This window comes from Erythrolamprus reginae, chromosome 2, assembly GCF_031021105.1.
Source record: "Erythrolamprus reginae isolate rEryReg1 chromosome 2, rEryReg1.hap1, whole genome shotgun sequence".
In the NCBI taxonomy this organism is placed as follows: Eukaryota; Metazoa; Chordata; class Lepidosauria; order Squamata; family Dipsadidae; genus Erythrolamprus; species Erythrolamprus reginae.
In genome coordinates this window covers 162,533,144-163,686,576 of record NC_091951.1, presented here as the reverse complement: position 1 = coordinate 163,686,576, position 1,153,433 = coordinate 162,533,144, and the positions used below count along the sequence as shown (strand labels likewise).

General features: G+C 40.4%; 7 protein-coding genes and 1 non-coding gene across 21 annotated transcripts in view; 3 read left to right on the top strand and 5 right to left on the bottom strand.

Annotated features, from left to right (window-relative positions):
* The window catches only part of SLC39A11 (solute carrier family 39 member 11), a 366,224-nt gene extending 34,129 nt beyond the window's left edge, over positions 1-332,095 (bottom strand). Inside the window, exons 1-7 of one of the 2 annotated variants that reach the window (XM_070740259.1) lie at positions 331,967-332,095; positions 329,555-329,687; positions 328,553-328,591; positions 298,821-298,979; positions 215,953-216,097; positions 113,684-113,854; positions 29,256-29,325 (exon numbers count right to left, since the gene is read on the bottom strand). In XM_070740259.1, coding sequence (XP_070596360.1) covers positions 29,256-29,325; positions 113,684-113,854; positions 215,953-216,097; positions 298,821-298,979; positions 328,553-328,591; positions 329,555-329,662 — 692 coding nt within the window. In that variant the 5' untranslated portion in view covers positions 329,663-329,687; positions 331,967-332,095. The remainder of the gene's footprint in view (positions 1-29,255; positions 29,326-113,683; positions 113,855-215,952; positions 216,098-298,820; positions 298,980-328,552; positions 328,592-329,554; positions 329,688-331,966) is intronic. The other variant, XM_070740260.1, reaches the window with a different exon arrangement.
* A 35,644-nt stretch (positions 332,096-367,739) lies between these two features.
* SSTR2 (somatostatin receptor 2) lies at positions 367,740-377,934 on the top strand. Of its 4 annotated transcripts, XM_070740255.1 has the most exons (3): positions 367,768-368,240; positions 375,359-375,421; positions 376,252-377,934. In XM_070740255.1, the coding sequence occupies exon 3, from the start codon at positions 376,351-376,353 to the stop codon at positions 377,467-377,469; it is 1,119 nt and encodes a 372-aa protein (XP_070596356.1). In that variant the 5' UTR covers positions 367,768-368,240; positions 375,359-375,421; positions 376,252-376,350; the 3' UTR covers positions 377,470-377,934. The 4 variants fall into 4 exon arrangements, with proteins under 4 accessions (XP_070596355.1, XP_070596356.1, XP_070596358.1 ...); XM_070740254.1 differs by lacking the exon at positions 375,359-375,421 and having other exon boundaries at positions 367,740-368,240; XM_070740257.1 differs by lacking the exon at positions 375,359-375,421 and having other exon boundaries at positions 367,768-367,986.
* A 42,516-nt stretch (positions 377,935-420,450) lies between these two features.
* On the top strand, positions 420,451-435,834 carry COG1 (component of oligomeric golgi complex 1). The gene is made up of 14 exons (XM_070740246.1): positions 420,451-420,847; positions 422,233-422,477; positions 423,187-423,368; positions 424,671-424,841; positions 424,946-425,096; positions 425,714-425,924; positions 426,398-427,186; positions 428,909-429,055; positions 429,781-429,942; positions 430,791-430,918; positions 431,621-431,729; positions 433,436-433,545; positions 433,646-433,724; positions 435,645-435,834. The coding sequence occupies exons 1-14, from the start codon at positions 420,530-420,532 to the stop codon at positions 435,783-435,785; spliced, it is 2,943 nt and encodes a 980-aa protein (XP_070596347.1). The 5' UTR covers positions 420,451-420,529; the 3' UTR covers positions 435,786-435,834.
* A 299-nt stretch (positions 435,835-436,133) lies between these two features.
* On the bottom strand, positions 436,134-443,501 carry VCF1 (VCP nuclear cofactor family member 1). Its single transcript, XM_070740253.1, has 3 exons — positions 443,229-443,501; positions 439,575-439,671; positions 436,134-436,806 (listed from the first exon to the last, which is right to left on the bottom strand). Exons 1-3 carry the CDS (start codon positions 443,273-443,275, stop codon positions 436,555-436,557), a joined length of 396 nt encoding a protein of 131 aa, XP_070596354.1. The 5' UTR covers positions 443,276-443,501; the 3' UTR covers positions 436,134-436,554.
* Positions 443,502-443,602: 101 nt separating this feature from the next.
* On the top strand, positions 443,603-495,386 carry MTNAP1 (mitochondrial nucleoid associated protein 1). Of its 3 annotated transcripts, none has more exons than XM_070740249.1 (5): positions 443,603-443,781; positions 444,729-445,745; positions 448,553-448,630; positions 448,785-448,901; positions 449,447-449,666. In XM_070740249.1, exons 2-5 carry the CDS (start codon positions 444,737-444,739, stop codon positions 449,488-449,490), a joined length of 1,248 nt encoding a protein of 415 aa, XP_070596350.1. In that variant the 5' UTR covers positions 443,603-443,781; positions 444,729-444,736; the 3' UTR covers positions 449,491-449,666. The 3 variants fall into 3 exon arrangements, with proteins under 3 accessions (XP_070596350.1, XP_070596348.1, XP_070596349.1); XM_070740247.1 differs by lacking the exon at positions 449,447-449,666 and adding an exon at positions 494,994-495,386 and having other exon boundaries at positions 443,667-443,781; XM_070740248.1 differs by lacking the exons at positions 443,603-443,781; positions 449,447-449,666 and adding exons at positions 443,922-443,992; positions 494,994-495,386.
* On the bottom strand, positions 472,025-497,481 carry CDC42EP4 (CDC42 effector protein 4). 3 transcript variants are annotated; one of them, XM_070740250.1, is made up of 2 exons: positions 497,337-497,481; positions 472,025-474,849 (listed from the first exon to the last, which is right to left on the bottom strand). In XM_070740250.1, the coding sequence occupies exon 2, from the start codon at positions 474,738-474,740 to the stop codon at positions 473,715-473,717; it is 1,026 nt and encodes a 341-aa protein (XP_070596351.1). In that variant the 5' UTR covers positions 474,741-474,849; positions 497,337-497,481; the 3' UTR covers positions 472,025-473,714. The 3 variants fall into 3 exon arrangements, with proteins under 3 accessions (XP_070596351.1, XP_070596352.1, XP_070596353.1); XM_070740251.1 differs by having other exon boundaries at positions 496,455-497,466; XM_070740252.1 differs by lacking the exon at positions 497,337-497,481 and adding an exon at positions 488,338-488,423.
* A 26,933-nt stretch (positions 497,482-524,414) lies between these two features.
* On the bottom strand, positions 524,415-1,067,994 carry SDK2 (sidekick cell adhesion molecule 2). Of its 6 annotated transcripts, none has more exons than XM_070740240.1 (45): positions 1,067,155-1,067,994; positions 739,016-739,175; positions 651,962-652,068; positions 643,765-643,912; positions 628,426-628,559; positions 622,452-622,563; positions 621,796-621,986; positions 617,677-617,760; positions 611,924-612,118; positions 609,523-609,639; positions 607,128-607,295; positions 604,871-604,973; positions 603,492-603,668; positions 600,998-601,134; positions 600,158-600,305; positions 598,389-598,529; positions 598,023-598,204; positions 597,573-597,688; positions 592,147-592,342; positions 591,716-591,814; positions 589,793-589,984; positions 586,378-586,499; positions 585,402-585,511; positions 584,058-584,208; positions 581,634-581,871; positions 581,391-581,506; positions 580,785-580,974; positions 580,127-580,225; positions 579,521-579,715; positions 576,663-576,864; positions 575,132-575,235; positions 574,156-574,226; positions 572,865-573,000; positions 571,385-571,441; positions 570,406-570,507; positions 568,668-568,783; positions 559,642-559,828; positions 548,683-548,820; positions 547,463-547,624; positions 545,438-545,563; positions 541,118-541,282; positions 540,696-540,836; positions 538,113-538,251; positions 537,849-537,975; positions 524,415-526,813 (listed from the first exon to the last, which is right to left on the bottom strand). In XM_070740240.1, exons 1-45 carry the CDS (start codon positions 1,067,234-1,067,236, stop codon positions 526,460-526,462), a joined length of 6,537 nt encoding a protein of 2,178 aa, XP_070596341.1. In that variant the 5' UTR covers positions 1,067,237-1,067,994; the 3' UTR covers positions 524,415-526,459. The 6 variants fall into 6 exon arrangements, with proteins under 6 accessions (XP_070596341.1, XP_070596343.1, XP_070596340.1 ...); XM_070740239.1 differs by having other exon boundaries at positions 526,433-526,813; positions 537,849-537,996; XM_070740242.1 differs by lacking the exon at positions 571,385-571,441.
* Positions 1,016,596-1,016,706, bottom strand: LOC139163314 (U5 spliceosomal RNA). The gene has a single exon (XR_011558466.1). It is a non-coding gene; the product is annotated as a U5 spliceosomal RNA (small nuclear RNA).
* Positions 1,067,995-1,153,433: the final 85,439 nt, after the last annotated feature.

Sequence of the window (1,153,433 nt, the reverse complement as noted above, 5' to 3'; positions counted from 1 at the left end):
TTTCTCTAGATTCAACCACAAAGCTTGCTTCTGCACCTGCAATTTCCAACTCTGAGTTGTTTCTCAACATGTGCTCCTAGTACTTCTCAGGTTTTAACTGCCAATCTACATATACACATATATATATTTGTGTTTGCTTTATGTATGGGGCTTCCTACCAAAAAACCAGTCTCTCCACTTCCTCAGTGCGGGCAGCTCCACAATTCAGAAATTCAAGCTGAGGTTGATGTAAAACATTCCACCATCATATGGTTCATTTTAATCAGTCCCGTGAGGCAGAGGCATTTTGAGAGGGGTAAATCAGCTCATTTACACACATGGGTTGCCCCTCTCTTGACCTTCCTTTTTGGAAATCTTCCAGAGACCGACTCATACCTCTGCTCACATCTGGAGAAAGCCTTGCCTGAATTCCGTAAGTTGCTATGCTCAACAGGAACCTTTGGGGCACCCACTTTGGGAATGCACTTTAATTTCTTCTCTTCCGAATTGCACAATTTGCAGAATGGTATAACCCCAATGGTACCAAGCAACAAGGGCTAGATATTTTGATTAATTAATGATTACACAGGGCTCAGAGAGGCAGCGGGGGGGGGGGGGAAGAGGGGGGGACGACGACAAGCAGCAGCGACTGTGTCAGCTGCTCATTTGCCATGCTAACTTTCCCTGCTCTAGTTTGTTCTGTTTGTCAAGGTTTATCATTGGCAGAGCTAATTAAATATTAATTAAATTTTTGCTTGCAAATTGATTACTCAGATCAACAGGACAGAAAAGGTAAAACTGCCCAAGCTGAAAGAAATAAACAGACCAGGTATCAGTTATATTTGGTCCAGTAGGCTGAGATGAGAGGTCATGAATTTTGCAGGGTAGTGATAGATGAGAGAAGGAACATGGTGACTCTGGACAGCCGCAACACAGTAGGTAGAGTATTCTCCAGGGATGTTATCTAAATTAGACAACGATAATCAATTCCAGCAAAAATGGGCTATGGCAGCCTTTTAAAATAAGAAATGTCAAAGTAGTGAATAATCAGAGTGTACCAATACTTCTTTATAAAGTTAGATTATAGAAGAGAGAGAGAGAATCCCAATGAATAACACCATCATCTATAAGGCAGAGATTTCTGCACTTTGCGATGCCACAAACCACTAATATTTCAAACAGAATAGACTTTTCTTTTCATCGTAATATAGGTAGTCCTCAACCTACGACCACAATAGATTCCAACATTTCTGTTGCTAAGCGAGGACATTTGTCAAGTGAATTTTGGCCCATTTTATGACCTTTCTTGCCACAATTGTTAAGTGAATCACTTCAGTTGTTAAGTCAGTAACACGGTTATTAAGTGAATCTGGTTTCTCCATTAACTTTGCTTGTCAGAAGGTCACAAAAAATGATTGCATGATTTTGGGACACTACAAATATCATAAATACGAACAGGTTGCCTAGCAGCTGAATTCTGATGACATGACCAAATGCTACAACAGTTGTTAAGTGTGAAAAAGTTGTAATTTACTTTTTTCCCCAGTGGTGCTGTAACTTTGAACGGTCATTAAGTATAACTGTAATAAGTCAAGGACTATCTGTACCAGTTCGGGAATCTGCTCTCAATAGTCAATTGAACTAAACTGAATCCCAGGAAATGCAATGGGTTGAGAACACAAGACTGATAGATAAAGTCTTGCTTAGTTTTTTTTTTTAAATCCCTTTGATTGGATAGCACTTCTTGATAATGAATGGATAGAAAATTCCATCCCAACTTATTTACCATCCTTTTTTAATATTCCTGATAAAGTGGTCAGTTCAAGAAGACTAAGTTGCAATCCCAAACTCATTGGACAAACTTCAAATTACAACTGATCTTTTTTTTAACTACAGTTTTGTGCCCAGAGTTCTAATGAACTAAAGGACATGCATATCTAAACATTCAGGGAGGAACTGTAACCCACAGAACACAATCAGGCACATCAATCGGGGCTGTTTGAAAAGAATCAGTAAATTAATGTTGATGCTTAAGTTTCAGAATTTTCAGTGCAACTAAGATTGAGACTCACATGATTCCTTGAGCTGCCTAGATAAACTGGTTGCCCAGAGCATAATCCTATCAGGTTTGAGGATTTTGCTTGTGCAGGCAAGCATGAGTATGTATCCTAGACTACTGCTCATCTGTCTGGAACCCATACCACATGTCAGACATCAACACCCTTGAAAATGTCGAAAGATATTTCACCAGAAGAGCCCTTCACTCCTCCACTCGAAACAGAATATCCTACGAAAATAGACTAACAAACCTGGGCCTAGAAATGCTAGAACTACGGTGCCTAAAACACGATTTGAGTATTGCCCACAAGATCATATGCTGCAACGTCCTACCGGTCAATGACTACTTCAGCTTCAACCGCAATAACACAAGAGCATGCAACAGATGAACCGTTGTACCTACCTGAACGGTCTTCTCGATGCTCTGGAAGGAGAGTCCAGGATGGGTTAACCCTCAATCCTATTGGTAGAGACTGAGTTATAAATTAATAAATTAACATGTTAATTAGGCACCGCCCCTTGCCTGCCCCCAAGGGCTCAGTTTCAAAAAACGAAGTCATTATAATTCAACACAATTTTATTGAACCCTTAACAAACACAACCAGCTAAAAACCGTAAACCCAATCCCTTGAATCAAACGATTACTTGGGCGGGTCTGGACTCTCCTTCCAGAGCATCGAGAAGACCGTTCAGGTAGGTACAACGGTTCTTCTCCACTGCTTCTGGAAGGAGAGTCCAGGATGGGATATACCCCAGTTCTAGTCCAAGGGTGGGAGAGTGCAGATTCAGGGATCAACAGTAGAAGAACAAACCCTCTGCAAAACCCTTCTCCCAAACGAAGCCTCAGCTGAGGCGTACATGTCCAGTTTATAATGCCGGATAAATGTAGAAGGAGCAGTCCACGTTGCTGCCCGGCATATGTCCTCAGCCGAAGCCTGCGTCCTCCAGGCTGCTGATGTGGCCGCGCTGCGAGTGGAATGAGCAGTAATCCCTTGAGGGAGAGTGTGAGGGGTAGTTCCGTAAGCCTCAGCAATACACTCTCGGATCCAACGACTGATTGACCTGGGAGAAACCCCAAGCCCCGATTTAGTCTGTGAGAAAGAGATGAACAACCTTTCAGACCGTCTAAATGACTCTGTCCTTCTAATATATATCTTGACCGCTCTCCTGACATCCAGTTTGTGCCACCGGAGTTCTAACGGATGGTTCCCATGCGTACAAAAGTCAGGTAACACTATCTCTTGTTTCCTGTGAAACAGGGAATTGATTTTAGGTATAAATGTTGGATCTAGCCTTAAAACCAGTCTGTCAGGGTAAAATATACAAAGATCTGGACGTATAGAGAGGGCTGATATGTCCGAAACCCTTCTAGCCGATGTAATCGCGACCAAGAAGGCCGTTTTAATAGTAAGGAGCCTAAGTGCTATGGACCTTAATGGTTCAAATGGTGGACCGGTCAATGCCTTTAGCACTAACGAAAGGTCCCATGATGGGAAGCGATGAATTGTTGGGGGATTAGTATTCGCAGCACCTTTAAGAAAGTCCTTTATCCAAGGATGGAAAGATAAGGACCTAAACTCTCCCGTTCTAATAACAGTTGACAGAGCTGCGACCTGCCTCCTGAGGGTATTCGGAGCTAAACCCCGCTTCAAACCTGCCTGGAGGAACCCCAATACCTGTAACACTGAAGCTGACTCCAAGTCCATGCTGTTCTCCTGACAGAATTTACAGAAGGCCGACCAGGTAGCCTGGTATATTCTTGAGGTAGATGGCCTCCTAGCTGCCTGCATTGTTGAAATAATGTCATCAGGCAAGTTATGTTCTCTCAATCTGCCCCGCTCAATCTCCAGACGGTCAACTGGAACCACTGGGGTTCCGGATGTTGAACTGATCCTTGGCTGAGGGATATTCTCGTGTCCGGAATCCTCCATGGCGGGGAGACTGAGAGGGACACTAGGTCCGAAAACCACGGTCTGCGCGGCCAGTACGGGGCCACCAGAATCACTTCTGCCTTCTCCTGCAAAATCTTGTTGACGACTCTTTGCAGAATCTTTGTCGGCGGGTAGGCATAGAGGAGACCCTGTGGCCAACTGGAAATTAAGGCATCGACCCCCTCCGCATTGTGCGAGGGGTAGCGGGTATAGTATCTGGGGAGTTGCGCATTGTTGTTCGTTGCGAACATGTCCACCAGAGGCGTGCCGAAGCGCTCCGTGATCATCTGGAACAGTTGCGAGTCCAGCTTCCATTCCGTTGGGTCGAGCGTGGTTCTGCTCAGCCAATCGGCCTGAGTGTTGTCCACTCCTGCGATATGCTCTGCTGATAACGATTGCAGATTCCTCTCGGCCCAGGTGAAGAGGGCTGAAGCCTCCTGCATGAGGCGTCGTGACCTGGTACCCCCCTGATGGTTGAGGTAGGCTTTGGTCGCGACATTGTCCGTCAAGACTAATACATGTTTGTTCTGTACTAGAAGGGTGAAGTGTTGGAGTGCCAGAAAGACTGCCCTTAGTTCTAAAAGATTGATGTTCACCGGGTTGAGGTCCTCCGTGGACCATAGTCCTTGTGCGCATTGTTGACCGATATGCGCTCCCCAACCCGATAAGCTGGCATCCGTCGTCAGTGTGAGTAAGTCGTGAGTGCGAAACGACAGCCCTCGGTACAAGGCTGGGGAGGCCCACCATGCCAGGGAATCTTTGACATCCCTTGGCAGGCGGACTCGCACATTGGAATGGCTTGTCCTGACCTTCTGTGCCGGTAGTAGAAACCATTGAAGGCTTCGGATGTGGTGTCTGGCCCATGGAATGATCCCTATGCAGGAGACCAGAGTTCCTAGAACCTTGGACAAGAAGGCCATGGACGACTTCCTGTCCCTCTGAAGGGAGGAAATGAGCGAAATGATGTTCTTCCGCCTGTCTCGGGAAAGGTACACCGTACATGAGGTCGTGTCGATGATGGAGCCCAGGTGTAGGAGCGTGGTAGATGGAATCAACTGGCTCTTGGGCACATTGATGGTGAAGCCGTGCTCCGTCAAGGTCCTCATCGTTAGGGCGAGATCCTGCTGGGCCTGGGCCTGAGATTTGGACAGGATCACAATATCGTCCAAATAGGCCATCAGGCGCACTGATTGTGCACGTAGGCTCGCCGTGATGACATCCAACAGTTTGGTGAAGGTTCTTGGCGCCGATGAGAGGCCGAATGGCATGGCCTTGTACTGATAATGTACTTCTTCGACGCAGAAACGCAGAAACCTTCGGTGAGGTGGGTAAATTGGCACATGCAGGTACACCTCCTTCAGGTCCAGTGATGTTAAAAGGTCCTGGGGGCGGACTGCCGCTAGGATGGTTTGCAACGAATGCATCCTGAATTTCCTGTACAGAATGTACAGATTTAACTGCTTCAAATTCAGGATCAAACGGCAACCTCCCGACGACTTTGGAACTGTGAAGATCATGGAATAGAAACCGGTCCCCCTGGCGTGCTGTGGAACCGGCTCTATAGCGTGAATATGCAACAGATGTTGTATTTCTTGAAACAGTTCCCTCTTTTTGGTTGTATTCCTTGGTGTCGGGCACTGGAGGAAACGGTTGGGTGGGGGCTGAAGGAACTCCAACCTTAGGCCTCCAGACACCGTGGCTATTGCCCACCTGTCCGAGGAAGTGGCACGCCAGTAGGCACTGTAGAGGCGAAGCTTCCCCCCTAGCGGTTGATTGCTGGCGAAGTCATTTGGGGCGCTTGAAGCCTCTCTGGCTTGTACCTCTAAAAGGGCGTCGAGCCTGCTGATAGCCTCTGGTTCTATCCTGGAAGCCGGCCCGGTCATTCCGAAAGGAAGAGGCTTGGGTGAAACGTCCCTGAGAATATGGCCTCTGGGTCTGACCTGTTCCGGAAGAATTGTCCCAGCGAAAGGACTGCCTCCTGTTGTAAGGCGTAGACCTCCTGTCCTGCCGTCTGTTGGACCTGGGCAAGACCTTCCGTTTGTCCTTATCCTCGACAAGGACCTTATCGAGAACTTCTCCAAACAGATCAGCTCCGCGGAAGGGAGGGGAAGCCAGGCGCCACTTCGACTTAGTGTCAGCTGGCCAGCTCCTAAGCCACAATAAACGTCTTGAGGACAAGTTGGTGGACATCCCCCTTGCTGAAAATTTGGCAGAGTGGAGAGTGGCATCCGCCGAGAACTCCGCTGCGGCCAACAGCTTACTTAAGTCCTGCCGCATCCTGCCATCCTCCGGTCCAAGGCGGGACATCATTTCCTCAATCCAAACGATGGACGCTCGATTGAAAAAAGAAGCAGCGGCCGCTGCCCGAAATGCCCAGCCGGACATGGAATGTGACTTCCTTATGAGGATCTCTGCCTTCCTGTCCTCCGGCTTCAAATTGTCCCCCGATTCCGCTGGAACCATGGCATTTGACACCAGATTTACCACTGGATGATCAATTGGGGGAAACTGAAGAAGATTCTCCACCTCTTCATCAAATGAATACAGCTTGCGTTCCAGCATTGATGGGCCTTGAGCAGCCGCTGGATGTTGCCATGGCCTTTTTGCGTTTTGAATAAAAATATCTGATGCCGGAATGTGGTCTGTTTCAGGCTGAGGTTCTTTGAGCAATGTAGTTGATCTGGGTGTCTCTGCGGGCTTTGCGATCCCCGGCAGGTCCACCGCTTGTTTGGCCTTGTGTAACAGTGTGCGAAACAAGGCGGGTTTAAAGAGTCCTGGAATAGTTGGTTGCTCAGGTAAAGTCTCATCGTCAGAGAAGTCGTAGTCCTTTTCACTACCCTCCTGCCAGGATGGTTCCTCTGATAACCCCATACCTGAAAGGGGCGGTGCAGACCACAAATTCCGTTTTTGAGATTGATCTGGCTGTTGATGACATTGCTGCACCCCTGTTGCTATGCCTTGTGAATAGGCATTATTAACCAATTCTTGGACAGCTGGTGACAGGTCCTGCCAAGTACTAGGCTGAGATCTGAGCCCAGCAGCAGTAGGGGTGAATGTAGCTGAAGGCCCTGCCTTGGCTTGGGGTGAAAAACCCCACAGAGGCCTAGATAAAGTTGCAGAACTTGGCCCACTCAGGGGATGATGAGCCTGCTGGATGGCCTGGCGATCTGGGGACCAATCCCTTCCCGGTAGGAAACCCTCTGGAGCCACAGAATTGGGAGTCAAGTGCCCTGGTAATGGTGCAGGGCTTGGAGACCTTCCAGAGGCTAGAGAAGGAGCGTGGAGAGCTGACTCCAAACGTTGTTCCAACGCCAGGATACGTTTTTCAGCCTCCCTGAATGCTGAAGTGGATGGGCCCTGAGAAGACTTGGGCTTAGATTTCCCCTTGTCCTTAGCCTTGGGGAGGGGGGCTGACGTGACTGCTTGCTCCCCACCAACTGGTAATTGATCCATGGTACTCACGAAACCGATCAATGAATATAAAGAGGCAGCCAAGTGCTGGTGTCTATGATAAACACGAAGCTCTTCCACGAAATGTGTAGCAAAAAATGGCTGCCTACTGCTGACGAGACCTTGCTCATCGCTCCACCCCCTCAGGCGATATTACGCGCCGCTGTCAGTCCTTGTAGGCCCCAAAGGACGTAGGGGGGGGTTTTCCCGCCTAAAACGGGCGCAGCCGTTAGGTGCCAGGCTCAAAATGGCGGCCGCGAGTAAATAGGGTGGTAATACACATCGCCCCTGCCTTTACAAGGCGAACTGGCTGTCAGGAAGAACCTGAGGTCCCCGAGCCACAGTGAGGCCTGCCGCCGCGTTTTTTCTCCCCCTTATGCACGGGGGTTTTAAGCTCGCCGCCGATCCTACGGGAGCCTGTCCCGAGTGCGCGCGCGAGAGAGATTCAATTTAGCCGGCAATACGCTTGGCGGTGGCGGCTTCGGTGGCGGCGGCTTCGGCGGCGGCTTTTTTCCTTGCCGCCGAACATATGGCCGTCGGCTGTCATCTCACTGAGCCGCCCGGCTTCCTCGCCGCTTATTTTCTCTCGTGGGGAGGAGGATCTCTCTGGGCGACTCCCCTTCAGCCTCCCAGTGAGGGGGACGGACCCCCTCACCTTCGGCTGCAGCCGGGTCTGGCCGCGGAGGCCAGTGACCCATGGCTGAAAACCCCCTTGATAAAACTGTACCCGCTGAGGGAAGAGGTTTCCCGGGGGAAATGATGGGGGTGCTGCCCACGGAGGGCAAAGACCCCGTCCTGTCATGGTGTTTCCTGAAAAACAAGAAAGACAAAATAAAACAGGTTAGTCAAGGAAAGAATTTTAACATTATTTAATCCATTTATTTCTAAAAAACTTTCTCTACAATAAACTCATGTGTCTCTCCAAAGACTGAGTTTTTGAAACTGAGCCCTTGGGGGCAGGCAAGGGGCGGTGCCTAATTAACATGTTAATTTATTAATTTATAACTCAGTCTCTACCAATAGGATTGAGGGTTAACCCATCCTGGACTCTCCTTCCAGAAGCAGTGGAGAATCAAACTTAATACGAACCGCTCCAAACTTGACTGTAAAAAATATTCTTTCAACAATCGAGTTATCGAAGCATGGAACTCATTACCGGACTCAATTGTGTCAACCCCTAACCCCCAACATTTCTCCCTTAGACTCTCCACGATTGACCTCTCCAGGTTCCTAAGAGGCCAGTAAGGGGCGTACATGAGTGCACCGGTGTGCCTTTCGTCCCCGTCCAATTGTCTTTCCTTTCTTTCACCTATCATATATATTCTCTTCCTTTCATATATCCTCTCCTCTAAGTTCACTTTCATCCTCTTTTATATTATCACATGTCTATTTTTCTTCCTATGTATTTGTGTATTGGATAAATAAATAAATAAATAAATAAATAAATAAATAAATAAATAAATAAATAAATAAATAAATAAATAAATAAATGTGATGCACTCTGGATTTTTCTTCTCATCTAGGCTTGGATAAGGAGGAAAAATGTCATTTTAGCTGCAGTATAGGTACAAGAGGCTTTCATGAACCAGACAGAGCCAGCTAGATAATACTCTGGTAATATCATCTCTACTTTACCGCAGCCTCCTGGAAGGTACCCAAAGTCACAGTTGTCAAGTATAGAACTGGGGAGAAAGAATTAGAAATGATAAAGTTCAAAGGAAGATCAAAAAGTCAGCTGGGAGCCAAACACTTATACATCCATTTTCAATCAGTACTTTTGATACTTTCCAAATGATTCTTTTTTGATATTTTAAAAATATTATTCCTTATAGATTAACTCTTTGAGTGATGTAAATATAATTTACCCAGGAGGAAATTATTGGAAAAGTAACAGCCCAGCAAATATTCTACTAGAGTACATTCACCTCTTGTAGCTCCTCCAAACCTGAGATTTCAAGGCTCACCATGAGCCCAAATATCTCATATAATTGCAAACACTGTACTTGTTTCTTAATCCATTGGAGTAAAGGTTGTGGTAGCTTACAATCCTTTGATTCTGTATAGAAAAATAGAGGGACTTTTTAATCTTATGCATTAAATTTTTAACCGATCTACTTCTTGCACAATTCTATTCTTTTATTGAAAATTATGATATTTATTCATAATTAAAGCTGCAAACGATTCCAGCTTTAACTGTATGGACGTAATCCTAAATATGCCTTTATATTTAGCAAATGTGGGACTTTAGAGGATGAGATAAAAATTATAGTCTGGATTAAAGTAATCTAATAATGGTGTCCCTTAAGTATCAATTCAGAAGTATTTCACGAGAAAAGCCTTGCACTCTTCTATATACAATAGAAGTTCAGTACTCATTCTGCTACTAGGCCCAAAATTTTCAGTTTGAATAACTTAGAACTGTGTCACTTGCAGTCAGACCTAGGCATTGCATACAAAATTATATGTGGTAATTTTTTATCTATAAATGACTTTTTCTGTTTTAATCGCAATATTATGTACGCTAACAGCCACTTCAAACTCAATGTAAATTATAAAGTTGACTGTAAAAAATAAGAATTCTGTAATAGAATTGTCGAAGTCTGTAATGTTCTACCTGATTCAGTTGTCTCAACTACAAATTATTTCAGTTTCAGTCACAGATTGACTTCTGTGGACCTTACTTCATACTTAAATGGTCAGTCTCCACCCAGAGACCAGAAGGAGTTGGGCGGCTTATAAATCAAATAAATAAATAAATAAATAGAGAGGGCGTGCATAAGTCTGCGGAGAGGGGCGGCATACAAATCTAAATAATAATAATAATAATAATAATAATAATAATAATAATAATAATAATAATAATGCACTAATGTGCCTATCATCCCTGTCATTGTATTTTTTTCTTTTATTCTTGCTCTCGTTTTTGTTTGATAAATTCTAATAAATAAATAACTCCATCATGTTCTTTCTAATTGTACTTCATACTATACCAGTAATGGCGAACCTTTTTTACCTGAGGTGCTGAAAGTGCAAGTGCATGCACAATCGTACATGTATGAGTGCCCACACCCATAATTCAATGCCACCTACCTCCCATGCATACGCTCATGACCCCCACCTCCCCCCATTTCCGGACTTCCAATAGGCCTGGTAGGGCTGTTTTTCGCCCTCCTCAGGCTCCAGAGGCTTTCTTGGATCCTGGGGGGACCAAAAATGGCTTATCCCGCCCCCACCTGGACGCCCTCCAGAGGCCAGAAATTACCCATTTCCCAACTTCCAGTGGGCCCGGTAGGCCTAATTTCATCCTCCCCAAGCTTCAAAGGCTTCGCTGGAGCCTGGGGAGGCTGAAAATGTTCTCCCACTCCCCTGGTGGCTGAAAATGTTCTCCTAGAGTCTCTGCATGAGCTGAAAATCAGCTGGCCAGCACACACATATATGCTGGAGCTGAGCTAGGTCAACAGTTTGCGTGACAGCAGATATGGCTCTGCATGCCATCTGTGGCACACGTGCCAGATTTTCGCCATCACTGTACTATACAATTGTCATGTACTACAGGGATATCTGGGGCAAATGGCAGTTTTGGAAGTGGATTGAGGTTGAAAACAAAGGAAGGAAAGAAGAGAAGTGAAGAATGTAGTACAAAAGAAACTGTCACTTCTATAGTATAAGAAAGAAGTGGTGTCACATTGGTATCTGCAGGCGATGTAATAGTTTTCCAGGAGTTCCATAAATATCCTGAATTTTAAACCATCAAAACAGTTTTTTGATTCCTGAGTGTGAGCTACCTGAATAACTGCCACACCTTCAGGAGATGGAGGAAGGGGTAGATGCCAGCACGTATTTTCTCAGACAATGAACTCTTCACAATATGAATTATTTCATTGCTAGGCAGTAGCACAGAGGGCTTCAAACCATTTTCTGATGTATGGAATATCATCCTTATATAGGAAATGCTACCTATATTGCAAATATTAAGTGGGGGAAAATATAATATTACATTCATAATAAAAAATATAATATTACATTCATGATAGTATATCTGAATAAAGAATTGTAATTAAATGGCAAATACGTCATGTTCACTATTGTACTGGATAAACTATATAATGTATGAACAGTTTCAACATTGGAACTGAGGCAGTGAAAGCACAGAAGCACTTGGGGGCAGCAAAGAATCACAAAAGCGCCATATACTGAACCCTTCAAAGTGAAATAGAGGAAGAACTCCCCATTCTGAATACTGAAGAAAATGTCCACAAAAACTCTCTATATTAGGAAAAACAGCTTTTAAAATTCACATTAGCAAGGGGGGAAAAGCTTGACAGAAATAAGTCATTTTTGCTACAAAGAGACCTACCCAAGCTGGGATATTAAAATCTAAACAAATGCCAGATTACAGCAGAAATATGCAGAAAATGTACTAGATTTTTGCAGGCATGATTGGTAGTGCATTTCCTTCAGCTTTCTACAAACAATTGCCTTTGAATATGCTCGTATATGCTAGAATAAGTCAATATGTTGACTTATTCAAGAGCAAAGACTTTGAAAATGTGTGAGCCAATGGGGTTTTTATTTTAGTTCCTTTTTTTATTAGCTCAAAAGTCCCATATGCTCAATTTTACATGACATGTAATTTTTTTTTAAAAAAAATCACAAATCCAATATTGTACTAGTGATGATTGTGAAGCATTTAGGGGTCAAAGCATAATATATAGTATTTTCCTCTGCAATTTACTCAAATTAAAACAACATACAATAAACCTTTAATCTTCAGCATCTGCATTTCATTTTTGTTCACTTTCAAAAACACTGGCTTGATTCCCCCAGTCTTGGGAATGTCAATTTAGAATGTTAATTTAGAATGTTAATAAATTAACATTCATTATTAAATTAATGTTAAATAAATGTTAAATTAATTAATGTTAATAAATAAATGCTAATTTAGAATGTTCATAAGGACTAAACTGGTAGTCATTCTTCTGTAATCGCTTAGAAAGAAATATGTCACCTTCTATACTTAACAAAATATTGTATTTGGATTTACACCTGGTATTTTATGAAGGGTGTCTAATGACAATTTCAAAATGGCCTGTGAGGCTAAACTTCCAGCAAATGAACTTGTCATTCCTTAACTTAAGATAGGAGATATGACTTATGGCATAAATATATATCTTCAAAATTAAATCCCTTCTGACAGTTGAAGCCTTCCAAGTGAAAAATGAGAAGAATTTGTCAAAGATATCAGCAAACCAGTATATTAAATTCTAAACATATGTTTCAAAAATATAGAGAATAATTTCATGTGGGATATAAAATGTACAAAAAATTTGTATGTTTTAATTAACTTGGACACCAATTCTCGCTTCAGGTTTGCATTTTTTTCTCTCTTTTCGTTCTTAAATTTATTTGCTTCAAAAGTCTCTAAAATATAAAATTGACTATGCAACAAGATTCACAAGAATAAAATTTATATAACTGCTCACCTCATGAAACAGTGACTGGGCGGTGTACAAGGAGTGTATTGGATGTGTTATATATTATATTGGATATACAGTGGTACCTCTACTTAAGAACTTAATTCGTTCCGTGACCAGGTTCTTAAGTAGAAGCAATTTTTCCCATAGGAATCAATGTAAAAGCAAATAATGTGTGCAAGCCCATTAGGAAAGAAATAATTAGCTCGGAATTTGGGTGGGAGGAGGAGGAAGAAGAGGAGGAGGACAGTCGCGGCCGAAGGAAGAAGGTGAGATGAGTGCCCCCTTTTGCCTTTCCACGTCCAGATGCTCTGCGAGGCAACCTTGCACCAGGTGTATGGGAGGCAGTGCATGGGAATCACCACAGCTAAGTGGTTTATTCCCTCTCCAATCGCCCAGAGAAAGGAAAATGCTCCGTTTGCTCAGGGCTGCCAAAGCCTCCTTAAGCACCACCGAAAGGTTCCTCTGGCAACCCAGAAAAGCCTGAGGTGGCCGGGATTAAAGGGGGAATGGCAGGAAACTTGCCGGGCCTTCGTGCCGCTCTCAAATTTCCTGGGAAATTTTTCCGGGTTCGGATTCTTAAGTAGAAAATGGCTCTTAAGTAGAGGCAAAAAAATCTTGAGCACCCAGTTCTTATCTAGAAAAGTTCTTAAGTACAGGTGTTCTTAAGTAGAGGTACCACTGTACTCTATTATAACATATAGATTCTTGCATTTAAAATGATAGATATACTCTTAAGATAGTTTTCTACTGGTGTCACTGAAATGGTTTGGATATGTAATTTGTTGTTGTCTAAAAAGATCTCAGAGTTCTTTCTTCGTATCAGAAAATTTGCATATTTGTTGACGACAAATATTCAAATACTACGCTTACCCCTTGACCTCAACAAGAATCCAATCAACCCAAAAAGGAATCTTTATGTGCATGCAACAAGCATGACCCTTGATTGTGTAAGCTTCTAGTTCTGGAACATTATCTTATAGAGGAATGCTCCCCAGTCTCCACCATAGGCAACTATGCTCAATTGGAGGATGAGTAATATCACTGTACCACTCTATAGATGAGACAAAGCATTCCAAAGGCTTTGTATTCAAACATATACATTAGTGCATGTTTCATTAGTCGCACCATCTTCAACACCAGGCAGCAATAGAAAGTTATTGAAAAATATTGTTTTGAAGCAGGTTAAATTATACACAATTAACGCAAAATGCAAAAGCAAATTCAGAAAGAATATTTGTTTAATATTTCTGAGCAACGGGAAAAGTAGCTGGGCATATTTAGTCCTTTGATTCTCTGCAGCCATCCATAGGAGTATCTTCCAAATAACAAAACTCCAACATCCAGAATACCCGACAAAAATAGCCAAAGCTATAAAACTTCCTAGAACACATTAATGAACTTCTAAGTCTGCTTTATTTATCTTGTTAAAAAGCACTTTAATAAGCAAGCACAGAATCTATCTGAGGAGAAATCCGACTTTATCTACAGGTAGCCCTCACTTAGCCATCCCGTAATAATTGGGACCAGGAACTCCACTGCTAAGCAACATGGTTGTAAAGCATGACATCACGTTGCCATGCAAACTTACAACAGCAGTTCCAATTGCTGTTGTTAGGCAAATCCTATGTAGTTGCAGCATCCAACAGTCACGTAAGTGCCATTAGTGTGACCACCCAAAAGCTTCCCCAATTGCTTGTCAAAAGTTGTGACTGGGGGATGCTATAACCATAATAATTGCAGCAATAATAATTGCAAATGCCCAACTTGAAATTGTGTCATTTCATTTCATTTATTAGATTTCTAAGCCTTCTGGACTCTGGGCAGGTATGTGGCAGAAGGCAGTGTCACGGTGGATGCTGCAATGGCCGCAACTATGAAGATCAGTTATACCAGGTATGGGTTCTAACTTAACTCGCTGCCGGTTTGCTTCTTTCTACACCTTGTGGATGTGCATGTGCAAAGTGCACGTGCACGTGTGCAGTGCTGAAAAATATAATAATAATAATAATAATAATAATAGTAATAGTATAATAATAATAATAATAATAATGCTGAAAACAAGATGGCAACACATGTACAGTGCCAGAAACAAGGCTTCTGAACATGCTCCCAATAAAAAATAAATAAAAAATTTCCCTCTCTCCCAAAAAATGCAAAAAAAAAAAAGCAAAAAAAAGATGGCAACACCCAAAGACCAGCACTGACCGAACCGGTTCCATTATGTTATCGTGACATTACCAGCGAGTCGCTATTGGTTCAGGCAAACCGGTCCAAACCGGGAGGAACTCACCTCTGAATCATACTATTCCCTTATTCAGTGGCATTATTTAAAATGGTTGTTGAATGAGTGGTCAATAAACAAGAATTATTTGTATTGAGGTTATATGCTGTACCAATCTATAGTCTGCAACTTCTCCTCTGAATCACTGGATGAACCAAAAGTACAATAGAACCTTAGAAAATGAATGAATTCTGCAAGAAAACTAAAGCAAGCTCCTGTGAGAAAGAGAGTTTTGACTAAATAACTAAGGAAGCCTGCAGTCTGAACCATAGTTCCCTCTAAGCTGAGCAGTGAGCAATTGCTCACTTAAAAATCATCATCAACTCAGAGTTTTCCAAACCTGCCCAGAAGCCGAGAGGGAAAGAGTGAGAGGGAAGGAGAGAGAGAGGAAGAGAGAGAAACAGATAGAAAAAAGAGGAAGGAAAAGAAAAAGAAAAAGAATGGGAGTAAGGAAGAGAGAAAGAAAATCAAAATCTAGTTTGAAACTAGCTCAACTATTTAAGTGGCATTTTGATATTGATAGAGTTGCCCTATTATGAGCTCACTGTTATAGACACATAGTGCAGTATTTTATTTTGAAATTCTCTGAGGCAAAACAGGGTGGGTTTTTTATTTATTTGTTTGTTTGTTTATTTATTTATTTATTTATTCATTCATTCATTTATTATTTCTGTGCCGCCCAGTCCCGAAGGGACTGCCGCTCAGACACTATACTTTTCCGCCCACCCCCCCAAAAAATTAGAGGGAACACTGGTCTGAACACAGTGAATGTTGATATATATTCTGAATCCTGCTAGGATACCCCTGAGATCCAACCTTTGGGACCCTGGGCAAACACTCAGCTCATACCCATGCCCACTCTGAACTTCAATCCCACATGTACAAGTGTATGTAAAAAATAATATTATTAATAAGTAAAGAAACAAGGTCTACTATAAATTATTTATTTTCCATTTCTTATTGTTATGGAACTGATGAGCAAAAGTAGTTAGAAAGACAAGGAAATAGCAGAAACATGAGATCTAATAAAGGAATGAAAGATTGTTACAACAATGATACCTCCAAGACAGAAACAGTAGTTAGTATCTGGAGGCGGGTCAATATGGATTTAGTGGGAATGATGAAATGGCATCACTAAAGGGACTATGGAAAGCAGCTCACTGCTTCATTAGGGGAACTGAACTTTGTTAAAGACATGAAGCCTATCCAGGTTATCTTGTTTCCTAATTAAAATCTAACAAATAGTATATCACATTTGGTTTGTGGATTACTGCACAATATCAGTGGCACAAGTGTTTAGAGTGCTACCTAGTCCTGTTCTAAATAAATATTAAGTCCGTACAGCAGTAACAGATCAAGGAAACAATCCCATTTTAGTAGTCTGGGTATGATTTATTTTATTTCACCCCAAGAAAGCTGTGCTTGAAGCAACAAATCTCCTTGTCTCTTAACTGTTATGTTAAATTTCCTGGTAACGAATTGGAAAGAAACCAAAAATTGATAAAAGAAATTTTCAAAAAGCATTGAGCCATGAAGTTATGAAACCTATCCTTCTCACAACTTTGAGATAATTCTGTGTGGTATTACTCCTGGGAGACATTTTTTTCTAATTCTCAAATCAAAGCACTAAATGCATCATAAAGGTTGTTCTTTTATCAAATGTTTCCAGAAGCATAACTCTAAGCAGTATTAAAGTTCAGATCAGGTTTCCAGACCATTTATGTATTAATGACACTCTCTTTAGCCTATTTTGCTCAGGGCAGAATTCTTGTCTTCCATGTATCTCAGCTCATTTCAGAATCAATGAATGCTTAATTAAGATGAAGTATTGCCCTGTCTCCTGCCCCTCCTATAAAAGAATTAAATTTGTTCACGGAAAAGAATAATCTCCTCCAATATTTGAATCCAGATGCAGTTGCTGAAAGAATAGATGTACCTACTGCTAGTAATTAAAAACTACAATTCCTATAGAGATTATACTGTAACTTGCCTGTATAGCTGCCATCATTTGGGCTGCCTGCCAGTCAAGAAATATTGATCTATAAATTTATTATAAAATTACAGATTTTACATAAAAGCTCTGCTCACACAATCTTATTCTCAGTTTGAAAGCTGTTTTCTCCCCAACCTGTTTACATCAAGTTTTACATATATACATATACGTATAACTTATATGTATACGTGTACATGTATGTATGTATGTATGTATGTCTCTTACCTGGAGTAATTGATACAAGATCAACTACCATCTCTAAGCAGAATTAAACTTGAGAGAGAAAACAACACAATAAGTTATCCCATGTAACCAGAAAGGGAGTCAGAAAACAGCTAAGATTCATAGTCTGATGGACTGAGCAAAAGGCTATGATGACAAACGGAACATGGCATTTTCCTATTGCTTTGAGCCTTCTCTCAAAGAAGGCTAACTAACTAAGAAGTATATCTTTTTGTCTTCACCTTTTCTTTCCAGTAAGTTTATTTGTTTGTTTGTTTGTTTGTTTGATTGATTGATTTGTATGCCACCCCTCTCAGAGGACTCGGAGTGGCTTACAAATCCAATTTGTCTTTGAAAATCACTAATTTTTGTATAAGTTGCTCATATTCTTAAAAGATACCAAATATTTGGGCTTTATTTATTGGTCTTATATGCTGCCCCTCTCTGGACTCGGGGCGGCTTACAACATTTCAATTTTTAAAAATACAATATATAAAACACTTCTAAATCCAATTAATAGATTTTTTTTTAAAAAAAGCTAAACATTTAAAAATAAAACACTTGCATACATGCTACCACATCCTACACATTCACTGGGCAGAGGCTGAGGTCTAGTGACCCCAAGCCTGATGGCCTAGATACATTTTCAAATTCTTATGAAAGGCAAGGAGGGTGGGAGCAGTGTGAATCTCTGGGGGGAGTGGATTCCAGAGGGCTTGGGCCCCCACAGAGAAGATTCTTCCCCTAGGACCCGCCAAATGACATTGTCTAGTCAGGGCCGCCGATAGACGGGTACTACAGGGAGCGCGCTACCGGGCCCCGGGCAAATTGGGGCCCGCAGTCAGCGGCTCCTTGCACTGAGCTCCCGCTCGCAGCTGTCCCCTGGCTCCTGCTCGATGCCACGGTTTTCGGCGCTGTCCTGCTGGGCCCCAAAGACGGAAGGCAGGAAGAAGGAGAGCTCCATTCTTCTCGCCTTTTTCCCGCCTTCCGTCTTTGGGGCACAGCAGGACAGCGCCGAAAACCGCGGCATCGAGCAGAAGCCGGGGGACAGCTGCGAGCGGGAGCCCCAGGAGGGAAGTACCGGCAGCACCCCGCCCAGCTGAAGCTTCACTGGCGTCGGCGGCAAATGTCCTTTGTGGCCCGGTGGGAGGGGGGGGCTGCAGCGGCCGCAGGCAGTCGCAGGGAGATGGCGGCGGCGAGAGGGAGCTCCAGCTGGGCTGGGGGTTCGGGGGGGCCATGAACGCCGCCCGGAGCCAATGGCTTCTTTTGGGCTTACTTGAATTCCTGCTGCTGGTAAGCGCACGCGGGTGGCCGGGTGGGAAGGGCGAGGCGCGAGGGGGAGGCAAGTGGAGAAGCGGAGAGAGAGAGAAGTGGACCAAAAGAAAGAAAAGGGAAAGAGAGGGAGGGAAAGAGAAATGGAGAGGAAGGAAGGAGGGAGGGAGGGGAGGGAGGGAGAGAAGGAAGGAAGAGAAAGGAGGGTAGAAAGAGAGGGAGAGAGAGAGGAGAGAGAAAGGAAGAGGAGAGATAGAAAGGAAGAGAGAGAAAGAGGGATAGAAAGAGAGAGAGAGTGAGAGATGCTCAGTGAGCCTTTCTTTGAAGTTGCCTTTCTTTCTTTCTTTCTTTCTTTCTTTCTCTCTTTCTCTTTCTCTCTTGCTCTCTTGCTCTTTCATTCTTTTTTCTTTCTCTTGCTTTCTTTCTTTCTCTTGCTTTCTCTCCTTCCTTCCCTCCTTCCATTTCTTTCATTCCCCCTCTCTATTTTTATTTCTCTTTCATTCTTTCTTTCTCTCTTTCTTGCTTTCTTTCTTGCTCTTTTTCTTTCTCTCTTTTACCTTCCCTTCCTCTATTTCTTCTTTTCTTTCTCCTTCCTACCTTCTTCCCTCCCTCCCTTCCTTCAGTCCTTCCTCTCTTACTCTCCCCTTTCATAAGTTTCCTTGCTTCCTTCCTCTGTTCCTGTCCCTTTCCCCTTTCTTTCTTTCTTTCTTTCTTTCCTTCCTTCCTTCCTTCCTTCCCTCCCTCCATTTCTTGCTTTCCTTCTCCTTCCTCCCTTGTTTCCTCCCTCATTCCCTTCTTTCACTCCTTCTTCTCTTACTCTCCCCTTTCACACCTTTCCTTGCTTTCTTTGCACCCTTCCTCTGTTCCTGTCCCTTCCCTCTTTCCTTCCTTCCTTCCCACCCTCCGTCCATTCATTCACCCATTCCTCTCTTGATCGCCCCTTTTACCATTCCTTCCTTCCTTCCGATGTGGGCCTGGGCCAGCAGAGTAGTTTGCTTTTGCACCCCGTCTCGAGCTCCCTTGGTGCCAACCCGGCCCTCCCCACTTCAGAGAGAATGGGGAGAAAGAGAGAGAGAGAAAGAAAGAGAAAGAGAGAGATAAAAAGAGAAAGATAGAGGGAGGGAGAGAAAGAGATAGAAAGAGACAAAGAGAGGGGGAGAGAAAGAGAGAGAGAAAGAGAGAAAGGGAGATAAAAGAGAAAAAAGAGAGAAAGAGAGATAAAAAGAGGAAGAGAAAGAGAGAGGGGGAGGGAGAGGGAGAGAAAGAGAAAGAGAAAGAAAGAGAGAAGGGGAGAGAGGGAGAGAAAGAGGTAGAGAAAGTGAAAGAGAGAGGGAGGGAGAGAAAGAGATAGAAAGAGAAAGAGAGAGGTTGGGAGAGAGAAAAAAGAGAGAAAGATATAAAGAGAAAGAGAGAGAAAGGGAGAGAAAAAGAGAAAAAGAGAGAGAAAGGGAGAGAAAAAGAGAAAAAGAAAGAAAAGTAGAGAGAGAAAGAGAGACAAAAAGAGAGGGAGAGAAAGAGAGAAAGAGAGAGAGAGAGATAGAAAAGCAGGTGGGGGGGGGCACACCTATTTTGCCAGCCCTCGGATGGGCCATAGGAATCCAGTGTATGTGGAGGGAGAGGTCCCCAGCTTCTGTTCTGCAGAGGGGAAGCCAAAGCCCCCGCATGGGTTATACAGAGTGCCAGTGTTTGGGGCAAGGTGGGGGGTGGGGTCTTCCTTAACCCCCATTTCTTTGGTGGGGCTAAGAGGCCTGCCCAGCAGGGCTGATGTGTTGCGGAAGGTCTTGTCGAGGGAGACCAGTGGAGCCCCCCCCCCCGCTCCCATCCCCAGGGAAGGGGGTTCTGGCATCACTGCCACTGGCCTCTTCAGGGAGTGGAGGGAGGGGTCCATAGCACAGGGCTGGACAATGGCTGAAGACAGTTGACTGCAGCTTTCAGAATTCCTCAGCCAGGAATATGAAGAAGACAGTTTGAAAATTTAAAAGGGAAGGAAGGAAGGAAGGAAGGAAGGAAGGAAGGAAGGAAGGAGGGAGGGAGGAGGGAAAAGAAAAAGAAGAGAAAAAAGGAAAGAAATAAAAAGAAGAAAGAAAGAAAGAAAGAAAGAAAGAAAGAAAGAGGAAGGAAGGAAGGAAGGAAGGGAAAAAAAACCAAAAGAGAAAAAAGAAAGAAAAAGGGAAGGAAGGAAGGAAGGAAGAAGGGAGGGGGCCCCCAGACACTTAGGCTGTATGGGGCCCCAAAATTCCTGATGGCGGCCCTGTGTCTAGTTGACGGGACCTAACCAGACACTGGGATAAAAACCAAGAAATGACTTTCAAGACAATGATGTTGTTTTATTCATTTTTTTCCTAATCAACTTCAATCCAGACCTCATGATGCTTATATGGTAAGTATAGTTGAAAATTAGCTAAAGGAGGCTGCAATTCTTGCTGGTTACATAAAACACTCATTGGGGATGAAATGAATATTTTACTTCCTTCTGAAGCACTCACTCTGAAAATGGTCATGTTTAGGAGACTAAGGATGTGGGTTACATTTCCTTTTTTTGGTCACCAAATTAAATGAACCAACATTAAAATGTAATTTTAATCGATCATTGCTGTTTCTTTGATAGCTACTCTTCAAATAAGTGCAGCTTCATTTGAATATTTTATTTCAAAGGCCATTGGCCAACAGGACCATGTGCTTCCCTTCTCCAGGGGTTACTTCATTTTAAGTACAATCCCAGTGTGTTTTTAATTATCCTTGATCTTGCTGGCAGCTGCAAGAACAAATTTGGCACAACCTTGCAAGAAGATAGTGATATGCCAGTGATATCAGATTGGGAAATTGAAATAGGTAAATATGCAGCAATTGCAAAACTGACAATATATATAATAGAGCACTAACGAAAGTTAAGCAAGAATGACTTCAATATAAATTACACAGCAGGGCAAATGTAGACATCTGGACTATATCTTTTAGGAAGAAAGTTATGAGACCAATCAAAATAATATATTAATGGGTTTATTTATTTATATCACATTTTGATAAGCTTCATCTCATTATCTGAATCACTCTGGGCAAATATTAAAAATAAATACTAGCAATAGAATGTGCTAGTAAAAATACAAATATGTAGGCTGTGATAAGCAGCTGGAGAAATAAACAGAAGGAAAGGGGGGGAATGTATTACTAGGCTGTGTTTGTATTTCTGCCTTATTTAAGCGCAGTAGTTTTTGATGTGTGTTTTTTGTTTTTTGCATTATTCAGTTGTTACTATGAGTGCAGACATTTTTCGCTTTTTATTTCTTTATTCTAAAAATAAAAATGTCTTACATTTTTTAAAAAGTATGCTTGATCTTTTGGGAGAAATTAAAAAAAACAGTGTTGCTGTTGGTAGCTAGTGCATTGGTTTGATGTTATCAATAGAAGCTTGGTAAAAGGTTGCATCAACCATCTGAATTCTGCACATTGGAAACATTATAGTCTAACACATCAATAGAGAGAATCAGGTATGTGACTCACAAATCTACAACATAAACTCCTGCTGATTCTAAGGAGGATTGGGAGGAGAAAACCATCTGTTCCAAAGGTTTTTGATAATTTTTTTGATCTAAGCTGCTCAAAGGGTTTAATGAAAGGAGTAAGCCCCAGATGTAGCCATCAAACAAATATAGAGTAATAAGTAGGAGGTGAGGAAGGGAAAAACCACAAGTCCTGGCTTGTTGAAAGCCCCAATTATTTTCCCCTCCTTTCTCACTGTATGGTGACTTTTCTGAACTAAGGAAAAAATTGCAAAGTGTTCTATGCTGGTACCAAAAGGCTTAGTGGAGAAGGAAGACAGATGAAAATAGGAGAAAGAAAAGTCCTCACAAATTTAAAAAAGTCACATTGCCACGGAAAGAGTAATCCTCTTCATTATAATGCATAATGATTTAACACTCTACCATGGAAATGATTAAGTGCTTTAGTAATAGTAAATAGAAATAGAAATAATAAACTTTTAAAGCCTGGAACAGTTCTAGAGCAACTTCATTTCTTCTTATCATGAAACTGGGGTACACTAACCATATTTATTTTTAACAACATTAAAGGATGGCAAGCTCTTCCATGCTTGAATGTCTCCCATGATTACAGCTCATTAAGTGTGCCAACGGTGCTATAGTGCCATTCAGTACTCTTTGGAGCTCTTTATCTTCTATAATTTTCATGCTACAATAGCTCACAGGAGAATTTTAAAGGAAAAGGGCAGTTGGCTTCGCACAGCCTGCTGATTATTTTGTGTTTTTTTGAGATCCTATTACAGCACCAAATATCTCTCCATATCGTGCTTTTTAAAAAATTAATAATAAAATGTATCTAAAAGAATTACCTTAGCATCCTGAAATGCTAGGACGCTTAAAGCTCAAAACTGCAGGTGTGCAAATAGTTGCGGATGAACCATTTTGAATTTGAAACAGACTGTTCTGCCCTCGTGTGTTATCTCAATCAACCTGAATGACTCCTCATCTTGAAATTATCCTGTTTTGTTCATGCCTGAAGTAAAGTAATTTGAATTCTAGTCCCAATTGTAAGTCAGGACTACATGTATCTACTGATGATGACCATAGCATGGAAGATAGCAATTTGGAATATAGGAAATGTACTTATTAAATCATTGATTCATTCAATTTCTATAGCTGCCCATTTTAATCCAAATCAGCTTGGGCAGTGAACCATAGTTCCCTCTAAGCTGAGCAGTGAGCAATTGCTCACTTAAAAATCATCATCAACTCAGAGTTTTCCAAACCTGCCCAGAAGCCGAGAGGGAAAGAGTGAGAGGGAAGGAGAGAGAGAGGAAGAGAGAAACAGATAGAAAAAAGAGAGGAAGGAAAAGAGAAAGAAAAAGAATGGGAGTAAGGAAGAGAGAAAGAAAATCAAAATCTAGTTTGAAACTAGCTCAACTATTTAAGTGGCATTTTGATATTGATAGAGTTGCCCTATTATGAGCTCACTGTTATAGACACACAGTACAGTATTTTATTTTGAAATTCTCTGAGGCAAAACAGGGTGGGTTTTTTATTTATTTGTTTGTTTGTTTGTTCGTTTATTTATTTATTTATTTATTATTTCTGTGCCGCCCAGTCCCGAAGGGACTGCCACTCAGACACTATACTTTTCCGCCCACCCCCCCAAAAAATTAGAGGGAACACTGCAGTGAACAACAATACAACAAATTAAACCATAAAAACAATTGCAAACAATACATTTATGGAACTAAGAATTATAATAAAAATACATAGAAATTAGCAGTGCATCTAGGTAATGTGGCCCCATACACTTTCAGAATTTCAGGCTCATACAGACACCCAGGTATTTAGAGTGTTATGAAAGGCTAACAGTATTAGGGACATCCTGAGCTATTGAGCTATTATATTGCATAATAATAATAATATTGAATAACATTGAACTATTGAGAAGGTACTTCTCATGGTCCCTGCCAATTGACATTCCTTAGGCAATAGGACCTGCAGCACCCCCAATTTACTAGACCAAATTGCATGGAAAGAAACTATTATGAAGAGAAGGTCCTTTAGGTAACCTGATCCCAGGCCAGGCAATTAATCATAAGAGCAAGAATTAATAAATAAAATAAAAGGAAGAATAAAGGTATGTAATATGCCTGTGAAGCACAGAGACAGAGAGGTATGGCATAGAAATCTAATAGATAGATAGATAGATAGATAGATAGATAGATAGATAGATAGATAGATAGATAGATAGATAGATAGATAGATAGATAAAATCTAATTAAATAATAAATGTTATAGAAATTAAGATAACATTCTTATCTTTTGGAGTGGAGTAAATACAGGCAGGGAAGAGAAGGTATAGTTTTGATCATTATGAATGACAGGGCTGAGATGTATGTCATGAAATATGAAGTAGGATCATTCTAGCTGGTTGTATGAACGTAGGAACATGTAGGTTGATGAAAGTTGCATGTTATGCTCCTGTCAACAGAGTTAATTAGAGGTCAGGTTTGGAAAAACTAGTGCAGCATTCTAAATGAATGTGATCCCAGAAGGGAAAATAGTCTGTTAAGCAGTATAATGGACAGAGGGAAAAACAAAAGAGTATAGAAAATGTAATTGAGTTATTCATAAACGCAGTAAAGAGTTAGAATGGTGACTGATGAGTATTTTAGTCAAAAAAGGCCATAGTTTAAACCTAAGTCCATTTATATACACCCAGAGAAGAACAATTAATATAAATCAAAAAGCATGACTGTATTTACAATTTTAGATATATATATATATTTGAAAAACCTGCCGATCGAGTTCGGCGGGCTGTTTAAATCTGCCAATCGACTTCCTCAGAAACCCGCGATGAAGTGAAGCCGCAGTAGGTGAAGCGCGGTATAGCGAGGGACTACTGTACTTGTTTTCATCCCCCCATCCCATCAGAAAACTAAAATGGTGGAACCAGAATACACCTTTTCTGTTGCTATCCCAGTCCTGCGGAGAGTCGATCCACTGAGGTAAGATTGGCCTTTCCTTGTTACTTGCAGGAGGAATTTCAAACGATTTATCTTGTCAGGCCTTTTAGCCTACTGGAGGTTGTTGTCTACATTTATTACTTTTGTTCTTTTACGGAAGTTGTGTATTTTATACTCTTTTTTGTTTTTGTTTATTGTTAGAATAGAAATAGGATTAAACTACGGCATTAGAAGGCAGATTATTCATTCAACACAGCAACTGCAAAATGGATGAAATGAAAAAGGATGTAGAAGTTGCTCAGAGCAGAATGGAAAGGCTTATGTTACAAAAATGTTTGACATTTCACTAATGAGAAGTATGAAAAAAATGTTTGGTGGAATGATGAAATGAAAGAGGCTGTAAATGGGGAGTGATACATACAGGAGAATAAGTGCCCCCCCCAATAAGTATGAAACATACCATATTATACAATGTTATTATATTTTGCTGCTTGTTATTTTGTCTAGATGAAAGAGTGGATGTTGCTGAGAAACTATGAGACTTTTAGAACTGGAAAATCATGACCCAAGCATTAGATGGAATAGTTAAAATTAAAAATTAAAAAGTTAAAATGTGGATTTCAAAATTATCTGTGAGCCTTTGGAGGTTGGAAGATTTGTCTCCTGATAAGTCAGTTTAGAGCGATTGGATCATCTGAAGTTAGTTGGGGGAAAGATCAGAAGCAACATGAGAAAATATTATTTTACTGAAAGAGTAGTAGATCCTTGGAACAAACTTCCAGCAGACGTGGTTGGTAAATCCACAGTAACTGAATTTAAACATGCCTGGGATAAACATATATCCATCCTAAGATAAAATACAAAAAATAGTACAAGGGCAGACTAGATGGATCATGAGGTCTTTTTCTTCCGTCAGTCTTCTATGTTTCTATGTTTCTATCTGCCTACAATCAGTTCCCTTTTTAAAGAACTATTGGACTTCGTTGTCTTCTTGCAGGGATGGGGTCTTAACAGGACATTCTTGTGTGAAATGGTCAGATTCTGCAAAATGTACCTCAGTGCTAATTTGTTACATTTTTAGTGGAGTTTTGCTAACTCAATTATGGCATTTTGCTAGATCAGTTATGGAGGTCCTGTTTGTCACCATTCATGACTTAATCATTTCCAGGTTGGAATATTACCATCTTCTGCCTCATACATCCTGGCGGCCGGTCAGGTCCCACAGAGTCAGCCTTCTCCAGGTCCTGTCAGCCAGACAATGTTATCTGGTGGGGCCTAGGGGAACAGCCTTCTCTGTGGTGGCTCCAGCCCTATGGAACGAGCTACCCCTAGAGATTCGTACTTCCCCCACTCCTTTCCTGTGTTGGCACCCAGTTTTCGTGCTACACTGTTTGATTCTGATACCAAGAGGGACTTCAATGAGAAGGTCAGTCCACATAGGACATTTGAGACAATTTCTCCTCTTGTAGAATTGAAATGACAGAGAAAATGCTCTTGCTGTCAGAAAATCATCTCAGGACTTTTCTTTTTGGAATTATTTATTTATTTATTGGATTTATATGCCACCCCTCTCCGAGGACTCAATTACACTCAATCCAAGTAAGAAAAAACAGTATTTTTCCAAGGCTTTAACTTTCCTTCCCCATGTATGTATTTAATGGACTGGTTGAAATCTGCTTCTCAGACTATAGCCTACTGGAGTGGGGAGCCATAACTAATTTAAATAATAATAATGCCCAATTATTTGTTCCTGGACAGTTCCAATCCTCATAAAACCTTTCAATTCTGATTTAAAAGTAGAATATATTTTCTTGTTATTAAAAAAAAGATAAGGGCAGGGGTGGGCTGCTCTGGATTCTCCCGGGTTTGGGTGATCCTCTAGTGAAGATTCTATGCTGCTTGCTGAACCCCCAAATCCCACTTCTGACTGGCATGAGAACATGAGAAAATATATTTAATGATATAGTAAAGCAAAGACAGCTATTTCTCTGTGTAGACAATTTTTATTTTTAAATGTTCTTTTGCCACACTCAAGTAAACCCAACTTTGCTGTAATGCTACCTTTTCATCGATTATTTCAAGCTTGAATTGCTCTGCCTAGTATTGAGGAAAGGCAGCATTTCATGACAAATATTAGATAAAACCCTGAATGTCTAGAATGTGTAGATAGATGCAGGCCCTCAGCAGTAAACATTCTTAGCACAGCCTAGATTCACATAAAGGTGTTCTCCATTGATTTAATATAATTGAGGAGGAAAAAAGAACCCTGGTATACTTAACAATTGTACCATCCCCTCTTCTCCCATACTTACAGTGTCATTACTAGTAGCATCATCCATATTAACCTCAATAAAACATGTGCAGGCAGTAGTAAATGTATTGCCACAATCCTCCAGTCTTTCGAATATGGATTTCAGATATTCACATTACAAGGGTAGTTTAATAAGGTAGAATAGCTGGCTCCTGTTTCCTGCATCTATTGTCTTAAGAAATTAGACTAGATTAGATTAAATTGGGGTTTCCTTTTAAATTAACTTAAATATTAGATTTGTTTATATTGTTTTATTACTATTGTTAGCCGCCCCGAGTCTACAGAGAGGGGCGGCATACAAATTTGATTAATAAATGAATAAATGAATAAATAAATAAATAAATAAATAAATAAATAAATAAATAAAATAAATAAATAAATAAATAAAATGTAGCTTTCAGCCCAAAAGCAAGAATGACATGTAGTGATTCTTCTAAACTGAGTTATTTATTATTTCACACCTTGCTAGATTGAAGGCTCTACTATCTGCATCTACCATACATTCTGAGAACTATTGAGAAGGGTACCCTCTTTCTCTCACACATAGTATCTGGGCTGAATTGACTCTTATGTCTTTATGTACCACCTCCCTCCTGGGAATCCACCTCCACACTACATGCCATGAGAACCTGTTGAAAATAATATGCAGGAGTAAACTTCTATGTACAAAATGAAGTACAGGTTGATCTTATTTGTTGCATTCCAGCATATAACAGTCAGGCGGTAAGGAAAGCAAGTAGGATGCTTGGCTGCATAGCTAGAGGTATAACAAGCAGGAAGAGGGAGATTATGATCCCGCTATATAGAATGCTGGTGAGACCACATTTGGAATATTGTGTTCAGTTCTGGAGACCTCACCTACAAAAAGATATTGACAAAATTGAACGGGTCCAAAGACGGGCTACAAGAATGGTGGAAGGTCTTAAGCATAAAACGTATCAGGAAAGACTTAATGAACTCAATCTGTATAGTCTGGAGGACAGAAGGAAAAGGGGGGACATGATCGAAACATTTAAATATGTCAAAGGGTTAAATAAGGTCCAGGAGGGAAGTGTTTTTAATAGGAAAGTGAACACAAGAACAAGGGGACACAATCTGAAGTTAGTTGGGGGAAAGATCAAAAGCAATGTGAGAAAATATTATTTTACTGAAAGAGTAGTAGATCCTTGGAACAAACTTCCAGCAGACGTGGTAGATAAATCCAGTAACTGAATTTAAACATGCCTGGGATAAACATATATCCATCCTAAGATAAAATACAGAAAATAGTATAAGATGGACCAGGAGGTCTTTTTCTGCCGTCAGACTTCTATGTTTCTATGTTTCTATAACCATGGATAATGATGCCGCATGTAATGAAAAGTTGAGCCTAGGAGAACTGGGGAGCTAGATTCTAGAACTCTAGAAAATGACTAAAAAAAGAAAGAAACATGAAAGGAAAAAGCAGAAATAATTTGTTATTATTATAAATAATGATACTATTCTTTGGCCATTTCAGATATTATTTTTCCCTATTTTATTGCAAACAGAAAACTCAGAAAAAAAGATTATGTGTACTTATGTATTTCCCTGGGGAAGGTAAAATAAGAGGATGGTTAAAAGGGTCAGAATGCTCTAGATATTTGTAAACTGGGAAACTGATTGGAGTGAATGGCAGATGTTTACTTCACTATATATGTAAAACAGCAGGCAGACCAAAGCTACACTTGGGAATGTATGCATATCTTAAAGAATTTACTATTCTGATACAGAATTATCAATCATGGAAATGAGCAACTACAGCTAATAAAATCCCACCAGTGTATAAATTAAAATCACACCAATTACCTTGCACTTTCAAAGGTTGCAGAAGGTGACTTCCCAACAGCACCAAATCCAACACCAACAGCCAAACCCTCTGAAAAAGAGCAAGAAAGCTGGGGTTAATAATCCTGTAATTAGCTTGGCAGACAGATTGTTCTCTTCAAATATTTGGTTTATATTAAACTTGCAGAATAGCAACAGTTCTTACTAACGTAAAAGTCTACAATTTTCCTCTACCCTGGAAGTTATAAATGTTCTGGTATCTACAAAACACATTACTAGTTAAGATAGAAATTATTCAAAACAGAGACCAATAATGACATTAATGATGACTTCCAAAGAAGCCATTATTATACCCCCGTTGTGAGCATAAAACTCATATACATTTGATTATTCTGCTCTATAATTTTAAGCTTAAAATTTTACACAAGGCAAGGCACAACATTACATGCTGGAATTATTATTGTAGGTCAGCACCACAATTTGAGCCTAATACCAAAATATAAGCTATTATTAATCTTAAGGATCATGCAAGTTTCATCAAACAAAAAAAATCTAATACTGTACAGGATGACTCCTTATATGGAACCAATCTGTTTTAAAAGTTGGGAACAGTTATTCAAAGCAACACAATGATTGAACAATGATAATATAGAATGGACACAGATGAAGATGAAAATTACTCATCAGCACTCTAACTACTGCATGCGCGAAAGTAAAAAATCTCGCTGGAACATGGGTGGACCTGCGTCTCTGTGCACAATTTTACTATCTTCACAGGCGCAGCAGCATAACTCTGCTGAAACTCACGGGACCTGCAGAGCCGCGGAGGCGAGCCCGATTAGACATTCCGGCTAGTAGCCCACCACTGATACATTTGTGCATAAAATTGTATAAGAATATGTACATCTTTCATAACAAAATCCCAATTTCCATAACAAAATCACTGCCTTTATAATCCTTTATATGAAAAAATCCCATGATATAATTAAACTACCATATCTTATTATCGGCCATTATAACTAGGACTGATAATAACTTTATACTACATTCCAATGTAAAGCTACCTTGTCTACTGCGCAGATTTGCAGGACCAAATAGCCTAACCAAATTTGTAAGAGTTTTGCAGCGTGACTAGTATTATGAAATAATAATAATCCTGATCATTTGAACCAGCAGTTGGGATCGAGTCAAAATTGGGATACTAGCAGGAGGCGGATCCTGTCATAAAGAAATAGACTCAGTCCTCAGTGCTGACTGGATGAGGACAACCCATCATGACTGCTGGCTCCTCCCATGATGGAGAAAAAAACAGGAGCAAAATACAGCACACAACACAGAGTTTTTAGATAATTAACAGCGATTTATATACAACTAAATATATACATACATATATGTGGTAGATACCTTATCATTTTTTATATTTATGTTTGGGTATGTATATGTTGTTTGCTTTTTTAAAAAATATGATAGGGTTTTATGTGCTTTTTAATATTAGATTTGTTTTCGCTGGAATATTGTTTTTATTATTGTTGTGCGCCGCCCCGAGTCTTCGGAGAGGGGCGGCATACAAATCTAATAAATGGAATTGAATTGAATTGAATTATCATACAATTACGGACACTGGGAGAGCAATGAGATACATGATGAGAAAGAGAGAGAGACACAGAGAGAGAGAGAGACAGAGAGAGACAGAGAGAGACAGAGAGAGACAGAGAGAGAGAGACAGAGAGAGAGAGAGACAGAGAGAGAGAGAGAGAGAGAGAGAGAGAGAGAGAGAGACAGAGAGAGCCCTCCTCTAATGGCCACCTATGTATAGACACCCCTTAATATGGTAACAGTCTTGTGTAGACCCCATCAGTCTTAAACCAGCAATGCCAATGCTGAATCATTCCTATTGCATCAGCGTATAACCTTACAACAGCTATTAAATTCATGTTACCTGACAAAACTGTATTTAAGGTTGCTGTTCCACATCTGGAATGTCAAAGAGAAAAATACAAGGTATTTGTTTTTCAAGCAAACCCCAGATTTCCTTATTGGAAAAAAGCAGATCGACCTTTCCTAAAATGACTTTTGTCAGTAAAATCACTTTTGCTTTGTCAGCTTCGCTGATGTGAAAATTAGAATTCTTAGGACATGTTAACTCACAGTAGATGAAATTTGTTGTGAGCCAGGTTTTATATATTTTTTAAAGTTATTATAGTAAAAAAAACCTCAGCATGTCCTATTAAGACACCCTTCTGCCAGGTATATTTTCAGCTCTGCAGGGGATAAATCAGAACTGCTTTAATTACAATTGAATTATCTGTTAATAGGAAGAGAAAAGAAAAAAATTCGCCTTCAAACAGGTGCAGGAAATCAGACAATGTTTTGTGCTCACCAGAGATGAGTTTTGAAGTAATTCCTGCATAATTGGCTCGTTCTCCTTAACTCAATTATGGAAGCTTCTATTTTTTCCCCTTAGTTATATTCCCCCTCTCTCAATAGTGAATGTTCAAGGAATAATTCTTTGCCATGTAGAAAACATCGGTTTTTAAAAAAAATAATAATATGTTGACAGACTCTATTTACTAAGGAAAATAGGTGTGTCTATAATATGCAAATATACCAGATGGTTGAAAAGTGGGGGGGGGAGCATTGGAAGAATATTTGAAGGACAGTGAAGTAGATGCATTGCAGTTGGTATGTCTTGAAGCATTGCTGAGTACTCAAGAGATGAAAATGGCTTTCAAGAAAGACCAAATGAAGAAGAGGAAAAAGATATGGTAAAGAAAATATCACATAGCCAGTATGTAACAAAAATAGCAGGAAAAACAGATAATAGAATAGAATAGAATAGAATGTTATTGGCCAAGTGTGATTGGACACACAAGGAATTTGTCTTGGTGCATATGCCCTCAGCATACATAAAATAAAATATACATTTGTCAAGAATCATGTGGTACAACACTTAATGATTGTCATAAGGGTCAAGTAAGCAATGAAGAAACAATCAATATTAATAAAAATCTTAGGATACAAGCAACAAGTTACAGTCATACAATCCTAAGTGGGAGGAAAAGGATGATAGGAATGATGAGAAAAACTAGTAGAATAGAAGTGTAGATTTAGTAAAAAGTCTGACAGTGTTGAGGGAATTATTTGTTTAGTAGAGTGATGGCGTTCGGGAAAAAACTGTTCTTGTGTCTAGTTGTCTTGGTGTGCAGTGCTTTGTAGTGACGTTTTGAAGGTAGGAGTTGAAACAGTTTATGTCCAGGATGTGAGGGGTCAATAAATATTTTCCCCGCCCTCTTTTTGACTCGTGCAGTATACAGGTCCTCAATGGAAGGCAGGTTGGCAGCAATTGTTTTTTCTGCAGTTCTGATTATCCTCTGAAGTCTGTGTTGGTCCTGTTGGGTTGCAGCAGCAAACCAGACAGTTATAGAGGTGCAGATGACAGACTCAATGATTCCTCTGTAGAACTGTATCAGCAGCTCCTTGGGCAGTTTGAGCTGGCGCAGAAAGAACATTCTTTGTTGTGCTTTTTTGATGATGTTTTTGATGTTAGGTGACCATTTTAGGTCTTGAGATATGATAGAAACTAGAAATTTGAAGGTCTCTACTGTTGATACTGTGTTGTCTAGTATTGTGAGAGGTGGAAGGGTTTCTCCTAAAGTCTACCACCATTTCTACGGTTTTGAGCGTGTTCAGTTCTAGGTTGTTCTAGTCACACCAGAACTGGCAATGGCTAAAAGCAGAAAAAATTAAGACACTGGCTGCACAAGACTAAACCTTAAGAACAAATTCATACTAAATCAGAATTGAGAAGACATAAGCAGACAGCAAATGCCGCCTCTGCAAAGAAACTGAAGAAACACTGGATTCTGCTGTAACAAGATCATATAGACCAGATGTCGACTCGCAAAGCATTCCTGATCTGCTCCCAAGTTGCCATAGGCAGAGCGATGTGGAATCAATCCTCGCGGCTTCATTGAGGAACTTGCATTTTAGGTTTTTTTTAAAAAAAGCATATTCCAGCTGGCAAAGTCAAGGTCATCTCTAGGGTGACCCACGGTGGTCGGAGGTAGTGACTTCTACAACCCACAAAATTACTTTGTTGGGGAATGTGACTGATGGCATGACTTGGGGCAGAGGGGAAAACAGGATCAGAGCCAAGATGCAAATTAAGTGAGACTGGAGTTGGCTTCACTTGGTTCTTGCCAACATGATGCTCCTAAAAAATAACTGGATTTCTTTTGAAGCTTGGCTTGAGGCTCATAATTTGAGGAAGGCCATTTCGCCCTCCGGAGGCTTCAGAAAAGCTTTCTGAAAAGTGTGAAAAACAGCACAACAGGCAAACTGGAAGTCCCATTTTCCCAAACTTCTGGTATGCCTGTTGGGCCATTTTTTGTACTTTGAAGCTTCAGGGAAGTTTCCCTGAAGCCTCCAGAGGGCGAAATGGCCTTTCCCAAGGCTCAAAATCAGCTGGCCAGAGTGCCTATGCGTGCTGGAGCTAAACACAGGACAATGCTTCGTGTGCCCTCCTTATATGGCATGCATGCCATAGGTTCACCATCACTGGTCCAAAGGGAAAAGCTGTGGCTTTCCATATGTTACTGCATTATCATTATCTATGCACTCACAAAACAAAGGTCTGAAAAAATTGCACACCTCTATCTGCCTTTTGCTAATGATAAACAAGCCATGTACTTCATGCCATGTACTTATATTCAGTGTGACAAAGAAAAGACCCTAGATGCATTATTACTATAGAAATGCAGTTAGCATTTCTCCAGGCAGGAGATACATTCTGTGCCATTAGCCAGAAAAGCTATGCCATTTTAAAGAACAAAATATCAGCAAACTACTGATCAGAAAAAAGACAGATGCTTCAGTTGCCCAAAAACTGGCAAGAACAAAGGAAGGCAGTCTAAAAGCCATGGAAAAACCAGGCCAATTATCTGCTGGGAATTCCCAGGAGGAAACCTAGCAAGTAAAATACAAACTGCAGCTACCCACAATATAAAGAGGAGAAAACTGTGTTCAAGCAGAAGACACATGGTGAGAGGACAGCACGTTGGGCAAGAACTGCATAAAGAAAATGGAAACTCACATGTTACTAAGCGTGCTCCCAAAGTGTAAAATCAATTATGGATGGACTATAATGGCTTATTGTGCCACTCATGAATATATAAAATGAGGTGCTGGAAGAGGTTAAGCTAATTTATGCTGGAGAGAGTAATCGTCTCTTTTAATGACTCATGGAAAGGAAAAGTCAAAGAACAGAGGGAAAAATAATACATGGTGAGCCTGCCTGATGTTTCGCAATTAGCCTTTCTAAACCAATTATTTCTATGGGGCATGCGCTGAAGCAAAAATATTGGCAAAAATAGATGAAATCTCGCTCTCTCGCACATCATCACATGGGATTTGGCTGGCTACACATGCACAGAAGCCAAATCTCGGGCTGTCGGGCAAGCATGTGACCGATGGGCGCGCACACACAAAATGGCCTCCGAGGGAGCTCTGGTAGCAGGGAAGAAGAGCAGCCCTTCACTGATGGAAAGTATAAAATGATTAACAGTATCCTGCCAGAACAAATCTGGCCCCTCAGGTTGGACGACACTCAACATGATACTGAGGAGCAGTGAGGATCTTTCTGAGTAATAATGGTGTTTATGATGTGGCCAGATTAAAGCCTTCAAGACATCTTGTTGCTGATACTGCCATATGGGAACATAATAATAATAATAATAATAATAATAATAATAATAATAATAATAATAATAATAATAATAATATTTGTATGCCGCCCATCTCCGAAGACTCGGAGCGGCTCACAACAGAAAATAAAATTCTAAGCTGCAAAAATAGAATTGCAGTGCAAACATGGAATTTAAGAAGCGTGAATATGGAAGAGCTCAACACAACGAAAAATGAAGTGAAATAGCTACAATGCAAGATCTAAGCAATTGAGAATTGGTTACTTTGAGTCATAAGACAACATTGTTTACCCTCGAGGAATAGTTAGGATCCTTTAATGCAGATTGGAGCCCTACATGGAAAAGGAGATGCCAGATGTCAAGATGATTTAGGAAAATGCTGAGGAATGTGAAATAATATTGCTGATGCAGGTATGTGCTTCATTGATGGTAGAAAGGCTTTGAGTTATGTCAATCACGTTAAGGTGTGGGATGTGCTTAGAAAAATGGGAACCCCTGAACATCTCACCACCACTCTTTGGAGGAGGTTCTAACTTTGGGGAAAGTAGAAGGAAAGAGGACAATCAACAGCAAGATAGAGCGGTAATGGGTGCACTATTGGAAAACCTGAAGGACAGGTTAGGGGACAGGCTATCATGGACAAAACCTACCAAGGTGAATTCTACTGACAGTTGACATTGACTTGGTGGCACACAATTGATCAATCAAGAACTGTTGTCACACAATTAAAATATATCACTTAGGTTCACTATTTAAACCATTTAAATTGATCAGGGCAGCTCTTGGAAGTACTACTTAGATACCTGGGAAGATGACAGCAATCACTTTCCAAATTAGCTGCTAGAGTCATTAACCTCATTCATTTTTCCTCCTTTTTATTTGGGGGATGCATATAAATTGGGTTTAATTCTCCGGGGTTAAATTTTGAGAGGACTACTGTGAAAAAACTAACATCTTGCTGGGAATCAATTAAAGTGCCTCATTCACCTTCACCTGCTGGCTGGCAGATAATTTTGACAATTCCCAGTTAATGTCAAACAACTTCTGCTTTTTACAAAACAAATCTCTTTACTATATGAGTCATGAGTGGGAGCTCAATTCTAAAGCCTCTTGACTGATCATGGGAGAAAAAAACACACACAAAACAATTGAAATAAAATTTACGTTTAGATGTCGTGAAAGCAGACCTAGTAAGAGTTAACTTCTGCTTCATTTCAGTTTCAAAAATATTTTGAGGTTATAGACATTCAATAATACACTCACTTTTTTTCCTGAGCCTTACTCATCTATATTTTAATTCAGTGGGAAAGGCATTACAGAAAGAATGATTGCTCCAGCAGGAGGAAGATAGGGAAAATATATAATATTGTCCTCTATTTTTCCACTCATGCTGAAATTCCCATCAGTCTTCCACCCGCTGCAGTTTCAAAATCTGATGCATGTTGTTATTTCTTTTTAGAGAAGCACTTATTTGTAAAGTGACACTTCAGGGCCAAGTTGCCCATTATACAAATTTCCATGTAACACTTTCTCCTCAAGAAAAGGATTTTAAAAAATATATTACTGAATAGAAACCATCCAGACTGTCATCATTTTAAGTCTTAGAATTTCTCTCCAATCTAACTGTTCCCTCTCTCACCCCACCTTCCCAATAGAAATATATATGTTTCAAATTATCTTTTAGAAAGATAGGTAATGTTTCAAAATCTGGAATTTGGCTTGGGAGTAACAGCTCATGCAAAGGCATGGCTTTGTCAGGAATTATATGACATTTCAGTTTTCTAAATGCAAAATGAGAATAATCCTCATTTTAACATAACAAAGGAAGTTTCATGTTTACACAGAGAAATCAATAATCAAGTAGTGTGTCCAAATCAAGCAAAAGGAGAAGTATCCCCCCCCAAAAAAATATCTAAAGATAAACTACTGATTTAGAATGCTAGCAGACAATATACCTGACACAGCTGACCTTTAAAAAGTTATTGTACCTTATCAGCACTTGGAAGGGAGTTATATGTCAGGAATACAAATCAAACTGGGAGGTTTGGGGGTGAATATTAAAAGATTAGGACCAATTATTTCTCTACCATTTCCCAGAAAAAATGAGTCCTCAAGGAGTGGACAGCATATAAATTCAATTAATTAAATTAAATTAAAGAGCTCAACTTTAATAACCTTTACTTCCACCACTGCAAACTTTGTTTGCATAACTATTATTTTTCTTCCATTTAATAGCGCCTAATTCTCTGACGCCACCTGCAAAAGCAGTTGTCTTTGAAGTTTTTTTTCCAGAAGTGGTTTGCCATTGCCTCCTTCCTAGGGCTGAGAGAGAGAGAGAGACCAGCCCAAGGTCACTCTGATCTGCTTTCTAGAATGATGCCTTAAGCACTGCACCAAACTGGCTCTCACATAATTGAGAGAACCATTATATTGGTTGCAAACAAACACCCTGAACCTCTCTTCATTAGGCTGATTTCCATCACCTGCAGCACATCCTGCCCTATAATTCCCTGGGAAAAAGGCTTAATTAGAAGTATTCTTTAAGCAAATACTACCAAACCTACATACATCAAGAATATGTTTGTGTGTATAGATTGCTTAATTTTTAAAGGCACCATTTTAGATCCTTTCTGGTATAGTCACCTGTTGTGGTTAGCTCTGGCCCAGCTCCTGCCCCAAGGAATGTGCAGGTGGATGTGGGGGAAACATCCACATGCCACTGGCCTGTTTTGCTCCCGATGGAATCTGCCAACGAAGCCTCCTCTGACCAAGGAAGTGTGACTGACAGGGAAGAGGGGAGTGTGGCAGACAGCCCAGGAGGAGATAAATCATCTGTATCATCCCTGGATTCTGAACAAGAATTAATGACACATCCACGCATGCGTAGAGTGATGCATAGGAGACAACAACTGAAGGATTATTACAAGAGAAAATGAGGCCACTTGTGGTTGGGTGGGGCTGCTGTAATTAGTGCTACAGATAAAAGTGCAGCTTGGTGTTTTAGCCTCATGGCAGTTTATCTGATTCATTGTTTCATCAAGATCATGGTTTTTGTGCTGGTCAAGATTGCGTGTGGACTCTCTGGACTTTAGAATTGGACTCAATTTCCCAGTTATTGTGTGAGTAATTGGATTGCATTTAACCTGTGCCTTGTGTGTACCAGAAAATCCCTTTGACATTTAAAAAGGGAGCTGTTTCTGTTTTTCTGTTTATTAAACCTTTTGGGTTTTCCTTTTATCGTGTGGTGTGTGTCTTCCTGGACTAATTACCCTGTAATTACAGGCAGTTGAAACACACCGGCAGTTACCATAAAATCATGCAATCCAAACTGCATTTAAACACATAAGGGTAATTTAAATATGCTAATTAATATAGTACCAATAAGACCACTGGATATGGACTGCAAAGGTATGGCTGACTAGTAGATGGCAGCTAGGAAATATACTGTATAAAACCAGCTCTTTGTGCATTCAGTGCTAGTGTCTATAAAAATAAAGTTTATATTGGTATAAGATATATACTGTATTTTTCAGATTATAAGACGCACATTTTCCCCTCTAAAAGAGGCTAAAAATTTGGGTGCATTTTATACTCCGAATGTAGCTTTTAACTAAGCTGTTTTTTAAAGTCCTAACAAGGTGCTAACACAATCTTCTGTGCTTTGCTAACTAAGCGATTTTCCCTTTGCTTGCTTCTTTCATTGCTGCTCCCTCCGACAATCAGCTGACTTTTTTCAGCTGACTAACAGTGAAACAATCTTCCTGCTTTGCTAGCAAGCAATTTTCTGCCTTTTTTCAGCCCTAATGAGTTGCTAATGAGTGAAGCCATATTCTGTGCTTTGCTAGCCAAGCGATCTTACCTTTGCTTGCTTTTCTCACTGTTTTTCTCTGAAGAGAGAGAAAAGTGAAGTTTTAAGAAACATATTTTTATCCCCAACCAGGGGATAAAAAGCAAGCACATGAACTCAAAACCAACAAACTAATGTGCTGAAGCTGACCAGACTAAAGACAAGCCAGATTAATACCTGGTAGGCAGATTTATTTTTTTCCCTATTTTCCTCCCCCAAAACTAAGGTGCGTTTTATACTCCAAAAATACACTATTCTAAATTTCAAAAAAACCAGAAATCTGATAATGCACAATGGAATTTTAATTCACATACCATATGGCTTCTTTTCTGAAGATACCACTGGAAGATCATTAGTAGAAGGGTGAGCCTCTACCTATTCATGAGATCTTAAAGAAAACACAGACACACTTTGAATCTAATGTCCCTGGTCTCTCCAAGCCAAGCCAGGAGATCTGACAAGTTTTCTACTGTTTCTTTATGAGACCATGAATCCCCTTTTATTCCTTTCAGGTCGTCATAATTAGAGAGCATTATGAGGCTTGGGACTTTCAAACCCTTATTTCCACCAAACCTGTGTATCTAATTCAGCAGGCTTAATTCTTGCATAGGAAATGACTTTTTTTCATACTATTCAAACAACAGCAAATATCAAGGTGCATAAATAATGGTAATCCAGCTTCCCAGCCAGCTCTGCTCCACGACCATGGACTTTCATACCCAATAATATTGTGACTACCTGACTTCAGAGATTTAGCATGGTAAAGAAGATATACATTTTAATGCACTTCAGTTATCATATCAGCTAACAATAGTTCTGTGTTGAAATTGGAAAGAACTTCACCTGCTTTTCACGATCAACCTATAAAGCATTGAAGTATGCATAGTACGTGTAGCTTCAACATCCTGTTCGTCCATTCTAAATTACAGCTAGGTTTTGAGATAAGAAACTGCTTATCTAAAAAGCATATATTCTACCTGCCTATTATTGTCACCTTGGCAAGAGAACAAAGACATCTGAAGCTCACTAACTTACTGCAGCCTTATCAGCTCTGGCAACACAACAGACAAGGAATTGTAAATAAAAACATACTTGCCAAAATGTGCTTCTTTTGCCAGAGATTTTATGTCAGAGTAAGCATGCTGCAGAAACATAAAACCATTTTACATGCATTTCCCCCATTATGGAAAAGAAAGATCATCTTTCTTTTCCAAATATGTAGAACAGCCTCTGGCAGAGTAAAACTAATGTCTTTCACATTAATGATAATTATTTCTATTCATCAGAAAGAATCTAATATCTAATGCACTAAAAATTATAGATGTTTCCAGCTGCTGCTTGCAGGCACCTTGTGATAAATGGCATCTAACAAGCATCCCTTTATAGCGTTCGCTTATTCAGAGTAGCTGCACAAAGAATGTCTTTTTTTAATTAACATTTTTATTGATTTTTATAATATAAAACACACACACAACATATAACATATAACATGTGCTCAGTGATTGTGCCCACCACCAGACAATCAATCATACCCCACCACCAGTTGGGGGTATTTCTTGTACAAATCATTTAAACCCAAGAGTGAAATATTTCTGGCTAGTCATAGAAATAACTACAACAACAAGAAGAAGACTTATTTTCAAAATCCTTTAATTAAAAAGACTGGAAAGTATTCCAGAATGACCTCTTTAACTCTGGTATCATATTATATTAATATTCCTTTAAAAATCACACGTATTAGCAACAGCAATAGCTTTTAGATCAGTGGTTCCCAAACTTTTTCAGTCCACTGCCCCCTTGGTGCTACAAACTCATCCTCACCCCTCCCCATCCCCACCACCCTCAGTTGGTCAGGTGACCGGATGGGTGTGGCTAACTTGTAAAATGTGATGAAATTCACTTAACAACACTCTTGCTTAGCAACTAAAATGTTAGGCTCAATTGTGGTCATAAGTCTTTCTTTCTTTTTTTTTGCTTTCCTTTTTCTTCTTCCCTCTCTTCCCTCCCTCCTTTCCTTTTCTGTTTGTCTTCCTTCCTACCTATCATCTTCTTTCTTTCTTTCTGTCTTCCTTCCTTCCTACCATCTTTCTTTCTGTCTGAGTGTCTGTCTTCATTCCTAAGAAGTAACCACTGTTTTAGACATATACTTATATATGCGGGCAGGCAGGCAGGCAGGCAGGCAGACAGACAGACATGTTGCATGTAAAAGTTATTTTCTTCCTAACCTGAAAGGACATCATATTAATAAACTTCGCCAGCCATTTCATGTCTCCTTCCCACATTGTGGCATAGCAGGTGGCAGTATTTAGTTGACCTTGGCTGATGTCAAAAGAACTGACATGTTCATATTTGAAGGAAGACCACTAGGGCCATGGCGGCAAACCTATGGAATGTGTGCCTGAAGTGACACATAGAACCATCTGTCACTGGACGAGCAGTCTCACTGGCTCCTCTTCCGCATTCCTGTGCATACACATGTGCACTGGTCAGCTGGCCTTCTTGTGGGAGCACCGAAACCTGAAAAAGCTGCTTTCTAGTGCACATGTGTGCTCTAGCACCCAGACTTCCAGGCTTCGGTGCTCTTGCATGCATGAAGGGCAGTGAGGCTGCACGGTCTAGGCAAAATGGTTTTGAGTGCCATTTCCAGTATGCAGGTTGGCATGCGGTGATGTAAATGATTATCCATCACTGCGCTAGGGTATCTTGGACTATGGGCTAGACTTGGAAATTTAAAATCCAGGATGAAAGTAATGGCTAATTGCTTCTCAATTAAACTGAGGGGACTCATTACTTTTACCTTACTTTACATTATTTTTTCTACGTACATTTATTTAAACTAGCTAAATGCATCATCAGCATGATTAAATTATCAACTGGAGATTGGTGTTTTCTTCTCCCTAGCATTGCTTTCTAATTGGCTGTAATAATGTTCTAGAGTTAATACTCTGTAACATGCATGCTGAAGGCATAAGATACTTTAGTTATGTTACTTAAGAGGACCTCTGGGTTACGAATTCAAAATAACAGCTTCAGTGACTAGAACCAATATTAAAAAACTGGACTTAAAACAAAGATGTAATTGAGTTCAGGAATAAGATTGAGACAACGTTTTAAATGCAATGGAAATAACCTGAACACCTCATTTGTCACCCCACAGACACATGTGCAAGTACTTCCATTTTTGCTACTGCTATACTTTATCTGTTTGCTACCTCGGTGGAAAACAAGCCATCCATCATAAATAGTGTCTATAAAGACACTTCTCTGGCATTGAGGTATTCAAGTAGTGCTACCTCTACCTAAGAACGCCTCTACTTACAAACTTTTCTAGATAAGAACCGGGTGTTCAAGATTTTGTTTTGCCTCTTCTCAAGAACCATTTTCCCCTTACAAACCCAAGCCTCCGAAACTGTAACCGGAAAAGGCAGGGAGAAGCCCCTGTGGGGCCTCTCTAGGAATCTTCTGGGAGGAAACAGGGCCGGAAAAGGCGGGGAGAAGCCTCTGTGGGGCCTCTTTAGGAATCTCCTAGGAGGAAACAGGGCTGGAAAAGTTGGGGAAAAGTCTCTGTGGGGCCACTTTAGGAATCTTCTGGGAGGAAACAGGGCCGGAAAAAGCGGGTAGAAGCCTCTCTGGGGCCTCTCTAAGAATCTCCTGGGAGGAAACAGGGCTGGAAAAGGTGGGGAGAAGCCTCCCTGGGGCCTCTCTAAGAATCTCCTGGGAGGAAACAGGGCTGGAAAAGGTGGGAGAAGCCTCCATGGGGCCTCGCTAGGAATCTGCTGGGAGGAAACAGGGCACCAACCCTCGCTGTGGTTTCCCCAATCACATGCATTATTTGCTTTAACATTGATTCCTATGGGAAAAATCGCTTCTTCTTACAAACATTTCTACTTAAGAACCTGGTCACTGAACAAATTAAGTTCGTAAGTAGAGGCACCACTGTACTTACTGACAAAAAGATTACAGGAGCAAACTACACAAAAGTAAGAAAGAAGGCAAGAGAAATCAATAAAGATTCACCAATGAAATGATTCTCCTTCAGTCAGAGGATCAGTTAAAAGCAGAGGTGGGTTCCTACTAGTGTGCACCGGTGGGTAGTCCGGTAGTGGCCTGCCGATTGCGCAATTTGCTCCTAACAGCTCTGGTGTTGTCTTTGCCAGGCGGCCATTTTTTCCTCCAATTTTTGGGTTTTTTTTGCTTCTGCGCATGTGTGGAAGAAAAATCACACGAGGGATGAAATTGTGATGTGTGCGCAGCACACCGGCATGAAGATAAGAGGAATGTGCTGCTGGTTAAAACCAATGGTTGTAAAAAGTCACTTTACGAAACTAATATATTATCACATTCAAAAAAACAAATTGAGGTGACATAATATAATATAAGAACTTCTGGGCAATAGGAAGTAGTCCCTCTTACAAAATCATTAACAGAAATGTGTCCTTCATGTTGTCTCTTTACTAAATAAGAAAACAAAATACAGATAAGAATCTTTTCAGTTATCTCTTACTAATGCTAAGAAATAAAAATAATTCTGAGAAATAATTTTCCTTCATTTCTTTAAATACCAATAGTTTTCCAAGAATTTGAAAGCCAACACACTCTTTTAAACATACGGTGGAACCTCTGTTCATGAATGTTCAAGGACTTTGGTTGCAAACCGATTTAGTCGTGACTGGAAGCGACCAGTCAGCATGACTCCATAAAAATGGCACAGAAAACAAAATCACCGCAGCTGTGTTTAATCGCTACCCAAGGATGTGTTTGCGACCTGAGTGAAACATTTACTGGATATTTTGCTTGGCACCCAATTTGGTCGTGGCTGGAAACATTTGTGATCCAAGGTTACAGTGTAATGTGATGTGGAATAATGACTTTGCTCGACAAGCAATTAAAGATCGTCCTCGACCTGCGACCACAATTGAGTCCAAAGTTTATATTGCTAAGCGAAACATTTGTTATTTTGCCCCATTTTATGATCTTACTTGTTGCAGTTGTTAAGTGAATTGCTGCAGTTGGTAAGTTAGTAGCATGGTTGTTAAGTGAATTGACTTGGCTTTTACAAAATTGAGAAAGTCAATAGCTATTGACTTTGCTTATCAGAAGGTTACAAAATGGACCTCTAGCACATGACCTTGGGACACTGCAACCATCATAAATATGAGTCAGTTGCCCAGCATCTGAATTCTGTTCATGTGACCAAGGGGATACTGCAAGGGTTTTAAGTGTGAAAAAGGGTCATAAGTCATTTTTTCAGTGCTGTTGTAACTTTGAACGGTCACTAAATGAACTATTATAGGTCGAGGACTACCTATATATAGGGGCTGCTGGGAGTTGCAGTTCAGCAACATCTAAAGCAGTGATGGCACATCCTATTACACACATATCAAAGGGGAGATGCTACAATATTTTCAGCAACGTGTCAGCATTCACCAACACCCAACAACTATTCCTGAAAGCATGCCCCATTCTCATGTGATTTTCGAAGGCTGTGAAAGGCCATGGAAGAGCATTCTTCCAAACTGCTTCAAGAATAAAGGCCTCCTGAGATCAGAGGCAGGGTGAGGGGGCCTATCAACCTAAAGATTGCACTGCCTTAATGGATGCAGTGCATGGCAAGTGCTGGGAAGCACTGAGCCACAGAGTAATCATGCTGTTCCCCAAGGACTGCATGCCTTGGGGCATGGTGTGAGTCAGCCATATTGTGGGCAGTGATGATGCTAGGGCCAAAATTGAAGTTTGGATCTTAACTTTAGGCCAATTTTGGTGTAGATGCTGAGTGTCACTGTTTAGGTAGAACCAGATGAGGGTGAGATAGAGAATTGTTTCTCTTTTATATGGGGAGACATGACAGCAGAATCAAGTTTATTTTATTTTATTTATTTATTTGTTTTGTCAAGTACGTATGAGTGGTATACAAAGATATAACAATGTTTATATACATGATACTAGTAAGAGAGAAATGTTAGGACAGGGGATGGAAGGCACACTGGGGCACTTATGCACACCCCTTAAGTTAAGACGTTTCCTGAATTTTCAACACTCTAAGCCCAAAATGTTCACCATCACTCTTTTAGAGGTTCTTTGCTTTTGTTCTTGAATAATGTTACTCAACCTTGGCCAGTTTTAACATATAGAATCCCACAACAATTATATGAGAGTTGAAGTCTACATGTCTTAAAGTTGCTATGGATGAGAATGCTACTCTAGAACAGGGGTCTCCAACCTTAGCAACTTTAAGACTTGTGGACTTCCAACTCCCAGAGTTCCTCAGCCACTTTTCCAACCTTTGGTTTAAAAGATTTCAATATACTGGCTGGCTCATATGCAAGGAAGTGGGCTCACTGCCCAAGCCATTTTCTCCTCTGTAATAACAAATTAATTATCCTCCTATGTTTTCTTGTTTGCATGTCCATGTAGAGTAAGCTTGTTAATTTGCTTAGATTTTAAGATTTGTCTGAGCTAATTATTCCTTCAGGGTTTGCAAGTATAATATTCTCCAAATGGTAAAAAGCAATTGTCTGAGGGTGTGCTATATGAATGCTTCAAATTTTCTGGGTAATGCTAAGAAGATACCGTTCTCTGTTAATATGCCTAGTTTTACACCATCAGGGAACCTAAGTATCAGTCCAAAGCCGTTTTATTTGAGATCTTTGGCCTGCCACATTTTATTTTATTCTGCTATGCATTTACTGCTGTGGGAAAATGGGAGGGGTGGGATGGTGTGAGAATTGTATGTAGGCATAACAAATTATTTCTAGAAAGACAAGGTCAAAGACAAGGTTTCAACTGGGGTGTGTGTGTGCGTGTGTGTGTGTGAGAGAGAGAGGGGGGGGGGAGGGAGAGAGAGAGAGAGAGAAACCCGGAGGTCGTCAAATTTGGGTTTCACCCAGATTTACCAACATGGCTCTGTTAATAAATTAGAACTTTGAGAAATACTTTGCCTCGGACTCTGATTTAATTTGGATGCTATTTGGAACCCTGACATTAAGATAGTGAAATGTTATATTCGCAGAACAACTAATTTCTAGTTAGTCCAAACTATAAAACCTGATGATAATAACAAATATTAGGTATCTGAATAATGTACCTGCAAACAAGACTATTTTGTTTTAGTTCATTAAGATCTATATTAAGATTGTTGTTTAAGAAATGCTTAAAAATAAAACAGCAGATATAAGAGTGTATGATTTATGTGTGCATACGTTAAAAGACTTTATTGTCTACACACACAAACTGTGTATATGTTTTTCCCAGTCATGAACATATCACCATCTGCAGAATATATTCTCAACAATAAAAGGAAAAAATAGGAAAACGCATACTGATTATACTGCTGAAATCACTGTTCCCTCTTGTTCACAAATTTTCCCATTCAATTAATGGCATGTGGCTGCTGCTTGTATGTCAGGGAAACTGCTTGCATGAGAAGCTGCCACATCTGACAGTTACATAAATTAAGTAGAAAGAATAAAATGGAGGCAATTAAGGGGGAAAAATATTCTCACAAATACTGCTGCTATAGCAACCTGGGAAATGGACAGAAATTATAGAGAAAACAGTTTATCTTGAAGCGTGTTTTTTCCCTTCTTTCCATGTTCCATCTGTCCATAAAACAGAGTATATTACCACCTCTCTTTTACTTGTATTCAGGTAAGTAAAAAAACAACCCTGAGAAGTATAGCATCAACATGGGAGAGGTTGATTCTAGATCATCATAGCCACTAACACAAAACAATTTTTTAAAATATGTAAGATGCAATGGTTGTGTAACACACAAATAAATGGGCCTCCAGTGACCTATCATTTTATCAGATTACTCTGAGTATGACTCAATTTTTTTAAATTCTATCCTGAGTGACATACATATTTTTTTTTGCACCTTTCAGTGGAAAATCTAAGGTGTAAAATTGGATGGTATAGCAGCACTATCAAAAGGAGTGGGCTGTGCCTCGGAAAGCAACACACAAGTAAAAGTTGTAAGTCAATAATGCATATACTCTAATAGAAGGAGAAGTAGGCTGAAGTTACAATAGCTAAAAATGAAGCAGACACGTAAACAGAGAGGACAAAAAGCTAGGAATCTTATCTAAAAGTTCTCTTTGGAGAAGTAAGTAAGAAGAAAATTAGTTGTTAAGAAAACAAAAGGAAAAAATGACACCTGAACTAGACAAAGAAAGTTGGACCTGAGCACATAGAAAAAACACCTCAGGTAAACAAGCAAGAACTTTTGGGGATTAAAAGGGGCCCTGAAGTCAAGGTCATCCTTTGTTTCTTCACTCCTGCACCTGCACAGAAGAAGATGGGTGGATTCTGCCAGCCTCGCAGTTGAAGATTGATCAAAGTGATGGACTTGCGGGTGTGGGGCCAAGGGCTTGAACTTTCAACTTGGTGGTGAAACCTGAGGGACTTCAGATTCAGGATTCACTCAGGTGTGCCAATATGGCTCTGTTAATAAATTGGAACGTTGAGGAACTTTTAGGTTTGGATGTTATTTGGAACCCTGACACACCCATTCCTTGAATTGTCTTTGGATCCAGATTTAGTGGCTTCTGTCTCTCTACCCAAGAGCTTCTCAATTGAGGTCTCTAGGCTTCCACAAGAAGTCACTAGGGACTCCCTGGAAGACCAATATTTTTTTAAAAAAATCAGATTCAGGCAACTTACCTTTGCAATAATGAACAGAGAACAAACAAAAATCTGGTCACCACTATTTCTGAGTTCACTATATATAGGTCTATGTTTGTTTGAATCCATTTTTAATTTTTAACACATGATAGATCAGATGTTGATAACAGGTGAATGCTATATATTGCAGTGAGGAAGATACCAAAGGAGGGGAGGGGAAAGTGTATTTTTCAAGAAACTATTCAACTCCTCCAAACTTAAATCTGTAACAATCTCTCTGTCATATTTTCCCCTCAATTTCCTATAGTTATTTTATTCCATTATCTTAAATAAATTCCATGCATGCTTATTCAATCATGTTTGAAGGTGCAAAGTGGTAAATTTTTGAAGAGCAGGTGTGTGAGGACTCCAGAATGGACAGTACCAATAGGTTTAATGATGATAATGATAATGAATAATTTAAATCTTCTCAGTCATTTTCTTACATTTGTACTCAGATTTTTAAAAGGTCCATTATGAAAATTATTAATGAGATTTATAACTCACTGTAGACTGGTAATCTCAGTTGCCCTATATTCTATTGAGCCCCATCTGTATCAGTGCAGCAATGACTCTAGCAAAAGGACAAGACACTTAAATTACAAATTGTATGACAACTAAAAGTTGTGATTATTTTAAACGGTTATTCACAGAAGAAATTTCCTGGACAGATGTAAAAGTAAAACTTTTGTTAATAAAATGAGAGCTGGTTTAAAACAAAAAAACCACCCACACTAACAGCAATAAAATACTGAAAATACTTAAAATACTTAACTTATTACACAGGAAAGGGTCTGTTTTGGGTCCTATTCTTTTTAATATGTTTGTGAGTGACATAGGAGAAGGTTTGGTAGGGAAGGTTTGCGTATTTGCCGATGACTCTAAAGTGTGCAATAGGGTTGATATTCCTGGAGGGGTCTGTAATATGGTAAATGATTTAGCTTGACTAGATAAATGGTCAAAGCAATGGAAACTGCAGTTTAATGTTTCCAAATGTAAAATAATGCACTTGGGGAAAAGGAATCCTCAATCTGAGTATTGCATTGGCAGTTCTCTGATAGCAAAAATTTCAGAAGAGAAGGATTTAGGCAGAGGTCTTCAAACTTGGCAATTTTAAGACTTGTGGAGTTCAACTCCCAGAATTCTCCAGCCAGTATAGCTGGCTAGAGAATTCTGGGAGTTGAAGTCCACAAGTCTTAAATTTGCTAAGTTTGGGGACCCCTGGATTTAGGGGTAGTGATTTCTGACAGTCTCAAAAAGGGTGAGCAGTGTGATCGGGCAATATGAAAAGCAAGTAGGAGGCTTGGCTGCATAGCTAGAGGTATAACAAGCAGGAAGAGGGAGATTGTGATCCCCTTATATAGAGCGCTGGTGAGACCACATTTGGAATACTGTGTTCAGTTCTGGAGACCTCACCTACAAAAAGATATTGACAAAATTGAACAGGTCCAAAGACGGGCTACAAGAATGGTGGAAGGTCTTAAGCATAAAACGTATCAGGAAAGACTTAATGAACTCAATCTGTATAGTCTGGAGGACAGAAGCAAAAGGGGGGACATGATCGAAACATTTAAATATGTTAAAGGGTTAAATAAGGTTCAGGAGGGAAGTGTTTTTAATAGGAAAGTGAACACAAGAACAAGGGGACACAATCTGAAGTTAGTTGGGGGAAAGATCAAAAGCAACGTGAGGAAATATTATTTCACTGAAAGAGTAGTAGATCCTTGGAACAAACTTCCAGCAGACGTGGTTGGTAAATCCACAGTAACTGAATTTAAACATGCCTGGGATAAACATATATCCATCCTAAGATAAACACAGGAAATAGTATAAGGGCAGACTAGATGGACCATGAGGTCTTTTTCTGCCATCAGTCTTCTATGTTTCTATGTTTCTATGGAAACGAAAAATCATGCTTTGGGTGAGGATGTAATTATACCAGCATATAAAATAATAATAGAGGAACAGCTTAGGACTAGATATAGTACAAAAAGTTGAACAGTAGAGGAAGTTGGTGTATTGATGACATGTCACAATTATTGTCACATGATGATGAGGGAGTTCTGTGTGATAAACTGAAGAACAGCCTTTCTATAAAGTTGATTGATCAACTGTTTCATCAATAAGTGTTATATCACTTATATCGCTATATGAAACATAAAAGTCAAGATGTATTTCATGTTTTATCTTCATATCTGAAAACGAAAAGGCTGTCTCGGAGGAACCGTGTTGGCCTATGAACTCTATACAGTGTTCCATCAATGGATGCTCCATGAGAGGTTTCATTTGTAAGAAAAGGAAATTGGCATGATATCACAACACACTGCTTCCTTCACAGAGATGTGTAGATGTCAAAAAGTCTTGGAGATAAAATGAAAAAAAAATTGGGATGATGCTACAGAAATGCACCAGTTACAAAAACTAGTCAAGTAATAGAGCAGTTCACTCAAGAATGTAGTTAAAAAACTGTGTGACAAAGAGCACATAAGTCTCCTGTTATATACATAAATACAATGGCTCAGCAAAGGAGGAGTTCTCCACAGGGTGTTAACAACAGAACAAAATCGATCAGTACTTTCCTTCCTTTTCAAAACAAATTTATTACTGAGAGAGGGATCCTCTCTCTGAATCTTCTACTCAGCCTAAGATCTTCATCTTGAAGGAAGAAGAACTATGTGAGCTGCATTTCATTGACCACTCAAGACGAAATTCACTGATCTGCCCAGGGACAAGTTTCTCATTTTGTGAAAGGGTGTCCTGCCATTCACAGGAAGGCATTGGACATTTTGCTGAAGTTTTCAATTTCTAGGAAGGCACTAAACATTTTGCTGCAATTTTCAACTTGTGTGAGTAAGGTTTTTTTTTCTTTAACAAACATCAAATGCAAAGATAAAAATGGTCTTATTTCTGTTTGAAGATGAAATCCATGTCTGTTTATCTCAGGTTCAGCCCAGAATTCAGTATTTGTGCAGTAAAAAAAAAAAACAAGCACAGTTTTCACATTAAAGATGCAAGTTTCATTCTTTATTCTTAAGGACACTAATAATGTACGTAAATATGACACTAATATAATAATTTTGAAACTTCTGGGCTATGTTTGAGCCTGAATATGCAGAGGTTCTGAAAAATATTTCAGGTCTTGATGAGGTGGGCAGCTATATAAATTTGATTAATAATTTCTTCAGAGTCATATATATACACATAGAAAAGCAAATATACACCGTAACCAATAAAAGTTTTGTTGTTACTTTAAAATTGACTGGGCTTTCATGTATTTGAAAGAAGTGTTGTGTACCTCAGTGGTTTAAGGTGATTTGTGTGATTTGTAATTATTTTCCAGCTGTTGACTGGAGAGGGGAGTGTTATCTGCTCTAGTAATACCCATATAGATAACCCAAGTAGAAAGCAGGGGGCACACTGCATTATTTGAGAAGCACCAAGGAGCATAATCAAGAGAGAATGCTTAAAGCAGAATTTTTCCATATCAATTAATTACTTATACAATAATTCTAAAAATGGGATTACATAATTTAAGCAAGAAGAGAATCACTGAAATTCTGTCAGGCCCCTTTGTTTCATATTTGGACTGCTATGGAATCCAATGTGAGTTTTTATCTCCTGTCTAGAAACCGTGGTCAAATTATTGGTACATTCATCATACGCATAAACAGGGACTGAGGATTGCTCACCTTCATTTATCTACAGACCATCTAGCACTAACTTAGGTATACATGGAAGAGGATCACATGAAAAACTTCCATACAGTCAAGCACACAACAACTCTAGTCAATGGGGTATTTATTTAAGCTGATATTTAACCTTCCCCACTATGGCACACTGAGATTTCAGCTTGAATATTCCTATCATCCAAGGAAGAAAGCTACAAGGAAAAAACAACAAAGAATAACCACTTAGGTTAATGCTACATTGGCTAAAACACCTGCTTTTTCTCCTCAGCATTAATCTTTTACGCATGCCATACATTACAATCAAGATCACTTCAGGCTCCTTCATGAAATAACTTGAGTCTTAGTATCCACTAATTTATTTATCTACTTTTCAATACTTCCTTAGCAGGAGTGGGTTCAGGATTGTGATACTGCTGGTTCACTCAGGGATGTGTCGCATAGATGCAATACTACAAAAGGCTTTTGCACATGCGCAGAAGCAAAAAAAAAAAAAAGATGTTGCCACACCCCAGTGCCAGTTCCAGTGACCCAGGCCACCAAGTTACTACCTATTATATAGAACCATTCTGAACCAGTAGGAATCCATCTCTCTTCCTTAGATGTGCTGCATAGAATGTATTATCTGCAGGGAAATTATTGTAAATTGTGGTAAGCACAAGAAAAGCCTACTGTTTGTTGGTCAAGATGTAAAAAAAACAATAGAACAGATCTCAAAAAAAAGAAACCAAGAAGAAGGCAAGACCACTGGCCTTGATTCTCAGATGGACTTTTTATAATCAGTATCAAATAATTCATACAGTGGTACCTTGTGATACGAACCCCTCGCCATACGAACAATCCGAGATACGAACCCGGGGTTCGGAAATTTTTTGCCTCTTCTTCCGAACTATTTCCGTCTTACGAACCCACCGCCCGAACGCCAAACCCAGAAGTTCGGCAAAAGTTCAGGTTCGGGTGGCCGCCGAGAAGCCCCGCCGCCCAGCTGTCGCCTTTTGAAACAGCCGGGGGGCTTCTCGGCGTCCTCCCAAACCCGAACGCCAAACCCGAACTTTTGCCGAACTTCCGGGTTCGGCGTTCGGGAGGCTGCCGAGAAGCCCCGCCGCCCAGCTGTCGCCTTTTGAAACAGTCAGGGGGCTTCTCGGCGTTCTCCCAAATGCCGAACCCAGAAGTTCGTCAAAAGTTCTGGGTCGGCGTTCGGGTTCAGGAGGCCGCTGAGAAGCCCCGCCGCCGGGCTGTCAGCTTTTCAAAAGAGCTGTGGAGCTGTCGGGTCGGTCGGGAGGCTCAAACGGAGGTGGGGAATCCCAATAGGGAATTCCATGGGTGGAGCTTTGACATCACGAAGACGTCCTTCCTGGCCGGCCGAAACATGGACTCCAGGAAAGACGTCTTCGTGACATCAAAGCTCCGCCCATGGAATTCCCTATTGGGATTCCCCACCTACATTTGAGCCTCCCGGCCGGCCCGACAGCTCCGCGGCTCATTTGAAAAGCTGACAGCTGGGCGGCGGGGCTTCTCAGCAGCCTACTGAACCTGAACGCCGACCCCGAACTTTTGACGAACTTCTGGGTTCGTTGTTCGGGAGAACGCTGAGAAGCCCCCCGGCTGTTTCAAGAGGCAACAGCCGGGCGGTGGGGCTTCTCGGCGGCCTCCCGAACACCGAATCCGAACTTTTGCCGAACTGAGAACTGAGAAGCACCCGGCTGTTTCAAAAGGTGAAAGCCGGGCGGCGGCGGTTTTTTGCATTTTTTTTCTTGCACGCATTAATTCATTTTACATTGTTTCCTATGGGAAACAATGTTTCGTCTTACGAACTTTTCACCTTACGAACCTCCTCCGGGAACCAATTAAGTTTGTAAAACAAGGTATTACTGTACTTGCAGTACAGTTTCAACTTGGCCACAGGATATAATTTCAAGCTTCCAGATACTTAAATCAATCACACCAAAATATAATTGTTCGTAATGTTGGATATACTGCCCATGCTATTGCTGAATGCACAACCAGCAGTTCCTTGATAAATATACTTTTTGATAGCTGGTGATAGTAGCACAATTACTTCATGCACACTGACACCACTCAGTGAATTCTTATGATTCCTTCTCCCAATTCCATAACAAAACTTTAAGTACAAGGTGCCATATGTTAAATTTCTGTTCAACTTTCTTCCTTCAGAGTTCAGCTGTTGCAACTGTTATTTTTAGTCCTTTTGCTGGACATCCACAGTTAACTACTAATCAATTTCATGTATCCTGCAGGATGAGAAGAAACATTCCAGGACCTGCCATGAACCTAAGATAACACTTACAGCCAACACAAAAAAAGATTGTGCAAATAAATTAAATTAAATATGGTTAGAAATGAAAAAAGAAAAGAAATAAGCTCAAGATGCTCTGCTTTAATGATGAGATGCACAAGGACACCATTTCAAAGCCGAGTAACAACTTCATTTCCTCGGGGGGAAACAGTCAGGTCAGACCTCCAAAAGCTATCCTTAGCAGATATAATACTTTACATAAAACATAGATTTACACATTTTTGTGTAAGCTGGTAAGAACATACTGTAGATATGGTAGAATCTCCAGCCAAAGAGGAGGGAGGAGTGAAGAGACTGGCAAGCCTAGAGTCCTCGCAAGACAGGAAGCAAGACAGATTTGACTTCCCTGCAAAATGCTCAAACCCTTATTTGGCTGTTCCCAAGAAAATATAGTCAGCCTGGTGAGACTTGTGTGAATAGGTTAGCAGTAGCAAAGAACTTGATCATCTCACAGGGTCATTCTGGTCCCCTACACCTGAGAGTAGATTCAATAATTTGCTACATGTAGATTAGTATTAAGGCAACATATGGTATGTCTGCAACAACAGGCAATAATGATTATTATATTATCTTTGGAAGCTACCCAGAGATAATATCTTGTTGGTGGATGCTTGGGATAGATTATCTGCACTAGGCAGCCACTAGTAATAAAGTATGAAATATAGGATTAATTTCCCACTTTAACAGAAACAAAAACAATTTTTTCAGAACAATTTGGAAGGCAGAGGTGGAAAAATACATTTATTTAAACCAAATGGGGAGAATTCAATCCGTTATCGATTTGGAACACTGCGTATGATATGCAGTAAAAAGAACTGAAGAATATTACTGAAGGGAATTTATGTCAACATCAGAATCACTTGCTATCTTGGATAAAGATATCTGATTCCCTGACAGAATATAAACATATAAATTGTTTCACTTTTTCAGACGCCTGGTTAACTGCATCACTTGAATACTATTTTAGACTGGAACAGCACAGGTGAAATCAAACTATCTCCATGGGCCAGGCATTCCTGTAGAAGGTAATTCGATTTTTAGAGGCATAAACAGACAAGTATGTGAGATAACCATATGGGAAAAGTTGCAGAAATTGGTTATCTAGATGGTGATGTTTTGTAGATGATTCTAGGGAAGCAGTAAGTGTAGTGCATGTTGACATCAATTGCATGAAAAAAGTAACTACATCATACAGGATAAGAAATCTAGGTTGGTAGCTTGAATACTGAAATCCAGGATTGCTAGGATACAGTAGTTTTCCCCAAAATTCAACCTATAACATATATAGGATCAATTAAACGTGCAGAGCTGAACAGTACTAATGTATGGATGAGATCATGGTGCCAGTAGTTTAGGTCAGAGATGCACTGGGAATATTTTAAAACAAACTAGATTTTTACAAAAGGAAAGAGCATTTCCTGACTATGAAGACACAACACTTTCTGAATTGATTTCTGGGGAAAGGGTGTCATATCTAGAGGATGAAACTGAAAATTGTTCCAGGTGTTCAAAGGGGAATACAGTAGAACCCCGACTTACGAGACTAATTGGTTCCGGAAGGAGGCTCGTAAGTCGGAACGCTCGTATGACGAAACATTGTTTCCCATAGGAAACAATGTAAAGCCAATTAATCCGTGCAACAACAAAAAACCCCGCTGCCGCCGAACGCGGAAGTTAGCGTTCGGCTTCAGGAGACAGCTGCGAAGCGGCGTGCGTGTTTTAAAACGTGGCAGCCGGCCTGGAGGGCTCGGGGGCTTCCCCCCGAGCCCCCCAGGCCGTCTGTGACGTTTTAAAACACGCGCGCCGCTTCGCAGCTGTCTCCTGAAGCCGAACGCTAACTTCCGCGTTCGGCTTCAGGAGACAGCTGCGAAGCGGCGTGGGTGTTTTAAAACGTCGCAGCTGGCCTGGGGGGCTCGGGGGGAAGCCTCTGAGCCCCCCAGGCCGGCTGCCACGTTTTAAAACACGCGCGCCGCTTCGCAGCTGTCTCCTGAAGCCGAACGCGGAAGTTAGCGTTCGGCTTCAGGAGATAGCTCCTTGGCGCTCGTATCCCGAATGTGAGCTCGGGAGGCGAACAAAAATGTCGCTCCCCTCCCAGCTCTTATCTCGAGTAGCTCGTAAGTAGAGCTGCTCGTATGTCGAGGTTCCACTGTACTGAAAAACCAGGAACTGAATAAAATTGATTGATAAAGCTACAAGATCACAAGGGGGAAAGTGCATTACCAGAGGAAGTGAAAGGGGGAAAACAGTATGTAAGTGGCAGTAGGATAACTTCATTGACTAGTCAATTGGTTATATCAAAGCAATGGGAATCAAGCACAATAAGATAGTAAATTGTGATAAAGTAAAATCAAGTGAAATAAAATCAACAAGGTGAAGACAAGAGTGAAATAAAATAGTGTAAAATCAAATAGAATATAGCGACATAAGATTGCTAGAATTCAGAACATTTATTGCTTCTGTGTGCTATAAAACATGTTGTCAGAGGGACAATCCTAATTATACCCCATATGGTTTTTATGAATACATATATACAGCATTTGTGCCCTAAAATAAATAAGATTTAATATTTGGTTCTGTCGTGTACCACTTGTAAGTACTACTGAGCTCTTGATGGGATGTATGTTTGACAATTGAATAAGACATGCACAGATTCTTCTATTTCTCTCAAAATATGGCACTTAGTGCAACTGTCTGCATTTAACCAAAGAATCAACTTGCTAAATATGCCCATGTCACACCAACACTCTGCAGTCTGCATTGGTTGCCGATCAATTTCCGGTCACAATTCAAAGTGTTGGTTATGACCCATATTTCCGGGACCGCCTTCTGCCGCACGAATCCCAGCGACCGATTAGGTCCCACAGAGTTGGCCTTCTCCGGGTCCCGTCGACTAAACAATGTCGGTTGGGGGGTCCCAGGGTAAGAGCCTTCTCTGTGGCGGCCCTGACTCTCTGGAACCAGCTCCCCCCGGAGATTAGAACTGCCTCCACCCTCCTTGCCTTCCGTAAACTCCTTAAAACCCACCTTTGCCGCCAGGCATGGGGGAATTGAGATATCTCCCCTGGGCCTATACAATTTATGTATGGTATGTTTGTATGTATGTTTGTTTAATAATGGGGGTGTTAAAATGTTTTTTAAATTATTAGATTTGTTATGAATTGTTCTATTGCTGTTGTGAGCCGCCCCGAGTCTAATAAGTAAGTAAGTAAGTAAGTAAGTAAGTAAGTAAGTAAGTAAGTTAGTTAGTTAGTTAGTTAGTTAGTTAGTTTCTGGCAAGGGCTGTGCTATAGTATTGAGACAGGTCCATTGTCAGGTGTTTTCCCGTTCTTGTCCAGCCATTTCTATGACTTGATGTTGTAAGTGACATTGGTTTGAGTGTAAATATCCAAGACTCTTTGTTTGAATATTGCCTTGGTGTGATGTCCAGCAGAGACTAGATATTGTATTGAGAAGCGAAGCTGTGTGATGATTTGAAGAAGTTGATTCATCCATGCGGTGAACTGAATTGTAACCATCTGTTCTTCAAGGCACACTTTTGATAGCTTCAAGTTCCACTGGGAGAATAAAATCTACACTGATAGTTAAAGATTTTGGTTACTGTTAGACTGTAAATGGAATGGACAACTGTTTTAGCTCTGACTGCTGTTGCAGGTGTATTTATCTTGGGGACCAGAATAAGTCTTAAAAAGACTACTTTTTAAATAATAAATAAAAATAAATAAATACTTGATTTTGTATGAGTAAGGGGTCTCTGATAATGGGGTTTTTAATATAGTTTATATTGGATTTGTATTTTATTGTATCTATTGTTGTTGTGAGCCGCTCCGAGTCCTCGGAGAGGGGCGGCATACAAATCTAATACATTATTATTATTATTATTATTATTATTATTATTATTATTGATAGGCCTATATATCAGTGATTTTATGGAAATTTCAAAATCATCTGAAAGAAAAATGGGAACCGATAGAATGTTTGATGGTGTTTCAAAGGATACGTTTTAGCTTACTCCACTTCGTTGAATAGTGTGTTTTAAAAATCCATTTTTAAGGATGTCAAGCAGTAAACCTCTGACAAAATCATACATCAAAGACTCTTGAGGATAAGAAGACAGCTGAAAATCAGGAGACAGGATAAGAACAAGGACCAAGAATAGGCATACAAAGACAAGTTTTCATTGAAAATATATTCAGATTGATTGATCTGATTGATCCAATATTCTTAAATTTTAGATATGGCAAAATTTAAGGCTCATTTATTGTGAAGTACCGACTCACACTACGATTAAGCCTTAATTTACATTTTATTTTCTGTGTTAGAATTCATAAGCTAGAGATTCTTTTTCTTGTAATAACCATTAACAAACCACATGGCTTGGAAATTAAGCTGCCATTAACAGTACAGTTTGATAAAAACTGAATAGCCTAAAATTATTAATGGACTGTTTAGCATTCAGAAGCATAAAGTAATATGGAGAGAGCTGGAGATTACATCAATTACCTTTCAGGAGACTCCTGTCAGTATTCAGCCCAGAATTAGTAAATGAACATACAGTATATCCTTATGAAAATTCTTACAGAACCTAACCTTTTGTTAATTACTTATTTTCTCCCTTCCCAATTTTCTCTGGAAAAAAATATGTTTACAGGATTAATTAACCTCTTCACAATATATGAAGCCTTTGGCTCACTACTCCCACATCTCCTTCTTGCATTTTGTGATTGCAAAAAGATCAGGCAGCTTACAATATTTTGAGGCTGATGTATGTTTCTACAGAAGCCAATCGAGCTGGAAAGTATATTAATTATCTCATTTATTTCATTCCTCCACCCCTTTTGCTGGATGGAATGCAATGAGGACATGGATCCTTGGGAAGGAGGCTTGCATTCTTGAGAAATAAGAGGCAAGTCAGCCCAGATATTAGAAACATAGAAACATAGAAGACTGACAGCAGAAAAAGACCTCATGGTCCATCTAGTCTGCCCTTATACTATTTCCTATATTTTATCTTACAATGGATATATGTTTATCCCAGGCATGTTTAAATTCAGTTACTGTGGATTTAACAACCACGTCTGTCCTCCAGACTATACAGATTGAGTTCATTAAGTCTTTCCTGATACATTTTATGCTTAAGACCTTCCACCATTCTTGTAGCCCGTCTTTGGACCCGTTCAATTTTGTCAATATCTTTTTGTAGGTGAGGTCTCCAGAACTGAACACCATATTCCAAATGTGGTCTCACCAGTGCTATATATAAGGGGATCACAATCTCCCTCTTCCTGCTTGTTATACCTCTAGCTATGCAGCCAAGCATCCTACTTGCTTTTCCTACTGCCCGACCACACTGCTCACCCATTTTGAGACTGTCAGAAATCACTACCCCTAAATCCTTCTCTTCTGAAGTTTTTGCTAACACAGAACTGCCAATGCAATACTCAGATTGAGGATTCCTTTTCCCCAAGTGCATTATTTTACATTTGGAAACATTAAACTGCAGTTTCCATTGCTTTGACCATTTATCTAGTAAAGCTAAATCATTTACCATATTACAGACGCCTCCAGGAATATCAACCCTATTGCACACTTTAGAGTCATCGGCAAATAGGCAAACCCTCCCTACCAAACCTTCCCCTATGTCACTCACAAACATGTTAAAAAGAATAGGACCCAGAACAGACCCTTTGGGCACACCGCTTGTAACCTGTCTCTGCTCAGAATACTCGCCATTAACAATAACTCTCTGATGTCTACGCTTCAGCCAGCTTGAAATCCACTGAACTATCCAGGGATTAAGTCCAATCTTCACTAATTTATCTATCAGCTCTTTATGTGGAACCGTATCAAAGGCTTTGCTGAAGTCCAGATAGGCAATATCCACAGCACCACCTTGATCCAACACTTTTGTGACATAGTCAAAGAAATCAATGAGATTAGTCTGACATGATTTGCCTTCAGTAAAGCCATGTGATTTGGGCCCAATAAGTTATTGTTTTTTAGGTGCTGATTTATCCTCTTTTTGAGTAGAGTCTCCATCATTTTAACTACAACTGATGTCAAGCTAACTGGCCTGTAGTTACCAGCTTCTTCTCTACTGCCCTTCTTGTGGATAGGCATAACACTGACCATTCTCCAATCCTCAGGAACATCTCCTGTTAACAAGGATTGGTTAAACAAATCAGTCAGGGTTATATGCGAAAGATTGTTATGCCAATCCCTCCCTAATAGATCACAGAGCATATTGTGAAGGCCAATAAAGGAAAAATATTTCAATGAGCATAGATCCGTGATGGAGAGCCTATGGCACATTAAGCCATATCTCTGGGCAGGTGAGCCGGGGTGGCGCAGCAGGTAGAGTGCTGTACTTCAGGCCACTGAAGCTGACTGTAGATCTGTAGGTCAGCAGTTCAAATCTTATCACCAGCTCAAGGTTGACTCAGCCTTCCATTCTTCCGAAGTGGGCAAAATGAGGACCCGGATTGTGGGGGCAATATGCTAGCTCTATTAAAAAATGTTATTGCTAACATGTTAGATTAAAGATTAGATTAGATTAGATTAGATTTATTGGATTTATATGCCGCCCCGCTTCGCAAACTCGGGGCGGCTCACAACAATAATTAAAAAAACAGTACATAATAACAAATCCAATGCCCACCAATCTAATTACAATTTAAAATTAATAAATTCATAAAACAGTCCCAATATATATAAAAAACAGGCACACAGTCAATCAATCAAATGGCAAAACAACATGGGCAAGGGAGAGATGTTTTAGTTCCCCCATGCCTGACGGCAGAGGTGGGTCTTAAGGAGTTTACGAAAGGCAGGGAGGGTGGGGGCAATCCTAATCTCAGGGGGGAGCTGGTTCCAGAGGGTCAGGGCCCCCACAGAGAAGGCTCTTCCCCTGGGTCCCGCCAGACAGCATTGTTTAGTCGACGGGACCCGAAGAAGGCCGACTCTGTGGGACCTAACCGGTCGCTGGGATTCGTGCGGCAGGAGGCGGTCCCGAAGATATTCTGGTCCGGTGCCATGAAGGGCTTTATAGGTCATAACCAACATTGTGACCGGAAACTGATCGGCAACCAATGCAGACTGCAGAGTGTTGGAGTAATATGGGCATACTTAGAGAAGCCCATAATTGCTCTTGCAGCTGCATTCTGCACGATCTGAAGTTTCCGAATACTTTTCAAAGGTAGCTCCATGTAGAGAGTGTTACAGTAGTCGAGCCTTGAGGTGATGAGGGCATGAGTGACTGTTAGCAATGACTCCCGGTCCAGATAGGGCCGCAACTGGCACACCAGGCGAACCTGGACAAATGCCCCCCCTCGCCACAGCTGAAAGGTGTTTCTCTAATGTGAGCTGTGGATCGAGGAGGACGCCCAAGTTGCGGACCCTCTCTGAGGGGGTCAATAATTCCCCCCCCAGGGTAATGGACGGACAGATAGAATTGTCCTTGGGAGGCAAAACCCACAGCCACTCCGTCTTGTCTGGGTTGAGTTTGAGTTTGTTGACACCCATCCAGGGCCCCAACAGCCTCCAGGCACCGGCACATCACTTCCACTGCTTCGTTGACTGTTGTAAGCCGCCCTGAGTCTAAGGAGTCTAAGGAGAAGACTGACTGACTGACTGACTGACTGACTGACTGACTGACTGAATAACTCAGCTCCAGCACACATGTGTGTGCTAGCCAGATGATTTTTGGCTGGCCCCTCCCATTGCTCCCCTCCCCTCCCAGGAGTCATCACATAGCCCATTTTGAATGCCAGGTAAGTACAGGGCTTGTGCGGAGGCTCTGGAAGATCATTCTCAGCCTCCAGAGGGCCTCCAGGGGGCAGGGGAGGGAGTTTTCACCCTCCCCAGGCTCCAAGAAAGTCTCTGTAGATCAGATAGTAGAGTCTTCAGTCTTGCAAGATTTTGTCAATAAGTGTGAAACAGTGGAATTCTCCACAGATTGCAGCAAACCGACCTTCATGCTGAATTTGCTGAAACCAAAGGAAACCACATAGAAAATACTTTTCACTGAGAACAACAACCCAATGCTGAACAATTATCAAGATCTCATGCAAACATTTTGCAGTTCCTTTGATGATTCCATAAGATGCCTGACTGTTAGCTGTGAAATTCTCAAGTTCAGGCAAGGCCAGCCTGCAGGCATACATTTCAGATTTTAAATTTGGAAAGGCTTTTGTAATGATGTGTAATAAAAGATGGCTAACTTGTAGAATTGAAGCAGAGAGAAAAAAGCAAGTTTATAACCTCGCTTCTCTCATAGCCTCCCTTCTGATAGCCATCTTGGAACCTGTCACCAGAAGAGAAACAGAGAAGATGCGAGCTAGTTTTATGCCTTTACTGCAAAGCTCTTGGACATATAATCAGATTTCGAACAACTAAAATTCATGCCCTTGATTCAGCTATAAAATACTATAGCTGTAGATCTATAGGCAGCATAAATATGATCAATCCCCAGAGGCTGGATCCTCTAGAAAAACGGGTGGGAAAGTAAAGTGTTGATCTCTTAGATCAGATTAAAGCCTGGATACAACATGATGCATATGAAAGAACTTGGATGGATAACCTTTAGAGAGATCCCCAGACTATTTTTTACCTTCCATAGTTGAGGAGCAACAGCAGTTGTATAATGATTGTTTATATGTTTCCATTAAGAGAGAGGGGCAGCATACAAATTAATTAAATAAATAAATAAATTAAAATAAAATAAAAAATAAAAAAATATATAAGTAAAATAAAATAAATAAATAAATAAATAAATAAGAGAAGAACTGCAAGTCTTGACACAGGGGAATATTTAAGAATTTAAAGATCCTTAGGTGGGCAATTGTGAGGAGAGACATGAGGAACTATGCTTCATCTTGCATGTACATTGAACCTTTACCTTTATCTTCACTATAACCTCTAAACTCTTATTCTGGCCTACTTAGTAAGGCTGACAAAAGGTATGCCGAATATCTTTATTAACCAAAATATTGGTTAAGCCTAGAGAATACAGAGTTATTCAAAAAGAATGAACCGATTTTATAGACATACAAATCTAATAAATAATAATAATAATAATAATAATAATAATAATAATAATAATAATGGAAAAGTAATAGAAAACTCCAGCTAAGTCACAAGTATTCTTCTCATAACCAACTTTTATTTCCTGCCTTACAAGTGTTTGATGTGGCCATCACCTGTAGCATGGGAAACATCCTCCCAGGCGCATATCAGCATATCACAATCCAAAGAGTTGATCGCTGTTGTTATTCGATGTTTAAGATCATTGAGGTTAGTGGTGGAACATAAACACAATATTTTACTTATCCCCACAAGGAAAAAAAAATCACACATGATTAGGTCTGGGGATTTTGCAGGCCAAGCACAAGGTCTCGGGCAGAGTGCTTTTTCCTGAGGACTCACCATTCCGAGGGTAAACAAATAACTGAATGTTGCTGGAAGAACGGCGCGACTATATTGCCCCGTGGCAGCCTTTCAAAACTTAGATAACTCCTTTTTCAAATGGTCACTAACTCATTACACGATGGTGCTTGAGAACTGAAACAATGCATCATGAAATGATCATACACAGGGTTATTCTTGTTGAATAATCCTGTATATTATCTGAGCTACAAGCTGGATTTAGAAGTGTCTGAATCCAGCTTGTGTCTTTTCAATCTTGTTCCTATATATATATTAGAGAGACTTTGATTCAATTTCCTAATCTAACCTTTGGCCCCAATTCCAAAATTCCACCACAGACAGGAAGCTCCTTCTGCTTATCTATAAATTACATGATAGCTCAATGTAAATGTCAGATATAGCTTCTGGGACCATTAAATTAAGCGATCTCTGTTTGACAGGGGATGCAGTCCAGCAGTATCATTATTTAATTATTAAATCAATCCTTGTCAAGATGAATCACCTTTCACATCATTCCCTAAAACTGCATAGGATTTATATGCAGACAACATACTGTAGTTCTGTTCCCCCAGACCCATACTGGCTTGAAAACAGCACTGCTATCTCTGGCTGAATATTATAATGTAGAAGCTGTAGAAATTAGCTACATTAGAATGAAGATGCTAGTGTCTGCAACAGTAAATCAACATTGTCTTTTATGTAATAACTACACATGGGTTACATATAGCTACAACAGCCCCCCAAACTTTCTTTTCCGCTGGCCCTCAGCGCCTCACTAGCTGACAATTCCTGGGATTGATGCTGAAGATAGTGCCTGGTTAACATGGACTGCTTGTATATTATATTTTTGCTCCACTTCAAGTGCATTCAGTTCAGGTTTTTGTTTGTTTATTTATTTATTGTACAGTATTTATTTATTTATTGGATTTGTATGCCGCCCCTCTCTGTAGACTCCGTAGAGTATATTCCTCCTTTATTATTTTTACAAATAACTCAACATATCCAACACACCTTTCCTACTTCTATTATGCCCATAATAACCCTATAACATGAATTGGGCTAAGATTGACTGGCTGAAGGTTACCCAGCAGGCCTTCATGGCTAAGGCAAAATTTGAGCTCACGGTCTCCAACTTGCTAGCCTGGTGCCTTAAACGCTAAACCCAACTGGCACAATTCATATTTGGTTCCCAGATAGATCCATATATTTATTTTTCCTTTTCAACTAACTTGTTCCAGAAGATGACAGTCCCAGAGGAGACACAATTGTCAAAAAGGACCTGGAGAGTTAGACCCACCAGGGACTCAAGGGTTCGTGTGGACAAGAATGCCCAAAAGAGACAATGCTTCAATGACAGTGAGATTCAATTACATGAGATGAGAATTACCATTCATATCTCTTATAGACAAAACAAATTACTGTCACAAAATTAAGAAAGGCCTTAACCTTGGCACAATTTAATGAGTTTTCATTAGTGGTTTAGAGGCAAAATAAATGTAGTGAAGGGGCCATTGAAGCCACTAAACATGTTTTATTATACTGTTCATTTTATGTCAACTCTCATTGTGAGCTGCTAATCCCACACCTAATTAAAAATCTTGATCAGTCTCATCCACTCGTTTTGGTGGTTTTTTAAAACTTTCTGATTTAAATGAATCTATTTCGCTAACAGGGACCAAATCTTGTCATATAATATGTAAGGGATGCAGCCATTTATTGAATTGGCTAATCAATGTTAGCTACATACATGTGATGTGTTTTATGTACTATTCTTTGTCCTCAGGAAAGATTCTTGTCTTGTCTCATTTGTCTCTAGATGAGGAGAATAATAGGTATTGGTATTTTCTATATTGATGAACTTTTAAAACAATAACAGACAAGGCTATTTTCACTGGAACTGTAAGTGAAATCATGTAAAAGAACACAAAATAAAAATGTCTAGAATATCCATTACATTAAAATAAAGAAACTATTATATGTGTACATGTTCCTTCTTTTATTTCTCAAAGGGAATAAGGAATAGATGTTAATACAAACATTATCCCACATCTTCAATCGAGGCAATATGCAAATATTAATATTATTATTGGGCACATTGTATTAATATGCACGCAACAGTTCTCGCTCATCAACTTGAACCATATCAAAAAACAATATTTTTACCATTAGAAATTTCCACTAAAGTAGTTGATACTACTTTCTACTACAGATTACAAATTGGAGATTAAGAACCATGAAAAAAATAGAAGAATGGGAATACAGTATTTGTATTCTTATCACATTCTTATAGATGAATCTATATAGTCAAGTCAGGTAGAAGGAAAGTAGAAGTAAAATTTAGAAGCCTTAAGACACTTATTCATTTTTAAAACATGAGGATGAAATGTATTCATCCTCATGCTTAGAATCCACAAGACCTAGATAAGTAGAGCATATAAACAGTAATCGCCAGGACTGATGGAAAAGGATTTGCCATTTGATATGAGAAGGGAATTGGCTTCTGTCAGTCATGCTCAACTTCTCTGATGCAACGTTCCACTCCATTGGTCAGGCTGCTGCTGCTGATCTTCCTCAAAGCAAATGCTGGCTGCATCATTACTACATTACTATTTATCTCAATCGGCTTATTTTTCACCACTCAGAGTAATATAAATATATGTTGTATACTTTGGACACAAAAAGTGATTGGACGGAGAATCAGGTTGGGAGGGCAGTGTCATGGTCCTAATTTACTTCTCACTCCAGTCTTCTTGAAGCAGCTGCTTTATTCAATCAAACTGAAAGTCTAGTTTGATGATTTCCATAAACAGTTCATCAATTGTGATAGTTTAGCAGAACATATTATATTAGATATTAAGAAACATGAGAAGAAGGCTAAATGCATAGTGGAGCTTTTCGATGACAAATACAAACACTTCAAGAACTGGACATTTTAGTTTCTCCACTTTTACCATGAAAGGAAGTTTTCTGCTGCCGCTCTAAATATGATGTCAGTAGAGCTAAATAAGAGAAATTCTTTCAGGCCTGAGGTGATTCAAGGGCATCTGAATTCCATACGATTTTCTCACACCCCTTCCTACAAAGAAAATATATAGTAGTGATGGTGAACCTTTTTTGGTTCGTGTGCCAAAAGCGAACCAGGGGAAAAGCCTTCTCTGTGGCGGCCCCGACTCTCTGGAACCAGCTCCTCCCGGAGATTAGAACTGCCCCCAGCCTCCTTGGCTTTCGTAAACTCCTTAAAACCCACCTTTGTCGCCAGGCATGGGGGAATTGAGATATCTTCCCTGGGCCTATGTATGGTATGTTTGTGTGTATGTCTGCTTAATAACGGGGTTTTTTAAATGTTTTTAAATTATTAGATTTGTCATGAATTGTTTTATTGCTGTTGTGAGCCGCCCCGAGTCTACGGAGAGGGGCGGCATACAAATCTAATAAATAAATCCCCCCCCCATCCATGCGCATGCACACAAGCCTCACAGAAGTCTGGGATGGTAAAAAATGGATTACCAGTTTGCCCGTTGTGCTGGTTTTTTTTTCATTCCAGAACCCGGAGTGTAAAAAACAGCACAATAGGCAAACTGGATGTCGGTTTTTCTGAACTTCCATTTTGCCCGTTTGCCCATTTTTCGCACTCTGGAACTTTAGGGAAGCTTCCCCAAAGCCTCCAGAGGGCGAAATGGCCTTCCCCAAGAAAAATCAGCTGGCTAGTGTGTGCATACATGCTGGAGTTGACATAAGGCAACGCCTTGTGTGTCCTCTGATTTGGCTCCGTGTGGCACCGGTGACAGACATGCCATAAGTTCACCATTACTGATATATAGGCTTTTCTTCAGCAAAAGGGGGAAAATTGTATGTTTGTGTGTATGCTTTGTTTTAAAATGAGGGGGTTTTAGATATTTTTAAATATTAGATTTGTTATTGTACATTGTTTTATTATTGGTGTGAGCTGCCCTGAGTCTACGGAGAGGGGCGGCATACAAATCTAATAAATGAAATGAAATGAAATGAAAAATAAGATTTTGCAGATGACTTTTGCCATATTTCACATGCCTCATTTCATCTGCTGCAACTCATAGCAAAGCCCATTATACATTATTACAGTGTTCCCTTGCTTTTCGCGGAGGATGCATTCCGAGACCGCCAGCGAAAGTCAAATTTCCGTGAAGTAGTGATGCGGAAGTAAATACACTATTTTTGGCTATGAACATTATCACAAGCCTTTCCTTAACATTTTAAACCCCTAAATTGCAATTTTCCATTCCCTTAGCAACCATTCAGATTATTACTCACCATGTTTATTTATTAAAGTTTATTTAAAAAAAGTATTTATTAAAGGCAGATGAAAGTTTGGCAATGACATATGACATCATCGGGTGGGAAAAACCGTGGTATAGGGAAAAAACCCGCGAAGTATTTTTTAATTAATATTTTTGAAAAACTGTGGTATAGACTTTTCACGAAGTTCGAACCCAGGAAAATCGAGGGAACACTGTATTCTGCCTATAAAGATTACTTAGTTTGATAACAAACTACATGGACTCAGATGTATTATTTTTGGCTAGAGTCTAATTTTTAGCAAGGATAGACTACAAAGATCACAATTGGTCCAAAGATAGAGAATGGCAAGTACAGTATTGTGAGCAGAGCCTGGTTACAAGCGGTGTGCTACAAGGGTCTGTTCTGGGTCCTATTCTTTTTAATATGTTTGTGAGTGGCATAGGGGAAGGTTTGGTAGGGAAGGTTTGCCTATTTGCCGATGACTCTAAAGTGTGCAATAGGGTTGATATTCCTGGAGGCAGACTAGATAGACCATGAGGTCTTTTTCTGCCGTCAATCTTCTGTTTCTATATTTCTATCCACCTTTTATCAAGTCTTATCATAAGCAATATGAATATCATCACTATGGGTTTCAAGACCTATGCTTTCAAAACATCAGGATGCGTTCATTTTAGAGACTTTAATTTAAAAATGAATCCATTCAACATTACAATGACTTCCATAATACCAGTTTGTTAATAAAATCTCACAAACGTTCCAATATACAATGAATTTTGTATTGTTGGGGGAAATGAACAGTAAAATGATGGAATTGAATTACATGAAATGTGCTTTCTAAATGATAAAAAGATGTTGTATTGACTTATATTTCCATCTCTCATGCTGAGAAAGTTTAGAACAGCCTTTCAGAGGCATTTCCCATTGAACAATTGATAGCCTACAATGTTTTGCAAAAATCTATTTACAAGTTCACAGATTAAACAGATCATAGGATGATATAACAGTATACAACAAAGTCATGCTCTAATGAATTTACAACAACATCATCTGTAAAATTAAATATAATTTGAACTCAGAAACATTATATTTGAAGCCCTGCCAGCAGACTCTAAACATTAAATAGTAAATTCTAATTTTCTTGAATATTTATCCTACAAACCAGTTTTTCAAACTCTTCTACATCCACAAATAATATAAGAGAAGCATCCAAATGCACACATTGGGAAAAAGAGTTACTTTGGACAGAGAAAGGGGCAACACAGAAATTTGATAAATAAAATACAAAATATATTTTTTTCACATACCATGAATCTGTAGTATCTATAATGGTCAAAACTATTAAAAGATAATTGGAAGTACTGAATAGTCAAAACCTTAGTCTCAATGATGTTGCCAACCAAGTAAAGTCCCTAATACCATATTTTTTTGGAGTATAAGATGCATTGGGGTATAAGACACACCTTAGTTTTGGAGGAGAAAAATGGGGGGGGGGGAATCTACCTACCAGGTATTCATCTGGCCCCCATCCTTAGTCTAGTCAGCTTCAGCACATCATTTTATCTCCTGGTTGGGGCTGAAAAAATATTTTCCAGAGGGAATAGCAATGAAAACAAGCCTGAAAAGACTTAGGGCAGGGGGGGGGGGACTTTGGAGTAGCAATGAAAAAATCCTACAAGCCATGAAAATTGTTAGCACCTCATTCGGGCTGAAAAAACCTTTTTTGGAGGGAATAGCAATAGCCTGCAAAGGTTGGGGGAAAACTTTGGAGTAGCAATAAATACAAGCCTGCAAGCCAGGAAAATCGTTAGCATCTCATTAGTGCTTGGGGGGAAAGCTTAGAAAATCAACATTCGGAGTATAAGACGCACCCAAATTCTCAGCCTCTTTTGGGGGGGGGGGGGTGTCATATACTCCGAAAAATACACTACTTTGTTTTTTTTCACTAACGTATCATCCCAATACTTTCCAAGCAGAAGCATACTTTGATGATGCAGAATTCAAGGCTATCCAATTAGCAGTCACAGGAAAAGTGTGAAAACAAGGATGGAGAAGAAATAATATCCTCATAGCCAATAAATCTTCAACATTAAAAGCAGGTTTATAATTAATCACTAGGACAGATCAGACTGATTTAGCATTTCAAAATCAAATAAAGCAGGTCTTGTTAATTTTTGCTGACTTAAGGTACTCTGTTTAAAAGAAAAATATAGCCAAGATTTGAAAATGGGAATAGTGTTTCAAAATCTAGTGAGTACTATTTAGATTACATGTGAAATAGACTGTTATCATTTCCAGGGTCCAGCCTCTTGGCTAAGGATTGAAGAATCATGATAAGAGGTAAGAGATTTAAAAATACATTTGTCTTTATTAAGGATTTTTATGTACTAGGGCATGTCAAATTTTTCAGCTTTCAATTTCCAAACATTAGGGGTTGTTTGTGACATGCTTTGGGAATTGTAAAGGTATTTTGGTTACTTTAAATATAATTTATATATGCTTGGTAAGTAACTACATAAATATCATAACTTTCTAACATTTTGTTTGTTTCATGATCAATGCTTCATTTTCCATGTCCAAATTGTTATTTACCATTTAAATGCTGTAATGCATTCCCCTTTTCCAATGCCTCATAAATATGCTTGTTCTTTAAGATGAGAAGCAAGCCTTCAAATGAGAGATGGATCATTAGACAATAGCTAAAAGATGGGCATACAAACTGAGATGAAACTAAGCACAGAAGTTGATTGCATGTCATAGAATGTGAAATGTACACTTTGCATTACCCAAGATATTTCCCTGTCATTTTATATGGCATGCATGGCTAAGAAAATGTAATTAGTAACATTAGCTCTGACACTACTTCAATACTTTTTAAACAGATGTCTAACATCCCTCAATGCCATCCATTTGTTCCAATTTATGGAGCAATCTACATTGATTTGGTTTCAAGGTCAAGATTCATTTGGCTTTAAGGCAAACCACTTCCATATTAAATACTGAAATTCTTTTCCCTGAAAATTGAGGCAGCTTCAGCATCTACAATTGAAAACGCCATAAACACCAGAATTTGGCCACAGTTTCATACAAATTATTATTCCTATTTTGCTCAGGTTTAATCATCCATTTACATTTTAAAATGGTTGACTAGTTTTTACACATATTAAAGTTTAATAAGTTCCAATCAGTGGAACAAATCCATTAATTAAAATGTAGCATCTGCCAAGCTCACAAGAATAATGTGCAAAAGTATCTTTCCAGATGAAGGGAAGAATGCAAAGTCACTCGATTTGTTCTCTAAAGGCAAACTGCAGAGATAGGAATTTTAGAAATACACTTGCAAGTTTAGCAGCTGGGAGGTGGGATTATACCATTCATGTTCGCTTCTATGGTGTAGCCTTTAGGAACAATATAACCTGCCACTCCATTTCTTAGCCACATTTGAAATAAATACTTCATGGCATGAGGTTTTGGCATTTTTAAAATAGCAGATGATTCCTTTTGGTGAGCCGCATTCTCTCTGGATTATAAAACTAAAAGAAGATGTAAAGATTTATATTTTTCAAACCATGTGGCAAAGAGCTTAACACAGGTGAAATACATATATTTTAACAGAAAAGTGAGAGTTTTTTTTAAGAGACTAACTTGATTAACTGTAAAAACTGTAATTGAATTATGTAACTGATATATACCTGCCTTGTGTCTAAATCAAATAAACGCTAGAATGAATTGGTGGAATTTACATAATAGATAATAGTAGATTGCCTGCTTGTATGGAAACTTAGAAGTAGCATATGTCAATAGCTTCAAATTACTGCATCCAACCACAACTCAAGAGAATTTTTAAAAAAGAGAGGGGAGGGGGTTTACTTCTCCCTGTATGTGCTTTTTTATTACAAAATGACAACCAGAAACGCTCCCAAAAGAAGCGGCTCCCTGTAACAATAGATAGAAAAGAAAAGGCTGTCCCGTTGGATTTACTTCAGAGTATATTTGACCAATTGGATAGAATTCAATCACCCAATCTAAAGCCAGAATTTCGATTGATTGTTGAACTTGGTAGAATTGTTGAGGTTGAAATTGAATTATACTGGGTTAAGACTATGATATTGGAAATCTATGCCTCAAATGATGTTAAGGCAATATTTTGACTTATGGATAAATTAATATTTTTAAATGAAAATTGATGTTTGATGGGAAAGTGGAATGGGGTCATTTCCACATTGTTAGACAGAGTATCTGAGTTCAATATCAAAACCACTCAAGGGAAATTATCAAATGCCATTTTGGTATGACAGATAATTTAAGATTGATGGATACATGCAGACAGAAAAAAAAGAGATTCTAAGGATCATACCTATTTTTCAGAAGGACATAGACACTTTTCAAGAATAGATATGATCTGGATTTCAAAGAATTTAGCTACAAGAATTGCTCAAGTAGAAATTTTATCAGGCTTCTTGAGCTGGAAGCTACCAAAAACTACAGGCTGAAAAAGAACTGCTTGGAAGACAGCTGAAAACTACTGGCAGCTGGAGGCCTGCCACCCGAGCCTTACTGGAGACCCCCACCAAGGTGCAAATGAAGGTGAGCGAGGCAGAGGGCAAACAAGCAGCATGCGGGTAGAGGCAGAGCCAGGGAATGCTGTATTCCCCAACTGGGCCAAGGCAAATTGTGAGCAGGCAGGGAGTGCAGGGCAAGGCTGGAGCTGGGAAATGGTGCGTTCCTTGACCTAACCAAGGTGAACGGCAAGTGGGCAGAAGCTCCCAGGCAAGGCCAGAGCCAAGGTATGGCACGATCCCCAACCTGGCCAAGGTAAATGGTGAGTGGGTGGAGGCATCCCTGGACCCCGACCCGAGGTGAAGAGTGGCATGTTTACTTTTCGTGAGGAGAGCGGTCAAGGCATGGAGGCGAGGCGATTAGCTGGGCCAGATGGCAAAGGCAACGTATATAGGGTGGCCGGTCAGGGTGAGGCTGGCAGGGCAAGCATTGAGCAGGTGGGTATGGGTGAGCGGCAACTGGATGGGCAGGGCCAGGCCCAACCAGAGGTGGTAATTGCTGGTTCAGCGAACCAATCCACATTTCTGCTCTGGTTTGCCCAAACTGGTCCAAAATGGCTGAATATCACCTCTGCTGTGGCTCATAAATATCTGATAGGCAGGTGGTAAAATAGCACTCTTATTAATTGACAAGGCGGCAGTTTCCCAGGCTTCAAACATTTCTCTGGCTGGTTTTGTCCTTCGTCAGCCAATAATTGTAGTAGCTGTGAAATTGAATGCATGTACTTGTCGTCATTGCTCTTTTATATGTGCTGTTTTTGTGGCTTCTGTATTGATTTTTTGGTTTTTAAAAAATGTTTTAACAATTGTATAGTCCCCAGAGTTGCTGGAAGTGCAGATGACATACAAATTTAATAAAGGAGAAGGATATCCTGTCCTATGACTATCCAAATCATCAAAGGTTTTCAACAACCATTTGTCTGAAATTGGTATAGGATCTCCTGCCATGGACTAGATCTCCAAGTCCCTTCCAACCCTATTATTCTATGTTCAAATGTAAGCTAACATTGCCTAAGTTCCCAGGTCCTAGTTCAGGGACATGAAGAACTGGCTTCAGCTCTGGCAGTTCAAGCTCACCTTTAGATAAATATTCTTTTTGGAGAAAAGATTGATGAAACAATTATTAGACCAATCAAGCTGTGTGCAAATCTAGGGTATGGGAATGTTTACACAAAAATTTCCTTTAATCTTATTTGTCTATGAATTATATATGTATGTTTGGCACTGAGAAAAGGATTTATTCGCAAGGATAATTCAACTTGCATAGGGTAAATAAAATTTATTTGCTTATTTTGCATCATTAACTCTGCTTCTGTTAACCACAGGGGTGAGCACAAGGATATATAAAATGGTCAAGTCCCACTGTTTTCTTCCTGGAAAAAGTCAAACAACTTGAGATTTCAATGTAATTTCCAAAGGCCTTTCGTGTATATGAAACCCTCAAAATAATTATACTAATTTCTCCCATGTCTACTTATTATTCTGCATTCCTCTGCAGATTTTTTTTGCCTCTGGTTATTAAAACAGCTTTTATTATTGCTACCTGGCTTGTCTCCTATAGACATACAATAAATCAACCTATTTTTTAAAGTTTTAAGAAAGTTTGCAGTCAACACCAGAATTACTCTCTAAGCAAACACAAGAGAAATAGGCAGGCACTGAACTAAACCTCCAAAGGATGATTGAGAGCCATCTGAGCAAACTGTGCCACAGATCAATGCTGAGCCTCCATAGATTAGAAGAGGAAGAGGAAGCCATCCTGAGAAAGAAGTGGTGTGCCATGGCTTCGGTTGCTAGTTGTGTTGATCTCTTGTGAAGAGAATCGCAGGGTGCTGTGTATGGAGCGGATATATCATTGGAAATGTTAATTCTTTTAGATGCTCATTAACTGAAAGGGTCAGAGAGACTACCATAACTATTTAAACCCACTAACAACTATTCTTCCTTGCTGATCCATTGGGGGATAAATAATAGCCAAAAGAGTTCATGAAAAAGTCTCTGAAGATTACGAGGCCTTGGACAACAAGATGAATAAAATGGGAGAACAGGTAGATTTTTCATTAATACTTGCAGCTGGGAAGAGGGCAATTTGTTTATTTAAGTTTTAATAAGTATTCAAACCTAGAACTTAACATGCAGCAGTCAAATACCAAGCCCATGAAAGTAAGCAAGCAAGTAAGCAAACAACCAAACAAGCGAACAAACAAAGCTCCAAGAGAAAACTGAAAGACATTCTGGAGAGTGACACTTTTGAATGAACTTTTTTAAAAAAGAGGCCAGTAGGTGGCACTGCTCAAAACCTTAGATATTTTTAATATCCATATAAATAGTATGCGCAATAAATGGAAAGAACAAGAGATCTGTTGGGAAGACAAATATGTGATAATTATCTCTGAAATTTAGTAGGCTGATTCTCATTTTATTTCTTTATAGGTCACCCAGGTTGTTTCTAACAACCTTGGGTGGGTTGAAGTTAAAAAGCTAAAGCATCACTAAAAAATAAAAATAATTCATGATTGCCCCCAAAACAGCAGCTAGCAAAACACATCCCATCCAGCGAGAATTTCAACTTTCACAACGTTTCATAGCCAGGAAGAATAGCTTCTTGAACATCATCAGGACAGGACCATCTAGATTTATTTGATCAGGGAATATCATAACATAGTGAACCTGTTTTTCAGCAAAGCCTTAAATAGAGAGCCTCATTATATTATCCTTCATAAATGGTAAAATGTAAAGTAGATTATACTGTTGATGGAAGCACCATTGGTTGAATTCTGCCCAGGTTTCATTAATAGTCCTACATTGGCTTTGAGGGTGGTATGGAGTGCCAAGGATTCTCTCAGGAGCCTTGTAATCAATGAGTTGGATCAGCGAGTTGAGGGGTTAGTTAGAAAGTCTGGAGACAATACAAAGCAAGAAGGGGTTGCAAACGATTTTGTTGAAAGAGAGAAAATCAAAAAGGATTTAGGCAGGCTTGTTGATGCAAGGGCTGAACTGATAGAATGGAATTTATCGGTGCGGGGGAGGGGGAACAGTTCTTAGATTAGTGGAATTGATTAAATCAAGTTGATATATTTGATTTATTTATTTGATTTTTTTGATTTTTTTTATGCCATCCTTCTCTTTAGACTCAGGGCAACTTACAACATGTCAGCAATAGCACTTTTTAACAGAGTCAGCATATTACCCCCACAATCCGGCTCCAAATATTACCCACCTCGGAAGGATGGAAGGCTGAATCAACCTTGTGCTAGTGATGAGATTTGAACCGCTGACTTGCAGATCTATTCATTCATTTATTTATATTCCATTTTTATTATTTTCACAAATAATTCAATCTGGCAAACGTATCCAACACACCTTGTTCCTCCTATTTTCCCACAACAACATCACTATGAGTATATAGAGATATAAATTCAGAGTCTGTTATTTTATTAGAATAATCCCATAGATTTTCAATGGGAATTTGGTATTTGGCATTCCCCAACTGCCCCTCCTCTTGATTTATTGGAGGGGGCTGTATATTATGACTGTTGCACCACTCAATCTGATGACATGATGACTCACTTTATGAGCAATCCAATGTATAACAGAAATTCCTGTTTCAAATGTGATCATTAAGTCTTGTACATGTTAAAGTGGAGTCTATGGAGTCTATGGAGTGGGGCGGCATACAAATCTAATAAATAATAATAATAATAATAATAATAATAATAATAATAATGGAATCTAGGTATTTTTGTCATTAAGCTAAACAGGAGGCAACAGAGTTTTGACATAGAGCAGGTGAAAAGGAAATTTTCCATTAGAATACAATACACTGAATGTAGCTGCTCTCCATATTTCTGTGATCCTAATTTTTTCTCAAATAAAAACTCCAGAAAAAAATGTGAAGTGCTGCTAATTGTTAGGTTTGCAACTAAATGTGAAAGCAGCAAAGCCATGTTTGATGGCTGATTTTTCAAGATGAAATGGATTTCAAGCTGCAAAGTAGGCAACAATGCGAGGAGACCTAAATGTTCTAACTGCCCTCTACCCCCTATATTAGGGGTGTCAAACTGGCGGCTCATGGGCTGGATGTGTCACATGCAGGCCACACCCAATCCAGCTCAAGGAAGAACTGTCATGAAATGTCACATAACAGCAATGTGACTCCGCGAGTTTGACGCCCATACCCTACACCTCAAACAGTTCTTTCCTGACAATTCTCCTTTAGTCTCCAGGAATTGACATAAGAAGAAAAGATCTTAGGCTGAAGGAAGGAAATGAAAGATAATCCCTCCCACTGGACATTTCTCTACTTGAAGTCACCTTCCCTAATCTGACACTCTCCTACGTAGGAGTGACTATAACGTCCAGAATTCTAGCTCTAATCTTTTTGTCCATATTTAACAATTCATAATTTGACAGAAGTTAATATATTCAGGAATAACAACAAAGCCTTAACCAAACAACTATAAATATAATTGGCATAGAGAGGTGGAAGATTAAACAATCCTTTAATTTATTTCTAACAGTATTTTCAACATTTCCTGACAAATGTAGAAGAAAATCCATTTTCCCCTGAACATATTCCATTTATTCTGAGTCTTTTTATGGACTTTTATTTTTACTGTATACAAACCACAACTGCATTTTATTTTCTATTAATATACAATGATGCTGCTGAATAAAAGTAAAAGTTTGGGGCCAATTTCTTTTCTTTGATAACTACTCTGTTCTCAATAAACCATTGCAAAATATGCCCCATAATAGGTAATACACATGAGCTTCGTTGCTAATGCTAAATATAATATGAGCAAATAATTTTAATCAGGTTGCACTTTTTTCAACAGTGTGCATTTAAAAGACGGATTCATTTATTTGGATGAACAAATAAGGAAAGAGAGGTTTTTAATTCTCAATTGCGCCTTTAAAAAATGAAACAATAATTTACTATCTGTGACTTGGATACATAAATTGAAAAACGCAGTGAAGCAATGTAGCCTTTGTTTTGTTTTGCAGTCTGAATCTTCAGAGAAGAATAGGCTTTCACAAAGAAAGCAGTTTCAAATACAAAATCTGCAATACAAATAATAATTATTATCAGAGATATGTAATCATGATGAAGAATTCTATTACACTTGCATACACAAGCACCAAAGGGCAAAAAGAGGTCTTAATCTTAGCAAAAACAAGGAACAGGAAGAGCAAAGGATTAAAAAGATTCACTTGAAAGTGAGATGCACAAGTGACAGAGTTCTCTTTGGTCTTTTTGATATTAGTTTTCATGGGAAGACTGATGCCAACATTGCTAGACGTAGTTACGAATTTCTTAATCTCTACATTGCAGTTTTTATTTATTTATTTTATTTATTTATTTTGTCCAATACACAATGAGGGTTTTAGTGGGTATATATCTATATACACATAGTAAAAAACATGATGAAGGTTATAGAGGAGATACTCATAGTAAAATATATCTGAGAAATAATAGAAAAGAAGATATAGTAATAGAGCATATCAATGAAAGAATAGAAGAAAGGTATAGGAGATATAAGAGAGCAATAGGACAGGGGACGGAAGGCACTCTAGTGCACTTGTACTCGCCCCTTCCTCTTAGGAATCTGGATAGGTCAACCGTAGATAATCTAAGGGTAAAGTGTTGGGGGTTTGGGGATGACACTATGGAGTCCGGTAATGAGTTCCACGCTTCGACATCTCGGTTACTGAAGTCATATTTTTTACAGTCAAGTTTGGAGCGGTTAATATTAAGTTTAAATCTGTTGTGTGCTCTTGTGTTGTTGTGGTTGAAGCTGAAGTAGTCGCCGACAGGCAGGACGTTGCAGCATATGATCTTGTGGGCAATACTTAGATCTTGTTTAAGGCGTCTTAGTTCTAAACTTTCTAGGCCCAGGATTGAAAGTCTAGTCTCACAGGGTATTCTATTTCGAGTGGAGGAGTGAAGGGCTCTTCTGGTGAAGTATCTTTGGACATTTTCAAGGGTGTTAATGTCTGAGATGCGATATGGGTTCCAAACAGATGAGCTGTATTCGAGGATGGGTCTGGCAAAAATTTTGTAAACTCTGGTAAGTAGTGTGAGATTGCCAGAGCAGAAGCTACATAGGATTAGGTTTACAACTCTTGAAGCCTTCTTGGCTATATTGTTGCAGTGGGCTTTGGCACTTAAATCTTTTGTTATTAGTATACCAAGGTCTTTAACCGAGTGGGGATTATCTGTGATAATTTGATTATCTAACATCTGAATAGCAATCAAGCACTTAAGTTATTGTAACAGTGCTTCATTATCTTCAGTGTATAAAAATAACAACCTGGCTTAGCCTGAAAGAAAACAAAAAGGCAAGGAAAGTATCTCTTATTTTAAATTTAAATTATGATGACTTCTCTTTCATGCTAAAGGGGTTTAAAGTCCCCCATGCACATGTAAAAAGGTTATTTTCTCCTTCTTTCTGATGGGGCTCATACCTTTTGATAAATAACTTTTCTCACTGCAAAACTGACACCAGAAGATTATAGAAAACCCCATAACTGAAATCAGAAAACTATAGAAAATCAAATTTTTTTCTCTAAATTGGTTAACCAGTTACGCAAAGGATGAAGAAGTGGGATATCTTGGGATATCTTTTACATGCACACTTGCAATTTCTTTCATTTAAATGAAGTAATCCAAACAGCAGAATCTTTCATTAAAATATAGAATATTCAGTGTTAAGATGAAGAACAGTCAGCAGTTACTATAAGTAGTCCTCAACTTAACTCTTCACATATTACCTGTGACCAACATTATTTTTGCCAAATACTGGAAACAAAAAAAATGTTCCCCTGGAGGAAACGGTGATCAGTAAGATGTGCTGAAATGGATAAGATGACGATGGGATTTTTAAAAAGAGGAATAAGACTATTAGAGAATTTGGATTAGATTTTACAATCAGATAGAAATTAGGAATCAAAGTAAGAAACAGAAAAAACTAAAATCTGAATGATAAAATATCCATGCATATATGAAACTATAGGTTAAATTACCAATGGCAAAAAAACAAGTACCAACTTAAATGATGAAGTAGGAAAGTAGTGTATATATCTGACATGAAATATTGTAAAATATAGTACAGTGTATAGTGTTCTTAATGTTTATATTTGTACATATCCTGTATTTGTTTAATTTGATTTTTGACTCATTATTTTTTACTTTTATTTATTTTTCTTTGTCCTTTTTTGTATTTATATTTGTGTCTTTTAACATTAGAAAATTAATAAAGATGTGTGTGTGTGTGTGTGTGTGTGTGTGTAGTCCTCAATTTACAACCAATTCTTGTTCAGTTAGTTGTCATTCTTGTCCTCTAGCTGCCACATCTAGTAATTTATCCTCTCCCTCCCCCCTTTCTCTCTCTCTCTCCTCTCTTATTCCTTCTTCTATACATATGAAATTCTGTCTGTAAAATGTTTCTGTCTTATTCACTGTGTCCAATCTCAGTCTTTGTCCTTGCCAAACTAACATTATGCCTTCTGGAAACAAACATCAAAAAATCACTCCTCTTTCAATTAGCTTCTTGGTCAGAAAATGGTATTCTCTTCTTAAATCTCTCACTCTTCTTGGTACTTGCTTTAAGACAGGGGTCTCCTTCTCTTAAAAGGTAGTGTTTCTCAATTTTTGTAACAATTCCATTCTGCATGCCTTTTCAGTAAATCTCTCTTGGAAGATTGTGTCTCATCACATATCTGGTATATACTTGATAAACTTCATCAATATCATTTAACAATTTCTTTGATTTCTTCCAAAGTCTTTGCCAAAATTTCCACCATTATTTCCATTAGGTTTTCTCCTTTCTCTTCACAGATGTTTTGAAAACATAAATAAGATTCAGATCTGTCCATCTCTAGAATCATGATTGTTCTTTCCAATCTTTTATCAGATGTCATCAATTCATCCACTTTTCTTTCATGAGCTTCCACCTTTTCTTCCATTTTCTGTAAACGCAGTTCAGTTTTCTCTATAATTTCTCTCACTTCTTTCATTTCCACTGTCATTTGACTTATATTCTCATTGATTGCATCAAATCTGTTTTTAAGGTCTTCCTATAGAACTAGAAACATATTTTAAACTCATGATGTATCCATTTTTTTCTCCAGAGCCATGTAGTGATGCCCGGGTTGTAATTGATATAGTTGGAGAATGATGTGATGTCTTCTTCGTAGCCACTCAGTAAATTTGTAATCCAATCGCAATGGGTATGGAAACCAGATGTCAAAATCAACATCAACAAAATAAGTTTGTAATCCAATCAAAATGGGTATAGAAAGCCAATAAAAAGGAAAAAAAGGAAAATCTATAGAATCCCAATAATCCAAAATAGATCTTTTAAGGAAAAAGGAAAAAGAAAAAAATCCAATAATAATAAAGTATTTTATAAAAATTAAAATAGAATATAAAAAAGAAAAAAATATATAATTATTAAAAAATAAAGAGGAACAAAAGGAAAAAATCAGAGTACAGTTAAACAATTATAAAATATCTAGAAATCTCAATAATTCAATATTTCAAAAGTAAAAAGATCATCCAATAAGTATTTTTTTTAAAAAAAGGATAAAAAGTTAAAAAGGAGCTAATAAAAAAAACCTTCAGGCTACCTTCACCCTAATTCACAGAGCCAAAGCAAAAAAGTACAAATATATATTAAATAAAATAGTAAGAGTAAAATCAATAGAGTTTTGGAAAAGAACCTCTGTTAATAACAAAGCACTTACAGTACTTTAAATTAAAAAATGCTAATGTAAATATAGCAAGACAATCACTTGCTGATTCTAAATCAGGATATCTATGTTTTGAGAAGCATATCAGTTTTAAGGTTAACTCAATTTTCAAAGTTACAACAATGTTTCCACCCTTCCTTAGCACTAGATGGCAATATATTCCAAAAAAGAACCAGAAAGTCTGCTCTTAGTTTCAATTCTATTTGCTACTGTATAGGGAAAAAAACACTGAAAAAGAAAAGATAGCAAAAGAGCAAAAGTAAGAATAATCAAAAGTCTAAATAAAACAAACAGAAATCCTTAGGCTCAACCTGGTTGCAGCAGCCCCCAAATAAATCTTCTTAAATCACAGTCACAGTCACACTGATATCCGTTAAGGCAGTGGATCTCAACCTGGGGGTTGGGACCCCTTTGGGGGTCGAACAATCGTTTCACAGGGGTTGCCTAAGACCATGGGAAAAGACAAATTTCCCATGGCATTAGGAACTAAAGCTTCTATTCTGGTGCCTTGGGAGTGGGATATATTTTTACAATCCGACCAATCAGGCGTTTACAGTACGGGTGTCCCTCTGATCTTCCTGCCAATCAGCTTAAAGCTCTGTTGGGGGAATTGGTGCTACACTTATGGTGGGAGGGGGTCATCACATCATGAGGAACTGTATTAAGCGGTCGCAGCATTAGAAAGGTTGAGGACCACTGCGTTAAGGAAAGAGCTGTCTCTGCCTCCACCACCGCTAAATCAGAATCAGCTCCTTCCGCTGCTTACAATCCTCTTTCCTTAAGCAAAGGTTATAGACCTTTTAAAAATAATCAGCCTCTTTCTCTTCAATTCCCACTTAAGGGCTAATGTTGAACAAAAAGCAATCCTCCCACCCAGATGACTTTCATCGCTTCAATATCACTCTTGCCGCTTCACTACTGGAACTAATAGCGACTTGTCGCCTCCAAAATGGCTGCCGGTCAGGAAACATAAACTGGCTGTCTGCTGGGTTTTGCGCTCACCCACACGGCTCACCAGACTGTTTCCTTTCTTCCCCGACCCTACAGGTCAGTTTTGACCCAAAATTGGGTCCCCAGGCTGCCACTGTTCAGAGCAAAGAGGAAAGGGACTGTCTCGTTCCGGCTGCAGCTCTGCCCCCTCCCCCACAAACAGATCTCTCAATTGTTAAGTGGACCCAGTAAAAGACTTGCCTGCTATGTTCCACTCCTCCCAATGTGCAGAAAGAAACAGTTCTAGTGGGCTGCAAGAATGGAGCTTGACTGGTCAGGATCTGAGTTGTTGTTATTGTTGTTGTTATTATATTTATTTGTTTGTTTGTTTGTTTGTTTGTTTATATCCTGCCCCTCCCCGAGGTCTTGGGATTGGCTTGCTCAAAGAGTTCTGCTCCCGTTGGCAGCTGCTATTGCCCAAGGTGTGAGAGGGTTTTCTTGGCAGGAAGCAGTTGCTTGCAACCGTCAACTAGACAATGTGGTTTGGCAGGACCTAGGGGGAGAGCCTTCTCTGTGGTGGCCCCGGCCCTCTGGAATCAGCTGCCCCCGAGGATTCGTACTGCACCCACCCTCCTCGCCTTCCGTAAGAGTCTGAAGACTCACTTATATCGCCAGGCCTGGGGCCATTAGATTCTTGCCCCCTGGCCAATGAATGTGCTGAGAGAATGTTGAATATATGGAATGATTGTTTTTTTAATGCTTTTTGGGAGTTTTATATTTTTAATTAATTAATTAATTGGATTCCAGATATTGTATATTGTTTATTATATGTTGTAAGCCGCCCCAAGTCCTCAGAGAGGGGCGGCATAGAAATCAAATGAATGAATGAATGAATGAATGAATGAATGAATGAATGAATGAATGAATGAATGAATGAATGAATCTTCCTTGCTTACTTCCCCATTGAAATTCTGGGTAGGCTAGCAGAAAAGATTTCAAATGACAATCTCACAGTTGCAGGCATTTGGCAGCAACTTATAAATGTAAAGAGACTGTCAAGTGCCCAGGTTGTGATCACATGACCATATGAGGGCAACTTTATAAGCCATGAAGCACCCCTTCCGAGGCCATCCTAACCTTGAATGGTCATTAAACAGTCAACCATAAATTGAGGACTACCTGTATCACTACTAGCTCCTATTACTAATAAATATTACTTACTGGCCTCTGCAAAATCCTTTCCACAAGGACTTTGAATTAACATATAAATAACATTGATGAAAGAGACAGTAGAGGAAGAGATAAACAAGGATTGACTATACTGCAGTCTCAACAGCACAGACTTAGTTATAGATTAAATTTGAATGGTTCATGGAAACTGCAAGGGTGAAATTCCATGTTTGTTAATCAAAAGAGTTTGATAACGTGGTTATGATTACTTTTATTTTCACAGTATCCTGCATACCATCTCCTTGAAATTATAATAAACAAATGCAACTCCTCCTGTGAAATATTCAAATCCACATAAACTTTACACATTTAACTTTCATTGTGGAAAGACCAAAGCAGCTTGAAATTATGTTGCACAATATCTTCCTCAGCTCTAAAACAAGGTCAGGAAAAAGACTCTGCAGGTCTGACCAGAAGTATATTTTATTGATATATGCTATAGTAAAAGGATTTTGAAAGCCTGGTTATGTTTTACGTTCCCTCTCCAGTGAATTAGGAAGGGGGCAGTCTGGGCTTCTTTCTCGCCCTTTGTCTATTTCATAGACCTAAAAAGCATGCTTTCATTTTTGTAACCTTTTCTGCAAGGTCATCTTTGTAGCTTTCTATAATAATAATAATAATAATAATAATAATAATAATAATAATAATAATAATAACAACAACAACAACAACAACAACAACAACAGAGTTGGAAGGGATCTTGGAGGTCTTGTAGTCCAACCCCCTGCTTGGGCAGGAAACTCTACACTACTTCAGATAAATAGTTATCCAACATCTGCTTAAAAACGTTCAGTACTGGAGCATTCACAACTTCTGGAGGCAAGCTGTTGCACTGATTAATTGTTCTAACTGTCAGGAAATTTCTCCTTAGTTCCAAGTTGCTTCTCTCCACTCATTGCTTCTTCTTCTACGCTCAGATGCTCTAGAAACAGTTTCACTCCTTCTTCTTTGTGGCAACCCCTGAGATATTGGAACACCTCCCATAGTCCTTCTTTTCATTAAACCAGACATGCCCAGATCCTGCAACCATTCTTCATATGTTTTAGTCTCCAGTCCCATAATAATTTTTGTTGCTCTTCTCTGTATTCTTTCTAGAGTCTCAACATTGGGGCGACCAAAACTAAATGCAGTATTCAAAGTGTGGCCTTACCAAGGCATTATGAAGTAATATTAACACTTCAGGTGTCCTTGATTCTATCCCTCTGTTAATGTAGCCTAGAACTGTGTTGGCTTTTTTGGCTGCTGCTGCACACTGCTGGCTCATATTTAAAGGGTTGTCCACTAGAACTCCAAGATCCCTCTCACAGTTACTACTGTTGAGCAGGGTACCACATATAGTGTACCTGTGCATTTTGTTTTTGTTGCCTAAACGTAGAACCTTACTTCTTTCACCATTGAATTTCATTTTGTTTGATAGCACCCAATGTTCAAGTCTGCCAAGATCCTTCTGTATCTTGAGCCTATCTTCTGGAGTCGGCTATTCCTGCCAGTTTGGTGTCATCTGCAAATTTGATGAGTTCCTCATCTATCCCATCGTCCAAGTCACTGATGAAGATGTTGAAGAATAGTGGGCCTAAAACAGAGCCTTGGGGTACTCCACTGCATCATACTTCCCTCCATGAATTCTTCTCCTTCTAGAGTTTACTTAAATGTGCTTATGAATGTGTAAAACAGAGTACACAAAAATGGGGGGGAGGGGTTGGGGGAGCATAATATCTAGTCCATTTAAATACCACCCAAATTAAAATACTAAAACAGAGCCCAAACTGAGATTGGGCATTCAAGAATATTGAAGCAATTGGTTCAGGAGTATTGCATTAATTGCTTATGAGGATAATGAAAACTGGCCAAGTATGTCCATGTACCACACGAACCTACATCTACAGTGCTACATAAAATTTCTAATTCTCACAGAAGGATGCTGCCCCAGCTGCCTCAACTTCTAAAACTGATCCCCAATGAGTGTCTACAATTTTATAATTTGCAGCAGTGATAAATTCAGAGCTCACATGCAAGTGATTAAAAAAGAATATCACAGGAGCTTTGGCCAGATCTAGGGAAGTATCCTTAAACTGAGTCAGATTATTGCTCTATCAAGTCAGTACTTCCAACATTTAACGGCAATCACTTCTCTTTCAGTCCTATCTTGGAATGCCATGAGTTGCAGCTAGGTCAGTCTGAATGTGAAGCACATGGCCTATTACTCAGCTTTGACTTTGGGGGAAAATATAGAGATGGGTATCATTAAATATGTGACTCATGGATATTGAATGAGTTAACCTGACTAGATATAAGTTAGGTTAAAAGGATTAGGGACCCTGATTATTAGAACTGTGTTTGTGCTATACTTTGATTTAAAAGAGAAAGGATATTTCAGGAACTCCTTCAATCAATGGTGTCTTTTTCTGGACTCATGCTGTAACTTTTTATTTATTTATTTTATTTATTTATTCATTTGTCCAATACAGAAATACATAGGAAGAAAAATAGACATGTAGTAATATATATAAGGGTAAAGTGAACTTAGAGGAGAGGATATATGAAAGAAAGAAAATATATATGATATATGAGATAAAGGAAAGACAATTGGACAGGGGATGAAAGGCACACCAGTGCACTTATGTACGCCCCTTACTGGCCTCTTAGGAACCTGGAGAGGTCAATCGTGGAGAGTCTAAGGGAGAAATGTTGGGGGTTAGGGATTGACACAGTTGAGTCCGGCAATGAGTTTCACGCTTCGATAACTCGATTGTTGAAATCATATTTTTTACAGTCAAGTTTGGAGCGATTCATATTAAGTTTGAATCTGTTGCGTGCTCTTGTGTTGTTGCGGTTGAAGCTGAAGTAGTCATTGACCAGTAGGACGTTGCAGCATATGATCTTGTGGGAAATACTCAAATCGTGCTTCCAGACATAACAAAGATGTTATACAAATACCTATGGCATGCTGAACCTATTTTCAAGCATAGCTTCTTAAATCATTCTTTCTTCTTTTTGCCGATACCCAAAAAGTTTGTACACTTTTACTCTTAAGGATCTGACGGTAGGCTTTAACTGGAAATAATTCACACACAGGACAAGGACAGTGACCACTGGGGAATGGCAAAGGAGAAAGTCTTGAGCAACACCAAACAGAACCGTGAGAAACAAGAGCTGGGAAACAGTGGAGTTGGGCAAGGGAGTGATGGCTGGAAGCTAAAATGTCTTCACATGACTGATAAAGAGGAACTGTAGTTACCGTACTCTCCACATCTAAAAATAAGTTAATGACCTTAGAATGGATTAGGCAGTGCAGAATGAACTGATTACTTCATTAATAGTATAAAGCCTACAAAGCATTTGGAGGATCAAGACAAGTGCTGAAGAGGACAGGATGAGGGATCCATAATTGCATTGAAGTTGACAGAAGAAACAAGATCAAAGGGATTACTTATCAAAGAATTACCAGCTAGATCAAGTAAAGCTGCTAGTTCATCTGAGAAATATTGTGACTGATACTCTACAAGCCCTTTCTTAACTTAAAACTTAGTAAAAGGAAGCAAGAGTCCAATTAGAGTAGAACACCCACATCTCTCTCTCTCTCTCTCTCTCTCTCTCTCTCTCTCTCTCTCTCTCTCTCTCTCTATCTCTGTCTCTATCTATCTATCTATCTATCTATCTATCTTCTATCTTTTTTCAATCAATGGACAGCTTACAATTCTAAAAGTATAAAAAACAATAAAAAGCATTTTTAAAAAGTAAAAACAATAAAAAACACCCCATAAAATATACACAGCAGCTGAGGTACTTGGCCAGTTAACAGTAAAGCAACTTAACACATTTAGTGCCCCAGGCTTGGGTACAAAGCCAAGCTTTTAAAGCCTAATTGAAAGGGCTGAGATCATTCTCTGAGGAGAGGATAGTCCACAGGACAGGACTACTGCAGAAAAGGCCTGCATTCTAGTCCCTGCCAAGTGACACTTTGGCTGATGGGATCTGCAGCATCTGCTAGACTGAATTAGATGGGCAGAGACTCTTGGAAAAGAGTCGGTGAGATTGGAAGCTCGGACTGCGACTTCCACGGCTGGCTCTGAACACTTCAAGCCTGAGGGTCTGAATTTGGACCTAAGCCCCCCAGCCCCACCCCATAGAGGGGTTGTAGAGGTGAGCTGCATCTTCCCTCCCTGAACTGGCAAGCCCATTGATGAGAAGCTGTGGCAGCAAATATAGCTGTCACGAAGCCAAAGGAGGACCAGAATTAACAAGATTGGGCAGGAGGAAAAGTGAGTGATTTGTGATCTGGGACACACACACACACACACACACACACGCACACAAACCAAGGGGGAGAAATAAGTAAGCCAAGGATTAGCAGCGGGTCAAGCATGCTAAAATTGTGGGGGAAAACATTTGGGAACTAGGGGAAACAAAAGTTTTTCTTGGAAGATTTAAAAGCAGATGTGGTTTTGGAATAATACTCTAAAGGAAAAAAACATTGATATTTGAACTGGAAGCTGTTTTTGACTTAATGTAAATTGACGATTATATATACTGGATTTATAAATATAAAATAATGGATTGAGAGCACAGAACAAGGAAGAGGAATTTCTGTTTTGAAGCAGGAGCGCCATTTTGGGAGGGAAAGAAAGGTTGCAACTTTCTGATTTTTCCTTTTCGTTGGATTAAACTTTGTGGCAAAAATGATACCATGTGGAAATAAAGATGTGGAAAGCACACCTCAGGATAATAAGACTTTTCAAAATAAGCAGTGTATGGGAATGTAACAAATATTTCAAGTTATGGATCCTATAGAACTGAAACTGGAAAATATAATGCAAAAAATAACAAATGCAGTTCAGACAAATGAAGAAAAGATGGAGAACTTTGGAAGAGTGAAACAAACAGAAGAACCAAGCAATAAGCAATAAGAAAGAAGATACAGCAAAGAGACGATTGAAATACAGAGGGTGAAAAAGGCACCAAAGCAGAAGAGGAAGATTTCTGGTATGGGGAAGATAAGGAAGGAAATAAAAACTAGAAGGGGAAAGAAAGAAAAAACTAGAAAAAATGAAAGCAATATCAGACAATAAAAAGGGAGTAAGAGAGGAGAGAAAGATAGAGACCATAGCAAAAAAAAAAGGAGATAAAATAGAAAAGAGAGTGCTAAAAGAAATATAGGGGAGGCAATCAAAAAAGAAAAGAGGATTAAAACTTTGGAGCAGAGTAAAAGAGAATGGATAAAAGAAACATAAAATGGTGTAAATTAGTAGTAATGTTTTTGAATATAAGCCTGATAAAAGAAAATATGAAGACTGAAAATATGTAACTTTTAAATGTTTTCTATGAAAAAAAGAAAAGTAATATTTTTGAATATAAGTTTGATGATATAAGATGTTTAATTAAGTATGAAAAATGTGTTCATTGAAATAAGATATGAATAACATGTAGAAATGAAGTTATAAAATAATATAAGAAAAGATGAAAATTGAAAAAAAGAAAAATATAAAGATTGAAATATGCAATATATTTTTGAAAACGTTTGATAGTAGAAAAGATAAAGATTGAAAATATGTAACTTTTAAATAAGAAACATATAAATTGGATTTATATGCCGCTCCTCTCCGAGGACTCGGGGCGGCTTACAGCATGTAAAAATGTTTGTTGGAATTAAAATAGGGGACTGGAAATAAGAGGAGGGAAATATTAAAGACAGATATTAAGAGGAAAAGAAATGTGAGAGATGTATTGAAAATGAAATGATAAGGGATTGTTACTTTTGTTAAAAAAAGAAAAGAAATATTATTAAGAATACAGTGATCCCCCGCTCGTTGCGAGGGTTCCGTTCCAGGAGCCCCCGCAACGAGCGGGTTTTCGCGAAGTAGCGATGCGGAAGTAAAAACACCGTCTGCGCATGTGCAGACGGTGTTTTTACTCCCACAGCGCTAGCGAGGAGCCGAAGATTGGGGGCGGGGCGGCTGTTTGCCGCCGGCATGGAGGGCTTCCTAGCAGCCCCCCAAACCCGGGTTGGGGGTCCGGGGGGCGCTTGGTATCGCCGGTTTTGAGCTGAGTCCGGAAGCGAATTCGCTTCCGGACTCAGCTCAAAACCGGCGATACCAAGCGGCAAGGAACGGCTTGTCTCGGCGCTTTCGAGCTGACAGCTCGAAAGCGCCGAGACAAGCCGTTCCTTGCCGCTTGCTATCGGCGGTTTTGAGCTGAGTCCGGAAGCGAATTCGCTTCCGGACTCAGCTCAAAACCGGCGATACCAAGCGGCAAGGAACGGCTTGTCTCGGCGCTTTCGAGCTGACAGCTCGAAAGCGCCGAGACAAGCCGTTCCTTGCCGCTTGCTATCGGCGGTTTTGAGCTGAGTCCGGAAGCGAATTCGCTCCCGGACTCAGCTCAAAAGCGGCGAGAATGAACGGCGTGGGCGGGCGAAGGGCGGGCGGCAGCGAGGAGTTTGCGTGGGCGGTGGGGAAACTCCTCGCTGACGCCAGCAAGAGGGGGAAGACCCAGGGAAGCCGCTGCCATCTACGCATGCGTGCCCGGCACACATGCGTAGATGGTATTTTTGACTTCCGGGTTGAAAAATAGCGAAGTACCCTGTTCGCAATGGTTGGGGACGCAATAAACGGGGGATCACTGTATTGTATGGATGTATAAAACCCAGAAAGCAAATGTTCACAACATGAGATGTTGAAAGACCAAAAACAAATTAGCCGCCCCGAGTCTTTGGAGAAGGGTGGCATACAAGTCTAATAAATAATATTAATATTAATAAAATAATAATAGTAATAATGATAATAATAAATTTACTGGGGGGAAGGGGGAGGAAAAAGGCAGTGCCTCAAATACTGTATTTTTCGCTCCATAAGACGCAGGTTTTTTCCTCCCAAACTGGGAAGAAAAATCAGCCCCGTCTTATGGAGCGAAGATGAAGGCAGGGAGGGGGGGGGGAGGCTGCGAACTCGGAAGCGCCATCCCGCCGGCTGGCTGGCTAGCTGCTGCCTGGCCCCCTCCCTCCCGGAGGAGGGTCTCCCTCCGCACCACCAGCGGCGCTCCCCCCACCAGCCAGCCAGCCAAGCCCCGCGCCCGCCAGAACCGGCTCCTCGCTCTCCCCCCGCCGCCCGCCGCATTTGCAGGAGATGGGGAGGGTCGGGCGACCCGCCAAGGCCAGGAGGGACGCCGCTGCCCCCCTTTCCTCTCTCCGCCCGCCGCTGCGCCTCCTTGACGCCGAGAGGAAATGCCAGCAAAGGTTTTTCTCAGCGGAGGTCTTCAATGTCGGGGGCGCACGGGCGGTTGCGCGCGCTCCCTATCTCCCTGCTAGCCCACTCGGAGTATTCAAAATAAGAAAAGCCTTTGCCGGCAAAGGTTTTTCTTATTTTGAATATTCCGAGTGGGCTAGCAGGGAGATAGGGAGTGCGCGCAACCGCCCGAGCGCCCCCGACATTGAATATCACCTTCGCCGGCCCTGCCTCTCCTGCAACCCCCTTGCTGGGAGCCCGGGACGAAAGTGCTCTCGGCAAAGGTGAGGCGGGCAGGGCGTGCGCGCGTCACCGCTGAGAAGAACGGAGAGAGAACGAGAGTGAGTGAGAGCAACAGACAGCAAGATAGAGAGAAAGTGAGAAAGAGAGAGTGAGAGAAAGGGGGGGGAGAGAAAGAGATAGCAAGAGAGAGAAAACAAGAGAAAGAAAGAGCGTGAGAAAGAAAAAAGAGAGAAAGAGTGAGAGAGAGAGAAAGCAAAAGAGACAGAAAGAAAACAAGAGAGAGAAAGTGAGAAGAAGAGAGAGAAAGAGGGGGAGAGAGAGAGAAAGAGAGAGGGGGAGAGAGAGAAAGAGAGGGAGAGGGAGAAAGAGAGAGGGAAAGGGGGGAGAGGGGGGAGAGAAAGAGAGAGGGAGAGGGGGGAGAGATAGCAAGAGAGGGAAAGAGAGAAAGAGAGAGGGAAAGGGGGAGAGAGGGGGGAGAGAAGGAGAGAGGGAGGGAGAGAGAGGAGATAAAGGAAGAGGAGAGAGAGAAAGGAAGAGAAAGAAAGAAAGAGGGATAGAAAGAGAGAGAGAGAGAGAGTGAGAGATGCTCAGTGAGCCTTTCTTTGAAGTTGCCTTTCTTTCTTTCTTTCTTTCTTTCTCTCTTTCTTTCTTTTTCTCTCTTGCTCTCTTGCTCTTTCATTCTTTTTTCTTTCTCTTGCTTTCTTTCTTTCTCTTGCTTTCTCTCCTTCCTTCCCTCCTTCCATTTCTTTCATTCCCCCTCTCTATTTTTATTTCTCTTTCATTTTCTTTCTTTCTCTCTTTCTTGCTTTCTTTCTTGCTCTTTTTCTTTCTCTCTTTTACCTTCCCTTCCTCTATTTCTTCTTTTCTTTCTCCTTCCTACCTTCTTCCCTCCCTCCCTCCCTTCAGTCCTTCCTCTCTTACTCTCCCCTTTCATAAGTTTCCTTGCTTCCTTCCTCTGTTCCTGTCCCTTCCCCCTTTCTTTCCTTCCTTCCTTCCTTCCTTCCTTTCCTCCCTCCATTTCTTTCTTTCCTTTTCCTTCCTCCCTTCTTTCCTCCCTCACTCCCTTCTTTCACTCCTTCCTCTCTTCCTCTCCCCTTTTTGGCTCAAAATATTTTTTTTCTATTTTCCTCCTCTAAAATCTAGGTGCGTCTTATCAGCAGGTGCGTCTTATAGAGCGAAAAATACGGTAATCCTTTTATGATATGTCTGTAGGTATGATTGGTTTCTTAAATTAGGGTTTTTAAATTAACTTAAATATTAGATTTGTTTATATTGTCTTATTATTGTTGTTAGCCGCCCCGAGTCTACAGAGAGGGACAGCATACAAATCTGATAAATCAATCAATAAATCAATAAATCAATAAATCAATAAATCAATAAATCAATAAATCAATAAATCAATAAATCAATCAATAAATCAATAAATCAATAAATCAATAAATCAATCCAGTGCCAAATCAAGCTTTAAAAGTGATAACCTCAATTGGACCTGTAAATATGCCAAAAGCCAATGTAGTTCACACCAGAGTATTGTTACATGCTCCCTATATTTGGCATCGTTTACTACTTGAGCAGCCTTATTTTGCATTAGCTGAAGCTTCCAAATGCTCTTCAGGGACAGCCCCATGTAGAACACACTGGAGTGGTCTAAATGAAAGGTTACAAGGGAATTGGCAATAGTGAACAGGGCCTCCCAATCCAGAAATGGGTCAGCTGGTAGATCCCCTGAAGATGTGCAAAGACTCTCCTACCCATAGCTGCCATCTGCTTTGCGAGTGGGAGCTCTGAGTCTAGAAGAACCTCCAAGACCACAAACCAGGTCAGACTGGGGTAGTGCAACCCCACTCAGAACCAAAGACAGAAGTACTTTGGAGGGTCAAAAATACCTACAGCCACTTAGTTCCACTATAGTTGAGTTGGACAGGTTAAACGTGTATCATAATTGGTATTTATATCCATGCTTAATCTTTACTCAAGCAGAAAGCTGAAAATCAGAAATAATGCCCTTTGGAAGCATTGGTTTATCTGCAAAATAAAGGGAGAACCCAATCACGGTGCTATAATGCAATTATAGCTCAATTATAATTATAACTCAAACTTGCAAAAAGCAGGAAATGGAACTGCTTTTGCTTTATCAGTAATTTGATTTTTAAAAAGAGGGAAGACAGAATGTTTGGCATTGTCTCTTTTAATCAAATCCATTGAAGTCTTAAGCAGAATCTATGACAACACACCCTTTGAAAGCCCCTTTCACCTTTGTAATAATTTACGGCATACAAATACTGTATCACTCACTCTGATCAAGTAAAAAGCCTAGGGACTAGATCTAGCTGAACTATTTCAAATTGGAATAGCTGCCAAGATTATTATTTTATCTTTCCAGTCTTTGCCTCCATGGAAACTTTCTTCCTAATTGTCTGTGCTCTGCCATGCTGATCCAAGCTTGCTAGCTTCTGTGCTTTATTACTGCAATTTCATTTATGAGCAGCAACTACATATAACCACATAACAAAGTAATTTTCCACCTTGGTCTTAATGACCCTTGCATTTAAATGGCCGTGTATGCAAACTCAGAAGTAAAGCACACAATTAAACACTTCCTTTACCTCAATCTCCTGTCTCGCTAGTACCTCATTGCTTACATCTCTAAAAACAATATTCTTATGTTAGATTTTTTTAAAAAAAATTCAGTGTTTCATTTTCTTTTTCCTCTTAGGACCTGTTTCCATATTTAAAAAATATAGAGGAGCCAAAAGAGTTTTATACGAGCCATATTTATCAAATATTTACTGTATAAAAATGACAATTGACAAGAGAATATTAAATCTTTCCAAAATAACAATATTAAAGAACTGCAAGAGATTCAGGATGGCAATCCCCTGAAGCCAAGTTTCTACAAAAAATAGGTCATCCACTCATGGGATGGATCTTTTGATCAGCTGTAGCCAGCAATGGAATGGGTTCCTTTAAGAGTAAGTTAGGTGGCAGCAGGAACAGGGGGGAAAAGCAGTTTTTCCCCGAACACCATCACTCTGCTAAACAAATAATTTCCTCAACATTGTCAAACTATTTGTTAATCTTCTCATCATTCCCATCACCCAGCTCCTCTCACAAATGGCTGCATGCAGGGGTGGGCAGTAGCCAGGACAGGGTGGAACGCAGTTCCACTGGTGGAAATGAAGCTGCGTGCCCAACTCCAGCTAAATGGTGGAAGTCACTTCCGGGATTATCGGTCTTGCCTGGGCTCTCCTTCTTTCCCCCTGCTGTTGCTGCTGTATCTGGCCTCCTTGCTTTTTTCCTCTTTCCTCCTTCCTGGCCTCAAATGAGCTTCCCTCTCTCCTGCCCGGCTCCCCTCCAGCCTCACACGGCCACCTCCCAAGGCCAGGAAGGAGGAAAGAGGAAAAAAGTGAGGAGCGCCAAGCAGCAGCAAGGGGGAAAAGGAGGGGTGAGCTGAGCTGCACCGCACCAAAGCGGTCTGGGCTGCAGTATTTTTCACTTTGCTCCCCCTGCAGTTGAGATGAAAAGGCATTGTGCAGCAATAATAACCATGTAATTCTTCCTCGGACCTTCCGATATTTTTAAATCCCCCCCTCCTATCCTCCTCCTCCTACTCGGAAAGCGGCAGGGAGACCAACATGGGCAGGAGTTTCAGGAGGCCCTTTTCCTCCCCCCTCTTTTCTCAACAGCTGATCAGCACCCATTCACCTATCTACCCAGCCTGTAGCAGGGGGCAACCCAGGAAGGAGAGCAAGGGAAACGTGAAGCAAATTGTCACCCCAGCGAGCAACACTGGTGAGGTTGTAAGTCGAGGACTTAACAGTTCACTTCAACGATGATGATTGTTCAAGCCACTCCCACCTAGTCACATGGCTGGCAAGCCACTCCTACCCAGTCACATGACCATCAAGCTACACCCACAAAATAAGCCACACCTACAGTGTGGCAGTAAAATTTTTGGCAGACCATTACTGGCTGCATGACTATAACTTTGTTGCTTGTATCCTTACAATTTATATTGACTGGTTCCTAATGTGATCTCATTGCTTATTTGTACCCAGACTATCATTAAGTGTTGTACCTTATGATTCTTGACACTGAGAGCAGGTGCACCAAGACAAATTCCTTGTGTGTCCAATCATACTTGGCCAATTAAAAAATCCATTCCATTCCCTTGCATTCTACACATGGACGATACAACTGCTGAAGTTACAGTATGTCTTTAGATTCATTCAGCATCTTTTAATCTACTGACCACAAGGGACAGGGCTGCATAGTCAGAGAAACAGGAATTCTTGCATTCATTCTTTACCACTGCCTTTGGTTTGACTAGTTACAGAGTCTGCCTTCTGTCTTCTACAGAATGAAAACAAAAGCACTTCCCCTAACAGAAACTTCATTTTTTACTTCAAGGCTGTATGTAAAAACTGTTATTTTTTATGCAAATAAACTCATTATCTCTTAACGCCAGATCAGCAAGATATACTACATGCTACTTTGGGCAAATGGGAAAAGTAATAGCTCAGAATCTGACCTTCACAGAGGCCATTTTAAAGCTACTAACACAGGCTAAACCTTTCATAATGTTTGTTGTATTTTTGTTTGTTTGTTTGCCTGTAATTTTCAAGTTGTTTCTGGTCGAAGTCCTTTCTGGAGCTATTTAGTCTACTTACTAGCTTTTTCATTTGTTGCTGTATTTGCTACTTTTCCCATCTAAATTGCTTTTTGCAACCTCTAAAATGATTTTATTGTGCGTCCCAAGAAATACAAGTGGTGTCCCGCAGGCTGGAAGTGTCACAGGAAGGTCACACCACCTCAGCTCCGCAGAGACAAAAAAGGCTTTGATACATCACGTGATGTGGTATGTTTGACAACCCTAACCCTTTAAATCAGTGGTTCTCAACCTGGGGGTCAGGACCCCTTTGGGGGTCGAATGACCATTTCACAGGGGTCACCTAAGACCCAGGGAAAAGACAAATTCTCCATGGTGTTAGGAACTGAAGCTTCTATTCTGGTGCCTTGGTACATATTTTTACAATACGACCAATCAGCTTAAAGTTCTGTTGGGATAATTGGTGCTAGACTTATGGTTGGGGGTCACCACAACATTAGCAATTGTATTAAGGGTTCATAGCATTAGAAAGGTTGAGAACCACTGCTTTAAATGAAGCCCTATTTGGAGGGAGGGGGGTTGTTTGTTAAAATACACAGTTTGGGATCTCTCATGGCCTATACTACATATATGAAGTTGAAAGTACATGAGATATAATCTGACTCTTATATTCCACTATGCAAATAATGAGAATCCACGGATATAAACTTTCAAATATTCAAATCTATTATGGCACACAGCCGTTTGTACATTTGAGGCAACATAGAGCAGGGGTGTCAAACTCACACCAGGTATTGTAACTTTTTTTCTCTTCACTAAACCAGAGGTGGGCTGGCCAGCATGTGAAGCATCTGGGCCATAAGTTTGACACCCCTGATAAAGAAGCACCTATCTCTTCTAACACAAGTGGTAAAGAAAAGCAAATCAAAAGAGAAGGAATTCTTCTTCAGCAGTTGTGAGTAGAGATGAAAGAGACAGCTGGGGATTATTTGGCTAAAAACTATCAACCTATGGGCAGAAGCAAGATGATTAGATACTAGCAGAACTATCCATGATGGAGCAGAGAGGGAATAGGAAGGCTCCAGGCCATGAAATGGAGCTGACTATAAACAGATAGATTTTTTTTTAAAGAGTAAAAAACTCATTTGAAGTTAATTTAGCTCTTGATAAAAAGCATTTAAATGACACCCTTAATGAGTCCACAGACACAATCCAACAGCCTCTGATGGTACAATATTTGCATAAACTCATCAGGATTGCAAATGTCAGGCTTAAATGCAAGTGCATTTAAAAAATAGGAGTTCCTTTTGTTGATATTGCTTATAAACAAGGCATATTTTGCAAATGATTTCCATCTGAATCTGGGAGATCATTTTACACTCGACACATTATGAAGAAATACTGCACAAAAGCATATGCAAGTAGAAGATTGGGAAGGACCTTTGTTAAGAAGCAAGCTTCCATGTCCATGAATCCAAACAGAAGTTTCTGTCACCCGTATCAACATAGGACAGTCAAAGGATTTGTTTCTTTAATGATTTCTGTTTTTCCTGACTGCAAAAAGAGAAGACTGACAGATGTCTTCCCCTCACTGCAGTCTGCTATTTCTAAGACTGCAGTTTAAAAGTGAGCACCCAAGGAACCTTCAGACTGTATGTTGCTGGATGGTTTGCTTCCTACCCTTCAAAATGCAGGAAAGAAAACAGCACGGGGTTTTTCCCCTCCAGTTTTCCCAACAGGAAACTTCAGGACTTCCTGATAAATGCTGCCAGAAATCAGTACAGAGAAATAAAAGCACTAAAATTGGTGTGGACATTCGGTGGTGCTGTTAAAAGCAGCGGAAGAGCTATGCAAAACTGTATGAAAATCTATAAGGACTGGTTTGTGGCAAATGGGAGGTGACATACTGTATACTGTATAGGATGACGATCAGGAGTGTCTAATCTTAGTAACTTTATGATTTGTGAGCTTCAACTTCTAGAATTCCCTCGCCAGCCATGCTGGAGAAGTTCACAAGTCTTATAATTGCCAAGATTGGACACCCCTGATCTCGCTGGAGGGCAATTAAACAAAGAAAAATGTTGCTGCTTTTATACTTCTGTCCATTATAGTTGTATCTCTTGTATTTCAAGGCATGCAGGTGGGTCAGCCCTAATCCACTTATTCTAGCTTTCTAAGAAAAATGATGGCTTTAAGAGATGGATGGATGTGGAGCTTTATTTATCAGAACCCACCAGGTTATAAACTACCTTAATGGAAATGAAAGTGAGATAGAGAGGGAAGAAATAAAAGGGCTGAGACTTGCTTTCCAAGAAAGATTGCCCCCAATGAAAAATTCATTAAGATTAATGGTAATCATTCATCTTGCAGAATAAGAAGCTACACTGATTTCCTCAGCCTCCTAGATTAGTAATCATGAAATAATCAAAGCAATTACAATGCAAACAACAAAAATAGTAATATCCAATACAATCCATCTGAGTTGATTAGCAGTCTTAATTTCATATGCCCTTGCTTCTCCTTAAAATTTCAGGTCCCTTTAAATATACTTTTCCCAATATTTTTCATAAAGAACAAAATTAAGCCTTCTAGAAAGTCAAAGCAAACGAAATATGCTTTAAAGAAAATACTGAAAATTCCTATAAATAGAAAATTAAGCTTGTGTAGAAAGTCAGCACCCACCCTCGTAGAAGAATGAAATATTTGAGGGATGTTATAAAAAGGCAGAATATTTTATTTCCCTAAATGAGAAATGGAAAAAAACATGTTTTGTTTTGTTTTTAGAGCCAGGAAGCAGGCTCAGGCTTAATAGCCCCCAGCAGATATTTTGTGCACATTAAGAATGACTGGCCAGCCTATCTACGAAACAAAAGACCTTGAGTTCCAGGATGGTGGGACTATCCTTCAGGACAAAGCCATTAAGCCACAATAGGAATTTCCCAACACCATTTCAGAACACAAGCTACTTCATTGCATCATCTCAGTTGAAACTTCAACCAAATGTAGATCAGACAAACACCTAGAATTTGTACTTTGCCTATAGAATCAGCTATGACCCCTACACAACCCCTACGTGATGCCATAGGAATCTGACAACAGCCAAGAGAATACATGTTCCTGCACAGGAACAGGAAGCTCAAGTGCAAAGCCCAAGGGAAGGTATAAAAATCCCCCACTGTCAATTCCATTTTGTCAGCTGCCCAGAATCCATGTGGTTCTGCTTCATCACTAAACCATCTTTGCAATCAGCCTCCGTGTTTCCAGTGTCTTTCTCCCAGCTTGGAACTGAACCCAATGGATACTTCTTCCCACAATAGAATTTAAATCCCGGGAGAGAGGATGTGAATTGTATAAATTGGTTCATGCTTTCACAGTTGCAGATACCCCAGAATGCCCATTAAGTATAACAGGGGCAAATCTGTCCAATAATGAATAGCAATGGTAAAAATACATTCATAATCAAAATTAATGTACCCAATAACTTTCCTTAAAAATATCTGAATTCTAAAATTCTTTATTTACTTCATAGAGCCAGTATTAGAATTGTATAATTTTTGGATATCAAAACATATCTCTGAAAAAAAGAGTCTGCTTGTCGAATGAAATCAGTAAATGACTGTTTCCTGCAAAAAAAACCCAACAATAATGTAGTAGTAAGTATCACATTCTGGCTTCAGCCTTGATTGTCATAATAAATAATCAATCTAATAAATTTGCCAAGAGATCCCGTAGTAAGCAGTCATCTTTTAGAACAGTTAATAAACAAGGTTACATTCTTTAATAGAGGGTTCCTTATCATATCATACAGGATAAAAAATCTCTCTGAATTGAGCATGACAACAATATAGAAATGTTTTGTCTCTGCCACATTTTAAAAATTTTCATAATGGTTGTTCAACCAAGTATTAACCAGGGATGCACTTGTTTAGTTTTCATTAAAATGAACCAAGGTCAGTTAGATGATCACAGCTATTGCTGTGTTATATTAAAAGCTGCATTTGAAATTTACCTTTACTGAAGGAAAAAAAATACTCATGTAGATTTGGGAGCTTATGTTTGGACAAATGTGAAAACAAAGCTTTCAAGATGCATAGAGCCAAATGTAAGTTTAAATATCAGATTTTGCCATATTTAAGATCTCTCAATATCTCACAAAATATTATTTCATTTATATTTAAATAAAATTTAAGAACCTAAGAAGAGCCATGCTGAATCAGGCCAAAGCCCATCGAGTCCAGCATTCTGTGTCACACAGCGGCCCACCAATTGTACATGGGGATCTTGAACAGAAAGAGAAGGCAAAACCCTCCCTTTCCCTTGACCCCCAATAAATGATACCCAAGGGAATCCTGCCTGCCTCAACCAACATAGAGGCGGCACATGGACATCCGTTTCAATAAACACCGATACACTTGGCATCCATGAATCTGTCTAATCCTGCCTTGAAGCTATCAAGGCTGACAGAAATATAGAATTCAGACAGTAACTTCTGTAATTCTTTGCAGCTTCATACAAGTGTTTGTTATCTTTTACTATCATCCCCTGTATTCCCATTCCCCATTCTCCCAAAGTATTCATTTTCACTTTTTTACCCTTTTTGCTGCTTCAAAAGTCTTCAGTGTTATTATAATCTCAGCGCTGTACTTGAATATTGAAAGAGCCCTAATGAAAACATAATTATAAATACTAGACTAGTCATTGCACGTAGGGCTGATTAAACATCTGATCTTTGATCAGCCTGATATGGTATTCTTTTTCATTCCTCTTGATGAATAATCTTGAACTGACTGCTCTGACTCTCAACCACATCAATGCAACCTATCAACTCAATCAGCAAAATAGATTGCTGATCTATTGCATGGAACAATATGTAGAAACCTGCGAAACTAAAATTGATTTTCAGAGCAACAGTTAAGAGATCAGATGCCCTTCCCCCTTTCTGATTGCTACATCTGTCATCTGCACCTCTATAACTGTCTGGTTTGCTTCTGCAACCCAACAGGACCGAAACAGACTTCAGAGGATAATCAGAACTGCAGAAAAAACAATTGCTGCCAACCTGCCTTCCATTGAGGACCTGTATACTGCACGAGTCAAAAAGAGGGCAGGGAAAATGTTTACTGACCCCTCGCATCCTGGACATAAACTGTTTCAACTCCTACCCTCAAAACATTGCTACAGAGCACTGCACACCAAGACAACTAGACACAAGAACAGTTTTTCCCCGAACGCCATCACTCTATTAAACCAATAATTCCCTCAACACTGTCAAACTATTTACTAAGTCTGCACTTCTATTTCTACTAGTTTTTTCTCATAATTTCTATCACCCTTTTCCTCCCACTTTGGACTGTATGACTGTAACTTGTTGCTTGTATCCTAAGATTTTTATTAATATTGATTGTTTCTTCATTGCTTATTTGACCCCTATGACAATCATTAAGTGTTGTACCACATGATTCTTGACACATCTATATTTTCTTTTATGTACACAGAGAGCCTGTACACCAAGACAAATTCCTTGTGTGTCCAATCATACTTGGCCAATAAAGAATTCTATTCAATTCTATTCTATTCTATTCTATTCTACTCTATTTGCCACTAGAAATAACTTTTTTTTAAAAAAACTGATGGCTTCTAATCTGATAGGAAAACAGTTCTTTAGCCACTCACAGACAGACTTCACATCTACATATTTTGTAGTTTAACACCTGGAACATGCATGCATTTTCTCTCAGCTACTTAGCAGCTTTTATGCAAGTTTCTAAATCTACTGTGTTTTCACAGCGTTCAGGGGGGAAAAAAGATCTTTGCCCAGTGTTGAAACCACAAAGCAACAAATATAAGACAGAGAAGTTCAGGGCTTGGTTTCCCTGGCAACATTATCTTCCTTCAAAGTACCTCTGTATCTAAGCAACAGTGTCTTCTCCCAAGTCATTGGCAGAATGAATCCACCATTTTTTCCAGGAACAAAAAGGTACAGAACGAGACACGCAGGCTCGAACCCTTGCTGAAAATTAAAGGGAAAGATACATTTGAATGGCTGAGCCTTCCTAAAGAAAGACTTTGAACCAGTAACAAGCAGCTTAAAATGTCTTTGTGCATCCAACAGGTTGGATGAAGAATCTTTACTTTGGCAATACTTTGGTGTGGTATGGGCTGATGAAAATTGGAACAAATTAATACCCTTCAAATCCCAACCACTTGTTCATGGGAAAGTTTCATCAGGCTGCTAGCTTAACTGTGGTATTTAAACTTGATTTTTGCAGTAAGCCAATTCTAGGGATCATTGCTTCCAAGAATGATTCTCAGAATATCATTCCATTTTAGCTTAAGCCTTCAAACATTTGTCAAGAATTTAGCTTTGAAAGTACCATTTAACATTCTGTGACAGTCCTTTTTTTCAATAGTACAGTATATAATCTACACAGTACTGTAGTCAATACACAAAAACAAGGACATCATTCTACCTAATGAACTCTCCTCGCTAGTAGTGTGAGGACCTTTGAGAACAGAAATTTAAAATTAAACCTAACTTGTCTTTTCTGCAGAAGAATATTTCAATGCCTTTGGAATATATTCACAGGGGTTGAGCCTGAAAAAAAAATTAAATCTGCTTAGAAACTCTTTGAAAATGCAAATAGTTCTGAGCTGAGAATTTCAAAGTGGCCAAAAGTCTTTTATGGGTTTTATTTAAAAATATAAATATAATGCTGTTTCAGGAAGAGAGAGGAGGTTGAAAATTCTGGGGTGTTTCCAATGTGAGAGCTGAAATAGACTAAGCCTTCCTTAGAAATTCTAGGCAGCTGACATATGCCTTAATTATTTTTGGGTGTCACGTATCGTTTTTATGTATTTGGATTAGGAATGCTTAAAGAGTTAATTTTAGAATAGCCTTCACCATTTTATGGTAGCTGTATGAATTCTTGTGGAGGGAAGGCAGCAATCTAGAAAAAGATAAGGATGTTGTACATATCCCTTTTGCACAACTATCATCTATATATTTTATTTGTTTGTTTGTTTGTTTGTTTGTTTGTTTGTTTAGTTAGTTAGTTAGTTAGTTAGTTAGTTAGTTAGTTAGTTAGTTAGTTAGTCCAATACACAATGAGGGTTTTAGTGGGTATATATCTATATACACATAGTAAAATACATGATGAAGGTTATAGAGGAGATACTCATAGTAAAATATATCTAAGAAATAATAGAAAAGAAGATATAGTAATAGAACATATCAATGAAAGAATAGAAGAAGAGATATAGGAATAGAAGAAAGGTATAGGAGATAAAGGAGAGCAATAGGACAGGGGACGGAAGGCACTCTAGTGCACTTGTACTCTTCCAAAAGGTATTTATCTCCCGGAATCAATATAAGCATGGGTGCTTTACAGTCCACCCAGCTGTACACTGTTGGAATTGTTGTATATCTACAACTACTTCTATTGTAATGGGATGGGGATAGATGCTGTTTAGGGAACAATCGGAGGAGGGGACATAGGTCACAGATGCATAATGGTAGACAAAAATCTCAGAAAGAACCATCCTACCTTATCAGGTAGTAATACAAATGGTGGAAGATTTGTAATTAATAATTGATAGCTGCCCAGAGTCCACTGGAGTTAGGTGGAATTTAAATTTAAAAGATAGATAGATAGATAGATAGATAGATAGATAGATAGATAGATAGATAGATAGACAGACAGACAGACAGACAGACAGACAGACAGACAGACAGACAGACAGACAGACAGACAGACAGACAGACAGACAGACAGACAGACAGACAGATAGATTCAAAATGATTACAGGTACATATAAAAACAAACAAAATCCCAAAATTATTATTAAGCTGAAAATAAAGAATTGTCAGGAAATAAATGTGTATATGTTAATAAGTTCTTGATTAAATGTGATCTTCTAAAACTTCAGTGGAGAGCTCAGTTCACCCAAAACAGGTGATGTCACAATGATGTCAGTGATCCAGTTTGGTTGGTGCCATCTGTAGTAATACTAAAGGAAAAGTTTGGCATCTTGATTTAATAGTTTTGAATTCTTCAGAAGTCATAGCTTGATTGGTAGTCAGATAACTACAAAAAGTCCATGTAAACAAGGAATTTCTCCTTAGCTTTCCTAACAGGTAATTGGGTCATTATTTGTCAAGTGGACCAATTTTCAGAATCTTCCCAACTCGACCACCTTCAATTTAAGTGAAACTTTGCACATATATTCCTTATGGTATAAAACTGAGGTGTGCAAAATTCCTAAGGAATATATGTGCAAAGTTTCATTGAAATTGAAGGTGGTCATGTGGGGAAGATTCTGAAAATTGGTCCACTTGACAAAGAATGACCCTATTTTAATTACGACTATTACAATTATGTAAGCACTAGGATTAGGCCCAAAACACAGCTTTTCCTCTCTGGTTCAATAATTCTAAATACAACCAGCAGGAATGATTGGATGTAATGCAACTTTAATTATACATGGACATCATCATTTTTGGAACTAAAGTTGGCAAAGGAATACTTTCTCATACACTCCTGCTCAATTAGCAAGAATAGCCTCAGAAAACAGGTCATAATTCCCCTCCTGCCCTGAATTGAGGATGTATTATCAATCCTAATAAGTTCTGTATTGCTTGCATAAGTTGACAGCACTTTTCTCCTCTTAAGGAAAAGTATTGTTTTCAATAGTAACATTAAAGGTCTATTTCTTTCAACAAGAAATATTGATTCCCAAAGGATCAATAGCACCTCACTCTTCTCCTGAATGGACAGGCAGTGTGATGCCTATAGTCACCAATATGCCCCTGAAAAAATCCCTTGCTGTCCACCAACTCTCAGTCCCAAAGGTGCTTTTAAAAATAGCAAATGTTTATTCCTAGTAATGTAAATGATTACCATAAAAGTTCATTGAAAATAGCAGAGAGTATCATAAAGAGATCAACTCTTCTGCTGCACGAATCCCAGTGACCGGTTAGGTCCCACAGAGTTGGCCTTCTCCGGGTCCTGTCGACTAAACAATGTCGTCTGGCGGGACCCAGGGGAAGAGCCTTCTCTGTGGTGACCCCGACCCTCTGGAACCAGCTCCCCCGGAGATTAGAATTGCCCGCACCCTCCTTGTCTTTCGTAAACTCCTTAAAACCCACCTCTGCTGCCAGGCATGGGGGAATTGAGACATCTCCCCCGGGCCTATACAGTTTATGCACGGTATGTTTGTGTGTATGTTTTGCGTTTTAATAAGGGGTTTTAGTGACTTTTAATTATTAGATTTGTTATACATTGTTTTATTATTGTTGTGAGCTGCCCCGAGTCTACAGAGAGGGGCAGCGTAGAAATCTAATAAATAATAATAATAATAATAATAATAATAATAACAACAACAACAACAACAACAACAACTCACCTGCTGTGTAACAATCCTATAACTATCAACATTTTTAGCATGGGCCACGCTTATTGTCAGGCTTCAAGCCATAGATAAGAATATACCTTTTAGGCACAGTCACAAGAAATTCAAGAAGTTCCCATAACTTCCATTTACTGAAGGAAGTTAAAAGCCATGTTTCAAATACAGTGATCCCCCGTTTATTGCGTCCCCAACCATTGCGAACAGGGTACTTCGCTATTTTTCAACCCGGAAGTCAAAATACCATCTACGCATGCGTGCCCGTTTTTTCTATGGGCACGCATGCGTAGATGGCAACCGGGAGATCAGCTGCTGGGCGGCTTCCCTGAGTCTTCCCCCTCTTGCTGGCGTCAGCGAGGAGTTTCCCCACCGCCCACGCAAACTCCTCGCTGCCGCCCGCCCTTCGCCCGCCCACGCCGTTCATTCTCGGCGCTTTCGAGCTGAGTCCGGGAGCGAATTCGCTCCCGGACTCAGCTCGAAAGCGGCGAGAATGAACGGCGTGGACAAGCCGTTCCTTGCCGCTTGCTATCGGCGCTTTCGAGCTGAGTCCGGGAGCGAATTCGCTCCCGGACTCAGCTCAAAAGCGCCGATAGCAAGCGGCAAGGAACGGCTTGTCCACGCCGTTTGTTCTCGGCGCTTTTGAGCTGAGTCCGGGAGCGAATTCGCTCCCAGACTCAGCTCGAAAGCACCGAGAATGAACGGCGTGGACAAGCCGTTCCTTGCCGCTTGCTATCGGCGCTTTCGAGCTGAGTCCGGGAGCGAATTCGCTCCCGGACTCAGCTCGAAAGCGGCGAGAATGAACGGCGTGGACAAGCCGTTCCTTGCCGCTTGCTATCGGCGCTTTCGAGCTGAGTCCGGGAGCGAATTCGCTCCCGGACTCAGCTCAAAAGCGCCGATAGCAAGCGGCAAGGCACGGCTTGTCCACGCCGTTCGTTCTCGGCGCTTTCGAGCTGAGTCCGGGAGCGAATTCGCTCCCGGACTCAGCTCTAAAGCGGCGAGAATGAACGGCGTGGACAAGCCGTTCCTTGCCGCTTGCTATCGGCGCTTTCGAGCTGAGTCCGGGAGCGAATTCGCTCCCGGACTCAGCTCGAAAGCGGCGAGAATGAACGGCGTGGACAAGCCGTTCCTTGCCGCTTGCTATCGGTGCTTTCGAGCTGAGTCCGGGAGCGAATTCGCTCCCGGACTCAGCTCGAAAGCGGCGAGAATGAACGGCGTGGACAAGCCGTTCCTTGCCGCTTGCTATTGGCGCTTTTGAGCTGAGTCCGGGAGCGAATTCGCTCCCGGACTCAGCTCGAAAGCACCGAGAGCCAGCGCCCCCCGGACCCCCAACCCGGGTTTGGGGGGCTGCTAGGAAGCCCTCCATGCCGGCGGCAAACAGCCGCGCCGCCCCCAATCTTCGGCTCCTCGCTAGCGCTGTGGGAGTAAAAACACCATCTGCACATGCGCAGATGGTGTTTTTACTTCCGCAGCGCTACTTCGCGAAAACCCGCTCATTGCGGGGGGTCCTGGAACGGAACCCTCGCAACGAGCGGGGGATCACTGTAATATGAAAGCAAATCACACAGCAATTTTCAAGAATGCCCCGACATTCCATTCCATAAGTTTCTCCTTTCAGTGCAAAGTTAGGACTATGATCTCTCCTTTAGTGCCGAAGATAAATGACAATCTGAAAGTATCTGTATTGAAGTATACATGCTGCAACTCATTCTACACCAGTGGTCCCCAAACCTTTTCAGTCCACTGCCCCCTTGGTGCTACAAACTCATCCTCACTGCCCCCACCCCTTCAGATGGGCATGAAGTCAGGTGACTGGGTGGTGAAATTCAGTTAAATTTTAGGCTCAATTGTGGTCAAAAGCCTTCCTTCCTTCTTTCCTTCCTTTCTTCCTTCCTATCATCTTTCTTTCCTTTCTTTATGTCAGTCTTACTTCCTATTATCTTTCTTTCTGTCTGTCTGTCTTCCTTTCTTTCTACCATCTTCCTTCCTTCCTTCCTTCCTTTTCCTCCCACCCTCTTCCCTCCCTTTCTTTTTCTACCTGTATTCCTTCCTCCCATCTTTCTTTCCTTCCTTCCTTCCTTCCTCCCATCTTTCCTCCCTCCCTTCCTTCTTTTGAAACAGCATTCCCAAGCAGGGGGGGTATGTTGGGATGTATATAAAAAGCACAAATGGAGGGAGCCAGCAGCTGCAAATTAAGGGGAGTAGAGAGACTTCCTGCACATCATCAGCAGCATCTCCTCACAGGGCTTCCTCCTTACAGGGCTTCCGCCACCCCTCTGGCCCTTCTAAGTGCCCCCCTGCCACCCCTTTTGCCTCTTACCGCCTCCCTACGTCAGTGTTTCCCAACCTTGGCCACTTGAAGGTATCTGGACTTCAACTCCCAGAATTCCCTAGCCGGCATTCGCTGGCTGGGGAATTCTGGGAGTTGAAGTCCAGATACCTTCAAGTGGCCAAGGTTGGGAAACACTGCCCTACGTCATCCCACTGCCCCCAGGGGGCGGTACTGCCCACTTTGGGAACCACTGTTCTAGACAATAGAAAGATGGTGGTTTAACCAGCAGGTTGTTGAGGAAATACACATAATATATTTTAGAATAAAATTCACACCTAATCTTTTTACTGATACATCATGGCAAATAAAGACACAAACAAAACTATACAAAATGCACAAATCTACAGCATCCATACCTCCCTCTTCCTCCCTCCCTTTCCCCTTTCTCTCTCTTTCTCTCACATCAGAATTTTTTATAAACACAATTTAGATTTCTCATTTACACCTTGCTAATTTTTATTTGTGCTAGGCTTGTAACATTTTAATTCATTTCCATTTCTTGCCATAACAACCACTGGAAGCACAAAGATTAACCAGAATAAACAGCCCCTGATTAAATGCATAATTAATGATCCAGAGTAGTACATTAGCAACTACTACTCCACCACTTGGCATCTCCCATCTATATCAATTTATTCTCTTCATTTGCTTCAGCTTGGAGCAAATTAACAAGCCTTTACTTCAAATCTTAGAGCCGATAAAAAACAAAACAGGCAGGCAAGTTGAGCTGCTTCACTCCATTATCTTTTTTCATATTTCATCTAGCTCATTTTCTGAAATAAAAATGTGCATATGTATGTATTTATTTTAGGAATGGTAAACATTCTGTCTCAACTCCATAAAGGAAATGCCTATATCTCAAACATTAGTCAGGCAGGCCAAGTTGAAAACCACAAGTAAATTAATTTAATTAATAATAAATACTTGTATAAGTGGTGTATATATTTGATTAATGAATAATAAACACATTCTATTAAGCAAAACACTTACTGTGCCTTCAGTATTGCCACCATTGGATTGAACTCTTGTGTAAAAATATAAGTTTCCTTTACCCGTATGAGTTCCTCATTTCATAGAGAGAAAATATAATTATTTTACTTTTTTTTTAAATGGTTGTTCTTGTTTTACATCACTGTTTCCACATATACTTATAATTATATAATCATTGTGCTTATCTTCTTAATTATTTTGTACAGATATTCCATGTCATTTCAAAGCGAAAAAATTGTTATATCAACATTAAGATTAAATTCTAAACTTTCTATCTAAATACTTTGTACATTCTTGCCCTTCATTCACCCATACCCCCCCCCCCATTGAACTGTTTTGTAACAGTTCCAAATTTCTTTAATTGTTGGTGTGTGGCATATGGCGGCCGTGGTTTTTAAAGGTTTTATTCTGTCATACACTTTATCTAAGGTCAGTTTGGATTGAGTTTGATATCAAATCAATTGAAGATTTTCAGAATCTAGTGTTTGTTCACTATCGTTGTTATTTTCATGTATCATCTTGTTTTAATTTTAATTTTTTTTGTCTTTTTTCCTTGTTGTTACCCATTCATAAAATGTAATGGGAAAAAGAAATCAAAGCATTTGCTGAGTGTAGTTAAACTCTCAATGAGGTAATGAGTAATTTGTAAAAAATAATAATAATCCATGGTACATATTGTTTGACACCATGCTTTTCAAAAAAAAAAAGGAAAATTTCACAAAACTTGATACTTTAGCTCAGAAACTAATTTTCCACTTAGCAAACACTTTAAAGATGTTTTTCAACCTGGTTTACCTGTTCAAGAGATTGTGCTTGGTCTGTTTGGACATGCTTGGTCTGTGCATGTAGCCCTGTCATTTTAAGGAAGCCCAAGCATTTTAGCCATTGTATATGGAATTCAACAGCATTTTTAATTACACTGGACTTCAATTATTAAAAAGCCTTGACTCGTGAGAACAGAAACTTGCATTGTAGTAAACACTAAAAAGCAAAGAAGAACATTGCTGGGATGGGGTTTAAAGCACAGGATAAAGCACATTATTATTGCATTGAACTGAAATACACATGTTGAAGATGCTGTTCTCACATACTTCTAGCAACTTTATTTTGGGGGGGGGGGTGTTAGACATTAATGCCACGACCTTTAAATATAAGGAGATCATTCTGAGGCCTCTATGATTATCTGAAAGTAGCTTTGTCTTGAACAAGGAAGATTAAAAAGGTTAGGCAGCCCCTTTCAAGACCTCACTGTAGCAACAGTGAGATTATTGCAATTGACCTATTGCAAAGAGGCGATTTTCTTCTCTTTACAGAAGTTCCCTATTTTTTTCTTGAGTGACAATAAAAAAATAGCTCTGACAAAGTAGCAGGGTAGCATTCAGAAAGATATACCCATTCTCACTCCAGCCTTATTTGAAATGACGTTTGACAGTTTGAAAATTAGAGTTGCCAGATCTAACAAATTAACCTTTATAAAATAAAAACCAAAATGCCCCCTTAAATTAACTGCTTTTGGATTATATTCTGTGCCTGAGTTCTAAAAAGGAAAAACACACTTCCTCTTAAAGTTATTAACACCACCATGCCATTAGTAAGAATAATGTACAAGCAGCTACTTCACAGTCAAAATTCTACAGGTTTGTCTTTGCCATATTATCACAACTCCAAGCCAAAATAAGTACAATGTGAACAACTATCAGAAGCAGAACAAGGTGATGGTACAACAGTGGAACTGCATCCAACAAAGACGCTGAAAAATGGTAAGGAAGCCATGATAATATTATTTCACCCTTGATGGCTGGGGAATTCTGGGAGTTGAAATCCACAGGTTTTGAAGTTGCCAAGGTTAGCAATAGTGTTGGACGAACCCAACGAAGTTCGGGTTTGAGTTCGGCACCTGAATTTATAAAAAAGTTCGGTGCTCGGGAAAGCACCAGGAAGCGCCACCGTCCCGCTGTCACCTTCTGGAACAGTCGGGGCGCTTCCCAGCGCTCTCCTGAACCCGAACTTTTGCCAAACTTCCGGGTTTGGCATTCGGGAGACCACCAAGAAGCGCCCCAGCTGTTTCTGAAGGTGACAGCTGGGCGGCGGCGCTTCCCAGAACAGCCGGGGAATTGTCGGCCGGTCAGGAGGCTCAAAAGGAGGTGGGGAATCCCACGAGGGGATTCCAGGGGCAGAGCTTTGACATCACTGAGACGTCCTTCCTGGAGTCCCCGTTTCAGCTGGCCAGGAAGGAAGTCTCAGTGATGTCAGAGCTCCGCCCCTGGAATCTCCTCATGGGATTCCCATCTCCTTTGCTCCTCCCAATTGGCCGACAGTTCCCCAGCTGTTTCAGAAGGTGACAGCTGGTCAGCGGCACTTCCTGGCCCTCTCCCGAACCTGAACTTTTGCCGAACCTTTTGCAAAAATTCGGGTTCGTTATACCGAACCGCGCAAAGTTCAGTAGGAGCCCGAACTTTGCAGGTTTAGTTCGCCCAACACTAGTTAGCAACTCTTGTTATAGTCAGAAGAAAAAACATTAATATCCATATTAAAACATGTAAGCCATAGGATATTTTTTTATCCATTTAGGAAATGGATAAAGAGTATTACTTGATCTACATGCTTAACTCTGTGAACTGTCAAAGTGATAGGAGAATGATAATGGCCTTCTATTTTATGCTTTCTGGAATAGAAGAATTGACAATGTGTAAATACATTGATCATCTTATAGGTTAACAATTTATAGCATTTTTCTTATCTTTGTGTCTTATTGTGTCTAAAACAATGCCTTTGCCTTTTAGATTTGAACATCTACTAATTAGAACTTACCTTGGAATTTCTAACTAGTATTTTCCTTATAGTTTAGTTCTTATTTCCTCCGTTTTAAAGCAGATTTCCCGAGATATGTTTGAAGAACTAACCTTACCATGTTAGTTAGCCAGTTTCCTGCTTAAGCAGGGGGTTGGACTAGAAGACCTCCAAGGTCCCTTCCAACTCTGTTGCTGCTGTCGTTATTGTTATAAGAAACTTTTCTGATATTTTTGAAGAAATGAACAGATTTTTATTTTGCTAACTTACACATATAGTTTACACATGTCAGAAGATATTGTGCTTATTATTAAGTTGAATTACTGCTCCCATCTGTTGATGCTTGATTAGGATTTTAACAGCTAAAAATATGGATCACATTAAAGATTAGCTTCCAGGGAGAAACCTGGTTTCCTAGTTCCCCAAAATGAAACAAACAGAAATAGTATCCAGAGAAATAAGAAGTTCCTAAATTGTATATCACTTAATATAACAGATACATAGAGTTGTGGTGGCACAGTGGCTAGAATGCAGAATTTTAGGCTCCATGCAATACAGCCAGTAGTTCAATCCTCACTGGCTCAAGGTTGAATCAGCCTTTTATCCTTCCAAGGTTGGTAAAATGAGGAGCCAGATTGTTGGGGGCAATATGCTAACTCTGTAAACCACTTAGAGAGGGCTGTAAAGCATTACAGAGTGGTATATAAGTCTATTGCTATATTGCTACATGAATTTCCTTGAACTATAAATGGAGCTTAATATTAAAAACACTAATTCATTTACATCACGTGGGTGCTGCAAATCGTATATAGAAATCAAGAGCAAATTTGTTTAGTAGATAATGACAGATCATTTGTTCACCAAATTTGATATTTAACTTCAGGGTTTTTGAGGGAAATTTCAATTGCTGCAAACTCTTAAATAAAGGGTAGAACCAACAGCAAAAATGGAGAAGCTGTTGCGGTATAAATTTTCCTCCTTGCTATCTGTTTTTTATCCAATGTACCTTTTTTTCAACCTAGAACATAGAAAAAAATCCTATTTTATAAGGTAATCTTATCTATAAACAACAACACCCTAAATCAAAATCTTTTAAAACTTTTTTTTTCAGTCGAATGTGTCAAGATAGAAAACATATATAATTGCAAGCTCATTCCCTTCCTATGTTACACAGGGCAAGAAATCTTCCATGGACTTTCAATTATACATATGTAAAGGAATAAATGGCTAAAAGAACTTGATCAGTGGAATGCCTTCCAAAGGGAAGTAAGATAAAGATCTAATCACCTAGCAATCTACCCTTCAAGCTGAAACTACAGCTTTAACTTCACGCTACACCAGATTCTCATTTACCTTTTACACTAGAGATTGAGTAGGGTATATAAATATGTCATTCTACTTCTGTGGTTTCTTCAAGAAAGGGAAAGTTAACTGAGCCTATGACTCTTGCTATGCCATTCCAAAGCTCAGTCCTACTTGATTTGAGAGGTTTCTTGCGTGCTTATTAGCGTCAACTCAGAAAATACCCCTAAGACATTGGTTCATACAGTACATCTTGGTTGTGTGGTTTTAAAAAATTCATCAAGTTACTTTTTCCAATTTGTATATCGGAAGTTGTATTTTGTAATTTTTTCCATTTCTTATTTTAAAAGGGCATCCATCCATCCATCCATCCATCCATCCATCTATCTATCTACACCCACTCCAACAAACTCTGGGCAATTTACAACCTAATGCAGTGTTACAACAATTAAAAATATAAATAAAACAAGACAATCTAAACTAAAACAGCTGCTATAAAAAGCAATAAAACCTGTCTGTCAACACATTGCTAGAATCAAAATCAATGGCAAATTGATTTCTTTAAATTACAACGTATTTCAAAACAATGATATATGGCACCCCAGTGTGGCAGCATGTGGGTGACCTTGGTTGAACTTAAAAAATGCTAATGGGGTTCAGCTCCAATTAGTATTTTGATGGGAGAAATCTCAGAGTTCTATACTTGGCAGGGAAGTTGACAATGTATATGGGAAGATGTAATGGCAAAGTATGTCTCCTATAATTGTTAGTTCAAAGATTTAGGAGATCATTATAGAAATAAAGTGCTTTAAGATTCTCTAGTCAGGTTAAAGGCTGTTAAAAAGAATATCAAATGAAAATCAAAAAGTATAGGCGATGTATTTGTTCATTGGGGAAAATAGATCAATTGCTGTAATTTTTTTTAACTTCATACCATTTATAACCCAGGCTAGGTGAATCAAAAGCTGGAATTAAGAGTGCTGGGAGAAATATCAATAACCTCAGATATGCAGATGATGCCACTTTAATGGAAGAAAGTGAAGAGGAACAAAAGAGCTCTTGATGTGGGCGAAGGAGGAGAGTGCAAAAGTTGGCTTGAAATTCAATATTAAGAAAACTAAGATATGGCATCTGACCCTCTTAATTCCTGGCAAATAGATGGGGAGGAAACGGAGGTAGTGGCAGATTTTATTTTCCTGGGCTCCAAAGTCACCACAGATGAGGATTGCAGCCAAGAAATTAAAAGATGCTTGCTCCTGGTGAGGAAAGCTATGACAAATCTTTACTGTTGTAAGCCGCCCTGAGTTCTGCAGGATTGGGCAGCTTATAAGTCAAACAAACAAGCAAACCAATCTAGGTAGCATATTAAAAAGCAGAGACATCACCCTGCCAACAAAAGTGTGTTTAGTCAAGGTTGAGGTTTTCTCAGTTGCAACGAATGGCTATAAAAGTTGGACCATAAGAAAGGCTGAGCACCAAAGAATTGAGGCCTTTGAACTATGGTGCTGGAGAAGACTCCTGTGAGTTCCTTGGACTGCAAAGCAATCAAACCGGTCACTCCTAGAGAAAATCAACCCTAATTGCTCTTTAGAAGGTCAGATCTTGAAAAAGAAACTCAAATACTTTGGCCACCTAATGAGAAGGAAGGACTCACTGGAGAAGAGCCTAATGCTGGGAAAGATTGAGGGCAAAAGAAGAAAAGGACAACAGAAAATGAGATGGCTGGATGGAGTCACTGAAGCAGTCGGTGGGAGCTTAAATAGACTCCAGAGGATGGTAAAGGACAGGAAGGCCCTGAGAAATGTTGTCCATGGGGTCGCGATGAGTTGGAAATGACTTCGCAACTATCAACAACAAAATTATTTACATTGATAAAGTAAACTATGAGAATTGTACTTGTAAAGAACAAATTTGAAGCGGTTGACAAAGAGCCTGATATCTCTTCTTGCATCCACAATAAAGGGATTCATCATTCCTGCTTTACAGAGACATGCAGTAATTATAATGCCAACATCATTTACTGTACTGAGCCTATTAGCAGCCACTTGATTAACCTTATTTATCAAATCTGAAAAGGACCTACAGTATTACTTGGATGCTCCTTAAGACCAGAATGAAAACCTTGCCTGTGGTATTTTCAGGCCTGAAATTTAGTGATACCAAAAGAGCAAAACAGAGCTTACCAGGAATGTTGTGTATTGTTATTGCAAAAATCAACAGCATGATCCTCCTCCAACTGCTGCTTGCTGGAACAGGAATGTTGTCTTTGAGTGTGGGGGACACTGCAGGAAGATCTGGCTGACTATGCCCAGCACCTTTCCTCCTTTGATATGGTTCCCCATTTTCACCTTTGTCTAGAGTAAAAACAAAAAAGTTTACAAAACTTTAGGTTGCTGTTAGAAGTGCTTAAAATATAGAAATAAAGAAAAGTCACAAAGATATTGAGTTTAATATTAATATAAACCAGCTTTCCCTAATGCAGACACATCCACATGTGCTGGAAAATTTATCTAAAATTATAGAAACTATAATGCATCCCATGCAGAAGGCACTCATGGAGGGGAAGGACCTGAAATGAAATATTTAATTATATGTTGAAAACCTATACAATATTGTAGAAATGCAATAATATATAAATAAAATCATCTTATCCAACCAAACAAGAAAGACACAGTCTTCAATGGATAGTTAGAACTGCAGGAAAAACAATTGCTACCAACCTGCCTTCCATTGAGGACCCATATACTACAAGTCAAAAAGAGGGCTGTGAAAATATCTACAGATCCTTCACATCCTAGACATAAATTCTTTTCAACTTCTTCCATCAAGATGACACCATAGAGCAGTGATGACGAACTTATGGCACGGGTGCCACAGGTGGCACGTGGAGCCATATCTGCTGGCGCGTGAGCTGTTACCCTAGCTCAGCTCCAATGTGCATGCGTATGCCAGCCAGCTGATTTTTGGCTCACACAGAGGCTCTGGGAGGGGGTTTTTGGCTTCCAGGGAGCCTCCAGGGGGATGGGGGAGGGCGTTTTTAGCCTCTACCAGCTCCAGATAAACCTTTGGAGCCTGGGGAGGGCAAAACATGAGCTTACTGGGCCACAAGGCGTTGGGATACAATCCGTTTCTGGCCTCTAGAGGGCCTCCGAGAGGTGGGGGAAGCTGTTTTGTCCTCTCCAGGCATTGAATTATGGGTGTGGGCATTTGCACATGTTCAATAGCGCACATGCATGCTCTTTTGGCACTCGAGGGGAAAAAAAGGTTCGCCATCACTGCTATAGGGCATTGCATGCCAAAAGAACCAGATGCAAGAATAGTTTCCCCACCCCCACCTGACCATCACTTTACTAAATAACTAATTCCCACAACACTGTCAAACTACCTAATATGGCTGTATTACTGTTATCACCGATCATCACCGAGTACTGTATTTTATGATGAATGTATTTTGTCTATAATCATGATTTATCACTTGTTGCTTCTATGTACACAGAGAGACAAATTCCTTGTGTATCCATGAGTCTGAATGAACAAGTAACATCAACCCTATCTCAGGAATAACTTGAGATGACTGTTTATTGCTTTTTGCTACATTATTGTAAGGATCCATGGATGTTTTAGTGTCATGAATGGGCAAAAAAGGTCTAAAATCAAGTAAATTGTGCTACTAAGATTTTACAGCATGTTCTTAATAGAATATTAACATAAAGAACTTTGCAGCTTATGCACAAGAGATATGTCCTAATCGACTAGAATTACAATCTGAAAGCGGAAAATGAATAGAGAAGAGTCCAGGCTGAAAAGAATGAATATGCACGGGTAATAATACACTGCTCAAAAAAATAAAGGGAACGCTTAAACAACACAATATAACTCCAAGTAAATCAAACTTCTGTGAAATTAAACCGCCCACTTAGGAAGCAGCACTGATTGACAATCAATTTCACATGCTGTTTCGCACATTCAACTTTGTACATAAGAAAGTATTCAATGAGAATATTTCATTCATTCAGATCTAGGATGTATTATTGAATGTTCACTTTATTTTTTTTTAGCAGTATATAATCAACACTATACTAAAGGATAGTATTCATTGGTTAACACTTAAAAAAAACATTGTTACATTCTAACTATTCTTCTCATTTCTTTCTGACAGATCAGTCTTGAAAAGGTCTCTCTGATTTAAAAGCCAGTATGAGCAAAGCAAGTGTAAATTAAGGCCCTAGGAAAAGGGCAAAACATCCAACCTTTTGAAGCACAATATGGGATTCTTTCCACTGATTGGTAAAACTTAGAAAATTCTAAGATGTTAAAATAACAAAGGCAGATGTTCCTGAAATTTACATAGGCAACAGCTGTACTCTGATTACAATTATCTGACATTTGAAATGCATATTGACTCTCTTTACCAACCAGCTTAAAGTCTCCAGGCAAACTAATAAGTTTAAGAAATCACTTGAAGACACTTTTCAATTAATGTCAGTTGCTTCCCATGCCATTTCAAAGCATTTTAATGCTAATGTTCAAGCTGCACATAACTTGGCGGTCCCTGAAACTCTGTAGCACATTAAACACTGGCTTAGGAAATGAGAAGAGGAAGCCAACAGGTAAAAACAAAAATAATGTGCAATCTTGGATCCTGTCATTTGAAACTACAGCTTTGAAGGGAAGGGGAGAACTGGGATAGTATAAAACCATTCAGTGATACTGTAGAAAATCTGGTCTGACACCGTTGTTAGTACAGGTTGTTCAAACAAGTACTGTATTAAATAATAAAAAGAAAACAAAAAAACATTAAAATAACCAGGACCTCCAAACAGATGATTTTACCCTGTAAACAATACTAATATCTCATAATGGTTTGGAAAACACATAAGGAGCAGAACAAAACCAAGTTAACTAATTAGTGTTGTAAAAATACAAATTCAGATCCAGCCCTCGCCTACAGATTCATTGCATTTGGATATAGGGATAGTAAAAGCTATGATGAAAGCTGATTGCAGAATTCTTAGGAGGCTTTGAAGTCCATAAATCTTAAAGTTACCATATCCCTGGCATATGGCATTTTGTGTGTGTGTGTGAGAAAATAGGAATCATCCCAATATATTGGGGAACCTGCTATGTCCTTACCCATTCAGGGCACCACTGCCCTTAATAATAATAATAATAATAATAATAATAATAATAATAATAATAATAATAATAATATATTAGGTTTGTATGCCTCCCCTCTCCGAAGACTCAAAACTTTGTAACTTTTGGCCAACCAAATATTTAGTCCTAGAGGTAAACAGTACTGTAACTGACACAAAAATTACGCTTTATATCCAGACACTGACTCATAAAAACTATAAGAAAAAAATGAATAAAGGTAAGATTAAGAATAAAATCCTTTTGGCATTTTGATACATAAAAAATATGTGTCGGGCCTGGAAGGCAACATAAGAAGAGCCATGCTGAATCAGGCCAAAGCCAATTGACTCCAGCATTCTGTGTCACACAGTGGCCCACCAATTGTACATGGGGACCTTGAGCAGAAAGAGAAGGCAGAACCCTCCCTTTCCCTTGACCCCCAACAAATGGTACTCAAGGGAATTCCGCCTGCCTCAACCAACATAGAGGCAGCACATGGACATCCATTTCAATAACTACTGATAGACTTGGCATCCATGAATCTGTTTAATCCTGCCTTGAAGCTATTAAGGCTGACAGCTGTCAAGCCATCTTTTACCTTTTTGTAGTCAGGCCTGGCACATTTTCTACTGTGGGAAAATGGGAGGTGGGATTATATGGGTAGCTTCCAGTTCAAAGTTATGCCCTTTGGTCTCCAAGGATCACCCGCTTTATTTGTTCAGTTGATTAAGGAGGTGGTGCAGGAATACTTATATAAGGGGGTCCTTGTCTACTTGGATGACATTTTCATATTCAATGAGACATTACAGGAACATGTGAAACTAGTCTAACAAGTGCTAAAGAAACTCTTAGCAGCAAAGCTGGATGCAAAGCTGTCCAAATGTGAATTTCATAAGGCTTGTCTTGACTACCTGGGCTACTGAGTTTCAAACAAAATAGATCCCGGGAAAATGCAAGCTGTACTTGACTGGCAGCCCCCTCACACTCGGAAATAAACCCGGAAGCAGAGTTTCCAGGGATTCACTAAATTCTATCAGCAATTCCTCCCAGCCTTTGCAGAAGTGGTTCTGCTGCTCACGGAACTGCTAAAGACAGGGTCCTCCCCCACAAAGCATCGGCCAATGCAGCCCCTGGCCTGGACGTTAAACTGTCAAAAAGCATTTGAAAGCCTAAAACAGCTGTTTGCTGAAGAATCCATTCTTCAGCACCCGGACCCAGACAAGCAGTTCATAGTCCAGGCTGATGCCAGTGATGTGGCAGTGGCAGCCGTGCTCCTCCAGAAAGACCCCCAGGGACAGCTGTTGCCCTGTGCATACGTGTCCAAAACGTTCACAGAAACCGAACGTAGGTGGGTAGTATGGGAAAAGTTAGTTGGCCTCTTCTATCGACACTTTCTAGAAGGGACCAAGATCCCCTTCGAGGTCTGGTTTGACCATAAGAATCTCAAAGCCTACCTCTCTTCCTTTGGAGGGACTTGGAAAAGACTTAAGATTGAGAGGGCGCATGTGCAGGGGTAGGCTACTGCCCAGATGGGAGGGGAATGCAGTGGGGTAGCACAAATGGAGCTTCACCCTAGAGCACCCAATTTGCACTGAAAGATGTTGAAAGAAAATGAAGGGCGTCCTGCATAAGCCACGCCCACAGTGTGGTAGTAAAAATTTTGGTAGCCCTTCACTGGGCATATGTATGTGTTAGGCTTGCAAGGTAATCCAGAAAGGAGGCTCACCCAGTTGAACTAATTCCACTTTAGAATTACTAGACTTTACATTTACCTTGCTAGTCAGAATGTATATATTTCTCCTTGTTCGTCTTCCTTGCTCAAGGGTCCTTCCTGAGATATTTACCATATCTACATTCCTTCTGCAAGCTAAGCTGTCTGCAAAGGGATGCATGGATGATCTTGAGAGAGGAGGGGAAGAGATGCAGCTTAGGAAACAATCAAACAAGAAAGGCTGGAGCCCCCATTGGTTTAATAGTCGGAGAAATTTAGGAAGGGGTCCATACTAATAGATTAAGTAGTTGAATATAGCAGCAGGAAGTTTGTGCTTTCAATCTTTGTAAGCTTCTGTTAAAATAGCTTTATAGTAAAGTGGAATTAATTTATCTACTCTTGTTTCCTGTCTGGAAAGGGTGATTGGACCAACTGGGCATCACTCAGCTGATGTCAAGTCCAGGAACATTGTTGCTAACATACAAAAAGAATCTTGCCAGAATAAACCAATTATCTGCAATAACTGTAGATGCGCTCTGAGAACTGCTAGAGATAGTCCAACTTTGCTCTTTTCCTGTCTACCAGATATCCCAAGCTCCACTATCTGTTTGACCTCTAGGAAATAGGTCCTCCCTCCTGAAACTTACTACATTCTACTTAAATTGACAGATGTGTTACCCCAAAACAGGATCTGCATCTTGTGTGAATTGAGTCTTGGAGTATCAGCCTTCATCCATTAGGGCTTAAGCCCTAGTTCAGAATGCAGACCATCTCATAACTTTTAGATGAAAAGGAAAATGAGAGCTGTGTATCATCTGCATATTGATATGGGACTTCAATCTAGATCTCTGAATGACCTTTCCCAGCTGTTTCATGTAGATGTTAAAAAGCATAGGGGATAATATGGAGACTGAGGGATTCCATAATGCAATCCCCATGAGGCACCACCTGTTAGCAAAAGCCACCCAAGTAGCGATAGAACCGCCATAGTACAGTGCCCCCACACACCAACTTTGACAGCCAGTTCAGGAAGCTAGCATGCTCAACAGCATTTAAAGCAACTGAGAGGCCTAGGAGGACCAATGTTATCATGCTAGCTTGTCTTTTTACCAGCACAGGTCCCATGGGGGATTAAGGCAGTTTCTGCTCAACAGCCTAGTCTAGAAATTTGTTTCATCCTGTAAGGCCAGGAGTTGATCAGCATGCAACCTGGGGATCCTGGAGTTTTATCTTGCATGCAACCTGAAAAATCCTACTTATTTATACATTCTGGCTGTATCTGTTGTTTTTGAGGAATCCTCTCTTGTACAAGTAGCACTTGCTTGCTAGAGTTACATGTTATTCTACTGAGTAATTGTCCTTATAGACTGAAGTCATAGAAATTGCTGCGAGCCTTACTGGATCATACTGACATGCTCTGAGTGGGAAAGGAATTAATTATGTGCCTTCCACCCAAAGAAATTTATCACATCCTAGCCAAGAGATAGGCAATTAATCATCTGAAATATTTGTGTCAGCTCCATCAGCTGCCCTGTTTCTTACATTCACTTTTAAGAAAGGCGGGTGGGGGAACCTACGATGGCCTTTTCTATCGCCTCTGCACTGGCACAGTTATATTTCACTGTTGACATCAAGCTGTGCCATCATGATTTAAAAATTAATGCTATGTAGCATAGGAGCAACTCTAAAAAATCAAAACCGTCCCAAACAAAAAAAACACTATGTTGGGATACAGATACTACCCCAACCTTTCTCCAGATAAACGGAGAGGGGCGGCATACAAATCCAATAAGTAAATAAGTAAGTAAGTAAGTAAGTAAGTAAGTAAGTAAGTAAGTAAGTAAGTAAGTAAGTAAGTACGTACGTACGTACGTACATACATACATACATACATAAATAAATAAACAAACATTGTCTGCAAATCATTTTCTGAATTACGGAAACCAGAACAGCTAGGCAAACCTGTGACTGATGATTCAGAAAGCTATGCCTGCTCTCTGTGCTAACCACACAGCAAGGTACTGCTTCCCACAAGCACACTTCCTTCAGCATAACACAGCTGTCAATAGGGTTGCCCTCTGTTTGTCTTTTAAGAATTTCCAGCAGTGTGTTCCTTTATCTTCCATCAAAGTGGCTCTTCACCACACGGGCACACTGGATCTTTTTAATATGTTAATCTTGTTTCCTAGGCAGGAAGGCTGAGCATTATCCAATTGTGTACATAAATGCCAAGTAATAACTCAGAGCACCTTTGGAAATGAGGGAACTGAAGGGAGGGAAATGAGAGAACTCATTCTGGAAGGGGCATTTGGGTTACTCTATTACAGCAAATAGACTACACCTCAGCCAGCACTATAAAGGGCTATCTCATTTATTATCATGTAAGCTGTGACACACTATCACACCCCTTGACACATCGTGGAATATAATCCTGAGAAGAGTGTATATTTAAAGTAATTGATGGGTAGATTGTCATATAATGTGTGTGTGTGTCATATGTACGTGCCTAATTTTGTATCTATTTATTTATCTATTTATCTTGTCATGTTTAAGTCTATATTAGAGGTGGAGACCCTTTGAGAGCTGTATGCAACATAATTTTATTTTAATGAATGCCGATTAGTGTACGTTCAAAGCGACAATAAAGTTATTCTAAGTCTTCTAAGTATTACCCATCAATCAGATAAAGCGGAACTGTATAAGGCAATCATTATTCAATGACAGTGACTATTGTTGGATGTGACCTAGTTATTATTATTATTTATTTATTATTTGGATTTCTAGGCTGCCCTTCTCCGTAGACTCAGGGCGGCTTACAAAACAAGAATAAATACAAATAGAACATATAAGAAACCCAAATATTCAAACACATCTAAATCTAATCTATAAACCCCATTTATTAAAAAAAACAATCATCCAACATTAATTCCATCATAATTATATTCTTATATCAATTATGATTACTTGCTTTCCCCCCGCCCCATGATGGCCCTGTATTAGGTGATAATAAATAATACATGGAGTATGTCATAAAGCCAGATTTCTGTTTAATCCATGGCACAGGTTCATAAATTCTGCCCTCGGTGGAATGATTGTGCTCAAGGATAGCCCTATTGAGGTCAGCATCTTTAACCCAAAACCACAATTGATGGTTGTAATATCAAGACCATTAGCACTCTTCACTCCTGTAAAGACAGATCTATGGGCCCAGGAAGTTATCAAACATGAGCAATGAAACATAGATACTGTAAGTCAGAAAGGTACCAATTTTATTTCTTTGGAAACTGTGCATGCTCGCCAGATGACATGATAAGAAAAACGAGACTGTCTAAAAAGACATTTAGCTCTAAAAGGTTTGAGTGAAGACATGTTTTGACTTGGATTTACTGAAATAAAAAGCAGGCTTGCTTCATTTCCACAGGCTATATGGTCCATAAAATAGGGGAGATTGTGCAATAGCTATGATTCTTTGCCTTTGCACTGCAGGGAGCTTTGCACAGAATTTTAATAGTACACTAGAGGGATCTAAATTTGGCCTAGTATGTTGCTTTTTCACTAATAAACTAAGAGCATATCCACGTTCCAACTTTTAGCTGTTTGTCATCTGAATGTAAACTAACTGGAAATCAAGATGGTTTAATAAATCTGTTCATTATAACTCAGTGCTTTCCTCCACTTTGGACACAGTGATGGTGTCCTAACCCTAACCATATCTAAGACATGGTTAACAAAGCCCCAGTTGGTAGTTCCACCTCTTTCTTTTCCTCTCCCATCCATGGTGGGGCCTGCTTTCCTTTCTGTAGGCATCTTTTTTGAGGATGGAAAGGAAGAAAACAGATTTACATTTTTATTTTATATGAAGGTCTTGGCATATTCGGGTTTCTCTCTGTGTATGTTTCAGAGATTTCTGGCGATGTTTTGACAAGGTCCCACTCGTCATCTTCAGGCTGGTACTTTTGTCCTTGTGCTAGGGCGAACACAGGGAGACCTGAGCTGCCTTCCCTCTCTAAATACTGGTGGGTAGGTGTGGAGTGCTGGCTCATCAGCTGCAAGCTGTGTTGAAACTTCCTGGTGAGTCAGTGGGGTAACACCATCATTGATGTAATTGATGTTTGCTGATCAGTTGATGTTTTTTGATTGGGGGTGATATCCTGAGTAGTTGGAGCTTGCAGACTGCTTAGCTGTTTCGTAATGTGTGTCTGGGCTGTAACAATTTTTGGCAACTCTCTTCAAAATGCCCCTTGTTTGCTGCTACATTCTGTGCCCGAACTCTCTTCAAAATGCCCCTTGATTGCTGCTACGTTCTCTGCCTGGTCTCTCTTCAAAATGCCCCTTGCCTGCTGCTACATTCTCTGCCCAATCTCACTTCCGATATAACCTCTTGCCCGCCGCTTCCCCTGGTCGCCGCTTTAAAAAAAAAGCCTTAAAGTTTTGGATTTTCCTAATTGGTTTGGAGGAAAAAACTTATTTTTGATACAAATCTAGCATCCCAAATAGAAAATCCCTTTCTAATTCTCTAGGGCAGTGTTTTTCAACCAGTGTGCCACGGCACACTAGTGTGCCGTGAGACATGGTCAGGTGTGCCGCGAAGTTCAGAGAGAGAAAGAAAACAGAAAGAGAAAGAGAGAGAGAGAATAAGAGAGAAAGAGAGAGAAAGAAAGAGCAAGAGAGAGAGCAAGCAAGCAAGAGAGAGAAAGAAAACAAGAGAGAAAGAGAGAGAGAAAGAAAGCGAGAGAAAGAGAGAGAGAAAGAAAAAGAAAGAGAGAGAAAGAAGGAGGGAAGGTGGGAGAGAGAAAGATAGAGGGAGGTAGGGAGGGAGAAAGAGAGCAAAAAGAAGAAGGAAGGAAGAGAGAAAGAAAGAGGGATGGAGAGAGAAAAAAGAGAAAGGGAGAGAAAGAGGGAGGGAGAGGGAAATAGAGCGAAAGGGAGGAAGAGAGAGAGAGAGAATTTTTTTGTCCAAACTTTTTTTAGCCGCCCCGCCCCTCAAAACCTGCCCCATGGTTTTGTAAATGTAAAAAATGTGCCGCGGCTCAAAAAAGGTTGAAAATCACTGCTCTAGGGCAGTGATTCCCAAAGTGGGCAGTACCGCCCCCTGGGGATGCCTTTGGGGGGCGCTAAGAGGCAAGGGTGGTGACAGTGGGGCGCTAAGATGGGCCCTTTAAAAGAGAAGGAAGGAAGGAAGGAAGGAAGGTAAAGACAGAAAAAAGGAGGGAGATAAGGGAAGGGAAGAAGGAAGGAAGGAAGGAAGGAAGGAAGGAAAGAAAGAAAGAAAGAAAGAAAGAAAGAAAGAAAGAAAGAGTTGGTAAGTAGGAAGGAAGGAAGAAAATGGTAGGAAGGAATACAGACAGAAAAAGAAAGGAGGAATGGAGGGAAGAAGAAAAAGGAAAGAAAGAAAGAAAAAGAGAGGGAAGGAGGGAGGAAGACAGACAGACAGAAAGAAAAAGATGGTAGGATGGAAGGAAGACAGAAAGAAAGAAAGAAAGAAAGAAAGAAAGAAAGAAAGAAAGAAAAAGAAAGATGATAGGAAGGAAGACAGAAATAAAGAAAAAGAAATAAAGAAGGGTGAAGGGAGAGAGGAAAGGGAAAAAAAGCCAAAAGACTTATGACCACAATTGAACCTAACATTTTGGTTGCTAAGCAAGAGCATTGTTAAGTGAACATTTTACAAGTTGGTCACACCTACCCTATCATGTGATCATCAAGTCACCCCCACCTGAGGGGTGGGGGGGCAGTGAGGATGAGTTTGCAGCACCAAGGCGGCAGTGGACTGAAGAAGTTTGGGTACCACTGCTCCAGGGAATGTGTTGAGAAAGACATCATTTGTTCCTGTCTTCTTGAAACAGCAGGTGGCCTATCCTGATGCTGAGGTAAGTTAGTTTAGTCAGCTATGGGACTAAAAAGATTTCTATTCCTTTGGACACAGTAGTTTCATTTGCTCAATATACTCATATTCCTGATTTCATAAAATCAAGCTTCAGTTCTCAAATGGTAGCCTGCTTCCTAACCAAGCCTCAAACCCTTAAAGCAGTGCTTTCCAAACAGGACTAGCTCTAAGCGCCTTCCTTCAGCACCATTGTAACATCAAAGGATTGCTGAACAAATAGTCATAACTTGAGGACTACCTGTATTATGAAAACAACATCACTGAATAATATTGTCATTTTATGTCATTTCAACAAATTACCAATGGTAACTTTATCTATTTTCATCTTAACAGGAATACTTCAGGATATTTTCAAATATATTTTAGTAAATATGGCAATTTTTAAGTCAACTTAAATGTTCTGGTTGTAAGGGGTAAAGCGTTTGTGTGTCCTTATCCAAAGATAAACCACTTTAACCTATTTTTTACTAATCTATCCAGGTTTGGGAAGCAGGAACTAGCAATTCTCAGGCTTATGTAAAGATATTATTACCTCATGGTTTCAAGGCCACAACATGCTGAGTAAAACCCCAAATTAATTTATGGGAAGTGCAGGATAAATAACAACTTTAAACCACTGGGGTTCTAAAAGTTATTTGCATACTATTAGCAGCAATGGGCAATTAACAATTTTGCATGGTTTCATTAATTCATTCCTCTCTGCGATAAAGATTCTTCTTTAGTTGAGCCACGAGCGCCAAGCCTAGCTGAGAAAATGGCCTTTGGCTCACCTGTTCTGCAAGACTTTGACAGTAGGACAACAAAAACTAGAAGCCTATCAACTGTGATCAGGATGGCATGACATAAGTCATTTAAAATCTTCAGAAAAGAAATCTTATATGGAATTGGCAGAGGTAACAAATCTGTTTAAATTAAAGAGAACAACTTATCCAGGGTTTTTTTTTCCAGTAGAAAATAGCTTTTGGATTTTGTGCTTGAAACAGGAAAAAAAAAAGATCATTTAATTGTAGGTTTGATTATTAGAATAACTGGTTGTTAAAAGAATGAGTTGTATCTATTAGAAATGTAAAGCAAAGGTTGAGGCTATAATTGTACTTTGTATTCTATTGCATCAAAAAGAGTTGAAAGTCACTGCTCTTTTTCTTTTACCTTACAATTTTTCCCATCTTTCCTCTGAGCTTTATTTCCATTTACATATTTCCATTTGTATTTTATATTACAATAAACTCTTAATGATTTTTTAAAACGGATCTTTCAGGAAAGATCTTGATTTAATCCAATTACAGTTACAGTTTCAAATGCATTTATTTTGTAAACATGTGAAGGGTTACTACAAGACATATCTAATAATAATCAAATATTATAATTTTGATTAATATAATTGACATTTTAATTAATATAATTAAAAATAAAATTACAAATCGACTTTATCCCCAAGCTGCAGTATTAAAAAAAAAATCTGCTTTTGCAAATCATAATATGGTTAACACAAGAGCATCAAGAAAATTCTGAACTAATTTGCTAGCAATTTGCAAAATGACAAGTATACAATTTTATGTCCAATTGGCATACACACATAACATTTACTGTCAAAATCTTTCTTTGCTCCTTGTTTACTTTTATATGGAAAATCCCTTCAATATTTCAGTTATAACAGAGAATTTAGGTAGATTTTGATATATAGCAATGATGGTGAACCTATGGCATAGGTGCTACAGGTGGCACGCGGAGCCATATCTGCTGGCACACGAGCCATTGCCCTAGCTCAGCTCCAACTTGCTTGTGTATGCCAGCCAGCTGATTTTTGGCTTGCACAAAGGCTCTGGGAGGGCGTTTTTGGCTTCCAGAGAGTCTGGGGAGATGGAGGAGGTTATTTTTACCCTCCCCCAGCTCCAGTGAAGCCTTTATAGCCTGGGGAGGGCGAAGCATGAGCCTACTGAGCCCATCAGAAGTTGGGAAAAAGGGCATTTCCGGCATCCATAGGGCCTCCGGGGGGCAGGGGAAGCTATTTTCATCCTCCCCAGGGATTAATTTATGGGTGTGGGCACTCACACATATGCAATAGTGCGTGCCCACACTCTTTCGGCACTTGAGGGAAAAAAGGTTCGCCATTACTGATATATAGTATAAATACCTATGTTTAGGTACTATAGTAAGACCATCTAATACACAAGTGTCAAATTCATCATGTCATGTTGCCGTCACGTGACATTTCACAACATTTTTCCTATTTGTAGAGCTGGGGTAGACGTGGCCGCGTATGACACATCAAGCCTATGGCCTGCCAGTTTGACAACCCTGATCTAATAGAAAACTAGGCTGCAATCCTATATGCTTATAGTACATAGGGAGATAAGTGCACTGGTGTGCCTTTCGTCCCCTGTCCAATTGTCTTTCCTTTCTTTCACCTATCATATATATTCTCTTCCTTTCATATATCCTCTCCTCTAAGTTCACTTTTACCCTTATATATATTACCACATGTCTATTTTTCTTCCTATGTATTTGTGTATTGGACAAATGAATAAATAAATAAAAGAAATAAAAGAACTTAATGAGATTTAAACAAATGAGTTTCAACAAATGGCATGTAAATGCAATGTTGAGCCATAGTGATTTGAAATTAAGATAATGTCTGGAATTTTTAAAAAAATACATCAGTTACAACACAAATATATTTATTTGTAACTTTTCATGACAATTTACTTTATTTCTAGAGCCTCACCTGTAATGACATTAGAAAATCAGCTTGATAGACATTAGAAAAATGGATTATTTAAAAGAGTAAACAATATATTTATTATTGTCAAAAATGTTACCTACCTATTAAAAGTAAATATATATCTTCACACTAATGCTGAGATAAAAGTCCTTGAAAACCCTTGAGATATGACAAAATATTTTATGTAGACCTAGCTGGAAATTCCACATTACATTAATTGGGGGGTGGGATGGAGAAAACCCATGGGAAGGCTCTTAAAGTAAGACCTTCTGATAGTCATCATAGAAGGCAAAAAAAGATTTATGTTTAAAGAGAAATTATTATTTCAATTACATTTTCTGTTAATATCTGCAATAAATATTTCATGGTACATTGAAACTGATGCATAGCTAGGCATTCCAGATATCTGAAATTCATAGCAATAAATAATATGGCACCCCAGAGAAAATGCACTGAGTTTTTAGTGCTCTACCAGTTTAAAACCAAACCAAAGTGAAATGAGCCTTGAAAGCTACCCATTCTAAATTCTACTTCTGCTCAGAAGACATAGAGACAACTTTAAATAGTAAGTCTCAAAAATATTTCAAGAAGTCCTTGTAATATTATATTCTGTATTCTTCCTGCCCAAGTAGCATTTCATAAAAAGTATATTGTCACAACACATGTTAAACTACAACCCATGGTTACAATGTTTAGATCCATACAAGCCAAACTAAACTGAAACAAACATATTATAGCTGAGTATGAATTGTGAATCCAATCAGTTAGTTTATGCCAACTGATTCTGTATGTCCAAATTGAGACGTCTGTGTTTAAACTGAGATTCTTCATACATGCTGTAAGGAGAAAGATTGTGAAACAACACTTGAGTAATAAGCTAAGATGGCTTCACACATACTCACTCACTCACTCACAGACACACACACACACACCAAGTTTTCTTGAGAAACAATAAAGTTATTGACTGAGACACATATTAAGTTTTTTGATATATAGAAAAGTTGAACTGTAGGGCACTTTACTCTAGCGTAAATACAGAATTATTAAATATTTCTCTATTTCATTTAGACAGTTATCCAAGGCTTTATAGTCATTGCTTTACTTTGGAAGCCCATCGTATTTACATCTTTGTCCTGAGATTTGCTCGACATGTTCAATTTTTTAAAGTGAGCTCTACATCCTTCAATTATATTAGGTCTAAGAGGAAAATCCTGCTTCATTTTAAATGGAGAAAGGTGAAAATAATTTCTAATATATACCTGTACCTACATACATACACAGAGAGAGAGAGGAGGGGGAGAGAGAAAGAGAGATACTAGAATCCCACCTTGAATTACTGAAAAACAGTCTCTGAAGAAGAGACCAAATGTTTTAGATATTACACAATGGTCCAAACCCAACGCCGAAGCAGAGACTGTTAACAGTTTCCTTCTTTTAAATAAAACCCACTCAGTATATTTCAATTCATTATTACTGCCATTGTATAATCCTGAGATATGGAACAGTCTGTCTGCAGTTAAGAGTCTCTTATATCAGACTAACCCTTAAATAAGATCCATTCTTATTGTCAGTGCCTTCTGCCGACAATTACCTGTCACCAGAAGTGTCCTTTACATGTGGTTCGTTTCTTTACCTTGTGGAAGAGATCATGCACAATGGAAATAACTTTAAATAACACATTGTGTTTCTTCCTGGCTGGATTACTGAACTTGAATGTCCCACTTTTATAAATCAAACACAGGTTGTTTTGAAAACTGAAACTGGTTTCCTTTGTTATTATATGTGTCTCACATAACAGAAATTTATTCCCGTCGAGTAGAAATCTCAAAAGAAAGTTTAGCCAGAGCAGTCAAAGATACTCTAAAGATAGAAACATAGAAACATAGAAGACTGACGGCAGAAAAAGACCTCATGGTCCATCTAGTCTGCCCTTATACTATTTTCTGTATTTTATCTTAGGATGGATATATGTTTATCCCAGGCATGTTTAAATTCAGTTACTGTGGATATTGTGAGATGACCCAAAAAAGGATGAACAGAAAGAAAAGTCCAAAATCCCTGCATTGTAATTATGATTGCTAACTCTATCTAAAAGGAACTCCTGGTCCTGCTAAATTAAAAAAAAAACAAAACAAGAAGGGCATGACGGGGGGGGAGTCTAATATTAACTGAAGTAGTAGCTACTAATTAAAATCAATTGCCTTTAAAATAAGATCATTTAAAAACCAATTGATTTCCATCTATGTACACAAACCATTCTCTGTGTCGACATGCACCACTCATGCTAAAGTACACAGGAATACACACCTTGCTCTCCCTCCTTCCTGCAAAAACCAGCAAAAACAAGAGAGGGAGGAAGGGGAAGGAGGCAAAAAGCTTGGATATGAGTTAGAGGGAAGTGCATTAGAGAAGTGATTTTCAACCTTTTTTGTGCCGCGGCACATTTTTTACATTTACAAAGTCCTGGGGCACACCACCAACCAAAATGACACTCTAACACAGTACATATTATACATATAGTTAATAATATAGTTCAAATATCTATATACACCATCAGGATAGACATAAGCAGCTGAGGCTGAGGCTTCATCTAGTGGTAGCACCATTTACCTCCAGTCCTGACCAGGATTAGAAATCGGGACCATGGGGAGGAGTAGCAGCTTCAACTACTCACCGCAGCCACACAATGACAAGTGTGCCGCAGTCCGAGCGGGTACCTTCCTGGGTGTGGATGAGAGGTGGCCTGCTATTGGTTCATCGCTAGTGGTCAGGATGAATCCTAGAAGGTGATTGGTCAGTGAGCATTCCCTGTGCCTCCACTCTTCCTGTTGCTGATAGCTGAAGGGATTGTGAGGGGAATGTTTATGTTCGGATGGAGGTGGCTGGTGGCGGGCCGGATAAATGGCCTCCGCGGGCCGTAGTTTGGGGACCCATGTTTAATTTCCCCACGGCACACCTGACCATGTCTCACGGCACAGTAGTGTGCCGTGGCACACTGGTTGAAAAACACTGCATTAGAGAGACAATCCTGGACAGAAATGAGTTGAGGTGAAAATAGAAAAGGAAAGAAGGAGAAAGCCCTACTTAAAGGTTATGAAAAGGGTTGAATTCTTCAATCAAGCAGGGGTACATATTGGCAAAAAAAAAAATAGAACATCAAATACAAGCTGGGTGGATACAACCTCATAGACGACCCTCATTTTATCAAGGACCTTGAAGTACTCATCACTAATAATATACCGGTAAGTGCCAGAGCTCACTGTAACAGCATTGCCAAAAAGGCACGAAGAGATGTTAACCTTATCTTGAGAAGCTTCTTCTCCAGTAATATTGCACTACAAACTAGTCCAGAGGTAGGCAAAGTTGGCTCTTTTATGACTTGTGAACTTCAACTCCTAGAACTCCTGAGCCAATCATGCCAGCAAAGGAATTCTGGGGGTTGAAGCCCACATAGAAGAGCCAACTTTGCCTACCCTTGAACTAGGGCATACAAAACCTTTGGTAGATCAATTCTCGAATACTGCTTATCTGCCTGGCACCCCCACTATATTAACATTAATACAATTGAGTCCAGAGGTATTTCATGAGATGAGTACTCTGCTCCTCTGCTTACAACATAATACCTTATGCCGCCAAAAAATTTGGGAAGCTTCCTGAAGCCCCAGAGTGCAAACAAAATAGCCCAATGGACAAACTGGAAGTTCAGAAAATACACGACTGGTTTCCCCATTGTGCTGTTTTTTTCACTCCAGGGGATTTAGGGAAGCTTTCTGAAGCCCAGGAATGGGCTTCTGAAGCCATACCGGAAGTGTGTTTTCTGAACTTCAGATTTGTCTGTTGGATGGGGTTTTTTTAAACTCTGGCTTCAGCGAAGCATCCAGAGGGCGATACAGCTTTTCCCAAGGCCGAAAATCAGGTGGCCAGCATGCACATGTGTGCTGGAGCTGACATAGGGCAACGTCTTGCATGCCCTCCGATATGGCTTCCGGTTTGCCCATTGTGCTGTTTTTTGCACTCCGAGGCTTCAGGAAGCTTCCCTGAACCCTCTGGAATGTAAAAAACAATACAATGGGCAAACCGGAAGTCCATTTTTCCAAACTTCCAGTTTGCCCATTTCTTCATTTTTTCACGTTCCAGGCTTCACTGAGGCCTGTGTGCATGCACAGAGATGGGGGAGATTGTGTACATGCGTGGGGGCAGCAGGGGGATCTGCATGCGTGGGGGGGGAAGGAAGAGGTGTGGGCATGTGCACACATGTTAGCACACCTATACACTCCCTTTTGGCATGTGACCCAAAAAAGGTTCACTATCACTGGAATAGGGCAAAGAAGCTTACCTGCTGCAGAAAGTGGGTATCACTGTCACTTGTGAAAAATAAGTGACGACCATTTTAATTTAGAAATTAACTAAACTTAAGAACATCAGCTTTTTAAACTATAGTCTGCAACGGGGGGAAATGACAGAATTCCAAGATATTTGGGAATACTGTAAACATACAACAGTATTGTTATTTCACCAATTATTTTTAAGAATGTTCACACTACCAGCAATTGGATGGTACTCCTTGACCTATGCACAGTTGTTTAGCCACCATTCAAACTTACGATGGACTTCAAAAAATCTATTTACCCAGATTTGAAGTTCTAATAACCACGCCCCTCCTCACAGTCACGTGTTCACATTTTGAGTGCTCGGCAATCAGCTCAGCAATGGCCATTTGCAGTGTCCAGAAGTCATATGACTGATTTATGACATTTTCCTCAGAAACCACATTTACTTCTGGTTTTAAGCCAAAAAACCCTCCAACCCATAGCAAACAATGGGTACACTTAACAACTGTAGTGTCTGCTTTATGACTGCCACGTTTGCTTAATGAATGTCACAAAAATGTCATAAAAGTGGACATGATATGGTGACCCCTTAACAATCATCATGACTTACATCTGAAATTGAGGGCTCAATGGTCAAAAGTGAAAGATTCTATAAAATACTATGGCCCACCACCTGTAGCATGGAGAAGAAACTGCTAACTTTTAATTAGTAAAGCGAGTTTTAATATAATATTCTGCTTAATATTCCGTATATTATAGTAAACATATTGAAAAAAAAAACATTAGTCATACTTACATTATTTCAAAATGAACATTAAAAGAATATAAGCAATATTTCTTTCCCTCTTGTCTAACAATTCTGTGCAGGGTCATTCTTTATCAAGTGGACCAGGTGTCCACTTGAATGATTTTTGCAGCCTTATTTGAAAAGAAACATCACAAAAACAACATATATGATAGAAAAAATGTGCTCTTTCTAATGAAATAAAAATCAAGATAGCTGAAGCTGAAAAAAGAGAGAGTTTTGTTTCATTATCTTCAATCATCTTCATTAGAAAGAGCACTTTTTTCCTTTCATATATGTTGTTTTTGTGATGATTTCTTTTCAAATAAGTTTCAATTTCACCTTGTCCACTTGACAAAGAATGACCCTGCAATATTCAGTAAAAATAACTGAATTACATGCACCACAACATACATCATGCTTTTAAAGACTCATAAATTAAAGGAAAAACATGAAGGATTCAGCAGATGTATTTTTCTTAATTCAATATTCCAAGTTAGAGCTTGAAAAAATAAATTAAATTGTAATGGAGACAGATTGCAAAAACAAACACTAAAATGTAATTTAATAACGAATGGTCTTTTGAAGTTTACTTAAAAACTATTCATTTCTCCTTCTGACCAAAGATGTCCCATTTTCAATTTTACCAACTAATTATGGTAATTACAAAAATCACTCCTCATTTTAAAAATGCTTGTTAAGGATTTCTAATGTAATGTGAAACCAAATTATATTTGCAGTCATGCTAGAACTGAGCCATCCGTCATATTCAAGAGCCCCCAATGACTTTTAGACTTTTATGCTTCAACTGTTTTTAAGATTTAATCAGTAGGCACAACAGTTTTAATGTTCTGAAGAAGGAAACAGAGGCCCACAGAGCAGTGTTGTGAATGTCTTCTGCCAAAGCACTTCCCCAGAAGATTGCAGCTGTAGCTGCTCCCAGAACAGGCTGGGATATGACACCCAAAGGGGGCATTTCTGAAAGAGTTGGATAAGCACATTCGCACAATTGGTGACAATTAAGGAATGCCAACTGCTTATTCCCTAGGGATTCCTAATGGGAAAAACAAAACAAAGCAATATTTGTGTTCTTTTATGTGAAGATTTTCTGAATTCTGAATAGAATTAGAGATAGCTACGTTTCTGCCAAATGGGCCATAAAAATCATCTGAGGCTTATAAATAATACCAAAACAACTTTAGGGATAAAAGCAAAGATGCTTCCATGTGGTTCAAAATGCACAACCACCAGCTTCAGACTAATTCATTCATTTATCCATTCATTCATCCATTCATCCATTCATCCGTTCATCCGTTCATCCATCCATCCATCCATCCATTCATCCATCCATTCATCCATCCATTCATTCATTTTGGTTTCTATGCTGCCCTTCTCCTGAGACTCAAGGCGGCTTACAACATGTTAGCAATAGCACTTTTTAACAGAGCCAGCATATTGCCCCCACAATCCGGGTCCTCATTTTACCCACCTTGGAAGGATGGAAGGCTGAGTCAACCTTGAGCCGGTGATGAGATTACATGAGATGAAGCCTCCCACGGCTTAATAATCATTGAACGAAAATTTGGGAGGACCCACTCTAATGGATAAAGCAGTTAAAAGTGATAGTGGGAAGTTTGTACTTTCAGACTTGCAAGAGACTCCTAATGTAACCGTATAATGAAGTACAATTAATCCATCCAGTCTTATTTCCTGTCTGATAATTTACCTGGTGGGCTGATACAGACCTTAATTCACGTGACGATTAAGCAAGGGAGGGGGAAGCACATTCAGACTTACAGGAGCTTGTTATAATAGCTGTTATAATAAAAATAGTCCTGACCTATTTGGCCTTAGTTTCATGGTTTAGTGTTCCTTGTAGGGTGATAGATGAAAGAGGGCTACTGCGCAAGGATCAGCCAAAAAATGTTCCTTAAAACAAACTGACCACAATGGAAGAAATTATGAGGCAGGTTCAAAAGTTTTCCCAAGAAGGAAACTGCTCTTCTGTTCCAAAGAAAATATTATACAATATCTCTGTTACATTTGCTCTGGAGCAAAAGCTGATTTTATTAACATCACATGAAGCCCCACTGCATCATCCAGCTATGCAAGAAAGACCCTTGCAGAAGATAAAGTTACTTCCTACATGATGCTGTGATGATGTTATCTTTTCCCTTAGATTATCCACTGTTGACCTCTCCCGATTCCTAAGTGCTCAGTAAAGGGCATGCATAAGTGCACCAGCGTGACTTCCGTCCCCTGTCCTAATGTTTCTCTCTTACTAGTATTATGTATAAAAACATTGTTGTAGCTTTGTATATCACCAATATGTACACTGCAAAGACTTAGTGCTTGGAAAACATTCTTCGCAGAGAGTAACAATGAAAGAGCTTGGGTACATTAATAGCACTTGGTTAGGGCTGGAAAGAAACATCTGGAGCAAGTAAAGCAATGAAAAAAAATCCTATAAAGACAGGGTTTGGAATACATTCTTGGCAGAGAGTAACAATGGAAGAGCTTGCAAGCTGGTAAGAGCTGGGAACATCGTTAGCACCTGGTTAGGGCTGGAAAGAAACTTACTCAGAGCAAGTTAGAGTAATGAAAAATCCCTGGAAAGACGTAGGGCTTGGAAAACATTCTTCACAGAGAGAAACAATTAAAGAGCATGCAAGGTGGGAAGATGGTTAGCAGCTAGTTAGGGCTTGGGGGAAAGCTACATTCAGAGTATAAGATGCACCCAAATTATCAGTCTCTTTTAGGGAGGAAAAAGGTGCGTCTTATACACTGAAAAATATGATAAATGCTTTGTCCTGTGAATTCCTCTACATAACATGGCCAATTCCTCTACATGACATGCCATTTTGTGTTTTTTTTCCTTCCAGTGACATGTCTTTGTTATGTACTCCAGTACTTGTTTGTTGGTCACTTTTGCTATGCAAGAAATATGCAGCATCCTTCTCTAGCACCCCAGCTCAAGTGAGTCAATTTTCTTCTTGTCTTGTTTTTTTTTAAATCCAACTTTCACAACCTCACTTTACATATTGCAAGCAAATGCATGCTTTAGGAGTTTGACGTTCGAAGGAGAAAGTGGCTAACAACTGGAATGAGAAGTTCTATGTATTCAGCTCAGATTCTGTACTAGAAGCATTAGTTTTACAAGAAGTGTTAAGAAGATTTTTTTTTCTGATAATAAATCTGTGTAAATGAAAGGGCAAGATCTTGGCAAGATCTCCCTTGCTCTTATCTTTTAGAGGTAAGTTGAGAACTTAGAACTGCTTTCATCTGGAAAACCTGTGTAAAGGATGGTCACTTTTTGGGGGGGGGGAGGAGGCGCATTTGGAAGTCACAAGGAAGTGCATGCCCGGCTGCTTCTGCTGCTGATCCCGGCTAAATGATTGGCTGTCAACTCGGCTTCCTCGGGCAGCCTGCAAGAGTTTCTTCCCACTCTTGCTTTGCTCGAGAGCTGGAAGCAGGGCAGGGTCAGTGAACACAACACCGAAGAACATGACAGAACTACAAGTCCCAGGAAGGACCCATGTCTCACAGACCACCCTGCCCTGCCCCGCAATCCCCAAATTGCACTCCACCGCAAGATGCACGTCCTACCTGACACTTGTAGCTCCATCATGTTCCTCGGGTCCAGAGAAGCCCTTTGGAAAAAAAAAAAGACTTCTCGCAAGTTCAAGAAGTTTGATTGAACTCACGAGAAATTTTCTTTCACACTGGGCTTCTCCGGACACAATGCCAAGGAACGTGACAGAGCTACAAGTGACAAGTAGGACGTGCGTCTCGCAGCCCAACATGGCCCACCTGCCAGAGATGAGTCTCTGTGAGACACGTCACGCCACTGCCACTGCCACTGCCTTGTGGAGCAGGACTCTGTAAGGCTTATGCTACTGCATGAACGAACAATAGCAGGACACCAGCTGGACTATCCCAGCAACAGTCCTGCATGCAATGGCACTAGAAGCCTTGTAGAATCCTGTTCCATGAAGCGGTTGCGGCAGGCCAAGAACAGGGAGGGGAGGTGGTGGTGATGGGACATCCAGTCCTACACTTGCCATCTACTGCACCCCCCCAAAATAATAAGCTCCTCCCAATAGTAAGGCCAAGGCCATATTTCAGGGTTCAAAAAATATAAGGGCCTGTCTTATTTTGGGGAAAACACACTAGGAACTTTCAGATAAACCATTAAACTTCAGACCAAAATTCTTCTATATTATTTTTTCAAATACAAAAATAAAAAATAAGACTTCAATCTAAACCAGTCAAGGAAATAACATATATTTTGGCAATGAAAAAAAGAGATAGACAGCATGGTGAGGAAGGGATGAGAACCAGAAAAAAAAAGTAATACAATTAGACCAAAGTACTGAAAGGCAAGATAATCACATGGCACACAATGAAGTGTGTGGAGTGTATCTTTCCATATTTCCTTTTAATTTCCATTCACTTAAAAAGAAAAACCCTCAAACCTTCTAGAATCTCTCTCTCTTAATTGTGCATTATTAGATTTCTGAGAAAAGCTGAAAGCAAAATTTCTGCAAAAACTTAATTACAGCCGGCTGGTAAGGTACAGTATCAGCTTATTGATTAATTGATCAAGTTCACATACAAGAAAATATTTTCCACACATACAATAAAAATCAACACATAAAGATTAAAGATTCCCCTCAAGTCAAACCTGACTTAGAGTATTCAGATGATGTAATAGTTGTGGGAATGACATCAGGAGACAGCAGAAAGATAAGTAGCAATTGTGTCCACAGAAGGAATGGGGATATGGCATATATCTCAAACGGAACCAAGTTTTTTTGGACAAGACCTTTCAGACTGGCAAGATTCTGTTCATGCAATCTTACATTAAAGTTCAAGCTAGTACTCTGGTGTGCTTGTTTCTCTGTGTTGTGTTCTCTACTATTTAACTGATTTATATACAACCTGTTATTGAACAGGTACCATTAAACAAAACCATGTGTTGTGATCCAAGTCAGTCCACTTTTCTTGACTAACAACCCAACAGTTCTATGGAAGCTGGCCAGTAAGTGTCAAAAAAGTTTTCCATACTTGTCCAAAACTACAGGAAAATTATATAATTAATTAGGATGCCCATGTAAAGTATTCCTGACAGTCTTTGCAAAAAATTGAAATGGACATTTATCAAAAAATATATTTTCTTTAGGACAACCTGTTCCAATTTAGTGTTTAATTGGAGCAAGTTAGCACAGAACTAAAGAAGCTAGGAGATATGTCTTCCATTTCCTTCCTAATCTGTGCAGCTTCGTATGTTTTGCCCAAATCAGGCAGTTATTAAGAATATACTATATGAAAACCAATTTAGAGATTAAAGACGCCAGAGTAAATACTGGGGGAATATGCCTTAAGCACGAAGTCAGCTGAATGATTCTGGACCAGTTATTATCTCTCAAGTCTGTGAAAAGGGCAATGGAAAACCTCTTCTTGAAATGTTGCAAACCTTAATTCCTTTTCCAATGCTATCTTCACACCTCTTTATACTTTCCTCTATTACAAGACCTTTGTGCTTATTAGTATTGATGTACTTAAATGCTTCTATAGTTATATTTATATAACTATTTATATATTTATTCCCATATTTATATTTCAAACTTTGCTATCAATGCAAAAATCGAAATGTTTATTTCAGTAGAAATTTCAATCAAATGAAAATTTGAACATTTCAGCCTGATAGAACTCACGCCCATCCCTATTTGGATATATTTCTTCTGAGAAGGTTGACATAGCAACATAACAACTTCCTACACCTAATTAGGTTGAGTTGCAGATTCCCAGAATCCTACATGGAAAAATAGAAGAAATGGTAAAATGATCGGTATTGTATTGCTGTGCTTGCGTCTTCATCTTTCATTACTATTTATTATTCTTATTTTAGCGGATTATTTCACTATTTCACACTCCATTCTGACTATGTATAATAATAATAAATTGTTAGGAAAAAGGACAAAAAATCTGAAAGTGGCAGGAGACAGCAAAATAATAAAAAAAAAGAACTGGAGAAAATCACAAGAGTTAAAGTCCTGCAAATAGAATAAATAGAAATCAAAGGAGGCATCAATGGGTACCATGGGTACAAACCTAAAACATCTGAAGCACCACCTGAACATCACTGGCCTTGACACCGTTAGTCAATTGCAAATCACAGCTTTACTAAGGACAGCTTATATCTTACAATAATATATCTAACATCATCAAACAATGCCTCCGTATCCCAGATCCTCCCTATCCCAATCCTAAGCATCTGGCTGACTGTGCGATGAACCATTATAATAATAATGGCTAGTCACATAGACAGCCAGATGTTTAGCATTGTTGTCTATCTATCAAGTCCTTTCCAAAGAAATTGAAGTTGTCTGATAGCATAAAATGTATCATTTCAAATAAGGAATTTTTATATGTTCTGATTGTAAGTATCAAGAAGGTTCATAGTGGCCTGTTTGCGGGACTATCACAGAAAGTGTAACCAGCATATTCCGACTACTTGGCACAATGAGGTAGGAAAGTAAATAACAGTACTGCAGTTCCTCCATATATTTTGATCATTCTATACGTCAGCAAGCTCTTGTTCTTTTTAATTAGCTTTCCAATAATTAGCTGGGTGGAATGGACAAGTCTTTAAACTTGATTGTGCAATCATTCAGAAACTTGAGAGCTTCTTTTTTCCTAGCTACATTTGGTAATTGTGAACAAGCCCCCCACATATATCTAATGATAAAATGAATGCCTCCTTTTGTCAGAAGATTTTGAAAAAACTCACTTATCAAAAATTATGTTTAATGAGCTGTTATAGCTCTTCATAAATATTATTCATCTGGTAAATACAGCAAGCAATAAAAGCGACAAATGTTAAAAGGACACATTTTAATTTAATAATAATAATAATGCATAATATGTTTTTCAATAAAGCATTGCAGCAATTGATTCAAGAGATAATTAAAACCCCGGAATGTGAAAGACAAGCAATAATGGCAATTTTTTAACACAATAACATTGCTTAAGCACAGGAACTTAATAGAACCAGCTAACTCTTAATGCCTAAAACAGCATCATCAATTCAATTACATGCCATCCGGTACCAAGCAAAATAGCCAATAAAGCAATTAAAATATCCATAAACAGTAAAACATATGAAAACCTATTTATTCCCTACCAAAAAAAGAATCAGAATTTATAATATTGCTCAGATCATGGTACACTGTTTCCATTATAAAAATACAGGTGAAATTCGAAAATCAACACAGACTGTGGAAACTTCACATTTGCTGTGTGTGCCTCTTCATTTTTCTTCCATACTCTGGGTCCTTGGTTTCCAAATGAGATGCAAAAGCTTCCATAGTTGTGTTGATTTGGAGAGCCATGTCATCTGCTGGTGTTGGTCCACTGTCCAGGGTCAACGCAGCTGTCTACCAGGAGATTTTGGAGCACTTCATGCTTCCTTTCACAGATGAGCTTTATGGGGATCTGACTTAAATTTTCTAGCAGGACTTGGCATCTGCCCACAATGCCAAAAGCACCAAAATCTGGTTCAATGACCATATCATTACTGTGCTTAACTGACCAGCAAACTCCACCTGACCTGAACCCCCCAGAGAAACTATAGGGCATTGCCAAGAGACAAATGAGAGACATGACACGGAACAATGCAGAAGAGCTGAAGGCTGCTATTGAAGCATCCTGGTCTTCCATAACACCTCAGCAGTGCCACAAGCTGATAGCTTTCATGCCATGCCGCATTAAGGCAGTAATTGCTGCAAAAGAGCACCAAACCAAGTACTGAGTACATATGCATGCTTATACTTTTCAGAAGTCCGATGTTGTTCTATGTACAACCTTGTTTTATTGATTGCATGTAATATTCTAATTTTCTGAGATGGTAGATTTGGGGTTTTCATGAGCTGTACCCCATAATTATCACTATTATGACAAATCATAGCTTGAACTTTCTTGCCTTGCATGTAATGAAAACTCCGGTTCCGGTGGGGGAAGGAGAAGGAGAGTGGAATTATAGCTCCACCGGACTACGGTTTAAAACACTGAAAAATATAGGAAACCCCCATTGAGTCAGCAAACCTGTTCCAGAGTTTTGAGGAGGCGAAGTGTTCCCGTTTTCGGAGACCTTTGATTCGGTGGTGTTCGTGGCGGTGGTGAGCTGTTTGGCCACGAACACGCCTGGAGTCAGATCGGCGGAGACGCAGTGGAATGGCGGCTGCCATTTACAACTGAGCTGTGCTGCTGGGAGTGAATCAGAGATACCAGACAGCTCGTCTGCAGCCCGGAAGGTGAGCGTTTGCAGTGTAAAATGATGCAAATGCCTCACTTTCCCATGGCTTTTCCTATCTCTTTCGTTGTGAAGACTATCGGATCGATCAGCTGGGAAGCGGTAATGGCGGCAGCTAATTAGAACACAGCTGCCTCCCATCCGCTGCATGTTGCCGTCCTCTGTAGCCGCGCTCGAAAGATGGGGAGATTTGGAGACCGGAAGAGAGCACCCCTCAATAAGATCATGATGCCCTGCTGCTCTGGAATGTCTTTCCGCTGGTTTTTATTGGGGAAATACTACCGGGAAGGCTGAGCACCAAGGCCGAACAAGACTGGACCTCCGGTACTAAATCTGTTCCTGTGGCGCCAAATGGTGGGGGCGCCCGTCGTTGGGGGGACCATTAAAACGGAGGCCATGGTGCAGGTCTGGAGCCGGAGAGACTATTGTGAGGGGAGAGACTATTGTGAGGGGAGATGTCACCCAGGAAGAACAGCGGACATTGGAGGGTGACTGAAGCAAACGACAGGAACAAGGGAGAACACAAGGTTAAGGAAGTCGGAGGACATAATAACTAAGCCATAAGGACTTGGACTGGGGATGCTGGTCAGGGGTCAGGGCCAGCACTTTGGTGATTTCTTTCCCAGGAACCCGGACAATTGCTAAGTGGACGATCATATCAAACCCTTAAGAAGCCATTTACTTAGACTTTGGCACCATCTTTATGCTGACTATTTAAGAGCTGCGGACTGACTCCTTTTTTCTATATTTTTTAATATATTTTTTAGTATATTTTTACACTTAGCTATTATAGTATTTTATCTGTTTTACCTGTTTTAATAATTAATTAATTAATTAATTAATTAATTAATTAATCGGGAATTGTATTTTATATATTTATTAGTGTTCTAAACTGTTATTAATTGAATCTATTTTTAGTATTGGGGGGTTTCTAAATTAATGGATGAGTGGGGTAGATATACCTGTGTGCATGAGTTGAATGGCTGGTATGATTGGGATGGCTGGGGTGGGTGGGGTCACGGTATGGATGAGAAGAATGGTAACAGTATGAATGACAGATTTGGCCCACCTGACGCTCGAGAGGCGGGAGGGGAAGGGGCACCGATCTCTGGGGTGGCAGAGGGCCGGAATATTCCAGTGTTGCTCGGGAGAGGCAGATATGGTGGGGGCCACTGAGTTAGCCGTTCCAGGGGAACGAGGGATCATTGCTTAATAACGATTCCTTGTTCGGGCTCCGTGAGCCCAATTTTGGGTACTGGTGATGAGTGTAACTCTGGCCCTGGGCTCAGGTTGCTGCTGCTTAATGCCAGGTCGGTGGTAAATAAAGCTCTCCTCATCCGAGATTTGATCCTGGATGAGGAGGCCGACCTGGCATGTATTACTGAAACCTGGCTGGGCCCAGAGGGAGGTGTTCCTCTCTCTGAAATTTGCCCAGCCGGGTTTCAGATATGGCATCAACCTCGACCCCAGGGAAGGGGGGGAGGAGTGGCTATTATAGCCAGGGAGAGCTTTTGCCTACGTAGACTCGTTGCTCCGGAAATTGCGGGTTGCGAGTCACTCTTGATGAAGTTGGACTTAGGGGTTCAGGTGGGCTTATTTCTCACGTACCTGCCTCCCAGCTGCGTGTCAAAAGCCCTGCCTGTGCTACTTGAGGAGGTAGCCGGGTTGGCGGTGGAGTTCCCCGGACTTATTGTCCTGGGGGACTTCAACCTGCCGTCACTCGGTGAAACCTCTGGCACAGGAGTTCATGGCCACCATGACAGCCATGGACCTGACTCAAGTAGTACAGGGTCCGACTCACAAGGGAGGGCACGCACCTGACATGGTATTCCTTTCCGAGCAATTGAGTAATGGTCTGAGACTAAGGGGCTTAGAAGCATTGCCTTTGTCATGGTCAGACCATTTTCTACTATGGCTTGACTTCCTGGCTCCAATCCTTCCCCGCAGGGAGGCGGAAGCAATTAAGATGTTCCGCCCCAGACGCCTGATGGACCCAAAGGGCTTTCAGATGGCGCTTGGGGTTATTCCAGAGGCACTCGTCCACAGTTCGGCGGAGTCTCTTGCGGAAGCCTGGAACAAGGCTGCAGTGGAGGCTCTTGACCGGATTGCGCCTTTGCGACCTCTCCGTGGCGCTAGACCCCGTAGAGGTCCATGGTTCAAAGAGGAGCTCCGGGAGTTGAAACGCCAGAAGAGACGTCTAGAGAAGCGATGGAGGAAGAGTAGGTCTGAATCTGATCGAACACTTGTAAGAGCTTTTATTAAGACTTACAAAGTGGCGCTCAAGGCGGCAAGATGCGCGTACCATGCCGCCTTGATTGCATCAGCGGAATCCCGCCCGGCTGCTCTGTTTGGGGTGACCCACTCCCTTCTTAATCAGGGGGGAGTTGGGGAACCCTTGCAGAGCAGTGCCGAGGATTTTAACACATTTTTCGCTATAAAATCGCTCAGATCCGGGCCGATCTCGACTCCAATTGGAAAACAGAGTCGACTGACAACGAGTCAGTCGAGGTGACTGGGGCACGTACTTGTCCACCTGTCTGGGAAGAGTTTGATCTGGTGACACCTGATGAAGTGGACAAGGCCATTGGATCTGTGAGTTCCGCCACCTGTTTACTGGATCCGTGTCCCTCCTGGTTGGTCTCAGCCAGCAGGGAGGTGACATGGAGCTGGGTCCAGGAGATTACCAACGCTTCCTTGGGGAGGGGAGTTTTTCCAACACTCTATAAAGAGGCGCTTGTGCGCCCCCTCCTCAAGAAGCCTTCCCTGGACCCAGCCGTACTTAATAACTATCGCCCAGTCTCCAACCTTCCCTTTATGGGGAAGGTTGTTGAGAAGGTGGTGGCGCTCCAGCTCCAACGGTCCTTGGAAGAAGCCGATTATCTAGGTCCCCAGCAGTCAAGTTTCAGGCCCGGTTACAGCACGGAAACTGCTTTGGTCGCGCTGATGGATGATCTCTGGCGGGCCCGGGACAGGGGTTTATCCTCTGTCCTGGTGCTCCTTGACCTCTCAGCGGCTTTCGATACCATCGACCATGGTATCCTTCTGCACCGGCTGGAGGGGTTGGGAGTGGGAGGCACTGTTCTTCAGTGGTTCTCCTCCTACCTCTCCGGTCGCAGTCGGTGTTAGTGGGGGGTCAGAGGTCGACTCCGAGGTCTCTCCCTTGTGGGGTGCCTCAGGGGTCAGTCCTCTCCCCACTGCTATTTAATATCTACATGAAACCGCTGGGTGAGATCATCCAAGGGCATGGGGTGAGGTATCATCAGTACGCTGATGATACCCAGCTTTACATCTCCACCCCATGTCCAGTCAACGAAGCAGCAGAAGTGATGTGCCGGTGTCTGGAGGCTGTTGGAGTCTGGATGGGTGTCAACAGACTCAAACTCAACCCAGATAAGACGGAGTGGCTGTGGGTTTTGCCTCCCAAGGACAATTCCATCTGTCCGTCCATTACCCTAGGGGGGGAATTATTGACCCCCTCAGAGAGGGTCCGCAACTTGGGCGTCCTCCTCGATCCACAGCTCACATTAGAGAACCATCTTTCAGCTGTGGCGAGGGGGGCGTTTGCCCAGGTTCGCCTGGTGCACCAGTTGCGGCCCTATCTGGACCGGGACTCATTGCTCACAGTCACTCATGCCCTCATCACCTCGAGGTTCGACTACTGTAATGCTCTCTACATGGGGCTACCTTTGAAAAGTGTTCGGAAACTTCAGATCGTGCAGAATGTAGCTGCAAGAGCAGTCATGGGCTTACCTAGGTATGCCCATGTTTTGCCATCACTCCGCAGTCTGCATTGGCTGCCGATCAATTTCAGGTCACAATTAAAAGTGTTGGTTATGACCTTTAAAGCCCTTCATGGCACTGGACCAGAATATCTCTGAGACCGCCTCCTGCCGCACGAATCCCAGCGACCGATTAGGTCCCACAGAGTGGGCCTTCTCCGGGTCCCGTCAACTAAACAATGTCGGTTGGCGGGCCCCAGGGGAAAAGCCTTCTCTGTGGCGGCCCAGACTCTCTGGAACCAACTCCCCCCAGAGATTAGAACTGCCCCTACTCTCCCTGCCTTCCGTAAACTCCTTAAAACCCACCTTTGCCATTAGGCGTGGGGGAACTAAAACACCTCCCCCGGGCATGTACAATTATGCATGGTATGTTTGTGTGTGTGTGTGTTAGTATATTGGAGTTCTTTTTAAACTTTTTAAATATTTAAATTTATTTGGATTTGTTACGATTTGTTGTGTCTTGTTGTGAGCCGCCCCGAGTCTGCGGAGAGGGGCGGCATACAAATCTAAATAATAAATAAATAATAAATAAATAAATAAATGAGTCTCTCTAATATATTATGTTTCATCTTTTAAATTGCATTACTGAAATAAGTGAACTTTTGCACAATATTCCAATTTTTCAAGTTTCACTTGTATTACAAAATGGGAAGAAAGTTTTAAACCTTTATTAAATTACATTAAAGAACATTGGGAAGCTGATTTCACAATATACCTCCAATGTTTATTTGATTCCTGCTGACTGCCTGGACCAGTATCAGAATACAAACCCTGATATAACTTTTAGTTAATTTCTGACAGACACAGAGAAGGGTTCAATACACAATGGTGTAAAACAATTGTGAATTGTACCTAGAATTTAAATAAATACAAATAGATAGCAAGTCATAGGTGAGGTTTGGGGATTTGGATATATGACAAAGCCCATGCAAATGGATGTTGCTAATACAGTGGTACCTCGACATCATAGTTCCCTCTAAGCTGAGCAGTGAGCAATGGCTCACTTAAAAATCATCATCAACTCAGAGTTTTTCAAACCTGCCCAGAAGCCGAGAGGGAAAGAGTGAGAGAGAAAGAGTGCCACCCAGTCCCGAAGGGACTGCCGCTCAGACACTATACTTTTCCGCCCACCCACCCCCAAAAAATTAGAGGGAACACTGCTTGACATACGAGTTTAATTCGTTCCAGACCCGAGCTCGTAAGTCGATCAACTCGCATCTCGAACAAATGCCTTTAGACTTTGTTTTTCGCACCGAGATAACCAGAAGCAAGGATTCTTGCGCCACCTAGCGGAAGCTCGGCTCGTATCCTGAATTTGAGCTCGGGTGTCGAATAGAAATTTTGCTTGCGTCGCGGCTCGTAACTTGGAATACTCGCATGTGGAGCAGCTTGTATCTAGAGGTACTACTGTATTCTGATTTTACTTTGGATGCTGATTATGAGTGTATGGTTTTTATTATTATTATAATACATTCAATAATTTTAAATTGTTGTTTTTCTGGAGTTTTTAACAGTTTATTATCTGAACTAATACTAGATGGTAGCATAGAGTTTTAGTTTTCTATGTCTCTTTCCTACCACTGGGTAGTAACTTTGCTTATAGACACCTATATGTTCACACTTACAGGTATACGTTCAAATGCATGACTGCCTTATGACCATATTCCAGTCAAAAAGCTCCTCCCTCTCTTTGACTGGTGTCTACCTTCTGCTAATCTTGTAAATGAACATGAAAAACCAGAGATGGTTTTTCACTTAACGATTTGTAACAATAGTGGGTAACCAGAAATTCAGAGGTGGGAGGAGTGATTACTTGCCCCTTTTTAGAAAAAAGGGGCAAGTAATCACTCCTCCCACCTCTGAATTTCTGGTTACCCACTATTGTTACAAATCGTTAAGTGAAAAACCATCTCTGGATTGCTTGGCTCCATGCAGTTAATGGCAGCAATAAACTGTTTTCTACCAGCTGGCCAGACAGACTAATAAGCAGGACCTCCTGAAGTTTTGCAGACTCCATGTTTTGTGGACAGAATATAAAATCCGTACAACACAGATTACTTTGTGTTTAGGATATGCTGCTGTTTAAAAGCCAAAGTAAGAATACATGTAATCAGAAATCCATAACCCAACTTGAGGTTTTATTAATTCATAAATACTTTTAAGTGGGAGAGACATAGAACAACAAGAAATGTCAAGAAAAACAGAAATAATTGTTAAATATCTATATTGATGCTTGTAACATTTATGGCATAAGAGAGACCTCTCTTTTTAAAAGAGCAATTCATCCTAGACCCTAACAGATTTATTTCAATGGTGCACTACTGCAGTGTTTTTCAACCAGTGTGTCATGGCACACTAGTGTGCCGCGAGACATGGTCAGGTGTGCCGCAAAGAAGGAAGCTCAGGTTCCGGTCTCGCAACTTTTTGCTGAGAGAGTGAGAGAGAGAGAGAAAGCAAGAGAGAGAGAAAGCAAGAGAGAGAGAGAAAGCAAGAGAGAGAGAAAGAAAGAAAGCAAGAGAGAGAGAGAGTGAGAGAGAGAAAGCAAGAGAGAGAAAGAAAAGAAAGCAAGAGAGAGCGAAAGAGAGAAAAGAAAGCAAGAGAGAAAGAAAGCAAGAGAGAGAGAGAGAGAGAGAAAAGGAGAGGAAGGGAGAGAGAGAGAGAAATGAGAGAAAAGGGAGGAAAAAAGAGAAATGAGAAAATTATTGAGACAGAGAATGAGAGGAAAGAGAGAGAAACAAAAGAGAGAGAGAAGTGACTCTTGATTTAAAGCATATGATAAAAAGCATCCAAAGAATAAGAGAGAGAAAAACCCCAGCCCTCACCTGTTTTTGGAAATGGTTCAAGAGTATGTATACATACACACACACACATAGAGGGGGGGAGGAGACAGGGATGGAAAAAGAGAGAAGAGTGTGTTAGGGTGTCATTTTGTGTCATTTTGATTGGTGATGTGCCCCAGGATTTTGTAAATGTAAAAAAATGTGCCGCGGCTAAAAAAAGGTTGAAAATCACTGCACTACTGAATACATTTTGTCATTCAAATTAATTCAAGTTGCATCTCATGAAAGGTGTTATATTAAATCCAGTCAACCATTAGGCTTTAACTGTGAAAAAATAAACACAATGCATTTACCAAAAAATCTTATTATTTTCTGATATGACAAAGATATCACAAACAAATTAACTGAGGGGGGAAATAAATTAATTTGAAAAAAACCCGGTCCATATAGGATACTGTTAGTGAGAAGAAAATAGGAGATCGGTATGTCTTAAAAATCAGTATTTTTTATTTTGGGATGCCATGTCCCATGAATGTGAACTCATATTTCACAAGGAAGAAAAGTCCACCACAGAAATTGCTCTACAACAAACTTTTAGCTGGTCATGTATAGGAGATAAATGCCAATGAAGTCAATCTGGAATAAATTCTAATGATTCATATACAATGCAAAATGTAATCTAACTGATTATGCAAGGAGGATTAGAAGAAACAGACCCACACATTCTTAAAGTCAAATGTCCGGTTAACTCCTTAATAATGAGAAAAGTACATCTTCTAGTAACTCTGAAAATAAACTGCTTAGCAATTGCAGTCAAATTTAAATAGGTAAAAACAGTGGATTTTAGATTACAGAAATAAAAAAGACCATCAGGGGAATATGGGATTAATCTTGCCTTTCAATCATGAAAGTACTTGAAAGAAACTCTTTAACTGAAAGTGTTTTGCTGAGTGGTACTTATATGAATAGTTAAAGACTACTTTTTCCGCTAGAATGAATGTATGGATGTAAAGTTGTCAGAGATTCCCTCCCCATATTTCCTTTTGAACAGGATTACCAAATTAATGCAAAATACGCTGAATGCAAAAAACTGCATTGCTTATCTGAAATAATCCTGGTAAAGCCCTCAATGAAGTCTTCATATACTTTATAAAACAAAAACATATTCCCTTTCTGAGAAATAGCAATCACATCCGAGGGGCATAATTCTTCTAAGCCAGTGTTTCCCAACCTTGGCAACTTGAAGATATTTGGACTTCAACTTCCAGAATTCCCCAGCCAGCATTTGCTGGCTGGGGGATTCTGGGCGTTGAAGTCCAAATATCTCCAAGTTGCCAAGGTTGAGAAACATTGTTCTAAGCAAAGTTCTAACTATTTATCCTGAAGCTCACTCTGCAGAGGGAATGATGACAGAGGGGAAGGGAGAAGGGCCAAGAGGACAGTGACAAGAAAAGTGTCAAGATGGCCGAGGATGGGAGTGGTAGGAAACCGAAACATGGATTTAACAACTGGAGGGAAAAGAGATGGGTTGTCATTATAAACTGCAAATGTTTCACATAACAAACATTCTGAACATTACAATATTAATAACAGGCTAATAAATTTCATCCCAGTTATTATTTTTAGAGAGGGAGGGAGAGATTTCACTGTCAAGAAATTCCTCCTTATTTCCAAGTTAAATCTCCCTCTGATGCTTATTGTCCTGCCTTCAGATACTTTGGAAAATAAATCTTTTCCCTCTGACAGCCCTTCAAGTAGTAGAACACTGCCATCATATCTGCCCTAAGCTTTCTCTTTGTTAGGCTGAACATACCTAATTCTCCTAGCCATTCTTCAAAAGACTTAATGTCCAGACCCTTCATAATCTTCGTTGCTCTGCTTTGAACTCCTTCTAGGGTTTCAGCATCTTTTTTGTAATGTAGAGAGTCTACATATTTTCATATCTTCTCCAGTATTTCCAAATATTTCTCTAATCCTAACTCCTGTATGTGAATATTGTATAGTTTTTCTTTCATCCGAACACATTTCCACACTGATAAATTATGAGTAAAGGATCCAAAAGATTTACAATGTTCACCAACCCTGCTACTTTAACTAGTCTTTGATCACCAAATATACCAAAGATCTATTTCATTCACCTTGCAGGGATCACTTATCACCAACTAGACCAGTGATGGTGAACTTATGGCACAGGTAGCACGCAGAGCCATATCTGCTGGCATGCGAGCTGTTGCCCTAGCTCAACTCCAACGTGCATGTGTGCGCTGGCCAGCTGATTTTTGGCTGTCACAGAGGCTCTGGGAGGGCTTGGCTTCCAGAGAGCCTCCAGGAGGGTGGGAGAGGGCGTTTTTACCCTCCCCTGGCTCCAGGGAAGCCTTTGGAGGGTGAAACATGAGCCTACCAGGCCCACCAGAAGTTGGAAAACAGGCTGTTTCCGGCCTCCAGAGGGTAGGGGAAGCTGTTTTCACCCTCCCCAGGCATTGAATTATGGGTGTGGGCACTCGTGTATGTACAATAGCGTGCATGCATGCTCTTTCAGCACCCGAGGAAAAAAAGGTTTGCCACCACTGAACTAGACTATCAATGGGGACAATGGTGATCTTATAAGGATTACTGAACTCCCATCAGCCCTATTAACTGCTAGGACCTGTAATTCAGCAACTCTGCAAAGTCTTATCCCTATTTATCAAAATGCATTTGGAGCAGATATGATTTCTTACAAGAATTTTTAGCAAAACTAACATTGCCTGTCATATCCATTTATCATGCTCCAAAGAAGTCCAGATTTTTTCAATCTTGTTTTTTCCCCCAAATCTAACTTTAAACAATATTGATTTTCCTTAGGATTACTACTAAGCACAAACAGCATGCTTTTCCCCAAGTCCACAAATATTTGCTCAAATTGTTTCTTCTCTTAGATTTGCTTCTTTAGACCTTTACTGGAAGTACTGAATAATAGTAACGGAATTATTTTTCTCTCAAAGATTATGATCAGAATTCAGCATTCCCCTGCATGCATTCCGAACAGCTTTGAAGAACTTGGTCGGAAATGTATAGATTTGGTTAATTTGTAGCCTTCTCCCATGGCAAGTGGGTAACCATGTTATTCCACTATAGATGGCTTTGGATATACACATTCACCTCAATTTACATCATTCAATTGTACCTACCTTTTAGAAGGATAAGGGCATTTTAAAGAGTTTAATTTCTGTTACTTTACGCACTAACCTTATCAAATTTCATGAACAGGTTCCCAAACTGTGCAGAAGAAAATGTCCTCTTATCATTTTATTACTTGGTTAAAAGCATGTAGGCACTATATTGAAGCAAATATAAGTGGAAATCAATAAATTCAACATGTTTCATTAGTTCCGCCACTTAACTCAACTCTTGAGTGAAATAATTAATTTTGGAAAAGGAGTACATTAGCTCCTTTACAGAAAGTACCATATCATGCATAATGCAAACCTCAAGTACTAGGTTAACGTTCTTAATTTCTGTTTCCCCGCCCCTACACTTGTCAAAATTATTATAAAAATTAGGACTGTTTGAAGCACTGGAAAGCACTGCAAAGCTGTTAAAACCTGGCTTTGTTGACAGGCCTGGCGGCCCTGAAGTTTAACATCAGATGTGCTGGAATTGTGTTTGTTTGGTATGTATATTGTTAGATTGGTTTTGGGCTTTATAATGGGTTGTTAAGGTCATGGGGTTTTATTTACTGTTGTTGTTTTACATCTTTTTTATTATTGTACTATTGTATTGTTTTTGTCATTGTAAGCCACCCCGAGTCCTACGGGATTGGGCAGCATAGAACTTGAATATATTAAATTAAAGGAGGAGGCAGCGACCTTTGTGCAGTGGCTTCCTAAATTTGAGGTATCAATGCAAAGGATGCTTGACTTGTTACTGACATACCCAGTGAAGGGCTACCAAAATTTTTACTACCACACGGTGGGCGTGGCTTATGCAGGACGCCCTGCATTTTCTTTCAACCTCTTTCAGTGCAGATTGGGTGCTCTGGGGTGGAGCTCCATTTTCACTACCCCACTACGTTCCACCCCATCCGGGCAGCAGCCCACCCCTCCCTCCTATATAGAATATGCACCAGGTATTGTTTCCAAAATTTGTTGAAAATTGTTGCAGTTTTGTTGCATTTTTTCCAACGTTAAAACAAAAATTATTGAATATGGCAGCTAGAAAAGTGAAAATGCTCGCAAATTCCTACAAAGGAACATTCTGAAAACCACAGGAAAACAAAAACAGAAGGTTAATGTTGCTCCGTTGGACAATTACAAGAAGAAATTATTACAGCAGGGCATCTGATGTAAGAAATACATTTACCACAATTTGGAGAATATCCTTCTACACAGTGTTTTTCACACAAGCTAGCTAATTACTAAAATGCTTGTTTTGAGAGGAACGCATTAGTCAGCATGTTGCAATTAGCCTGGCAACTACAGCCTTCAAATCTTCCATTAAAAGAGAAGAGGGGGAGAAGGAAATGGGGGGAGAACGAGAGGGAGGGTGGGAGATGGAGAGATGGAGGAAATATTCCTTACAAATTCACTGATGAAGAGGTTGGGGGAGGGAGAGAACAAGACGGAAATACTGTTTTGCCTGCCCATAAAGGAATTATAATCTCAAATTAATCTGAAGGGAACATACTGATGAAAGAAGATAATAAGATCAACCACAAATTTTATTACCCATTACTATATTGCTTATTTGGAACATGCATAGGACCCAAGGCCTTCTCAATTAAACCAAGATTCAGGAAACTGAGAATACCAAGGATTAGTTATTATATTACAGTAATATCTTTAGTACTTTGGAGAGAACAATCTCTATTTCCCCAGATTTCAGGGAGGTGGGTGGGCAGGGAAAGAGGAGAAAAAAGATACTGCACTCACTACCAGCATGTGTATTTCTCATAAGAGATTTCCTCAGTAGGAAATGGGGCTCTCAAGGGGAGGGGGATAAGACTCCTGCTGAATTCTAACGCTAACATTGCACTTGAAATGGCTCATGGAACTTCTATAGTGGTATGAAAAAATTACAAGAAGAAAACTGATATCAGGAGTTTTTAAGTCTTCCAATAGAAGAGAATATATTTCATTTATTCATTTATTGTATTTAGGAACTGCCCATTCCCTCATAGGACAATTATATACAGTACAGTGGTACCTCAAGATACGAACCCCTCGTCTTACGAACAACTCGTGATACGAACCTGGGGTTCAGAAACATTTTGCCTCTTCTTACGAACTTTTTTCGAGTTACGAACCGGCGTTCGGAGACTGCTGGGAAGCCGTGCGGCTGTTTTAAAAGGTGACAGCCGGGCGGCGGGGCTTCCCAGAAGCCTCCCGAACGCCGGTTCGTAACTCGAACAAAGTTCGTAAGAAGAGGCAAAATTTTTCTGAACCCCAGGTTCGGTTCGGGAGGTTGCTGGGAAGCCCCCCAGCCCGGCTGTCACCTTTTAAAACAGCCGCGCGGCTTCCCAGCTGTCTCCCGAAGCCGAACGCGGAAGTTCGGCTTTGGCATTCAGCTTCAGGAGACAGCTGGGAAGAGGCGCGGCTGTTTTAAAAGGTGACAGCCGGCCTGGGGGGCTTCCCAGCACCCCCCCGAACCCCGACCCCGGGTTCGGGGGGGTGCTGGGAAGCCCCGCAGGCCGGCTGTCACCTTTTAAAACAGCCACGCCGCTTCCCAGCAGTCGCCGAAAGCCGTTTTTTTGTGGGGGGGATTTGGTTGCACGGATTAATGGACTTTACATTGTTTCCTATGGGAAACAATGTTTCGTCTTACGAACCTTTCGTCATACGAACCTCCTCCTTGCACCAATTAAGTTCGTATCATGAGGTATTACTGTATTGGGTCCTTCGTGCTCTCTGAGTTTAATGGGTTGTGAGGTTTCGGTGCTGGTTTTTGGTTTTGGTAAATAATATTATCAGGAATAGAATGGAGTTGTATGGCTGTTTGTTTATAGTCCTTTGTCCTGCAGTCTTAGTGGGAGTTTGTCTTCCTCTTGTGTGTGTCTTTTTGAATTAGGGTACTGTTTTCTTCCTGATTGCTTATCTGCCGCTATTTCCAGCTAATCTAATTCTTGATATACACTATAAAAGTCATTCTTGGAATTGGCCAACCTCATTAATTACAATACAGTCTCTAACCGTGAATGCGAACCTATGCTATGTTTGCCACAAGTGGCACGCGGAGCCACATCGGTGAGCACACAAGCTCAGGTCCAGTGTGCATATGCGTGCTGGCCAGCTGATTTTCAGGCCTTCTGGACCCACTAGGAGTCAGGAAACAGAGGGAGTGGGATAGGTCTGTTTTTTTGCTCTTCTCAAGCCTCAGAGTCTTTCTAGGAGCTTGGGAAGGGTGAAAATGGCATCCATCTCCCAAGAGGTCTTCTGGAGGTGGGCAACGTTCCATTTGCCGACTTTTGATTGGACTGGAAGTTCTGTAGGTAGGTTTTTTCTCTTTTTTTCTTAAATTTTGTTCTCCCCAGGCTTCAGAGCTTTCTAGGAGCCTGGAGAGGGGGAAAACCGCATTCCTCATCTCCCCCCCCCCCGAGGTCCTCTGGAAGCAAGAAACAGCCCATTTCCCAGCTTGAAATAGGTCATTTCTGGCCTCTAGAGAGCCTGCAAGGGGGGGGAGGCCATTTTTGCCCTCCCCAGGCTCCTAGAAAAACTCTGGAGCTTAGGGAGAGCAAAAAAACCCAGGCCTTCTGGTCCAACCGTAAATTGGCAAATGGGCTGTTTTCTGCCTCCAGAGGACCTCCAAGGGGCTGGGGAAGGCAATTTTCACCCTCCCCAGGCTCCTACAAAGGCTCTGAAGCCTGAGGAGAGTGAAAATTGGGCATGCCATCACGTGCTGGGAGCAGTGGGGTGTCATGCATGTCTTCATGGGGGGATTGCAAGGAATTATGAGTATAGCCATGCGCATGATCCCCCCCCCTCTTTGTGGGATGTGAAACAAAGAAGGTTTGCCATCACTAGTCTATAACATCTTCCCAAATACATTTTATTTACTTATCTATTTATTTATTGTATTTATATGCCGCTCCTCTCTGAGGACTCAAATACATGGATTATTTGCACCCATTTTAATCAATCAGTATTCTGTCTTGACATTGGACATAATTGACATTCATCTCTGTTGTTGCCAATGTTTTTCAGAACCTGAATGGAATTAATATATTGCCATTGGTCCTTTTAAACTGCTCACTAGCCTTTGATGTCATTAAAAGTAGTACCCTTCTGGACTGTTGAAAGTTGAGGATTAGAGATACTGCTTTACCGAGTAGACAACTGCAGCCAGTGGTTGTGAAGGTAGACAGAGGCCAAGAGGTCAATCTCTATCAGTCCAATCTCTATCACTCCTGTCATTGCCACTACCTGGACACCAAACCTCTTAGAACCGGTAGCAACCCGCCAATTTGTACCTAAAATTGTGAGTTACCCCAGTGGTAGGTTCTCTTCCAATCTTTAACATCTACATGAAGCTGATGGAAAAGATTGTCCACCATTTTGTGGTATAGTCTCACTAATATGCAAATGAAACTTAATTTTAAAATGCTACCCCAAGTCAGGTGAGAAACATGGTCAATATTGTCCTAGTGCCTATACTTTGCAGTAGCCTTCTATTTGAATTCAGATTGGTATCTACTTTTGACTACATGGAAACTACTAAAAACAGAGCTTATTCCAAAGGCTTATGGTGATGTGTGATATCTAGGCTAAATGAAGATGCTACCATTTGGGGATTTTATAGTTTAATAATAAGGTAATTTGATTTTTTCACCCCTCTGTATGTTTTATTTCTTATGTTTTACTAGCATTCTGGCAGCCAACAAATCTAATTAGTAAATAAATAAAATTTTAGTACCCCTTGTCTCAAAATCCTGCTGTGATGCATTTATATGTGTAACTGAGATAATTGCCTTATACTCAATATACTGTATACTTATTTTAAAGCCGAGACTATCTGTTTCTGTATCTTTGTCCTGTGGATTAATGGCACATTCATCGCACATTTGCAAAATCTTCTCCTTATTTTTTTGCTCTCCTGAAGTATCTGGCTTTAGATGATGAGCCTGTTGGGATATGCCTTCTCGTTATTGATGAAGCATCATGAGTGCTGTGTATAAATTATTTTAGTGATTATATAAATTATTTCAATTAGATATATCTGCCAAGAAATAATGTACCTCGTAGATCTATGAGCCATCCATAGGCAATAAAGGATGCCAGATCAAGAAGTAAACTCATTAGGCTCATTTATTTTTTATAAATATACATAACTATGTTCACTGGGCTGTACAGTGAAAAGAAAATTTCCCCATTATCTGTTAATCAATGTTTATCAATTTAAAACCTCCAACTCTTCTAATAATTTAGATTTCTTTTCCCCTCTAACCATCTTTCTGTTTATTAACAAGCATTTATTCCCATCAAAATGTATCTTTTAAAGCAGTCTTGCTCTCCATGTAGATTGAACTACAAAATTCATGATTCCAGCTGTATACCATTATATGTGGAGGCTAAATACTTCTGGTTTATTTATGCAGATAGAGCCTTGTTGTGTTTGTTGTTACACAAAACTTTATTCAGCTGAAGTTTAAGAGCCTTGGTGGTGCAGTGGTTAAGTGCAATATTGCAGGCTACTTCTGCTGCCTGCCTGCAATTTGGCAGTTCAAGTGCCACCAGGCTCAAGGTTGACTTAGCCTCCCATCCTTCCGAGGTTGGTATACTGAGGACCCAGATTGTTAGGGCCAATAGGCTGACTCTGTAAACTACTTAGAAAGGGCTGTAAAGCACTGTGAAGGGGTCTATGACTGTTTGTCTACTCCACTTGGCCGCGCTTGTTTGGTCCCCAGGCTTCTCTCCCCAGCCATTTGGACGCTGCCTTTTCTCCTTGGCCCACTCTTCGTGTGTGTGTGTGTGTGTGTGTGTGTGTGTGTGTTTGAAAGCAACCTGTTTAGGAGAAGGAACAGGAGGAGGGAGCCTTCCTCCCTCTCCTTCTGTGAGTAGGGGGAAGAGGAGGATGGAGTCTCTCTTTTTCTCTCCACTGGTGTGTGGTGTGGGTGGGTGAGTGGCGGGATGGCATGAGGATGTGTGGATGCTGCACACATAGTGTGTGTGTGAATAGCCAGTGAGCCAGCCCAGCCAGTGAGAAAGCAAGCCTACATGCGCAACATCCACAGACACCCCTGTGCCATCCCGCCACTATCACATGCTCCGCACACACAGAGGGAAGAGAGAGACTCCCACCCTCCTCTTCCCATCCCACCACACCCACACACAAACTGCACACATGGGGGGAAAGAGAAACTCCATTCTCCTCTTCCCATACTGACACACAGATATACCGTGCACCACACACACAGCGGGGGGAGAGAGACTCCACCCTCTTCTTCCATCCCAACATACGCACACATTGCATATGGGGGGGGGAGAGAAAAGAGAGAGGGAGGGAGGGAGGCTACCCTTTCCCGTTCCTTCTCCTAAAAAGGCTGCTTCCAAACACACATGCACAGGCAGAGTGCAGGGGAATGGAAAAGAAGGAATAAAAAAGAGGGTGGGGTTCTTGCTCCTCTGATTGGCTAGCGGCAGTGTCCCCTGCATCCAAAAGGCCAGGGTGAAAGAGATTCTGAGCCCGTTCAGCAAATTGGTCCAAGGAGAAAAGGCAGCGCCTGAATGGTTGGGGGCTAAATCCTGGGGATCAAATAGGCGCGGGAAGAGGCAAACAGTCCCATTCAGCTGTGAAGCGATACATAAGTCTAAGCACTATTGCTAAGTGCTATTATACAATAGCTATAAAAAGTGATGATTTTTTCTGTATTTCATATAAATTCATTTGTTTCACCCCCTACTTTATTTTCTGATTTAGATAAAATTTGAAAAATTGTAGCCAAAACTAATTGTTGTAAGTTTTTTTTAAATATAACAATGTGATACCTCTATCAAATCTATCATATTTACCCTTGAAAGGAACTTCCTTTCTCTGCTGCTGTCTGCAAGTCTAATCCAATTGCCATCAGCAGAACAACTTAATGTGTTTGCATTAATCAGCACAACATCCGAAGGAAAACAGTCCTGGAATATAGTTTTACAGCAGTGCAATCACTGCCACCCTGGCAGGGCCATGCTCCCTAAAATTACTTTGGGGTTAACAACAACTTTAACCTTGTCGGGTTTTATTCTCTGCACACATAAAATGTAATAAACTTTGCTATGCAAATGGAGAAAACACTGAGTGTGCTTTAACAATGTCTGATAACTCACAAAGACAACACATACAGAGATAGCTATTAATGCAAATGTGGTTCCTGCATCTTTAATAGCGCATAAATATTGAATTTACTGTGAAGTAGGAATAAAAGAACAGAAAAAGACGCCCTGCAAAAGGCAGGCATCTAACTGCAGAAGATATTTGATATCTCATGAGGAATATTATAGTAAGTGCTGAATATATATTTAGTTAATTCTGATTCTCTGAAAAATGTCCTGGTTATCTGTCTCTAAACATGGTGCACACACGGGTGCAATTGTAACGAGAAATTCTCTTTTTTTTTCTTTTCAATTATATAAACTAACAGGGGAAGTTACATTTGTTCTTCAAGAAGTGGTCATTCAGCTTGGATCACCTCAGGTATGATTCATTTGGCCTTTGATCCATTCAGATAATTGATAGATTTTGCCTTATAAATCCAGTACTTTTTCCCCTCACATTGACTTTCATTCCAGACTGGGACTGGTGAAATTCAAATTCATGTTCCTGTCACTCAGGGCCTTAGGGCCACTCCTTCTTTCCCACACTGTTTTTGCGGTACAGTTAAAAGGGAGTGTTCTGAGAAATCTGCTCACTTAAATTGTGTTGGAGAAAGATCCAAGGAAGAATACTTTTATTGGAATGCACTATGGTTAACACCAGACTCCTGGACATTATAGAACACTGAGTGAAATACTTCTACTAATGATTAATCTTTGGTCAATTACACTGAAATAAGAAAGATAAAAGAAGAAATACATTGCAGTACACAACCATCCTTTCTGGTTGGTTGGAATATTTTGATAAGATACTAAAATTATTATTATTATTATTATTATTATTATTATTATTATTATTATCATCATCATCATCATCATCATCTTCATTATCATTATTATCATTATTATTATTATTATTATCATTATGTCAGTACAACACAGCAAACAAGATCACTATGCTGGATTTTGTATTTCATCACCAGTCGGGCGCTTCCCAAGCACTTAGGACTTCGTGATGTAGCGGTGAATTATGTTTGCCGATCCCAGTAAAGCAGCCTTTTGCAAGTGACAGATGGAGATTTTGTCAATTCCAATGATTTTCAAATGTCCGCTGAGATCCTTTGGCACTGTGGCCAGCGTGCCAAGTACCACTTTCACGGGCTTATGCCAGAGTCGTTGCAGCTCGATTTTTAGATCTTCATATTTCACTAATTTCTCTAGCTGCTTCTCCTCAATTAATTAATTTATTATTATTATTATTATTATTATTATTATTATTATTATTATTATTTAGATTTGTATACCGCCCCTCTCCGGAGACTAGGAGTGGCTCACAACAAGAAAAAGTACAAATCTAATACATTAAAACAATTTAAAACCCTTAATATAAAAAACAATCATACATCTCATACAGACCATACATAAAGTGGAAATGGCCCAGGGGAATCAATTTCCCCATGCCTGACGACAGAGGTGGGTTTTGAGGAGTTTGTGAAAGGCAAACTCCCCCCTCCCCCACCCTTTGGATAATACTTTTTTCAAAGTTCTGTTGAATTGGAAAGAATAAAAACAAAGCGATTGTGGTCTTGAGAGAGCGGTTCAATTCATCACTTACAGTATTATATTTTTAACAAACATTAAGCTTAATCAATGCCAGAGTCTTCAACATCCATGCTGCATCTCGGCATTCTAATTACAGAGGTTCTTCTTTCCTGAGCCACGATTTTCCAAATTCCAAATGAACAAAACAGATAGTGTATTGTTTCCAAATTCAGCAGATTTATTGCCCCAGCAATACCTCCAACAGATCCCATCTTATCCCCAGTGCCAGAAGTAGCCAAGCAAAAGTGAGAAAGATCAACATTGTGTCACAATAAACTGCACATTTTAAATATATTCCCTCATATCACCATACAGGAGATTAAAAACATTCTCTGTCCAAAGAACAAACTTCAGTACATTTTGACTGAAAACCTCACCAAGGAAAGCTTTGTTTCTGATGAAATTTGAAGCCCCAAATCTGAATTGTAATGGGGGAACAAGGATTGTTAAACCTCCACACCAGGGTTCCTCAACCTTCGCAGCTTTAAAATATGTGGACTTCAATTCCCAGAATTCCCCAGCTAGCATATGCCCTTTCTTATGATGGATCAGAATGCCCTGTGGCTATTCTTACTTTGCTTTAGAAATCATGCAACTGCTAAGCACATTAATTTTGTTCTACCAAAATAATATGCAGGATAAATTTTGGGAGGGAAATGTCAGCAAGTTCCTACTTAAAAAGAGAACACAAAAATATCCGAAATATGGCAAGGGAAATAAAGTTACTTGTAGAGCCAAAACTCTGATTCTTAAAAAACATATATTGCAAAGCAATCATGTGCTTTGTGTTTAGGAAGCTTTTTTAAAAAAAATCCCTTGCATCATTTGATACTGAGAACCTCTTTCTCCCCATAGAAACCTCAGCCTCATGGAACCAACTGTGCTGCTTTGATCCAAATCCCATTTTGTTTGAAAGAATGATGCCGAACTCTGGAACAAAATTGGTAGAAGCAGCCTTACTCCCAAACCTCAGCCTGATGAAATTCATAATCAGGTGGGCGTGTGAAGGTCTCAAGAGAAAGCACCACCATCTGCTCAGAGGCTTCTGCTCTGTGGAAGTTGCTACAACAGACAGCCGTCTGTTGTTAAGTGTTATTCTGTGCCACCGATAAAGATATTAAATGATTAATTATCTCCCTTTCCTCAAAACCTAATTATTGCAGAAAATCTGGCAGATGACAAGGATCATTAAGGGGTGGCGGGTGGGGGTGGGGGAATCAAACAGCATTAAAATAGTTTGTGGCCCACATTCCAGTTGCTAGGATCCTCCAGAATTTGCTAGATCTTCATTGATATCATTAGACTAGTAAGGACTATCTCAAGGAGTAACTCCTATTATGAAATGGGAGTTTTGAAATGAGATAAAGATGACATCCATAAGTATCCTTAATTGTTACAATTATTATTATTATTATTATTATTATTATTATTATTATTATTATTATTATTATTATTATTATTATTATTATTTAGACTTGTATGCCGCCCCTCTCCGTAGACTCGGGGCAGCTCACAGCAATAATAAAAACAATGTACAACAAATCTAACATTTAAAAATACTGTATCTAAAAAACCCTTATTTAAAAAGCCAGAAATACACACAAACATACCATGCATAAACTATATAGGCCTGGGGGAGATGTCTCAATTCCCCCAGGCCTGGCGGCAGAGGTGGCTTTTAAGGAGTTTACGAAAGGCAAGGAGGGTGGGGGCAATCCTAATCTCCGGGGGGAGCTGGTTCCAGAGGGTCGGGGCTGCCACAGAGAAGGCTCTTACCCTGGGTGCCGCCAGACGACATTGTTTAGTCGACAGGATCCGGAGATATTCTGGTCCGATGCCATGAAGGGCTTTATAGGTCATAACCAACACTTTGAATTGTGACCGGAAACTGATTGGCAACCAATGCAGACTGCGGAGTGCTGGTGTAACATGGGCATACCTAGGGAAGCCCATGATTGCTCTCGCAGCTGCAATCTGCACGATCTGAAGTTTCCAAACACTTTTCAAAGGTAGCCCCATGTAGAGAGCGTTACAGTAGTTGAACCTCGAGGTGATGAGGGAAACGCCCCCCTCGCCACAGCTGAAAGATGGTTCTCTAATGTAAGCTGTGGATCGAAGAGGACACCCAAGCTGCGGATCCTCTCTGAGGGGGTCAATAATTGCCCCCCAGGGTAATGGACGGACAAATGGAATTGTTCTTGGGAGGCAAAACCCACAGCCACTCCGTCTTATCAGGGTTGAGTTTGAGTCTGTTGACACCCATCCAGACCCTAACAGCCTCCAGGCACCGGCACATCACTTCCACTGTTTCGTTGACTGGACATGGGGTGGAGATGTACAACTGGGTATCATCAGCATACTGACGATACCTCACCCCATGCCCTTGGATGATCTCGCCCAGCGGTTTCATGTAGATATTCCCCAGGAAAATCAAAAATCAAGTGCCATCAAATATGACTATCTTTAAATCATTCTTTCTGGATGTTTTTCCTTTGTTAGGTAAGATTTTGCTCCTATTTTATAAAGTTTCAGATGAGTTGAAATATCAAGACACTTTCCACACATCCAACTAGTTGAGAACTGTGGGAGTTGAAATTCGACACATCAGAAAAGTTGGCCTTAGTATTTCCTCCCTCAAACGCTGATTGATAATTGGTGCATTTTGTAATAAGGCTATTACAGGCCGTCCTTGACTTACAAACAGGGGTGGGCTGCTGCCCAGATGGGGGGAATGCAGTGGGGTAGCGAAAATGGAGCTCTACCCCAGAGCACCCAATTTGCACTGAAAGATGTTGAAAGAAAATGCAGGGCATCCTGCATAAGCCATCGGCCACAGTGTGGTAGTAAAAATTTTGGTAGCCCTTCACTGCTTACAACTGCAGTATTGGTTTAGTGAGTGTTCAAAGTTACAACAGCACTGAAAAAAATGATATGGCCATTTTTCAAACCATTGCAGCATCTCCATGGCGATCAAAATTCAGACACTTGGCAATTGGCATGTACAGTATTTTTGATGGTTGCATAATCCCGCGGTCATGTGATGATCTTTTGTGACCTGGCAAATGCCAAATCCACTTAACCATATCACTAAACTTAAAAGATTGAAATGATTCACTTAACAACTGTGGCAAGAAAGGGGCAAAATGGGACAAAATTCGCTTAATTTAGTAATGGAAATCTTGGGCTTAATTGTAGATTGAGGACTATCTGAATGGAAGTATCGGTGCGCACATACCACATGCAGATATGTGCACATAGGCAGCTCAAAGAAATGTGTAATTAATTCACTATGCAAAAGCTACATTTGAGTTTTTCTCAACTCTGAATCCCTATATTGTTCTGTCGAGCTCTCTGGTAGAATCCTCCCGAAAATGCACAGATACAATTTCAGACACACACACGTTTGAAAATTCAAAACAATGTTCTTTATACTGAAAATGCAAATAAACGAAGCACTCTTTTTGTATAGCAAAGAGCACTCGTCTCCAAACAAACTGGTAATTTGTACAAGTCCCTTATCAATTCTGTGATACTTAGCTTGCAGCTGTGAGGCAATTCACAGTCCTTCTTCTTTCACAAAGTGAAGCACACTTTGCTCTGGTTTAGTTTCAAAGCGGGGAAAAATCAGCACACAAAGGTCAAAGTCAGCAAGGCAGGCACAAAACACAACGATCAGATAATCCTCCACAATGGCCAAACCCACAGGCTGCTATTTATAGCAGCCTCACTAATTACCACAGCCCCACCCAACCACAGGTGGCCTCATTTTCTTTGATAATAATCTCTCAGTTGTTGTTGCCTATGCATCGCTCTCCACATGCGTGGCTGTATCATTAACTCTTGTTCTGAATCCAAGGAGGAGCTAGATAATTGATCTCCTTCTAAGCTGTCTGCCACACTCTCCTCCTCCCTGTCACTCATGTCTTCTTGGTCAGAGGAACCTTCATCATCAGATTCCACCGGGAGCAAAACAGGCCTGCAGCATGTGGATGTCTCCCCCACATCCACAGTCCTTGGGGCAGGAGCTGGGCCAGAGCTAACCACAACATATATGAAACAGACAAATTATCTCAGAGTAGGGGGGGAGGGGATGGTTCCTGGTGAACGGATTTGTGCAAGCAGCAGGCATGCTCTCCCGCCACCAGTGCAAATGGAATTGTGCAGGCACACGCTCTCCCAACACTCACGCAGTCCAGTTCTGAATAGGCCATGGACTAGTAGTGGGCCATGACCTGGGGTTGGGAACCCCTGCATAAGAAGCCGTAGTATTATTTGGAATCCTTAGTTAGGCCAAAAATGTGTTGAAAAAATGCAGCTGACCAATTTTTCCTTTAAAAAAAGGAAAAGCCTGGTCTTGATATTCTATACGAATTACTCTCTTTAACTGCATTCGTAAATTATATAGTAACTACAGGTAATCCTGTTTTAACAACCACAACTTGGTTATTAAACTAAGTGGCTGCTAAGTGAAACTGCAAATGTACTTATGATCTTTCTTCAGCTTTCCTTGCTTTACAGGATATTTAAGATTGTGAAGGTTAGAACCGGTCACACAGTTACTTTTTCATCAGCATCCTAACTGCAAATGGTCGCTAAACAAGGAAGTCTAAATGAGCACTGAATGAAGACTACCTGCATACTGTCTGTGAAATAGTAGTACTGAAAGAGTAGTAGATGCTTGGAACAAACTTCTAGCAGACGTGGTTGGTAAATCCACAGTAACTGAATTTAAACATGCCTGGGATAAACATATATCCATCCTAGGATAAAATACAGGAAACAGGGCAGACTAGATGGACCAGGAGGTCTTTTTCTGCCGTCAATCTTCTATGTTTCTAAAGAGTCGCAGTTAAAAAATTTGTCACTGAACATCAAAATGTGGGGGTTTTTTCCCCCTGTGCAAAGGTCCTACAATAAGGTTTCTTATTGTCTTGGAGTATATGCACCAAGACAAATTCCTTGTGTGTCCAATCACACCTGGCCAATAAAATTCTATTCTATTCTACTCTACTCTATTCTATTCTATTCTTCTATTCTATTCTTCCGCTTTCAATGGCAGCTCAGAGAACAAGAGAGGGTTACGGTTTCACTTCTAAGAGATTCTTTTTACCAGTGTAGTACCTAATGAGTAGCTCTTCTGATCTGATAGGCAAACAGAAAATTAAGGTTTGAAACGTTGTCTGTCTGTCTGTCTGTCTGTCTGTCTGTCTGTCTGTCTCTCTCTCTCTCTCTCTCTCTCTCTCACTCACACACACACACACACACACAAAGAGAGCATCACTTAATCCAAATGATGGCAAAGAACAATTATCAGCTGAGAGCACAGCTTTCTCTTTCTTCACATTATGTACTTGAAGTGCAGATTTAATAGGCATGCTCTGGAGAGAGAGCTTCAACCATTTTAATTTTCAAATGACAAGACATGAGTAAAAGGGCAATAAAAAAAAAAGCACAGCCGGCTGGAGGTAGAAATCTGATTTAAAAAACACATTACCAAAACAGGCATGATATTTGTAGTTTAGAGACACTTCTTTTTAATCATTTATTTTCTACCCCTTTAGCCTGAGGAGGATGACTCAGCTTGGAAAATAGCATTAGTGCTCCCTCCCACGCAGACCTACATGAAATCAACTGAGAGGCGGCACAGAAATCACTACTTGATTTCTACAGCCCCATTACTTGATTCTTGTCTCTTTTTGAAAGCACCGCAAAGAATTGCTGGATGCACGGGATAGCATGGAAAATGTAGCCAACACCTTTCGAGCACAAAACATGCTGCAGTGGCCTCGCTCACAAAGGGAAGAAACAACAGAAAAATATCTGTCCCCTGTTGTTTTTGCTTAATAAGAAAAAAAAAAGTCGGATAAAAGGTTTGCAGGTTAAATCGCACTCTGTGCCCGACCTATTAATGTGTGCTCTGCATGAAGCTAGTAAAGTGGATTGCATTAGTCCAGAATTATACTCTTGACGAAAGCTGATGTTGGCCATAAAAGACATTTGCAAAAAGAAAAAAGGAAAGAAAAACCACACCATCTCAAGCCGTTAAAACTAGGATCTGCATATAAGGGAAACTATGGGAGCCTTAAATATTAGTAAGAGTAATCTTGCTGTAGAGCTAGAATAGCCTTTGCTTGCATGGATATGCTGATTTTAAGCGCATTTTCTGAAACATTTCATCTCTATGCAAAAGACGAAACGAGGAAAAAAACTCATGCTGCGGTTAGATTTATTATTAAATTCCTGAATGACAAAATTATGGAGAGGCAAAAGGAAATTACTATTCTCAGTTGCCATCAAGAGATAAAGTGGAGTCCCAAAACAATAGGGAGTAATTTAACACAGCTACTGGAATGACGGTCCAAGAACATGTCTCAAGACAATCAATTTTCAACGTAAAACGTGTGGGCAAAATTTTAGGGAACCAATTAAATGAATGAAAATTGTTAAAAATAAAAAAGATTGTCCTCCCTGCAACACCTGGACAAAAATAATAGTGATTTGTCTTCATTCACAAACTAATTCATTTAGCCTTACAAATTTTATTTCCATAAAATATAAAGAGAAGGGAGGGTAAGCAATATGATGTAATGGAATAGCTGGTAGCTGTTAATCTAGGGAGAAGAAATCAACTGGGATGCAGAAGTTAAGGCAGTGATGAAGATTCCCTGGACCACGACAATGTTCTGTCTGGTCCAAGGATCTATACTAGAGTCCCATTCTAAATTCCTTATTTTCCTGAAATTACGCCCCTTCTTTGCAAGAGTGCAATCATTTGAAGGCACTAGTCCTTCCGTCCATCACCCCAACTCTTCCAAAAGACAAAAATCAATGGAAAAGTAAAGTCAGTTCACAGAATTCATCACTTTAAAGTATCCCAAGCACCCTGTATGGTGCCTTCCAGAACTCTGTATGCTTACTGGGAATGACAAGGAGAGAATAAAGTCAAGTCATGAAGAGTTACAACTAACTTCAGACATTCCAAGCAGCTCTGAAATAAATGCTAACATTTCCAGAGCTCACTTGCCCATACTCCAGGTCCCGTCAGCTAAACAGTGTTGGCTGGTGGGCCTGAGGAGGAGGGCCTTCTTTGTGGCTGCCCCGGATCTCTGGAACCTGTTACTTCTGGAGGTAAGGACTGCCCCCATCCTATTGGCCTTCCGAAAAGCAGTTAAGTCCTGGCTTTTCCAGGAGGCCTGGGGCCATTGAGCTCGTGGTTATAATTGGCGAGATCCACCCATGAATCGGTTTAATTGTTTTAATGCTTAATATTTTATTCTGTTGTTAAGTCGCCCAGAGTCCTTTGGGAATTGGGCAACATATAAATTTAATAAATAAATTTAATAATAATATAAAAATAACACTATCTATTAAGAAGAGAAAGACAGAATAAACGCTATAATGAAATGCCAGGAGATTATCTGGAAGTATCTTGGATAATTTTAGTTGGCGAGACTTACCGTTCACCTATACATTTCATGTTGCTGTGGACAACTTTCTAATTCTTTATTTCTTTTTACACCAGCAAGAATTTGGAGTGGAGATCTCTCTTTGTGACATGTTAGTCCTCCTTTCTCAGCCCCATTAAAATTATTACTATAGGTCAGGCTTCCCCTACTTGAACAATATGAAGACTTCATTTCCAAGTATTCACACGGTGACCTGGTGAAATTCTAAGAGTTGAAGCTTACACATTTCAAAAAAACTGCTTTTAGAAGATTGCCAAACTTATTTCCACAGTTTTGAGGGCTCTTATGACTTCTTGTTGTGGAAGGAAAAAAACTGTTTAGAGGCACTTTTATGTTAGTTTTAAGAATCTTCTGCATTTGTAGGAATATAATATTTTTTTAAAAACACCAACAAACATCTCCCTATCCCAGATCATTGGGAAAGACTCAAATGGCTGAATAAATATGCCAAATCCAATCTAACCATCTGGCCAACTGTACAATGACCCATACTAACAATAATCAAATTGTCTATAGGATTCAGGAGTGTTGGCTAAGCAACCAGGGCCAGCAACTGCAGGACTGCTGAGGGAAAAGGTCTTTACCCGTTGCAGTAGACAAAGATTGAAATATCTTGCAATGTTACTTTTACTATTTTCAAACAATGTCTACCTATCTCAGGTCCTTGGAAAGGACTTAATAGGTGGATAAAATGCCAAATCTAGTCTGAACATCTTGCTGGCTGTGCAATGAACAAATGACAAAGAAGCAATGATGATACATTGAACTATCTGCAACAAATACCACTGGCCTACAAGCAAAACCCGGTGGAACTCAAATAGACAAAGCAAGTAAAAGTGCTCTAGGATTTTAGAAGTCAAACAGACAAAAATCTGCCACGTAACAGCCCAGATTTAACAGTAGCTGGCAATACCTTTGAATACTGGAGACAGAAGAACAGAAGAAAAAAAACTGGGGAAAATCACAAAATGTAAAGACTTGCAAATAAAGTAGAATCTCTGTGGCAATAGAAAGCAAAAACAGTACCAATTAATGTTAGGCACCTCGGTTGCAATCTTAAAACATCTGAAGCACCACCTGACTATCATCAGCACTAACAAAATCACCATCAGTTAACTGCAAAAGGCAGCTTTACATAGAAAAGCTCTAGATAGGACTTAATGGATGAATAAAAATGCCACCACTCAGTCAAAATGTCTGGTTGACTGTGCAGCCAAACATAATAACTTTTAAACATGAAAAAAAGCCTGTTTTCATCTCCGATGCCTCTCAAATCTTATTCATTCTCTTTCTATCTAGAACAGGGATGTCAAACTCGCGTCGTCACAGCACTATCACTTTTCCCCCTTCATTAAACCGGCCATGGGCAGCTTGCGAAGCATCCAGCCTGTGGGCCGGGATTTTGACAGCCCTGATCTAGACAAACAGATTTAAAGTGACTTTTGTATTGCGCCAAGTTTGGAAAACAATTGTTTCTGGGTCAGGCAGGTGTTGTCAACAGCCTATCTACCTATTAGAACAGAGCCAGGGTTTTCACAGAAAAAGTCTGGTTGTCCAACAAAATTAATCTAATTCCACCCCCACCCCACCCCCCCAAAAAACTATATTTGCTCTTGGAGAGTTCATTCTCTAATTAAATAGGCATTTATTTCCAGAGGTATATGGAGAAAAATGTTGTATGCAAGCACTGCATTGCCTTTTACCAAGTTTTATTACAGAGATTGGCTGCCAAAGAAACTTCTAAAAAGGTCATGAAATCCCTCTTCTACTCTGAATTAGAAGTAGGCACGGGCAATAAAATGTAACTTTTTGCAAGTGGTACGTTTGGGAGGGCGCTAGGTTGTAAAATTCCACTTTACAGAATGGAAGACCATCCTACTAATATACAGTGAAATGAAGCCCTTGGTAAGTTAAACACACACTTCAAACCTATGAATGGAAATGATCTACCTGATTTCATATTATTACTATTAATTTAAGACAGCTCTTTGAAGAGGTGGAGGCTACCTTTACTATGCTTCTTATAGTGCCGAGAAGGTCTTATGTTATCATACAGTAACACCTGTTTCTATGATTTTTTTCTTTTGATCTGATGGCGATGGGAGGGAATCACAGCTTCACCTATGATGCCAACGTCTCTTCAAAGAAAGGCAGATGGTGATGAATATATTTCAGCATTTATGCTTACTTGCTAATGAGCTCCCCTAAAAATCATACATTCAAAAATAGGCTTGGGCAGGAAATTGGAATTATGAAAAATTATCACGCTGCCTTTTCATTATCAAGGCAAAACACAACTTTCTTCTTCACAATTGTTGTCACCCACTAGCATTTCTACCAGCTGGACTTTAGCCATAATCTCATGCACAAATCTCATACATATGTGTTTCTCTCTGGAGTGAAACAGAAAAATTAAGACTTTAAAAGCATGGCTTAAAAATACTATTCCTCACCAAATGTGCCATTTGAAACTCCTCTTTTTGACTAGGGAGCACTTAGGGAAGGCTCTCTAATAAGTAAAATGCAGTTCCACATGACTAATGGCAACAAATGTTGCATCACGTATGGATTGGTTCATAGCATCTCAATGCATTTTCAGTGAGACATGCTGGAGCTCATCCAGCCAACATTCACACTGTTCATATTCAGAGAGCCATTAAGACATCCAGGCTAGAAAGCCGGGAGACTGAGTACTAGTCCTGCCTTAGGCATGAAAGCCAGCTGTGTAACTTTGGGCCAGTCCCTCTTTCTCTTATATGTAAATAGTTATTTACAATATCTATTTTACCCTCCCCCTCTGCGGAGAGGGGCGGCATACAAATCCAATTAATAATAATAATAATAATAATAATAATAATAATAATAATAATAATAATATACAATACAATCTGTTTCTTGGACCCATCTTCTTCAAGAACACCTGACCAGCAGCTGCAATTTTGTTGCATAAATCTGGAAAATTAGATGGTCACCAAGAGATACATCCCCCACCCCTCATCCTCTTTGCTGTTCCTTAACGAAAAGTCAGTCAATAGGTCAATTCATCAATGTTGGGGGGGGGAATCTCACATACCCAAGATCACCCCACAGCTTATTAGGTCCCTGACATATACCACAGCACAAAGAATATTTACACAGCATCTACATCATGGCATCACAAATCTGGACACCTCTATGTTGCAACCAACAGAGATTCTCTCTCTGCTGCCACAATGATTAGGTTGATGGGTTGACAAACTTTGGGGGGGGGGGCAGGAGAGGGGAAATAGGATGGAAAGTCAATTGAAGCATCTATACCAGTGATGGCGAACCTATGGCACCGGTACCATAGGTGGCATGCAGAGCCCTATCTACTGGCACATGAGCTGTTGATCTAGCTCAGCTTCAATGTGCATGCGTGTGGTGGCCAGCTGATTTTTGGCTCACATAGAGGCTTTGGGAGGGCATTTTTGGCTTCCAGAGAGCCTCTGGGGGGAAGGGGAGGGTGTTTTTACCCTGCCCCAGCTCCAGGGTAGCCTTTGGAGCCTGTGGAGGACAAAACATGAGCCTACTGGGCCCACCAGAAGCCTCCAGAGAGCTTCCGAGGCTGGGGGAAGCTGTTTTCGCCCTAGCCCCCCAGGCATTGAATTATGGGTGTGGGCACTCGCGCATGCGCAATAGTGTTGCGCTCACACTCTTTTGGCACCCAAGGAAAAAAAGGTTCACCATCACTGATCTATACCGTATAAGCAATTGGTGGCACTTATTCTATAAAGCAGTTGGCATATACATGCGTGGAGATGGCCGAACTCACTAACTCAATTAAGGGAAACAAAATCACGGAATCAAAACGAACATGGCAAAAATGGCATGAATGGGTTCAAAAGAGAATATAGAAACAATATAATAAGAAGCAACAGTACAATGGAAACAATCTACAGCTACCTTGTAAAAAGTTTTATTTACCAGTTATTGAATATAATAAATGTTAGAATATAAAAGTATGAAATATAATGCATATAATGGAATGTAACAGGTAAAAATTTATTATAAGAATTTTAAAAGAGATGGTTTATAATTTGTAAAACAGAATAATGTGTGATTTGAACTATATGTGAAAACTCAATAAAGAAATTTATAATAAATAAATAAATAAATAAAGCAGTTGGCGATGGTTTTTCTTGCACCTCGTAGTTTTTGAATTTCATCCTGGGAGATCATCAATAACTACTTCTACAGTGCCGAGGGTGGTGGTATACAAATTAGCAGTACAGCATTATCTAGATCTGACGCATGATAAAGCCATACTGTAGGAGCAGCAAGGTTTATGGTGACCAGAGTCTCTTGTGGCTCCAAGAATGAAGGCATGTATGAAAAATTCAGTTGTATGGATGAGCGGAACCTAACATATGTAACTGCACTTTTTGAAGAACAGAAAATAATGATTTCCAGAGCAAGGTATTGTAAAGCACTAGGAAAAACATAAGACTTTAACAGCAAATGGCTATGTGTGAAAGATAGAAAGAAAGAGACACAGATTGTGCAGAGTTCTTAATTTGGCCTCATTATAAGATACGGGAGATCTCTGCCTTTTAAGCTTTCTGTGAACTACTAGAAATAAAAGAATACTTGTCATTTCGATCACCACAGAAAATTGGCAGTGCTGAGCCTAGATTTAGTTAGTTGGCTAGTAACTGAAAAATGTCACTTTTCCTGTGAGTACATCTTCTAACACTTTCGTCCGCCAGACAGAATTCATTTTAGAATGCTGAAAATTGTTGTGTTGTAGCCCTGGCTTATGCAGTCTGGGCACAAACCACAGAAGAATACACTATAATTTTAAGAGGGGAGCGGGTATGGACTTTTGGTGGTTCAGGAGGAAGAGAAGTACTTCCAGAATGGTGATTCAACCCATCTAAGGGCTCAGCTGGCTTTTCCCCTTTTAAGCTAATATATTTGGGAAAGTAGTGTCAAACTATCTGATGGGCAGCTGGGCTCAGCAGCTGAAATACTGGACAAGCATCTAGGAAATCTGATTTATATTCAGAATGGGGTTCCTTCACATGTTCTCTGAATAGATACTTAGACAAAATTCTTAATATGATTTTTTCTATAGATTTAACAGCTGTTGGCATTGTGGTTCCATTCAGAGAGGTATTATTTCTGCTAAGAAACCGTTTTAAATAAGGTTGAGATGGGAAGTTCAGCAAACAAGAGAATGATTTGATTAATTTTTCTTCTTTTCTAGAAGAAATTTGCCTTCTTTATTTGCTTATAACTTAGAATGTAATAAATTCATTCTTGTGCTAATAATTCATATTCCTCCCAGTGCCAGTAAAGGCAGGAAGTTCATGGAGAAAGACGTAGAATCTACATCAAGGTAAGTAACTGGGGGAGGACATTTTGATGGAGCCCTTCCTGGTCTGCAGATCAACAGGTTTGTAATATTTTTAGCTACTATCCCATTAGTCTGCTAACCCTACTGCTTCAAAATTAATTACGACAATGAGGATTAAATGATTCTTTTTGTGCACTATAATCATTGGCAGTAGCGGGAAAAGCAACTTAACCTCCACTGTTTGTACCAAGCGTATTTAAATCACCATCAAAGGTATTTCAAAATTTGTACAAGCAGAAATGAGCAGGGTGTCCAACTCAATTTCATTGAGGGCCAATGCTACGTTTGACCTTGGTAGGCCAGGATGGGCGTGGCCAGCTTGACATCATTCGTGTTGGGGGCACCTGTGGTGGCCAAGTGCTAAGGCAGGTCTTCCCTAAGACCTTCCCTCCCTCTCATTATAATTTCCTTCCTTCCTTCCTTCTTTTCCCTTCCTTCTTTTTCTTCTTTTTCCTTCACTCTTCTTTCTCCTTTCTTCTTCCTTCCCCTCTTTCCTTATTTTTCCTGCCTTGCCTTTTCCCTTCTTTTTCTTTGTCTTTCCTCTTTCCCTTTCTCCTTTTCTGTCCCTTTGTGGGTGCTCAAATGCAAAAGGGGGAAAACATTTATTCTTTTCTTTTGTTTTGTTTTGCTTTTAGTTTATTTTGCTAGCCTCTGCTAACTTAAACGGAGCCCAAGAGAGGCCCCCAGGCCCCATTTTTGGCCACGACAGACTCCTGCAGTCCTCTTCCAGTGAAAACCGAGCTTGGGAAGGGGGAGGGGGTGACATACAAGCTCCATTTTCACTGGCAGAAGCACCACGGGCTGATTCTTTCCAGGGCAGCCCGGAAGGCCAGATCTAAGCAGATCTAAGCCTTGACACACCTGGACTGGAGCATCCACTCTTCAGCGAAAAGTGTGCTTTATCTGAACTTGGAAACAGTACGTAGAAGGCAGCTCTCTTGATTCCTCTTTCCATACACAATTGTGGGTGACCATTCTACTTATTTAGAACTGAACCAAATGTCCCCAGTGCAAAACATTCAGGAATTGATCCCTCCTCTGAGAATCAAAGAAAAGTTATGTCTTACTATTTGGTTTGGTATCTGTGGTTTGTCCCTAACTGCATGTACATTTTTTATTGAGGCCATTTTTCCTAAGGACACTTACTTTCAGGACTGCCATTTCAAGGGAGAAATTGCTTCTTTGCTCCCAGCTCGGATTCCACTGAAAATAAACTTCAGCAGTATGACTCATGTAAACGATAAAAGTTTTAAAGCGTTAAAAGAGCTTTGTGTAAGCGGAGGTCTAGCTCTCAAAATCATTCAATCAATCCAAATTGAATAGCTCCGCTTTCAGAATGTACGGTATCCTCACACACTTTTCCAAAGGACAACAATTCACTGAAAAAACAAGTGTCTGGGAACGAAGAATGGGAGGTGAATTGATGACAACGGTTTTGTCAAACTGCACTGTTGTTGGCAACACTGAGCATTGTTTTCCTCTGAAGTTGATCCGATAACAGAGAATGCACATTAAAACAAAATGTGGTGAGCCTGTGCTTTCCTATTAGGTTCATTTTAGTTATATTTCCACTGTATGAGAGGACTAATTTAGGAGCATGGTTTGTCATTTCAGAAGATAAATGATTTTTTAAAAATGCTGCATCTTAATTCCCAAAATGGAGATAACAACTATGTACAGAAAACACAAAAGCCTGCTTAAAAAAGATGAAATTTTCCTCCTTTCCCCAAAAGTAATTCCGCGTAATGGATTCTGGGAGGCTTTAAGCATCTTCTGCTTCCTCCAGTAAGGCTCAAAATGGCAGTTTGAGATTCCCTGGACCAGCTCAAGTCTGTTGATGACGCTAGTCATCTGTAACAGTACAATTGTAAAGCAGAGCTGCATCTGCTAGCATGCATATTAGGTATAAACACCTGCAAGAAAGGAGATAGGTTTGGAAGCGCCATCATTCCCATGGTAAGGACATACAATTGACTCCTTGTAGATGTACTAGGAAGGCAGAATCAAAATGAAAACAATTTCAATCATACAGAACTGCTTGATCATCTTTCATGGTTAATATGTCTGCACAATTATGTAAAGCCAAACCTGCCTATTGAGACACAGCAACTTACACAAGGAGGGATTAATTTTAAAGGGGGTGGGTGGGTATTACCTTATCTAAAATCAAATAAAAGAGTTAAATTAATCCATGTTTTTCTTTTCTTTCAATGATTTTGTGATGAAAAGAAATTATTATCAAGTTTTTCTACTTATCGATTGGTCTAACTCTCAGAAAAATTCTCCTTAGTTGCTTCTCTCCTTGATTAGTTTCCACCCATTGCTTCTTGTCCTACACTCAGGTGCTTTGGAGAATAGGTTGAGTCCTTCTTCTTTGTAGCAGCCCCTGAGATATTGTAACACTACTATCATGTCTCCCCTAGTCTTTCTTTTCAGTAAACTAGACATATCCAGTTCCTGCAAAAATTCTATTCTAAAGGTATGCCTGTAAAATTCCATCTTTTGTTTCGGTTCAATTCAGTCCTGAAATAATAATTTAATTTTTCTAAGTCATAGTCCTAGAGTCTCTTCCAGCAGGCAATATAATTATGAAAAGTAGCACTCTCAAAGATCAGAAAAATGAAGCTTAAAAATATATTTTAGCTTTTGTATTTATCTTATTGGGGTTTTTTTGTGGTTGTTTTTATCATTTTTCCAGTACAGTAATACCTCATCTTATGAATTTAATTGGTTCCGGGATGAAGTTCGTAAGGTGAAAAATTTGTAAGATGAAACAATGGAAAAGCAAATAATGTGTACAAGCCCAAAATTCACCCATTTTTCCCATTACTGCCGGCATTCAGATCCTTGTTCGGCGGCAGGGGGTGGCAGGGGGTGGTAGATGTGACATTCCCGGCACTGCTGCTGCTTCTCAAAGGGAAACTGCCGCAGCCGCCACTATCCTCTTCTCCTGGCGCGGCTGGAACAGAGGGGTGGCTGTGAAGGGGCTGACTCAGCGAAAGCGCTCCCAGCGAAGGGGCTGTGAGAAGATTTTCTCCAAGCGCTTCAGGAACGCCTGCTCCGCCACTCTCTCAGCCCCTTCACTGGGAGTGCTTTTGTCCAGGGCTGTCAGCGAAGGGGTTGTAGGAGAGGCAGGGCAGGCGTTTCTGAAGCACTCGGAGAAAGTGCTCTCGTAGCCACTTCGCTGGGAGTGCTTTCGCCGAGCGCTTCAGGAACGACTGCCCCGCCTCTCTTGCAGCCCCTTTGCTGGGAGCGTTGTCAATAAATGGGCTGCGAGAGGGATCCTCACTAGTGGTCGGAGGAGGAGAAGCCACAACCGCCACTGCTGCAGGAGGAGCCTGCCCCAAGGCGGGAGGCGGAGGAGAAAGCTGGAGAGAGGGGCGGATCAGGTGGGCGGGGGACAGCAGTGGGAGGCCAGGGGCACGAGGGGGCCAGAGGTGGGCGAGGGGGCCCAGACTCCCGCACCCGAACATGGCCTCCTTCCCCGCCAAGCCTCCCAGCCGCAGAGAAGGCACAGAAACTTTTGCAAACTTCGGAGCCCAGGGCAGCTCCTCCCGCAGTGGTAGCTGCAGCAGCAGTGGTGGCTGCAGCTTCTCCTCCTCCGAGCAGGCGGCGGGGGGCAGCTCCTAAGTGGGCTCCAGGTTCCGGTAGAGCTCTCCCCCGCGGAATCCCAGCAAGGGCTGTAATCAAATGGGAAATCCCAGCGGTGACAGTCACAAGGCAGGGGAATCCCTGCAGCAGTCATAGAGCGCACGTGCAGTACGAGAGCGCACACGCAGTAAGAGAGCCTATGCACCTGGGCTCGGGTTCGTAAAACAAAAATGGTTCTTAAGACAAGGCAAACAAATCGTAAACCCCGGGTTCGTATCATGAAAAGTTCATATGAAGGGGCGTTCGTAAGACGAGGTATCACTGCATTATGTTTTAATGCTGTATGGCACTCAGAGTTAGTCTTTGAGTTAGGTGACCTTATAATTCTTGAAATAAATAAATAAAATAAAATATAAAATTTTGGGAGAGGCAGTAGAAAAGAAGGAAATATAGATGATTTTAAAATGTGCTAAATTGAAGGACATTTTATCTATCATATACAGTATTTTAACATTGTTTCTGATATATGAGCCTTTTTTGTATTACTTTGCTTAATTGTTTGCAAAGGGCATGCACTGAAATAAAAAGGGGAAATGTTCTTTTTGCTAATGAATTGGGCTAAAATACTCTCATTTGAATACAATTATACATAATTAAATTGGGCCACAGCAGAAATGTACATTCGAATGCAGTGCAAACACTAAGGCAAAAAACAAAAATAAACAAAGAAACAAGCACAAACACACATGAAGGAGAACTACAATACACATGAAGAACAGAAACAAAAATCATTATAAGGAAAATATTTATTTGTTTTCCCACGGGGTGTTTCCATGATGGTGAATCATACAAACTGTAACATTTATATTCAGCAAGTATTCCATGGCCAGGTTTCAAGACCCTTTCTCAGACACAAAGAGGACAGGGAGAAGACATCCCAAGAAGTATAGTTTATGCTGTCAGACCCTGCCATAATGATGAGGAGATAGCAACTATCCCATCATTCCTGTCTTGGATGCAACACACTTAGATCCAAATAGGGAGTCTGCTCCAACCAGCCCCTTAAAACTTATTATTATTATTATTATTATTATTATTATTATTATTATTATTATTATTATTTCAGTACAACACAGCAAACGAGATCACTATGCTGGATTTCGTATTTCATCATCAGTCGGGCGCTTCCCAAGCACCTAGAACTGCGTGATGTAGCGGCGAATTATGTTTGCCGATCCCAGTAAAGCGGCCTTTTGCAATTGACAGATGGAGATTTTGTCAATTCCAATGGTTTTCAAATGTTCGCTGAGATCCTTTGGCACTGCTCCCAGCGTGCCAAGTATCACTGGGACCACTTTCACGGGCTTATGCCAGAGTCGTTGCAGCTCGATTTTTAGATCTTCGTATTTCACTATTTTCTCTAGCTGTTTCTCCTCAATTCTGCTGTCTCCTGGGATTGCGATGTCGATGATCCATACTTTCTTTTTCTCCACGATCACAATGTCTGGTGTGTTATGCTTCAGAATTCGGTCAGTCTGAAGTCGGAAGTCCCACAGTAGTTTTGCTTGCTCATTTTCGACCACTTTTTCAAGCTTATGATCTCACCAGTTTTTTGCCACTGGTAAATGGTAGTTCCGGCACAAGTTCCAGTGGATCATCTGTGCCACAGCATCATGTCTATGCTTGTAGTCAGTCTGTGCGATCTTTTTGCAGCAGCTGAGTATGTTGTTGTTGTTGTTGTTGTTGTTGTTGTTATTATTATTATTATTATTATTTTTATTTTTAAGGGGCTGGGTGGAACAAGCTCCCTATTTGGATCTGAGTGTGTTGGGTCCAGGGCAGGATGGGATAGTTAATAATAATAACTATTATTATTATTATTATTATTATTTATTATGCCACCCCTCTCCGAAGACTCTGAAGACAAAGCCTTCTTTGGATTCTTGTCCTACACTTCCTAGCTTTCAACACTTCTCTTTGAGAATTGACTCAGTTCATCTAGGAAAAATACCTACACTGTATGCAGTCAAGAACTCTCCAAACTCTCATTACAACTTTGAATATTGGAAATACGTATGGCTGCTGAACCAACAGCAAATATACAGGTCCTTGGTTGTTGTTGTTATTTTGCAACTCTGTAATTTCTTTTTTTTTTCTCCAGTGAAGAACCAATAAGTCACCAATAAGTCACCAATAAGTACATGACAAAAAAATAAAAAATAAAAATAAAATAAAATAAAAATAAATGTGCCATTACTATGTCCCACAAACTAGAGCACAGATTAAACAAAGTTGGAAATGCTATCACAACAACAGGAAAATGTCATGGTCATCCAAAATCCATGAAGAAAGATTTCGGGTTATCAGAAGCACAATTCCTCCCTCGCCAGGACAGTGTAAGAATTAGTTCCTAAACTGACAAAAATTCAAGCAGCTCAAATACAGTATGAACTGATACCTATAGACTCCCCTTTAACAGAATAATAGAATTAGAGTTGGAAGGAACGTTGGAGGTCTTCTAATTCAACTCCCTGCTCAAGCAGGGGACTGTTTACTATTTCAGGCAAGTGGCTTTCCAATCTCTTTTTAAAAGTCTCCAGTGATGCAACACCCACAACCTCTCACTGTTGTTCTCACTGTTAGGAAATTTAATTCTAGGTTGCTTCTTAATTAGTTTCCATCCATTGCTTCTTATCTTACTTGAGAATAGATTGCTTCCTCGCTAGATTGCGAGAAAAGACATATTAGATACTATTGATTATTGTCTGAAAATAGTTCATCTAATGGAATTTCCACATCACTATTTTTTTTACAGAGAACTTCATGATATATTTGGGGAGGGGGGAGCACTTTTAGGTCAGCCATCCACTAAACATCCTAACAGATGGAATGGTGGACTGACCAAAGACTTTGTCATATGTGATGCTTTGTTACCATCACCAAAGCCAAAAATATCAACTTGTCACCCAAAGAACTAGGGTTCTGCATCTTTGTCATGATTCTCCCATAGCAAGGCACTGTAGCCTTTTAAGAATCTCTGCAAGATCTTTACAGAATTGTGGTAGGCACATTTGAGGGCAGACAGTCTCATCTATCCCATCTGTTGAACAGCCCAAGTGAGACAACTGACATGGGTTCTTATTTATCAGGTCTTTGGAAAACCATTTCTCTGGACTTTATTATGAATCTAACAAGAGTTCCAGGCCACAACACTATTCTGATGATCATAGATGATGAAGAGCATGGCTCATGTAATTAATTAAGTAATTCACCATCTTAGTGAAATCACCAAGATGAATCACTTAGTTACGTGAACCATGTTCTAAAGAAGATTAACTGTCCTAACCCAAAACTTCAAATACAATTTGTTGGAATACTTGGGTCTTGCAGTGTGGTTCTGCTGAACGTTCTTCAAACTACGATATATTCGACTTCAATATATCATCTTCATTCAAATGAACAGACAAAACAAAACCCAAAACCCGGGGAGGGGCGGCATACAAATCCAATCACTCAATCAATCAATCAATCAATCAATCAATAAATAAATAAATAAATAAATAAATTACATAGAAAACAATACTTGAGATATTATGTGACTTACAAAAAGGACAATTGGGTTGGCTTCTTCTATCAGCTCAGTTGTATATCACATTAGGGGACTGCAATACTCAATTAACTAATCAGAAAATTAAACCAAACTATTTTACAAGTGTAGGATCTTCCTCAACTCCAAAAAATAATGCAGGGCATTTTGGAGCAATGAATGCAGTTCAAGAAGATCCATAAGTCCTTGCTGATTTAAATAGAAGGAACCCTCCCCCTCCAAACCTTATTGGAAAAGGTCTGCCTACCTGCCAAACATACAAGGTTATACCAGGAAACTAAGTCCCAGGTTCCATGGCCCATTTACTCCTGTAACTCAATATTCCACTGGTATTTTTTTAGTCCCTAATCTTTTTATATGTCCACAGTACGACACCTCCCTTGTTGGTAGAATCAAATAAATCTTTATTATGTTCTTAGAGCAGCATTAGGCACAGGGAAGGAAAATTTCCAGAAAAAGAAAGTATAGGAACATAACAGATATACAAAGGTGTATGGGGGGATATTAAAAATTGTATAAAAGACCCATAAAATGTATGCGGTAGAGTGTAAAGACTGTAAGCTGCTATCTGTTAAAATGCTGTGTGGTATGAGACTAGGGACATATCGAGGCTAAGCTATAAGACTCCCAGAGTCCGCAAGGAGTTGGGCGGTCTATAAATCCCAATAATAAACAAATAAATAAACTGGATACTAAGCATAAGCCAGAAGTTGTTGTCTGACAAATATTGAGTGTACTACTGTACAGAAGCTGCCAATGCTATCTATTGTGGTAGGACTGATGTCTGAAAGCAAGCAGAAAAGTAGAAATTTGCCCCATTGCCCTGAATAATAATGGTATAAAAAAAGATAGGTATGGTCTCTGTATTTTACATATAAGTACTATTCAATCAAAATGGAAGGGAACGTGGAGGTCTTCCAGTCCAACCTCCTCCTCAAGCAGGACATCCTATGCCATTTCATACAAATCTGTATGAAGCCTCCGTGGGGCCTCTCTAGGAATCTCCTGGGAGGAAATAGGGCTGGAAAAGGAGGGGAGAAGCCTCTGTGGGGCCTCTCTAGGAATCTCCTGGGAGGAAACAGGGCTGGAAAAGCCAGGGAGAAGCCTCCATGGGGCTTCTCTAGCAATCTCCTGGGAGGTAACAGGGCCTCCACCCTCACTGTGGTTTCCCTAATTGCACACATTATTTGTTTTTACATTGATTCGTATGGGAAAAATTGCTTCTTCTTACAAACTTTTCTACTTAAGAACCTGGTTACGGAATGAATTAAGTTTGTAAGTAGAGGTACCACTGTATATGGATGTTGCAGTCTTTATAAATACATGCTGATGGCTAAGCAGTCAAATTTTGATCACGTAACTGTGGGAATGTCACAACAGTCGTAAGTGTGAGAACCAGTCAGAAGTCATTTTTTTTAGTGCCAGTATAACTTTGAAGGGTCACTAAATGAATGATTGTAAATCAAAGGCTATCTATACAGGAAGAAAGCATGCTCCATTGTTCCTACATGACTGGAGTCATAAGAACACTCCTGATTCTGAAAGGGATCAGCTTTGGCCTGATCAAAACTCATATCAAACAGAAGACATAGAAAAATGTCAAGGATAAAGTTTAACTGGCTATTAACCTGTCTGTCTCCAACTGAATTAGAAATCATTGCTCATAATTACAGGTAAAGATCAAGGAGGAAAATACTTTAGGAAGAGGAGAAAGATAGTTTAAGCCTATATTCATGTCCCACCACAACTACACTCCACTTTTACAAGGCCTGTAGCCCTGGAGATAATGTTAGGGATCTGAAGGGTTGTTCTTTTAAAAAAATAATGATTTGTGCAAACTCCAGTGAGCCAAAATTGGAAAAAGGATCTAACTAAGCACCACAAAGAAACTGTGCTACTGACCCAGCTTCTAAAATTTAAAAGCTGCTGATAGCTGGATGGGAATGCATCTCAAAGCAAGTTTTGGTGATAAAACTCTTATCCACCATGGAGTTAATGTAACATTTTATTTAATTTATAGTGTATGTTAAATTTAAATTGAGTTAATGGATTGATTGGGTTTAGCTTCTTCAATCAAGGATTTAAGTAGCTAGTCCTTGGAATGGCTGGCAGGTTTATTGCACCTGGAGCACAACGTTTAAAAGATTTTATCTGCAAATCATTACCAGGACCATTTATCATTTTCCCAAATAACAAATCACACACTACCCCATCTCTGACCATTTTGATGCCACGAATGTCCCATAAGAACCTGCTCATTTGTATAAGTCTGGCAGGGAAGATGGGTCAATTAAAAGTTAGAAACATGTGCTTCATGCCTCTTAAACTGCATAAACAATGCAAGTCTTTTAGATCCATTAAGTTAGTCTGGCAGCTAGGAAATTAAATTGGAGTGAATGTGACTACCTATGTAGCTGGTCCATCAGGGGACAGTCCGTCTGATTTCTAAGAAAAAATGTTTTTCTATAGCACATAGCAATAGTTAGCTGGGCTCACTGCTTTCAGTTTCCCTAATGATATTATGGTGTGAGGTGATAGTGAGAGACAACAGGCGATGCTGGGGTACTGATACAATCACCTTCTGTTAGAATTTAATTTCTGATTTTGTTCGACACCATCCATGTTGGCTGCAACATGGATATAGTTTCCACAGAAAAGGATCCAACAACTGGTCCAGTACAAACTTACCATGCAGGCATGCATCTACACAGTAAGATAAGAAATCTCTTTCTTTATAAAATGCTATACCGTTGGCATCTTCCACCCAAAAGACTAGCTAAAATGCACAAAAATTACAGCCCAACGTGTTGGAAATGTAAAAACACTCAAGGCACCTTCTTTCACCTATGGTGGTTATGTCCAGAGACAAGAAAATACTGGAAACAAATAAATAATTGGTTGTGTCAAATAACAAATACAAAAATAGAATATATGTCAGAATTTTTTCTATTGGGTATTATGAGAGGTAACTATTCTAAAAATGTAAAATATTTAAGCTTGCATATTACAACAGCTGCAAGGATTGTATTTGCACAGAACTGGAAAAATCCACAAATACCTGAAGACAATGAGATTATCAAGAAAGTATACGACTGTGCAGAGATGGACAGATTGACAATGGAACTTAATCGAAAAGAATCGGACTATTATGAAACCTGGACAAAATGGTACCAATGGACAAAAAAAAAGAAACTTAAAAGAAGCATTGAAATAAAACATCAAGAAATCTAAAAGTAATTAGAAGACAATGTCGATAGGAATGTATATACGATGTAGATTCATCTGTAAATATGACTATGTACTTTTTTAAAAAAGGAAAAAATTAATAAATACATATTAAAAAATAAAAACGAAATCTCTCTTTCTTGAGAAAGTACGGGTAGGTTAATTCTTCATAGAAAAAAAATGCTTCCATAGAAGAGAGAGAGAGAAAAGGCTGATGAAGTGACAAAGACAGGTAAAGTCCCAAAAAAACCATCTCTGGACAAGCATGAGAACTCCAATGATGGTGATGTGATAGATAGCTACTTAAGACGGATCTATTGAAGATTTTTAGTTAAAAGCTACGTTAGTAGGTGATCCTGAAGTAGGCTAAGTAGTTTTGATCTATATCAGCATTGTTGGCTCCAAAGAAGACTAAAGACCTCTGAAGCAAATAGCTTGGTCACCTCAACTGGACTTACCTAATGGGCCTCCAAGTCCAAGTAAATTTATTCTCCAGATTCTGAGAGGATTCCTTCCAACCACTGTCTTCCAGTTCAGATTCCCCCATAGGGACAAGGAAACCTTAAAGAATATTGCAGGATAGACACTCAGGTTGAATGTCATGACAAATCCATTTTGCCACTTTTGTTGCCATGGTGTAGGCATGAATTTAAGCTCTTACCCATGTCTACTAATATTTGTTCCTTTTTTATGCCAACTTAAGTATGTCTTCTGCTCCTTCAGCTCCCAGAGCAATTCAGGAAACCAATCTGCTTACTTGGATCAACAGACAAGAAATGCTCAGAAGCAATTCTATCAAGCATGGACATCAAGTAGTTGGTCTGGGCACTGACCACCTTAACTGCTCACTAGACCTCTGGCTGACTCCCCAAGCATCTTTTGATTTTGGAAATCAACAAGATCAGTGAAGATTGGAAAAATTGTGTCTGTTTCATAAGGAAATTTGTGGCATGGTTATGTCTAGAGAAACGAGAGAACCATAAGAAAGGACTGATAGAAATATTGATATGAAATATGATAGAAATTAAAGGGCGTACATAAGTGCACTGGTGTGCCTTTCGTCCCCTGTCCAATTGTCTTTCCTTTCTCTCACTTATCATATATATTTTCTTTCTTTCTTTCTTTCCTTCTTTCTTTTTTTCATTCATTCATTCATTCATTCATTCATTTATTTATTTATTTATTGGATTTGTATATATCCTCTCCTCTAAGTTCACTTTACCCTTAAATATATTACTACATGTCTATTTTTCTTCCTATGTATTTGTGTATTGGATGAATGAATGAATGAATGAATAAATAAAATAAAATAAAATAAAATAAAATAAAATAAAATAAAAATCCCCCATGGACATACCATATCATCTCAGCCACTCAAAGACACATTATTTAATACAGAGCTTCCAAGGAAGATTTTTTAGTGGTGATCATCATAAATAAGTCCACTTGTAATGGTTGGGCAATAGGGATGATATCATATTTCTTCCACTTGGATTAAAGTTAATAGGAGGGGGACGTTTCCCTTAGCAACATCTCATAATTACATTTTCCAATCTTGCTATTATGCTGTCTCATCATTGTAACTAGCTAGCATCAAGGGATGTAGAAGAACTTTCAATTTGTTAAAAAATGGCATTCAAGAATAACCTTTGAACATCTGTGAAGCAAAGCACCAGAGTTAGAGATTTTTCAAACATTACTTTCCTGTAAAATGACAACGCTCTGATGACAAATTAATCCTGATGAACCTTTGAGACTATCATCAAAAATATAATAAATGAAATGGATGTAAGGTTAAAAAAAATAACACCAAATACATCTACACGGCATATTGCTAGAATTGGGCAATTTATGAAAAAGCAATTATTGTCCTTCCTTCCTAGATGCTTCTAGATCACAACTTGAATCAAGCACTTCAGCACAAGCTACTCAAATATGTCCTTAATGAGAAGAGAAAAGAGGACATGACCGATATAATTCTTATCTGCAAATTACACCTGTTTTTATAGTAGCTCTGTTTTTGAGAACAAATGCTTCCAAAAGCCATTCAAACAGAAATCTCTTTATTAAATTACTTTAAATGGGTATTTTAAAATAAACAAAAAATATCACTAACAACTGAGGAAAGGTAAACGTTCTATCTCAAAATGAAAAATGCTATTTTGATCTTACCTTTCCAAAGTTTCATCAGGAACAATTGCTCAGGCTCTGAACATTTTCTTTTCAAATTGTTTCTATTTCTTTTGGACTTTTAATGTTGGCATTTAGGATGCAAAATCCTCTGAATAGAAGCCAACAGAATTAAAAAAACGCAAAAACACACAAAGACAACATGTTCATAAATATACAAAAGAACTAGCTGATACCCGTGCTTTGCTGCGAAACTATGTGATGGGGCTTGATAAACTGACACTTAAAGCTTGAAAATTAATGAGTGGTTTAAAAAGGAACTATTTCATTAGAGATGGTAAGCTAGGTTTCTGTTACAGATGAAGACATTATTTGTATAACATAGACTTTCAATTTGTCCCTCCCATGAATTGCTGAGGGCCTCGCTATAGACAACACTACTGTTTTTCCTCTCTGGCTGGAGGATGACCAGGCAGTCATATGAACTGACTCTGGAACATGCCACATAGAACTGGCCATGGGAGAAACAGGCAGCTTCCCTTGCTTCCCTTTCCTAATCGCATCTGTAAATCTTTTCCTGTGTTTTTTGCCTCTTCTCCCTTTAACTGGTGTTCCAGTAGAAGGAACAGATTCATCTTGAACTGAGGAGGAAAATAAAGGGGGCAGGGAGCTGTCTCTGCCTACCAACATCCATTGATATTCATCTTGCTAGTGTCCTGTTAGTGTGTGATAGAGTTGAGGGGTGTTTGGAAACAGAAACTTGTACAGTAAGACCTCACCTATCGCTGGTGTTACGTTCCAGACCCGGCCGCGATAGGTGAAATCCGCGATGGGGAATTTATCGACTGATAGTACTTATTTAAGTATTTATATTGTAATTGTTTGGTAAGTTTTCATTGTTTTAAGTGTTTATAAACCCTTCCCACACAGTATTTATTTTAGATACAGTATTTAAATACAGTATTTACAATTTTAGATATATATTTTTTTTAAAAAAACCTGCCGATCGAGTTCTGCGGGCTGTTTAAATCTGCCGATCGACTTCCTCAGAAACCAGTGAACCAGCGAAGATCCGCGAATGATTTTTCTCATTAATATTTCTTGAAAACCCGCGATGAAGTGAAGCTGCAGTAGGTGAAGCGCGATATAGCGAGGGACTACTGTACTGTACTGGGAATTGTGTTGTATTGCTTGATACTGTACAATACTGAATTGTATTGTTTGGAAACTGAAACTTGTATTGTATTTTCTGTGTGAACAAGAAGGAGACAGGAAGGAGTCTGTGCGTGGCTTAGCTAAACTGTTCTGTAGTAAAGCTGCTTGCTGCTGTGAAAGCAAAAGCGAAACTGAAACTCCTCTGCTTGTGTTTTGCATTTTGATTAGATTTCTTTTCAGGTGGGGAAGGGGTAGTAGAACTCCTTAGAACCAGAGCTTGTTAATAATAATATAAGAAATAGTCATGCTCCGATAGTTATTTTGAAAAATCCTTTCTTAGCAAATAGAAGGCAAGAGGAACATACTGTATGTGGCAAATTTCAAGCTTGTAAGCTTTACGGTTCTGGAGATTCCGTGATTAATGTGTGAGTGGTTTTTGCTTATATATATTGGTATAAATTAAGCAACAACAACATCTGATTGACTTGCTACTTGTGTAAAGTGTCAAAGGTATTGTATGATGAAATCAAAGACCAGTTGCTGGTCCTATTTATTAGTGTTGGACCAGAAAATCCCCCATTATTTCTTCTTGCATACCAACCATTACTGAACTATTGGAGTCTACTGGAACAGGAACCCAGTAGTTTTCTTTTTACTAGGCTCACTGTCTATTGCTTGTAATAGCAAGTCACTGGGACAGTGTCTGTGTGAGCATTTGAGACACAACTATGTCTTGGGTGGATTCCAGATTCTTCTACTGCCGATTTGCTCAGGGACACACTGTGTGGGCACATACGCACAGTACTTTTAAAAAGCTTCTGCGCATACACATAAGCAAAAAAGAAGATGGCGCTGCCGGGAGAATTGACTTGCGGGCATGGCAGCCCTGGATCGCTGCCAGTTCCAGGCTGCCAAGTTACTACCTGTATTATAGAACCAGTCTGAACTGGCAGAAACCCATCTCTATACTGTCTGCACTATGAAGAGTGGACATCTACTCCACTTTCTCACAACTTCTCCAATTAAGCGTAATAAAATATTACAAAAACATCTCCTGAGTCTAAAATCCAAAATACATTCTACTTATTCTTTTTCCCCATCCTAGCAAGAAAAGTTGTAAAATGGGTAAAACTCATTTAACAACTGTCTTGCTTAGCAACAGAAATTTTGGGCTCACTTGCAGTGCATACATCAAGAACTATCTGTTATTACTGACCCTTTTCTGGACACAAGTATTGTTGCTTAACATTTTTTCACCTTTTTCCCTCAAGACCTTTGTTAAATGCCTATATCTCCTTAAGTACAGATAGTCCTTGACTTACAACCACTATTGAGCCCAAAAATTGTTAAGTAAGACATTTGTTAAATAAGCTTTGCTCCACTTTAGAAACTTTCTTGCCCCAGTTGTTAAGTAAATCACTATAGCTGATAAATTAGTAATCCGGTTGTTAAGTGAATCTGGCTTCCCCATTGATTTGGATTGTCAGAAGTTCATTAAAAAATGATCACATGACCTTGGGACACAGCAATGGTCATAAATATAAAGCAGTTGCCAAACATCTGAATTTTGATCATGTGATCATGGCGATGCTGTAAAGGTCATAATTGAAAAACGGTCGTAAGTCCCTGTTTTCGTTGCCATTGTAACTTTGAACTGTCACTAAACAAACTGTTGTAAGTCAAAGACTACCTGTACTGTCAATTTTTGTATCTAGCCCTTTTCCTGATTATTGTTACCTGTTCCAACCTCTTGCCCATTAAAACTCTGTCCTGTTGCTTAAAAATCTACCTATGTACAAAAAGATGTAAAAACCTGTATCAGAATGCTAAAGAGAAGGGGATATAGTCATGGAAAGGAGGGAGATATCTGTGCTACATTTCTCCCAATTTCTGGAATGTAAAATAAAGTACATTTGCATTTTGCCTTGTCTGCAAATGCTGCGAATTTCCTTAACATTAAAAACAATGGAACATTGTGTTAAAGCTTCATCAAGCAAAAAAGATGGAAAGGTCAGATTAATCCTCTTAAATCATGTATGCGAGTCAGCACTGGTCTCTACTGTATGTTTGGCATTTAGCATGGGCAAAATCAAGTGAAATATGGCCAGACTAAAAACTGTGCTGTCCAAGAAATTGGCAATGTTAAATTAAAATAGTTGAATGTTAAACTAAAGGGCCAGCTAGGTGATTCTCTCAGATCAACCTACTTCACAAGGTTGTTGTTATAAGGAAACTAGGAGGAAGTGGAATTATGTATGTTCGCCACCTTGAACTATTTGTAAAAATAATAAAGGCAAGATTTTAAAAAAATAACCTATAAATAAATAAAAATTAACAATTAAAACTCCTAAACTGTTACTCAATGTTTAAAAACTCATACAGTATTCCTACATAGAGCATGCAATATTTTTCATGCAACCCTAGACCAGTGCTTCTCAATTATTTTCTGTTATACACTCCCTAGGAAGAAGTAAACATTTTGCACCCTCCCAACTCTCTGATCTGGACCCCAATGGAATTTTAGTGTTAATATATATTATTTTATTTATTAGAAGCTGCAAGCAAACTATTGGCTGGGGAAGGCTGCTGTACCCACTTACCTGGGAGTAAGTCAAACTGAACTCAGTGGAACCTGTTTTTGGTTAAGCAGGCCTGGGTTACCATAGTTAAGTCCTCTGCCAGGCACTCACAGCGAATGGTGTGGAAGGAGGCTTTAGGGTGCCGTTAGAAGCTTTCGCCCAGCTGCAGATGTTGCTCCTCCTTATCCAGCAGCAGATTCGCCATGCAATTCATGGCTTCCATGGCACCCACCGAGAACAACAAGAACCTATGCAGCTGCCCTGCCCTGGTTGGTCGCCTTCACTTCTGGGCTTGGAGCAGCATGCAACAGGGAAAACACTCTCCATCCAGGGGAATCGATCAAGAGGTACCACGCATGTTCCTGGGGGTCACAAAAGCCCGCCAGCATTGCTCTGCGCCCCCTATGGGGGGTGTCCCACTATTTGAGAAGCACTGATCTCGACCAACTACCGTAGGAATCACATATCAGAATGCTGTATTAACTCATTGTATTTGAGGTGAATTATAGCCATCTTCCTGATAAAATTATTGACCTCATACAGAATCTGTTTGATTCTATTCTGGTAAAAAAAAAATTGATTCAATTCTGGTAAATGTAAGTCTTAAAATAATTATTCTTGAAGAAGTTTCATTGTGTGCAGACAAATAAATTAACTCATGCAACAATGGTACCGTTAGAATGGAAATAAAATATCACCTAATAATGTACAGACCTGCCTTCCTCATTTTGGTGACCTCCAGATGCATAAGCCTACAGCTCATATAATTCACAGACATAATTTGTTGTACTAGTTGGAGATTATTAACTCTGAGCATTTAGAAGATATCAATACAGGAAAGGATATATAGATGGCATATCTATCTATCTATCTATCTATCTATCTATCATTCATTCATTCATTCATTCATTCATTTATTTATTTAGTCCAATACACAATACATATTGAAGAGGATAGACATGAACTATTATATATAAAGAAAAGATATAAAAGTAGAGGAGAAGATATATGAAAGGAAGAAAAGATATATGATATATGGGATAAGGAGAGACAATTGGACAGGGACGAAAGGCAGGCTAGTGAACTTATGTACGCCCCTTACTGACCTCTTAGGAACCTGGAGAGGTCAATCGTGGATATTCTAAGGGAGAAACATTGGGGGTTAGGGATTGACACTACTGAGTCAGGTAATGAGTTCCACGCTTTGACAACTCGATTGCTAAAGTCATATTTTTTACAGTCAAGCTTGGCGCGATTAATATTAAGTTTGAATTTGTTGCGTGCTCTTGTGTTGTTGCGGTTGAAGCTGAAGTAGTCATTGACAGGCAGGACGTTGCAGCATATGATTTTGTGGGCAATACTTAAATCGTGTTTTAGGCAATTTACTGGAAGCCACACTTGATGGAATGTAAAACAGCAGGAAGACCTCTCTCCATATCTGATGGATAAATGGGATCCCAGATGCAGCTGTCTCTTGTGTTCTTGATAGATTATTTACCCTCAGTAATGCTTAGAGAACTTTAATGCATAGAGACACACCAGAATTTTGCAAGCAGAATATGGATTATTATACTTAGGCAACTAAATATAGGTTCAAAGGAAAATCCAAATATGTTAAATAACAAAGGAAGTTTTGAGGAGGTAGCCAGCTACCTTAAGAGTCATTTAAAAGAAATGAAAAGATCTGAATTTTTCAAAAAAAAAACCTGGCAGGTACCCATATTTGGGAGGTACACATATTACTTACCTGTAATCAAAGGCCCAAGATAAAGACTCAAAAGGCTCCCTACCCCCAGACCTTGGAATAAGGTCATTTATTCCCTAAAGCTATGGAAAAAAATTCAGAACGGTAGAATATGAAAATTATACACTTGGGCAAGCAGATAGGACACTGCCCATCAGTGGCATGCCCTTGAACTGCAATTAATCAACAAGATCAAGAAACATATTATTATGGCTGGTTGCACAGTCAGCCAGGTATTTAAACTGGGTGTGGCATTTTAACCACTTATCAAGTCCTTCCCAAGAGCCTATGATCAATGTGTTAAAAGTATCACCACATATATCATGCTTACACCAGGATGTAAGCTGTTCCAAGTCAAGCTGCCTTTTGCAATTGACTGGTAATGACTGTGTCAATGTTAACAGTGCTCAAATGGCATTCTCATTTACAATTCTAATCAAAACACTTTATAGGCTGTTTAATAGAAATTACAATAATGCTGATTTTAATTATAAAAAAGAACAATAGTTAGTCTGATAATTGAAAACATAAAAGACTTTTTATTCAAAAGGCCATCATCCTGTGCCATATACCACATGAAAGAAATGTTGATCTAAAATTGTCTTTTCTGGCAATCTATAAAGAACCATCCTGAAATGTAATAAACATGAAAAATCAACAAAAGCAAACTCCATTTGGTTCATTAGAACTATGAAGGAGGAGGCAAGGTTCAAGCAGATAGAAAAAAAAGGAATGCCAATTACCATGAGAAAGCAAGAAACAAAGAGCTCCAATTTACCACAATCAATTTTATGAAAATATGTAGAGCTTCTGAATGAAATAGATACAGCTGCTCAAAACATCAGAATACTGAGTTCCCTGATGTTTCTTTATTTGAAGCATGCCCGAAGAAAGAATATCTAATTTTCTACAATTGCTTTAGTTTTAATTCACAGAACATTTCTGCCTTCAGCTAAGGTTGAAAATAAATACAGCCATTAAGCAAGAGCTAGTGGCAGAGGCTAATAAATCATATAGTTTGGACCAGAATGTTATTGGGGGACAGAATTCATTTTTCTTAAACTCTATCCGTGTCATTAGCAGAACACAGAATTATTATTAGTCTCTTGTTGAAAGCTCAGTCTAGCATGAAAATGTTCTCATCTGTATTCTGAATGTAAGGCATTTAGCATATTTCCATTTTTTTAAAAAAAAATTACTACATTGCAACAGAATGTTCATCAGGTTTGAAGTATAGGACAAGTTGATACAATCCCATTATCAAACAGAAAAACCTCTCGCAAATGAAGGCGAGATCAAATTTGGGTCGGTCACCGGGACCAGAGATTAACTCTTCTGAGCTTTTGGACTCATGATGGAGCCCATCTTCAGGGGATTTCTCTCTCCTGGAATACATGCTTTTGGCTGTTCTGCAAGTTATGTTTATGTGATGCCTTTCTATTGATGCACTGGTGACTGTTGTTTGCTTGTGCTGCTAAGCTCTCGGCTCCTCGGCTGGGCTCCTAAGTACAGTATTGAATAAGCAAGTGGTAATTCAGCACTCCTGTTAACTGTCAAGGGGCCCGTTTCTCAAGCTTCAACATTTCACTGGCTATCTTTGTATCCACATGGCCAATGATCTTAGTTGTTGCAAAATTAAGTGTGTGTGCAATGTGAGACTACCAATGAGTTCAGGTTTTCTTGTCTGACCGCTTGCTTGTGTTCTTGCAATCTAGTGGTTACCTTCCTTAACCTTATCTAGTTTGTCCTACATCACAGGGGAAATGCATGCAGGGGATCCGGTAGATTACACTGGAAGTATCTCCCACCTCCAAATGACCTTTAGAATACAAAATATGTCCTCATATTTTAGCCTCTGGGCAATGTGCAATACCCACTTGAGGATCTCAGAAGCTGCTTTTTACTGCTTCTGAAATGTTTTTGATGTATGATAGGCTGTGCCCTATGCTTGGTCTTTTACCTTCTTTCTTCTCTCTCCTTTTCTTTTTGCGCAGGCATCTTGTAATAAGGGCTTGTGGCGGGTACTCATTATAGTTGAATTCTTCAATAGCTGCTCACATTACACATTCACTAATTTAAATGAACTCAAATCTAACCCCTCCAATGCAAGTATTCCTATGGATACAAAGTTAACATAACTTCCCTTTCTGCAAATAAATCTACCATCATTCATGCCCACTAAAGATATTTTGAACATTCCTTTTCAGCAGTGGTTCTCAACCTTTTCTTCACTGCACCCCCACCCCACCCCCCCAAAAAAAACATTTTGTGGCCACAACCATGGCTACGGACCTGCAAGACTTAACTCGAAATGTAAATCAAAATATTATTTCAAACCCTGTGATGACATCGCAGCCCCCCCCCCAGGGGTCCTTGGACCACAGATTAACAACCATTGCTCTTCCCTAAACACCATAGCCTACATATGCTGGTCCAGGGCAAACTGTTTTTTAACTTCCCAATGTACGGCTGAGACAGCATCTGGTTCAATATCACTCAGCTGGTTTCCTTATTTAAAGGAGGATTGGGTTGCAGTAAGTATTAAGATGCTGGACTAGGAACCGGAAGACCCAGGTTCTAGTCCTTCTTAGACAACCCTAACCCCTTGGAGCAGTCACTCCTAAATAGCACCGTCACAAATCAGCTGAAGAGCAAAACCATTGTCAGATCATGTAATGTTTTTTCTGCAGGAACCAGACAACAGCAGTACAAACAAGCAGACCCCAAACAAATGCTAAAAGAAAATATACACAGAGACATAAATACACAAAATGTCTGTGTGTTCGTGTGTGTGTGTGTGTGTGTGAGAGAGAGAGAGAGAGAGAGAGAGAGACAGACAGACAGAAAGACAGACAGACAGACAGATAGTGTGCATGTATCTTTTCTGCAAGAGGCATTTCTTCTGCTTGTGTATGACTTCTATCTTGTCTGCATTGCTATATTATTCTTGCAAATCTTTGCTATAAGCAGGATCCCGAATTAAGATTCAGAGAATCAGGATTTCTGGTTCTGGTGTGACCTCTGACAAATTTCAGTTCAGCAGTTCAAGTTCAAGACAACAGAACTTTTTTTGTTTATATACTTATAAAAGTCACCTCTCTGATGATCTGGCTATTTCATGCCACAAACATAGTTTCTGGTGTTATTCCTGATTGCTGGCATTGCTAACTAAAAACTGTAGATTGCTCCAAGCATTTTACTGAACCGGCGGGAGATCTGGGCCCCTATCATACAAAGTGAAAAGTTCCATAAATCTATAAATTATAAGAAACTAAAGACTTTGAAAGCTTATCTATCAACTCTGGAAATCAGCACAGTACCGTTTTCATTCAGTCTCCCACTGCTATTCAAGAATTCTCTTCCTCAGTATAAGTCACCTGTGGATTTCCCCTCTGAATTTAGTTGCAGGAAAAAAGTAATAATGTTATCAGATTGTGAGATACTGTGACACGGATCAGATCTGTTTCCAAGGGAGATACAATGCAAATCCCTTTTCTACTTTTGCTAAGATGGGAAAGCTTAGGAAAAAGCAAGTTTTGCCTTAGTTACTGATCTTCTTATTGATTCTTGCCTCTTTTCCTTGAGATTGCTATTTTTTGCTTGGGACTGATTATTTGTGAGTTTGGCGTTTTAATCATAATTGAATTCATATTTGGAAGCAAAAAGCCATTTAAAACAGTAGTTTAGAAACTAGAAATGTTGAACCTAGTCTAATCTCATATGTTCATTCGTTAATTTTATTGTAATTTCTTTCAATGCGGTGGGCTATGTAACATCGTTAAGAGTTGGGAAGCATACAAGTTTAATAAATTATTATGATGTTTAGACTGGATTATATTTTTGTCCACCTACTGAGGCCTTCCCAAGGACCTGAGAGGCAGATAATGTGGTTTCATGGTTTTTAGAGGTGTCATTCCAGGATGTAAGCTGTTCCAAGTAAATTTTGCACAATTGCAAAATTGCCTTTTGCAATTGAGCGATGATAACTTTGTCAATACCAATAATGTTCAAGTACTGCTCTATATATTTTAGGATTTCACCCAAGGCACTTTTAACTATTGATACCATCTTTTCCCATGCTAGCCCCAGAGCACTTTAGCTTCTTTATTTGCTATTATGTTGTCTGTTTTATGATCCCACCAATTACTGCTTGTTTGCAAGAGACATTTCTGGCAGATATTCCAATGCAGCATTGTTGCTACTTTTTCATGTCGTTCTGTATAGTCATTTGGTGCAAACTTATTCCAGCAGTTGATTAGGTGGCCTACTGTTTCTTCAGCCTCTTTGCAGGGTGACATTTGTACTTATGGCTGTTATAGGTCCCTGAAGTCACATGATCTCAATCTCATTCAGATATTGATAGGTGCATGTTATTTTCCAAGAGTAGTGATATAGAATAATGAGGAAATAACAGGAATTTATGCAATATTCTGAATGAAGGGAGGTAAAAGAAATTTATTATTGTTAAGTAACATGAATGGATGAGTCTGAATGAAATGAGCAAATAAGGAAAAATAACTGAGCTATCTGAAAGCTATCAGAAAAATAATTGAGCTATCTACCCCTTGTCTAGAATCTGCTTAAAAGTGTTTCTATTTAGTATAGGGTTTAAGCGGATATTTATTTGGGTTGAAAAGTGTGAATAGAAAGCACAGTTATTTTGATTGTTCCTTATGAAAGATTAAGAAAATTAGTCACAAATACAGGATTCATATAAAGATGCAGCAGATTAGTTTTTGATCCTTCCAAATCACCATTTACCGAAATGTAACATATAACTATCATCAACTTTGACCTATAAATAGCTACATCCATGTATATGTGAAATGACCTAGATGACATCAATTCATATTTTTACATACATTTTAATCCTGCCATCCACCAACTTCACTTCCTTGCATATATTCACCAATTCCACAGCGCAAGATCAAACCACCTATATTCAGTTCTAATATATCCCTTTCCCTTCCCTTTAGTTTCAGACATACAAAATATCTGTTTTTCTTCATTTCATTAGTTAAATTAGATTAAAATGCTCTTTACCATTAAGTTGTCTTACATTCAACATTACATTTTATGGCTAATTGGGATCATGACATATATAATCATCTTTACTATCTATTGTATTTTGGTCAGTTGAAATTTTCACATGTTGTTTTTCTTTTAAAAATAGATAAGATGTAAGATTGCAGATTTTAGATGCCCTTATGCCTAATACAGTATTCCTTGTTAATAATATACCAGTTATCTTAAATGTGTGACAAGTGGTGGAATGAGAGTAACACAAATGTTAGCTTGAAAGAAAGTCTCTCAATTAAAGCTTGGGTCACAGTGGGAGCATCCTTGGAATAAAATGTTGGTAATGACCACAATGTGCCAAAACTTTATCCCCTTTTTTCATTTTATCATAAACTAGGATGCCAAATAAAAAAATAAAAACGTATATATAGAGATTCAGGAGTATTCTCAGCAAAATAAAAACATTGCTTTGAATTGCATCATCCACTAACATTAAATGGTGCAGAAGTAGATGGGCTCAGCTACCGCATCTTACTTGATGAGCTGATGAGATGGCTGCAGGCAAATCTCAGAATTAATCGAAAAATATAGAGTACCCCAGGACAGATAAAGAATGGCTGGCAAGAGCTTTACAGAGTAAAAGGAAAGCTCATGGGAAAGAATTGCAGAATGACAGGGAAGATTGCAAAGCAATCTTTCTGAGTTATGGGACAGAGGAAGGAAGGAGGGAAGGAAGGAAGGAAGGAAGGCTGAGAAAGAAATATACAATAACATATTTCTGTGGGTATGGATGGAATATTTTAGATTCAAATTCATAGGAGAAAGATGAGAAGAGAAAGAATACAATGTTCCTTCTAATTTCATTTTGAAGAAATGCCTTTGGTGGAAGCAATTTTTGAAATATGTATCGGTGTGTGTTTCTCTGATATATATAATCTGATAGAAAGTGGTTTCAAAACAATTTGGAAGGGGGTGCCTGTTTTAGAACATCATTGAGCCCAAAATTTCTGTTGATTAGCAAGACAGTTATTTGGTGAGTTGTGCCCATTTTACAATTTTGTTTCTCTGATATATATATAATCTGATAGAAAGTGGTTTCAAAACAATTTGGAAGGGGGTGCCTGTTTTAGAACATCATGCCTCCCTTTATTTACAGGTAGTCCTTACAACCACAATTGAGCCCAAAATTTCTGTTGATTAGCAAGACAGTTATTTGGTGAGTTGTGCCCATTTTACAATTGTTTTGCCACAATTGTTAAGCACAGTTGTTAAGTAACTCATGTTAAGCTAACCTGGCTCCCCGCATTTTTCGAAGCCTGCTGGGAAAGTTACATATGGTGATCACATGACCCCAGGAAAGTGCAACTACTATAATTATCTGCCAGTGGCCAAGCACCCAAATTCTGGACATGTGACCACAGGGATGCTGCATCAGTCTTAAGTGTGAAAACTGGTCATATTTTTCAATGCCATTGCAATTTCAAAGGGTCACTAAATTAATGATCTTAAGTTAAGTCTACCTGGATTTATTTGCTCTCTCAACACAGATACCCTATAGGCGGGCGGGGGGATGCATACACAAACACACACACAGACAACAATGAGGCGTAAAGCTACAATAATAAGTAATGCAGTGTTACACTGATTTTGTAATTAGTGAGAGACCCTACACTCATGCCATGCTAGGAAACTGGCAGAAACCTGAGTAATTCTCCTAGAATCATGATCCAGCCCAAGAATATGAGAAAGAATACCCCATATTTGAGAGAGATGGACCTCCTTGTAATTCTGATGCTGAGGAGGAAGAACTAAGTGTCTCAACATGAAAATGAAAAGCAATAGCTGAAAGCAAGAAAACCTGGTGCCCTACTCAAGGAGGCTACTCTATACCATAAAAGAAGTGGGGACTCAGATTTTTCTTTTCTTTTTTAAAGATTTTTTTTCTCATCATATTTATATAAACATCCATACATATATCATAATATCAAAACATACATAATTATACATTTCTGTCTAAAATGCGATAAACAAATACCCTACATTTGCATCTTTGTACTTTTATCTTCCCTCTGTTTTCAAGAGCCTCTGTGATGCAGTGGTTAGAGTGCAGTACTGCAAGCTACTTCTGCTGCTCACTGGCTACCAGCAGTTTGGCAGATCGAATCTTACCAGGCTCAAGGTTGACTCAGCCTTCCATCCTTCCGAGGTCGGTAAAATGAGGACCCAGTGTTGGGGGCAATATGCTGACTCTCTGTAAACAGCTTAGAGAGGGCTGTAAAGCACTGTGAAGTGATATATAAGTATCAATGCTATTGCTATTCTATATTTCATACTACTCCCCTCCCCCTATCTCACTTTCTTCCCTCTGCCTTCTTTCTTCCCCTCTCCTTCTTTCCTACTTCCCTCCTCCTTCTCTCCCCTTCCTTTCTGCTTCCTCTTCCTCCCTCTTATCCTTCCCTGAGTACAGGCGTTATGTTCCCAATTTAACAAAACAGTTCTTTTACAAAAGTCGGCAAACTATTTTAAGTCCGCTTAGCATTTATTCTCTTTTTATTCTATGTGATTATTCTATTTTCTTCAAATTCTTTATTATTTTTAAGTCTCTTTAACTTCCACCAAATCCAATTATAAAGATATCCTCAAATTTGGGCTTTTAAACTTGTTCCTTTAATTCTCTCTATGGTATTTCCAATTGCAGGGTTTTCCATGGAGAATGGGAGACACCCATAGCGCTGTGATGTTGGCCACGCCCCCTCATTCTGTGCCAGGTGTAAATCAAACTGGAAATGCTCTCACTTCTTTAAACAAACTTAATTTTTCTCCAAGTAAAACACATCTTCAAGCAGCTCAGTATCTCTGTAGCATGGCATTCCAAAATGAAGCCTCTGAATAATTACTCCAGGAGCCACACCAAAGGCTAAATCATTGTGGTCCACTTTTAAATTAGTTCTCAATACATCAAATTAACACTGGCAGCTTACCAAACATCTGGGCCTCCCAATATCTCAGGCAAGGGGCCCTTTTCAAATCAGAAGGCTAGGATTTTCTTATCAGAGCACACAGAAATCAACCTCCATTATTGAAAAGTTGCACTCCACAAACATTTACCCAGAATTAATAATAATAATAATAATAATAAATATTGATAATTAATAATAATTAATAATTAATAACTAATAATAATTAACAACAATAATAATTAATAATATTATTATTATTAATAATAATAATAATAATAATTTACTAGATTTGTATGCCGCCCCTCTCCAAAGACTATAACACTCTTATATACTCCTTGTGGCGAATCAGCAACTCTAGAGTTACACAGTACAGATTACTTCCTTTTTCCATACAATTTCTGCTGTCTACTCTGAAGTCTTCTAAATCTAGGGTCTAACAGTGGGCCATTGTCTATAAGAGTGATGGTGAACATTTTTTCCCTTGGGTGCCAAAAAAGTGTGCATGCATTCTATTGCACATGCGCGAGTGCCCACACCCATAATTCAATGCCTGGGGAGGGTGAAAACAGCTTCCCCCACTTGCCGGAGGCCCTTTGGCCCTCTGTTTCCCAACTTCTGGTCGGCCCAGTAGGCTTGTTTCACCCTCCCCAGGCTCCAAAGGCTTCCCTGGAGCCATGGGAAGGTAAAAACCCCTTTCCCCATCCCCCAGCTTCTCTCTGGAAGCCAAAAACACCCTCCCAGAGCCTCTGTGCAAGCCAAAAATCAGCCGGCCAGCACATATAAGCATGCTGGAACTAAGCTAGGGCAATAGCTCATGTGCCAGCAAATGTGGCACCCATGTCCCAGGTTCACCATCACTAGTCTATAACGTCCCCTTCATCTTCAGATTTGGTTAATACCTCTTCGCTCTCATCTATCTCCCCTTCACTCTCTGCATCAGCTGGCCAGGCCATGTGCCCAGATGGGCCTGGTTCATCTTCCTCATCATCTGACATTATCAAAGTTGATCTAGGCTCACTCACAACACCCCTCAAGTTCACATTTTTTCTCTAGATGCTCCCCATCCCCTTCTCTTTCCAAAGGAGAGAAAGTTTGGAGACAGCCAGTATGGAAGCTGCTTAAGAACCCACTTGAAAACAGAAAGACTGCTTTAAACTGTGAATTATGAAGCGCAGTTTATGTTCCTTTCTCAATTAAAAACCACCCTTTGAAGAATAAATTTATCAGATTTGAAAGAACATACAAAGCTTGTAAATTGTAAAATCGGCCACACTCCTCCCCTGGCTGGGAAAGCTTTAGCTTTATGTGAACATTGCAAATTTTCAGCGAGAAATGAAGAACATTATGATACTGTAAAACAAGTACCATATCTCTGCAGCAATATGACATACTTCCATATATCTCTCAGCACAGATCAATAGGCTATGTCTATAATTTTGAGGAAGGCTTACGAGTCAGGCTGCTAGGCTCGTGTGTTAAATAGCTACAACCTGAGGTTCAAATTCATGAGCCAATGTTGGAGTAGATGATTCTTGAACAGTCCTTGTGAGTTCTTGCAGTTTCAAATAGATTTTGGGCATAAAAATGGTGTCATGATGACTCAAGACAGAGAAGAGTTCATAGGTTGGAACTTTGGAGGTTTATCATCCAACCCTTGGTAAGGGCAGAAATTCTCAGATCACAACCCCAAATAAAAGGCTATCCAACTTTTATTTGAAAACCAGGAGTAACATAGTAACAGTAGGACAAGGTTGTCCCACTGCTTAATAGTTCTTGTGGTCAGGAAATTACTCCTTATCTTGAGTTAGGGTATTTCTGTAAAGTTTCCAGAGTTTGGTTCTTGACCTTTCCTTACACAATATACAGAATAAATCTACACCCTCTTCTCTGTGACTGTTAGAAGACTGCTATTACTATATATCTCCCTTTATCCTCCTTCTTCTTAAAGCTAAACATACCTGACTAGAGAACTCAGAATCACATCAGAAAAGCCACTGTTAGTGCAGTGAAATATTGGTACTGATTTGCGAATCTATAATAACTGATTCTTGAAAATTTTATATTGTAAGACAATAGCTGCAGTAACTACAAAAGCTCAAGCAAAACTATTTTATAAGACTTTTTTTTAAAGTAAAGTTGATGTTTTGTGATGTTCTGTTTTGATCATAACAGTTATTCTGTGCCCAGCTTGATTGTTTGCTATTCCAGTCCAGTTCTTAGACAAGAGATTTTATTTATTTATTTATTATTTGGATTTGTATGCCGCCCCTCTCCGAAGACTCCGATACTGCAGGAGATATTCTACAGGTGGCACATGCCACAAAATTTTGGCTTTTTAATAGGAAATTTAGAAAATAAGAATGTTAAGATATCTCCGGGACCGCCTTCTGCCGCACGAATCCCAGCGACCGATTAGGTCCCACAGAGTTGGCCTTCTCCGGGTCCTGTCGAGTAAACAATGTCGTCTTGCAGGTCCCAGGGGAAGAGCCTTCTCTGTGGCGGCCCCGACTCTCTGGAACCAGCTCCCCCCCAGAGATTAGAACTGCCCCCACCCTCCTTACCTTTCGTAAACTCCTTAAAATCCACCTCTGCCATCAGGAATGGGGGAATTGAGACATCTCCCCTGGGCCTATACAATTCATGTATGGTATGTTTGTGTGTATGTCTGGTTTAATAATGGTTTTTTAAAAAAAAATTAATTTATTAGATTTGTTGTGAATTGTTTTGTTGTATGTTGTGAACCACCCCGAGTCTACGGAGAGGGGCGGCATACAAATCTAATAAATGAATGAATGAATGAATGAATGAATGAATGAATACATACATACATACATACATACATACATACATACATACATACATAATTGTGAACAATGTCCTCTTTGGGTGTTTAGTACTAGCAAGGACACAAAAACACAACTATAGAATTAAGAGGGACTAAAGATCTATGCCAACTTTAACCTGATTCTGTATACTCCTCTTAAGCATTTGGTTCACATTTCTGAAATAGGAAATCTTGTTCTGGACAATGAAGGTGGTATTTCTCTTTCATTCTTATACACACACACACACACACACACAAGAGAGATTAAAGGAATGATGCTTGCTACTGGCATCACCCACAAAAGTTATCACCCACAAAATACAATACAGAAATGATTGTTAAGATATCAACAATATAAAAAATATTAACATTAAACAAGGTAAATTGTGGAAGCTATCCATGTCCTAGAAGAACAAAGCTACATTTTCTTTTCTTTTATGTCTGTAACCTTTTCATTCCATAATAGAATGGAAAGAATTTAACAGCAGGATGCTAAATCTGTTACATATTTTAATGACATATTGGGAACACAATCTGCTATAGAACTTTTTTCAAAATATTGGAAAGTCCCAAAGGTTACAACTGTATTTACCAGGATGGGGGGGGGGGCATTTTTCTCCTAGATAACTTACTTCTGAAATGGACAAAACTGTCCAAAATTCACCAAAAATATGGCACTAGGACTTAAAGAATATTTTCTCAATGTTTTGGTAGTGGAGGATTATCAAATGTTTGGTAGTCTTCTTTTCCGATAAATACAATATATTGTAGCAAAAAACAACTTCACATTTTAATTATAAGAGGCCAGCTTCTTAGATGTAAGAAATGATATTCCAATTTGCAATGTATAATAATTTGGAGTTTTCAAACCACAAAGTGCTTTCTTGAACTCAGCACAATCTGAGAGCCTACAATTATTCAACTTGTCAGAAAAGCTCTATGCATGATATTATCATATTTCCTCTGATATAACACTGTGTATCTGCCATCTATGATTACCCAGATTTTTGCAGCCTAGATACATTAAATCTATCAAAAACCTCTGAAAATTCCTGAGACTATAGTCTACCTAACGTAGATTATAAATATTTCAGAGTGAAGCATTTTTATGCTTAAGGTTTTCTGGAAACAGAAACGAATTCAATGTCTTTATAATACAAAATTGTAACATCATGTATTATTCAGTAAAGGGGACGCAGTGGCTAAGATGCTGAGCTTAATCAATCAGAAAGATCGGTAGTTCGGCGGTTCAAATCTTTAGCACTGTATAGCGGAGTGAGCTGCCATTACTTGCCCCAGCTTCTGCCATCCTAGCAATTCGAAAGCATGTAAAAATGCAAGTAGAAAAATAGGGACCACCTTTGGTGGGAAGGTAGCAGCGTTCCATGCACCTTTGGTGTTTAGTCATGCCGGCCACATGATCATGGAATCATCATCAGACAACATTGACTCTTCAGCTTAGAAACGGAGATGACCACCGCCCCCTAGAGTCAGGAACGACTAGCACGTATGTTCAAGGGGAACCTTTACTTTTATCTTACTATTAAGTGGCAAATATCACTAACAGAAATGCCACCAATGCCACTGAACAATATCGGTTGGCGGGACCAAAGGGGAGGGCCTTTTCTGTTGCCGCCCCGGCTCTATGGAACCAACTTCGCCCCCCCCCCATGTTCACACTGCTCCCACTATACTGGCCTTTCGAAAACCTGCTAAGACCTGGCTTTGCCGACAGGCCTGGGGGCCGTAAATTTTAACATCTGATACGCCCAAAGTATGCTTGACTGGTAAGTATGTTGCTGTTAGATTAGATTCAGGGTTTTTTATGGGTTTTTAGTTGGGTTGATAATTTGGGTTTTATAATTATTGTTATATTTGACTTCTTTTTATTATTGTACTATTGTATTGTTTTTATTGTTGTAAGCCATCCTACAGGATTGGGCAGCATAGCAGTTGAATAAAATAAATTAATTTTTTTTAAAACCATTAATGTATTACAATTTATGGTTTAACACTTTTGCTAAAGTGAAAGATGTGAAATATTGAAGTAACCCTGGTTAGAAGCCTCTAATTCAGAGGTTCCCAACCTCCAGGCTGCAACTTGGTACTGGGCTGTGGCCTGTTTGGAACCAGGCCACACAAACAGCAGACAAGCATGCACAATTGTGCACGCAGGTCTATTTGCGTGAGTGGCAGGCATTCACACAAACATTCATGAAGCTCCCTTTGGGTGACTGCCACTCATGCAAATGGAGCTGCAAACACAAACATGTGTGCCCATCGCTCACATGGAACAATCTCCCCCCTCCCTTCTCAGAAATATCAGGGACCATTGGTCTAATTCATTCACAGCATTCTTTATTCAGCAGAACAGGAGTGCATGGATAGAACCAAGCCCAATAAGAATATCTAAAGGTTTTTGATGGACATGTCTCCCCAAAATTGCATATTCCATTTAAAAAATCTGCATTTTAGCTTTTCATCTTCATGGTGGGAGAAAAGACAAAGTAGTAAGCTGTTGTTCCTACAAGAAGCTGGTTGAAGGGAGAGATTAGGTTTTCCAATCAAGGGAAGAAGAAGAGAGAATTAAGAAAATAAGAAGGAAATATATAATTGTGGGGTTTTTTTAAAGCACTTCTGATTTGTTAGCAGTACTGATAATATCCTCATTGGGCAATACGGTAGAAGCAAAGAAGCAAATTTTCAACTAACAAAAGTGACACTGATTGAGGAAAAAATAATCTATCTCATTTTTAAACTAGATTAATTTGTAAGTTGCCACTGGGTCAGCTTTAAGCCTGCGCTGTTTGCTATCCAAGAAATATTAAATGTTCACAAACAGGTGATTATTCTACTTATTGTAGGCTTACAGAGAAAGAAAATACAGTAGAAATAGAACACACAGGAAAAATGAAACTTCATTTTGTTTTGAACTGGAGAAGAAATGATTCCACTTGCTTTCCAAGTGATCATTAGCTTGGCAGAAGTTAACACAACTGGACATGATGACAGGAAGAGGGGAAGTGAATTTGGCAAAGGACAGGAACTAAATGCTTATATTTAAAGCAAGTCATATCACTGGATAGAAGTCATGCCAGGCACATGGCCAGCGGTAATATGCCCATTTGGGGGTTGGCAGAAGAACTGGACTGGCAAAATTCAACAAGCATCAAAGCTGCAGAATGAGCCAGTTAGTATCATCACAAAGAAATAATCGTAGAGCAAAGCTGGAGAAGAAAAAAGGAACCAGAAAACTGATCCAAAAAATTCAAAATCAGAAGATTATAGGGCTGACCTTGAAAATGTATAGTTACAGCCTATACATGCCTATACAGTTGCCAATACACTTTGAATATACCCATACTGTACACATACAGACATACAGAGAACCTTGTAACATTAATACATTTTACCAATGTTATCATAACATTCGGAATGTGGAACTGAAGTCAGAAGAACCATTTCACTTCATATAGTTACACCAACACTCCGCAGTCTGCATTGGTTGCCGATCAATTTCCGGTCACAATTCAAAGTGTTGGTTATGACCTTTAAAGCCCTTCATGGCATCGGACCAGAATATCTCCGAGACCGCCTTCTGCCGCATGAATCCCAATGACTGATTAGGTCCCACAGAGTGGGCCTTCTCCGGGTCCCGTCAACTAAACAATGTCGGTTGGCGGGGGCCAGGGGAAGAGCCTTCTCTGTGGCAACCCCAACTCTCTGGAACCAGCTCCCCCCAGAGATTAGAACTGCCCCTACCCTCCTCGCCTTTCGCAAACTCCTTAAAACTCACCTTTGTCATCATGCATGGGGGATATCTCCCACGGGCCTATACAATTTATGTATGGTATGCTTGTGTGTATGTCTGTTTAATAATGGGTTTTTTTAATATTTTATATTGTAAATTATTAGATTTATTATAAACTATTTTTATTGTGTTGTGAGCCACCCCGAGTCTACGGAAAGGGGCGGCATACAAATCAAATAAATAAATAAATAAATAAATAAATAAATAAATAAATAAATAAATAAATAAATAAATAAATAAATAAATAAATAAATAAATAAATAAATAAATAGTAACAGTTTCTTACTATTATTATTATCAAATATGGTTGGAATTTCCTTCATAATACTGATAAGATGGACTCTTGGGAAAAAAAGTTCTGCCAATCAAACAAAAATTATGTTTAAAAAGCCCACTGAAATCTGGGCAATATCTTCTCCCCAAAACTTCTCAGAAGACACAAATATTAAAATAACTCAATAGACAATAAATAATAGGCAAACAAAAATGGCTAACTTACTGTGAGAGAGATGCTAGCATTTTGTCAAGGGGAACGCAAAATAAAATTAACAGAAGAACTGCTGGCATAAGGATATAGCTGTCAATGGTTCTCTTATTTACAATTATTAGAAAGATTTGAAAGGAGGCAAAAATAATGTATCATTTTGAACACTGTAATAATATTGAGTTTGAAATAGAATTATGTACAAATGATGAACATGTAATCACTGAAGTGTATAATCTTTTATTGAAATTTGAAACAAAAGTACAGGTAAAAGAAAATATAATGAAGTAGATAAAACAGGTGGAATGAGGAGGAATTGTGTGGCTTAAAGGATTGGAATTTACCCTATATTCTTACTTAAAGATATTTTTTATAAAATGATGTACTGTTGCCATATGTCACCAGAGCAATTGTCTAGAACAGTGATGATTAACCTTTTCCTCCTCAGGTGGTAAAAGAGCATGCATGAGTGCCCACACCCATAATTCTATGCCTGTGGAGGGCGAAAACAGCTCCCCCCCCCAGAGGCCCTCTGGAGGCTGGAAAAGGCCTGTTTCCCAACTTCTGGTGGGCCTAATAGGCTCATGTTTCACGCTCCCCAGGCTCCAAAGGCTTCCCTGGAGCTGGGAAGGGTAAAAAAGCCCTCCCATATCCCCCCCAGAGGCTGTCTGGAAGCCAAAAACACCCTCCCAGAGCTTCTGTGTGAGCCAAAAATCAGCTGGCCTGCACACACATGCACGTTGGAGCTGAGCTAGGGCAACGGCTTGCATGCCAGCAGATATGGCTCTGCATGCCACCTGTGGCACCCCGTGCCATAGGTTTGCCATCACTGGTCTAGAAAGTATAATCACACTTCAAATCTTTGCTGGAAATGAGAACAACATGAAGGGATATTTTATCATATTTGTGGATGTGTTAAAAAAAACTAGAAAATGTTAGTTTCAACTACAACTGGGACAAGAGACTTTTCTTTGGAGACTGATTAATTAACAATTGGAGGGGGGGTCATGGAATTTGGTTTTGGAAATGATAATTGCAGTGAGATTATTGCATGTACAAAGATGGAAAAAATGTTTGGTGAAGATAATAGAACTTGGAGAAATGGCTAACTTGACTTCTTTGGTCAGAAAAAAGACATTTATTGTTGACTGGAAAACACTTATAGATTTTTTTCCCGATGAAACAGAAAAAAAAATGAATATATGATTTATGGTTTTGATGATTAGACAGGCTCATTTATGGAGAGAAGAGAATATGTATGAGCATAGAATAAGAGATAAATTTATAATGGCACATAATAGCTATAAAAATTGGAAGCTACTTCTTTTTATCTTTTCTTTTTTCTAATTTTCTTTTGGTTTTTTCCTTGCTCATTATGTACCTCCTGTCTACGTTTTCTCATTGAGTTCCTTCCTTTTTTTCTTACTTTGTATTAATTTGCATTATCTTTTTTTAAAGGAATTATACAAAAAACAAAGTCTGGGCAATACCTTGAGTAATGTGAACAGCAAAGAAACCTGGTTGCTTCTGAAGGCTCCTATGCTACTCTGAGCACTGAAGACACTGATTTTGAAACCAAAGGATCTGAAGCTAAGCTGTGAAAAGGGCGTATGAATTCCACCCTAATATCAATCTGCATTTGCTCCATTCCAAGAAAACCATTTCTTTAGGTAGTTCAGTATCTCAGATGGAGAGGAAAGCAGCCAAACAATATTTGCACACAAGCGCCCCCTCCCCTCCAAAAAACCACTGGCAAATTCCAGCTATCCTCTCAAAAGACTGCCCTGGACTATGCTAACTAAGGCTGCTGGGAGCAAATGCCTGAAATGCCAAAGATTTCACAGCCCTTTTTCCTTTCAAGACAACAAGCAATGTTTTCAAGTCGACTATTTTAGTTACTAAAAGTATCTTTGAAGTTGTGTATTTTTTTCAAAACTTTTGTTCTTCTACAAATTACTATTAATTTTATTGTATAACAAATCTGCAGGACCACACTTACTCTTTCAAACATATACCCCGAACGATCATTCTAAACAAAAACTTTTTCTTCCAGTTTACTGATTAATGAAAATCACCACTACAATCACACTTTGTAATACTTCGGCTTCAAGAAAATGGAAAAAAATTATTAAATGCTGGAGGGAATCTTCTGATTCTATCTGATAATTTTAAATGAGACAGATTGGTATCTTCCACAATTTCTCTCTGATTATAGACAGTTATATGAGAAAGATACAATCATTACACAGTGTCTACAATTCTTCAATATCCCAGTCAAGGAGGACTTGATGATTTGGATCAGTCTTTTCCTACCTTGCCCTTCGAAAAATATAAATGATATGCATATACATTAGAAGACTACTAGATTCCAAAATCTGGGTATCAGTAATCAGTTTGCTCAAGTTGACAGGCAAGACTCATCAACTCACTTGTTCTGGAAATGATATATTATGTGAAGATGTATCCCAAATGTGGCTCAAAGTCCAATCTCAGTCTTATTAAGAAAGATCAAATAGATTAAGGATATGAAAAATCATATGAGTATAGTTGCTTCAGTCCAAGGAATCTGATTTTCGGGCAGCAGTACAGTATTCTCAATCCAATTCCATTGCACGGAAAAATATTATGACTACTTTTGACAGGGTTGTTTTTAGTTCCAAATAAAAGAAAGAAAAGGGCGCTTTAGAAAACTGTTAAGCTACACTGCTTCTGCTTTTAAATGCATGTATTTCATGCTGTTTTATTATAATTATTAATATTATGGTTCTTTGCACAGTGAGCCAGATATTCTGAACTGGGGTTGGCATTTTTATCCATCTATCAAGTCCTATCCAAGGACGTGAGACAGGAAAATGTTGTTGTTTGATAGTGTTAAAAGTATCATCATAAACTGTTCCAAGTCAAGCTGCCTTTTGCAATTGACTAGTGGTGATTTTGTCAATGGTGTTCAAGTGGTGCTCCAGAAGTTTTGGGACTGTACCCAATGGGCACATTACTATTGAGCCATCTTCGCTTTATTTTGTCACAGTTGCTTTATTTGCAGATCTTTGTATTTCATTATTTCTTCCAATTCTTTCTCTTATACTGTCTTCGGACACTACAACATCCACTATGCAAATGTTTTTGTCTTTCTTATTGACAATTTTCAAGTTTGGGGTGTTATGCGGTTGTTCGAATGCTAAAATTACAGAGCACTTTTAGCTTCTTCATTTTCTAAGTATTTATTTTGTGGTCCCACTAATTCTTGCTTGTAGGCAAATGGTAATTCTTGCAAATATTCCAACACAACATTTCTGCTACTTTGTGACAGTGTTGTTTGTAACCACTCTGTACAATTTTTTTGTAACAGCTAGTTAAGTGGCTCACTCTTTTTTCAGTTTCTTTGAGCAGGAGAACATTTGCTGTCTGTTGATGTTTTCTCAATTCCAGCTTGTTTGTTTTTAAGATTGGTCTTGTGCAACCAGAATAGACTTTTCTGCCTTGTTATTCAACCTTCCTCCTGTTATTGCCAGGTCTTGTTATTTGTTTGGCCTGCAATTTTTTTTTAGTCCAGTTCAGCATTCCAGCTGTTCGTCTGATGATATCTGGAATTACCCTGGAATTGCGTTGATGGTATTCCCTGCTCCAAGATCTTTGTTACTCTTATGAAGTATTCACTTCTAACCTTTTATTTGACTTCAGTATTGTTGTCGCACTGATAGATATCCAGGTATTTGTAGCGATAATCTTCATCCAGATTCTTGATGTTATTTCCATAGGGCATCTTGATTACTTCAGTTTTCTCTATTTTTCCCTTGTTAATGTTCAATTATTATTTTGTTTAGATATATTCAAATATCTAACAACAATAATACTGAAATGTACTTGCCCTTATCACCAGGGACTAAATCTTAAATACCATGATTTATTTATATGATTATATTGTATATAAGAACTATTTCTCATATAAAGTTATTTAAATATGGTAGAATTACCAAAACAATTTACTAGAATAAAGATCAAATCAATATCTTTATTAAAGGTCAGCGACTCCACTAAAATAAAGATGAAACATATCAATAATATAAGCCATTCCCCAATCTGATGACTTGTAGTTCATTTGGGATTTTCAGATTCACAACAAATATGAAAAGCTGGTATTTGCAATGCTATTTTATAAGTATACTAAAATCTTTCCTCTAATTATACATCAAAGGCTTAAAATATGGGGGGGGGAGACACTCAGTATAAATATAATTGTCACATTATACTAACAGTACTTCTTCTAATTTTAGTCCTGAGACTGTGAATACAACTGAGGAGCAAAGTCAAGGCTGAGCTCAACTAAAATTGAGAAAAATAATAATAAATATCCTGTTTCATCATCCTAGAATAATAGGTCCTATATAACACTATGGTCAGAACTCAAGTGACTGCAATAAATGTTAAAAGTTAAACAAACCAAACTTGAAAAAAATCTGCCTACAAAACCCCCAGCTTTATTGGACATGTCAACCAAACATCAGAAAAACTGAAAGGTCCAGATAATGATCTTGATGCCTGTGGATTACAAAGTCTCAATCATAGTTAAGAAATGGACCTAGAAGTAATAACAAACTCATGTGCAATTTGTTATCCACCAAGCCATCCTTCACCACATCACAGGTTATAAATCATCAGATTTAATCTTTCAGTGCTTGAGCAATTCCAAGGAACATATTTAATCCTTTAGCCTTTTTTGTCCTACAAAAGATGAAAGCTTCTAACTTAGTCCTGCCATTTATTTTATGTTAGTAGTCACCTTGCATTCTTAAATTGTAAAGATTTAAGTCCTAATAGATGGCATTATGAAGCCCTCAAGCCCTGTGTATCATTAAATAACCTTGATAATGAATTCTGTTTCTGAAATATTTCATGCATGCTAGTTTTGTCCCCACAATTATTTCCCCCATGTCTCTTTTTAACTGCTTGCCAATCCATAGCAGCCAAGAGCCTTAAACACAAGCAAATTAATTTACCATTATGAATCTTCAGGATATTCATTTATACCTCCCAGGGGTTTACACATAGTTGCATCACCATGAGTTAAAGAGATAGTGGTAACATAATGTAGAATAGACATGCCAGGAGTTCTGATTATTAATTTTATATTCACAGGGGATCCTGGAACCAATAGAGTGAAACTGTTACTATTTAGCACACCTAAGTCCAGTAAAAAAAAATGTAGCTCGGCTGTAATGAACTATTACTACAACTTCTATTGAAGAGGATGGCATCAGATCGGTACTGTAGACAACTTCATCTATTTAGCATAGACTATAGCCACAGGTAATATAAATATATTTTTCGATAAAGATATATCACAAATGTACATACAAGAGGTGGGTTCCTCCCGGTTTGGACCAGTTCGCCTGAGCCAGTAGCGACCCGCTGGCGACGTCACGTAACTCAACCCTGATATATACCCTGCAAGATGTGTCTAGACTGAATATTTAAATGCCTCATTAAACTAGTCATTCATGGATATACAGCACTCAAGGGCAGCATTTAATGCTTATAAGTAGCAGTCCGGGCACTTCTACTGTCCCAGAGTTTTCAGACTCGACACTGAAACCAGCTCTCTAAGTGATTTGTGACATTTCAGCACTTCTTCTCTTCCATCGCTTGCTCATGGCTACAATACTAATAGTTCTGAATACTTTCTGTCTTGTCAGCAAAACCAGTCCTCCCTTCATCATCTCTAGCACTTTTCTGACTGGAAGCCAATTTTTGTTTATTTAAGTAGTAATGGATATCACTCAGCTCATAAATGTAAGATGCTGGAGCGTTGGGGCTCAAAAGATTATCTCAACAATAGAGGTCTACATTGAGTTAAAATCTATTATCTGTTTGACCCACCTGATTGCACTGTTCTCATACAGGATACAATAGATGCAAATATGCAGGTGAATTATGTATTTGTGTTAGTGGGTATTTATCCAGTGGACCTATCATTAATTTATATATCTAATATAATAGAAGATTTACTCCATAAATCAGACAGAAAAGATTTCATGATCCACCTAGAAACAATGGGAAGGGTTTCCAATACAAACAAACAAAAAAATAAAAGAGTCTATTTCCTGGCTGGAGAGTTCTGGGAGTTGAAATCCACAAGTCTTAAAGTTGCTAAGTTTGGGGACCTCTAGGGTTTCATTTTGTGTGAGATCTTCACTGCATTTCAGTCCTCCTTGGTGACACACAGAATACTACTTAGACAACATTCTGAACTACCTTGAAACAAGGGATCATCCTTCATAAATACCTCATTTCATTTGGAAAATTTAACACAGATAAAATATCAATTCCCCTCCTGATGTGACAACTAGGTAGGCAACAACTGAAGTTTCCATTTGGCTTGCAGTTCAGGTGATCAGTTGCCATTTTGTTAAGTTTTTAGTTATTATAGTATATTATTTAATGTACAGTCTTAAATCAAGCATGCTATCCATCTAATCAGAGGGAAACGCTAGGCAGTGGTAGGCAAGTTTTTGTCCCTATTTTCCTCCCCAAAAACTAAGGTCGTCTTATACTCTGGTGCATCTTATACTCTGAAAAATACAGTAATTACATTTTGTTATACGCTCATCAATCTTGCAGAAGAAGCCATTCTCCCACTAAACCTGGGCTACAGATGTCCCTTTAAAGTTGGAAATATTGTTTGCACATGTGAATGCAACTACTTTTTGTCATACAGGCCTGATGTATTATGCATTTTTAAACAGAAGTCCGATTTTACATTCCTGGCTGTCAATTTAAAGACTGTAGAGAGGTTGCAGAAGGGAACTTGGCAAAGCAAATGTATACACTGTACTTCAATCATTTCTGTAATTAAAAGGAGAATGGATTCCAGAGGGATTTTTTCAAAATAAACATATTTTCCCTTTGCACTTCCTATCAGTTGAAACTTGCATTACTCTGCTTTCTATAGGGCTGAAGAATATTTTCAAACTCTGAAATATTCCTCCCAGTGGTTTTTTTATGCTCCGGCACCAAGCAAATTTACCTGCCAACCTTTCACAAGAACAAAATAGGAATATCTAATCTTGCATCAGTACTTCAACATGCTATACCAGAATTCATCATAAGGTGAAACCTTTTTTATTTATATTTTTATTGGGCTGTTTGGATGCTGCTTCACAAGCATCCTTGTGAAAAAATATCAGACTGTCTAAACCTAAGAATGTAATATGCTTATTCAATTCTTCCTTGCCTTTTCTCAGTTTGTTTTTCATTTTAGTCTATCGTGAGTGTCATATTTTAGATTTTAAGATGAGGCAGGGATCCATTCCATGATTTTCTCTTGTTTTTGGCTTTAGGGTATAATGCTTTTCCAAATTTTGTGATACATAATGATAGATTTCTGCATCACTATGGAGACACAATGTTAGATCCTACAGTTGGATTTCCTCGCATCTCCCACTGATGAAAGGAATGCATGAAAAAAACCCATAGCCAAAGATGGGGAAGGCATGGGGAATGGCCTTGAAGGACAGGAGAAAGAGCCAGTACCAAGGCAAAGGCAGTCAACCAAGAAACTGATTTGAGTAAATGTCTCAGACAAGCTCTTCCTTAGTTCACACAAAGATGAAGAGGTGTACAACCTTAGCGTGGTCAAGGACTGCAAAGTGGTTGAGCAGAATTTTGCGGGAGATTGGCTTATATGTTGATATTTTAGTTCTTTCATGTATTACTGATAAAGGAGAATTTTGTAACTCCAGGCTTGCTGATTGATTGATTGATTGATTGATTGATTGATTGATTGATTGGACTTATATGCCGCCCCTCTCTGTGGATATGATTGGCTGATATGACAGGTTGATATGAAGCTCCTTAATGCTCTCTGAGCTTGGCTGTTTTCTTGCGGATGTTTCATTACCACAAAGTAGGCAATATCATCCGTACTAGTAACTAATGGGATTTGCTCTCAATTTCTATTGTAGTGGCTTCCCTATCGGTATTAGAGGAAGTGGTCTTAAAAGTTCTTTGGTTTGGTGATTTACTATTAGCTTGACTAGTTAATAGTAAAACTATTACTGTTTATTTCTGATGTTAATCTTGGTGTCAATCTATGTTCAACTCATGTTAATTGTTGGTGAGAAAATGTTTTGGCCTTTTTGATCCTCTTTTGGCTTGCTGGCTGTCTCTTTTGCATAGTATGTCAATATTGTTTATATCTGTGTATCGACTGATGGATGATTTGTTGGATTGCCCTGAATAGTCTACAGTGTAAACACTGCAACAACTACTACGGAAGACAAACAGGTAGAATGCTAGCACAATTCATCCATGAACACCAACTAGCAGTCAGAAGACATGATGAAAACTTTTTAATTTCACAACAGTTGGACAGACTTAACAATAGTTTCAATTGGGAAACCATGATCATCCTAGACGTCAAGTCCCCAAAACACTAGAGAATTCCTGGAAGCCTAGTACTGTAACAAATTACCTTGAGAATAATTGCATGTTGTTTCATTCTGATGTGACATGCAAGTACATAAGGATTGGGATGTGTTTATTCATTTGCATCTCCATGTTGTGACAAATATTTGCAGACTGCTATGGGCTATTAGAATTCCAAAAGTGCTCAAAGAAAGTAGACATAAACGTTCTGCAACTTTTAGAAATACTAGAAACTTAGTAAATGTATGGTTAGTATTCTGCCTTTGCCCTCCTTGACAGTCATGATTCATTGCATTTATACACAGTGTTCATCCCTACAGGCCAGAACACAACATGTCTCTGAAGAAAGAAAACATACCAGTCCCAATTTGTGTCTTTTTCACATATTAAAATGTGAGACAAGAAAAAGGCAATCTTTTTTTCTCTGGCAGAGAGAAAAGTAAACAACCCATAGCAGCGGAGGAAAGTTCTCCCATAATTTTCATAGTAGTTACTGATTAAAAAATACTCTGATATGAATATCAACATGCTAAAGATGTTAGGGAAGAAGATAAGATTTTATTTTATTTGTCTCATTTTTTGAAAATAAATGCTCTTCAATTCCTGCAAAGCCAAGGAAACTGATTGAACTGCCTTCTGAATTCTCACAATTTGCAGTTCAATCAACTTTTAATTTATTTTCCTCATTCTTTGTGATGGGATAACCACTCTCTTAAATCAACTTAGATTGCCTTAAAAGAGATTCCTCATTTAAAAACAAAACAAAAACAAAAACCAAGGGTTCTTACATGCCTCATGAAATATTGAGTACTGAAGCAATTCTTTAAAAATATGATTTCTGGTTTTAGAGCTACCACTATTATATATAATTGGTTCTTGTAGTCAATGTTCACGTTAGCAAACAATCCAATACATTTGTATCTCTCTGACACCAGCAAATTGGGAAAGGTAAATATTGTGGAATATTAAAATTCTTTGTGAAAGTTTTACATAAAGTGGGAATATAGGACCATACAACAGAATCTAACTTGTACTAAAGACAATACATTTCTATGAACATTCCACAAACACTGGGTACTTATAAGTGTTTACTGGACAACTTTAGATTTATTTTTAAGCCTGTTTCTTTCTTTTTTTTCTTTTTTTTTTTGCACTTTCAAAAGTATATTCTTCAAATTTGTAAATCAAATTTTATCAATATTCCATAAACACTAAATATATGTAGGTTCTTTATAGGCATTTTAAAAACCATTTCAATTTATGTTTCTATGTTTACAGGAAGACTCCAAATAATTATTTCTATTTTTATTTTTTATCTTGTTTTTTTATCTAATGGAGTGGTCCTACTCAGGTTCCAAACCAGACCTATAAAATGATAATGTATCCCAGGTTTCAACAGCTTAAATTCCACACAAAAAAATCTCCAAGAATATCTATTCTCTCACACACACACACACCTTTATGCCAAATAATAATAATAATAATAATAATAATAATAATAATAATAATAACAACAACAACAACAACAATAATAATTTATTAGATTTGTATGCCGCCCCTCTCCGTAGACTTGGAGCGGCTCAAAACAAAATAATAACAGTGTAACAAATCTAATATTAAAAAATATCTAAAAACCAACATTAAAACCATACAACACTATCATACCATGCGTAAACTATATAAGCCTGGGGGATCTCAATTCCCCTATGCCTGGCGACATAGGTGGGTCTTTAGCAACTTATGAAAGGCAAGGAGGGGGGCAGTTCTAATCTCCGGAGGGAATGATTCCCAAGGTCCGGGGCCGCCACAGAGAAGGCTTTTCCCCTGGGGCCCGCCAGACAATGTTGTTTAGTCGACGGGACCTGGAGAAGACCAACTCTGTGGGACCTTATCGGTCACTGGGATTCATGCGGCAGAAGACGGTTCCAAAGGTATTCTGGTCCGATGCCATGTAGGGCTTTATAGATCATTACCAACATTAGGGCTACTATTCCCTTCCCAGCTTGTCAAAGAGCTGTTTAATGGGTGAAGAACAGCAATGGAGTGGGCATGAAACAGTGATGGGTTACTCCTAGTTTGGCCCAGTTCAGTGAACCAGTAGCAGCAGTGTCGGGAGGCTCCAGTCACCCGCCCAGGATGCTTCGGTACATGTGTAGAAGTGTTGTGCATGCAAGCACAAATGCCTGAACCAACAGCAATGGGTATTAGAAATCACTACCAGCACGAAAACACTTAGAGCCAGTGTACCTAAGCCTCTTTTTACTGATTAGGCTTGAAATTAGGATAATTCCCCCTAAATCTCTCAGCAGCAGAGAAACTATTATCTTAACAAGAAGTACTAAGGAAGAGGGCTTGGGTAGTTAGCATACTACTATTCCACCAGTTGGCAAGTAACCCCCAACCAGGCCAAGTAAAGGAAGTCATAGAGGAAATAGACAAGGAATTCATCAAATCCATAGAGAGCCCACATGAATTTCAAAGAATCAGAATTCGTCATTCCAAATAGGATAGCCATCTTCCAGACCAAAGAGCATTCTAAACAATAAATATGACATGCAAGTATTAAGATCTAAGGTAGAAATTTGGAGGATGAAGCAGAAAAAGAAAAAAGTTGCCCTTTCGCTATCCATTTTCTTTAAATTTTTTGATGACATACGCACATGTAGGATGTGTACATGCACATACATATACATATGCACACTACGATCATATTAACTTGATGGTATATGACAGGATGCTTGCCTGAATGTAAAGCTGTTCTACCTATCCGGATGGACAGTTCATTTTCATACTCCTGATGATCCGCGACCTGTTGTTCGTATTTTTCCTTAATCACTCTTGAATCGTAATTTAAACCCAGTGATGTTTGAGGAGACAAACTGATATTCTGAAAAACAGAAAACAAATCAAAATGCACATTTTATTTTTTTTTCCTTTTTTTAATGCAATTCAGCCCAATGTTGTGCTGTATTCTTCTGGAAGAATTAATCTGACATGTGTGTCTTTATCCAAGCACAGTGAGCGTTAATACATTTTTATATCTGATATTTCAACTAGCTTTGTTGTCAAAATTATATACTACTTTGTTTTTTATATAAATAATTTTATTGAGTTTGAAACAAACCAACATGCAAAATATAAATACAAAATATACATATATATAAGACCAACATATCAAAAGGAAAAAAAACACAACATAACCCAACATAACAAAAAAAAAAAAATCTAGCTTAACAAAACAAAAATAAATAAAAATTATTTATATATGTTTGCTGCAGCATTATGTATCACTATGTTAAGTCTATTATGTTCTTTACTTTTGGTTTTCTTCTTATCCTTATTGTCTTTCATCACCCATCATATCCTATGTATTATTATTCATTGTATCCATTTTATTTTGTATTCTAACCACTTATGCCAATTCTCCCAAGTTTTATAAAATTCTGTGTCCTCTTTGTCTTGTAGTTACATTGTCATTTTACACATCTCTGCACATCCCAATATTTTGGATATTATCATTGTGTTTGTAGGGATTATGTCGGTTTTCCAAAATTGTGCATAGAGAATTCTAGCAGCTGTTATAATGTGTAATATGAGATATTGGAGGTATGTGTCTATTTTTTTGTTATGAATATTCCTAATAAAAAGTTTTCCGGTATAAGTTCTACAGTCTGTTTTGTTACTTCTTCAATCCATTTTTGTATTGTTTTCTAATACTTCCTTATTTCTGAGCAAGTCCACCACATGTGATAATAAGTACCAATATCTTGTTTACATTTCCAACATTTGGGCAATGTAATGGGAAACATTTTTGCCGGTTTTGCCGGAGGTAAGTGCCATCTGTAGAATATTTTATAGATATTTTATCTGTATGATGAAGCTATTGTCATTTTATAATTTTGATTCCATAATTTGTCACATAATTTTTGAGACAAACTTTGTTTAAAGTACTATGGGCATACAGAGAATAGGTGCTGTCAGAGAAATGTGCTTTGTAATCTTAGCTGTAAGAGTTACGTGAATATAATATCTTATACAACAGACACTAGTCTGAATATAACATCTAACAGCTAAGGCTACATTGAATTCACAACATATAATATTGGTTAAATTAATTTATACTTCACTACCTAATTTTTAAAAGTTACTTGCCACTGTATATTCCTTAAACACCATAGTGAGATACAGGATTTGAGTGCCCTGGAGTGAAAAATATCAGTAGTGTTTTGGTAAGGCTACAATGTAAGATAATTCTTCAGAAGAGACAAATGGAACATCAGGGGGGGGGGGGATCTTAATAGATTGTCTTTGGAAGTGGGTCAAGTGAATATTTTAGTAGAGATGCTTAAACACAGATTGGATGACTACCTCCCACATGGACTGTCATAATGGATTCCTATACTGGGCCAGACTAGATAACCTCCAAGTCTCTTCCAATGGTTAATTCTATATAATTCTGGGACTTCTTTCTTCAGCCCAATTTTTGGAAGATAATAAGAAGAAGGGTGTTGCCCAAAGCTCAGTAAACAATAACGTAAGGGCCTTTTCCCACTTGCACATAACAACTATACCAACATGCCATATCAATATTGGGGGTCGGTGGGTTCTGCCATGATCCCAGCATGTTGCCTTGGTTTAGTTCCCATTTTATATGGGAAATTAAATTATCCATAGTTTAAGAGTCCTTTCCTCTTAGTTTGATATTGTCCAAGGAAAGTCCCATGGGATGTAAAATCTGTTAGGCTTTATCACCCATTTCCCTGCAGATAAATCAATTGATTCGCAATTCATGGAAACAGAAGAAAGAGAAGCACCATAGGAATCAGCAATGGAGTTACAGCCAAATTCGTGCAGACTCAAAGCATGCGTGGAGCATGCTGTAACACAACAATAGGGAAATATATTATTAATAGCTGTGCAATATCTTAAGGGAAAAAAAGTGGGCTTTGCAACAGCTTTATACTCAGAACTTAACTGTTGGGAAATATTTTAAGGAAACAGTTCTCTTTTAAAATAAAGCAGCTTAGTTATCTATCTACAAAAAAAGAGTGTATCCAAGAAATGTGATAATCTGGAAGGATGTGCATAGCATTTCAAATAAAATCAATGAGTCTAACTTACTTGCTGAGTAGCTCACTGGGTTTCAATCATATGAAAAGATATTTACAAAGAAAAGATTCTGAGGCATCTTGGTCTCTTGAGCAGAAAATGCCCCTGAAATATCCCAAGGGAGTTCAAAATCACAAATGCATGGGCGTCTGAGATTAGTGAAACTATCATCTTTGTAGAAACCTACTAATGGTATGACAGCCTCTATATTCTGATGTCATTGGTCTAGTCTGCTTAATGAACATGTACCTGAACGACAAAGGACCGCTTTTTATACATAAGAACTAAAGTTCTATAAACATTAAGGTTTTGCCTATTCATATTCCAGGGCTGAAGATCATCCGAATATCAGAGTGTATCAATCAGTCATTATGATATCTGTATCTTATTTATTCACTATCTTGCTCTAGGTTCCATTTTACCATTTGATTTTTGAACAGAAGTGGCTTAAATAATCACAATACTATAATGATAAACGGTAAGTGCTTCATGTCATAATTATAAATGATTAATAAAGGACAAGTAGATATGAAATATAATGTCCAATGAACCCTAACATCATATATGTGTAATTGGAGACATCAGTCTGCAGTTCTTTTATGGAATAATGGATGCCATCTGACCTGTAACATATCCATTTTATCATCCCCTTCTTAGCTAATTTCAGAGTTTGTGCAATACCTAAATCATGAAAAACCATTCACTGGAAAAGTTTTAAATACATTGTTAAGTGATGCTATTTTGGCCCCATAAAATAGATGTGCTGGGACAAAGCCCAGGAGAAAGATCAAAACATTATAAGGAAGATATAGGGGGAATTACTTTTTGGAATTGAACTTCTGTTGTTCTGTTTTTGTTTCGTTCATTTACTCACTCATTCATTGCTAGATAATGAATTAACTTGACTATCACAGATTTCTTCCTGTGTGCTGTACTTCTGCTCGTATTCCATGTATCCTAGGCATTCACGTGAATTCATGTGTTATTCTGAAATTTCTTTTAAAAGTATGTATTTCATATGCAAGCCTACAAGGCACATTCCCCTGTACTCTTGAGACGTTTGAAAGTGTACAGAATTTTTTTTTTTATGTTTGAATGAAATTTATTTCCAAAGCAATAAGGAACTTCTTATAAAGTGATGGAATAGAAAAGCATGTTCCTTATACCATTATTCAGTGGCTTGTCACCAGTTTACAATAATATGAACTTGAGAGAATTGAAGGGTCTGTGAAAAATGGGTGTGTGGCTGCAACTGCTATAGAGGGGCTGCTGAGTCCTTACATTTATTTATTTATTAGATTTGTATGCCGCCCCTCTTCGAAGACTCGGGGCGGCTAACAACAGTATAAAAAGACAATGTAAACAAATCTAATATTAAAAATAATCTAAAAAACCCCAATTTAAGAGACCAATCATACAAACAAGCATACCATGTATAAATTCTATAAGCCTAGGGGGAAGGGAAAAATTTCAATTCCCCCATGCCTGACGACAGAAGTGGGTTTTAAGGAGCTTGCGAAAGGCAAGGAGGGTGGGGGCAACTCTGATGTCTGGGGGGAGCTGGTTCCAGAGGGTTGGGGCCGCCACAGAGAAGGCTCTTCTCCTGGGTCCCGCAGAATGACATTGTTTAGTCGACGTACATATTTGAATAGAGGACTAAAATGACAAGGAAAAAACTTAACTTAATGCCCTCCCCTCAATAGTAAATGTGTATGTGTATATGGAAGGATATTTGGTGTTCTCCCATCACATTAAGTTCAGTTCTCCATAAGAATGAAATTGCAACTTGTATCGAACAGGAGAATCCAAGACTCCAGTTGCAAGGGACAATCACAAAAACCATTTAACCACAGCAGCTACTGTACTTCAGAAATATTTTTTTTCTACAAGAAACAGCTGAATTTCTGATTCTGTCAGGAACAAAACACCCTGAAATATATATTTTGCTCCATGTCTGAACAACCCCAAAGTGCCAGCTTTTCATTTGGTTGATCAGAATTATCAGAAACAGGCATGGGAAATTGGCCATTTTGGAAGCAGTGGTTTTGAAGAGCAAACCAGAAACCCAGTTTGGTTATAGTGGTTAAAATGTTAGTCTAGAAACTAGGAGACTTTGAGTTCAAGTCCTACCTTACACACAAAAGTCAGTTGGGTAATTCATGGCTAGTCACTCTCTTTCAACCCAACTCAACTCACAGGCAAACTAAGAGAAGGAAAGTATATTATGTATTCAGGATCCAATCGGGGTTGGTCACCAGGACCTGAGGTTTAACATTCTGAACTTTTAGATTCATACTGGAGCCTATTCTCAGGGAACTTCTCTCTAGCAGAGTGTATGCTTTGAGTTATTCTATGGGTGCTATTTACTATATATAGTGCCTGGATGTGTGTGTGGCTTTTTAGTTATGACTGGGGTGTTGATAGTCAGCTATTAAGTTGTTAGCTGTTGTTTCCTTGTGCTGCCAAGTTTATTGTGAATTATTGTGTGCATGCATGCCCTTTTGGCACCCGGGCAAAAATAGGTTCACCGTCACTGGTCTAGAATAATACACAGGCCATTTTGTCCTAAGATCACTAATTTCCAAATTGAAAATGCATTGCTAATATTGCTCTCTGTTGCATTTGTCTTTCGCAGCTGCAGCAGAAAGAGATTTATGAATGTTGAGCTTCAGATACTCATCTGGGAATCATTTACAACAAAAGCTCTGAATTACCAAACCTCTTTCAGAGGTGAGAGGAAAAGAACTAAAAAGAAAGAGGAAGAGAAGAGAGAAACCCACCTAGTGGGTTCAATTTGCAGAACAGAACTTTCAAATATACAACCACAGTTTGTTCTACAATATCCAAAATTCACCAGCATTATTTGATAAGTTTATTTTTTCAAGTGCATAAATATGTAGCATTAATGAAAGCAGAATTCTAATGTATTGACCAAATGTCTGAGAAATAATAGCTAGCCACAACTGAGCAAGTGAAGTGGCTCTCTATGTCTGTGAAATTAAGTATCTGGATTACGATAGTTACTCAAGAGATTTTCCATGCTATTTAAAATGTTGTCTCTTCCTGTCAGATTCCACTTTTTATTAATAATAAATGGCTTCAAAACAGACCCATAAAATGAATCTTCAGCTATTCAGCAACGAAGGAACAAAATTACAGGCATATTTTCTAACACAGATTTTTAAAATGCTAAATCTTTGGGGGTTCATTGTCCTCTGTTGCATATATGATGGAACTATTGGAGAAGAAAGTTCTTCACCAATAAAACTGGGCTGTAAAAATGATGAAGCTAAAATCTCAGAAGTTAATGAAGAACAAATAACTACAGCTGTATTTCCATCACCTTTGAGGCCTGGTCTGAAATAGATACAGCCCTAATCACCTTGGGAGGTTAAAAGCAACAAAATCTGACACTCCTGATTCTTCTGGTTCTTATAAGGATTTCCATTATCCATGGTATCCTCATAGAGAATTTTTCTGAGTTGGATATAAGTTGTGAGCCGCCCCGAGTCCACGGAGAGGGGCGGCATGCAAGTCCAATTAAATAAATAAATAAGGAGTATTGAAAGGCAGCATCTCTCTTATCCAGATGATTCATTCAAGGGTTTCAGGTATTGTTCCAATCCTTGGTAGTTATGCCTCAGAGTCTCAGTCAGCCCTTTAGGCAGAGGTGGGCTGCTGCCAGAATGCCAAATTGCACGCAGCTCTGCAGCTCTGGAATGCGAGTGCGGGATCAAGCACAATTTTGCTTCCCGCACCTGTGCAGGATGCAAAATCTCGCATGGGGACACCCATGCAGGCGAATTTCGGGAAGTTTTTTGCTTCCCCACATGCAGGGAAGCAAAAAACCTCACCGAAACACGTCCCTGAGCAACATTTTACTACCTTCACAGGTGCCGGAAGCATAATTGCATTCAATCATGCACTCAGGTTCCAGAGCCATGCAGCTGCGCGCAATTAGGTGTTCCAGCACCAGCCAACCTCTGCCTATAGGATAGACCAAGGATAGGCAAAGTTGGCTCTTCCATGACTTGTGGACTTCAACTCCCAGAATTCCCGAGCTAGTATGATTGGCTCAGGAATTCTGGGAGTTGAAGTCCGTAAGTCATAGAAGAGCCAACTTTGCCTACCCCTGGGATAGACCAAGAAACAGATGTCACGTAGGCTAAAACTAATTTTACTGAGAGAAATATGGACATTCATAGCTAGGCAGGCAATATAACAGAATCTTACTTGCTACCCTGTCTTGGCTTAAGCAGTATTTGTCTACTCATTGCCTTTGTAACAGATCTCCGTTCTCTTCATCAAAGTCATCTACAGTCTGACAAAGTTTCCTACCTACAGATCTAGACAAAGGTGTCATTTCTCCTTTAAAGCAAATTTCAAGGTTACTAAGTGGTTGGTGTCATCATCCAGTGCTGGACTAGAAAAACTAATTATCTAATAAACTGTGACTTAGTCCTAAAATGTCAAGGTGAACTTAACAGTGACGGAATAGAAAATGAAGAGAGACAACTCTTTTTTCTAAAATTTTGAAGCCATGGGGATAGACAGGTGAAGAGACATACAAGGAAAAAGTAAAAATCAAATACAGGGTGTGCCAAAAGTCAAGTCCGATAAGCTAACATGTGATGCAAAGGAGACCATCAAATCAGAATTTGCAAACATCAGAGAGAATGTTACTATAATGAAGAATGTCCAAAGGTCTTGCATTAAACAAATAAGGAAAAGTTTAGGAAAAATTGGCAACCAATTTAAACATGCAATGCAATTTATGTAATAAATTTCCTATGGGGCCTGATTTTTAAATCTAATTAATAAATTAATATAATTAATATTTTTTTATTACACCCTGCATGTACAATAAATCTAAGAAGCATACAATAAAATCACACTCTAACATTTTCATTGCCCCCCGCCCCAGCTATAGGGAGGAATCAATTTAGATTAGCTCAAGGATGGGATTAAAGGTTAAAAGCATCTAGGGGGAAGCTGAGTGGCATGGAAGCCCTGGGATCATGGGCTGTAGTACAACAGGTATAAACATATTATGTTTTTAACAAATACAATATTTCCCAGATTGGAGTGGGAAGGAAGCAGTACATTTTACTGTGTAATAGGGAGAGTTCCCCGACAGACATCGGATAATGTATTGGCATAAAGAGTAAAGATATTTTGTTTTGATTTTCCTTTGGGTGTGCCCAAATCAGGCTCAGTATGATACAGAAAGAGGAGCTTAGTACCAGTTGAAAACATCTGGATATAGACACATTTGCCTTTTAAGTGAAAATATATAAAATGATTGAAATGTTAAATAATACAACGGCCAGCTTCGAACGTGCAGACATCACTTGAAGAAGTTTGTCAAGTGGCAACGCGGGCACAACCGTCTCAGTTCATTCGACACTACAAGATAGAGTCTTAAGCATCAGCTGATGCTGCCTTCGGCAGAAGAGTTCTACAGCAAGTAGTGGATGTTCATTAGAGTACAAGGTCACTCTGCCCCTGGAGTTGTGTTTGTACAGCATAGACTTTAGATACCAACTCTATCAAGGGAGAGATGGAAGAGGAATCTGCAGCTGAAGTCTCACCAAGAGAAAGCATGATTCAAAGAAAAGTGTAGCTTTGGAGGTTGGCTGGTTTAAAAAGATGGCAGCTTTTGGAGGACAGATCAGGCTGACAAAAGTGCTGAAATATAAGACGCTTGGGAAAGAATAATTTTTTTCCCTTTTTCTATTTATATCCCTAGGATAAAAGCATGCTGAATGTGAAAATACTGAAAAAAGTTGCTTGGATCAGGTAGGGTATGAAAGATATAAGATGAATAAAATACATCCTGTTTCAAATTGTCTATGTGTACAGCATATGAAGAAATGCACTAAAGAAGCGATAGATAGCTGGATGGATGGATGGATGGATGGATGGATGGATGGATGGATGGATGGATGGATGGATGGATGGATGGATGGATGGATGGATGGATAGATAGATAGATAGATAGATAGATAGATAGATAGATAGATAGATAGATAGATAGATAAAACGATAGATAGCCAGACAGATGAGGGGGGGAGGGATATATATATAGCTGATGAGGCCAGAACAAGGCCGAAATAGATCTATCCTAATCTTCCTTAATTTTCAAATTCAGCAAAAACATGTGACATACACACACACACACACACACACACAGAGTCTTTATGTATGCAAAGTTCCTGCCCCTTTCCCACCTTACAATATACTACATGGGGACATTTATCAATATTCTGACTATTTGCTATGTAGGGAAAAAAACTAGCCACAGAAGCAATCACTATTGGATTCATAGTACAAGGCAGTAGACAAGCCCCCTTAAGATTGTTTCCCCATGTTTTCCACAAACAAGCAATATTCCTCCACAGGCTTCTAGAATGAAAAGTCTTACCTTGTCAGTTTAGGTGAAGATGAATGAAAAGTAATTTAGTCTCCATTCCTCTGAAATATTCAGGCTTTCTAAAATGCTCACCTCTCTCCCCACCTTCGCTTAATGTCAGTATCTCAAGTGCAATGGAACAATAAAACACAAGTTTTCCTCTCACTTTTGTCGGCTTTCCATTTCCAACTCACAAATATAAAAGTAATTCAAACGAGACAGGGACTGTCTTAATGCTTAGAGATAAGACGGATAATGGAGCATGTTATCTAATTATAAATCATCTACACTATGATCTATACCATTTTATGTCTTTTCAATAAAATGAAGAGGCACTCCATGGAATTTAGCTCAGCTGCTAAATTCAGACTTAGCTGCTGTCTACCCTCATACCAAAAAGGGGAAGTTAGAAAATTATATGCTTCAGAAATTGCTTACTGGAATTGAACAGTAAGTAATCAAGTGGGAAGAAAGAATAAGAGACTTCTCGATTTTCTACTATGAAGAGAGGCCTACACAGCTGTCCAAACCACTTAATTTTCATATGATATTAGCTCCAGCTTCCCTTCTTATAATGCGAGTTATTACAGCAAGATGAGAACAGCATGAAGTTGTACAAGTGATCACACATTACTCCATGAAGGCATACAACCCCACCTCACACACACATTTTTATTCCTTACATCTATTTTTTTTCCATTTACTTTCTGTCCTTTTCAATATATTTCAATATATTTATCTATCTTTGCTCATACCTATTAAATGAAGGAAGTGCAGCCAGACCTATTTGGCAAATCTACTTTTTCTTCCAAATGTCAGTAGTTCTCAATAAACCCCTGAAGAATGAGGTGACATGAAGGAAGAATTAAAAACAAAGGATGATCCTTTAAACTTGAAGAAACTAAGACTGCAATTTTAGAGAAAGTATCTTATTTTAGAAGAGCAAAAATTCTGCAATGGGTAGGACCACCAGCAACTTTCTCAACCTGTTTAGTAATCTCAAGAGTTATTGAGTATTAGGCGGAAATTAATCCATTTCCTTTTCTATGGTTCTCTCTATGATCATCCAATTTTTATGTAGGCGAGAAAGCCATACATTTTGATTTAGCTCAACAGTCCCCCCTAGAGTTTCTTTGAGATGGCGATTACAGTTGAACTGGTTAAATCTGATTATTTTACAATTCATATCCAAAAAGTTAGCTCTTTTGAATTATGGTTTGACCACTTGGAATTATTCCTTTTAAAATTTCCTAATTATGGCATGCTTAATAAGCAGGTTCACCATTAAGTAACTTTCTGATCTGCTACTATGATTCTACCATCAAAAATGGGGAAATTATATATTAATTTTATATTATACATACATATATATATATATATATATATATATATGTTAAAATGTTTTCAGCTGGAATTTTAAAATTAAGGGAGACTAGGATGGTCCCATTTCGGCCTTATTAGGCCTCATCAGCTAGCCACACCCCTTTCTTTTACTGGGATTCGATCTGGTGAACTCTGCATTGTAAATATATATATACAGTAATACCTCATGATACGAACTTAATTGGTGCAAGGAGGAGGTTCGTAAGACGAAAGGTTCGTAAGACGAAACATTGTTTCCCATAGGAAACAATGTAAAGTCAATTAATCCGTGCAACCAAAAAACCCCCCGCAAAAAAACGGCTTTCGGCGACTGCTGGGAAGCCCCGCGGCTGTTTTAAAAGGTGACAGCCAGCCTGGGGGGTTTGCTGCTGGCAAGCCCCCCAGGCCGGCTGCGACCTTTTAAAACACCCGCGCCGCTTCCCAGCTGTCTCCTGAAGCCGAACACTAAAGCCGAACTTCAGCGTTCGGCTTCGGGAGACAGCTGCGAAGCGGCGCGGGTGTTTTAAAAGGTCGCAGCCAGCCTGGGGGGCTTCCCAGCAACCTCCCAAACCGAACCCGGGGTTCAGCAAAATTTTGCCTCTTCTTACAAACTTTGTTCGAGTTACGAACCGGCGTTCGGGAGGCTTCTGGGAAGCCCCGCCGCCCGGCTGTCACCTTTTAAAACAGCCGCGCGGCTTCCCAGCAGTCTCCGAACGCCGGTTCGTAACTCGAAAAAAGTTCGTAAGAAGAGGCAAAAATACATTAATATAGTAATAAAATCATAATAAAATCACTCCCTACCCCGTCCTCCATCCCAGCGACAGCAGATCACACGAGCCATTTAATAGGCTCCATCCTGCTCTGGGCTCCCTAGGTTCACTGGCAGAACCAAGTCTTTAGCACCTTTCAGAAGAGTATTCTCATCTCTGGGATTAATATGTTCCAGAGAGAGGAAGCCACCATGGAGAAGGCCCTTTTTCTAGGTCCCACCAGGTGTATCTCCCTCAGGATGGAACCCACAGCATTCCCTGCCTCCCCACTCTGATGGGTCGGGTAGATGTGATTGGCAAGTCATGAAGGGCTTTAAAAACCAGCACCTTGAATTGCAGCCAGAAGCAAATCAGCAGCCAGCAGCCTGCAGGAGAGGTGATAAATGTGCATACCAGAGTCTGCACAAAACCATGCATTTTATACCAACTGGAGCTTCCGGATGTTCTTCAAGGGCAGCCCCATGTAGACCGTGTTGCTTGAATGACTTTGAGTAGGGATTGTTGGTACAAGAAAGGGTGTGAGTAGGGATTGCTTGTCTCACAGTTGTGCAAAGGCCCTTTGGGCCACAACTGCCATCTGCTCTTTGAGCTGGAGTCCTGACTCCAAGAGAACCTCCAGATTACCCCATCCAAGGCCAAAGGTGGCAATTCTCCCTGAGCTAATGAACCCCAAACCCAGAGCCACTCGGTCTTGCCAGGGTTTAGTTTCAACTCATTGCTCCCCATCCAGCCCTTAATAGCCTCTAGGCACTGCGAGAGGGAGGACACGACATCACATAACACCCCATGGGCCGAGATATACAGCTGAGTATCATCAGCATATTGGTGATACCTCAGTCCATGGTGACGGATGATCTCACCCAGTGGCTTCATATTCATAAATTTACCTATAAAGCTCTACATGGCTTAGGACCAGACTCTCTTTGGGACCATCTCCTGCCACATTCTTCCCAGAGACCAATACAATCCCACAGGGTTGGCTTCCTCCAGGTCCCAACAACTAAGCAATGCAGATTGGTGGGACCACAGAGGAGGGCCTTCTCTGTGGCTGCCCCAACTCTATGGAACCAACTCCCCCCCCTCGATGTTTGTACTGCGCTCACCCTACTCTCTTCCAAAGGCAGCGAAGACCTGGCCTGGGGGCCATGAATACTACCATCTGTCGTGGCCAAATAGTGTTGATTGGGTATCTATGTATGTTTGGTTGATTGGATTGTTGTGGGGGATTTTATTGTTTTTATTCTTTTAATGTTTTTAGTATTAATATTGACTTCTTTTATTATTGCATTTTATTGTGTTATATATATTGTTGTAAGCCGCCCTGAGTCCTATGGGATTGGGCAGCATAGAAGTCAAATAAATTAAATTAAATTAATTAAATTTTAAAGATGAACACGGAGAGCACCAAGCCCTGCGGAACCCTGTAAAACAGTGGGCAAGGGCTGGATCTCTCTCCTCTAATCAAAAACTGACGGAGAGTGGCCGCAGAGGAAGGAAAGGAACCAGGATAGCACAAGGCCTCCCACTCCCATCCCCTGGAGCTGCTCCAGGAGACCACCATGATCGATGGTAGCAAAAGCTGCCGAGAGATCAAGTAGAGCAAAGATGGATGCACTACCCCCACTGTGTTCCTGCCAGAGATCATTCAAAAGTGGAATCAATGTGTTTCAAATCCAGGCTTCAATGGGACTGCTAGGGGTCCAGATAATCTGTTTCATCCAGAAACTGCTGGAGCTGCCACACAACCACCTTCTCAGGGGAAGAGCTTTCTCTGTGGCGGCCCCGACCCTCTGGAACCAGCTCCCCCCTGAGATTAGAACTGCCCCCACCCTCCTGGCCTTTCGTAAGCTCCTTAAAACCCACCTCTGCCGTCAGGCATGGGGGAACTGAGATAACTTCCCCATGCCTATACTGTTTATGTATGGTATGTTGTGTGTATGTTTTCTTAAATTATGGGTTTTTAGTTTTAATTATTAGATTTGTATTGTACATTGTTTTTTTCTATTACTGTTGTGAGCCGCCCCGGGTCTACGGAGAGGGGCGGCATACAAATTTAATAAATAAATAAATAATAAATAAATAAATCCTACCCCAGAAAGGAAAGATTGGAGACAGGACAGAAATTATCCAACTGGGTGTAGTGCGGCAACGATTTCTTTAAAAGAGGGTGGACCACAGCCTCCTTAAAATCAGGGGTAAAATCCAGTAGATTCTGACAAGTTCTGGAGAACCAGTAGCAGAAATTTTGAGTACTTCGGAGAACTGGCAAATGCCACCTCCGGCTGTCCCCATAGAGGGGAGGGAATGGAGATTTTGCAATCTTTCCCCAAGGAGTGGGAATGGAATGGGGATTTTGCAGTCTTTCCCCTGCCATATCCACCAAGCTATGCCCACCAAGCCACGCCCACAGAACTGGTAGCGGGGGGGAGGGAATGTTGGAGACAAGTTGGAAATTGTGCAGTTACAATTGGATCCAGTGCTGAACACTCTTAATGGGAGGACCAATGTAGTAAACCACAGAAATATGAAACTAGATGAAAACAGTCAATAAAAATGATTTCATATATTTCACACACCTTGTTTCCTTTCTCATTAGCTGCAGGGCATAAGTTAAACTACTTCCATTGTCAAAAGGGATACTGTTTCCCAGGCTTTATGGATAATAAAAAGCCATTATTGATCTCTGCTGATTCATCTGGAGCAGAAATCCTGCAGATCTCTTAGTTATAGCCTTCTTTTTCCAGCCATGACAAATCTAAATGATACCCTAAAGAGAAAAGCCTCTGACAAAAAATAAGAGATAACTGGAATAATTTAGCCCAAATGCCTATAGCCTGTTAGTACAAAATCTGCTTTTAAGAAATATATCCCGGTATCAAACTGTGCTGCATTTTTAAACATGAAAAAGAGGTAATTTTATTCCTAGGTTTAGAACAAGTTGGTAACAGTGGATTCACCCAAGTGATTTGGAAACTCCATTTTATTCATATATGGAGCAGGAAAAGACAACAAAACATCGATTCTGTTAAGAGGAACAGAGGGATGCAGTTGTAATAAGCCAGAATGGGTGAAAAACTGAAGCATCACAAAATCATCAATTATGAAAGAACAGCATTAAGAAAGTGCAGTTCTCTCATTTATAATTTTGGTAAAATTTCCAGGATTATCTATTTTTTCATAGTTTTACTCTGTTTTAATTAAAGACCAAGCTTTATTAAAACAAGTTGTTTATGTACATATATCCCTTAAGGGATTAAGAACATATTCAGAGGATAAGTGTAATGTGCCCACAAAGAGTCGGGCTACAATGGAATTTACAAAGTTCTTACTTTGGTTTTCAGGCAAATAAAGGAAGACTTACATCAAAACATCTTCACTTTCTCCCACACTCTCATCTTTCTGATAAGCAGTAATGAAGCAACAGTAGAGCAATAAACCAAGCTTGGATAGGTTAGGTTGGGTTAGGTTGGGTTGGGTTAGGCTAGGCTAGGCTAGGCTAGGCTAGGCTAGGCTGCTATGCTATGCTATGCTATGCTATGCTATGCTAATACAGCGGTACCTCTACTTAAGAATGCATCCATTTATGAACTTTGCTAGATAAGAACCGGGTATTCAAGATTTTTTTGCCCCTTCTTAAGAACCATTTTCTACTTAAGAACCCAAGCCTGGAAAAATTTCCCAGGAAATTTGAGAGTGGCACGAAGGCCCAGCCAGTTTCCTGCCATTCCCCCCTTAATCCTGGCCATCTCGGGCTTTTCTGGGCTGCCAGAGGAGCCTTTCGGTGGCACTTAAAGAGGTTTTGGCAGTCCAGAGTGAACGAAGCATTTTCCTTTCTTTGGGCGCTTGGAGAGGGAATAAACCTCTGCCAGCGCCCAGAGAAAAGAAATGCTCCCTTTGCTCTGGGCCGCCGAGGAGTCACTTTGAAGGAAAGGCGCTGGCTACAAAGTGAATGAGCGAGAAGAGAGAGGAGCCCTTCAGCATGGGAAGGAAGAGGCAGCAGGTAGCAGCAGCGGCAGCAGCAGCCAGTGGATGGGAGGCAGCCTCGTGCCGGGTGTATTGAAGGCACGTGCTCCTCCTCGCCGCCTCAGAGTCCCTCTTTTTTTTTTTTAAGCCTTAAAGTTTTGGATTTTTTTGATTCCACCTCACCTTCTTCCTTCAGCAGCGACTGTCCTTCTTCTCTTCTTCCTCCTCCTCCTCCCACCCAAATTCCGAGCTTTTATTTCTTTCCTAATGTGTTTGCATGCATTATTTGCTTTTACATTAATTCCTATGGGAAAAAATGCTTCTGCTTAAGAACGTTTCTACTTAAGAACCTGGTCACGGAACAAATTAAGTTCTTAAGTAGAGGTACCACTGTATTATACTATACACTACATCTCCAATGCATTTAAAGCTAACTATCTACTGAATGTTCTTTCTACAACATTGACAATATATGTGCCTTAGTATAGATGCCTCTTCTACTTAGTTGAAAGAAAGAAAGGGGTGATTATGATAGCTGGCAAGCACCCACTAAGAGCCTCTCTCAGAGGGAGATGGATGATTAAGAAATATGAAATGTAAATAAACAAATTTATTCTTGGTATGTCAGGATGTGATCTTTCACCCGAGCTTTCCATAAAAGAAACCCATAGCAAGGATAAGTGTCCCTCATTGTCCCTGTTTCTTCTTTGGCAAGTCTTCTCCAGATCCCATATAGCTGCACTTCAGATATCTTGCCCTTGTCTCCTCTGGAATTAGCAATTTTCAACAGTTCAAAACTGTCTAATCTGTTTTAGGATTACCAGCAATCTCTTTTCCTCTCCTTCCTATTAGTTTCCCTTTTAACGTGTTAGCTATCTCCGCTCACTTTGCCAGCACAGCAAGCGACCTCCTTTCTTATGAGAAAGTTCTTGTGCTTAGGATAACACATGCTTTGTCTTCTACTCCTAACGTCTACTTAAAAAGAATATTATGCGTGCTTACAAGCTGACATGAGAGGATGAGACAACAGCCATAGGCTATAGTCTCTTTCTGTATGTTATTCAAGTACCCACAATTACAGATAAGATATTCAAACGATATCATCATCATCATCATATCTGTGCTCATCCATATGTATTATTAATGGAAGCCTATTCTAGTAAAGAGGCAGGATCCCAAACAGCCTAATTCCCTGCAGGAACTGGAGAAAGCACTCAATGCTGATGGCTGGCTTAGAAAAGAAATCTGTCGATATAATTGGCAGATTAACGTGAACTCTTTATCTTTTGAGAGAAATTAGTGCTGTCACTGCCAAATTTCTTCGACCAAGTTCAGAGCCTGTGAAAAGGGAATGGGAAGTAATATAATGGATGAACTGTAAAAAGGGACAATTGACCATTTACATCTTTATTCCAAATGCCTTCATTATGCAAAGCAATTGTTCAGCGGGTGACTGGCGTCCTCTAATGAGAAAGCTGATGAAATCCTAATTGGGTTGACAACAATGACTAACCTGATACTGTAGAAGTGAAATGCAGATGGAGATCTTAACAGATCCATTTTAACTAATGAAGAAAGCAGATGCAAACAGAACTTCGGTTCTGAAACTTCAAATAAATGCCAAACATTGTAAAAGGTTAGGCTGCAGATACTGCCAATGATACAACTGGTGAGGCAAGCTGCAGAATATGTGATTGGTCAGAAGAAACATTACTAAACAGTGGTTGTTGTTCACATCTACAAAATCTTCTAACAGCAAGATACAATACATTCTCAGAACCTTTGTGGCATTGCTTGTGGCAGTAAATAGGAGGAGGTGTGATCTTGCAACACTCATATGGACCTTATCAACATAAAGTAAGGAACATCTCAAACTCTCAAAGTCACAATAATCAGCCCATACGAATGAAAATACCATAATTAAAAGTGAGAACAATCTCAGCACTGGTACTCTCTATCAGATGAAAGATAGGAACAGGAATCAACAACTTATCAGTTAAAATATTAAACTAAACATTTCTAATCCGGCAAGATTTTTTTCAATATTCACCAAATACTTGTAATTTTGTACAGGTCACTTAAACACTGAGGAGGGATAATTAAAATTAAATGTCTTTCATTTGGTAGCACTTCAAGCAGGACATGGCTTTTTTAGCAAGATTGTTAAACTTGTCCTTTCTTCTCTCTACTAAGAATGAGATACAGTATTATGATCAATATGCTGATTTAGAGGAATAGGGGAAAACCACTGATAGCACTATTTTAAAAAGAAATATAGTCTAATATTCCTCAGTCTAACATATTGCCTATCCATTTCATCTACCATAGGTGCTTCAGCGCTGCTTTCAGTATGCTTTCGAGAAGTCGCTGGCAATTTCCAAACTTTAAATTACTGCTTGCAGAATAACTGTCAAGTAATATTAGTGCTAATGGGGAAGCATGGATATAAATCAGTGGCTGATATTTTTTTTAGCCTATAAATGCAGGTTTTAAGAAGATTTGGAGAGCTGGCATCCTGTTCAAACAGAGTTTCAATTGCTTCTGAAACATTGTGCTTTTTTATCAATGATCATAGCAGAACAGGCTTATGAAGTATTCCTGGCCATTTTTTCTTGGCTAAAAGAAAATTAGGAAAAATTACTTTCTAACATTGGTGGTTAGCTACTTCTATTTCTAAAGGCATTACAGTGGCATATCCACTCCAAAAAATAAGAATAAGCCTTCAATGTCAATGGTTTCAGGCATTACCCTAATAATCCTGTTTATCACGTTTCCTGTTGTGTTTTTTTGAAGTAAAAAAGAAGAGGAGGCTGGAGCAAATAAGAGATCTGTCTTGGCTTAAGTGGAGCAGGATCAAGGTTAAAAAAGAAGGCAGAGGATAATACTTCATCAGTTTTTTTAAATTTTATGGTTCTGGACATCCAAAGCGCTTTCCTTTTCTTTTTTGCCTTTTTAAAGCTAGGCTGGTAGAATAGATTTTTATTTATTTATGGTTCATTTTATTGGACTAACTATACTGCCAGCTACTTGGTTCACAACAAAAGCAAATTAAAATCAAACATTAAAGTAATTAAGACTGCAAGTAAAAGACATTCAAGATAAGTAAAGCTAATCGTGAATATTAATAATGGAAAGCCTTTATGCGTTTCAAAAAACTGGGTCAGCAAGAGAGAGCCTGCAAGCATTGTATGCAAACTCCTTCAATGTCTCAAAACATATAGAATGATCTTGAAAGAGTTGAAAGAGGCATAAAGCCTCAGAAATCCTAAGTGGACCAACAAAAGCACATGGCATTGACAATAAGGCATATCACAGCATCCCATTTCTCCATACCAGTCCAACAACCAGAACTTATGGTTGAAAGAGAGAAGAACAAAAGGACAATCTGCCATTAGTCATTGACACAGGACTCAAACCTCCCTCCTGAAAAGAATATGAGCAAAGCTATCAAAGTAGATAGAGCAATTATTTTCATGGCCCCTAGTAAGTTTGTGAAGCATTCTGAGAGCGCATCAGGACATGGCCCTTTATTTACATAAACATAAAGGACACTTGTCAATTCGATTTTTGATCTGCTTGCTCCTACTTACTTACTAACCATGTTTCCCTGGAAATAAGACCCTGTCTTATATTTTTTTGAATCCTGAAATAAGCACTTGGCCTTATTGCCATGCACTCAAAAGCTCTATTGGGCTTATTATCAGGGGATATCTTACTTACTTACATGTTTAAATTTCCATAGACGCCCATCTCAGTTAAAGACTCTGGGCGGATTTATTCATGAAGTCAAAAAAAATAAAATGTATAGAAAAGTTGGAGAAACAGTTGGAAAGACATTTTTGAACAACTTGATATCAAACTGGCTCCTGATCAGACTTCCTTCTCGATAACAAATTCTTTCTTCACAGCTCCAAAGTCTTGCCCCATGGTTGTTACTAAGGTAAAGAATAAAACTCTGTGTACATAGGGAAGAAAAGCCAAGGAGCTAACCCATCTCCAGAAAAAAAAAATGAACGAGTAGCATAAATAAGATTAGGACCTTAAGGCTACTAAATAAGACTGTACACCAGGCTATAAGTTTCAATAAAGCAAGGCTAAAATAAGTGTGTCTATCAACTACCTCCATGTATTAAAGAGTAACAGTGACACGCTTTCTTTGTAGGGGTTTTTTCCCTTTTCTTTGGTAATACATGTATTTTATCTTTGTCATTTTTTCTGTCATTTTAAAACCAATAAAAGAATAAATAAAACAAAAACAGTGAGTTGAAAAAGAGAGCAACTTGAGTGATTTTTTTTCCATTTGATGAAAAATGAGAATGAGAAGAAACAATTATCATAGAGCTCAAATCAAGCACACATATATAGACTCACCTTTCATCTGCCTCTCTATTTTTCGAATCTATTTTTCCATGTAGATTGAATTTTTCCTCATATATAGAGATGTGGAGGGCTCTATAGGAGGATTTATCATCATAAATCCTTGGTATGAAAAACTCACATGATAGATCTTGCTATTGTCATCTTGCTATTGTCATTAAACTATTCCCATTTACTCTATGTAATATCACAGCTGTCACTGTCATGACCTTTAACCGGGCTAAATAATGCATCAAAGGATAACAAATTTTTGAAGATACCTCAAATGGGCTCTGAGTCCAAAATCCAGGATCCACAATTCTCACAGGAAGTTGTCCTGCTTCATTGCTACTGGCTGGTGCTATGCTGCTCTCTGTAGTCATGTGAACTTCATTTATTTTATTTTATTTTATTTATTTATTTTTTATTATTATTATTATTATTATTATTTTTATTTTTATTTTTATTTTTATTTTTATTTTTATTTTTTTATTTTTTTATTTTTTATTTTTTATTTTTTTATTTTTTTAATTTATTTTTATTTTATTTTATTTTATTTTATTATTTGATTTGATTTGTATGCCGCCCCTCTCCGAAGATTTACAACGTTCCATGACAATTTCCCAGCCAGACTTGAAACTTCTTTCTCTCCCCCCACCACCCACCCAGAAACAAGGAATTGATTCATCGTGTGGCTCTTTAAAATGGAACAACTTTAAAGGGTATGAAGAAATGCCTGGATTTTTTTTCTTTTGCTGCTTCTGACTCTAAAATTGCATGTAAACTGGCACCTCCTTTAGCCACCAAATATCAGGTAGACCAGGGTTTCTAGCCCACAGAAAGCCATATGATCCTATATTTAAACTGCCTTTAGAGAGTTTCTTACAATTCAGTATATAAGACAGCAGAGTGTCAGCATTCCAATTAACATCCAAGAAATAAATCAAAGCCCAAATCTTAGCCTTCTTCCAAGTTCCAATTTTATTTATTTATTTATTAGATTTGTATGCTGCCCCTCTCCGAGAACTCGGAGCGGCTTCCAACAAACAATAGTTTACAAATCCAATATTAAAACAGAACATATTAAGAAACCCTTATTAAAAACAATCACACAACTCAACAAACTATGCATAAAACAGGACAGCCGGGGGAATCAATTTCCCCATTCCTGGTGACATAGGTGGGTTTTTAAGAGTTTGCGGAAGGCAAGGAGGGTGGGGGCAATCCTAATCTCTGGGGGGAGCTGATTCCAGAGGGCCGGGGCCACCACAGAGAAAGCTCTTCCCTTGGGTCACGCCAAACAACATTGTTTTGTCAATGAAACCCGGAGAAGGCTGACTTTGTGGGACCTAATCGGTCGCTGGGATTCATGCGACAGAAGGCGGTCTCGAAGGTATACTGGTCCGATGCCTTGTAGGGCTTTATAGGTCATAACCAACACTTTGAATTGTGACCAGAAACTGATCAGCAACCAGTGCAGACTTCAGAGTGTTGATGTAACATGGGCAGATCGAGGGAAGCCCATGACTGCTGTCGTAGCCACGTTCTGCACGATCTGGAGTTTCCAGATTTATTAATTTATTAACAGAGCCATGTTTGTTATGAACTGTACTAACTTTTCCTACAATTCTCCACCCAGGTTAAGGTTCATCCCTCATCCCCACATATTCATCACATGGATCACTCTGGTTTTCTCAACATCCACAACTCTCCCCTGTATCTTTGGCTGGTGCTGAACAAAGGATGATCTTGAATCTCTGGGAAAAAAATTGTTGTGGCTAGTATTTTTCCCTCTCATGCAACCACCCCTCCCCAGTTCCCACAGTACTATTCTACTTGTGGCAGGTCAAAGTCTCTAACTCAAAGTGATGGCTTCGGCCTGACACAGGAATTCTAAACTGTTCTGAGGTGAGAATATGCAAATAGTGGTACAACACAAAAGTTAGGTTAGGTTAGGTTAGGTTAGGTTAGGTTAAGTTAGGTTAAGTTGTCATCAGCATAATTATCCCATGTGGTAAGAGAGGGAGACAACATGGTCAAGAGATGATACCCAAGGTCTCAGGACGTGATAAGAAGAAAAGAGGAATTGGAGAAGGAAAGGTTTGCATGACTGCAGAATCACAAAAACAGAATGAGAAGACAAGAAAAGATAAAGGAAGAAAAGGAACAGCAACTAGAGAATATGTGGTAATCACTAATTTCTGCAGGAATTCCTCAACATGACAATATTCATCTTGAATAAGACCTCAGCAGAAAAAGACTGAGGCAAAATACATGATTTGAACAATGTATTTTTTTAAAATAGGTACCATGACATAGCTAAAGTTTGCCCTCACTCTCATATGTTTCTATTCTATAGAGAAACTGCCAATTTCTGCTATATGAAGACAAATATCAGGATAGGCAATCTGCAACTTCTATCTAATGATGCCAATTTAGGTAGCAATAAGGAGCCTATTACAAATGAGTTCAGGAAGAACATCAGACAAAACAATGGCATCTTTAAAACGACATCCTTTGATGCTTAAAAAAATGTTCTTCCAGCAAACAATAGATAGAATATGTCTGCAATTACTCAAGGGCAAATCCATAATTACAATAGACAATTAATGCCAGACCCGAAGCAGCAAGCCAAATTTATTCAAATTTACATCATGGATCCTCAAGTTAGCATAGAATTGAGAATGAGTATAGTTCACAATAATGGACTTCAATGTGAAATTGTTGAACAACTGAGAAACTACAAGAACAACCAAAACCTGGACATTGTGTCCCTTTGATTTGCAAAAGAATAAATTTAAAACATACCAAAGCTTTCTTGACACCAACATTTGAATATGAGATATGATTTAGTATACTAATGGACTACGAAGTTGCCGTCATTATACCGAACACCACTGAAACTGAACCAGCACTATGCCACATTATGTTAAAAGAACAAAGAGGTGGTTTGCAAATAAATTCAAAGTCCCATTGCTCCAAAGACCCCTTTCAATACATGTTTTTCTTTCCACTTGGAGACAATGGCTAGCATCAGCAGCTCCAAATGATGAACAAGAAACTAATGGCAGTGCTTGTTACTATGCATATCCAATAATGCACCATGAAAATCAGTTTAATAACCTTCTAAGAGGACGTCTATTCCAACAAAACATGTTTGACATAGCTGCTAAGATTGAGGACAAGGGGCTGAGTTATGTCCGAATGAATCATGCGACCTTGAGTTCAACAATATATAGAAACCTGATTGAGGTATTGAATGATGATAATGAATATTTTAGAAACATCAGAAGATGCATCATTCTCTCTTCAACATTTACTGATGGACAAAGATATATGATGGAGCAATGTCAAGATACTATGATATATATAAGGAAGTATGGCAATGCCTCATTTCGTATTACAATGACATGCAATCCAATCCAAACTGGACAGAAATATGACAGCATCTTTTTTTGAATCAGCAGCCAAATAATCAGCCAGATTTAATCACAAGAGTACTCAACTTGAAAATAAAGTTGTTCATGATGTACTTCATTGGAACATTTCATCTCTTTGTAGGTGTATTGCTTATGTGCTCAATACAGAATTTCAAAAGTGGATTCTGCCTTATTTGCACTTTCTGCTGTGACTTGATGAAGCAGACAAGCCAAGATCATAACATTATAATATATTTGTGCAAACCAAAATTCCAGACTTAAATGAACATCCAGATCTACATACATTGGTATTGAAGCACATCATCCATTGGTATTGCAGCAAAAACTCAGTATATCAGAAAAATTATATATGCAGTAGCCAAAACCAAAGTCAAAACCATTCACACAAGGTGTGGTGATTATTCATATTCTATTTATAGGAGGTCTTCAGAAATTAGAGGATTTGAACAACATCAAGCAAGATGACAGAGTAGAACTATAACTTCTTAATGGGTGATGCCCTTTAATGTACAACTATTGAAAGTGTTCAATTATCATCTCAACATAGAAATATGCTCATCTGTTAAATTAATCAGGTAGATATATTGGGCCCTCTGAAGCTATTGCATGGATCCTTGAACAATCTGCACAATCCTGGAGTTATGACAGCAACCAGGATTGCTGTAATTGTTGTTAAACAATCCAGTCACATGACATCAGAATTTACAACCTTTTCACTTGGTTATGGAATTGTATAAGTTACTTTGCTGTTGTAACTCAAGGTTTATCTGTTCTTCTTCTTGGTGTTCCATAGTGGATATATCATGGTCTCCTCACACTAATTTTTATCAAAGCAGAAAGCACAGAGTATACCCATACTCAAGAGTTTGATCCTGAAAGCTGTAGGTGACTCAACTTTCTGAGGTTGGTAAAATGAGGACTGGAGGAAATATGCTAACATCGTAAATTGATCCGAGAGTACAGTAACGTATAAGTGCTATTGCTATTGCAATCAGAGTTGATCAGTATTTGCTATGCTCACATATGGATCAGGACTCTGGCATAAAAGCTGCTGTCCCAAAAGAGCTGGAACAACAGTTATGAGCAATTGAATTTGACCCTACTTTGACTCCCACATAGCTGAAACCCTGTCATCTTTGAACCTTGCTATAGATTTTAGAATGGAATTACAGTATAGCATTTCCAGGACCTTGGAGAGCTCAGATGCGGCTATAGCAAGGTTCAATGTAAGAGCTGTTATTCCAATACCCTCCCATGTTCAATTAAAGGTGGAAAGGCAATTTCTCAATTCTAACACCGATCATATTTCTGTTGCTCACATTTCTTTAAAACACAATGATCTTTCTAAACCTATATAGGTGGGAAATATCAAATATTATGGAAGAAACATAAAGGAGGGGGGTGCTTGAGGAAGCCACATCCTCAGGCTGGAAAACCCTACATTTAACCCAAGATTCTAAACACTGTTAGTCTTCTTCCGATCACAGCTCAACTCTTGACCATGATAACATTTACTTTTTCAAATATTTATTTAAAGCCATCTTGTACCAACCCAAAAAGTAAAACAAGACCTAGTCACAATAAAACACATTAAAACTAAGCATAGCAAAACCAAAAGGTCTGGCATCATAAGTAACCTTTCCCTTATAGTCTACTAAAATTTCAACTCCACAATTTCATCCCATCCCAATATTTGTGAGAAAAACCATGTCTTGAGTGCCTTCCAGGATGGTAGAAGAGTGGGGGTCTGCCAAGCCTCAGTGGGAAGGTGCTCCAAAGGCAGGGCTGCCATGGAAATGGCATGCCAAACATTTGAACAAATTTTTACATTCATGAACAATTGTTAATCCCTTCTGTGATCAATACACTTCAATGAGAAGGTCAATTTATATCAAGGTAAAAATCCTGCTATGTTCAATTGATTTATTCTGACAATAAAGCACATAAGATTTTGGCTTTGTCTCTCTCCAAATTAAATGGCAAATATTTCTTCTTGGTCTCATTCTGACCGCTTCTGTTTGGACTACAGATTTGTTCTAATGTACCACTTTCCACATATGCTTCATAATGTAGACTCTACATTGTAGAGAATGGTAAAAGAGGGGATATTTGCCAGAGAACCTCTATTTGGAACCATGATTTCAGTGGATTATCTTTTTCCAAATAAATGTGCATTGTATTATTATTTTTACTTACCAACAGACTCATTCTTAAAAGATGCAGAAGAGCTCAAACGGATGCTGTGTTACTAATGAATCCCCTTGAAATCTAGCAAGTAAAGTCTTTACTTCAAATTAAATTAAGTAACAACACGAAATTGTATCCTTTGAGGCTTGTATCTTCCCTCAAGCCTTGACATTCTTCCCATTAATGTCATCGTAAAGAATGTTTGAGTTAGAAGAAACTTCCCTCTTGGTGTTTGCTCTCCAGTTTCTTACTATGCTCTCTGCCATTAGAGCAATACAAGAGGATCAATGCAAGTACTTGACTTACAACTGTAATTGGGACTAGAATGTCTGCCACTAAACAATGGGGTTATCAAGTGGTCCCAGTTGCTCTCATTAACCAAATCCCACATTCATTCATTCTTCTTGTTGTTAGTTGTGAAGTCAGGTCCGACCCATTGTGACCCCATGGACAACATTCCTCCAGGCCTTCCTGTCCTCTACCATCCTCTGGAGTCCATTTAAGCTTAGTTTTCTTAATGTTGAGTTTCAAGCCAACTTTTGTACTCTCCCGCTTCACTCGCATCAAGAAGCTCTTCCACTCACCCCATTTTGCACAGTTAGCAGGCAAGAAGTCAAGCTCCAAGCCTCTCGGGCAGTCAGGAGATCTTATGCAGAGTTCAGAGTATGGCCTGAATCAGGCATGGACTCCAGTGCTGCCTTGATGATGAAGAAATAGATGGTAGCGGCCGTGCTGGTTCATTGGGGAGACCAGTGCACTCGCCATGGTACGAGCAGACCAAGCAGCACACACGGTCGCTTAGAATGTTGAAATACCTTCAAAATGGTACCTGCAAAGAGAGAAAACTCTCCTGGTGGTGAGAATTTCAAAATGGTGCTTGCAAGGGAAAGTGAACTCTCCCAGTGCTGAAGGATGCAAAAATGGTGCCTGCAATTAAGGGCAGTGAACTTTCTCAATGCCGAAAATGATGATTCGCGGCCTTCGGAGTATGACCTAAGGATGGAGCAATGACTCTGGGCTGCCTAAACTGATTAGAAGAAGGTGATGGTTCTGGCCGGCAAACCGGGGAAACCAGCACACACACCAGCAGCAAGTGTAAATTAGCTACTTGGTGACGATGAAGGCTCTCTGTTATTGCACCTCCTTTTTCTTAAGAAATTCAAGCTGCTGTAGAGAATTTGAAGAAGGCAGAGTCCAAGCAAAATTCTGTTTTTGCAGTGAGTGAGCTAAGAAAGATAGAACATGTTCCTCTAGGCTCAACTCAGTTGAAAAACTGGACTCGATGGAACAGAGGAGGCATGGTCAGATCTTTCTTAACTCAATCCCTGGACAATCAGCTAGAAGTTAAGCCATGCTTGGCCTCAGTATCTGCATAAACTTTGAACCAACTTTTGTGTGGGGAACCATTAAAAATAATGAGAGGGAAGAAGACACATTTAAATAAAACTCCAGCTGGAGTAATTCAGATAAATGTTTGCCAAGCTATCTCTGCTTTTATTTTGTCCTATTTTTATTAAACATAAAGCTTTGAAATTTAAAAAAAAAATGTTCTCTCATCCACCCACCCAAAAACAAAAAGAAAATATGGAGGAATAATTTATTATATGAGTTATGTGTGAGCACTAGTGGGGAAAAACACAAGTGTAACTGCCCTATTGTGAATTCAGCAATGTTCAAAATAATTTTAGAAGAAAAAAGAACAGAAGGTAATAACTTATAAGTCATTCAGTCCCAGGGGCTAAATCATTTCATGCTTATTAAAAGGCAAAAAGGCAGTAATCATTTAGAGCCTGGAAAATAACAAGAATAACTCCTGAAGGAATTGAACTGAGGGGGTGAGAACAAGATCTGCACTTATAAGTTCTACTTTATGCCACCTTTAGGCAGAGATACATCACTTAAGTCGACAATAGGAAAAAATCAAGGATAAATTGGGAGCCATTACAAAGTGATGACTTTTAAACCAATGTTAGCAAGCCAATGCCAGTTAACATAAAACACAGCTCATCCAATAAATGGTGGAATGTAATGATATCTTACATTTATTACTATGTTTTCCCATCCATTTTATAGTACCACAAATATTATTTAGTTCCCTCAGTCAAGCATTTCTGTCAAATATATCAGAGCAATTAATCAAAACTTTCTTTCATCTTACATGTTAGAACTTTTGACCCATTTAATTTTACAGTGATTACATCAATATTTTATCTGATCCCCTTATATAGAGCGCTGGTGAGACCACATTTGGAGTACTGTGTTCAGTTCTGGAGACCTCACCTACAAAAAGATATTGACAAAATTGAACGGGTCCAAAGACGGGCTACAAGAATGGTGGAAGGTCTTAAGCATAAAACGTATCAGGAAAGACTTAATGAACTCAATCTGTATAGTCTGGAGGACAGAAGGAAAAGGGGGGACATGATCGAAACATTTAAATATGTTAAAGGGTTAAATAGGGTTCAGGAGGGAAGTGTTTTTAATAGGAAAGTGAACACAAGAACAAGGGGACACAATCTGAAGTTAGTTGGGGGAAAGATCAAAGGCAACATGAGAAAATATTATTTTACTGAAAGAGTAGTAGATCCTTGGAACAAACTTCCAGCAGACGTGGTTGGTAAATCCACAGTAACCAAATTTAAACATGCCTGGGATAAACATATATCCATTGTAAGATAAAATACAGGAAATAGTATAAGGGCAGACTAGATGGACCATGAGGTCTTTTTCTGCCGTCAGTCTTCTATGTTTCTATGTTTCTATGTAAAACTCCTTTTCTCTCAGTCCTTTGAATATATTTTCTCTCATACTTTTTTACCACTTGCTTAATTTTCTGCAGTTATTTATTCAACTTTTCATCTATTTTAATTGCTATTAATCTTTAATAGCAATTACCACTCAGCTTGTTAGTTTTAATTTGCATTTTTTTTCCCTTTTAAAAAAATCTATTTTTTTTATGCAAGTGGTTTGTCACATGCTTTCTGCATATATGGTTTGGATTCTGGCTTTTTAGCCTTCATCGTTTATCAATATAATACCCCAAAAATGATTAGTAGTGCTCAGCCAATTACTATTGATTATACTACTTTCAACCAATTATTTCCAGATTTAATTTAGTAATATAACACAAGTGAAAGTGCTTGGCAGGCAGCCCTTTTTGCTCTCAAAGGACCCCAGAGGTGTGGGGAATCACAATCGCACACAGAGATTCATTCTCAAAGGGCTACTTGCTGGGAGAGAATCTCAAGTTTGTGGCATGCAGCAGCAGCTAACAATTTCCCCTGCTGGATTCTCCATTAACTTTCTGGGGAAGCTGGCAGAGAAGACTGTAAATAGTGATCATATGATCATGGGGCAACTGATCATAAGCATTGAATCTAGCTTAGATTCAGATGACAGATGACAGAAGGCTGCAGATTTGGTGAAATTTATAGACAATACTCCATTTCTTTGGCTGTTTTCAACTGGACAGTCGATTGTCCCAAATCATCTTCATTCCAAGATAATTTTTTTGTCTGTGAAGTTTACAACTTTAAAAATGGTTTTGCAACATCTTTCTGACTGATAAGACACAATGAATTTTTTATATCTGAAATGCTTTTAGAATTTATTTGGTGAGAACTTTGTCATGATAAGGAAACCAAAGTCAGATTTTCATACAAGTGGCCCCTAATTGTCACTTTGATTGAATTGATTGAACTAGGGTGACCCTGTATGTTGGATGGCTATTTATGAAACGAAGACCTCATTGTGCTTTGGTCACTCAGATTCTGTTTCTGTTTTATGTTTTATAGTAGGACACACTTGAAACTCTCTTAACATTCATTGGCAAAAATATAGAAAATCATAAAATCCAAAGAGGCAAATGTTTATTCATAGAATTATATAAGACTTCATCAACATGTCATTAGAAATTCTGAAAAAAGGATCACCTCTATTCAAAACTAAAATGCCCTTTACATTTTTGTAATGTGTGCATAATTCAGTGGTGGGTTCCTATTGGTACAGTCCAGAGCACCACACTGGTAGGAATCCACTGATGCTGCAATTTTCAGCCCTTTTTTTCCCAGCATCTCCATGGCAGAAGAAGCCCTCCCACCCGCCATCGTCTTAGCCCCCAACACTTTACCCTTAGATTATCTACAGTTGACCTATCCAGATTCCTAAGAGGTCAGTAAGGGGCGAGTACAAGCGCACCAGAGTGCCTTCCATCCCCTGTCCTATTGCTCTCCTATATCTCCTATACCTTTCTTCTATTCCTATATCTCTTCTTCTATTCTTTCATTGATATGTTCTATTACTATATCTTCTTTTCTATTATTTCTTAGATATATTTTACTATGAGTATCTCCTCTCTAACCTTCATCATGTATTTTGCTATGTGTATATAGATATATACCCACTAAAACCCTCATTGTGTATTGGACAAAATAAATAAATAAATAAAAATAAAATAAAATAATGCCGACCTTTATTCTTCATTCAAAGCACAGCTGAGAAGCTCCTCAGCTGTGTTTCAGCTTGTAATGTGGTCCTGAGCATGCGGGGAAGTGAAATTGCATGGCGGGATGCATGCGCATGCACGGATACGCACCAGTAGCAAAATTCACCCACCCCTGCCATAACTATACTGGGCTTGGGGAATATAGCTTGCATTGTTGGTATCTTCAGTTTATCAAGTGGTTCTTTTTCACTTATTAATCCTATTTGCAGTATAAGAGTATAAATTATTTATGTTTCTTGGAACAGGGTTTCTTAATAGATCAACAAAAGCAAATAAATGCATATGTGAGTCATTAGAAATTTAGATCTTTAATTCAGATTCCTCCCACCTCTCCTCTGCTTTTGTTTAGAATTAATTTAGTTCAATTCTAGGAAGCTAAATTTAAATTAAATAAAAACAAGGGCATATTTTTGAAAAGATATTGCAAAATATTTTGAACTGCAATTGTTTCTTTAAATCTTAAAAACAGTTGCCTTTTTTGAAATTAACATTCCTGTTAATAGAATTTGCAAGCTCCTTAACTTTGACACTATTATAGAGGTACGGAAGAAGTCAAACAAGAAGACTGAATACACACAAGCTTTCCAAAGAAGAAAATAAGTGATATGATCACAGTACAAGTAACTAATTTACACAATTGTTTTTCCTGATCTGCTTGGCAAGGATTTCAGCCGTCTCAACCTGTAAATAGGCAGGCTAAGTTCAAAGGTTATATAGTAGCAGATGCAATTTGAAATTGAGGTGCAAGCGTTACAGAACTGTCACTAACTCTCAATTATTAGTAGAACATTTTGAGAAATAAGCTCCTGCCTTTCTTTGGTTCTACTTAGTCAATTCAGCCCATTGAACAAGAGAAGGGGGCAGATAAGCAGCAAGGGTGGCAGTAGTACTTTCCCTTAGCTTTCTTTAAAAAAAACCTTTTTGTAGGGCAATCATATTGCCTACTATGGCATAAAATTTCCTAAAACAATGAATCTTCATATTCAAAGATACTCTGAATAATGAGAAAAGCAGCTTGGAACTGCTTGGAGTTCTGCTTTACAAGACCATACAGATAGTCCTTGATTTACAACCATTTAGTGACCATTTGAAGTTACAGCAACTATTAATTCTCACACTTACAACTGTCACAGCATCCCCATGGTCATATGACCAATATTCAGGTGACTGACAACTGGCAAGAATTTAAGATGACTGGAGCATCCAGGGGACATGTATTTGCAATTTGTGATCATCCCAACTGCCTTGTGACAAGCGAAGTTGGAAGCCAGATTGGGTGATTCTCCACATGATTCACTTAATAACTGCAGTGCCTTGTTAACAACCATGTCAAAAATGTTGCAAAATTGGGTACAATTCATTTAATTTCCCTGCCTAGCAATAGAAATTATTGTCCCAATTGTAATCGTAAATTAACAACTATCTATATCAGTTCTGTCAAGATTTGAGAAAGAAAAAATGAGATGGGTGTGTCATTTGAGATTCTAAGGCTGTGAGTATTGTAGTTCCATACCAAATGGCCATACCCTAGTGAGACCATTCCAAGGAAGAAATTCAGATAGATCTATGTCAGATCAAACATCAGGAGGCAAAAGCTGCTCAGAAATGTAGAACGAGTCATAGACGAGGGCAAAATTCAATAAATACAAATTCAAATTAGACAGCATGAAGCCATGCAAAATAACAATGAGATCACAAATCGGAAAGATGGACTTCAATCTTCTTTTTAATCCAAAATGAAGGAAATCTATCCATTCTTGACTAATCAAGTCTTGGAATAAAGCATGACCATTTGAAGATTTGGAATACTGTGTTCAGTTCCTGAGACCTCACCTACAAAAAGATATTGATAAAATTGAACGGGTCCAAAGACCAGCTACAAAAATGGTAGAAGGTCTTAAGCATAAAACTTATGAGGAAAGACTTAATGAACTCAATCTGTATAGTCTGGAGGACAGAAGGAAAAGGGGGGACGTGATCGAAACATTTCAATATGTTAAAGGGTTAAATAAGGTTCAAGAGGGAAGTGTTTTTAATAGGAAAGTGAACACAAGAACAAAGGGGCACAATCTGAGATTAGTTGGGGGAAAGATCTGAAGCAACATGAGAAAATATTATTTAACTGAAAGAGTAGTAGATGCTTGGTAAATCCGCAGTAACTGAATTTAAACATGCCTGGGATAAACATATATCCATCCTAAGATAAAATACAGGAAATAGTATAAGGGCAGACTAGATGGACCATGAGGTCTTTTTCTGCCGTCAATCTTGACAAGCAATTCAATGAATTAATTAAGATTTGTGTGTCTAATGGAGAGATTATATCAAACCAGTTTTAAGCTCTAAGCAACAAACATTGCAAAATGATTAAAGTTCTATTAACCTTGGACATTAATCAAGTTGTCTGCAGCAGATAAACAGTAGAGTACTAATATCTAGTCTATATCAGGTTGCCTTTCCCCAAGGAAGTAAATTTCAAGCTAAATTATACTTTAAAATATACTTCCATTTTAGCATGTCTCCTACTACATTTTCTCCATTACAGTGAAATGAGATTTCCCATGAGCCATGGTCAAAAGCATCCATCCACCCCTACTTCACAGAATTTCTTATTTGTTTCATCAAATAATGAAGTTTTCCTTCATTAACTTACATGGTAGAGTTAAATAGCCTTGATCAAGAGAAGGAGTATTGGATGTGCAAAGAAAACAAAGAATGCAATCAGGCTTCCACTTCTTTCCTTCATTTGCAGATACCAAACAATATAAAAAATTCACAACCACTTCTGCTTGATGTGTTTGCCCTATCATGCATCATTAGCAAAACTGAGACAGTTTTGCCTTCATTATAGTTTTAAAAAAACATTATATTAAAAAACATGGAAGTTCCTTGACAGTACTTAATGAGAGAGGAGAAAGCATTCATTGTCACCATTCTTTCATCCTATTTTTCCAGAGGGATTGCCTTGATAATCTGTTCTGTATCACAAATTACATTGCTGGTTATCTGCAAGAGACAAATCTCCTCCTTAGAAGAAATGTAATAAGTTTTTGCCCAAAAAAAGTGTAACAAATTAAGATACTAGATCAGTGATGGTGAACATTTGGCACAGGTGCCACAGGTGGCACGCAGAGCCAAATCTGAGGGCCCAGGAGGCATTGTTCTATGTCAGGTCCAGAGCACATGTGCACACTGGTCAGCTGATTTGGGGGGGGGGCTTCTTTTTGGCCGTTTTCGCTCTCCCGAGGCTTCAGGAAAGTCTCCTGAACCCTGGGGAGGCCGAAAAACAGCCCAATGGGCCTACCCAGGAAGGGTCCAGAGGCTTCAGTGAGGCTTGTGTGCATGCGCAGGGGGAACAGTGCAGGGGGCTGTGCGTAGGCATGAGGGGCAGTGCGAGGGCTACGAGCTGGAACACTAAATTGCACTTGCCGCCGCAGCTCGTAAATTCATGTGGGACCAGTGCGATTTTGCTGCTGCACCTGTGAAGGTAGCAAAATTGCCACTGTGTTTCGGCAATTGCGCGATTTTGCTACCTCCACAGGTGCAGCAGCAAAATCGCACTGGTCCCGTAAGAACGTGCGAGCGCAAGCAATTGTGCAGCGGCGAGTGCAATTTAGCGTTCCGGCTCACAGTCCACCGCTGTCCTTTTGGCACCCGAGCCAAAAAAGCTTCGCCCTCACTATACTAGATACCAAGACATACAAATGCAAGTCAAGTTCTGAGGCCTGGGACACATTTGCAACTCGAAAAGCAGTGATAGATATATTCCCAAAATGACTGCCATGGAAGACATGGCCAATCCCAATATGCCCATTTATGAGAAATGGGACTAAATGAACTAGACCTCTCAGAATTCTTTCTACAATAGTGTCTGACTAGAAGTTTGTGAAGGCCTCAGCATAAATATGATGCTGAGGCTGGTGTGTTGCTGAATAGCACGTCAGCTTCCAATTTTTTAAAATAAAAAAACAACTTTTTTTTAAAAAAATGAAGTCAGATGGAGGAAGGAGCCTGGTGGCACCCGCACTTGCTTACTTGTGCAGTTTTTAAGTCTGATAATCTATATGATGACAAACTCAAAATTGCTTGCGATTGCTGTTTGTATAGCTCGCAGTTGCTTTGCCAAAGCTATATGCCCTTGAGACAACTCAAAAAAAGAAATTAAATTGCTGTTTACTAGAAAATCCTCATTCTTGGAGATGCCAAGAAGCAGATGAAATATCTTGGAAAGCATATACTACAAACAGGATCAGATGGTTAGGATGGCAGTGGAGAGGTGACCCAGCTCATAAGAATTACTATGCCTCATTAATCAGGTAATTAAAATGTCTCTTGACATCTGTTGTAATACATACTATTCAGACCATGTATCAGTTGATTCCATCCCTTAATAAACAGTCTGGAGTAGTTTGCTTTTAACTGCCAATTCCACAGGCACTGGTGCCCTCCATGCCAGGCTGCATGTTTCCTAGCTCTACAGCAACCACGCTTAAGAGAACAAAAGGAAATTCAGTTTCAACAAATCTTTTACATAGTCCAACATTTCATAAAGAGGTAATTCTTGAGCTGTACGATTGTTTTTTAATAAGGGTTTCTTAATGTGAGCCGCTCTGAGTCCTCGGAGAGGGGCAGCATACAAATCTAATAAATAAATAAAATAAACAAATTCTCAGGCTGATACAGATCCATGTGACAATTATGTACGCAACCAGCTACACATTTCCAGTAATCAGAGAAGGAAACAATCTCCCTTGATTTAACCAAAGACAATTCCAGAAGGCAAATCCTCCAACAGAGAAAAATCTCATTATTTATTTATTTATTTATTTATTTATTTATTTATTTATTTATTTATTTATTTATTTATTTATTACTTAGATTTGTATGCCGCCCCTCTCCCACCACATGGCATTATTTAATAGATGAGACCCATAGCACACCAAGTCTGTCCAATCTTACGGGATTGGCGGAAACCATGGAAGATAGATGGCTGCTCGAATAACCCCAAAAGTTTTTTCTGGAAAACCCTGAGCATCCCCTGAAAACCCATCAGGTTCATCAATCACCAGGAACAGGACAAACTAGCTAATTTTATCACTAATACTTATTCAGTAAGAAGAATTTTGATCAGACATTTGAAATGTAGTAGATAACTATATCAAACCCAATGCTGTGGTTTTGATGCATTCCTTTCAGAAAGAAAATGAGCGATAAAATATAATTTTTCCTAATCCTGTTCTGGGCACGACTAGTGACCCCACAAATCCTCCAAAGACTCAATCTTCAAACAGTTGTCGATCAGTTGTCAGAACACAGCCTTATTTTCCATTTTCTCCTGGAAGTGATGTATCCAATGCCCAGAGCTACTAAACTTCAGATTAAAACCTCTTACATTGAACTTCTTCTCTTCTTTTGATCTTTCTCCTATATTTTGGATATTTTGGATATTTTGGATATAACTACTTTGGATATAATGAGTTGTGTGATAACTCATCACTATCTGAAAGGGAATCATTTTCCATAGTAACGTCCCCTGAGGCCCTTCTAAATCACTGTCCACTTCACTCCCATCTACCCTACCATCTGATAACCTCCCTAACCCAGGCACTTGGCTGTCCACTTCACTCCAATCTACCCTACCATCTGATAACCTCCCTAACCTAAGGCACTTGGCTCTTCATCTTCAGAATCAGACATTTCCTGAGTCTGACAAGGATCACTCACAACAAATCCAATCAGAAGAAGGATGGTACAATTAAGTGAAGTTGTTGCCTGGATCAACGTAGAAATAAACAAGTTGTTACTTCCTGAAATTTGATTATCCAAAGTTAAACCACGCTAATTTCCAGAAGCAACTGCTGTTCCTCTGAGAATAACATGCTCCTAGGACCTAGACCCTAGCAATGCCTAACGAAATATCCTCTAGGACAGGGGTATCAAACTGGCAGCCTGCTGGCCGGATTTGTCATGCACAGTCCACACCCACCCCAGCTCCACAAAGGGGAAAAAACATCATGATACATCACATGACAGCAATGTGATGCCGGGTCTTTGACACCCGTGCTCTAGGAGTACCAATTATTTAGCTCTAGTACATAGTGGTGTCACTTCTGTGTGCATTCTCTGCTAACACATAGTAATATAATTCTTCACCAGCTGGAAAGACTAATGCAGTGAACTCTAGACAAAGTTAAGACCAAAGACTATTGAGAAACTGCAATTCATGCAAAATCCATCTAACTGCATGCTGGTAGGTACCAGCCATTTCAGCCATATTACTGTACACCAATATTGCAGACTACATATTGGTTACCAATAGTTTTTCTGAAATGTCCGCTCAAGAAAAGTTTGTTTTGATATTTTCAAATGCTGAATTGCTTAGCTCCTAGATACTTTCAGTATGATTTTCTCCAGATTGATCAATTTAATAAGGTGTTTATCCAGCGGGGACAGTTATTTATTAGTTATCAGTGTTAGTTATAGCACCCACTTTGTGGAAATATCTTCCCCCTATTGCCCAAGGCTAAACTGACGCAGACTTTAATATAATTCTGCAAGGCAATAAACACTGGACTACTTTTCACCTGTAGCGCAAAATCATATAAATATAACTGAAGTCATATTTTATTAATATGGTTTAAATTGTCATTCTGCACAAAGTTCATTATCTGGGCCACATATCAGCACCAGATCCTATTTCCACTGAGTAGAACATCTACAATTGTGCTTACACAGTACACAGTCAATTTTATTTCAGGGTCGCTTGTGTGTTATTTTGGATTTCTTATAAATGCTGGATCTTCTAGGGAAAGCTCTTATGAAAGTTTCCCCATTATTTCAGATTTTCTTTTATATGCAGCCTTTCTATTTCAGTGTCTTGTAAGCAGCATATCTTGTTCCAATGTTGTACTGACAAGCTATTTCCAGTCACGATAGAATTATTCAATTCCTGCTTCCCTTGCATTTGTAACTGAACCACAGATTTGTACCATAATAGTCTTAATTGCCCTGCCTAGGCCAGGAATTGAAATGATTTCATCTCTTCTTCTTCTTTTTTTGTAAATTGAATCTAAGCACTGACCTTGACATACTTTGTTAATAATATCAGCTACTCCATTTCTTCTATTTTTCATTCATAGTAAAATATGTTATTTTCTTTCTGTAGAAAGAAAGTCCATTGATTCCCAGAATGTTAACGTTCAATCTTGACTTTTTTACTCTGGTTCATGATTCTGACTTTCTGTATACTAAAATATGCAGCAGCATTTTTTTAAATTTTGCCTATCATCATACCAACAGCCGGCTACTGGGGAGGGAGACTTTAGAGGGCTCCAAATTTTTATTTATTTTATTAAATAGGAAATTAAGGGAAGGAAAAGGAGCAGAGGAAAAAGGGGTATGACAGGAAGGAAGGAAGGAAGGAAGGAAGGAAGGAAGGAAGGAAGGAAGGAAGGAAGGAAGGAAGGCAGGCAGGCAGGCAGGCAGGCAGGCAGGAAGGAAGGAAGGAAGGAAGGAAGGAAGGAAGGAAGGAAGGAAGGAAGGAAGGAAGGAAGGAAGGAAGGAAGGACGGACTCTTAGCACAGTACAAGATAAAAACATTCCATCTTCAACATTTTGCTTTTACACATTAATATGTAACTTGCCATTTCTATAACGATAAATCTTTCTGATCAACAAAATCAAAGTCTCATATCTATTTGTCATCCCATGAATTGCTTATCTTCATACAGACTTTGTCCTGGTGGCAAATGCCTGTTTATGCCATGGTAGAATCTTAGAGTGAATCGCCATTTCCTTTTCTGGTAGAATTTACTCTGATTTCTTATTTGCGATCTATTGTACCCTGGAGTGTACACAATGGGATAAGGTCTAGGGTTAACTGGATTTAGCATGCCACTTTATCATTATAACAGCAATTGTTCCTGAAAGGAACAAGACAGATACAGTAGCTTACATAAGCCCTTTAAGGTAGGTAAGATCAAGAAAAATATTTAACTGGGATTCCAGGAATGTTCTTTATCATTCTAGGGTCTTGAACACCTATTACAGTTACTCTCTATACCCGTGATGGCGAACCTATGGCACGTGTGCCACAAGTGGTACGCAGAGCCATATTGATGGGCATGCAAGCACCGGCTGGCTGATTTTCTAGCCTTTTTTGGGGAGTTGGGAAACAGCCTGTTTTAAGCCTCCGAGGGGGTGGGGGAGGCCATTTTCACCCTCCCCCGGCTCCTAGAAAGGCTCTGAAGCTTAGGGAGAATGAAAATGGCTGTGTCATCACACCCCTATACTCCATGAGCTGCACTGGCTTCCTATTAGTCTCCAGGCACAATTCAAGGTGTTGGTTATCACCTATAAAGCCATATATTGCTTAGGACCAGACTATCTATGGGATCAACTCCTGCCACATACCTCCCAGAGGCCAATTAGAGCATAGAGAGTCGGCCTCCTCCAGGTCCCATCAACTAAGCAATGCAGGTTGGCGGGACCACGGGGGAGGGCCTTCTCTGTTGCTGTCCTGGCTCTATGGAATCAACTTCACCCCAACATCCACACAGCCCCCACCCTGCTGGCTTTTCGTAAGGCCACAAAGACCTGGCTATGCCAGCAGGCCTGTGGGTCCTGATATTAACAACGTCCCTGGCCATATATACGAATGAGTTGGATTGGTTTGTATGCATGTTGTTATGTCCATTTTATATTAGTTTATTATGTTTTTAGAGATTTTGACATATTGTTTTTGTAATTCTTTTATTGTTGTAAGCCGCCCTGAGTCCTTCGGGATTGGGCAACAAAGAAATCAAATAATAAACAAATGTACAGGGGGCGCAGGGAATTATAGGTTTGGGCACACATCCCCTTTTGGTATGTGAACCAAAAAAGATTCACCATCACTGCTCTATGTCATCTTATACCAAACAAAATCAAAACAAGAATATTTTCAGTTTCTTTCTCATGCTTCCTTCTTTTTCAGAATTGAGTACATTTTTCTGAAACTCCTCCATTAGCGATTAGCGCATTTATTCCCCACTTTCCAAGCCCAGGATGACATTCTTTCAAACCCAGGTATTAACCTTTTAGTTATAATGGATAAAAGCACACATTAACTATACATACATTGACCACGTTGCTTCAAAGCATTGTTCAACTAAGCGTTGTGAGTACTCACTGCAAAGCCATGAATGATTTGTTATGGTTTCAGCTCCAATGCCTGGAGCTTTGAAAAAATAAAATCAGATAATGCAGCACAATTTCTGTTTTTTGTAAACTCTATTCTGGATATGGTAGTGATAATAAAGGTATTACCAAGCTATTAGATCTGAGATGCATGATGCCGCTAGCAGTTTTTCTCCATTATCATTCGTTACAGATATAGCCTCTATATTGAAATAAAGAAAAAAAAAATCCAACTGCTGGAAAATTTGCTACTTTCATTTTGTTTTTGACATTTTTCTTTGTTGAGCCTACTTACAATTTTGTCACTTGGTATCTTAGATGTGTACTCACACTTTTGGTGCTGTAAATAATATCAGCATAATGATTCTGACTGACACTGAGATCAATCCAAAATGTTTCCCTCTATATTTCTAAATGAAGAGTATTGTCGCCTGTCCTTAAGAGTCAGTCACATTCAGAAGTTCAAATTGAGTGTTTTCCCAAATTACAAAGCATTGAATTGAACTACCAAATGAAAAAGTCTTCAGTCTCCCTCAGAAGAACCTCCAGCACTCTCATACTACTCTCTGCAATAGATGCATAATACAACGCACTAGGTCAACATTAATATATTTCTAATGAATAGAATATAAGGGACGTGGTGGCTCAGTGGCTAAGACGCTGAGCTTGTTGATCAAAAGGTCGACAGTTCAGCGGTTCAAATCTCTAGTGCTGTGAGCTCCTGTTACTTGCCCCAGCTTCTGCCAACATAGCAGTTCAAAAGCATGGGGGGGGGGGGGAATGCAAGTAGAAAAATAGGAGCCACCTTTGGTGGGAAAGTAACAGCATTCTGTGCGCCTTTTGCTTTTAGTCATTCCAGCCACATACAGCGCTGGCTCTTCAGCTTTTAAATGGAGATGAGCACTGCCCCCTAGATTCAGGAATAATTAGCACATATTAGAGAGGAACCTTTACCGTTACTTTAAAGAATGGGATAGGGATAGGGATAGGGATAGGGGGATAGGGATAGGGACAGGGACAGGGATAGGGATAGGGACAGGGATAGGGACAGGGATAAGGATAGGGACAGGGATAGGGGGATAGGGATAGGGACAGGGATAGGGGGATAGGGATAGGGACAGGGACAGGGATAGGGACAGGGATAGGGACAGGGATAGGGGGATAGGGATAGGGATAGGGGGATAGGGATAGGGATAGGGACAGGGACAGGGATAGGGGGATAGGGATAGGGATAGGGACAGGGACAGGGATAGAGATAGGGACAGGGATAGGGGGATAGGGATAGGGACAGGGACAGGGATAGGGATAGGGACAGGGACAGGGATAGGGACAGGGACAGGGATAGGGGGATAGGGGGATAGGGATAGGGACAGGGACAGGGATAGGGACAGGGATAGGGACAGGGATAGGGGGATAGGGATAGGGATAGGGACAGGGACAGGGATAGGGACAGGGACAGGGATAGGGACAGGGACAGGGATAGGGACAGGGACAGGGATAGGGACAGGGATAGGGACAGGGATAGGGGGATAGGGATAGGGATAGGGACAGGGACAGGGATAGAGATAGGGACAGGGATAGGGGGATAGGGATAGGGATAGGGACAGGGACAGGGACAGGGATAGGGATAGAACAGAACAGAACGGTAGGAAGGCACCTTGGAGGTCCTAGTCCAAACCTATTCAGGCAGGAAACCTTATATCATTTCAGACAAATGATCATCCAATCTCTTCTTAAATACTTCCAGTGTTGGAGAATTCACAACTTCTGGAGACAGGTTGTTCCACACGAGTGGAAGATCAATCCCATAGCTTACCATTTTTTATGAACAAAAATACTCAGTTCAACGTTGCACAAATAAATAAATGTGTGAGCATTCAATCTTGAATTTAAAGGTAGCCTTCTAACTTAATTCCAGATCCTTTAATGTAGCAGTTCCCAATCTTTTGGGCTCCAGGGACTGGCTTCATGGAGAGGGGTTTTTTTCTGTGGACTGGAGGGGGCATGGTTTTGTGTGCTGCCTGCATCCCATAGATGGGATTTGTTGTTTGTGCAGCCCGTTTCTGGCATGCTACAGACCGGTAGAAGTCCACGGACCAGGGATTGGGGATCCCTCCTTTAATCAACACAGTGAAAATGATTCTCTTTGCATTTTTCTTGGATGGCCTTTAAGTTCATAACCTAACTTCAAATCTTGGTGTTTTCTTGTCATTCTCAAGCCAAATAGTAGCTACATCTGTCCTTCCTTAAGCTTTTTAAAATTTACCAAAATCAGGCAATCTGAAAATTACTAAGGCATAAGTACTTTGAATAATGAAAATAACTAATAATTATTTTAAAACAATGAAATAATTGTACTTAAATAACTGCATTAAAATGATTAAATGAATACAGGCTGCTGTTAAAAATAAAATGCTAATAAAGCTTTTATTTGCAAAACTTTAGAACAGGAATTCCACACTTAATGAGATTTAAAGGAAATTCTGTTTCCTTTAATAGTATTTGTATAAATGTCCCATACAGAATTCATTATTATCCCAACTGTGAAAAGAGTAAGTTGTTCATAAAATTATAATATCTGAATAAAAGAAATAGCATTATAGTATTTGCTATAGAAAAGATTCATAAAAGCAACACATATCAACAAATTTAGATTAAAGGAGGGATATAAAATAAGTAAATAAAACCAAACTATAATGTTCTGAACAAAAACTTCAGCTGTCATAAGGGACATATCACAGTAGATTTGTATGAATTATTTTTTAGTGGATTGAATATGTGTGCTGGTGCATGATGTCTTATTACACTAATTTGGCATATTTTATCAGTGGCATAAGCTAAATATACATAGAAACATAGAAACATAGAAGACAGACAGCAGAAAAAGACCTCATGGTCCATCTAGTCTGCCCTTATACTATTTCCTGTATTTTATCTTACAATGGATATATGTTTATCCCAGGCATGTTTAAATTCAGTTACTGTGGATTTACCAACCACGTCTGCTGGAAGTTTGTTCCAAGGATCTACTACTCTTTCAGTAAAATAATATTTTCTCATGTTGCTTTTGATCTTTTCCCCAACTAACTTCAGATTGTGTCCCCTTGTTCTTGTGTTCACTTTCCTATTAAAAACACTTCCCTCCTGAACCTTGTTTAATCCTTTAACATATTTAAATTTTTCGATCATGTCCCCCCTTTCCCTTCTGTCCTCCAGACTATACAGATTGAGTTCATGAAGTCTTTCCTGATACGTTTTATGCTTAAGACCTTCCACCATTCTTGTAGCCCGTCATCCAGAAGTGTCGTAGTATTTTTCCCAGGTACTGTTCTGTCTGGGTGCCCCCAGACTTCAACACCAACTGGAAAAAGCAGCCAGACACGCTGGTAAAAGCAAAAGCACTTTATAGTTTGAAAAATAAACACAGAGAAAAACCTGTTCTTCCCAACAGGCAGGCTATGAGACTTCACAGCAGAGTCCTGATGGCCAGACAATACAGCAGACTTCTTGCTGGCACACCCACCACTGTAGAGAATAAGACCCACACCTTTTTCCCCCAAGGTTTCAGTATTCAAAGTCACAAACCAGAATTCCAAGACGCCAAAGATCACAGCCAGGTCCCAGGACTCCCAAAGATAATACTCCACAAGCCAGGAAGGGTGGGTCTGCCTTTTCAGCCTTTCCAGAAAGCACCACACCCAAACCCAGCTGTTGCCTCTTTAGTGCTGAAAGTACCTGGCTAATTGTCCCCTTCGTTGTGTTGCTCTTCTCTGCCGGAGATCGATTATTGCTTGTGCATTTTCATCTAAGGAATCCAGGCTGCTTGCTGGGGAGAGCTCCCTCTCGGGGGACTCTGGCTGTCCTCCCTCTCCCTCAGCCTGAGATTCCTCCTCCCCGTCTGCCTGAACCTCCTGTTCCTCATCCTCCCCCTCTGAGCAGGAAGCCGGCAGAGGATCAGCCGTTCCCTGAGGGGCCTCAGACGGAATCACAACAGGTACCAGACGTCTGTTTATTTCGTGGCTACTGTTATCACTCCTACGAATATTAGTCTAGAAAAATCATCTGCATTCAATTGGCACTGTCCATTGATGTCAACTTAATTCTTTTTTTAAAAAACCACAATACTGAGCAGCAAACCAGCTTTTTCAATTTCTTCTTTAACCCATTAAGAGATTCCTAGAGGCTTCTTCACTTTCAGCCATCATAGAAACATAGAAACATAGAAGTCTGATGGCAGAAAAAGACCTCATGGTCCATCTAGTCTGCCCTTATACTATTTCCTGTATTTTATCTTACAATGGATATATGTTTATCCCAGGCATGTTTAAATTCAGTGACTGTGGATTTACCAACATCTGCTGGAAGTTTGTTCCAAGCATCTACTACTCTTTCAGTAAAATAATATTTTCTCACATTGCTTCTGATCTTTCCCCCAACTAACCTCAAATTGTGCCCCCTTGTTCTTGTGTTCACTTTCCTATTAAAAACACTTCCCTCCTGAAACCTATTTAACCCTTTAACACATTTAAATGTTTCGATCATGTCCCCCCTTTTCCTTCTGTCTTCCAGACTATACAGATTAAGTTCATTAAGTCTTTCCTGATACGTTTTATACTTAAGACCTTCCATCATTCTTGTAGCCCGTCTTTGGACCCGTTCAATTTTGTCAATATCTTTTTGTAGGTGAGGTCTCCAGAACTGAACACAGTACTCCAAATGTGGTCTCACCAGCGCTCTATATAAGGGGATCACAATCTCCCTCTTCCTGCTTGTTATACCTCTAGCTATGCAGCCAAGCATCCTACTTGCTTTTCCTACCGCCCGACCACACTGCTCACCCATTTTGAGACTGTCAGAAATCACTACCCCTAAATCCTTCTCTTCTGAAGTTTTTTTTTGCTAACACAGAACTGCCAATGCAATACTCAGATTGAGGATTCCTTTTCCCCAAGTGCATTATTTTACATTTGGAAACATTAAACTGCAGTTTCCATTGCTTTGACCATTTATCTAGTAAAGCTAAATCATTTACCATATTACAGACCCCTCCAGGAATATCAACCCTATTGCACACTTTAGAGTCATCGGCAAATAGGCAAACCTTCCCTACCAGACCTTCCCCTATGTCACTCACAAACATCAAATTCTGAAGTTGCCAATGGTCCTCCCTGCAATTCTTCTAGTAATAAAACATGAACGGCTGTTAATGCACCCTCATTATGAAGACCGATGTCAATATCTGCCAAGTAAGTGCAACCACCTGTGAGCTTTATATGACATTAAAGCCTTCAAGGAGTACTTGGGAAATACAGAAACCTTTCCATAGTTTGCTGTCATAACTATCTAAATAGGAACAGGTTATAGCAATAACACTTAACACTTAGACCTATATGGTTTACAGAGTCAGCATATTGATCCCAACAATATGGATCCCCATTTTATAGACCTCGGAAGGATGGAAGCCTGAGTCAACCTTGAGCCTGGTGAGAATCAAACTGCAGCCAGCGGTCAGCAGAATTAGCCTGCAATATTCATTCTAACTACTGCATCATCATGGCTCAGTCCATGTTGAGAAATGCACAATAAACCTAACTTCTATCTAACTTCTGTGAAATAATCCAACAGTGGCATCAGCCAATTTGGTTCATTCAATTCAAAATAATTCTTGTTTATCACAGCATGCAAAGTTTCCCTCCCTTCTTTCTTCATTGTTTATCAGATCTTACTCTAACTATGAAAGTGGATACTTTTAGACAGTGATTGTCTCCCAACAAAATGTTACCATAATAAGCCAATTAACAGACCCATTAACTTATTTAAATTAGAAGTCTGAGCTGTTTCATGATCTAATTAACTTAAAATATTCCAGAATTCTAATGTGTCTGAATAATTCCACTTGCTTTTTTGTAGACAGATAAGATCACCAAAACAACCATGCTCTTTGACATTCATCATTTTCCTCCCATCAGTCGCTATATGAACAAGAAATATCAGAGCCTCAGAGTAACAGCTGGGCCCCCAAGCAACAAAGCTAGCTATCAAACTTATTCCTGCCTTTCTTTTATTCTGCTCCATGCTTCCAGATGTTTGATATGTAACGTAAAACAATAACCTGAAAAGAAACAATGCCCAAGAGAAACACTAAGTTAAAGGCACTGCTTGCATAAAAAACGACACCAGTTCCAAAGGAGTACTTTTGCTGAATTTTGAAAAAGGTGCGTACAGGGAAGCCATACAAATTAGCCGTGCGTGTCAAACTTACATGCATTTATGAAACAAACAAAATGTTAAAAAGTTATGATATTTATATACTTACTTAACAAGCACATCTACATTATATTAAAGTCACCAAAACATCTTTAAAATCCCAAGGCATGTCACAACGTTTGAGCACCCCTAATGTTGGGAAATTGGAAATTGAAAAATTTGACACGCCTTAAATGTAATAAAGACATTAAAAGGTGTCATTTCTATTTTCATTTCCTTGAATTTCTTTTAAAAAACCTAGAAACTTAGAAACATAGAAGACTGACGGCAGAAAAAGACCTCATGGTCCATCTAGTCTGCCCTTATACTATTTCCTGTATTTTATCTTACAATGGATATATGTTTATTCCAGGCATGTTTAAATTCAGTTACTGTGGATTTACCAACCACATCTGCTGGAAGTTTGTTCCAAGGATCTACTACTCTTTCAGTCAAATATTTTCTCATGTTGCCTTTGATCTTTCCCCCAACTAACTTCAGATTGTGTCCCCTTGTTCTTATGTTCACTTTCCTATTAAAAACACTTCCCTCCTGAACCTTATTTAACCCTTTAACATATTTAAATGTTTTGATCATGTCCCCCCTTTTCCTTCTGTCCTCCAGACTATACAGATTGAGTTCATTAAGTCTTTCCTGATACGTTTTATGCTTAAGACCTTCCACCATTCTTGTAGCACGTCTTTGGACCCGTTCAATTTTGTCAATATCTTTTTGTAGGTGAGGTCTCCAGAACTGAACACAGTACTCCAAATGTGGTCTCACCAGCGCTCTATATAAGGGGATCAATAAAATTGATTTCTCCACAATAAAGCCACCTTGGCTATTTGGGTTATAACAGTTCCCTCTGCTCATTGTTCCTTCGTGGGAGAAAAATTACTAACTGTGAGAGGGAGGAAGGCAGAAAGGCAGGCCAAGGGGCAACTTCAAAGCCAGAGCATTTAGGATTATGGTTTCTTCTCAAAATGTATTATGCTAGATGTAAATAGGCTTATCTCCTTTAAGCCAGTGGCTTCCAAAGTGAACGGTACTGGGGGGCAGTGGGATGACTTGGGGAGGGGGGAATAAGAGGCAAGGGTGGCAGAGGAGTACTGGAGGCACAATTCTGCCTGGGCTCTGTCGACCGCCAATCAGCTCAGCACTTCCAGTTCCTGCCCAACTCATCCCATCACTTTCTGCGCCTGCACACGCTGGTAGCTACACTAAACCTCGGGCATGGTGCTCTGTTTTGCCTGGCTTGGCAAACTTTCCCTATTTTTTTTAAATTAAAAAAGCAGGTTTCTACTGCTCCCCAACCCCCAGCAACTGTTACTCTTTTCAAATCAGATGTGAACACACACATTTTGTAAGTATTCTGATTTTCAGAGCAGAAATGACAGAAGCAGAAAAGTCAAAGAAGAAATGTAGACAATATAGTGTGGAATATCTGAAGTATGGATTTCTACCAGCACCATCAAACCAGCAGCTGCCACAGCCCTTACTATGTGAAAAAGTATTGTCTAATGAGGCAATGAAGCCTTCCAGACTGAATGAACATTTGAAGGAGGCACATCCTGACAAGGCAGACAAGAACCTTTTTTCCAATCACTTTGTAACAAATTTCAAAAGCGGCCAACACTGTCACGCATGTTCTACAATGCTTCCCAACGAAACACTGATGGTTTGAGTGCATCATACAAAATTTCATTGCTGATTGCTAAGTTTGGAAAGCCACATACTATTTATTTATTTACTTACTTACTTACTTACTTACTTACTTACTTACTTACTTACTTACTTACTTACTTATTATTATTATTATTATTATTATTATTATTATTATTATTATTATTATTATTATTATTTGGATTTGTATGCCGCCCCTCTCCGAAGAACTCATCCTACCAGCTAGGTTCTGAGTACTATTTTCCGTAAGTCACCACATGGCATAATTAAGACAATTCCTTTCAGCAACAATTCAGTGCAAAGACACGTAGATGAAATGGCTGAGAATGTGGGAGATGTATTGTACAGCATGCTACAGACAACAGACTTTGCATTACAGCTGGATGAATCAACTTTACCAGGCAATGAATCTTTGCTTCTTGCTTATGTGCGCTTTATTAAAGATGAAAGTTTGACTCAAGAGTTGTTATTTGAGAGGCAGCATAAAGCAGATACTAAAGGGGAGTCAATATTTCATGTTGTTGAGCAGTTTTTCAAAGGCAAGGAAATTCCACTTACCAACATACTTGCTTGTTCAACTGATGGAGCACCATCTATGACTGGTCGCTACTGTAGGTGTGTTTACATGAAAAAAGCAGTGCCAAATGTCTTTACCATTCACGATGTCATTGATCACCAACATCTGGTTGCAAAAAACCTCAGTGATCGCTTATACAAGTCATTACACACTCATTACTGTACTGAAGAAAATCAAAGTACATGCTCTCAATAATCGACTATTCTGAGAGCTCTGTGTTGAGAATGATTAAGATTTTGATCGTTTGCTGCTTCATAAAAAAGTACATTGGCTATCAAAAGGCAACTGTGTCAGATGCTTTTACAATCTTTTTGGCACTGTTGTGGAGTTTTTTTGAAGACAAGAATGCTTTGTTCAGTGATGAACTCAAAGAGATCAGGCATGACATGGCTTATTTATCAGAACTGTTTGCAAAGTTCAGTGAAGTGAATTTGCAGTTGCAAGGAAATGAGGTCAATCTTATTAAGGCCAAATCTGTCATCTCTACATTTTTTTCAAAGTTAACTCTATTCAAGCGCAATATAAGCTGTCTGAGCATGTCTGAGCTAGAAGAGAAAGGTGAGATACAAGATGATGATTTGAAAGTATTTGGTGACCATTTGGGTATGGTGCATAGAGATATGTTTGAGCCACATGAGGATCTTCTTTTGATGAAAATTCCAGATTGGGTGATAAATCCATTTTCAGATAGTGAGGAAGATGGAGTAGTGGAGGAACAACTAACAGAGCTGCAAAATGACACGGAGCTGAAGCTAAAGTTTAAGAAATCGTATCAAGAGTTTTGGTTACAGAGGGAAATGTATGATCGCTACCCTGCACTATTGACAGTGGTGAAAAAGCTCCTTGTTGCATTTCTAACATCATATTTGGTGGGACGTGGTTTCAATGTGTTCATTCAATTTCTCTCCAAGCAAAGGAATCGACTCCAGATTACTGAACGTAATAGTACAAAAACCTCTAAAAACAATTTAAAAAGCTGTTTACAATACAAACAGTTAAATCCCTGTATACCATTCATGGATCTTGCTGATTACCACCATAAAATCAATGGCCCCAAGCAAAGCCAGGTCTTTACCACATTCCAGAAGACCAATAGTGAACGGCTAGTCCATTCTGAGGGGGACAATTTCTCCCCCACAAAACCAAGGATGGACAGTCAATATAGTCTTTCGGAGGTAATACCCACAGCCACTCGGTCTTCTCAGGGTTAAGTCTGAGCCTGTTAACTCCCATCCAGACCCTCACGGCCTGGCACATCATATCCACTGCTTCACTTAACTGAAGACGTGGGGTGGAGATATATAACTGGATGTCATCAGCATATTGCTGATATCTCACCTCGTGTCGTTGGATGATCTTACCCACTAGTTTCATGTAGATGTTAAATAGGAGAGGAGAGGATCGAACCCTGAGCACCCCACAAAAGAGGAGTTTAGGGGTTGATCTCTGTCCTCCTACCAACCCGGACTGCGACTGGCCCGAGAGATAGGTGGAGAACCATCATAACATGGTGCCTCCCATTCCCAACTCCCTTAGTTGTCGCAGAAGGATACCATGGTCAATGGTATCCAAAACGGCTGAGAGATCAAGTAGCCCCAAGATGGAGGAATGAACTCCGGATTCGCCAGACATTATTCATCAGAATGACCAAAGCAGTTTCTGTGCTGTAGCCAGGTCTGAAGCCCAACTGAAAAGGGTCTAGATAATCTATTTCATCTGTAGGAGCTGAAGCTTTCTCTACAATCTTTCCCACAAAGGTAGATTGGAGCCTGGACGAAAGTTCTTTAATTCTGTTTGATCCAGAGACGGCTTCTTGAGGAGGGCCCCCACAATCGCTTCCTTTAATGGTTGCAGAAAGGACCCCTCCCTCAAGGAGGCATTAACCAAAGCCTGGAGCCAGATTCGCATAACCTCCCTGCTGGCCCTGCTGGCCAAAACCAACCAGGAGGGCACGGGTCCAACAAACATTTGGAGGAACTCATCATTCCAACAGCCTTATCCACATCCTCAGGAGTCGCAGGATCAAATTCATCCCACACACTAGGACCTGCCCCTGTCATCTTGGTTGGAATTGCTCAATCTGAGTCCAGGTCCATCCATATCTGGTCGACTTTATCCAACAGAAACTGAACAAATTCCTCAGCTCTACCCCAAAAGGGCTCCTCTGTTCCCTCTACATTGAGAAGGCAGCTGGGCACGAATCAGTGGATGCAATAAGTGTGAGAAAATGCGAATATTTTGCCATCCATATCACCACTAAATAAGTCCTAATAAAGCCATAACTCCTAGTACAGGAGTTACTGATTCTCCAGCATCACTCTAGATGTCTCTTCTGATGCTTCATCTCCTGGACCTCCTCGGTAAACCATGGAGCTTTCTTGGATCCACTGCCAGGGAGAAGACATGAAGGCACAATTCAGTCCAGTCCAGTGCTCCAGATTCCGCCCTATTCCAGGCTGCCACCAGGAACTCAGCCGGATTTATTTATTTTTTATTCATTTGTCCAATACACAAATACATAGGAAGAAAAAAAGACATATATAAGGGTAAAAGTGAACTTAGAGGAGAGGATATCTGAAAGGAAGAGAATACGTATATATGATAGATGAAAGAAAGGAAAGGATTGTGAACAAGGGAGTCAGTTATTTCCCCAAGCTCCCTCTGGAACCCTTTTGGGTCCATTAGGCATCTGGGGCTAACCACTTAATAGGCTCTGCTTCCCAGCAATGGATGAGTGGTGCCTTAAAGTCTAACATCAGCCGGAAATGATCTGACTATGATGAGGGAGAAACATCTATACCCCTTAATTCTAGATCATATCTTCACTGCCCCTGAGAGGAACACTAGGTCAAGTGTGTGTGTCCCCCCCTCCAATGAGTTGGACCCTGAACTATCTGGGACAGGTCCATTGTTGTCATGGAAGCCATGAACTCCTGAGCCGCATCCGAGGATTCACCAAGTGATGGTAAGTTGAAGTCTCCCAGCACCATAAACCTGGGAAACTCCACTACCAACCCAGCTAGCAGCACAGGCAGGGTTGTTGTAACACAACTGGGAGGCAGGTACATCAACAACAAACCCAACTGAACCTCTGAGTCCAACCTCAAGAGGAGAGATTCATACCCAACAAACTCTGGGGCAGGGATCCTATGAGGACAAAGACTCTTCCAGACAATGATTGCCATTCCTCCAGCCCCTCCCTGGAGTTGCGGCGGATGCAATACTTGAAACCTATTAAGGCACATCTCCAGAGGAAACAGCCCTTTCAGGTCTGCCCCCTCCTCCAGGAGTAAATCCTGAACGAGAGGAGCTTTGTTAACAATAGACCAACAGGCATTAAACAGCAGCAGCCTGAGGCCAGGGCCCTGACATCCCATGTCACCAGATATACAAGACGAGCCCAATGAACCAGAATCAGAGGGCACAAACAAGTAATTGCTCTAAAACAGTGAGTCCTAGTTCCCCGAGAATGGCCTACCCCCTGGCTCCTGCCATATCTACCTCTCCCTTGACCATGACCTGGATGACTGAGAATCTCCATAGATACTGGTTCAACTATTTCCTGTACTCATCAAATATGCAGCTTGACTCCTAAGAGACAGAAAGTCTACCAACAATGAATTTCACGTGCTGGCTTTTTAATAATGGACCAACCATCATTCAGGTCATTGTCAGGGTGATCTACGTGGAAGCTAGTTGAAGATTCATTAATGCAATTTATATAGATTGACTATCACTAAATGATGCATTATAATGTGCAAAAACTCTGCCTGCTAAGCTGAGATTGCCTGTAATTTAACCTTGAAAATCCAACAGCCCTAATCAGTTCAAGTAGAATGAGCAGGACACCATTAAATTTTCTTTCTTTCTTTCTTTCTTTCTTTCTTTCTTTCTTTCTTTCTTTCTTTCTTTTTGGTAAAAAAATTGGAGTGCTCTTTAGACACATTTCAAATTAACAGGACTGAACAATTCCTGTTTCCTTTCCAAGGAAAAACAGACAAAGCCCTACCATTAACTGGAATTGCCGCTCCCTGTATTCAAAGTGCAGGAAGCTACAGTAATTGCAATATCTATAATGAAAAGGAAAGGAAAGCTACTTGGGATTCCCAAATGGAAAAGGTTCTGCGTGCAAATTTGATTCCACATTTTCGCATAGGGGAGGGAAAATGGATTCCCAACCCACTCCCTAATGAAAATGCATTCCCAACCCACTCCCTAAATTATTGGGTTTCCTTTGGCGGTATAATTAGATTTATTTCAAACAAAGCAACTCTATAAATGAGTTTGGGGTAAATTGCTAAATAAACAAAACCCTAATTCAGATTGCTTTCATCCTTGCCTTTAGTTTTCAGGAAATGCTGCAAATTAGCAGGAAATTATGTTAATTGTATGCCCAGGATTAGTAAATTTTCCCATCTTCTCCAGAAAAATGGAACCGTGTCTCCTAGGTAAGTCAATTTTCCATCCCACTACAGTTGAAATAATCCTCTGAATGGCATTCTTAATTCATTTGCAGAGCACAATACTAATAATCTATTTTTTGCAGGTTCATTACGTCCACCGCTGTAGACAAAACAAAGCTGTTTGGCGAATGGAGCTCCAAGGCAATTCAGATCAATAAAACAATCACATTTGAAATTCTGTAGGTCCAACTGAAACTGAGGTGAAACGTCATGTGCAGAGCAGCAGAAAGGGCAAGGCTGTTTTCTGGATTTATCACCCCACATGCATTTGCTTCCTCAAAGGGAAGGGGCTTAGAGGAAAAAAACTACTAGAAACTACTCTTCGTGGTCAGAGTGCTGTCTAAACTTCAATTGCAATAATGAAATACAACTGCGTATTGCAAGAGTGGGAGGCTTCATGCTGCCATTTTCAGGACGATGGCAGTCAAAATCAGGATACACTTACACCCAACCTTCTTCCCAATCATTCTGTCACTATATTAACTTCCAAACAGGATAACAAGAAAGGGTTGCACTTCTCTTAGACTAATTCTCAGAAACGTTTTAGCAAAGGGGACAAAGAGTGTAAATTACTTTTTTTTTTCAAGAGCTGGAGGTAGACTGATACAAATGATTATAGCACTGTGTGAATTAGTTGTTCCTTTTGTAACAGTAGCTACTTCTATCTTGTACTGAGTTCTCTTATAAATCTACAGAATTATCAGAGATCCCAAGCCTGCTGATCCATTTTTCACCTTGGTTCAGAGGTTATTATTGCATTGTTCCTCAGCTAACTGATTATCCTTTTACTTTCCTGTTTGTAATCCCATCTGTGTGTCAAGATTTTTTTCCTGTTCCATTTTACATGGCTATTTTTCTCCCTTAGTTTAGATGCTTGCATCATTTCACCTCTAGATGGATTACCTGAACTGAAAAATTCTATTAAAAATTTACATAGTACTGATTCATATGTTATCAAAAATGGTGCACCCAATTTTTATTTCACCTACAAATACTCACGTTTGGAAGCTATGGAAGATTCTTGGGATTTAAGATTTAAAGAAATCTCAAATTATCTACCACAGAAAAGAAAGAGTCATGTTTCGGTTTGGTTGAGACTATGTCTCCTAAAATTCAGGGACTTGATTCACACATCACACTACAAATCTCCATCCAGGGGTAAAATGTTCCCAGTTCGCTTGTGCCTATCACTTGTCGGAGAGCCGGTCGCGAAGGGAACACCTGGATGCCACTATTTTGGTTCTTTTATTTATTTGTCTGTTTGTTTGTTTGTTTGTTTGTTTGTTTGTTTAATTGGATTTGTATGCCGCCCCTCTCCGAGGACTTGGAGCAGCTCACAGCATATACAAAAACAAAACAATAATATGAATCCAATTAATTAATTAATTAATTAATTAATTAATTAATTCTACATTGAAACAACCATTAAATTTAATTAAAAAAGAAAACCAATCATGCAGCACTCATACTTAAAACAATAATTGGTCAGGGGAAGATTTAAAAGTCCCAAGCCTGGCAGCAAAGGTGAGTATTTAAGCTCTTTCGGAAGGCAAGGAGGGTGGGGGCAGTGCAAATCTCTGGGGGGAGCTGAATCCAGAGGGTGGGGACTCCCACAGTGAAGGCTCTTCCTCTAGGTCCTGCCAGCCGACATTTTTTGGTCTATGGGACCCTAAGGAGGCCAACTCTGTGGGACCTCATTGGTCACTGGGATTTGTGCAGAAGGTGGTCTCGGAGATAATCTGGTCCTAAGCCATTAAGGGCTTTATAGGTCATAACCAACACATTTACCCTCTGCGCATGCGCAAAATGTTCTGTGCCTCCATTAAAAAACCCATAGAAGCTTCCAATTACTAAGAATTCTCAAGCTAGTAAGGAGTAGATGTTAAAGCGAACATGTGGTTTCTGACTGTATTATCCTTAATACAGTAATTTTGCTTTATGAACCTTTCTTTGCTTTTCCAGTACATTGTAATCCACAAAGTTTTCATTTATCTCTTATATAGATATACACACTCTCACAAGCTTAACAAAGAACCTGACAATCAGAATAAGAACCACAAAATTATAATAGTGCAAATTACTAGGGATCTTACATGTGATGATCATGAACTCATCTGTTGGGAGTCTATGACACTACTGTACTTATTTTTATTACAGTGAAATACATGGTGGGAAGTACCAACTGAGAAGCATACATTCCTGTTAAAAGAGAGAAATTGAGACAGCTATTGATCAATCTTAACACAAGTCAATTTCTCTTTAAAAAGTTATAAATGTGGAATATTGACAACGCCATGAATACTCAATAGATGGAAAAATAATAAAATATGGCATTTCAAGGACAGTAACAGCAGATACATTATATGCACCACATATGATCATATATAGCTACTCGGGAATTGCTTTCTCCCACTACTGTCATTTTAAAATAATTTATAAAATGTATCATCATCGTCAGTATCGTTAACTATGCAACAGTACACTGAGGACCAAATGCAATAAGCCCGTCGAAGTAAAAAGGTGCGTTTTCTCACAGGGGAAGTGATTACGAAAAATAAAAATTACATTTTATGTGCATGCGTTTTCAATATGGGATACATTCAAAGCACAGAAACAAAGCAGCTTGCAAAAGTAATAACCTAACTATGGTAGCTACGTACATAGAGCATTGTTCACAACAATCAAAATTGGTGAAGGCTAGCAGCTCAGATGACTTGAAAAGAGACCTGGAAAAAAGAATGGAATACCTTGCTAAACCCGGCTACTAATCTTGATGGCAGGATTCTACTTATTGAATCATAGACAGCATATTTTAAATACCAACTACTAGAAAATAGCAGTGAAAAACAGTTCTCACTCCTTTGTCCATTTTGGATAAGCTCCTTGGGTTCATGTGATTTGCACATGGACTGGTCCAATTTCATGTTGGAAATTAGATTAGATTAGATTAGATTTATTGGATTTATATGCCGCCACTCTCCGCAGCTCACAACAATGGTAAAAAAACCAATACATAGTAACAAATCTAATATTTAGCAATCTAAATTACAGTTTTAGGTTAAAAAATCCAAAAGAAACCCCAATATATAAAAAACAAGCACACAAACGAATCATACACAAAAACTACATGGGCAAGGGGGAGATGTTTCAATTCCCCCATGCCTGATGGCAGAGGTGGGTTTTAAGGAGTTTCCGAAAGGCAAGGAGGGTGGGGGCAATCCTAATCTCTGGGGGGATTAATTTGGAGTTAAAGGGGTACAATCAGAGGTGGGTTCCTACCAATGCACCCTGGTGCGGTAATCCAGTAGTGGCCCACTGACTGCGCAATTTGCACACGACAGCTCTAGTGCTGTCTTTCCCGGTCCGTTCACGGCACCATATTTTTTTATTAATTTTGGCTGGGGTTTGCTTTTGCGCATGGGAAATTTCCCTGCAGGTGGTTTTTGGTTATTTTTTGCATCTGCACATGCATGGAAGCAAAATTGCATGAAATTTTGCTTCTGTGCATGCAGCGCAAAGGTATGGAAGTAGGAGGACCCCCCCCCCCCTTGGGTACAATCTAAAAACCAAAACCCCTAAGGTTCTGGACAAAAACACGAGGAAGGTAAAAGGAGCATATTTTCTTGATTTTCAAAAGTCTAAGGCACAATGAACTAGGAAAGAAATGTTTGAAGCAGAAATATAATTGTTATGGAAGTCCTTCCAGCAGAAATATAATTGTGATAAAAGTCCTTCCAATCAATCTATAGATCATAGAAAAAGTACTGTATCTCCAGTTTAGTTTACCTGTATTTGTAGAACAAATAAAGCCACATCTTGATTCTAGTTTGCAAGGAACAAAACACAAGCAGCTTCCTGATTCTGGATATAATAAATACAGTTGTTTAAAGGCAGGAGGTCCTTGCATCTCCTATTAACAAACCCAAAAGCAGAGAAATGAGTCCAAGGCTCACGCTGGTTCTTGTACCTCAGTGAAAGTCACGGTATCCTTTTAAACTGAACCAACCCACACTGTATGTCACTAAAACTCAACAAATATATCTGAATGCACAACCCAATGATATGCTTTGAAAATGTCACAATTAAAGAACATGAATTAATTCTGATGCCTTTTAAGACCATCACACTTGCTCTATGAAAGCACTGGGAGATGTCATGGGGGACTATAAGATTCAGGGAAAGGGGGGGAGGGAGGAAACTCTGGTTTAAAATCTTATCCTAAGCATATTCTAGCTAAGGTAGGCAAGAACAGTTGTTTAGATCAACTCTTCCATTTGCATGTCTGTATATAGAAGCTTAATTTAAGTACCCAACTTTTGTGGCCAAAGTGAAGGAGTGGAGGGAAGGAAGTGCATATGGGTTAAAAGACATTCCAGCTTAAAATCCATTAAAAGGAAGAAAGTCAGGCTCTTAGGTCTATTATCTCTCCTTTTCTCAGGGGAAGGCAGTGCCTGTCTTCCCCTGAGAAAAGGAGAGATGATAGAACTAAGAGCCTGACTTTCTTCCTTTTAATGGATTCTTGTAAACTGGTGGCCAACAATAAAGAAATCTATTCCACTCATTCTCAGAGCTGTTCTGGTTGCTTAAACTTGACACTTGAGACAAAACCTGGTGTTCTAATTAAAAGAAATATTAGAATCAGACATGTCCCAAACATGTATAACAGCATACACGGGGGCTCAAGACATGGCTATTCTTTTCCTCTGTAGGTTTCGTCACCTGCAAGGGACAAAACACAAGCAGTGGAAGTGGAAAGAACTCTTTGAATTGGACCCTGAAATTATACTGAAAGCTTTGGCAAACATTAACCATCCCAGAAGTAAGCATTTTTCTCCATGTGTTTCCATTCATCCAGCCAGCACCGCCAATGTTCACAGTATGGAATTATAACTATAATTCGAGGTCAACGAGCTGCCTCTCCTTGGTTTGAACCAAAATCGAGGATCAGACATTTTGATTTCCAATGGGTTTTCTACTGTTGTCACTGATGGATGCTTGAAATAAATCTGGCCTCACTAGCATTTTATTGGGAGTTTTTAAAGTCTAAACAAAAGCCGTGACAATGCCCTCATTTCCCACTCTAGGTAGACAATAAATATCAGCACTGTTGTCAAGCAAACCTAACAACTGAAAGAGAGAATAGAAGGAAGCAATTTTGTTTCATGTCTTACATGCCTCATCCGAAAGGAAATAAAACTTTCATCTTGACTGACAACCATTTAAAAAAGGAACATTCAAGATCACTTACAGGAATGTAACATGCATCCTGGAAGAAATAAATAGAGAATATTTCTTAAAGTGCTGTCTGAATGTCAATAAATCACATGTAATTTTATTTATCTGATAAAATAAAATAAAAACAGAAGAGAATCCTGCAGTTCTATGAACTTTCCAATGGCAAGATACAAGCAAATAGCATTTTTGAGAGTTTTGTTTGGCTTGGCTTGGTTTATGAAGAGTCAGAATTTTCTTTTAATATGGTTCAGATAATAAAGTCTTCATATAATTACAGAACTAGTCACTTATTTTTTTTCAAGTTTTGAGTCATTCGAAAGACAAAGCTCTTAGGGCAACATTTGCATGTTCAAAATTAAATATAAAAGTCTACTTAAATGCAATACAAAAAGCACACAATCTGAGGTTTCAAGCTTAGCAAGCCCTAAAATATCAGGATTCAGCTTTATACACCTTTTAAACATCTGTACAGAGATTAAAACCTGCTTTAAGATACAATTACAAGGTTAAGATACAAGTGGACATGATGTATGATATGATAAGCTTCAGACACAAGCTTGACCCCAAAAGTACATTCCACAATAGGGCAGTTTATGAGTGTCTTTTTATTACCCTCATCAAAACAAGAGCACGTTTGGCATTCTAACTGATGTAACAAGAAGATTCATACAAGATAGCATTTTTTACTCTAGTGAAGTAGTGATCTTATGGATCCATAAGAATCTTCAACTCCTAGCATTCTATTTGGAGACCATGCAATACCTTCTAGGACCAGATAATTACTATTTAACTAACACCCAATCCCCCACACTATGGGTAGGCAAAGTTGGCTCTTCTATGGCAGGTGGACTTCAACTCCCAGAATTCCTGAGCTAGCATGATTGTGTCAGGGATTCTGGGAGTTGAAGTCCACAAGTCATAGAAGAGCCAACTTTGCCTATCCTTGCCCTACACCAATCTTTTTCTAACTTGATGTCTTGCCTACAGATATGTGTTGACTTTAACCTCCATAACTTCTGACCTCGATAGCAACCATAGGAATTACAAAATGCATGCATGTGAAAAACATGTAAAAGCTGTAGGTATGCTGAAGGGCTTGTTTTCAAGGACATCATCTGTCATTAAGGCTCATTCAGTTATGGAATCCATAAAACAAAAAATAAAACCACTATCTTTGGAGATCTGGGCATAAATAATTTTAGCAAATGTTGGTAAATGATTAACTTTGAAAAAGTGCAACTCTTACACAGCAATACCAGAAAATTATAGAAGGCAGACATTATGAAGGACATTCAAAAATGGGTCTCTGTTCTAACCCAGTTATAAAGTGAATTACTGCACTTGTTAAGTGAATCATCTGGCTGCTAAGTGGATCCAACTTCCCGCCTTGACTTTGCTTCTCATAAGGGAGCTGGGAAGGTTGCAAATGGCAATAATGTGACCCTGGGATACTGCAATAATCATAAATGCATGACAGTTGCTATGTACCAGAATATTGATTATGTGACCACAGGGATGCTGTGATGGTCGTAAGTGCTGTGAGGGTCGTAAGAGGATTATAGTTATAGTTATAGTTTATTAGATTTGCATGCCACCCCTCTCCGAAGACTCGGGATTGATAGTAAGTTGTTTTCTTCAGTGCCATTTTAACTTTGGTTCCTAAAAATGGTTGTAGGTCAAGGACTACCTGTACTAGAATGCCATTTAAATATCAATAAAAATCAGAAAACAGCATAGATGTAGCATGAGGACCATTGTTCTGAAACAGAGTGCAAAATTAGATATTCAGTACTTGGTACTTTCTGTTAAAAAGAATCAGATAGCAAATTATATTAAAGCCTTCTGTTTAGTTTTTTTGCAAAAATGCCTCTGCAGATCACAATAGATAATACAGTGCTGGAAAAGGAAGTCGTCTGAACAAGTTCCTTGTAAACCAAAAGCCTCATGGAATCCCAACAGACAAGGACACTATTAAAAATGAATATGCTATAGGAACATAATTGCTGGTAATTTGGTGGAAGATGTAATAAAACCGCCTGCTTAGGATATCCAGAATTAAAACAACACTAACTGGTATCCTCCAATCCAATTACTCTCTGCTTTCATTGTCCAGCTGCTTTTAGTTTTCTGCTGTGTTTTTTTTTATACTTCCTAATATTCAACTGGAATTTGATTTCCTATAGAGTAATTTAAATATATTATCCCATGTCCGACAGTCTGGAATACAAAAGAACAAATCTTATTGTTCTAACCATCATTTCAGGTATTTGAAAAGCACTATACTATTTCATCCTTCTTAGTTTTTTTCTTCTAAATGCATAATAAATCATTCTTTTTAAGACTGATTTTTATTATAAGGAAAAGAAATGTTCCACTAACACTGAGCAAAAGGAACTCACTTCAGTTTGACTTCATTTGATTGGGTGCAAATTGATCTTTTAGGTACTCAATTTCCTCCCAAAATTTATAAGTTCCCCTGAAAAAACATGCTGCAATTTTAGAATTAAAAGCTATTTATTTATTAATTGCTTGTTAGGCCACCCAACTCCAACAATTTATTTCCCCCAAACTTCCAACAAGAAACGAATTAAAGAATTCAGAAAAAAACTAAAGAATTCAGCGACACTGATGTATTACTATTGGGTACGGAGGAAGATATGAGACTTGTCTGAGGTTTAACTCATAGCAAATAAAAATGTTACTGAGCTTTTTGTGTTACTGTTATTGTTTTACAAACACACACCATATATTTTATTCCCCCACAACCCACAAAGTTAACATTTGAAGAGAATACCGTACTTCAAATAAAATGTACATTCAGTTCCATATGAGAGATACTGACTGGAATTGGCTACAATTTTGCTCAGCAATCAAACAGGGAACAAAATGCTATCTTGCATGCTTAGTAATGATATTATGGAGGCATCTTCCACTACTGTATTTTGTTTTCTTCTCCAACCCATCCTTCCAATGGATTTTAGATAAACAAACACATCATGTTAGGAACTTAACAAATTTAAGTAGTCGCCAGATCCCTGGTGGAGTTTCCATGCATTGCTCAAGAATTCCATGCAAGTCTCATGAACTTCAAATACTTGTGCTTACAATATAGTTTAGGAACAACAGCTCACTCTGAGGAATTGAATGCTTAATATGGTAAAAGGAAGTGAATAATCTTCCCCATGGAGTATGAAATCAATGGTTAGCAGTTATATAATCCCACAGAAGTATTTTCCTGGTATTTCTACAACTAAAATGAAGAATTGGGGCCTACAATAAATGATATATGTACATGTACCTCATGCAGGAGGTTGTCCAGAACAAATAAGCAGGTGTTGCAGAAGCTAAGCAGCAGATCATCCAAAACTAATCACATAGCAAGTTCTTCATTACTGTTTCTCTGCCTGGACTTCACTATCCTGCATTCTATTAAAGAAAATAGGTTCATTGCATATCCTTCAACAAATGTAAGTTGGGATAGGGCTTTGGTCAACATGGCAGATATGGCATTCTGAACTGCAAAAAATAATACAGGTTCCTCATAAATCCTGGAATTTCTCAAATTCCAATCAGTCCTCAACAATGTGTCCATTGCACTAATTCAAGCATGAACCATTAGAAATCCAACTGTCAATCAACTGGCCATCTAACTCCAGAAAATAACATTTTACCCCAAGATAGGATATTTTTTTAGTGGCAAACGGGGGTGGGGGTGGGTAGGTCCATTTTGCTGTACCACTTTAGTAGCAGCGGTAATTATTACCATTACTATTTTGGGTTGCAAATTGGCACTGCCAATGCCATTGTTGAGGGAGTGACATCACTGAAATTGGCAACATTTTTGCTCTATGAAGCTGAAAAGACGGGAATAGCATTTAGCAATAGCAATAGCATTTAGATTTATATACCACTTTACAGTGCTTTACAGCCCTCTCTAAGCAGTTTATATAAAGTCAGCATATTGCCCCCAGCAATCTGGGTCCTCATTTTACCCACCTTGGAAAGATAGAGTTCACGGAGAGGGGCGGCATACAAATCTAAATAATAATAATAATAATAATAATAATAATAATAATAATAATAATAATAATAGAAGGCTGAGTCAACCTTGAGCCTACTGAGATTCGATCTGCCAAACTGCTGGCAGCCAGTGATCAGCAGAAGTAGCTTGAAGTACTCTAACCAATGTACCACCAAGGCTCATTTCCAACTTACTGACAAAACAAGTAGGGAACCTGACTTCTTCTTCTTAGAAATTCCCCATCAAATGTTAGCAACATATTTGGGATTCTAGGCTTCAGAAATCTGAGTATCTAAAAGTGAATTGCTCCCTCTTTACAATAATAATCCAATCTTCTCATTTTAATACAAGGTTGCTATTGTACTGATATCCAAACTGTTCCATTTGAAATATGGACAGCTATTCTTCAGCTATTCAGATTTTCATTAGATCATATGGTCAGGTAATCCTCATTTAGTAACTGCCTCATTTAATGACCATGTACAATTAATGTAATGATGAAAAAGTAACTTTATTTTACCTAATTTAATAAACTCATACGGTGCTCGTTTCATTAGAGGCAATGCTAGAGAACTTACAGACATTATTAAAATAAATAATAAATAAATATGATCAACTTTATAACCAATCCTCACATTTGCAATCTTTATAAGATTGCAAAGGAAAGGAAAGCTGAGGTAAAGTTTGTAGGTATAATTGCAGTTTCACTTAGTCACCATTTTACTTAATGACCAAAGTTCCAGGCCAAATTGTGGTTACTAATAGTCCAGAATGCAGCTGCACCAGCTGTCATGGGTGTACCTCGGTACATCCACATAATACCTTCGCTCCGTGAGCTTCACTGGCTTCCTATTAGTCTCTGGGCACAATTCAATGTGTTGGTTATTACCTATAAAGCCCTATATGGCTCAGGGTCAGACTATTTACGGGACCGTCTCTTGCCGCATACCTTCTAGAGACCAATAAGAGCTCACAGAGTTGGCCTCCTCCAGGTCCCGTCGACTACTAAGCAATGCAGGTTGGCGGGAGCGAGGGGGAGGACCTTCTCTGTGGCCGCCCTGGCTCTATAGAATCAACTCCCCTCCTCCTGATGTCTGTACTGCTCCCACCCTACTGGCCTTCCGTAAGGCCACAAAGACCAGGCTTTACCGGCAGGCCCAGGGTCCATGAATTAACAACTATCATGGCAAAATCATATGAATGGTAGGCATGTGTGTTGTCTTAATTGTTTAACTATGGGTTTTTAATCAGGGTTTTATAGTTTTAGATTGTATATTTATTGTTTTTGTTATTGTAGTTTTTGTTATTGTAAGCAGCCCTGAGTCTGTCGAGGTTGGGCAGCATAGAAGTCGAATTAATTAATTAATTAATTAATTAATTAATTAATTAAATAGATAAATAAATAAACAAATAAATACATAGACACACACACACACACACACACACACACACAAATAAATAAATAAAAAATACTAAATGAGGATTACTTGTACTGTATATTAAAAGAGGAAATGGCAGAAGGTTATTGATTTTGTCTTCTATTTACCAATTCTCTTTATCCTTGAACCTGGTAAGTATTCTGTCAACTGATACCCCTCAACTGGCACTGAAAGAATAAAACAGGAAGAATGTGTATTAGATGTTCACTCCAACTTTCACCATGGCAGAGTTCATAAGCCTTTACCAAACTGAGACCTACCAAAGCCCTGGAATTACATTCATTTATATGTAAGAAGTGACCAGCTGTTTATTTTCTCTAAGTAAAACTGAGCAAGGGCTTGTTAAGTCTAATAGAGATAACTGTTGCATAAAGGTAGACCAGCAATTTGGGTTATCTTTTCAGTGAGCTGAATCTATCAGGCTTTAGAAGTATACATAAAAAGGTTTCCACCTCCCATAAGAATATGCAATAACTAGATATCTTTCAAGAATGTAAATATATTCATTGAATTTCCAACATCAAGAAACACACTGTTCAGATTCAGAATTCTTAGGGGCATCTACTCCAGTACCGTTGTTTTTATCTGTCGTATGAGAGAAAAGGAGGTGAAATTATAGGAAGCAAAGTACATCACGTGTCTAGGCCCCATAAATTTAAACCAATAAAACAGGAGAGGTAATCTCTAAACCCAGAATTGTAGAGATAGAGTTTTATCCAAGTTAAGCTTACTCCACAAAAGAATTAAACACACGCCGAGTAACTGAGCTGCTATAGCAACAGAAGTACCACTTTGCATCTTTGAAGTACCTCAGGCATCTTTCTCAAAACCTTCCCTGGGTGCTTCAATACAATGAAGACAGCACCTCATCTTGCATTCTGCTGGAGGTATTCAAACGATTCAGAGAAGTCTGGATACTGTTATAAATGTAGGGTTTCTGACACAATGAAAGAAAGAACAGGCTTACACGCTGAAGAAAAAAAGTTCATTCACTGGTCACCCCACTCATGCATGGCATAGATTCCTTCTATAAAAACTGCATTTCCTTTTCGGTTCCTATATAATAGCTTGACAGTAAAAATTAAAAAAGGAGATCCAATACCATTTTAACTATAGCATAAGCAAACACAGACAGCTATTTATGGCACAAAAGCTAGACTCCTGGATCATGTTGCTGAGCAGAAAGAAGGATGTCAGCCTGCTTTCTCAGATATTCAGTATAAAGTGCTCCTTGCTCTTTGCAACAAAATGCGATAAAGAGCAGATTACCAAATGGTTGCCCACATGCTGCCTATTATTATAGCTCTGAAAAGCCCTGGAGATATCTGTAGCCTATCACTCAATAGTACAGCTTTATATTCTTGCGACAGCGTTAAGAACCAAAGGGACCCATTGGAAAAAGCTATCAGAGAGGAAAGAGTGCACATTATATGATGACCAGGCCTCCTCTGCCATTCAGGAGGTCAGTCCTTATTGTATTTCAGAATGAAAAAATAAGAATGTTACTAGTACAGCTCAAGAATAAGGTTGGACATAAAGTCATGCCATCTTAGCACATAACGTTCTACGATAATAAAGAAAGTGGATCCCAGAAGAAAACAGCATGGTTGCATAAATATAAAAGACAGGAAGGAAGGAAGGAAGGAAGGAAGGAAGGAAGGAAGGAAGGAAGGAAGGAAGGAAGGAAGGAAGGAAGGAAGGAAGGAAGGAAGATACATATATACATACATTCATTAAGGTAGAAAACCAGCATACAGCCCGAATTTGAGAAGATGAAGTCAGGCAAGTAAGATGTAGAATGAACTAAGACTTGCAACAAATGCCAGAAATAATAATTTAAAAAAAAACAATAATCTAGACATAAAAAGAAGCAAAGCTATTACTAGAAGCCAACATGAGTTTGTCAAAAACAAATTATGCCAGACAAACCTTACTGCATTCTCTGACAAAGTGATTAAAATAGTGGACCAGCAAAATGCTATGGACCTAGCATACCTGGATTTCAATAAGGCATTTGACAAAGTAGAACATAACTTTGCTTCTTTATAAGAGACAAAATTGTTGAATAGATAGCAACATCACGAGATGGAATCATAACTGAGAAGACAGAGAAAAGTCAAACTTTAAAATATTGATATTATAGTCAATTTTAATAAAAGTAATGTTAACTTTTGAGAGACTTAAACTTGACCCCCATCATCCTTTCTAACATTCAGGAATGCCTCTTTGATCAAGTTTGCATCTTTCCCCAGTGGCAAGAATATGCTGCTTATTGCAAATGTGCTCTGCCTTTGTCTTGGATAAATGGCTAATTAAATTATGCAATTGTGTTTCAATATCAAAAACAATGTTATTTTAAAGGTTTAAAATTTATTTTAAAAACAAATCTGACCCAGAATTCAGTTCTCACTGGAATTCATTATTGGATTATAATTAAGATTTAATTACAATAACTGTGGATTTATACCAAATTCTGTATATAGCTTAACTTTATAAAAAATTAGAATCCTGGATTTAATTTTTGAAAGTAATTTATCCTGTGTTTAAAGTTTAAGTAAGCATTTTAATTGAAAACTTAAACCTGCCTTTTAAATTCTCCTTTAATTAGTGATAAATGTCATAAATTCTAAACATATATTGAAAAATTATAACCTTTCTGATATTTTACACCATATTTACTCACTTGTATTCTACTAACATATGTTACTCTGTTAATATCATGTTTCATGGTTTATATTCTCTTTTAAAATAATTAAACTTCATAATAAATCGCAAAGATGAACAAAACACACACACACACACATATGGTTACATATTTTTACTGATAAGAGCCTGTTATAGATCTATTTTGACCTTGTTATGGTCTCATCAGACAGACATAAACTTACTGGGATTTGAACCTGTAGTGTGTGCTGCGTGCAAGGCAGGATATTAACCTCTATGCTACAGGCTCGCCTCCGAAATCAGCTTTTACCAGGAAAGAGCCATATGGTAGATTTTCTGTCAAAATCATCCTGGTATTCCCAAAGGGGAGGAAGCAACTTTGCTTTCCTTTTGCCTCTCGGCCCTATATATTAGATAGATAGATAGATAGATAGATAGATAGATAGATAGATAGATAGATAGATAGATAGATAGACAGACAGACAGACAGACAGACAGACAGACAGACAGACAGACAGACAGACAGACAGACAGACAGACAGACAGACGATAGATAGACAGATGATAGATAGACAGACAGACAGACAGACAGACAGATATACCGTGTTTCCCCGATAGTAAGACCCCCCCGATTGTAAGACATATGCGGGGTTTCAGGGGAGTCGGCTAATATAAACCATACCCCAAAAGTAAGACATATGTCTTACTTTCGGGGAAACACGGGGGGTATTGCCGCCGGGCCGATTGCCGAGCGGGGACGGGGCGCGGGAGGAGGCAGCGCTGCACCGGACCCCTCAGGCTGCTCCGCCCGGGATGGGGCTCCTCCCGAGCCCCCGTGCGCCCCTCCGGAGGAGCCCCATCCCGGGCGGAGCGGCCTGAGGGGTCTGGTGCAGCGCTGCCTCCTCCCGCGCCCCGTCCCCGCTCGGCAATCGGCCCGGCGGCATTGCTGGCGTTCCAGGCGGGCCGCCCGGCAGTCCAGGTTTCATCATTCATTTATCTCGGCTCGGAAATTATGCGGGTCTTTCAATCCTGCTGCTTCTTTTTAGCTCCTTTCCTCCTTTTTTTCGGTGCCTTTCATCAGCTGATGGACCCCAAACATTGCAGACCCTGTGCTTTTCTGACTTACCCTCGTTAAGAATGGAAGGCTGAGTCAACTTTAAGCCTTCGGGAACGCGACCCTTTCAATTTTTTTCCAATATAAGACATACCCCGAAAGAAAGACATAGGGGGGCTTTTGGGGGTAAAAAGAAAGTAAGACACTGCCTTACTATCGGGGAAACACGGTAGATGTATACACACACACACACACACATGTATATATAAAATAGATTGGTTGGTTGGTTGGCTGGCAGTCAGGCAAAAATGATAGATGACAGACAAGATAGACAGACAAAAAAGATAAATAATTTCAGAACATATTTTAAAAGTTTACATCTTTCCTTTATTTTTCTGAACACATGATCACACAAAGCACTCTTTTTTTAGCCATTCAGTTTCTAAAAAGGGCTATGGTGTTTAAGTGAGGCCCAGAGGCATTATTCTAAATAAAAATGGTGCCAAAACTAATGCCTTGCTTTGTTTGGCAGCCAGTACCCATTCCATATAAAAATATAATAAATGAAATATTCTATTAAAAGCTCAAGTAGAGGCAGGAGTAGAGCAATCAAAGCTCTATTGCTAGTTGCATGAAAGGAGCCCCCAACTGGGCATGCCTCAGGCAACAATGATGACACTGGCTAATCCTTTCAACCCGGAAGCACCTTCTGAGACAAGTGCATGCAATGACAGAAGAGGTGTCTTTTTTTCCCCTCTCATTTCACACAAATCACCTAGCTCAATTTGTTTGCAACAGGGATAAGGAAAAAGTTAATCCAGATTTAGAGTTATATTTCTGCATGATCTATATTCGCTTGCAAAGGGCTCTAACTCCCTTAAGATAAATTCTTATTCATCTTTTATTATAAGAATCGATGACATGTTATTTTATTTTTTGCTGCGATCTAATTCATATGAAATGCCTTTTTATTAACTGCTCCAGCTCTTTGTTGGAAGTAAGAACATTTTAATAGGTTCTTCTGAAGGCATCAAATCCTCTCTGAATTAGTTTGAAGAATAATAAGACAATTCAAGAATAATTCACTGTCCTTCAGTATCTAAGCTAATAGGTTTGGTATTAGAAAAGGAATTCAAAGTAATGTATGATGATACATTGTTGTTATGAGTTCTTAACAAAGAACTTTTCAGAAGGATGCTTAGATTATGGAAAATTTAGTTAGATGTATTTGACAGTTACCTTGAAATACATTGTTAATAAGACTTTGTAATAATTTCTACATTCACAAATTGAACAGCTTGTGCATCTCTTAGCTTACATGTTCTTGGTATTAGAAAGCAATAAAATTCATTGTTTCTTCATTTTTAGGCAGCCTGGAGAAAACTACCGTGGATTTTATACTAACTCCGTAAAGACAAATTATCTAATGGAAACAAACCATTCCAGACATTAGTTTTGTTAGGGACTTTAGAAAACCCTTCTTACTTATATGATTTTTCTACACCAACCAGTTAGGATTAAAATAAGACATCAAACACAATGTAAATACAGTAAGCAATGGAGGGATTAGAGATTAAGGCTTCTTGATGTTCAATTTTTTGTGTGTGCAACTTGTTCCTTCATAAATAGGGGGAAAAAACCTCCACTCCTCACAAAATTAAAGTTCCTTAAAAAGTCAAGATAATTTTATATTAACATTGTATCAATTCTTTTCCTGCCTTCAGCTACAGTACACTTTAATAATTATGTTTCTTTTTTTAAAAAAACCCTGCAGATAACAGGTTATTGTTATAATATTATAACAATATAATATTTTTCCCATCTACTAACTTTTTGGTTATCTTTCACAAATAAGTTTACAAAGCAAGATTCAAGCTTCTTTATAAAACCTAGGTCTATACCTACCACGGGATTTCTTTATTTTAGGTTCATGACAAGCCTCAGAGAAGCTCACTACTGCAAGGAAAGATGTTCTCCTTAGTTTGACAGATTCTGAAGATTCTACCACCTTCTTATTATCTAAAACATTTTGAAGCAAGAAAGGGTGCTGGCAACAGATGCTTTGGAACTGATCATATAGAATGCTTCTAAAGGTCTCAAATTTTATTCTGTAACTAATACCCACTTGGAGAAAGCAAGAAGATGTATAACATTTCCAACAATTTTTTATAATGGTCAGATAATTACTGTTTGTAGTTGCCCTTGATATTATGCAACCCACTTTTGGTTTTTCTGAGTTTTTGCATATCTTTCTTGATTTCAGATAAAACACCCTGAATTTCTATGTCTCTGTAATATTAAAAGTGAACCAAAAAGCTTTCAGTAACTAAAGATCAGTCTCTCACATTACTGTGGAATTTGGGTCTGTTCTTCAATAGTAAATGGTTTCAACACAGTAACATTTGAACTCTTCCAGAATGAACTGCTTGTTTCCAGTCCTGACACATTTCTGATTTTAAGTCCAGAGCTATCCTATGGCTACTGTAAAACCTTCATTCATTTTCTTGTACTCTTCTTTCTTTGGGATCGTATTTTTGCTCATAACCCATACGTGCTTCTACATCAGGTGACAGATGGCCTGATATTCTCCCACAGAGTTATTTGACACAAAACAGAATTCATGCTTTCTTCAAAAATGGTAAATCACCATGCAAAGCTACCCCGACCCATGTTATCATCCCTTCAATGCTTGACAGCCAATATGAAGTTTTTATTGTGGAATGCGATGTTTAGCTTCTGCCAAACATAGTGATACACATTTTTTAACTTACTGATATATTTTTTTAAAAAGGATGATCTAAGTACTCTTTGGAAAACTTGAGGCAGCCTATTCTCTACCAGTACTCTTATAAAATGTTTTTCTCTTGGTGGCTTCATGAACACTGATTTAAACAACCTGAGAGGTTGGCAGATCCCTAATATTGTTCTTTGTGATTTCTTGGACATTTTTAATATGCAAAATATATAACATATGAATAGGAAAAAATGTTCAATGTTTCAGGGTAAAAATTTACAATTTTAATGGGCCGGCTGTATCAGAACATAAAGTAAGCAATAACAGAAGTCTAAAAAACTGGAAGATATAAGGCATAGATAAAATTGCTTCAAATCTTTAAATCCCTAAGAGAAAAGGAATAGGAATTCTAACCAAAATCTGGAATCAAATAGTATGTGAAACAGGTCACCTGCCAAAAGAATTTAAGCACTTAACTTTTTTTCCATTGTTGAATACAGAAATTATAGAATAGTCTGAACACAGAATCATTAGTCTTATCAGTCAAGCAGCAAAGATTGGATTAAAAGTCTTTTCTTAAGAAATTCAAGAAAAACAGAACAATATGAGAAGCTTTAATGTGACTTTATTAAAGATAGTATTCCTAGGAGAAAATGCTCAGTGTGAAAAAATAATCAAAAGATACAGTATTTGGAAAAACAAAAAAGGCCTGTTTTCATGCTTTGTCAATTACTCAGAAGCCTCTGGTTCTATAAAACCTGAAATATTGATCACAATCTTGAAAGGAATTGGAATGAATGGCTAACAGTATTAGAATGATAGTGAATCTAATACTGAAAGCAAATTTCTTTTAAGACTGAAGGAACTTTTTCAAACATGTTTTCAATCAAAAAGAAAAATGCACTAGAATTACCGGTATGTCCTTTCACCTCCCCTTTTCTGTATCTCCATTGAATAAATATTTGATGAACAAAACAATACATCAGGACCTTCAATACTTTTGGAATTAAAGATAGGCAGTATGAACACAATTTAAGATATGTAGCTAATTCTGTGCTTCTAACAGAAGAAGAAAGCTGGATAAAAACCTAAACCTTCTAACTGAGAAAATAAAAAGAAGTAAAAAGTACAAGTTATATTGTAATACAAAAAAGAAACCAAGATGAATGTAGCTTCAAGAAAAAAGACTCTCAGAAATATAAACCATAGTCAGTAATGCCCTTTTGACTATGTACAACTTCAAATATATTTTGAAGTTTTGCTTGGAGCATGGAAAAATAAAAAGGAAAATAGAAATTATCAGGAAAGTTTTTTAGACATGAATTATATTCTGACCTCAAGGGATAGAGCCCTTTGGGATTGGGCAGCATGCAAATCTAATTAAATAAATAAAATAAATGAATAAATAATTGGATTTAAAATGTAAGAATAACCAAATACCATATCTGAAACATTGTGAGAAACAGGTTGTGATCAATACCATATTTGTGCATCTCTCCTTTAAACTACAAAACATAAACAGTACTAAAGCAGACTGAGAACAGACTGGCAACTTTTTAAAATATTGATTTGAGGAAAGTCTTGAAAATCTCTTGAAGTCACAAAAAATGATCCGGAAATCCTAGAGATGACACAATAAGAAAGATCATAAAGACCATCTAACCAACCAAATCTAAGATAAATGGATCATATACTTAGTTACGACTCTATACAAAGAATCCTGCTAGAAGCATCAGTAGATGAAAAAAAAAAGTTAAGAAACAACAAATAGATATGTGGAATAGCAATACGGATATAGGTAGTCCTCACTTACCAATTTCCAATTCAGTGACCACTCAAACTCATGACAGAACTAAAAAATGAGACTTACAACTGGTCCTTCAAGTTGCAGACATCACAGCAACCCTAGAAACATAGAAACATAGAAACATAGAAGACTGACGGCAGAAAAAGACCCCATGGTCCATCTAGTCTGCCCTTTTACTATTTCCTGTATTTTATCTTACAATGGATATATGTTTATCCCAGGCATGTTTAAATTCGGTTACTGTGGATTTATCTACCACGTCTGCTGGAAGTTTGTTCCAAGGATCTACTACTCTTTCAGTAAAATAATACTTTCTCATGTTGCCTTTGATCTTTCCCCCAACTAACTTCAGATTGTGTCCCCTTGTTCTTGTGTTCACTTTCCTGTTAAAAACATTTCCCTCCTGAACCCTATTTAACCCTTTAACATATTTAAATGTTTCGATCATGTCCCCCCTTTTCCTTCTGTCTTCCAGACTATACAGATTGAGTTCATTAAGTCTTTCCTGATACGTTTTATATTTCAGACCTTCCACCATTCTTGTAGCCCGTCTTTGGACCCGTTCAATTTTGTCAATATCTTTTTGTAGGTGAGGTCTCCAGAACTGAACACAGTACTCCAAATGTGGTCTCACCAGCGCTCTATATAAGTGGATCACAATCTCCCTCTTCCTGCTTGTTATACCTCTAGCTATGCAGCCAAGCATCCTACTTGCCTTTCCTACTGCCCGACCACACTGCTCACCCATTTTGAGACTGTCAGAAATCACTACCCCTAAATCCTTCTCTTCTGAAGTTTTTGCTAACACAGAACTGCCAATGCAATACTCAGATTTAGGATTCCTTTTCCCCAAGTGCATTATTTTACATTTGGAAACATTAAACTGCAGTTTCCATTGCTTTGACCATTTATCTAGTAACGCTAAATCATTTACCATATTACAGACCCCTCCAGGAATATCAACCCTATTGCACACTTTAGAGTCATCGGCAAATAGGCAAACCTTCCCTACCAAACCTTCCCCTATGTCACTCACAAACATATTAAAAAGAATAGGACCCAGAACAGACCCTTGTGGCACACCGCTTGTAACCTGTCTCTGCTCAGAATACTCGCCATTAACAATAACTCTCTGATGTCTATGCTTCAGCCAGCTTGAAATCCACTGAACTATCCAGGGATTAAGTCCAATCTTCACTAATTTATCTATCAGCTCTTTATGTGGAACCGTATCAAAGGCTTTGCTGAAGTCCAGATAGGCAATATCCACGGCACCACCTTGATCCAACACCTTTGTGACATAGTCAAAGAACTCAATGAGATTAGTCTGACACGATTTGCCTTCAGTAAAGCCATGCTGATTTGGGTCCAATAAGTTATTGTTTTTTAGATGCTGATTTATCCTCTTTTTGAGTAGAGTCTCCATCATTTTAACTACAACTGATGTCAAGCTAACTGGCCTGTAGTTTCCAGCTTCTTCTCTACTGCCCTTCTTGTGGATAGGCACAACACTGGCCATTCTCCAATCCTCAGGAACATCTCCTGTTAACAGGGATTGGTTAAACAAATCAGTCAGGGGGGTAGCAATGACAGATCTGAGTTCTTTAAGAACTCTGGGATGGATGCCATCTGGACCCATTGCCTTATTTATCTTTAATCTTTCAAGTTCTTCTAAGACATCGGCTTCTAAGATCACTGGAGCTGAATCCGTACAGCTGGAAGCAATGCTATATCCCTCTATAGTATTATTTTGTAAGGTGTCCTTTGAGAAAACTGAACAGAAGTAGCTATTGAAATGGTCAGCGATCTCCTTATTCCCATTAATGCATGTATTATTCCCGGTACTAAGCTTTGTGATGCTGCAGTTTTTCTTCTTCCTATCACTAATATATCTGAAGAAGGTTTTATCCCCCTTCTTTACAGATTTTGCTATTTCTTCCTCTTTTGAGGCTTTAGCAGCATATATTATCTGTTTCGCCTCCTTCTGTCTCATTTTATACACCTCTCTATCAGCTATACTTCCAGACTCTTTATACCTCCTATAGGCAGCCTTTTTTTCATTGACTATAGCCCTTACATCATTGCTAAACCATAGCGGTTTCTTATTCCTTTTACCTTTAGTTACTTGCTTTACATAAAGTCTTGTGGCTTTTAAGATGGCCTTTTTTAATACAGTCCACTGGGTGCTCGCTCCTGCCATTTTATCACTCCCCTTTAATTCATTATTTAAATATTCCCCCATTGCATTAAAATTTGTTTTTCTGAAATCCAATACTTTGGTTGCAGTATAGGATTGCTCACAATCAGTTTTTACATCAAACCACAAACATAGATGGTCGCTGCAACCTAAATTTTCTCCCACCTTGACCTCTGAAACCCGATTCCCATTTGTAAAAACTAAATCTAGAATATTCTCCCCTCTAGTTGGTGTCTTAACTAGCTGTGCCATAGCTGCTCCTGTAAAGGCCTCTACTATATTCTTACTTTTGCATGTAAGGGCACTGGGGATATTCCAGTCAACATCAGGCATGTTGAAATCACCCATAACCACAATATCTCCCTTTACTGCCATTAGGGTAATCTCATCCTCCATCTTGTTGTCATGTTCCTCAGATTGCCCTGGAGGCCTATAGATCACCCCAATTCTAATGACAGAACCGTCTTTATTTTGCATGCAAATCCAGAGGGTCTCCAGATCTTTACATGTATTTTGAATTAGTATTGTTTTTAGACTTTCTTTAACATAAATGGCTACTCCACCTCCCCTTCTCTCTATTCTATCCTTCCTATACAGTGTATATCCTGGTATGGATATTTCCCATTCATTGGAATCCTTAAACCATGTCTCAGTTATGGCAACCAGATCCAAATTATCTCTAGATATTATGGCCATTAACTCACAGAGCTTGTTGCTCAAGCTTCGAGCATTCGTGCACATTACCCGAAGAACATTATTTTCATTATTAGTTTGCCCCTTATCATCAACAACTACATCTATTTTATTTTCAGCTCCCTTTTCATAAGCTTCCAGAAACTGATGTATCCTCATTGGTCGGGGACAGAAATCCTCCACATCTGGTACATCTCTGTCCCCTTTGCCTAGTTTAAATGCCTGTCCAAAAAAGCTCTGAATTCCTCACCGAGCACCTGGGTACATCTGTATGATGGATGCAAACCATCCCTCTTAAACAACTCCCTATTAGACCATCTACTGACATCATGACTTACATAACCAAAACCTTCAGCTTTACACCACTGCCTTAACCACACATTAAACTCTCTGATACAACTTGTTTTACCCTCCTGGCCACAAACCGGTAACACCTCTGAGAAAGTCACTGAATCAGTTATTTTACCCAGCTCCACACTTAGACTTTGAAAATCTCTTTTTACTACATTAACATTTCTCTGGGACAGATCGTTTGTGCCAAGATGCACCACCACATCAACTTTATTACCTTTACTCACAGCCCTGACAATGTTTGTAATCCGCCTGCTGTCCCTGTGGGCAGTGGCTCCTGGAAGACACCTCATCACCTTCACCACATCCTTCCTCTGTCCCAAATCAACACCTCTGACAATCGAGTCACCCACAAGAACATGTGTCCTCTCTTTATTTCTACTAACTGGACTTGGTTTGGTGACACTATGTTCCTCATTTACAACAACTTCTCCTTTGAACATCCCCTCATTCTCCGCCTGAGGGGCCTTGCTAATATCTACAACATCCTTACTATTTAAATCCGCAAGAACATTATAGGAGTTGGATACAGAGAGACCAAAATTGTTATGTTTTTGTTCAACTGCACGTAATCTTCCTGAACCAACAGTTGTCCAAACAGCCCTCCTCCTCGGGGGGCGCTGTGGAAGTGGAGGCTGCACACATGGCTGCATTACAGCACGTGGCTGGGACAATCTTTCCACTTCTGCCTGCAAGCTACAAACTAAGGACTGCAATCTAGAGATCTCGCCATCTAACCTAGATGTCCTAATGCAAAGAGGGCAGTACCCCAAGTTCCACAAGGTACTACGGAACACAACAGCCAAACAAGTGTTACACTGTACCAAGCCAATCATCTTAAGAATGTATTGAAATACAGGTACTTAGCAAGAAAATGAACCCCTATTGCTACCAAACTTTGCTGATTTTGGTTTATAGTTATATAATTCGCGCACTATTTTCCTCTCCTCTTCCTCTGTGTTCTGAAAGTGCAGTTTAAAATGGCTTTTCTGACCCTTTTATACTTCCCAATCTAGTCCCCTCCTCCCTGAATTCAATAACGCAATCAGTCAATGAAATTTCCCCTTACAGCCAGCTATATCCCCTCCTCCTTGAATTCAATAACACTATCAGCCAAAGAAATTTCCCCTTACAGCCAGCTATATACCCTCCTCCTTGAATTCAAGAATACAAACTGTAAACAGCACTATTTTCCTCTCCTCTTCCTCTGTGTTCTGAAAGTGCAGTTTAAAATGGTTTTTCTGACCCTTTTATACTTCCCAATCTAGTCCCCTCCTCCCTGAATTCAATAACGCAATCAGTCAATGAAATTTCCCCTTACAGCCAGCTATATCCCCTCCTCCTTGAATTCAATAACACTATCAGCCAAAGAAATTTCCCCTTACAGCCAGCTATATACCCTCCTCCTTGAATTCAAGAATACAAACTGTAAACAGCACTATTTTCCTCTCCTCTTCCTCTGTGTTCTGAAAGTGCAGTTTAAAATGGCTTTTCTGACCCTTTTATACTTCCCAATCTAGTCCCCTCCTCCCTGAATTCAATAACGCAATCAGTCAATGAAATTGCCCCTTACAGCCAGCTATATCCCCTCCTCCTTGAATTCAATAACACTATCAGCCAAAGAAATTTCCCCTTACAGCCAGCTATATACCCTCCTCCTTGAATTCAAGAATACAAACTGTAAACAGCACTATTTTCCTCTCCTCTTCCTCTGTGTTCTGAAAGTGCCTACCTTCATCAGATAATGATTCTAGTGCTTGGCAACCACCACATATTTAATGAAGGTTGCAATCACATCATCATCATTTGTAACATTCTCCGTCAGCTTCTGACAAGCAAAATCAACTGGGAAACCCACAAGAAGTTGGAAGCCGCAATAACATGATATCATTCTTGGTGATCTATAGTAATTTGCTTAACTATTATAGCCAGAATTGACAACTTGTCACAGCATCGTAATGTCACACATAACAACCACACCACTTCGCAACACACTTGCCAGTCCTAATATAAAGTTAGAAAATGAGGACTATAAGTATGGTAGTCCTCAATTACCAACCACTTGTTCATTAAACAGACTTTGACAACATCATTCATTCATTTTCCAATAGCAAGAGCACTTAGACTTATATGCCACTTCACAGTGCTTTACAGCATTCTCTAAGCAGTTTACAGAGGCAGCCTATTGCCCCCAACAATCTGGGTCCTCATTTTACTGACCTTGGATGGATGGAAGGCTGAGTGAAACTTGAGCTAGTCAGGATCGAACTACTGGCAGTGGGCAGCCACCCAATCCCCATCAGCAATGCCCTTCCACGTGTTACATAAAACAAATCAGGCAGTGTCTGTACAAAGTAATACAGAAATGTATTTCTAAGATCAAGACTGGCAGCAATTAATAATCAAAGGGAGAAATTATTCCAAACCAACAGAACATTCTGTAACTAACTGTAACATAGCCATTCTAAAGGGAACAAAGAACTTCAAAACCAAAGTTGCCAGACCTCAATATATTACAATGTCTAATTTTGTGACTTATTTAGTCTACCAAAGCCAAGATGCCTCCTTTGCTATCAGCAATCTAGTAGTTAAGCTGAATAAAAGGTTGTTTACTGTATTACAATGTTAAAGGTAATTATACTTCTAAAAGGTTTTAACTGCATGAGAAGACACAGAAGAGATCTAAGATCAAAGTTAACTGTCTAAAGCAGTCTTTCCCAACCTTGGCAACTTGAAGATATTTGGACTTCAAGTCCCAGAATTCCCCAGCCAGCAAATGCTGGCTGGGGAATTCTAGGAGTTGAAGTCCAGATATCTTCAAGTGGCCAAGGTTGGGAAACACTGGTCTAAAGTTATGTTTGTTGAAATATGAAATACTTAGTAGCAGTTATGAAATCCTAGGTTGTGATTGTAAACCAACATAACCTTCCAAATATTTACTAGGATGTTTGGGAGCCAATGAAACAAAATACATAAAGTATCGCATTAAATATTAGGATAGAAGGAAATCTCAGAAGTTCAGCATTTTGAACCTACTCTTTGACTTCCAATACTTCAGACTTGGTTAGGTAATTTAGAAGACATTAGCAGTTCAGTCACGTTATAGAAACCTTAAAAGGGATTTCTTTCCCCCTTCAGTTTTAGCTAATGAAAAAACAGTATTAGCAAGATGCTATAGCAAGATCTTTATCAGGGAGAGGGAGATTGAAAGAGAGAAGGGGGGAGGGAAGGAGATAGTAAAGGAACTTAACTATATTCTCTATGGTAAATTTAGATAAGAGTTTTCTCATTATTAGCAAGAAATGCTAGATTTGGTTGATTAAATACTAAACAAAAATGTCCTCCTCTACCAAGACGTGCTACTACATACAGAATTATCCTTTTTTGCAAATCTGCCAAGAAATTTTGATATATTTTTTGAAACACTATTACTTTTTATTGAAAAATATATATAGGCCTTTAAATAGCTGTATGCATGTGGTATTCAGGGAGGGGTAGCACCTCTAGTGTAGGGGCATGTTATGTTCTTTTACAGCAACTCATTTTAGGCCAGCTTTTAGGGCAGCTCATTCACCTTTGGTCCCCACCTGTCACTCAGCTCTCACCTGTGGTTCCTAGTAGCTGTAGCATGTTCACCAGCCACACCCCAGACAACAGATTCAACAGGCTGGACAAACCAGGTTGAGAGTAGCCGATGGGTCATTGACCTTCGGATAGACAGGGACTTGTCTATCCCAAGCATGTGAAGACAGATCCGGCGGACTGAGTGGATGAAATCTACTAGAATAGGACAATGGTCATGAAGGCGGTCTCTGCAAGCGATATGGTTCGCTAAGAGCACGGCGAGACATGAAAGACTCCCTGGTCAACCACTAGGAGAAGGGAAACTCTGACTGCACACCTCCACTGCCTTTGGCTATATCCATCATTGGAAAAGGCTTCAAGAGTAAACCTTGAGGCAAAATCCAGAACCAGAGTCCCAGAAGCAGTTTGTAACTGTGTACAGCCACGTCCTGATAACTCCTGCAATGTAGCTGAAACCAATCATATTGGCTTTGCCATTCCATTGGATTATTTTAGAGACATGGAGAGGGGGGATCTTCTGCTTGGGTAACAATCTATCCTCCTTGCTAGCTTACCCAGGCTTTGTGCTCTGGAGAGTCCAGAGCATGATACCATAGTCACATACAAGTGCACTAGAGTGCCTTCCGTCCCCTGTCCTATTGCTCTCCTATATTTATTTGTTTATTGATTGATTGATTGATTGATTGATTGATTGTTAGAGTTGAAAGGGACCATGAAGGCCATTGAGTTAAACCCCCTGCCCAAGCAGGAACCCTATAGTACACCAGTCAAGTTGCAATTCAATCTTCTCTTTAAAATGTCCAGAGTGTTGGAGTTCACAATGTCCGCCTGTAGGTTGTTCCATTGGTTGATCGATCTGACGGTCAGGAAGTTCCTCCTTATCTCCTATTCCTTTCTTCTATTCCTATTTCTCTTCTTCTATTCTTTCATTGATATGTTCTACTACTATATCTTCTTTTCTATTCTTTCATAGATATATTTTACTATGAGTATATCCTCTATAACCTTCATCATGTATTTCACTATGTGTGTATATATATATACACACACACACACTAAAACTCTCATTGTGTATTGGACAAAACAAACAAACAAACAAACAATTATTATTTATCCTTATCCTTTTTGTTCCTTTACTTCTTTATTATGTTGATTATCATTATTCTGTTACTTTACATGTACATCTCCTGCACTGGAGACAAATTCCTTGTGTTACTAATCACACTTGACCAAATAAAGTATCCGGTTCAATTAAATTGAATTCAATCCCAGTCAGTCCCAGTTGTTATCATAACCTTAAGACATGTGGGTGGTTAAGCAGGAAGAGGCAGGAGACCCAGGTAGTGTGGAGTGCTGTGGACAGGCTGCATGTAAGTAAGGCTGGGGAGACCATCGGCAACTCTGGGAGAGATGGGGATGTACTGTGGATGAGACATAAAGTGGAAGTGACTTATTGGCATGGCTTATAACTTTCCCTGCAGCTTCCCCATTGAGTTTGCTTGTGGAGAAAGTCACAAATGGAATCACATCATGGTTTCCTGGAGCATCATAATTGCATGCCAGGCATCCAAGCACCTCGATCATATTCACATGGCCACAGGAATGCTGCAATGTCCAGAACTTTTGAGGATCAATGATACGTCCATTTTTTTTCAGATCTATCATAACTTTGAATTTATTTATTTATTTATTTATTTATTATTTGGATTTGTATGCCGCCCCTCTCCGAAGACTCGGGGCGGCTCACAACAAGTGAAAAACAATCCAATACATAATCCAATTAATTTAAATATTTTAAAAAAATTTAAAAAACCCTATACTAACATACACACACACAAGCATACCATGTATAAATTCAACGTGCCCAGGGGGAGATGTTTAGTTTCCCCATGCCTGACGGCAAAGGTGGGTTTTGAGGAGTTTACGGAAGGCAGGAAGAGTAGGGGCAGTTCTGATCTCCGGGGGGAGTTGGTTCCAGAGAGTCGGTGCCGCCACAGAAAAGGCTCTCCCCCTGGGGTCCGCCAACCGACATTGTTTAGTTGACGGGACCCGGAGGAGGCCCACTCTGTGGGACCTAATCGGTCGCTGGGATTCGTGCGGCAGAAGGCGGTCTCGGAGACATCCTGGTCCGATGCCATGAAGGGCTTTAAAGGTCATAACCAACACTTTGAATTGTGACCGGAAACTGATCGGCAGCCAGTGCAGACTGCGGAGTGATGGTGAAACATGGGCATACCTGGGTAAGCCCATGACTGCTCTCGCAGCCGCATTCTGCACGATCTGAAGTTTCCAAACACTTTTCAAAGGTAGCCCCATGTAGAGAGCATTACAGTAGTCGAACCTCGAGGTGATGAGGGCATGAGTGACTGTGAGCAATGAGTCCCGGTCCAGATAGGGCCGCAACTGGTGCACCAGGCGAACCTGGGCAAACGCCCCCCTCGCCACAGCTGAGAGATGGTTCTCTAATGTGAGCTGTGGATCGAGGAGGACGCCCAAGTTGCGGACCCTCTCTGAGGGGGTCAATAATTCCCCCCCCAGGGTAATGGACGGACAGATGGGATTGTCCTTGGGAGGCAAAACCCACAGCCACTCCGTCTTATCCGGGTTGAGCTTGAGTCTGTTGACACCCATCCAGGCCCCAACAGCCTCCAGGCACCGGCACATCACTTCTACCGCTTCATTGACTGGGCATGGGGTGAAGATGTAAAGCTGGGTATCATCGGCATATTGATGATACCTCACCCCATGTCCTTGGATGATCTCACCCATCGACTGCGACTGGCCAGAGAGATAGGAGGAGAACCACTGAAGCACAGTGCCTCCCACCCCCAACCCCTCCAACCGGTGCAGAAGGATACCGTGGTCGATGGTATCGAAAACCGCTGAGAGATCGAGGAGCACCAGGACAGAGGATAAACCCCTGTCCCGGGCCCGCCAGAGATCATCCATCAACGCGACCAAAGCGGTTTCCGTGCTGTAACCGGGCCTGAAGCCCGACTGCTGGGGACCTAGATAATCGGCTTCTTCCAAGGACCGCTGGAGCTGGAGTGCCACCACCTTCTCAACAACCTTCCCCATAAAGGGAAGGTTGGAGACTGGACGATAGTTGTTGAGTACGGCTGGGTCCAGGGAAGGCTTCTTGAGGAGGGGGCGCACAAGCGCTTCTTTATAGAGAGTTGGAAAAACTCCCCTCCCCAAGGAAGCATTGGTAATCTCCTGGGCCCAGCTCCATGTCACTTCCCTGCTGGCCGAGAACAACCAGGAGGGACACGGATCCAGTAGACAGGTGGCGGAACTCACAGCTCCAATGGCCTTGTCCACTTCATCAGGTGTCACCAGATCAAACTCTTCCCAGACAGGTGGACAAGTACGTGCCCCAGTCACCTCGACTGACTCATTGTCAGTTGACTCTGTTTTACAATTGGAGTCGAGGTCGGCCCGGATCTGAGCGACTTTATCAGCGAAAAATGTGTTAAACTCCTCGGCACTACTCTGCAAGGGCTCCTCAACTCCCCCCTGGTTAAGAAGGGAGCGGGTCACCCTAAACAGAGCGGCCGGGTGGGATTCCGCTGATGCAATCAAGGCGGCATGGTATGCGCATCTTGCCGCCTTGAGCGCCACTTTGTAAGTCTTAATAAAAGCTCTTACAAGTGTTCGATCAGATTCAGACCTACTCTTCCTCCATCACTTCTCTAGACGTCTCTTTTGGCGTTTCAACTCCCGGAGCTCCTCGTTGAACCATGGGGCTCTACGGGGTCTAGCGCCACGGAGAGGTCGCAAAGGCGCAATCCGGTCGAGAGCCTCCGCAGCAGCCGTATTCCAGGCCTCCGCAAGAGACTCCGCCGAACTGTGGATGAGTGCCTCTGGAATAACCCCAAGCGCCGTCTGAAAGCCCTCTGGGTCCATCAAGCGTCTGGGGCGGAACATCTTCATTGGTTCCGCCTCCCTGCGGGGAAGGATTGGAGCCAGGAAGTCAAGCCGTAGTAGAAAATGGTCTGACCATGACAAAGGCACTGCTTCTAAGCCCCTTAGTCTCAGACCATTACTCAATTACTCGGAAAGGAATACCATGTCAGGTGCGTGCCCCCCCTCATGAGTCGGACCCCATACTACTTGAGTCAGGTCCATGGCTGTCATGGTGGCCATGAACTCCTGTGCCAACCCAGAGGTTTCGCCGAGTGACGGCAGGTTGAAGTCCCCCAAGACAATAAGTCTGGGGAACTACACCGCCAACCTGCCTACCTCCTCGAGTAGCACAGGCAGGGCTTTTGACACGCAGCTGGGAGGCAGGTACGTGAGAAATAAGCCCACCTGAACCCCTAAGTCCAACTTCATCAAGAGTGACTCGCAACCCGCAATTTCCGGAGCAATGAGTCCACGTAGGCAAATGGTCACTGAATGAATGGATATAAGTTGAGGACTACCTGTGACTGTCAATTTGCACCTCTGTAAATAGATATTCATGAAAATAACTGTCTCTCTCTGACTAATTAAAGGCCCATCCTTCCAACAAGGAGCTGAGAAAACATTTCCAAGTTAAAGACCGCACTTGAGGGTTTCTTCTATGTTCTAGCTCTTTGCTAAAAATTAAACAGACCACTGCTCAAAAAAAACCAATTCAAAATATCCAAAGTAAGAATTTCCATAAACTGCTTTTAAAAAGTTTTGGATTTAGAAGAGAAAAGACATCTACCAGAAAGAAAAGGAGAAAAGAAAATGAGTTTCCTCATTTTCATAAGCAAACAGAACACAGAAATATAAACACTGAAATTGTCCAATATCCTAAGACTGGAATGGTCAAAAAGACATCTACAGTGCAATGCCATTTGTCAAGATGACCATCCTACATTTCCCTGTTTACTGTCCTCCCATTGTGAGACAAAGTACATGGCAGATGGGAAAGCAGAATGATTATGGCTTCTTGACATCTAGCAAGTACACAGAGACAAAAAATACAGAGAATATATTGATATGGTGCTGGTGAAGAAGAATAATGTCCAGATATTGTGAATTCCAAATGTTTAAGCTTAAAATGTTTTCAGTACTCTCAGAGCACTGCAAATAATTTTTTAAAGTATTGAAATAAGATTCTTGAAATTTTAAACATTTTTGCATGTCTTGGCATGATCCAGGAAAAAAGATCACACCTTTTCTAACCGTTCACACCTGATCGTCCTTCCTTCTGTGCCTTTTTCTCTTTCGTTGGTCTTCCTTCAACCTTCTCTGAATGTTTTTCCCCCAAAACCAAACAAACAAAAAGCGGCTAGTGGGAAGATTTCACAACAGGCAGGAAGAGAGGAAAGAGAAACAGGTTCAGACTCATGGTCATGATGGTACCACTCAAGTACTGGACTCTTCCTATAATAATTAGTGATTTAGAACACACAGGGAGGCATCCATGAAACACTGTTCCACCTCTTATCTTGTCCATACTCACCACAGGCTCCAAGAAGAAAGCTGGATAAAAAATGATACCCCTTACCTGGTACCAGCGTTTTATTCAGGGCACGTCAAAAGTAATTCCCAGCATACCAAAAATAAACTATTGGTCTTGGGTGACCAGATTTTGAGAGCTACTCACCAGCCATGGAATGAGAAGGTCAGTGAAGTACACAAATGCTGCACCCAGAGTAAAGCCAACAGCTACGGGGAGGAAGGCTAAGGCTCCAAACTTCCCAGAGTTCTCAGCTAACTCAATTGCAGGTTCAAGAAGGGACCAGTAAGAAGCAGCCAGCATAACCTAAACAACAAAAGACAGCAAGCTATTCAAGTCAGAATTAAAACTCATTTCCTAAGAACCCAATGAAAGAAAGTTGCTGTTAATATCCACTTCCATTTACCAAACAGAGAGAGGAACCAGTGTAGATTTATATACAACAAGTTGTTCCTTGTTTTTTTTTTTAAAGTTAAGCAGAATCTAAATATTTCAAATTAAAAGTCAGTAACTTGTCACCTGGGAATCATGGAACCAAAGGGCTGGAAGAGGCAATTTAGCCTAATCTCACATTTAATAATTTCATATTTGGTACAGTGGTACCTCTACTTACGAACGCCTCAACATACAAACTTTTAGAGATACGAACACGGTGTTTAAGATTTGTTTGCCTCTTCTTAAGAACCATTTTCACCTTACAAACCCGAGCCCGGGTGCACTCTCTTACTGCCACAGGGATTCCCCTGTCTTGTGACTGCCACAGCAGGGATTTCCCACCGCTTGCCGCCCCCGCCGGGATTCCCCACCTCCGGACTGCCAACATTGACTGTTGCCAGCCGAAGCGCCTGGGATTTTCCTTTTGATTTCCAGCGGCTGGGTGAGATGCCCCCCCTTCCCCCTCCTCCTCCTCCTCTGAAGCCCGCGGGGACAGCCACACGCTCCCCTTTGTCTCCCCGGCCAAAGAAGCAGCGGCCAGTTGAAGTTGCGGCCCGGAATCCTAATCCTGCCGCTGCTTCGCCTGCCTCTGCCTGATCCTCAGCAGCCCTGGCGAGCCTACGTGGCTTCTCCGTCCGAGAGAAACCACTCCGAGTCCTCCTCACCCCTCCTGCCCATTGGCCGGTCAAATTGCAACTGCTGCCCACCAGGGATAGAGAGATAGATGGATAGAGGGGTAGACGGATAGATAAATAGATGGGTAGATGGGTAGATTGGTAGAGGGATAGACGGATAGATGATTGATAGATGGATGGATGGATGGATAGATGGATGGATGGATGGATGATGGATGGATGGATGGATGGATAGATGGATAGATGATTGATAGATGGATGGATGGATGGATGGATAGATGGATGGATGGATGGATAGATGGATAGATGGATGGATGGATGGATAGATGGATAGATGGATAGATAGATAGATAGATAGATAGATGATAGATAGATAGATAGATAGATATCATCTATCTATTTCTATCTATCAATCATCTTTCTATCTTTCTATCTTTCTATCTTTCTATCTTTCTATCTTTCTATCTTTCTATCTTTCTATCTTTCTATCTTTCTATCTTTCTATCTTTCTATCTTTCTATCTTTCTATCTTTCTTTCTTTCTTTCTATCCCTCTATCCATCTACCTCTCTATCTATCTAGAGGCTTGCTAGGGATCGGAGCTTGCAAGAGAACGGAACAGCGATGAGAACCCAGGAGTAGCAGAGTAGACAGAATGGGAGACGCACATCTCCAGTCATCTGCAGGCAGGGGGGGAAGTTTGTGAGGAGTTTGTGAGGCGAAGTTACGGGCCGGGAATGGAGCTACGGTCGCGGCATCCCAGCTGAGGGGTTCTTAGGAGAGGTTCAGAGAAGTGGGGAGCCACCGACTCAGCTTGGGGGCGCCGAGGGGAGGGGACTCCGGACCCCGAGCCAGACATCCCCCACAAGTGCTTCGTTGCCCGCCGGGCAAGGGACGAAGGCAGGTGTGGCCAGGCCGGCTTTGGAGGGTCCTGGTGGGCAACAGTTGCAATTCAACCAGCCTTGTCTGAAGCCAAAGCACCAGGATTCTCCTTTGCCGCCATCGCTGAAAACTTTCATGGAGGGTGAAAGCCCCGCCATCTGACAAGTCACCAGGCAGCTTTCCATGTGTGTCAATCCACTCACGAGGCTCCCTCCGGGCAGCCTCTGCTGTCTTCCCTCCCCCACATCTGCCCCCAAACAAGGATCCAAATGCCGGCGGTAATAAGGCAAAAGGGGTGAGTTTTCTGATTGCACACATTATTCGCTTTTACATTGATTCCTATGGGAAAAATTGCTTCTTCTTACGAACTTTTCTACTTACGAACCTGGTCACGGAACGAATTAAGTTCGTAAGAAGAGGTACCACTGTAAATGTGGCTTCCAAAGAAAATCTAAAAGCTCTTTACCAAATGGTCATTTTATTATGGAATATAAGAGGCTTGTTTTAACTACTGCTTTCTCACTGTGACCAGTGAAATTTGAGCAGATTGGTGAAAGATTTTTCAGCTATCCCTTGAGAATGCACAGAAGCTTTGACAATTTTCAACCCTACCATTATTCCTGCTTAATTCCTATATTTTAGCACAAGCTGTTGTTGTTTTCACCAAATCAATTTTTCCTTAAAAGCAATGGAGCAGGTGTTTTCTAAAAGCACACCTGGGCTGAATCTTAATATACCATGATAATGATTGTTAGGACTTGAAGAACTATTACCTATAATTACTCCGGTCTTCAGAGAATGCCAGTTTATCAGCTTATTCAATTATCTTAAATTTTCTTGATCACTGTTTAGTTAAATGAAATAATTATCAATTTTTAAAAATCCATCCCAGATCCCCTCCACACAACCTCTGTAATACCTATTATTGAGGTATTTTTATTAATTGGACTTATTAATTGGACTTATATGCCGCCCCTCTCCGTGGACTCGGGGCAGCTCACAACATTTCAACAAACAAATACAGCATAAAACATTTCTAAGCCAATTGTTTAAAAATAGTCATATAAAAATAAACAATATTTTAATTGACTAGGTTTTTCCCCACTGGTATTATATGTGCTGCCTTTTGGTTTCAATGTAAGCATATGTTTAACATTTACATTGAACTGTGCATAATCATATTGCATATTATTGTGGAATTTATGTGAACAATCAAGTCCTTTTTAATTCTTAGTGACATCATAAATAGATTTTCTCCATGTCCACAATATTCTCAAGAGTCTTTTCTAACACAAAAATTCAAAAGTGTTAATTATCTTCCTATTCTACTTAAGTCCAACGCTCCCTTTCATACAGCATTACAGGGAATATTGTAGTTTCACCATTCTGATATTTGTAGGTATAGATTCATCCTGATATCTTAATATCTTTTCCAAAGCCTTGTGGCTAATCTGTCAAGTGCTAATTTATGACTGGGATGGGATGGGGTGGGGTGGGGTGGATATGACCGGACAGACCGGACCAGACCAGACCAGACCAGACCAGAACAGTCATAAATTAGCACTTGATAGATATGCTCCTCCTAAACCTCTCTCTCCCTCTTTCTTCTTCATCGTTCTCCACCTCACTCCTTCTCTCCCTTCCATTCTACTTCCTCTTCACCCCTCTAGTATCTTTCCTGGGTGTCCCAACCTGTTACTTATATTAGTAGACTGTTGCTGTAAAATTTGAAGGATTCTACAGTTGATATTGTGCATAGTAGAATATAGAGGGTTTCCTCCTAAAATCCACTCTCATCTCTACAGTTTTAAACATGTTCATCTCCAGATTGCTTCAGGTTTCTTAACTGGTTGTTCCTTTGTGCCTGATGATTGATCCTGAAAGACAGAAGCAGTCTACTACTTTGATATCTCCACTGCCTATTCTAAAACTGGTCGTCATACCTACTGCCACTGATTTAACTTAGTCCCATTTTTCACTGTGCTCCTTTCTCTTTTATTACTAGAACTTGCAGATGCTTTGCCTTTTGGCTAGCAGGGTAGTGCCATTAACATAAGCACAGATTATTGATGTTTCTTCCTCCAATTTTAAAACTGTGCATATTCTGTCGCTACTGTGGCTTCCTGGCCTGCATGTAAATTTTTTGTGAGGACAATGAGATGTGCTAGGATTCCCATTTTTCTGAGCACAATCCGCAGCTTGATGTGATTTTGCCTAGACATACCTATAATCAATGAAGCACAGTTTGACTTCTTTTTTTGGTATTTTTGGCTTTTGTAATTATCCAAGGTACATCAGCCTACCTCTGCCCTCCCACACTCCCCAGCTGATCCAGCTAAACAGTGTCAAAGTATAAAATAGCATATTTTTTTTTACACTTAAGATGCTATAATAGATTTTTTTCAGAGTTCTAAATATATTTATTTACTCAAATGACAGCTGCATAATATTCAGATGGAATGTTTATTCTGTATTTCTAGAACACTTTATGGATTCAGCTCAAATCTTAAGAAACTTTTTCTTCACTCAAAAATGCAGCAACTAGCATGAAAAATCAGGCAGAGATATTCCACTAAGCAGTAATAACATCAAAATCACTTTTACAGATCAGACACTGGGGACTACACCAATAGTCTAATTGTAACAAGAATAGTTTTAAATTGCCTATGCTGGTAAAGAGAAGTAGCCAACCGTGCTCTCCTTTAAAGAAATAATTTTAAATGAATTGGGTGCTTTAAGTCTTTTCTGCCCTTAGCCACTTAATTTCAAATTGCCCCAGGCTCTGTTTAAAGATCTACAATGTGCCTTTTACACATGTGCCTTTTTTTTTTTAACTCACTGTGTAGTAAACATTGGAAGGCCAATAATGAACATAAAGAAGTCTCTCTATTTGGCCATTTGCCTTAACTACTCATCTTCAGATCAAGATTTAAGATGCAGAACTAGGAACATCAGAAACCCAATTATATTTTCCCTACATCCATTTGTTCTTTAAAACATGGGGAACATTAATTGGAAGACAAAACAATAATATGCAAATAAAATAAAATGAGAATTCTAAATGAGCCCTGATATTAAGGACTTAAGAACACTGAAGATTAGTAATACAGCAGACCTGGGTCGATTTTAATGCTCTGATCAAAGATCAAAGGAAAGCAATGAAGCTTACTGAGGGCCAGAATCAAATTAATCAAACTTACTTCGCAAGGAAGCCATGAACAAGTGATCAAGTTCTACTGAAAAATACAATCCACCATAACCTGAATCAAGTGAAGCCCAAAGTAGCTCAGTTGGGGACTAGATAAACATTTAGAGACTTTTTCTTAGAGAATTAATATTGGGTTTCTCTCTATTCAACAGAAATATGCACAGCTAAGTAAGCAAGAGTTGCCACAAAAATCAAAGTAATGCAAGGGCTTGTGGACGATAAACCATACAGCTATCATGCATAGTAGAAATTACTCTAAATTGTGAAGGCATACAAATAAATGCACTTGAAGTTTCTCATAATTAAAATCAGCAACCAAACTCATGAAATTTATTTTTCTTTTATCTCCACCACCCCAATTTGAACATGAAAGAAAACATCTCATTTACATTTATAAAATGAACAGATAAAAATAATACTAAGATGGTTTTACATTGCAAATGTAATCTCATTATTTGCTGGGTTCTGTTGTGACATGAAACAATGTAAATAGCAAATCATGAATGCAAATTGCAGAACCTCATATAATGAGATCTTCAAAAGGCAAGAACTGAGGGGTGAGCTTATGGCTATCTTTTCTCTCCCAATGCATATGTATATGTTCTCCTTCTCTTTGTTCAACTGTAGCTGTTCTCACTGGTCAATCTGGTTGAAAGGTCTTTTCCTTTGGAACTTGCTCATCATTCTTTGGAACTTACTCATCTGGCGGTAGAGGAAGTTATCCTACTTCTACCACATGCACAAGTTTCTACTCCACATACCGGTAGTTCTTCATGATCTTGGTGAATGAGTCTCTCCATTGTAGCCACCAGATGCTAACATTGCCTACGAATCTTTCACAATGCCTTCTGATCACTATAGCCAATCTGTGAGTCCAATGGAGAGGCTCCTCCACTGAGATAATGAAAGGCATGAGTCACATGGCATGAGAATAGTACCCAGCCTAGAGCAGGGGTATCAAACCCATGGCCCATGGGCCAGATGCATCATTAGCGAAGGGAGGAAAAGTCATGATACATCATGACAATGTAACGCCACAAGTTTGATACCTCTGACCTAGAGACAAAGGAAAGCTGTCCCAGAACCTTCTTCTCATAAACACAGCTTCCACATTCTAAGCCCAAACATCAATATTATATTACTTTGCCTACTACTAATTCATGATATAGCCCCCACATATATACACCATAGCTGTAGTATATATGGATAATTCTCAACTTATGACCACAATTGAGCCCAAAATTTCTGTTGCTAAGCAAGATAGTTGTTGAGTGAGTTTTGTCTCATTTTATGGTCTTTATTGCCACCGTTGTTAAGTGAATCACTGCAGTTGTTAAATTAGTAACACAGTTGTAAAGTGAATCTGGCTTCCTCATTGATGGCAACTTTCAGAAAACGGATGCTAGATTAAGATGGCTATTCTTGGATTACTGTGGCACATTCTACAGCTAGCTGCCCTTGAAAACTGTGGAAGCTTCAGCTGGTATAAAATGCAATGGAGTTAAGGCAGTTATAAACTGCAGATGGTATGCCTGTGTTCCCTAAGCTGCACTATGGCCAGTTTGCTTCCAGATCCAATTCAAGGTGCTGGTTTTGATGTTGAAAGCCCTACATACCACAGGGCCAGGTTTTTGAGGAGCTGCCTCTTCCCAATTATATCTTCTCACCAGATTCATCAGGGGGGACATGTTGTGTGTCCTGCCAGCCAAGGAATTTTTAAAAATTCAATAAACAAATAAATAAAATTAACTTTTCCTTGAGCAACCATGAACTCATTAAGAGAGGGGGGAAAAGATGTTAGGGTTCAAACCTTTGAAAGATAGATAGGGAGAGGGGGAGAAAGGAAGAGAGAGTGAACATAGACATGTATATCACATATAAATATATATATATATATATATATATATATATATATATATATATATATATATATATTTTTTTTAAGGCCGAAATAGATCTATCCTGGTCTCCCTTAATTTTAAATTCCAGCTATAAACATTTAACATATATATATATATATATATATATATATATATATATATATATATACATACATACATATATATATATATATATATATATATACATGTACCTATATATATAGAACAAGGCCGAAATGGGACCATCCTACTCTCCCTTAATTTTAAAATTCCAGCTAAAAACATTTAACATATATATATATATATATATATATATATATGTGTGTGTGTCACACATATGTATGTCACATGCATTTGTATCACACATACACACACACATACACATATGTATGTGTGTGTGTGTGGCATATTTATAGCTGGTTTCCTATTCCAGGACTGTTTTTCTAATATTGGTAATCAACTAGCTTGTTAAAAAGTTCTGTGCTTGGTAGCCTTAAAATCTTAGTAACTGACAAAAGCCCAATGCTTCCCACCAAATTTATAAGAACAGATAGCCAAGCTGAAAAATTGTTATAGTGCAGTAAGATTTCCTTACAATATAAGATACACTGAAATGGCAAACCTATCTATATTGAAAGTCACATAAGTGCAGCATTTTTATTTATTTTATATTATTTGGGTAAACTTCACAACTTCTTCTGGCAGGGTACCCTGTGGAAAGAGACAGCTGCAGTGCAGAATCCCACCCTAGTTTGCTGGCATTCAATCCTGTGTGTGTGTTTTAATGGAGTATTTTTGCTGCCATAATTATCTTATCAGTGACTCACAGCACTGGCAAGCTTCAGGGTTCCTTAAAGAGAACAAAACTCACTGGCTGCTTTCCATCACCACCCAAAATATAGGAAATACAATCCCAAAGTGAACTGCCACAAACATTAAACTAAATTAAGAGCTAAAAGGAGAGCATTCAAATGCCACGTGACACAAGATGACAGTACTAACGAGGGACAGGGTTGATAAAAGAGGAGGTTTACAGTCACTCACCTTTGCTTTCAACAATTTGCTGGATTGATTTATTTTTAAAAAGGGATCGATTTAACATTTATATGCTTGGGGTGAGAATAAAAAGCATTTAAAAAGCTTCCTTTTAAAGATAGAAGAAGAGAAACACCTATTCCACTGACATTAATTTTACATTAACTATTTAACAATAGATAGTGCATCTGGAACTAGCCCATTCCAGATGTGAGAACTGGAGACAAAAACACAGGCAGGAGAAAATGCTCAGATGAAGGAAGGAAAAAAAACATTATAATCCTTTCCAGGCATTATTTCTTCGTGTGGGGGGAAAACTGCCATCTCTACCAATATATTCCAGCATTCCTATCAATGGGGAAAGAGAAAGTGACTACAGCAGGGGTCTCCAAAGACACGGCCATGGGCTATTTGCAACTAGGCTATGCAGCTCAACTCCCACAAGTATGCCTGCAACATGAAGCTGATGCACACAGACGCCTATCACTCACACAAAACCATCCCCTCTTTCCACCGACTCACCCCCCCATGCAAGGCCGCCAACCCTGAAAAATTGGGAAAAGCTGGATTACAGCACTAACTTTCCCAAATGAAAATAATAGATATTATGACATTTCAAAATGTAAAAATAAATCTAAGTATTTAAAGTTACAATACAAAGAATTACTCTCATTACTCTCATTACTCTCTTGTTGTCTTTAGCTGTTTTGTCGGTCAGTGCCCCCAAGTTGGTATTTTGCAACAATTTTTTTGAATCAAAATACCTAAAATCCATTGATTAAAAGAAGGCACAAATAATCCAGGGCATATTATTTCAATGGAATTGACATTTCCATGATGTTTATACTTTGCAATAGTTTATAGTTTTCTTTGCAAACGTGATTGTGGTTTCCAAAACTCGCTGCCAGCTTCCCACAAGCAAAGTCAATGTTTGTAACCATTCCCACTCCCATTGTTTTTCTTCCATGCCTGTGCTGTTTGTTTAGCTATTTGGGTATGTAAATATTCACTTCCTACTGAATTTTGTTTATCCTTAAGATTACATTTCTCGTTTTTAAAATACTTTTAATAGGAATTATAAATGAAAAGAATAAAAACAATGCAAGCTATAAAAAATAGAGAAATACAAAAGAAAAAAAGTGTGGAAAAAGTAGCTTCCCCCTTCTTCCAACCATTACAGACTATCTTAATAACTTATCACCCTAACTAAATACAAAATAGTGTCTCTTCCCCCACTCCCAAAAATAGTTTATCTAGTAAGTAAAAACAAAATCCAAATATTCACTATGGTTCATTATCAGCAAAAATCCAGTAAAGGCAATAAGATTAACTATTTTTACCTTTTATCCTGATCAAATAAGCCAACCTATCTCTCAGGCCAGTCAGTATTTTATCTAATTGTTGTGGCACCATCTGAAATGCATAATCATAGAATCATAGAGTTGGAAGGGACCTCCAGGGTCATTGGGTCCAACCCCCTGCTCAATGCAGGATTCACTAAACCATCCCAGAAATATGACTGTCCAGTCTCTGTTTGAAGACCTCCAGTGAAGGCGAGTTCACCACCTCCTGTGGCAAACTGTTCCATTGGTTTATCACCCTTACTGTTAGATATCTAATCTAAATCTACTCCCTTGCAGTTTCATTCCATTGTTTCTTGTCCTTCCATGTGCTAATCGTCTTTATCTTTTTTGTACTGCAATTGAAGTTGCAAACAAAGCCACCAATCTATAATTATGCCCTGTTCTTCTAATTCTTATCTGTTTTTAGGTTCCCTTGTCTATCTAAGAGTTCATCATATTTGACCATTTTACTTACGGTATATACAAACAAAGTATTCGGGTGGGTCATCGCTTCCATTGTGGATACCCACCTGGGGACTTTCATATAATGTGTTCTCTTGGTCCCTTGCCATATTTGCATAAAAGCTTCTCTTACTTTGTGTCTAACAAAATATGTATGAGATTAATTCTTCTTATCCCATAGGAAGGCATGCCAACTTTTTTGTAGATCATATCCTTCCAACATAAGTAATCTATTTCTCAAGTTGGTCCACTCCCTGACCCATACCAAAATTTCCACTTTATAATAAAGTCGCCAGTCAGGAAGCCCTAAGCCACCTCTACTTCTATTATCCTGGAGATCTATTAATTTTATTCCTGCTTTTTTACCTGCCCATATAAACTTTGTTGTGATTTTATTCAAATCCATGAAAAATTTCTTACCTAATTTTATAGGTATAGTTAGGGAAAGGTAGAGCAATTTCAGCAAGACATTCATTTTAATAGTTGCAATTCAACCTGGTATAGATAACTGTAATTTAACATTCCCCATCTTTCCAAATTTAATTTTATTTGTTGTATTAATTTCACAGTTATCTTCTTTGATTGAGGAGCATCTCGCTGGCAGCTATTTTATACATCTAATAAGTATTTAAATTGTTTTGTACACTGTAATCCCAATTCTTCCTCTAACTCTCTTTCTTACTATAATGTTACATTATTAATTATCATTTTTGTTTTTATTTTATTAATTTTAAGGCCCGCCACTTCTCCATATTTCTCTATTTCCCATTTTAAAATAGGTCCTGTCTCCCTTGATAGGTTGTCCGCAAACGACTGAATTTTATGCTCTTTCTTTCTGATTTAGTTCTTTTGATCTCTCTTTTTGCTCTGATCTTTATTAACAAGGACTCTAATGTCAGAATAAAGAGCAGAGGTGACAAAGGGCATCCCTGACAAACTCCTTTTGTTATTTCAAATGCTCATGTAATATTTTAACACCTTCAAAAATAGTGTTGGAGCTAGTTTTTTGTTCACATGTATGTTAAGTCAAAACCTTTGCAAAATTTTAACACATATTTTATACATCTAATAAGCAAAGTTTATTCTTTTGTTTGTCACTTCTAATAAAGGTAAATAAAGTGGGCCAAGACACCTACTCTTTCTTTCAGAAAATACAGTTCTTACCAGTTCTTGGCAAGAAATGATATAATTAATCAAAAGTCAAATTTGTTTTACTTGTACTGCACAGTAACTTAAAATGCCTTGTTTGTCTCTGAATATAACAGTTTATTAGATTTTCAAAAACTTCAAAATTGTCCCATTTCTCTGCTTCAAATCTTGTGTAGACATTTGGTTGGATATATGTAAAATCCAGAATTCAGGGTGGAAAATGAGGCTATGTACATGCAGAACTGACAAGTCTCTATCCTCTAAATCAGTGTTTCCCAACCTTGGCAACTTGAAGATATCTGGACTTCAACTCTCAGAATTCCCCAGCCAGCGTTCGCTGGCTGGGGAATTCTGGGAGTTGAAGTCCAAATATCTTCAAGTTACCAAGGTTGGGAAACACTGCTCTAAATATTTAGGCAAGAAGTCTGAGGGGAAATAGTATTCACATTGATTGTCTGGGATTCTGGATCATGGAGAAAGCCAATGCAAGCCCTTCTCATCTTCGGACTTCCCATATAAAATCATGGTGTTTGGATAAAATATATCTATTCGTTTTCCATTCTGTGCAATTCATGTATCTAAGGAGGGTTCTGTGAACAACTTTCCATCCAATAGCCTGCTGTCAAATTTGTATAAAAAAGGAAATGAATCTAAAGTACATAGTACATATTCCCATTCCCTTCAGTTTATTATTTCCAGTACAATGTAGAACAGTGGTGGGTTTCTACAGGTTCTCCCCAGTGCGAGCGAACTGGTAGCAGCAGCGTCAAGACGTTCTGCCCACCTGCCCAGACATCACCACGGACGTTCTATACATGCACGCAGTCCCGTTCCCAAACTGGTAGCAAAGGCAAGTGAAACCCACCACTGAAGTAGAGCATAAGGAAGTTCATCTGGATGGAGATATACAAGCATCATTACCACAATCGTAAGAGGTGAAACATGTTTTAAATCTACAACAGTCTAATAATATCTTGGTTTTACATATAGACACACCAACTCTCAACCTATTCAGAGTCTTCCAAAGTACCAGAGTATAAGGGAGGTCAGATACTTCAGCCATATCCTTTTTAATGTTATTATTATTTATTAGATTTGTATGCCGCCCCTCTCCGGGGACCCGGGGCAGCTCACAACATACAATGCAAACAATAAGTATACAAATCTAATAGTCAAAAATATAAACTAAAAATCCATTAATTTAAAAAACAGTCAATTTACTCAATCACACCCATTCATAACATTAATGGTCAGAATGAGGGGGGGGCATATATTAGTTGCCCCACGCCTGGCGACATAGATGGGTCTTAAGGCTTTTGCAGAAGGTGAGGAGGATGGGGGCAGTATGAATCTCTGGAGGGAGCTGATTCCAGAGGGCCGGGGCTGCCACATAGAAGGCTCTTCCCCTAGGCCCTGCCAAACAACATTGTCTGGTTGACGGGACCTGGAGAAGGCCAACTCTGTGGGACATGATCAGACGCTGGGATTTATGCGGCAGAAGGCGGTCCCATATGTAATCTGGTCCGATGCCATGTAGGGCTTTATAGGTCATCACCAACACTTTGAATTGTATCCAGAAACCAACTGGCAGTCAATGCAGGCCGCGGGGTGTTGGAGAAACATGGGTGTATCTGGGAAGAACCATGACTGCTCGCGGGGCCGCATTTTGCAAGATTTGTAGTTTCTGAACACTCTTCAGAGGTAGCCCCATGCAGAGAGCTGGATGGTCTGTTATTATATTAATGTTATCTTTTCTTGTCTTATATTTTGTTATTATAGTTGATTATTATAAATGTAGTTTTAGCCTTCCTCTGGAGATAATATCCTGGTCTGTACTAGGTAGTGGGGTTGACATTCAGCCAACTGTTCCTTCACCATTCATTTAACTCTGAGAATTTCATAGCTATTTGACATTTACTTAATGTCAAATAGCTATGATATAGCTATTTCCTGGCAAGAACAATAGGTTAACTTTTAATCTACCACAAAGCCACTAATGGTATCATGGCACTTGGCCTCTCCACATTGCTATATTTCATTACTAATTGTCTAAAAACTAACAAAAAATGTCTAATATTGCTAAAAACAAAAAAAAAGGTTTTCTGTGAATAATCTCAACTATTCATGCAAGGCAGTTTTACAATTCACCCTGGTGATGATAACGAGACAACCTTTTTTTTGGCCTGATTCTTTCTCTTAGAAATACAAGAAACATTTCAACAGCATAATGACACATGATAAATGTTCCCTTTCTCTTCCAAGAATAAGACACAGAGTTCTCCAAGTAATGCTAGAAAGTATGGCATTTGGTGTGCTATCATCCAAATTGCTCTTCAAAAACAATGATATCAGATTATGGATAAAATTCCTTGCATCTGAAACAGTCAATAGCTAATAAAAATTTTAAAAGCATATTCTTAGTTTAATTGTCTTTGTCATTTCTGCAAGAGGGACAGCAACTCAGATGTTTGGAATAGAATAGAATAGAATAGCATTTAATAGCCAAGTGTGATTGGACACACAAGGACTTTGTCTTGGTGCACATGCTGTGTGTCAGATCTGCTTCACTCAGTGTTTAGGAAAGTAAAACTCAGAGTCCATTTTGAACTTCAAAGGTCACTTTTACTAAATCAGAAGTGAATGCAAAGAAAAAAAAAGCAAAGTCTGAAGAAAAAGGAGTGCTTATTACAAAGTAACCCCAACACCCCCTTTTGCAGTCCACCCAATCCAAAATGTCCATAAGCATCAGATGGGTGCATCTTCGCTGGCGTGTCATACTTCTGGAATGCACAGCCGTTAACCTTGAATTGGCAATAAGCAGGTCTACTCTGTGTGTCTATGCAGGCTGTAATTCCCCCTTCCTTCCTCTTTCTCATACAAAATCAAAACTCCCATGGGCTCCTCCAGTATGCTTCCCCCCCCCCCGCAAATCCCGAATGCCTCCCCCCACCCCCGTTTCTTTATGATAGCTGATGCAATGAAGATATGAAGAAGAACAATGCAGAGAGCTGACATTGTGTACATAAAAGAAAATATACGTTTGTCAAGAATAATAAGGTACAACGCTTAATGATAGTCCAGGTACACATAAGCAAGCAAATCATATTGGGAACCAGTCAATAGAAATTGTAAGGATACAAACCACAAAGTTACAGTCATAGGGTCATTTGTGGGAAGAGATGGATGATGGGAACGGTGAGAAGATTAATAGTAGTGCAAACGTAGTAAATAGTTTGACAGTGTTGAGGGAATTATTTGTTTAGCAGTGATGACATTCGGGGGGGGGGAACTGTTTTTGTGTCTAGTTGTTCTGGCGTGCATTTCTCTATGATGTCATTTTGAGGGTAGTTGAAGCAGTTTGTGTCCAGGATGTGAGGTGTCTGTAAATATTTTCACAGCTCTTTTTTTGACTCGTGCAGTATACAGGTCTTCAAGGAAAGGCAGGTGAGCAGCAATTATTTTTTCTGCAGTTCTAATTATCCTCTGAAGTGTGTGTCTGTCTGGTTGGGTTGCAGAACCAAACCAGACAGTTATAAGTAGCCATCCTAAATCACCAAGACATAATAACTAAAAAGACATGCAATAAACCTGCTACCTGTGTGGATTCTGATATATTTAACCAACACAAGCAAAACAAATTGCAAAAGTGATCCTTCATCTTCATTTTTTTTAAAAATTACCTTTAGGGAACCATTCTTTTAGATAGTTTTTTTTAATTAACATTTTCCATTACAGCCTTAAAGTGATCACCAAATTATTCTTTGTATTCAGGTCAAAACTGCTTCCTGAGAATTAAAGCAGGGCAGGCATGTGATATTTTTCATCAGAGCCCTCTCTGGTAATGAACTGGAATAAAAGTTTTTGAGCTGCCGAACACTCGGCGGATAGGAGGAGTGGGGGTTGAATTTAATTAACAACCGAGCCAGGCTTCTGCAGTTCACTGCATCTTCTGATTCTACATTTCCCTTTGGCATGAAAAGGAAACTCTTGATCCTGGAAAAAAACTTTTATGGTTTTACTCTATGTGAAGAAGAAAAACTTATGATGTGCATGTCAAGAGTACCTAGCCTCCATCAAGCCTATCTTCCATCAGTTTCAAAGAAATTAGACAAGCCGTTTGGGTCTCTTAACGTGCCACTCCACCCACTCATCCCGCCTCCACTTGGCTTCAATACAAGCAATACCATCCTCCCTATGCAGGAGGAGAATTGATGTTGCCTTCCATTAAGCAATCATTAGCACAACATAATAAGCTGATCTGAACAGTACCCTAATTCTGGGGCACCTCGCTTCTGTGGAAGACACAAGATTGATGGAAAAATACTTGTATGGGTAGAAAAGAATTCCGTTCTTTGCAAAATCCAAATCATCATCTCCTACTATTACTTTTGTGTAGCTGATACCTCCATGCTTCCAGCTAAGCAGGCTGGATATGAAGGGGGGGGGGGGGGAATGAGCTGCTGAAGTTTTCTCGAAGCCATTGCTACTTTCTGGATTTACTTTCTGCTGGTTTATTTATTAACATTAAGAGTACTCTTCCATAAATCTCAAAAACAATTTAAACATAAAACACATTGTTTTTGAACGTTCCAGAAATGAGTCATTCTGGAGAGGAGACAATGTAAACTGAGGGGAAAAAAACAGGGAAATAATAAAAACTACAAGAATTAAGCAAAGATTCAGAGCAAATAAATATCAAGGAAAAAAATCAAGGGATAGAGAGAGGTTTTATATAACTTTTGTATTTCTTACTGAAAAACAACTGAGCTATATTATCAGTGTTCTGTAGTGCAGCAACTAATATTCCCAAGTACTATAGTAAAAATACCTAGTGCTAAGAGGAAATGCTTGGTAAAGGGCAAAACCCTTAAAAATTACCCAACATTTACAGTGATACTTGTCTAACACTATCCTGAATGCCATCAGAAGTTTAAGTGCCCCAAAAAGATGTAAATCCTGCTGCTCCTGCTGCTAATTAAATGTAGTCACTACCACTCTTTGTGATCATCAAACCCCGGGATGCATCTTTTCTTCTGTTTTGTTAAAAAAATTTCAAAATGTTATCCAAACATGGCATGATTGTAAAATGACTCTAGAATTTGGGTGTACTGTGTTGTGTTCTTGATCTTCTTTTTGTGACTCAGTCAAGAAATAAAGGTAGTCTGTATCAGGGGTCCCCAAACCTTTGGACCTTAGGAACCACCAAGGTCATAATTTAAATTCCCACTGATCCTAATTCATAATTTTAAGTCCCGCAGACCACTAATATGATTTTTTTTTTAAAGATACATTTGTAAAATAATGATCAGAGAACTTTCATTTTATTAAAATGAAATGTACCTATTTAACATAACAAAACTATAAATGCTTATTTAATTATAACAAAATTGTAAATGCTTATTTATTCATAACAAATCTTTAAAGGTTGTTTAATTGTAGGAAAAGTATTACAAAATAATTGAAGATTATTTGACGGTGGCTTGCTGATGTAAGAGCTGCAGCTGTAGTCTAGTGGTTCCCAACCTTTTTTTGCCCATGCCCCACCTAAGAACCTCTAAAATCCTCATGCCCCCCCCCGTGTCATATAACTCTTACTATGCAAAAATGAGCTCCTACTCATGTGAAGGAAGCCTAAAAATGCCATTAACATGGTTTAAACAAGGTTCCAATTGCCCCTATTAAAAATCAAATTGCCCCCCCTGTGGGGCATGGGCCCCATGTTGGGAACCAGAGCTGTAGTTCCTCCCTTCCCCTCTTTCCTTTTTTTAAAATTTATTTATTTATTTATTTATTGGATTTGTATGCCACCCCTCTCCGTAGACTCGGGGCGGCTAACAACAATGATAAAAAACAACATATAACAATCCAATTAATAAAACAACTAAAAACCCTTATTATAAACCAGACATACACACAAACATACCATGTATAACTTGTAATGGCCTAGGGGGAAGGAATATCTTAACTCCCCCATGCCTGGCGGCATAAGTGACTCTTGAGTAGTTTACGAAAGACAGGGAGGGTGGGGGCAGTTCTAATCTCCAGGGGGAGTTGGTTCCAGAGGGCCAGGGCCGCCACAGAGAAGGCTCTTCCCTTTCCTTTCGTCTTCTTCCTTTCTTCCTTCCCTTTCCTTTGTTTTCTTCTTCCTGGACTGGATTAATTGCTCTTGGCCATGTCTGGCCCAGGGGCCAAGATTTCTCCATGGCCCACCAAAATTTTATCCCAGACCACCAGTGGTCAAAGGACCACAGGTTGGTGACCTGTGCACTATATCACTGTCTTCAGTTGAGTTCCAACTCCACAGTCATTTCATCTTGCTAAGGTAGAGTATGTTCCTTCCCATCCAGATCCTTATACAAGCAGTATCCATATACCAGGACAGCGTCTAGAAGCATCTCTTGTTCAGCCCAAGACTTAAATATACAGTTGCAAATTATCTACTGATGATACCTGAACTCAGGCCACTGGGGTTACTCCCTCCATGTGGCTTCATGTAGATGCTTAAACAAGAGGGGTGGGTTCTTTAACACCCTACAATAGAGAGTTTTAGAAATCATCCTCTTCCCCTTCCTCTCTTCCAGCCTGGGAGAAGAGAACCACTCTCTTTTGAAAGTACAACTGAAATTAAATTGTATTAAATTAATGAGGGGTAAATTAATGGAAGTACACCACACAGTCCAAGGTGGATTACAATAATAGAACAAAATATAAAACCAATAGAATTAAAGTAAAAGAAATAACATTCAAATCTAAATAATTAAAGCCTGATTAACCTAAGAACTTGTGAAGGAAGTATATTTTTGCTATGTTTGTAAATACAGTGGTACCTCTACTTAAAAACTTATTTCGTTCCGTGACCAGGTTCTTAAGTAGAAACGTTCTTAAGTAGAAGCAATTTTTCCCATAGGAATCAATGTAAAAGCAAATAATGCTTTTATCGAAAAAGGCAGGAAGAAGCTTCCATGGGGCCTTTCTAGGAATCTCCTGGGAGGAAACAGGGCCTCCACCCTTCCTGTGGTTTCCCCAATCGCACACATTATTTGCTTTTACATTGATTCCTATGGGAAAAATTACTTCTTACAAACTTTTCTATTTAAGAACCTGGTCACGGAATGAATTAAGTTCATAAATAGAGGTACCACTGTACATGTATACACACACACACACACACACACACACACACACTTGTTTTAATCTAATTAATCTAGATTCTTGCTACAGTCAAAAGACTACATACAATGAATATATAGAATAAAGCAATATGTTGTCTGAAATGCTGTCGTGAAGACTAGCTTGCCCTTTAGAACTTGCTAAATAGCAGACAAAGAAGCAGCAAGTAATGGCAGAAGCTTTATTATGCTACTACAGATGCCCAAACATTGGTCTGAATAGGAAATAAGATATACATTGTCCCTAAGGTACTATTATAAAATAGATAGCCTTGAAGTACCTGGTTCCTCCAATGCATGAATCCCCCAGAAACTACTTATTTTGTATCTTTATGCTCACCCATCGTTAGCCCTGTGGGAAGAGCATTAAATCAAGCTACTATAAAAGTCCTACAACACAATGCAAGGCTGCATGCATACAAATGGTTGAAAATTGAATTCTTATCTTTTTGTCCCAAATAAATCAGCGAGCTTTTTCAAAACCCAGTACCAGTCTGAGAAACCTGAAAACCAGATTTTTTTTCCCTTCCTTTAAATTTCTCTAGAATTGAAAAGGCCAAATAGATCGATACAAAAACAAATTTTAGCCAAAGCCTAAAGAACTAGATTTAGACTTCTAAGGAATTAGTTCTGTCTTCAAATATATACTTCCTATTTATTTATTTATGATACTGGCAAAATGAACCAACCCCAACCATTTTTTGTTGCAAGAGTGAGTTGAGTGTGAGGTTTTTCAGCTCTGATTATTTTTCCCTCTGATGTAGAATTCTAGAGAATGTCAAAATCAATTTCCAATGTTGTAGCCCTGATATTGACTAATTGAAGCGTTTCTAAATTCATTGGTCTGCACAATCATATTTACAAATCATAGTTGGATTTGGAGAATATTGATAACAATATTAATTAGCAGAATCCAACATCAATTTATTTATTTAATTTGACTTGCATGCCGCCCAATCCCACAACAATAAAACTATAAAACAGTATTAAATTAGCTCTATTATGTTGAGAATATAGTCACTGCAATTACCATTGTTGATCATTTATTCTACTATCTATTCAAAACATCTTTGTTTCCTTCTCTCTCTCTCTGATTTCTTTCCAATTCTTATTTTTCTCTTTCAAACACGCAATTCATCAGCAGAGAATAAACCTTCAGGATGTCCCCAGTCTCTATCCTTTTGGTAATGTCTCTTTACTTTTTCTAAGCTCTCCTGAAGCTACTACATCCCAGAGTGCTTACAACTAGCTTCCTTATAGCAATTTTGAGTGAAAAGAACAAATGGCTCCCAGTCCTTACCTCTTACCCTAAATCAGTCTTTTTTGCTATGATTGTTGCTCTCATTTTGTTAATTGTGACCTACACAACTGTATTTGTATGATTTATTCTTTAAACTTACTTATTTTGAACCCCCCAAGAGAACTTGCAAAATAAATTTGTACTTTGGGGGTTCTGTCTCCCATGCTTCCCATGTAGATGAGTGAGTCCCATGTAAAATACTTGCTTTTGCCTTTAAGAAATCTGCATTTGCAATTGCTAAATAAAGATTCTCCTTTGCCAAATACAAACATTTCCTTAAAAACCAAACATCAGAATATGGTTTCAGCTCTAGTCCTCCTTCTGGAGCAGTTGTAGATACATTCATCATAATTATGTGACTTCAGTAGCCATTCAATCATCATTACGTTATGTGTCTGCTCTATAAAACAACATAACAGAGCTAAACAGCCCCAACATTATTAGTCTTTCAGAAAGCTTTGAAATCCTGGCCTTTTCCTCAGGCACTGGGGCCAAGTTCTTAATAGAATCCACCATGTATGCTTTGATTAGATTATCATTTTAAGGGCCTCAGCTTTGTTGCAATGATGTTTTCATTATTTCTTGTTTTTAATGTTTTGTATTGTAAGCCACCTGGAATCATAAGCTACTGTAGAATGCTGTATAAGCAGCTATATAAATTCCAGAAATAAATAAATAAGTTATCCTGGTCTTCTTTGATTTCTCTTAAAAGTTTTTAATTATTTTTAAATTTCTTGATACCTGTCTGTTTATATCTTTCTGAACACCATCTTGACTTTAAAAGCAACAATACTGATTTGTTTGTTTGTTCATTTATTTTATTTTATTCTATTCTATTTCTATGCCACCCAACTCCCTAAGGCAGTGATGACAAACCTTTTTTTCCTTGGATGCCGAAAGTCTGTGTGTGTGTGCTATCGCACATGCGCAAGTGCCCACACCCATAATTCAATGCCTTGGAGGGTGAAAATTGCTTCCCCTGTCCCCCCGGAAGCCCTCTGGAGGTCGGAAACAGCTGTTTCCCAACCAGTAGGCCTGGTAGGCCTGTTTTTCATCTTCCCCAACCTCCAGAGGCTTCCCTGGAGGCCCTTCGGAAGCTGAAAACACCCTCCCGGAGCCTCCGTGTGTACTGAAAATCAGCTGGCTGGTGTGCACATGCACATTGGAGCTGAGCTAAGGCAATGGCTCGCGTGCCAGCAAATATGGCTCTGCATGCCACCTGTGGCACCTGTGCCATAGGTTCACCACCACTGCCCTAGGGACTCAGGGCTGCTCACAGCATAATAAATATAGATCAATCTAAAAAACAGTGATGCCTGATATAATTAAAAATAGAGTATACTTTAAGAAAAAAAGGACCATTCTAAGTTAAATTATTAAATTCAGAGTTAATGTATGTCTCAATGATGGCAAGACATATATTTTAGCTTCGTGAAAAGGGTTAAACTCTGAATGCATAGTTCACAATTCACTTTTGCGATGGTTTTGATTCAATTATTTTCATGCATTTCTCAGCAATGGAATCACCATTGCTTCAATGATTATCACAGCTGCCAAAACAAACAAAACATGAACGTATTTTTAAAAGACTTGCCACTATGGCTGTTTGTCAAACCTGGCAGCATGTAATTTCCAATTCCTGCTTCTAAATGGTATTCTTTTGATATATGAAAAAAGCAAGCCAGTAAAATGAAAGTTCTTAAATTCGGTGAAAAACTGAGTGAAAAAAAATATATTAGGTGATATGGAATAGTTTAACTGTTGAAGTATGCTGGATTTCCTTTAAAATAATGAATGTTCGTAAAAAAAAAATAGCACTTGTATTAAATCATTTTTAATTTCCTTCGTCCTATTTCCCTCCTGGTCAGAAAGAAATTACATCACCAGTCATCCATTTTATATATGTTGTCAGGAAGATGTCATAAAAATGAAAAATACATGCCGTAATATATGCAGCAAGAGAAAAATATTTCAACTGAAGAACTTCAGAATTCTCTTAATAATTAAATTAAGAAATTTTCCAGAATTGGGTCTTGGGCTCCTATTCCCCAATGTGATGACAAACCATCATTCCATCATCGTAAGAAAATACCTGACAAACAGATTTTGAAGAAGCATCATAACCACAACCTGGAAATAAGGTGAGAACGATCAAGGTGAGAGCGATAAGGTGAGAGGGTGAGAGCGATCAACCAGTGGAACAGTTTGCCTGCAAAGGTTGTGAGAACTTCAACACTTGAGACTTTCAAGAGGAGATTGGAGGGCCATTTTTCAGAAATGGTGTAGGGAATCCTGCTTGAGGGTAGAGGGTGGGGTGTTGGACTAGATGATCTTCAAGGTCCCTTCCAACTTTAGTAATCTAATCTAGTCTAAAAATAAGGAGGTTTTTCATACTTTGCCAGAATGCTGCAGTGGCTAAACTCTCAGGTGTTAGATTAGTGCTTTAGTTCCAGAGATAAAACTCTAGCAGCCCATGTTGTTTGCTGCTTCATGATGTTTACTCTTAATTGATCTTATCTGATACCTAGCTAGTTTTCATGCCAAGAACGCAGAGTCCTTCAATCTTTAGCCTAGCACCTAACCACTACACTAAACTCGCTCTCAATAAAGCATGAGTACAGTACTATATTTTTTTGTAAAATATTATTCAAAATGTATCTCCTGCAAATGTTTAAAAAATGAGTAAACACAATAAAACAGTTTAACTTTTAAAATGTGTACCTGGTGCTAAACTATGTGTTTACAAAGCAAGGCGGCGAAAGAACAATACCTCTCATGCAGTGTTCCCTCTAATTTTTTGGGGGGGTGGGCGGAAAAGTATAGTGTCTGAGCGGCAGTTCCTTTGGGACTGGGCGGCACTCTTTCCCTCTCACTCTTTCCCTCTCGGCTTCTGGGCAGGTTTGAAAAAATCTGAGTTGATGATGATTTTTAAGTGAGCCATTGCTCACTGCTCAGCTTAGAGGGAACTATGCTCTCATGTACATGTCAGAGAACTGAGAAATACAAGTCATTAGTTGTTTTGGAACAGGAAGTGTTTTCTGCAATTCCATCCCCTGCTACTTTGATTAAAATCACATGGACCTACAGTATGTCACAGATAACCACCACTACACATATGGTTTCGCATCCCCCCTGGCTCCTCACCCTCATCTCCAAAAAGTAACACCTGTGTCAGAGATGCCAAGTTTATTTCATCTCATTCTTCCGCAGTAGCCTTTCACGCTATGCTGGGGCTGGAGGGGAGCAGGTTGCAGATGGATAACAGCAACCAACACAATTGGAAAATATATGGATACGGAAGTACAGTGAACCCTCGATCATCGCGAGGGTTCCGTTCCAGGACCCCAAGCGATGATCGATTTTTCGCGAAGTAGCGGTGCGGAAGTAAAAACACCATCTGCGCGTGCGCAGATGGTGTTTTTACTTCCACTGCCGCCCGCCCTTCGCCCGCCCACCCCGTTGCTCGCGCCTGGGGTGCGTGCGCGCTTGGGGAAACCCTAGCTCCGCTTCCCAGCTGGGAAGCGGAGCTAGGCTGCCCCAAGCTCGCGCGCGCCGCCCGCCCGCCCACGCTGTTGCCGGCTCCGTTTCCCAGCTGGGAAGCGGAGCTAGGCTGCCCCAAGCTCGCGCGCGCCGCCCGCCCGCCCACGCTGTTGCCGGCTCCGCTTCCCAGCTGGGAAGCAGAGCTAGGCTGCCCCAAGCTCGCGCGCGCCGCCCGCCCCGCCCGCCCACGCTGTTGCCGGCTCCGCTTCCCAGCTGGGAAGCGGAGCTAGGGTGCCCCAAGCTCGCGCTCCAGCCCACCGCCGCTGGGGTCTTACCGGGGCAAGAGGGGGAAGACCCAGGGAAGCCTCTGCCCGGCGGGGAAACTCCACCATCTACGCATGCGTGGAAGGGCACGCATGCGCAGATGGTGGAGTTTACTTCCAGGTTGAAAACTAGCGAAATAGCCCTTTCGCGATCCTTGAGGACGCGAAACTCGAGGGTTCACTGTATTCCTAGTTGAAGAGAAAACATTTTCTCACAATTCTATAATACCTGAAATTCAGAGTTCCCCACATGGGATATTCTGCCCTTAATGTCCTTATGGATCAACTTGGATTATTGTTTTACATTTGGTCATGACAACCATTTGGAGATGGAACAGCCCCTCCCTTTGCGGAAGCACTCAAAATTCAGAATGTGCTCATTGGGGGGGGGGGAGATTGAGGACACAAGGATATGTCTTGATCTGAAGTCTTTCATTTCGACACCATTTCTCCAATCAGGAATACTCGTTCATTCATTTAATGTGCATGGCTGCCTATTTTTGCAAGTGATTTGTTAATTGAATCAACTATTATCAAGACTTTTAAAAAAGTTGCTTCCTGCCACAATCATCTAGTTTTAAAGCTCCCAGCTGCAAACATCCCTGGCATTTCAGTGAATGTTCTTTAGAAGCAAACACACAGAGCACTGTCCAAAAGACTACACATTTGCAATATTTAAGGCAATAGTCCTTCACAACATTACACAGAATGACAAAAAAGATTAGTTAGGCATATCTGAGCAAGGAATACACAGAGATGCCCTTGCCTTAGAATCCATATTCTGGTCTGGTTCATCTGTTAGCAGCCTCCAAAGGTTCAAAAGGAACTTGAGAAGATGTTTTCCCAAAGCATCTACCATGAGAAGAAAAAGGAAAGATGCCATCCACTAATGCGATGGTGCCAAGAAACACAACCAAGGGAGAACTTTCTAATCATTACTCCTTTCCAAAGGCATTCAAGAATGTCATCACATTACCCAGGGCTTACTGATACACCAAAAGTACTATCTATTCAGAAAAGCAAATAAATGCAAGAATGGAGTAACGCAAGTAGGATTCAGAAAAGTACATATTTTTGCTGGCATTCATTCACTGAACTACTCAAAATTTCTGCTACCGGTTCTCCAGACCCTTTCAGAACTTGCTGGATTTCACCCTTGATCAAACATTCCCAACAGCCATTTGTAACACTAAATGAAGTTTCACAGAACTTTTTTTATTTTTTAATGAGTGAAACTGTAGATCAGTGTTTCCCAACCTTTTTTGAGCCACGGCACATTATTCATATTTTCAAAATCCTGGGGAACACTGAAAGGGGGGGGCGGGCTAAAGAAAAGTTTGGACAAAAAAACCTCTCTCTTCCTCCCTTTCGCTCTATTTCTCCCTCTTTCTCTCTTTTCCTTCCTTCCCTTCTTTCTCTCTTTCCATCCCTCTTTCTTTCCTTCTTCCTTTCTTTTTTGCTCTCTTTCTCTCTCCCTCCTTCCCTTCCTCTATGTCTTTCTCTCTCCCTTGCTCTCTCTCTCTCTGTCTCTCTTGCTATCTCTTTCTTGCTTTTTTCTCTCTCTCTTGCTCTCTCTCTCTCTTTCACTGTCTTGCTATATGTCTCTTTCTTTCTCTTTGCCTCTCTTGCTATCTCTCTTTCTTTCTCTCTCTTTCTCTCTCTCTGTCTCTCTTGCTATGTCTCTCTTTCTCTTTCTCTCTCTCTCTGTGCCTCTCTTGCTAAGTCTCTCTTTTTCTCTTGCTATGTCTCTCTTTCTTTTTCTCTCTCTCTGCCTCTCTTGCTATGTCTCTTTCTCTCTCTCTTTCTCTATCTCTCTTTCTCTGCCTCTCTTGCTGTCTCTCTTTCTTGCTCTGTCTCTCTTTCTCTGCCTCTCTTGCTATATCTCTCTCTCTCTCTGCCTCTCTTATATGTCTCTCTTTCTTTCTCTCTCTCTCTCAGCTGACTGCAAGCGGGAGCCCTGACGGCGGCAGCTGGACGTGGTGCTGGACACCGTATATGCCAGGCACGCAGCGCCAGCATGTACGACGTCCAGCAGCACGTCCAACCGCCACCGTCAGGGCTCCCGCTTGCAGTCAGCTGAGAGAGAGAGAGAGAGAGATCCCTCTCGCCGCCGCCATCTCCCCACGACTGCCTGCGGCCGCTGCGGCAAACCCCCCCCCCCCGCTCCCATCGGACACTTGCCGTCGACGCCAGAGAAGCTCCAGCTGGGCGGGGCGCTGCCGGTACTTCCGTCCTGGGGCTCCCGCTCGCAGCTGTCCCCCGCCTCCTGCTCGATGCCGCGGTTTTCGGCGCTCTCCTGCTGGGCCCCAAAGAAGGAAGGTGGGGAAAAGGTGCGAAGAATGGAGCTCTCCTTCTTCCTGCCTTCCTTCTTTGGGGCCCAGCAGGAGAGCGCCGAAAACCGCGGCATCGAGCAGGAGGCGGGGGACAGCTGCGAGCGGGAGCCCCAGGACAGAAGTACCGGCAGCGCCCCGCCCAGCTGAAGCTTGGCGGCACACCTGGCCATGTCTCGCGGCACACTAGTGTGCTGCGGCACACCGGTTGGGAAATGCTGCTGTAGATAACCAAGAGGATCTTCATTCTGTATATTGGTTTCTTCCATTAGCTGGTCAATTGGTTCATATGATGGGGCAGTTTCTTCAGTTTGTTCATCATTATTTGTTGTTTTCTTTTTAGCCAATATTTCTAGATGTTGCATTTCCACATCTATGAAAACGTTATTACAGATGATAAGGCATATTTGACCCATTAATCTTTGTTCAGTTAGTTGCATCACTTTCTGGATGTTTTTCTTTCCACAGTTGCATCATTATTTTTTGAAATCCCCTGGCTGTTGGTTCTGCCTGGTAGTAATCTTTGATGATTTCTCAATATTCTTTGGTTGTCCAAGTTTTGTGCTTTGGTTCCAGTCACTTTGCAGTTGCTTGTCCTGGTTCCCTGGCAGTAACAACTGAGCCCTGTAGCACCTTTTTCGACAGATGTCCAGGAGCCATAGCATCTGATGCAGTCCTTGTTGACCAGGGTGACAACTGACCCAATGTGAAATTTTGTTGATTTCTTCTCATCATTAGTGATGGTAGGTGCCTAGGTGTTCACGGTGGTTAAGTTACTACTGATCCAAAGATGGTAATCCCATAAACGATAGGAGCTGCACCAAATAGCTGTCCAGGCCCAGACACAGCAGCCTTATTATATTGCTACTGCTGCTACTATTACTACCACTACTACTACTACTATTATTGTTATTGTTGTGATTATTTCAACAATACAACACAGCAAACGAGATCACTATGCTGGATTTCGTATTTATAGGACTGCGTGACGCAATGGCGAATTGTGTGTGCCGATCACAGTAAAGCGGCCTTTTGCAATTGAAATATGAAGATTTTGTCAATTCCGATGATTTTCAAATGTCCGCTGAGATCCTTTGGCACTGTGCCCAGTGTACCAAGGACCACTGGGACCACTTTCACTGGATTATGCCAGAGTTCTTGCAGCTCGATTTTTAGATCTTCATATTTTGCTAATTTCTCTAGCTGCTTCTCCTCATTTCTGCTGTCTCGTGGGATTGTGATGTCGATGATCCATACTTTCTTTTTCTCCACAATCATGATGTCTGGTGTATTATGTTTCAAAATTCGGTCAGTCTGAAGTTGGAAGTCCCACAATAGTTTTGCTTGCTCATTTTCAACCACTTTTTCGGGTTTGTGATTCCACCAGTTCTTTGCCACTGGTAGGTGGTAGTTCCGGCACAAGTTCCAGTGGACCATCTGTGCCACAGCATCGTGTCTATACTTTTAGTCAGTCTGTGTGATCTTTTTGCAGCAGCCGAGTATGTGATTGATTGTTTCATCTGTTTCTTTACAGAGTCTGCATTTAGGATCGTCTGTTGATTTTTCAATTCTGGCTTTGATAGGATTTTGTTCTAATGGCCTGTTCTTATGCAGCCAGTATTAATCCTTCTGTCTCCTTTTTGAGTGTTCCACTTGTGAGCCATGATCAGGTCTTTTCTTTATCCACTTTGCCTTCAATCTTCTCCAAGAACCGGCCATGTTATTAATTGTTATTAATTGTTATTGACTGTTATTGATTGTTATTAATTGTTATTAATTGTTATTAATTTATAATCACTAATATAATAATAATTTATAATTACCAAGTAGCCCTAATATTGTCTTAGCACAGATTTCAAGCATTCTCTTGCCTCTAGCGCAGCCAATTTCAAATGGCCCAAAGAATAATAACCACAGTTTTTACTACCCAACTTGTCTGAATTAGGGAGAGGGTATTTTGCGGGGGAGGGGGTTAGTTTTAAGATATTTTGTGCTCGCCAAAGCCCTTTGGGACTAAAGTAGATTACAAATGCTGCTGGTAAATAATGAACAACTTGCAAATGCACCCATACAGTTAAGGAATTAACATGAAATATTTGCTCCCAAATCACGTGTTTATTTTTATAGCTCTAAAGATATATCAATGGAATAATAAATATTAAGTATAAGTATGAGATATAAATTTTAGATAAACAAAATAACTCATTAATCTAAAAAACCTGTAAATGTACTTGTCACCCACCAGCACACATCTAAATCTAAAAATGTAATTACAGTTGTTAACAACAATGTCATTCCCTTTCTTTCCCACATTACAAAATGAAATATCTCAAGACGGAGCACCCTGCATTTCCATTTCTGGAATTGGCTATATATATATATACAAATATCACTTAATGAAATATAGAACATTTAGTCGAGCATTTCATAAATCTAGAAAAAAGAAATGCAGCATTCTGTTTTGAATTGCAGATTTCCTGATCTTGCTACATTCTGCTTCAATTATACAGTATATTCTTGTTTTAAAACCAGAACATAAAATTTACATTTAATAAGAGAACTCCTTTCCATTTTTTTCCTGTAAATTTTATGTATTTTGGGGAGTGGTAGGGAAACTTCACCCCCGCCCCATTACATCTCAAAAAATGGCCCAAAATGTTACATCATAAGGAATATTAACTGGTGACTTTGAAATTGTATATAGAGATTAAAAATCAAACTCTATTTTTAAAAATGTCAGAGACACATAATAAAAATGCCAACAAAATGTTGTGGTTAGCTCTAGCCCTGCTCCTGCCCCAAGGACTTGGATGTGGGGGAGACATCCACATGCTGCAGGCCTGTTTTGCCCCTGGTGGAATCTGCTGATGAAGGCTCCTCTGACCAAGAAAACATGAGTGACAGGGAGGAGGAGAGTGTGGCAGACAGCTCAGAAGGAGATCAATTATCTAGCTCCTCCTTGGATTCAGAACAAGAGTTAATGATACAGCCACGCATGAGGAGAATGATGCATAGGCAATAACAACTGAGAGATTATTATCAAAGAAAATGAGGCCACCTGTGGTTGGGTGGAGTTGTGGTAATTAGTGAGGCTGCTATAAATAGCAGCCTGTGGGTTTGGCCATTGTGGAGGATTATCTGATCGTTGTGTTTCGTGACTGCTTTACTGACTTTGACTTTTTGTGTGCTGATTTTTCCCCACTTTGAAACTAAACCAGAGCAAAGTGTGTTTCACTTTGTGAAAGAAGAAGGACTGTGAATTGCCTCACAGCTGCAAGCTAAGTATCACAGAACGGATAAGGGACTTGTACAAATTACCAGTTTGTTTGGAGATGAGTGCTCTTTGCTATACCAAAAGAGGGCTTAGTTTAAGTGAATTTTCATTATAAAGAACATTGTTTTGAATTTTCAAACGTGTGTGTGTCTGAAATTTGTACCTGTGAATTTTTGGGAGGATTCTACCAGAGAGCCCGACAGAACACAAAATAACTTTTATCTCAGAAATAATTTCCATTTTACAAGTAGCATTTTCCTGGTATCCATAGCCATCTGTCTCCAGGACAAGGATTAATGTTGGATAATAGGCAATGCTGAGTTTTGGGTGGAAGGTATAATGGTCAGTGGGAATCATCTTAGGAGATAAGAGAGAGAGAGAGAGCCACAACAGGGGAACAGTTGGATAAAAGACACCTTAACCTGCAGAAGGTATATGGGAATGGCAAGCATCTCAGAATAAAGCCTCCTTAATTTCTTGGGCTGTAGGGCTGAGTGGGGTGGGGGATAACGTACTTTCAGACTTACAAAATTCTATTAAGAATATCATAAAGTAGAATTAGTTCATGTGGGTGTGCTTCATATCTGTATTACCTCACAGGTCTGACAGCATATCAAAGAATCTATAACAAGAGGAAGACCTTAGGAAGAAGGCAGCTTCAAGAGTTTGAAGGAATTAAATGTGTGTTATTTGTAAGATATAAACATTCATTTGCCCTTTAACCTTTGGACAACCCACAAATGCAAGCACGGCCTAACCTTTGGCTTTATTAAATTTTGGGTGCAGGGGAAAAGACCACAAAGGAGTTTTTATAAGCAGCATGACACCACCAACTCTAATCAGAACTTTTTCATGGAACTTCAGCTAGAAGTCTTAATGCCAACAGATAAAACACCATTGATAATGAGGAGGTCAGATAATTTAAAGCAAACTTAAGAAACTTTAATTTATAAATTAAATCAAGTTATTGCATACCCCTGCAGCAAAGCCTAGACTCCCATCCAGGATTCGTCTCTGCAAATGTAAGATTACAAGTGGTCAGAAGTGATACCGTACGAGTAGCTATATATTAATTTCACATTTGACATTGAATCATAGTTTATATGTTAATTTGCTGGCTTTGTGCAACATGCTAAGCTGTAAAACATAGCTTGCAGATAACAGCCGCACTGAAAAGCAAAAAATAATGCACTATGGCTTACCATAATATATAAAACAGACTGTGTATGTTAGTCTCATGTAAAACTAAGACAACACACAAAAAATTAGTCCTTATTTAAAAATAGGTTCTAGTTTCTATTTAAAAATCTAGTCCCTGGGAAGGCTGAGAGCTGTAATAGCAGCATACCTGAAGAGCATGAATTCTTCTGTCCACCAAATTCAAGCTAATAGAAGAAGCACAAAAAAAGGAATTTCTCCTTCAATTTTAGCATACCACTTTCATTGGTTAAGAACCTAGCCAACTACCTTTTGCAACAACTGCAAATTCCTGAAACCTGTCAAGAGTAGTCAGTACATGGGTTAAAAGTAGTTGCAATAGCCACACATGTACACCTTTAAAATAAAATTTAATTGCTAGAATTGATAAATGTGGTTTTGGATATCATACATATGATTTTTAGAAGGATCTTTTTTTAATATAATCCAAGTAATAATAAATCTTTCAAATTTATGATATCAAAAGACCCGTTTAGCTGCTGTAGCAATTTGGTTTACTCTTCTAAAAATGCAAAAGCATTTCTATCCAATCTCAGTTCAATGTTTGCAGAATATTAATTAAAGATATAAAATTTTATTACCAAGCTCATTTCTTTTTCTGGCTCTATCACATAACTCCCACATGCCATAATTAGTATTTATGGTTATTATCAGATCCATACTTACACACCGCACTCACAAGTTTATCACATCTAATGCTGAAAATGCATTTTTCATCCTGTAATTTTGAAATTGGCACCAAAAAAGTTCAGGCCTCACCTGCCCACTGGAAAATATAAATACAAGTGCTGAGCCAGCAGCTGTCAATCCCCAAGTCAGTAAGGTTCCTAGTAGTGCTTGCAACACTGGATTGTAACCAAGTATCATAATGAGGAATTCTGGGTTTGAAGATCTGGTAAACATGAAAGAAAAATCAAGTAGAAAACTTTAGACATTAGAGCAAACCACTATCACTCAGAATCATACTTATTTAAAATATGGCTCTGGACCCACTTTGGCTTTATAGACACTTTTAGAAACGTGTCTATAAAGGTCTTCTATTGGAAGCAGAATCATGTTTCCAACAGAAGTATGTCTGTGGGGTGTGGGGGGGACACCCCAAACTCCCAGGTAAACTGAAGTTGCGGGGGGGGGGGGAGGAGAACTAACATTATCTGTTTGCCTTCTGGTCGGTTACTACTTTCTGATTGGCCATACTCACCATTAGGAGCCATTTAGTGAAAAGATCAATAGCAATAGCACTTAGTTTAAGTTTAATTGGATTTGTATGCCGCCCCTCTCGGAGGAGTCGGGGCGGCTCACAGCATGTACAAAGAGACAGTAGTAAATCAATCCAATTAATATACATAAAACAATCCTTTAAAATTCTAATTTTATAAACTTCCATTAACATTCATTCAAAAATCATACTTAATAACATCACTTGGTCAGGGGGAAGATCTAGTAACCCCAGGCGTGGTGACAAAGATGAGTTTTAAACTCTTTCGGAAGGCAGGAGGGTGGGGGCAGTGCAAATCTCCAGGGGGAGCTGATTCCAGAGGGCCGCCCACCCCCCTCAGAGAAGGCTCTTCCCCAGGTCCCGCCAGCCGACATTGTTTGGTCAACGGGACCCTAAGGAGACCAACTCTGTGGGACCTCACCAGTCGCTGGGATTTGTACATCAGAAGGCAGTCTTGGAGATAGTCTGGTCCTATGCCATGTAGGGCTTTATAGGTCATAAACAATGCTTTGAATTGTGTCTGGAAACAGATCGGCAGCCAATGCAGTCCATGGATTGATGACGAGATATGGGCATGTCCTGGAAGGCCCAAAACTGCTCACACGGCTGCATTTTGGACGATCTGAAGTTTCCGAACACTCTTCAAAGGTAGCCCCATGTAGAGAGCATTGCAGTAACCGAACCTTGAGGTGATAAGGGCACAAGTGACCATGAACAAAGACTCCCTGTCCAAATAGGGCCGCAACTGATGCACCAGGCGGACCTGGGCAAACGCCCCTCTCGCCACAGCCAAAAGATGGTGTTCTAAAGTTAGACTTATAAACCACTACATAATGCTTGTACAGCCCTCTCTAAGTGATTTTCTGTCTCAGCATATTAGCCCCTGCAATCTGGGTCCTCATTTTACCAGATGGAAGGCTGAGTCAACCTTGAGCTGATCAGAATCCAACTGCCGGCAGTTAGCAATCAGCAGAATTTGCTTGCAATACTGCATTCTAACCATTGCAACACCACAGCTCTTTAAGAGACCTCTCATGGCAGCAATAGTCGCATGCCTTCAATTTCAAATATTCCCACCCCAAAAGATTACACATTCTTATAATGGAGGATAACAAGCAATATAGGAGATGTTATAAGGAGTAACACAGCTTAGCTATAAATTCATTTGAGGAGAGTCCTTAAAGAATTTCTCTCATCCTTCAATTCCTCATAAAATTGGAATGTGACTGTAATATTTTCTAAGCATGCTAATCCTTCATGAACCGAGATTTACTTCTAGCTGAATTTACACTTCTCATCAAGAAAGTTATTGCACAAGGAAATCGCTACAATAGAGAGGGAGAAGAAACAACCATAGAACTTTTTTCTACCTTCAATTTCTGCCGGGAAAAGTGTTAGATTTTTATCTAATAACTTGCAGCCCTGGGGAAGGGAGGCACAACTCCAGATTACTGTAATTTAAGTCTATATGAAGTTCCAAAATAATCTTATCATCGCCAATTTAACCTTTGCAAACAATTAAAATTTCCTCTACTTTAATCACACAGGATCACACTTTAATCACATCTGTATGGGCCATTTTCATTCAAATCAAAGCTTTGATAGCCTACCCAAAACGAGAAAGGCACCAAAATGAATGAAAAAAATTGGTTTGCCACACAGTAAAATATATTTTTTAAAATATATATATATATATTTGCGGTCTATTTTTAAATTAATCAATTCGTATAAATTCTAAGATATAAAATTGACAAGTAAAAATTGTTTAGATTGGTCTTTCTCATCCCAGTACTAATCCCGATTTGTTTGGGGTTTTTTAAAAAAATAAACCCTCCTTAAAACATGTCTCAAGAATTTTGCCTGCCTGGGTGTTTGTTTTCAATGTATTCACCTCAATAGTTTTTTTTAAATTAATAACCCGTTCTATGTAATAATAATAATTCATTACATACACTCAATAAGATCACCCAGACGTTGCAAAATACAGCGGCTACTCCAATTCCGGCAGTCACTTCCTGGTTCCTTTGTACACGTGTCTCTCAAACAGACGTAGCTCCACCTACTCTTCTGCTTCAGCCATTGGCAAAGCAGCCTGGAAGAAGCAGGTTAGATTCTGCGGTACACGCCTATTGGTTTCTGTAAAAAGTGAAGCGAGCGGCTCCAAAAGAGACTTTGTTTAGATGCGCGTGCTGTGTGATGGGATAATAATACGGTTCCTGACTCCCGTCGCCTATCCGAGTTTACGAATGTAAACAAACAAACATCACAGCTGATAGACCTTTTAAAAACTGTACTTGTTTTTAAATCCCACGAGCACGAACAACCAAGTATCCAAGTACTTCGATTATTTTCATTTAGGCTAAGCTAGAGCCTCTTTGGCACTTTTATCGCTCAGTAATATAATATAATATTGTAGGATTCTTTTGCTATCTTTGGGAAGGGAATCAAGACACTCCTATTCAGTCGTCCTATTTTTTCATGAGGGATAAATAATAATTTTTATTATATTATATTTTACCCAATTTATATTCGATTTTTATTATTTTGCGTGTATATGGATTAAAAATGGTTATAAATGATAAAAGCAGAATCCATATAAGCTTGTTTCATAATAAACTTGATGGCTTGAAAGTGCCATAAGTTAACACCTTTGCTGTGTAAACTCACCAAGAGTATCAAATAAAAGAGAACTACTCAATGAAATATTAAAATTTTAGTTTAGGGTAGATTGTTGCTTCTTGTTTGGTATTTTTGCTTCCATCTGCAGTACTTAACTGTTTTCTGTTTGCATTGCAAAGGCTTTACAATGCAGAAATTGGGGGATGAATTAGATTGCCATTGATTGAAAGAAGGACAAGATCTTTAATAATTACATAAAAGAGCACATTTCAGAATCCCAACATTTCTTATCTTTGGGGATATACTTAATATAAAATATAAATATATTAGTATAAATATGATATTGCTATTTTTTTAAATAAAGGACTTAATAAAAGATTACCCCGCGTGTATCTTGCTGAATATGAAAGTATTTAATATGTGGAAGCAGGGGGCCTGATGTATAATGATTCAAGGCAAAACATTTAAAACATAAAAATGAAGATACATGCAGAGGCTAGATTTAGATAAGATGTCATGCTATAATAGAGTTTTTTTATGTGAGGTTTAGCTTTTTGAACAGTTTCAGCTACTGTAGGCTGCATATCATTGTCTATGGCCTCACATGTAAAATCATGCACGGATAGAAAAGTTGGATAGAGAAAAATGTTTAGTATGTTAGCTATATTAATTGGATTTTTAGATGTATTGTTATGTTGTTCTGATATGTTGTGAGCCGCCCCGAGAAAAATTCTTTTCTCTATCTCACAATACTAGGACGAGGCAGCACTCCCTAAAGCTCATAGGTAAGAAAATGATGACAAATAAAGGGAAATATTTCTTCAATCAGAGGGTCGTTGGTTTATGGAATTCGCTTCCAGAAGAGGTCATGACAGCTGTCAGACTTGATAGCTTCAAGTCAGGATTAGACAGATTCATGGATGCCAAGTGTATCAGCGGTTATTGAAATGGATGTCCAAGTGCCACCTCTATGTTGGTTGAAGCAGGCAGGATTCCCTTGGGTCCCATTTCTTGGGGGTCAAGGGAAAGGGAGGGATTTGCCTTCTCTTTCTGCTCAAGATCCCCATGTACAATTGGTGGGCCACTGTGTGACACAGAATGCTGAACTTGATGGGCTTTGGCCTGATTGACCATGGCTCTTCTTATGTTCTTATGTGATCATACATCACGCCAATGGGTTTGCCTAGATATTGGTGTCATTTTTAAAAAATCTCATGAAAGACTATGGATAGATTCACAACTGTATTAGACAATAGGTGACTTAATAATAGGGGTTGTTTTTACAATATTTTGAAAAGTTTTTATTTTTTTTAGTCTCCATATACTGTATACATCCATACATATACCATAAATCATATCAACATATACATAGTTATACATTTCTATCCAATATATCATAAACCAATATCCTAATTTTGCCCCTTTTATACTTCTATTTCCAGTCTGCTTCCCCTCATGTCATAACACTACCCTCCCTCCAGGTGTCTTAATAATAGTTGACTGAAAAAAATCATGGCTTGTAGATTCACACATATGACTAAGAGTTCCTTTTCACAGTAATATTAATGTGCATTCCTTTAATCTCTGACTCAGCAGAAAAGTATATAATCATAAATTGCATCATCCCAATTACCAAGCCTTATTTTGCTTCAGTGACTAAGCCAGTGAGAGGTGCGGTTTCATAGTTTTGCTGTCAAACAAGTTAAAAAAGATCATTGACGAATTCTGCTACTTCATGTGGTGAGACAGGTCAAGTACAGACAAGTGGGTTTATCCACCTTTTAAATTGCCAGCTCAAAAATAGCTGATGACTGTAAAGTCAGGTATACACACACACATGCACACACACACACACACATATAAGTGCTCTTTTGAAAGAGTACTAAACTCATGATTAAAAATGACATGACTGACAAGTCACAGGTACAGGGGACAAGTCTAAAAGAGCAGAATTGACAAGTTCTGCAAGGGAATAACAGTGCTTTTGACAATGAGTGTCCTATGACCAGTACCTAGAAATACCATGTAAAACACTGAAAATGGTGTAGGAGAGAGCAGGTATAACATGCGTTTTCCCAGGTTCACCTGGTGCACCGGTTGTGGCCCTATTTGGACAGGGAGTCTTTTCTCACAGTCACTCATGCCCTTAGTACCTCGAGGTTCGACTACTGCAATGCTCTCTATATGGGGCTACCTTTGAAGAGTGTTCAGAAACTTCAAATAATCCAAAATCTAACCGTGTGAGCAGTTATGGGTCTTCCAAGGCATATCCATATTTCACCATCACTCCGCGGACTGCATTAGTTGCCAATTAGTCTCCGGACACAATTCAAAGTGTTGGTTATGACCTATAAAGCCCTACATGGCATTGGGCCAGATTACCTCTGAGACCGCTTTCTGCCGCATGAATCCCAGCACCTGGCCAGGTCCCACAGAGCTGGCCTTCTCAGGGTCCCGTCAACCAGACAATGTCATTTGGCAGAGCCTAGGGGAAGAGCCTTCTCTATGGGGGACCCGGCCCTCTGGAATCAGCTCCCCTCAGAGTTCACACTGCCCCCACCCTCCTCACCTTCCGTAAAAGTTTAAAGACCCATTTATGCCACCAGGCTTGGGGCCACTAGATCTTAGCCCCCTGATCAATGAATGTTTAGTATGTTAGCTATATTAATTGGATTTTTAGATGTATTGTCATGTTGTTCTGATATGTTGTGAGCCGCCCCGAGTCCTCAGAAATGGGCGGCAATAAAACAAATAAACAAACTAACTAACTAACTAACTAACTAACTAACTAACTAACTAACAAATAAATAAACAAATAAACAAATAAGCAAGCAAACAAATAAATAAGCTGTAAAGCCACATAATGCTTAAGGAATGCTTTTACCACTCAGGCATTATATGGCTGGGCTCCCAGTAGAGGTCAGGTGTGTAAGGACAGAACAGAATAACAGAGTTGGCAGGGAACAACTCTAGTCCAGCCCCCTGCTCAAGCAGAAGATTCTCTACCATTCCAGGCAAGTGGCTGTCTGGTCTTTGCTTAAAAGCCTCCAATGATGGAGCACCCACAACTTCTGAAGGCAAGCCGTTTCACTGGTTAATTGTTTTTACTCTCAGGGAATTTCTCCTTAGTGTCTCCTTTATCCTGCAACCTAGGCCAAAATAAACATTTGTTATAGAAGTGAAGAGGTGCTTCTGCAGCAAGCCACAGTTTGAAGAATGTGAGAATGTATTCTAAGCCACAAAGCTGATTCAGATAAATAAATTATTTAAACTATTTGTTTGCATTGTTGAGTATCTTTGTGCTAAACTGCTTTTGAAAGCTGAAAGAATATGAGAAGACAGCCTTTCCTAAATCTCTGTTGATTCCTTTGCTTCCACAAATACAAAGTTCTTGATGTCTAGAAAGCCTTTCATAAATTTTGTCACAGAGATTACAGTGGAAACTTAAATCATTTGTTTAAAATAGAGTAGTCCATCCAATAAACAGTGAGCTTTTGAAGCTAAGTTCTAAGAATGCTTATCTGGAAATAGGTCCAACTAAATTCAGTAGGATTTTCACTTATATATAAAGACTTAGTTTTGCCAACAAAAAAACAAAATTAAATGTGGGGACAGTGCACACAAGTGTAGGCTGCAGCAAAGACATAAGCAGAGACCTTCCTTCTTAGAGGTCTCATCTGCTGGAATAGTTATTTATTTGTTGTGCCTGTGTATGTTGACTCTTGGTGATGGGCTGGACAAATTTCTACAGTTTCCTTATTAAGGTTTTCCAGAAACGGTTTGCTCTTGTCTGTTCAAGGTCACAAAGGTTAGCTTGTGCTGTCAGGCGACACTAGAACTCACAATTTCCAGAATTTCTCACTTGATACTTTATTGCTATATGAAACTTTCTCTATAGATCATTCAAAACACCTTTTGCAACATGTAGCTATGAGATCACAACTGATATTGTGGGAATCCTGGAGGATTTTCCTATGGGTCTGGCCACATTTGCAAAATGGATGCATTTCACAGACACAGGACAAAGCAATCAAGGCTGAGACCCATCATTCCTAACCTGATATCCCTCAGAACTGAGTGTTCAGCTCTGGGACTTCTCAGTCAACATATTAATTAGGAGTCCTAGTAGTCTTTTCCCATTTGTAATTAGCCTGGATGTGTATGTTTGTGTATGTGTGTCTGTTCTACTTCAGGGAACATTAATGAGTTATCACATAGTAAAAACAGACACTATTGATTAACCATTTGCTGATAATTAAGGAGAAAACAAAATATCCAGATCTGGGTAGCCAATTGGTCCCCAAGGTTAACAGCACTGGTTGATAATTGGATGTTTGTTGCACTTACATCCTTCTTGCCTCTGGCTCACACGATCTGATTGTTAGCGCCAACCTAAACTAGCTTTGCCTGTGTCCTCAACCAACAGCCGTTCAGATTCAGATCTCCCGCACCCCTGTTGTTCCAGAGTGAGAATTAAAGAGAAAATTGAAGTGTCAATAGTACTGGGGGAAATGCATGCTGGTAATCTACACAGAGATCTTATATAGACAGTGCTATTCACAGCTGGCTGTTTCTTCTTGATGGATTAATTTGAAGAAGAAAGGGAGCAAGGATTTTAAAAGCAAATTCAAACGTGTTGGATATAAGGCAATGTCTTTGTTAAGTGGCTGCAACATTCATCTTCTGAAAGCTTGCCATTTTCTCCCTTAAGCATGGAATGGAGAAGAGCAGATGGCAGATAATTCCCCAGGCTTCCGCCATTTACTATTGAAAACATGTTCTCTCTTTTCCCATGCAGTTCCTTAGCCCCAGGTGCTTAGACCGTTGTCTTAAACTTAATTCAAAGCTGTTTGAAAAACGGTATGCTACAAATCCAAATTAAATTCTCTCCTTGATGAACAAGCGACAAGAAATTGAATCCTGCGACCTGATTTGCAATTTTATTGCACTCAAATTTGTACTAAGGGGAAGGGGGAGTTCTTGGCAGTAAAACAAATGAGGTTCCTACAAAAATGTAAATAACAAAAGCTGCTACTCATTGCTAATATTGATACTACTGTACATTGTAAAAAATTGACTAATACTCTTTGTTTTTTCCAGGAGGTTCAAGCTGTCTGATAGAGCTTTTGATCTCCACAGTTTCTTTAGGTAGGGCCAGAGGTTATCATCCTTCAGTCACATTCAAGGTCCACAGTCTGCTGCTGTTTGCTGTTTGTAGTTTCAGTTTTTCTGCCTTCTTTCAAACCACTAGTGGTGAAAGGGAAGCAGTCTTTATGCCTGTCCTTTCCTCCATAAAATTCCTGCAGACTGGGCCAAAATGGAACAGAGGCAGAGGTTGTGGCAAAGAGATAAGTCCACTCAAGGAAGGATGAAGATTTTGAGAAGATCTTGCTCAAGTTGTCCCCTGAACCTGGAAACAGTGCTAACCAAAAGAATTTTAAATATTAATTGTAGACTAGGGAGCAAAGGTAGCTTGTCACTCTCTGATAGGGTTCACCAAATGAATATGACAGGTAAAATAGTGAGTCCTGCTTAAGGTTTTGAGCTTGACATACTGGACAAGGAACCAACCATTGAAGCTTCGAGAACTAATTATTAAGATGAGGTGAAAATTGACTAAAACGGCACACAAGTCATTTGGTCTGAAAAGATAGCATTCTGGTCTGAGAAGATAGCATTATCTTCTGGTCTGAGAAGATAGCATTATCTTCTGGTCTGGTAAAATAGCATTATTGACTTTTAGCTTTGGGTTGCCCTTGATATTTGCCCTTGATATTTGAAGGGAAAAATTGCTTTGAAAAGCATAGGGCAGTCATAGCTCCTCTGTACAGCTCCTTAGGTCATGTTTTACTCCAACTAATACTTGAACTAAAAGTGTTTAGTTTAAGAAATCGAGGAGACCGGGTTGTTGCCTGATTCCTTTATTTAGAGATTGGCTGTAACCGGTAACAAGGTAGCAACAATATAACACGTGAAGTGAGGTAGAAAAAAGCAAAGCGGCACCGCAGCATAGTCCTGTTAAAAAGTTTTTCCTTTGGAGGCTGCTTGAATTTCCTGGTCACAACTTAGCCAATCCGTGGCTGGTATGTAGATCTGCCTTATTTATATACGCAACAAAAAGGCTGCCAGACAGTGATTCAAGGGCAATGCTCTGATAAAATATTTTGATTGCAGGTACAGTATTTGCTAATGAAGAAAGGCAGACCCTGCAAATTCTAGGGTTCAAGTCTTTATGTTGCAGTTCCCAAGATTCAAATATGACATCCCCCCCCCCTCTGCCTTTACTACACAGGCCAGATAGCTGTTCATTTCTCAGTGAGAAATAGTTGGTCTCTCTGCATTCTTATTGAAACAGCTCATCTTGTCAAGTCTTACCCATCCTGCTTTTAAACTAAATACTTTTCCTAGAAAGTGGCTGAATGACATTAAGAAGAGACACAACTGTTTTTATGAGTGCAGTCAGATCCTATTTGGCCTCCCCACACTTCACCTTTTTTGGTCTCGAATCCTAAGCCCTATTAATCTGACAAAAGTGCAGTATTTAATGAGTGACATCTAGTAACGCTCTCAATTTTAGCCCCAGCAAACTATCTCTATGAAAACAGCCTTCATGTTATTCTTGGACAATGATGACGTATATTAAAAAAAATTCAAAAGAAGCCTCTGAAAAACCTGTAAAGAGGAAGAGTGAGAGGCGAGCAGGACCTGCAAATATCCATCAACAATTTAACTTCCATAACTTTCTTTTTTCTTTTAATTAATGAAATGAAAATGTGGCATGTTACAAAGCAAAGCACCATCCTTTAGCACAGCCTTTATTTATAATAAGGCCTTGAGGCCATCCTTTGAAAATAACAACAATAGAGAGATTTGATATCTACTTGTTTCTCTGCTCCTTGCAAATATTAAATTTTAATGCTTAGAGGGATAGGTTGGAAGCAATCTTACCAGTTTAGTTCCTGTTAAAATTAGTGGTCGGCTGCTACCGGTTCGGACTGATTTGTGTGAGCAGGTGGCGGAATTTGTCCCGTTCACCGGACCAGTATTGATGCCACGCCCCCAAACTGGTTCCATGGTCGCCGCTGCTTTAAAGTGGCTGGCAATGAACCCTCTGTGCATGCACAAAGGCTTCTGTGTAAGCACAAAGGGTCAGAAGCTGAATGTAATACGTGCACGCACTTCCAAACTGGTAGGGAAGATAAGAGAACCCCACCCCTAGTTAAAATGATATTATCACCCATTTGAATAGGCAGGGCCGGTGGCAGCCATTTTGTAAAGGTACTCACTACATGCAGCCAAACAAGGTGCAGAATTCACATGGAGTCTTCAATTAAAATCAAACAAACTATACAATGATTTATATTGCAGGTGGCAAATGGAAATTTAAAGACAAGTGCCCTGCCTAAGAAAGGATGGGATAAACAGTTTCAATCCTTGGACATTTTATCACCTTTTAAGACTTTGAGTGAATATTTGTGAGGCAAAATAAATGTCCGTGCAAGATTTAATATTCCATTAATCTTCCCTCAAGCCTCCAGTAATAAAAGAAAAGAAAAAAGTCAGACCTCATATTTCAGCTTCCCTTCTCTGGTGTTTTGGGGGGCACAAGTTGCCTTTCTCTGAATTAACAGAAATAATATGCATGTTGTGGAGGGTTCCTTAGTCTGCTTTGCAATAGCTCATGTTTTTCAGGCTATATTTGAGGGAGGAAAATGCAATTGTACATCTCATGATATTATGAACAAACAAGCAAGCAAACAGGAAGATTTAAGGCAGTTGGCTGTTGTGCAAATAAACAGGATAGGATGATAAAAGCCAAACTAGACAAACTTCAAATCTGCTGTTTTTGGCTCAGAAAAGCCCATTGCTAAGCAAACACAGTTCACATGTTTTGGAAGCAATTCAAAAAGTGAGCTTTTAATTCAAAGGAGATGCAATTGGCCAACAATATGACATGGCAAAGGCTGAAACCTGTGGATAAAACATAAAGTTTATTCAGAAGCCGTCACACTATCATCGTGTTGTTCTTCATGTTAAGCCGCACCTTTTAAAACTTTGATTGCTTGAGTAAAACTTATGAATTTGTTATATATAGGATTTACACCTTAGAATAACTTTATTGTCACTTTGAATGTACACTAAGTGGCATACATTAAAATGAAATTTCATTGCATACAATTCTTAAAGGGTCACCACCTCTAATATACACTGTTCTGAATCCAGGCTCATACAGATAATACTTGGAATAAATGATTTCTCAATGGGTCTCATTGTAAAACTCATACTCTTTATTTCTCCTTTTAACACATCAACTTTGCACACAGTTTTCTTCTCTCCTCATCTCTATCTCAGCAATTAAGTAGATAAGCTTGGCAGTAACATAAAAATCATTCCACAAGTCATTCTAAAATTCATGGGCTAATCAGGGCTAGCCAGGAGTCATTAAAAAAACAAGTAATAAATCACACATGATAGCTTACGCTCCGGAACAAGTCCTGGACACGACCATCTTTAGATTGCAAGATTGAACGAATTCAGCTTTTCTTCTGTTTTACACCCGGATGTGAGGTAATTGATTAATTAATTACTCTCTAATATCTCCTCCCTCTTTCTTCGAAGCGTCTCCGAAAGCATCTGAAAAGAGCATCCCTCCATCTATTATCTCCCCCATTTTAGTCACCCGAACTCATGTCTATGTCATTAGCTCACTAACATTGCTAACTGTTGGTAGAACAGGGAAATTTATGATCTCTAAATCCCACTCATCCTCTGAATCTGAACATTCCTCAAGCTGCAAGGGAGTATACACAACATACATGACTACATAAACTTGACAAAATAAATAAATATGAAATTATGCATACATCCACAAGTATCTATATATTTAATAATATGTGCATATGATGTAGAGATACAATGAGCAACCTTAAAGGAAATGAACATTCAACTCCAAGGTTGTCTACATTGAATAGCATGAGTTCTGTCTAGGGTTTGATGCCATTCCTATGATCTGTTTATTAATTTCATTATTACAGATACAATTATTCCCTTGTCTATAAAAAGTATATGTGCCTACAGAAAGTACATGAATTAACCATGGTTCATTCTTGAATAACAAAATGTGGAGGTCTTGGTAAGCTATAATGTGAGGATAGGTGTGCTATTTTATACCAAGCAGTTTTCTTGCCTTCATCATTTCTATAGCAGCTATCCAAAATTCAGTGAAAGGACTATAAAAAGATCAGGAGTACAGTAATACTCTCATATTTTCAATAGGTTTTGAAAGCATTTTGCCTCTAATACTGAAAGTTATAGAAAGCCATTGTAATGCATAGACACACTTTAGCTTCTCTTCTATGAAAAGTCCACATCATTATGGCGATCATTAGAGAAAATGTCTATTTGTAAGGAATGACAAGCATCTGCTAATTTCTGTGTATGAAGCGATAATTAAATAAAATGAAGCAATAATGAAAAACATAAAGATGTCAAGCTAATGTTATTTTTGATCAATTGGCAATTCTAGTTCGTAAACAGCATTAAATATTCTCACATATTTTGCATTCTGTGGCAGGACCCAGAACAAATCCTTTACTATCTCTCTTGCCTGTATTTCATTGTCATTTTATAACCCATGAATGGCTTGAATTTTGGAGCATATATGAATAGAACAGAATTCTTTATTGGCCAAGTGTGATTGGACACACAAGGAATTTGTCTTTGGTGCATATGTTCTCAGTGTACATAAAAGAAAATATTCATTTGTCAAGAATCATGAGGTACAACACTTAACGATTGTCATAGAGGTCAAATAAGCAATGAGAGGGGCGGCATACAAATCTAATAAATTATTATTATTATTATTATTATTATTATTATTATTATTATTATTATTATTATCTTAAGGATACAAGCAACCAGTTACAGTCATACAGTCATAAGTGGGAGGAAATGGGTGATAGGAATGATGAGGGGGGAAAACTAGTTGTAATAGTAGTGCAGACTTATAAAACAGTTTGACAGGGTTGAAGGAATTATTTGTTTAGCAGAGTGATGGCATTCAGGGAAAACCTGTTCTTGTGTCTTCTTGTCTTGGTGTACAATGTTCTGTAGAGAGGTTTTGAGAACAGGAGTTGAAACAGTTTATGTCCAGGATGTGAGGGGTCAGTAAACATTTTCACGGCCCTCTTTTTGACTCGTGCAGTATACAGGTCCTCAATGGAAGGCAGGTTGGCAGCAATTGTTTTTCCTGCAGTTCTGATTATCCTCTGAAGTCTGTGTCTGCCTTGTCAGGTTGCAGAACCAAACCAGACAATTATAGAGGTGCAGATGACAGACTCAATGATTCCTCTGTAGAACTAAGACTTCACTCCCCTTAGACTCTCCACGATTGACCTCTCCAGGTTCCTAAGAGGCCAGTAAGGGGCGTACATAAGTGCACTGGTGTGCCTTCCGTCCCCTGTCCAATTGTCTTTCCTTTCTTTCACCTATCTTATATATTCTCTTCCTTTCATATATCCTCTCCTCTAAGTTCACTTTCACCCTCTTTTATATGATCACATGTCTATTTTCTTCCTATGTATTTATGTATTAGACAAATGAATAAATGAATAAATAAAATAAAATAAATAGAGTAGCTGGTGTAAGCCTTATATATTCATGCATAGCTCCTGTAATAGGAAATAATTTCTGAGTACTGTACTACTTGAATGCCCATGTAACTCTTGGCTTTCTAGAGATTTGTTTGTTTGTTTGTTTGTTTGTTTGTTTTGTCAAATACATATTGGTGGTATACAAAGATATTATATTTATATACATGACACTAGTAAAAGAGAAACATTATTTTTTAATTTAGTGTGGCGCTTTCACCACTGCGAGTTAGGCAGACCCTATTTATAGCAACACAAGCATATATTTGTTGTATCTTTTTAATATTTCCATGAGGAAGGTTTGTTATGGTGCAGCTATGGCTTTTCCCCAGTGCTGAAACCAGCACTCACACAATTACCAAAAATATTCATTTGTTCATTCATTTATTTTTTTCAGTACAGTACCAACCCAATTTTAGGTCTGGCAATTCAGAAATGACCTTATTCAGTTCAGTAAAGTTTGCTCCCCGATAGATTGGTGGAGGCTTGCAATCAGTCATACACTGGAAAATTTAAATTCCACAGACCATAGTAGAATTTGCTTTCAGAAGGCTGTGTGCCTAAAGGTATGGTACCTTGCTCAATATATTAAGTGAAACTCCACCTGCTGTCATAGTTATCTTCTTTTCCGACTGTGCATATTTCCCCATTTGTGCACACATACAAGCACACCGAAAAGAGAACAAAAAATTGAGCAAAGTGGGGGACAATAAAAGTAGGAAAAGAGGAGAAGATGAGGAGAAAGTAAGAACAGGTTCAGAGAAGGGGAAAAGAAAAGAATGAAAGGGAATGTGGAGGTTTTCAGCAAGGTTATTTTATGCTGCTATTTAAATGAATGAGAGGGGTTATCATTTGAATAAGGGGGGTTTGTCACTGTCAAAATACTTCAAAGCAGAATAAAATCTTCTTTGGGAACCTGAAATTAAACATACATACATCTGCTGATGAGGCTTTAATCTACATTCTGCACAGAGCAGGTAATTTGACTCAATGACCCAAATGGCCCTTTCCAGCCATAAATTGTCATAAATATTAATTCCTTGAATTAAATGCATTGCAGCTTGCGTAACATGTGTTTCTGGTCTCTATGGCAGTAAATGTGGCACATTATACTCTGGATTAACTCAGTTATCCTGTAAAAGAAAGCTGTGGGTCACTCTGATCATTGCATGATTCACCTTGTACCTGTTTACAGACAGGTAAGGTAAACAATCTTTGCTTGCAGACAAAGATTTAAAGCCACAAAACCAACAATTAAAGCAGTGAGGACTTGGACTGGGGAGGCAAAGTTAAAGCTACAGGCTTACTTTGACTACATGGACTGGAATATTTTTGAAGATACCTCTGCAGACTTGGATGAACTCACTATAACATCATATGTCAGCTTCTGTGAAGGCCTATGTGCAGTGGTGGGCTTCTGGCCAGAATGCTAAATTGGGCTCGCCGCCACTCTTGTGAGTGCTTGTGGGGCCAGCGTGATTTTGCTTCTGCATCTCTGGATATAGCAAAATCATGCATGGAGCCGCAGGTGCGCCCTTATTTCGGCAAGGACTTTTTGCTTCCGCGCATGCCGAAACACAGGTGTACCTGCGGCTCTGTGCGCAATTTTGCTATCTCCACAGGTGCAGAAGCAAAATTGCGCTGACCCCACAAGCACTCACGAGCCACTGTAGTGATCCCAATTTAACATTCCGGCTATGTGTATCCACCAGGAACTGTAGTGATCCCAATTTAACATTCCACCCCTGCCTATGTGTATCCACCAGGAACTTGCAAACATACAGTAACAATAAACCTTGCTTCGCAGCTAAACATAAGCAGCTATGTCATTCCAAAGAGGAAGTCTATAGAAAAGGTGATAGAATTCTCTACAATAGGCCAGAAATGTATTAACAAGGGAGATCAAAGCAGCAAAAAGAAAAGCTAAGATATCAGTTCTCATGAAATGAACCAGCAAACATATGGAAAACTCTTTAAAACATCACTGGTTACAGCAAACCTTCTTCCTAAGCAGAAGGAAATCAACAACTGGCAGATGGCCTGAATATTTTCTATTGCAGGTTTGAAAAGAAACTACAGCTACCTATCTTCACAACCTCCATCCCAGACACACCAACAACAGCCAAGCAGATATGCTGTTGGAATGGCTAATTGTGCACAGTTTGTGGCTCTAGAGCGTGAGCGTGGGATCGAGCACAATTTTGCTCCCACACCTGTGCAGGTAGCAAAATCTCGCACAGGGGCATTTTTTACTTCCCCGCACATGGGGAAGCAAAAAACTCACCAAAATGTGCCCGCGTATGCGTCCCTATGCAAGATTTTGCTACCTGCACAGGTTCAGGAAGCAAAATTGCACTCGATCCCGCAGTCGCACTCCAGAGCCGCGTAGCTGCGCACAATTAGCCGTTCCAGCAGCAGCACATATTTGCAGGCCCAGACCATGCTTAAAAGTTTGTGCTGACAAATTGATCCCATCTTCACTCAAATCTTCAACAAATCATTAGAGATATGCCATGTTCCTTCTTGCTTCAAATGTTCCACTATCATTCCAGTGCCGAAGAAGCCCTCCATCAAGGAACTGAATGACTACTGACCAGTTGCTCTAACAATTAAAGTTATGAAAACCTTTGAAAGGCTAGTGATATAACACTTGAAAACCATCATGGATCCATGGATCCACGGTTAGACCCCCTGAAATTTGCATACCGAGCAAAGAGACTGACAGATGTTGCTGTTAATATGGCTTTAGCCTACAACATCTTGAATCTCCAAAGACCTACACAAGAGTCTTCTTTGTAGACTTTAGATGTAAGCATTCTCATAGTGAAAATTTTAAGGCGAACTTTGGACAGTTGGTTCATTAACAAACTACATATTTTTTAGTGTAAAAAGGGGCTTGATGTGTAGCATGTTGCTTCTTTTTATGCTGTTTGAACACCATCTACATGGAATGTATTCTGTGTAAGATGTGACCAATGCAATTTGAAGATCTAGGCAGTAAACTATGCATAATCTTAAAATTCAGTTAAGCATTTGCATATACATGGAACAATTAACAGTGAACAAGCTGTAGAGCACCATTGTTCCTGTAAATAATTAACAAGGCTAAAGAGGAATAGGGGGACAAAATATATTATGCTGGACAAGAGAAATACCTGAGTATCAAAACAAATTGCTAGAGTTTGGAAAGTGATACAATCTTATTGTTGGAAGTAAATATGTTTCCTGGTAAGTAATTATTTGCTTAAATTGTTTTTTTTTAAAACTTTCCTCTGCTGCCCACTTTCCAGATAACGACAGCAGAGGACATAATTAAGAAAGCAGTTGATGCTAAAGTATTCTGAAAGTTGTCATAGTTAGTGGGGTTGGATGGTTGTTGTTGTTGGGGGATATGCTTTTAGGTTGCCTTGGGATCTTCTTCTGTCATCACAAAGTTAAGGATATTTTCATAGATTTATTTTTTGATGGATCTGTTTTCTTGAAACAGCTAAAAGTGTTATCTCTCCAGCAGAACCAACATCTACAAAATATTTGCAATGGTTCAGGCTTAACTTTATCATGTTTGTGGAGCAGGGCAAAATATACAATATCAGAAAATGACAAATAAAAAGACAAGCATTCAAGATGATAAAATACAAAGAAGAGTTTCTTAAAACAATGCACTGACAGAACTCAATATTAGCTATCCCTCAATTTCAAAACAGAAAGAAAACTCATGTGGAAATTCTGCTTCTAAGCCCATAAACTGTAATTCTCCCATAAGAAGAATTCTAACTAGGGCAGAATGGGTTGATGCCACACATTTAATTCAATTTAAGAAGCTATGGAAAAACTTCATTACTTCATTACTTCCTTTAGCATTCCTGCACTTGTTGGGAATTCTGGAAGTTGTAATATCAATAAATGAGGGGCACCAAGTTGGGGAAGACTTGGTTCACTACTTGTACACCATAATTCTGTACTTGATGGGGAGGTGTGGCTGCAAAGCTATGCACCAGTTATTGTTGCTTAGTCTCTTAGGCAATGTCTGGAATGGTTCATTTGTCCTGTTAAACCAAGCTTTATGAACTAATCCAGAGTCATTCGAGCTCTTGTAATACTCCAAACTGCAATCAAATTGCATGGGGCTGTGTGATGAATTTTGCATGGGGAGGAGGGTGATTGAATTTGCCTCAACCTCTGCCAATCTAGCAATTCGGAAGCATCCAAATGCAAGTAGATAAATAGGCACCACCTTGGTGGGAAAAATAATGGAGACGCACACACACGCACGCACACACAGCATCTCCAGGGCAATGACGATATCACTGGTTAATCCTTTCAACCTGGAAGCACCTTGGTAGTGCTTTCAACACAAATGCAGTAGTTTCAAACTGCATTATGGTTTTCTGCTTTACTGATGTTACTACTAAATAAAGCACCATTGATATATAGGATAGATGAAAATTAACGTCTTTGTGCTAATAACAAAAGAATGATGCCAATCATACTTTTAAAAAAAACCTAGAATCTTCCCTTCAAATATCAAAACAGTGTACAATAATGATTATAATTAATAAACTAAAAAGAGAGCAGAAATAGAAAAACAATGAAAGAATGATGGTAAAACATGCAATTATGAAATTTTAACAAAGCCTTGGGCAAATACAGGTTCAGTTTCTGACAAAAACAGTGCAATGGGCGACTGCCTATCGATGAGGGAACATGATTCCCAAGGGAATATTCTAAACACATGGCTGGAACTTGTTGATCTACAAAATGGAATAACACATTATCATGTTGGAAATTGTAGAAAAATTATACCACTATAGGCACACTAGAAAAGCAGGTTCTGACAGGGCACTAAATCACCTTTGCTTTCTGATGAAAAAGGCACATTAGGGTAACTGCTCTAATCTGTGAGTATTGAAGAGGATTTTGTCTTCTCTGTTGAATGCAGTGCCCTAAAGCTTTTCAGAAGGGTTTCGTGACAAACTGCAAGTGAAACTCTATGAAACATTGAGCTGTGTACTTTGCAAGTGTGGCAAGCTGACCCACTTTGTGCTTGTACAGACTAAACTTGTGCTGTGATCACAAATGAGGTGAAGTGGCTAAGCTGTGCAGATGGATGAGGAGTTGGCCGGGGATAGCTTTTGAAACAGCTGTATGAGTCTTGCAAAACACGCACTGCTTTAACGCTTGGAAGAAGTGTTTCGTTTACCCAAACACATTTTACAATACTCTTTGGAATAGTTTATGCAGATCTAATAGGCACTGTTTGGGTAAAGAAGCTGAGAGAGGATTAGGGTTACAGTTTAATCAGGATGAGGTCTCATTGTTGCAAGAAGCTCATACTCACTAAATCTATACACGTCAGGTGTACAATAACAGGAGGGCACAATTTGGCAGCTGTAAGTAGTCTATCCAAACCATTAATAGTGTTGATATAAAGAAATATTTTTGTTACCAACGACTGTGTGAATTGCTATTTGGTTTGTTTAGAGGGCAATGTTTGCTTTTGCTCTAGGCAAAGCTTGCCTATTTCATCTCTGACAGTCAGGGAAACTGAGTACAGTGATACCTCTACTTAAGAACTTAATTCGTTCCGTGACCAGGTTCCTAAGTAGAAAGGTTTGTAAGTAGAAGAAATTTTTCCCATAGGAATCAATGTAAAAGCAAATAATGTGTGCAAACCCATAAGGAAAGAAATAAAAGCTCGGAATTTGGGTGGGAGAAGAAGGAGAAAGAAGAGGAGGATGACAGTCGCTGCCGAAGGAAGAAGGTGAGGTGAGGGAAATCAAAATAATCCAAAACTTTAAGGCTTAAAAAAAAAAAGAGGGACTCTGAGGCGGCGAGGAGGAGTATGCATCTCCCGTACACCCGGCATGTGGCTGCCTCCATACACTGTACCAGAGAGAGAAACCTAGGGGGAATGGTAGGAAACTGGCCAGACCTTTGTGCTGCTCTCAAATTTCCTGGGAAATTTTTCCGAGCTTGGGTACTTAAGTAGAAAATGGTTCTTAAGAAGAGGCAAAAGAATCTTGAACACCCGGTTCTTATCTAGAAAAGTTCTTAAGTAGAGGCGTTCTTAAGTAGACGTACCACTGTATATATAAAATAAAATGTATTGAAGGTGTCCTTCTGAAAACATGTTGTCTAAAAAAATATAGATGATTACTGGGCCAGTCACATAAATATACAGTAGTTAACATTTGAACCTAACTTCAAATTCAGTTTGAAGTTAAATTTGAGAGGCAAATTTTAAGCCTGGAAGATAGTCATGTTTTACACATTTCAGATTGCCCTCAAATTTTTATTATTCTGTGTGCCTGTGCATGCATGTATTTGTGGCTGGCTGGCTGGCTGGCTGGTTGAATGGATACTTCACAAGATGCCAAATAGATAATTGTACCAATTTAAACAGACCACCTCTGTCAAAAATAAAAAGTGTTATTTCACATACCGTATATGAAGTGGGCAGCCTAATCAGAATCAGAAATTGTGAAAACAAGCCAGGAAAAACAATATATTCTCAAAATACATTTTAAAAATTCCTCACAAGTATTATTCATAAAAATGTCTATGTTATAATTAGTAATAGCAAATAATATTAAGTAGTATGGAGTACAAAGAATGTTTGTAAAAAGCTACACATGTGAAAAAGGTTTAATTTCCAAAATAATGCTTTAGCTTTACATCCACTAGGAATGGGAAAGAGTTCATTGAATTCAGTGGGATTTATTTTTGATATTATGGTCCATGACTGTTGCATTTGGTTTGTTTGTATCCATTCTTTTGATTTTAGCAGGTTCTAATTGAATACAAAAACTAGGGTTTTTTAAAAGGCCGTCAATAAGTATGCAATTTTTCCAAGTTGGCATGCATATTGGAAGAAATTGGAAAACAAGAAAAACAATGTTCTTAAAAGTTCATTTAAATAAATAAATAAAATGTTCAAGAGTTCTATCTCTTTCACTTTCTTGCCCTCAAAATAGAAAAACAAAACAATAAAACCAATGTGTTTTTACAAATCCAAAGATATAAAGAAGCAGGAGAATCCACCAATACAAGCCATGGTAAACATATCAGGCCATCGCTGTGCCTAAAGCAGAAGAGAATTGAAATCCAGAAAGGGATTTTAAAAAACCAAGTTAATTTGCAGCCTCTTTATAAACAAGACATACGCAGCTGAAAGCTGATTCTCACTAGTTTTTACAGCTCCTTTTATAAAGTTATTACATCATTAGCTTTTCTGGACATTCCCAGTTCACCAAGTGTGAAGTAATTATCCTGTATCAAAGAGATAATGAAAACTGTAAAAAAGTAGAGATGAGGCCAAGTAATGTAGAAACATTGGATATGATGCAACATACACTGTATTAAGTCCTGATCTTTGGTTTAACAAACAATTTTCTTGGGATTTTATACTTGTTTCTCATCTCTATTTCTGATGCTGAAAAAGATTGCTTGAAAAGCACACAATGAAAGTAATTTCTAAACAGATCTTGCAAATAAATGAGAGAGTAATTTAAGAAGGCTTATTCTTTCTCAGAAAACATATAAGTTTCTGATTTCTATCAACTTGGATTGGTTAAATTGTTTATATATTTGCAGGTTATTCTATAATCTTTTCCTTGTGGAATTTGAAATTTGTTCCTGGTAAAGCAGAAAGAGAGAAAAGAGTAGGGGGGGGCAATATATATAAGAGAGCGAGAGCGAGCACGTTTTCTGTCTGATTACATATATTTAGATCTTATTTTTGGCCACTTTTGTGTCTTAGAATATGTGTGTTGTTGTAGGGATAGTGTTGAATTGTGACAATTGAGACTCCGGTTCAAGATAATTTCTGCCATGGAAGCTTACTGGCTAACTTTTCTCCCTCTTCTAGTTCAAATGGTGGTTGTTATGAAGATCCCATGTAAGCTCCCTTGAGTACCAAGAAAAAGGACAGAATTTAAATCCAAATAATAATAATAATTCAGTATTTCTGCCAAGAAGCCATGGGGATCGTATCCAGGGACATCAACGGGGATGGTCAGTAATTTCAAAATGCTGGGTGCAACTGGGTGATCAAAACTACAACTCTTTTTAAAATGCTGGTCATTTTACATGTACATTTTTTTTAAAGGGATTGTGACACCCACCATTTGGATATCCTTGCCAATGGCTCAGATTGATCCAAAATATTTAGTTACATAATGGTCCTCAGCTTACCTTTCCAGAGAGAAAAATCTCCAGCTTCCTTAGTCTGCCGTAGCAAAATAACTTAATTTAGGTTATGCAGGGTAGATGTCTAAAACAAAGAGCCTCTATTGAAGCAGAATATTTGTAGCTCGGGGTTGAAATGATGCTCTCTGAGCTTGATTGCTTTCTTGCAAATGTTTCATTATCCAAACTAGGAAACACCATCAGTGCTTGATGATGTTACCTAGTTTGGGTAATAAAATGTCAGCAACTAAACTCAAAGAACACCAAGGACCCCTCACAAAAAATATCTGCCATTATCCTACATACTCCCACATATCATGTACTGCCTGGAACATAGACCTTTGCTTAATAGTAGGAATGAAGAGGAAAATTCCCTAAGGCTCCAATTTATGAGTGGAGACTACATGACCTTCTTGAGCCAAGTTTAACTGAACACTGCTGAAGACAGATTGTAAGGTTCCACCTGTTTAAGAATGAACATAAGAACATAAGAAGAACCATGTTGAATTGGGCCAAAGCCCATCGAGTCCAGTGTTCTGTGTCTCATAGTGGCCCACCAATTGTACATGGGGTTCTTGAGCAGAAAGAGAAGGCAAGACCCTCCCTTTCCCTTAACCCCCAACAAATGGTACCCAAGGGAATCCTGCCCGCCGCAAACAACATAGAGGCGGCACATGGACACCCATTTCAATAACAATACCAATAGCAAATAAATCTTATATAATCTGCTGACCAATAATGTTAAAAATGCCAAATGTCTTATTTTTGATAGCATACGTTAGATTTTATGCTTATAGCCACAGTTAGTGCAGTAAGGTTGGCACAAGTCTCATTTTGTGGTTAGTTATTTTCTAGTTCCATTTTTAAAATACGGATGTTGATTTAAGATAACATATGAGTTAACACCTGCAAACTCAAAGCAAGTTATTAAGAAGGCTTACTCAGCTCCAGGGTTTAGAGGATTTAGTTCCAGAATTGTTTTTACTCCCTCAGGAGTAAATGTGATAGCATGATCAATGGCCTGAATTCTAAATGCCTTTTTTTTTTTTTGCCTTTCTTTCCAATTCTGGAATAGGATGACCCCTTCAATCTTTGAAATTCTGCCATAAATTTGCTTTGGCAGTTGGGCTCTTTAACTGCCTAGTTACGGAGCACAATGGATACAAGATCAACTTTCCATGTCAAATCACAGTAAAGAGAGGCAGATGGACCACATTGAATATAGCAGGAATGCAATAGGAGGTTCTATGTCCTGTTCTTAAACTCTCAAATTAATCAGCTTGAAGGAAAACTGATTGAATTATTTGGTTCACTGCCATATCTTAGTGTTTCGAGTTTAGCAAACACAGTTGGTTCCAAACTGGAATGCGAGGAATGCGGGTAGTAGAAAAGAGGGGAAATTGATTTGTAGGGAGATTACTTGTGGGACTCTATCTGGCCCATAGTGCTCAAGGAAAGATTAAAATTTCAGAAAATATACATCTTATGCCACCCTTCGTGCATCCATATATTACACCTAAATAAAATTGAAAAGTCTGTCATTCTGCCCCAGATTAGTTTTGTGTTCAATTTAATCAGTGATATTATGTCATCCAAGTATGTTTGGCCCATACTTCTTGTTAAGTAGGATTGGGATCTGGTTATTATAAAAGTCTCTGTGTCTTTAGTATGCTCTCAAATTGCTCATACATTTTTGTGTTCATCACAAAAATCTCCTGACTGCTTATTTATCTTGTGTTTAAGATCATCACTTCCAAAATGAAATAATAGATAGCAGGGGAAATACTATATTCTTAGCAATCCAAGATGACCTCCTACCCCTAATTTTAAAGTAAGGCATTTGGAAAAGAATCCTACTTTTCCTCTGAGATATTCTCATCTACCTTTCTCCTCAAACTAGATACTCATTAGCTCCTCAGGATATATCCTTCCTGTCAACGACTATTTCAGCTTCAACCACGAGCTCACAACAGATACAAACTTAAAAGTAAACTGCTCTAAACTTGACTGCAGGAAATACGACTTTAATAACTGAGTAGTTGATACATGGAACTCACTACCAGACTCTGTAGTATAATCACCCAACCCCCAAAACTTTACCCTTAGACTATCCACTGTTGACCTCCTTCCTAAGAGGCCAGTAAGGGGTGTGCATAAGAGCTCCAACGTGCCTTCCATCCCGTCCTAATGGTTCTCTCTTACTAGTATCATGTATATAAACATTGTTGTATCTTTGTATACCACCAATACATACTTGACAAAACAAATAAATAAATAAAATAAATAAAATAAAATATTCTCTACCACCTAAACTTTATTTCTTTTTTGGGAAGAGGACCATATCCTCAAACTAAGTACAAAATCTTAGTCACCTACCATTTTTATTTAAAAAACCCCCTGAGGACTCAGATAAGTTCATGCTCATGTTGCATTTATTTTTTTTCTCTGCTTTCCAAAAAGATGCTACAACATGTTGGCCACCTAAACGCAAATGCACAAGGAACCCATCAGCTCTCATTATTTGTCGTAAACTGTAAAACTTCAACATTTCAAATCTTCAAACTGCATAATTTTTACAATCCATTTCAGAGAACTGCTGCCAGCTCCAGATGTACTGTAATGGAAATAAACAATAAAAATTTATTGGCTTACACTTGCCATATTCCTATTTATTAGCAGTTTCCAAAATAGAAAGAAAATCTGTTTATCGAATCTGCTTTAACATTCTATATATAAATTTATATATAAATTTAAGGCTTTGAGTTTGTTAATAAAAAGGTGAGGAGCCACAGGAAATCTTTAAAACTACTCCTTTATAGTAATGCTAAGACAGAAGTATTTTCCTAATAATGATATAGCCTTGGCACTAAAGTGACATGACTACCATCCTTGACACCAATCCTATTATTTTTTTACCTATGATTTCTGATTACTGTACGTCCTATACTTATGCTTGTCTTGTGAAATGGGGAACTGCTGTTTTAAGACAGCAAAATGTTGTCATATTGCTACCTTACCTTGTCATATTGCTACCTTAAAAAACACATTGCTATCTTATGCTCCAAGGGAAGATCCATATTCCCACTGGAGAGATTTTGCCTTGGCTTCTGAGCTTATATTATAAAATGTGGGCATAGTTGGGATAGGTCCTCAAATCAGGATTCCCACTATGCCAAAATTAAGTCCCAAAGAATATCAGCAAGTAAGTGGGACAAGATATATCAACTCCACAAGCCCTTCATTTACATGGCTGTGGAGCAAAGCTTGTGTAATGATGCTCAACATATCTTGTTCCTTGCTTGCTGGCAAAAACAACAACACATATCACATAGTACAGCTGGTTGTTTTCTGATAGTATTTCTCCTCTGAGGTTGAAACCAGACTAGCTGTAACCTGCTCCTGGGAGCATTTTAGTTGATTTAATTTCATTTTTTTGTCATCAAGGAATAATTAAAGCATATCAATTGCCTTCACTGGCTATAGTGCAGATGCCATTATCTTTTTAGTTTTTTTGCTATCAGTCGTTGTATTTATCCTGCCCGTGGTTAACGTTTAGCACACATTTTGGTGATTATCAACTGCTATTTGTACTAGTTACTGTAAGGATGTGTTTAATCTAGTTTTGTTTCATTTTTAAAGTTTTCTTAATAATTACAGATCTCTGTGCTGTATACTGTTGTTTTTGGCCCAAAGATTTGTTGTGGTCCCTAATTTGTGCATTCTTCAAAGCAAGAGACGTTTGCTGCCCTGCCAGTGAAAAATTTTGCAGGGTTTTCAATGTTTTTTTAAAAAAAGACCTCTCCTTACATAACTTTTCCACCAAAAGCCTCTGGGTTTTCTTGTTGTTGCTGCTGTTGTTGTTTTTGAGTAACAGTGGACAAATATTCACATCCAGGTACACAGGAATGTCCAAAACATACAACAGGTATCATAAACAAGTTATTTTATTGTTGTGAAAGAAGGAAGAGATGCTTAATTATGCACAGGTCTGTGCAGAGCTTACTTTTGTCTGGAGCAACCTGAGAAGAGCAAGATAAGGTTCCCAACTATTGGCCTGCTTGAAATGATGACCACTGACTGTTTGAGGGTTCCTGGATTTTGCCAAAAAAAGCAAGTAGTGTCTGATCGCCCTCAGCAAACTGTACATTCCCCAAGATGTCAGCTTAACCATACGCATAATCAGTGATGGGCTTCTACGGGTACTGTCAGGTATGCAGAACCGGTAGAAAATTTTTGGTCAGGTAAACAGAACTGCTAGAAAGATTTTGAATTTTTTTCTTTTTCCCCTTCTGGGCTCTGGGTATGTTTTTCCTATCACAGTAAATTAGGTTGAATGTGTATAATTTTAGAAGAGCGGTGCATGCGTGTGGATACATACACATACAGTTTATATAGTAGAAAATGTATATTTTCATGTGTCTGTGTGTAACGTGTGTACACATATAGCATATATACATAGAATTAAATAGTATATTTTGGATGTTGAGTAAATAGATGGGGAAATTGTATCTCTTTGAGGCAAGGAGAGGCCAGGCACCCTAACCCTACCCTTAATCCAAACCCTTGACGTGAGTGATGGCAAGTTGGACACCTTTAAGCCAGTCACATGACTTTTAAGCCACACCCAGTCACATGATCATCAATCCACTCCCACTTGATCACATGGCTGGCAAGCTACACCCACAAAATAAGCCACACCCACAGTGTGGTAGTAAAATATTTCCCAGTGCTCATCACTTCACTGCTCATAATGCCTTGATAATGTGAAGAGATTTGCAAATATTGGATCAGTCTTGGATACATTTTCCAACTGGGTGGAGAAGGAAGATTTTTTTTAAAAAACAAAACAAACCCAACACAGATGGAATCTAGAAGATCTCAAATGTATTTCCTGCTTTGTTTTTTCTCCTGTTCTGATTAGCTTCATGTCATATACCAACCAACCAAGCAAACAAACAAAAACCCAAGCAGCTAAGAGGAGTGTTTTTTTTAAAAGGGGGGGGAACCTGTCCATTTCTTCTTAGCTTATGGTAATTTATAAAGCTACATACATTAAAATAGTGTGGGTTAAAGGTATTTTAGGTGACATTTAGTTTTTAGCGATGAATTGTTTATGACACTTGGAAGGAATCACATATGTAAATGTGCGTTCTCTCTCTCTCCCTCCCTCCCACCCTCCCTTCGTGTGTGTGTGTGTGTTTTAATATGTATATATGTGGATGGTTTCTCTAACGCGATGTTGATTCAGCTGCTGTTTATTTTGGCCTTTTTCAATGACAGCTAGAATCCATTTAAAATAAAGTCCATGAATGATTCCAAGGTACTGTTTAAATAAATGCAAACCTTTCTCTTATTTTAACTGGAGGAAACCTCCCTTGGCCTTGGATCACCACAGAGACACTATCTACGGTTAAGGACAGTGTTTGGAGCACTGTGCCAGCTGCCTCTGTAAAGCCCTCTAAGTGTGCAGATCCCTTTGCAAGGACACTCATAGTAACACCATCTGCTCTCCTACGAGGCTGCTATATGGGTTTTTAAAAATAACACTTATTTGGATATTTATCTCTTATTTGCTTCTTTGGGAAAGGTCATATTCCTGCCTGATAAGTTATTTATTGTGGTAATGATTACTTGCTTGAGCTCCTGAGCTCCCACAGTCATGAAAGCTTCTTGGGTTTGTAGCCTACCTGTGCCTGATACTAATTATTACTGGCCATTGTCATCTTTATTCCAGCCTGCCCTTAATTTCCAGTCTTCTGTTGTTTCTGTGATAAGTGATAAAGGAGACAGAGATAAAAAGCGAATATTAATTCATTCCCAGAATCTCCCAGGGCATTGGAAAGGTTATCTCTCTAACCCAAACCTCTCCTCTTTACCTGGGGCTTTTCTGAGTGACGGTTACTTGATAACTAACTCTTGCTGACCGATAGGGTGTTGAATATAATACCTGTTGACATATCTTGTGCCAGAAAAATGTTGCACCCAATCCTTCCTTCTTCACCTTTTCATTGCTGGAATCAAGGACTGTTTTTAGAAGGTGGTGTTATAACCAGCAGCTTTTGTTTGAGATGTATTTCAGGCCTTAAGGATAGCTGGGAAGTTTTTCTACTCAACAACCTATCAGTGCCACTAAATATCATCAGAGAAGTTTCATTACACGGTACCACTTTGCTTCTGGGGTGAAGGCCAACCATGAACTGATGGATACAGTTATGACTTCTTTTAAAAAAAATATTTTTCCACATATACATCAACACATATACTGTAAATCATATCAAACTTTACATAGTTATACATTTATTTATCTATCTATCTATCTATCTATCTATCTATCTATCTATCTATCTATCTATCTATCTATTTATTGGATTTGTATGCCACCCCTCTCCACAGACTCGGGGCAGCTAACAACAATGACAAAAAACAACATGTAACAATCCAATTTAATAAAACAACTAAAAACCCTTATTATAAAAACCAAACATACACACAAACATACCATACATAACTTGTAATGGCCTAGGGGAAGGAATATCCTAACTCCCCCATGCCTGGCGACAAAGGTGGGTCATTTGTGAAAGACAAGGAGGGTGGGGGCCGTTCTAATCTCTGGGGGGAGTTGATTCCAGAGGGCCGGGGCCGCCATAGAGAAGGCTCTTCCCCTGGGGCCCGCCAAACGACATTGTTTGGTCGACGGGACCTGGAGAAGGCCAACTCTGTGGGACCTTATCGGCCGCTGGGATTTGTGCGGTAGAAGGCGGTTCCAGATGTATTCCGGATGTACATTACTATCCAGTAAGCAATTAACAATTAACAAACATCCTAATATTGCACCTTTTATATTCTTGTTGCCTGTCTGTTTTTCCTTAATACTTCATGTCACACCACTCCCTCTACCTCCTTCATTCCTCTACCTTCTTTCTCCTTCTTTCTCTCCTTTCTAATATCCTCTTCTCCTTTCTCCCCTTTCCTCCTTCTACCCTCCTCCTCTTCTCCAACCTATACTCTTCCTTCTCTCCTGCTCTTCTCTACTTCATCTTCCTCCCTCTTATTCCTTCTTTGAGTAAATCCATTTGTAATCCATCTTGTGGTTAATAGACACATAGCTCATCTCCCTAACTTCACTTAATTAATGGTGTAACTCTTAGCTTATATTTTCCTATATCCATAGTTGTATAATATTATTTCTTCTAGGTGTACAGTATTCTTATAACTATCTTCATGCTGCCTCCTTGGCTGCCTAATTTTGTCACCTGGTTCTAACACCTTTAACTTTCCATTTTCCTCCAATTTATTTGGTGTTAATTATCTTCTATACATATTCATTTTCCATCCAGTCATACAATTTCCCCAAAATGTTATAATATTCTGAATCTTCATTTTCTTTAATTATCATTGTCAATCTGTTCCTTGCTGCACTGTCCAATATTTTCTTAATTACCTCCTCTTCAGAAGGAGTCTTTTATTGATTTCCAATTTTGTGCAAATGCAATTCTATCTGATGTAATTATGTGAATAGTTAGATCTATATTTTCTTTATTATATTTTTCTGGTAGTATACCCAACAGGAATATCTCAATTCTATAGATTGTTTCAATATATTTTCTATCCATATTTGAATTAAGCTCCAATATGCTTTGCTTTCAGTACATGTCCACCTCATGATAAAAAAGAACCAGGTATTTGGTGACATTTCCAACATTTCATAGATTTGACTTAAACATTTTAGCTATCCTTTCTGGTGACATGTGCCATCTATACAACCTTTTATACATATTTTCTTTATATTTTTCTGCCATTGTCAATTTATAGTTTCTTTTCCAAAACTGCTGACATTTATCCAATTCTATCATATATCCAAATTTCCTTGTCCATTTTATCAATTGTTTCTTTCACTTGCTCTTGCCTATGATTTTTTGATTGAATGGTAGAGCACTATAAATAAGCACCCCGGATTAGACTTGCCAATTGAACAGATTCAATTACTCTGGCCTGCTCTTGTGCCTCAGGTATACTTACAAGCTACAGAAGACAATTACAAATTTTGAGATTATAATGGCAAGTCTATCAACTATAGATCTCTATAAAGCACACTGTTAAGCACTAAGGCTTATGTGCTATGCATTTATAAATGATGTTTAAACAAATCAGGATTAGCATAGCACTCTCTTAATACAAGAAGGGAACAAATCAATTAAAAAACAATATGTTATTTAAAAAAAAGGCAAGTCCCTTTTCTTTAAGCTTTCATGAAGATACATATGATTACTCCTGTATTACAGCTCCCTCCAAACTTATCTACAATACTATTGGATTTGGGTAACATGTCTCCAGACACTTTCTTACAAAGACTTCAACTGTCAAGCTTTTTACTTTCTGCTAATTATTTGCAAGATTTTTCAACTACAATCCCCAAATCACAGCTTTATAGGCTGAAGCAAGACATGGAAATGGCCCCAAATTTGTCAACCACATGCAGAAAAAGAATTGCACAGACACATACAATTATTCTAAATACAATACCTTTACGTGACTGTTTGAAATTCCATACATTGTAATAAAAGGTGAAATAATCGCTGTTACAAATGATAGTTATTAATTGTTCTTTTCTGTATACCACTGAGAAAGTTTTTGTTCATGTATGTGAACTTATGTATGCTACACTTATGATTTAGACCAGTTCGCCTGAACCGGTAGTGACCTGCTGGTGATGTCACAATGATATCATGGAACTGATTCAGTCGGTGCTGGTCAGTGGGTGCCACCATCTTTTTTGTGGGGGCAAATTGTTTTGAATTTTTTTTCTCCTGAGCATGCACAGAAACCGGGTTTCTGGCACTATGCATGCATTTGCCATCTTGTTTTCAGCTTTAATATATTTGTTTATTTGTTTACTTACTATTTGTTTACTTACTTACTTACTTACTTACTTACTTACTTACTTACTTACTTACTTACTTACTTATTGGCTGCTCACTCCAAAAAGACTCTGAGGTGCTAACAATCAGAATAAAATAAAAACTGTTAAAATCTATAATAAAAATCAATAACAATAATATAAAAAACATACATACTTACAATCAGCCTAATTCCAGGCCTCCTGGATAAACCAGGTCTTAACGGCTTTCCAGTAGACCGGTAGGGTAGAGATAATGCGGATCTCTGGAGGCAGTTGGTTCCAAAGAGCCAGAGCCACCACAGAGAAGCCTCTTCCCCAAGGTCTCGCCAGCCAACATTGTTTGGCGGATGGGACCTGGAGAAGGCCAATTTTGTGGACCCTTTCTGGCCGCAGCAAGGTATGAGGGAGGAGGCAGTGCTGGAGTTCTTAGAACCAGTAGCTCTGGTGCCAGGAAGCTCTGCCCACCCACCCAGAACACTTCTGTGCATGCGCAGAAGCATTGCGTGTGCAAATAAACTGGTAGTAAAGGGTTTTAGAACCCACTATTGGTCTGTAGAGATGAGGTGCTTTTTTTCCTAAAAGGCAACTGAACTTTCTTGGTTTTTTACTTTGAAAACCTTTCTTTTCAGATCTGAGAAGCTTTTTAGGTTCTGACTGAATTTTTAGAGGGAAAAAAAATCAGGAAAGACCAGTTGCCTTTTGGGAAAAGCACCTTTGGGGTTTCAATTCTAGAATTTTTTCCCCCCAAAATAAAGTGGCATTTTGACAAATGTTGCCACTTGTGCTGCATCTAACTAAAGTACTAGCCCAACACAGTCATAGTGTTTCCATTCCCTTCTTTCCTAGATTTTCTATTCACCCTCTGAAGATGCCATTCTCTGCTAGTGAACATTCTCAATCCTCTATTCTGGTTTTCAATCTTTAGCTTAACCCTGGAAAATTTGAGGGCTTATTTCTGTGCATCTTGATAATCCCTCTCTTATGAGAACAGGTAGAGGAGGCAATATTTGACCCAAGTAAGTTCTGGTTTAATATTTGAATGAGCAGTTGCCAGAGGACAGCACAGCTAGAAACTAGACGAGGTCCAAAAATAGCTCCCAAAAAAGGCAAACTGCTTCCACATTATCATCAACAAAATGAAATGACCATGTAGACAATAAAAAGCTCAGCCTGGCTCAAGGGAGACTTAATTTTTTAAAAAAATACTATTTTGGCTCCAAAGCACTCTGAGAATTAAATTGAATAACTTAATATTTAAGCTGTAATTTTCTGTTGTGTTAATATGTTTCTCCTGGCTTATAGATGCAGTGTTTCACATGGGATTTTTAAAATCTGTTTTCCCTTTTCCTAGGTCTCTCTTTTGTAAGTCACTTTTAAAGTGTGATTGATCAGTGAATGCAGCAATATCCAAGGAAGCATTTCTTTCCAGAGGTAAAATAACAACGATAAAAAAATAATACATAAAAGAGCCAGTTTGATCTGGTGGTTAAGGAATCAGGCTAGAAACTGGGAGGCTGTGAATTCTAGACCCACTTAAGGAAGGAAAGCTGACTGGGTGACTATGGGCCAGTCACTCTTTCTCAGCTCAGCTCACCGCAACACCTCACCTGTTGATGTAGGGGGAAAAGGAGAAGAAAGGTGCATTAGGGATGTTCAGCACATTAAGTTATTTATAGAAATAATAAAGGTGGGATATAAACAAACAAATAATTAAATATAAAGGAGGGGTTAGCAAAAGAAGAGAAATAGACTCTAATCAACCTAAAAAAGAATTCCTTGGAATAATTGATGAGTGAATCCAAATTCATTTTTCCAGCGTTCACAGATACTAAGTGGCAGAGGCAGTCCACCAGATTTCTGAAATAAAGGCAAGGCTTCTTCTAGATTTGAAGCTATTCCCCATATTCTTCCTCTACAACTATTTCCATAGTTCGCCATCAAAGAAAAGCTCCTCTATTTTCAGCCTGGATCGTTTCACATATTTTTGTAATCATGTTTATGAAAAATAACATACAAACATCTGGCAGACAGGCCCACATGAAACTGTAAATTATGAATAAACATCTGTGGAAGAATAGAATTTGGTACCCTGTAAATGAATACAGGCAATCCTTGACCTATGACCACAATTAAGCCAAAAACCTATGTTGCTAAGTGAAACATTTATTAAGTGAATTTTGCCTCATTTTACAACTTTTCTTGCCACAGTTGTTATGAGAATCACTGCAGTTATTACCGTATTTTTTGAAGACTTCCTTTAGGGAGGAAGAAGATACACCTTTTTCTTCTCTAAAAGAGGCTGAAAATGTTGGTGCGTCTTATACTGCAAATGTAGCTTTTTGAAGCACCAGGTGCTAACAATCTTCCCAGCTTCCTACTCCCTCCAAAGAAGGTTTTTTTCCAGTCTTAAGTCTTTGCAGGCTTGTTTTCATTCCTACTCCCTCTGAAAAAAAAAAATCAGCCCTAACAAGGGGATAAAATAATGTACTGAAGCTGAACAGACTAAGAATGCTAGCTAGATGAATATCTGGTAAGCAGATTCTTTTCCCTATTTTCCTCTCCCAAAACTAAGGCACGTCTTATAATCTGATGTGTTTTATACTCCGAAAAATACAGTCATTTAATAACACACTTGTTAAGTGAATCTGGCTTCTCCGTTGACCTCGCTTGTCAGAAGATTGTAAAAGGTGACCACACGACCCCCGGACATTGCAACCATTATAAATATGATTCAGTTCCCAAGCATCTGAATTTTGACCATGTGATCATGAGGATGATGCAATGGTTATAAGTGTGAAAAACAGTCATGTCACTTTTTTTCAGTACCATTGTAACTTTGAACAGTCACTAAATGAACTATCATAAGTTGAGGATTTCCTGTAGTCCTGTTTTGCCTATCATGCCTCTTGGGTCATGCCTATTTTCTGCTGGGCCATGTCCAAATGCTCAGGGACCTACTCATATAAATTCCCATAAAGTTTTAAGGCAAAACTCCTAAATTTTTAACAGCTGCATGACAGAATAGGAAACTCTTCCATTTTTCATCTTGGTCTTCATCTGCACATAAACTACTTATACTTCTGTAGTAGAGTAGAGTAGAGTAGAGTAGGGTAGGGTAGGGTAGAGTAGAGTAGAGTAGAGTAGAGTAGAATAACAGAGTTGGAAGGGACCTTGGAAACCCTACACTTCTTCAAACAAATGGTTGTCTAATTTCTCCTTAAAAACTTTCAGTCTTGGAGCATTCACAACTTTTGGAGGCAAATTGTTCCACTGATTAATTGTTCTAACTACTGTTCTTCATATGTTTTAGCCTCCAGTCCCCTACTCATCTTTGTTGCTCTTCTCTGCACTCTTTCTAGGGTCTCAACATCCTTTATACATCGCGGCGACCAAAACTGAATGCAGTATTCCAAATGCGGCCTTATCAAGGCCTTATAAAGTGGTATTAACTTTTTGTGTGATCTTGATTTTATCCCTCTGTTTAGGCAGCATAAACCTGTATTGGCTTTTATGGCAGCTGCTGCATATTGCTGGCTCATATTTAAATGGTTATACACTAGGACTCCAAGATCCCACTCACAGTTACTACTTTGAGCAAAGTACCATATATATACCTGTGCATTTTGTTTTTCTTGCCTAAATGTAGAATCTTACTTTTTTCACCATTGAATTTCATTTTGTTAGATAGTGTTCAGCCGGGCTCTATGGTATGAGCCTCCCAAAAATTCAAGGGTAAAAAATTCAGACACACACATACTTGAAAATTCAAAAACAATGTTTTTTATCACAAAATTCAAAAGAAACAAAGCACCCTTTTTGTATTGCAAAGAGCGCTTTTCCCAAAACAAACTTGTAGGCTGTAAAAACCCCTTAAACAGTCCTTACGTACTTAGCTAGCAGCTGTGAAGAAACGTCACAGCCCTCCTTCTTCCATGAGTTGAAACACACACGCTTTCCTCTGCTTTGGTTTCAAAGTCTTGAAAAATCAACAGAGTCCTCAAACAGCAAGTCAGTACAATCAGATAATCTCCACACTGCGAGGCCAGCACGCTGCCAATTTACTTGAACCCCACCCAACCACAGGTGGACTCAATTATCTCCTATAATACTTTTGAAGCTGTTCACTCCTATGCATAGCTCTATGCATGCATGGATCTATCATAATTTTCTCATCCGAATCTAAGGAAGATAAGAATGATTGACTTCTTCCTGGGCTGTCTTCCAAGCCCCCCTCCTCCATCTCACCATCACTTCCTTCTGCAGAGGACAATTCATCGTCTGACTTTGTCAGCAGCAAAACCAGCCTATGACTTGAAAATCCTAGAATTCTAACAATAGAAGGCCACGATATAAATGAAGGATGGCACGCACATTTGTGGGAAAAAGAACACTCAAAACATTCTCACTTTAAACAACACCAAATTCGGAATACACTATTGACACACTGGCGGAAAGTCAGGAAAAAATACTATAATGAAATTCCCAGATGGCTATCCACTCTAGAAGCTCAAATTCATCCAAACATAATAAGCCAAGAACAAAAAATAACCTACGAAGCCCTATTAAACACTAAAGGAAGTCTTAAAACTAGAGAAAGACTTAAAGAGGAAGGTATAGTAATAGATTGGCTTCCATATTACCAAATTCAAAGCAGATATAAAAGGGACTTGGTACAATTTGGAATATGTAATAAACAAAATGAAATAGACAAAATATTGACAGGATCTGACAAAAAATTTATAACTAAAATGTATATTTATCTATTAAACTATGAAAACATTGAAGAAATTGTTAAACCTAACATGATATCTTGGATGACCAACTTTGGATATGCAATTCAGCTAGAAGACTGGGAAAAACTATGGTCAGTTAATTATAAGATGACTTTGTCAACACCATATAAAGAAAATCTTTATAAAATGTTCTTCCGATGGCATTATGCGCCAGCACGCCTAGCCAAAATGAATGTAAACATTAGTAACAAATGTTGGAAGTGTAAAAAAGAAGTGGGAACATACTACCACATATGGTGGCAATGTAACGAAGCAAAAAAATTTTGGATTCAAATTAGGGCATGGATGGAAGAAATATTGGGCTATAAAATTGAAATAAAACCGGAAATGTATTTATTAGGCATGATTAGAGGCAAACATAGCAAAGAAAATTACTACTTAATAAATCACTTACTTACTGCTGCAAGATTAGCATATGCACAAGTCTGGAAACAAGACAAGATTCCAAACAAAGAAACGATAATTAAAAAAATATTAGACTGCGCCAAATTTAGCAAATTAACATACGAAATTCAAAACCAACAAAATAAGGACTATTACAAAGTGTGGGAAAAAATTTACAACTGGGTGGAAATCAAGAAAAAGGTATAGTAAATAGAATTGTTAAAAAATAAATCTTGTAAATATATTAAGTGTAAATGTTTAATGTTGTATTGTTTGATGTCTAAATGTTTGTAAGTCATATAAAATAAAATAAAAATATTATAAACAAAAAACAAAAAAAAACCAGCCTATGACATGTTGATGTTTCCCCCGCATCCACCTCCTCAGTCCTTGGGGCAGGAGCTGGGCCAGAACTAACCACAACAGATAGCGCCCAATGTTCAAGTCTGTCAAGATCCTTCTGTATCTTGAGCCTATCTTCTGGAGTGTTGGCTATTCCTGCTAGTTTGGTGTCATCTCCAAATTTGATGAGTTCCCCATGTATCCCCTCATTCAAGTCATTGATGAAGATATTGAAGAGTACTACTAGTTCTACTTTCTCCCTGTTGCTTGTCACCTTCTTTCTCCCAGAAATGGACCAATTGTTTCCTCAACTTTTTTCTTGTTTTTTGTTATTTTTAAACTTTTGTTGCAAGTCTTGGTGTAGAGTTTGTCTCCCAATTGATGTCAGGGTAGTTAAAATCCCCTATTACTATTGTGATGTGCTTCCTACATACCTTAGTTAGCTGACTAGCAAAAAGTTCATCTATTTCTTCTGTTTGGTTGGGTGGCCTATAGTATAGACCTATGGCAATATCATTCCCTCTCACCTTTAATATTGATCCAAATGCATTCAAGATCATTTTCATCATTTTTGTGCTATATTTCTGAGAGGTAGTTATTTCTTATATATAGTGCCATTCACTATATACAGTACTGTAGTTTTATTTTCTTATAACTTCTGATAATAAAGTACTGTCATATTTTTCTGCTTTTCCGAACACACCTTTGACTGTGGGTATGTGGATATTATATACCATGAGTGTCCAACCTTTTGGCTTGCCTAGACCACACTGAGTGAAGAGGAATTGCCTTAGGCTGCATATAAATACATATAAAATAATTTGATGCATATAAATCACATAATGTTAAAAGTTTACAATCTTATGGGGCTGCTTTACTGGCTGTCCAGAGCCAAATGTGGCCCATGTGCCATGCATTAGATAGGCCTGACGCAGACCATTTGGGTACCGAATGGACCTGCTGCTATTGGCCACAGAATCAGAATCAGGTATCTTGTTGCTCATGGGGATTTCCTTGCAGCACTTTCTGTCATTTAACCCGCAATAAATATGGAGAGCATGGAGAGAACAATATCTGGCCTTGTTATTATGACAGAATAGGGATCAGTGATGGGGGCAGCACAACTTAGGCCAATGTACTTTTCTGCCTTCTCAAGTGCTGACAGATTCGACTTTTAATCTGATTATCAGCATGAATCGAGAGAAAAATATTTTGGGAGTATAAATAAAACTGGATTGGAAGTCAGCATCACAGTACACATAACAGTCAAACTCAGTTCAGCATAACTTCTTGCAACGCGCTGAAGATTGTCGCCTCTTGATTAGCCTGCACAAGGTTAACCTTTAAGATCAGCATTTTGGGGAAGCATCCCCAAATAAATGGCTCTGTTGTAGCTGGCGGGTATCTCCCATCTTTCTTTCTCTGCTCCCAATGCTATGGGAAGAAAATAAGGGAAGCAGATTTCTAGGTTAAGTATTGTTTCCTCCCACCACATGCAACACTTCTCCATCTGCTGCAGAGTCATTGTCTTCCAAAGATGCCTCCTACTTTGCATCCAAGGGAGCAAATCCTGCTACTGTTGGGACCCTGTAGTATCCCTGTATTAGCGGCAAGGCCACCTTTAGTCCAGGGGCACTAGTTGCACATCCTCTTTGCCAGCCTGCCTGCTGGTCCGCTGGAGAGAGAGTGTGGGGGGGGGGAGTGAGTGAGTGTCGCAGGACCTCACATGCTGCTCTGGCCCAGTGCCTGGCTGGCAGACCAAGTGTCCTTCGGCCTGTTTGCTATTGCAAATAAATGCTGGACGTCCCCGCTGTGGCTGGACTTTTACCTTCTTGGCAATTGGCCTGCCTCTGCCCTCGCGCGTTCCCCGCCTAGGCAACCCTGCTCGCCCCCTTTCTTCCTTTCCCTCTTCCCGTCTCCTTGCAATGATTGATCACTTCTGGAAAGGCTGCCCCATCTGGGCAAGCACGATTTCTGTGCCAGGTGGACTTTAGCTTCCCCTTGATTTTTGCATCGCAACAAACCCTGGCGTGACATAGGCTGGGTGATGAGCAGCCGGGACGACGGTCGGCCCCGGGAGTGGCTGGAGCGAGCGAGCGGTGGGTGTCCCGGCGGGTGCGTGAGCGGAGCGCTTTTTCCAAGCGCCCCTGCGCCTGGAGCTCCATCTGCGTACGAGCCCGGGATCCGCCGCTTGCGCTCCCTCGCTCCGCCCCGCCGCCTGCCTTTCCTATCTAGGGGGGCTCCTCCGGCAGAAGGAGGGGAGTTGCGCCGAGCGCCGCTCTGCCTTCCTCCGCGCTTCCGAGGGAATCTGCCCATCGCCAACAGCTGCGCTTGGACCGGAGAGTAGGAAGAGGTGCGGGCAAGAAGGGAGAGAGAGAGAGAGAGAGAGTGTGTGTGTGTGTGTGTGTGAGAGAGAGAGAGAGAGAGAGAGAGAGAGAGAGTGTGAAGCACTGAGACCTCGTAAGTGATCTTGCGGGAGAGTTGGCGATCCACCAGGATCGGGTGCGGATGACGGGGAGAGGGCTCGAAGTGTTACGAAAGGAGTTACAGGTGGGGAAAAACTTCGTGATCGAAGGAAAGACAGAGGCGAGACTTGCCCCGAATGGGCAACCGAGCGGGGCTGGTTGTAAAAATGCTAGTTTGATCTCCTCGCGCGTTGCTTAGGCTCCTTTAATATTTTTTTTTAAAGGCTGCAGTCGTGGGCGCGCTCATTTGGAAATGATTCCCTTGCATTTGATGGACTTTTATTTCCCAAGCAAGCAGAGTGCACAGGAGCAAGATGTGTGATCTTGTTGCATGCTTTACTTAGATGGAACTCATCCACCGATGGGATGAATGCTCGAGTTGGGTTGCATGCCCTCCCTCTTCAGCTGGGTTTAGAGTCAAAGTGCGTTAAAGGAACCTTCTTCCGTAGCAACAAAACTGTAGTGAGTCTAATCCCCCGTTGCATCTATGGTGGGTCAGAGAGAAAAAAACAAACTCTAATCGTGTATGATAATGTTTACTATGGTGGGTGGTTTGCACGTAAAGAAAAGTGGATTGTTCTTGTTGTTGTTGTTATTGTTATTATTGTTAGTATTATTATTGTTGTTGTTGTTGTTGTTGCTATTGTTGTTGTTGCTGCTGCTGCTGCTGTTGTTGTTATTATTATTATTATTATTATTATTATTATTATTATTATTATTTAGATTTGTATGCCACCCCTCTCCAAAGACTCATTTCATGTTGGGCAATATTCTTCAGTACATGCCTTCAGTTGTGTATGGATTACAAATCTGAGAATGCCCATTGAACCTGTTGACTTAGCAATTGGGTTCCCAGTTCTTCTTCCGAACCGGTTGTGGATGTGTGAATTTTGTGAAGAGAGAGGCTCTATGCAGTGTAATATTAACTCCCTCCCACCTCTATTTTGCTCTTCCCCAGGCAGTTCCGTAACTGCTGAGAATGGGGGCTGCCCAGCCAGGATCCCCAGTTTTAGTTTCAACCTGGCATCTGTGAAATGCTGTCATCCACCTCTCTCCCCTGTAACATGATGAGCAATCATCAATATGATAGTGCTTAGATAATCTGTGCACCCAAATATTTATAACTATATGAATACTCCGCTCCCAATCTAGCGATCATTGCAATCTGATCTTTTTTCCCAAAAATAAAATAGGGGAGCAACTCTCCCCCACATTTAATTTAAAAGGAAGAGAAAGGCACCCACATTAATCAGGAATGTAATTTTTTATATTTTTGTTAGAATGACCCCAGCTATCCATGAGTTTTACCTTGGCATGTTAAACAAACCCAGCCATTTATGGGTTGTTTAGTCGATCGTGATTAAGCTGTGGTTGAGTTAAGTCAGTGTGACACTGAAAGACGACTCCTAGCTATTCCGGGTGTCCTTGATTGTCGCTTGCCTCTCTGATGTTTTAAGTGGCTCAGCCATAGCCAGGTACAACAGAAGACTGACATGACCTAGTTCAAGTTTTACTCCTGAAGAGAATAAAAGGATGGAGAGGGTAAGATAAAAGAAAGATGGAAATATATTGTGCAATAGCCTGAACTTTTTGATAAAAGACGGGAATGTAAATGTACTTAAAACTCAGATATTAATTTTAACCATCCAAGACATTGTATTTATGTTCTTCAAAACCTACCCCTGCTCCTTGGATCCAGTGTTGCCCGTTTATTCTGGGAAGGAAGGAAGCAGGAGTATCCTTCTACCAAAAGAACCATCCTAAGTGGCTTCCCTACACCAATGTGTTCTTTTCCTCTTTTCACGTCTAATTTGATTAGGAGCTGCGAGACAATATCCAAGGACCCATCTTTTGCCAGAGGGAGAATGGCTGCTGTCTTTTTTAAGACATCCAGTATAAATCAGCAGCTCCCCAGTCAAGAATGACATAGAGCCAATAGAGAGAATAAGGAAACACAGGGGTGGGAAATGAGATGCTGTCTTAGGAGGGCTTGTGTCAGCTCACGCCATGCCAAGAAAGTATTAAAGTTGGGCTAAGTCTTGTTTTGACAAAGAGGCTGCACATATATTTAGAGAAATTAAATCATTTTGAATCCCTCTTGGCACATTGATTCTGCACACCGACTCACACTGCGTACATTTTATCATTTGGAATAGATTTTTCTGAGACCAGGGGGAGATCACAATTCTATGTGATAATGGGCCACTGCAGGCTATAACTGAAAGGAGAGATAGTTCCAGATTCCTGTATTTTATGGCGTAAAAAGAACATCTTCAGTTAACACAATGATCCGCAAAGTTAATGGCATTTAAGATTACCATCTTTATAAAAGAACGAAAAGCTTAATGCCATGCTGAAGTATGTCTTAAAAACAAAAGATTGCTTTTTTTCTAAAAAAAAAAAAGTACTGAATAAAAGCAAATGATGGATGGAAATTCCTTGTATCCAAATGAACACTTAATTGGATTTATTTGTAAATCTATTATTAGAAAGTAATAGAGACATGGGGGAAATATTACTACCATCCAAAAGGACAAAATATGCAAACTTATTAGGTCAAAAGATTAAGTAGGTCCAACATGTATATCAGTATTTTGTAAATACAGATGAATGATTGGCCACTTCTTGAAGCATCAAGTTAGTATTCTGTAACGTATCAGGCGCACAAGTCTTCTTGTAGTGAGAGGTTTTTAAAAATTATCTTCTTGCAAAGAAAGGACCAATGTGAGTATATGGCAAGAAATGGGTTTGCTCTTCAGTTATAGGACTCAAAGGATTTCAATACAATCAGCCTTTGGCCACTCAAACTTTTGATATCATAATTGAAAGTAATCAGGACTTCAGAAATACTTAAGTTACTAGGATGCTGTGCCGACAGACCTATTTACATACGTCAGGACCTGCAGCGCTTGCAGAACACTGACAGCTAATCAGAACGTGCTTTTCTTGACAAAAAGATGAGCACAGAGATAACCTCAGTCTGCCAGTGACCAGTCCCTCAGTAAATGAATGAACAATTGTAAGCTCTATATTTACCTCCTGATTTGAAGCTTCTGCATTTTGTCTCCTTTAGCAGCTTCTCCAATGGCCAGAAATGTAGTCACCTCTGCAGAACCATTTTGAAGTTGTAGTTCATATAATCCCACACTCCGCCCCGGGCTTCCCATTGGCACAAAATGAGAGATTTCTGGTTCATAGCACTGATGACATTACCTAGTTTGGGTAATGAAACATCTGCAAGAAAACAAGCAAGCTCAGAAAGCACCAAGGACCCCTCATTGCAACCCTGAGCTACAAAGAATTCTTTATTTGCACAAAATGTGTAGACTGCAGCAGAATGAAGTGAGGAATTAATACAGGTAGTCCACATCTTACAATCACAACTGGACCAGGATTTCCATTGCTGCGCAAGGCGGTTGTTAGTTGAGTTGCACTGGAGTTTACTTTTCCTGCTACAATTAAGTGAATGGTTGCAGTTGTAAGGTGAAACAGGTGGTCATTAAGCAAATCACCTCGAGGTTCGACTACTGTAATGCTCTCTACATGGGGCTATCTTTGAAAAGTGTTCGGAAACTTCAGATCGTACAGAATGCAGCTGCGAGAGCAATCATGGGCCTCCCAAGGTATGCCCATTTTACACCAACACTCTGCAGTCGGCATTGGTTGCCGATCAATTTCCGGTCACAATTCAAAGTGTTGGTTATGACCTATAAAGCCCTTCGTGGCATCGGACCAGAATATCTCCGGGACCGCCTTCTGCCGCACGAATCCCAGCGACCGGTTAGGTCCCACAGAGTTGGTCTTTTCCGGGTCCCGTCGACTAAGCAATGTCGTTTGGCGGGACCCAGGAGAAGAGCCTTCTCTGTGGCGGCCCCGACCCTCTGGAACCAGCTTCCCCCAGATATCAGGGTTGCCCCCACCCTCCTTGCCTTTCGCAAGCTCCTTAAAACCCACCTCTATCGTCAGGCATGGGGGAATTGAAATTTCCCTTCCCCCTAGGCTTATAGAATTTATACATGGTATGCTGGTATGTATGAGTGGTTCTTTAAATTGGGTTTTTTTAGATTGTCTTTTAATATTAGATTTGTTTACATTGTCTTTTTATATTGTTGTTAGCCGCCCCGAGTCTGCAGAGAGGGGCGGCATACAAATCTAATTAATAATAATAATAATAATAATAATAATAATAATAATAATAATAATAAATGCTATTGCTTGTTGCAAACCAGCGGAGAAGGTTGCAAATGGTGATCACGACGTGACCCCAGGATATTGCAACTGTCATAAATGCATGCCTGTTGCCAAGTCCCCAGATTTTGTTGACCATAAGAATGTTGGGATGATCATATATGTGAGGATTAGTCATAAATCACTTTTTTTCCAGTGCTGCTGTAACTTAATCGACCACTAAATGAATGTTGTAAGTCAAGTCAATACACTACTTTTTATTGGGGAGAAATCAGAATTGGAGGTTCGATTTGCTTTGTGAGCCACAGGTCATAATGCCCAAAATCTGAGGTACCTGAAAGCAGCACTATCCTGTATAGGAAGGTTAGATCAGTTAGACAGTGGTGGTGCAGTGGTTAGAATGCAGTATTGCAGGCCAATTCTGCCAACTGCTAGTAGTTCAATCCTGAGCAGCTCAAGGTTGATTCAGTTTTTCATTCTTCCAAGGTTAGTAAAATGAGGACCCAGATAGTTAGGGGAACACACTAACTACACTCTAAACTGCTTAGAGAGGGCTGTAAAGCACCATGAAGTGGTATATATGTTTTAGTGCTATTTCTATTGCTTGTCTCCATACCATAATCTCAAAAGGATTTGGAAAATGGCCCTTCCATTTTTACAGATAAATTATTTTGAAAAGCAAAACACAGTAAAAAAAATCCCTTTCAAGTTAATACAGTAATGTTTTTCTTGCCATTCTCCCCAAAAAAGATTGGATTGATAACATTGACAATGAAATTGCATCATTATTTAACAACAGTAAATCTCATTGAATTGAGTGAAATATTTTCCAGTGGAAGTAAACATGGAATTGCATCTTTAGAGATATCTAATATTCACCTCTTATTATTTGTGTACACATCGTGGAGAGGAGATTTCTCATAAATAATAATCCCACGTTTCTGCAACACTCCGCGGCCTGCACTGGCTGTCAATCGGTTTCTGGTCACAATTCAGTGTTGGTAATGACCTTTAAAGCCCTACATGGCATTGGGCCAGAATACATCCAGAACCGCCTTCTACCGCACGAATCCCAGTGGCCGATAAGGTCCCACAGAGTTGGCCTTCTCTGGGTCCCATCGACCAAACAATGTCGTTTGGCGGGCCCCAGGGGAAGAGCCTTCTCTGTGGCAGCCCCGGCCCTCTGGAATCAACTCCACCCAGAGATTAGAACGGCCCCCACCCTCCTGGTCTTTTGCAAACTACTCAAGACCCACCTTTGTCGCCAGGCATGGGGGAGTTAAGATATTCCTTCCCCCTAGGCCATTACAAGTTATGCATGGTATGTTTGTGTGTATGTTTGGTTTTTATAATAAGGGTTTTTAGTTGTTTTATTAAATTGGATTGTTACATGTTGTTTTTTATCGTTGTTAGCTGCCCCGAGTCTGTGGAGAGGGGCGGCATACAAATCCAATAAATAAAATAAATAAATAAATATATATATATATATTTTTAAAGTAGAGTATTTGTTTTGAAAAAGTTAAGTAGAAAAGTGTTCTGATTTCCACACCTGAGCTTTTGAAAGTACAGGAGCAGAGGCAGATAGCTTTTTGATAGAGAGTCTGTCTGTTTCAGCAATTACAGGCTTCACAGGGTGAAGCAAAGATATTGCTGGAGGGACAGGGTAGAATTTCCTGCCTCTTGCTTATCACACCTGGCTGTTTGACTGTTTTCCTGCTGAAAAATCAGCAAGAAATCCGTGATTTTTGGCATGTTCTTGAAGAGGAAACTCTTAGGAAAACAAAATCATTGGGAGTTACCTGTACGAGTCTATCTTAGAGTGCTGATTTCTATCCTGGAAAGTAGGACATGAGAAAAAGAAAGATGAGAGATTGTTAATATTTTAGCTAAAAATATTTAGTTAATTTTTTTATTATAGTAAATCTAGCATTGCAACCTCAAACTTTAATTTGGTTTGTAGTCCAGAGCTAAATGTATCTTGGGGAGATACGGGTGAATTAGGCCCTTCCTAGAAGATACCTTTCTCCATATCTTCCACATCTGTGCAAAAGGATGCATTTAACTTCAGCATTGTTTCTCCATGAAAAAACCTCCCCAGAGGTTGGGTTGGGTTGGTGGATGAGAAGTAGCAGGGACTTTGGTTCCTATTTGCCAGAATGATATTGTTTTCACATTGTCAGGTAAACAGCTGTTACAGAGTCGGAGCTGGTTATGTCTCAAAAAACTATGCAATCAATCTCTTCCTTGCAATATTATATAATCAGAGGTGGTATTCTCTTACTTTCCTTATCAGTTTGTAATTATTATTATTATTATTATTATTATTATTATTATTATTATTATTATTATTATTATTATTATTAATTGGATTTGTATGCCGCCCCTCTCCGCAGACTCGGGGCGGCTAACAACAATGATAAAAAACAACATGTAACAATCCAATTTAATAAAACAACTATGGGTCTGCACACATGCGTGCACCTTCAAAATGTTCCTAAATATACCACTGGGGGGGGGGGGTATGTTGCCACTACCAGTTTGCTTGAACCAGCTGAATACCATCTCTGTATATAAAACACCCACTTGGAAACTGGATTATACAAACTGTAACTAACTTTGCATCTGGCATTTTTCCTTACCATCCAATCTATCATTTGGGAATAATCTGGTGCTTTGCTTAATGAAGGAGAAATGAGTTGAGGAATCTGTGTTAGAATGAATTTTATTGAACAACCTTTGGCTCTCAACCTAACCTATTTTATAGGGTTATCATATTAAAAAAACCCTCATATACAACACTTGAATCTCCTTTTTACAGGCAGTCCTCAATTTAACGACCACAATTGAACCCAAGATTCCTGTTGCTAAGCAAGAGAGTTAAGTGAGTTTGCCCCATTTTGTGACTTTCCTTGCTACAACCGTTAGGTGAATCATTGCAGATGTTAAGTTAGTAACACAATTGTTAGATGAATCTAGCTTCCTCATTGACTTTGTTTGTCAGAAAGTCCCCAAAAGTGATGACATGATCCTGGTACCCTGCAGTTACCATAAATATACGGCAGTTGCCAGGTGTCCAAATTTTGATAGGATGATCATGGGGATGCTGCAATGGTTATGTGGAAAATGTTCATAAGTTACTTTTTTCAGTGCTATTGTAATTTCAGTCACTAAATGAAGGGTTGTTAGCCGAGGACTACCCGTATGCATTTTAACAATGATTGTCATCAACAGTAACAACAATGGCAACCTGCTAGAATAATGTTTTGAGCATCCAAGCAGTTATGGGTTCAGTCTAATCTATTATTAGCAGCATTCTGCAGGGAATGGGAAGCAATCTTCTAAAAGCCAGGGGTTTAAAACTGGTGGCATCACGTGATGTAGCATGACTTTTCCCCCCTTTGCTAAACCGGGCATGGCTCTATGCCAACGTTTCTCAACCTCAGTAATTTTGATCTGTAGACTTCAACTCCCAGAATTCCTCAGCATGCCGCTTTTTACTCATGGAAGTTTTGGTTTCTCCCCAAGTTAATGTATATAGGAAGAGATAGGTTATTAGCACTCAATCCACTGTGACAGTTCTTTTCAAAGAAAAAACCAGAGCACCTTCAAAAAGATAATGAAAGTAAGAACTTTCCTTGATCTTTGGCTACAGGGAGTTGTTAAATAACCATTCTGAATCCAATCTTTATTTCTCATTTATTTTGTGCTTAGATTCCACCTTATCATAAAGTACCCTGAATCGATCAAGATGGCATTCTCTTCTGCTTGAAGGAGATTCCCTGCCAGGCAGACAGTGACAGCGGTTGCACCATGGAGCAGGATAATGAGTTACCCAACACCACCGTCTTCTGGTTCCCCTCAACTTCTCAGTTGGACAGTTTCTCCCCAGAGATTCCAGCTACTAATCTTTCCATCAACATCACAAGCCACCATTATGACTTGACTAGCAATGCCATCCTCACCTTTATCTACTTTGTGGTGTGCATTGTGGGCCTCTGTGGAAATACTCTAGTCATCTACGTCATCCTTCGCTATGCCAAGATGAAGACAATCACCAATATCTACATCCTCAATTTGGCTATAGCTGATGAACTGTTTATGTTGGGCTTGCCTTTCCTGGCTGTGCAGGTGGCTCTGGTTCATTGGCCCTTTGGGAAAGTAATCTGCCGGATCGTCATGACAGTAGACGGAATCAATCAATTCACTAGCATCTTTTGCCTAACAGTCATGAGTGTGGATAGGTATCTTGCTGTAGTACACCCCATAAAATCTGCTAAGTGGAGGCGCCCAAGAACAGCAAAGATGGTCAATGTAGCTGTCTGGGGCATCTCTCTTCTGGTCATATTACCCATCATGATCTATGCTGGAGTGAGCAATAATCATGGAAATAGTAGTTGTACCATAATCTGGCCAGATGAGTCTGGTGCTTGGTATACTGCCTTCATCATTTATGCCTTTATTCTTGGCTTCCTGGTACCCCTAACCATCATTTGCCTCTGTTACCTTTTCATCATCATCAAGGTGAAATCATCTGGCATTAGAGTAGGTTCCTCCAAGAGGAAAAAGTCAGAGAAAAAGGTCACCAGGATGGTCTCCATTGTTGTCGCTGTTTTCATCTTTTGCTGGCTGCCCTTCTACATCTTTAATGTCTCATCCGTCTCTGTGCGTATTGTGCCAACACCTGTCCTCAAGGGCATGTTTGATTTCGTGGTGGTCCTCACATATGCAAATAGCTGTGCCAATCCTATCCTTTATGCCTTTCTGTCTGACAACTTCAAGAAGAGCTTCCAGAATGTCCTCTGCTTGATGAAAGTTGGTGGCATAGATGAAACGGATAGGAGTGACAGCAAGCAGGATAAAGCCAGGCTCAACGAAGCTACAGAAACCCAGAGAACATTGCTCAATGGAGACCTTCAGACAAGCATCTGAGAGACCCCAGCATTGGCCAATACATCTCCATACTTCTTCATGGAAGGCAGCAGTCCACAATGAATGACAGCAAAAGCCATCAAACCTTCTCTTAAGGGAATGGCAAATGTATGTGACAAAAAGGGTACAGATGTACATCACAGCTCTAGGCTAGCTGGTTATGAAGATACTTATAAAAAGAAGAAGCATATTCTGTGGTTATAGACTAAACACACACATTGGTGTGTGCACAATCGTACATGCATGTATAAAGGCATGATGTGATCAAGCATAGTAAGAATGTTTATACTAGATCCATCAAAGAATGTCTATATTGGATCCATCATACCGCACTGTCTTTTTAAAAAAAAACCTTTACTGGTAAGATTTTTTTAAAATATTGAATTATTCCATTTTCAGGATTTGAATTTCAATTTTAAAATGATTGGACAAGTGTTAAATAAACAAATTCCAATTCTGAACAAATTGTATGAAGTTGGGATCATTGAAACCATCTTCCCGTTCTAAAAGTAGATGTCCTGAAAGCTTTGAGTTTCTGCCCTTTTTTTAGTTAACAAAACATTACATTTATGTGTTCAAATCAAAATGTATAATTATTTTCAGGTTGGAAGGAGATAATGGAAAAATTAAAGTTGCATAAATATATTATTAAAAGAGTAGCTAATAAAACATCATCTTTAAAACAGGAGGATTGTAAAGCTCGTTGGACATTAGAGGAATATGTGCAACCATAACAAGATCGTTTTCCTATGAATTCACAAAAATAATTTATTTTGCCATGTTGCTATCCCTTGGTTTCCTACATAATGGTTTTCTTTCAGAAAGAAGGGCAATTGGATCTCAATTTCAAATATCAGGATGACCTCTAGATGACAGGAGAGAAAAATTAAAATTTCTTACTTTTTACTGCCGTCTAGCCCTATTCATTACGTTTTTTCAGCACTATTTTTGCTGACACCACAAAAAATCCTTTTGTAAGTAGAGCTGATATTACCAAACCCAATCCAATCAAACCTTTATTGTCAATGCACAAAATGTGTACAATGAATTGAATGAGCCTCCCTGGGTGCATCTCCCCCCCACCCGAAACACAAAATACATCTCAATAACCCAATAAATGAGTTAGAATCCCTAAACCCAAATTAGTAATAAATAAAATTTGGCTAAATTATTTTTCAAAAGGAACCAAGCTGTAACACTGCCCCACATGGAAAAGGGGTCTACTGTATGTGCCCTTTCCTATATCAGTACGAAGAAACCTGTGACTCTCTAGATCAGAGTTTTTTCAACCTTGGCAACTTTAAGACATGTGGATGTCAACTTCCAGAATTCCCATGCTGGGTGAAGAATCTTGGGAGTTGAAGTCCACACATTTTAAAAATTGCCATGATTGACAAACATGGATCTACCGATTCCAGCCATCCCTTATTCTTGGCCATCTTGTCTGAGGTTCCTGGGAGTTGTAGCTTGGCAATATCGGACAACGGGCCTATTCTGTACCTACAAGTCCTGGATACTGAAGTTGCCTTAGGACAGTGATGACGAACCTTTTTTTCCTCGGGTGCCAAAAGAGCATGTGTGCATGTTATCGCGCATGCATGAGTGCCCACACCCATAATTCAATGCCTGGGGAGGGCAAAAACAGCTTCTCCTGCCCCCTGGAGGCCCCCCTTTCTGGTGGGCCCAGTAGCTTCATATTTTGCCTTCCCCAGGCTCCAAAATCTTCCCTGGAGCCAGGGGAGGGTAAAAACGCCCCCCCCAAAAGGCTCTCTGGAAGACAAAAATACCGTCACAGAGCCTCTGATTGAGCCAAAAATCAATTGGCCGGCACACACATGCATGTTGGAGTTGAGCTAGCGCAACAGCTCGCGTGCCAGCAGATATGGCTCCGCATGCCGCCTGTGGCACCCGTGCCATAGGTTCGCCATCACTGCCTTAGGAGTTCAGTATGGAAGTTGCCCTCCAATTCCAAGTTCCCAGTTCAGAATCAGCCAGCACACAAATTCTTGCTAAACCCATCTGTCTCTACACTTGCAAAAATGTGGAAGTTTAGAAACATAGAAACATAGAAGACTGACGGCAGAAAAAGACCTCCTGGTCCATCTAGTCTGCCCTTATACTATTTTCTGTATTTTATCTTAGGATGGATATATGTTTATCCCAGGCATGTTTAAATTCAGTTACTGTGGATTTACCAACCACGTCTGCTGGAAATTTGTTCCAAGGATCTACTACTCTTTCAGTAAAATAATATTTTCTCTGAAAGAATAGTAGATCCTTGGAACAAACTTCCAGCAGACGTGGTTGATAAATCCACAGTAATTGAATTTAAACATGTCTGGCATAAACATATATCCATCCTAAGATAAAATACAGAAAATAGTATAAGCTTTTTGTTCCTTTCTTTCTTTCACTCCCTCATGGCTCTTTTTGACTTCACCATCTTGACATATGAAGGGATCAGAATTCCCTCTAGCTTAGCTTTTGACAGGCTTTAAGGAAGTGCAAGAGAGAGTTGGACTGACTGTCCCTTCACATCTACAGTGCAGCATGTTTACGCTCAGCTCTTGCATGCGCACTCACAAAAACCCGGCAGTTCCATTGGCACTTCCCTTCTTTCCTCCACATGCCCAAATGCCATCAGGGGTTTGCTTTCGACTGAGAGAAATGGGCTAGTGCAATAAATGCTCTTTTTTGTAGTAAAATGTTTACTTGAGGAGTTTTGCATGCCAGAAATGAGAGACTTCACTTTATTGGTTACCTTCCTCATCTGGGAGCAGCTGTTTGGAGGGTGCAAAAGGCCAGTGTAAAAATAGGCCAGCTGAGTAGCTGAGTGGTAAAATGAGAGTGCTGGCTCTTAAAACCAGGTCTCCGGGGTGGCTTTGCTGCTGCGATAGCTGCTTGTTGGGCTGCCTGGAACCATTTATTACAGCAGAGGCCTCCAATTATATTATTATTATTATTATTATTATTATTATTATTATTATTATTATTATTATTATTAATTAGATTTGTATGCTGCCCCTCTCCGCAGACTTGGGGCGGCTCACAACAACAATAAAACAATGTACAACAAATCTAATAATTTAAAAATCACTAAAAAACCCTTATTAAAAGCAAGCATATGCACAAACATACCTTGCATAAACTGTATAAGCCCAGGGGAGATGTCTCAATTCCCCCATGCCTGATGGCAGAGGTGGGTTTTAAGGAGTTTACAAAAGGCAAGGAGGGTGGGGGCAGTTCTAATCTCCGGGGGGAGATGGTTCCAGAGGGTTGGGGCCGCCACAGAGAAGGCTCTTCCCCTGGGTCCCGCCAAACGACATTGTTTAGTCCATGGGACCCGGAGAAGGCCAACTCTGTGGACCTAACCGGTCACTGGGATTCATGCGGCAGAAGGCAGTCCTGGAGAAATTCTGGTCCGATGCCATGAAGGACTTTATAGGTCATAACCAACACTTTGAATTGTGACCGGAAACTGATCGGCAACCAATACAGACTGCCTCCTGCAATGGCCAATAAGTACCAGGTTGTTCTCATCTATCCCATATCCTCCAAATATATTGCCAATAGAATAGTTGGCCAAGCAATTAGCTTCTGGACACCTTGAAAGTACTATGGGTGGCCACTGGCTTGGAGGAAAAGCTACTTAAAATTGAAATGGCTGAAGACAATTCAATCCTGTCTCATTGAAAGATGAGATGAAGGTATCATTATGAGACAAATGGATATTTAGACCTTAGAGAGGATCAATCTAAATATAAACCAGACTGTATTTATGAACTATTTAGGACAGGAGAAGGAGGAGAATACAATATTGTACAACCTTTCTAGCAACCAGTTAGGAGCAGGACTTTAATCCACTAAGATTTATTTATTTATTTTATTTATTAATTGGACTTGTATGCCGCCCCTCTCCGTAGACTCGGTTCAGCTCACAACATATCAATGACCAAACAGTATACAATAATACAGCTAAATCCAATTAATATAAAGTTAATTTAAAACATTATAAAAAGGCTAAACATTAAAATCATGCATACAATTACAGCCGTAAGCATACTAAACATTCAATGGCCAGAGGCTGGGATCTGATGTCCCCAAGCCTGACGGCATAAATAAGTTTTCAGGTTCTTATGAAAGGCAAGGGGGGGGGGGGCAGTACGAATCTCCAGAGGGAGTTGGGCCCCATCAAACGACATTGTCTGGTCAACAGGACCTGGAGAAGGCCGACCCTGTGGGACCTAACTGGATTCTGGGATTCATGTGGCAGAAGGTGGTCCTGTAAGTAATCTGGTCCAATGCCATGTAGGGCTTCCTGTTCTTATGATTGCTATACACTTATCTTTAGACCATTTCTAAGCTGAAGAGCCAGCGCTGTCCGAAAACATCTCTGTGGTCACGTGGCCGGCATGAGTAAATGCCAAAGGTGCTCAGAACACTATTATATCCCCCCCAAGGTGGTCCCTATTTTTCTGCTTGCATTTTTTACATGCTTTTGAACTGCTAGGTTAGCAGGAACTGGGACAAGTAACGGGAGCTCACTCCGTTATGCGGCATTAGGGATTCGAACAGCTGACCTGCCGACCTTTCTGATTGACAAGCTCAGTGTCTTAGCCACTGAGCCATATGCTAAGTTGCAGCGCAGAAGATTTATTCAAGCCTATACAGAATCTAGTCAACTAACAGTCTGCACTAAATTGGTACTAGAAAAGGGTCAAAGGAATCCAAGGAGGGCTACATGGATCATTTGTGGCAATGTAGGGATTCTGAGCTTATGACATATTTAATTCCATTCCCAGCCTTGCCTGTTCCTCTCCTATATCATATCTTTTTCCCCCTCCACCAGTTAAGTTTTTGCCCCAAAATTCTGCATTTTTACATGATTGATAGATTTTGAGGACCAAATTAAGACTTGCAAGTCTACATTAAGCAAGATATTGTAGTTCACGACTTTGCATTTTTGAGTTTGTTTAATGAAGTTTTTTCATAAACAATAATATCACCTGTATCAAGGAAGCCATAGCTTGAGTAAGTTTATCTTTCATTTATTGTCCCCAGGAGAACAGTTTGTTGATAAAACAAGGTGCATGTTGATCATTAAAGTTGTGATATTCTTAAGGATAATTAAGTTTTATGATACTAGCTATTTTAACATGGCTATTACTTGCTGCAGTACATTATTACTTGGCCCTCAATCACAGCTGGCCCTCATGGCTCTTATTTTAATGACAGTTTTGAGCACAGGAAACTATTGGATGTGATCTCTTCACCACTTGAAAATTCACAGTCAGTGCTACAATTTCATTTATCCCAAATTGTGGGTTCAATTTGTATTTATCGTACAGGACATAGTAGACTATCAAATGCAGGTTGCAGAACTTAACCATTAGGTTATATCAAAAAATTCATCTCCTTCCCTCCCTTTCTCTCTTTGCTGGCTCCTATTGACTTTCTGGATTTTGTAGCCCACTGCCAAGCCTCAATTTGATTGGGATGTGGGATTGTATGATTGGGCCTTCTGACCTTCATTCAGCTTGACACAGTTTGGAGCCGAAGAGAGATGGAGCCTTCAGTCAAAACAGCATTCCTAACTGATGAGTGAATTACATTCCAATGTTTGGCTGACCAGAGGAGGAGGAGGATGAGGACAAGAAAGAGGAAGACGAAGAAGAGAGTTGTCACTGAGCAACCAGCTCCCATCCTGGTTGGACAATGTGATAGTTGTTTTGGAAACTTGAGAAACTGAAACTTATATTGGGGTCAAAAGTCCGGGGACTTTAATACTGGCTTTTCACCAGTAGCGCCAAGATGGTGTACCTCAATAAATTTGTTCTTTGAGGAAAAGCAATGCCTCAGAATTCAATCTGTAATGGGTACATTACTTAGAACCTGACAGCCACTGCTGCTAGCCCATTACCAAGTAATACATATAGCAAGGATTTAAACTTATTTATGAGCAGGAACAGTCTTTATAAGCCCTATAACAGTGATGGCTAACCTTTTTTTCCTCGGGTGCCAAAAGAGAGTGGGTGTGTGCTATTGTGCATGTGTGAGTGGCCACACCCATAAATCAATGCCTTGGGAGGGCAAAAACAGCTTCTCCTGTTCCCCAGAGGCCCTCTGGAGGCCGGAAATGTCCTGTTTTCCAACTTCTAGTGGGCCCAGTAGGCTCATGTTTTGCCCTCCTCAGGCTCCAAATGCTTCCCTGTAGTCGGGGGAGGGTAAAAACACCTCCTCCATCATCCTGGAGGCTTTCTGGAAATAAAAAATGCCCTCCCAGAGCCCCTGTATGAGTAAAAAATGAGTGGTCTGGCACACACATGCATATTGGAGCTGAGTTAGGGCAACGGCTCATGGCCAGCAGATATGGCTTCATGTGCCACCTTTGACATCCATGCCATAGGTTTGCCATCACTGCCCTATACGGATAGTCCTTGACTTATGACCAGAATTGAAAACAGAATTTCCACTGCTAAGCAAAGTTAAGTGAGTTGCTTCATTTAAACCTCTTTTGCCACATTGCTAAGAAAATCACAGCTGCAGTTGTTCAGTGAACTATGTGGTCATTAAGCAAATCCAGCTCCCCTCATTGACTTTGCTTGTGGGAAGCTGGTTGGGAAAGTCACAAATGGCAATGATTTGACCTTAGGATGTTGCAAACATAATAAATGCATCCCGGTTAATAAGTGCCCAAATTCTAATCAGGATTGGGAATGCTGCAATGATGATAAGTTGGAGGACTGTCATAGGTTACTTTTATCAGTGCCAACTTTGAACAGTTGCTAAACGAATGGTTGTAAGTTGAGGACTACCTGCAAAGGAGAGGTAGACAACTAATCGGATTGTGCTATTTTTTAAAAGACTCAGTGACAACAGCTATGATTGGATTGAGCAGAATTGCAACCCAATAACATACTTGCAAATAAGAGAGGATAAGATTTTAATGTTCTTTTGGATCTGTGGACTTGGGAAGTCCACTTCTTATATGAACTAAACATATCCAAAGGCTTATGCTAGAATTTCATTTCATGAATCGTGGTGGTGCACTGGTTAGAACAACAGTGTTGTAGGCAAAACTCATAGCCCATAGCCAGTTCTTCAATCCTGGCCTACTCAAGGTTGAATCAAACTTCCATCCTTCCAAGGTTGGTAAAATGAGGACTCATATTTTTGGACAATATGCTGATTATGAACCGCTTAGAGAGTGCTATAAAGCACTGTGAAGTGGTATATAAGTTTAAGTGCTATTGCTATTGGCTTTTATTTGGAAAATTGCATCATAACGGGGCATTTGGGAGGGGGGTTCAATAGATCAAGGGGGAGGAGTTTACAAAAGAACTAGGCGTTCTATATCTTTAGTGGGTTCTCCACTAACCTTTAAGACAAAAGAAAAATGACTCTGAACTTGCATTTTTCCCATGTGTGTTTAACAGCCCCCAGTCTCTCATATAATCAATGCATATACTTCTATAATTAAATGCAAGGAGAATAAGACCAAAGAAGAGAGAGACATTTAGATAAAATATGTATTGCAGCCAGTTGTATGGCAAACCCATAGAAGGAAAGACACATTTTACTTTCAATTTTGCCATCCGTAAAGTTCTGATTCTGCATGCATTCTTTTAAGATAACAAAAGAACAATAATATCTATCAAATTCCCTTTTGTGACTGTGGAACAAGGAAACTTGAAAAAAATCAAAGCTGTTGTACAACAATAAAAATATAAAGGCCCACTCATTGTTGAGGGGATTGATTTGCATTACAAATTCTTTTGCTTAGCTTTCTCTTCATTTTAACAATACTTGGATGCAGAGAGGCAGTTCAAGAAAAGTCCATGAAGATGGCATTGCATGTTGGAATGATCTATTGTTTACAATCCAGGTTTTAATAACATTTTAGGTGGAAGAGGTGATGTGATTTGTGCTTAAACACTTACAAAAATCAGTTTTTCTAACATAACTAAGGACATGGAGAGGGAGACATTAAATAAATGCAATTATTATTTATAATTATTAATATTATTTATAATTATTATTTATTATATCATTTATAGTTATTATTTATTATATTATTTATAATTATTATTTATGGGAACTACATGTAGTCCTCAACTTGCAATCATTCATATAGTGACCATTTAAAGTGTTAGAGCAGTACTGAAAAAATTGACTAATGACTATTTTTCGCAATGACCTTTGCAGCATCCTCAGGGCCATATGATCAAAATTTGGAAGCTTGGCAACCAGTTCATATTTATAACAGTTGCAAGGTCCTTTGGTCATGTAACTCCCATTGACCTTCTGACAAGCAAAATCAATGGGGAAGCCAGATTCTCCTAACAGCCATATTACTAACATAGCAAGTGCAGTGATTCACTTAGCAAGTGTGGCAAGAAAGCTCATAAAATTGGACAAAAGTCTCTCATCCACTGTCTTGCTTAGCAATGGGATTTGGGGGCTCAATTGCAGTCATAAGTCACGAAATGCCTACCTATGAAAGCTTCCATTTGAGTTAGAGGTAAAAAACAAAACAACAACCTAGAATGAGGAAAAGGGATGAGATAAAACAGCAGCTACCTCCAGAGTTACCTGCCAGATCTTTGCAGTAATGAAAGTGAAGACGGTAAACCAAAAATTTCTGACATCAAGAAAAAATAATAATATGGAGAGAGAAAGAGGAAAAATCACCTGCTTAGGATATGAAAAAGCTGCAATTGCAAGTGAGGTTCCCCAAATCGAATGAGAAATATTACCTGTACCATTTAGTTTTAAACCATCTTAAATTTGGTAAGAGTTCTCTCTAATATTGATTGTCTACCATGTCAGGACTAAATATTGTTGCATTGCATTTTACTTTCACTTATATTTGATCTGTTGAGATGTGATGTCAATATCATTTTCAAGCCAAACATGAATCCATCTCATAGATGTGCCAACCAACCCATTCTTAATTAACTGGCTAACCAATATGTTCATGGGGAACTTTGTCAAACATTTTGCTGAAGTCAACTGTATTACGTCCGCAGTGTTCCCATAATGTCCTAAGGAAGTTACCAAATAAAAATATAAAATATCATTAGTCTGGCAAAATGTGTTTTTAACAAATCTGTCCTGACTTCTATACTCTTTCTCCCCCCACAGAGATTGATTGATTCCGTGATTCCACCTATCAGTAGCAAAGTGATTGGTCAGATAGTACTGTAGTTTCCAGCATCTACTTGTTGCCCTGCTTAAACATTTGTCCTTCAATCATCTGGCATTTCAATAATTCTCCAGGTTTTCTCAAAAGCTAAAAAAATAAAATAAAATAAATCACAGTTTGTTCTTTGGCAATTTCTTTCAGTAACCGAGAATGTAATCCATCTGGTTCTGGAAATTTGAACTCACTCAAGTTCAAGATGTATTCCTTGTCTGTGTTTCTGTCTAGCATGAGCAGGAATCCTGTTGCCATAAGCTGTCCCTTAGCAAAGGCTGAATAAAAACAGTAGCCTTTAAGCAATGTAATAATCCTTAGTTAAGGTGTGAAACTTTTTTAATGCATGTCAAAATATTGTGTTAGTGTTTGAAATATGTAATAGATAGCAAATAGCAGCACAATACCAAATTTTGTCAGTCTCTGGATGGACCCAATTAATGTATGCATGGGAAAGCACAAGAAAAACCCCAAATCATGGGTTAGCCCAGAAAGCTGAAAACATATTTTTGTTGTTCAGTCACTAAGTCATGTCTGACTGTTTGTGACCCCATCAACCATAGCACATCCTTGGAATTTGTTTAAATTCATATTCATTGCATTGATAACACTATCTGACCAACTCATCCTCTACTGTCTCTTTCTCCTTTTGCTTTCAAATGGATGCCTAAAAGTGTTGTTGCCAGCAAAATATATGGGTTTGTCCTTAGGATCAACCATCTTACTTTTATAGCAAGCTGGAGACTGATTACCAAGCATATAAATCAAATATGACATGACATAAAGTTCGTGGATGTGAAAGCAACCAATGTCTAGCTTGGTTTATATTAAAATCGGCTTCTACTGACATAAATGAAAGTATGGCTTTACATTTTTGATATGAAATCTATAAGGTAGAAGTGAGCTTTCTCTGTAGCCCTGTGGAACAAGTATCCCATCCCCAGAAGATCTAAAAAAAACCTATTCTGCTTCTCTTTACCCAAACTTTTGCAGAGGGAGAGAGGGAGGGAGGGAGGGAGAAATATATCATCTCTTTGTTTCGTTTTTATGTTTTATTGTAATTTCTTTGATGTCAGCTGCCCATAGTTCTCAAGAGGCAGACAGCAAACAAGTTTTATAAATTACTATTACATCCCCTAAGAACTTTTTAGGTAGAGGCATAAGTTCAGCCTAACAAGTCACTATGTTGTTAATAAACTGTTACAAAATTGTAAACTTGCTTTAACTGAAGCAAATTCTCCTTCTAAGTATTTCTTAGAGGATATTAACATAATAGGGTATCTTGTTTGACAAACCAGGCAGCAGTACATCTAACATTTTTCTTTAATCATTGCAATCTACTAATGTTTCAAAAGATGACTGGCTTCAAAGAGTGTGGTTTAACAGTATCTCCAATTAGTGGAAATGAAACTCCATCACAATAAAGCATCAATTTTTCCAAAAAGAGTTCTGGAATGCTGGTTATTGAATGTGGAACCAAATAAAACAACTATTGTCTGAACATATGAAACTGATGAGTTAATGACAAATGCTTTGGATTGTTTTAGAAAATCAGCATCCCATCATCACTAATACAATAATGCACAAACTTTCACATCTGATGCCATGGACCCGCACAAGTCTGCAAATAAGATTTTACACTTACAGTGAAGAGTTGTCCCTCTCTTCAGAACCGGCTTTGCTTTTGTGGATGTTAAGTGGAATGTTAGTCCCGCATGAATACAGTATTGTTAATTTCAGAGTAAAATTTATTCGAGCTTCCAATTATTAAAGAACTGTGCTCAAAAATAGCTTTTAAAAATGAAATTTAAAAAAACAACTGAACTGAAACGTACAGCTAAGCAGTTTGAAGATTTGGGGAGGAGAATGAAAGAAGAGGCCAAATCGAGTCTCCATGATCGTATAAACTTAATTCTGTATATTGATGGGAAGTGTGTGCATGAGTAGGCAATTCCTAAAGCATTTCAATTATGTGTAGCTGCTGGGTAAGATCTTCCATCACCATAGGGTATGTTTTCATCAGTATGCTGTCTGTGCTCAGCTACATATCTCAGCCCATAGTGAGTTAAGTGATGGTTTGATCTCTCTTTCACAGTGCCTAGAGACAATTAAGGGCTATATCGCGAGCAACAGAGAGAAACTGAATCTTGGCAAGACTGAATTGCTGTGGCTTTAGGGCTCCTTGATTCATGGAGAATTGCCATCGGTGATTTGGACAGAGTTGTATTGCCCTGCATCAGTGATGGTGAACCTTTTCCCCCTTGGGTGCTGAAATAGCGTGCACACGTGCTACCCATAATTCAGTGCCTGGGGAGGGTGAAAACAGCTTCCCCTGCCCCTCCCACAGGCCCTCTGGAGGTTGGAAACTTCCCAACTTCTGGTGGGTCCAATAGGCTTGGTTTTCGCCCTCCCCAGGCTCCAAAGACTTCCCTAGAGCTGGGGGAGGGTAAAAACACCCTCCCCCATCCCGCTGGAGGCTCTCAAAGCCAAAAACACTCTCCCCAAAATCAGCTGGCCAGCACACACATGTGTGTAGGAGGTGAGCTATGGCAACAGCTCATGTGCCAGCAGATATCACTCTGTGTGCCACCTGTGGCACCCGTGCCATAGGTTCACCATCACTGCCCTAGATGAACCTAGATAAACTTGGGGGCTTTCTTGGATTTGCAACTGCTGCTCGAGGAGCAAGCTCGTGTGTGGAATCCAGCAGGTTCTTACAGGTTCTGGAAAACCGGTAGCAGAAATTTTGAGTTCAGAGAACCAGCAAATACCACCTCTGGCTGGCCCCAGAGTGGAATGGAGATTTTGCAACATCCTTCCCCTAGGAGTGGGGAGGGAATGGGGATTTTATCCTTCCAATGGAATGGAAATTTTGCAGTATCCTTCCCCCTGCCATGTCCACCAAGCCACACCATGCCCACCAAGCTATGCGCACAGAATCTGTAGTAAAAAAGAAATTGGATTTCACAATGGAGCAAGTGACAGTCATGGCCAGGAGGGCATTTGCACAACTGTGGTTATGCATCAGTTGCAACTTTTTCTGAATCAAGGCTCTGCTCACAGTCAGCCATGCCTCCTGTCTTGACCACTATAATATACTCTTCATGGGGCTGCCTTTAAAAAGTATCCAGAAGTTTCATTTGGTTCACAATGCAATAACTGACATAGTTTTGTGCAAGTCTTCACTTGCATGTACCACCGTTCTTGAAGGAGCAAATTGCCAATTTGCTTCCAGGTTCAATTCAATTATTGTCTTTGAAGCCATGCACAGCTTTGGTCAGGTTATTTGAAAGTCCATCTTTTCCCAATTACATTTAATTACAACCTACAAATCGGGGAGGCAAAGTGTGATATGGGTCCCCTTCATCAGGGAGGCCTATATAGTGGCACCAAAAAGAGCAGCCCTTTTTGTGGTGGCTCCCTCTGATGCAACATCATCCTTGGGAGATAAAACTGGTCTGTACCTTGATATTCTTCTGAAAAGACCCACAAGATACATTTGTGTCAACAGGCCTAGGGATACCAGGATGATATGGGAGTAAGTGGTTTATTTGAATGTTGTTGCCAGGAGGGATGGCAGAGTTTGGGGTTTTATATTTAGGGTTTATTCCTGTAATCCACCCAGAATCACTATGAATGGATTGGATGGTCATATATAAGTTTTTTAAAATATACAAATAGGAAATCAGGCTGACAAGTCTATATCTATGCACCGTCCCAGTGTGAGTCTCACATTTGTCTTAATGAACTCATAGAAATAAAAAGAAGAGCCAAAATTTCAACGCTTAATAAAACAAAATTTGATGCTTAATATGTGACATAATCTGAGCTTATTCTTCACTTAAAGACATATTTTGTGAGGGAAAGACAAAACTCTGGGTTTATTTTAGCAATTATATATGTCCTCTTTAGACCTGGGTCAAAATGCCAATGTATCTTGCTAACAACACTACTCTCTTGTTGACTTGAAGATGCAGGACTTAAAATACTCCTATTGGCAGACAGGCATCTGGATGAAAAGGTTAATGCCAGCTGTCACCTAAAAAAATGCTTTTACTATTTCCTAAAGAAACCAAAGAAATGGACAATACAATCTCCATCACATGCAGGCAAGAAGCTTGGACAAATACTAGCAGTTCCTCATTATTGTCACCAACCAGCAAGCTAACAAAATAAATAGTTTCCGTGTTAGGCAGAATAAAATACAGACATAAAATTATAACTAAAAAGAATAAAATCTATATTTCTTTATTTTAAAAAACCAAATTACATGCTTGAAATTAAAAAGGCATACTGTTTCAAATTAATAAAGTCTTAGCAAAGCACTCAGCCAGCAGGGCTTGTTTATATGCCTGGTTTAAAGGCTTGTGGGAATTGCTGAGGTAATCAAAATTGTTGAGGTGATTAAGGCACTTTGAGCTTTACAAACAGAATAAACATTTTCCATGGTCAAAAAAAAGAATCATACTGGCCTGAGATGAGTAGCAAGTAGATTTATTGCAGAGAATTAAGAATCCAACGGTATAAGAAATTCTCATCTAACAACAGGCCCAAATTCTGCCTTTTGTATGACATATTTTTCGGAGTATAAGATGCACCTTTTTCCTCCCTAAAAGAGGCTGATAATTGGGTGCATCTTATACTCTGAATGTAGCTTTTCCTAACTAGCTGCTAACAATCTTACCTTGCAGGCTCTTTAATTGTTCCTCTCTGCAAAGAATGTTTTCCAAGCCCTAAGTCTTTGCAGGACTTTTTCCATTGCTCTACTTGCTCCGAATATTTCTTTCCAGGTGCTAATGATGTTCCTAGCTCTTACTGGCTTGCAAGCACTTTCATTGTTACTCTCTCTGAATAAAGTTTTTTAAAGTCCTAACCAGGGGATAAAATGCTGGCTAAAGACGTTAGCCAGATGAATATCTGGTAAGCAGATTCTTTTCCCTATTTTCCTCCCCAAAACCTAAGGGGCGTCTTATACTCCGGTGCATCTTATACTTGGAAAAATTACGGTATGTTAGCCGGTGGTTGGGTTCAAATAATTTAACAACAGGTTCTGTGGGCGTGGCTATGCAGCTATGTGGTCATGTGACTGGTTGGGTGGGGCCAGGTCATCATGTGACTGGGTGGGTGTGGCCAATTTAGCAGTCCATTTTGCCAATTTAGCAATCTATTAAACAATACACAGCAGCTCCCTTTTCTATTTTTTAAAAATATTGCACGGATTTTTTGCTCTAGATTTCTTTTTTAACTGGGAGGAGGGGAGGAGAGGTTAGCAATGCCTACAAAAGGAAAGGCATTCTTTCCAAATGTATCATGGCTATATTTAAAGGGCCAGCTAATATCACTGGTGTTGGGAGATTTGTTGGTGAGATGATAGTGACTGGAGGTGCGAGTAACTGGAGTTGACAGATGTGACAGATGTAAACTGACAGATGTGGTGAGAGTTAATGGAGAACTCATTGGGCTAGAGATATTAACTGTGCTCATAACATTGGCTGGGCTTCTCATATTCATTGTAGCAGCCACAATGCAAAGAGATGCTTCTTTGGTACTCCCCCCCCCCCCCCATTATCAGCAGCTGTGTTGGTTTTTCTGGGGGAAGCAGCCGTGTCCTGAGCACGTTCTTTCACAGCCCCTTCACAGGTCCCCCACTTGTTTTGCCTCCCGATGCCTCATCCATCTCCAGGGTTTGCAGGGTGGGCAGTCCTCAGTGATGAGCTACCAAAATTTTTACTACCACACTGTGGCCGTGGCTTATGCATTTTGTTTCAACATCTTTTGGTGCAAATTGGGTGCTCTGAGATGGAGCTCCAATTTTTGCTACCGAAACTGCGTTTCTGACCGTTCCCATAGGAGCCCATCACTGGCAGTCCTGTTATGTTGGTGGTGCTGAAGATCTTGCAGGTTGCGGCAGCCAAGTCTCCGGTCATACAGTTTCCCTTCATGCCATCGCCGTTGCCTCCTTGCCACTCCAGCCTAGGGCCAGTGGTGGGCAGCCTAGGGCCAGTCAGCGTGGTCAGGTGTGCCATCCTGGCATGACATTTCGGGATGTGCATGCATCTACGTGTCCCCAATGCATGCATGCCCCTATATGAGATTTGGCATCTGCGCAGACGCAAGTGAAATCTCGTGTGAGGATGCTCGTGTGAGCAAGGTTTTGGCAATTTTCACTGATTTTTTTTGCTTATGTGCATGTGCATGTGCATGTGCATATGAATGATGATGATGATGATGATGATGATGATGATGATAATAATAATAATAATAATAATAATAATAATAATAATAATAATATGTCAATACAACACAGCAAACGAGATCACTATGCTGGATTTCGTATTTCATCACCAGTCAGGCGCTTCCCAAGCACCTACCCTGTTTCCCCGATAGTAAGACACCCCCGATTGTAAGACGTATTGGGGGTTTCAGGGGGGTCGGCTAATATAAGCCGTACCCCGAAAGTAAGACAAATGTCTTACTTTCGGGGAAACACAGGGGTATTGCCGGGGGGGAGCCCGATGACGTCGCTTCCAAGCTCCCCGCGCGCCCCTCGCCTTCGCCTCGCCGTGGCGCCACCGCCTCTTCCCCGGCTTGGCAAAGCGAAGGACGGCGCTGGTCTGAAGCGAGCTGAGCGGGCGGCGGCTTGCAGCGAAGGCGCTCGTCCCAGCAACCGAGTCCTGCCCAGGCTCGGCTGCAAGCAGCCAGCGAGGCCGACCAGCTCCGAGGCGAGCGGCCGGAGCTGCGCCCTCCTTCGCCCGCCTCCTTTCCGGCAGGCAGGTGGGGCTGCCCAACTGTGCAGAGCGGCTCCTCCCCTCCAGACACACGCTTCCCTGACACGCGTCTGTGGCTCCACGCGTGCACGCCGCTTGGAGCCCTGAGGTTGAACTTGGAAAAGGGCTCACGAGGCTCCTGTCCCGCGGCTGCCCTTCTGGACTCTGGGGAGATGCCTTCGGGAACGTGACTCTTTCAATTTTTTTCCAATGTAAGACATACCCCGAAAGTAAGACGTAGTGGGGCTTTTGGTGGTAAAAAGAAAGTAAGACACTGTCTTACTTTCGGGGAAACACGGGTAGGACTGAGTGATGATCCCAGTAAAGCGGCCTTTTGCAATTGACAGATGGAGATTTTGTCAATTCCAATGGTTTTCAAATGTCCGCTGAGATCCTTTAGCACTGCACCCAGCGTGCTAAGTACCACTGGGACCACTTTCACGGGCTTATGAAGGAGTCGTTGCAGCTCGATTTTTAGATCTTCGTATTTCACTAATTTCTCTAGCTGCTTCTCCTCAATTCTGCTGTCCCCTGGGATTGCGTTGTCGATGATCCATACTTTCTTTTTCTCCACAATCAGGATGTCCGGTGTGTTATGCTTCAGAATTCGGTCAGTCTGAAGTCGGAAGTTCCACAGTAGTTTTGCTTGCTCATTTTCGACCACTTTTTCGGGCTTATGATCCCACCAGTTCTTTGCCACTAGGAAATTATTTTTATTTTTATTTTTATTTTTATTTTTATTTTTATTTTTATTTTATTTTTATTTTTATTTTTATTTTTATTTTTATTTTTATTTTTATTTTTATTTTTATTTTTATTTTTATTTTTATTTTTATTTTTATTTTTATTTTTATTTTTATTTTTATTTTTTTAATTTTAATTTTAATTTTAATTTTAATTTTAATTTTAATTTTAATTTTAATTTTAATTTTAATTTTAATTTTAATTTTAATTTTAATTTTAATTTTAATTTTAATTTTAATTTTAATTTTAATTTTAATTTTAATTTTAATTTTAATTTTAATTTTAATTTTAATTTTAATTTTAATTTTAATTTTAATTTTAATTTTAATTTTAATTTTAATTTTAATTTTAATTTTAATTTTAATTTTAATTTTAATTTTAATTTTAATTTTAATTTTAATTTTTTAATGCCCTTATGATTATGATTATGATTATGATTATGATTACGATTACGATTACGATTACGATTACGATTATGATTACGTTTATGATTACGTGATTGATTATGATTATGATTATGGTTTATGATTAATTAGATTTGTATGCCGCCCCTCTCCACAGACTCGGAAGCAAAAAAAATCACCAGCCTCTCTCATGCGCGTTCATCCCCTCATGAGACTTTGCTTCCTGTGCATGCACAGAAGTAAAAACATGCTGGGACACATGCGCCTCATGCAGGAGAAATGAAGCTGCATGCACAGCTCACTGGTCGTGGCAGGAATGGGAATCTGCCCCTGATCATACCTGTTGTGAGTGATCCTTGTCCACCTCAGGTCATGCCTGATTCTGAAGAGGATGAACCAGGCCCCTCAGGGTACCCTGGGCCTGGGGAGCTGCCAGAGGAAGCTGAGAGCGGCAGTGAGGCAGAAATTGACTGGGGAGAACCTGTGGGGGTTGATGTGACAGTGGGAGGTTGGTCTCTGTCAGACAATGGGGAAGACATATTAGTGGAAAATAGTTGAATTAATCCGCGCTATAGAGAAATGGCTAGAAGGTGAGGGGAGATCCAGAGTAAAAGGTATTAATTCACAGCCTTAGCTCTTTGAGGTATGATGTCACTTCCAAGGAAGAAATGGGGCCCCTCCTCAAGAAGCCTTCCCTGGACCCAGCCGTACTTAATAACTATCGTCCAGTCTCCAACCTTCCCTTTATGGGGAAGGTTGTCGAGAAGGTGGTGGCACTCCAGCTCCAGCGGTCCTTGGAAGAAGCCGATTATCTAGGTCCCTGACAGTCGGGTTTCAGGCCCGGTTACAGCACGAAACCGCTTTGGTCGCGTTGATGGATGATCTCTGGCGGGCCCGGGACAGGGGTTTATCCTCTGTCCTGGTGCTCCTCGATCTCTCAGCGGCTTTCGATACCATCGACCATGGTATCCTTCTGCACCGGTTGGAGGGGTTGGGGGTGGGAGGCACTGTTCTCCAGTGGTTCTCCTCCTACCTCTCTGGCCGGTCACAGTCGATGTTAGTGGGGGGTCAGAGGTCGGCTCCGAGGTCTCTCCCTTGTGGGGTGCCTCAGGGATTGGTCCTCTCCCCCTTGCTATTTAACATCTACATGAAACCGCTGGGTGAGATCATCCAAGGACATGGGGTGAGGTATCATCAATATGCCGATGATACCCAGCTTTACATCTCCACCCCATGCCCAGTCAACGAAGCGGTGGAAGTGATGTGCCGGTGCCTGGAGGCTGTTGGGGCCTGGATGGGTGTCAACAGACTCAAACTCAACCCAGATAAGACGGAGTGGCTGTGGGTTCTGCCTCCCGAGGACAATCCCATCTGTCCGTCCATTACCCTGGGGGGGAATTATTGACCCCCTCAGAGAGGGTCCGCAACTTGGGCGTCCTCCTCGATCCACAGCTCACATTAGAAAACCATCTCTCAGTTGTGGCGAGGGGGGCGTTTGCCCAGGTTCGCCTGGTGCACCAGTTGCGGCCCTATCTGGACCGGGACTCATTGCTCACAGTCACTCATGCCCTCATCACCTCGAGGTTCGACTACTGTAATGCTCTCTACATGGGGCTACCTTTGAAAAGTGTTCGGAAACTTCAGATCATGCAGAATGCAGCTGCGAGAGCAGTCATGGGCTTACCTAGGTATGCCCATGTTTCACCATCACTCCGCAGTCTGCATTGGCTGCCGATCAATTTCCGGTCACAATTCAAAGTGTTGGTTATGACCTTTAAAGCCCTTCATGGCATCGGACCAGAATATCTCCGAGACCGCCTCCTGCCGCACGAATCCCAGAGACCGATTAGGTCCCACAGAGTGGGCCTTCTCCGGGTCCCGTCAACTAAACAATGTCGGCACCGGCTCTCTGGAACCAACTCCCCCCGGAGATTAGAACTGCCCCTACTCTTCCTGCCTTCCGTAAACTCCTTAAGACCCACCTTTGCCGTCAGGCATGGGGAAATTAAACATCTCCCCTGGGCACGTTTAATTTATACATGGTATGCTTGTGTGTGTGTCTGTTAGTATATGGGGTTTTTAAATATTTTAATATTTTAATTAATTGGATTATTATGATTTGTTTCACTTGTTGTGAGCCGCCCCGAGTCTTCGGAGAGGGGCGGCATACAAATCCAAATAATAAATAAATAAATAAATAAATAAATAAATAAATAAATAAATAAATAAATAAATAAATAAATAAATAAATAAATAAATAAATAAATAAATAAATAAATAAATAAATAAATAAATAAATAAATAAATAAATAAATAATAAATAAATAAATAAATAAATGTTCGCTCCATGGAAGAGCCCAGAAACTGCTTCTGTGCTACTTTTAAACTATGCATTGCATTCATGTATCCTGCTTGAGTGAAATGAAGAGTGAGTTTTATTACTAAGGAGTGATTCTCCAGGGATTTCAATTTATCGGAAGCCCACAAACAGAACAATACCTACTGTATTTTTGGAGTATAAGAGGCTGATAATTTGGGTGTGTCTTATACTCTGATTGTAGCTTTTTTTCTCCCCAGCCCTAACTAGCTGCTAACGATCTTCCCAGCTCTTACCTTGCAGGCTCTTTCATTGTTTCTCTCTGCAAGTAATGTTTTCCAAGCCCTAAGTCTTTGCAAGGTTTTTTTCACTGCTCTAACTTGCTCCGAGTAAGTTTCTTTCCAGTCCTAACCAGGCGCTAACAATGTTCCCAGCTCTTATTGGTTTGCAAGCTCTTTCATTGTTACCCTCTGCAAAGAATAATGTTTTCCAAGCCCTAAGTCTTTGCAAGGTTTTTTCCATTACTCTACTTGGTCCAAATATTTCTTTCCAGATGCTAATGACGTTCCTAGCTTTGACTGGCTTGCAAGCTCTTTCATTGTTACTTTCTCAGAATAAAATTTTTCTTAAGCCGTAACCAGGGGATAAAATAATGTGCTAAAGCTGACCAGATTAAGGATGCCAGATGAATACCTGGTAAGAAGATTCTTTTCCCTATTTTCCTCCCCCAAAACTAAGATGCATCTTATACTCTGGTGCATCTTAAACTCTGAAAAATACAGTATATATTTTCTGGTTTATGTTATTAAGTGAGGCATGCTGTTGGTGAAATATAACCCCATAAGACTTGACCAATCTTTTCCAGAAAAAAAAAAGAATAACATCCAATGGTTTTAACAAGTTCGCCAATATTGGAACTAATAAAACCACTTTTAAGTTATCAAAATCTTGTTACTCTTGGAATTGTTGAAAGTTTCTTTCAGTGGCAACATTAATTCTTGTCCTGTCCTTAATCTTTCCTTCCTTCTCTTTCACCTTCCTTATCGATCTTAATGCTTCTAACTGATAATCTTGTGAATCACTGCTCCCTTTTTAAAATTAAATCACATCCAGTTCTTTCCATCTGTTTTAGTTTGATGCATCATCGAAAATTTGTAAGGTTATACACAAAATAGAATATTTGTGTTTCTATGTTTTCTTTGCTAGATGTTTTATTGTCGGTTAAAAAAAAGTAGTTCCTTGGCTATGTGTGTAGTTTCTAAAGTCCTTCCTATAGTAATTATGTTTTCCCTGCAAACAGTTTAATTTTACTAAACCTCAATGAATCAGTCGCAAATAAGCACTTTAGAAAATATTGATTTCAATGCAAGTGCTAGACATGGGTTTAACTCTCTCACACTAAAATCAATAGGGCTTAAAGTGATTAACTTTGGTTGCATCATTCCCTGTTTGTTGCTTATAGAAAATGATATCAAACATCTGAAAATAATTGGCATGGAAAATTGAGATACTGTAAATTTCTTCCCAGAACTGTTGCCCTGGTTGCAAGACCTTCATGGTTCAAAATTCTCCTTTTGGCACCCACTGAAGGAATCCTGCTGTCTCTATCAATGCCTTCCCCTTGTATCAGAAAAATTAAAGGCACCCATCAAGTCTCCCTGACCTTGTCAAAAACCTGTTTGTTGTACTCACATTTATTTGTTTGTTCGTTTGATTGATTTTTATGCTGCTCTTCTCCTTAGACTCAGGGCAGCTTATAGCAATAGCACTTATTAACAGAGCCAGCATATTGCCCCCACAATCTGGGTCCTCATTTTATCCATCTTGGAAGGATGGAAGGCCAAGTCACATGGTTTTTTTGGGGGGTAGGGATTGTAGAAAGTTAGCACTTATCCCTCTCTTAGAGGAATGAAATAAAAGGCAAAATATTATATTTCCCTGGATGAAACATATTTTAGGCAGGAAAAAGACTCACTTCTGGTAGCCCCCATCTTTGCCAATGTGCCATTAAGGAATGGGCCCAGCTCATTCATTCCCCCCACCTTTGTTAATGGACAGCATATTCAACATAACAAGCATCTACACTACAGGAAGAACCATAATAGGAATCCCAAAGCCATCTCATCTGAGAAGGTTACATCAGCTAAGCCTGGTGGGACATAGACAAAAGCCTACAAAGTTAGTTAAGAGCCCCGCCCCCTGGGAGTCTCTCAGCCAATGGGATACATTTCTAACCCAGAAACAGGAAACTCTTAAGGTGGGGGCTAAGAGATGGTATAAAACTCAGGCACTCTCAACATCTCAGCCCTTCTCTTTTCTTCAACATCTTTGAGGCATGTGATCATTCTTTTTCTCCAGGATCTCAAACCATGTGGTCCTGCTGTCTACCATTAAAACCATTGTTTTCAAAGAAGCCTCCAGGCTTCCAGTGTCTTTTTCCTCACTTAGAACCAAACCCAGAAGCATATTTCTTAAAACAATCCCTCTTCAGTCCAGCCATCAGAGCAACATGTAGCATTTAAAGGTAGCATTTAAAAAGCAGTAAACATAGTTGGTTTGCAGATAAATCATTGACATTTCTGATGAGCAAAGAAGGCGAGTCCTGGCAGAGAAAAGTAGATCCGTTTTGCTTCTTTTCAGTAGCTCAGCTTTCTGTTGGCTTTAAAGTGTTGTTATTGACTAGCTCTCATCAGTTTCCACCTATACCTCTCCTTGTCCCACCATACTTCTAGCAATTAATTTTTCCATCTCCCAAGCTTTCTGAGCCCAGTCTGAAAATTAATGATCCAGGTTGTTTGGTATGTTGACAAATCTCTTTGGTTCCTTGAAATTGCCTGAACTTGTAGAGTAGCCCAAGCAAAGCAAGCAGTGATGAAACTGAGCAGAGTTGTGAGTGGTAAAGTAGCTGGAATTAATCATTCCCTTCCAACAGAGAGAAAGTGTTCCCTCTTTTTCTGGCTGAAAATGAGCGTATCCATGTGATGTCTGGATAACATAACCTGCCATTGAAACTAGACAACTGGGTTTACATTCTGACTTCACATTTTATATCTGTTGCCCTCGAGAGGCCTCTAAATTCTAGTTCCAATCATACAGTAAGTACCAAATATCATTTATGGAGTGGGGGAATTTTTTTGCAATGCTATTTTAAAAATCATTAAACATTCTCATGTGAACTATACTTCAGACAGTACTTTATTTAACCTCCAACTCCTCCCTGCGTAGCTTCTATTCATAATCAGCAGAAAGAGTGAAGACAACAGGAAAAATTATGTCAGGGGAGATGTCCCAAAAGTTGTTTTTTCTAGAGGCAACTGGACTTTCCAAAAAGTCCAGTTGCCTCTTGAAAAAGCACCTTTGGCGCAACCATGACCTGGATAAATGAGAATCTCCATAGACAATCAGGAGAGGAGATTTGAAGGACAAGTTGGCACCAGGATTCCTTCATTATTTAAATGATCCCAAGGGAGATTAAAATATAAAATGAGTAAATCATAGCTGGATTTTAGCACAATGAAGAGTTTGAAACTATGCTTTGCTGCTAGTTTGCTAATTGTAACTGTACCGTTGTGTAAAATATGAAGAGAGAGACAACTGTTTATGGTGTTCCAAAAAAAGTTGTTTCTAAGCTCTTGCTAAGCTTTTAATCAAGTAACTGAAGTTCAAGGCAAGAAGATCAGGGTTTTTTTAAAAAAAAAGCTCAATTGGCCTGGTACTTTATTCTATTTATCTGGCTGACTGATTCCCATGTCTTTCTGGCTCGTCTGAGAAGGCATGGAAAACAACAAAACATAATTATTATGTGATATATGAATGCTGTCCAGAATGTTCTCTTCTGAACATCAATGGTACTCCAGCCTTCAGAAGCAGGATCTTTAGACATTCTGCAGTTTAAAAAACATTGAGATGGCAGGATTTTTTAAAAAGACCTAACAAAATTGAACTTGCAATACCAAAGATGGGTTTAAAAACAACAACAACAAGACTTTCAATATTTGCCTTTATGCATGTTCTGTTCCTTGAATTCTGGTCCCATCTAAGAATGGAGTAATTCCAGGGGTGAAATCCTCTGAAGTCTCCTACCAGTTTGTTTGCATGGGCTTTGCACATGTAGGTAAGTTGTGCATGCGTGCGTGCCACAGGCACTACTATGCAGCAGTGAAAAGAAGCATTTTGAAGCCATCAAAGTTTGCAAAGGTAAGAAAAACAGCAAGGGGGGGCGGGAGATCAGCTGTGTCACGCGATTTAGATTAGCTAGAAAGGAGGAAATCCTGCTTTCTATTTAATCTAGATAGCAATAGCATTTAGACTTATATACCGCTTCCTAGTGCTTTTACAACCCTCTCTAAGCGGTTTACAGAATCGGCATAATGCCCCCAACAATTTGGGTCCTCATTTTACCCACCTCCGAAGGATGGGTCAACCTTGAGCCTGGTGAGATTTGTACTGCTGAACTACAGCTGGCAGTTAGCTGAAGCAGCCTGCAGTACTGCACTCTAACCACTGCGCCACCCCGACTACGTGGCACAGCTGATCACTGCACAGATGATCATCGAGTATACAGGTTCGCCCAAACTGGTAGCATTTTTTTACTACTAGTTGGGGCGAACTGGTATGAATTGAGATCCTCTTTCCCCCTAGGCCTTTACAATTCTATGCATGGTATGTATGTATGTATGTTTGGTTTTTATATTAATGGATTTTTAATCATTTCTAATATCAGATTACTATTGTACACTGTTTTCTTGTCGCTGTTAAATAAATAAATAAATAAATAAATAAATAAATAAATAAATAAATAAATAAATAAATAAATAAATAAATAAATAACTAACTAACTAACTAACTAACTAACTAACTAACTAACTAACTAACTAACAAACTGGTAGCATTTCACCTCTGGGTAGTTCTCTACATCAGTCTTTCCCAACCTTGGCAACTTGAAGATATTTGGACTTCAACTTGCTGGCTGGGGAATTCTGGGAGTTGAAGTCCAAATATCTTCAAGTTGCCATGGTTGGGAAACACTGATCTACATGGTGTGCACTGCGGATGTGAACCAAGGGTCTATTGTATGGCATAAACTTTTCTCTGAATGTATAGCGATCAGCAAAACACCAAGGCCTCAAAGTTAAAATTGTTCTTGGTTCACTTTTTTCTTCCTTTTTGGTGAGTGAGGTTGGGGGAGGGGAATGAAAACACCTGTTTTCCATCACAAGAAATCTTGGATAATATGGTTGAACACCTTTGGAAGGGCAAATAAGACAAGATGGCTCTTTATGCTAAAAGGTTAAAGAGAAAGAAAAGAAGAGAAAGAAGAAACAGAGAAGGAAACAAAAACTTGCGCCTGGAGACTCTGTTCAACTTGTATGCAGGAGCTGAGTCTGCTGCTGCAAATGTGGAGACTGAGCATTGTTTTTTTTTCTGAGAGAAATGTGATTAGTTGCCTTGTTCTTATATTGCTTTTTGCCACATGTCGCATATAAAGGGGTGTATAACTATATGGGCTGATCAGGGCCTATGAAATAGAGTGTGTATCCATGGCAACTCTGTGTTATTCACTAAAAATGCATACACATTTGATGGGGTGGGGGGGTGAAATCCGCTCCTTTGCTTTGCATCTGGCTCCCGGTATATTGCATAGCAATAGGCAAGCATGACATCATTTGATCGATCCTCTTCTGCAGGAATTTTCCATGTGCCTCTCTTTCCATTCCCACCTATCCCTTAGCCCTTCCATACCCAACCTCAAATGACTGGGGGAAATATGGATTGCCTATGCAGTGCCATGACTTCTGTTCCTTTTTGTACAGAAGAAGGCACTATTGTTAGCCAAAAGTTCAGGACAAGGCAGAAGACTAATTTTCTTGTGTTGTATTTTCTTCTCTTTTACACAATTGCAAGCACAACTAAAGCTTCTCAATGCAAAGAGTGAGCCAGATGTTCATCTGTGTCTAAAATTCAGCAAAGCAAGGAGACCGACAATTCAGGAAAAGGTCAAGTTTCAATTACAGCAATTACGGTACATTTTGACCCCTGGATTCTGCAGAGGCTATCTGGTGCTTTCAGATATACTTACTGTTCTGTCTGGGTTCCCCCAGACGTCAACACCAACTAAAAAGAGTAGCCAGACACGCTGGTAAAAAGCAAAGTCATTTTATATCTTTGAAAACAAACACAGATAACAAAAAATGTTCTTACAAACTGGAATGCTGTGAAGCTTCACAGAAGAGTCACGATGGCCAGACAATACAACAGGCTTCTTGCTGGCACACACACCACTGTAGATAATAAAACCCACGCCTCCCCCAAGTTTTCAGCCTTCGAGGCCACAAGCCAGAATCAGAGACGCCAAGGATCGAAGCAAGGTCACAGGACTCCCAAAAGATAACTCTCCACAATACAGGAAGGGCGGGCCTGCCCTTTCAACCTTTCTGAGGAGAACCACACCCAAACCCAGCTTTTGCCTATTAGGGATGGAAATACATGGCTAATTGTCCCCTTCTTTGTGCTGCCCTTCTCTGCCTCATATCTATGATGGCTTGTGCGTTCTCATCTAATGACTCCAGGCTACTCACTGGGGAGAGCTCCCCCCCGGGGGTATCAGGCTGTTCTCCCTCCTCCTCGTCCTGACATTCCTCTTCCCCGTCTGCCTGGTCCTCCTCCTCCTCCTGTTCCTCGTCCTCCCCCTCTGAGCATGGAGCCGGCAGAGTTCCAGCCGTTCCCTGAGGAGCCTCAGACTGAATCACAACACTTAGCAGGTCTTACATGGGCTTCTTATATATATATATACAGTGATACCTCATCTTACAAACCCCTCGTCATACAAACTTTTCGAGATACAAACCCGGGGTTTAAGATTTTTTTGCCTCTTCTTCCAAACTATTCTCACTTTACAAACCCAAGCTGCCGCCACTGGAATGCCCCGCCTCCGGACTTCTGTTGCCAGCAAAGCACCCATTTTTGTGCTGCTGGGATTCCCCTGAGGGAAACACCACCTCCAGACTTCCATGTTTTTGCGATGCTGCAGGGGAATCCCAGTAGGGCAAAAACAGGCGCTTTGCTGGCAACGGAAGTCCGGAGGTGGGGTTTCCCAGTGAGGGGAGCCTCAGCAAAATCACAGCATCACAAAAACACAGAAGTCCAGAGGTGGGGTTTCCCATGGAGGGGAGCCTCAGGGGAATCCCAGCAGCGCAAAAACGGGCACTTCGGCTGGCAAGAGAGGTGAGTTTTGGGCTTGCACGCATTAATTGCTTTTCCATTGATTCCTATGGGAAACATTGTTTCATCTTACGAACTTTTCACCTTACGAACCTCATCCCGGAACCAATTAAGTTCGTAAGACAAGGTATTACTGTACATATATGGGTCTAGGACTCCTCTTGATTACTTTGGGGAGGGGGGAAACATTATTTTGCAAACCTCTGAACAATTTTTCCTCCTCCAATCAAAGGGCGGTATTGATGGCTTCCTCCTGCTTTAATCTACATCCCTCTTCCATACATTCTATACCATATTTTGGGATTGGGTTTTAGCTCACAGGAGTTTAGTCAGTTTAGCCACAGCCATGTTTTCCCAAAAATAATGTCTTATATTTTTTTAGAACCCTGAAATAAGTGCTTGGCCTTATTGCCATGCATTAAAAAGCCCAATTGGGCTTATTATCAAGGGATGTCTTATTTTGGGGAAAACAGGGTAGCTAGGTCGCCGTTCCGTATGGCCATCCATGGTATCCTCCTTGCCATTCAGTGTAATGTTAGCAAGAGTTTTGGAAAGCCAATTGGATTCATTAGTTGAATCTGATTCAAACCAGCCTGAAGATTCCTACTGAGAGCCTTGGGTTACATGCTGGTTTTAAAGCATTGCACTGTTTGATCTGTTACGACAGTCGTTTTAAATTTCTGTGGTCCATATTGTGCCCTCAAAGTATACTGATTTGCTCCCTTGACGTCTGGGATGTTACAGTCCAACACATCAGGAGGCCATTAGTTTTGAAAAGACTGACTTTAGAGTTGTTAAAGGTAGATTGCTTGAATGCCAGGAAGTGTTCAGAAAACTTAAGCGAGACTTGTTCTGAGTACCATAAAAGAGATTACAGTGATCCCTCGATTTTCGCGAAACGCTATATCGCGATTTTTCCCACCCGAAAGATTTTTCCCATCTTTCTTTCTCTCTCTCTTTCTCTATCTTGCTTCTTCCTCTCTCACACTCTCTTCCTCCCTCTCTCATCTCTTTCTTTCCTTCTCTTTCTTTCCTTCTCTCTCTTTCTCTATCTCTCCCCCTCTTGCTCTCGAGCGGCGGGCGGCAGGTGGGCGGGCGAGCGGCGGGCAGGCAGCAGCGAGGAGCCGAAGATCGGGGTTTCCCTTTTGTGTGGGCGGCGGGGAAGACCCAGGGAAGGTTTCTTCGGCCGCCCAGCAGCTGATCTGCTCGGCGGCGCCGCAGCAGCGAGGAGCCGAAGATTGGGGGTTCCCCTTTGCGTGGGCGGCGGGGAAACCCCGATCTTCGGCTCCTCGCTGCTGCGGCGCTGCCGAGCAGATCAGCTGCTGGGCGGCCGAAGAAACCTTCCCTGGGTCTTCCCCGCCGCCCACGCAAACTCCACCATCTGCGCATGCGCGGCCATGGAAAAAGGGCGCGCATGCGCAGATGGTGTTTTTACTTCCGCACCACTATATCGCGAAAAATCGAGTATCGCGAGGGGTCTTGGAATGTAACCCTCGCGATACTCGAGGGATCACTGTACAAGCAAATCTCTTGCAATTGGAACATACTTGGCTGCTGGCAGCGCATTTGACTGGTTTCAGTTGGATGATCAACAGGCAACATAAAATGAAAAGTAAGGTTCCTTGCTAGCAGTAGGAGGAAAACTTTCCCACAGGATTCTTGCTAGCAGGCTATCATTTGAGTGCTTCACAAATGGGGAAAAAAATGAACAGGATTGCAATAAATTTTCTTATACGTTTTGTATGTGAGCCTGTTAAATTTGTACGTTCTGTAACCTCTAAAATAGTGAAACTAGAATTACAAGAGATTTTCCCACCAGGGACTTCATTTTGGGGGGTGTATTTTCATTTTTAAAAAACCATCTTAGATGTAAACACCACTTTCCGCGAAGGAAAAATTTCTTGCAAAGTTTTCTACAGATGGAAGAACATCAAACTGCTTTAAAAAAAGGTCTGAATAATCTATATTCATCATACAAACAGATTCCGATTTCATCTACCAGAATAAAACATTTCCTAAATAGCACATCCCCAAAGTAATGCTGTGCCTTTTCCTCAGCATGTGTGCATGCTTCAGTAAAACCATACTCAGGACTAAACTATTCCTAGTGAAAAAGATGACATTCTACAGATATAGACTTCCAGAAAATGCACTTTTTTTGCATTTCTTTGGTTTGCGCATTTGACAGAAGAGAACCCACAAGAAGAAATGTTTCAGAACAGCTCTATGTCGGCCATGCTCTGAAGATTGTTATATCTTACAGATAGTCCTTGACTTATGAACACAAAGGAGCCCCAAATTCCTGTTCCTGACACAGTTGTTAAGTGAGTTATGACCTTTCTTACCAAGTGAATCGCTGCAATTGTTAAATTAGTAACACTGGTTAAGGGAATCTGGCTTCTCCATTGACTTAATGCAGTGCTTCTCAAATAGTGGGGTGCCCCCTCCCGCCCCGGAGGAGCACAGAGCAATGCCAGGGGAATGGGGGTATTTTGCACTGAACAATAGTACACAGCACAGAGCAGTAGATATGAAATGCAGATAACAAACCCTTAAGAGACACCATGGAAAAATATTTAATAGGGATGAAAAGAAAGGAGGAGAAAGATGGACATAATGAGACAAATGTAAGTCCCCCGAAAACTAAGATGAGGAAATATGTCAAAGAAGCGTATGTAGTGCTTTGCTTCACTGTGACTATGATGGGAGATAAGGAAAGACTTGTATGTTTACAGTGTCTAAAAATGTTGACAGCAGACAACATGAAACTAAATAAATTAAGGCATCACTTAAACACATTATACAGTACTCCAATCATTCTGATAAGCCAATTGAGATTTTTCAGCGAAAACGTGCCAAATATTGCAAACAATTGTCCTAGCAGAGAACTGGGGGTGGGGGGGTGTTTAAAATGTTTACTCATTCTTAGGGGGGCGTAATGGAAAATAATTGAGAAGCACTGACTTAATGCTTGCCATAAAGTTGTATCTGACTCAGGGACGGTTCAAGCATCATGAGCCAGTTACCAGCTTGCAGATTTTGATTGCATGAGCTTTGGAATGCTGCAACAGTCATGTGTGAAAAATGGTCATAAGTCATTTTTCCCCAGTGCTGTTTGTAATATCAAACAGTCACCAAACAAACAGTTGTAAGTTGAGGACTACCCTTATAAATTAATAGACCAGTGTACCATGAAATATCACTAAGCAGCAATAGTCATAATGCCTATTTCACATTTCGTATGGAGTTGACAAGCCCATTTTGCTATGCAAGAACAAGAGCTTCTTCCACTAACTGAAAATGGTGGTTATTCAGGTTGAGATGCTACAGGCAGGGGTGGGCTACTGCCCGGATGGGATGGGATGCAGTAGGGTAGCAAAAATGGAGCTCCACCCCAGAGCACCCAATTTGCACTGAAAAATGTTGAAACAAAATGCATAAGCCACGCTCACAGTGTGGTAGTAAAAATTTTGGTAGTCCTTCACTGGATACAAGTGGTCTTTGACTTATACCAATTCATTTCATGATTGTTCAAAGGTGCAAGGGCACTGGGGGAAAAAGTGACTTGGGACCATTTTTCAAATTTACAACCACTGCAGCCAGTGTTCCCTCTAATTTTTTGGGGGGGTGGGCGGAAAAGTATAGTGTCTGAGCGGCAGTCCCTTTGGGACTGGGCGGCACAGAAATAATAAATAAAAAAATAAATAAATAAATAAATAAATAAATAAATAAATAAATACTGTGTGTCTATAACAGTGAGCTCATAATAGGGCAACTCTATCAATATCAAAATGCCACTTAAATAGTTGAGCTAGTTTCAAACTAGATTTTGATTTTCTTTCTCTCTTCCTTACTCCCATTCTTTTTCTTTCTCTTTTCCTTCTTCTCTTTTTTCTATCTGTTTCTCTCTCTTCCTCTCTTCCTCTCTCTCTCCTTCCTCTCACTCTTTCCCTCTCGGCTTCTGGGCAGGTTTGGAAAACTCTGAGTTGATGATGATTTTTAAGTGAGCGATTGCTCACTGCTCAGCTTAGAGGGAACTATGACTGCAGCATTCCTGTAGTCCCATGATTAAAATTTGGATGCTTAGCAACCGATTCATATTTAGGGTGCTTGCAGTATTTCAGGGTAATGTGATCCCCTTATATGACCTTCTGACAAGCAAGGTCAAATCTGGGGGAAGCCAGATTCAATTAACAACTGTGTTACTAACTCAACAACTGCAATGATTCACTTAACAACTGTGGCAAGAATGTTTGTAAAATAGGGCAAAGCTCACTTAACAATTGTCTCACTCTTAACAACAGAACGTTGGGCTCAATTGTGGCTGTTGTAAGTTGAGAAATATAAGCAACCATTGTGGTTAAAGAATCAAGTGTTACAACACAGATTGGAAGAGAAGGGTAAGGTCTCATTAACTGGCCTGATTGGCTTGGGTGCTGTGCTATTAAGATGTTACTATAACCTCTAGCTCTCTGGATGCCTCCTTCTCCTAAGGCAGTGATGGCAAATCTTTTGGACTCAGGATGCCAAAAATTTGGAAAATATAGTCCAATCACGTGTTTGGGATCCCAAGACCTGCCATATGCCGCTGACCTTTAGGTGTTGTTTTTCTTTCTGTTGATAGAGCTTTGTAGCTACTCACAGCTGCTCCAGGTTGCATGAGGCCTTCGTTCTTGAAGCGGTTTAGAAGAATGCTCTTCCATTGCCTTTGCGGTGTCTACAAACCATGCAAAAAACGCACTTCATTCTCATGGTAATTTTCGAAGGCTTTAGAAGACACATGAGATTGTGGCATTCGTTTGGGTGTGGCATTGAGTGTTGGTGAAACTGGCAAAATGTCATGGAATATCACCCTTGACACAAGTGTCATAGGTTTGCCATCATTGCCCAAAGGCTTTCCATGTAAAATTGGGAGTTCAGGTGATATTCAAGAAATACAAAAGACCGACAATAAGATGATAATCCACAGCTTGCCTTTGGCAATATTATCTGGAGCTCATAAAAATGAAGCACAAAACATCTGAAAGTCACGTAAGTATTGCAAGTCAGCTAGAAAACTCGTGGCTGTAATTTTGTCTAGTTTGTAAATGAAAAACACCTACTGGAAATCTAATGTGTAAAATAACATTTTTTGATGGGTGCTGTACAAGGGGAGACATATCGTTAAGAGACTATAAGTAGGGAGCTTTTACACAACTATAAAAGAAATTGGCCTATTATGAAAATACTGATAATACTATTTTTCTTGATGCAATAGCTATGAAAAGTGCTGGAGTGAACCAATCCAATTAAAAAGAAAACCGATTGTAATTGAAATATGCTTATACCAAGAATTTTGGAGAGGCAACTGTATCTTTCAGACAGTATCAGACTACCAAAATAGTTTCACAGATTGTTCTCCCTTGTTCTTCAAAGCATTTATGTGGTCTGAACCCTTGCATTTCTAAAGCCCTGTAGAGTGAGCCAGGGCTTTAGGCTAAAAGCTTTAGGCTAAAGAAAAGAGATGTGGGTTTCATTCTTTCTCTTAGATCCTTGTCTAAAGAGAGGATTTTTTCATGGAGCTCCAAGGCTGGAGAAATGATCTCCCCTGTATCTTCCACAGCTGGGAGAACATTGGTCTTTGAACTCAAAAGTCTGATTTAGAAAGTCCAGAAATGTCTGTTCTTTTTTCATTGCACTCTGATGTCAGAGAGATAAGGACAATACTGTATATACTTTTTAGGGATGAGAAGAGTTCCTGGTGCTGAATTTCTCCCTTTGATCCCAGAGATGTTCAAACAATCCTAGTTAAGGGACCTTAACAAGAGAAGTCTCTGACAAAAGTTTACTGTGTCCAGAAGTAAGGCTGAGACTCAGGTTCCAAGAATATATGTATATATGAACATACTATAAGTATGGAAGCGAGGGGGTACAGGAAGGTAAAGGAATCAGTAGACCTCCTTGTTTTGGTGCACATGTGATATTTGTGATCTCTGCATATGTGCTATTTGTCAACTTACACTTTGTATTTGGGCTTTCATTCAATTATTTGTCAATTGATTTTCTTACCAGAAAAACAAGGACAACAATAAAAGCAGATTTTCTCTTTTAGTTGCCAAGCTGCAATTTTTATTTCTCCATAATGCTTCAAATACACTCTTGTTCTAGGACAGTGGGAGAAAAAAGGCAGCTACCTTTTTTCCTGGGGGAATTTCCCTACCTCCTTGGACTTTCCTTTTCTACCACAATATGGTGCAATGATTCTGGGTCTGATGTGTTCCAAGAAAAGGGATAGTAAAGCTACTGAGGGATAGATTGAGACTGAAGGAATTTGCTGGTATCTCTATACTTAAGGATTGATCCTTGTCCAATCATACTGTAACATTTTCTATGCTTTGAAAGCAAACCAGTCAATGTCTCAGTTTTGATATGAGCAAGAAGACACATCTTGAGGGACTGTTAGTGTTCATTCTTTGTGTTCAATTTGCTTCTGAATAAATATATTTTGAACAGTGTTTTTTGGCCACAATCTTTATGCAGAACTGCATGAGAGAAAGCCTTACTGAACAAAGAGGACTTCTTGCACATAACTGAGAAGACTGCAAGATGATTCCTGATCTGACATTCTTAAACATTCCTGGTGAATTGCAGCAATTCTTGCCTAACTGTTTGAAATGACATTTTGACATATCTAAATACAGGTAGTCCTCAACTTATAAACATTTCTTTAGTGACTATTCAAAGTTATAAGAGCAGGACTGGAAAGATATGGCATTTACAACCCGTCACAGCATGAAGGAAGCTGGATTACTTATTGACTATGTAATTCACTTAACTACAGTGAAATTCCCTTAATAATTGTGGCCAAAGGTTCATAAAAACCAAGTGCAACTCACTTAGCAACAGAAATTCTGACACCAATTGTGGCTGTAACTGAAGGACTACCAGTAGTTTTTAATTCTCCTATTCAACCAGACCAGGAAGAAAATCAAATGCCATTATTCTTTTGCTAATGCAAGTTTTCCCTTTTTTGTATTTGGGCCATTTAAAGGCCATATATACTTTTATCAGTACAGTGTTCCCTCGATTTTCGCGGGTTCGAACTTCGTGAATAGCCTATACCACGGTTTTTCAAAAAATATTAATTAAAAAATACTTTGTGGTTTTTTTCCTATACCATGGTTTTTCCCATCCGATGACGTCATACGTCATCGCTAAACTAATAATTTTTGCTAATAAATAACAAAAAAAATAATTATTGTTAATAAATAATTATGTTTATAAATATCAGGATCACTAAGTGCCTTATTCAATGGTGAGTACCAGTAATAATGGTGAGTAAATGGTTATTAAGGGAATGGGAAATGGTAATTTAGGGGTTTAAAGTGTTAAGGGATGGTTTGTGATACTGTCCATAGCCAAAAATGGTGTATTTACTTCCGCATCTCTACTTCACGGAAATTCGACTTTCGCGGGCGGTCTCGGAACACATCCCCCGCGGAAATTGAGGGAACACTATATATTCTGATACATTTCTTAAGCAAACTGCTCTTGTTTGAGAGGAGCATTTGGATTAGCACCAGGGCTAATAAAACCATCTGTGTCTTAATTCAAGAGATGCTTTGCAGGACAGCTCATGAATATGAATGAAACCTGACAGGCCAGACCCTTGGCATAGCTGTTAATTTTTTAAAACCTACCACTTTTGCATAGATATTAAAGGCATTGGATGCTTGTCCTTTAGAAAGGAAGGAAATAGGCTGGCTCATTGTGATTTTATTTTATCGCTAACAGCTGGTAGAAAACATTTGCCTTAACAATGCTGTGAAGATCTGAGAACACTGACCTCTTAATCTGAGTATTGTATTGGCAGTTCTGTGTTAGCAAAAACTTTAGAAGAGAAGGATTTAGGGATAGTGAATTCTGACAATCTCAAAATGGGTGAGCAGTGTGGTTGGGAGGTAGGGAAAGCAAGTAGGATACTTGGCTGCATAGCTAGAGGTATAACAAGCAGGAAGAGGGAGATTGTGATCCCGCTATATAGAGCGCTGGTGAGACCACGTTTGGAATACTGTGTTCAGTTCTGGAGACCTCACCTACAAAAAGATATTGACAAAATTGAACGGGTCCAAAGACGGGCTACAAGAATGGTGGAAGGTCTTAGGTATAAAATTTATCAGGAAAGACTTAATGAACTCAATCTGTATAGTCTGGAGGACAGAAGGAAAAGGGGGGACATGATCGAAACATTTAAATATGTTAAAGGGTTAAATAAGGTTCAGGAGGGAAGTGTTTTTAATAGGAAAGTGAACACAAGAACAAGGGGACACAATCTGAAGTTAGTTGGAGGAAAGATCAAAAGCAACATGAAAAAATATTATTTTACTGAAAGAGTAGTAGATCCTTGGAATCAACTTCCAGCAGACGTGGTTGGTAAATCCACAGTAACTGAATTTAAACATGCCTGGGATAAACATATATCCATCCTAAGATAAAATACAAAAAATAGTATAAGTGCAGACTAGATGGATCATGAGGTCTTTTTCTGCCATCAGTCTTCTATGTTTCTATGTTTCGTACTCAGGAGCTGTACAAAAAATACCCCAGATGCCCTCATCACTTTAACCTGCTGATTTTAATCTACTTGTATGAACATGTACTGTACATTTGCATATTTATTAAGTCATACTAATTACCATATTTTTCGGAGTATAAGATGCACCGGATATAAGACGACCTTAGTTTTGGGGGAGGAAAATAGAGGAAAAAATCTACCTGCCAGGTATTCATGTGGCTAGCATCCTTAGTCTGGTCAGATTCAGCACATTATTTTATCCCTGGTTAAGGGCTGGGAAAAAAACTTATCTGGAGGGAAGACCAATGAAAACAAGCTTGCAAAGACTTAGGGCTAGGGGAAAAAAACTTCTTCAGAGTAACAATGGAAACATCCTGCAAGCCGGGAAGATCATTAGCACCTTGTTAGGGCTGAAAAACCCTTTTTTGGAGGGAGTAGCAATGAAAAGGAGCCTGCAAGCCAGGAAGAGCCAGGGGAAATCATTAGCGCCTTGTTATGGCTGGAGAAAAAAGCTTTGGGAAAGCTACATTCAGAGTATAAGGCACACCCAAATTTTCAGCCTCTTTTGGGTTTGTGTGCATTTTAATACATAAGGTAATACATAAAGTCCTCAACTTCCATTGCTAAGTAAGACGGTTGTTAAGTGAGTTTTTCTCCATTTTATGACCTTTCTTGCCACAGTTCTTACATACATCATTACAGTAGTTAAGTTAGTAACAAGGTTGTTAAGTGAATATGGCTTCCCCATTGATTTTGCTTGTTAGAAGGGGATCATGTGACACGGCAACCTATCATAAATGACTATTGCATTGTTTATTATTTGTAATAAAGAGCACAGTCCCTAAATGAATGGCTGTAAGTCGAGGATGATCTGTACTTGCTTCAACAGCTTCATATGCACATTTTTAAAAACCCATTTTATCATTTCATTTTCTCATCAGCCCAGCTTAGCTCCTAGAAACCTTCAGTAAGCCCCCCCCCCTTCTATCCAAGATGTTGGATCTTGTGAAGCTTTCAGCTACTCAGTGTATTTGGACATTTCAGGAACAGAAAGTACATTCTTTGTGAATTTGAACAGTGTGAGGGTGAAGAGAAATGAGACATTCCTCTCAACTTCTTGAACAATTTGAGAAGAGTGGATATTGTGACACAAGGATACCCTGAGTTCTAGTCCTGGTTTATGCACCAAACCAGCTGGGTGACCTTGGACCAGCCACATTCTCTAAATCCTAGGATTAGATTCATAAAACGTTATTGAAATTGAATTTGAAAAGTGAACTTATAAAAGCATTGCACGATTCAGTGCACAAGGAATTTTGGATATATTGTGATGCTTGAACAATATGAAAAATATATAGAGGAAGGGTTTTAAATTTACACTAAATTATAATTTAAAATAAAAAAATTATAAGATGAGGTATCGTTGGTATCTTAACACCAGATAAGTTATCTAAGATGTACAAAGCTATGCCATGTTGGAATGTTGGAAGTGTAAAAGTAAAGAAGGGACTTTTTATCATTTATGGTGGACATATGATAAAGCAAAGATATTTTGGAACACGATTCATATTTTAATACACAAAATTCTGAAAATGAAGATAAAGATGAAACCAGAAACTTTCCTTTGGGTCTAATGGGAAAAAAACTTGGAAGAAAAAAAATGAACTTTGACCCTATATATGTTGACAGCAGCAAAGATTATAGACAAATTCTTGAATATAGCTCCCATGTCTGGAACTCGCACTGCATATTGGATGTTCGTTGAAATTCCTAAAAAGAAATAATCAGACAAAGAAGGCTTCGGAGAAGAAACAGGGTTTATTTGGGCACAGTAATCTCTCTACTGTCCCAAGTGGTTTACAAAGCACGGTGCCCCCCCTTAGGGGTGCACATTTACAGAAACAAAATGCAGATTAGTTATACCCTTACACAGACCCCTCACAGGTATGTCAGCTAATCTGATATACTGGGTTACAAACTAAGTTCATCTCCCGATACGTGCATTTCTACTATCCCCTGTCCTTATCTAAAAAGCTACGTGCAGGTATCCTGTCTCTTAAGATGAAACACAAATAATAGTAGTGGTATTTGTGGTATATTTTTTTGTGTATTATATAGTAGCTTAATAGTTTAATCTATTTGTGGTATCTTTTCCAAGTTTCTACAATACTTTACTTTTCTGCTTTTTGTTACAAAGGTCACTTTTAATCAGTCTCAAAAGGAAAGTTCATACAATGGCTACATATTTTTATATACAAAACTTTAATTTTTAAAAACTTCAGCTCTCATCGGATAGCCGCTCTTAGTCTTCAGAGAGGGACGGCATATAAATCTAATAAATTATTATTATTATTATTATTATTATTATTATTATTATTATTATTATTAATAATACAATCGAGAGTCCAAAATATTGCACAAGAAGAGTTCTCCACTCCTCTGCTCCCAACAGAATACTTTATTCCAAAAACTTTTAACTTTAGACTATCTACAGTCAACCTCACCCCATTCCTAAGAAGTCTGTAAGGGGCCTGCATAAGTGCACCATTGTGCTTACCATCCCTGTCCTACTGTCATATTGCCTAATTTTGATTAAAGAAAAGAATACAAGTACCTTTGTTTCCACATGGAGATCCATTCTGTACTTTGCTCTTGAACTAGAAAAGAAAGAAACTTTGATTTTGGGTTTTACCAGTTAGATTGATAGATCCTTACAAAAAGGGCTAGTTTATGAAAAAAAACAATGGTTTGATGTTGATACTTTATTTTACTGCAACAGAGGGAGTCAGAAGTCAACACCTTTCTTTTTCCCAACCTTTCCTCACTTCTCTTTCCCCTTTTCCCTTCCCCACTGCTTTCTTATTTAACTTTCCCTTTATCTAACCAAGAAAACTGCAGGGATTGGTCCAATTGCTAGGAGTCAAGACTGTCAGTAAGTCACATTTTCCCAACTTTTTCCTTTCATGAGTTCCATTTTCAGACAGACTAGAATTCTATCACCAGAGCTCCATCTAGTGCTTTAATCTGGTGAAACATAGTTCCTGATGGAATGTTACTGATGAAAAAAGAATATGTGAACAATGATAGAAAAGTAGCAGGTATTCTGTTGAAAGTAATTAACTTTCATTGAAAGAAGTGAATGTGGATTTAACAATGATCAACTTGTGCAGGTTAAGGATTTTGGATATCTAATAATTTATAATACAGTCCTTCTATCTCTGCTGTTTTGAGATACCGAACAAGCAATTTGTGATTTGTCATAATTGTGAGGATTATCGGGTACAGCTCATGAAAACCACAAATCTACCATCTCAGAAAATTAGAATATACAGTAGTCCCTCGCTATACCGCGCTTCACCTACTGCAGCTTCACTTCATCGCAGGTTTTCAAGAAATATTAATGAGAAAAATCATTCGCGGATCTTCGTTGGTTTGCGGGTTTCTGAGGAAGTCGATCGGCAGATTTAAACAGCCCGCCGAACTCGATCGGCAGGTTTTAAAAAAAATATATATCTAAAATTGTAAATACTGTATTTAAATACTGTATCTAAAATAAATATTGTGTGGGAAGGGTTTATAAACACTTAAAACAATGAAAACTTACCAAACAATTACAATATAAATACTTAAATAAGTACTATCAGTCGATAAATTCCCCATCGCGGATTTCACCTATCGCGGCCGAGTCTGGAACGTAACACCAGCGATAGGTGAGGGACTACTGTACATGCAATCTATAAAACAAAGATTGTACATAGAACAATATCGGACCTCTAAAAAGTATAATCATGCATATGTACTCAGAACTTGGTTTGGGCCCTTTTTGCAGCAATTAGTGCCTCAAAGCAGTGTGGCATGGAAGCTATCAGCCTGTGGCACTGCTGAGGTATTATGGAAGACCAGGATGCTTCAATAGTAGCCTTCAGCTCTTCCGCATTGTTTGGTCTCATGTCTCTCATCTTTCTCTTGGAAATACCCTATAGATTTTCTATGGGGTTCAGATCAGGCGAGCTTGCTGGCCAATCAAGCACAGTAATCCCATGGTCATTGAACCAGATTTTGGTGCTTTTGACAGTTTGGGCAGGTGCCAAGTCCTGCTGGAAAATGAAGTCAGTATCCCCATAAAGCTTGTCTGTGGAAGGAATCATGAAGTGCTCCAAAATCTGCTGGTAGATGGCAGCGTTGACCCTGGACTTAATGAAGCATAGAGGACCAACATCAGCGGATGGCATGGCTCCCCAAATCAACAGAGACTGTGGAAACTTCACATTGGACTTCAAGCATCTTGCAGTGTGTGCCTCTCCATTCTTCCTCCATATTCTGAGTCCTTGGTTTCCAAATGAGACCCAAAAGTTGCTCTCATCAGAAAAGAGGACTTTGGACCACTGTGCAACAGACCAGGTCTGCTATTCTTTAGCCCAGATAAGATACTTCTGATGTTGTTTGTTGCTCAGGAGCGGTTTGACAAAAGTACATCTGAAGCCCATGTCTAGGATCTGCCTGTATGTGGTGGCTCCTGATGCACTGACTCCAGCCTCAGTCCATTCGTTGTGAAAGTCCCCAACCCTTTTGAATGGCCTTTTCCTGACAATCCTCTCCAGGCTGCGGTCATCCCTGCTGCTTGTGCAATTTTTTCTTCTACAGTTTCCCCTTCCAAATGTGCTTTGATACAGCACTTTGGGAACATCCAACTTCCTTGTGGAGTATGTCAATGACGATTTTCTGCACAACTGTCAGGTCAGCAGTTTTTCCCATGATTGTTATTCCTACTGAACCAGACTGACAGACCATTTAAAGGCTCAGGAATCCTTTGCAAGCCACCCTTAATATAGGTTACTTAACTGATTAGAGTGGGACACAATGAGCCTGGAATATTGCACAATATTCTAATTTTCTGAGATGGTGGATTTGGGGTTTTCATGAACTGTACCTGATAATCATAATAATTATGACAAATCATGGCTTGAACTATCTTACTTTGCATGTAATGAGTTTCTTTCATATTAGTTTCACCTTTTAAGAATAGAATAGAATAGAATTTTATTGGCCAAGTGTGATTGGACACACAAGGAATTTGTCTTGGTGCATATGTTCTCAGCGTACATAAAAGAAAAAGATACATTTGTCAAGAATCATGTGATACAACAGTTAATGATTGTCATAGGGGTCAAATAAGCAATGAAGAAACAATCAATATTAATAAAAATCTTAGGATACAAGCAGCAAGTTACAGTCATACAGTCCTAAGTGGGAGGAAAAGGATGATAGGAATGATGAGAAAAACTAGTAGAATAGAAGTGCAGATTTAGTAAAAAGTCTGACAGTGTTGAGGGAATTATTTGTTTTAAGCTACATTACAGAAATAAATGAACTTTTGCACGATATTCTAATTTTTTGAATTTCACCTATAGAAAGACATGGCGCCAGTCACTCTCTTTTAGTTCAACTGACCTCAGATTTATTGTGGGGAGAATAGGGAAAGGATATGAAACAGTACTTGAGTTCCTGAATGAAAAGCAGGATGTAAACTAAACAGATAAGCCATAAATCTCTTGGAAGAAGCAAATAGATTTGTATTGTAAGTCTTTCAACCCAGGTTTATTTATATTGGACTTAGGAAAAGGCAACCTTACACTCTAGTAGACAATGATTTAGAACTCTAAAACAATAGGTATAAATGTTAGCATCATTGCTAGAGACCTAAGAGGTCCTCATATCATTCTAAATATCTTCATCATGTTCTACATAGTTTATACCAGAAAGATTTAATCCTCTATTTATTATTTATTTATTTTATTTATTATTTAGATTTGTATGCCGCCCCTCTCCGCAGACTCGGGGCGGCTCACAACAAAGTGAAAACAATTTACAACAAATCTAAATTACTGCTTAAAAACATTTAAAAACCCCATTTTCTAAACACACATACATACAAACAAACAAACAAACATACCATTCATAAATTGTATATGCCCGGGGGAGATGTCTCAGTTCCCCCATGCCTGACGACACAGGTGGGTCTTAAGAAGCTTACGAAAGGCAAGGAGAGTAGGGGCAGTTCTAATCTCCGGGGGGAGTTGGTACCTTTAAGCAGAATGGAGAGAAGACTCAACAATATCCAACATTTAAATGTTTATTTAATAAAATAAATAAACATGAAATAGCACTTATATGTGTACTTGGATGCAGGTCTTGAGGAAAGAGGTGTATGGCTCGCTGACCTGTACTTGATATCAAGCCAAGCTAATTTCCCCTCTACCAGCAGATATCCAGGATAGTCCCAAAGTTTGTGTGCCTTTTTCTAATATTATAAGCAGGTTTCGACAAATTTCTATGAATGTTGTGACATTTTGTATCATTGTAATTGTCACTAGTGATATTGTGTCCCATTCATTTTTACTTTCCAGGTGAGATATTAAGTTTTTATTTCTTTCCCCCTCACCATAATTATCAAAACCTTCTTGGATAAATCCACTAATAAAATGAAACAAATCATATAACCAGCACATCCTAACATAATCAGCTTTTTGCAACTTTTTTGTGTACAATATGTACTTTGTTAAAATTTCTATCCCATTCATCTAGTGCATCACTCAGAACAATTTTATGGTATGAACTGAAGATCAAGCGAAAATAATGGAAAAACAAATAACAGTTAAGTTATTCATAATAGTAAATGTTTTATGTTAGAAATTTCAAAAGGAATCTAATGACTGGGGATTTAATTTAATGTATTTGATTTATATGCTTCCCAATCCCATGGGACTAAATTTTCCAATGTTAATAGTTAAGCAAATTATTTGTTTATCTGGTCCTCTTGGCTGTTCAAAAATCACAGGGACCTTTTATATCTATTATTTATCTTTTTTTTAAAAAAAACAACAACTGGAAATCCTACCATTTTCTCAGAGCTGAATAATTAGACCACACCTAGAGTACTGCATCCAATTCTGGTCACACTACAAAAAAGACATTGAGACTCTAGAGAAAGTGAAGAGGCGAGCAACCAGGATGATAAGGGGACTAGAGACTAAAACATACAATGAACAGATGCGGGAACTGGGCATGGCTAGTCTAGAGAAGAGAAGGACCAAGGGAGACGTGATAGCAGTATTCCAATATTTGAGATGCTGTCATAGAGAGGAGGTTGGGATGTTTTTCAAGGCACCAAAATGCCAGACAAAGAATAATAGATGGAAGCTGACCAAAGAGAGACTCAACCTGGAAATAAGGAGAAATTTTCTTACAGTGAAAGCGATCAACCAGTGGAACAGCTTGCCTGCGGAGACTTTCAAAGAGAGATTGGACTGCCATTTGTCCCATATGGTGTAGGGACTCCTGCTAGGGGTGAACTAGATAACCGACAAGGTCCCTTCCAACTGTAATATATAATCTGTATATTTTGTGTGTGTGTGTGTGTGTGTGTGTGTGTGTGTGTGTGTATGCATGTAGGTAATGTATGTATGTACTGTATATAATTAATTTAATATAAATTCAACTAATACACAAACGAACGAACAAATAATCGGGTTCCCCGTCCCAGCTGATGGGGAATTGTAGATGTTGTACTCCCAACACTTCGAAGATCGTCAGTTTGAGAAAGTCTCAAGAATAGAACATGACAGCATTACACAGAAGAGAAGCAGATCGCCCCCCCTGGATCCCAACTCCGCTCCGTGGGAAGACGCCAGGAAGCCGCCTATTTCCTCCGCCCGGAACAAAAATGGCGCCCACAAGGGGGAGGCGCTTCCTCCTCCCCCAAGCAGCCAGTTCAGCTGCCCTTCTCAAAGATGGCGGAGGTGTGACACGTCAAAGGGCCGACGAGGGGGCCGGTTCCGGGTGAGAGAGGCAGCCGCGATGGCGACCACGGCCGCTGAGGCGGCAGCGCTGGACGCCCTGAAGCGCGGCGGGTCAGCGGCAGTCGAGTCCCTCTTCGAGAAGCACACGACGGCCGAGCTGAGAGGGGTGGAGCGACAGCTCCGCGCGGGCATAGAGGGGAAGCGCGAGGAGCTGCGGCAGATGGTCGGGGAGAGGTACCGGGACCTCATCGAGGCGGCCGATACCATAGCCGAGATGCGCCTCAGCGCCGAGCACCTCCTCGAAGCCGTGCGGGGGCTTCAGCAGCGACGGGAGCGCGGACGGGCCGCCGGACCTGCAGCGAGCGGCCAGCGCGAGGTGGGCGCTTTGCTGAGGGGCGGAGCTGGGGGGAAACGCTGCAGCCCGGAGGGTCCCGAGCGGCGGTGCGTTTGCGTGGAGGGACCGCGCGACAAGTTTGCCTTGCGCCCTGCACACGGAGGAGGGATTGGGTGGGTGAGTGGGTGGAGGGAGAGAACTTCACCTGTTGAATTGCTTCCCCGCTCGCCGTTTTCTTTGTAAAATACGGGACGTTAAAGCTCGGGACCCCTAATGCTGGGACAGCGGGAGAGTAAAAGGTGGAGGGTGATAAAGGAGAGGGGATGTAAAAGGGAGAAAGAAAGGAGAGAGGATTTGGAAGCAAAGGGTCACCCTTTTGCAGTCCTAAGAAGTGCTTTATTCATGGGTTTTAAATTGCTTTTAAATTGTTTTTTTTAGTTATCGTTTCCTGATTGTAAGCCGCCCAGAGTACTCCAGGAGTTGGGTGGCATATAAAATCAATCAATCAACCAACCAATAAAATAAAATAAAATAAAGTGCCTTGGCTCATAGGGATAGAAAATATATATATTTTGCAGCTATCTACGGTATCTTCCTTTTTTTAGAACAAGGGTCTCCAACCTTGGTAATTTAAAGACTTGAGGACTTCAACTCCCATTATTCCTCAGACAGCAAAGTTGGGAGTTGAAGTCCACAAGTCTTTAAATTGCCAAGGCTGGAGACCCCTGCTTTAGAATATTATACTGAGAGTTAGGGTAAATGTTTTTATTGGTAAATGTTGGTGACATTTAGCAATAGCATTTTAGATTTATCTACCTCTTCACAATGCTTTACAACCCTCTCTAAGCGGTTTACAGAGAGTCAGAATACTGCCCCCAACAATCTGGGTCCTCATTTTACCGAACTTGGAAGGATGGAAGGCTGAGTCAACCTTGATCCTACCGAGATTCGATCTGCCAAACTACTGGCAGCTGGTGATCAGCAGAAGTAGCTTGCAGTGCTGCACTCTAACCACTACACCACCGAGATTCAGTTTTGAGAATGGGTGCAACTCAGGTGGACTATGAGATATCATAAAACTGCATGCATGTTTCAAAAGTTTGCTCGTAGCACATTTATTAAAGAAAAGCACAAATGCCATATTGGTCCTCCCAAATGAATTTCCAAACAGGAGAAAAAGGATGCTCATGTGTGTCCCAAAGGTGCTTCTCCCCCCCCCCCCCCACAAAGCAACTGGACTTTCTTTGAAAACCTTTCACTTCTCATTCAAGAAGTTTCTTCAGCTCCGAAGAAGCTTGTTGGGTGAGAAGCTAAATATCTTCAAAGAAAAACCAGAAATTGCCACTTGGAAAAAAAAGCACCTTTCGGACAACCAGGACCTGGATGACTGAGAATCTTCATAGATGCTCTTGTGTGTTTCTATCTAGACAATGTGCCAGTCCCAGGAGAAGTTCTACTGTTTGGCAGCGCAAATTCAGCTTTTCTTGCAGATTCCAGAGAAAATCTGGAGTGCTATGGAATCTTCTCAGTATTTATCTGCCACTCGGCTCTATCTGTTATGCTGCCACCTCCGTGGTCTTCTGCAGTTGGATTCTTCGGGTACTCACTACAGCCCAATTCTGGCATGCTTTCCTATTCTTGCGCGACAAGTAGCAGCAGTTAGCCATTTCCGGTAAGCAGCTCGAGATACTTTTTCCAAACCCAGATCTTTTAATGTGGTTTATTGCTAGGATGCTTTCTTTTGAAAAAGAAAATGTTTTTCTGTCTTAGGAATTCAGATACTGACATAGTGTCAGAAGCAATGAAAGATGCATCTTAATTATCAGTAAGAGTCCTAAATAATAAGTGTCAATAAACTGTCCTAGACAGCTACTTTTATATAAAAGCTTTTTTGTAGTACTGTACATACAACTATATATTAAAACTCCCCCTGGTGTTTGACCTCATAACAGCAAAATCAACCATAACTTCCTGGTCTATGCATTATTTTATTTCATGTATTTATTAAAATAGCTCTTGTTCGCTCTGGCTTTTGCTCCATTGCACTTTCTTGGAACTGTTTATGTCAAACTTAGTGTTTTCTATACATACAGACTTTCAGCTCTCAGAATTTTCCAGCTACAGTGGCTGTAATTCTGAGAACTGAAAATCCATCCATTTGGATAGCACTAAAGATTATCAGCCAGTGACCAAGCTGGCAGGTTTTTTTCCACTTAATTGTTACTTTTGCTTTCAAAATAAAAGATTTAATAAATCTGAGTTTTTAATGTAAATTTTGCGTGGTTTTAGATAACCATTTTTTGTTTATGACACATGCTTTTAACTGTTTAAACTTCTATTGAATATTATAAATCTCCTAATATTTTGTATGTCTCTTTTAGGTCAACTATCTTGCAGGAGAGCAAATCACTTTTAAAATGCCGGACTGTTTCAGATCACGCAGTAGCAGAAGCTTTGTGCTCAGCCATGCTTCTTGAAGATAGCTCACCACGCCAGGCTCTTGCAGATTTCCTGCTGGCCAGAAAATCTGCAATTCAGCAACTTCTGAATCAACCTCATCATGGTCGGTACACATGTAGTGCTAACATTAGCTATTTGACCTGCTTTGAACCTGCAGGTTCCATGTATCCATTAATCTGGTCTTTATGGATATTTGCAGGTTCCCTCCCATGCTGAATAAATTGCGAAGATGTTTATTGGTATTAAAGTAGTGGCAGCTACTTTTTCCTTGAAAAAGTCTCCAACTTTTTCAGGGACTACTGTGGGTTGATTATTTTTTGCTCCCATATTAAGGCATTATATATATTTAAAATAAGATTAGGGTTACTGTATAGTGCTGTGATGGTGAACCTATGGCACATGTGCCATAGGTGGCACACAGAACCACCTCTACAGGCATATGAGCCAATGCCCAGGTCAGTTCCACCACATACCTCTTGCCGGCCAGCTGATTTTCAGGTCTCTGCCGGGAGATGCGCATTCATGTGCGGGGATGGAGTCACATGCCTATACGCAGGGTGGTGCCACATGTGCATGGGTTTGTGGTGCCTCCCTCCACAGCCCATGTTTAGTTACAGGAGGCTTCAGGGAGGGCTGCTAGCACAAAAATGGGGTCACGTGTGCTTGTGCAGGAGTAGGTGGTTGTGCTAGGGTTGTGCACGCATGCATGGGAGTTGTGCAGGCATGTGTGGGGGTGGAGAGTCACGCAGGGGTGGAACCTGAGTCCTTCGGGATTGGGTGGCATAGAAGTCAAACAAACAAACAAACGAATAAACAAATAAATAAATCATGTATGCATGCATGGAAATGGGCCTGCGGGGGCATTGCATTATGGGTGTTGGCATGGGTGTGTGCGTCGCGCGCGTGCTTTCAGCACACAAGGAAATAAAGGTTTGCCATTACTGATGCAGTGGATGAAAATTATAATGGAATGAATTCAGTCTAGGCTGCTAGTTCCTCAAGATAACATTTTAGTTATCAATTTTTCTAGAAGATGTTGCTGATCACTTAGCATTGTTTTCCTTTCATCTTTTTAGAAGTGTGGAAATTAATAATCAAATGACTGTTTTCTAATTGGTTGATGGTGTGTGGGGAAAAAAGTTATTATCCAGGAATATACTTATTTCTTGTTATTATACACTTTTCCCTTGAAGCAGATGCTTTGGTTGGATATGTATGTACAACTATTGATTGATTGATTTGATTTGGTTGATATGCCGCCCAACTCCCAGAGGACTTTGGATGGCTTACAGCAAAAACATTTTAAAACAGTTTAAAAGAACAATTTAAAACCCCTAATAAAAAACTACTGTTATAACCTACTATTATATATGATTATTATATGTATTTGTTCATTTTAAATCAGATGCAGGCATCAAAGCACAAATTTGTTCCTTGGTGGAGCTTCTAGTCACCACTCTGTATCAAGCCCACGCCCTCTTTTATAACCTGCCAGAGGGGACACCCTCAGATCCATCTCTTCCTTGTGGCTTGCTTTTCTTGACTTTGGAGACCATCACCAGCCAGCATTCAGCAGGTGAGTAGAATCACATACCATTGAATATTGCCTTGTCTCTTAAGCATCCAGTTTAATCATTAGTGATCTGATCTCTCTTTTTGCTGCAATTTTCTTTGGGAAAGGAGTCAGCATGTTGAAGGAAGAAACCAAGTTGAGTCCCTCTTTCAAATACTTGCCACCATCTGTCACAGAATTCCAGCCAACACTCAGAACTTTGGCACACCCCATAAGCCAGGATTGCCTTAGAGATACCCTTCAGAAATGGATCAGCATGTGAGTCTGTAAGGAACATATCTTGTTGGAAGTATTTGATATTGTGGCCTTCTTGGCAAATACATTGAATAGCCTCTTTGTAGGAATGAAATTGTAGTTAATGAAGATTGTTGTGGTCGACAAAAACATGGGAGCCTTGAATCTTGAAAGATGGAGAATTAAGCTTATACAGCAAAATGTTCAGCATCACAAACATTAGCTTGATACTATGTATAAAAAATTTTAAGACTCCATCCTGCTTAGTATAATTCAACAACCTCAAGCGTTGTTAGTCTTTATATTTCTGAATTCCCTTTTCCCAATTATTCTTAGAAAACAGGTAAAAGGCTGTTTTGAGTCACTTAGGCTTTTTGTCAATCATTACTTGTTCTTTTAGAATTATAAGAGGACTTGTATATTTACAAAGTTCTTGTCCCTATTACCCTATTTTGCATTGGATGTTCTGATTATCAGCACTATTTTCTTTCACATTGATTCATAATTACATGTACTGTAATGGGTGTGTGCTGTAACCTATACAATAAAGATAACAGTTTGTACAAACCTGTAAGTAGCCCTTAATAGAACTGTAATGGGAGTAAGGAAACTGCTTACCTATTCTCTGGAATTCTTTTTAGGTGCAATGAAGACATTAAATCTGGGATCACGGACTTACTGGTGTATGTGAAGAGCCTTAAAGGCTTGGCCAGGATCCGTGATGCCGTATGGGAGCTGCTTACCAGTGAATCTATGAGTCAGAACTGGGAAATGGTATGTCATCGGCTGCTTAATAAGCCCATCTCTTTCTGGGAAGATTTGCTACACCAGCTTTTTTTGGACAGGTTACAGGTAAGAGCTTGACAAAATTTAGCCAAGAAACAGGCTAGCAGATGCTTATAAAATAACATAAAACATAATGAATCGGTCTTTATTGCTTTGTTCCTCTAGATATGCTGTTCTTTCCCCACTTCTCTAAATTTAATTTAATTTAATTTAATTGACCTATATGCCGTCCAATCCCATAGGACTCAGGCTCTGTTTCATCCATGTTATAGTATGTCTAAATACCTTGTTTCTGACAGCTTCCTGGCTGCCAGTTTTGAAGCAAAAAAAAAATATCTGTCTTTTCATCTTGATCCTTTGGTTCCTGTTTTGAATACAAGAATAAAAAGGACCTTAGTGGGATGAGAAAGGGGCAGCTTCCAAGATTCCCGTATGCCAAATATTGTCTTGGTCTTATATTTTCCGCAGCCTCCAAAAATCATCTGTGTGCTCATGATTGGTATTGATCATTTGTCTCCCTGCAATGTCTTATTTTCCAGACTCTGACAAAGGAAGGATTTGATGACATCTCCAACAGCTCTGGTGAGCTGCTTCTTCTGACTGTGCAGGAACTTGAAGCAAAATTTGACTCTTCTAACCACGGCAAGCATATCCTATTTGAATGCAACATGGCCTCTTTCCTATGGTCAGAGAATCCTAATGACTTGCCACCAGATGCTGCCTGGATCAGTGTGGCAAACCGCAGCCAGTTCACTAACAGTGGATTGTCTATGAAGGCGCAAGCCTACAGCCCTAGTGTCCAGAACTTCTGCAGTGCACTAGATTCCAAGCTGAAGGCCAGGCTGGAAGACTTGCTGTCTTACTTGCCTTCCAGCTCCTCATCATCTGAAGATCCATTGCACGGACACTCCAAGAACTCTGCTTTTGACAGATTTGCTGACGCGAGCATAGTTGAAGAGCTGTTGCGCAGCCACTGCATTCGTTGTTCGGATGATTTGCTGGGCTGTGTTAGGGAAAAGCTGCACCTAGCTCAGGAGGTGCTCCAAAGGTGCACAGAGGGCTTGCATAACCCACAAATCAACACAGTTTTGTTTATGGCACGGCTTTGCCGGTCCCTAGGGGAATTGTGTCCACACTTGAAACAATGCATTCTGGGGAAATCTGGGTGCCCAGAAAATATCACAAGGGAGCTCTGGTCTTTGAAGAAGATGGGGAAAGGTAGAATGGAAGAAGTGAATCCCGTACAGGCTAAGTGGCAAGGATTAAAAGAACAACTATTTCAGGATAGCCTGTCTGCTTATCGGATATGGAGCACTGCTGCTGCTAAAGTGAGTGATTTTTGGAAGGGAGGGGGCAAGGAGATGCCTGCTGCCCATTTTGGGTGATGGCTAAAACGAGCTATTTATAAATTAATTTGCTTAACACACAAGTGCAAGGGATTTGGAGGCTATTGTTTTTGGCTGAAATATAACCGGCCGCTATAAAATAAGGAAATGCTTGGGAATTACAGGTAGCCCTCAACTTAGCAACCACAGTTGAGCCCAAAATCTCTGTTGTGAAGCAAGACATTTTATTGAGTGAGTTTTCTCCCATTTTAAAAGCCTTCATATTTGATTGCCACAAAATGAAGCTGCTACTTTAAATGTGAGTCATTCATGAAGCATGAAAAAATATTTCAAGATCAATGTACGCAGCAAACGAAATCTCATGCAAGCGTCCTTGTTTGTGTGATATTTGGACGATTTTTGTCTTTTTTTGCTTCTGCACATGCGCGGAAGCAAAGAAGTAGCCAAAAATCACCCAATTCTCGCATGTGCGAGCGTCATTGCATGAGATTTTGGCAATTTTTGCCATTTTTTTGCTTCAGTGCATGCACGGAAGCACAAAAGGTGAAAATCGCCCAAATCTACGCTTATGCGCATGAGATTTGGGCATTTTTCGGCTATTACTTTCCATGTGTGGAAGCAAAAAAAGGAGAAAATCGCCAGTATATTGCTGGTTATACATGTGCACGGCTGGCAACCTACTTGAGTTGCGCACCTGAGTGCAGATGACCTATTGGAGCTGCGCACCGGGTGCTGCCCACCCCTACTTCAAAGTCCAAATCACCTGCACAGCCAACCAGAGACAGCACCGCTCTTCAATCAACCCATGCAACTCTGCCCCCACCAGCAATTCACCTCCCTATGACCCTGACCTGAGGTAACCTCCCCATCACTAGACCCATCATCACAAGACTCAGTAATGACTCACACCTGATTCATCACAAGACGTCACTTGGCAAACTTACATCTGAAGCCCTTATAAACAGAAGAATACCGACACTGACCTCCCCTAAACTCCACTAAAGATGTTATACCTAGCTTGGTAACCAAGTGTTTGGAAACCAACCCACAAGCTCGGAGAATGAACCTTCACCCTGATACTACATCCGAGCTACAGATATTTGCCACAATCTCAAACTACCTGTGTGGCACTTTCCATAGAGAGCAAATATGCTGAGATTGCAAAATAGGAGAAGCAAGCTGATTATGCTTCTACATCCCCGTTTAGTTGCCTCCCAACACACTAAAGCTCGACAAATTGAGCCACAGGATAATTAACTCAGCACAGCTATTTTTTTAATGGAAGAAATTAAAATAGAAGTGGACAGATTAATATCCCAGAGATGCTTACTACATCCAAAAACCTTCACCTCCAAAAGTTGTTACTTTTGTTTAAGAGGTTTAAATATGATTCTTAAATATTTGATTCATTTGAAAGAAATATACCCTGAAATTAAACCAAAATTAGTTTTGTCTCATCTCTACCCACTAGTTCCTAGAAATGTATTCCTTCCTATCTATCCCAGGAATGCTGGCTCTAAAGAAAATATTTTGAAATTAGTAAGGGTGGGGACTGATGATGGGTAGAAAATGTCTACTTTCAAGCATTTCAAACCTGAAATACTTTTGTTACAGTTATGCATTGAAATTTAATGGGTTTAGGAAACGGAATTTTCTCTGCAACTATCCTGCTATTTAGTTTGTTTGCTTATGAATAAATCCTAGGTCCTTGTCCGGAACTTCACTGAGTCCTTGCTGAAAGAGGAAGCTGAAGCCATTCTGGCAACAGCCACCAACTGGGAAGAGAGTGAAATTGAAGAAGAGACGGAAAGTGGAAGCAGTATAAAATCCAAGATACGGCTCCCTGTCCAGGTAAAAAATATTTATACATATTTATGTGAGTGCTTTGGATGATATTCCTCAATAAATAAATGAACAAATATAATGTTTTTGACTAATTGTTTTTCTCTTTATCTAGTTTTAGGATATGTGGAGAACAGATCATATTTTAGGTCATATTTATGAAAAATATTAAGAACTTTCAAACAAGTTCACAAATTTTTAAGTACTGTTGTCTTAACAGTCTATATATAACTATAGTGTCATGAATGAGTATCATTCTTTTCTAAGTTGTAAATTTACATATAAGAAGTGAACTGATATCCAGAATTAACCAGTGGCCCAATTGCAGAACTGAATTTGAGTCCAGCTTTGCTTCCAATCTTCCTTGAAACTGGAAATTTCATAAAGTGCAATAATGATTCACAGATTTTCTTAAATATCCTTATAAAAAGCTTTGGATGACAACACTTCTGAAAATTGAAAACTGAAGAACAATTAATTGGCCCAGTTGTTAGTCTGAACTTTGAGATGAGTGAAAGCCAAAAAATGTCAAATTGTAAATCATCCTGTTACCTGAATGTTGCCATCAAATACGATTTGGACCAGAAGTGTTCCAGTCTTTAAGACTTCTGGACTTCAGTTCTCAGAATTCCCCAGCCAGCATGGGTGGAATTCAAGTTTACACAATCCTAGTTTGGACAATTTATGTGCCGGTACAACAGCATTCCATTATCAAACTGCAACATTCTTTACAGCCATCCTGGTGTGTCCAGTCCTTCCTCTTCAGCTTGTGTCAAGAAGTAAATCGAGTCGGAGGCCACACTCTTCCCAAGGTTATCTTGCAAGAACTGCTCAAGACCTGCATGACTGAAATATTAGCTGGCTATGAAAAACTATTAGAAGGGAAACAGGAGAAGGTATGTTCTTGGAGCTTGTGGTTGGTGGGGCATGAAATTTAAAAATAAGGGATCCCCCTGTGATCTACAGTGTTCTGAGGCACAATGCACCATAAGTGGCTCAGCATTGTGGTATTTGAGATAAAAGTGAATATACAAAGTTTTTTTTTAAATCATAAAATTATCCTGATAAGATTGCTATGAAATACTGTGATTATTGAACTGTTCATTTAAATTGAGTAGATAACTCATTCTAAAAGTTAAAATAAATTATCTACAATGTAAAAAAGACTAGACACTAGACTGAATGCAACTCTGGTTACAATAGCAATCTAAATATTGTTCTGTGAAATTGTCTGTTGATTATTTTATAGCCAGTATTACTGGCACATGTATTTCCTTATTCTGCTATTAGAGATATTAATCAGTGTAGCATGAGAGATATACAGGACTAGCTGCTGAATCTATTCAGATTTGAATATTAGAGGAGGGGTCCCCAACCTGTGGGCAGTGTCCCACTAATGAGCTGTGGCCTATTTGCAATTCCACTTGCACAAGCATTGGTGCTCGCAGCCTCATTTGTGCAACTGGTGGTGCCTGCCCCACTTGGTCACCCACCTCCCACACAAATGAAGCTGTGTGCACATGTGTGCCTGTCCCTTGCACAAAACCACTCCCTTTTCTACCCCACCCCCCAAAAGGTTGGGGAAGGCTGCATTAGAGCAGCTGTAGAGGAGATGCAATCAGGAGATGCATTAGCTCTGTTAGATGATTGGTGTGAATGTAGATAGAATTCTCCCCCTTCAGACATGTGAAAAGACCTTTGTTCAATGAGTGTATAGACATTCATTTCTGATATCCATGTACAGAAAGAAGGAAAGCTACCAATTACTCAGAACAGAGCTTTGCAACTACTGTATGATCTTCGTTATCTGAATATCGTCCTGACAACTAAAAATGAAGATATGAAAAGCAGCAGAAACAAGCATGATGCAAGTTAAGTATACTATAAAGTATTACTTGAATAAATTTACTCTTATTTTTATGCATTTAAAAATGTTGCTACATCCACTTTACTTTGAGACATAATATTTTGCAATACGTTTGTACACACAGATTCCAAGCAGTGCTACAATAATCTAAAATCTGTTGGACTTGAAACAGAACCTTTTTAAAAAGAGCATTCATTGTTTTTATCAACATAGTATGTAATTTTGCAGGTAGCCAACATTCAGGAACTGATTATCATATCTTCCTGATTTGTGACAGCCTGAACCAAAATTTCGGGAAATTAATTTGGTTGAAAGCTGACCAAAAGTAAATATTTTTAAAATGTCACTTTGGTGTAGGGCTCTAGAAAAATGGAAGGGAAAATACATCAAGATGATTAATTGGAAGACTCAAACATTTTTAATATCTCTATCTTTGGCTAATAGGTGTTCAGTACAAAAGTTCTTTCTGACTGCATTAAGGGAAAGAGCAGTGTTGGATTATCTTAATTCAAGACACAATATTTAACATTCCATTTCATAGTTGGACATTGTTTAATTTCACTAGGTTTGTATACATTGACTTATGATGGGAGTTTCCCCCATCTGGTAAAATGGATTTCTTTGCATAGGACTGCAAAGAGCCTTTGCCTAACCAAGGGGAGCAGTCCTTCAATATTGTAAATGAGATGATTTTTCTTTTGTTTCAGGATTGAGAAACAGATCGATGTTCTTGAGAGCTATATAGATCCTTTCGACTTAGATGTTTTTACTCCTCACTTAAATAGTAACCTTAATCATCTGGTACAACGAACTTCTGTAAGTTCAATTGGAGAGAATGTAGATTTTTCCAAGTAATTTTTATTGTCTTAGATCATATACACCTATTTATGTTGGTTAGAAGACTAATTTTCCAAGTAGGAAATGATACTACTAATTAAACAACTATTATATCCATAAACTCTGCAATGCATTTTGCTTTTATATACATGTAGTCCTCAACATACAACCATTACAGTTGTATGTCCTAATGGTCATATAACCATCCATTATTTGCAGCATTATTTTGTGGCATTTGTTAAGCAGATGCTAGTTAAGCAATCCCATTGCCAAGTGACTGGTTGTAAGTCAAGGACTACCTATGAATTCATAACCAAATCATATATTAAAAATGAAGAATGATATAGTAGTACAGATAGTCCTTGAATTACAATAGCAATTGGGACCTGAATTGTCATCACTGAGCGACATCAGGTAACTACATCACTTAACCTGCAGTTCCCATTGCCATTGTTAGTGAGGACTGTGTATCATTAAGCAAACCCCTCATAACTTACTACTGGCTTCCAACAATCAAAGTTGGTGGGGAAACTGGCAGATGTTCCAAGTTTGCAAGTAAGCTAACAAAATAGATCAGTGGCTGCTCCTTGAGTTAGCGTGAATGTGTAAATGATGAGAGAAAGTGCACAAGTCACCAGCCACATACCTTCAGAAGGCATGGTGCAAGCGTAGCAAAGTTCAAGATGTGTGAGATCGTGTGTGTGGCCACCACAAAGGGCCTGGGGGAGAGACTTACCCTTGTGTTCTTCTTTGCTGGCTGCTCCATTGACTTGGCTTGTGTGAAGCTGTATTAAAGTTTGTTGCAAAAATCAAAACCAGAAGCACACACAGATGACTGATTCAGCTGGATTCAATAACTTCTTTATAAACATAACAGATGAATTTACAATACTATTAGCAAATATTTCTTCACGTAAACACAAGCAGGAGTTAGCTTCATTTCAGCAGAGTACAGAGAAGACAGAGTGGGCAGAGTGCAGAGTGGACTGAGCCATGCCCAGCCTTAAGCTTAAGTTTTGATTCTCTGCACAGACTCAGAAATGGTTAGCTCCCATTGGCTGACTTAGTTGCTATGCCTATTCATTGGCTGACCTTGTTGCCATTGGCTCTCGCAGTTCATGAATATTTTAACATGGTGCAACTGTTGTAAATGCAAGCTGGTTGCCAAGTGCTCAGATTGTGATTGTGTGATCGTGGGGATGTTGGCATGGCCACAACTTTGAGGACTGTTGCAACCATCACTTGTTTAGCACCGTTGTAACTTGGAGCAGTTATGGAACAAATGGTCATTAACCAAGAACTACCTATATAGTGAATGGCTTATCATGATCATCTTTTAATTAAACAGTACAATGACTTTCAATTAACTAATGTTCTCATTAGAAATACTACCTTCCCTGAATAGCCATAAACAAGGAAACCCCACAAGGCTGAATAGATGTAGTCTGGGAAGATCATAGGCCACAGTATGTTCATCTTTAGAAACTCGTTTGTGTCACACAGCTCAAACAGGTAACACAACTGGGCGGAGAGATACTGTCGCTTATTCAGGCATTGTAGGTAATAATTACAGCACATTCTTTAAGATACGTGTATTCATCACTCTTTTTAATTTAACATGACTCTATAGTTGAATGGAGCTGAATGTTCTATTGAGACCAGGCAGTTCTTTTTCTGTCCTCTAGGTCCTGTTTGGCTTATTGTCAGGAACAGAGAATCAGTACACGAGTAGAAGCACTGCTTTAACGTCTCAAAAACTACATAACATCCTACCTCTAACTTCTAGCCAGATCAGGTAAGTGACTCAGACCTGTAAACAATAAAAAAACACGTTCTGTAAAAACCAAGGATCTGAAAGGGGAAAGCAATTAAATATCCCGTTTCTTCTTTTTAAGATTTGGATTGTTGCCTCTCAGCACATCAAGTTCTCGCAAGGCTAAACCTGTTCTGAGAAATACTGAACACGAAACTCAGGTTGGTTCCTTTGTTTCAGGGATGGGCAACTTTTTGACGCTAGTGGGTTTTGGGGGGGTCATTGGGTGGAGAGTTGCAATACTTGGTACTTGGGCTTAGTAGTTTAATAATTTAGCTTTTGTTTCAAATTGCGCTGCATCTATTTTAAGCCCAATGTTAGTTTTCATCTCAATTCAAAAATACGCTGCCAGTTTTCAGGAGCTATAAAGAGGATTTTCTGGCTGCAAAAAGGTGGTTTTGACGGAGTTTCTGAAGTTTAGCATCCATGCTGTCTACGACACTATACTGTTCTTCCTATCTCTTCTTAATGTTTAGCAGTAATTAATTTGGATTTGTATCACATTGTTTCAAGGATAGACAGGATGAATTGTGTAGCAAAATAACTGGACAGTAGAATGTACAGATATTTTGCTAGCTATGTTTTGCAGTGGAATTTATGTTTAATTTCCATTGTCTGGTTAGGACAGCAGACAAGAGATGGTGGGTTCTAGTATCACCTTAAGCACAAAAGCCTGCTGGGCGACAGAGCCATTCACTCTCTTAGCCCAACTCACCTCATAGGTTTTTTGTTGTGGGGTTATTATTAAAACAAATGTGGGATATAACCTATGTAACAGCAGCAATGTCTGTTTAACTGCCTTATAACTTTTATTCCAGTGTGATGTTGACCACTAATTCCTGAAGAAACTTTATTGGGGTATTGAAATACCGTGTGAATTGAAAGGCTTCTCTCCCCCATGCATAGGTTTTTGTAAAAAACTAACAGTCATACAGCTTTTTTCTATAGCGCATTGAACTTGAGACCTTTTGTCAAATTACCAGACTCAGAAAATGAATTCCTACTAAAACAGCCAACTGCACATTTTTCTTCCTGTGATAATGGAACCGATGCTCTCTAAAAAGAGCAGGTTCTTGATGCATGTTAAAATTTACTTGCTTTTCTGTGTTGCATTTTAATGTATTTTTAGAAAATGATTATATCGTTTCGTTAATAAGAGCCTCATAGTTATTTTTAATTCCACATACCTTAATTTTTTTTTTTAAATTGTAGATTTCTGTTACTGTGGGTGCAATAGTATAAATACATACTTTATCACCTCTCTCTCTCACACACACACACAAACATGCATGCACGCACACACACCTATAAATTTAATTTTCGACAGTGCAACTTTTGATTGCTTTCTGCTTAACCCTGAGTCTATTTCTTTGGGCTACTTTAGCAAAACCAAGCCCATTAATAATTACTAACCAGCTGCTTGCCAGGTTTTGACTTGGACTATATAGTCAGAGAAAGCTTTTGAATGTCTGCTTAATTGTGCATGTTTAGGCAATCAGCTGCTCTACAATTATTACCAACCATACTTTTCTATCATGTCCATTTTTGCCAATAAATTAAGGAATACAGTATAATGATTCTGACCTTTTGGAGATTCTTGAAAGAAATATTTTAAAAAATACTGACACTGGATTTTCTATATTAAAAGGTAGACCACTTTGGTTGGCCAAAGGCTGCAATATAGCTGAGCAAAAATTTGAGGGAGATTGGTTTATAAACTGATGTTTTAGTTCTTTCATTTGTTTTGTACCTCAGAATGACAGAAAACTGCTGTCCATTTTTAGCATGATAGTGAGGTACTAAGTCCTGCAAAAAGGGGGAATTTTAACATAAGGCATCAAAGCTGCAATTGCAGACTGCTTAACGCCCACTGAATTTCTCCTGGCAAACTTCAACTTTAAAACAACAACAACAACTCTATAGCGCTTTCAGAGAAGGGAGATATAATTTCTGTGTTGACCCTGCTGGCTATTGTGAATCTGAGCTCAAGTCTGTCTTCACATAGCTATAACCTCTTGCAAATAACAAAAAATGGTAAACTTTCATGGGGATATTGACTTTTCTTTTGTTAAAATTAATAGGCTCCAACCGCTGCCCTGATGAGAACGGAAGAGACGCTGCATCCTGGGTCCTTGTTCAGGCAACTGGCAGCAGAGGAGGAGGAGGACACAGCGGCACCATCTTTGTTTAAACTTGGCTGGCTCTCAAGCATGACCAAATAATTGAATAAATGGGAACTATCATGTTCTTGGCTTTGTAATGATAAAAGAATGTGTATGGTGTATGATTCACACCCCATTTTAGATTGATGCTCATGGATAAAATGTTTTGTACAATTAATCAGAGCGCCTAAAAATGCAAGATATGCAGCTTAGGCAGCTCTAGTTGATTGTTTTCTTTAAACAGCCAGTGTAATTAAGTCCATGACCAATAGAAAAGTTCCTGTGTCTATGTAAGTAATAAGGAAGCAAATGTTTGCACTTCAGTAATATAATCTCCCATTCTATCTCGTGGGAGTATTTTTTTAAGTGGCCTTAACACATAAAGACTTAACTTTTTAAAAGAGTAAGTTGCCATAAAACATATTCACTATTTATTGAAATAAAAAAAAAGACTTAGAAAACTAAACACAAATGTTGGAAAGGATTTTACATAAAGCATCGGTTACTAATAAACAGATTTAGAAGTTGGACTGGACTAATTATGCACTCCTATAATACAGATGTGGACTCTTAAGCACATCCCGACACGTTAGCTCTCCACCCTTAACCAGTCTCCAGAACAATCCTATAAAAATGACTCCAAAGCTCCCTTTGCATTGCAATAGTGCAGCAAACCACAAGTAAACAACTACCTGCTGACCTGTTATTCCAAGTACAGATTGAAAAGGCAACAGGCATTTTGTGCAATTTTAACAATTTCTTTTTTAAAAGTTGAAATATCACAGAGTGCTGTCCCCCCTTCACAGAAGGCAGAGAGCTGCTAGGCTCATCATGTTGGAGGACGGTCCCTGTTCTGTAAGCTGTGGAAGTGCGCCTCCTTCAGGATCTGGTTGATGTGGAAGTAAGGACCTTGGCATAGTGCGGACTGCTCGTGGAAAGGCTGAGGAGGCGTCACAGGACTTGATCCTGGCATTATCTGGGGTAAGCTGGTGTCTGTCCCAATAGCTCTATCAGGACTGCTTATGTTGCTATTGCTGCTGCTGCTATAGCTGCTGGTACTGCCACTCTCACTGCTGGAAGACTGTGGAACAAGACACACAGGGAAGCTGGTCATCATAACTGGTTAAAAGCAGACATTTTTATATCTCAAGCAGACATTTTTCTGGAGGTCTCCAGAAACTTGATCATTCTGTTTCTATGGGGAAACATTGTACTAAGCAAGTTAAACATGCAGGTCCAACAATATAAACTAATTTTCTGTACTTTCAATTCCACTAACGGAAAAAAACCTTACCTTACTACAAATCCCAAATGTCATATTTATACTTTCAAGTAATAGAATATTTGATAATTCAGCAATCTTAAGCACCACACTATGTTAAATATAAAACTGAACTGTTTTGAGTCTGTCTCACTATCCATCTGTCACTGTTATCTGCCACTGTAAACATCATGAAGCAAAGTACAGTTGATTCCTCAGCTGATTGATTGTCCTTGATACCGAAAACTGAATTCAAATAGTTAATGTTACACCTTCACATAAATAGAAAATTTTAAGAGCTCCACTAATATAATGTTCCTTGATAGTGTAAATTATGTTTAATACTGGAAGCATTCATTCATGTACACACATAATGCCAGCTGCCAGGAAGATAACAGGCACCTCCCTTATAGGCAGAGAGAATGCCAGCTGCCTGCCTCATTCTATCATTTTTATAATTTTCCACAGCACTCCTACTTACTAAGCAATGGCCAAATGGTGACATCAGAGAAAACCAAAATGAAAGATACTGGCTGGATTAACACATCACAGTGAACCATAATGCTTTACCTGAACAAATTTAGGTAATGAAAAGTTAGTTGGGGGAAAGATCAAAAGCAACATGAGAAAATATTATTTTATCGAAAGAGTAGTAGATCCTTGGAACAAACTTCCAGCAGACGTGGTAGATAAATCCACAGTAACTGAATTTAAACATGCCTGGGATAAACATATATCCATCCTAAGATAAAATACAGAAAATAGTATAAGGGCAGACTAGATGGACCATGAGGTCTTTTTCTGCCGTCAGACTTCTATGTTTCTATGTTTCTAGATACCATGTTGCTGCTGTTTAAGATACTAGACCTGAATATGAATATACAATTGAGTTTCTGATGAAAATCACTTTGAAAGCTGCCTTTCATTATAGAACAAGAAAACACAAAACCATACATGTTCAAAATTCACATTTGAAAGAAAAGCTTATGAATCAACATCAAATGCAAAAGGACTATTTATTTTAATGTAAACAAAACTAACAAACTAAATTATATGCTTCGTCCCAAAAGGGTCAGTACACTGCAATTCACTCTTAGTTGTGGGGAATATTACTAATCATGCCTGAGCGTCTAAATTAATCTCTAGAGATCCTTGCTGGGAGAGAATAGTGCAAACACACAGTGTCAAACTGGCTTTCTTTTCACAGCAGACATGCCAAACAAATTATGATCAAAATGGCTGGTACTATCCTTAACATTTTCAAGAATGTTGCACAAGGCATGGTAAGCCAAGGCATTCATATTAAAATGTGGTATGTAAAAGTTCTGGTTCACAAAAGTCCTGAGAACTGGCAAAGCGACTGAAACAAAATTTAAGAGGAATAAATTATAAGTAGCCCAAATTAGCAAGCATAATGTAAGAAGGAAAACTGAATCAAATTTGTGAGACTAAGAGAAAGCGGAAGGATACAATAGATTTGAACAAATGAGATTTAATCTTCAGAGGTGGAATTGATGAACACAAAGATCACAATGATGGAAGCAAAGATGCAGGCCAGATTATGAGTGACTGGACTAAAATATATTTCAGAAAACAGAGTGCTGCATACAAAAGTAGCCACTGGTGACATTTGTATGTTATGTTTCTCTGAATTTTGGCAGTGTCACAACTAGTGATAAATTTGAAGAAAATTTGCAACATAATGAATGGGATCTTTTAGGTAATGTGAATAAGATGAGAACATACTAGAACTAATAACTGCCCATTTGGGGATACGAATAAATAAGAATGGATATTAGTGTGTATCCACTTAAAAAAGATATGTTGAAAAGTATGAGTGCTTTGTTTATGATGAATACAAGGAAAGTAGTGAAAGATAAAAGATAATAAGAGTTCTGAATGTGGGAGAGATCCTTTTTCGTAGAATCTGAATGGTGAACCTTGGGAAATAATGAAAATTTTAAAATATTCCAAAGCAGCAAATTTTATAGCAAAAAAAAAAAATACATGAAGAGAAAATGCAAATCCAATATTGAGAAGTATTAGAGACAGATTAATCTTCCAATTAACTGACAAAAGAAAGAAAGGACATAAGGAAAGATTTGGAAGCAGCTTGTAACAGATGGAGGAGAAATATGTTACAGGGCCCAAGAATAATATATTTATGCTAATGAGACCCACAAAAAAAAAACACTTATGAGGGAACAAAGTGAATTTTAGATATGCTATGTGATGCAACAAGGAATACAGAACTGAAAATTAATGTATTTAACAATCATGTATTTGTTATACAGTTGACAAAAAAAACAATGAAATTGTGTACCTGAGGAAATATTTACCAAGAAGGGATAATGATGAAAATTTAAAGCAAACAAATATTGGTAAAAAGGCAGTGGATAGTACACAATGAATTGCAAGAAATATTTGTGAAAAGAAACAAAAATGGTTTGTAGAAGAGCTTATCCTGAAAGGGAACATCATGACAAAATGAATATAAAAATACTTTAGCTACAAAAAAGTATTTACTCTCTCTGTTAATAGGATAATATATTAACTGCCAACGCAAAACTATATTGAAACAATCTTACCTCTGTATCCCAAGAATCCTGAAAGACAGCATTTCGGCTACCACGTTTAGTTTCTGGAACTGGCCCATCCTCCTCTATGCCATTTCGTCTCCTCTTCCTGCAGCAAAAATTGAAGAGCATAATATTAGCTCAGTATACTTTTAGAAGATACAATTACAGCTAACACACCTGTTTAAAATTATTCATTTTAATCTGCCCATCCTACAAAGATATCAGCAATTAAACCCAGAAGAAAGCTATATCAAAAGGTGAAATTCATCCTGTAAAGTAGTGGCTCCCAATCTTTCCAGATTGGTGGCTTGGGCCAATGTGGGGTGTGTGCATGTAACAGCCACATGCGCGTGAACAGCTCCATTTCTGCAAACTGCATGACTGCATGCCCTTCACTCATGGAGCTGTGCGCACAAGGAGTGTGCTTGCATCACGCACAAAGGTCCAATTGCATGAGTGGCAGACACTTGCGCTCGTGCGCAAAACTCCACTTACGCGAGTGGGGGGCGCTTGGCTCGCACATGAAGCTCCACTTGCGCAAGTGCCCTCCGCTCATGCGAGTGGATTCCTTGCCCGTTTCTCCTGCTGCCCGGTTTTAAAAAGACTGGAAGTGGCCTGCGGCCTGGTAGTTGGGGACCCCTGCTGTAAAGCATCTTTCATTATCCTATTCTAGTTTATACATCATCTACAGATTGATTATATTTTAAAGTTAAAGCTTAAACTTCATCTAGAGGCTTAGAAATCTCAATGCACTACTCAAAGAATCATCTCAGTAGTAACCATTTTTAAATGAAACGTATCCTGAACGTCTGGCAATGAAAAATAGTTACAGATAGTTCTCAACTTACAATTGTTCGTTTAGTGACTATTCAAAGTTACCACAGTGCTGAAAAAGTGACTTACAACCATTGCAGCATCCTGGTGGCCATAGAAACAAATTTTGGATGCTTGGCAACTGGCTCATATTATGGTTTCAGTATCCTGGGATCACGTGATCATGTTTTTCAATCTTCAAACAAGAAAGGTCAATGGGAAAGCCCGATCCACTTAACCATATTACTAAAAATTGCAATGATTCACTTAACAATTGTGGCAAGAAATGTCACTATTGTAGTCATAAGTTGAGAATTACCTATATATTTCTCATCCTAATGGTCTTCCATTAGATTACATCATGTCAGCAGTTCAAGATGGATATAATAAGAGTTATTTTAAGTCCAAAGCAAACACGTTTTGAGGAAACAATCTGTTTATAAATGAACATAACGTTCATATGGATATTCTTTAAGATGTCCTTTGTTAAAGACAATGCTCAAAAGCATCAATATTTTTCAAACAATATTTCATCAGAGTTCAAAAAATAAAGAGGATTATTCATAAGCAAACATTCTTTAGATTCTCTAAAAAGACTGAAGCAAGTTGAAAAGTTACACTGGAGCCTTAAAAGGTTTGATAGAAATATAAAAAACATGTTGACCTATTTATTCAATCCTTCAATTTGAGGGTATTTCTTTGTCTGGTTTATATACAGTTATTGTATGAGAATATTTTTTTTCTAAGTGAGATATTGTCATTTTGAAAATTATTTTCCAGTTATGAACATTGACCCATAACATATTGAATAGACCCAATGACTATTTTTTCCTGGGGTTTCTCCAAATATGCAACCATGATAAATTCTATCAAGCTGTACAAAATCTTACTATCAGACAATGAACCAATAAAGCAGTATATTGTGATTTGTAACAGGCTTCAGGTTTTGACAGAAATGTATTTACAAGTATTGTTTATTTGGGCTTAATGAGCTACAAACATATACATATTCTCATAAATAATATCAGAGAAGCACAGCTGCTAAATACTGGATATTTAGGATTCCTATGCAAGACTATAAACCCTATCTCAATTTTAAATCTCAACTCAGCCATAAATTCACTGGGTGGCTTTTAGAAAAAATTGCAAAGCCTTCTACATTCAAACGTTTACATCTGGTAAACTTTATAATAATTATTCAAGGCCGGTTTTACAAGGCCTTAAAGAATGGCTGAGAAAGCTATTAAGAGATAAGATTGGCTTCTGAGAAATTTCAGGGTCAAATTTCCACTCTGCCATCAGGCATCAGGTTGACAGAAGGATCTCTGCTCAATCATAATTTTGTGAAGTAATCTACCTGCTAGTGTTCCTGCAAAAAAAATAAAAAAAAATAAAGAGTATATCCCAGCCTAAACAGCAGTCCAAAGGACAACCAAAACACACAGTACCCTGGATTGTTACACACACACACACACACACACACACACACACACACACACAGAGTATATATATGTAAACTTGTTTGTTATATATATATTGTTATGACTGAAATAGATCTATAGTAGTCTCCCTTCCTTTTCATTATCAGCAAAAATATGTCACATACATACATATAATATATATGTGTAATATGTTTATATATATACACACATGTGTGTAACATTTTGTATGTTCAAGTCTTTCCCCATGTAAGATTAAGTGTGTCTTTGAGATGTTTTGACGAGATCACATTCGTCATCTTCAGGCTGGTGTTAGCTTTGTGCTGGTGTGAATAAATGTTAATAAATTAATATTCGCACCAGCATGAAACCAAAAACACCAGGCGAGTGTGATCTTGTCAAAACATCACAAAGACACTCTCAATCTTACATGTGAAAAGACCCCAACACACCAAAACTTACATACCTATACCTGTGAAAATCTACAAAAAGGTATGGTATGGCTAGCTGACAAGAGTATAATAAGCTCGAAATAGATCTAGTCTCCCTTTTCACTTATCAGCAAAAATGTGTCTCTCTTTCTCTCTCTGACACACACACATACATGTATGCATGTATATGTGAGTGTGTATATGTGTGTAATTTTTTCCTACTCTCCATTTTGAATTCAGCACACACATAATACAATATAATATCTATAATATTTTTGCTGATAATGAAAATGAAGGGAGACTAGTATAGATTTATTTCAAGCTATTTTGCTGTCATGAACTAGCCATACCCTTCCTGGGATTCAAATCTCGGCAGCCTGCGTATAAGGCAGTAAACTTTAACGTCTAAGCCACAGGCTCTCTTCCTATCAGCTTGAACCAAGGAAGAGTTATATATGTTTTTTTCCCCTGCCGATAATACACACACACACACACACACACACACACACGTTACGAAACGAAAGATGGGAAATAGAGAAAAATGTCTGTTGCCTATTTAACCCGCCGGCCCCAACCCGCGTCTCAACGAGATGGCCCCGTGTTAACCTTCCACCATTCCCATCGCGGAATACACGCGTTTGTACCCCACTTCCCAGATTCCCCAGCCAGCTAAATAAGGAGCGAGGCGCCTGTAGGTGGACGACTGGGGAAACCGGTCGCTCCGACAGCTGAGGAAGGCAGGCAACCCAGGTTTCCGGCCGCAAGTCGCAGCTGACGCGAAGGCTGGAGGCCCCATCCACGGCCATGACCACACAATCGCCTTTAGGAGCCCCTCCGCTGGCCGGGCCTCCCTCGGGCCCTTTTCCCTGCTTCGGGTCGCCTTCGCCCTCCTTCGGGTTTTCGGTCCGCGACTGCCTCAGGCTCCCCCCACCCGGCCCTCCCCTCCCCCGAGGCCGCCCCGTTTTTCCGCGGTCGCTCACCTCTGTTTTGCTCCTCGGTCGCCGGGCAGCGGCCCCCGGCAACTCATGGCCGGGCTGGGCCCCAGTCGGCTCGGAGTCCAATCGGCGAAGAACGACAAGCAGGCCGCCCGCGATCCGGCTCCTAAACAACCTTCTCCCTTACTCCCCCCACCTCTTCTTTCTCTCAAGCCCAGCAGAGTCCGCTTCCGGTGTGCACGCCTCCTGCGCAAGCGCACGAAGCAGCACGCCCGGGGACCGCCTCTCGCCCGGAGACGCTCTCGCCTTTGGCTTGCCCACCCTCCCGAAGCCGTGACTCTAGAGCGCATGTGCATATAAGGCAACGTATGACGCGTAAGGCGCATGCGCTTTCATCCAATTTGCCTCGATGTCCGCTCATGGGTGAAAAAGGTCAAAGGATTCCATTCCGCTAGAGGCGCGTGCTGGTCGTTTCCAAATGCTGGGTTCGCAAACTGCTGATTTCTCAACTGTAGTTGAGTTCAGCGCCGTTCCCTCCCGAGTAAAAACCTTTTTTCGCTTGCGGCTTCTTATTCCCAGGAAGAAACCCAATTTCTGGGTAAGCACATGTGGGATTGAACGAGTTTACCTCAGAAGGAAAGTGATGCCTCGGGCCTTATTTCGGAGTCAATGGCCATCGATTCCCTCAGCCTAAACTATTGGCTTCAAGGCAGACTGACCTTCTGACCAGGAAGGAATCCACCCCTCCCTTAAATTACTGGCTTTTGGGGTGGCGGTAAGCGACACTTTCACCGAGGGAAACTTTAAGGGTAGGAATGAATTGAATTTGAAAGGTTTGTCTAGCTGTGAAATAGTCCCGTTTGCCTGTCTGCAACTTTTTAGCGTCAATGTAGCATCGTGATGGGGATCTGTGACGCCGATTCTTGCCAGTAGAGGCTGGATCATAGAAGTTTTTATTGAGGAATTGCTGGTTTAAGCTGCTTCTGATTATTATTATTATTAATATTATTATTATTAATATTATTACTATCACTATTATTATTATCATCATAACTATCATTATTATTATTATTATTATTATTAATATTATTGCCACATGACTCTGTTGTTTAGGTTCTGCTAAATGATTGATCCCTGGGGTTCTAGGTAAAAATGACAATATGAATTCTAGCAGTAGTGTATACATTTCCCTATTTGTGGTAGGTTAATAGCACAGTAAACATAGATGATAGTAGGAATTGTGTTCTCTAAAATCTATTTTAATAGAAGATAGGTGAAATGTTTTATGCTTAGTAAAATATCAACACACACTTCATAGTATCTCTATAGTGTGTGCTTAGCATTGTTTTGCACAAAACCTGAATGAAAAATTAAAAGACCAAATGTGTTGTAAAAAAGTTAGGCAATGATTATTTCTGGCATTGAACCATTCTATATCCTTAGTAAAGTTCCAACTAGTATTAACCTCTTTTCAAATTTTCATCCAGGCAAACTTTTCTTAACTCTGCCTGTTATTCCAATGTCTGGTTCCATTTTCTTTTTCAGGCAGAAAAATGAGTGGCGACTCACCACAAATACAAATCTGTCCCTACTGCAAAAAGCAGTTTAAACGTCTCAAGTCTCATTTGCCTCACTGTAAAATGGCAGGTAGTAAAGATTCCAAGGAAGCTTTGCCTCTCCTCAGAAAAGCCTGTGGTTCTGTTACATCTGAGCAGCTAAGTATTGAGAAAAAGGCACGGCAGATCAGAAACTTAGAAACTTCCCCTGAAGAAGAAAGCAAAAATAGTAAAATTGGCTTTGTAACAAAAAAAGGACAAAGAAAAAATATTGGCATAACTGAAACACTTGTAAACAGCAATTTGCCTGAAGATAAAAATATAGAAAAGAAAATTAAAAGTGCCAATGAAAAGTCTCCCCAAACAAGGAAAAATAAACCAAAAGAGCATTCAGCACTTGTAGCTAAAGAGCTGTTTCCAAAAAGAAATTTTCCAGAAAAATTATCCACAGTCGAAATAAACAGTACAGCCTCTTTACCTAAAGAAGAGATTATACCTGGTCTTAGTTTAGAAACACTGACACAAAGTGGAAAAGCCATTTCAGAATCACTTCAGAAATCCTGTGTAAAACAGAAGCAGAACATAGTTTCACTTGGAGAGCAGCATGTGTCCCTTTCAACAAATAATTTCATTGAGAGTCTTCAACCAATTCATCAAGGTCTTGGTGGCAGGATTGAACAAATCACTGCCTCTCATCATGTCACAGCATTAGAAAACAGATGTGAACCCTCTGGTCATAATAGATTGTCAAATGAAAGTATCCTTGATAACAATAAGACAGAACAGTGGCCTCTGGAATCAGTGTCAGCAGGAGCAAACATTGCTTTGGCCAACCGGCAGAAAATTACAGGCAATGTGGACAAGACAAACATTTTAGAACATGAAAGAAATGTCAAAAATGGAAGCACAGAAAATGACAGGTCCACAATTAAAACATGCACATCACAAGACCATGTTGTAGACAGCTATGAGAAGATTACCAGAGGTCCAGTCCACTTGCTTAAAAGTAAGTTAAATGCAAATTCTTTATTTCTCAAAGCAGAGGATTATCCTAAAGAACACCTCATTGATCCAGATCCTAAGCCAAATATGTGATACATACATAACATAGTTGGTTGGCTATGAATAAATTAACTGCCTTGAAATGGCCCTGGGTTGGGCCTAGAGGCAAAAAGGAGCTGTGGCGTTCCTTCAATATACCAGGGTGATCCAACAGAAAAAAACATACATATATATGAGGAGAAAGGTGTGGGGGGAATGAGCAGAGTGCGGTGGGCAAAAACAGGAGGGAAAGACTCATGGAGCTCATATATATATATGTCACATGTTTTTTTGCTGAATTTGAAAATTAAGGGAGACTAGGATAGATCTATTTCGGCCTTATTTTGGCCTCATCAGCTAGCCATACCCACTGGGACTTGAACCTGCAACCTTTGCCTTGTAAGGCAGAGAATTATCCTCTAGGCTACAGTATCCAATCCCTTCAGCTCTGCACCAGGAAAGGGTTACATATTTTGTGTCGAATCACCCTGGTGTATTGAAGGAACATCACAGTTTACTTAAGAGGCTGAGAATGTTGAATGTCCCTCCTTGAGAGATGAAATGGCTGTTAAATAGATGCTTGTCTAACATAAGTGTATGATATCTGTTTTCATTTTTTGTCCCTATGTATAGCAGAATACTTGTATGCGCAGAAATATTGTTACTTACTTTGGGGATGCATAAAACTATTTGTAGAATCTGTATAAAAGTCCTTGAAAATGTTTTGAGCTCTTTTATGGTTAATATATAATGCTGTATTTCAGAGTACAGTGATACCTCGCCTTATGAACCCCTCTTCATACAAACTTTTCATGATACGAACCCAGTGTTTAAGATTTTTTTGCCTCTTCTTCCGAACTATTTTCACCTTAGGAACCCGAGCAGCCTAGCCACTGGGATGCCCCGAAGCGCTGGGATTTCTCTGAGGCTCCTCTCCCTGGGATTCCCTTCATTTTTGCCAGCGCTGCTTTGAACCCAAGTGACAAACTCCCCCCTTCCATACTGCATGGGGAAAATGAGCAGAGTGGGGTGGACAAAAACGGGAGGGAAAGACTCATGGAGCTCAAGAGAGGAGAAAGTTGTGGGGGAAATGAGCAGAGTGGGGGAGACAAAAACGGGAGGAAAAGACTCATGGAGCTCAAGAGAGGAGAAAGTTGTGGGGGAAATGAGCAGAATGGGGGGGGACAAAAACGGGAGAGAAAGACCCATGGAACACGAGAGGAGAAAGGTGTGGGGGAGATGAGCAGAGTGGGGGGGGACAAAAAACGGGAGGAAAAGACTCAGGGAGCTCAAGAGAGGCTCTTTTTGCCTTGCTTTGTAGGGACTGCCACCTCTCGCTGTCCCTCCCCCCACTCCGTTCGCCTCAGCTTCATCTGTCCACCGCATTTTTTTAAAAAAGCCTTAATGTTTTGGATTTTCCTAATGGGCTTGCACGCATTATTGACTTTTCCATTGATTCCTATTGGAAACGTTGTTTCATCTTACGAACGTTTCACTTTACGAACCTCCTCCTGGAACCAATTAAGTTCGTAAGACGAGGTATTACTGTATATCCTTTATCACCCAGCGCAAAATACCTGCTATTAATAGATAATAGATGAAAATTGAATCCTGGGAATCAAATATTCATTTCTGGAATATAAAGGCACACTGAAATAATACATACATAATAAAATAAATCCTAAAGCAACCTATAGATAGGATAACATTTTACATGTCTGGAATGTATTTATAAGCTATTGCAAAAACTGTTCTGTTTTATGCATTGTGCTAGGCCAAAGCATATTTATCCATGAATTGTTAAATAACCTACCATTGTCCGCGCTATCAGCATATGCCAAACCAAAACCACATAAGCTGAATTGTAGCTTGTCATAGTATAGTCACCTAGCCTCTCTTTTTCCTGCTACAGGCATAGCAGATTTCTAGAAGAAGCTGCTCTAAGTGGATTGTAATGCATAAAATTGAGGAACAGATAATGTTGGTTTAATTATAAGATTAAATATTTGTTTGTATTTAGTTTTGTTTAAACTAGTTATATTACAAGGAGACAAGAGAAAAACATTCTTTTTTCTGCCAAAATGTTCTGCTCTGTTGCTTACCTGCAAAGAACAGCATGAAAATGTTTTCTTTAGATGTTCTGCTTTCTATATGCACAGATCACTTTTATTCATAAAATATCCCTTGCTTAACTATTGTTCTGAGCACAAATTGGATGTATATTGGAAGCATTTTAATCTTAAACTAGAACTGTCCTATCAAAATATTTTTCTTAGTCTAAACAGCCAGATTTGCACTTTAGGTGGGACATTTCATGTTTACGACAAATTGGAATGAAATGGAACTTTTAATTGTACCTATTCAGAAGTGTAATTTAATTCCAGTTTTATACCAAGCTTGCTTTTGCTGTTCTATGCAAAGTAGGATATTGTAGTTCAAAACGTATCTTGTAAGACAACATATTGCTTTCTGCATCCCCACTGACTAGAATGCCTGTACAATGTACTGACACACATTCAGAATGAATGTTAGGATCCATAGACTTCACTGGCCATCTATTTTCTTATTAAACTGAACTAAAAATAAATTCACATATTCCTATGTACATTATAGCTTACATTGGAGGGAAGCACCAAATATTCTATCAGGAAACACTACAGTACCTTGGTGATCCTGAGAAGAAATGAAAATTGGTGTTATAGTCAGCCTTGGAAAATTGCAAAGAGAGCTTGCATAAAATGTAAACCAACATCAAGTTGTTCTCTCTCTCAGTTCCTCTGGCAGAAAAGAATCTAAAGGATATCAAGCCTCGTGATCTGCCACAGGGGATACTTGGAACGACATTCAGAGGTGAGAGCAAGTTGCACTCTGGTTTGAAATCGGTAAAAGCTTTATTATAACATCCAGAGACTAGCAGGGGAAGATGGCTGGAGCGTAGCTTTTGTTGTGAATGATAAAGGAAGGATTTTGCTTGTGTCTCATAAAACTACTTGTTCTCCAATAGCCTGGAATAGATATTTGAACAGGAACATCAATGTGAAAAAGTATGGATTGCCTGGGATTTCTCTGCTGCTGCTGGGCTTGTGTACCCTTGGCTATGCCTGGAGATATGATCATATTAGTAAGTGTTTCTTCCCTTGCATTTATGATTTTGTCTGAAAAATAGATTATGTGGGCATTGGTAGGTTTGGACTGGGAATGGGTATTTCAGTGGCTGGATTTGATTCTTAAGGTTACAGGCTGAATACCTTGCATTATTTTTAAAAGTCATGGCTTAGTTATAGATTGTTGAATATGCATAGATACAGTATATACATGTTTATACAAGAAACATAAGTCATAATTTTAAAACTGCAAGTATTGATTCCTAAGCCAACCCCCCAAAAAATCACAAGCTTTGTGTGGTTTATAAAAGTTTGAATTCTAACTTACTGAATAAATACATAGTTATTCTTATATGACACTGTCACTGTGCAGAATTACGCTATTGTTTTGAAAGTAAGTTCTAGTGGAATTTACTCTCAACTTTGAATGGTGCTTTAGGTATTCATATGTATTTGATTAGGGAAACTCAACAGGGAAGTTACATTGATGTAGATATATCTGTGCTTCAGTGCATATAATTATTATAGTAACAACTCTTGTTTTTTGCCCCTGCTGCTGAAGAATTTAAGCGGAGGAAATGCCCAGATGAAGATGCAACATTATAAATGTTAAGCATTTGTGTACTGCTCAGTCATGCACCTTACCTTGGATCTGGTCAGTAAAGTGGACATTGTGCTGGAGAAGTTACATGAATATATTTTGACTAGTAAGTTGGCATCTCTTTAGAATCTCCCATGGTATGGATATTTTTTGCTGATATAAAAAAGAACAATCTCTGTAATCCTGACTTTTCTTGGGCAGGATCTGATGTCCGTTTTGCACCATCTACAGTGTTATTTGAGATTTGGGATGATTGAAGAATGATAATACTTGGGCCCAACAGCTTCTTGTAGCTATCAAATAAGAAAATACTTCCATAGGATTCTGTCTTGTTTCCAACCAACTAAAATCTGAATTGCAATGGTTAGCCTAGCTGAAATTGGTTCATTTCATAGGTTCATTTCAGCCCAAATATCAGATTTGAGACAGGTGTATTTGAGGAAGTATGGAGTCCATCTCCAGATACAAAAAAGGCATCGTTTGTCATATTTGAAGGTAATACACAGGGTACAGGAGAAGCTGTCCTGCATGCACGATTGTGCATTCCATCACGTCCATTACTTGATTCCCGCTCACTTGTCAAAATGTATCAATGGTAGCACCAGTAAGCATTTTACAAACAAAACAGTGTGTTTTTGTCACAAAATGTGGCCTGTACAGCATAATATTTGGTTGCCTCTCTTGAATACTTGACCGGTCAGATGTTTTTTTCTAATGTCAGTGTATGATCCATTAGAAGAAAATGATTAAGCAAGATAGCTACCTTGTTAAGGCCTGCATCAAGCAAGCATCACTACCCTCAGGGTCCCAGCTCAGGTAGATGGGGATGGGAAGAGGAATCTCAGGAGACCCTCTGGGTAGTGCTTCCACTGCCATCTGTTAGCTCAAAAAGGTGGTTAATTCTGTCTCAGGGATATCTTTAAAAATTTGTTGCTTATATCAGGCCTCCCATGCAAGCAAGATGAGATAATATGTGCAAATCTGGCAGACTACATTGCAGAGTCGCCAGGCGACAAGTTGTGCAACAAATAATTTTATAATGTAAATACATTTGATAAAGATGCAGTTACTATCATCTACTTACAGATCTTATTTAGATATAAACATGGTATACGGAATAGATAGAGTCTGGCACTTTTCTTGGAAACAGGGCCACCTGTCCAGAAATAAGGCAGTTTCTTCTGGAACATCGCCCCAAGAAAGGAGGTGCAATCTCACTTCCTTGACTTCTAATAAAGTAGCTTCCTATGACTTGCCACACCCCTGTGAATGACAGTGAATGAAGAAGGGCACCTCTTGGCAACTTGTGGGAACATGGATGGCCTGCTTCAAGAATTCCAAATAAATTTGGTGGTCTCCAAATGTTGCCTCTTTTTGCTATAGACAAAATCCTACTGTAGTTAAACTTTACTTATTTATTCATTTATTTATTAAATTTGTATGCCACCCACTCCCGAAGGACTGATAGGTTTATCAAATTAATCATGACATAAGACAGATGTAGCAGGTAAACTTTTTTTCTTAGAACCTTGCTAACAGAAAGAAAGCAAAAATAGATTCAGTGAGTGTTGGAACGATACCATCAAACAATCAATAGTATCACAACAACAGTTTTAAAAATATATTACAGCAGAGAAGTAACATTAATAATACCATATAGTACTTCTGGAGAAAGAAATCCATGCCATTAAGGAGCTTAATTGTCCTGTGATCAGAACTTTGTCTGTAGAGGCAAAAAAGAGGCATTTTTTTAAACCAAAGCTGATTTTTTTGTGTGCACTCAAATAACTGGGTTTATTTTTCACTTTAGTATTAGCGGGGGTAACCTCATACCCTCAGTTAATTGTTTGGCCTTTATTGTAAGAAGTGGGGTTTTTCCCCCACTTGGCAATAGTTGGGAGGTTTCGTGCTCATCTCGACTGATTGTCCCAAAGTTGCTTTTCTGTATCATCAGAGTCATCTCAGTGGTGCAAATGGGTATGGAGCCTTTTTGGAACTGTGTTGCAGATTGGAGATAGATGATGTATCCCTCCCCCTCTTGAGATAGGGCTGTTCAATTTTGACATAAATGGCCCCTATGACCGGATGACACAGATAAACCTCCGTGTGAGCTTAATGATTTGCTAAAAGAATTGAAAGGCTGGGTGCCCCCAGCGCCGAGCCGACATTTGCGTCGGGGCCGGACAACGTGGCATCCAGCTTCCTGGAGCTGGGTGGTAGAACGCCCAGCAGCCCTTGCATGACTGTGAGAGGTTGTGGGAGGCCTGGGTAGAGCGAACTTCCTTTTTAAGGGCCTGCAAGCCGCTCAGATCTTCCCTTTTCTACCTGACTGCAACCAAGAGCAGACAGGTGAAGAGCAAGCGGATTTAGGAAGACTTGAGTGGACTTGGATTTTGGATTTTTGCCAGCTGGTGTGGGCACAGCAGTACATCTGCATGTGGCCAGACAATCGGGGAAGGCACCAATGAGTCCAAACTGGCAAATAGTGGGGTGGGGGGGAGGGGGGGGAGAGAGGGGGGGAGAGGAGTTGTTTAGTATAGGACGAGAAGGGGCTAAACAGTGCTGCTTGAGTGGATTGCTGCAATTTTTTCCTTTTCTGTTGTGATTATCTTTAGCAAGAGGTGCTGGGTGGAGAAAGAGTGATTGGAGGGTGGGCCAGTAGGATTCACCCCTGTAGTGACTAGTGCATTGCTTTTTGGGCTGCTCTGTGTACACAGCTATCTGCTTGTCCAGTTCAATACTTTACTGAAGAATCTGAGGGCAGGCTGCAGGCTATTACGCCTGGCTGTTTCCTGCATTCATTTGGAGCTGATATCTCCTCCTGCTCAAGGTTGACTCAATTCTGAATGTTAAATTTAGAGTTTTAATTGCCCTTTGTTTGAATTCACCCTTGCATTTCACTGATTTCATCCCCAATTACCACGTGGGAGTGGAATTTGGACCTGCTGAGCTATGTCTAGTATGAGGTGTCCCTTTTGGTTTAAACCCACACCCAGAGTAAAATATTTTGAATCAGTGATATTGGGATAGCGTGATCATGGCCCCAGAAATAATAAGCAAAAAAATGTTGAATCTGAGGCTACCTCTCGCCCCAAGCGGAGGCTATACCTTCTTAGAAACATAGAAACATAGAAGTCTGACGGCAGAAAAAGACCTCATGGTCCATCTAGTCTGCCCTTATACTATTTTCTGTATTTTATCTTAGGATGGATATATATTTATCCCAGGCATGTTTAAATTCAGTTACTGTGGATTTATCTACCACGTCTGCTGGAAGTTTGTTCCAAGGATCTACTACTCTTTCAGTAAAATAATATTTTCTCATGTTGCTTTTGATCTTACCCCCAACTAACTTCAGATTGTGTCCCCTTGTTCTTGTGTTCACTTTCCTATTAAAAACACTTCCCAACCTTCTCCTGTCTAACCTTCTTACAAGGTTAGACAGGAGGAAGGGGTTAGCAAGGACAATGGGAGGAAAGGTAGAAAGGAAAAGGATACGGGCCTGCCCTCCTATATTCTTTCTAAGCTTGTAGATCGCATGGACGCAATGGAAGCTTGGATGAGGTCGGGGGGCAACCGGACTCCTGAGGCAGCAGCAAGGATATCCACGGAAGCGCCAGCTGAAGCTTCAGTCAGAGCAAACCTGCACTGTGGTTTACTCTGATTGTGGACAGACAACAGGGCGCCCAGAGAACCAGCAGGAAGGAGAGAATGGAGACGTGCAACCTAGGAGTGAGTCCGACCAAAATCTAATCAACATGGTAGGCTCATGTGAAGGGGGAGGGCCTACAGGCATGATTGGTATTCAAGTATAGTCCAACACCTCTGCTTTGGGGGCCCAGACACCTGCTACCCCCACTGGTGAACAGAGCATGGGTAACAAACAAGGGGGTAATATGCTAGCCATAGCACAAATAGGATGGACTCAGATAGAAGCTTTGGGGGGAGGCAGCCTTGGGCCTTTTGCCAACGCACCTACCATGTCATAGGGATATTCTCCCACCATGCTCGGTGTCTATCTAAATCACACCGTGAACGAGAAGATTTTGAGCGATTACTATATAGATGTGTTTTCGCTACTAAACAGGGAGGTGCCCACGAAAGAGAACGATGATGAGGGTGGAACGGATAAACAAAAGAAAACCAAGGTAGATAGGAGCCTGAGCTCATGGCTTTATGGTTATATGACGTACTTTCATGTCAAGATGGAAAAAGACATGAGCCAGGCTAGGGCCATGATGAAGTACATGGATACAATAGTAAAAACTCATTACAAGTATGATGGCCCTGCTTGGATACAATACAATGAGATGTTCCGTATGCACAAAGGGGAGTGCACGGAAAGTGGGCATTTGATTCTTGCTAAAAACATTGGGGAACGCAGCTGTCGCTAAGGCGCTGGGCCAAAGTTGAATGGCTAGGGCACAGAGGTCTTCGTTGGGATGGGCTTCTCCCATTGTTGAAAGGTTGGAGCCCCGGAAGGGCAGGACCCAGATGGTTGGTATTGCACATCGGTGGCAACGACCTCGTTGTTTTGAAGGGCTTGGTACTGGTATGTCATACAAATCAAATCAAATCAAATAAATAAATAAATAAATAAATAAATAAATAAAATGTCAAGATTCACCTGTGGGTCTTGCGGAGTCTATGGCCCAACAATTTGTGTGGTGGCATTTCCTTCTACCGAAGGTATGGAGATATGCCAGCAAACCTAGGGCGGTTGACAGGACTAGAATACAGGTTAACAAAGCAGTGGGAAAGTTGTTTAAAGCAGATGGGGGTACAGTGATCAGACACCTAGGCATCCGTTTGCATGTACCTGACCTTTACAGGGACGATGGAGTTCACTTATCAGATGTCGGAAATGACATGTTTCTATCAGACCTGCAGAGGTGCCTGCAAGAGCTGGTGCAGGCTTAGGGGGGAGTCAGGGGGCCAAGATAGAGAACTGACTGACTGCCATTGCAGTAGCGGGGCAGAAAAGGGGTATCAGTAGCAACTGGGTGTTCTCCATTAGACATCTTTTGGAAGACGATGGGCTGCCCCTTTGCACAACTCAACCTACCTGGCCAGGGTGGTGGAAAGGGGTTGCCTCTGGGGCTCACTTACGTCATTTCTGGTTCCAGGTCATGGGAGTGAGCCCTCACACACACCTGAGGCGTGGCTTCCATGGCTGGGCCTAGGCTGAAGATAGCCTCGCATTGCCCAGGCAAGGAGTTACACCCATTTAGTGCCCGAGTATGTTGTATATAGGAACTTCCGCCCCATTTAGTGACCTCTGCCGGTCTCTATGTTTATATTTCAATAAGGTGACCCTTGTTACCCAGCTTTCATGTCTCTGTGTTATTCTGCATCCGACGCAATGCAAATGACCAGCTGTCCATTTCCCCCCATCCAGTCACAGCTGCAGAAGCTTTTTGGATGAAAAGCAAAATGTCTTCAAAGAAAGCCAGAAAGTTCAGTTGCCTCTTGAAAAAGCACCTTTGGGACAATCATGACCGGGATTGATTGAGAATCCCTCCATAGATATTTTAACTGGTTGTTTGTTTTTTAATAGTTTTTGGTTGAATTGCATTTAATCTGGCACAATTTATTTATTTTATTATTTAGGGTTTTTTTCATTTCAGGAGTGATATCTGTACGTTGATTTAATTAATTAATTAATGTGAATAGATTTAAAATATCTTGATTCTGCTTAGGACTTACTACTGCCAGAAGGTCAAACTGTGAAGCACAAGAGGTGGGCCAGGCAAAAGCCCAGGTCCACTTAACCCTATTGGCTGCCCATCTAAAGGTCCTCTAGGACAGCCTCCCCCAAGTATTAATATTTAGATTTATTAAATTTCAGATGCCATAATTTGTAGTCATAATGATCAGGTTCTCAGTGTAGCAAAGCAATAATAACAATAGTGACATTAAAACCAAACAACAATGTCTTAAAATCATGGAATTAAAATGAATGTGATGCATCTAAATGTTTTCATATGTAACTATCAATACATTTCCTGGATCAATCTTCAGGATGACAATCATGTAGAAAAGAATTGCAAACTATTATGTTATTTATGTTTTTGTAAAATAAAAATATTTTCTATTATTAACTTTAGTAGTAAAATTAATAAAATGCATTTTTCTAAATCTGTTTTTGTCACATCTTTCTTTCATTACTATTACTGTTATTTGTATGAGTTTTGTTTCCTTACTATTGTTTCCTTACTATTATTGCTATTTGTATGCGTTTATTTGCTTGTTAATTGCTTGTTGTCTCTAGCAGGACAGGACATAAATGCTGTTAAATAAATGACTAAAGTCACAATACAATAAAATTCAACACAGTAATACAATCACAGATAAACATGATCTAGCTTCATAAAATATAATGCAGATGAAATACTAAAATCACTATTTGTAACAAAAGTTATACCAAGGCACTGAAAGTGATAGAAACAACTAAAATGTTGGCATGCTGAAGAAAAAAACAGCAAGACGGACACCAGGCTGCCTTCCCTTGGAAAGCATTAGAGTGGGACTGTCATCAGAAAGCCATGGTTAAAAGATTGGCTTAAATGTCATATAGCTGCTACTGCTCTTTTCATTAAATGCAACCCATATACTTCTGTGCAATGCTGAACAGGTGTCTGGTGACAGGAAAGGGATGTCCCATTTCTGGGCATCATTAGTATGCCAAAATCAACTTAAAGCTGCAATTATCATAAGGTAACATACCTTATGGCATCTATTTATAATAATGGCATTTATTTTGTATCTATATAGAATTGCATGAGTAATATTGGAATGCCTCTTAAAATATACATTAATCTAAATACAATATTTATTCTGATAAGATCTTCTCTGAAGACTTAATGAGAACAATAACCATCTAATTTGGCATATTTAATTCAAATATTGTGATATAGTTGATAAAAAAATGTAAACCCAAGTATTTTAGTCAGTCCAAATTATACATACCAATCTAGGTGTAGGCAAAGTTGCTCTTCTATGACTTGTGGACTTCAACTCCCAAGATTCCTAAGCCAATCATGCTATCTCACAAATTCTGGGAGTTGAAGTCCAGATGTCATAGAAAAGACAACTTTGCCTATCCCTGTTCTAACCTCTTATGGTAAGCTATAGATATAGTTGATCTCAAAAACAAAATTAGATTTATTTCAATCAGTAATGTAACCTGAATATCAGCTTTTAATTTTACCAGCAAGGTTTGGTACAGGTAGTCCTCAACTTCCAACCATTCATTTAGTGATGGTTCAGTGATGACAACACTAAAAAAAGTGACATGAATGTTTTTCACATGGCTGCTGCAGCATCCCCATAGTCATATGATCAATACATGGACACTCAGCAACTGGCATGTATTTATGATGGTTGCCATGCCCTGGAGTCATCTGATCATGTTTTGCGACCTTCTAACACAGTGGGGAAGCCAGATTCACTTAATAATCATGTTATCAATATAATAACCTCCATAATATAATAACAACTGTGGCCAAAAGATGAGGCAAAACTCAAGTTAACAGTTGTCTTGCTTAACAACCGAAATTTTAAGCTCAGCTGTGGCTCTAAGTCAAGGACTACCTGTCAATGCCAGAGGATGTTTCTGAGTATGGTTGGTAGGAGTGCGTTTAACTTAAAGCAGAAGATTGTAGTTCATTTCTATTGCAAGAGAAAATCCCTCATCTGTGCACTTACATCAGGTGCCAACAACCAGAAACACCCCCCCCCCCCCCCCCACTTGTACAGTTCAAAAATGCTACTTTACTGTTCTATGCCTATTTCACTGGAATCTACCCAGGCTAGTAGCTTTCAATCTGGGAAAGATTAGATAAGGCTAAGAAGCACTGGAAGGAGCAGTCAGATTTATGTTTATGTAATGATTCCAGATTAATTTCCCACTTGAGCCTTCCTTTCGATTGGGATGCTTGCTTGCCAACAATTTAGGAGTATATTTGTTGTGGTTAGCTCTGGCCCTGCTCCTGCCCCAAGGACTGTGGATGTGGGGAAGACATCCACATGCTGCAGGTCTGTTTTGCCCCCCCCCCCCGGTAGAATCTGCTGATGAAGGCTCCTCTGACCAAGAAGACATGAGTGACAGGGAGGAGAAGAGTGGCAGACAGCTCAGAAGGAGATCAATTATCTAGCTCCTCCTTGGATTCAGAACAAGAGTTAATGATACTGCCACGCATGGGGAGAGCAATGCATAGGCAACAACAACAGAGATTATTATCAAAGAAAATGAGGCCACCTGTGGTTGGGTGGGGGTGTGGTAATTAGTGAGGCTGCTATAAATAGCAGCCTGTGGGTTTGGCCATTGTGGAGGATTATCTGATCCTTGTGTTTCGTGACTGCTTTACTGACTTTGACTTTTTGTGTGCTGATTTTCCCCCGCTTTGAAACTAAACCAGAGCAAAGTGTGTGTCACTTTGTGAAAGAAGAAGGACCGTGAATTGCCTCACAACTGCAAGATAAGTATCACAGAACTGATAAGGGACTTGTACAAATTACCAGTTTGTTTGGAGACGAGTGCTCTTTGCTATACCAAAAGAGGGCTTGGTTTAAGTGAATTTTCATTATAAAGAACATTGTTTTGAATTTTCAAACGTTTGTGTGTCTGAAATTTGTACTTGTGAATTTTTGGGAGGATTCTACCAGAGAGCCTGACAGAACAATATTGAACTTGAAATATTGCTTTCCTGAACAACTCACAGCTTTAGTTGTAGCAATCAAACATGAAGGCTCTTAATAGTGCAATTACATAATTGCATTCCTTGATATTGAATACATATTTCTCCACTGCATCTGGAAGGAGAGTCCAACATGGGTATTTAACCAATCCTATTGGTAGAGACTGAGTAAAAAATTAGCATAATAAATAGGTACCGCTCCCTTGCAGTCCCCCATGAGCTTAGTTTTAAAAACTCAGTCCCAGAGTAGAGACATACTGAGTTTTGCTAAAAGAATATTTGACTGTTTTTTACCAGTTTAATCTTGTTTCTTTTGTCTCCTTACAGGTTTGATCAGCGTTGGATGAAGGGGTCTCTGTCCTCCGCGGACAACACCCCCAACGATCTCCTTAGGGGCTGCTTCCCCCCGAGGGAACTGCCCCCAAGAGGAGCACCTCAGCCCGGAGTCACTGGCCCCAGCGGTCAAACGAGGGCTGCGAGCCGAAGGTGGGGGGGTCCGCCCCCCCCACTGGGAGGCTCGAGGATGGAAATGCCCCGGAGGGCTCCAGAAGCAGCGCCGGAGCCCTAATCAGCTGTTGGGCAGCGAGAAAAGAAAAGCCGCCGCCGCCGCCGCTGTCAAAACAACAGCCACCACTGCGGCGGGCCGGCGAGGAGTCCATCTTAGACCGGACGATCGAGGACGGGCTAGGTGAGCCCAGCTTGGCGGCAGGCTTGTGGGGAGGGCGCTGAAGCCCGCGAAAACGCTGGGCAGCGCCATTTTGGAGAGACTCCCCCACGGAGCGCGAAGGCGCCAAATGGAAGGGCTTCCAGCAGCCGAGAGGCGCAAATTGAGCTTTGGGCTCTACTGCGCAGCCGCAAGGGCGAGGTCACCAGCAGCCATTTTTCATTGCTAAGTGACAAGGCATGCTGAGAGGCTGTTTACCGGGCAATTCATCTAGACCACCAGAGCTGTGAGTACGATGGAGGACAAGCCCAGTGGTGAAAAATCCAGCTCCCCAGTGGTGAGCAAGGAGAAGACTAAGGGGAAGGATAAAGAGAGGTCCAAACCCTCCCAGTCCCCTGCCTCGGCAGCCTCTTTAAAGGAGGCAGAGAAGCGCATAAAAGCGCTGGAAAAGAAATTGGAGGCAGCGCTACACCCCTCCCCCTTGCCAGTACCATTGACTCAGAGGCAGGCAGCCACACCTGACCCTATGACCCCACAGTCAACCTTTGGGCACATGGGGACTTTGCCAGAGGGGGACTGGTCTCCAGAGGGGCAATTCATGACATTACCACAGGCCCCATCTCCAACGTTATCCTGGACCAGACCTGAGCCATCAGGGCTTACAAGGCGGAGTTCCCAGGCACCTTCAGCCACGTTTACCCCTACGGTGGCAGTGCTGAGATCTCAGACTGGTTCATGGCAACACATGCCTCCAGATCTACAGGAAATCATCGCGAATGTCTATGCTCAGGGAGTGAATGCTGGGGCAGGCCAGTACACAAACTGTGCACAGACTCAGGCAAGAAACCTTTGGCCGGTACCGCCCCCCTCGGGTTTGGGGTCTCTTTCTGAGGAACCGGAATTGGGCGAGGACAGTGACAAGGAGTATGAGTTTTCAGAGGATGAGAACACTCCAGAGCAGCAGCCAGTGGCTGGTCTGTTCAAGCCTGCACTGTTTAGGACCCTACTTTTCAAAGCAAAGCAAGTGATGGATCTACAGGGAGCTGCCAAAACACCTGAAGCAGAGACTGGCAAGACATCAGCTTCCCTGCTAAGGGAACCCCAACCCGAGTCTGACCACATCCCAGCCTCACACTTTTTTGTTGAGGGAGTTAAAAAGCCTTGGCAACAACCCGCAGCGGCCCAGGGGCCTTCGAACTTGGAACGAAAGTTTTACACATTTGATGAGGAGGTGGAAAAGCTTCTGGAGTTTCCCCCCATTGACCAGCCGGTAGTCACGCTGGTTTCTAGTGCCCTGGTGCCGTCAGAGACGGGGGAAAGCTTGAAACCAGAGGACAGGAAGGCGGAAACCCTATTGCGCAAGACTCACCAGATGGCTGGATGGGGTTTCAGAGCGGCTGCCGCGGCCTCCTTTTTCAATAGGGCCTCTATCATGTGGCTGCAAGAGTCACGCCTCGGCCCAGAGGAGAGCTGACTTCGCCAGGATCTAAGCAAGTTACTGGCGGCAGCTGAGTTTTCTGCCGACGCTACCCTCCACGCGGCTAAGTTCGCTAGTAGAGGCATGGCCACTACACTGTCCTCACGCCGACTGTTGTGGCTAAGGAATTGGCCAGCGGACTTGAAATCTAAATGGCGCCTAGCATCGGCCCCACTGCAGGGATCAATGCTTTTCGGAGAGATTTTGGATAAAGTCCTCATCGAGGACAAGGACAAGTGGAAAGTCCTACCCAAATCCAACAGGTGCCAGGACCACCGATTCACTCCTTACACGAGGCGCCAGAACCCACGTTGGGACTCCTCTACTGGACCAGGGCAGACGCAGAGAAGCTTTAACCAGAACCAGTATTCGCAGCAATCCTTCAGGAGTGATCGCGGATCCTATCAGGATCGACTGAGAGGCTATCAACAGTCCAGGCGGCCCTTTCGGGGAGGCAACCAGAGAGGATTCCGTCGTTCCAAATGACTCATCCGGTGCCCTACCAATAGGAGGAAAGCTGCAACACTTCAGCCCCTCCTGGCACCTCACTTCCTCAGACAAGTGGGTACTAGCCACCGTATCGAAGGGACTCCATCTGGAATTTATAGGGCATCCCCCTCACCGATTTGTACAATGCCCGAGGCTCCGGGATCTACAAAAGAGACAGCAGATCCGCAAGGAGATTGCTCACTTACTAGAGATACAAGCCATCGAACAGGTTCCTCCACAAGAAGTAGGCAGGGGGTTTTATTCCAGAATTTTCCTGGTCCCCAAGTCATCAGGAGGATACCGGATGATACTAAATTTGAAACAGCTCAATATCTTCATAAGGTACAGGAGATTCCACATGCACTCCTTACAGATTATCCTCCCCTCGATACGTTCCAGAGATCTGTTAACCTCGATAGATTTGAAGGAAGCATACCTCCATGTGCCGGTGCACCCTGCACTCGGGAATTCCTCAGGTTCTGTTCAGAAGGTACCCATTACCAGTACAGGGCCATGCCCTTCGGCCTTTCCTCAGCCCCACGCACTTTTACCAAGTTGCTGGACGCTCTGACGGCCAACCTTCGGTCTCATTCCATCAGACTGATGGCCTACCTGGACGACATAATTATCTTGTCCAGGTCTCCCGGTCAGGCCAGAGAGGACCTAGCCAGAACAGTACAGACGCTAGAAGCCCATGGCTTCACCATCAACATGGAGAAAAGCCAGCTGTCTCCCGCGACCAGACTGCAACATCTGGGGTCGATCATCGACACCTTATCAGGCAAGGTAACCCTTTCTCTCGAAAGACAGGAGAATATTCATCGCCTAGTTACCGACTTGGTCCGCCACAGATGGGCTTCACTGGCACTGTTGTCAAAAGTATTGGGGACGTTGGTGTTGGCCATAGGTATAGTTCCCTGGGCCAGACACCATATCAGAGGCCTCCAGTGGTTCCTCTTACCAGCTCAGAGGGCCAAGGTCAGCCACTCGCAAAGAACAATCAGATTACCAAAGAGAGTCAGAGAATCGCTGAAGTGGTGGACCACCGCAGCAATTCAGGAAGGTTCTCCCTTTCGCACCCAGGACCGTCTCATTCTTACCACAGACGCCAGTTTATAAGGATGGGGTGCCCATCTGGGGCGACATATGGCCCAGGGACAGTGGACTGTGGAAGAACTGGCTTCGGTCAATATAAATTTCTTAGAACTGAGGGCAGTGTTTCTAGCCCTATTAGCCTTTGCCCCCATAGTGGAGGGCAAACATGTACTTGTTTTAAACGACAATGTAGCGACCAGAGCCCACCTGAACCACCAAGGGGGCACAAGGTCACAGCGGCTTATGGAGGAGACTACGAGACTTTTCAACTGGGCCGAGATCCATCTGGCATCCTTGGCTGCGGAGCACATCGCAGGGATCAGCAATTCCACAGCGGATTGGCTCAGCAGGACAACTCTGGACCCGTCAGAGTGGAGACTCGATCCAAATCTGTTCTACCAGTTGACCCAGAGGTTTGGAGTTCCCATAGTGGATCTGTTTGCCAGCAGCCAGAACACTCAGCTTCCGAGGTTCTTCACACGGTTTCCAGACTCAAGGGCAGAGGGGACCAACGGCCTACTGTCACCTTGGCCTCCCTGTCTCCTCTATGCTTTTCCCCCCGTGAATCTCATCCCGAGGGTGGTGGAAAAGATTCTCCACGAGGCAGCGGAGGTGATCTTGATAGCACCACACTGGCCATGTCGTCCGTGGTTCGCAGACTTAGTGGAGCTTTCAGTGTCACCCCCGTGGAGAATTCCCGATCAAGTCATCTCGCTAAGCCAGGGGAACCTGCAACACCCGGATCCCCAATGGCTGCACTTGACAGGTTGGCACTTGAAAGGCATAAATTGAAGCAGTTGGACTTACCAGAGAAGGTCATAGATACAATGCAGGCTGCCAGATGCCCATCGACCTCTCGGATTTATCAGGCGACTTGGGCAGCATTTTGTAAGTTTTGCAACAAGGACTTACGGGATCCTAGAGATGCCTCGGTAATCACTGTTTTGGAGTTCTTACAAGCAGGGGTAGAGCGAGGCCTAGCCCCTAATACTTTAAAAAGACAGGTGGCAGCACTTTCCACCATGATTCAAACTTCAGAGTCTCGGTCATTAGCTCAGCACTCTTGGATTAGAGACTTTATTAAGGGAGCCACGAACAAACATTCCCCACCAATCAGGAGATTTCCATCCTGGGACCTTACTTGGGTGCTTAAGGCCTTAACTAAACCTCCTTTCGAACCATTGAGGACTATACCGATTAGGTTGCTTTCAATAAAGACAGCCTTCCTGGTGGCTATTACATCTGCGCGCAGAGTGTCGGAGCTGTCGGCCCTATCTGTGAGACCTGACCTCTGCGTCTTCTATCCAGATAGGGTGGTTCTTCGGTTGGATCCCGCCTTTGTACCAAAGGTAAACATGGCGTTCCATAGAAAGCAGGAATTAATCCTCCCTGATTTCTGTACTCACGGGAGCCATCCATCAGAATTGCTGTGGCATAAGGTGGATGTCAGAAGGGCTCTGAAAATTTACATTAGAAGGACGGAGGAGTTCCGAAAATCTGAATCTCTGTTTATATCGTTTTCTGAATATAGGAAGGGACTTGGACTATCGGCAAAATCCATTAGTCGTTGGATTAAGGACTGTATTTCGGAAGCCTATAAGGCCGGAGGACACACGGTTCCGGAAGGGCTGACGTCTCACTCGACCAGGAGTGCAGCGACGTCGGCGGCTTGGTCTACACAAGCATCGATAGAGGACATTTGTAGGGCTGCAACCTGGGCAGCCCCTATGACATTTATTAGGCATTACAAGTTGGACTCCTTTGCTTCAGCGGAAGCAGCTTTTGGCAGGAGGGTTCTTCAGAAAGTTTGTGTTTCTCCTGAGTCCCTAGTTAGACCTTCTCCCTCCCATGGGCTTTAAGATCTTTGGTATATCCCATGTTGGACTCTCCTTCCAGATGCAGTGGAGAAGACCCGTTGTACCTACCTGAACGGTCTTCTCGATGCACTGGAAGGAGAGTCCAAACCCACCTGGTAGTAGAAGTTCAGGGACACCGGAGGTTGGGTTGGCTTTTGAGTTATTGAATTGTTCAATAAAAGTTGGTTATCCTCTTAAGTGCCTTTCGTTTTTAAAACTGAGCTCATGGGGGACTGCAAGGGGGCGGTACCTATTTATTATGCTAATTTTTTACTCAGTCTCTACCAATAGGATTGGTTAAATACCCATGTTGGACTCTCCTTCCAGTGCATCGAGAAGACCGTTCAGGTAGGTACAACGGGTCTTCTGTACAGTATCAGATTTTCCTGTCATGTCCATAAATTGTACAAATAAAATAGCAATCTTTTAAAACACATCCCTTTCCCAAATGCTGGTTGGCTTGTATGGTACAGTATTACCTTCTTTAACAGCAGATGAACAACAGCTAAAATACTGAAGATTTTATAACCCTCCTACATTTCATTGGAAAGAAGGGCTTCTGAAAAACTATTAGGTGAAAAACCGGAGGTTGGTTGTATGGGAGATGTTTAATCTAGAACTCTAGATAGGGATAGCCAACCATGGAAATCTTAAGAATTGGTAGCTGGGGAATTCTGGGAGTTGAAGTCTACAAGTCTTAAAGTGGCCAAGGTTGGCCTGTTCTAAACAGTCAGTAGGTGATATTACTCTTCCATTTTCATAGCCACAGTAGCTAGAATACATAGGTCATTAGCTAATTATCTGTGGAAAGAAATTATTTCTAGATATTTAAGCAAGCAGTATGTAAATCCCAAGAACCAAAAATCTATGTCGTCATTTATACCTCTGCTTATTTCAGAATACAGTATCTTAGTTTTACATTCTAAGAAGTCAAATGTTCACAGGTGGTATTTCAGTGACTGCACTGAAACTATATCAGATGTAATTTATAAATGGAAACTCTTCATTAAAAATCAAAGCTCAGTTTTGAATTAATTGCAAAATATCTAAGTGTAATTAGCAATTTACTAGCCCAGAGGATGGATCTTGCTAAAAGATGAAATACAAATCTCTTGAAAATCCCCCAGCAAAAAATTAGTATTTTCTGCTTAATTTATGTAATATTCTTTGCTGTTCTAAAACCCGTTCTCAAATTAGAGCAAAACAAATTAGTGAAATTGATCTTTTATATCTTTATATCCCTTCTTCAATACTGTAAATAATAATAAATAAATGGTCTGATCACAGCTTATAAACCGTTCAACTGGAGAGATTAAAAACTACTGGTATTGAATATATTTTAAGCATTGAATTTATAATTTTTTGCATCTCAACTTATTTAACTTCTACAGGATGCGTTCCAAAAGGAATGCAATTTTTTAAAAGTAATTTATTGAACAGATTTGCCCAAACACTTAAAATTCTTCAAAGTACTGTCCTTGGGCCTCTACACATTTTTTTCCAGCGACTCTGCCATTACTGGTACGCGCCCTGAAAGGTGTCTTCGGGGACCTCTTGCAAGGTCTTTGTAATGGCTGATTGGATCTCTTCTATGGACAAAAAACGGGTTCCTTTCAGGGCTGGGAACAAAAAGAAGTCTGCCTGGGGCGATGTCAGGACTATGGGGGTGGGGGTGGGGGGTAGCGTTGGCACCTGGTTTTTGGCCAGGAACTTGTGGACTCGTAGTGCATTGTGGCAAGGCGCGTTTTTCATCCATAGAAGAGATCCAATCAGTCATGATGAAGACCTTGCAAGAAGTCCCCGAAGACGCTTTCCAGGGTGCATACCGGTCATGGCAGAGTCACTGGAAAAAATGTGTAGAGGCCCAAGGACAGTACTTTGAAGAATTTTAAGTGTTTGTGCAAATCTGTTCAATAAATTACTTTTAAAAAAAATTGCATTACTTTTGGAATGCACCCTGTATTATATAACTAATACTATTTATACTTAAAATGTTTACATAAAATAATTTCATCAGCACAACATACTTTGGTACTAGGTTGGATAGCAGTCTTAAAAATTGGTCAGATGCTTCTACTTTTGCAAAAAAAATTATCATCTTTTCATATACTCGATGCCACTTTTCCCTTTGGACTGTTTATCCCAGAGTGTGGTTCAAATAACTTATCTACCGCAGTTAGAAACTATATCGAATTGGTGATATCAAATGAAAATGGAAGATGACGTGAATGATTTTGGTGTTCTGACTTTTTCCTGACAATTCTTTCTCTTTACCATGGACCACATTTCCAGATATGAAAATACTGCAAGAATTCTTAAACATATCTGGTGTCGGAAACCCAAACCTTCAGATTTTGAAATCATTTAATTCAGTCTGTAAATATTGTCTGTTAAATATTGTGATTTAAATATTAAATATTGTGGGAACAATCAACCAATGGAACACTTGCCCTTGGAAGTTGTGGGATCTTCATTACTTGAGACTTTCAAGAAGAGATTGGACTGTCGTTTGTCAGAAATGGTGTAGGGTCTCCTGCTTGAGTGGGGGTTGGACTAGATGAACTCCATTAATCTGATAAAATATAACTGTTGTAGCTTAGTTGACATAGGATAATGAGTAAAGACAGTATTTGCGAAATGTAGGGGCCGAAATAACTGCTGAGCTAAAGCCAATGACACACATTTAATGGTTTATTGTAATGCATAAACCCACAATAATAAATATCTCTGTGGCTATTCATTCCTACAGTAGAGGGTTTTTTTGGTCTGTGTGTGACCTAACAAGGGCAAGGGAGTAACCGCCTTCAACAGTCTGAAATTGTCAGATTTCTCAGCTGGCATGGTCTTTCACAAGAACTAGGAAAATTATAATAGTATGCCATTTATTCTCCCCCACCACCCCAATTTCTTTAATGAATTCGGGTGTCCCCCAAAGTGCTAGTGAATGGTGAAAGTAGAACAGAAAATTAACATCAAATTTTATTATACTTTCTTATGGGTGACATAGGAAATGCTAGACTTCTGTTTTCCAGGTTTAAAAACTGGCTTTTTGATTAGTATAACCACGAGTATCAAACGTGGAGTTGGCAAGAATGAGATCGAAGATTGCAATATTTTATCAACCCCAACCAGTAGTGGATTGCTAACGGTAGGGTAGGCGATGGCGTACTGGTGGCAAACAGTGTGCTGCGCGCGCAGCTTTACTCCTCTTGTGTGTGAGTGTCCCAGCATATTTTTGCTTCAAGCGCATGTGCAGAAGCAAAATCTTGTAAGAGGATACGCGTGTGTGAGATTTCAGTGACTTTTTGCTTTTGGGTATGTGTGTCCTCTCACAAGATTTCAGCGTGTTTTTGCTTCCTGTGCATAAGCAAAAACATGCTGGGATGCATGCGCACACACGCAAGAGGACTGAAGCTACGTATGCAGCGCACTGGTAGCAACAGTAATGGGAATCCGCCCTGACCCCAACCCTTTAGATACCAAAATTGGTTAGGCTACTTTGAGCTGAAAGATCACTTGTCTCTCAGCCAAAGTAAGGTTTCTAAAATTGCATCGTTCTGTGCATTTTCCTTCAGAACCCCAAAATTTCATAAATGGCAATTAGATAACTAAGGGCCTGTTCTGAATTGTGCTAAACAAATTGTAATGGATGATGGAAACACATTTTGCTTAATTATTTGATTTACTTGAGGTGCCTCATCCCCCCGTGAAAGGCAAGAGGAATTTTGCTTTGGGAGAATTTGAGGCAAGACATAATTGTGTGTGTGTAGGATTCTTTCTTCACCAGTATAGTCCATAAACATTTGAAGCAGAAGTATGTAATCAAACGTGAGCACAATGTTGGGGTAAGGGCAAAAGTTGTTACTTGTTTCTGCCAATTTTTACTTCTCTAATAATTCTTTCCTAGTTTGTTTATATGTAGTATGAAGTTGAGAAAGACAAATTATGGAAATTACCTTCTCTATTACTTTATTTGTGGCAGGATTTTTACAAACATTTACAGTTGTTGGAGAGCAACCTTTCCAGTATGGAGGAGGGATGAAGCAGGAAATTAATCTGGAATTAGTCAGAGGGCAAGATCTGACATCCCTTTGAATGTCTTTTCAAGGTGAAAGCTGCCAGTCTAGGAAGATTCCTTTGAAATAGGCATAGAACAATAAAATAGTTTGAACTCTACAAGTGTGGGTCTGGTTCAGTAGTGTGTTTCATTTACCTTTGCTACCAATTTGGAACTGTGAATGTTCATGCGCTGCCCTTCTGCCCATGCATAATTGCCTGCAATGACATTCGGGCGGGTGGGCGGAGGCTCCTCCCACCGCGGTTTGCTAAACTAGGGCAAACTGGTAGCAACCCACCATTGGTCTGGTTATTTGCACCTGACAATAGTATTCAAAATACTTGTAAAATATTGCCTAGTCAAGGCCCTTCTTTTTGAAAGACTCTTGACTACCATCACAGCAGAAGCATTATTTGAAGAAATAGGATTTCAAGTTGCAAACCTGAGGACAAGTCTGTTGATCTCAGATTATCTGCTTGCAGAAATACAACAGAAAAGAGCACTTGCCATTCATGTAATGCCTTAAACAAGAGAATTACCATATTTTATAAGATGTACCCTCCCCCCTAAAAGGCTGAAAATTTGGGTGTGCCTTATACTCTGAATGTAGCTTTTACTAAGCTTTTTAAAGGAGCTAACATGATTTTACGGGCTTTGCTAGCTAAGTGATCTTCCCCTTGCCTGCTTCTTTCATTGCTGCTCCCTCTGACAATCAGCTGAGCCTTTCTTCAGCCCTAACGAGGTGCCAACAGTGAAGCGATCTTCCATGCTTTGCTAGTGAAGCGATCTTTCCTTTGCCTGATTTTCTCATTGTTTCTCTCTCTAAAGAGAGAAAGTAGTAGTTTTTTAAGAGACTGTTTATTATCCCCAACCAAGCATGTGGACTCAAAACCAGCAAACTAATCTGCTGAAGCTGACCAGACTAAAGAATACCTGGTAGGCAGATTACTTTTTCCCTATTTTCCTTTCCCAAAACTAAGGTATACAGTACTCCAAATAATATATACTTATACTCTGAAAAATATGGTATGTTTTGTATGCTAGCCAAAAATGATAATCTAAGCCACCAGTGTCAAACTTGCTGAGTCACGTTGCCGTCGTGTGATGTTTCGCAATGTTTTTCCCATTCACGGAGCTGGGATGGGCGTGGCCTATGCATGATGCAATCTATCCCACAGGCCTCTAGTTTGCCACCCCTGATCTAACCCAATACATATAGGAGCTTACAATAAGATTTCACAGGGGCATACAGTGTGCAATTTTGCTTTCTTCGGAGCTTCAAGATCACAGTAGACGACTTTCCCTTTATCTGAAGGTTCATACATACCCTGTTGCATTGGCTACTTAGGAAACCGCAGATCGAATCTCTCATTCAGTAGTTTATAAAGGCCCTCCCTAACCAGAGGCTGCTTTTATTTGTTCCATAACAATGGATCAGTGTCCCAGACTAACACTTCTGTTGTAATGAGGATTAAGCATCAGATAGATCCTTTATTGTCTGTTTATGTATTTGCTTACACAACAGGGAGCTGACTCTGGCACGCTGGAAGAGTGGAGATACAGTAGAGCCCTGATATCATTTGACATTTCTCTTTACAAACCAGTCCAGTATCATCTTAAGCTACATTTACACATACTAGATATAGGCCCTTCTCTTTCCTTGTCACTTGCATTGTACTCAGAAGAGATTCAAAACTTGTTTGCATAAAGATTTCATGCCATTGCATCACAAAGAAAGCCTAAGACAAGCCACATTTCTAGTGGCTCCAATCACTGAAACCCAGCTCTTATCAGCCTTGTCATGACAACATCATGTTGTCACTCAAGTGTCAAGAGGAACATAGAGATCAGGTTTGACTTTTCCTAGAGGATAAAAGGCAGGGTCAGTCAGGACCTCCCACATTCCCGTTGTGTTGCGCCTTGAGCAATGTGAAAGGCTTTGTAGATGTAGGTTGTACAAGAATTGGGAGGATTGCATCTCAGGCAATTAAAGGTGAAGGCTGGAGTAGAAACAGCTGCAGGTGGAAGAGATACGGATTTTATAAACCACTGCCATCTGCTGGTATACACAAAACACACGTTTTAATGTAAAGAATACGTATGTGTCGATACGTTTAGTGGAGAAGAGGAGCTGTCATTCTTTGTACGGCTCTGTGGTTAGGAGATTTTTTTGAGCAGCTTATAGAACAAAGGGAAGAGAGAATAACTTGCATGCAATAAAATGTTGGTGTCCCTGAAAAGAATGCTATTATCTAATGTTTCAGTTTACTGTGGTTTTAGATCATGGCAGGCAGGCAGAATTGTGGCTCCCCAAGCTGAATGCTGAAATTCTATTGGTCTCAATGCAAAAGTTCAAGGTTGAACTATGAAGGTCTTAGTGCTCTCTAAGCTTATTTGCAGATGTTTCATTACCCAACTAGGTAATCTTATCAGTTCAAATGTGTGGGTGTGGGGGAGGAGGGTTACTGCTTGTTTATACCTTGAAGTCTTGGAAGAAGTGTGGTTATGATCTACCAGTGAGTTACAGTAACTTGCTGTGATGTTCAAATGCTTTATAGATTGCAACTACTGAGAGATAACAGAAATTATATGTACAGTGATCCCCCGTTTATTGCGTCCCCAACCATTGCGAACAGGGTACTTCGCGATTTTTCAACCCGGAAGTCAAAATACCATCTACGCATGCGTGCGTTTTTTCTATGGGCACGCATGCGTAGATGGCAACCGGGAGATCAGCTGCTGGGTGGCTTTCCTGGGTCTTCCCCCTCTTGCTGGCGTCAGCGAGGAGTTTCCCCACCGCCCACGCAAACTCCTCGCTGCCGCCCGCCCTTCGCCCGCCCACGCCGTTCATTCTCGCCGCTTTCGAGCTGAGTCCTGAAGCGAATTCGCTCCCGGACTCAGCTCGAAAGCGCCGAGAGACAGCGCCAAGGAACGGCCTGTCCACGCTGTCTCTCGGCGCTTTCGAGCTGAGTCCGGGAGCGAATTCGCTCCCGGACTCAGCTCGAAAGCGCCGAGAGACAGCGCCAAGGAACGGCCTGTCCACGCTGTCTCTCGGCGCTTTCGAGCTGAGTCCGGGAGCGAATTCGCTCCCGGACTCAGCTCGAAAGCGCCGAGAGACAGCGCCAAGGAACGGCCTGTCCACGCTGTCTCTCGGCGCTTTCGAGCTGAGTCCGGGAGCGAATTCGCTCCCGGACTCAGCTCGAAAGCGCCGAGAGCCAGCGCCCCCCGGACCCCCAACCCGGGTTTGGGGGGCTGCTAGGAAGCCCCCCATGCCGGCGGCAAACAGCCGCGCCGCCCCCAATCTTCGGCTCCTCGCTAGCGCTGTGGGAGTAAAAACACCATCTGCACATGCGCAGATGGTGTTTTTACTTCTGCAGCGCTACTTCGCGAAAACCCGCTCGTTGCGGGGGCTCCTGGAACGGAACCCTCGCAACAAGCGGGGGATCACTGTAGATCTTGATTCAGTGTCATCAGCTTGTATTTGACTTGGCAGTTCTTCTTATAGGCTTCCATATATTCCTCCAAAAGAGGAGGAAGTAATGTTTTGTTAAATACTGGGATTCAGACCATCCAAAGTTCCAGACAGGGATATACCTTGCTCAGTGTAATGTTGCTAGAACCTTATATCCAGTCAATGTTTTGGCTTACAATTCCCATCCCAACTGCCAATGTTGCATGGGGTTTATGGGAAAACTACTTTGATGAACTATTGTTGAATGGAGGCAGGATATGAGTAGTAGGCCAAATTACATCTAAGTGACATAATGAAGCAAAACATTTGTTGCCCCGGGGTGTTATCCTCCACAGCAAACAGTCTGACTGAAATTAAGTAAACAAGATAAAGAGGATATGAAAAGAAAAAGAAAGATATCATGACAGAACAGGGGTGGCCTTCCAGATTTTGTTTAACCTCTAGTTCCTCTCAGTCCTAGTCCGCTTGGCCAATGATGAAAGTTCCATTTAAATTATCTGGTTAAAAAAATTATGAAAAGGATAAAGTTGTAGGGATTGTTCCTTTTACACAACAAAGATGCAAGATCAGAAAAATGTACCACCACACTGTAAATCTTATGCCATTCGTGTGTTTTTAACTGGCCAACTTTATATAATGAGAATATTGAAACATGTGGTTGCTGTCTCATTTCAATCCTTTACCCCTCCCAAGCAGACAAAAAAATATATATATCCACATTTAAAATGAATGTTTTTCTCATTATAGTTTAATTTCCTTGCATTTGAAAACAAACAACACTGTTGTTGGTTTGTTTGTTTTTTAAATCCTCCATCAGATGCATGGAACAAATACCATGTACATACACAAGAAAATCACAACCAAGGAATATTCCTTCTCCGAAAGGATTGGGCCAATCTATTAAAAAAAATCTTAAAAAAAATAAGAAAGCAATTTAGTGTTTAATGCCCAGCAAAATGTAAAGGCCAACAAATAACAATACTCCCACCCCCCAACTAGCCCTAAGTAAAATCCATCTTTGAGACAGGAATGTTAGGAGCATCTCCTAAAGATGCCGAGGAAGGTAGTTAACTGAAAACAGTTTCAAAAGGAAGGAACTCAGCACTGCCCTTCTCCATTGTTCCTGGAATGACAAATGCTAAGCTTTTTGTGCTTCGGTCAGCTCTGCTGATACATTCTAAAGAAATAAAAACTATGAAAAAATGAAGCCCTATCTGGTTAGGTTACTTGGGGGGACTTACATTTACATCTGAAGACATGCAGGTCAGTAGCATTCACCCAATTGTCTCTCTCCCGTCCCCTAATCCTGTGAGCTGACCCAATGAAATACAAAGTTCTTAGGACATCCCGTCTGCTTACCCAAAGGAAAATCCTGAAGAGGTAAATAAGTTAATAAGAAATGGGCAGCCAGGCTGACCAACCTTGTTGGATATTCTTCTCTAGGCAGCTTTTTGCATCTCCAAGACTGCTTTCCTAGAAAGAGCCTGCGTGGTCACTCTGAATGGTGACAATTTTTTTAAAAAATGGGGTAGTCTGTTTCAAGCTGGGTTATCATTTTTATTCTTTTCATCTCTGGGTTCCCTCATGAACTAAGAGAAGGTCCTGCTGTGGATGGCAAACATAAGAGGTGTAGTTCTTCTCAATCTGTTTTCCAAAGCCTTGTGCCATGTGTTTTTTTTAAAAAAAGATATACAATTAGATTTCCAAAGATGATAAATACTTCTGGATTCTGCTCACAAGCAGAAAATTATTTAGCATCCAAATATGTAGATTTGAAAGATCTGGTCATTTCAAACTCCTCCTCCCCCCCTTTCCCCTTTCTGCAAACAATATAACAACCTTCAGACTACTGCAAGGTCCAGAAAAGAATTCTCCTTGGAAATACAAAAGAAAAAAAAATCTTACAAGCACTAGTAGAAAGGTAAAGGAAAACAAAATATATATATTTACATATTAATAGAGAAACTAGTGCTTTTGAGCTTTGTCCTAATATTCAGCTCTGTATTGCTGTAAACAGGCAAGTAGATAAGTTAACCAAGAGCTACCTTTTCGAAAGAAGTTTGAATATGTCAGATTTATACCTGGAAACATTTTTTTTTTTCAAATATCCTCAAGCAACCTACTTTAGGCATCCCTATGAACATGGGGATCAATTATTTTAAATCTACAGAGTCTTTTGGCCTTCTAATATTCCAAGCCTAAAACTTTAAAAACGTGGTCTCCAGCTTGACCCTTGCGATAACCCCAAATGGGGAAGGAAAAAACCAACAACTTTCCAGCAGCCTGTTTAAGAAAATAATCACGATAAAATCTGCAGCCTAAGGCTGTCGAAAGCATTTAACACCCTTTTCTTCTTCTTTTTCATATCATGCTGTTTATTCATTTTCTCCTTCAACTCAAAGGGAGTATACGGCTTTTTTTTATACTCTTATTTCATCATCTTCCTCATCCATGAAAGAGAACTCTTTCTCTGGCTGTTTCACAAAGTTGTGCCTCCCGCTACCTGGAAGGCTGTGGCTGGGTCCTTTAGAGGCTACGTTTCGCTGTTCCTCCCCCATGGACACGCAGCTAGAGACCGAACTGCTGTCTATTGTCGTACGGCTGGTGATGCTGCGAGCCGATCCAGGACTGTAAGTGACTACTCGGTGGCCATCGCTTTGAATCACAGAATCCAGGACAAGTTTGCTTTCGTGGCTGAACCACCGGGTTGCCGAGGCCTCTGTGGAGCCAACTTCCCTGTGGGGATCCTCTGCTCCATGATAACCAGAGTCCTCTTGTTCCCACAAGTCCTTATCCATAATGCTCAAGACGTCCCCTAACATGGAAGGCCCCAGATCAATATGGAAAGAAAGGATGGACTCGGCGTGCTTCATGCCGTAGCTATCCTTGGGGATGACTAAAGGCAAATCAGTCACGTCCCCGAAATCACGCTCTTCCAAGCCAGGGCTGTGGGCCTTGGAGTTGAGGACTTCAGCGGCGCCATTTGTGTGTTTCTCTTCGAGGATGTTCTCCTCGGGGGCTTTCTTCACAGGGCTGGAGGAGAGGCTCTTGGGGAGTTGCTTCCTGCCACTCTTGTCTGCTTCCTTTTCTGTGAGTTGGGGTAGGGATACCGCATTCTTCACAAAAATCGCCGAATCCCTCAGGGAGCCCAGCATGTCCCGCCGGTCACCACGTGTGACAGAATGAGACCGCTTGCTGCTGCGAAACCTCCGTGAGAGCAGGCCAGGCTTCGAGAAGGAGCTGGTCTCCTCGGGGACTTCCTGTTCTCCCTCCCCACCCTTGGTGGTGAGGAAAGAGGTATCTCCAAAGGCGTCCCCAGCCCGACCCACGTGCATTGTGTGACGGAAATCACCAAGAGGAGCGCTGATCATCTCTGTGGTCAGATCAGCCCGAGACCGGCGTTTAGGATTAGCAGAGTTTGTAACCAGCTGCTTCAATATAGGCATTTTTGCGAGAAGGGTGAACTTGGGTTACACGTAGATTCAAAGAATATTTCTGTAGTTCCTCAGGAAGTCCTCAAATGTCTTTTGGCCTTCTAATATTCCAAGCCTAAAACTTTAAAAAGAGAAAAATGTTACAACGCAGCTGAAGAAAGGAAATGCCAACTTCATTTTTGTAACTGTACAAGAAGTATTTTCTTGCTTGTATAACATTTCACTTTTATCATTGGCAAGACTATTTTGGAAGGTTGAGAGCTAAACATTCTTACAAGGTCACTGTTCTCTCTCCTGAAGGCAGGTAGTCCTCAACCTTTACAACCACAATTGAGCCAAAAATTTAAGTGAATTCTGCCTCATCTTACCATTTTTCTTGCCATAGTTGCTACATGAACCACTGCAGTTGTAAAGTTTAATAACACAATTAGAATCACAATTCCCCATAAGAGTTTGCTTGTCAGAAGGGGAAAACGTGACCCCATGACACTACAAACATCATAAATACCGTATTTTTCGGAGTATAAGACGCACCTCTTTCCTCCCTAAAAGAGGCTGAATACTTGGGTACAGCTTATCCTCCAAATGTAGCTTTTTTGAAGCTTTCCACCTCAGCCCTAACGAGGTGATTATGATCTTCCTGGCTTGCAGGCTTGTTTTCATTGCTACTCAGAAGTTTTTTCCCAGCCCTAAATCTTTGCAGGCTTGTTTCCATTGTTTGTTTCCAAAAAAGTTTTTTTCCCCAGCCCTATCCAGGGGATAAAATAATGTGCTGAAGCTGACCAGACTAAGGACGCTAGACAGATGAATACCTGGTAGGCAGATTCCCACCACCACCACCTATTTTCCTCCCCCAAAACTAATGTGTGTCTTATACTTTGGTGCGTTTGAAAAATATGGTACATGCCAGTTGCAAGGTGTCTATATTTTGATCACGTGGGACATGGAAATGCTGCAGTAGTATTAAGTGTGGAAAAATAGGTAATAAATTACTTTTTTTCTAGTGCTGTTGTAACTTGAACAGTCAGTAAACTAATGGTTATAATTGAGGACACCTGTACTAGAGATAGAGAAATTGTTTTCAGAAATTCCTCCCTTTAAAAAAAGGAGGGAGAGTGATTAGGCTTTACAGTGTAAATAAGACTACAGGACTGTAGCTTAGGTTATCAGGGGTAGTGAAGACTCTGTATATAATCATTTATTTATTTATTCGATTTTTATGCCGCCCTTCTCCTTAGACTCAGGGAGGCTTACAACATGTTAGCAATAGCACTTTTTAACAGAGCTAGGCTATTGCCCCCACAATACGGGTCCTCATTTTACCCACCTTGGAAGGATGGAAGGCTGAGTCAACCTTGAGCCCGTGATGAGATTTCAACCACTGACCTTCAGATCTATAGTCAGTTTCAGTGGCCTGCAGTACAGCACTCTACCAGCTGCGCCACCCCGGCTCATGATTCAAATCATGATTCAACATGGGCATTAAACACTAACTCGGCACCACCATCTTTGCATAAATCTGTTCCTTTCTTACGCTATTTGCGTGGAAATAGGATTTTGCATGTTGCATAGCAATCTGAGAGCAAATACAGATTCAAATGCCTACTAAGGAGAGCTGAGATGTTAATGGTCACAAGAAAACTGAAGAATCCTTAATTAAGACATGTTCTTATTCTTTGCTCTCTAATGCACGCCTCTGCTCATTCATTTGTGAAACTCTCTCCATTTTTGGTACCTAATTTCCCCCGAAACAGTAAGTTTGTCTCACAGATTAGTATTTCTCCAATTTTTGTGTCTAAAAGGCAGTCTTACTCAAAAAGATTTGGCTGCTACTGAGATCAGCTATTTTGCCGCTACCTTTAGCCATGAATAGTTAAATTCAAAATACTGTTTTTCAGACATTTTGCTTCTGCCTTGCTCTGTGGGTAAACCGGTTTTACAGATATTGTAACAGGCCTGACTTTACAACAGAGATGTATCAGTTAGATAGCATGGATTCCTATTGGATAATGCCAGCATCATCATTTATGGTAATATTTCCACCACATACCATGCCTACTGTTGCTCATGGTCTTGTATTATGTAAACTCTTTTAGGATGGGTTAAGACTGCATGGAAAGCTTTGATTTATTCTACATACTAACTTCTTAAAACTGCTTCAATGTTTAAAATGTTGTCATTTTTTTTTTTAAAAAGATGTACTGTATTCTTTCCATTCAATCAGTCTGTATGTCAGTCTTTTAAAAAATATGGCTTTCCACTAGAACAACAATGTTCAGAAATGTTGCTGGCAGCAAATATAGACTTGCATCAAAGCATATAGAGAGAATTTATCCTAGCCCTCAGTCCAATTCCATTGGTTAGTAGTAAGCTATAAGTATGGATCAAACTGTCACTCCACTTGTAGCAAATATCTCCAGTTTCACTAAAGAAGTGAATTAATTATGGGCAAGAAACAATCCTATGGTTTTTTTTAATGGTAGCAACCTTAAACAATAATGGTCCAATGCATCTTAGCATTTGGAGATTAAATAAATTTGAAAAGAGAATCGTGACTTAAAGATAAGTGTGCAAATAAAAACAAAAGTCAATCCATAAGATAAGTGAATTCGTGAACATCATTATGCCACTCCTCTAGCTTACTCTTTTTAGAAGGCAGAGAGAATGAAATACAGTAAATAATTATACAAAGCACACTCCATAGAAAGTCAAATCGGTGTCCAGCAATAAAATAAGCTTATTAATAGCAGTGTTACCAGGTTCTTCAGAACTACGTCCCACAAGCCTTTCTTCCCAGATTAAATACAGTGTTCCCTCGTTTTTTGTGTGGGATGCGTTCTGAGACTGCCCGCGAAAGTCGAATTTCCGCGAAGTAGAGATGCGGAAGTAAATACACTATTTTTGGCTATGAACAGTATCCCAAGCCTTCCCTTAACACGTTAAACCCCTAAATTAAAATTTCCCATTCCCTTAGCAACCATTTAGATTATTACTCACCATGTTTATTTATTAAAGTTTATTTTAAAAAATGTTTTTTAAAGGCAGATGAAAGTTTGGCAATGACATATGATGTCACCGGGCGGGAAAAACCATGGTGGAGGGGGGAAAACCACGAAGTATTTTTTAATTAATATTTTTGAAAAACCGTGGTATAGACGTTCCGTGAAGTTCGAACCCGCGAAAATTGAGGGAACACTGTACTGCTATCTAGTGCGACCTAGGAAAATGCCTTTTCTGTAGCAGCCCTGCTCAGGATCTGGGTAGCACCACCACATACTGTACTTGTTCTTCTGTTAGGCCTTACAGGCCTGTCTCTTCCTGCAGCATTTGGAGTGAAATGGAAGCCTGTACATGGCTCATTGGGGGCATCCCAACAGGATAAATGTGGCACCTTTTTAAAAAAAAAAAACCCATTTTTTACTTGTTTTAAATATTTTAATGTTGTGAGCCACCCAGAGCTGTGCTTTAAGATGTACGGCCATCCAGATCATTCTTGTTTACTGTTTGTTCAATAACCATTTGCAAATATAATGGAACTGAACATTTATGACCTGCCTCAAACCTGCAGCCATCATAGCATCTTATAGTCACGATTTGTGACATTTGCAACTTTCACAGCCAGCTTCCAACAAGCAAAGTCAATGAAGCTGGCAGGAAGTACCAAAGTCACGTGACATTGTGCTTAACGAAAATAGGTGATCAGATTCAGAACCGCAAGTGGATCTGGAGCTGTAAGCTAGTTTGCTATGTTAGTCTTGTGGCGTTTTACTTTGCAACCACATTGCTTAGCGACAGAATTGCCAGTCCTGATTGCAGTTGATGCGGAAGGACACCTGGACAAATCTTGTAAATAAATAAAACCCACTTTACTGTAGCCAGAGCCAGACTTAAGTGAGATGAAATTTTCCATCTGAGCTCATCCAAATCACACCTATTTTCAGTCCTGAAAGAATGCCGGAAACAGGTTAGCCAAATTGTGTCAGAATACAAGATCACTAGTATTAGTCACTTCTAACCTCCCTGTTGGAAGTAAATCCTATTTAAGCCTTGTTTTGATCAGGTATACTATTCTGAAAGTGACACACACAATAGGTGAACATCTCACATCTGAGGCAGACATCCTGCCATTCCCTCCCAACTGATTTAGCCTGCTTGTGGTTGTCATTTCGTTGAGTTGGCCATGTGTGTACTACCTGAACATGCTCCACCTTAGTATTTTAGGAGCAGCCCCGAAGAGCACGCAATGGCATTCTGGAACCTGCTAATTATTCTGAACTGTTCAAAGGTTTCTGTCTCCTTAACAACGTTTGGCAGCAAAAAGATTGGCCATTGAAAGTCACTTGTTCAGTCACATTGTAATGGTCACTGTAATGTACCAGCTTCAGAATCTGAATGCACTGCTTTTATGATTGGAGACTAAATAAAAGGTATGTCGGGGGTGGGGGTGGGTGGGGGTGGAAATCAAAACACATTTTCATTTCCATTAAAAATCACAAAACTATTTAAAATATGTATTGCCTTGGGGTAAGAGCCAGTTTGGTACAGCGGCTAAGGCATTAGGCTAGAAACTAGGAGACCGTGAGTTCTGGTCCTGCTTTGGATATGAAACTAGCTGGGTGATTTGGGGCCAGTTACTTTTTCTTGGCCCCAGGAAAGATGCTAAGAAACTCTTGCTAAGAAAACTGCAGAGAATCAGACATAAATGGAAGAAGATAAAAGGGGGGAATAATAATAATAATAATAATAATTATTAATTGGATTTCTATGCCGCCTCTCTCCGTAGACTCGGGGGGCTAACAACAATGATAAAAACAGCATGTGACAATCCAATAATAAAACAACTAAAAACCCTTATTATAAAACCAAACATACACACAGACATACCATGCATAACTTGTAATGGCCTAGGGGGAAGGAATATCTCAACTCCCCCATGCCTGGCGGTATAAATGAGTCTTGAGTAGTTTACGAAAGACAGGGAAGGTGGGGGCAATTCTAATCTCCGGGGGGGAGTTGGTTCCAGAGGGCCGGGGCCGCCACAGAGAAGGCTCTTCCCCTGGGGCCCGCCAAATGATATTGTTTAGTCGACGGGACCTGGAGAAGGCCAACTCTGTGGGACCTTATCGGTTGCTGGGATTCGTGCGGTAGCAGGCAGTTCCAGAGGTTCTAAAGTTCGAAGTAAAGTAGAACTCAACATCTTCCAACATGCCGTCATCTTAACAATAGTAAGACGTGTAAATCAGTTCCATCATTGCTTTTGTTCAAGATTTTTTCCTCCAGTCTAGCCTTTCCTCTAAATACATCTACATCTAACCAATGGTATTTACTTTTTCCAAGATTACGTTTGCTTGATACCCGCTGTGACCATAGGAGAAAATAAATTCAAAACAAAATAGGCATGAAAGTAAATTTACAAGTTCAGAAAGGCTAGAATTCGGTTCTTGAAGTTTTATTCTCAGCTGAGGAAAGCAAGTCCTGTTAACAAGTTGCAGACTAGGATGGACACCCACTGCGGTCGTGTGTGACACGTACTTTCCCCAGGACAAATATGGCTCTATGTAACTGTTCACAAGATATCTACCGGCAGAACATATTTCGTGCTGTTGCTTCACTTAAAATCCAAGCTTCTACCTATTATAGGAGGAGGTCTAGGCTTATTCAATAAAAGTCTAATACTTGGCACAGCCTCAGAAATTAGGCCTGGCAATGGGACAGGTTTCCCCAGTCACTGGGGAACAGAGCTTGAGAAAGAACTATCCTTTTGTGCCAGTCAGAATAAATCATGCAAAGTAAGCAACATTTAGACATGGAACATCCTAGTGTGTGTTGTTTGCTTAGTGTTTGGAGCTTCCAGAATTTAACTTTACTGACGCAAATCCCTGACAGTCTCCACATATCAGAATATATATAGCTGAGGTCATAATACTCTTTATTAAGATCATACAGTGGAAGGACTCAAGTCCTGGAATTTAGTACGCTAAGGAAACAGATTTTTTGTTTTAGTCCCGTGCCCCCGCCTGGCTATGAAAAATGCGTTCTAATATTTAGAAGACAGTTTTAAACTTATTCTTGTTCCATCATGTCTTTAAAGTAGTTTGATTAGCCTCTGATCTATCGACCATGCTTGATCACACATCATTGGGCAGTATTAGATGACCCATTGAGAGGGGGAGGGGAGGATGGGAGAAAATGCTCCTTTGCTTGACCTAGCTGAACAATTTCCACTATTCATGCTTCAACAATGGCATTTTTGTTCCGGTTAACACAGCAGTGAAAGCACCAGGCAGGCTGGAATGCTACAAGGAAAAATATATTGAAAACCAAAGAGTTTTTTTACAATTTCAGTCCACTGTTGTCATGTTCAATGTCAGCTTAACTCATGGGAGGAGAAGCTATGCTGTGAAGTAAGGAATTCTAACCTCCAAGGAATTGTAATCCTAGTTGGTATCTATTACGTGGCTTTTTTCAATAAGCAGTGTTGGTGCAAGTTAACTAGGATAGAGACGTTGATTTATCTAGTCAGTGGTGCTTTTGCATACATTTCCTGGCTTTCTGTAATAGAAGTTCTGACCTCGCCCCAAAATACAGCTGGAACCCTGCTATTCCATATGAATTTTGGACCAAGTAGTCACCAAGCAGGAAGAGTCAAACAGAAAACAACAACCTTTTCTTCTTCCCCAGCAGCTGTCAATCTCTGGTCCTATTTTGGAAGAAGGATCAGATGTCATCGGTATAGGTCAGTGATGGCGAAACTTTTTCCCTTCAGGTGCCAAAAGAGCTTGCACGCACACTATCGTGCATGCGCGACTACCCACACCCATAATTCAATGCCTGGGGAGGGTGAAAACAGCTTCCATCACCCCCTGGAGGCCCTCTGGAGGCCGGAAACAGTCTGTTTCCCAACTTCTTGTGGGTCCAGTAGGCTCGTGTTTTCACCCTCCCCAGGCTCCAAAGGATTCCCTCCATCCCACCGGAGGCTCTCTGGAAGCCAAAAACGCCCTCCCAGAGTCTCTGTGTGAGCAAAAAATCAGCTGGCCGGCACACACATGCAAGTTGGAGCTGAGTTAGAGCAACAGCTCACATGCCAGTAGATATGGCTCTGCTTGCCATCTGTGGCACCCGTGCCATAGGCTTGCCATCACTGGTATAGGCAGTCTTCCACTTATGACCATTCTTTCAGTGATGGTTCGTAGTTACAGTGGTGCTGAAGTGACTTATGACCAGTCTCCAATGCTATGGCCATTGCAGTGCCCCACAAAGTCACATAATCAAAATTTGTGCTGGCAGCCTACCTGTACTTACAACTGTAGGGACACTTTAACTCCCCACCTGACCATTTCACCCTATCTATGCCCTCTTCGCCCTCTCCATTTGCTGCCTTTGCGTACCTAGCCAACCTCTGCCATCTTCTTTCTCCTGCTCCTGGCCAAGCATGCCTGGCCTGGCCTGACCTTTCTGGGAGGTAGCAGCTGTCTGAATGAGACTTTCTTCCCAAGGTTTCCCAATGAGACCAGGCAGATGGCCTCTTACGCTAGCAGCTGTCTTGCAAAGTGCTGTACCTTGTTAGCAATAGCAGCAAGAAGACAGAGGTCAGTTGGGGTGGCAAAGCATAGGGTAGCAGGGGCCTTGGAGTGCAGGGTCCCTCCTATGGCTGGGACTGGGGTGGGCTGGCTGAGGTTTCCTGGGATTGCTGGGGCTTTTGGCCATGCAGATGGGGTGGTTTGCAGAGCAGTTGCAGCTTCTTGCAGCCCCAGCGTGTCAAGAAGACTTGTGCTGCAGTGTGACAAGCAGCCCCAGAGACATGCAGTTCTGAGGCTACTTGCTGCCCCGCAAAGCAGCCAAAAGGGCAGAGATGGGAGATAGAGGGACATGGACATGGTGAGCTTAAGCAGAGGCAGTTCCTCACTTCACCTGAGCTGGGAAGGACCATGCCAGAATGACCCATGTTGGGGTGTGTGTCCTTCCTCTGATAAGCACATGGGCCTATGATACCCAGATGGACCTAGTTCATTCTCCTCAAAGCCCGTGACCAAAGGAGCTGGATGTGAGCCAACCATAACATTAACCACACACAATTTTTGTGTCAATGGGGAGTGCTGACATTTAGCAATGTGGTCATATGCTGAGCTTCGTGATCAATTGCTAAGTGATGGAAATTCTGGGCCCAGCTGTGATGATAAGCCAAAGACTATATGCATTTGCTTCTTTTTATTATCTATCCTGATTCTCATTAATTAGAAATAACTCCAGTCGACCGGCTCTCGTCATGAAAGCTGGCAAGCCATTGTTATTACTGCCATTTGGTTTGCACTGCAGATCTTTTGGCTGGCCAGCTAAAAACATGATGTAATTGAGATTGTCCAATGCAGAGAAGTAGGGAGTAATAGTGGGTGCAGCCTCTCGTATGCAAGGTTGAAAGACATTTCTCAGAATTGATTGCTTTCTTAGACACAAACTCAGGAGGCGCCAAATGGAGCTTTTTAATGGCCTGCAGTAGCTTCGCTCTTACCCATTAAAAGCCAATAAAGGCAAAGAATATGCATAAATATCAGGTTGGGATGGATCCAGCGCATTCACACCTACCAATATAATCTGCCCTTTAAGAGTGAGCTGGCAGCAGGAGAGAAAGCTATAGAAAGGACAGACTGTCTAGGGCCTTCTGCTGAGGCAGCATTTCCCAATTCAACTTCAGGTGATTCTTCAAAACAGCCCAGCAATTTTAGATACTGAGCAAGTCAAATCACTGGATCATGCAGCACATATGCATCAATTCAAAAGTAGCTGAGATACTTACTATATTAGCCTTCCTCAACCCAGTCCTTGCCAGATGTCTTGGACTATTAATGCCCAAATCCTCAGAGAGTCACTGATGATTCTGGGAGTTGTAAATGCAGAACATCTGGAAATGGGCAGATTGGGGAAAGCTAGACTATATAGGGAAGGGGAATGCTCAGGGTTGTTAGCCAAATTAAGAATATTTTTTCAAGACGATGAGCTCATGTTTTTCCAATAAGAATTTTATCACTAATCAATAAATATATTTTCATTGGTATAATTGAGACCAAAAATCCTTTCCAATTCATATTTAAGGTAAGTCATATTTAAGGTACATATTCATATTTAAGATAAGGTATACAGTGTTCCCTCTAATTTTTTGGGGGGGTTGGGCGGAAAAGTATAGTGTCTGAGCGGCAGTCCCTTCGGGACTGGGCGGCACAGAAACAATAAATAAACAAACAAACAAACAAACAAACAAACAACCCACCCTGTTTTGCCTCAGAGAATTTCAAAATAAAATACTGTACTGTGTGTCTGTAACAGTGAGCTCATAATAGGGCAACTCTATCAATATCAAAATGCCACTTAAATAGTTGAGCTAGTTTCAAACTAGATTTTGATTTTCTTTCTCTCTTCCTTACTCCCATTCTTTTTCTTTCTCTTTTCCTTCCTCTCTTTTTTCTATCTGTTTCTCTCTCTTCCTTTCTTCCTCTCTCTCCTTCCCTCTCACTCTTTCCCTCTCGGCTTCTGGGCAGGTTTGGAAAACTCTGAGTTGATGATGATTTTTAAGTGAGCGATTGCTCACTGCTCAGCTTAGAGGGAACTATGAAGGTATAGTGTGCGTTACCAGCTTCAATGCTTCACTGTACAAGTAATACCATTTTTAGGTGGCTGTAACTGATTAGCAAATGATTTAAAACATTCTGCTATTTTTGATAGTAAGATAGTAATTTACATATAATAACTTTTTGGAATCCATGTGACTTGTAGATTATAATGGGGAAAAAACAAGCAGGTTACATACATGCATAATACTTGCTTAATGCTTTTGATAAATGTGTTACAAAGATCACAACAATATTTTTAAGTTATTGTAATGGAAAGCAGGAGAGCCTGTTAGGTATAGTGCAGTAATGGCAAACCTTTCTTGGTTTACATGGCAAGGGGGGCGGGGAGACAGTGTGTGTGTGTGTGGGGGAGTGTGGGAGGGAAGGGTTGCATGCATGCCCACACCCATAATTCCATGCTCCGCCCCATGCATGTGACACCCCCTCCTCCGCACCTGCCACATAAAGGCATGCCTGTTTTTTGCTCTCCCCAGGTTTCAGAGCCTTTATAGAAGCATGGGGAGGGTGAAATGGCATTCCCCACTCACCCCCAGAGCCAGAAAATGGCTCATTTGCCAACTTCTGGTTGGATGTTGGCAACCAAAATCTAAAGCCCATGTTTTGCTACCCCCAAGCTCCAGAGCCTTTCTACGAGCCTGGGGAGGGCGAAAACTCCCAATGGCCAGAAATGGCCACAATTTCCCAACTTCCAAATGGGCCATTTCCAGCATCCAGAGGGCTTCAGGTATGGGGGTAGGCTGTTTTTACCCCCTACAGGGTCCTAGAAAGGCTCTGGAGCTGGGGAGAATTAAAAGTGGGACTTCCAGTCCAACCAGAAGTCAGCAAACGGGCCATTTCCAATCTCTGGAGGACCTCCTGGGGGAGGCATTTTAGCCCTCTCCAGGCTCCTAGAAAGGCTCTGAAACTTGGAAAGAGCAAAAAAACGGGCTTTCCCCACCCCTGCAGAAGCTGGAAAGAGCCTGCTCCCTCAGTGGGCCCAGAAGGCCAATAATCAACTGGCTGGCACAACGGACCTGCCTACTTGTGGCACGCGTGCCAATATGTTTGCCATCACTGGTATAGTGTTTGAGGCATACCTGGCTAGAAACTGGAAGATCATGAGTTCTACTCTCGCCTTAAGCACAAAGCCAGTGTTGTTAAGTGAATCACTGCAGTTCTTAAGTTAGTAACACAGTTGTTAAATGAATCCGGCTTCCCCATTACCTTTGCTTGTCAGAAGGTCACAAAAGATGATCACATTAACCTGGGACACCACAAGCATCTGAATTTTGATCACATGATTGTGGTGTGTGTGTGTGTGTGTGTGTGTGTGCTGCATTGGTCCTAAGTGTGAAAAATGGTCATGTCACTTTTTTCAGTACTGTTGTAACCTCAATCACTAAACAAACTCTTGTAAGTTGAGGATTACCTGCATAGCCTCCCTGCAACATGAAGATTGCTGCAGATTGTTTGAAATATGCTGTTTTATTTTATAGAAGCTTGGATTGAAAAATAGGGTCCATGTATGTGTGAAAACAGCTTAAAATATGGAGCTTTTATGCTACTGCATGAAAATTAACTTGGGAACTGAAGTACACCTCCACAGTTATCAGAGGCTCTCTGAGCTCAATATCCCATTTCCCACAGTGGCAACCAGATGCCCCTGGGAATCTCACAAGATGTGATCATGGGAATCCACTCTTCAGCTGATTTCCTCTGGCCATTGGCTTTGGGAGGCATCTGTTTTCTTTCTCTCTCACTCTCTCTCTTGCAATCCAAATGTGGTCCTGAAAGCGGTAGATTTGGTCCAGTCCTTTTTCAAAGTTGGTGACCCTCACTGTACGTTTGACAGTATATCCACAGCTTAAAGATGCAGCATAGGACATGTTTCCTGTTCTTTTTCCTAAATCAATTACCCACCAACTTCATGCATGGTCCTGGATTATAAAACTAATGAAAAACAAAGCAACTTTCTGTCTAGTTTCTCTACATCTGCATTTATTTATACCTAACAAAAACATCAAGCAATATTGCCGTATTTTTGGGAGTATAAAATGCACCCCCTTTCCCCCAAAAGAGGGTGGAATTGTTGGTGCATCTTATACACCAAATACAGACATTTTTGGCTTTCCAGAGCCCTTCCCCCAGGTCCCATTTTTGTGGAAAATGGGCTGTTTTTCGCAAAAATGGAATGGACAGATGGTCTGGGAAGCCTGCAGACAGCTCCTGGGGACTGGGGGAAGGCAAAACTGCCCCCATTTTTTTGAAAAACAGGCCAAAAAAGGCCTGGGGTTTTTGCAAAACAGGGGCATTTTTGCCTTCCCCCAGAAACTCTCTGCGGGGTTCCCAGACCCTTTGCCCACCATTTTTGCAAAAAACAGCCCATTCTTCACAAAAACGGGAGTGTTTTTGTCTACCTTTTATCAATGATCGTATCAGAATATTCTGTTGGACCCGAATACTTCACACCCTCACTTTTTCAATTACACTGAAACCGCATCTTCTTTATTCCTTCATCTTCAGTCTTAATATACTAAATTATTCTTTTAGTGTACTATCAAACCACTTTTGGAAGAGCCATGTTTAGACACTGAAGTGTTCATTAAGGGCCCATGTGTAGCCAAAATAAACATCTGAGCCATGGCAATGAACAAGCTGTCAGGGAATCCTGGCAACAGTCACATTTGGCCACAAAGCATTCCTACATTATAGACTCATGTTGAGGGCCTAAGGCTGGACGTACTCACCTTGCATACAAAATATGGCTCTATCTTTGGCAGACAGTCCTATTAACTGAGGAACTAGCACTGGAATAAAACCTTATCACCTACATTATGCTATATATTCACATTCATGAAAACTGAAGCATTATTCTCCCAATCATGACCAGCAAATTCATACTCAGTGCCCTAAGATGTGTCTTTGCAGAAAACCACATTTTCTACAGAATAAAGGGATCCTAGAAGAGAAGAGCAGCCCTCTATATAAATGAAGGGCATAAGAAGCCTAGGCACTGGATTTTCTTTAAACTTTCTCAGAATAAATATAATTCTTAGTTAGGATGATTATACTCAGTATTAGTTCTTCTGTTTCCCTGCACCAGGAGAAGAGCACAAAACTACATCTGTACCACAATGAGCACCATGTCATCAGAAAGCCACTAAACTCTGTATCTCAGTTGAGGGGCTCAGCAGGATTCCTGGATCTTCCTGACAGCTGTTTCCTACTGATAGAAACATAGAAACATAGAAGACTGACGGCAGAAAAAGACCTCATGGTCCATCTAGTCTGCCCTTATACTATTTCCTGTATTTTATCTTACAATGGATATATGTTTATCCCAGGCATGTTTAAATTCAGTTACTGTGGATTTACCAACCACGTCTGCTGGAAGTTTGTTCCAAGGATCTATTACTGTTTCAGTAAAATAATATTTTTTCATGTTGCCTTTGATCATTCCCCCAACTAACTTCAGATTGTGTCCCCTTGTTCTTGTGTTCACTTTCCTATTAAAAACACTTCCCTCCTGAACCTTATTTAACCCTTTAACATATTTAAATGTTTCGATCATGTCCCCCCTTTTCCTTCTGTCCTCCAGACTATACAGATTGAGTTCATTAAGTCTTTCCTGATACGTTTTATGCTTAAGACCTTCCACCATTCTTGTAGCCCATCTTTGGACCCGTTCAATTTTGTCAATATCTTTTTGTAGGTGAGGTCTCCAGAACTGAACACAGTACTCCAAATGTGGTCTCACCAGCGCTCTATATAAGGGGATCACAATCTCCCTCTTCCTGCTTGTTATACCTCTAGCTATGCAGCCAAGCATCCTACTTGCTTTGATCTGCAAGGAGGAATGTTAACCTGTACGCAGCTTCTCCTCTTTGACTTCTGGGAAACGATGCAGACTGGGTCCTCACACACACACACAAAGGCGAGCAGATGTGTAATGGCAAGTAAACAGCAATGGGACTATTCATCTCATCCCCTCCCATAGTGCTCACCTCTCCTTTTAGGCATGAAAGCCAGATGGCTGATCTTGGGCAAGTCACTCTCTTTCAGCCCAATCCGTTTCACAGGGTAATAGTTGCTGGGAAAATAGGTGGAAGGACTATTAGGTATGCTCATCGCTTTGAATTATTTATGAAAAAATATAAATAAACCTATCCATAGAAGTAGATTTTCAGTAATAGGTACATATGTCTTATCCTATTCACAAGAAAGCATGCCTGTCTAATCTTTGCTGCTTAAGTAAACAACCTTAGGGATGGGTTTACCTCCTCTTCGGCCAGACTTTTTCCATCAGAAATTAACTTTGCTACACATTTGCTGTAATTCAGCAACTAAATGCATGACTAGTACTGGAACTGGGCCCAGAAGGGCCCGGGAGGAAGACGTTGGATCACAAGGCAGCACTCTGTGGCATGAAAAGGTTATTAGAGCTGAGCTTTGATCAGTTAGCAGAACACAGATTAAACCTTATTTGGTCACAACGCTTCAAACAGTCCTCTAAAAACAGCAGACGGAGGGGATAACAGGATAACGATGTCCTTTCTCTCGTCTCTTTAAACATATGCTGCCAATTCCTGAATATTCTTATAATAGGCCTCCCTTTTCTCTTGGTACCCATAATTGAAGTAGGAGTAGCTTTTAGTTTCGTGGTAGGATTATTAATATCTAGCTTGGTTCTAAAGTGAGCCAATGAATCTTTTGCTATTGATAGAGATTTTCCTACTGTACTTTCTTCTCTTTTCAAAGTCCAATATTTCTTTAATTTGTAGGTTAAGGCCTGGATTATGAAACCTACCCTTTGATTAGAATTCTTGCTGGACTAGTTAAAAAAAACGTGGGCTAGTTACACCCATCTTCCAACGCTATATTTAAACTAGCTTGTCCCTCAGGATTCCTCTCCAGAAGACAGAAAAGACCAGAGGACCAGAATAGGTGTAAAATACCCTCTTCATGAGGAGCTGAAATGAAGATGGCCTGCAAGAGCTACACCAAGTACTACTAGAGGCTAGAATTTCAAAGAGACAAGCTCTGCAAACAAAACACTTGAGTTCCTTGAAGGAGGGAGGGAGGGGAGCTGCCAAGCAGTGAAAGTTAAAACTACAGTGATCCCCCGAGTTTCGCGATCTCGATCATTGCGAAACGCTATATCGTGATTTTTCCACCCGATGACGTCACTCCCTTCCTTTCTCATCTTTCTTTCTCTCTCTCTTTCTCTATCTTGCTTCTTCCTCTCTCACACTCTCTTCCTCCCTCTCTCATCTCTTTCTTTCCTTCTCTCTCTTTCTCTATCTCTCCCCCTCTTGCTCTCGAGCGGCGGGCGGCACCCAGGGAAGGTTCCTTCGGCCGCCCACCAGCTGATCTGCTCGGCAGCGCAGCAGCAGCGAGGAGCCGAAGATGGGGTTTCCCCGTTGCCTGGGCAACGGGGAAACCCCATCTTCGGCTCCTTGCTGCTGCCGCGCTGCAAGCGAGCGGCAAGCGAGCAGCCGGGCGGGCGGGGCGAACGGGCAAGCGATCTTGGGGTTTCCCCTTTGCCTGGGCGGCGGGAAGACCCCATCTTCGGCTCCTCGCTGCTGCCGCGCTGCGGAGCAGATCAGCTGTTGGGCGGCCGAAGGAACCTTCCCTGGGTCTTCCCCGGGTCTTCCCCGCCGCCCACACGCAAACTCCACCATCTGCGCATGTGCGGCCATTGAAAAAGGGGCGCGCATGCGCAGATGGTGTTTTTACTTCCGCGCCGCTACATCGCGATAATCGGGGGATCACTGTATTACTTTCTCTGCAGCAAAACTAGCCATCTCTTGTCACAGTTTAGCAGAACCATGATCCAATTCATTGGTTACAGATTTTTTAATCATATCGAAACTGTTTTAATTAAGTTCTATCTCTATTGAAATGAGGAAGACTAGCCCCGCTTTGAAGGTTCCTGAGAAAAGTGATTTTCTTTTATTGAGGGTCAAAATTCAATTAAAGCTCACCACAATGCAAGACATGATTGCATTTCTTACTGGCTTCTCCATCCAGGCAGTTTTAAAATATTCTGATTGTTATACACCAGGAATACAGTAAAATACCTTCAGGATGTACATTTCCATTTAAAAAGGAGGCCTTATAGATGCTATAGAGTTAAACATTCACCTAACACTTTTCATGTTGGCTGAGACTTATTAGGAGCTGTAATCCTAAAATGCCAGTTTTTCCATCCATGCTCTCCCAGTTGTTATCTTTCTATAAAATATTTTTTCTAATCATCTAATGTAGTGAAGAAGAATGATAAGTTACTCTTTTATAAAAGATATTTAATACACAAACAAGTTTTATATCAAAAAGCGATAATACTTTTTATAAATTAACCTAGAATGTATTCAGTATCACAAAGTAAAATGACTTACGATATAAACTTTTAAGGCTAGGCCACCGGAACACCTGTGGCCAGGCTAAAATGCAGAAAGATAAGAAAGATGGTCAGGGGTGAAATTACTGGAGGACAAGATAAGATAGTTATGACTATGGAGAGAATGGTCATGCTGACCTTTTAGAATAGATAGAAAATGACTTAACAGAATAACTTATCTCACAGCAGCAACCTTGAGTTTATTCAAACCAGAACAAAATTTTAGCCTTAAAAAATTAAAAGAGGGACTTTTTTCCCTCCATCATATTTCATTATAAAACCTTAACTGTCCTTAACCTAAAAACTACTACACAAATTGGCATAAGTGTGCTTGCAGTCAACACTATAATATCCAAGTACAGAATCCATGAACAATGTTAATCCTGTAAATTTATCAGGATACAAACCTTATCTATCTATACTAGAATTCAGTAACAGGTAGAATGAATGAATTTGGTGTTATCTATTCCAGGGATCTCCAACCTTGGCAACTTTAAGACTTATGGACTTCAACTCCCAGAATCCCTCAGCCAACTTTGCTCTTGGAGTTGAAGTCCACAAGTCTTAAAGCTGCCAACGTTGGAGACCCCTGATCTATTCCACCTAAACACAAACCTCTACATTGTGGTGCAGAAAAGGAAAGCTTATAATGTTTCACAGTTGATTTCAATTTCCTTATGGATATGTCCATGCAGGGTTTTATTTCTTGCAAAAATACAAAAGCAGTTTGCATATTTTTGTTCCACCATGATTGTATCTGCCCCGGAACAGAACAAAGTGGGTGGCAGCACCTTGGTGGCCTTGGGTGATCTCAAGATAACTCAGCAGGTTTGGCTGGGCGATCACTGGAAAATCCCTGGGCTATATGTTAGATTGAGAGCTGAAAAAGCGTTCAGAATACAGCTTCTCCCCAGTGCAAGATTTGGTCCCACGCATAAGAGTCATCATAACTTTCCTGCAGAGAATTTGTATATATTGACGCCAAAACTGGCTTAGGGCAGGTTTTTGCAGGAACTAAGACGCCTCAGTCAAAACGTCTCACGTCAATACTGGTAGGATGGCAATATTTGCTTGGACAAAGCAAGAAGCTAAGGGGGTTGTTGACTTTCATAACAATTCAAATGATTCTGATATTACACCAGTAATGAACGACAGAATGTGTTACTCAGCAAAGTGCTGCTGTCAGCAGAGCCATGTGAAGTGACCAACAACCCATAGCACAAAGCAGGACTCCCAGCGCTAGTTCAATTGAAAACAAATCAAGAGCAATCTAGGATTTACTGCCTCACCTGGAGAGCAATTGCCCATTGTTTATTATGCACATGTAATAAACCAACACCAGTATTTAATTCAGCCCTCTATCAAGTTTTCCTAGCGTAACTCAATAGTAGAAAAGGCCAACCAACCCTAGACAAAAGTCATCCATGAAGACATGTTTGGCTTTGGTGGAATTGTTTGAAAAGAGTCAAAGCTGAGGGTTTCCAAATCAAATCAGCTTCCTTCAGGATTAGATTTATTTTCATACCATGCCTAAAAGCAAAGTGTTGGCCTGATCAAAGACAGAATTTTTTAAAAATCAAATGAAGCACAAGTATGCACACAGAAGGGTTGGGAAAACAGAGTGAGAAGGGGAAAAAATCCACTTTCAAAAAGATGGGAATAAACCCTCTTCCCTTACTCCTACTTTAGAAAGTACCAGATAGAAGCCACATTCATAGGTCCTTGAGCCATAGCTTGGTTAATAATGGTGTCACAAACCATCACTGGCTCCACCCAAGACTCCACCATGCATCATGATTCATAAATAGAGCTGGCTGGATTTTATATACCACACTGAGCTAAAGACACACAAACTATTGTTTAGCATGGCATGCTCTATAAACCAGCCAGTAAGAAACCTATAAGCTACACTAATATCCAACTGTAGACACATTTTACCAGCAGTCTAAGTTTTGCAACACAAAAGGATTGTGTTCTTCCTAGGAATAAGAAGATATTGTGTTTATATGAAAGAGACACGAAAAGTGTATGTGTGTATTTGTACGATATATTAAGTCCACGATATATTAAGTCCACCTATCATACTACATCATAATGCAAGTTGATTCACCTTGGCATATGGTGTTACATGAATCTAATCACTATGGTGCCTAACTATGGCTATGACTTATGAATTCATATAATTATAATGGTTTAAGCAACCAGCTTTACAAATCACAAATGCATGAAATCAGTACCTGTAAGCTAGGGGTGTCAAGTGCAAAGCCCAGGGGCCAGATCCAGCCTTCTGGGTGCTTAGATCTGGTCCGTAGGGCTGCCCTGGAAACAGCCAAGGACTGGCCTGTGGTGCATCTGCCAGAGAAAACGAGACTCAGGAGGGCCACACGCAGCCTTCTCAAACTCCATTTTTGCTGGCAGAGGCTTGCAGGAGGCTGTCATAGCTGAAAACTGAGCTTGCAAGAGCCACGGGCAGCCCTCCTGAGCTCTGTTTTCACTGGCAGAGGGTTGCAGGAGGCTTTCACAGCCAAAAATGTAGCTTGGGAGTGTGTTTTCTCTGGCAGAGTGTCACGGGTGCTACCACAGGTGCCCTAGATATGAGTTACGTTGAGCTGGCAATGCCCACCTTGGCCACTCCCACATCACTTCTCTGAGATTAAACACAACCCTGATGGCCATGGCCCTCAATGAAATAGTGTTTGACACACCTGCTGTAAGCTAACACATTGCTGTTGTGTTGGTTCTATCATTGCCCATTTCTGCTTAATATACATTTTTTGAAGGGATGTACAAATCTATTGCTCCTGAGGACTCTGCACAGGGAGAAACTGGGTGTCCACATCAGTTCAAAGTCCTTATTCACCTACATAATTTGTGCACAGCTACCAGGTATTTTCAGTAACCTATGTAAAAACCACCACTTAGAACAGAAGCCACATAGGCAGTCTCCAAGATTGCTTTTCACCCTGAGGGTAGCTAAGCTTCTTTTAAACAATTTGTTTGAATTCGTATTACCTACTGGAAGGTCTCGCCACAAACATGTTGGGATTGAAACCCATTATCTAAATTGCTTTAAAGGCCTTACTTCTACCCAAGTTCAGGTTTCCAGCATAAATTGCTAGAGGAAAGAAAAAGCTTCACAAATATAAATGACTTAAGTGGAAAGACCAGTTTCCTCTGTTGGTGAAGAAGACCTTATTCTCAGCTACTTCATACAATTATTAGCGCAACAAATTCTAAATGAAGTGGACAGAATTAGTACAGGTGAATGTTCCAAATTTTTAGACTAGGATCTCTCGCTACCTTACTATAACTATTGTAATTAAGTCCTACTAAATATTAACTTCTTAAATGCTAGAAAACAATAGCATCAGTGTTGCCAAGCAGGAACAAAGCTATAATATTTACTTAAAGGAAATAATACTTCCCATCTCCCAAATAATTTATATAACAAAGGCAAGTAAGTTTTTCTTTTCAAGCTTCCATTTTTACAAAGGGAGCATTTTAAATTCTGTTCCTCTTGGGTAAATATGGTAAATTTCAGATGTGGCTTCATAATCAGTCATGGTTCTTCCTCCCATTATAAGCAATTTCCTTCATGAAGAGTTCTCAAAATTCACAAACTTTTTGTTCTTGTTTTTGTAAAATTTTAAACTGGACTGTTCCTTCCAAGAAACAACTAAGTTTCCAGATATTAAACTGAGGAAGTAATTCAGCCAAAGTGCCAACAAGCAGGACATATTCCATGGAATAATGCTACTAACCTCACTGGACTTTACTTCTGTGTAAGCATAACATGCACCCAGACTACATATCAATAAAACTTTGAGAAAACATAATGCAGTTATTTTAAGTTCTTACACATTTTAAAAGTTTTACCCATTCCATAACTCCCAACTATTTAGAGAGCAAGAATATAAAGTACATTGGAAAAGTGAGTTAACAACCCACTTAATATTTAAGCCATTCATTAGCATTCTCTCTGACCACAGAAAACTGTACATGCGTGGGTTGTACATGTGTGTGCATGCCTGAAGAAGCACAGATAAAATCATCATATCCAGGTATTACTGGCCTAAATATCTGCCAAATCCTGCCAGCACAGTGAAAAGAGAATTCCTTTTCCAGCATCCACTGCATATAGTGCCTTGCACACTAAGCATGCCACCTTACTTTCAAAATTGCTAGGAAAGATCCTCTTGAAACCGGCCTCAAAAACATTAAGCCCAGTTAACCAGACAAGTTTATCCTTGTTTCTTGCAGGATGGATCAGAAAAAAGCGGAATAACAGAGCTACTCACCGAGAACTTGGCAAAGCCCCTTGAAATTTAAAGCAAGGCAGAAGGAAGAAGAGTGAAACCCTAGCCTAGTTCCTCCTCTTTTGTCCGGTATTCCAATTCAGAGCCTCTTTGTGAGAAGCTGCCATTTCAAGAGAATTTCAATAGCGTGGACCAGAGAGAGGCAGAAATACTGGTTCGCTGGACACCTTGAAACAATCACAGAGGGCTGCAATTGGAGCATGTTAAATAAAAAGAAAAATAAACGAAGGGGGTTTTTTTTGGGGGGGAGAGAGAGCGGTTGTGGTGCAAGTTGCAAACAACAAGCAAACTGGAAAGAGAGAGAGAGAGACCTCTCCAATAAACATCAGTTGATTCCACTGCCTTTTTGTGTGTTGATTTTATAATAAGGGGTCTGATAGGACTAACCCACCTCCTTCTCCAATGTTTGGCTGCAGTTAATCCTTCACCCCTGCTGTACTGGAGAAGGGGGGGAGCTCAAGAAATGTCAGAGCCATACCACAGCTTCCCCCCCTTCTCTTTAATTTCCCCCCTCAAGGCTGTTTTCTCCCTTTAAAACCCGACCTCATTTCCCAAAGGCATTGGGGCTATTATCCAGAAGGAACAACCTCCTTGGAGCCAACAAAAGGCAGAAGGCCCCCTTCACGTCCACCTGTCAGTGAAGTGGCTCTTGATTTACCCCAGTGAAGGGTTAGAAATTTTTTTACTACCACACTGTGGGCGTGACTTATTTTGTGGGTGTGGCTTGCCGGCCATGTGACCCGGGTTGGCTTAAAGTTCATGTGACTGGCTTAAAGGCGATCAAGTTGACGTCACTCGTGCCAAGGGTTAAGGTGGCTGGTCTCTCCTCAAAGAGATACAATTTCCCTATTTATTTACTATTACTGAACATCCAAAATATACTCTTTAATTCTATGTGTATATACTACCTATATGTGTACATACATATTAAACACAGGAGCACAAAAATATACATTATCTATGATATAAACTGTATATACACACACACACAGGTACACACAGCTCTTCTAAAAGTATACACATTCAACCTCATTTACTGAGATAGGAAAAACATACCTAGAGCCCAGAAGAGGGGGAATTTTTTTTCCAATTTTTTTCTACCGGTTCTGTCTACCTGATCAAAATTTGTCTACTGGTTCTGCGTACTTGACCAAAATTTGTCTACCGGTTCTGCCTACCTGACCATACCCGCAGGAGCCCAACACTGATTTACCCCCACCCCCACCGGGGACCCACCCCTCTGGCCACGGGAGAGAGATCTTTCGCGGAGCTTTACAATGCGACCCTCTCTCCAAATGGAGTCCCCCTCCCCGCCGGGGCAAATCCAGGGATCGATTTCAAGGGCGTCAACTCTCCCCCCTCCCTCCCCCGTGGCTCGCACTTGGCTCTGGGCTTTATCCCTCACCCGGCGCGCAGCCGGCGAACCCCAATCGAGCCGCTCCATCCACAATTGGCGGGATCTGAAGAAAGAGAGACGATTGATTGCCTTTTTTTGTTGTTGTTGTCGTCGTCGGGGTCGTCCTTCCCCCCCCCCACCGTTTCGAGACAATAGAGCAGCTGCCGTTTCCCGAAACAAAAACGAGCCCAACGCTACCTGAAAGGGTTTTTGTATTTTTGAGTAAAAGCGACTTGAAGTCGGCCGCCGTCCCCCCCCCCCCTCCAGCGGTGTCCGAATCCAAAAACAAAGCGCCTCGAGTCCGAGTGCCCTTCCCGTCTGTTTCTCCACCACAACCATCCGTCTCTCTCGCCCCCCCTCCCTGGGACTGTGCGGGGGAAGCGGGGAAGGGCCATCCAGGAGGGCGCTCTGACAAGACACTCCCGAGTGCCGGGAGAGAGAAGCGGCCTCCGCTGCCCGTTTGGAAGGAGCGGCTTTTTTTACCACTCGCACGCCCCGTCTCTCGAGTTCCCCCACCGCGCTCTTTTTCCTCCGGCTTCAGCCCGGCTCAGATCTAAGCCCTCCGTGGAGGGAGGCCGGGTTCAAAGGGATGGAATGGGGAGAGTGTGAGGAGGCAAGAAACGGAGCTTCCCTTCCCGCGAGCAAGCTATAAGGAAGCAGCCCTCGAACCACCGCTCGTCCCTTCCCTCCTCCATGCATTGGGAGGTGAAGGGAGAAAAGTCCCATCGTCCCCAGCCGCCGAGGCGAGGCGGCTCCCCCTAGCCATGCTTCTCCAGCACACGCCCCCCTTGCCGCTTTGGCTATGCCGCCCGCCCGCCTGCCTATCTGTCAGTCTGTCAATCAGTCAGTCTGTCTGATCCCGTCCCGTGTCTCTCCCGCCAGGCGCTGTACCTGCAGAGGAGGACCGAGGCGGCGCTGCTCTGGTCGCAACAGCTGAGGGGCCCCTCGGTTCGCGCAGCTCCATGCCCTGCCCTGCCCGCGCACCCGCCCGCCTTCCCCTCCGGCTTCCAACTGCTCAAACAAATCAAATCGGTCCGACCTGGCCTCCCCTCCCCGGCCGCTTTCTCCAGCGGTGATGTCATAGCGCCGGCGGACCAATGGGCGGAGACGACGTCAGCAGCCTAGACGAGGCCTCTTCCATTCAAAAGCGGAATGGGCGGCTCTGGCCTTTCCCGGGGTCTCAGAGCCCGAAGGAGGCAGGCGGGCAAGTCATCCCCCCTTCACCGCGGCGCCTCCCGCTTCCCCGCTCCCTTCTGGGTCTTCCCTGAAAAGGGGGGGGGGAAAGGGGGGGGACATTGGGGGCCCTGTTATACCAAGCCCCTTGCAGCGACGCCGCCTCTGTGCCGTCATAATTTATGGACCACGGATTTGAAGGAGGGGGGAAAAGGGAATTGTACACTGCTCTGAAGTAAAAAAGGCGTCCATATACAGTATTCCTTTTGTATGATCCCCGTTAGAAATCTGGGTGGGGGTGGGGGGTGGGGGTGTCTTTCCAGCCAAATATAAAGTCCACCACTTTTCCTTCCAACTAATTGATGTGAATGGCAGCGGGTTTGCAGAAGCCCCCCCCCCCCCAAATTTGCTCTTAAAATGCCATTTGATGTTTTCGTCAAAAAGACAGGAAAAAGTGCCCTTTGGGAGTTGGGCGGCATAAAAATTGGACTAAAAAATAAAAGACTGGGAATCCTACTTTGTAACTTATAAAGTCTGCCAGTCATATGTGAGCCAATTCTATAAATGTATTGCAAATTGGGTGAAAAAGACGGTGAGGGTAGACTTTTAATTTAGCATATGTTCGCATACTTACTACACTGGAGATAATTCTGTTGAAACTAGCAATAGTTCTAACTAGAACTCAAAACCAAATAAGAATTGAACGAAGAAAACCATGCTGGTAGCCATAAATGGAAACAATTAGGTAGTACTGGTCCTTAGAGTAGACTTTTGGTCAAGATTCTCAGGCTGGATCTTAGATTAATTATATCTTCATTCAAATGTAGAAGCACTATTTATCTGATGAGCTCACAATCAAGTATAAGTTTAATATTCTCTTGGGTTTTCCTATGGAAAAAAATACCACCAAAACTTTCATAATGGACTGAGTCGAGCTTACCTGCTTTTTGATCCTTATTTTATTCATGAAAACGCTAGCATTAAACAGTATGCATACTTCTACAACTAAATAGAATATTAAACGAAACTTTAAATTTAAGGACCATCCAGTCCAACCCCATGGCCATTGCTGGGTGCAGTTCTTCTGGTTTACCATGCAATGCACCATTCCCACTTCTCTGGAGAGAGAAAGATTTGATACACAACTCCAATCAATTCCTACCTGGAAGAGCCACCATAGAAACAATGCAAACCTTCAGGAATTGCAAAACAACAGGTTAGACTGAATCTTCTGAGCTAGAGTGGTGGAGAAATGGTGTTAAGATAAACTTTCAGGGCTTTTTGCACTTGGAAGAATAAATTTGCCATAAAATTGAAAAAGTGCCTCCCGGATAGGAATCCATCTTAACCCTCTGATACTTGGCCATGGCAGGGAAATTAGGCACAGGCCTGTGGAGAACAGGGCCTATTTAAAGATCCTTCAGATCCTTTTGCAGGCAAAGGAGAGCTCTGAAAAATACTTCAGATACCTCAGTTCCCATTATTCTTCTCAAGGCCCAGTGGAAAAACACTGGGGTAGAAAATCATTAACTTTGTCTTGAAGAAGGATAAAGATCAGACCTTTGGCTTTCTCAGAATAGGGCATGTGGAACTTGTTCAGTGCCCAATGAACTTGTCCCTTTGTAGGCAATCAGATGCTTTGCCACAGACACACTCCTTACTTTGTCAACTCATAAATGCTTTCAAGGGGAAACAAACAGCATTTTGTTTTATCTGTCTTATATGGGCATTAAGACACCGAGAGTAGCCTCATGGTAAAATAAATTTAACAATAAATAGCATCACTGAATTTTAAGGTGGAACAGTTTAAAATAATGATTTACATTTTTTTAAAAATCAGTGAGCTGGGAGATGATTTGAAATCAGTTGAGTTATGACAAAAATATTTACATGGAAGCTGTATATCAGGGATTTAAATGAATTCAAATAATTTGGAACAAATGAACACAAGGTTCTTCAGAAGTGATTTGTCATTGTCTCCTTCCTAGGGATGAGAAAAGGTGACTGGCACAAGGTCACCTATCTGGCTTTGGGCCTAAGGGAGGACTAGAAATCCTATTCTACCAGTTTCCAGCCTGGTGCCTTAATGACTATATGAAACTGGCTATCACACCCCACAGATGTTCCTAGGTAAAACCCTGCAAAAATGACCTTGGATAAAGCATGCAGCAGCCTTTAACAAAGACATGAATTAAGCCTAGAAAGAGAAAAATACATTAGAAAGGAATTTAAAGTGACCTCTGATATGAGAAAGGGAAACTAGGAGAGGGGCGGCATACAAATCCAATTAAATAATAAATAAACAAACAAATAAATAAACTGTCAGGCTTACAACATTCTGTTCCTACAGCCAAGATCAATGAAGTGGATGTCTAGTACTTTTGTCTGGCCCTGAAGAGCTAAGCCCTGCTAGAGAGCATGACCAGTCTTCTAGTCCAAACATAAGAAATTTGGGTTGCTTAACAACTAGAAAATATTAGGAAAAATATTTCACCAAACTCAGGAAAATGGTTGTCATGTGGTATTGCATCCATTTTCATTAGTTTGGACCAAAGGGGATTTTAAATTAGGTTCTTGGATCTCAAGTTATACGGCAGATTCTTTAATCATTCACTTTGCTTTTCTGGATGGCTATTTTGCCCTTAAACTTTGGATGGTTCAAGACACTGCGTTCAAATGCCCTAGATAAAACTCTAGATATTTCCCACCTCCACGTCTTTCTTTAGAACTTGCTAATGCCTTGCCAAGCGCAGCCACCACCTGGGGTGTTGCAGCCATTCCGAGGACACATTAAATTATCTTCCAGTTTGAGGATGGTATTTTCTTTTGGCAAAGAAGAAGATGATGATGTTGCATTGTGATGGGAAGGACCCTAGTGCACATAAAGGGAGCTTTCCGGCTGGTCAGATCGAATTCAGTCTGGGTGAATGTGATGTGAAAGTCACTACTTGCCACAGGAAAAGTTTAACCGTAGCATCAGAGGACTGACTGACAATTACATTTTTATCTCTTCCCTCCCACAAATGAGACCCATTAGAGAAATGTATTCTTCCCATCTCATTAACAGATTTCTGAAATCGAATGGCTTCCAACAGACAAACAAGAATGTTCTTGTTATCTTCCTTGCTGATCAGACAATGTGCTCTTCAGAACATGTTGAATAAACTCAATTTCCCTACAATGTAATTTCACATGCTGTTTGGGACAGCACCAGAGTCTAAAAGGGCTGTTAATAGGGAAGTCATTTCCACCTAGTTTTCAATGCTGAATCCTCAAATGAACTTGGTGGAATGCTTGGGTTTATTCTGGTAATTATCCTAAGAAAGAAATCAGCTCAAGGATGCTGACTTGGTTCACGTACCTAAGATGTTAGGGGGTTGAGAAAAAGGCAGTGGGGAAGAAGGTTGCCTGAAGTCAACCATTGTAGTTTGCAAATGAAGCTTTTGGCTGACTGTGTTGAGCAAATCTATTGGGGAATACGTGCAATTGGTTAAATTGTGATTTGTTCAAATTAGCCAGTGCTTACTCATAATTTTAAACAAATCAAGTTATTGATTAACTTATAATTGGCAGTATTTATACATTCAACCACAAATCGTGGCTTTATATGTCCTGCTAAACTACTGAAACCAATAGTGGGCTTTAAAAATCAAAGCAACAGCAAAGGGATACAGAAAACTTTGTTTTTATCTAGCACTTGTTTGATTCTTTACAGAACAGACTTTGTAACCCTGTGCTAAACTGAAACAAACTTAACAAAACACAGCTATGTGTTCAAGTGGGACATCATGCACAATGTGGAAACATTGTTTTTTATTATTTATCTTAATTAGATAATTCATTGGATGGCTGAATACAGCAGATGTAATTATTTTTTCTTACTGATTGACCTTATTTTTAAAATCTTCCCCAGATGTTTACGTGATCAAAAGGGGAAGGGGAGAGAGAGGGAGAGACAGAGAGAGGGAATATGAAACTAGTATAGTATATGTTGGGTCATTCAAGTTTAATATATAGTATATCAGTGATGGCAAACCTTTTTTGGTTCGCATGTCAAACGGGTGTGTGTACACGTGCTAGCATATGTGCACATACCCACACCCAATCCCTTTCCCCCATGCATACACCCCTCCGTTCTGCCCTCTGCGCATACGCACAACCCCTGCACATGCGCACAGGCTTCACTGAAGCCTGAAATGGTGAAAAAATGGAGGGCAAACTGGAAGCTTCCGGAGTGTAAAAAACAACACAACGGGCAAACCAGAAGTCCGTTTTTCCGAACTTCCGGTTTGGCTGTTTTTTGCACTCCAGGGCTTCAGGGAAGCTTTCCTGAAGCCTCTGGAGGGTGAAACAGCCTTCCACAAGGCCGAAAATCAGCTGACCAACATGTCCATGCGCATTGGAGCTGACATAGGGCAACGCCTCTCGTGGCCTCTGATATGGCTCCACGTGTCACCTGTGGCACGCGTACCGTAGGCTCACCATCACTTTAGTATGTTATATGCAAACAGGTAGTATGTTTATGGTATAAGATTGCAAAGTTGGTTGCTATTCTAGCCAGTTGAATCATTAGCATTCTGAAGTGATGGGTAACCGATCTATTGTTTTATAGACTTAGCTTAATTGGCTATAGTCCAACAACTTCCGAATCCAACATTATAGCTACCACAATAACATCACACTGCACTTGAGAATTCTGCCACAGCAGAACCCAATTCCAGGCCTGTATTATTTATTTGTATCTCATCTGTTGTTATTTTTACAAATAATTCAGGGCAATTGTTGTGGTTGGTTCTGGGCCAGCTCCTGCCCCAAGCAATAAACCTATCCAAGAGACTTTTCTCCTGTTGTTTTCCCCACAACAACAACCCTATGAGGTGGGCGAGAGAGACAGGAGAGAGAGAGACTGACTGACTGACTGCCTCATTACAGGAGTGCTTCTGCTCCTCGGGATTCTCTAGGTCCCCAGCAGTCGGGTTTCAGGCCCGGTTACAGCACGGAAACTGCTTTGGTCGCATTGATGGATGATCTCTGGCGGGCCCGGGACAGGGGTTTATCCTCTGTCCTGGTGCTTCTTGACCTCTCAGCGGCTTTCGATACCATCGACCATGGTATCCTTCTGCACCGGCTGGAGGGGTTGGGGGTGGGAGGCACTGTTCTTCAGTGGTTCTCCTCCTACCTCTCCGGTCGGTCGCAGTCGGTGTTAGTGGGGGGTCAGAGGTCGACTCCGAGGTCTCTCCCTTGTGGGATGCCTCAGGGGTCGGTCCTCTCCCCCCTACTATTTAATATCTACATGAAACCGCTGGGTGAGATCATCCAAGGGCACGGGGTGAGATATCATCAGTACGCTGATGATACCCAGCTTTACATCTCCACCCCATGTCCAGTCAATGAAGCGGTGGAAGTGATGTGCCGGTGTCTGGAGGCTGTTGGGGCCTGGATGGGTGTCAACAGACTCAAACTCAACCCGGATAAGACGGAGTGGCTGTGGGTTTTGCCTCCCAAGGACAATTCCATCTGTCCTTCCATTACCCTGAGGGGGGAATTATTGACCCCCTCGGAGAGGGTCCGCAACTTGGGCGTCCTCCTCGATCCACAGCTCACATTAGAGAACCATCTTTCAGCTGTGGCGAGGGGGGCGTTTACCCAGGTCCGCCTGGTGCACCAGTTGCGGCCCTATCTGGACCGGGACTCACTGCTCACAGTCACTCATGCCCTCATCACCTCGAGGTTCGACTACTGTAATGCTCTCTACATGGGGCTACCTTTGAAAAGTGTTCGGAAACTTCAGATCGTGCAGAATGCAGCTGCGAGAGCAGTCATGGGCCTACCTAGGTATGCCCATGTTTCACCAACACTCCGCAGTCTGCATTGGTTGCCGATCAACTTCCGGTCACAATTCAAAGTGTTGGTTATGACCTTTAAAGCCCTCCATGGCACTGGACCAGAATATCTCCGAGACTGCCTTCTGCCGCACGAATCCCAGCGACCAATTAGGTCCCACAGAGTGGGCCTTCTCCGGGTCCTGTCAACTAAACAATGTCGGTTGGTGGGCCCCAGGGGAAGAGCCTTCTCTGTGGCGGCCCCGGCCCTCTGGAACCAACTCCCCCCGGAGATTAGAACTGCCCCTACCATCCTTGCCTTTCGTAAGCTCCTTAAGACCCACCTGTGTCGTCAGGCATGGGGGAACTGAGGCATCTCCCCTGGGCGTACAATTTATGAATGGTATGTGTGTATGTATGTGTGTTAGAAAATGGGGTTTTTAAAATGTTTTTTAGTAGGAATTAGATTTGTCGCAAACTGTCTTTTTCACTTGTTGTGAGCCGCCCCGAGTCTGCGGAGAGGGGCGGCATACAAATCTAAATAAATAAATAAATAAATAAATAAATAAATAAATAAATAAATAAATAAATAAATAAATAAATAAATAAATAAATAAATAAATAAATAAATAAATAAATAAATAAATAAATAAATAAATAAATAAATAAATAAATAAATAAATAAATAAATAAATAAATAAATAAATAAATAAATAAATAAATAAATAAATAAATAAATAAATAAATAAATAAATAAATAAATAAATAAATAAATAAATAAATAAATAAATTCTTGAACAGCTCCTAGACTATTGCCTCAACATTTTTTTTAGGAAAGTTAGAAATAAATGCAATGGGTAAAAATCCTTGGGGGCACTTTTACTTTTCTCCTTTTTGTTCAAACTACTGGGTTTGTCACTTTGTTCCAACAGACAGCTTTTTGTGTTGTAATAGAGAAGTTTCTATTTAAATAGTTGTTTTGTTTTAGAATAAAGAAACCTCAGTTGCTTTTTATGAGGTTTTGTCCCATTCCAATGACTGTGGGGGAATTTTAGACTGTTGTAACTGAAAGAACTAGTTTGGTCTAGAGGTGAACGCACCAGGCTAGAAAGTAGGAGACTGTAAATTCAATTCCCCTCAGCTCAAGCCAGTTCCCAGGCAGGGAAAATAGGAAGAGGAAGATATTTGGATATGTTTGCCACCTTGACCCAAAGGTGCTTTTTCGAAAGGCAACTGGACTTTCTGGCTATTCTTTGAAGACATTTCACTCCTCATTCAAGGAGCTTCTTTAACTCTGATGGGATGGTGGAGAATGGAAGGATTTATACTCCCTGAGTGGTGCAAATCAGCTGATACTGGTGACACAGATAAATCACCAGCTGACCTTAATGGCTCACTAAAAAATGCAAACGACCAGCTGTCTGCAAGGAATATAAATCCTTCCATTCCCCACCATTCTGTCAGAGGTGAAGAAGCTTCTTGGATGAGAAATGAAATGTCTTCAAAGAAAAATCAGAAAGTCCAGTTGCCTCTTGTAAAAGCACCTTTGGGATAACCATGACTTGGATGACTGAGAATCTCCATAGACGTTTGCCACCTTGAGATATTTGTGAAAATAATAAAGATGGGATATCAATAAATGCATAAAAGAAACAAACCAATTGGTCGGTTAGGATAGGAGATAATCTTAAAGGATTATCATTTTTCTAAAATGTTAATTGATTATTTTTTAGCATTTTTGTACTGTATTTTTTTCCTTTGTCTGAATCTTGTATTACACATTTATGGTAAGGAACCAAGAACTTTTGCAGTTGGCTGTTTCCTCGTAACCTGTATTGAGCCACCTGCTTGTAAACTATGGTTCCTGGCATTGGTGGATGATCTTTCTGTAACCAGAGGAATCAATATTATTATTGCCAGTGTTATTGCCATTATTTTTGCTATCATTATTACTATTCTTGCGGCATCTACTGAGGACCACCCAGGGAAGAAGTGTGCTGTTGGGTGTGTGAGTGTGTCAGGAGATGGCCTTTCCTCCTCATTTTAGTTTTTGTGAGATGAAGATTAAATGTTTTGAAAAGGTAAGAATATACAAAATGTAAATAATAGACTTTCATTCAGCCATTGCAAATCAGTAGAAAAGTTTGCCACCTTCGTTTGGAGATTTTCTATTGATTTCACTAACAGGATCTTGGGGAGGCAGAAAATGCACACCATACAAAATTAAATAAATAAACAAATAAACAAATAAACAAATAAACAAATAAACAAATAAATAAATAAATAAATAAATAAATAAATAAATACATACATACATAAATGGGGAGAGCATGTAAGGCCAGCGGGTTGCTCAGGCCTCTTGTATGATCAGCACAATATTTGAACTGTGGTTTTAGAATACAACATAGTTAAAATGAAAGATGATGTGCCATCATATGCAAGCCCAGAAATTTTTTTATACTCATTTGTGGACCAAAAAAAAAAATCATTTGGAGTTTTTTTGGAACAAGAACAAGATTAATACTGTATATTCTACCTGACTTAAACAGCAATTTCCCCCCATAATTGTCTCACTATGGTTTTAAAGTATCTACTGTTTTTATTTGTTAAATGTTGCTTATCCTTGGGAGCTCAAGGCATCGCTTTTCATTTTATCAGCGTAAATTGGATTGAGAGTGAGTACCCCAAAGTGACCCCAGGACTTCTGTTGGGGAGATGTACCCAAACTTGGATCTTCCTGATCCTTAACCTTATAGTACTTATGCTGAACTGCCTCTCAGTGTAACAAGACACAGGGGAGAGTATAGAAAAAGTCGCAAAGATTGCTCCAGATCTAGTTCCTTAAAAATAGCTAGCAAACTTCTTGTACAAAGGTTTATTCTTTTAGACTATTGTTAGTACTATATTATATATATATTATATTTATTAGATTTGTATGCCACCCCTCTCCGAAGACTCGGGGCGGCTCACAACAACAACAACACAATATACAGAATACAAATCCAATATTAGATAAAAAGCTAAATCTAAAACCCATAAATATTAAAAACAATTGTTACTGCACAATCACACCATTCTCATGTATTACAGTCAGAAAAAAGATGGTGGTGGGGGAAGAGATAGTTAGTCCCCCCATGCCTGGCAACATAGATAGCTCTTCAACGTCTTGCGGAAGGTGGGAAGAGTCGGGGAAATTCGAATCTCTGGGGGGAGTTGATTCCAGAGGGCCGGGGCTGCCACAAAGAAGGCTCTTCCCCTGGGTCCCTCCAATGGCATTGTTTAGTTGATGGGACCAGGAGAAGGCCAACTCTGTGGGACCTGATTGACCGCTGGCATTCGTGCTGCAGAAGGCAGTCCCACAGGCATTCTGGTCCGATGTCATGTAGGGCTTGATAGGTTATTACCAACAAACACCCCTATATACAAAACAGTTGGGTTTGCAATATATAAACAAGCTAACCATGAATGTTTGTTTGTATTGAAGTACTACAGTATATCTTTAAGAGGTAGTGTTGCAAATTGCCATAAGAGGGAGCCAGAAAGCATGATTCTCTCTCTCTGCTCTCTGTCCTTTCTGCTGATTCACTGAGACTGATGTAGTAAGCTCTGTGTTATTCGCTGATAGTCTAATGTATTTATAAGCTGTAATGTATGTTTGATATGTAAGACAAAGACAGGCTTGTAATATTATTATTGTATTGAGAAATATTGACTGATTTGAATGTGAATGACCGGACTGTTTAACTTGACTGTGCTTTTTCTAAAGTAAACACTATTTTATGCATTTGAATGTATCTGTTTTGTATGACTGAATAATTAGTCTTATCTCCTGGATATCTGCTAGAATCCCACATTTTCCTCTGTACACACTTCTTAACAATCACTCTTTCATTTGTCTGATCTACAGGGATTTGTGTGGTCCCCAGTGTTTGGTTTCAATCCAGATGCACTGAAACTGCATACAGGCATCTGCAGACATCTTAAGGATTGCAGTTGAATGTTCCACATTTACATATAAAGTGTTAAAAGCTTTATTGATTGAAAGAGTGCTAATTTCCCCCTGCTGTACTGCAGTAAGTTTCAGAAGAGCTCACTAGATTTTGTGGCTTGGTTCAGTCATTGTTCATCCTGGAGAAAACCTATCTATGGAGTCACTGGGGGTTGACATTGACTTGATAGCACATTGTCACTCGCCACTCTCTTGTACAAGCCACAAGAGCTGAATATACAGATAGCCTGCAGATGAAAGCAAACAATTACATGTTGGCCTCCTGCACTGATGCAAAACATAGGAGAAGCTATTTGGTACCTCCTTCCAATGCCTGACAAAAGTGGCATTGTTGGTTAGTGTCTGTCTTTGACCTTGGGAAATATGCAAATCACAAAGCCAAACCCAGCAGGCCTGTCAAGGTTGATTAACCCCCAGCAGGCTGATCCTCAAAGACAAGTGACTCATCCAGCTTCTCTCTGCAAGCCTCTGCAGCTGATCACCTCCCAAAAGCATTGATCACATACTGTAGCTGTGGGAGGTAGAGATGCAAACACAGATAACTCCCCTCACCCCTTATTTTCCCCATCATAGAACCCACCACCACTACCGCTCAATAGACATGTCAACCATCTTTCAAACGGCCTAATTGATCTTCTTTGGACTAATGCCCAGTAATCTTGATTTCCTTTTAAATTCACAAACTTTGCAGCCATGCACATACCATATTATGAACACATTGCATATACATTTATTCAAAATGTCATAAACAAATATCCTAAATGTGCACCTTTTATACTTTTATATCCCGTCTGTTTTCCTTCCTTCTGGGTAGTAGATCCAGGCGACAAAAATAGGAGGTAAGTGGGCAGCATTAAATATACCTAGAAGAGTAGCATTTCCCCCATAGATTCAAACACCCCCATGCACCTCCCAAAACCAGCTTTGAAGAGCTGCCTTTCACCCCAGACTCTGGAATAGGTTGGCGTATGTCCATTGAGATAGAAACATAGAAGTCTGATGGCAGAAAAAGACCTCATGTCTGCCCTTATACTATTTTCTGTATTTTATCTTAGGATGGATATATGTTTATCCCAGGCATGTTTAAATTCAGTTACTGTGGATTTATCTACCACGTCTGCTGGAAGTTTGTTCCAAGGATCTACTACTCTTTCGGTAAAATAATATTTTTTCATGTTGCTTTTGATCTTTCCCCCAACTAACTTCAGATTGTGTCCCCTTGTTCTTGTGTTCACTTTCCTATTAAAAACACTTCCCTCCTGGACCTTATTTAACCCTTTAATATATTTAAATGTTTCGATCATGTCCCCCCTTTTCCTTCTGTCCTCCAGACTATACAGATTGAGTTCATTAAGTCTTTCCTGATACGTTTTATGCTTAAGACCTTCCACCATTCTTGTAGCTCGTCTTTGGACCCGTTCAATTTAGTCCCAGTTGCAACTGGCTCCTCTTCCCTTAAACTCATCCATGTATAGACCGATATATGAGAAATGTCTGACTACTCTGGATCTTTGAAGAAAATGTATCATTTCTGTCTGTGCTAGAAAATGCAAAGTAAACATTCAGATTCACTTTCTTTTTTTCCTCGTTTCTTCAATCTTCTTGATGCTTCCCTTCCCCTCTTTCTCCCCTAGTGCAATTCTGTCTCTTTTGTGAATTTATCATTCCAGACAGGTTGACCTCAATGTCAGGGTGTGTTTTTTTTAAACCCCCCTCATCCACCATGATGCCCAACCAGCTTTTTCTCAAATTCTTGTGAGCATAATTTTCACTGAAACATACCCAGCTGAAGCATAGGATTGATCCTAATTGTATCATGTCTATTAACCATCAGATATTTTTGATTGCTCCAAGTGGAGAAGATGGAAGTCTGTTTTCCTCACCTTCCATTTTCAAAATTGAACTATACCTCGGGGGTGAATATGCTTTCCATATGTTATATGTGCAAAAAAACACTGCAAATAACAAGGGACTTTATTCCCCCATGGAAGGAAAGAGAGAATGGGGGGACAACCAACTTAGTTGCTAAACACTAGCACAAAATATGCAACTACAAGAAAATGAAGCTGGGAGAAATCCATAGCAGAATTGTCTCATGAGGCAGTACTTTGTATTGTGTTTTCCATGACTAGGACAATGTTGTGAGAGGACAGAGAGGACCATATTTGGGTCTGTCTTGAGGTGAATTCTCTGTGGAAACCATGATAGCAAGTAACAAAATCCAGCATGGGGACAGTGGTGGGCCCCAGCTTCAACAGTGGGGAACGCCGTTCCAGTGGCGGCCATGTAGTGTGTAGGCTAGCACTGGTGGTGATGCTGGGCGTGCATGCGCCACCGGTGCTTCCCCGGACCTACGCCTGCCCTGCCCTGCTGCAAGCATTGCCTTCCCCCGCCGTTTGCTCCTTGCGCTCCTCTCGCGCCGGCTCCCCCTACTGCCCGTGCTGCCGCCATTCGCCCCAAAAGCAAGAGGCGAGCGTGGCAAGCGGGCGGTGGTAGGGGCAAACAGTGGCCGGCATCGGTGAGTGGGCACTTACTTGATTGCCCATTTTCAGGATTTTTCGCTTCTGCACATGTCCAGAAGCAAAAAAACCCAGAAATTGCACTCCCGGCCAGTTCTGGTAGAGCCAGGAATAGTAGCCCACTCCTGCATCTGTGTAGAAGTTGAGGAAAGACTTTGTTCTGCTTCATTGTAGGATCCATTGAAAAGTCCTACAATGGTTATTGTAGGCAAAAACAGACAAGCAAAAAACAAACAATACAACAGCATTTATTGACTCAAACTGGAACTGAGGAACAACAAGCAAATCCCTATAATTTATACTCTGGGCCCACAGGGCCTTAACCAATCATAATACTAGAAATATTGCCTGCTCAAATATGAATGTTCTAAGTTTCCCTCCAAAATAGTTGGAGTTAACAATTAGGGTCATCTAAAGGTTAGTTTCACTTTAGCTGGGCTTAACACAACTATATATTCAATACATAACAATGGTAGTTGATACTAATCTTCCAAATGCAATAGTATCTTAACCTTCGGTATTAGTGACACCATCCAGCACACTCATCTTGTGAATTTTAATAGGAAATAGCTCTTTGATGGCCAACTTTTACGACCTAAAATAGTTTCTCCTCCAATTTCTGGTCTTTAAAAAGATATCCTTTCAAATAAAAATCCATTGTGTTGGGAAGTAATTGTGGGGCAGGAATGGGCTAAGTTTCCAGACATGGGAAACATAGATGGGATCTGTTTGAATGCTTATCTACAGATAGAATGGGGGGGAATTCATTTACAAGTAGTTGTCAATCTATGACCACAATTGAACCCAAAATTTATATTACTAATTGAGTCAGTTAAGTGATTTTGGCCCATTTTACAACTTTCCTTGCCAAAATTGTTAAATGAATCATCACAATTGTTAACTTAGTAATAGGGTTGTTAAGTAACACACACGCGCACACCCATACACTATCATAAAAGAGAAAAAAATAGTTTAGCTGAATAAAAGCTTTCAGGTTGTATCCTTAACATTGGGTCATTGAGAGTGTCATTTCCCAGCACTCCAATTTCCACCACTGAAATTCAGTGGTAAATGGTTGAATTTCAAGTGTGTTTGGAGAGCTGATTTTAGAAATTTCCAAGGATTATAAGGATAGAGATGGAAACAGCTTGCTTCCAATTCACATAGACACACTGACCAATCTCCCACTGCATAATTTATGCCCTTCTCTTCTTACAATGTTTTTGCATCAACAGATGGCTATCTGTAGTCCTCCAGGAGATAGATCGGGAAGTTGGATTTTGGTTCTTGTCTCATCAGAGATTCTCCTCTTGTTATAAAGAGGAAAAAAATCTGGAGTTTGGCCATCTATGGATCATTTTTTGCTAATATACTTTAGGATAGCATAATATTTATTTATTATTATATATATGTATATATATAGTATATACATATATATGTATATGTGTGTGTGTATGTGTGTGTGTGTATGCAGTAATGGGCAGCCAAAGTTTTTACTGCCACACTGTGGGTGTGGCTTATTTTGTGGGTGTGGCTTAATGGTCATGTGACTGGGTAGGAGTGGTTTGCCGGCCATGTGACCAGGTGGGAGTGGCTTGAACGATCATCATAGTTCAAGTGAACTGTTAAGTCCTTGACTTACAACCTTACCAGTGTTGCTCTCTGGGGTGACAATTTGCTTTGTGTTTCCTGCGCTCTCCTTCCTGGGTCTTCCCCCTACCTCAAGCTGGGTAGCTAGGCGAACGGGTGCTTCCAGAAGCATAAATGCTGCCAGCACCGCTTCCATTCAAGCCTTCTGCTTGCACCGTAGGTGGGAGGTGGCCTTGTGAGGCTGGAGGGGATCTGAGCAGGAGAGAGGGAAACTCGTCTGAGGCCAGGAAGGAGGAAAGGGGAAAAAAGCAAGGAGAGCAGCCACAGCAGCCGCAGCAGGGAATAAAAGGATATGCATCCATTTAGCGTGCAAAGTACTGTTCTGTCCCAATGATGAGCCCCCTAGGAAATAGCTCCCCCCACTGATTTTACAAGATTTAAGCTTTTACTTCTAATATTTTATGAGCAGTGAGATTTTGTTTTAAAAGTTCAGAAAATCAGGGAATAAATCTGTTCAGTGTAAGCTGCTAATTAGCGTTCCCACAAAGGGTCAAAGTCCAAGCAGAAACAAAAACAAACAGATCCTTTCTTTGATCACAGAGATCTCATTCACGGACTTACTCTGATTTAGCAAGAAGCCTGATATAATTAGTCCAAATTACCAGTTTGTAAATTATCATTGAAACAATAATATCTCAGAGAGAAGTCCAAGCGAACAGCTGGAACAACACAAAAGTTGAATTCTGCACTGAATCGTGATGTGACTAAGCCTTAAATAGTCTAAAGGCATGGCCAATTGTTCTACAGATCTATTCATGCAGAGACCTCCTCTTGCTTAACCATTCCTGCCTTCTAGCAGCTGTGCGTGCTCTAGCATCAATAAGAGGCTCCTCCTCTTATCCCGAGTCACTCATGAACACCTCAGGAGGTGCAGAAGGCCCTGGTTGGCTCTCAGCCTCTGGCACCACATCCATTCTGACCTCCTTGCTATCAGACTTTGGTGCCAGGTGCACATGCCTAGGGTACCTTGCTATAACTGTCTCTCAATCCTCAGAATCCATGAATCCATGGGATGCGGACGGACCACAAGTACCTTTGTATATTTAGAGAAGAATGCTGTTGAGTCTAAGGAGGTCACCCAAAACATTATTCTGTTAACATTCAAGGAATTCTTCAGTATTTGAAACAACCATCTTGTAACCTTTGGAAGAGGAATGCCCAAGCTCAGTTGTCTTGAGAGTTGCTCCAGGCTTTGAGTAATAAGCCACGCACTGGATGCCCCCCCCCCCTGATGGGACTATGTATCCAGTTTGGATTTTAGTGGGGAAGATTAGACATGAAATGAATCTGTTTTGCTTCTTTAGCCCCATTCCGAAAAGAGAGAAGGCAACATCCATTCTGGGAGGTCTGTTTAAGATGCAAAAAAAGGGTGCTGCCCCTCCCGCACTCTCAACTCCTGCTAGGCTGCGTCACAAATTTTCTATTGGTTTTTCTGGCAAGAAAACTAGTGGCATAGTTTTCACAGAGCTAGTTTGTAGTTTTGGCTAACTGCAGCATATGAAATCGGGCTTAATTTTTAAAAAGTAAAATTTAAAATAACGGCTTACCATGGAGCATGAATATAATTGTTGCAATTGCTTGCATCTGTTTGTAGCTGTATATAAATGACTGCGAGAAGCCTGGCTTTCCAACTCCAGCAACCGGTACATTTTGGCACTCGTTGTTTTTCCTAATGTTGCTTCAGGGTATCAGGTCAGCTGCTCTTATGCAAAAGCCTCCTTGAAACAGCTGTGTTTTTGTTTTTGTCCTTTTCATTCACATTTTAAAAATGTTCTTGTCTAGTTTTGTTTTGTATTTTTTATTTTTTTTTCCTTTGGAATTTTGTATCCTCCTCATCTTTTAAATAAAATTAAAAATTAAGAGAAAAACAGCTCAAGCTGCCAGCCTTAACTATTTCTGGAGGATTATCCAGCTGGGCTCTAAATACTTCTATACTTTGGCCATGGCTGGAATACAGAACACCGCTTTATATTTAAACACCCCACACTTTTATTTTTTAAGGCTTTTCTGGTTATCTGCCTCTGCTTTAAGGGAATCCACTTTTTAAAATTAACAGGAGTTAAAAATGGCCACAAAAACTTTTACAGGCTAGTCTGGAAGCCTGGAAAGTGCTCACCAGCTTTACAGAATAACAGAGAAGGGTAGAGGGGTTGGAGATGACTTGAAGCAAAGTGCATCCCATCACTTGGCTGTTTTGAAGAATTGTTTGTTTTTAGCCATTTAGTCGTGTCCAACTCTTGGTGACTTTATAGGCAAGTGCTCTCCATGCTATTCTTTCAAGCACAGCTCCTTTCAATTACTGTATTGTGTGTTCAACTTTGTGTTAGATTTGATGTAATCAAGGCAGTGAGTTCTTTGCTTACCTCTTCTTTTTAGTTCCGTTAACCATTCCTGGCATCATTGCCTTCTCCAATGAATTTGTACACATAACTCGGCAACATAAATCAGACATAATCTCATGATTTTAGGTTGTAGTGATGTGTCTGGTTTTATAAAATTTAACACTTCTCTGTTAGTTACTCTGGCTGTCCATGGTGTGCCAGTAATTTGTGCCACCACCATAGTTCAAAGCAGGGGTGAAATGCTCCCGATTTGGACCACTTTGGACATACTGGTAGGGGCTGGTGCTGGTGGTTTGCTGTATCACTAGTGTTGGCTGGCTGGATATGCCTCCAAACCAGTCCGGCACCTAAGCCCTTGCCGCCATGTCCGCTCACTCACCTACTCACCTGGTCACCGCTTTTCTTTTTTCTTTTCTTTTTAAATGGCTGCTTTTCCCACCACTTGGCTTGGCTCTTCCTTTTGTCTTGCTCCCCTTTCCCAATACTTGGCATTTCCAGCCCCCCCCCAGCCTATATAAGTTGCTCCCCTTTGCTACACAGACATAGGCACTTGCATCACTGATGGCTGCTCACTCAAAAAGGAAACATTGCCAGGTGCACCCTAGCATGGCCGCCCCCATCCCTGGGCTTGCATAGTTCGTGCAGCCCCTGGGGATCATCTGCAGGTCTTGTGCCGCTCCCTAGGTCCCCCTGGTCTGCTGGTCTCACCCAGTCTCTGCTCTGCAGCTTGCCTGCCTGAAGCGCTGTTCCCCCTGGTCTGCCTGCCAGGTAAACCTGTGAAGTTGCGGCCTATCTGGCTGCCCCCGCCTCCCCCACCCATCCCAGCCTGCCTTCCCTACTCCATTCCCCTTGGCCTGCAGTCCCAACATGCTTTCTTGCCTTCCAGGGGGCCTTCCCAGTGCCCCCATGGCCAGATTGTGAAGGCAGGCAAATGGAAGGCCACATGGAAGGCAGGAAAGCATGTCAGGGTGGTGGGTAGGAGAAGTAGCAGCCCACTCCCTAGCAGCCTCGCTGTGCTTGGCGGCCTTCCATGCAGCCTTTCCCGCAGTCCCCATGCCTACTTGCCTTCTGAGGTTGGTGTCTAGCCCGGCTTGGCCAGAGTATGGGCAGGCGGCCCTTGGTGTAAATGAAGATGTTGAGAGGGGCAGCACAAGGGGAAGCAGATGTCCCAGGGCTGCTTCACGTGTGCCTGCCCTGTTTCTGCAAAGGCGATCCAAAGTGTGGAGGGGGATGCTGCAGAAAAGGCTGCCTTCCACCCTTGCAGGCTCTATGGCGCGTGGGGCACCAAAGCAACCCACTGGATTCTCATCTGACCATCTGTCTGTTCTCTTTGCATATCGGCCTGGTCTAGCGCCAGTACCACTCTGGGAACTTGGCCTGCATTGCCTGGTTGGAAGCCAGTGGGCTGCTTCGGAGATCCAAGTCCTGTGGAGCGGCATAAGTGGAAGGTGGCCTTTTCTACAGCATCCAGCTGCCCTCTTTAGATCACCCTGCAGGGCGCTGCCTTTACAGAATTGGTGCAGGCGGCGGGGAGGGGATGCGGGGCCCTCCAGGATGAAGAGTGGGGCAAGAGAAGGCTTCTTCCAGCCCATCTGCCCTGTATACAAGACAATTGGCTGCCTCTCCTCACCCAGTCTTTCTCACTGGGTGTTTCTGCATTGGCAGCTCCACCCTGCCCAGCTCTGCCCACTGCCACTTCCCGTAAACTTCTTGGGAGATGGCCAGAGCAAGGGGCAGGCAGGAGCACATGGGCCCAGCCGGCACGCTACTTACCTTCCAGTTGAGGTTCAAAGACACCCTGCCACATCCATCCGGCAGCTCTCCAGGCAGCACCAGGCACACCAGCTACTGCCAGGCTGGAGTGTAGTTGCCACTGCCCCTCTTGCTTTCCTGGCTTTGGCTCTGAGAGCTTTGCGGGCCAGGAAGCAAGGGGCGTGCACCTCTGAAGTGCCACTGGCCTCCCGAGAGAAAGAGAATGCCTGGAGACCCAGTGGATGGGCGTGCCAGGCAGTCTCCTTGTCTCACCAGGAAAGTAAGCTGAGTGGTGGCCAGACCACTTTCTTCCTTCTCCCGAGAGAAAGAGAATGCCTGGCCATGCAGAGGTTTGGGGGGGGGTCTCATCTGGCACTAGGCTTGGCTATTTGTGATGGGAAGTAGGGGGGCATCAGGTGCTCCGTGCTGTGCTCACTGGTTGGGCATCCATCGCTGGTTTCACCCATGTAGGCAGTGAAGTCTCAGAAGCCACCCACAGCAGCTGGATGTCTCCTTCTCCCCTTTTTGGATGCCCACAATGGGTGAGCATGGCGGCAGCACCAGTGTGTTCAGGATAGATGGCAAGGACTCCCTGGTGCCCCTGAAGGTGCTAGGAGGGGCTGCTCTTTCCACAGGACTGGCCCTGATGAAGCTGCCTTCTGCATTGGGTCCCACCATCCAGCCTATGACAGGGGATGCACACACACTTGCCAGTCCAGACCACCCACCGTGCCGGAGCACTTTCTTTCTTCTCCTGCCACTGAGAGAAGGAAGGAAAGAAAGAGGAAGGGAGAGAGAGAGAAAGAGAGAAGAAAGAAGGAAGGAAGGAAGGAAGGAAGGAAGGAAACGAAACATGACCACAACTGAGCCCAAAATTTTGGTTGCTAAGCAAGAGTGTTGTTAAGTGAGTTTCACATTTTACGAGTTGACTACGTCTACCTGGTCACCAAACAACACATGCCTGAAGCCACACACACCTGACCTCAAGCCACACCCACAGAATTGGTAGGGAAAATTTTCACATTTCACCCCTGGTTCCAAGGTATCTATTCTTCGATCAGCCATTTTTAGTATTCAACTCTCATATCTATATACATAAGGAAGACTATTGCTCTAACTAGGCTGCTTTCCATATTTATATCAGTATCTCTCTTTTTCCAGATCTTATTCATGTGAATCACTGCTGTGTGGCCTACGATTATCCTGTATTATTATTTCAGGAGTAGAACTGCCATTGTGAACAATTTTGTATTCAAGGAAGATAAATTCTTAAACTAATTCAATTTCCTCCTTGTTGATTTTCAACATCTCATGTCCATCTGCAGCTATTGTCATTATCTTTGTTTTCCTGATTTTAATTTTCATCCTTGATTTTCCAGATCATTTTCCAGATGAAAGTCCTCAGATTGTCAGCCAATAGTATTGTATCATTGGCCTACCTCAAATCATTTATGGTTTTTCCTCTAATCTTCATACAACATCAGACAGTTCCATAACTAATTTCTGCATGATCATTCCATGTCTCCAGCATATAGATTGAACAAAAATGGTGATAAAATACATACCTGTCTAACTCCCTTACTGATCCTGAAGCAGTCTATGTCACCTAAAAACCTTCTCACTATTGCTTCTGCATCCGTATAGAGTGACTTAATGAGTCTGATCAGTTGGATTTGGACACCAAGATCATACAAAGCTGCCCTATCTTATAGGTAGTCCTTAATTTACAACCACAATTAAGCCCAAAATTTATGTTGCTTAATGAGAAATTCGTTATGTGAGCTTTGCTCTGTTTTTATGACTTTCCTTGCCATGTTTTTAAGTGAATCATCGTAGTTTTTAAATTAATAACAAAGTTGTTAAGCGACTCTGGTTTTCCCATTGACTTTGCTTGTCAGAAGATTGCAAAAGATGATCACATGATCCTGAGATGACGGGACATTATAACTGTCATAAATGTGAGTCAGTTGTCAAGCATCTGAATGTAATCATGTGACCATGGGGATGCTGCAATGATCATAAGTGTGAAAAATGGTGTCAAGTAATTTTTGTCAGTAGTGTTGTAACTTTGAATAGTCACTAAACGACTTGTTGTGAGTTGAGAACTACCTGTATCATGTTCTACACAGTCAAAAGCTTTTTCTGTAATTGATAAAACACAGATTCTTTTGATATTTAATGTTTGATAACCCATCTAATATCAAGTGCCACGCCCCTTTCTAAAGCCAATTTATACATTAGGTAACCTTTGATCACTTTGTAGCCCTGGTTTAATGATTTTTAACAGAATTTTGTTTGCACACAAAAAAAATATCAATGCAATTATACGATAGTTGGAGCAGTCTTTGGCATTGCCTTTCTGTATGAATGGGATAAAAACAGATCTTTTACAGTCCTGACTTCTGAGGCCATTGACATGTAGTCCATATCTCTTGACACAGGGCACTGATGATGTTAACTGGCACTAGTCTTAATAATTCTGCAGGTATTTCATCAATACCTGTGGATTTCCAGTTTGGCAATTTCTCCATGGCCCATTCTATTTCCCCTTTCTACATGTTTAGTTCTTTATTAATTGGGCTTTCAATGTTGTCATTTTGATGGTAAATCAAACTGCTATGGAGTCCTTCTGTATATTTTTTCCATCTGTTCTTGATCTTCTGCTGGTCACTTAATACATTCCTGCTAAGGTTTTTAACAGTTCCTTGCCATGCTGAAAAGCTGGATCTCATCATTTTCACTACAGCAAACATGACCTTAGCATGTCCCTTCCTATTAGCTTCTTCCAGATGTTGACACTGCTCCTCTCACTGCCTATTTTTGCCTTTCCTGGCTTCATGTTGGAAAATTGCATCCAGGTTTTTAACTTTATCCTTATTACCTTTGGCTTTGGCCACCCCTTTGCTGATCAGCTATTTTGATGGTGTCATCACATAGCCGCTTGTTTATTCTCTTTGGTTTTTATTTTTTATTTTTTGGCATGCCACATACTTTCCAGCAATTTCCGAGAGCTTATCTTGGACCTTTCACCACTGTTCATATGGACCTTTCCTTTCTAAATTCAGGAATGAATAAATATGAATCCTATTTGAAGAATTAGGGGGAGACGATTTGCGAGTCTAGGATTCAGTCCACTCTAATAAGCTCTTCACCAGCCTTCCTAAGCCAGAGATAAACCACCCTTGAGCATTTTCATGCCTTTCTTCAAGAGGCTTAAATTGGTGAGAAGTCAAATGGATACAATTACCATCTTGTGTCTCCATTGTGGCCTGTAATTAACTTTAGCTTGACATAACATAGCATTAGCCGCTTCACTTCTTGATGATTGACATGTGCAAGAGACAAGGCAGAACTAACATGCTAGTGACAGGCAGCAAGCTAGGGGGGATAATATAGATGTAGAAGAGAAAGAGAGGGATACAGTCATCAGATTTTACAAACACTATTATCTCTAACAAGGGCATGTGGTCTTTGGCCTCAATATAGACTATATTACCCTTCAGCTAAATGCAAAATTGCAGGCAACAGAATAGGAAATGTCCTACAGCAACATTTGGAAAGCCACGGTTTCTGCATCATATGGACAAGATGTGTCTAGCAACACTGCCAAGCTCTGCTGGTCTCCCTACAGATGGTTACAACTCATTCTCCTTACAATTAACTTCAGCATCGTTGCACTGGAAAAGAAAGCATACCGTAACCAACTTTGCATCGCCTTAGAAGGACAGAGAGAGTGAAGTTTTTAATAGGCTTCTCTTTAATAGGCTTCAGGCTTGCCAATTAATTACCAGTCAGCCAAGCAGCTGCTGAAGAACAGCCTTTATTACCTCTTCCCCAGCACTGGGTTAATCTCTTTCAAGTGAGCAGCTACATTATCCAAGCCAGTGGCTTCTTTCTCATTCTCGCATCAATGGGTAATTAAATCTCGGGCTGCAGGGAGCCACCTTGCCCTCTCAGTAACTCTTGGTAACCCTGCTGTTGGTGTTGTTGGGGGAAGAGTGCCCTTCAATCCATTGGATTGGAATTGCTGACATAGTTTTCTCAGGAAGTCGCAGCTAGTTCTAGAAAGAGGCTGAAGAGTTATGAAACCATAATAAAAACCATGTTCCACCGGCTATCATTTTTGTAAGCAAGCAGGCATGTGTTAGGTGCCCTTTTTCATATTTTATTTCATGTATCTCTCTCCCTCGGTAAATGATTGCCTGGCTAAGGCCCTGCAACTTTCTTGGTTTTCAGAAGTGATTTGCTCTTCCTTCCTTCCTAGGGCTAAGCAAGAGTGACTGGCCCAAGGATACTGAGCTGGCTTTGTGTCTAAGACAGGCCTGTCAAACTCCCAACTTGCAGACCAAATGCGACACGTGCTGGTCAAGCCCAGTTTAGTGAAGAGGGGAAAAGTCCTGATATGTCATGTGATTCTGAATTTGACACCCCTGGTCTAAGGCATGACTAGAACTCAATCTCTTGGTTACCAGTCTAGCCGTTTAACCATTACATCAAACTGGCTCTCATTTTGGCCGCTCTGCGAAAGGCACAGTCTAAAGATATTTTATCTTACAATATGTTTTGATATATAGGGCTAAGGAGCTTAATTAACTGTGGTTGGTTGGGTAAACCTCAATTGGGTGAATTTTGTACCATAGATTAAGCTATAAATCAGTTTCCAACCTACAGTAATTGGATTTGCCTAATGCACAGCTAAACCCAAACTAAATAATATAATGGCTTAAAGTGGTGATTACCCGATCAATATAAGAAGGGATTGTGAAAAGAAGCAATGCTGAGTATGAAAATTTCCACATAGTTCCCTAATTAGTATATAATGAGCTGCTAATACAGTTCTACAGAGGAATTATTGAGTTTGTCATCTGCACTCTATAACTGTCTGGCTTGGTTCTACAACCCAACAAGACTGACACAGACTTCAGAGGATAATCAGAACTGCAGCAAAAATAATTACAGCCAACCTGCTTTCCATTGAGGACCTATACACTGCATGAGTCAAAAAGAGGGCTGTGAAAATATTTACAGATCCCTCGCATCCTTGACATAAATTGTTTCAACTTCTACTCTCAAAACGATGGTTATAGAGCACAACAGAACAACTAGACACAAGAACAGTTTTCCTGAACTCCATCACACTGCTAAACAAATAATCCCCTCAACATTGTCAAACAATTTACCACTATTATTATTTTTCTAATCATTTCCATCATCCATCTCCTCCCACAAATGACAGTATGACTGTAATTTTGTTGCTTGTATCTTTACAATTTATATCAACTGGTTCCTAATATGATTTCATTGCTTATTTGTACCCAGACTATCATTAAGTGTGGTACCTTATGATTCTTGATGAACTTATCTTTTATGTACACTGAGAGCATGTGCACCAAGACAAATTCCTCATGTGTCCAATCACACTTGGCCAATAAAAGTCTATTCTATTCTATTCTATTCTATTCTATTGTGATGAATGACAGTTTAAATGACTTCCCCCAAAGACACTGTCTGGATTCATATACCATGTTAAATCTTACTATGATTGGTTTAGCTTAGCGTGACATATGAGCCTATTGCCATCGCAACATAGAGTTGTATGAACCAAATCAGAGCTTGAGTCCAAAAAAATATTTTTAAAAGGGGAAAAAGAACACCTAAGTGGTCATGCAATGCATGAACAAAGAATGAAATTTGGAAAAATCTCCTCCATCCAATCAAATTACTTACATATAGAAACATAGAAGACTGACGGCAGAAAAAGACATCATGGTCCATCTAGTCTGCCCTTATACTATTTCCTGTATTTTAACTTAGGATGGATAGATGTTTATCCCAGGCATGTTTAAATTCAGTTACTGTGGATTTACCAACCACGTCTACTGGAAGTTTGTTCCAAGGATCTACTACTCTTTCAGTAAAATAATATTTTCTCTTGTTGCTTTTGATCTTTCCCCCAACTAACTTCAGATTGTGTCCCCTTGTTCTTGTGTTCACTTTCCTATTAAAAACACTTCCCTCCTGAACCTTATTTAACCCTTTAACATATTTAAATGTTTCGATCATGTCCCCCCTTTTCCTTCTGTCCTCCAGACTATACAGATTGAGTTCATTAAGTCTTTCCTGATACGTTTTATGCTTAAGACCTTCCACCATTCTTGTAGCCCATCTTTGGACCCGTTCAATTTTGTCAATATCTTTTTGTAGGTGAGGTCTCCAGAACTGAACCCAGTATTCTAAATGTGGTCATCATCCAATTTATATAAACATCATCCAATTTAGTACCATAAGAAACAAATGAGAATATTGTCAATTTCCAAGAAATGTGAAAAAAAAAATCAGGTCTCTGCCTTTGCAAAGGTTAAGGAGAGATGAAGATTGCCTATACATTTTAGAATTATCTGTGCAAATTCATACAAAGGTATGTTAGTAAGCAATTTGCATGTGAATGCTCTACATTTATCTGACAATATAGAATAGAATAGAATTCTTTATTAGCCAAGTGTGATTGGACACACAAGGAATTTGTCTTGGTGCATATGCTCTCAGTTTACATAAAAGAAAAGATACATTTGTGAACAGGTACAACACTTAATGATTGTCATAGGGGTCAAATAAGCAATGAGGAAACAATCAATATTAATAAAAATCTTAAGGATATAAGGAACAAGTTATTATTATTATTATTATTATTATTATTATTATTATTATTATTATTATTATTTGGATTTGTATGCCGCCCCTCTCCGAAGACTCGGAGAAGTTACAGTCATACAGTGGGAGGAAATGGGTGATAAAAATGAAGAGAAAAAAACTAGTAGTAATAGTAGTGCAAACTTAGTAAATAGTTTGACAGTGTTGAGGGAATTATTTGTTTAGCAGAGTGATGGTGTTTGGGAAAAAAACCTGTTCTTGTGTTTAGATGTCTTGGTGTGCAGTGCTCTGTAGCAACGTTTTGAGGGTAGAAGTTGAAACAGTTTATGTCCAAGATGCGAGGGGTCAGTAAATATTTTCACAGCCCTCTTTTTGACTCATGCAATATACAGGGCCTCAATGGAAGGCAGGTTGGCAGGATAATCCTATTTGGATCATCTGAACATATGGGTCCTTACACCACCAATGAAGTTTCTTCTTTATATTTACAATGAGAAATAGTTTTGTTTTATTTTTTGCAAAAAGAACACCAGATCTTTATGTATATATGGAATCTGGGCATTTTCCAGGAAATAAATTCTGCTTTGAGGAAATATTTCTATGCCACATTCAAACCTGTTTATGTGTGGTAAAAATAAAGACACCCTTAAGCAAAACGCAACTTCAGGTCAGCAACAACATTAAAATAAATCATAACCTATGTGTGGATGGATGGTACCAATTTTTTCCCGGTATTGGCTAACACGTAGTTTGTAGCTGTCTTATTTTTTTAAAATGGCGACCAATCTTGGGAGAGCCTTAGCTATGTAAATGTTTGATTGCTGGGAAAAAACAGATTTGGGATGGTGCTTTCTGCATAGAAAATGACACTGAAAACAATGTACATTGCATCCTTTAGTGAACATCTTTATGCAGTTTCTTTTGGAAGCTCTGTCAGTTACTGCATCACATATGTAACTACAACCATGGTATCTTGGTTTGTATTAGAATCAAACCGTATTATTTTGTTCAAAACAAGGAAGCTGCTCTGATAACATCTTTAAAGGAAACGTGGAAGGGCTATGAATTAGGCCAGTGATTTTCAACCTTTTTTGAGCCGCGGCACATTTTTTAGATTTACAAAACCATGGGGCACATTGAGGGGGGGGGGGGTTGGTGGCTAAAAAAGGTTTGGGCAAAAAAATTCTCTCTCTCTCTTCCTCCCTTTCGCTCTATTTCTCTCTCCCTCCCTCTTTCTCTCCCTTCCTCTTTTTTTCTCTCTCTCTCCATCCCACTTTCTTTTTCTCTTCCTTCTTTCCTCTTTTTTGCTCTTTCTCTCTCCCTCCCTACCTCCCTCTATCTTTCTCTCTCCCACCTTCCCTCCCTCTCTTTCTCTCTTTTTCTTTCTTGCTCTCTCTCTCTTGCTCTCTCTCTTTCTTTCTTTCTTTCTCTCTCGTTCTCTTTCTTTTTCTCTCTTGCTTTCTCTCTCTCTCTTTCTCTCCCTCTTGCTCTTTCTCTCTCTCTCTCTTTCTTTCTCTCTCTCTTGTTTTCTTTCTCTCTCTGAGCTTCGCGGCACACCTGACCATGTCTCACGGCACACTACTGTGCCGCGGCAGACTGGTTGAAAAACACTGAATTAGGCTAACAAATCTGGACTTCAAATTTCTCGACAAGCTCCAGCTGCAGAGAATCCTTCCTCACCGCTATCATGAACAGAAAGATATAAATAGACCGGCTTTGGAATTCTGGGCTTTGAAGTCCATAGATCTTCAAGTTGCCAAATTTGAAAAACGTTGGTGTAATTAATAGTTGCTCTGCCTGTTTTAATATCTTCAATGGTACACATTAGGCTTAGGAGCTTGTTTAATCATCTTTTGGATTAAATCAGGTCACAAAGTTTCAAAGCAGCCATATGATGGTCTGAAGATCCTTTTCCATGATGATTTTGGTCCTTCAAATGGGCAGAAGTTTATGATCCTTCCTGGGATAATATATATATTTCACTTTATGATTGAACGGCTTGTTATGAGATGATTAGCTCAAGAGGTGAAAGAACCATAAACCATTCAAACTGCAGTTTGATTCTTTATTAAAAGGACCCGATGTGCCAGTTCAATGCTTTGTAAACCAGGCTTGGAAAACAATGTGCAAATAAAGGCATGGGGTGAGGTGGAGGGAATATAATGAAGACAGCTATAGCCAAGGAAAGAAGATAACCCAACAAAAGTGGAATGCTCACCCTTTTTCTCTTTCCCCCTTTCCCCAATTATTCCTGGACTTTTTGCTCTGGCCCAAAACTCTATTAGAAAAAAAAATATGGCCGCTGCAAGATCTTAGGACTCAATAGGCACTCTGTGTATTTGTGTGTGTGTGTTTGTGTGTGTGTGTTTGTGTGTATATATATATATTTATACTCTATTAGATGCTTAGAAACAAAAATAACTTTCATCTGACCCTTGCACTAAAATATTTTTTTTAAAAAAGCAAAAAAGGGGAGAACTGTAACTTTCAATGTATTTTGCCCCTCATTGCGTTCCTCTCCCTCTCCTCATCCTAATATTTGTGGGTTGTGAATAATTATTTTAAAACAACAATCCCTTAAATCAGTGTTTCCCAACCTTGGCAACTTGAAGATATCTGGACTTCAACTCCCAGAATTCCCCAGCCAGCATTTGCTGGCTGGGGAATTCTGGGAGTTGAAGTCCAAGTTGCCAAGGTTGGGAAACACTGCCTTAAATGAATGTGGGAGGGAAACTTTCCTCTTCCATGGACTTGTAAAAGAGGGGGTTACTTACGAAACCAGAGGGGCAAACACTGCAAGTGAAGCCAAAGAACAACTCCCTGAAGCGATCCAATACAAAAGGGAGCTGTGCAGGATTGAACTTTGCACATCTGTATCTCGTACCCGATGCAGCCCCTGTCTGTATTTTGCTCCTTCAAACTGCATTTGATTTGGACCAGGGTTTCTCCCTTTCCTTCCTTGCCCAGTGAAGTGAATTTGGGGAAAAGGATCTGAGAAGACATGAGGGGGTGGAGAACACCATCCAACCATGTGTGTGTGTGATGGGGATAGATGTCTTGAGGCTTGGTTGGATGCAGATGCACAGTACTTCTCCCACGATACGAGAGGAAGACCACTTTCAGGAGAGGAGATATACCAAGAGCACTGGTTGCCCAATGACAATATCACAGTTCCTCTGAACGCTGCACATTTTCCTCCAGCCGTTCCCAAATGCACTCTCTCCCGTCATCACACAAAATGCACAGAAAGAAAAAAAACCAATACAGTACAGAGTCAAGTCAGCACCGTTGAGCTCAGCTAAATTCTGCATAGCCTCTGGCTGTGAATGGAAGAAGGTGGCCCCAAGTGTGGACGCTGCTCCTCCCCCCACTTAACCCTCCTCTGGTTCATTCAAAGGTAGGCTTCAGTCTGGGAAGCCTTTCAAAGTTGTTCCGGCTCCCTGCAACTGCTGCCGTGGCGAGTCTCTGTAGTCTCCGTTGCTTATTGGCCCAAGTTGCTAGCCACGAGGAGCATCTTCACACTGACAAGTCCTTTGAGCCTCACCCTTGCATCTAGCATATAGAGCATTGACTGTAGCAATTCAACTGGCTCCTATTTACAGCTCGCAGAGCCCTAACCCGTTCCCCTCCGAGGAAAGCTTTGGTTGGAGGACAAAACAAACAAACAAATCAAACCCCGATAAACTATTCTGAGAAACATCAACTTACATTTGTTTTACTCTTCTCTTTCTAGAAAACTGATCTGCAGGGAGGTGTGACTATAATAGCAAATGTCCTCTTAGCTTCGAGGCTCCCAGTTTTACCCTGTTGCCTTCCACCCTTCTTTCAACAGTAGGCCTGAAAAACAAGCTTCTCTCCTATTTTTGCTCCAGATGTTCATCTGCGGACAGATGAATTCCATTGAGGAGCACTGTGCAATATTAGAAACAGGAGCCGTCAGTGAATTCAAACTTGGTTATGCCTGATTGTCTCTAACAACATCTCATTACTTCTGAAAAGTAACACTCCTGGTTTCTTATTAAATCCATCCTTTTTTGTTGTTACCCCCTTTTTTCCCCTCCTCTTCTTCTTTTTCTTCTTCTTTCTTTTAGAGACATCAAACAAAGGAAGAAAACCCAGCAATAGGAGCTCTGGACCCCGGGGCAAGGCTACTGGGTGGTCGGTAAAGAGTGCTCTGCTGACTAGGTGGATTGACTGGAGTTTGTGGGGTTGGAGTCCTACTGGGTTTGGGTCGGAAGAGGCTGCCTTGTTGGGTACTGGTGCTGTTGGACAAAGGACACTGGTCAGGATCCCCAGAGTCGCTTTCTGTATAACTGTAGGCCTGAGCCCGAGAGATGCCCTTCTGCTGGCGCCTCCATGAGTTGTAATAAGTTGGGTCGCTGATGTAATGGTTGACAAAAGAATGGGCTTTCTGATTGTTCTGATCCACTTCGTACTCACTGTCGCTTCCCTGTGGAGGGAGATTGAAAAAAAAAACCAGTTTTTTAAAAATGTATTCTTTGTCCAATATACAATACATATGAAAGAGAATAGACATTAAGTAATATATATAAAGATAGGAAGTAAAAAAGAAGAGAAGTAGATGGGAAGAGGAGAATATATATGATATAAGGAATAAGGAAAGACAATTGGACAGGGGACGATAGGCACATCAGTGCACTTATGTACGCCCCTTACTGGCCTCTTAGGAACCTGGAGAGGTCAATCGTGGAGAGTCTAAGGGAGAAATGTTGGGGGTTGGGGATTGACACTATTGAGTCCGGTAATGAGTTCTACGCTTCGACAACTCGATTGTTAAAGTCATATTTTTTACATATTATAACAAGGGTATCAAATCTGACTGCAAAGTGGGCTGTATCGTGACGTATTGGGATTGTTTTTGCCCTTGATGAGCTGGGGTGGGTGTGGCCTACAAGTTTAACATCCCTAGGTTAGAGGATAAAGAAGCTAATGACCTTCTGGGTAGCCACCGAAGAAAGGAAATAAATTACTGAGCTAGGGCCTGCCTCTGCTTCTTCAGGCAGAACCAATTCACACTTGGTATGATGTCAAATGACCCCCACCGCAGGCTAAAGGCAATACAAAACTGTTTCTCACACATCAATCAGTCTGTGAACCCAGACAAATTATGTGAAATTTCTCTAGATATCTTAAAAAAGCAAGCTGGAAAGTTAGAAGTAACCACACAGAGAAAACTATTCCACAGCATTATGCTGTCTATGGATTACACACTATACTATATCCCTGGAATTTTGTTTGGCCTTTTATACTTTTCTAACACCTTGTCTGTAATTGGCTTTTTATACTTTTCTATAATTGTATCCTTTGATTATTAGCCATCTTGGGAATATTTTATATCAAATACATACTATTAAATTTATTTTTGAAAGTATATTTACAGTTATAGATGGGGTGTTGGTTAGTTTGGAAGGAACAGTCTACTTTTCATTATTACAATGGAAATTCTTTCAGGAGCTTAAATCGCACTTACATCTTTCCTTTAGTGAACAACAACCCTGTGAGGCAGCTTAGACTGAGAGTGACTGGCCCAAAGACACCTAATAAGTTTCCATTACTGAGTAGAATCTGGATCTCCCTGCTCCTAATCTGACCCCCTTGCCTTACAATGCACTTTTAACATTGAACAGGGCAGAAAAATGTGCAATACTTTGGCTGTTAACATGGCCATTTGAAAGGCTGTGTTCTAGTAGTATGCTGCAGCTGCCAAAAAAAGAAGAAGAAGAAGAAGAAGACGAGGAAGAGGAAGAGGAAGAAGAAGAAGAAGAAGAAGAAGAAGAAGAAGAAGAAGAAGAAGAAGAAGAAGAAGAAGAAGAAGAAGAAGAAACCAACACAGTCCTAGGCTGCATCAAGAGAAGGTTAAGATCAAGGTCATGATCACTTTATGAGGCCTTGATAAAACCACATTTGGAATACTGCACCCAGTTTTGTTTACCACAATATAAAAAGGAAGTTGTGACTGCAGTGTAGAAAGAGTGCAGAGAAGAACAACAAAGATAATTAGGAGACTAAAGGCTAAAACAAATGAGGAATGTTTGAAGGAATTGACTATGTCTACTTTTTGTATGTATGTATTTATTTGTGACATTTATATGCCACCCAATTCCAATAGGACTCTGGGAGGCACACAAAGGTCACAACAATTAAAAACAATATAAAATGTAATAACAGTAAAATAGCAAGAACAATATAAAATACATGGCCCTTAAAAAAAACCTTGCATACTATCAATCATTTGTGTTCCCAGGCCTACTGGAAGAGCCAGGTCTTATCGGCTTTCCGGAAGACCGGTAGGGTGGGGATAATATGGATCTCTGGAAGCAGTTGATTCCAAAGGTTTGGAGCCACCACAGAGAAGGCCCCTCCCCACAGCCCCACCAGCCGACATTGCTTGGTGGATGGGACCTGGAGAAGGCTAATTCTGTGAGCCCTTATTGGCTGCTGAGAGATTTGAGGCAGAAGGCGGTCCTGTAAATAGTCTGGTCCTAAGCCATGTAGGGCTTTAAAGGTGATAACCAACACCTTGAATTACGCCTGGAGACCAACTGGTAGCCAATGCAGTTCGCAAAGAGTTGGAGTAATACGGATGTTCCTCAGTACACCCGCTATAGCTTGTACAGCTGCATTTAGAACCAGATGACATCTCCGAACATTTTTCAAGGGTAGTCCCATGTAGAGTGCATTGCTATTTAATGAAAAGTAGGACTTTCTCTCTCTCTCTCTCTGTATGTGTGTGTGACATGATAGCAATTTTCCATATTTCCCATATTTCCTATCACAAAGATGAAGAGGGGGGGGGGTCAATCTATTTTCCAAAGCGCCTGAAAGCAGGACAAGGAGTTAACATATGGAAACCTATCAAGGAGAGATCCAATCCAGAACTAAGAATAAATTTCCTGACAGTAAGAACTTTCTACTTTGAAATGTCATCTACTGGTAACTGAATATGAATTCTCTGAGAACATCTGTATTTTAAAGAATGTTATCGAGAGAAGAAAAGAAAAAAGAATTGGGCAGGGCAGGACAAACTTGGCACATTTCCCTCCTTTCAACTCTTCCTCTGTTCTTGTTAATTGAATTCAGCTTCTCTGCTTGCAGAAGCACAATGGAGATCTTTCATGAGAATCCACCCCCCCCACCGCCCCCTGCCCAGCGAGGGAGCAGATCAGACCGCAGGTTTCAGCTTGCTTAGCGCTCCAAAAAGTTTCTCAATGGTGGTACTCATATGCACTGATTTCATCGGGGAGAAGGAAGTAGGAGACAAGAAGGTCTTGATATCCAGGTGATTGAGAAAAGTGAAACCAAGGTCATCAGGAAAGAGAGAAAGAAAGACACTGTGTGCTCTCCCCCATGTCCAAAACAGAGAGATGGGAAGGGAAATGCGCAGGCCCCTTATTTAAGAGATACCTGAAGCTAAGCAGCAATGGCCACAGCGATGAAGTAATACAAAAGGAACTTCCAGATCATATGGTAAAGGACCCTTTGATCCACTGGCATTTTCGCATCGTAAATCAGACATTAAGCCACTTCAGTGTGGATTCTTAATGCTCCCGCTCTATCAGGAATATTATATATTCTTGTTTTAGAAAAAGAAGGTACATTTCCCAGTAAATGTACAGTGTCCAGTTACATAGCGTTATATGTTGATGGCCAGTTAGATATTATTAAAAGTGGGAGTGCATACAATTATTTTAAATACAGTTGAGGCATTAGAACTATCATTGTTCTAATATCATTGAAAATATTTACAAACTCCTCACATTCTGGATGTAAATTGTTTCAATTCCTGCCCTCAAAATGATGCTATAGAGTACTGCATACCAAGACAACTAGACACAAGAACAGTTTTTCCCTGAATGTCATCACTCTGCTAAACAAATAATTCCCTCACCACTGTCAAACTATTCACTAAGGCTGCATTACTATTACTATTAGTTTTCTCATCGTTCCTGTTCCCCATCTCCTCCCACTTATGACTCTATGACTATAGCTTGTTGCTTGTGTCCTTACGATTTATATTAATATTGTTTCCTGGTTGCTTATTTGACCCCTATGACAATCATTTAGTGCTGTACCTCATGATTCTTAACAAATGTATCTTTTCTTTTAAGTACACTGAGAGCATATGTACCAAAGACAAATTCCTTGTCTATCTATCTATCTATCTATCTATCTATCTATCTATCTATCTATCTATCTATCTATCTATCTATCTATCTATCTATCTATCTATCTATCTATCTATCTATCCAAGTATGTATTGGTAGCATACAAAAATATAACAATGTTTATATACATGATGCTAGTAAGACTAGTAAACATTGATACTAGTAATACTAGTAAATACTAATAAATACTAATAATATTAGTAAACATTAGGACAGGGGACGGAAGGCACACTGGTGCACTTATGCATGCCCCTTACTGACCTCTGAGAAATCGGGTGAGGTCAACAGTGGATAGCCTAACGGTAAAGTTTTGGGTGTTAGGTGATGATACTACAGAGTTCTATTCTATTCTATTCTTTTTAAACAGTGGTGCAATATATTCTTTTATAATAGAAAAGTCTGTGGTTGCGTGACTTGTGCACATGTTTTATATGTTAACTGTGCTTATAATTCTTGGATGTGACTCTTCAATAGAGGGCTGTCTGCTTCAAACACAGAACTGTCTGGCCACACTAATTTTAGAGGACTTGTCATGAAAGTCTGCAGCCCTCAATGTCAGGGGCTTTGTGATCCTCTCTCTCCTCCTTTAAAAGCAATGATATGTGCTTCACCACACATTTACTACACTACATCTTATAGATTACTTTGGGGCCGCATCAGGGAGTCCTCGACTTATGACCGATTGCTTAGAGATTGAAGTTACAATGGACCTCCCTGAGGGTACTTATAACCTGGATTCAAAGTGTCCTATGACTGCACTTTGAACCTTTGGCAACCGAACTGCATTTGCATACATTTTCAGTATCCTTCAGTCACATGACCATATCTCTATGATGGTTTTGCCAATAAAGGCAATTTATTTTCATGTTTCTGGCAAAATTAGCCATAGAGGGCTCTATGCAGGGGTGGGTTGCTTTTACCGTTGCTACTGGTGCATTGTGTGTGCAGCTTATGTTGTCTTGCATGCGCGCACATGCTGTGTGTGTGTGTCCCCAGTGTGTATTTGCTTCTGTGCATGTGCAGGAAGTAAAAACACATTGAAATCAGGTGGGGATGTGCGGATGAGATTTTGGTGTGTTTTGCTTCCGTGCATGCACAGAAGCAAGAAATCACTGCAATCTCATTTGTGTGTGCGTCCCATCGTAAAATTTTGCTTCTACACATGCGCAAAAAGCAAAAAATATGAAAGATTGAAGAAAAAAGATGGCAGCACCCATAGGACTGACATCGGAGCGATTGCATGCAAATTGCGCAATCTGGCGCCTGCTACCAGTATGCAGTTGCCTACCACACCTGTAGCAACACACTACTGGTTCTACGGGTTCACTTAATGACCATGGCATTGTGTTAAAGACCACAGCATTGTCTTAATGACTGCCGCAATAAAGGCTGTGAGATCAGGTTGGTTACATGACCAACATGATTTACATCCATCATAATTCATGACTGCAACTGTGCAGGCTCCATTACAGTTATAATTCTAGACTACTTATATGGTTTGTGTACAGTAAGGATAATCCTAAATTGGTACAACTGCACTTTTTGCAACCCACAGGAAACCCTGCAGCACTTTGAAGTGGCATTTTCAGGTTCTTCCACAGATACTCTCTGATATCATGGGGAGTTTGCTGAAGCCAAGCCTAATCTAAAGAACAGAAATAGAAGTGTGCACAGTTCACTGATCTGGATTTGAAAGGTGATTGAGAGCAAACAAGACACCAATATTAGCAAGTTCTTCAAGAAGCTGCATCGTCTCCTGGGCTCACATGCCAAATCCCAAAGATTAGGAATTGGTTTAAGAAGGGGCTGACAGGTACAACAGACTATGACTCCAAATCATCTTTTCCTCTTCAAATCCCTTTCACTGCATGCCCTAAAAGAAAATGCTACAAGTTCAGTAAGATTTGAATTTATTTCAGAGTGCAGCCTTGATATGTAGAAAGCTTGTTCCTATTGACATGGTTAAGTCTGACATTCATTTCTGTCTCTGAGAGATAAGCGTTTCTGTAGACGGTAACTGTCTAAACTTAATTCACTAATATATAAACGTTTGCCAGCATGGTCACTAGAATCTTTGTACAGGATTAAGGGATTATTTTTCATGCAGAAAGTCCTTGAGATCAAGCAACAATTCTGTAATCTTGCTGGAAGGGCATTCTTGTTGCCTGGGATGGTTCCCCACCCCCCAACAACACTAAAATTTTGTTAATCTGAGTAAATTTGGGATTTGATGCCTTTATAAAAAAGTCCTTTGAATATTCCAGGGCTTGCTTGCTTACTTTATTCATATTATATTATATTATATTATATTATATTATATTATATTATATTATATTATATTATATTATATTATATTAATTATATTATATTATATTATATTATATTATATTATATTAATTATATCATATCATATATCATGTCATATTTTATTTATTTATTTATTATTATTTATTTATTGGATTTGTATGCCGCCCCTCTCCGAGGACTTGGGGCGGCTCACAGCATGTACAGAAAAACAGAAAACAATAATAGCAATTCAATTAATACATTAAAAAAACAATCTTAAAATTCTAATTAAAAAAACTATCAATATCATTCATTCAACAGTCAAACTAAAGCATTCATTGGTCAGGGGGGAAGGTCTAAGGTTTTTAAACTCTTTCAGAAGACGAGGAGGGTGGGGACAGTACGAATCTCCAGGGGGAGTTGATTCCAGAGGGCTGGGCCCCCCACAGAGAAGGGTCTTCCCCTAGGTCCCGCCAGCCGACATTGTTTGGTTGATGGGACCCTAAGGAGACCAACTCTGTTGGACCTCACTGGTCGCTGGGATTTGTGCGGCAGAAGGTGGTCTCTGAGATAGTCTGATCCTATGCCATGTAGAGCTTTATAGGTCATAACCAACACTTTGAATTGTGTCCGGAAACAGATTGGTAGCCAATGCAGTCTGCGGAGTGATGGTAAGATGTGGGCATTTCTTGGAAGGCCCAAGACTGCTCGCATGGCTGCATTTTAGACAAGCTGAAGTTTCCAAAACTCTTCAAAGGTAGCCCCATATAGAGAGCATTGCAGTAGTCGAACCTCGAGGTGATGAGGGCATGAGTGACTGTGAGCAAAGACTCCCTGTCCAGATAGGGCTGCAACTGGTGCACCAGGCGGACCCGTGGAAACACCCCCCTCACCACAGCCGAAAGATGGTGTTCTAATGTCAGCTGTGGATGGAATCCTCTCTGAGGAGGTCAATGTGTCCTTGGGAGGCAGCACCCACAGCCACTCCGTCTTGTCTGGATTGAATCTGAGCCTGTTGGCACCCATCCAGACCCTGACAGCCTCCAGACATATTATATTATAATTTTTATGCCGCCCAACTCCCTAGGGCAGTGAGGCACCCTTTTTTCCCCTCGGGTGCCAAAAGAGCATGCTTGCATGCTATCGCACATGCACATGTGCTCATATCCATAATTCAATGCCTGGGAGGGCAAAAACACCTCCCCCCCCAGAGGATCACTGGAGGCCAGAAACAGCCTGTTTCCCAACTTCTGGTGGGCCCAGTAGGCTCGTGTTTCACCCTCCTCAGGCTCTAAAGGCATCCCTCTCCATTCCCCTGGAGGCTCTCTGGAAGCCAAAAATGTCCTCCCAGAGCTTTTGTGCGAGCCAGAAATCAGCTGTCTGGCACACACATGTACACTGAAGCTGAGCTAGGGCAATGGCTCGCGTGCCAGCAGATATGTCTCTGCATGCCACTTGTGGCACCTGTGCAATAGGTTTGCCATCACTGCCCTAGGGATTCAGTGTGGCTCACACCAAAAACAAACCTGGATCAATTAAAAAAAACATTTCAATTTAAAATAATTGCACCCATCCATTCATTCATGGGCCAACCTCGCTAGTAACCCCCCCCCCCTGAAGTCAATGGCCATAGGCCCAGGGGGCAGTGTGGATCTCAGGAGGTAGCTGATCTCAGATAGTTGGGGCAACCAGGCAGAAGCCTCTCCCCCGCAGACCCCCCAGCCGACACTGTTTAGCTGACAGGACTCAAAGAAGACCAACCCTGTGGGATCTAACCGGTTGCTGGAAGGTATGTGGTAGAAGGCAGTCTCAAAGATATTCTGACTCTGAGCCATGTAGGGCTTTAAAGGTAATAAGCAATACTTTGAATTGTGACTGGAGATTGATAGGAGCCAATGCAGCTTGAAAATAATTGGTGTAGTCTGGGTCTATCTGGCCGCACCCACCACAGCTCACACAGCTGCGTTCTGGATCAACTGTAGCCTCCGAACACTCTTCAGGAGTAGCCCCATGTAGAGCACATTGCAATAATCCAGCAGTGAGGTGATAATGGCATGAGTGACCGTGAGAACAGCTTCTTGATCCAAAATAGAGTCGCACTTGGTGCACTAGTTGAACCTGTGCAAAGATTTCCCTACCTATAGCTGTCAGGTGTTGATCTAATCTTATCTGTGAGTCTAGGAGGACATACAAATTGCGAACCTGTTCTGAGGGGGTTAATGTCTCTCCCCCCCAGAACCAAGGAAGGACAATTGACATAGTCCTTCGGAGACAGTATCCACAGCCACTCGGTCTTGTTAGGGTTAGGTTTGAGCCTGTTGACTCCCATCCAGACCCTCACCTCATTCAGGCACTGGCACATCCAGCGGTGGGCAGCAGGCAGGACGGGGTGGAACACAGTTCCACCAGTGGAAATTTATTTATTTATTTATTGGATTTGTATGCCGGCCCTCTCTGAGGACTTAGGGCAGCTCATAATATAAATGCAGCTGTGTGCCCAGCTCCAGCTGACCATCCCCCCTCCCATCCTCCTCCTCCTCCGAAAGCAGCAGGGAGACCAGCACCGGCAGGAGTTGCAGGGGCCCCATTTCCTCCCCCATCTTTTCTCAACAGCTGATTGGCACCCGTTCACCTAGCTACTCAGCCTGAGGCTGGGAGTGACCCAGGAAGGGGAGGGCGGGAAATGCGAAGTAAATTGTCACCCCAGAGAGCGACACTGGTGAGGTTGTAAGATGAAGACTTAATAGTTCACTTGAACAATGATGATTGTTCAAGCCACTCACAACTGGTCACATGGCTGGCAAACCACTCATACCCAGTCACATGACCATCAAGCCACACCCACAAAGTAAGCCACACCCACAGTGTGGCAGTAAAAATTTTGGCTGCCCATTACTGGGCACATCAGATCCTCTGCTTCACTAAACTTTGCTGATAGCTCCCAGGATATCTACTTGAGATATTTGGGAAGAATATGTGCGGAGAGATTTGCACCCAGTTATACTTCTGGCATGGGTATTTGGCTGTCATAGCAATTCTCTCTAATTGCCCTTGGGGGGTGACGAGGGCTAGTTGAGGGCCAGGCCATTTGGCAAAGATTCTGTTCTTACACAAAAAAAGGACAAAGGAACAGTTTTGCTACAGCCTGGCAGGGTTGCCAACTCCCATTAGCCTCTGCATTGCTATGCCTGTCGCCATTGGCAACAGTGCAAGGAAAAGAAAGGCCTGGCTGTAAGATAGCCTGTGTCCTAATCTTGAGTTTCTGAGACAGATGTCCCTGTACTCCTCCCTTGGTGGTACTCAGCTGCCTCCGCTGATCAGCATCCCTTTCCCCAGAAGGATGCACAGGACCATACATGAGCAACTCAAAGAACATTTTAATCCTGGGAGAGGTTATTTCTGTGTTTTAGTTTTTTAATGCTACATGCTTGCAGCAATGACACTGCATGCTTACTGTTTTAAACATCAGTCTGGACTCTTAAGAGGAAAGAGAGTACATATGATTAAAATATTATAAAGTTCATACTCAGGACTGAAACAGGAAGGTTGATGTACAATGATACCCTTGCCCAGGAACTAGGTATATGGGTGACTTGTTTGTGTGATTAGCCTTCTGTCTATAGAATTGAGCTTATGATTTTTAGAAGGCGTACTTAACTATAGCACCCTCAACTACTTTATATCCTTGACAAGGGAAGCAAGAGAACACACGTACCTGGTAGAGGACAAGTGGAAATAAGCACTTTTTCAAAACACCCATTTGTTTCCCAGGGTTCCATTCCTTGAAACGAATGTTTAAATCTAACGTCTGGCTTGTTTTGGATCTCATTATAAATCTGTATTAAATACCCAGCGTTTTGGCATGTGCTATGCTAAAAAACTATGCAGAGTAAACAGACATCTGTTTTACACTTGAGCATAAGCAACCCTCAGAGTAAATCTACATGAGAGCTGTGAAATCTTGAGATAAGAAAATCTAGTATTTAAGCTTTGGATGGAGATGAAGAGCGGGAGGGAGGGAGGAGAGAGAGAGGGGGTGGGATGGAGAAAAACACACACACACACACACACACACACACAGAGTGAGAGATCACGGAGTAGAAGCTAGCCTCAAAACTATATCACCTCAGTTATTAGTTTGGGGAAAACTGATCAAAAATAATAAACATAACCATCAGAGTTATTTTGTGTAAAAACCTGGTGGAAATCATTTTTTCTAGTGGGTAATTACCAGGTTTCTCTATTCAAACAATCCAATCATTTTTTCTAGTGGGTAATTACCAGGTTTCTCTATTCAAACAATCCAATCTATTGAAAACTGCACTGCTCAAAAAAAATAAAATAAAGGGAACACTTAAACAACACAATATAACTCCAAGTAAATCAAACTTCTGTGAAATCAAACTGTCCACTTAGGAAGCAACACTGATTGACAATCAATTTCACATGCTGTTGTGCACATTCAACTTTGTACAGAACAAAGTATTCAATGAGAGTACTGTATTTCATTCATTCAGATTTAGGGTGTGCTATTTGAGTGTTCCCTTTATTTTATTGAGCAGTATATTTTCTGGTTAGGGATGACCAGGCTTTTTCTAGCAATAAAATTAACTTACATTGTATTGTTATTGCTGTGAGCCGCCCCGAGTCTGCGGAGAGGGGCGGCATACAAATCTGATTAATAAATAAATAAAATAAATAAATAAAACTAGTAGAATCCTTCAGTTGGGACAAGCTAAGGGAAGTCAGTGAAGTGAAACACTTGTTGTGTCCAATATAATTGTACAATTTGTCACCTATGACAAAACTTTGTTTTTTTAAAATCACCTATGGCAAAAGTTTGTTTTGAGGGTGCCTTTATACCCCTCGAGATCCCTGTACGTTTGTTGTAGAGTGCACATACTCAAGTCCATTTCAAATGGGCTTTGTAACATTCCTAAGACTGTGGCATTGCAGCCCAAAACGTCCCCCCACCCTACCCCACTCCCCGCCTAGCCTTCTAGCGTGGCTTACTTGTGAATCGGAGATTTCTGAAGGTTTCTCGGTGAGGCTGCTGCTCTCGGCTGGAATGAGGTCATTGTATTTGGTGACATCTTCATCTGAGTAGTGCAATGAGCCTGGGCTGGGCCGTGGTGGGGACCTTGGGACGGACACAAAAACTCTGAGATATCATTCAGAAGGAAGTCTGTTTTGAATGGGAAAGCAAGGGGCTGCTCCCAAATTTGTTTACCCCCACCCGGACCCCCTTCTTCTCACAAGTCTAGAAGCCTCTGGTACCTTGTGTATATTCCATTCTTCCTGCAGAAGGAATTTTTTACTGACATGCGTCGATTGTTGAGTTCTAGAGCAGGAAAGCTGCTCTCATCCAGGCTGACCATTTCACCATGGTTAAGTGCATTTGACTTGGAGTTGCTCCCTAAAATGGGAAGAGGGAGAGAGGGAAAGAAGAACAGAAGCAATTAGTATTTTGAAGTATCTTTTATTTTGGTGCACAGAGACTTCTGCCAAGCTCCTTTCTCTTCCAAAGAACAAATTTCAGAAGTTTGTTCTAAACTTTCTCATTTTTTAAAAAATTATGAGTCACTAGCGGAAAAACAAAACCTAGCTCCTCTCTATAAGCTGGCATTTGATGCTTTATGCTGAGCAAGTGAGATAAATATCCCTGTTAACACAATATAAGGCACTGTAATCTCTTACATTGTTCATACATGCTTTGCACCTGGGCCAACATTTGTACTATAATTTTAATGTATTTCTCATGCTATTTCTTATCATTTCCCTCTTCCTGATCTTACACAGGAATGATATAGGGTGATTCAGGTAAATTGGAATTAGCTAAATGGAATTTATTTATTTATTTGTAAAATTTATATGCTGCCCAACTCCACACTGGACTCTGGGCGACTAACAATAGATGGTATTTACCAGAATTAAGAATTTACTTAGGAAATCAACATTAACTTCCTAATTCAGAACAAACCATTACTTGCCTCTCAATTTTCCTAATCCAGAAATATGGGTGCTGAGCCCCTTTGGGATTCCTAGCATTTACCTTCCCAATAAGGGGATTTGGGAAAGATCATTTCCCAGGAATAAAAGCCCATGGAAACTTCTGCCCCATGCCTCTTAAAGTACTATGACCAAAACTATTATTAGAGTACTAGAGCCAGCCAATAGAGATGATGTTATGAGGAACATAATGGATTTCATGTAAAGCAGCAGAGGAATGGTGAATTCACACAGAACAGGTTCTCTTTTAGGAAAGTTTGTGCAAGGAGAGAGGGGAAAAACTGACAGATGCGTGCAAACTGCATTGGCTATGTTAAGAATTGCTTGGGGATTTTAATAAAAAAGATACTGGTAGGTTCCAAAGCTGTCAGGTTACCTAGAGTGAACTTTTTTATATTTGACTTATCTTTACAAGTAAGTAATGCTTACCACTGAAGTGGTTCAGGGATTTAGCTAAATGGATATAGTTAATATGGTCACAAAATAAATGGCTTTGATTAGGATTGCTAATTCCCTGTTAGGGATGGGTTTAACAGGGAGAACTCCTGTGTAGTAACTGAGATTATATTCATTCATTCATTCATTCATTCATTCATTCATTCATTCATTCATTCATTCATTCATTCATTTGAGTTGGAAGGAACCTTGCAGGTCATCTAGTCCAACCCGTCAGAAAGTTTCTCCTCACTTCGAGGCTGAATCTCTCCTTGGTCAACTTCCATCCATTTTTCCTTGTTTGGCTTTCTGGTGCCTTGGAAAACAGCCTGATCCTCTCTTCTCTGTGGCATCCTCTCAAGTATTGGAACACTACTATCATATCAAGTATTGGAACACTACTATCAACACTACTATCAGTCCTTGCCATATACTGGCCAAATTCAGTTCCTGCAACCACTCTTTATATGTTTTATTTTCCAGACCCTTTATCACCCTGATTGCTCTCTTCTGCATTTTCTCTAGAATATCAATGTCTTTTTTGTACTGTGGTGACCAAAATTGGATGCAGTAATCTAGGTGTGGTCTGATCAAGGAATTATAGAGTGATACTAGTATCTCTCTGATCCTTGATTATATCTTTCTATTTATGTAGCTCAGGACTGCATTGGCCTTTTTGGCTGCTGCTGCACACTGCTGGCTCATATTTAATTGGCTGCCTACCAAGACTCCAAGATCCCTCTCGCAGTCGCATTTTGCTGATAGAAACACTAACATCTCGAATCTTGCATTTGAAGGCAACCCAGAAACTGCAACTGGTACAAAATACAATGGTTTGGTATCTGATGAATATTACTTATCCCAAAGAGACTATAATGATGCTTTGGGGTTTACATTAGTTACAAGTTGCTTTTGAATCAAAGTACTGGCTCTGATGTATAAAAGTTTATATGGCTTGGTATTTAGATAGATGCTGGACTATTTTCTCCTGTCCAAATTGCCCTGGCCAGTATTATTTCCTAGAAGAAACATTTGATCATACCACACTTTTGTGAAATAAGGGGAATGGAGACCAGGTGGTCCCACTTCTTAACTGCTTTGTCAGCCTTATGAAATACCATCTCCTTAGAATTAAGATTTACTCCACCCTTTGCTCTCAAAGATGACACTTTTCCAAAGAAAAGTTGGTGGAATAATTTGTTACCATCACCTTATAATTTTGATTGATTAAATTGTTTACTCTGGGCTTTTAAATTGTTTTGGATGTTTTTTCTAATTGTTGGCAAGCTGCTGTGAGTTTATACCAATTTGGTGGTACACAAGCTGGCTGGCTGGCTGACTATTTGATGTGTAGTGCCCTCAATGGAAAATACTTGCTTATTACAAGTGAAGTCTTGAGACCATGTTGGTACTCACCTGAATCAGATTTCTTGGCATATTTCTTACTCTGTCCACGAATGATAAGGACAAAGACTAGGAGGAGGATGAAGATGAGTCCCACCAAAGCAATGACCACCAGAAACCACCATTCTTCATAGAAGGGATTGGCTTTCTGAGCTGCAAAACAGGAAGAGGACACAAGTAATCTTTTTCTATAAGGATGCCTATGCCCCATGCACATGGTTTCTGATATCTTTTATTTAAAGGTTAGTTCAAAACATTCTGGTATTTATTTATTTTATTTATTTATTCATTTGTCCAATATACAAAAACATAGGAAGAAAAATAGACATGTGATAATATAAAAGAGGGTGAAAGTGAACTTAGAGGAGAGGATATATGAAAGGAAGAGAATATATAAGATAGGTATGACAGAAGCTGGATTCTATCCTAAATACCTGATACTGAAGGGGATGGACTGCTAGGCGTCCCATAGCCGTAGTCATTGACGGCAATAACTCGAAAATCATAGCTGACACCCTGCTTCAGAATATCCATGCTGAAAGTGTAAGAAGTCACTTCTTTGGGAATATCCTTTATGAGAATGTCCCACAGCCCCTCATCTGGAAGAGAAAGATATCAGTAAAGTTGCAGCATGATATTCAAAAACACAGGAATACATAAATACATGTCAAACGCAGGAGAATGATGTCCTGTGGGCTAGAAAATGACTTTAGGGTCCCAATTTTTTTAAAAATAATGACAGAAACATGCAAACAATTTGTTTACACCATTCATTGTGGCATTTGTTTGATTTGTACAACAGGAATCTTTACTTTTTTTAAAAAAGAGATACTTTATATTTTACATACAATTTATCCAAAATGATCTGGCATGCAGAATAGATAGGTATATAGGTATTTAAAATATTAAAAGGAATGCCAATTCCGAAGAGCAGTGAGCAGAATCCCACAATGGTCGTGAAAATGCCATTGCATAGCAGGTTCGTAGTTATCTAGGAAGATTTACTTTTCATTAATTGCAGTTGCAACCAGTTCAGAATATAGATCATGTTGTCTCCTCAAATTGTGGAATTCACAGAAGATGTGCAAGGATGTCTTAGATGGAAGATTTACCTTATAAACTCACTGGAACATTTTAGAATTTCTGCTAATTATAAGCATCAAGAGGAGTCACAAAGAGCATGTGCCAATGATTTTTGTTTAGCACAGGCCTGTATATTTGACCTATATGGCAGTAGGAAACATATTTATCTGCATTGTACAGCTGTCTGCTGAAGCATCGTGGTACTTATATTATGCATTCTTTATGGGAGGACTGCCTTATAGGTCTAGCAGCCAGATTGGTTGCTGCGCATGATTAACAGGGACCAACATTAAAAAATAATTTCTGAGGCTTCTATTTACCCATGGAATAAATGAAAGTTCTGCTCCAATCTTTAGAAATTCCGGTTAATTTCTTCAGATTAGCTTCCTTTTTTTGCAGAAAGCCTTGGTGTTTTCTATGGTCTTCTTAAGTTCCTGCTTTTACAGGCAGTCTCTATGAACCCACAATTGAGCCCAAAATTTCCATTGCTAAATGAGACAGTTGTTAGATGAGTTTTGCCTCACTCTATGACCTTCTCTGCCATAGTTGTTAAGTGAATCACTACAGTTGTTAAATTGGTAACATGATTATTAAGTGAATCTGCCCTCCTCCGTTGACTTTGCTTGACAGAAAGTGTCAAAAGGCATGACCTTAGGTCACTGCAGTCATCATAAATATTAGCTTAGCCTAGTGGTTCCTTCATGGCCTACTGATTGTTGTTCAACTACTATCTCTTAGCGCTTCGACACCCATGGGCGCTATCTGGCTTTCCAGTAGCCGCCCCGAGTCTTTGGAGAAGGGTGGCATACAAGTCTAATAAATAAAATAATAATAATAATAATAATAATAATAATAATAATAATAATAAGCCAGTTGATGATAAACATTCAAATTTTGATCACAGGAGAAGGGGGATGCTGCCATGGTGATGTGTGAAAAATGGTCACAAGCAGGGGTGGGCTACTGCCCAGACTGGGGGGGGGGGAATGCAGCGGGGGTAGCGAAAATGGAGCTCCACCCCAGAGCACCCAATTTGCACTGAAAGATGTTGAAAGAAAATGCAGGGCATCCTGCATAAGCCACGCCCACAGTGTGGTAGTAAAAAGTTTGGTAGCCCTTCACTGGTCACAAGTCATTTTTTTCAGGCATGTTGTAGCTTTGAACAGTCATCAAACGATTGGTTCAAGCACTATCTGTATTTCCTCCCATGTTAAGGACCTAATTTTCCTTTGCCATCCTTTGCATGATGTGTCGACATCTAAAACATTGAAAGCACTGGGTAGAGTAATATTAATCATTTAAATAAATAAAATAAAATAAACAAATTTAAAAAAGCAAAATGAAGCTGGTTAAAGTTTAGAGGCATGAGTAGTTCCTGGTCTCTATTGAATTGAATGATTCCTTGGCCTTTCTTGGTACAGTAATTCTTTCTGTTATATAAGCAAGATTTCAAAATCTTACTTGCACATTACATGGAAAGGAGGAGAAAGTATGATCTTTATTTCTTCTGAAAATCCAAAGTGGCATCCGAATTTAAATAGGTTGCATTCCAAGAAATGTACCGTCTAAAAATTGATGGGAGTGCTAAAGACAATAGGATGGAAGAGGAAGCATGAGGAACCCAAAGAAATGCTCAGTTGTAATTTGATTTATCTGGGAAGGGAAAGTCATCCATAATGACTTCATAAAAAAAAAAAAGAACTGCAAATAGAGATTTGTATAAAAAAGAGTACAAGTACAAGGAAAGTACAAGTTTGGGCCGGTAGAGAGATTCAGGACAAATAAAGGTGAGAATGGAATTAGAAATGAAAATTATGAAGCTGGAAATCCAAAGACAGGTGTATTCGGCAGTGGTGGGATTCAACTTTTTTTACTATTGGTTCTGTGGGCGTGGCTTGGTGGGCATGGCATGGCTTGGTGGGTGTGGCAGAGGAAGGATCCTGTAAAATCTTCATTCCCTCCCCACTCCAGGGAAAGGTTACTGCAAAATCCCCATTTCCTCCCAATCAACTGGAACTTGGGAGGCAGAGAATAGATGGGGGCGGGGCCAGTCAGAAGTGGTATTTACCCGTTCTAGGAACTACTCAAAATTTCCACTACCAGTTCTCCAGAACTGGTCAGAACCTGCTGAGTCCCACCTCTGGTATACAGGGTGCAATGATCAGAGGACCAATTATGACTCATTTCACATATGATGCTTTCAAGTCTGATGATGACCTGTTTCAATACAGGATGCTAAAATCATGTATAATGATATCTATCTACTAATATGGCTGCATCGTTGTTCAGTTTTGGTTCCTTTGACTGCAAAATATTAGCAAAATTCATATGTGAATATAAATAACCTAATACAGGTACTGCTAACTTTCTGTGTCAGGATAAGTACTGTCAGTCTTTCACACATTCTTTGATAAGCATACTAGACTTAATGATAATTAATAACCTCCATGCCCTGACATCTGCTCATTTTGAGATCTGTGAAAGACAGTTATTCACAGCAGCTTCATTAAAAAGGAAGCCCTAGTCTATTTCACAGCAGTTGGGTGATTTATGTCCTTGTATGTACCCAGCTCCTGGCCTCTGGGTTCATCAATCATTCCCTTTAGCTGAACATTTCATTTCCCAGACGTATTCTTTTATAAGAGGAAGAAAGGAGCAAGCTGAATATACCCAGAGTCGCTGTATCATTTTGGAGAGGAAGACTCCCCCAAAGTAAATCAATCCAATGAGATTTTTTTGGATGGAAAAAAGCAAATGCATCAATGGGGGGAAAAGTGCCTTTAATTTTTCATTCCACATTGTGGAGAGATTTGAAATATATTAGTTTCATGTATTCAGAGAGAAGTTCCCGAATCAGGATATTCAGTTTCAAGTTACAACTGCTATGACTTCAAGATTAGGTCCTACAGAGTGGGCCTTCTCCGGGTCCCGTCAACTAAACAATGTCGGTTGGCGGGCCCCAGGGGAAGAGCCTTCTCTGTGGCAGCCCCGACTCTCTGGAACCAGCTCCCCCCAGAGATTAGAACTGCCCCTACTCTCCTTGCCTTTCGTAAGCTCCTTAAAACCCACCTTTGTTGTCAGGCATGGGGGAACTGAGACACCTCCCCCGGGCATATACAATTTATGCATGGTACGTTTGTGTGTATGTTTGCTTAGTAAATGGTTTTTTAAAAATATTTTAAACTATAATTTAGATTTGTCATGAATTGTTGTATTCTGTGGTGAGCCGCCCGGAGTCTGCGGAGAGGGGTGGCATACAAATCTAAATAATAAAATAAATAAATAAATAATAAGAACCAGAACAGGTAATTTCCAAAATGTGCGTAGCTAGAATAACGATGCTGTGAAAGAACTACTAATGTGCTCTAATGAATATTAACACCTTATATGAATATGTATAATGTTACCCATGGAAGAAGCTGACCTTTGCTTAATTTATCATTTTTTGTCCAGTTTTTCCATAAGGAAAAATAATAATTCCATCTCATTTCTTCTTTGACTAGATTATCCAATCACTTCTGATCCAGGGGTAGCAGAAGGGCACACCCAAACAAATTACTAATAATTTAGAGATCTTCTGGAAGAAATGGGGCTCAAGATAAGAAAGTTCAGGAGCCCAGAGCCATGGGTGAAACAATCAAAGGAAGGTGAAATGAATCCAGTATTGGTACCTGAAGGACGTGCTTCAATGACGTATCTGGTGATAGGCCCTTTCCCTGGGTCACCACTCGACCAGTGGATTGTGATGGCCGAACCATATCTGGAGATGAAGGGCTCACCGGGAGGACCTGGAGCACCTGCATTTTTAAAAAACAGCAACAATGTATCATATCAGTGGACAAATTATGCTATGAGGCTACAAAAATACTTCAGATGATCCCTATAACTGTGATGATGATCCTGTGGCACACAGAACCATATCGGAGGGCATGCAGAATGTCCTATGTCAGTTCCAACAGGCGTGTGCGCATTAGCCAGCTGATTTTTGGGCTTGGAGAAGGCCATTTCGCCCTCTGGAGGCTTCAAGGAAGCTTCCCTGAAGTTCCTGAGTGCAAAAAAATGTTTTCCAAGCTTCCGGTTTGCCTGTTGTGCTGTTTTTCACATTCTGGGACTTCCGGAAGCTTCCCGGAATCCTCTGGAGTGTGAAAAACAGCACAATGGGCAAACTGAAAGTCAATTTTTCCAAATTTCCAGTTTCCTGTTTTTTCACTGTCCCAGGCTTCAGTGAGGCCTGTGCACATGCTTGGGGATGGGGGGATGGGACTGTGTGTGGGCAGATGCCTGTGTAGGTAGAAGGAGGGGAAATGGAAGGAGGAAGTGAATATTTCATTTGAACTCTTGAATGAAAGGCAAGATATAAAACTAAAATATATAAATACAATATTTTGGCACTATATTATAAATGAAAGAATTTTTTTTTTACCAAAAAAAATGCTTAATTTTGATTACAATTCTAGTGGGCTGCAAATACCACAAAAATAGCATTGAGATACAATCTATTTTATATTCACATACCTGCTATTTAAAAAGCAATTTTGTGGGCATTAAAATTGCATTGAAAACATAGATGGAACTGATTCATGAATTTATAATATAGACATTTTGGTTTAATGTGGATGCCATCGGGTTAATTAAACAATATAGGTGCTATTTATAGGCATTTATCAGCTAAGGAAAACATTCCATGTGCAAAGCTAAACTTGCTGCCAGAGATATATATTTTTTCTCAGACACTGGGTAATCCACATTTACTGAAATTAAAAGGGCTTGTTTACAATGCTGAATTCAACACTGGAACTTATGAAGGAACAACTGAGTATGCACAATTGAGCTTCGTTTTACAATTGAGATTCCTTATATCACTTATTATTATTATTATTAGTATTATTATTATTTATTTATTTATTTTATTTATTATTATTAATTTGATTTATAAGCCGCCCTTCTCCGAACACTCGAGCTGGCATACACAAAAGGCTCTTAGAGGTTAGTAGTTTCAGATTGTCCTATGATGTCTTTTGGGCCACATGAATTGTTGGCAACTTTTCCAATGAACTTTGCTAGGCCAGGGAATAAAGAAAGCACTAGAAAATTGGGGTCAGAACAATGGGGTCAGAACAATTCAGAACAATGATGCTGTACATAATCAGTCATTATATTTATTCATGCAGTTATCTCTTTGCTTTCTATGTTGTTATGACTGTACCAAACCAGTAAAAGACAACTGATTAAATTTTGATTGATTGAGGTGTACATGAGATATGGATCACTCAAAAAATGTTGAGAAGAATATTCCTGTTTTGAAGAATTCTAGAAACTTAAATATCCAAAGCAGCCACCTACAAACAAGATATTTTGCGCATTTTATTCCATTATGTCCAAAAATGAAGAAAGAAGAAATATGATTTTGCCACACTAATCAACAGACTTGAAAGACAAGGAGAAACTCTTTCTCAAACCTAAAACTGAATCCAGTACAGTAAGATACAGTAAGATACAGTACAATAGATACAGTAAGCATCTCAGATTAGGCAGGCTCATATTAAAAACTGGAGTCAGAGAGGAAGTATTTCTGGGCATGGTGGTGGTTTATTAGTGGGCATGATCCTAGTTTAAATTCTAATTGTTAAGGTCTGTTAAGAGTAGGTTGAGAACGATGGTGAAAGGAATCTCATCCCTCAGTTTCCTTGATGTACCTTCTCCAGGCCCTGTGGTGATGTTGGCTTCTACTTCTGGACCATAAATGAAGGTCTTGGCTCGAATTCGGAATCGATAGGTGACACCTTCAGACAGGTCCTTGACTTTCAACCACAAAGGGCTGTTTCCCTTCACGTCAACGGTCACAATTTTGCTGACCCCTGGAAGGCAGAAAGAGACATATTATGAGATGGGTCCGGGAGATTGGGTAGAGCGGGAAATAAAGCATGGTCAGGGAGCAACCAATAAAAGCACCCTAGTCTGGCACAGGAGATGAGGTTGTTATCTAGTCATTCCAGGAAAAACAGCAGTGCCTGATTTCAGTACCCCATTGCCCATGATATTCTACTGGGCCATTTGGCAGGATTGGGCCTTGGGAAGATTGTTTTACAGTAGTTCTAATTCTTCATGTGAGAACACAATAAAAAAGCGGGTGCTGGGAACTACAATTTGACATCTATGTTGTTGAATTATGTTGATTCACTGGGCTCGACTTTGCTTTTTGTCTTACATGGACTGACATTGGGGTACAATGTAAAGATAGATAAAGGATAGATAGATAGATAATTAGAGATAAATGATAGATGATAGAGAGAAAAGATAATTATAGATAAAAGATATAGATGATAGATAAATATAGAAGATAGATGATAGATAGAGATAGAAAATTATAGATAGATAAAAGATAGATAGATATAGATGATAGATAGATAGATAGATAGATAGATAGATAGAAAAAATAGATAGATAGATAGATAGATAGATAGAAAAAATAGATAGATAGATAGATAGATAGATAAGATAGATGGATAGATAGATAGATAGATAGATAGATAGATAGATAGATAGATAGATAGATAGATAGATACATATATGGATGGATGGATGGATGGATAAGATAGACAGACAGACAGACAAGCCAATTACCAGAGTTCAGGTTGTCTGAAGAATGCCTTTATGTTTTCATAACTGATTATGTTACGGCTATTAGGATCCCTTGCCTTTATTGCTGGGTGTTTACTGATGGCTTATACAGCTGAGACGTAGAAATACAATTTGAAGTGCAAAAGGTCCTGGTTAAGGACAGTGTAACTTTTAAAATCTGTAGTCCTAAAGTCATAAATTAGAACATTCTCTTAAGACAAGGTGTGTTCCCTTGCCATTTGTTGCTGCACTTGATTTAGTAAATCATGCCCACCCAGACTTGTAAGTTCCTTACCATCCACAGGCATGCAAGGTTCATAAATGAGCCGGTAGCCTTCTAGGATTCCATTTGGGAAGACCGGGGGCTCCCAAGACACATTCACAGAAGTTGTGGTGAGTTCACTGAATTTGACAGAGCCTGGAGAACTGGGGGCTTGGAGGAGAAAAAATAACATTAGAAGGAAGAGTAGTGCTATATAGTATATGATCTAAAACAAGTGCAACCAATCGTGGTAAATTCAAGACGTATGCACTTCAATTCCCAGAATTCCCCAGCCAGCCATGTTGGACGCAGTTGGACGCCCCTAATCTAAATGGAAGCTATAATAGCTATTGACCATTAGTGTCTGAAAAATTAATGATGATCCATTAAGGAAAATGCAGTTTCCCCTTGAATACAGCCACTCTGCAGCCTTTTCTGAATAGCCAGTGAAGTGACCGGGAAATCAAAATAAATGTGAAAGCCAAGTGAAATGTGCCAACAACCCAGAGTTGTTGGTAGTTAGGCAGCTGATATTGTACATTTAATACATTGTTTAATTATTAACATGGGGGAGACTGTAGGTTGGGAAGTCAGTGGAAGAGGAGACATTGAATTACATAACTGTGTTTCAAAGGGTGCCCGAATCTACTAAAGAGCATAGGACTCTCTTGGTCCTTGCCTCCACACCCAAATTTTGACAATAGTCTTCCAAGATTTTTCTTTCTATCTGTGGCCATTTTCAGCACAAACACTGTATACAGCCTGCAGGTCCCTTTGGCTGAACTGCTTGAGAAGGGGATGGAAAAATTGGAGCAGACAGAAATCGGGCTGGCGAGAACTTGATTGCTATCTGTGTTTATGCTAGGCTGACTTCAGGCTCTGTGGAGCTTCAGCGAATTATCAGGGCAAAATGTTTTCTTTTTCTTTTTCTTTTTACAACTGTAGAAGAAAGAAGTCAAATCCAAATACAGAAAAAGGAACTAATCTTGGATGTCTATTTTACTAGAATTGCCTAAAATGACTTCTCAGCTGCGCTAAACCTTTTTTAATCTGCTGGGATTGAGTAATTCCCTCTGGCTGGTTTTGAAAGAAAAAAAGAAATAGGATGACAATAAGGCGGTATTGTATTCCTCTTGTTTGGCAATAAATTTACACAGGTGGAGATTGTTTTTCCTTCCTTAACACCAGGCTTTTGGTTGCCTTGACAACCAAGACATTTTTACATGTCTGGGTTACCTGGGGAAATGTTTAGCTGCTTTTGGCAGGCTTGTGACACTGGTGAGAAAGAATGAATGAAATCACACACACACACACCAACCCTACTGAGACACCCATTTAGAAAGTAGGTCATGAGTCAGATCCCCAGAAATTTTTAAAAAAGAAGAAAAGAAAATGCAAAACGGACAATCACAACTGGGATGTGTTAGAAACATATTGTGTTAAACTATAAACTATTTATTTATTTTTATTTGTTTGTTTTGTCAATTACAGTACCTATTGGTGGTATACAAAGATATAATAATATTAATATACATGATACTAGTAAAAAAGGAACATTAGGACAGGGGACGGAAGGCACGCTGGTGCACTTCCACCTTACTCACTCCTGTGAAAAAGGGAACTACTACATACCTGGAACGTTGGCTTTATCAACACCTGAGAAGGTGTGATCATTTTTCATTCTCTATTTTCCCTTTCTTAGAAGTGAACACAATCAATCTGTTAGAATTGTTCTGAAGATGAATAAGGGCTGTGCGGTAAAGCAGTTCCCACAGTTGTTTAAACATCAGCAATGAAGCAGCTATATTAAAAGGCTCAACTGGCTTAAGTATTTATGAAGCATTCCCACAATCACAATTAAGGCTTCTCTTCCTGCAATAACATTGATCCAAATCCTTATCCCTGCACTATTTTTTGTAAAGAAACCTAAATCGCACTTCCACATTAGCAATTTTTTTTTTTTGCTCATAGAAAAATATTCAGATAGTGGTCTCTTTGTTTTCCACCAAGACTAAGCAAATAGCTCTTTTAGCAAGTCATGGCTTTTACCCCCCCTGTGCTCAGAAATTAAATTAGCTGGGAACTTACTAGCTGTGATCTGAAAAACAGATCCCAGTGCCAACCAATGCTCGTTTTATTTGAAATTAGGCCAAATTTAATTACGCTCATTGAAAAGAAGCAAGATGATCATCCAAAGGCACGGGGTGAGTTACCACCAGTATGCTGATGATACTCAGCTGTACATCTCCACCCTGTGTCCACTGAGTGAAGCAGTGGAAGTGATGTGCCAGTGTCTGGAGGCTGGCAGGGTCTGGATGGGTGCCAACAGGCTCAAGCTCAATCCAGACAAGACGAAGTGGCTGTGGGTACTGCCTCCCAAGGACACTTCCATCTGTCTGTCCATCACCCTGGGGGGCGGAATTACTACCCCCCTCAGAGAGGGTCCGCAACTTGGGCGTCCTCCTCAATCTACAGCTGACTTTAGAACACCATCTTTCGGCTGTGATGAGGAAGGTGTTTACCAAGGTTCGCCTTGTGCATCAGTTGCGGCCCTATTTGGACAGGGAGTCTTTGCTCATGGTCACTCATGCCCTTATCACCTTGAGGTTTGACTACTGCAATGCTCTCTACATGGGGCTACCTTTGAAGAGTGTTCGGAAACGTCAAATCGTCCAAAATGCAGCCGCGCGAGCAGTATTGGGCCTCCCGAGGCATGCCCATATCTCAACATCACACTGCGGACTACACTGGCTGCCGATTGGTTTCTGGACACAATTCAAAGTGTTGGTTATGACCTACACCATAAAGCCCTATACGGCATAGGACCAGATTATCTCCGAGACCGCCTTCTGCCGCACAAATCCCAGCGTCCAGTGAGGTCCCACAGAGTGGGTCTTCTCAGGGTCCTGTCAGCCAGACAATGCTGACTGGCGGGGCCTAGGGGAAGAGCCTTCTCTGTGGGGCCCCGGCCCTCTGGAACCAGCTCCCACCAGAGATTTGCACTGCCCCAACCATCCTTGCTTTCCAAAAAAGTTTGAAAACTCATCTTTGCTGCCAGGGGCCACTGGGGCCACTAGATCTCACCCCCGACCAACAAATGTGTTTAGAGTGACCTATTGAGTGAATGATAAATTGAATGTTTTAAGTTTTTAGGATCTTTTTAAGTCTTTTAATCGTAATTAATTTACTATGTATTCTATGTTTGTTGTAAGCCACCCTGAGTCCACGGAGAAGGGTGGCATACAAATCCAATTAATAAATAAAATAAATAAATGAACTCTGAATCTCTTAAAATATATGGGGGAGAGAGAGAAATCCTGTCCATTCCAAACAGTAGGCTGATGTTTCACAAAATTCTCTCTCTCTCCCTCCCTCCTTTCTTCCCTCCCTCCGTCCACCACAGTGACCTCTTACAACCCATTATTGCTTGTCAAGTTTTTCCAACACAAATACCAATATGAATGAAAAGAAACATATAAATATATTTTCTACCAAGGAGACGAAAACAAAATTAACATTCCTTTGGCATTTGTCTATGAAGAAAAATTAGTGTCTGAAATAAGACTTTACTTATAGCATACAGATGCCAATAAAGAACCTGGTTGGTGACCTGACTTAGCTTGGAAAGCAAGTTTATATATTAAAAAGTCCATTCTTCCTGATGAATTGCATCTTTCTTGATGGTTTGAATTAGCATGTTTCTGTAGCTAAAGGAACACAATTTCTTCCCTGACAGTATTAAGACTTTAAATAATAAAAAAATTGCAATATTTTATTTTTAAAAACAAACGTCTGGCACAAAAGCTGTGAGAGTTATTTTTCATATCAATAAAATAATTGGTTACTCTAACAATAGAAAATGGGAATCCCATAATACTTGTCCTCAAGCAAAACCTTTAATAAATAATAAAACAAATTAGCTCCAGTCTGGCAAAGAAGTGAAATAAAACTGTATGTTCAATTGTTATTTTACCTCCAGGCATAGTTGCTGGCAGCCAGGTGGTATGAATTTTTTTATAAATACTGTATTGAGATAGTATGAATTGGAAGAACATGAGTGTGATTTTAAAACTGGAGGGGAAAAAAATATAACCCACCCTATGCTATTCTTCTAGCTAAAATGCAAATGATCTGGAAGCTCCGGTGATGAAAATCGAGGAGCAGTGAAAAATGGAACTATGATTAAATTATAAAGAAGAACAAACAATAACAAGTCCCAAAAGAAGCCTTAGAACTGACAGTGAAAATATGAAATTGATGGATAGCTTCTGCCTTTTAGAATTGACTTTTAACAGTAAAAGAATCAGCAATCAAGAATGGGCCACAGACCGGTGCTTGGTGGGACAGCAAAGAAGACTTTTTTTAGAATTTCGAACCAAGACTTGATCATTAAAATTTGTCCTCCTGAAATTCTGTATAAATGTCTTTGAGATTTACCTGTCTTAGGTTCCCTAGTTGAGTTAATATAGATAAATGATGATAGCTAAAACAGAAAGAAAAATAAAAGCTGCATATAGCGTTAAAAACCATTTATCTATTCATACTTGCTAACAAGACAACATTAGGAGGCCAAGTTAAAGGATCATGTAAGAAAGAAAACGAATGACAAGCTGAAAGAGGAGCAGGGGAGGCTGAGTGGTGGCAGTGTTAAGAAAACATTCAGAACTATAGACAGAGAAACTACTGTATCGTAGCCTTAGGCAAAATGCCCTTCTCTTTTCTTCTAGTTCCATTGAAAAGAAATGGAAACAAATTGAAATGGAATCACTGGAAGGAGTTTTAGAGCTCAGCAGGGGGGGCTGAAAAAAGAAAAATAAAGGAAAATATCCCTATGGTCAAAATCTATTGCTATGGTTCTGCTCATATTCCGTTGTGTTTTGCAAAGAATAACCTTAAGGATTCCAGAAAAAGGAAGCCAGGAAAGTAGATCCTAGTTCAGGCTCTACTGATTCCCTCCAGGCAGAGATAACCACGATAGTAGCTTAGATCCTGGGTGATACCCTCATCACCAATTAGGCCCAGATACTACAGCTGAATATGGCTAACAAGCCCCTCCTAGTTTTCCTTAAAAAAAGAGTTATGATTGGCTTTGATTCAGACATGTAAGCTGAGATTTGAAATGCATTATCAAACCAGAAGTAGTGTGAGAGAAACAGGCGATTCCAACACGCACAAAAAAAATGACTTGAAAATGGAAACCAGCACAGGGGTGGGCTTCAAAAATTTCAGCAACAAGTTGCTGGGTGGGTGTGACCATGGTAGGTGTGGCCTAGTCAACCACCTGAACCACAGTGGGGAGGCCATTTTTGTCTTCCCCAGGCTCTGGAGTCTTTCCTAGAGCCTCTGGGAGGGTGAAAACTGCCTCCTTTGGCTCCAGAGGCCCTCCAGAGCTTTTGGCAGGCCTGTTTTTCCCCCTCTCAGAGTCTCTGCGAAGGCCCTGCACTTACCTCATATCCAAAATGGGCTAACGAGCCTCCTGGGAGGGTCAGGGTTGGGTGGGGTGCAAGGGGCCAGCCAGGAGTAGGATTTTGAGGTTCTCCGAACTGGCCATAACATTAGTTACAGATTCCCCCAAACCTTGGTAAACCTGAAACAGCCCATCCCTAAGATCAGGGCTTTAGACCATAGAATAACATATGGCTTGTCCCTCAGCATCAAGTGTAGCCTAAGTTATTTGAATATCTTGCTAAATTTCTTAGAACACAGATTATAAGAGCTGTGGTGGTACAGTGGTTAGAATGCAGTACTGCAGGCTAGGTCTGCTGGCAGTCGGCTGCTAGCAATTTGACAGTTCGAATGTCACCAAGTTTAGGTTGACTTAACCTTCTATCCTTCCAAGGTTGGTAAAACATTATTGGGGTCAATATGCTGACTCTGTAAACCACTTAGAGAGAGGGCTGTAAAGTACTGTGAAGATATATATATATAAGTGCTATTGCTATTCAGCAGCATAAGACAGGCAGGTTAACAAAAACGTCTAGCAGAAAAGGCACAGTTTCTTCAATAGTGAGAGGATGTTTCGAGCAGGAGGGTGGGGCAAGCCTATAAGATTTGGTCAGGAATAGAATAGAATAGAATTCTTTATTGGCCAAATGTGATTGGACACACAAGGGTGCATATGCTCTCAGTGTACATAAAAGAAAAAGATACATTTGCCAAGCATCATGAGATACTACACTTAATGATTGTCACAAGAGTCAAATAAGCAATGAGGAAACAATCAACATTAATAAAAATCTTAAGGATACAAGCAACAAGTTACAGTCATACAGTCATAAGTGGGAGGAGATGAAGGAGGGAACTACAGAACCATTGGCTGCCAGCCAATCTCAAATTAAGAGAGTATGGAGACGTACTCAGGTCTGCATTTTAGAGGAAGACCTATTAGGCAACTTTTAAGATTTGTGAATTTCAACTCCTTAACAACTTTTAAGACTTGTGATTTCAGCTCCCAGAATTAGCAACAGAATTAGCAATTTTTAAGACTTGTGACTTTAACGTAGTCACTTAATAACTTTTTAAGACTTGTGAATTTCAACTCCCATGAGCTAGCTGGGAAATGCTGGGAGTTGAAGTGCACAAGTCTGAAAGTTCTCAAGGTTGGAAATGCCAGATGTACAGAATGGGTCCGCGCAGAAAAATAAAATAGGATCATTTATGCGATTTTATTCTTTTATAACAGAGCGTTCTTGGCCCTATCATTCTTGAACCAATTACAAAACACCCTTATGTTTTGAGACTAGAATAGATTCCTTTCATCATAGTTCTTTGAAAAGGAACAGCAGAGGTGGGGAACATGCCCGTGTCATTGGACACTAGGCAATACTGCGTGCCTTTATATAACAAGAAATAAATTAGGCTGGGCGATTTCAAACTTGAAGCCCATTTGCGAGGGCTGAATAACAAAGCCACAATAATGTTAAGATGAATGAAGCCAGGGCCCAGAACATGTTAAAGGAAAATAACAATAACAACATAGCAACTTTTAACCTCTCTATCCCATGCATCCCACTCATTTTTAGCTTATCCTCCAACTGATGACAAATATGGGAGACATTTTATTAATCTGCCAGCAGAAGGCCCCATCTACTGGCTCATTTTTAAAGGCAAATCTTTTCCTATTACCATATTTCCTCTGAGTTCCTCTCATATTTTAAACCAAAGAGGCCATTGAAATGTGCATTACTGTTAAATTGTTTTACCTAGTAATCTCCACGATCTCATGAAAGCAATTCATGAGATAGATTTTTTTAACCACATCCTTTGCCTTTGGTTCCTGTTCTAAGCTTCAATATGTTATTTTTATCCAAAATAAAGAACAGATGTAATATTTGCAGTCAGTCTTCTTCCTTACTTCCATCTTTTCATGGAACTGCCAATTTTTCTATGCATTTTTATAGCTGATCTTTTACTGCCCAGCCAATTCCCTCTCGGAATGGCTTTTGAATGCCCATTTTACTAATATATTGGCATAGTTAAAGACACTTTGAACATAGACATATATTAATATCACTCTCGAGCTTCCTTACTCAATAGCAAATTGTTTTATTGCTTATAACTGCAGTAGCGCAGTGGTTAGAACGGAGTACTGCAGGCTACTTCTGCTGACTGCCAGCTGCCTGTAATTTGCCAGTTGGAATCTCACCAGGCTCAAGCAGTTCAAATCTCACAACCGGCTCAAGGTTGACTCGGCCTTTCATTCTTCTGAAGTAGGTAAGATGAGGAGCTAGATTGTTAGGGGGCAATATGCCGACTCTGTAAACCGCTTAGAGTGGGCTGTAAAGCACTATGAAGCGGTATGTAAGTCTAAAGGCTATTGCTATGCTATAGCTGATCTTTCCTTGTTATGACCTTTCTTTCAGGGAGGATTTTGTTTTCAAATCACCACATAAATACATCTACATAGATTGGGTAGAACAGGTATGCTAGCATATTATTTTCTTTCTACAGATGAAATATTTTTTCCCTAATTCATAACCAGAAACTATGACATTGGCAGACTCTATGAGCTGTTGAATAGTTTGGAGACAGCTGAGGATGAATTTTATATTCTCTGGAAGCTCTAGACTAGCAAAGTAAAGATACACACACACACACACACACACCTAATGGATGTCACTACTGGTCTGACAGGTATATCTAACTTAAAACTATTCCAGATGCACTTAAACATGTACTGAGAACGAAGTGGGCTGAAGCCTGGGAATCTTCAACAAACCCTCCCTCCCTGACTTTAAACAAGCCTTGAAAATCTGGCTCTTCCACTCTGCTTTGTGCTATGCAGTTGTTGGATGTCTTTCGGTTGGGTTTTGATTAGGGAAGAAGATTTTTTTAAAAAATTGTGTTCTGTGTTGTTGTTCCTTTCTATTCTTTCTTGGTATTTCTTGTCTTCTTTAAAAACATAGTATGCTGGCCAGGGTTAAAGTTAGACAACCGCAGAAATGTCTTATAAATGAACAAACAAGACCTACCAGTGTTGGGCATAGACCCACTAACTGAGGAATTAGTAAAGCAGTAATTGTAAAAAGATTGGCAGAACCTGAGAGTGGAGTTAAAAGAGGGATCGGCCAAGAATCTTTACATAGTCACAAGCGAACTATGTCCAACCATCCCTGATGGCTGTTGACCCTTCTTTAACTTCAAATAGGTTCTAATTGATAGTTGAGAAGAAGTTAGTTATGTAGCAACAATTGGCTTAATTGGATCTTCACATATGACCTTGGTTTTTTCTATCATTCATTTTTTTAATTGAATGGTGTGATGACCTAGAGGTGGAGCTCTCACCTCACAATCAGGAGGCTGTGAGTTCAATCCTAGGTAGTGGCAGATAGGGGCGTGCATAAGTGCACTTATGTGCCTAATGTCCTTGTCCTACTATCTTATTATCCTTTCTATTACTATGTTCTACTTACCGTATATACTCGAGTATAAGCCGAGTTTTTTAGCCCAAAAACTGGGCTGAAAAACACAGCCTCGGCTTATACTCGGGTCATTGACAAAGTCACCACACGAGGGCGCCATTGGTAGTTCCTCTCCCTGCCTCAAGCAAATGAGGCAGCCATTTGCTCCAACCGAGAGAGGGAAAAAGCAATGGTGAGTAACTATTCTTTGCTCTGTCTGCATTGTCCTTAGTCGGATTAAAAAGGCCCCCTGCTGTCAGATTCTCCTCCCCCTCCTTTGAAAGGATTTAAACTGTTTAAAAAATGGTATTTTGTGGTAGTTGCTGTCCTTGCTTGGATAGGATCTAATAATGTGTTATGAGGCAGAGCTAGACAGGAATTCTTTTTCTATCTGTCTATTTTTCTATCTATCTATTTTTCTATCTATCTATTTTTCTATCTATCTATCTATCTATCTATCTATCTGTATCTATTTCTATCTATCTATCTATCTATCTATCTATCTATCTATCTATCTATCTATCTATCTATCTATCTATTTTTCTATCTGTCTGTCTGTCTGTCTATCTATCTTTCTATCTATATCTATCTGTCTATCTATCTATCTATCTATCATCTATCTATCTATCTGTATCTATTTCTATCTATCTATTTTTCTATCTATCTATTTTTCTATCTATCTACTTTTCTTTCTATCTATCTATCTATCTATCTATCTATCTATCTATCTATCTATCTATCTATCTGTATCTATTTCTATCTATCTATCTATCTATCTATCTATCTATCTATCTATCTATCTATCTATCTATTTTTCTATCTGTCTGTGTGTCTGTCTATCTGTCTATCTATCTTTCTATCTATATCTATCTATCTATCTATCTATCTATCTATCTATCTATCTATCTGTATCTATTTCTATCTATCTATCTATCTATCTATCTATCTATCTATCTATCTATCTATCTATCTATCTATCTATCTATTTTTCTGTCTGTCTGTCTATCTATCTTTCTATCTATCTATATCTATATCTATCTATCTATCTATCTATCTATCTATCTATCTATCTATCTATCTATCTATCTATCTATCTATCTATCTGGTTTTCTATGCTGATAACCTCACAGCAGCTAATGCTGAAGCTCTTCTTTGGATACACTTATTTATTTATTTGTTTGTTTGTTTGTTTATTTATTTAATTGGATTTGTATGCAATCCCTCTCCAAGGACTCAGGGTGGCTCACAGCATATATAAAAACAGAACAATAATGTAAATCCAATTAATGATGAGAAGGAATCCAGTTTTGAAGGATTTTAACTGTTAGGTTTTAGCTTTGTTCCTGATCGAGCTACTTTTTTTACTTTTTAATTTATTGTTAATATTGTTAATTTGTTTACCCTCTTTTAAATTTACAGAGCTAGTTTACTGGTTTTCTTTAAAATAAATATTCTAAAACATGTCTCAATTAATGTAATTTTATTGTTTTCCATTTTTATAAGTTACCAGTAGCCACTGCATTTTCTAACCTCGGCTTATACTCGGGTCAATACGTTTTCCCAGTTTTTGTGGCAAAAATTGGTGCCTCGGCTTATACTCGGGTCGGCTTATACTCGAGTATATACGGTATGTTATGTTATGTTAATATGTACTATAATACTATACTTGTTTGACAAATAAAAAAATAAAAAAATTTCTTTCTCTGGGCACAATGAGTAAATATCTGCTGCATTGGTGACAGCAAGGGTGTCCAGCCAGTAAACACTCACTCCATTCAGTTACCCTTACTCCACACTGATGCAAAGGATTACGGGGTCATTAAAAAAAATCATCTTCTTAATTAATGGTTACCACTTGTTTGAATTTAGATAAGCAAAACGAAATTCAAGGGAGGTTGAACTTGTGGCTACCCAGGGATTCTAGGCTGCTCACTCTTTTGACTATGCCCCCAGCTTCTGTCACTCTTTTTCCTATAGTGATTGAACATTATCTGTAACTGGGCATCTGTCCACTTTATCAAAGCCTTTGCCATTGCCTGCAGAGTCTCTCCCCCACCTCTGAATGCCTACTGGCCAGTGCTATGTCACCTACCTGCTTGCTGGGTCCTTCCCTTGATAGGGATACTGCGGGGGCCATCACCTGCAGCGTTGAAGGCAAGGATGGAGATGAGGTAGGCAGTGTAGCCCGTCAGGTTCTTCAGCTTGACACCACTCTCTGGTAAGAAGAGTGTTTTCACCCTTTCAGTTTCATTCTGTCGCTGAGCTTCCCAGAAATAAATCTGTGGAATGGGGGAAATCGAATGCAATCAGAGGATATGGAAGGAAAAAATAAAGGAGAAAATAAAGAGGCAAGAGGATGAAATAAAGAATTTTCATTCTAGTGGTTATGCATCACATCTTTTCTTTCAGAGTTGCATTTAATCGACTCTTTAGAAAAAAGCTCTTCAGTGGTGTTGGTTGTACCATGGTAAACTATAATTACCCAATAACAAGGTAATACATTAAGAGATACTTAATGGAGTGATATTTCAAGAAAAAAAAATTAAGTTTCCCTTAAGTCAACCTTGATTCCTGGTGACTACATTGTCCTCTGGGGTCTGCTACAATTTTCCAGTCTTGTCTATACCTATGAGATTTCATAATAGTCTCCCATCAAAATACTAATCAGATTTGACCCTGACTAGCTTTTCTAAGATTGGCTACAGCTAGCTAGGTGCTGCCATCTAGCCACCACAGGACACTGCAAAATTGAAAAAGCAATGGCCCATTTAATAACTGCCGAGTTACTTGAAGAATTCAAAGGTGCTGATGTTTCTGCCTCATAAATACACAGGTAATAATTTATATAAGCATTACTTCTCTCTTGCACTGGCTGTGGATCAGTTTCCGGTCACAATTCATAGTGTTGGTTATGACCTATAAAGCCCTACATGGCATCGGGACCACCTGCAGCCGCACGAATCCCAGCGGCCGATTAGGTCCCACAGAGTTGGCCTTCTCCCGTCAACAAACCAATGTGGTCTGGCGGGACCCAGGGGAAAAGCCTTCTCTGTGGTGGCCCCGACCCTCTGGAATCAACTCCCCCACCGGAGATTAGGACTGCCCCCATCCTCCTTGCCTTTCATAAACTCTTGAAAACCACCTATGTTGCCAGGCATGGGGAAATTGATATACCCCTTAGCTGTCTCGGTTTATGTATGGTTTGTTTGGGTTGTATGATTGTTTTTTAATAAGGGTTTTTAAAACTGTTTTAATATTGGATTTGTATATGATGTATTGCCTGTTGTAGGCCGCTCCGAGTCCTCGGAGAAGGGCGGCATACAAATCTAATAAATTATTATTATTATTATTAATTATTATAGACATTTGTCTAAGGTTGGAACTTGATAAAGCATTTTCTTTCTCTTTTCCTTAATGCAAGGGGGGAGGAATGTCTTGATACATGAGCGGTGGAAGTGCTAATCAAAGCATGGCAACATTGTGTGCCTCCTCTCAGATTATTTTCTAGAGGGAGGGGGGAACTGAGGAGAGAAGGATTTGGGAGGCATGGATGTAAGAACAGGTCTCAGGGATGCTAAGAGTCCTATTGTGGGAAAATCTTCATCCATCAGAGGGATGGAATTAGGAATACATCTGGAATCAGGAAAGGCAAATAGATGTGGAGTACATCTGTACCTGTTTATAAACAATTTTAAGTTGTTTAGCAATGTGACTTGGTTTATTTTAATGTTAATACAATGGCTGCACTATCCTACATCTTCCCCACATTGGACATAATGATGGACAGTTGAGAAATAGAGGAGGGAAAAAAAATCTAAAACAGAGAAAGTTTTAGCGGTATCAGCAAGAAAAGAGATCCTGCATAAACCCAGAATTTATGGGCTTTTGTTTGAATTTTGAAGAGCAAACGATAGTAAGAAAAGGACACTTGCAAAAAGGAGATGTGTGACAGGGATGAATCTATGAACATTTTAAAAAAATTGTTAACTATCACACTGTTCAAAGAATTTTTAAGCAGGATGTGGTGGTCTAGTGGTTAAGATGCTGGACTTGTTGATAAAAAGATTGGCAGTTTAAGACCCGAGCACCATGCAATGGGGTGAGCTCCCGTTCTTGTTCCAGCTTCTGCCAACTTAGCAATTTGAAAACATGCATATGCGAATAGATAAATAGGTGCAACTTTGATGGGAAAGTAACAGCGTTCCATGAGTCTTTGACACATAGCTATGCCGGCCACATGACAATGTAAGCATCTTAGCACAATGCTGGCTCCCTCAGCTAGGAAATTGAGATTAGCACCATCCCCTAGATTCAGACAAGATTATACAGAGGAAATTTTTACCTTTTTTTTTTAAATGAAAGAAATGTCTTCAGGGAACTCGGACAAATGAAATTAAATCAAAATGTATTTTAAAGCAAAGGATCTCATTAATGGTAGGTGTACTGTATTCCTTTTATAGGAAATCCTTGTATCCACATGACAACCCCCACTCTAGCTGTGGGGTTGTCATGTGGAAAATATCAAAATTAAGATTTTTCATTCTTCCACTAGGCAAAACTGTGCAAGTAATTAAATCTTAGTCTTGATTTACAGGGTGAATAGAATGATACACAGTGCAATTCTGAAGTCATTTTTGGATGACATCCAGATTTCCACGGAGAAGCTGGACCTTCCATGAAGTCATGGTACCAAAGAGACGGCAACAAACAGGTTCCATGGCAACACAACTTGGCACCCTTGTAGTTTCTTAGGAAACAAGAAAGCAACTTTCCTCAAAGGTCACTTCTAAACTGTCCCCTTGTTCCTTGATTGGGCATATGAAGCCAGATGATATTTATCTAATATTGGCAAAAGAACACTTCTGGCTCACAACTGCCCAACTCGGAGACAATAGATCAAGGTGGCCTTTTAGCAGTTACGAACTGGAAGAATGCCAGACATTGCTTTGAATTAAGGCCATTTCTATCAGAGCTTTAATTGCATATAGTAAGGTTACAAAACCAATATATTTTCTGGAGTACATATCTGTCTAAAATTCCTTTCCTTAGCCAAATTCTTGCATTTGTGCAGGCCAGGGGGCCCTGACTCCCAGGCAGTGGCCCACTACTGGGCCTTGAGATGTGGGAAACCAGGCCACGGAAGTGGCATGCAGCAAGAACACAAATGTGTGCATCTCCACTTGTGTGAACTGCACACACACTTGCCAGTAACTTAAGATGAACCATCTCCTCTCCCCCTCCACCACTGGTCTGAAAAACTGGAAAGGATGGGGAACTCTAGTGTATGCATTTAATCCCTAAACTATACTATATTATATTATAATATTTTATATATAATATTTTATATAGGGGCTAAGTTTTGGCTCTTATAGCACAGGCAGATATGGCTAACCTTTTTTTCCTTAGGTGCTGAAAGTGTGTGTGCATGTGCTATTGCACATGCCTGAGTGCCTACACCCATAATTCAATGTCTGGGGAGGGCAAAAACTGCTTCCCCTGCCCCCCAGAGGCCCTCTGGAGGCCAGAAATGGCCCATTTCCTATCTTCTGGTGGGCCCTGTAGGTCCGTTTTTCACCCTCCCCCAGGCTCCAGAAGCTTCCCTAGAGCCTGGAGAGAGTGAAAATGCCCTCTCCCATCCCTGGAGGTCCTCCGGAAGCTGAAAATGCCCTCCCAGAGCCTCCGTGTGACCCAAAAATCAGCTGGCTGGTGCATATATGCACCCTGGTGCTAAACTAGGGCAACATCTCACATGCAGGCAGATATGGCACTGCGTGCCATCTGTGGCATGCATGGCATAGGTTCGCTATCACTTACATAGGGATTATTCCATTCCATTGCATTATTATGTTATATTACTAATTGCAAGGGTTAAACATATTGGTTTTAAAATAAAATAAAAAATAAAATACATTTCATCATGCCTTTGGTGAGGGAGAGTGACACTGGTCATTTCATTGCCCTTGCTATCTTTTATCTTTTTAAATCAACTTTTTTTTGGGTTAGATTATTGTGATCTACCCAGATTTGGGCAGAATGCAATTTAAGCAAACAAGTAAGCAAACAATATCCAGCCGACCTGCCCTGTTAGCGGTTGAATTATTTGAGCTAGTCCCAAATATTAGGAATGCATTAATATTGTACAGGAAGTTTATAAAATGACCATGACTATACTATGTGAGCTGGAAAGGCTGTCCTTTATACTTGTGGGATATAAACAGAAACAAGAACGACAATTTCTCCAAGTTGATGACAGGCCCAGTGTTCTATTGGTAACTCAACAGCATCACTTACAGGTAAAATGTGGAACTGCTTCCCCCCCACTTTTGTTTATTTGCACTCTAGCTGTGGGGCTGTCTCAGAATTGCTCACATTATGAAATAGAGGTAGGGCAAGTTGTGATATACATAAATATTTATTATTTATTTTCTGCCATTCTTTCAAGAGCATAGAGTGGTATATATATAGTGTTCTCCCCATTTATTTTTCTCCACAAAAGCCCTTTGGGTGTTGATCGGACCCAGCAAGAAGCATTGACCGAAAATCACCTAGTGAGTTTCTGTGGTTGAGGGTGAGCTAGAATTGTGTCTCCTACTCTAATATCTTAATTTTTGCGCTACATTAATTGTTAATACATAGGCTGCTTGTGGCTCCCAGTGCCCCATTTCATAGAATTTCAGGCAGTGATGGGATTCAGCTGGTTTGCACTGGTTCAGATGAACTGGTTGTTAAATTATTCAACCTCTGCTATCAAAGTGGATCCTGGGTGCTGCGCTGCAATGGAAAAACAGGCAATAGAGTGGCTGGTGTGAGGGGAAAAGGCTTTCCCCCTTCCTTCTCCCTGTTCCTCCTGCTTCCTGCATGCCAGCCACCCCATTGTCCATTTCTCCATTGCAGTTCAGTGTCCAGGATCCATTTTGATAGTGGTGGGTGAGTAATTTAACAACCAGTTCACCAAGGGTCAGGCTGGGCCACTCCTCCCATGACAGCTAGCCTGACTCTGGTTGAACTGGTTATTAAATTATTTAAATCCCACCACTGATCTCAGGGCAGAAAGAAACCATTATGTTGGGTACAGACTTCCATATGTATGTATGTTTGTGTGTATGTATCTATGTATGTATGTATGTATATATGTATGTATGTGTGTATTTGTTTGTTTGTTTATTTATTTATTTGACTTCTATGCAGCCCAATCTCAAAGGACTCAGGGCGGCTTACAACAATAATAAAAATACAATATAAATAGATACAACGCAACAAAAAAGAAGTCGAACATTATCTAAAACTAGAACATTATCTAAAACTAAAACCCCATTAAAAAGTTATTTTAAAAAGGCAGTCACAATCATACACATGCACACCATTCATAGATTTGGCCATCAAGAGTTGGAAGTAAATTTATTGCCCCCAGACCTGTCGACAGAGAATATTAAAGATTCCCTTTATATTCCTCTATAAACACATCCAGTGAAGGAAGACTGTTACCTCCCATAATAGTGGGTTTCATTATTGAACTGTTTCCTTCAGATTTTTTTTCCATAACACTCAGCTACATTAGATACTTTATTATTGTCATTTTATGTATATACACAGTATACCCATACAACGAAATTCACATAATGCCTAAAGACCAGGCCCATCACACATAATAATTCCCAAAACATGTCCCATCCACCACAAATTCCCCACCCTGAACCACCCAAATATGCACACAACAGACCAAATAATACTGTCCAACGGCTTACTGATGGCGACTATTTAGATCCCTGGTTCTCAATGTGGGGCCATGCCCCACAGGGGGGCAATTGGAACCTCGTTTAAACCTAGTTAATGGCCTTTTAGGCTTCCTCCACATGAGAAGTTCACTTTTTGAATAATAAGTATATATGTCATGGGCGTGTGTGTGTGTCAGGATTTTAGAGATGCTTAGGTGGGGCATGGCCAAAAAAAGGTTGGGAACCACTGTTTTAGATCATTGTTAAGTGCAATTATAGCACTGGGATAAAAACTATTCAAAAAACATGTGGTCTGAGTTTTTAATTGTTGTGTATGTTCTGCAGAAGGTTGTAAGCAGGATGAGAAGAGTCTCTGAGAATGTTGTGCACCTTCTTAAAACAGCAAGATGCAAAGATATAGTTCAAAGCTGGTAGCTGAAGCCCAATGATACTTCTGGGCAGTTTTAATGATTCTCTGTAAAATGTTTTTGTCTTCTGCAGAGCTGCTCCCTTGCCAAGCAAGAATGCCATATGTCTGGACACTCTCAATGGTGCTGTGATAATAGGACAGCAATATATGCTGAGATAGATTTATCTTCCTGAGTATTCTCAGGAAATGCAGCCTCTTCTATTCCTTCTTCACAAGAATGTTAACATTCATAGTCCATGAGAGGTCCTCTGAGGTATAAATATCCAGAAATGTAAAACTACCAACTCCCTCCACCTCCTCACCATTTATATGCAATGGTAAGTGTACATCTCTCTTCCTTCTGAAGTCAATTATCAGTTCTTTAGTTTTTTGGCGTTAAGTGTAAGATTATTTTCTTTATACCACAATGTCAGCTCTTCTACTTTCTTTCTATAAACAGACTCATTGTTCTTATTGTCACGCTGAGTATTGACAGCCCCAGAGACATTCAAAGTCATTCAGTAATTAAATAGTTAACTGTGTGTGTTTTTTATTAAGTCCTCCTACTATGATGTAAAATCCTGCCACGTCATTAAACATCACATCCGTCTTTATCCTATTCTCCATTTTAGAAAAGTTAGTTCTTTGTTAGCTGCCATAATGTGAAGATGTATTTTATTTGCCCCTCGTGGCATATTTAATTTTTTTGTACTTTTATAATAAAAAGAAACCTTGTTTTGAAAACAAATGTTCTCTCTCTCAATCCGTCGCCTTCAGGATTATTTATGGTCCACACGGACTGTAATTACGCTAATCCTGACACTTATTAATGAGCCCCACCACTGTTGTATCATCCGTAAATTTAATAATTGCGTTGGTGTTATACAATGGGGTGCAGTCATTTGCATACAGGGAATAAAGGAAAGGGCTTGGCACACAACCTTGGGGGGCTCCTGTGCTTAGTATCAGAATGGAAGAATGATGAGATCCATCCTTGCTGACTGGGGCCTATCTGTCAAAAATCCTTTATCCACAAGCAAATCCTCTGATTCATAACCAAAATGGACATTTTAAGAAACAACCTGTTGGGTAGAATGGTGTTAAAGGCAGAGCTATAATCAACAAATACCAACCTTACATAAGTTCCCTGTTGTTCCAAATGATTCAATACAGTATAGACAACAATAGACATAGCATCATCAATTGATCTATTACTCCTATATGCAAATTATATTGGTCCAAAGTAGATGGAAGACTAGCCTTAATATAGTTCAACACCAGTGTCTCAAAAAATTTCATGACAACAGATGTCAAAACTATGGAGAGAGCCAGTTGGGAGGTGTGGCATGCCTGGGTCACTGCCAGTTCTAGCTTCCCAGGCCACCAAGTTACTACCAGTTCCATCAGACCGCTCCGAACTGGGAGGAACTCACCTCTTGGTACTACACTGGGTTAGATCAGTCTTTCTCAAACTTGGCCACTTTAAGGTGTGTGGACTTCAGCTCCCAGAATTCTTTGGGTGGTGTTGGCAGGGGAATTCTAGGAGTTGAAGTCCACTCATCTGAAATGGCCAATGTTAAGGAACACTGTTCAAACCAGTTGTAGTTTCCCTGGCACCCAAAATATTGCAACTAATTTTCATAGTGTTATGGAGTGTTTTTCAAGGTTTGGATTAGGTTTAGACAATAGTTGAGACCAGCATGACGCTGGAAGACCTCCTGAGATTGGGTTATGTTGAAAAGATGCTCTTCTCTATTATTAAAACAAAACAAAAACAGGCATAATAATACCTGCCTTTAAAAGAGCAAGAGGGAACTGTAAGATGCTGAAACATAGAAACATAGAATACTGACGGCAGAAAAAGACCTCATGGTCCATCTAGTCTACCCTTATACTATTTCCTGTATTTTATCTTACAATGGATATATGTTTATCCCAGGCATGTTTAAATTCAGTTACTGTGGATTTACCAACCACGTCTGCTGGAAGTTTGTTCCAAGGATCTACTACTCTTTCAGTGAAATAATATTTCCTCACGTTGCTTTTGATCTTTCCCCCAACTAACTTCAGATTGTGTCCCCTTGTTCTTGTGTTCACTTTCCTATTAAAAACACTTCCCTCCTGAACTTTATTTAACCCTTTAACATATTTAAATGTTTCGATCATGTCCCCCCTTTTCCTTCTGTCCTCCAGACTATACAGAAGGAAAAGGGGGGACATGATTGAAAAATATTTGTTTCTAGAAGAGGACTTGTAGGTTAAATTTTATCAGCAAAAGCAAATGAGAGTACTGTGCTACCTTAAGGACGAAACAATTAACTTGTTGTCTCCATGATGTCTGTGTTATTACCAATTACTTTTTTCTAATGAATGACCATAGGTAATACTGTAATGATCATTATATTTTCCTATATTTTATTTCACACTGATTTCTATCCACCCAGCCATCAGTGTATACAACTATAACTCTGGGTAATTCTGTGCAATTCTAATATTCATCAGACATTAGTCTGTGGAATGGTATGGATTAATGATCATGCTAATTTCCAGCGTGCCATAAAACTTTCTGTGGTGCCATCTAGCCTGACGCTGGACATTAATCTTCATTAATGCAAGCTTTCCTAAAAGATTAGCAATATAGCAACAAAGAATAATATGCTGTGATGTATTTATGTAATAATGGCAGAAGAAACAGCCACAGCTGTAGGTCTGTTCCCAGTTTGTACCAGGCATAGGATTCTGGCTTCCGTTTTTAATTTTTTTTCAGGGTGAAAGAAGCACCAATCCATCTCCAGGAAAGATCTTTCCCTCCCACCATTGTGCGATTATCTTGCTGCCTTGAGAGGTCCCTGATGCTCTCTGAATTTGATTATTTTCTTTCATTGCAGTGCACTGATAAAGTTATCTAATTTGGGTAACGAAACATCTGCAAAAATCTCAACCAAGCTCAGAAAGCACCAACTCTGAGCTACAAATATTCTCCTTTATTGGTACCTTGTAGCCTTGGATGTCTCCATTCTGTGTCTCAGGAGGTGGAGGCTCCCAAGTAATGTCGAGTTGGGTCGCTGTGATGCTTTGGATGACGACATTCTGTGGTGCAGCTGTAGGGACTGAAGAAAGCAAAGGGAATGAAAGTCAGAAATGCACTTGGCCGAGAAACAAATACATGTCTCATACAGGCGGGGGCTGCTGTTCCCGCCGCTCCCGGTGCTCTGCGCATGCAACTTTGCATCTCCAGTATGCATGTGTGTGCATCTCCAGTATGCATGTGTGTGCATCTCCAGTGTGCATGTGTGTGCATCTGTGTGAGATTTTGCTTCTGAGCATGTGCAGGAAGCAAAATCTCACGAGGGGATGTGTGTCCGTGTGAGATTTGGGCTATTTTTTTTTTGCTTCTGTGCATACGCAGAAGCAAAAAAATCGCTGAAATCTCTCTTGTGTGCATCCCCTCGTGAGATTTTGATTCATGCACATGTGCAGAAGCAAAATCTTGCTCGGATGTGTGCATACGCACACCGGAAATGCTAAGCTGTGCACTCAGCTCCAATTGTACCACCAGTGCGGCATCCTCATCCATACCGGTAGGAACCTGATACTGGCCTCATACAACTAAATGCCATGCTTTGCCCATGAACTTGCTCTTCTCAGGATCCAGGACTACTGGTATCCTCTTGCCAGTTTTGTCTTTATTGATGGAAGAATGGATATTTTGCTTCTTACTGGTTGATTCTAATAGTTTCCTTAACAAGTGACCCAGATAGCAATAACAATAGCGCTGAAGCTTATATACCACTTCACATTGCTTTACAGCTCTCTCTAAGAGGTTTTACAGAGTCAGCATATTGCCCGCAACAATCCGGGTCCTCATTTTATCAACCTCAGAAGGGTGGAAGGCTGAGTCAACCTTGAGCCAGTCAGAATCCAACTCCTGGAGTGAGCAGTGAGTTAGCCCTGCTGTTGCAGTATGGCATAAATGTTAGAATAGCATTTATATCTGGACCTCTAGCATAAAAATACTCTGCTTGTCCTGATTCTATTGTAAGCCAGGATAGGACGGCACTGACTTGCCTAATCTGCATTCCTGGTAATTACAACAGGGAAACAAAAGGGCTCAATAAACATCTCACTGATAAACAAGTTTACATCACTCCGGACATCACTCCGTTATATGATCAAAGGGGGAGATTTACATTGCCTGAAGCAAACACAGGACGAGAGGGTGATTAAGGAGATTGGTTGTCATAAGGCAGAAGGCTTCAGAGAAATTAGGTGTGAGAAACATTTGCTCTGAGGAAGTGTTTCTAGGAAATTAGTTTGTGGGAAAGGAAGGACTCAAAATATGTCATGTTTGAAGTTATGTTATTGGATGTTTGTGTATCACTTGACATGTATGTGTAATTATCCCCATTTTGCTTTTGCTCCCAAATAAAAAGAGGCACATGGCTCCATACTGTGTCACTTCACCCAGAGAGAGAATGTGTCCAAGTCTTCTTTCTAGGATTCGCGTTCGCGAGTGATCCCACACGGCTGGGTTGCTCTTAGCCCTTTTGAAGACATTGTCTTCATCAGGGACTTTGACAGCATCCACACCCTGCAGTACTGCATTCTACTGTGCCATCAAAGCTAACCCTTTCCAAAGCTCTGTGATTTAACCCTGATCTAATCCTACATACCTCAAATGGGCAGGTAAAAACATGACACGGAATAGAAAACTCTTACAAAGCATGCTTACCAGCCTCACCGACAAAGACCTCTTGGGGGGAACTGGTAGGCCCTTCACCCACAGCATTGTAGACACTCATGCGGATCTCATAACGGCGGTGTTTGTTCAGATCTGCAAAGATGGAGAAAATCAGTGATCATTTAGGAGCAGGGAGGAGAGCTCACTTGGGCTGCCTCCATAGTAGCAGCACATACTTTCTGGTTAGCCTCCTTTCATTTTCGTCCCACTATTCCTTGCTTGAGAACCTGGCTACATGGTGTGTCCAATTTTCTGCCCAATTTCTTTAGATGGGAAAAATAGAAGCAACATATTGTTTTTGACTAAAAAAAAAAAGCAAGCAGACACCAAACAAAGCAAGAACAAGACCTCTGGTTTATTGCATGGTTTCTAATATGTGAACTTTAAATGGGGAAAATTAATTATAGCTGTGTGTAAAGTTGCTGTTTTAAACAATGAGAATAGAACTTATATTGTTCAAGGTCGCTTCCTATCACCTCCATTCAGCTCCATGATTCCCGGACCTCATTTCTTTTTTCAATACCCCAAAGAGGAGGTTGCTCTCCTTTCTATTATTTCTCCATTTCATCTTACTGCACTTACAATACAGTACGGATGTGAAATGTTCCAAGACATGCTACTATAAACTATTGATCAGTGTGAACTACATTAGTTCTGTTACTTAAATGGAATTCTCAAAATGGGTTCGGTTATTTCTTATAGTACACTCAAGAAAAACCTGCAGAAATTACCCTTACTAATGTTTGGATTTGGTAAAAGAGGGATAATAGAGTTAATTGTAAACCACATCTACTACCACTACTTTTACAGGAAGGTGACTCTAGTGTATGGCATCTTTTCTTCCAGACATGCTGACTGTATCATTCCCAGCAATCCTATTGTGAGGAAGAAGGGGTTGCTTCACACACACAAGCCCAGTGCGACACAAGCAGAGACAGGAGTACAGGCCAAAGAGGGAGCTCCCACTTACTGTCCAGCTCGTATTGTGTCAGGGAAGCCTCGCTCAGGTTCTGCATGGCGTATGTTGCTGTGGGATGGCAGATGGTCAGAAAGGGAATGCAGTGCAAGGTTAGCTACACGGAAAGAAACATCTGGACAACACAAGCTAAACAAAGCAACATCATTATTGTGCAAGAAGGAAAGAAGCTCAGGGAGAAATTCCCAGTCCAAACAAAGGGGGGGGGGTCTTATTAGCGGAGTGGGGAGGAAGGGAGGGAGGGAAAGGTGACAAATAGCTAGAAAGGGAAGGACAATAAAGCTTCAAAGGACAAACAAACTTTCCCAGCATCTATTACAGCCATTAGGATAGATTGGATATACGCATCCCATCATTCAGTATTCCTCTTCTGGCAACCAAAACCTTGAGCTGCTAAGGACTGACACACTGACACAAAGCTTGCAACCCCAAGAGGACCAAATACAACAATATTCTGATGCAACAAAAGGCCCTAAACAACTGCTCTAGATATTCTCTTTAGGGGAGGTTTTTATGCTGGATGTGCTTGTTTGTAAATTTATAATAGGGGGCCTGGGTATATTTATCTTAGTAAGTCACTGGAATGATTGATCTATAACATATTGCAGGGTTATTTTTTTACCCAGCTGTTTTATTAACCAGTATGATACATACTGTATTTTTCGTAGTATAAGACGCACACACACCCTTCAAAAGAGGTTGAAAATTTGAGTGTGTCTTATACTCTGAATGTAGATTTTTTGAAGCTTTTTCCCCCAGCCCAAACAAGTTGCTAATGATCTTCCTGTCTTGCAGGATTTTTTCATTGCTACTCCAAAGTTTTTTTCCAGCCCCAAGTCTTTGCAGGCTTGTTTTCATTGCTACTCCCTCTGAAGATTTTTTTTTAGCCTTAAAATAAAATAGGATAAAATGAAGTGATGAAGCTGACCAGACAAAGGGCACTAACCAGATGAATAGGTAGGTAGATTTCCCCCCTATTTTCCTCCCCCAAAACTAGGTGAGTCTTATACTCCAAAAATATAGTACAGTACATGATTACAAACTGCATGTGAACCCAGGGGAATAGGTTTCCCAATTTTCAAAGTATTGTTTTATGATGGATTTTAAGATTTCTTGAAAAAGAGATTGTTTTAGATGATGGATTAGAAAGAGGAATCTTTGATAGTGCCATTTTGCAATTTCGATGGCTTTTTGCTGGAGTTAGCATTTTCAGTACAAAGTTCAATCATGTATTGCTCTAGGATAGTTTCTGGATTTATTAGTATTGGAGGAGCTGTACTGTACTAAATAGAAGCCATATCATTGTAGGAAGCATTTTGTAAAATCTTCAGGACAAGGTCTTATGAACAGCTTGCTTGGGAATGATATTGCAGACTCATTTAAAAGCAAACAGTACAGCAGCAGAACAGAGATCTGGTGAGCAAAAAACATTGTGATTGTCCTTAATTCATACATTCTCCCTCTGCAGACTTACGGGTCAACTCTGTCCATCTGGCATTGGGACTGCCCACAGTACGGGCAATAAAGCCTCGTACCCCTTCGTATGGAAGCTCCCGATATCGGATGCGAAAGCCTAGCAAGATGCCATTGATTTTGTCCTCAGATGGGGCCTGTATAAGAAAACACAGTGAATACAAAAGTGACTCCTCAATATCTCCAAATGTGACAGTTCTGGGGGATGCTTTTGTACTCTCATGCATTCCCTGCTAGCAGGATGGAATGTAGCAATATAGGCAGAAGATGCCTCAAAACTGGATTGAAATAATTTCACTATCCATTTTGGATCCCTCAAGTCTACATTCCACAAGCTGTTTTTTATAATTCCACTGTCAATGTCTTTATGTTACTGGTTCTCTGCCCCCCTCCACTATATGCATGCCAACTAGAGTTCTCTATACACTGCAAAGAGGGTTGTCCTTTCCTGGGGCACAAGATCCATTGATGGTGTCCTATGATTCAATAGCAAAATCAACTACCCTATTATGAACACAAAACCTTTCTTTGTATTAGCTATTGGCTTAAATAATACAGTTAGGTGTGAGTAATAGAGGAACTATTATTCTGCTTATTCAAAATAAGTTGCAGTCCTGATATCTTTGTTCAGATTTACTTGCATAAAGTTGCATAATAGAAGTTCTGGAACACAAGCTTAGAGCACTGTACCAAACATCGTACAGTATAGATGGCGAACCTTTCTTGATTCGTGTGCCAAAAGGGTGTATGTGTGCACACTAGTACGTGTGAATGTGCCCACACCCATTCCCTCCCCACCACGCATGCCCAAAAAACCCCTGTCCCCATGCGTGTGCACAGACCTCACTAAAGTCTGGGACAGTAAAAAATAGCCCAATGGGCAAACCGGAAGTTTGGAAAAATGAATTTCTGATTTCCTCATTGTGGCATTTTTCACACTGGAGGCTTCAGGGAAACTTCCTGAAGCTCTGGAGTACAAAAAACAGCACAACAGGCAAATCCAAAGTCTGTTTTTCCAAACTTCCGGTTTGCCCATTAGGCCATTTTTTGCACTCAGGGGCTTCAGGAAGCTTCCCCTGAAGCCTCCGGAGGGCAAAACAGCCTTCCTCAAGGCCAAAAATAAGCTGGCCAACGTGCCCTCTGATATGGCTCCTCGTGCCACCTGCGACACATGTGCCATAGGTTGGCCATCACTGGTATAGTATAAGAAAGAAAAACATTTCTTTTAATTACGGGAATCCTTGAACATTCTGATTCTTTTATTCAACGAATGAAAGAATAGATGACTCTACCTGCCAGCGGATCAACACAGATGTGGTGGTATGTGGTGTCACTGACAAAATAGTGGGAGCTTCGTCTGGGGCTGAGGAAAAGAAGAATTACAAGTCAGATACGTAAGCTACTTTTTTATGATTTTTAAAAAAGTGCCAGGAAGTGCAAGCTATTATCTTTCACAGAAGTTCAAATGACAAGGGTTTTTTGGGGAGATGAGTGTGAGTACAATTTCCTTCCAGATTGGAGGATATAATAATCCTAAAACAGGATGACTTTCTGGTGGAATAATTCGCTAATCTGCAGTAATGAATCCACTTGTAACAGGTTTATCTTGCTTTTTAAAAAAAGAACAGCCTCATCTACATACATTCTTAATTTGTTAAGGAACCCTTGTTTCCTCTATTTATCATTCTTTTCATTAGTTTCTTTATAGATTTTACCCCATTATATTTTCTATTTTCAGTTTCTATTATAACTCTATTGCTTGTCTTCATTGTGCCTCTCACTATTGTCTCAACCGTCCCTGCTGTAACAAACTGCTCGGTTTGTCACAGCAGAAAGTTTGCTTCCCACAATAGCCAGCTTTATCTATGGCTCCTTCTTTTGTAATCTAACACAAACAAGGCCATTACCAATAAAACATAAGAGATAAATCTACAACAAGGGAAAGATATTGGTGGAGCTGAATAGGAGTTTGATGTGATATGGGTTATACAAGTGGGAAACCAGATAGTAGAGAAGGGGCAAACACTCTCCCCCTCCTTTCTTTATTCTTTCTTAGACCTGATTTTGTTTTGTCTACTGGTAGAGCTAGTACATTTTGAAGATGAGATCTTTTCAGACAGCCTAGGGGAAAGATAATCAGGGTTCCCAGGAATGCAACAATGCCCTCGCTGAATTCATATTACCGTTTACATCTCTTTTTTCAAGACTGGAGGAAAAAGGTTTTAAATTGGGTAGTAAAATAATTTGTGACCTTGCATGTTTGCATACCAGCCTGTAGTGTGGTGAGTGATTCAGACTCTACACTGTATTCACTGTCACCGATGTCATTGGTTGCCTTGACACGGAATTTGTAGGTGGTGAATGGCTTCAATCTGCAAATAGAATGCAGGGTTATCTGGTTTAGTTTTGGAAGAAAAAATTCCCACCCATGTTTACTGTCCTCTGCTTGCTAAGACCTATATTCTAACTTTTTTTTTTGGTTCCCAAACCAGCAAATTCTTCCTAAGGCCTTTCTTTCTTTCTTTCTTTCTTTCTTTCTTTCTTTCTTTCTTTCTTTCTTTCTTTCTTTCTTTCCTTCCTTCTTTCTTTCTTTATCCGATTTGTATGCCGCCCCTCTCCGAAGACTCGGGGCAGCTAACAACAATAAAAAAGACAATGTAACAAATCTAATATTAAAAAATAATCTAAAAACCCCAATTTAAGAGACCAATCATACAAACAAGCATACCATGTATAAATTCTATAAGCCTAGGCGGAAGGGAAAAAATTTCAGTTCCCCCATGCCTGATGACAGAGGTGGGTTTTAAGGAGCTTGCAAAAGGCAAGGAGGGTGGGGGCAACTCTGATATCTGGGGGGAGCTGGTTCCAGACAGTCGGGGCCACCACAGAGAAGGCTCTTCTCCTGGGTCCCGCCAAATGACATTGTTTAGTCGACGGGACCTGGAGAAGGCCAACTCTGTGGGACCTAACCGGTCGCTGGGATTTGTGCGGCAGAAGGCGGTCCCGGAGATAATCTGGTCTGGTGCCATGAAGGGCTTTATAGGTCATAACCAACACTTTGAATTGTGACCGGAAATTGATCGGCAACCAATGCAGACTGCGGAGTGTTGGTGTAACATGGGCATACGTAGGGAAGCCCATGATTGCTCTCGCAGCTGCATTCTGCACGATCTGAGAAAGCATTCTGGATTTAGCTGTGGGATTTGCCCTATCTTGTCCTGTTTCCACACTTAAGAGTAAGTTATGAAAATTGAGTTCAGACTGGGAGGCCACCCTTTAAATGGGGTCCTTGGCTTATGACCAATCAGGACTAGAATTTCTGTTATTAAGCAAAACAATTAGGTGAGGTCCCCCCCCCACTCAATTTTGCAACCATTTTGGCCACAGCTGTTAAGCAAATCACTGTCATTTTTAAGTGAATCTAATATGACCTTCTGGGCCACAGCTATAAGCAAATCTGTCTTTTTCAATTGACTTTGCTTGTCGGAAGCTGGCTGGTAAAGGTTACAAACGGCAACCCCATGACTCTGTGGCACTGCCATCATGCTGGTTGCCAAGTGCTTGAATTCTGAACACATGACCATGGGGATGCTGAGACAGCTGCAAGTGTGAGGACCAATCATATAAGTCACCATTTTCAGTGCCATTGTGAATTTGAATGGTTGCTGAACAAATGGTTGTCAGTCAAGAATTGCCTGTACACAGTCTTAGATGCCAACAGTCTGACAAATTGGAACACCCAACAACTGTTTCCCTTTCTACATAAATGTCTCTCGCGCCGCATTAGTTCCTGCCTCACCTGCTCACAATGAAGGAAGTGGTGTTGTGCTTCACCGATGCGGAGTGCAGCATCCATTTCCCATCAGGGAGTTCCCGTGTTTGCACAGTATAGTATCGGACAGGCGAGAGCCCATCGCTGCCTGGCTCCCAGGACAACAGCACATTCCTGGCCTTGACATCTTTCTGCAACACAATGGGCTTGCTGGGTGGTTGGGGACGGTCTGGGAGATAAGAGAGATAGATCACTGAAAGCTGGTTTTTCAGGGGATGAAAAAGAGACATGGCAATGATAGGGGTAGGCTGGAGATTATTTTCGGGTTGGAACAATGTGCACAGGAATCCTGACCAGTAATCTAAATGTGTATCTGCCCCCCCCCTTCTGTACTCCATCCCAAACATTATCTAATTGGTTTTGAGGTCTAGTATTTTCATTGGTTTCCTAGTTTTCCATTTTGAAATGTTGCTTCTGTGCGATCACAGATGGTTCGTCCATTCATACAGTTTATGGAGATGCTTCAAACATTCCCCCCTCCCTTTTTAAAAACACAGTATATTAACTCTATGAAACCAGTTGGGTTTGGATGACCATTCTGAAAGCAGAACATAGTTGAAAAGGTTTGAGGAATAATAAATGAAAGGCACGGAGTGATACTGGTAATCCTCAATTTACAATCACAATCCAGCCTGGAATTTCTATTGCTAAGCAAGGTAGCTATTAAATGGGTTTTGACCCATTTTATGACATTCATGCCACAATTGTTAAGTGAATCACTGCAATTGTTAAGTGAATCACTGCAGTTGTTAAATTAGTAACACAGTTGTTAAGTGAATCTGGCTTCCCCATTGACTTTGCTTGTCAGAAGGTTGCAAAAAGTGATCACATGATCCTAGGACAGTGCAACCATCATATAAATACATGCCCGTCGGCAAATGGAGAAATTTTGATCATGTGACCATGGGGATGCTGCAATGTGTGAAAACTGGTTTAAAGTCAGTTTTTTTCAGTGCCGTTCTAACTTCAAATGGTGACTAAATGAATTGCTGTAAGTTGAAGACTACCTGTAACAATTTGGGTGTTTTTGTTTTTTAGAAAAAATTCATAATGAGTTTCACAATTAATCCTTTTTTTATAAGGTACAGCAGAATTCATTCAACTGATTAAGTAAGAAGAATGAGAAAATATTAACACAATTAATGTGGAAAAATGGTGATCAGTTCAATCATCATTAACTATACTACAAGCCTGGTAAATGAATGTCTTTGATATATGGCCATTGATATTCTATAAAGCTTTTACTCCTACTACAATTCTTAAAAGATGAGCACCTGGGGCATGTTTTTCCTGAAGTCTGAAAGAAAATGAATTTTCCTTGAAACAGGCTCATTATTAGAAGAAAGACTGATGGGTTTTCAGCAATAATTGATAATTTATTGCACGATGCAGTTTTCTGCAAATGCCTTCATAAGAATCTGATTTGTAATAAACAAATTACCCATTCATATTTTTTATCATCTGCTTAATAGATTGTTATCAGTGCTGAACCCAGAGAATTTTGGTTTGCTCTCTTGTGGAATATTAACGTTTGCTTGCATCTGCTACATAAGAGACAGTTATTCATGCAGATTTCCCAAAGGCTAACCTTCTAATTTGTCAGGAAATCCTTAAAAGCAGAAACATTTTGCAGAATTAAATTCTGCAGATTGGATGTCTGACTCGACTTATTCTGAAGGCGTCGATCTTGACAAATTCTGAAGGCTTTGGACGTCAGTCTTAACTTATTGAGGATAACCTCCAAAGGCTGAAACTTTAAAGTGAGGGGGAAATGAAATGTTGCTTCTTTCTCTCTTTTCATCTTGAGCTATGCCTTGCTTCCTTCCTTGGGGTATTTATTCGTTCAATAGCACCTCCCTTTTCTCAAGGTGTCCTCCATGCACTGAAATGGAAGTTGCACATACTGGTAGCTCTTCCCTCTTTCAAGAAAATGAATACTGATTTATGGGGAGTGATATAAGTAAAGGGAATGTTGAGTACAAAAGTGGCTGAAAATGAAAGGATAAATTGCAATACCAGTTCACTACTCAGAAATACACTGCCTTAAGATAATTTTTATTATAATCCTTGTGAGAACTAGGCAGAAGGTACCACGCCAGAAGATTTTTTTAAAAATCATGCAAGCATGGCAGATAAAAGCTAGGAATCTTCTTTGAAAGATCCCTTCAAGAGATAGATAAGAAGGAACCAGGTTGTTAAGGAAACAAAGGGGGGAAAATGTTATCCAAACTAAACAGACAAAAGAAGTTGGGCCTGAGCGCATGTGAAAAACTTCCCCAAGCCCCTTCGACAGCTACCAAACTTATGCAATAAAGTAAGAATAGCTGCCAATCTTGTGAATCAACAAAGCAAGGATTTTTAGAGACAAAAGAGGTCCTGAAGCCTGCCCACTCTTTGAGTCTTCTTTGAATGCAGACTTGGCAGTCTTTGTCCCTTTGACTATAATTGACAGCCTAATTGAGAAAGATGCTGGTGTGTGTGGTGTGTGTAAGTGAGAGCAACAGCGAGCAAGAGAGAGAGGGAGAGAGAGAGAGAGAGAAAGAGCACAAATGTACATTGTGAGCAGTAAAGCATTGCTGTTACTTTAAATTCACTGGTTCTCCATGTATTCCAAAGAACTGGTTGTGCCTCGATGTTTCACTGAAAGTGATTTGAATGTGGCTGTTAACCAGGGCTGTGAATGTGTTGAGTGAATGATCATACGTCAAACCTGGGAGCGCACATGTAATATTTTTATGGCGTTAATATCCTTAGGAACAAAAGTAGAGTCACTGGGAAGATATGGCTAATTTTTCTCACAACACATTATGCCCCACCCCAATTACCTCTTTTTTCCGTAGTGACTACTAAGGCCTCTGCAGCTTCACCCCAGCCCTTTCGGGTCTGCGCTGTGATACGGAAGAGATAGGTGGACTCAGGTCTGAGGTTGGTGGCAGTAAACTGGCGGGCGCTGGGGCTGAGCACTTCCACGTTGGCTGAATTGGCAGTTGTAGTATTGAGGCGGTGAGTGATCTGGTATGCTGCGACAGAGTCAGAGTAGGACTGGGTAAGGAAACGAGGTCCAGGAAGAACACCATGGCTTCAAAATCTAAGGTGAAAGTGGTTTCGACAAAATTCAACAGCACTTTTTCATGTGGCTGTAGATAAAAATAGGATCGCCAACATGATCACCAACATCCAATGATGGATATGGCACAACAACAAGAAAAAGAGATACTGTCCCATGTAGCTGTCTTCAGGGCAGCTGAAGAAATAGTTCTCCCAATGGAAGTAGACCGAAATTGTGGAGCAATCACATAATAAGTGTCTGAGGTTTGATGTGGGTTTCTATTTTTACCCTGACACAATTTTTCTATGGCCCTGTTTGCTCTTCAGAAAGAGAAATGGGAGAAGCTCAAAAACTTGGCTCACTCTGGATTACTGTGTCTTACCTAAAATGATACCATTGGGAGCAGCAGGAGGCTTCCAGATTAGCCGTACAGAAGTTATTCTCACTTCAGGGAAGAGAATGCCCACCGGTGGCCCAGGCACTGGAATACATCAAGACAAAGGACAATGGAAGATTAGGCTGAGTGATTAAGGTATATGTTTATTTATTCATACAGACAATGACTGGAATGCACATACAAACACAGGTATAAACCATTAATGCTACCTGGCATTTAAACCAGTATTGTATTTTTAGAGGATCATGACACAAGATGTGGGGATGTGGAATTGCTTATAAGGCAGGATCAAGAGTTTATAATGATAGTGACAGTACACTAGAGAGAAGTCCAAGTTCTCTGCCAGAAAATATTAGATTCAAGAATCTCAACCATCTAGGTGGGATGGAACCCAGTTAATGTTACAAGGATGTGGAATGAAATTCATGGAGGACATGCAGATAGATGAAGGAAAATTCAGATCACTGAGAAATACACGAAGGATGCAAAAGGAAGTTTGTTGTACGTTTAATAATTTAGAGAAAGAGTATGATTAGGGCTTGAATTATTGAACATTCTAAATGAAGATGGTGTTGATTTTTGGTTGCTAATCCTTTTTTAAAAGTAAGCATAGCTGAGAGACAGAGAATTATGAGACACCTACCATCATCCAGTGTGCGCTCAAGTATAGGTGGATTGCTGGGCACACCATCACCAATGCGGGTGAAAGCAAGCACCCGGATCTCATAAAGGACATATTTTCCCAAACCTATGAGCTGGGCACTCCGAGAAGCATTGCCTTCCACTAACCAGAACTGGGCCCTGGAATCCGAATCCTTTTCCTTATACATGATCTAGAAGAGAAGATGCATCAGTGATAAAAATAAAGGCAAACATTCCCCTTTGCCCCCAGTGCTAATCAGGGTACCATTATTAACCTGCACCCATTCTTGTAAAGTTGATAGGATGAGAGCCCTGGATAAGGGTAAGGCATGATATAAAACAGGATTTGAAGGAGGGGAAATGAGGAAGAGGAAAGAAAACAAGGCCATTTCATGGTAATACAATAATTAAAAGACTGAACAAAATGTTCACTAAGGAGGCTTCTACAAGGATAGGGTCTGCAAGCAGAGATTAAGGATCAAGTTGGAAAAACAAGAATAAGATTAGATGTGGAGGAATATGATGCTTTAGGTCAAGTCTTGGCAGTATGGCGCAAGAGAAAGCAAGTAGGAATGGACTACCAAATCAAGATCTGTATTTTTAATACCTTGTAGCCTAGGATAAATCCATTTCGATCCGCTTCAGGGATGTCATTCCACCGCACTAGCATAGAGGTAGATGTGGTAGCTAGTGCTGAAATATTAGTGGGTCCAGACGAAGGCACTGCATACACAAAAAATTTAGACAAGAATACACATTGCTACATTGTCCAGAACTTCTGGTTAAATTCCAAGCAGGCAGTGATAAGCCTACCAGATTGTCTTAAACAGCTGGAGTGAAAAAGAAATACCTGACTCCCGGGTTCGCCCCACCACAGTCTGACTCCATGGCCCAGGTCCAACAGCATTGAAGGCCTGCACCTGTATACGGTACTCAGTCCATTCCTCCAGGTCCTCAATGGTGAACTCACGCTCCACACGGTCATGGATGGTGTTCGTCAGGGTGTGGCTGCGCCCGTCAAGACGTGAGTAGCGTAATCGGTAACCCACCGACTCAGGGCTGCCATTGTATTCGCTCTCTGGCAGTGGCTGAGAAAAGATGTGGCCTATTACTATTGGCCGGCATTCTACTCTTCTCTAAAATGGCTACATCAAACAGGGTCACATCTGCCGTACTCAACTGAAGAGCTCCTAGTCAGGTACAGAACCTAGCCAGGTACTGTTTCAAAGGCTACCTAAGAGGCTGTGACTTTTATGTAGAAATGGCCAAATTTCATTATTTAAAATTACCGTGTAAGTTTCTTCAATTGAAATGATACATGCAGAAAATGGACATTCAACCAATTTATTAAAAAAAGCGCCCTTCTTGCGTTGCTGGGTTTCCCCTGAGCCTTCTCTCGCTGGGAAACCCCAGCTCTGGACTTCCGTTGCCAGCCGAAGCACCCATTCTTGTGTTGCTGGGATTTCCCTGAGGCTCCCCTCGCTGGGATTCAAAGCAGCGCCAGCAAAAATGAAGGGAATCCCAGCGAGGGGAGCCTCATCGGAATCCCAGCAGCACAAGAACGGGCACTTCGGCTGGCAATGGAAGTCCGGAGGTGAGGTTTCCCAGCAAGGGGAGGCTCATGGGAATCCCAGCAATGCAAGAATGGGCGCTTCAGCTAGCAATGGAAGTCCAGAGACGGGGATTCCCAGCAGCACAAGGCAAAAGGGGTGACTTTTGGGATGGGCTTGCATGGATTATTTGCTTTTACATTGATTCCTCTGGGGAAAATTGCTTCTTCTTACGAACTTTTCTACTTACAAACCTGGACATGGAATGAATTAAGTTCGTAAGAAGAGGTACCACTGATTCACATGGTCCCATTTTTCTTCATCAAAATTATAATTTTCTCATGACATAAAATTCTTGCCACCCCTAACAGAAACGTTAAGACTACCCCTTGTCTAAAAATGAAATAAATTAAAATTATTAAAAATAAAATAAAAATTCCAAATTAAAATCGGTGAAATAATTAACATTTCAGTTATGTCAAAAATCTGATATTGTGACTTTAAGGATATATTCATGTAGTTTTCTGGATGGAAATGGCTGTATTAGAAATGGCTAGTAATTATTTTTGCCAAAATGTTTTCGAACTACCCGGTCAGTGGTACCTCTTCTTACAAACTTAATTCATTCCATGACCAGGTTCGTAAGTAGAAAAGTTCGTAAGAAGAAGCAATTTTCCCCAGAGGAATCAATGTAAAAGCAAATAATGCGTGCAACCCCATCCCAAAAGTCACCCCTTTTGCCTTGTGCTGCTGAGAATCCCCGTCTCTGGACTTCCATTGCCAGCTGAAGTGCCCGTTCTTGCGTTGCTGGGATTCCCCTGAGCCTCCCCTTACTGGGAAACCTTACCTCCAGACCTCTGTTGCCAGCCGAAGCGCCCATTCTTACACTGCTGGGATTCTGCTGAGGCTCCCCTCGCTGGGATTCCCTTCATTTTTGCTGGCGTTGCTTTGTTTCCCAGCAACACAAGAACGGGCGCTTCGGCTGGCAACGGAAGTCCAGAGGTGGGGTTTCCCAGCGAGGGGAGGCTCAGGGGAATCCCAGCAACGCAAGAACAGGCACTTCAGTTGGCAACGGAAGTCCGGAGGTGGGGCATTCCAGTGGCGGCGGCTCAGGTTCGTAAGATGAAAATAGTTTGGAAGAGGCAAAAAAATCTTAAACACCAGGTTTGTATCTTGAAAATTTCTTTAGTAGAGGCGTTCGTAAGAAGAGGTACCACTGTATATGTATTGATTCAAAATTAAGCCTTATTCAGCTGGTGTCCCAGCTGAAGTCTTCTATCTCCAAAATACCTAGCATGGGAAAGCTAAATGATTCCCCCTCAATTCTCTCCATTCTGATTTTGATCTATACTTCATTTCCCACCTATTAGTTCTTCCCTTACTTATTACTTTTTTCATATCCCATCCCTTTCCTTCTGTACTTCTAGACCCCTCCATTAAATGACAGAAAGAGTGAAACTGTATTCCAATTGCTCAATATTTCACTATAGCGATATTCCCAGTTTCTGATCCTTTCTCAACAAATATTCTTCCCTTCATAGGAGTCTCCCTACTAAACTTGAATTCAAATTTACTATTGAAACAAACTATTGTCTGGCTCACTAGATAAATAATGATAGGGTAGCCAGCCTGCTGTGATTTGCCCCTTTCTCCTGCTTTGTTAGTGTTTGCTTTCCTCCCTCTCCAGAAACAATTATGGGGCCTCCTGAGGCTTCAGTTCTCACCATCCATCGTAGCCAGAGGCTGGTTTCACTGGCTGTTCGCACTGTAATATTGGCAGGAGATACATCAGGGGGGGCCTGCAATGTCTGGATCCTGCGGGAAGACAGGCTGGGTGGACTTGTCCCCACAATGTTCACTTGACGCATCCGGAAACTGGTGTCAGAGAGGAAATTGATTAATGTTGGAAGGGAGAAGAGCACAGCAAATCCTCCAGGATTTTTAACTTCCACATTCACATGCATTTGATGGCTTTTAGAATAGAATAGAATAGAATAAAATAGAATAGAAAACAGAGTTGGAAGGGACCTTGGAAGTCCCCTAGTCCAACGCCCTGCTTTTGTAGGAAACCCTACACCGCTTCAGACAAGTGGTTATTCAACATCGTCTTAAAAACTTCCAGTGTTGGAGCATTCACAACTTCTGGAGGCAAGCTGTTCCACGGATTAATTGTTCTAACTGTCAGGAATTTTTTTCCCTTAGTTCTAAGTTGCTTCTCTCCTTGACTAGTTTCCACTTTTTGCTTTGTTTTCCCCCTGTTCATCTTTCCTCTTAATATCAGTGCCATACAACCATACAAATACATAGTGCCCTACAAGTGTGTTTTCATAAAGCCCATATATGAAGCAAAAAGGATATTATGTGGGGATTGGGCTACATGTTCTAAACTGTGTGTTGGGTTTTCCAAGAAAACTTTAATGAGGAATAGGCCTATCAATAGGATTTAGCCATTGGCTATCAATAGGTCTAAACAGGCTTTAGCTGTGATTTTTTAATGTAGTTTCTATGTTTGGTAGTATCAAGGTCTGAAGATGAATTTTGTCTTGAGCCCTACTTTGGGTTGTTTTTTGCTCAGCTCCAATTTATGATAAGATTGATTTTGATCTTCTTCTTCTTCTTCTTTATAATCTCATCATCATTGTCATCATCGCTATCATTGCTACTGCCTCCATTGCCATCACCACCCTTGCCTTTCTTTCCCTATGCAACTACAGTAATACAACAATATGTAGCTTAATTGAGATAATTGTTTTTTCCATTTTTGTAGCACCCAGCTGTTTCTTAATAATTGTACTACATTAATTGTACTACACTAAGATAATAAAACATAAAGATATAAAACAGTGCTAAAAAACAAGGGCCTGAAAAATGATTCTGTAAGTAGAACAGCTCCCAACATATTGTTTGAAAGCCTTCATTCTTGATTTCCTTATCAGAATTTTTTTCTAATGAAACTACAGGCAAAGAATGCATTTCTGTAAATCTATTGCTGAAAAACATGTGTTGATGTCTCCTTAAATGATGGGTGACATTTTTTTTCCAGCTTTTCCCATCTTCATTTGATTTACCTATAATATGTGTAGGGATTGAGATTGGGCACCTCCATGGATCGAGCTTCTGGTTCATTAGAAAGCTGGTGGATGAGCATCCACTCTTCACTCTCTCCAGTCTGGCCCATCTGAAAGCAAGCAAGGCAGAGTAAAATTGGGAAAGTACGCTATCACTTACTTCCCTAGGATGCAGGGGGGGAAATAGTTAGCTAACATAGTAACATTTGGTATTTATGTTTCCAGGGTATGAAAAGCAAGACTGTTTTTATCTAACAGTAGAATAAATGTTTGGACAAGTTTGTTTAAAAAATCACAATAGTTTACTTGGCAGAATAGATTACAGCCATCTCATTATTTGTTATTATTCTGTTATTACGTTGTTGGTCTTCAAGCAGGAAAAATGCACACACATTGAATACTTTTGTACATGCACACAAAAAAGAGAACAATAAATACACCACATTGAAAAGCCTTTTATGTAACACATTGGCCGTCCCCACTTTCTTTGCTTTCACTTAATCATTGAGATTTCAAAATTGCTCATTTTTAAATCAAGGATTTTCTGCTAGAAATATTTTAGAGGTGACATTTTGCAGGACATTGGATGAGATTCCTATATGAATATGAAATACTGAAGCTATGTAGTATCACTAGATATCAAATACCATTCTGTTCATTGCTCCTATGGTCTGCTATCTCTATTTACTGTTTCCTGGGTATTCCTAATTCCTAGGAATTCCTACTTCCTAATTCCTAGGAATTCCTCAGCCACTGTGGTACTTGGTCACACTAAATTTCTCTCTCTCTCTCTCTCTCTCTCTCTTTCTCTTTCTCTGTCTCTGTGTCTTATTTTGATCTGAAATTGTAGATTTCAAGTCAAAACATTTACATGAAATGTAATGAGAGTTGTCATACAACATCTTGATGAAGAGCTATAAAAGGGATGAAACTTCTGCTGCTTTTTAAAAAAACAAGCAAATGAGATCTGCCTTACCTGAACCTCTACCTGCCACCTGGAAATGGAAGTCTTCCCATCATAACCAGGGCGAAACTGAAGTGTGACTGAACGGGGACCAATGTTGGAGATGCCCAAATTACTTGGGGCCCCAGGGAGTTCTGTGAACAAGAGAAAGCAGAGAACATGGAACTAATTAAGCCATAATATAGCCAGTGGCCCAGCTATACTACAAACAAAATGAAAATGGCATCTTGCCCAATGTTTGCATTGAACAATTTACTTTACTAGTCATGGCTTGTCCACTTTGGTGACCACCAAATGGATGACTTTCTATATCTGTGATCATTAGCCTGCACAGTCTTTCCTATGAACCTGCCTAATGGAAGCTGAAGTATCACTTCAAAGACACTAGGATGAGGAGAACGGAACTAATCTAAACAATGTAATAGGAGCAAACATAACATGAGATTTGATAAGTACTGTAAGAGAGAAGACTGAATCACACATCTCAGAGGTAAAAAGAGGACAACCAGCATATACTATATACACCATGGTGCAAAGAGGAATTCACCATCAGTATCAAATACGAATCTGCTCAAGTGGGCAAGGTGGGGTAAGGTGCAGCAAAGGAGAAAAGCAGTTTAATGCTTGTGTAAATACGTGCCACATCTAAAGATTAACCTCTTATTATAATATTTGTTGAGATCTTAGCTACAGAAACCCAAACAAGGCCAATTCTGAACCTAGAGTCTGATGAGGCATGTGGTATGCAAATTCTTACAATAAAAATAAATGTGAAAAGTCTATAGAATCTTGTTTCCTAAAAATCTTGTCCTAAGATGTTAGGGAAGTTGAGAAGTCATACAAATAGCTTTTGGCATATAGTCCCTATGCCCTAAAATACTTTATATAAGTTCACAGAATATGATTATATTTGCGCTCATACTAAATGGGTAACAAAACCATTTTCTAAGGATAGTTGGTTCAAGAAGCATCAGAGAAGAAGCATTGATTCCTGTCAGGGAAGGAGAAAGTTCTCAAGAGTTAAGTCCATAAAGCAAATTTCTACAGCAGTGGTTCTCAATCTGGGGGTCGGGACCCCTTAGGGGGTCAAATGACCATTTCATAGGAGTCGCCTAAGACCCTAAAAAAAGACAAATTTCCCATGGTGTTAGGAACTAAAGCTTCTATTCTGGCACCTTGGAACATATTTTTACAATCCAACCAATCAAGCATTTACAGTGGGGGTATCCCCCTGACCTTCCTGTCAATCAGCTTAAAACTCTGTTGGGAGAATTGGGGCTCGACTTATGGTTGGGGGTCACCACAACATGAGATATTAAGGGGGCGTGGCATTAGGAAGGTTGAGAACCACTGTTCTACAGGATAAAAAGCACCCAGATCTCCCTAACAATTATTAAAATTTTGTCATTGCCCTCATCTCTTGCTTATGTAGATCATTGGAACAAACTTCCAACAGACGTGGTTGATAAATCCACAGTAAATGAATTTAAACATGCCTGGGATATCCATCCTAAGATAAAATAAAGAAAATAGTATAAGGGCAGACTAGATGGATCATGAGGTCTTTTTTTGCTGTCAGTCTTCTATGTTTCTATGTGTTTCCACCAAGCACCTGGCTAGTCACTGCAGAAAATGAATCCGGGAGTAAATAGGCCTTTGGTCTGATCCAGCTGGAAGGATTAAGCATCCTTCTCTTCTGCCTGCAATTCCACGGACATGAGTGTTTATTAGAGCAGTGCAATACTTTAGATTCTGTTTGGAAGAGATGCTTTGGAATGCATGGGAGCATGAAAGCAGCATCTGTCTACAACTTGTTAAAGCTTTTGTATCTCTCCAAAGCATTGGAGCCTATGAGTTTCACAACATGTATATTGTGTGTTGTTTGTTCCCCGAGCATCAAGACCAGCCAACATCAGCAGATAATCTAAATGACCCCAACAGCTTTTGGTGACTGACATGGTGGCTTATTAATGATGCATTAAGTAGGATCACCACCTACTTGGCGCAGGCCTGATATTGGCACAGGCTTCAAACAAATATCTAAAGTGATTTGAATATTCATCACATTCAAAACTTCCATCTCATGAAGGTCACCAGAGGAGCTGACAGTGTTGTCTGTAATTTCATATTCATTACTTTGATGTTTGTTAATTTAATAATGTTGAAACTTGAGAGTACTTGCTTGTTGTCAGATTGTGACGGCATGTTATGTGCCTGAATAAATGAAGCACACACACTCAAATTAATTGAATTACTGAAAAGAACAAACATTGAAATTGATTGAGATTGACAAAGTCAAAGTTCAGTCAGGGAAACTGAATTAAATCAGATATGGAATATTATGTACTTCAGAAAATGCACCTTCGAAGCTGTATAAGAAGGTTAGGAAAGGCAAGAGGACGATTCATTCTTCATTGAGGGAAGGACACAATACCTTAGACAAGATTTGTTCCTTGCTAAATTTTGTTATGCAATAGAGTAGAAATTTACTGAAAAATCATTGCCTCCTTATTAAGATTCACTGTAATTATTTGTATTCAAGTCTTTCTTTAACAGGCCTTGAAGTTCCATTTGTAGCTTTGAAGGTCCAGGGCATCATGGTTTCTAATTACTTAAGTTTTCCAAACTGATGCTCCTCAAAGCCCTGGTTAAGAGCTCAATTAGGGAAATTTCCTAAAAGTAGATGAATCAGTTTGAGCACTCAGATCAGATCTGCAGGTTCACTCTCTTGGAGAAGAAGATATTAGTCTTATTAATTTTCACAGCAGGTATCAATAGATCCTGAGACAAGACAGGTTAGCAGCTTTCAAGATGCTAGGATTTCTATCGCTATTACTCAGACCAGATATAGAACTGCTGTTCAGAATAACTGCCAGGAATAAAAAAAAATCCCATCTTTTTTCTACTGTGGGAAAAATACATATTTTGTACTTGTACTGTTCTTTTGGAAAACTATCCAAAATTATACATGGGACAGGGACAGAAAGGGTGGGAGAGGGAGATGTTTTTCCTGTTATCCCCTCTTTCCTTTTTCTGAAAAAGAAAGCAAACCTGCTAACCAAGAAAAAAGTAAACATCACCATTGTCAAAACATTCCCTTTCCTCACAAATAAACCTTGAAAATCTACAAGGAAAATTTGGGCAATCATAGTTTTCACTAAATGATTAATTGAAGTGCATTGTCTTCTAGTGGAATTCTCCTTGTAACTTGAAATACCTGGATCGATCAGTTTCTCTCTGAACTTATTATTCATTTGTATGTACAACCACCTTCCTATCATAAGTTCCTGTCAAATGCTTCCATACATTACTAGTAAACAATGAATTGTTCCCTGCATTGTATTCTTGTAGACATTTCCAAAGGATCTCTGCTAAGTCTGGTGATAAGATACTAATTGTTGCAGGAAGACCAATAAATCAAGCTTACCTGGGGGAACTCCAGAAGAAATGGTAGAGGAAGAAACCAGTCCTTGTCCCTTGGATGTCATGGCTGCCACTTCAATAGTATAGGTGGTCAAAGCAGTGAGGCCAGTAACACGATACTCCAGGGTGACATTGGGAAGGTAGTGCGTGACACGCGTGTTTGTGCGGTTGAATTCCTCCCAGGAGATTCGGTAGCCTAAAAGAACCCACAACGTATATAGATACATAGCACTACACATATTCCTAGCCAGGATACAGAAAGAACACACCCAAATAACTCAGTAAAACCTTTAAAATCTAATTATTACAAGCAGAGAGAGAGAGGCTGCATGATTTCCCAAGAAGTAGATATAAAAAGTCTGGTTCCCAAAATATTTATGATGAAAATTTAACTACAGCCACTAATTTTATCCTTAGATCCTCAGCAATATTTTTATAATACCTTATGTGTCCTCATCATTGCCATCCTAAACATGGACAGGATACCACAGATATCAGAATCTAGCACAGGGGTATCAAACTCAATTTCATTGGGAGCTGCATCAGGGTTGTATTTGACCTTAGGGGTTGGTGAACCAGAATGGGCATGGCCAGCTCAATGACACCAATGTCAGGGCCACCTGTGGTGGGTTACGGCAGGACTTGCTAGCTCTCTGGCAGCAAAAACAGAGCTTGGGGGTGGCATGGACCAGATCTAAGCATCCCATGGGCCAGATCCAGGCCACAGGCCTTCAGTTTGACATCCCTGATCTAGCAAATGCCCTGTCTCTTGTCCTTGTATCTCCATGTTTCTTTGCATGGGGAGAGAAAACAAAGTGGAAATTTGTTCTGTTTAACCTAAATGAAATGTAGGCAAGGCAGCATCGTGCTTTGACTTCAGCATTTTCAATAAAGACTGGTGCCTTTTCTTGAGTTGGGCAGGGAGAAGAGTGAACAAAGTGAATGCTTATGGCAATGGGCAATCACCTCCCCAAAAACCTAGGTATTAATGCTCCAGAATTATTCTTACAAAATTCCTTGTACATCTGAGTAAGGTCCCGTTTAGGTACAGGTGTGCTACAGAAGACCACAAAATTTTGGGGACAGATAGAATGCAGATTCTGAACTGACATAAAAGCTATAAGTGGAGGGCCCCGGCACTGAATTTTAGTTTCCAGCGGTAACCCTTTTAAGTAGTTCATTATCTTTTGCTGATGGTAACATATCCTCAAGATATACACTGCTCAAAAAAATAAAGGGAATACTTAAACAACACAATATAACTCCAAGTAAATCAAAGTTCTATGAAATCAAACTGTCCACTTAGGAAGCAACACTGATTTACCATCGATTTCACATGTGCTGTTGTGCACATTCAACTTTGTACAGAACAAAGTATTCAATGAGAATATTTCATTCATTCAGATCTAGGGTGTGTTATTTGAGTGTTCCCTTTATTTTTTTGAGCAGTATACTAATAACCTCTGCAGAAGTTTACCGAAACATAATAATAGGGATGTGTTATGCTAGAGGTGATTGATTGATGGAGACAAAAGTTCACTCCTGTACCATCTGTGTTCTTGGTTTTAATCTTTTATTTAATATTTGTTAATCTTAATTTAATGCTTTTAATGTTTTATACCTATGCTTTTATTCTATTGTAAGCCGACCAGAGTTACTCAGGTCAGTGAGATGGGTAGCATATACACAGTGATGGGCTACCAAAAGTTTTACTACCACACTGTGGGCGTGGCTTATGCATTTTGTTTCAACATCTTTCAGTGCAAATTGGGTGCTCTGGGGTGGAGCTCCAAATTTTGCTATCGGAACTGCGTTCCTGACCGTTCCCGTAGGAGCCCACTACAGCATATACATCCAATCATAAAAATGAATGAATGAATGAAGCCTCAAGGATAAGCCCTCTTTATCTGGAAATTTGTCTTCTTACCTGTTAAAATGCCATTCTTTTCCAAGGGCTCTTGCCAGCTAACCTTCAAAGATGTGTCTAAGATCTCATTGAAGCTGAGATGTCCCACTGGACCCGGAACTAGTCAAACAAAGAATCCATCAGCCAGAAAATTACAACAGAACAACCATTCTTCAAAAAGATAAGCTATTGTTCCCGACTTTCCAGAGGAATACATTAAACCTCTTTGGGAATGGATGAAAAATAAGCACCAGGGCCTTCAGAGAAATATGGCAGTTTCACCAATGAAAAGCTAGACCTTTCAACTGAGGCAATAACATGATTTCTACAATGGAAGAGGTTGTTTAATACAGGCTGCCTGGTGTGTGTAAGGAAAGTGTGGGCCCATAGTTAATGCACATATAGGAATCCAAAAGCTGGGCCTTGCCCAGCTCCAAAGGGAAAGGCCGTACCGTCCTCATGGGTGCGCACCAGCTGTGGCGGGCTGCGGGGTCCATCGCCTGGAGTAGTGAAACACAGGACTGAGGTAAAGTATTCCGTGAATTTCTTGAGGCCTGAGATATAACCAACATGGATGTTGTCTTGGAAGTTAGGCCGTACTGTCACCACAGTCATATCTTCTTCTTGTATTGGTTCCCAGGCAATCAGCTGAGAGAAAATGAAAATAATCATGTTTTTATCAGATAAATACGTTGCACAAATGCAAGAAGTAAATAATTAAACCCGCAAGTGAAAAAAATTAAATCAGGAAGAAAGTTTATTTAGGAATGCTACTCAGTAGTGGGTTCCAAATCCCATTGCTAGTGGTTCGTGCATGCGTCCCAAGTGGGTAGGGGGAGCCTCCTGCTGATACCCCAATAGTTGCAGCAGAAATGGACACCTCTGTTCTCAGGTACATGTATAAGTGTGAGAGTGCGAGTGCTATTATTAATCCAGAGAAGAATAATGCATCATCTTCCCATATTACTGTTTTGTAAAACAATAAGGAAAAAAAAGAAGAAAGAAATGTGCGTGCTCTGTTTTTAAGGATATTTTGTAAGAAAGTAACATAGCAAATTGTACACAAGTAAGAAAAATGAAACAAATGCAGAAAATGGAAGGAATGTAATACTAAGGAACTGAAACAAATGGAAAAGGAAAAAAAAATTAGGAAATACCGAGGCTAAATTTTCTCCTCCCAAATGCGAACTTTTGTCCATCCATCTCCTGTGTTGCACCTGCCATAACATCTGTGCTTCCTCAAGAGCAATAACATAGGTACACAAGGACATGCGTGCATGCACACACACACACTGAGTTTTCATGTGAGAACAATTTATCCACTTTTTAAAAAAAAGTATGGTAAGAAGAACACTATAGGAGTAGCAGGGCATTCTGATGTCAAGGATGGCACAATTTTAAAAGATTGAGGAAAATAGAATTACACTGGAATAAGTGTGTGATAATTCAATCCTAAATCAGCAAATTTAATCTGTGGGAAATGTACAGGAGTCAAATATCCATAGAGATGACAATGTTATATGTTTATGTTTACAGAGTCAGATCCTGTAGAGCATGTGACTCCAACCTTTCTAACCTCGGGGACCACTAAATTCATAATTCTGCTTAATGATTGGTTGAGTGGATGTGGCTGGGTGGTCAGGTGACTGGGTGGGTGTGTCCAACTCGATGTTACTCACATCAAGGGGAGCCTCGCCAGCCTTTACTCACCCCTTCCCTACCAGCCACTACTTGCCTCCCCACCCGGGCTCCCTAGGGCCCCAACAGGAAGCAGTTATTGGAGGTAAGCAGCCACCATGAGAAAGAGTTGACAAAACAGCTAGCTCAGTTCAAATTGGATCTGACCAAGAAGCCACCAACATTAGGCTACAAGCTTTCAACTGCTAATTTTTTACTTGGTAGCAACAGCAGCAAATAAAATATTAGTTCTATATAGTATGCTTATCACGACACTTTTATGGAAAGTTTCCCAAATGATCATAACAGATCATCAAGAGCAGTGACTGAATATTCCAGCTCGATCCCTCCATTAATATCACTAGATCTTGACCAAACCCCTATACTTTCAAGAGAATGAATAATAATAATGATAATAATAATAATAATAATAATAATAATAATAATATTTTTTAAAAAAAACTGGAGAAAAATGTGATCTTTGATCACAAGTTATAATCTAGGATTTCATTTTGCTCTAGTTAGAAGTTAATATACATATCTGGAACATTTCTCCTATGTACAAGTGTTTAAATCTTTGGATAACAGCCAGATGGATATAAGGCTCTTGAAGTAAAATCCCGGTTTACCATTTCATTCTTGACATTACTGATATTGGCTTTCCAAGCTAGGTGAGATGTGGCAGCTGACCTACATGTCCATCTGTTAAACTTTGCTAGGATCTAGATTTACATAATTTAATGATTCTAGCCTGAATCCCTACTGCACTATTAGTCAAAATGTTGCTTGAGATCCTCATGGGATTTTAACAATCCTCTTCTATATCTTTCTGTTTCTGTGATCTTTTTTATTTCCTCTAAGTCTCTTCAAAGTCATGTGGGAAGAAATTCATTGGGATTAAAGGCTGCCAATTCTTGCTCTGTGGCAGGGAAATAAATGTGCTGAAGGGATAGTGAATTAGGCAAATACACATACACACACATTTAATTGGATGAAATTGTCAAGAGTTCTGCCACTTCTAACCAAGTAACAGGAAAAAGTAGTGTCTATTATGCTGTTCGGTTTTTAATCAGGGCAGAAAGGGTAAAGAGGAAAAGGTATTTACTAATCAAAGGTCATGTAAAATATGGTTTGGAGAGAATATCGAGTCACCATCATGGCCAAAGAGAAGAAAAAGGGCTGAAATCCAAAAAGGGATTCCAAAGGCAGTTTCATTTCTAGCTTAAAGCAGCAATGAAAAAAATAAAATAAAAATAAACATTGAATAAACAGTATCACCCAGGAATTAAGCAGTTATAGTGCATTTATTCAGAATCGTTTATTAGAAGTTGGACAGTAATTATATCAAACCATGAACTTTAAATTTAGCTTTTTAAACGCAACCTGACTACTGTACAATTTGCTTTAGGGAAATGGGTAATATAATATCCCCCAAAGAAGCATAAATTGCTGAAGAATCTGAATCCCCGCTGATGTAAATTTGGCAGAGTGAAAGTGGAATTTCTATGACTCTTTGGTTCCTTATCGTTGGAGGGAAATATTATACGAACTCTGAGGAAGGGGAGAAAATGCAATTCTATGAGGTATGTTCAAGACCTAGAGAACTTGGGAAACTATAGCTTACCTATATTTACTCTCTTCCTACAACTTTTCTTGGTCCTTTCTAGTTTTACTGATATGAAAAGGCACTGACATTGAAAGCTTGTGGGAGTTCAGTGGAGAATGGAGCATAACTTCCCTTTTTAATATTGGAGCTCTGTCTCTGTTTTGTGGAATGAAAAGTCTTAGAACTGCTAGGTCCACACTCCAGAAATAACTGAATTTCAGATAATTGCTTATTAGAATTACCAGTAATCAATCTTTATTTTATTGTTTGGAAGAGCAACACAAATGATAAAAGAAACCAGTGGGTTCTGTTCTTGGATATGCAACTTGGGGGAAAATGACTTTTCTTAAAAGTAAATAAAAAGTTAGTTTGTCCATAAAATAGGCACAAAAGAAGATACTTTTCAAATGAACGAAGGTCTGGTAAACACAAGCATCTTATTCCTTTGACGGCTGTTTACAACACCTACCAAAGCCAGCTTTTTTTTAAAAAAGCTGGTGAATTGTTGGGAAGACAGGCTCAGAAAGATAATTTTTATTGAAAGTTGCTTAAATATCAATTATAAAAAATTTAGTTTAGTTTTTAAAAATATGTGTTTTTATACTTCCAAAATAAGTCCGATTAACTGATGTTGATAACAATGCATAATCAACTACTTTGTGATGGCATTACATGCAAGAATGTTTGGGTGCTTAATTGGCAGAGTGCAAGATGGCCTATAGCAAGTTAATTAGATAGTAATTAGGCCTCCAAAATACTAATCAAAAATACTAAGTGGCATTTAATAAGTATGTTAAGTATCCTTCTTAACGTTGGTTATCTCATTTGGCAGCAATTAAATTTTCAAACTCCTCTGGAGTAGATTAAGAAGCAAGTTTTAATTATTTAAATTCAATTTAATTAATGCAAATCTGAATTAATTACAATTCAGAATTAAGCACACAAGTCAAGTCTTCCATACAAGTATTATCTTTTTGTAAATATATTTTAACAGATAAGCTTGGAGCCATGAAGACAGATTTTTTAATTAAAGGAGAACTAAGAAAGGTCTTACTTTAAAAGAGCTGATGATCAAATAACTGTAAACTAAGAGGATTCTTCAGATTCGTATGCTGTGAGAGTTTAAGTATCATTAATTGTATTCTCTCTACTGGCTATTCTCTCTATTACCTTAGACAAGAAGCTTCCTCAAGAAAAGCAGTGACAAAAAAAATCCCTTTCATTTTGAAAACCAAGCTGCCATTTCATTTTGGAGCACATGGGTGCACTAGCTTCCTATAATACAGTACATTCAGTAAGGAACAGCCACGGAGACACATAGTTCTTATAGGAGATTCCCATTTAACACTGCTAAGGAGGAATCATATAATTAAATTGATCTTTTATAGCTAGCTCTGGGATGATAGAAAAAACAGCAACAACCCAGGAGCAAAGGCATATTTTGTTAGTCTTTACTCTTTAGTAGTTGCTTGGAGGGTGGGGGAAAGTTGGATCTGCTTATTGTTATGGTTCATCGGGTGGGGGTTGCTGCTACCGGCACTACTGGTGCACTACACACAAAGTTTTGGCTCTCTAGGGTGCTTGCACACATGCGTCCCAGTGAGATTTTGCTTCTGCGCATGCACAGAAAGCAAAATCTCGCGAGGAGCTGTGAATGTGTGTGAGATTTCAGCGATTTTCTTTTGCTTCCATGCATGCACAGAAGCAACAAATTGCAGAAATCTCTCTCTCGTGCATGTCCATTCACAAAATTTTGCTTCCTGCGCATGCACAGAAGCAAAATCTTGCTGGGACGCATGCCCCAAACCCAAAGCTGCACACACAGTTCCAGTTTTACTACCGGTCCAGCATCCTCATCTGTACCGGTAGGAACCCACTACTGTGGCTCAAACATTACAGTTCAAGAAGAAGGCGGGTCAGATTCTGTACCATTTGTAAATTACATTGTGACTAGTAGGATAGAGAGATCCTATTAGATGAAACGTACAGATAAAACAAAGATCATTAGTTGACCCTGGAACAGCCCTGTGCCATGATTATTGCTGCTAAAACAGTTAATGAAAAGAAACCTGAAAGCTATGAAACTCTATTAAATAGACTCCCATCAAGAAGTACAAGCAGAAAACAGCAGGGGTACTTGGCTCTTTTTGATGGAAGACAATAGGTTATATAGCTTTCAGGTAATGAAAGAATGATGACTGTAGATTCTGTTAGCATTTGGGGGAAAGAGGCAAAATGGGAACTCTGATGCAGATGTCTGGACTGGACTGTTTTAATTCTATTTCACTTCCTGGAAAAAACATAACTATTCAGTTAATCGTCTCAAAACTATAGCTTTACGGCCACACAAATACTCATTCCGAATTTTTCAACATCTGCCCAATCCCATAAGGAGCCAGTAGAATTTTGGGGTTACAACTAGCCTTCCCCAAGCTTGTGTTCTAGATGTGTTGGGTTTGCAATTTCCAAAATTTCTACACAGAGTCCCATCACCGCATGTCCAGAGAGGAAGTGAGACTTGTCACAGTTGTTGACCATAGCTCTAAATGTCTTAGAGGTAAATGGATTTCTCCCTCTTCTCAAAGTGTCTCTTACCTTGTAGCCCTGGTTGATGCCATTGACAAACTGGGGGCTAGGAGGGTTCCAGGTGAAACGAATGGTGGTAGAATTGGTGGCCTCAGCCTGGACATTACCTGGAGACACCGTGGGAACTGTGAAAAAGAGAAATTGGAAGAAAGCATCTCAGCAACATCTGTAAAGTGCATCCCAACCTTCCATTTTATGTTCATCAACTATACACTTGGAATCGAGTCTATAAGAGCAAAATCTGACTGAGATTTAAAGGGAGTTGTCTATTGCCTATGAATCTTCAGCATGGTATGTTCCTGCCTTTTAAAACCTTTTACAACTGCTTTTCAATGTTTCATGGCTTTGGGAGCTACAATGGAAGAAAACGGAACTGCTATGAATGGACAGGAATGAATCCTCTCACCAACAAAACTAGGGCTTCCTCTCACCCCAGAATGACTTTGCATCATAACTTACCACCCTGGAGAGTCCATTCTGTGACTTTGGCACTGTAGACACCCAATCCGGCACTGTTGTAGGCAGCCACTTCAATTTCATAATTAGTCCAAATGATTAGGTCCTCAAGCAGCAGATTGTTGACGTCAGCATTGCTAATGTTCCTGAACTGGTAGCCAACTGGCAGACCAGCCAGGCAAAATCTGGAAAAAGAACAGCAATAGGATCAGGTCTGAATCAATAAGATCATCTGTAGGAACAGTTAAGCTCAATGGGCAGCCACTGTTTTCCCAATTTTGCACCTCCTCAAAAAAAAGATTTAAAAGGCTTCCAAAGATTTATTTGTCCCGATGACCCAGCCACCCATAGGTTAATACCAATATCTACCTAATGATGTATCCCTTGAGAATGCCATTCTGGTGGTTTTCGGGTGGTGGCTGCCATTGGATCATGATAGATTGGTTTGTGCGGCCACTGGCAATGACATTTTGTGGGGGTGCTGTGGGGGGTTCCTCAGGAAGCAACAACCTATGGACGGAGACAAAACATAGGAGGCAGGTTTCAAAGCTGACTCGGTGTTCGACTTAACGCTCACACCTTAACTCTTAATGAAACCTCAGCCAATCTCAATCTCAGCCATATCATGACATGCCCTAAATACTGTCCTGTGTATGCATGAGCTGCATTAAAATATTGCAGCCATTTGCTCGCATAAATATTTGTTAACCCAGGGGCCCACAGCCCTCAGGCCATTACTAGGCTGTAGCCTATTCGGCATTGGGCTGTGTGAACTCAACCTCCACAAGCAGTGAGCCAGTGGGTACTCATGCGCCAGCCTGCTGCTTGTGCAAGGAGTTGCATGGGTGTCAACCCACCGCTCGTGCAAGGAATATGCGCACAGGCGTGCACCAACATGCTGCCCAGGTAGCCCAGTTTCTTTCTCTCCCCAGCCCAGCTCCCAAACCTCAAGGTTGGGGACCATCTTATTAACAGTATAAAGACAGCAGTTATCTGGCTTTGCTAAGCTCTGTGTCTACATTATACAAATTGGGACATACACAGGGATGGGCAGCAGGCAGGATGGGGTGGAATGCAGTTCCACTGGTGGAAATGAAGATGCATACACAGCTCCAGCTGATTGGTGGCTGTCACTTCCTGGATTACAGGTCTCGGTTCAGCTCTCCTTTCCCCCCCTGCTGCTGCTGCATCTGTGCTCCTTGCTTTTTTCCTCTTTCCTCCTTCCTGGCCTCGGATGAGCTTTCCTCTCTCCTGCCCAGCTCCCCTCCAGCCTCACATGGCCACCTCCCACCTGAGGTGCAAGCAGAAGGTGTGGGTGGAAGTGGCACTGGCAGCATTTATGCTTCTGGCAGCACCCGTTTGCTTAGCTACCCAGCCTGAGGCAGGGGGGCGACCCATGAAGGAGAGGGCAGGAAACACAAAGCAAATTGTCACCCCAGTGAGCGACACTGGTAAGGTTGTAAGTCGAGGACTTAACAGTTCACTTGAACCTGGTCACATGGCCGGCAAGCCACTTCTATGCAGTCACATAACCATTAAGCCATACCCAAAAAATAAGCCACACCCACACTGTGGCAGTAAAAATTTTGCCTGCCCATTACTGGACACACAGTATTGTTGGTAATAATCCAGGTCTTGCTGTGACCATGCTCCCCTTTCTGCATCACCTTTAAACATTAAAAAAAAGAGCCTAGATGGCGCAGTGGTTAGAGTGCAGTACTGCAAGCTACTTCTGCTGATTACTGGCTGCCAGGCGTTTGGCAGATAGAATCTCAGTAGATTCAAGGTTGACTCAGCCTTCCATCCTCCCAAGGTTAGTAAAATGAGGACCCGGATTGTTGAGGGAAATATGCTGACTCTCTTAGAGAGAGCTGTAAAGCACTGTGAAGCGGTATATAAGTTTAAATGCTAATGCTAATTAATGACAGGATCCCTGGTGCAATCTCAAGTATCTCTATACAACAAGAACGTGAGCCAGGACAATGCTCACCCACAAATATTTGGTTTCTTCTCTACTACAAAACGGATCCCAGTAGAGAGATACAGCAAAACATTTTCATTTTATAAATCCTATCAGCTTTTTTAGCCTTGCAAGTGATTATATCTGCAGCTGCCCATGTCAGATATGGGCACCTCACCTCTCAGTGTCTTTGCTGAATTGGCCTTTGCCCACATCATTAACAGCACAAAGGCGGAACTGGTATGAGCGGGCAGGAACTAATCCTCTCACCAGCACTGAATGAACTTCAGGATCTACACTGGCCATAAGAACTGTCCAGGGAGCATCTGGAAAGAGAGAGAGAAAGAGAGAGATGTAAGGCATAATCCTGTGGAAAAGTTATTTAGGAAGAATTATGATAACCCAGTGCATGCTGTCCATCTTTAAAAGGAAAAAAAAGGTTGTTATCTAATCCCTCTACAGATTTTTTTTTTAATGTAATGGTCCCATGGACCAAATTTTGTCCAGAATGATCCAGTACTTGCAGAGAAAATTCCAAGCCTCCTTAAATCCCATTCTCCCATAAAGCCTCCAGTATCCCATTCTTTAAAAGCCAGGATCTGGTTCTGCTCCTGACTCCATCCTAAAGATCATTGCTATGTGAAGAAGCTGTGCATGTTGATCAGGGAAGAAAAACTATCTCAGGATTTTGCACGGGATAAAGGTAATCACTCCATCCAACACAAGGTGGCCCTTGTAATGAATGTGTTAGAAGCTTCAATGGCCATAAGCAGTATTTTTAAACTATGGCAAATTCTTGAGAACATGTAACACTTAAAAGAAGAAGCTACAAATTGCAAAAAACAGCTTTTATAGCCTACAAGAGGTCCTCCAGAAAATTAAAACTTCCAAAACATCCATTTTGTCATAGTCCTACCCAGGATTTTCCTTATCACTTTTGAGAAGGGATCACAACTATAAGAACATAGGCAAGTTGTATATGACAACTGTATGATAGGAAGATGGTGCAATGCCTTACTGTTTTCGGAGACCTCGAGGATGTAACGCAGCAATGGGCTGTTTCCGTCAAAGGGCTTGGTCCATGTCAGGTTGATGGCACGTTTCTCTACAGCACTTAGCCTGGCAATGGGGTTTTCAGGAGCATGTGGGAGCTGCCTGATGAAGATAATAAAGGAACCTCATTTAGAAGCTCATAGAAGGGAAGAAGAGAGAGCTATGAAAGTAGAGAGACATTCATTAGGAAGGAAAAGCTGTGTAGAAAGAGACTTCCAAGGCACCATGCATTAAAAAGTTAGAATGGCTATCACCGCTGGTGTTTATAATGGAGCAAATGCCTTCTTCAATCACAGCACTAATTCAGTGGGTAAGAGGTTTTTGGAGAAATACACAAAGTGTCCTAGAGACATTTAGAGACACTTGGTCTTTCCAGTCAATAGTACTGTTCATTTCTGTGGAGCAACTATAAAGTTTTTCATATAGGAGCGGCTTATGCTTATTCAACGAATCAAATGCTATTGATATTCAGGTTTGTAGTGTGAAAGTTGCTTCAATGCAGTATGCTGTAATGCTGCAGACGTGCATATGAATAATGAAGAGTATGATTACACAATGAATAAAATAGATTACGATTCGGTAAGGAACACACATGTGGTAGTGTTACATACCAGTTAGCCTAATGCTACTTGGAACACTGACACCAGTATGCATTCAAATGTCAACAGTGACCACACCACATTATAATTACTCTTATACTGCTGAACTAACACTGTTGAAAACCTCTGACTGCATATCAGTTCATGGTGAGAGAAAGTTGAGTGTAACTAGGAGTTGCAGAATTTCAAGAGGCCAGAAGAGCATGCTACTTGACTATAGTATTTTTGCAAGATACAATGTGAAATATACTGCTCAGAAAAATAAAGGGAACACTCAAATAACACATCCTAGATCTGAATGAATGAAACATTTCCATTGAATACTTCATTCTGTACAAAGTTGAATGTGCACAACAGCAAGTGAAATTGATTGTCAATCAGTGTTGCTTCCTAAGTGGACAGTTTGATTTCACAGAAGTTCGATTTACTTGGAGTTATATTGTGTTCTTTAAGTGTTCCCTTTATTTTTGTGAGCAGTGTAGAAATGTATAGCACTGGAATATTATTATTATTATTATTATTATTATTATTATTATTATTAATTAGATTTGTATGCTGCCCCTCTCAAAGGACTTGGAGAGGCTCACAACAATAAAACATCATATACAAATCCAATGTTAAAAACAGTTTTAAAAGGCCCCTATTAAAAGCAGTCATACAACCCAAACATACCATACATAAAGTCTCAAAAATAGTTTTGATCATCTCTTCTAACAGCCTCATTCACACTTTAGCTAGTTTCTGGTTTATCCATTGAGAGAAAAATGTAAAGATGGTTTATTTTGTGTAATGAAAGGAACCAGAGTGCAGCCATATTGTATCACGTAATCAAGTTATATTTTATATTCAGATTAGCTATTCTATGTACAATTATATAACCATGCGTGCAAAGCAGTATTATGTGCAAACACAATAATTTTAAGCTCATTGTGTGAAAAGCAAGATATAAAAGTGGGGCTAGGGGATTTCTGTTTGTAGAAAGTCCCTAAGTAAGAGGAAAAAAACACATTAAGAACATATATCATTGCTAACGTTACGTCATGACTTGTGGGACTGTTCAGAATACTGGGAGTCAAGCATGTATTGTTATTTGTTATAAAAACCGGCTGTATAAAAATGCTAGCTGCTTTCTTCAGGTTTGATTCTCTACCTGGGTTGGCCCTCCTTGATCAACAAGCTAGTAAATATCTGTTCCTGTTCACCTGGCTCCTGTGTCATTATTTTTCCTTTTCTCACATCCATGTATCAGAACATGTTGGCTTCTCATTTCTCGGACAGGAGTCAGAGGTAGGTTGCTTCCGGTTTGGACAAGTTCTATAGAACCTGTAGCAGAAATTTCCTGCCACTTGCCAAACCGGCAGCAATGGCAAGCAGTCCACGCTCCCAAACTGGTCCTCTGGTCGAGGCGCATTGCCAAAAAACCCCTCTGCGCATGTGCAAAAGCTTCTGCACATGCACAGATGGTCATTTCTGGGAAGGGACGTGCATGAGCGAATTGAGCACATGTACACAAAACATGCACTTCTGTCATGATGCAAACTGGCAGGGAAGGTAAGTAGAACTCATCCCTGATAGGAGTGCAACACTTTCATAATCTGATAGCTGCACTTGGCTTTTGAGCAGCATGCTTAGCCCACATTCCAAAAAGTATCCTTTTTGTTTACATTTACAATTAGTTAGAATACATCTAATATGACCCCTCTCAATGTTGTATATAATGGTTCTCTCCCTCAATCATGCCACAGTTAGGTTACTTTGCTGGGGCTGGGTCTCTGGTGGCTACATCACAGATTTTTTGGGAAAGATATCCAGTCCTGGAATTTCAGATTCTATACCTATACTGAAGAAGGGTAGCCTTACCGGACTCGTAGGTGGGCACTGTGAGAGTCATTGCCTCCAGCAGATATCACATGACATGTATAGGTGCCAATGTCCCCTGACCAGGTCTGGGCAATGTGCAAAGTGCCAGTGGTATCCAGACGCATGCGTGGCATGTTCTCTGTGTTCACAATTGTGCCATCCTTCTCCCATAGGTACCTAAAGAAAAAAAAAATGACCATGGTGATAAAAGGTTGCTCCCCTACCAACTATCCCTAGTTCATCCAGATTGCTATTGGAAGCTTTGATGGATTCTTGATATCTAAGACAGGTTGCAAAGAAGTAGAAGTAGATCATCTCTTAAATCTGATTGCAATGATCTAATAATCTAATCCTCTAATCTTAGTTTTTGTGTAAACTATTTTCTAAAGTTCTCCAGCTCCTTCTGCAGGTGGTGAATTGCTCATCAAATACTAGTATGTAAACTAGTACCAGTTTACTAGTATGTGACACAAATCCCCCCCACCCTGAATATTTATGCAGTAAGTTATCTCTTAGTATACATTCTTGCAATGTAGGATATTATTCACAAATGGGTTTACATATTTGTTTAAACCTAACTTGCAGAATAAATGGCAACTGGTTGAGCTTACATTTTGCTCTAAACTATAACCATATGAACATATGAAGCTGAAACAAAAACACATTTTGACTTAATATGACATGTGAAATTAGGTAGACTTAGGAGCCAAGTCTCTATAGAGAAGGAAAGGAGATCTTTCTAAACAGGCATCATATGGTGTTCTTCTTTCACTCACTAGTGCAACAGAACAATTTGTCTCAGCTTCAAAACTAAGCTAAGCACCAGGTGGCAATATAGGTCTAGGAATTTGCATGTATGTATTCTGCATTAGGTTTCTCAGTAGATGTCCGTACAGCATATAAAGATGTGGCTAGAAGATTCCTTGCTTTGTCATACTGCAAGACTCCAACATCAATCTTAGAAAAGCATTGTAGATAAATGGAGTCCTGACGGTTGCAAGATCGCAGAGATGGCTAGAGAGTGTCTCCTTTCAAAGGGGCTAATTTGTATGAAGAAAGGTGCAATGGCCAGACAAGCTGAGGTCAATAAACCATTCCTTCCTAGCAAGGGAAACACAAGCAAAACCCTTCTCAGGAGTTTATATCTTCCTCAGGAAGTCATCGAGAGTATATACAGAATTTTAGCCTTACTTTTAAGCTGAATATCTGAATATTTCTTTTTCTTACAAAGAAGTTTGCAAATTTAAATTGCAAGGGTGTTCAACTTTTTAGAACCCTCAACTAATATTTTAAAAATGGACAGGCTTTTTTTTACTTGGTTCTCATTTCTTTCCTTGCTTGCCCTTCATCCTTAACACATATGACAAATGGTCACCTACCGAACTAGCACATTGGGGTCATGTGTTACTCCACAGGTCATTGAAGCCTTAGTGCCTTTGATGACACTTTGATCCTGAGGTGGGTTGGTGATTCGAGTCCGGGCTACCAGACAAAGAGACAGAAGACACATGAAAGTAGTTTGAACACAGATAGGTGAACGGACATAGTTCCTATATCAAATCAGGACTCAACACTTGTAATTTTAAGTTCTGGTAATAAAGGCTTCCTTTTTATAAGGCTAGAAGCAGGAGGTCCCCAAAACCAGATCTGTTACACCATAATACCAATGATTAAGCAAGCAAATAAGCAAACAAACAAAAGCAATGCTTGATTATTTTTGAATGCCTAAAATGATGGGGCATTAATTCAAATTTTAGCTGCAGCTACTCCTCTCCCCAGTCTCCTTGACATATAGCATCAAGCTGTGGTGGAACTACTAACACAACTGAAGCTCTACATTTAAATCGAAAGAACAAGAGAAAACACCCCTCTTGCTACAATTAGACTGGATCCTTGGTTCCAACCAAGCACCACCCACCCACCCATCAATCCATCCATCCATATTTCTTACTACATACACGTCGGTGACCCTGTTTACACAATACACCGGAGGGAGATGGGCGGTACAGAAATGTGAAAAATAAATTAAAATAATAATAATAAAAAACTGGATCAAATGAGTTTTATCTCTGTTGTGCAAACACCTAAAGTGGAAGGGAGACCAGAGGGTGTTAAGTATCTCCTTCAGTCACAGATATTTAGATTACAGATGGGGGAATTATCCCTTTCTGTCCAGCTACTAAAAAAGCCTTGGAAGAAAAGCGCTTCTCTTGGCATTCTGTCCTGGAGTTATTTTTCTTTTTGTCACCAAGTCTTTGAGCACATGATGGAGTTTCTGGAGGTGGAGTTTCCAGGTGGAAACATGTTAGGAAATGACAGCCTTCCAGCCTCCTTAATGGCAACTGGAAGGAGAATGAAAATGGCCACTTCCTATCTGACTGCTTGGTAACAGTGTGCTATCAGCACAAACAGGGGACGTCAATTGCCCGATAAAGCAGCTCACTTAATCATTCATGCCATTTAATGCAGCCAGGCTGAAACCCCCATAACTTAAGTGTTATCACAAAAGAGGCTTTTTCGTTGAATGTGAGCTTTGTACTTGCCTATAGTATACACTGAGGGGAGGAATAAACAAATGTCCCAGCTATTTTGCATTATAGCCCTGCACAATTCCTTGCCAATTATAACTCAAAATACCTGCCATATGTAAGATTAACTATTCCAATCTGCAAAAGGGAATGTGGGAAGGTTAATACAGGGTGGGCTTTATAGGGCAATTCACCATACGAGCAAGACTATATTCATATTTCATATAGGTAGGGTGAGAATCATTGAACAGGTAAACAAAATAAACAAGATTCTCAGAGCTTACTATTCCATTTATGCCCAGCAGGGGGAACCAATCCACCTCAACTAGAAATGTGGCAGATCTAATGGCAATTGCTTTATTAGACAAGAGTTAAAACTGGTTTTGAAAGGTGATGGATATGCTCTCAAAAACAATTAGACACTCGCAACCCACATGGGCCACTGAACTTAAGATGGTGGCACGCCGTTGCTTTGTTGCATTACAGATTAACAGGAAAATTGCGCTGATAGTTCCCATAACACGACATTGTGGGATCAAACTTGTTGTTTGATTCCTTACAACGTGCTGCATTTATAGGAATGCACCAATATGCCATTAAGAAACTGGCCAGAGAGGCAAACCACACATGACATCTCTGCATCAGGGATTATTCCTGGGCCAATTGCTTACTGAACAAGTAAAGGCAAATGTGGGAAATTCTGCTCTATCAGGATACTGGCTCTCTCCCATCCTCCATCCCCAGATACAGAAAACCACGATGAGCAAAGCAGTGATTATTATTCTGTTAGTCAACATTATCAGCGAAAGTAGGGCTTTTGGTCGCTCTCCTCCATTTTTGTCGTCTTATGGAAGGGATTTTTAACTTTAAAGTGCACTAAAACGCACTCGACCTAAATGGGAGGATTACCCCTTTCAATTTCCCTTCGTTTCCTATAACATTAATTGGGAAATAAGTCTGGCATTATTAGGTGGCTTGACATAAAATCAGGGAAAGTATAGACTTGAGAATTCTGGGAGATTAAAAACAAAACAAATTACAGGCATGGGGAGTGTTCCCAAGAGAAAGAAATGGGGAGCTAATAAGAGGGCAACGGGGAGAATTTTACCCCAGACAATAAGATCTGCAGAGGCTTCATCGACTCCCCGTGAGTTAGTAGCCAGGCAAGTATAGCTGCCAGCATCTGAGATCCGTGAAGGGCTGATGAGGAGGCTGCCTGACTCCAGCAATGTAAAACGAGGAAGCTGTACTGAGCCACTGGCCAGGATCCGTTCACCTGTAGGAGAAAAGGGAGACTTCACTGCATGGTCAGTGGTGACCCTCATTGAGGCTGCCTAAGTGATTTTTGTCAAATCATAAATTTTGACCTCAGCTCTACCCCAGAGATGTCTTAACCTAGTAGCCCAGTCAGGCGCAGAGAAAACAACTGACAGATTTGTCAAAGGTTTCTTCTCCCACTGTGTAGATGAGCTTCAAGCTGCCTAGGATTTATGAATTCAATGGGTCCCAAAGAGGAAATGTTGTCTTTAGAATACAGTGTTCCCTTGATTTTTGCGGAGGAAGTGTTCTGAGACCACCCGCGAAAGTCGAATTTCCACGAAGTAGAGATGCAGAAGTAAATACACCATTTTTGGCTATGAACAGTATCACAAGCCTTCCCTTAACAATTTAAACCCCTAAATTACCATTTCCCATTCCCTTAACAACCATTTACTCACCATTATTACTGGTACTCACCATTGAATAAGACACTTAGCGATCCTAATATTTATAAACATAATGATTTATTAACAATAATTATTATTCTTGTATTTATTTGCAAAAATTATTAGTTTGGCGATGAGGTATGATGTCATTGGGCAGGAAAAACCGTGGTATAGAAAAAAATCCACGAAGTATTTTTTAATTAATATTTTTTGAAAAACCGTGGGGTAGGTTATTCACGAAGTTTGAACCCACGAAAATCGAGGGAACACTGTATATCATAAAATATGGGCTTGGCTGGTGACATCACTTGGAATTTAAATTTGCAGAATAAAGCAAAGGAGCATCCGTGTTTCCTGTGTAACTGAAGGTGGTATAATAAAGATAATAAAAGTTTGAGTTGCCTGAAAGTACAGAGCTGGAAAGGACAATGATGCTCTTCAGGTATTTTAGAGTATAATTCCCACACCTATTATACATTTGGTCAAGTGGGTTGGAACTATCATAATTCATAAACATCTGGGTTGCCTGCTCTTTATGTGTTTCAAACTACTCACTGATCATTTCTATACCTCAAAGACTCTCTGATGAAATCTTTCTTACCCACTTAATCCCACCCCATCGGCAGGCAGGAAATGGGAATAGGGGTCATAGATGGCTAATCTGTTAATGGTTTAGCTCTAGTTCTTCCTATGATTTCAAATGTAATCTCCCTCACTCTCAATTCTGATTCTTTTTCTTCTTATCCCAGAGGCATCTTATTGTAGTGCTAATGTTTCTGAAACACACGCCTCTGATCTAAAGCAATATGCTTCAGGTAGGATTAAATATTTGGTTGTAGATACAGGAGATATAATTCCCTAAGTGTAGCTGATCAAAGGAACCCTGCATGACCCCTGTAAGGATCATACTAAAGGGAAATCAGTAACTTTAAAAAAAATAAGAGGTGTTTTTGGGTTCAGGGAGGTGATGAAGTTCTTAAGAAAAACCAAATCCACACCAGCCTAGTTCAACAAGTGGGCTTTCCCATCACAATTTGACAGATGTTCATTTGTGTCCTTCACATCTGTCAAAGAAAGAGATCCTCTTTGGTATACATGAGGCTGCTGGCCTAGAAACCAGAAAATTGTGGATTCTTGTCCTGCCTTAGGCATGAAAGCTGGGTGGGTGAATTTGGTCCAGTCACACACACTCTCTCTCAAACCAATTCATCTCACGTGATTATTATTGTGGGGAAAATAGGAAGAGGAAGATTTATTAGGTATGTTTGCCACCTTGAGGTACTTATAAAGCAGTGGTGGATTCTTACCAATGCAGTGCAGAGCGCTGCAGTGGTAGGAACCCACTGATGATGCAATTTTTTGGGATTTTTTTCTGGCATCTCCATGTCAGAAGAAGCCCTCCCAGTCACCCTTGTCTTAAATGCCAACCTTTATTCTTCATCCAAAGCACAGCTGAGAAGCTTCTCAGCTGTGTTTGGGCTTGTAATGTGGTCCTGAGCACGTGGGGAGTTGAAATTGCACGGTGGGATGCGGATCCGCCCCTGTTATAAAGTAATAAAGGCAGCATAAACACATCTAATAAATAAAATATAAAAATCGTTCAGACTTCAAGGTGTGCGAAGGAGTTCAGAGGGAATGAGAAAAAGGAAACTTTCTACAGTGCCAAAAGAAACCAAGTTCCAAAATTTGATGCTTCAGTCCTTCTGCTTGCATAACACAGAACTCTGCCATGCTAGTTTCTTGCGTGCCCGATTGCTGCTTTTCCAAAGCGTGAATAGTTTCCCAATTCACCATTACCTTTCTGCCAGGTGATAGCTGGTCTGGGAGCTCCAGACGTCTCGCAGCTGAGAACCACAGCCATTCCATCAATCACTGTGCTGTCCAAGGGACCTCTGGTTATGTTGGGCGCAATGCCTGTAATGAGGGAGAGATGAGAAGAATGCTTATAGGAAGAGATATGAACGACCAGAAATCTTAATGCAACATGACATTGAATTTTATTTCGCTGACACCTCACCCACAAAGTCTACCATAATTGAACAGAAATAAAATAATGTGAAAGACCTTACCCACTGTAAGGTCACGGGTCCTTTTTGGCTCAGGTTTAATAATGGATACCGTGCTATGCTTTACGTTGTGAAAAGTCATCTCTCAGTGAAACAGAGGGAGAACCTGCTATTTACAAAATTCCCATTCTGCTCTCCAAAGACATCTTGCTCTTCCTTGAAGATGAACCCTGCTCTATCAAAATAATGTTCCCTTGCTATATTTTATTTCCTTTCTTGGCTCTAATCTCCTGGGTCTTCTGCTTGTGCAGGACTACAAGACCTCCAAGGTGCTTTCCAATTTTGTTATTCTATGAATACATCAACACTATTGAGCTGGGTATGCATCAGTGTTCCCTCTATTTTTTTTTTTTGGGGGGGGGGCGGAAAAGTATAGTGTCTGAGCGGCAGTCCCTTTGGGACTGGGCGGCACAGAAATAATAAATAAATAAGCAAACAAACAAACAAACAAATAAAAAAAACCCACCCTGTTTTGCCTCAGAGAATTTCAAAACAAAATACTGTACTGTGTGTCTATAACAGTGAGCTCATAATAGGGCAACTCTATCAATATCAAAATGCCACTTAAATAGTTGAGCTAGTTTCAAACTTTTCTTTCTCTCTTCCTTACTCCCATTCTTTTCTTTCTCTCTTCCTTACTCCCATTCTTTTTCTTTCTCTTTTCCTTCCTTTCTTTTTTCTATCTGTTTCTCTCTCTTCCTCTCTTCCTCTCTCTTTCCTTCCCTCTCACTCTTTCCCTCTCGGCTTCTGGGCAGGTTTGGAAAACTCTGAGTTGATGATGATTTTTAAGTGAGCGATTGCTCACTGCTCAGCTTAAAGGGAACTGTGGTATGCATACGTGTGCCTGACTACCAGGGGTGAAATTAAAAAAAAAATTCCCTACTGGTTCTGTGGGCGTGACTTGGTGGGCATGGATACTGCAAAAACCCTGTTAATGTATGAGCAGAGAAATCCTTTTGTTTACCAAGCTTGTGCATACACAGAAACGTTTATATTGAGACCAGTTGTGAATAACTACTCAGCCACACACAGATACACTAACTCGAATTAAAGTTTAGAGAAATAACATATTCGGATAAACAGTCTAAACGTATACACATAATCAGTCAGAATAACAATCCAAATATTACCAAGTACATAGTCTTTCTTACCAGTTGTCTTTGTCATAATCAGAAAACAAAGATATCAAGCCTAAACACATTTTAGCTTTAATATATAACTACAATACAGAGCATGCAGAGAATTGAAGGTCTAACCTAACAGTGAGTAGCCCTTTACAGTGAGTAGTCAAAGAGAAACAGAGAGGGTGACTCAGACAAATAAGCTACAAACTCTACCTCCCTCTTGTGGCAGTCTGCAAGATCTGCAGTCAATATATTGCCAACCCAACAGTTATGGACAAAGAGTCCTAACAATCCCCATTCCCTCCCCACTCTGGGGCCAGCCACAGTTAATACTTGCTGGTTCTCGGAACTACTCAAACTACTCAGAATTTTACCCCTGTTGACTACTAATCACTCAGATTTCCCCACCAAGCACTACTTCTTCTGACATAACATTCACAAGTGGGGCAAAGACATTTAGTTGTGAGTAAAACAAAGCCCTTTTGTAATAGGGCAGTAACATGGATAAACAAAAAAAATTCAAACATAATTAGTCACAACAAACCTGGGCTTAGCCAAGAAATCCGAATTGCTTGCTGTATACTAAAAATGAACAGTTGTTTGCAACAACCACTCCCAAACTCCTACTATTTATTTCCCAGCCAGGGAGGGGCTGGCTATTCTTTGTATCTGCCTCTACCTGAGAGCTGGCTTATTCTGTTCCTTTTCTCTCTTCTCTTTTCCTCTCTGCACATACGTATATCTGGGATGGGCCCCATGTGTTCCTCCCCCTCAGGCCCCGAAGGCAGCAGCCTGTCTACCTGGAGAGGACAAGAAAGGCCACAGCTCTGCCTCCATCTCCAAGTCTCCAAAGCTGGCCCAGGCTCTTCTTGCACCTTCTCCTCGTCTGACTCTGCAGCTATCTCCACTGGTAGCCGACAGGACACAACACTGCTAGTGGTAGCTACTGCAGATAATAGGTGACAACCAGCAAAGCCAGGTTAGGGAAATGAACTTGCTGACACTTACTAGTGACAGCCAGGTATGTGGAAGATTGCACCTCGCCGGCAGCATTGCGGGCAAAACATTGGAACATGCCTGTGTCATCTGGCATCAGGCCACTGATCTGCAAGCTCCCATTAGCAAGCAGCTTGAAGCGGGCGAGCTTCTCCATTCCAAGCAGAACTGCATCCTTGTACCAGAACATGCTGGGTGGAGGCACACCTGCAATATCAGTGGGAAAGAAAGGGAATTTTGAAGATGAATTATTTTAAAATTAAGGTCGACAGGCAGACAGAAAGGCCACATAGAGATCCATTAGGCAGTCCTGGAACAATGATACTTAACTCCTAAACACATATGGCTTTGTTTGTTAATTGCTTTCATATGGCTGGATTCTGATGGATGTATGCTTCTCCTCCTTCTCATCTTTATTTATTTAACAGATCCATGTAGTTTTCCTTCTGAAAACCTGTACAGTAATACCTCATGATACGAACTTAATTGGTGCAAGGAGGAGGTTCGTATGATGAAAGGTTCGTAAGACGAAACATTGTTTCCCATAGGAAACAATGTAAAGTCAATTAATCCGTGCAACCAAAAAACCCCCGCAAAAAAACGGCTTTCGGCGACTGCTGGGAAGCCGCGCGGCTGTTTTAAAAGGTGACAGCCGGCCTGGGAGGCTTCCCAGCACCCCCCCGAACCCGGGGTTCGGGGGGATGCTGGGAAGCCCCCCAGGCCGGCTGCGACCTTTTAAAACAGCCGCGCCGCTTCCCAGCTGTCTCCTGAAGCCAAACGCCAAAGCCGAACTTCCGTGTTCGGCTTCGGGAGACAGCTGGGAAGCGGCGCGGCTGTTTTAAAAGGTCGCAGCTGGCCTGGGGGGCTTTCCAACACCCCCCGAACCCCGAACCCGGGTTCGGGGGGTTGCTGGGAAGCCCCCCAGGCCGGCTGCGACCTTTTAAAACAGCCGCGCCGCTTCCCAGCTGTCTCCTGAAGCCGAACGCCAAAGCCGAACTTCCGCATTCGGCTTTGGGAGACAGCTGGGAAGCGGCATAGCTGTTTTAAAAGGTGACAGCCAGGCTGGGGGGCTTCCCAGCAACCTCCCGAACCGAACCTGGGGTTCAGAAAAATTTTGCCTCTTCTTACGAACTTTGTTCGAGTTACGAACCGGCGTTCGGCGTTCGGGAGGCTTCTGGGAAGCCCTGCCGCCCGGCTGTCACCTTTTAAAACAGCCGCGCGGCTTCCCAGCAGTCTCCGAACGCCAGTTCATAACTCGAAAAAAGTTCGTAAGAAGAGGCAAAATTTTTCTGAACCCCGGGTTCGTATCACGAGTTGTTCGTAAGACGAGGGGTTCGTATCTTGAGGTACCACTGTATTTCTTAAACTAAGAGTCACAGTTGGGAGATAGTAAAATGTATCTTTGAATTCTTCAGAATCCTTCGGAGTTGAGGTGGACTTCAAGAAGACACTTGCCCCACCACCGTGGCACTCGTTAGCATTTAGCATTTTAGACTTAGATACCGCTTCACAGTGCTTTACAGCCTTCTTTAGGTGATTTACAGAGAGTAAGCACATTGCCTCCAACAATTTGGGTCCTCATTTTACTGACCTGGGAAGGATGGAAGGCTGAGTCAACCTTGCTGGCTAGACTGCTGGCAGCCAGCGATCAGCAGAAATAGCTTGCAATACTGCACTCTAACCTCTGTGCCACCGAGGCTCTTTGATCAAACAGAATGAAGTTAAAAGTGAAATTAGACAAGCTTGTTTTATCCCTTCCTCCTCTAAGACCCTGATCAAACTTTCTGCAAAGAATTGAGATTTGCTTCAAATCTGATTTCATAATCTCAAACAGGAAACAGGGTCTTGTTTAAACATTTCAGCAATACAATCAAAACTTTCATTGTGTTTTAAGAGGAGGTCTAATGTCATAGTCTGTCCTCAAACACAGAAAAGCCGATGAAATAGTTGCCACCCTGTTTTAAAGATCACTTAAAGATTCCTTCCCAGAAATGTCTATGCACAGAGAACTTTTTACACTTGCCATCTAAGATGTGGAAAGGGAAAACTGAGGGCCTCTTATGGAATTCTCCATGCACTTAAAAACTCCTTCAGTGATAATATTTTTTTCAGCCATCTAAGAAAAGATGAAAATGGCATTTTATATTGAAAGTTGATTGTTGTTGTTGTTTTGCGTTATTATCTTTTTTTTAAAGTATACCACCTTGTGTTGTCACACAGCAACAATGAAATTGCACAGTTGCACCCAAGTTAGGGAATCCACATTAAACCCTCTGGTTTTGAATTTACATTATCAGAGGGAAAAAATGTATACTCTTGCCACCTATATACAGGAAACGATCCCACCCCCCAAAAAATCTCAGTCATTTTTAAATCCAAACTCTGGAACATGAAAAGTGATGTCCACAGAAATGGGAGGAAGAACAACTGGTATCCTCAGGGATCATCTGATAATGTGATCCAGAAATAACTTAAATGGGAAAATTTGTTTCAGCCACAAATCCATGGGGTGTGTGGGTGGGTGAGTGAGGAGGAGAAATATATATGAAACCAATGTTAAAATTGATCTCAACTGTGATTGCAATTTATAAGATTTAAGATATCAAGGAAACCCAAGCAATGGATTGTTTGGTGGATGAATTCTTCAACTCTAAGGCAAAAATACCGTATTTTCTGGAGTATGAGATGCACCTTTTTACCCCCAAAAAGAGGGTCAAAACATGGGTGCATCTTATACACCAAATGTAGCCCCATCAAACCACCTCCACCCTTTGGCCTCTGCCTTCCAGCAATTTACCTCCTTGCAGCAAACTGTTAAGCCAAGCAACTCATCCGCTTCCTGACCCTCAGCTGATTTGAAGCTGCAAGGACACAAATTGCTGGGAGAGAGATGCAGATTTTTCTTTTCTGATGAACTGGATGCAAGGAGGTAAACCAATAACTGTAAATGTCTGTAGAATGTTCAAATTATTAGACTTATTTTTTAAAGATTGTTTTATTATTGTTCTAGACAACAAAATGGAGAAGCTTTTCAAAATAAATGCTTGATCTGAAGAGGCCCAGTGCTATTGTATCTTCTTTTAATAGCAGAGAATAAATATTCTTCCAGAAAGTGACATCAATTATAAAGATCTGTAAAAGTATAATCTGAAATGTAAAGTGTCCTATTTAGTATTAAGGTAAGGCAGCTGAGTTAAACCTTGACTTTGTCATGTTTGGAGTAGATCTATTTAAATAATTGGGAAGAGTTAGTGTGACTACATTTAAGAAAGGTTTCTGGCATTAATATACTGCCATAATGTACATTTCTCCAATACTTAGCTATTTCTATGGGTCAGGCACACATGCACCGAAATACACAGCACATAGTGTATATCATCTGTACTGTTTGCTGTTTACTGGGAGGCAGAGGCAGAATTTTTTTCCTTGTTTTCCTCCCCCAAAATTAAGGTTTGTCTTATATCCAGTATGTCTTATACTCTGAAATATATGGCAATATATTTAGCCAGGAACAACTTATAATCAGACCATGGTTTGAACTGAATGTGTATGCTAGACAGACAGAATAAATATTTGCCTTGGATAACTGTTATAGCTTAATTTTATTCTATTAGTCTTAGAAACCATACTGTGTAAATAAATGTTTTTATTTACTGATGGTTACCTCAAATTAAAAAGGAGATACTTTTTATTCTCTCCTATTTTTAATGAAGTTGATTTTCAATTAGAGAAGGTGTTTTTGATCCAACTCCCAAAAGAAGGGAGCTGATTTCCACAGCATATGCCTCAAAGCTACAAGGATCAAGAAGGGACCCTGTAGAATTTACTTCACTTTCATCATCTTTTCCCCTTTCTACTGGCAAGCAAAGCTGAAGGATGCTGTGATTCCCGCCCCCTCTTCTTACATGCTAGGGTTGAAGGGGAAGGACAAAAAGATCCACCAAACGGACAAGTGATGGCAGCTGAAAATACCAAGCAGCTACATCAAAGGAGAGGGCCAGGGCCAGGAGTATAAGAAGTAGGTAACTTTTGGAAGAAGAAAATTAGATACCTCCCACCTTTTATCCTATACTTTGGCTCTGCTGCTACAATTATCTATGGAAGGACAATATACAGCGGTACCTTTACCTAAGAACGCCTCTACTTAAGAACTTTTCTAGATAACAACTGGGTGTTCAAGATTTTTTTTGCCTCTTCTCAAGAACCATTTTCTACTTAAGAACCTGAGCCTGGAAAAATTTCCCAGGAAATTTGAGAGCGGCACGAAGGCCCGGCCAGTTTCCTGCCATTTCCCCTTTAATCCAGGCCATCTTGGGCTTTTCTGGGCTGCCAGAGGAGCCAGTCGGTGGCACTTAAGGAGGCTTTAGCAGTCCAGAGTGAACAGAGCATTTTCCTTTCTCTGGGTGCTTGGAGAGGGAATAAACCCCTATGCTGTGGTGACTACCTTGCGCTGCCTCCCACGCACCCAGCGGGAGGTTGCCTCCTGGCGCATATGGGCATGGAAAGGCAAAAGGGGGCACTTCACCCTGGCTGGATCAACTCGGCTTCAGCCAAATTGAGGAGTCACCACAGTGAAGGAAAGGCACTGGCTACAAAGCGAGCGAGTGAGCAAGCGGAGAGGGGAGCCCTTCAGCATGGGAAGGAAGAGGAAGCAGGTAGCAGCAGTGGCAGCAGCCGCCTTTCAGTTAAAGGACTGGGAGGTTCCCCCCTCTTGCCCGCCTGAGTTTCTCTCTCTGGCACAGTTTATGGGAGGCATCCTCGCGCCGGGTGTATGGGAGGTGCGTGCTCCTCCTTGCCGCCTCAGAGTACCTCTTTTTTTTAAGTCTTAAAGTTTTGAATTTTTTTGATTACCCTCAACTCACCTTCTTCCTTCGGCAGCGACTGTCCTCCTCCTCCTCTTCATCCTCCTCCCACCCAAATTCCAAGCTTTTATTTCTTTCCTAATGGGTTTGCATGCATTATTTGCTTTTACATTGATTCCTATGGGAAAAATTGCTTCTACTTACAAACTTTTCTACTTAAGAACCTGGTCATGGAACAAATTAAGTTCTTAAGTAGAGGTACCACTGTACTTAGATTTGTCAAATACACCAACAAACCGTGTAAAAACTTTTAGGATTTCAAACAACAACACAAAGCAAAACCTTGATTATCTATTCAGAGAAAATGTTTGCTACAACTAAAAAGCAGGCCTCCAGCTTGCAGTTTAAGATAACAGTTTCCTTTTCACAGGTCTTCAAATTCTCTGCTTTTTTTTCTCACAGAAAGCTTAGGGAGTGATATCTTCAGTGCTGTTGCAAATAAGGCTGCTGTTAAACATAGGGTCCTTATCTTGGAGTACAACAATGTTTCTCAACCTTAGTAACTTTCAGATGTGTGGACTTCGACTCCCAGAAGTCCCCATCCAGCTTGCTGGATGAGGAATTCTGGAGATTGAATTCCATATATTTTAAAGTCAGCATGACTGAAAAATCCTGGTCCATAAATTAAGGTACATATTAAGTGCATCCTGCTTAGTCTTTTGATGGTTTTCTCTGCAGCTCAATGGGAACAGAAATGTGCCCATGCACATATTTTTAGCTACATGTGAATGGTGAGTATCCAAGCACTTTCTCCATTCATTTCTCTATGTAAAATCTCCAAAATGTAGATATAATAGGAATGGTCATTTATCAATGTAGTGGATGGCTAGGATTGCAAGGTTAATTATTCTGATTCAAAACTAAATCGATCCAAACAATCCCTAATGAAATAGAGGAAATAACCTTTAGCTTGGCATGGAATCTGTACTACTTTCTCCATCTCAGCTGTAATGTGTCTTTCTGGTTCCTTGGTGAACTGAGGAGGTTCTGCAAAAGAAAAATCAGACATAGGACCAGCTGAACATTCTTCATATTGGATTTTAAAAATGAAACATTATGTTTACATTCGGAAATTTTCAGCTTCTATCTTTGTCATCTCTCAACAAAAAAAAGAAGTCCCTCCTAAGATTTAACATTCAATTTCTTATAGGCTAGATCCTTGAGTTTGACACAAGGCCTGCGGGCCAGATTCGCCCCATGGGGTGCTTAGATTTAGCCCAGAGGCCCATCCTGGAAACGGTACTTCTGCTAGCGAAAACAGAGCTTGGGAGGGCTTCGTGTGGTCCTCCAGTTCTCCGTTTTCGGCTATGATGGCCTCCTGCAACCCTCTGCAATGAAAATAGAACTCAAGGAGGCTGTGTGCAACCTGCCTGAACTTGGGTTTTGGCCATGATGGCCTCCTAGAGCCTTCTGCCAGTGAAAACAGAGCCTAGGGAGACCTCATCTTCACAGCTGAAAACAGAGCCTCAATGAGTGACGTTGAGCTGGCCGTGCCCCCCACCAACCCCTGAGGTCAAACAACCCTGATGTGGCCCTCAGTGAAATTGAGTTTGACACTCCTGGGCTAGATGGCTTCATAGTACAACTCCACACAAGATGTTTCCATATCTTTGTAAATTATTTCTGCTGAATAACTTCTATTACGTTTGTTCTTAAAGAACAAATATACCCTGACCTGCACTTAAATAAGACTCGGACCATTTCCCCACCATGATGTACAGCATCTTCACAGCATCATCAAGTCACTATTGAAGTGATAGAAAGCTTGCACTCATTATTGTCTTTTTGGCATAACAATGATTGGATGACTCCAGCAGGCAGGCAAGCTGTTATTTGCTTTCCTCCAGGCTTTAAGGGAACACAAAAGTATACTAGCATTATTTGCTCTATTTGCTGGTCACTATTCTGCCTTCATAATAGGGCCAGCAAGTGGCCACCTGTTCCAATATTTTATTTTAGGACAGGTTAAGTGCCATGATCTGTGAAATTACTATCAATTCTTCCAATCACTCTCCCTAACTCTACTACTCTGTTATCTGTAATGAGGACTGGGGAGGAGCAGGAGTGAGATGCTCTCAGTTTGCTTGTGCCTGTGAGTTGTCAGAGAGCTGGTCGTGAAGGGAGCAGGGGGCTCTGCCCACTCACCCGGACCCCACCATTTGGGTTCTTTTACCCTCTGCGTATGCACAGAACGCTTTGCGTAGGCACAGAGGGTAAAAGAACCCAAATGGCTACATCTCGGCGGGTGGGCGGAGCCTCATGCTCCTTTCGCAACCGGTTCTCGGATGACTCACAGGTACGAGCGAACCAGGAGCATTTCACCCCTGGGGAGGAGGCAACTTTTGACCATGAGCCACATTTTGTTCTTTGGATTCTTATCTATTGACCCATCCTCCTTCTCTAATTTAACTGATCCCTTCAGTCAGAGCATTTTTGATTAATGGGCTTTCATTTCCACTTCTTCTCTTGTTTAGTACATGCCCCTCCTCCTTCTGACCATTAAGAGTTATGTGTGTTTATGATTGTGTAATTGATTGTTTTTAAGATAATGGGTTGTAGCCATAGTTTTAATTATTAGATTTGTACCGATATTGTTTTTATTGTTGTTGTGAGCCACCCCGAGTCTCCGGAGAGGGGCATCATACGAGTCTAATAAAATTATTATTATTATTATTATTATTATTATTATTATTATTATTATTATTATTATTAATTTATTAGATTTGTATGTCGCCCCTCTCCGAAGACTCGGGGTGGCTCACAACAACAATAAAAACAATGTACAAATCTAATATTAAAAAACAATTTAAAACCCTTATAAAATACAATCACACAACCTAGCAGACTATACATAAAAAACCATAGTAACTAAGGGGTACAGTATATCAGTTTTCCCATGCCTGGCGACCCTAACCGTAACCCGATGATGATGATGATGATGATGATGATGATGATGATTATTATTGCTTCTGAGGTCCTTACGATGGGCTCCCTGCCTATCCATTTTTTTGGGGGGGGGGAATAGCTGTTCTTATCAATTCTGACTCTTAGCTTATCCACAATTTTTTTCTTGTAGATTATTTTGATCCATTTTGTCAGCAGATTAGCAATCGATGTGGTGGATCTGAAGGGGAAGAAGATGCTTGTTCTTCTGTCTTACATCTCTTGAAGAATTTGCTATCAGATATGCTCATGAGAGGGGCATGGGCTAAAAGAAGGGAGCTTGACTTGTTAGCATGAGCTGGGGCAGATGGAGTTTACATGGAGGAAGGGCAGTAGTGGGTTCCTATCCATAGGGTCGATGCCATCATATTGGTACCAAAAATTGAGCTGCACATGTAATAATAATAATAATGATAATGATAATGATGATGATGATACAAATCTAATAAATTATGATGATGATGATGATGATAATAATAATAATAATAATAATAATAATAATAATAATAATAATAATTTATTAGACTTGTATACTGCCCCTCTCCGAAGACTCGGGGCGGCATACAAGTCTCTGGTGTAAGCATGCGCATCTGAGCAGGATTTTGCTTCTGCACATGTGCAGGAAGCAAAATCTCGCAAGGGGACACATGTGCACGATTTTGGTAATATTTTACTTCTGCGCATGGATGGAAGAAACAAAATTGCCGAAATCTCTCCGTCATGCGCATCCCCTCGCAAGATTTTGCTTCTTGCATATGCGCAGAAGTAAAATCTCACTTTATTTATTTATTTTATTTATTTATTATATTTGTATGCTGCCCCTCTCCGAAGACTGGATGCACACGCATGCTGGAAACATGGAGTTGTGCGCATAGTGCACTGGGAGCACTGGGAGCAGTAACCTGCCAGCATGACAGCAAGGGATCTGGAAGTACTGATCAATAGAAGTGGGAACTGTAGAACAGGCACAAATTAAGAAGTCAATGCTGTGAGGGAAGGAGGATATTGGCAAAATATTCGGAGCTACTGTATATAGTCAGAACTTTTACACCACTTCATTGTAGGATTCTGGAACTTGGACACATGTAAGTGATCTAGGAGAATAAAATATGGCTTTATAGGTTGTGCATGAAGATAGTACTGACTCTACACAAAGCAACACGTCGAATAAAAGAATTGAAAAATTAATACTATGTGAAAGAAGTAAAATTCTCTGATCAAACACCTAAAAAGTGGGGAAACTTTCATTTCCCAAATGTTGTATGTGTATGTCTTTATGTATGTTTTTTCTTTTTTCTTGTATGTTATATTTGAAAAAAACAAACAAATAAAATTAAAAAAAGAAGAAGATAGTACTGACTCAAGTCAGCAAGTAACAAGAAAGTTATGGAGGTTGTCATTACACAATGCAGAAGAAGAAGGGGCATGCCTATCTTAGCTAAAAGTGGCTAGTAGGGCAGATCTCAGCCCCTGCCACATCACCAGTTCAGCCATCACCAAAGTGCCAAGTATTGTGTGGAATTGATCCGAGAGAAGGTGGGAAATATTACTTGCACATTGGATGAAAAAATCTGAAAGGTAACTTGTCCTTTGCTCTAAAATGAGAATAAGAAGACAACTGCATCATACCAAACGAAAGTTAAGGAAATGTAAGGAGTTATGCTCAGAATGACTGGGTGGACATGATGCCAGTGAGTCTTTAGGCTCATATCTGCAAGGGTAGCAAAACTGATACATCCTGTTTTGATTTTCCACTATCCAAATGCAATGTCCTATATGTCAAACCATCATTTTTTAATCATTTGAAATGCAAAGTCTGGCATGTTTTCAGACATAGGATAATGTATGGTGATAAAAAAAGGATGGTCGCTTGACAGGGAGCCTGAACAGGGCTATGACTTTAAGGAATGATTAATGTCACATCAATAGATGGAAAAGTGGCACCCATTGGTTAGGGAGATGCTTTGAGCGGCTGACAATCGCAGTGCTGAAGCAAAAGACCACGGCAACAGCTGAACCTGATGTGATCGCCCAATTGGTGAGTAGGCAAAGAAACGAAGCAAAGATACATCTTCTTACCCAGCACAGAGAGATAGGCTCCTTGAACCACAGAGGGTACACTGCTACTGCGCAACACAGCTTCACACTCATAGTAGCCACTGTCACTTAGGGAGGGGTTAAGGATGGTCAACCGCCGGTTGTAGTCACTGACGCCACTGGATACTGGAATCCCGCCCTTCTTCCAGATGATGTGTAGTTTGATGAGAGGCCTAATATAGCAGAGAAGCTTGTGAGGATGGACCCCTTTCAATGGGTTGGTAAAAAAAAGTGGAAGAGAAAACTTTTGGCACAATGAGAAACACCAACACTCACCAATGGCCATAAAAGAATGTGGTCTGCCCTCATGTGGACTGTGGACCAACAATAGCCTCATGGGGCCAACTGGGACAAAGTTGGCCCCATCCCCAAATTTACCTTGAGATGATTTATTGTAGAATGACTCCTTGGTACAATATTGCTGGCAGATATTGGGAAACATCCTTTTGGGAGTGGAGCAATAAAAGGTGGTTGGAGGCTGAATTTGCAGTGGGCTGGGAGAATATTGAGGTCAGACATTCATGCCCTTGAGAAGCAGTTAATGGGCTTTTTTTTTCATGCCATGGTGCATGGAGTATACAGAAGCAACTTAATTGGAATTCAGAGTCACAAGACACATAGGAGTTAGGCAGACTTACCTAGCATTGGCCACACACTCCAGAGTCACTTCAGAAGTACCAGAGATTACGCTAGTGTTGCGTGGTGGAATGATGATGGTTGGAGCAATAGGGTCAGCTGGACCGCCTACATCTGTGAAAACAATGGAACGGTGTACCAGTTAGTAGTTCATTTGTTACACAGAAATATTCACTGTTTATATATGATAAATGCTTGTTATATGTTCTACCGGCATGTTTCAACCGCCCGTAATTACAGGGTAATTAGTCCAGGAAGACACACACCACATGATAAAAGGAAAACCCCAAAGTTTTTATAAACAGAAAAACAGAAACAGCTCTCTTTTTAAATGTCAAAGGGATTTTCTGGTACACACAAGGCACAGGTTAAATGCAGTCCAATTGCTCACCCAATAACTGGGAAATTGAGTCCAATTCTAAAGTCCAGAGAGTCCACACACAATCTTGAACAGCACAAAAACCATGATCTCGACGAAACAATGAATCAGATAAACTGCCATGAGGCTAAAACACCAGGCTGCACTTTTATCTGTAGCACTAATTACAGCAGCCCCACCCAACCACAGGTGGCCTCATTTTCTCTTGTAATAATCCTTCAGTTGTTGTGTCCTCTATGCATGTGTGGATGTGTCATTAATTCTTGTTCAGAATCCAGGGATGATATAGATGATTGATCTCCTCCTGGGCTGTCTGCCAAACTCCCCTCTTCCCTGTCACTCATGCTTCTATGGTCAGAGGAGGCTTCATCGGCAGATTCCATCGGGAGCAAAACAGGCCTGCAGCATGTGGATGTTTCCCCCACATCCACCTGCACATTCCTTGGACAGGAGCTGGGCCAGAGCTAACCACAACATTATATATACTTTTTAATTCACATTTTGGAACTGATTTTCATTGTATAGAAAAGCTTTACCACTCCTCCTGAACATTTCCATCTCACATAGCTAGTCTACCTGTAAGGTTTCCAGATTCAGCACCATGCCACACCACTCTTGTCTATTCCTAATATTCTTCCTTCCATGACTGTGTGACATGTAGCACCATCAATTAGTCCTCCTACTAGCTTTGATTCTGTCTGTCCAAAACATACTTACAGCCATCTTGTAGGAGTGTCTGATGCATCCAAGATTTACCCGTGAAAAGTCTTAGTATATACCTGTGCCAGGATTAGGTGGGAGCTCAGAAAATAGATACTATTTGCAAATTTGCAAAACTATTCTAATTAAACCTCTCCCAACTTCCCGCAACTTGACTTCCAGAGGTTGTAGCTAGCAACAGCACATATTGCCCGCTAATGCTTTACCCTTGTCTCTAAGCAGTTTATAAATGTCAGCATATTATTCCTAACAATGTGGGTCCTCATTTTACCAACCTCGGCAGGTTGGAAGGCTGAGTCAACATTGAGAGCTTGGTGAGAACCGAACTGCAATACTGCATTCTAACCACTGCGCCACCACGGCTCTTGCTACAACACATTGGGAGGATATCGAGTGGGAATGCATTTGGAAAGATCATTTGGAAAGACTGATTTGAAGCATGTGAAAAATGACAGGTGAAATCTCACAGGAGAGAAGGGAAATAATGTCCCAACAAGCTTTTTGCTTAAGGCTGATTGAAGTAGAATGTGGTTTGACTGTGCAAACAGAAATCACTGCAGATTAAACTGCACTGCTCAAGAAGTCTGTAAGGAGTTGGGCGGCTTATAAATCTGATAAACAATGAATGAATGGATGGATGGATGAATGAATGAATGAATGAATGAATGAATGAATGAGCAAGCAAGCAAGCTTATCTTGTTCTACCTGATTATTATTATTATTATTATTATTATTAAATATGATAGTGTTTTATGTGCTTTTTAATATTAGATTTGTTTTCGCTGGAATATTGTTTTTATTATTGTTGTGAGCCACCCCGAGTCTTCGGAGAGGGGCGGCATACAAATCTAATAAATTGAAATTGAATTGAAATTGAATTATTATTATTATTATTATTATTATTATTATTATTATTATTATTTTTGTTTGCCGCCCCTCTCTGTAGACTCTTACTATTTATTTCTCTCTTTTGACGCAACCTTCTCTCTTAGATGGTACTTACCTAGTCCAAGTTTGCTCCACCAAGCCACTGTAGCAATTAGAGTAGAGACAAGAAGCACCACTTGCCGACCCTGTTATCCCATTTCACCCAATTATATCTAATTCCTCTCTTTGCTTCTCCTGTTTTGCCTCCCCTGTGCTGACTTTTCCTTCCTGAGAGTGAGCAGGGACCCTATTTCCCTGCTTAAAACTCCCACTCAGAAGAATAAAACAGCAAAGAAGCAGATAGCGTGCAGCAGAAGGCGGCATTGACTTCTCGCCGTTTCAAGTGCCGCTGAAGAGTGCCGACTGTTCTGCATGCAGTTTTTGAGTCACATCAAACACCTGAAAGGTGTGAGTGAAAGTGGCACTTCCAGGAGGGGGGGGAGGAAGAAGGCACCAGGCTTTTGCTGGAGACGGGTTTGCCCATTAGTGATGGAGCACAGGCACACTCTCCCATCAAAGTCAGAGAGGGTGTCTTTCCCTTCCACAGTGCAGCTTGGAGAGCGGAAATCTTTGAAAACAAGATTAAGATTCTATACCTACCTTCCCCCCTAACCTTCTGCTAAATCCTGCCACCTGCTGTGATCTGTAGCTGGGCATCTGCAGTTGGCATTGGAAAGGAAAGGTGGGGAAGAGAGAAAGCAGCAGCAAGAGAAGCCGCAACAGGGCAAGTGCATAAAATAAAATAATAGCTGTGGTAACTCCCCCCCCCCTTTGCCCGCTCCTCCGGTTCTTGACTACAATTGCAAGTTGCTGATATAGCCGAATCCATAAAGGCATGTGCTATGGTGTTTATTGCACTCTGAGGTACAGCTCTTCAAATTAATGGGGCAAAGAGGGGGAAAGGGATATAAAGCCAGATCCGGGAGACATAAAACAGCTGTGAAATAAACATCATCCAGAGGGAAAGAGGATTCACATGTCCTGGGAGAATTCCCTTTAGAGACCTTACAGAGGCTATAGCCATGCCTCGGTTCTACAGCCAAGCACTCTGCTACTAAGAAAGCCGATGCAGAGATAGGAATTTGGGGACTAAGCTGGGGATGTAAGGAAAGCCTCCTAGCTCTCATACTTATGGCCCGAAGTGTCTAAATAAATTCAGAGCCCGTAGAAATGTTTAGTCAGCACCAGCCGCTTTGCAAGAGATTTACTGCAAATTAAATCTGGGCCCGAGCCAGCAGAAGCCTCAGAGAAGCCAGGTGCAAAGAGACAATGTCTATGAAACCGAGCTTTAGGGACCATTGGTTCACCAGAAAATAAGCAAGGCATAAACTTCAGCCCCTCCTCCCACTTAGGTGCAGCCACTTAGGTTTAAAAGTAATTCGTACTGTGCCAGCTTCATGAAACGGATCTGCTGGCATTTATTCAGACAGCCCTTCCAGATCCTTAAAGTGACAAGAGGTTCAGGCTGCAATCTTATACACATTTTCATTTCTTGCAGAAGGCACAATGACAACGGGCAATTGCACCATCAAAGGCAGGCAGGGCCTCAAAGTTCTAGGACACATGTCCCAGCAAGATATAGTCCATCAATCATGCACAGACCTCATAGTTGCTGTCATGATTTATTGTCAATGCCACAACCCCTTTGGTGCTTTGACTTCTGTTGCCATCCAACACACATCGCCCTTGTCCTATGACAGTATTAAAAAAAAACCAAAAGGTGGAAGAAAGATGCTACATAAGGTTTCTTCTCCAACAGTTCCTCAAATCTGGGAGCTGACTGTATTGGGGAAGAAGACAAAGCCATCTCCAGCCATTCTCCCTCTTTTTTTTTTAATTTTATAAAAGTTTTTATTTACAAATGTACAGAACATAAAAGACAATCGTAACAGTTGACAATTGAAACTTAATACATTACAATATGTCTGGATGTAAAAATATAACAGTTAATAAACATATAGACTTACAAAAAAAAGGGATAGAGAGAAAATAGAGAGAAAAGGGAGGGAAAAGAAAAAGAGGAGAAGCAAAGAAGAGAAAAGAAAAAGAGAAAGAGAAAGAGAAAGAGAGAAGGGTGGGCGAGTGTACAGTGGAGCTGTGTTAAGCATATGAACTAATTTTAAATTTATTAGCTCATTACCTTAGTCCAGCCATTCTCTTCTGTGACACAATTTTCACCATGATCACTTAAAATTGGCCACTCAAGGTTGCCATTTTCTTTGTAGCACATGTGGTATTACACCAATGTGGTCTCTGCGAGGTGCAGGACTGTCACACTCTCTGGTTGTTCCTGGGAAGAACTAAACCTTCATCTATAATACTCAGAGGCTGATATCTCGATCACTCAGCTATCCCTCGCCCTGGTCTTGAAAAGTTGTATTTCTCTATAAGCAGATTGCGAGAGGATTCGCTGGATGCTAAAGTAAATTGAAATCCTAGTGTCAGGCCATGGTTTGATTTGGAGACTTTGGACTGCCACATATTATGCATTAGACTGTATTCACGCTATGGGAATTTGGAAGGAGTTGCTGCATGAGGGAAGTAGAAATGTAGCTGTAACAAATTCCTTCTAGATTCTCAAGATCATCCTTTGTTCGACACCTGCTCAGAAGTTGATGGGAGTAATAGAGACATTGGCATGAAAGAGACTGGTCAACATGATGAACGTGAGGGTCTGGGAACAAGGGAATGAACTTTAAACTGGGTGGAGAAACTCTGTTTCTCAGAGATGTGCCAACAGGGCTCTGCTAATAAATTGGAACTTTGAGCAACGCTATGCCTCGGACTCTGATAATTAAATTAATTAAATTAAATTAAATTAAATTAAATTAAATTAAATTAAATTAAATTAAATTAAATTAAATTAAATTAAATTAAATTAAATTAAATTAAATTAAATTAAATTAAATTAAATTAAATTAAATTAAATTAAATTAAATTAAATTAAATTAAATTAAATTAAATTAAATTAAATTAAATTAAATTAAATTAAATTAAATTAAATTAAATTAAATTAAATTAAATTAAATTAAATTAAATTAAATTAAATTAAATTAAATTAAATTAAATTAAATTAAATTAAATTAAATTAAATTAAATTAAATTAAATTAAATTAAATTAAATTAAATTAAATTAAATTAAATTAAATTAAATTAAATTAAATTAAATTAAATTAAATTAAATTAAATTAAATTAAATTGGTACCCTTCTCCTCCCGGGCTCAGGGCAGCTTACAACAATTAAAAAAATGATAAAAATTTAAAATACCCCAATACATAACTAAGTTCATAACTAAGGACAAGTAAAAATTTAACCCAATAAAACAGCATACAGTCATCACTCATACATACTAATGGCTGGAGCGAAGAACCATTGCTCAACGACCCCGGGCCTGCTGACATAAATGTATTTTGAGCACTTTTTGAAAGGCGATGAGAGTGGGGGGGGGGCGGTACGAATCTCTGGAGGCAATTGGTTCCAGAGGGCCGGGGCCACAACAGAGAAGGCTCTCCCCCGGCATTGTTTGGCCGACATGACTTGGAGGAGGACTACTCTTTGCGAACTAATTGGTGACACACGAACCCACACGAACCCTGACACCTAGCTTTATTTGAATGGGCCCGAGTATAACCAACTAGCTGTTTCATATAGAATATTAAAATAATATGGGTCTAGATGGGATGAATGATGTTGGTGTTTATGGTAATAACAGTGATACAGTTACAGTTGTTCCACAGTAGAGTTTGAAAAATAGCATGATGTTGTAGTTTGCTCTCCCACTGCAAAGACGTACTAGCACACATGGAGCAGGTGCATAGTTTTTCTCTTGTACCAACTGAATTGATATCTACCACACTGCTGCTAAAAAGACAGATGAACCTTTTATAGCAAATCAGTCAGCTGTAATCTAAAAGCCCTTTCCCCACTTTTCACCCCAAAGAATACTTACTCTCCACAGTAAGCATGATGGGCTGGCTGGTTTTATTGTCTCCATTCTTGTCATTTACAGCTTGCACATAGTACCTTCCAGCATCAGGGGCCACCGTTGACAAGATCACAAGTGTGTTCTCCAGTGTGATAGCTCTGAATGGAGAGGGGGGGGGGGAAAGTGGATTTAACACTGGATATGTAACAAGGATAAAAGGTTCTAAGTGTTTGCATTTTCCTGTTCAACCTCACATGAGCTCTCAAATTTCTCCTTGTAATAACTGGCCTAGGAATATACATCTGATTTAAATTTTCAGCAGAGAATATAGCAGTCATCTCATATTGCATTACAGTCCACTGTGGGATGCTGAATTTTGGTTGTTCCTTTAGGAAGCAGTTGGCTTTCACGGCTTTCCATGTTCAGATAAAAGTGACTCCAAAAGTGACTCTTTCACTGACTTACCGACTTCTTGCTCCAATTTCTGAAAAGAAATACAAATCAGTTTTTCCCACAGACATTCCAGTAAGCAAACTTTCTGGTTTTGTGTTGCTTTTTATTTTTTTCACCACTGAAAATAAACAAGACGCCACTGGAACTGAATAATCTACCACAGAAGTACTTGATTACAGGATCCAGGAAGGCAGAACCACTTTGCTTGTGAAGAACAGCCATGCCATACTTAATTAATCCCAGTTTGGACCAGATTGCCTGAACCATTAGCAACCTGCTGGTGATATAACATTGTCATCATGGATCCAGTTCTGCCGATGCCAGTCCATGAATTCCGCCATATTTTTTTCTGAATTTTAAACCAAATTTTCCTATGTTTGGATGTCATCTTTTCATTCTCTGCTTTGAAAAAAGCTCTCCTGCCCACCCCTGGATTATTACTGACCTTTATTTCTTCACCCCAAGCACAGCTGATCAGCTCCTCAGCTGTGTTTCAGGCTCAATCCACCTTCCGAGCATGAATGGAAGTGAAATTTCATAAGGGGACATGTGCATGAAATGTTGCAATGTGAACTGGTAGCAAAGGCAAGTGGAACCCACCCCGGTTCAAATACTATCTATTTACCAACTTACCAACTTACCTATTTTTATCTATCTATCTATCTATCTATCTATCTATCTATCTATCTATCTATCTATCTATCTATCTATCTCGAGGCTCGACTACTGTAATGCTCTCTACATGGGGCTACCTTTGAAAAGTGTTCGGAAACTTCAGATCATGCAGAATGCAGCTGCGAGAGCAATCATGGGCTTCCCAAGGCATGCCCATGTTACTCCAACACTCCGCAGTCTGCATTGGTTGCCGATCAGTTTCTGGTCACAATTCAAAGTGTTGGTTATGACCTATAAGGCCCTTCATGGCACCGGACCAGAATATCTCCGGGACCGCCTCCTGCCGCACGAATCCCAGCGACCGGTTAGGTCCCACAGAGTTGGCCTTCTCCGGGTCCCATCAACTAAACAATGTCATTTGGCGGGACCCAGGAGAAGAGCCTTCTCTGTGGCGGCCCCGACCCTCTGGAACCAGCTCCCCCCAGATATCAGAGTTGCCCCCACCCTCCTTGCCTTTCGCAAGCTCCTTAAAACCCACCTCTGTTGTCAGGTATGGGGGAATTGAAAATTTTTTCTCCCTTCCCCCTAGGCTTATAGAATTTATACATGGTATGTTTGTTGGTATGATTGGTCTCTTAAATTGGGGCTTTTTAGATTACTTTTTAATATTAGATTTGTTACATTGTTTTTTATTGTTGTTAGCCGCCCCGAGTCTTCGGAGAGGGGCGGCATACAAATCTAAATAAACTAAACTAAACTAAACTAAACTAAACTAAACTAAACTAAACTAAACTAAACTAAACTAAACTAAACTAAACTAAACTAAACTAAACTAAACTATCTATCTATCTATCATCTGTCTATCTAACATCTGTCTATCTGTCAATTTGTCTGTCTATCTGTTTATCTGTCTACCTACCTACTTAGAGTGAACGTGCGCGTGAGAGAGTTACACATGTATATACATATTCATTCCTCTGTGGATTCAAGTTATTAAATATACAGTACTTTGCTATAATGAAATTTTACGTCATGCATCAATCAATATACAGTGTTGAAACTGGAAAAACTAAGCAGAAGTATCACCTGTTTTTTATCATTAGTGTTTCTACTGAAAACATATGCCATAAACCATAGGATAGAAACTGAAATTACAGAAGAAACAGGAAATCATGCTGCTATTTCAAGTTGGCATTTGTTTTAAGCCTGGAAATTGCATGCATAGCTGCACACATCTGCAGATATGAAATAATGAACATTTCAAAATAAATATTATATGATTGTTCAGAGCAGCATAGCATAGATATGCATTGAAAAATGGCGGGAGCGGGGGTGAGATTTGGAAAAATATCCTCCTTTCTCTAATTGCCGTTCTATAACCCGATATCGAAGCAGATTGCAAAGGAAATGTTACATAACCACTTACACAACTTTAAATCCACTCCCACTTGTAACAACCTATAAGACCTCTAGATTGGAACATTTAAAATTAAGCCGGTGCACATAAAACACAATAATTAAAAGGCTCCTATATAAGTAACTTATGCAGAAATTGGAGCATTAAGAGAGAAACAGCATCTGGAGAATGATTTGTGGTATTCATTTTTTGCCACATAAACATATAAAATGTCACAATATTAGGATAAAACAGTACAGGTCCTTGACCTACGACCACCATTGGGATTGACATTTCAGTCACTAAGTCACGGGGTTGTTAAGTGAATCATGTGACTGGATCCCATTTATGACACTTTCTATTGTGGTCATTGAGTGAAACATGCAACTTTTAGGTTATTCTGCCTTCCCTAATTGATGTGTGTTGGAAACTGGCTGGAAAAGTAAAAAAATCATCTGACTGCAGGATATTGCAACAAGTTGTAAATGTGAGCTGGTTGCTAAGTGCCCGAATTGTGATCTGTTGATTGTTGGGTTTATTCAATGGTCGCTAAATTTGAGGACAGGTTGTAAATATTTTTTCCCAACTTTGACTTGTGACTTTCAACCAAGATTAAATAAACTGCTGTAAATCAAGGACTAGTTATACTAATGATGAGCCTGAAGTCAGGTAGATCTCTCTCTCTCCCCCTCTCCTTCTCTCCCTTCCTCTCTCTTTCTCTTTCTTTCTCTTTCTTTCTCTCTCTCTCTCTCTCACACACACACACAATGTATGTGTACATATCAGATTCTCTAACCATGTGTCAGAAAGTCTAGTTCCCTTTTGAAAAAGTACCTTTGGGACAACCATGATCTGGATGACTGAAAATCTCCATAAACAGTGTGTGTGAATGTGTGTGTCACACACATATATATTTCCTTACTATGTTGTTATTTTTTAATTTTCTTTTTCTTTTTAAATTTGGTTTGATCAACATATTTGTAATTTTTAAAAGTACAACTATATATATATTTAAAAAAATGAAACATACATTTGGTTTCTAAAGATTAGCTGACTGCAATGCATAAATCAAATATTTGTAAAATAGTGAAACTACTTTCACCTTGAAAGAAAAGCAATTAAAATATATTTCCCATTTCCTTTGCCTGTCTTTAAATTATCTTGGTAGCTACACACTCAAGAGAGAGAACAGGTTGGATATTCATAGATTAATAGTTTTCTTTTTCTTTTTGAAGAATGATCTAATCTTCTGGAACTATAAAATCTTCTGGGGGAGGGGAATTACAATATATTTTACAATTAGATTTGCTATGAAAGAACTCTTCAAAACTGCCTTCACAAATGGAAAATCGCTCAGATCATTCCTTGTATAATAGATGTTACACACGTGTTTTCACAGCTGTGTGTTTGTATATGTGAGAGAAACTTAGCACCGGGGTAAGTGTTGACTCTAAAGTGGCACAAATATTCTCTTCTGGATTTTTTTTAAAAGAATGTGGGTTTAAAAAAATGATGTGTACATTTGTGCCCCCAGGGTGTTAATTTTTTAATGAAATTGAATTAATACTCTCCTTATGATATTTCTGTTTGTATGAGATGAACTCAGTTCTCACCTCTCCTTCCCCTTGCTAGAATCTGCACAAGTATGTTGCATATGTGATTATTCCAGATTATTTCCTTAGGCCTATGCTAAACACAAACTGAAGAGACATTCTAGTTCCAATTTCTTTGCATTGTTTATCTACTAATTTTGAACAGCTGATAAAGTGGTAGCCAACACCCTAGAGGACAGGCTCAAAATACAGAAAGATCTAGACAGATTAACATTATGGGCCCACACTAACAACATGATGTTCAACGTCGACAAGAGCAAAGTCCTTCACCTTGGTAAAAACAAACAAACTAGACACACATACAGCCTGGGAAAAACCCCACTTAGCAGCAGTAACTGCGAAAGAGATCTTGGTGGATAATCAACTAAACATGAGCCAGCAATGTGCAGCAGCGGCCAAAAAAGCCAACACCATCCTAAGCTGCATCAACAGAGGGATACACTCCAAGACCAGGGAAGTATTAATACCACTCTACTACACCCTGGTCAGACCACATCTGGAATACTGCATCCAGTTCTGGTCACCACACTTTAAAAGAGACATTGAAACTCTGGAAAAGGTGCAGAAAAGAGCAACCAAAATGATTAGGGGACTGGAAACCAAGACTTACGAAGAGAGATTGCGGGAACTGGGCATGGATAGCCTTGAGAAAAGGAGGGTCAGAGGGGACATGATAGCTGTATACAGGTATATGAGGGGTTGCCACAGAGAGGAGGGGGTCACTCTATTCTCCAGAGCACCAGACGGCCGAACGAGGAACAACGGCTGGAAGCTGACCAAGGAGAGATTCAACCTAGAAGTAAGGAAGAACTTCTTGACAGTCAGAGCGATCAACCATTGGAACAACCTGCCTGCGGAGGTTGTGAACTCCCCAACTCTGGACACTTTCAAGAGGAGAGTGGACTGCCACTTGGCTGGGGTGCTCTAGGATTCCTGCTCAGGCAGGGGGTTGAACTTGATGACCTGCATGGTCCCTTTCAACTCTAACAATAGATAGATAGATAGATAGATAGATAGATAGATATATAAAATAAATAAATAAATAAAAGTGTCCAGATTGTGACTTGCAAATTCCTGTGTAGATTCCAGACAAACGGCTAATCTCTGATTTCTCTTTACCAGAAACCAACAATATCTGAGCTTTATTCTGCTTGTGTCAGGCTTAATGCTCAGGCCTAGTAGTATAACTCACTAGTCTCCAGATACTTACCTTGTAGCCTAACCTCTCAGCTAGCTTTGACAGACTCAAAGATATGGATCATCTAAACTAGAATCGTTACTGAAGACACGAATAAAACCTGAGATACAACAGTGGAACACCCATTACAGTCCCAAGATGTCACAGATTGATAAAGATTCTAGTATTCTAATTTTCCTTGTTTGTTTGATATAATAATATTTATATACATAATATTAGTAAAAAAGAAACATATCTAGTAAGGGGCATGTAAGAGCGCACCATTGTGCCTACTGTTCCTCTCTTACTGCCCTATTGTCCTAATTTACCTGTACCTACTTTGCTTATGTTTATGTTTATACTAATACCTGCTAACTTGTACATGTTTGACAAATAAATAAATAGATTCTCAGATGTTTACATTCCAGCATTTTCACCCACTTTCTCAAAGTAATGAATATTTGGGGTAGTTTGCTTGATGGTCTTAGATATTTGAGATACATTTATAAATAATAAATATAAATATAAATATAAAAAATAAATAGATTTTCAGATGTTTACATTCCAACTTTTTAACCCACTTTCTCAAAGTAATGAATATTTGGGGTAATTTGCTTGATGGTCTTAGATATTTGAGATACATTTATAACATGACCGTTTCTTCCTTAGGAATGGCTGCTTCCCACCCTGCTAGCATTTAAAACCTTAATACTTGTTTTTTCAAAGTATAATATTTCCATTAGAGACTGGAATTGATTTAGCTTTTCTACTAATTTGGGGGGATTATGTTATTCCCCTGCCAAGCCGCTAGCCAATACCAGGAGTCCCTGCAGATTTCACTCTGCTACAACCATAGGGAAGATGCTCATCTCTGTTTCAAGGTCAATGACCCAGCACTGCCTGAATACATTTCTGTAGTTAGGTGGCCAGCATAATGTCATGAACATTGTTACCTTCCCAACAAAGTGGTACCTATGTATCTACTCACACATGTATGCTTTTAAGTTGCTAGGTTAGTAGGAGCTGGAGTGAGGATGGGAGCTCCCCTCATCAGGTCTCAAACCTGGGCTGTCAAATTTCCAGGCCAACAAGCCCAGCATCTTAACTGCTGAGCCACAATGCCACAGCTTTTCTATATCCTGGTACCAAAGAGCATAGAATCCTCCTTTCTCAAACATCATGGGAAAATTCCTTATCGTTACATTATTATCTCTGAACTATGCAAGAAGGGTGCTCCAAAATAACTTCTGATTGATACTCTGATTGATACTCTACAAATATAAACATGTAATACTGAAGCAGGCCTATCAGCATCACCTATACAGAGCTTGAAAACTAGGCTCTGCTTTGATTGGCCTGGAGCCCCAATGAGGGTGTACTTAATGGACTGAGATAAAATCCCACCCCACGGGATCTTATCTCCTTTCCTTACCATCCTTGATGATTTTTAGTCAAGTTTAATGTTGATATTAACTATTTTAATGCTTTATTTTGTTGTTTTTAATTTAAAATATACTATTCATTGATATGTATATTAAGTTATGAATAATATATAAATATTCATGAACACTAATCCCAGTAGCATTCCAGTTTAAAAATAATTTCTATTGTGGTTTGTCGCACAGTCAAACCGATGTTTATATTGCATTTGGCACTTTTACACCCTACTGAGTCCTTCCCAATGACCTGAGATAGGCAGGTGTTATTTTTTCATGGTGTTACATCATCACAGAAAGTAAGCAGTTCTAAATAAAGCTGCCTTTTGTAATTGAGTAAGGGTAATTTTTTCAATGCTGATGCTGTTCAGGTGGTGCTCCAGCTATTTGGGGATTTCACCAAACATGCATATCGCTACTGACACTATCTTTCCTTTTTTTTGCTACAGATTTTCTACTTCTATCTGCAGGCCTTTGTATTTTGTTATTTTCTTCCATTCGTTCTCTTCTATTCAGCTGTCTCCAAGTACTGCCTGGACATTTTTGTTTGTTTTTATCAACAATTGTTAAATCTGGGATATTACTTGGCAGTTGTTTGCCTGTTTGAATTCTAAACCCCCCAGAATACTTTAACTTCTTCATTTTCTATTACTTTGTCTGCTTTATTTTATTTATTTATTTATTTATTTATTCATTCATTCATTCCAATACACAATGAGGGTTTTAGTGGGTATACAGTATATCTATATACTGTACACATAGTAAAATACATGATGAAGTTTAAAGAGGAGATACTCATAGTAAAATATATCTAAGAAATAATAGAAAAGAAGGTATAGTAATAGAACATATCAATGAAAGAATAGAAGAAGAGATATAGGAATAGAAGTAAGGCATAGGACATATAGGAGAGCAATAGGACAGGAGATGGAAGGCACTCTAGTGCACTTGTACTCGCCCCTTACTGACCTCTTAGGAATCTGGATAGGTCAAACGTAGATAATCTAAGGGTAAAGTGTTGGGGGTTTGGGGATGACACTATGGAGTCCGGTAATGAGTTCCACGCTTCGACAACTTGGTTACTGAAGTCATATTTTTTACAGTCAAGTTTGGAGCGGTTAATATTAAGTTTAAATCTGTTGTGTTCATGGTCACACCCACTCTTGCTTGCAGACAAATGGCGTTTCTTCATTGTTCCTACTTTGTCATGCTGTTACTCTGTCATCTTCTTGCAGGAGCTAACTACATATTTCACTGTTTCCTCAGATTCTTTGCAGAGGTGGCATTTGCTATCTCTAGCCATCTTCCCAATTCTGGCTTTGTGTGCATTTGTTCTTAAGGCTTAGTCTTGTGCATCCAGAATTAGCCCCCCCATCTCCTTTTTAAATGTTCCTGTACTTAGCTATTTCAAAATATTATCTACTTTTCCTGTTATTACTACTGCTTATTACTATTAACACTAGAATGCTAGTATATTATTTAAACACAAAGTTACAAGACAGTAAGAAAATAGGACAGAAATTATGTGCAAGCAATAAGGTATTTGCAGTGAATACCATATTTTAGTAAATAATTTTACTAAATTTACTAAATTTACTAAATACTTTAGTAAATAATATGACAGTCCATTATTATAAATCAATGAATATTTACGTCTACACATGAGGACGTCATGGCAGTGCAACAGGACACAATTAATGTTGCTAGTTTCTGGGCAAGATCTCTTTACTTTGTACATATTTTCATTTTGCATTTTATATTTTAATTTTTATGTCATAGAGTAAGCCTTATTTTAACTGTGATGATTCGGACATGAGTAAGGAAATAATGAATGAATGCCAGAGAAGTAAACCAGTTGTAACAAAGTAACTCTATCATGTGGACCTATTGTTTAATCTATGGTTTCCAAGTACTGTATAAATATAGGACTATAATAATAGCAAAAAAATCAAGCAAACGACAAATGAAACAAAACTACATAAAAGATTAATGATGATAAGCAAAATAATAATTATGTGTGCTAATGCAACAGTATCTTCAAAACAGATTTAAGAAAGTACTTGTTCGAATCTCCCTTTCATCATGAAATCCAAAATCTGGATGTTGCTAATTGTGGGAAAAGCAGTGACAGGGGATCACAACACTAAAGCTAATTTATTTTTTACAGAAATGTATTTATTTATTTGCATTCATAAGGCTATTCAATTCTAACAGACTCTGGGTGGCATTCAATAAAAGCAATAATAAAATACAAATTAAGAACCTCAAAATGTTTGGAAGAAAACAAGCAATCTAAATTTTAAAATATCCAGGGCCCATCGCTCTCTCTAAACTAAGGCTTGTGGGAAGAGCCATATTTTCAGAGATTTTAAAAAGATGCAGTTGGGGTGGGAGTCAGATGAATCCCAGTGGGAAAATACTAAGAGAGTTCAGCTAATTAAGAACTCTGGTTGTACATTGTTTTGAAACTATATGGAACTAAATATGCTGAGCTTTGTGCATATATAAAAAGAAGCTGTGGAATATAGGGCGTGGTCATTTATCTGCCTATATACCGTATATTGCTCTCAAGTAATTGAGAGCACTTTATGAACCAAGTAATGTATGCAAAGTTCTAAATTCACTAGATACAAATTGCTTATTCAGAGACACTCAGTTGGCACTGCTGAGAGGATCTGATCACATACTTTTGGTTTCTACTTCTTGCCAGGAAGTAATTTTGGGTGGGAAACAATACATTAGACTCTTCCAAGACTGTGATAACCATGATCTAAGTGTTCACACATTCAGAACCATCCAATATCGTGCCACTGAATTGCCTCTTGGAGTTCTCATGCTCCTGGAGACATACTGTATACTGCTCAAAGAAATAAATGGAACACTCAAATAACACATCCTAGATCTGAATGAATGAAATATTCTCATGGAATACTTTGTTCTGTACAAAGTTGAATGTGCACAGCAGCATGTGAAACTGATTGTCAATCAGTGTTGCTTCCTAAGTGGACAGTTTGATTTCACCGAAGTTTTATTTACTTGGAGTTATATTGTGTTGTTTAAGTGTTCCCTTTATTTTTTTGAGGTGTATATGATTTTTTAAAATTATTATTATTATTATTATTATTATTATTATTATTATTATTATTTTATTAGATTTGTATGCCGCCCCTCTCTGCAGACTCGGGGCGGCTCACAACAGTGATAAAAAACAATACATGGTAACAAATCTAATATTTAAAATCTAAAAATAACAATTTTACATTAAAAAGTCTAAAAAAACCAATATATAAAAACATACACACAATCATATCATACACAAAAACTACATGAGCAAGTTGTTCTACATTCTTCATTTCTTCAATGTCTTGAAACTACTACTAATAGTAATAAAAGTACTATTTCCACTATGTGGGGGAAACCCAGGATCATTCTACCATTACACGAGCCAGAGATAGCGCTAAGATGTACTTGCCTGACTAGTAGAGATTACAAAAGAACATTTTTGCATATATCCGTAATTGGAGCTTTCACTTTGGCTCCTGAAAGATAGTTGGGTAGATCACACAAAACAGGATGTCAAGGTAGGTGAAGACGGAGTCAAAGTGTTAATTGCAGAGCTGCTATTTTGGTGAACGATTCCACAGCCACAAAGAAACAAACATGTTTCCATCAGCAACATTTTAAAAGTGAATCAGCTTTTATTGTGTTGGGTAGACATAGCTTATAAACAAATTAGTCCAGAATTACAACAGCAATCTTACTGATGTTTTGCCTTGAGAATGCCTTAATGAGGCATTCTCTTGTTCAAAAACAGCTTATGGAGATAATTTTGTGCAGTTCTTTTCACACTAGTTGCTCTGTGCCAGGCAACTCAATAGTCCTTTCACTACAATGAAGTAGGGTCCACTTTCTTACTGGCTGCTCCAACAAGCATCCTAAGGAACTTGTTGGATAAATTTATTTATTTATTTGATTTTTATGCCACCCTTCTCCTTAGACTCAGGGCGGCTTACAACATGTTAGCAGTAGCACTTTTTAACAGAGCCAGCATATTGTCCCCACAATCCGGGTCCTCATTTTACCCACCTTGGAAGGATGGAAGGCTGAGTCAACCTTGAGCCGGTGATGAGATTTGAACCGCTGACCTAGAGATCTACAGTCAGTTTTAGTGGCCTGCAGTATAGCACTCTACCTGCTGCACCACCTCAGCTCATGTCCTAGTGCAAACGTGTACACTTATATACTCCTATGAGTAGCCTATCTGAGAGAACTGAGCAATGCCACCACTTATTGTGGTTTAACTTTGCTGAACTGCATTTAGGGCACAATGGATAAACATATGAAGAATGGTTGCAGGGCTAGTCTAGAGAAAAGAAGGACTAGAGGTGACATGATAGCAGTGTTCCAGTATTTGAGGGGTTCCCATAAAGAAGCGGGGGGTGGGTTTGTCAGATTATTTTCCAAAACATCAGAAGGCAAGACAAGAAATAATGGATGGAAACTAATCAAGGAAAGAAGCAACTTGGCATTAAGAAGAAACTTCCTTAAAGTGAGAACAATTAACCAGTGGAAAAACATGCCTTCAGAAGTTGTGGGTGCTTCATCACTGAAGGTTTTTAAGAAGAGTCTGCAGAGCCACTTCTCTGAGAAAGAGTATAGGGTGGTGATGGCGAACATTTTCCTCTCGGGTGTCGACATAGTGCATGCGTGCATGTGCTATTGCATGCACATGCATGCTCACACCCATAATCCAAAGCCCCCAACTCGTCCCACACCCCTGCGCATGCATGTGTGACCCCCACTTCCCCATTTCATGACTTACAGTCACCCCAGTAGGCCTATTTTCCCCCTTCCCAGACTCCAGAGGCTTTCTTGGAGTTGGGAAGGGCAAAAACTCTCCCCCTGCTGTTCTATCCCAGGCCTACGCAGATTGAAAACAAAGGAGGAATCCACGTGCTGATATTTCAAATCAATCAAAGCCTCATTTATACAAGCCAAATTCATGCATGTGAGTTCATCTTGGCAGCTTCTCAGTGAGGAGTTAAAAGATAAAACAGTCCAGCGGCTAGGCTGCTCCCGAAGATCAAAGCTAATTGTGAGTTCCTTCATCAGATAAAGAGTCTCCAGTTTCATTGACTTACATTTACAGCTTTCCAGCATCTTTGCCGACAGAGCACTTTTACTCCAAGGATTTTAGCAGGCAAATAATAGTTGGCTAGCGTAACCTGGCTGAAACCTCAAACATCAACTAACTCCATTGCAAAATGTTGAAACTCCACCCTGAATTTCCCATCCGCTACTCTTAAATACCTATGAGGAGTGGTCAACAATTCCCTACAGTTAACAAACTACAGACAACTTCCTTTTCCCATCTTTTTTTCTTAGTCTTCTAAAGCTTGCATCTAGCAAAGGTTCATGGTCTTCCTCCTCCTGCTCCTCTAAGTCAGAACCTATTCCCACTGGCATATCTGCCACCTCTGATGGTCCTTCAGGTTCATCTAAGTCTATTTCCCCCTCACTCTCACTCTCTGCATCAGCTGGCAACAAGGGTACCAAGATGGGCTTGGCTCATCCTCCTCAGAATCTATCATTACCAGAGTTGGTTGAGGACAACTCACAACCCCTGCCACCCCAGAGGTCCTCCGGAGGCCGAAAGTGTCCTTCCAGAGTCTCCATGCGTGCCAGAAACCAGCTGGCGGGCACAGACATGCATCCTGGAGCTAAGCTAGGGTAATGGCTCATGTGCCAGCAGATATCGCTGTGTGCCACTTGTGGCACATGTGCCATAGGTTCATCATCATGGGTATAGGGTCTCTTGCTTGAGCAGGGGTTGGACTAGAAGACCTTAAAGATCCCTTCCAGCTTTATTTTGATTGATTGATTGAAGTCTGTGAAGGATTCAATGGAACACGTATGGAGTGAGATCAAAGCTGTATTCTCTATCTTCAGCAAGATGCATAATTATTCATATATTGTGGAACGAATACAGTAAATGCATGTACAATTTTCTCAATGCTATACTTTCCTTATATGTGGATTAGTATTACTGGCTTCCCTACTCCTTTCCTTCGTACCCTTTATGTGAGTATTGTCTGTGAGCATATAAAAAGAGAGGTAGCTGCTAGGAAAACTTCCCCTCTTAAAAATACATACATACATACATACATACATACATACATACATACATACATACATACATTATTTATTTATTTGTCAAACAATTATAGGGTGATAATTTGTACATATAAAACATTAGATAAGTAATGATAAAAAGTAGACAATAGGACAGGGTAGGCACAATGGTGCGCTTATGCACGCCCCTTATATATATTCTTGCTGTTAGGGTATTGCTGCATCTTAGCCTTTGTCTAGGTTGAGAGTCTTGGCAATTTCCCCCCTTCTTTCCTGAATCGAACATTACAGCTTGTAAGAATGAGCAGATGCTCCTCCTTACAAGCGCTCTTCCCCCCCTCTCTTGCTTAAATTCATTTTCTCCATGATAAACAAAGCCATTAGTTTATCAAGTCTATCTCCAGATTTTAATGTGATGAGCCTAAGACATCTGTTAAACATCTTTAATGTTAGTTTAACAAGAACACATTCGGCTGCATTCCCTCGCATTTTCTCCATTAAAACTAGACGTGACAAGGATGGCATCAGATAAACAGGGCAGCTAATGTGTCCGCCTTATGACTTTCCACTGGGATTGAAGGTTACTTTTTTTAATGGTCATGCTCTGGGTTCTCATTTATAAATGTATCTCATGACTGGAAGTCTTCATCTTGGCCTACAATAGTCTCTGATTGCCCCATATGTTGTCAGATCGTATTTCCCCCCCCCCTTTTATTAGTTTGTCAGCCAAATCGTATTTCTGACTATAACCAGACTGCTCACACACCCTCACCTCATGTTTCATCTATTAAGATTTCGGCATCGGTTTTAGACCCCCTGTTGATGTTTCTGGATCTGAGAGTATTAAGTCCCTTCATTAACCATCAGGGTTCTTGGAAGAAACACAACAGCTGGGTAGAGCACTCTAATGAGGAGGAGGTGAGAAAGACACACTCCAGTGCTTGCCAAGAAAGCAAGGATGCTGAGCTGGAAACACTGAGTTTAAAATGCAACGTATGAGTAAGTTATTACACCTGTAGTATTTGTTCTTTTTTGCCTACATTCACTACTTCGTTATTCATTTTTTTATTGGTTTTGGAGAATGGGGGTAGAGTTCATCTACATTCTGATGATGAAACAAACTGCTTCTGTTAACATTATAAATACAGGTAGTCCAGGGGTGAGTTCTAATTTTTTTTCATTACTGGTTCTGTGGGCAAAGGTTACTTTGTGGGTGTGGTTTGATGGTCATGTGATTGAGTGGGCATGGCCAACTTGATGTTTCCCATGCACTTAGTCACATGACTGTCCCCACCAAGCCACGCCCATTGAAATGGTGGCAAAAGCACCAAATGCAGTGGAGTACCCCAAGGCTCTGTTTTAGGCCCAGTACTCTTCAACATCTTTATCAATGACATGGGCGAGGGGATAGATGGGGAACTCATCAAATTTGCAGATGACACCAAACTGGCAGGAATAGCCAACATTCCAGAAGATAGGTGCAAAATACAGAAGGATATTGACAAACTTCAACACTGGGCGCTATCTAACAAAATGAAATTCAGTGGTGAAAAAAAGGTTCTACATTTAGGCAAGAAAAACAAAATGCACAGGTACAGTATATGTGGTACCTTGCTCAACAGTAGTAACTGTGAGAGGGATCTTGGAGTTCTAGTAGACAATCATTTAAATATGAGCCAGCAGTGTGCAGTGTCTGCCAAAAAACCCCAACACAGTTCTAGGCTGCATCAACAGAGGGATAAAATCAAGATCACGTGAAGTGTTAATACCACTTTATAAGGCCTTGGTAAGGCCATACTTGGAATATTGCATTCAGTTTTGGTCACCACAATGCAATAGGATGTTGAGACTCTAGAGAGACTACAGAGAAGAGCAATAGGGGACAGGAGGCTAAAACATTTGAAGAACAATTGCAGGATCTGGGCATGGCTAGTTTAATGGAGACATATTAGCAGTGTTGCAATAGCTCAGGGTTTGCCACAAAGAAGAAGGAGTCAACCTATTCTCCAAAGCACCTGAGGGTAGAACAAGAAGCAATGGGTGGAAACTAAACAAGGAGAGAAGTAACTTAGAACTGAGGAAAAATTTCCTGACAGTTAGAACAATTAACCAGTGGAACAGCTTGCCTCCAAAAGTTGTGAATACTCCAACACTGAAGGTTTTTAAGAAGATGTTGGATAACTATTTGTCTGAAGTAGTGTAGGGTTTCCTGCCTAAGCAGGGAGTTGGACGAGAAGACCTCCAACAAGGTCACTTCCAACTCTGTTATTGTTATTATTATTATAAGATTCCCAGGTGGAAAGGGAAGTGAGAGCAGGTATAATAAGGAGTTCTGAAAATCACCAAAGGTGGCATTATTTCTGGGCCACTTCTTCTGTTTTTTAAGTACAAAAATCCCCATGTTCTCTAAGCTATTACCAATATTGGCTAGCCACCTTGTAAAGTTCTACATCCAGTCATCCTACGAAATATCTTTTACCTCAGTATTTACCTCGGTATTTTTCATAAAATGTCTTTTTTTGGTCTTTGTTCTTTACTCACATGCGACTGCTAGGAGGGATTTTGCGCCCGTCACGGAACCATGTGACCTGTGGACGAGGGAAACTGGCAATGCAGGGAGCGCGGATGACGGCCGCTTCACCATGGGAGACACTCTGTTGCTTCTCCTTCTCTTCAAAGCTTCCCATGTCTGGTCAAGGTGTGTGTCAGGAGAATGGAGAGAAAGACAGGAGTAAATAAATATGAACCATCAAAATATGATATAGTGGGGTAAACCACTGCCCTAAAGTGTGCGTTTGTGTACCTCCATGATATCCACCTTCGTAAAGGAACTAAGAAGAAATATAAAATAATAACACATGGCAACTGCCAGTTTAAGAGCACTTTAGATTCTACCTGTCCTATCTTTCACATTTTGAGCATGCCGGCATTCATATATTGAGATAGTCCTCCAAGTAAGACCACAATTGAGCCCAAAATTTATGCTGCAAAATGAGAAATTTGTTATGTGAATTTTGCCCTGTTTTATGACTTTCCTTGCCACGTTTGTTAAGTGAGTTGTTGCCACGGTTGTTAAGTGGATGTGGTTCCCTCCATTGACTTTGCTTGTCAGGAGATCATATGACCTCTGGACTAGGGGGTGAGATTCAATTTTCCCCCCTACTGGTTCTGTAGGGTGGCTTGGTGGGCACGGCAGGGGAAGGATACTGCAAAATCCCCATTCCCTCCCCACTCCTGGGGGAAGGATATTGCAAAATGTCCATTCCCACCTCACTTTGGGGCCAGCCAGAGGTGGTATTTGATGGTCCTTCGAACTACTCAAAATTTCCACTACCGGTTCTCGAAAACCTGCTGAATTTCAGCCCTGCACTGCACCCATGATAAACGTGAGTCAGTTGTCAAGCATCTGAATGTAAATCCCGTGACCACGGGGATGCTGCAATGGTCATAAGTGTGAAAAATGGTCAAAAGTCACTTTTGTCACTTAGGTCACTTAAGTGAACTGCTGTAAGTGGAGAACCATTTGTATGCATTCAGTCAACCATTTCCAGTTATGGGACTAGGATAGAATAGGGTGAGAATGTGGAGTCATACGATAAGGTAAGAACAGGCAACAATTCAGAGTGGGGGAGGCCTAAATCATGCACAAATTATGTCCAGCAATTCTGAAAGCACCTGATCACTGCTATCTAGCAGCTTACTCCTAATTCGTTTTTGGTTCTCTGCCTGAAACCATGGAAGAGAAGAGCTCATCCTGATGAGTCACAACTCCGAGTCTTTGGAGAGGGGCAGCATACAAGTCTAATAAATTATTATTAATTATTATTATTCAATATACTCAATGAAGTTTACATCTCACCACCCATCTCTCTTTGAATCCTCAGTTTTATCACAATTACTTTCATTATAGAGAGGCAGTGATGTTATTGGAGTTAACACACCCAACATTTTTAGCCTTTGGAGAGGTGGTAGTGGCTTGTTTATTTTACATAAAATAGATGTGAAACTATTCAAAAGCCTTAATTCAACTAAGCTTGAATTGTTAAAAAAAGAAGCCAACATTGCGAGGCATCACAATATTTCTCTTAGGACTACACTGCATGCAGTTTCTGGGCTACCAATTACCCACCCCATTCCAGGCAAGAATACACCACAAGGCGCCCTTTGTATATTCTTTTTAGGAAAGGGACAAAAATGGCTAGAAAACCTGAAGCTCCAATTTTTCACAGCTAACAAAACCCAAAGACCCAGGTCACTCCAACCCTTGGAACCCCAACAGATTGCTCAGCCTTTTCTTTGCAAGGCAAGTGGCTTTGTGTAGTATTTTGATGTGGGCAATGTATTGCTAAGTGCCAAAATGTCCATGTCATGTACAAGGTATGAAAGGGTATCCATATAAATGACAATTTTCTCCTTGCAAAATATACGGGAGTAATATGGCAGGGCCATTCTTAGTCACTGCATGTGTGTTCTTTGAAAGGTGGCAATTTATATATGTGAATGAGCACCCTTCACAGCTGACACAATAAAACATGCCTTCTATAGCTTCTTGGAGGGAGAAAAAAAATTGTATCGCCAGAAGCAGCCAAAAAAACTGCAGTGGGAGAACAAACTTCTTTAAAACGCAGTTATTAAGGTGCCTCTCCAGATTCTTTAGAGCAAAAGCCACACAAATGAATGTTTCACACACTTTACGCTGGCATTGACCTGTGGTTAACAAACTCTCTTTTACAGACAGACCCAGCAAACAAAGCTTTGTTCTTCTACATTCAGAGCATTCTCCTCTACTGCTGGTAGACATTTGTTGTGAAACGTGTCTCTTGTATGCCCACTTCTCACTCACCCCTAAAAACGGCCAAATAGCTTTCAGACACGGGTACCTACGGTGGGGCGCCTTTCTTCTCCTCACACAATGCAACCGGCAACCTTGTCACTGAAGGGATGGAGGTCAGGGCCTCCTTATGGCCGCAGCTGTTTGTGGGTAGGAAATTTATAGCACCTTTAATAATAATAGTACTAATGACAAAATGGGGGTGGGGATGGGGGGGAGACATTTTATTGACTTGATTTAATTGCTGTAATTAAAAACGTGTAAAGAATCTCTTTTTAACGACTTGGCCATTAGCAGCACCACAGCTGCCTGATTAATTTCCTATTAGCTGCCTGATTTGCCATCAACTTTTGGAGACGTGGGGGGGGGCTGCTTTGGGGAGGGGGAAATGGCAAAATTGGAACAGGAAAAGGGAGAGCGGGATTTTAAGGCAGGCTCTCTGTGAGAGCTGGGCTTAGGGTGAAATGTGGAAGTGAGAGCAACTCCACAGATTCCGTGCCTGGCTCAGACCCCAGGAACATTAGGTCCCACAGAGTTGGCCTTCTCTGGGTCCCGTCAACAAAACAATGTCGTCTGGTGGGCCCTAGGAGAAGAGCCTTCTCTTTGGCGGCCTCGGCCCTCTGGAATCAATTCTCCCCAGAGATCAGGACTGCCCCCATCCTCCTTGCCTTTCGCAAATTACTGAAAACCCACCTATGCCACCAGGCTTGGGAGACATAACTGACCTTTAGCTGTTTCATTTTATGTATGGTTTAATTGGATGATAGGACTGTTTTATAATGGGTTTTTATCATTGTTTTTAATAGTAGATTTGTGCTTTGTATTTTGTTGTGAGCTGCTCTGAGTTTTCGGAGAGGGACGGCATACAATTCTAATAAATTATTATTATTATTATTATTATTATTATTATTATTATTATTATCTTCTTAAGGGTGTTTTTAACGTTTGGGACACTTTCCCCCAGTTTGTGGAAACTGATTCATGAACGTTAAGGTTAGGAGATGCCCATAGATCTGCTTTTTCCTGATTTTTGACAGCAATTATTTCATTTTCCCAATTGCGGGAGAGGGAAAAAATATCTTTCTGCCTGACAGAAAGGCAAAGAGTCCTGAAAATTGGCACACTAAATCTTGAATCTTCGCAGAACGTCTCCACACTAAAAGCCACAAGATTTCCCTTCCCCCCCCTTCAGCCTCAGCCAACACTTTTCACTGGCTCTCTTTAATTTCCTTTTGCACTAGAGATCATTGGCTCATAGATCTTCATTTGGAGAACGCTGATGAAGCACCAAGTCCACTTAGGGTGATTCCCAATTTGGGACCACATCTAATAAGGAACATCAGGAGGGAAGTTAAAGGGGATATCTTTGGAGATATCAACTTCAGGGCTTCACACACATTCAACTTCATTATGAAGCTTGAAGCTGTGGCAGAACATCCCTTAAACAAGAAAACCACACGCACCACAGAGATAGTCGTCTTTTCTTCAATCAGCTTCTTATAGCTGCAAATAACTGGGTACACAAAGGAGAGTAAATGCCACAATAGGGAAATTGATTCTGACATTCCACATCTGTAGCATAACAGTGCAGCAGCAACTCATGATGAGAGAGGAATACATTGTCAGAAGATGGCAGGTTTCGTTCTTTATCTTTATTTTCAAGTGTATCAATGAATGTTAATTCCCCATACATTAACTCCGATTCCCCCCCAACCTCCTCCAAACCAGAATTCTCCTGGTACCTGTGAAGTGACTCATATTAATGGAATTCTGACTCAAGATTTTGAATTGCTAACAATTATAAACTCAAGTTACATGTAATCTTCGACTTACAACCATCTGCTTAGTGACTATTGAAAGTTACCATGACACTCGAAAAAGTGACATATGGTTGCTTTTCACCCTTGCAGCATTCTCCATGGTCACATCATCAAAATTCAGATGTTTGGCAATTGTTTCATATTTATGACGGTTGCAGTGCCCAAGGGTCATGTGATCCCCTTTTGTGACCTTCTGAAAAACAACAAAGTGAACGGGGAAGCCAGATTCACTTAACAACCGTGTTACTAACTTAACAACTGCAGGGATTCACTTAACAACTGTGGCGAGAAAGGTCGTAAAATGGGGCAAAACTCACTTAACCAATGTCTTGCTCAGCAACATAAATTTTGGGCTCAATTGTGGTCATAAATCGAGAACTATCTGTACTAGATTGCAGAAGGCTGTGTTAAGACTTATGAATATTCCTGCATACCAAAGTGTTGTCCTTCCACATTAATTCTTATCCCAGATAAAATCCCTCTCCTCTTACTTCCTGGACAGTATACCCTGTAATGGCAAGGCATTAAGATTCCCCAGCTAATTGCGATAGGTGCCAGCGGCCTGATCCAGATTCTGCTGCCGGCTGAAGCTCACTCATTAATGTTTCAGGTTTCTTGCCTGCATGTTGTAGAAGCTAGATCTGATTTATACGGGCAGCTTATCCCTGCGACAGGCAATGGTGGTGTAATTGTTATAAATGCTGTTTACTTTCCCTGCCTTCCAGAAAGTGTTGTGGAGGAGAATGGCTTGCTTTTGCTAAAAACTATCTGAAGGATTTAACGTTTCAGGAAAAGAGCTTCTCAAACTGGATTTCCACGAACTTTAATGAAATGTGTTATAGCAGCATTTCTCAACTTGATGATGTCTGGACTTCAACTCTTAGAATTCCCCAGCCACTTTGTCAAGTTGCCCAAGTTGAGAAACACTGTGTTATAATACTAATCTATCCCTTAATCTGCTGACTGCCTCCCACAGTTATTTCAGCCCTTTTATGCTCACTTAGTCGTTCGGCTTCTGGGTCTTTTGATGACCCTCAACTCCCAGCATCAGAAGAGCTTTCTTCCTTAGAAGAATAACTGAAGGGACCAAAGGTCAAAACTATTACGTGAAAATAGGGGAAAAAAAATCAGGTCTCACTTGCCATTGAACATTTTTACAAATAAGGATGTGCAATCTAAAAGGGCTTTAAAAAGAGAAGCAACAAATGAAAAAAAGAGGACATTTAAATGTAATATCTCAGCATGGAAAAGCAGACATTGCTTTTGTGATTTGAGGTTTCTATGATTTGGCACAGCTATCAAAGGTCAGCTTACTGTTGACAGAGGATTAATAAAGTGTGATAAAGCCTGGAAGGTGACTTCTAATATATAGAGCACAGCTACAGAAATTCCTTTCATGATCCCGATATCTAAAAACTTTGCAGTTGGCTGAGCAATGTCCTTTGCAAGTTCCTCTAATCTCGATCTGAAAAAGGTGAAAGAAGTCCTGGTTTGATGGTATTCTTTTCATACAGTTTATAACTCACACTGTTAAGAAAGAGGCTTTCTGGTAATTTCAGTCTCCCTGCTTTTCTCTTACCGTTTGTTGGTGTGAACTCTATTTTGCATGGCTCAATTGAAAGAACTCTTTAGACCCCCAACAATTTCTCACTTAACTTTACTTATTAAGGAACATCCAAATGTTGCTTAACTGTTAAACCTGACTGATTGTTCTGTTAGTGACCAAGAATAAATTTTGGTGTTTTTTTTTTAAAAGGTACCATAGCCATCTTAGCTAATAATTTATCTTTGAAATTAGCACAATTTCCTGACTTTGATGGAGAAGACAATATAGGGGCTGCTTGCAGTCAGAAAGAAATCCAAAGCAGCCTCACAATCAACTTGGCGAACAACTTGGAGCTTCTGTTCAGTTTTCTGTTCAGTTTTCTCAAAAGACACCTTACAAAATAATACTATAGAGGGATATAGCATTGCTTCCAACTGTACGGATTCAGCTCCAGTGATCTTAGAAGCCGATGTCTTAGAAGAACTTGAACGATTAAAGATAAATAAGGCAATGGGTCCAGATGGCATCCACCCCAGAGTTCTTAAAGAACTCAGATCTGTCATTACTACCCCCCTGACTGATTTGTTTAACCAATCGTTGTTAACAGGAGAAGTTCCTGAGGATTGGAGAATGGCCAGTGTTGTGCCTATTCACAAGAAGGGCAGTAGAGAAGAAGCTGGTAACTACAGGCCAGTTAGCTTGACATCAGTTGTAGTTAAAATGATGGAGACTCTACTCAAAAAGAGGATAAATCAGCACCTAAAAAACAATAACTTATTGGACCCAAATCAGCATGGCTTTACTGAAGGCAAATATGTCAGACTAATCTCATTGATTTCTTTGACTATGTCACAAAGGTGTTGGATGAAGGTGGTGCCGTGGATATTGCCTACCTGGACTTCAGCAAAGCCTTTGATATGGTTCCACATAAAGAGCTGATAGATAAATTAGTGAAGATTGGACTTAATCCCTGGATAGTTCAATGGATTTGCAGCTGGCTGAAGCGTAGACATCAGAGAGTTATTGTTAATGGCGAGTATTCTGAGCAGAGTCAGGTTACAAGCGGTGTGCCACAAGGGTCTGTTCTAGGTCCTATTCTTTTTAATATATTTGTGAGTGACATAGGGAAAGGTTTGGTAGGGAAGGTTTGCCTATTTGCCGATGACTCTAAAGTGTGCAATAGGGTTGATATTCCTGGAGGCGTCTGTAATATGGTAAATGATTTAGCTTTACTAGATAAATGGTCTAAGCAATGGAAACTGCAGTTTAATGTTTCCAAATGTAAAATAATGCACTTGGGGAAAAGGAATCCTCAATCTGAGTTTTGTATTGGCAGTTCTGTGTTGGCAAATACTTCAAAAGAAAAGGATTTAGGGGTAGTGATTTCTGACAGTCTCAAAATGGGTGAACAGTGCAGTCAGGCGGTAGGGAAAGCAAGTAGGATGCTTGGCTGCATAGCTAGAGGTATAACAAGCAGGAAGAGGGAGATTATGATCCCACTATATAGAATGCTGGTGAGACCACATTTGGAATACTGTGTTCAGTTCTGGAGACCTCACCTACAAAAAGATATTGACAAAATTGAACGGGTCCAAAGATGGGCTACAAGAATGGTGGAAGGTCTTAAGTATAAAACGTATCAGGAAAGACTTAATGAACTCAATCTGTATAGTCTGGAGGACAGAAGGAAAAGGGGGGACATGATCGAAACATTTAAATATATTAAAGGGTTAAATAAGGTCCAGGAGGGAAGTGTTTTTAATAGGAAAGTGAACACAAGAACAAGGGGACACAATCTGAAGTTAGTTGGGGGAAAGACCAAAAGCAACATGAGAAAATATTATTTTACTGAAAGAGTAGTAGATCCTTGGAACAAACTTCCAGCAGATGTGGTAGATAAATCCACAGTAACTGAATTTAAACATGCCTGGGATAAACATATATCCATCCTAAGATAAAATACAGAAAATAGTATAAGGGCAGACTAGATGGACCATGAGGTCTTTTTCTGCCGTCAGACTTCTATGTTTCTATGTTTAAGTGAATGCATTTCTAAACTATCCAAAAGTTCATAAAATAATAACATCCATGAATGTAATCATAGAAGGCAATCCCCCATAAGTAGAGAACACAAAGTAGCACTGAAGCAGTCCCTTTATCCTGCATTGTTTTAGGAATGATTCTTTTGCGAAAGTGTTTTCAGACACAAAGAATCAAAGCCCATGTTTGACTAATCAGCTATAATTTCCTTTGGTATTCTGTGACATGCTCTTCCATACAGCTTTGCCCCTTAGTTAATTTTCTCCTTTTTGCTTGAAGTACTCCTTCCACTCTGGAGAGGTCCTTCATAACGTGCGCTGCACCTTTTAAAGCCTTTTTAAAATCCTAATCTCATTATCCCATTTTTAACAAGTGGTCCAAACATTAATTCAGGCAACCTGACAATCTTGGCCGCCCTTTTGACTTATAGCTGTCTTTGTTATAGAAGGATGCCATGTGCATTCCTAAGCCGTTGGGAAGATAGAGCTCATCAGCACTTACATGCCACTTGTACTTCGGTCTGTCTTTGCAGCAGGGCTCCCATGCGATTGCGCACAATGCAGCGGTAGAAGCCAGCGTGGGTTCGGTCTAGGGATGTGATCATGTACCTTAATAAAAAGAGAAGAACAAGGAAGAGAATGAGAGAGAGGGAGAAAAAGGGGAGATGATTAAATTGAACAATATACTACTACATGCGCCAAGAGATACACAGCCAAGAGATACATAGCCAAGCCATAATCTTACACATCTCAATGAGCTACAGCGACTTTCTTTTGTCTCTGTTCTGACAGCATGGCCTACTTTCCCATAAGCTTTTATTATTCGCTTGCCATTTTCACTTATTACGCTTTAATTATATTTTAAAAAATCATTTAAAATTCTGCTGTTGGAACAAAAAAAATTACAAAGAGGTCAAAGAACACAGTGTGTAAAATCTGTTCCAAATTTTATTTTATTTTTTTGGATCATCTGCATTTTTATTTGGAATAAGGCAAACTTCCTTCTTAATTGAAGAAGGGAAGTCGCCTGGAGTTCTGAGCTGCAACGGATCGACAATAGGATCACCTTCTACTTCCTGATTCCAGGTGGGATATGAAACTTTTGAATAGCTGTTTGAAGGCAGTCTGGGGATGGACGTCTGGATGGGGAGGAGTAGAAGCAAAAAAGGTATCCAGGCAAAACTGTGAGTGGGAAAAGTTTGGATACAGGATTCAAATGATCTTTGACAAGATCACATCATCAACGTTGTATTTTTAGATGAGTTTCTTAATTGGGTGTTGCCTGGGTAAGCATAATTCAGCAGCTGTCTTTACCAACTTGGTTGGTCCATGTTCTCTATCCCTATCTGAGGGAAAAAGAACTAATTTCAGCAATGAATTCAGTATTTATCACACGTTGAGAGGTTATCTCTGAAAATGTTTCAGACCTTTTAATTAAGGTAAAACATAGTCTCCTGCATCTTGGATGGAGCTAAAGGGATGAATCAGTTTACCACCAGACTCCCTGATTGCCAGAACATTTCCGGATCCAATTTGAATAAAGAGCCTGTGCTTGGATGCTTTGAGCCTCAACCTCATGAACTGCTGATGTGATATCTCTTGACTTGCTTCTAAGGCTTGTAAAGCTGATGGAAAACAGCAAAGGGCCTTTCCTGATGGACCTACACAATGGGAAGATAGATGGCTATTTTTGCTTTTTTTCATTTAGCTTTTAACTTTGTTTTATATACCTTTCTATTTACCTTTTCAAATTAGATCGTTTTAAAAGGTTCACACTTACCTTTGTTGGAAACAGGTGTTTTATGAATAAGTTATATGGATACTAAATTGTAGGTTTTATATTGTAAGCTGCATTGTACAAACTGCAGTTATGTTGCAAGGCATCTAATATATGCATTGGACAAATATATTTTCTGGGATGAGAAGATTGTGATTCCTGACAAAGAAACTGACTGTTTTCCTTCAGATTGAATTATCCCATAGTATTTACATTGAAGGGGAAGGATGAAGGAAGGGAGGGAGGGAGGAATAATCACTGTTCACTACTACAGGTCCACCTAATATAATATCCCTGTATATCTATATACAATTATTCTAATATTAATTCAGAGTGGGTAACAGAATTATTCTGAAGCAGCCGCCCCGAGTCTTTGGAGAGGGGCGGCATACAAATCTAATAAATAAATAAATAAATAAATAAACCTTAGGTGAGAAAATGATCCTTCATGTAGAATTATATTAAACTGATTAGTATTGCCATACTGCTTTGTTGCAGCGCTCTGAAGTAGCTTTGTACCAATGGACAATTATTTTGGGCAATTTTCATCCACCTTTACCTTTACATTTTCAAATACATATACTCTCCCAGGTCAATCAATCTTTGCATTCTGTGAAATTGTCATGATGATGGTCCCGCCAGAGCTATAAAATTCTTCCCCTTCTCCCTTTTCAAACATTTCTCACCAAAGTAAGAGAAGAGGGAAATGTAAAATGAAAAGCAACTTTCCTTCTTTTTGGGATATCAATGGTAGGAGTGGCATATGTACATTGTTCAAATATTAATGTCACACAAATCATTTTCTACTAGAAATACTTTTGAACCTCTATTTCCAGCCCCTGAATATCACATTTAGCCAATTCTGCTATGTATCATAATGAAATATGTAGGGACAGTTTTCCAAGGATTGACGATAGGATGGACAAGATACATATTACTCATGAGAACCCAAAGTTGGAAAACTTGAAGAATTTAAGGATGAAAATGTATGAACCTGCTGATTAACAAGGAAGGGGGACAATGAGGAATAAATTTGAGGCATGCTATGGGGGAGATGGGGGGAGAGCTGGCAAAGAGCCTTGAATCTATATTTCTAGTTTAATCCATCTGAAAAAAAGAGATCTAGTCTTGAGCAATAATTCATATTATTTCTTTGCAGCAACGAGAGAAACCAGGAGATGGAAACTCAGAGGAAATAAGTCAAAGAATCTACACGGCTTTCAACCCCCACACCCTCAAATTTAATCAAGTGCTGAAAAATGCCAGAGGCTCCTTTGATACGAGTTTGTTTGTTCTTTTCAATACACAATTTAAATTAAAGTTTAATAATGAGAGGTGATTATCTAATGATTGCCTCGAAGTCTAAAGAGATGCTCCTTCTCCTCCATGTATGCAGTGCTGCCTTTTGCTTTCAGAAGGCAGTTAAAAAAAACCACACATACACACACACGCGCGCGCGCGCACACACACAAGCCACCATCTCAAACTGTGAATAAGGAGGGCAAATCCAACAGAGCCAGGCAGACTGTCTGCCTTGCTGATATTAGCACAGAGGCTGCCCACGTGGCGACTGCACATTTGGAAGCTTTGGAGTTCAGAAAATAGTAGGAATCTTGCTTCAAGGCACCAAGGTGACAGCTAGTGGTTTAGGTTGCCATGGACAAGAATATGCAAGAGGCACTAACAGCTGTTACCTCTCTCCAGAAGCGCCATTATTTGAAATGTCAGAAACTGCCTGTTAGACCAAGATAATGTTGTTTAAAATAATGGGCACATATGCTCTTTGCTCACACCATTGTTGCTCTTTCCGTTGGGATATAATCACAACTATTCTTTGTCAAAGACTAAATTGCCATGGGTCTTCTGTAGAAGTTCATCATCTCGTTAGTCTCAAGTTCAGCCACAGCCACAAACTGAATGCAAGGATCTTACATTTCCTTTTTCATTAGCAAGAGAGTGGAATATCTTCTCCTGAAGCGATATAAAGGAGAAATTAATACAGGGAATAAATGGGCAGTAGGTTGGGTCCCATGATTGAGTGCAATCCGATATCTGCTCTAAGAGTAAAGGAAATGTATTTCTCATCAAGGGTTGAGTAGTCTATAGCAGGAGGCTCTGAACTTGGCAACTTTAAAGATCTGTGGATTTCAACTCCCAGAATACCTTAACCAGTATAGCTCCTGGGAGCCAGCATAGAATTCTGAGAGTTGAAGTCCACAAGTCTTAAAATTGTCACCTTTGTCCTGACATGGGATTCTTTATTCTGTTTGTTTGTTTGTCAAACATTTATATGAGAGTAGTAGTTTGTATACCATAACATAAGTAAACTTAATGATAAAAGAGGACAGTAGGACAGGGATGGTAGGTGGCACGCTTATGTATGCCCCTTACAGACCTCTTAGAAATGGGGAGAGGTCTACTGTAAGGTTAAAGATTTTGGAGTTTGGGGAAAAAACCACAGAGTCAGGTAGAGCATTTCAGGCATAGATCACTCTATTGCTGAAGTCATATTTTCTGCAGTCGAATTTAGAGTGGTTTATATTTAGTTTGAATCGATTATGTGCTCATGTATTGCTTTGGTTGAAGGTGAAGTACGTAGTCATTAACAGGATTTTATTTTTACATTACTCAATACTAATTGGCTGCAGAATTTTGAATTCAAGTTTAAATAAAATTTAATTTCTCTGTTACTTCATTCCAAAATATGTGATTTACTAAATTTACATTTATGTTATGCCTTTTGTTTCAGGGTGGCACTTGTTTTGTTTTTATGTGCTCAGTTTTCTTGGTAAGGTCTTGGAAAGTGGTTTGCCATTACCTTCTTTCTAGGGCTGAGAGACAGCTGGTGGCACAAGACCATCAAACTGGCTACATGCCTAAGGAGGATTAGAACTAACAGCTTCCTGGTTTCTATCTTGATATCTTCAAAGGACCCTACCAAACTGCCCCCCCCCAGAAAAAATATCATTCTCTGTTTTTTCCCCCTTTGTGTATTGGAACTAATGGCTACATTTTAAAAAAGGTATTTGTGCTCAAACTGTACTATTTATTATTCTTCCTTCATGACAGTAAATAGGAACCTCTTGGTTTCTAAAAATATCCATTATTTGTTATCTCCAAATCAGTGAATAGCAGTAAATCATTAAATGTTATTTTTTTTTTAAATGACAGGTTCTGCTTCTACAGGTTTGTCATAATTCACAAATGTACTTCTAATCTTGCGCTACAATTTCATTTCTATATTTTAGATCATTTCTATGCCGCCCCAGTCATAAACTCTAGGCTGCTTTCTACACATAAAAACAATTTTTAAAACTGCAGTAAAACAACGCATCAAGAAAAAAGGAACAGATGCATCCCTAAAAGATGCAAAAGTCCAATGAAAAAAAAGATTTTTCAATTTTACTTCTTTACTTGATTGATAAAAAGGGTTATCTTTACCTTGGGGGCTGGTGCAGAAACAGCAACTGGCATATTTTCTGCCCCCTCCTCCTCCCCACTTTAGCTCTACAGAGGTGGAGAACAGACAGCATACTTTGCTGACTCAAATTCGTAGCCGGATTCTATTTGAAGCAGACAGTCTCCAAGGTAACTAGGACCCAAGCCACAAAGGGTTTTGTAGGTTATAATCAGCTTTTTTAATTGTACAAGGAACTTAGTATACTGAACCACTATTCAGCCATTGAAGAGCTATTGCTCCCTGCTCAGTGGGTTTTTGCTGGGGAGGCCACAGACTTCTGCATTATGAACCACTCAAAGTTTCTGAATAGTTTTCAAAGCCAGCTCCAAGTAGAGAGCACAGCAGTAGTCCTCACATAACACGGTGAAAGAGTAAATGACTATGGGCTGCAGATCAAGTTCCAAAGACAATGCACCAGTGGAAGCTGGGCAAAAGTTCTCATAATCATAGGTTCCTGCTGCTGCTGCTCCTACTGCTTCAGGAACTATGATTCCAAGAATTCTCTTAGATCCCAGACTTCTTCCTTCCAGAACAGTGCATTCGGGAACGCTGCAATCCCATCTGGAGGAAATATGCAATTTCCAAGGAACCAGACAATTTCTGAAAAAAACAATACTTGGCTCTCCCGTTAAACCAGTATAGGGATAGAAAATTGAATGTCATCATTATATTTATGACATCCCGCATCCTAGCCAATGCAGCATTTACAATAAGTGCTATTGAATTGCTTGCCAGATGATTTTATTAACTTCTCAACTGCTTGCTGGAGATCAACCAGATCCCTAAGTTGCATGAAGTGAATTATCCTAATTGATCTTTCCTCCTTGCAGATATTGGAGGTATCAATTCTTCTCAGAGAGATGAGAAAATGACCAGATCACGGCAAAAGGGGTGAAAAAAGCATCCTTTAATTTCAGATCGTAAATCAACCGTAGAAGAGTAACAATGATTGTATGAATTGAGCCAGTTATACCCTGGGACAAAACCATGTTTGCTACGGAGGCCATGAACTCCTAGGTTTAGCCTGTACCCAATCCATTTCCCAGGAATAGAAGTTGAAATGTTCAGCCACAAGAGCTGAAAGAACCAGCCACTATCTCAAGAATTAAATCAAGGGACCAAGGAGAGAATAGAATAGAATAGATTTTTTTATTGGCCAAGTGTGCTAGACACACAAGGATTTTGTCTTGGTGCATATGCTCTCAGTGTACATAAAAGAAAAATATACATTTGTCAAGAATCATATGGTACAACACTTAATGATTGTCATAGTGGTCAAATAAGCAATGAAGGATACTTATAATACCCCAATATTGTAAATAAAGAGACTATTACCATGATGGCAAACCTATGGAATGCACACAGAGCCATCTCTGTGGGCAGGCAAGCCATTGCCTTAGGTCAGTTTCAGTGTGCATGCACGTATTCTGGCCAGCTGACTTTCCCATGCCGCCACTCCTCTTCCAGGTGTCTCCACGCAGCCCATTTTGGATGTGAGGTAATTGGGAGGGCAAACAAAGGGCTTCCTGGGAGTCTGAAAATGGACAGTTTCAACCTCCAGAGAGCCAGGAGAGGCCATGTTTGCCCCCCTGGAGGCTCCAGGAAAGCCTCTGGAGCTTAGGGAGGGTGAAAAATATATGTGCGAGGGGGCAGGGGAGTGCGGAGGATTCTTGCACATATGAGCATGGATGGGGAGCACGGGGGTTGCATTCACATGCGTGGTGTGTGTGGAGGGCATTGCATTATGGGTGTGGGCACGTGCACATGTGTGCTTTCGGCATCCAAGTAAAAAAAATGGTTAGCCATCACTGGCCTATTAGTTTATGGTACAAAAAAAATCAGGAATCTTATAGTGCCTCTTATGATGATCAAATGTTAGTAAAAGGCATAAAGTTTCAGGAGATGCAATAAAAGTTTAGGCCAATTTAATAAAATTCATTAGTTGGAAAAAATACTACTAGTCTCCTGATCAATTGCCCAGAAGTACCCTCAATTCTTTATAAACTTGAGCCATAAGTATTTTTTCCAGGCGCTACCCTCAGAGTCATACTAGCTTGTCAGAACTTCAAAGAAGGAATCACCACCTTTCCTGGGGTTGCTAAAGTATCAAAAGAGAAGAATTGATTTCTCAGAAAATATCACCCTGTCTTCACTTATCTTAGTCTTACCTTAGTTTTTATTTATGTTATGTGCTATGCGTTATGTGTTCATCTGTTGCTAGTTTAGATTTTAGACTGTTTGCTTAGTTTTTAATTTAATTAGATTTACCTATTGTAATTGTTGTTTTTATATGTTGTAAGCTTCCCCCGAGTCCTCGGAGAGGGGTGGGATATAAATCCAATAAATAAATAAATAATAAATGAATAATTACAGATAAGCCAAGATCTTATTATATACAGATGTCAAGGCTCATTGCCCATAGGGTTGGAGCAGCTGGGCTAGTAGTAGGGAGGGACACCAAATTTGACCATCATTGTAGAATCTTGCCTGTTCTGGTTCTCAAGTTCCTCTAATCTTCCTCCACCCCCCACCCTCCAACCAGGTCTTCATAAAAACCAATCCCCTTATTCCTCCTCCCCTTCCTAATCCAGCATCACTTTACAAGATGAACTGGTTGTCTGAATGCTGGTTATTCCAACTAGGCTTGGTTCATGAGCTCCTACCAAGCAACATCATCGCAGTTGTCCTATTACCAGCATTCAGAACAATGCAAACACTTGAGTACACTTTCATTGCAAAGGGAAGGGGATTCTCTCAAGTTCTCCCTCATATTTCCAGAGCTTTAGAACTGATTTCTCACTCCCATTCCAGGAAGGAGGGAACCTTCAAGGCCACTTGCAACTCCAGGTCCCCAAGGGCAAAAAGATAGCCTCTCTACAATTGAGGTCTTAGCACTACTGTACATCATAAGTCTGCAGCAACAGCAGTGTAATGAAACAAAATAAATTCTGTTTGGTATAGTGGAGCTTGTTTCCAAGAACAATGCAATAGATTACTTTGTTAGTCTTGATACCTTTATTCAATATACTGTCAATGCTTCAGTCAGTTGTTTCCTTTATTATGGCAGTTTCAAGACCTAGTTTATCACATAAAACCTCAGAGGGGTGTCAAGAGGCAATATTTTTTTCAAACTTTCCCCCCATCCGTTTGGAAATAGCCTTTTCCTGGAGAACTAGATAGCGCCTTCTTTTGTGTCATTTACAGAGGGAAGATACAACAAATAAAGCATTCTAATTTATAGGATGTTGCTGGGATAGAGAATGTTTGTGTTGGTCTATGAATCAATGGTTTGCCCTCTTAATGGCTGTATGGGGGTTGTTTTTTCTTTCTTTCATCGATTATATAAGAAGATGTAAACCACTGGGAGCCCTTGGAGACTTGGCAATAAATAAATAAATAATAAATCTTAACCCAACTTGCGTTCTGATCCCAGGCTAGCTTTAACTTTTTTATTTTTTAACCATCCTGTTGGAGGAAGCAATAATTTCTTATAGTGGTGCTTCAATTTCTTATGTGCTGCAAGTAAAAAGCTCTAGCAATACTTAAATCTTTCCTGTCAATATCATGTTGCCACTCTGAACATGGGTAGAGGAAATATGGATCTGGAAGCTCCCCTCTCCTATCCTTGGCTCTCTTCTCCTGTAACTGAGAATCACAGTTAATGGGTAAGACCACTAATCTGCAAATAGCATTTTGCTGTCTCTTTAAGACAGTGTTTCCCAATCTTTCCAGGTTGGTGGCCTGGTGGGAGGAAGGGGGAGGAAGAGAGGATGGTTTTGTGTGATGGGCCGGCAGGCATGTGCATGCAGTTTCATTTGTGTGAATGGGGCTACAAGTGTGTGCACTTGGCTCATCGCATTCATGCAGCCCAGTTGAAAATAGGCCATGGTCGGGTAGTGGGTGGTAGCCCACAGGCTGGGGACCCATGTCTTAAGAACAAAGCAGGCAGGAAAATCAAAGATGGGGACAGGAGACACTGAAGTGGAAGGGATTCCACTGTCATCAAAGTCCCTCACCTTTTTTGGGTGTGATGTATGAATTGGGAATTAGGCCAGTCCTAATTCATCACACTGGCCAAATGTATTATCTACCACAAAGATCAGCCTGTAGATTGGAACGCAGGATGACCTTTGCACCCAATCATCATTCTGACGCCAGAAATTGTTTGCACAAGTTGATAGTGGTCTTTCATTCATGGTATAATAGACAATGGAAGCTTTTGAGATTAGATACTACCAGTAGCAACATGTGTCCCTTTTCATTAGAGGAATGGAATTTATCTGCAATTAGAATAACAAGCTGGGGTTGGCAGAAGCATATTTCTGGGCACCTTTGACAATATAACAAGCAGATTTTTTAAAAAAACCTGTCAGTGTTGCCTAGAAGTGAAACTCTTTAATGGCTCCTAATAAAGCAAACTGAAGTTCTGAAATATTTCCCACCTTAAATAAATCATTTTAAAAATAATAATAACCCATCTTGGTTGTCAGTATTCCAACTGAGACACAAGAACAGAAAAGATAAGAGAAACAACACAGTGAAAATAAGGCATGCATTGTGCATTAGGATTATTTAGGAATGCCATGATATGCTGAGGTTTTGGATGTTCTTTAAAATATGAGATAAATTATACTTCTCAACTTTACAGAGCAAAAGTACACAAGGCTTCAATGTTGGATTCCATGCTTGTTGAATTAGTTTAGTGTTACTGATCTGCATATGATCTTACTCCTTCCCCAAAGCTTCGGTGAATATTCTGTCCTTAAAACATTTTGTAAAGTGGCACACACGTATAAATAATTTGTAAAGCTATCCTTCACGTCACAAAATATTTAGAAAAAGCTTCAAAACAGCACAAAGCCCCAAAGTGGAAGGAAATGGGAAGACTGTAAATGAATTTCAGTGTTTTTCTACTAAAGTAAGAGTCAGATGTAGTAAGCCATCAAAAAACTCCGAATGCCTCAAAAGCAGGCTGATCTTTCATTTTATTCTTTTTAATGAACCACTGCTCTCTTTGTGGCATCCCCCCCCCTAAATGCTGCTTCCCTTCTCTTACTTCAATTTTAGGTGGTCAGTGCTAAGATGTAATTTTGCAAGATGTAATTTTAACTTCAACAAGCACTTAAAACACATCTTATGCATTTTATTCCATTGGCTCCTTTGTCCTTGGGTGACTGCTGATTATCCAAACTGGATTTCCACAACATGATTAACTCCCCTATAATCAGGAATTTATATTGTAGGCCTTTAGTTAAGAGGGCACGAAAGATGAGTAGCCACATAAATCTAATAGACATTTCCTTGTCCTGAACGGTACCCACTCTCATAATGTTCTTTTCCCATGTATAAAAGATGCTAAACTGGCATATCTTCTGAAATCTGTTCCCCCAATTCAATTCCAGAGGCATGAACTACTTGGGAACAAATTAACATGTCATGGGTGGTAGTCTAGAACAGTGTTTCTCAACCTTGGCAACTTGAAGATATCTGGACTTCAACTCCCAGAATTCCCCAGCCAGCGTTCGCTGGCTGGGGAATTCTGGGAGTTGAAGTCCAAATATCTTCAAGTTGCCAAGGTTGGGAAACACTGGTCTAGAAATAAACCCGGAACAAATAAGCCAGGTGGGAGTTTGAGAAATTCAGCCTGTACCTCAGAAGACAGAGGAACAGTGCATACAAGAGAGAGCTTCCTATTTCTGGCAAGTAATCAAATTAATGCTGGATCCAGAATCCTCATTATGAAATGCCTGTGAGATCTTGCCTTCATCTCACAAGATATCCTTAAATTTCCTATGCCACCAGCAGACAGAATGGGGTCTAAAGGTTCAGAAAGTTCAGATGGCAGAAAATAGGGAATTTGAAGACAAAGGGACAAAGGAGGGGAAATTACCCATGGAAAGCAAAGCAAAGTTGCTGGGGAACCTCCTCCTTCCTTTCTGCATAACTCTTATTGTGCACTCCATTAGCAGCGAGTCCCTGAGTGTCAATGCTGATATTTAAAATGATCCTCACTTGCTTTAAATAAGATGTTTCAATTCCACCAAGCTGTCAGGAGCTCAGGCAAAACACCAGGAATAATGGGCATAGTCTCCTTGTATTGTCCTAGTTAATAAATCAGCAAAAGCACAAATGCAGACAACAGATAGAAAAATTACAGACAGCCTTACCTCTTCTACTATGGCAAGATAGAGGCCCTTAAGACAAGGTAGGTGTATAAATGGATACGTGTGTAAAACTTAAGCTTAAGTATCTGACAAGGGCATAATATATACTGAACATCCCACCTAAATACATTCTCCCTAAGTATATTAAAAATGACGGCAAATTTTGTCTATTCTCTCTTTCCTATCCCAAATGTATCTTGGATGTCTGCCATGTCTCTCTCTCTCTCTCCCTCTTTTTTTAAAAAATTAATATTCTGTATAAGATTTCATAAAGTAGCTGAAATGGGTTGGGAAAGAGAAGCACAAGGTGGTACTACGTCTAATTTTTACAGCTATCACAAGAAAGCAGAGATTGATTTAGAGAGTTTATCAGGATGTATAACTGCACATGTCTCAGTTCTTTTTTCTTATACAGTATTGTTATAAATCTTGATACATTATGTCTGTTCAATACAGACATGTTGATACAATATTAATTGGAGATTATTAGGGTTTTATTATTTGAAAAAATGTAAAGAGTGTTCAGAATAGCAAAGGGGAAAAAGTGGTTTCTATCAATATTAATTATATTTTACAATATCAATGTTACAAGCATAAAATTAGTTGACCTTTTCATCCATAGTTATAGCTGTGCTTGTAAGTTTAACAAACCACTCGAGGAACATTTTATAAGTCAACATGAGGGATCAGAGAAAATACAGTTTTAAAAAATTTATAATGTGATTCATATTAAGGTATTAGGCATCACAAAAATAGCACAAATTAAACAAACCATAGCAAATAAAGGAAATGATAAATAATCTGGCTATTCTTGTGGCCAAAGTAGAGGAAGGGTTGAAATCTAAAGGTGGAATTCTTAGATCATCTTCCAGCCAATTTATACATGGGAGATAAATAGCTGAAAGCTATTTAAAGGCTATCTGAAGGCTAAGTATTCCTTGACATATACGGTAACCATTCTTTTAGCGACCAGTTAAAGATTAATCAGCACTGAAAAAAAATGACTTATGACTGTTTTCCACACTTACAACTGTTGCAGTGTCCCCATGGTCATGTGATCAAACTTTGGATGCTTAGCAACTGACTCATATTGATGACGGTTGCAGGGTTCCAGGATGTGATCGCCTTTTGCGACCTTCCAATGAGCAAAGTCAATGGGGAAGCCAGATTACTTCACAACTGTGTTACTAACTGAACAACTGCAGGGATTTACTTAACAACTGTGGCAAGGAAGGTCATAAAATGGGGCAAAACTCACTTATAAAGCCCTACATGGCATCGGACCAGAATACCTACAAGACCGCCTTCTGCCGTACGAATCCCAGCAGCCAATTAGGTCCCACAGAGTTGGCCTTCTCCGGGTCTTGTTGACTAAACAATGTCGGTTGGCGGGGGCCAGGGGAAGAGCCTTCTCTGTGGTGGCCCCGGCCCTCTGGAATCAACTCCCTCCAGAGATCCGAACAGCCCCCACCCTCCTCGCCTTCCATAAGATGCTGAAGACTTACTTCTGTCGCCAGGTGTGGGGATGATTACCTTCCCCTTCATTGTCTCTCTGACCTCTGTAGTATGATTAACTGGTTTGAGTGTGTACGAGTGCATAGTTGTGATTTTATGATATGGATTATTTTATAATAATGTTTTTTAAATTGACTTTTTAAATTTAATATTAGATTTGTAATGTACTGTACTACTGTTATGTTGTGAGCTGCCCCGAGTCTTCAGAGAGGGGTGGCATACAAATCTAATAAATTATTATTATTATTATTATTATTATTATTATTATTATTATTATTATTATTAACCACTATCTCACTTAGCAACAGACATTTTGGGTTTAACTGTAGGTTGAACTTGTAGGTCGAGGACTACCTATATGCAGAATTGTCCTTAGTTGAGGAAATGGGAATTTCTAGAAGTATTAAGAAACTGGCTGTGTAATGTTGGAATCCTTGATTTTATGGGAGTAGTGTAACCAATCACATTATTCTGGACCTCAGGAAAACAGAGGTTGATTGATACAGAGCAAAGATAAGTAGGATTTCATGGCAGGAGAAGAATTTGGAAAAAGGGTTGGTACTCCTAAAGAAGGTGATCAACAATTAACAAACAATTCCAATGAGAAGGGGGTGGGGGAGACAACAAAAGAAGCCCATTAAAGCTTAAGTGAAGATATTAAAATGGAAAAGGGCATATGCGTGGAGAAAAAAAAAGCAGCCCACAAAGGAAGAGAACAGAAATAGAATACCCTATGAGACTAGACTTTCAATCCTGGGCCTAGAAAGTTTAGAACTAAGACGCCTTAAACAAGATCTAAGTATTGCCCACAAGATCATATGCTGCAACGTCCTGCCTGTCGGTGACTACTTCAGCTTCAACCACAACAACACAAGAGCACACAACAGATTTAAACTTAATATTAACCGCTCCAAACTTGACTGTAAAAAATATGACTTCAGTAACCGAGTTGTCGAAGCGTGGAACTCATTACCGGACTCCATAGTGTCATCCCCAAACCCCCAACACTTTACCCTTAGATTATCTACGTTTGACCTATCCAGATTCCTAAGAGGTCAGTAAGGGGCGAGTACAAGTGCACTAGAGTGCCTTCCGTCCCCTGTCCTATTGCTCTCCTATATCTCCTATACCTTTCATCTATTCCTATATCTCTTCTTCTATTCTTTCATTGATATGTTCTATTCCTATATCTTCTTTTCTATTATTTCTTAGGTATATTTTACTATGAGTATCTCCTCTATAACCTTCATCATGTATTTTACTATGTGTATATTGATATATACCCACTAAAACCCTCATTGTGTATTGGACAAAATAAATAAATAAATAAAAATAAATAAATAAACAGGCAGACAGTCTGACCTATCAGGACAGAGAAAGCTTGGAATGAGCTGAGCTATGTGAAGAATGCTAAAAAGGGCTTCTCTACACATACTGAAACTAAAAGGAAAAAATAAATACCCGCACAGTTGTTCGGCGAAGAAGACAACATGTTAACAAGTAACAAGGAAAAGAGGGCCTCTCAGCTCCTATTTTGGTTCAGCCTTCTCCAATAAAAGATATGTATTTCGCAAAAAATATGGGAAGCTGATAGAAACGGGCAAGTTAGGGAATACATCTTTACCAGAGTTTGGTGTCTTGCAAAGGATGGGAAGCAAGGGACACACTGAGCATTGTGGTATCATAACACAAGCTATTGTGATGACTGTTCCTGATGCTTCCCCAGATATTTCTCCATTAGAGGTGGGTTCCTACTGGTGTGCCTTGGATTGTGCAAATTGCCCGCGACAGTTCCGGTGCTGTCATTGCCGGGCCGCCATCTTTTCCCTCCAATTTTCTGGGTGTTTTTGTTTTGCTTCTGCGCATGCCCGGAAGGAAAATTGCATGAGGGGATGCTCGTGCATGTGTGAAACATCGAGATGCGAATGTAGCGCATTAGTATGAAGATAAGAGGAACCTGCCCCTGCTCTCCATATGTCAGTTCAGAGGAGAAAAGAAAAGAGAAAAGAACACAAACACAAACCTGGTTTGCTAATGTTTGCATTACTTCTTTCATGGCGCTCACTGACAATCTCAAAGATAAACTCTGGTTAGGGCTGCCCACCCCCTTATATTCATTTATCACCATTCACCACCCACCCACGGCCCTTCCCTGTGTCTGGAAATGAGCTGTGCTACTCCATATGCCCTCTGCCTCATGAATCCTAGTGACCGATTAGGTCCCACAGAGTTGGCCTTCTCCAGGTCCCGTCAACCAGACAATGTCGTCTGGCAGAACCAAGGGAGAGAGCCTTCTCTGTGGCGGCCCCAGCTCCCTCCAGAGATTCGCACTGCCCCCACCCTCCTCGCCTTTTGCAAGACCCTTAAGACCCATCTATGTTGCCATGCATGGGGCAGTTAGATCTTGCCCCCTTTCTTTCTGACCATTAAATGTAATGTGTGCATGTGATTGAGTTAATTGACTGCTTTTTATTGTAATAGGATTTTAGCTTATAGGTTTTAACTATTAGATTTGTACACATATTGTTTTTGTATTGTATTCTGTGAGCCGCCCTGAGTTTTCGGGGAAGGGTGGCATACAAATCTAATATATAGATAGATAGATAGATAGATAGATAGATAGATAGATAGATAGATAGATAGATAGATAGATAGTGTTGTACATACTCCTGGCTAGTTGGAGGATGATGAAGATATTGAGGACTCGGATTCAGATAGTGTTTATGAATTAGTGGGGGCCCCGGGGTTACAGGTAGTAGAACAGGTGGGAGGCCAGCCACAGGATGGGACTATGAGTTCAGGATCTAGCGAGGGAGAATCAGACGCTTGCTGGGTTAACCCTAAATTCAGAAGGCCCCAAAAACGTAGAGAACAGGTGTCTGGAAGAAGATATTAAGGAGAGGAATGGATTAAATATTGTAGTGATGTATTTGGCATGTCAGGAGGGTCAGTGGGGAAGAAGGGTGGAGTTTCAATGGTGCCGAAGAGAAATGGAGGTTATTCTTGCCGCTCCCAAGTAAGCAAAAGTATTCTGTGTTGATTAACAGTCAGGGCTGCTGTTTTAGAAATCATGCTGTTAGGAAAATAAATCTTGTTAAGTGGAGAAGGAGAAGGAATGTGAGAAATGCCGTTAAGGGAGATAACGGACCAACAGATAATTGCCTGTATGAAATGTGTTTGAATTCCAGAAGAGCAGAGAAATAAATGGAGTTTCTTTATTCATGAAATAATGCATTTAATAAGAGTTATTTGTAATTGCTAAATTTCTACCAGAAACCAGAACAGATAGATAGATAGATAGATAGATAGATAGATGATAGATAATAGCCAGTCTCCATCTTCAGTTTGCAGTTCTTGAAGGAGAATCACTTTTTGTATTAGTGTCCAAGCTGTTCAAAGACCAGTGCAGCCTCTCCCCACCAAACGGAAGCTCCCAAATGACGATATGCAGGAGCTGAGAAGGAGGATGAGCCAGTTCCAGGCCCATCAGGAGAGGAGTTGGTGAATGGCTCCAAGCAAGTATCTGAGACTGATTCGGCTAAAGCACAGCCGCAACAGGACAGCCCTGAGGCTTCAGGTGGGGAAAGTACAGACTTGCAGTCAGTCAGCGATGAGGAAGAGGAACTGCCTTCTGCATCTAATCCATTAACACATAGAGCAGAGAAAAGACAGGAGGAGTGAAGGTCAGCTCGATTTGCTGCGAGTGTTGCTTTGCCTTGCCTTTGCCTGTGGACGTGATTTATAGTTTTGCCTTTTCTTGTGGGATTTTGCCTAGTGGACTGGACTCACCTTTGCCTTGGCTTCATTTGAGTAGCCTGTGGAACTCATTGAGGTTGAGCCAATACTAGCAGAAGGAATTGCTGGGGAATGCCAATTCAGAAAGCCATAATGGAGACTCCTTACACCCATGGTGGTGTGCATGAATGATGGGACAGCACAGCTATACTCTTATTGGCAATAATAATAATAATAATAATAATAATAATAATAATTTATTGGATTTGTATGCTGCCCCTCTCCGTAGACTCGGGGCGGCTAACGTGATAACGTGAGATGTGAATATATACATGCAATGACATGCAATGTTTGAACAGCACTGCTAGTTTTATCATTTGGCTGCTCCAGTTTCTCATGCACTGTATCTCAGGATGCTGAAAGAATTGATGGTCGTTCTGAACTTGTTAGGTACTATTTTTGAAGAATCTAGGAAACCGATGAAATGTCAGATGATTGGAAGACAGCAAATGGGATTCTTTATCTTCAAAAGGAGAAAAGTAATTCTGCAAATCAGTTCACCTGATCTTGATAGTGTGGAGATTGATTTATAAGTGCCCTGAAAACATTACGGCAACCACCAATTGCCAGCAATTGACTTGTCAAAAACATATTTCCTCAGGTTAATATAATCTTATAGTTTTATAATCCAGTAATTTCTTAACAGATTGTGGGAATGTTGTACCTTTAACCTGACTCTAGCAAAAGACTGAGAAAGTATCTCAGGACATGCTGATTAGCTAGCTATTTAACTGTGGGCCTAATGGCCTGACAATGACTTTGGGCCAGTGAAATTCTCCCAGCACAACCCACAGTGTTGTTGTTGTGGGGAAAATAGGAAGAGGAAGGTGTGTTGGATATGCTTGCCACTTTGAGTTATTTGTAAAAAACAATAAAGGCGAGATCAGGGATGGGCTACTGCCTGGACGAGGGGAAACCAGTGGGGTAGTGAAAATGGAGCACCCATTTTGCACTGAAAGATTGAAAGAAAATTGAAAGAAAATGCAGGGCATCCTGCATAAGCCCCCCCCCCCCCCCCAGATGATCTAATGTTTATAATTGAAGAACCGACTACAACAGTTCCTACTTTATTACAAACCATTGAACAATATGGAAACGTAGCAGGTTTAAAGATAAACAAAAACAAAACACATTACTTGACTAAAAATATGAACAAAACACTAGAAACTAAATTAGAAACTATTTCTGGAATAAAGACTGTAAAAAAGGTAAAATATTTAGGAATAAATTTAACAGCGAAAACAATAACATTAAAAAATGATAATTATATGAAATTGTTAGCAGAAATTAAAAAAGACTTAGCAACCTGGAACAATTTGAAAATATCTTTCTTAGGAAGAATTGCAACAATTAAGATGAATATTTTACCCAAGGTCTTATTTCTTTTTCAGACAATACCAATAAACCCAGGGGGTATCTTTTTAAAAACTTTAACCAACTTAGTTAAAAAATTTATATGGCAAGGTAAAAAAGCAAGGATAAAAATGAATTGCTTAGAAGATATCAAAGAAAGAGGAGGATTTGGCCTTCCAAATTGGAAATTATACTATCAGGCCGCCGCACTAACATGGCTTAGAGATTGGATAATCTTAGATAATAAAAGAACACTCGAACTAGAAGGACATGATTTAATGCTTGGATGGCACGCATTTTTATGGTATGATAAGGACAAAAACCATTCATACTTTAAAAGGCATACATTAAGGAAATACTTACTAGAAGTATGGAAAGATATAAAGAAGAATCATTTCTTAAGCATCCCAGATTGGTTAGCCCCCTTAGAAGCAATAACGCATCCAAAGTCTATAAAGGACAAGAAAATGACTTATAGATATAAAGAACTATTAAATGATCAGATGAAGCTTAAATCTAGAATTGAACTACAAGAAGAAGGGATAATAATAGACTGGTGGCACTATGCCCAGATCCGATCTAGATATCAGAAGGATAAAACTCTTTACATTTTTAATAAAAGTAAGAATTCTTTAACTACCTTAATAACCACTAACTCTACAAAAATGATAGGGAAAATATATAAACTACTTATTGCTCATAAAAATATAGAGTTGACTTTAAAAGATACTATGATAAGATGGTGTAGAAATATTGGTAAGGAAATAGATATAGACACATGGGAGAAAGTCTGGATTAATAATTGGAAAATGACTAAATCAGTTTCCTTAAAAGAAAACCAAATCAAAATGTTCTATAGATGGCATCTCCCACCAAATAGGATAGCAAAAATGTTTCCTAAAACATCCCCAATATGTTGGAAATGTAAGAAGGATATAGGAACTTACTATCATCAATGGTGGACATGTAGCAAAGCAAAACTATATTGGAAGATGATTGAAAAAATATTAAAAGAAATAATAAAACAAGATATAGATAATACCCCGGAATTTTATTTATTAGGTGTCACAACCCAGATCTATAAGAAAGAAATTTTTTATTTAATTATACATATATTAACTGCGGCTAGAATAATATATGCGCAAAACTGGAAAGGGGAGGAAATCCCCAAGGAAGAAGAGGTTATAGCTAAGATATTAGATTGCGCTGAAATGGATATGATGACAAGAAGATTAAACGATCAAGAGGATACTAAATTTTATGAAACATGGAATAACGTTTACAAATGGATAGATAAGAAAAAATAAGATATATTTTTAGTGGTTGTTTTTTCTTTCTCTTTATTCTGTATTAGTTTTTATCTAGATGATAACAATAGTAATATTAGTTTAAAAGGATTTTTTGATGATTATGATATAGCTATGTATGTATAAGTATAAACAATATATTAAGATTTTTGAAGTATAATAGTTGAATTTAGTCTTACTGTTTAGATTGAAGGTTTAACACTATTTTATTATAGTAATTAGGATTATATTAAAGGTATCTTTCCTTTCTGGTAACTATGTTATACTAACCTTAATACCCACATTAAGATTTGTAAACTTCAACCCAAATTTATTAATCTTTTCTTTTTTTTTATAATAGTTAACACATATGTATTCTTTTTCTATATTTGAATTTATACTTTCATAAGAAGCGGGGGAAATACACCCCCACTTTATGTTCATTGTTTGTTTGTATTTGTTTGTCTTTTTTATGAAAAATAATAAAAAAATTGGGAAAAAAAAAAAAAATAACCTGACTCTAGCAAAAGACTGAGAAAGTATCTCAGGACATGCTGATTAGCTAGCTATTTAACTGTGGGCCTAATGGCCTGACAATGACTTTGGGCCAGTGAAATTCTCCCAGCACAACCCACAGTGTTGTTGTTGTGGGGAAAATAGGAAGAGGAAGGTGTGTTGGATATGCTTGCCACTTTGAGTTATTTGTAAAAAACAATAAAGGCGAGATCAGGGATGGGCTACTGCCTGGACGAGGGGAAACCAGTGGGGTAGTGAAAATGGAGCACCCATTTTGCACTGAAAGATTGAAAGAAAATTGAAAGAAAATGCAGGGCATCCTGCATAAGCCCCCCCCCCCCCCCCCAGTGTGGTAGTAAAAATACTGGTAGCCCTTCACTGGGCAAGATACAAATACATTAGTAAAATTCTTAATTGTAGAGGGGACTCTGATGCAGAATAGTGCATACTTGGGTTGTAATAACACTCATAAAAAAGAAAAAAAGATATTAGAATTGTAGTGCAAACAGAATATGAGTCAGCAATGCACTGCGGATGGAAAGAAGGCAAATGAAGTTGTAGACTACATTGCTTACGTAAACAGAACTATAATTTCAAATCAGGGAAAGTAATCATTCCCATTATTTTCTGCTTTAGTCAGGGGTCATATTTCAAGAAGAATTCTGACTACTGTGCCCAGTTCTGGGCACGCTTTCAGAAGGATTCAGAGAAATTGGAACACAATGAAGAATGCAAGGGGACTAGAAATTAAGTTGTACAAAGAGAGATTGAAAGAGCCGGGTAGTCTTGAAAAAGGATGCTTGCGGGTAGGGTGAGGGTGGGTTGTGGAGAGGGAGGGGGGTTTATGATAGCATTCTTCAAATACTTAAAAGGATGTCATATTGAAGAAGGTCAGGACCCGTTCTCTCTCATTTCAGAGTGCAGGACACAAATAATGGATTTAAGTTACAGGAAGGCAGATTTCAATTGAATGTCAGAAAAGGCTTCCTAGCAATAAGAGCTATTCAACAGTAAAACCAATTACCCAGGGAGGCAAGATAGGTTCCCCCTCATAGGGTGTGTTCAATGGGAGGCTTAACAGCCATCTCTCTGCTTTTATTTGGATTCTTGCTAACCACAGCTCTCTGGGGCAGAAATCGAACACTGGGTTACAAGTCCACCATTTTTACAATGCTGTGGTTTTGTATTATCAGATTAATTCTGAGAACTCAGAACATAAAAAGTTGCAAGAAATGGCAGAGAAACTTTCTAAATTTGTAGGTTTCCATAACAACTTCGAGAATTTCCAAAAGCTTGTCTCAGGAAGAGAGGGTTTATAAATTTTACAGTTGTCTTCTTTCTTGGATTAAAACTTGAAATCTTAGGTGAGCAGAAAGAAATACATTTTGGAGCCTCAAATATATATTTTATTCTCTGTTTTTGCAAAGTGATCATGGCTGGGTTGCAATAGGCCCACATTGAACCCCAGAAAAACATCACAGAGATAGTCCTCAACTTAACAATCACAACACTTCCATTACTAATCAAGACGATTGTTAAGGGAGTTGTTAAAGGAATTTTGCTCCATTTTACAATTTTGCTCCATTTGCCACAGATTATTTATTTATTATATTTCTATGCCACCCTTCTCCTCAGACTCAGGGCGGCTCACATCAAGGAAAAAAAACCCAACATCTAGAAATCTAAAACTAAAACCATCCTAAAATCCAAATTTCCTAAAAAACCAATTTCTTACAAAACCAGTCTCTCACATTCATGCAATCATGCTTATAAATTCATTCATTGGCCGGGGCTAGATGTTAAACTTAGTGGCCCCAAGCCTGTCGGCAGCAATGGGTCTTTAAACCCTTACGGAAGGCGGTGAGGGTGAGGGTGGTACGAATCTCTGGAGGGAGTGGATTCCAGAGGGCCGGGGCTGCCACAGAGAAGGCTCTTCCCCTAGGCCCCACCAGATGACATTGTCTAGCTGACAGGACCTGGAGAAGGCCAACTCTTTTGGATCTAACCGGCCACTGGGATATGTAAGGCAGTAAACGGTTCCTTAAGTATTCTGGTCCAATGCCATGTATGGCTTTTTAGGTCATAACCAACCAGTTGTTAAATGAATCACTGCAGTTGTTAAGTTAGGAATACGGTTGTTAAGTGTTACTTCCCCATTGATGTTGTTTGTTAGAAGATCACAGAAGATAATCACCTGACCCTGGGACATTACAGTGGTCATAAATACATGGCTGTTGCTAAGCATCTGAATTTTGATCACCTAACCATGGGACTGCTACAATGGTTGCAAGTGTGAAAAATGGTCATAAGTCATTGTTTTCAGTGCCATTGTAGCTCTGAATGGTGTCTAATGAATGGTTGTAAGTTGAGGATTACTTTGTTTATTGTTGTGTATTTCATAACTTCCTGGGTCCTGACAAGCTCATCTGTGGTTCTGGAGGAGATGAACATACCATCATAGAACAATGTGAGTGTTCTCCTAGGTTCACAGGTTGTGCTGGAGTAGCAGGTCTTGAAAAGCTGCTACTCCATGGTCTTCTTGAGATCTTTTGTTTAGCTCCAGACTGAGCATTAAGGTGGACTTTATTTGGAGACATAATCAGTGCCACGTTTAGGCAATTACCTTATGATTCTTGGTGTCCATCTCTTTCCTTTGAGTAATCCAATTTACTTTGAGCACGAGACTAGGATAGGGGTGAGAGTTCTAGAGCAGAAGTTAACCATCAGGCTAATACTGGGTCCAGATTATGTTACCATATTATACCAATTCTCTTATATTCTTTTTGCTAATGGAATAGGAACAGCATTAGTTCATTTTTCTATGCCTTATTCTAGAATTAGTGGCATAGCTTTTGATTTATATGAATTACATCTATGGTAAAGCAATGGAGTGCAAGGGAATATTTACAGGAATGAAACTACATGAAAGTAAAAAAAACAACTACATGAAAGTAAAAAAAAAGAAATGCCATATTTTTGGCTATGCCTACATGTGAAGATCAAAAGGAAAAAATAACAAAGGGTAATTTAATATCACACACAGACCTTTACTTAAGTAGCTGATTTTGAAACTTCAGCTACACTAGATTCAATCTATCTTCTCTATATGAGTGTGTGTATGTGTGTGTGTAAGTATGTATTATGTATGTTCCAGAATAACTCTGGCATGCCTCAAGCAATTTTGACACAAACTTGGTACACAGATGACTTACTCTCTGGAAACAAATACTGTACTGGAAGGGGATGTTGTAAAACATCCCTACCATCCCTCAGTGTGTGTGTGTGTGTGTGTGTGTGTGTGTGTGTGTGTGTGTATCTGTGTTTTTATGTCTATGTGTTCCAGCATAATGCTCAAATGCCTGGGCCATTAAGGAGAGTGAGTGCGGTGTCTTAACATGGTAATTGTTTGTGATGTCACTTCCTTTGCTGCTCTCTTGGATAGCCAGCTGTGATGTTTGTCCTCCAGTGGACCCATGGGGAAACACCTGATGTTCCCTTCTCTTGGCAGAAGGCTCCCCCAGTGGATTTGGTGCCAGGATCATAGAAAAAGTGGGAAAGAGGAGTGCATGGAAGGGGTAAGGTAGAGGGCAGGGATGATGGGCATGGGACTAGGGGGAAGGAAAGCCCCTCTCAATGGCTCCCTGTCAGACAAAGACATTGACGTCTGTGCTTCTTTCCCCCCAATATAGGATTGGGATAAATAAATACCCTGGTAATGCCAGATTATCGGCTAGTTCTGTGATGGTGAACCTATGGCATGCAAAGGTGGCATGCAGAGGAAATGCATGCCATCGCCAGCTGTTCTTCTTGTTTCTGGCACCCAGCTGGTCTTTGTGGATGCCGGAGCACCAGAAAATGGCCTGAAAACGGCCCCAAACCAGGCTGTTTTCTGGGCCTTTTGGGGCCATTTGCCAGGAAAGAAAATGGTTTCAAAATAGCCCCCAAAGCAGCCAAAAAATGGCCAGAAAACTGTAAAAAAATAGGCATGGGTGCACAGCCAGCTGGTCTTCAGCTTTCTGGTGCTTTGATGCATGCACATTCCAGTTTGGTCACTCAATGCCGAAAGCGTTTGCCATCCCTGAGCTAGTTGATAATAAGAAAACCATTTACTTTCATTGTACTTCAAAGTTGTTAAAATCTGACTTTTTACTCCACGCTCTTTATGAATTCTAGAGACCCAACATCTCTGAGGTCACCAGGTTGGAGAAAAGTGATCTAGCTTCAAGTTGTTGCATTCTGATTTTCTGCTCCAAGATTGATTAAAAATAATGCAATGAATTTATTTCTTTTCTGTAGGATTTTCTCACAGGGGAATTAGAATTCAGGAACCTACGGAAGTAGAAGAGCAAAAGTTTTGTTGACCCCCTAGTTTAAAAGTGTGGATACTTTTAAAAATGAAATTATAACATAAATCTAAAAATTACAGAAAGAAGTACTGAAGGTTACCTACTGTGTATGTTGTGATCTTTTCCCTAGATTTCTATATTCCATTTACAAGGGGATACCCTTGAAGTTTATCTGGAAGCGTTAATCAATGCAAACGGAACAACTTGTATGTTTAGGGGACAATTTGTTTACTGCCATGTAACAATGCTGTTGGCTACTGGTATGTTGCCAAGGGCAATCCAAGATGTTAGTTGTTACTTTTACAGGTACTCCTCTACTTATGACCACAATTGGGTCCATCATCTCAGTCATTGAGTGAAGTATTCATTAAGCAAAATACATTGTGACTGCTTTGCTCAATGGCTACGGTCCTAATTGTGGTGTTAAGTAACCATGTGAGTTGTTAAGGGCAGTACCAGAGAGAACTGTTGAGTGCTATCATACTGGAAGGCTTAGGAAGGAAGGCAAAAATGTTAAGTGGAACTCAAATCTGGCAAAAATGCTAGCAGGTGCTACTGTTCTGCAAAGTTTTGCCAGAGGGAAAAATTCTAAACTCCAATGTTCTGGGCCTTTAAGAACACTCGTATTTAGAAAGGAAAATGCTAGCAAATGCCACTGTTCCAAAAGGCTAATTTTCCCACCAAATTTGAGATCCGTTCCTCCTGTGCATGATAGTATCTCCCTTCTGCATGGGCTTGGAAATCTCTCAACGTACTACTGGAGGAACGGATTTCAAATCCAACATCTCCTCTGCTTACAACCTTCCCTGCTATCTTCCCCACTGACTTTCTGGAAAGCTGGCAGAAGATTGTAAATGGCATTCACAACTTCAGACAGGCTGCCAAGTGCCCAAAATGAAGTCATGTGCTGTGCAGGGTTAGAATGACTGGAACTGCTTTATAGGCTGTAGAGCATCTGTTTCGAAGCCATCATAACTGTGAGCAGTCATTAAATGACCGGCTATAGGTTGAGGACAATCTGGTTTATATGGCCCAGTATTTCAATATATTTTGCCTTATCTGAAAGAACAGAGAACACTTTCAGAAAACCCTAATAGGTGAGGTGTGTGGGGAATAAAACAAAAATACCGCTCACCGTACTGGGTTTCTGACAGTTTGTAAAGATGTAGTTCTTCCAGAAAGACCTTAGAGACTATTTTCTGGTGGTGTTGAATGTTTAATTTTCTAAAAAAAATAAACTGCTACTGAGATATTGAACATATTATTAATTGCATTGGTAATTTGTTACTGTTACTCCGATATAATCTGCTTTGAGCCATTAGACTGAAGAGGGATACAAATCTTATATCTAGATAAAGAAAGAAAAATATGAACCAGATTTTTAGAGGGAAATTCAGTAAACTCGATCACGGTCAAAATAATTAAACTATAAAAAACAACTGAGCTGGAAAGTTATTGAATAAGTTGAACCTCTCTTATATCCTCCTGTCTCCCCCCCCCACACATTTATATTCTAGAAAATTCTAGTAAAGTAAGTCTTTATATACTACCTACCAAGAGCAAACAAAAAACATTGATTGACACCAGTCTTTGTAACTTTCAAGGTAAACAAGAGACCAAGATTTTTCAAGTAGACATATGGATGCTTCAGATAAAATATTCTAAGTTGTTTTACAGAAATCAATAAAGAGACAAAGCAGGTTTGGCTAAAGTATCTGGGGTGGGTGGGCAGCCTCTCCTATTTACATGCTGTTGAATGACTAATGAATTGTAGTTGGGGATATGCGTTTGAATGTAGTTACTGCAGAATAATGAAATGTCAAGTGAGTGCTAAGCCCTTGCTAAGTATCTTCTTAAACTGCTTGTTGCAATGAATACATACACATGCACACATGCACATTTAGAGTACCCAACAAATCTAGACATGGTTAAAAAGATGTCCTTGGCATCTAGCAGCAGGGGATTTAATCAATACATTTTAACCATTCCCTTGGTGTTTAATCAGTACATACTAACCACATTATTGAATCCTGATTTGAGGAAGCCAATTCTTGTTTTGAAGCAGGCAGATGAACTTGTGGCTGCTGCTGAGCTGCAAATAGTGGAAGGCATTCTGGCCTTGTAAATTGCCTGCTCCTCTGGTCTTGCTAGGACAATAAGTCATTTAATTATTTAGGCATGAGCATTAGTCTGCTAACTTTCACTGGTTTGTAAAGAGCCAGGAAGAGCAGGAAGAGCAAGTAGAAGAGGAAGACAGAGAGAAAGAAAGAAAAAGGAGGGAAGGAAGGAAGGAAGGAAGGAAGGAAAGAAGAAAGGAAGGAAGGAAGGAAGGAAGGAAGGAAGGAAGGAAGGGAAACAACAAAGTGGTGATTTTAGTTAAATACAATTTTGTCAAGGTCAAGTGGCTTCCTCATGAAATTATGACAAAAGGGAATTTCATTACCGGAAAACCTGGAATAGAAAGCAGGCATGAACTTTCTGATTCCTAACCAGAAAGACAAATTATGCTGAGTCCCTTATTAAGAACAGGACTCATATAATCTATCAGCTCTGGTGGAATGAAACTGTTTTACGCAGGAATCTATATAGTTCAGAACTTTGGAGAAAAAGGAAGAATGCTCCCAGCTCATTATTAGGCAACTAATTAGCTTAGGCAAGTTGTGGAAACAGACCAAGAATAAAAACTATCAATCTCATAATGCACGGAGAATTAAAGAATAAAAATGCTCATTTATACAATTTGGCAGCTGAATACCATCTCATAGCTGATGTAATGGAACGACCTTGGGAGACAGGAGGCAGAGCTGCAGGAAGGACAACTGGCATGTAAAAGATGTCTCAGACACCCACAGAAGGGGAAATGCAGTGGGAAATGTTAAGTATGCAACCCAAGTGAAGCATAGGCTTCACGCAGGTCCGCCATTACAGTGGGAAAATACTCAAATGTGATTGGCCGAACAGTCTGACAGCTCCCTTAAAGGGCTAGCTTTCAGACAGGATATTGCTGGGGTACTGAACTGTTATACAATAAAGAGCTTTTTGTTAGCAAGTTCCTGAATGTCTATTGCCTCTTCCATCGATTGATCTAACTGGAAACATTTCAGAAGGGACCCTCCCTAATTTAGATGATTGTTAGCCCAAACAGGAGGCACAACTAGGAACACTAGTTTCACTCTGATTGCAAAGTTACATTTAACAGAATCTTGCAAGAGTGAAAGAATATCTCTACAGCTCTTTTCATTCTCTGGTAAACTAGAGACAGTCCCTTCTGAAACGTTGCCATCTCCCCTTTTGTAGTCTGAGACTTATTTTACATGCTAGCTGCACCTGTCTCTCAAGGCCATTCCTTCATACCATTATATTTTTCATCACTTAGTGCAGTGGTCCCCAAACCTGGCAACTTTAAGACTTGTAGACTTTAACTCCTAGATTTCTCCAACCAACTATGCTGGCTGAAGTTGAAGTCCACAAATCTTTGCCAAGTTTGAAGACCTCTGACCTAGTGTCATCTACCACTAATGTCTAGCAATGAGTATCTAGTGCAGGAATGTCAAATTCATGGCCCAGGGGCCGGATCCATGGGGTGCTTAGCTCTAGCCCACAGGGCCATCCTGGAAGCAGCAAAGGGCTTTCCCACAGTACCTCTGCCATTGAAAATGAAGCTCAGGAGGGCCACATGCAGCCCTCCTGAGCTTCATTTTCTCTGGCAGAGGGTTGCAGGAGGCCTTCACAGCTGAAAATGGAGCTTGAGAGGGCTGTTTCTGCTGGCAGAGGGTTGCGGGAAGCTTTCAGAACCAAAAATGGAGCTTGGGAGCCCATTTTTGCTGCAGAGTGCTTGGGCCACTGCAGGGCCCCTTGACACGAGTGAAGTTGAGCTGGCCACGCCCCAGCCACGCCAGCCGCGCCCACCCAAGGTCAAACACAACCCTGATGTGGCCCTCAATAAAATTGAGCTTGACAGCCCTGACCTACTGTGAGCAAAATAACAAAGTGACTTATTTCCTTACTCAATCAAAGGAAGGTTGGGGAAGGCCATCCTGTTCCGATATGAAAATTTCCTTAGGCAAGTTTAATCCTCAAGCATGATGCTATTTTAACCCAAAGGGATATATAAACTTGGTTGTTTATTAGGACAGGAATCATAATGTGAAATGCATAGTCAGCATTAGCCACAAAACACATAAACTTTGTGCAGCCGCTGATCTCAGATGAAGAATGTCAACTGGGGATGAGTTTGCATAATAGCATTCAGTCCTGGCCCATTTCAGAGAGACTGACAAGGCAGTTTTATTGCAATCTAAAATTGAGATGGAGACATTATGCTTAAAATGGGTCACATGATGGTCCCTCAGCTGCTAAAGCAGTCTTCCCCTATCTGCATGCCCTCTGGTAGTGCACATTTTAGTTCTTAGCATTCTCAACAATGGCCATTGGCTAAGGAATTATGGGGATTCTAGAAGTCAACACATCTAGAAAGTGCTTAGGTTTTAAAAATATACTTCAGGGGCTAAAGATGATCACTTGGCACATATTTGAGAAAGGTCACACATCCCTCCAGTAAGGAAAAATTGTCTTGCCTGTCTCTGGAGATTCTCAATCATATAGGTCAGGGGTAGGCAAAGTTGGCTCTTCTATGACATGTGAACTTCAACTCCCAGAATTCCTGACCTAGCATGATTGGCTCAGGAATTCTGGGAGTTGAAGTTCACAAGTCATAGAAGAGTCAACTTTGCCTACCCCTGATCTAGGTCATGGTTGTCCCAAAAGTGCTTTTTCCAAAAGGCAGCTGGACCTCAGTTCAGAACTGAAAAGCTTCTCAGATAAGGAACAAAATGTTTTCAAAGCAAACAAATAAACACAAACAAACAACCCCCCTCCCCAAAACCCACAAAACCCACTTGCCTTTTGGAAAAAGCACCTTTGGGACATAGTCTTGCCTGTCTTTACCTAGCATCATCAAAACTGGGTTTACAGCAGATCCAGCTCAAGGCGACAAAAAAAAAAAAAATCCACAGGGAGTCAATTCCTTTTTTTAAATCACAAAAAAATTCAAAACCCTTCTTTTCAATTCAACAGATGTGTTGTGTGTCACCCATGAGGAAGAGTGTTACCATGCCCCCACTTTATTGGATGCCAAATTGTCAGTTCACCAGAGCAGTTCTTTTGGAAGAAGTCAAATATGAAAGCTAAGTCAATGAAAAAAGCAGCAGAGGCAACAATAACAAATTAGAAAGACCTGACAATAGGCTCTAAATCGATGTCAGAACTGGAGAGGTTGAAAACTGCCCCCTCCCCCCTCCCCCCAAAAGCCTGGAGCAGCAAACTTCTGGATTACTATTCACGTGGGGTTTTACATTTTCCCCAATTTACGGAAGTGTTATTTTATTTCACTTCCTCCCTGCTTCTCATTCTTCAGCCTCCAACCATTCTTACTATTCCTATTCCCCTTCTTATTTACCACAAAGCTTGTTTGCCGTGCCAGTAGCAGAAGCACAAGGAGGTGAAGTCACTCTCTGTGGGGGCTTTCTGTGTGGCTATGGCTACTAACAAGGCTCTAGAAATGATAGGGAACGTGGTTTTGCCAGCGCAGATTCAGCTTTATGAAAATGATATTGCCCACGGCTCCTACCAAGCTACTGCTGCTGTGAGGGTATCTAAATATGATAGGCAGGAAAGGAGGCAGAAGACGTGAGATCTCACACACACACACACACACACACACACACACACACACACAAACTTTCCTAGCAGCAAGGCAGATTCAACAAACAGGAGAGTGAGAGAAAAGGGACATAATACAACCTGGCTTAAAAATACCTCTAATACAATGGAAGTACACTGCTCAAAAAAATAAAAAGGGAACACTTAAACAACAGAATATAACTCCAAGTAAATCAAACTTCTGTGAAACCAAACTGTCCGCTTAGGAATCAACACTGATCGACAATCAATTTCACATGCTGTTGTGCAAATTGAATAGTTGTGCAAATGAAATATTCAATGACAATATTTCATTCATTTAGATCAAGGATGTGCTATTTGAGTGTTCCCTTTATTTTTTTGGGCAGTATATTTCTCAAATGTGTAAAGCATTAGTTTGGTTTTCTTGATCCAATTCCTCCCTCCCTCCCTCTCTCCCTCCCTTCCTTCTTCTTTCCTTCCCTCCTCTCTCTCTCTCCCTCCCTCCCTCCCTCCCTCCCTCCCTATCTATCTTGTATGCCACCCAATCCTGAAGGACTTTGGTGAGATCACTTAGCACAGGGGTGTCTTACTCAATTTCATTGAGGGCCGCATCAGGGTTGTGTTTGATCTTGGAGGGCCAGGTGAATTTGGCCCGGTTGGTGTGGCTGGCAGCGATGGCCTTGTGCAGCCTTCTGCCAGCAAAAACAGAGCTCCAGGAAGTGGGGGGGCTGCATGTGGCCATCGAGCTCCGTTTTCACTGTCAGAAGGCTGCACAAGGATGTTGTGGGCAAAAATGGAGCCCAGAGGGGCCACACGCAGCACTCCCAAATTCCATTTTTGCTGGCAGAGGCACTGTGGGCCAGTCTGTTGTTTCCAGGACAGCCACATGGGCCAGTTTTAAGTACCTCTCAGGCTGGATCTGACCCATGGGCCTTGAGTTTGATATCCCTGTCTTAACATCTTTCAGGTACTCAAGTAGGTTTTCTGCAATCCACAATGACACCTAGTCTACACACGTTTTATGTAATATAACTTAGGACGAAGGATCTCAATCTTCAATTGAAGTAATCTAGATTTACCACTGCTCGTAAGTATTAATGCAGAAGGCAAGATCTTGGAAGAAGTAAAGCTGTCAGGTTCCACAATTGTCTCCCGCTGAGTTTGTAAATCAAAACATTGATTTTAGGATAGGAGCAGCTGCATTAGCTGAAATTTATGATACTTTTTTTTAAAAAAAAGAGTATTAGATACAATCTCCTCATCTCCACCCACCGATTATGCAATATGCTTTGTTTTTTTCCTTGAGAAGTAAATAAAATTATTTTCCATATGCATGTTGAAGTAAACTGGCAAGTGCTGTTTTATTTTTTATTTATGGGTTTTTAATTGCTTTGTTTTGATGCTTTAATGTATAAATTTTATTACCAGCAACTGCCATTTGTAGCAGAGGTAGATAAGAGCATTTCAAAAACGCAGCATAAAAACTATGAAATTGGTAAAACCCATATGAAATGAACTAGCCACCCAAGCAGAAGCAGCCCTGAGGTATGATTAAATGTTCAATTAAAAACAGGGGGAAAATGGCTTTTTTGGTGGTGGTGGTAGGGGCAGGATATTAAAAAATAAATAGGCAAAATGGATACCTCCCTGTGTCAGGTACAACATTCTCTCCTCAGAAATATTTGCGGCCCTTGACTTCATAAGAGACAGGTTACTTTTGGCAGGAACAGTACTGGCTGTTTCCTCCTTGAAAATTATCTTTTCAGAGCATATATTGGGGGGGGTGTGTGTGTGAGAAAGGTAGGAATAATACCACATTGTAATGAGAAGCGGTAGAGGCTTCTGGGCAGAGTAGCAGAGGCGGCACCCAAACCAGAGCATTTGAGAAGAATTATTCATGTAAAGGATTTCTATTTTCTTGGTAAGCTGCATGTCTGGCTGCAGCTAATATGTAAGTCAAAGACCTAATTAAGTTTGCCTCTGACTGAGGCTCTTGGGAAGAGCTGATAAATCCTTTAGGTGACTTCTGAATTCTCAAACCAGATGGGATGTGGAGTCCAAGTAGAAACAGAAAGGGAGTCTTTGGGAAGAGACAGATGTGCATTTAATACTCCTTTACCTATTCATCCATCCTTGTTTCTAAGCTCACAAAGCCAAGCTAATACATACCTTCAATAAACCCAAGTGCCGGCCTCTAATAGGATGATCGCACGTGATAGATTATCAGCCCTAACCAATCTGCATGTTGAACTCCTTGTGCAAGAAATAAATAAATACGCTTAAATCACTAGAGAAGATCCTTTGAACTGGGACAATTTTACTAAAAGCATAGAAACGGCCTGATTTGCATCTAAGGATGCCTCACAGGGAGGGGAAAAAAAAAGAAAGACCCAGAAGCCCATAGACGGCCCACGCGTGGAAGCAATTAAAGTTTGAAAAATTGTATTAGGCTCGAGATGGCAGGAGAAGGGGAAACAGAGTAAATGGAGATGCTGAGTGCCTCCAGCAAGCTTGGCCCAGAAGTGGGGAAAGGAGGTGGGCAGCCCTCCGACTTCGAGAAAGAACATATGCTTTGATGAAAGAAAACACTGTCTCCTCACGGCTTTCCTGAAGTAATCTTGCTTGCCTCCTTCTGACCTCAGAAATCTGCGTTGGGTGAAACTTAAGAAACAATATGTAGGAAGCTGGGAGATTCACAAAGGATGGTTCAGCCAAGCACAACACAGATGGGATAAAAATTAGATCAAAGTTATCTCTGTTAGGTCCTAACCTTGGCTAATCTGGGCTAATCTATTTGTTGGAATCCTGGCAAGGAACAAAGCTTGGCAGGATCCCACGCATATATATATATATGTCACTTCAGAGTCTTTTATTTATTTATTTTTTAAAAAGCAGAAAAACCCTCGAGGCACAGTTCAGCAAGAAGGGGGGCGGGGGGCGGGGAGGAAGATCCCATAGACTCCATACTTCTGCTGAAGGAGGCTCTAATTGTGCAACAGTCAGCCCACTTCTGAACGGCGTCTTCCCATCCCTTGTAGTCCAATTGCCACATTGCTACAGGAAGGAGAAACAGCAGTTGCTATGGAAACAGTACAAATGTTGGAAGATGGGCTCCTTTTTTGAAAAAGAGTGGGGGGGGGAGGGAAAGAAATCAAATTATTAACCTTCAATGACATAATTAATAAAATGCAGCTCTGCACAGGGGTTGCTGCACCTCACGCTGCGTTAATCAACTTACATGGATGTTGCTCTTTGTCCCCTTGTTATTTCATTGCAGTTAAGAACACGCCTGCTCTTTAGAAAATGCCCACAACTTGCGATGGGAGGTGGGGGGAAACTTACTGAACTGATGTGAAGCCCTAACAAGGATAAATGATTCTTAGAAACTGGCCACTAAAAACCAAGAACTTGTTTTAATCTTTACTGTCTGGAGTAAATCGCCATCACTGGATTGTTGTCTTGTGGACTGAATGGCATTTGGGATTCTTCTCTAAAATTGGCAGTGGGAGATCTTTAAATGTTTTCTTCTCAATCCACATTCAGAATAAACAGAGGCTGCTGATCACATAGTAGTCCTACTATTGTGATACTCGGTGCTCTAAATGGAAAACAGGTTTGCTGCGACATGGAGGTACAATTACAGACAGTTCCATTTTACGACCTTCCTTGTTGTTAAGCGAATCACACTGCAATTGTTAAGTTAGTAATACAGCTGTTAAGTGAATCTGGCTTCCCCATTGATTTTGCTTTGTCAAAAGGTTTCAAAAGGTGACCACACGACCTTGGGACACAGCAACGGTCGCAAGTATGAACCAGTTGGCAAACATCTGAATTTCAATCACATGAGCATGCTACAAAAGTCCTAAGTGTGAAAAATGGTCATGAGTAATTTTTTTAGGACTGTTGTAACATTGAATGGTCACTAAATGAACTGTTGTAAGTTGAGGACTACCTGTGCATAGCTATCACTCTCCCCCACTCCCACACACAGAGGTATATTTCTTTTAGGAGGCCTTAATTTGTTTGTGCAATGATTTATTTCTCCACTCTTGGAGAAGGTTTCAAAGTATTTCTAGCAGGACTTCCAGCTTCTGTAACAGCTTTGTTCCCTATGCCACCAGTCCGGCAAACTTGCAAGATTTGTTTCTCTGGCCGTGTACATGTATACATCCAAACTAGACTGTGTTGTTTCTCTGTGTCAAATAATATATGTGGGTACATGCATAATTTTTATCTTTATTTTTTATTTTGTCATGTTTATGTAGTGCAGTGGTTCTCAACGTTTCTAATGCCCTGACCCCTTAATACAGTTCTTCATGTTGTGGTGACCCTCCAACCATAAGTCTAGTGCCAATTCTTCAAACAGAGTTTTAAACTGATTGGCAGGAAGGTCAGAGGGACCTCCACTCTAAATGCCTGATTGGTCGGTGTTCTGTCTGGGTCACTCCGGAAGCTATAACCAACCCAAAAAGATAAGCCAGACACACCGTAAAATTCAAATACAGTTTTATAATGTTCAAGGAAAACGAAGCTAACAGAAAATGTCCTTACAAAGCAGGAAAACACTGGAACTCCAAATATATACACGAAGGTAATTGTCCATGCATCAATATAGGATTCTTGCTGCCAAGACGAGGCTGTAGATAACAGACCTACACCTCCCACGGTTCTTCAAGACTGCTGGGCCACAAGCCAGGAACAGAGACGCCGAGAAACAATGCAGGTTACAGGAACTCCAAACTGATAACACTCCACATGGCTTCAATAGCTTGCCTGCCTTATAAACCGTTCCCTGCTAATGAGGACCACACCCAAGCCCTGGTGTTCCTTATTCAATGCTGATAATATTTCCTTAATTGCTCCTTCCTTTGATCTAAACGTCTCTGTCACATGTCAATGACAGCTTGTGCCTCGTCACCTAATGACTCCAAGCTACTGGCAGGGGAGAGCCCCTCCCCGGGGCTCCCATGCTGTTCTTCCTTGTCACATTCCTGACTGAACCCTCCCCCGTCCGACTGCTCAGCCCTCTCCTCTTCGCTGTCAGCCTCCTCCGGGCATGGAGCCAGCAGAGACGCAGCTGGCCTTTGATCTGCCTCAGGCTGAACCACAACACCCGGATTGCAAAAATATGTTCTGAGACGCTAGAATAGAAGCTTTAGTTCCTAACACCATGGGAAACACCATGGGAAACGAACACCATGGGTCTTAGTCGACCGCTGTGAAATGGTCGTTTGACCCCCAAAAGGGTACCGACACCCAGGTTGAGAACTACTGAGTAGTGTATATTAGAAGTGGAGACCATTCGAAAGCTGTGCAATTAAATTTCATTTTAATGTATGTCGATTAGGGTACATTCAAAATGACAATAAAGTATTCTAAGTTCTAAGTCAAGGCTGTGGGAAAAGAGAGTAAAAAGCAACTCACAATCTTCAATGCTTCATTTTAAATAAATAAAAAAGACCCTTTTCTGCAGAAGTGGGGAGGGGGAGCACAAAAGAAAGACCATACCATGGTTATACAATCCCAAATAGTAGCAAGAAGGTAATAGTAAAGAGGTGGGGCAAAGCCAGTTATGTATAATCTTCTCTCCCCCAAATTGGAGAGGATTTGCAGGGCCCACTAGATTCTTTCTCTCTCCTGTGTGGGTGCAGGATGGCATGACCAGGAGGAGGGGGAGGAGGAAGAATAGAAGTGGAAGTGGCAGTAGAAGCATGGGAGAAAAATAAAGCACACAAGGAGCTAAGAGAATCTTCAGAGATTACCTCTGGCAGCAGTTCAGGACAAAATTAGGAGTTGCAAGCTGCTTTTTTTTTTTTTTTAATGTGGTGAAGCATAAGTTAAATATTTCCTCTCCGGGAAAGTTTGTCTCAAAGGATCTGTATCTTCTTTATGGATTTATAAGGCAGATGAAAATAGTTTCTCTTCCCCTCTAATAAAATAAATCCACCTGTTGAACTAGAGAAGAGAGGTGCTTAATAATAGACAGTAAGAAAAACAGTCCAGTAATGGCAAACTAGACTAGAAAAACAGAGAGGCGTGACGGATGGCTTAACCTCCATCTATATTCTGTTGTGGGATGGAGTTCAACTCTTGGTTATGTTGAATGTCATGACTTTTTATAATTTTTTAAAATTAAATTTTATTCATTTTCCAATCTTTTCTTTAAAAACAATGATACAATAATACTTTGAATAATTCTACATTGTTACATATTTCCCTTTTCTCTATACCAAATTACATGTTTCTTTATATAACATCACTTATTTCCATTTTCACTGTACACAATCACATTATATGTATTTATTATTTCTATCATCATGTTTGCATTAAACTTTTCTGTTTATATATTTACATGTTATATTCAGTTATTAACTATCATATCTCTTTTTCCTATTCTCAATCCACTGGTACCATCTTTCCCAAACGTCATAATAATCAGATTCCTTTTCGTCCTGTAATTCCATTCTATTTCTACGCACTCATAAATCTTTTTTAAAATTATATTTTCTGGAGAAGTTTATGAATTTTTCCAGAGTTGCGCAAATGTTAGTCTAACTGTGGTGGTTTCATGTAGTACCAAATATTTGATACGTTTGTTGTATTTTTTCTTAAAAATTCCTAGGAGGAGGAGGAGCTCTGGTGTGAATTCTTTTGTGAATGTGAATGATTTTATAATTTTATCCCACATGCTGTCTGTTTTATGCTTTTTTAAAAATAATGCTTTTTATCATTTTCATATTGTTAGCCAACCAGTCATAAATTCAAGATGGCAGCCATATCAATTTACTAAATAAATACAGGTAGTCCTCAAATTGCAACGGTTCATTTAGTGACTACTCAAAGTTGCAAATGAAAAAAAAATGACATGGCCATTTTCCACCCATTGTAGCAGCCCCATGTTCACGTGATTTACATTTGGATGCTTAACAACTGATTCATACATATGACGGGTTGCAGTATCTCTGAGTCATGTGATGCTCCTTTTACGTCCTTCTGTCAAGCAAAGTCAATGGGGAAACCAGATTCACATAACAGCCGCGTAACTCACTTAACAACCGCAGTGAAATGGGGCAAGACTGCCTTAACAAATTTCTCACTTAGCAACATTAATTTTGGGCTCAATGGTGATTGTAAGATGAGGACTACCTGTAATGTACATTAAAGATTACTATGCAAGTTTTAAAGAGGTTTGTGATAGGGCCATGAATGGTTGCATGTGGTTCTGGGACAGTGATGGTGAACTTTTTTTCATTTGCATGCTAAAAGTGTGTGCGCGTGTGTGTGCGCTAGTGCACGTGCACATCCCCTTCTCCCATACATGCACATCTCCCCTACTGCCCCTGCACATGCTCACAAACCCCTCCCCATCCTCGTGCATGTGTGCAGGCATCACTGAAAACTGCCACAGTGAAAAACAGCTAAACGGGCAAACCGGAAGTTTGGAAAAAACTGACTTCTGGTTTGTCTGTTGCACTGTTTTTCACACTCTGGGGCTTCAGAAAGCTTCCCTGGAGGCTCCGGAGGGTGAAAAGGTCTTCCCAAGGCCAAAAATCAGCTGGCCAGCACGCACATGTGCGCTGGAGCTGACATAGGGCAATGCCTTGTGTGCCCTCCGTTATGGCTCCGTTCTAGGAGATAGAAAGGGTTGCTCATACTTAATACCCCCATCCCAGCCAAACACTTTAAAAGCCTAATTATTTACTACAGGGGGATTCATGAGTGTTCTGTTATGAATTACAGTGTTCCCTCGATTTTCGCGGGGGATGCGTTCCGAGACCGCCTGCGAAAGTCGAATTTCCGCGAAGTAGAGATGCGGAAGTAAATACACTATTTTTGGCTATGAACAGTATCACAAGCCATCCCTTAACACTTTAAACCCCTAAACTGCAATTTCCCATTCCCTTAGCAACCATTTAGATTATTACTCACCATGTTTATTTATTAAAGTTTATTTTAAAAAAATATTTATTAAAGGTGGACGAAAGTTTGGCGATGACATATGATGTCATCGGGCGGGAAAAAACGTGGTATAGGGAAAAAACCTGCAAAGTATTTTTTAATTAATATTTTTGAAAAACCATGGTATAGCCATTTCGCGAAGTTCGAACCCGCGAAAATCGAGGGACCACTGTATTATTTTTAAATCCATAACAAAGCTCTGAATGTTTTTTTTTAAATGTAGAATGACAGCCATTGTTGCAAAAAAAAAATGTTCACTACTCCGTATGCTCAGGCTAACAGTTCAACCATAGCTGCTTTTATATGCCAGGAAAGACAGAGATCAAGCATGCATACAATAGCCATTACTTTCCCCCCCAACTCTTTACTATATTCTTCTGCTATACAAAAAAAGGTCAAAGTTGTGATGCTTGGAGCAAAGTGTGATGTGGATAAAAAGAATTTTATCTACAAAGTATTATTCAGGCTAGACACAATGAGCTATTCATATACCTTTTTTTTTTTGCAGGCCAAATGTAAAAGGCCTTTGACCATCGGGCGGAATAAAGGTAATAAATTCAGCCATGAATCCAAATGATGTGAATCCTGATGGCAATGTGATTTCTACTCCCAAATGCATCCCTTCTTTCTACAAAATAATAATTTTCAAGTTATAAACTCAGTCAATATACACTACGATATTCAGCTAATAGTGTGTTTGAGCGGAATTTAAAAAGTAAAGAATTCTCTGTCACCTTAATATGTGCAGATAGTAGCAAACAAGCCTATATCAGCTTGTAATAGAGCTGCCACTGAATTTAATCTACATGTCAATATGCATACTGAAATTCCTCTTTGTATGAAAACATCTAAAACATTCGGGAGGCAGGGAGGGAGTTTCAATAAGAGTACAATTGTAGTACAGTGATCCCTCTATTATCCCTCTATTATCCAAGACCCCTCGCGATAATCGATTTTTCGTGATGTAGGGTTGCGGAAGTAAAAACACCATCTGTGCATGCGTGCCCTTTTTTTCTATGGCCGCGCATGCGTAGATGGTGGAGTTTGCGTTCCCCGCCGCCCACGCAAAGGGGAAACCCCGATTCGGCTCCTCACTGCTGCTGCGCTACCGAGCAGATCAGCTGCTGGGCGGCCGAAGGAACCTTCCCTGGGTCTTCCCCCTCTTGCTGGCGGGCGGGCGAGCGGCGGGCATCAGCGAGGAGCCGTGGTTTCCCCTTTGCGTGGGCGGCCAGGAAGACCCAGGTTGGGGGTTCGGGGGGGGGCTGGGAAGCCCCCCAGGCCGGCTGCGACCTTTTAAAACAGCCGCGCCGCTTCCCAGCTGACTCCTGAAGCCAAACGCGGAAGTTCGCCTTTGGCATTTGGCTTCAGGACTCAGCTGGGAAGCGGCGCGGCTGTTTTAAAAGGTCGCAGCCGGCCTGGGAGGCTTCCCAGCACCCCCCCGAACCCAGGTTGGGGGTTCGGGGGGGTGCTGGGAAGCCCCCCAGGCCGGCTGCGACCTTTTAAAACAGCCGCGCTGCTTCCCAGCTGACTCCCGAAGCCAAACGTGGAAGTGTTTTTTTTTTAAATTAATATTTTTTAAAAATCGCGATATAGCGTTTCGCGAAGATCGAGATCGCGAAACTCGAGGGATCACTGTATTTCCATTTTCCTGAATATCAGCAAAAAAAAAAAAGGGGGGGGAATTAGGAATCAGACACATAATATTGTCATAGTGGTGTCTTTTGTGGAAGGTTGGAGAGTCACACAAGGGGCAGCTCAACATTAAATTAGTTGAGTTAATTGTATCAGGAATTAGACATGAAACACTGAGCATCTGGAAAGAAGAACAAATTATGAAATATATATGATGACCCAGACTATGCTCCTTTTGTAATTGTGCCATGATATTGTATCCACACATATAAAGACACACACAGAGAGGAGGGGGTCATACTATTTTCCAGGGCACCAGAGGTCCAGACAAGGAGCAACAGATGGAAACTGACCAAAGAGAGATTCAACCTGGAAAAAAGGAAGAACTTTCTGAAGGTGAGAACGATCAACCAGTGGAATGACCTGCCAGTGGAGGTTGTGAATGCCCCATCACTTGACACATTCAAAAGGAAATTGGACTGCCATCTGGCTGGGGTGGTGTAGGGTTTCCTGCTTGAACAAGGTGTTGGACTTGATGACCTGCAAGGTCCCTTTCAACTCTAATAATAAATAAATAAAATAAATAAAGTGCATGCATACAAATAGGCTTGGATGGAGATGGTGTAACTATCTTTTGTTCTTCTACATCTATAAGTGGGTTTGATAATATCGACTAGTTTCATTCTGGACCTGCAAGGATTGGAAATTGGGAGCAGGATGTTGCAGCTCCTACCTGAATGGGTGATTCTAGATGGCAATTGTGGGGAGAAAGAGAACACTTTAGTAAGGGTTGTTCCTGGGTTCAATCCTTTCCTCTAATTTATGTAATACTTACATGAAATGACTAGGAGAGATCAGCCATAAACTTAGGATGAAATGTAGGATGCACGATGTGTGTAGTGTGGTGGCTTAGAGTTGGGTTTCTCGCCAGGGGTGTGTTCTTCCTGGTTTGGACCAGATCGCCCGAACTGGTAGCAACCTGTTGATGATGTCACTGAACTGGATCAACCGGTGCCAGTCCATGGGTGCTGCCATATTTTTTGGTGATTTTTTAAACCAAATGTTTTACTGTTTTGAGGTATTTTCCAATTCTGCTTGTAAAGGGGCACCAATCCCTGGGTCTGTGCTCACATTTATTCCTTCACCCAAAGCACAGCTGATCAGCTCCTCAGCTGTGTTTCGGGGTGATCCTAGCTATGGAGCATGCTCAGATGTAAAATTGCATGAGGGGATGTGTGTGTGAGCCGTGAAACATCATGATGTAAACAGGTGGCGATGGTAAGTGGAATCCACCCCTGGTTCTCGCCAATCAGGAGGCTAAGAGTTCAATTATAGGTAGTAGCAGATATTTATTTCTTTGGGTGCAATAAGTAATTGTCTGCTGTGAAGTCTACATAGGCGTAAGAAGGGCATCCAGTCAACCTCCATTTAGTCGCCCTGAGTCCACCTCGATGCAGGATCATTAAAAGATAAAATAATAGGATGCAGATGAAAATAAGTTACACATATTTATCCTGGATTGGCTGGGAGATACAAGTGGAAATAGGGGCAAGAAAAGTTTTTATACAGCTTTGGCAAGTTGTGACCTTTCTGCAACAGAATGCATTGGTCATGCCCTTGGCATTTCTAGATTTGATTACTGCAACTTATTCCACATAGAGTTGCCCTTAAAGGCCACCTGAAATTTCCAGCTGATCCAGAGCATAGCAGCAGCCACACAAAGGCTTAGTTGTCATTCATGATCCTGTCATGTTATACCTGGATGTTGTACTGGTTTTCAATTGGCTTGTGAGTGTAATTTATTACCTATGTGGCTGGGAGTCTGGCTATTGTGGGGATTACTTGGGTGGTGCAGTGGTTAGAGTGCAGTACTGCAAGCTACTTCTGCTGATCACCGGCTGCCAGCAGTTTGGCAGATCGAACTCAGTCGGCTCAAGGTTGACTCAGCCTTCCATCCTTCCAAGGTTGGTAAAATGAGGACCCAGATTGTTGGGGGCAATAGGCTTACTCTCTGTAAACCACTTAGAAAGGGCTGTGAAGTGGTATACAAGTCTAAATGCTATTGCTATTGCTACTATTCCACCAAGAATTTCTACTCACACAACCAAAGAATTTCTATGAAGAATTCCCACCAGCTAGGAGGTATGGTGGGAGGAGCCCAATAACTGATACAGTGATACCTTGTCTTACAAACTTAATTGGTTCTGGGACGAGGTTCTTAAGGTGAAAAGTTTGTAAGACGAAACAATATTTCCCATAGGAATCAATGGAAAAGCGATTAATGTGTGCAAACCCAAAATTCACACCTTTTGCCAACCGAAGCGCCCGTTTTTGCACTGCTGGGATACCCGTGAGGCTCCCCTCCATGGGAAACCCCACCTCTGGACTTCTGTGTTTTTGCGATGCTGCAGGAGAATCCCAGCAGGGGAATCCCAGCATCGCAAAAACAAGCTCACTGGCAACAGAAGTCCGGAGGTGGGGTTTCCCAGCGAAGGGAGCATCAGTGAAATCGCAGCATTGCAAAAACATTGAAGTCCTCGAAACCCCACCTCTGGACCTGTGTTTTTGCGATGCTGGGATTACCCTGAGGCTCCCCTTGCTGGGAAACCCCACCTCCAGAATTCTGTTGCAGCATCACAAAAACACGGAACACGGAAGTCCGGAGCTGGGGTTTCCCATGGAGGGGAGCCTCAGGGGAATCCCAACAATGCAAAAATGGGTGCTTCACTGGCAATGGAAGTCCGGAGGTGGGCGTCCCAGTGGCAGCGGTGGGTTTGTAAGGTGAAAATAGTTTGTAAGAAGAGGTAAAAAAATCTTAAACCCCGGGTTTGTATCTCGAAAAGTATGACGAGGCGTTTGTAAGACGAGGTATCACTGTACTCTCTGTAACAGTTCTCCTTCTTTGGAATACTTTACACCAAAGGCAAATTTACCATCATGGCCTTCCAGAAGGTCTTCAGGGATTGTTGAGGGTTTTTTTTTTATTTACAAAATTTATAAGCCACCTCAATTTATTACAACCTTGAATTAATTATACCACACACATTCATCTTACTATTTTTAACACTAATTAAAACTGGAACTTAACTGGATGATTGTTTTAATTCACGTATTGCTTTTTATGCTGTTTTATACATAAATTTTATAAGGTGCCCTAGACCCCTTATGGTTTTAAGTGGCAGATAAATCTAGCAAATGAAATAAAGGGTAGAGCTTGTGCAATGACATCATGATGCACATTTCATTATTTTGACAAAATCTTGGCTTGCTGGAGATGCCTGTATGGAGCGGTGATGACAGGCTGTTCCTTCCACCCAGGTTACAGTTATTTATGTCCCAGTTGTTGTAGTAGATGCTATCACATTGTTAGAACTGAAATAAATATTCACAGATATTTAGCCATTTGGAAAATGAAAAATAGTCCAGGAGACAATGTAAACCATTCCAATGATATTATCAAAAAAACCCCTATGGCTCAGGAATTGGAAGGAAACTATGAAACAGTAACATTCATGGAAATAAATGGGACACCATCTTGGCTTGGGCAGCTTCCTTCAAAGTTCTCACGTCAATATATTTATAGGAAGATAAAAATATTGCATAGAGACATAATATTAGCTTAACTATTTGGAATAATCAAAGCTGTATTTGAGCATACATCACACATTCATAATTTCCAATTGTTACTGCTGAAAACAGTTACAGAGAATGCATGGCTTCCCTCTGAAACAATATTTTAGGTGACTGTATTTTCAATGGTTTACCATATTGTGATGCAGTTATTACAGCAGTTGTGAATTCAGGTATATGATTAGTGCATGCAGAACTAGGCAACTATTATAATGGCAATAGAAAAGGGAGGGAAAATGGATCTAGTAAGCATGCCCCTACTTGCCAATGCAGAAATACAGATGCTTCAATTTTCAGTACATGTACAGATGGAGTTACTTTCACAATTTATATCCATATCAAATAGGAAACAGTTTGATTTTCACCTACCTTGTGTTTTCACATTATAAAATCTTTGAAACTTTACTACGGACTGTAATAACCGAGTTAAAATATTCCCAGCTGTTACATTTCCTTGGAACAGCTCCATTAAATTTTATGCCAAGGTAAAACAACGTTTGTATAATTTTGATTTATGGAGATATTGTACCAGTAAGGGTTGTCTATCACTGTATTTTTTTCTCTAATTACTGGACATTCTGAGTTAATGTACAATATTATATATTTTATGTAATGCTCAATCTTGTTTTTATTCTTTTCTTCTCCATTAGTGGTATTGCCAACACCGATGCTAAAATGCAGGGTATTATTAATATTTCATTCAATGGAGATTTTACAACTGAGATAGTTCTGAAATGTGCACTCAGTTGATGGTGAGCTTTCTCTTGCTTCTTAAGCTTTGGTAGTTACTTCAGGAAGTTACTACAACATCTTGAATCTCCAAAGACCTATGCAAGGGTCCTCTTTGTAGACTTTAGTTCAGCAATCAATGCCATCATACCAGACATTCTTCTAACTAAACTAAATAGCTAGAAGTCCCTGAACACACTTGTAAGTGGATCACAATCCTCCTAACAGTCAGGAAGCAGCAGGTGAAGCTAGGCAAAATCACATCGGATACCTGTACAATTAGCACAGTCCCACCCCCCCAAGGGTGTATAGCAGAGGTCCCCAACCTTTTTAGCACCAGGGACCGGCTTTAAGTTAGACGAGTTTTCCACGGCCCGGTGGGGGGGGGGCTTTGGTCATATGGGGGTGGGGTTATGGAGGGGTGGAGCTTAGTGACGCAGCCCTCCACACTTCTCCACAGGGCGGGGAGAATCAGGAGGCTCCTTTGGCGGCTGGGGGCTGCCTGGCTTTGTGATTTTGGCTGGGGGGGGGAGTTAGGAAGGTCCTACTTCCCCCCCCCCAGCCAAAAATTCAAAGCCTATCTGCTGGATACGGGCGATGAGTGGGACAGAGCGGCGCGGAAGCCTCTTGCAGCAGCTGCCACAGCCACCGGCTTCGGTGCCGTTCATCCCGCCCATCGCCCGTATCCAGCAGAAGCTGCTGCCCGAGTGCTCTTGGCCGGCGGGATTTAAAGTGCTGGGGTGGGGGGTGTCCCAGCGGGAGGCGAAGCACTGGGGTGGGGGGGCTGTCAGGACACCCCCACCCCAGCACTTTGAATCCCGCCGGCCAAGAGCACTCGGGCAGCAGCTTCTGCTGGATACGGGCGATGGGCGGGACAAACGGCGCCGAAGCCGGTGGCTGTGGCAGCTGCTGCAAGAGGCTTCCGCGCCGCTCTGTCCCACTCATCGCCCGTATCCAGCAGATAGGCTTTGAATTTTTGGCTGGGGGGGAGAAGTAGGACCTTCCTAACTCCCCCCCCAGCCAAAATCACAAAGCCAGGCAGCCCCCAGCCGCCAAAGGAGCCTCCTGATTCTCCCCGCCCTGTGGAGAAGTGTGGAGGGCTGCGTCACCGCCCGACGCCCCACCCCGTCCTGCATAATGTTCTCTGCCGGGAGGGCAGCGCCGCCGCGGACCGGCTGAAAACCCCCAACGGCCCGGTCCTGGTCCGCGGACCGGCGGTTGGGGACCTCTGGTGTATAGAAACATAGAAACATAGAAGACTGACGGCAGAAAAAGACCTCATGGTCCATCTAGTCTGCCCTTATACTATTTCCTGTATTTTATCTTACAATGGATATATGTTTATCCCAGGCATATTTAAATTCAGTTACTGTGGATTTACCAACCACGTCTGCTGGAAGTTTGTTCCAAGGATCTACTACTCTTTTAGTGAAATAATATTTTCGCACATTGCTTTTGATCTTTCCCCCAACTAACTTCAGATTGTGTCCCCTTGTTCTTGTGTTCACTTTCCTATTAAAAACACTTCCCTCCTGAACCTTATTTAATCCTTTAACATATTTAAATGTTTCGATCATGTCCCCCCTTTTCCTTAATGCTCTCACCACTTCTCTTCTCTCTCTATACCAATGACTGCATCTCAAATGACTCATCTGTTAAACTACTGAAGTTTGAAGAAGATACAACAGGGATTGGTCTCATTCGAGTCAACAATGAAACTTCATAGAAATGAGGGGTTGAACAACTAGCCTCATGGTGCAATTGGAACAATCTGTAACTGAACACACTCAAAACCATAGAAATGGTGGTAGACGTTAGGAGAAACCCTCCCATTCTACCATCTCTTACAATATTAGATGGTGGTTTACAATACATATTACGGTGGTTCTCCTCCTTTATCTCCGGCCGATCCCAGTCGGTGTTGGTAGGAGGACAGAGGGCGACTCCTAGGCTCCTACTTTGTGGGGCTGCCACAGAGGTCAGTCCTCTCTCCCCTACTATTTAACATTTACACAAAGTCACTGGATGAGATCATCCAACAGCACGGGGTGAAGTATCAGCAGTATGCTGATGATACCCAGTTGTGCATCTCCACACTGCCAGTTCAGTGAAACAGTCGACATGATGTCTGGAGGCTGTAAGGGTCTGGATGGGAGTTAACAGGCTCAAGCTTAACCCAGGTGAGACTGAGTGGCTTTGGACATTCCCTCCGAAAGACTATACCGTCTGTTCATCCATGATTCTGGGAGGGGAAAATTTATCCCCCTCAGAAAGGGCCCACAATCTGGGGGTCCTCCTGTATCCTCAGCTGAGACTTGACCAACAGCTCTTGGCTGTGGCCAGGGGGACCTTTGCACAGGTTTGCCTAGTGCACCAGTTGCAGCCCTATCTGGACCAGGAGGCTCTGTTCATGGTCACTCATGCCCTCACCACCTCGTGTATTGCTTATTACAACGCACTCTACATGGGGCTACCCTTGAAAAGTGTTTGGAGACTCCAACTAGTCCAGAATGTGGCCGCACGCGCTGTTGTGGGTGTACCTAGGTACACATTACACCAGCATACTGTGTTCTGCACTGGCTTCCAATTGGTCTTCTGTCACAATTCAAGGTGTTGGTTATCACCTATAAAGCTCTACATGGCTTAGGGCCAGACTATTTATGGGACTGTCTCTTGCTGCATAGCTGCCAGTGGCTGATTAAAGCCCACAGGGTTGGCCTTCTCTGGGGTGGCCCCACCAGTGTTGGCTGGTGGGGCCACAGGGGACAGCCTTCTCTGGGGTGGCCCCAGTTCTCTGTGACCAACTACTCCCTGGGAGCTGTACTGCCCCCACCCTACTGGCTTTCCGGAAAGCACTAACAAAAAGGCTTTGCTGGCAGGCCTGGGGGCCGTGAGAAATTGACATTTCTTAGCCCTGGCCCCAATAAGATATGATAGGATACCTATGATATGGTATGACTGTATTAATGTGATTTTAACTGTTTTTTACTCTTTTTTACTCTTTTATTTTTGTAAGCCACCTGAGTCCTTCGAGAGTGGGTGGCATACAAGTTTAATAGATCAATAATTTAATTTAATTTAATTTAATTTAATTTAACTTAACTTAACTTAACTTAATTTAATTTAATTTAATTTAATTTTTAAATAATTTAATTTAATTTAATTAATACAGCACAGTATGAACAGTAGAGACCTTCAAATTTCTAGGTTCTATCATATCTCAAGACCTAAGACAATTTCCTTCTGTGTCCAATCACATTTTTATTTATTTATTTATTTACTTATTTTATTTATTTATTATTAGACATGGAAGGGACCTTGTAGGTCATCTAGTCCAGCCCCTCACTCAAGCAGGAGTCCCTACACCATTTCAGACAAATGTCCATCCAATCTCCTCTTGAAAATCTAAGTATTGGAGTTTTCACAATCTCCGCAGGCAAGCAGTTCCTTTGGTTGATCACTCTTACTGTCAGGAAATTTCTTCTTATTTCCAGGTTGAATCTCTCCTTGTTCTGTTCTGTTCTGTGCTGTGCTGTGCTATGCTATGCTATGCTATTCTTCTGTTGAAGCTAAGAAGCTCTCACCATCCCTCCTTTCTGTGCTTCCAATCAAAGAAGTGAGAAGGTAAGGCAGTATGGCATTTCTGCTAACAGAATCAGGAGAAATGATTTCATCTCCTTACCCAATTATCGAAGAATGAAGAATAGCGGGGTGACACCCAGTTCAGTAATTTACATTTTATCGTAATAGTTCTCTATAATGAATTTCACTTGACTTAGTGAATTCTACATGGAAATCAAATTTTGCCAGGGACTTAAAACTAAAACATATACTTCTCCATGGGTTGTGTACTCAACTTTTTTAACCTGTGAGCTTTCTCTACCAGGACACAAGAGAGAATACGGCAAGTGAAGATTGTCAAATCATCACAGTGCTGTCCCTCTCAAGACTGTAAATGAAAGTGGTGAAATCCATATATTTTTACTACCAGTTTTGTGGGCATGGCTTACTGGTTGTGGTGTGGCTTGTGGGCATGGCTTGGTGGGCATGGCAGGGGAAAGATACTGCAAAGTCCCCACTCCAGGGGAAGGATATTGCAAAAACTCCATTCCCACCCCACTCTGGGGTCCGCCAGAGGTGGTATTTGCAGGTAGAAACATAGAAACATAGAAGTCTGACGGCAGAAAAAGACCCCATGGTCCATCTAGTCTGCCCTTATACTATTTTCTGTATTTTATCTTAGGATGGATATATGTTTATCCCAGGCATGTTTAAATTCAGTTACTGTGGATTTATCTACCACGTCTGCTGGAAGTTTGTTCCAAGGATCTACTACTCTTTCAGTAAAATAATATTTTCTCATGTTGCTTTTGATCTTTCCCCCAACTAACCTCAGATTGTGTCCCCTTGTTCTTGTGTTCACTTTCCTATTAAAAACACTTCCCTCCTGGACCTTATTTAACCCTTTAATATATTTAAATGTTTCGATCATGTCCCCCCTTTTCCTTCTGTCCTCCAGACTATACAGATTGAGTTCATTAAGTCTTTCCTGATACGTTTTATACTTAAGACCTTCCACCATTCTTGTAGCCCGTCTTTGGACCCGTTCAATTTTGTCAATATCTTTTTGTAGGTGAGGTCTCCAGAACTGAACACAGTATTCCAAATGTGGTCTCACCAGCATTCTATATAGCGGGATCATAATCTCCCTCTTCCTGCTTGTTATACCTCTAGCTATGCAGCCAAGCATCCTACTTGCTTTCCCTACTGCCTGACTGCACTGTTCACCCATTTTGAGACTGTCAGAAATCACTACGCCTAAATCCTTTTCTTTTGAAGTATTTGCTAACACAGAACTGCCAATACAATAGTCAGACTGAGGATTCCTTTTCCCCAAGTGCATTATTTTACATTTGGAAACATTAAACTGCAGTTTCCATTGCTTTGACCATTTATCTAGTAAAGCTAAATCATTTACCATATTGCCGACGCCTCCAGGAATATCAACCCTATTGCACACTTTAGAGTCATCGGCAAATAGGCAAACCTTCCCTACCAGACCCAGAACAGACCCTTGTGGCACACCGCTTGTAACCTGACTCTGCTCAGAATACTCGCCATTCACAACAACCCTCTGGTGTCTATGCTTCAGCCAGCTGCAAATCCATTGAACTATCCAGGGATTAAGTCCAATCTTCACTAATTTATCTATCAGCTCTTTATGTGGAACCGTATCAAAGGCTTTGCTGAAGTCCAGGTAGGCAATATCCACGGCACCACCTTCATCCAACACCTTTGTGACATAGTCAAAGAAATCAATGAGATTAGTCTGACATGATTTGCCTTCAGTAAAGCCATGCTGATTTGGGTCCAATAATTTATTGTTTTTTAGGTGCTGATTTATCCTCTTTTTCAGTAGAGTCTCCATCATTTTAACGACAACTGATGTCAAGCTAACTGGCCTGTAGTTACCAGCTTCTTCTCTACTGCCCTTCTTGTGGATAGGCACAACACTTGCCATTCTCCAATCCTCAGGAACATCTCCTGTTAACAAGGATTGGTTAAACAAATCAGTCAGGGGGGTAGCAATGACAGATCTGAGTTCTTTAAGAACTCTGGGGTGGATGCCATCTGGACCCATTGCCTTATTTATCTTTAATCGTTCAAGTTCTTCTAAGACATCGGCTTCTAAGATCACTGGAGCTGAATCCGTACAGTTGGAGGCAATGCTATATCCCTCTATAGTATTATTTTGTAAGGTGTCTTTTGAGAAAACTGAACAGAAGTAGCTATTGAAATGGTCAGCGATCTCCTTATTCCCATTAATGCATGTATTTTTCCCGGTACTAAGCTTCGTGATGCCGCAGTTTTTCTTCTTCTTATCACTAATATATCTGAAGAAGGTTTTATCCCCCTTCTTTAGAGATTTGGCAATTTCTTCCTCTTTTGAGGCTTTAGCAGCATATATTATCTGTTTCGCCTCCTTCTGTCTCATTTTATACACCTCCCTATCAGCTATACTTCCAGACTCTTTATACCTCCTATAGGCAGCCTTTTTTTCATTGACTATAGTCCTTACATCATTGCTAAACCATAGCGGTTTCTTCTTCCTTTTACCTTTAGTTATTTGTCTTACATACAGTCCAGTGGCTTTTAAGATGGCCTTTTTAAATACAGTCCACTGGGTGCTTGCTCCTGCCATTTTATCCCTCCCCTTTAATTCATTATCTAAATATTCCCCCATTGCATTAAAATTTGTTTTTCTGAAATCCAATACTTTGGTTGCATTATAGGATTGCTCACAATGAGTTTTTACATCAAACCACAAACATAGATGGTCACTGCAACCTAAATTTTCTCCCACCTTGACATCTGAAACCCAATTCCCATTCGTAAAAACTAAATCTAGAATATTCTCCCCTCTAGTTGGTGTCTTAACCAGCTGTGCCAGAGCTGCTCCTGTAAAGGCCTCTACTATATTCTTACTTTTGCATGTAAGGGCACTGGGGATATTCCAGTCAACATCAGGCATGTTGAAATCACCCATAACCACAATATCTCCCTTTACTGCCATTTGGGTAATTTCATCCACCATCTTGTTGTCATATTCCTCGGATTGCCCTGGAGGCCTATAGATCACCCCAATTCTCTGAACTACTCAAAATTTATGCTACTGGTTCTCCAGAGCCTGTCAGAACTTGCTGGATTTCAGCCCTGGTGATGCTGTCTTCCGTGAGAGCTCAGAAACACTAATATTTAACTTTCCCAGATGTGCAGTGCATGGTTGTAATTCTCTATTTAATTAATGCTGATGACTATGTCTCCAGAACAATTTAAGTGAAAGCAACAATACTTCCTTGGATACTCACAATTTTCTTTTAAGAAAATTGGCTTCACTCTCCATATCACATTAATGTTCGTTCATTCCAGGGCAGTAGTCTGGAAATTCCCCTGTACATTTAATTTTTCCCTAAAGGAAAAACTACTGTGAAAAGTCCACAAAGCTTCCTCCATTCTTTCCCTTTTCTTTTCAGCCTTGGCCAGTGATGACAAACCTATGGCACACATGTCATAGGTGACACATGGAGTCATATATGAGGGCCCGCAAAGCATTGCCCTAAATCAGCTGGCCAGCATGCGCATGGCTCCCCAAATCAACACAGACTATTTTTATTTATTATTTATTACTTAGATTTGTATGCCGCCCCTCTCCGAAGACTCGGGGCGACTATGGAAACTTCACACTGGACTTCAAGCATTTTGCAGTGTGCACCTCTCCATTCTTTCTCCATACTCTGGGTCCTTGGTTTCCAAATGAGATGCAAAAGTTTCCACAGTCTGTGTTGATTTGGGAGCCATGTCATCTGCTGGTGTTGGTCCACTGTGCTTCATTAAGTCCAGGGTCAATGCAGCCGTCTCCCAGGAGATTTTGGAGCACTTCATGCTTCCTTCCACAGACAAGCTTTATGGGGATGCTGACTTCATTTTCCAGCAGGACTTGGCATCTGCCCATACTGCCAAAGCACCAAAATCTGGTTCAATGACCGTGGGATTACTGTGCTTGATTGGCCAGCAAAGTTGCCTGACCTGAACCCCATAGAGAATCTTGGCATTGCCAAGAGAAAGATGAAAGACATGAGACAGAACAATGTAGAAGAACTGAAGCCCACTATTGAAGCATCCTGGTCTTCCATAACACCTCAGCAGTGCCACAGGCAGATAGCTTCCATGCCACGCCACATTGAGGCAGTAATTGCTGCAAAAGGGACCCAAGCTAAGTACTGAGTACATATGCATGCTTATACTTTTCAGAGGTCCGATATTGTTGTATGTACAATCCTTGTTTTATTGATTACATGTAATATTCTAATTTTCTGAGAGGATGGATTTGGGGTTTTCATGAGCTGTACCCCATAATCATAACAATTATGACAAATCACGGCTTGTACTATCTTGCCTTGCTTGTAACGAGTCTATTGCATATACAGTGGTACCTCTACCTACAAACGCCTCTACTTATGAACTTTTCTAGGTAAGAGCCGGGTGTTCAAGATTTTTTTGCCTCTTCTCAAGGACCATTTTCCACTTACAAACCCCAGCCTCTGAAACTGTAACTGGAAATGGTGGGGAGAAGCCCCTATAGGGCCTCTCTAGGAACCTCCTGGGAGGAAACAGGGCCTCCACCCTCCTTGTAGTTTCCCCAATCACGTGCATTACTTGCTTTTACATTGAGTCCTATGGGAAAAATTGCTTCTTCTTACAAACTTTTCCACTTAAGAACCTGGTCACGGAACGAATTAAGTTTGTAAGTAGAGGTACCACTGTATTACAATTCACCTTTTAAGTTGCATTACTGAATTAAATGAAGTTTTGCACAATATTCCAATTTTTCGAGTTTCACCTGTAAGCACCTGAAGAATATTTAGATTTGCTGAAACTGGTTAGATAGACTTTAAACATATGCTACACATCAGCAACTGGAACCAGGGAAGATGCATGTAGCAGGTAATAATTGCAGTGGTGGATCAAGATCAGGAGTGTTAAACAGGCAGTGCATGGGCCGGATGCATCAAATGCAGGCCATACCCACCCCAGCTCCATCAATGGGGAAAATGTCACAAAACATCACATGACAGCAATACGACATGTTGAGTTGGACACCCACATGGTCAAGATGATGACTGATTGAGAGAGATAGAACTAAATGCCAATTCCAGGTCCATGATCCCAAAGTACTGACCATTCTTTTGGATAACCTATACCAGTGTTGGTGAACCTTTTTGGCACTGAGTATTGAAATGGGAGTGTGTGCATGCGCGGGGGAGCACCGAGAACCAGAAGAGCAGCCGACCTCCTGATTTCCAGCATGCACATGCTCATCTGTTCTTCTGGTTTCTGACACTCATGCATGCACAAAGACCAGCTGGCCGGTGTGCATGTATGCACTGGAACCGGAAGAGCAATGGGTGATGGTTGGTATGCCAAATGGCTCCGACCCTCTGGAATCAGCTCCCTCCAGAGATCAGAACTGCCCCCACCCTCCTTGCCTTTTGTAAACTCCTTAAAATCCATCTCTGAGACATCTCCCCCTGCCTATGTAGTTTTTGTGCATGATATGACTGTATGTATGCTTTTTATATACAGTGAACCCTCGATCATCGCGAGGGTTCCGTTCCAGGACCCCACGCGATGATCGATTTTTAGCGAAGTAGCGGTGCGGAAGTAAAAACACCATCTGCGCGTGCGCAGATGGTGTTTTTGCTTTTACTGCCGCCCGCCCTTCGCCCGCCCACCCCGTTGCTCGCGCAACGGCTTCCCTGGGTGCCCGCTCGCTTGGGAACATCCCAGCTTCGCTCCCCAGCTGGGAAGCGGATCTAGGGAGTCCCCAAGCGCGCGCGCTTTCCCCAGCAACGCGCGCGCGGTGGGGACTCCCTAGATCCGCTTCCCAGCTGGGGAGCGAAGCTGGGATGTTCCCAAGCGCGCGCGCTTTCCCCAGCAATGCGCGCGCGGTGGGGACTCCCTAGATCCGCTTCCCAGCTGGGGAGCGAAGCTGGGATGTTCCCAAGCGCGCGCGCTTTCCCCAGCAACGCACGCGCGGTGGGGACTCCCTAGATCCGCTTCCCAGCTGGGGAGCGAAGCTGGGATGTTCCCAAGCGCGCGCGCTTTCCCCAGCAACGCGCGCACGGTGGGGACTCCCTAGATCCGCTTCCCAGCTGAGGAGCGAAGCTGGGATGTTCCCAAGCGCGCGCGCTTTCCCCAGCAACGCGCGCGCGGTGGGGACTCCCTAGATCCGCTTCCCAGCTGGGGAGCGAAGCTGGGATGTTCCCAAGCGCGCGCGCTTTCCCCAGCAACGCGCGTGCGGTGGGGACTCCCTAGATCCGCTTCCCAGCTGGGGAGCGAAGCTGGGATGTTCCCAAGCGCGCGCGCTTTCCCCAGCAACGCGCGTGCGGTGGGGACTCCCTAGATCCGCTTCCCAGCTGGGGAGCGGAGCTAGGCTGCCCCAAGCTCGCGCGCGCCGCCCGCCCGCCCACGCTGTTGCCGGCTCCGCTTCCCAGCTGGGAAGCGGAGCTAGGGTGCCCCAAGCTCGCACTCCAGCCCACCGCTGCTGGGGTCTTACCGGGGCAAGAGGGGGAAGACCCAGGGAAGCCTCTGCCCGGCGGGGAAACTCCACCATCTACGCATGCGTGGAAGGGCACGCATGCGCAGATGGTGGAGTTTACTTCCGGGTTGCAAACTAGCGAAATAGCCCTTTCGCGATCCTTGAGGACGCGAAACTCGAGGGTTCACTGTATTGGGGTTCCTTGCTTTTTAGACTTTTTAAATGTACTATTGTTATTATAGATTCTAACTATTAGATTTGTCATTATATATTGTTTTTATCACTGTTGTGAGCCACCCCGAGTCTGCGGAGAGGGGCGGCATACAAATCGAATAAATAAATAAATAAATAAATAAATAAATAAATAAATAAATAATAATAATAATAATAATAATAATAATAATAATAATAATAATAATAATAATGCCGGGATAGATGGCTCTGCATTCCACTTCTGGCACATGTGCCATAGGTTCACCATCACGGATCTATACACTGACATTGAATACGGCACCCACATACTAACTCTTCGAGCAATGGGTAGAAAAACTATTGGGGAAAAAGAAAAAGTTACCTTGCTCTGGTTTAGGCATTGTGATCACCTACCTGCTGCAACCTACATTCTCTCCTGCTACCCCACCTCATTTTCATCAGTAGGCCAAGAAAATCTATAATGCAATTACATCCCTTTGATGCATGTGTGAGGTGAAAAGAATCTCGCCGTTGGCAGCCCCACTCACTGCTAATTGCAATGTGCCTTCGCTAAGGGACAACTACAAAGCAATTTTAGTTGAACTACAAACAATCAAGAAAAGGGAAACAGTATAAGCACTGTTGGCTGGTGTTATTATCCCCCACCCTCCCCACACCCTTAAAAGTTTGACAACAATTTTAAAGAAACCCCCTTCCCCATGGGTTCCTCTCCCTGCCAAAACAGTCCCCTAGTCATTTTCCTCATTTGCATACGGTGCCATACAAATGCGAGGACTACAAATTGCAAGGAAAAAGAGTCAAAGCATGACCTGCCTACCTCTGAAGAAAAGGCACAGCCGACACATTGGATTTCGGGTCACAGCTTTGCCTCTTGTAAGGAGCTCTTTGTGGCAACAGTGTGTGTGTGCATGGCTGCAAAGACATATAAAATTGCAAACTTTTATGGCCTACCTTGGGGTACTGAGTACAGGACCCAATGCAGTACTGAGAGCTGATGAGCTAAAGTGAGGAAGCCTGTAAATATCTGAATATAGTTCTATCTGCAGCCAATGATACTGCCAATACAACAATGTTAGAGGAAGGGAGTTGCTCAACCTCTCAAAATCCTTTTAATATATATATATATTTATTTATTTTATTTATTATTTAGATTTGTATGCCACCCCTCTCCGCAGACTCGGGGCGGCTCACAACAGAATACAACAATTTATGACAAATCTAAATTATAATTTAAAATATTTTTAAAACCCCATTTACTAAGCAAACATACACACAAACAAACATACAACGCATAAATTGTATATGCCCGGGGGAGATGTCTCAGTTCCCCCATGCCTGACGACAAAGGTGGGTTTTAAGGAGTTTACGAAAGGCAGGGAGAGTAGGGGCAGTTCTAATCTCAGGGGGGAGTTGGTTCCAGAGAGTCGGGGCCGCCAGAGAGAAGGCTCTTCCCCTGGGGCCCGCCAACCGACATTGTTTAGTTGACGGGACCTGGAGAAGGCCCACTCTGTGGGACCTAATCGGTCGCTGGGATTCGTGCGGCAGAAGGCGGTCTCGGAGATATTCTGGTCCAGTGCCATGAAGGGCTTTAAAGGTCAAAACCAACACTTTGAATTGTGACCGGAAATTGATCGGCAACCAATGCAGACTGCGGAGTGTTGGTGAAACATGGGCATACCTAGGTAAGCTCATGACTGCTCTTGCAGCTGCATTCTGCACGATCTGAAGTTTCCAAACACTTTTCAAAGGTAGCCCCATGTAGAGAGCAATACAGTAGTCAAACCTCGAGGTGATGAGGACATGAGTGACTGTGAGCAATGAGTCCCGGTCCAGATAGGGCCACAACTGGTGCACCAGGCGAACTTGGGCAAACGCCCCCCTCGCCACAGCTGAAAGATGGTTCTCTAATGTGAGCTGTGGATCGAGGAGGATGCCCAAGTTGCGGACCCTCTCCGAGGGGGTCAATAATTCCCCCCCCCCAGGGTGATGGACGGACAGATGGGATTGTCCTTGGGAGGCAAAACCCACAGTCACTCCGTCTTATCCGGGTTGAGTTTGAGTCTGTTGACACCCATCCAGGCCCCAACAGCCTCCAGACACCGGCACATCACTTCCACTGCTTCGTTGACTTCGTTGAGCATTTTAAAAATGCTTTTTTAAAAAAAATGCTAGCGAGAGTATATTCTATCCAAAATGCCTAAGAGAATCTAACAAAAGGGAGTTAATAAAAGTTAATACAACATGAACCACGTTCTTTATAAATGCAGGGAAATTCCTAAGCATGACCATGTTACTTTTTTTTCCAGCTTCAATAAGTTTTAAGCCTAAGAAATTTTCATTTCAGCTATGAACTTCATCATTATTTTCATTCACTCACAAGCAATAAACATGTGGATTTCTTACTTTTGAAATTTATTGCAAGAATTACTGATAAGGTATGCAAAAGGCTTTGAAGAATTTTATATAAAAAAACACAATATGGCAACTGTATGATGAATGAGAACAATATCACCATGTAACTTTATCTCACTTTGAAGTATTAAATCACTCTTAATGCTCCTTATGCCCCAGTAGAACCTAATTGTTAAGTAGACATCTACCTTTGCAGCCCTAAGCTCCAAATGCCAAAACTGGGAGGGGATCAAACTGACTAGTGAAATATTTTCTGGTTTTCAACCCTTTCATCCATTTTGGGTTTGGAGATGGCCAGATGTCCTGCCTCAACTGTATTTACTCTGCCCCCTGACTGGTGGACTTCTCTCCTTCTTCATCCCTTTCAACCTATTTTCTTTTGGGAAAATGATCTTTAAGGACACGTGGTTTCTAACGACAAACCTTTTGTATGAACTCTCTTCCATCCTTCCACCTTCTCATAATACTAGGCAAGTATCAACAGTAGAGACCTTCAAATTTCTAGGTTCTATCATATCTCAAGACCTAAAATGGTCACCTAACATCAAAAACATCATCAAAAAAGCACTACAAAGAATGTTCTTTCTGCGCCAGCTCAGGAAGCTCAAACTGCCCAAGGAGCTGCTGATACAGTTCTACAGAGGAATCATTGAGTCTGTCATCTGCACCTCTATAACTGTCTGGTTTGGTGCTGCAACCCAACATGATCGACACAGACTTCAGAGGATAATCAGAACTGCAGAAAAAAACAATTGCTGCCAACCTGCCTTCCATTGAGGACCTGTATACTGCACGAGTCAAAAAGAGGGCGGGGAAAATATTTACTGACCCCTCACATCCTGGACACAAATTGTTTCAACTCCTACCCTCAAAACGTCGCTACAGAGCACTGCACACCAAGACAACTAGACACAAGAACAGTTTTTTTCCAAATGCCATCACTCTACTAAACAAATAATTCGCTCAACACTGTCAGACTTTCTACTAAATCTGCACTTCTATTCTACTAGTTTTTCTCATCATTCATTTCACCCATTTCCTCCCATGTTGACTGTATGACTGTAACTTGTTGCTTATATCCTAAGATTTTTATTAATATTGCTTCTTCATTGCTTATTTGACCCCTATGACAATCATTAAGTGTTGTAACACATGATTCCGCCTTCTCTGTGGCGGCCCCCGGCCCTCTGGAACCAACTCCCCCCAGAGATTAGAACTGCCCCCATCCTCCTTGCCTTTCGTAAACAACTTAAAACCCACCTCTGCCACCAGGCATGGGGGAATTGAGATCCTCTTTCCTCCTAGGCCTTTACAATTCTATGCATGGTATGTATGTATGTATGTTTGGTTTTTATATTAATTGATTTTTAATCATCAATACCAAATTACTATTGTACACTGTTTTATTGTCGCTGTTAGCCACCCCGAGTCTCTGGAGAGGGGCGGCATACAAATCCAATAAATAAATAAATAAATAAATAAATAAATAAATAAATAAATAAATAAATAAATAAATAAATAAATAAATGTATATTTTATTTTATGTACGCTGAGAGCATATGCACCAAGACAAATTCCTTGTGTGTCAAATCACACTTGGCCAATAAAAATTCTATTCTATTCTATTCTATTCTCATAGATGACAACCTCCCACTTGGAAAAAAAAAAAAGAAAGAGTGCCATCATTATGCCTTCCTGTCACTTGGGCTGGAAAGAAAATGTTCAAATATATGAGAAAAAATTTCCTTTTCTATTCACTGCATTGATCTTATAAATTTCAGTGGGTTTTTTTTTTCTGTATTGGAAGGACTTCTATTTTGAGTGGGGCAACTGTAGCCCCTACATATGTTAAATGTATGTTTTGTCTGTCTTTTATGAAAATTATTTAAAAATATTTTAAAAAAAGAAAAGAAAATGTTGCAAGGCTCTTGTCATTTACAGTTAGTTTAAAAAAGAAAACCGCAGATCCCGGTTTCATTGTTCTTTCAGTAAAGGTGACCAACCCCCCCCCCCCCAAAAAAAAACCCTCCACTAATGGACTTGTAAACTGTATTTTAATGGGCAGCAGCAACCAGTGAGTGGAAGGGAAGGGTAATTTCTGCCACAGTGCTCAGTGGAAAAGTGGAGCATATGGATTTTCTTTCAATAAAAGAAAGCAGAGGTGGTACACTGGATAGCATTGATTGTGCTGGTGCAAGTTACTTTTGATCTGCAGCAAGAAAAAGTGGGAGAGGATTGCATCTCTCATAGGAAGGAACATATTTGGGGGTAAAACTGTACCTTTCCCAGAGAAACAGCCACTGGCAGTACTTACAATGGGTTAAGTTGGTTATATGGAGTAACCCTCATGAAGAATAACAGCGATGGATTGACCCTCCCTGGTCTACACTAGGAAACCAAAGTTACGAAGGCTAATGCTACTTTTATAATAAGGTTACAGTAAAATAATAATAATCTCGCGTGTCTGAACATGCTACCCATTAAATTGAACGTGTTGATACTTTGTTATATCATTTCTCAAATTACATTTCCGGCTCAAATTTCTTTGATCTGATTATTGTCTTGGTTGTGGCTCTTCCTTTTATTCCTTAAGCCTATTCCCACTGCCCATTACAGGGGGACACATTTTACCAAGCCATGGTTTGTTTCACTGTACATTTGATTGGATTCACTCAACATGTGCAATTCACAAACCATCATTTACAAATCATCAGGTGACTACCCCCCCCCCCCGAAAAAGAACACAACCTCCCCCATCCCATATTATGTCTTAGCATAGTATGAGAACATAGAAATGTTTTTACAATGTAATTATCCCAGGAAAGAATGATAAGAGTTCAGAGTATATGCACATAGTATGGGAAAAAATGCTTTCACAAGTTTACCCAAAGAAAAATGTTAGAATGGTTTCATCTATAGCTTCAGGTAAAGAGTCAGGCTGGTGAACAAAAGAAAATTATTCTTTTACATTCTCTAATAACCTTCATGAGCAGTGAACTAAGCACTGAACATGATCTCACGGTCATTTGTGAAATATCCTCAATGTTACATGCTTTATTTGGGCAACAAATGTGCTGTGCCCGCAGCAATTTGGGGAGTTTTCTCCCATGCCTTCCCTTCACCAAGAGAGTACCTAAAATGAGACACTTACCTGTATGGCAAAGCTCAAAGATGCAGTCGTGTGTAGAAAAAGACTTCCTGTGTGATCAAAGGCAGGATTTTCTGTCCCCAAAGGATTAATATGTTTCTAAACCTGTTAACTTTTAATTACCACCTGAGAATGCTGGCTGAATGCCATCAACATCTCTATTAAAATTCAATTTATCCCCATCATAACTAATTTTTCTGCCCTAGCTTTGTTGCCAGTGGCCCTCAGTTTCTAGACAAGGTGTCCAAAGACTTCTTTCACACACTAAAATTGCAAAGGGAAATTGTTTGCATATGTGCGCACATGTATGCATAAGTTAAAGGGTCGGACTAAAGGGCTTAACTTCTAAAGTGTCCTAAAAATCTCTGTGCTCTAAAAATGAGAGGATTACATAGTTATATGTACTAGATGTGATGACATGATGGAATTAACTTCATATACATATTTGTGCATATTATATGGATCTTTCTTTTTGCTCATTAATGTCTACTTTCTGTTATATGAGGTGCATTTTTTATTTTTTATTTTATTTTAATAAAACAGAAATAAACAAACATACTTAGAAACATAAAACAAGCTCAATCAACTTCATCTGTTACAATTCTGTTTTCAACTATTCTTTTTTCTTAGACATTAATTTAATTCTTTTTTCTTTTCAATCCTACTATATAGTTTCCCCCAAAATGTGTAATTTATTTTGTCTATTCTGTAATTCATATGTTAATTTGCTTAATTTGGCACAATTTGGATTGTCCTAATCACCATTTCTTCATTTGGTATATTTTCCTTTTTCCAGGTTTGTGCAATTTCCTTTTTTTTATATATGAGCTGCATTTTAATGAATGTATTATCTATTTTTAATTTTCATTTTTTTTGTTCACTAGATAATCACTATTTAATATAGACTTCTTTTTACTTCCTTGGAAAGGGGCAACATACAAATCTAATAAATGTTTATTATTATTATTATTATTATTATTATTATTATTATTATTATTACAATTACTATTATTATTATTATTTTATATTATTATTATTATTATTGTTGTTGTTATTATTATTATTATTAGTTCACACACACACTCACTCACTGGATCAATCTCTGAGAACATATGCTTGTGATTAGTGATGGGTGAACCCAATGGTGTTCGAGTTTGGCAAGTTCGGACGAACTTTACGCAAAATTCGGCCAAACCCGAACCGAACCTGAACCCGAACGGGGAATCCCTGCAAGAGATTCCGGGGGTGGAGCTTTGACGTCACGTATACCGGCAGGTTGCTAAGGACGCCAAGGTGATCACTTCCTGGATTCCATGGAAGTGATCAGCTTGGCGTCCTTAGCAACCTGCCGGTGACGTCAAATCTCCGAACACTGAACATGACCCTGAACTTTGCCCAAAGTTTCAAAAAATTTCGTGTTCAGCGTACCGAACACTGCAAAATTCGGCACGGACCCGAATTGTGAGAGTTCGGTTCGCCCATCACTACTCATGATGGTGAACATATGACACACGTGCCACAGATGGCACACCGAGCCCTGTCTGCAGGCATGTGAGTCGTAGCCCCAGCTCAGCTCCACTGCGCATGCAGATGTGCCTCCTATTGACCAGCTGGTTTTTGGGTCTATGCCACACATGCATGGGGGGAAGATGCATGCAGGAGATGCATGTGCATGCATGGGGGATTGCACTTGCAGGGGTAATGCATGCATGCATGTGGGTTGCAATGCATGCACAGGGGTCATGTGCACATGCACAGGGAGGGCAGGGCAGATGTGGGGGTCACGCACACATGTGTGGTGTGAGAGTCATGCATGGGAGTCATGCATGTATGCGCAGGGGTCATGCATGCCTGCATGGGATGGGGTGCATGTGGAGGTTCACATGCACAAGCATGGGTTGGGGTGCAAATAGAAGGTCACACACAGGTGCAGGGGGTGGGATAAGTGAGGGTTCGTGCATGCATTGCATTATGGGTTTGCACATGTGCGCACCTTCAGCACACGGAGACGAAAATGTTATGGCCTATGCAAAAGCCCCAATATACAAAATGATGACACTGGGCCTTGAATAGGATGAGACAACGAGCTGATATCGATTTCTGACAAGAAGTTAATTTTAAAAGGGATTTAAATAATCAAATGATCAATAATCGTATTAACACTGCTACAAAATTTGACTTGCATTCCTTCTGCTAACCATAACATCCTCGACAGAGAAAGGAAACATTAACAGTCGTTTTAGAAAATGTTATTTCATAAATAACCAGAGCTCTGCACATTATGCAGTTTACTCATTCATGAAGGCGAAGGTAGAGGTCCCAGGATAATGTTGCAAGATCCAATCTGGGTCAGTCACAGGGACCAGATTTGCCTTCTAAATTTCTCTAGAGTTCATCCATTCACACATGCCACAAGGTATAGGTGTAGAAGGGAGTCAATATGTGTGAATATTTGTGTTTGGATTCTGAAACATTTTTTTAGTGAGTCACAATGGGATGGGGGAGGAAATCGATTAAATAAAAACGGCAAAATTCTTTTTTTGGTTACTTCCAGATTTCAACAAGACAATAGTTCAGTTGTAGAGAGTTTTATCTTTTGAAGCCAGACTACTTGGGGTGGGAAGGAAAGAACTAACATTATGGTCATTAGGCTACCAGGGAATGGGTTTCAGAGCCATCTCTGTTGGACCGGACATTCTTTCTCTCTACTATTCCACTGGGGCAGTTCCAATAGAGGTACAGCTGACTGCATGATATTCAATCTCTCTCGCATTATTTTTTCCATCCTTCTCCTTCTCCATATGCAAGCTTTTGCTGCCCTCTCCCCATTCCTTTCATTTCCCTTGTCCATCACTATTCAGGGGAGCCCTCTTGAGTACACATTTCTTCAAAGTATCTCTCTGTCTACAGGTGCCTGACATTTCATTCCAACTGCAAGTGGATTCTATTTCAGAACAAGAGGAAACTTTATTTGCACACTGACTGAGTGAATAGATGGGGGGAGATAAAGAGCAATTTAAATCTCTTTTTTATTCATGTCCCTCTACATTTTATGCTTCTGTATTTTTTCTCCATTTACCATTTCTATTTCCAGCTGCCTTATCTCTTTCTTCCTGCCTTTCTATCCCAGAAAGAAAAATAAAAAGAGAAAAGACCATTCTGATCATGGCATTTGTCCCCAACCTCACCTTCATCACCACACAAAAAAGAAAAGGAAAGAGAAAGAAGAAAATAAATAATTGGGTTAAAATAGAGATCCCTTACACGGAAGGAGGGAAAATCTGTAAAGGGTTGCTTTCACATACAGGGGAAAAAACAACGATATCTCTGGGCCCTTTTAATTTTAGTTTGAAGGCAGATATTGTGTGCTGACTTATGATTACAACTGAGCTTAAATTTTCTATGGCTAAGCGAGGCAGTTGTTAAGTGAGTTTTACCCCACTTTATGACATTTCTTGCCAAAGTCGTTAAATGGATCACTGCAGTTAACTAAATCATTTGGTCATTAAGCAAATCTGGCTTCCCCCGTTGACTTTGCTTGTTGGAAGCCAGCTGGGAAGGTTACAAATAGTGATCACATGACTCAGTTGCCAAGTGCCTGAATTTGGATTATGTGACCACGGGAACATAAATGTGAAAACAGCCATAAGTCATTCTTTTTTTGGTTTTGTTGTAACCTTAGAACTGCAGAAAAAACAATTGCTACCCACCTGCCTTCCACTGAGGACCATTGAGTCAAAAAGAGGGCTGTGAAAATATTTACAGATCAGGGGTGAAATCCAGAGGTTCTGGAGAACCAGTAGTAGAAATTTTCAGTAGTTCGGAGAACTGGTAAATACCATCTCTGGCTGGCCCTAGAGTGGGGAGGGAATGGAGATTTTGCAGTATCCTTCCCCTGCCATGCCCACCAGCCACACCATGTCCGCATTACTGGTAGTAAAAATATTTGGATTTCACCACTGTTACAGACTCTTCAAGTCCTGGACATAAAACGGTTTCAACTCTTATCCTCAAAACGACACTATACAGCACTGCACACAAGAACAACTAGACACTAGAACAATTTTTTCTTGAACTCTGCTAAACAAACAATTCTCTCACCACTGTCAAACTATTCACTAAGGCTGTATTACTATTACTATTAGTCTTCTCATTGTTCCTATCACCCATCTCTTCCCACTTATGACTCTATGACTGTAACTTGTTGTTACAATTTATATTAATATTGTTTCCTGATTGCTTATCGAATAAGTAAATATTTGTACCCTATGACAATCATTAAGTGTTGTACCTCGTGATTCTTGACAAATAAATGTATAATCACACTTGGTCAATAAATAATTCTATTCTATTCTATTCTATTCTATTCTACAGTCACTAAATGAATGGTTAGAAGTGAAGGGCTATCTGTATTTTGTGGGCTGTACTTGGGCTACCCAGAGGAATTTCTGCAGGATTTCTGGTGAGAGGAAGGTGTCTATTCTTCTTCTTAATTAAAAGGAGATTGTTCTTTATCTCACGGAAGTAGAAACAACTTGCTTGTGGTCAAAAGCATGTTTGCCACATTCCTGTTGGTAACTAAAAACATTTTTTGGCTATTACCCATTCAGTCATGTGAAAAAATAAGTACTGAAACCTTTAATTTTTCAACATAGGGCTATCTGACCTTCAGTGAACAATTTTGATAGATTAAACAAGAAATGATATAACAAATACTGCTTACCATTTACATTTTGTACTCCGCTGTGTAATTTAAATAAATATAAATGAAAAATTTGCATTTGTTCATCGAAGCTAAAAGTAATCACAATACATTAATCATTTCTCAAATATCTAAAATTAAAATTGGGTGCAAAATGATTAGAACATCATCAGAAAGGATCCAGGAGGAATGTTTCTTATTGAAGCCTGAGATATCTGGTTTGCTTTGCTCTATTTTGTTGCAGTATATGGTACCACTGTGCCTAGATTAAAAATCTCCGAGGCCTTCAAAATGAAGGTTACTGATGCCTTTGAGTCTGGAAACGGATTTGAAAAGATTGCCAAAAAATTGGACATCAATCACTCTGCTGTTTGAAAGATTATCCTTAAGTAGAGCAGATTTCAAACAACTGTCAACTTGCCCAGCTAGGTTGTCTCAGCAAGTTCAGTCAGAGAACAAAACAGAAGATGCTGAAAGAAGTCTCTAACAATCCTAGAACGTCATCACATGGCCTACAGGTACATAGGTCTTGTCACCGTTGATGACAAAATGCATGAGTCTGCCCATAAAGACAAGAAGCTGCAGAAATTAGGTTTGCATAAGAGGTGTGCCTGGAAGAAACCTGGTTTGTTCATTACAAAAATCCAGGCAAGAATATAATTTGTAATTTGTATAATTTGTAATTGTCAACAAAGACCAGGACTTCTTGAATAATGTGCTCTGGACAAACAAGGCAAAGATAAAAATTATCTGATCACAGTCCCAGAAGATACATTTGAAGAAAACCAAAGACAGCATTTCACCAGAAGAACTCCTGCATGAGTGTGTGTGTGTGTGTGTGTGTGTGTGTGTGTGTATCAGAAGACCTCCAAGGTCCCTTCCAGCTCAATTCTGATGCTATTTTGTTGCCATTGTTAGTACTATGTACATAACTGGTTGGGTTTTGCAATATATAAAACAAACTGACAACGTAACTGTATTGAAACACTATTGCTTTAAGAGTTAGTGTTACGGATTGCCATCAGAAGGAGACAGAAGCATAGTTCTCTCTCTCTGCTATTTTTATTATGTTCTCTGTGACTGCTGTAGTAGAAACTGTATGTTAAATACTGGTTTATGTATTTGTAAGCTGAACAAATAAGACTTATAATATTGTATATGTATTGACTAATTTAACTATGTATTACCAGGACTGTTCTTGACTAAGATATTTGCCAAAGTAAATAATATTTTATACATTTAATGTATCTGGCTTGTATTACTGAACTGTTATTTCCATCTATGGCTGTCAGCTGGATATCTGCTAGAACTCCACGTTTCCTCTCTTTATGTGTATCTTTGAAAACTCAGAGATCACTCTGCACACTCCTTAATAGCCATCCCCAAAGCACATGGTGGAAATGTTACTACTTGGAGATGCTTTGCTGAATCAAGGGCTTGGGCAGTCCATCATCTTAGAATGCAGTGTGAATTCTTTCTTCATTGGACCAGGGGGTATTTGAGGATAATGTGAAGCCATCTCTCAGAAGACTGATGCTTAAGTGAAAAGTGGACCTTGCAACATGACAATGACCCTCAACATTCTAGTAAATCCACCAAGGAATGACTGAAAATAAAAGCAAGAATTTGAGGATTCTGGAATGGCCAGAGTCCAGATTTAAATCCCACCAGGAGGCAATGGAATGATTTGAAAGTGACTCTGCATGCAAGAAACCCCACAACACTACTTAGCTGGAAAAAAAATATTGCATGAAGGAGTGGGGGGAAAACTTTGCCATGTCAGAGGTTGTTTCTATTGATGGCCGTAATGCGAGATATTAGAGCCAACAGTGTACTTATTTTCCACAGACAGGAAAGAAGCTATGTATTAAATTGTTGTTGAACAAATGATTACAATTATTTTCATAGTTTTTAACCACACACCTTTATCATTAACTATTGTTTGAATGAAAATATGGATATGTCTACATATCTTTAAAAATTTTACACAAGGTATATTTACTTTTTCACATTACTCTAATTCAAAAGCACATTTATATACTTTGCTTGGGATTTCAAGGCCAGTTCATAAATTATATCTTCTTTACAGTCATATAAGCCAAGCCAGCTTTTGTCAGGTGCAAGTAACCAGGAACAGGAATTGAGTTCAAAACGTTAAATATTTATTATGCAAGTACCTGGTTTACTAACAGTTAAGCTACATTGGCGCTAGGTAAGGGTCAATTGAATTCATGGATCACTGGTAGCTGTACAGTGATTCCAAACCAATAACACAATTAACCCTGCCCTCAAGTTCAAGCTGTTTATCTCCTATAGGTATAAGTAATGTGCATAATATGAATATACCCTCCTGGGATTTTGACTTTAAATTTAGAACATCCTGACTTGCAGTAATACAGATAAAACATATGGATGTACATTTTACTTGTCTATGCATTCTGGATCACATCTCTCTCTACTAATTATTTCATTTCATAAGCTACACGTATTTCCCAATGTTATCTTTTATATCCTAATTCACAATGGCAGGCCAAAAATGAAAGAGAGAGGGAGAGGGAGGGTGGGGGGATAGCTTCAGCACAGAAGAAAACAAAATCAACAAAGACAAATGATTTGTATAATTTACAGCCCAATGATGATTCTACTTAACGGGTCATTTTAATCCCAACCACAGGCAAAAATGTACGGAAGGTTCTACAGTGTTGGTAGCATTTATAAGTTAACTTTCACATTTGCAGTTTTTCAAAGCCTCTGTGAAAAGTTATGCAAGTTCAAAGAAAATCCATGAAGCTTAGCTGGATGACTGCATCATTTGCTATTTAAATGTTTTACAGTAACTTCAGTAAGTTTTAAATTACTGCTTCTATTGGTGAAAGCATATGATTATACTGTGCCATCACAAATGAAAAGAGAAAGGAAACAAAAACAATATTTTCCTCTCCTTTACACCCACCGCCCCCCCAAAACCCCAAATAACTACTTTGAAGTATTATTACTAGCTAGGCTAAATAATCAATATGGTTAATTAAGGGGTGCACATTGGGTTAATGCAACATCTTTATAACTATAATTATCAACATCACATTAAACTTGAAAATATTACAATTAGCACTTGTTTTAAAATAATAGTAGTTGTTAGTATTATATTTAAAGAGTAAAATACCTGTATTACTATTGTATTTAAAAAGTACTATGTGGTTAAAAAAAACCTTAGCTATTCCAAACTCCCCCCCCCCATGTGTGAGTGTGTGTGTGTGTGTATGAAAAATAAATTAAAAAGTAAAATTCCCACATTGGTAGTCCTCGACTTACAACAGTGATGTAACCTTATCCTGCCACCAGATCTTCAGAATTCTATGGAGGCAGGTCATATGGAAATGGTTCAATTGCCTAGCGTGTCTCCTGTATACAGTCTAAGTCTCATTGGCATACATTAGGGTCGCTAGCACTACTGCTCAGTAGACTTTGAGCTTTGTAGCAAGGATTATTCCACAACAGTCCCACATGTTGGTCAATAATTTGCCAAATGCAGAGCTTGCCTTGGCGATTCTACAATTGACCTCAATGTCAATTGTTACTGCATGACATAAATTTCAAAAATATCGCTGATGTATTCTTCTCCTTCTTATTGTTTTTTTTTTCCAAAAAAAATTCCGCTAGATTTGTTTGGGAGTAGATGAATGAGATGAATGAGATCTTCCAATGTTACATATTGGGTACATCCTTTGTGATATAGTAAATACAGTATAATTTTAAATTTTATCGTTCATTAATAAGTTACTTTGTTGGATTATCTTCCTTTTGAATTATTTGCAAAAAATTTCTTTTCCTTAGCCAATTATACCACATGTCCCAGACTTGGTAGAAAATTGTATCTTCTTGATCTCAATGTTGACCTAGTACAAATTATCTTTTTTATTTTTATTTTCGGTAAAATCAATAAAGACATTTATTAATTTTTTTTTAAATTGTTACTGCATGAGAGAGGGTGCTGCCAAGGTATGTAAATTGGTCCACTGTTTGCAGCTTTTGTCCCTTCACTATGATGGTGGGCTCTTAGTATTTGACTTTTGGAGCTGGCTGATGCATCTCTTCAGTCTGATAAGAAGACCAAAGTTGTTGCATGCTGCAGCAAATTTGTCCACACTGGCTTGCATTTCTTGCTTGATCCAGCACAGTCGTCAGCAAAGAGGGGGTCACGTAGCCCAGTCTCCTTTATCTTGGTGACAGCCTGGAGTCTTCCCAGGTTGAACAAATTCCCATCGGTCCTGTATCTCAGGCTAACTCCCAAAGAACTGTTCTGGAAGGCATCTGACATCTGGCTGAAAAAATTATGCTGAACAAGGTCGGAGCCAACATGCACCCTTGCTTTGTAAAAGCTAAGGTTTTTTTAAATAGTATTACCTGTATTACTATTTTATTTAAAAAATACTATGTAGGTTTTTAAAAAAACCTTAGCTTTTACAAAAACACTGTGTGTGTGTGTGTGTGTGTATGTTTGTGTTTGTGTGTATAGGAAACTAAATTAAAAAGTAAAATTCTACATTGGTAGTCCTTGACTTACAACAGTAGTGACCATTCAAAGTTACAATGGCATTGAAAACTGTAACTTATGACAGTTTTTTCATAGTTAGGAACTTTGCTTCATCCCCGTGGTCATGTGATCAAAACTCAGGTGCTAGGCCAATTGGTTCATATTTATGTCTTGGGCGGGTTGTCATGTGATCACCTTTTGCAATCTTCTGGCAAGCAAAGTCAATGGGGAAGTCAAATTCATTTAACACTTGTGTGACTAACTTAACAACTGCAGTGATTCATTTAACAACGGTGCCAACAAAAGTCATAAAACGGGACAAAGCTCACTTAACTGTTCTGGAAGGCATCTGAGAACAGAAATTTTGGGCTCAATTGTGGTCAATTGTACCAAACTACCAAATAAGAAAAAATAAAATTAAGCTTAAAGATAGAAATTCAAAGAGAGGTTTAATTCAAAGGCTTCAATTCAATTCAAATTCAATTAAAGGTTTGATTCAAAGAACAATGCAGAAATTTAAACATTTAAACACTGGATCCAAATGGTAGCTTTTATAACAATTTGGGTAAAAACTAAATTATAAGGGGAAAAAGTTACAAGACTGAAGGTTACGTAAACTGAAACAAGTGATCCCCCCCTCCTTCTTTATACAGATGATCTTAAAAACCTTTGAAGGAGGACCAGCATAAAGACCAAAATCAAGGCAGGCTAGCTCAAAATACACGTGACATCCCCAGGAAATAAAATTTATTTTATTTTTTAAAAAATTAAATTTGTGTGAATTTCTCTGAAATGATTGTTGGCAGCATACAATATAAAAAACAGTTAAAATACAGTCACCCATAAACATAATAAATGTCTGATGATAAGTGCCTCTGACTATAAGAAACACTGAAATGGTAGCTTTTTATTGCAGCTTTGAGTAAAAACTAAATTATAGGAAAGCATTTACAAGAGGAAGGATTAGGCAGTTGAAGCCAGTGACCCCCCCTTCTTTATAAAGATGATCTTCAAACTTTTTGTGTAAGGACCAGCACAAAACTCAATGTAAAAAAAAAGAAAAAGAGGTGAGTCCACATACTGTGACAAATCACATTCCAGGGCTCCAATAACACACAAAAAACTTCTCACAACAGGTTTATCACACACTCTTGCCCAACAGGTGGACTAAAAGTCCAGTTTTTAGTATCTGTTTAAACAAGATCAGATGAAAGGATTTCTGAGGGGATACCACAGTATTCTGAAGAGAAGGTTCTGTGTAAGGGAGTCCTTCCTCCTGGTACCATCAGATGACACCATTTAATCAATGGGAGCTAAAGCATGCCAACTCTTTTCCAACATGCAGGCAGAAATTACAGGAGATAAGGAGCTATTTCAAATAAACCATGACCCATGCTGTCAAAGGCTTTATGATAATTAGCACTGTGAACTCTACTACCTGGAAGCCAACTAATAATCAGTGCAGAGCATAAAGCTGAAGAAACTTTTTGGATGAGAAGTGAAACATCTTCAAAGGAAAATCAGAAAGTCCAGTTGCCTCTTGAAAGAGCATATTTGGGACAAGGATGCCCTGGATGATTGAGAATCTCCATAGAGATTCACAGCTTTACACAAGCACACTGTGATATGGCATGATCATAACTCATTCATTCATTCATTCATTCATTCATTCATTCATTCATTCATTCATTCACTCACTCACTCACTCACTCACTCTCTCTCTATTATTTATTTATTTATTTTATTTTATTTAATAATTTATTCGATTTTTATGCCGCCCTTTTCCGTAGACTCTGGGTGGCTTACAACATGTTAGCAATAGCCCTTTTTAACAAAGCCAGCATATTGCCCCCAAAATCCGGGTCCTCATTTTAACCACCTCAGAAGGATGGAAGGCTGAGTGAACCTTGAGCCGATGATGAGATTTGAACCGCTGATCTAACAGTCAGCTTCAGTGGCCTGCAGTACAGTACTCTACCTGCTGCGCCACCCGGGCTCTTATTCATCCATCCCTCCATCTATTGCTCTCTGGACAGCCCCATATAAAGCATATTGCAGCATATTGCATTATTGATTCTTTAATTCAAGCAGCTGAAAAACTGAAAAAAATACCCCAGTCCCAGAAGAGTTTGGAGATTTGCTCATTTTTGGATGGGAAGGCCAACCCTTTGTAGGATTTATCAATATCCCCAGATAAGGAGCACACAAATAACGGGCACCTGCACCCAGTACCATTTTATGCCTTTCATAAACAAATAAACTTTAGATTGCAGACTTGAATCAAGAGTTTAATTTTCTGTAATTTTATAGCACATCTGTGTTTTAAGAGGGTGCATAAATTTATACACAGAGAGATCATCAGAGAAATGCATAACAAAACTTAATAAATGAGAAGAATAATATTAAAAATAATTTTATGCAGGGATAAAAACATCTGAGCTGCAAGACCAGGGGTTTTAAATATGCAGCCTGTAACACTGGAGGTGGCCATTCAAATCATTTCCGTGGGCTCTACTCTTACACTTGTTCCTTAGAGTTTTAAAAAACTGTCAGGGACATAATGCAGTGGGCAAGAAAATGGGTGGATAGAATCAGCTAAAGGATTAGGAATAGAGGCAACCCCTAGAGCTAATGTTTCTTAGCCAAAGCTATAGTAAAGGAAAACTCTTGGAGGTGGTGGTGCAAAGGGGGAATAGGGAAGGAGAAGAAAAATCTTCACTGTTCCAAGGTACCTTACAATGGGTGGGCAATGGTGAGATCCATGATCCCTTTATAGAGACCAGTTTTGGTAAAACCTGGGAAGACATCTTTGCCTGGAGTTCCAACAGGATTCTTGGTGTCTTCTGGAGAACCCTGTTGGAATGTGAAAGTGCTAAAACTCCAAACGGAGGTGTCTTCCAGTTTCCTAGTTGCTTCCCGATAAGAGCTTCTGACTATATATTCCTGGTTCTCAGGTTAACAGTATTAACTAACTACTATTGCGTAGCTAAAACTGCAGCCCTAAAGGCTAAACGGAAATGGCACATAGCAGTTTTGCTTTGGCCATGTTTTCAGTTGCATAAAATTAAGCTTAATGGCATATAGCAATACTCCCTGTTTCCTTTATTTTTGATTCATTAGCAATAGCATTTAGATTTGTATACCACCCCATAGTGCTTTACAGCTCACTCTAAGTGGTTTACAGAATCTTGCTCCCAACAATCTGGGTCCTTATTTTATCAACCTCAGAAAGATGGAAGGCTGAGTCAACCTTGAGCCTATCAGGACTGAACTCCTGGCAGTGAACTGAATTAACCTGCAATAGTGCTCTCTAACCACTATGCCACCACATCTCCTAGAGACTTTTATATTTATTTTTTACAAAAATATTTCAGGATTATGGCCCTCAAGTTAATAAATTAGTTTTTGGTGGTGCCTTGAGTTGATTTGAGTTTGAGGCCCTTGGTCTAATTCCTTGGCAAAAGTGAGATTTCCTACACATAATTATGTTGGTTTTTAAGGAATCCCACAGAACAGACCCTTGGATCTGCAGGATATTTACAGGACCCTGCTATAAAAATAAAACTTGAAAAAAATTCAAAATAAGGGACTTGAAATGGACAAATGGTTAATATTAGAACCATCCTCAAAAAGGCACAACAAAGAATGTTCTTCATGAAGCAAATAAGGAAATTCAGACTGCCCCAGGAACTGTTGATATAGTTTTACAGTGGAATTATTGACTCTATCATTTGTACTTCTATAACTGTCTGATTTAGTACAACAATCAAACGGGACAGGCGCAGACTGCAATGGATAATTAAAACTGCAGAAAGAACAATTGCAACCAGCCTGACTTCCTTAGAAGACCTGTATACTGCACAGGTCAGACGGTGGAGGGCTGAGAAAATATCTACAGACTCAACACATACTGGCCATAAAGCGATTCAATTCATCCCCTTGGGATGGCGCTACAGGCACTGCATACTAAAATAACTAGGCCTAGAGACAGTCCCCCCCCATTCCATCAATCTGCTGAACACCTATGGTAAAATTCACAGTACTGTCTAATGTTTATGTACTCATGCAGTATGGATATAGTATTATCATTTATCCTTATTATTATCTTCTTTACTCTCCCCTCTTATTGGGAAGATGATGACGATGGTGATAATGATTTTGTTGCTTTGCATCTACACTGAAAGCTTCTACAATGGAGGCAAAGTTTTCCTGTGTATTAATCACACTTGGTCAAAAGAAGTATTCTATTCTCCTCTATTCTAGAGGAGCCTTAAGCTATTGTCTAGGCTTTTCAATAAGGGTTTTCTTGGCAGCTGTTAGGGAGGGGACCCTTCCCAAGGTCCCAGCATTGCAGCAGCAGCAAGAGGCCTTCAAACATGATGCCTTAAATTGGAAAACGTCTTGCCTTGTGCTGAATTATTGATTGAGATGGATAGGATGACACACACACACACACACACACACACACGTAACACACACACGTAACTAGACAAGACACGGGGAAGCACTTGGCTTGATTTAAAGCTAGACCTTGAGTGGCTCTGACTTTGTGACAGTTGTTTTCTTCTCAAATTACTGAGTGAGAAAGAAAAGGAAGAAAACTTTTTCGATTGGCTCTTAAAGCAGAATGGAGAGTGATAGGAGGAGAGAGAGAGGGAGAGAGGAAGAGAGAGAGAAAAAGAGAGGTTGCTGTGGGCCACAAAGCCAAGTTTCCAATCCATGATAGATAAATGATAGCAATCAGAATGAGGGATAATTAACAAGCTATTTGAAGAGGGAATAACTGTACAAAAACGTCAGTTGCAACCAGAGGCATTCTCCATCTTTAGTGTACCAAGAGAAAACAGTAATAAATTAATAGAGAAGAGAAAATGCTTCACAAATTAATAAGACGTGAATCCTAGTTTGACAGCTCTTTTTTACGTGTCTCGGAAGTTGTGAGGTCCGCTTTACTAATGCACAATCTGAAAAATGTGATATAAGTGTTAGGCATAAATCTCACAATCTATCTGGTTTCTGACAGTGCAGTCTGATGTACCACTCAAGTAGTGGCCTGCCGATGATACAATTTTGGCCTGCTGACTCCGGTGCCCTCTTTGCCGGACTGTATGCACCATCTTTTTCTCCTAATTTTCAGTAGGTTTTAGGCTATCTGCACATACGTGGATGGAAAATTATCCCTCTGTGCATGCACAGAAGCCAAATCGCATGTGATGCACACCGCTAGGAGGAGGTAAGGAACCTGCCCCAACCCAACTAGAGATGAAATCCATTTTAGCCCACTACAGTGGTACCTCTACTTAAGAACTTAATTCACTCCGTGACCAGGTTCTTAAGTAGAAAATTTTGTAAGTAGAAGCAATTTTTCCCATATGAATCAATGTAAAAGTAAATAATGTGTGCAAACCCATTAAAAAGAAATAAAACCTCATAATTTGGGTGGGAGGAGGAGGAAGAAGAAGAGGACAGTCGCTGCCCAGAGTGAAGGGGGTGTTTCTTTTCTCTGGGTGCTGGCAGAGGTTTATTCCCTCTCCAAGTGCCCAGAGAAAGGAAAATACTTTGTTCACTCTGGACTGCCAAAGCCTCCTTAAGCGCCACTGAAAGACTCCTCTGGCAGCCCAGAAAAGCCCGAGACGGCCAGGATTGAAGGGAGAATGGCAGGAAACTAGCTGGACCTTCATGCCACTCTCAAATTTCCTGGGAATTTTTTCCGGGTTCGGGTTCTTAAGTAGAAAATGGTTCTTAAGTGGCAAAAAAATCTTGAAAACCCAGTTCTTGTCTAGAAAAGTTCTTAAGTAAAGGCATTCTTAGGTAGAGGTACCACTGCATTTGAAAATATTAAAAAAACAAATAAACTACAGGCCAGAAGCCCCTAAACATTTTACATTGCTGAAATTTTGTCTGTGCATGTGTGAAATAACATTAAGAAAGAGTTTATTTTTTTTCTTCATTCAATGCTATGTTGCCTTATCATGGGAGGGGGGGGAGCAGTGTTTCTGGGAGGGATGAATGAGAAATGCTAGGAATTGTGCCAAGGGCGTACAGCTCAAACAAGACCATCCCAGCTACCCAGCTAAAGCAAGTGGACAGCATATTAGACAGAAGTGTTACAGAAAGATACTGGAGGCAGATGCAAAGATATCATTTCATACTGTGCAGGAAAAGACAACAATAAACTACTTTTGTATATACAGTACTCGGAAAAATCACACTAATAATCAATATAACCCGATTGATGATATAATGCTAGATGAAGGGAACGTAAGGATGGATGTCACTCAATACACTATTGAAGAATTACTGATGACCTTTCAGAACACTAACAGTGTTTCTAACATGGCTAGTTAAAAGCTTTTGGTGTGTCTGGTGGCTGATGTTGCCCTGCAGGAAAATAAAATCCAAAGCTGCAAAGACAGAATTACTGTGGGAACATGGAACATAAGAGAAATGAGACTGGAAAAAGTCAATGCAAGAAAAATGAACGGATTACATATTGGGCATCGGCAGATTGAAATGGAATGGAATCGGACCCTTTTGAACATGAGATCATACATCCGGCTTCCGGTTTGGTGGAGATCGCGGCAGGACGTGTCTGGCAGGGCTCTGCCAGGCGAATCCTTTCTACCCCCTCCGAAGGTCGCATTTGCGATCGGATCGGGCCCGGATGGCCCGATCCATGAACAGGGGACTCTCCTCTGCCCGAGGACCCATCGCCAGGACTCCGGAGGCAGCGGTTCGTCCCGCAGCTTCGGAGACGGGAGAACCGCTCCTCTTTGATTAAGAGGACCGGCCAGCGCTTTCTCCCCTCACTCAGTGGGAAGAATAAAAATCAAAGAAGCGAAAGTACAAATATTTACATCTACATTGGAAAAGAATATAGCAGACAAAGGACCTAAGGTAAAAACCTCTATTCTGTTTCGTGTTTAAAGCCAGAAGATCGTAAAAGTTCCAAGTAAAAGTTTTTTTTCTCTAGGGCGAAAGTGAAAGTTTTCTCTTGTTTAAACCCATCCGCAAATAACAGCCGGATCTAATTCTTTTTTTCACTTTTACTTTTCCATCTTGAACGCGAACTTTGGAACCTATAAAATAATTTACTGACTTTATGGTTTAACAAAATAGTTTAAATTTGACATGACTATTTAGAAAACTTTAACTGCTAAAGGAAATTCCTAGTGATGATCAGAATTTGTTGTTGATAGATTTTTAAAATCATAATGTTCTGGACTTAATTTCTGAAGCGGAGGAATACAGTTTTGCTGCCTTTTTTTTTTTTTTTTTTTCCTGCTGCTCCTTTTTACAATATGAAATAACTTAATAACTATGAACTAAATGGAATCTACAAGAGATTGAAATCACTTCTTTTTTGGATTACTTATTGTTGGATTAACCTATTTGGAATACTTGCTGAGCCTTTTGGATTACTTGCTGACACCTTTTGGATTATCTGCTGAGAATTCTTTGGTTTAACATCTGCCTGCTGCACCGAAATTAACTTGACTCCATCTTGGGATCTGTTTCTTTGTTCTTTGTTCCTGTTTTGAACTTGGAAAATAAACTGACTTCATTTTGAACACAAGCAAGCTTTGGATTTGTTTTACTCTTTGAATTTTGAATTGACATCAAATATAAATTTGTCCTTTGAGATTTGGATTTTCATCTTCACTTCCTAGCAAAACTACAGGATTTATAAGAAGAATTTAAGTATACAATACTGTTATTGTGTCTTTGAATAATTATCTGCTTTTTTCCCCCTGATTTCTCTTTGACTTTCTTCCCTATTCTTGGATATCTTTATTACTAGAAGAAGCTTGGTTTGAACTACATGCATTGTTAAAAAACCTTGGGTTCCTGCTCTATTCTAAATAGTTGAATTAAAATACTACCCCCCTTCCTTTTCTTTTTGAACAACTCTTTTTACTTCATTTTTTTTCCTTTCTCTTTTTTCTTCCCTCCTCCTAAAGTTTCCTCTCCAATTCTTTTTCTTTTGTTTTCTATATATAGTGGATATTCCTTCCCTTTTTTTTTACTTTTTGTCTTCCTTTTACTTGAAAAGGCACCTGTTTTTCTGTTCTGTGGCACTAAATAACAATATTTCTTTTTCCTTTTCTTTCTTCTTCTTTCTTTTTTTTTTGAATTCTGTTATTAATTGAACTGTTATTGAATTGATATAGCCATATTATAAGGAAAACAAAATATATTGAACAGATTTGGAATTTATAGTAATTTCTTTTCCTTTTCACTACATATAAAATTGAAACCAACCTTAAAATTTGAAATAGTGGATTCTAACTTGATAATGTCCCACACCTCAACCCTTGTTAAAACAAAAAAAAAACAAACTACACCAACTACTCTATCTCCACAAGTCTCACCGCATTCTTCTCCTTCGCATCAAGTGTTAACTATGTCTACCAAAGACAAGGACAAAGACAAAACAATGCAGTCCAATCTTGCAACTATACATGAGACTTTGAATACTTTGAAGGACTTCATGGTCAAATCACAAGAAGACGCTACTCAACAAAGAGAGGCCATAAAGGAGGAGGCAACACAACAAAGAGAAGCCATAAAGGAGGAGGCAACACAACAAAGAGAAGCCATAAAAGCTGACTTGGCAGAATTTAAAGTGGAGATGGCCCAAATGAAAGCTGATATGGGGGAGATGAAAGATCAGATAAAGCAGATCCAACAAACACTTCAAGAAAGTGACGACCGAGTTAAAAAAGTTGAAGAACAATCTGATAAAAATGAGAAAAGAATGGAGTATCTTGAAGGGAGAGCCGATGAGAGATATAGAAGATATGATGAATCTATTATCCAGCTGGAGATGCAACGAGCTTCGTACGGACTTCGATTTCAGAATATAAAAGAGGAAAAAGATGAAGACTTAAAAGTGACTATGGCGGAAATTATTGGAGGTATACTTCAAGAGGACCCCATAGCTTTACAGAGAGAAATCGATGAAGTTTACAGAATCTCGAATAGCTATATCCGTCGGCACAATCTTCCAAGAGAGATACATATTAAATTTACAAGAAAGGCGTTGCGAGATGAGATACTTCACTACTCAAGAAACTCCCCGCCCCAACGTCAGGGAGTAGAAATAAAGATACTAAAGCAAGTTCCAAGAAGTGTCAGAGAAAACAGAAGAGATTATCACTTTCTAACTAAAATTTTGATCAAAGAAAACATTACTTACCGTTGGCTTATTCCACAAGGACTTTCTCTGACATGGCGTTCTACAAGGTACAAACTGGAAAACGTAGAACAAGCCATGTACTTTCTTGAACAGAGCGGTTTGGGCCACTCCGACTACGCAAGTAAGCAACAAGTGGTCCAACTACAACTAGTTCAACAGCAACCAGGGGAAAAATTACCAACCCAGCAAGAAGAAAACTTGGGGGCAACTGCCCAAGTAATAGAGCAGGACCAAGGTGCTAGAAGAGTTCAACCTCAGCGAGAAACCAAAAAACCCACTAAATGACAACGAATAAAGACTTAAAAATCTTTTCCGTAAACGTTAATGGACTTAACGAACCAAGAAAAAGGAAGCAAATTTTTTCTAAAATTAGAAACCAAAATGTTCAGATTGCAATACTACAAGAAGTTCATATTAAAAAAGATAACCAAAAATTATTGTTGAATCCCAAAATTGGAAAAATGTATGCTGCATTAGCAGACCAAAAAAAAAGAGGTGTAGTGATGTATGTCAAGAATTCTATAAATTCCAAACAAATATACAAGGATAAAGAGGGTAGGATATTGATTGTACAAGTAGATATTGAACCTAGACCTCTAGTGGTTGTTTCTATTTATGCTCCCAACGAAGACCAATTGACATTTTACAAAAATTTACACCAAACAATAATAGATTTAGCTATTGATAATTTATTGATAATAGGTGATTTCAATGCTATCGCGAATAGACAATTAGACCACTCAGGAGGCGGAGACAATAAAAAAAGGGGAAAAGGTAAAAAAGCAAGAAGAAATTTGTTACCTAGTACTTTTCAAAAAATGAAAGCGGAATTATTGCTAAGCGACATTTGGAGGGAAAGACACCCTCACAAAAGGCAATTTACCTTTTACTCCAATCCTCACAAAATTTGGACGAGAATTGACATGATATGGGCACCAAAAATGGTGGCAGAACAAATAAGAGAGGTTGACATAGACGTTAATACATGGGCTGATCATAACCCAATTGACGATGAACAACAAACAGAACAACTGGCGGATGAATAGGTATATATTAAATGATAAGAAATATAAGGATTGGATTGAAAAGGAATTAAAAATATTTTTTGAAATTAATAAAACATCAGACACTACTCCATAGAACTTATGGGATACAGTTAAAGTGTATATAAGAGGTTTAACAATATCCTATACAGCAAAACACAATAAGGAAAAGAAATTAGAGTACCTACAATTAACAAATGAACTAAAACAATTAGAATCCTTATCGCAGCAACATATTAAGAACAGAGATCTAAAGACAGAAATAAATGTAATTAAACATAAAATTAGAGTTATAGAACAAAACCAACTAACTGAAAAGATCAAAAGAGCAAAGCAACATTATTTTGAACATGCAAATAAACCTGGCAGATGGCTAGCGTATAAACTTAGAAAACAGAGTCAATCAAAATTAATCCAAAAATTAGAAGATAAAGATGGTAAAATAAAATATGACACAGAAGGTAAGGCAGACATTGTGTATAATTTTTATAAAGAATTATATGCTAAAGATCATGTTATTGAAGATGAAGTTTTTAACTATTTAGAGGCTTCAAATTTACCACAAATAACAGAAGATCAACAGGCCACCATGGACGGACCAATAACAATGGAGGAACTCTTAATAACAATTAAAAAACAGAAAAGCAACAAGGCTACAGGCCCAGATGCCATACCTGCAGAATGGTACAAGATAGACAACGAAACAATAAGAAACCATATGTTAGAAACTTTTAATTTATGTAGACTTGAGGGAAAAATCCCCAAATCTTGGTCAGAATCACTGACAACCTTAATACATAAACAGGGTACAGAACCAGAAAAAATTAAAAATTATAGGCCTATATCACTATTAAATGTAGATTATAAGATCTTTATTGCCATTTATGCAGAGAGACTCAAAAGAGTTATAAATGGAATAATACACCAAGACCAAAATGGGTTTCTTCCAGGGAGACAAATTAAAAATAATATTAGAACTGTAATAAATATACTAGAGTACTATGAACAACACCCAGACAAGACGGCATCTTTAATGTTTTTGGACGCTCAAAAAGCCTTCGACAACGTTAATTGGATATTTATAAAAATGCAATTAAATAAAATGAGATTTGGCCCAAAATTTGTTAACCTAATAGATACCATATATTCAAAACAAACAACGAATATAATATTGAATAACAGTCAATTACCAATACTTGACATAAATAAGGGAGTTCGCCAAGGATGTCCTATATCACCATTGTTATTTATTATGACCCTTGAAACCTTATTAATTAAAATAAGAGCGGACCCCAAAATAAAAGGTTTAACCGTAGGAGATGAAACCTACAAACTCCAGGCCTTTGCAGATGATCTAATGTTTATAATTGAAGAGCCGACTACAACAGTTCCTACCTTACTACAAACCATTGAACAATATGGAAACGTAGCAGGTTTAAAGATAAACAAAAGCAAAACACATTACTTGACCAAAAATATGAATAAAACACTAGAAACTAAATTAGAAAGTATTTCTGGAATAAAGACTGTAAAAAAGGTAAAATATTTAGGAATAAATTTAACAGCGAAAACAATAACATTAAAAAATGATAATTATATGAAATTACTAGCAGAAATTAAAAATGACTTAGCAATGTGGAATAATTTGAAAATATCTTTCTTGGGAAGAATTGCAACAATCAAGATGAACATTTTACCCAAGGTCTTATTTCTTTTTCAGACAATACCAATAAACCCAGGGGGTATCTTTTTAAAAACTTTAACAAACTTAGTTAAAAAATTTATATGGCAAGGTAAAAAAGCAAGGATAAAAATGAATTGTTTAGAAGATATTAAAGAAAGAGGTGGATTTGGCCTTCCAAATTGGAAACTATATTATCAGGCCGCTGCATTAACATGGCTTAGAGATTGGATAATTTTAGATAACAAAAGAACACTTGACCTAGAAGGACATGATTTAATGCTTGGATGGCACGCATTTTTATGGTATGATAAGGACAAAAACCATTCATATTTCAAAAGGCATACGTTAAGGAAATACTTATTAGAAGTATGGAAAGACATAAAGAAAAATCATTTTTTAAGTATCCCAGACTGGCTAGCTCCTTTAGAAGCAATAACACATCCAAAGTCTATAAAGGATAAGAAAATAACTTATAGATATAAAGAACTATTAAATGATCAGATGAAGCTTAAATCTAGAATTGAATTACAAGAAGAAGGGATAATAATAGATTGGTGGCACTACGCCCAGATCCGATCTAGATATCAGAAGGATAAAACTCTTTACATTTTTAATAAAAGTAAGAATCCTTTAACTACTTTAATTACCACTAATTCAACAAAAATGATAGGGAAAATATATAAACTACTTATCGCTCATAAAAATATAGAGTTGACTTTAAAAGATACTATGATAAGATGGTGTAGAAATATTGGCAAGGAAATAGATATAGACACATGGGAGAAAGTATGGATTAACAATTGGAAAATGACTAAATCAGTTTCCCTAAAAGAAAATCAAATCAAAATGTTTTATAGATGGCATCTCCCACCAAATAGGATAGCAAAAATGTTTCCCAAAACATCCCCAATATGCTGGAAATGTAAGAAGGATATAGGAACTTATTATCATCAATGGTGGACATGTGGTAAAGCAAAAATATATTGGAAAATGATTGAAAAAATATTAAAAGAAATAATAAAGCAAGATATAGATAATACCCCGGAATTTTACCTACTAGGTGTTACAAATCAGACCTACAAGAAAGAAATTTTTTATTTAATTATACACATATTAACTGCGGCTAGAATAATATATGCGCAAAATTGGAAAGGGGAGGAAATCCCCAAGGAAGAAGAGGTCATAGCTAAAATATTAGATTGCGCTGAAATGGATATGATGACAAGAAGATTAAACGATCAAGAGGATACTAAATTTTATGAAACATGGAACAATGTCTATAAATGGATAGATAAGAAAAAATAAGATATATCTTTAGTTGTTTTTTTTTTGTATTAGTTTTTACCTAGGTGATAATAATATTAATATTAGTTTAAAAGGACTTTTTGACGATTATGATATAGTAGTGTATGTATGTATAAGTATAAGCAACATACCAAGATGTATAATAGTTGAATTTAGCTTTATTGTTTGGATTGAAGGTTTGACACTATTTTACTATAGTAATTAAGATTATATTAAAGGTATTTTTTGGTAACTATGTTATACTAACCCTACTTAACACTCACATCAAGATCTGTAAAACTTTAACTCAAATTTATTAACTTTTTTTACTATAATAGTTAACATATATTTAATTATGTATTCTTTTTCTATATTTGAATGTATACTTTCATAAGAAGCGGGGGAAATATACCCCCACTTTATGTTTATTGTTTGTATGTATTTGTTTGTTTTTATGAAAAAAATAATAAAAAAATTGAAAAAAAAAAAAAAAGAACATGAGATCATACATCCCATTACATGAAAAACAAAGAAGGGACAGCATTGTATTCATAGTTAGGAAGAAGACAGCAAAAATAGTCCTTGGGCACAATCAAGTCAATGACCGGATAATATCAATTAAATTTTTCAGACAAGCCTTTAATATATCAATTATACAAGTTTATACCATAACCACTGATGCAGAAGAGGTTGATGGTCAAGTTCAATCTGAAGTCGAAAGAACATGCAAGCAAAATATGTTGTTTCACTGTATAGCCTAGGAAACCGAAATGAGATAAAAAAATAAATGGCATAACTTTCTGCCAATCCAATTATTTTCTTATTTGTAAGATAGTTTTCTGACATCTAAATGACATCGTTATGCATGAACATTACCAGATAGAATAAAAGAGAAGTCAAACAGATAATATTGGTAGAAGAAGGTGGAATAGCTCATTTGCAGTAGCAAAGACATTTGCCAGGGGCTGAGTTGTGGAACAGATCACAAACTGTTCATGCGCAAACTCCAAATCAAGCTAAAGCTGCAGAACAAAGCCAACACAGTGGCCTACAAATTGGAAGCTGTCAGTCTTTGTAACAATACCAAAGACAGGAGACTTGACATAATGTGCAGACTATTGTACAATATCCATAATCTCACATAGTAGCAGAAAAAGGTTTAAGATTATCTAAAATAGATTTTAAAAGCTCTGAGGAACAAAATACATTATTACTGATGCATGTTGGGATAATAGAAAAAGCCAAGAAACAGCCCAAAACCCCACCACTGACTATACAAAGGGGTTTAATTGTGCAACCCTGTCAAACTGTTGCATGTGCTGATGAAAATGGGAATCCCAGAACTTCTCATTATGCTCATAAGTTATTTGTATACAGGCCTGGATATGATAGGCCGAATATGGTGAAACAGACAGGCTCTACGTTGGCAAAGGAGGGAGGAAAGACTGTATGAGGCTGTATAACCTAAATACACCCATGTTACACCAACACTCCGCAGTCTGCATTGGTTGCTGGTCACAATTCAAAGTGTTGGTTATGACCTATAAAGCCCTTCATGGCACCAGACCAGAATATCTCCGGGACCGCCTTCTGCCGCATGAATCCCAGCGACCAGTTAGGTCTCACAGAGTTGGCCTTCTCCGGGTCCTTTCAACTAAACAATGTTGTTTGGCGGGACCCAGGGGAAGAGCCTTCTCTGTGGCGGCCCCGACCCTTTGGAACCAACTCCCCCCAGATATTAGAGTTGCCCCCACCATCCTTGCCTTTCGTAAGCTCCTTAAAACCCACCTCTGTCGTCAGGCATGGGGGAATTGAGACTTTCCCTTCCCCATGGCTTATAAAATTTATGCATGGTATGTCAGTATGTATGATTGGTTTCTTAAATTGGGTTTTTTAAAATTAACTTAAATATTAGATTTGTTTACATTGTATTATTATTTCTGTTAGCCGCCCCGAGTCTATGGAGAGGTGCGGCAAACAAATCTGATAAATAAATAAATAAATAACCTTATGTATACAACATGTAAGTAGAATATATAAGGCCATGATGGTGAACTTATGCGTGCTGGGAGTGGCACGTAGAGCCATCTCTCCAGGCATGTGAGCCATTCCCCTTTGTTCCTCCAGGTTCTGATGTGCTGGCCAGCGGTCTTTACACACATGCATGTGATGGGCGGCTGCTTTTCTGGTTTCTAACACATGCATGTGCACCGGGCGGCCACTGTTCTGGTTTCTGGCATGTGCACCGACCAGCTGCTGTTCCACTTTCTGGCATGCATGCACATGGGAAGACCAACTGGCAAGTGCACATGTACATGTCAAACACTGGAAGAACACCTTCCCGGTGTGTGCATGTGCACTGGGCAGCTGCCCTTCCAGTTTCCGGCACATGTGTGCATGTGCACTCCTGTTTCGACACTCGGTGCTGAAAAGATCCATCAACACTGATATAAGGCGTACCGAAAGTTAAGCAATTTTTACATAAATTACATTTGATGTTGAAACTGGTTCCTATTTGCTTCTAAACGCTTATCTTACTCATTTGATGCATGAATTTTGAATTTCCACGAGTACAGTAACATTTTCCCCTGAAAATAAATATTAATGAATAAAACATATTGTGACTGCTCTAATTTTTAATACATCTTATATATTGTGAAACCTGGACTGGAAGAAAATGATCATCTTCGGAGTCTTCAGAGAGGGGTGGCATACAAATCTAATTAATAATAATAATAATAATAATGATAATAATAATAATAATAATAATAATAAATATTATTATTATTATTAGTAGTAGTAGTATCATCATCATCATCATCATGGTTTAGAACTGGAGGAAGAAACTTTCGCTATGGTGACGACAGGGCTCTGATGGCTGAAAATGAAAATTTGCAAGCTCTTATGTAATGAAAGTCCAGGAATACAGTGAAAGGAGACTAAGTACAAATATGAAAAAGCCAAACTAGTGAGAAAAGATACAGCAACTAGCCTTAGAACTGACCCTGACAATACCGAAGATGTGAATAGCTTCTGTTTTTTAGGATCGACTCTCAACAATGAAGGAACCAGTAGTCAGGAATAGCATCGCAGACAAAAACTTGGCCAGAGGTGCAAAGATGTATTTGTCCTTACAAAGATCTGAATCGTGCTGGCAATGCTTTTTTCCTATGATACTCTATGGAAGGACACATTGCATGCGGGAAGAACACACAAAGAGTATTGATCGTTTTGAACTTCGTTGTTGAAGACTTCTGAAATTATCATGGATAGTTAAGAAAATGAAGAAATGAATCACAGAACAAATCTATTCAGAGTCCTCACTCAGATTAAAATCATAATATTTTGACATATTACTGTATTTTTCAGAGTGTAAGATGCACCTTTTTCTTCCCTAAAAGAGGCTAAAAATTTGGGTGCATCTTATACTTTGAATGTAGCTGTTTCAAATGTAGCTGTTTCAAAGTTTTTCCCCCCAGCCCTAACTAGGTGCTAATGGTCTTCTCAGCTTCCTACTCCCTCCAAAGAAGGTTTTTTTCAGCTCTAAGTCTTTGCAGGCATGTTTTCATCCTACTCCCTCTGGAAAAGCCTTTTCAGCCCTAACCAAGAGATAAAATAATGTGCTGAAGCTGAACAGACTAAGGACACTAGCCAAATGAATACCTGGTAGGTAGATTTACCACCCCTTATTTTCCTCCCCCAAAGTAAGGTGCATTTTATACTCCGGTCCATCTTATACTCCAAAAAAATACAACCTTTCCTGCAAATGGTGAAAAAAATGCAAATGACCAACTACAATAAATACAGTAATACCTCGTCTTACGAACCTAATTGGTTCCCGGGGGAGGTTTGTAAGACGAAAAGTTCGTAAGACAAAACATTGTTTCCCATAGAAAACAATATAAAATCAATTAATCCATGCAACAACAACAAAAAAATGCAAAAAAAACGCCGCCGCCCGGCTGTCACCTTTTAAAACAGCCGGGGGGCTTCCCAGCGTCCTCCTGAACCCGAATGCCAAACCCGAACTTCCAGGTTCGGCATTCGGGAGGCCTCCGAGAAGCCCCGCCGCCCGGCTGTCACCTTTTAAAACAGCCGGGGGAATTCTCGGAGGCCTCCCAAACGCCGAACCCGGAAGTTCGGGTTTGGCGTTCGGGTTCAGGAGGACGCTGGGAAGCCCCCCCCCGGCTGTTTTAAAAAGTGACAGCCGGGTGGTGGGGCTTCTCGGCGGCGGTGGGTTCGTAAAAAGAAAAAAGTTCGTAAGAAGAGGCTAAAAATTTCTGAACCCTGGTTTCGTATCTCGGGTTGTTTGTAAGACAAGGGGTTCGTATCACGAGGTACCACTGTACATCCTAGGAAGATTTGAAAGATGAAGGATTGGGACAGAAAACCTTTTTATGGAGAAGTTTATATGAAGAAAATCTATATGATGTGAATAGACAGATATTTGATAGAGCATAATCCAGTCAGGATTTCTGGTGTGCTGATCTGGTGTTCAATTTGTTTCAGTCTTAAACTATTAATGCAGGATACTCTCTGCAAACCAATTTAGTTAAAGGCATCTTTTGTTCTTTGTGCAAAAGATCTTTGGTGACATGGAAGCACACAGGAATAAGAGAAGGAATACAAATTCTCTTTGAAAATAAGTTATCTGATTATGAAATATTAATTATGTCTACCACATCAGTAACAAAACAGTCTGGACATCAAAGCTCATACATGCCTGAGAAACTGAAACTACCCATTTAAAAGATTAAGATGCCTGTGGAAAATCCAAGTGGTTTATATCCATTTTCTTCAAGGGTTTTCTCCCCCCTCTTCAAATCAGTATTAAAAAAGCAGAATCTAGAGATAAGGAGCCAGCTTTCATAAGTAAATAAAGTGGCTTAATAAACTTGGTGTCAAAATTACTTTCCTTGATTGCTTCAAGGGATATAAGGAGAACTATGTAGACTGAGTGATTCTTGATTAACAGTTTGTACACAGAACAGGAGATTCTTTTTAGCTTGTGAGATAGGCAAAATTAATCTTGCTGAATAAGGGCTCAATATAGCTTGCCTGAAGAAATTCTTCTAATTTTGCCTTTCACAATTCATACAAGTCCAACCCACTCGTTTAATAGTCTGCTTTTGTCACTGTTAACATTCTAGACTATGACAAAAACCCCGTATCTATTTCCCATTATTCTGAACACGGTCTTTGTATGGAAGAAACAGCATGGAATCGCTTTTCCACCAACCTTGTTAAATGCTAGGTAAGAAGATAAATTGATTAAAAACCCAGGATGACCCTGTGAAGAAATCTGAAGTTGCAAATAATACAGGTCCCAAGGGTGTAAATGACAAACAGCTACAGGGATGTTCATGCAGAAATTCCTGACAATCTCTGTCATACCTGTATTCCAGCGAGAACTTGGTTAACTCTCTGTTGTCATGCAGCCATTTGAATTCCAGGGGCCAACTCCCTTCTGCCATACAGGTGAGCACCAAACGATTTCCCTCTAGATGGACTTGAGTGCGCACTGGCTCTGTCTTGAAATATGGGGAAACATCATCTGAAATCACAAAGGAAAGTGTGTCAAAACCCATATATCGGATCCTCAATATTAGATCAATGCAAGCAGCTTGTCCTTCTAAAGTGTTGGTCTTTGAATGAAAAGATATATGCTAATTCTGAAAATGTCTGTCCTTTATTATATGCAAATACAGTGTTCCCTCGATTTTCGCGGGTTCGAACTTCGCGAAAAGTCTATACCACGGTTTTTCAAAAATATTAATTAAAAAATACTTCACAGGTTTTTTCCCTATACCACGGTTTTTCCTGCCCGATGACGTCATATGTCATCGCCAAACATTCATCCGCCTTTAATAAATATTTTTTAAAATAAACTTTAATAAATAAACATGGTGAGTAATAATCTAAATGGTTGCTAAGGAAATGGGAAATTGTAATTTAGGGATTTAAAGTGTTAAGGGAAGGCTTATGATACTGTTCATAGCCAAAAATAGGGTATTTACTTCCGCATCTCTACTTCGCGGAAATTCAACTTTCGCGGGCGGTCTCGGAACGCATCCCCCGCGAAAATCGAGGGAACACTGTATCCTTTCTGACACATGTTTTACTACAGTTAGAGATCTAGAAATCAAGATTATATATCTCTGGATCAGCCTGTTTAAAAACATAACATCCCTTTCAAAGGGTTATACATTAATTGTAGATATGCTGTTGTCCCAAGGACACCACTATTTGATTTCAGAGCCTTACTCCATATAATGTATGTAAAGCATCACCTTTAAAGCAGCTCATGGTACAGGGACTGATTATTTGTGGAACTGCTTCCCCTTGAGGGTGTTCATTTGTCGCAGCAGTTTGGATAGGTTGGATAGCGCACTCCAGGTCCTTTCCCTCAAATGTGTCATTTAGGGAGATGTAGGAAGCACATCTTTTCAACAGTATCTCTTGCCCAGTGGAACACCCTAACCCCTGGAATCCGCGCCCTCTTCTCCCAAGATGGAAATAGGGTGAAGTTGGAGTCTTGGGGTTATACGTGATGTTGTAGGGATGCAAGGGCTCATAAGGTTACAAGACTGGACTGATAATCGGCAGTCTTGTTTTTGGGACTTGTTGCTGCTGATAAATATGTGAAAATATCTGTGGGGGAATAAAAATAAAAAACTTTTCAAAAAAGGGGAAGTATTAATATTATTTGATGTAGTGCAGTGCGTTGGTGGAGGCATCAGTTTCTGCTTGTAATGGGTGGGTTTCTGTTTTATTATTGTTGTGAGCCATCCATTGTTGTGGCCTATAAATAGTCCTTGCTTAGTGACGTTTGAAGTTACAATGGACTAAAAAAATAACTTTATGACCAGCCCTCCCATGAATGACCATTATAATGGTGATCTGACTGAAATTTGGGCACTTCACAGCTTCTGGACATTTGTGACTGTGACAATATCTCACAGTTGTACCATTGTCATTTACGTGCTGTACAGCTGGTTTCTGACCCACAGAGTCAATGGAGAAGCTGGCAATAAAATGGGCGGTGTACAACAATAAGATAAATACAAAAGTTAAAAAACCCTAGAATAACATAAACAATAAGCGATACAAAGTTAAATCCATATATTAAACAAACATAGAACCATCAATCATTCATACTACTGGACAGAGCAAAATGTTATCGCTCAATGGCCCCAGGCCTGCCTGCACAGGTGTGTTTTTAAAGCCTTTTGGAAAGCTAGGAGGGTGGGGGTGGTGTGAATTTTTGGGGGGAGGGCCAGAGGGCCAGAGCCACAATGGAGAAGGCCCTTCTCTACCGTCCCACCAGCCGACACTGCTTGGCCAACAGGACCCGGAGAAGGCCCACACTGTGTGATCTAATCGGTCGCTGGGACATGTGAGGCATATGAGAGTCTTAAACATAAATGAAACATAAAACAATAAAATGTAAAGCAATTGCTACAACTAAACTCCACCCTCATACACAAGCCAAAAGGTTTTCAGGATGAAAAGGTGTATTATAGGACTTTCAATAGATGAATGACCTAACATGGCTTGATTTGAACAAAATATCATCATACATGTTGTTCACCGTTTGTAAATAAGATTTTTGCTACCTTTAAGTAATTGCGTGGGCATGTATCCTTGTAGGTAGTAGCAGGCATACATACATAAGCATGCCCAAAGATTGGTATCAACTGTGCGAAATGGAGGTTATTGCTTTCCTTCTATTTTCTTGATGAAAATTATCCCACCCCTGAAGCTGTTCTTTGCTCTACAGGGTAAAATATATAGGAACCAGTAGGACACCTGAATGCTTTGCCTTGAGGGAGAAATAACAGCTTTTGGGATAGGGTTATTTTAATTGTAAAAACAGTATGGAAGAAAGGGTTATGCTGTCCTCCTGGGTGGCAGTTCCAGTCTGAATTGGGGAAGCGGGCTTTGTCTGCTATTAACATTTAAAAACGCACACAGAGAAGTTTTCCCAGCGAGAGGATTGTCATGTACTTTCTCACAGATGATTCCAGGCAAAAATCATGGGAGACTCAGAAGGAACAAAGTATAAAGGGATGAGCTTTACTTTATAATCTTCTGGGGAAAAAAGGTTTAAAAACAAAAGAAATCATCTTTAGTTTGCATTAATGGCCTGACAGTTTAACTCTCTAGGTATCTGCATGTATAATGGAAAAATATATATTTAGGTGAATATTGTAGAATTGTCTTGTAGGTCCATTCAGTATTGGACTCAAACAAAACCATGTTGAGATAATAGGCAAGGCAACAAGTAGTTTTGCTGTGAGGCAAGTCATTCAGATTTTCTACTTGTTTTAATCTTCTGAAAACCGCTGAGAGATATTGGTGAGTCGGTAGCCCTAGAAATTGAGTAAACAAACAGCAGTAAGAACTAAACACACAGTTAAGGGTTGTAGTATTTGTGAAACAAAAAGGAAAGCTATCCACTTTAGTCTAAAAGGAAAAAGACCAAAGTCCAAAGATTATTGGAGTGATAAAAAATGTAAACAAGTAGAAAGATAGCTTCTGGATTCTCAAGAGTTTCAGAGTTCCTCTTCAAGTACCCCAATTCTGCAAAGGGCAGGGAAAGAGGGTAGAGTAAATCTTTATATATTGCCAAAGATTATCTATGTAGGTGGCGTACATAGGTAGGTAGGTAGATAGGTAAATAATTGTACATCTGTAGTTGATTCCTAGGATCCAGATTAAGCATAACAGTGAATGCAGCCCATAAATTTAAGTGTCAAATTGCCCTGGGTTGAACAGCAATGTTGAGCATGAATCAAGTATGAAAAAGGGAGGACTTCAGTCTGGCAACCAAATGCAGATTAGTCCTACTATCATTTTTCGCATAGCTACCTACAATTGCAAAAAGTGGACCGTGAAAGAATAGACAAGAGAAAAAATCGTCTTGTTAGAGCTGCAGTGTTGGAGAAGGCTCCTGAGCATTTCTTGGACAGCAAAGGTGACAGGCAAAAAAAATAGTGAAGCATATAAAACCAGACATATCACAAAAAGGCAAAAATCACAAAATTTTTCCTTACTTATTTTGGCCATGTCACACATCAAACTCACTGGAAAAGGTTATATAGTGATACCTCAAGATACGAACCCCTCGTCTTACGAACAACTCGTGATACGAACCCGGGGTTCAGAAAATTTTTGCCTCTTCTTACGAACTTTTTTCGAGTTACGAACCGGTGTTCGGAGACTGCTGGGAAGCCGCGCGGCTGTTTTAAAAGGTGACAGCCGGGTGGCGGGGCTTCCCATCACCCCCCCCAACCCCAAACCCGGAGGTTCGGCACAAGTTCGGGGTTCGGGGGGGTGCTGGGAAGCCCCCCAGGCCGGCTGCGACCTTTTAAAAGAGCCGCGCCGCTTCCCATCTGTCTCCTGAAGCCGAACGGCAAAGCCAAACTTCCGCGTTCGGCTTCAGGAGACAGATGGGAAGCGGCGCGGCTGTTTTAAAAGGTCGCAGCTGGCCTGGGGGGCTTGCCAGCACCCCCCCGAACCCGGGTTCGGGGTTCGGGAGGTTGCTGGGAAGCCCCCCAGCCCGGCAGTCACCTTTTAAAACAGCCGGGTGGCTTTCCAGCAGCCTCCCGAAGCCGAACAAACCCGAACTTCCGCGTTCGGCGTTCGGAGGCTGCTGGAAAGTCCTACTTCTCCCCCCCAGCCAAAACCCCAAAGCCTGTTTGCTGCCACACGATTTAGCCAGGAGAGGAGCGAAGTGACATGGAGGAATGGGGAGCTGAAACCGGGCGGTTTCAGCTTTCCATCCCTTCACGTCACTTCGCCGCTAAATTGTGTGGCAGCAAACATGCTTTGGGGGTTTGGCTGGGGGGGAGAAGTAGGACCTTCCTAACTCCCTCCTCCCCAGCCAAACCCCCAAAGCATGTTTGCTGCCACACGATTTAGCGGCGAAGTGACGTGGATGGATGGAAAGCTGAAACCGGGCTGTTTCAGCTTTCCATCCCTTCACGTCCCTTCACCGCTAAATCGTGTGGCAGCAAACATGCTTTGGGGATTTGGCTGGGGGGGAGAAGTAGGACCTTCCTAACTCCCTCCCCCCCAGCCAAACCCCCAAAGCATGTTTGCTGCCACACGATTTAGCGGCGAAGTGACGTGGATGGATGGAAAGCTGAAACCGGGCTGTTTCAGCTTTCCATCCCTTCACGTCCCTTCGCCGCTAAATCGTGTGGCAGCAAACATGCTTTGAGGATTTGGCTGGGGGGGAGAAGTAGGACCTTCCTAACTCCCTCCCCCCCAGCCAAACCCCCAAAGCATGTTTGCTGCCACACGATTTAGCGGCGAAGGGACGTGAAGGAATGGAAAGCTGAAACAGCCCGGTTTCAGCTTTCCATCCATCCACGTCACTTCGCTCCTGTCCTGGCTAAATCGTATGGCAGCAAACAGGCTTTGGGGTTTTGGCTGGGGGGGAGTGAGTTAGGAAGGTCCTACTGCTTCCTCCCCCAGCCAAAAACACAAAGCCAGGCAGCCTCCAGCCGCCAAAGGAGCCTCCTGATTCTCCCCGCTTCTCTGTCCCGCTCATAACCCGTGTCCGGCAGAAGCTGCTGCCCGATTGCTCTTAGCCGGCGGGATGCAAAGTGCTGGGGTGGGGGGTGTCCTAACAGCCCCCCCACCCCAATGCGAGCGGCGGGGAGTCACCCATGGCCGGCAGAAGATCGCTCTTGCTGACCTGATGCCTCGCGGTGAAGCCGGGCAAGAGCGATCTTCTGCCGGCCATGGGCGACTCCCCGCCGCTCGCCCATGGCCGGCAGAAGATCGCTCTTGCCCGGCTTCCCCGCGAGGCATCAGGTCAGCATTCTGGACGGGCTGGCGGCGGGCGAGGATGGGGGAAGCCTCGCGGGGAAGCCGGGCAAGAGCGATCTTCTGCCGGCCATGGGCGAGCGGCAGGGAGTCACCCATGGGCGGCAGAAGATCGCTCTTGCTGACCTGATGCCTCGTGGTGAAGCCGGGCAAGAGCGATCTTCTGCCGGCCATGGGCGACTCCCCGCCGCTCACCCATGGCCGGCAGAAGATCGCTCTTGCCCGGCTTCCCCGCGAGGCATCAGGTCAGCATTCTGGACGGGCGGGCGGCGGGCAAGGATGGGGGAAGCCTTGCGGGGAAGCCGAGCAAGAGCGATCTTCTGCCGGCCATGGGCGAGTGGCGGGGAGTCGCCCATGGCCGGCAGAAGATCGCTCTTGCTGACCTGCTGCCTTGCGGGGAAGCCGGGCAAGAGCGATCTTCCGGCCATGGGCGACTCCCCGCCGCTCGCCCATGGCCGGCAGAAGATCGCTCTTGCCCAGCTTCCCCGCGAGGCAGCAGGTCAGCATCCTCGGCGGGCGAGCAGCGGGGAAGCCGGCGGCTGTGGCAGCTGCTGCAAGAGGCTGCCCCGCCTACTCAAAGCAGCCTCCCAAACCCAAAATTTCGCTGAGAAGCCCCGCCGCCCGGCTGTCACCTTTTAAAACAGCCGGGGGGCTTCTCAGCAGCCTCCCAACGCCGAAGACCCCAGGCTGTTTTAAAAGGTGACAGCCGGGCGGCAGCGTTTTTTTGCGGGGGGGGGGTTTGTTGCACGGATTAATTGACTTTACATTGTTTCCTATGGGAAACAATGTTTCGTCTTACGAACCTTTCGTCTTACGAACCTCCTCCTTGCACCAATTAAGTTCGTATCTTGAGGTATTACTGTACTTGGAATGATCAGTGGTAAAAGGAAACGCCGCCACCAAAAACTACAATGGATAAACTCCATCAAAGCCAACACCAACCACAGCATAAAACAACCGAAAGGAGCCATACATGAGTGGAAAATATGCAGAGAAGTGGTCTATAGAATTAGACAAGATTGTGCAGATGGTATCAGCGGTTTAGACTTACCATCAGTTTCCAAAAGGGGATTGCAAATTGATTTAATTAGTCTAGGCTAGGGCTGCTATCAGATTACTCTTAAAAGCTAGAGACAAAGATGGAAGAGGTGACCCACACTTTTCAACAAATAAAGCCAGTTTCTCCGATCTATACCAGCTTAAGTAAAATGCAGAGATTTTTTTTTTACTGTAGATAGATATAAATGGAAACATAGCACTATTTATATTTCCAAAGCTTGAGAGGTGTTCTAAATAAAAAAGTCGATTAAAGTCAAATTAGTAAGTGACCAACCTTGTTGGAAAAGCACACAAGAATGTTTTCCCCCTTGTTAATTACTTAATGAAAATAGTCTAGTTTAATGTACTGCTGTTTATCTTGCTAGGGTTGACAGAAGACTGGTATTTAATTTTCATGGCAAAACGTTTATTTTCAGCTTTGGTTTGAAAATATGGAATCAATCTGTATCAAATCTTAGCAAAGGCGCAGTGCATCATGCTGCACCTCTGTGTTCATTAAATGAAGCTGATTCTCTACCTAGTAATCACAGAACTAAGCTGATGTGCTATCCTTTTATAGGAATAGCTCTTAACTGCCCCCAGTGCACATAGATTAGGCCTTTAACATCTAAGTTCACATTAGCAATCATTAAGCCAAGTAGAATTTTAGCAACAGGCGTTTTTCATTACCTTAGCCTCACCAGTTTTCAAGGAAGTCAGTAATTAGAAAGAAACAACTATGGGAAGGAAAAGAGAGAAGAGTTCGGTAAAGACTCAACGGATGTTTGCTTTGGTTATCTGCAATCTGAAGTGGCCTAGATAGCTTGTGTAGACATGTATTACCCTGTAGTTTCTTCAGGGTAAATACAGGTAGTCTTGGATATTCTGGTCCTAACTGAGGTTATAAGTTGAAGACTACCTGTATTTACCCAAATACTATCATTAAAGATGTCTTATTGAAGTTTATATAATTCTTGCTTCCTTGACCTTCCTCAACTGTGTGGAACTTAACATAGGCCAAGAGTACTTCTATACCCTTTATAAAAGTAAAGGGGAAGCCCCCTTCCCACTGATTGCATTTCCTAGGGACCACATGGACATATTTTTACCTGGCAATCCTTCAAACATGGCTCCCCACCGTGTTTTCCTCAGGCTAGTTTTTCATTTCTAAATCTAAGTTGCCATCCTAGTATTTGTTGATGGTCTTTCACGCAATAGCAATAAGGACTGACTACACATAATTATTTGAAATAAGTTGAGGTCAGCTTTGTACTGCCACTTAGCCAGGTAATAAGGCCAATTAATCTTTCCAACAAAGGAGGAACAATAATAAAATTAAAAATCAGTGAATAAAAGACAATCCTAGAATTAGGCTACCACTTCCATTGCAGAACTGTAGGTTTATAATGACTGCATTTCCCAAGAGAGGAATACTGTACTTGGTACTTCCAAATACACATTTCTTTATAGGCAGTATAAAAATGGTTACCGAATTTTCTCTGCACTCATTGCTTTTCCTTTACCACCGTTAGTCAGTGCCTGTAAAACTGGCTTTTCTCCCATTGGATCAGGATAGTAATTGAACGCCTTTGCACAGTGAGAACAAGAGCTTGTTATGCCTAGCCTTGGCTATGTGCGTGACTGTGCTTTGTAATATTGGATTTAAAGTATATTTTAATTTGGTTTTGATTGTTTCTCATTTGTATTGATATGCACTAGTCAGAATAATAAATTATGAATCAGGCATAATTGTGATTTACATATTTTTTAAAATAAAAATAATTAAAATGAAATCCATTCACCATTGCTATAGCATCTTATTAAATACTATATTAATATGCTTTTCCTATTCATGAGCAAAAAATGTTTCTTTCTGGCCACTGGCAGCTGCTGAGATGGAACAATAACTACTTTAGAGAATGGTCTTTTATTTTTAGTACAAGCTTTAGGATCAGAAAATAAGATGAGCCAATAAGTCTGTGATCTGTGGTTTGGACAATGCAATACAGGGATTGGCATCTTCTATTATTTTTTAGTTGACTCAGCTACTCAAATTAATATCAAATATGGTACGGTTCTTAGTAATTAATGTAACTAACTAACTCTTTCCTAGTCACTCTTGGAAGGCGTTTAAATTCAATCACAGCTATCGATATGTACAGAGTAAATAAATAAATAAAATAAAATAAAATAAAGAAATAAAACCTGATTATTAAACAGACTGACAAGAAGATGAATTTCTGTGTGGTCTGTTGTTGCTTGCTTTGGCTTCATAACCTTATTTCAATATAAAAATTTAATTCCAAAGCAAAATGACCCTCAAGTGAAACCTGGTACCCAGAGCTAGGTCATGTCGATTTCCCCCTAATTTATTTTTAATTCTCAAAAGTTACGAATGAACACATTTTTTATTAGTTGCCTTCTGACTCTTGTGGCAGAATAAAAAACTTGAGAGTGGAAAAAATAAAGAAGAAATATGACTTCAACTTATTTCCAATGCTTTTTTTTAGGGAGTGGGTGGGTTGTCTAATCCAGTGTTTCCCAACCTTGGCAACTTGAAGATATTTGGACTTCAACTCCCAGAATTCCCCAGCCAGCGAATGCTGGCTGGGGAATTCTGGGAGTTGAAGTCCAAATATCTTCAAGTTGCCAAGGTTGGGAAACACTGGTCTAATCGTGAAGATCCATGGATTTGTCTGGGATAGAAAGATAGGAAAAGATTCTAGATTTGTCCAGAGCTTCCTCTAGGTTGCTTCCTCTAGGTTGCTTCCTCTAGGAACTTTTCCTCTCGCTAGATTCATGGCTCTTATTTACTGTCAGCAAAGTCAAGTCCTGACACCTTCTGAAACAAGCAAGCAAATAATAATAATAAAAAAAAACCCATGGCCAAATGCAGGCCTAGTAATTGCGTGACTCTCGTGTTAAGATTTATTCCCCTTCTAAGAGAGAAGTGCTATCACCGTATATATTTTATGGGTAAAGGGAACTGAGGCATAAATATAGAGGCATAAGGATTGTACAGGATTATTATTACACACATCAGGGAACTAAATTCATATTTTCCAAGCTGGCACACCCGCTTTCCTCCACACCTAGCATTCTCCGCCATATTATCATCAATGACACAGTTCTGATCCCTTTGCCATATTTGCGCCTACCTGAGCCATTTAGTAACCATATCAACAAGAGCTTATAGTCCATCTAGGATTGCTCTAAGCTGCTTTGCTTCTTTTATTCCCTGCTGGCTTCTTAGCATTTTAAAGACTGTACTAGGCTTTAAGAAAGAGTGTAAAGGGTGGTGGGTAGGGGGCTGAAGAAGAGGGAAAGAAGAAAGCCCATTTTATTTGCTATGTAAAATTGTAAACTGAAGTGCACAGCTTCATTTTCTGTGTAACAAATGGTATTCCTTTTTTTTTACTTCAAAGGTGCATTCATATTTTCCAACGGCTTTCAAATATATTTGTTATTTGTATTCATTTGAATAAAAAAACAAGCAAAATGAATAAATCTTTGAATCTTTCTCTGCTTCCGTTCCTAGTATTCTGTTTGTCATAAAACAATAACAATTTGGGTCCCCGGGGATTAAATTCCCTTTTTCCCCCATGTGGGACTAATTCAGAAAGAGGGGGTGCACAACAGCCTCTTCAACCCACAAACAGCACACAAACATGTCCATACCCATGCAGAAAACGCAATGTTAAAAGGGCTTAAGATTTTTCAAAAACCCATAGAGGGCAATTTGCAGTGAGTTATGCTTTTCTATTTTATTGCTTCCATTGTCCTCACAGGCTTTTTGGAAATGACAACAAATGAAAGAGTGCCAACTTCAAGGTGGTAAAACGTTTGAAGTGTATACTTTATTCCACAGGTATGACAGATTCATGCAAAGGGAACTCAAAAGTGTTCCGAAAAGAAAAGAAAATCAGAATCCTCTTCATTTACTGATAAATGGCCGGACTCTTGAGCAACACAGCAACACAGTATTCTCAAGGATAATCTACAAAGGATGTTTCAGTGATTCCCATTGTCTGAAAGAATCTGAAAATTTCTGACGTTTTGATTCCATAAATGTGGAATAATCATTTGGACAATTCACTTATAAAGTTAAGAAATGCCCCACCATTTCTTTACAGCAAGATTTGTCTATTGGACAAAAGGACAACACATTGGACAACACATTGTCCATTTAAAAATAAATAAATAAAGTATTAGAGTACTGACAAATGAAGGCCAGGTTAGGCCACATGTGCCTTGACACAACTTCACACCTGCGATAGCACTTTTTCCAACTTAAAATCTCCCACCCTCTATTGTGGATTGATCACGTCTGATATCTAGGCCCTTATCTTGGTGGCACAGTGGTTAGAATGTAGTATTGCAGGCTAATTCTGCCAATTGACAGCAGTTTGATTCTGACCGGTTCAATGTTGACTCAGTCTTCTATCCTTCTGAGATCAGTAAATGAGGAACCAGGTTGCTGGGACTCTGTAAACTGCTTAGAGCAGGTTGTAAAGCAATATGAAGCAGTATACAGTGATACCTCACCTTACAAACCCCTCGTCATACAAACGTTTCGAGATACAAACCCGGGGTTTAAGATTTTTTTGCCTCTTCTTCCAAACTATTTTCACCTTACAAACCCAAGCCGCTGCCACTGGGATGCCCCGCCTCCGGACTTCTGTTGCCAGCGAAGCACCCGGTTTTGCGCTGCTGGGACTACCCTTGAGGCTCCCCTCCATGGGAAACACCACCTCCGGACTTCCGTGTTTTTGTGATGCTGCAAGGGAATCCCAGCAGCGCAAAAATGGGTGCTTCGCTGGCAATGGAAGTCTGAAGATGGGGTTTCCCAGTGAGGGGAGCCTCAGCGAAATCGCAGCATCACAAAAACATAGAAGTCCGGAGGTGGGGTTTCTCATGGAAGGGAGCCTCAGGGGAATCCCAGCAGTACAAAAACGGGCGCTTCGGCTGGCAAAAGGGGTGAGTTTTGGGCTTGCATGCATTAATCACTTTTCTATTTATTCCTATGGGAAACATTGTTTCGTCTTACAAACTTTTCACCTTACAAACCTTGTCCCGGAACTAATTAAGTTCGTAAGACGAGGTATCACTGCATAAGTTTTAATGCTATTCCTATTATTCTAGGGCTATTGAATGATCCCAAGGAGAACTGCAATGGCAGCCCTTGGAAAGCTAGAACAACCACAAATGGAAGAATTACAGAATAATAGAATTGGAAGAGACCAATCCAGCCCCCTGATCAAGCAGAAGATCCTACATCTAGCATTTCAGACAAATGACTATCCAATGTCTTCTTAAAGATTTCCAGGGATAGAGTACCTGCAACTTCTGAAGGCAAACCCATTTCACTGATTTAATTATTATCACTGTCAGGAAATTCCCTCTGCATTACTTCATGCTTTCAGCCAACCCCCATACCTTCCCAAAGAAAGCACTGGACATGTGGACAGATTAAACATCAGATGGCTTAGTTTCACTTAGAATAAATCTTGTATAGCTTAAAAAAACCCCAAACCATGGAAATGATATGCGAAACAATGGATCTTGTTTATAATGCATATGGTTTTTCCTTGCAACCCCCCACAATACTTTATACACAATACATAAATGGATGATTTTGGTGCTTTCCCAATGCCAAAAATAGCATGATATTAGATATTATCCCTTCTCTCCCCAACATATGTCATTATCAGTTGTGTTTGTTTAGGGAAATGTGAGGATTAACCACAAGAAAGGGGGTGCTGTTGTTCCACCAACCGGCTGTTTAAGTATTTTTATTGAATGTTAAAAATAAGTCCTCCTCCCCCCCCCCCCCCAAAAAAAAAAAAAAGACTTGACAGGAACACTTGAAAGGCTCGATTGATTTTGGGGGAGGCCAGAGTGGTTCATATGTCTTTATACTGGCTTGGAACAAAACAATCAAATCTATACTGTAACAGGCAGACTGAACAGGCAAGGGCAGAGGTATCAGACGTGATCAATCCACAAATTTCATATGGCTGCCAATCAATCACAGTAGTGGATTTTGCATACTAGACATAGAGGCTAGAGACCCAAGTAACTTACGAGTGTGATTCAATTCAAACCCACAAGGCTTCTAATTTAAGCCCTGGAGTCCTACATGCCTGGAAAGATATGAACTTGGTTTCTTATATATCTGACAGTTTGCTTGCCAGGGACTATCTAAGTAGCTGTGAACTTCTGTTATGGGAATATTATAATGTGCACACAGCAAAGGACAATTGGGACTTCTGCAAGCCAATATCATATACAAAAAGTAGCTAATTTTAGTGACTTGTGTAGGTGAAATGTCTTGGTTTTCTTCAACTGAAAGTAGTCAATGCTTTGGCTGGCATTCTGGTTACTTCTATTGCCAATAGAGCTTCACTAATAGGAATACATTTAAGTGGGCAGTTGCAAAAAACGTGATTCTGCTTCTCAGACAAAGCAGCAATCAATTTTAAAAAGGCTGCATACAAACTGGAATTGGTGAGAAACAGAGAGCTCAGAATACTATAAAAAGGAGGGAAAGGGGCTTACAGGAAAATTTTGTGATATATTGTGTTAAAGTTTATAAATTTCTCTTAATAGACACACATAAAATAATTAAAGGCAATTTGTTTTTATTCTGTAGTTGTTCACACACACTGTCCATGCCACTTTCTGTCCAACTGCATTCTCCTCCTAGTTGAAAATTCATCAGCTAACACATCTTTTATCAGCTTCCAAAAACTTACCCACCAAACATCCTCAGTAATGGCAACCCAATAAATTCCTTTTTCACCCCTAGTTAGCTTTTGTTTTTACATTTTAATGGAAATATGCAAACCTGCATTTATATGTACATATTTAGTCTGCAGCTCCCCCCCCCCGTATAAAGTAGTACACCTTTTTAAAAAAGTTTCTTGCACAGAAAAAAATGTATTGATTGATGGATATACCATCACATCAGTGATGACTCTAAGCATCCACCTAAATAGATTTTCCCCGCCCACTGTGATGTTTCCCTCACCTGGTCTTTCAGGTCTTCCAAGAGTAAAGTCATCACCAATATAACTGAGTCTAGTTACCTTGTTGCTGTTTTCTGTTTAATTTTCCTTGCGTGTTTACACTTTACTTTACTTAGTCAGAACATATACAAGATAGCAGGTATTAGGATAAACATTAACATGAACAGAGTAAATACAAATAAATGAGGGCAGTAGGACAGGGATGGTAGGCACGCTGGTGAGCTTATGCTGGTGTGCTTATGCATACCCCTTACAGACCTCTTAGGAATGGGGTGAGGTCGACAGTAGATAGTCTAAGGTTAAAGTTTTTGGGGTTTGGGGAAGAAACCACAGAGTCAGGTAGTGCATTCCAGGCATTGATTACTCTGTTGCTGAAGTTGTATTTTCTGCAGTTGAGTTTTGAGCAGTTTACATTGAGTTTGAATCTATTTTGTGCTTGTTTATTGTTGCAGTTGAAGTCAGTGAAGGGCTGCAAAAATTTTACTACCACATTGTGCAGTGGCTTATTTTGTGAGTGTGGCTTGCCGGCCATGTGACCAGATGGGAGTGACTTGACGATCATGTGATGGGGGTGGTGGCTGAAAGGTCATGTGACTGGTTTAAAGATGGACAACTTGATGTCACTCACATCAAGGGTTTGGATTAGGGTTAGGGTGCCTGGCCTCTCCTCACCTCAATTTCATTTCATTCATTTTATTGGATTTGTATGCTGCCCCTCTCCGTAGACTCGGGGCGGCTAACAACAGTAGTAAAAACAACATGTGACAATCCAATACTAAAGAAGCTAAAAACCCTTATTTTAAAACCAATCATACATACAAACGTACCATACATAAATTGTGGAAGAGATAAAATTTCCCTACCTATTTACTATTACTGAATATCCAAAATAGTGTTTAATTCTATGTATATATGCCCCATGTGTACATGCATATTATACACAGGCACACAAAAATATACATTATGTACTATATAAACTGTATGTGTATGTACACACACATGCACAGCTCCTCTAAAATCATACACATTCAACCTCATTTACTGAGATAGGAAAAACATGCCCAGAAGAGGGGGGGGGGGGAAAGAAAAAAAATCAATTTTTTTTCTACCGGTTCTGCATACCTGATGGTACCCGTAGGAGCCCATCACTGGTTGAAGTATTCATTGACAAGTAGGACATTGTGGCAGATGATGTTATGAACTATATTTAGATCAGATGGAAGGTGACATAGCTCTAAGCTATCTAAGCCCAAAATTTCAAGTCTGGTGGAATAAGGTATTATGTTGTGAGTAGAGGAGTAGAGTGGAGCTCCCAGCATTAGAGCCTTCTCCAGTCTTCCACTAATGTGTCCAAAGTAGCATAATTCAAACTTTGTCTTTTATGTTCTTGGGAGAACTCTAGGTTGATTTGTTTGAAGTTCCATTTGTTTGCTTTTATGGGTAGGTTCAATGATCCATTTGCATCTTAATGTATTTCTACACCAGATATGGCCATCGCAGAAAGCCAATACAGTTGAATTAACCCACTGAATACACAAACATGAGATAACATTTCTCCAAAGATGAAAAGGAATTATTTTGCATGAGTAGCCATCATTTTCACTTAATTCATGAATTCTTTTCCCATTCATATCTAAAAAGACATTTTTGGAACGCAGAAACATAATATGTCAGTCCATTCCCTCAGGCTTATAAAGGTGCTTCCACACTTGAGGTAGGCAACTTTTTTTTTAACTTTAAGCACTCTATGTGATGACAATTTATGGGTGGGGAGCCATACACACACTGTACATATGTACGGACAATTGTAAAAGCTGCAACTGATTCACAAATTTATTAAAACTGTTCATGGTCTGATTTCATGGGATGGGAAAGAAAGAAAATCTTGGAAAATACTATGGCTAGCTCACTAACTAAGATCTGAGTAATAATACAAAGTTATGCTAGTGAGGGGAATATAGGGAATAGATGTACACATAGATGTAAAGATGAAAGCACCCATGGAAGTGCTTTTTATGGGTGCAAAAAATTTACCTGTCAGTCAGTGTTATACAAATCTACACATCTAATACAGACACAATAATGGAAGAACATTAATAAATTATTTAGCAAATTGTAAAGGATGGTAGTGCTGTGGCACAGGTACAGGTAGTTGTAGATTTATGACCACAATCAAGATTAAAATGTATGTTGCTATTGTAGTTGTAAAGTAAATTTTTCCTCATTTTACGATCTCTTGCCACAATTGTTAAGTGATCACTGCAGTTGCTAAAAGCAATAGCACTTAGACTTCATAGTGCTTTTACAGCCCTCTCTAAGCTGTTTACAAAGTCAGCATATTGCCCCCAGCAATTTGGGTCCTCATTTTACCCACTTTGGAAGGATGCAAGGCTGAGTCAACCTTGAGCCTGGTGAGATTTAAACTGCCAAATTCTAGGCAGCAGAAGTAGCTTGCAGTACTACACTCTAACACTGCCCCACCTGGGCTCTGTAAGTTGTCGAACGCATCTGACTTCCCCATTGTTGTCAGAAGTTTGCAGAAGGTGATCACATGATCCTAGGATATTGCAACTGCCATAAATACAAACCAGTTGTCAGGTGCCTGAATGGTTGCAAGTGTGAAAAATGATCATGAATCAGTTTTCTCAGTATTATAACTTTGTCTGGTCCCTAAATGTATGGTGGTAAGTCGCAGACTACCTGTATATTTTTACCACTAATGGGTGTCTGCATTACAAAAAACAACAAGAAGACGGTGTCTATTTATGCTGCCTTTAAGCTCCAGAAGGAAAGGCAGAGTGTACTACAAATCTAGATAATGATGATGATGATGATGATGATAATTAATAATAATAATTTATTAGATTTGTATGCTGCCCCTCTCTGAAGACTGATGATGATATGTAGAAACCTAAAATCAGAAGAATATATGGACTGGATGTGGATGTTAAAATTCATAATCCAAAATGTCTTATTTTCTTTTTCACACTCTTTATCAGATTGTTTAAGATATGAATTTCAAAAGGAATCAATCATTCAATTCTGGACCAAATAGAAGATGACTGTTCCTTTGACATGATGATCAAGCAAGCAGAAAGTCACATACTTTGGGGCATATGATGCAAATGGAAGATGGACCAGAAAAAAATATTACACTTGGAAAGATTCAGAGAAGTAAAAGATGGAGTAGACAATGGATAAGGTGATTGGAAGATGTCACTGAAATATATTTTAGAAAGCATTAATTTATTGCAAGAAACAGATACAGATAGCAAGGGTTTATTTGCAAAGTCAACAAAAGCTGCATTTGGCTTGATGTCGCCTGATTAAATACCAGTTGGTAGATCTAAAGGTATTACTAATGCTCATGCCATTTCTTGTTTGTAAAACAAAACTGAAAAATTGCTTTACTATTCTCTTTTTTTGTGTGCAAGCGGAGTATTGTACTGGACTGAAAAATAAATAAATTCATCCTCTTTTCCCCAAACTATGTCGAGAGAGCTGATTTTAAAAAAATATTTCTAATCCAAGGTCTCAACAGTACTCGAGCGGGGGAGGAAAACAATCCATAAAGGCGGCACAACCATAAAACACCACAATAAAATCTATATACAACTCTCAAAAAATAATAAAAAGAATCAACAAAACCAACCTTCATCTGAAGTTGCAGAAAACTGAAGTCTGTATTAAAATGCCTTGGACTGTCTCTGATACGCAAAAAATCAAACCATCCTCTCATGAGATGGAGCTCCCCAAACCCAAACCCAAACCCAAAGCTACAGTAAGATTTCCTGCTCACTTGTGCTTGCTGCTTTCACATGGGACACAGAAAATTCCTGAATGAATATTTCCAGTTGTCTGGAATATTGTGTAAAAAGAGGTATGACATGACAGTGTGCCTGGATCCAGGACAGATGCTGAATTCCATTACAATGGTCATTTGAGAGGTCACAGCATTCTTAGAGCAAAAGAAAGTCCAGTTAGGAAGAAATTACAGTGGTATCTTAGCTGCTTTGAAACTTATTGAATTTAGTACTCAAAATGTTTTGATATGAAAATTTTGCTCTGGAACTCATTGTTTGTTTGATACTCAACACACAAGGTTCAACATGTCAGTGTTGGCTGCCTTGTGACTCACTATATTGTTTCTTTTAGGAAAAAAAACCTATTTAATACTCATCATTTTTTAGTACTCATCCCATTTTTCTGAACCATTTAACAATGCGTACTGAGGAGAGGTGTGGCCAACTTCTCAGCACCACAACACTTACCTCGGGATCTCCGAGGGAAACACCAAATTTTTAGCTATTTGCGGGCCTGGATCCATCAGAACCAGATTGGAACAGTCTTGGGGGGAGGGGTATATGTGAAGAAGAGAAGCACAAGTCGGTGGTCCAGGGAGATTTGCAACCCCCTCTCCCCCCCTCGACCAACAGCTGCAAAAAGGTAACTTGTTGCCATTAGGTGAGATGGACACAATAAAACGATTGGAAAACAGATTGTGGATTGCCTCGGTGAGAAGATCTAAGCATTCATGTAGGAGTAGAGTGGAAGCAAAGTGTTGGAGTTGGGTGAGTGACTGGCCAATTTAAAGATAAAAGAAGATTTAAAGGAGACAGTAAAAGTTATCCCTGAACAGAAACTAGCAGCTATCTAGCAACTGGAAATGCCATAGAGAGAATTGAAGAAATGAAGATTAAAGCCCAAGAAGATTGTTTGGACTTGGTAAAAACTAGAGAGATTTTAAAAACAATAATGGATTAAAATATATATTTTACATGGATTTAAAACATATATAAACCCGGACGTTCGGCAAAAGTTCGGGGTTCGGGAGGTTGCTGGGAAGCCCCCCAGGCCGGCTGTCACCTTTTCAAACAGCCGCGCGGCTTCCCAGCAGTTGCCAAACACCGAACGCGGAAGTTCGGGTTTGGCGTTCGGCTTCTGGAAGCTGCTGGGAAGCTGCGCGGCTGTTTTAAAAGGTGACAGCCGGCCTGGGGGGCTTCCCAGCAACCTCCTGAACCCAGAACTTTTGCCGAACTTCCGGGTTTGGGGTTCGGGAGGTTGCTGGGAAGCCCCCCAGGCCGGCTGTCACCTTTTAAAACAGCCGCGCGGCTTCCCAGCAGTCGCCGAACGCCGTTTTTTTTGCGGGGGGGTTTTTTGGTTGCACGGATTAATTGACTTTACATTGTTTCCTATGGGAAACAATGTTTCGTCTTACGAACCTTTCGTCTTACGAACCTCCTCCTTGCACCAATTAAGTTCGTATCATGAGGTATTACTGTATTTGTATAAAAATAAAAGAAAGAAAAATAAGACATTAAGAGAAGGTGAGGAGAAGGAAAACCTCCCAAGAAGTGGAATTTCTGAGAGACCAAAAGAGAATGGATGAAGAAGGGAAGATTAATGGAAAGGAATAATAAGATATATGGTAATAGACTACTAGTATTAAGGTTATTAATTGAGTGTAATTGAATATGATAATATATATTATGGAAGTGCAATTGTGGAATGTTAAATTTGTGTAACTATTATTTTAAAAGGTTTTTACATTAGATTTGTAATGGAAAGGAAGAGTGATAAAAGACACACATATATTTAATTGCATCAATATTAATAATTCTGTTTAATTAATTATGGTTTAAGGTTTTTATATAAGATTAGTATATGATGATACTTATTATGGAAATGAATTAAATTTTGATGAAGACTTAAAAGGAAAGACTCTAGGATAAAATAGAGCTGGGGTGGCGCAGCAGGTAGAATGCTTTACTGCAGGCCGCTGAGGCTGACTGTAGATCTGTAGGTCAGCAGTTCAAATCTCATCACTGGCTCAAGGTTGACACAGCCTTCCATCCTTCTGAGGTGGGTAAAATGAGGACCTGGATTGTGGGGGCAATATGCTGGCTCTGTTAAAAAAGTGCTATTGCTAACATGTTGTAAGCCGCCCTGAGTCTAAGGAGAAGGGGGGCATTAAAATCAATCAATCAATCAATCAATCAATCAATCAATCAATCAAACAATCAAACAAACAAACAAATGGAAATAAATTATACTATTGTTCAGTGGTTCTCAGACTGGGGTTGGGATCCCTTTGGGGGTGAAATGACCATTTTACAGAGGTAGCCTAAGACCATAGAAAAAGACAAATTTCCTATGGTGTTAGGAACTAAAGCCTCTATTCTGGTGCCTTGGAACATATTTTTACAATCTGATCAATCAGACGTTGGGACAATTGGCACAAGACTTATGGTTGGGGATCACAACAACATGAGGAACAGTATTAAGGGGTCACAGCATTAGAAAGATTGAGAACCACTGTTAGTAGGTGCAAAAGTTGGAATATAAAATTTGTGTAATTATTATTTTAAACATTTTTATATGGACTTATAATGGAAAAGAAGAAGACTAATAAGACATGTATTAATGGACTTAATTGCATCAACATTATTTATTATGTATAATTAAACATGAAATAAGGATTTTATATGATTGGTATATGAAGATATATATTGTAAAAGTGAAAATATTGATGAGAAGTATAAAAAGGAAGAAGGGAACTAAATTATATTATAGTAGGTGAAATTGTGGGAATGTTATAAAATTTGTATAATTATTATTCTAAAAAGTCTTTATATAAGATGTATAATTCATAGTTGATTTAAAGTTGAAGAGAATTATGATAATTAGTGGGTTTCTTTATATTGGGAAGTTGGCATGTTATCAGCCAATGGATGGATGAGTAGCAGTAAGGTTAGACTTTGTTTAAATATTGAGATGATTTCAAATAAGAAAAATTGAGTAATAAAAGTGAGAGGAAGATCTCAAACGGTAAAAGCAATTAGAAAATCAGGACACTCAGATATGATTGAATAATAATAAAATAAGTAAAGATAACAACTAAGGAAAAGGAGCAGTATAGTCCAAAATTAAAAATATAAAAAGGATGGCATTGTAGGATACATATGAAATGAGGTATAAGAGAAAATGAATATGCATGGAAGGTAAGCAATAGCAATTAAAATGGAAGAAATTGAAAAATTAAATGAAATAGACCCAGGCAACAAAATAGGTAGTAAAGGAGGCAGCATTATGACCATAGTAATATACCTAGAATAAAATATAATACAGTGATCCCCCGGTTATTGCGTCCCCGACCATTGCGAACAGGGTAATTTGCGATTTTTGAACCCGGAAGTCAAAACACCATCTGTGCATGCGTGCCCTTTTTTTCTATGGGCACGCATGCGTAGATGGCGCCCGGCAGATCAGCTGCTGGGCGGCTTCCCTGGGTCTTCCCCCTCTTGCTGGCGGGAGGGCGAGTGGCGGGCATCAGCAAGGAGCTTCCCCACCGCCCACGCAAACTCCTCGCTGCCGCCCGCCCTTCGCCCGCCCACGCCGTTCATTCTCGCCGCTTTCCACCTGAGTCCTGAAGCGAATTCGCTTCAGGACTCAGGTGGAAAGCGGCGAGAGAGAGCACTAGCGAACGGCTTGTCCGCTGCTCGCTTGCGCGTCCCGCGCCCACGCCGTTCATTCTCGCCGCTTTCCACCTGAGTCCTGAAGCGAATTCGCTTCAGGACTCAGGTGGAAAGCGGCGAGAGCGAGCGCTAGCGAACGGCTTGTCCGCTGCTCGCTCGCGCGTCCCGCGCCCACGCCGTTCATTCTCGCCGCTTTCCACCTGAGTCCTGAAGCGAATTCGCTTCAGGACTCAGGTGGAAAGCGGCGAGAGCCAGCCGCCTGCCTGCCCGCTAGCGAGGAGCCGAAGATTGGGGGCGGCGTGGCTGTTTTAAAACGTCGCCGCCGGCATGGGGGGCTTCCTAGCAGCCCCCCAAACCCGGGTTGGGGGTCCGGGGGGTGCTGGCAAGCCCCCCATGCCGGCGGCGACGTTTTAAAACAGCCGCGCCGCCCCCAATCTTCGGCTCCTCGCTAGCGCTGCGGAAGTAAAAACACCATCTGCACATGCGCAGATGGTGTTTTTACTTCCGCAGCGCTACTTCGCGAAAACCCGCTCGTTGCGGGGGGTCCTGGAACGGAACCCTCGCAACGAGCGGCGGATCACTGTATACAGTAATACCTCATGATACGAACTTAATTGGTGCAAGGAGGAGGTTCGTAAGACGAAAGGTTCGTAAGACGAAACATTGTTTCCCATAGGAAACAATGTAAAGTCAATTAATCCGTGCAACCAAAAAAAAAACCCCCCGCAAAAAAACGGCGTTCAGCGACTGCTGGGAAGCCGCACGGCTGTTTTAAAAGGTGACAACCGGCCTGGGGGGCTTCCCAGCAATCTCCCGAACCTCGAACCCGGAAGTTCAGCAAAAGTTCGGGGTTCAGGAGGTTGCTGGGAAGCCCCCCAGGCCGGTTGTCACCTTTTAAAACAGCCGTGCGGCTTCCCAGCAGCTTCCAGAAGCCGAACGCCAAACCCGAACTTCTGCATTCGGCGTTCGGCGACTGCTAGGAAGCCGCGCGGCTGTTTGAAAAGGTGACAGCCGGCCTGGGGGGCTTCCCAGCAACCTCCCGAACCCCGAACTTTTGCCGAACTTCCGGGAGATGATGATGAAGGATGGACCAGCGTTCCAAGACGTTCAAAGAGAACCACTAAAGGAACTCCTCCAAAGAGATTTGCACAGCAAGTATCTGAATCTCCTTTTCTTTTCATGTGTAATAATCTTACACTTCCACCTGATCATTTTCACCAGATCAAACTTTTGCCTGAATCTGAACAAGAAAAATGGTATGAGGCTATGGAACGCGAACTGGACTGTTTAAAGAAACTTAAGGTGTTCCAACAGGTGGAGTCTCCTAAGAAGAAGAAAGTCATTGGCACACGCTGGGTGTATAAAGTCAAACAAAAACCTAATGAAGGAAAGCTGTATAAAGCTAGACTTGTAGCTCAAGGATTCTCTTAAGTTTATCCAGATGACTACACTGACACATTTTCACCCACAGTCAAAAATGAGAGTGTCAAGATTGCCCTAATCACTGCTACTGCTTTGGACTTAGAGGTTTTTCAGTTCAATGTAGAGACTGCCTATTTGAACGCTGATCTAAATGAAGAGATCTACGTCAAGGGTGCTCCCGGGTTCCAGGACTGAGAAGGTGAAGTCTGGTCTCTGAGCAAGTTTTTATACGGCCTCAAACAAAGTGCCCTTATGTGGCACAAGCTCTTAACCCAAAAGCTAAATTCAATGGGCTTTATTAAGTCTGTCCCTGATGAATGCGTGTTTACAAAAGGGCAAGGTAAGACTTATGAAATTGTTCTTGTTTATGTTGATGATATTGTTTACATAGGTCCAAATGAAAGCACCAGTAAAACTTTTGCTAAGGGTCTTGAGAAACATTTCACCTTAAAAAGCCTAGGGCATATTAATGATTATCTAGGTGTTCAGTTTGAGAAAACTGAGAAGGGGTTCTCTCTTTCACAAGAAAGTAAGGTTGAGGCACCAGGAAGTGAGAGTGACTGGTGCCGTAGCGATGGAATGACAGAAGAGATGGAGGACTCGAGAGGACGGAGTGGAGACCACCGCCAAGGCCAGGACGTGCCTGCCTGTTTCGTGAGACCGAGGACGCCGAGGGTGCGGTTGGTTGCCAGCGCAGGAGGTCGTTCGGGAAGAGCGGAGGAGTTGGGAATGTCATCTGGTGGACAAGGAACGGCAGCCTAATCCCCTGTATGGCACCAGTGAGTGAGAGTTGCTGGTGCTGACATAATATAACCCACATGAAATATTATGAAATATTGGGGGAAAACAGATGGGTGATAGAAGTACAAAGGTGCAAAATTAGAATGCTTGTTTATAGAAATGGATAACTATATATATTGATATGACTTAAGGTATATGTATGGATGTCCTCGAGAAGGGTGGCCTATAAATCAATCAATCAATCAACCAATCAACCAATCAAACAAACAAATTAAGTGATGTTGAAAAAATTTAAAAAAATGGGGAAAATGAAACTATGAGTACCGCGATACCTGTATATCATTTTTAAAAAATTTGATGTTGAAAGAAGATACATAAGGCCAAACATGGGAGGAAGAGAATTGTGCATGAGAATAAAAGAGGAAAAGAAGCTAAGCCAAAACAATCTGCAGACCAAAAATATTTTCTTTGAATGAGGAGGCAAAGAATAAGAGTTTTATTTTTTACAGGCTGAGCCTATGCCAAAAATCAAGCTAGCTCAGGGTTTCTCCACCTTGGCAACTATAAGAGTTGGACTTCCCAAAATTCCCCAGTCAGCCATGCTGGCTATCGAAATCTGGGACTTAAAAGTCTACATGTCTAAAAGTTGCCAGGTTTTTGAGAAACCTTGAGCTAGAGTAATCAATTTTTTTTTTACCTATGCATACCAATAGGAAAGATCTTCCTATCCATGGATTATGATAAAAAGGATAAATAATGGTAATGGATATGGTTGTGCATATTCTTTCAAAGCGGAGCTTAGAAGCAGAAGAGTATGTACACAAAGCACATTTCTCTGAATCAATAAAGCAGCTGTGTCTTTTTTTTTCAGGAGACACCCTGGAGCAATTTAAACAGCCTCACAAGCCTGAAAAAAAGAAGCGGCTACTTTATTGATTGTTGTGTGCTTTCCTGAGTTGCACAGCATCTTTATCAAAGGGTTTGTACAAACCTAGACACTGGTGTAGGCTCCTTAGACTAAGGCAGTGTTTCCCAACATTGGCAATTTGAAGATACAGTATCTGGACTTCAACTCCCAGAATTCCCCAGCCAGCGAATGCTGGCTGGGGAATTCTGGGAGTTGAAGTCCAAATATCTTTAAGTTGTGAAGGTTGGGAAACACTGGACTAAGGGATATCAGTGCCTTTGTAAGGACATGACTTTATGAAATGCAGTGTCACATGGTTCACATTCAAATAGCCAAATATATTTTCTTGCAAAGATTTCGAAGGTATGAGCAGCTGATGATGATTTCCTGCTTAGTAAAAACAAAAAGGCACTTGGACTATATATTTGTGCCCCAGTTTTTATAAAGCCGCTAGAGCAGTCTTCCTAGTCTGGCAATGCAACATTTCTGATCTGAAAGGACACACGGAGACACAGAGCAGCTGCCAATGTCCTTAAAATAACTGTATAGTTAGATAGATAACATTTATTGACAGTTTTTACTATGGGCACATTGGCACACATTAAAAATGAAATTCTGTTACCTGCTCTCAAAAGTGTACACATACATAACCCACATATACACATGCTACACAGACACAGACACAGACACACACACCACACACATACACACACACACATGGACAAACACATCTGTCCATCTTGAATACATATTGGAAAGTTGGTATAAATTTGGTATGGCAATCCTCTGCAGTTGCAACACAGCCATGAGCCTGGGTGGCGCTGTGGTTAGAGTGCAGCACTGCAGGCTACTTCAGCTAACTGCTAGCTGTACTTCAGCAGTTCAAATCTTATCACCAGCTTAAGGTTGACTTGGCCTTCCATCCTTTCAAGTGGGTAAAATGAGGATCCAGATTGTTGGGGGCAGTACTGTACACTGATTCCGTAAACCACTTAGAGAGGGCTGTAAAAGCACTATGAAGCAGTAGATAAGTCAAAATGCTATTGCTATTGCTATGAGGAAAACATTTTTAGAGTTGCCCACATATGTGAAAGCATCTTTTCCCATTGATATCTAAAGTGCTGCACAGCCCCAATTTCTAGCAATATTGTGCAGTTAAGTACTATTGAGAATTCAGGGAATTAGAATCCTAGAAATCTGGAAACCACAAAGTCCTGGGGATAATTTGCTGCATTATGAATGTTTAAGTAGAAAACCTCAAGCTCCATTTTTCTATTCAGTAAGGTTCTTCCAGAGAAAACCGGTTTTAAACTAAATTTTTAATCCACTTTTTTCTAATCATTACACATGCTTATTTCGTTATTATTACCTGCCAACAGAAGGATCTGTAGAAATATTTAGGGAATGTCTTATAACACAGTGTGCTGTTCTTTGTTTAAATAATTTTATCTATTGCCAAAAGAGCAGGGCTATGTTTTATATTTTATTGATTGCTGTGAAAAGATGCATGTCAAAGTTAAATACAGCTGGATTATTCTGACTCCCTATACTGCAAATACAGTAGAGTTGCTTGATTGTCTCAGGGCAATTTCTCTATAACACATAGACACACACATGGGGGACGGAGAGAGAGAAAGAAAGATAGGGGGAGGTAGAGAGAGTGAGTATACAGGATTAAATGAATTGCTTAAAGTAGGGCACTCTTCTTTCAGGCACGGTACAAATGGTGAACTACAATTCCATGTCTGGAGTGGAAAAATATCTGAGTTGGCTTTGTTTTGTGATGCTGGAACAGATAACAAGCAATGCAAGTCCAGTGTGTACATGCATACTTAGAACTTTGGTTTGCATCTCCAGTTTTCTCTCTCATTAAAATAACTGTACTTTGGGCCAAAGTTGCATAATCGTTATTCCTCTAAATTATGGATCAGTAATACCCCATAATCTTCAGGCATGCTGGCTGAGATTTACTATCATTGTAATGGAAGACCTGGAAAGCACCAAGTGCCCTATACTTGGTCTAGTTCCAGAATTTTAAAAACGCAGCCTCTTTGAATTTTTATGGCTGTATCCTAAACACATACTGGTCTAAACCAGCTTATGATTGCATCATTAAGTTTATATTCCTGCAAAAGAAATAAAACATGTTTCTTTATAGCCCTCTTTCTCTAAAAATAAACTAGCACAAATCTATATTATTGAAGAGATTAGGAGACCCTCAAGATTTTCCCCCTCCTTTGGAACAGCCTCTATGTTGTAAGGAATGTCTGGGATTCTTTTTCTTTTCTTGCTTAACTTAATGGCTCCAATTAGGATTCTTGTGTTTAGAAAGCTGTTAGCTTGACTGAGTAGGATGTCCATGTTGTTTCTTTTGCTATGCCACACAGCTCAAGCAGATAATCAAAGCCCATTCAGCACCCCATTACTGAAGAAAGCCATAGCAGCCAGCCCTGGGCACAACTGCTGGGTAATTGCAAGATCAGAGGGGGAAGATTGGACGGTTTTGTGTGGCTGGGGAAAACCTATTTAGCAGATTATTGGAGTTGCTCTGAAAATAAACAAGGTGAAATGGATTGGCTGCAAATTAATGGCAAAAAGGAGGAGGAGGAGGGATGGAATACAAATTGGAAAGTGGAAAAGAGTGTCTCTAGGAACAGATGCTACAAGTCAGACTAAGGGCCAGGATTGACCCTTGTCCAGGAGGAGAAACAGAACTGACGCCTAGTCAAAACTATAGATCTCTTTTATTAACTTCGGGAACTTGAGGTGGGTCTGGTGTTAAGCGATTCCTTCTGTTTTTAGAGCTCATCCTTGGTGTTAGGTAATGAGATTTTTAAAATGAGTATACATTTAAAGAAATTACAATATGCAAATATGTAATGAAAGTTAAGTCTCCAGCTAATTTACAACTTTTCTGGCATGTAATTAGCCAGCATTTGCATAACATTTTGAAATAAAGAGCATATGCCAAATTGCTGTGTTCATTTTATTGCACAATAGTACAATGTAAAAACTAGAGTTCATTTCTTAATCATCCTTGGTATATAATAATTTAGAAAATATGGGAGGTGGGGGGGGGCGACGAAGAAACTCCTTGCTTTCATTTATCATTCTTTTTTTTAATGTTTAGAAACTACCCCCCACATTCACAATTTTGATTGGGGCCAAAATCCTAAAATTTGTTTAAAACTAAACCTTTCATGGAACTGGGCTGTAGCCTAAAGACAAAATCTAAAACAGGCATCAGAAGCACCCTGAACTGCAAGATGGGACAGCAGATAAATTTGATAAAATAAATAAATTGTTCGCTTTATAAATTAAACATGATACAACCACCATTGTCTTTTATGCATAGTCACAGTCAACTGCTATTTCTAGAAAATCAGCTTTTAGTATTCTAAAAACTGGCCATGGGCAATTTTAACTACACGACAACAGCAAAAGTAATGGGCACATATGTACTAAGAACTGTCAACCCTCCAGTAAAACCATTTTGGGTTTTTTAAAACAAATATTATTTTATGTATGAATGTTTTTGCATTTTTTCCTGGTTAGCGGATTCACCAACATGCACTAATATCATAACAATCATTTTCATAATCCTTCCAATGAAAACGAAGGCAGGAAAATGCTACTTCCTCTTCCACATTCCTTTCTGAAGCAAAAATCCCCATCAAAACACCAAATCAAAACAAACAAACAAACAAACAAAAACCAAACCAATTGTTCAATTCTTAAGCATTTCTCTCTATTCTCTCTTAAGCATTTCTCTCTCTCTAATACTATGGCGAGTATTCTGAGCAGAGCCTGGTTACAAGCGGTGTGCCACAAGGGTCTGCTCTGGGTCCTATTCTTTTTAATATGTTTGTGAGTGACATAGGGGAAGGTTTGGTAGGGAAGGTTTGCCTATTTGCCAATGACTCTAAAGTGTCCAATAGGGTTGATATTCCTGGAAGCATCTGTAATATGGCAAATGAATTAGCTTTACTAGTTAAATGGTCAAAGCAATGGAAACTGCAGTTTAATGTTTCCAAATGTAAAATAATGCACTTGGACAAAATGAATCCTCAATCTGAGTATTGTATTGGCACTTCCGTGCTAGCAAAAACTTCAGAAGAAAAGTATTTAGGGGAAGTGATTTCTGACAGTCTCAAAATGGGTGAACAGTGCAGTCAGGCGGTAGGGAAAGCAAATAGAATGCTTGGCTGCATAGCTAGAGGTATAACAAGCAGGAAGAGGGAGATTGTGATCCCGCCGTATAGAGCACTGGTGAGACCACATTTGGAAAATACTGTGTTCAGTTCTGGAGACCTCACAACAAAATGATATTGATAAAATCGAACGAGTCCAAAGACAGGCTACAAAAATGATGGAATGTCTTAAGTATAAAACTTATCAGGAAAGAGTTCATGAACTCAATCTGTATAGTCTGGAGGATAGAAGGAAAAGGGGGGACATGATTGAAAGATTTAAATATGTTAAAGGGTTAAATAAGGTTCAGGAGGGAAGTGTTTTTAACAGGAAAATGAACATAAGAACAAGGGGGCACAATCTGAGGTTAGTTGGGGGAAAGATCAGAAGCAACATGAGAAAATATTATTTTACTGAAAGAGTAGTAGATGCTTGGAACAAACTTCCAGCAGACGTGGTTGGTAGATCCACAGTAACTGAATTTAAACATGCCTGGGATGAACATATATCCATCCTAAGATAAAACACAGGAAATAGTATAAGAGCAGACTAGATGGACCATGAGATCTTTTTCTGCCATCAATCTTCTATGTTTCTATGTTTCTATTTTTCACATAATCTATGGTATCAAACTCAATTTCATTGAGGGGTGCATCAGGGTTGTGTTTGACTTTGGGGAGCCAGAGTGGGCATGGCCAGCTCAACACCACTCTTGTTGGGAGTGACTGTGGTGGCCCAGTGCCTTGCTAGTGAAAATATTCTCCCAAGTTCCATTTTCTACTGTGATGGCTTCCTGCATGGAGCTTGGGAGGGCTGAGCTCCATTTTTGCTGGCAGAGGCACCATGGGCCAGTCCTTTGCTGTTTTCCGGGTGGCCCCGAAAATGTATCATGGGTTCTTTCTGCAGACCTCACGAGACGAGCCTACTATTGACAGGAAAACATTGAGGTAACCCATAGTAAATAGTTCTGAGGGAACCTCCCGAACCCCGAATCCAGAAGTTCGTCAAACGTTTGGGGTTCGGGAGGCCCCCCAGGCCGGCTGTCACCTTTTAAAACAGCCGCGTGGCTTCCCAGCAGCTTCCCGAAGCCGAACGCCAAACCCGAACTTCCGCGTTCGGCATTCGGCAACTGCTAGGAAGCCGCGCGGCTGTTTTAAAAGGTGACAGCCGGCCTGGGGGGCTTCCCAGCAACCTCCCGAACCCTGAACCCGGAAGTTTGGCAAAAGTTCGGAGTTCGGGGGGGTGCTGGGAAGCCCCCCAGCCCGGCTGTCACCTTTTAAAACAGCCGCGCGGCTTCCCAGCTGTCTCCCAAAGCCGAACGCCAAACCCGAACTTCCGCGTTCGGCATTCGGCGACTGCTAGGAAGCCGCGCGGCTGTTTTAAAAGGTGACAGCCGGCCTGGGGGGCTTCCCAGCAACCTCCCGAACCCCAAACCCGGAAGTTCGGCAAAAGTTCGGGGTTCGGGGGGGGGGGGGTGCTGGGAAGCCCCCCAGCCCGGCTGTCACCTTTTAAAGCAACCGCGCGGCTTCCCAGCTGTCTCCTGAAGCCGAACGCCAAACCCGAACTTCCGCGTTCGGCGTTCGGAGGCAGCTGGGAAGCCGCGCGGCTGTTTTAAAAGGTCACAGCCGGGCTGGGGGGCTTCCCAGCACCCCCCTGAACCCCGAACCCGGAAGTTCGGCAAAAGTTTGGGGTTTGGGGGGGGTGCTGGGAAGCCCCCCAGCCTGGCTGTGACCTTTTAAAACAGCCGCGCGGCTTCCCAGCTGTCTCCCGAAGCTGAACGCCAAACCCGAACTTCCGCATTCGCCGTTCGGAGACAGCTGGGAAGCCGCGCGGCTGTTTTAAAAGGTGACAGCCAGGCTGGGGGGCTTCCCAGCAACCTCCCAAACCGAACCCGGGGTTCAGAAAAATTTTGCCTCTTCTTACGAACTTTTTTCGAGTTACGAACCGGCGTTCGGGAGGCTGCTGGGAAGCCCCGCCGCCTGGCTTTCACCTTTTAAAACAGCCGCGCGGCTTCCCAGCAGTCTCCGAACGCTGGTTCGTAACTCGAAAAAAGTTCATAAGAAGAGGCAAAAATTTTCTGAACCCCGGGTTCGTATCACGAGTTGTTCGTAAGACGAGGGGTTCGTATCTTGAGGTACCACTGTACATGATGGAAACAGGGCCTGTATGTCTCCAAACTAATAATATTTTTATTTCAAATTGCCAGGGATCTCATTTTGGGGGGGGGGGGGGGGCGGGACAATACTCGTCAAATCTATCTGATATCAACCATAATGTGTTAATAAATACTCAATATCCTTGCACTTTCCTGAAAGTAACCCAGCTTCAGTTTTGCACCTTGGAAGTTCCCTTTACAAAGTTTTATAGTTCAGCTTTATAGTGCCTTCAGGAAAAAGAATCTAGGGCATACAGTTAAGTACAGGGCTCCATTCAACAAAATAAGTAAGAGAGTTCCCAATAACATGAAATAATATATACAGTAGTCCCTCGCTATACCGCGCTTCACCTACTGCGGCTTCACTTCATTGCGGGTTTCTGAGGAAGTCGATCGGCAGATTTAAACAGCCCGCCGAACTCGATCGGCAGGTTTTTCAAAAAAAATATATATCTAAAATTGTAAATACTGTATTTAAATACTGTATCTAAAATAAATACTGTGTGGGAAGGGTTTATAAACACTTAAAACAATGAAAACTTACCAAACAATTACAATATAAATACTTAAATAAGTACTATCAGTCGATAAATTCCCCATCGCGGATTTCACCTATCGCGGCCAGATCTGGAACGTAACACCAGCGATAGGTGAGGGACTACTGTATTAACAACCCAGAATAAAAGTGTTTGGTTACTTCATGTATGCCACAAGTGTAACTAAAGCCTAGCACTTTACACTATTCAATGCAATGCAGGATCTCTAGACTAACTAGTAAGACAGCATGCAGTGGTTTTCACTGCACTAACTTGGAAGTAAGTGTGATGATACATATTTGACGGGAAACATAACCAGATCACACTGGTAAGAATACCAAATCCTCACTCCCAGCACATGATTCAGTATTGAGTATAGGATTATGGCACGGCTGTGGGATTTCTTTTTAATGTATAATTAATGTATGCATAGACAAACATATAAGGGATGTTTGTGGTGATGTCAGAGATGAATAGATTCAGGCATGAATGTCTCCATCTGGAGATGATGCCACTGTCTTGTCTAAGAATTAGAATGATTTGCAATGAGCATTAGAGATATTGAATGATATAATACATAGCATGGAACTGAAAAATTAATGAATCAAAGTTTAAAGCAATTGTCTTTGATAGGAAATACTGAGAGGATGATTCGGAGTTAGTCTACATATATACTGCTCAAAAAAAATAAAGGCAACATTCAAATAACACATCCTAGATCTGAATGAATGAAATATTCTCATTGAATACTTTGTTGTGTACAAAGTTGAATGTGCTGACAACAAAATGAAATTGATTGTCAATCAGTGTTGCTTCCTAAGTGGACAGTTTGATTTCATAGAAGTTTGATTTACTTGCAGTTATATTGGGTTTTAAAGTGTTCCCTTAATTTTTTTGAGGTGTACATAACAAAATCTTAGAGAATTTTGAAATTTTTCATTTTAAATGAAATTTTGTACTTTGAGTGAAGGTAGAAAAAATAGTGGAGAAATTTTATGATGTGCAAATATTGTGATATAAGTAGAGTGTTGTACATTGAGGGGAATGAATATTTGCTAAAGGAAGCAAAACTGGCTGCATATATGAACAAGCTCCTCTCCTTTGTATTACATAGAACCTGATGTTGAATATGTCAGGAGAATTTTAAAAAATTGAATGTTGTGTGAGTAAGTTACTTAATAAGAGAAGGAAGACAGTGTTGAATAAGCATTTGGAAATTATTTGGTCATTTTGAGAGAAAGAATGAAGAATGAAAAAGTGAATGGATTGAGAGGAAGACCGATAAAGTTTCATTCTAACAGAGATAATGAGAATCTCACTTTAAGGCAGTGTTTCCCAACCTTGGCCACTTGAAGATATTTGGACTTCAACTCCCAGAATTCCCCAGCCATTCGCTGGCTGGGGAATTCTGGGAGTTGAAGTCCAAATATCTTCAAGTGGCCAAGGTTGGGAAACACTGCTTTAAAGAACAAAAGATAATGTATGACCTTTGTATGGATTTAGTGAAAGTGAGAATATATTTTTTCAGAATAAAAAGATATAAAAATATGGAGTTGCTGTAAATTAAATTTAGTTATTGTATTTCCTTTTTCTTTAGTTTCTTTTGGTTTCTGTCTAACTCCTCTTTTGGACTTTGCATAATGCTGCCTATGCCAAAAAGGAATAGTGTAAAAAGTATTTTTGTAGGTGATTGTGTATATGTGGGTGGGTCTATGTAGACTTATTTGGAAGAAGAACAAGGGAAGAGATAATGTCTCTCTAATGTTGCTTAAAGGAAGAAAGGCATTGAAAGATTTAATTGTAGAATCTTAGAGCAACATCTGAACTGTATGTGGAAATAATACATGGCTTCTGGCCAGTCCAAGAAAAATATTTCTTTACCATATTTTGGTTCCTTTCTTGCAAATGTTGGAACTAAAGCAGTGTTTCTCAACCTTGGCCATTTGAAGATGTGTGGACTTCAACTCCCAGAATTCCCCAGCCATTGTTGCTGGCTGGGGAATTCTGGGAATTAAAGTCAACACATCTTCAAACGGCCAAGGTTGAGAAACACTGAACTAAAGTAACTCAGGAGAAGAAAGTGGGAGGACAAGAAGTAGGGAATGGATAATGTAACATTAATAGAGACACAAAGGATATCCGAACTAGTAATCTATAGTATAATCCAGCCATTGTTGTGGCAATGTATCACTGCTGTAGACAGGCCTTGTATCTTATCAGGTATGGTTGGATGATTCTGTAAATTGCTAGTGTGGTTATCACCTGATTAGTAGAGCCAAACACAGGGACAACAGATCAAGGTCTCAGAAGAAAACACAGACACTTTCTGGCTGAGAGACTGAAAAAATAGCAAGGTCCATACAGACAAAGAGACACATACTGAGAATTTGGGGTAATACAAAAGAAGGGAAGCAAGTGAGCAGCACCAGTGACAGTGGCTTGGTTGGGAAATAAGTTATCATCTGTGGTGTTATTATAAGTTTCTCAGCATGATAATATTAAGGAGAACGGACTGTTTAGGAAATGACACAAATTACTTACTTCAAAATGTAATAAAATAATCCTGCTGCATTGGGAAATTATCTTATACAGTGGTACCTCAAGATACGAACCCCTCGTCTTACGAACAACTCGTGATACGAACCCGGGGTTCAGAAAAATTTTGCCTCTTCTTATGAACTTTTTTCGAGTTACGAACCGGCGTTCGGAGACTGCTGGGAAGCGGCGCGGCTGTTTTAAAAGGTGACAGCCGGGCAGCGGGGTTTCCCAGAAGCCTCCTGAACGCCGGTTCGTAACTCGAACAAAGTTCGTAAGAAGAGGCAAAATTTGCACCGCTTCCCAGCTGTCTCCCGAAGCCGAACGCGGAAGTTCGGCTTTGGCGTTCGGCTTCAGGAGACAGCTGGGAAGCGGCATGGCTGTTTTAAAAGGTCGCAGCCGGCCTGGGGGGCTTTCCAGCACCCCCTGAACCCGACAGCCCCCCCACCCCAGCACTTTTGAATCCCGCCGCTTCTGCTGGATACGTGCGATGGGTGGGACGAGCAGCGCGGAAGCCGGTGGCTGTGGCAGCTCGTCCCACCCATCACCCATATCCAGCAGAAGCTGCTGGATTCAAAGTGCTGGGGTGGGGTGTGTGTCCCGACAGCCCCCCCACCCCAGCACTTTTGAATCCCGCCGGCCATGAGCACTCGGGCAGCAGCTTCTGCTGGATACGTGCGATGGGTGGGACGAGCGGCGCGGAAGCCGGTGGCTGTGGCAGCTCGTCCCACCCATCGCCCGTATGCAGCAGAAGCGGCGGGATTCAAAAGTGCTGGGGTGGGGGGGCTGTCGGGACACCCCCCCACCCCAGCACTTTGAATCCAGCAGCTTCTGCTTGATACGGGTGATGGGTGGGACGAGCTGCCACAGCCACCGGCTTCCGCGCCGCTCGTCCCACCCATCGCACGTATCCAGCAGAAGCTGCTGGATTCAAAGTGCTGGGGTGGTGGTTGTCCCGACAGCCCCCCCCCACCCCAGCACTTTCGAATCCCACCGGCCAAGAGCACTGGGGCAGCAGCTTCTGCTGGATATGGGCGATGGGTGGGACGAGCGGCGCGGAAGCCGGAGCCCGGCCCCGTGGGCTCGGTTACATCTTCCTCTGCCAGGCAGGCAGCGCAACGAAGAGAGGCATTTGCTTTCCTCCCGCCGGCCCCTCAATCGGGCCGGCAGGGAACAGAATGGAGCCTTCCGCGGCGGCTGCCTGCAGGGCTAGTAAGGGGGGGAGCCGAGCCGAGCCCCGTGGCATTCGCTTTCCTCCCGCCCGCAGCCGACTGATCGTGGGCGGCTTCCCGATCTCGGAGAGCTTCCTGGGCATGAAAGCTCGCGAATGCAACAAGGATGAAAGCCAGGAAGCTCTCCGAGATCGGGAAGGAGCCCATGGTCAGATGGCTGCGTGCGGGAGGAAAGCGAATGCCTCTCTTTGTTGCGCTTCCGCCAGCATGGCCTGGCTGGCAGCGGAAGATGTAACCGAGCCCACGGGGCTGGGCTCGGCTCCCCCTCTTACCTGCCCAGCAGGCAGCTGCCGTGGAAGGCTCCGTTCTGTTCCCTGCCGGCCATGGAGCCCGGCCCCGTGGGCTCGGTTACATCTTCCGCTGCCAGCCAGGCAGCGCAACGAAGAGAGGCATTTGCTTTCCTCCCGCCGGCCCCTCAATCGGGCCGGCAGGGAACAGAATGGAGCTAGCCCAGAAGCAAGAGACGCAGGATCGGGCCGGCGGCAGGCGAGGCAGCAGGTCTGCATCCTGGGTAGGGGGCGGTCGAGGAGGCGCGGCCGAGCGGCGACAGTGGCGGTTCTTCTCACTTCGGAGAGCTTCCTGGGCATGAAAGCTCGTGAATCCAACAAGAACGAAAGCCAGGAAGCTCTCCCTGGCGGAGACCGTCGGCCCCTCAATCGGGCCGGCAGGGAACAGAGCGGAGCCCACATGGCTGTGCTCCATGATGGGGACCACTGGCTTGCCTAGTGGGCTGGGAGGGAGGCGGAATACGGGAGGAGGAGGAAGAGGAGGAGGAGGGAGGAAGGAGAGAGAGAGAGAGAGAGGGAAGCCGCCCGGCTGTTTTAAAAGGTGACAGCCAGGCGGTAGCGTTTTTTTGCGGTTTTTTTTTGTTGTTGCACGGATTAATTGACTTTACATTGTTTCCTGTGGGAAACAATGTTTCGTCTTACGGACCTTTCGTCTTACGAACCTCCCCCTGGAACCAATTAAGTTCGTATCTTGAGGTTCCACTGTACTGTTTACATCCCTAGATGCCTGCTTTAAGTCTCCTTTTTGAAAGCTCCATTGGTTAGAATACGGGGGGGGGGGGGGGCACCCCCAAGGGTATGTTATTTATTTTAAAAAAACATTGGTTAGGTTTTTGGCCAGCAGGTAGTAGAAAATTCTATTTTTCTGTTGGAGATACAATGTTCACAAAAGTTCCAAAGAGTTAGAATTAAAACAACACAAAATAATAAATCCCCAGAGAATCTCCTTATTCACCAATACCCTTCTTTGCAACAGCTTGATCCCCTCTCATTCCTACAAGGAACCAAGTGTCCAAATTTCCCCATGGAATCTCTACTGGAAATAGTGGGATTGAGTCCTATTTAAATTAATCTAGGTATGATCTTGGGTTCTTCCTGGTTTATTTTCAGCCTTTGTCTCCAGACAAGGTGCTAATATATTAGAGATGTTAAATGATGCTCTAGATAGAGGCAAAATCCCAAATTCATGGACAGAAGCAAACCTAGCGTTAATTTCAAAAAAAGATACAGATCAGACTGATATAGCTAATTACCGCCCGATCTCTCTCTTAAATGCCGATTACAAAATTTTCACCTCTATCTTAGCGAACAGAATCAAAGGTTTTTTAAATCATTTTATACATCCAGATCAGAACGGTTTTCTCCCCGGGAGACAGCTAAAGAATAATATTAGAATCGTGCTAGACACGCTCGAATATTACGAAGCCCATAATGAGAAACAAGTGGCGTTAATATTTCTTGACGCCCAGAAGGCCTTCGACAATGTGTCTTGGAAATTTATGTTAAAACAGCTTGAATATATGGAATTTGGCCCCAAATTTATTAACGCAATAAAAGCTATTTACTCTATCCAATCGGCCTATATAATTCTCAATGGAGATACATCAACCAAAATCTCTTTATACAAAGGCACAAGGCAAGGTTGTCCATTGTCCCCTTTACTATTCATATTAACTCTTGAAGTACTAACGAGAATAATTAGAGACAAGGAAGACATATGGGGTCTAAACTGTAAGAAAGAAATCTATAAACTCCAAGCTTTCGCAGACGACTTGGTATTCATCTTAGAAGATCCTTTAAATTCAGGTCCTAAACTATTAGAAGTTCTGGAAGAATACGGTACAGTGGCAGGCCTCAAAATAAACAAAACCAAAACCCAAATTTTAACAAAAAATATGCGACAAACACAAAAAGATATCTTATCTGCCAAAATGGATATGCAAATTGTCACAAAAATTAAATATCTTGGCATCAATCTGACAAATAGAGTGTCAAGCTTAAAATCAAACAACTATGATATATTATTGGACAAGATAAAAAAAGACTTGTCAAAATGGAGGAATTTACAACTATCTCTTCTAGGGAGAATCGCAGCCATTAAAATGAACACTTTGCCCAAAATATTGTTTTTATTTCAAACTATCCCTATACAAGTAAAACAGGATTTTTTTACTAATTTGACTAAAATAACCAACAATTTTATCTGGCAAAATAAGCGGCCCCGAATTCGACTAAAATACCTACAAGGAAAAAAAGATGAGGGCGGTTTGGCACTTCCAAATTGGAAGGATTACTATACTGCTGCATTGCTAGATTGGACAAGAGATTGGATGAGTCTAACAAACACTAGACTTCTTAAATTAGAAGGCCACGACCTCCATGCAGGATGGCATTACTATCTCTGGGACGAAAAGCCGTCAACCCACAAATACTTCTCCAACCACCTGATTAGAAAATCGTTAATTGGCACCTGGAAAAAAACTAAAACGAAATTATACAAAGGAATTCCCATGTGGTATGCTCCTTTAGAAGCCTATGTACATCCTAATTTACATAAGAGAAATAATATATTAAGATATAAAGACATTTTAAACCCAAACGGGACAATTAAAACAAGATTAGAACTTGAAAATTTGGGCCAAAAAGTGGAATGGTGGGAATACCTCCAGATCCAGACTAAATTTAACAAAGACAAAAAAAATTTCGGGATTACCAAAAATGCTCTGTTAGATAAGCTATGTATAGGCCCCCAAGATAAGATAATCAAAAATTTTTATGGTTATTTAAATTACAACGACTTGGACACCTTTAACCAAAAATCCAATGTTAAGAAATGGAACCTCGACCTTAAAAAAGAGATAACAGAGGAGGAATGGCAAACAATTTGGACAAAGAACTATAAACTGACTATTGCCACCTCTTATAAAGAAAACCTGGTCAAAATGTTTTACCGTTGGCATATTACCCCAGTTAAATTAACCAAAGTGAACAACAAACTTTCACCAATCTGTTGGAAATGTCAACAAGAATTGGGTACCTACTTTCATCTATGGTGGGAATGCAATAAAGCCAAAACCTATTGGGAAATGATTGGAAATTGGATTGAAGAAATATTAAACTTGACGCTTGACAAGACCCCTGAATGTTTTCTACTAGGTATAGTTAGGCAAAAATTGTCGAAACCCCAAGTTCATCTAATCATCCACTTAACTACCGCAGCAAGACTAACATACGCGCAGTGGTGGAAAAATGAAGACCTTCCCCCAAATGAAGCAATATTTAGGAAAATAATGTACTGCGCAGAAATGTCGAAACTGACCCTATTAGTCAGGAATGAACCGTTAGATACGTTTAACAGTTGTTGGGACCCCCTCTATAAATGGCTAGGTAGCAACAGAGAGACCAATAGGCTTTAAGGAAAAAAAAAGAAAAAAAAATGAACTGTCACAAATCCGGTATAAAGGATTTTATTATCTAATATTATTACACGAGACTGTATATGTATTTAACTATGTAAACTTATCACTATTATTTGTTAACTTCTTAACAAGATTTGTAAACGCAACACTGGTATTTAACATTCTTGATAATCTAGCCGAAATATGTTACTGAGCAAAAATATCTTGATCTAATTTTCGTTTTCAACTCAACTCCCCTGCTTATTCGCCGATATTGTTACTAGTTTTGTTTTTGTTTGTATGTTTGTTTTCAGTTTTTTGTCTTCTTTCTTTATATGTGATATGCCCCACATTGTACCATATGTTGTATATATGATGTATATGTTTACATTTTAATAATAAAATTTATAAAAATTAAAAAAAAAAAAGTGCTGGGGTGGGGGGGCTGTCGGGACACCCCCCACCCCAGCACTTTGAATCCAGCAGCTTCTGCTTGATACGGGTGATGGGTGGGACGAGCTGCCACAGCCACCGGCTTCCGCGCCGCTCGTCCCACCCATCGCACGTATCCAGCAGAAGCTGCTGGATTCAAAGTGCTGGGGTGGTGGTTGTCCCGACAGCCCCCCCCCACCCCAGCACTTTCGAATCCCGCCGGCCAAGAGCACTGGGGCAGCAGCTTCTGCTGGATATGGGCGATGGGTGGGACGAGCGGCGCGGAAGCCGGAGCCCGGCCCTGTGGGCTCGGTTACATCTTCCTCTGCCAGGCAGGCAGCGTAACGAAGAGAGGCATTCGCTTTCCTCCCGCCGGCCCCTCAATCGGGCCGGCAGGGAACAGAATGGAGCCTTCCGCGGCGGCTGCCTGCAGGGCTAGTAAGGGGGGGAGCCGAGCCCAGCCCCGTGGCATTCGCTTTCCTCCCGCCCGCAGCCGACTGATCGTGGGCGGCTTCCCGATCTCGGAGAGCTTCCTGGGCATGAAAGCTCGCGAATGCAACAAGGATGAAAGCCAGGAAGCTCTCCGAGATCGGGAAGGAGCCCATGGTCAGATGGCTGCGTGCGGGAGGAAAGCGAATGCCTCTCTTTGTTGCGCTTCCGCCAGCATGGCCTGGCTGGCAGCGGAAGATGTAACCGAGCCCACGGGGCTGGGCTCGGCTCCCCCTCTTACCTGCCCAGCAGGCAGCTGCCGTGGAAGGCTCCATTCTGTTCCCTGCCGGCCATGGAGCCCGGCCCCGTGGGCTCGGTTACATCTTCCGCTGCCAGCCAGGCAGCGCAACGAAGAGAGGCATTTGCTTTCCTCCCGCCGGCCCCTCAATCGGGCCGGCAGGGAACAGAATGGAGCTAGCCCAGAAGCAAGAGACGCAGGATCGGGCCGGCGGCAGGCGAGGCAGCAGGTCTGCATCCTGGGTAGGGGGCGGTCGAGGAGGCGCGGCCGAGCGGCGACAGTGGCGGTTCTTCTCACTTCGGAGAGCTTCCTGGGCATGAAAGCTCGTGAATCCAACAAGAACGAAAGCCAGGAAGCTCTCCCTGGCGGAGACCGTCGGCCCCTCAATCGGGCCGGCAGGGAACAGAGCGGAGCCCACATGGCTGTGCTCCATGATGGGGACCACTGGCTTGCCTAGTGGGCTGGGAGGGAGGCGGAATACGGGAGGAGGAGGAAGAGGAGGAGGAGGGAGGAAGGAGAGAGAGAGAGAGAGAGGGAAGCCGCCCGGCTGTTTTAAAAGGTGACAGCCAGGCGGTAGCGTTTTTTTGCGGTTTTTTTTGTTGTTGCATGGATTAATTGACTTTACATTGTTTCCTGTGGGAAACAATGTTTCGTCTTACGGACCTTTCGTCTTACGAACCTCCCCCTGGAACCAATTAAGTTCGTATCTTGAGGTTCCACTGTACTGTTTACATCCCTAGATGCCTGCTTTAAGTCTCCTTTTTGAAAGCTCCATTGGTTAGAATACGGGGGGGGGGGCACCCCCAAGGGTATGTTATTTATTTTAAAAAAACATTGGTTAGGTTTTTGGCCATCAGGTAGTAGAAAATTCTATTTTTCTGTTGGAGATACAATGTTCACAAAAGTTCCAAAGAGTTAGAATTAAAACAACACAAAATAATAAATCCCCAGAGAATCTACTTATTCACCAATACCCTTCTTTGCAACAGCTTGATCCCCTCTCATTCCTACAAGGAACCAAGTGTCCAAATTTCCCCATGGAATCTCTACTGGAAATAGTGGGATTGAGTCCTATTTAAATTAATCTAGGTATGATCTTGGGTTCTTCCTGGCTTATTTTCAGCCTTTGTCTCCAGACAAGGTGCTAATATATGGATTAATTATTCCGCTTGTTCCAACTTCTGGCAGTTTTGCTCCTCGCTCTCTTTGCTGCTTTACATAGCAGAAAGTTATTTCCAGTTGTACAGGTGACACATTCCTGGCAATGCAAATAAACACCTTTACGGTGTTCAGAATGCAAATCTCACCTTCAGGAAGTGGGGACAGCATCGTGGAAGGTCAATTCTGCTAGCTTGCCGGGATCAACTGCACTGTGATAACTGCATGAGTTTTCTATCTCATTGGGAAAGCATGCCAACTGCCTGTTTATGTGTTAAAGCTGCAGTCACAGAACTGGAAAGACATATTTACCACCCAAAAGAGATCAAATATAGATAAAACTCACAGTTATTTCAGATAGGGTAGAAAATTGCAAATAAATGCAGCCACTCCAGCAAAAATGGAGGAACATGAAGAAAATCTGCTCCTTAGTGGCCTACAGAGAATAATTCTACTAAAAAAAAACAACTGGGTTTATTCATTGAAAAACAGCTTAGGTCTGTGACTTTTATAATAATTTTCTATATAACCCAGTTGGCTTGCCCATGGGATTTATACGCTTAGAGGGAAATGCATGGAAAGAACTGCGCAAGAAAAAGGCAGCTGAACTCCTCAACTCTTACTTTGGCAGACCAAGCAGTCCCTCTGATCAGAGCTTCTTCAAGCTCACCAAGTGTATAACCTTGCAGATGGCCTTGAGGACCATTATGGCTAACAACCCAGTATCGGGAAGCTTGTAGCATGAAAGGCTGTGAGAACATCAAAAGTGGGAGAACACTGAGAGAAGATCAAAGACATCAGCTCTCTAAAAGAAACCACATTCCTCAATAAGTGCCTGGAGCAAAAAAAAAAGCGATTGCATTCCATGTCCTAGTGTTGAAAAACCAACAGATTATTATTATTTTTTTTTTTAAAGGCAAACAGGAGGGATCAAGCAGACCCTTGGATCACTGCACACACAACAGACCTAGGACCGACCCCAAGTTTTATGGAACCTAGCAATAGCAATAGCACTTAGACTTATATACTGCTTCATAACCACAGCTCCTGCTAAGTGGTTTACAGAATCAGCATATTGCCCCTCCAACAGAATGCAGCTGTGTGAGCTGTTATGGGTGCACCTAGGTACACCCACACCACACCAATTATCCACGGTCTGCACTGGCTCCCAATTGGCCTCTGAGCGCAATTCAAGGTGTTGGTTATCACTTTTCAAGCCCTACATGACTTAGGGCCAGACTATTTGTGAGACTGCCTCCTACTGCACACCTCCCAGTGACCGAAAAGGACCCACAGAATTGGTCTTCGCCAGGTCCTGTTGGCTCAACAATGTCGGCTGCTGGGCCCACAGGGGAGGGCCTTCTCTGTGACTGCTCTGGCTCTTTGAACCAGCTTCCTCCCGAGATCTGGACTGCCCCCCTACTGGCCTTCCAAAAGGCCTTAAAGACATGGCTCTCCAGGCAGGCCTGGGATAGTTATAGATGTTCTTAATTGTTTTAAATTGACTGGTAGTTATTTTTAGATGCTTGTTACTGTTTTTAGGAAGTTTTCTGTTATATCTTTATCTGTATTTGTCTGTGAGCCACCCAGAATCCTCCGGGAGTTGGGTGGCATATAAGTCCAATCAATCAATCAATCAATCAATCAATCAATCAATCAATCAATCAATCAATCAATCAACAAACAAACAAACAAACCAACAGCCTGGCTCTTCATTTTATTGACCTCAGAAGGATGGAAGGCTGAGTCAACCTTGAGCTGGTAAAACCTGAACTGCGGGCAGTTGGCAGTCAGCAGAATTAGCTTGCAGTACTTCATTCCAACCATTGTACCCCAACAGATAGCAATAGCATTTAGACGCATATACTGCTTCACAATGCTTTACAGCCCTCTCTAAGCAGTTTATAGAGAGTAAGCCTATTGCCCCCAACAATCTGGGTCCTCATTTTACCAACCTTGGAAGGATGGAAGGCTGAGTCAACTTTGAGCCTACTGAGTTCGATCTGCAAAACTGCTGGAGCCGGTGATCAGCAGAAGTAGCTTGCAGTAGTGCACTCTAACCACTGCACCACCGAGGCTCAATTATATGGATATGGTTGCTTGCACCTGACACCTAGCAACTATTCTATGGGCATGACATTGCTCCATATTCTGGCAATTCTTTCCTGACTTACATAGAATTTCAGTGATCAGGCACAATGACCTTGTTGTTTCCCTCCTGCTTGTAACTCTTGGCTGGGGCAACTTCAATTCGCCATCCACCTAGTTTCTGAGGCATGGCATGGCTTGTATGCTGGCCTGCCAGGCAGCTGCAGTCTCTCTTTAGTACCACCCCCCTCCTCCCTCAGCACTTCCCTCACTGCTGCAAATGACACACTAGAGTGATTCCATTAGCTTCTCCCAAGGAAAAAAAAACCTGGCAAAGAAGAAGTCAGATTTCATGGTCCTTTAATTAACCCCAGGCAGGAAAGAAATGAAGACGGCAGGGAGGGCAAATGGCTCCCTGTTTTGCAAGGTGCCTCACTAGAAAGATTGTGTGGTGAATCTGGAGCCAACAGGCAATGGACAAATGATGGAGGGCTGTCTCAGCCAATTTGGGGGAGAGGTCTTCTATTCTTGGGAAATGCAAAAAACAAATACTCCCCCCCCCTCTTTTTTTTCTTTTTCCCTCCTCCTGCTCTCCATTTTCTCTCTGGCTAGGTCTGTAATCTCTGCCATTTCTGTCAGCGGTAACCCACTGTAATTAAAGGAACAAATAAAACACGCACCAATTAGCTGTGCAGTCAGCCTAGTACTAGAGCTACTTCCCAGAGAGGCCTGGCTACTCAGTGCAGTAGGGTAAAATGGAGCAACCTCCTGGGCATGTCAGGCTATCAGTTTAGCATATACTCCCACAGGAAGGGACCATTTAGTGTGTGTGTTTGTTAGTGTGTGTGTGTGTGTGTATTCTGGCTTTTGTTCCATTAAGAGCATGCCAAGAGCAGTCTTGAATGGATTAAAGTAAATAGTCAAAAGGCACCAATGTACTCTCCCAAAGCTTATGACCTGCCACCTCAGCCCTGCAGACATTGGAACAGCAAAGGCCGATTCCTTAAGCATTTCCACTCAAGTAATTTCCACCAGAGCCCACTCTAACAACATTGCCAAAAAAGCATTAAGAGTTGTTAATCTAATCGTACGTAGCTTCTTCTCCAAAAACATTGAACTGCTAACCAGAGCTATTGTGTTTTCTTTTTAACAGTGGAAAATTTATAAAAATATTTAAAAAGAAAAGAAAGGAAAAAAAACTTTTGTGAGACCAATTCTAGAATACAGTTCACCTGTATAGAACCCACATTGCATATCAGATGTAAATACAATAAGGACAGTCCAGAAATATTTCACAAGAAGAGTCCTTAGCTTCTCTCGCAACAAAACACCTTACTCCACCAAACTTGAAATATTGCGATTAGACAATTTACAATTATGTCGCCTCCAAACTGATCTAACAGTAGTTCATAAAATCATATACCAAAATGTCCTTCCTGTTAGTGACTACTTTGCCTTCAACTGCAAGAACACACGAGCACGTAATAGATTCAAACTTAACGTAAACCGCTCCAAACTAGATTGCAGGAAATATGACTTCAGCAATAGAGTGCTCAACGCCTGGAATGCATTACCTGACTCTGTGGTTTCATCCCCAAACCCCAAAATCTTTAACCTCAGATTGTCTACAGCTGACCTCTCCCCTTTTCTAAGAGGTCTGTAAGGGGCATGCATAAGTGCACCATTGTGCCAACTGTCCCTGTCCTACTGTCCTATTGTCTTTTTTTATCATTCTACTTATGTTATGCTTATACAAACTACAATCCTATACTTGTTCAACAAACAAACAAACAAACAAACAAAGTAACTTAGATGGCAGTGCTCTTCTCGAGATGTGTTGGACTCATTATGCTAGATGGACTGATAGAAGCTGAAGGTCAAAGTGCTTTTCAAAACCCCAAGTTACAGAAGACTCCAACAAAGTCAGGCGATGTAGCTTTATAACAATGTATCCCCTTAAATCCTGTTATGATAGTTCTTTGTTGGCAGGGAGGTACAAAGGATGAACAATGAATGCTAAAGGGGTACACCAAAGACACATAAGGTATATTTCAAGAGCTGAAAGTCATTCCAGCTATCCAGTAAAAGTGAGCAGGAACTTATATTGAGCAGCAGTCTTATAGAAAAATATTGAAGATTAGTGTCCACTTTAATGACAACAGCGAAAGCGTCATTTCATACTGTAGGAGAGAAGGCAACGATGAACTGAGAAAACCATGTGGATAGACAAGGAAGAGACAGAGCTGAGAATCTGTTAGGCTACTACTGGTACTTATGATGTGACTATATTAAAGCCTTCATGATATCTAGTAATTGATGTTGCCAGAGAGAAAAAAATTCCAGCTGCAAAAACAAAATTACATGAGCAATCTTAACATAGTAAAAGAGAAAATAAATCAACTACAGGTTGACACCAGTGAATTGAAATGGAATGGAATTAGACACTTTCAATCAGAAGATGATAGTTTACTATTCTGAATATGAAAAACAAAAAAAGGAACAGTATTACTTTGCTAATTAGGAAGGATATAGCAAAGACAAGACTTGGGTACAGTGCAGTCAATGATTAATGAATGGTATGAATTAGACTTTGCAGAAAGCCCTTTAAATGACATTTATCCAAGTTTATGCTCCAACCAGAAATGCAAAAGAGGAGGAGGTTAATGAATTTGATGTCAGGTTCAATCCAAAATGAATCAAACATGCAAGCAAGATGCGTTTGCTTGTGGTTGGAGTCTGGAATTCCAAAGTTGGAAATAATGAAGAAAATGTCATTGCGCTGTATGGTTTAGGGCAGTGTTTCCCAACCTTGGCAACTTGAAGATATCTGGACTTCAACTCCCAGAATTCTCCAGCCAGCATTTGCTGGCTAGGGAATTCTGGGAGTTGAAGTCCAAATATCTTCAAGTTGCCAAGGTTAGGAAACACTGGTTTAGGGAACTAGAACTCAAGCTGAAGAACAACAAGGGTTTCTGCCAATCCAGTGATTTCTTTGTTGCTGATACAAAACAATGCTTTTAAACATAAGTGTCACCACATGGAGTGCACAGAAACCAAAGTGAGTATATTATTAGTACAAGGAGATCAAGGAATTCTGTTATAAAAGAGCAAAGATGTGACCAGAGGCAGATTGCTCATGTGCAACTTCTAAGTCAAGCTAATGCAAACAAAAAACAAAAAAACAAAGCCAATCACAATATGATATTAAGCATATATCCACTGTTTTCAAAGAGAACATTAGTAAATCGCTTTGAAGTTGTGAACCACATTGCCACGGAACTTGGAAGAATTTGTAGCATGAAATCAAATAAATTGTTAATGAATTTAAAAAGAGAGTAGTAGTAAAGATGACGAAATAGAACGAAGTAAATGTATGATTGAACAAAAGGTAGAGAGTGCTGTTCAAAAAGAGAAGGCCAAGATCTCAGGACAGGATAGAACCAAGAATTTCAGGGAAGAGGTGTTACAATGACATTATTAATTAATTTGTTTATTTATGCTTTTAAAGGAATAATGGAAAAAGTAAACAAAATTCAAAAAGGAATAAAATGCAATATACAGTATATATACTTATGTATATACAATGATGGGCTCCTATGGGTAAGATCAGGTATACAGAACCGATAGAAAAATTTTGGTTAGGTATGCAGAATCGGTAGAAAAAAATTGATTTTGTTTCTTTTTTTCCCTTTTGGACTCTGGGTATATTTTTTTCTATCGCAGTAAATGAGGTTAAATGTATATAATTTTAGAACAGCTGTGTGTGTGTTTGTGTGTGTGTACATACATATACAGTTTATATAGTAGATAATGTATATTTTTGGGTGCCTGTGTGTAATATGTATGTACATATATGGCATATATAAATAGAATTAAATAATATATTTTGAATGTTCAGTAATCATAAACAGATAGGGAAATAGTATCTCTTTGAGGCGAGGAGAGGCCAAACGTGAGTGACATCAAGTTGGCCACCTTTAAGCCAGTCACATGAACTTTAAGCCACCTCTGGTCACAGAATCATCAAGCCACTCCCACCTGGCTGGCGAGCTACACCCACAAAATAAGCCACGCCCACAGGGTGGTAGTAAATTTTTTTGGAGCCCTTCACTGTGTGTGTTTGTGTGTGTGTGTGTGTATGTATGTGTGTATGTATACACACACACACACACACACACACACACATGCATGTATATATGTTTTATTTCTTTCTGAGGGATGAAATAAATTGCTAAGTGTGAGAAAGTTGTTATGTAAGTTTTGTCCCTTTTTTCAGGGCTTTTTTTGTTAAATAAGTAATTGCAGTTGATCATTGAGGCTGTAAAGTGAATCTGGCTGCCCCTAGACTTCACTTATTGTAAGCTGCTTATAAGCTGTTGGTACCCATATTGCCTATATAATCAGAGAATGTCTTATCCTCTATTGGGAGAGTGTCAATAGACCTTAAACTATGACTTATACAATAATAACAACAAAACATTTAGAATTTATTGGTTTTCATTATGATTGCATAGAAAAGGATTAAGGCAGTATTTTGTTGGAGATATACTATAGCAAGGACAAAACTTCTTTAAAACACAATGCCTTATACCCTGTGTGCATTATTAGGCAAGCTGTATTTTGGAGTATTAATTTTATTCTTGAACAATTACAGTGCTCTCGGTCAATCCAAAATGTTAATAAACCTCAAACCTGAATATTTAAGTAAGTAAAAGTAAGGTTATGGCTTTCGTAGGAGAATATTTATGTACGCACAATTATTGGGCAACTTTTAGTGTGCAGAATTATTATGCAACTAAATGAAACATGAAAAATTTTCCATCTCACTCATCCGTTTTCATCCGTTACAGTGAGAATAATAAACAAACAACTCAAAATTTACAAATAAACATTTCTGACAATTCAAAAAAAAAAATCAGTGACAAATATAGCCACTTTTTTTTCAATAACAGACACAAGCCTTCCATTCATGGAGTCTGTCTGTTTCTTGATCTGTTGATGATCAACATTTTGTGCAGCAGCAACCGTAGCCTCCCAGACACTGTTCAGAGTGGGAGATTTCACTGTAAAACTCCCATTTAAGAAAAGCTGAAAAGTTCTCAATAGGGTTTAAGTCAGGTGAAGAAGGGGCCATGTCATTATTCTTTCACCTTTAAGGCCTTTACTGGATAGCCACCCAGTGGAGTACTTCAATGCCTCTGATGGAGCATTGCCCTGCATAAAAATAAGGGTCTTATTGAAAGATGCAGACTTTTTCCTGTACCATTGCTTGACGAGAGCATCTTCTAAAAATTGGCAGTAGGTTTGGGAGTTGATTTTGAGTCCATCTTCAACCCAACTTACTGAAGATGAATTCAATAATACTAGTCCATACTAGTACATCACCTCCACCTTGCTGGCATCTACTGTATGTTGAAGTGGAGCTCTGTGCCCATTACTGACCCAGCCACGGATCCATCTGGTCATTCTCATCTCATCTTTCCATAAAATCGCAGAATCTGTCTTCAGATTCTGTCTTTTTTGGCACACTCTTGCCATTTCAACTTATGTGTCTTGGTCAGTTGTGGTGGATTTCAGCCTTCCTTACCTTGGCCATGTCTCTGAGCACTGAACACCTTGTACTTCTGGGCACTCCAGGTAGGTTGCAGTTCTGAAATATGACAGCACTGGAGGATAATGGGTTCCTGGTAGCTTCACGTTTGATTCTTCTCAAATCTTTGGCAGTTAAAGTGTATCATTCTTCGTAGCACGTTTCTTGTGACCCTGTTGACTATGTTCAACAAACTTTTTGATGGTTCTGTGATCACACCTCAATATCTTAGGAATTTTAAGAGTGTTCCATTCAGTGGTGAAATCTAAAAAATTTCACTATCGGTTCTGTGGGCATGGCTTGGTGGGGGTGGCCAACTTGTTAAATGTGGAGAAATTACTTAACAATGCTCTTGCTTAGCAACCAAAATTTTCCTGGACCATCCCAAAAATGAAGCTCGCTTCCCCTTCCCTGGATGCAGTGAATGGGTCTGGCCTCGGTGACTTAATTTGAGTTGCCCACTCATGTTTGAGGAGCTTTGAGGAACCATCACTGGCAGGGGCAGGGGCATCTCACCCTGAGGTGCCTAATCGGGTGTGGGCCCAGCCACCTGCTCAACTGGGACTCAAAGCCAAGAAAAGCAGAAGGTGGAAACCACACCCACTCTCATGACATAAATACCCATCACCTGATATGCTTATATCCACTAAGCATTTAAATTTATCCAGCTTGGAGGTGGAAAATATGCATACAAAGGACGATATGGTCAAAATACTCACTTGCCTAATAATTGTGCACATGGTGTATTCACTATGTTTTGGGAAAAAGCAGTGAAGCAGATAAATGTTACTGTGTGACAAAAGCTAAAATTTTGGAGGAGAATATTCTTCTGAATTACATACCTAGTACACAGAATTTGACAACTGGTCAATGTAAATGGATTCTCTGCATCCTTACTAGGGCTAAAAGTCAGACACGGCTGCATTGGAAAGATAAATGTATGGCCCTATTCACTCAGGGGATTGAAGACTTGATTATACTTGCCACCTATGAGCAGATTGCCTACTGATGTAGACTTTGTAAGTACAAATATAGTGGAATATGAGATATATTTATATAAAATATGGTAGGTTAAAAAAGCATGACCGTTATATAAATGTATTAGAAATATAGATACACATGCATAATATTTGCTTCAGATAAAGATACATAGAACTGTAATTGTTTACTGTTGTACTGATATATACTCTATACTTTTTTATTATATATTTTTTTCATTACAAAGACATCTATAAAGTCATGAAAGATGGAAGCTGTCAGCCTCCCTGTGTTTTATCCTTCAACTGCACTTCAGCTGTCATGAGAAACGGGGTGGGTGGGGGCAGGTATTGGGATTTGGGAAGGGGGAAGTCTGCTGGAGGAACCCAAGAAAGTTTCGTTTCTCCTGAGAAGGGGTGATAAAGGGGATGGGTTAGTGGGGTGCATTCCAAAAGTATGACATGCCGATGAAGATGCATCCACCTGACAAAGATTGTTGTAGTTATCTCTGGCCCAGCTCCTGCCCCAAGGAATGTGCAGTGGATGTGGGGGAAACATCCACATTCCGCAGGCCTGTTTTGCTCCCAATGGAATCTGCCGATGAAGCCTCCTCTGACCAAGAAGACAGGGAAGAGGGGAGTTTGGCAGACAGTCCAGGAGGAGATCAATCATCTGTATCATCCCTGGATTCTGAACAAGAATTAATGACACATCCACGCAAGCATAGAGTGATGCATAGGAGACAACAACTGAAGGATTATTACAAGAGAAAATGAGGCCACCTGTGGTTGGGTGGGGCTGCTGTAATTAATGCTACAGATAAAAGTGCAACCTGGTGTTTTAGCCTCATGGCAGTTTATCTGATTCATTGTTTCATAAAGATTGTGGTTTTTGTGCTGTTCAAGATTGTGTGTGGACTCTCTGGACTTTAGAATTGGACTCAATTTCCCAGTTATTGGGTGAGCAATTGGATTGCATTTAACCTGTGCCTTGTGTGTACCAGAAAATCCTCTTGACATTTTAAAAGGGATCTGTTTCTGTTTTACTGTTTATAAAAACTTTTGGGTTTTCCTTTTATCGTGTGGTGTGTATCGTCCTGGACTAATTACCCTGTAATTACGGGCGGTTGAAACATGCCGGCAGAACAAAGATGGACAATGGGGATTGGGTGAATTGCAAGGGGGGCATTGTAATAGGCAACTACCACACCTTTTTCCTCAGACTTTGCTTTGCTTTCAATGCATTCACTTCTGATTTAGTAAAGATGTCCTCTGAAGTTCAAAATGGACTTTTCCTAAATTCTGAGTGAAGCCAATCTGACAGAAACAGACATGGTAAACCAATATCTATCAAAAGATCTTATCCCTCAGAAGGAGGCTGCAACCTTGAATTGGTATGCCAATTGGTATGAATTGGGATGCCAATAGACAATGACTAAGATTGAAAGTAAGTCAAATGAACATGGAAGGAACATAATGAAATTATACTGAAACCTAGGTTAGACTTACTTATACCATACTATACTATGCTTGAGCCTATACTAGAGACAGTTTGGTCTGGTGGTGAAGATGCTGACCTAGAAACCAGGAGACTATGAGTTCTAGTCCTGACTTAGGTATGGAAGCCTGCTGGTTTACTTTGGACAGTCACTCCAGGATTGTTGTTGTGGACAAAATAGGAGGAGGAAAGAATATCAGGTAAATTTGTTACCTTGAATTATTCATAAGAATAATCAAGGTGTATAAATAAACAAATAAATAAATAAGCAAGCAAACAAACAAACAAACAAACAAACAAATAAATAAATAAATAACTATGTACAATGGAGGTGTTAACGTACAAGTTATTTTTGAAGATGTTCCCTATGTACAGGAACCTATAGTAAGAGAAGATGAAGTTAGATTAAATACTCCAATCATTACAAGTTGAAGGATTAGAAGAGCTGATGAAATATTAATAGAAATAAATCCAAGCAACAAAGTAAAACTAGTAAAAGCTTTAATCAAACATGAGAGCACATCTGGAGAATGACACAATTGGGCACCAGATGGAAGAGGTCAGTCTACATACTAATATCAAAATATGTGCAAATTGTAGCACAATATCTTTAATTTCGCACGCTAGAAAAATAATGCTTAAGATCATCCCACACAAATTACAGCAAGGTACAGAAAAGAAAATGCCAGATGTTCAAGTTGGTTTTATGAAAGGCCAAGAAATAAAAAGAGATAGTGTTGCTCATGCATACTAAATAATTGAGAAAGCCCAAGAAATCAATACATGCTTCATTGATTGAAGAAAGGCTTTCAATTGTCTTGACCACAACAGGCTGTGGAATGTTCTTAAAGAAATGGAAATCCCAGAGCATCTCATTGTTTTTATGCAAAATCTATGCAAAAATCTATAGTCTGGATGGAACATGCATTCTGGTCCTAGGTTGGTGAAGAAGGGAAGCAAGGTTATGCACTCTCCCCTTATTTATTCATCATATACTGTATACAGGATATTTATTGGGAATCTAGGTTTGAAGAAGATAAGCATATTTTTAAAATCGGAGAAAGAACCATCAATAACCTGTGCTATGCTGATGACACCAATTTCATAGCTGAAAATGCAGGAAAAGTCAAGGAGCACTAAAATAACCACAGCCTTAGAATTGATAATAAAGATATTGGTGGTAGCTTCTGCCTTTCCTATCAACTATAAAGAAACTGACAACCAAGAAATATGCCATAGACTAGCCCTTGGTAGAATAGCAATGAACCTCTTTGGAAAGACAACCAGAGACTGTGATGTGTCTCTACTTACAAAGAACTTTGGGCTCAAGCTAAGTTGACTCCTCAGTGGGTGAGTTTATGATGATTTTCACTTCTGTTCACTATTTTATTGCTTAGAATATTTAGCGAGCATTGTTATTTTCTATTAAATGATTCTTTTTAAGAACTCCTGGTCCAATACCTGCTCAAGCAGGAAACTCTATACCATTTCTGAAAAATGGTTGTCCATCTCTTCTTAAAAACTTCTAATGATGGAGTAGCCACAACTTCTAAAGGCAAACTGTTTAACTGGTTCTTCCTGTCAGGAAATTTCTCCTTAGTTCTGTTCTGTCTGGGTGCCCCCAGACTTCAACACCAACTGGAAAAAGCAGCCAGACACGCTGGTAAAAGCAAAAGCACTTTATAGTTTGAAAAATAAACACAGAGAAAAACCTGTTCTTTCCAACAGGCAGGCTATGAGGCTTCACAGTAAAGTCCTGACGGCCAGACAATACAGCAGAGTTCTTGCTGGCACACACACCACTGTAGAGAATAAGCCCCCACGCCTTTTTCCCCAAGGTTTCAGCCTTCAAGGCCACAAGCCAGAATCAGAGACGCCAAAGATCACAGCCAGGTCCCAGGACTCCCAAAGATAATACTCCACAATACAGGAAGGGTGGGTCTGCCTTTTCAGCCTTTCTGGGGAGAACCACACCCAAACCCAGCTGTTACCTATTTAGGACTGGAAGTACCTGGCTAATTGTCCCCTTCGTTGTGTTGCTCTTCTCTGCCTGTGATCGATGATGGCTTGAGCATTTTCATCTAAGGACTCCAGGCTGCTTGCTGGGGAGAGCTCCACCCCGGGGGATTCTGGCTGTTCTCCCTCTCCCTCGGCCTGATATTCCTCCTCCCCTTCTGCCTGGGCCTCCTCCTCCTCCTCCTGTTCCTCATCCTCCCCCTCTGAGCAGGGAGCCGGCAGAGGTTCAGCCGTTCCCTGAGGAGCCTCAGACGGAATCACAACAAGTTCTAGGTTGCTTCTCTCCCTGATTAGTTTCCCTTCATTGCTTCTTGTTGCCTTCAGGTGCTCTGGAAAATAGCTTGACCCGTCTTTCTTTGTGGCAGCTCCTCAAATTTTGGAAGACTACTATCATGTTACTCTTAATTCTTCTTTTCATTAGACTAAACATACCCAGTTCCTGCAACCATTCTTCATATGTTTTAGCCTCTAGTCCCCTAATCATCTTTGTTGCTCTTCTTTGCACTTTTTCTACAGTCTCATCATCTTTTTTATATCATGGTGACCAAAATTGGATACAATATTTCAAGTGTGGTCTTACCAAGGCATTATAAAGCGGAGTAACTCTTCTGGTGATCTTGATTCTGTCCCCCTGTTAATGTAACCTAGAATTGCTTTGGCTTTTCAAAAAACATCTTTCTGTATTCTTCCCAGAATCATATTCTTTGAGCTGAGTGACCACATAAATTCACTCACAAATAAATAATCTAAATCAAGGGTTTCTCTAATAACATTCTGTCACAAAATGAAAAGGAAAGCTGGACTTTGAGGAAGAAGAGTGGAAAGAGCATTGACACTTCTGAACACTGGTGTGGGTCTGTGGGAGAATACAAGAAACAAACTGAATGCAGAACAAATCAATTTAGTGTTAAATGACCTACTTAAATATTTTGGAGTCATTATACAAATGCCTTGGTCTCTAATGTTGAGAAAGTTGGACGTACAATAAATAGAAGAAGCAGACCATTAGCAAAGTGGCTAGAATTGATTACAATGGTGGTGGTGGGTACACCATTGGAGGAACTGATGGGCCAGGTTGGGAAAAGATCAATTTGACAATGATCCCCAAGGATTGGCAACAACTTGAAGGCACATAATCATTTAAAAAAACACAAAAAATAGTTATAAGCTCCTGCAACTAGTATTGGTCCAGTGCTACTAGTTTGAAAACTTCATGCCACCAATAAACGTTGGTTAAGGCACTAAGCTAGAAACCAGGAGACTGTGAGTTCTAGACCTCCTGTAACAGCTGTGTGATCTTGTGCCAGCCATTCTCTCTCAACCCAACTCATCTCATAAGGTGGTTGTTGTGGGCAAGGAGTACTGTACTTTTGCCACCTTCAATAACAACAACAACAACAATGTGATACCCATTGTCATTGGGGCACTTGGTACCATGTCCAATAATTTTATAAAATGCATCAAGAAATTGCAACTTCCTGCAACAATACAAGCGAAACTGCAAAAAACTGTGCTACTTGGAACATTTTAATATTTGGTTGATACCTAGAATTGCTGGCAGCAACCCAATTCAACTATTAGTGTCAGTCAGTAATATTTGTGATATATTTTTAAATGTTCAGTTGATTGAGTTTCATGTTTAATGAATAAAAGAGATGATAATAATAATAATAACAACAACAACGAATATAAATAACTAAAAACTTAAAAAGTGGCTTTGAATAGTTATAGTCACAGTGAAAGCAAGCTCAGTGGTAGGAGAAATTGTTTAGGATCTTTGCTTACTATTTAGAAACCCTAGCTTTGTTCCAGCATGAGTACAGATGATTAAAAAAAACCCTAGATTTAAAAAAATGGAACTAAAACAGATTGTAGGGTTTTGGGGAAGGGTAGGGCTGATTCTTTTCAATTAGCGATGATCAAAATTTATTAAAGAACCTCCCCAGAATCATGCAGTTATACATCCACACCAGCGCCTGGTGTTAAAATTAAAAAGTGATTGCTTGCATTTAGTAATGTTGTACCCTATTAATATGAATTTGTGTTCCAATGGGGAAGAGATCCAGCTGGGGTGTGAAAAATTTGCCACAGTTTGCATCAAATGGTTTGTCTAATTTATAATTTGATTTTAGAATAGCTAAGATTCTTCCTTCTTTGAAGTATCAGCGCCATCTGCTCTGAGCCCAAAGTGCTGGAGAAGCACAGACACCAGAGAAAGTATTTCCTAATTTGTCTATTGATCTTGCAGTTGTTAAGCTACAATAGTGTCTTCACAGTTAGCTGTTTCAATGCTCCCTGCTCCTCAATGCCATCTGCTATATCCTACAAACAAATCCTGGATCAAAGATCTCTGCAATGTTTGGAAATCCTTGAATGAGCATGAAGGGGTATCTTTACAAACAGATACCCCTTCATGCTCACTCAATTCAGAGTTGCTCTTTTAAATACAGAATGCATCAGTGATCATTCACAAATACTATTCCGTAATGGGATCTGAGAATAATTTTGGGAGATGGGAGGAATAGCCGCGGCTTGGAAGATCAGAAAAATCTGAGTCCAAAGAAGGGATGTGAGTAGATAAAGCATCTCATGAGGCATTGTCCCCTAGTTATCTGGAAAGTAAAGGTAAGGGAGGAAAGAGATGCTTTCAGTCTTGCAAGGTTCTATTACTTTAACATTTCAAATAGCCATCATGTGGAGTTGTTAGAGGCTTTGGCCTGCCAGTAGTAACAGTATACATGGTTTTGATTTTCTGTCTGGACTATAGGGATGGTGTTCACTTACCTTCCCTATCGGTTCACAAATGTGAGTGTCTGTGCACTCGCTTCACTTGTGCGGGCCACCTCCACACACATGCAAAGCTTTCCGCTCATGCGTTTTACTTGCACATGCACTTTCCATGCATATGCCCAGCCTCAAAAATAGGATGCCATAGAGCCAGGATTGGAAGGGGGGGGGGGCAGAGGGATGGGCATAATTTCCACTCTACCAGTCCGGGCAAACTGGTCAGAACTAGTAGACTACCACCTCTGCTGGACTACCTGAAAGAGTTGATGCATATCTAGAAAAAATGAAGGAAACTAGTCCATATTTAGGGAACGTCAACCAAAATGGCTCCAAAGCTTAAGCCAAGAGGGTTTAAAAAAAACCAAACTGTTGACCCATCAGTACACAAGAATGGCACCAGGTTGTCTGCAATTCCCTTAGTGTTAGATCTAAATGTTTGACTTTCTTTCTTTCTTTCTTTCTTTCTTTCTTTCTTTCTTTCTTTCTTTCTTTCTTTCTTTCTTTGCTTGCTTGCTTGCTTGTTTATTATTTACTTACTTACTTACTTACTTACTTACTTACTTACTTACTTACTTACTTACTTACTTACTTATTGTATTTGTATGCCGCTCCTCTCCGAGGACTCGGGGCAGCTCACAACATATAAAGAAAATATAACAATACATTTGAATCAGTTCTAATACAATTAAAAACATTCATTACCATTCACTCCGTGAAACACACTAAAACACTCGTTGGTCAGGGGGCAAGGATCTAAGGGCCCCAGGCCTGGTGGCATAAATGAGTCTTAAGACTCTTGCGGAAGGCAAGGAGGGTGGGAGCAGTGTGAATCTCCAGGGGGAGCTGATTCCAGAGGGCCGGCGCCCCCATAGAGAAGGCTCTTCCCTTAGGTCCTGCCAACTGACATTGTTTGGTTGATGGGACCCTGAGGAAGCCAACTCTGTGGGACCTGACTGGATGCTGGGATTCGTGCGGCAGAAGGCGGTCTCAGAGGTAATCTGGTCCAATGCCATATATTTCCTCCTCCCTAATTGAACTAAAAAACCCTCAACTAAAATGTCTTTCAACTCCCCCCTGTTGAGCCTCCTTCCTTTCAGGCATTGATTATGGCATCGGACCAGAATATCTCCGGGACCGCCTTCTGCCGCATGAATCCCAGCAACCAGTTAGGTCCCACAGAGTTGGCCTTTTCTGGGTCCCTTCGATGAAACATTGTCATCTGGCGGGACCCAGGGGAAGAGCCTTCTCTGTGGCGGCCCCGACCCTCTGGAATCAACTCCCCCCGGAGATTAGGACTGCCCCACTCCCCTTGCCTTTCACAAACTCCTCAAAACCCACTTCTGTCATCAGGCATGGGGAAATTGATTCCTCTGGGCCGTTTCCACTTTATGTATGGTCTGCATGATCTGTATGATTGTTTTTTTATATTAAGGGTTTTAAATTTGTTTCAATCATTGGATTTGTATTGTTTCTTGTTGTGAGCTGCTCCGAGTCTTTGGAGAGGGACGCCATATAAATCTAATAAATAAAATAAATAAAATAAATAAATAAACAAATAAATGGTGTGGGGCTTCCTCCTACTCAGTGTTACCTCGGACAATGACAAGGCACTTTTCATTAATCCTTCTATTTACACACTCCATGTCACAGAAGGGTATGTGACCCTGGGTATGTGCGTGTGTGTGTGTCTGTGAGAGATGATGCTCATGGAGTGATGTACAATGAACAGTAGTTTTCCAGGATGGAGGGACCACATTTCAGAAAGAGGAGGAAGACAAGAGGCAGCACATAGGTGACAGAGGAAAAGAGCAAAGAAACTACTCCCTAGAATCTTCCAAGCCATATCTGTTAGGCTGCGGATAAAAAAGATTTTGTCTGGCAAGAGTCTGTCTACTATGTTAAAGCAAACCAAGAGCTGAATTCTGACTGAATTGTTCCACATTGTTCTTGGACTTTGCCCGACAGGTCTTACCTATCTTTGAAAAAAACCCAAAACACTAGAGAAACCTGAGCTATATTTATTTATTTACTGAATTTATATGCCACCCCACTCCGAGGACTCCGAGGACTTATATATTCATATGAATATATATTCATATATTCATGGTATGTGATGACGGATGTTGGTATTGGTAGAGTGAAATTTTTATCAAAATTTATCAATTCCAACCCCATGAAGAATAAAGTACCTCCTCCAAAGCACATCAAACTTGAAACTGCTTTCACAAACTTCCACTTCAAAATGTCTATCAGATGATCAATTTTTCTAGTACATTTGCTAGGGCACTAATTACTCCCTTGAACCAATACATTAGCCCGAAGAGCTTAAATATTGTGAAAAGAGCTCCAAGGCTACAAGTATAGCTTGAGTCCAAGGTTACACATTCTGCTCATCTGCACAACTGCTGTGGTCTGATTAGCTTTGGAAATATATGCATGTGTAAGGGGGTGGATGGGGGTGTTATTTATGCAGTTTCTGGCTGCATTCTCAATCTTAAGAACCAGGATTCAAAACAGCAAGAAAAATCACCAAGAATAAAGTAACACCTTAAAAAGTAGTTGGGACATGGAAATGGCATAACTTGAGTATCTAAAACAATGGCTCTGTTGCATTTTTCATCAACTTGCTATATTTATATGACTACTGTGCTACTCTAGAAGAGAGGGGGACTAGCATTGGATGCTATGCATTTTTAATCTGAGAAGCAGACAAAACCACATCACTTTATATGACACTGTCACTGTTCTCTTGAAACACAATGTATTCCAGCATTCCTGCTGGCACATGGGTAACAAGCAAGTCAGATACAAAAATGTAATATTCAGGAGCAATGAAATCTTGAGGACAGAGGGAAGAAGACTTTGCTGTTGATAGAATAGAAATCAGACTAGAGCTAGAAGGGACATCGGAGGTCTTCTAGTCCAGCCCCTTGCTCAGGCAGGAGAGCCTACCATTTCAGACAGTGATCCCTGTTCAGTCTCTTCTTAAAAACCTCCAGTGATGAAGCATTGACGACTTTGGAAGATAGACTGTTTCACTGGTGAATTGTCCTCACTATTAGGATGTTTCTTATCAATCCCAGGTTAGAATTGGATTTATATGGCCTCAGAAAAGTTGTTATAATAATTCACAAAAAGTATGATGAAAACTATAGATGTAGAGCAGTTTTAGCAGCAATTTTCACTTTGGCCCCATATGTCATTTTTTTTTACCTGTAAGGTCATCAGAAAGGCTTAAATCAGGGATAGGCAAAGTTGGCTCTTCTATGACTTGTGGACTTCAACTCCCAGAATTCCTGACCCAATCATGCCAGCTCAGGAATTCTGGCAGTTGAAGTCCACATGCCAGAGTCTACATATCAAGAGCCAATTTTGCTACCCGAGGCTTAAATAAGTACCTTTATTTAATGAATCAAAATAAAATACCTTAAACCAATGAAAGCATATCAGCCATCTACTGTTTCAAAACAACCATAATGTTTCCAAGTAAAGGGGAAAAAAAGGAAAGGGAATTGAGCGAAAAAGGAAGACGTTCAGTTTTTCGGAAAGACAGCTCCTCTTAAAAACTTCTTCTATCTCCCATCTAACATTTTGATCGATAGCCACAACATGTCTGAATGGCTGCAGTGGCATTCGTGAAGTTGTGCCAAGAAAGGATAAGGGGGAGCTTTACTAGAACATAGCATATCTCTCAGTTAATGTCAGACACAGGCAACCAGATCTGCATGTGTTGGATTTAAATTAGCTACTTTATTGTATTCTGCCTATAATACAGGAATCTCTCCAGATTGCTTGCCTTCTCTTGGATACAAACAGATAAGATCCTGTGGAACTTGGCGCACGTGTGTGTATGTTGACCCCTAGATTTCCTGCAGCTGTGCAGTGACTCAAAGCTAATTCTCCACTTGATCCCTCCTGCTTGCCTGGCTGGCAGATTCTGAATGATTCATAAGACAGAGAACAATCACCCCTCAGGTACCTGAAAATATTTGTGCTTGGAAAAGCCTACCAAATGCAGAGGCCAGACTACCATTCAGACAATATTTGTTACGGGTATAAGATTTGAACTTCCTGTGCCTTGCATGGTCAAGCATAGTTAATATTCTGGTCCAATCTAAATGGTTTGTTTTTTCCCCAAAACTATTTTCTTTCTGAGCACCCAACCAGTGAAGGGCTGCAATTTTTTTTATTACCACACTATGGTCGTGGCTTATTTTGTGGGTGTGGCTTGCTGGCCATGTGACCAGATGGGAGTGGCTTGATAATCATGTGACCAGTGGGTGGCTTAAAGATCATGTGACTGGCTTAAAGGTGGCCAACTTGACGTCACTCACATCAAGTGTTTGGGTTAGGGTTAGGGTGCCTGGCCTCTCCTCACCTCAAAGAGATACAATTTCCCTTATTATTACTGAACATCCAAAATATACTATTTAATTCTATGTATTGTTCTGTCGGGCTCTCTGGTAGACTCCTCCCAAAAATTCACAGGTACAAATTTCAGACACACACACATTTGAAAATTCAAAACAATGTTCTTTATAATGAAAATTCACTTAAGCCCTCTTTTGGTATAGCAAAGAGCACTGGTCTCCAAAGAAACTGTTAATTTGTACAAGTCCCTTATTAGTTCTGTGATACTTAGCTTGCCGCTGTGAGGCAATTCACAGTCCTTCTTCTTTCACAAAGTGAAACACACTTTGCTCTGGTTTAGTTTCAAAGAAGGGAAAAATCAGCACACAAAAGGTCAAAGTCAGTAAAGCAGTCACGAAACACAACAATCAGATAATCCTCCACAATAGCCAAAACCACAGGCTGCTCTTTATAGCAGCCTCACTCGCTCTCCGCATGCGTGGCTGTATCATTAACTCTTGTTCTGAATCCAAGAAGGAGCTAGATAATGGATCTCCTTCTGAGCTGTCTGCCACACTCTCCTCCTCCCTGTCACTCATGTCTTCTTGGTCAGAGGAGCCTTCATCAGCAGATTCCACCAGGGGCAAAACAGGCCTGCAGCATGTGGATGTCTCCCCCACATCCACAGTCCTTGGGGCAGGAGCTGGGCCAGAGCTAACCACAACATGTATATATGCCATATATGTACATACATATTACACACAGGCACACAAAACTATACATTATCTATTATATAAAGTGTATGTACACATACACACAAGCCCACACAGCTCTTCTAAAATTATACACATTCAACGTCATTTACTGCAATAGGAAAAACATACCCAGAGCCCAAAAGGGAAAAAAAAGAAAAAAAATCATTTTTCCCCCCATGTACCTGACCAAAACTTTTCTACTGGTTCTGCATACCTGACCGTACCTGTAGGAGCCCATCACTGCACCCAACCCTGCTGCCTGAGGCCGCCACTCTGATAAGTTTGGTTGGGAGAATGGAAACAGGAAAACTAAAGAGAAAGTAGTAAAACAGGAGTAGACCGATGAAAAAACCAATATCAACAGTGAATTATATTGTGGGTAAATATCAGGTAGGTTTATGTGTACAGTGTGAAACAAAGAAAAGGTAAATAGAAGTGAATTGAAGATGGGAGCAAACTCCCTGTTTATTCAACCCTATCCCCATCCAAGTATTGGGACCGGGGAAGGAACATGTTTAAAAAGCATGAATAATGAAACAGGTAGTTTAGCTCAAAGAGAAGGTAAACAGAAAGAAAGAGACAGGTATGCAGAAGTAAATTAATAAAATGGAAGCCCTGGTATTCTTTGGCAGGTATTCACAGAAATGTGTTTGTTTCTGAGAGTTGATGCAGTATAAACTTTATCTTTATATATCAGTCTCCTTTAACCTTCATCTCTCTATTGCTTCTACCTCTGTTTTTGCTATATCAAAAGCAGAAGTCAGGGACTTTTCCTATTTATTATAGTAATCTGTAAACTGATCAAGGCAGAAATTGGTCTAGGTTACACTTAAATATAAGTACTAAGTGTTATTTGAAACTCTTGCTTTCTTGCTCTCCTATTGCTTTTTCTTAATCTGCTAAAGGAAAGGTATAACATTAATGTTTCAAAGCATGCCATTTAAATAAAGCAATGGGGAAATTAGTGTGCAACATGGATGAAAAGTTACCAAGGGGAAAAAATATTCCTAGCTAGATCTCAGCTATCCCTACCAGCTGTATGGAAATTCCCCAGCAGATCAGTGGGAACCTGATCTGATATCCCTTTATCACTCCAGCTGGCAACTACTCCAAACATCTAAGTGGTCAATCATTCTCTGTGCCGGGTGCAGAATGGGAGACGCGACACCCAGTGGCAGCATAATAGTAACTGACATTGTCATTATTCCGTTGGAGCAAGGGACAGAGATGATTGGCATTTTGTCAAGAACAAACCTCAGTGACTTGTCTGTGATTGATGGGCTGAGGGTATCAACAGGCCATTTCCAATTCATTCCAGGCAATCAACAGCTGCCCAGGAGAAGAGTAATTCGTTCCCCTCTTCCCCCACCAACAATCTGCTATTTTCCTCCCAGCAACCAAAAATATCCAAGTGACACCTGACACGGTTGTCTACAAATCACTGCCAGTCCAGACTGCTGTGTCTGGCAGAGGTGACAGGAGAAGAGGGTGATCTGAACACTGTTGCTACTTTTGAGCCGTGAAGACTCTTGGGAGCAAAATTTGAGAGGCTGCTTTACTCCTAGGACCCTCCGACAAAGATATGCCATGCTTCCGCCCCACTCTCTCCTTCAAGCATAGCCTGATATGTTGCCTGACATCCGCCCCCCCCTTCTTTTAACACCATACACTTCTGTGCTTATACTCAAAATTCCCTTATCCAAAGGTCTGGTTTGGCTAAGGGGAGCCCAAACTCACATCCTTCTTCATCCAAGGATATTACTATAAAATGTTTAATAAGCCAATGGTTATTTTTTGTGTTTGGTTCCAGGTTATTCCGGTCACACCACGAGACTATTTATTCCACCTCCCATGTGTATACGGTTTCATCGTTGTTTCAAATGAGACCAGTCATTGTTGTATCATCTGCAAACTTCAGTAGTTTAACAGATGGAAGATTTGAGATGCAGTCATTGGTACCACTAGTTGATTTAGTTTAGTTAGAAGAATATCTGGTATGATGTTATTGAATGATGAAATAAAGTCTAGAAAGTGGACCTTGCATAGGTCTTTGGAGATTCAAGATGTTGTAGGATGTAGTTCACAGCCATATTAATAGCATTATCTGTCGATCTATTAGATCAGTGTGCAAATTTCAGAGGGTCTAACAGTGGATCTGTGATGGTTTTCAAGTGGGACATCACTAGCCTTTCAAAGGTTTTCATAACTACAGATATTAGAACAACTGCTTTGCAATCATTCAGTTCCTTGATGGAGGGCTTGAGATGATAGTGGAGCACTTGAATCAGGAAGCAACATGGCATATCTCTAGTGATTTGTTGAAGATTTGGGTGAAGATGTGGGGGGGCAATTGATCAGCACAGACTTTTAAGCAAGAAGGAGTTATCTTATCTGAGATGCTTCTTTTCTTGGCTTCTGTCTGTGAAATAGATCTTGCACTTCCTTTTCTGTGATCATCAGGGGTTGTGAATCCAATGGGATGGGGTCACTTGTAGGAGTTTTACCTGTTGTTGGTGTGTCTGGTATGGAGGTTGTGGAGATAGGTAGTTTCCTTTCAAACCTGAAGTAGAACACATTCAGGTCATCTGTCAGTTGCTTATTTCCTTCAATTTAGGAAGGATATTTGCCATAACCGGTGATATTTTAAAGAGTTTTCCACATGTTTGCTGGCTCATTTGTTGAGAACTGATTCCTTAGCTTTTCAGAGTACCTTCTTTTTGCTTCTCTCATCTCCCTTGTTAATACATTTCTGGCTTGATCGTACAGCATTCTACCACCTTTTCTATAGTCTTCCTCTTTGGAATGATGTAGCTGCTTATGTTTAGCTGTGAACCAAAGTTTATTACTGTACATTCACAAGTTCCACCATAGGTCTTCAGAGAAGCTGAGATATGATGCTACAGTATCTATGAGTTCATCCAGGTCTGCAGATGTATCTTCAAAAATATTCCAGTCTGTGCAGTCAAAGCAAGCCTGTGATTTTAACTTTGGCTTTCCAGTCCAAGTCTTCCACTGATTTAATTGTTGGTTTCATGGCTTTAAAACTTTGTCTGTAAGCAGGTACAAGGTGAATCATGCAATGATCAGAGTGGCCCACAGTTGCTTGTGGTAAGAACAGAACACTATAACACTCCATTCAATAGTATCCTACAATTGAAGTGTAGCAATTAATGAACATATTTTGGCCTATCCTGCCAATTCTAAGTCCTGCTAACAAGACCTGATGCTACTATTTCATTATATTTTATTAGTGACCAAAATTACAACAGCACTGAAAAAGTGACTTATGACTGTTTTCCACTTACGACCATTTCAGCACGCCCATGGTCACATGATCAAAATCAAGATGCTTGGCAACTGAGTGGTATTTATGACAGCTGTCCTATGATCATATGATCACCTTTTGTGATCTTCTGACAAGCAACATCAACAGGGAATCAGGGAAGCCGGATTCACTTAACAACTCTGTGGCTAACCTAACTACAATGATTCACTTAACAACTGGGGCAAGGAAGGTGGTAACATGGGACAAAACTCACTTAACAATTGTCTTGCTTAGCAATAGGGATTTTTTGGTCATAGGTCAAGCACTACCTGTAATAATTTTCTGCACATTCATATCAGTAGAGGCTTGCTACCGGTATGGGCCATACCATAGCTCTGCTAGCGAAAATGGAGCTGCGCATGCCTGGTGCACGAACTTGCACGAACACGCGTTCAAGTGAGATTTTGCTTTTGTGCATGCGCAGGAAGCAAAATCTCACGAGGGGACCTGCGTATGAGAGAGATTTCTGCAATTTTTTGCTTCTGCACATGCATAGAAGCAAATTTTTTTTTGCTGAAATCTTGCACGCGTGTGCTTTCCCTTATGAGATTTTGCTTCCTGCGCATGCACAGAGGCAAAATCTTGCTCGGATGCCCGTGCATGCCTGCTGGGGTCACAGTGCTCCATGTGAAACACACTGGTAGCAGCGGTAAGTAGCAACCCCTGCCTGACTCATATGCTTACTCTTTATGCATTTCATATTTTCTTCCTAAATGCTACATTAAATTACAATCTGGAGGCCATCCTTAAGGCATTGGCTCTCCCAGTCGGGCATTTTATCCTACCCGCCTATCTACCTTTTGGAATCCATCATTTCCCCTGGATGACAGTCCCATAGATCTCTCACATTAGAATTCACCAATATCTCAGCAACAGTCGCTTGGGTTTCCCATTGGGGTGAGCTTCAAAACTTTTCATTCACAGCATTAGTGCTAATAGCAGAAGACAAGACTGGTAGATTCATGCATACAAATGCTGCCATTTAGCCATTTCTGTTATCAGCAGAGAATGCTAATAAAATAAAGCTATGTCAAGCTTGGCTTATGGTAGCTTACATGGACACATACATCAGGTGCTGTTGTTTTTTAGCATGGCTTAGAAATGATTTAACACAGCTTTCTTTCAGGATCAGGGGTGGCCAGCAGGCAGGACGGGGTGGAACACAGTTCCACCGGTGGAAATGAAGATGTGTGCGCAGCTGCAGCTGATCGGCAGCTGTCACTTCCGGGATTAGCGGGCTCAGCTCAGCTCTCCTTTTTTCCCCTGCTCCTGCTGCTGCGTCTGCTCTCCTTGCTTTTTTCCTCTTTCCTCCTTCCTGGACTCAGACGAACTTCCCTCTCTCCTGCCCCCCTCCAGGGTCACGCGGCCACCTCCCACCTGAGGTGCAAACAGAAGGCATGGATAGAAGCAGCACTGGCAGCATTTATGCTTCTGGCAGCACCTGTTCATCTAGCTATCCAGCTTGAGGCGGGGGGGGAGATCCAGGAAGGAGAGCGCAGAAAACGCAAAGCAAATTGTCACCCCAGCAAGCGACACTGATAAATTGTAAATTGAGGACTTAACAGTTCACTTGAACGATGATGATCGTTCAAGCCACTCCCACCTGGTCACATGGCAGGCAAGCTACTCCTACCCAATCACATGACCATTAAGCCACACCCACAAATTGGCTGCCCATTACTGTTCAGGATGCTAGTTGACTTCCTGATAATAACTATGCCCTAAGCCCTGCTTACTTTTGTCAATAATCCTAAACTGGTTAAGTCACCTTAAGGGGCTCAGCATGGTGGGGTCTTTAAAGAAAAAAATCTTGTGTCTAGGTTTGAGACAATGCCTTTTCTCTTATAAGCCTCATGTGTGATGATAATTGAGCTTATTTTATTTAGGGATTTCCAGATTCAAGCTTTAAAAACTGGGCTTCTTCTTGGCAAAGTTCCACTAACACTATTTCGGATAGTCTAGGTTTTTTTTTTCTCTTTCTCCAGGCCTTGAGGACATGGAAGCAAACTGCTTATTCTACTGAATTGGGCTTTCATCTGTTTGTTATACAATTATTATTACATTTTAAAAAATGCAATTATTACATATCTACGAACTAGCTTCCCGAGGCAATACACAACTTCAAATAAAGCAACAATAAAAAGAAAATAAAACTAATTCACCATTAAAAATAAGGATCAACACAAAAGCAAGAGTGCAATAAAATCAAGGAGTGACATAGGAAAAAAAACCCAACCCTACACCCAAATGGAGGAGTCTTCCCTGCCTATCTGAACTGCAAAGAACAGAGGTCAATCTAACCTTCCTGAGGAAGGAATTTCACATAGACTCTTATACCTAGAAAAAAATCCTGCTGTTTCAAGGAGAAATCCAGTTTCTGTTTGGCAGAATATGTAACATGATTAAGTCACCCACAGTTGTTTTTGACAGGGAGATCAGTGGCAAGCAAACAAACAAACAATCATGGCCTCCAATGATAGCCCTGATTACTGGCGGGTTCATATAGGTCAGTGATTGTCAATTATTTTCTGTTAAGCCCTCCCCAGGAAAAAGTCAATATTTCACACACACCCCAACTCTTCGATCTGGGTCCCAATGGAATTTTAGTGTTCATATTTAGTATTTTACTTATTATAAGCTGCAAGCAAACTATTGGCTGTGGAAGGCTGCACTACCCACTTACCTGGAAGTAAGTCACACTGACCTTAGTGGAGCTTGTTTTAGGTTAGGCAGGCATAGGCTACCATGGTTAGGATCAGTGTATGGTTGTTACCAGAATGGTAAAGAATGCCGCAGCAGTATCAAAAATTGAACATGCTCAGAAGCAAAAAAAAATCACTGGAATCTCTTACGTGCACATCCCTTCGTGAGATTTTGCTCCCTGTGCATGCACAGAAGCAAAAACATGCTGGAGCGCACATGCAGAACTGAAGCTGTGCATGTAGTATGCTGGTAGCATGGAATCTGCCCCTGGTTAGGACCCCCTTTTGATTTGGGGCCAGGCTAGCTTAAATTCATAGCTAGCGCAGCCCACCAAGGAAAACAAGAACCCATGCAGCCACCCTACCTTGCCTTGCCTGGCCTTCTCTTTTGGGCTTGGAGTAGGGTGCATCTGCGAAAACATTCCCCGTCTGGGGGAATTGATTGAGAGAGACTACACATGTTGTCCGGGATCACACACACTCCCCAGCATCACTCCGTGCCTCCCCGGGAGGCGTGCCCCACTATTTGAGAAAGACTGATGTAGGCAGAGCAGTCTTTCAGATAAAACAGCCGCAAGGCAACACATTTAATTTTTTGTTAGGGACTGTCAGTTTAAGATGTTCTTTAGATATCTGTAAAACAGTGTTTTTCAACCAGTGTGCCGTGAGACATGGTCAGGTGTGCCGTGGGGAAATTAAACATGGGTCCCCAAACTATGGCCTGCGTGCCAGCTGCCTCCATCCAAACATAAACATTCCCCTCACAATCCCTCCAGATATCAATGACAGGAAGAGTGGAGGCACAGGAAATGCTCACTGACCAATCACCTTTTAGGATTCATCCCAACTACTAGCGATGAACCAATAGCAGGCCGCCTCTCATCCACACCCAGGAAGGTCCCCGCTCAGGCTGCCGCGCACTTGTCATTGTGTGGCCACGGCAAGTAGTTGAAGCTGCTACTCCTCCCCATGGTCTCGATTTCTAATCCTGGTCAGGACTGGAGGTAAATGTTTAACTATATGTATAATATGTACTGTGTTAGAGTGTCATTTTGTGTCATTTTGGTTGGTGGTGTGCCCCAGGATTTTGTAAATGTAAAAAATGTGCCACGGCTCAAAAAAGGTTGAAAATCACTGCTGTAAAACATACATTCTGATCCTATGATATATAACATGCAAGCATGTTTAAGGAAAGCTCCATTTACATCTTTTTACAGTAATCTAGATTAAGACATGGATCACTATGGCTAAAGTCTCTTTCACCACTGAATGAAGTGACTGGAGCCCCAGATAAAGTTGGGCATGCAGATTGACTACTTTTGCAAGCTTGCTTTTAGAGAAAACTGTACTGAATGCCCATCAAATATGTACCTGGTGCTTTACTTGTATGCAAGAATTACCCTGTGCATACAATATTCTGATAATGGTGGCTTGTAAGCATACTGTTTGACGGTAATTGTAATGTTTATCGAAATAGTTTTTGTAGATTTTTTTTTAAAAAATACACCCTTTCCTTAGAGCATTCTATGCATTGTCCTTTAAAATTTAATAATCATTACCATCCTATTTGGGGGGAAATGGACTGCCGTTGTCTTTGAACATTCAAAAGTACATCTGGTTTGGTATTTGATCTTGGTCAGCCTGATTCTGGATGTGAATCCTGATTGTCTTCGGCAGGTAATGTGTTTTCCCCATCTTTGTTCCAAAAATGCTTTTCAAAATGCAATTGGATTTTCTTGTTTTTTTCCTTTTCTTTGAACCAATGACTGGTATGATTCAAAATCTCCATAGACACTTCCTCATCTTTCCTATTCATCTAAGACCTGAATCTACATTGGCTGATGACTTTGGAGTAATTTGTTAAGATCTTGCCCATTTACATCAAAACATAAACACAGTCCAGACTTGAATTAAATACCAGGATATTACCAGTGGTGCCTAGAAAATGCCTTTTCAGAAAATTTTCTGATCTACAAGATAATCCACCTAAGATGCCTTCAAGTGAGTTTAGCTTCTTAAATTTAAAACTGTATGTAGAATCTGAAATGCTTTACTCTCGGTTGTTGTGAACACAACCTATAAACAAAAAATGTGCTTATACTTATACAAATAAGGGGTCACATGGAAGAGCCTTCTCTGTGGTGGCTCTGACCCTTTGGAATCAACTGCCTCCAGAGATCCATACTATCTCCACCCTACCGGTCTTCTGGAAAGCCGTTAAGGCCTGGCTTTTCAGGCAGGCCCGGGGTTAGGAATGACTATGTGTATGGCTTTTTAGATTTTTAAATATTTCATATCATTGTTGTTTTATTACTGTCATATTTCTTATTGTTTTACTACTTGCGATTATTGTTAGCCTGTTAGAATGGGCGGCATATAAATATAATAAGTAAGTAAGTAAGTAAGTAAGTAAGTAAGTAAGTAAGTAAGTAAGTAAGTAAGTAAGTAAGTAAGTAAGTAAATAAAAATACATACATACATCTTATATTCATGTGCACGAGACTGAATCATACCCTTGCCACTAAATGCATCTGCATTGGTGATGGAATCCCATGCTCTCTGCCAAGCTTTTCAACTGGTAGTGGTTCAGACTAGTTCCAACTATTAAAGGTTGCTCACTCTGAATCTTTTTCTTTGCCCATCTGCCATAGCTGTTTATCCTCTGCTTCCTAATTAGTGACTAATTAGTGAGTGCAGAAATTCATCACTTTCCAAATACACACAGTGTGGTGGGGAGAAGCCAACAACAATGCCAAAAACATTTATTCTGGTGCCCACAGCCAAAATGGTCCAACTAATGGATCCAGGAGAGGTCAGTGTCTTGCTGCTGCTGTTTGGTGGGTGCAATGAGCCCTTAATGGATTCTTTTTCTCCCCTGAACCCATAACTATTTAAAACAACCACCACCAAATAAATAAATACCGTTCACAATCGCCACCCCAAATCTTGCTCTCAACACTCATATTATTGCTTCTCAGGCCTAGGTTTCCTGTTGCTTTGTTGACGCTTTTCCAAGCATTTCCACGCTACTTTTGTTTTCACTTCCCAACCCTTCAGAAACAGTTTGAAAGCCATCTGTGATGGCTTTCACTTCTGCTGACTTGAAATACTGAGAACATGCTGAGAAAAATCCCAGCCTCTGTTCTGTGTTGCTGCAGATCTTCTTGCAACAACAAAAAAAAGGCTCCTCACCCCCAACCACATCCAAGAGAAAGAAAAGGAAGAGAGAGGAACACTTGCTTGATATGTTGCAGACAGCCTGGTCTGAAGCGAAGAGGAAACTGTTGTTAATTTCACTTTCTCTCTTGTACAACGGCAAGCCAAGTTAGTGTTTCTCTTACAAAACCCATAGAAGTTCAGAAACCAGGAATTCTTTCTTATGGAGAAATGGGATCATAACCAAGAACCACCAAGTTGCAAACCAATTTAGACTATATTTTATTTATTTTATTTTTATTTATTTGTTTTATTTGTCAAACATAAATAAGTTAGTAGTTTGTATAAATATAATGTAAGTAAAAAGTAATGATAAAAGAGGACAATAGAACAGTAGGACAGGGATGGTAGGCACAATGATGCGATTCTGCACGAGTCAAAAAGAGGGCAGGGAAAATATTTACTGACCCCTCACATCCTGGACACAAATTGTTTCAACTCCTACCCTCAAAACATCGCTACAGAGCACTGCACACCGAGACAACTAGACACAAGAGGTTTTTTTCCGAACGCCATCACTCTACTAAACAAATACAGTAATTCCCTCAACACTGTTAGACTTTCTACTAAGTCTGCACTTCTATTCTACTAGTTTTTCTCATCATTCCTTTCACCCATTTCCTCCCATGTTGACTGTATGACTGTAACTTGTTGCTTATATCCTAAGATTTTTATTACTATTGCTTCTTCATTGCTTATTTGACCCCTATGACAATCATTAAGTGTTGTACCCCATGATTCTTGACAAATGTATATTTTATTTTATGTACGCTGAGAGCATATGCACCAAGACAAATTCCTTGTGTGTCCAATCACACTTGGCCAATAAAAATTCTATTCTATTCTATTATGCATGCCCCTTACAGACCTCTTAGAAACGGACAGACATCAACTGTAGACAATCTAAGATTAAAGTTTTTGGGGTTTGGAGAAGAAACCACAGAGTCAGGTAGTGAATTCCAGGCACTGATCACTCTATCACTGAACTCTGTGGTATTTTCTGCAGTCTGGTTTGGAGCAGTTTACATTTAGTTTGAATCTATTATGTGCTCGTGTATTGCTGTGGTTGAAGGTGAAGTAGTCATTAACAGAAAGGACATTTTAGAGGATGATTTTATGAACTTCAATGATCTAACACAAATCGACTTTACCGAAGAAAACATTAAGAAATCACTGCACAACCTAAAACCACCTCTATCTATTGGACCTGAAGGACTATGTGCATACTTCTTAAAAAAACTCTCCTCAACTCTGGCTGAACCCCTAAGCATAATTTTCAAAATATCTTCTACCTAAACTCTGGTCTCCAGCCACGGTCATCCCTATTTTCAAAAAGGGTGATCCTAGCAATATTGAAAATTATAGACCAATCTCCTTGACCTGCATCAATTGCAAAGTCATGGAATCCATCATTAACCAATTCAATACACTCCACCTTGAAACAAACAACCTACTTTCCAACAAACAATTTGGTTTCAGAACAGCAAACAATTTGGTTTCAGAAAAAAATTATCCTGCAACCTGTAACTTTTATACTGCAAAAACATATGGACTACCCAAATTGACCAGGGTAAATCAATTGATGCAATCTACATAGACTTTTGCAAAGCCTTTGATTCAGTAGTTCATGACAAACTTCTTATGAAACTAAATTTTTATGGCATCTCAGGACCACTGCACAATTGGATATCAGCGTTCTTGTCAAACAGACAACAGGTGGTCAAAATAGGTAATGCCATATCTAATCCTGCTCCAGTTAATAGCGGCATTCCCCAAGGTAGTGTCCTAGGACCTACTCTCTTTATACTCTACATAAACGATCTTTGTGATAATAATACAAGCAATTGTGTTCTCTTTGCTAATGATGTTAAGCTATTTAATACCTCCGATAATACTTCTACCCTTCAAAAGGACCTTGACCATGTAGTTGAATGGTCTAACAACTGGCAACTCCAAATCTCATCCAACAAATGCTGTCCTACACATTGGTAAAAATAATCCATATACTAAATACACACTTGGACAAACTGAACTTGCAGAAGACCTTCACTCAGTCAAAGACCTTAGAGTATTTATTTCCAATGACCTAAGTGCCAGAGCCCACTGCAACAGCATTGGCAAAAAAGCACTAAGAGTCACAAACTTAATTCTATGCAGCTTCTTCTCTAGAAACACCGATCTACTAACCAGAGCATGCAAAACATTTATCAGACCAATTCTTGAATACAGCTCACCTGTGTGGAATCCACACTGCATAACAGACATTAATACAATTGAAGGAATCCAGAAATACGTCACAAGAAGAATCCTCCACTCCTCCTCATGCAACAAATTAACCTACTCCTCCAGACTTCAATTACTATGTTTAGAAAATTTACAGCTACACTGCTTCCGAACTGATTTAACTGTTGTTCATAAAATCATACATCACAATGTACTCCCTGTTAGTGACTACTTCACCTTTAACAACAACAACAACACAAGAGCATGCAATAGATACAAACCAAATGTAAATCGCTCCAAACTAGACTGCAGAAAACACGATTTCAGCAATAGAGTGGTCAACGCCTGGAATTCACTACCGGACTGTTGTTTCTTCCCCCAATCCCAAAATCTTCAACCTTATATTATATACGTTATCTACCTCTCCCCTTTTCTAAGAGGTCTGTAAGGAGCGTGCATAAGTGCCTACCATTCCTGTCCTAATGTCTTTTTATATTTTCTATCTCTACTTTATACTTATATTATGCTAAACATATTAAAATACAATACTATATTTGTATGACAAATAAACAAACAAACAAACAAATAAATAAACTACAGTCAGATCAGATTGCACTTTATTGTAGCAAAATCAGAAATGAATAAACTCAGGTTGCAGGATTTGGGTTTGGTTAGTCTAGAAAAAGAAGGACCTGGGCTATGTGTGTGACAATGTATTCCAGCAAGGTCCCTACCTGTTTGATTCTGATGGACTGAAATAATGGACTACAGTTCACATCCAAGGTTGATACAATGGAAACACAGAGGTGTGGAGCGGCTTTCAAACCGGCTCAAAATCCTTTTGTAGAAGTGAATTTTCTCAAATGTTCTGGTTCTGACGGTCTTCTCCCCTTGCCTGCCCTTCTGACCTTCGGTACTTTCCACTTTCTATAGGAAGATAGTATCTGCTAACAAGTCCATTTCAACCCATTCAGCTGTCAGACGTCTGTGCCAAACTTTCCGTGGCAAGCTTGAATCCCCAGGTGCTTCACCAGTTTCTTTGATGGAGTTGCAGCCAACCTGCCTTTTCTGTTATAAGCCCCTGAGGAGGCTATATAAATAATAAATAAATGCAACACAGACTTATGGAAATACTTTGACAGCATATCTTATATGGCTGGTATATACTGTACCTCATAAGGTCAATTTATTTCTAAACCTATCTACATTTAGAGCAGAATAACTTCAGAGTCTTTCTTTCTTTCTTTCTTTCTTTCTTTCTTTCTTTCTTTCTTTCTTCTTCTTTCTTTCTTCCTTTCTTTATCTCTCTCTCTGTCTATCTATCTATCTATCTATCTATCTATCTATCTATCTATCTATCTATCTAATCTATCTATCTAGACTGAGTACCATTTGAGCATGTAATATGTGTATGCACAGCAAACAACATAATTGTTAAGCTCAAATTCAAGACTACTTTGAATGGAGAACTGAAATAACTTTATTGAAATAACCAATATAGAAGCCACTACAGGAATCAATAGTAGTAGACAACTATGCATTTCCAATGTCCTCTTCCTGGGGAAGATTATTAAAGAATTGATGGGGCTGCATTTACAGAGGGCTATGAAGGATGGAGATTACCTGGACTGTTTACCTGCAATCTGTTTGAATAGGGCCTGGAGAGAAGCAACATGACCACCCTTGTCCTACTAGATTCTTGGTAGTCTTCAATTCTGCTCACCAAATATTCTTCTGGACTATATGCAAAAAATTGTAGCTTAATCAAATGGGGGGCGGGATCCAATTGATGGCGGCAAGAGAGCACGGATTGGACACTCAGCTGCTTTCCTATTGGGTGCTTCAGGGCACAACCCTTTCCCCATCCTAGTGCATAAAGCTGCTGGAAGAAGTCATCCATCACTTCATGGTGAGCTATTATCAATATGTTAATAACTTGCTGTATATCTCTGTTCCTGGATTAAAAAAGGAGATTTAGTAGAAATTCTGACCAGTGCCTGGAGGCTGTCAGAGTCTGGATGAAAAGAACCAAACTCAAATTCAACAAGCAAGACAGAGTGGCTATTAATTCAAAAGCCTATTCATTTCAGGACCATGCCAGTTTTGACTCTTGATGGGATTGTGATCCCATAGACCAGTGATGGCGAACCTATAGCATGGGTGCCACAGCTGGCACGCAGAGCCACATCTGCTGGCACATGAGCCATTGCCATCGCTCAGCTCCAATGTGCATGTGTGTGCCGGACAGCTGATTTTGGTTCCCACAGAGGCTCTGGGAGGGCATTTTTGGCTTCAGGAGAGCCTCCGGGGGGGGGGGAGCCTTTGGAGCCTGGGGAAGGCAAAACACAAGCCTACTGGGCCCACCAAAAGTTGGGAAACAGGCCATTTCTGGCCTTCGGAGGGCTTCCGGTGGCAGGGGGAACTGTTTTTGCCCTCCCCAGGCATTGAATTATCAGTGTGGGCACTCATGCATGCCACATAGCACATACCCATGCTCTTTCGGCACCTGAGAGAAAAAAGGTTCATATTCACTGCCATAGACAAAGTGGACTTTCAGCATTGCGGCTGGGGATGTCTTTATATAACAAGGATGACCTCTGCTGGAAGAGAAGTTGAAAAATAGTGGACCAGAGGACCTTACTTGAAATAGGATGACTGAAAGACAATCACATATGCCTTGCCATCTGTCATTTAGATTATTCTATTTAACTGGTTTAAATGCAGCACCCCAAAAACATTACTGCTCAGCTGAAGTATTGCCGTATCATACATTTCTGCTATAGAAGATGCACTGGCTTATCAGCATGTTTATGAGTTCAACTTAACTGTTTAAGCCCTATATTGTTTGGTGCCTGGGTACCCAAGGAACTGTTTTTAACTAAGATATTTGGGGGGCTAGGACCTGCTAAAGATCTTCAACTAAGAAGTATTGTGGGAAGGATCCCAACAATAGGCATTTCCTAGGGAACAGCCTGCCCCAAATGATGGTTTCTACTCTTGTCAGTAAAAAAAAACAAAAAACAACAACCCTATTTCTTCCAGAAGAGCATTTACCTGTGAAGTCATGTACAGTGCACCGATATTGGTTTTAATTAATTAATGAGTTTAATGTAGCATTTTGTATTATTTATCACTATTGTTTTATTTCGCCATTAGCATTTAAACTACCTAGGATCCATTTGGATTGGAAGCTGTAGATAAACCGCATAAATAAATAAACACACACTTTTTCTGAAAGTCAAGCAAGAACACAAGAGAGATCAGAATTCCAAAAAAAAAAAAGAAGAAAAAAAAAGAAGGCATTTCGGTTTTATTGTTGTAACTTTAGAGTAATAGTAACAGGTTATTAATGACATTTAGAAATTGCCTGGATACTAAGTGGGAGAATCAAATTACAGAGGTGAAAACATGTAATAGACACAACTGCCGGAAACGACTTCTTCGCAGAGGATATCAGACTTTGAATGAGCAGAGATCTATTTAGGAAAGAGAAAAGACCTTGTGGAAGGATGTTTTCAAGAAACTGGAAACTTAAAGAGTCCCAATAGAGAAACTGAGATTTTAGGATTACTGGTTTCATTATCATTATCATCAACATCACCACCGCCATCAATCTTTTAGCAGCTATTGAGTTAGTCATGTGCCACATTTTAAATACGTCTTGAATTTTGCCTGGAGTTTAACAAAATGGGAATAACATTCCATCTGTTATTTTGTTTTATTGTTAATGTATCTAAGAGCCAGGGTGACACAGTGGTTAGAGTGCAGCACTGCAGGCTACTTCAGCTAACTGCTAGCTGTAGCTCAGTCAGCAGTTCAAATCTCACCACCGGCTCACGGTTGACTCAGCCTTCCATTCTTCCACGGTGGGTAAAATAAGGATCCAGATTGTTGGGGCCAATATGCTGATTCTGTAAACCACTTAGAGAGGGCTGTAAAAGTACTATGAAGCAGTATATAAGTGCTATAGTGCTATTAGAGAGGGCTGTAAAAACATTATGAAATGGTATATAAGTCTAAATGCTATTGCTATTGCTAACCTGTCTTGCAAATAAATGTGTGGGAATCACTGCTCCACAAAAATATCCTGATTGCCCCACACACATGGTTGAGGCTTTGAAGAAAAAGAAAACCAATTGTCTTCTGATTTATATGGGAAAAAAAGAAGAGTCAAGGAGAAGAAGCTGATTATGAGAGATGAATATGATTGCCAGCATTCCGAGTAACACCCCCATTGAAAGCAGAACTCCAAGGCTGGTAAATTCCTCAAAAAGCATGTTTATTGGACACATCATATTAGCACAACCAGTGAAAGCAAATTCTAAAAGTTCCCTCATTTCTCACCTAATTAGAAGAGGGAAATATCCCCCTTCCAGGTGTCACCAGTCACATTGTCCAATGAACATAGATAGCAGGCTCCTCTCCACCTTCAGCAACCACCTGTTATGATGACCTTGGTTCCCACAGGAAAACTTTTCGTTTTGACTGTTAGCTCGACTATTTACTTCCCGCCCCCTTTTCACCCTCTAAGTCCTTCATGGCAACGATGAGGCAGCACAAGATGGATTCAGCCAGATTCGCTTCAGAGTTGACAATTATTTTATTTCAGGAATTGCTCTATGGCAGGAAATGAACCCATTTTGAAAAGCATGTTTCTAGAGTTCCAAGAACAGCCTCTGTCACTGCTTTTTGACCAGGCGCTCGCTGATAATATTTTAAGTCCTGTCTGGCATAAGAGTAAGGAGGCCATCTTGCAATCGAGCTCTCTGAACCTGAACATAATAAGAGGATCGGGGCATAAAAGGGGGAAGGCGAAGGGACAAAACAGAGAATTATTTCCCTCCCCTCTTTTCCTTGCTGGTCTTTTAATGCTAGAAGTGAATAAGCTCTCCTAATGGGATCAAAATCTTTGCTACTTTATTTACATAAAGGACATTTAGTGTTCGCCCTTGGGATTAGAAGGGGAGTAGTGCAGCATTATATAGGGCAGAGAGCATTGGGATGCTCAGAATGGGTCTGATTAGGAATAATGGCACCTACTTTTGCCTGTAATGAGTCATGGAAGAGAGAGAGAGAGAGTAAGAGTATATAAGCATCTCTACCATTCTGAATAAAATCCCTTGTACAGAGGGGGACAATGGTTTTCATCAGCTTATAAAATTGATGTGGATTCCCTGCTAGGCAGACAAATGGATAGGGTGGCCAGTAAGGCATATAAGACAAAACAAGTCCATCCAAAAGGGATTAAAAATCTCTTCATTCCACCAGGCACCGATCCACCCATCAGTCATATAAACAAATAGATTATATCACACGCAGACAGGCCACATCAAGGAAAGAAATTTAAGAAAAAGTTTAAAAAGCAGTGGAATGGATCCTGGAAACAAATGCATAGGAAATTGTTATGGAAGAGAGGAAAAAATTCTAAGAAAGGGGGACTAAAAGATGCATAATTCTCAGTACTCACTGAATCTACCTGCACTATTTAGCTTGATTCTATTTCTTGAAGGATTTGGTGGCATCACTCCCAATATATATTGTTCGTGTCAACCTTTTGCAAAAATACTGTAGGAAGCAAAACTCATTTCCCCAGATTTAGACGTTATCCCTCAGCCACCAATCTGTTTCTATCTAGAATTATTCCTTCCTTCTTCAGTCACTTTCAAAAGCACATGAGCAATATGTTCATGTTTTTCACACCATCGGCTTACAAAGGATCTCCAGATCTTGCTACCTGCTCCCAAACACGATCCCATTTTTGAACCAGGGAAGTTCAAAAGAGGAAGAGCAGACCATGAGAAACCCTCTTACAAATGACAGCTGTGATCCTTTAAGAATTATTCTCCATCTGCACATGTTTTTGTAGAGTTGCTGGTTTTTAAACTATTTGACCCAGTTTTGCCTTTCCCTGGTCTTAAATAATGTCATTACTCCCTCTTGCAGCCTAAAAGACTGTTAGGTTTACACAAGCATCTCAGCATTTGCTGTCCCAAACTGGATCTTTCTACATTAAAGGTTTTTTTAAAAAAGGAAGACAAAACCTAATGCAAATTAATATAAACTAAGAAAAAGGGGGGGAAAGTGGAAGAGAAAGTTAAAAGTGTGAGAAAGAAAAAGAAAATAGAAAAGAAAGAAAAAAGTTGAAAGATTGCCTCTGGTGTTCTTTACAGCAGCTATAAATACAATTATAAATTTATTTCTTACTCTAGGGTTGCAACACAACTGAACCTTTTTTCTATATTTTGTCCACAAGAATCATAAATCACAAATTCATTTTTTCTTTTTTTTGGTTTCACATAAAAAGTTTATAAGGAGTTTCCAATCAGCAATAAATGTGTATATTTTCTTGAGTTGATTTATACCACAGGTATCAAACTTGCAGCAACATGTTGCCATCATGTGATGTATTGCAATGTTTTGCCCTTCATGTGTCCTGTGTATGATGCATTTATTTATTTATTTATTTATGCCACCCTTCTTCTTAGACTCAGGGCGGCTTACAACATGTTAGCAATAGCACTTTTTAACAGAGCCAGCATATTGCCCCCACAATCCGGGTCTTCGTTTGGTCCACGGGCCACCAGTTTGACACCCCTTATTTAGAAATTCCATTGCCTTCTGGACAGAATTTAATCAAAATGTCTTCTGTTTCCTATTTGTCCCATTGAAACGGGTTTTTTTTCTCCCTGTTTTAATCTCTCAGTCAAAAGAACAGATGTTGCTAATATTTTCCTCAGAAATTATTTCTTCTCTCTGCAGGTACCTTCTAGAAGTTCTCTTCTATGCTGCTTTTTCTGGTGGCTGCCATTATATTATAGTAATCCAAAAATGATAGCAATTCAAACAAGAAAAAAGAAAAGAAAAGGCACTGCCCCCACTCTTTTCTCTTTTTGTCTTCCTGTACCCTTAATACTTCCATCTCAAATGGCACTCCATGGTTACAATAGCATGGCAGTCAATTTCTCCATAGTTGGAATTCGACTCATGTCACCTTTACCTTTTGATTTGTAAAATCCACCAATTGCTTGTCCCCTTTTATAGTAAACAAAAAAAAATATCCACAAAGGTTTAGTTCCTTTGTCTAATTTAATTCCAACTTGTCCAAAAGCACTTTTAATCTTTCAAAATAACAGTTGCCTTTATCCGTTTTAAACTTCCTTACACTGACTCTTGTGAAGCTTTATGCCATAAGTTTTTAAATCTTTAAAACGTTTCTTTTACGTTTTATTCATTTGTAATCCAGAAAAAAATAATAACTCACCACTTGGCCTTTTCTTATCTTGCCACTCAGAATATCCCCTTTTATTTGAAAATTAGTTTCATCTGAAGCTGGCTAAGAAATAAAGCAGCACCATAACAACGAGCTTGATTGAAATCCCTTGATCCCCAGCCACTCAACCAACGGTGGGTTGCTACTGGTTCTCCCCAATTCAGGTGAAACACTCCTGGTTCACTCGTACTTATCAGTCTTCGGAGAACTGGTCATGAAGGAAGCATGAGGCTCTGCCCAGCTGCCTGGACACCACCATTTGGGTTCTTTTACCCTCTGTACATGTGCAAAGCATTCCGTACATGCAGGGCCACCATCAGGAATTTTGGGGCCCCATACAGCCTAAGTGTCTGGGCCCCCCCCCCGCCATTTTAAAACTATTTTAAGTCGCCAAGCCACTCCACTGGCTGGGGAATTCTGGGAGTTGAAGTCCAGATATCTTCAAGTTGTCAAGGTTGGGAAGCACTGCCATAGGCTATTTCAGGAACTGGGTTAAGCCGATTGTGTGGACTCGTCCAGGAGAAAGAAACAATGTCGCTTGGCGGGACCCAGGGGAAGAACCTTCTCTGTGGCGGCCCCGGCCCTCTGGAACCAACTGCCCCCCAGAGATTAGAATTGCCCCCACCCTCCTTGCCTTTCGTAAGCTACTTAAAACCCACCTCTGCCGCCAGGCATGGAGGAATTGAGATACTCTTTCCCCCTAGGCCCTTACAATTTTATGCATGGTATGTCTGTATGTATGTTTGGTTTTTATAATAATGAGTTTTTAATTGTTTTTAGTATTGGATTATTATTGTATGCTGTCTTGTTATTGCTGTTAGCCGCCCTGAGTCTTCAGAGAGGGGCGGCATACAAATACAAGAAATAAAATAAATAAAAAATAAGTACCCCCAACAAAACTAGACTGATGGGAACCATGGCATGGTCAACTTGCTGGACCAAACTGAACAGTTAGAAACAACTGGTCTGCCATGCAACTTGGTCCCAAGCCCATTTAAACGTGTGAAAGGGGAGAGTAAGAGAGGAAGGAGTGAAAGAAGGGAGTGAGGGAGGAAAGAAGGGAGGAAGGAGAAGCAAAGCAAGAAATGGAGGGAGGGAGGGAAGGAAAGAAAGAAAGGGGGAAGGGACAGGAACAGAGGAAGGAAGGAAGGAAACTTATGAAAGGGGAGAGTAAGAGAGGAAGGACTGAAGGAAGGGAGGGAGGGAAGGAGGGAGGGAGAGAGGGAAAGAATGAAGGAAGGGAAGGAGGGAGAGGGAAGGAAGGAAGAAGGGAGGGAGGGAGGGAAAGAAGGAAGGAGGGAGGGAAAGAAGGAAGGAAGGAGGGAGAGGGAAAAAAGGAAGGAGGAAAGGAGGGAGGGAGAGAGAAGTAAGGAGGGAAGGAGGGAAAGAAGGAAGGGAAGGAGGGAGGGAGGGAAGGAGGGAGGGAAAGAAGGAAAGAAGGAAGGAAGGGAAGGAGGGAGAGAGAAGGAAAGAAGAAGGGAGGGAGGGAAAAAAGGAAGGAGGGAAGGAGGGAGAGGGAAAAAGGAAGGAGGGAAGGAGGGAGGGAGAGAGAAGTAAGGAGGGAAGGAAGAGGGAGGAGGAAGGGACGAAGGAAGAAGGGGGAGAAGGAGCCTGGAAAAGAGGGCAGGCGTGCTGAGAAACTTGCAGAAGCAGAGAAGGGCGAAGGGGGGAGCGAGAGAGCGAGCAGGGGTTTCCCAACAAAAGGGGAAGCGCAGCAGTTGGGAACAGCGGCGCTGGGAACCCCGCTCAAGGGGAGGGAGAGGCGGCGCACCTCGGGCTGCAGCGTCGGCGGCGTCTGGGCAAAGTCGTGCGCCTCAAAAGCCAATGCTAGCAACTGCCGGGCTCCGGACCCCCTCTTGGCCCCAGAGCCGCCGCTCTCGGGCTCCGGTTTGGGGTCCCTGGCTTTCAGCTGCCTACTGGGGGGTTCAGGAGGGTCGGGCAGTTCCGCATCCTGCTGCGTCAGGTCCATGACTCCAGGGCCCGGAGGAGGAGGAGGCCGGATCCTCGGAGTAAGGGCTGTTCCCTCCCTCCTGGGCGCGGGGGATCCCGTCTCCCCAAGGTGCTCAGTGATTTCCCCTCCAGGGAAATAGGGGCTCCGAAGCGCCTCTCCGCCTCCCGTTGGAGCCCAGAGGAGCCTTTTCCTCCCCCCCTTCAGGAACTGAAGCTCGGGGGAGAGGGTGGGAGGAAGGAGGGAAGGGGGGGGGAGAGAGAGATCAAGGGGAAAAAAGGGAGGTGACCGCCACTTTTACTGGCCCTGACAAGCTCGGGCTTCCCAGGCTATGTCCAACCCGTCCAACTGGCTGGGCAGCCTCGACTCACCGCCAGCGAATCTGGGGGAAACGACAGGCCCGTTCCAACTTCTCCTGCCAGCTTATCACCTCCCGCTCACCGCCTGCTGGTTCCTGGCCATACTTGTCCTCTTCTGATGCCGGCTGTTCTCTCTCTGGCGCCCGGGCTAGGCGGCTCAGGGGACGGCGCGGTGCTTTCCCCCGGGCCCCAGTCCAGCCCGGTCTTCACGCTGGGGAGGAGCCAATTCAGACGGGCGCAGAGGCATAACTGCCATGCACTTTGAAAGTGCCTGCCTCACCTCAGCAAAGTAAAAGGCCCGGCCTTTTACTTTGCTGAGGTGACAGTCTGCGCATGTGCAAGTAGCTGCTGACTGCGGGCCCCCCTAATTGTTCAATTTCGCCAGGCCCGTGATGGGACTCCCAGTAGTACCGGTCTATCGGCGGCCCTGCGTACATGCGCAGAGGGTAAAATAACACAAATGGCAGTGTCTGGGCAGGTGGGTTGAGCCTCATGCTCCCTTTGCGACTGGCTGGCTCATGACTGATAGGCATGAGCAAACTGGGAGCATTTCATCCCTGGGGTGGAAACCCACTATTGTATTCAACTCACAATCTACTGTAACTACAAAAACTTCAGGTATTGCAGTGTACTCACCAGGAGTGCAAGTGGGCGATCTCATTTTTTTCTATTTCTGGAGAGAATTTGCCATCTGGCTGTGATCTCAACAGCAATACCATCAGTGAAGGGCTACCAAAATTTTTACTACCACACTGTGGGCGTGGCTTATGCAGGACGCCCTAAATTTTCTTTCAACATCTTTCAGTGCAAATTGGGTGCTCTGGGGTGGAGCTCCATTTTCGCTACCCCACTGCATCCTCCCCAGTCCAGGCAGAAGCCCACCCCTGAATACCATTCCAGGTCCTTCAGGAACATCTACTTCACCAGGAATCTCACCAGGAATCTCCTTAACTGGATTTTTGACTCACAAGCAAGCAATTACAAATTGTTCCATTATTCCTAGTTTATTCTCAAACTATTGCACCCCCAAATTGGAGAACCTCTGCTGTGCTGTAGAGGAATTAAGATGAAGTCAGGCAATTTTACTCTTCTTCAGTTGTGACCCTGAGTTGCTTCTTGACCATTTCAATTTATTTCAATGGGGAGATTTGCTTTCAATGCATTTATTTTTATTTTGTTAATCTTTGGTTACAGAGATATTTTGGAACAGTAGAAAATCCCCCCCCAGCAGAAATGTAGCTAATGTATGCATCATAAGCACTAATCCCATTTTTTTTTAAAAAAAATAAACTCTGCTAAAAATTGATCAACTCCAGCATCAGTTACACTCACAAGGTATATGGTTGATCTGAGTAATTTTCTTTAAAATCTATTTAAGTTTTCACAACATTTGCTAACATTTCCTTTTTACTTGTTAATTTCCTAAAATTATAAATGTTTATCAGTTGGAGTTAGCTTGGAAGGTAATTCGACATTCTCTCAATGTAACATAGATTGAGTTGGCCTTTCCCTTAAAGTCCAAATTCATTGTTGTATTGTGTGGATACAAATGATGATTACCTTCTTAAGGCAATAATAGAGTTATATTTATCATGATTGCTTTAATTCTTAGCAAAGCGAGAATACATTTGTATACTAAAAATTAACCTTTGAAGTAAATAAACTTGGAAGAGATTGGGTATGTTCACGGGCCACTGATAGTTTCTGAGTAGTCTTATTACCAACTTTAAAAGCTTAGCGCTTAAGACTGTTTCTTTGGATGCCATTCTGACTATTCTTAATAGTTCTGTGCTCATCTGCTATTGTTATTTCAATACTTTTTTGCATAAAAGAATTTAAGGTGTTTCCAGTTGAAGCAATTTTGAAATTGCTTTTCTGTTTATGCATTGTTACAAGAGGAAACCTTTTCATCTTCTAACCCAGTGTTTTTCAACCAGTGTGCCGCAGCACACTAGTGTGCCATGAGACATGGTCAGGTATGCCGTGAAGCTCAGCAAGAGAGAGAAAGAGAGAGAGAAAGAAAGCAAGAGAGAGAGAAAGAAAGCAAGAGAGAGAGAGAGAAAGAAAGCGAGAGAGAAAGCAAGAGAGAGAGAAAGAAAGCAAGAGAGAGAGAGAGAGAAAGCAAGAGAGAGAGAAAGATAGATAGAGAAAGAAAGCAAGAGAGAAAGAGAAAGAGAGAGAAAGAAAGCAAGAGAGAGAGGGAGAAAGAAAGGCAGGGAAGGAGGGAGAGATAGAAAGAGAGCAAAAAAGAGAGGAAGGAAGGAAGAGAGAAAGAAAGAGGGATGGAGAGAGGGAAAGGAAGTAAGAGAGAGAAAGAGGGAGAGAAATAGATCGAAAGGGAGGAAAAGAGAGAGAGAGAGAGATAATTTTTTTGTCCAACCTTTTTTAGCCCCCCCACTCTCCCCGCTCCGCTCAATGTGCCCCATGATTGCCACAGCTCAAAAAAGGTTGAAAATCACTGTTCTAACCTATCTACTTCCCAGTAGTGCTGTGCTTTTCCTTAGCATGCACAAAGATGCATTTTACAAAGGAGAAATATGGGAATAGCCAAATGATACTTTTTAAAAAAAATAGCAAGAGCCGAGCACCATCTGTCTGGAAACATCCATCATCTATTAAGGATCAGAATGTGGAATTCTTTTCCTTGGGAGATCCATGAGTTCTGCTCCTATATTGCTCTTACAATGTCAACGTGCAAATCTTTTTGTATTTAAAAATGGATGAACCTTGGTTTGAATTTTTAAAATCCCTCTGCTTTTTTGTTTTAAAAATGTGGCTGGTTTTCTGTTACTCTTTTTTTTAATAAAAAAAACCCTGAAAACTGAACTGAGAGCTCTAGAACAGGCATATAATGGAGGGGAAATAAAACCAAATAAAACCCACTCAACCTCATGTCCATTATGACACTGTTCTTCTACTTTATGTCATACTGCCCCCATCCTTCATCATGGTAATTCTTGGTCACAAAACCCAGTACAGTGGCAGCTCTACCTAAGAATGCCTCTACTAAGAACTTTTCTAGATAAGAACCGGGTATTCAAGATTTTTTTGCCTCTTCTTAAGAACCATTTTCTACTTGGAAACTGTAACCGCAAAAGGAAGGGAAAAGCTTCCGTGGGGCCTCTCTAGGAATCTCCTGGGAGGAAACAGGGCCTCCACCCTCCCTGTGGTTTCCCCAATCGCACGCATTATTTGCTTTTACATTGATTCCTATGAGAAAAATTGCTTCTTCTTACAAACTTTTCTACTTAAGAACCTGGTCATGGCACCAATTAAGTTTGTACTTGGAAATTTTGTCTGATTTCCTTGTTCTGGCATGATTCCCTTATTGCTTTAAAAAAAAATCTGCCTTTTTGTTCTTCCGTCTGCCATATATGCTAAATCTGTATCAATATCTGGTGGTTTATTTAATCCCATCACAGCTGTTGGGTGTGAAAGTTAGCTGGGTAACTCCAGTGTCTGACAGCTGTGTTCAGCAATCCCTCGCTAGCTGACAATGCTGGTGGCATCACAAAGCAGCTGCTAGCAAATATCAGAAGCTGGCTGCTTAGGGCAAGGAGCCAAGATAAAACAAATGTGAAGACCCTCAAGGACCATCTATCCCAACCTTTTGCAACAGCAAGATTCTTTACATGGCAGACAGATTAAAATAGATTCAAAAATCTAAAGGGAGGTAAGAGAACTCCTACTCCTACTCCTTAATTAAAGCAAAGAAACAATTTATAAAGACATATAGAAGAAGCTGGATGCCTGGGCAGCAGGCATGGGTAAGAGTAAGAAAGGCAAAGAGAAAGGGCATATTAAGGCATTCTATTTAATATTTAAACCACCATTTAGTAGCTATCCTCAAAGGGGCATAAAATATAGTATAAAATATGGAGAAGAAAGCTGTAGCCCTTCACACAATGTTCATAAGATATAACTTCTTGTGGCATGACCAGCAAAGGATCCTGGGAGTTGTGGTTGAGCAACAAGTAGAAAATCAAGCCACTTTAGGGGTGTTAAGCTGGTGCCCCATGGGCTGGATGCGTCACGCACAGGCCATGCCCATCCTAACTCCGTGAAGGGGAAAAACATTGTGAAACGTCACGGGACAACAATGTGACGTCACAAGCTTGACACTCGCGGTTTAACAGATCTTTGAAAGTAAAGCAAAGTTAATATGTGGCTAGAAGAGATACTAGGTAGGAACATAGAAATGAAACCAGAGCTGTTTCTACTAGGAATCACTTCTGAAAAATATGAAAAAGACAGGTATATCTAATTTTACATTTAACAATGGCAGCAATATTGATACACGCACAACATTGGAAAAACAGGAAAATCCCAATGGAAGAAGAAACAATACAAAAAATATTGACATGTGCAGAAATGGATAGATTAACACTGGAACTGAAGGATAAGGGAGAAACCGAATACTATGTAATATGGGATAAATTTTATCAATGGATAGAAAGGAGAAACAGTCAAATAAGTTGAGGGCAAGAATGGAGGTGCGTGTGTGTGGGAAGATGGTTTGGACAAATTTGAATAATTGATGAGTGATGTATATGTAAGACCAAAAAATAATGTATACTGAACAATAATGGTACTTACTGTTATGTAAATCGTATATAAGGGAATGATAAACCAGGATGGTCATAAAGTGTCCGATGTTTTTAAAAGTTTGTTAATTGTTTCTTCATGTAAATAAAGTTAAAAAAAGGTAAATTGGGAACATATTGAATAGTGGCAAGTAAAAAAAGAAAGTAAAGCAAAGATTGGTATTCAATTAAAAAAACATGAAGTGTCTACTCCTAAGGAGTGAACCGAGCTCTGAAAGTGTGACATCTTCTGTTGCTCCCAATATTGCATTATTGAATACAGCACACAACCTTCAGCTCCCCAAGATGAATGTCAGTAGAGTGACTGAGAAGGATGCTTGTCCCAACAGCTTGGACAGACAGTGGTCTATTCAAGAGCAGGCTGATACTGCCAAGGAGTTTAGTAATGCAACCAATCAGAGCAGCTATGCTTTGGACAAAGAGGCTACTGGAATAAACCCCTCTGTTTCAGCTTGCTCAGATGCTGAAACAATGTTTGTAAATGTCCTGTTCCCTATGTTTTGCTGTGATAACCTGGATACTATGAAATTCATTAGATCTGTGCAATGCCTTGCTGTTTGAATCTTTCTATGGATGCTGCCATCTCAGCAAATGTCACATTGTTCTAGCATGTTTTTTGCCTTGACTACATTTTTATTTTTACGAAAAAGGACACTGCAGTGGCACCGCAAGCAAAAGGAGATCCTTTCATGTAATTTTTTTTTATTTTTATTTTTATGTGAAAGGATCTTCCTTTGCTTGCAGCACCGCTGCGGCGTCCTTTCACGTAAATTTTTATTTTTATTTTTACATGAAAAGACCTCCCTTTGCTTGTGGCATCACAAGCAAAAGGAGCTGGGGAATCCCACAAAGAGATTCCAGGGGCGGAGCTTTGACATCACATATATCAGCAGGTTGCTAAGGACGCCAAAGTGATCACTTCCTGGATTCCGGGTGGCACTAGAATAATGGAGGGAGGATGGAATCCAGGAAGTGATCACTTGATGTCCTTAGCAACCTGCCAGTATACATGACATCAAAGTTCTGCCACCGGAATCTCTTTGTGGGATTCCCCAGCTCCTTTTGCTTGCGGTGCAGCAAGCAAAGGGAGGTCTTTTCATGTAAAAATAAAAAAAAAATGTTTACATGAAAGGACGCCACAGCGGCACCGCAAGCAAAGGGAGGTCTTTTCATATATATTTTTTTTATTTTTACGTGAAAGGACCTCCCTTTGCTTGCCGTGCTGCTGTGGTGTCCTTTTTTGTAAAAATAAAAATAAATAAAAATTATAAATCCGTTAAAATAAAAAATGATGGGATTCCGTGGGTGGAGCTTTGATGTACTGTATACTGGCAGGTTGCTAAGGACGCCAAGGTGATCACTTTCTAGATTCCGGGGGCGGCACTAGAATAATGGAGGGAGGATGGAATCCAGGAAGTGATCATCTTGGAATGCTTAGCAACCTGCCGGCATACGTGACTTCAAAGCTCCACCCCCAGAATCTCTTTGTGGGATTCCCCAGCTCCTTTTGTGCCTCCCTCCCAGCCTCCTGACTGTCCAACAACTCCCTGGGGTTCGCCTTCCTCCGCCACCACTGGCGCCTGGCTCCTCCTCCTTTTCTCAGCAGATGACAGCCAGGCAGTGGCTTTTGCGGTGTTCGGCACGAATGCCGAACCGGAGCATGAATTTTTTAAAAAATTCGTGTTCGGGTTCGGCATGCCGAGCACCACAAAATTCAGTACGGACCCAAATTGTGCAGGTTCGGTTTGCCCAACACTACTCACCATGATAAATCATAAGGTTTGGACCACTGCTAGGTTTCAAAATTGTTTACTGCCAGACCAGTTCTTGTGGGTATGGGTATGGATTTGGTGAGTGTGGCTTGGTGGGAGTGGTAGGGGAAGGATACTGTAAAATCTCCATTCCCTCCTCACTCCAGGGGAAGGGTACTGCAAAATCTCCATTCCCTTCCCACTCCAGGGGAAGGGTACTGCAAAATCTCCATTCCCTTCCCACTCCAAGAGAAGGGTACTGCAAAATATCCATTTCTTTTCCACTCCTGGAGGAAGAATCCTGCAAAATCTACATTTTCTCACAATCAGCTGAGACTTGGGAGACAGAGAATAGATGGGTGTGGGGCTAATCAGAGATGGTATTTACTGGTTCTCCTAACTATTCAAAATATCTGCTCCGAACTGCTCAAAAATTCCGCTACTGGTTCTCCAGAATTGGTCAGAACCTTCTGAAACCCAACTCAGGTCAGGGCATAGATTCCTAATTTTTGAAACAAACCACTTTATAACTGAAAGAATAAAAAAAACGAAAGACTGGCAAAGCCTATAGAAAGTCACAGAATTCAAATCACGATAAAAGAGAATAGAATAAACCAGCCTTTAAAAGTGTTGGTTCAACTTAAGTCAAATTTGGAGAATGTAATTTAGGGGTGAATTAAAACATATATTAACCAACCTTTTTTGTAAATCATCCCTGAACTAATCTTCAACTTTCCAAGAACTAATCTCCTATACTTCAATCCCATCTCTTCAAATTCTTTATTGAACTTCAGTGATGTGTGAGTGATTCTCATGCATAATAATGTACATTGCACTGCAGGTAAGAATCTGTGATTTGAGTGATTGACAGTAAATATCCTTGCACCAAGAATACAACCTCAACCTTTCTTCAATAGCTCATTACAGATGCTTCTCCTGCTACCTGCATTTTGAAAGTCTTGGAGGAACCAGAAGGAATTGCTGGTTGGGCAACAGAGCAATGAATCATTCCCATGTTTCACGAACTCTTAAGATGATAAAGATGGTGTTGATATGCCATCAGGGTGGTGTCAGTTTTTAGCTACCATGTAGATTTTCTCCAGGATGAACTGTGCCTAATCTAGTCTTTCAGCAGTGTTCCACTGCTGTTATAATCAGTCTATTTTGCTCTTCCTCTTTTTCCTTCCCTCTTTCCCAGCAGTATAAATGAAGTTTTGGGTTTAAATTATGATAATTTGAACATGATCATTTGTGCATCAAGTGAAAACTCTGGATTTGTTCTCTGATCCATTTGTTTGGCTACTTTGGTATTTGCAGGAATCTTCTCAAATACCAAAACGTGAAAGAATACTCCTTCTCTCCTATTTCTTCAAATTCTAATTTTCAGTGTTATAGCGAATACCATTACCTGCACAATTTTGATTGTTAAACTGTCCAGAGTCACTCTGTGAGCCTGATGGGTGGTATCTAAATTTGATAAATAACATAATTCATATATAGATCAAATCCCAGTAAGGGTGTGGCTAGCTGATGAGGCCAGAACAAGGCCGAAATGGTGCCATCCTAGTCTCCCTTAATTTTAAAATTTCAGCAAAAAACATGTGATACATATAGAATAAATTAACTGCCTTGAAATGGCTCTGGGTTGGGCCTAGAGGCAAAAAGGAGCTGTGCCGTTCGTTCAATATACCAGGGTGATCCGACATAAAAAACCAACTGCTTGGTTCACTACAGCTTTCTCCAACGTAGTATGAAATAATACTACTACTGTTATCATTAAAGCGATGATCAACCTCCAGCATTTTCCAGTACTGATACAAATGCCTGCTTGCTTTGGCTTAGCAACTGTCATGAGCTTCATGATTTGGGGGTGGGGGATTTTGCTGGGATAATATACTGTACTTTTGACATACACTTCTGGAAATCTTGGCTCACCTCTCTGAGGATACTGTCACCATTCCTCCAATGGGGGTAGGAAAGCGGGATTTGAAAGGGGACTTATAAGAGAGTTCCTTAATGTGAACATCTAAGTAATCTTTCCCAGATGTAGATTTGTGTAGATTTGGGTCCTTGGACTTCTCATCTGGCCCACCACAGAGTAGCCATAAAACAAGAGGAGGAATCAAGAGAAAATCTAATATGTCACATCCTGTTACACAGAGCTAACCAGGCCATTAGATTAATCTCTTTCCCTGCATGGTAATTCTTATCCAAGCCCAGTCATAGCAGGAGGGACAGGATATTATGTTCACATTTCAGAACTAAGAAAGGCTAGCTGGGAGAAAATATGGGGATCTCATATATGCACCTTGCGGTTTCACAATGGGGTAATCGAAACAGATGAAATCAAAGAAATAAAGAAGAGAAGCCCATCCCATATCTTGCATAGGAGTTAATATACTCTAGCTCCTCGGATATCTATTTTTTCCTTGTAGCTATAGAAATTCATTAAGAATGCAGTAACTCAGTGGCTCTCAACCTTTTCAGCACGGACCCCCTTTAAATACCTTTTATAGCCATGGGACCCCCAAGACTTAACTCAAGATTTAAATCATAACATTTCTTCAAACCTTGATACCCTGTGACATTGTGGCCCCTCCAGGTTGTCAATAGACCACAGGTTGAGAACTATTGCAGTAACTGGTTGAGAGAACCTTTCCCTCCAAATATTACTCTTCAAAGTCAAACTAAGCAATTTTCTTCTTTTTGGTATGTCAGCAACCTGAAGGAATAAATAAGGATTGTTCCAGTCTTTTATTTGGAAAGCAAAGTAAGTTAGACACAGAAATCGTTTTCTAATAACATCTGATCTGGAAACTTTAGAGACACTGCCATGAAATGAAAGTAGTGGCCAAATGTGCCTAAAAGACAGATCATAGTTGTAGTAAATTAATGGGGGAATTCTGGCCACATTGCTTCAGATATCAATTAAACACTTTCTGCATTCGTGCGGGTCATACTATGCACTAAGCCATGATTTAAAACTGCATTTTTGAATACGCCACAATGACAGGGTCCATCCATCATGCTAAGCCATAAACCACTGAGATTGAATATAACATTCACTTTCCACATGGAAATAATAAGCAAAAACAGTATACTCTGAAAAACCTAAACACATTAATGAAAAAGCAGGTAGAACTCATAAGACACTTGATGTAATTCCTGCACATCATAAAATAACCTAACAGCAATAAAGTTTTAATATTCAACTCTGCAGGACACACAAGGAGGGTTTAATAATTTAAAGTAATCATAATTCAGATTATTGCAGTTCTTCCAGCTCATTTGGGTTGATATAAAAGGCAGCTCCATCCTGGTTTCCTTGGTAAATATATGCAAGTGGTTTGCTATTCCTTTCCTTTGGGGAGATTTCTCACTTCCCAGTCTAACCTATCTCTCTGGGATTTTATGGTAGTCCCTTATCTAAGAACTCATCAAATATGACCATGCATTGCTATGGGTCAATGTCAATTAGCTGTTGCCACTGGTAGTACAATGTATTGATAATATACACATCAGTGTATTAATCGATTGATTACGCACCATTATCATTTTCAAGTTCTAGAGATCACGCAGGTAGATTTTTGTCATGGTGATCTACCTCTAACCTGATTTTTCAGGTTCTTCTACTACTCTTTGACACTGTAGTCCATTTATCTTGCTGCTGGTTGCCTCTTCCTAACCTCTTTTCCATATTAGATTATTTTGCAGAGAGATGGAACTTTGTATCATATACCCAAAGAAGATAATTTGAGCCTGGTCATATGTGAACTCTTGAACTGATTTGTCCAATAATCAATAAACTGAAGGAGCTCATTTAGAAGACCTTCTGAAAGAACTAGCATCCCAACCAACTCAAGGTATATGGCAAAGTTGTTTCACAATCTTTTTTTGTCCTCTCTGATAGAAGCTTTTTCTTGGTCATCAAAGCTCTTCTAAGACTCAATTGCCTATCGAGACAGAGACTCTTCATCAAGGGTTTGTAGCTCTCCCTCTGGTGGCAGAAATCAACTACCAAGCTGATGAAGCTGAGTAATTTTGGCTGATTGAACCGAGTTCTTCTTTGGCTGAAACAGAAGAACCTTTCTCTTGGAAAATTGTTGGAGATCTCGACTTTGGCTCTTTCTGATTAACAACTCAGGAGTTGCCTTTATGGCTAAATGTTACAAGAAAAAGCAGCACACTACCAAATGAGTAAAAAAAAAAAGAGAGGCTCTTTTTAATATCTGTTAAAACTGAATAGAATCTGCTCACAAACACGGCACACTGAGATAATAGAGACTTCTTGGAAAACTATCAAGTCATAACAAAACACCGCCTGGCCTTATTCATGCAGAGGTAAAGGTTACAAATGAGCTGCACTTGGAACAAAAGGAGAAAAAAGTAATCCACCTGTTGCATGACAGGGCAGATATGCTACCCTGAGGAATATCAGAAGCCTTCCAATAAACTTTAAAAGAAGGAAAGAATGTGCGTGGAGGCTACAGCAAACTTGTCATATTCTTTAAAGTCTTGCTCTCTATACCTTATACAAACTATTGCGGTTTCTAACATTATTTTCTTGGGAGGGGAAGGTTTTTGGTGCCTTTTGTTATGATCACTTTTTACCTATGTAGTGGATATAAATATACAGGTATTAAACCATAAATAAATAAAGATAATGTTCTGTCTGGGTCACTCCGGAAGCCAATACCAACCCAAAAAGAGAAGCCAGACACACCGATAAAAGGCAAAGGCAGTTTATAAAATTCAAGAAAAACACAGGTAACAGAAAATGTCCTTACAAACAGGAAAACGCTGTATCTTCAAATATATCCATGAAGGCAAAAGTCCATGCAGCAATACATGATTCTTGCTGCCAAGACAAGGCTGTAGATAGCAGATCTACACCTCCCACGGGTCTTCCAAACTGCTGGGCCACAAGCCAGGAACAGAGACGCCGAGAACAAAGCAGGACACTGCAACTCCAACTGATAACACTCCACATGGCTTCAAGGGCTTGCCTGCCTTTTAAACCCTGCTAAGGAGGACCACACCCAAGCCCAGCTGTTCCTAATTCAGTGCTGATAATACTTCTTTGATCTGACCATCTCTTGTCACATGTCAATGACGGCTTGTGCTTCATCACCTAATGACTCCAAGCTACTGGCTGGGGAGAGCCCCCCCCCCCCCCCCGGGGGCTCTCATGCTGTTCTCCTTCGTCCCATTCCTGACTTTCCTCTCCCCCATCCAACTGTTCAGCCCCCTCCTCTTCGCTGTCATTCTCCTCTGGGCATGGAGCCAGCAGAGACACAGCCGGTCCCTGAGCAGCCTCAGGCTGAACCACAACAGATAATAAGCAGTTTTGTAGAAAAGCAGGTAACTGCAGTTATCCATCAACTATGGCCTATCTAGCAGCTATCTTTTTTTTTAATGTGGATGATCAGAATGTATCCCTAAAACAGCAAAATTAATTCATAAGCGATTACATCTTATTGAACATTATGGCCTTTAGTTTTAAGTAAATGTCTGCACAATGTAGCAGCAAATTTGGAGTGGATAATTTCTTGTATACACAACTCTGACACCCACACCCACATACACAATCAGTTTTATATGCGTGGACACAAAAGGGTGTACGCAGTGTGTCTGACAAGCTATTTTACCAAAATGAAGATAAATAAGGTGGACGAGTGGGGAATGGAAATGTGATGTCGGGGAAAAAACTGAAAGGTCAAGTTCTAATTCAGCAGGACAAACTACCTTCATTCTGCAAGGTGACTTGTGAAGGAAGAGAAAAACAACAACACAAATTCCCCCACTCCCCCTACAAAATCTACCCCCACCAGATTTTGAAGCACAGGTCTGCTTGGAAAAGCCCTCCTTATCATTCTCAATTCCGACCTTTAATTAATTTGAAGCACTTTCTGCATACTAACATCGAAACAGAAACTGACCACAGAAACATCTCAGTGATGGTTAAAAGATCAGTTTCCAAATCAGATGTAAGCTTAAAGTTTACAATTTACAGTCAGTCAAATCTTCTAACAGTTGGGAGTCGCTGTTTTGCTCTATTCCCTGACTAAGAATTAGTTAGCTCGGAAATGAAGTAGCTACTTTATTGTGGGCATTATATCCTGAGATAATTGGGCGTTTTATACTTCATTGAAGTTCACATTTGATTAAGTTGATGGATCCAAGAGGGATTGTATTTTTTATGTTTTTCCTTGAGCAACTTAACAGCACACATTCTTATATGAAAGGGTGTAGAAAAGAGCAACTAAAATGATAAGGGGACTAGAGACCAGGCCATACGAGGAAAGATTGCTGGGACATGATAGCTGTATACAGGTACTTAAGGGGTTGCCACAGAGAGGAGGGGGACACACTATTTTCCAGGGCACCAGAGGGTCGGAAGAGAAACAACGGTTGGAAGCTGACCAAGGAAAGATTCAACCTGGAGATAAGGAAGAATTTCCTGACAGTGAGAGCGATCAACCAGTGGAACGGCCTGCCAGCGGAGGTTGTGAACTCCCCAACTTTGGACATTTTCAAGAGGAGATTGGACTGCCATTTGGCTGGAATGCTGTAGGATTTCCTGCTCAAGCAGGGGGGTTGAACTTGATGACCTGTAAGGTCCCTTTCAACTCTAATAATAAATAAAAGGCTTCCGATAGCAGGGGTGTCAAACTCAAGGCCCACAGTCCAGATCCTGCCTGAAGGTGGCTTAAATCTGGCCCATGGGGCCACTCTGGAAACCCCAAAGGACATGCGGCTCTCTTGGCCTCTGTTTCTGGTTGAGACGGCCTCCTGCAGCCTGCTGCCAGTGAAAATGGAGGCCACTACAGGTGCTCATCAAGCTGGCCACTCAGCCATGGCCATGCCCCTCCAACCTCCCCTGAGGTAAAACACAACTCTGTGGCGGCTCTCAATGAAATTGATTTTGACACCCATGCAATTGGGTTACAAAGTCCACATTTTTTTTAAAAAAAATAGAGCAATATAATCCCTCTTCTTGTTGTGCAGTCGTTTCTTAAGATGCGAAGTGGCATCCAACAAAAAACGAGACTATCGCTGTGTCCTCTGTCTCAAAAGATGGCATTTGGATGCTCAGCTTAATAAATACTGATGGAGATGTGATTGCAGTCAATGAGGCAGAAACACGATGGGTTATAAAGCTACTGAAAGCAACAAGATGAATTCTAGCAGCTATTTAAAAGTGGGTGGAGTTATGTCTGAAATGATACTGTTGGAGCAGATGTATATTGTGGTACATCACTTTTTTTTCTCTCTATAGCATTTGGACGCAATAATTCCATTTACGTATCAGCCCTCTCAATCAGAATTCTTTAAAGTCATGTATGACAGATCATTCCGCTCACAAACAAGTCTGGCTGCTTTTAGCTTTTAATATTTAGAGGGGGGAGGAAGCAAATACTGAAAATAAAATCCGGATTTAGTAAACCCTCTAATGCAATAATACAAAATATTCCAGTTCTTATAAATAAGTGAACAAACTCATTTGCTAACATTCACTGATCCCGTAGATTGCTTAGCACATACACAAATAAGGACCTGTTCCATAATCAGAAACCGATTATTTTTATCTGTACTGGTCTCCAGCTTGTTTTCTCTAATGCAGTGATTTTTTTTAATAGCCTGTTGCTCTGAGGGCTCCTGGGATTCCTTGGAATCTCATCAAGCATTTCTCAATTAGAAATTAAACAGTAGTAGATAACTTTTCCCCCAAAGGATAGCTTCTCCTCTGCTCTAATGGCCAGCAACATCCAGATGTGCCAAGGAGCTTCACCAGCTACAATGTGATGAATTGATACGGAACAATAATAGCATTCAACAGGTTTGTTCAGCAATGGGGATTTGAGTGAGAGAGGGAAGGCATATGGGCAATTACTTAGAGACCCCGACCAAAGAGTTGCTCAGTATTTGAAATGATCTGATGGTTCAATTACTTTCTTCAAGGCTGTGCAATGCATCTATTAAAATATAACTTGAAGTTACTTTAATTTTATTTATTTATTTGTCAAACAATTATAGGGTGGTAATTTGTACAAATAAAACATTAGATAAGTAATGATAAAAAGTAACAAAAGAAGACAATAGGACAGAGACAGTAGGCACAGTGGTGCGCTTATGCACACCCCTTACAGACCTCTTAGAAAGGGGGAGAGGTCAATTGTAGATAGTCTAAGGCTAAAGGTTTGGGGATTAGGAGTAGAAACCACAGAATCAGGTAGTGCATTCCAGGCATTGATTACTCTGTTGCTGAAGTCATGGTTTTTGCAGTCAAGTTTGGAGCGGTTGCACATACAGATAGTCCTCAACTTACAACAATAATTGGGACCAGTATTTTCTTTCCTAAGCAAGGCAGTCATTAAGTGAATTCTGCCCGATTTTCCTACCAGCTTTGCTATGGTTGTTAACTGAATCACTGCAGTTTGTTAAGTGCAGCTCTTAAGCAAATCCAGCTCCCACCATTCACTTTGATTGTGGAAGCTGCGAAGATTGTAAGGGGTGACCACGTGATTCCTGGATGCTGTAACCATGCCGGTTGCCAAATCCTTGAGTTTTGATCACGAGGGGAAATTGTGAATACTCCCAAACATGAAGTTTTGAATGAATCAGAAATAGGAGAACTCTTTGTCAGAAAAGGTATAGGGCAGTGGTCCCCAAACTTGGCAACTATAAGACTTGTGGACTTCAACTCCCAGAATTCTCCAGCTAGCAGAGCAGAGCTGGCTGGAGAATTCTGGGAGTTGACGTTCACAAGTCTTAAAGTTGCCAAATTTGAAAACCTGTGGTATAGGGTAACAGAGGGTTGAACTTGAAGACTGCCACAATCCCTCCCAATTCTGTTATTCTGTTACCGGTAAGTAAATACTCATAACAGGCTACACTAGAAAGAAATACCATACACTGGTTTCAGTGGATAAAAAACAATGGCATGGATACAAGAATGAAATGAACATTGAAGGTTAAATAAATATTCTGTCCCCATAGAACTCTTTGGGTCTTCATTCATTCATTCATCCATCCATCTGTTCATTCATTCATTCATTCATTCGTTTGTTTGTTCGTTCAGTATTGCCTCATACTTTTCAATGACTCTGGATTTTATTTTCTTTTTGTACTTTAGAAAACAGCCCACAAGATTTTACTATACACAGGAATCCTCATTGTAAAAGGCAGAAAGAATCCCTTTGAAGGTGGAAGGTGCTTCAACTACTGTTTTAAAAGCAAGGGAAACAAGCAGTTGCAGCAAATCCCAAGTCCGAGTAAAGGCCTGCTATTTTTATAGGGTTGTAAAAAGCTGGAATTTGGGCTATTTACAGCTTCCCATAACGCAAGAAACCTTCAGTTAGGGAGCAAGGCTGAAGCAGACTACAATCTTTACACTAGCAATGAACGGCCTTATTTTGGGAAGAAAAGACTGATTGAGCTTGCCCAAGCTTGTGTCTCAGCTGAATGCACGATGTATATATGTGTTTTTTTTTCAGCAAAGTTGCCTTAAGCATTTCTCATTTACGTTCAGGCTCAAAGCCAGCAAAAACTAGCTTACCTGAAACAGATTTTCTGTAATGACACACGTGGGGGATGCCCTGGATTCACACTTTCTTTTATTAGCCATCTCTCCAAGAAAAATGCCACCTTGTAGCAGGAAAGTGTGTCAGGCACATAATGTGGGAAAGCATAGACTCCCCAGGCAGTCAGCTAGTCCAGCAGCTCTTGATGAGGTGGGCAATTTGTGAAACTCATGAACTCTCAACCAGCACATTGGAATCACCCAGGTCTAAAGCCGATTTCACCAAAAGGAGTGCGGCATGACAGCTGGGAAACATTAGGGTGGAATACTATGCTTAAAGACCCATGGAGAGCCTCCAGCTCTTCCCTACCGAATGCACATTAACAAGACCAAGCACTGCCTAAGTCATCGATCTCCTGGGAGCTGACCCACAGATGTCTGGGTGAGCTAGGCAAGAGCTGCCCCTTGGAAAGAGAAAAGGGGAGTGCAGCACTTTAATTTTGCAAACCTACTCTGGCAAATACCTGAGTGGGTACCTGTGAACTGTGAACATTTTGAAACCAAAAGCATGAAAACCAGAAAGATATACTGTATCTAGAGCCTTTCTGCACGAGTGGTTTGCTATTTAATTATGCACGCTGATTTCTCCTGGGCTGTACACTGTTGTCCATCAAAATTAAAAAAGGGGGAGAAGGGCCTCCCTTGTTTCCCTATTGATCTGGTTCTGTATTATGGGATGTTATGATGTCAGGGGTAAAAAGAGGACTAGTTGTTCACATTTGTATTGTATTCCCTCCCAATATATGGAGAACTTCACAGAAGGTACTTCTACCCATTTATTATTCTGAGTTTCTGGCCAAGAAATATTTATCCCAAGGAACAAAACTGTGGGTATACTAATCATTTAAGTTAAGATTAGAAGGGAACCAAATATTATTTAAATCCACATGATGATGATATAGTGTTGGTTTTTTTTAAAGTGTACTGGGCCAGGTCTTGATGTCCCATACTAAATTGAGGATGCCACTGAAGGTGTAACAAAGTGAATTCTCATCCTTTGTTTTAATGCTGTAGTTCTGTAACTTTTAAAACAATATGCAGTCCGTTTTCCTCACTGTGTCTTCTAGGGCAGTGATTTTCAACCTTTTTTGAGCCGCGGCACATTTTTTACATTTATGAAACCCTGGGGCACATTGAGCGGGGTGGGGTGGGGGGCTAAAAAAAGTTTGGACAAAAATATTTTCTCTCTTCCTCCCTTTCACTCTATTTCTCTCTCCCTTCCTCTTTCTTTCTCTCTCTCCATCCCTCTTTCTTTCTCTTCCTTCCTCTCTTTTTTGCTCTCTTTCTCTCTCCTTCCCTACCTCCCTCTGTGTCTTTCTCTCTCTCTCCTTCCCTCCCTCTCTTTCTCTCTCTCTTGCTTTCTTTCTCTCTCTTTCTCTCTCTCTTTCTTTCTTTCTTTCTCTTGTTCTCTTTCTCTCTCTCTTGCTTTCTTTCTCTCTCTCTTGTTCTCTTTCTTTCTCTCACTCTTTCTCTCTCTTGCTTTCTTTCTCTCTCTCTCTTGCTTTCTTTCTCTCTCTCTCTCTTGCTTTCTTTCTTTCTCTTTCTTTCTCTGAGCTTCGCGGCACACCTGACCATATCTCACGGCACACTAGTGTGCCGCGCCACACTGGTTGAAAAACACTGTTCTAGGGCACATTGAGCTCAGATGATTCATGGAGAAGGATTCAGTATTCACCACTGCCTTCTGGCAATAGACACCAGGCGGGAAAAAAAGGTCAGTGAGAGTTCTAGTCCAAGGGTGTTAAACTGGCAGCCTGCAGGCTGGATGGGTCACATGCAGGCCACGCCAAACCTTGCTCCGCGAAGAAAAAAAAAACATTATAAAACATCACATGACAGAAATCTGATGTCACAAGTTTGACACCAATGTTCTCGTCCCACCTTAGATATGAAAACCAACTGGGTGACTTTAGACCAGCCACTCTTTCTCAGTGAAAAACCACTTTAAAGGGTTGTTGTTATGGGGAAAATAGCAGGAGGAAAATAGCAGGAGGAAGAAGTATTATGCACCACTGCCTTAAATTATTTATTAATATAAATAATAATAAAAGTGAGATATAAATAAATAAAGGTGGCCTGAGGGCTTTGAAGCTTCCCCTTATGTGTTGTGTGACGGTGCATACAAGCAGGCAAATACCCACAATACAAAGAAAAAATATAGGTAGGTATGAGGGAAGCAAATAATTTTATTTCACTAATTTCTGGAGCCATAATAAAGTTTTGTTTCTAATTATTATTATTTTTATTGTAGGAACTGTAGCAGCTCAGGGATGACAGTATTTTTAAAAAACTCCTTGGCTTCAATACCGCTAGGATGGCCAACAATGTTGGTTTTCAAAGGTTTTGGGGTTGCTGGTTTTTTTTGAAGGATTGGAAGTGAAAGTGATAATATTGTGGAAATTATAGTGTCTGTTTACAGTCACTGAAATATGGGAAAATATCAAACAATACAAACAAAGAAAAAACAAAGAAAAATAATAATTTCCAATGAATGCAAAAGTGATTTTGAGATTTTGCAAGCTCCATTTTAGCTTAGCCCAACAATGAAATTATATGATAACTGATTCATTATCACCATTGACCTCTAGCTATTGAGTACTGTATTAGCAACCCACCTGGCCGTTGATATCATGGAAGGATAACAGAATCATAAATGTTGGGAGGGATTTTGGAAGTCCTTTAGTCAAGGGGTCTCCAACTTTGGCAGCTTTAAGACTTGTGGACTCCCAGAGTTCCTCAGCCAGCAAAGGAATTTTGGGAGTTGAAGTCCACAAGTCTTAAAGTTGCCAAGATTGGAGACCCCTCCTCTAGTCTAATCTCCTCTCCAAGAGCAAGAGTCCTCAGACTATCCCAGATAAATGATTGTCCAACCTTTTCTTGAAAAACCTCCAGTGATGGAGTACCCAGAAGTACAGGACACTAGCTGTGCCAGGGCTTTGAAGCTCAGGAAACTATTCCTTCAGTCTGAACCTCTTTCTTAAAGTAAACCTTTTGTCTATTGATTATTACCCTGCCATTAGGGCAATAATGAACCTCTTTCTTAAAGTAAACCTTTTGTCTATTGATTATTGCCCTGCCATCAGGCACTAGAGAAAATAAATCCATACTCTCTTCTATGTGACAACTCTTCAAATATTTGAATATCACTTTCATGTCTCCCCTTAGCCTTCTCTTCTTTAAGCTAAATGTACTGAATTTTAAAAATCATTTAGCCTTCAAATTCCTGACTGTCTTTGTGGCTTTTCTCTGCATGCTACCTCCTCAATATCTTTGTCCTGGGGCAACCAAGATGACACAATATTCAAGCTGTGATCGGACCAGTAGAGTGAGATTATCACTCCCCATGGCCACAACTTTATTCCTCTTTCACTGCAGCTCAAGATTGCATTGGATATTTTGGCAGCTTCAACATACAAAAGGCTTATGTTTAATCTCTATCAAGAGACTCAAAATCCTTCTCACAAATACTATTACTGACCCAGGCACCACCGATATTGTATGGGTACAATATTGATTTTTCCCACTTAACTGGAGAACCCCTACATCTCTCACCAATGAACTACATTTGATTATGATTATTATTCAAATTTGTATAGCTACCCATTTCACAGTAAGCGACTCTGAGCTGTGCATGTTATTGTTGTTGTTGCTGTCATTTGGGAAAGGCCCAGTGTTACCTTCTAAATATGAGCCCTTTAAATCCTGTTTACTCAGGTATTAACATCCTTACAACCAGTAATAGGCAGCCAAAAATTTTACTGCCACACTGTGGGTGTGGCTTAATGGTCATGTGACTGGGTAGGAGTGGCTTGCTGGCCATGATTGTTCAAGTGAACTGTTAAATCACCTTACAACCTTTCCCGTGCTCTCCTTTCTGGGTTGCCCCCTCCACCTCAGGTTGGGTAGCTAGGTGAACGGATGCTGCCAGAAGCCTAAATGCTGCCAGTGCTGCTTCTACCCACGCCTTCTACTTGCACCTCAGGCAGGAGGTGGCCATGTGTGGCTGGAGGGGAGCCAGGCAGGAGAGAGGGAAGCTCATCTGAGGCCAGGAAGGAGGAAAGAGGAAAAAAGCAAGGAGAGCAGACATAGCAGCAGCAGCAAGAAAAAAAAGGAGAGCCGAGCCGAGACCAGTAATCCAGGAAGTGACAGCCGCCGATCAGCTGGAGCTGTACATACATCTTCATTTCCACCAGTGGAACTGCGTTCCACCCCGTCCTGCCTGCTGCCCATCCCTGCTTACAACCATGCCCCCAGCTTTCTGGTGTCTGCAAATATGCAGAGTATCCATATTTTCTATCTCCTTATCTATGTAACATATAAAAACATTGAAAAGCCTGGAGCCAGGACTGGGTCTGAAGGCACCCCACCGAACACCTTCTTCTGTGGAGATAGATGCATTAAGGACCACATCTTTTGTATAGTTGCTGAGCCAACTGAAAATCCATCCATTTTATGAAGAAGGAAGCTATGGTTAAGTGTGTCTAATGCTACTGAAGTTTTGTAAATAAACTACATCCACCACATTTCTTGGTTTACTAATCTTAGTCACTGTGTCAAAAATAGCAGTAAGATTAGTCAAGCGTGAACTGATTTTAATAAATATATGCTGGCATCTAGTCATCACTTTGCTTTATTCTGACTACTTGCAAATGCACGTACAATAATCTTTTCTAAGATTTTCCCAGGCATTGATGTTAGATTGATTGGCCTGTAGTTTTCTGGGTTCTCTTTTTCTCCATTACAAAGAACTAGAAAAATAGCTTTAAAAAAAAATCTTGCATCTCCATAATGTTTTAAAGATTACACTTAGTACTTCTGAGAATGCATCTGCTAAATCCTTTAACAGTTGGTATGTAAACTATCCAACCTTGGTAAATTGAATTCATTCAAAGCATCTTGGTGTTCTCTCACCTTGTTATAATCTGTTTTGATTTGACCCCAGCATTTATTTCTGCTTTCCATGATGTACCTTCAGGTTAGACTACTACCCCCCCTTTTATTAAAAAAAAACCTAGGTACAAAATAGGAAATGAGAGGAAGAGGGAAAGAATGAAATTAGAGGGAGAGAGAATGGGAGGCGGGGGGGAGAGAAAGAGAGAGAGAGAGAGACAGACAGACACCCCAGCAGGAAAAGTCTAAAAAATTGTGTGCTATTTATACATGATTAAACACATACATGGGGGGCTACCCCCCAAAACCAGAGATGTTTCTAGCTTGTATGGAATATTTTATCTCCATGCTGGTGAAGGAGGGCAAGCAAGAAAGTTGCTTTAAGTGGTAGCTAATAATCCATGGGTTCCTCCAGTCTGTTTTTCCAAATACATTTGTTTTGTGTAACTTGCACAATTCTGAGTGCCTGGCAAAGTGCCTTAGTCCTTTCAATGTGTGCGAGCAATTTAAGCTTCCCGCCCCATTGGCACTTCAACACCGAACCTGACATGTTAAACAAAGCCATAAACACACATTCAAGTATCAAATGGGTATCTAGGATTTCGGGGAAATAGGTGTCCATAGAAGCCTGTTTTTCCTATTTTCCTATTATTTTCCTATTATTTCCTGAGGCTGTTATACTATAGCATTATAAGAACAAGCCATGATTATCTTTTTTCTCCAATGCCTTGATGTCCTTTCAATTTTGGGGGGCTTGTAGCATTGCTAGCTAGCAAGTGTCCATTTTTACTTGCCAGAGGGTAGGAGTTACAATGGCGAGAAGGGAAAATCAGACAACTCTTGCTGTAGATTAAAATATCACTTTATATTCTTATGCTCTAATCTACCACAGTCTTTAGGGTTCTCCAATAATTTCTCATCAACAACCACTTTTTCAGCTATAACCCTTTGAATAAATATGGAGTGATTTAGGTGAAGACTAGTGTAGACTCCCTGTCTCTCAAAGTCCCTTTCCATATTTTCCATATTTATTTTATTGCTTCTTCCTGGAATTGGCATTTTATTTTTTATTTGTTTATTTATATCCTCCTTTTATTATTTTATTATTATTTTATTGAGTCTTCGGAGAGGGGCGGCATATAAATCTAATTAATAATAATAATAATAATATTATTATTATTATTATTATTATTATTATTATTATTATTACAAATAACACAAGGCAGCTACCATATTCAGCACACCCTTCATCTATTTTTCTCCTACAACAAGCACCTTGTTGGGCTGAGAGAGAATGACTGGCCCAAATTCACCCAGCTGGCTCTCATAGCTAAGGTGGAACTTGAACTCATGGTCTCTGGCTTCCTAGCTTGGTGTCTTAAACCACTACATCAAACTAGCTCTTTGAAAAGCAAATGGGAAACAGAGAATATACTCTGACTCAAAGTTAGTGATGTCTAAAGCAGGGGTCACCAACCTTTTGGACCTTAGGGAGCACTAAATTCATAATTTTATTTTTTAAAATAATTTTATTAAACATTTTTTAAACTTTTTGACAAGCTTTCCATATTGATTTACATCCGTTATATATTCATTTAGCCTTCTTTTTCAGTTAACAATTTATACATGTAAATCAATCCGTATACTCTATTTCTATTATATTACCCAATAATATTTAGTAATACGGTAGATAATAAATTCATATTTTTAAATCCCACGGACCACTAATATGATCTGCCTAATGACTAGCTAGGTGGGTGTGGCTAGGTGGTCATGTGACTGGGTAGGCATAGCCAACTTGATGTCATTCACATTGAAGGGGGTGCCTCAACAGTCTCTACTTGCACCTCTCCTCCCAACCACTCCTTGGCTCCTTAGGGCCCTAACTGGAAGCAGTTGTTGGAGCTAAGCAACCACCATGAGAAAGAGTTGGGAAAACAGTTCAAATTGGATCTGATCGAGAAGGAGGTTCAGTAGAAACACTACAAGCATAGGCTACGAGCATAGGTTTTCTAAGCAGAGGAAAGACCTGTGGTAGTGCAAGGCCAGGTACCAGCACCTGGAGACTCAGTGGGCTGAGATGGCCAGCTGATTCTAGGCCACAGTCCCATTGGAACAAGGTCCTCCAGCTCTTTGCCACCAACAGCGCTTCCCTCCAGCCTTCGCCCAAAGCCCTGCATCAGGAGGATGAAGCAGACCCCAAGTCAGAATTCCTGCCTCCTCTGACCCACGCAGACTCTCTGCAGCAACACAAATGTTCATAACCCGTATCTGTCCCAGAGGCTGTAGTTTGAGGACCCCTGATTTAGTGCAATATAAAATAAGTGCAAAATTTTTTTTTGCGGACCACCAAATTTGTCTCACGGACCACCAGTGCTCCACAGACCACAAGTTGGTGACCACTGTTCTAAAGGGACAGTAGGACAAAACATTGGTTTCAAAAAGAGGTAGTTGTTTAAAATGGGGTCAAAAGCTACCCAGAATGTTCAAGATGACTCTCTTTCAGTACAGGTTGACCCAAATATAAGCCACGGGAAAGTGGATTCACAGTCTCTATATCCCACATTTGCCCAACACTGCTTCCAGATACCCAAATAAGAAAAAAAAAAACAACTCTTTCCTTCCATTCTCCTTCACACCCTTTTCCCACCTTCCCCATCAAAAATCAAGGATATTGTTCTAAATCTCCTTGACACCAAAATATCACCGGGGCTGCCCAACCCATCAAGAGATTATAATACTATAAAGATAAAAAGGAAACTCTTTTCTACAATTACCAACCCTTCACTGCAGCAGCAAAGGGGTGGGGGGTGGCTGAGATAGGATTGGGGGGAGGGAGAGTAAAGAAAAGAAAAGAAAAGAAACACACTGAAATTTTAATAGGAACCACTGCATTTAATTTAACAACACATTTTTTCAATTACCAGAATAATTGTTTTATTCATAAAATGAGTTTCCATAAAGGGGGTCATTTCCTTATGTTTTTATTCTTCATTTGCGCAACATATTGGAGGCATAATTCTCTGGCCCTGGAAAGGGGTAGTGGTGTATGCATCTGGGTAAACAGGGCTGCGTGTACAGCCACAGAATAATGTATGCAGCTCCATCCCCCCCAAATTCCTGAGCGTTGCTCAGCAGTAAGATGGATCTCAGTGTACCATTTTAGAAGCTATTGCTGCAAAGACTATTCGGTGCAAGCTGTTCGCTGTATGCCAGTGCCAATTTCTAAAAGAGCCTTTGACCTGTTTGGTTTACACTGAAATGTCTGCAACATAGCATCATCCTGTCGATCTAAAAGTGATATCAGTTTGAAGAAAAGGAGTCTCCTAACATGGTTAAGCGTGGCGGGCACAAAAGTCTGGACTACAACACTAACCTTTGTGCTGTGCGCACACAGAACTCCCCAGTATTCTGTTCAATTAAAGTGGGCTTTGCAGAGTCCCTTTCAGCCTGTAATTCATGCAATGTAAGCGTATATTAGACGAATCCCTCATTTTCATTATGAGAACCAACAGAGGAAATTTAAAAAGAAAATGAAAATTATATTTAAAAATAATTGAGAAAAGGCTAGGCTCCCATGAGTCCTGGAACCAGAAGCAAAAATGGTATGCGTGTATGTTTCACAATGCTGTTATATTAATGTTAGCCAAGACCCAAGTGTATTTAGCCTTTGCACAATTAGATATGGTAAGTGAATTTAGCGGAGCTTTGTAAAATTATCACATAGGCTAAGAGGCTGAATTAGGGTAGCGAATGCACAAAATCCATTAGAGAAGGAGATAAGGTCTCAGATTCTCAGACAGGAAAAAAACCCTCCACATTCCCGATCTTTTACTTCACTTCTTTTATAGAGTTCCAGGAGTGTTTCATATCTAAGTACTTCGCTTACAGGACAGGCAAAGCCAAACTGGAACTTTACTTGGAAGTTTTGAGTAAGATGGAGATCCCAAACTAAATTGTTATATTAATTTAAAGAAGCCACTCAGCAAGTAATGAAGGTAGAATGTTTTACTGAACCTCCATTCTTTATGCCATTTTAGAATGTATACTGCACGAATCAAAAAGAGGGTAGTAAAAATATTTACTGACTCCTCGCATCCTGGACATACAATTGTTTCAACTCATAGCCTCAAAATGACACTATAGAGCACTGCACACCAAGGCAAATAGACACAAGAGCAGTTGTCCCCCAAATGCCATCACTCTGCTAAACAAATAATTCCCTTACCACTGTCAAACTATTCACTAAGACTGCATTACTATTACTATTAGTCTTCTTATTGTTCCTATCATCCATCTCCTCCCACAAATGACTGTATGACTGTAACTTTGTTGCCTGTATACTTACGATTTATATTAATATTGATTGTTTCCTGATTGCTTATTTGTATCCTATGGCAATCATTAAGTGTTGTATCTCATGATTCTTGACACAAGTATCTTTTCTTTTATGTACACCGCTGGTTACCAAGGTGGGGCCCATGCCCCACAGGGAGGCAATTTGATTTTTAATAGTTGCAATTGGAACCTTGTTTAAACCACGTTAATGGCCTTCTTAGGGTTCCTCCACATGAGTAGGAGTTCACTTTTTGAATAGTAAGACTTATATGTCACAGGAGGGGGCATGAGGATTTTAGAGATGCTTAGGTGGGACATGGGCAAAAAAAGGTTGGAAACCACTAATGTATACTGAGAGCATATGCACCAAGGACAAATTTCTTCACACAGCCAATAAAGAATTCTATTCTATTCTATTCTATTCTATTCTGTTCTGTTCTTCCGAAGCTGATGCCATCCCTAACAACAAAAAAAGAACATTTTATGCTACTAGAGTAAGCCAACAGTACAAGTCAAGAGATGTGATAATAAAAGTGTTTTGGCAACTTATAGAAACTTTGTGCATCTATAACCTTCTCACACATACACACTCTCTCTCCCAATACAAAAAAAGAGAACGGGGATGAATAGATTATAGACTTGTATTTTTGCAACAGAAATAATTCTGTTTTATTTTTGCAATGGTTGTGCGAGACATTTTTTTTAAGAAAACCATAATACACCCACAATATACAAATTGGATACCAAAAAATCTATATATAATTGTAATTGGATTGTTTTTTTAACCTAGAATAGAACTGCAGAAAATTGGAGAAACATAGAGTTTGAAAAATAACTGCATTTCAATCTCTTTATTAGTCTGAGAAATGCAATTTACATTGGTTTGAGTAAAAAATGTTACCTGACATGTTTCATCCTTAGAAGAGACTTGTGCTGTGGTTTGGGATAACAAGTACTAATGTCTTCAGAGAACTCCAGTGTTAGTGAAAGTAAAGATAGTTAAGATAGTTAACTAGATTGCTGTAGATTCCAGTTAAAATGCAGTTAACTGCATTTCAGTTAACATTTCCTTAAACAAATAGAAATAGGGCCACATGTGGTTTTGTAGATTGCATTGGAAAAGTGACATTAAACATGAGCAAAACCGACCACCGATGAAATCAGCTGGAATTAACAGATTTGGAAGAAGTTAAGGTAGATGCAGATTTAATGGGGATTAAGGCGAACCGAATCTAAAAATGAAGTAATAGAAACATAGAAACATAGAAGATTGATGGCAGAAAAAGACCTCATGGTCCATCTAGTCTGCCCTTATACTATTTCCTGTATTTTATCTTAGGATGGATATATGTCTGCTGGAAGTTTGTTCCAAGGATCTACTACTCTTTCAGTAAAATAATATTTTCTCATGTTGCTTCTGATCTTTTCCCCAACTAACTTCAGATTGTGCCCCCTTGTTCTTATGTTCACGTTCCTATTAAAAACACTTCCCTCCTGAATCTTATTTAACCTTTAACATATTTAAATGTTTTGATCATGTCCCCCCTTTCCCTTCTGTCCTCCAGACTATACAGATTGAATTCATTAAATCTTTCCTGATAAGTTTTATGCTTAAGACCTTCCATCATTTTTGTAGCCTGTCTTTGGACCCGTTCAATCTTATCAATATCTTTTTGTAAGTGAGGCCTCCAGAACTAAACACAGTATTCCAAATAATCTTGGCAAACCATAATCTATGTACCAGTGAAGGTCTTATCATGTTTGTCTAAGCAAAAGAACACTGAGAACACGACTTCACAATCTTTCAGACAAAAAGCAGATATACTTCAATCTAGAATTTTTGGCAGCCTTTTGCACCAACTCTAGACAGATCCAGTGAGTTACAGTAACTACTGTACCTGTTTCACCAACTCAAATATGCTTAATCCAAAATCAATTTTTAACCACCAAAGCTATTTCAGGAAAGAGGATTTAGAGCGGAGAAGGATCCTTCTTTGTGACCACAATTTCATGCGTCTAATTCGCCTTTCACCCAATGGCTTTGTGCTCCTTGCAGAAAATACATTTGGGAATTCTACGGTGCAAGAGACAAGTTGCAGGGAATGTTCTGTGACAGATAAATCCACAGTGGATTGGATTTATGGATTTATATACCGCTTCGTAGTTCTTTACACCACTTTCTAAGTGGTTCACAGAATCAGCATATTGAAGAATGGAAGACCGAGTCAACTTTGAGCCACTCAGAACTGAACTCCCAGAGTGAGCAGCAAGTTAGCCTGTAGTGCAGGTAGTCCTCGACCTACGACTGCAATTGAGCCCAACATTTCTGTTGCTAAGCGTAACATTGGTTAAGTGAGTTGGTCCCATTTTATGACCTTTCTTGCTATAGTTGTTAAGTGAGCCTGGCTTCCCCATTGCTTGTCAGAAGGTTGCAAAAGGGGATCCCATGACCCCAGGACACTGCAACCGTCACAAATACCAACCAGTTGCCAATCATTTGAATTTAGATCACGTGACCGTGAGGATGGTGCTACAGTCACAAGGGTGAAAACTGGTCTCGAGTCACTTTTTCCACAGTGCCGTTTGTAACTCTGAACAGTCACTAAATGAACTGTTGTGAGTCGAGGACTACCCAGACTGCATTCTAGCCACTGCGCCACCACGGCTCTTATGAAGACGAAAAGTTAGAGGGAAAGGCTCTGCATTACTTTCATTTTGCTGCTATTTTGATCTAGATACCCTTCTCATCAAAATTATATTCCAGATGAAAGGGCTCGGTCAGTATGCATACTGTATCTACAGTAACATTTACTTAGGAATCAGGAATTAACGCCCGATTCCATTCAATCAGGCCATGCCTTTCCTTCTTTTCTTTCCATATTTCACTGCAAAATTTTCAGTGGCTTTCAAGTCTGTGTGTGCTTTCACAGGGAGCAGCAATAGCATTTAGACCCACATACCACTTCATAGTGCTTCTACAACCCTCTTAAAGCAGTTTACAGAAACAGCATATTGCTCCCAACAATCTGCCTCCTCGTTTTACCCACCTCAGAAGGGTGGAAGGCTGAGTCAATCTTGAGCCAGTGGTCAGATTTGAACTGCTGAACTACAGCTAGCAGTTAGCTGAATTAGCCTGCAGTGCTGCACTCTAACCACTGTGCCACGCTGGCTCTGACTACTCTGAGTATGGTAGGTGGTACCCAATCATGGGTGGGTTCCACTTATCTTCACCACCAGTTTTGTATTTGCATGGTGTGCACACATCCTGTCGTGCATTTCGACTTTCACGCATGCTCACTAGCCCGATAGAACCTGAAACACAGCTGAGGAGCAGGTCAGCTGTGCTTCAGGCAAAGAAATATAGCTCAGGATTAACCAAAGATGGGCGGGCGGGCTTTTTTTCAAGTAGAAGAAGAGGAAAAGCCATCCGAAGATGAAAAAATTCACAGAAAATTCTGAAAAAAAAAAGATGTGGCAGCCATGGAGCAGCACCGACAGAACCGGACCCGTGACACCATTGTCACATTACCAGCGGGTCATTAATGGTTTTGACAATCTGGTCCAAACCAGGAGGAACTCACCCTGTACCCAATAAGCCCAACATTTTCAAGGTCACAGAAATACAAATGAATGTTTCCTTTTTTAAAAAAAAAGTGAGGGAGGCGGTGGAGGAGTCCAAAAGGCCTGGGGTCGCAGAGGGAATGATGTATGGGTACATATAGCTCGGGCAGCTGAAGGCGACTGCATGTGGCTCCTTAGCCTCCACTTCCAGGTTCCAGCTATTTATTGGCTGAAGACTCTGCTGGAAGCAATGGCCAATGGCAAATACAGCAGAAGGGGATCCTTGCAGAAGAACAGAGCAATGATAGTGGAGAATGGCCTGATTGCAGTTCTCAAGCCATGGATAAGCCTGGGTCACTCACGTTCTGTCCAGAAGTCAGTTTTTGATTTGGTTGTTGGAGATAGCAGAAAGGCATAAAGAAAGGCAAACTTGTTGAGGGACACTTCCTACAATGCCATTATCAAGAGGTGTTATGCCACTGCAATTACAGAGGTGCTCGCTCCTGCTTGCCTCTGAGAATACTGCTGGTGGTGGTCCTTGTCTTGTTAGCATGTACTTATCAAGGATTAGTTCAATGCTAGGTGAAATTTCATTGTATTACCATATAAGGCAAAAGAAGGATGTAAGCATATTAAATGCTGAGTCATTGGGAGTACCCTGCAACCTGATTGGGCCATAGCATTATAAAATGCAAAGCAGCTTTACAATGGGTGTGGTTAGTTGGTAGTTTGTTGCTGGTGGTATCGCGTGGTGTGGTTGTTAGTTGGCTGACTGGAGTAATTTGAGTGTGAGTTAAGCAGGGAGTTAGAGCTATGGATTAATACGGAGAAACCTGGATTGGTTTAGTATCTACATGTAAGTAAGCTTTACTAAGTTTGTTTCTGTGAGTAGAAGACTAAGACAGGGGACTGAAGAGTAAAACTTTTTGCTACTGTTTTCTACCAATGTGTATTCATCATTTATCTGCACTGGTTCCTTAATTGCCTTGATTCTGGCATCTTGACAAGTACTGCTGGGTATCTCAGTATATCCGGACAGTACTTACTATTCAGCAGCCTTTGCATGGTCCTGCACAAGAGAGCATGGTTCTGGCCTAACAGCACCATCATCTCCCACTTTTTCAGAGTCCTATTATCCTCCCAATGACAAAGTGAATCCAGATGTTCCAAAATTAGAATCGGCATGTTGCTGGTTGAGACACGGCCAGGACAGCATCCCAATCTTTCAATTACTCTCTCTGCCGTATCCGCCGAAAACTTTAAATGGATGGTCATAGTCATTCAAAGCAGCTGCTCAGGTTTCCCTTCTCAGCTGGATCTTGCACATTTTACTTTCGTGGTCTGCTGCACACTCTCCCAGTGAAGTAAGATTTCCCCTTCTGCTAAATATAGCTCATTTGGCCGGATCATATGTGAGTCCTACTTCCTAGCCACGGCCTCCTTTGGCTCAATTCCTAGCTCCACAGCTCCATTCACCCCTGGCCTGTAGACGGCTGCCAAACCTCCCCCACTGCTTTCAAGAGCCAGGAACGGGCTCAAATGCCTGTTCCTTTTAAAAGCATCAGCTGGGAAGCTCAGGATGCTGTGAGGGGAAAACAAGCTTTCATCTTCTGGGACTCAGAAGCAGCTGGCACTGCTCAAACTACATGGTGAGGAACAATGTGCCTGGCACATACTTCATGTGTGCCTATGAAGCCGCAGAGGCCTGCCCACAGAACAGAAACAATGATACGCAAATGCACTTAAAGCACTGGTGTGCTGTTATACAGCAATTGAAATCCTGACGCAAGCTGGGGAAAAGAAATCATTAGAAGGTTGTACAGATACTGGCTCCCTGGCAGCATCTGTACCAAACCCTCTTTCTCAGGGAAGAGAATATGCTGAAATGTTTTAACAAAAGCAACTGAATATTTTAATGGAACATGTGTAAACTATGTATAGTGTGATCTAGTGCCACATATGTACATACAGGGTTCAAGTCTAACCTTAACTACAGAGGTGGATTCAATGTCTCATAGTTCAACCTCTATCAACCTTCATATGCACCAATGTCAAATTCCTTGTGTGTCCAATCACACTTGGCCAATAAAGAATTCAATTCAATTCTACTCTACTCTATTCAACAGTGAGACATTCACTGATATAGACTATAGATTATATTTACTTATTTATTTATTTATTTATTTACTTATTTGCTTATTTGCTCATTTACTTATTTATTTGTTTGTTTGTTTGTTTGTTTGTTTGTATGCCGCCCCTCTCCGAAGACTCGGAGCGGCTCACAACAACAATACACAGTACAAATCCAATAATTAAAAACAGTTTCAAACCCTTAATATAAAACCAGTCCTACATCCCAGACAAACCATACAAAAAACGGAACGGCCTGGGGGAATCAATTTCCCCATTCCTGATGGCAGAGGTGGGTTTTAAGGAGTTTGCAAAAGGCAAGGAGGGTGGGGGCAGTCCTGATCTCTGGGGGGAGTTGATTCCAGAGGGTCGAGGCTGCCACAGAGAAGGCCCTTCCCCTGGGTCCTACCAGACAACGTTGTTTCGTCGACAGGACCTGGAAAAGGCCAACTCTGTGGCATCTAATCAGTCACTGGGATTCGTGCAGCAGAAGGCGATCCCGGAGATATTCTGGTCCGATGCCATGAAGGGCTTTATAGGTCATAACCAACACTTTGAATTGTGACTGGAAACTGATCGGCAACCAATGCAGACTGCGGAGTGTTGCGGTGACAGGGGCATATCTGGGAAAGCCCAAGATTGCTCTCGCAGCTGCATTCTGCACGATCTGAAGTTTCCGAACACTCTTCAAAGATAGCCCCATGTAGAGAGCATTACAGTAGTCGAACCTTGAGGTGATGAGGGCATGAGTGACTGTCAGCAGTGACTCCTGGTCCAGGTAGGGCCGCAACTGGTGCACCAGGCGAACCTGGGCAAACGCCCCATCGCCACAACTGAAAGATGGTTTTCTAATGTTAGATGTGGATCGAGGAGGACGCCCAAGTTGCGGATCCTCTCTGAGGGGGTCAGTAATTCCCCCCCCAGGGTAATAGATGGACAGATGGAATTGTCCTTGGGAGGCAAAACCCACAGCCACTACGTCTTATCAGGGTTCTTGTGTGAACCAGCCAGTGTACACAAAAACCCAATAAGCATGTCATGTCATGTCACCCAATGAATTAATTCAAACAATGTAAGGTGGCTTAACTGGACAGAGGAGGACTTCCTTGGTTGTATCACTACACTTGAGGAACCTCTCTTAAGAGTTTTCCCACACAACTGGGTCACCAGGTAGGAGCTGTGGCAGTGATTCAGTCTCTCCAGTTGGAATATAAAGTATGGGAGAACATGTACAGGAAACTTTGGGAGGCAAAGGCTGTTCTTCTTATCTATTCAGAGGAACATTCATTTCCAAGAAGTGTGCTACCAGGTAAGGGATCAGTAGGTCTCCAGCCATGGTTACCTGCTTTCCCTGCCCTTTGCTGCATGGCAGGCCAAGCAGTGCTCAATGCAAAGGCATGCTGGGCCAGTGGTCTTATTAAATAATTGGATGATCAGCCTCAATGCAGGGAAGAAGCAGGTTGGGGAGGTAAAGGCAGGGCACAAAAGCTAAGGACGGTAGCGTGCTGGGCCTTGTATTCACGCTGGGGCTGGAGGAGTCTTGCACTGTATATGCTACATTTTCTGCTTGTTAAATGTCAGCATGTGGTTAGGAGACATGAATGTTTCATCAGCTGTTGGGGAAGAACCTCTGCTGATTAAATGGCACAGGCAGGGGGGGAAGGTTAGGCATGCAAACAAGGACTCTCTCGGTGTGTGTGTGTATGGGTGCTGGAAAGTACAATACGATAAAGAGCACCTACTCTATTAACCAAATATATGTTGCATGTGTGCAAATGTGTGCTCATGAGAAATGTGGACAAGGGTGACTGTATATGAAATATACAAGTTCGGCCATGTGCTCTACAGGTGAGTAAGAGCTCCAGCTATAGTAAGGAATCTTACTACTGGAGCAGTTATAGTTAGTGTCCTTTCTCCTAGATGCCTCTATGGCAGAGGTGGGATTCAGCAGGTTGTGACCAGTTCTGGAGAACCAATAGTGGAAATTTTGAATACTCCGGAGGACTGGTAAATGCCTCCTCTGACTGGCCCCTCCCCTGCTGAATCCCACCTCTGAAGGCCATTGAGATGAACTGCTCTATAGGGAATAGCAGACTGCGCTATGAATAAAACGGACTGGTTCAAAACCTCCCTTCACTCAATAATGCTTTTCAGGAAAGAATTATTCTCTCAGTCCCAGTTCCTGCACAGTGAAGTATTACTGAGCTACCTTTCGAGGCTGGGATCAGAATTGAAATAAGGTACACAAAGCATTTAAATATTTAAAACCTAGCCCCAAGTCCTAATCATTACCGTTACGCCGAGAAAAGTAGATCTGGAGCTTTGCAAAATTACAATTTTTGTTAGCTAGAAAATGCAGCTAAATATGAAAGCTCTTTTTCTCCTTCTTCGGAACATTGGCCTCAGTACAGAGCAATAGGGCCATGCAAAACCAATTGGAAAAGGGGTTTTGGACTTCACAGACATCTCTGCTATTCATTAAAGCTTCCTGTTCCTTTTCAGACTTCTGCATGAGCCTGGGTGGTGGGTGGTAAGGAACCACTGCTTTAAGGACTTGATTCATTAAAGCTGGCTCTCAAAGCAGCCGCATCTCCCCCTTACTCGCATCCCAGATTTCACGGAAGATTGAAAAATTCCAGATTTAATTAACAGCAAATAGATTGCTGCACTCGCCATGAAATCCAAAGCGCTTATTCTAAATCATTTTCAAAGCATGCACTGCCCTACAAAAGAGGAGCTGATCCTCTTTTCCGTTCCTGCTTGCGCCTATTTTAGACAATTAACAGGTTAACAGTATAACAGAGTTGGAAGGGACCTTGGAGGTCTTTTAAGCCAAACCCCTGCTCAAGCAGGAGACCCTGGCCTATGCCATTCGAGACAATGAACATAAATTAATTAAACTGAAAATGAAATATGCTTTACTACTTAGTTTTGACCCTCGGCAGAGGTCTTCTAAATGTTCCAAGAAAAAGGGAGTTAGTACTGAAAGAAAAACTCTTTATCTCTGCCTTTTAAATACAAGCAGCATCTGTGGAATAAGCTGGCTACAGGGAAAGGCAGTCCTTACAATGAAGGAGCATCACCCAAATTGTTTATCTCACCCGCCCTGGTGTCATTCCAAACGCACAATTCTAAACCATCATAGCACAGAATGTCTTCACTCAATGGATAATTGGCTTATGGAATTTATTGCCTCATGCTGTGGCCATTGTCATAGGAAGGACAGCATGGGAAGAGGATCAAACAAATGGACAGAAGACAGAGCTGTCAACGGCTAATTATTAATTAAAAGCCTTTGGACTTGAAGTATCCAATCTCGGACACAGGAAGTATGAAGCCGCTCTGAACCTCCTTGAAGCATGGGGCGGTTGCTGTGAAATGCCAAACTTGAATAGCCCTTGACATGACGGGAAGGTTCTTGTTATGTTCAAAAGGCTGGCTAAAATTCTCAGGTGAGACCTTTGATATTGAAACGAGGCCAGGAGAATAGAAGCTTAGGTCCTTCCTTCCTTAGTACTTTTTTTTTCCTGGCTGGGTTTACACATTGCCTTGATTTTGGCTTGGCGCCATATCTGAACACTACCAAGCAACAGTGTTGCCTGATGTGGTATTCCCCTCCCTAAATTGTAGGGGCATACAAAATTGTAGGCACCATAAAAAATAATAGTCAAATAGTCAAATAGATGATAGATAGATAGATACAGTAGATAGATAGATAGATAGATAGATAGATAGATAGATAGATAGATAGGTAGGTAGGTAGGTAGGCAGGCAGGCAGGCAGGCAGGCAGGCAGGCAGGCAGGCAGGCAGGCAGGCAGGCAGGCAGGCAGGCAGGCAGGCAGGCAGACAGACAGACAGATAGAAGTGAAAGAATTGTACAGCTAACAATTTAACTGTTTTAACAATTTAACAAGTCTCTGGTGCCTTCAGAGAGGTTACGCGGCTCAGCAAAAATTGTTGAACGTACTCCATACTCTGGCAACAAGCGAGAGGAAAAACACTGGTTGCAGCCACTAACTCATGCTCCTAATGGAGTTGGCATTCAATCTGAAAGAAAAATGGGGTGCCTTTAAAGATGTTATATGACCCTTTTTTAACTCAGCAAAATTCCAGCAACTGTAGAGAAGAAAAAGATTTCAAATGATGGAGGGCTGACCTACCAAAAAAATGTGTACTAAACAACAACAACAACAAAGAAATTATTCTTTTAGAGTCTTCTCATTTGTATTTCCAGTGGATGGATTTTGGTAAAGCAATGACAGATTTAGATAAATATTTGTTTTCCTTTCTCTATACAGCAACTTAAATGTCCTTCTCCCTACTTTCTTTCTACATGCATGCCAAACTTTTTTTTGGGGGGGGGGGGCTGGTGATGTGTGGGTGTGTACATACAATATGTGAATATACTGTAGGTGAACACTACCTCTACCTTTAAGTGATTGCAAGCTTTGCACTTTTCATCCTTACTTGAATAATTCACCCTTCTACCTTGATGAAAAACCTTGTAGTTAGCCTCTATGTTTATTTCATTTTTTTTTTTTTGCTGAATTCTGTATATGCTCTATTAAAGTGAAAGGCCTTTTGATTCTTTCCACCGGCTTACTCCTATTTCTGATCTTTCCCAAGTTTTTTTATAGATTGTAAGAACATTTTGATCCCTGGGCTTGCCATTCCTAACTCTGTTCTCACTCCATGTTTTTTTTTTTAACTACAGTATCTTCTTGCAACTACCTTCAAACATTTTGCCTGCTACATTAGCTTCCTTTTTTCAAGTTATTAAGATGTGTTAGCTTAAGATTTCTGCTTGCTTTCAGACTGTAAACTGCTTAAGGTTTCTGTGTCGGTCTTTAGATTGTTGATTGCGGCGACAAAACACCAAGTAATTATTTGATTACCTTCTTTGCCTTTATCTTCAAACAGTCTTAAAGAAAATGTATGCGGAGGTTATTAATTAGTTTCAGGTTTGGACTTCCTGAAAGCATAAGCCCATAATAATAACCTATATTGTCTGGCCCCCCGTTAGAACGCCTTTGTGCAACGACCCTAGCTGTTACAGTGCTTAAGCACTAAGCATCGCTTAGTGTGATGGATCTCTTAATACCGCACTATTACATCAGTAAAGTTTATGATCCTTGCTGGACATTTTTGTTTTAATTCGCAAGATACAAGAGTACAGGAATGGTTGCCCTCTCATCATCCAATTTGGCTTCAGTTAGGGACGTTTAGCCAAACTGCCTCAACCATGCAGCAGAATTTGTCAGCCGTGTCCGGATGAGCGGGCTCGGCTTGCTTTGTGGCAGTGCCAGGCAGCCAATGAGAAATGAGGGCTTATTGCCTTGATCCTAAGGTCAGTGGATGAAAAGGAAGCAGAGGGACAGGACGGGGACACGTTTAGTATGATCTTTTGTCACCATCAAGGAGGGCGATATCCTGCCCCATCCTCAGTGCCCCTTCCACAAAGTGGGACATGTGAAGCCATGAACAGGACAGAACAGAAAAGAAAAGCAAAAAAGGCAATTTAGCCGAGTCCTATTTACCTTTCCAAATACAGTAGTACCTCTACTTACGAACTTAATTCATTCCATGACCAGGTTCCTAAGTAGAAAAGTTTGTAAGAAGAAGCAGCTTTTCCCATAGGAATCAATGTAAAAGCAAATAATGCATGCGATTGGGTAAACCACAGGGAAGGTGCAGGACCTGTTTCCTCCCAGGAAATCCCTAGAGAGGCCCCATGGAGGCTTCTCCCCACCTTTTCTGGCCCTGTTTCCTCCCAGGAGATTCTTAGAGAAGCTCCACAGAGGCTTCTCCCCGCCTTTTCCGGTTACAGTTTTGGAGGATCGGGTTTGTAAGTGGAAAATGGTTCTTGAGAAGAGGCAAAAAAATCTTGAACACCCAGTTGTTATCTAGAAAAGTTTGTAAGTAGAAGCATTCTTAGGTAGAGGTACCACTGTATAGAGCTAAACCTTTCTGTAGGTGTATGAGTGCAGTAGCTTGCAGAGAAAAAATTAAATCGGAGCAGAAAGTAACCCGTACATAGATTTTTTTTAAAAGCATACCCTCCCAAACTTTTCATTATAAAATCGGTCCGCTATGACTATCTGCACTAGTATGATACTGAGTTTGTCTCTGTCGGAATCAGAAATTTCAGATCAAGGTGTGCGTCGCTACTCCCATAATGGAAAGAAAGCAGGCTTGGCAGGCAGATACAGCCTTCTGAGCAGCCAAGAGTTGAAACAGGTTCTCTTTCTCCAATCCTTTGATAGAAAGTGGTTAAATTGCAAATAAAGTATAAAAAAGAGAGAGAGAGAGAAAGCTGCTTTCATACTGCTCTAATCTCCCTCACTCAGGCAAAGCACCACAGGCAAAATCTAACTTCTGTAAATATTTGCTAAAGCAGGAGAAGATGCTAGAGGGGAGGAAGTTGTTTAATTTTGGCACATTTGTTAAAAGTGTGAACATTAAAAGGAGAAGCAAGGAGCAGCTTGCTAGCAGGGCTGGGGAGGGGAAACGTTTCATACAGAACTAGAGCTGGGGATTAGCTTCAAAGGAAGGTTTTTATTTGCAGCCAATTTTTTTTTCAATGTGTATGAAGTGTGTGTGTGTGTGTGTGTATGTGTAGGGAGGTAAGCATACACAGGTGCATGTGTGTGTGTGTTCGTAAATGGAAATTTAAAACCATGCAGGTAGATAAGTTAGCAATAAAGGTTGTTAAGTGAATCTGGCTTCCCAATTGCCTTTGCTTGTCAGAAGGTCGCAAAAGGGGATCACATGACCCTGGGAGGATGCAAGGGTCGTAAGTATGAACCAGTTGGCAAGCATCTGAATATCGATCTCATGATCAGGGGGAATGCTGCAAAGGTTGCAACTGTGAAAAACGGTCATCAGTCACTTTTTTTCAGTGCTATTGCAACTTTGAACAGTCACTTAATGAGCTGTTGTATGTTGAGGACTGGCTGCCTACAAAAACCATTCAGGAAACTGCAAGCTTTCCCCCATGTCACATTTTGGACTGGCTTGATCAGTATCCCCATAAGTAAAGATTCCTTCAATTCAAGGTGATGGTCATTACCTTTAAAGCCCTACATGGCTTAGGGCCAGACTATCTTTGAGACCGCGTTCTACTACATAGCTCCCAGCGACCAATAAGGGTCCACAGAGTTGGTCTCCTCCGGGTCCCATCAGGTAAACAGTGTTGGCTGGCGGGTCCACAGGGGAGGGCTTTCTCTGTGGCTGCTCCCCAACTCTCTGGAACCAACTATCTCCTGAGATCTGGACTACAACACCCTACTGGCCTTCTGGAAAGCTGTAAAGACCTGGCTTTTCGGCAGGGGGGGCGTTGATTTGATGGGGTACCATCGAGATCCGGCCATAAATGGTATGCATGTTTTTAACTGTTGGATTTAAATTGTTTTTAAATTGCTTTTAGAGGTTTTAATATTATTTATATATTTTAGTTTTGGTTGTGAGCTGCCTAGAGTCATATCTGCTGGCATGCGAGCTGTTGCCCTAGCTCAACTCCAACGTGCATGTGTGTGCTGGCCAGCTGATTTTTGGCTCACACAAAGGCTCTGGGAGGGCGATTTTGGCTTCCAGAGATCCTCCAGTAGGATGAGAGAAGGTGTTTTTACCCTCCCCCAGCTCCAGGGAAGCCTTTGGAGCCTTGGGGGGGGGGACACAAGCCTACTGAGGCATTGAATTATGGGTGTGGGCACTCGCGCAGGCACGATTGTGTGCACGTGAGCTCTTTCAGCACCCAAAGGAAAATAATAATAATAATAATAATAATAATAATAATAATAATAATAATAATAAATAATAATAATAATAATAATAATAATAATTTATTAGATCTGTATGCCGCCCCTCTTCAAGGACTCGGGGTGGCTCACAACAATAATAAAATACAATAAGCAGTGGTACAAATCTAATATTACTAAAACTGAAGTTAAAATCCCTTAATATATAAAAAAAACAATCAATGCTACACAATCATACCATTCTCCAGTGTTATAATCAGCAAAAGGGGGGGGGAATCAGTCCCCCCAAGTCTGGCGACATAAGTGGGTCTTTAACATCTTATGTAAGATGGGGACGGAAGATGGGGGCAATTCGAATCTCCTGGAGAAGTTGATTCCAGAGGGCTGGGGCCACCACAGAGAAGGCTCTTCCCCTGGGTCCAGCCAGGCGGCATTGTTTAGTTGATGGGACCCGGAGAAGGCCAACTCTGTGGGACCTAATCAGCCACTGGGATAAGGTTCACCATCGCCATCACTGCCCTAAGGAGTTGGCGGCATACATATAGAATAAATACATAAATAAATGCCGCCCCGAGTCCTCGGAAAGGGGTTGCATATAAATCCAACAAACAAACAAATAAAATAATTTCAAGTTCCACCTTCCCAGTAACTACATAGACACGTCCATATTGGGAGGTGTTGTATGTGTGGCGAGAATAATATAGAGGAGGTTTGCTCACGCTTTCTTCCAGGGTTTATTAAATTCCTAATTTAGTCTTCAGCCTGGGATTTCCTGACAATGTCCCACTGAAATACTATCCATGTACACCCTTATTTAATTCTCCCCCTTCAAGATTAGCTAAAGACTGCCAGCTGCTGCTACCTGCTGGGAAATAGGCACATGACATTTACACTAATCTGCAGTAGATGGACAAAACATATGGAGTCTTTAAACAAGTCTGAAAAACAGAGAGAGACGAGGATGAAAAGTCAGAAGATCATTCCTGAGAATCTTTGCCACTCCTGATCTGGGCTAATTGTGCAGAATGAGTCAAAACGTGCATCTGAAATCAGAGAGAAACTGGTTAAGGTTAGAGTGTTATACACTATACACTATTTGGAGTTAGAGAAAAAATAGAGCCAAACATGCTTTTTCTCAAGGAGGAGCTTACATGAAGAAGTGGGAGGTGGATTTTATAAAGAGAAATTGGGAGGGGGGGGAAGAGAAGAACTTGGTCACATAATTCTGCCTTTCATCTCATTCAGCAAGCTTCTTCTATCTCTTCTACGACCTACGCACTGCAATTCAGACTTTTATGATGCCTTTGAATTGAGGCTCAGTTCAGGATTAGTCACCAAAATTAATATGCAGGATGGTCATGGTTTGGATGGATTATTGGATAAACTTTCTTAGATGAGCATCCCCATTTTTCCTGCCACAGCAAAATAGTGTTTCGAAGATAACCCTATCCAAATTAATTGATGAGTTCCTGAGTTCTTTGGGCAGCCTCAGGGAATAACTAGCCCACAACGACATCAGAACCCTTGTGGCCCAATTATGACACTCCAAAACTGGCAAATAGCCGTAAATGACACCTCTCCTAATAATTTCAGTCCCCATAGTTGCTCTCTACAAAGCAGGAAGTTGGGCATAGTATGACTTTTGAAAAATCCTACAATTCAACAGCTCCGCTCAAACAGAGATGCATTTCCAGTCGGAAACATAGTTATTATGATCTCAGCATGATTTCTATGTTGTGAATGCAAACCAATTTTGAACAGTGGCTTCTCCCCCCCAGCTGCCTTTTCCCTACAATTTGACTATAATGGTGACAATATCTTTTGAATGCTCTAATTTTGCCCCCAAAATGAATGATTGGAAAATCTCTGTATATTGTCACAGGTTTGACCTATGCTATACTATAATTAAGAAATAAAATAAGTACTACTTTATATGGTTAGAACAACTTTGATCAGACTGGATACACAGGTACCTGCCTATTCCACCACTTGTCTCTGTTAATTCTTGATATCTATAAAATAAATGGTCACTTACAGAAAACTACATTTGGATTCTTCATTCCAAGTCTCTAACAATCAGATTTGGAATCACTCTGAATTAAAAGAAGTATTTTACAAGATTAGCCTGGGGGAATCTTTCTATCCTCACAAATCTGAAAATTAAGATTGAAGATCGTGCACAATTCAAATTGGTAGCGTCTGTATGGGGCAAATTCACCACAAACAGCATTAGCCTCAACCAGGAGTAGTGAAGTTATGAAGGAGTATTTAATCTGATGGGTTATTGCAACTATAGTACTAAAAAATAAAAAAAAGGAAACACTCAAATAACATATCCTAGATCTGAATGAATAAAATATTCTCATTGAATACTTTGTTCTGTACAAAATTGAATGTGCACCACAGCATGTGAAATCAGTGTTGCTTCCTAAGTGGACAGTTTGATTTCACAGAAGTTTGATTTACCTGGAGTTATATTGTGTTGTTTAAGTGTTCCCTTTATTTTTTTGAGCAGTGTATTTTCAGATTATAGCCTTTTTTTTTCCCAGGTAAAAATTTATATTGTCCAAGTCCTCTGACTTCAGTTTAAGATGCAGACCATCCTAAATCAAGGTGGCTTCAAGCTATGAACATCAAGCAACTGTGTCTATGGACATATAGATAGTCCTTGCTTCATGACTGTTTCACATGCAACTGTTGGCTGTTTCAATGGTGATGAAAAATTAATTTTGCAACCAATCCTTTCATTTACAGCCTTTGCAGGTCTGAAATGCAAACAAAAGCTAAAGTAAGATCATAAGCACAGTTGTGGTTTCCTTAGCAATCACCTCATTTAATGACCAAGTTGCTGATCCCAATTGTGGTTGCTAAACGAGGACTATCAGAGAATTTGCATCTAATTATCATTCATTCTTTCTGGCTAATAATTTGGCAGAGAATTAATGTGCACTGTACTTGCGGTCAGAAAAGTCTAGTTCACAAACTTTCCCGCTCTCTAAAAAAAGCAAAGAGTGCTCAAACTGTTGGCATTTCTAAGCTCATAATGTATAACCCCTATTATACCAAGCTGTAGTCTACCATACTGCATCTTAACTTTTTAAAAATCCCTACTTGACACCTTCCCACCACATAAAAATTCCAGGTGATGGAAGAGTGGGGTGTTAGAAATCATGTTTATATAAAGCACCACACGAAGCAAGCAAAGACAGTCACCATGTGCTTTACTGCTCAGCTATATAACAGTAACAGAAAACTCTACTCAGAACAAAAAAGCATAGAGTAGATACAATTTACCAAACTTTTAAATACTGCCATCTACTGGCTGAATACTACTGCAGTTGTTGCACAGAATAAATTTCAACAATGAATTCTAACAGAAGGGAAGTAGAATTTGGTATTATGGATCCTCAGGTGCATTACAAGATAGCAAAATACAGCAGCTACCGAAGCAAAATCTATGTTTGCAAAAAGAGTTTTTTGCAGTCAGCAAAAGATGCAACAAGCAGAAAGATTATCCTAAATTTGTTATGTTGTCAGATCTATATCCCAGTTTGGTAACATACAATAGATGTCAGGGATTAAATGGCAGTGTTAAATAAGTTTCTCGCTCGCTCGCTTTCAGTTCAAAAGACGGGTGGTTCCAAAACAAGAGGAAAAAAGCAACAAAAAATTATAGATGTTAATCAACGAAATGTTTGCAAATTTCTATTTACCCACCATCTGACACTGACACACAGCTAGAACACCCACTATAAGATTGCAGTTCAGAATAAAATGCCACATCACAGCCAACTAGCTTAGTAACAATTGCATTAAGGGATGAAAATGCACCACCGACATTTAGACTGACAATTATTTTGTTGGCAATACATTAGAAAGCCTTTGCCTCTTAGGTCACAAGTTTAAGTTCAGCTTGCCATCTATAAGGTAGTTCATTGAAGGGTAGATAGGATAAAAATAAGGTTTTCAGTGTACCAAACTAGTTCCTTTATTAGCAGTGCCTGCAATCTCCCCCCTCCCCATGCCCCAAAGACCCATTCTGTACAGTATGAAAGTAAAATATTAGATAGTGGGAACAGAATGATCAGATGTAGCACTTTGGAAGATCACAGATGAGTTATTTACATGGTTTCTCGATATATAAAAGCCATTCAGCTTGTTCAAATAATTTCTAGGAATTTACCAGAGAGCTACACTAAACATGGTAGAAACATAAACAAAGAACACAAGGTAGCTATCAAGGCACCCTGACTCATTCTGCATACTGTTTAGGAGATATGATATTTCCCATCAATCTGGACTGTGTAACATAAACCTATATTTCAGCTTCACCCCTTATTATGGTTAGAAAAATCCCCTAAAACTCCTCTTCCCTTCCGTTGTCTTACCCAATTATCTCCTTTGTAACTCATCAAGCAAGTCAAGGGGCTGGGAAAACACTGCTCTTGTCCTTTCCTTTTAAAAAATATTTTATTTATTCAACTTCTATGCCACCCATCTTGCCTGGAGGCGACTCCATGCAGCTTACAATAATTAAAAACCGGTACAACATTAAAACAATAAGCAACAACATTAAATTTGGATAAAAATGACACAAAGATGGGAAGGAGGGTAACAAGAGCCACATGGGTTGTGCAAGTGTGTGTGAGGTCTTACCTAATGTGTTAACCCTTTCCAGAATGATGTGCACCCCATTAGGGACTGATGGCAAAGCCATGTCTTTCATACATTCAGAAGCTGAAGAGGTATTTGACATTCCATCCTGGTTTTATCCACCAAGTTACATTACATATGTTTCAAAGTCTCTTAATGTCAGAACTGATGAGAGAGCAAATTTTCCATTATCACTGAACAGTACAAAGACCTAATTTTTAAAAATTGTATGTTATACTAGCACCTACTCAATCTTGATCCCAGAAAAACAAACCTGGATGGATCCAGTTGATACTAGGGTGAGGATTTTAATGTGACGGCATAAAAAAATATTGGAAGAAAGTAATAGCAAACCACTTCCATCATCATCATCATCATCATCATCATCATCATCATCATCATCATCACAACAACAATAACCACCACTACCGCCACCAAAATTCCAGGACTTAAAAACCGAAATTCAATGATTATGGCACAGACCAGCAGTGTTAATTTCAGTGGTGATTGGAACACTGAATGCTGTCCCAAAAGCACTGGAATTATATTTAAAACAAGTTAAAATTAACCAAATCATCATCAGCTGCACTACTCAGTTCTGCACATATACAAATATATTATGATGTCCTAAGTCCCTGGGTGGGCTCAACTGGTAATTAAAGCCAAACCTAGCAAAACAATTATTATTATTATTATTATTATTATTGTTATTGTTATTGTTATTAATAATAATAATACATGGATTTATTCCATGGAGGTATCCATAGATTTTTTTTACCACTGAGTTCTATTTTGAGTAAATTTTATCTTTCTCATGTGCTCCAAATATCAGGAGGAGGAAGAGAGAGGTTGAAAGATTAAAAAAACCCACAAAAGAGATTGAAGCAAACAATAGGATGGAGTAACAGAGAAAAGGTGGGGACACATTAAAAATTGATATAGCTGGCTATAATGTGAGCTACTGCAAAAGCAAGGTGAAACATGTGTGCAATAAGAAAAAGTAGGCACAGAGAAACCTGTGTAGTAGAGACAAAATAATGGGAAGCAGAGGGAAAGAGTGCAAGAGTCAACAAATGACAGATTAAATTAAACAGGACAAAAGTATTTATCTGCTCTTGATGCACCTCTTGAGCTAAACAAATGAATGAATGATTGACCCTTCATGTAATGCCAGTAGTCCATCTCTGTCGCAGGCTCAACAGTCTCCCATTGGTCCTTTAAAGCATAGCCAAGCACTGTGTGTATGACAAGTGGTCACTACGATGCCAACTAAATATCATGGCCTCTACAGTTTATTGTGAGAGTCACTTGCAGCCTGTTTCTTCAAGGCTTAAAAAAACCCCCAAAACCCAACCATCAAACCACAACTCACAGAGCAAATCAAATCCATCTGCTTTGTTTATGGTTGCTGGAAATCTGTAGCAAACAGCAAACAGCTTTGCTGATATAGCTAAATTCAGGACTGTTTCAAACAGTAATCCAAGTGAGATTGCTCACATATTTGATTTGGAGCAATGACTGCCCTCCAGTTAATATTGTCCAAAATATTGTCTCCGTTTGTGGTTTTACCCTTCATCATACAAATTTAGTTAAACCAGAGAGGGGAGGGGAAAAAAAGTTTGCCAGAAATGGTAATTGGCCATTTACAGTATACAGGTAAGTCCTTGAATTACAACCACAATTGAGTCCAAAATTTATGTTGCTAAGTGAGACATTGGCTAAGTGACTTGTAGCCCATTTTACCTCAGTTTCTAAGTGAATCTTAGATTCATTTAGATTCTTTCTTGCCACAGTTGCTATGTGAATCACTGCAGTCAATTTAGTAACATGGTTATAAAGTGAACCTGGCTCCCCCATTGACTTTGCTTGTCAGAAGTTCGCAAAAGGTGATCACATGACCTCGGGACACTGCAACCGTCATAACTGTGACTCAGTTGCCAAGCGACTAGATTTTGCTCACATGATTATGGTGATGCTGCAAAAGCCATAAGAATGAAAAATGTTCATAACATAGGCCACTTTTTTTCAGTGTAACTTCAAATGGTCACTAAACAAACTGTATTAGGTCAGAGGTACAACCTGTACAATGATTCTGAAGGATAAATTTTGTTTATAGATCATGCCACTTTCACGTGCATTAATCTCTTTGATCTTCTTTCTACATTAAACTATGGTTTTTAATTAAAATCAATACAAGAAAAAGAACTGCAGAAAAAACAATCGCTGCCAACCTGCCTTCCATTGAGGACCTGTATACTGCACGAGTCAAAAAGAGGGCGGGGAAAATATTTACTGACCCCTCACATCCTGGACACAAATTGTTTCAACTCCTACCCTCAAAACGTCGCTACAGAGCACTGCACACCAAGACAACTAGACACAAGAACAGGTTTTTTTCCTAACAGCATCACTCTACTAAACAAATAATTCCCTCAACACTATCAGACTTTCTACTAAATCTGCACTTCTATTCTATTAGTTTTCTCATCATTCCTATCACCCATTTCCTCCCATGTTGACTGTATGACTGTAAGTTGTTGTTTATATCCTAAGATTTTTATTAATATTGCTTCTTCATTGCTTATTTGACCCCTATGACAATCATTAAGCGTTGTACCACATGATTCTTGACAAATGTATATTTTATTTTATGTACGCTGAGAGCATATGCACCAAGACAAATTCCTTGTGTGTCCAATCACACTTGGCCAATAAAAATCTATCTATCTATCTATCTATCTATCTATCTATCTATCTATCTATCTATCTATCTATCTATCTATCTATCTATCTATCTCTATCTATCTATCTATCTATCTATCTATCTATCTATCTAGCTCTATCTATCTATCTATCTATCTATCTATCTATCTATCTATCTATCTATCTATCTATCTATCTATATTTTAACCTATATTTTTTTAAAAAAAATATTCCAAGAAATTATCTTCACAAAATAAGTTTCTAAACATATTTCCTCTAAAAGTGGAAATCTGAAGAAAGGTCTACCAGATGGGCGCATTATTACATTCCAATCTGTGGATTATCCAAATGGTATAATGTAATTGAATCACTCAGGGGTGACCTGCGTTCGGACCTTAGTCTTGGACCAATGACTGGCATTGAGCTTATTATTTTCTCTCAGCCCAAATTACCTCATGGGTTTTCAATGGAGAGTGAAATAAAGATCTTCATGTAAACCACCTGGATATCCAGGAGAAAAGGCAGGATGTAAATAATATAAATCAATCAGTTAGCTGGCGAAATCTGAAACATATTTATCTTGCCAATTCTTTAAACTTCTCAAAGAACTATTCATGGAATAGTTATTTATGTTATTGTGATCTCCATAGTAGTAAGGAATTGTTATGTCCTTATTAGAGACTAAAAATCCTCATGCTGTTAGATGTGGGCTACTGCCCCCCATATCTTACTATCCTCCTGACCTGTTGTGAAATTAATCACAATCCAGGAATAGCTGGGCATTTTCATGTCTGCTTTGTCTTACAAAATATCAGATAATTGTTTGAAGAAACAACCTTAGCAGTTTGCATATTATAATATGTGTCAAAGAACTACACGCAAGCTGTTCCAAGCTCTTCAAGGCCGCAAAGGTTATTTAATTTAATTTAATTTAATTCATTGTATTTCTATGCTGCCCAACTCCAGAAGGACTCTGGTATTCAGTGTAACATTAAACATGTTTGCATTATGCATGTTAGAAAGCTTTAAAAAAACCTGTCAGGATAAATTTTAACTTAAAAGCATGTTTTCCCCAGCTGCTAATGCTGAAGCCCCTTACCAGTGCCATGGTCCAACTTTATTTTATTCTATTTTATAGAATAGAATAGAATAGAATAGGATAGGATAGGATAGAATTCTTTATTGGCCAAGTGTGATTGGACACACAAGGAATTTGTCTTGGTGCATATGCTCTCAGTGTACATAAAAGAAAAAGATACATGTAGCACAACACTTAATGATTGTCATAAGGGTCAAATAAGCAATGAAGAAACAATCAATATTAATAAAAATCTTAAGATACAAGCAACAAGTTACAGCCATACAGTCCTAAGTGGGAGGAAAAGGATGATAGGAATGATGAGAAAAAACTAGTAGAATAGAAGTGCAGACTTAGTAAAAAGTTGACAGTGTTGAGGGAATTATTTGTTTAGTAGAGTGATGGCCTTCGGTAAAAGGATTCTGGGCAGCTCACAGCCAAATACAATCAAAATTTAACATAAAAACCTCCTAAAAACAGTTTGACACATCTAAAACCAACAGTCAAATGAAACAATTAAGGAAAAAACCCATGCATATCTCTTGTGGCCGGATCTCGATGGTATACCACCTGATCAACGACCCCAGGCCTGCTGGAATAGCCAAGTCTTTAGGGCTTTTCAGAAGGCCAGTAGGCTGGGGGCAGTCCACATCTTGGGAGGTAGCTGGTTCCAAAGAGCTGGAGCAGCCACAGAGAAGGCCCTCCCCCATGGGCCCACCAGCCGTCAGTCTTCTCCGGGACCCAGAGAAGACCGACCCTCTGGGCCTTTATCGGTCACTGGGAAGTATGCGGTAGGAAGCGGCCTTGATGGTTTTGTACTGAGAAAAAACCAGTTCTGTATGGCACACAATTTCCCAATGAACAAACACAGACATGTTTAAAGGAGGTTATGAAAAATTGTAATGAAAGTAAGGGGATCATTCCAGCTATCAGAAAGAACTGTTTAGGGCAGGGGTAAAATTCAAAATTTTCCCCTGCTGGTTCTGTGGTCGTGGCTTGGTCGTCGTGGCAGGGGAAGGATACTACAATGTCTCTATTCGTTCCCCGCTACTGGGGGAAGGATATTGCAAAATCCCCATTCCCATCCCACTCTGGGGCCAACCAGAGGTGGTTTTTCCTGGTTCTCTGAACTGCTCAAAACCTTTGCTACTGGTTCTCCAGAACCTGTCAGAACCTGCTGGATTTCACCTCTGGAACAGGGGTGTCAAATTCAATTTCATTGAGGGCTGGAATTAGGGTTGTGTCTGACCTCAGTGGGCCAGATTGAGGAATGGCTGGGAGCATGATGTTACTTATGTTGGGGGGGGGGGACACCTGTGGTGGCCAAGTGCTAAGGCAGGACTTCCCTCACTCTCAATATTCCTTCCTTCCTTCCTTCCCTCTTCAGTCTTCGTTCTTCTCCCTTCCCCTCTTTCCTTTTAACTTTTCTTCCTTGTTCTCTCCCCATCTTTTTATTTCCTCTTTCCCTTTCTTCTTTCTGTCCCTTCTTGCATGCTCAAATGCAAATGAGGAAATATTTCTCCTTTTGTTTTGTTTTTAGTTTGTTTTGGTAGCCTTCTGCCAGTGAAAACAGAGCTCAAGGGGGATGTGGATGACCGTGAGTTCCTTTTTCTCTGGCAGATGCACCACAATTCAGTCTTTGTCTGTTTCCAGGCCAGCATTTGGGAGCCAGATCTAAGCACCCTGTGGGTCGAATCCAGCCTGCAGGCCTTGAGTTTGACAACCCTGGTTTAGAATGTCTTGATGTCAGAAGGCTACAGCAAAAATATGAGCTGGAAGAATCCCAATAATGATATTAAAAGCCTGCTCTCAATTTTGGTCCATTGTAGGTATTCTCTTACGAAGGGCATTTCAAATCCTGCATGTATCTGTACTCCTGAACCTGGCCCTTGCTCTTTCAGAGGAAAGAGTAAAGCCTTCAAACCAGCATTTTCATTCTTGGCTCCACCAAAAGGTCAACTTGCCACAGCCACTTTGCAGTGGTCAACTTGGTGCAGGACAACTCACCACAGCCGACTCACTGCAAGACAACTTGTTGCGGGACAATTTAACGATTTTATTTCATTATTTAAAATAAAATTTAAAAATATTTTATTTTTTGCCATTCTCGTTTAATTCTGTCCCTCCTTTGCAATCCTTTCTTTCTTTTTCTAATTTTTTATTGATTTTTAATTCCAAGACAAGACAAAGACACATAGAAAAACACACAACATAAAAAAGGAGCCCAAGCTGCTCTGTACTTTTCAGAAGTCTAAGAAAATTAAATGCAAAAGTTCACATAGTTTGGTACCATCTAATATATGTGGCAATCCTTTCTCACTATTTCTTTGATGTTAGTGCAACTCTTGTCCTGCAGTGAGTTGTCCTGTGGTGAGATGGCCATGGCGATTGTCCTGCAGCAAGTTGACTGTGTGTCAAATTGGCCATGGCGAATTGTCAACAACCCTCCCCAGAGATGGTGTCAGCATTCCATTCCTTCCGAAGACAGACAACGGCCTCTGCTGCCAAAAATGGAGCCCCAGGGGAGTGAAAAAACACAAATGACCAGTTGCCACAGCAGAAATGCTACATCCAGCCGGCAAGGAAGGTCAAGGACAGAACATGACCCTGCAAGTAATACTAGGTAGCTTTTCATACAGCAGCTTTGGGCATAGACAATTTTTGAAGTCACGAGTTGGGAGAGCAACACCCAGAGGCTAGAGAGTTGAGATGTTGAAAGCTGGGTTTAAGGAGATCTTAAGAAACCAGAACGTGTTCTCTTTTCTCTTTGCACAAAACCTGCACTTAGATCATTCAGCTCATCTGCTTTATCCCAACGCAGCCTGGAAACAATTACCTGAGAACAATAAGGACAAGCTGGCATAATTGAAACACATGAGCAGAGAGTTTGCAAGGGAAGCAGGAAAGGGACCAAGCGACACACCAACAAGCCAAACTTACAGGCACTTTGTGTGCAGTAGCAGCAGCACAAGAAGAAAATACAGTGTGTGTTTCTTAACCCAAAAGATGGGTCTGAACCCGTGAAGAGCTACCAAAATTTTTACTACCACAATGTGGCCGTGGCTTATGCAGGGTTCTTTCAACATCTTTCAGTCCAAATTGGGTGCTCTGGGGTGGAGGTCCATTTTTGCTATCCCACTGTGTCCCCCCTCCGGTCTGGGCAGCAGCCCACCCCTGGTTTGAACCCCACCTCTCCTACATAATCTACTTAAAGAAATGTCCCACCCTCCTTGGTGGTTATTATGGAATAGAATGGAATAATGAAATAACAGGGTTGGAAGGGACCTTCTAGTCGAATCCCCCCCACCCCTGCTCAAGTGGGAGACCTTCTATCATTCTGTACACTTTAATTTGATTTATGTGCCACCCTTTTCCTTGCAGATTCAGGGCGGTTTACAAGAGTAAAAAAACAAGGTAAAAATAGGATACAATTAAAATACTGTATTAGGAATTTTTTTTAGGAAAAATAGATAAAACCCACTATAAAAACAATCAATCATCCCTCATTCATACTAATGGCTATAGCAGAACTATCGCTCATGGTCCTCGGGTTTACCAGCATAAATGTGTTTTTAATGCAGTACGAATCTCCTGGGGGAGTTGGTTCCAGAAGACTGGGGCCGCAACAGAGAAGGCTCTCCCCTGAGGACCTGCCAGTCAGCATTGTTTGGCTGACGGGACCTGGAGGAGGCCAATTCTGTGCGACCAAACTGGTCCCTGGGAGATGTAAGGCAGAAGACAGTCACATAAATAATCTGGCCCCATGCCATGTCTATCCAAACTTCTTCAGACTCAAGAATGAGGCCTTAGGTTGTTCCATCTTATTATACTTGGACTATCATTAAGAGTTGTACCTCATGATTCTTGACAAATGTATTTTTTATTTTATTTACACTGAGGGCATATGCACCAAAGACAAATTCCTTGTGTGTGGAATCATACTTGGCCAATAAAGAATTCTATTCTATTCTATTCTATTCTATATGGATCATATCAGCCAGTCCTCATTGACCAGTCTCCAATAATCAATTCTGAGCTAGGAACTCAAAAGAGGAAACCAGATAGAGAGACAAGTAAGAGAGAGAACAATGGCTTCTGTGATTGATGGAGGCTGACTGTTTAATAAGAGGCAAGAAAGCACTTTCCTGTTGTAACTCACAAGGACAAGAAGTGCAGACTGCAATAAACTGGAAGTCACTGGAAAAGCAGCTGGCCAAATTTCCTGCAGATGGAGGTAAACAACAATCTTACTGAAGACCTTGATGAAGGGATAGTTGCAACAGTGAAGTGACTGGGTGGGGTGGGAGTGGGAGGGGATGGGTTAAATAAATATTTTAGCATTAGCTGTTTTGTCTTCCACACAATTCACACAGGAAGAATGTTACTGCCCAAGTACCTGCTGCCTTAAGTCAGATGCCTCACTTTGCATAATTTTTCGGCTGGCTCTTAAGCTGTTTCTCTTTTAGAAGATTGGTAGACAAATTTCATGCTTCTGCTGCAGGCCACACTCAAATGAAATTAAGCATAAACTCAGTATGGGGTAGTGGTGGTGATGGTGGTATTTTCCTTATGAATCTGCTCACAATCATTTACGGCTGAAATGTGTATATGATCACATGTGCAATTTAGTTGGAGACTGACCAGTGGAAAAGGCTGTTTTTCAACCTCAAAAGATCTGCTTCTTTTTCTTCTTTTTCATTATCTCCATCTCTTTTTAAGTCCTCCCGTACAAAACAAACCCATGCCTCCTTGGGGTTAGCCCTTGGTCTTTAAGCCATAGATGTTACCTGCTTAATGGCCCAAGTTTCCATCACAGCTCAATTAGCTGTAAGCAGAGTTTCATGGCAGCTCATTACACAGAGCCGGCCTTTTGAAGTCTTTTGGCACGGAGGAAGAATGGGTATTGTTATGTTACTGGAAGAAGTGACCTTGAACTTTTCCCAGAATGATTGACACATGTACCATCGCTCCTGTAATGACTAAGATATGCCTGAGCAGGAAAGGTGGACAGGAATGAACAATCTCCCCTGGGCTGGAAAACAGGTATCATTAAATAATAAAGGGGGAAATGCAACCAAATTTATAATACTATGTTCATAGATTTTACTTTGACTTGAATACTGTAGGCTGGGGAAAAAGATTTCCCCATCTTCCATTTGATTGTATATTGTGCCTTTCCTTACATTTTGGTTAAAATGTTGGCTATTTTTCATGAGAAGCCACGTAAATCTGATAAGATACTGGGTTTTGTCTTATTTGGTTCTTATCAAAAGCCCCCATCCCATTCTCTTCACGCTATGATCAGTATTGGTCTGTTTTTCAACAATGCCTAGAACACTCCTGACTCAACCTGATAAGGTGAACAAAGCTCCCCACTGTCTAAGTCAGTGTTCTTCAAACTTGGCTTCTTTAAGATGTGTGGATTTAGAACGCCTGCAATTCTCCAGCTGGCATTGCCCTAAGCTAATGCAACAATAGAAATACAGTAATACCTCGTCTTACGAACCTAATTGGTTCCGGAAGGAGGTTCGTAAGGCAAAAAGTTAGTAACACGAAACAATGTTTCCCATAGGAAACAATGTAAAAGCGATTAATGTGTGCAAGGGGGGGGGGGGAAATCGCAAAATGGTGCTCCGCTGGGTGCCGTTGCCCGGCTGTCATCTTTTAAAACAGCTGTGGGGCTTCTCGGCGTTCTCCCGAACCTGAATCCAAACTTTTGCTGAACTTTTCGGGTTCGGATTCGGGAGGCCGCCGAGAAGCGTCGCCGCCCGCCTGTCACTTTCTGAAACAGCCGGGGGGCTTCTCGGCGTTCTCCTGAATGCCGAACCCAGAAGTTCAGCAAAAGTTTGGGTTTGGGTTCCAGTGGCCACCGAGAAGTGCCTGGCTGTTTCAGAAGGTTACAGCTGGGCGCCGCCTGACAGAGCACCGTTTGTGCAATCGGCGGCGGCGTTTTCGGTCGATCTGGAGGCTGAAATGGAGGTGGGGAATCACCATGGGCGGAGCTTTGACGTCATGAAGACATCCTTCCTGGAGGCCATGTTTCGGCTGACATGTTTAAATTCAGTTATTGTGGATTTACCAACCATGTCTGCTGGGAGTTTGTTCCAAGCATCTACTACTCTTTCAGTAAAATAATATTTTCTCACGTTACTTTTAATCTTTCCCCCAACTAACCTCAGATTCTGCCCCCTTGTTCTTGTGTTCACTTTCCTATTAAAAACACCTCTCCTGAACCTTATTGAACCCTTTAACATGTTTAAATGTTTCGATCATCATGTCCCCCCTTTCCCTTCTGTCCTCCAGACTATACAGGTTGAGTTCATTAGATACAGTAAGAACCTTGTTCCAAGTCACATTAGCTGATGGGAAGTCTCCTCAGAATAGTGTCATTGGTTAGGGTTTTACCTTAGAAACCTCTCAGAAACACAAGTCAGGAGTTTCTCTGAGCTGCACATTCACTCAAAAATGACCCGATAGATCACATCAGCCCTTGGGACATTTTATTAGTTCTGGGATGCAGTTAGAACCAGTAATGCACCCCACCCAGTACAAATGGGGCCATCGATCCACTTTTTAATGAGTTCCGGAGACCAGTTTGGCTGCGTGCGCAACTGTCATGTGTGTGCACACCCCTATGTGAGATTTCGTTAAAAAAAGGGCAAACATTGCAGAAATCTCACCCGTGCAAGCCTTTTTGTGCAAGATTTTGCTTTGGGGCACATGCGCAAGAGCAAAATCTCGAGCAGGGGCACATGCACACATGTTGGGTGTGTGCATGCCTGCACCGGCCTCGGGATCTCGTACTGGTAGGAAAAAGTAAGTGGAGCCCTTCGCTGGTTAGAACCCCAAGATATGGCAATAAGTATTAAAAAAAATGCTTGGCAAAAACAAATACTTTTACAGCAACTGCTTTTTTTGCTTATGAAAAGTTCTTCCTTGGTGAAATGTCAATTTTGGACCCCCTGCCAAAAAAAAAAAAATCAAACTTCCATAAAATTGCAACCAGCGGCTTTTTGTGTGAAAGCCCTTGATCTGCTATTATATGTTAATTCAAGTGTGAGGTACCACGGCTTTCAGAGTCACAGGCTGCAGAATCAGAGTTCCCAAGAAGCTTGATCTTGGTTGTACAAGCTAGGACCTCTCACAGTTTCCTTACTTCTGTTATACTTCTAAAAATAGGAATGCATGAGTAATTATCTCTTGGCTCTGTTAATGATGTACTGCTCATACCAAACAAATAATTTGGATGAGTTATTTATATGGGTAAGCCAATTAGACTAATAGTTCAGTTGGTCCTGCTGTCTACACATGCAAGCAGGTACCTGCCTCTCTTTGCTTCTTCCTGGTGGAAAAAAACATTTCCTCCTGATTTTGGGGAGGGGGAGAGAGAGAGAAAGTACGAAAAACTAGTTTGAACCTTTCACTCTCACACACTGCATTTTTTACAAGGAGGGCACTATCTTCTGTTCTTTTTGTGAGGTGAGCATCTTGAGAGTGCTACAATCCAGAAAAAAAGCTTTTACCACTTGTACTTGTTGAAGTATAAACTGTTCCTTATAAATGTGCAGAGCTGCATAGAGAATGAAATCAATGCAGTCGGGGAGGGAAGCCTTCTTGAACTTTCGATCTTCTGAATTCCCAACATGTGGTAAGCTATTTTAAGATGGCAGACGGGAGTGGGGGCGTGGTGAAGGACTCCTAGGATGTGCCAAGGAGGTTGGAGAGGCTGAGGAGGGCATCCCCAGGCACATGGTGCGTTAGTACTACGTACATAACAGTTTGGGTTTGGCAATATATAAACATGTAGTGTTTCAATGAATACAAGCATTCATATATAAAATGAATGCTTGTATGCACTGAAGCACTATAGCTTTAAGAGTTAGTATTGGAGATTGCCATAAGAGGAAACCAGAAGCGTGATTCCCTCTATCTGTCTCTGTTATTTCTCTGTTTGATATTGCTGATTCATTGTGACAACTGTAGTAAGAACTGTGTGTTCGATGATAGTTTATATATTTGTAAGCTGTACAAGTAAGGCTTGAAGGATTGTTAATTGAGAGTTATTGACTGATTTGACTGTGTATAACTGGAGTGTTTAACTTGACTACTATATTTGCTAAAGTAAATACTATTTTATACACTTTAATGTATCTGGTTTGTATGACTGAACCATTACTCATATCTCTTGATTATCTGCTGGATATCTGCTAGAATTCCACGATTCCTTTGCACCCTTGATAACTCAGGGGTCAACCTGCATACTCTTTAACATGGTGCTCTCTTCATGGTCCCTCAGAATTGCTCAGCCCTTTGCAAACAATGAGTGGCTCATGAAGTGGTGGTCAGTGGCTGATAGGTGGTTGGAACATCCAAAGTGACTGAGCAGCCAGAATAGGCAGAAGGATCCCTAAGGGGCTGAATTGTAGCTGAGCTGTGAGGAGTGGTAGACAAGCAGGCCCCTATGAATGGCTGGACAGAAGGAGTCAAGCAGCCAAACGCAGGTCCTGTCCGGCAGACCGACAAAGGCAGAGCTGGGGTGGTGTAGTGGTTAGAGTGCAGCACTGCAGGCTACTTCAGCTAACTGCTACTGTTTCCCTGAAAATAAGACAGTGTCTTATATTAATTTTGGCTCCCAAAGATGTGCTACATCTTTTTTCAGGGGATGTCTTATTTCCCCCCCCCAATAAATTGTATCCTGTATCCTGCTGCAGCAAAAACGCATCCAAACACGCAGCCCCTACCATCCCATCCCGTTCACCAAATGGACCCAAAAGCCCATTCACCCCAGGCTTTTTCTGTGTACAGGATACTCTGCCGCCAGCCAATCAGAGGAGCAAGAATCCCACCCACTTCTCCTTCATTCCTTCTTTTCCATTCCCCTCCACTCTGCCTGCTCGTGTGTGAGGCAGTTCGTGAGGGGGGCAGCTTTCCTCTTTGCTCCTTCTTCCCCTATGCCATGGCGCTGGTTTATTTGCTTGTTTATTAAAGTTATTAGTATTATTATTATCATCCACTGGCAAAGGAGATCAGGGAGAGAGAGAGGCCCACATAAATATATATACGTAACCGCTAGATCTTAAAAATGACTCATGACTTACAGTGGAATGTATTTGAAGTTAATTTCTCTCGCTCACTTGCTCTCTTCCACCCCCCTGCCCACCTCTCCCCCCCACCCACAAACAGAAAGATAGCCTGACTGGAATGGTCCCCCCCACCCTTCCCTCCCCCCGCTGGTTTTCTCTTTTAAAGTCACGCTGACCATGTATCCAGCACAGGATCTCTTGGTCTCTTTCTCCCCCCAACAACCCCCTCCCCATCCTATGTCATTTTGGCTCCCCTCCAGAAGTTGCTCATGGAGTTTCAGAAACTCGTGGTCTTGGGAGACTTCAATTTCCCATCCCTGGGCTGGGCCTTGAAGGCAGCTTGGGAGTTCGTGATCACCACAGCAATAGCAATAACACTTAAACTTAAATTGTTCTCAAAGGTGAGGTTGGTCCCTGCTCTCCTGGCCTTCTGGAAGAGGATGAAAACTTGACACTGTTAATTAGTATGGGAATTGAAGAGGGTCATGCAACTTTGGGGGGAGGGGTTGTTTAAAGATGCTCCTTTCATCTTTCTATTTGACTTTTAAACTCTGTTTCTTTGTTTTCAGTTCTATTTTTAATGCTGTTTTATGGCTTTTATCTGTAAACCACCCAGCATCACTTAGACCAGTGTTTCTCAACTTTGGCAACTTGAAGATATTTGGACTTCAACTCCCAGAATTCCCCAGCCAGCATTTGCTGACTGGGGAATTCTGGGAGTTGAAGTCCAGATATAGTCAAGTTGCCAAGGTTGGCAAACACTGACTCAGACAGTGAGATGGGGGATGTCTACATTTGATAAATATATCTAAGAACATCTTTCACTATCCCCTACCAATATGAAAACTGATTCCTTGTGATTGAAGAGACTATTTCCCAATCTTAGTTAGTAGATGCCACTCACTTTAACAACACAAGTAAGCAAACTAGACTTCTCTGTACCCAGGCTAGCAATCCCTGCTCTTCAGCCAATGTGTAGGATTTATACACAGTGTCTTTGCTGCCAATCACGGGCTGCCTCTCCATCTCTGCCCAATAAGTTTGGGTCTCTAAGCAATTCTGCCACAAAGGCGTTGACTGACAGCTTAGTAATTGGTAAGGGAGCACACAGTAGCTCAAGCTCCCCATGTTAACTTAACAAATTTGCAGAAGCAAATTGGGAGTGAATTTTTTCTGGCTGGTCTATCAAGAACTCATAGGGTCAAACATCGCTCTCAGTCCAGTGGATAAGTACAATGAAGATGGTAGCCATGTGTTTTTCTCATACCATTGTCAGTTGGTTGTAGGAAAGAGACCCAAGAGAAAATTTGGTACGGTGCAAGTTAAGTTTAACCTGAAAAACACCTGGCTTTCAAATGGTAATATCAAATGGTAAAGATATTAGAACTAGTGTTGGGTGAACCGAACCCGCACAATTCGGGTCCGTACCGAATTTTGTGCTGTTCGGCATGCCGGACCCGAACCTGAATTTTTAAAAAAATTCGTGATTTAGTTCGGCATTTGTGCCGAACACTGCGAAAGCCACCGCCTGGCTGTCATCTGCTGAGAAGAGGAGGAGGAGCCGGGTGCCGGTTGGGAGGATGGGAGGGAGGCACAAAAGGAGCTGGGGAATCCCTCCCACGAAGCGATTCCGGGGGCGGAGCTTTGACGTCACGTATACCGGCAGGTTGCTAAGGACGCCAAGGTGATCACTTCCTGGATTCCATGGAATCCATGGAAGTGATCACTTTGGTGTCCTTAGCAACCTGCCGGTATACGTGATGTCAAAGCTCCGCCCCCGGAATCTCTTGGTGGGATTCCCCATTCGGGTTCGGTTTGGGTTTGGCCGAATTTTGCATGAAGTTCGTCCGTTGGGTTCGCCCATCACTAATTAGAACAAATTTGCATAAGGAATGGATATCTCTATTCTTTGAAAGTGGTGGTATACAGGCAAACCCTTTAAGGAGAAAAACAAAATTAAAGGAAAAATAAATTAAAAGAAAAAACTAAAACTAAATGACTACAAAAACACATTATTTTTCCAAAAGGAACAATTTGGTCATTTACATATTTAAAACTAAAATGTAATTTAACTAAAATATAAATTAAAAAAGCCAGTTTTTGTCTTGTGGAAAAAATATGATGGGTGCAGAAGTGAGGATATTATATGGTATTATATATTAGTAGTGAAACCATAAAGAAGGCTCATTCCCCAGTCGTTTTGGCAAATGGATTAATGTAAGAGGCTCCTTAGATATACTTGAAACACAAGCAGGTTCTTATGGTGACATGTACGGGGTTTAAGGATTTAAACTGGCACCTTGAATGATGTATGGAAATACTGAAAAAAAATAAGGAAAGCTGCTTTCAACATAGGTTAAAATGAGTTGTTGAGTTTTGAACAAGACGAAATTTCTGAACACTTTTCAAGGAATGACCTGTAGAATGGGCCTTCTGGTAGCCAACGCTGCCCATAACATGAATACTTAATACATTATGGAAAACAAAGTTATACAAGCTGTTGCTAGTTTCTGGAATCTCAACCCTAGACTTGAACAGAATGGGCTCAAAACTCTGCATAATCTACACAACTTAATTGTTTAAATACAAGTGACTGAAACAAATTAAGTCAGTGTGTAATAGGCAAGTGAATGCCAATTAGCTTATGCAGCAGAATAAAGCTTTTTGCTTCTCCAGCTGGTTGTGACAGGTGGGGTGACAAGCAACCATGAATTACAAATTACTGTTATAACAAATTTAAACCTGAATATGAAAATACAAGTGTCCTAATGATAAGTGACAACCTCACAAACAGTGACAGGCAAATTAAGCTGTGGGAAAGTACAGTGAAGGGGCATTAAATTTAGAGGAACTTCCAATCTGCCCATGTATTCTGTGGCAAAATTTGAATGGGATACACACATATATATAAAACCTCTCACCATTTTGCTTTAGATGTATTAATTTGATGATTAATCTATTAATAATCAATCTATTACATTTCTACTCACTTTGAATATTAGCTTCAGTTCTAACTACTGTTTTTAAAAATATATGGAGATGGTTAATAAATAGAATTAATATATTTTAAAAATATATGGAGATGGCGTATAAATCCAGTAAGTAAGTAAGTAAGTAAGTAAGTAAGTAAGTAAGTAAGTAAGTAAGTAAGTAAGTAAGTAAGTAACTAACTAACTAACTAACTAACTAACTAACTAACTAAGTAACTGTTCTGTCTGGGTCCCCCCAGACGCCAACACCAACCAAAAAGAGTATCCAGACACACTGGTAAAAAGCAAAGACAGTTTATATACTGGAAAGCAAACACAGGTAACAAAAACTGTTCTTACAGACAGGAACACGATGCAGTTTCACAGAGGTTTCACGAAGGCCAGGCAATAAAACAGGATTCTTGCTGGCAAAAACAACTCTGGAGATAATAAAACCCACGCCTCCCCCAAGTCTTCCAGGCTTCTAGGCCACAAGCCAAGATCAGAGACGCCAAGAATCGAAGCAAGGTCACAGGACTCCCAGTTGATAACTCTCCACGAGACTGTAAGGGCGGGCCTGCTTTTTCAACCCTGCTGAGGAGAACCACACCCAAACCCAGCTGTTGCCAATTCAGGGATGGAAATATCTTTCTAATTGGCCCCTTCTTTGAGCTGCACGTCTCTGCCTCATGTCTATTATAGCCTGTGCGTCTTCATCCAATGAATCCAGGCTACTAGCTGGGGAAAGCCCCCCCCCCCGGGGGTCTCAGGCTGCTCTCCCTCCTCCTCCTCCTGACGTTCCTCTCCCCCGTCTGCCTGGTCCTCCCCCTCCTGGTCACTGTCCTCCTCCTCTGGGCATGGATCCGGCAGAGCTCCAGCCAGTCCCTAAGGAGCCTCAGGCTGAATCACAACAGTAACTAAGTAACTAAGTAAATGCAGAGTGACTACGGAGGCTAGTAGATTTTCTCAGCACTGGTTCAGTCCTGAAAGCAGAGGTGGGTTCCTCCTGGTTCAACCCTATTTGCCCGAACCAGTAACAACCTTCTGGTGACATCACGATGACATCACGGAACTGGTTCGGTTAGTGCCAGTCTGTGGGTGCCGCCATCTTTTTTGGGGGAAAATATTTTAATTTTTTTTCTTCTGAGCATGTGCAGAAGCTGAGTTTCTGACACTGTATATCTTGTTTTTGGATTTTTCCCCCCTGGATTTTTCAGCACTGTGCACCCACCTACAGGGCGCAGGAGGAAGCGAACCAGCAGTAAGGTAAGTTAGAATGCACCCTTGCATGAAATATACTGTTTCCCAGTACGGTGGCTGCATTCTGCTATATACTAAATTTGAAGTTAAGGCTGAATATATTGCATGTAAATCTGGGATAAAAGTGGGGTGGGGGGGGGAAATCTGCTGTGATGCCTGAAAGGGCCACTCCCGGTGGTATGTTTTGAAAGTCTGTGCTTGTATTTATTGCAACAGATATAAAACCAGAATTAGGAAGAGCAATACATATTCATGCATTTTCTAGGAAAGGTAGGCATTGTGCTTGTCAGAAGGTCACAAAAAGGTAATTACATGACCCCGGGACATTGCGAGCGTCCTAAATATGGATCAGTTGCCAAGCATCCAAATCTTGATACACGATCTTTGAGGATACTGCAACGGCTGTCAGTGTGAAAATGGTCAAATGTTTTTTCAGTGCTGTTGTGACTTTGAACAGTCACTAAATGAACTGTTGTAAGTCGAGGATTACCTGCAGTGTTCCCATGTATAAGAACTATCCACAGTCGCCCCTAAGGAAAAGTCGCCAAAGAAAGAACCCTAATCAGGAGTTCTGCCATAGGTCAGCACAGAAAATAGCCTCCAATCTGTGATTATTTTATATGCTTCAGAGCTGCTGATTGTGACTGTCCATCACCCCACCACAATCTCTGTCCTGATCATCCTGTGCTTTATGAATTAATAGCCTTTTCCTCTCTTTTCCTAGAAAAAGAAGCAAATATTTCTAACTATGTTATGCTCTCCTCTTTCTCTTCCTCCCCCCCCCAACCGTGCTCCTTACATATATATTGTCCACATGTATTTGTGTGCATTTGTCTGGTGCTTTGCAAAACATTCCTCCCATGGGCTGGCATGATGGATGATTGCGAGAGAAGATTGATTTTTGAAACTATTAGCAAATGCACAGAGAAACCTGAAAAAGCTTTTTTCTTTCCAGCGTGCCAGTTCAGTGTTGCAGATGAGGAGTGTTATTATCTATAGCAGCAATCCAGTGAGACAATGCCTACCAGCATTCAAAGGCTTTGTGCCAATCTGGGCCAAATAACATGGAGAGGGGAACTCTAATGGTGAGATCATGGCAAACAATGGTGGTGGGGGGGGGAAGGGGAAGGGAGAGAGAGACCCCAACACAGGAGAATCTTGCTACTAGGGCATACAAAACCTTTGCCAGACCAATTCTCAAATACAGCTCATCTGCCTGGAATCAGCACTGCATGTCGGACATTAATATAATTAAGCAGGTCCAGAGGTATTTCACAACAATACTCCACTTCTCTGCTCACAATAGAATACCTTATGCCACCAGGCTTGAAATTTTGGGCTTGGACATGATTGAAATTGGTCAATGGAACTGGTAGCAGGAATTTTCCCCGCTCAATGAACTGGCAGTGATGGCTGGGTGGACAGGCCCCCAAACTGGCTCTTGTGGCAGCAACATAGGTGCCGCCATTTTGTTTTTTGCATGTGAGGAAGCAAACCAAAAGCAAGGTAAGCCACAACCCACCCCTGTTACAGTCTAACCTAAGCACAGTACATCAAATTGTCTGCTACAACAGCCTACCAGTCAATGACTACTTCAGCTTCAACCACAATAATACACAGGCAAACAATAGATGCAAACTCAATGTAAACTGCTTCAAACTCGATTGCAAAAAATACGACTTCAGCAACAAAATGGTCAATGTCTGGAATGCTCTACCTGACTCCGTTGTTACTTCCTCAAACCCCCATAGCTTTAACCTTAAACTATCTACTGTGGACCTCACACCATTCCTATGAGGTCTGTAAGGAGGCGTGCATAAACGCGCCAGTATGCTTACTGTCCCTGTCCTACTCTCCCCATTTTTTTGCACTCATTTCATGTGCCCATGTCCATTTTTATATTTACACCTGTTATCTTGTATATGTTTGACACGATAGATAGATAGATAGATAGATAGATAGATAGATAGATAGATAGATAGATAGATAGATAGATAGATAGGCAGGCAGGCAGGCAGGCAGGCAGGCAGGCAGGCAGGCAGGCAGGCAGGCAGGCAGGCAGGCAGGCAGGCAGGCAGGCAGGCAGAGTTTGAAATGAGTCAGTAGAAGCTTGCTATAAGATGGTCATTCTACAATCGTCAAGGATAGCAGAAGCACAAATAAACTGTCATGAGTTGGAACTACATTGCACTTTGAGCAGATTGCAATTGCAGCTTTGCTTAAATTTTTCTCCATCACTTCTTTAACTATTTCCAGCTTTCCTTCTCCCTGAAATATTTCTAATCCACTCCAGATTTTGGGAGAAACTGATGAGAGTTTCTCATTGTTTTCCACCCAGCATGGAACACAGTTATGGAAAAGATGGGACTTATCTATCTGGGTGAATGCTCCCCTCAGAAAAGACTTTTGACTATTTGGCATAATTTGGTAGTCACCATGAAACGCCACACGGATCAACCTTGATTCCAGAACATTTGTGAACATGGGACATTCTACCAGTCCCTTGACAGCGGCTGTGAAATATAGAAATTCCCTCATGTAATTCAGTTTTTTTTTTTCCAAATTCTTCCTTTGTTATTTCCTTTAGCCAATCTGTTATCTTATTCCAATACTTTTTAGTCTCTGGACATGTCCACCATTGATGATAGAATGTGCCTTTTTCTTTTTTACACTTCCAGCAGAGTGGTGAGACTTTTGGGAACATTTTCGAAAGTCTTTCGGTGACTAGTGATGGGCGAACCCAACGGTGTTCGGGTTCGGCAAGTTCGGCAGAACTTTACGCAAAATTTGGCTGAACCTGAACCGAACCCGAATGGGGAATCCCACGAAGATTCCAGGGGCGGAGCTTTGATGTCACGTATACCGGCAAGTTGCTAAGGATGCCAAGGAATCCAGGAAGTGATCACCTTGGCGTCCTTAGCAACATGCCGGTGACATCAAGGCTCCGCCCCCGGAATCTCTTTGTGGGAGGGATTCCCCAGCTCCTTCAAAGGGATGTCTTCACATAAAAATAAACATTGTTATTTTTACGAAAAAGGACGCCGCAGTGCCTCTGCAAGCAAAGGGTGGTCCTTTCACATAAAAATAAACATGTTTATTTCTACGTGAAAGGATCGCCCTTTGCTTGCAGTGCCACTGCGGTGTCCTTTCAAGTAAAAATAAACATTGTTATTTTTACGAAAAAGGACCGCATTCGCTGGCTGGGGAATTCTGGAAGTTGAAATCCAAATATCTTAAGGTTGCCAAGGTTGGGAAACACTGTTCTAGAGAACCAGTAGCAGCAATTTTGAGCAGTTAGGAAAAGTAGCAAATATCACCTCTCGCTGGCCCCAGAGTGGGGTGGGAATGGGGATTTTGCAGTAACTTTCCCTTGCCAGGCTCACCAAGCCATATCATGTTCACCAAGCCACGCCCACAGAACCAATAGTTTAAAAAAAATTGGATTTCACTACTGGGTACATCCAAAGTAAGATTTTCTTGGACTGTGGTCACTTTAGATATGAAGAATTCAAGAAGGACTCATATCAATAGGGGGGTGGAGCCTTGAATTCGCTAGTAGCTTCCTCTGGGATGGACAAACGTGTTTAATGGCTACTATTTTGAAGCATTCCCCAGAATCTGGATTTAAGTGCCAAACCATAAAACCCTCCGTATTACCTTAAACTTCAACTTCCGTGGCTCTCCAGCAAGGCCATTAGCACAGTTATAGCTCCACACTGAGCTGTTAGGAAAGCCAATTAAAAGGTCTGCAAGTGCTTTTATGCTGTTTTCACACAGACAAGAAAACACATGAGTACCTTTTACATTCTTCATAAGTTGCAAAAGAAAAAGGAAAAAGAAAAAGCGGTGGCCTTCACCTTGGTGGAAACCCTCGAAAACAACAAGAACAACAAGTTGTTCAATGGAACCCATTGCCCATAGCAGAATATTTACCTGACGGTTTTTTTTTTTTGCCATCCTGGGAAATAATTAATTAGTCCCGGTTTAAGGCATTAATATCTTCTTCAATTATTTTCTATTACGGAAACTGGATTAATTACATGGAAGACTGGAGTGGGTTACAGATAGTTACACTTTGCTTTCATTATTCCCAGAAGCCTTGGAAATATTTTTTTATGATTGTCAAATAACAAGGTAAATTCAGGAGATAACTGTAATGAAGAGCCGGTATTATTTAGCAGACAGAAAGCTGAGCCGTTTGCTCTGGGACATATTTTGTGCTGATATTCTTCTTCTGCCACTGAGGCATCGCTTGAATTCAGGTTTCCTATTAAGTTATGAAGCCCTCCCCATTCCACCTTGTTCCTATCACATGCCTTTCTCTTGCCCCATCTGTGGTATCACGGATCCTTTCTCTCAGCCTATGCCCTGCAGGTGTGTAACCTGTTTGTGTATCAATGTGCATATTAATGTGCCTTAGCACATTAATGAAAGATATGTGAGTAGAGGTGCCTGCACATATTTTCATGTGCGTGTATTTGGAAGGGCCAGTCAGGAGTTAATCACCCATGTTTTAAACCATAAAGTTGTTTATTTGATTTTAGCTTAGTCAATAGGTGAATCCATCCATTGTAATTTCTAGACCATGGTTTATAGCTTTGTATAAGAATAGGGCACTCAAACTCAAAGCCCAAGGGCTGGATCCGGCTCATGGATGCTTGGAACCTATGGTTCCTCTGCCAGAAAAATCGGAGGTTGGGAGAGCCAAGGCTCTCGAACTCCATTTTTGCTGGCAGAGGGATGCAGGAGACTGTTGCAGCTCAAAAGAGAGTTTGTGGGGGCTGTGGGCAGTGCTCCCAAACTCTGTTTTTGCTGGCATAAGGTTGCAGGAGGCAGTCACAGCCCAAAATGGAGCGTGGGAGCCTGTTTTCACTGGCAGAGTGCTAGGACCACCACAGGCGCCCCAACACGAGTGACGTTGAGCTGGCCACGCCCACCTTAGTCCTTCAAGGTCAAACACAACCCTGATGTAGCCCTCAATGAAATCGAGTTTGACACCTCTGCATAAGAGCTAAGCTATATTTCAGCTTATTCAATAAATCAAGGAAAATGTGAGAATAATAGGGCCATTGTATCTAAAGCAGACTTTTTGACCATATAGTTTATGGATGTCAAGCTTGATCGCATCACATGATGTATCACAACATTTTTTGCCTTTGAGGAGCTGGGGTGGGCGTGGTCTGCATGTGATACACCCGGCCAATGGGCCTCCAGATTGACGCCCCTGATTATTAGTGCATGTCCCTGTTCTATGCCAAAATCAAAATCCGGGCACCCATGCTGCTTAGCCTATTCTTAAACCAATTTGAATCATCATATGGTTTTGAATCAGACTCTCTTGGCCTCAGTTCTTTAAGTGTAAAATGGGGCATCTAGAACTGTTGTACAAATCTGTTGTATAAAATACAACTAACTCAGGAAATAAATATAGCTAACTATATTTATAGCAGTGGAAGTGATGTGCTGGTGCCTGGAGGCTGTTGGGGTCTGGATGGGTGTCAACAAGCTCAAACTGAACCTGGACAAGATGGAGTGGCTGTGGGTTTTGCCTCCCAAGGACAATTCCATCTGTCCATCCATTACCCGGGGGGGGGGGAATTACTGCCCCCCTCTGAGAGGGTCCACAACTTGGACGTCCTCCTTGCTCCACAGCTGACATTGGATCATCATCTTTCGGCTGTGGCGAGGAGGGCGTTTGCACAGGTTCGCCTGTTGCACCAGTTGCGGCCCTATTTGGACAGGGAGTCATTGCTCACAGTCGCTCACGCCCTCATCACCTCGAGGTTCGATTACTGCAACACTCTCTAGATGGGGCTACCTTTGTAAAGTGTTCGGAAACTTCAGATCATGCAGAATGTGACCCCGAGAGCCATTGTGGGGTTATCCAGGTTCGCCCACATCCCTCCAACACTCCGTGGCTTGTGTTGGCTGCCGATCAATTTCCGGTCACAATTCAAAGTGTTGGTAATGACCTATAAAGCCCTACATGGCATCGGACTAGAATATCTCCGGGATCGTCTACTGCCGCATGAATCCCAGCGGCTGATAAGGTCCCACAGAGTTGGCCTTCTCCGGGTCCTGTCGACTAAACAATGTTGTCTGGTGGGCCCCAGGGGAAGAGCCTTCTCTGTGGCAGCCCCGGCCCTCTGGAACCAACTCCCCTCCAGAGATCAGAACTGCCCCCACCCTCCTTGCCTTTCATAAATTGTTCAAGACCCACCTATACCGCCAGGCATGGGGGAATTGAGACATCTTCCCCGGGCTTATATAGTTTATGTATGGTGTGCTTGTGTTGTATGATTTTTAAATGACGGGTTTTTAGATAGTTTTTAATATTAGATTTGTTAAATTGTATACTGTTGTTGTTACTGTTGTGAGTCGCCCCGAGTCTGCGGAGAGGGGCGGCATACAAATCTAATAAATAATAATAATAACTAGTAGCACTCGGAATGTGTAGAGGAGATCGGGTTATCCATCTAACAGCACCCCCTCTCTTTTCAAGTCTGCTGCTAGGTTGGAAGCAGCAGGTTGCACCGGTCTCTCAACACCGAGACTAGTTAACAGCAGCATACAAGAAGGGACTGGTGCCACAAGAAATGAATGGGCACTTGTGTTTTGAAAGCCTATTCATCTCCCAGTATAAAAATAAAAGGGCGAATTGCTAGGCAACTGGCAACCTGAGAGCACCTAAATCTGTGACTTAATGTTTAAATCCTGGAACAGGAGTTTAGTGTCATTTTATTAATTTTCCCACAGAAACCATTTAAAACTCTGGTTTCTTCCTCCTATAAAATGAATCCAGGTTTTAAATGCAAGGGATTCTCTCCCAAACGCACATTATCCAACCTACTTATTAAAGAATAAAACATGACTTGAAAAGAAGAGTCCCAACACAAGTTAAAGGGCATGTACCAGCCACATATTATGTGGTGCTGGCCCAAGGCTCTTCCTCACAGATAGCTAGAACAGAGCCTACAGCAATAGATTGTACAGGATATTTATGTAAACAGATGGGGGGAAACCTCCACATCATCCAAAATTAATTTGGTTTTGCTAGCTAAGCTAACCATCTGAAACTGCATTTAGTGCTTTCTCGTCTGACTGTGATTATTCCGAGATGTCATTCAGGCAAGCAGCACATAGTCCTCCCTCATGCTTGTTCATTGTTCATGTACTAATGGCATATTGAGATCAGGTCACTCTAGTGAGTAGAACTATAACTTTCCTAAGTATAATAACACAGAAACCTCCATTTAGAAAGCCAAAGGGAATGGAGTGGGAAAAGCCATTGTGCTGAAAGACCTTGTTGCTACATTTATTGAGAGGCAGAAGCATCTATAATAAATATTCTTAAAAGTACACTAATGTCCCCACCTTTTCATCTTCAGTGAAGGCAGGTCAGCTTTGGATTTTACACTGCACCAAACAGCTTTGCTGAATGCACCGTGAAAACTCATTACTGGTATTTTGATTTCCTTGAACTTCAGCACAGCTTAACACAACAGGGATTCCTGGAGCAGCACATCACAAATAGGGATGGCTGCTAGGCCTCTCCATGCAACCAGCTCGGGTGGAAGTGCCAACTATCATCTTTTGACTTTGAAGAAAGCAATGGAAGAAACAGATATGCATAATCCAAATGGCTACCAGCACTCATATGCTCTGCTGTGTTTGCAACCATCCCCATACCCAATAGGGAAGAAGAAGAAGAAGGAGGAGGAGGAGAAGGGGAAGGAGAAGGGAAGAGGAAGAGAGAGAGAGAGGAGGAGGAGGAACAGGAGAAAGAAGAAGGAGGAGGAGGAGGAGGGAAGAGGAAAAGAGAGAGAGGAGGAAGAGGAACAGGAGAACGAAGAAGGAGGAGGAGAAGAAGAAGAAAAAGAAGGAGGAAGAGGAGGAGGAGAAGGGAAGAGGAAGAGAGAGAGGAGGAGGAACAGGACAAACAAGGAGGAGGAGCAGGAGAAGGGAAGAGGAAGAGAGAGAAGAGGAGGAGGAGGAACAGGAGAACGAAGGAGGAGGAGGAGAAGAAGAAGAAGGAGGAGGAGGAGGAGAAGGGAAGAGGAAGAGAGAGGAGGAGGAGGAACAGGAGAAAGAAGAAGGAGGACGAGAAAAAGAAGGAGGAGGAGGAGGAGGAGGAGAAGAAGAACTTGCTTTATTTTAGAGGAGATTCTTATATGAAGTAGCAAAGTATGTCAGCTGCTATAGTAATTACACATAACTCCTTCCTTATACTTAATTTATCGGCAGTGACACAGAACAAGTCAGGGGTGCTGCTCAGGATATGGGGATGGTATTTTGTGGAGAGTATTTGCAAGGGCGTGTGTATCTCTAAGCAAGGGTGGTATTCATTTCCTTCCCTACCGGTTTGCAAATATACCTCGTCTGCACATGTGCAGAGCTTCCTACGCATGCGCACAGCATCAAAAATGTGACATCCGGGAGGGTGGATGGGGCCTCCCAAAGTCAGCGTTACCAGTTCATCCAATCCAGAGAGATCTGGCTGAATACCACCAGTGCCTCTAAGCAGAATATGATTTAATTCAGAACTAAACAAAACTGATGTCAACCATTTTAAGCTGGCAGTTTGAGGTACAATGCTCAGGTCGGTTCATTATTGGAAGCAGTGAAAAAGCACATCAAGATAGAATAGAATTCTTCATTGGCCAAGTGTGATTAGACACACAAGGAATGTGTCATTGGTACATATGCTCTCAGTGTTCATAAAAGAAAAGATACGTTTGTCAAGATGTAAGCGCCTGACCAACTGGACAGCTGCCATATCCAAATGACACTCAGATATTTTGAACCTGATTGGCTATCAGCAATTCCTTCCTAAAACATAGAAATTCAAATGTAATTGGCCAAAGCTAATGCAGTAAAAGATATTATCTGATAATTTAAACTTACACTCATTAAATGTTGGCCTGATCAATTGCTTATGCAAATGTATTCGGCCTTAAATGGCAATTCGTACTGAAGTCTGAATTAGGAGTGATTTCTGCCTGGCTTCCTGTGTGCCTTCTGCATAATAAAGCTGAATTATACACTTATTATGCTGAGGAGAAGGGAAGACAAGGGAACAACCAATCTAATATTTCCATGCTGTGAACTGTGATTTTGGGCCAGTTACTCTCTCTCTCTCTCTCTCTCTCCCCTCTCTCTCTCTCCCCCCTCCCTCCCTCCCTCTCTCTCCCCATCCCAGTTCATAGGATGATTGTTGTGGGGAAAAGAGTAAGGGTTACTCTCTCTGTGTGTCTACCACCTTGAGTTATTTTTAAAAATTAAGGTGGAATATTTTTTTAAAAAGTGGGGAAAGGAAAAAAAAGGGAAGCAAAGAGCTGATATTTAGAAGGTAATTATTGCTAATGTTTTCACGTAGGAAATTTCTGTCAACATAGAGACAGAACCAGTTAATGATGGGTGGATGGGTGGATGGATGATAGGGGAAAGGGAAGAGGGAAAGGAAGATAAATGAGCAAGGAAAAAAACTCTGGCAGAATGACAAACCCCTGATTTTCTTTTTGGAAGGGATAATACATATTGTTTGGCAAGTCTTCCCTTTGCTCCCAGAGATGCGAAAGAGTAGAAGAGAGCTTAGTTTACAAGCCATCTTGCTTGAGCTCTGGAGATGTTGCTTCTCATTCATTCATCTGTTTGGCTGCAGTGGAGAAGAACAATGAAGAGAACTAGGAAAGGGGAGGAGAAGATGCATGTTTCCAAAGAACATTTAAGAGCCAGGGTGGCTCAATGGTTAGAGGGCAGCACTGCAGGCTACTTCAGCTAACTACTAGCTGTAGTTCAGCAGTTCAAATCTCACCACTGGCTCAAGGGTGACTCAGCCTTCCATCCTTCCGAGGTGGGTAAAATGAGGACCCAGATTGTTGGGAGCAATATGCTGACTCTGTCAACTGCTTAGAGAGGGCTGTAAAAGAGCTAGGAAGAGATATATAAGTCTAAATGCTATATGCTAAACAGTGAAAATAATAGCCCATGCATACCCACCCGCAGACAAGGCAAGATGATGTTGCTTTGGGGATAGAAAGGCACAATAGCCAGGAATTGCCCATTAGAGTCTATGATAGTCCACTGTCCAGACTGAATGTCTGGCCAGGCACCACCAAAGCATCCCAATCAGAATGAAACTTTCTTAAAACCAATCATCCTTCCATAAGAAACATGTACTAAAGTGGTAATAAATAACTGAAATGGGAATTGGAACGGAATCCCTGGGAGAATAGGCGTTGATTGCTTACCTGAACGCCTCTTCTCGTACGGTGAGCGGGTACAGCAGTCACATGGGTTGCTCACGTCCAATCCGGTGGAACTGAGCCTAGTGTTAAAAAAGCTTGCCGGATCCGCCCCTTCCCCAGAATTCGCGAATCCATAGACTAGGCTCAGCTGTGAAGCTCTGTAGTGTTCAACTCTCATTGTTAGAGGAAGAAAGATATAGAAAGGTAAAGAAGACACATACAAGGGCGGGAAGTGACTGCTGTACCCGCTCACCGTACGAGAAGAGGCGTTCAGGTAAGCAATCAACGCCTATTCTCCGTACTGAAGGAGCGGGTCCAGCAGTCACATGGGACATACCCAATAGATGGTCCCTAGGGTGGGATTGGATTGCTATCGTGTGAGATAACGGATTGGAGTACCCTTCTGCCGAAGGCAGCATCCGCTGAAGCGTAAGAATCAATCTTGTAGTGCCTAATGAAGGAATTTGGCGAGGCCCAAGTGGCTGCTTTGCAGACCTCCTCCAACGGGGCTTGAGTCGCCCAAGCGGCCGAGGTGGCTGCGCTCCTGGTGGAATGCGCTGTGATGTTCCTTGGAACTGAGAGGGAGGCCGACTCATAGGCCTTAGATATAGTCCCTCTGATCCAACGGCCTATTACTGTTGAAGACACTTTGGCCCCCATGACTCTGGGGTGATAGGCTATAAAAAGTGCTTCTGACCTCCGAAAGGGTCCTGTGCGTTGGATATAGATTCTCAGCGCTCTGATGAGATCCAGGGTGTGCCATCTAATTGCCAAGGGATGGTCTCGTTGGAGGCAGAAGGAAGGTAGGACAATATCCTGAGATCTGTGGAACATGGAACTGACCTTGGGTAAGAAGGTGGGGTCCAGTCGCAAGACTACCTTGTCCTGATGGAATTGACAAAGGTCCTGCCTGATTGAGAGGGCAGCCAGCTCCGAAATGCGTCGGGCAGAGGTAATAGCCACCAGGAATGCTACCTTAAAGGATAGGTACCTGAGGGACGCCGATTTTAGGGGTTCGTATGGTGCCTGCGTGAGGGAATGGAGAACCCGTGGCAAATCCCAGGATGGATACCTGTGGACCTTGGAAGGTCTGAGGTTGGCTATGCCCTTGAGGAATTCCTGAACTTCAGGGAAGGATCGGAGAGGCTGTCTGCGGGGACCCCCTAGGACAGATGAAATGGCTGCCAGATGACGCCGGAGGGTGCTGGTGGAAAGTTCTTTATGGAAGCCTTGCATAAGGAAGGAAATAATTCTGTGTATGGGGATGCACAGAGGGGAGAGACCTTCCTGTAGACACCACTGGTGAAACTTGGACCACGTGTGGTCGTAGATTCGATTGGTCGAACCCCTTCTGGCCTTTAAAATGACCTCCACTGAATCGGGGTCATGACCACGCAGTTCTAAGTCTCTCCTGATAACAGCCAGGCGGTGAGGTGGAACCACTCCGGGTCTGGATGGAAAGAGGCCCCCTGCCGCAGCATATCCCCCGAAACGGGGAGTCGCCAAGGGTCCTGGACGGACAGCTGTTGGAGATCCGCGAACCAGGGCCGGCGGGGCCAATGAGGGGCGATTAAGATTATTCGGGCCCTCTCGGTGAGGACCTTGTGAATCACGTCCGGGAGAATTGGAATTGGAGGAAATGCGTAGAGTAGGCCTGGAGGCCATGGACTCCGGAGGGCATTGATTGCTTCCGCTCCCGGGGATGGAAATCTGGAAAAGAAGCGAGGGAGTTGGGCGTTCGCATTGGTCGCGAAGAGATCCAGGATTGGTAGGCCGAATCTGAGGCTGATTTGGTGGAACAGGTCTTGATGGAGGTTCCACTCTCCTGGGTCTATCGTTGCTCGAGATAGCCAATCCGCCTGGACGTTGAGGCTCCCCGAGATGTGATCGGCTAGGAGCGACCGAAGATGTTTTTCCGCCCAAAGGCCTAACTTGAGGGCCTCCCTCATGAGAGCCTTGGATCTCGTGCCCCCCTGTCTGCAGATATGGCTTTTTGTGGCAATGTTGTCGGTGAGAATGAGAACGTGCCGGTTGGGAATGCGAGGAGAGAAATGCTTCAGAGCCAGGGAAACGGCTCTTAACTCTAGCCAATTGATTGGCCTGGAAGCTTCCTCCGGGGACCACGTGCCCTGGGCTATCATCCCCTGGGCGTGGGCGCCCCATCCCGATAGACTGGCATCTGTGGTGATGACAAACTGATCCGGGCACCTGAACGGGGATCCTTTGTCCATGGCCGGAGACTTCCACCACTTGAAGGATCTGCGAACACTTGGTGGGATGACAATGCGCCGATTTGAGCTGCTGTGCCCCGATCTCTGAAAGGGTAATAGGAGCCACTGGAGTTCCCTAGCATGAAGGCGAGCCCAGGGAATGATGCCTATGCATGACACCATCTTCCCCAAAAGGGAAGACAGAGTTACTATGGATACTGAAGAATTAGATAAAATGTTAGAAATTAACTCCCCTATACTAAGTTTTCTCTCGGGAGAGAGAAAAACCTGGGAGGATTCTGAATTGATAATGGAACCCAGGTGAGAAATGGATGTGGAAGGTTGGAGGTGACTTTTTTCAAAGTTGATGGAAAATCCATGGTCCTGAAGGACTGACATGGTGACAGAAAGGTCTGTTTTCACTTTCTCTAGGGAGTTCCCATGAATCAAAATATCATCAAGATAACATAAAATGTGAATGGGAGACGCCCGGATATAGGCCGCCAGGGACCCCAAGAGCTTTGTAAAGACCCGAGGGGCCGAGGAAAGGCCAAATGGCATCGCCCTATACTGGAAATGCCTGCCTTGAAAGGAAAAACGTAAAAACTTTCTGTGGCATTTGGCTATAGGAATGTGAAGGTAGGCCTCAGTGAGGTCTAAGGAGACCATGAAATCTCCCGTGTGAATGGCGGCCAAAATAGAAGATAAGGAGTGCATCTTAAACTTCCTATATTTGATGAATAGGTTTAGTTTCTTTAAATCCAAAATAGCTCTCCAACCTCCGGAGGACTTTGGAACCATAAATAGAATGGAGTAAAAACCTAGGCCCTTCTGACCGGAAGGAACCGGTTGAATGGCTCTGATGGACAATAGATGAGAAATGGCCTCCTCCATACGGTTACAATCTGAGGAGGACCTGGGAGAAGGGCAGGAAATAAAACGTTTAGGGGGAGGAGAAATAAATTCTAAAAGAAGGCCTGTTTGAACAGTGTCAATGACCCAGGGGTCCTTGGAGGAGAGACGCCAATTAGAGGCGAAATGAGCTAGGCGACCCCCTATGGGAATAGAAGAAAGATTACCATCTAGGTTTTTTTGAGGCCCTGTTAGAGGAAGCTCCCCTTTGGAAGCGAAAACCTCTACCCCTGGAGTTCCTACCTTGGGAACGAAAGCGGGGGGGATACTGACCTGGAGATCTCTGATAGGAAGCCGCTTGATCTTGCTGGCGCCCCGGGCGACGAAAGGACTGCGTTTTGGTAGCCTTTTTTGTGGTTGGACCCAAAACTTTCTTCTTGTTCGTGGTTTCCGTGAGGAGTGGATCCAGAAGATCACCGAAAAGAAGGTCGCGCTTTAAGGGTCCCTGGGATAACTGCCACTTCTGGCGTACTCCCGCTTGCCAAGGGCGAATCCATAGGAGTCTCCTTGCCGTTGTAGAAGCTGCAATAGACTTAGCAGAAAATCTAGTGGATTGCAAGGTGGCATCAGCCACGTACTGGGCAGCTGCAAAGACCTTGTTGAAGTCTTGTTGACCTCTCAAGTCATCGGGAGGAATATGCTGTTGAAGTTGGCGAAGCCACAGCAGCATGGCTCTGGAGAAAAAGGAGGCTGCTGCAGAACTTTTAATGGCCCAGGAATCTGCGGTGAATCCTCTTTTGAGCATTTGTTCAATACGCTTGTCCTCTGGGCGGAGGACTTCCTCCGCCTCTCCTGGCACAGCCGCTGCCGAATGAAGGATCTTGACAGGTTCATCCGGTTTGGGAAAGGATAGAAGCTCTTCATAGGAAGAGGAAAGTTTGTACAACTTTCTGTCTTTGGTGGAGGGATTAAGGCCAGAGGCTGGGAAATCCCACTGTTTGAGTAAGGCATCTTTAAACAATTTAGGCATAGGAATTACCTCGTTATCCTCCTGTTCCTCAGTGAAGTAAGGTAAATTCTCCTCCGGGGGATCAGTGGAAGTGGAGGCTTGTTTCTCCTGGGCCGCTAATCCCGTAGAAATCCTAGCTTTGAGGAGGAGAGATTTGAATAATTGAGAAGGGAAAATGGTAATTGGAGAAGGAACCTTTATTTGGGATTCCTCATCATCTGATAGGCCTTGAAAAGGGTCCTCATCATCCTCCATATCCTCATATTCGTCCTGAGAGGAATCTGAATCATCCTGAATAGGAGCTCTAACCGCTGGGGAAGAACCCAAGGGGCGGGAGGGACGAGAAGGAGGAGGAGGTAATGGAAGCTCATTGATGGAAGAGAGTTTGGCATCAATGGCCTTAGACAACACAGCAAAAATAGATTGGAACTCAGGAGGTAAATTAGAAATATCAGCAGGAATGGCAGAAGAATCCCTAAAGGCCTGGGAGGATCCTGGCTGGGGGGAATCTTCAATAATATCTGGTTCCTCTGGACCTATGCCCCATAGGTTAGGTTGGGGTCTGTCTAGGTTAGGCTCATCCAGAGATAACACAGGGACCCCAGAAGGAGGTAGACTAGAAGCCTCTGGGGGGTCTTGACTACTGAGTACTTGGGCCTGCACTTTTAAACGTTTTGCTGATTTGTCATGGATTCTTTGTAGGGCTAGGTCCCTTCTCTTCTCGGCCCTGGTGACCTTAGTCGAGGGGCGGGCCCCTGGAGAAGAGGAGGAAGAGGCCTGGGGGATACTAGTAATCTCATCGCCTGTAGGCCTGGCCTCTCTGGGACCTTTAGTTGTGCCTCTCTTGGGAAAAGTAGCCATAGTCTGACAATTAACAGAAGACAAGGCTGAGCCAATAACTGAATAGATAAGGAGAAGAATTTCAAGGACTTCCCAAGAGGAATGGATCCTGCTTCGAGGCCTCGAAGCTGCTGAGACGTGAGGACAATCTGGGCAAACCCAGAGTTCGTGTCCCCAAATCCAGCGGGGCCAGCCTCCCTAAACTTTATAATTAAGTAAACCAAGGCACTCTGGTTGGAGGCTTAGCCGGTGGAGAATTTAGCCTGGGCGTCCCAAGGCCCGCTCCGGGATCCACGCGGTGGACTGAGGCCTACGCGGCTGGCAGGAGGCCAACACGAGAGGCCTAAATTTAAAAAGGGCGCGAAGGCCTTCGCGCCGAAAAATCGCTCCGAATATGGCTTAAAGGGGAAGCGATCGACTAAGTCCGGGAGACTAGAAAGCCGTCTCACTCCGCAGGAGGTATTTCTTAAGCCCTTTAATATATATACAATAATAATCAATATATCAATAATCAATACTTGCACCGGAACCTCCAGGCCAAAGGATTAAAAGAATCCACAAGCGGCCGCGGGGATCGTACACGGCAAAACCGCCGGGGGAAAACGAAACCGCAACTTCTCCAAAGGAAAAAAACCGAGCCGCAAACGGCTGGCGCTATTAGTGCAAGTAAATAATAATGGTAAAACAATTCTTACTACTTTTGAAGAAAAAGATCGAAGGGAAGGTGTTAGAATGTTGAACGAGCTATCACAATACAACCACAGGATATGCGAACTGAGCGAATTCTGGGGAAGGGGCGGATCCGGCAAGCTTTTTTAACACTAGGCTCAGTTCCACCGGATTGGACGTGAGCAACCCATGTGACTGCTGGACCCGCTCCTTCAGTACGGAGAAACAGCAGCAGTTGCAGATATGCTGATGGCTTTGGTGGCTAGAAACAGGGACACACCAAATTACCTTTCTATTTTCCACGGGTTTGGATGGAAGGGAAAAGTCTTAGGTAGATGGCTAAAAATCCACCAACTGATCAGATTAAAGGACATTGGGAAATTCAGCCCAACTGCTGCCAGCTAATCTTTTACTAGCAAGAAGTCTGGCAGGGAAGTTTAACTTATCTCTCCTCCTGCTTGTAAAATTCTATCTATGTACAATCACTACAGCTGTTTGATAGTATGTGTAACTGCTTGCCTTTAGTGGCCACCAACTAAGCTTATAAACAAAAGCAGGAGGATTCACACACATGCTAAGCCACAAGCAATGCGGGGAAAATAGTGTCAATAGTTTGGTTCTGTACAAAATAAAGAACATTTCTAATGTGAATAGCTCTCAACAATGTCATGTTCAGTAGTATCTAGCTAAGTTATAATAACTTATCGACTGCTAAACAGAATCTGGACAAAGGGTGCTTGTTGATTCTCTAACAAACAAGGCTGCCTAAGTTGTAAGCTTTCCCAACATTCGAATAAATCTTCAGAAGGCCCTCTGTCCTGTAGGAATAAATCTACAGCAAGGCCAATTGTTATAAACGGCGTGTGCACAAGTCATAGTTCAGTTTATTTGGGAGAAGTTTTTAAATGGCTCATAAAACCTTTAATAGGAGCATCCACCGTTTTTAACAGGAGTGGTTTTTACATCCTGGATAAATGCCAGTCTAGCTGCTTGTAGTTGGCAGGGGCTCTGATTGCACTCCAGGAGGATATCCAAAGGAGATGAAAACCCCATTGAGTTGGGCAGCCATCCACCTTGCTATGGGATATGTCGTCTCCTCTACTTGCTAACATCATCACCAAGGGACTTTATTAGCACTTCCTCGCAAGCACACAGTACCACACTGTTCAGATCACACAGTGTAGGGAGGATTTGCATAGCATATTTCACTTTGTCTTGATTGATCCCATTGGAACTAAGAAGTGGAGCTGGTGCAAAGCATCATTTTCAATCCTTTGTATGAATAATGCTGTCTTCTTCCATCCTTCCCACCCACCCACCCACCCACCCACCCACCAATGTGATACTTACAGTGGGGGGCAGGCAGAGCTGAAAATTATGGTAATTGATTGACAGAATACATCATGTCAGAGTGGAGCAGGCTAAATTTGAGTATGATGACTCTGGTCTGGCTAAAGACTCTAAGGCAGTGATTCTTAACCTTGTGACTCATTGTGTGCCCTATCTAGACCACGGAGTATCATCACCCGAGAACCATTGCTCTAAGATACCAAAAAATATAACCACTGAAATTAGTAATGGGAGAATAGCATAGCAAATAGCACGGTGTTTTAGAAGAATTTTGGCGTTGGAGGTAAGAGGTATCCTGACATTTTAAAAAACTTTACATCCTACAATGAAACGCCCACAAATTTTGCATTCAAGGGATAATCCAATATTTTAAAAGAACAAAAGTATATCCTTTGTTTCTCAGGTCCATCTGAACTATTGTTCTTGATAAGACTCAGTTCACTTATGATATGAATTATGATAATTTTGAACTCCAATCTTACAGGTGTATAATAACTTTAAGGCCAGTGGAATGAATCATTCCCGTGGTTGAAGAACTGTGAATTAGTCCCTGCTGTTTTGTTGTGGCAAACCAGGAAGTGGGAGGATAGCTTTTGAACATCTTTTGAATTGACAACTGGGAAGGAAAATAACCATGTTCTGGTTGGTATCATTCCCTGTCTCAGTCAATGGACAGACTGGAAAATAAGGATCTTGGGGTTCTACTAATTTATGTTTCTGGTTCCCCCAAGAGAAGTTACCATTTGGAAGATCAGGGGTCCTCAAAGTTTTTAAACAGGGGGCCAATTCACCATCCCTCTGATTGTTGGGACGGGGGGGCGGCTGGGGGGGCATAACTAGGTCATGTGACTAGGTGGGGTTGGTCAATTTAACAATCCACTAAACAATGCACACAAATTAAACTTTAATTTGTTTTGCTCTTGGGGTGTTTTATTTGCTGTTGTTTGCATGTTGCTCTTTTGGTTGACCTTTGCTTGATCTTTTTACTAGATCATTTTTTCAGTTGTTTAGGAGTCTAGTGGTCCACTTCAAAAAACTCTGTTTTGCAGCAATTCTTCTTAGCCCCAAATAACTTGAGAAATCTCTCTGTCTCTCTTCTCTCAACCCCTCTCTCTTTGTGTCCCCCCCTCTTTCTCTCTCTCACTCACTCTCATTCTCTATCTCTTTCTATCTTTCTCTGTGTCTCATCCTCTCTCTCTCTTTCTCTCTCTCTCTTCTGGAGGTGGGAGAGGTGAAAAACAGGCATTTTTGCCCTGTTATGAAATTTATATCCCACAAGAATATATAATATTTGGTCTCCTGGGGCATCTGTGCACCCCTGTTTTTTACTTCCCCTGCCTCCAGTAGCATTCTGCAGGCCAAAAACAGTCCCAAAGCGGCCTGGTTTTTAAATAAAAACAGGCCATTTCATTCATTTTTTTTGCGTCCTGGGGCATCTATATATCCTGTTTTTCACCTCTCATGCCTCCAGAACATCTCTGCAGGCCAACATTGGTGGTCTTACCTTTCAGTTCCAGCCCATGGGGCTCACAAAGGTAAGTCTTGTACTTGGCTGAAGAGTGGGTAGGGCGGTGTAGGCACCGAAGCCTAATGACTTCGGTGGGCCACATGTGGCCTGTGGACCACTGTTTGAGGACCCATGCTTTAGTTCCACATGTACTTCTATGCTCACAGAGCTTCTAATAGGTATGGTGGAGGATGTCCAATGTAATAGTGATGTTCTATCAACAGGGCCATGATTCTGCTATGTTACGGAATGTCTTGTTACTTCTTTTATGAATCACCAGAGAACTTGACAATTAGTTTAAAAACCTCATTGGATGGCTATTGGTCTGAGTATTCTAGTTTTCAGAAACAGTAGATTCAAATTACCCTAAACGGTTCAAGGGGATCTTAAGTTTGAAACCTACTAAAAGAAGTGGCTCCGAGTCTCAGAATTATACTGTTGCTTTTTATGAAATTTATATCCCACAAGAATCTGAACATTTCAGAATCTATGAAACATGCACTAAAGCCCAATGAATTCCTCTAGAATTCTCAAATGATAAAGATGATAATAATGTCATGATTTTAGAGATAAAACAGATCCAAGCAATCCAAGCATGGGCAGCTCAATCAGAATCATTTCACGTCAAGCAAAACAAAACAAAAAAATTCACTGCTTTTCCATATAGGGTGGGGGCAGTCCAGACTTCTGGAGACAAGCTGGGGTAGCCACCAGGAGCATTAAGCTTCCATCCTCTCTCCCTCCCTCCGTCTCTCCCTCTCCCTCCCTCCGTCTCCCTCTCTCCCTTTCTCTCTCTCTGTTAATAAATCTGAAGCATTCCTTCCTAGCTTGAGTACACTGGATTGATTGATTCTGTTTGAAGGAGGTCATCCAGAAAGCAACTGGGAGTCAAACTGTATAGGGTTTTATACTTTTAACACCAGCAATTGGAATTGAACTCAGAAACCCATTGGCGGCCCTGAAGTGCCTGCGGAACAGATGTTACGTTGTTAAAACAACTCTTATCCACTAGCAAGTCAGTAGCTGTACTCTAAACCAACTGCAGTCTTCTTCAAAGGCAAGTCTCCTGATGAGCCTATTGCAACATTTTAATCTTGAGGTCAGAAGGTTAAAAGTAACTGTCACCAGCTTGAGCTGAGCAAAAGCTTAATCAAGACTTGGTTAAAAACTGTCTGCTAACTCAGTGGGAAAATGCCCAGCACTTGCTGAAAGCCCACTGGATTCATAAGGCATCTTGAGTGGACCGTTCTAACCCTGCAGAGGTGCTCTGAAAATGTCAGCAGGCTGTATATTGACATGGCAAAATTATAAAGAACTGATTGACATTATCTTCCATTTGAGATCGTACGATATGCTATCCGCTCCTAGGTACAGATGAGATCTGACATGGAACTGAAATGAGTTTGAGTAGATATCACCTGGAATGAGTTCATGCTGCCTCGGAGGCCATGGAAACTCCTGAGTCCATCATGATGGCATCCCTATCAGTCCATTTCCTTGCTGAACCACTGGAAATGTCATGTTCCCGTCAGAGCCTGAATCTGTGAAGGAAGATGAGCTGGAGCTGGAGCTGAGAGAGACCAATGGAGCAGCTTTGTTGGCTTTGGAGGAATATGGGGAGGAGGCAGGCCACCCTCGCCTCCCCGAGTGGGACAGCTTGCTATTAGGGAGGAGCAGGGCCAGGATGACCAACAGAGGGCAGGCAGTGGAAATGAAGAGCTAAGGAGCTCAGGCGATGAGCAAGAACCACCTCCTCCTGATCCCCCAGCACAGAGAGTGCAGAGGATGTAGGAACAGCGCAGGCTAACCCAATGACTTGGGAGGAAAGCACCCCACCCCTCTTCACAAGGCACACCTGGGGATTGAGACTTAAGGAGATTTAATTCGTGGAGTTTGGGGTGCCATTGCTGATATATAGAGTTTCCTGCACGGCTTGCTTTATTTCCTGCTTCTTGGATTAATTGCCTTGTTCCTTTGCTTCCTGGACTCATTGACTTATTCCCTTGCGCTGCTGGATTTCTTACTTTGCAACTGTTGTGCTCAGTTTTGCTGGACTACATGCAGCCAGAGGCTGCTGGAGTGGTGTGTGTATATGTGTGTGTGTGATCACTTTGCTCTGGTACATGCCATAACATGGGAGCATTTGGGGAAAAGTTGGAGCAATAAAGGGGCGATTTGAACTATCAGTTGACTGTGTTGCCTCTGTATCTTGCCCCAGGACATTACAGGAAACCCCAACTGGAAGTAGATTTTGGACAGGATAACAACATCATCGCCCACACTCAGGTTTTAGTTATGCAAAGTCATCTTAATTAATATTTTGTGAATGAATATTGCCTTATTGCAAACAGATCTGGCAATTTTGCCAGCAGCATCCTGAGAGCCAGGCCACTCAACAGAGAAGAATTGGGTTGAAAAGAGGGACCCACTGCTGGTTCTTTTCCTTAAAAAAAACACACCAACCTACTGAATTTACTTAAGGAGAATAAAGCTTGAGTAACATAATAAGGAGGAATGAATGTAAATCAGAAATGTATCTTTTTCCCGTTCCTTTCCTTTGTTTAAAGAATGTGATGATATCTCAGCAGGGATTGTGTGATAGAATGAAATGCCTGGAGATGAAAGACATAGGCAGGGAAGCATGCAGGTTATAGAAACTCACTGCTGCTGTTAGCTTTTATCAGTATAATGTGCTGTTTTTAATCTTTTTATATTGGTTTGTTTCACACGGGTATTTTTTTTTAAGGTATCTGTACATTTCCCTTGAAGGATGGCTGTCGGGCAGCTTAACAATCTAAACATAAATAAATCAAGGGAGCATTCTCATTAAAATCTACATGATGTATAGGGCTGCATAATCACAGATCCACCCCTTGTGTTCTTAGATTATTCACAATGTTTTTTTAAGGTCATTTTTGTTGTTGTTGTTGTTGTTAGTTATAAAGTCATGTCCGACCTATCACAACCCCATGGACAACGTTCCTCCAGGACTTTCTGTCCTCTATCATCCCCCAGAGTCCATTTAAGCTTACACTGACTGCTTCAGTGACTGCATCCAGCCACCTCATTCTCTGTCGTCCCCTTCTTCTTTTGCCATTAAGGTCATTCTACCTAGTAATTCTAGGTAGTTGAAGGAGAAGGAATGGAAGAACCTGGGGGTGGGAGAGAGTGAAAAAGAGGATCAGCCTAGAATCCTTATGTAGTCACAAGTGAACTACGGTAATTTTTGGAGTATAAGATACACCTTAGTTTTGGGGGAGGAAAACAAGGAGAAAAAAATCTGTCTCTGCCTCCCAGCAATTTGCCAAACAGCACAGATGATATACACTGTTTGCTGTGTATTTCTGTGCATGTGTGCCTGCCCCATAGAAATAGTAAAGAATTGGAAAAATGTAGATTATGGCAGTATATTAATGCCAGAAAGTTTTCTTAAATGTAATCACGTTAACTCCTCCCAATTAGTTAAGTAGATCTACTCCAAACATCACTAAGTTAGGATTTAACTTGGCTGTTTTATCTTAATACTAAATATGACACTTTTACATTTCAGACTATACTTGCAGAAGAAGCTGTTAAAATTGATGTGGCTTTCTGGAAGTATAGTTATTCTTGGGCTTCTTCAGATCAAACATTTATTTTAAAAAGCTTCTTCATTTTGTTAAGCTGCCTAGAATAATAATAAAGCAGTCTTTCAAAAATAAGTCCAATTTGAACATTCAACAGACATTTATAGATATTGATTTACTTCCTTGCATCCAGTTTCAGCAACTGATTCACACACAAAAATAAAATTCTACCTCTGCCTCTCCCTCCCAGCAACTTGTTTCCTTGTAGCTTTAGTTTCACTTTTATTTTAGCACATGGGCCTGCCTGCAGCTTCAATCATCTGAGAGTCAGGAAGCTGATAATCAGTTGCTTGGCTTTACAGGCTCTGTTCTGTTTGCTGGAAGGAAATAAATTGCTGGGAGGCAGAGACCAAATGGGGTGGGTGGATGGATCTACATTCGGTCTGTAAGACACATCCAGGTTTTCATCCTCTTTGGTGTGTGTGTATAAAAAGGCGAGTCTTATACTCTGCAAATATGGCAAGTCCAATCCCCCTTGTGAACCATTCACCTTTATCTAACTCTAATCAGGTGATAATTGAAAATTGAGAAGATTTCTGTGTCTAGGCTTTTAGCAATAAATCAGCTTAATTGAACTTTTATGTGTGTCTTGACAATAGTCCATGAAATGTCCTGTGATTGTGAGATCTGTAGCTGAAATCTAGCTTACCTGGAGGGCTCTTAGTTGCCAAAGTTTAAATTAGGGTGTCAGATTGATACCATCTTTTTGTTTTTAATTTGAAAGAAAAGCTGTTGTTTTCATTAGGCATCATATAAAATTCACAGTATTTAGCTTTCTTCTTACTATTCCCTATTCATGAAAGAGCAAAAAAAAAAAAGAGTTCTGATGCAACAAGGCTTTTGAATTCAGCCAATCTGCTCTGTACAACAACTTGATGCTTTCCAGTTAGCTTGGGAACAAAAATCTAATTATTCCCAGCTTGAATTAAAAGGTCACCAGTTATAAGATATTATTTTAATTCAGTATTTTGTTTTTGATAGTGGTCAACCAAGTGCTTCTAGAAAGTCCACAAGCAAAGGATAAAAACAATAATTGTCTTCACTGGTTAACCACTTTTTCCTGTCTTTCTTGCAGTAACACGGACTATTCCATATATTAAAGTTTTCTTTAGCTATCAGGGTTAATGGTACTAACAGACCTATTTCTATTCTTTCCTAACTTTGGCTAATCTTGAAGAATATACACCTTAGAACAGGATAAAATAACAGAGTTGGAAGGGGCCTTGGGGGTCTTCTAGTCCAACCCCTTGATTAAGCAGGAAACCCTATACCAGTGATGGTGAACCTATGGCACGGGTGGCACAGGTGGCACACGGAGCCATAGTTGCTGGCATGTGAGCCATTGCCCTAGCTCAGCTCCAACGTGCATGTGTGTGCTGGCCAGCTATTTTTGGCTCATGCAGAGGCTCTGGAAGGGCGTTTTTGGCTTCCAGAGAGCCTCTGGGGTGCTGGGGGAGGGCGTATTTACCCTCCCCTGGCTCCCAGGGAAGTCTTTAGAGCCTGAGGGGGGGACAAACACGAGCCTCTTGGGCCCACCAGAAGTTGGGATGGCCACCAGAGGGCGTTTCGGAGGCTGGGGAAGCTGTTTTCGCCTTCCCCTGGCATTGAATTATGGGTGTGGGCACTTGTGCATGCATAATAGCATGTGTGCATGCTTTTTTGGCATCCAAGGAAAAAAAGGTTCGCCATCACTGCCTTATACCATTTCAGACAAATTGTTATCCAATCTCTTCTTAAAACCTTCCAGAGTTGGAACAATTACAACTTCTGGAGAAAAGTTGTCCCACTGATTAATTGTTCTAACTGTCAGGAAATTTGTCCTTAGCCCTAGGTTGCTTCTCTCCTTGAATAGTTTCCACCCTCAATTAATTTCCACCTCAAGAAGCTTTGCTGAGGAAATGCAGGCTGACCAGCTATTTAAAATGGCTTACTGATCAAGTGCAAGAAATAGCAAGGACAAAAGAAGAAAAAGGAACAAAGGTGACAGTTTTACTTATTTTGTATAATAACAGTAAGAAAAGAAACATAGAAACATAGAAGACTGATGGCAGAAAAAGACCTCATGGTCCATCTAGTCTGCCCTTATACTATTTCCTGTATTTTATCTTAGGATGGATATATGTTTATCCCAGGCATGTTTAAATTCAGTTACTGTGGATTTACCAACCACGTCTGCTGGAAGTTTGTTCCAAGGATCTACTACTCTTTCAGTAAAATAATATTTTCTCATGTTGCCTTTGATCATTCACCCAACTAACTTCAGATTGTGTCCCCTTGTTCTTGTGTTCACTTTCCTATTAAAAACACTTCCCTCCTGGACCTTATTTAACCCTTTAACATATTTAAATGTTTCGATCATGTCCCCCCTTTTCCTTCTGAAAAATGGTGGATGGAAAAAAAGGAGCAGGAGCAACAGCCATGAAACAGAGCCATCCCACCGTGTCGCTATAGCTTTGTAGAATTAATAGGACTAGAGTTATCTAGGTTCTTCTAATATCCCACATTGTTTTCAAATAAATTCTGCATGCCACTTTATTACCATAATATTTTTAAAATATCTTAAATATATTCTCAACTATATGGATTGGAAACAGATAGATGGATAGATATTTACTTGAATTCAAAGCCAATCTCAACTTTCATAATGCTCCAAATAGCCTCTGTTCTATTTCAGCAAGGCATCTAGGCTCGTGAGTAGAGCAGCAGCATTATGAATCAGCACAGGTTTCCATTTTAACTTCTCACAACTCCTGGTCCTGATGTTGTTCTGGGACATGGAAGGACATTAAAATGGCCCTGCAAACTACAGAGGAAGACTCATGTAATATGCATATGTTTTCATGTAGAAGATTTCAGAAATGCACTGTCTTTTCCTTCCCTCCTCTTCTTGCTGCTTCCTATTTTTTCTCCTCCACTCTTCATTTTTTCCAGGGTTATAGAGGCAGCAGGGTAAGACTGAAGTCTTGCATCACCAATTCCCTATGTTCTTGAAATATTCACATAGAAAGAGTTTTCCTTTTTTCGGCAATCAGCAGAAACTGACCTATCCAAGGAAAGCGAGAACAGTTTCACCTCCCCATAGACCTCTTGTTGGCATTTGTGCTAAGTGCAACCAATCCACAGAAGAAAATAGCGATTTCTACCTCTAGATGAAGCCAGGTCTCTCTTTTCGAGTTTTCACCTGTTTTCTGATTTTGGGTTGAGACTGCTGACTGATCAATGGGAAAGAAATGCAAAGGATCTGAAAGGCCAAAAAGGTCAATTTCCATGTTTTTGGAGGGGAAAGAGTAGAGAGGTGGGTTGAAGAGTTAAAGAGTTAAACAGCCATTTTACCAGGTGAGAATGTTCTCCTTTGCAAGACTCAGAAGATGTTAATGAAGTAGATGGGCTACCAATGAGTCCATTATTATAATAGTGAGTAACTTTACTCCTATCTCTCCAGAACAAGGACTTGTTGCTTTGACTCTAGGACAAAGAAGGCTTAGCAAATGATCCCAGAATGTCTATGGATATTCTCAATCATTCAGGTCATGGTTGTCCCAAAGGTTTTTTATTCCAAAAGACAACTGGACTTTTAGGGGGTCTTTTCTTTGAAAACTTTTCACTTTTCATCCAAGAAACTTCTTATATTCTTAGAAGAACCGAAGAATTTTCTTGGATGAAAAGCATACTGTTTTCAAGGGAAAAAATAATAAGAAAATCCAGTTAGTTTTTGGGAAAAGCATGTTTTGGACCTCAGGAAGTGTTTTTTTTCTCAATATAATTCCCTAAATGATTCTTCATCATTACTTACGTATTTAGAAAACCAATCCAACTTGTTTATCAGAGGCTAACAGACAGGGCTAATTTTGATGGGTCAAGACCTTCATGCTCCATGGCCCTATCATTTTCTTAGCAAAAGTATAGACTTGGCTTCTCATGGCCTTCTCCTAAAAAAAAAATTCTAAAACAGGCCTCCAGCTCTGGAATTCCTTAGTGGACTTAAGTCTCAATACTAACAGGCTACACTCTTTTTAATATCACACAAATAAAAACAAAACATGCCTCCTAAGTAATTTCATGTCATGGTCACAAAAATGTTCAGCAGGAATCATGGTCAACTTGAAAGAATCTTTATCTTTCAGATACATCATGCTGGATTTAAAAAAAATGTCCTTTGTCTAAGCATATCTTACATTACAGATAGTGTTATAGAATTATAACACTAGAATTATAACACTTATGTTCGAATAGCAATAGAAATAGCACTAAGACGTATACACCACTCTACAGTTCTTTACAGCCCTCTCTAAGTGGTTTACAGAATCAGCATATTGCTCCCAACAATCTGGATCCTCATTTTACCTACCTCGGAAGGATGGAAGGCTGAGTCAACTTTGAGCCAGTAAAAATTGAACTTCTGGCAGTCAACAGAAGTAGCCTGCAGTACTGCATTCTAGCCACTGCGCCACCACACATTCTGAATTCTATGGAAGTACCAATAATTAAATTTTGGATCTAGGAAGAATTAAATGGGTTTTCCACCATAGCACTATCCCGTTAATATATTTACCAAGATTCTGGTGGATCAGTGACTAATGGGGTGGCAATTTATTTAGTCTACGGAGAGGGGCGGCATACAAATCCAATAAATAAATTTGCTCTTGGGAAAATTCATTTGCAGAGTAGAAACTTTGAGGGTTTTTTGTTTACTTGATTGCTTCTCCCTTTAGCAAGCCAGCTTCTGCTAGGTGAAGTTCTCTCATAGGTTCTGGAGCTTCCCTGATTGCTATTTTCACAATCTCTTCTATTTTTCCCTGTCAGAAAGAGCATGTTGTACAAGCTAATAGCATTTCTCTTAAGTTTCTGTGCAAGAGACGAGAGTAGGGTTTGCCCTGAGAGAATGTTCCCCCTCATTATGATCTTGGCCACCCTGTCCTGTCCTACTTTAAATGCTCATTTATCATTTGATCCCTTACATAGAATGGAAGGAACAATGGACCTGACATAGTTTATCACTGAGCTGTTATTGATGATAGTTCAAAGCTTGCTTAGGGCACTGCCGCACTCCAATACCCCTGAATTATGAGGTCATCCATTATCCAGGTAAATAAATGAGTTATCAGAGCCCTAGCTACCTCATGGACTTATCTCTAACAACCTTCTAATCCCTGGTTTGTACTTACAGATCATGTTCTCTACCCATTGAAGATTTCCCCCATTATTATCAGGTTTAAGAAATTACTGAGTTGCTGTTATGATTTAGGTTGTGAAGAAGGTAGCCTGAAATATATGTTGGGGGAAAAAATCACTCAGAGATGGATGCCCTCAAAATGAAGATCAAAGGCACCGATGAAAGGAAAATAACAACAACATGACAAGAACAGTGAACAGGTTGTCATAGACTGCAATTCTAGCCAGTGAGGGTAAAAAAAATCCATTCAATACATTTAAATAATCAATCTATAGAAAAACACTCACACAAATCATGTATGACACATGACAGCCTTCCACAAATTAGTGCCAGCAGTGTTGGACTACAGTTGGATTGTGTGCCTGCTATATATTCAAAGCATCTATGGGACTCACTACAATCAATGAAATTGCTGAAAAGAGAAGAATCCTCAAGTAAGATCATCTTATTCTCAGAGAGACAAAACAGAGTGTAGAGCCAACTATAATCTCAAAACAGGAGGCGAACTCTTGATCAATAAATCCAGTGGTGGTCTTACTCTAATATCCTGTTTTCAAACAGATGTCTCCAGGAAGCAAGCTGTAAGAGTTTGTATGTGTGTTTTTTGTTGTTTTTAAATGTAAATAATTCAATAAAAACTATTTTTTTTAAAAAAAAAGGGCAATAACCCACTTTTAAGATTGTTCCCATTATTGAGTACTGAGAGTTATCTCTGAAATGTTTTCCTCCATAACTATGTCCATTTCTGTCTAAAAATTATAGTACCTAAATGTCCTTATGTCTTGGAGCAACACATTTCTTCTAAAATGACTCCATCATTAGACATTTTGAAGAAAATACTGAATAATCATTTGTCTAAGAGGGTCTAATGATCCTTGAACCGGGTAAGAGGTTGGAGTAAAACAATGGTGCCAAACCTTTTGGGCACTAGCGACTGATTATATGGAGAGATGTTTTTCTGTAGACCAGGGGGGGAGGAGTGTTATGTGCTACCTGTATCCTGCAAATGGGGTTTGCTTATTTGCGTGGCTCAGTTTCTGGCATGCCACGGACCAATACTGGTCCACAGACTGGGGGTCGGAGGGTGGGTGGGGGGCTGGATTAGAATACCTTCAAAGTGACATCCAACCCTATGTTTCAATATCTCCATGGCTAGATTTTGGATTGTCTCAAACTCAACCCTAAAATTCAGAGCACAAGATATTTTACAAGTTTTAATCTGACAAGTTCTTTATAATGTGTTCCCAGCCTCTGTATTTTAGAAAAGTCCAGTAATAGCAATTTCACCCCCACTGAACTACAGAGCAAGAGCACTATCTAATCTTTTCCCATATCTGAATTTGAAACGAGGCAACCCAGAGCAATCAAACATACAATGGTGTCATTTTTTTCTTAAAAAACCCTATTTCCTGAACACACACACACTTCATTGGAGGTCAAATTCCATATAGATCCTGGTTTCTATAGAGATTAAAACTGTGAGAGCAAATGTTTAAGATTTCAGGATTCTGTTTGACTTCTTCAGGATTTTGCTGCCTCTTTGAAAAAAACTTGGTTACCAGGCCAAAGTTACCAGGCTAAAGAATTTTCTTCTTTTAAATCACCAAAATGCTCAACATAAAAGCATTAAAGGTGGAACATTGTTTGGACGCTGAAATAACATCATCAGATGTCAAGGGAAACAGTTATTTGCTGCCAAAGCTCTGCTGATCAGAAGGAAGTATCTTACCTCCAAGCATCAAAGGACAGTGGTTGAATTAAGCCATGGTTTGTTGAACAAAGAGTGATCTAATTTACACATACCCCTAAGCCATAAATCATGCATTACAAAGTACAATGCCTGAGATCACATTTCAAGCTAAGCCAAAACCAAATAAAAGCATGTTATGGTTTATGACCATGATGGCGAACCTATGGCACGCATGCCATAGGGGGCACACAGAGCCATATTGGAGGGCACGTGAGGCGTTCCCCTATGTCAGATCCAGCACACGTGTGTATGCTAGCCAGCTGATTTTCGGCCTTGGGAAAGGCTGTTTTGCCCTTCGGAGGCTTCAAGGAAGCTTCCTGAAGACCAGGAATGCAAAAAATGTCCAAACAGGCAAACTGGAACTTTGGAAAAATGGACTTCCGATTTGCCCGCTGAGCTGTTTTTCATACTCCAGGGCTTAAGGAAGCTTCCCTGAAGCCTATGGAGGGCAAAAAACAGCACGACATTCAAACCCTAAAGTTCGTTTTTCCAAACTTCCAGTTTGCCTGTTTGGACATTTTTTCACTGTCCCAGGCTTCAATGTGGCTTGTGCGCATGTGTGTGGGTGGGGATGGGGGTTGTGCATATGCGCAGTGTGTGGGTGTGTGACTGGGGGGGAAGGAATGGGTGTGCGCATATGTGCACGTGCTAGCACATGCCCACACCCCCTTTTGGCACTCAAACCAAAAAAGGTTTTCCACCACTGGTTTATGACAATACCCATACTGACTTCTGCAGAACAAAATGAAAACAAAAATAGATTCAAACAAAGAGCAGGAATGGAACAAACAAAGAAGGAAGAGCCGGGTTGACACAGCAGGTAGAATGCTGTACTGCAGGCCACTGAAGCTGACTGTAGATCTGTAGGTCAGCGGTTCAAATCTCATCACCAGCTCAAGATTGACTCAGTCCTCCATCCTTTCGAGGTGGAGTAAAATGAGGACCTGGATTATGGGGGCTATATGCTGGCTCTGTTAAACAAAAGTGCTATTGCTAACTTGTTGTAAGCCGCCCTAATTCTAAGGAGAAGGGTGGCATAAAAATTGAATAAATAAATAAATAAGTATCCTTGCCCAATCAAAGAAAACCTATGTACCTACATTTTTTACGTCTTTCTTTCGTTGTGCCCCTTCAATACTACAACACCAAGTGTTAATTCTATTGGCACATTGAGGCTTGCCATCGTTTGCTTGGTAGCGTAGGCATTCATATTCACCTTTGAAGTACCCCCCCAAAAGAAGTTTTATAAAATGATTAGGTGGATAGACTCTGGAATTATTTTCTGATGTTTGTTCAGTTCTGAGATGGTGCTAAAAGGAAGGAGAAAAAACTTGCATGTCCTTAAAGGTGATACCTATCAGGAGCAATGTTTTAATATGACTCTCAGTGACACTCGGGGAAAGTATTTTTTAAAAAAATTGAGATATGATTAAATTTTACTCAAATGGGAACAAAGCTTTCTAATTATTGGCCCCAATGGGGAATAGCAATAGCAATAGCATTTAGACTTATATACTGCTTCACAGTGCTTTCCAGCCCTCTCTAAGCGGTTTACAGAGAGTAAGCATATTGCCCCCAACAATCTGTTTCCTCATTTTACTGACCTTGGAAGGATGGAAGGCTGCGTCCACCTTGAGACTGGTGAGGTTCGATCTGCCAAACTGCTGGCAGCTGGTGATCAGCACAAATGGCTTGCAGTACTGCACTCTAACCACTGTGTGCGCCACTGTGACTCTTGATTAGTGATGGGCAAACCCAACGGTGTTCGTGTTCAGCAAGTTCAGACGAACTTCACGCAAAATTTGGCCGAACCCGAACCCAAATGGTTCGTGGCGCCAAAGCTCCGCCCCCAGAATCTCTTTGTGGGAGGGATTTTCCAGCTCCTTCAAAGGGAGGTCTTTTCATGTAAAAAAAAAATTTACAAAAAAGAACGCCGCAACAGCGCCGCAAGCAAAGGGAGGTCCTTTTACGTGAAAATAAAAACTTTTATTTTTACATGAAAAGGCCTCCCTTTGCTTGCAGCACCGCTGCAGCGTTCTTTTTTGTAAAAATAAAAAAGAATTTACATGAAAATACCTCCCTTTGAAGGAGCTGGGGAATCCCTCCCATGAAGAGATTCCAGGGGCAGAGCTTTGATGTCAAGTATACCGGCAGGTTGCTAAGGACGGCAAAGTGATCACTTCCTGGATTCCATGGAATCCAGGAAGTGATCACTTTGGTGTCCTTAGCAACCTGCCGGTATACATGATGTCAAAGCTCCATTGCCGGTATCTCTTCGTGGGATTCCCCAGCTCCTTTTGTGCCTCCCTCCCAGCCTCCCGACCGGCTGACAGCTCACTGGTGTCTGCCTTCCTCCACCGGTGCCCGGCTCCTCCTCCTCTTCTCAGCAGATGACAGCCTGGCGGTGGCTTTCGCAGTGTTCGGCACGAATGACGAACTAAATCACGAATTTTACAAAAATTTCGGGTTTGGGTCTGGCATGCCGAACACCACAAATTTCGGTACGGAACCGAATTGTGCGGGTTCGGTTTGCCCAACACTACTCTTGATTAAAGATTAAAGAAAGGTCAAATATAGGCAGCAAATGTGGTTTGGGAAGAGGTCTGGAAACTCTCATTCTCCTGTTGGCTAACAAGATGGAATGAAGCTTTCCATCCTTCCAAGGTCACTCAAGTGAGACCCAGATTGTTGAGGAAAATATGCTGACATTGTAAACTGCCCAGAGAGTGCTGTAAATCATGATGGAACAGTGTATAAGTCTGCTATTTCATGAAAGATGGGTGTCTTAACCTTCACATCTAGTCTGTGGGAAGGACGCAGGATCAGCTTTGAAGAAGAACTAGACAGCAGGGCTCCTAAAAGGTCCTATGTAATAACCAAAGTTGTTCTGAATGTCCTTAAAACTTGGCTATTCTCCTAGTCCTCAGAGTGGGTGTTTTTTGAGTCCATATTGGTTTTTCTTTCGTGTTTTAGGTATAGTTTGTTTATTTCTGAATGCATGTGATCTTTTTATCTTCTTTATTGTTCTTAAAGTATAAACCACCAAAGTTGTTTGGAATTGGGTGATCTCTATATTTAACAAATAAATGGCTTTTTTTTTTTAAAAAAAACCCCATAAATATACTTCATTGCAGGCCTTATTTCTTAACCCAGTGTCTTTTAGCATTCAAGAATAATGCTTTTCCTCCACACTGTGTTCTATTTAATTAATTACTGTAATTAATTTAGATGGTTGCCCACCTCACAAACATGACTCTGGGTGGGCTAACGAAATTTAAAAAACTGTGCACCCAATGAAATAAATGGGAAGTAACTAAAGACATGGATGAAAAATGATTTATAGAGCTGTCAATCTTACCATAGCAACTCTTACCAACAGTATATAAAGATGACAATATAAATAAGCATTCAACACACATACACAAGGTAAAATAATATGCAACAAATCTAAGAAGAATCTCTAGGCTTCAACTAACTCTCTACCTGCCTACTTCCCCATGCTCAGAAACACACCCAATTTTAAGATCTTTTTTTTAAAAAAAACAGCAGGGTTAGGCAGAGTCTCATATGGGTTCGGTAGGTAAGTAGGAATGTATTCCAAAGAGCAGGTGCTGTGAGCGAAAGGACCAATTTCTGGATTCAAGAAGATGACATTCTTCAACTGAGTCAGTGATGGCGAACCTATGGCATGGGTGCCAAAGGTGGCACACGGAGCCATATCTGCTGGCACGCAAGCCATTGCCCTATCTCAGCTCTAACTTGCATGTGTGCAGGCCAGCTGATTTTTCACTCATACAGAGGCTCTGGGAGGGGTTTTTTTAGCTTCCAGAGAGCCTTCAGGGGGATGGGGGAGGGCATTTTTACCCTCTCCCAGCTCCAGGGAAGCCTTTGGAGCCTGGGGAGGGCCAAACACGAGCCTACTGGGCCCACCAGAAGTCGGGAAACAAGCCATTTCCAGCCTCCAGAGGACCTCCGGGTGAAGGGGGAAATTGTTTTTGCCCTCCCCAGGGTGTGGGCACTCATGCATGCACAATAGCGCAAACCCACGCTCTTTCGGCACCCGAGTAAAAAGGATTAGCCATCACTGGACTTACTTACTTACTGTTCTGTCTGGGTGCCCCCAGACTTCAACACCAACTGGAAAAAGCAGCCAGACACGCTGGTAAAAGCAAAAGCACTTTATAGTTTGAAAAATAAACACAGAGAAAAACCTGTTCTTCCCAACAGGCAGGCTATGAGGCTTCACAGAAAAGTCCTGACGGCCAGACAATACAGCAGACTTCTTGCTGGCACACACACCACTGTAGAGAATAAGCCCCCACGCCTTTTCCCCCAAGGTTTCAGCCTTCAAGGCCACAAGCCAGAATCAGAGACGCCAAAAATCACAGCCAGGTCCCAGGACTCCCAAAGATAATACTCCACAATACAGGAAGGGTGGGTCTGCCTTTTCAGCCTTTCTGGGGAGAACCACACCCAAACCCAGCTGTTACCTATTTAGGACTGGAAGTACCTGGCTAATTGTCCCCTTCGTTGTGCTGCTCTTCTCTGCTTGTGATCGATGATGGCTTGAGCATTTTCATCTAAGGACTCCAGGCTGCTTGCTGGGGAGAGCTCCACCCTGGGGGATTCTGGCTGTTCTCCCTCTCCCTCGGCCTGATATTCCTCCTCCCCTTCTGCCTGGGCCTCCTCCTCCTTCTCCTGTTCCTCATCCTCCCCCTCTGAGCAGGGAGCCGGCAGAGGTTCAGCCGTTCCCTGAGGAGCCTCAGACAGAATCACAACACTCACTTACTTACTTACTTACTTACTTACTTACTTACTTACTTACTTACTTACTTACTTACTTACTTGATTTCTATGCCGCCCTTCTCCTGAGACTCAGGGCAACTTACAACATGTTAGAAATCTAATAAAATTACATTGTAAAAATCCTACAGTTAAAATTGGACAACCAGATTCATATGCCACACATCCTACATTCATTCATTGGGTGGGGTAAGATATTAAAGTTTCAATGGCCCTAAGCCTGCTGGCAGAGATGGATCTTTAGAGCTTTATGGAAGGCAAGGAGAATGGGAGCAGTATGAATCTCTGGAGGGAGTTTGTTCCATAGGTCTGGGGCCACCACAGAGAAGGCTCTTCTCCTAGGCCCTACCAGATGACATTGTCTGACTGACTGGACCTGGAGAAGGTCAATTCTGTGGGACCTATCTGGTCGCTGGGATGTATGAGGCAGAAGACGGTCCCGTAAGTAAACTGGTCCCATGCCATGTAGGGCTTTATAGGTCACAACCAACACTTTTGAGCAGTAGGGACTGATTCTGACTGACTGAATTGTGTTCAGAAAATAATCGGCAGCTTGCGGAATGCTGTAGAGACATGGGCATGTCTCGGAAGGCTCATGATCACTCACACAGCTGCATTCTGTACTCCCTGCAGTCTGTGAACACTCTTCAAAGATAGCCCCATGTAGAGAGCATTGCAGTAGTCGAATCTCAAGGTTATAAGGGCATGAGTGACTGTGAGTAGAGACTCCCTGTCGAGGTAGGGCTGCAACTGGCACACCAGGAAAACCTGGGCAAATGCTCCCCTCAACACAGCTGAAAGATGGTGTTCTTAGATCAGTTGTGGGTCGAGGAGGACACCCAAGTTGCAGACCCTCTCTCAGGGGGTCAAAAGTCTCCCCCCCAAGAGTGATTGATAAACAGATGGGATAGTCATTGGGAGGCAAAACCCACAACCACTCCGTCTTGTGGAGGTTGAGTCTGAGCCTGTTAAAATCCATCCAAACACTAACAGCCTCCAGACACCGGCACATTACTTCCACTGCTTCACTTATGGATCTTATTTGAACGATTAAGGAAATGCCCAATTTTGTTTATAACGTTTAATCCATGAAGCTAAATCCAATATTGACCCCAATCAGAGCTCAGCTTTTCAAATAGCAATCACCACCCAATAAAGCAATAAAGCCCATGGTACCTCTGCTAGCAAAAATGGAGCTCATGTCATGAGGACTGCGTGCTGCCCTCCCAGGCTCTGTTTTCAGCTGTGATGGCCTCCTGCAGCCCTCTGCCAGCAAAAATGGAGCCTGGGAGGGCCATCAACTTTTGAGCACCCCCCCAAAAAAAACAACCACCATTTTTTTTCTACATAGTTTCTAGGGCTGCCAGTCTCATAATTTTGGTATGCATGATAAATCACACAAGAAGCTGATGATGTACATTGCCACTATATCTGTGTTAGGATGCTGCCTTTTTGCACCCCTACACAGAATGTGATATTAGTGTTAGAAAATAAATGATGGATAGGAGGGCAAGTAAAAATGACCTCTGATCAGCTTTTCATGCTGTTTATTGGAAAGATCAAAGCCTTGTGAATAGGTTTCCTTATACGTGCATGTATTTAAATAGCATTTCTATAAGCAAGGTATGTTTGGTTTTTAAATGAGGGGATTGCCCATGAAACATGTATTTTGGCTGAAAAAACCTGAACCTATTGGCTTGTCCATTCTTAACTTTGAAACATAACATCAACGGCCTCATTGGTGTAGTGGTTAGAGTGCAGTACTGCAAGCTACTTCTGCTGATCACTGGCTGCCAACAGTTTGGCAGATCGAATCTTAGTAGGCTCAAGGTTGACTCAGCCTTCCATCCTTCCAAGGTCGGTAAAATGGAAACCTAGATTGTTGGGGGCAATATGCTTACTCTCTGTAAACCGCTTAGAGAGGGCGGTAAAGCACTGTGAAGTGGTATATAAGTCTAAATGATATTGCTATAAACCCTTCTTTAGGAAAAAAATTGCTGGGCATTCTGCTTAAAACAGTACCCTTTTGGGTGCTAGGGATTGGTTCTGTGGAGGGCAGTTTTTCCATGGAGTGTGTGTGTGTGTGGTTTCGCACATTGCCTGGATACTGTGCATGTATGTGTGGACTGGTTCCCAATGGTCCGTGGATAGTCCTTGTCTGCAGCCTGGGTGTTGGGGATCCCCTAGCTTAAAAGACAGTCTGGGAGCAGTGTATTTTTCACAAAATTTCCTCCAAAGCTTCTTGAAATTTTCCCACTAAATCATAGAAACATAGAAACATAGAAGACTGACGGCAGAAAAAGACCTCATGGTCCATCTAGTCTGCCCTTATACTATTTCCTGTATTTTATCTTACAATGGATATATGTTTATCCCAGGCATGTTTAAATTCAGTTACTGTGGATTTACCAACCACGTCTGCTGGAAGTTTGTTCCAAGGATCTACTACTCTTTCAGTAAAATAATTTTTTCTCATGTTGCCTTTGATCTTTCCCCCAACTAACTTCAGATTGTGTCCCCTTGTTCTTGTGTTCACTTTCCTGTTAAAAATCGTTTCCTCCCCCTGCATATCTAGCAAGAAAAATAATCTCCAAAAATTCCCCTTGGCTCTTTCCCTATCTCTCTACTTTGAATTAGCTGTATCTCGTCTACCTTACTAAAATAGCATTCCTCTAATAGTAATCCTCAGGGGTGGGCTGCTGCCTGGATTGGGGGGGGTGGTATGCAGTGGGGTAGCTTCACTCCAGAGCACCCAATTTGCACTGAAAGATGTTGAAAGAAAATGCAGGGTGTTTTGCATAAGCCACACCCACATGTGGTACTAAAAGGTTTGGTAGCCTTTCACTGGTAATCCTGTTACTCCCATTAATAGTACTGTCACAAAACAGCAAATTAGTACACTGGATATAAAGGGAAGTGAATTGCGATTTTTTTTATCCTTCCCTTCTAGCTCAAGGCTAATTTATTTATTTATTTATTAAATTTCTAGGCCACCCTTCTCCTGAGACTTATTTGGTCTCATGCTCTTTTTATACTTACAACTGACTTGTGAGGAAGGGCACTGAAACAACTAGTTCAAAGCTCCCAGTGAGGCTCATAGTTGAGTGGGGAGTTGGATCCAAGTCTCCTTAGTAGACTTTTGTGAAAAGTTAAGTGGTCTGTCCAATAAATGCCATTAAGACATCACCCAGATTCCTTCTCAATACTAGAATCCAAATGTTAGCTATAATGCATCAGGACCATATTGCTGTTGAGAAGATGTATTGCTCAAATCTATACACAAGCATCTAGTCAACTAAAGTTCAACGTTAAATTGATTCCAGATAAGGGCTAACAGAATTCAAGAGAGTTGGACTTGTACCATTTGTGGCAATGTAATGATTCTAGACTGGTGTCTGATTTTACTCCACCCTTCCCCAGATCTGCTAGATTTTCTCCTTTAAATAATCCCCAACAGATTCTTGAACAAAAGCTCAGAAACAATCCAGCAATGGAGAGACTGCAATCTGGAAACTGTTTCTTCTAAATGCATTTTATACATAATAAAAACTAGCTTTCTTGTGATGGAATATACATTCTAGTCTACACAGATATGCCCGGTTGGTGGTTTAAACCGCCAGCTGAAATTGCCCCTGGAGCCGGGGGACGCTCCGTTGAGTTCCACGGAGCTCCGAACATCCAGTTTCTCCGGAAACCAGAAGTTCGGCTTCTGGCAGCGCGCCAAGGAGGTGCGCTGCATGCTGGGCAAGGGGGAGGTCCTAGATCGCCCTATTTAAGGGCGATGCAAGCAGGACCTCCTCCTTGCTCTTCCTGGGTCCCGAAGCAAACACCCGCCTGCCCTCCGCTTTCAACAGTGTGTCATATGGAGATCGCTCCTGGGCCGAATAGGATTTTTTTGAGACTTCCCCTTTAGAGGCGGCCGTTTTTTCGCCTATTCCACACTGACGGTAAAGATGGAATGGTTAGGGGGTGCGGCGCCATATTAGATTTATTAATTAGCTTCTCTCTGGTCACTGGGGTTGGCAGGTTTGGGGCAGAAATGGGCAGTAGAAGCGACTGCGCATGGTCCTTCTGGCATCTTTTAAAAGGATGATGGACCGCCTCTCTCCAGGAACTATAGGTTTTTACAACTTCGGGGATTGGAGAGATGATGCCCATGGGACTCACCGGATCCAATTTCCCTTGGGGATTGGAGGGTGAGCTCCTCCCACACGCCAAGGGGCGTGGCTTGGATCCAGGTGAAGGTGGCTACCTTCACCTGGTTCAGCAAGGAGTTTTTGCCCAATGTTGCCCAGGAAGGGTTTGGCAGGAATTTCCGCCCCGTTAGTTTTTTGGCCTCTGCAGGTCCCTTGTTTATAGTTGATTTGAATATTTAAATTTACGTATTTAAAGTTACGTTATTTAAATTTATGCTAATTTAATAAAGTGACCTGATATTTAACCCATACACTGTGTCAGCATCTTTACTCCGCTTCCAGGGCAACTATCATGTTGTACATGCATGTAGGGAGTCCAGAAGCCAATTTTGTATATGTAGGAAAGCCATTCAGTATATTTCAGCTTGATGTATTTAGAGCTGGAGCATTTAGTTTTAAGAATGAACCCACAATGTAGTCATCAAGAGAATGAAAGAATAGGGGTGGTTTTGTTTTGTTTTTGTTTTTTTACTACATCTACAATTCAGCCTGGTGCCTAATGCTGCATGATTCCATTAAGCCAGTTTCAATGGAGAAAGAAGCATTTACAAGACAGGTATACTAATGAATTAAGCTTTCTGCCCTGATTGCCTTATACAGCTATTTTGTCTCCAGTTAGGGGTTAGATGAGTTCATCCTTCCCCTACCTAGTACTTTGTAGATATTTGAACTATAAGTTCCTAAAAATCTACATATTCTAATCAAAGAAAGAGGGGATCAGATTAGGGCAGGGGTCCCCAAACTTGACAACTTTAAGACTTGTGGACTTCAACTCCCAGGATTCTACAGCCAGCTATGCTGCGTTAGGGCAGTGTTTCCCAACGTTGGCAACTTGAAGATATTTGGACTTCAACTCCCAGAATTCCCCAGCCAGCATTCACTGGCTGGGGAATTCTGGGAGTTGAAGTCCAAATATCTTCAAGTTGCCAACGTTGGGAAACACAGCGTTAGGAAATGAGGGATAAGATTTCTTTTCTCAAAACTGAAGGTGGAACTGCCTCTTTGTCACACAGAAAATATCTGCCTTAGGAGCTTGGAAGCTAATTCATAGAGAAACTGCCCCCCCTTTAAGATGAGAAATAATGTAATGTAAAATGCAGTAAGGGTTTGAGCAGAGTTGATATTTCCAACAATTTTCTCCTGCTGTATTCTTTGCACAGTAAACCTCTTTACTTGGCTGCTATTAGTATAAAGTAGCTGTTAATTTAAAGTGAGAACCATTATTCCCACTCACGCTCTGAATTGGCTTTGTGGCTTTGTCCCTTCTTAGTTGTCTACATAACAATGTCTTATCAGGAAAGAAGCAGTAATTTGTAAAGCAGGAAAAAAAGGTGTGGAAAAGCACTTTTTGAACTGGAGATAGTAAAGTAAGTATTATAAGGAATAGAGAAAGAGAAGTTAATAGATATGTGGCTTTCCAAAAGGGGCAAGGGATCCAGGAATTAAACTCCACATCTTACATACTTGTATACAATACTGTGATGCAATATAAAAGGACAGAGTTGGCAGCATAATGTCACAATGCACATTTTGGCATCATCATGGTTAGGAAGAGATACCTTGAGGCTGATTTCAGGAGCCTTCTCAAAGTTTGGGGTTCTTCAGCTTGTTTAGAAATCTCTGAACAAATGCAGTATCTTCAAAGTCAAACAGAAGTTTCAAATAAAAACTTCCTGAAAGGCTACTTGAGGTGATGCCTACTACTTAGCAAACTTATGTGTTTTAAAGCAGCAGAGAGTGTAGATTTGTTGCAACTTGTTATGCTGATAGCAGTTCACAACTTTTTCCCCCCTAATAAAAGGGATAGGGAGAGATAAAGAAGCATATGGGCTTCATGTTTATTCCCAGATGAAATTGTCATCAGCAATCCATCCACTATCTCACCTTAGAACAGGACAAAAAGACCAATTAAAAAGCAATTGGCAAACAAGCCCTTCCTTTGGCTGTTCTGATTTGTGCTCTTCCCTTTTTTGTTTATCGCAGATAATTGTGAGCGCATCTATTAATCTTTGTAACTCAGTTTGTTCCAATCACATTTGTCTTCCCTTTCTGTCTCTGCTTCCCCTCTTTGTCCCCTCCCATGAGAATAGGAGTTTTAAATTCCTTCTGGCTATTAATTAAAAGCTAGCTCTCTGTTAGACTAAGTGTACTTGCCAGAAATTAATAGTGGCCTTTCTTAATCAAATCTTATCTTCTCCAAATGCACATTGCAAGAGTTTGGTATCTTGATCCACCCGGGCGTGAAATTTAATTTCCTTACCCCAGTTCCTCACAATTTGGGTCAGATAATAGGAAGCAAGGAAATAAACAACCCAGCCCCATATCTGGACAACTGTGTTTATGTTTTATGCAAACTTAACTGATAGAGAGAAAAGCTTGAGAAAGAGAAAGAGAGAGAGAGAGGGGGAGATCAAAACATAGTCTCAGCATCTTCTCCCTGAAGACGTGTTCCATTTCTCATCCATTTACCTTGTTTAGATGCTGTTCCAGCAGACGGCCCTAACAATTTTGCATTATTTAAAGAGCATAGAGTGAGCAAGCGGACTTTATATTTCCTGATCTGAGTGTGGTTTTCAGTGAGTTATGAGAACTTTTCCCCTTTGTTTGTAAGATTCTACGGGCAGATGGGAATGCTAACATCACACATGCTTGCCACATATTGAGTGTAAATGCATTCGCTTGCAAAGAATCCAACAGATTTGGAATTGCTTTTTTTCTTCAAATATGGACAATCTAAACTTGCTCACAGTGACCTCAAAAATTGGAGTTTCTATCACTTTCTCTTTATGCTTCTTTGGAAGTCGGCTGGATTTCAATTCTTTTAATCCCCAGCGAGCATGGTCTTGTTTTTCATCTTACTATTTTTATTTCCAGGCACGGCTAACTATAAAGATACCCCATGGTTTTAAGGTAGGTACACAGAGATGTTTTTAAAAGAAGTCCCAGAAGAAAGCTGTTTATGAACACTTTCTTCTTCTCAGTGCTTTAAGTGGAAGATCGAAGAAGCAATAGGAAAATACTGGAGGTACATAAATAAAAACGTTAAGTACTGTAATTTGGAAAAAAAATCTCCATAAGACAGAGTAACAGCACCATAAAAGTGTCATCTAGAAATAATTTTAGACTTAACTGCAAATGAGATGGAATAATTATAAATGAACACGAACTGTTAAAATATATGTTCACTGGAAAAGGGAAGAAGAGGAGGCATAGATCAGAACAAACAAGGCCTATTTGTAAAGATGAAGGAAAAGGATCATGAGTATGAACCTACATATTAGAAGAGCTTGCGAAAGAGAAAGTTGAGAGGGGACATGTTAGCTGTCTTCAAACACCTGAATGATTGTCAAAGTGTGTGGCATTCAGACTTATTTTCATTTTCTGCAGAGGGTGAGATTAGAACTAATGGGATGAAATTTCAAAGATGTAGATACTTATGAGATATTAGGAAGGACCTCTTGACAGTAAGAGCAATCAGAGTGGAAATGGCTACTTACATGGAATGAGAGGGGTTTTTCCTTCCCCCACCTTCACTGGAGATTTTTCAAACTGAGGGAGGATAGTTATCTATTGAGGAAAGGTGCAGCGCATTCTGCAGGATGCAGGAGTTAATGTCCACTAAAGTGCCTTCTGTCTATGTTTCTACAAAGGCAGTAAAACTAAGACTGTTGGCCATTTTTAAATGGAAATAAATGAAGAAAGTGAAGAAAAGGAAAACTGATCCTTCCTTCCTTCCTCCCTCCCTCCCTTCATTTATTTATTTGACTTCTATGCTGCCCAATCCTAATGGGACTTAGGGTGGTTTACAACAATATAAAAAATACAACACAATAGAAAGAAATTAGAATAAATAGAAATGTTAATTACTAAACCAATAAAACCCCCAATTATAAAAAAAACCCCTTCAATTGGGGTTTAGGATTTGTATTATTGTTCTTTTTATGTGTTGTGGGCTGCCCCGAGTCCTCGAAGAGGGGTGGCATATAAATCAAATAAATGAAATTGTTTGTTTGTTTGTTTGTTTGTTTGTTTATTTATTTATTGGATTTGTATGAAATGAAATGAAATGAAATAAACCAATCAAATATACACATACTGTGCATATCATTCAACACAATTGGCCGGGAGAGATGGTAGTAATCATGCCCCCCCAGGCCTGCTGGAAGAATCAGGTCTTCACAGCCTTTCGGAAGGCCAGTGGGGTGGGAGTAGTACAGACATCGGGGGTGGGAGCTGATTCCATAGAGCTGGGGCAGCCACAGAGAAGGCCCTCCCCTGTGGTCCTGCCTACCTGCATTGCTTAGTCAACAGGACCTGGAGAAGGCCAACCCTGTGTGATCTTATTGGTCTCTGGGAGGTATGGGGCAGGAGACGGTCCCATATTCAGAAGGAAGGAAGAGAAAATGAAACTTTAGCACCAGAAATACATAATACAGGCAAAAACAAACAGAAGCAATGGGTAAGAGGTTGTTTGGAAAAAAGAGGGAGGAAAGAGAATAGTTTTAAAGCAGATGCAAAAATCCATGCAACAACAATAGTAAAAATATGAAAAGAAAAATGTGAAGCCAGAAAAACATAGACCTGACATGGAAGGGGCCAGTTAGATACCTACAAGATGCAAGTAAAGTCACTGCAGCACTACCAGAGAAAAATGTATGTGTAGTAGTCCTCCATTTATAACCATAATGGAGCTGTCATGGTTGTGACATAGATCAGCCATGCGACCAACCTGATTTTTGTATTGGCTGTTAAGAGAAAATGACTATTATAAAGTGAATGAAATGGATTCCGTTTTGCTAAAAACCGGAAGTAAAGGCTGGTTTTCGGCAACACTGTTGTAAAACATGGTCACATGACTGCAGGATACTGCAAATAGCTATAAACAACCATGATCGTGATGATGTTTGGTGTGCAACTCTCATAACTTTGAACCTCATTTGTAAATAGCCTCCACAAAAGTCCTTTGTAATTTCCAATTGTTGCTAATGTATACTAAGATTTTTATTAATATTGATTGTTTCCTCATTGCTTATTTGACCCCTATGACAATCATTAAGTGTTGTACCACATGATTCTTGACAAATGTATCTTTTTCTTTTATGTACGCTGAGAGCATATGCACCAACACAAATTCCTTGTGTGTCCAATCACACTTCGCCAATAAAGAATTCTATTCTATTCTATTCTATTCTAATGAAGAGTTGAACATGAGATGGCATTCCCTTGCAGATTCTTTCCACCTCACCTCACACTATTAAGAAGGAGCAAACTTAGGAACAGTTCGCTTAATTGTGTGATCCAACTGAAATAGCTGACCAATAGCATTCTTTTCTTTTTCTTCCCTTCTTCTTTCTTTACTCTTCCTTTTTTTCTTTCCTTTTCTCTTTTTCTTCCTCTTTTCTTTCTTTTTCATTTTTACCATTTATAAATTTAGTCTAGGCTTATGTGATAAGACAACTATGTAACTAAATAAGAGCAAACCATTGTAAATATACTTAATTGATATAAAATATATAAAGAAGAAAGAATGGTAAGCTGCTGAAATGTAAGCCTAAAAACCTCAACCAATGTCAAACATGTTTGTTAATTTTGTTTATTTAAATTGTTTAATAAAGTTTATTTTTATATTGGGGGGGGGAGAGGAGCAAATTTCAAGGAAACTCATCCCAGTCCAAGTCATTCTTTTATCTTTGCTATCTTGTACTAGTATAGATGGCAGCTTGGACAGGTACAAACAAAAAGACCAGACCTGTGGCTTGCCTTCTTTGTTTGCTGCCGCCTGGCAGAAGCCAAGCTAATCAATAGTAATTGTGAAAATGCAACAAATGGGACAAACAGCAAAGGTTATTGTACATCAAAATGTGAGAGGCAGAACAGGCTGAAAAGCCTTGTGTGTGTGTGTTTTTGTGTGTTTGAGTACATACACAAGTGATTATCAATGACTACTTCAGCTTCAACCACAACAACATACTAGCACGCAACAGATACAAACTTAAAGTAAACCGCTTTAAACTTGACTGCAGGAAATACGACTGTAGTAACCGAGTAGTTAATGCATGGAGCCCACTACCAGACTCTGTAGTATCATCACCTAACTTCCAAAACTTTACCCTTAGATTATCCACTGTTGACCTCTCCTGACTCCTAAGAGGTCAGTAAGGGGTGTGCATAAGTGCACCAGCATGCCTTCCATCCCCTGTCCTAATGTTTCTCTTTTACTATTATAATGTATATAAATATTATATCTTTGTATACCACCAATACATACGTGACAAAACAAATAATAAATAAACAAACAAACAAATAAATATGTTCATGTATTGAAACGGATACAGTTCTAACCAAGAAAATGTGAGTGGAAGAAAAATAGGACAATTAACATAGGACATTTGCTGTCCACTAGGGAAGGGGGCGTGGCTAATGTTACAGCACTATGGGTGTCTCCGGTGCTCTGTGGGAAACCCTGAATCCCAGCTATTTGGAGACATGGAACCAGATTGGAACTAGGTCCCCCCCCAGGGAGCCAGCACCAACCTCTCAGCCAACAGCTGTGGAAGATGACCATGTCACCATTAACTGGGATGGCAACGATTGGAATGATTGAAATGGGGAGATTGTGGATTGCCTGGGTGACAAGATCTAAGCATTTGCACTGGAGAGAGTGAAGAAGCGCTGAAGCTGGGTGAGTGCTTGGCCGATTTAATGACAAAAGAAGAAATTTAAAATTCAAAAGGAGACAAAAAAGACTCTACAATGGAGTGAGCGTCTATCTAGCAATTGGAAATACCATAGAGAGAATTAAAAGAACAAGTTTAAAAGCCCAAATTTGAGGATGTCTTTATAATTGGATCTGGCGGTCATTAAAGAGACTGAAAATGAATAAAGAATTTGAAGAAAAGATAAGTGTTAAGTGGACTTAAAATATTATAGAGACTTTTGTAAAAAAACTGCTGTATTATATTGAGAATATTATGCCAGAAATGTATAATTACATATGTTTTGATATTACGATATGGGTATGGATGGATGCTTATGTAAAGATAGAAAAAAAAAATTAAAAAAAACTTTAAAAAAAAGTTTGCCAGCCCCTGGACCTCTCCATAATCTGTGAGTCTCATGAAATCAGCATTTCTCCATATCCTATAAAATTCCAGAAGTTATTAGTAAACAGCTTGGCAGACACACAAACCCAATAACGGTAAATATAGTATCTTTTTGCTTCTTGAAATCCAATTTCTTGCAGAAATCTCTCTATTGGATTACAAGAGCCTGAAGAGAGCACACACATCCTTTTGTCTGCTGGAGCACTTATTTTCAGTCACCACACAGATTGAGACAAGCCAAGATCTCCTGAGTGCCCTGTTCCCTGAACAATGAAGGCTCCATGACATTACTGTATTTAAATGCTTTTCAGTCTACAAAACAACCTTCCTGTTAAACAAATGTACCTTGTTTATTAAAGGTTTCCTTGCTGAGCTCACAATGTCCTGATAGAAAGCATCCTGCACTCTTGGCATTTCAGATTTTTCTCCTTCATTGAAGTTGTTGTGACACAGGTTTTAGCTATCCTGCTGCAGTTCTCCATTTTTCCTACTAATCAAGCCCTTGTATTGAACATTGATATACAGTGGTGGAAGATCTTTTCAACATAAATTTTACACAAATTTCTTCTAGCTTTTGCTACCAAGAATGGGGAAGTAGCCTATACAGTGGTACCTCTACTTACGAACTTAATTTGTTCCGTGACCGGGTTCCTAAGTAGAAAAGTTCATAAGAAGAAGCATAGGAGTCAATGTAAAAGCAAATAATGTGTGCGATTGGGGAAACCACAGGGAGGGTGGAGGCCCTGTTTCCTCCCAGGAGATTCCTAGAGAGGCCTCATGGAGGCTTCTCCCTGCCTTTTCTGATTACAGTTTTGGTGGCTTGGGTTCATAAGTGGAAAATTCATGAGAAGAGGCAAAGAATCTTGAACACCAAGTTTGTATCTAGAAAAGTTCATAAGTATAGGCGTTCTTAGGTAGAGGTACCACTGTATTTCTGTTTCACTACACAGTATAAGAAACATTACATATTATGAAAGGGGTGAGGATGTGAAGGTGAGGAGACAGAATATCAGCATATCTATCTACGTACAGGTAGTTCTCAACTGTCAACCTGTATTATCCACCTGTCTGTCTTCCGTGCATGCATCCATATCTATCTATCTATCTATCTATCTATCTATCTATCTATCTATCTATCTATCTGTCATCTTCAAACTTATATACAGTCCAGTGTGCTTATACACAACTCCAGGCAGCTTACAATGAATAAACACCAATATGAAACATTAAAACAATATTAACACTAACATTGGCTAAAATTGACAAAGATGGAAAGGGAGCAAGATGCCCACAGGGAGGTAGTGGGTATTAGTTTACTCCATTAACTACCTCCAGAACAATACATCCCCATTGGCAGATGGCACTGCCAAAAGGGTGGGTGCAGATGTTACCTGGAGTTGGGTGGATAAGGAGAAAATGTTCTTCTTCAGGACGGCCTGATACAGAGGGAGAATGTAGATGATTCTATTTTGAAAATTTTGTGTTTTTATGTATACAAACCTTTCTTGAAAGCTAGCACAGAGACTACAAATTTGTGGTTTTGACATACAAAGCTCTTCAGTTTTTATGGGATCCTGGATCTATCTATTTTACCCATCAAGACATCTTCATCAAATCAAATGGAGGCTAATCTAGAAACAAGGTTTTTGGTCCCTTTTTCTTCTCTGTTCAAAATATGGAAGCTCAGAAGCATATGTTTTATGTGGTGGCCCAATCATTCTGTAATATGCTGGCCCCACACTTTGGGAAATTTGGCAGAAATTATATTATTTTTAAAACTTTGGATATCTCAGAGACTGCCATAGTATGATTCTTGGTGTAGATTTCAGGAGAATGGTTGTTTTTAAATTGATCTCTTGTGGCTTTTATGTAGGTGACCCAGGCTTTGGGGAACTTGAAAATAATAAACTCTCCAAATGGGTAAACTATCTTAAGTGCTTTCTACTTAATACCTTATTTGCCTTAAAACAGTTAACAGTTAGTTTGATTAAACTGAAACCTATCTTTCACCGAAGGTTTCATGGTGTTTCAGCTTGCAAAAAGTTTCAACATGTACAGTTAAAAGAGTAATTCATATGTGGTTTATTAGGCTAATACAAAACCATTCAAGTATGAGTAGCATATAGTTGTTTTCCGAATTTATTTTTTATACAACATGATTGCACTTCAATACAACCCTCTGGCATTAGGCCTATTATTTATCTACACACCTGAATGGCCAAACATTTTGACATCTCATAGGCCATTTGGCTAATATGGCCATTTCTTTCTTTTCCAGATTCAAGGTAGAAGATATTGTTCTCGCAATTAAATTCTGCTTCCTTGGTCTCATTATCAAAAGCTGTGGCCTGAAATACATTAGCTTAAATCACAGGTGCTCCACAAAGCATCACCTTGAGTGAGAATATGGACCTGGTTATAATGTTTCAGATGTCTGTCTACCTTTCATCCCCAAAATACTTAATTGAAAACACAACCAAGGAAAGAAATCAGCCTCATTAAGGTGGCCATCAAACCCAGTTCCAATCAATTTCAGACAGAATCTCAAGGCATTATCTGTGTCTCACCATGTTGCAAAGATAACTGGCTATAAAGTTATGTGGCACTGAGAATGATAATTCCTTTAAGAGTAATCATATGTAAAGCTGTGGCTTTCATGCTGTATTTCAGGTAATCCAAAATTACTAAATTCGAAAGACTTTTTTTGCCTTGGTTAGGAAGGCATGGCCATAAAAAGCGTGGGAAAGGGACATATCCTAATTTCATTTGTGGTCATGGGAAAGTCAAAAGGGCTGTGGCGGCAATTTTCCTCTGAGAAAACCCATCAACTAGATCTTTGGAGGTTCTGCAAGAGGAAGGAATCCTGTACCAAAACAAGTTCATCCTTTTCTGAAGCTAGAAAGTTAGACAGCAGCTGCTTGAAAGTATTTGGATCCCCCCCCCCCCAGTTTTCTCTTTAAGGTGATGACTAGTAACACATTGGACCTTCCTTTTGTTCCAGGAGAGTCTTGCTTGCATCCCTAAAGTCTGAAAGGATGGTTATATCTCCCTTCTTGGCAGTACTACTTTGATGTCTTTTATTTCACTGAAAATCAATATAGTCAATCATTTGTTTTCCTTGATTCTTTTTCTGAGCACTAAATGGAGCTCAGCTAAGGATGCCTGCATTCGGCAATACGATGTATAGGTAGGAAACATGTTAACTCTTCCAAACATGTACTCAAGATGTACTGGGAACACCAAACCAAAATGTGTAAGAAATTGAGATGTTCCAGATTTCCCCCAAGCCAGCAAAACAAAAGAGTGCCATATGCCACAGACAGCAATATCACAGGAAAGTCATTATTATGACATCAACAAGAACAGAGCAACAGGTGCATTTACTTCCATTTGTGGTCTTTGAAACTACAACATTAAGAAAGAAAAGATTTCGAGGGAGACGAGTGGTCTGGCAATATGAAATGTAAATAAATAAAAATGCTTTTTATTACGATATCACAACAAATTACATATAAAGATATAAATCTGTTTACCTTTTCAGCTCTGGAAATAGACATTTTATCTATTGATGCAAAAAAATATGAATCAAATTGCAACATTTGGTCAGATAGAAAAGAGCAAAAAAGAAGAAAAATACTTGGGGAATATAGTATGTTCTGTTCAATTTCATGTCACTTTGTTTCAAATAAATATTTATGAAAGTTTAGAAGGTGTTGATCACAGCTTTTCAAATTTCTGTTGTATGAGTGTTAAAACATGTTCTTTGAAATCTAATTTCATTACACAGTTCTAGGATTGTGTCTACATAAAATGTGAAGTATTGTTAATATGCTTAATTATATTTAGTGGTGTATTAGAAGATTATAATGATAATGCATTTTTAAAATGGTTGGATATTCTTGTTCCAGAATTATACTGGTGAGGTGTCATAGCAGCATCACTGTGTTCAGGGATGCTATATTTAATTGTCAATATCTTAAAACAGTTAAGACATGATCTGGATAAGTGTACCATTTATTCAAAGTAAACCATGTCAGGAAATGTACAAACTCTTATTGTTATAAATACTGTTCTGTAATAACAGAATCTTGTAGTGTAAGAAGCATCACTAACCAGTTCTATAATCTGAAAACTGGAAATGCAGAGGGTCTGTACACTCTACTAATGCAAGTTAAGGAACAATGTGGAAAATGGTGCTAAAATTAAATATAAAGAAGATCAAAGGAATGAAAACAACAACGAATATATCAAAGTAGTGGATAGCTGCTGCCTTTTAGGACCAACAATCAACAGCAAAAGAATAAATATACCATAGACTGGGACTTAGTAGAGCAGTGATGATAACTTTGGAAAAAAGATTCTAATGCTGTGATGTACCTTTATCAAAAATATCAGAATCATGCAAGTTGTACAGTAGTATTCCCTATGATGCTCTAGGGAAGTGAAAGATAAGACTTTGAAGAAGTGGGATAGAAAGAGCATTAATACTTTTGAATGGTTGCTGGGATTGGGTATGTCTAGCTTAATGAAAAGAAGGATCAGGGGAGACATAATGAATGAATGTTTTTAATTATATTAGAACTTTTAGGGTTTTTTATTACATTGATTGGATCCAGATATACAGTGTATTGTTATGTTTTCTTTGATATATTGTGAGCCGTCCTGAGTCCTCGGAGAGGAGCAAGCATTCAAATCAAATCGAATCGAATCGAATCGAATCAAATCAAATCAAATCAAATCAAACCAAACCAAACCAAACCAAACCAAACCAAACCAAATCAAATCACAACAATAATGATAATAAACAATAATTACAACAACAACAACAGAATTGGAAGGGACCTTGGAGGTCTTCTAATCCAACCCCCTGCTTAGGCAGGAAACCCTACACTACTTCAGACAGATGGTTATCCAACATCTGCTTTAAAACTTCCAGTGTTGGGGCATTCACAACTTCTGGAGGCAAGCTGTTCCACTGATTAACTGTTCTGACTGCCAGGAAATTTCTCCTTAGTTCTAGGTTACTTCTCTCCTTGTTTAGTTTCCACCCATTGCTTCTTGTTCTACCCTCAGGTCCTTTGGAGAATAGGTTGACTCCTTCTTTGTGGTAGTATTGTTACAATATCTCAGGGGTTGCCACAAAGAAGAAGGAGACCCTTGAGAAGAAGGAGACACTCCACTCTTAACTCTCATCTTCACTCTTTCCTGTACAAATTAATGCTTATATAATAGTCCTTGGATCCTTTGTTCAAGGTTCTCTCTTGAACATTTGTACAATATATGCTGCTCAAAAAAAATAAAGGGAACACTCAAATAACACATCCTAGATTTGAATGAATGAAATATTCTCATTGAATACTTTGTTCTGTACAAAGTTGAATGTGCACAACAGCGTGTGAAATTGATTGTCAATCAGTGTTGCTTCCTAAGTGGACAGTTTGATTTCACAGAAGTTTGATTTACTTGGAGTTACATTGTATTGTTTAAATGTCCCCTTTATTTTTTTGAGCAGTGTATATAATTTTCAATAGAAAGCCATGAGTGGGGAAAAAGACCCATAAAATGTTGGGGATCTGCTACAGGGAAAGAGGAATATTCTTCAACATTAAAAAATTATAACGCCACACAAGTACTCACAAAAACCATATGAATAAATAAAATCTGAAAAACCGACAACAATTATTTTAACATATATAAATAAATAAAGAGGGAGGAAGAGTAGAATTATTTTTTAAAAAACCAAAACAAAACCACAATGCTAGGCTATTTCAATATTTTGTAAACTACATTAAAAAAAAAAGAACAACCCTAGGAATGAAAAGCATGTAAAAATATAGGACATATTTACCAGGAAACAATATATTTGAAAAGTCCTTTAAGGCAGAGGTCCCCAACCTTTTTGGTTCCATGGATTAGCAGTGGCACCTTCAGCTGTTTCAGTAGGGAAAGGAAATGGTTTCACACACACAAGGTAAATCCTACACATGCACGAAGGAAGCTTTGTGTGCTTACCTGCTGCTTTGGCAGTCCAGTTCCCAACATGCTGCAGCTTGGGAGTTGGGAACCGTTACTTTAGAGACACAGATATGGGCAGATCACAGAAGAGCTGAATAAACTTTTTAAATTTTATTATTTATTTATTTATTTATTTATTTATCAAACAAGTATAGTATTATCGTACATATTAACATAACATAAGTAGAACGTAGTAATAGAAAGGATAATAAGACAGTAGGGCAGGGACATTAGGCACAAAAGTGCACTTATGCATGCCCCTTACAGACCTCTTAGAAAAGGGGAGAGGACAATTGTAGATAATGTAAGGTTGAAGATTTTGGGGTTGAGGGAAGCAACAATAGAGTCAGGTAATGAGTTCCAGGCAGTGACCACTCTATTGCTGAAATCGTATTTTCTGCAGTCATGTTTGGAGCGATTTACATTCAGTTTGTATCTATTACGTGCTCTTGTGTTGTTGTTGTTAAAGGTGAAGTAGTCACTGACAGGGAGTACATTATGATGTATGATTTTATGAACAACAGTTAAATCAGTTCGGAGACGACATAGTTGTAAATTTTCTAGATTTAGTATTTGAAGTCTGGAGAAGTAGGGTAATTTGTTACATGAGGAGGAGTGAAGGACTCTTCTTGTGAAGTATTTCTGGACTCCTTCGATTGTATTAATATCTGATATGCAGTGTGGATTCCACACAGGTGAGCTATATTCTAGAATAGGTCTTACAAATGTTTTGTATGCTCTGGTTAATAAATCAGTGTTTCTAGAGAAGAAGCTATGTAAGATTAGGTTTACAATTCTTAATGCTTTTTTGGCAATGGTGTTACAGTGGGCTCTAGCACTTAGGTCATTGGAAATGAGTACTCCAAGGTCTTTGGCTGAGTGAGTGTCCTCTGTTAGTTCAGTTTTACCAAGTATGTATTTAGTATTCAGATTATTTTTACCAATGTGTAGGCACTTGTTAGTAGAGATTTGAAGTTGCCAGTTGTTAGACCATTCAGCTACATGGTCAAGGTCCTTTTGAAGAGTAGAAGTATTGTCAGTGGTATTAAATAATTTAACATCATCAGCAAAGAGAACACAATTGCTTGTGATATTGTCACAGAGATCATTTATGTAGAGTATAAAGAGAGTAGGTCCCACTGCCTTGTGGGACACCACTGTTAACTGGAGTAGGGTTAGATATGGCATTACCTATTTTGACCACTTGTTGTCTGTGGGACAGGAACGCTGAAATCCAATCATGCAGAAGTCCAGAGATGCCATAGGATTTTAGTTTCAGAAGAAGTTTATCATGAACTACTGAGTCAAAGGCTTTGCAAAAGTCTACATAGATTGCATCTATTGATCTACCCTGATCAAGTTGGGTAGTCTATATGTTTTTACAGTGTAAGAGTTGCAGATTACAGGATAATTTTTTCCTGAATCCGAATTGTTTGTTGGAAAGTAGGCTATTGGTTTCAAGATGAAGTGTAATGGATTTGTTTATGATGGATTCCATGACTTTGCAAGTGACACAAGTCAGGGAGATTGGTCTGTAGTTTTCAACGTTGCTTGGATCACCTTTCTTGAAGATAAAGTGCCAGAAAAAGTTTCCAATCCTTGAATCACAGTTGGATAACCTTTTTCTCTAATTTAATTTGACATCTTCTTAGAATATTGGTAAATGTGACGTAACAGATTTTGCTTTGTTTGCAATTCGTAGATTTGCAAATTGACAATATATTATTTTAATACTCAACTGAGATTTTGTATAGTCTCCACAACATTTAATGCACAAGGGTCAAATCTTGGACTCGGTAAGGATTGTGAAGGGATCACAATCCATACACTGTAGAACTGTGATGGGAAATCTATGGCACATGTGCTGGAAGTGGCACGCAGAGCCATTTCTCCCGGCACGTGAGCCATCACCCAGCTCAACTCCATTGGTCTCCCCCAGCTGGTTTTTGGTCTGTTTCTGGATTTCTGGGAGGCTTATTTTTCATCCTCTCCACATTCCAGAGGCTTTCCTCAAGCCTCCAAAGAGAGTAAGAACAGCCACCCCTGGGCTCCAGCGGTCCTCCATTGGCTGGAAACAGACCCATTTCCTGACTTCTAGTACTTCCGGTTTTCTGGGTTTTGCCGTCCCCAGGTTCCAGAGGTTTTGCTCGAGCCTCTGGGGGAGCAGAAATGGCCTCCCCTGGGCTCTGGGTGCCCTCTGAAGGTGATGGGGGATGGCAGGGGGTCACACACACATGTGTGGGAGGGCAGGGGGAACATGGTGGGGTCGTGTACGCATTGCATTATGGGAGCAGGTGCTCGCGGGCTTTTGGCACACAAAGAGAAAAAGGTTAGCCATCACTGCTGAAGAGTATTGAGGACTAAGGTTATATCTCTTGTTGGCATGAACTTGAGTTTGCTCTCAATTTGAATCCACTCTACCGTACATCAAATGTTTGTATTAAATTTGAGTGGAAAGATTGGTATAGGAGAGTGAGCAAAGCAGCTAATGCAGCGGATACACCTTTGCATTAAATGGTCTTCTCAGCTGACATTCCCCATCTGCATCCAACACTCACTTATCCTCCTTTGGTTCGGCTCAATCCTTTTCTTCCAAAGGTTACTCTTGTCACTACTGATTGATAGGCCTGGCTGGAAAGCCCTAGCTGACTCCTGGTAAATGAACCTGCATTGCATTTTCTTCCTATGAATTCTACCGTTAGATGCTGCACACACACATACCCCCATGCAAAATGCAGCCATCTGCTAGGCTCAGAACACAGCATGCTCACCTTGCATGCCGAAATGGATCCATCTAAGAAACTGACAAGCTCCTGCTGAGAGCCATCAGGCAATGAACAGAATACACAGTGTGGGAGCCCAACATACTGTCAAGGTTATCAGAGTTGAGGCCTTCTTTTGGCAACACAAGATATTTTCCTTCCATCCTCACATCTGTTTCTATAGGACTGTTTGCTTAGAAGCCTCAGCAAAACTCCTTGGAACATTCTTAAAGAAAAAACAACTTGCTTAATTCATTTCAATGGTGTATTATATTATTACATACCATAATCAAATATAGTTTGAGAGCTGAGTTGTCAAGTTAGAATTACAGTACTGAGGCTACTTCTGCAGACTGCCAGCTGCCAGCACTTTGGCAGTTCAAATCTCACCAGGCTTGAGATTGAGTCAGCCTTCCATCCTCCCAGGGTGGGTAAAATGAGGACCCAGATTGTTGAGCGTGATATGCTGACTCTGTAAACCACTTAGAGAGGGCAGGTCTAGTTAGAATAACAAGTTGGAAGAGACCTTGTAGGTCATCACTATGAAGCTGTGAAGTCTAAGTGCTATTGCTATTTTCCTCTGCCACCTGCTGGTTCAGGGTCAGGATATTTTACAATAAACATACCAATATCTGCTGAAGATAATTCTGCTTATTTCATTGAAAGCTATCTATAATTATTTATAGACCTGTATATACCTGTAAAATTAATTTAACAACAGCAACAACAACAAACAACAATAGTAATAATAATAATAATAATAATAATAATAATAATAATAATAATAAATATTTACTGACCCTTCGCATTATGGATATAAATTTTTTCAACTCTTACCCTCAAAATGATGCTATAGAGCATTGCACACCAAGATAACTAGACACAAGAACAGTTTTTTCGGAAAGCCATCACTCTGCTAAACAAATAATTCCCTCAACACTGTCAAACTATTCACCAAGTCTTTTCTACTATTACTAGTAGTCTTCTCATCATTCCTATCATGCATCTCCTCCCACATGACTGCATGACTGTAACTTGTAGCTTTTATCCTTACGGTGTATATTGTTTCCTGATTGCTTATTTGTACCCTATGGCAATCATTAAGTGTTGTACCCCATGATTCTTGACAAATGTATCTTTTCTTTTATGTACACTGAGAGCATATGCACCAATGACAAATGCCTACTGTATCCAACCTGACTCACACTCAGCCAATAAAGAGTTCTATTCTATTCTATTCATGCTGTTCTGTTCTGTTCTACTTTACTCTCTTTTTGTTCTGTTCTGTTGTTTTCTAGTGTGCAGAATTCTGGAGAGAAAGGCAATGCTTTTGGGTTAATGAACATACAGTGATACCTCGCCTTACGAACCCCTCTTCATACGAACTTTTCATGATACGAACCCAGTGTTTAAGATTTTTTTGCCTCTTATTCTGAACTATTTTCACCGTACAAACCCAAGCAGCCGCCAGGATTTCCCTGAGGCTCCTCGATTGCCTTCATTTTTGCCAGCAATGCTTTGAATCCCAGCTACAAACGCCCCCCATCCAAACTGCATGGGGAAAAAACTCATGGAACTCAAGAGAGGAGAAAGGTGTGGGGAAAATGAGCAGAACGGGGTAGGCAAAAACGGGAGGGACCCATGGAGCTCAAGAGAGGAGAAAGGTGTGGGGAAAATGAGCAGGACAGGGTGGGCAAAAATGGGAGGGACTCATGGAGCTCAAGAGGAGAAAGGTGTGGGGAAAATGAGCAGGACAGGGTGGGCAAAAACAGGAGGGACTCATGGAGCTCAAGAGGAGAAAGGTGTGGGGAAAATGAGCAGGACAGGGTGGGCAAAAACTGGAGGGACCCATGGAGCTCAAGAGAGGAGAAAGGTGTAGGGAAGATGAGCAGGACAGGGTGGGCAAAAACGCGAGGGACCCATGGAGCTCAAGAGAGGAGAAAGGTGTAGGGAAGATGAGCAGGACAGGGTGGGCAAAAACGGGAGGGACCCATGGAGCTCAAGAGAGGAGAAAGGTGTGGGGAAAATGAGCAGGACAGGGTGGGCAAAAATGGGAGGGACTCATGGAGCTCAAGAGGAGAAAGGTGTGGGGAAAATGAGCAGGACAGGGTGGGCAAAAACAGGAGGGACTCATGGAGCTCAAGAGGAGAAAGGTGTGGGGAAAATGAGCAGGACAGGGTGGGCAAAAACTGGAGGGACCCATGGAGCTCAAGAGAGGAGAAAGGTGTAGGGAAGATGAGCAGGACAGGGTGGGCAAAAACGCGAGGGACCCATGGAGCTCAAGAGAGGAGAAAGGTGTAGGGAAGATGAGCAGGACAGGGTGGGTAAAAACGCGAGGGACCCATGGAGCTCAAGAGAGGAGAAAGGTGTAGGGAAGATGAGCAGGACAGGGTGGGCAAAAACGGGAGGGACCCATGGAGCTCAAGAGGAGAAAGGTGTGGGGAAAATGAGCAGGACAGGGTGGGCAAAAATGGGAGGGACTCATGGAGCTCAAGAGGAGAAAGGTGTGGGGAAAATGAGCAGGACAGGGTGGGCAAAAACGGGAGGGACCCATGGAGCTCAAGAGAGGAGAAAGGTGTGGGGAAAATGAGCAGGACAGGGTGGGCAAAAACGGGAGGGACTCATGGAGCTCAAGAGCAGAAAGGTGTGGGGAAAATGAGCAGAACAGGGTGGGCAAAAACAGGAGGGAAAGACCCATGGAACTCAAGAGAGGCTCTTTTCGCCTTGCTTCGTTGGGACTGCCACCTCTTGCTGTCCCTCCCCTCACTCCATTTGCCTCAGCTTAGTCTGCCCTCCCCCCGCTTTTTTTTTTAAAGCCTTAATGTTTTGGATTTTCCTAATGGACTTGCAGGCATTATTGGCTTTTCCATTGATTCCTATGGGAAACATTGTTTCATCTTACGAACCTTTCACCTTACGAACCTCCTCCCGGAACCAATTAAGTTTGTAAGACGAGATATTACTGTATTTGAAATTCTGAAATCATGGTTTAAACAATCCTCAAAAAGATTTCTAGGAATAAAGGCTTCCCCATTCACAAAACTGTAATTCGTGTCCAGGGAAGAAAAACAGAAGTCCAATTATTTCAGATGAATATATATATTTATCTGAAGTTCTCAACAAGAATCTGAACTACTAATGGTCAACGCGAGTTGGCAGTAGGTAAGAGTCAACAGTACTCAAGTGGGCTGGACTTAAATCTCTTGTGGGTGCAAAGAGACTTGAGACTAATGATGGATTTGACCCCTCCCTCAGGGTCATCTTCTCCATCTATACATCTATTTCAAAGTACTGACATAACAGGATACTCAGCTAACCATTTCTAGCTTCATGTCCCACTAGATATGCCCTTCTATTTCTTGTTTATCACTATCCCCTTTCTGGACCTTATTCCAAACAAAACACTGACTTATCACTCATCAGGGAATGTATTTGACTTTAAGAAGAATGGAGTTGTATATCTCTCTTGTGAGACAGGAACCTATTGGTCATGTTGCTATCTGGAGAATTCACATGACTGATAAATCAACAGTAGAGTGATATGTGTCTATCACGAATTTAATTTTCTTGTGTGCTATATTTTGGCATTTGGAATTTAGCAAGACAACACAAAATGAACATCAATCTAATGGAAGCCAACAGGAGAGGGTTTGGATGGGCACCAAGGAAATGGAGGTTCAAACTGATCCTCAGCCATGAAAATTTACAAAGTGACTTTGGGCCAGTCATTTGTTTTAACCCAGCCTACCTCACAGTGCTGTTACTGGGGAAAATGAAAGAAGGAGCACTCTGTATTTCTCTTGAGCTCCAGGAAGAAAGGCAAAATGTAAATCTGACAAATGAATGAAATAATGAATAGTGAACCCTTTAGAGGTTTAAAGCTGTTTAATGCATTGTGGGAAGGTAGCCAGTATATCATACTAATTTAGAAACTTGAGTAAACCTTTATTGAGTTAACCACGAATATGAATGTTCTGTGTACACAGACTTTTGGCCTGAACAAATAAAAGCAAAAGAGACCCAAAAGGGCAAGATAGCACAACTTTTGAGGCAAGCCAGATGCCTAAGGGCACAACTTTCCCAGTATGACACGGTGGCCAGCATGAACATATGGTTGTAAAATTGCTTTCATCCACAACCTTTTCCTTGAACTCACATAAGTGTCTGTGATCAGATTTGGAGTTTCTTACATGAACTAATCATGTTGCAAAAGGGCAGTAAATGGATTAGGTAAAAGATATTTAAGTCGAGATTGGCACTGGCTGGAAGCTGCTGCTAAGCAGTGCGTGGAGTTCGAGATGCCTGATGCACATAAGAATTGCAGTCTGATTTTACAACATGTTATGTATTCAAGGCACAGAGGGTCGCAAAGACATTGCTCACGAGGGCAATCATTCTGACACAGCCTCGTCTTCCTGATTTACAACTTTTTGTACATGGTTTTTTCCCCCCATTCCTGATGTTGAGAGGAGGAAAGAAATCTGGGGGAGCAGACAAGCCCTGTGTCAAAAGATAAGCCAGATGTATTAAAGCAGAGTTGCTTAATGGCCCTTTGAACCTTGGAGCAAATTTAATTTACCTGGTGGTTACAGATTTGCTGTTTCTCGAAATACAGTGGTATCTCTACCTAAAAATGCCTCTACTTACGAACTTTTCTAGATAAGATCCGGGTGTTCAAGATTTTTTTGCCTCTTCTCAAGAACCATTTTCCACTTACAAACTCGAGCCTCCAAAACTGTAACAGGAAAAGGCAGGGAGAAGCCTCCATGGGGCCTTTCTAGGAATCTCCTGGGAGGAAACAGGGCCAGAAAGGGTGGGGAGAAGCTTTCACGGGGCCTCTCTAGGAGTCTCCCGGGGGAAAACAGGACCTCCACCCTCTCTGTGGTCTCCCCAATCGCACACATTATTTGCTTTTACATTGATTCCTATCGGAAAAATTGCTTCTTCTTACAAACTTTTCTAATTAAGAACCTGGTCATGGAACAAATTAAGTTCGTAAATAGAGGTACCACTGTACAGAGATGGCTAGAAACCAGCCATCTGCTTGTGCCTTTGTGTTTTGGATTTGATCGCAGGTAGCAAAGGTATTGCTGATTTGACTATGGACAATGCGAAGGCATAAGGTTGGAAGACAGCAAAATGCATCAGCTCTGATGCACATGTATTTAACCCTGCTGTTCTGTTTAAAAAAAGTTAAAAATCTTCTGTTCGCGGGTCACCCTGACCCGGACCGAAAACTCTTCATTTGCAGTGCTTATGTTTGGTCAATTTGAATACTTTTTTCACTTGGAAAGTAGTCTGAACATTTCTGCACACAATGATATGAAAATTGAACTGAAGAAATTAATCCTTATTGGTTTATTTTGCACATAAATATGCCTCCCCCCCGTTTTTGTGAATTTTTTTTAGGTTTATTGATAATTATGCCTGCAAAATGCATTCTATTTTACTAAAGTTGGTGTGGGATTGGTAGCTTGAACATTTCTGAACATAATGATATGAAAATTGAACTGGAAAAATTGATGCATATTGGTTTATTTTGTTGATGAAATGCACGCCCCCCATTTTTTTAAAATAGTCTTCACTTTATGGATAGTTTTGCTAGCAAAATACATTCTATTTTACTAAAGTTGATGTGGGATTGGTAGCTTGAACATTTCTGAACATAATGATATGAAAATTGAACTGGAAAAATTGATGCATATTGGTTTATTTTGCACATAAAGTATGCCTCAATTATTTCAATTTATATAAAAATTATGCTGTTAATTTCAAACTTACATACTTTTTTTTAGTAAAATTGATTTCTTTCATAAAATTAGTTATCTGGCTACAATGTGGTTGATTTTCAAAAGGATATTCCAAATATTTCTAGCCAAATATGTATAAAAAGTGACAATAATGGCACACAGCAAGGCCGAAGGGGGGTGGCCCTTTTGTGGCAAAAATAAACCAATAAGAACCATTTTTTCCAGTTCATTTATATTTTTCTTATATTCAGAAATGTTCAATTTAGTATATCAAATCTTTTGGGGGGAAATTCCTTAGGGATTTGTAGCCTTAAAAAATAGAAATTGACACGAAATTCAGAAAGGATGGGGGGAGGGGCTTCTTGATCAAAATAAAAATACAAGTCTCAATTTCTCCAGTTCAATTTTCATATCATTATGTTCATAAATGTTCAAACTAGTTTTCCAGTTGAAAAAGTTTTCAAAAAGATCAAATTCAAGTACCTAAAAAAAATATTTTTGGTCCGGTCACATACAAACAGAAACAGATTCAAAGTTATGATTTTTTTTTGCCCAGAAAACAATTAGCCACCACCCCAAAAATATTTTTTGATGATCAGCATTGTTAAATTGAGTAAATGAATGCCTAAGATTTTAAAGAATATTTCGGATTTGGAGCATAAAAAAATAAAAAGTGAAAATGGTTGCAAGCAGCTGAGGGGGTGGGAGGCCTTATTTCTGATGTTAAAAAACCAGTAAGAATCATTTTTTTCAGTTCCTTTATATTTTTCTTATATTCAGAAATGTTCAAGCTACCAATCCCACACCAACTCCAGTAAAATAGAATGCATTTTGCAAGCAAAACTATCCATAAATTGAAAAAACTTTCACAAAAACAGGGGGGGCGTGCATTATATCAGCAAAATAAACCAATAAGAATTACTTTTTTCATTTCAATTTTCATATCATTGTGTGCAGAAATGTTCAGACTACATTCCAAGTGAAAAAAGCTTTCAAAAAGACCAAACATAAGCACTGCAAATGAAGAGTTTTCGGTCCGGGTCAGGGTGACCCGGGAATAGAAGATTTGTAACTTTTTTTGCCCAGCAAAAACTAAGCCCCCCACCCCCCCAAAAAAAATTCTCATAGAGAGAACCCCTGAAATGATGAGCAGCCATGAAATTTCAAGTTTCAGATATGCAGGGAAATGTTTTTACAGGGACTCAAACTTGGCTTCGGGTCACATATGACCCGAACAGAACAGCAGGGTTTTAAGGGTAAGCTACAGCCTATGGTTAGAAAAGACAAAGAAGATCAGACAAGCATGGCTTTGCTGAGGGCACTTGATCAATCTTTAGACCACGCACTTCACATGTTAAGCCTAGCACTGTGACTTCCTTCCCTTAATGCAGCATAAACAAGTGTCAAGTTCAAGCTACCACCAACAGGCCTTGAATGCATCGGGGTGGGACACAGCCTGTCTTCTCACAGTGTCTGCACACAGCCTCCGAGGCAGTAACATGCGTTGACAGTTTGCTGCACTCAGAAGCAGCCTGACAGTGTCCAGGGACAGCCTGAGCTTGAAAAGATGACCCTGGCCTTGTCACCAACAATGAGGGAGAAAGGTTGAGAGGCTTTCATGCCTCTTTCCACCATTGCTGTACATCTGTCTTGTACTCAGCAACCCATGGGATGACATGGTCTCTAACAGCTTGTGTATTTATGACCTTGGCTGGCTTGAAGCAGTTGTGCTAGAAATATACAGAAAGGGCATCCATCTAATCACTAGATAGATATAGATATACAGTATTTATATGAGAACCAAAGTGTCCCAATAATTAGAGTGTTAGTCTAAGCCCAATAAGACCCAGTTCAGGCTTGCCTGAAGCCATGGAAACTATGTATGCGTAGGTAACTCTGAGCTTTCTCTCAAATTAATAGCAATAGTACTTAGACTGATGTACTGCTTCACAGTGCTTTACAGACCTCTCTAAGCAGTTTAGACCATCAGCATAATGCTGGCTCCTCATTTTACTGGACCCTGGAAGGATGGAAGGCTGAGTCAACCTTGAGCCAGTGAGAATCGAACTACTCGAACTGCTGGAAGCTGGTAGTCAGCAGAAGTAGCCTGCAGTACTGCACTCTAACCACTGTGTCACTATAGCTCTTAAATAAACTATAAAATGAAAGGAGACTGCTGTGTAAACTGCCTTGCATTCCTGGAGGAAAGCCAGGGGATGAAGCTAACTAACAAAGGTTGGTTGTAGCAATAATATAATAAAATTTGGTGACAACTGAGGAACTAACGAATCCACACTGTGAATTGGACTTTTCTTCAGAAACAAGGAAGGGTGGAGATGCTACTGACTATTCTTGGAAATTCTTGCCATATAAATATCATCCTACAGAGCTTAAAGGTGATTGGGAGAGAAGAACCAAGAAAATGTGGAATGACCACAACTAAAGTTGTTCCAATAATAAGTGGGTTTAGTGAGTTATTAGTGGTTCTAATTATACCCTTCTAAAATTCGATACTAAAATTCTGGAGTTCCACTGGGATTCAATTTTCATGGTTCAGTATATAAATACTTGTTTGTTTTCGGCATTTATCGGTGAAACACACCCTAAAAACAGTTATCTGTTACTTAACTTACACAGTGCTTTATCCCAGCAAGATTATGATAAATATCCAATTATTGAACAATTATTGTCATATACCACAGTATATTCGGGGGCCAAAAAAGTAGCTTAGTCTCCCTGAAAATTGTCCTGAATCTTCATGATGGCATGGGACAGAAGCTCAGCATCGTAAATAAAATGGCAGACTCTAAAGCAATATATGAATATTTTAATGCAACCAGATTTCTATGCTACTTTGTCATGTGCTCCAGTTTTTCTTCTGTCCTTAAGCATGCCACCAGTGAGCCAAGAGCTCAGCTACTAATGGAATGTCTCCCTTTTGCCAATTTTGGGGTCCGGCCCCACTGTGTTTTGTCAGCTGGTTTTAATTGTTCAACCCCCTGGCTTTGTTTATGAGCCAATGAAATCCCTCATGGAGCTGGTTCCCTCTGCTTGCTCTGTTGGTTCTTTGGGGGTTCAGCAGCATTCAGAATGCTACAAGCTCTTCGGGTTCCTTTTATTATGGTGGGTCGCATAGCCAGATGTTGGGTTTGGCATTTTGGTCCACCTATTGAGTCCTTCTCAAGAAGATGGGCTAGGCAGATGCTGTTGTTTAATTATATTTAATATTTAATGGTAGCACTGTTGTGAGTAAAGCTGCCTTTTGCAATTGACTGATTTTGTCAATGTCGATGATGTCCAAGTGGTGCTCCAGCTGTTTTGGGATTGTACCCAAGGCAACTATTACTATCAGAACTACCTTTGCTTTCTTTTGATACAGTTATTCTAATACTATTTGTAGGTCTTTGTATTTTGTCTTATTATTATCTGTACATGTAGTCTACAAAGATTTTGTTTTTACTTGTTTTCTAAAGTGTTGTACATACAGAGCTTGCTTTACCCAAAATCTACAAATGGCATACACTTTCTCCAGAGGTACACCATTTTATATGAAGGACCTAATTAGAGTATTAAATTTTTTTTCATCTTAATCATTTCATGCTTTTATTATATTTCCATAGTTTAGCCAACACTTTCTCCCACTTTCCTCTTTTTCTCCTACAAATCTTATTTGCCACCGTCTCCAATAAATGGATCTATTTAGGGACAAATAAAATATAGCCTTTGTATTTACTTGGTTATATGACCACCTGAGACTGATTATCAGCCAGGTAGAATGTGTTACTTTATTTCTTCCTTTCAAAACTCACAGGAGAGGCAAATGTCATACCAAATCAAAGCAACATCATTGGGGAGAACAAGAGACTGTAATCACCTGAATGTGAACTAGCAGAATTGGCAAGATAGCATTATAATCCAGGGCCTGGCTCTACTGAATTCCTACCAGAACCCTATAGCTTGGGAAATAATAAGGGATAAAACATGTGGTGTCACTACACATCTACAGGACTAACAGTCCAATGTCTTCTCCAGTCCATCTCCAAGTACCAGCAATAGCTAGTATTCATTTCTTGGGAGGGTGATAGGAGAAAGGAGAAAACACAATAAAGTTATTGAGCCATGCTGGTGCAGTGATTAGAAGGTTAATTCTGCAAATTGTCAGCAGTTCAATCCTAACCATCTAACAGTTGACTCAGCCATCTATCCTTCCAAGGTTGGTAAAATGAGGACCTAGATTGTTGGGGACAATAGGTTGACTAGGCAAACTGCTCAGAGAGGGCTGAAAAGCACTGTGAAGTTGTATATAAATCTAAGTGCTATTCTATTGCTATTGACTGCGGTTAAAAGTTAAAGGAGATTCTTACTAGAAGGCTACATGCCTCTCATTACTTCTCAGTGTCACTTACCAACATGACTAATGCAACCCTTGTTCTCTTCACTAGTTGCTCCTCATTTGCTGAACAGAATACCCTCTGTGCATTTCCTTTCCCTCTGTGAATGCATATATGTTTGGGCCTGTTTTATACATTTTTTACTAATTAATGCTGTTTCCAGAACAAATGCTCTGCTACTGCAGGCCTCCAAACAGCCCTAGGGCTGGATTGTTAACGAGGATTTTAATTTGTTAATTAAAAGCAGGATGCCTTCCTAGCAAACTGCTACACCACATTGCGTCTCAGAGGAGGCTCAGTGGAAGGAAGGGGGCGAAGATACCTTCCAATATGCTGTGCATTAAATTATAGCCAAACAAAAGACAAGGCTGATTACGATAGAGGACAGAAAGAAGTTTGGATGATTCCTCACCAGGGTCAGCCTTTATCACAGATGGGAGGTTTGACTCAATCTTAGAGTCAGCTGCTGGATGTCCCTCTGAGCTGAGAGATGGAGTGGAGGATTGGATAACTGGCTTAATGAAGACAATGGCACTATTAGAACCTGTAGGATGATTGGTCAATGCACATCTGTTCCAATAATGTGTATAGACTTTTACAAAGCAACAGGAGCCAGCAGTTGGCTCATCTCTCCCTTGAAGCAATTTAAAATTTAACTGAGCAGAGTTAAGAAAGGGATGAAAAATAGACCTGAAAGTAAATCCAAGGAAGAAGAAGGGATTGTTGTGTTTCGTCATAGTCTAAAGATTTGGTCAAACAGCTAAGGCAGTGATGACGAACCTATGCCATGGGGTGCCATAGATGGCAGCGGAGCCATATCTGCCAGAATGTGAGCTGTTGGCCAGCTGATTTATGGCTCACACAGAGGCTGTGGGAGGGCACTTTTGGTTTCTGAAGCTTCTGGAGCCTGGGGAGGGTGAAAAACAGGCCTACCGGGCCCACCAGAAGTTGGGAAATGGTCTGTTTCTGGCCTCCAGAGGGCTTCCGGAGGGATGGGGAGGCAATTTTTGCCCTCCCCAGACATTGAATTATGGGTGTGGGCATTCGTGCAGGCACGATAGTGTGTGTGCATGTGCTTTCATCACCCGAGATGAAAAAAGTTTGCCATCACTGACCTAAGGAAATAAATTGCATCCCAAAAGTTCTCCATACACCAGCTATTCTGCATACTTGGCCTTCATCCATTAAGCCTGAAGATCTGAAGGGGATTCTAATGAAATGCTGAGGGAGATATCCAGAATCAAGACCTCTGACTTTTTAAAACCCCATGCGCTTCTAAACATATTCAACTGAACATTCTTAGAGTCCGCATTTGGATCTTATATTAAATGCAGAATGATGGGGTGATGGACAAGGTGTTTTCCACTACTTGTGGCCTTATGTATGATTTTTACCAAAGCATCATTATTCTATGGAACCAGGACTGCTACACCCATAACTTGTGTATGGAACATTGGCAAGGGCTGCATCCTTGCTATTAGGCTGTCAGTCAGTTCATTCCCAGTCCAACCCTTAATAAAACCTAATAACTGAATACACACACAAACCTACATAAAATACCTATCTATAATAGACGTAGTCCTCGACTTACAACCACAATGGAGCCCAACGTTTCTGTTTTTAGGGGAAGCATTTGTTAAGTGATGCCTCCCTACCTTTCCTGCTGTTAAATGAATCACTGCAGTTAGTAACCTGGTTGTTAAGTGAATCTGGCTTCCCCATTGACTTTGCTTGTCAGAAAGCTGCAGAGGTTACATGGCCTTGGGACACAGCAACAGATATAAATGTGAGTCAGTTTCCAAACATCTGAATGTTGATCACATGATCATGAAGGGGATGCTGAAAATGTCATCACTATGAAAAATGGTCATAAGTCACTTTTCCCCCATGCCGTTGTAACTTCGATTGGTCACTAAGTTAAGGACTACCTGTATGGCCACACCTCATACAAAAGCCACATCTTACAAGATCTTTCAACTTACAAACCTCCCAAACCAGTAAGGATGCTGCATCGGTAGCGAACGTTGAGCTGCGCACACAGTTTTGCGTCTCTGGAGTGCGTGCATGTGTATCTGAATGAATTTTTGCTTCTGTGCATGGACAGGAAGCAAAATCTTGCAAGGGGGGGGGTGCGTGAGAGAGATTTCAGTGATTTTTTTGCTTGTGCGCATGCGTGAAAGCAAAACAAATTACCTCTCAGACTATCCATGCGAAACCCGAACTATTTCTACTAGGAATCACAAGACAAAATTTTAGTAAAGAAAACAGATATATTATAATCCATATTATTACAGCCGCACAGATTTTATATGCACAATTTTGGAAGCAAGAAAAAATCCCAACTACTCTATCACTCTTGATTAAAATAATGGAATGCGCAGAAATGTCCAAACTAACAATGGAACTGCAAAACAAGGATGAGACAGATTTCTACAAAGCTTGGGATAAATGGTACCTCTGGTTAAAAAAAAGGAATTATCTAAAAATTACCCATCAAGAAAAATATCCAACAAAAACAACTTGAAAAAATAGCAATTTACATCACAAATCATAACATCAAACTGAAACAACAAACTGTAAACATCGATCGACACAAATTCCAACTTTACAAAGAAAATAAACCCCTAAATGAATTATATATATTGGCACTAAAAACTACATTCAAAACATATCGATAAAGCCTTAGGGTAAAACACACCAACTACGAGCTCAAACTACAGGCCGCAAATCATGAAAGACCCAGCTCTAACGCTGGTTTTCGCTTCTCTATCCCCCACTCCTTCTTCTCCCTATCCTCCTTCCTTCTATATCTACTTCCCTCCCTTCACAACCCCCTTCTCCCACTCCCTAATTACTACATAAGTAGAGTGTAAAAAATGTACAATATGCATATCTCTTTTGTCTTTCTGTATTTGGTTTTTATTGTATATATTTAATAAATTTATTTTCAAAAAAAAAAAAGAAAGCAAAACAATTGCTGAAATCTTGTTTCATCACGCACAGAAACAAAATCTCGCTAGGATGCGTGGGCACGCTAGAGACACAAAACTGTGTGCACAGTGCATCAGTAGCAGTAGTAACGTCAACTCCTGCCTGCTTCAAACATGCCCCACCCCAGTGCCCAAGGATAAACTATTCACCAACAACAGTAAAAGAGTTCATCTTTTTCCTGATCCAAATACTGTACTTAGGGCAACTTCCAGGCCTTCATTATGTGAAAGTGTAACAGTGTTGGGGCATCCAAACCTAGGGGTGGAGGAGATACTGTTACGTTTGATGAATGAGAGAAGAAGCCCAATCACCATCAAAACTGAGCTAAATATAAGATGTTCAAAATGAATTATAGGGTGAATTATCATCCCTCTGCTATCTGGCTCAAAAGCAACTTAATGTTTCTTACTGAAACATGATTTTATTAGAAAGCCATTTTAAATATTACAAACAAAGCCGAGAGAGAGAGATAGGGAAGAGAGAGAGAGAGAGAGAGAGAGAGTTTCAATTGTCTAATCTAGGGGTCAGTGTTCACCTCCATTTCCTAGCCAAGGGAGTCATGGTCATGTGCCTGTTGCCTTCCCACCAAAGTGGTGCCTATTTTATTCATTCACATTTGCATGGGGTGAGGTTGGGAGTTCACTCCGTCATAGGGTGCTTGGGTCACAAACTGCTACTATTTCAGGTGACAATAGGCCACTGTGCCCTCTCTACTACTAAATAAAAAAACCGCACACACACACTTTACTTACTGTGCCTCAACCTCACAACTATTTATTTATTTATTAGATTTGGAAGGGACCTTGCAGGTCACCAAGTCCAACCCCCTGCTTAAGCAGGAAATCCTACAGCACCCCAACCAAGTGACAGTCCAATCCCCTCTTGAAAATGTCCAAAGTTGGGGAGTTCACAACCTCCGCTGGCAGGCTGTTCCACTGATTGATCGCTCTGACCGTCAGGAAGTTCTTCCTTATTTCTAGGTTGAATCTCTCCTTGGTCAGCTTCCAACCGTTGTTCCTCATCTGGGAAACTACAAACTACATTTGGGACTGTGCAGGATTTGAAGCAACAGAAGAATTAAATATCCTCACCAAGCAGGAGGAAAACAAATATTGAAACCAGTCACCTTTCTGGATTTTTATCAGTTTCTGAGAAATAGTCTTGTTTGCAGCAAAAATAGTTAGTATTTTTGTGGCATATTAAAGTTTATCTGATTATGGCATACAATTTGTTTCTCACTTTTGTGAAACACAGTTCCAATATGTTTATTCATTTATTGGTGTAATTTATAGGGCTATTCACCTCACAAATTGCAACTCTGAGCAGTTAATTTAAGATTAAACAACACAAAACAAAATAGCTAATACACATAAAACCACCACCGAAGTATAACAACAAGGCTTGCACAAATGAGGTCAACTCACACCACTTTCAAATTCCAAAACTATTTAGCAGAAACACTAACCCCATGCCTGGGGCAAAACCCCCCTCCTATTTTTATTTATTATTTATTTATACATAGTCATTGAATCTTTCTTTCTTTCTTTCTTTCTTTCTTTCTTTGATTCATTCATTCATTCATTCACCCACCAATTCACTCATTCATTAATACTCATTAGATTTGTGCTGCCCATCTTGTCCAGAGGTGATTTTAAAGACCTTATGCCCAGTGTAGAGTTTAGAGAAGAATATTATTTTTATTAAAAAAAAATTGACAGAGAGGTGGAGATAAGGAGGAAAAAAGGAAAGGGTAAGAGAAGAGGTGGAAGACAGAATTACATTGTGGTCTTTATCAGTGAAGCTCATGTGTGCTAATTAATTGGGGAAGTACAGGATATAGGGGAGATTAATGGTTTCCTGCCTGTTAAAGCCTCGCTCCAATTCCTCAGTTATTTCAGTTACTTTATATATCCTGGCTTTTGAACCCCACTTTACATTTCCTGACATTAAAAATATGGTTTTGGCAGGACACTTTGTTAATTTAATAAATGCTGCAAGGGACAGAAGCGTGTTCCTACTTTATCCAAATATCATCTTCAGCAGGTATGTTCCACGTGCCTTCTAGTTCTGGAGGATACGGCTATGGTTGTCCCCCTCTCCTGGCCAATTTAGAATCCCTCTCTGGTGCCATCTTAATTATATTTTCAACATGAGGCCAAAAATATGTTTATTCTCCCAGGTCTTTCAATAATAACACTGCTGCTCTTCTCTGTTGCTTGGTACGGAGATTTTATTCTGTATGTTCTACATAATATTTAAAAACATATGCTTTTTTACTATTGTACATTATTGCTCTGACTGCCAATTTTTAGTGTCAACTACGCTGTGTGTGGGTTTTTAAAAATAAAAAAAACTACGAATTTGAATATAAATATTTTAACTAAGGGAGCACGGATGATTAGTCTGTCCTCATTAAAGCCTCAAAGACAGAAAATGTACACATATAACCCACAAGGAGATGTCGGCTACATCGTGATTAATTCTCTTGTGTTCAGTTGTGGTTAATTTATTAGCGATCATGTGTCAATGGTGATAAAAGAGCAACAGTATAACATATATAGCTAGGCAAGGTATGAATGCACCTTCGCTGATTCACATCTCCTTTCAGGTGTTAATGATTCATTGGCAAATCCTCCCAAATGATACTCAGTATATACCACTAATAGCATGAGCCCACCATTCCTGCTCAAATCTCAGTATATATCAGACATTCCTGCTTAGTGTCTGCAGCACCACAACAGTCCTGTTCAGATTCTTAAGTTCAAACAATAGCTAGAAAGTAATGTTAAGGGGCAGGGCATATACACAGTGTCCCCAGTTGCATCATCCCTTCCTTCTTAGACACTGGCCTTGCTCAATTAAGAGACCTTGCAAGAGGAGTTGGTGTTCAATTTGCATTTTTTTCAATGCAAATTATACTTTTAAAAATTTCTTAATGTACAGTGGTACATCTACTTAAGAACTTAATTTGTTCCATAACCAGGTTCTTAAGTAGAAAAGTTTGTAAGAAGAAGCAATATTTCCCATAGAAATCAATGTGAAAGCAAATAATGCATGCGATTGGGGAAACCACAGGGAGGGTGGAGGCCCTGTTTCCTCCCAGGAGATTCCTAGACAGGCTTCACGGAGGCTTTCCTCTGCCTTTTCCAACCCTGTTTCCTCCCAGGAGATTCCTAGAGAGGCCCCACGGAGGATTCTCCCTGCCTTTTCTGGTTACAGTTTTGGAGGATCGGGTTTCTAAGTGGAAAATGGTTCTTAAGAAGAGGCAAAAAAATCTTGAACACCCGGTTCTTATAAAGTTCATAAGTAGAGGCATTCTTAGGTAGAGGTACCACTGTATTTATTTATTTTTATATTTCAGTACTGCTCAACTCCCTCAAGGAGAGAGACAACTTTTTCTCATTATGTATGATCCATAACCAGGGGTGAAATGCTCCCAGTTCACTCGTGCCTGTAGGTCATTGGAGAGTCGGTCACAAAGGCAGTGTGAGGCTCTTCCCACCCACCCAGACGCTCCCATTTGAGTTATTTCATCCTCTGTGAATGCACAGAATGCTTTGCGCATGCGCAGAAGGGAAAATAACCCAAATGGAGACATCTGGTTGGGTAGGCGACCGGCTCTCTGACGACTGACAGGCGTGAGTGAACCGGGAGCATTTGACCCTTGTCCACAATACAGGCTCAGAAACGGGAGTAGAAAATTATTGGAAATACCAGGGTATCATAAGATGGCAAGGTAGAGGTTTCCCCTTGTCCAGTTGTGTCTAGCCCTATGGAAGTGATGGCGAACCTATTTTGGTTGTCGTGCCAAAAGGCTGGGTGTGGGTGTGCTAGCAAGTGTTCACATGCCCATAACCTCTCCCACCACACAGATGAACACCCACCCACCTCCATGCTGCTCTCTACACATGCATGCAGGCCTTACTAAAGCCTGATATATGAAAAAAAAAACCAGAAGTTTGGGAAAATGCACTTCCGGTCTGTTGTTGTGCTGTTTTTTGCACTCCGGAGGGTTCAGGGAAGCTTCCTGAAGCTCTGGAGTGCAAAAAACAGCACAACGGGCAAACCGGTAGTTTGTAAAACGCACTCTGTTGAGTGATTATTTTGGCCTCTGGAGGCTTCCTGGAAGCATCCGTATGGCAAAACAGCCTTCCCCAAGGCTGAAAATTAGCTGGCCAGCATGTGCATGTGTGCTGGGGCTGACACAGGGCAAAGTCTTGCATGCCCTCCGATATGGCTCCATGTGCCACCTGTGGCATGTGTTACCATAGGTTCGCCATCACAGCTCTAGGGAATGGTGCCAACTCTGCCTCCTAGCCAAGAGAGCAACTATTAACTGAAGACACTTCTGTAGTGACGGGGCCAGCAAGACTATATGGAACACTGTTCCCTTCCTGCTGAAGTGGTACCTATTTATCTATTTGCATTTGCAGCCTCTCAAACTACTAATTTGGCAGGAGCTGGAGCAAGAATGGGAGCTCATCCTTTCACATGAGTTTGGAACTGCTGACCTTCCGTTCCACAAGCCCAGAATCTTAACTGCTAGGTTACAGGTACTCATTTTACGCATAATGGTTAGGAATCTAGGGGAAAGAGAAGTCACATTTTATTCAGACTCATATATATTTAATATCTCAGTGTGTTTTCTTAAAGATTGCACTGCAATATTAGCCAGGCTCAAAACCAAGCAGTAAACTCAGTACCTATTGCAAAGACAGAGGTATCGCTTTAAAAAAAATCACATGAGAAAATTTTATTTTTGCAATGGTTTGAAAATGGCAGGACAAAAAAAAAAAGATGGTCTTTTTGTAAAAATCAATTTTTACTTTCAAGCACCCACTTGAGGGTTGCCTCTTTCAAGGCTCCTCTTATCTCTTTCCATCAGTTCCCCCTCTGTTCTCCTACACGAAGAGGAAGGGGCCTCCCTGGCATCAAAAGCTTTGCCCCAGGCACATTTTCCATTTACAACTTTGGGCCTGGCCCCAAATCAATCTTTCCCACATCGGCTGGAGCAGCCTGACTCTCAGCTGCTTAACAGAGTCCCATTCAGGCTGTTGACACAAGCTGAGAAAGAGCCACTGTGTAGATGAGTAGGGAAGGAAACAGAGGCTTCTACTGTACTGAGATTGCTCCTCATCCTGTTAAAGAAATGCCAATTCTGCCCTACCCACACTGGAAAAGCCAATATTTCCCCTTTCAAACATTCCCCAACATACAGTTTCAACCGCTAAATTTGTTCCTCCAAGAAAAAGGCAGAAACTGAGAGAAGATGCAAGGATTCTTCCTTAGAATAACAATAGCATTTAGACTTATACTGCTTCACAATGCTTTACAGCCCTCTCTAAAGGGCTTACATAGAGTAAGCATATTGCCCCAACAATCTGGGTCCTCATTTTACTGACCTTGGAAGGCTGAATCAGCCTTGAGCCTACTGAGGTTCCATCTGCCAAACTGCTGGCAGCCAGTGATCAGCAGAAGTAGTTTGAGTAAGTAAGTAAGTAAGTAAGTAAGTAAGTAAGTAAGTAAGTAAGTAAGTAAGTAAGTAAGTAAGTAAGTAAATACATACATACATACATACATACATACATACATACATACATACACACACATATACCTTGACAGACAGCTTAGGTTAACAGATACGTAGTAACTCGGTATGGTCTCTCAGTAACAGAGTGTAGACTTGAATCTAGGTCTCTCAATCCTTAAAGGAAGAGGGAGATTATATAGAGCACTGGTGAGACCACATTTGGAGTACTGTGTTCAGTTCTGGAGACCTCACCTACAAAACAATATTGACAAAGTTGAACGGGTCCAAAGACGGGCTACAAGAATGGTGGAAGGTCTTAAGCATAAAACGTATCAGGAAAGACTTCATGAACTCAATCTGTATAGTCTGGAGGACAGAAGGAAAAGGGGGGACATGATCGAAACATTTAAATATGTTAAAGGGTTAAATAAGGTTCAGGAGGGAAGTGTTTTTAATAGGAAAGTGAACACAAGAACAAGGGGACACAATCTGAAGTTAGTTGGGGGAAAGATCAAAGGCAACATGAGAAAATATTATTTTACTGAAAGAGTAGTAGATCCTTGGAACAAACTTCCAGCAGATGTGGTTGGTAAATCCACAGTAACTGAATTTAAACATGCCTGGGATAAACATATATCCATTGTAAGATAAAATACAGGAAATAGTATAAGGGCAGACTAGATGGACCATGAGGTCTTTTTCTGCCGTCAGTCTTCTATGTTTCTATGTTAATACGTCTCTGCAATCAACCTTTCTCCTGGACTACTTCACAGGAGTTTAGGATAGCAGGAATTACTCTAACATTAAATGCTCTGAAAGTGCAATTATGCTTAGGGTAACCATATGGCTTACTTTATAGCAACATGATCACTCCAAATCTCTTCATGGATACAGAGCTATAAACAGGGAGAACATGGATCTGGAAGTTAAGCAAAAGCAAATGATTTTCTAAAACGTCAATTGTGATGTCTAAACTTCATTGCTGGAGAGACGGAGTAACGACACGGACACCAGAGCTGGATTTAAAATTGGGTCATTTTTATTAACATAAATTTGCATAATTTATTCAAATACTTTGCATAAATTAGCATAAACAACTATGACCCGGAAATGGACCTGCAGGGTCAAACAAATACTTCCGGGGCGGAAATGACGTTATGCCAGTAAACATTCCTGGGCAACTCATGGGCGTATCTCGATGCAAGGTCCAGGTGAGGGCCAGGCCGTCACCTGTGACCTTTTTCTGCCATGCTGTGCATGAGGGGGGTCCCACCGGCTAACCCGAATCGGGGAATTAAAGGTGCAGGACCCAAAGACAGGTTCCCCCCAGCTGCTCAGGCAGAAACTCCCTCCATGAGCTTGCAGAGAACCTGTCAATCATCCCCAAAGATGCCCAAGGGAGAACGCGCGGTTGCTAAACCACCCAGTTTTCCGCCCCTAACCTGCCACAGGAGCGGGGGTCAGATCTCTATCTTGGCCCCCCGACTCCCCCCTCTAGCTGCGCCAGCTCACGCAGAGACCGCTGCAGGTCCTGTAAGAAAATGGCGTTCCCCTGCTCAGACAGGTGAACACCATCATCCCGGTAAAGCCATGGCTGGTCTATTGATATAAGGGGATGAGGTACTACCACTCCACCCAATTCTCTAACCGTTTTACCCATAGCCCTATTCACCCGTCGCCTAGCCCGGTGAATGGCCCTAAGGGAAGAGGCGTCCCTCCACACAAGCCTAGGCAATATTTCTGACCACACCACTTGCGTGGTGGGCCATACCTCACGAAGCCTTCGCAGGTCTTCGCGTGCCTGGATGAGCAGCGCCAGGCCTCCCAGTATGCACAGGTCATTGCCCCCTAAGTGCAATACCAGCCACCTGGGTGCGGCCACAGGACGCTGCCCACCCAGACCCCTTTGGGCGTGACTCCAGGAGCCGCCCCCCATATTGCCGGGCGCAGCCACAGAATGCTGACCGCCCAGCAACGCCGGTAGGAGACCCTCCCACCGCATACCTCTCCGGCCCATCCAGGCAACGTTGACCCACCGCCCCAAGGACAGGTGGGTCCCGATGGCGCTCCTGGCTGCCGCGCGGCCGGCCCAGAAAATCATGCTGTGGCCACACAGCAGCGCCGTCGGTTTCGTGTTAGCCTGGGGACCTGCAAGAGGACACAGACACAGAGAGGTTACCTAGCCTAAGCCCTGCCTGGGATCCTCAGCGGGCCTAACATAACCCAAATATGCCGCTGACCGCCAGCGGCCGATCTCCCGAATCCGATGGGCCGGGAAACCAGAAAGTGCCGCGCTAGTGGCGGCGCCGATACGGAACGAATGCGTTCCATAACCGGCGGGATCCATGCCCACCTGGGCCATCGCCCTAGATACTAAAGCCCAGAATTGGAAACGGGTCAGAGGGGTACCGTCACAATGCCTAAACAGGTACCCCTGACCTGACCCCCTCATACCACAATAAAGCCGTAGGGCGGCCACCGGACACACCGACTGGTCGGTGGCCGCACTAAGTTGTAAGGTAACCCCTCTGCGTAGCTGATCCGTTTTAGACCTCCTCACTACAAGGGACACCCCCCCTTGTCTAAAGGCCAGATCAGCGAACTGGAAGGCCCGGAGCGAAGTGTCAGCCTGAGACGAAGCCATGGCCTCGCTGACCCGAAGGGCCCCAAAGAACATGACACAAGCCGCTGCCCTGAAAAGACGGGCCTCGTACAATGAGGAACACAGACTGCCAAAAACCACGTTGATTGATGACAGCTGCTCCACCGTCAGGGGCTGACGAGTGTCACCTGGGGCCCCCGCTTGCTCCCTAAGCCAGCCCTCCAGCATCTTACGGATGCGAAAGTCACCCGAAAGATCAGCAAACCCCCCCGCCTTGGACAGAAAGGCGAGGCCGGCTAACCGTGACCGGATCGTCCTAACTGACAGGCCACGCTGCCTCAGCTGGACGCAAAACTCGGCCAAATGCTCTACAGGGACAGGCCAACTAAGCTGGTAACCCCTGCCCTGCCTGAACTCCCCAAACTCCTTACCTGCACGCTGGTATGCCATGAGGGTGCCGGGCGCTACAGACAAGGAGATCGCCCGGGATGCCTCGCCTCTCCACCACTCTGGATCCCTCCCAGACTCCAGAGGTGGCTGGGGAACGGATCTGGCAACTCTCGGGCCCACGGGGCCAGGGTCCGAAACCTGGACAACTGACCACGGGACAAGGCATCAGCAATCCCGTTCTCCAACCCGGGGACATGCTTAGCCAAAAACAACGTGTTTAGGGACAAGGACCTGTGCACAAAATGGCGGACAAGCCGCATCACCCTGTCGCTCTTAGAGGACAGGGCGTTCACTACATGGACAACCGCTAGGTTGTCACACCAAAAGTGCACGGTCTTGTCCCTAAACTGCTCCCCCCAAAGCTCCAAGGCCACTATTAAGGGGAAGAGCTCCAAGAACGTCAGGTCCTTAACCAACGAAGAGGCACTCCATTCCGGAGGCCATGCCGACCAGCACCACTGGTCACCTAACACCACCCCGAAACCACAAGTCCCCGCGGCGTCAGAGCAGAGCTGCAACTCAGCTTCCAACAGAAGCTCGTGCCTCCAGAAAGACAACCCATTAAATCTATCCAAAAAATCCCGCCACACGCCGAGGTCAGCCCTGACCCCAGCGCAAAGGCGGGTACGATGATGGGGCAAACGGAGCCCCTTCATCGCATCATACAACCTCCTGGAAAAAGCCCTTCCAGGAACAACTACCCGACAGGCAAAATTAAGAATGCCTGCCAATTCCTGAAGCTGCCGTAGGGTCACCTTCCGGCAGCCCAGGACCTCATCAAGCTTCCGCTTAATCTTTACCAACTTCTCTAGGGGCAATCTAGAAGATTGCTCCTCTGAGTCCAATTCAATACCCAGAAAGGTAATCCTGGTGGCGGGGCCTTCGGTCTTCTCAGAGGCTAAAGGCACCCCTAATTGAGCACAAAGGGCTTCGAAGTCCCGCATCAAAGCAAAACATTGCTCTGAATGCGCAGGCCCCGCCAACAGGAAATCATCAAGGTAGTGAACGACCGTACCCAGACCACTTTGCCTCCTGAGCGCCCACTCCAAGAAGGTGCTAAAACTCTCGAAAAGCGAGCACGAGACAGAGCACCCCATGGGCAAAGCTCTGTCCACGTAATAACCCCCCTCGAAATGGAAGCCCAACAGCTCAAAGTCGTCTGGGTGTATGGGGAGGAGCCGGAATGCCGACTTAATGTCGCATTTACCCATAAGGGCTCCCACCCCACACTTCCTAACCATAGTCACGGCTGCATCAAAGGATGCATACCGGACTGAACACAACTCGTCAGGAATGAAATCATTCACTGACTCCCCTTTTGGAAAAGACAAATGGTGAATCAACCTGAATTCACCACTCGCCTTTTTGGGGACCACACCTAAGGGAGACACCCGAAGATTCGGGAAGGGCGGCTCCGAGAAGGGCCCGAGGACCCTGCCTTCGGCAACCTCCTTCCCAATCTTCTCCCTAACAATGTCTTCATGACCAACAACCGACCTAAGGTTGTCAGACATGAAGGCCTTCCTAACACCCTGGTAAGGGATCCTAAATCCCTCTGAAAAACCTAGCAAGAGAGCGGCCGCTCTCGAGCGAGGGTGGTAGTCACCCAACCAACCCTCAAGCACCACTAAATTAATTGGGCTGGGCCCCTTTTCCCCCAGCAGGTGGGGGAGGCTTTGGGAGACCCGAGCCTTTCTTTTCAATCCCCTTCTTGGGGCGGGGGCACACGGCTGCGGAATGGTTTCCCCCACAACTTCCGCAGGCGTGACGAAACCTGCAAATGGGACGGAAACACGCCCCCTTTGCAGCGAACTCGTGACACACTAAAGAGGCCCCTTTTCCAACGGCACCCGCCACGGCCTTGGCCGGCGCGGGCGTCGCAGGCTCCTCTTCCATAAAGTGACCGCTATCGGTCCTATCACAGCCCTCCTTCCCTGACATATGCGTGGCCTGGAACCACAGGTCCGGTACCACCATATCCCAAGGCAAGTAGGGGTCATGGGCAATACGCATCCTGAACCCCTTGTCGTAATGCCTCCATATGGTGCCCCCATATTCAAAATGGGCCCTCGCTATAAGGTCGATGTACTTCAGCAAGGCAGCGGCCCTACCCGGCTGCCTCTGAATTACCACCGACGCAAAGGTCAGAAAGGCATACAGCCACGAGCTGAAGCATTTCGTGACCTTTGTCTTTTTAACCTTCTCCCCAGGGACCACCTCCTTGTCCTGTTTAGGGACCTCCCTGTTCAAAATGGAGAAAAGATCAACGTACTCCCCCCGCCAGATTGCCTTCTTAACTGACGGGTGAAGATGGTACCCCAAAGGCGTCGCGGGCAACCCACAAGGGATGGCCCCAGGCTTGATGCTGGCGAACGGGTCCCACACCGTGGTGGCCCCTGAGCCCAGCACCCCAAGCCCCGGTGGATACATGAACGGGACCGGTGGCATAATGGCCGGTGGAGGAGGGATCCAACCCCCCACCCCCGCCCCGGGTGGGACAGGTACCCCCGGCGCCCCCACTGGCGGAGCCGGCGGGGACCAGACCTGTCCACAGGTGCCTGCAGCAGTCCCCATGAAGCTGTTGCCACCCCCCAAAGCTGGCGGGATGAACCCGGGACCCTGGATGGGCAGGAGCGGTGATGTGCCTACATGTGGTGCAACCTCACCTGCCCCGTAAGGGGTAGAAGCCATCCACGGTGGGCCCATCCTGGTTGGGCCCTGGAACGATGACCACTGCCCAGGCTGGGCCATCTGCCCAGCGTGGCCCGTCTGCCCGGTGCTGCCCGTCTGCCCTGTGCCAGCCATCTGCACGTCGTGGGCCACTTGCCCTGCCGGGGCCGACTCCTCTTCGGGGTCTGCGCCCCATGCTGCGGTGGCAGCCGAGGAAAGCCCCTCCGGGCCTGCCCCCGACCGCCACCTCTCCAAATCGTCGAGCCGCTCCAGGACCCTGGCCCAGGAGAGAGAAGGGGACACCTCGGGTTGAGGGACTGTGGGCATAAACCCTACCACCCCCCCCACCGGGATCCCCCCCGGGGGCCCCTCTGCCGCCGCCCGAGCCCGGGCAGACGGCCTGGCAGCCCTCCTAGGCCGCACCACTGGTTGGGCCGGGAGGGCCTTAGCCTGCCGCTTTTTAGGGGCCATACCACCAAAATCTAACATTAGACAATAAGGGATAGGGCGGGACCAAGCCCTCCCCCAACGGGCCCTGCACCACTTGAACAAGGCCTGCCTGAAGCAGCAGGCCTCAGCAGTGCAAACACCCCCCCAGGAAGCTAATCCCCCCTTTCCAATGGGCGACAAGGCCCAACACCAGGCCTTTATCCTAGGCCACAAGCCACCCAGCGACCCCCGCGGGCCCGCAAGGCCACCAGAAGGCAGCACCTCCCTCCCTCTAAAAAGGACAATGAGGCTCCAAACCGGAGCGGAGCCCAGCCGATGCTGGCTCCGCAGATGCAAAGGAAAGGCTTTTCGCACACTGAATAGCCACAAAATGGCGCCTCGCACGAGGTCGCCAAACAAAATGGCCGCCGGAGCAGAACGAACGAACGTCTGCTCTAGAGCTCAGTCCGGGCGAAAAGGGGGAGCCCCGGGCCTGCTCGCCCTTATATAGGGCGAGCAGGCCCCGCCCGGACCAATCAGGGACCTGACCAATCAGGTCCCACTCCCCCGAGCGAAGTCTCGCGTCGCGAGACTTCGCCCGGGATCCAAGATGGCGGCCGCCATGAGGGACCGTGTCTCCCGGTCCCTCCAGCAAAGCCTGCCAGCCGGGTAAGTCCGGCGCTGCCCTTTCCATACGTCTATTAGCATTTGAAAAAAAGTTAGTTTGTTCAATTTAACATTCTGAATTTCATCTACACCCACAATAAATTCATGGCAAAGCAAAGATAAGGTACTCAGTATTTTGAAAGGAGAGCAAAGAAAGCAAAATCATCTTTTGGGATGCTGATATGTTGACATTTATTAGCTTTGTAGAATTTCATTCTGTGTATTGTCTAAATGCTATTTTAGTGGACAGACCAATAAAACTAATGAAAACCCTAACGTATTATAAACATTCTTATCAATTACTTGAAACTCACATAAGAACATACAACATCACCCATAGAGTTTGCTAAAGGACTTCTTTTTTTCAGTCATTAATGGAAAACATTTTCCGGGAGAAATGACTTGATATGTCTTCTCCCTTCCATTTCCCACGTTTCCTCTGAGCACACAGGTAACAATCACATGAACTTAATATTTTATGATTGACTGATTGATATACAGTGGTACCACTACGTAAGAACTTAATTTGTTCCGTGACCAGGTTCTTAAATAGAAAAGTTTGTAAGTAGAAGCAATTTTTCCCATAGGAACCAATGTAAAAGCAAATAATGTGTGCAAACCCATTAAGAAAGAAACAAAAGCTCGGAATTTGGGTGGGAGGAGGAGGAGGAACAAGAGGAGGAGGACAGTCGCTGCCCAGAGTGAAGGAAGCGTTTCTTTCCTCTGGGTGCTGGCAGAGGTATTCCCTCTCCAAGCGCCCAGAGAAAAGAAAATGCTTTGTTCGCTCTGGAATGCCAAAGCCTCCTTAAGCACCACCGAAAGGCTCCTCTGGCAGACCAGAAAAGCCTGAGATGGCCTGGATTAAAGGGGGAATGGCAGGAAATTGGCCGGGCCTTCGTACTGCTCTCAAATTTCTTGGGAAATTTTTACGGGCTCGGGTTCTTAAGTAGAAAATGGTTCTTAAGAAGAGGCAAAAAAATCTTGAACACCCGGTTCTTATCTAGAAAAGTTCTTACGGTAAGTAGAGGCGTTCTGAAGTAGAGGTACCACTGTAGTTTATAAGACCCTTGAATTTCCAAATGTTCTTTCAAACTTGCTACATAACCATAGTATAACACTTTGCTTTTATATTTCTTGACCTTTATTCAGTTCTGTGGCTTCTGCTGCCATCATACCATTACAGGTAATAAGGCACTGCATTTCTAAATATGCACAGGAATGCATGGAGTTATGGACAGCGCAAGAACACATATCAATAATTGTTTAATCAATATTCTGTTTCCAGGTTAGAGGTTTGTTTGGATAGGAAAGGAATATCATATATACTTACATATATGCAAATCATACATAGTTCTTACCATAGGGCACATGCTTATTTACCTAATTTATATAGGAGCACTGAGATCCAAAAATATATTTTAGTAAGTTTTAAAAATTGTCATCCCAATCGCAGCACTGCAAGTATGCTTTTAAAAAATACACTTTTTTTTACTTTCATTGTATAGTCTCAAAAATATAAAAGTATAAACCTACTAGCAGTCTGTAAGATTGTTACTCACAGCTTTACTGTCTTCATTGCCCACTCATTCAACCCCTATCAATACCACCCACATTAACAAATGCTCCAACTATCACTTTTGTGCATACAAGTGCATATGTACATTTACATACACACAAGAGTTCCTTTCAACACTTACTGTAAAGAGATGTGCTTCCTACTGTAATATTAGCCAGTTTCTTCCATGAACTCACAAAGTCATTTATCTACTTTTGATAGACATGCATCAAGGATTAAAACAGGATTCCTTGAAATGAAGGAATTAAGTCCTGCTAGTAGTTTTTAAATGGATCCAGCTTGTGTTATTTTCAGAGGGAACCAATGATTTATTCCTCCTTATGTTTAATATTTAAGGCAGCAGCTGGAAATCACCTATTTTCAATTTATTAAATTTTATTTCCATACCTTTCAAAACTCAGCCATGATTATATTTAACCACTTAATTTGTGTTTGATTAGTATGGAGTAACATTTAACTATTCAAAATGTCAATCTTGTTTAATGATACCTATCAAGCAAATGCTGTGCCAATTCAATCCAACTTCCTAACCTCACACAAGCAAAAGAATAAATAGATAACCAATGCTATAAGGGTGAATAATGAAATACTAAAAAGCATACTGAAAACAAAAATCAAGAAACGTACTTCAGAAAACATTAAAATCATGAATTCATTTCACTGCCAATTCCATTTAAATATGGTGTAATGAGATAAAAAAAATTAAACATTTCTTCTAAGCAGTTGCTGGCCTTTGTTGTCTTTAAATCAATACTGAAAATTGCTTCTGTAAATAACGTTTGGATTCTCTTACCTTAAACTAAAACTGGATAAAGACAATCTATTGATCTCTGCTTTTTGGAACCTTAGCAATAAAAAAACAAAACAAAAGGAGAATCAAAGCTGCATAAACAAGCATGAGTGTGGGTAAATTATTCAGTTACATAGAAACATAGAAAAATAGAAGACTGACGGCAGAAAAAGACCCCATGGTCCATCTAGTCTGCCCTTTTACTATTTCCTGTATTTTATCTTACAATGGATATATGTTTATCCCAGGCATGTTTAAATTCGGTTACTGTGGATTTACCAACCACGTCTGCTGGAAGTTTGTTCCAAGGATCTACTACTCTTTCAGTAAAATAATACTTTCTCATGTTGCCTTTGATCTTTCCCCCAACTAACTTCAGATTGTGTCCCCTTGTTCTTGTGTTCACTTTCCTGTTAAAAACACTTCCCTCCTGAACCCTATTTAACCCTTTAACATATTTAAATGTTTCGATCATGTCCCCCCTTTTCCTTCTGTCTTCCAGACTATACAGATTGAGTTCATTAAGTCTTTCCTGATACGTTTTATACTTCAGACCTTCCACCATTCTTGTAGCCCGTCTTTGGACCCGTTCAATTTTGTCAATATCTTTTTGTAGGTGAGGTCAATTTTGTAGGAAATGGCATTGTCTTATTTTTTTTTTTAAGTGCTGAATGGCAGTTCAACTCTGACGCTGAAAGTGACGTGCTCCCTTTTAACATTCCTCCCAACAAGTAAGTGAGTGTGTATTATCCAATAAACAATGCCAAGAAAATATGTTATAGATGCGGATGGCACAGCCATTCAAGAGAGTTGTGTTAGATTAAAATGAAATAACCACTCCGAAAGAATTTGATTTGATGACAGAAAAATGTGGTATGTGAACCAATTGTTGACTTGACAAAAATATTTTTGCCTCTGCTTCACATACATTGTGGACTGATGAAAAATTTTGTGAAAGGGATGAACAAGGAAGGTCAATTTTTTTGTTATTTGAGAAAGATGTTTCCAAGTATAATTGATGCCAGGATTAAAGAAGGCATTTTTGTTGGTCCACAAATCAGATATGTCATGAACGAGAAGCAGTTCAAAGCTCTGTTGGTTGGGCCAGGGAAATTTGGCTATGTTCAAGGATGTTGTTGAGCATTTTCTTGGCAACAACAGAGCACCAAATTACATTGAGCTGGTTGACAGACTTCTTATAGCATATAAAACCATGAAGTGCAACAAGACACTTGAAGATTAATCTTCTGCATTCACACTTGGATTTCTTTCCAAAAAAAGTCCAAGTGCAGTCATGGTGAAAAGTTTCACAACAATATTGCCACAATGGAAGAATGATACCAGGGCAACTGAAATGTATCAATGCTGGCTAAATATTAGATCCTGCAGCGAGATGTAACAGACATTGACAAATATCAGCAGCAAAACACTTTTAGCCTTGTTGAACTTGGGCAGTGTGTCAGAAACATTGTGTGATTAAATACATTATAATCATTAAGTTTATTTCATATTTCTCAAAAAATTTTCAAAAGCAAAAATTTGCTATTTTCAAAAGGCAAAATTTTGGGGGGGGGAAATGTTGTCCCATATAATTTGCCATCATGTTTAAGAGGGCAATTATAAACTCTGCATATCCAGGTGAAGAAGGGAACACAAAGGCAATTGAGATGATCACTGAACTTTCAAATAATAGAAATATTCATTTGCTAGAACAAAACTACTCTTTTCCAAAAGTAAAGGGTTTATTAGTGGCCAGAATCAGAAAATTGCTTTTGTAAGCAGAACAATCTATGTGAATATGTGAGTGTTGATTTTCAATTATGGCTTTTATAGGGTTGGTAATGCCGTCCTGTGCTGTTGAACAGGAGTTCTTTAATCTGTTCTGACATGGTTCTTAGGTTGTTAAGATGGAAAGCCTGCCAGTTAATTCTAGAACCTGAAGGAGATTCTAGATTCCAGAGGACAAAGAACTATACCACGCGCAGACATTCAAACATAAATAAGAACATCATTATAAGCTTTACACAAAGATGGCAAGATTGGGAGGATTACCGTACTGACTGTGGGCTAATTGGGATATTTTATGCACTTTAAAATGCCTACCCAAAGAACATTTCATTTGGGATCCTTGGCAACCCTTCTGATAATGGACTTTGCCTTGGGAGCTCAAGAGTTGCATCTCTGATACGAAACTAGACTTACTTTCACGCTCTGTGTGAGGGTGTAGAACTGCATCCCTGGCAGCTGCTGGATTTACTTGTGCTATTGTAGAGGCAAGCAATAAAGCCGCTGTTTCTATGTTTACAACACCACGGGGCAGAGATGCTTTACGATGGATACTTCCTTCTACCTTCTACCCTATGGTCAAACTTGTCACAAGAAGAGAGAGAAAGAGAAAGAATCCTAAGACGAGTTTCACGGTTTGCTGCCTGGAAACCATACATAAGTGAGCAACCTGTTATAAGGTAGCAAAACTGCTGAAATGGATTTTTTCTTTTTAAAAAAGACAAATAATGGCAGAATGCCAGCCCCAGGAGCTTTTTTTCACACTCACATTCCTGTAATTGGTAAACTCACAGCAAACAGGAAAGGGGTCAGGCTAGTGCAAGCCAAGTCTGGCTTATAACCTTGACCTGTATACGTCTGAGTTTCAGGGCGCGCTCGGTGTCCTTAAATAGCCTCTCCTGCTTGCAGAGCTGAGGGCTGCTACAGGTTAATGGGCCAGTGACTCAATGCACCTGCTGCAAGAGGACAGTTTAATAATAGCATCCTTTTCCTGCTGTCCTTTCAAATATACAGGGAGTTATTAAGGCTTCTAAAGCAACAGGAAAAGTAGTAGATAAGGAAGAAGGAATTAATGACTGGAAAGAGGCTGGTGTGTTATAGAAATTTTGTAAAAGGAGTTTTGTAAGTGGCCTGATAGAATCACAGGATTTTTTGTCCCGTGGGATTATACTTTCTAGGCTGACCCACTGCCCAGGGCAGGAATCAGGGGTGGGCTACTGCCCAGATGGGGGGGGAACGCAGTGGGGTAGCGAAAATGGAGCTCCACCCCAGAGCACCCAATTTGCACTGAAAGATGTTGAAAGAAAATGCAGGGTGTCCTGCATAAGTCACACCCACAGTGTGGTAGTAAAAATTTTGGTTGTCCTTCACTGGCAGGAATCTTCAAAGTATCCGAGACAAATGGCTATCAAGTCTTTCTTGAAAACTCCCAATGATGGCTTTTTGTGTGTGTGTCGGATTTGCCAGTGGTATCACTGTTGCCTAGGTGACGCCCAGTTGGGGGCTCCTTTTGTGTCACTGTAAAGTTGCCCACTGAAGAGGTACCTACTTAATCTACTCAGGGTGACCTGCTTTTGAACTGCTGGGTCAGCAAGAGCTGAAATGTGTGATCGGAGCTCACTCTGCTGTCAGTGGCAATGAGTCTCAAATGAGAGCCTATTGAATGGTAACCCAGCATTTTATGGTAATCTTATGAGTCGCCATTCTCCATATGATAACTCATGATCTGAGATTTCAGGAGAGAAGTGGTTCTCCTGTTTAATAGCTCTGGCAGTCAGGAAATTCCTAATTGTCCTAAGTTTGTATCTCCTACTCTAAAGCTTCCACCCAAAGATTCTTGTCTTACTCTTGGGTACTCTGGGGAATAAATTCACATCCTCTTCCCTAAGGCATCCTTTCCTGTGTTGGAAGACTAGTATTATGTCTCAATTTATACTTGTCTTCTTTAAGATAAACTCTTTCATTGCTCTTTGTAAGTTTTAACTTCCAAGATCCTTATCACCTTTGTTCTCTTTTCTGCATTATTTTCAGCTCCTCATTCTCTCTCTCTCTCTCTCTCTTTGTTTCGTAGTGACTAGAACTGGACAAAGCATCTCTGATGTGGTCTGAGGGGTACCTTTTAGAGGGATACTATAACTTCCTGTGAGCCTGATGATATACCTCTCTTGATGCAGCTATATTGCTCTTTTGACAGTTGTGGCACTCTGCTGGCTCATGCTTAATCTGTAATTTTCCAAAATAAGCAGGTCCTTTTTAAAAATCATATCTTATATTATCTTATATCTGGTCATCCAAGTTGTCATGCATAAATGCAATATCTTGTTAAATGCAGTATCTTGTATTTTTCACTACTGAACATTTTATTTATTTATTTATTTATTTATTTACTTACTTACTTACTTACTTACTTACTTACTTACTTACTTATTGGATTTGTATGCCGACCCCCTCCGCAGACTCCGCAGATTATTGACTTTGCTCATCAGAAAGTTATAAAAGGTTTTTATTACATGACCCTGGGACACTGCAACTGTCATAAAAACATGCCAGTTGCCAAGCATCCAAATTTTGATCACATGATCACGGGGCTGCTGCAATGGTCATAAGTGTGAAAAACAGTCATAAGTCACTTTTTTCAGTGCCATTGTAACTTTGAACAGTCACTAAACAAATGGTTATAAGTCAAGAACTACTTGTACTTTCAAGTTCTCCAATGAAATATATAGCTAGATTTCTTAACAACAACAACAACAACAAAAATAACAACCGCCGTCACTACCACATCAAGCAGGTTCCAGGCCTTTTGCCTGCTTTAAAAGTTGCTGTCTTTTTGTGGAAGCTTTGTTTTTATAGTCACTCTGAGTGTGAGAAGATCAATATCTAAAGAATAGAATGGAATGGAATGGAATAGAACAAAACAGAATTGAATTGAATTGAATTCTTTATTTCGCCTAGTGAGATGGTCACACAAAGAATTTGTCTTTGGTGCATATGCTCTTAGTGTACATAGAAAAAAAGATACATTTGTGCTGAATCTTGAGGTACAACACTTAATGATTGTCATAGGGTACAAATAAGCAATCAGGAAAGAATCAATATTAATATAAATTGTAAGGATATAAGCAACAAGTTACAGTCATACAGTCATAAGTGGGAGGAGATGGGGGATAGGAATGATAAGAAGACTAATAGTAATAGTAACACACCCTCAGTGAATAGTTTGACAGTGGTGAGGGAATTATTTGTTTAGCCGAGTGATGGTGTTCGGGGGAAAACTGTTCTTGTGTCTAGTTGTCTTGGTGTGCAGTGCTCTGTAGTGATGTTTTGAGGGTAGGAGTTGAAACAATTCATGTCCAGGATGGTCAGTAAATATTTTTTTATCACCCTAATTTTGACTCATGCAATATACAGGAAGGCAGGTTGGCAGCAATTGTTTTTTCTACAGTTCTGATTATCCTCTGAAGTCTGTGTCTGTATTGTTGGGTTGCAGAACCGAACTAGACAGTTCTAAAGTGCAGATGACAGATTCAATAATTCCTCTGTAGAACTGTATCAGCAGCTCCTTGGGCAGTTTGAGCTTCCTAAGTACATGCAGAAAAAACATTATTTGTTGTGCTTTTTTGGTGATGTTTTTGATGCTAGGTGACCATTTTAGGTCTTGAGATATGATAGAAGCTAGAAATTTGAAGGTTTCCACTATTGATACCATGTTGTCTAAATTAGATAAATATAAATTCATAATTATACTATACTCTGTACAGTTATACCTGCAGTTCTTACCACTTATAATAATCAAAGACTAAGCTCCAGTTGAATTTAACATAAATGCTCCCTCTATAGTTGAACACTATTAAGAGCATCCTTTCCTTTCTTTCCCATGACAAAGTATTCTGCTACATTTCCTGATATTATTCTTATTCTAGAAATCCAGATTTTTGATATCAGGCAGTTTCCTTTACATCTATGAATTCACCAGGGGTGGTGCTGATGTTGAGGAGGGTATATTACGGATCAAGAGAAGACTTTAAACCACATCACCATTCTTCATTATTTCTTTTTTTGTTTAATGAGCTGCTAAGTTGCAAAGTGAAGGAGAGATGTGAGTTATTACAAATCACAACATGCATTCAGCTGGGACCCCATTAAGATCTACTCATTTTTTTCCTGCCGTATTAACACATGTGTCGAAGTCTTCCCTTCCCACAACTCATATCCTGTCAAACTTCAGCAGCTTGTCAGGCTTCAAAACAAGTATGGCTTACACATTTTTTTAAAAAATTCTCAAGCAATCAACCCCACATTTTGTAATTAACTATCAGTACAAGTGCCTCAGATACAACAAGGTTAGATAAGTTGCTTTAATGCAGACAAGAAATGAATCACACATACAGTAATGTAGAAGATCTGCCTGCTGCAGAAAACCCAGAAATCAATTTTTCTACAGGTTCACCACTGAAATATTAAATATTTTCCTCTATTATTCTGAAGTAGTGAACTTTGAGGCATTCTTTTCTATGAGACAACTATACTTTGCTTATATAATGATTCTGCCTGGTGTGAGAGTCATTGGTTTTCTCATCATCAATTCTCTTACTGACAACTGTAGATTATTTTTTAAAGCATTCTATCTCTTTTTTAGATACAAAACAATGTGGTGCAAAGTCATCTTTATTGTGCTGGTTTAATTAATATTTCACTGTAGATTACACTCATTCTGATACACAGTTAAATCCTAAGTCATTTTCTCCTTAAACATTTATTTTCAATGCTCAGGGAAGGGAGACAATGTATTTTCAATGTCCATATGCTCATAAAATCTTTGAAACTGTTCCTCTCTAATACAAACATACACAGGAGTGTCTCTGCATTAATCTCAAAATTTCTGCTTTTTCAAAGGTCACAAATGTGGCTTAGGAAATATGTTCCACCCTAAAATGTAAACTTAACTCTGAATTCGGTTCCTCAAGCTACTGTGAATTATGGGTACATCAGATACTCAAGAATTCTGCCATGTGAGACCTACAATTAGGTGGTTGGGACCAACATCATAAATATGTGAATTTGAATTGTTCCATTTGGATGATCTGTAATTAAGCCCTTTTCTTTCATATTAGTAGGGTGATATATAAAAGGTAAAGAGTTGTAAAAAGTAACCAGTTAGAACAATTATAGGATTCACATAAGATAGATACATTTTTTCTAATGAAGCTCCTCTTCCTTTTATGTGGAACTGCAATTCCCAGAATTCCCAAACAGACCTGGATTCAGGAAATTGTACTCCAGTACATCTGCAGTAGATAGCAGGATGAGTAAAGATTAATAGAATAACAGAGTTGGAAGGGACCTTAGAGATCTTCTAGTCTACCCCCTTGTTCAAGCAGGAGATTCTGTATCAGGGGTAAAATATTCCTGGTTCGGATGTGCCTGCCAGTAGTCGTAGAGCCAGAAGCGATCACAGGATGAGGCTTTGCCCCCTTGCCCAGATGCTGCCATTTGGGTTATTTTACCCTCTGCACATGCACAAAGTGTTCTGTGGATGCGCCAAGGCTAAACGAACCCAAATGGTGGCATCCAGGTGGGTGGACAAAGCCTTGTGCTGAGATCGCTGCCAGCTCGATGACGACTGGCAGGCATGCCCAAGCCAGGAGCATTTCACCCCTGTCCTGTACCATCCCAGACAAGTGGCTGTCCAGTTCCTATTTAAAATAAGGTGACCAGACATCATGATTTCCGCTTTTTGCCCGCTTTTTAAAATACCACTGGGTTTTTTAAAAGTCCCGTTTTTTTGACATACCAGCCGGCAGCTTGAATGCTAGCTGGAGATTGCATTGGAGATGCTTGTCATGCGATCGGGTGGCTTGAAGGGATCGACCGGCAAGCAACTCAGCTTCCAATCTGGGGGGCTGGGATGGGCGCAAGGGACCTTGATGCTGCTAAACAGGCACTGACGCTGCTGCTCCTCAGCAGGGGGAGAGAGAGAGAGAGACAGGATGGGTGGGTCAGCTGGTGAGACCCGGGCAGCTTCCCATAGAAGCAGAAGCAGTGGATTCCCTGTCCCAGCCCTCTTCTTCATCAGGTGCTCCTGCTGCTCAGAGGTTGATTGGTGGTGTGCCGAGCGCTCTGTTGATGTTCCCATCTGCCGGCTGCATGCAGGAGCACGCCTACCAAGCATCATGAAAGAGAGAGAGAGAATGAGAGAGAGAGAATGAGTGAATGAGAGAGAGGAAGAAAGAGAGAAAGAGCAAGAGGGAGGGAAGGAGGGGAGAGAGAGAAAGAAAGAGAAAGAGAGAGGGAGAGAGTAAGAGAGAGAGAAAAGAGAGGAAGGAAGGGAGAGAAAGAAAGAGAATGAAATGTGAAAGAAAAAGATAGAAAAGAAGGAAGAGAGAGAAAGAGGGAGGGAGAGAGAAAAAGAGAAAGAAAGAGAAGAAGAGAGAAAGAGAGTGAGAGAGGGAGGGAGGGAAGGAGAGAGAAAGAAAGAAAGGGAGAAAGGAAGGAAGAGAGAGAAAGAGAGAGAGAGAGAGAGAGAAAGAGAAAAGTTTTTTTGCTTTTTTTTGCTAAACTTTTTAGCAGCCCCCCTCCCCCTCACTCAATGATGTCCCTCTTTATCAATGTTAACATCTGGTCACTTTAATCTAAAAGCCTCCAGTGATGAAGCTGTTTTTCCCCAGCTATGGACCACAAAGAATGCTGTACAAACTTTAGTTTACTAATTAAGGACTACTAATGAACTTTCTTAGTAGTCGTCAAATACAAATACAGTTTAAAACAGTCTTTTCTGAACACCGGCTGTACATTCAACTTCATTAACAGCCAGCATGAGTCCAGGAAATAACAACTCAATGCAGAGTAAACAGTCTTATAGGTATCAGCCAGCTTACAGTGGTTGGCAAATTGCTTCTTCTTTTGCACCGTAAGATGGCTGATATCTACAAGATTGAACACCTAAATTCAACTTCATTAACAACCAGTGCAAGTCCATGAAATAATAACTAAATGCTGAGTAAACGTATCCTCTTCTCATGGATCCTTCCTGCACAGGGCCAAAGATTACATGACTGGCCCCATAGAACAGGGAGGCTCCCTGATTAGTAGATTACACAGGAGAGAGAGAAAAAGAGCCACATTTCCTACTTTACCTAAAAAGTAAGTAGTTATTTTAAAAATATTAATTTCAGTCTACCCACAAAGAGAGTGTTACTGTGCTTGCTTTGCTGGAGATCCATTCCATTCCAACTAAAACAGGGGTGTCAAACTCAAGTTCATTGAAGGGCCACATCAGGGTTGTGTTTGACCTTGGTGGCCCAGAGTGCGCATGGCCAGGGTGGGTGAGCATGGCTAACATCACCCGTGTTGGGGGGCACCAACATGGGTGATGTAAATGGGCTCCTTAGCTCTGTTTTTGGCTGTGATAGCTTCCTACAACCCTTTGCCAGTGAAAATAGAGCTCCGTTTTCACTGGCAGAGGAACTGCAAGCAGGTCCTTTGCTGTTTCCAGGGCAATCCGGTGAGCCTGATCTAAGCACTCTGTGGGCCAGATATGGCATCCCTGAGTTAAAGTAATACCTGGGAAAGAACTAGTCAAACAATGTCCCCAATCAGCCTAAGAATTCCTATTTCTTTCTCTGGCTGGGTTCTCCCTTTCAATAAATGCTTGGGGAAAAGAAGGATGAAACTACGTGTGATGCTTATTAAAGGTGATGTAGAACGTTAGATGACAAGAGGGTTAACAGCAGAGGAAGCTCACATAAATGGCAATAGGCTTCTCCAGAGATGACCACTGCGTGGAGAAATTGAGCAGCTTTTAATGCTCTTCAAATAGCATCTCCAAGTATTTAGGGCAATGTTGCCATTTAAATTCGGACAATAGGTTTTACTCTCATTACTATTCAAAGTTTAGCTAATGCCACATGATGTGACTCCTCTTCTATCAGTCTTGAACAGGCCTTCTTTTATTGTCACTTGAGAAATGTACATTGAACTTCTCAGGTTGAAGTGCCCACTCTGGCAAAATCTGGCAGCCTAATTTAGGATTCTTACAAATTAAACCAGAAACACTGCCAGCCTCCTGCCATGCCTCCTCAAACCTATTTGCATGATGAAATTCAAACCTATATTTAGTTTTATAGAAACCTATCCGTGTGTACCTCTTGATTGTTGGTGTCTATCTATCACCTAACATTATATTCTTATTTCTCTCTTCTATGTTATTTCCATCAACACTAGAAATTAGATTTAAGCTCTCAGAAAGCTACAATCTGTTTTTATTTTGACCTCTTTCCTGGTCCTGTTAGTTTTCAAATACTAATGCCAGTTAGTAACACTCTATCAGCATCATTTTGCTGTTATTTTACCCATTTATTTTCTTTGTGTGTGTTTTATTGCCATTAGCCTCTTCGGGCATTATGTAATAAAAAGGAGGGAGGCATAAATCCACACAGAGAATGCTAAAATAAACAGCATAAATGGGAACAGGATGTGACATTGCAGTATATGTGACATTCCAGCTTCTTGGCAGATGGTGATGATGACCAATACTTTATGAGGCCCACTTTTCATAAACCCAGTGATTTTGGTCTCTCTGTCCAATATTTAAATAGGGTAACATCTTGGTATTGCTGTACACATACTTGATAGGCCTTTTACTCAGATCTACAAATTTATTTACCTACCTGCCTATCTAATTTATATGCCACCCAACTCCTCAAGGACTCTAAGTGGCTTACAACAAAATTATTATAAAAGAGGCTGGAAAATCTCTAAGACCCTTGTAATTGCATTGATAGATTCATAGGGCTGGAAAGGACCTTGGAGATTTTCTAGGGCAGTGATGGTGAACCTGTGGCATGTGGAGCCATATCTGCTGGACGCGGACTGTTACTCTAACTCAGCTCCAACGTGCATGTGTGTGCCGACAAGCTGATTTTTGGTTCGCACAGAAGCTCTGGGAGGGCATTTTTGGTTTCCAAAGAGCCTCCGGGGGGATGGAGGAGGGCATATTACCCTCCCCCAGCTCCAGGGAAGCCTTTGGAGCCAGGGGAGGGTGAAATACAAGCTTACTGGGCCCACCAGAAGTTGGGAAACAGGCTCCGGGGGGCAGGGGAAGCTATTTTTGCCTTCCCCAGACATTGAATTATGGGGATGGGTACTCAGACATGCACAATAGCGGGTGCACACACTCTTTCGGCACTTGAGGAATAAAAGGTTCACCATCACTGTTCTAGGGCAACCTCTCTGCCCAGTGCAGAATCCTCATCTTAGATTAGTGCTTCTCAAATAGTGGGGCACACCGCCCGGGGGGGGCATAGAGCAATGCCAGGGGGGGGTGTAACTCCAGGGAATGTGCTTTTTTTGCCGCAAGGAGTAGGACACTCCTCCTACCTGACACTTGTACTGGTACTTCTGTCGCATTCCTTAGTGTTGTGTTCAGGGCAGCCCATTCTAAAAGAAAATGTCTCACCACTCCAAACAAACGTCTTGAACTTGCAAGATGTTTTCTTTTAGAATGGGCTGCCCTGGACACAACACCAAGGAATGTGATGGAGGTACCGGTATATGTGTCAGGTAGGACATGCGTCTCACGGTGGAGTACAATTTGGGGACTATTTACAGTCGCGGTGGAGAGCTGGGGGCACACGAAATGTTTACTTCTCTTTGAGGTGTGGGGGGGATGTAACAGAAAATAATTGAGAAGCACTGCCCTAGCCAAACATCTATCCAATCTAGATGGAGTACCTATGTCTTCAGGAGATAGGTTATTCCTTTGCTTAATAGCTCTCACATTTGGGAAATCCCTCTCCTGTCTCTCAAGTTTGGATCTCCCTTGATAATGTTTCCACCCACTTGTTGCCTTGTCTTACCTTAGCTTGCCTTAGATAGAGAATAAATCCACAGCCTCTTTCCTATGAAATCTCTTATTGTAATGGAGGACTGCTATCGTGATTCCCCTTAGCCTTCTTCTAAAGATACTCAGTTCTTTTGAGCATTTTAATCTCTAGGCCTCTTAACATTTGGGTTGCTCTTCTTTGCACTCTTTTCCAGTTCCTCGGCCTCCTTATGCATCACAGTGACCACAACTGGACACCCAAGATAGATCAGACTAGAACACCAGAATTATAAATGGTAATAGGACTTTATTATAAGTTTACAGTAACAGAATCTTGCAAGCCTCATCCCCTTCCTTTATCTTCATGAGAACTGTGGAGGATCATGTTTGAGATGCTTATTCAAGTTACATTTTTATCCTGGGCTCAGATTTCTTTTATCTGGCCATGGTCTTGATTGGGCCTCTTTCTCTTGTTTCCTCAAGGGTTTTCCCTACTTTCTGTTAAATCCAGGTATTGTCTGACCAGTACAGCAATCACTTCCCATAAACTTGATATTATATCTCTATGAATGCAGCCTAAAACTGAATTGCCTCTTTTTGATAGCTATGGCATACTGCAATAGGACTTGGGAATGATCTTGGGAGATTGGAGGGAAAACCACAGCTTGGAGAACCAGCATGTAAAAGATATTTCAGGGGGGATGGCATGGGAAATGTTTCAGATGTTTTCTGGAGAGTAAAAGGAAAGGAGGGGAGAAATAGCATCCATCTTACAAGGTTTTGTTAATACAAAAGTTTTGTTAATATAAATAATATACTATTGTGCCTACTGTCCCTGTCCTACTGTCCTATTGTCCTCTTTTATCATTACTTTTACTTATGTTACATTATGTTCATACAAACTACTATCTTATATGTTGTGGTTAGCTCTGGCCCATCTCCTGCCCCAAGCAATGTGGAGGTGGATGTGGGGGAGACATCCACACGCCGCAGGCCTGTTTTGCTTCCAGTAGAATCTGTCTCCTCTGACCAAGGAAGAGTGAGTGACAGGGAAGAGGGGAGTTTGGCAGACAGCCCAGGAGGAGATCAATCATCTGTATCATCCCTGGATTCTGAACAAGAATTAATTACACATCCACGCATGTGTAGAGTGATACATAGGAGACAACAACTGAAGGATTATTACAAGAGAAAATGAGGCCACCTGTGGTTGGGTGGGGCTGCTGTAATTAGTGCTACAGATAAAAGTGCAGTCTGGTGTGTTAGCCTCATGGCAGTTTATCTGATTCATTGTTTTGTCAAGATTGTGCTGTTCAAGATTGTGTGTGGACTCTCTGGACTCTAGAATTGGACTCAATTTCCCAGTTATTGGGTGAGCAATTGGATTGCATTTAACCTGTGTGTGCCTTGTGTGTACCAAAAAATCCCTTTGACATTTAAAAATGGAGATGTTTCTGTTTTTCTGTTTATAAAAACTTTTGGGTTTTCCTTTTATCGTGTGGTGTGTGTCTTCCTGGACTAATTACCCTGTAATTACAGGTGGTTGAAACACGCCGGCAGAACACTATACATGTTTGACAAATAAAATAAATACATAAAATAAATGAAATAATATTGTCTGGGCTACCTTGAGATAGTACTCAAAGACAAGATAGTACTCGATTGTCTGGGCTATCTTGCAGGACTAACACACATTCCTGGCTTATGCTTAAACTGTAATCTTTTCATAAAACCTTTTCACAAGTATTACTATTAAATGAGCTACTGCCTATCATGTACCTGAGCATCTAGCTTTTCCTGACTAAGTGCAGAACATTTCATTTTTTGCCACTGAACTTTATTTGGATATTCAAATCTATCAAGATTATTTTGGGGAATCTTGGGCCTGTTTCTGGGGAGTTTTAACAATTCGCCCTAACTTTGTTCCATCTGCAAATTTTAAGAACATCCTTCCTATTTCTTTATCAAAGTCATTTATGGAAACATTGAAGAGTACTGGACTCAGAACACAATCTTGAGGTTTCTAACGGTATTCATTCTTCGATGGGCACACACAGATCTATTAAGGGCAACACTTTTTCTGCAACTGTCCAGCCAATAAGAATCTATTTAATAGTAGAATCATCCACCCCACATTGTTCCAGTTAATCAAGAAGGAGGCTATGATCAATTTTATCAAATGAAGTCTAATTGCACTACATTACATCCACAGTGTCCCCCTTGTCCACTAACCTAGTCACATTGACAAATAAAGTAATAACATTGGTCTGAATGTCTTCAGTCTTTCAGATAATTTCTTGTTATCCCTAAACGTTGGAACTCTCATCTCTCCTCTGTTATGCATTAGTTTAAATTTCATGCTGAAAATGGCCCAATTGTCATTTTTACATTTGTCCGATAGCCAAGAATTAGTTCTGCCTGACTGCCAAATTATAGGAAAAAGCTGTTTCATGCTGAGAAAACCAGTTATGACATGTAAATAGTGCATTTTTTTTTCTACGCCAAAAGAATCTCCTGTTTCTGGCAGGCCTTTCTCCTTTTAGTAATTCCCTTATTATGCTCCTATCTTTAAAAATAATAATGTCAAAGCTCTAAAGAGCTTAGAAAATCAGAATATCATAAACATCAGAGGTCAAATCAAAACATTCATAAAATGTAGTTTACATTTGACATTTGCCGTTTATCTGATGCCTGCAGAAACAGCTCACTTGTCAAGTTATCCTGATTAGTACTAATAAAAATTACAGAAACTGCACTTATCACTTTTGATCTTCAGATTAACTTTAATTATCTCTTCATTGACTGGAAATAAAGAACATCACATATAAGACACATTATATATAAGCCACACAACTTAGTTATCTATAGTAAGCCAAAATGGAATCAAAATATTGTTACATGTTGTCCAGAGATATCATGGCACAAATATTAGGCGCCAATACCTGCTGCAAGTCTGTTCATCACTTTTCTGTGCTATGATGTCTTGGTGCATGTTTTATCACCTGCCCCTCAACTCTCCCATGGTCTCCTACAAGTGCAGCCCATTAACATTCACCATCCATTTTGAAGCTGATTTGCAAGTGTAATCAGTTTATTTAATGTATGTGATGAACCTACATACTTCAAAGACAGTTTACTCTGAATCATTTAGACCAGGACTGTCAAGCTCAGGGCCCGTGAACCGGATGCATCACAGGCTGGCCACGCCCACATCCAGTTTAGAAATGTGAGGAAAAGTACTATATATCACCATGCTGAGGTGAGTTTGACACCCCTGATTTACTCTGAAAATCCAACCGTCACATTCATACACTCACTCACTCACTCTCTCTGTTGATAAAGAGAGAGAGAGAGAGAGAGAGAGAGAGAGAGAAATAGATAAATATGAACATTTTTTACTAATAAAGAAATAAAGGAAGACTATTATAGATCTGTTTCAAGCTAGCCATATCTTCTGGGATTTGAACTTGGGCTGCTTGCCTTGTCAGGCAGTTACTTTAACCTGTAAGTCACAAGTTCTCCTCCCTGTACCAGCTAAACCAGGGGAGGGATTAAACGTTTTTCTGTCGACTCACCTGGTATACCCAAATATGGGAGAATACAAATATGGGAGATGTATGTATGTATGTACAGTATGTATGTATGTACTATGTATATACAGTGTTCCCTCGATTTTCACGGGGATGCATTCCGAGACCGCCCGCGAAAGTTGAATTTCCGCGAAGTAGAGATGCGGAAGTAAATACACTATTTTTGGCTATGAACAGTATCACAAGCCTTCCCTTAACACTTTAAACCCCTGAATTGCAATTTCCCATTCCCTTAGCAACCATTTAGATTATTACCATGTTTATTTATTAAATTTTATTTTTAAAAATATTTATTAAAGGCAGATGAAAGTTTGCCGATGACATATGATGTCATTGGGCGGGAAAAACCGTGGTATAGGGAAAAAAACCGCAAAGTATTTTTAAATTAATATTTTTGAAAAACCGTGGTATAGACTTTTCGCGAAGTTCGAACCTGCGAAAATCGAGGGAACACTGTACTGTATGTGTGTGTGTATGCATATGTGTATGTGTATGTATATATAACAACAACAACAACAACAACAACAACAGAGTTGGAAGGGACCTTGGAAGTCTTCTATTCCAACCCCCTGCTTGGGCAGGAAACCCTACACTACTTCAGACAGATGGTTATCCAACATCTTCTTAAAAACTTCCAGTGTTGGAGCATTCACAACTTCTGGAGGCAAGCTGTGTGTGTGTGTGTATGTATGTGTACATCTCCCAAAACAAAGAAGCATTAAAAACTGAGTTACAGCACTGTTGACAGGAATCAGGATCTTGCCTCAGAGGACTTAAACTCTTTGGTCCAACATGAATTTGTTCGAACTGCTTTTAATCACGGAGATTTTTAAAAAAATCTTACACAGTGTCTGTTTTGTCCCCTGCAATTCATAGAAGTGTTGGAGCTAAGGATGCCTTTGAATTACAGAGAGGTTCAGGTGGTTAGGCCTGCAAAGTCTTCCAGGTGCTCAGTAGTTTCTTTCTGGTATCTAAATTATGTAAATTAACATTTGTACAAATTAAGAATTACCTTCCAAATCCATCTTTGCTTCAGTAACCACCTCTCTCACTTTGAAATCACAGCAAACTATGACTCTTACAAACAGGAAAGAAAGTGGCAGAACTTATTCTTGTACTTTTAAACAAAGCTGTTTAACTGATTCAGTGTTTAATTAATAGCTATATAGATGCCAACTTTTAGATCAAATAATAGAAGTAAATGGTTCCAGCTATGCTGATTAAGATTGACTGAGCCCTAGATCATGGGGCAGTTGTTCATTAATGTAGGGAAAAAAATCAATTAGCTTTCTCTTCCCTCATCAAGCTGTGGATTAACAAACTGTTCACTCATGAGCTGTGGCTCAGAATCAACTGAATTTAATCAACTGAAATTTCTTCTTGCTTTCTGTTCCCAAGTAGGAAAATGGTACAATCTTTTAACAGAGTGTTTCTGTTTATACTCATTATTACTTGATCAGTCTTCCTATTTTAAATAATAGTGCTTGGTCCAGAACCTATAGTTGGCATTTTGATTCTAAATTCCTACAGTACAGTACCTGCATTATCTTTAGGTTCTGTGGTGGCTCAGTTTCAATAAAGCTTTTTTTAAAAAGTATGATGAGTAATAAAGAGTTGGTTTTCTAGTTTTCAGTTGAACAGTTTAAAGCTTGGTATGATTCCCTTTTCGCTGACTCATGCATCAACTATCTGCATTATTAAAAGGTAACAGCTATAGATGAGGAGCAAGGTAGAACAATCACAATATTATAAGACCAAGGTGTCTCCCTGCCTTATTTATTAACACTGAGGTGTGGGTAAATGCATTATAACATGTGAATGCAATAAATAGGTGCGGAGTATCAATCTTCTAGAAACCAATAAGTACAGACTAATCAACTTGCAAAATAGTATGTTGCCTAGGAGATAGTCAGACATACCTGTTTTTTTAAAAGAAAAATATTTCTAAGAATTTGTTGGCAAGATATATTTCTAATTAATTCATAACTTTATTGAATTAAAACATATTTAGCACTGTATTGTCATCAAGCTGCTATGACTTTAGCTGCCAGAGAGAAGCACCTATTCTCATTTTATTTAACACAACCAAATAAAATTGTCAAAAGACATAGATTAGGTTTTGAATGTTTTTATGTAGGTTAAAAATCAGTCAGTTTCCAGACATTTAAATGAACACAGATGGTACTACTTTTCAAAAATTATGGTGAAGATTTAAATCACTTCCTAGTTTATGGCACAAGGATTTTTTTCTCAAATTAATCAATCGTGTATATAAACAACTCTAATCATTCTGGGGAAATGTATTTGCATCCTTTCAGGTTTCCTAACTTTTTACACACCTTTGTCACTGAATATTATAAAAGCTTAAAGTACATATCCTTTAATAAAGAAAAGGCACCTGTCTGAACAAACAACAACTAAGTTTGACACTGGTTTCATTTCCTTCAGAAGCAACCACCCAATATCTGAATTGTGACAGTGTGATTAAAATTAACTTCAAATAGACGGTGCTTTTTTATTTTTTAGAGATATGATAAAGGCAGAAAATAAAACAACTTTGCAGAGTATGGAAGATTCACCTCCCTTAAAACTTACAGGCTGGGGCTAATATGATCATCACATTTCTCAATTAGACCAACAGAAATTAAATTATTTGTACAGTAGTTTTAAATTTCATTAATTCGCTAGAAAAATCCATAACATTCTTTCCTGTAAGAGGATGCTAGTTAAGCACCACGAACATTTGTGCAACTTTCATGAAAATAAACTGTTGAGTTTATTTATTTCAAAAACGTAGACATTTCAAAGAATAGTAGACATTTGGGGGGGGGGAATTAAGAGGTGGCAAATTTCACACAACTAAATGCTGGTGCAGTGCTTGATTGCTCTTTGGAACTTGTTGCCATGGGATACTGTGAAAGTCAAATTTTATATGCAACCAAGGAATAGGAGACTTTGTGAAAAGCATAAGGAGAATATTCAGCTCAGACTGTTGGAGAATGAAAGCCACATATCACAAGTCCCTCCTGTAACCTCTAAGACGGCAACATTCTGTTAAATGAACACAAGAGGATGGCTTATCCAATAACCACTGAGTAGATTTTTCTAAACCTCTGCCTCTGTCGATACTTTATGACCCAGTTGAGATAATGTTAAGTTTTTAAGAGGTGAATGAATCTTGATTATAGATCTTTTTGGCTCATACTACGTATGTGCTACATAGCAGATCTCCAAATGTGATCGTAGGAGCTTTGAAGGAAAAAGCCATCCATCCAATCGCTCTAAGCAATGATTCTCAATTCATATAGAAGCAGTGGCAACTGAAGTCTCATCCTTGAGCTTCTCTTCAGACCTTCTACTCAGTGTAGGATATGATCAAACCAAAATATTCATTACCTAGAGCCCCGCAAATCTAACCAGGAGCCCAAATTTTATTGCCAACAGGACCTCTGCCTCTCCCATGACTTACATAACCAACCACAAAGAACCTGGTCAACAGAAGGCCTTTACATTGGCATTGTGGCATGCCTTTAATTGTCCCTGAAGGTCAATACATGAAGATTCTTTGTTTGGAGAGAAAATGTCCCTGTGACTTTGGACACACGTAAAAATACAGCATCTGATTCTCCAGTACCTGTATTATAGAGATATTCACACTAGTCTCACCTCACCACTATTACATAAATACCCAGAGTGCACAGTGTAATTCTACACTTCCCTGCTGCTGTCAGATAGTAATTCTGCCACCTGTAATGTTGCCAGGAGCTTAAAATTCATTGGATGATGACCTGTGCTATAAACTAGATTTAGTGAGCATTTAATTCACTGTACTAGAGTGCTGTCATTGGATATAGTCTGCCATGTACTAACCTTTATGCCCTCCTACACTCATGCAATGCTCCTTCCCCCACTTTAGACTCTTTTAGGTTCTTGTTTTTTATAATGTACTTCTGTTTCAATATATGTGCTGGTCTATGATCTTAATAAAGATTTATTTTTATTTTTTTAAATCACCACCTAATCCTGCCTCTCCTATGTTTTTAGTTTCTCTATATACTTACTATATACCATGTTTCCCTAGCATGATTTTTCAGGATGATCATAATATAAGGCCTACCCCAAAAGTAATCCCCGTGCAAGTTCATCAGCCAAACTGATGCATTTAATATCGTATTTCGCTGAAAATAAGACCTAACCAGAAAATAAGCTCTAATGCGTCTTTTGGAGCAAAAATTAATAAAAGATCTGGTCTTATTTTTGGGGAAACACGGGTATAAATATTTGTGAACTAAAGTTTATTACAGAACCCATTATATCATATGACCTAAGCACATGTTTTATGACTAATGCAATAACTTTAGACAAATTCATGGCTTATTAAAAATATCCACGTTGTACCTTTAAAACAAATATTTAATAATAAACATTAACAATCATAAAGGTAACAAGGCTTCCAACCAGCAATATCCACAGTAATCACAATGATATCCAAAAGGGCCTCATGTGTACAATGCCCTAATCTCACAGCTGTTGCAATTAGGTCAATGCACTGGTATGATTATAACAGTGCATATATAGCCTCACTTGCTGTTCTTGTCCCTCTTTTGGACAACTATGCTTCAATTGTTTGAAATGTTTCATGGTTGCTTTGTGGCGGTAACTATCCCAAATATCATAACAAGAGATCCATTTATTTATTAGATTGATATAACCCCCGTCTCAAATACATTAACACTGGGTGGTTTGCAGCAATTAAAAACAATATCAAAACAAAATTATGTAAGACATAAACACCATATAAAAAGATATAGAACCCAATTCACAGCCAATGTATTAAACAACAACAACTATACACAACAAAGTGGGTGCTCTTGAAAACCTCCCTGGAGGTTTTCAAGAAAAGTCTTGATAGCCATTTGTCCAGAATGGTATTAGGATTTCTGATAGAAACATAGAAACATAGAAGTCTGACGGCAGAAAAAGACCTCATGGTCTATCTAGTCTGCCCTTATACTATTTTCTGTATTTTATCTTAGGATGGAATAATCCAACAGTGGATTGGACTAGAAGACATCAAAGATCTCTTCCAACTCTATGATTTTATTATTATAAGTAGACTACAGGCTCTACCATGCACCAAATACTGAAGCCCAGTAGCCAAGCTAGTAGGGTTGAGGACAATCTCTGGGGAGATGATAAGAACATAAGAACATAAGAAGAGCCATGCTGAATCAGGCCAAAGCCCATTGAGTCCAGCATTCTGTGTCACACAGTGGCCCACCAATTGTCCATGGGGATCTTAAGCAGAAAGAGAAGGCAAGACCCTCCCTTTCCGTTGACCCCCAACAAGTGGTACTCAAGGGAATCCTGCCTGCCTCAACCAACATAGAGGCAGCCCTTGGTCATCCATTTCAATAACCATCTATATGCTTGGCATCCATGAATCTGTCTAATCCTGCCTTGAAGCTATCAAGGCTGACAGCTGTCACGACCTCTTCTGGAATTGAATTCCATAAACCAACGACCCTCTGGGTGAAGAAATATTTCCCTTGATTTGTCCTCACAATATGATATTCCTAAGAGTAGGTGCTATTACAACAAAGGCCCTCTTCCTGAACCCTTATACTCGTACAATGGGATTTGGAGAATGCCTGTCCCATCAGACCTAATAACATGTTATTCAAACTAATCAAGTCTTCTTTTTCCCCCAAAGTTTTTTATTTTTATTTTTGTTAACTCCACATTCACACATATATTACTGCATATACAATACGAACATTTCCATAACATATATTATTTATATCTTTATTCAATCTCTATTCTATTCAACATCTTTGTCATATTGATAAAATTATCCATCTATATTCATGTTTCTCTTTTTCACTCCCCTCCTACTCTCTCCATCTCTTCCATCTATCTTCTTTTTAAAGCTCAGATTTTTAACTATAACAACACAATAGAGAATTAACTCCCTAGTCTATGTTTACAGGATACTTTATTTTTTTTTTAATAATTATTGATTATATACATTAAAAAAAGCAGTAAGATATTGTGAGAAAAAAAAAGAAATAACATAATAGTAAAAACGAGCAAAGACTGACAAAACGTTTCACATAAACATAAACAACAAATTTGTCAAGTATACTGTTGACCGCTAGTTTGCGACTTTCCAAGTTAGATACTATCAAGAACTTCTACATGTTTTAACTATACAGTATTTACATTTTGCAACAATCGGATAGTCATATACCGAGAGTTTTACTATTTGTCTTATCTGAAATATAATGATTTTTCTTTTTGGAATAAGTTATATAGAATTTTGTATTGTTTGTTCATTTCCTTTACTTTTTAATGTATTTATATTGTTTTAGCCAATTATACCATCGATCCTGTGTGTTATAAAAGTCTGTTTGTCTCTATCTTGGAGTTCATAGGTCATCTTGGCCAGATTCTTAACCATAACAACACAATACAGAACTAACTCATATATGTCCGGGACTGCCTTCTGTCGCAAGAATCCCAGCGACCAGTCAGGTCCCACAGAGTTGGCCTTCTCCGGGTCCCATCGACTAAACAATGTCGTCTGGCGGGACCCAGGGGAAGAGCCTTCTCTGTGGCGGCCCCGACCCTCTGGAACCGGCTGCCCCCAGAGATTAGGATTTCCCCCACCCTCCTTTTCTTTCGTAAACTTCTTAAAACCCACCTCTGCCGTCAGGCATGGGGGAACTGGGACATCTTCCACAGGCCTATATAGTTTATGTATGGTATGTTGTGTGCATGTTTTTTAAATTATGGGTTTTTAACTTTGTAATATTAGAATTGTTTTGTATATTATTTTCTATTGTTGTTGTGAGCCGCCCCGAGTCTGCGGAGAGTGGCGGCATACAAATTTAATTAATAATAATAATAATAATAATAATAATAATAATAATAATAATAAATGTTTACAGGATTATTTAATTTTCCTCAGACTATTTTAAAAAATGCAGATAAACAAGTACTACTTTTATGCCAGATAAGTGTTTGAAATGCCAGGGTGTATAGATCCATTAATGGAACAAGCTGTTGCTAGCCAGCTCCAACAACTGTGGCATTAGGCATAAACCGTAATTTCAGATTCAGCTATGTGATGTTAGGGGGATTAGTGGGAAATAAATTCTCTTTTATTGGAGATCTCATATTGGTTTTCAGTCAAACAGGTGAATGAGGCATGCCTATTTCCTCTCTGGCCAAAGGGATTTGAGCAAAGTCATAGAATTGAATGCAGACTTCTTATGCAAGAATCACCTGATTTCAAATGCAGTTCCCCCCACCCTGACTTCTCACTTAAATGAAGCAGTTTCCTAGTCAGCAAATCTGTTAAATTGAAGGCATCTCCCATCTATATCTTGGCAAGTAAGCCGCATAGATAAATGCTGAAAATGACCATTCTCCTACTTGGATAAGGAACTCAGACTGAATTTTCTGCCCAATATGTTCAGCCTGTCTGTGTTGATTCTATTCTCTGGCAAGGGTGCTAAAATAATCACCCATCAGGCACTGCTAGGGATTCTCCCAACAGCTAAGTCCTGAATTAAACATGTCTCGTCCTAATGAGTTGATTTTATTAGTTTGTGAACACATTGAGACTCATTATCAAAATAAACATCAATCCACTTAAGCTGCTGCAGATCCCCAACACAGAAGCATAAGCAGAATCAAACAGCCTCACAGCTGCAGAAGGAGTCAAGCATGACTCAGCAAAAGGAAGCAAAATGGACCCCCCTCCTTTGATATTTCAGCTCCTGGCTAAATGTGTTGCTAAAGAAAGCCGGCTCTTGGGTGGCGGGGAAGGGGGAATAGCAGGTAAATTCCATTCTTCCTTCGAAGATGGTGGATTTTATTGATTGATTGATTTAGTCCAGGGTAGATTGTCGTTTTTAGACCTCCATAACCAGGAAAACACAAGACAGCAATTATGTGCTGTTGCACATTTTCCAAGCTTAAATCACAAGAAGTGTGTTTGTGTGTCTGTCTGTCTGTCTGTCTGTCTGTCTCTCTCTCTCTCTCTCTCTGTGTGTATTTGGCGGGGGCTTTCAAGCTTCCAGGCACCCCAGATCATCTTTCATCCTCCTGCCTCTGTTCCTACCTATTCTCTTCATTATCCAGCTTATAGCTCAGGGCTCAGTTTCTGCACATTCTGCTGAATCTGTATTTACAGTTCTCAGTTTTCCAAGATATCTCAACTTCCTTCTGGAGACTGTCTTGTCTAATTAAGTCAAAGCGACTCTTTTTGTGGGCATCTGGTATTCCAAAGCAATTTACCAGTCATCCATGAATTTAATGGAAATATGATGAACTTTAGCTACAAATACAATTAATGGGCTAGCTCTACATGTACTGTGACTTAATATATGAGATTCTCCTCCTCCCTGTCAGCCCCCACCCCAGATAATGTTAAAATAAGTTGTGTTTTTGGTACTTGGGTCTTGCTTCTGCATTTCCTTTAAAAAGCAGATTGCTTGTTCAGCTTTGGACTCCTCAGCTGAGCAAAGAAATCTTTGACTGCTTTGACCAAAATATAAGGCGCATATATTATCATCGATATTTGTTCTTCTGTTTTACTTAGAGCCATTCTTCATGTAAAATAGCAGCCATAGGAAAATCTCTGTGGTTAGTTGCTGGCAATTCTCCTTACAAGAAAAGACAATGCATTCAAGAGGGACAGCATGTAAGTTTCTCTCAAGCATGAGTCAAAAGCCCAGAAGATTATTCAGGCTACTGTTGTGAAATTCTATTTCAAGACTCCCAAATGTATCTTATACGAATATACTTCCAAATATGAATACATTGGACTAGGCTGTTTAATCTGGTCAAAAAAATTACATTAGGAATTACTTGCAGAATTCTTTTTGAGGGTATTTGGTAGAATTATTTGCCTAGATGGAGCAAAGAGAGATTCCCTCCCTTCTCTAATAGGCTCAAAATCCATGCCAATTATTATTTTACTTATTTGTATTTATTTTCATTTATTCAAATTTGGAAACACTAACCATTAAAATACTGAAAGAATTGAGGGAATGTGATGTACTGCCACCCTTTCTTATGTTTAAGATGGACTAATCTCATTTCATCCTTCTTCATGACTGACAGCTGATTTTAGACATTTGGGAGGCAGTGAAACGTGGAGGGCCAAGTGATACTGGACCTATTATTCTGCTCACCCAATGAGCATCCTAGCTACTCACTATAATCAGCAGAAACAGTTCTTTTTCAGAGTGTCATCTTCTGCCCACTGCCTTACACAATGGCATTCTTCCTGTATGGTCTGGAAGCCAAGATTCTATTAAGACACTTTGAGATACAGGATTCCAGAAAAGGCTGGCTAATAAATCATAATGGAGCAAAACAAATTTGAAACTCATGTAATTCTCCTCTTTAATGAGGCTGGTCAGTTGCTTCATACCAGAGTCTTCGGAGAGGGGCGGCATACAAAGCTAATAAATAACAATAAATAATAATACCACAGATAATAAGGCCTTATCTTGCCTCGCTTCAACACGCCATAAAGGAAGGCAGATCTAAAATAATTAAGAAACCCATGCTCTAAAAAAGAAATATAAATTCTTATTTGCGATATGCAGATTGTTCAAGCAAACAAATCATGCCAGGAGAAAGCCAAATATCCCCCCCACACACACACACACAATTTTTATACTTATTCAATCTACCTGTTGAACCTATGCACACTTTATTTCATGTCTAAAGTCTATCTTACCCATGAATCCATAAGCAGATGGAAATGGGCATTCACACAACACATTTATTTATTTATTTATTTATTCATTATTTTATTTATTTATTTGTTTATTTGTTTATTTATTTATTAGATTTGTATGCCGCCCATTACTGGGTTGGGAACAGAATTTATAAAACGTTTCAACTATTATTTAAAAGCGTTAAAATATTTTAAAAGTTATATTGATAACATCTAATATCAAATAGTGTATATGATTCCTGCCAAACCTGGGCATGTTCCATCTCAGTGTGACATTAAAGGAATTATTCTGTCCTTCATCAACAAATTTACTATTTTGGCAACCTAGATGACAAGTCTTACATCTCAGAATCCAAAACCACCAGTGTTCTGGTTTATTGCAGACTGTTCAAAACTCTTTAAAAAGTTTCTCATTATTCCACAGACACAGAGAATACCAAAGAGAATGTCTGAAAATTGACTCAACCAGAGTTTCATACTGTTTTATCTGTACAGTGTTGAGCTCTAAATTATCTGAGGGGTTTTTTTTCTTCTCTAGCAAGAAACACATTCACATTTAAAAATGAATTTCATGCTAGTATAATGAAGAGTTGCAGACAGACTTCACAAAGGAGAAAGTGAATCAGGCTTTTATCTCTCTCTTCCATCTAGATGCTTATGATACTCCATTCTTCCTTAAATTATTATTAATGGATAAATTGCTAGAGAAAGAATTCTTGAGATGGGCCAAATGACTGGTTTTTTAAAAAAAATCTATCGGTGAGATGTATTATTCTTGGAATAAGAATGCTGAAAAATGTAACCAAGAAAAAAAAGGGCCAGTCAAGTGCTAGCACTTAAGTGAGACTGAGTTCATTTTTCTCTTTATTGTATTTTATCCATTTCTTCTTCTTTAGAACTGTGTTGACTGACAAACTCAAATCACGATTAGCTGCTCTGGAAACGGATAAAGCCTCACCTGGGTTAGATTTCTGACTTAAATTGTATTATATCATCAGGAGGCGGTTGCAGAAGCATATTACATGTTTACATTTGTTTGTTCTTTAATCTCAGGCAGATGCCAATGTATCTAGGTCTTCAACCAAAGATATTCTGATCTTTAAACCAAAATTACTTACTTGGTGGCCCCACTAAGATTGGGAAGGTTCAGAAACTTCATACCTTGAAGAAGCCCTTCATATATTTTGCTAACCCTATTGAATGAAGGCATCAAATAGTTGAGAAACATTTCAGCTTCTATTTCCAGGTGACAAATTACACACCACAAAGATATCTTGACCTATCTTGGTACATGGGCATCTATAAGATGGGAACAAGGACAGGGCAGTTCATGAAACAAATTGAGCTCTTTTGTATTCACCTGGGACATAGCAGCACAACTACAAAAGCAAAGAGCTTGCCTTATGAAAGGATGTACATTTCATAATTTAGAACATAATTTAGGAATGGACACCTATACCTCCGAGTGTCTCTGACCACAGAAGGAGAGTAAACAATGGGGGCAAGATAGTTTTAAGTATTCTCAGGCTAATCCAAAAATTTATTGCAACACATAGATACTAGCAGCCTTTATTACTTTATTCCCCCTTTTAAATTTTTTTAATGATAAAATCCCCCATAAACATACATCAGTGATTGTGCAGTAAAAATGCTACATACATTATAGAGATTAAAATAAATCAAAAACAGAAGAAAGCTAAAGCAGATGATGTATGTGATGGTGTGCCACCAAGTTGCTGTTGATTCTTAGCAACCACATAGCTTTTCTCCATAAAGTATCACTGTTGCTTAACTACCTTTCAAAAATAGCAGAAAGCCAACCCTGATTGATGTTAATTCTCTGGATATGTGTTCACTGAATATTAAAAAAAAAAATGGATTCATCCAAAGCAATAAGCAGCTATTATCCTATGAAAGGTTATGGTGGTTTTTGTTAAACTATGCTTTTAAAATAATTGAAACATATATTGGAGTTGAACTTGAAGTTGGCCTTTTCAGTGTATGAAGAAATAAGTGTTTGTCATAAACAACTATACATTCACAACTGAGACATGAAAGACCTCTATTTATTTGACTACAGAATTCCATCAATATTGGCACCTAAAATAAGGATGAAAAAACTAGTTCAATAAAAGAGAACAGAATGAAATAATTATGTTTCTGAATAAACATAATGATCCTGTGGAATCAAAACAAAAATTATGAATTGACGTAAGAGATCAGATTCAAAATAGCCCACACTCCCATAGTACCTCATGTGGAAGTCAAAGATTTTTGCTCTTCAACAAAACAAAACAAAACCCTACACAATAACACATTTAAACTTATTAAACCAATACAGTATAATGCAGCAGGAGCCCCTTATTCAGTATAAACTGAAAACAACAACAGAAAAGTATAATTTTTCTATATATCCTATAATTTTTCACCTTTTGATAGTTTGTGGAATTATTTGTAATGATGGGGTTTTAGCAAATGATAAAGCATCTGTGATTGATTAACTTGCAGACTTTCTGAGAACAATAGTAAATGTTTGAGCACCCGCATGCCTTTTCTTTGCCTTATATGCATAGATGTAAACCATCCACTTCAAGGGGCGAGGTGAACATCACAACTGGAGACACCACATACATAATAAACAGGTGCATAGGTGTTTTTTTTAAATTTCCCCTGTTTTATTCCAAGAATTTCAACTGCTGTACGAAGCATAGGGAGACAACTAGCAGCTTGTCAAGTATTTCAATTAACGACTGCTAAATTTTTAGAGAACATGACATAGAAAGCAGTGCCTGGCCCCCACTTTTAAGCTAGTTCTCTTCTGTCTGTTAATCAGTTCAGGGAAATGCCCTCTCATTAGAAATAAAACTTGCCTGCACAGCCACATAAGAAGTGATCAATTAAAAGGCTCTAAAAATAACCCTGCGCTTCATCAACTCATTATGAGTCATGAATAAACCGAATACAGCTGGATAACAAAGTCTCTGGTGAAGCTGCCCTTTTTCTGTCCTCAAGCCTTTGGCCTGGCCGGAAAGAACAGCTTCTGTTAGGAACTATCCAGATGTGTGCAATACAACACGTATCAAGCTAAAAATCAGGCAAGGTAGATTGCCATCAATACTCATATTCTCCAATCTTTTGCTTGCCTTATTGACAATAATAAGGTTATCTCCGAAGGCTCACTTTATGCTCACGGTTGTAGAGTAATGGGTGAGTGGGATTGAATGCCAAAAAGAAAAAGGAACAGTGGGCCAGAGGCATTATAGAGTTTAATCTGAGATAAATGCCATCCTATTGACTTAACATTGTCTGCCACTAGTGAACTACAATCTCTTCCTTCTTTTCTTCCTTGACCTGATCGACTTGGACATCGATGATAAAAGCCTTCACATTTGGAAGCAAAAAGCCATATTTTCTATAAAAAATGAGATTGTGTCAAAACTGCCTTGACAGAGCAAACTGCAACTGATGTACAGGTGGCCTTCAACTTACATTTAGTGACCGTTCAAAGTTACAATGGCATTGGAAAAAGTGACTTATGACCATTTTTCACATTTACAACCGTTGCAGCATCCCCATGGTCATGTCATCAAAATTGCTTGGCAACTGACTTGTATTTATGACAGTTGCGGTGTCCTGGGGTCACATGACCACATTTTGCGACCTTCTGACAAAATCAGTAGGGAAGCCAGGTTCACTTAACAATGTTTCGACTCATTTAACAACCACAGTGATTCACTTAACAACCGTGGCAAGAAAGGTTGTAAAATGTCACCAAACTCAATTAACAAATGCCTCACTTGGCAACAGAAAATTTAGGCCCAGTGGTGGTCACAAGCAGAGGACTACCTTTAGTAATTAAGAAGTTGAACTAGCCCTATGGAGACTCTGCTTCCACTCTACTTTCAGCCACGAAAACTCACAAATTTGAGGCTAGGGACTCTCTTTTGGCCCAATTTACCTCATAGGTTAATTAGGAGAAAAATAATGGGAAAGGGAGCCACCTTGAGCTGCTGAATGAAAGGAGTATATAAATCTAACAAGCAAATGAAAAACCACCTTTGCTGAGAATGGGCGTATAATAGCCATAAGAATTCCATTTTGCTAATTCCTAATATTTGATGCTAACACTAACGAATGAATTACCATTGAAATAGTACTATATATTTTTTAAATCTTCCACACACAAATTGGCATACGTGCACCACAAATGTATATACTGTATCTCCATAGATATGTATGAGAAAGAGGGAATTGGGAACAAACAAGCTGAATAAAGCTACCAAAATGGCCTGAAAAAAGCCTTGAAAATGGCTCCCAAAATGCCACAAAATGTGCTTTAAAAAGCCTCAATAACAAGCCACAAATGCCAAAAATGGGCTGAAAAAGCCCCCAAATGGGCTGAAGAAAGGACTGGAAAAGGCTGAAAAAAGGCCCGAAGCTGGGGTCTGTGGAGCCTAAAAAATGGCTGGTGGGTGATGGGGCTTCAGCAATATTTGGTCTATAAGATGCACAGACATATTCACCCCCTTTTGGGAGACAAAATAGTGTGTGCGTCTTATAGTCTGAAAAATATGGTATATCTCTAAGGAAGGCGTCTATGTTAGAGACCTTCAGAGCTTTTAGACAAAATTACAGATGATGGTCTCTTCCTTACTTTTGCTGCGATTCATGCACACCAAATTACTCCAGCAGCCAAGGCATTAGCCCCAACCAGCTGGAAAAAGGAATGGTAGAATGCGTAAGGATAATCTGCAATTAGCTTTTTCTTCGGCTCAAAAAATCCCCAAAATACTGAGAATGAATTTCAAATGGATTTAACAACGTATTGAAAAACCTGCACTGAATGTCAGTTATCTTGAAGACTGAATTCAAAGATACTGGCTTTAATCATTAAAACTGGTTTAGAGAATCCAAATTCTTTATAAGCCATCTTTTTGGGGAGAGGGGAAGGATGCTGTGCTTTAAAAAGCTCTACTTGTCAATGACACAGAAAAGGGCTATTTTCTGAATGATTTTTCTTTAAAAAAATTAATATTATTTGTATGTCCTCCTTTTGGCAGCCACTGAGCAATATATAACAATGACATATCAGTAACACGTCAACAGAATCTAATAATAAAGCAGCAGCATCACATAGTTTCCAAGTTACTAAAAAACAGAGAACAATAACCTTTGAGGACTAATATTTTTCAGCCAATATTCCTTCAATCTATCCTCCAATGGCTTAATGCAGGACTGTTAAACTCATGTTGTCACAGTAGAATCACATGATGTATTGACACTTCCCTTCCCTAAACTGGACATGGGCATGGCCAGCATATGATGCTTCCTGCCCGCGGGCTGGGAATTTAATGGAAAAGGATGAGCTTCACCTGATTTTGAAATGCCATCAAAGAGTAGGGACAATTTTATTTCAGGACAAAGAAAATTCCAAAGATTGAGAGTTTAAAAGTTGAGATGGAAAAGTGGATGGAGTTTCTAAGCACAATTCAATTTCCACCTATAATGAATGGGACAAATACTCATGTAACTTATAGTCACAGATGTGGTGTAGGGTTTCCTGCCTAAGCAGGGGATTGGACTAGAAGAACTCCAAGGTCCCTTCCAACATTCTATTCTATTCTATTCTATTCTATTCTATTCTATTCTAAATTGTCCATTACTCCACTTAAATTGCATTCTGATTGATCATGGGCCATCAAGTTGGTCACAACTTAGCAACTGTATGTGTGTGTGAGTGTGTGCGTGCGTGGGTATGTATATGTGTATATGTATATATTTTTCAGGACAATTGGTCTTCCAAGTCTTCTAGTGGTGCACCTATTACTGCTCTAATTGAGCCATTTACCTTGTTGCTAGTCATCTCATTCTGTTTCTTTCCACCTTTCACAGCATTATAGATTTCTCCAGAAAGTTTTCTCATGATGTGTCTGAAAAATAGTAATTTGGGCCCATAGCTTTGAGTCCTGAGTATAAAGGGTTCAATCATCTAGTTGTTCTAGATGTTAATATCCTTTCCAAGGCCTTTATGGCTGCCCTGCCAAGTACTATAGTCCGCGGCATGTTTCTTGACTGTTGGTTCCTTTACTGTTGATACTGATTCTAAAAAGCAGAAGCCATCGATCACTTCAATATATTCTTAGCCAGTTCTAAAGCTAGTTCTTGTCCTTGTTGTCATTTAGTTCAACATTTTGATATTTAATCTTGGTCCTATTTTTTCACTGTACTCTTTGACTTTTAGCACTAAAGCTTGCAGATCGTTTGCTTGCTCATCTTTCAGAGGAGTGACAAAGTCAAAGTACTTCTGGTTGTTAACTGGACTTGAATAATGGAATAAATTAAATAAGATTAATAAAATACAGTTAAAAAGGGAAATTTTGGAATACTTTCCTTGTATGTTTTCATTACCAACATCTTCATAGATGTTATAATTTTGCTTATCTCTTCTAATAGTTCTTTGAGAACCTAAATCACAACCAATGTAATTGATATTATGACTCTGGAGTGGAGTACTGCAAATCCATACACCTCGCAAACATAAATTAAGAAACCAAACTTTGAGCAAAACTTATTTTCTAGTTTATTTGCCAGAGCTGTGGTTCATTGTACTCCTATCAAGAAATTCAGGAAAGTGAGCATGTTCCTTCTCTTATCCTAGCACCAATATTTAGAGGTAGGTTAGAATGGGAACAGATGACTGGCTGAAGACCATTTAGTGATTTTAGCTGCAATGCGCATTTAGCTGCAATGCACATTTCAAAATTTTAAGTATTCTATGTGTATGGGAGGGATTCTGATCCCCTCAGAAAGGGTCCACAACTTGGGTGTCCTCCTGGATCTACAGCTGAGCCTTGATTACCATCTCTCAGCTGTGGCCAGGGGGACCTTTGCCCAGGTTTGCCTGGTTTAACAGTTGTGGACCTATTTGAACCAGTAGGCTTTCCGCACAGTCACTCAGGCCCTCATCACCTCCTGTCTTGATTATTGCATTGCCCTCATATAGAGCTACCCTTGAAGAGTGTTTGGAGACTGCAGCTAGTCCAGAATGCAGCTGCGCGAGCCATTATACCTTGGAACACACATTATACCTTGGAACACCAATGCACCAGCTGAACTGGCTACCGATTTGTCTCCAGTCACAATTCAAGTTGTTGGTTATTACCTATAAAGACCTACATGGCTTAGGACCAGATTATTTATGAGACCATCTCCTGCCACATACCTCCCAGAGACCAATAAAATCTCACAGGATTGGCCTTCTCCAGGTCCCATCAACTAAACAATGCAGATTGGCGGGACCCCAGGGGAGGGATTCTGAACAAGAACGTATGACGGACCCACGCATGCATAGAGTGATGCATAGGAGAGAACAACTGAAGGGTTATTACAGGAGATAAGTGAGGCCACATGTGGTTGGGTGGGGCTGCTGTAATTAGTGCTATAGATAAAAAGAGCAGCGTGTTGGTTTAGCCTTGTGGACGTTTATCTGATTCATAGTTTCGTCAAGATCGTGGTTTTGCTGTTTCCCTGTTCAAGACTATGTGTGGACTTTCTGGACTTTGGAATTGGACTCAATTTCCCAGTTACTGGGTGAGAAATTGGACTGCATTTAACCTGTGCCTTGTGTGTACCAGAAAATCCATTTGATATTTTAAAGGGGAGTTTTTTTCTGCTTTTCTGTTGATAAAGTCTTTTGGTTTTCCTTCTATCATGTGGTGTGCGTCTTTTTTGTCTAATTACCCTGTAATTATGGGCTGTTGGGACACACCGGCAGAACAGATTTTAGGAAAGCTAACAACATTTAAAGGTGATACAGTGTGTGGCGAATAGTCTTTCAGTCAGTGATGTCCAATCTTGGCAACTTTTAAGATGTTAAGATATTGGCTGGGGAATTCTGGGAGTTGAAGTTTTAAAATTGCCAAGGTTGGACACACCTGCTCTTGTCACTGCAAAGTACATGAGTATGCAAGTACAAGAGACAAAGGCACTCGAGTTTCCCCATTTGGCCAGAGATGGAAGTAAAATTGGCTGATTTGATTACATGGGAAATTGGCATAAATTACTTCTTTCAGCTCACCCACGAACTTTTAAAATGGCACTGCCTGAGAATAAATATTCAGAATAAGCAAATTCCAGTGAGGACTCTCCACCAACTTCTTCAGCTTGCTCTTTGGCCCCTAGGCCGTCTTTGCTCTCTGGCCCCAGGCCGTCTTTGCATCCCGTAGCCAAGCTTTTTCAAGAAGTAATTTGCAGAGTTACCCACCTTTGCTCCATGGGTAAGAAACATCCATTTATCTTCAGTCACTGACTAAACTCATTTCCCAGCTTGAGTCTCAAGGGCTGGAAGAAGGGAAACTGGCAAACCATATATTTTTAAAAATAATGACCTTAGCCATCATCTTACATTCTGTGTAAGGAACTGAGAGCAGGTAGGAAGTCAAGGTGAAAGGACAGAGGTATCTTTTTTACAGGTAGCTTGTTGCATAAAAGGCAGGTAGCAAGTATAACTAAAATTAGATCAGTGACTTCCTGCTGTTAATGGCTGTAACCCTCACAGCTTCGTCCCCCTGTTCCTTCCTCCTGTGAAGCCCTGGGCATTCTTGTGAGCCTTGGTAATGTTTTATGAGACCAAAACCACAAAAAAGGGCATGTACATGCAAAATAAGCTATGGGGAATATAGACTAAGGAAAGCAGCTGGCATTTCTTATGGAAGATGCCACATAAACATTTGAATTGTGATTACAGAGGAATGTTGTTATCATACCAGTCAACATTTTAGAAACCCTAGTGGAACATTTATGCTCTTCTCCTGACCTATGCTGAAAGTCAAATCTATAATAGTACATCAGCCAGTTTTCATTGTGGTGCATGATAAGGGATATAAGGATCCTACTCATCATGAGTAGAGTCCTCGGAGAGGGGCGGCATATAAATCCAATTAAATAAATAAATAAATGAGTACGTAGCAACTACTTTGCAAAAGATCAGGTTGTCTGTCCATCAAGCTTAATAATATTGACTTGTGACTTAAGAGACACTGGTTCAAGTTGCATTTTAATGTATTCCTGTATCCCCAATCCATGTTTGCAAAAAAGTTATACAGTATTATGCTATTCACACATCTTTGAATTTTCCAATGTATTTCTCCAATCAAAATACAGTAGTCCCTCACCTATCGCTGGTGTTATGTTCCAGACCTGGCCGCGATAGGTGAAATCCGTGATGGGGAATTTATCGACTGATAGTACTTATTTAATTATTTATATTGTAATTGTTTGGTAAGTTTTCATTGTTTTAAGTGTTTATAAACCCTTCCCACACAGTATTTATTTTAGATACAGTATTTAAATACAGTATTTACAATTTTAGATTTTTAATTTTTTTTGAAAAACCTGCCGATCAAGTTCGGCGGGCTGTTTAAATCTGCCGATCGACTTCCTCAGAAACCCGCGATGAAGTGAAGCGCGGTACAGTGAGGGACTACAGTATGTACAAAAAGCACATACATAAATTTAATGTATGAATGTTCATTATAGTCGGAAAAAAATTCACGACTATCTGTATTAAAAGAAACACTCAGTAGATTTTTTTTCTGCAACCATTTTTAAAAAATTAATGGGAGAAGAGAAGATAAGCATGGTTGGAAAAATTAAGAGTAAGAGAAACTGAAATTGACAGACTTTCCCAATTTTTCTTTCCTTAACGAAAACTACACAGAACTTATAATTAGAGAACTTTCATACTGCAAGTTCTTTTTAAATTAAGTGGTATTACCCAAACAGATAAGTTGGCAGAAATGCAAAGAAGCTGCTGGAGAAGAGACTTAAAAATTAGAACTACCATATTTTCAAAAAACTGTTACGTTTGCAGAAGACAAAATCAGCCAGCTTCTTCCTGCCATTAGTGATTTTGATTTACTGACACTTCAGACACAGTTCTTTGATTAGCATAGCACTATCATCTAATCAGTGCAGGGCAGTTGCTTCATGTTTATTTTTATTTTTTCTTAAAGCCCATGTACTTGGTCCATTAAACAATTTTTGTTGATCAGCCTTCAAGTGCACTTGGACACTACATGCCTAGATTTCATCTTGAATAAGTTTCAACCTCTGTTTTGTTTGTGGTTAAAAAAAGAATGATCTGTGTAAGTCTTCTTTTGGCTTCCAGAATTGAACAGTTTTCAGAGCCTAAACCATAATCAGTGAATGCCTGCTGCATTTATGGACTGGTTCTAGTTGTTTTTCCCAATACAGGGACTTGGCGGAAATTAGATATCTGTGGTTCTTCTCAGATTATGGTACGAAGATGCATGAAATTGGGTGAATAGAAGGGAGGTTTCTGAAAAAGAGAGGAGAGAAGAGGAAGGCGAACATAGGAATATAAGAAGAGCCATGCTGAATTGGCCAAAGCCCATCGAGTCCAGCATTCTGTGTCACACAGTGGCCCACCAGTTGTCCTTGGGAATCTTGAGCAGAAAGAGAGGGCAAAACCCTCCCTTTCCCTTGACCCCCAACAAATGGTACCCAAGGGTACCTGCCTGCCTCAACCAACATAGAGGCGGCACTTGGAGAGAGGAGAGGAGAGGAGAGAGGGAGCGAGGGAAGGAAAAACTGGTGTTCTCTGACCTCATTGTTCATTCCAACACTAAAAATATAGGTATCTCATGCCAGAATTCAGGGAAGCTAGAAGCAGTTAACATTTTAGGACTGGAGACATATTGGGAAGTGTTATGGTCAGCAAACTCACACAAAGGCTATGATGAGGGATTTCTATGCTGACTAAATAATATGAAAGACACAAAACCATTCATCCACTAGAAAATAGCCCTCCAGAATATGCCCCACCATCCCAGAGACGTTTTGAAGAATTCAAAGACAGAAAAAGCACTTATGTATTCACACAAATGCCCACTGCTATGCAAAGGGCAACTTGATTTTGAAACAAAAACTGATTTATAATTTATAAACACAGATTTTTAACATTAAATCAATGAAAGTTGTCTAACACTCAGAGATAAGCAGAGAGCTGTGCTAGATGGTACAGCTACTTTTAGTTTCCTAAAACTTGAGCTTGACTTCTAGTGGCTTCATGGATAGATCACTGTAGCTTTTTTCGCAATAAATCAGAAATGATATGCTTTTGAACTTTTCTAGGATAGGTTTTTGTCTTCCTGATCTACAAGCCTAGTATTTGGTAGTGGATTCTCATCAAAGTACAGTACTAACCAGTCTAGACTCCAATTAATGTTTATACTTCAGCCACTGGCTGAGTGCTGCCACCTATCTTGACAAATGTATATGTACTTCTATAAACATTAACAGGACCTTGAATTTAACTCAATTCCTAATGACTATCTGGATACAACTACACAAGTTTCTTGATACATAGCATCGGACCAGAATACCTATGGGACCGCCTTCTGCCGCATGAGTCCCAGTGGCCGATTAGGTCCCACAGAGTTGGCCTTCTCCGGGTCCCATCAACTAAACAATGTCATCTGGCAGGACCCAGGAGAAGAGCCTTCTCTATGGTGGCCCTAGCCCTCTGGAATCAGCTCCCCCCAGAGATTCCAATTGCCCCCACCCTCCCCGTCTTCCGCAAGATGTTAAAGACCCACTTATGTCGCCAGGCATAGGGGGACTGATTCCCACACCCTCTGCTTACTATAGCACTTGAGAATGGTATGATTGCATAGTATTGATTGTTTTTAATATTAATGGGTTTTAATTCTATCTTTTATTAATATTAGATTTGTACCACTGTATATTGTATTTTATTATTGTTGTGAGCCGTCCCGAGTCCTTGGAGAGGGGCGGCATGCAAATCTAATAAATTATTATTATTATTATTATTATTATATTAATAATTAAATAATAATAATAATAATAATAATAATAATAATAATAATAATTTATTAGATTTGCATGCCGCCCCTCTCCAAAGACTCAGGGCGGCTCACAACATAGCAATAATACAATACATTACAAATCTAATATTAAAATTTTAAAAATCAATTAAAAAACATAATCAGTATCATAAAATTATCAACTATGCAATCATACACACTCAACCCAAATAATCATACTACAGAGGTCAGAAAAAACAAGGAAGGGGGGAGGTAATCATCCCCACGCCTGACGACAGAAATGAGTCTTCAACATTTTACGGAAGGCGATATAAATTATAATACAAGTGAACTAAACTCCTAGTAATTATTTGTATATAACCATACCAGTTTCTTGTCCAAAGGTTTCTTACTGCCTTTTTTCAAGATATTCTTTACTTCTCAATCTCAGCAATTTCCTCCAAATTTCCCTCCCAAATATTATCTAGGTCTAGGACTAACAGTGTTCTAATTTCCAAATCCAGAAATTAGGAGTTGCACATGCACCATATGAAGTGAACCCAAGGAAATTGACAGAGAAAGGAAGAAGATACTTAAGAAGAATAACAGATAGGGTAGTGGTAATGGAGGAGGAGGAGGAAATAAAAGTAAGGCACCTCCCTGAATGCCCCCAACACTATTAGTTACTACTTTGTTGCTTGAGTGAGATATAATTCCATCGGTAGAATTATTCCACTGAAACAGCAGCAGAGGCAAGATGACCTTCAAAGACTTCCATAGGTCTAGTTTAAAGGTTCAGCATCTATGCAATTAAAGATCTTCTGACCGTCATTTTCTGCTTTCCCAATGGGCCTGCCACTCACCATCACAATTTAATTCTTGCTTTGCTGATACAGGCTATTTGGCAATTTTGGCCCATTTTAGTGCTCAAAAAGCTGCACGGATACTATATATTCATTTTCCACAAAATTTCCTTGTACTTTTGTTTTGCCAGACATTTTGCTTGAAGAATGTGTGAAAAGAACGAAAACTGCTAGTTAAATTTTAAAAGCTTAAACGCAGTCTATAATGATAATCCTTACAAGAACAATAAAAAGCATTTTAAACAATCAAGGTGATACAGCTAATGCTTTCTCAGTTCAAAAGAGTAAGGCAAATCAGAGGATTTTTCAAAAGAAAAAATGGATATTGCTTAATTGTCACAGTAGTGGTAGCTAAGTATAATGCATTAAAACCCTCTCAGAATTTGCAACTGGAAAACCCAATTACTATTTTTAGAGTCAATTATGCACAGTGTGCTTCCAGTTAACCAAATATTGCTGCTGGGAATCTTGATTCAAACCCTACTTCAGCCATGGACCCATCAGCTGATCTAGGATTTTCAGCTTCAATTTTCCTACCTGTAAAATAGATTATCATTGTTTTGCTCAACACTGGGTGGAAGGAAGCAAAGATTATAAACCACAGATTAATCAACAGTGAGAAAACATATGCGATAAGTTATTTCATTTCTGTCTTTCCCTTTGAGTTCAAGGTTAATGTTTTCAGAGGGTCAGGAGCTAATCCAGAGGTTCTCAAATGTGCAAAATGATACAACTCTTTAAGATGAATTGATGTGAGATCCATTCCCATCAATAAAATGAATGATTTCATTGATTAGGGTTGAGTAAAAATAAGCATATATTTTAAAATGTTTTTTAATCTATCCTAGGGGTTCTCAAATTTTGCAAGTATAGCAGCGTAGCCCACTGTAAGTTGCCTTGGCAAAAGCCCATTACAAGTAGCCCATTACAGTGAAGTCCAGAGTGAGTTTTGACAGTGTTCCTGTCTGCATAAGTCTGATCAGATATTTTTTTTTCAAAAAACTTACCTCGAAGGTACTTATGATCCCCACCCTATTTCCCCATTGCCACATGGTGGTCCAAAATTTATAACTACAAATTAAAAAGAACATGATAATGTCATAAGATCAGCAATTCAGTATTTTGAAAGTGAATAAGGGAAAATTTATGCAGTCCATTTAATCCTATTTGCTACAGTGAAAATCTTTGCTTTCTAAGTTTTCTTATGAAATTGTAAGAACTAGAAACTTGCCATGATTTCAAATAAAATGAGTTTTTAGTTCCTGAAAAAAAATCAGCCCTATTTATTAAAATCCACACAGGTTCATGAAATGATCTTTTAAAAAGTCTTCCATTCAAGTATAAAATTGAACTGGAATTATCACATATGAACAAACATGTCTGTTTTTTCAGGTGCAGTTCTGACAGGAATGCAAGCATGGTTGAGGTTCCGCTGCAATCTTAATTACTGATCAATGTCAATACTAAATTTAGATGTTTATTTTTAATCTAGAATGCATCAAAACTGCTACTCCAATTATATATATTTTTTTAAAAACACACATCTCATTTGATTTAACTCTAAGCTTTGTCCTACTTAACTTAAATGCTTAAGAAATCCAAAACATTCAAATTTCGTTCCCTAACAGCCATTAACAGAATTCAAATGCAACTGTTCATATTCTATTTCATATGCTATTTTCAAACATAAAGAAAAACCAGTTTTCAAAACCACGTTTATACTATAAGAAATATATCATATTTAAAGAACTAACATTAGGTTAGTTCTAAGGGTGCCCTTTAGAAGCTACTACTGGTGTAGAAGCAACATTTCCATCTCTTTCTAAGCCAATTTAACAATTATATTAAAAGAAATAGCAGAATTTGCCCAGGCCAAGCTGATGAAAGGTCCTTAAATGTTACAGCAACACCCCAGGACAATGCCACTATAGCAGGCATTACATTGCTGCTCTAACATCTAAAGGGCATCCACATATAGAAACTATTATATTAAAATCAATGTGCTTTGCTTTCCAGGAAATATATTTAGAATATTGGGAAGAAAATACTCACTTTCAATGATAGATTTGGACTATGTTTACAGTTTAGCACTAATTTGAAAGAGTAAAAGCCATAAAATATTAATTACTCAATGTCAAATTATTCAATATTTTCTCTCTATCTGTTTGCATACTGGAGCTTAAAAAAACAAAAGGTAGAAATGGAAGGAAGTATTATAAGTACTTTAAAGTTTGAAGCAAGATAAACTGAAGTTATTCAGACCAAATCTATTGCACTTATTGGTACCACACATGTTCTCAAATGTGTTTGCCTTCCTGTACTTCAAAAAAGGGGTTAAGAAAAACAATACACTGGAAAATCTGCCTTCAGAACAAAGCAACCACAAAATAGAATCCACAGACCACAATCATTCACATTTCTCATTTGTACTAATTCAGGCAGGGTGTCATGTAAATCAGAGTTTAGCCCAGGGGTGGGCTGTTCCCAGTTCGGACCGGTTCTTAGAACTGGTAGCGTTGCGGGCAAGAGGCTCCATCCACCCGCCTGAAATGTTTCTGTGCATGCCAGTGGGCAAAAGTTTTTAGAACCCACCACTGGTTTAGCAACTTAGTCAATTCCAACCAATTCTAATTTATTTAATAAAAATCTATGCTGATCTATGATTGCAATTAAGATTTGATTTGATTTTAATAAAGCATGATGGAGCAAATTAAGCTTTTTTGCTGTGGTTAAAAGGAGCCTTTTGGAGAATGAATATAGTACAAGATTCAGGGCCAGAATAGTGGTCTATGATAAAATCATTCCACTGAATTGGTCATTCAGTTTTCATCCCTGTCCTCTTTTAAGCATCAGAATGGTATGTGAAGTTCCTTTCCTTGCATTAATTCCCTCCACCACCTTGTTAGAGAGAATGACTGGATCAAGATTACTCAGTTCATTTCATGTATGAGGGAACTTTTATATGCAATTCTCCCTAATTCCGAAGTAGCAGTTTAACCTTTACACTATACTCTCAGTAAATTATATTAAGTAATAGGGAAGGCTGGATAACCAAGGACTGATTTTCATGGTGCTTGGGCTGACTATTTAATTCTGTCTTCTGCCTGGTGATTCAATTATCATCTGGAAGGTGTCAGTGTTGGTGCTGGGAAGAGGCCATTTTGAGTGATTCTATTTTACTTGCAGGACCTTGGCTAAAGAAATAACTGTAGTATTACTTTTAGGCAAGTGACTGCTCATAGCCATTTGGATTATTTGCTTGCTGTCTTCTTTGGGTGTGTTTGAGCCTTCAAATGATAGTTGACTCCTGGAGACTACATGGACAAATTCCCTGCAGATCTTTGGAAGTGATTTGCCATTGTTTTGTTCTTAGTTAGGGCTGAGAGAAACCAAGGTCACCCAACTGATTTCATATTGAAGAAGATAGAATTCTTTCTTGGCCAAGCACGATTGGGCACACAAGGAATTTGTCTTGGGCAGTATTCCCTCTAATTTTTTTTTGGGGTGGGCGGAAAAGTATAGTGTCTGAGCGGCAGTCCCTTCGGGACTGGGTGGCACTCTTTCCCTCTCACTCTTTCCCTCTCGGCTTCTGGGCAGGTTTGAAAAACTCTGAGTTGAAGATGATTTTTAAGTGAGCCATTGCTCACTGCTCAGCTTAGAGGGAACTATGGTCTTGGGTGCATACGCTCTCAGTGTACATAAAATAAAAGGTACATTTGTCAAGAATCATGAGGCACAATACTTAATGATTATAGGGGTAAAATAAGCAATGAGGAAACAATCAATATTAATAAAAAATTAAAAAAGGAAGGATTAGACCCCACAGTCTCCCAGTTTCTAGTCTGATGCCATAACCACGACACCAAACTGTCTCTCCTTCTCTGCTACCTAATCTTCCAAAGTCTATATAAATTAGTCTTTATACAAACCAGTGATGGCAAACCTATGGCACGGGTGCCACAGGTGGCACACAGAGCCATATCTGCTGCCACATGAGCCATATAGCTCAGCTCCAATGTGCATGTGTGTGCCAGCCAGCTGATTTTTGGCTCACACAGAGGCTCTGGGAGGGCGTTTTTTGCTTCCAGAGAGCCTGTGTGGGATGGGGGAGGGTGTTTTTACCCTCCCCTGGCTCCAGGGAAGCCTTTGGAGCCTGTAGAGGGAGAAACACAAGCCTTCTGGGCCCACCAGAAGTTGGGAAACAGGCTGTTTTCAGCCTCCGGAGGGCCTCCAGGGTGGGGGGGGGGGCAGGGGAAACTGTTTTGCCTTCCCCAAGCATTGAATTATGAGTGTGGGCACTTACTCAGGCGCAACAGTGTGGACCACACTATTTTGGCACCCAAGGGGAAAAATTGCCGTCACTGATATAGACTGTGCATTTTTTCTTTGAAGCATCCTTTGACTTTGCTAAAAGAAGCAGCTGATCAGAAATTGTGAAAAAATGATCCCATTAAATGGCAAGACGCTGTATTGAAAGGCAGCTGGTGGATTATATCCAAGATGGCAAAATAGAGCTTCTCTATTATGGCTAATTTTATTTGTTCACAACAGGAAAAAAAAAAGCAAAGTGGTGGGAAGGAGCAAACTACCAGCTGTTGCTGTCCTGGAATATTGTCCCCCTCCCTAAACAATGGGCAGTTCTCAGCATCAGGTTACTAAATTCTCAAACAACAGGGCAGCCTGCCAAATTTCAGCAAAGTATTCCTAGGAGAGCCATGGGGGTAAAAAGGCCTGCTGAACAGGTGGCTTCTGTCCGGCTATGCCCTGCGTGCCTGAGGGGGATTCGATTAAGGGGAAAGACCGAGCTATTCTATTGTGCTGGAAATAGTAGAACATATTTAGTTGCACTTCTTGGATGCCGGTTATATATCCCTTCTTTCCATCCTCCAGCATTTCACTTGGGATATGCATGCATTATCCAGCCTCTGGTAAGTGCAGGGAGCAAAACAGGCATGTTAGCAAGAACTTAATATCTCTTCGCCCTTGAACCCTCCAGGGACTGAACAGGTTTCACTTTTTCATCCTGTGCCTGCTGGACCTATTTGGTTGCCAACAGAAAAGGTCGTATGGCTATGTGTGGGGTGGGGGTGTCCTCTGCCTTCCTCAGCTGCTCAAACAATGCAGAAGTATCATATAGTCTGGAACGAAGTGGAGGAAAAATAGACGAGAAAGTGCCGTAGAAAAACAGAGACAGGGAATTAGTGCGTGAGTGTACCAAGGGAGTGATATGCTTGAGTCTTTATTTTGTACGAGGAATGCACTGGGAAAGTAAAAGAGAATTTGAACTGTACAGCTATCATCTGAACAACACTTGTGCCGCAAAACTTGAATGCCTTGGCTCTTCATTTCATTTTGCTTCTCTTTTATTTTTTATTTTGTTCATAGAGTGGTATTCGACAAAAGATGATTGATACTCCGATAATTCAGATAATTTGAAACCTTTGAACATAAAGAAAATAGGACTTATGTCATTAATAGCTATAATTTCTAAAATTTTAAATGGATAAGCCTGGGCGTGTTGGAATATAGTCCAGAATCCCAGAAAGAAGAACTATATCCAGAAGACCAAGAAACATTGAGATTTAGATAGTTGGGGTCAAGTCTGCTCCTTCCTTGAAGTTCTCAAGATATATCTTTAATGGTGCAAATACTTGCTTTGCTTTTGCAAGATTTCTGTCTACAGGTGGAGAACAATAAAAGAGCCTGTTGCGAAAAACAAACTCAGTATATCTTTCTTGGGTTTGAGAGCCTGTCATTAAGGTTGCTTAAATTTTACATCTGTAGCCGAGTGGAGCGTTGATAAACAACTGTTTACATTTCTTATATAATAAAGGTTTCTATCATAAGCTTAATACTAAGATCTCCAATGTATTGTTACTCATTGGACAAACATATAAGAAGGGAAAAAATGAAGAAGTGAAGAAAAGAAGAAAAAGCTTTAAAAGCTGTTTGGTTTCTAACTTTAATTTGTTTCTGCAGTGGGAGGTTTGGGAATGGTGAGATTTGAAGTCCATTATATTTGAAAGGAATTAGACTGGGAAGGGGAGGCTGGTCTGGTTGACCTCTCCCAGCAGTGGATCATTGCTCTACTGCCATTGGATAGAAATCTACTTCCATGAGTATCTTGCTGTTAATTGTTCCAGAGAGGCTCATGATTAGGGACATAATTGATTAGTACCAATCTGGGACCGCTTTTTTTCTTAACAAGAGCTCAACAAAAGCTCAACAAGACAAAGTGAGAGGTTGGACATTTTATTTTTCCATTAAACTGCATACATTTTCTGAGAACAAGTCTTCTAGGCAACCCCATCATATTTTTGAAGATAAATATGCCTATAGATTGAAGTTACTTCCCAGATGGGCTTATTCAGAGAATGCAGATGTTCCTCTAACAAACTAAAAACAACAACATTCCAGTGATCTAGACACAACACGTCTCTGAGACAAGACTCCACACCTAATAGTAGGGAAATGTTTCCAGCCATATTCATAGCCAGGTGCAAGAATTAAATCTAGGTCTTCAGAATTCCTTCCCTAGCCAGGAACATGAAAAACTATGCAGACTTTAAGAACAAGTTGGCTGAAAGCCTTGATAATCTCATAAATGTTTTTCCCAATTATTTTAAAACTGGAAAGGTAAAGGGATGAAGAATATTCCGCTTTGGGTCAGCCAAGATATATAGGGCCAAGCAATAGATCACTCTTATGCCCATGCTGCAGAAACAGATCTTTGCTGGAGAGACGGAGTAACGACACGGACACCAGAGCTGGATTTAAAATTGGGTCATTTTTATTAACATAAATTTGCATAATTTATTCAAATACTTTGCATAAATTAGCATAAACAACTATGACCCGGAAATGGACCTGCAGGGTCAAACAACTACTTCCGGGGCGGAAATGACGTTATGCCAACAAACATTCCTGGGCAACTCATGGGCGTATCTCGATGCAAGGGCCAGGTGAGGGCCAGGCCGTCACCTGCGACCTTTTCTTGCCATGCTGTGCATGAGGGGGGTCCCACCGGCTAACCCGAATCGGGGAATTAAAGGTGCAGGACCCAAAGACAGGTTCCCCCCAGCTGCTCAGGCAGAAACTCCCTCCATGAGCTTGCAGAGAACCTGTCAATCATCCCCAAAGATGCCCAAGGGAGAACGCGCGGTTGCTAAACCACCCCAGTTTTCCGCCCCTAACCTGCCTACCCAAATGACCAAAGGTAAGCCAATTAACCTAATTACTGCAAGCACCCCCTAACCGCACATCCATCATCTCAGTGTGGAATGGGCGAAAAAACAGCTCAGCTAAGAGGCAGAACTGCAAAAAATTCCCACTCGGCCCCCTAAGGGAGACCCCTAAGCACACTGCAAAATAGAGGAGGGCGGGCGGGTGTCTGCTCTTCTGTGTAGTCCGGGCGAAAAGGGAGAGCCCCGGGCCTGCTCGCCCTTATATAGGGCAAGCAGGCCCCGCCCGGACCAATCAGGAGCCTGACCAATCAGGCTCCGATCTCCCGAGCGAAGTCTCGCATCGCGAGACTTCGCCCGGGATCCAAGATGGCGGCCGCCATGAGGGACCGTGTCTCCCGGTCCCTCCAGCAAAGCCTGCCAGCCGGGTAAGTCCGGCGCTGCCCTTTTTCCATTGATGCCACTGCAAGGAACCTAAAGAGCAGCAGACCTTTCAAAGGTATTTCAGAGATGGTTGCATATTCAGAAATGCATTGGTGGGTCTACAGAGTGCCAGCATCTACCTACAGGATGAGACCAATTAGCCAGTAAGGCTCTTGTCTGCCTATTAGTCTTCGATGGTGGAAGGGAAGGTTATATCCAGATGTAGGAAGTTAGCACTTACCCCACCTCCTAGAGGAATAAAATATTTTAGGAAATATTAAAAAGGTCAGAATATTATAATTCCCTGGATGAAAAAATGGAGAAACATGCTTTTAGGCAGGAAACGGACTCACACTTACTAGTCCCCACCTTTCTTAATAGCCTGGACCAGTCTATTCTACATAACAAAGATCTACCCCCTTCAGGTAAATCCATCTAGCACACAGAAATTCACCACCATCATGGCAAGATTGCATCAGCCAGCACTCAAACTAGCCTGGGACACAGACAAAATCTACAGAGTAAGCTAAGACCCCCGAGTCTGACAGCCAATTGGATAAATTTCTTACACAGGAACTGGAAACTCTTAAGGTGGGGCCCAACAGAGGGTATAAAACTAGGGTGTTCTCAGCATCTCAGCTCTTCTCTTATTCTCAACATCTTTGAAGCATGTGAGTCCCCCTTTTCCCGAGGACCTTAAACCATGTGGTCCTTCTGTCCACCATTAAATCATCTTTCCAAGCAGTTGCCTTGCTTCCAGTGGTTTTTTCCCCCCACTTGGAACCGAACCCAGAAAGGACTTTGGTGATCTCCATGGGAATTCAACTTAATTATTAGCTCACAGATAATTAATAAATCACTTTCACACTTTGAGACCTTTGCAGAAGCCTGCCAGCAGAGGCTAAGTAGGTACCCCGTAGTATCATTCATCTTGCCTAGAAAGGCATACTCCAGCAAACAGCATTTTTCCCAACCAAATTCCCTTCTGTCTCAGTAAGACAATTATTCCAAATTTCAAATGAGGCTGTTGAGAAGGATCCATTAACCTCATTCCATTTTAAACATGCTTAGAGAATGTGCAGGAAATCTACAGCTGAAACATGAAACTTGAGAACAAAAGAAACACCACCTGCTTATTGGTGTTTCCATTGTATGAGTTGGTTGTCCCCCCGTCCCCCCCCCCCCGGAGTCCAAATCTCCAACTCAACTTTGACTACAGACTGGAATTGTTCTTGGGAATTTAACTTTTCCCTTCTCAGGACTTTTGAATTGTTTTACATGACTTTCAAAAAATAATGATCCAGGTGAAACGAACATAGCTAATCTAAATGTAGGGTGGTGGACCACATTCAATTTGAGATTATGGATAAAAGAATTAATTCGATTAATGAAACTGATTTGCAACAGCTGATGGGACGATGGGACAAGGTAAGATGATATATGGAGAGTAGGATCCGAGATCAAGCTATAAGAAACAAGTTGGAATCACTTGTAAAGAAATATCTCACTCTTGGGTTTAAATGATTTATACAAGAAATACCCCCAACTGGTGGTGGGGTATGATTGATTGTCTGGTGGTGGGATCACTGAGCACATGTTATATGTTATACGTTGTATGTGTGTTTTATATTATAAAAATCAATAAAAATATTAATTAAAAAAGCTAATCTAAATGTAGCATATTGGAAGCAGGAGCAGATGCAGACAAGTTCTTTAAGTAGGTGGTAACAATGCACTCTCTACTATATGCTTTCATGAATATATACACAATTTTTATACAACTGACATTAGAAGGCTATGACCCACTTTTTTCCCCTTCCCTAAAAAGGGTTAAAAGCAGTGATGGGCTCCTACGGGTATCGTCAGGTACACAGAACCGGTAGAAACATTTTTTCCCTTCTGGGCTCTGGGTATGTTTTTCCTATCGCAGTAAATGAGGTTGAATGTGTATAATTTTAGAATAGCTGTACGTGCATGTGTGTGTAGTTGGCCACCTTTAAGCCAGTCACATGACTTTTAAGCCATCCCCAATCACATGATTGTCAAGCCACTCCCACCTGGTCACATGGCTGGCAAGACACACCCACAAAATGAGCCATGCCCACAGTGTGATAATAAAAAAAATGTAGCCCTTCACTGGTTAGAAGTATGTAATTTCTAACATTGTAATTTCATGTATGGGTGGGTTTGTTTATTTATTTGTTGCTTATTTTTCAGAAATGGCCTTGATTTATTTTTGGATTAATAATTCAAATTTGCAACCACTCACAATTTTTTAAATACAGAGCAAGTTCTATTCACGGAATTTGATCTAGGATTCTGTGATAAAATAAGAATTTTAAATTTATAAATCTCCCTTTACATTTCACATTGAAGATCAGGACTAAAAATACCTGATCTGACCGAAGCGAGCCACAGTAATAAATAGAGAAAAAAGTATGATGTGGGTGTCTAATGCTCCTGAGGCAGGTCTATGATTTGAAAATTCTCTAGTTATTTTTCTAGGTCAGTCTTCTCTAGCCTGGTGTCTACAACTGTGGATGAGATAGAGAAATGCATTCCCTAGACATTTACGTTTACATTATGACTTCCTCCTGACACAATGCCAAGCTGGTATGCCTCATCCAATGAGCCGTAAATGATGCATAGCCAGACTAATTGGGCTATCCAGATGCCAGATTCCTGCACAGTCATTAGGGAGATCTGACCAAATGTTGACTGATGCTGTTGGATGCTTTGTTTAAAAAAAGAAAAGAAAAAAGATGTTCTGGAGTACAGGAGGATGAAAATAGAGCACTTGCCTCCCATCCTTTAAAACAGCTGTATCTTTTCTTGGGACCATTTGCAATGGGTAGTTTTATGATCCTGGGAAATCATGGCTGCATTAAAGAGTTGAGAGCAGATTCTATGTTCATGCTCCTAAGATTTCTGAAGCACCTTTCTGGAACCGAATCTGAAGTTGTGAATTGTTGCCTAATTGCATCAGGAAAGAAAAATATCTAACATGGAAATTCTATTTTAGAAATATGTCTATGATAGAGAGAGAAATGCAGTGTGTTGCACACAGAGGAAGAAAAATAATTGGAGATGGTCCTTTGGGTCACTGAACAGCTGAGTGAATGGATGGGTCTCATGTCTAGAAGTCACAACTGTATTCTAAAGAAATACATCCTCTTTGTGTCTATGTGTGTGAGGCTTTTTTAAAAAAATGTTTCCATGCTACCATCAGCCTCACACATGAAAAACTGTTCTCCATGGCTAAGTATTTCCTCTAGTCCTGCTGAAAGACTTCCTTGAGTGAAAAGGTGAGCTCAAAAACCACAAAGAACTACCTACAGGTACAGCAGCTGTGGAAGCAAAGGGGCAATTCGTTGATACAAGTGGGAGACAATTTCCCAGTTGGATGGCTTCCCCAGCCATGTTAAAAAGTCTGAAATGCAAGAGAAAACCAGGTAGTAACCTCAGCTCCCTTGACCGATCATTCTTCTCAAATCAAAATATCCCCAAACAATGAATGCTGCTCCAGCTCGGTATTTTATAACTGAGCTGTATGGGTACCATAGTCCTGGTTTTACACACAGTTTGTTTAGTGACCCTTCAAAGTTACAGCATTGAAAATAATGACCAAGTTTCACACTTCTTACAACCAGTGCAACATTCTATGGTTCTGTTTGACCAAAATTCAGGACAGTGGTTGCATGTTTATAATGCTTGCAGTGTTCCAGGGTCATGTAATCACTTTTTTGCAAACTTCCATCAAGCAAAGTCAACAGGGAAGTCAGATTCAAAAGAAAACAGCTATTATAAAATTTAACAGTTAAGAGAGTTTAAATCTGAATAGAAAATAAAACAATCTTTCTTTTCCAGGTGACAAAACTAGACAAGGAGGTAGCAGACGAAAAATGATTTATACTGAAATTAAAACAGATTATTAAGAGGTTTTTAATATTATACTTGTTGACTAATATTATACTACAGTATAATATGCTTATTCAAGTTACATAAGTCACGGACTACCCTTATTTGCCCCAAAGGCCATTTGAGATATCTTGCAGTGAGCGTGCTAGCAATGATGCAAGCCCCATACAGTTAAATAAGTAATTGCATTTGCCACAGATGGGCTTCTGGCTTTCTGTTCTTTTCCCTATTATGCACCTTGCACAGGTATCTCTGATAACCTCCACTTAGAGAAAAGGTATGTGTATGAAGGGGAGGGTGGGTATTCGTATCAGCCTATGACTCTACAAATTCATCTCAGAGCATTGCAGTTCAATCAGTTCTCCAATACAATAAAAGCTCATTGCAATCATTACAAAAAAGGACATACCGGTAGGCAACAAAGTTAATTCAACAAAAATTGAATTGCGCTAGGTGGGATGGGGATATCTTTGGCAGCAAAATTATTCTCAGGGTATTAAGGAGTCTAGCACTGGAAACATTGTTTTAAGAAATGTTGTTTATATACAAGTTATTTGTCTTATCGCTACAATAATAGGGGCAACCTGCAAGCTCCCAAGATATAGACTTTGTACTCTGAAATTATTTCTGGTTCTGCAATCTGTGAATAACTGTTTGCTCTCATCAAGGATGACACTCCCCACCCATCGTTGACTATATTTTAAAATAATCCCCCGCTGAGCAATCTGGATTAAAGCCTGTTTTTAGTGCTGCAAAATCCATTGCAATTTAAAATAAACTGTAATTCAGAAGATACGGGGGCGAAAAAAAGGAGCTTGGCAAAACGAAAGGATGAAAAAGCAAAGCAAATGTTAAGCTTCACAGTTTCCTTTGTATCTACAAGGCATTTCTTGGGGCAGAAGATCTTAGCAAACATAAGAGATACCTGGGAAGTTGGATTATTATTCAGGCCCGTTGTCATTCACAGTACATAAAATGTAGTTTCAGACTCACACAATTAATTTTGAATGTCACAAAGAATTAATGACTGTTTGTCCCCAAGAAGGTTTTTTTTATTGCTAGATAGCCATGAACAAAGATTTAAATAGTTTGTGCCACCTTCTTTTCACCATACACATCTGCCCATTCCCAGAAATAGGATACAGTCAAATAACGTTTTCAAACAAGACTTATTAATGAAAATTCTAGGACAAATCAAAAAAAGACCTTTCTCTTTTTAATATTGTTATGCGAGCTGGTAAATATAACTATTTTAGAAAGTATGTCTTTCCAGATGCTCAGGGATGAGTTATTATTTATTTGTTTATTTATTAAATAAATAGACTCTGGACGGCTTCCAACAAGCAAAAACAATTCTTAAAATGACATAAAAACATTAATTGAACAATTATTAAAAATGAGATAATAAAGTTAATTAAAACCCTAATAAAATCATGATGAGTATAAAACAAATGTTGTGCCCCTTTATCCTGATTTGTTCAGAATACAAGGTTGAATCCCCACATGTTAGACTAAATATACATTCATTCATTCATTCATTCATTCATTCATTCATTCATTCATTCATTCATTCATTCGATTTGAAAGGGACCTTGCAGGTCATCAGGTCCAACCCCCTGCTCAAGCAGGAAACCCTACACCATCCCAGCCATATGGCAGTACAATTCCCTTTTGAATGTGTCAAGTGATGGAGTATTCACAACCTCCACTGGCAGGTCGTTCCACTGGGTGATCGCTCTCACCAAAGTTCTTCCTTATTTCCAGGTTGAATCTCTTCTTGGTCAGTTTCCATCCATTGCTCCTGGTCTGGCCCTCTGATGCCCTGGAAAATAGTGTGACTCCCTCCTCTCTGTGGCAACCCCTCAAATATCTGTATATTGCCATCATGTCCCCTCTGGCCCTCCTTTTTGCTAGACTATCCATACCCAGTTCCAGCAACCTCTCTTCATATGTCTTGGTTTCCAGTCTCCTTATCATTTTGGTTGAACTTTTCTGTACTTTCTCTAGAGTTTCAATGTCCTTTTTGTAGTGCTTTTTAAGCTGTCACTGCACATTGCTGGCTCATGTTTAATTAGTTATCCACCAAGACTCGGAGATCTTTCTCACAGTCGCTGCTGTTAAGTGTGGTTTCTCCCAATTTGTATGCGTGTCTTAGGTTTTTCTTACCTAGGAGTAAGATTTTGCATTTTTTCAACATTACATTTCATTTTTTTTAGTTTGAGCCCACAGTACTAATCTATGTAGATCTTTCTGTATTTTGAGCCTATCCTCTGGGCTATTGGCTACCCCTGCCACCTTGGTGTTGTCTGCAAATTTTATTAGTTCCCCCTCTGTTCCCTCATTTAGATTGTACATGTAGGCTTCTTTTTTATATTTTCAAAAGCTGACCATACTAAGGTTATTTGGAAACAAAAATACTGTAGAAAAAAGAAACATAACAAGACTGGAACATTTCTAAAGAGTATTACAGTGGTACCTCTATTTAAGAACTTAATTCGTTCCATGACCAGGTTCTTAAGTAGAAAAGTTTGTAAGTAGAAGCAATTTTTCCCATAGGAATCAATGTAAAAGCAAATAATGTGTGCAAACCCATTAGGAAAGAAATAAAAGCTCCAAATTTGGGTGGGAGGAGGATGAGGAAAGTCGCTGCCCAGAGCGAAGGGAGCATTTCTTTTCTCTAGGCACTGGCAGAGGTTTATCCCTTCTCCAAGCGCCCAGAGAAACGAAAATGCTTTGTTCACTCTGGACTGCCAAAGCCTCCTTAAGCACCACCGAAAGGCTCCTCTGGCAGCCCAGAAAAGCCCAAGATGGCCACGATTAAAGGGGGAATGGCAGGAAACTGGCCGGGCCTTTGTGCCGCTCTCAAATTTCCTGGTCTTGAAACACCTGGTTCTTATCTAGAAAAGTTCTTAAGTAGAGGTGTTCTTAAGTAGAGGTACCACTGTATTTATTTTATTTTATTTATTTATTAGATTCCTATTCTTCAGGGCTGCTCACAACAAAAGTGAATATATAACATGTAGAAATCTAAAATTAAAACATACTAAACCCTCCATTTTTATATAGGATTGAATGGATTAGGCAACAGATTTTGGGGAGGAAAGGTTATCTAGAGACAGATGTTCTAACAGACAGACATAAATACAAAGAGAAATAGAATCCCAACCAGTGTTTTCTAAACTGAGCAAAGCTATTTCCAACTGTTCAAAAGTGTTTTGTTTGAACAGAAACCTGGTTTCAGCTTGCCTGTCACATTAGGCTGTAGCTTCAACTGTGAGAGTCCGCAGAGGAGATGCCTTTCAACACTCCTACCTCCTGCTGATGAACAGCAATCATTTCATTGCCTCCAGAATTAAGAGTAGGAGTTGGCTGCTTAATACAGAACGGATCTAAATAATAGCAGGATTAGAATATCACCATTCTAAGAGCGAAAGCTACTTTAGGATTCTCGAGGTTCTTTGTGAGAAATAATACAAGCAGCCCTTGATTTACAACCATTTGTTTAATGACCAATCGAAGTTATGATGACACTGAAACTTTTTCCCTGGCAACCAAATACTGTATTTATTTATTTATTAGATTTGTATGCCGCCCTTCTCCGAAGACTCGGGGCGGCTCACAAGATACAATATAAAACAGTGCGTACAAAACAAATCTAATTAGTTAAAGACTACAAGCTAAAAATCCAGTATATTAAAATCAATCAACCAATTCAATCACAACCATACATCACATTTATTAGTCAGGGGGTCAGGATCTAATTGCTCCAGGCCTGGCAACATAAGTGAATCTTGAGACTCTTCTGGAAAGCGAGGAGGACGGGGGGCAGTGCGAATCTCTGGAGGGAGCTGATTCCAGAGGGCCGGCCCCCCCATAGAGAAGGCTCTTCTCCTGGCCCCTGCCAAATGACATTGTCTGGTTAATGGGACCTGGAGAAGGCCAACTCTGTGGGACCTGACCAGCTGCTGGGATTCATGCAGCAGAAGGCGGTCCTGTAAGTAATCTGGTCCGATGCCATGTAGGGCTTTATAGGTCATCACCACCACTTTGAATTCTGCCTGGAAACCAATCGGCAGCCAATGAAGTCCACGGAGTGTTGAAGAAACATGGGTGTATCTGGAAAGACCCATGACTGCTCACACGGCCGCATTCTGCATGATTTGAGGTAGCCCCATGTAGAGAGCATTGCAGTAGCCGAACCTCGACGTGATGAGGGCGTGAGTGACTGTGAGTAGAGATTCCCTGTCCAAATAGGGCTGCAATTGGTGCACCAGGCAAACCTGGGCAAACGCCCCCTTGAAACTCATAAATGTTCCTCTCCATGGAAATCTTTAGTAAAAGGCGAAAGATTTATATGATCTGAAGAGAAACCAGAGTATTAGGTCCAGCAGGGACAATCCATCCTCACACTGACAACCACTTTAGCATCCTATAGTCATATGATCAAAATTCAGGCAACCGGCAGGTACTTACAAAGGTTGCCCTTTGCATCCTTCCAGCCAGCTTCTGACAAGCAAAGTCAATGGGAGAAGCCAGATTCGCTTAATGGCCATGTGATTCATTTAAAAACTGTAGTGATTTGCTTAACAACTATGGCCAAAAACCGTCATAAACTCAGACATAGGGTCACTAAAGAACTGCCTCATCTCTTTATGGAAATTCTAGCCCCAATTATGATATTAAATGGAATACTCCGTGCAAGAAAGTGGAATACTCCGTGCAAGAAAGTGGAATACTCCGTGCAAGATAATTTAGGAAAGGGAAGATCACAGGATATTAAAGGAGAAGAAGAAAGAACAGAAGATAATTTTTCTTTTTTCTTTTTTAATATCAGAAGAATCGGGCATTTTTAAATACCTCTGTATCAATCTTCTCCAAGGTTATCTTTTCAAAAGTGTTGGAAAGACATTCTCATAGGGTTAATAATTCTAGAAACTGTCATCCAACAAATATGGTAGAAACTAGGTCAAGAAACTGGAAAAAAAATAGATGAGGACACACTGACAATTGTGTATAGGTCACATCTATTGTGTAAGCTCGCTAGTACTTGAGATAGTTTTTTTCTAATTTGAGTCTTCAGTATGACCTCGATGTCATCTTAGTCCAAAATTAAATAGGGATCACTTCTCTTCTTTGGAGCCACAGAGGAAATGAGACTTGGCATATGCTCCATTCCCTTCTAATTCTGAAATGTAATATTTCCCCATTATGTATAATTAAATATCACCAATTGGCACGGATCTTACACTAGTCACATATTTTGTGACTTTGCATCCCAGTGGTTAATTACAATTGCTGCCTAGCTACATGCACACCATGTGAAGAAATGCATTGAAAGTGTACAAAAAACCATTTAGAATTGTTTCTTTGGAAGATGATGGCTTGTATTGTTCCAGATTAAAGCTGTTCGAAACTGCATAAAGATCCTTTTTAAAAAGAGAGTTTCTTCACCTTGGGGATTCTCCATACATGCTGGGACAGCAGCTCCCAGACTTTGCACACTGTCCAAATGCTGACACAGTAGTGAATATCGACAATGCTTTGTAGGTGTATATGTAACTGTTTTAATAACTTCCAGCAACAATAAAACAACAACAAAACAAACCCTTCTACACAACTCCTGATATTCTGTCCTTGGGAGTGATGATTTTGGTGAGCAAAACAATTTTGAGACTGTATGACAAGAGTACATAATTCCAGCAAGGTTACACAAGGTGTGAAGGTCATTTCAGCTGCCCAGTTAAAGCAAGCAGATACCTATATTTAGCACCAGCAATAGAGCAAAGTGCTGGAGATGGGTGATCACACTTTAGTGATGAAAAAGGCATCATTTCATACTGTTATCAGGCAAAGCAAATCCCATTAAGTTTTACATTTGGCCAAAGAAATCACATGGATAAATAAAGTTGCTGGCATAATGTCGGATGATTGGCCCCTCTGCTAGGATAACATTCAACGTCTGTAAAAACTTTGAAAAATGAAAGCAGAAATGAAAAAAAAAAAAAACCCACCCACAAGGACCAAACTCCAAAAGATCTCCAAAGATGGAAGGAATTTCCAACTTCAAATTGAAGGATGCCAGTGGATAAGTAACCACTACAAATAAACAGATGGGAAGAATATACAGTGTTCCCTCAATTTTCGCAGGGGATGTGTTCTGAGACCCCCTGCAAAAGTTGAATTTCCGCAAAGTAGAGATGCGGAAGTAAATACACTATTTTTGGCTATGAAAATTATCATAAGCCATCCCTTAACACTTTAAAGCCCTAAATTGCAATTTCCCATTCCCTTAGCAACCATTTAGATTATTACTCACCATGTTTCTTTATTAAAGTTTATTAAAAAAATATTTATTAAAGGTGGATGAAAGTTTGGTGATGGCATATGACATCATCGGGCAGGAAAAACCATGGTATAGGGCAGTGATGGGCAACCTTTTGAGCTTGGTGTGTCAAAATTCGCCAAAAAACCGAGCATAACTCGGGTAGTGTGTCACCTTGAGAAAAAAACTGGAAGTTAAGGAGCGGTCCCAGCTACGTCTTTTTTTTCACTCCCCTCCTCCTTCCACACGTTTTGCAGTCATGGCGTTGTGGAAAGAAAGGAAGGAAGGAAGGGGCGAGAGAGAAGAAGCGTGCAACACAGTTACTACTTGGGAGAGAAAGGGGGGGAGAGAAAAAAAACTAAGGAACACCCCCGAGTCAGCCTTTCTATGCGTTGATTTGAATTAGGGTTAGTTAGGATGAAAAGCTTCGGGGTCTCACTTTCAGGTGCCTCCAGCCCAGCTTGTGGTGCATTGTGGGGGAGAAAAGGTCCTTTTTATTTTGTCTCTCTTTTTTTTTTTTTGCTGCAGTCAAAATATTAATTCATCCAAGACTACGCCCTGGGCAGCACGGAACTGGGGTTTACTTTCGAGTAATGTGCATAGGATGACACCGCGATCTATTCAACCCACTCGATCTACTTGATCTTCTCAATCTACTTGATCTCCTCAAACCTTTTCCCCCTCCTCATCCCCACCCCTCCCAGCATGTGCTTTTATTTAGAGGGGGGTTGTAAAAATCTAGTTACGAGCCGCCAAAGGAGGAAGCAAATGGCGCCACGTCCACGCAGTTCTTTTTTCAGACTCTCTTTTTTGCGAGCGCGGCATGGTTTTTTTTATTACAAATTAATAACCCCTCATCCTTTATGTTTAAACCAGCAAGGGTTTACCTTAGTACCGTCTCCTGTAACAGTTATAAGAGGAAACGGCGCCTTGAGCAGGACTCCGCCGAGGGGTTCCAACTATTATTATGACTACAGCAGCAACTGCTGCTGCTGCTACCTTACTTCCGGGTTTACAAACTCAGGACAAGACCCATCTCGGCGGAGGGGTTTCAATTTTTCTCTTCCGCCCTCCCCGATGCGATCGCCCCAAGGGGAGGGGACACCACTTGCTGCTTATGGAGGGAAAGAAGCGAAGCAGGGGAGGGGAGGTTGGAGTAGATTTCCTGGCGGATCAATATTTGTTTACCGGATGAGCAGTTTGATGTAAGCAAAGTAGGACCCCTGGGTAAATAGTCGTGGGAGTGAAATTAAAATTGCAACCGGCGCAAATTTTTTTAAATAGGTGCAAAACGAATTTAAGGGGAGGGGAAAAGTAATAATAATAATTGCGCTTGCTGTACCTGCTTGCAGTCGGTGGGAAATTGGAAAGTGGGGAGATTTGCATCTTGGCCACTCCCTAAAGCTCCCTGTTTCTCCGGCGGCCACGTGTCACAGAAAATGGCTACGCATGTCAGTGCTGACACGTGTGTCATAGGTTCGCCATCACTGGTATAGGGGAAAAAATTAATTAATATTTTTGAAAAACCGTGATACAGTATAGACTTTTCACTAAGTTCAAACCAGCGAAAATCGGGGGAACACTGTATTAGGAGTTCTTTAAAGTTAGGATATCAACCACCAAGATAACTTAGAAGATGTTTTTTATAGTACACATAACCCTAAACTTACAACCACAATGGAGCCCAAAACATATGTTGCTAAGTGAGAAATGTGTTCAGTAAGCTTTGCCTCATTTTACGACTTTTTTTGCCACAGCTGTTAAGTGAATCACCACCATGTTTAGTAACATGGTTGTTAAGTGAATCTAGCTTTCCCATTGACTTTGTTTGAGAGAAGGGTTACAAAAGGGGGTCCCATGACCTCAGGACACTGCAACTGTCATAAATGTGAACCAGTGGCCAAGCATCCAAATGTAGATCACATGACCACAGGGATGCAGCAATGATCGTAAGTGCAAAAAATGGTCATAAGTCACTTTTTTCAGTGCCACTGTAGAAACATAGCAACACAGAAACATAGAAGATTGACGGCAGAAAAAGGCCTCATGGTCCATCTAGCCTGCCCTTATACTATTTCTTGTATTTTATCTTAGGATGGATATATGTTTATCCCAGGCATGTTTAAATTCAGTTATTGTGGATTTACCAACCACATCTGCCGGAAGTTTGTTCCAAGCATCTACTACTCTTTCAGTAAAATAATATTTTCTCACATTGCTTCTGATCTTTCCCCCAACTAACCTCAGATTGTGCCCCTTTGTTCTTGTGTTCACTTTCCTATTAAAAACACTTCCCTCCTGAACCTTATTTAACCCTTTAACATATTTAAATGTTTCAATCATGTCCCCCCTTTCCCTTATAATAAAGTAATTTATACGTCTTTATTAAGAAGTAAATTTAAATCACTCTCTTTCTCTCTCTCATTCTCTTTCTCTCCTTCCCTCCCTCTCTCTCTTTCCCTCTCTCTCTCTCTTTCTTTCTTTCTCTCTTTCTCACTCACTCCCTTTCTATCTCGCTATTTTTTTCTCTCTCCCTCTCCATCTCTCCCTTTTTCTCTCTGTCCCTCTCTCTTTCTCTCTGTCCCTCCCTCTCTCTCCCTCCCTCCCTTTCTATCTCTCCCTCTCTCTCTCTCTCCCTCCCTTTCTATCTCTCCCTCTTTCTCTCTCCCTCTCCATCTCTCCCTCTTTCTTTCTCTCTCCCCCTCTATCTCTCCCTCTTTCTCTCTCACTCCCACTCTTTCTCTCACTCTTTCTCTCTCTTCCTTTCTTTCTCTTTCTTACTCACTCCCTTTCTATCTCTCCCTTTCTCTCTCCCTCTGTCTTTCTCTCTGTCCCCCTCTGTCCCTCTTTCTCTCTCTCTCCCTCCCTTTCTATCTCTCTCTCTCTCCCAAGCGATCCGCGCCCCCCACCCCCTCAGCAACGACAGGTGGTTAGCGCATTACCGTCACCAGGGCAGCAGAAGGAAGCCCGCAGCAGACCCCCTCCCCTGAATCCTTGCCCAACACACATAAATGCGCAAAAATGTGTGCAAACCTCACTGGTGCACTTCGCAAAATCCCGGACCTGAAGAAGGAAAAAAGCGGCACCAGACAGACCAAGATGGGGATGCTTGGAAAGCAGGGAGGGGAAGCTCCTGAATCTCCCATCCACTCACTGCAGTCTGCTGCTGAGCAACTGGCGGCAGCGAGAAGGAGGAGGTGAAGAGCCAAGGGGCAGGGAGGAAAGGGGGCCTGCAATTGGCCCCTTTCTTTCTTGCCTTTAGGGAGAGGAACTGTTGCTTCTCTGCCATAGGGCAGCAACAGTTTCTCTCCCTAAAGGCGGGAAAGAAAGGGGCCAATTGCAAGCCCGCTTTCCTCCCTGCCCCTTGGCTCTCCACCTCCTCCTCCTTGCCGCTGCCAGATGTTCAGAAGCACACCGCAGTGAATGGATGGGAGATTCAGGAGCTTATTATATCTATAAAATCTTGTACACTGTCATGGGTCGGATAAATGACCTCAGCGGGCCGTAGTTTGGGGCCCGCTGACGTAAACTGCTTAGTACAGTTTAGTACTGTACTAAACAAACTGTTTAATACAGGTAGCCGAGGACTACCTGTACTAAAAGATAAAGTCAGATCAGCACTCTGGTTATTACCAAGCTAGAAAGCTAAAGAAATGGATTTAATATCTATGGAAATATGGCAACCAACAGAAGAAGTATCATTAAAGGTTAGGCTCATCCAATGCAGATTATATTACAGCCCTTCAAGGAAAGGGAAATGCCAGATGTTTAAGTTGATTTTAGAAAAGCCTGAGGAACAAGAGATATTATTGCTGTTGCATACTGGATAATTGAGTAAGTCAAAGAATAGCAAAAATAAATCAATATGGGCTTCACTGACTATAGAAAGGCTTTTGATTATGTCACTAATATCAAGTCCTTGGGAAAATGGGAATTCTAGAAGGTCTCACTGCCTTCATAGGAAATCTACAGACAGGACAGAACATAGAAATATAGAAACATAGAAGACTGACGGCAGAAAAAGACCTCATGATCCATCTAGTCTGCCCTTATACTATTTCCTGTATTTTTATCTTAGGATGGATATATGTTTATCCAAGGCATGTTTAAATTCAGTTATTGTGGATTTATCAACCACGTCTGCTGGAAGTTTGTTCCAAGGATCTACTACTCTTTCAGTGAAATAATATTTTTTCATGTTGTTTCTGATCTTTCCCCCAACTAACTTCAGATTGTGTCCCCTTGTTCTTGTGTTCACTTTCCTATTAAAAACGCTTCCCTCCTGGACCTTATTTAACCCTTTAACATATTTAAATGTTTCGATCATGTCCCCCCTTTTCCTTCTGTCCTCCAGAGTATGAGTTCATTAAGTCTTTCCTGATACGTTTTATGCTTAAGACCTTCCACCATTCTTGTAGCCCGTCTTTGGACCCGTTCAATTTTGTCAATATCTTTTTGTAGGTGAGGTCTCCAGAACTGAACACAGTATTTCAAATATGATCTCACCAGCACTCTATATAGCGGGATCATAATCTCCCTCTTCCTGCTTGTAATATATCTAGCTATGCAGCCAAGTATCCTACTTGCTTTCCCTACCGCCTGACTGCACTGTTTGCCCATTTTGAGACTGTCAGAAATCACTACCCCTAAATCCTTCTCTTTGGGTTTGGAAGCTGGAGTGTCAAAGTTATATAGAACATTGTGAAACAGACTGACTCCGAATTGGCAAAGGAATGAGACAATGTATATATTACCTCCTTACCTGTATTTTGAACATGCACTGAGGGAGGGTGAACTGGAAAATGTTTAGCCTAGTTTTAAAGCTGGAGGAAGAATGATCAATAACTTGCACTGTGCTAATGACACCATTCTGATAACTGAATATTTTCTGCCAGCTATAGTAATGAAAATAAAGAAGCACAAGAAGTGAAAAACTGCGTATAAGATTAAATATAAGACTAAATTAATGACAACAGGGACAGGAACCAGTGTTTAGAGACTGACACTACAAAAGTGGTGAATAGTGTCTTCCTTTTAGGATCAACTATTAACATTGAAGGAACCAACAGTTAAGAAATGTGCTGCAGACTAGCATGTGAAAGATGGCTCCAGGGCTGACATAGCACACTATCATGGTACATGGGAATGGCCTTGGGAGATGGCAACAACACAACCAAGGAAACAATAATTGAATAAAAAGAGAGCTTTGCCTCTCCCCATGTTGGAGTCTGTAAAAGAGAGTAGGGGAAAGAAGTACTTTCAAATGTGAAACATTCTGTTAACAAAACATAAAGTAGAGCTAGCTCAGCTGGTCATGTTTCCTATCTAGTCTGACACATATTGTATAACAGCAATTAATTAATTAATTGGATTTATAACTCCTGACGGACTCTGGGCAGCATACACAAATAAAACAATATGCTACAATTAAAATCGCAGTACAAAAACATTCATCCTATTCTAGCATGTAGCAGAATACTCAATGACCCCAGGCCTGCCAGCAAAGCCATATTTTTAAGGCCTTCTAGGAGGCTAGGAGCATAGTTCCCTCTAAGCTGAGCAGTGAGCAATGGCTCACTTAAAAATCATCATCAACTCAGAGTTTTTCAAACCTGCCCAGAAGCCGAGAGGGAAAGAGTGAGAGGGAAAGAGTGCCGCCCAGTCCCGAAGGGACTGCCGCTCAGACACTATACTTTTCCACCCACCGCAAAAAAAAAATAGAGGGAACACTGGCTAGGAGGGTGGGGTTGGTGTGAATCTCTGGGGATAGTTAGTTCCATAGAGCTGGAGCTGCCACAGAGAAGGCTCTACCCCACGGTTCTGAAGGTCGACACTGTTTGGTTGACAGGACCTGCAGAAGGCCAACCCTTTGGACTCTGATCGACTGCTGGGAAGTGTGAGGCAGAAGACAGTCCTATAAATAATCTTGAAGCAATGAAGGACTTGAAAATGATATTTAGATCTTGGGATGTCTCTATATCTACAAAGGTCAGAATATCTGTAATACTCTGTGGAAATGAAAGCTGGGATGAGAAAATTCAAGGTAAAAAGAGTACAGTGGTACCTCGAGATACGAGTTTAATTCGTTCCGGACCTGGGCTCTTAAGTCGAGCAGCTCTTATCTCGAACGACTTTTCCTCATAGGAATTAATGTAAATAATTTTAATTGGTTCCAGCCCTCAAAAAACTCACAAAGTTAGTCTAAATTATGCAAAAAGACATTGCAAGAATAAATGTAACTTTACTTATTAATAAGATGATAAGCTGAGAGCTTTCCTTCCCTTCCTCTTTTTACCCAAAACAATCAACATGGCAAACTTTTATTTTTATTCATTAAACTGTAGTTATTTATTCAACTTCACTGCCACCCAATCCTGTAGAGGGAGGAAAGAAGGGAGGAAGGAAAAGGAAAGCAAGAAATGGAGGGAGGAAAGGAAGGAAGGAAAGAAAGGAAGGAAGAAAGAAAGGGTGAAGGGACAGGAACAGAGGAAGGAAGCAAGGAAACTTATGAAAGGGGAGAGTAACTTCACTGCCACCCAATCCTGTAGAGGGAGGAAAGAAGGGAGGAAGGAAAAGGAAAGCAAGAAATAGAGGAAGGGAAGGTAAAAGAGAGAAAGAAAAAGAGCAAGAAAGAAAGAAAGCAAGAGAGAAAGAAAGAAAATGAAAGAGAAATAAAAATAGAGAGGGAGAATGAAAGAAATGGAAGGAGGGAAGGAAGGAGAGAAAGCAAGAGAAAGAAAGAAAGCAAGAGAAAGAAAGAAAGAAAGAAAGAGAAAGAAAGAAAGAAAGAAAGAAAGAGAAAGAAAAAAGAATGAAAGAGCAAGAGAGCAAGAGAGAAAAAGAAAGAGAGAGAGAAAGAAAGAAAGAAAGAAAGGCAACTTCAAAGAAAGGCTCACTGAGCATCTCTCACTCTCTCTCTCTTTCTATCCCTCTCTCTTTCTCTCCCCCCCTTTCCCTCTCTCTTTCTCTCTCTCCCTCTCTCTTTCTCTCCCCCCTCTCCCCCCTTTCCCTCTCCCCCCCCAGGCCGGCAGCGATGTTTTAAAACAGCCGCGCCGTTTGCGAGCTAACTCCTGAGGTGCGGAAGTTCGCCTTTGGCGTTTGGGCCACTCGGAATGTGAAATTCAAAACAGCGTTCGGATCCCCCCACCCCCAGCAGAAGCCAAGGACCCCCAGAGTGGGGCGGCAGGGGAGGCGACCGCCTCTCCACTCACTAAGTGCCGGGATACGAGCCGAGAAGAGCCGGGCTGGCTTACTTTCCTTCCTTCCCGCGCTGATGCAGAGCCACTCGAACAAAGCGTCACGCCCCCCTGACGCTTTTGGCGGCAAAAGAGCCCAGCGTCGCTTCGGAAGCCGCCGAAAGCATCAGAGGGGCGCGACGCTTTGTTCGAGTGGCTCTGCATCAGCGCGGGAAGGAAGGAAAGTAAGCCAGCCCGGCTCTTCTCGGCTCGTATCGCGGAGAGGGGCGGCATACAAATCCAAGTAATAAATAAAATAAAATAAAAAAATGTCTCTCCTCTCCCAGCTCTTATCTCGAGTAGCTCTTAAGTCGAGCAGCTCTTATGTCGGGGTTCCACTGTATTGTTATTTCTGAACTTTGGTACCTTGAGAATATCATGGATATTACAATAACAAACAAATAGTTCATTAAAAAAAATAACCCAGTTTTTATTCATCGGTGACTAAGTTCCAATTATAGTATTTTGGACATGTTATGCGAAATCCCAGTCCGCTTGAGAAGTCCATAATATCAGAAAAAGTGGAAGGGAAGGAAAGATAAGGAAGAGACCATCAGAAGCAAAATGGTGGACTCCATTGCAACAGCAATGAATGCCCCATTGACAAATGTAAAAAGCCAGATTGAGGAAGATAATCCTGGAGAAAGTTTACCTATGAAATTGTTAAGTTACCAACAAACCCTTAATAATAATGAAGAAATGATAACATGGCATAAAACAAAGGCTGAAAATCAAGAGCCATTCATTAAATAATCCAGCATGAAAACTCTTGAGTTATATATAAGTTGATGGAAGGAATAAGCTTCCAAGCTGGCAGACATTTTAAAAAAGTAAGTAACATAAAGCTTAGTGTTGTAGCTGCTTCTCTGAGCAATTCAAACATTCTATATACTGTATCAGGTAATTATTCTGTATATCAGAATTCCCTCTCTGTCCTCACCTCCGGTCAAGAAGAAAATAAAAGATTTCTAAAGAAGATAAAAACAATGCATAACCATACACAAACCGCCATTTTTATTTGACCCCTACCATTTAAAGGTCAGAGAAGTAGAGCCAGACTTAGGTATTGTTCTTCTCTGAAGCTGACCTTGCCTCTAGCTGTATAGTTTTGCTCTATTAGTTTTCCCTCCAGCATTCAAGCATTTTCTTTAAAAGTCCCCTTGTCCAACTCTGGTCGCGCCTGACCCTGCTTAGCTTGAAAAGAACCTTTGCCTGTGGCAGAAATGACTGCAAGTCACACAATTCCATTCTAAAAAATATTGAACATATCCCATTAAATACAACTCAAGAGGTCAAGTCAATATTGATGGGGCTGTGGCACATCCTGATGCTATATAGCAATGACATTTAGCCACCTTGTCCAAGTAAAGCTGAGTTCTTCTTGGGTTGCTTATATCATATTTGAATTCAGGTGTCTTCTCCAACAATTGTGGGAAAGTGTTGTACAGTAATCCCTCGTTTTTCGCGGGGGATGTGTTCCAAGACCACCTGTGAATTTCCGTGAAGTAGAGGAAAGGTAGTTTTTAATGTATTTAACAAGTATTTGGACTTTTAAAACCCACCCTTTGCATTAAACAGTCATTCTATCATGTTTCTCAGCTGGAACTTCCAGTTTCTTTAATAGAGTACAGTAGTACTGTAGAAGAATTTTATGAATTTTTAATGGATTTAAAATTTTCAATGGATTTAATGGATTTAAGCCCCCTTTGAAAACCCATGAAGTAGTGAATCCACAAAAGATGAACCGCGAAGTAGCAAGGGATTACTGAACTGCTTCTGTATAAATCGATGGTGAGACCACACTTAGAATACTGTGTACAGTTCTGGTCACCGTATCTCAAGAAGGATATAATGGAACTGGAAAAGGTGTAAAAAAGGGTAACTAGTATGATCAAGGAAATGGAGCACCTCCCTTATGAAACCAGGTTGCAACGCCTTGGTCTCTTCAGCCTTGAAAGATGGCGTTTAAGGGGTGACTTGATCGAAGTGTATAAAATTATGCATGGGATAGAAAAGGTGGATAGAGAAAAATTATTTTCTCTATCACACAATACTAGGACGAGGGGGCTTTGCCTTCTCTTTCTGCTCAAGATCCCCATGGACAATTGGTGGGCCACTATGTGACACAGAATGCTGGACTCAATGGGCTTTGGCCTGATTTAGTATGGCTCGTCTTATGTTCTTATTTCCTTATGTTCTTAGGACAAGGGGGCACTCCCTAAAGCTCATAGGTAAGAAAGTGAGGACAAATCAAGGGAAATATTTCTTCACCCAGAGGGTCATTGGTTTATGGAATTCACTTCCAGAAGAGGTCGTGACAGCTGTCAGCCGTGATAGCTTCAAGGCAGGATTAGACAGATTCATTGATGCCAAGTGTATCATAGATGGTTATTGAAACAGATGTCCATGTGCCGCCTCTATGTTGGTTGAGGCAGGCAGGATTCCCTTGAGTACCATTTGCTGGGGGTCAAGGGAAAGGGAAGGTCTTGCCTTCTCTTTCTGCTCAAGATCCCCATGGACAATTGGTGGGCCACTGTGTGACACAGAATGCTGGACTCGATGGGCTTTGGCATGATTCAGCATGGCTCTTCTGATGTTCTTATGCCCTAACTCTCTGCTGGCGAATCTACAGCACAGTGCCACAGATAGCACACAGAATCTTTTTTACAGGCATGCGAGCCGCCTCCCCCCCCCCCCAGCTTACTCCACCATACGTGCGTCTCCCACCGGCCATACGTGGCTTTTGGGTCTCTGCCATGCATGCATGGGGGCATGCACGAGACGCACATGCATGTGTGGGAGTAATGGGCCACATGTGTGAGGGGTGCATAGGGTGGGTCACATGCGTCGGGGTGGGGTCCCATATGCATGCGCAGAGGGGGGACACGCTTGGGGTGAATGCATGCATATAAGAATCAGGGGCAGATCATTGCATTATTGGCGTACACATGCGCACGCTTTCGGCACACAGCGATGAAAAGGTTAGCCATCATTGCCCTAACTGCAGATAGGTGGGAGTTGTCAACCAGGACTTCTAAAGGAGACTAGACTTGGGAACAGCTCATTCATAACCACAACTGTCATTGTGTTATCTACCTTCTTCCTCTACTCCCATCTCTCTTTCAGCAGTACATAAAAATGCTTTAATCTTTTCTGTAATATGCAAAGCTTTCAGCCGGTTAAATGCTTTTTAGTCAAGGAGCAATCTCACATGCAACATCTTAATCAAGCAAACTATTCAACTAATGAATTAATTAGTCTATATGGAAATAGATTCTATAACATCTAAATTTCACTTTTATAAAAAGATCTGTTAGCTAGACAATGGCACCTATTTTCTAAATACTAAATAGGGTTAAAGAGGCTTTCTTAACATTATGATAGCAAATTTATTCCTATTTGGTAAGATGAGGATTCCCAAAAGCTATGTATAGAGAGTGAAAGAATGCACTTGAAGAGTGGAGTTTTTATAGTTTAGCTACTGTGAAACTGCTACTTCTGAGTACAGTATTCTTGGCCGTGAGCATGAAGTATATTTTAAAGCAGAGCTAGGTGTGCTATAGTGGTTGGAGCAATGGACTAAGGTCAGGAATATACACATTCAAGACTTCATTTGAGAGGGAGCTCACTGGGTGACTTTGGGATAGTCCAACCTCTTTCTTAGTGCCATTTGGAGAAAAAAATAGGATAGTGAACCAACTCCCCCCAGAGATTAGAATTGCCCCCACCCTCCTTGCCTTTCGTAAGTTTCTTAAAACCCATCTCTGCCATCAGGCATGGGGGAACTGAGATATTATTTCTCCCTAGGCCTTACAATTTACGCATGGTATGTTTGTATGTATGTTTGGTTTTATAATAAGGGTTTTTTTTAGTTGTTTAGAATTGGATTGTTACATGCTGTTTTTTTGGCACTGTTGTTAGCCGCCCCGAGTCTGCGGAGAGGGGCGGCATACAAATCCAATAAATAAAATAAAATAAATAAATAAATAGTGTCCCTACTGCATGCACTGTATGATATAGTATCACCTTAGCTACATTTTCCCCTTTTAATAAAGTTTAAGCTACAGTGTAGATCTTGAGCTCCTAGATAAAACAAAATAAAACAAGTAAGAAATGTTAATAAGTATATTTGACACATGCCTATGACCCATTAACTTTGCTTCTCACAAATCAGTTGGGAAGGTCACCAATGGTAATCATGTGACCACAGGATGCTGTGTTCTGGCGCTCAAACACAGCTGTCATAAATACATGCAGTGGCTTAACGATGCTGGAACTGCCAATGATCTGCACTCTGGCGGTTTGAGCCCAGCTCCATGAGACAGAGTGAGCTCCTGTCGCTTGATCCCTAGCTCCCATCCTCCTAGCTGTTGGAGAGTGTGCAATATTGCGAGTTGGATCTGGCCAGATGCGAGACAACATGACGTGAGGTGAGGCAAGACTGGCAGAAGAGCCTAGAAGAGCCAGCAACCTGAGTGTCATTAGCAGTGCACTGAGGATGGACATGCAAGCACCAAACAGAATCAACTAGCAATCTAGGTTGTCAGGACTGCACTGTGCGGCTAGCATGAGTAGATTTCCATGACAGTGTATGCCATGTTCTAAATAAATGAACAATAAAATGCCATTTGCAAAATACCCCAATTTTGATCACATGACCGTTGAGATGCTGCAAGAACAATTTATAAGTCACTGTTTTCAGTGCTTTTGTGACTTCATGCAGTTGTCAAATGAATGATTATGAACTGAGATCTACCACAGGGGCAGGTTCCTCTTACCTGCCTTCCAGTGCGCTGAGTTATCATCCTGACAATTTGGGCACAAGTAGATGTCCCCTCATGCAATTTTGTTTCCACGCATGCACAGGAAGCAAAAAAGCGTCAAAATCTTGTGAGGGGGACTTTCTCCCGCACACATTTTCGGTGACTTTTTTTACTTCCACCCATGCACGGAAGCAAAAAATTGCCAAAATCGCATGCGACTGTCCCCCCACGAGATTTTGCTTCTGTGCATGTACAGGAAGCAAAAACAAAACAAAAAGCTTAAAAATTTTAAAAAAGAGAGAGATGGTGCTGAAGACAGCACTGGAGCCGTCATGGGAAAATTGCACAATCGGCAGGCCACTACTGAACTATCACACCAGTGCATCGGTAGGAACCCACCTCTGGTCTACCTGTAAATTGCTCATTGATCTACCTAGAATTTAATCTGCAGTGGCACAATACAATTCAAAGGAGATATACTGTACATTGGGAAAGTATCTTGCAATTTCAGCCAAAGCCAAAATGTCAGATGGATTTATCCACAGATATCTGGCTAGATGCTGTATCCTTTCTAATTTAACCCTGCCACTGATCCCTAAAAACCTGTGGGGGGTGTAAAGGGTTTAGAAATCAAATGCATAGCCCTATTTAGCCATGAACTCACTTGGTAGCCTTGGCAAACTTGCTATTTGTCACCCACCTCTACTAAGCTACTGTGAGAAGTAGCAGCTCACAACTAATTTACAAGATCTAGAGGGAACACAATTCCACACTATCCCTAATTCATCAAAAATATCAGACACACTATCACAGTTTGATTTTGTAAGGCCAGTGGAAATCCTATGCAGATGCAATGTTAACATTTGGCTATTTCTGAAAAATAGAAAGGGCACATTAATGGGAAATGGAAAAACAAGAGGTTGAGAATAGCTTTTTTCATGTGCCAAACATATTTAGAAAACCATGAACTTTATATCTATACCAATTAAGGTAATGTCACATATTGTTTTAGGGTGACCAAAATATTTATGAGAGTTATTATTAAGTGTTTCAAGTGATTCAAATGATTCAAGAGACAGTGTTGAAGAGAAAAGACAGGTAACCTGAAGGTATCTTTTTGGAAAGGTTTATACAATTTAAAGTTAAATATAATTTTTAAAAGAGAAAAGGGGGAAAATAGAACAATTGCTAACTTGTACATGATTAGATTAGATTTGAACAAATGCAGGTCAAATAAATCATTCAAGTAAACTAGTTATTCTAAATAAAGCAGTTCTTAGGTCAAATCTTGGAAATTGCTTCTCTGTCCTAGATGAGGATAGAGAGAGGTCTTTTATATTTGTGAGAAGGATTGGGATAATGGCTGGAATGTCACAGAATGTTGAAAATGAAGATCATGTGAAGCAGTCACAACTTTCTCAAATTTCATTCTTCAGCTCCCAGCTTTTGGATACATTCTGTAAATTACAGTAGCCAGAGTTTGAAGTACCCAGAAGTGAGATTCAGCAGGTTCTGACCAGTTGTGGAGAACCGGTAGCGGAAATTTTGAATAGTTAAGAGAACCAGTAAATACCAACTCTGTCTGGCCCCGCCCCCATCTATTTTCTGCCTTTCGAGTCCCAGCTGATCAGGAGGAAATGGGGATTTTGCAGTAAAGTTCCCTGGAGTGGGGAGAGAATAGAGATTTTGCAGTAACCTCCCCCTGCGAGGCCCATCAAGACATGCCCCACCAAGCTACGCCTACAGAACTGGCAGTAAAAAAATTTGAATCCCATCACTTGTGGCACCTTGATTCAAAAATTATTGTCCTTGGGGTTAAGATTAGAAGTAACGTTAGAAAATATTATTTTATTGAAAGAGTAGTAGATGCTTGGAACAAACTTCCAGCAGACATGGTTGGTAAATCCACAATAACTGAATTTAAACATGCCTGAGATAAACATATATCCATCTTAAGATAAAATACAAGAAATAGTATAAGGGCAGACTAGATGGACCATGAGGTCTTTTTCTGCCGTCAATCTTCTATGTTTCTATGTCCTGTTATGCATCATTTTGTCCAGTTAAAGGTCACAACAATGAGAGTTTTCGTAGTAAATAAATAAATATACTCATCCAGGCATTCATTTGCAACTTCACCTACAGACCCTGCCCATTTCTGTCCATGTACAGTATTTCCTGACCGTACATTCAAAAGTCTACAGAGTGGTAGCAATACCAGAGACAATGTTGCTATTGGTAAGAAAATGGAATGACTGGATCCATGGGCTCTGTTAAAAAGTAAGGAAGATGACCTTGGCAGAAATTTGCAAGAAGTATTACCTAAGCAAAAAAGAAAAAAGAAAAGGCTGAAGCATTGTTTAATTAAATCCTGGGAAGTATGATAATATTCAGAAACAGCTCAGGCCAACAGCTTTCTCATTCACCAGGGAATACGAAAGAAGAGAGGTAAAGCTCAATTTGGCTTCCATGATTCTATTATTGTAGCCTATCTCAACAGAGTATTGGTCCTAGTTTTCCTATAGAGTTGATTTTGGGATCTGATCTACCCACTGGGAGTGACATCAATTTAAGGTTCTCAGGTACAAATTATTTTCAATTCAATTATTTCCTCAAAAATCAAATAATAAATTAACAGTTACAATTTTCAAATAATAATCAATTCTTTTCAAAAGTGATGTGCCGGTGCCTGGAGGCTGTTGGGGCCTGGATGGGTGTCAACAGACTCAAGCTCAACCCGGATAAGACGGAGTGGCTGTGGGTTTTGCCTCCCAAGGACAATTCCATCTGTCCGTCCATTACCCTGGGGGGGGGGAATTATTGACCCCCTCAGAGAGGGTCCGCAACTTGGGCGTCCTCCTCGATCCACAGCTCACATTAGAACAACACCTTTCAGCTGTGGCGAGGGGGGCGTTTGCCCAGGTTCGCCTGGTGCACCAGTTGCGGCCCTATCTGGACCGGGACTCATTGCTCACAGTCACTCATGCCCTCATCACCTCGAGGTTCGACTACTGTAATGCTCTCTACATGGGGCTACCTTTGAAAAGTGTTCGGAAACTTCAGATCGTGCAAAATGCAGCTGCGAGAGCAGTCATGGGCCTACCTAGGTATGCCCATGTTTCACCATCACTCCGCAGTCTGCATTGGCTGCCGATCAATTTCCGGTCACAATTCAAAGTGTTGGTTATGACCTTTAAAGCCCTTCATGGCATCGGACCAGAATATCTCCGAGACCGCCTCCTGCCGCACGAATCCCAGCGACCGATTAGGTCCCACAGAGTGGGCCTTCTCCTGGTCCCATCAACTAAACAATGTCGGTTGGCGGGCCCCAGGGGAAGAGCCTTCTCTGTGGCGGCACCGGCCCTCTGGAACCAACTCCCCCCGGAGATTAGAACTGCCCCTACTCTTCCTGCCTTCCGTAAACTCCTTAAAACCCACCTTTGCCGTCAGGCATGGGGGAACTGAACATCTCCCCCTGGGCACGTTTAATTTATGCATGGTATGTCTGTGTGTGTGTCTGTTAGCATATGGGTTTTTTTTAAATATTTAAATATTTTAAATTTGTCTGATTGCTTATGATTTGTTTTTACATGTTGTGAGCCGCCCCGAGTCTTCGGAGAGGGGCGGCATACAAATCTAAGTAATAAATAAATAAATAAATAAAATAAAATAGAAATAGCATTTGGACTTATGTACTGCTTCACAGTGCTTTGCAGCCCTCTCTAAGCGGTTTTACAGAGTCAGCATATTCCCCCCCTGAACAATCTGGGTCCTCATTTTACCCACCTTGGAAGGATGGAAGAGTGAGTCAGCCTCGACCCTGGCGAGATTCGAATTGCCAAACTGCAGCTAGCAGCCAACTGAAATGGCCTGCACTACTGTACTCTAACCACTGTGCCACCTCAGCTCTTTGGAGCATAAAACTCACCCTTTGTTTGTGTTAAAGCCACACACACACAAATAAAGACTGTTGAAAATAGACTGAACTGAAAGACATCTTCTATGAATTTTCCTGAGTACACGGAGACCAGTTGATTACAGAATTCATCTTTAGCAACAAGGTCAACAAAACACCCCATGTTCCCTCTCCCTCCCTCCAATACCATAATGGAGGAGCAGCAGACAGAAAATAGGCCCAATCCAAAATGTTTGCAGAGTACTTCAATACTTCCTTAGTTGTTACCTACCCTTCAGTTCCTGTTATCAGAAGTGGCCATCTCACACTGACTAACAGTAGGACAGGTCTCCAAATAAGCACCTTTAATGCATAAGCCAGTCAATAATCTTCACAGGAACAGAAGATGTGTAGGAAGATGAACTACACCGGGAGGGTTAAACTCAAGGCCCGAGAGGTTGAATTCAGCCCGTGGGGTTCTTAGATCTGGCCTGCAGGGCTGCCCTGGCAACAGTGAAGGAGCAGCCTGAAGTACCAGTGAAAACAGAGCTTGTGAGGGCCACATGTGGACCTCTCAAGCTTCATTTTCACTGGCAGAGGGTTGCAGGAGGCCCTTGTGGATGAAAACAGAGCTCGGGAGCCCATTTTTGCTGGCAGGCCACTTGGGTCACCACAAGCGCCCCTGACACAAATGATGTCAAGCTGGTGACCCCCACCATGGCCACCCCCACCCCCCTGAAGGTCTGATGCAGTCCTCAATGAAATCAAGTTTGACGCCCCTGGCCTATACTAAGAGAAGACTGTCAGTCTTCAAATACTTGAGGGGCTGCCATAGAGAGGAGGGGGTCACACTGTTTTCTGAAGCACCGGAATGCCAGACAAGGAGCAACGGATGGAAGCTGACCAAGCAGAGATTCAACCTAGAAATAAGGAAGAACTTTCCGACGGTGAGAGCAATCAACCTGTGGAATGGCCTGCCTGCAGAGGTTGTGAATGCCCCAATACTGAAGACCTTCAAGAAGAGACTGGACTGCCATCTGTCTGGGATGGTATAGGATCTCCTGCACCAGCAGGAGTTTGGACTAGAAGACCCACAGGATCCCTTCCAACACAAACTATGAATATAAAAATGAAATAAATAAATAAAAGTCTGTTGCTAGCCTAAGGAGGTCACTCATTCCAAATTATATTTCTTTGGAGGTTTATTTCCATTTCAGTTTTACTCCTTTTTCTTATCTACTGATTTAGTACCTGTGACAGAAGAAATAAGGGAGGATGGTTTTTACATGGAGAGTTGAAATCCATCACTGGTGCTTTCATGGTTTGCGATCTGGGGTGGGCTGCTAGCCGGAACGCTAAATTGGACTCGCCACCGTAGCTTGTGAGTGGTAGCGTGGCCAGCGTGATTTTGCTTCTGCACCTGTGGAGGTAGCAAAATTGCACACAGAGCCGCAGGTGCGCCCGTGTTTGGCATGCACATAATAATAATAATAATAATAATAATAATAATAATAATAATAATAATAATAATATTTATTATTAATTATTATTATTATTATTATTATTATTATTATTATTATTATTATTATTATTATTATTATTTATTGGATTTGTATGCCAACCCTCTCCGCAGACTCGGGGTGGCTAACAACAATAATAAACGCAACAGGTACAATCCAATAATAAAAAACAACTAAACACCCCTATTATAAAACCAAACATACACACAAACATACCATGCATAACTTGTAATGGCCTCACCATTAAGCAAAAAACCCCCTCACCGTAACACTGGTACACCTGCAGCTCCGTGTGCAATTTTGCTACCTCCACAGGTGCAGAAGCAAAATTGCGCTGGCCCTGCTAGCACCCACGAGCTGCAGCAGTGAGCCCAATTTAGCATTCTGGCTAGCAGCCCACCCCTGTTTGCAATTCAAATATAAGTCAGGATGGCTTCTTCTGGTAGATCCCATTAAAAAACAAGAGCAAAGCAAGTGTATTTTCCTCATTCTTCTACTGTTTCTGCAGAATGCCTACAAGCTTTCAGTGTCAGGTATCTTCACCTTTCCATTTAAAAAACAAACAAACATACAAACAAGGCTGAAATCAACTTCCTCTATCACCAACCACCCAGTCAAAGGGCAGGTGCCTCCCAGCAATGGAAATGGAGCGGAGAAGATGTTGTAGAATCTGCACTCTTCTAGCGGAAGGGCCAGAAATGGCATTCTGGAGAGTTTCTTGTGAACTTTGATAGGTTTTTCAGGGGCTAAATGAAAACAAACCAAACCAAAAGCTGAACATGTAACAAAGCCTACTTGTTTATCCAGGACAATATCTGAACTGCTGCCTATAGTGGTTGCAAACTAAGAATAGATTAATTGTCTTTGCGGTTCTTGGACAAAATACAAATCAAGAGCCCCCCACCCCAAACACCTAGGGTGAAATCAGAGTAATCCAACCTCAGAGCTGCTTCTCAAGGTTTCATGAGTGCTACCACACATGGAAATACACCCAAAAGCCATCTGTCTTGCCACAGCTCCCTGCCAGTCATTGACAGTTTATATTACAGCAAATAATACTTCCTTTCTTTATAATTATCCCATCATCTCAATTTCAGGGCTGCACTAAGCCACTAATGGCTTTCTAAGAAATATCAAATTTTAATCGGTCTCTTTCCACCACCTCCTCCTCTTCTACAGCATATTCACATGTTCTTTGTCCCAGATTCCTCCTAAACATAATAGTCAAGTGAAGGGTAAAGCAATAACTGGCTCTTGCTGGGAAAGACTAGAAATTGGGGTTATTAGTTGACCTCTCCCCAGTGAAAGGCTACCAAAATTTTACTACCACACTATGGGCGTGGCTTATGCAGGACGCCCTGCATTTTCTTTCAACATCTTTCAGTGCAGATTGGGTGCTCTGGGATGGAGCTCCATTTTAGCTAACCCACTGTGTGTCTCCCCCGTCAGGGCAGCAGCCCACCCCTGCCTCTCCCCTTTTCTAAGAGGTTTGTAAAGGGCGTGCATAAGCGCACCATTGTGCCTACTGTCCCTGTCAGACTATCCTATTGTCTCCTTTTATCATTACTTACTACTTATGTTATGCTCATACAAACTACAATCCTATACTTGTTGGAAAAAATGAAATAAAATGAAATAAAATATATTATGGAACTAAGGGAATAATGCATTAGATTCTGAACTCTGCCTATAATGCAGTGGGTTGGCTAATATCTCAAATTACATCCCTATCCATAATCGATTTATGCAATGTGTATTTCTGCAAAGACAAGTTATCTTATGGTAATTATCATGTCCAATGAGACCACCATCAATCTTTAATACTTCTGTTTAAAGCAGAAATGGGAAACCTCCGGCCAGTAGGGGATCACAGTCCTACAACGGGTGGATTATTCCTACTTCTGCTATTGGTGCACTGCGTGGGCAGCTTCAGGTGTCATGCATGCATGTGTGTCCCAGAGTATTTTGGCTTCTGCACATGCGCTGGAAGCAAAATCTCGTGAGGGGATGTGCACACATGAGATTTTGGCAATTTTTTGCTTCTGCACATGTGCATGCACATGCACAGAAGCAAAAGAATAACTGAAATCTCACATGCAAATATGTCCCCTCGTGAGATTTTACTTCCTGTGCATGTGCAGAAGCAAAAACAAGCTAGGACGGATATGTGTCCACTCAAGACATCTAAAGCTGTGCGTGCAGTACAAATTTTGCTACCCGTGCGGCATCCTTTACTGTTCCGGTAGCAACCCACTACTGAGTCCTATGTACTTGATTCTCTTCTCTCCTGATGCGCCTTTGACCTTTGTCCCTTACTGCTGAGCTGGATAGTCTTGTTAGATGAACAAGGAAGGGGAGAATCACCGCGATGGAAAATCTCTTTTCTGCAGGATCTTCCTTCCCCAATCGTCCCCTGCTCCCCACCCAAAGGAAAACTGCCACTCTGTGCTGGATTTCTTTTAAAAAAGAGGGGGGAGACTAAGTTGTGGTACGATTGAGCTGACAAAAGAGGAAGGAAAAGATTATATTTGCTCCTAAGGACTTTTGTTGGAATCCTACTCTACGGGTGGTAGGGGGAATTAGGAGGACAGAACACCTTTCAAGCTACACAGTAGAGATATCAAATATGATGTCACTAGGAAAAGAGAAGAGTCTTTTCTGCATATACCAAGTAGACTATTTTGTTAAATTCTAGTAGAAATCTGGATGACCTTGATTTCCCAAAAGAACCTCCATCTGAACCTTTTGTAAGATGGAGGCTTTAACGCCCAGATAACACACCACAAAGCTGCAAAACTCATCTCTTCCATTTAAGCAGGTATAGTTTTTTTCCCTAATTAAAAGCTTCAAACAGTTTGAATTTTTCTCAAAGCAAGGCCTGTGATCATTTGAGTTGACTGGTGATGTACCTTCTTTAAGTCTATATGGTTAGCTATTTGAAATGGGCATTGCTGATGATAAACAATAATCTAAGTCAACTCAACTGCTGTGCAAAGCATCTTACTTTTGCATTATGTTAAAATCATTATTTATTTATTTATTTATTTGTTTATTTATTTATTTATTTATTAAATTTGTATGCTAAATTTGAGTATTTGTAATACTCAAAGCAGGGAGGCAGTATTCTCCAAGGAACCATCAATTAATCATAAACAAGCACGTTTTCTTGTCTTTCCATAAAGGTCACCTTATCTCGTTCATCTAACAATTACAGTGTCTTCCTATAGTCTAATGCAGGGCTGTCAAATTTCCGCCCCGAAGGCCGGATGCATCACATGCTGGCCACGCCCACATCCAGTTTAGCAAAGGGGGAAAAAGCCCCAATACATCAGGTCTGATGTGAAGTTAAACCAAGATTAGTAAGGCTTAAGCAAAGCTTAGAGCAGTGATGGTGAACCTGTGGCATGGGTGCCACAGGTGGCATGTGGAGCCATATCTGGTGGCACCTGAGCAATTTCCCTAGCTCAGCTCCAACATGCATGTGTGTGCTGGCCAGCTGATTTTTGGCTCACACAGAGGCTATGGGAAAGGATTTTTGTCTTCCAGAGAGCCTCTCCCCTGGCTCCAAGGAAGCCTTTGGAGACTGGGGAGGGTGAAACATGAACCTATTGGGCCCACCAGAAGTTGGGAAACAGGCTGTTTCCAGCCTGTGGGGAAATCTGTTTTTGCTGTCCCCAGGCATTTAATTATGGGTGTGGGCACTCACATATGCACAATAGCACATGCACACACTCTTTCAGCACCCAAGGAAAAATGTTCGCCCTCACTGGCTTAGAGAATGGACCTTAGCTTTAGACATAAGAGAAGAGTGCTAGTCTTATGTCTAAAGTTAAGGTATATATTTTTAATGTTACCTAAAGCTAAGGTGTGTGTGTGTATGTGTGTGTGTTTTAATGCTTCTTTTAAGTTGACAAGGATTACTAATTGTTGAACTGGAAAGTCAGTGGCACTAGTAAAATTATTAATTGCATCATGCATCTTGCATATACAATGTGGAGCACTATTATTCAATACAGTTTAAAGTTTCTTGTCAGTAACTAAGAATAGTAGGTCTGGCCTGAACAAATATGGGCAATGACTAGAAAGAAGTAAAGAGAGACATAAAACAGCAACCTATCTGGAAATTTGCAGCTCAGAACTGGTTGTCTAGTAATATGGTGGCTAACCAAACATTTGCTGTGAGGCTATAAACATTTTAGATGAAAGACTTGCTATGAAAGCATGGTCTTGGTCAAGACAAAAATAGCTGGTCTTCAAAGTCCACTTGCAGGAAAGGAATTTTATCCTTTATCAATCTGGAATCTTCGAGGTGTGTGGTTGCTTTAAACCTATGGTGTCTTTACAATGATCTCCACTTCTAATGGATTTAGAAAAGAAAAAAAAATGGGAAAGAAGATTCATCCTGCATGTATACCATCCATCAGATTAGCATATTCTGTCAAAATGCAGGCATAATGTTTTTTTTAAAAAAAGAAAGCCTTTGAAGTTTGTCTTGCGGTTTTGCTGAACTAATGCCTCTAACATGCAAGTCTTTCATACTTTTGATTATAAGCATCTCAAATTTAAAAGCTCACCGGCTGCATGCAAGTCAAAAGGCATACGGAATCTGGCATTGGTATAAGAGATTGCCTATTTTGCAACACACATATTCAACATTTTCAAGTTTTGGAAAGAATTGTTTCTCATATTTTAAATTACTTAGCATTAGCACCTTCTTTTGCCAGATACATGCAAATACTTTGCAAAACTTTTTTTTTTAATGAATAGCAAGTGTAAGAAGATTGCTGTCATAAAAAGTTCCTTTCATGGATTCTCCTGTTTATCAATTAGCATTGACGCATTAAGAATTCTGTTACCTTGATTGCCACCTGTTACATAGTGTGGTTCTGACTTAAGTTCCCAAACTTCAAAGGACAAGGAGCAAAATTGATTTAGCAAGGATGATTCCAGCTCCATCAAATTCTTGTTAGTACAGCAGATCACAGCATAGGCCCCTTCCAAATACAAGGTTTACTGTTCCTACTCTGATGCAAATTCAATAGTGTATAGTGTTGTTCATCTTATTGTTCAGAAATAATACGGGAGAATAACATGTTTCCTCTGACACATGGGGTAGCAACCTCCCACAGCAGAGCTCCCTTATCTTCTGCAAATTTCCCCACCCCAATATATCCAAGTGGATGATATCTTGCTGCTACCTCCCATATCCACCCATTCCTACAGGATGTGACTTTAAAGCCATGCAGAGGATTGGGGTAGTGGTGGTGGAAGGATCAAGGCTAGTTACTGGCTGCCATTCCATCTGTTTTGCCACATTTCTGGGAAGGAACGGAGGGAGGGAAGGAGGAAGGAAGGAAGGAAGGAAGGAGGGAGGGAGGGAGGGAGGAAGGAAGGAAGGAAGGAAGGAAGGAAGGAAGGAAGGAAGGAAGGAAGGAAGGAAGGAAGGAAGGAAGGAAGGAAGGAAGGAAGGAACAGGAGGGAGGCTATATTTTCTTTGTTTGGAAACCTGTCTAGCCTGGCAGAAAACAAGAGGATAGGTTAACAAGTTAATGCAGCTGGGGCCCAGCTCAAGACATATACACCACTAGTCCCTGATAAGCACTGCACTTCTCAGTAGATAATTAGCAAACAACCTTAATCAATAAGTTATTTTTTGTCCTAAGTAATTAATAATTACAGAGTGCCATGTCTACAATAATTAAACTCTCTATGCTCCTTCCAGATGGTTACGATTTCAACTTTATATATAAACCACTGCAAATAATGTAGCCTTTTACTTCTATCTAAGATGAGCCATTAGGACATTGGCTCTCTCTTTTTGACCCCCCCCCCTTTCATTCTTCTGTTCCTATTTTCTCTACTACTCAAGCTGTTATCGATCAGACTTTTTATAGTTGGCAGAGCTGATCATGCAAAAGACATTGGCTGCAAACTTGGTAGGGAAATACAAACTATTTTAACTCCTGCCTTCCAAAGTACAACGCCATAAACTTTTGGGAAGAGCCATTCCAGCTGGAACTTTTTAAGAAAAACTAGTCCAGAAATAGGAGAAAGTATTTTAAATTTACAGTGGGAGGGAGGTATTTTTGCAGCAATACTACAGTAATATGTTACACTCTCACATTCTTAACATCTCAATCTTCCCAAACAATACAGCCAAAATAAGTACAACTTGGATTACAAAAGGTTTTTTTTAATCTAATACGCTGACATTTAATTTCTAGATTGATATAGTCAAATTGCAGAGGCAATCATATGAAAAGAAAATTTTTAAATGGCCTGAATCCATTTCAGGGCCAAATTTTATCTTCTGAATCTACCAATTTCCTCCTTAATAAAGACATTTTTAAGATGGCTGCTACCTCAAAACTACTGAGCTCAACTACTGAGCTCAATCTAATTTGCATGAGGGGATGCGAAACGTGCACTTCTATTGCGATGTGAACCAGTGGGGAAGGTAAGTAGAACCCACCCCTGAGCTGAGGCCTGTATAGTGCTTCATTCTAGGAACCACTGAAACATTACACAGGCAAATCTGGTAGCTGTAGCCAGTCATAATTATTTAATAAAAGCACATACGTATTTAGGCTGCATTTATACTTAACATTTTAACTTAGAAAATGGACCACCTCATGTGGCTGTTATTATTTTTCAACTGAGAAACCAACATTCCTCTGTCCTCCAATATATCATCCAGAAAGCAACAAAGAAAAAAAATTCAATAAACATTTGGAGAGGAATAGTGGAAATAAAATGTTCAAAATGAAGAAGTGAATCAATCATATCCAACTTTGAGATAATAGCTTGGAAATATGTAGCAATGGTTGAACTGTTAGGACTGGCATTGGTTGGCATTGCCAACCAATGGCCAGAACAATCAGGAGGGAAGTGTTTTTAATAGGAAATGAACACAAGAACAAGGGGGCACAATCTGAGGTTAGTTGGGGGAAAGATCAGAAGCAATGTGAGAAAATATTATTTTACTGAAAGAGTAGTAGATGCTTGGAATAAACTTCCAGCAGACATGGTTGGTAAATCCACAATAACTGAATTTAAATATGCCTGGGATAAACATATATCCATCCTAAGATAAAATATAGGAAATAGTATAAGGGCAGACTAGATGGAACATGAGGTCTTTATCTGCCGTCAATCTTCTATGTTTCTATACAGGAAGGTAGAATGCAATCGGACTGTGGATGAAGCATTGAAAAAACAAGACAAGTTGTGCAAAGAAAAAATGTGGGAAAAAAAGTTTGGGGAAAAGCTAGACAACTTAATCAGTTCAAGGAAAGAACATGACCTTTCCTTGCTACAATCAAAATATACCCATAATAGAAGCAATTGATGATTTACCTGAATGTCTCCAATTCCATTCAAAAGCCTTATTTTATTTACCAGAAGTCTACAATCCATGCTTAAGGCTGGAAAGAGAAATTGAGTTCTTTCGGATTCTATTAGAATGAGTGAGATACCATCACTTCACTCTGGCTGGCTGTATATAACATGAATAGTCAGGAGAGAAGTCAGAAGGAAGGAAGGTATCTATATTTCACTTTCTGCTTCCTCTTCTAAATTACTAACCAACCTCCCTACATTATACAACTCTATGGCTAGATTGGATAGATTCTTGTAATACCACATAGTCCTAAATCACCAGTGAAAACCCAAAATAAATATACAACTACCCTACTGTCTAGAAAATTGCTATGTGATTTGGAATATAGACCAAGGAAAGAACAATTTTGCGAAGATAATATTCCTTTCATCAGCCTTGAAAACCGACAGGCCTTGGACGAGTTTGTAAGAAATGCAAAATAACTATTGCCAATTTACATATCCCTTTTGTTTCCTCATATGCTATTTTGCAAGTTTAATCCAAAAAGCTATTTTTTCAGAATACTTCTGCCCACCTCAGCGTATAAATCGTATTGCTATCTCAAGGGTCAAAAGTGGATCATGGCTATATAGATGCAATTATTTCCCCCCAGTCTGTGTAAAATGTCTTAGTTGATTGACTGATAAATGACAGATTACACACCCAGTACTGTAAAAACAATTATCTGACTAACATGACTTTATTACATTTCGAATGTTCTGTTCTTTATCCTTGCAAGTAGTGGGAAGTTTACTCACTGAATAAGGGGGAAGAGGAAGAGACGATGGACTCAGAGAAAAGCTGAGTTCTAACGTAACCCTAAACCATGATGCAGTTTGTTTATTTAGGCCTAGCAGGCAAATTTATAATTTATGACATGATAGCCCTAAACTGCTTGCCTTTCATCCCAAGAAAAGGCTGAAAATGAAGCCAGCTTGAGAAACTGCTGTCTGAATTTCAATCTTCAGCTATACAGCTACAAGTAGGAGCGTAGACATGGCCTAGAAGATTGAATTAAATTACAGTGGAGAAGCGCACAGCTGGACTTGTGCTGAAGCAAGCTGGGAAACATCTCTTTTGAAGTGGAGTAGGAAAGTATAATTGCAGACTGTCTCCATACCAAAATGTGGGCGGATTGGGGGGTTATGTCTATTTAAATCTTCTCAATGCAACTGCTGAAATGTTGTCCATCCACGATTAGCAGTTGCGTGGGAGAAACTTTTTGAGTGTTGAGCGAACCCAAGCACTAAGAAATATATGTGTTTCACATAAAGAAGACATGGATTGAGAAGGCATCTATATATTTAGGTTTCAGTTCTACTTCAGTTCTGAGTAGAAAAGAGCACTTCAGAAAGCACAGAAATATGTAAATGCAATGCACAGTCTACAATCTGTTGAAGCAATCACATCTGTTTCCAAGATTATATGGTTGCAGAAAGTAGCTTCCCTAATATAAACATTTCATTCTGGATTAAAGGTGCAGCTGTTTTATTGAATGCTGGAAATCTGCATTCTGGCCATTGGTGGAGGCCATCTGAAAGCTTCAATGGATCTGAAATGCAGTATTTTGAGTAGTGATGGGCATGCCTTGATATGCCTGCAGCACGGGTGTCAAACTCATGTCATTACATCATTGTCATGTGACGTATCAGGACTTTCCCCCCCTTTGCTAAAATGGGTGTAGGTGTGGCCAGCATGTGATACATGCTGCGGGCCGGGAATTTGACAGCCCTGGCCTACAGTATGTGACAGTATGTGAGCTACACTGGTTTATTTATTTATTTATTGGATTTGTATGCCGCCCCTCTCCATGGTTACCGGTATTCTTTTGGACATGGTTCAAGGTGCTGATTATGACCAGTACACATAGTCCCAATGGGATTGGGAGGCATAGAAGAAGGAAGGAAGGAAGGAAGGAAGGAAGGAAGGAAGGAAGGAAGGAAGGAAGGAAGGAAGGAAGGAGGGATTGAATGAAAACATAAAATAAAATAAAATAAAATAAAATAATAAATAGTCTTCAACTTATGACCACAGTTGAGCCCAAAATTTCCACTGTTAAGCAAGAAAGTGAGCTTTGCCCCATTTTACGATCTTTCTTGCCACAGTGATTAAGTGAATCACCGCATATGTTAATTTAGTAATATGATTGTTAAGTGAATCTCGATTTCCCATTGACTTTGCATGTCAGAAGGTCACTAAATGTGATCACATGACCTCAGAACACAGCAACCATCATGAATACAAACTAATTGCCAAGCATTCCAAATTTTGATTGTGTCAGGGAGGCTTCAGCAGTGAAAAATGATCATAAAGTTACTTTGTGTAACTTTGAACTGTTCATTAAATGAATGGTATGCCGCCCTGAATTTTTGAAGAGGGGCAGCATACAAATCTAATAAATTATTATTATTGTTGTTGTTATTATTATTATTATTATTATTATTATTATTATTATTATTATTATTATTATGTCAATACCACACAGCAAACGAGATCACTATGCTGGATTTCATATTTCCTCACCAGTTGGGCACTTCCCAAGCACCTAGGACTGCGTGATATAGCGGTGAATTATGTTTGCCGATCCCAGTAAAGCGGCCTTTTGCAATTGACAGATGGAGATTTTGTCAATTCCGATGGTTTTCAAATGTCTGCTGAGATCCTTTGGTACTGCGCCCAGCGTGCCAAGTACCACTGGGACCACTTTCACTGGCTTATGCCAGAGTCGTTGCAGCTCGATTTTTAGATCCTCATATTTCACTAATTTCTCTAGTTGCTTCTCCTCAATTCTGCTGTCCCCTAGGATTGCAATGTCAATCATCCATACTTTCTTTTTCTCCACAATCAGGATGTCTGGTGTGTTATGCTTCAGAATTCGGTCAGTCTGAAGTCAGAAGTCCCACAGTAGTTTTGCTTGCTCATTTTTGACCACTTTTTCAGGCTTATGATCCCACCAGTTCTTTGCCACTGGTAAATGGTAGTTCCGGCACAAGTTCCAGTGGATCATCTGTTCCACAGCATCATGTCTATGCTTGTAGTCAGTCTCTGCTATCTTTTTGCAGCAGCTGAGTATGTGATCGATTGTTTCATCTGTTTCTTTACAGAGTCTGCACTTTGGATCGTCTGTTGATTTTTCAATTCTGGCTTTGACAGCATTTGTTCTAATGGCCTGTTCTTGTGCCACCAGTATTAGTCCTTCTGTCTTCTTTTTGAGTGTTCCACTTGTAAGCCATGACCAGGTCTTTTCTTTATCCACTTTGCCTTCAATCTTCTACAAGAACTGGCCATGCAATGCTGTGTTCCACCAACTGTCCATACGACATCGAGTTACAGTTTTTCTGTACTGGTCCTTAGTTTGCTTCACCTTGAGAAGCTTCCTATTGTTGACCTCCATCAACGCTGACTCTTTGCTCTCCTTCACATAGTCAGGTAATGCATGCTTCTCTTCTTCCACTGTCTGCTTCACTTGCAAAAGTCCTCTGCCGCCTATTTTCCTTGGTAAATACAGCCTGTCAACATCACTGCGGGGGTGTAGTGCATGATGGATCGTCATTAATTTTCTGGTTTTCCTGTCCAAGTTGTCCAGCTCTGCTAGAGTCCAATTCACTATGCCAGCTGTGTATCTAATGACAGGTATGGCCCAAGTATTTATAGCCTTGATAGTGTTGCCACCATTCAGTTTGCTCTTCAAACTTTTTCTGGTCCTCTGGATGTACTCTTTGCTGATCACAGTTTTCACATGACCATGCTTGATATTATCCAGTTGCAAGATACCCAAGTATCTGTAGGCTTCTGGCTGGTGGCACTTGATGGTTTAACCAGTTGGCATTTCAATGCCCTCACTTTCAGTGATTTTCCCCTTTTTCAGTGCCACTGTGGCACATTTATCCAGGGCAAACTCCATGCTGATGTCATTGCTGAAGATTCACACAGTGTTGGTGAGTGACTGTATCTCAGTTTCTGATCTTCTGTACAACTTCAGGTCATCCATATACAGCAGGTGTGAAATTTTTGGTGAATTCCTAGCAGTTTGGTAGCCTAGGTTTGTTTTCTGTAGGATGAGTGACAGCGGGATTATAGCAATGATGAATAGCAATGGGGACAAAGAGTCCCCCTGGAAGATTCCCCTTCTGATGTTGATCAGTCCATAGATTTCATTCCCAACAAAAAGCTCAGTCTTCCAAAATTTCATCACCTTTTCTATGGATTTCCTGATGTTTTCATTGACTCCAATGACTTCCAGGCATTTTATGATCCAGCTGTGTGGCAACGAGTCAAAGGCTTTCTTGTAGTCAATCCAGGTCATGTATAGGTTTGTTTTCCTGTTCTTACAGTTCTCCAAAATCATTTTATCAATTAGGAGCTGGTCTTTCGTACCTCTCCTTCGTCTTTTATTGCCCTTTTGCTCCACTGGCATGATGTCATTTTCTTCTAGGTAGTCCTGAATTCTGTCAGCTATGATACCTGTCAGCAGTTTGAGCATGGTCGGCAAACATGTTATTGGCCTCCAGTTTCCCAGTATGGCTCCTTTTGCTGCATCTTTCTGTATTAAATATGTCCTGCCAGTTGTAAGCCATTCACTGGGATTTCCTGTCTGCAGCATTTTGTTGAACAATTTGGCCATTTTTTAAATTATTATTATTATTATTATTATTATTATTATTATTATTATTATTAGTAGTAGTAGTAGTAGTAGTAGTAGTAGTAGTAGAAGAAGTAGTAGTAGTCAAGGATTATATGTAAAGCATTGCACAGGACAACATAAGGATTGGTTTTCTAAGGGAACATTTATTTCCTGTGATGTCTGCCTGTCCAGTACAAGCAGAGAGATTTGGTGTGCTTTGGGGCTTTTCAATTCAACAGTCATTCTTTCTTCAAGGAAATGTGCCTTCCCTGGAGTCTTGCCTGCCTTCCAAAATGAGATCCCCTCATATCAGTATGGTTTCCAACCTGATAGCATTCTGACAGCATTTTGGGCAGCTCTGAAGAACTGGATGTTCTCCCAAGCCCCTTTTCTTTTACCTTGTTCTCCTTTTTTAAAAAACTTGTTATATTACATTGTACTATTTGTGTTCTCTATATTGTACGCCACCCAGAATCAGGCATCAGGCGAGGCCTAATTTGGATAAATAAAATGAATGTTGCAAAACATCACTTTCCAATCCAAAATGTACTATACATTTCCAATAGCGTCTAATTAAGGTGCCAGGTCTCTAAGTGTGTTTTTAGACTAAGGACTTTAGCTTCCAAGCTACACCTCTATTTCACCCATTCCTTTTGTGTGCTTTTAAAATTTTTGAACTAGGCACAACGGTGCAGCAGTAGTAACACACAAATGTGATTTGTTCAACCCATCTACGAGTCCAGGGAAATTATTTTGTACTAATCCTCCTTCTATAGACGAACATCAGCCTTTCTAAAAAAAAAAACCAAACAAACAAACAATCATGTTTTAAACCAAGTCAGCAGAGATAGAAGCCTGCAAAATGAATAGAGAAAAAATTTGTAGTGGAAACAGAGTAGTTTACACCCGAGGGCAAGCATAATGCTAGGGACTGTGAAGCCAGTGGAGTTTAAAAAAAAAAAAACCCAGGTAAGGAAGAAAAAAGAACTCAGCAAGCACGAGTGAATCAATCAAAGAGACCATCATAGTTTCTGACACAGAGCCCTTCTGGAAAATATATTGCAAGTTTATCTGTTATGCTCTGGACTTAAATTACTAAGAAATTATAGCCTAGGTGCAAAGAAGAGGCAGCAGCTAGAGCCAGGGGCATTGAGAAGGCTTTGCCTTCATCACTGTCTGAGCAGCTATAAATTTAGAGAAGAGGAAATAGGCTGTTATGTGTGCCTTGGATATTCTAAACCACAGGGAAAGAACCAAAGACTCTCCCATAATCATAGAATGATGTTCCCAAAGGGGGGGGGGTAGCACTGTAGGAGGCAAAGGAAAGGAAAGCAACATTTGAGGGCTGAGTCAGCCTCTTGATCTTTCAAATAGCTACAGCCATTCATTACAGTATTTTATTGTACAATGTTTATAACAAAAACCTGGCAAACTCTGGGCAGAACACCACAAGGTCAAAGACAACAATATAAAAACTCAGCACAAATTAAAATAGTAACATGGCTGCAATACAAATGAGCAAGCAATTATGAAACAAGTATGAACAATTAGTATAAGCAGTATGGAAAGAGTATTGGAGTTGGGCGGGCTATATATTTAAACTAGAATAGAATAGAATTTTTTATTGGCCAAGTATGATGGGGCACACAAGGAATTTGTCTTGGTGCATATGCTCTCAGTGTACATAAAAGAAAAGAGAAGTTCAATTCAATTCAATTCAATTTATTAGATTTGTATGCCGCCCCTCTCCGAAGACTCGGGGCGGCTCACAACAATGATAAAAACAATATTATAATGGCACAAATGTAATATTAAAAGAAATAACTAAACCCCTATCATATTAAAACCAGACAACACATACATACCAAACATAAATTATAAGGAGCCTGGGGGAAAGATGTCTCAAATCCCCCATGCCTGGCGGTATAGGTGGGTCTTGAGTAGTTTACGGAAGACAAGGAGGGTGGGAGCAGTTCTAATCTCCGGGGGGAGTTGATTCCAGAGGGCCGGGGCCACCACAGAGAAGGCTCTTCCCCTGGGTCCCGGACCCGGAGAAGGCTAACTCTGTGGGACCTTATCAGCCGCTGGGATTCAAGAATCACTAGGTACAACACTTAATGATAGTCCGGGTACAAATAAGCAATCCAATCATATTAAGAACCAGTCTGTAAGGATAAAAACCACAAAGTTACAGTCACACAGTCATTTGTGGGAGGAGATGGGTGATGGGAATGATGAGAAGATTAATAGTGCGGACTTAGCAAATAGTTCGACAGTGTTAAGGGAAGTATTTGTTTAGCAGAGTGATGGTGTTTGGGAAGAAACTGTTCTTATGTCGAGTTGTTCTGGTATGTAGGGCTCTATAGCAGTGTTTTCCAACCTTGGCAACTTGAAGATATTTGGACTTCAACTCCCAGAATTCCCCAGCCAGATTTTTCTGGCTGGGGAATTCTGGGAGTTGAAGTCCAGATATCTTCAAGTTGCCAAGGTTGGGAAACATTGCTCTATAGCATAGTTTTGAGGGTAGGAGTTGAAACAGTTTGATATTGTGGTGTATACACCTTCTTTTATTTATATTTTGTGAAACTTAAAAAGTTTGTAAATATTTCCACAGCCCTCTTTTTGACTCCTGTAATTTACAGGCCTCCAATGGAAAGCAGGTCAGTAGCAATTGTTTTTTCTTATTAATAATTTCTAACTAGTAATTATAATTAAATATCACAGGCAGCTTAACTTATCTTAAAATCAAATGCACATTAGGTCAAAAATCCTTTATCTTGCTTGGGGTCATTCCTACCAGGGGTGGTGGGCAGAGTGTTCCACGGAATAGGGGCTGTCACCAAGAAGGCCTGTTTCCTAATCCTCCTCACCCCATGGTCTTTGGGAAGGGAGCTGGCAACAGGCCGTCTCTTGATCAGTCCGCTGACATTTCACTTCTAGCAAGGCACTGCTTAATATATCTTTGTCTTTGCTCTGAAATTTGGCCATTTTGCTGCTGAATGTTGGTGGTGCAATTTCAGAGGACTAAGTGCCCCATGCAAATCCTTTGAACTGAAATATAGAAACAGGGTGAGTCATAACCGGAAATTCAATAGTCATGTGTGGAAAGTGATCCCATACCTGAGTGAGGAATAGACATTTTATTCTGAGAGCAACTGCAAGAAGATGCTGAAGCACTAAGGTCACTAAAACAGAACAATTAGCACCTTTGTAGTTCTGCCTTTCTCTCTGCTTCTCTTTCTCGTCTTCTGGGTTCCCTACCCAACTCATCAAAGGAAGGCCTTTATTTGTTTGCAATGCTCCTTCTGGCACAAATATTGTACCTCAACAGCATCAAAGTCATTACAAGTGATTGTGATTCAAAGACTCCTTATCAGCGGAGGGAATCCTGAAGCAGCTTTTCCCTGCAACCTGGAGGGGGCAGCATAGAGTAATTCCTACAGAAGATGTAGTGTTCGTAGTGAAGGAATCAAAGGCGTTCAGTATACTAAACTGTTGCAGCACATGGACAAGCAGCACCAATCATGCTACTTATTCTGCTTGAATCTCTTTTATCATGTATTCTCCACCCCATAAACCTACAGTTCTTGCTTATTTAGGAATAACTGAAGCTTCATTTTATAGACATTTAAAAAACCCACTAAAGTCCTAACTATGGCAGGTTCTTTCTTAAAAAGCCTAAGCATTGCTATAAAGGCTATTTCAGAGCAAGTGCCTTGTGAATCTCTCTGACAAAAATACAGGAATTGGGTTACTAGATTTATTTGCAAATTTACCTAAGAGAACTGTCAATACTAAATACGGTTAACATTTGTTTCTTCTGAGTAAATTGCTCAAAAATTGGGCTGCATGTTTGACTTATGACTGCAAGTACATGTTAAGAGTTTTTGGTTGTACAAACAGTTGCGGGATTTGGATGTTATGCCTGGTGCTTGTAGACAAGCTAGAATTGATTCCTGTAATTCATAACCAGTAGATGGAAACTGAAGAATTCCAGGCTGGGTAAAACCGCACTATATTCACATGATACACAATGCTTGAATGATACATAAATTTGATGGCTACATTTTAGCCTATCATGCTGTGGTAATCAGGCTATGTGATTAGGTTATTATGGCTTAGTGATGCTACAAATTCACCAGTTGGGCTCTCTGATAAATGCAACCTTCCCCATGCCTTTCTTTTCCATGCCCCGATTTTGTTTAATCGCTTTTTAGAACTACATTTTGCCATTTAATACCAATGTGAAACTGACTATACTAAGCAATCCAGCTTCATTAAATATAGTTGAAACTATGAATTGTTGAAACTAACCATAGTTAATCAAACTTTGGATATTATAGAAAACTGGAGTTAAGCCAAAGTGTGATATAAGTTTTTGAACAACATTTTCATGCCAAAATATAAATAGATGGCAGTGAAAGTTAGACTCACTGAACTGCAAATATGTTGCTGTTGCTCTCCAGATTTAGTAAACAACAATAAATAATGCTTGGCTCTTGGCTATGTTGTCTGGAGCCAATCGAGGTTCAGTCTAAAGTGTCTGAAAAACAACAGGTTGCTTATTTCTACTTGCCAGTGGTTTCCATTTATTTGTTTAGTGCATGGCACATCATACATAGTTTCCCCTTGTTGAATTTCTTGTTGGAAACTGTCCTATTCTGGCCCTATAAACTTTGAACGTCTGCCTCTCTCTTGCTTCTGTCTCTCTCTCTTTCCTCCACCTCCATCCCAGTTTTGCCTCTCTTTAAAAAATCATAGAAACATAGAAGACTGACGGCAGAAAAAGACCTCATGATCCATCTAGTCTGCCCTTATACTATTTCCTGTATTTTTATCTTAGGATGGATATATGTTTATCCCAGGCATGTTTAAATTCAGTTACTGTGGATTTACCAACCACGTCTGCAGGATCTACTACTCTTTCAGTAAAATAATATTTTCTCATGTTGCTTTTGATCTTTCCCCCAAATCAAGGAGGAAAATGGTTCTTCCAGGAATAGCACATTCCAAACAAGCACAATAAGGGTTCTGTGCAGTCTGAAGTGTTACCTCTTGATAGATAAGGAGTAGATGGGAAAAAATGTCAAAAAGATAGATTTATTTCTTAGAGGAATGAATAGGCACAAAAAAAGGCAACAGTTTTCTTGGCACTTGGAGAGACTTTAGAATGGCCTTGGGTAAGGCGCTCTCAATTCAAGACAAAAAAAAAAAGAACTTTCAACCGACTGCATTTCCCATCTGTTGTCCTACATTTATTACTTTGGGGAAGAAGAAGGTTCAACAAAGCAGTTAAAGTTTCATCCAGCTCCAGGCAGAAGGAAGAATCTCATTTCACTTGCAGTAGAAGGATACTCTTGATTTTAAAACTAAAGCAAAACAAAAACCAAGAGACCCTCCAATAATTTCAAGCCCTGCCACATCAGTCAGGGCTGATAAATACAGACCTCTTAGTTTTAGCCATGTCTGGAAGAGAAACCAGAGTTTCCCTGAGAGCATTAGCCCCTGCAAAGGGAATTTCTTGCCACACAAGCTACTGAAGAACGAGAGGCAAGTCCTTTCAGTTATACTTTCAATGACAGACATTGAGAGAGGAATCGGTTAGCCAGTTTTACAGCTTTGCAAGTTGTCTGGACTCTCCTTTGAGAGAGCAACTGTCCTCTCAGATCAGTGGTTGAACAAGATGTTCAAAAAAAGAAAATGGGTACTGAAGCTGATCTCTTGCAGTCGGAACAGCACTGAGGGAGAGAGGCACAGAGGAGGCCAGGAGGGAACTCCACAGATGACTGCTCCTGACAGCAGCACCTCAGGATTCCTGGCCCGTGCATTCTACATGGAAAGTCTGATGGCACGTCACTTCATGCTGTATCATCTGAAGCCAACCTTAGTCTGCCTCCGCAACAGGTTGGTTGGTGATAAAATTGGGGCTGCTTAATGAGGATGTGTCTTTACCTGGGCAGCTTCGTGTTGCAGCAATCAGCAGCCCACTGCCCCAAGTTGCACTTCCAGAAATTGGAGAGTCTTTCTTTCTTTCTTTCTTTCTTTCTTTCTCTTTCTTTTTTTCATCTGTCTGTCTGTCTATCTATCTATTTATCCATCTATCTGTCTATCTAATTTATATGCTGCCTCAAGGACTCTGGGCGGCTTACAACAAATAAAAACAATATTTAAAAGAACAATTTTAAAAATAATTACAAAACCCTAGTAAAAGCCGTACATATCTCTCAATATCTCTCTTGGATGGATCTAGATGGTATCTCATTCGGTCAATGGCGCCAGGCCTGCCGGAAAAGCCAGACCTTTGCAGCTTTGTGTAAGGCCAGAAGTGGGGTGAGGGTACAGATCTCCGTGTGCATGTGTGTGTGTGTGTATGGAAGCTCGCAGCTGGCAACTGACTGCGGGTTACTCACAAATCCAATGTAAGAGAAAAAACCTCGGACAAGAAACTTGACTCTTTGGTGAGGCAACCTGGATTTTCTCTCTGGTGAAGCAACCTAGATTAAATCCAGGATGACCCTTTTATTGAAAGCAAACAAAGAAAGGCAGGCTTCTGTGATGCTACATTTCACATGGGTCTGTTACACCAATTCAAACTTATAACGTATTAAGCGTACAAAATATAACCAATAAAAATCACACAACTTGTGCTACATTTCAAGGTGCTGATTCATGAGAAAAAGAAAGCAAGAGCGAGAGAAGGGCCCCATCAGCCCACCTCATGATATATAATGTTGCACTTTTCTTAGGCTAGCAGCAAGGAAAGCAAGATAAGAGTGCAGGGAAGGAGAATGTTGCTAGAGAAACTGGGTCATCATACGTGTCATGCTCAAGGTCTATGCTTTTCGCACGCACATTCCAAGACACTAGTTCCCGCGTTCCCACATCTCCCCTGTTTTTATTTTTTTAAAGGTAGACTCTTTCTCCTCGCTGGGCAGAGAGAAAGGTTTCTTCTTTGATATAGCTTCCAGCTGATGCAAGTGGGCCTCTAAGTCCAGAAGGGGTTTAATTTCCCTAGTGAGAATGACCTTCCTATTAGAGGGCAGAAGATTTTTAAAGATTTGTAGTAATGATGGAATGCATTGAATACAGCAGCAAAGTGTTACAAGAACTATTACCACAACAATCACAGCAGTTAGGATAATACGTAGCCAGGAGCCATCCGGAAGCCAGGACCAAAGGGCATCCCACCAGGCAGGTAACACATCCTCTCGAATGTGAGATGCAAGATCCTTTAAGTTGTCCAATTGCTTTTTTATCAAATGTGAGTTGTCTGAGATGTTAAAGCAACACATGTTTTTTACAGACTCACATCCTAGATGATGTAACAATAACAAAAAGTCTATAGCAGCTCTATTCTCCAAAATTGCATGTCGGAGCTCTATTTGTTCTTGTGTTAAGACAGCAATGGCTATTGATGTAGCGTTAATGGTTTTTGCTAAAGAACAGGCAATGCGATGCGCTGTTCGTTGGTTGCCTGCGGCCAAACCAGGTACCCCCACTAGGGATACCGAAAGTGAAACATATTCAGCTTTGCTCAAAAGTTTTATCTCATCATTGCATGAAGCGTCAAGGGGTGGCAAAATAGCAAAACTAACAAACAATTCAATAAGCACACAAGGATTAAAAAAGAGAGTGATGATTAGGTGTTTTTTGATGAAGCAACAAATATCCCCTGGGAGATTCTTCACGTTCTTCGTAAGGCAGTGGTTGTGGGTGCCCCTGCCCAGTCTCCAGGTCAGGCAGGGGGTCAACCAGTTGTTGGAGTGCTGTCATCTCTGGAGGTTCCCGCAGGAAGGGGAGGTGTGTGTGAATGTCCATGTCCCCCTTTTGTGTCTGCATGTTTAGGAAGATATGGTCTTACGTGTCTTCCTGGTACCCACAGCACCCGATCGTCAAGCTGTACTGCAGCGTAGCCTCGTGCCCAGGTGATAAGATCTGCTGGGCCTCTCCAAGTGAGATCCAGTAGCTGATGATAGTAGACCAAAGGCCTGGGGGAGGAGACTGGAACTGTGGAAAAATGACGAGTCGCAGCAGAGGATGAAGGAGTGCCAGTTAGATTAAGAAAGTTTAAAGTATATAAACAAAGATTAAGAGTGTTTTGCACCGCTGGGAGGTTAGGGGCGGTTTTCCCCTTCATCTGATCGTATCTGTCCAGGGCATGTTTTAGCGTTAAATGAACCCTCTCTGCGAGAGATTGGCCCTGGCTGTTGTAAGGAATCCCAAATTTATGCACAATGTCCCACTGGTTACAGAAGGCAGCAAAGGCCGCACTTGTGTAAGCAGGTGTATTATCAGTTTTCAGTTCTTTTGGACGTCCCAACGATGCAAAGGTGCGAATACAGTGATTTATAACGTATCTTGTGGCTTCACCTCTTTGTGGAGTGGCCATAATGTAGCCTGAGTATGTATCAATGGAAACATGAAGATATTTCCAAGAAGCGAAGAGAGGATATTGCGTTACATCCATTTGCCAAATCTGGCAGCATTCCGTACCTCTAGGGTTGACCCCCATAGGTATGGAGTTCGCTTGTTGGCTACAGGTGGGACATTGCTGAATAATAGCAGATGCTTCATTTGCTGTTATGCCAAATTGTTTCATGAGTGCCTTTTTATTCTGGTGAAAATAAGAATGACTTTCCCAAGGAGTCGGGGCTGAAACAACAGCCATGAGGGAGACGGAGGCAGTTGCTGCTGAAGCTGCAGCGTCTGCTACATTGTTTCCTTCTTGCAAAAATCCAGGAAAGGGTTGATGACTCCTAATATGGGAAACAAAAAATAAACACTTTCGTGCCATGATTAATTTTTGCAAGGACAAAAACAAAGACAAAAGGTTTGCATCCAATGATGGTGACAGATAGGAATCAAAAATGGAAGAAACAATTTGAGTGACATACAAACTGTCAAGAATCAAATTAAAAGGTTCCTTAGAAAAAATTGTGAATGCCAAAATAGATGCAGCCAATTCAGCCCTCTGAGCAGAGGTCTGAGGGGGAGTAATTTTTGTTGACCACTTACCCTCGTGCAGCCAGGCACATGCCCCATAAGTCTTGCTACCATCTGCGAATACAGTGACAGCGTCAGAAATGGGAGCAGGGGACAGTGGGGAGCGCCATTGAAAAGGAACTGTCCTTACAAGTGACAGTCTTGGGTCAGGGGGCGCATGACAAGAAACCTCCCCAGGCCAATCAGCCAGTGCGAACTGAAGATGATCAGAGTTCACAAACAAAGGATCCCATACTGATAAAGAAAAGGGTATATACAACACAGAAGGTTCAATTCCAGCCAACAATTTTGCCCTGTGCCGGCATTTGACAATGAGTGTAGCAAAAAGATGAATCTTCTGAGAGACAGTGGTGCGTGGGGTATGAGAAAGATGAATCCATTCCAGAATTAATAATTTTGAGGATTTTTGTGCAAGAACTGCAGTGGGGAGACCCACAGTGTTTAATAAAATCATGACAAGAGGAAGATTGGCTTCCATCCTGTCCACCCACATGTGCTGTAAAGCAGCATTGACTTGTTGCAATGCTTCTAAATGAATGGCAGTTAATTGAATGAGATCATGGGGTGCTGAACCGAAAGTGAGTGCAGAAAATAAAGGAGCCAATTGAGAGGTGGTAAGTCCCACATAGGGACGCGCCCAATTTATGGATCCCAAATATTGTTGCAATTTAACCAAAGTAGTGGGTGAAGTTAATTTCAAACAAGGCAACTCAGGAAAAGCATGAGAAGAAAGCAATTTGTGACCCAGATAAGAAAAAGGTTCAGATTTTTGTATTTTTTCTGGAGCTATGTGCAAACCATGTTGATGTAATATGGCTGTTAATTCTGTTAAGGTTTGCTGTATTAGGACAATCAACAAACACAAATAACAAAAATGCCTTTTTAAATGCAGGATTAGTGCAAAATCTCACCCCACATGTTAACATGCAAAGGTAAAACAACAGGTTTAATGTAAACAAGTAATAGCAAAGCAGGAGGGAAAAAAACAGCTTCTACAATCTTGCTAGCTACAAACAAAACAGAGACCAAAGAATGCTCATATGACATAACAAAAACAATCTTTGGAGCGGGGCTGGCTGCATGCCCCCCCCCTTCTAGTTTCCCGATGAAAACCCTTTTTGCACCGGGACATACAGTTTTTGGCTTGCTAGTTTTTAAAGTGCCTTTAGCAGCACCTCCCCTGGGGTCTCTGCATTGAGATTTCCCCACATTTTGCAGCGCCAATGCAAGTGTTTCCATATTATAAACAATAATTCCAACTATACAACACACTTAAATATAATCAGCCAAACCCACATCAATTTTACTAAGCAAAGTTAAGTTATGCGTTTGCAACAATTTCAATAAGACCTGAGACATAATGATTAGTGATTCCACACAAAACATATTGGACAAAATGAATAAAATAAAGCTACTGCTTGCTTAAAATCTCTAATTAGTTTCATAGGAAACGGCTCAATGTTAGTAATTCTCTAAAACACAGAAAAACAATAACTATATTCATCCACCAGCAGCTCCCCCCTTTCTTTTGCCTGTTGGAAACCTTGTCTCACTTGTTTTTCCCTTCAGAACAGAGGCTATCAGGGAGCTTTCAGCAACAGGGGGCAATTTTGAATCAAATTTAAAGTCAGATTGATAAGGTGGCAGAGTGTCCGAAACCCTGTTCAGTGCACTGTCGTGAGACCGAAGACAGTCCATGACCACCCTCCAAGTGAACAATACCTCATGAAGGTATGTTCCCAATTTAGCCCAAACAAAAGATTTAAGAGAGCCTTTCTCAGGATAAGCAAGACAGTTTTTATAAATATATTTGAGAAGGCTTTTGAGGTCAGTTTTAGAGGGACTATACAAATTTTTCCCATTAGGTTTTAAAATTATTGAAGCCTTGACTAGTTGTCTAAGTTCTTGAAGGTGCGCAACCTGAGGCTTAGAAAACTCTGCCCCCATACTCACATAAGGGTACTTCGTGCTCTGACGACCGGCCCTGGGTGCAAGGAGCTTTCCTGCTCTGATGAGTACGGAGGTGTCAAGGAACGCAGTCAGTTGATGGGGTAGACCACAATGCAATTAATCACGTCGTAGGTCACCAGTTATGGAAGCTCGCAGCTGGCAACTGACTGCGGGTTACTCACAAATCCAATGTAAGAGAAAAAACCTCGGACAAGAAACTTGACTCTTTGGTGAGGCAACCTGGATTTTCTCTCTGGTGAAGCAACCTAGATTAAATCCAGGATGACCCTTTTATTGAAAGCAAACAAAGAAAGGCAGGCTTCTGTGATGCTACATTTCACATGGGTCTGTTACACCAATTCAAACTTATAACGTATTAAGCGTACAAAATATAACCAATAAAAATCACACAACTTGTGCTACATTTCAAGGTGCTGATTCATGAGAAAAAGAAAGCAAGAGCGAGAGAAGGGCCCCATCAGCCCACCTCATGATATATAATGTTGCACTTTTCTTAGGCTAGCAGCAAGGAAAGCAAGATAAGAGTGCAGGGAAGGAGAATGTTGCTAGAGAAACTGGGTCATCATACGTGTCATGCTCAAGGTCTATGCTTTTCGCACGCACATTCCAAGACACTAGTTCCCGCGTTCCCACATGTGTGTGTGATTTTTTTGTCTAGTCACCCTGGTATACCCAAATATGGGAGGGAACATACTGCTTCCTTTTTGCCTCTTAGCCCCACCATATTCCAAGGCAGATAAATTTTTATAACCAACATCTATAATCTATAAATTTCTATTCAATGTTTTTTTACTTCACTATGGTATTAATAGGAAATAGAATCAACTTTACCTAAGTAAGAAAAGTACCTCTTATCAACATTACTTCAAAGGAGAAATAGGATATTTTCAGTTGCCTTTGATTTCCTCACACTATTAGATCTATTTAGTTCAGGAATATCTATGCTAATTGGCAGCAATTTTCTATAATTTCATTTTTTATACAATTTCAGACAGCTATTTTAGTTATCAGGGATTTCATTCATTCATTCATTCGTTCATTCATTCATTCATTCATTCATTCATTCGTATGTACATTCGTTTGTTCATTCATTCTACTGAATACTGCAAAATCAATATAGACTCATGGTGCTTTACAAACACCATCCATAAACATAATGTCCATAAAAAATATAAACAGATTAAAAACAATAATCCAAATTTGAAAATACTAACTTAATTACAGTACTGGTAATAATGAAAATATGATTATAACCAAATAAAACATCAAATAAAATTAATAAATCAATTTAAGGAAATTCAAGATAAAGAAAGGATGACAATAATAAATTATTCTCCAAAATCTCTTCAGAGGCCTTCCGTCTTCAGTAGTTTCCAGAAGATTAGAAGGGATGGAACAAGGCTTAATTCCAAGTAGATTCTATTCTACAAGTTTGGAGTGTTGACAAAAAAATAATAATGTTTTCATTTCTTCATAAAAGTAGAATACTCTTCTTCCAGAGAGATGTATTGGATTTCCTATTCAGGTAGTAGGTGTTATTGTAAATACTCGGCCAACAATTCATATGTAATAGGACATAGTAGGTCAAACCCAGCACTTTGAATTGTATCCATAGGTCAGTAGTAACCCATGTATGTGTAAACTATGGGTATAATGTACTCCTGGTAAATACCAGTAGTTTATATCTATCATAATTCCCAGATGGTTTTCAGACAGATTGATGCATTCTTACTATTATTCAGAAAGAATGAGGACATCGGTTTGCAAGAACCTTGTGCTTTAGATAGGGGCTGTACTAGTCAAATCTGCACAAAAGCCCTTCTGCCCATCCAATGACTTAGGAGTTCTCCCATTCTTTCTCAGAGTTACTGCCACTCTATTGAGACACAACTTTGCAATAGTCTGAAAATCTAAATGGACACATAGTAACTCCATATGGCTTAGATTTAATTTCAACCTCTCATTGCATCTAGGCTCAGACAGACTCCAGAAACCAAGACAAGACTTCTATTACATCTCTGGCATGGTCTGGAATTTTGATATATAACTAGGCATCATTGCGTATTGACAATACAGTATTACATCTCAGGCTGATGGATGACCTCTGCCAGTGATTTTACAGACGTTCAACAAATGGGAAAGGATTGATATGCGGAAGACTGAGGGAAAATCTCTTTAGTGCTTCTTGCAGGTCTAATGCAGTCACCTTCTCTCCCAAATAGGAATTGATAATCTCCCAGAACCAGCCAGCTATTCCTTGCCTTGTTCTCTGAAGGAGCCAAGAACACAGATGGTAGAAATCAGCTAGGGTGCTGATTTCATGTCCTTTTTACCAGAATGCATAGGCCCCCTAAGAATCCCAGATAACATGGTTAAATGTACTTCAGTCATCCCATTGGCCCCCATCCACAAAGAGTCAACATTCTGATAAATTTGAGTGCCTTTGTTACAAAATGGCTATTAAGCAAAATAGATTAAAAGCCAGACAGGACCCAGGTGGCAACACCCACTACCCCAACAGAATTAAGGGAAGAGAATTATTTGTTTATTAAATTTATGTGCTACCCATCTGGTCTAGAGGCGACTCTGGGTGGCTTAGAAACATTAAAGCCAGTAAACATTAAAAGGGCTAAAACAATAAATATTAAATAAAGGAGGGGAGAGAGAGCACAAAGAACATGGGGACAGATGAGATCTCTTAAATCTGATACCACCTCCAGAGTAATATGCTTTGCTTACCTTACTTCCAAAATGCAGGCCTGAATCCTGCTAATACCTATGTTTGGTAAGACTCACTTTTTTGGTTGTATGAGGGATGCTGAGTATGAAAAATTTAATCTCCTCCATTGAGCCTTTCTTTTCGTATCTGCAACACAGTGTGAATGCACCATATGTACATTTTTAGATGTTTATTTAGATTTATACTGCATATGGTTTATTTAGATATTTAGATGTTTATTTAGATGTTTAGATAAACATAGTTTGTGGACTAGCATGCTATAAACAACATAATAAATGTGCTATACTAAATCAAATTATTTGCCTACTTACTTCAATATTGTCTCCTATGACGCTAGCCCTCCAAAATCTTAGGCAGAATACACCCACCCACCCACCCTCATTTCTTCCATCTGATATTTTATTAAATTGGAGATATACTGACATGCAGGTTTGTTGTCTGAAAACAATGGTCATATTTTCTCCAGTTTCTTCCTGAAGGTCAACTTATTAAATCAGCAGGTAAAGCTGTTCATATCTTGGAGATACAGTAGGTATTATCACCTGCTATTTTCTACAGGTCAAACTAATATTAACACGTAGGAAAATGACCGGTAAAAACCAAAGTTGGTTCTTCTGCTGTTAAATCCATTAAAACTCTGGTGACATTATTGAATTATTTGTATTAGATGTGACACAATGTGTTAATTCTTATTTTGGCATCTAAGCTCCCAAATACCACGAAGATACTGGACAGAGATGGCTAGGCATTCGAAAACTACATATTTTTCTGACATTATTTTCAAGGCAAAATGAGAATCCAGACTGCTAGGAGAAATATACTGTAAACTGCTTAGAGAGGGCTGTAAGTGGTGTATAAGTCTAAGGGCTATTGCTAAGGACCTTTTGCTCAGAATTTAGAGAGTTACATTTCTGGAAAGTATTAAGGAATAGGGGAAATGTGAATAGTATACCGGTAATTACAATTGTTGGTCCGCCTCTTTATGTATGTACAGCACAATATGGATAGAGATATAATATTCTTATAGAAGTACAGTATTCTTCATTCACAACTCATATAAATGATAGAAACACCACAAGGTAAGAGGGTATCTACAAACAACTGCACAAGAGAAACTCTTTTGCATCCCCAAGGTATTGCCATAGAATGAAAGCATTCTCCATCTTATCCTCTTGCCTTTTCACATCATATAGTATGTTTCCAAGAGGCTTCATTGGCTAATGCAACGGAATCAATGGTCTCTGCTTAGAGAAGGAGTCTATTTATGTATCTCATTCAGATAACAGAAGTGTAGCTGAAAATAGTCTGCGCAGCATAAGAGCATTCCAGAGGCCATTAGCTTATCAGTAGGTCCTGAGGTAGTTTGTGGCATTTGCCAACTCATAGACTGCCATGGAAGGATAGTTGCCAATGACCTTTTCTCAATGACATACTTTATTTGACTCACACTACTGACTATAAGGCTCCAGACAGTGGCTGAGTCGAGAAAAATGGGCAGAAGGTATCAAGTACAGTGGTCGGTGATTTCGGAGGGGACGGGGAGAGAGGGAGGATTTTAGCAACTAATATTTGAATTTATCTGACCTTCCCCCCAGGACTGGGAGGCAAACATCTGAGGATCTTTAATAGCAAAAAACAGAAAAACCCAACTGCCCTCCAGGTGGCTGTTCAGACTTTTGAAGCCTAGATCTGGTAACTCTGCCAAATGATTGATAAAATGATTGTTTGCTGGAAGAGGTAGTCTAAATCATCTCATTGGAGTGGATAACTACATTAAATCTATATAATCATATAATAAGAAAAGAGAATTTAGTAAAGCAGCAAAATAAAATCATTAAGTGGAATGAAAACAGCATATGGCTTACAAATCCAATCATGTATTTTCATTCCTTGATACTTCTACCATTCTCTTTATCCTTCCTTCCTTCCTTCCTCCCTTCCTTCTTTCCTCCCTTCCCTTCCCTTCCCTTTGTTTCTGAATTGAGGGTCAAGAAAGAAGTGTATCATTTTGCAACACATCTCTTTGGTAACAAATTTTCCAGGCTTTGCAATAAGGAGCCTTGCAAATACATTAATCACCTTGGGTCCTGAAAGCACTCCTGTGATCCTCCCTTGTTTCCAAACTCCCTTGTAGTCTCCTAGAGCAGTGATTTTCAACCTTTTTTGAGCCAGGGAACATTTTTTACATTTACAAAATCCTTGGGCACATTGAGTGTGTGTGGGGGGGTGGCTCAAAAAAGTTTGGACAAAAAAGTTTTCTCTCTTCCTCCCTTTCGCTCTATTTCTCTTTCCCTTGTTCTTTCTCCCTTCTTTTTTCTCTCTCTCCATCCCTCTTTCTTTCTCTCTTCCTTCCTTCCTCTTTTTTGCTCTTTCTCCCTACCTACCTCTATGTCTTTCTCTCTCCCACCTTCCCTCCCTCTCTTTCTCTCTCTTTCTTGCTCTCCCTCTTGCTCTCTCTCTTGCTTTCTTTCTCTCTTGTTCTCTTTCTCTCTTTCTTTCTCTCTCTCTCTTGCTTTCTTTCTCTCTCTCTTGCTTTCTTTCTCTCTTGTTCTCTTTCTCTCTTTCTTTCTCTCTCTTGCTTTCTTTCTCTCTCTCTTGCTTTCTTTCTCTCTCTCTCTTGTTTTCTTTCTCTCTCTGAGCTTCGCGGCACAGCTGACCATGTCTCACGGCACACTAGTGTGCCGCGGCACACTGGTTGAAAAACACTGTCCTAGAGGGAGCACCAGCAGCTCCAAACAGGTCCATCCTCCTGTCTTGTGACTGTAAATTCTATTCATGGCTTTACTGTTATCTTGACAGGTCAAGAGACAGAAAATGAGGAGCGAGGAAGGTGTTTGGATGAGATATATGCACACTGCAAAACCTGCTCCAGTTATTCAAAGCTAGTATTTGGATAACTAACCAAATATTGGTTCAGCCCAAAGGGTTTGGAAAGAAAGGGAGGAGAGGGGAGCAAAGAAAGTCTTAAGACCATCAATGTTTTGGTACTGTAAAAGGAGAAGAGAAAAAAGGTGCTTATAGGAATTGGCCATAAGACAAATCAAATCTTTATTGTGGCCGCTAGTCAGGTAAAAATGAAATTTAACTCCATAAAGTAACCAACTTAGTTTTTCTGATTCATGCTGGGTACCAAGAATATCATACCTAATAATTTTCATATATTTTTTTAAAATCTACTTTAATTTTCTCCTTCATTTTCTCTCCCTCGGCCCCTAAACATTTTTTATTCCCCCCCCCCTTTTGGAAAATATTAAACAACACCCTCTTTTCCTTTTGCAAGTCTAAAAGATCTTTTAAGGAGTGGATTTTTTTTTTAAAAAAAGACCCAGAAAAGACAATCAATCTCCTATCCTTATTTATTTATTTGTTTGTTTGTTTATTTATTTATTTGATTGATTTTTATACCGCAGGATTGATTCCTCTGATTATTTATTTGGCGACCTGTCTTGCCCTCTGCCCCACACACCCAGCGCCTCAAACAAACAAACAACAACAACAACAACAACAACAACAACAACAGGGATATAATCCGAGTTGAAGTCCCAAGGGCCCCCGGAGAGCCTCCGGCTTGCAGGTACATCATCGGTGGCCAGGAAATCCTGGCGCTCTCAAGGGAGGGACGGGGGACGAGAAGAGACTGTGGCAGGTCCAGCCCCGCCCGAAAGAATGCCTCGTAAAGAGAGGGGGAGAGAGGGTGGGGAGAGCCCTGTTTGGGCTCCTCCAGCCAAATCCGCCAGGCGCATCACTCCAAGCCGAACGTGAAGCGGGAGGCGCGGGAGGGGGAGGAGGCGGGAGTGAACGAGCGAGCGAAGCCTGAGGCGCGGAGGCTCAACGACGCCCCTCGGGCGGGCCCCCTGCTTAGCTCCTCCGGGCTGGTTTTAGAACCCGGCCCACCTGTAAGCGGTGTCTGAATTGCGTTTCTCTCCAGGCAACGTATTGAGGGTGCGAGGGGGAGGGGGAGAGAAAAAGAGGTCAACCTCGTTCATTCCCGCCTTTTTCAGCACGGCGGCGGCGGCGGCTTTATTTTTGGCGAGGGAGAGCGCGCGCGTCTGGAAGACATTCCTGTCTCTCTCTCTCTTCCCCTTCCCAGAAGCACAGGGCGGTTATTCCCCCCCCCCCCAGGTTTTTGTTTTCGGGAGAGGCTGGACGTGGTTCTTTCTCCGCCTAGTTGTCTCTTCTTATCCGTTCACGTGTTGCTTTCTGTACCCCGGGAAGTTCTCGGCATCCCAGCCGGGAGCCGGCTTTCATAATACGATATTTAACTCCTCTCTCTCACACACACGCGCGCTCCCCAACACTTAACCACACCAACAAAAGGCAAAGCGTCTTTCTCAGAAAAAAAGCCACCTGCGAAGCCTTTTGGCTGCTCGCGAAGGAAAAGCCGCCGGAGACGGCTCGAGCTTTTAGGGAAAAAGCCTTCCATTACACCCTAAGGATACACATTTTTTTTAGCCTAGCCAAATTCTCCCTCAGAAATTGCGCAGCCCAATCCTGTGTATTTTAATAGAAAACAAACCACTCGCTTTTCTGCTTACTCGGATTAAGTCTTCCGACGCTCACTGACTTTTGCATTGTGGTTGGTTCTAATGGAGATACCACCCAACAACAGATTTTAGATTTCTTTTTTCTCTCTCCTCATGAACTGAGGGGCTGTCGTGTTTCACCTTTATGTAAACTTGGACGCGTTATTTTCAATCGCTGTAGCGTCTACACTACATAGTGTAGAGACCCACTACGCATACACTCCTACCGCTAATACACATCGTGCGTTGCTCTTTCTACTCAACAGTCTCCCCCGTTTCCTTTCAAAGATCTTGTTATCTTCCTTAAATGTCTGGTGTGTGCCTCTCTCTCTCGCCCTCTCTCTCACTTTGTTTTGATCTCTTGGTTACTTTTGAATAAACGTTCCACTCCTGCAAATCGCCAGGTACAAAACCTCCCCACGACTCCCCGTTCGCCACTCGTACCCTCCGTTCTCAAAACAAATTGCCAGCGTTCGTCCCCCCCCCCCACCAACACCTGTCGAAACACAAACGGACCAAATTTGGGGGGGGGGGGAAGTCGCCTTCAATTTATCCCAGGTCCTCACTATCTCTTGTTATCCATCCCGCCCCCTTCCATTAACCAATCACAAGCGGGGAGGGGGAGAAGAGAGGCATCGATCAACTTCATTACGTCGAACTCCTTGGAAAAAAGTCAAACGCATCCCTCGTCCGAAGTAATTTGCAGGTATCACGTCGGTTGCCATCCAGCAGCTCCCGGGAATTTAACCGCTCCCCGCCCCTCGGTGTTGCCACCCACAGCCCCTCCGCGGAACTACAAAGACAAAACAGAAGTCCATGGGGACTCCGCGGCCAGACATAACCCTCGATTTACCTTGGCCTTTGACCGAAGAGATGCCCAGAAGAGTGAAGAGCGCGCCGCACAGTATCCTTCCGCAGCTGCCAATTCCGGCCATGGTTTTCCAGAGGCGGAGTAAGGCTGAGGATGGAAGAGAACTTCTGGAGTTTGGGGAAGGTCTTGTGAAAGATCTGTCCACCGATAATCCCGTGTTTCGTTCCTGCTCGCCTTCCAAAACGGGCCGGGGAGATTTGCGGGCGGGGGTGGCGATCTTCCCGTGTTCTCACTTTTACTGACTTCTTGGCCAGATCGCCTTAAAACGCTCGCTCCATTCCCAAAGAGGGCTCAAGCGAAGGGGGGCGATTTTAATCCCGGTCGCCCCTCTTTCCCGATCAATTCTTCCCCGAAGTCTGACGAAGAACGGGAGACTTGCGACGTCGGTCAGCAACCCCACCTCGCCATCCTTCCAAAAGGCTTGGCGGAAAGGGAGAAAGGAGGAAAAAAGGATCCTTCACTGCGGGGCAGAATCGGAAGCAGCCGCGGAGAAGGAGGCGACGCCGCCGCGTCCTTGGGATCGCAGAGGCTCAACAGGGTGGATCGGTAGCAGGGAAGGGGAGAGAGAGAGGAAAGGAGAAGTCTGAATTATTCAGAGGTCCGAGCTCCTCAAAACATACTTGGAGGCTTCGGGGAAGGAGAACCGTTTGGAGCGAGCGGGTAGCGGCGGCGGCGGCGAGAGATCCACAGTCACACCTACCAAATCCCAGAGGGAGGAGCGAAGTTTTCTTTCGGCAAACGTCGCGGCTGGCGTTCAGGGCGGAAGGAAAAGTTTTGGGGAGGGGGAATCCAGTCCGGGGGCTTTCTCCCCTCCCCGAATCCTCCTCAACTAGCCTCCCGGGCGATTCTCATGGCGCGAGGCAGCGGGCTGCTTCGCTCTCGCGTCTCTCCAACATCCCGAAGGAGAGCCAGCCTGGATTGGGAAGACAGCCGCCCGGGCGTCTCTCTCTCCTGGGTAGGTGACTCCGTGCTTCTCCGGCGGGCGCGCTACGTTCGCTACCCTCCCGCTCCTGGCTCGGCAGCGGAGTGAGCCAGAATCAGCAGAGCCAGGAGCGGCGGCAACCTCAGCCAGGGATAGGCGGAGAAAGAGGCCGGCATTGCCACCTAGTGGCCTGCGCCGGCAAGAGCGCTCGACGCGCGCTCCGCCGAGCCAGACTCGCCGCCGGTCCGCTGTGCTGTCGGGGTGTTAAAGGGGAACAACGATACGTGACCCCCGAATCCGCACGAACCTGTACATGACACACCCCAACCCGCCGTCCTACCAACAGCTACTCCTTCAGAAAAGCTCCCAGCTCCTATAGGCTTTGCATTTGAGTTCTGTCCCATAGTGTCCGGCGGTGGGGATTTTGGGAAAGTCCAAGGCTAGTGGTGGCCAAGGGTTAAGTTAGATAGTATAAAACTGAGGAGACTGCTTTATGCAAATAGTCCAGGTTTCCATTACTTTATCTCCCTCCCCCCAATCAAATTAAATCCAAAATAATATTCTGTATGGAGTCATTGGCCCTTTCTGTCCTTGGCTGTTTGATTGTAGGCATTTCCTTACAGGTACTTCTCTATATAACTGGCTGCTTAGTGACAATTTGAAGTTATATAGAAAGACACCCCCCCCCCAATATACTTATGACTGGGATGCAAAGTTCTGATGGCCACCCCACCACCTTGCAGTCACAAATCACATTTTGGGTGTATTTATGGCCATTTGCGACTTCACGGGGGCATGTGTGCATTTATTTATTTGTTTGTTTGTTTGTTTAGTCCAATACATAATGAAGGTTAATGAGAGTAACGATGTAGCAATATATATGAAAGCAAGAAAGCAAAAGAAAGCAAGAAAGGAAAGGAGTAAAGATATAAGAATAAAATACAATGCATCAATGGAGGATAGAAGAAGAGATATATGAATGGAAGAAAAGAAATATGAGATAAATATGAGATAGGAGAGACAATTGGACATGGGACATTGTGCACATGTACAGCATATAAAACAAGTAAATTATTTTTTTGGGTGGAAGCCACCATTTACTTCTGGCTTCCAGGAAAAAACAAAAAACAAAAAAATACCCCACCTGCTTAACAAACCTGGCATTTGCTTAACCATTGTGGTGATTTCCTAAACAACCACTGCAAAAATTGTAAAATCAGGTTAATGACCAGCACAAACATAATTCCAGGCTCAGTTATGGTCATAAATTGAGGATTACCTGCACCAGATTAGGCAACATTAGTAAGTGTGTGGGAAGGGGGGCTCCCTGTTTATATGTCATAGCCTGGCCTGCCAGTTTTGGTAGAGATGTGGTTTCCCTCTTAGTAGTTTCTTGATTATGGTAATATTATTTGCCTGATGGTTTGGTTTAATCTCTGTTTACCTAGATGTGGATCTGTAGAGGATGTGTTCTGGTATTTTTGTTTTCATCTTTGTAAATGTGCTTTAATTCTATCTATCTATTAGTGGCCATCAATAGACACATCAGTCATTAATAGTCATTAGACATTAATTAGTCATTAATTGCCACATACAGTAGAGATAAAATGCATCTCATAGAAAATGTAAAAGAACATTTTGAGATAAACTACGCAGAACAGCCATCAAACAGGGAGTAAATCCCACAAATAAACAAATAAACAAACAAATAGTTTTTCCCTTACTGGTGACAGGGTTCCAAGTAACATCAAAATAACATCCAGAGTCCGAGGCAAAGTATTCCTCAAAGTTCCAATTTATTAGCAGAGCCATATTGGCACATCTATGTGAAACCTGAAACTGAAGTCCCAGAGGTTTCTTCACCCAATTGAAAGTTCAAGCCCTTGCCCCCACATCCCCAAATCCATCACATTGACCAATCTCCTTCTGCCACCTTGGCAGTAATTCCCATCTCCTTCCATGCAGGTGTCAAAATACAAAGACCTTGACCATCTAGAAGGGATTTGTTATGGTTACATGCAGACATCCCCTATACAACTACCCCTCCCAAATTCCCACAGATAAAAATACATTTTAAAAATGCATAAAGTGTGGTAGGCCAAAGACCCCAGCTAAAATGGCTTCATCCTTACAACCGGTTCTGTGGGTGTGGCTTGGTGGGCTGACAGGAGAAGAATACTGCTAATTTCCATTCCCACCCCACTCTGGGGCCAGCCAGAGGTGGTATTTGCTGGTTCTCCAAAGTACTCAAAATTTCCGCTACCAGTTCTCCAGAACCTGCTGGATTTCATCCCTCTCTTAAGTCCTTTCCCAGAGTCCATTGTTAGCTTTAGTCACAATTAGTCATAAGTTGAGGACTACCAACAGTACATCCCATAATTCCCTCATAGTCGCCCTTTTGCTTATAGTCAAAGCTCATTCTTGCCAATAAACCTCACTTGCCATTGGCTCATTTGCTCTTCTTCCCTCCAGTTTGGAAAGAAGAAGAGTCAGTTAAGCGGAGATATTAATGTTTTAAAATGTTTTGTTTAGTTACTGACTTTGAATTATAAACTCTCTGCTTCTGTCAAGGAAGGCAGTAAGGCAGGGAAGAAGAGAGGGATGAAGGGTGGAAGGGAAGGAGGGAGGGAGGAAGGAATGAAAGGAGGAAGGATTCCAGAACAAATATGCTTTTAATGTGAGTGCTTAATAAGAATAAGAATACAGATTCCTTACCATGCCCACCATCCTTACAGATGAGTTATCTGCTATTCTACTGTGAGACCAAGTATTGAAGTGTTTATTGACTCAGTTTTCACAGATGCCAGAAGGACAAATCACTAGTGCTAGCATGCACCCATTCTGAATGTAGAGAAGTGGGGAAACATGACTTGAGTGCAACCTTAAATAGAGGAACAAAGAAGGATGGGGACCCTTAACTGGAAAGCTTCCCATTTCTGAAACTGCTCCTCCAAAAACATAGTCAGGCCTGCCTTTATCCAGCTTTGTCTGGCAAGCCAGATGTACCTCTGGTTCACTGAGAAGCTGTGGCAATGCCCTTGATACTTCCAAATTGTATCACTGCAATGTCCATTACCTATTGGTCTACCATTGAAGAAAATGGAGATACCCACAATATGTTGATGAAGGTTCTCAACCATCCTGGTAGAGCTGTGTCTGGAAGTTGAGTAACTGGACTTCTTTTCAAACCAGCTAAACTTCCAGACAATTTAATGCCTATTTGGTGGGTGCTATTAGAACAGTTGAAAATGCAGGTTTTAACTCTTAGTGCCCTACAGGAAAAGATCATAGTAGTTGCAACACACTTTTCTCCAGTCTGAGAAAGGACATTCCAGGAGAGTAGGAGGCATAGATTCAGAAGCAATTTTTCTCTAATGATGCCTTAGGACTATGATGGCACACGGAGCCGTATCTGAAGGCATACAAGGCATTGGCCAGCTGATTTTGGGCCTTCCGGAGAGTGAAGGGGAGGTTATTTTTGCCCAAGGCCTCCAGAGCCTATGGATGGCAAAAAACAGTCCAACGGGCCTACCAAAATCTGGAGGCTTCAGAGAGGCCTGTATGCATACAGGGGTGTATGTGCTCGCAATCGTAAGGGGTGGGCATTGCATTATGAGTAAGGATGAACATGCTCCAAAGCAAAAAAAAAAAAAAAAGGGGTTTGCCATCTCTGCCTTGGGAATATATCTCCTTGAGATCTGGCTTTCTCCAGCAGTTTAGTCACTGCTCAGAATGTGATAATAATCTCTGGAGATTAAAATCTACTCTATCCTATCTATCCATTTGAGGTGGCTAATTTTAATTTTATTAATTGCTTTGAAAGTTATTATTATTATTATTATTATTATTATTATTATTATTAATTAGATTTGTATGCCGCCCCTCTCCGAAGACACTATTTATTTATTTATTTGTTTGTTTGTTTGTTTGTTTGTTTGTTTGTTTATTTATTTATTTAGTCAAACAATTATAAGGTGGTAATTTGTAAACATTAGATAAGTAATGATAAAAAATAACAAAAGAAGACAATAGGACAGGGACGGTTTATAGAAATGTAGATACCTAGTGGTATCAAAATACTGGAAATAAAAACCAAAGATTAAAAAAATAAAATGTCTCCTCCCTTCCAAACCCTTCCTTTATTCAGAAGTCAAGGAGAAATCTGTTCCACTGTGTAAAAGGCCTGCTGCTAGAGCAATTCTCTTTGCCTGTACATTTCTGATAGTACTTGATTAAAGTTTCTACCTCCAAGATAGCAGCAGAATTCCCAGGCTTTCAATCAGAAAAACAGCGGTTACCTCTGTTGCATTTCTGCTTGAGGATTGGAACAGCGAGTGGCCATAGAGCTCATGAAGAAGGATGAAGATTTGTCAAGGAAAAAACACAATAACAGGAGTTGACAGAGGAAGCAACTGTCCACAAGGAAGACAAAGGAAAGAACTCAGTGATGTGAATGCCAACTGGGAGCAAGAAACACAGGTTGTACTATGCATTGCTTTGGTTCAAAAATAGCACTCAGCCCTTCACTGTAGAAGCAGGATCTAAGATTCTGGAGGGAAAAGGAACTCAAAATGGTGAATTCCTGAAGAGCAGAGAAATCACATTAGGATTCTGTAAGAAGATTAAAAAATAAGGGACTCCAAGTAGTTGGCAATAGGTTAATTATTATGACGTGTGTTTTTTCATTTTTGATTTCATGTTCTTGATGCCCAAGGTTCTAAGGTTATAAACAAACTATTGTGAAATTTAAAGGCAAAAGAAATACATGGCAAGGAACTGAAATAAATGAATGCTGAATAAACACATCTGCATAGGTTTATAACATTTGTTTTGTTGCAGAACAACTTCTGGGTCTTACCAAGTCCATTGAAAATTACCCTTCTTAATCCTTGTGCGAGAGAATTTATTGCAAGAACAGATAGAACTTTATACTGCAGACTTTGGAGATCTGGGAGTGGGGGGAGTTCAAGATCCTATTAGCTCTGGAATTTTACATCCAGCCTTACGGTTCATGAAAGAGAACTAGAAAAAGAAAGAATACTGAAAACGAATCCTTGGCTGTGTGCATAGGAACAATAAGGAGGTGCCAGTCTTAGGCATTCTCATGAGGACAGGAAAGTAACGAAATGTGTGTCACAACATTGTGATTGAAACGTCGTTCTTTACATGAAATGTCCCAACACAAGTATGAAAGATGGAAATTGTGCTGTAATGTCTCAGTCTATAGAGATTCTAATCATCCAGGCCCTGGTTGTCCCAAAGGTGATTTTTTTTTTCAAGAGGCAACTGGACTTTCTGGATTTTCTTTGAAGATGTTTCCCTTCTCATCCAAGAAGCTTTTTCAGCTCTGATTTCTTCTGTCAGAAAGTCTTGACAAACCACATTTTGGGGGATAATGTCTTAGTCCACATTTCGGTATAATCATGACTTGCCATGGATACTTATAATCTTGATGTAAATCAGGGGTGTCAAACTCAAGGTCCAGGGAGTAGATCTGGCCTGTGGAGTGCTTAGATCTGGCCCCGCTGGGCCTCCCTGGAAACAGTGAAGGACTGACCAGTGGTAACTCTGCTGGAGAAAATGGACCTAGGGAGGGCTGCATGTTTGCTTTTGCTGGCAGAACGTAAGAGCCACAACAGGTGCCCACAACAGATGAGTGCTATTGAGCTGGCCATGCCTGACCTGGCCACACCCACCCCAGGCCACTGAGGTCAAACACAATCCTAATGTGTGTCTCAATGGAATTGAGTTTGATACCTCCTATGTAAGTTAACAGAAGGGTGAACTGCTAGAACAATATGGGTTGCATCTTACAAGGACTAGTGCAAACATGATAAAAGTCATTAGAACTTGAAACTTGTTGGTGTTGGGAATGAAAGCTCTGAAGAAAGGATTTCAGATAAAGACTAGTGCTACTTTAGGAACAAATGTAAGTGTTGTTGTAAAGCCTTTAATGAAAAATCAGGCTTATAAAATTTAAGAACTTTGTATGAAGTGTGGGAAATAAAATGAGTTTAAACCTTTAGTGCAACTAAAGAAATGTTTAATAAGTGCAATGGCAATCTGGCAAAATGACTCATGTGATTGAAGTATTGCAATTGAAGGATACAATTTGTTAAAAAGAAAAGAAATAAAGAAAAATGTGTATTGTAAGTTACAATACATATTCTTGCTCAAAACCCCAAGTGACTGAATTTGGTAAGTACTGCAAAAACATCTTGAGTTATAATAAGTGGATGTGTGAATAGAAACAATATTATCACTATCTATTATCATCTTGTTATGTATTACACACATACATACATACATACATACATACATACATACATACATACATACATATACACATACACACACATACAGCTTCACCTTGCTAAAGTGAAACTAGCCTTTAGATGACTCTAAATGTTAATTTCAGCTGTTTTTAGGTAAATTTGGAACATTCATATTTGGCGGGCTCTTTCTATTATTATGATTGGTTAAGGCCTGTTGTTCCGCAGTTCAGTTAAGTTTGAGTCAATAAATGCTGTTGTATCTATGGTGGTCTCTTGTTGCCTATTGCAGGTCACTACCCAATAATTTAGCCAACAGGGAGGAGATATGGATGATTATGCAGCAAACTGAAGAGCTTTCAAAGAAGTAGTAGTGGAAGATTCATATCACCATATCTGTTAGAAAATAAATCCTGACATACATTGTTTTTCCAGAAACATCTTAAGTATTCTTGCTGAGACTTTATTCTTCAAGGAGTGGAGGAAGACACAAGTAGAATAAATCTCCTTGTCTTGATACTAATCAATAAGGAGGACTTAGCCAAGGAGTTGGAAATAAACAAACATTTTGGGAAAATGACAAGGTAATGTTTTGTCTTGATTTTGAGGAAAAATAAAGCTGTATGCAATCTAAAATAACTTGAACTTTAAAAGCACATTTTAAAAAATCAGAAACGGGTAAAATTCCATATTAGGAGAAATGAATAAGAAAAAAGATTAAAAAAGCTTAGTGATTTGCTAACAAGAAAAAAGGATACATACAGAGATTGGAAATAAGGAGAGACCACAGTATACACTGGTAGCCTGCGGTTGTAAAACGATGTCAGAAAGGCTAAATCTCAAAATTAGTAGAGGTTAGTAAATAATGCTAAGAGAGAGAAAAAGAATATCTTTTGGTTCAAAATAAAAGTAAGATAAAAGAATCCATTTATATGCTGCTGGCAAAAAAGCTAACAGCTAACAAAGAAAAGGAAGAACTATTCAACATCTAATTTCTTTCAGTCTACTCTGAAAGAAGAATATATATTCCACAAGGCAATTGTGAACAGAGGGCTAAAGGGAATATCTCTTTATTTTGAAGTTTACTCTCCTGAGCTAGATAAATTACTTCCCACTATATTGAAGAAACTTGCTGATTGTCTGGTAGAATACACACGCATACACACACACACACACAGGGCACATTCTCTCTGTGTGTATGTAGAAACACATAATGTTTTATGGAAACTGTTAGATCGTTTAACAAAGGGACTAGGAGTAACTATAGCTAGTTAACTCTTTATCTAAGGCTATCTTTTAAAGGGCTTGCTTGGAGGCAGCCGGCTCTGGCAACCATTTGAATTTAGCCAATCAGTAACCGGCATGCAAATTTGGTTCACGTTCTTGCATACACAATACTCCTCCCCCCTAAGTTCCCAGTTGTCAATCATGCATTGATCCATGTGATATAGTCCTCAAGGAAGATTGGTCATCTGGTAGTCCTATTGGACCTGTGCAGTTCAGTTCCAGTGTGGATCTTGGCCTTGAGGTTGGTTCTGCTGTAGCTCCGCTGGAGGCCCTGGAAGAATCTGGAACCAGCCTCCTCCACGCTAGAAAACAGAAGTAAAATTCAAAATAACAATTATATATTGGAATGCTAATTATATAATAATACAATCAACTGTTTGAACTTATGTTAGTGCTGAAAACGACAGACCAAGATGAAACTGCTAGTAAAATTGCAAGTTACTGCTCATGATGTCTCACTTAATGACAGTAAGTTAATTGTTTAATGATTGTAGCAGAACTAATATTATAGGCCCAATGCAGTCGTGTGATGTTTCACTCAATGGCCATGTTACTTAGTCACAAAGTTGTGTGGTCATTAAGTGAAGACTACCTGCAATTTTGAGAGAGTTAGACAAAATGGTCTGGAAGTAGCAAAATGAAATTTGAGAAAAGCAGATTCCAACTTCTTTTATTAGAAAACAGAAATAAAATGTACATACCTGGCTTAGAAACCTGCAATAATACTAATGAAAAAGATCTTGAATATAGATCTAAAAACCGAACATGATTCAGCAGTGAGATGAGATGCAAATACAAAATTAAAATATCATAGCAAGGTATGTAGCATCACAAGACTCACAAGACTAATCACAAGACTAATTGTTAGTCAAATCACAAGACTAATTGTTTTACTAAATTGGTCAAACCATACATCAACTTAATGCATCCAGTTCTGAGCACCCACACTTTAGGAAAAATTTAGAGAAACTGGAGCACATTCAAAGAAAAGCAACTGGTCATTAACCCTAATGAAGAGATACTGATGTTTGGTCTTGAAAAGAAAACCTTGACTGGTGCTGCGATAGTATTCTTCAAATATTGGTCGGGTGCTACACGATAGAAGCCCTTTTCTCTTCCAGAACCATGAATTAAATGAGAGGAAAGTGGATTCTGATTAAGTGGTAGGGGAATTTTTTTTTTTTATAGTAAGAGAAGTTCTTCAATAGAACAAATTAATATGTATTCGAGATTGGCTTTCCTTCTTGGATAGTCATTTCTTTGGGATGTCTTTTACAATAATATTCCTGTGATAAATATGGAATTAGATTTTATGAATGAAATAGCCCTTTTCAACAAATTCTAATAAGAAATTCAAATCTTAGAAAAGATCCCTGATTACTGTACATTGTATCTATGTAGATTATACAGTAAAAAGAGGACCCATAGAAGGTTGTTATTTTAATTCCATCCCAAAGGTGCTTTTTTCAAGAGGCAACTGGACTTTCTGTTTTTTCTTTGATGACATTTCACTTCTCATCCAAGAAACTTGTTTAGCTCTGAATGGATGGTGGGAAATGGAAGAGCCGAAGAAGCTTCTTTAATGAGAAGCGAAACATCTTCAAAGAAAAAACAGAAAGTCCAGTTGCCTCTTGAAAAAAGCTCCTTTGGGACAACTATGACCTGGATGACTGAGAATCTCCCTAGGCATTTAATTCCATCCCTTTAATTCTTAACGTAATATAAGTTACCAGCAGAGAGATCGCTGAGCTTTACACATGGGCAAGTTCAAATGTCAGTACAGATGTCCATCAAATAATGTGGGCCTAAAATATTTAGAAGTTCCAATTTAGTGTTTAAAGCACCAGGCTAGAAACCAGGAGACTGTGAGTTCAAGACCTACTTTAGGCATAAAAGCAGGTTGAATGACCTTCGACCAGTCCTTATCTCTCAGTCCTAGGAAAAAGATAAAGGCAAACCACTTCTGGAAATCTTGCCAAAAAATTCCTACAGGCAGTCTCCAGGAGTCAAGAGTGAAGAAGGTATCCCCCAAATATTTAAAGATTGTCATAACTCAACCATCATATTGCAAGAGCAATGGAGAAGCAGCTATCAAATTTATTCCAGTTGCCTGAGAAAAACTTCCTTTTTTCTTTGTACAATGTAGCTTAGCTGATAAAATATAGTATTAACATTTAGAGGACAGGATGATTCCTAGAAACCTTCAATGCATCATTGTAACTTGGAAATCTCCATATTTAATTAGTCTCCACACAAAACATTGGGGAAGGCTTTTGAAACAACTGTGCAGAGGATGTAACTTCTATAATCAACTCCTTGAGGCCGTCTCCTATCGCAAAACCTCCAGCGACAGGGTTGGCCTTCTCCAGGTCCCATCAGCTAAATAATGTCGGCCAATGGGGGAAGGCCTGCTCCAGCTCTTTGGAACCATCTACCGCCTAAGAACTGGACTGCCACCCCCTCTCCCCCCGTCTTCTGAAAAGCCGTAAAGACCTGGGTTTTCCAGCAGACCTGGAGTCATTGAGCAGATGACATGCCATCAAGATCCAACCAGGAATGATATGCATGGGTTTTTTTTAAAGCTCTTTTGTGTGTCATCACGGGTTTTAAATTGTTTTGTACTGTTTTTTATTGGATTTTTTTATTGTATTTTATGTCTATTTGGCTGTGAGCTGCTCAGAGTCTTCTGGAAGTAGGGTGGCAAATAAACCAAAATAAAATAAAATAAAATAAAATAAAATAATAAAATAAAATAAAATAAAATAAAATAAAATAAAATAAAATAAAATAAAATAAAATAAAATAAAATAAAATAAAATAAAATAAAATAAAATAAAATAAAATAAAATAAAATAAAATAAAATAAAATAAAATAAAATAAAATAAAATAAAAAAATAAAATAAAATAAAATAAAATAAAATAAAATAAAATAAAATAAAATAAAATAAAATAAAATAAAATAAAATAAAATAAAATAAAATAAATAAAATAAAATAATAAAATAAATATAAACAATATAAAATATATAAAAATATAAAAAATATAAAAAATAAAATAAAATAAAATAAAATAATAATTAAAATAAAATAACACTTCAGGAAGGGTGTTACCCTTCTGCCAATACACTTTTCAAACCACCTCTTTTGGGTGCTTTGTGCAGTACTATGGCAGTTCTGCTGATCTGGAGTGTCATTTTGGGAGACAAGCTCCAAATACTTTAACTAATCTGAATGATTTGAAATCGTATTTTATCAGATTCATACTCAAATCATAAACAAAAAAAAAATCTACAATTTTGTCCAGTAAAAAACTATAATGGAAATTTTAAACAATGGGAATAGGTGGAATCTGGGGAACATGTTTTCCAGGAATTGAGAATTTTAGACAATGCAAGTCTTGCACTGCAATATCCTAAACACATTCCAATTTTCACATTCCAACTCTGACGAAAATGTGAAAAATAAACTCCAATCACTCTTTGAATAGTAAACAAATGAAAATTAGAGCTAAGGAAATAAAAGAACATAAACTAGTAAATATTTGAACCCCCTAATTGATGGTGGTGATGGTGGGTATTGTCAGTCGGGTGATGGGCACATGCACTGTGCACTGTTTTATGTTTGTTTTATGTTATATACAAATGTGCAAAACCAATAAAAATATTATTTTTAAAAAAACATTCCAACTGATTTTAAGGCTTGGAGGCTTCGGATGGTATACTGAAAATTGGTTCCTGCCCAGCTTATAGTAATAGAATGATAGTTATTAAAATATTCAAGGTACCTACATTCCAGACTAGCTATTCTTTCTTTAATGTATACTCTCTGGGATAAAAAAAATCACTTGTAAGCAATGTGAAATTAGCCCAAAAGAGCTGAATTTTAAATCAAAAGGAATAGAGATTTTCCTCAACTTCCAACCACAACTTTGTCCATAAGATTCATCATTAAGTAGTGTGGTTGTTAAGCATCACCTGATTTTACAATCTTTTTTGCTGCAGTTATTAAATGAGATATCATGTGCTCAACCTCTGCCTCCTTCCTTGTGGCTTCCCCATTGACTTTGTTTGTTGGAAGCTGTCTGGGAAGGTTGTAAATTATGATCGCATGACCCCAGGATGACGCAACCATTGTAAATGTGAGGCAGTTGCCAGATGTGATCACATACCCATGAGGATCCTGCAGTGGTTGCAAGTGTGAGGTCTGGTTGTAAGACAACTATTTTCAATGCCTTGGCAACTTTGAATGGTCACTAAAAGGAAGCTTAAGTTGTAAGTTAAAGGCTACCTACTGGAATTACTGAGAACACCAGATTTATTCAATTTAGTTTTCATAGATCAGGGTATCAAACTCAATGCCCACGGGCCAGATCTGTCCTGTGAAATACTTAGATCTGGCCCATAGTGCCATCCTGGAAACAGCAAAGGACTGGCCTGCAGTGCCTCTGCCAATGAAAACAGAGCTCAGGAGGCTGCATGTGGTCCTCCTAAGCTCCGTTTTCGCTGGCAGAGGGTTGCAGGAGGCCATTGTAGTAAAAAAGGGAGCTCGGGATTATTCCAGTATTTGAGAGGCTGCCACAAAGAGGAGGGAGTCAATTAATTTTCCAAAGCACCAGAGGGCCAGACAAGAAACAATGGATGGAAATTAAGCAACAAGAGAAGCAACTTGGAAATTAAGGAGAAACTTCCCTACAGTGAGGACAATTCCCCAATAGAACAGCTTGTCTTCAGACATTGTGGGTGCTTCATCACTGGAAGGTTTTAAGAAGAGACAGTCACTTATCTGAAATCATATTAGATCTCCTGATTGAGCAGAGGACTGGATGGACTAGAATACCTTCAAGGTCCTTTCCAGCTCTATTCTGATTGATTGATCGATTGATTGATTGAAAAGTCTTAAAGTTGCCAAGATTGGAAACCTCTGATGTAGAAGAGAAAACCAACTTTGCAATACTTAGCCTGTAGAATCCCTTTGGGTTTTGCCTGAGCTAAAACTGAACAGAGAATAGCACAAAATATGTAACATCTTCTCATAAACGTAGCTCAGAAGATACTGACACAATGAAACAACAGTGTCACCTGAGCAAAATAAATTCCTAAAACAGGAGAAGGAAGAACGTTCACCTCTGAATTAGCAAAATTGAAAGAGCTAAAATACATTTTACACAAGGCTACAATCAGGGGAGATTTTAAAGGAACAAATGGCTAAATTTAGAAAGATTTAGCATACAAAAATTCTTTAAATACATCGGTAATGGGAAGTCAGACAGACAGGCTGTGAAGCTCCGAGATGACGAAGATGTAACAGGAGCACTCAGGAAAGACAAGGAAATTGCTAAGGCACATCAGTGAGTTCTTTACCTCTGCTTTTACTGCCTGAGATGTTGTTGAGATTTCCACACATGTACGTTTTGATTTTTTTTTTTTTAGGTAGTAAATCTGAACTGAGCCAAAAAGAAATGATAAAGTATTTTTAGAATTAATCTGCAAGCTAAATAGTAACAAATCACCAGGACCAGATGGCATTCTCCTGAAAGCTCTGAACTCAGATTAGAAACCTGGAGAAATATGTTATAACTTCATGAAATTGGGCAGTTTATTACAGGACAGCAACTTGCACAATATTATACCAGCTTTTTAAAAAATATTGAGAATTTAGGACAGCAAAGACCAATAGTTTCCTTCTGAGGAGAAAGATCCGTGTTTGTTTTCCAAATGAGTTAATTGTTTTTAGAGTAGCTTAATACAAAGTAGAAATTTTTATTCAGTATAGTTTGCTGTACAAGGTCCACAACTTGAGCATTTCTCTTTAAAAAAGTTTATAATATCCTATGACCACCACTCAATTTATGGAAATTTTGAGTTTTTAATCAGATGATTAAAAAATAAGGCAAGTTTAATTCACATATGTACAGGTACTTGACTTATAACAAGAGAAATTGCGAAGTGAGGCATTTGTTAAGGGAGTTTTGCCCCATTTTATGACTTTTCTTGGCACAGTTGTTAAGCAAATCACTGCAGTTGTTAAGTTAGTAACATGGTTGTTAAGCGAACATGGCTTCCCTATAAAGTGATCACATGATCCCAGGACAATGCAACCATCATAAAAATGAACTAGTTGCCAAGTTTCTGAATTATGATCAGACGACTATGGAGATGCTGCAATGGTCCTAATTGCGAAATATTTGTTTGTTTGCTTATTTATTTGTTCATTCATTCATTCATTCATTCATTTATTTATTGTTCAATTTCTAGGCCGCCCTTCTCCTAGGACTCAGGGCGGCTGACAACATAAATAATACATAAGAAACATGTTAGAAATTGAAAACATTAGGCTAAAATTAAAATTAACGTAATAATTTTTTTAAAAAAAACAAAAAACTTATTCAGCCCAACTCATCCAAACATTCAACCCATTCATCTAATCTACACTCATAACAGGGCTGGAGCAGTATGTCCAATCTCAATGGCCCCAGCCCTGCTGGCATAAGTGTGTTTTAAGCTTCTTCTGGAAGACCAGGAGAGTAGGAGCTCTGTGAATCTCCAGGGGGGCGGAGTTCATTCCACGGGGCTGGCCCCCCCCACAGAGAAAGCTCTTCCCCTAGGGCCCACCAGTCAACATTGTTTGGCTGACGGGACCTGGAGGAGCCCAACTCTGTGAACCCTAACATGTTGCTGGGATACATAAGGCAAGAGACGGTCCCATGGGTATTCTGGTCCTAAGCCATGTAGGACTTACATTGTAAGTCACTTCTTTCAGTATCATTGTAAGTTTGAGTGGTCACCAAATGAACTGTTGCCAGTCAAGGACTACCTGTACAATGTCAGTCTGTGAGCACACCCCAAATGCATTAATTTAGCTAGTGGTTCTCAACTTGCCTAAGACCATGGGAAAAGACAAATTTCCCATGGCATTAAGAACTAAAGCTTCTATTCTGGCACCTTGGACCATTAGACTTATGATTGGAGGTCACCACAGCATGAGGAGCTGTATTAAGGGATCGCGGCATTAGAAAGGTTGAGAACCACTGGATTTTAGCCCCTGCCAAAGGAAATTATATATTAGTTAAAATCTGTAATATCTAAGGATGACACAAATGGGAACAATGTTACGGACAAAATATATCTTGGATTTTAAACATACTGTTTTGGCAGTAACTTTCAAAAACTTGGAGACTAAACCTGTCTCTGAATTGGAAATGCAATAAAAAGTAAGAGAATGTGTGAGAGAAATATACATTTTTTTTCATAACAGTAAATATGATTTTAACAATCGAGTTATCGAAGCGTGGAACTCATTACCAGACTCAATTTTGTCAACCCCTTACCCCCAACACTTCTCCCCTAGACTCTCTACGATTGACCTCTCCAGGTTCCTAAGAGGCCAGTAAGGGGCGTACATAAGTGCACCGGTGTGCCTTTCGTCCCCTGTCCAATTGTCTTTCCTTTCTTTCGCCTGTCTTATATATTCTCTTCCTTTCATATATCATCTCCCCTAAGTTCACTTTCACCCTCTTTTATATTATCACATGTCTATTTTTTTTCCTATGTATCTGTGTATTGGACAAATGAATAAAATAGAAAAAAAAATAGAAATAGCATATTTATCCATAATGGGCATAGTTTCCCTTTAACAGGATTTCGAAAAGATCTGTGATGTAGTGTGGAAAACCAACTAATTTTTTTTATCAGTTTCAAAGGTCATTCAGCAACAGCATTCTTAATTTAAATCTCTGGGGAATAAATGGCATGGGCATCAGGGCTATCAGAATAAAAGACCTGGGCAAAGATCTTTTTTGATTCAAAGGGAGAATTGGCATTTTTTACTAGGAAGGAATCAACAGAAAGAATTAAATCATGCCTTGGATTCCTAATAAATCAGCTCGGATGATCATAGCAACCCATGAATGCTTCAAAATGATTGTTATCTACAGTCAGACCTATGCTTTCCTATTTCATATGCAATGTTATTATAGGAAGGATGTTGCCCATAAGTTTAAACCATGAATACAACAGAAAATGAAATGTATATCTGTGCATGGTAGTCCTTTTAATAACTTATTGGACCCAAATCAGCAGGGCTTTACTGAAGGCAAATCATGTCAGACTAATCTCATTGATTTCTTTGACTATGTCACAAAGGTGTTGGATGAAGGTGGTGCCGTGGATATTGCCTACCTGGACTTCAGCAAAGCCTTTGATACGGTTCCACATAAAGAGCTGATAAATAAATTAGTGAAGATTGGACTTATCCTGGATAGTTCAATGGATTTGCAGCTGTCTGAAGCATAGACATCAGAGAGTTATTGTTAATGACGAGTATTCTGAGCAGAGACAGGTTACAAGCGGTGTGCCACAAGGGTCTGTTCTGGGTCCTATTCTTTTTAAATATGTTTGTGAGTGACATAGGGGAAGGTTTGGTAGGGAAGGTTTGCCTATTTGCCGATGACTCTAAAGTGTGCAATATTCCTGGAGGCGTCTGTAATATGGTAAATGATTTAGCTTTACTAGATAAATGGTCCAAGCAATGGAAACTGCAGTTTAATGTTTCCAAATGTAAAATAATGCACTTGGGGAAAAGGAATCCTCAATCTGAGTATTGTATTGGCAGTTCTGTGTTAGCAAAAACTTCAGAAGAAAGGATTTAGGGGTAGTGATTTCTGACAGTTTCAAAATGGGTGAACAGTGCAGTCAGGCGGTAGGGCAAGCAAGTAGGATGCTTGGCTGCATAGCTAGAGGTATAACAAGCAGGAAGAGGGAGATTATGATCCCGCTATAGAGAATGCTGGTGAGACCACATTTGGAATACTGTGTTCAGTTCTGGAGACCTCACCTACAAAAAGATATTGACAAAATTGAACGGGTCCAAAGATGGGCTACAAGAATGGTGGAAGGTCTTAAGCATAAAACGTATCAGGAAAGACTTAATGAACTCAATCTGTATAGTCTGGAGGACAGAAGGAAAAGGGGGGACATGATCGAAACATTTAAATATATTAAAGGGTTAAATAAGGTTCAGGAGGGAAGTGTTTTTAATAGGAAAGTGAACACAAGAACAATCTGAAGTTAGTTGGGGGAAAGATCAAAAGCAACATGAGAAAATATTATTTTACTGAAAGAGTAGTAGATCCTTGGAACAAACTTCCAGCAGACGTGGTAGATAAATCCACAGTAACTGAATTTAAACATGCCTGGATTAAACATATATCCATCCTAAGATAAAATACAGAAAATAGTATAAGGGTAGACTAGATGGACCATGAGGTCTTTTTCTGCCGTCAGACTTCTATGTTTCTATGTTTCTATGTTTCTTTTATCTGGTCAGAGTTCACTGCACATGACCTAGTCAGTCTGGTCTGAATATTTTGAAAAGAAGAGCAGAAGAGAGAGGAGGGGGGGAAAAATCCCACCATGAATTTTATAATGAACATTTAATCTTCTTTTACCCACAATCTTTTTCAGTCTCATGTGGTGAGTGGGCTGACTCAGAGCTATTTGTAGATGCCCTTGTCTGTTATTTTACATTTTTGTTTGGAGGGTGTGTCACCCGGATAACTCCAAAAATAGTCTGATGGGGTTGAATTTATTTCTGCTTAGAGCCCACATGCGAGACAGAAGAAAAGTAATTGAGAGTTTATTTGAAAAGTCAACATTTCTGTTTAAAAAATCACATGTTTTTCCTCACAGCAGTTTAAAAGTACTTGCAAGCAGCAGACTTCCCAAAGAAAATATTTTTCCCCATTAACCTTCCACCTCTTTGCTCAAGAAACAGCATCCTTTGAGCACCATGCCACATGCCAAGTGGAAGAAGTTGCCACATCTCCGATAATAATTGAGTGTTTGGTCTGATGGAATTATCCCCGGAGATTCAAAATTGTTCTAAACACCCCAGGAGAATCAACAATAAAAAAATAAAATAAAATAAAGATAGACAGTGGGTCTGAAAAATAACTATTTACTTTCAAAAAGGAGAATTTTTCTTTCTTATATGTAAGATTTCTGTATTACGGTGATGTGCTGCATCTATAAAGATATTTAATTATTTGTTTTAGTATGAAATGATATCTACCTAGTCTTGTAGCATCCTGTGAGGGTACAAGTCACCCTAGAGTTGAGCTCAACTCCTAGTGACTGCATGGGTATACAGTATCAGTAATGGTCTATGTCATGCATAAGAAATTGAAAGCTAGGGTTAGGTCCTAAATGATTACAGGTTTATTCCACGATACCTCAAAATAAGAATCCTAATGACTAAAAGTCAAGGGGAAATGGCAGTAGGTAAGACTAGAATAGAATGAATGAATGAGCTAGAAGGAACCTTGGAGGTCTTCTAGTCCAGCCCCCTGCTCAAGAAGGGGAAGCTATACCATTTCAGATAAGTGACTGTCTAGGCTCTTGTTAAAAACATCCAGTGATGGGGTGCCACAATTTCTGAAGGCAAGCTGTTTGACTGATTAATTGTCCTCACTTTTAGGTGTTCTATCCCAGTGATGAACCCTCCAGGAAATAGGTACACACACAGATTTGACAACATTTAAGTATGTAATTCTAAGGGTTTTAGTAGCAAGGAGGTTTAAATGTTTAAAGATGCACCAGAAAGCAAGAAATAAGTCTGTTTCAGTCTTAGCCGTTCACTAGAGCTGCAAATAATAAATCACTCCCCAAATACATTTCTTTGATCTCCAGTCTCTTATTACTATGGCTTACTCTGAGTTGGCAGGAAACCCAGAAACAGATATTAACCACTTATCAATTTGTAATTAAACATAATTAGTCCAAAAGCTCGATCTGATCGGCCATCTATTACTGTTGAAAATTGACTTCCGCAATGATTTGTCACAAGGCTCACCCTTAACTAGCCAAAAGGCATGGCCAAGTGTTCTAGAGATCTATTCATGCAGAGACCTCCTCCTGCTCAGCCACTCATGCCTTCTGACACTTCTGCGTACTCTGGCATCATGCTCTTCCTCTTCTTCTGAGTCACTCACGGACATCTCTGGAGATGCAACAGGCTCTGGTTGACTTTCAGCCTCTGACCTCTGACCCAGAGGCTTCTGACCTCTGATGGGCTATCCAAATTTTTACTACCACACTGTGGGCATGGCTTATGTATCTTGTTTCAACATCTTTCAGTGCAAATAGGGTGTTCTGAGGTGGAGCTCCATTTTCTCTACCCCACTGCGTTTCCCCCCCACCATCCGAGTAGTAGCCCACTCCTGATTATCTACTATATAAAGTGTATGTACACACACGCATGCACAGCTCTTCTAAAATTATACACATTCAACCTCATTTACTGTGATAGGAAAAACATACCCAGAGCCCAGAAGGGGAAAAAAAGAGAAAAAACCAAACTTTTGCTACTGGTATTGCGTACCTGACCGTACCTGTAGGAGCCCACCACTGCTCTGACCCCACATTCTCTCCAACCTCCTTGCTATCAGATCCAGGTGCTATGTACACTGGCTTAGGATACCAATCCACACCCATTTCTCAATCCTCAGAATCCACGATCAGCTGCGCAGGCTGCGGATGGGCCACAACATTAGGAAGTTTCTCCTTTAATTCAGAGTTGCTTCTCTCTTTGACTAGTTTCCATACATTGTTTCTTGATCTGATGTCTGGTGTTTTGGAGAATAAATTGGCCCTTCTCTTCTTTGAATTCAATGGAATTCAAGAAATTTAGATCTTTTGTAGGCACTCCAAACTGATAAAGCACTTGACCCCAGTCTAGGATTCAGCCTGGTCATCTCCTACAGTCTGTGAGAATGACCTTGAGAGACAGGAGGAAGAGCCAAAGATTAGACAACTGTCATGCCAAAAGTACAGGTAATCTCAATGTTCCACAAAGTTATAATGGACCTTCCTGGGGTAGTTACAACCCAGTTCTGAAACACAATAGTCAGACCACCCCTCCTGCAGTCAGCTGACCATGTTTCAGTACTTCACAACCTGCCTGCATTTGTAAACTTTTGCAGTAACTGTGTTTTATGTTGGTTTTGCTGAAAATAAGCATTTTCTTCCAGTTTTTGGCAAACCCAGCCAATAGAGAACCATTAATTTGCTTAACAACTGCAGCATTCACTTAATAACCATTATCAGAAAGCAAGTCATAAAATTGGTTTAGTCTCACGTGGGTGACCCACTTTATGGCTATCACAAGTTATGATTGTAAAGGGCAGGCTTCATTACAGTTAAAATTGAGGACTACCTGTGTCTCAGCCTACAGAAGAAAGGGGGCACAAAAGGTGTCTCAGAAGGGACTATCTCTAGTTTTCTGGAAAGTAAAAGACGGAGGAAATAATTTCAATTTTTCAAAATTCAGTTACTGTAATCTTGCAAAAAGGTGGTTTTAGTACTCATGGTTTGTGCTTTTTAATCTGGATTTCCTCTAAGTGGGGATAATATCTATGTGATTATGCTCTTTCTGCACCAACTCAGGAAGCTCAAACTGCCCAAGGAGCTGCTGATCCAGAGCTACAGAGGAATCATTGAGTCTGTCATCTGCATCTCTATAATTGTCGGATTTGATTGCAACCCAACAAGACCGGCACAGACTTCAGAGGATAATCAGAACTGCAGAAAAAAAAAACCAATTGCTGTCAACCTGCCTTCCATTGAGGACCTGTATGCTACATCAGTCAAAAAGAGGGCTGTGAACATATTTACTGACCCCTCACATCCTGGACATAAATTGTTTCAACACTTACCCTCAAAACATTGCTACAGAGCCCTGCACACCAAGAGACCTATACACAAGAACAGTTTTTCCCCGAACGCCATCACTGCTAAACAAATAATTCCCTCAACACTGTCAAACTATTTACTAAGTCTGCACTACTATTACTACTAGTTTTTTCTCATCATTCCTATCACCCATTTCCTCCCACTTATGACTATATTACTGTAACTTGTTGCTTGTATCCTTAAGATTTTTATTCATATTGATTGTTTCCTCATTGCTTATTTGACCACCATGACAATCATTAAGTGTTGCACCCCATGATTCTTGACAAATGTATCTTTTCCTTTATGTACCCTGAAAGCATAGGCATCAAAGACAAATTCCTTGTGTGTCACACTGGTAAGTAAAGAATTCTATTCTACTCTACTCTACTCTACCTTATTTCATTCCATTCCATTTCATTCCAAAATAAAATAAATAATAGCAAAAATAAATAATTTGCTATTGCTTTCTTTCCATTTTTTAAAACTTCCTAAACTGACCTACAACACTGATATTTCCCATCTAAATACTAATGCAATTTTTTTGAGATCTATCAAAATAAATTAGGGGACATCTCCTGTTATTATTGGCTTATATCTAGAAACAGGGTGGGAATGAGTGGAGAAAATTCTCATTCTTTTGGCATAAGAATGGCATGTGAAATGGCACAGATAACAAAGGACAGACCCCTAATTGCAGCTTGTAGAATAGGCACCACCAAGCATGTTCAGATATCCACCAAAGATTCTATTTATAGGTACACTGTATATAAACAAGAGGCATCTCATCTATACATCCGTAGAGAATCAGGGAAGCAAAAAGGAATTCAATGTTGACAGGTTATTAATAGCACATGTTAGTCTCAAAAGGTGTTATCAGATTCTAATTTGGGCTACCAAAACTTGCATGGCTCTCCTGCTAAAGTATCTAATTTAAGAAGAAATGTTGACAGGAGAAATGAGTTCCAGTTGAATAGTGGTCAGAGTATATTTTGTGTACAAGGAATGAAAGTCGTACTTTCTAAATCACAGGTGTCAAAATCATGGCGTCACGTTGTCGTCACATGACATATCGCAACTTTCCCCCTTTGCTGAACTGGGGCGGGTGTGGCTAGTGTGTGACACATCTGCCCATGGGCTGCGAGTTTGAAACCCCTGTTCTAGATAATATCACAAGATTAATTAATATGCTCCCATTTCCATCGTGATATGTGGATGGCCTTTCTCCAGCAGCAAAAGCCCTCAGCTCCTTTCTGAACTTTGTAAATGTTCCTCATGTTTATTGATCTTTAGAGCCAGCTACTTGTCCTCCTCTCTTACATTCCCACCAGCATTTCAGCCCATTAATAGCACGTTACCTAGAGTTCTCTATCCTATTGCTTGAGAGCCATAGGGAATGAAAGACTTTTTTATGTTTCCATGGAAACTTTAAAATAATCTTCCATGAGGCATTAGCAAATTAAAATATTAACCCCAGAGAAAACACAATGCACTTGAGTGCTACCTATTACCATGCAACTTAAGAAAATAACTACTGAAAACAAGAAACCTACTCCATACGTCCTTAAAGGAAGTTCAAAAACCAAAGAGCCCCAAAAATAATAAAGAAAAGTATTATAAATATCTCAGAGGTGCTTTGGAAAAGGCAACTGTACTTTCTTTGTTTTGTTTTTTTCTTGAAGATATTTCACTTCTCATCCAAGAAGCTTTTGCAATTCTGAAACTTTTTGAAAGAAAAGTCTTCAACAAAAAACCCAAAGAAATCCCAGTTGCCTTTTGAAGAGCACCTTTAGAACAGTGATGGGCTGCCAACATTTTTACTGCCACGCTGTGGGCGTGGCTTATTTTGTGGGTGTGCTTTGATGGTCATGCGACTGGGCAGGGGTGGCTTGTTGGCCATGTGACCAGGTGGGAGTGGCTTGACAATCATGTGACCAGGGTTGGCTTAAAGGTCATGGATGTGCTTTGTGGGTGTGCTTTGATGGTCATGTGACTAGGTGGGAGTGGCTTACCGGCCAAGATAAGTTTTCAAATAGGTGCTTGGACTCTTTTTCAGTTGATTAAGTCACATTATTTGAATAGCCACAAAAAGGAGAAATGATAGACAGCCGCCCCGAGTCTTCGGAGAGGGACGGCATACAAATCTAATAAATTATTATTAATTATCGTGCTGTCCCCAGAGACAGAGATAGTTGGACTGTATTTAGGGATGTCTCTTTAAGATTAGGGGAAATGTAGTGAAATTGCACTCTGGGTAATGTAGTTCTACATGTGATCACATTTGTGTATTCCTATTGGCTCTGACTCGGGATGAGGGGTAATTGGAGAGAACATTCCAGAGTGTCTTTGTCTTCACCCACTAAGCCAGCCAGCATGTAGATGCTACTCCTAGAGCCCGAGTCAATTCAATCTCTTTTTACCTGCACAATGGGAAAGATTATACTGCAGAAGAATTGCATAATAACTGTGAGTTATTGTGAGAATGCCTGTAATAAAATGATCTGTGATATCTCTTTGTGCTGAGTTATCTGACTGGGAAAAGTTGATCTTGAACCAGAACAATTATTATTATTATTATTATTTGTTGAGGAGCACAGTAACATTTTAAGGTTTATGATATCACCTGATAACTGCCCTGGTATGGCTAGTACTTATATGAACCCACATATGAAAACAGTATGAAAACAGATTAGGCAAATAACTCAATTTTCTTTAATTGCTATAAAAGTTCAATTCTAGATAATGATTAAAATGATTAAAGCATTTATGGGTAAAATAAACAATTTAATTATTTCCTATTTTAAAAGTAATTAAGGATCATACTAAGGTACTAGAGAAGGAAGGACAATTAAAAAAACTATTAAATAAATCATGCATAAACTTGCTACCTCCACTGCCCTTCCCCCCCAAGGGGCACAGCAGCCCACTACTGCTTTGGAAACTATGATCTGGATGGATGACTAAGAATCTTCATAGATATTATAAGTATCATTTCAAGAAAAGAACCATAAAATCATTTTAAAAGTCCATTCACATAGAATGGGGAGGAGGGGGAAGAAAGTCTTCAGGACGTGGAGACAATGCAGTGAACTCAACAGAATAAATGGCCATGAAATTTCATGATAGAATGCTTGTGCCTTACCCAGGGGAAGAGCATTTGGAATGGATTATGACATCACCTGATAACTGCCCTGGTATGGCTAGTACTTATATGCATGGCAGACTAGTGTGTAAAGTTAGAAATGGTATAATGATTGGTGGATGACAGTGGCCCCTGGAATTTCTGCAGAAGTGGTCTTGATGCTTTACTTAACTGTTGTTTTGAATTAGTTGTTGAAAAGCAAATACTTTTTGATCTAAGAGTGGTCACATCAGAGGTGGGTTCCTCCTGGTTTGGTCCAGTTCGCCCGAACTGGTAGCAACTCACTGAGACGTCACAATGATGTCATGGAATCGGTTCAGATGGTGCCAATCTGTGGAGGCTGCCATTTTTTAATTTTTTAAATTAATTTTTTTCCAGGATTTTTTGTCTTCTGAGCATGCACAGAATCCACATTTCTGGCACTTCTTTTAGCAGAAACTGTACTGTAGGATCACCTGGCAATGAAGAGACCACAAACAGAAATGAGATACAAAGTGGAAAAAATCCAGACTCTGACAAGAATAAGAGAGGAAACTAAGGCATATTCCAAAGAATCTGGGTGAGTGGGGACAAGGAAAAAATGTTATTTTAAAAAAAACTATGTCTGACATTCCTGAAAGGGAAAAGGGAGAAAAATATCTCAGAATTGCTACCACTGCCTCTGCTGTGGGTTAAAAGAAAAATGATTACCAAAGCATGTAGTCTCTTCCTGAGATTCAAAATGGAAGAAGAAACTGTGAAGGAGATGATGATAAGTTGGGCTAGAAATTTTGGATATAGTATTGAATTAGACCAGTGATGGCGAACCTATGATATGGGTGCCACAGGTGGCACGCAGAGCCATATCTGCTGGCACATGAGCTGTTATCCTAGTTCAACTTCAATGTGCATGTGCATGCCAGCCAGCTGATTTTTGGCTCACCTGGAGGCTCTGGGAGGACATTTTTGGCTTCCAGGGTGTCTCCAGGGGGAGGGGGAGGGCATTTTTGCCTCTGGAGACTGGTAAAAGAGTTTGGGAAATGGGTTGTTTCAGGCCTCCAAAGGGCCTCCGGGAGAGGCAGGGCAGGCCATTTTCGCCATCCCCAGGCATTGAATTATGGATGTGGGCACTCGTGCATACATGATAGCACATGCACACGTGCTTTTGGTACCCAAAGAAAAAAAGGTTCACCATCACTGAATTAGACCATTGGGACAAATTATGGGAGAAAAACTATAAATTAACTGTGTCAGCAGCTTATAAGGAAAACCTCTACAAAATGTTTTATGTTGGCATTTACCCACAGCCAGATTGACCAAAATCTTTCCAAACTCTTCCCCCAAATGCTGGAGATGTGGTTACAAACAAGGTACTTTCTACCATATGTGGTGGACCTGTCCCAAAGCCAGGAAGTATTGGTATAAGATAAGGGAATGGTTGGAAGAAATTACTGAATAAAAGATCAAACTGAAGCCGGAACTATTTTTATTGGGTATTTTAGAGGGGGAAATGGGTAAAAAATTTCAAGATATAATATTACATATATTAACTGTAACCATAATCATTCTTGCTCAAAACTGGAAACCAACTAATATCCCTTAAGATGCAATGATAATAAGAAAGGTACTTGAGTGTGCAGAGATGGATAGGTTGACTATGGAGTTGAAAGAGAGAGAAGATTCAGAGTATTATAAAGTTTGGAGTAGATGGTATACTTGGCTAGAGAATTGGAATAAAATTATTGCAATAAGAACGATAGAATATTAATGACAATATAGTTATATCATATATGCATGTAAATATTATTATAATTCAAATGACTATATAATATAGGATAGTGAACCGTAGAAATAGAACTTATGTAAATAGGAATATTATGGATGATATTGAATATGGAAATGCTGTAATGAGTGAAAAATGTGTGTTTTGGTTTTTAATGTTGAAAATGTTTAATAAAAACTATTTAAAAGAAAAAAGAAAAATGGTATCAGCAATAAATAATGAGGACGGCCTTCCCAACAAGACACCTATGAATGCATTAAATATGCTAATTCATTAGTTATGCACAATGCAACATTAGCACTAAATAATAGGCTGCATAAATAATTTGTCTAAAATTTACCAATTAAATGATTCATGTTGCTGTCCCAATAGCAAAGTGTCAATTATGCCTGCTGCAAAATGCAAATAGCATGTGTCAAGTATACCTTATTTCTCTGATAGGAGGAAGAGGCTGATTTCCCCCCCACCAAATAATTACCTGTGAATTGAGGTGAAAAGAAAAGAAGATGATGGTGAAAATCAGGAGGTACAAGCAAGTGCGCATAACATTGCTGTCAAATTTTGATGATTAGCTTTATGACATCTTAAAGATTGGAGCATTGTTTGAAAGACTGATTGTCTGGTTCATTTAACCATGGGTGGGTTGGGGTTTTGTTTTTTTTGTAACATCCCAACAAGATTCCTCTTTCTTTCCTTTCCTTCTCTATCTAGTTAGCTTCTTCCTTTCACTTCATCTCCATTCCTTTTGTCCTTTCCTGTTTCTTTCTTTCTTTACCTTTTGACTCATCCGCTTATTATATCTATACCCTGTTCCTCCAACATCACCTCTTTTGGGGATTTTGACATCTTTTTTCCTCAGTGAGTAGGGAAGGAAATACATATCTATATATACATGTCTGTTTCTTTGTGCAAATATCAGTTACGTATGTAAATGAGAATGGCTGGTATAAGAGGTTCGTGGATCAATTACTGTTTTGAATGCGTTAATTTATAGGAAATTCATTTTAACAAGTAGTTAATTAAGTTTAATTACCTTGCTGTTCAGCCTTGTTTTGGGGCTTGTCTTCTGGCATAAATGTACGCACATGCAAATACACACCTGAAACATGCATATATTTATTGGATGGGAGGGGGAAAAAATATCCAGAATTGGTTTCAAGTGGAGTTAACACTGTTAGTGTTAACTGATGAGTCAGGGAATTTCGACATGGCACAGAAATTTTGTCTGTGTGAGTAATTTTTCCCTCCTTTTCTTTTGGAGGGAATGGGTCACCCTAAATTCATGATTGTCTTCTTTTCAGTTCAGTAAGGCAATAAGTCATGAAGTCTTCAGTTCTCATGCAATTTCAGTGATAACTTGACCTACTGTAAAGTGTGACCTGTGAGGTTTTGGAACCGTGAAACGAAAAAATGTATGTACTTTTGGAGAAAGCAAACTAAACTGAAGAAGATGGATATAAGTGGACTTTCATCTCTCTCTCTCTCTCTCTCCCTCTCTGTATGTATGTGTGTGTGTGTGTACAAAGAGAGTTAAATAGTTGTATTGGAGATTATGTAGAGATGCAGAAAGAAGTGTGTATGTATGCATGCACGCATGTATGTATGTATGTATGTATGTATGTATGTATACATCCGTGGGTGTATATTTCTTACTTCATCTCTACAAAGTCTCCATTACAACTATTTCACTCTGTTGCCATTTTTCTTTTCTAACCATAAGAATATCAATTTAAACTAACCACGATTTCTAGAACAGGTTCTAAATGAAGAAGGAAGGATGTAACTCAATGATAGTTTGGTTCTGGTGTATTTGGCATAGGAATGAAAAAAATAGTGAATTTTATTTCAGACTGCATCTTATACACACTTTACCAAGATTGCTGCTTGCTGTGTTGCTATTAATGTAAGTGTAGAAACTTACCTCTATGCACTTATCTATAATTGACTGAAAATAGGAGCTGGTGGCACAATGTACACATGGCGAATGTGGAATGGAAGGCAGTGAAGAAAAACCTCCCCTTATACTTACAATACTCCATTGAAAACAACACACCCTAAAGGGCAAGAGAACTGAGAAAAGGAAAAGAAATAACTCCATGTTTGGTACAATTGATTGGTACAATCCTGTCGTTGCTTTGCAGCATGTCCATTAAAAAGAAAAAGTGGGTGGAGTGTTGAGTAAATACCCTGGGTCACATCCAAAGTATAATTCTGAATTTGAAATCGTGGCTCATTCAAGTTGGCAAAACTAATCAGATAAAACATAAAGGCAAGACTTATTTCGATATTCCAAAATTCTCTACAAGTCCCCAATCCCTATGCAATTGAATTCAGTGGAGCAAAAGGTTTCTTTGATGTTTATTTGGGTTCCTGAAATTTTGAATAGAAACATAATACAAGATGTTAGGATTGTGGGAGTAAAAAATAAGAATGTCATATGTTAATAACTTTTCCAGATGATTTGGTGCTGGTTTTGGAAGACACTTTAAAGGGAATTGAAATATTTATGGGAAAACCAACAGAAAGTGATGCATTAGCAGCTTTCAAAAGAAGACAAAGATCTTAACAAAAAATATGAAGATGATAGAACAAACAGAATTGATGGATAAAATTGGTTTTAAGATCAAGAAGATAAAATTCTTGGTTGTTAATTGTTCTGATCTCCTAAGGTCACGGATAATTGGAATAAAGGATTGCTAAATGCATATATTTGTAAAACACCACATCATCTTTATTTTTCTTTCCTTTGTTCCACACTGAATCATCTCGGCACACAGCACTAATCTCTTATCTTAGACTTCGGTATGCAAGGCAACATCAAAATCAGTAAAACATTCCACAAGTCGTTCTAAGATTTATGGCTAGTCAGAGTTAGCCCAGAGTCATAAAAACTGCAATTTAAAGCACACAAAGCATTGCTTACATTTGGAGCTGCTTGAAAAAAACTCCATATTTCTTAACTCAGATTGACGACTCAACTCTTCTCTTCCTCTGACACCCGGATGTGATGAATTAATTACTTAATTAATTAACCCGTTCCTCTCCTTAATATTTCTTCCCTGACACTTGATCCCTTCGCCTCTGCAAGCGCCTGAAAGAAGGATTTACCCATCTAGCATCTACTTCTCCTTCATTTGAATCTGAACCCATAGAAACATCCTGTGGTTGGTCTCCTACTTCTTCTGCCTCTAAATCAGGCCCTACAACTAATTCATAACCACTTTCTGAATCAGAATCTGAAAAATCCCCAGACTGAACAGGAGTATACACAACATTAATATGACAAATATGAACTGTATGTTATTTCAAAATAATAATGTTAAGACATGGAATAAAGTTATAAGATACATTAAGATGGGAGAAATAACAATTATCATTATTGGATATAATTTCTGTCATTAAGATGAATTAGAATGTTATTTTTTATTTCAAACAAAAACTCATTTTGACAACTGATGTACCAATTAAACATTGACAGAAAGATATATCTAAATTTTGTGTGGCAGGGAGGGAAAGAAAATCAGAAATTAAACATAAGGTATTACACAAAACCAAAAAAAAAAAAAAGGAGAAGGATTGGGTTTCCCTGATTTGAAATTAATCTTTGCAGATTATATTTTAGTTTGAAACAGAAGGCTTTTGGAACTAAAAGAACCTGATTTGACATTTAGGTGGCATAAATATGATACAATAAGGTTAATAATAATAATAATAATAATAATAATAATAATAATAATAATAATAATAATTTATTAGATTTGTATGCCGCCCCTCTCCGAAGACTCAGAGCGGCTCTCAGCAATAATAAAAACAATGTTATAGCGAAACAAATCTAATATTAAAAAAGAAAGCATATAAAACCCTATCATATTTAAAAAAACCAAAACAACACATACATACCAAACATAAAATATAAAAGCCTGGGGGAAGGTGTCTCAACTCCCCCATGCCTGGTGATAAAGGTGGGTCTTGAGTAGTTTGCGAAAGACAAGGAGGGTGGGGGCAGTTCTAATCTCTGGGGGGAGTTGGTTCCAGAGGGCCGGGGCCGCCAAAGAGAAGGCTCTTCCCCTGGGGCCCGCCAAACGACATTGTTTAGTCGACAGGACCCGGAGAAGGCCAACTCTGTAGGACCTTATCAGTCGCTGGGATTCATGCGGTAGCAGGCGGTTCTGGAGGTACTCTGGTCCAATGCCATGTAGGACTTTAAAGGTCATAACCAACACTGCAGATTTCAAAATAAAGCAGATTTCAAAAATCATTTTGTTAGATATGCTAAGCTGAGAATATGGAAGATATATAAACATAGATTGTACATAAAATTTCCTTTGTAGTTGTAAAAGTTAGCACCCACTCTTCTCCTAGAATCATAATGGCATGTGGAACCATATCGGAGGGCACGTGAGATGTTGCGCTATGTCAGGTCCAGTACATATGCGTGTGCTGGCCAGCTGACTTTTGGCCTTGGGGAAGGCCGTTTCATCCTCCAGATGTTTCAAGAAAGCTTCCCTGAAGCCCCGGAGTGAAAAAAAACCCACCCAAATTGGAAGTTTGGAAAATGCAATACTGGATTGCATGTTGTGTTGGTTTTTTTGCACTCTGGGGCTACAGGAAGCTTTCCTGAACTCTCCAGAGTGCAAAAAACAGCTCAATGGGCAAACCAGAAGTCCATTTTTCTGAACTTCCAGTTTGCCCATTTGCCCATTTTTTTTAACCATCCCAGGCTTCAATGAGGCTTCTGCACATGTGTAGTGATGGGGGGGGGACCAGCACAGGGAGTGCACATGCATGGGGGGGGGAGGGAAGGAGTGTGGGCATATGCCTGCATGCTAGCTCACCCTTTTGTCACACAAACCAAAAAAGGTTCACTATCACTGTCCTAGAAGAATAAACGCTTTAAAAGGGCAGTATAAAATATTTCCCCTAAAAGAGAAGTAAAAAAAATCTTAAGGGAGACACAAACTCAAGGCCCCAGCTCATTGCTCCCAAAGTTTGAACAATGACAAATTAGTTCTTTTTCAAGAGCCAAAGGCCACAATAGGAATCCTTTCTTTTCTTTCTCTTAATTATATGTTTGTAATAGTTGTTTATTATTCTTTTTGAATAGTATTGTTTTTCTATTTGAGAATAAAAACTTTTTTAAAAAAGGAATTACTGCATCACCTTGAGAAACATCAACCAAACCTAGCTCAGACAATCACCTAGGACAGTGATGTCCTTATAGCATGGGTGACCCAAGTGGCACACAGAGCCATATCTGCTGGCATGCGAGTTGTTGTCCTAGCTTAGCTCCATGTGCCAGCCAGCTGATTTTTGGGTTACACGGAAGCTCTGGGAGGGAGTTTTTGGCTTCCAGAGAGCCTCCTGGGGGAATGGGGGCAGACATTTTTACTCTTCCCCGGCTCCAGGGAAGCCTTTGGAGCCTGGGGAGGGTGAAACACAATCCTACTGGGCCCACCAGAAGTTGAGAAACAGGCTGCTTCTGGCCTCCAGAGAGCCTCCAGAGGGCCTCTGGAGGGTGGGGAAAACTGTTTTCGCCCTTCCCAGACATTGAATTATGGGTGTGGGCACTCATGCATGTGCAATAGCATGCATATATGCTCTTTTGGCACCCGAGGAAAAAAAGGCCTGCCATCACTGACCTAGGATTTATACTTTGCTTATATAGCCAGCTATGACCCCTACATAACCCCTGCATGGCAGTATGGGAGTTTGACAACAGCCAACAGAATACTTGTTCTTGCGCAAGAACAGGAAGCTCAAGTGCAAAGCCCAAGAGAAGGTATAAATCCCCCCACTTTCAACTCCTTGTGGTCAGCTGGCCAGAACCACCCATGTTCTGCTTCATCAAAAAACCCTTCTTTCCAATCAGCCTCCAGCTTACATTTGTGCCTTTATCCCTTTATGAACCAGATGGATGTTTCTTCCAACAGTGGCTTTAAGCACAAGAAGTTTATTATAGAGTATAAATGACAAGTAAACAAACACAAACAGCTAGCTTATTGTGACATATTAGAGTTTTGTCAAAAGGATTGTAAAATAAAATCAAGAGAAGATCTGATGGCAGAAGGTTATATTTGTCAGTGGTTTTCTTATTATTAGAAACTTTCTAATCAGTAGAAATATTTAAAATAGACAAAACAACTTTTTGTCAAAAACTTTTTGGTTTTTGAGACTTGTAAGACTGAGTTTGAAACAAAACTGTAAAAATGATGAAAAAGGCATTGCTAAAATATATAAACTTGTCCTGAACTTTGAAACAGAAGAGGAATGTGATAAATTGAGCTAAAATGTTGCTTACGATATACAAATAGAAGAGTTAGAGACTACAGTATGTACACTAGTTGAAAGGACTGAAATTTACATTATTTTAATGGAGGAATGGATGGTGAAGATGATAGAACTTGCTGAGATAGCCAAATTGACAGCTTTGATCAGAGAAAGATATTATCTAAGTAAGTTTAACAGTGATGAAGACACTTTATAAAGTTTTAATGTGAAACTGCAAAAAATAAAATTATGGTACATTTTTTTGAGGATTAGGAAAACATAGAAAAAATGTAAACCATGATGAAAGCATCTATATTGCTTAGACCAGATGGCGAACCTTTTTTGGTTTGCGTGCCAAAAAGGGGGGGGAGTGTGATGTTCACCCACATGCGTGCCGACACCCATAATTCTTTGCAACCCTCTCCCCCCACGTGTGTGTGCAACCCCCTCCTCTCAGCAAATGATGGCATACCCGTTTTTTGCTCTCCCCAGACTTCAGAGCCTTTCTAGGAGCCTGGGGGCAGCGAAAACAGTCCAGAAGTCCTGAAAATCAGCGGGCCAGTATGTGCATATGCGCCAGACCTGAGTTCACGTGCCCACCAATATGGCTCCACGTGCCACTTGTGGCATGCATGCCGTAGGTTCACCATCATGGGCCTAGACCAGGGGTAGATAAAGTTGGCTCTTCTAGGATTTGTGGACTTCAACTCCTAGAATTCCTGAGCCAATCATGCTCGTTCAGGAATTCTGGGAGTTGAAGTCCACATGTCCTAGAAGAGCCAACTTTGCCTATCCCTGGCCTAGATAATGGGGAGAGTCTCTTAATTACTATTGCAAGAGTGTTGATAAATCTTAAACTATAACTTGTACGACAAATAATATTTAGAATTCCTTAAAGTTTTCAATGTTTGCATGTAAAGGGGCTAAGACAGAATTTGTTGGAGATTTTATAAGAAGAATGTTTTTTTAAAACACATGTTTTTACAATAACTTATACTTATTAAGTCTGGAGAGAAAGTAGTGGAATATATAAATGTGACTGCAATAAAGGTAAAATTTCCAGAGAACAGTATTCACTTGATCTACATACCTAATGCATGGAATCTGATAATTGGGTAATATAAATGGATTTTCCATGGCCTTACCATGGCAAAAAGACTGATACTGAAGCACTAGAAAGATAAATGTATGGCCCCTTTTACTCAATGGATTGAAGATCTGATTATACTTGCAACCTATAAAGGGATGCCTTAAGGACAAACTTTATATGGACAAGTATAATAAACCATGGGACTCATTTATACAAAATATGGTAAGTTTAACTGAATGGAAAATAAATACATATATTCTTACATAATATTAATTTTTCTAAGAATATATAGAATTGTCACGGTTTACTGCTATAATGACATATTCTACTTTGCATTTTTCATTTTTTTGGTTGTATTTTTCTCACTTATTTTTAAGCAATCGTTATGCTTTTTTTTTCTTTTTGAAAATGTGTTTGGTTCTTTTGGGCTTTTTTTCGTCATTATTAATTTTAAAATGATTAAAAAATTAAAAAGTCATGATGTAGCCATAGAGTAAGAGGTCAATTTGTATCTGTACTAACAACTGTTGTAAAGAAATGAGAAGATTCTTCTTTTTTATTTTTATCTGCATTTTTGTATTTGTCTTTTCTTTTTTCTTCTTTCTTTTCTTTCGTCCAGAGTTTATAATTTCTTCTAAAGTCCTAAAATTTCTGTTAATGTCTAATCTTTATTTTCAAAATTTTTATTAAAGATACCTATAAATATAACCAAAAGTATCCCAATTTGAGCAACCTAATATGGATGTGTTCACAGCCAAGTCTTCCCAAAATAAATGATCTCCAGATATTTTGGTTTGTAACATTCATAAACCCCAGACAATATATATTCTTCTGTGCGTGGTATCCAAGCAAAACAATGCCATAGCTAGGGCTACTTTCCAAATCCTATCTTCAAACGTTTTCACTCTTGACTTTTTCTTGCTTCAAACCATTTGCTAAAATATTTTAAAAGAAAGAAAGAAAAAGAAAGAAAGAAAATATTGAGCCCTTAAAGCGCAGCAGTGCAACTTAACTGCTACTATAAATGGTTCAAATCAAGATTGAAATTAGCTGGAGGGAAATTTGGGCATATCACTATACCTCTCCCATTCCATCTCCCACTGGTTTCCTTATGTACAATTTATGGTTTCCTTTTGATGAAAGCAAGCATCCTATGCGGAATCTTCTACTGCAGTCTGCATAGAATTAAATGACTGGGGAGATGACAGGGGATAATGAGCCTTTGTCTGATGCACAAAAAAGCAACCCAGAGACACATAAACCCATCGAGGCACAGAGGCCCCATGGAACATAGAAAAGATGCACTTCATAGTGCAGACACTGCAAATTGGTTTGGAGAAAGGATCTGCATCTTTTTTATTCTCTTTCAGAGAAGACAATAGAACTAGAGAGCCTGTCTTCCTTTGGAATCAGAAACAAACAAACAAAAAACTACTAAGGGTTTGGAAATCCTGATCTGGAAGAGATCAGAGCGAGTGGGTTAGGGGGGACTGGTTCAAAAATTAGTAGAAGAATTAATTTTGGGAGAGACTGTTAAATTTTAAATTCCAGCCAATTCAGACACACATACATTACTCTGACACCTGAGGAGACTTGGATAGAAGATACCCTCTAACACTCTTTAAAGTAGTTATTGTTTATAATTTTATTGTTTACAGAATCCTGTAGTTATTAAATAGTCATGGCAACAATCCCAGAGCTTACACAGTACTTCTGAAGCAACATCACCTTAGATAGCAAAGGAAATTTGGTGACAAACACCCACATACTGAATAAATTTTTAAGAAAGAAATGAGGAGTACAAAGGATTTTTTTTTAAAAAACAATGAGTCAATTTATTGGGCTGCATTTAATTTATTATTGTTGATACTGATTGGCAGATGTCTGTCTTAGTTCTGGTGCAAAGTGCAGGAAATAGAAGCTAACTTATTTGCATACAAAACTTTACCACTCTATTCAGGGGTGGGTTTCTCCCAGTTTGAACCAGATTGCCTGAACTGTTAGCAACTCTCTGATGACATAATTTTGGCATCATGAATCCAATTCTATCTGTGCTGGTCGGTGCTTGCCGCCATCTCTCTTTTTAATTTCATTTTTTAAATTTGATTTTCCTGTGTTTGGATGGCTTGTCCTCATTCTGTGCTTTGAAAAAAGCCCTCCCGACCACTCTGGGTTAAAACTGACCTTTATTTCTTTGCCTCAAGCACAGCTGATCATCTCTTCAGCTATATTTCGGGCTGAATCCACCTTCTGAGCAGGTGCAGAAATAAAATCGCTTGAAGGGACACGGATGTGTGCATGAGTGGAGCAAGTGTGAGCATGTGAAACATCACTCTATGAACTGGTGGCAAAGTTGAGTGGAATCCACCCCTGACAGCATTGCAAATTTTTATTTTAAAAAACTATGCAATCTTAATCCATGAATCTCTAATTTTTTTTCTTCCTAAATATTTATACATTTTTCAGTGTGGGAGAAAAAAATAGAAGAACTGTGAGAAAATGCTGAGTGAATGGCAAATGGATGGATGGATGGATGGATGGATGGATGGAAGGAAGGAAGGAAGGAAGGAAGGAAAGAAGGAAGGAATAACGGACATATTTTCAAGATTCTAGTTAGTTTAGGGTTAGAATTAGATCCCATAGATCAAATATTCAGGAACAAAAGATTGCAAGCACAAAATCAGTGCTCTTACCTATATCTTTTCCAAAGTACAATTTTTCAGACATGAAAAATCCTGGATGGATGCTTAAGACAAGAAAGAAATGGATATGAAGTGGGGAAGATGAGAGAATTTATTATCTTGGCTATCTAGAGCAAACAACTATGAACTTGCAGTTCCTCGCGAGGCCACATATATTATATTACCAGTGCTAGAAGGCCTCATAAAGCCACATTTATATTTACCAGTGCCAATGGCTTACATTTGATAATTAAGTGAGGGCAAAGGAAATCTATTTCTTTTAGGGTAAAACGATCTGAAAGACAGTGAACAGCTAGCTCAATCCAGAAGCCTGCTCAATTCATCAAATCAAACGTACTGTTCTGGCTATCAATTACTTTGTGCTAGGGACTTCATAATCTTTTTCTCCCAACAGCACAACATGTTTATAAATTATTTGGCAGGCCACCTAATAGAGTCAGAAATTATATCTGATTTCATTGGCCACATATTCTCAAAGCATGTTTTCTGTTTAAAGTGTTCCATCAATGATACTATATATCTCTGAGGGGGATTTCTCCTAAAATATGCCAGAAAACTGATATTTTACCCTTTCTTTTTTCTTTTATATTGCAAACTTTGTAAAAGATGGAGGGGGTTACTGAGAAGAAGCCATATCAACCCCTTCATCTCTCATGAATCCTTACTTTCCACAAACTGTGACAAAGGAAGAAGAAATCAGGGTTCATCTCCATTTTCTTTTGGCTTAATTTAAGCAAGTTATCCACCCACCTATGGTTCCTGTTATTTTGTACCTTAGAGACCAAGTGATCTTCATTTAATTTAATAAATTTAATTTAATTTATTAAATTTCTAAGATGCCCAACTCTTTGCACTCTGGACAGTGTACAGCAAGTAAAACAATATAAAAACAATTTAAAACCCCTAAGATAAAAGCATCCATTACTTCTAGGCCGGAGTTAGATGGTATCACTCAACGGCCCCAGGCCTGCTGACAGAACCAGGTTTTCATGGCTTTCTGGAAGGCCAGGACAGTGGGGGTGGTTTAAATCTCTGGAGGTAGCTGGTTCCAGAGAGCCGCTGCCGCCACAGAGAAGGTCCTCCTACATTTGGCATTGTTTGGCTGATGGGACCTGGAGAAGGTTGACTCTGTGGGCTCTAATCAGTCACTGGGAAGTATGAGTTAGAAGAAGGTCCCATAAATAGTCTGGCCCTACGCCATGTAGGGCTTTATAAGTGATAACCAACACCTTAAATTGTGTCTGGAAACTGATTGGAAGCCAGTGCAGCTCGCAGAGTGATGTGGGTGTACTTAGGCATACCCACAATAGCTCGCGTAGCTGCATTCTGGACTAATTGTAGTCTCTGAATGCTTTTCAAGGGTAGCCTCTGGAGCAGAGAATGGGACAATTTGTAGAGCGCATTGCAGTAGTCTAGCCACAAGATAATAAGGGCACGAATGACTGTGAGAAGAGACTCCTGATCCAGATAGGCCTGCAACTGGTACACTAGGTGAACCTATGCAAAAGTCTCCCTAGCCACAGCCGAGAGATGTTGTTTTAATCTTAGCTGAGGGTCTAGGAGGACTTCATCTTCTTACTACATCAAAAAATAAAATCAGGTTTCTCTACCCATCTTGGACAGTCATGGAGAAGATGTATAAGATTATCTATAATGCCGGGGCTCAGCGTATCTCATGGAATCTTTAAACGAAAAGAGGTGGAATTTGATAAAACGTTTTCTCAGTGGCTACATACATTGGAAAACCTTCTGAACTTAAGAATGTCCCCAAATTCCTGTTCTTTACAAAAATATTTAAATCATATTTATTTCCCAGGATTTATGGGTGCTGATGGTACTGGGTTGCCTTATTTTATTATAGTTTGCTCATAGTTACATTTCTATATTTTAAACTACTTCTGAATACTTTGGAAGATGAGGGGTCTCTGTATTTATAATCTGTGTGCACAATTATTAGGCAAGCTATATTTTTGAGGATCCAAAAATGTTAATAAACCTCAAACCTGGATATTTGAAAAAATTAAAAGTGAGGTTATGGCTTTCTTAGGATAATATCTATATGGGCACAATTATTGGGCAATTATTACCGGTAGTGTGCAGAACTATTATGCAACTAAATGAAAAATGAAAATTTTCCCATCTCATTCATGTATGTTCATCTGTTAAAGTGAGAATAATAAAGAAACAACTCAAAATTTACAAATAAACATTTCTGACAGTTCAAAAAAACATATTAATGACCAATATAGCCACCCTTCTTTTCAATAACAGTCATAGGCCATCCATTCAGGGAATGCCAGTTTCTTGATCTATTGATGATCAAATTTTGGTGCAGCAACAACCACAAGACACTGTTCAGATAGGAGTACTGTTTTCCTTCACTGTAAATCTACCATTTAAGAAGAGCCCACAAGTTCACATTAGGAACAGGACTGGGGGAGGGGGGCATATCATTATTCTTTCATTTCTGTGTGGCTAGCCTTTGTTGGCTAGCCACACAGTGGAGTACTTGGATGCATGCGATGGAGCTTTGTCCTGCATAAAAATCATGGTCTTCTTGAAAGATGCAGACTTTTTCCTGGATCACTGCTTGATGAAAGTGTCTTCTACAAACTGGTAGTAGGGGGTTGATTTTGAATCCATCTTCAACCTGAAAAGGTCTAACTACCTCATATTCAATCATTCCAGCCCATAACAGTACCTCACTTCCACCTTGTTGGCATCTAAGTTGATCTCTACCTTGCTGGTATCTGTGCCCATTACTGATCCAGCCATCTGGTCCATCAAGGATCACTCTAATTTCATCAGTCCATAAAACTTTTGCAAAATCTGTCTTCAAGTATTTCTTGGCCCAGCCTTGTGGTTTCAACTTATGTGACTTGTTCAATAGTTGTAGGATTTCAGCCTTCCTTTCCTTGGCCATGTCTCTGGGCACTTAACATCTGAAACACCATCATTTGCTCACAGTTATGTCTCTAATTTTTTTTTAAAAAACCAAGTGGAGCTTTGAAAATTTATATTCATCCTCTCTCTCTTTTTCTAAGAACTTCATATCACTTCATATTGAGATATTTCTAACAGAGTTAATAATTCTTTTCTATAATTGGGCATTACATCCTAAGTTATTACAGGTTAGGAAATCTCTTTTCTTTTAGTTACTCTTCTAATAAATCAACTGCATTAAAAAGGGGATTCTCAGGCTTCATCACAGCAAGATTCCAATTCTTTTTTTTTTAATTACATAAAATTGGAGCCTTCCCAGTAACAAAGGCATATGTTTCTCACATCTCCCTTTTCAGTATGAAACGACTTGCCGCAATCAACTCGCCATGGGACAATTTGTCGCAGGACAACTTGGCGCGGAAAAATTCAACAAATCCAAAAGTTAAATTAATTTTGATGGAACCAAGGCCAATAATGCCAAAATTAAAATAAATAAATCCAGAAACACAAGAATTATAATAATTTTGATGAAAATTAGTCACCAGTAATAAACGTAACTGAATGAAACAATTAATATAATGTTGAATTCTCCCGTGGTGAATTTTTCCTTGGCGTGTTGGCTATGGCGTGTTGTTCTAGAACCATCACATGTTATCCAAGCTTGGGATGAGGCACACATACAATAAAGAGTGGGTGGTAAGCCAACCCCCCCCAAAATACTATATAGTGGGTTTTCTTAATGAAATGTAACATAGCATCTAACAAATATGATAGATTATAATTTCCATCATAAAACCTTTGGCATTACATTGCTCTAGGGCTGTGATGGAGAACCTATGACAAGCGTGCCAGAGGTGGCACTCAGAAGGTGTCTCTGTGGGCATACACACCATTACCAGATGATCTTTGTGGGTGCTGGAATGCTGGCCATTTTCCTGGCTGTTTCCCCAGGCATTTCCGGCACATTTCCCACCATTTTTGGCTCCCAAAATGGCTTGAGAACAGCTTGAAAAATGCCCAAACAACAGGCATGTGCACACCAGCCAGCTGCTCTTTGGGCTCCGGCATGGACACATTCATGAGCATTCTAGTTTGGGCACTCAGTGCTGAAAAGGTTTGCGATCACTGCTCTAGTGTTCGGTCTTATAGTTAAAGCAACAAGCTGGCAACAAGCAGGAAATTATGAGTTCAAGTCAGGGGTGAGTTCCAGATTCTTCTACTGACGGTTCGATTAGGGATGCCCCGTCAAGCAGGCATATATTTCATAATACTTTAAAAAAGCTTTTGTACATGCGCAGAAGCAAAAAACAAGATGGCCTATGACACTGTCGTGTCGATAGAACCAGCTTGTGGATATGGATGTGGCAGGCCTGAGTCGCTGCCTGTTCCAGTGACCCAGATTGGCAATTTACTAATGGTCTATAGCAGCGTTTCCCAACCGGTGTGCCGCGGCACACCGGTGTGCCGCGAGACATGGCCAGGTGTGCCGCTAAGCTCCAGCTGGGCGGGGCGCTGCCGGTACTTCCGTCCTGGGGCTCCCGCTCGCAGCTGTCCCCCGCCTCCTGCTCGATGCCGCGGTTTTCAGCGCTCTCGTGCTGGGCGCCAAAGAAGGAAGGCAGGAAGAAGGAGAGCTTTATTCTTCGCGCCTTTTCCCCGCCTTCCTTCTTTGGGGCCCAGCAGGAGAGCGCCGAAAACCGCGGCATCGAGCAGGAGCCGGTTGACAGCTGCGAGCGGGAGCCCCAAGAGGAAGTACCGGCAGCGCCCCGCCCAGCTGGAGCTTCTCCTGCGTCGACGGCAAGTTTCCTTTGTGGCCCGGCGGGAGGGCACTGGCGATGGGAGCGGGGAGCGGGGGCGGCCGCAGTGGCCGCAGGCAGTCGTGGGGAGATGGCGGCGGCGAGAGGGAGCGCTCTCTCTCTCTCTCAGCTGACTGCAAGCGGGAGCCCTGATGGTGGCGGTTGGACGTGCTGCTAGACGTCGTACATGCTGGCGCTGCGGGCCTGGCATATACGGTGTCCAGCAGCACGTCCAGCTGCCGCCATCAGGGCTCCCGCTTGCAGTCAGCTGAGAGAGAGAGAGAGAGAAAGAAAGAGAGACATATAAGAGAGGCAGAGAGAGAGAGAAAGAGAGACATAGCAAGAGAGGCAGAGAAAGAGACAGAGCAAGAAAGAGAGGCAGAGAAAGAGAGAGAGAGAAAGAGAGACATAGCAAGAGAGGCAGAGAGAGAGAGACAGAGCAAGAAAGAGAGGCAGAGAAAGAGACATAGCAAGAGAGGCAGAGAGAGAGAAAAAGAAAGAGAGACATAGCAAGAGAAAAAGAGAGACTTAGCAAGAGAGGCACAGAGAGAGAGAGAAAGAGAAAGAAAGAGAAAGAAAGAGAGACAGAGAGAGAGAAAGAAAGAGAGAAAGAAAGAAAGAGAGATAGCAAGAGAGGCAAAGAGAAAGAAAGAGACATATAGCAAGACAGTGAAAGAGAGAGAGAGAGCAAGAGAGAGAGAAAAGCAAGAAAGAGATAGCAAGAGAGACAGAGAGAGAGAGAGAGAGAGCAAAGGAGAGAGAAAGACATAGAGGAAGGGAAGGAGGGAGAGAGAAAGAGAGCAAAAAAGAGAAAGAAAGAAAGAGGGATGGAGAGAGAGAAAGAAGGGAAGGAAGGAAAAGAGAAAGAGGGAGAAATAGAGCGAAATGGAGGAAGAGAGAGGGTTTTTTTGTCCAAACTTTTCTTTAGCCCTTCCCCCCGCCCCGCCCCCCCCTTTCAGTGTTCCCCGGGATTTTGAAAATATGAATAATGTGCCGCGGCTCAAAAAAGGTTGGGAAACACTGGTCTATAGAACCAGTCTGAACTGCTAGGTACCTACATCTGGTTCAAGTCCCACCTTACCTGTGAAAGCCAGCTGGGTGACTTTGCATAAGTCACTTTCTCAGTCTAATTTACTTCATGGGGTTGTTGTTATGCAGAGGTGGGAGGAGTATTAGATAGGTTCTCCACCTTGAGTTATTTGTAAAAAAACTAAAGGTGGGCTACTGTTGTGGTTAGCTCTGGCCCAGCTCCTGCCCCAAGGACTGTGGATGTGGGGGAGACATCCACATGCTGCAGGCCTGGTTTGCCCCCGGTGGATTCTGAAGGCTCCTCTGACCAAGAAGACATGAGTGACAGGGAGGAGGAGAGTGTGGCAGACAGCTCAGAAGGAGATCAATTATCTAGCTCCTCCTTGGATTTAGAACAAGAGTTAATGATACAGCCACGCATGCGGAGAGCGATGCATAGGCAACAACAACTGAGAAAATGAGGCCACTTGTGGTTGGGTGGGGCTGTGGTAATTAGTGAGGCTGCTATAAAGAGCAGCCTGTGGGTTTGGCCATTGTGGAGGATTATCTGATCCTTGTGTTTCATGACTGCTTTACTGACTGACTTTTTGTGTGCTGCTTTTTCCCTGCTTTGAAACTAAACCAGAGCAAAGTGTGTTTCACTTTGTGAAAGAAGAAGGACTTTGAATTGCCTCACAGCTGCAAGCTAAGTATCACAGGACTGATAAGGGACTTGTATAAATTACCAGTTTGTTTGGAGACGAGTGCTCTTTGCTATACCAAAGGAGGGCTTGGTTTAAGTGAATTTTCATTATAAAGAACATTGTTTTGAATTTTCAAACCTGTGTGTGTTTGAAATTTGTACCTGTGAATTTTTGGGAGGATTCTACCAGCGAGCCCGACAGAACAGCTACCAAAACGTAAATAAATAAAATTAAAAAATAAAACATAAAGATGTACTGAATTCTGTAACACATAAATTATTTGGTGTAATTGTTCTTTCTAGCTTACTAAAAATGCAAGTTCTGTTATCTTCTCAAGATCAAAGACACTCCATCTTTTTGTATTCCACAACCTAGTCATGCTTCTTATCAGCATTCGCCACTTCCGTATCATCATCACTACCAATGAATATTTTTTTCTAAAAGACAGAGAAGTGTAAACAGCAACAGGAGTAGCTAGGATTCTCAAGAGAAGGGTTTTTTAAAAATAGAACTCATGTCAGGATTAGATAATTTTAGGACTAAACACAGTGGGTATAGATTTTCTAGTCTAGGCAGAATGTGCCCCTGTTGTTCAAATGAAGGGCTGGTAAAGATATTTGTTTATGATGTTATGGCCACTATATATAATAGGCCAATTTAATTGCTTGTCTTCACTTACTGACTGAGCTCTGTATATTACTGCTCAGCAGGTGGTAGATTCAATACATATTTTTCTGTGGCATCAATAGCCACCCTGGCTATATTTTATACTTCATTAATTTGTGTGAACATGCACAAACAGACACACATGTATATATGTTTTGCACACATATATAAGATTCACATGTATTTTTATATGCAAATATTACATATTTTATATGAGAATGACTATCTCTATATATAGCTCTATCCACCCACCCACACACATACCGTATACCTACACAAAATTAAAATATGAAAATGCACATATCTACAGGCACAACAACCAGCTTTAAAATGAAAAGTCTTTGTATGTTCTCAGGTTTGGCTTAATATTGTGTTTCAGCAAATGCCACAGGAGTCACTGGGTCAAATTCAGGCAGGAACATTTATTTTCAGCTATGATTTTTCATTACATTGAAAACAACTTGGAAACTAACAGGAAAACAATGGAAATAGAGATTGGATGCTTTTGTGATTACGCACACACAAAATGGTAGTACAAGGTTTGAAGACTATTTATTCCCCAGCAATTACACAGTTTATCTGTTGGAGAAGCATTTTATCTCTGGATGCCCTGACTGGAGAATTATAAAGAAATTGGGATATACCTATTGGTTTATATGTTTATTATTGTAAAATATATTGATTTAAATTTCAGTACTTTTAATTATAAACTTCAAGGTGTGAAGTTTATAGTTAAAATACACACACACAAGAATTATGCTTTTGTGCCTTTCCTTTTATCGTCCCCCCCTCCCAACATGTGCATATAATTTAAAAATGAATTAATGAACTTAGGACCAAATAAGTTAATAAATAACACTGATTCCTGGGAATGTCAGCAAAGGTGCTGGCTTCCAGGAAATGGTAATGTAAGACAGTGAATTGCATTTTCTTGTAGCTCTACCTGAATGCAGCCTTCTGAACTAATTGTTTCAAAACTGAACTATGCAATAAATAATTTATGGCTTAAAAAAAAACAGTGTAAGAAGGGGGATAAAGAAAGAAGAAAGGCAGAATGATCTTAATCATAAACTACTGTCTCTGCAGTCTTCTTGTATTCCTCTTCTTTTTCCAGTTTGGAGTTTTGCATTTCTGCTATGCTAGGAATGGGTTATAACTTACCTCACTACATCTGATGATGATGATGATGATGATGATGATGATGATGATGATGATAATAATAATAATAATAATAATAATAATAATAATCATATATATATAAAATCTACGAAAACAAACATACACACACACACACACACATATATATATTTCGTAGATTTTCACGGGTACAGGTATGACGGTCTTGGTATATTCGGGTTTCTTCCCGTGTAGCATTTGGAAATTTCTGGCGACGTTTCAACGAGGTCTCACTCGTCATCTTCAGGCTGGTGTTTCTGTCCTTGTTCTAAGGCGAACACTGCGAGACCTGAGCTGCCTTCCTTCTATAAATACTGGTGGCTGGGTGTGGTTTGATGGCTCAGCAATTGCCTGCTGTGTAGAAACTTCCTGGTGAGTCAGTGGGGTAACAATTGGGGTCGTTGATGTAGCTGAGGTATGCTGATTAGTTAATGGTTGTAGCTTAGGCGTGATATCCTGAGTAGTTGGAACTTGCAGGCTACTTGATTGTTTTACAATGTGTGTTCTGAGTCTGGTTTCTATGGCTGGGAAAATGAAAGGAGACTAGGATAGATCTATTTCAGCCTTGTTCTGGCCTTATCAGCTAGCCATACGCTCACTGGGACTTCAAATTGCAGCCTTTGCCTTGTAAGGCAGAGAATTAACCTCTATTATTATTATTATTATTATTATTATTATTATTATTATTATTATTATTATTATTCATTAGATTTGTATGCCGCCCCTCTCCATAGACTCCATAGCCTCCATAGACTTTCGGCCTTGTTCTGGCCTCATCAGCTAGCCACACCCTTCCTTACTGGGATTCAATCTTGCAGCCTCTGCCTTGTAAGGCAGAGAATTAGCAGTTGAGCCACCAGACCTTGATCCCTCCAGCTCTGTACCAGGGAGGGGATATATGTTTTTTTTGTTTTTTTTATGTCGGATCACCCTGGTATATTGAAGGAACATCACAGCTCCTTTTTGCCTCTAGGCCCAACCCAGGACCATTTCAAGGCAGTTAATTTACTAAATTTGGCAAGAAAAATGGCAAAATGGGGCAAAACCCACTTAGCAAATATCTTGCTTAATAGCATAAATTTTGGGCTCAATTGTGGTCGTAAGTCACAATACTGTGACCAAACTAGTAGACTAGTGAAATGCAGTTGACACAATATACCTAGATTTCAGCAAAGCATTTGACAAAGTGGACTGCAACCTACTTCTTTACAAGCTAGAAAAAAGTGGGATAGACGCTACAAAAGTGGGATAGACAACTACCCAATCAGATGGATTAACAGCTGGCTGACCAACTGCACCCAGCAAGTAGTCCTCAATGGCTCTAAGTCCATTTATTTATTTATTTATTTATTTATTTATTTATTTATTTATTTATTTACTTACTTACTTACTTACTTACTTACTTACTTACTTACTTACTTACTTACTTACTTACTTACTTACTTACTTATTTATTAGATTTGTATGCCGCCCCTCTCCGTAGACTCGGGGCGGCTCACAGCAACAATAAAACAATGTACAACAAATCTAATAATTTAAAAAAACAAAAAAAGGAAACATACACACAACCATACCATACATAAACTGTAATAGGCCCAGGAGAGATGTCTCAATTCCCCCATGCCTGACAGCAGAAATGGGTTTTAAGGAGTTTGTGAAAGGCAAGGAGGGTGGGGGCAGTTCTAATCTCCAGGGGGAGCTGGTTCCAGAGGGTCGGGGCCATTTGGAGAGAAGTAAGCAGTGGAGTACCGCAAGGTTCCATCCTAGGCCTAATACTCTTTTAATATCTTCATAAACGACCTAGATGAGGGAATGACAGAAGAACTAACCAAATTTGCAGATGATACCAAGCTGGTGGGATTAGCAAACACCCCAGAGGACAGACTCAAAATCCAGAGGGACCTCAACAGACTCGCACAGTGGGCCCAAATCAATAAAATGAAATTCAACATGGAGAAAAATAAAATCCTTGGTAGACAGCCAACTAAATATGAGCAGGCAGTGTGCGCAGCAGCCAAAAAGGCCAATGCAGTCCTGAGCTGGAGAAATAGAGGAATACAATCAGTGTCCAGAGAGGTAGTAGTACTACTCTATAATGCCTTCGTCAGACCACACCTAGAGTACTGATTCCAGTTTTGGTCACCACACTACAAAAAAGACACTAAAACTCTAGAGAAAGTTAAGCAACCCGGATGATAAATGATCTGGAAAATAAAACATACAAAGAGCAGTTGCAGGAACTGAGTTTGGCCAGTCTGGCGAAGAGAAAGATCGGGGTGACATGATAGCAATGTTACAATACGTGAGGAGATGCCACAGAGAGGAGGGTTTCAGGCTGTTCTCTATGACACCAGAAAGGCAAACAAGGAATAACGGATGAAAGCTGACCAAGGAGAGATTCAGCCTGGAAGCGAGGAGAACCTTTCTGATGGTGAGAGAGATCAACTAGTGGAACAGTTTGCTGGCAGAGGTTATGGGACCCCCATCACCTGCGACCTTTAAAGGGAGATTGGACTGCCATCTGTCTCAAAAGGTGTAGGATCTCCTGCTTGAGCAGGGTTTGGACTAGATGACTTACAAGATCCCTTCCAATTCTAATAATAAATCTAAATCTAAGTTTAGGACTACCTGTACTAAGTTACAGTGTTATAATATTAAGAGTTGACACACTGTAGAATGCAGAATGGAAATCCAAAAAAGGATGTGGGTCCTGTCCCTTACTCAATCAAAGAAAAGTGAATTTCAGGAGTCACAACTTATAACAAGGAAGAAAAAAAACACCTGACTCTGTTATAGAGAGAGTATAGGATACATTTCCATAAACTGGAGCTACAGTAAACCGAGTATAAAATTGGATTCTTAAGAGTCTCATTGCTTTGTTAAAAACATACATGTCTGCGCACACACACAATTTCTTCCCTTGTGGTTGAAAGAGAAATGGCTGATTGAGCCTGGGAGCGGCTGCTGGGAGAATTGTCTTTGATTGGAGGATGGGCTATCATTGCTTTGTTAACTTTGCCTCTTCTCGTGATTAGCAGAAACAGATTAGGCAAAGTAGGGGAAATCGGGCAATTTTGTATGATTTGCATAGCTATCATGAATAAAACTATCCAACTTCTCCTCCAGCTGAATTTGGGTTACTTTGAGAAGGTTTTTTTTTAAAAAAAGTAGGGATTGAATATATACTATAATTATTGCATAGTAATATGGCATATTCTGGGTATTTTTTTTTCTTTACAAGCTTTGATATTTTATTGTATCAGTTCGTTCAACAGCAAGAAAGCTATCACCTATCAATTTTTATTATACAGAGTGTGATTAGAGTTACCTCTAGAAAATGGATGTTCTTTGTCTCTCTATCTCTCTCCCTCTCTTGAAAATGCTGACAGTTTATGAGTTGGTTCTAGTCTGAAATAGATGAATGTGTTGACCTTGCTGGGAAAACAGAAAGAATTAGAGCTTCTCCCCTGGAACTAATGGTGCTTCAAGAAAGAGAAATGTTAGTAGGGTGAAATGTCATTTGTGCCATGGAGCTGGTGTTAAACTATTCCTGCCCCATAGAGCTCCTCCAAACCCACTTTGGCCTTTATTGGTCAGTGTGTGTAGTAAAAAGACATTGAATCCCTAACTTCTCCTCAACATGCAGGGGCATCTATATTTTTTTAAAAATCAGTTTTTAATCAATCTGTTTCATGGTGATTTTCTGCATATAATGAACGAATAGTTATTTTTACCCAGTTTTCACAAGCACAGAGGACAAAATCTCTCAACATTATAGCTAGGGAAGCTACATGGAAACACCTTGAATTTCACTTCACGTAAGTCACTGCTCAGTTTGTTTGGTTTCGAAATTGATTTTGATGTGATTGGGTAGCATCCTGTGAGATGAGAGAGGCACATCTCTCGAAATGACATTCTGAGCTTGTTGTGTGACCAGAGAAAATAAATATAGAAAATCTGCAGTGTGCCACCTGCAGTGGGAAGTTTGCCAGTTCCATATGCCCTTCTGTTTTTTCCTGGCTGCTAGATGTGATGGTAGTTTGGGAAACACCATCAACAAAGACTTTTTAAAGAAAGGGGTTAATATCAAGCACTGAAAGCTAAAAAACAGTTTTCCCCCGAATGCCATCACTCTGATAAACAAATAATTCCCTCAACACTGTCAAATTATTTACTAAGTCTGCACTACAATTACTACTATTTTTTCTCATCATTCCTACCACCCATTTCCTCCCACTTATGACTGTATGACTGTAACTGGTTGCTTAAGATTTTTATTAATATTGATTATTTCTTCATTGCTTATTTGACCCCTATGACCAGGGGTGGGCTACTGCCCAGACGGGGTGGGTGGGAACACAGTGGGGTAGCGAAAATGGAGCTCCACTCCAGAGCACCCAATTTGCCCTGAAAGATGTTGAAATAAAATACAGGGTGTCCTGCATAAGCCATGCCCACAATACGGTAGTAAAAAAATTGGTAGCCCTTCACTGCCTATGACAATCACTAAGTGTTGTACCTCATGATTTTTGACAAATGAATCTTGCCTTTTATGTACACTGAGAGCATATGCACCAAAGACAAATTCCTTGTGTGTCCGATCACACTTTGCCAATAAAGAATTCTGTTCTATTCTTCTGTATTTTAATCTGGATGTATTTGTCCAACTTCACTCTACAGTCAACTTCCATTTATTGCGGAAATTTGTTGAGAAAACAAAGGGGCTTCAGTTACAGATGATCCTAGAACAAATAGGCATCTGGTTCCCTCGTAGTCATGACTGGGACCAAAATGACTTTGATCCAGTTGATAGATGAGCCTTTTGTAATTTGGAAGGAGAAAACATGTCCCTGTGGTTCTTTTGGATTATTCAATGCCATCAGTGGGGGCCATGAATTGTACATATTTCATGGTCAAACTGTATGAATGGTGTGTATGTATGTGATTATGTCTTTTTATGATAAATGGGTTTCATCATGGGGTTAGTTTTAGATATTATATTAGACTTCTCTTATTGCTTTGTATCTTTTGTATTGTATTATTATTTTGTAAGCTGCCCTGAACGAATAGTTATTCGTCCTTCGGGATTGGGCGGCATAGAAGTCAAACAAACAAACAAACAAACAAACAAACAAACAAACAAACAAACAAACAAACAAACAAACAAACAGGTAGGTGGCTGTTGTAGGGTATTTATTGATTAATTTTAGATTTTTATCCCACCTTTATTAGTTATTATAAATAACTCAAGGCAGTGGACATACCTAATACTACTTTGTCCTCCTATTTTGCCCATAACTACAATCCTGTGAGGAGGGTTGAGGTATGAGAGAATGACTGGCTCAAGAATAGGTCACTCAACTATTTTTCACACTATGGTGGAATTAGAACTCACATTCTGCTAGTTTTTAGAACAGCACTTTCCCCACTATGCTAAACTAGCTGTATTCTAAATGACTGGCTTAGCAAGGGAATTCATGTAAAATGTTCCTATGAATAAGCTTGCTTTAATAGCTGACTATTACATTTACCTAATTTACTGTGTTTTACGGTTATCATTCTGTATTTGCTACAAGCTCAGATGGAATTATATTGTGATATTTTTTGAGGCTAAAGCTATATTTGAGATGGGAATTGTGTCTTTTCCTTTTTTACAGCAGAGAAGGGATCAGTATGGCTAAACAGACCTCCATCTCCTCCATTCTTGGATCCTCCCGCAGCCAGAAGGATCTCACATTGACTTTGAAAGATCAACAGTAAGCTGATATTGACAAACACCAAGGTCTGTATGAAGATGCACTGACCCGTTCCCGTGAATATCAAATGAATCCAGCCCAAGGTCAGTATTTCTACCTGTGGGAATGATAAATAAATCTTGATAAGAGCTGAAAATGGAAATCAATAGCTGTGTTGTTGCTGAAGCCTGATTGGCTTCTCAAAGGACAAGGCATATTTGTAGGAGCATATGCTTTGCTGACCTCAAAGCTCCTGACTTCTCCAAAAATAGCAAAGAGACGAGCCAACTGCAAGGTGGGGAAAAAAAAAAGATCTCCTGTTGGGAATAGGGGATGTTCTGCACTATGTGTTTTTAACAACAACAACAAAAATTTTCACAATTGCAGGTTACATGTTGCAGTTTATATAACAGAGACCGCCTTCAGAGTTCTACCTGCAGAGTTTGTACTTTTTAGTTGCAAAGCTATTGGCCGTAGCCCGACGACCCTTTTAAAATTGCTATCTGCAAGTCCTTGGGGGCAGCCCAAACACTATGCTGACAAAAACTGCTGCCCTGAGTGCTGAACCACATTGAACAAGACTAGCATGGCCAACTAATTGGCATTATCCTAACTTTTTTAAAAAAATGTGATGCAAGTTAATGAAAGCCTTTCAACTGGCATTGTTTCCCTCTACTCCAATGATGGTGAACCCAAGGCATGGGTGCCATAGGTGACACGCGGAGCCATATCTGCTGGCACGCAAGCTGTTATCCAAGCTCATCTCCAAAGTGCATATGCATGCCGGCCAGTTGATTTTTGGCTTGCCCGGAGGCTCTGGGAAGGCATTTTTGGCTTCCGGAGAGTTTCTGAAGGGATGGTGGAAGGCATTTTTTCCTCTGGAGGCTGGGGAGGGCAAAAAATGGGCCTACTGGGCCCACCAGAGATTGGGAAATGGGCTGTTTTAGGCCTCCAGAGGGACTTTGGAGGGGTGGGTGAGGCCATTTTCACCATCTCCAGGCATTGAATTATGGATGTGGGCACTCGTGCATGCACGATAGCACATACACACGTGCTTTTGGCACCTGAGGAAAAAAAGGTTTTACTTATAATGAATTATTCTCTCCTTATTGTGGTGAGGGTGGGTGTAAGTGGGTGTGCTTAGAAGAACTATCAGTTGCCAGACTAACCCGTCACAGTTATGGAGGAGGCATCTTGAGGAAACAGGAGGGACTGGTTGATAGCAGGCCAATTATCAGCCTCCAAAAACCAAGAAAGACACACTGTGAATCTTCCAAGCATATTTCTTTATTTTCCTTACCTATCAATAGAATCTTGCAAAGTAAAGCAGATTACCACACCCATAAAGCATATATTCTGGGAACTATTAGGGAGGAGCTGATTTCATCCTCCTTCTCTCACATGAACTATCTGAACTGGGTTGTCCCTTAGTTCCCTGGGCTGCACTCCCTCTCTCCAGGCTACATTCCGTCACACAAGCTCCATCCTTGGCTAGAACTGCAAAGCAATGGCTAGAGCTGCAAAGCAATGGCAATTCCCATTCTGTCCTTAAGATTAATAGTACCAAGAAAGCACCCATTGATTATGTGGAGCAGGCATGAAATTTGCAAAACAATGCCACTCTTCCACCCAATTAAAAATAAATAAAAAAACCTTGGAGAAAATAGCCATGTGAAACCCCTTGATGCCCATCAGAATAGGATGGATGGATGGATGGGTCATTATGTCAATACAACTTAGCAAACAAGATCACTATGCTGGATTTCGTATTTCATCACTAGTGTTGGGCAAACTGAACCCGCACAATTCGGGTCCATACCGAATATTGTGGCGTTCGGCATGCCGAACCCGAACCCGATTTTTTTTTAAAAAAATCGTACTCCGGTTTGGCATTCGTGCTGAACACTGCGAAAGCCACTGCCCAGCTGTCCTCTGCTGAGAAGAGGAGGAGGAGCTGGGTGCCGGTGACGGTGGAGGAAGGTGAACACCGGGGAGCTGTCGTCCAGTCGGGAGGCTGGGAGGGATGCACAAAAGGAGCTGGGGAATCCCACGAAGAGATTCCAGGGGTGGAGCTTTAACATCATGTATACCGGCAGGTTGCTAAGGACGCCGCAAACAAAGGGAGATCCTTTCACATAAAAATAAAAAAAAATATGTGAAAGGACCTCTCTTCATTGCACCGCTGCTGCAGTGTCCTTTTTCGTAAAAATAAAAATAAATAAAAATTAAAAATCCATTAAAATAAAAAATGATGGGATTTCGTGGGGGGAGCTTTGACATCACGTATACCGGCAGGTTGCTAAGGACGCCAAGGTGATCACTTCCTGGATTCCGGGGCCGGCACTAGAATAATGGTGGGAGGATGGAGTCCAGGAAGTGATCACCTTGGCGTCCTTAGCAACCTGCCGGTATACGTGTCAAAGTTCCACCCCCGGAATCTCTTCGTGGGATTCCCCAGCTCCTTTCGCTTGCGACACCACAAGCAAAGGGAGGTCTTTTCATGTAAATTTTTTTTAAAAAAATTTTTTAGGTCCTTTCACGTAAAAATAAAAAAAATATTTTTACATGAAAGGGCCTCCATTTGCTTGCGGTGCCGCTGCGGCGTCCTTTTTTGTAAAAATAAAAAATAAATAAAAATAAAACATCCGTAAAAATAAAAAATGATGGGATTCCGGGGGCGGTGCTTTGGTGCCATGGACCATTCGGGTTCGGGTTTGTCCGAACTTTGCGTAAAGTTCATCCGAACTCGCCGAACCTGAACACTGTTGGGTTCGCCCATCACTATTCATTGACAGTTGCAAGTGCAGAGTTAATATCTTCCATCAGTGGGACAAGTTGTTTCTTGCTTATGTTTTTTAAGGCTGGCAGTCTCTTTCACTCTGCACTGGACCCTTAATGAGCAAGTATTTGGTCCTTCAGTTCTTGCTGCCTTCGAGTCATAGTGCCAAGTGTCTCATCTGCAGCTTCTTGCTGTCTTTCCAAGTTTTCATCAGGTTCCAGTTGTGCAGTGACTCCAGATCTTATTGGAGCTTCTACTGGTGCCAGACCAGATTTTGGTGTTTCTATTTTGCAAATTTTCTGTATTTCTTCTAATTTGACTTCACTGAACATTTGGTCCCTGATTATGAGTCGTCGCTGATTGGCCAGTCGGAGTTCCGTTATTTTTGAGTCCCGCATATTCTTGTTTCCATAATTGGTACATCCGTCTTTGATATCCACGTTTTTCAGGCTCCTAGTTTTAATAACACTTCATGATTGTGTGATTCTCTGACATTGAAAATTTCTGCCGCTTTTTGATTTGTAAGCTTTGTTTGTTTTGTTCCTGTAGCTCATTTGTCAATGGCGGCCTAGGTTCCACCTCAGCCACCGCAGTCCTTTTTATCCTGGGCAACAACTGAGCCAGTATGGACTCTTTTTGTTTTGTCTCTCCATTAGTTTAAATGGGTTAGGTACGTTTAATCTGGCTCCTCTGCTTTGACCACTCCAGCAAGGTTAGACCTACCAGTAGTTTACACTACCACCGGCACAGCTCTCAGCTTCATTGAAGCACACAAGCCCCATTACCACGACAAGGCATACCCATCAGTGGAGGATGATGATGATGATGATGATTGATTAGATTTGTATGCCTCCCCTCTCTGGAGACTCGGAGCGGCTTACAACAACAATGCATAATACAAATCTAATGGTTAAAAAAGACAGTTTAAAACATTATAAAAACAGTCATGCATCCCAAACAAACCATACATAAAATGAAATGGCCAGGGGGAATCAATTTCCTTATGCCTGATGGCAGAGGTGGGTTTTTAGGAGCATGCGAAAGGCAAGGAGGGTGGGGGCAGTTCTGATCTCCAGAGGGAGTTGGTTCCAGAGGGTCGGGGCCACCACAGAGAAGGCTCTTCCCCTGGCCCCCGCCAGATGACATTGTTTCATGGATGGGTGGATGGATGGACTAAAATGCCAACATTTTAACAGACATGAGGGCTGCTAATTTTGTTCTGGGAATAGAAGATCTTCCCATATTTGTAAGGAAATTAATCCTCTGTGCACAAATTGTATGTTGCCTGGTTGATAATCTCCATGTACTAAAAGCAAAATACCGCTCATTAGACAACACAAAGGCAATTGTGGTACTGTCCCCTGAAGAACAGCCTGTAAATGCACAACACAGCAGCTGATTGAAACAAAGAATACAACGGAAGAGACATTAAGCTGCATAGTGACTCCTTCCCAGGGGATACAGGAGACAATAATAGTATTAGCAACACAACAAAGTCTCCCTGTGGTGCATTCAGCACACAGTCTTTTGAGACACATACAGTCTAAACACACACACACACACAAGTCCACACAGAATCTTCTTTGCTTCTAAGGGAGGGAAAGGTTTTATAAGGAAGTACATTCTCTAGTAGAAGTTGCTTTTTATTATGCTTTTAGAATCTCAACAGGTAGTATACTGTAAAGAAAAAATAGAATATATGATGTGTGTTTGTTAATACTTGTTATTCTTGGGCTGTCTTCATACATCACATTAAGCCTTTTAATCATTGAATCCCAGAGCAGTACAGGGCAATTTCAACCAATTAATCCAAACTTCCTCCTTGTTGGTGCAGGGAATCCAAATTAAAACATCCTAGATAGATAGATGGATGTCAAGTTTCCATTTATACACCTCTATTGAGTTTCTCTGAAGAATTGGTTTCATTGTCAAATTATTATTATTTTTAGGGCATTCCTTGTAACATTCATTAGAATCTACCTTCTTGTCACTTAAAATCCACACATACTGTTCAGGAATAATGGAGGACAATCTACTGTATGATACCTCTCCAGATGTCACCATAACCTGTCTCAGTGTACCCTTTTCAAAACTAATAATATTAAGTTCCTTCAATCTCTTCATCGGATATAATTTCTTCTCCTCAATGAACCTCTTTGAACCTTTTCCAGTTCCAGAATCCAGAAATGTTTGAATGATTTTAAAAATGCTATAGTAGGAGTCACTAATGAGGATTTTGCCTCAAAATTTTATGCTGTAAACCAATTCAGTACTTGAAAGGTAGTTTGGTCAAGGCATTGAAACAATTTCTTCCTATAATTTTAGATTATGTTGATGCATCCTAAAACTGGATTTGAGTTTGTTTACAGCCACATCACACTGCTGATTCAAATTCAGTATGCAATTTGTCAATATCTTGTTCACAAGAGCTATTGTCAAGCCAGGTGTTCCATATTTTACCCATGAGCATGAATTATATTTTTTGAATGAAGTTTGCATTTGCCACTGTTAAATTTCATTGTTATTCAGACCATTTATCAAATTCATTTTACATTTTATTTCTGTCTTTTTTAGAAGTAGCTATAACACAGTTTTGAATCAAATGTAAATTTGATAAGCATTTCTTTCACCAAGCAATTTATAAAAACATTGAAGGGTAGAGGACTTACAACTTAATTTATTAAAAGTTAATTAAAACTTTGAGGAACTCGAGGAATAGGACTGAGTCATGTGGTATATCACTCCATACTTCCTTTCTTTCTGATGAGGAACTACTGAATAGAATTCTTTGACTACATTTAAACCATGTGTGCAGCCAATTATTTGTCATGACATCCAGATTACACTGAACTAGTCTTCTGTTCTGAATGCATGGGGTCTTTGTCTGCTGATTTGATGAAATAAAAAAAAATATGAAAACAACATACCTACAGTGGAGGATACTAATGGACTGATAGTAACTGGTTCAAAGAAATTCAAACGAAGACAAACTCATTGATGCCCATCTTTCAACATTAAACTGGCAAACTTTATTCTCTAACTGCAACTCTGGATGACCTCTACAACACATTCTTGCTTGAGATGTAAATAATCTTCAGACTTTATGTACTATCTGCATCTGCCTTAACCAAAAAAAAACCAAACCCTCCCCATCTCAATAAGAAAATTACAATAAAAAAAATATATCTCTGGCGTAAAAACAAAAAAAAGACAAGTAGTAAACTTCAAAAGCCGTTATAAAAGCCTATGCAAACAAATAAAAGCAGAATGTCTCAACTACCACAGCATAAAAGAGGAAAACCTTCTACACACCAAATCCAATCGTGCCTTCTACAACTTTGTCAACAACAAAATCAAGGACTCTAGACCTATCCCACCTCTCAAAGGACCCAACAACAAAGAATACCACAATGATTCATCCAAAGCTAACCTTCTCAATTCATTCTTTGGCTCTGTCTTTGTCAACAGCAACGGCTCCTCCCCCAAATTCATCACTCGCACCTCAAACTCTCTCAATGACCTAATCCAAATAGACTTCACTGAAGACCGAGTTGAAAAAGCATTACGTGACCTTAAACCTTCTCTATCAGTTGGACCAGATGGTCTATCTGCATACTTCCTAAAAAGCTCTCTTCTGCTATAGCTGGACCACTAAGCATAATTTTTGAAAAATCCTTCAGTACCAGCACACTTCCTAAGATATGGTCAAAAGCAATGGCCATCCCCATCTTCAAAAAAGGAGACCCCTCTCTTGTCGATAACTACAGACCAATATCACTATGCTGCATCCCATGTAAAGTTATGGAATTAATTATAAACCTATCAATTACTCTCCACCTAGAAAATAATAATCTGCTCTCTAACAAACAATTTGGATTCAGAAAAAACTATCCTGCAATCTACAGCTCCTTCACTGCAAAAACATATGGACAACTCATCTTGATCAAGGAAAATCTATAGATGCAATTTATATTGACTTCTCCAAAGCCTTTGATTCAGTGGTCCATGACAAACTACTTCAAAAACTCAAATCCTATGGCATCTCAGGATCCCCCCACAGCTGGATTACTGCATTCCTGTCTAACAGGCAACAAGTGGTCAAAATAGGAAGCTCCATATCTACACCCGTCCCTGTTAAAAGTGGTGTCCCTCAAGGTAGCATACTGGGACCTACACTCTTCATTCTCTACATCAATGACCTTTGCGATCTCATCACAAGCAACTGTGTTCTTTTTGCAGATGATGTAAAACTCTTCAACACTATTGATAACACAACTACTCAACAAAAAAACCTTGACTCAGTTTCTGACTGGTCCAACACATGGCAACTCCAAATCTCAACCAGCAAATGCTAAATAAACAAATTATCACAGATAATCCCCACTCAGTCAAGGACCTCAGAATACTAATAACTAAAGATCTAACTGCCAAAGCCCATTGCAACAACATTGCTAAGAAGGCCTCAAGAGTTTGTTAATCTAATCCTACGTAGCTTCTGCTCTGGAAATCTCACACTACTTACCAGAGCTTACAAAACTTTCACCAGACCCATCCTCGAATACAGCTCATCTGTTTGGAACCCATATCGCATCTCAGACATTAACACCCTTGAAAATGTTCAAAGATACTTCACAAGAAGAGCACTTTATTCCTCCACTCAAAACAGAATACCCTACGAAACTAGACTTACAATCCTGGGTCTTGAAAGCTTAGAACTATTACGCCTTAAACATGATCTAAATATTACCCAGAAGATCATATGCTGCAATGTCCTGCCTGTCAAAGACTACTTCAGCTTCAACCAGAACAACACAAGAGCCCACAACAGATTCAAGCTTAATATTAACCGCTCCAAACTTGACTGTAAAAAATATGACTTTAGTAATCGGGTTGTCGAAGCATGGAACTCATTACCGGACTCTGTAGTATCATCCCCTAACCCCCAACTTTTTACCCTTAGACTATCCATGGTTGACCTCTCCAGATTCCTAAGAGGTCAGTAAGGGGTGTACATAAGCGCACTAGAGTGCCTTCCGTCCCCTGTCCTATAGTCCCTCATATATCTCATATTTCCTCTCTACTATATCCTCTATAACCTTCATTGTGTATTATTGTGTATTGGACAAAATAATAAAATATATTGAAATAATGTCTAGTAGAGATGCCAAAATCCAAGACACCTTAGAAGATATTCCCTACATACAAAAAACTCTAGTATTAGAATATGAAGTTAAGTCACTACTTCTGTCATTACCAGGTCAATAGGCTACAGGAAATAGATGGGATACAGGTAGTCTTTGAGTTATAACTATGTTGAAGTCCAACATTTCTCTTGCTAAGCAAGACAGTTGTTAAGCGAGTTGTGTTACAAATCTTTTGGTACAGTTGTTAAATGAACCACTACTATTGTTAAGTGAATCATGTTGTTAAGTGATCTTAGTAAAAGCAAAAGCACTTAGACTTATACAGTAGTCCCTCACCTATCGCTGGTGTTACGTTCCAGACTCGGCCGCGATAGGTGAAATCCGTGATGGGGAATTTATCGACTGATAGTACTTATTTAAGTATTTATATTGTAATTGTTTGGTAAGTTTTCATTGTTTCAAGTGTTTATAAACCCTTCCCACACAGTATTTATTTTAGATACAGTATTTAAATACAGTATTTACAATTTTAGATATTTTTTTTTTGAAAAACCTGCCGATCGAGTTCCGCAGGCTGTTTAAATCTGCCGATCGACTTCCTCAGAAACCCGCGAACCAGCGAAGATCCGCGAATGATTTTTCTCATTAATATTTCTTGAAAACCCGCGATGAAGTGAAGCCGCAGTAGGTGAAGCGCGATATAGCGAGTGACTACTGTATAGCATTTTACAGTGCTCTACAGTCCTCATTAAGCAGTTTACAGAGTCAGCATGCTGCCCATGGGTCCTCATTTTACTGACCTCAGAAGGGTGGAAGGCTGAGTCAACTTTGAGCCAGTGAGACTCAAACTGCCGAACTGCTGGCATTTGACAGTCAGCAGAATTGGTCTACAATACTGCATTCTAACTACTGTGCAACAATAGCTCTTGACTTGATGACCTTGCTTGCTGGAAGATGGCTGGGAAGGTTATAAAGGGTGACCACAGTGCAACCATCATAAAGCCATGCCAGTTGTCAAGTGCCCAAATTTTGATCACATGATGATGGGGATGCTATGTAAGCATGAAAAATAGTAATAAGTCATTTGTCAGTGCATTATAACTTCAAACGATCATTAGACAAATGGTTGCAGATGAAGGACTATCTGTGCTTCAGAAATCTGGCAAGAAACACAGCTCTAACCAAGTTATACCAGCAAATCTGGAGAATAATACAGTAGCCAACATATTGGAAAAGGTCTGTTTACATTCCAATATCAAAAAGGAGATGAATGCTGTATGCAAACTATAGTATAATATCGCTATTTTTGCATGCTAGTAAAACAATGAATGGGATCATCCAAAGCACATTAGATCTTACATGAGAGAAGAGAAATTAGATGTTGAAGCTAGCTTTAGAGAAGGCCAAAGAACATAAGCCATTATTGCAGTTGGAGATTGGATTATTGAAAAAGCCAAATAATATAAAAAAGAAGTCGCTGTGTTCTTTGTTGATTAGAGAAAGGCCTTGGATCATGTCAATCATGTCAAACTGTGGAACTTGCTCAGAAAAATGGCAATTGTAGAAAATCTTATTGTTTTCACAAGAAAGTTATACCCAGGTCAGGAAGCTACACTATGGAGGGAGTGTAGTGAAACAGACTAGCTTCAGGTTAGCAAGGGAGTGAGACAAGGCTGGTATTCTTGCCATATTTATTCAGTTTATAAATTGAATATACATTAAAGGAAAATGGGTCGGATTGATATGAGTGTAGTTTTAAGATTTGAGGAAGAAATGTGAATAGTCAGCACTTCGCTGATGCTACTACCCTGATAGCTAAAAATGCAAAGATTTGCAAGGATTTGTAACAAAAATCATGGATCACAGTGAAAAAATGCAATGAAAATTCAATATAAGGAAGACCAAATAATGACAGGTAGAGCAACCAGGCTTAGTACTGACAATGAAGTTATTGAAGTTGTGGATATTTTGCGTCTTTAGGATCAACCATCAACTAAAAAGGAACAAGCTATCAAGAAATATGTTGTAGACTAGCACTTGGTAGAGCAGCCATGAAGACCTTGGTAAAGATATTCAGTGTCTATACCTATTAATATCAGATTCATGCAATCTATGGGCACCCTGTGACACTCCATAGGAGTAAAAATTGGATTTTGAAGAAGCAAGATTATCGATACTTTTGAATTTTCATGGGGAAGAATCCCGAGATTACCATGGACAGCCAAGAAAACAACCCAATGGGACATTGACTAATTCAACCTACAGTTGTCACTTGAGACTCAAATGACCAGGTTCCCGAATGTGACCAGGGTCACATTTTCCTACTTCAGACATATTATGTGAAGACCCAGCTCTCTGGAGAAGCCTCTAATCATGAGAAAGATGGAAGGGAAGAGAAGAGTATGATCAACAATATAGACTCAGTCATAGTACCAATGAATGCACCATTGGAAGAGCTGAAGGACCAAATTAGGGACAAATTTAGAAAAAATCTAACTATGAGGTTGAAAAGTTTTATAATGACTGTATGGCAATTAATTAATTAATTAATTAATTAATTAATTAATTAATTAATACATAGCAAATGAAAGAAAGGGGGAAGGATAAGATGCTGGGCATATAAACTTCTCAAACAATCTCTCCCTCCATTATTTACAAGTGTGATAGTGAACTAGTAATATTTTTAACAGCCCAATCATTTTCATAATGCACCCACTCACCAGGTAATTTTTACAAACAGCAATCTTCAAATTCACTTTCCCTCCCATGAAAAAGTCAGATAGTATATAGTATAAACCTAATATAAACCTCTTTCAAAGGGGGGGAAATAAAAGGAGAAAACTATCATTGCCATCTACAAGATACTGCACTACTAACAGTGAAAACAAATTGGTGATAGATAAGAGTCAACAGAATTCATGGCAGGCTGGAATAAGATCTCTTATGGGCATGGAGGGACTTGAGGCTGGTGACATACTTGACCCCTCCCTTAGGCTCAGCTTGAGCATCTCCTTCATCAAGCAGATCAGGCATTTTGATTATAGTGTGAGCTCCATTATATTACCTCCAATATTTATCTCTACCCAAGGGGGAAGAAATCCCCCCTCCAGTCCTGTATAAAAGAAGCCATGATTGGGTTGGGTTGCAATCATGTTCCTGATTTCTTTCATAGAAAGCTGCACCATCTATGCTTTAGTCCTTGATTTACAATGAAAATTGAGTCCCAAATTTTGGACTAAACAGGACAGTTATTAAGTGAGCTGTGCCTCATTTTAAAACCCTTTTTGTCCCAGATGTTAGCGAATCACTGAAGTTATTAAGTAAATAATGCAGTCATGAATACATGCCAGTTGCCAAGGTCTTAAATAGACCACAGAGATAGACTTAAGATTCAGAAGGATCTTGACAGACTTGAACTATCTATCTAAGAAAATGAAAATCAATGGTGAAAAAAGTAAGGTTCTATATTTAGGCAAAGAAAACAAAATGCAGAGGAACAGTATATGTGGTACCTTGCTCAATAATGGTGACTGTGAGAAGGGTCTTGGAGTCCTAGTGGACAACCATTTAAGTATGAGCCAGAAGTGTGCAGCAACTACCAAAAAAGCCACCACAGTTCTAGGCTGCATCAACAGAGGGATAGAATCAAGATCATGTGAAATGTTAATACCATTTCACAGTACCTTGGTAAGGCCACACTTGAGACATTGCATTCAGTTTTGGTAACTAGGATGTAAAAAAGGATGTGGGGACTCTAGAAAGAGTGAAGAGAAGAGAAACAAAGATTATTAGGGGATTGGATGCTAAAACATTATGAATAATAGTTGCAGAAACTAGGTATGCCTAGTTTATTTTAAAAAAAAATAATCTTTATTGATGGCTATGTCTAGTTTAAATAAAAGAAGGACTAGGGACACTTGATAGCAGTGTTCCAATATTTTAGGGAACAGGGAGTCAAGCTATTCCCCAAAGTACCTGAGTGTAGGACAAGAAGCAATGGGTGGAAATCAAGGAGAGAAGCAATTTAGAACTAAGGAGAAATTTCCTGACAGTTAGAACAATCATTCAGTGCAATAACTTGTCTCCAGAAGTTGTGAATGCTCCAACACTGGAAGTTTTTAAGAAGATGTTGGATAGCCATTTGTCTGAAGTGGTGTAGGATTTCCTGACTAGGCAGTGGGTTGGACTAGAAGACCTCCAAGGTCTCAGATATTGTATTGTATTGTACTGTACATACTATGCTATACATATTGTTATGTTATATTATCATATCATATCATATTGTATTGATGCTGCAATGGTCATAAGCATGAAAAATGATCATAAGTCATTATTTCAGTGCTATTGTAACTTTAAACAGTGGCTAAATATATAGTTGTAAATCAAGGACTACCTGTATAGCTATATCTTAATTTTAAATAATTATAGGTATAGGAGGCATGGTCCTTAGGGGGTATGCACTGTTCAGACTTCTTCTTTCCCTTCCTGCTGTGATTAAAACCAACAGTGCCGCCTCCATTCCCCCCACCCACCCACTATGATCAGAAGGTTTAGAAGAAAAATAAAAGGTTCTAATTGGCACTAATGGAAGCATTTCATAACCTTTCCAGTTCCATCAGCGAGAGGGACATTCATTCCTATCATATTAGCGAGAGGGGGAAAAAGCTTATTCTATTTCTGGTAGATTGTATCTTATGTCTGCAATGGATAAAATTAACCACAGCTACATGCTGTGCATAAGGAATTACACATGGTTTGGTTCCAAAGGGCAGAGGAGAAGATATGGTCACATCACTAGAGCACCAAGACATGAGAAGCATGGAACAGCTACCAAGTTGTTTCCTTCCATGAAAACTATTGTCAATCTTATGAGTAATTTAACTAGCTATAAAACCAAAAATTAAAATATTTTTTACACTTCTTATAATGACCTAGTCCACTCCTAAGAGAAGAAGATGAATCCGATCGAACACTTGTAAGAGCTTTTATTAAGACTTACAAAGTGGCGCTCAAGGCGGCAAGATGCGCATACCATGCCGCCTTGATTGCATCAGCGGAATCCCGCCCGGCCGCTCTGTTTAGAGTGACCCGCTCCCTTCTTAACCAGGGGGGAGTTGGGGAGCCCTTGCAGACTAGTGCCGAGGATTTTAACACGTTTTTCGCTGATAAAGTCGCTCAGATCCGGGCCGACCTCGACTCCAATTGTAAAACAGAGTCGACTGACAACGAATCAGTCGAGGTGACTGGGGCACGTACTTGTCCACCTGTCTGGGAGGAGTTTGATCTGGTGACACCTGATGAAGTGGACAAGGCCATTGGAGCTGTGAGTTCCGCCACCTGTTTACTGGATCCGTGTCCCTCCTGGTTGGTTTCGGCCAGCAGGGAGGTGACACGGAGCTGGGCCCAGGAGATTACCAATGCTTCCTTGGGGAGGGGAGTTTTTCCATCACTCTATAAAGAAGCGCTCGTGCGCCCCCTCCTCAAGAAGCCCTCCCTGGACCCAGCCGTGCTTAATAACTATCGTCCAGTCTCCAACCTTCCCTTTATGGGGAAGGTTGTTGAGAAGGTGGTGGCACTCCAGCTCCAGCAGTCCTTGGAAGAAGCTGATTATCTAGGTCCCCAGCAGTCGGGTTTCAGGCCCGGTTACAGCACGGAAACCGCTTTGGTCGCGTTGATGGATGATCTCTGGCGGGCCCAGGACAGGGGTTTATCCTCTGTCCTGGTGCTCCTTGACCTCTCAGCGGCTTTCGATACCATCGACCATGGTATCCTTCTGCACCGGCTGGAGGGGTTGGGGGTGGGAGGCACTGTTCTTCAGTGGTTCTCCTCCTACCTCTCTGGCCGGTCGCAGTCGGTGTTAGTGGGGGGTCAGAGGTCGACTCCTAGGTTTCTCCCTTGTGGGGTGCCTCAGGGATCGGTCCTCTCCCCCCTGCTATTCAACATCTACATGAAACCGCTGGGCGAGATCATCCAAGGACATGGGGTGAGGTATCATCAATATGCGGATGATACCCAGCTTTACATCTCCACCCCATGCCCAGTCAACGAAGCGGTGGAAGTGATGTGCCAGTGCCTGGAGGCTGTTGGGGCCTGGATGGGTGTCAACAGACTCAAGCTCAACCCGGATAAGACGGAGTGGCTTTGGGTTTTGCCTCCCAAGGACAATCCCATCTGTCCATCCATCACCCTGGGGGGGAATTATTGACCCCCCTCAGAGAGGGTCCGCAACTTGGGCATCCTCCTCGATCCACAGCTCACATTAGAAAAACATCTCTCAGCTGTGGCGAGGGGGGCGTTTGCCCAGGTTCGCCTGGTGCACCAGTTGCGGCCCTATCTGGACCGGGACTCATTACTCACAGTCACTCATGCCCTCATCATCTCGAGGTTCGACTACTGTAATGCTCTCTACAAGGGGCTACCTTTGAAAAGTGTTCGGAAACTTCAGATCGTGCAGAATGCAGCTGCGAGAGCAGTCATGGGCTTACCTAGGTATGCCCATGTTTCACCATCACTCCGCAGTCTGCATTGGCTGCCGATCAGTTTCCGGTCACAATTCAAAGTGTTGGTTATGACCTTTAAAGCCCTTCATGGCATTGGACCAGAATATCTCCGAGACCGCCTCCTGCCGCATGAATCTCAGCGACCGATTAGGTCCCACAGAGTGGGCCTTCTCCGGGTCCCGTCAACTAAACAATGTCGGTTGGCGGGCCTCAGGGGAAGAGCCTTCTCTGTGGCGGCACCGACCCTCTGGAACCAACTCCCCCCCGGAGATTAGAACTGCCCCTACTCTTCCTGCCTTCCGTAAACTCCTTAAAACACACCTTTGCCGTCAGGCATGGGGGAACTGAAACATCTCCCCCTGGGCATGTTTAATTTATATATGGTATGCTTGTGTGTATGTCTGTTAGTATATGGGTTTTTTTTATAAATCTTTAAATATTTTAAATTTGTCAGATTATTTATGATTTGTTCCACGTGTTGTGAGCTGCCCCGAGTCTTCGGAGAGGGACGGCATACAAATCTAAGTAATAAATAAATAAATAAAATAAGATGGCAGAGTATGGAGGTTAGCTCAAAAGTTGGTATGCTCTAGTGAGGAACAAGGAGGACTATGTTTTTGGAGACCTGGCACAAAGCCATATTTTTCAATATTAAGAATGTAAAAAAGCCCCACCCACTGACTTTCTTCGAGTGAAGGGGTGTCAAACTCAATTTCATTGAGGGCCACATCAGGATTGTGTTTAACCTGGGGGGGGCATGGCTGGGGGTCATAGCCAATGAACGGCTACCAAAATGTTTACTACCACACTATGGGCATGGCTTATGCAGGACGCCCTGCATTTTCTTTTAGCATCTTTCAGTGCAAATTGGGTGCTCCGGGGTGGAGCACCTCACTGTGTTCCCCCCATCCAGGCAGCAGCCCACCCCTGGGCGTAGCCATCTCAACATCATTCATGTCAGAGGTGCCTGTGGTGGCCGAGTATTCTGCCAGTGAAAACAGAGCTTGGGAGGCCTCACGTGTGTCCCACCCCAGCTCTCTTTTCGCTGAGCCATCACCTCAATTCCATTTTCGCTGGCAGAGGCTCTGCGGGCTGGTCCTTTGCTGTTTCCAGGGTGGCCCTGTAGGCCACTGACCTTGAGTTTGACATTCCTGTTCTGGTTCTCTTATCATTTGACACAGTCTGATCTAGCGAATATAGATCCTGGAGGCAAAGCCATGAATTGTCCATTGTGCCCAGCTTTTTAGAATTCATAGGATAGTCTGCATTGTTTGGTTTCAAATTTATTTCTTCCCTTTTATTTGTAAACTGTGACATACACATATTATGGTAGTGTACTGGCAATGTGTTTGGCATTCTACCATGCTTTAATTTGTAAAACATATAAAGTTAGCTCTAAGGCAATTTAAAAAGTACTTTGGGTAAATATTGCTTTGGATCCAGAAGCTTTATTAGAGGCATAAGACCATTCCCTGAATTACCACCCACTAGCAATGGCAGCCAAGCCCTTTTTAGGAATATTCCTACTTCAGTGTCTTAGGAAAGTGTCCTTGTTTGCCACTTGGATAATTCAAAGTGATCACATTAATCCTTAAAAAAAAAAAATTGCAGTGCTTAGCAACATAATATTAGCCATGCTATTTTATGGAATCAAAATCATTACAAGGTATTTCTTTTTTTTTGGCAGAGAAATAATTATTTCACCACTTGAGGCCTGGAGTTCAAACTGCTCCTAAGCACACAGTAAGGGAGAGTAATAATATTTTTTTTTAAAAAAAGCTGGCATTAATCCCACTGTCCTGGCATCAGATATATTAGCAGGCTGTATTTGATTGTCTGAACAAGGGAAGTTCCTGTTAAAAATCATCCACCCCAGACCAGTGTTCCCTCTAATTTTTTTTTTTTTTGGGGGGGGGGGGGCGGGAAAGTATAGTGTCTGAGCAGAAGTCCCTTTGGGACTGGGCAGCACAGAATAAATAAATAAATAAATAAATAAATAAATAAATAAATAAATAAATAAATAAATAAATAAATAAATAAATAAATAAATAAATAAATAAATAAATAAATAAATAAATAAATAAATAAATAAATAAATAAATAAATAAACAAACAAACAAACAAACAAACAAACAAACAAACAAACAAACACAAAACAACCCCCACCCTGTTTTGCCTCAGAGAATTTCAAAATAAAATACTGTACTGTGTGTCTGTAACAGTGAGCTCATAATAGGGCAACTCTATCAATATCAAAATGCCACTTAAATAGTTGAGATAGTTTCAAACTAGATTTTGATTTTCTTTCTCTCTTCCTTACTCCCATTCTTTTTCTTTCTCTTTTCCTTCCTCTCTTTTTTCTATCTGTTTCTCTCTCCTCCTCTCTCTCTCCTTCCCTCTCACTCTTTCCCTCTCGGCTTCTGGGCAGGTTTGGAAAACTCTGAGCTGATGATGATTTTTAAGTGAGCGATTGCTCACTGCTCAGCTTAGAGGGAACTATGCCCCAGACTCTCTCTCTCTCTCTGATCACTTCCTCCCTTGCTTTTCATGGCCACGAAGCAAGATGACTTAATAAAAGGGAGCAGAAGCTTTCATGCATTCAGGCAATTCAATTCTAATTGAGTTCCAATTATCGTGGCAAAACTGTAATGCACTATCATTTAATCTGATAGCCTGAATATACCCTAAGAGAGAGTTTGAGATGATAAGAGCTGCAAGTGTTGGCATGTGCTGGAAAGCATGCCAAGATATATCATTATGATCATTTCTCCATGGTTTGTTTCCCCCCCCCCTTTCTTTCTCTCATCTATTTTTAAAGACATGGTATGCTTACGGATTACTTTCATACCTATATAAGCTTGAAGAATGAATGGGCAGTCAGTTCTCCACACTATATTCAACTGACAGCTGGACACATTTGAGTCTCAATCCATATTCACACATCTTAGACTTTGGCATCAATAGCTCCCCCAGGGACGATTGCATTCCCTGGTCACATAGAAAGTCAGATTACCCAAACCTTTCCCTTTTTGCTAGAAAGAAAGATGCTTTGTGTTTTAAAACAGGGGGAGAAGCTGAGAACTAAGGCTTGGCAGAGGAGTGGGGCACATTTTTTTGTTTCCCCAGCAGCTTTAGAATTAACTGACTTGGAATCCTTAGGGACCTGGAACATGGGAGGAGGGGAAGAGGGGGAAGATTTTTACTTTTTCTGTCTTTTCCTGCTTCCTTTGATAGTTTGTGATTTAGCAACTCTGTATTTTATCTCCACCAGTTAAAAGTGCTGCATCTGGCTGTTTAAAGTGAAAATGAGTTAGTTACTTTTTCTCTTTCATATTCCCCCCCACACACAATAAAAATTGATTCTATTTAAACTTTGTAAGCAGGCGGTTTCCCTATCCGCAACCTCAGTGTTCAAGGCCCAGGAGGGGGTATCTCACAGTTTAATTTCCTTTAATTGTTTATTTTTCTTTTTCTTTTATTTATTTTAAAAACTCTTCTTTTTACTTTTTATTTATTTTATTATTTATTCTTTTTACTTTTACTTATTTTAAAAACTTGACTACGGGAAATACGACTTTAGTAACTGAGTAGTTGATGCATGGAACTCTCTACCTGATTCTGTACTATCGTCACCTAACCCCCAAAATTTACCCTTAGACTATCCACTATTGACCTCTCCCGATTCCTAAGAGATCAGTAAGAGCCATGCATAAGTGCACCAGCGTGCCTTCCGTCCCCTGTCCTAATGTTTCACTCTTAGTAGTATCATGTCTATAAACATTGTTATATCTTTGTATATTATCAATACGTACTTGACAAAAACAAAAGAAAAAATAAAGAAATACTTGCCAACAAGGGTACATCTGATGTGGGGGCCCTATCTCTCTCAGCTGCCATGAGCAAATGGGAGGAAGAATCCCATATAAAAGCATCTGCTTAATAGATAATATAGTATTTGTTGGTATGCGACTGAATCCAAGCATGGATTGGAGGATTGTGAACCAAGAGTTGAGAGCTCTACCCTCCTTCATATACGACACACACTAAGTTAAACACTTTATTGTAAAAACAGAGGAGTGTACCATACGATCTCTTTCTCTCTGGATCTTTTTTCAAATCTCTTATACACATCTTGCTAAAACTGTCTTGTTGATGAATACATGAAATGACAAATGGGGATAAAGAGAAGAACAGGAACTAACAAGCCAGCCTGTTTTCCTTCCTCAGCATTGACTTCCCATCAAGACACAGATTTCTATGGCCATAATTAGGCAATAAATAATAGAGAATAGTGAAATAGTGAAAAAAATAGTATTCACCGACTCAGAATGTGCACTGAGAAACACCTTTAAAGAAAAGTTTAATAGCACACACTAAGTCAAACAAACCATAAATCAAAACCAGGCATATAGGAAGGTGAGAAATGGAGGAGAGAGACTACCTTGAGTAGGATATATATTTAGATTTAAAACAAGTCACATTTGCTCTCTGTTTGCTTTAAGAATGTTCAGAAGTAGGATGCTTCATACATTGCAGTCTCAAGGCCATTTTATATTTATAGAGTAACAGATCAGGGGATGGCTGATTGAGTAGCCAGCGTCAGTCCCAATTCTTCTGATAAATGTGTGTATTTTAAAAACCTTTACATATATACAGTAGTACCTTGTGATACGGACCCCTCGTCTTACAAACTTTTCGAGATACGAACCCAGGGTTTGGGATTTTTGTGCCTCTTCTTACAAACTTTTTTCACCTTACGAACCCACCGCCATGAACGCTGAACCCGGAAGTTTGGCAAAAGTTCAGGTTCGACATTCAGGTTTGGCTGAGAAGCGCCGCTGCCCGGCTGTCGCCTTTTGAAACAGCTGGGGGGCTTCTCAGTGTTCTCCTGAACGCCGAACCCAGATGTTCGGTAAAGGTTCGGGTTTGGTGTTCAGGTTTGGGAGGCTGCTGAGAAGCACCACCGCCCGGCTGTCACCTTTGCAGAAGAGCTGCAGAGCTGTGGGCCGGTCGGGAGGCTCAAACGGAGGTGGGGATTCCCAATAGGGAATTCCATGGGCGGAGCTTTGACATCATGAAGACATCCTTCCTGGAGTCCATGTTTCGGCTGGCCAGGAAGGACGTCTCCGTGATGTCAAAGCTCCGCCCATGGAATTCCCTATTGGGATTCCCCACCTCCATTTGAGCTTCCCAATCGGCCGACAGCTCCACGGCTCTTCTGCAAAGGTGACAGCCGGGTGGCGGCACTTCTCGGCAGCCCCCTGACCTGAACGCCGAACCAATTTTTTTGCATAACTTCCGGTTTCGGCATTTGGGAGAATGCCGAGAACCCCCCCGGCTGTTTCAAAAGGTGACAGCTGGGCAGCAGCTCTTCTCGGAAGCCTCCCAAACCCGAACCCGAACTCGAACTTTTGCTTAACTTTTTGGGTTCGACATTCGGGAGAATGCCGAGAAGTACCCGGTTGTTTCAAAAGGTGACAGCCGGGCAGTGGCGCCCAGCAGAGTACCATTTTTGCGATATTTTTTTTGATTGCACGCATTAATCGGTTTTACATTGTTTCCTATGGGAAACATTGTTTCATCTTACAAACTTTTCGCCTTACGAACCTCCTCCCTGTTCTGTCTGGGTGCCCCCAGACTTCAACACCAACTGGAAAAAGCAGCCAGACACGCTGGTAAAAGCAAAAGCACTTTATAGTTTGAAAAATAAACACAGAGAATAACCTGTTCTTCCCAACAGGCAGGCTATGAGACTTCACAGCAGAGTCCTGATGGCCAGACAATACAGCAGACTTCTTGCTGGCACACCCACCACTGTAGAGAATAAGACCCACACCTTTTCCCCCCAAGGTTTCAGTATTCAAAGTCACAAACCAGAATTCCAAGACGCCAAAGATCACAGCCAGGTCCCAGGACTCCCAAAGATAATACTCCACAAGCCAGGAAGGGTGGGTCTGCCTTTTCAGCCTTTCCAGAGAGCACCACACCCAAACCCAGCTGTTGCCTCTTTAGTGCTTAAAGTACCTGGCTAATTGTCCCCTTCGTTGTGTTGCTCTTCTCTGCCGGAGATCGATTATTGCTTGTGCATTTTCATCTAAGGAATCCGGGCTGCTTGCTGGGGAGAGCTCCCTCTCGGGGGACTCTGGCTGTCCTCCCTCTCCCTCAGCCTGAGATTCCTCCTCCCCGTCTGCCTGAACCTCCTGTTCCTCATCCTCCCCCTCTGAGCAGGAAGCCGGCAGAGGATCAGCCGTTCCCTGAGGGGCCTCAGACGGAATCACAACACTCCCGGAACCAATTAAGTTCGTTAGATGAGGTATCACTGTACATGGTTTCTGAGGGATACCCAGGGAGCTATATCAAACCGATACAAAATGGGCAGTGAAACGCCGCAATAACTGCCATAGCAAAAGAAGTCATTTTTGATAAGATATTTAAATAATTTATTATAACTAAACAATAACAACAACAACAACAATAACAATAACAACCGATTGGGAAGGGACCTTGGAGGTCTTCTAGTCCAACCCCCTGTTTAGGTAGGGAACCCTACACTACTTCAGACAAATGGTTATCTAACATCTTCTTTAAAACTTCCAGCGTTGGAGCATTCACAACTTTGGGAGGCAAGCTGTTTCACTGGTTAATTGTTGTAACTGTCAGGAAATTTCTCCTTAGTTATAAGTTGCTTCTCTCCTTGGTTAGTTTCTACCCATTGCTTCTTATCCTGCCTTTGGGTTCTTTGGAGAATAGTTTGTCTCCTTCTTCTTTGTGGCAACCCCTGAGATATTGGAACACTGCTATCATGTCTCCTCTAATTTTTCTTTTCATTAAACTAGACATACCCAATTCCTGTAATCATTCTTCATATGCCTTAACCCCCTAATCATCTTTGTTGCTCTTCTCTGCACTATTTCTAGAGTCTCTACATCTTTTTTACATCTCTCTACTGAAGCATGACCATCCATTGGAATGCAGCTCTGAACCCATTATTTTAAGGAGGTGTCAGGATGAAGCAGTAGCCTTTCAGAGAGTTAGGTGTGGGTGGAAACATCTGTCTGGAAGTCCAAGATAGGAGGGGGGTGGAACCTAAAAGAATTCCTTTATTAGTGTTGCAAACCTAGAATTAGAGCTTGTTAGAAAATGGCTCAAGCTGTTGACTTACAATAGTCAAAAAGGAACAGGAAGGGCATCTAAGAACATTGCCTATTTAACTCTGTGATGCAACTTGTGTTGTGATAGAAGCTTGGATGCTGTGTGATATCCACTTTAAAACTGATCAAGAAATTAGGTTACATGGATGAGTGTATAATATTTTGCTGTTAGAATAAGTTTATAGCAGAGGTGAAATGCTCTCGGGTTGTTCGTGCCTGTATGTCATTGGAAAGCCAGTTGTGAAGGGAGTATGAGGCTCTGTCCATCTGCCCGGACAACTCCATTTAGGTTCTTTTACCTGCTGTGCATGCACAGAATGCTTTGCGCATGAGCAGAGGGTAAAAAACCCCAAATGGTAGTGTCTGGGCTCCCTTCGCAATCGGGTCCCCGACAACACACAGGTACAAGCAAACTGGGAGCATTTCACCCCTGGTTTATAGCTGTCATTCAACAGCTGTTCGTTGAGGCTAGAAAGTTTAATTTATATTTTAGGGTTGTGCTTAAATGTAATATAGAGTGGTCCCTTGTCTTTCACGGGTCTGACTTTCGCGGAAAGGCTATACTATGGGTTTTCAAAAACTATTAATAAAAAAACACTCCGCATTTTTTTTAAACACCACGGGTTTTTCCCACTCACCCCCCACCCCAGCTGTCCTGCTTGTTTAAATAAAAGCTCCGCTTCCCCAGCCTCCCGATCCCTCCCCTTTAATTCTCGGAGCATTGGTACATGCCACTTGAAGCAGAGCCTTGCCTCAAGCACCAAAGGGTGTGGCTGCCCTTTTTTTCCACCGCTGCCGCCTCTTCTTCCCCCACCCATCTAAGCCGTCTCCCTTAGTAGTAGCGTCCGACCTCCCAGCTGACTGGCCTGGAATCATGGCTTCAAATCCTGGCCTGGATCCCTCTTGCCTTGAACTTCCTCTTCCCCTGCCCTGACCCTGAATCCCAGTGCTGCCACTGCCGCCATGGGAGATGCTGGCAGCAAATGCAGCAAAAACCCCAGCTTGCTGCCCCATTGCCCCTGTGGATTCTGGGGCTAAATAAAACCAGGAATGGAGGAGGGAGGGGGAGGAAGGAAGGAAGGGAGCATCTCTACTTCATGGAAATTTGACTTTCGCAAGCAGCCTTGGAACGTATCCCTGACGAAAGTCAAGGGACCACTGTATAGCAATAAAAAAGAAAGACATTATATCATGGACTATAAATTAAGAATCATAGATAGGTATGATTTTGTAAAAAGCTTTACAGTAGATGAAATTTGAAAAGATCATTGCGATTAGGCATAATATGGGGGCCAAACTGAAAACGATGGTTTTCATGATGATTTATAATGTTGAGCAGTGAAAAAAGCCATGAAAAGTCCTAAACTATCCATGTAGGAGAATATAAATGTTTTAGGTAACCAGGTTCCAGCCAATTGAAGCTCTCTACAATAGGATTTGAGATTGAAAATTTGATAAAGCAGAGTTAACATGATGAAAATGGTGATTCTTGTATCTATCTGTATTTTTGCATTACACTTACATTCTGCATTACACTTACATTCAAAGCAGCTTATTTTGTTCTTTGTCTCCCCATTCTGCTCTCACAACAAAATTATACATTAGGCTTACATGATGGACATCTTCTCAAGGTAAACTTAATATCGAGTGGATTTGAATCTAGATCTAATTTTGGTCTAGAAGGAAATATTTCCTATTCCCCTACTCACTGCTTACCAATTTGACAAGTAAATATTGATTCACAACAAGATATTCAACACCATATGCATTTACTTACAAGTATAAACAAGAAGAAAATACTAACAGTTGTTCAATTTTAATTACTATTGTACTCTCATTAGTTTGGCAATTTGGTAGGAAAAAAAATCAAGGATTCTTTTATTTCCCTTGTGGCATAATCGTGACCTGCTCATATGTGTTATTTGGGTTAATCAAGAAATACGAACTGGCTTATAGAAACTTTTTTTTTCTACTTATGTAAATGTTTATATCCTAAATTTCCTCTCCAAAAAGGAGAGCTCAAAGCATCTACTGAAACTGTGAAAAACAATCACAATCTTTCAGATTACACTGTCAAACTAAAAGCAGAATAAAGAGTACAAAATATAATGAGTCAAAATAAACAAAAACAACTGCAAAATATTGAATAGAATAATGTATGAATTCAATAGTGGTTAGTCAAGAACAACAAAAATGTCTGAAACACCTCATAGCCATGTTTCAAGAGGGCATTGGAGAAGGGATTAGGGTAAAAAAAAAACACATTTAAAAAAGGGAGGATTTTTGTCATGTGGTTTCATTTTTTTTTTTTGAACTCTAGTACTGGTGTAGAAAAGACTTTGATGTGAGGGATGAGGTAGCAGAGTTGTGGGGGCAGATTTAAATGCATCATCAGTTTAGAGTCCTTATCCTGTACATATCAAATCGCTCCCCCTGAATTCTGTTAACCCTTATCTAGTACCAGTTTGGTGCTTGCAGATGACTAGATTCTTATCTATAGGCTTGAATAAATCTTCTAGGCCGCAACTTTACGAGTGGTTCTGATTCTTTGCACCTGACGCTCCTTGCTTTGTCAGCAAATGGGCATTTGAAGGCAATTACATAGGCAAAGTGTTGCAATAGCTATCATGAACAAAAGCCAGATTCACATGAGAAGAGATGGTCCTCAAAAGAACTTGATTAAGCTGATTAAGACTTCAAAGTCTCCTTGATTAAAACCTGGATGTAAATTGGTTTATTAGCTTAAGTAACTGCTGAAGCAATGGAATCACATGTTTTTAGCATTTTGCTCTGATCAAGATTTTACTGCCATCGTTCGATACCAATTAATACTTTCAAGTTGTTCTTATACGTAATCCACAGAGAATGCATTGTAGTGCTCCCAATGACAGCACAACAATGCATATAAGACTATCGTTAAATATGATCTACCATTAATAAGTATCTTCATGCACCTGTCAAAGTTGCACAACAGCAACAACAGGAATTGATATGTCTAGTCTAGTGAAAATAAGAATTAGAAGTGACATGATATCTGTTGTGGTTGGCTCTGGCCCAGCTCCTGCCCCAGGGAATGGGGAGGTGGGTGCAGGGGAAAATTCAATATGTCACAGGCCTGTGTTATTGCCGACAGAATCAGTTCAGAGTTTAGTTTCCTCGGACGAAGAAGAAGGTGGGAGTGACTCGGCAGAGGAGGGCTTGGCACACAGCCCAGGCAGTCAATCATCCTTGTCTTCCGTTGATTCAGATGATGAAATTTTGGACCCACGCAAGTGCAGAATTATGCATAGAAGAGACCAAGTAAGAACATATTACAGGAAATAAGGGAGGCCACCTGTGTTTGGGTGGGGCTCCAGTAATTAGGGCTGCTGCTATAAATAGCAGCATGTGGGTTTGGCCGTTGTGGAAGAATATCTGATTGGAGTTCGTCAGGAATCTTGTGTTGCTGGACTTTGTTGTTTTTCATGCCTTTGAAACCAAAGCAGAGCAACATGTGTGTATGTCTCACTTTGTTGGAAGAAGAAGGGGTGTGAAGTTTCTTCACAGCTGCTAGCTAAGTACTTAATGACTGCTTAAGGGAAACTGTACAGCCTACCCGGTTGTGTTGGGAAGAGTGTTCTTTGCAATACAAAAAGAGTGCTTTGTTTATTTTGAATTTTGTGATAAAGAACATTGTTTTGAATTTTCAAATGTGTGTGTGTCTGAAATTTGTACCCTTGAATTTTCGGGAGGCTTCTATCAGAGAGCGCGGCAGAACAATATCAGTGTTCCAAAATTTGAGGGGTTGCCACAAAGAAGTGGGGGGTAACCAATTTTCCAATAGGTTAACCCCTTGTTTTCCAGAAGGCAAGATAAGAAGCAGTTTCTGGAAGCTGAACAAAGAGGGAAGCAACCAAGAACTAAGGAGAAATTTCCTGTCAGTAAGAACAAATAACCTGTGGAACAACTTGACTCCAGAAGTTGTGAATACTATAACACTGGAAGTTTTTAAAAAGAGATTGGATAACCATTTGTCTGAAATGCTATAGGGTTTCCTGCCTAAGCAGGGGGTTGGTCTAGAAGATCTCCAAGGCCCCTTCCAATCCTCTTATTCTATTTTATCTCTATAGGGACTTTTTGTATTAAAAAAAGAAAAGGAATTTGTGAATTATGTTTTTGTTGATTAGGCAAGAGAGACTACAGAAAGAAGAAAGTCAAGATGTAATGAGAGAGATAAAGAGAGAGAGAGAAAGAGATTAACATATAAAATATATGCTGTGAGTTCTTTATATCTTTTAAATGACTTTTAAAATTTTCTTTGTTTTCTTCTTTAATTTCCTCATTTCTTTTCCCTTTTTGCACTTTTAGCTTTTTCATTCCTTTCCCCCTTTCTCTTTTTTATTTCTCATTTTACTTTAGTTAGTATTAGTTCTTAGTATTGTTGTGAAAATTTTCCATAAATTTATATACCTTACACTAAAGATATATATTAGCTATGTTTATATACCTTGAGAGGTTTTGAAAGGGCCATTATGAGTTTGGTTCATCTGTTAATAAAATAAAATATATATTGTGATGCCATCTTTATCTTGTATACAATTGACTGTCAGACTAAGGTCCTCTTTAAAGCCTGGAAATTTTAACTGTCTTTGTTTAACTGAAACATGTATACTGGGGTTCAGTGACAATGACGTGGTTGTGCAGTTCAGATAAGGACTCCCATGTATTTAAAATGGTGCTCTGTGTTGTAAATTAATTCAATTGTTTCTCATTAATTGAGTGTAATGAATTAATTTATAATACTCATGTTATCTTTGGTATATAAATAATAGGTTATTATATCTGCTCACGTTTATGAGATTTCTTCAGATTGAGATTAACTGATGATAATTTTTGGCAATGTTTAATTGTTTTAAAAAGAGGGATTAAGGGGGAATTTATCTAAATGGAAATGGAGATAGAAATGGTTGAGCAGTTATTTCTAATAATTCTTACTGTCCTTTTGCTGATGAATAAGGAGAGCTAAAATTTAGAGATTGTTTTATAGAAAATGGAGTGAGGTATAGAATGAAGAAGCATTTGGCTGTATTTTAAAAGACAGTGATAAGTAATTCTACTTAATAGGGATGAAGGGGGATGTTTCATCTATTTTTTTTCCATTCCTTTCTCTACCTCTGCCTCTCTCTCACACACAGTATTTCTATCTTAGCTTGTTGTACTAAATTTACTTATATAATACAATCTCTAGCAAAATTATTAAAAAAATAGTTTCACATTAATATACATGTTTTCTCCAGTACAGTGGTACCTCATCATGCGAACTTAATTGGTTCCAGGAGGAGGTTTGTAAGGTGAAAAGTTCGTAAGATGAAACAATGTTTCCCATAGGAATCAATGTAAAAGCAAATAATGCGTGCAAATCCTTCAGGAAAATCCCAAACTTTACAAGGGAGGCGAACAGAGGGCAGAGAGGAGCAGCTAAAGGGGGCGGGTGGAAGAAGCAAGGGTAGGCTAAAGGGTGAGTGGGAAGGAAGAAAGGCAAGGGGGGGCGCCCCTCCCTTTTCTTTCTTCAAAAGACACCATTTCAGTGCCTTTGCAAGCACGTTGTTCTCTGCAAAATCTTTCCTCCTCCAAGCCGCCCCTCCCTTTTCTTTCTTCAAAAAAGGGGGGGAAAAGAAACCCCTTCATCCCAGCAGCAGCTGCTTGGGTTCGTAAGGTGAAAATAGTTCAGAAGAAGAGGCAAAATAAACTTAAACACCGAGTTCGTATCTTGAAACGTTCGTTAGAAGAGGCGTTCGTAAGATGAGGTACCACTGTACTCAGTTTGAGGTGGAGGCAGCTTTTTTGCCTCACCTTTAGGGACAATGGCTTAGTCCCTCCTTTAAGATCAGTTTCAGAAGATGATGCTGATACATGATATTTCTCAGTATTTTATCTTATCTCCTATGCAATTCCACAGTGTGTTGAAAACATTGGAATGATTCATTTTTTAATTTTTATTCTTAATTTTTCCAATTTACATATCAATAAACACTTTTAACAATACTGTATCATATGTTTCATACGGTTATCTACGTTTATTTCTATACGTCTTTATTTCTCTGTTCTAACCAATTATACCACTTATTCCACACCTTATAATATTCTGTTTCTTCCTTGCCTTTCATTTCTAACGTGAGCTCATACATCTCTGCTCATTCCAGTATCTTATGTATAATCCTTTCATTCTTTAGGGTGTTGAGAAGGCATTGTCAGTCTCCAGCATGTGCATAACACATACTTCAGTTTCTCATTTTCAACTCAGCCAAGGAAGGTGTTGATGCTTTGAATCAGTCTGATGGCAATAATGTCCAGGGTAAAGGTGAATAAATTGAAACAATCCGGACAAGACAGACATCATCTGGGAAGGAAGTTGCTAGAAGGGATATTATTCCTGTAATTATTCAATTCACAGAATGGTAGGTAATAGCTATTTCTATCAATGCCTTTGCCTATCAGTTTAAACTGGAGATCCATGTCCATTTTTAATGAGGTCAGACATAGCCATAGTAATATATGCTTTAATTACCTCTACATTGGTATTCTGAGATTTTGTCAGAACCCTGCACATGTCTCCTTGCATAGAACAGCATGAGCATGCATGGGATTGACATGGAGTTGGCTGCACTTGTGACGTAATGGTAAAGTATGCCAAAATTGGTCTTACTACTAGCGAAGAATACTCCATATGTTTTCATTATGATTTGTCGCATAGTCAGACAGATGTTCAGACTGGATTTGGGATTTTTGTCCTTATTATTTTTCTTTGACCTGTCCTTTTACTGGATCTTCCCTCTCTTTCTGCTAATACAATGATGATGATGATGACATCAATGATAAAAGAGTGGAGTGATCTAGGAAAATATTAACCATATGGAATTTGGTTCAAATAATTAACAAATCTATATTCCAGTCTAGCAACCCAGCTGAATGACTTCTGCAAATGATACAAAATGAAAAAAAATTGTAACACCTGGCAAAACATTTCTTCTACCGAGAAATAAAAGAACTGACTCAACAATTACAGACTTACAACATGCCTATCCATAATGTTCAAGTTGTTTACTGGAATTATAGCAAAACTAATGTATGCATATTTGAAAGAAAATGCAATTTCCCCACTGGAACAGAAGGACACTTGCAAAAACTCATCTACATAAAACACCAACCAGTAATTAACCAAAGCAAAACATTCTTTTTTTAAAAAAAACAACTTAAAAGAAAAAAAAATCAAAACTTTTTCCGGCTTTGATAGGTTCTAAAAGGCATTTGACTTATTCTTCCATGATGGAAAAAATGCTTGGAACATTTTGGAATAAGCCAAAATATAAGAAAATTTCTAAACATGTCAGTTACTTTATGAGGAACCATCTTAATGGTAAATGAGGGTGACTTGAGGAAAATAAAAATAAAATAAGGTATATTTTAACCAAATTCATGGTCCCCATTACTCTTTATACTGCCAATGAATCCTGAACAAAATCAATTGCAGTACCAAGTCAAAAAATAAAGTTCAAAAATAATTCATGTACTTTATATGGGTGACATAACACTCTATGGTAAATCAAAAACTGATATGGAGTTTTGTTGAACACAAAAGATGTAGGAACAAAATTTGGCCTGGACAAATATGCTAGCTTAATAATTAAAGTCAAAATTATAAATGAAAGCGGGCTACAGGTAATAAATGGAAATACAATTAGATACCAGTTATCTAATAAAGAATACAAATATTTAGAATTAATGGATGTTTCCTATTTATTGCATGACTAAATTAAAAACACTACTAGTTCATATTATACAGAGGCCATTTGTTAAAATTCAAATTAAATGATGGAAATAGTTGATCAGAAATACCATTTAATTGGAAAACAAGGAAGCTAATTATAAGAAATCATGCATTTCATCCCCAAAGTCGTATTTGTAGATTATACGTATTCAGCAATAGATGTGGTAGACGACTGTTATAAATACAAAACAGTGGAAGAAAAAAACATGAAAATGGTCTACTTATACAAGCCAGTAAGAAAAACTCTTCAAAGACTATTTAAACCAGAATATAAGAAGCAACTAATTTAAAGTTGCTAAGAGAAATGAAGTAGGTGTTTTCTTTCCTTTGAAATGTTCTAAATAACAAAAGTTTTCCTTTTTTATTATCGAGACTTCTATTTTGAGCTGGGCAACTGTAGCTCCTTCTTTTATTTATGTGTTTTGTTTTGTATTTTCATGTACATGTGTCGTGTTTTGTTTTTGAAAATAATAAAATATATTAAAAAAAATAAAGTTGGATTTAAAAAAATCAGTCCGAGTCTGGTATGGGTAATCTGGAAAACATACAAATGTAATTGAGAGAACAATCATGGTAGTCAGGAAGAAGCTCTGTGTATCAATACCCTTAAAGCTAAAATTGTATATATTTCAAGCAATGCCAAATGTCAATTTTGTAAAATTAAGGATAAAACTGTATATTACTTTATTAGCTATAGTAAAATCATGCAGTATATAAACAATAACATGATAGACTTGTAACAATTGTCCACTGCATTTCAGCACAGCTTGCAGCTGCTGAGCCAGCACTCCACATCCACCCACCAGCTGCCCCGAGTCTTTGGAGAGGGGCGGCATACAAATCTAATAAATAATAATAATTTATAGAGGAAAGGCAGCTCAGTTCTCACTGTGTTCGCCCTAACACAAGGACAAAAGCACCAGCCTGAAGATGATGAGTGGGACCTTATTGAAATGTTGCCAGAAATCGCTGAAACTTACATGGGAAGAAACCCGAATATGCCAAGACCTTCATAAGTGTACCCGTGAAAATCTACGGAAAAAAAATATATGTATGTGTGTATGTGTGTATGTATGTATGTATGTATGTATGTATGTATGTATGTATGAATTGTTGGTAGCAGAACAGATTAAAAAAATATTTTTTAAAATAAAAATATGACAATAACTTCATGCAATTGAGAATATCCTGATCATTTGGTAACCGCTATGAAAACTTACTGTAACAGACTAACAGTGTTTTTCTTCTGCAGAAGTCCTATACTCATTTTCTGTATCTTGAGCATAAGTGAACATAGTGAAATGCGTTGTTGAAGATAGCATACAGACAACAGTAGATTGGCTTGCAATTTCATTCTTAGATACTAATTTGAATAAAATAGTGCGAGCCTGCTAAAAGAAAAACTGTGCTTTTGGTTCTGCTTGTGCAATATTGGCTAAAATGTCTGATGCTTTCTTTCATGTTAATGGGGAATGCTGTATACAAAGTTGAAGGTTTGTAGCCTAATCTATACCGTATCTACAGTATGTTAATATAAATGCTATGTAAAAGTTGATTGATTAAAACAATTACCCCGGAAGCGGAGTAAAGATGCTGAGACATATTGTGGATTAAATAAGGGTCATTTTATTAAATTAACATAAATTTAAATAATGTAACTTTGAATACGTAAATTTAAATATTTAAATTCAACATAACTAAGGACCTGCAGAGGCCAAAACTAACGGGGCAGAAATTCCTACCAGAAACTTCCTTGGCAACATTGGGCAAAAACTCCTTGCCGAACCAGGTGAAGGTAGCCACCTTCACCTGGATCCAAGCCACACCCCTTCATTGTGTGGGAGGAGTTCACCCTCCAATCCCCATGGGAAATTGGATCCGGTGATTCCCATGGACATCCTCTCTCCAATCCCCGAAGTTGTTCCAACCTCTAGTTCCTGGGGAGAGGCGGTCCATCACCCTTTAAAGGATGCCCAAAGGAGCATGCGCAGTCGCTTCTAATTGCCCATTTCCGCCCCTAACCTGCCAAACCCCAGTGACCAAAGGGAGGCCTATACCAACATCTAAGTGCGCCGCACCCCCTAACCAATCCAGTCCGCACCGTCAGTGTGGAATAGGCAAAAAACTGACCGCCTCTAAAGGGGAGGCTGCAAAAAATTCCTGTTCGGCCCTGAGGCGACCTCCTTAGGACACACTGTTAATAGCGGAGGGTGGGCAGGTGTTCGCTTCCCAGTCAAAGAAAACAAGGGGGAGGTCCTGTTCGGATCGCCCTTAAATATGGTGATCCAGGACCTCCCCCAGCAACCAGCAGGCGGCACGCCAACCTGGCGCGCTGCCAAAAGCCGAACCTCTGGGTTTTTAGGAACCCAAAAGTTCGGGGCTGTATAGAGCCGCCCGCAGCGTCCTCCCCTGCTCCTGGGCATTACTGATGATAGAGACCAATATCTTTGGCTTCATCAATTGAAAGCCACCATATGTATAAGGTTGCAATGAAAATGTAGCAGGCAATGCTAAAAAAGCATAGAGTAACAACTGGATTGAAAGAAACAAAAAAACATACATGTTGTGGTTTGCAAAACTAAGATAAAAGAGAAGGATATAACAGAAATGAATTAAGCAACTTGATTTTGTGACTAGAGTTAATAAGAAAAGAAGTGAGGTGAAGATGTAATTTTAAATATGAATGAAAGAGCTAAAATGTATGGCAGAGAGCATGAATTGGTGGCACCTATGTTTTTGTGGGTGCTATGAAAATAGAAATTCATAGGTTGGTGATAATTGCATGTTATACTTCATTGAACAGTGATAATAGAAGAACCACGTATGAGGTCTGGGAAAAATTGTGCAGCATTCTGAATAAATACAATACAAGGCGGGAAAAAAAATCTATTCTACTAGGTGACATGAAAGGATGGTGGGAGTGAAATGAGAGAGTCCACAAAAAGTGACTGTGCCACTTTGGGACCCAAGAATAACTAAGAATGATTACTATTTAGTAAATAGAAACTTGGGAGATTTATTTGTTTTAGCTCATGGTTTCAATGTAAGTCTGTGTGTACACATAGAATATACAATAAAGATATGATCAATGTGATTGCTTCTCAGGAAAGATTAAAGTTTACAAGAGGCATGACAGGTTTTGAATGTGGGACAAACATTATTTTTAGTGTAAAAAATGAATGTTAGGAATCAATGGAAAAAAGAGAAAAGTGAAAGAAACTCAAATGAAAACTGGTCATATAATAAAAAGAAATACATCAATTGTCCAACAGAATGAATGGAGCATAGGTATTTAAAAATATGTGGAAGGTGCTTAGATCAGAGTGAAAATAATAAAGTGTTGCAGAAGTATGTGGACTTATCCTGATGTGAAGTTTGAAAAATAATTGGTAGGATGTGATGGGAAGAAGGAATAACCCTGAAGAACAGGAGGAAAAAACAACACAGAAGAATGGTGCCAGAATTGTAACCTAAGAAAGCATCCCAAACAATGTGATAACTCCCCTCCCTCCATGCTTCCCCAGATAACTCTCCAGTTGTCAGCTTGGGAGAGGATAAACAAGTTTCTGGCAAGTGGATGACTTCATTAATGGTTCTGAGAGCAGTCTGTGAGGGATTTGTCTGAGGCGCGAGCGGGGGGAAAGCATGCATCTGTGATGGGTCAATGAGGAGGAGGAGGAATTGCCTTCTGCATCTGATCCAAGAACACAGTCAACGAAGCAGTGGAAGTGATGTGCCGGTGCCTGGAGGCTGTTGGGGCCTGGATGGGTGTCAACAAACTCAAACTCAACCCAGACAAGACGGAGTGGCTGTGGGTCTTGCCTCCCAAGGACAATTCCATCTGTCCGTCCATTACCCTGGGGAGAGAATCATTGACCCCCTCAGAGAGGGTTCACAACTTGGGCATCTTCCTCGATCCACAGCTCACACTAGAGAAACACCTTTCAGCTGTGTCGAGGGGGGCGTTCGCCCAGGTTCACCTGGTGCACCAGTTGCGACCCTATTTGGACCGGGAGTCACTGCTCACAGTCACTCATGCCCTCATCACCTCGAGGCTCGACTACTGTAACCTTCTCTACATGGGGCTACCTTTGAAAAGTGTTTGGAAACTTCAGATCGTGCAGAATGCAGCTGCGAGAGCAATCATGGGCTTTCCCAAATATGCCCATGTTACACCAACAGTCTGCATTGGTTGCCGATCAGTTTCCAGTCACAATTCAAAGTGTTGGTTATGACCTATAAAGCCCTTCATGGCACCGGACCAGATTACCTCAGGGACCACCTTCTGCTGCACGAATCCCAGCGACCAGTTAGGTCCCACAGAGTGGGTCTTCTCCGGGTCCCGTCAACCAAACAATGTTGCTTGGTGGGACCCAGAGGAAGAGCCTTCTCTGTGGCGGCCCCGGCCCTCTGGAACCAACTCCCCCCGGAGATTAGAATTGCCCCCACCCTCCTTGCCTTTTGTAAGCGGCTTAAAACTGACCTCTGCCACCAGGCATGGGGGGACTGAGATACACTTTCCCCCTGGGCCTTTAAAATTTTTTATGAATGGTATGTCTGTATGTATGATTGGTTTTATATAATGGGTTTTAACTGTTTTTAGTATTGGATTATACTGTTTTGTTACTGTTGTTAGCCGCCCCGAGTCTGTGGAGAGGGGCGGCATACAAATCAAATCAAATCAAATCAAATCAAATCAAATCAAATCAAATCAAATCAAATCAAATCAAATCAAATCAAATCAAATCAAATCAAATCAAATCAAATCAAATCAAATCAAATCAAATCAAATCAAATCAAATCAAATCAAATCAAATCAAATCAAATCAAATCAAATCAAATCAAATCAAATCAAATCAAATCAAATCAAATCAAATCAAATCAAATCAAATCAAATCAAATACAAACAAACAAACAAATAAACAAATAAACAAACAAACGAACATAGGGCAGAGAAAAAGCAGGGGCAGAGCAGGTCAGCAAGACTACTTCTGAGGAGAAAGTCTCACCTTTTGTGATGTGCTATACTGGAAGCTGGCTTCTTAGCACATCATACAGATAGAAGCAATACTGGGAACAACAGATCTGTTTCCTAGCTATGTGTTTTCTGGTTGTGATTCCTGCCTCACTTTTGATTGATACCATGCCTTGGCTTGGATCATGCCTTGGACACTGTGGATTTTACTTGCTTCATGAACTCTCTTGTGTTGTGGATTTAAGTTTGCCTGGTAGATTTATTTTAATTGGGAAACTTTAAAGTGCCCTGTGGACCTTTTGGACATTGCTCTGTGGACTAGCATTAGTCTGCTTGTGACTTACTTGTAATTGGGAGAGTTCTGGGTTTTTTTGGTGAAGGGAATTGCTGGGGAATATCAATAAACTCACCAAACTACAGTTGTGTGTTTGTGTGTGTGAGTGAGGGAGGGAGGGAGGGAGTGGGAAAGCACAAACAAGACCCTCCCTATTCCTCACCAGTATAAAATGGAGGAAGCTTATTCAAACTTGCGAGTTTTTGCTATAATAATCTTACAATAAAAGTCGTATCTGCTGGTGTGTCTTTGGTTTATAAATTTGGTGTATGAAAGAACATAATGCATGTGACAGAATCATTGTTGCAAAAAACAAGGATGAAAAAATGTGTGAATCTTAGAGAGTCCAGATGCAAAACACATTCATGAACAACTATCCTGAAGAAGCTTCTTGGATGAGAAGTGAAGCATCTTCAAAGAAAAAACAAGAAAGTCCAATTGCCTCCTGAAAAAGCACCTTTGGGACAACCATGACCAGGATGACTGAGAATCTTTGTAGACATTCAGGAATATTAACTCTTATCTTTATGCTAAGGTTATATTAATAGAATCTTGCAAGTCTGAAAATGCATCTTTTTCCCAATTGTCTTTGCAATGCAAGAAACTAGGGAGGGTCACTTATGAGATGTTTGCCTGGTCTCATTCTGTCTGTAGACTCAGCTGCCTCTTATCTAACTGTTGCTTAGTCGGTAGCTCTTTCTCCTGACTTTCAAGGTCATTCCCTCATACCACTACAGAATGCAAACTATTTATAGTTTGTTAAGTGTATAAAAATGGCTGAATTTTGAGTGAAAAACTTTGGGGTGTAACAATGAGCAAAATTTGGAAAATGCAGTGTGATTTTATGCCACACAGGATGTGTGCAGGCCCTTCAAAAAGCACTTTTGAGAAGTATGAATGTGATAAAATAGTTTATTGCATATCTTTTGGTTCAGAGAAAGCATATGACAAAACAAAGAAGCTTGAATTATGGACCACTTGTATGAGTTTGAAATACAAGACTAGTTGCTGAATGTAAGAAGGATGGTATAAATGGAATACTTAGGAAATGCTTCAACATTAAGCAGGGAGTAATACAAAGATGTGAGATGCTTCCTTGTTTAATGTATTTAGGCATAAGTACATAAAGAATGCTTCAGAGAATGTTAGAGATACTTTGGTAGAGAATTGAATATTTGTGTACTTTTGTGTATAGTTGATTCCATTGTTTGGCTAAGAACTCAAATCATTTGCAGGGACTATAGGCATACCGTGTAGGATGAGAGGCATGGACTTGAAAATTAATGGAATGAATACTGAGACAGATGTGTCTAGTAGAAAAAGTAGTAGTAGTAGTAGTAGTAGTAGTAGTTATTATTATTATTGTTGTTATTGTTA

Coding starts and splice junctions, on each gene's coding strand:
- SSTR2 (XM_070740254.1), top strand. CDS start 376,351: ATGGAGCAGGATAATGAGTTACCCAACACCACCGTCTTCTGGTTCCCC.
- COG1 (XM_070740246.1), top strand. CDS start 420,530: ATGGCGACCACGGCCGCTGAGGCGGCAGCGCTGGACGCCCTGAAGCGC. Junction 429,056..429,780: donor AGATACGGCTCCCTGTCCAG/GTAAAAAATATT, acceptor CATTCTTTACAG/CCATCCTGGTGTGTCCAGTC. Junction 433,546..433,645: donor CTAACTTCTAGCCAGATCAG/GTAAGTGACTCA, acceptor CTTCTTTTTAAG/ATTTGGATTGTTGCCTCTCA.
- VCF1 (XM_070740253.1), bottom strand. CDS start 443,275: ATGAGTTGCCGGGGGCCGCTGCCCGGCGACCGAGGAGCAAAACAGAG. Junction 439,672..443,228: donor GACCGAGGAGCAAAACAGAG/GTGAGCGACCGC, acceptor TTTTTGCTGCAG/GAAGAGGAGACGAAATGGCA. Junction 436,807..439,574: donor AGGATTCTTGGGATACAGAG/GTAAGATTGTTT, acceptor CTTGTTCCACAG/TCTTCCAGCAGTGAGAGTGG.
- MTNAP1 (XM_070740247.1), top strand. CDS start 444,737: ATGAGTGGCGACTCACCACAAATACAAATCTGTCCCTACTGCAAAAAG. Junction 448,631..448,784: donor ACTTGGAACGACATTCAGAG/GTGAGAGCAAGT, acceptor GTTCTCCAATAG/CCTGGAATAGATATTTGAAC. Junction 448,902..494,993: donor CTGGAGATATGATCATATTA/GTAAGTGTTTCT, acceptor TGTTTCTTGCAG/GATGGATCAGAAAAAAGCGG.
- CDC42EP4 (XM_070740250.1), bottom strand. CDS start 474,740: ATGCCTATATTGAAGCAGCTGGTTACAAACTCTGCTAATCCTAAACGC.
- SDK2 (XM_070740239.1), bottom strand. CDS start 1,067,236: ATGGCCGGAATTGGCAGCTGCGGAAGGATACTGTGCGGCGCGCTCTTC. Junction 584,209..585,401: donor AATCCCTACACATATTATAG/GTAAATCAAATG, acceptor CTCTGACACCAG/TTTCCGGATGCGTCAAGTGA. Junction 581,507..581,633: donor GGGGCGAACCCGGGAGTCAG/GTATTTCTTTTT, acceptor TTGTGTATGCAG/TGCCTTCGTCTGGACCCACT.